This window comes from Camelus bactrianus, chromosome 3 (genome assembly GCF_048773025.1).
Source record: "Camelus bactrianus isolate YW-2024 breed Bactrian camel chromosome 3, ASM4877302v1, whole genome shotgun sequence".
In the NCBI taxonomy this organism is placed as follows: Eukaryota; Metazoa; Chordata; class Mammalia; order Artiodactyla; family Camelidae; genus Camelus; species Camelus bactrianus.
In genome coordinates, this window is record NC_133541.1 from 112,139,126 (window position 1) to 113,261,554 (window position 1,122,429).

The window sequence follows — 1,122,429 nt, forward strand, 5'->3', positions numbered from 1 at the left end:
ACAAGTCCTTGGCCTGTATTTTCACACAAAGTATCATGACTCATTAACAGCAGGAGTTCAATTGTTGTGTGTGGAGGATTAGTTATAGTGATGCAAGACATCTTGGGGAGAACCTAAAAATAGTTCCTCAAAACTTTCAGTGAAGAGGCAGTTGGGGGCAGAATTTAGAGGAAACAAAGTTGACCTTCAGTTCTTACTTTCGTTTTTTTGGTTGCATACCATTTGGTTTGGCAGCTGATGGAAAGTTAAAACTGTAATCAGATTGCACACTTTTCATTAGGAAGGGGTACCTTCTAATGGGCATTGTGAAATACGAGTCTACCACAGTTGAAAATGAGATAGGGAACTTTTTTATTCAGAACACTTTTTGAGGATCTAACTGAAAACAGAGTGTGGAGGTTAGTAAGATTACAGAAAGGGATCACTGACAGTCACTGCCTTCAAGAAGTTTGAAGTCTTACGGGACAGACTGATGTGTAAGTTGAACATAAGTTACCAGCTGATATTTTTTGAGGGCCCCTGCGTATCAGGCACTGGGTTAAGCAGGGCCAGGACTGGGGTGAGGCATGTTAGGTGCAAAATGTAAAATGATGCCAAGAAACTCAGCATTCAAGATAAGTAATATTTTAGGTAATATTTTAAACATCACAATAAATGCAAGCAAATCCATGATGAAAAAATACCAAACTTTAAATACAGACAGGATCAATATTACTGCTTTTTCTTTTGCCTCAGTGGCAGCTCCAGTGCCACTGGAGCTAAGCACTTGGCATATATATCAAACACATGTAATTTGTAGAGGCTGACAAGTACATATAGAATAGATAAACAAGTTTATACTGTACAGCACAGGGAAATATATACAAGATCCTATGGTAGCTCACGGTGAAAAAGAATATAACAATGAATATACGTATGTCCATGTATGACTGAAAAATTGTGCTCTACGCTGGAAATTAACACAGCATTGTAAACTGACTATAACAATAAAATAAAAGTAAAAAAAAAAAATGCACACGTTTCTGCCATCCATACCATTTGCCACCAGTCAATTTCCCAGGCAGGCAACTGAAAATTTAGAGAGCATTTTTGAAATGTAACAGTTAAGCGCACAGGGACACCTGAATTCAAAGCTCATCTCTGATGCTCAAACGTTTTACTCCTGGCTGAGGAATTTTACCTTCCTGGGCTTCTGGTTCCTTTTTTCTTAAATGGTGGTAATAGTTCTCAGCTCCTAGCATTGTTATTTTAAATGAGCTAATACATGGAACATGCCTAACCAATATTTTTGATAAATGTTATCTACTATTATCATGTTATAAAAACCAGAATGCAGTAAGCTATAGCCATACAAAGATTTTGCGTCAGGATCACAGCATCTTGAGTCATTTAAAACCAGGATGTGCAATATAATTAAAGATGTAACAGGAGCAGTACTCTTGAGTCTTGAGGAGGGAGACAGGATTTGGTAAGTGAGGCAAGGCATTGGAAACCAAGCTTCTATTACAAGCAAGGCATGAAATCATGAATGTTATGAATGTGGATGGCAAATTGTGAGTAGAGCATATGGTCTAAGGAGGATCGTAGGAGGGAATAGAGACGAAGACCTGGAGTTCTGACTCTGAATGCGACAGGAAGTGCTGGAGGGTTTTTGAGGAGAGAAGTGTCATATACTGACCTGGCTTTTAAAAAGATAAGTGGTCCTGGGATGAAAGACTGATGGTGGAGTTGACGTTTTCAGGAGTAATAAAACTTAATATACATGGAGACAGAGAATATCTCATAGATTATGTGAAAGGAGAGACTGATTTGAATTACATTTACAGTAAGTGATATTTTTGAATGTTCCACTGAGGAGAATAGTGGATCATATTTTCAAATTTTTAATCTTAACTAGAGAATCGGGAAGACTCAAAATTCCTGTTTCACAGAGCTTTGCCATATCTTTAGGAAAATATGGTACCCAAGATGTCATATAATTATCTTGAATCTTCAACCCACGGCTCAGAAGCAATGATTCTGCCTAAAATCAGTTTCTGTGCATAGAATAATTTGTTTTATTACACTTGCATTTATCTTCAAATCTCATTTATTCTTAAAATAACAACATAGCAAAATTAAGCAAAATGTTAAAAAATTACCCATAGTCTCACCATCCTTATACAACTGTTTTATCTTCTAGGCTTCCTGCTGTTTCCTTTGTATGCTGTGAATTTTTGCATGGTTGTAATCAAAGCACGTGCATAATTTTGCATTCTGTTTTTTTTTAAAGCTGACATTACATTATAATTTTCATTTTCCCTTTTCAAAATGTGCATAATCACTAATCCCTCCTCACTAAAAAGGATGGATTCTTTATTATAGAAAATAGAAGAGGTTAAAGGCACCTGGGATTTGGAGTCATATGATTAGGGTTTGAAACCTAGCTTACATTTTAGTACATGTTTGAATTTGGGAAAGTTATTTGAGCTTCAGTTTCTTTGTCTGTAACAGGGGGTAATTATCCTTACTTCATTTGCTGGGAGGAGGAAATGAGATATAAGCTATATAAAGTGCACATGTCTAAGCATAAGTAAAATGCTCAATAAACAGTAGCAACTATTATAACGCTCATCAGTCATGATAGCAAAAGTACAGTTTTATTTTATCAAAGAATATTTATTAAAGGCTTACTGGATGCCAGACACTGTACTAAGCACCAGGGTGAAAAAGTCAGGATTCCTGCCTGCTAGAGGCTTTCAGTGTAGTGGAGGGTGACAGTTGTGCAAATAGATGCACAGTAAAGCGTGTTAAGTCTGTTTTTTGGTATCTCTTTCTTTCCTACTTCATACTTACTAACATCCTGGTCTTCACGCTGTCTTCATGGGTTTGCTGCTGGACCTTTCGAAATCCCTTTGCATGTTTCTTCAGAGTCAGATTACTGTAGGTCAAGGGCTCACTAGATTTTCCCTGAAAACCTTCTGCAAGTATAGCTGTTACTGACAGTGTCTCTGTGATTATGAGAGCCGGCGCTGCTGTCGGACTCCTGACTTTCAAACACCAGTTTGGCCACTAGATGGGAGACCTCGAGAAAGTTCTTTCTCCCCTCCAAGCCTCACTTTCCTCAGGTCCTCATTGAACGGGATAATGCCTGCCCGAGGGTGTTGTGAGTGTTACAGGAGGACCCTTGTGATCTCCTTGTTAGCTCAGGCCTGGCTCATCGTCAGCACTGAGCAAACGACGACGGCTTTTACAGTCAGCGTAATCAGTGTTGATGCTGCAGCCCTGAACTATCCATGGCTCTACCTCGTCTGCACGTTGCTGTGACTCAGGCAATGAGTTGAGAGGTAATAAGAGGGGTCCTACCACACTCCCCCCAAAAAGGGAAACTGAGACCAAACGTGTTTCACAAGTGCTGCTTTATCTTGACTTCCCTCGTGATTTCCCATTGGTACCCTGCCTCCTTTCTCCCACGTATGGTTCTTCACTGGTCAGCTCCCTGCCCACCGCCCTGCCCGTCGCAGTCTCACATCTGTGGGTGAGCTAGGCAACCCTGCCAACAGTCTGGCCAGAGCTGCTTCAGCTCGGTGGACCCCGCTGGAAACTCTGCATGTACCTCTCAGATGCCACGCTGGCTCATGGCTAGTGTCGTCCCCACGACAGCCTCTTCCTAGCCTGACAGGCCGTCTCCATTCCATCTGCTCCACTGCCTGATGGGAGGTGGTTTCTTTCATGTCTCCTCTTGATGTTTTAAGTAGTAAAGGACAGCAGAGTGGCAGAGTGTTAATAGGGAGCTGATTCTCCTCGAAAAAAGCAGCTCCTTTCTGCCATGTGCTTTTGCCTCTGCAGTGTCTACACTTCCTGTCTTCGAATTCCCCTGTATCCGCCATGAACACAGTACGTAGTGACAGTCCTACACGGCTCGAGGTTCTGTGTACAGGTGCTTCCCAACACATCCTCATGATATTCACACACTGTGAATCTTTACTGATATGACATTCACATAATATAGGACTCACCATTTTAACCATTTTAAAATACACAGTTTGATAGCTTTTAGTTCATTCACCATGTTGTGCAAGCATCATCGCTATCTAGTTTCATAACACTTTCATCACTCCACAGAAGCCACTCCCCCTTCCTCACCTTCTCCATTCCCTCAAAACCACTTACCTGCTTTTCATCTCTATGAATTTAACTGTTCTGAATATTTCCTGTATATGGGCTCATACAGTATGTGACCTTGTTTCTGACTTCTGTCACTTGGCATTATGTTTTCAAGGTTCATGCATGCTGTGACAGGTACCCATTCCTTTTATGGCTGGATAATATTCCATTGTATAAATAGACTGCACTTTGTTAATCTGTTTGCCAGCTGATGAACATTTCAGTTGTCTTCACCTTTTGGCTATTGTGAATGGTGTTGCTGCGAACACATGAGTACAGATTTTTGTTTGAACACCAGTTTGGGGTATATACCTAGGAATGGAATTGCAAGGTCCTTCCTGGTATCTTGTGTTAGTATTTTCTAATGATAAATTAGTTTTGCTAAATTCACAGAATTTAAGTCTTACATATGTAATTTAAGCTTATGAGTTTCCAGAATGCTAAAAAATATCAGTTCCGTTGGTGTCCTGTATTTCGAATTTTTATTCTGGAAACATTTTCTGGGGGAACGAAGATCTTGCATTGAAGTAGTAATATTTGTGTTAGTCAGAGCTACCACCACAACAGAAAGAACTCACATAAAATATGCTTTCCAAAGAAAATACTGTTCTGAGGAAGCTTTGGTGGAAAAATTATACAGCTTTTGAAGACTAAAAGAATAGTTCAATTCTGCCTTGTTTGCTGTAGCATGTGTGAGTAAGAGAATGTAGAAGCCTTTCCTTTAGTCATTCTGAACTGGCTTGACAATATTCATTTTGCTGTTCTCTCTTCCAACAAACTGATGAATAGATGAGCAAAATAGATGGAAATTAGGATTTGAATCACCTCCTAATTGTTTTCCTCAGTTCAAATGGCTGCAGTTAGCATACACACATTTTTCTCTACTAAGTAACCTCCAGATGATAGAAAACATCTTTTTAAAGGATTCCCTCTATTTTTCCTCCCTGAAACAAATTGGCACGTGGTCTTCTATATCCACACTTAACATTTTGTTATTGGTTTCCTTACCTACATCAAAGTCTGTTCATGAAGTTTGACTTTATCTGCTTTGGTGAGATTGAATCTATTAGCCACGGAGTACATGCTGTTGACAAAAGAGCGTTAACGTGCACTGAGGCAAATACCTGTGCAATGAAGGGACGTTTTAATAGTGGCATGCTGAATAATCAATTCCACTTTAAGACACAGATCAATATTATCTTTGGGATGCCTAAATAGCCATTAAATATGAACAGAACAGGTCCAGCAAGCAGAAAAATGAGGAAGAATATTGTTTTTGACCATAACATGAGGCTTCTAATGATTTCAAATGGGAACACTGAGCTCATTGATGAATCTTAATTAGTTAAGTTTTGTTTTCTTTTTGGTTTTGTTTTGGACTATTTTGGTTTAAGTATGTTATTATTTGAGGAAAGAATATGAAATACTTCCTGTAGCATATCTCTTGGGGTTTTATAATTCATTGTTTTTAATTTTTTTTTTACATTTTTAAAAATAAACTTTGAACTTCTGAATGGCTCTAGATTTACAGAAAAATTAGCAAGCTAGTGTAGAGAGTTTCATATACTCATATACCTCATATCCACTTTCTCCTATCATTAACATCTTAAATTAGTATGGTAGGTTTGTCAGAATCAATGATTCAATAACATGTTGTTAACTAAAGTCCATTTTATTCAGATATCTTAGTTTTTAATCAGATGTCCTTTCTTCTGTTTCAAGATCCCATTAGGATACCACATTACATCTAGTCACGTCTCCTTAGATGTGCCTTGGCTATGATAGCTTCTCAAAGTTTAAGTTTTCCTTGCTTTTTGACAGTTTTAGGTGCACTATATTATTGTACTGTAAATATTATATGAATATACTACAGTTTGTTTATCCATTTGCCTATTGAAGGACACCTTGGTTACTTTTAGATTTTGGTGATGAATTAATCTGTGACAAACATTTGCCTGCAGGTTTTTGTGTGGAGATGTGTTCAAGTCAGTTGGGTAAATACTAAGGGTGCAATTTTTCAACTGTGTAATAGGATTATGCTTCGCTTTAAAAACAACTACCAAACTATCTTCCAAGTGGCTGCACCACTTTGCATTTCCACTAGCACTGAGACTTCTTGTTACTCAGCATTTTCACCAATAATTGGTATTGTCATTTTTAAAGTAATTTTATGTAGGTGTGTACTGAGTAAATTAGCTAAGTTTTGTTTAGTGATCATCCATATTCAATGGAAAAATATCATGCATCAAACATACGTGGACTTTGTTAGATGCTCTCCTTTATATAATACTTTCGTCACCACCAAAACTTGGCATTCATCACATTTACTTCTAAAGGTATGAAATACAGAACAGTATCTTGGTTATTCGCTTTAACTTTGGATTGAAAAGTAAACTGGGTTTTCGTCTGAACTCTCCCACTTACCATCTTGGAGACTGTGGGTAAACTATTAAGTTGCCCTGCTTCAGTTTCCTCATCTTTAAAACAGAGAACATAACAGATCCTAGCCGAGAAGGTTATATGACTTTAATGAGCAACTTCATGGAAAGCACTTAGCACTTTGCCTGGAACACGGCAACAAGATGGTTATGACTGTTATTACCGTACTGCTGCTATTACAGTTACTACTGCTATGACTGCTACTACTGGTAAAGGCTCTGGTTAATTCTTGAAAACAATACCCTTTCAGCCCTTCCCTTTTGAGCTGCACGGATCTTTTCCACCCAACCATGCCTCGGAAGAAAGAATAGAATAAACACACTTCACATTCATTACATTTCTTGCAGTACGATTTTTTTCCCCTACTCCAAAGAGCATGGTGGAATAGATATTTGCAAAGGTAACCTACGTGTTACAACTCATTGGCTTCCTGTTATTTCTTGTATTACTAATAATCTCTTACATTTGCTCAGTGCTTTAGATTTTACAGAGTGCTAGCTGCACTGACGTTGTCTTATTTGCTCCTTGAAAGAGCTTTCTGGAGGAGGCAAGACATGCATGTTAACCTTGATTTTGGTGAGGTGAGGTAACTTTCCCCAAATTGCATAACAGGGAAAGGCGGAGCCAGGCTTTGAATCCAGGTTTTCTGAATCCCGATTCAGTGTTCTTTCCAGGAAACCGGGCACAGAATGAATCTTCAGATAAATATGCCTGGGGTATTCATTAGTTCCAGTTAGTTCTGGTCCATCTGCACAGGTTCATGGGTGGTGGGGGTCTTCAAAAGGGGCTCCATTGCACTTCAGGGCTTTAAACCAGCTGTCACATCACCAATCCTTGTGTCCCCCTGGCATTTGCCTACGTATCATCTATTGTGTGTGTACTGAGATCCCCAACACCACTTCCAAAACATTAGATTGTTCATTGTAAGAAGTGTAGTAGCCCCATTTCTGTACTTTCTCTGGAACTTACCCCAACCCACCTTGCCCACTTTATATCTAATTCACAGGGCTAAGCTCCTAGGAGGTTTGTTGCTACTGTGACTGCAGACTCCTGGTTCTGTCTGATGGTCCAGAGTGGACATTTGACTAATGAGATACCCTCTCCTGATAAAAAGACAGGAGGCCCAGAGACAGTGAATTGTGAAATGCATGGAATCTGTATTATCTGTCACAGGAGCAGAGAGGCACAGAGGTCTTTTGCAGCAAGAGAGGCAAGAAATAGCAGCATAGCAACAATGAGATGAAAAAGAGATATAGAGAGGGAGAGAGAGAGAATATTATGAGATCTAGCAGGATTCCATCCCCAACTTCCAGTCCCTTCCAGAGACCTTGCTTCATTACCTGTGTTTCTTGAGTCTCTTGATTTTTTAAAATCAGTTTCCTGCCCCAGCCCTCAAACTAGCTTAGATTGATGTCTGTAACTCTGACATACAAAGAACTTACAGGGAGAGTGAAATTCTCCTGCTGCAAAATTTCCTTTTGAGCAACAGCCAAGGTAGCTTTCAACAGCAGCATTAACTTTCAAGTGTAATGGGCCACCACTGAGTCAGTTTGTAGATTCTGCACAGGAGGGGGTACTCAAAGTACTTAATAGTATTTTCACCTTGATGTGAACAACCCTTCATAGCATCCCAGGATCTCAGCACAAGGGTGTACTTATTAAGTCAGCTATTTCAATCGTCTGCCCCAATCAGAATTCTGTCCTTCTATCTTCCAGCCAGTTTCTGCTTGAAATTTTCCATGACTTAGAAGCAAAGCATAAGAAGAGAGAGTATGGACTTAGGTGTAATACAGGCCTTTGTTCAAACTTGCTCTGGAACATTCTAGCCTGAAAATTTGGGGCAAATTATTTACCCTTCTGAGATTTTCTTCCCTCATTCTCAATGCCTAGATTAAAAACTCTTACTTCAGCTACACGGATGGACCTAGAGATGATCATACTAAGTGAAGTCAGTCAGACAGAGAAAAGATAAGTATCATATGATGCCACGTGTATGTAGAGTCTTAAAAAATGATGCATATAAACTTATTTACAAACCAGAAACAGACTCACAGGCATAGAAAACAAACTTGTGGTTATCAAAAGGGAAAAGGGGGGAGGAATAAATTAGGAGTCCGGGATTAGCAGATACAAACTACTGTATAAAGAATAGATAAACAGGGCCCTACTGTATAGTACAGGGAACTATATTCGGTATCTTATAATAACCTATAATTGAAAAGAATCTGAAAAAGAATATATATTATATATAAGAATAGATATCATATATGCAATGCATATATAATTCAGTCACTTTATTGTACCCTTGAAACTAACACAACATTGTGAATCAACTATGTTGCAATAAAAACACATACAAGTTAAAAAATTTTTTTTATTTCTCGTTTTCTTAACAATGGAAAAGGTAATATATACCACTGACTAACTTACTCCATTCATATTGCTATTAATGATTTCTAAACTTGTAGGTTTACAGTATTACAATAAAAATATTTGTAGACCAAAAACCACCCAATCCTACTTTTTTTTTTAAATGGGGATTTTATGAAATTTAAAGTGTGCAAAACTCCTGCTACAGTACCTACTCCATAGTAAATAATTAATAGGTCATGATCAGCATTTAAAAAAAATAAAATAGATTGAATAGGGAATATTGAAGTGAATCACACATTAAGGATATGTGTTGTTTCATGAAATTTTTATTTAGATTATAAATGAGTGTGTATAGCCATGGTGTAATGTATAAGTCGTTTTTATGGTTTGTTTTGTTTTAACTATGTGCTACTCTCAAAACTGAAGAACAGTAGTTTAGAACATGACCAGATAGAGAAATAATTCTCAAATTTACTGCTGCAGATGAATTACCTATGAACCTTGTTAAGATGAAGATTCTGATTCAATCGGTGTACAATGGGACTTGACTCTGTCTTTCTGGCAAGCTCCCTGGTGATGCCCTTGCTGCTGGTCCAAATAAGGAGATAGTGTGTTAGACAGAAACACTGTTTCCAGTGGAAGAACCCGAGGAAGCCCCTGAAGCATTCATTTGTGACTTCAAGAGCCTCCAAGGAATAGAAGAATACAAGATTTTCCCTTCCTTTTCTGGTTTTTGCCTTTGGTAGATGGATAGAAATCCTAACTTAAGCCCATTCTTCACTAAAGTCTGTTGCTGTCCAGCTCCCAGGTGTTGGGTGTTGAAACCAAGGGGCCAAATAAGCTTCAGATTTGTTATTGTGAAAAGCTCCACTGTTGTCTGAGTGTTAGCCCCCAGTTTCCCATTATGTCTCAAGCACATGTGCCTTTCCATATAGTGTCCCCTGCAATTTACAGCAGAGTACTTCCTGTAAAACAGGCTTTTAAGAGCAAGGTCAGGAAGAGTTTCCTTTATTTCACCTTTACCTGCCACCGCATTTCATCAGGCTTCCATCACCTGCACCTGGATAGCTGCCTTGCCCTCCTACTGGTTTTCTCTGCCTGCAAGTGCTTTTCTTTCTTCCTTTCCCCTCCCTCATCTCTTCCCCTGCTAATCCATCCTGTACAGGGACATATTGATCATCCTAAAATGAAGCTTTCATTATTTTCTTTCACTGTTTAAAACCCTTCGGTGGCTCCCCATCACCTAGGCAAGCTCTTTGCTCCTGCTATAACATGTCCTTCTTCATCTTTTATTGACCTCCTCCCTCCCCTTGAATGATCTCATTTTTCCAGATACCTGAATCTTGCCTACTCTGTAGGATTTAGCTTAAATTCCTCTTCTTTCATGAAGCTTTTATTTGGGGGGGAGGGGGGAACCTCAGAAAGAATGACTCTTCATTTTTGCTGTGTCTCAGCACACCACCACCGAGAGCATAATTTGTGTGCTGACTGGTGTGTGGCAGAAAAAGCACAGGTTTGGCAGTAGGAGACCAGACTAACCAAAACCCGATGTGTCGAACCAAATCAGATGTGTGTGACCTTGGACAGGCCAATTTGTCTTCTCTGAGCCTCTATTTCCCCATTAAGATAATGAGAAGATTGGAGACTCAGAATTCTAAGTGACTGCACCTGTGCCCAGTCACGTGCATATACTGCTAGTTTCTAAGTTTCCTTAGAGATCTCATTTTCAATTTTCCTGTGATAATTTTACTTACTTGAATCATGCTTCTCAGCACTGAACTCTTACCCATGTTTTGAAGTTTTTCTAATTTTAAAATTCTCGCTTATGTTTGTTTTGTCTTTCTTACTCCTATCAGGAAGGAACCTCATTTTATCGTTGGAGCGATGGGGCCCAGGGAGGACCTGCCTAAGGGTACGCAGAGCAGAGAACCGAACCCAACTTCCAACCGGGGCGGGGCTATGAACCAGGACCTTGCCAGGCATCGCACAAAGTGAGTGCTCACTAATTATGTATCAGTTGCTTGGAGGTTGTCAGGCCCCTCTTGCAAGACAATTCCTTTCTCCCAGTAAGGAGAAGCCCTTTGGAGGCTGTCGGTTAACGGGAAAAGTGCTTACTCTGGGAAGAAGGCGGGGCAAGCCGAAACAGGCATACTCCCTCACCCCGGGTATCTGAACCCCGTTCTTCGCGGGGGAGACGTGACGGGGTTCAAGGATACTTGGAACCTGTCCCTTCAGCTGAGACACGTAGCCGCCTCCAGCCGCTGCTCCCGGCTGATTCTGTGGAGTGGAGCGCCCCGCCACCCCCCACCCAGCCCCGGGTTTCGCTCAGACTCCCTCCGCTCTGCAAAGGGAGGGGGGAGCTGGGGGAGCCTTGCACACCAGTCTTCCCGGAGCTGCAGGAGAGGAGCCCCGTGCCCTCGGGAGCCTGTCGGCGGCTTCCCCTCGGCTGCGCGGGCGCGCAGGCTCTCCTCGCCACCCCCACCCACGGCTCGCCCTTGCTCCCTCCCTCCAGCCCCGTGGCCAGAGCGCGCACACCGGGGCTCCGGCACGTGGGCGCGCGGGAGGCGGCGGCCGCTGCTGCCGCTGCCGGAGCCCAAGCCCGAGCCCGAGCCGGCGAGATCGCCCTCCATGCTGCGGGCTCTGCAGCCGCCTTCTGCTCAGCCTCTGGCCCGAGCCCAGCCGCGGGAGCCCCGAGAGCCAGTGAAGCAGCCGAGGGGAGACAGACACGGACAGGAGGAGAGGCGCGGCGGGCTGGGGCGAGCCGGGTTCTGAGCAAGGGGCGCCGGCACCCGAGAAGAGGCAGCCCGCCGCTCTCGCTCGCTTTTTGCTCCAGCCGCTGCTGGGGGTTCCAGGCAGCGCGATGCCGCTGCCCTCTTACTAGGTGGCGGCCAACGGAGGCTACCCGCAGCCGGACCCCGTTCGCTGGCGAGCCCCTGGTCTCTCCCGGAGGACGCGCCCGGCCACTCCAGCCAAAGGTAGCGCGAAGTCCGAAGTCAGCCCCCAGCGCCGCCAACTTCCCCGGGAGCCCCTCTCCCCGCCGCAGCCTGCGCCAGCCCTGGGAGCGATGCGCCCCCAGCCGGGCGGCGTGCCCTCTGCCAACTCGCCACCCATGGGATCCACTGCCCTCGGCTGCCCCGCTTGGAGCGCGTAGCCTTCGTCGCGTGGCCCGGGAGAGGAGCGAGACTCCACGGCGTTTCGCGGATTCCACGCGCGCCCGTCTGCTGAGGTCTCCTGAGGGGGCGGCGTCCGTACCCAGAGGTGAGTAGCCCGGTCGTGATGGCGCCCTTTACCCCCAGTTAGTTGTTTGTAGGGATGGCAGGGAGAAAAGAAAGTTGAGACTCCTTGCACCTGTACTGGGATTTGGCAGCGAAACGCAACATTGGTTCTCCCAATCCGATTGCCTTCGGGGCATCCCCACACGCCTTCATTTCTAAACCAAGGAGAGGGACCTCTTCCGTTTACCAAGGAGAAAGGGAGCTCCCTAGAGCAAACCACTGACTGCTCCCCCACCAGCCTGCCATTTGGGGTTTTTCTGTTGCCCGCACATTAAGCGGGCACCCGGAGTAAGCGCTTGGAGATCCGCAGCCTCCTGGGCGCTCTGGGAGATCGTGAGCAGCCCGGGCCCTAGGGGAGGCTAAGCGCGCTTCATTAAAGAGAGGCAGCTGCTCGAATATTAGGGAAGTGTGTATGTGTGTGATTGGGAACAGGAAAGGTAACCACAGGAGAAGGCGCGAGTGAAATTTTTCTGTCGCTGACGCGTAGGGTACCCGGGGTGCCCCGCTCCGCGGTGCAGGTTTGGGGGAGCAAGATCTGGGGCAGCCGGACAGAGTCCAACAGGTGGCCTGCGCGGGCTTCCTGTGGCCGGGCGCGGAGGAAGGGAGCCGCTCCCTCCCCCCCGGGCCCAGGCTGCTGCTTCTAGGGGCGCTTCTGAACATGGGTAAGGAAATGCGCTCTCTGCTTTCAGGCCCGATTCGGGGTGAGTGTGTGAGGCATCCAAATGCCTCCTGTCGGAAAACAGCGGCTTCATTGTGTGCCTGACTGAGGTTTCAACTTGCAGGCAACTGAGGGACCATTCAGCTGGGGCGACGCGGACTTGGCTGGTCCCCGGCCTTCTTCGTGGTCCCTGGCCGCGGTTATTCCAGCTCCCTGGGATGGGCAGCTATCCAAACCTCAGCATTTTGCTCCTCTGTACTCTCCCAAGCGGAGGGGGAGTTGCAGGAGCATCTGGGGAGTGCAATGCACAAGTTTATTCTTCTTTACCTTTGTCCTGCACTTTTATCCTAAGACTCAGATGGAAGAGTAGAGGTAGGGGTAGGGGTGGGTGGGGTGAGTGTGGGGTCAGGTCGAGTTTGAGAGCTGGAGGAAAGCGACTAGAGAGAGACCAAGTTCCCCACGCACCCACAGAGACTCGAATTGCGAGCTGGGAGAGGGCGTGGCAGTGCTTTGAAAAAGTTTCCTTTGAATGCACCATCCTTTGGTGAGGTGATTTTGGTCCTTGAAAGTGGTGGCACTCCAAAGTAGTATCTTCCAGAGTCGGCCGAGTAACTTCTCCATCCCTCTAGAGAGTTAGCCCATCTCTAGATTAGGTACAGTCCCCCACCCCATGGCAGAAACCTTGTCTGTAAAGGAGATGCTTAAAGATGGATGTCAGGTTGGAAGATGGTGGAGCAGCTGAAGGGAGGTATGTGGGGAGGGGAGGTGTCTGGAGGCAGCACACAGAGTAAACACTCAGATTTTGTATCTTGAGATGGTTGATTGGCTTTGAGAAGATTGGATATTTTGAGATACTAAAGCTTTCCCAATATGCCCTTGGTGCTGCCACTCCACTGCATGCCGGTGAGCTGTTTGTACTGTGGAAATGAAGTGATGGACACTCACAATGCAAAAGCACCCTCCACTGCTAGCGCTTGGACCAGCAGCTTCTCCTTCAGGGGAGACTCTGGGTACTAGAGCTGTTTAGCCTTGCTGTTTCTACACCATGAATTGCTGCTGCATCTTTCCAGCCCCCATTTAGTCTTTCTTCCCAAAATTATCCTTCTTACTTGGGCCCACGGGTAGCTGATGGCCAAGAACTTGTAAATAGAGTGAGCCTCTTGACTTGAGGGAGCTGGCTGACAGAGAGACACAGAGGCAGAAGGAGGGAAGAATCAGAGAGACATGTACACAGAGGTGAAAGGAAAGAGGGAAAGAGAGAAGGAAAGATGCAAGGTAGATGGGGCAAAACATAAGAGGAGTGGGGGGTGGGAGGGAGAAGTGGAAGGAAGGGAAGGGAGGGGAAAGAAATCCAAAGATGAGTGTGAACAAAGAAAGGGAAAGGAATGGGAGCAGGGCAGGGAAGTCAGGTGGGGAGGAGAGGAAGGCTGGAGAACAGAGGAGGCAGATGAAGTGAGAGGTACTCGCTTTTTGTATTTAATTTTTATAAGCCACACTGGCATTCCAAGGAAGTGGGCATAATCCACATCCTTAAGTAGCCAGCCCTTGGTTTGTGTTCATTTCTCTGCGGAGTTGTGAATTATGCAGAAATTGGACACCCTCTTGGAGCCCAGCTGCAGTGGAGATGACAAGGATGTAAGAAGTTTAGATTCTTAGTAAATGCACAAATGCATAAGTTCATTTGCCTTTGCTGTTTTTTTTTTTTTTTCCCCTGGGTAAAAGGGGCTGGAGAATGAGAGGGAAGAGTCGTTCCATTAGCAGTATTTGCCAGTGATTCTCTAACCCCTGTTTGTGGAAGAATCTCCTGGATAGCTTCTGAGCAAAGCACATTACTGGACCCGCTCCCCTGGGAGTTTGATTCATTAGGGATGGGATTGTGCTACTGGAATGAATGCCCGTTAATTCTAAAGCAGGGCATCCCTGAGCCACCCTTTGATAAACATGGTATAGATGGTATAACACATTTCTCTAATTTGTTCCCATATTTCCTCCTAAGAGACATAGTTAAATGCCTCCCCCTGGTATTCTGTCCTCCCCAGAAAAGCTCATTTCTTGTGAATTTCTCTGGATAAAAGGACAAGTCCAAGGATTGCTCAGCCAGGGTTACCTTTCCCCAAACCTCATTAATCACAGTAGCTTCAGGGGACAGTGGACAGCTCTTCTGGTTGACCTTGTCAGGGGTGTTCCAAATAACCAACAGGTATTTGGTGCTCGGCAGGGCACAGTCCTGGTCATTCTTTATACACTGACTAGTTAACACTCAAAAAATCTATGCCTTAGGCGTTGATACTATCATCAGCATTTTCTAGTTGAGGAAACTGAGACTTAGAGAAATTATATTACTTGTCCCAGGGAAATGATATTAGTTGTCTACGGTCCAGCAACCGGAAAGCAGCAGTGCTGAAATTTGAACCCAGGCGTGCTCATCCTAACTCTGCATTCTAGATGAGTGGAGTTAAAGATGCTTGGAGAGCTCTCCCAAGCACTCTCTCTCTCTCCACTTTATCAACTGAGGAAAATGCAAAGCCGCTAAAGAAACTGACAAGTGACTTACCAGAGATCTTACAACCAGCAGGTGTCAGAACTGGGACCAGCGCCCTGCTATCTTGAGTCTCAGTCCAGCCTTCTCCCCCACGACATCAGTGGTTGTCACATTTGGCTCATCCTCAAGGTCACATGAGCATCTAAATCAAAATCCAAGTTCCTGGACCCTACTAGAGGCTTCCTGATTCCAAACCTTGGGGCAGAGAGCCCAGAAGTCTGTATTTTTAGTTCCTGCCTTGAGTCTGTGTCTGCATATTACCATTTGCCCCAGTTATTCTTTAGCTCTTGGCATCTGACGCTGTGGATCCCTTTCAAATGGCTTCAAGAGGAGAACTCCATGCCCCTCCCGCTTCAAGCACACACACACACACACACACACACACACACACACAACACACAAGTAGTATACTCTGTGTCTGCCGCAGCCCATGCTGAGGCACCACGGGTAAGGAAACAAGCTGATCAACCTGGACGCAACTTTGAAAGCTCTTTGAGAGGCGTAGCTGTCACAGTGATGTTTGTTACACTCGTTTTTTTTCCTGTGCCAGGTTGGAAGGCCTGTAAGGAAGCATCAAAGGGTCCTTTAATGCATCACTGTTGGTGTTTGTACTCATACTTGACACAAAACGACACCGTGAGCCAGGCCACCGTACTGCTGTGACAAAGTGTCACGCTCCCAATTTAGTGGTTCTAGCCATCAGGTAGGAAGGACCCCTCTCCTCCCTTCATTATTATGCTTTTGACTCCCTCAGAATATGTCCGTGCCTCCTCCTGCAGGTAACAAGTTGCCATCACGCCCACGCTCCTTCTGGCCCACTTAAACTGTTTTCTCGGTGACCTGGACATCTTTCCCCTTCTATTTCATTGAAAAGTGGCCAAAGGTGCCAGACATCTTGTCCAGCAAACTGTTTTGTCATCTTTCTCTTTTCAGGTCCAAGTTTATGTTCTGAATCTGTCGCTTTTAACCCTGACCTCTTATTCAAGGATGCTAATTGAGCTGAGGTAGCGCTGATAGGCAACTGTGTGTTACATGTGCTTTAAATAACCACAGCCATTGGTGAATAGAATGTAAACCAAAGAGTAACTTACATTGACAATGACCACATCTTTAACATGCTGGGAATTTTTCTCCCACTTCAGTGGGGGAAACCCACTTTTCTGGCATGGCTGGCGATAGAGAAGTAGACTGTGGGAGGAAACACTGAGTGGTTAGGGCTTGGGCTCTGAGGTCAAGGCCTGCTTCCACCTTGCTTGCTGTTATAACCTTGGCCTGGTTATTGAACGTCCCCAAGCCTCCATTTCTTCACCTGGACATAGAAGCCAATGACAAGATGGCCCTTCTGTGTTTGCTGCTGGGACTTACCTCGGTCAGGGACCAGAGTGCTGAGCCTGGCGTGTGGTAAGGACTCACCCGTTACCTAGTATTTGCTAAACATACGACATGTACTAGGCTCCATTTAACTGAGGATGAAACTGACATCGCAGGGGTTAAGCAACTTGCCCAGGTCACCCAGATCCTAAATAACAGACCCAGGCTTATGATCCAGATCTGTCCTTTTCAATTCTCCCAACTCTTACCGTTACATTAACGTGACTCACTGTTCCTTCTTTATACATTAAGACAGAGTGTTGCATATGAAACGTATTCTGGTTTGTATTTTAATTAAACCCATTGCTAGATTGTCAAGTAGAACACTTCTGGGTGGGAATCTTTTGAATTTGGGGGGATGATTTTTAAGTGGTTACATCACCTCTAAGTACTGGTTTTTGCCTTTTCTGGCAGTTGGGATAGAGTTTTCACAGATCCATCTCCAGTTACTTTTGCTTGGTTAAATTCTCCCTGTTTCTAAAGTCTTGGCATAGATGCTGCTTCTTTAGGAAAATCACCCTTGACTCTTTAAGGGCTAAGTTAGATGCCTTTCTAGTGTGTTTCTTCACTTCAACTGTAGTGTGTGTCCATTTACTTCTTTTTATATGTGTTCCTCAGTCTGTTTGTAAGCTTTTTGAGATTACGGACCTGGTCTTAATTGAAGTTGTACCCACAGTGCCCAGGACAGTGCGTGGCATATGGAAAACGTACGGAATACTTTTGAATGACCAACTGAAACTTTGAGCTATTTCTTGGTAGCAGAGAAAAAACTGGTCATTGTCTTTGAACTCTGAAAGGGAAACATGCAAGCATTGGAACTGGAAACCTTCTGTATTATGTGCCCCCAGAGGCATCAGTTCATCAGACGGAGGAGGAATGTAACGGTATCAGTGGTTGTCGATTAACTGTGTTGGTAGCTTTGGGCAAGTTCCATCATGATGTTGCTTCAGATGTAATTAGAAGGGACATTCTGATTTATAAGTTAATATGATTTTATCTGTACATTTAATTAGTTGCTCAGAAAGGCACTTTTGTTCCTCAGCCCCAAAATTTTAAAAATTAATAGGCTCCTGGAGTTAGAACCAAAGTTAGAGATAATCTCATTCTACCAGCTTGTACAGGAGGTGAGAAAACTCAGGCTCAGAGAAGGCAAGGGACTTGCCTGAGATCACCCAGCAAGTTAGTGCCATAGCCAGTGTGAGAGCCAGAGGTTTTTGGCTGCTCGCCCAGGACTCTTAATGCACAGCCGAGAGTGATGAACACATTAGTGGTGAGATGCTTATTTGCTTTGAAGGGATACTTGCAAGCCTTCTCCATGCTTATAGCCTGGACTCTGCAAAATTCCAAGATAAAGCTGATGCTGAGAAGGAGGGATGCAGGACCAAAATGATCCAGGCAAACGCAGAGTGTCAAGAGACATTTGTGGGAGAGCATCTTGGTAGGTCCTATGTTGGCAAGGTCTTGTAGGTTTCTGGGATTCCTGGTCTGCTTTTCAAACAAGGAAATGTGACTTGACAGGGCTTCTCCTTTGATGTTCTTGAGTGTGGTATGTCAAGAGGTAGAGATGTATAGAAGTTCTTTGCCAAGCCCCTGGCATGTTGGCAGCGCAGTGGTTCAGATCACGCTCTCCTTTCTTCTTCGTGCTTTTTCTAGATGAGAAGCAGTTACCTTGAGACCCTTCTCTCTACCTCTGGGGTGCCTTGGAGTCTGACTAAAATAGACCAGCCTAAATCCATTCTCAGACACACAAACCTGTGCAGTGGTCTCTGACGTGGCTAACACACAGATCTTTATCATATGGTGTCAGTATTATGGAGGCAGTTAAGACACAGATCGTCGGTGCGAAATATTGTGGATGATCCTTTGGAAACATTATAATCAGTGCTGACAAGGCAGTAGAAATATTTCAACACAGCACCTTCCCTGCCTCCCAAAAGATTTGCCACATCAACCCAAAGTAACAAGACTGGGATCATTCAAGAAGGTGGCACAGTTAAGAATTCTCTTTACCTCTCAGCCATAATCAGTCTGAGATATTGGTGCTATTTTTGATTTGGTGTTCATAGATTGAGTGCAAGGGGGAGGCACCTGTCTTTGTACCCCTCCCACCAGAACGAATTGCTCCCTTCTCGAGCTTGTGTGGGTGCCAGATAAATCCCTCTATTAAAAGGCAATTCCTTTGGACTTCAAATAACTGGGGATTTTCTATGGTCCTCTTAAAATGCCAGACTTCCTGGGTGCGATCTCATTGAGCTACTGGAACTGCCTGGACCTAACATCTGGCCCTATACTTCTTTAAAGAGGCATTTTGACAGGCATTAAGGGTGAACACTGCCAGAACTACCGCCACCAGCCCACCACCTACTGCTATTTCTCCTGCTAACGCTCATGTTTGCATTTACTGAGGACCTACTATGTGCCCACATGGTTCTAAGTTCTCACACAATTTTCCTTCCCTCTGATGCCTGCTAACCCAACATCGAAGTTATGATTAGGGGAATGATGATATTATCATAGAGATGACAAATAATGCTGAAAAGTATAAATAAATAAAGAAGTGATATTGTGAACAGGACAATATTGAGAAGCAGTGCAAAATGGCGGGAGGGAAGGGGACACCTCCTTCCTTCACCCGGTACCAGTCATCCAGGTCTCCAAGTAGGGTCTTTGGAGAAAGGCAAGGAAAGGGCGTCTTGGAAAGTTAACTTGTATCAAATCCCAGAATAGGGCTTTAAATCCAGAATTTTCTTACTTTTAAACTTCACTAACTAATACAGTCTCCAGTTGACTTAGAAAACTCTGAGCTTGAAAGAAGCTTAGGGAATATCTTGTACTGTGACTTTCAAATGACTATAATGTACATTACAAAACACATTTTACATCCTTGCCTAATATATAGGCACACACACAACTGACACAAAGGTTTAAAAAAAAATACTACATAGTCTTCCTGTGGGATATTTACTGACATTTCCTATGCCACTGTATTGTTACCCACTGTATACACGTCCACATGCAGACGCAGCATAGTCACGCATGTAACTGAAACAAACATTTCAAAAAATAATATTTACCCTTTTTCACTTTGGGTGATACCCCTTGATATTTTCTGTTCTGTCCTAGTTCATTAAAAAGATTATGCTATGACCCACAACATTTATTTTGTGACTCAAATGGGGTGAAACACACAACCTGGAAAATGCTGACCTAATCAGTTCCTGTAGACTCTGAGAGATGCAGAAAGTGAGGCTTGGGGAGATGACGCCGTTTTCCCTCGTCTGAGATCCCATGTCAGCCTAGTAGGTAGCAGAGCTGGCGTTAGACCTGGCTTCGGGTGTTCGTCCTCCCCAGGAGTAAAAGCATCTTTTACTGTGGACTCTGGGCCATTACTTAGCTTCAGTCTGACAGCAGGTTGTTGTCACCGATTGCTCATATCTTCTGCTTTTTACCTGGACTTGACTTCCACTCCCTTCGTGTAGAATTTTTTTTTTTTTTTTTTTTTTGGTGGGGGTGAGATTTGAGTGACAGAATTGATTGGAGGTGTATGGGTTTGGCAGAAGGTGCTCATGGTTGGAAGGGTCCGTGGAGGGGCAGGAATGGTGGTGACCCTGTGACTCCTCTGTGGGCCTCTGCAGACTTTTTGATCCAATGGTTGGGGTTGAAATCCTGGAGGATGGAAGAAGCATTGATGCCAGTTTGGCTGTCCTTTATTCCCGTACCTCTCTCTGTCTCTGGACCCTTTCACAACCCAGAGAGCTTTATTCTTAGGTTTCAAGGCATGAACACAGCACCACATGAGAGCCTGGTTTTGCCATTCCTGGTGTGCAGAGAACACTTGCTGGAAACTGAAGACTGTTGCGACTGGGGGGAGCGGAATTTTTATTTTTAATGGTAAATTTCAATTTGTTTTGCACTGCATAGGAATAGTAAAAATCGAAATAGTACAATATTGGTAAAAAATATATATATGTATTCTTCCATCCCTGATCCCAGGTCACCGTTTCTCTCTTTTCCAGTACAACTATGTTGCGTGAGTCTTCTGCTTTTTCCCTGCCAGGTATGGGACAGAAAGCACCTGTTTTTCCCTCTTTCACACAGATGACAGATGGGCTGTACCTTGTTTTTTATTTATTTTTTTTATTTAAATGGTGCATCTTAAGGTTAGTTATCAAAACTTTATTTTGAGCTGCCTCTTTATTTTTCTGAGCTGCATAATATTTCATCACATGGATGTGCTGGGATTTATTTAAAATGTAATGATTAAGAATCTAAACCCTGGAGCTAACCTGCCGTGTGTGTGTGTGTGTGTGTGTGTGTGTGTGTGTGTGTGTGTGTGTGGGTGTGTGTGTGGATGTGGGCAGGGAGGTGGGGGAGGAGACGGAAGGGGAAAGAAGATATGGGGCAAGTGAAGACATTGCCTCTTGCTCTTGAAGAATCTGGAGACAGCGTTTACTTACCCCAAACAGGTTGAGAATGATAAGCAATTGTGTGTTATTGAGACCTAAGCTGGATGCTGTCTAGGAGGTACCTGCTACAAGATCATTCTATGCAGAAGGGAGAGCAAGTGCAAAGGCCCTGAGATAGGACAATGGGCTTCACACTTGAGGACCAGCAAGGAAGCTAGCGCTCCTTGATGGAGAGGAGTACAGTAGCGCACGTCGACTCCTAGGAAAAAGCTGTTTTAAGGCCAGTCTATAGACTGTAATAAAAATAAAAAAACTCTATTTAAGCCACCTCAGCTAGGTTTCTGTAGAAGGTTTAAAGAAGGGTGTATGACTGTTTCTAAAGTACAAGAAAATAGATTTTTTCCTTTACAGAGCCCAGGATTTTCCAAAGTCTCTTGCCTGTCATCCTAGTGAGTTTGAAGGAAGCAGAGAAATGTACCCAGGAAATAAGTGTTCAATGAAGGAACAGACACTTGAATAAGGGAACTAATTAGAAAGTGAACGCACCAGGTTCGGCTCCTGAAAACAGCGGAAGAGACGGAGGCAGCTCCATCCGGATCTGTAGGCAGGGAAGTCAGGGGAAATTTCTGAAACAAGCAAGTTGTAAGTTATCAGCTGGGAAATTCCTTTACCAGCCAAAGTAGGGAGGGAGTTTTACTTTGCACTCAAAGTTACAGGTTTTTCATTTTGAAAATCAGTTGTTTGGATGGAAATAAAATGAAATAAACAGCATGGAGAATTACTAAGAGCCAATTCTGCCCTACCCAGTGTACCTTAAGGAAGCTTCTGGAGTGACTGTCCCAGCGTTAGCCCCACGAGGTCAAAGACAAAAATACAGGGAGAAATGCTTGAAATGTGTGAATACATTGTTTTGAGTGACACATATTTTTAACAACAAAAGCAACTCTTAACTCCTAGCTTTTTATTTTTATACATCATAGTGGAGAACATTATACAGGACCACTTAGTTTGGGGAAAACACTTACATTGGATGTTTTCTATGCACTTATTTCTTTAAAAAAAAAAAAGTAGCAATGAAAAACATCAGTCTGGGTGGTCCTTTTTCTGATGCAGATCATTCAAACTGAAATCCTTTTTGTACTCAAATTGGGCCTGCCAGCTTCAAAAGAGGGCAGTCAGGATAATATGATAAACTGGCCCGGGTGTTCAATCTTAGCTCATCAAGGCTGCGCCAGAATTGACATTTCCGTACCCAATGGCTTGATGCTCTGATTACAAATTGGACCTGAGTAGCTAGGCTCTTTGTAACTTTATTCACTAAGGAATTGTGCTTGTATCATTAGGTCTGTTTTGGTTTTGAAACCTGGAGCAGGCAATATGCTTCTGGTTGAAGAATGCAATAGAGAGAGATTCATACAGGAACAAATGCAATTTTTTCCATGCAAAATTAAGAATTTCATCTTCCTTTTAGAGAGTGATGATAGCATTTCTCTTCCCACTTCCTCCTGGAAGTTTTACAAAGGTAGCTTAAATTGTAGTTTTAGGAAGGGTATTGAGTATTTATATTTCCCATCATTGATTTTACTTGTGATAAAGGGATGAATTATTTCCAAAATAAGTAGATCTCTAATTGTATATCTTTTGGGCTTAACAAGAATTCTATTCTTTATTCCACTGTATGAACTTTTTTACGTAATGAAATTACCAGCCATTGTTTTTCGCTCATGGACTTTTTTTTGTACTTGGGGTCTTGAGAGAATAAAAGACAAGGACAATGCTTTCTGTCCTTGGAAAACCTACAGATGGCATGTATTTACCCAGAGCAGATTGAGTGGTGAACTATTGCACATAATTGAGAGTTAAACTGGATGTTATAGACAGTGAATCCACTAGGATTTGGAGAAGGAGGTGGTCAGCCAAGAGCAACATAATTGGGTGACATTTCCAACACATCATCAAAAAAATCACCATATGATAGGAAAGTAGACAGTTTTTATATGACCACGAGTACATACACTGAACTCTTACAACAGTAAGTTAAAAATTATTATTTTACACTTTCACTTGGCCCAGAGTACCCCAAAGAGCGCAAAGCACCTAGATCATGGATAAACCTAGGTTTCAGTGTATTGCTAGGCTTGGAGCAAGTAAAGGAACTCTCCAGCCCTCTATATGCTCAACCACTGCCCCCAAAGGAAACCACAAACCTGGAACCGAAACCCAAATGAGAGGTATTGAGCAAGGAGCAAGTGAGAAAGACCAGAACTGTTTTGAGTGCAATACCCATAGAGCGTATCTGAGGATCAACCTTGAGTGAGCCAGCTCTCAACCAGAAGCTGAGGAAGCTGGACCCGACTCCTGCATGGTATCAGGACCTGGAAGGGGGACCAAGTAATCTTAGGTTGGGAGCCTCTCCTGGCTTCCAGCGAAAGCAACCACCATTCCTCTTTAGAGGAAAGCACACCTGTTTGGAACTACAGGAAACCCACAAGTGAAGATACGAACAGTGGTCCCACAATCAAAGATGATAAAAAATATACCAGGAAACCAACCAACATCAGTCAGAGATGTAGGAAGGAAAACAAAACAGAAAACAGACTCAAACCCCTGAGCTTTTCAAGTACTGGAATGATTACATATTACATATCACAATATAAAGTACATTGATATGACTCTTTAAAGGAAGAAAAGGAAATTATTTAAAATATGAGCATGCAACAAAAGACTGTAAGAAGTGACTGGGAAGATTTTACAAAGAACTTTTCAAAAGGGAAAAAGGAGTTAATAGAATAAACCTAATGGGTTGATAAACAGCATAACAGTCCCAGCTGAAGTTAGAGGAAGGCAGATTGGAAGATATTACCCCAGAATTCAGCACAGAAGAGACAGGGAGATGGAAAATCTGAGAGAGAAGTTAAGAGAGAGAAAGGCTAAGCTGAAAAGTTTGTTTTATGTTTAACCAGAGTCTTAGAAAGGGAGAAAATGGAAGAGACATCACGTTTGAAGAGATCGTGTCTGAGAAATTTGGGAGTTTGAGATTTGCAAGTGTAAGCCACTATTTATAAAAATAGATAAACCCTGAATTTCTTCTGTATAGCACAGGGAATTATATTCAATATCTTATAATAACCTTTAATGAAAAAGAATATGAAAATGAATATGTGTATGTAGATGCATGACTGGGACATTGTGCTGTACACCAGAAATTGACACATTGTAACTGACTGTACTTCAATAAAAAGTAAATAAAACTAATGGTATAAATCTTCAGACGTAAAAAGTACAAACAAGATAAATAAAAAGTGAATGTGTATCTAGACATGTTGTAATGAAGTTGCAAATACAGAAAAAAAAGAGGTCTTAGAAGCACGTAGGGACTAGAGTCATATCACCTACAAAGGAACCGCGGTTAATATTGACAGGAGGCTGTTCAGTGACAATATTAGAGGACAGAAGACCTGAAAGAGTATCTTCATAGTTCTCAGAGAAAGTAGCTGTCAAATTAGACTTGTCTCCCTTTTAATAATAAGGAGAAATGAACACGTTTATAGATAAATAGAGCTTTACCCAGGAAACTGCTAAAGAATGTACTTTGAAAGAAAAGTAATCCTGGAAGGGAGGTCTGATATAGAGGAAGGGATGGTGGGTAAAATAAACTGGTAAAAAGTAAAGATCTTGAACGTTGTCTGTATAATATGACATAATGATCATGTTCTAATTTGTGTATTTTTTTTTAAGAAAAGAAACAAAATACCAGATGATTAGAGCATGTATCTCATCAGTCACTGAATCCTATACTGCTCACCTACTTTGGACCATGTCTTCCAACTTCCTCTCTTGCCTTCTCTGTTTCTCTCTTTTTCTTGTCAATCTCATCATAAGTTTGTCAATTTTACTAGGCATTTCAAAGGAAATCAGTAACTTTACAGATCCTTTCTTTATATTTTGTTCTTGGAAAAACAATTAAAGGAAAGAGATCAGCCATACACCAAAAATATTTTTTAAAAAAGCAAACTTGTAAATGATGAAATTGTGACTAGAACATATTAAAAAACTACTACAAAAGAATAAGAAAAAGATAAACAACCTAATGGAAAAGTGGGCAGAGGGCTTCAACAGGAGTTACCCTGAAAAGAAAGAACATATAACCAGTACGCATATGAAAAGGTGCATTAGGAACTCAGTTGTAATTGGGGAAGTCATTCCTCATTAGTAATTGGGGAGATGCAAAGTGAGACATCACCAAGCTCTCATATATGCCAGATTAGAATAGATGAAGAAGTCTGAAAACATGAATCGTTGCAGAGAACTCTAATACATTGCTTGGGGACTGCAATCCTTTAGGAATATACTTGGGCATTTTCTTGTGACACTAAGCATTGGCTTACTTTATGAACCAGCGGTTGCACTGCTGTGTATTTATCCTCCAGAAATTCTGCACATGTGTCTCAGCTGACACATACCAGAATGCTCATAAAAGCATTGTTAATAATAGCATGAAAATGCAAATAACGAAAATGTCTGTCAATAGGAGAGTGATTAATTAAGTTGTAGAATATTTATGCACTGAATTTTATGGCAAAGAAAATGAGTGAGTTATGACTTCATACACGCACCTAGAGGTGAATAGCAAAACATTGAATAAAGTTAGATTATTTATGGCATATTATTTATAGCAACATTTTTGCATTTTGCTTCAAAACAAGCAACACTGAACTTATTTTTATATTTTTAAAGGAAAGAAATGTAAACAATGTGCAAGGTGTGATGGTAGTGGTTTCTTCCTGGTGGGGGGGCAGCAGGGTGAGATAGGGAAGGGCCTGGTAAGTGGAGTTCTGGGACTGCCTGCCTTTCAGAAGCAGAGGGTTTAGGGATTTAGCTGCCCTTTACCTGTGGAAGTGTGGTTACTGGAATTGACTGGCTGACTTTCAGAAAGAGGGACTCTCACTGATGAGCTGGCTGTTAGAAGCTTGGAAGAGGATAGCTCAGTGGTAGAGTGCATGCTTAGCAAGCATGACATCCTGGGTTTAATCCCCAGGATCTCCATTAAAAAGTTAAATAAGTAAACTTAATTACCTCCTCCTACTAAAAAAAGAAAAAAATTAAAAAATGTGAATAGGCCATATATTTGAAAAAAAAACCTGCCTTCGATCTTTTTGTTTGGGTTTTAATCCAATTCTCAAATTTTGGTATGCATCAGAATCACCTCGAGGACTTTGTAAAATATGGAGTCCTAGGTTTCCACGTGCCCCCAGAGTTGTGACTCAGGATATCTGGGGTGGAGACTGGTGAATTTGCATTTCGAACAAGTTCGGAGTGATGCTCATGCTGCTGATCTGAGGACCACACTTTGAGAACCACATGTTGTCCTCTGCAGCAGCTGCATCACATCCTTAATCTGAATTTCAAGCATCCCGCACTGTAACTACCATGTTCTAACTCTTTAGCCCAGCCCTTTACTTCTTCTAGTACCCTCGCTCCGACGACACTTTGACAACCCCAATCTCTAATCAGGTATAAGATAATGGAGAATTTTGTTATTATCCAATTCATGGATGTATGCAGCAATTAGGATGAGTCACTCAGAGGTGGTGTCATTTTCTCTGTGTCTTTAAACTTGAAATTTCTGGAAATTGCCATAAGGTCCTACCTTCCTTTTCCCATATATACGAGAAGTGGAGTTGTTAACTCTTGTAGGTGAAGTGTTATAAAGTACATATAAAATATATTAAATTGATAAACTTGATTTATCTCAGGGGTAAAGGTTTTAAGCACACACACAGTTCACTGCAAGATTTTTACTATTTTCATCAGACCTTATATAATTTCATCTATGTTCTTTCAAAACACAGGTATTTCAAATATGCATCAAATCTGTTTTTATTTTAAGAAAGGATTTGAAGCCATATCATTCTTTCCTTGAAATGAATATGCAAACCATCCCGTGTGTTTGGTGATAATATTTTCCACATTGCTTGTGGAAATGATTTCACATCATCCTTTACTGCCATCCTATGAGATGATTCCCTGATTAGAAAAAGGATCAGAGAATTCAAGCAGCTTGTCCAAGGACACAGATTCAGTCAAGTTGCACTCATACCTGGACCTTCTGCCTCAGCACCCAGTGTTCTTTCCGTTTGCGTTAGACTCCCTGATGGTTGCAGAAACTCCAGAGATTGTTTAATTCAGGAATGCCAAGGAGCTATGAACACAAGTGGCATCAGCCATAGAGTATTGTGGAGACTGTCTCAGTCAGACTCCAGCCGATTGTCATTGTATGGGTGTTAGGATTCCCATGTCTTCTGATTTTCTAGCAAAGCTAAAAATACGGAGTTTTAATGATATCTTTCAAGTTTGACAATACACATAACTCATATTAGAAGGAAGATACTAAGGAGGGCCAGCTTCAACACGTCTGGTTTGGCTGTGTGCTGTTGGTTTGAGACCTGTGATCTAACATAATTTGCAGGTGGGAGGCATTTCCTCTGTAACAGTCCTAAACTCGAGCATTTCCAGTGATATAGAGCTTTCTGTAACTTAATGTGGTTGGTTCTGTTGTTGGTCTCTCTCTGCTCTTAGGTCACTGCTTCTGAGCACCTTCATCCTATATCTGTTCATGATTCCATGGGAATCCTTTCACCTGTTTGAAGAGAGGGTCCTTTTTCTCTCAAGCCTCCCATACCCTAATCTTCTTTGCAGGCTGAACATAGTCTTTCAGCTATTCATCCTAAGTCATGGTTTTAGAGCTTCTATATTCCTAGTTACCTTTTTCCAGATGTCTGTAAATCTGTTTAATTTCTCCTAATTAGAGTAGCCCATTGTGTTCCATGGTAGCATCTCATCCACAAATAAAGCTAAATTTTGATGTGCTGTTACAACATCACTCAAATTTCAACCCATTTTTGAGGCTCTGTTTGGAACACTGTGACACAATATCGTCTGTGTCACACTGTCACACATGTTAAATTCATTCTTCAAAGTGGCTCAAGCTGGTGAAGGTCCAAAGGCACGAGCGACCATCCGTCGAAAGGACTCGCAGTGCTTCTTGAGACCTCACAAACCGAGAAAATAAATAGCAGTTCTGAAGAACAGCTCTACTTTAAAAAGTTTGTGAGTTATACACCTGACTTGTGATGGAACACAGCCTCACAAGCGCAGAAGTCTATGTGGCAGCTGTCAATTCCAGTGTCTGGAGTAAGGAACGGTGGGGATGTTCTAATTCAGTGTTTGTGACTGGTCCTCCTAGCTAATGGTGGGAGGCCAGCTAGTTCATAGTGAGAGCTCTGGTTTATTAGAAACTGACTGTGTGCCAAACACTATATGGTAGGACACAGATGAATGTGATCGTGCGTGTAGATTACTTAGCGCACTGTCTAGCAGGTAGTGATTCAAATAAGTGATGGGTGTTTTTGATACTAATATGATACATTCAATTGTCATTTAGTCTTTGTTACTCCTTCACAGGTGATTATTATTGCCATTTGATAAAGGGTAAAGGAGAAGCTTCTCCTTTGATAAAGGAGAAAGACTTAGATTATGTTCTAGGATCACACAGCTCGCAAGCATCAGAGCCTGGGGACGTGCCACACACTGAAGCACATGCTCCCCCTTCTCTCTGTGCAGTCTAAGATGAACTTGGAATCAAGCTGTAATTCTTTGTTTCTTCTGAAGAATTGCCACATTCTTTCTCTGTCCTATGATGAGGTGATGGATTTTAGTATGAACTCGGATGCAGAAATACTTGTTTATCCTTGTCAAGCATTTATTTGTGGTATTGGCCCTAGTCTGTTTAGATCACTTTGAAACTCAGAATTTTCATTCAGTGCATCAAACATGTGACATTCACGTATTTGAGAAGCATACCTGCCTTCTAGGACTTTTCCCCTACTTTTTGACGAAAAGATATTGGAAGTGGGCACAAAAGAGGAGAGGCAACAAAATAGAGCGTTGGACACACTCTGAGAGATGCCGTCCATCCTTTAACCTTCCCAGTTTTATGTCAATCATGAACTGAAGTTCTTTGTATGCAGGGGGTAGACCTCGTATGCACTTACTACCCTAATCTTCTGGTAATCTAGCCTACATTTTTTCCATCTTGTTCATAAGTTTATCAGGAAATACTTTAGAGTCTTTACCCAGACCTATATATTCCACAATTAAGAAAGTCTGTCACTTTGCAAGGTTAGTAAGCTTATTTCAATTCAAAGTATTTGGCATGAATTGTTTTTGCTGAATCCACCGTGATTTTCATTATCACTGCTTTCTGAGACTGATTCATTCTTGTTGGTTTGAGAGAAATAACATATATTTTTACTTAAAGGTTCTAGAATGATTTTGACTTTTAAGCAAACTTTGGGAAGGAGAGGAGTCCTAGAACCTAAAAAAGCAAGTAATAAAGCAAATCATAATTGTTTTAATTAGAATCTGGGCACTAGTAACGATTTTATGTAATCAAATCTGTTCAAAATGGATGTACGGAGGTACTGCAAGTGGAAAAGATTTTTACCCGATTTGGATAAATAATAGTTTTGGTGTGGGAGGCCTGTTCGCAGAATGTACAGGAAGTTAATACATTACTCATTCTTCTGCATCTTGTCCTCCCAAAGGGCAGAAACTTTATTTAAAGAAAGATAGATCTGGCATGTTCCACACATAGTTTTCCTGTATCTGCTTGGTGGTAAAAGGAAACCACCCTGGAGAAATGCATGAAAGACTGCATTTAATTTGGGAGGGAAAAAATGACTGGTGTTAGTCCCTTTTAATTGGTGTGTGAAGAACCATCTCTCTCTAAAGATTCTCTTTCTAGTCTGAATTTATAGAACAGCATCTTAAAATGGCAGTTTTCTTGAAGAATAAGAACTTTAAAAACCCTTCCTGCTTTACATTATAAAATAGATTTTAAAAAAGGTACTGCACTCAGTAGTCTTTGAGTAGTTAGAGATCCTTCTCCACGTAATACTGAGCACTGGGGTGGGGGTGTGGTTGGTGGGTTAATTTTGGCCCTTGGCCAAAGTTGCATGTAAGTCAGAGCTTCTGTGTGAGAGTCTGTGTTACAAAAAAGACTTGACTGCCCTTTAGGTAGGGTATGTGCTCATGAATTCATAGCAGCCCTTACTCCTCCAGGCTGCTGTGTGTATTTGTGGTCCCTGATTGGCTTCTGCAGGCATTTGGATTTGTAACCCCTGGGGTAAAAGGAGGAAGGGTGTTCTTGTGAACAGTGTAAAAAATTGGGGCGAGATGATTACACCTCCACGAAATACTTACAAAACCTTTTAGGTTCTATATTTAGGATTTGCTCTTTTTCTTCCTTTTTTAACCAAACGTGACTGATTATTTTAGATTTGCTTAGCACCTGTGTAAATGGAAATAGAAAGTGTTTTGATTAAATATACACAGAAGTAAATAATAGATACACTTACTTATTTGTAATGATGATATGGTAAGAGACTGGGGGCATAGTTTTAGGGGAGCAGACAGTAAAAATATTTGCCAACAGGAGTTCTACAGTTTTGAGCTTGACTTATTATCAATGGCTGTGAATGCATGTGTTATTTATAGTCTTTGATGGACATGCTTGAACACCCTGACAGCCTCTCTCTCTAGTTACCATGGAACTTTGAAATCTCCGTATTTGTTTGTGGTCCAGATTTTATATCAAAGCTCCACAATTTTTTAAAAAGGAAAACATTCTTTTGATTAAACAAGAGCCACAGTTCCGCCCTTTTTCATGTTACCTTTTTAACTCAGTTGGTGCCACCTTTTAAGGCATGACTAACTTCATTTCTTTATTCTGTAGCCCGACTGTCCCAAGACTGTGTGTGATGATGCAGAGAACTCAGAAGTCAGGTCTACGGCCAGCCCTTTGACCCTGGGCAAATCACGATGTCTCTAAGACTTTGTTTTCTAACTACTTCATGAAACTAGTGGCCTTCTCCACTGAGATTTTATGAGAATTAAATGAGATAATGCATGTAATATCTGCAATACTACTACTAATAACAAAAGGTTATTTAAATAGCATTTACTAAGCACTGTTCTCCCACTTTTCTCCATCTCTTTGCCAGAACCGTGGTGTAAATGACCATTTGGGTCTTACTTCATGGAGGATAATACCCATTTGTTCTGCCCCTCTTCGCTAACCCCCTGCATTACGTATTCTCACATGGCATGCAGCAGCTGGAGTGATATCTTTATTATCCTGTGCATTTATTTATTTATTACTGTGTGCGTGTGTCTGTGTGTGGACATGTGCTTTTATGTTTCCGGGATAAAAGCCTAGAATTTGAATGGCTAGATCATACAGTAGATACTGGTTTACCTGTTTAAGAAAATGCCAAGCTGCTTTCCCACGTGCTAGTTCCAGTTTATGTCCCCACCAGCAGTGGGTGAGAGCTCTAATGTCTCTGTGTCCTTGCAACATTCAATGTGTCTTTTAAATTGTACTCATTCTAGCAGGTGTTCAGTGGAATCTCACTCTGGTTTTGGCTTGCATTTCCCTAAAGATGCATGATGTTGAGCATCTTTTCATGGGCTTATTTGCTACCTGTAGGTCTTCTTGATGAAATGACTGTTAAAATCTTTGCACAGGTAGTAGTATTTTTTGTTTTTTTAATATTTCATATATTCTTTTTTTAAATTGAAGTATAGTCAGTTTACAATGTGTGAATTTCTGGTGTACAGCATAATATTTCAGTCATACATATACATACAACTATTTCTTTTCATATTCTTTTTCATTATAGGTTACTACAAGATATTGGATATAGTTCACTATGCTATACAGTATAAGTTTGTTTATTTTACATATAATAGTTAATACCTGCAAACTTCAAACTCCCAATTTACCTCTTCACATCCGCTGTCCCCACTGGTAACCATAAGTTTGTTCTCTATGTTTGTGAGTCTGTTTCTGTTTTGTAAATCAGTTCCTTTGTGTCTGTTTTCTTCTTTTAGATTCCACATATAAGTGATATCATATAGTATTTCTCTTTCTCTTTCTGGCTTACTTCACATAGAATGATGATCTCTAGATCCATCCATGTTGCTACAAATGGCATTATTTTATTTTTTTTTATGGCTGAGTAGTATTCTATTGTATAAATATATCACAACTTCTTTATCCAGTCATCTGATGATGGGCATTTAGATTGTTCCTATGTCTTGGCTGTTGTAAATAGTGCAGCTATGAACATTTGGGTGCATATGTCTTTTTGAATTAGTGTTCGCTCTAGATACATGCCCAGGAATGGGATTGCTGGATCAGAAGGTAAGTCTATTTTTAGTTTTTTGGGGAATCTCCATACTGTTTTCCATAATGACTGCACCAAACTGCATTCTCACCAACAGTATAGGAGGGTTCCCTTTTTGGAGTGATGTCTTTGAAAAGCAAACAGGATCTTATGAATCTATGCTGAAGCCCGTCATAGGCTCTCTATTACTCCTAGAACATGGTCTGCGGGTTTCTTCATGGTGTGGCCCCTGCTGCCACTTTGGCTTCATTGCAGTCATGCTCCCCGTAGCTCTTATCAGTCAAGGCATCCTGACCTGCCTTATCATTTCTTGCATGTGCCCTGCTCTGCGTCACTGTCTGCCTCCCTGTGGACCCCTTACACAAACACATGTTTCTACTCAGAGGTTTTTCTCCTGTTCCTAGCTGGTTGATACTTATTCCTGTTTCAGACTTATATTCCACTACAGCTATTTCCCCTTCTTCATTATGCACCACTTCCCCAGCTAGCTCTTATTTTCCAAACCCCCCAGTCTCATAGTACCGTAGTACCATACATGTCTTCTTCAGAATACTTAATGCAGTTACGATTTTATTTGTGAGATTATTTAACCAGTATTATCTATCTTATCTGCTGGAGTAAATCCTCCAAGGGGTCAAGGACGATGTCTGTATCCCCAGAACCTACCTGATGCCCTGTGACACCAGACCTGCCATCAATATCTGTTGAGTGGATTAATTTGTGAGAACCAAGAAGTGCTTCTGTTCTTTCCATTGAATCCTTACAATGACTCTGTGACATGGATATCACTGTCCATTTCTTACAGAAGAGGAAGACAAGGCTCAGAGTGTTTTTAATGTGTCTTTACTTAAGATGACGCAGAACATGGGTAGTGGTGCTGTAATTTGCACTCAGGTTACTTTACATCTAAACCCTGTGCCCTTAACCTCTAGCCCTTACTGCCTCTTGAAGAACCAAGTGTAAGTATGCAAGGTGTGTTGCTCTCCTTACGGTTGAAAACTGGCTCATCTTAACTAGCTCTATTCCTTTTGTTTGTTTCCGTCAAAGTTCACAAGTTTTATCGGGACCTTTTTTTGTAGCTCATGGTCAAAGATGTATTGGGTGCTAAGAAGGATTAGGCATTATGCTGCTGTAAGAAAGTCAAAGTTGAGGAGTGTAAGAGCTCCCCAAAGAAATAATTTCTCTTATAGTTCACACACAATTCTTTCTCATTGCAGTGCATGTAAAGCTATGGGAACCTACTAGAAGGCCTGCCATATTCTGATTGGGAGTGGGAGCTGATGAGACGCTTCGCTGAGGAGATCATTTTCCAGTAGACTATGAGGCCCTCAAGACCAAGGACCTCATTTCCTTTTGCAAACCTCTTTCTCTGTCATGGAGCAATCTGGTTCCCAGGTGTGCATCTGTGTGTAGGGGCTCTCTTACTCCTTAGCTATACACTGACAAATACATATAATGCAGGAATCACCATCACTAGTCCAACATCCAGATTTACTACCTCCCTTCCCGTCCCCAAGTGTGAACTTTTTGCCCATGTCTCATTGAAAATTGTTTTGAATTGATGCGCTTTTGGGCAGAGGTCCCCCAGTGTGACCACCGTGTTGCCATTGTTTTCATCACTCCCTGTTACTTCTTGCCCTGACTTGACTCACTCACTCATCTTACTTACTTGACCCCTTTGGAATTTGCAGACCATGTATGGATGGCCAGAGAAACATACTTCTTGAATTGGGAAGCCAGCAGCATGATTCTGGAAGGAGAACTGAACTAGTCTTTGGAGTCCTGAGTCTGCTGTTGACCTGAGTCTGCTGTTGACCTGAGTTTGTTATTGACCTGTGATTTTGAGTACTTCTCTGGTCCTCTCTTTCCTCATCTATTAACTGAGGATAGTAATCCCTGCTGTGTCTCCTCACAGAGATGTTGTGAAAGTCCAATGAGATACTGCACATGAGAATAGTTAGTAAATGGAGAGGTGCTGTTCAAGGATAAGAGACTATAATTAAGAGCGAGTGTGGCTTCAGACAGAGCAAACTGGTCAGGAGCAGCGTGCCCTGTAATTTCTGACACCCGCCGCAGAAGGAGAGGATTAATTAAAAGGGCAAGAGCATTAGAGTCACAACACACAGGCACAAGGGGAGAAGCTCCCTGCTTCCAATGACCAGCACAGGGGAGTAAGATAATTAAGAGAACATTAGCTTGAATGGAGTCCTGGAGAACTATGCAAGAATTATGCAGATAATTACATTACAGCATATGGCGTTGGTCTACAGATGTATATTATGGCATCAGTTTTAACGTGGAACCTTAAGCAGCCTATTTTTAAACCACTTCATAGTGTTAAAAGACTTTGTTCTGTAGTGAGCTCTATTTTTTCAACAGGCAGGAGGGAGGAAATGTAGTTTCTCTAGCCTTAATTTATAACTACGTGTTTATTGATAATGCATTTCATTTCATACGGCTTAATTTCATGCTCAGTAGTAGTTGCAGAGTTGTCTGGTGACGATTTATGCATTTGTAATTATTTCTAACCTCTGTGTATAATTCTCCCTCAACTTTCGGTGTTTCATGGTTTTCTAGATGCAATTTCTGGCTTAAAGTCTGCCCAGCATTACAGCCGTGAAAGCTGGAGAGAAGCCAGAGGAGTTGGCCGTGTGCAGCTGCCTAGCTCTGAGCTGTGCTTGACAGCACACGTGAACCTTTGTGTCCACAAGTGGGGAGGATGCCAGGGTGCAAGAGGCCCCGGCGGCTACATGTCCGCACACCTTGGTGCCTTTTCTTTGTGATTCACCACGAGATGTTATCATAGCTCACAGAGAAATAGTAACTTTCATTTACCAAAATGGAGTGCTCTACGAGACATTGAATCAAGCTGCTTTCTCCTAGCTGGTAAACATGTTTATTAAAACAACAAGATTAGGAACTTACTGTGCCCTACCTGGGTTGATTCACATAAACCATGAAAATAACATTCTCATAACCTAGAACGCAACGTTTTGTTTCATTTCTGTTTGTTTGTACTGTTCTGAGACCGATGCTATGAGACTAATGGCACTATCAGACCTCTCAAATCTAACATTGTAAAACAGTTCATCATGGAGTCATTTACTTTGTGGGGAAAACATACGCTTGGCCCTTCACTGCAAATCAGGAGACCATCCAGCATGTTGTCTTAGCTGAGGATTTTCCATCTGAAGCATGGTGTTGGGTAAATTAAAAAGGGTGGTTTCTAGGATTTTATGGTAAGGATTGGGCCATACTTTTCTTATTCTCATGGGTTCTTGGGTGTGCCCATGGGGTGAAGCTGGGTCCTTCTGTGTTCTTAGAACCCTGGCCGTATTTCTGAGAACATACTTGTTCCATTTTATGAAACTCCTCTTTTACAGAGATTTCTCCTCCTCTGTGAATTACTCAGGAGCTGACCCTCAACTTATTCACATTGATGGTCCCAGTGTGAGCAGAGTGCTGACTGTGTGGTGGGTGTGCCATTGACGGTGGTTAAATACGTGAATGGTTTTTATCTTTCCCCACCTCAAAGTCATGGGGGAAAAAAACACAGTAAAACTACAATTTGATGATTTAAAGTTAATAATAAATTTCATTACCTGGCTGGTATTGGTATCTTGTCATTTGTTAAATTACAAAATGTGTATGTAATGGTTAAGAGCTTGGGCTCTAGAGTCAACCACACCCAGGTTCAAATGCTCCCTGTGGCATCTACCAGCTGTATGACCTTCAAAATGTAACAGCCTCAGTTTTCTCATCTGTAAAATGGGGGAAGCAAAAATATAGTAAGCAGATCTCACTTATGTAAAACAACCCTGGTCAATCTTAGATCGGCAGGCAAAAGTATGAGCAAATCAAAGGACTTCCCTGAGAAATGTAGGGGCTTACCGCCAGGATGGTGTTTGAGACACATGACACAGTTCCTTGCAGATCCAGAAGGGAGGAGAAAGTTTAGGCTCTATTTGTAATGAGACTTATTTTCATTATAAAAAGCTCTCTGTCTTGTTGCTAGATGACAGTTTTGAAAGATTCTTTCTCTTCCCATGTCCCTCACTCTTCTCTCACAAACAAAAATTGTTCGTTGGCCAATAAAAGAGAGATGCTCTGACTGTCACACGCAACCTGGTTACCTTCACCCAGTGCCCCTGGAGTTGCTGTAGGGATTGAGTGTGATGATTATGTTCCCAAAGTGCTTAGCATGGTCCCTGGCACATAGTTAACCATTGATAAGCATTAGCTCTTGTTTTTATCACTGTTGCCCAGCCACAGTTGTAACTGTGTGTGACTTCAAATTGGTATAAACACATTAGGAGTTTATGAGAAAGGCAGAACATTTTTAAGCAATGGCTCATTAATATTAACCACTACCTTGAGCTGCTGTCTAAGGAATGGCCTTCACCTTCACCTCAGATGGGAACTTTGAAAGCTTGGACTGAGATTGGCATGAGTTGTTTACACTGGTGTGGGGGCGACGTCAACCATAGAGATGACACAGTTGGCATCCAACTGACCTCCTCAAAGCATCCTCAGAGCATCTCAGACCTCGATTATGGTTTTGGGCTAAATGCCAAAGTTGGATATGTGACTGTCAGTCATTCTCCAGAGTAAGTGGTGCTTGGCACCGGGGCTGGCTGTGGACCACAGCCTGGGATGGAAGGCTGTCTGCGGGGATGGGCAAGAAGCTCGTGTTGGGCTCGTTGCTGAGGCTTCTGCCTTGGGGTTGTATGTTCTGACTCAGTTTCTGAGTAGGGTGGTGGCAGACACTGGTCTGGGAGATAAGAAACCTAGGTTGAAGGGGGAGGGTACAGCTCAAGTGGTAGAGTGCATGCTTAGCGTGCACAGCGTCCTGGGTTCAATCCCCAGTACTTCCTCTAATTAACACCCCCCCCAAAAGAAAACAACTAAATAAAGTCATCTAGAAAACATAAAGAAAAAGAATTATTGACACAACATTGTAAAATGATTATAAATCAATAAAAAATGTTAAAAAAAAAAAAAAAGAAACCTAGGTTGAAGTTTAAGTTACAGGAGACAGGTTTTAGAATCATGTGAGGCTTAGAGCTGGAAGGGGCCTCAGGACTGACTGTCTGTAGTAACAATGAGCTAGTATTTATTGAGTTTGTACTATATGGCAGGCACTGTACTAAGTGATTTTCATACATTTTAACTTATTTAATTCTTGTAGTAGCCCTGCAAATTAAGCAATATTTTATCCATTTTCATATGCACCAGATACATGCTGAAGGTTTTGCATATATCACCTCATTTAATTTTTATAATTTTAAGTTGAGACTGGTGATATTATACTTGGAAATGATAAGGCTGAACCTTAAAGAGCGTAAGGGATTTGTTCAGCCACAAATCGTTCCTAAGTGGCAGAGCCTCAGGGTGAATCCAAATGTCTCTAAGAGCAAAATACAAACACCCAACTACTGTTCTCTCCTCACTCAGCTCTCACTGAGTGTGGTTGAGACTAGCAGCTCTAAGGAGTGTGCCCCGGGATGCTGGGTGGGTCTTCTTCATGTCCTCAGACTCACTGTGTGGGCTTGCACAGCCTCCAGAGTCCATCTGGCACTGGCCCCCATGCGTGTCTGCTCCTAATCCAGCCCGTCCACTCTCCTTAGTGAACACCCTGAATTGAAGTTCCCTGTAATGTTTAGTTTTGTTCCGAGTTTTATAAGCAGACCTAGGATATAACAACCATGAGAGGATGACTTCCCTAGTTATTAATCACCTGTACAGATGTGTGCTCCTTCCTGTTTTTACTCTTTCCTCAAACTACGGGGAGGAGAAGGCCCAGTTTCTGTGTGTGAGTTGTTGACGACTGAAGTCACCAATAATTTGATCATGTTGCCTGAGTGAAATCTGCAAAAAAAGAGAGTTTGCAGGTGTGGTTTCTCATTTCACATGGCCTAGGCTGATTGTGACTGCCCCCTTCCTTTCTTTATGGATGTGATCAATTCTGAAAGGCTAATCGCCTTCTATTTTATTCCTTCATTGTCTTCAGGGAAGTTGAGGGTAAGTTGGGTGTGGTGTTTGGCCACAGGGCTGATGTATTATCCTGTGGTTGAAAAACTTAAGAGATCTGATGAAGCCTCCAATTTGTATAAAACTTTCTGGTACTAAATTTTCATTGTACTATTTAGACATTAACCTTTGTTTAGCAAGTGTTTTCAGTACTGTGGCCAAGGGTCTGAAATGAATATTTTTGTTATGTGTAATATAGAACATTACTGTGTGACAAGTGAATTACATCACCTCTGTCTCTCTCTTCTGTCTACTGCCCCTTCGCTTTCTCCTGCTTATTTATGACACTTAATTTTATCTTCTTCCTTCCAGATTGTAACACACTCTACACAGGTTACAGTGATGCAGAATAGCCATTTATATTTATTAATTATTTATGACTTTCTGGAAATCCATAGTGTAAGTGTTTAGGACTTGTGTACAGAGGGCGTGTAGACAAGGCTGCCATCTTCTTTGAATCCGTAAGTCAGCAGGGTGTATATTTCACTGACAAGGGTAATTATGGTGAGACGTTTACCATCAGGAAGTAAACGACCAAATATATTATTGATTAGTGAATTGCTGTATTTTAAAACACATCCTTTCCTTTCTTATCCTCTTATGAACCCAATGGAGAGGCCATCCAGTTTTATCTCCTCACTCTATTTGACCCCCAAACCTTAGTTACCATCAATTACTCCTCAGCTTTTAACGTATTCATTGGGTCCTGTGGCTTCTAAGCCATTGGCTTTGCTGCCAGGGTCCAGGGAAACTTTTCCATGAGGAAACTCCTTTCATGTCTGTGGACGTAAAGTTCATCAGTCTACCTTCTGGGCACCTTCTGGGAACTGACCCACATGCAGTTTCCATCATCCTCCTCATCATCTTCACTATCGTCACCATCATCATCCTCACCATCATCAATATTATCATCACCATCATCACCATCACCCTCACCAACATCATCATCATCATTATCATCACCATCATCCTCACCATCATCACCATCACCCTCACCAACATAATCATCATCATCATCATCACCATCATCATTATTATCATCACCATCATTATTATCATCATCACCATCATCCTCACCATCATCATTATTATCACCATCATCATCATTATTATCATTATCACCATCATCATCACCATCATCATCATCATCTTCACCATCATCACCATCATCAATCACCATCATCACCATCATCATTATTATTATCATGATCACCCTCACCATTATCAGCATCACCATCATTATCACCATCATCATGTCTAGCAGTTACTGAGCCTTCACTATGTGCCACACATGATGCTCAGTACCTTTCCTAAATATTTGTGTCATTCTGCCAGGCAAGTGTTATTATCATTGCTTTACAAAAATGAGACACATTTGAGTCTCAGGAAAGTGAAATTATTTGAACAAGTGCAGACAGTCACTAACTGGCTGAGCTGGAATGAGATGCCTCTTGTGTTTGGTTCTGAAGCCTATGCCAGGCATTGCTGTACAGTTTTACTGTTTATAATCTTCCAGACTCCCATACCCCAGCTCACCCAGGGTCGTTGAGGGGGACAGACCAAATACAAGACCTGACAATTGTGAAATAATGCTATCCAGTTGAAGCACTAACCAGCTGGTCATGTTGGCCAAGTCACATATAGATGATTTTAGGTTGCTCATCTGAAAAAAAAAAAAAAATTTTGAGTGAAATGCTGCATGGTGTTCCTTCCATTCAAAATTTATGTGATTCTTCTGCTTTCTCTATTGATCACTGTGGAAAACAACAAAAACATCTTTGATTTTCATAAAATTGCTCTCTGCTAATAGTAACAATATGATCTGTGGTGCTTTGCAGTTGCATGTACCTTTGCATGTAATGATAATAATAATAATAGCAGCAACTGTCACCTAGTTAGCCCTTTCCCTGTGCCAGGCACTCATGTAATCTTTACGGCAGCACTAAAGGTTTGTCTTCACCTGTATCACTTACCAGAACATACCTGTGTATCATAATACAATTCCTTGTATTATAGCATTTCTCCCAGTACTTAGTTTTTTTTAAATTTTTTGTATTTATGACTTTGCAGCGACAATGTGTGTTTGCTTAAGAGTAAGGAGTACCCTGAGTCGGTGAATTAGATCCCTGTCATCAGGAGCACAACAAAAGTGAAAAGACACTGTTGAATTGTGCTTTACCCTTTCCGCAACCTCCTGCAGACACTGTTGGTGGAGGAGCCGAATTGGCTCCCTGGGCTTGGGCAACTGCTGCTGAAGGACAGTGTGCTGTGCTGAGAGCACGTATCTCCTGTAACTGAGTGATGCCTGATGTTTGTTTCAAAACAGTATACTTGGTTTCTGTCCTTGTTCTTTTGTTTTGTCGTCATTTAATTCTTTAATTAAACTCTCTTGTTACTGGGATTGAAATCATTGTCCCTTGCCCCAATTTTTGATCATCTTGCTCTTTGAAGACATGCTAGTACTGACCTTTCTAATCTCAGGGCTGAAGGAGTTACAGTGAAACCTGGTGTGTTAGGGCAGCGATGCTCAACCAGGGAGGCTGACTTCTCAGGCGGTGTGTTACCAGAATCTTGAGGTAGAACATGAGAGGGAAGAGGGGCTGTCGGCTAATGAAAAGCATTTTCAGTGTTCTAAAATAACAAAGCAATGAAAACAATGTTGTTTTGTTAACCAAGCTATAAAGCTTTATAAAATCTCCTTGACTGGTGGGGCATAAAATTTAGGATCTCCCAACAAGATGAGGATTCCTGTCTTCAGGCCAGAGTTTCAAAATGTCTGTAATGTGATGGGCTATGTTCAAGTAATCTACAAGGTTGTTCTCAAAAGCATCATTTGGAAAAGCAAAACTGAACAGAATTGTGAAAAAAATATATAGACCCATTGAAGGGAGAGTGACTGAATAAAGTAATGTCATAGAGTGGGGTATTACTGAGCCTTGATGTGGATGAACTGGTGGCTGATCCTGGAAGCTCTCCAACACACATTCCAAGCTAAAGCAACAAAAACAGCCGGGGCGGAAGGGGGGGAGGGCTCAAGGAATAGTATGATTCCTTTAGTATAAAAGCAACCCCAAACCCTATAAAAGCTATAAACATCTCTCTCTCAATTATAGACCTCTGTCTCACTCTCTTTCTCTTCCCTGTATGATACATGTACATACTTTTTCCTTCTTCTTTTCTTTCTTTTCAAGATACTTAAGAATTATGCTAGAAGTGTTACCTTTGGAAGAGAGACTATAGGGAGGGAAAGTTAAAATTTTCACTTTTTAATTTTTTTTTTCTTTTAAAATCGTCTAACCCATCATCTAATCATTTATTTTACAAATCCTTGTTGAATGGCTACTATGTGTCAGGGAGTGTAAGATTCTTAATAATAATGGCAAGATCCCAACTTTCATTAAGCTAAGTCTAGTGAGGAAATAGACAGTAGTAAGAAAAGATAGAAAAGATAATTCCAGAAAGTTTGAAGAACTAAGAATAATAAAAAGGTTGTTAGTTAGAGACTAACCACCACATAAGCAGCTCTTGATCTTTAAAAGCTCCATAAAGCAAACAAAATGAAACAAACAAAATACTTCCAGATGCAGTGCCTCACAGTAAGCTCAATTTTGCAAGTCACCTGTGACTCAGCTGATGTAGGTTGGGATTGGCTGGGATGCTGTGGGTTTACAGGTTGCAGACTGAGCTCAAGAAACAATGAAAAGATGGTTTTGTAAGAATTTCCTTGCAAATGTGGTGCTGAGATTCCCAGCTCCTCCCCACTACCAAGTAGGGGCCATAAAGAACACCTGCCCTCCTCACCTTAAGTCTTGTGGGAAGGTCATCTGCAGGGCGACCTGGGGGAGAAGCTGAGGGAGGTGGTTGTCTGAAGCCAGACTCACACCTGAGAGAACTCAAGCGGGCTGTGGGGGGAGAGTGCCACTCCTGAGGATGGCACTCCTGTGCAAGTCTGGGGGCCAGATACAGAACTTGGGGTATGCCTGTTGGCCAGGGGTCATTGGAGAAGAATCCTGCCCAAGAGGACAGCATGCAGGGGAGAAGGGACCCCAACCTGAAGAGGCTGGGATGTTCCCTTAGGGACAGAAGCTGAAGAGGAATACTCAACTAGCCAGAGGAAGTTACAGTGGAGGCGCCTAGCAGGGAGAACCCATAACTGTGCCCGTGAAGGGTAGAGTCTGCTTAAGGAACCTGCCGGTTGCCGGGAACAGGAAGCGATCACAGGGTGGTGCAGCCCATGTGAGAGTTCACATCCCTGTCACCTCTCCATGCTCTCCTGCATGGACTTAACCAGATCACATGCAGCTGCTTCCTGGAAGGGAAGGAGGTAAGCAGGAGAGGAAAAGCCATTCCTTTTTCGTAGCAGATGGCCCTCCGACAGCAAGTCTATGGCTGGTGGCAGGAGGTAAGGAGACCCTCCCTTTGAGAAAAGAATGCAGTGTGTGTTTGCCTGCCAGGCTGGGCTTTCTAATTCTCAGTCAAGACTGATAATGAGTCGGATGAGGAAGCTCTCTAAGAGTGATCAGAAATGTCATTGGACTGCTTACCTTTTTATCCAGGTAGCACTGCAGCTAACCCACAGAGCAGATTTTAGGGGCCATGGTAAATCAAAAATAGATTCGCTTTTATGATTATACCCTTTGAATTTTGTCCAGATGCCCAGTTACATTAACACTTATTGAATTAATAGATAGCAATCAAAACATTGCGTTAAGGGTTTTATAGACATTATCTCATTCCCAAGAACTCTGTAGGGTAATTACTATTATCCCCATTTTATAGTTGAGCACATTGAAGCCAGGGGAGGTTCAGTGATGGCCCAAGGTCATAGAAGAATCAGTGTCAAAGCTGGGATTCGAGTTTAATCCAGTCCATCTGACTCCAGAGTCTGTGCTCTTAGTGGATCTGAGTTCTTCCCCTTGGAGGAGCCCCTGCAGTGTGCGTGGGGAGTGACCACCCCTCCGCAGCTCCCTCTCCATCCTCCAGGACAAGCAGGCCCAGCACCTTTAGCCACCTCTTGCCTGGCATGGTTTCAGTCTTTCTCCATCCTAGTCACTCTCCTGACCTTGTTGCCGTTAGTCACGTGTGGCCCCCGTGTGGGTATGAGTCCTGTGAGTTTTGCTTGATCATGTGTGTGTGCGCCTTAGCAGACTCTTCAGCCCCTCACCGTAAGCAGTGCCGTGGAAGGAGGGCGGGCCTCCTGGATGTACGTCCCACAGGATCTCACCTCCCGGTGATTTTCACCCCCCTGGCTCAGGAGGACCCTCCCTGTGGGAGCCCATGGAAGGTGTGTCAATTGTTTCTTTATGTAGAGCTCCAGTTCCTTGAATTTTATGAGATTTAGTGAGAGCTGGAAGTGGCAGAACATTAAAGAAACAACAGCAGCTCTCCTTCCCAAGAAACTTTCTAGTAATACTGGAAATAGTTGTGTCGTATGGCCTTGCAAGCATGCACTCATTTATTCACTTGTCTGTGCATCCATTCATTCATACAGCCAGTGCTTCCTGAGCGTCTACTGTGCATTAGATACCGGAATACAATAATGAATAAGTGGAGTTCCCTGTCCCTGGGGAGCTCAGAATCTAGACCAGGAAGTGGGTAAGTAAATCAGTTGGCACGGTGGAAAAAGTACTAAATCAAGGTGTGAACTAATGCTGTGAGAGCTCCCTGGCATAGAGGGCTGAGAGTGTTCAGGAATGTCAGACTGTGTTAGGCATGGCATTGGGGCTAAATTAGAAAAACCACAAAAATAAAAACAAACAACTCCAAAATGGTGAGAACCCCTTCTTCTGAGTTTTGCCTTTGTTTGACAGTACATTGTTTATCTCCTGAAGGACTGTGTCTTTGGTGCAGAAAGACCTATTTGACCTTGGAGCGAATCACCCCAGATATCCCTCTTGATTTGCATGTTGTCCTTCTACAAAGCGAGGTTTGAGGCGCTGAGCCAGAGGGTACAACCCTGGTGCCCCTCTCAGCCCTGCTGATCGTCCTGTAGTGCCTCTGGAGAGGTTGACCCATGTAATACTTCGGCCATGTGCTTGCAGAAATAACCAGATAGCTGCACCCAGAGACATATTCAAGGGTATTCACTGAGGTGTTGCTTAAAATGACAGCAATTGAAAATATCCTAAATGTCCATCAATATGGGGTTGATTAAATTCATTATAGAACACGTTACAATGTCTTACCAAACTGTCCTTTAAAAAGATGAATAGGATTTATATGTATTAGTCAGGAAGAGTGTTAATGATACATAAAGTAATAAATAAAAGGAAGCTTATAGAACTGCATATATAATATGATGTTATTTATTTTTTTTAATGTGAGTTAATATATGCATAAAAATTCTGCTGGGATGTGTTCCAAACTGAGCAGAGGTTCTTGTGGGAGGAGGGAGTATGTGAAGTGCCTGGAAGGAGATTTCACTTTCTCTTTTAAGCAAATCTGTATTTCATGCATTTTTAATTATTCTTATAAACAGCCAAAAAATGACAGGCATTTTCAATTATAGAAAGAAAAAGGGAAAGTTTGGAGGGGAGACTTGCATAGCAGGAGGAGAACATGGCTGCAGGTAACAAATTCTTGGAGTGTGGTTCTTTTATTTTGTCTTAAAGGGTAAAGGTTGCCAGAGTGGAACCCATCCTCCTCCTCCTCTAATGCAGCACCTTCGCTCTTCCCACGCTCTCCAGCTGTCAACCTTGGTGTAAGCCTGAAAGAATCTTCCTTACTCTTTCACCTTCCACATCCAACCAATGGCAAACTGTCTTGCATTTATTCTCATTCTTTCCGTAGATTCTTTTACTCTTTGGTCATATGTCAGTCTGGCCTGTTGGCATGGCCCCTTCCAGGTCTGCATCCATTACACATCAGTACTGGCAGCAGAGTAATCCTTCTAAAACCCTCTTGATTAGAAAGTTTACATGAGTCCCCAGGGCTCATGAGGTAAATACAGACTCCCTCGTTTAGCCATCAGGACCTTTCATTGCTGTGGTCTCACCAGTTGTGTCCTTTGATACCTGACGGGAGATTTCTTTCACTCCTCAGACCATGCTTTGCACTTTTTCTCTTTGACGTTTTTGTTTGTAACACTTGTTTCTCTTTTTTTCTACTATGTAAACATTCATGTATACTACCTTATGTTACAGCTATTATTATATGTATCTCCTCTTTCCATTCATTCATTCAGGGAATCTTCATAGCGTGTACTCAGTATTGTGCGACGTACTGAAGACACAGCAGTAAACAAAACAGTCCACCATGTCTCTACCCTCTCCCCAGACCCAGGCAAAGCCCAAGGAGGCAAGCAAATAAATAATCACAACTTGAAGAGAACTAATGTGGGACTAAGAAAGAAAATAATGGTGACGACATTGGGGTGGAAGGGAGAAGGAGGGTGAGATTAGGAAAAGTCTGGCTGAGAAGGTTGCACATATTTTAAGACTGGCCTGAGGGACAGGAAGGACCCAGCCAGCCATGGACTGAATGGGGGTATAACATAAGAGGCAGAAGGAATATCCAGTAGGAGTATATTCAGGGACAATGAAGCAAGAAAATGCATGGATGTAGAAGGCTCTGAAAGAGAACTTTGGCTGGAGGAAGGAGATTGAGGGAGAAAGTGGCAGAAGATGATGCTGGGAAAGTAAGTGTCTTCAAAATCAGGCCTTAAAAGTCAGGTAATGAATTTGGATTTTAGTCCAAGTGCAGTGACGTGCAAGCAGGGAGGTGAGATTACAAATCCAGTTTATCCCTTCCTGCATTCCGCTCAGCACCGGTCATATAATTGTTGCTCACTCAGTACTTGTTGCAGCATTGAGTGCTGTGGCTGTGACTGATTATAGAATTAGCCACTTTTTAGTAGGGGATGAATTTAGTCCTCTTTACCGGTTCTTTTCCAGCAAGCTATATCAGTTCATAAAAAGGTAACTTTCCTGGGAATCTCCTGTTTTCAGTTCATTAATCACATGCTGAATAATGGCTCTGCTTTTGCTTTAAAAAACTCGAGAAATGACCTCTTAAGTATTCTGAATATTTGAACTTTTATTTAAATCCCAGTGAGGAGTTCTTTATTTCTTTCTTTACCCACAGAAGTTTGAATTTTTGGCATCAAAACTCAATGGAAGTGCTGCTGCATTCTGAACCACAAAATAGATGTTTTTAGTGGCTTTGAGTGCAGATGAACCCTGGTAATTTGTAGATGAGAAAAGTGATGCGCAGAGACGGAAAGTCCCTTGTGCAGAGGCATCCGACCAGTTAGCACTCACGCTTCCTGGCCCCCTGCCGTACTTTGACGTGTGCTGCTCTTACATCATGGAGGCTTTTCTCTTTCTCTGGATTCTCCTCTAATGCACTGCAATGTTGGTGAGCAAAATGCCTAATAAACATTCGCATTATGCTCCTCAAAAAGAAAAAACTCAGAAAAGTTACTCATTTGACTTTTTTGAAGAAATAATTGAGAATATTGCTCTTGTTTACTCTTTAGTTAGCAACATTCATTAATCTGGAATCTTTTTGTTACAAGTAACAAACCAAATCCAAAATGGAGACGGTATTGGGGTACGTAGGTAAGCCATGGGAGATAGACCTGGTCTCAGGTCCTGTTCATTGGGACCAATGGATAGGAGGTGGGGAGCAGTTCCCCCCTCACGGGAGAGAAGAGTGTTGCTTCTGGGAGAACAAAAGGAACCTGCCAGGTGGAACAGTACGTCTTCGCCACTCCATACTGTCAAGACTAGCTATTTAGACTAGCAATGATAATAGCAAATATCTGTGTAAGACTGATATTTTCAAAATGCTTTCATGTATATTTGCTCTTTTTCTCTTCACAAAAATCCACTGGGTTTTCCAGGAGAGACGAGAGGGACGGTAATTTGGCTGGAGACACGTGAATAAGGGAAAAACTAGTAGGAGACAAAGTCAAAAGGGGGTAGGGAGAATCAGGTTATGTAGGTGGTAGCCCAGATGGATTGGAGGATAGGTCTGTCCAAGTCCAGAATCCATGCTTTATTTACTTACTGTTTTCTAGGTCCTCGTTTGTAGCAACTCTCCTTTTCACGTGTATATTTGATTTTTAGAAACAGTTTTTTTGTGGAGCTAAGCCTTCAAGATCTCCAAGATAGGTGGCAAGTTATTGACACTGGTTTTCCGAAGTGGCTCCATTAATGCATTGGTTTCTTTAGCAAACGTTTTTAATGTCTTTTATGTTCCAGACATGGTGCTGAGCATTCAGGATTCAAAGATGAATAGGGCATTATCACTGTCCAAAAGAGACCTTGAGGAGGTTGGGGAGACAGATGTGTAAACAAATAATTTTAACAGTGGAGTAACTGCTAATGAAACTCTGCTCTAAGATGGCATGGGTTGCAAAACACAGGGAGCTTGCTGGGGGGTAGTCAAAGGAAACTTACCTAAAGATACAATTTTTGGGTTGTCTTGAAGAATATTTAAGATTGAATACCTTTTCCCAGGTCCTTGGGTTGGTAGATGGGAGAAGGATGCTGCAAGCAAGGGAATAGCATGTGCAAAGGCAGGCAGCAGGGAAGGCAGTCATGTGGCCAGAGCACGGGGTGTGGGTGTGGAGGTGATGGTGGTACAGAAGCGTTGTTAGGATGAGTATATACTGGCTCCCTCGCCCCAGAGTTGTCTTTCAAAATTACAGCATGCATTTGGATGTTTTGAGTTGTAGAATGCTTGATAAAAATTGGACTCACTCCTTTGTAACTATGCCTCACCTCTCAAGTTCCCAATATAGATTTGGAATGAATTTTTTTTTTCATAAAATTAACATGCAAGAATGGTGACAATAAGGAACTTTTTCCCCCCAGACTGCAAGATTTTAACTTTGAGTTGGGTCTTACCTTTGCTTGAAATCCTCAGTCATTTCAAGATATTTTTGAGCTTTTGGAAGGTTAGCCTTTTAGCTTGATTTCAGGATTGTTGTAGTAGAAAGCTTTTTCACAATTTTAAAGCAGTTTCTACCCATCAGTCAGTGAACTCTCGATTGGGGGTCATATCTGGGGTGCTTTGTAACATTCTTTGCCATTAAAAAATCAGAGCAGAAATGGAAGAACAGGGGCCATTTTTCTTCTGTCTCTGTTTTAGTTTCTTTTGGTTGTTTTAAAAAATCACTCCAAACTTAGTGGGTTAAACAACACACATTTACTCTCTTACAGTTCTGGAAGTCAGAAATCCAGATTCAGATACCTAAAGCCAGGGTATCAGCAGGGCTGGATCCTTCTGGATACTTAGAGGGGAGAATTTATTTACTTGCCTTTTTCAGCTGCTAGTGGCCACCTGTATTTCACTTGTGGCCCCTTCCTCCACGTTAAGACCCATCAATCTAATCCCTGCTTCCATTTACCCGAGGGCCTTCTCTTCTGTCTCCTTCTGTGTGCTTTTTATGACGGTCCCTGTGATTATATATCAGGCCCACCCAGATAATCCAGGATAATCACCCCATCTCAAGATCCTTAACCTGATTGAATCTGCAAAATCCCTTAGCCATATAAGTCGTATATAACATCTACAAGTTCCATAGATTAGACCAAGGACATTTTTGGAGGCCACCGTAGCCTCCCAGTCCCCTGCCTGCTAGGCATCCTTTGATGGTAGCAGTTTTTCTGGTAGCTTCCTGACCACATTGATGCCATGGGCATTTCTGTGGTTGAAGGTTGGTACGCTTTTTTTTTTTTTCCTGATTTGAATCTAAATGGTTTTGAATTTACCGTATAGAACTATGCAAACAAGAAACTGAGTGATCGTAATTTAGTATCACTGTTTGTAAGCGTTTCTTAAGCCTCGCTTGGCAATGACAGTAATACTTAGCATGAAGATACCTTAGTACCTTTAGGGGAACAAAGTATGTATTTTGAAAGAGCTAATGTGATGGATCTCTCGCGATCTCCTGTGATGTCTTGTATCACTTTACAGCTCCTTTTGGGTACCAAGTCTGTCTGTGTTCAAGCCACTTATGTGTATGTGTGTGTGTGCTTTACCTTCTTATTGGCCTGTGAGCTTCTCGGGGACGGAGCCCTTTTCTGTACATCAGTGTGTGTCAGATAGAGTACGTAACATACCTAAGACATATTTAGGTATTTGTATTAACTTGTTGAGTCCTCACATATCCTGAGACAGAGGCTCAGAGAAGATGTGTGAAAGGTCTGTAACGTGTCCCAAATCAGACAGCTAGTAAGTAAGATACAGTGCTGATTTTCAAACCCACTCTGATGTCCTGCACCCATGCTTTTACCAACTCCATTATGTTCCTCTTTACTACTGCAGTAAAATATGTGCTGAATGAATAATAATTACTGCTTTATAGCTAGCACAGCACTTTCACAAACATTATCTCATTAGATCCCCATAAAAAAGGCAGGCAGCGATCACCTGCATCTCTGTTTGAGAGAGGAGCAAACAGGCTCAGCGTGGCCAAGCATGAGCCTCTCTTCCCTCATTCACTGTTCACGCATTGTCCTCAGTCACTGCACCTCCTTGAGGTGCCAAGCCTGGGCTAATCCTTGAGAAAAAGCGGTAAACAGAAGCATCTCTTCCCTCATGGAGCTGATGGTACTGCAGGGAACAAAGCATTACCTGTGTCCTGGCTTCTCCAAAGGACAAGTAGAGTGTTTTGTAGGAACAGACAACAGGGCGCCATGAAACCTGGGACATCATAAGAAACTTCTCTGACTAGGGTATGTTACTCAATAGACTTTTGGTTTCTAGTCATAGAAACTCTATTCAAAATAGCTAAAATGTTTGGATATGTCTTGGCCCACATTCCTGAGGAAAATCTGCACAAGTAAACTAGCTTCTAGGCTAGACTCGGAAGTTTATAGGATGTTGTTAGAATTCTGTGTTGGATTTATTCATTGTAGGCTGCCCTTCCTGGTTATAAAGACGACTGCTAGGCAGCGAGATGTTTTTGTTTTTCCTACTTCTTAGAGACCCAGGAGAAAAGAGGACAATTCTTTCCTGACATCTACAGGAAGCAGTTTCTTAGGAGGACTCAGTTTGGCCCTATGTGGACCACATGTCCAAATATCAGCATGGCCAGGGGTTCAGGGTGCTCTGATGGGCTACATGGGGTCACGTGGCTCCTGTCCACTCTGTGGCGGAAGCAGGCTTTTATGTTTGACGTGGAGTGGGAGAGAATTTTCCAAGGCAGATTTGCTGAGTAGATCAAATTAACAGGTATTCTCTTCAGGCTCACATAATTAGTGCAGTAAGTTATGATTTAAGATGACCCATGTATTTCTAAAAATCACTCTGAATTCACACAGTAAAAACCACACAGCTTATGGGAAAAATTGAGTTAGGGGCATCACAATCAAACTTCGTCAGTGACACATAAAACAGACGCTAGGAATCTAACAAAAATGGTAACACGACTTTGCCCATAAATACTGCAATACATGTGGCACATTACCTTGAAAAAAAAAATCTTAAGTTTGCTTTTGGAGCTGGGAAAGCGAAGGATTTCTACCTGTGAGTTATTATGAAATTGTAGAAGATAGTTTATAAAATTTGCTATATTTTGCAACCTTGAATTCTGGAGTTTTTGTCGGGTTTTTTTTGTTTTTTTGGTTTTTGCATTTGAAAATATATCCTTTGAAGCTTGCGTTTATAGTTGATACTTACTTCATCAAAGTTGAAAATGTGGTCCATGCATTGCCTTCTTCTTCAGTTACTTTTGGTAGCACTGCTAGAAATTCTTTTATAGCTTTTTTGTTTGTATTGGTGGCTTCCCCAATAGTTGAAGGCTTTGGAAATTTATTGCAAAGTTTGAAACCACCAAACCTACCACAGCTAGGATGAACTGGAGCCTCTCATGAGGGTTTTGGCAATTTCTGCTTAAGCTCTTCGTATGTAGATGGTGACTTCTCTTTGAGCATGAGAAATATTTCTGATTTTTCTTTCTTTGCTGTTTGGTATTCAATCCATATGCACAATAATCTTTTTTTCCCCTCTATTTCTTTACTGTGGCTTTTTTTTTTTTTAAATTCACAGTACTTGAAATTGTTCCAGAGGTAGACATTTAAAATTTTTCTTATATTGTCTCTGATGGTCTGAAATATTGACTTCTTTATGCCTGTTGCTCAGGAGAACAACATGTCCTATCATTTTAAAATTACTGAGTTATAATTAACATATAGTATTACATTAGTTTCAGGTGTACAACATAGTGATTTGATATTATTATACATTGTGAAATGATCATCTCAGTAAGTCTAATTACCATCTGTCAGCATACGAAGTTGTCAGAATATTACTGACTACCTTCCTTATATCCCTCATGACTTACTTATTTTGTAGTTCTAAGTTTGTATCTCTTAACCCCCTTCACCTGTTTCATCCGTCTCCCTACTCCCCTCCCCTCTCAGCTTGTCCTTTGTGTCTGAGTCTGTTTCTGTTTTATTTTGCTATATTTGTTTTGTGTTTTAGATTCCACATGTAAGTGAAATCATACAGTATTTGTTTTCTCTGACTTATTTCACTTAGCATAACACACTTCAGGTCCATCCATGTTATCACAAATGACAAGGTTTCATTCTTTTCTATGACAGAGTCATATTCCCTTGTATGTGAACACCCAACATCTTCTTTATCCATTCATCTATTAGTGGACATTTAACTGGCTTCCATACCTTGGCTATTGTGAGTAGTGCTGCAAACATAGGGGTGCATATATCTTTTCAATTTACTGTTTTCATTTGCTTCTAATAAGTACCCATAAGTGGAACTGCTGGATCATATGGTAGTTCTATTTTTTGTTTTAGTTTTTCAAGGAACCTCCATTCTGTTTTCCATAGTGGCTACATTAATTTACATTCTCACCAGCAGTGCACAAGTGTTCCCTTTTCTCCACATCCTTGCCAACACTTGCTGTATATTGTCTTTTTGATAATGTCCATCCTTACAGGTGTGCAGTGATACCTCATTGTGATTTTATTTTTTAATTTCCCTAATCATTAGTGATACTGAACATCTTTTATGTGCCTCTTGGCCATCTGTGTGTCTCCTTTGAAAAGTCTTTTCAGATCCTCTGCCCTTTTTTTTAACAGCGTTGGTTGTTTTTCTGATATTGGGTTGTATGAAATTTTTGACACATTTTGGATAATAATTCCTTAGTGGATATAACATTTACAGATACCTTCTCCTATTCAGTAGGTTATCTTTTTGTTTTGTTAGTGGTTTCCTTCACTGTGCAAATCTTTTTAGCTTGATGTAGCCCCATTTGTTTATTTTTACTTTTGTTTCCCTTTCCTGAGAAGACAAATCCAAAAAAAAAAAAAAAAATACAGCTAAGACCACTGTCAGAGATTACTGCCTTTCAGCTCTATGCTGTTAGTCTTACATTTAAGTTTTTAATTCATTTTGAGTTTATTTTTGTATACAGTGTAAGAAAGTGGTCTAATTGTATTCTTTTGCACATAGCTCTCCAGTTTTCCCAGCACCATTTGTTGAAGAGACTGTCTTTTCCTCACTGCACATTCTTGCTTCCTTTGTAATAGATTATTTGACCATATGAACATGGGTTTGTTTCTGGGCTCTCTGTTCTGATCCATTGATCTATGTGTCTGTTTTGTGCCAGTACCATACTGTTTTGATTAGTATTGCTTTGTAGTATAGTGTCATGTCTGGGAGCGTGATACCTCCAGCTTTGTGTTTCTTCCTCAAGATTGTTTTGGCTTTCAGAGTCTTTTGTGGTTTCATAGAAATTTTAGGATTATTTGTTCTAGTCTGTGAAAAATGCCATTAGTATTTTGGTAAGAATTACATTCAATCTGTAGATTGCTTTGGGTATGGACATTTTAGCAATAGTAATTTTTCCAGCCCATGAGCATGGTGTATCTTTCCACTTATTTGTGTTACCTTCAATTTATTTTCACAGTGTCTTATAATTTTCAGAGTTCAGATCTTTCACTTCCCTGATTAAATTTGTTCCTAGGTATTTTATTCTTTATAATACAGTTTAACTGGTGTTTTTCTTCCTTTCCTTTTCTGTTAGTTTGTTCTCAGGGTCTAGAAATACAACATATTTCTGTATGTTAATTTTGTATCCTGCAACTTCACTGAATTCATGTATTAGTTCTAATGGTTTTTTGGTGGAGTCTTTAGGGTTTTCTCTATACAGTGTGATGTCATCTACAAATAGTAACACTTTTGCTTCTTTCATCCTGATGGGATACCTTTTGTTTCTTTTTCTGTCCTGATTTCTGTGGCTAGGACTTCCAATCCTATGTTGAATAAAAGAGGCAAGGGTGGGCATCCTTGTGTTGTTTCCAATCTTAGAAAAAAGCTGAAAGTTAAGTATGATGTTAGCGGTGGGTTTGTCATATAGGACCTTTATTATGTTGGGTTATGTTCCTTCTATAACTGCCTTGTTGAAAGTTTTAAATTTATAAATGGATATTGAATTTTGTCAGATGCTTTTTCTGCATCTTTTGAGATGATTATATATTTTGTATCCTTCATTTTGTTACTGTGGAAGATTGTTAATATGCTGTTTCATTTGTGGATATTATACCATCCATGCATTCCTGGAATGAATCCCACTTGATTATGGTGTATGATCCTTTTAATGTATTATTGAACTCAATTTGCTAAAGTTTTATTGAAAAATTTTGAATCTTACGTTCATCAGGGATATTGGCCTGAAATTTTCTTTGTTGTGATATCTCTGGTTTTGGTATCAGGTTGATGTTGGCCTAGTAAAATGAAAGTGTTCCTTCCTCTTTAATTTTTTGGAGGAATCTGAGAAGCATAGGTGTTAACTCTTTAAATATTTCATAGAAATCACATTCTGAAGCACTGCATTTTTGCTGGTGTCTCTGACCCCAGAGAGACTTACAGTAGTTCTTGCCTGTTTGACAGATGCTTTAAGGTTGGTATATAGTTTCCTTCCTATACAGACTGTGTGTCCTTTTAACTGCCATGTTTTCACTGTCTCAAGGCCAAGGAGTTTGTATTCCATCCCATTAGTGATACCCCTCCCTGCTGCAGGTCACCTCATAGTGGGTGGGGTTCCTGTAGACACTGTGCCTTTTGTCTTTCCTATCTGTTTCCATGTGGTCCTTCTCTGTGCAGAACTTGTTCAGTCAGGCATCAGGTCTTCAGGAGGAATTGCTGTACGTGTAGGTATGGATGTGATGTGTCCATGGAAGGACGTGAGTTCAGAGTTTTCCTGTGCCACCATCTTGGATCCCTATTCACAACAGGTTCTCTTGTTTCTTTCAAAATGCTTATTTCAGGTTTTTCCTCAAGAGTTAAAGTTTTCCTTTGCAAGCACTTCTTGGATAGTTCAACACAAGTAGGATGTTTCAAGAGTGTTCTTTCATACAACCAAGCTCATATGTATAAGAATAGCAGGACACAACATTGCAGGATAATGCACACAGTGAACTGGTTGCTGGTGGATGTTTGAGGTATGTCTGTTTCCTGTCTGTCTGCATGGCTAGGCTCTGGATGTAGGTTCTTTGTTCAACTAGTGTAGTGTTTTTGGTGGATAAAATTGTGCACATGCAAATGCTAAATTTGTGCTATGGTCAAATTGTTTCCTAATATATCCATGCATTGCAACACATCTGCCTTTTCAAAGCAAGTATTATAGAAGAAATGACTGTAATTGGAAGAAAAGAGAATAAAACCCAGGCCTTCTGATGTTCTGTTTTTGCTCTACATAGTGATGCTATTAGGGCTAGTAGTTGTGTGAACACTCATAGTGTTTAAAATATAATGAAATGTATTTTTAAGACAAAAATGCTAGAGCCTAAGTGTCTAAACTTGTCACCTTAGAAGGTTATAAGGCTACATATTTATTTTTAGGTTATTGCAACCATTGTTTAAAATGCATTTGGACTAGTTTTAGTTTTGCCAATAGATCCATTTCATGGCATATTAATAAAATCTCTTTCTTTGTTTTATAGCAAAGTTTCTAATAGGTGTCTCTACCTGATCAATATTTTTATTCACTTGATTCTGAAACACTTTGCCAAAAGAGCTGGACTTTGTGAACATACTCTAAACTCTGTAATTCTTTGGAATTATACTAATAGAAGTTGATTTATGACTTCAGCAATAATCATTCAAAAAATGAACCACATCTTTCAAATGTAAGTTTTACTACCATTGAGAATTTTAAAATTAAAGTGCCAGAGAATTTGAAGGCAGTTACAAAAGAAGAGCTCGTAAAATGAATTGAACTTTGTTGGGAAAAGTTGTGTTGCAAGCTTTACTGAAATAGGTTTCTGTGATCTCCACAGACGTGTGTGTATGCTCTTATCATTTTATAATCTGTATGTAAGTTTCTAAGGCTTTATTCTGCCTGATAAAAATCAAAGTAGCAAAACTTGAATAGTGGTTCCATATTTTAATCTTTTTTACATTTAGCAATGTCCTGCCTGGGGTTTGGTTTACATTGAGTACCTGACAGAGTTAGCTGGATGTCTGTTTTTTGTTTGTTGTTTGTTTGTTTGTTTGTTTTTTGTGCCATCCTAGTGGTGTCTTATGCTTAGAAGTTACAGAATACAGATTTGATCTTTTGCTTAATATTTACTCTTATTGTTGAATATGCTATTTTGTAAGTAAGTAGTGTTATATTTTAAGTGAAGCAGTTCTTAGTGGGATAAGATGAATTCTGTATTTTGCTTTTTGTTTCCTTTTTTTGAATCTTGGTTGTAGAAATGTGAGCTTATCACACACTTCAGCACATTGCAGATTTCCATGATTTGTTCCAGAAATTCCTGCCTCTTGTTTTAGTTCATCATTTCCTTTTTACCTCCAAACCCCAGGTTCATTCTACTTCTCCCGAAGACACTCTCTCTAAAATGCATGCTATAATGTCCTTACATCTACATGTATTTTGTTTTGTTTTGTTTTTTGGGGAGAGGTAATTAGATCAATCGGTTGGTTGATCGATCTGTCTGTCTGTCTGTCTATCTATCTATTAGGTACTGGGAATTCAACCCTGGACCTTATGAATGCTAAGCATGTGGTCTACCACTTGAGCTATGCCCTCCTCCCCATATGTATCCTTATAAACTATAAATTGCTAGCTTGCAGGGTATGGGGTTCTAATTTACATAAAACAATGTGCTATCATACGTTTTATTTTTTTCTTTTGTTCAACACTGTTCTTGAAATTGGTCCACGTTATTGTTGTAAACCTAGTGTGTTGTTTCTGAATTGTACTCTGTAATACATACTCCACATTTTACTTATTTTATTTTATTATTTTACTGAAGTATAGTCAGTTTACAGTGCATCAGTTATTTCTGGTGTATAGCATAGTGTTTCAGTAATACATATATTTTTATATTCTTTTTCATTATAGGTTACTACATGATACTAAATATTGTTCCATGTGCTATACAGAAGAAACTTGTTGTTTATTTTATATATACTAGTTAATATTTGCAAATCTCAAACTCACAATTTATCCCTTTCCACCCCACATCCCCCCGGTAACCATAAGATTGTTTATTATATCTGTGAGTCTGCTTCTGTTTTGTAGGTAAGTTCATTAGTGTCTTTTCTTTTTTTTTAGATTCCACATATAAGTGATCTCATATGGTATTTTTCTTTCTCTTTCTGGCTTACTTCATTTAGAATGACATTCTCCAGGGATGTCCTTGTTACTGCAAATGGCATTATTTTATTATTTTTTATGGCTGACTAGTATTCCATTGTATACATATACCACAGCTTCTTTATCCAGTCATCTGTCGATGGACATTTAGGTTGTTTCCATGTCTTGGCTATCGTATATAGTACTGCTATGAACATTGGGGTGCATGTACCTTTTTGAATTAGAGTTCCTTCTGGATATATGCCCAGGAGTGGAATTGCTAGATCATGTGGTAAGTCTGTTTCTGTTTTTTCAAGAAATCTCCATGCTGTTTTCCATAATGGCTGAAGCAAACTGCATTCCCATCAGAAGTGTAGGAGAGTTCCCTTTTCTCCACACCCTCTCCAGCAATTATTGTTTGTGGACTTTTGAATGATGGTCATTCTGACTGGTGTGAAGTGATACCTCACTGTAGTTCTGATTTGTATTTCACTGATAATTAGTGATACTGAGCATTTTTTTCATGTGCCTATTAGCCATTTGTATGTCTTCATTGGAGAATTTCTTGCTTAGGTCTTTTGCCCATTTTTTCTTATTAAGTCATATGATCTGTTTATATATTCTGAAAATTATGCCCTTGTCAGTTGCATCATTTGCAAATATTTTCTCCCATTCTGTAGGTTGCTTTGTTCTGCTTATGGTTTCCTTTACTGTGCAAAAGCTTGTAAGTTTAATTAGGTCCCATTTGTTTATTGTTGTTTTTATTTCTCTTTCATGGACAGACTGCCCTAGGAGAACATTGCTAAGATTTATATCAGAAAATGTTTTGCTTATATTTTCTTCTGGGAGGTGTATAGTGTCTTCTCTTATATTTAAATCTTTAAGCCATTTTGAGTTTATTTTGAGTTTATATGGTGTAGAGAGTGTTCTAACTTCATTAATTTACATGCAGCTGTCCAGTTTTCCCAACACTGCTTGCTGAAGAGACTGTCTTTTCTTCATTGTATATTCTTGCCTCCTTTGTCAAAGATTAATTGACTGTAAGTCTATGGGCTTATTTCTGGGCTCTCTATTCTGTTCCATTGATCTATATGTCTGTTTTGGTGCCAATACCATGCTGTTCTGATGACTGTAGCTCTGTAGTATTGTCTAAAGTCTGGAAGTTTATTCCTCCAGCTTCATTCTTTTTCTTAAGTAATGCTTTGGCAATTCTGGGGTTTTTTTGTGTGTGTGATTCCATATAAATTTTAGAATTATTCTAGTTCTGTGAAAAATGTCATGGGAAATTTGCATATCCCACATTTTAAAGTATCCGATTTCTTACTGATAGACATCTAACTTGTCTCCAAATCACCATTGTCACAAAAATGCTGTCTTTGTTGAATATCTCTGTACATATCCCCTTATAAACCTATTAGGAACCAATGTGAGAGATTCTATGGACCAGAATATCAAATATGAGACTTCTAGGCATATTTATAACCTAATTTATCCAAAAACAACCAGATTTTTTGGAATAGCTGTTTCATTTTATATTCCCCTCATCAATGCTTGTCCTCTCACATCCTTGCCAACGCTTGGTATGATGTGATTTTTTTATACTTGCCTTTATGGTAGATAAAAAGAGGTATCATGTTTTTATTTCCATTTGGATTTATCTAAGTACTTTCTCATATTTAGTGGACATTCATGTTTTTCCTTTGGTGACTTGGTTATTCATATACTTTTGGACAATTTTTAAGGATTCTTAAAGGACACGTTAATTTACTGGAAAAAAATTCTTGTGTCAGACTTGTGGAAATTAAGACACAAAAATAAACATAAAAAAATCTCTTAGTAGATTTGGGTCCTTACATCCCATTTTTTAACCTGTACAGCAATGATGTAGACAAATTCTGGATTCCCTCTTTCTCCATCTGATTACAGCATGGAACATTAGCTCATTGCATGACACTCAGTTCTTTCCCTTGAACAACGTGACACTGTCACTGTTTGAAAAGATGCTCAGGAAGCTCTGTGGCATTCAGAGTCATATTTTGTTGTCTACATATCTGAGTAAATTTTGTGCATTCTGGCAAGATTTGATTTCATATGGTTAGAAAATGCTCTCTTTGTGGAGCCAATTAAAATAGTGACATGGATAGTGCATTATTTTTCTTCCTCTCTATCTTAATTGGCTCTGTTTGAAAGGAAATTTTGAAATCCCCCACTGCAGAGTAAATGTACTTATTTATCCTTTGAAATTCCATCTGGTGCCTTTGCAACAACTGTTGATAATTACTTGTCTTGCGGCTCTTTGGGAAAGGAGGTGCAGTGGCATTTGAATTGATGAGAGCAGTACCACCTCAGATGAGGTGGCATTCCATAATGATGGGATGTGGAATGTAGTTTCACTAGGTGCAAAGGTGAAAACACAATTTCTAGAAATGCACAGTTCAGTATGAATGGTTTACTCGTTAACAATGATATATAGCAGTGACTTTCAAACTTTTTGTGTTTGCTAGACACTTTGGAATATAGAGATTTATTTTTTAGCTCTAATTTGAAGAGAATAAAAGACATGAAATGACTTTGAACAGAATAACTCTATATGCTATAATCATTTTGACTTATCAGAATGTCTCACAGACTTTGGAAAAGTACCTGTGGTTATCACACTTCTGACTTGGTCATTCTTCAACTCAGAGCAATAGTTTGAGTATTAAGATTCACCATGCTGGCTTATCTTCTGTCTGTATATTCAGAATAAAATTATGGAATGAGTTTAGCTTTTATTATATATTCAGTTCCTTGAGAGGTAAAGTAAAACTTTCAATTCAGTTAAATGGTGAACTGTTAGGCTTGGAAATGGTCCCAGACACCATCTAGGTTAACTTTGATAGAAATGAGAAAACTGAGACTCAGAGAAACCAGATTTCCTAAAAGTGAAGAATCATTTTTTGATCATAATTTTTAGGAAACTCAAAAGATAAACATCTTTTTGCTCCAGTTTTGTGGTGACCTTCCTGAAAAATAGGCCATGGAATCCTATGAGTGTTCTCACCTTGGGTTCTTTGGTAATTTCCATCTGTCACACAGCCCAGCAAACCCTCAGATGAAAGGACACGAAAGGAAGTGGCTCTTTGGTGTGATTCTTAGTCTGTCTATGCCCATATTTTTATAAGCCAAATTATAAACTAACAGATATTTTCAATTAATTATCATAAATCTTTGTATTCCTCAGACTACTTGATCATTAAGGTCAGTCCAGCACATGATCCTAGGTTAAGAATGAGTAAGAGAATATAGTTAGTGGTGTGTACCTGCATACCGTGAAACCCAGGAATTCTCCATGGATCATTTGAAATTCTCCATGGGTCAGTGAGACATTCTGATAAGTCAGATGGGTCAGTTGAAATATGGCCTCCATGGAGAGGAAGGGCTGAGCAGATGGAGAGGTAGGGGTCTAGGAGAATAACTCCAGGTTCCTTCCATTCATTTCAATTAATATGTATTTGAATTTCATAAAAGCTTTTATTTTACAAAGTTTGGCTGCTACAGAAAGTTTGAAAAAACACTTGTAAAGCTCATTTAGGGAGAAAGTAAGTTGAGCAAGCAGAGACTACTTCATTATCAGTAGTGATTTTAGCAGCTGTCCCAGAGTACCGAATATGGGCCTCTTACATGGCAAGAGCTCTGAGACAAAGAGGATCTTGCCTCTAAATGTTTTCAGGGATAGAATAAGTCCGTGAGTCTCACTTTTTAGAAAAACGATGCACATAAAAATAGATTCCAGCTCCATGAAGGTAAGAATTGTCTAAAATTAGAAGATTCATCCCAGAGATAGAATGAGTAGAGGGAAAGAGGGAGAGGGAGAGGGACCTCGTTTTTTCTCTGAGCTTCAGTTCTGTCATCTGAAAAATTGGGATATGTGTATCTATTTGTCCAAGATATTTTAAAGATTAAATGATGAAGTATGTGTAAATCATTTATGGAAGTGCCTGTATCTGTAGAAAGAAACCCCATAATTGTGAATGCCTTTGGTGGGAAATTAAGGTACTACTCCTCATCCTATTAATGCTTGAAGAGGCAAAGAAGTATAAATGCAAGAAATTTTGTCAGAATTTAAAGGATTTTTTAAAGTTTGTGATATAGACTTAGAATATAAGTAAGTTGAAGGAGAGTTTACATGAATTCATAGATGACTCTCATATTGAGCTCTTAAGCAGAACTAGAGTTATACTCCTAATTCTGGTGACCTTTGGGACAGAAAATCTAGCTTCTTGGTGACTGATATGGCCTAGTACAGAATTTCTATATTCTTAAAACTTAGAATCTACAATTTTTTTTGTCATAGACTCTTAAAGCATAGTCACTCGAAGTATTCTGTATGTTACAGAGGAAATCAATACAAGATGATGAAATTAAGCAACCCAGAATAAGACAGATTCTTTGTCCCAGATTAATAAGAATAACAAATAATAGCACTGGTTCATTCTACAATTAATTCATGTTGAAAATAACATTGCAGCAATGTCAAACATCTCTCAGACCTCAGACTCCAGGAGAGCTAGGGTAAAGCATTTTGTCCTCTGTGCGGAAATGAAGGCTATGAATTGTTTTGAGTATAATGTGTGGTAGTAAAAAAGCTGCAGAAGTAATCTACCATTATATATATGATAAACAGAAGAAACAAGAAAAGTTTGTGTAGAACACAAAATAGGAAGAATTGATCTAGCCTTATATTTTGGTCTTGCCTCCTCATGAAGTCCTATTTGTGGCTCCAGGCTTATGCTGTTACACACTTTAGATCACTGTGATATTTGCTGATCATAAGGATGAGCCACTATAGTAGGTAAACCAGCCATGGTCCTTGCTGTGGAAATGGAATATTACTTGGCCATAAAAAAGAGTGAGTTTCTGTCATTTGCAGCAACGTTGGTGGATCTGGAGAATATTATGCTTAGTGAAATAAGTCAGACAGAGAAAAACCAATATCACATGGTATCACTGATACGTGGAATCTAAAAAATAATACAAATGAACGCATATAGCAAAACGGAAACAGACTCACAGATATAGAAAACATACTGATGGTTACCGGTGGGAAGAGGGAAGGGGTGGGGGATGCGTTAGGGATATGGGTTAAGAAATATGAACTGCTATGTATAAAACAGATAAGCAACAAGCATGGATTGTGTAACACAGGGGACTTTAGCCATTATCTTGCAATACATTTTAATGGAGTATAAATTGTAATTATAATACTGAATCACTGTGCTGTACACTGGAAACTAATATAATAATAGAAACTAATATAATATCAATCAACTGTACGTCAGTGAAAAACAAGAATAGGAGTTAGGCCAGAGAAAGTGGGAGAGTGGCGGCTTTGAAGTGAATGGGGGTGATTTCTGGGCATCCCTGAAGACTTGGGCAGAAAAAGAGAAGGCAGAACTAAAAGCTGTTGAACCACGTGGAGCATAAGTGGGTCTCAGGATCAGCGGTGAGAGGTGACACTGGAAAGGTAAGCACGGTGGGATGGCTGAAGTGATGCTGTGGAAATCTTTTGGATTTGAGTGGGTAGTTGCTGCATTGTTTGAAGCAGGGGAGAGTCATGATCCAACTGGATTTTAGAAGGACTACTTGGGCTTCAGCTAGAAGAGACCAGTTAGAATCTGGGCAAATGCTTTTGTGGGGCAGTATTGGTCCTGGCTATACAATTAGATGTAAGAACATATTTTTTTGAATTCATGTTTCTCATCCTTTTCCCTGACCCCTTGTCTTCAGTACATACAAAAGAGTTGAGTGCTTTGAAAATTATAAAATATATATATATCAGCTATTAAGAGAGCAGGATGAAATGGGTCAGATTAAATGTATTACTTTTAATGTCAGGTTCTTTCCTAGTTCTTTTGCCATTGTGAGATTTCTCACATCGATTTATTTTTCGTTTATTAACGTAGGATTCTATTTTTCTCAGTAATGTTCAAGATATGCAAATTGCAGATGGGAATATACATGGGTCAGCGCACTTTGGAGAACAATTTATTTTGACATAGTAAACTTGAAGTTGTAAATATTCCTTGACCCCCTATACCTGCTTTTGGCTATATGTCTCGGGAATTCTCACACAGTTTATGGAAGACATATGTATAATACTGGCTTATCCATAGTAATACTGTGTGTGGTAATGAATGATTGACAAATTGGAGTCACCTAACAGGACATCATAGAGAAACTGATATACTGAAAAAGAAGGTTCTTTTTCAGTATAAATAAACTGTGTGTTCCAGGTATTACTGTGACTGCTACTAGTTTCCATTTATTTAGTGCTTACCATATTCTTCCCTATTTTATGTGCTGGGACTGGCCCTTAGGGAGCTAGCTAATATTACTTTGGGGTATGTGAAAGCCATATGTATCATTGATGACAGTGTCTGTCTGGATTGTGTGATCATACTTTCTCTCTTTTTCCTAGAACTATGCTACTTAGGAAATGTTCAGTAAAGAAAAAGGAGTGCAGAGTGTTCCTTTTCTGAACAAAGTGCATTGTTCCATTTACAATAATGTCCCTTTTTAGTCTGAACTCATTCTGTTGCAAATGACAGAAACTGAAGTCCACACTAAAGACAAAATGAGGAGACATTAGCTCAGCTCACGTAACATGGATGGTGCTGTATTAGGTAGGCATGGCTAGACCCAGATGCTTATACTTTTGGTAAGATCTGTCTCCCTGTTTGGCGTCGCTCCCAGGCAGAAACAGCCCTGGACCTGCCTTGCTCCCAGCTTAGACACCCAAGCAGCCAGGAGCCATCCTTTCTGCAGGAAAATTGCAGAGGTTTTTGGATTAGTTTGTCTTGGGTCATAAAGCCCATTCCTGAAATAATCATCGTGGTTCAGAGGTTAATTGGGGTATTTGATCAGGCAAAGGAGGTTAGGGTAACAATGAGGGAGGAATATTTCTTTAAAGGAAAAGTAAAGTGGGGTCCTCTTTTCAGGGGCCAGGTCAAGGGGCAGGCAGAAATTGTAGCTTCATCATCTGAAGCATCATCAGAGAACACCATCACTTCTCTTCTGTTTTTCGTTCTCCTTCATACGTCTAAGGAAAGAGTGTAATGAATAGACTATGCACGGTTTAAGGATTCCTGAATTTTGCTGAAGCACAGTTGACCCCCAGAAATGAATGGCCTTACCGGTTGAGAGTCTCCTTTCCCCCCCTCACTGGTACTCATCATTGGCAACATTTGGCCGAATGAGAATCAGGGAAGCTTCTCTAAGAGATGTATCAGAAATTGCCTTGTTCAGTGATGGGCTTACAGACGAGACCTGTGCTTTGCCACTTTGGGAACGTCAGCCACTGGAGCTAGTTCATTAGCTACCTTAATTTGCTCAGATACTGATGGAAGCTCAGATGACCACCTTCATCAGAGTGCCGCCAGAATGCCATCCGAGTGCAGGGGGGTTTTGCTCTTCAAATGCCAGTAATGACTTGTGTCGGCTTATGCAGATTTGCACTGCTGGGATACTCTGTGCCCAGCACTTGGCGATGCCCAGATAACATTTAAATCAGGCACTAAGTGTAATTAAGTACTTCCCTCAACCTAGCTCTCCTTTTAGGACATTTTTATTCACTGTGATTTAGGACGTGACAATTGGGTGAGATTAAAGCAGCAAATTGTGCCCATAAAACAAACCCCTGAAAATAGCAAGGGACTATAAAATTTTATAAAGGGAATACTGCACATGCCTCCAATCCGATAAAACTTTTGTGAGCTGGGAGATTAACTGTGAAATAAAAGTAAGCCAATACAGTATGGGCCACATCCAGACTATAAATCGCATATTATTGTTTAGTAGAACTTTTATGTTCCCTCCCCAAATGACTCCTTAGCATCTTGAGAATACCCCCCGTGTAGCATACCATTAATTAGCCTTCAAAGGAATGGGCTCAGGAGACCCAGGGCCACTGTGTGAGTGTAAGGAATTTGGGTTGCAGTATGATAATATGGGAGTATTTGGTCTTTGGGGGAGTTCTCTGGTTCCTGGACTTGCTACCTTGGTTTCCTTATTTACTTGGTTCCTGTTTATGTCCTGTCTGTTGTAAAGAATGGAACCGATTTCCAAGGCTCTTGAAAGCTATTTGCTTTTTGCTTAGAGTTCCAGGGTTTTATGGCTACATGACATTTTAACACTCATCTACTCCAGCACCTCCTTTTAACAATAAAGAAGCTGAGGTTGTAAGCATTAAGTGACCTACCTAGGTTCACATAGTACGTTAGGGACACACTGGATTCTCCTTCAGGGATAATCAGGCCCTAGTTTGTCCTTGTGCCTAAAACTTGTAACGTTTCTTTCCTGTTAAAATGGAAATAATGTATAAGTTACATTATATATAACCTGATTATAATAACAAAATATTCTCTCTCAGAACACTTAGAGAACTCAAAGAATATTTTGAAGTAGGTTTAAAAAAATTCACCTATATTCCCACCAACCAAAGATAACTACTTTTAACATTGTATTGTATATCATTCCAGCCTTTTATCTACATATGTGAAGAAAGAAAAATGGGTACAACTATTTTCTCTGAAAAATAAAGAATAAAGGTATCCCCTGCTTTTTGAAAGTTCACTTTACCCCACTTCACGTTTATGCAAGACTTGCATTAGTACCTGTTTTCTCCATTGAAACCAAGAGGATTTTCGCTTTTATAAAAAAGGCGAAAGGCGGAAATAGCGTTCAGTGGTTATTTTCTTGAGCCATTAGAAACGCAGTGCTCACCTTGATTCGTGAGCTCCTTCCCCAGAAACCACACTCCGCATCTCAGCGTCAAGCCACCATAGCTTTGAACGGTGCCTGTGAGCATCTGTGATTTATCTTAATTTCTTCTGTGCGTCCGTAAGCACGATGTGTCCGAAGGCAATTTCTTATTCGCTTTACGCCATTTCCGCTTATGAAAGGTTTCATAGGAAAGGTCTACTTTCAGAGCAAGCAAACCTGTATGCTGTTTTATTCGCTTAGAACATTTACTGGGAAGATTTTTTTATGTGATGAAATGCTTTCTCAAAAGCACAATTTTTAATAATTCTGTGTTACTTCAAAATAATATGGCTCTTAAATGGTTTATTTTATTCCACTGTTTTTTTTTTTTTTAAACTGCTCCATTTTTTCCCCTGGTTCTGACTATTAAAAACTTTAAAAAGTAAAAAAACAAAACAAAACAAAACAAAAAACGAAACTTGGAGAGGTTTGAAAAATGACAGAAAATTGATGAAACATAAATCTTTTTAATGTTTCATATCCAGGGTAGTTTTATGTGATCACTTGAATCAAGTTTTATATGACAATACCTAAGTTTTTCCTACTGGGTAAGGTTGGATAATATTATTTCTAGGTCAGTATAGATTTATAAATTAGGCAGATTTCTCATCATTTAAATTTGCTCTCCTGCCATGTGCATGCTAGCTTATAGATACTAGGCTGCATAACTTTAAAATACATATGTCAGTCACTAGGTTTCCTGTAGCATCCATTCGTTCATTTATTCATCTGTTCTTTCATTCACCTTCTTGCCTTCTAAATATATATGCCAAGCACCACGGTGCTGTAGGCAATAAAAAGATGAATATGGCCTTGTCTTTGCCTTCATGGGGTTTATACTTTAGTTGAAGCAGCAGGTCGGTGAACACTTCACACATTACAAGGCAGGACATCTTGTGGAATAATGGGAAGGCATGGATTCACAGCCTGAGGATGAAGGGGGATTTTAATGCACAGAAGACTGTCCAGGCAAAGAGAACAGCAAAGACACAGAAAAGTAAAAATACCCAGAGTGCTCAAGGAGTGCTAGTGTGGTTGGCGTAGAAGGAAAGAAATAAACGAGAGGTGTCAGACTGTAAAGGAAGATGTGCTGCTTTTATTTGCTGTATTTAAATATAAGAAGATAAACATCTTTTTTTTTTTTTTTTTTTTTTTTTTTTTTTTACCTAATTCTGCTGGTGTTGATAATTCAGGTGGGCAACTATGGATTATCAAGAGGTAAAATGAGCTGGAGAGGGAGTTTTAAGTTGTGATCTCTTCATGTTACTTAGTGTTCTAATGTCTCTTGATCTTTGTTTTTTGAATATGGGCTCTGTTTCTCAAGGGTAGAATGGAAATAAGCAGAATAAAACATGAATTGTACCCGCAATATTTAAGTATTGTCACTGAAGAGAGTATAAGTAACTATTTGCTGGAGTTTGCATTGAACTCAGTTTTAGGCTTTCCTCCCTCACATTCAGACAGCATAAAATTTAGACTCATACTTCAGTTAGTTGGATTAATGGAGACTTTCTGAAATTATTCTTGAAAGAGAAATGCAGCTTTATTACTTTCATATACATAATTTGAATTAAACTAATAAAGAATTGCCTAATAGATGCCCTGATGAACCTGCTTTGATGAATACATGAAAATAATTTGTAATTAGAATAATAATTTTATGCAAATGAAAGCTGACGAGTTTTTCAAGTGCCTGAAGATAGTTTGTTTTCTGAAATGGGAAAAATGCCTCTTAGAATTATACAAATACTGATTTTTGCATTTGCATAGAGCTTTCTCATTTTTCAAAGTATAGTGCTTTAAAACACACCTTCTCATTTGGTCCTTACGACAACCTCAGAAGTTAAATGATTTGCCGTAGGTCACGAAATCAGTAATTGGCAGAAGCAGGCATAGAATGTAGGGACCATGCTTCTTAGTCCTTTGTTTTATATTCCAGTTTATACTACAGATTTTCTTGGTATTTTCTCTTTCCTACTAGTTATGGTGTAGATGACCATGTGTTTTGGACTTTGCATAAATTTAGGGACATTAAGGATCGAGGTACCCTTATTATATTTCTGAAAACAACATGTATAATACAACCTTACCATATGATTGACTCAGTAAATTGAAACACACCCATAAAATACAAATGCTGAAAACAAACCTTAAATCTTACTGTCTTAGGATTAAGGTAAAATTTTTCCAGTTTTAGAAGGTATCACTTCAGGTTTTCAGTTATTAGCAAGATGAGAATTCTTTAATTGCATAAAGAAGACCATAGCTCTTGAAAAGTTGGAAAGTCACCCAAAATGTCATCTGTCAAGAATATACTCCAGAAAGAAATATATAACTTTATATTGTTTCCCTTTATTGGCTACTTTAATGAGTAAGTCTGTAAAATTTAAATTTTCAGAGGTTTGCAGTAATTTTTGGCTTTTCATTTAGGTAACAGCAGGGAGACTATGACCAAATCCATTATTGCAAGGTTAAATAATAAGATGTATGAGCAGGCACTTAAAATCAAAATGTTTTTGAAGAATTTTATTAATGTAATTGCACATCTATATCACAGTGATTTTATATGTTTTACTAAAAATGTTGCTGTTTCTTCTAAATGTATGTATCTGAAAAAAAAAAGAAAGAAAAAAGGCAACTCCATACCCTAAAAACATGAGCAATATGGAACATCCCTGTGTCATTTCCTCATTATATTATAGAATTGGTGGGAAAAAACTCTTCCTTCAGGTCCATGCACTAAGATTTGTTGCTGGAAATAACAGGTCTAGTTTCTTGTTCCTCTATCACTTTTGTATAAAAGCATGTTGACAAGCTTGCTCAGTGCAGCATTATACGTCAGCTGCAGTCTAACAATCTTACAGTATTAGAAGTAACATTGTAAATTTCTTTGCACCGCACAAAGCTTGTTTCAGCTACTTAATATAAGGCTTTCCCATCTGTGTGTCTTCCATGACAACTTTTGAAGGAACTGATGGGATTTATTACACTTTACAGTGAACAAAAATATAATGGGAGTTCTGAATAGGGTGGAGTGACTTGTGGTAGAATAATGTTCCTGTTGAGAACAACTAGAAAATATGGATAACCATTTAAATAGTTCTGCTTGAATGCATCAGAGAGTTTTTGAAGTAATGAGAACTAGAATGACTAAAACCTCAGAGATGGGAAAACCATGGAAACCTGAGCTCATGATTGATCTCTACATTTCCTCTGGGGAAATTTGCTACTTCTGGACATCGGAAGGAAGCAGACAATATGGGCCCTGCCCAGGCAGAGGGCTGCTATTAAGGGAAAGAGAAACATACAGAACTTTTGGTGAACTCATGGAATGAAGTGCAAGAAAATGGTGACTTCACCCGAGGAATCTCAGTACAGAGCCTGTTTTCCCCTCACCATATTTGCTGAATTCTGAAAGGGAATGAAGAGGGTGACCAAAAAAAGAAAAAGAGATAAAGCGAAGTTAAAAACTTCTGGGAAGTAGAATTGAAGAGACAAAGATTCGTGTTGAAGAACTGCTGAGACAGTGAACCTGGTGATCATACTGGAAGTCCAGCTGAAAGCTGTACAAGACGACACCCCAGGGGGAGTAGATGTGTAGACGCTGATGGAGCCTTACAAAACTACAGCTTAGTCTCAAAGCAGGTTAGTCCTAGGTTGGGTAAAGGTGATCAACTCTGACTCTTCCTGCACAGCAAAATAGGAGGAAAAGAGGTAAGTATTTTCTGGAGGAAGATAACATAATATGAAACCTCTAGAGTTTTTAACACACTGACACTCAATTAAATATTACTAATAAACAAGAGAAAAAACTCAATAGATTATATTCACAGGTGATCTGGAAATTGGCATGGAAAGACAGATTTTTTAAATGGATTTTATTGATGTGTTTAAGAAAATAAAGGAACTGAGTGACAAGGGATAAAAACATGGATATTTCTCACCAGAGAAGTAAAATCTGTAAAAAAGAATCAAACAGGAATTGTAGAATCAAACAAGACAATACGTAAGTTAGTTAGTCAGTAAATGTGTTTGACAGCAGAGGACAAGAACAGGTAACCTGGTAGACAGCGCAATAGAACCTGTCCAGCTGAAGCACAAATAGGAAATGAAAGAAGATAAAATAAATAAAGGAAGGATAGAGTTATGAAATATAATTTAAATGCTGAACATCCATGTAATTGGATTAGAAGAAGAGTTTGTGGCAGAATCAATATTCAAAGAAATATTGGCTATGATTGTTCCAAATGAAAAGGGATATCAGCCCACCCATTCCCGAAGCTCTGTGACTCACAAGTAGAATAATTAGAAAGAAAGTAAAATGTAGGCATATCATACATATCATAGTAAAACTGATGAGAAACAAAAACAAGAAAATCCTAAAAGGAACCAGCAGCAGGGTGAAAACCAGACAGAGAAAAATGCAACTTATTATTTTCAAAGTAGAAACAATAATAACTAACAGCTGACTTCCTAAGAAGGACAATAGAAACGAAAGGATAATAGAATTATCACTTAAGAGTGATGAAGGAAAATAACTTCCCATCTGGAATTTTTTACCAAATGAAAAAGAAAGTAAAATAAAGATTGATTGATTGATTGATTGATTGATTCGAAGAGGAAGTAAACCTATCTTTATTTACGAGTGATGCAATGACCTATGTAAAAGTAAAGACATTTTAGACAAAAAGTGAACAGTGTATCACTGGCATACTTGCCTTAAAATATAAAGTAAAAGGTGTTCCTCAGGAAGGAAGCAGACATGCAGGAAGATATGAAGGAAAATGGAGTGAGAAATATATGGCTAAATATAAATATTGATAGTATGAAACAATGATAATAACATCTTGAGTTAAAAGTGTATATAGATTTGAAGAGGGAGGGTATAGCTCCATGGTAGAGTGGATGCCTAGCATGTATGAGGTCCTGAGTCCAATCCCCAGTACCTCCATTAAATAAATAAATAAAATTAATTACCCCCTACAAAAAACAAAGTGTGTGTAGATTTGAAATCAATAATGCAATAATGTGTTCACATTATTGGTGGATTATAAATTAAAGTAGTCTATGTTCTAGCATTATCAGAAAGTGGTAAAAGTAACGTTTTTGACTGTCATTAGTTAAGGATGCATATTTTGTAATTATCACTAGTAAATAATTTGTTCCTAAGAACTTACTGGAGGAAAAATAAAATAATATAAAATATTTTGTTAATCTAAAAGAAAGAAGAAAAACTGGTATAGGTGAGTCCAATAGAACATGAATGATAAAATGATAAAAAAATAAATAGATCAATAATCATAAATAAATTGTATCATTTCTTCCAATTAAAAGATATTAAAAACTAAAATTGTCAGACTATATTAAAAGTAATCCCATGTGTGTTCTGTATGAGAGACCCACTTTTAATATTTGGACACAGAAATATTAAAAGTAAAATATGAAAAAGCAAGACACAAACAGTAAGCAAAAGAAATCTTCTAGTTTCTTTTTTTAATATCCAGGAAAGTAGATTCTAAAGCAAGAAGTATACTCATATAAAAAGGAAGAATAAATAATATTGAAGAAGATTTTACACTCCTAAGTTTGAATAAGCGACAAAGCCAAAAACATAAAGTCAAAACCAAAATCATAGCAAGCAACTTCAACATACCTTCTTCATAGCTGATAGAACATCCCTAAATCAATAAGGATATTGAAAATCCGAACAACGTATTTAACGAATACCACCAAAATAATAGATACAGGGTACTGCGTCCAAATGTGGCTGAACTCATAATTTTCCAAGTGCATAAGAATCATTACCAAACAGACCATATTCTGGTTTATAGAGCAAGTCTCATCAAATATCAGAGGACTTAAATTACTCAGATTATGGTATCTGATTATGAAGAACTAAGGTAGAAATGAAAACCCCAAAGATAACTGGAAAAACATGAATTACTTGAAAATTAAACAGTACACTCTAAATAATGACCTGTGTGTCAAAGAAGACATCTCACTCGTAATTAAAAATATTTTGATATGAATTTTAATGAAGGTATGAGTTATCAAAACTTGTGGGATATGGCTAAAGCAGTACGTACCAGGTCACTGATAGCCTTAGATTAATTTATAAGAAAGGAATCACAGCCTAAAATAAGTTATCCAAGCTTTCATCTCAAAAAACTAGAAAAAGAATAATAAAGTAAACCCCAAAATGTAGACAGGAGGAAATAATGAAGGTAAGATCTAGACTTATTTAAAGAGAGAATAAATGCATGATTGAAAATAATTAACAAAGCCAAAAGTTGGCTCTTTACAAAGATTAATAAAAGTGATAGCAAGACTGATCAAGGAAAAAAGTTACCAATATCAAGAATGAAAAAGACAATACTACGTCGTAAACACATTAAAAAAGATAATAAAAGCAAAGTACATCAATCAATTGAAATTCAAAATGAAATATAGAAATTCTTTGAAAAACAGAACTTAAAAAAAATAATAGAAGATGAAACAGAAAATTGGAATCTGTTATTAAAAATCTTCCCACAAAGAAAATGCCAGATTTATATGGCTTCACTAATGATTTTTATTAAATGTTTAAAATAAAAATAATGAATATTCAGAATCTTTTCTAGATGAAAGGGAAGAAGTCACAATACTCTCCTCCTTATGTGATGATTCCTTAACACAAGGATTATAAGAACTTTAATAACATGAGGGACCTAGACGTTATGCTGTGTTATAAAATAATTCTAAAGGAGTTTAACCCTTACAACAATCTTGATCAGAATAATGAAAACTATTTCATTATATATATATATTAAGCACTTGACTATACTATTCAAAATTGATTTGTAATTGTCTATCATCTTAACAAAAGGGTTCATAGAGTTGTTACTGAATTTCTGTGAATTTTTACGTAAGTGGACAGAAGTACAGAGAGTGGTACTTCAATTGAGTTCTACTGCTTAAAGATCCTTTGATGATAAACTTATAACAGTGGAAATTTGTGCTAATGTGAGATTCAGAAGACCCCAGAAGGTTTAGAAGGTTTTAATTTTGGTGCAAACTACCCGTGACCTTAGGCAAATAATATAATACCTCAGAGCCTTTGCTTCCCTATCTGTCCATTGAGGGGTATGGGCTCGAAAATCTTTAGGACCTTTGATAAATTTGATGAAATTTGAGTTGTATTTCTCTTCCACCTTTAAGAGAAGCAAATGGCAAGATGTGGAGAGATTATTCAGGCATAGAATTGCCACAATTATTAGCAACCCAAGAGAAATCATAAAAGCTACCCTGCAAGTGAGTTTACTGATTTCCTTCATGCAGTGATGCTGACAGGTAGGATTAGATAAACGGGATGAGTTCACAAGCTTGTTTATTTACCGAGTTGTTCCTAAGCCTGTGGGGGAACATAGGCAGGCACCCAAGGCAACGCATTTGTGTGTCACAATCTCAACGCAGCTTCTTTTACTTAAACCCTTCTCTATGTGTTCTAAGTAATTTTTCTCTGCCCATACACCTCTGAAACTCCACTCAGTTCTTCCTTTTCTCTTGTTTTCCTAAGAAGGTCAACATTATTAAGTCTTTTCATTTTTATTATGCAAGTGTCTCTGAGTAACTCACTGATAGACACCTGTTATAACTGATTAATGTTCACCCAGTTCTACTGATTTAAGATACCTTATTTCAAACAAAATGACACAACGTATATCCACACGTGTCATAACCATGTGGTTATATATTTTCCTTTATAAAATCTCTAACCAAAAAATTTGATAGGCTGCTTCACTAATGCTTTCTTCATGTTCAGTACAATAGACTTAACCTTCTAATCAGTATCACTCATTGTACTATCTATGAGAAATAATTTGCATGAATTTTAATATTAATCCTTTTAAACAGTAGAAATTGTATGGTGTGAATTGTAACTGTTTTTACCAGGTTACACTAGGGCCTCATCCGTAATCAGAATACGTATTACTTAATTTCCCTCCTTAGACAAATTTTCTTTTCTCATGACACATGTCCTGTTGGTGTTGTTTAAATCAGTGATCTTAGCCTCTGTCTGTGGGAAGTGACAGACATGGGGATGCCAAAAACAGCTGTGTTTTTGAAACAGATACTTTCATAGCAAAGCTTTTAAAGTAAAGCGAGTGAGATTATTTTGACTGTTCTGTATCTTTGCTCTGTGATCCTTGCTTTGAGATTTCTGGGGGAAAACAGACTGTTTCACCATGGTTTATAAAACCATCATTGTGGCTTATCTGTGATAAATATGTTCATTCCAGATGCAAATGAGTTGGTTTTAAAAGAAAATCTAGGGAAGACAATCATGCAAGTATTAAAACATTAGTTTGTCTTTTCCTTTGTTTTCCAGGCAATTTCCATGTGAATTTTAGATGTTGTTGCTTTACCTGCTAAAATTCTTACCTTCTTTTGCTGGACAAGCCATCATTGCAGTTTATGCCTCATCATTGTCAAGAGACAAATGTCCTCTCTCTCTCTGTCCAAGGATCTGTTATTTACCCTTTTTTGTACATCAAGTAAGCAGCATATAATTCATATATCTATTTGATAAGCATCTTTCTACTAAAAGGGTTAACATTGAGATCTTATTAATACAGAGGTTCTACTTTATTTATTTTATCCCAGTAATAACTGCCAATCCCTTTTCTGCTATTTTAATCAAATATAGGTGACTGCTGTTATATGGCAGCAAAGCATAATCCCGACCAAAGTGCATTTTTTTCTTCATCACAATCATAGAATTTCTACTTCCCTCTTACTTCTCAGAAAGGACCATAACTTTAGGCTACTTAATTTCCTCATCTCCCTCTGCCTTTCATACCCAGAACATAGCACTTTCCAAATACTTTAATCTTCTCCTTTTTTGTTTCTGTTGTTGTTGTTGTTGGAGGTGAGCACATTTAAGAAAATGGATCTGCTTTGTAGGTTACTGTGTGTTTTGTAAGTCCTTGATTAGCATTCTTATCACACGTTCCCTTAGACTGTTTGTGTTAAGTTTTGTTATTCAATGCTGTATCCTCTCTAGTTCATCTTTTCTTATTTAAAAAAAAAAGAGAGAGAGACTTAATTTGGGCTCATTTGTTGTTTGCTTGGAGTATTTTTTGATGACGCATGTGTATGATATACTTTCTCAGTTAGGACAAGCCCTAGATTCTCTTTCTTTCAACCTGATTGGTTACCTTGGCTGGTAGAAGGTTCTTGAGTTGCAGACTTTGCAAGAATGTACTCTGTGGATGCTTTGGCTCCAGTACTGCAGATGAGAAGTCTGATGCCTGTCTGATTTTGGTTTTCTTTGTAGGTAAAAGAATTCAACAACTCTTTCAGTTTTCAGGTTTAGATCTTTGTTCAATTCAGGGAAGTTTGTTTTTTCCCCTAGTATTGGTTTCTAAGCCGTAATTTCTGTTATTGCCTTCATCTGCTCCTTTTTCTTTTTGTATTTTGCTGTGTGTATCATCTTAGCCTCTTAGTGTTTTCCTTTTCCTTTTGTGTGTGTGTGTGTGTGTGTGTGTGTGTGTGTGACTTGAAATACTTCCTGTGCTTGATCTGCCAGGCCACTAACTGTATTTATGTAATCAATTCATTCTCATTTTTAATTCTTTTACTGAATTTTATAGATCAATAATCATGTTTAAGTTGAAGAAGCCTTTTGAGAATTGCACTTAAATCACTACAAGTGCCTTTTATTTAACATTTTTTATTGAGTTACAGTCATTTTACAATGTTGCGTCAAATTCCAGTGTAGAGCACAATTTTTCAGTTATACATGAACATACACATATTCATTGTCACATTTTTTTTCACTGTGAGCTACCATAAGATCTTGTATATATTTCCATGTGCTATACAGTATAATCTTGTTTATTCTACATTTTGAAATCCCGATCTGTCCCTTCCCACCCCCTGCCCCCTTGGCAACCACTAGTTTGTATTCTGTCTATGAGTCTGTTTCTGTTTTGTATTTATGTTCTTCTTCTTTTTTTTTTTTTTTTTTTTTTTTAGATTCCACGTATGAGTGATCTCATATGATATTTTTCTTTTTCTGGCTTACATCACTTAGAATGACATTCTCCAGGAGCATCCATGTTGCTGCAAATGGCGTTATGTTGTTGGTTTTTATGGCTGAGTAGTATTCCATTGTATAAATATACCACATCTTCTTTATCCAGTCAGCTGTCGATGGACATTTAGGCTGTTTCCATATCTTGGCTATTGTAAATAGTGCTGCTGTGAACATTGGGGTGCAGGTGTCTTTTTGAAGTAGGGTTCCTTCTGGATATATGCCCAGGAGCAGGATTACTGGGTCATATGGTAAGTCTATTCCTAGTCTTTTGAAGAATCTCCATTCTGTTTTCCACAGTGGCTGCACCAAACTGCATTCCCACCAGCAGTGTAGGAGGGTCCCCTTTTCTCCACAGCCTCTCCAGCATGTGTCATTTGTGGACTTTTGAATGACGGCCATTCTGACTGGTGTGAGGTGACACCTCATTGTAGTTTTGATTTGCATTTCTCTGATAATTAGTGATATTGAGCATTTTTTCTTATGCCTATTGATCATTTGTATTTCTGCCTTTTTAATTTTACCTTCCAGGCACACTTGTCTCTCTTCCAAGAGGGAAAGTTTGCCGGGCTCACTTCTCTGCCTACTTGGCCTCCCAGGAGGAAAGGTGCTTTTCTTTCTTGACTCGCTGGGACTCAAGTTTCCTTGTTGGAATGTTCTTAGTTGTTGAAATCATGTATGTGATCGAAGGAGATCTCTCACCTTGAGCATATAGGACTTAGGGGCAGGCTGTTTCTCTTATCCAATGATAGGGAGCCGTTTTACAGTCTGCTCTCCTTCCATGCTCCAAGTCATGGGAGTAGAGAAGACATACCACCTTCATTTAGCTCCACCCTGGACATTTAGAGCTCAGGGGGACTCAGCATTCTCAAAAAGGATGAAGTTGAACTCCCCTTACCCCACTCTTCTGGGCTCTATAGATCTGGAATCACCATACTTTATGTAGGGTTCTGAAGCTCTCTGGCCTTTGCACAGAATTTGTTTGAAATACTCTCCAAGGGGATTTCAGTAGATTCTGCTTCTTATGGGACATCTGATGGCATCTTCTGGCTTAAGAAAGGCAGATGGCTGAGCAGATGTGGGAGGACAAATAATATAGGTTGTGTTTTTAGAACACTTTCTCAGTTCCTTTATAATAATAATAATAATTGTATTTAATAGGCTATAATTTACCATATTATACCTGCCACAGATTCCATTATATAGATGCTAAGTTAGGATTGAGAAGAAGTAATTCTGGGGACTTGGATTCAAGTAGTGGCTCAGACATTAATCAGTTATGAGATATAGGACAGGCTCTTTAACCCTCTATGCCTACTTCTCGTCTGGAAGATTGGAATAATTGTAATACTGCCTCTTTGGAGTTGTTACTCTTCAGGGGCTTCTGCCGAACTCATTACTTGCTTCTCTTTCCCTAACCTATTTTCCTAGGACTGTTTTGCCATTAGGGCTGTCCAGGCAGCCCTGCTTATACTGTCTCCTCTTGTTTCCCCAGGTGCAGCTGATGGGGTTAGGAGTAGGCAGTTGTGCTTTGCCCAGAGCTGGGGATTTAGAGACTCTTGAGTCCCAGCTGCCCTCCTGGACCAAGGACAAGCTAACATAGATTCTAGGTACTACTGTGGGTGGCCAGCCATCTCAGCCGTATGTGAAGAGAAGCCAGAGAACCCACTGGCACAGAGGTGAAAGCACATACATCCCAGAGAGAGAGAGAGAGTGACATCGGGAGAGAATTTCCTTGGTTCCTGATGGTTTTCTAGTTCCTAGATTGTCTGCCTCCATCGGTTTGACTGCATTTTCTCTCCTTGGGATTCATGAGTTTGCTTCCAGATTAGTAACAAATTCCACCTGTTTCCTGTGTACTTAAGTTAGTTTGAGTGAGTGTCTATGGTTAACACCCAGAGGATTCCTAAGACCTTATCATTATAACTGGTCAAGTGAGTATATACAGAGAAAATAAGAATGTAAAAATGTCTTAAAAAAATAAAGATTCGTACTGCCACACCACAGACGCTTATGTATCTGTAATCTAGGTGTATTGTTTGTTGTGTGTGTTTCTTTCTTCCTCTCTTCTGTCCGTGTGTGTATTTTAGTAGCTTCTAAATTCTAATCCAAGGCTATTAGTCCTGTATCTAAGTCATTCTAATCAGAAGTTAGAGTACTTTTTTTTAAACAACTAGTTGAGATGGACTTCAGCCATATTTTGGAGTCGATATCCTTTTCTTTCCTAGTGTTTCTAGACTTACAGCAAAGATGGGGAAAAGAAGCCAACATGCTGGCCCTTTGAAGTCCAGCCTCCATCTGCCGTTTCTCATATTTATTTTCTGTCTAGGGAATCAGTCTTCTTTGGGGGAATGGTGTATTTTCCCATAAAGGAAAGCATGTCCATGGGGGGAAAAATGTAGTTTCAGCTTTGGTAGTTTTTTCTCAACTTATATCCCTAGGAAAGGAAACATGACACAATGCATGTTTCCTCAGAAAGTCACTACAATAGGTGATCTGTCACTCCCAGCAATGAAAAAAGAGAGAAACAATCCCTGTATCGAGCTATTCTTTTTAATCATTCATCCAACATGGAGATAGGAAAGAACTTCATCTCCCAGGTTGTGTTCGTCAGTGTCCAATCAGGAAAACAGATTGTTCAGTGTATTTCAACAGAAGGGATATAATGATAGAGAATATTCATTATATACATGAGGGGAAAGCTGACAGAGCCATCAGGGGCATGGGACAGCCCAGGGATTAATAGGAAGCTTGGAGAGGCAGTGAGAGGAGGGGGTATCACCAAAGCCCAGAGGCCAGAATCATCAGACAGCTGTGAGACCAGAGGCAGGGTGGCCCAGGCAGGAGTTGGGACTATGGAGAAGTGGGCTCTTGGATCCCTGAGGGACATGTTCCTCTGCCCGAGAGGGGACGTTACACAAGGCAGAGTAAGAGAGAAATGAATACTGACTTCTCCCCTTCTGCAACATTCTTGTGCCTCTCATTGGATGAATCCACCTAGCAGACAGTTGGAGAAGGAGCCTGGGGGATGTGATTCCATGAGATGCAGAGCAGAACAGGGAAAGAGTGGGAGATGGTTATAAGAGCTAGCAGGCAAAATCTACCGTATGCCCCTTGGAACTCTTGAAATCTCCCTCATCTCTGAATGTCCCTATTTACTTTTTCTCAAGCTCCAATCCAGGAGGAAGATTTTAGTTTGGGCAATGGCTTTTAGAAGTTGATAGTCCTACCCTTATAAGGAACACGGAAAATACCTGAGGGCATTTGTTTGTTTGCATGGTGACTGAGGGTTATATGTGCTACCGGTATCTATGGGGCTGGAGACAGATACTCCATGCCCTATAGTGCTTGGGGTAACCCAGTGCAATAAAGAACTGCCCCATCCAAATGCCAGTAGTGCCCCTTGGAGAAACATGGTGGTTTTACGTTACAGAGTTACCTGAACTGGGGAGAGCTGCCACAAGAAGCTGTAAGTTCGCGGTCAGTAAAGGATGCTAAGTTGAAGCTGGACAACCTTGGCAGGGATGTTGTAGGGAGGATAAAGAACTCGGTGTGAGAACAGAAGATAGGATTGGAGCTAGACTTAACCTTTTGGTCTCTTCCATCCCTAAGATTTTTATAATATTTTTGATAATTATGTAAATAGCAATATTTTTTCAGTGCTTATTATGTATCAGTCTATGTGTTGCATGTGTACACACGGTATCTCATTTATTTTCCCACAATAAAATAGTGAGCAAGATAATACTATCATTTATATTTTGTAGCTAAGGAGAGTGAAGCTCAAAGGGGTCAACTAACTTGCCCAAATTACTCTATTAGAAAGTGACAGAGGAACAGAAACCCAAATCCGTCTGACTCTCAAATCTGTGTCCCTAGCCAGTACGTACTGAGGCCTCCCTGTTACACTTCCTATGTCCACCTTGTCTCTCTGGGTTTTAAGCATTCCCCTTGGGATCTGTGTTACGAATTATTTTTGTATCATCTGTGTGTTTTTCTTGCTATGGTTGCGGGTGCTCAGGGCTCAGCTGTTCCAGCAAACCATTCAGGACGGACTCAGGCTGTGCAGTTCTCACTCGGTCTCCAAGATGTTAATTCCTGGCGTGTGACCCTGCTCTTTCTCCTGACACCCTGGGGTTTATTCATTACTCACTCGCACATACTTTGCCAGTCATGACTGAGAGCCCTCTGTGTGGACCGGTAGCAAAGCAGGAATTTTCTGAAAGTCCCTGCCTTAGCTGAGCTTTTCTCTCTCGTACAGATCGACTCAATGGAAATGAGCACAACCAGGATCCATGTGCCTTCATTCACACAGACGTTTATAGAGTACCTACTGTGTAGCAGGCATGTGTTTGAACACGGATACGACCCTTAAGTCTCATGGTGCTGACAGTCTAGATGCTGTGCTGCCCAGGAGAACTTTGCACTGTTCAGTGGAGCAGCCTCTAGCCACGCGTGTCTGTTGCGCTCTTGCAATGTGGTAGTGCAACTAGAGAAATGAGTTTTCAATTTTATGTGATAGTAGTTAATTACAAATTTTAATTTAAATACCATCCATGATCACCTGTATTGAACAGTGCAGGTCTAGAGAGAAAGCTATAAAATAAAGAAATGGCGTACAGTCATTTAACATTGATGGAGTATTTGCAGGGGGCACGTCAAGGGACAGAAAGAAGAAGACGACTTGGCATATTGGAGTTCACAGTCTAGGGAGGATGCAGACACTAAGATAGATATTTGTTGTTTGTGTAGGTTGAAATACAGTCTGAAGAGAATGTGGAAGGGGAAAAGTGAGGGAGTGACTGGCAGCCTGAAAAATCAGGGACTGTTTTAAGGAAGAGGAAACTTCAGAGCTGGACCTTGAAGGGTAGGGGAGTGAGTTAGGTGGAGAGGTGGCATTCGTAGTAGAGCAAGGTTTCTCAAGCTGGCCACTATTTTGGGCTTAGATAATATTTTAATAATAGATAGACATTTTGGCTGGGTAATTCTTTGCTGTGGGGGGCTGTCCTATGTATTATAGAATGTTTAACAGCATCCTTGCCCTCTGCTGACTACATGCCATAGCATCGCAGCCCTCATTTGTAACAAACAAAAATGTCTCCGGTCCTTGTGAAATAGTCTCTGGAGAACAAAAGAGCCTCTGGTTGAGAACCTCTGGTGTAGAGGGAATTCTCTGGAAGCCACAGGTGTTATACATAGGGGAGTGAGGGACTAGGGGCAGGAGCATGAGCAGGGAGGCTGGTGCCCACGAGCATGAACAGGTGAGTGTGCGGCCGGGTATCAAAGGTCTTCAGGTACCATCTGTGGAGTCCAGACTCTCCCTGTAAGCAGCAGAAAGCTGGGAGGGATTTTTATGTTGGAGAGTGGCAGGGTTGATTTTATTATTTTGGAAGGCAAACCTCAACCTGAGTGTTCTCCAGCACTTTGTGCCAGGTGGGAAATAAAGGAGGTTGGAGAGCAACTGGAAGCAGACTGTATGGGGGCCAGTGTCATGGCTAAACCAGGTGGATGGTGAGGCTTGATCAGAGGCTGTGACAGCGCAGATGGGGATCAGCATAGCTATTCAGCAACACCTCTGTGAATCAGGTCTCCCCACTGGTGTCTTGACTGTATGAACTGACAAGCACATCTTTGGAATGAAAGGCTTTTTTTTTTTGCCAACAGCATTTTTCTTTCTTTTCTTTCTTTTTTCTTTTTTCTTTTTCTTTTTCTTTTTTTTTCTTTTTGTTTTTCTTTTTTTCTTTCCTTTTTCTTTTTCTTTCTCCTTTCTTCCTTCCTTCCTTCCATCCTTTCTTTTCCTCCTTCCCTCCTTCCTTCCTTCCTCTCTCTCTCTTTCTCTTTCTCTCTCTTTCTTTCTCTCTGTCTTTCCTTTCCTTTTCTTTTTTTCTTTTCTTTTCTTTTCTTTCCTTCCTTCCTTCCTTCCTTGTCTTTCCTTTCCTCCTTCCCTCCTTCCTTCCTTCCTTCCTTCCCCCCTCTCTCTCTCTTTCTCTCTCTGTCTCTCTTTCCCTCTCTGTCTCTCTTTCCTTTCCTTTCTTGTATAGTCAGTTTACAATGTTTTAATTTCTGGTGTCCTGCATAGTGATTCATTTATACATGTATATTCCTTTACATATTCTTTTTCACTGTAAGCTTTTAAGACATTTCTGTGGGTTTTTTTTTTTTTTAACTTCACAGTCTACACAAACTTTACTGTTTTCATTTGAAGTGGAACTCTTTTCTAGAGTTTAGATTTCATACATAGATTTGTGGAATCGAAAGTTACGGAAAATATTGTCTTCCAAACTTTCCGTCTATTGTGATATTGAGACAGAAGGTTAAGAATAGGATTTTCATCTTCATTTATTATAGATCTGTCAATTTGTGATAGAAATTATTCTATCACAATTTGAATATATGTAGGGGTGATAGACATGTATTTGTCTGTTACGGTACCTGGGTATAGTAAGCAAAATGTTAGCCCTTTTCATGAACAACTTGAGGACTGGGGAGTAATGATTATAATTGCTTGGTATGAACATCTCGAAGCAGAAAAGACAGCAATGAAGGAATAGAAACCCTGGGATTTTTAGGTCAGTATCTCTTTTAGAAAATATTTTACTGTTATATGACTTATTAGTCATGTGACTTACACAAGCTCCTGTAACTCAGGACGTGGGATAATTAGCACAGAAGAGTCTGTAAGTTGAGGTTCTGAATATTCAGGGCTAGACCGAGCTCTAGGGCACAGACTGTGTCAGCACTGGCATTGCAGCCGTGACCAAACGAGTAGATGGATAAATAATAACCCATGTGTCGTATACAGATACATTCTACATACGAACAAAAATGTCTGGTTGGTTTTCTTAGGTTATTTTAAGTGTGGGAAAGAAATGTCCCTGGAGATGTATCTTTTTTTTTTCTGAGACTTAAAGGTTTATTGGAATAAAGAGCAATCTTCCCCAACTGAATTCCTCTCACTAGCCCACAGGTCCTGGTGGTTTAGCTCTTTTAATTTTATTCTAGCTTGTCCATTTCAGTCCTTGTAGAAGTAGAACATGTACTGTATGTATCAACACACCAAAACTTGTGTTTGGGATCAGTCTTTCCTTTAGTTGGTTTTTACTTCTACAACAGGAGGGTAAGCTCCTTGAAGTCAGGGGTCATCTCCAGTATGTTATTCTGTGAGCTTTTAGAAAAAATAATTGAGAGTCACTTGTGTTTGAATGCTCAAGTTTGTGGTTAATATGCTTGGATGCTGGGCCAACCAGTAGGTTATGTGTATGAAAACTAAAACAAATCCCAGATGTCAAACTGGCTGGGAATTGTGTTTCTTATGATAAAACTGTGATCCACTGCTTGAGATAAGTCCATAAATCTCATAAAACACTCTCTGTAGCCTTCTTAGATTATTTCTCCTGGGGCAGTCTATAAAATATGTCCTGGTCATTTCAAATATTGTTGAAAAGAAAGTTTCCATCGTTTTATGATATAAACCATTTGCTTTATTCTTGGGGGAACAGGTTCTTATCTACTTATTTGTTTGTTTTTGTTTGTAATGGAGGATTTCTGAACATATAGAATACCACATATCACTCCAAAGGACTCTTTTTGTGGAAAAAGAATAGTTTTCTTTTTTTTCCTGTTGGGCTTATCTTGGGGGTGGAGTGGGGAGGGTATTGTGCCAAAGACATAATTAGGAATGGAAGCTGCATTTATTACTGGAGACAAAAATAACACCTTATAATAGCGGCAATATGTTGTCTCTTCGGATGTCTATTAATTGAAATTGTTAGGTCAGCAACCAGCTAACAAATCAGCTTTGAATGAAATGAACCCCTCTTTGGCACATGAGACCTCTTTAGGAGTTCTAAAGGCTCTGTCCTGCCTTTTTAATTTCATCTCCCTGACTTGTTTACAATCAGGCCACATACCCCGTGGGCTTCCGATTTGCTTTTTTTTTCTTTCCTACTCAGAGCAAGAACTAACAGTTGGCGTCTTGATTCTTTGATTTATCCTTTTTCGTGTGCCTTGTTTTTGTCATTTTAAAAATTTTCATTTATTTCCAAATCCTGTTATTTCTGACCATTGAAAAGCAACACCCACCAGAATGCTATTTTAAAAGGTGCTTGTGTAGCACAAGCAGGTGCTGGACAGTAAATCAATCTGGTTGCATTTTGCTCTCATTAAAACTTTGCACCCCACCCCTGTTGGTAAAGGGGAGAGGAAGACTAATGTGGAGAGGCAGACAGAGGCACCCTCTCTGCTGTTGAGAAGAGTCTGCAGTCTTCATATGGGAGCTTCCAACTAAGTCCTCTCTCCTGACTCTTCTTCCTGTTTAAGAAAATCCAGTGGAGATTGGATGATGCCAGGCAATCTGTCCTATCTGTGAGAAACAGATAAAAAAAACAGTCATCTACTTGAAAAACAAAAGAAACATTAGAGATTATCTAGCCAATGGGTTATCATTTTGATTTTATTAGAACTCTTGAGCCAGTAAAATCTTTCATAAAATAGTAATGTTTAAAACAGTAATTATGATGATGGAAAATTTTACTGAGTGCTTTCCAAGGCTATTATTATTCATGAAAGAAACTGGAGGGTAGGAGAAGTAATGTGTTTGCTAAAGTCACACAGTTATTAGGTGACCAGATCAGGGGCCTTGATACCATCATAGAGCCAGCTTCACCAATCCTGAAACCTTCTGCTTCTCGACGTCTTTATGTACTAGGTCATTATGTGTTTTTGTTTTTGTTTTTTAAATTACATTAGCTACTGACTATCAAATGTCTTATGCGAGCTGAACACCATTCTGAGTACATTGTCAGAGAGCTCAGCTATTTGGTATAGCTGATAATTGACCAATTACCTTTAAGTCTCTGAACTGTTTCTGAGAGCCAGCCAGGCACAAGCCTAGGAGCTAAGGTGTATGGTCTCTGTCATTCTCAATAAATGCATAGACTGGTGCCAGAAATGATGGGATACATTTTGGGATTAGAATGGCTACACTAGGAAATCAGAGAGAAAAAAACATGGTGAAACACTTTTCTACATGTCGTGTTTGTTTTTAATGGGGGCAGTGGGGATTGAACCCAGGGCCTTGTGCATGCTAAGTATGTGCTCTAACCACTGAGCTATTTCCCTCCCCCTTACATGTCATTGTATATTAGGCTCTTCAGGTTACTATAACAAAGTACTATAGAGTGAGTGACTTAAAATAACAAAAGTTAATTTCTTATTGTCCTGAGGGCCGGGAACTTAAAGATCAAGGTACTGGCAGAGTTGGTGTCTGTAAGGGCCTGCTCCTGGTTCATAGATAGGTGTCTTCTCGCTGAGCTGCATGTGGCAGAAGGGACGAGGGAGCTCTCTGAGGTCTCTTTTATAAGGGCACTAATCCAGTTCATGAGGGCTCCACCCCCATCACCTACCTAATCTCCTCCAAAAGGTCCCACCTCCTAATACCGTTGCAATGAGAATTAAATTCAACACAGTGGATTTCGGGGGAATGTAATCATCTTGTTTCCAGCACATTGTTAACTCTAACAGGGAAAGGACAGAGCCTGCCTTGGTTGTGTGCTTAAAATTATTAAGATGAACCAAGAGATTGTCAATATAATCATGGGTCAGTAAGGAAACCATTCTGTTTGGAGACATCCCTGGCTGAACGTTGAGTTTAGATCATCAGCCTTTTCCAGCAAGTCTTAATGTCACTGATTCTTGAAGTGAAGGAACAAGCTTGCTGATTTTCTCAGCTTTCTAATGCCTGGATTCATACCCATGAGCTCTAGACTCCCAGATAAGGATTAGAAAGCAAGAATGAAAAGTGAGAAGGAACAGAGCAGGAGAGGCAAAGAGGGAAAAAAAAATGAGGAGAAGAGAGGAAGGAGGAGAAAAGGGCCCAACATTTCTAGGAGGGACACGCATCTTGTGGAGAGTAAACAAGACGTTAAGGAAATAAATGAAAATCTTAGGTCCTGAGTGAACATCAGGTATCCATAAACATGGCAACAGATACTGAGGATTACTTCATGAAAGCTTTATCTTTAATTCCTGAAGACTTGATACATGAAAATGTCACAGAGTAATATCATCTGAGGTGAGACTTTCTGGAATGTGTGATCTTAGCAAGTCAGTGGGGCTCTGTGAGCCTTGGTTGGTTCTTGTATAAAGTGAAAGGTCATAGTGAAATGAACCTGCTTTTACAGTGCTAAAATTCTCTTTTTCTCTTTTCCTTTCAAATTGGCTTAAATGTTGGTCGTTTATTGCTGTAACAATTATTTATCCACGGTTATTATTTTCACTGGATGTAATTAACAAAGAATGTATATGCTTTGATGTTTCCATTTTCACTAAAGATAATGAGGATATTAATTTAAGATTGCACAGTCGCCAGTGAAATAGCCATTATAAATCTGATTGTTGCTGCCTTAAACCAAGTAAACCATGTATTTCTTTCTTTTTTTCATTTTTTCTTCTTAACAAGTAGTCTTTCTTCATGTTCCTTTATTTCTATGCAGAAGCCAATACACGGCTTTTAATAATTTGGGTTTAGTCTTGCTCTTTAAAGCAGAAGCTTTCCCAGATGTTCTGCTGTTCGATGGTTGTATGTTACTTCAGTGTTGTTTTTCCCCTTCTTCCAAATGTTAAGTCTATTTTTTAGGACAGCCTATAGAGTTATAAATGCCATTTTGTTTTATTTATTTCATAATAGTATAGGTATCTTTCTTTGACTGTTGTATCAGTGATGTTAGTTGCCTTTAGTTAGTACAGTTATAATTAACCTTTCTAAGTTAAATAAAGGTAAGACGAAGAACTGAATATTGACAAAATCCATCAAAAATGTTGATAAACATTAACTCCATGAAAAATTGCTACCTGAAAATGTTGGCAGTAAAGGGTAGATAAAAAGATTTGGCTGAAAAATATCAATCATGTGATTTTATGGGGCAGAGAGGTTTTCTCTGAGTAATTTTCCTTTAATGTGTGCTTTGTGAGGAATAAACTTCATTCAGTTCTGGATTACAGGTGCCAGGGAACTACCAATAAATCACCAGGTTTTCCAAAAATGCCCTTTCCTCTTTGTCATTTATCTGATGCTGGATGTAATCACTGTATGCAGAAGTGTGGCACAGAATGTCTGTTTCACAGAACCAAACCAATGTTGGGGTTTTCAAACTGGCACCCAGTTCCATGCCTGGGTATTGGCAGACACGTCAAAGATATTTGTGGAATAAACCTGGATCCTTAAGAAGAGACATGTTCCTTAGAGAATAAATTGGGCCAAGGAAGAAGTACTAATCTATGGTCTATTGTTCAGAACGCTGCTCCAATGTCAGTGTGACCTTCCCACGGTAATTCCTTATTGAAGGCTGGGGATGAGCATCCTCAGACCATCTAAAACCAAATAAACTACCATAGAGCTATTCTCTAAAGTTATTGTCACTGCTTAATTTCCTCCAAAAATTTCCGGTCACCAAAAAAACCAGTATGCAGCTGAATTCTGCCTTTAGCATGTCCATAGAGAAATATAGTTAGTTAGAAGAGCAGTCCATTTGAAGCATCAGAAGTGCATCTCAACACTGTAGACCAGGGTTTCTTAAAGTATCATCTTTGGACCATTTAAATCAGAACCAGGTAGGATGCTAATAATGCATCTAGTTCCCCAGACTTTGCTGGACTGGTTCATCACAATTTTGGGAAGCAAGCTGAGAAATCTATGTTTTTAACTGGTTTTTCCAGGGTATCTTTAATCGCATGGAGTTAAATCATTATCTTCTTTTGAGTACTGTTACTGCGGTTTTAGTGGTGCAGCCATTCTGGGAACAAGTCAGGCATCATCATGGTTGTGCTTTGTGCAAGAAAGGAATGCTTTCAATGAGAGACTTGGAAGGTTTGCTTTAGACTCCGATGACTCCTCTGTCTTCAGGCACTTTGATTTCAGTTGTGGAGGTAATTGATGGTAAGATTGAAAAGAAAAGGAAAGGAAGGAAGAAGGGAGTACCTGAAGCTGGTTATGTTGGTCATTGCATCGAATAAGCAAAACAGTGCCTTGATGACAGTGAGTACGTGGAGGGGAAGTGAGAAAAGAGGTTAGACAGGCATGTTGGGCAGGTGGGAGGTTCGGCATGTTATGTGATAAGCTTAGAAGGTTTTATTTTATTTTTCTGGCAACGGTGAGCCACTGAAGGTGGGGCAGGGGAGTGAGATGATCAAAGCTCATATTCAACAGTACAGAAAGAAAGACAGACTATCAAGTGGACTGCAAAGGAGCGGGCACTACATTTGAAGCTGCAAGAGGTTTCTGTCTGCACTCTTGAAAAGAAAAGGCCTGTGCACGCCTGAATTCAACTGAGAGCAAAGGGCCAGCTAGAGACTAAAAACACAACACCTCCTGATCAGAACACCCTGTGAACAGGTCCTAATCAAAGCTCTGAGTCTCATCACATCTCAGCCATACTCCCAGGGCACTGCTGGGGGGCAGCACTTTTCTTCTGGGTACTTTTGGTGGTGTGAAGCTGGCACCCTGTTTGGTATTCTTCTGAAGGCTTGTTGGTTGACACTGTCAGGTCAGAACATTGGCTTGTGATTTGGTAGATTTCCAGGGAGATTTCACTGGGATCCTGTCCTGGCCAGACTTTTCTTTTGATTATGGAGCAGTTCAGTTGCCTGGGAGCCTCTCGATGTGCTCCTTTGGACACCAGTGGCAATGTACATACATTTAAAAGCCACCATAAAAGAACACGTGGTAAACAGTAGTGACATCGTGGAATCGTCCCTCACCTCTCCCCACTAAATCAAAGTCCTCGGTCATTCACCATCTATTTATTTTTTGCATGGAGAGATGAGGGGTGACTCATTCATTCTTTGTCAGTTAGTCATCCAACAAGGGCTGAGCACCCACTATGTGCCAGGTGCTCCCCCAGATGCTGGGACTGTGGGATTTCGAAACAAGAACATGCACTAATATTTAGAGACAAGCATCTACATCGCTAATTAATGGTCACCATTGTTCTTGGATAAAAGCACAAATTCTTCATCTGGCCTCTTGGGCCCAGTGCTTTCTTCCCCTCCGTAGTTTCCAGCCACATCTTGTTCCCTTCTCTTTATGTGCGACATGTCAGCCACGTTGCTCTTGGGTCTAACAGCACCTTACATATGCCAAGATCCTCTCCATCTCAGAGTTTTCCTGTTTGCTCGTTCTGTTTCCAAGAATGTCCTTCTATCTCCCGTTTGTCTGGCTAGCCCTTCACTCAGTGTTAACCATTTACCTGAAATTCTCACTTTTCCGATGCCTTCTTTGTCCTCTGAGATAAGATTTCTGCCTCTTGCTGTGTATTCTCATCACTCCCTGTGTTTTCCCTTCCTGTCTTGTATCAGCAGTATAATTGGTTATTTTTCAATTGTTGCTTAATTTCTGCTTCCTGTCCTAGACTCTTAGCTTCATGGGCGTAGGGATAGAGGCGGAGTCATTCATTGTGGTAACCTCCACATGCTGCCCAGCGCATTGATTGAGTAATTGAATGAATGAATGTAAAGTCGTAAGTATAATAATTAAGTATATGTGGAAACATAAGAAGGGATACCATATTCATTTTGGAAGGACCAGTCAAGGCCTTGATACCAATACTTTAAAACTAGTATCTGTTTACTATACAAAATAATGTCCTGTGTATCTTCAAGATCTTAAATCGTCAATCGCAAATTAAACCTCATTGACTGTGTTTACTAAGGTGGTAAACATTACTAGTATTTTAGAAAGTGTTTCAACAAAAGTCAAAACGGTTTTGTATATAAGTCTTAATTGTAAGAAAATAGAATAACCAAAAGGTTTTGAATCAACGGGACATTTTCCTAGAAAGCAGATAAAATAATCAATGATTATTTCTTACGGTTCATCAGTTTCCATATAATCCTTTATGGTTTTGACTAAACCTTCTACTTGATTTAAGAACTTTAACACATGTCTTTGATTCTAGCGTTATTATTTGTTTCAGTTAGTGTTAATTTTGTATTAGTACACATGCTGTAAATTACTTACCTCACTTATTTTAATTTTTTTTCAGACATACCTGTGTTATTTCCACCAGCTCAAATCATATTCAGACCAGACTACATATCTTAGATTTCCATGTTTTCTTGCTCTTTAAATTGCTGATGATCTTTGTCATTTTTGTTATTTACCAATTTTTGCCTGTTTGTTATGTATCCTTTAAGGTAGTTCTTAGAGAAAATTAGAATCCACATTTGTGAAGTTGAGACACACTTGCTATTCTTAACATAAAGTTAAAATCCAGAAGGTCTTTCTAGAATAGTAGTTGGACACTGTGTGAAACCATATACATGATGCATAGTAAAAACAAGTTCATTTGAACCGTTATTGCTGGTTATCCGAAATATGTCAGTAATTAATAAAAATTGGCAGCAAATAAAAATTGAAAAGCAAAAACAGAAGCCAAATGTAGACAGATTCAGCGTGTTGGAAAACACTGATTGGTGCTTGCATTTACAGGCAAACTGGCTAGAAATTTTGAAGTTAGAAAATTTAGGGTTCAGTCCATTGAGCAAATTTCCTGAGTATTCCCTATGTGAAAATCTTTGTACTTGGCTTAATTAGAAAGGATGAAAGAAAAAAAAAGATGACTGGTCTTTTCTTTGGAAAATTTGAAATGTGTTTAGAAAGATAAAAACACACATTATCTAACAATTGAAGAGCACTTAGAACATGGCGCGTTAAGTAATAGAAATAATTAGTTATTGAGATGATAGTGAATAAAAAGTCTGAGAATTACTGAAGGAGAGCTTCTTAGAGGAGATGAGTTTTGAGCAAAATGTTGAAGATACAAGAGCTTAGGAATTTGTAGGGACAAAGCAAGGCTGTGATTTACATAAACTTACTTTGAATAGAGTGAATAAGCCATATGCAGGTCTCAGTAAGCATATTAGCTTAGCTAATAAGGTTAAGGATGGAAAATCACTGAGCAGTCATGTGGGCTTGTGAGCATATGGCTGGTGTGAAAGTAGCTTGGGTAATAAAAAAAATACAAAATTTTAAGAAGTTTTGAGGATTTATACCTTTAAAAAATAAGTTCCTTGTTAGCTCGTTGCTGGAACACAGCTACTGCACAACTGTCTTTATTTTTATATATTGCTCTCCAAATCTTCAGTACGTATGTAGATTTTACACTGATGCAATCATAGTGTGTAGCATTTTGTATTTTGCATTTCTCATTTAACTGTACACCATAAACATTTTCTCCATTTCTGTATAGTTACAGTAATTTAACAGCATAAAACTCCATCATGATGATCTGTTGCAATTGACTAAATCATTGCCTTATTGTTACATTTCTAGATTGCTTCCTGGTTTTATTTTATTCCTACTAATGCTGCGATAAATACTGCTATACATATACTATTTTTTTCCTTCAATTCAATTATTTTAAGAGTACATTTTCCCAAAAACAGATTTATTGGGAGGGTTAAAACATTTTTATAGTTCCTGCAGTTTGTCGTTTTAATTTTAGAATTCTACCAGTTTTGCTCTGCCTCTAGCAATGTATATGGGAGCTGCTTTTCTTTTATCCGTGCCAACAATATATTTAATCATCAGAAATGTTTTTGCTAATTTTATAAGCTTAAAATGACACTTTCATATTAATTTAATTAGAGTTTCTTCCTTGTGAAGATGATAATTTTCTTAATTTGTTTGCTTATTATTTTTATTCTCATGCATGTAAATTATCTATTCAAATCATTTGGCTTTTTGGCTAATGAACTCTTCTTTCCCTAATATCAGAATTATTTAAAGAGCGTGAGATTTTTTATGAAGGGCCAAGGGAAATTATTAGCTCAAGAGCAAAACAGGAGAACTCTTTTGTTCTTCCCATATGAAGTCTGAGCATATCTTAATACACAAAAAATAGCTACATACACTAATGCCATGTCCAGTTGAAACAGAGGTAGTGGGTCCACTTTTTCGGGCTTCTCACTCTCCTGGCTGCTGAAGCACCCCAGAAGAACGGGCACTGACATTATTTTACAGTAGGAGATGTATGTACTTGAAAAAAATAGCCTATGACAAAAATTCACATCATAAATTAGAGCAAAGCAAAGATGTTTTAGAATAGAGACACAATGAAAGACATTTTCACTGTAGATTTTCTAAAGAACCAGGTACATAGAATGTATTTTCCCTTATTCAGTTCAGTAAACACTTTATAAAGACATATTGATTACTACAAGGGGAGCAGAAATGAATCAGGTTATGATGTAGCCCTGAACAAGCTTTCAGTATAGCAGGGGAGATAAGAGATGTGTACAAATAGCGTCAAGATGTGGGAGTATGAGAAAATTCTCCACTGGAAAGCAAGCGCATTTTACTTACAGATAGGAGAGCAGGAGAATTACTTTATTGGGATGGCAGGCAGAGATGATCTCAAAATAGTAGTAAGATTCCAATGGGCAGAACTCAGAGTTGGGAGGAGTGGGTATTTCAAGAAGAGAGGAGGAGGAAGAGGCAGGTAATGGCAACGGGTGTGAGGAGGGGCGATGGAATGTGGACCAAGTTCGGATTAGGCTGGACACCCCTCAAGTGAGAGGGACAAGGCTGAGACCATGCTAGGAGGGCAGAGCGAGAGTTGTGGCTTAGAAATTGTGTATATCCACCTTGCTTTGGGAATGGAGCTATTCAAGGCAGGGAGTGCCAGGATCTCAGCTATCTTTCTGCCTCTTCCAGCATGTTTTTTAAAGAGGTAGTACATTTTTATTTTGCAGCTTCCATCTCTACACATTTTTTTTCAAGAATATTCTATGGATTGTCTGTGGACAGGAGAAAGAACAACATGACCTAGTGGAAAGAGAACTAGACTGGGCGTCATGAAACTGGATTATAGTCACAGCACATGTGGTTATTTGGGAGTAAGTAACTCTGTCTCTCTGGGGTTCAGCTTTTCCATGTGTACAATGAGAAGAGACTGTATATTTTTAAAGTTCCTTCTAACTTGAATATTTTTCAAATCTGAAATCTGCTTCAAGAAACCTTGGAGACCTGTTTATCTTTCTATCTGATCTCTCTCTCTCTGTATATATATATTTCTCTCTCTATATCTATTTATATTTATATATATATAAATTACATATCTACCTATCTATCTAATCTCCTGAAATTTTATCTTGAGAATTTAATTTCTTTGTTTTCCAGCTTTTCAGTATTCAGTAGTTCTCTGCCCCAATGGAAATGACCCGGGGGAGTATGCCAAAACAATTAGCTCTTGTAAATTCAGCAGGATTTAAGTGTATTAACCATTCTCTCACTTGGCAGCTGGAGGAGTAGGAGTGTGTCATGTGATAAGTGACAACTGACAGGAGGGGATGATGATGATGATGATGATGATGATGATAATAATAATAATAATAATAATAATAATAATAATAATAATACCAACAACAACAACATAACAATAGCACTTACCGTGTGCTTTCCCATATACGAAGTCCCTTATTCCTCACCACAACTCTACACAACCTGTGCCCACTCCACAGATGAGAATGCTGAGGCAGAGAGACCTCATTACTGTCTTAAAGGTGCATAGCTCATTAGTGGCAGAGGCAGGATTCGAGCCCAGGAATCCTGACTGAGAGTCCATGCTTTTATCCACCACACAAACGTCTGTGGGACTGGGTTCCATCCGGGGAAAGCACAATGATCTCAGTCTCCATGGGGTACGGGCAGAAGACCTGTGAAAGGAAAGATACCAATGTGCCAGTGGGACTCTTACGACTTCATGTCTTGCTCAGAATGTCGCTGTTGGGATTATAATTAGAACTGATGAAGACAACGTAAGCCTTTCCCTTACCTGAACTGTATTTTAAAGTGTAGAATTGCAGGCATACAACAGTAGCCTGTATTGATCTCGCTGAAAGGGATTTGCGAGTGGTGGATTAGGTGGTTGTTTTGACTAAGACCAGAAGGTGCAGCCACCGAAGCTGGGAGAGTGAACACCATCCGCTGGTTTTCCAGCCCCTGCGTCACATGCTCAGGGACCAGCGCTCCTTCATACAGTTCCCAGCACTGCTGTTTGAAAGGTCCAACTGTAATCAGAGTCCTCATCTTTTGCCGGTTGCCTCTGAGTAACAGTTTTTCTATAAATCCCTTAGAAAACTACTTTGTTTTTGTTTTCTCTGAGTTTAGCTCATTGACTTATTGCAAACAGGCATTGATGGAAGGAAGGATATAGCCGATGATGGACAGAGGTGATTTGGTGACCAATTAAAGTAGTGCATGTGGATATGTTGTGTGACCTGGAAACTGCCATCCAGGGAAATGGTTTTAGTTATAGAAGTTTTGTAATTTTTTTCCTTCAGGTGACTATTACCTGAAAGTTTCCTCTGCTAAAAGGTGGCTGGTTGAGTGGTCAAGATCACATCTTTTGATAACAGACAGCCAGGGCTTCAATTAGCAGCTTTATTCTTTTTTTTTTTTTAACATTCATTTTTTTTATTGAGTTACAGTCAGTGTACAATGTTGTGTCAAATTCCAGTGTACAGTACAATTTTTCAGTTATACATGAACATACATATATTCATTGTCACATTCTTTTTCACCATGAGCCACCACAAGATCTTGTATATATTTCCCTGTGCTATACAGTATGATCTTGTTCATCTGTTCTACATATGCCTGTCAGTATCTACAAATTTTGAAATCCCAGTCTGTCCCTCCCCCTCCCCCTTGGCAACCACAAGTTTGTATTCTGTCAGTGAGTCTGTTTCTGTTTTGTATTTATGTTCTTCTTTTTTTTTTTTTTTTTTTTTTTTTAAATTCCACATATAAGCGATCTCATATGGTGTTTTTCTTTCTCTTTCTGGCTTACTTCACTTAGAATGACATTCTCCAGGAGCATCCATGTTGCTGCAAATGGCATTAATGTTGGTTTTTATGGCTGAATAGTATTCCATTGTATAAATGTACCACAACTTATTTATCCAGTCATCTGTTGATGGACATTTAGGCTGTTTCCATGTCTTGGCTATTGTAAATAGTGCTGCTGTGAACATTGGGGTGCAGGTGTCATCCTGAAGTAGGGTTCCTTCTGGATATGTGCCCAGGAGTGGGATTCCTGGGTCCTATGGTAAGTCTATTCCTAGTCTTTTGAGGAATCTCCATACTGTTTTCCACAGTGGCTGCACCAAGTAGCTTTGTTCTTAAAGCATGTTTGTACGTTGTGGACCAAATGGGATCACCTTCCACACTGGCCCGGAGCTTGTCATAGAGCTTAAATGGGATAGTGTGTGCACACTGATGAGCCCGGCCCCACAGGGAACATTCGATAACTCTTAGCTTTTAATGGTAGTGGTAGTGACAGTAATAGAAATGTCATCCTAAAGCAAAAGCCATGCAAAGCGATAAAGCAGCTCTGAGTAAATTATCCAACACCTACTTGAAACCTAAACTTACCACTTTTAAGCAGGAAAAAAAAATTCAAGGTCAATTTTAAGAAAACATGTATATCCTGAGTTTTAAAAAGCTTACTCTCTTCTATCTTTTCTTTTTTTTTAATGATTAGGAATTAAGGCAAAGGCTTGTATGTAAGACTAGTCATTGAAAGTTATTTTTAACCATGACAATTACAGAGAGTCTAAATATCCAGCTATAGGAGAATGCTTTAATAAATTAGAACACAACTTTAATATGATAGGATATTTATTTTGCAAAATATAAAAATATGCTTCAAAATAATATGTAATGATAAGGAACAATATTGCTTAATATTTCAGAGAAAAGGTGAAATCATACTATGATTTTAATACTGTTAAATAGATTAATATTAAATATGTAAAATAAATACATGTTTCCCCAGATAAAAATGGGCAAAAAATAATAATAATGCCCATTCATAGAGATTTTGTGAGGTTTATTTGATGATTACTACACGCCTGAAGTACCACACATATTAACTCTGTTACTTGGACGTAGGCTAAGATTTTATAAAACTTACATGAAGTAAGTTAGTGTGCCATGGCACACTAACCATCCCTTAGTGAGAATCTGCTATCTTCCAGGCACTGAACAAGATGCTGAGAATACAGAAATGATTAACTAGGGCCCCTGAGCATACATTCCAAGAAGGAGAGGTATAAACATGAACAATTGACTTAGATCTAAATAGTTAAATTCTAAAGTCAGTTCCTAAGAGCCCCTCTCTGGACAAACGAATTTTAAGTTCCTCCCAGGTGAATCCGCTAAACAGTAGGGCACAGGCTGGGTTTCAGCCCCCGTTGCCCTCTGAGCCAGGCATGTCCATGCTGGGTTCAACTTACCAAGTTTATGCAGAAGCCCTGAAAATACCCTTGAAATGTCCTGAAATTGACCATGAAGCACAGCAAATAAAATTTGGTGCCTGTAACCCTGGACAGTGATTATTTTGCGCACTGAGGTTTGAGAAATAGTGAACTAGATTCAGTGATGGAACAAAAGAAAAAAGTCTATAGGCAGTTGTCTGGATAATCCCCGGCACTGAGTGAGAGAGAAAGGGAGAATTCCTAAAGTGTTTCAGTTCACCTGCAGGGTTTTCTCCATTCTTCTTGAATATTAAGTCTCTGTAACATGGGTGCGTATGGATATTTTTACTTGTTCTTTTGGGCATGATGTAAGATAACATGTAGGAAGGCATGTAGCCCAGGAACTGATATATGGTAGATGTTTACTGTTAATTGATCTAAATCTCAACCTTGCTTGATCATGTCCACAGACGTATTTTGCTTTGAAAAGTTAGTGTAGAGAGGGGATTGCTTCCTGTGTTTTGTCTTTCCTTGTGGTGGTCCTGCTAAATAACTGAGTAGCTGTCACTCCCAAGCCCTTGACCGTCTTTATCTCTTTTTCCAAAGTTAGGGAATCGGCCAATGAACTAAATGGTATGTGATGTAGCACCTTTGGGATACGATGCATGTTAGCACAGGGTTCTGGACAAAACTCTGAGGTGCCCAGAGGAGAGGCAGAATCATTTCTGGTAACTAGCTCACGTTCAGTCTTTCGCTATAAATTCAAACTAAGTAAGCAATGGTGGTAAACACTGGCTTCAGTATGTGGGGAAAAGCGTCGCCTGGCTCTTTGTTCCCGGTGGTGTCATTATTACTAGTTCGTGTGCATCTCACCCTCCCCTCCTGGGAGTCAGAACTCTTCAGCTGCAAATTCGTATTTGATGTTCCTGTTCTAACCCCAGATTACTACACCAGGACAGCTGGAACAGATTGAAAGAGAGAAACTCTTAGGGGAAAGAAAATCATTAGCCTGTCATGAGTCACCAGGACCTGATGAAAAATCAGATTAGAAAGGGGTTAAGCTGCTATGGAAAGCCAGTAATATGCCACTGGAGTGTTAATCTTGAATATTTCCACTCTGCTAAACTCGCCTGGAAGTACTTTAACATTCACCAGAGGTAGGCGTCCCCTCTTCCAGAAATGATACCTTTCTGTAAAAAGCATAATGAATTATCTGAGAACTGATTTTCAGTACGCATTGTAGTCCTGCCGTCCTTACACATGTGGAGTGGTGAGCAGGGCTGTCTGGACTCACATCCTAACACTTCCCTTGACACGTGACTTCACCTCTCTGTGCCCGTTTCCTCATCTGTAAAATGGGGACTATAGTAACACCTACCTCCTTGCGGTTTTCTGACAATGAGTTAATACTTGAAAGCAAATCTGGCAAAGGCTAAGCACTCAATAAATGGAGAGAGACTTTTATTACTGTCATTATTATGAGGATGGACACAAGTTGGCAGGTATTGGTGGGTGTAATCATTATCAAATCTCCCATGATGAAAGTCTTTATATTATTAAATACTTGAGAAAATACTTACTCTTAGGAGGCAAGTTGCTTTTATAGGAAGGATAAACGCAGTTTCTTTTTTATGCTCCATAATTGACTTGTTCCAATTCTATTTTCTACAGCTTACGATGATTTGTCCTAAGTTGGCAGTTTATAGAAACCTTCACATGCATTTTCCTCTCCAAACCCTGTGAGGATGGTGAAAATGAGGCCTTAGAAAATTAGCAATTAGGCCAGCATCTCTGAACTAGTGAGTGGTTAAGATTAGAACCCATGTCCAGAAATCCCATTCCTGGGCAGACACCTGGAGATACATTTTGAAAAGATACCTGCACCCCAGTGTTCATAGCAGCACTATTTACAGTAGCCAAGACATGGAAGCAACCTAAATGTCCATTGACAGATGACTGGATAAAGAAGCTGTGGTATATGTATACAGTGGAATGTTACTCAGCCATAAAAAAGAATAAAATAATGCCATTTACAGCAACATGGATGGACCTGGAGATCATCATTCTAAGTGAAGTAAGCCAGAAAGAGAAATAAAAATACCATATGATATACCATTAATATGTGGAATCTAACAAAAGAAAAAAGGACACTATGAACTCATCTACAGGACAGAAGTAGACTCACAGACATAGTAAACAACAAACAATGGTTACCAGTGGGAAGAGGGGAGAGAGATAAATTGGGAGTTTGAGATTTGCAAATATTAACTACTATATATAAGATAGATAAACAACGTTTCTTCTGTATAACACAGGGAACTATATTCAATATCTTCTAGTAACCTATAATGAAGAATATGAAAAGGAATATATGGATGGATGGATGTATGACTGAAATATTATGCTGTACACCAGAAATTCACACATTGTAATCTGGCTATGCTTCAATTAAAAAAAAAAAAAAAGACTGGAACCCATGTCTTCAACCCCACTTTGATCACTCTCATTGTTATCCCGTGTGGAGGGGAGCCAATGTAGTAAAAGTGTCCAGGCTTTGGAGTTGGTTGAATTTCAGTTTGAATCATAATGCTGACCCATACTATGGTTAACAAATTGTGTGGATTCATGGAGCCTCAGCTTCCTTATGTGTAAAAGTGAGAGGACAGTGCCTTGTCTAGACTTGCTGTGCATATGAAACACCAACCAGCTCATATTAGGATAGGCGCTAGCCCAGCTTCAAGTCCACGACCATGACAGTGTCTTCGTTTCTTCAGCATTGATGATGTGCCAGGCACAGTGCCAGACTCATTTTTTTTAACCTAACAAGTATTTCATCCAGGAAAACCTGTGTCAGCATTTGATTCCTGTTGCACCAAGACCTCTTGCAGTCCATACGATTCCATTCCCAGCCATTCGTGATGATTCTTCCATTTCTGTGAAAAAGGAGAAGAGACAAATTGGGGAATGAACTGATAAAGGGTAGAAAAGAAAAGCCAGCCTCCTCTGGTCTTAGAGAATTTGTAGAATTCATTAGCACCTAAGCAGCAAGGGGAAAAGTTCCCGCACAATGACTTCATCTGTTCGCTCCTGTGAACTAGGTGTTCTAGATAAGAACATGAGCTCAGTGGGTAGGTGAATGGTGCCCCATGTTGTACCATCCAGGTGATGTTCTCTAATTTATCCAGAATTAACATTTTGATTGTGAAACAACTGCTTGGTCTAGAGGGGGGTCTCTGGATTTGACTGTGAGCTCCTGGTGCTTTGTTAACATAGGGTGCTAGGATTTTAAGGTGAAATGATAGAAAAGGCAGGAGAATGTTAAAGTTGCTAGAAACATGTCAGGGAGGTGCAAGAATTTGCCTGTTTACCCATTGCGGATCACTGTGTACATTGATTTATTTGTTTATTTGTTTGTTTGTTTGGCCTGTCCAGGATAAAGGAATACAAGTCGGGTATTTCTCAGCCACTTGACTTTTTAAATTACATGGTGAGCTTTAAAGGAAGTGCTGCTGAAAAAGCTAAATCCTACTGCTGATATAAGATGAAACCCCTTAGCCATTCAAGCGACTTGAGCTGTAAAATAGATCCCAAATCTGCCCATTGCTCTCCACCCAGTGCTGCCAACCCAGCCACCTTCGTTTCTCATCTGGGTTTCAGCTTTGGGCTCCCACCTGGGCTTCTGTAGCCATTTATTCAGCCTCGTAATCCTTTTTTTTTTTTTCAACACAGAAATTAGAGGGATTTTTTTTTTTAAAGACACAGATCACCGGAGAAATGTTTGTTTAGGTCTCCTGGCCATTTTTGGTATATTTTTAAAAACATGTTATTGAGTTATAGTCGTTTTACAATGTTATGTCAAATTCCAGCGTAGAGCACAATTTTTCAGTTATACATGAACATACATATATTCATTGTCACATTTTTTTTCACTGTGAGCTACCACAAGACCTTGTATATATTTCCCTATGCTATACAGTATAATCTTGTGTATCTATTCTGCATATGCCTGTCAGTATCTACAAATTTTGAAATCCCAGTCTGTCGCTTCCCACCCCTCTCCCCCTTGGCAACTACAAGTTTGTATTCTATGTCTATGAATCTGTTTCTGTTTTGTATTTATGTTCTCCTCCTCCTTCTTCTTTCCACATACAGGTGATCTCATACGGTATTTTTCTTTCTCTTTCTGGCTTTCTTCACTTAGAATGACATTCTCCAGGGACATCCATGTTGCCGCAAATGGCATTATGTTGTCAGTTTTTATGGCTGAATAGTACTCCATTGTATAAATATACCACATCTTCTTTATCCAGTCATCTGTCAATGGACATTTAGGCTGTTTCCATATCTTGGCTATTGTAAATAGTGCTGCTGTGAACATTGGGGTGCAGGTGTCTTTTTGAAGTAGGGTTCCTTCTGGATATATGCCCAGGAGCGGGATTCCTGGGTCATTTGGTAAGTCTATTCCTAGTCTTTTGAGGAATCTCCATAGTGTTTTGCACAGTGGCTGCACCAAATTGCATTCCCACCAGCAGTGTAGGAGGGTTCCCTTTTCTCCACACCCTCTCCAGCATTTGTCATTTGTGGGCTTTTGAATGATGGCCATTCTGACTGGTGTGAGGTGATACCTCATTGTAGTTTTGATTTGCATTTCTCTGATAATTAGTGATATTGAGTATTTTTTCATGTGCCTATTGATCATTTGTATTTCTTCCTTGGAGAATTGCTTGTTTAGGTCTTCTGCCCATTTTTGGATTGGGTTGTTTGTTTGCTTTTTATTATGTCATATGAGCTGCTAATATATTCTGGAGATGAAGCCTTTGTTGGTTTCATCATTTGCAAAAATTTTCTCCCATTCCGTAGGTTGTTGTTTTGTTTTGCTTATGGTTTCCTTTGCTGTGCAGAAGCTTGTAAGTTTAATTAGGTCCCATTTGTTTATTCTTGCTTTTATTTCTATTACTTGGGTAGACTGCCCTAGGAGAACATTTTTGAGATGTATGTCAGAGAATGTTTTGCCTATATTTTCTTCTAGGAGGTTTATTGTATCTTGTCTTATGTTTAAGTCTTTTATCCATTTTGAGTTTATTTTTGTGTATGGTGTAAGGGGGCGTTCTAACTTCACTGATTTACACGCTGCTGTCCAGTTTTCCCAACACCATTTGCTGAAGAGACTGTCTTTTCCATTGTATATTCTTGCCTCCTTTTCTCTTGCCCCTTTTTGGATTGTGGTGTTTGTTTTTTTGTTATTGAATTGTATGAGCTGTTTGTATATTCTGGAAATTAAGCCCTTGTCAGTTGCATCATTTGCAACCATATTCAATACCTTGTAATAGCCTATAATGGAAAAGAATATGGAAAGGAATATATATATACATATATATGTAAAAATAAATCAGTATGCTATACACCAGAAATGAATACAACACTGTAAATTGACCATGCTTCAGTTAAAAAAAAAAAAAAAGAGGGAAAAATTCAGGTTAAAAAAAAAAAAGAAAAGACATAGATCAGATCTTCTTACCTCTCTGCTTTAGGATCTTCTGATGGCTTCCCATTTCACTTCCTGCACTTTTAAATAAAATCTAGATTTACCATCATGGTCTGCAAGACCTGACAGACTCTGACTCTCCAGTCTCTCTGACCTCTCCCTTATGTAACATCCCCACCCTGGCTCCATACAATCCATGCTTCTTGAGTTTTTCTCTCTCCTCCTAGAATCAGCCAGACTTCGTTCTGGTTTGTGTCTTTGCATGCATCGTTCTCGCTGTTTAAGTGACTCAGGCCTTCTCAGTGTCCATCTCTTGGTCCACATCATCTCTTCAGGTAGCTCTTACCCTTGGTGCAGTGTAAGGAGCTGTATCTGCATGACCCTAAGGGATGTTGGGTTGTTCATTTTTTCTCTTGTTTATTGTCTCTCTCTCCCTCAACTACAGTCCAAGTTTTACTGGCGTGAGAATGATGTTTATTCTTCTTCTTATAAGAACACCAGTCCTGTTAGATTATGGCCCTGTTGTTGTGATGTGTATAATGTTAATTACCTCCTTAAAGGCCCGGTCTCCAAATGAGAGTCACACTGGGAGTTAGAGCTTCAACACACAAATTTGGGGGGAAGGCACATTTCAGTCCATCCTAGAGCCAGTGAACTTAACCAAAGCACTCAACTCTTGCTCTGATAACTGGAGTTTGATCAAAATCATTATAACTTCTCTGTCCTTCAGTCTCTTATGGATTTAAAACAGAGTTTTGATTTTTTAAATTTTTAGAATAGCTTTATTAATGTATTTTTGTTATTCAGTCATTCATTGATATGGTTATTTAGTTTTTAAAGAGTTCTCACTCTAAAAATAAGTATCATTATGAAATAAAAACTGCATAGTTCATCAACAGATTCAGTCATTATTGATATAAAATCGAAACAGGGTCATTCCAATACTGCCTTCAGGAAAGTGGGGACAGTACAGTGACTTCCTCTGGGGCCTGGTCGGTACTTCACTCTGTAATGATTTTCCCATGGTTTTATCGCCCCTCTTTTTTTCAAACACAGAAGAATGCAGTTTTTCTTCTTGCTCCTTTAGGACTTCACCCATCAAACAGTTATTGCTTATTTGACATATGCCAGGCATTCTATTTTCAAGTTCAAATTCACCGAATGCTTGTTATGTGTCAGACGCTCCCTGAAATCCATTCATTCGCTGTAACTGACTCTGTCTTTCCATAAGCCTGGGTGGTTATGCAGAGTGGGGAACTGAAGTTTTCTGTGGATAAGCAGTTTGCTTGAGGTCCCTCAGTTGGAAAGGATGGAGTAGGTATTTGACTCCCAGTCTGCTGATTTTCAAGCTGGGATGCTTAGTTCTTAAGTCCCTGAGATGAGCTGTTCCTTGTGCTCTTGCGAAGACTCTCTTATGCCTTCATCTGCTCTTGTGGTTTTGATTTTTTTTCCCCCATTGACTTCTCTCCTTGGTGTCTGGGCCTCTCCTGTGCCAGCTCATTTCATCTTGTATGATGTACACAGTATGCAAGAGGGGGCTCTGCCTGTGGTTTTACTCTCAAGCTTAATTGCACTGGCTCCTCTTGCCTCTTGCCGATTGCATGGTGGCAAATGTAGAAATCATCATGAGACTTACAGAAGAAAACAGGTTGCGAAGTGCACCTGCTTGTTGAAGGATGCTTTCCTGTTCCACTGACATTACCTGGACTTTCGTATGCAGTTGCTTTGTGCCTTCCATTATTTTTAATTCCGGCTTAACAATTAGAGCTTGCAAATTGAATTGCTTTCTCTGAGGAGCTACAATTTCTCTATTTGGCAAGTACCCCTGGCCCCCTCCGCCTTGTGCAGCTGAAATTAACATGGTTGATTTTGCTCCCTTGGACTGCAAGCTGGCCTAATCAGTGGGATCAGGATCACACTTAGTAATTGCTTCCACAGAGTCTGCAGGGAGAGAGGATGTGAGTGGTGCTCGGACTGATGAGCACGAGAACGGAGGTTCTCCAGGGAAGTACATGGGAGCTTTAGGCCACAGTCTTGGGGATTAGAGAGCTGTCCCTCTTCACTTGCACTCAGAAGTCTTATGGTGTTTACAGAAACCCATGAAGGGCCCTGCTGCTGGAAGTGCCCAGATGAGTTCAGAGACCTGGTTATTTGTTATGGCTCACAGATGCTACAAAGGGAAAACCAGATTAACCCTGGATCTTCTAACTCAATGCCAGCTCGGTTCTGATTATCATTTATTAGTGAAAAACTTATGATCTAGTTAGTTCTTTGGTAGTCCCATGTTTCATCTCAGAAAAGCTGAATTGATTTTAGTTCCACAAATGAAAGAGGGATTAATGTCATATTTAGAGACCCCAGGGTGCAACATGAAAGGCAGTGTAGCAGCATGGGTGGTGTCAGGTCACTGAAAGTGTTTGGGAATCCAGACCTCTGACGTCCTTTGGAATCCTGAGATGCACGGTCCACCCTGACTCCCAGCCTCACCGCTCAGTGGTCCCCACATGGTAGCATCCCGTACCTATACGAACGAACCTGATGGTGTCTTTTATGTCTGTGTGCCTTTGTACCTCCTCCTTGCTGTTTCCAGGAAGCTGTTTTCTGTGGTCTTCTGTGTTGTTGACTCCCACCTAGGCTTCAGGATACGAGGCAAGCGTTACTGCTTTTCTATACCAACCCCTAGATTGAGGATTGAATTAGAGACTGTTCTGCTCCCAGTGCTTATCTCTACTGTAATCCCTATTGCTCGGTATGAAAATTGTTGGCTGCCTTGTCCTTTACCCCTTATGTGAGCTCCATGACAGTGCCATCTTTATTTTTAAAATCATGTGTTGAGGACATAATAGGCATACAAAAATGCTGTTAAATAGGTCAGTGAAAAGAAAATAGCAATTGATTATTTTTTTGCATATAAAACTGTTGAATTTTAAATATATTATTTTGATTAGTACTCAAGGTTTCAATAATACTATTTTTTAAGCCTTATAGTATCTAATTTTCTCTTTTATGTACCTTCTCAGGTATGTTCTTTCTGGGAATCATGCATGCTTTTCATAGACTATTGTCAGTGAACATGTGGATCCGTTTTTAAGAAAGTCAGAAGGTATTGAACTAAAGTTTAATAGTGAATATAAAAAAGTAATGCAGTGTAGAGAAAACAAATTTTGTTTATGTTATATCAAATACATTGTATTGAAAAGTCTCTTCACTGTTTGGTGAATAGTTTGCTGAATCATATAGAGCCCTTACCCTTTTTTTTAGACATTGTAAAGTTTTTTTTTGTTTGTTTTGTTTTGTTTTTCTGGCAGTAGTAGGCATTCGAGAGACCTCTTTTCCAATAGAAAATGCTTCTGTTGCGTAAGGTATGATAGACTGCAGCAGATGAAGACATGAAAAGAATTGTTCTAAGTGCATCCCAGTACTTGAGATTATGATTTATGTTAACCTAGAGCCCAATTTGAAGCCCAAGTTGAAGACTCTGAGAGCAAAAGTCTATCTGCTCATTTTGCAAGCCCCAGTCTTGTTACACACTGTATTTCAGCACTTTCCAGGTTAAGCAGGGAAACCGCAGTAGCACAGAGACATGTTTAGAGAGGCTTCCAAGTTGCCCCTTTATGATCTATGAGTATCTTTGCCTTTCATGGAACCTACCTCTGCCGAGTGCATTTCTGTTTCACTTTCTCTTTCTAGTAATTGTAGACGAGGTCTACCTCCTTGGCCTCTGGCTACTTGAGAAAGCGAATATGGAATGGGAGGTGATTAATGGTTCCAGTGACTGGTCTGGAGAACGCGTTTTCTTAGAGACTTGATGCTGAGGTGTGGAGGGACCTCAGCCTTCTTTTCACGCCTCTCTGATTTTGCTCTCGGTGTTCTCTTAGCAGTGACTGCCCTTGGCTTCTCTGCTGAATAAATCGTCATCATTCTCCAAAAGCCAACCCAAACACCCACGTAGAATTAAAGACTCCTTTCCTTTTACTCCACCAGCTCCATTTTTTGTAATTATTACTAGCGCTTACTTTATTTTGTCTTGTGTAATTATTAACTGTTTATATATTTGTCTCCTCGGAGGCAGTAAATACCCCACGACAGGGTCCTTTCCATCTTTGTGCTCCTCTGGTGCTGATTGGCTGCACATAAAAGGTGCCCAGTAAACATTTATTGATTTGAAATGAGTGTTTCTTAGAGCCGTACTACATGTCAATATTGAACTTAGGGTAATGAACCAGTCACAGCTCCACGGGCTTTTTAGAAATGCAGTTGTCTGTATGTATTGATCAGAATACAGAGACTGAAAACGTGGATGATGGGTGAAACATGAGTAATTGTGTGGTGAGGATAGAGGTGGTGCTCCAGTTTAGGCGTCTTTGTAGACTCACCATGCAGTGGTCCTAGGGTTTTAGTTGTTGTTTCTTCTGTCTTTGTGAAAAATTAGTGTTTAGATGATTGCACAAGGGGCAGTTCTGTGACATGTATCATGCCCTGTAGCTCATGTCAGGTACCTCTGACAATTCTGTACTGTTTTTTCACAGTTCTGTCTTTTCTTCCTGTGACAGGAAACATCGCCAGGGCTCCCCTATTACTCTTTGACACCATGTTTACGATGAAGAAGTAGTGTCACATGGTAAACACCCTGGGACAGATGCCCCACCAGTGGTCCATGGAAACATTGCTGAGAAACTTCTACTTTCATCATGTTTCTTTAAATTTTTTTTAATTTCAATTTAATTTTTTTATTTTTATTTTTTGTTGAAGTACAGTTGGTTTACAATGTGTTAGTTTCTGGTGTATAGGAAAGTGATTCATATATACACACAGGTATCTATGCATTCTTTTTCATGTTCTTTTCCATTATCGTTTATTACAGGGTGTTGAATATAGCACAGGGAACTATAGTCATCATTGTTTCTTAAACAGTCAGGAAACCTTTATCACTAAAATAATATGTGCTCAATGTGAAAAATGGAAACAATTTACAGAAGTATAAATGGTGTGACAAGTAAAAGTCTTCCTTCACACGTTCTCCAAATCCTACTCTACCACCACCCCCTCAGAGAACCACTGTTTCTATTCATTTAACAGTGTTTACACACACCCCTGTGCGTGCACACACACACATCATTTTTCTTTACAATTACCATTTTGAGCGCACATTTCTCTAATGACAGAAAACACAATTATAGTCAATCCTAGCAAAAGTCTTCTAAGTTAAAATCCTGACAGTTAAGTTCCCCTTACCTGTCCTGCTTCTCTGTGGCTTATCTAAATGCTGGGACTTTAAGGAGGGTCATCGCTTCTGGAGTGAGGAGACAGCTGGACCCCAGGGGTCTGTTCACCCCAGAATTTTCTAGAGTGTGCATCATCCTGCCCGGTTCACGTGTGCCCCCCGTCTCTGGGCATCCAGGTAGGTACTGGTACTAGCACTCCCATTGGGTCCATGGCACCATCTGCTGGTCCATACAGGACCCCTCCAGGTGTGTAGGCTTTCTTCCTTCTATGCTAATGAGGAACAATTCTTCAAGAACTTGGGAAATTGTGTGCAGCTACCTTGGAACTTCTGTACCTCTCACCTGCACCCTCCTCTGACATCCAGCTATCTCTGTTCTTGAAAGAGTGAAACCCTCCTTTGAAAATGCTCATTGCCATGTTCAGAGGGAGAGTGAGCACCACGCATCTCTGCTCTCAAACCTTGTGCCTGTTGGAGGATTCTAGTTCTCCCATCCCCTTAAAGTGAGCCTCATGGGAGAGGGCAGAGTAGAGGGCCCTCAGAGATTACGACAGTCTGTCAGCCTCTTTTTCCTGTTCTCCTACCCAGGGAGTGGTATTCCACCACCTCCTCTTCTAGGGCAGAAGACAACAAACAAAAAGTGGTTTGCAAGTAATTTACAGGTGGATCTCAGGTTCTAAAAACAAAAATGTCCAGAATGGGATGTCTTTTTCTATCCCCAGTTCTGCTGTGACATCTTTACCTTAAGGGGAATGGTGTACCTGAGGTGGGGTTACAGCGTATAAAAGAGTTTGGATGAAAGCATACTCATTTACTACTCACAGAATCATCCAGAACTGTGTAGTGCACAAATGCACACATCTGTCTTGTTCTTATTGCTTTCTTTCTGTTTGCTGTTTGCATAAATGGGATCATACTTAGCATATTCTTTGTGACATGCTAGTTTTCCCTTAGTAATATGTGACAAGCATATTTTAATTGCCACGTAGTGTTCCTTAGCGTATTAGTTTGCTTTGGCTGCCGTAACAAAACACGATAGATCAGGTAGTTTAAACCACGGAAGTTTCTCTGTCATATTCCTGAGGCTGGAATTCTGAGATCTAGGTCTAGCAGGGTGATTTCTGGTGGGAGTCCACTTCCTGGCTTGCAGACCCCTGCCTTCCAGCTATACCCTGGCATGACTTTTCCTCTGCGTGTACATGGAGAGGGAGCTCTCTCCAGTGTCTTTTCTTACAAGTTCACTAATCCTATCTGATGAGGACCCTACCCCTTATGACCTCATTTAACTTTAATTAAGTCCATAGGTCTTATCTCCAAATGCAGTCATCTTCTGGGTTTGGCTTTCAACATATGAATTCAGGGGGGACATATTTTAGCCCACAGTATGTAATATGGAATATGATAAATGCTATTTATGTTATGAATATCAATCCTTTATTCTAGATGTTATAAATTCTTTCCTGCAATCTATTACTTGATTTTAAAATATTTGATATTTTTCATCATATTAGATTTTGCATAGATAATTTCTCATTTGGCATGGTCACATTAAAATATGTTTATAATCCAGTGCCTCACAAAATATACCCAAAGCAGAATAGGAGTCATGGCATCCAGTGGCCCTGCTTCTTTCCAAGCATCTCTCTTACCCAAAGCTCCTTTCAGGTCCCAATTTCTGGACTGCAGCACAGAGCAGAAATACTTAGAAGGCCTACTGTTGTAAAAACAATCCAAATAAAAGACCAGTTAACATAACTCAGCCTGCTTTCCTTGTGCAGAAAAAAGCAGAAACCCTTCTGTGTCTCCTTGCATAGTCAATTCCGAGTCAGGGCTGTCCTGTGGCGCGTGGAGACTGCCTCAGCTCTCCTGCAGAATGCAAGTGGGAGGCTCAGGAAGGCCTTTGGCCTGTGGAGCACTGCGTTCCAGTGGGCTTAACTGGAGGCTTCGTCTTTTTTTTCTTTTCCTTTTTTGTTATGAAAAAAATGAAACATATAAAATTGCAGGAAATAGTGCAGTGAAGAATGTGAACTCATCACCCAGCCTCATCTCCCATCCACATTCTCTCTCTCCTTTCTAGTGGATTATTTTGAAGCACGACTTAAATATTGTATCATTTTATCTGTAACTGTCTCAGCAAACTCCGCTTATGTTCTAAAATAAAAGCATTTTGGGTAAATGTACACAGAATGTCGATATCCCACTTTAAAAGGTTTTTAACAGTTCTTAAATATTAGAAAATATCTAATCAGTGTTTAAGTTTCACCAATTGTCTCCTGAATCCTTTTAAAATAATTGTTCAAATCAGGACTCAGATAAGATCTTCACATTGCATTTGATTGATAAGTCTCTTAAGGGTCTCCCTCTTCTGTTTTCTCATAATTTATTTGTTGAAGAAACTAGGTCATTATCCTGTAGTTTCCCGTATTCTGTGTTTGGCTGATAGTCCCCTTGGGGTGTCATTTGATACGTTCCTCTGTGTATCTTGTAAATTGGTGTTTAGTTCTGGAGTTGCAGTTCTCAAAGTGTGGTCTGGGGATGCATGGAAGGGGGTCTCTGAGAAACTTTCAAGGGATTCATGAGATCAAGACTATTTTTATAATAATACTAAGATGTAAGTTGCCTTTTTCATCCTCATTCTCTTACAAGTATATGGTGGAGTTTCCCAGAATCTGTTCGACATGTGGTTATCACCACAGGTTGGAGGCAGAAGCATATAAGAGAATCAAGTTCTCTATTGAGCCAGGTACTAAAAAGATTTACAGAAGTATAAAACAATCCAGTGTTTTCTTTGATTTTTTTTTTCCATTTTGGAAAAATGCTATTTTTCATAAAAAAAAGATACTATTTATGTTAACACATAATGGATTCATCATTATTTTTAATTAATTACTAAATAAATATTTAACATTTGTCACTTTGAGTGCTATTTATTAATTTATTCATTTCTTTCTTATATAAGTATGGACTCATGAATATTTATTTTATACTTAGGATTATAATCCAATACTATTTTATATTTTTTTTGGTTCAAATTTTTCCAGCTTTGGTTTTTGGGATTTGTTTCCCCAAAGACTCCTGTGTCCCCTTGGCACATCCCCATCACATTTTAATTTTTTAAGCTCATTGTTACTACATGATTGTTTAGTCTCATGTATTTCCTGTATTTCTAGAATGAGCCATTTCTCTAAAGAGTTCCAGTTCCTTTGATTGGAGATTGGTTTTACAAACCAACATCTGGGCACTAGGTGTGCTCATTGCCATGTGGGTGTTGTTTCTTTCAGGCCTTCTCAGCTAACAGAGCAAAGAGATACATGTGCATACAGTAACCTGTGTATACACACTTAACTATAAATACTTGTACATGTGAACATCTTTATCTATATTAAGCTAAACACAAATTTATGCTGATATCTCCGTCTCTAGTCAGGTTCCCCGTGGATCATTCTAACTTTTTCCCCTGGCTTATCTGTCAGTTTCTACTCCAACAGTTAGAAACATGGCTGCTAACATCCAGCATCCGTTTAGTTAATTGTTGTATTCTAGTAAATGTGTCACAGTATCAGAGTTGTTAGCTCATATCCTCTTGGGAAACAACTTTATCAACTAGAGTACAGTGTTTTATATGCAGTTCCTTTTGCCTTAGTCTTACAGACTCCATTCGTTTCCACAGTTATTTAAATCATCGCCCTTTCCTCCAGCTCCCTTCAGTGACATTGTTTCATGTATTTGTAATATGGTTAGAGTTTTTTGTCATAGAATGCATTGTTTCCTGGAATCCCCCAACTTCCTTGGTGACTTTTGAAAATTTATATACATTAAGGTTCACTCTTTGTGCTGTGTGTTTTGATAAATGGATGGCATGTGTCCATCATCACAGCATCTCACAGAATAGTTTCACTACTCTAAAAATCTCCTATGCTATAATTATGTTATCAATTTATTCTTTCATAAATGATAGTTTGTGCTGTTTCTTAAAACTCATTGCCAAACCTGAGATCATCTAGACTTTCTCATATGTTTTCTTCTTGAAGTTTTATATTATTTTATTTTACATTTAGTCTATTATCCATGTTAAGTTATCTTTTTATCTCTTTGTGAAAGGTTTAAGTTCTGAGTGTAGATTCTAATTTTGGAATATACATATCCAGTGGTTCCAGCATCATTTGTTGAAAAGATTATTCTTTCTCCAGTCTGTTGCCTTTGCTCCTTTGTCAAAGATCAGTTGACTATATTTGGAGTGTCTATTCCTTGGCTTTTTTACTGTCCCATTGATCTGTGTGTCTTTTCTTTGGCCAATACCCTGCTGTCTGGAATATTGTAGCTTTATAGTAAGTCTTGAGGTTGAATAGTGTCAGGCTTCCAACTTTTTTCTTATTATTGTGTTTCCATGTGAACTTTAGAGTCAATTTGGTTGATATCCACAAAATAACTTGCTATTTCAAGATGATGCTTTTATAATAAAAAAAAATTTATGAAACATTCACATGATTCAAAAGTCAAATCTACAAAACATCTATTTTGTCCATTCCAATCTTTTTTCTTTCTGCCCTAAATAGATAAATATAAATATATGCACACACATGTGTGTGTGTTTGTATGTGTGTGTGTGTGTGTGTGTGTGTGTGTGTGTGTGTGTGTAAATGTCAGTGGCTGTTTCCCTACACTTTGCTAATAGCCTTTTGAAACTTTTGGATTTTTTCCAATTTGATAGGTGAGAAAGAGCATCTTAGTGCAGTGTTAACCCACATCTCTTTCATGAGCAACATTGAACATAATTTCAAATGTTTAAATGCCATTTGCATTTTATTTCTTGTGAATTTTCTGTTCATATCTGTACCCAGTTTCTGATGTTAATGTCCTTTTTCATTTCTCTTTCATAAACTCCTTATATATATTAGGGATGTTAACTTGTCAGTCAGGTAAATTGCAAATATTTTTTCCTATTGTGACGTTTCAGAAAGTTTATGTTTTAAGCTTATAGCAAATGCAAATTGTTTTCATTTTCTAAGTCCTGTGGGAGAACTATCCCTTTATCATTTTAGCATAATCATGTTCAGTCCATATGGTTTTGGGGGTATGTGGCTAACCTTTCTTCCCTAAAGGGTAGGGGTGAGGAGAAGAAAGAAACCCCAGAGGTTTTCATGATTCCTGTGTGCCTCCTTCACCCAGGCCCGCCTAGTCAGATAGCATGTCCTTCTAGACACAGTGATTCTCCTGGCAGGGGAGTAGGGCACGGGCCACTGACACCAACAGGAATCCCTTGGGTGTGAGTGAAACAGATGCCGAGAGGAAGGCCTCCATGAGACTGAGTTGCTGGGAGAAATGTCATTGTCCCTTTGAAAAAGTCTGCTTGAAAATGAAGTCACAGTATAGGAAAGAAGGAAAAAAAGGAGAAGAAAGAGAGAAAGATGCATGAAGACAGTATTTGAGCTTCTGGGTCTAATGATATCTCCCATTTGGACAACTTTATCAGACAGACCAGAAAATTCCTTAATTTTGCTTAAAGTATTTCAGATTTTTTTTGATAACCAAAAGATAACTGACTAAAGCAAAGCTACCTGTTTTCAAGGATGCTCGTTATGTCTGCTGGTGGTGGGTGGTATCAATTCAGATGAGCAATTATATAATCATGAAAACTGACACATCGAATGTTAATAAAATTAGAGCAGCATCACAAAGACTCTTCCAATTAATTAATGGATAAAAGTATCCAATTGTATTTGTCATTAGTTCAGTTTTTTGGTAACTATGAAAGTGAAACAAAACAAAACAGAAATCTCTAAAATATTTGCTTGTACTTCTGTAAAAATAATTAATTATGAATACCAGGGAATAATTTATCTCTTCCTCCACTAACACATGATTGTAATGATGTCTGATCAGCTGTTGTACGTATCTTTCCCCTAAACTGACTCCAAGTTTATAAACTCCATTGAAGAGGTTCCAATTTCCCTGGGTTCATGTATTCTTTGTAGTCACCTTGAAAGCTGTGTCTCTCAAGCCTTGTTCTAATTCTCAAATGACCAGTTTCCATCCTCAAAAATGGGTCTGGTTGAAGAGAGAAGTTTGTACAAAGAAATGGTATATTACGTGAGGATCACGTTAGGAAGTCTAGGCATAAGGTAAAAATGCATATACTCAAAACCAACCTTGAACAGCACACAGGAAATTTCCATTTGAAAAATAATGAATTGCCTCTCCAGGAGTTGAATATAGCCAACGTTTCCTTCAGTTTTGAACCAGGTGGCTATTTCTTTGATTGAGCATCAGATAAAATACTTTGCTTTGTTCTAAGCAGCGTGCTTTAGGAAGAATTCCTATCGTTGCATACTAGAATAATGCTCACACAGCAAGAAGCTCATATTGAGGTAACAACAGATTCATGTCTTCCAAATGGTGTAGACTCTGGGGATATGTTCACTGAATCCATCAGGGAGAACTGCCCTCATTGTAAAAATTATTTCTCTTTCTCTCTCTCTGTCTTAAGTGTGTATAGTTGAAGTCTCAGTGTGTACATGTGTCAGTGTTACGAATTGGGTGTTCCCATCTCCCCCGAGTTGTATGTTGACGCCCTGACCCCCAGTGTCGTGGTATTTGGAGATGGATCTTTTGGAGGTAATTAGGGTTAGATTGAATCATGAGAGTGAGGCTCTCACAACGGGATTAGTGGCTTTCTAAGAAGAGGAAGAGAGATCTCTGTCTCCCCTCATGCTGCTCTGAGGAGAGGCCCTGTGAGCACACAGTGGGAGGCTGATGGCCCACAAGTCAGGGAGAAAGTTCCCCCCAGAACGGGACCGTGCTGACCCTGGCCTCAGACTTCCAGTCTCCAGAACTGAGAGAAATCAGTGTCTGTGGTTTTAAGCCACCCGGGCTATCATATTCTGCTCTGGCAGCCCAGGCTGACTAAGAGAAGTTATACGAGTTAGTTACTATCGGATGCTCTCCTTCTGTCAACAGTGAGAGCAAAATGGCATAGGAGTGGTGACTTCTGACTCAAAACAAGACAGCCTGGTTTTCTTTTCTGTAAATGCAGCCCCGGGAGTTAACAGGGTGGACACTGAGTTGAGGTGCCGCAGCTAGGACCTGATGTAGCCCCAGATCTGGGCCTGCACACTTCAGTCTGGGCGGCTTCCTCGTTTTTGGTCCCAGCATCTCACAAAGCGCCCGAGACACTTCTTCCCTTGACTTAGTTCCACCGGACACTCCATGGCCTTCTGTTAAATGTTGTGCCCTTATCCCCCTCCCATACACATAGGTTGGCTCAGGCTAACTTGAAATGAGTTTCTGTTACACCCAAAAGATGTTGATTAACATACTACTATACCTTGAACAAACACAACCAATTATTCTTTGAGTGGTATGAGTATCTTCTAGTAGAACTGAAGTTTTGAAACTTAATAATTAATTTCCTCTCCTCTGCAATTTAGAGTAAATGACAACGCTGCAAGGAAAAAAAGGAAAAATACCCGCCCCGCCCCCCCCCCCCAGCTCATGAAGACCTTGCCTTTTCTTTGAGTTTGTGTTGTTCTTTTGGACTTTGCATTCCTTCTTTGCATGTAGCCCTGCCCCTTCCACTGGCTTCCCACTCTTCTGTCTTTCTATAATCTTGTATTTTTTTTAAGCTTATGTTGTGCTTTATTTCCCCTCTTCATTGTAAATTCTCCATTTTCCTTAATTTAAGTTCTTTCTACACGTAGTGATTAAAAACTAATCTTAAGCAAGTTTGTTAATTGCCAGAGGGTCTTGCTAGGGCTTAGTGTGTGTGTGTGTGTGTGTGTGTGTGTGTGTGTGTGTGTTTTAAACAAGCCTTTTTATAACATATCAGAAGAAAGTTGTGACTCAGAGATACTGGAAAGAGGTGTCATTCATTAATAAAAACCTTTTCACAATGATGGAAGGAAAGCAAATTCCATAGTAAAAGGATGAGGGAGAAGGAAATGACCTCAGAGCAGTGTCATCCAGTCACTCCTTAATTGCTTTCTACCAAAACTTAATTGAGGAACCTTGATGCCTCCATCCTTTCCATTGCAAGTGCTGGCAACAGAACAGACTGTAAGGAGATGATGGGCAGTGACTAACCTATGTCCACGTACTCAGTTAAAGAGAATCCTAAGGAACATTTCTATATATTATAGGAATGGTTAATTCTGGGTTATCCCATCCATGGCACTGGATGGCTCGGCGGCATTAGTTATTTCACCTTTCGGTACGTCCATTATCTTATCTTTAAACTTGGGCTCACTTGCCTTGACTTCAGTGAGATGATGACATAGGAAACACTTGGCGAAGTCATTTTTCTACTTATAATAACTATTACCAAATTTTTATCCACAAATTCCACATACCGGCTGCCTTTTATATCATCATTGTGACTTAGTAATTTGATTTCTATAGTGGAAAAGTATGAGATATGTGCCTTCTTCTCAGTGGATTTTGAAGAAAAATTAAAGAGTCAAGTTAAAAGGCCCATGACTGGTTTTACAAATTACCTTCCCTTTCATTTTGCCCAGATGAAGTTATAACAATGAACAATTTTATTACCACCCCTTTTCTCCATAAATATGTAGCCTTTCACCCCACTTAACCTTCAGCTAGAAAATGTTGCTTAGAGAAATTTCACAGTTGTAACCATCATGGTGATACGATGGGAGACTTCTAGGAAGATGCCAAATGGCTTTTTGTATTTCACACAACCTCCTGGGAGAAAGAGGCTAAGAGTCCCTCAGCAAAGGTAGTTCACTGTCTGCAAACCCATTTTTCACACCAAGCCAAGGGTTCACGGAGGACCAGGAAAGACTCCTCTCTGAGTGATGCTGACTCCTCAGGTCATTGCAGTTTCTCTCTTCTCTTTGACGCTCTTCTGTCCTGAGGGCTCACTTTTCTTGGCCTGTTGACCATGTGCTCTCGTCTGAATAGATTCACTTTTTTTTTTTTTCCACACATAAACCTGAGAAGAATGGAACTTGGAGTTTTCTTGGTTGGTAAAGTAACTAGCTCTGTAACCACTCAGGAAAGACAATGCCTGATGGTGAACCAGCATCCTGGGGATGCAGATTCTTTGACACTCTTTCCGTTGAGAGGTGGGGTCTGTTTCCCCCTTCCTCCAACCTGGACTTGCCTGTGACGACTCTGACAAATAGAGTGTGATGGAAATGATGCTAGGGCAGTTCTGAGCCTCACCTTTAAAAGGATTGGCAGCTCCCACTTTGCTCTCTAGGAGCTCAGAGCTGGTTTGTAGAGGTCCAAGTACCCTGAGGCATCCTTGCTGTGAGGAGATTTAAACCAGCCTCATGGAAGGGCCATGTGGACAGGGAGAAAGCTGCCCATTTAGTCCTCAGTTGTTTCGGACCCCAGACTTCATGGAGCAAAAATGAGCTTGTTTTGCTGTGGTTTGTCCTAATTCTTGACCAGTAAAATTGCAAGGTATATTAATAATAACTTGTGTCAAGCCGCTAAGTTGGGGAGTAGATTATTACAGAGGAATAGATAACCAAAACATCCACCTCTGTGAATGATACACCCTTTAAAAATAGTGATACTGTATCATTATTTTGTATATTCTAGCTCCTAGGGTAGTAGCATTCATGAAGTTGCAGCTTGATTAATTTTAGTTGATCAGATGAATAAATGAATGAATGGAGGGAAGCCCTTGAGAAGGCAAGTACATTTGTTTCATGGAGCTCTGTTCTAGATGGAGTGGGGGAGACAGATTTCTGTTTTTAAACAAAGAAATACTCTCAGGTGGTAGTGAGTGCAATGAAGGAAAAGAAGGTAGGATAAGAGGACAGTTGGGCGGTGACTGAGTAAGTTGTGCTGTACCTGTAAGCCACATGGACTGTGGTGTTGATGCTTTAAAAACCAAGAATTTGGCATCTTTGTTCTCTATTTCCATACACCCCTGGATGGCAGTATCCCATCTCCAGGCTTGGAAAGGGATGGTGCCAGAGTAAAAAAGGAAGTCTGGGTGGAAAAGGCATCGGTCCTCACCACTCAGAAATCACTCGCTGGACACAGGCATCCTCGCACTTCCCAGCGCTTACAAGAGTCCCCCCCTGCATGGAGTGTTCTTTGCTGCTGAAAGCTGTCTCATCTTTTTTCTTGTCAAGTTAAATATTCCATTTCCCGACGCGTAAATCTCTTCCTCCACTGTGTTACCGATCTTTGCTTTAACAGCACCTCTCTCTAATGCTTGCTTATCTTCTCTAATACGAAAGCTGTTTATATGGCTGTCCCCCAGCTATTTGAGAAATCAGTGGAAGTAAGGGATGTATGTCTTATCATCATATCCAATAGAACACTTACTGTAGTGTTTTGTGGTAGAATATGCTTAGTGTAGGCTTGTTCAAAGCAAGAAGCAGAGGAAAGAAATAAGGAAGAAGGCCATACCTCTTTATTTATGTAGGTCTGGCACATAGAACGTATCCGATAAATAACTGATCAATTGGTGAATCAGTGTGTGGATGAATTAATAAATGCATGGCTGACATAGCACCATTTTTAGTATTTTTGATCATGAGCCAGTTCATTTTTCAGTTCAGGTCATCAAATCTCCCCTGTTAAATTCCTAAAGGCAAATGTATTTCTGCAAGTAGTGAGTAGTCCCCATTAAAAATCTGAGTATCACATTTTTCATAAAGTGTGAAAAAGACCTGATTTACCAGTGTTTTAAAAATGGTCACCAGATCATGTCCTCAAGTTTTGTGCACTTAATTCAGTTGATGTTTTAATAGAAACCAGATTCTCCCACGGTGATAGCTGCTCCTGGGGAGTAACTTAGGGATTTTTAGAAGTTAATGTTTTTCCTTCCTTCCTTCCTTCCTTCCTTCCTTCCTTCCTTCCTTCCTCCCTCCCTTCCTCCCGTCCTCCCTTCCTCCCTTCCTCTCCCCTCCCCTACATCCACCATCAGGACATAACCTATAACCATTTAAGTCCATTGACTAAGATAGTACTGACCTGAAAATGCTAATTTTTACCACTGAAAGTGCTCAATTTATATCTAGGAAACATTTTATGCAGTGAGATGCTTTAATGTAAGATTCTCTCTCTGTGTCTGTCTCTCTCATATCTGTCTACTGACATGTCTTTCCATCTATCTATCTGTCATTTGTCTGTCTATCTGTCCATCTGTCTTTCTGTCTGTCTGCCTGTCACTTAACCTATTTAGGTACAGCCCAGATAGAGAATTGCAAAAACATGTTTTCTTGATACACACCGGTGGTCTCTTTGCAGCTAACAGCTTACTTAAAACTTTGCTTTCTCATATGAGTTTCCAGAATTAATTAGGAGAATGTAATGGCATTAACTGTGCAATTCATACTTGAATAGCAACTTAGATTACATAGTATGAGTTGTAGAGTATGTTATGTCAAAAAGACATCAGGTATATTGTCTTCGTGTTACAATGGAACTGGGTTCCGTTTATATCATTTTGTTATGTCAGACAGCACTGACTAGTGCAGATATATTAATAGATGCCCCAACTGTCACCTTCCTCTTCTGAATATCATCATTGGTAGAAGTACAAATGTTAGTAAAGGCACAAAGCAAATTTCTGATTGAAGGGGAGAAAATGACCTTGAATGAGTTGACACAGTTAAAAAAAAATGAATGATTCTGATTCAGTACATTTGAAGAATTAAGCCCTAGACTTTAAGCTGGGACATTAGAATGAAGGACCATATCATTTGTTATATAAATATCAGGAACTGAATGCTTGTTTGTTGTTTGCTGTTTGTTTGCTTGGTTTTCTGGCTGTAAAGAGAACATTGTGCTCATCCTAATTGATTAAATACCTTGTTTCCCCATATTCTTTAATTTTGGATTCAAGGCTTGTATGTAATCCATTTGATGGTTTTATTTGCTTTTTTCTGTAATGCAGCTTTGCTGACTAGGAATTAGTTTACTCTTTCATGTCTGAGGCTCTGATAAATGGAGGAGCTTAGGCAGACAGCTCTTTTATCCAAGAGCCCTTACCAGGCTGGTGATATTGCTGAAACCTGCCTAGACTCAAAAAAAGGCTCAGGGACGGATAAGAGTCTTGCAGGGAAGTAGAAACAAGGGAACACTTTTTTGCAATGACCTCAAGGAAAAAAAAAAAAGAAGAATTTACTCATATAGAAGTCTGTGCCAAAATAAGAGGATGAGAGTAGGCTGGTTCTGCTTTGGCTGATGAAAGGATGGTGAATTGAAAAAATCATCAAAAGTGACATTGTGGGCCAACTAAGAAATATTACAGGAGACTGTACGGCCGATCAGTTACAGAGTTCACTGTCCACTGGGGAGCGGCTCCACTAATGTTTGGGGAGTGATTTTATGTAAACTGTAGTAGGTGGCGTGGCGATGCAGCCGTGCACTCGCTGGGTGCATCTCGCCCTTGCTGTTCTCCTTGACTTTGCCCTTGACATTGGTCTCCTCCTTTTTTCATGGATGGACCCATGTCAAGCACATTCTGGGGGATACAAAGATGCAGGAGACACAACTTCTGCCTTCAAGGGAGTCTCAGCCTGATGGAAGACACAAAAGTAAAACTGGAAATGTTCTTCTGTATTTTTCATTGTGCTTGGAAGCAGATTCTGAGAAAATCACAGGACATCGGTGGGGAAGGGAGGCCTTGTTATTATGTTAATAAATGCGCTGTGACTTTTATTATTGTCCAAAGATATCTGTTCTATCTGATTTCTTCTATTTTTAGAGTACCAATTAATTCAGAGCTTTAGAAATACAATTCCAAATGGCTGGTATCTTTCCCTTTCTGAGAAATTCATTTTGCACCCTGTCTTTTACCTGTCTTAGTCACACATATCAACTTAAGGCTTTGACTTAAAAATCTGACATGAATATGGCAACACACACAGTCTGTTCTTTGGGATGGATCTGTAATATTTTTAAGATGCGCATCAGTTGAATGATCTGAGCTTGTGAAAAGACTGTATCGTCAGCTTTCTGGATGAACACAAGAGTACCTGGGGAGTTCATTGTGTTCTTGGATGAAAGAGAAGGGGCTTGTTGAGGGGTGAAAGCAAAGGAAGTCTCCATTGTGAGCTGACGTCTTGGTGGGTTTCTCTCCTGACTGCTTTGAGCAGTGTATCATTGGAGGGTTCTGCCAGTGCTCTTGGCCTTTCATGTGTCATGACACATCACCCAGTGGAGGAATACAATGTTAATGACCAGTGCTAATGTTGATGTTGACTTCTGATAGTTTTGGGGTTCTGGTGCTGGCAGCCTGCCTGCACATTGATGAATAGTGGCCCCAGTGCCCTGTCCCTTTGCTTGGAAAGCTCTTCCCAACATTTTCCACATGAATAAATCATTCTGGCCTCACGGACATCTGCTGATTTTGCCTGCCTGGAATCCATTCCCCATTCTTTCTGTACCATCTTCATTTTGCTTAGGAGAGTCACTTTTCCCTCTGTGTGTATCTGGGAGTGGGAAACAGTGTCATATAGCGTTGAGCTGGGATGATGTCTAGAGGCAGACTTCTAGGGTTTGAATTCTAGTTCTGTCAGCTCTGCTCCCGTAGCATCCTGTACATGTGCCCATCATGTGTAGTGACCACACTCATTTGTTCTCATTGATCTTCCAGTGTCTGCTTCCAATTTACTGAGCCCCTTGGGAACTCCAGATGAGTTACCATTTTTCATGTGGGTGACCTCAGCTGCTAGTCCAGAGCCTGGAGCCTGGAGCCTGGAACAGGATGGAAGCTGGCAGGATGAAACAAAAGGCTCCCTGTCCCATAGCATCACACAGATTGCTGCAGAATAGGTGTTGGTCATGCTCCATCTGTACTCTTCAAATTTGAATCAAAAAATATTTTGATAGTTTGATGTTTGGAGAACTATGTCTTCTTCCACCTAAAAAAAAAAAAAATTCCTATCATTTCTCTAGCTGCTTTTTCCTTGTAATTTTCCCCCCAGATGTGCTGTAACTTGGCATTCAGATCATTGAATGAATGGTGAAGGTTTAAGTCCTTTGGGAATTGTTCACAGATTTGAAGCTGTGGTGATATTACCTTATTAGTCGTAATTTAATGTTTTTGTTCAGCATAGATAAGGTCTTTTCGACAAGTTGAAAACTCGTGAACTCACACTCTTCATGTTTTTGGCACAGACATTTGTGATGGGGGCTTCTTGAAGGTATTAGTGGAACGTGTATCATGACTTCTCTATTGTAAGTAAGAATATCTTAAAGAAGAATTTTTCCCTCCCCAATTAAGTACTAATGTCACAGAGGAAGGAGGATGGAACAATTGGTATATGAATTTTTCCAGTAGCAGAAAAGTTAAAATATAGTTCATCGAAAGCTCTCCTGGTCAAATGAATGAAGATTGACTTTAGGGAAAAAGAAAAGTGAAGGTGAAAGGAATTTAGAAAAATTACAGTCCATCCCTTTACTGTGATGGGTGCATAAACTTGCCACACACTTCTTTTTGGCCTTGGTCTGCTGGTGTCTTACATCACAGACATTAGATCACACCACTGCGTTTTTAAGTGCTTGCGTGCAGAGTTGTCCAGGTAGCAGAGGGAAGGTGCCACCTCGTACGGTCTGAACCTTGATTTCAGGATGACAGTTTTCTTCTCACTGTTACTTACGTTTTGCATGAATTGACAGATGCTCCTAATAATTCTTCTCTGACTTGAGTCCGTTAATTTTTTTCCTGGATCTGGTTCTGCTAAATGTCCAAGTGTTAAGACTGGAAGGATTCCAGTTGAAAACAATACTAGTCCTGTTATTTCAGAGTTTATTAGCAGCATGCGTTAATAAGTAGTTAAAAAATCGACAACTCAGTGGTTCGATGCTTGGGTCTCATCTTAGTTTGTTTAGAGAAGAAAATGTGTTTTGAGCCCTTTCATCTTGTGTCTTGCTACAACTGTGCTGGAACAAAGCAATTTTAGTAGCAAAAATGGATTTGGAGCACAGTTTCTTGTTGAGTATTGTAGAATTTGTTCGAGAAAAAAAAAAATTGCCTGGCTGGAAATATCTTTGCTTCTCTGCTTACATGTTCTCATCTCAGTTCTGATGTTATTTGAGCTATGGTCGACATGCCTCTTTACTTTCCAGTAGTTAGGAGTAAAAATGTTCATTCTCGATTTTCGTTTTGTTCTTGTGCCTTTAAAGCTTGATTAAAAGTCGGCAGGTTGCTCAGAGTTCTCAGTGAATAGACAGTGTCGTTAGCTCTTTGATAATGTTCTCTGTGTTCTGTAAACCAAGTAATCAGGTTTAACGTGTACTTGTTGTGTCAAAGTTCCCAGAGGGTTTACTAATGAAAAACAAAAAGGCAATATATGTTGTTGTAATGAATATGCATTTCGCTTAAAATAATTTGAAAATGAACATTTTAGCCCCATGTGCCTCTGACCTTAGAATCCCTGGGTTTCCTCTCTGTCATCATTTCAGCCGTGACATGTCAGGGCGAATTAACCAAGGCCATGTCTCTGTCAACATTTTAATTACCTGGCTTTGTTGATGACTTGCTGAAATTGCTTTCATCTGGCAGGTTGAAACACAGCGAATTTATAGTAGCACTCAAAGACTTCTTGATGTCTGTTCCTTGTCATAGGAAGATTTTTTTTTCAACATTTAGAAAAATACATTATATTTTATGATTAAAAAAACACTGTGCTGTACACCAGAATCAGACACACTGTAACTGACTATCTGACTATACTTCGATTGAAACAAAACAAAACAAAATAACACACTGGCCCAGGAGAAGGAGTTTTTATTGTTTGGAAGCTCCAGTGGTTTCAGGCATCATAACGTATTCACTAAATCAGGGTCCCTCAATTTAGGCACAGCCTCAGTTGTGGGAGGCTGTTCTGTGCATTGCAGGGTTTTTAGCAGCATCTCTGGTCTTTAATTACTAGATGCCAGTAGCATGCGCTTTCCCTACCCCACCCCAGTCATGACAATCGAAATGTCTCCGAATATTGCCAGATGTGCCCTGGGGAGGTAGGGGAGAATCACCCTGGGTTGAGAACCACAGCTCGAATTCATAATCTTATCTAGATTTTATTTTATGATTTCATTTCATTTTTGTTACCCTTTGGTGTGTTGCTGTGACATAGATTGTCATGTTTCATACAGTTTTCCCCTAAGAAGTTTCTTTCTCTTGGGTGTAAAAATAAGTTTTCATCTCTACTGATAGTTTGCCTAATAGCTTAGCTTCCCGCCTTTATTTAAGCCGGTTTGATGACGAGTTGAATATGCTGATTCAACTTTTAGGTCAGAATGAGCTATTAAGAGCGAAACAAGGCATTGTTTTGGGAAGGATTCCTGGTGTTCCCCTTATTTGCTGCAAGTAAGAATAAATCCTTCCTTCTGCTCTAAGGAAGAAAGAACGAAACAGTAAGTTCTTTCTATATGAATGCTGAAAATGTTTTTGTAGCACATTTAGTAATATTTGAGCTGGGACCCAGAATGAAGGTGCTCTGGTGAAGATCTTCCCATATTGACATCCCCTAATTACTTCCTAATATGAATATCATGTGTCTCAAAATGTCATGATTTTCAATATAGCAGTAAGATTAATTATTATAATGATGGCTGATATTCACCACGCACTGATCATGCCAGGCAATGCAGCAAAGCTTCACTTGTCTTCAGTCACTTAATACTTGTAAGTACCCTGAGGCAGGTATTATCATTGTCACTCTTCTATTTAGAGAGAATAAAGAGGCTTCAGAAAAGTTGAGTCACTTACCCAGAGTCGACTGTTGTTCACAGAAGATGCTAGGAGTTGCACCAAGGGCTTCTAACTCTGAAAGATTCTGCTGTCAATTTCTGTTCTGTTCCGCCTGTCACTTGTTCTTCCCCTCATTCTTGTACATTCTAGACCACCTTTAACTGACAGCATGCACAACTCTGCCAGAGGGTTTCCCCCACCTCTTCTGAGACAGCCCTACTGTGCACGTTCAAGGCAAGCAAGTTTCAGAGAATTCACACCCACTGCTCCTTCAGCAACTCTAAACTAATGACTGAAGGGAGTGGTTGTATGCATACCCTCGGTCCCTCAATTGTAAGGCAAGAGAGCTCTGAGGCTGCTACACTGAATCCCAGAGTTTCCCGGGATCCTTAAACCCGTGATGGTAGTGTGTTTGCTTAATAAAGTGTCCTTTATTAGGCGCCTTCCCTTTCCTCTTTCACCGCCCTTCTCCCACCAGCATTTCACTTCCCAAGTAAACTACTTGCACTGGAAACTTTATCACAGGGTCACCTTCTGGGAGAATCCAACTCTGCTGGTTATCTTGCCCAAAATTTACTTTGATGGAGAAGATGACATATGGTTGATTTTGAACCTATGAGAGTTCTACATTAATGGAATAAAAATTTTAACTTTTACATTTCTATGGAGTGGTAAACACGAGTTGAGATATTTTCAGCAAATGTATCACAATGTGTTTCTTATGTCGTGTGTATTTATCTATTACACTAACATATAATCTACCAAAGTGTAGAGTCACAGGACTAACCTAAATAAAGTGCCATGCGGCAACTCAGTCCTGTTAACAGTCAGCTTGTCGATTTCCAGAAGGTCTTTGGTGACTTTGACATTTTTTAATGGAGCTTTATTTGTATACAATTTCAGTCTAAAGAACCTGGGTGGATGCTGTATTTTCTACTTCATTAAAGGGTTATGTTGAATGTTGTGGGCTCCTTATTCTTAAGAAGCTTGAAACCAATTACAGGAAACAAAATTTGTACTCTTTAAGCGAACTGAACAACACTATAAATAATAGTAGCATAATTTTTCAAAATTTTACAAATTACACAGCACGTTCACGTGGAGCATTAGAGAAGCTGGCTTTATAATGGAAAGATTCTTAGGCAGGAAGCCTGGTCTGTTGGTTTCCGAAGGCTGTCATCACAAAATATCACAAATTGGGTGGTTGAAGACAATGGAAGTTTATTGTCTCACAGTTCTGGAGGCTACAAGTCCAAAATCAAGGTGTCGGCAGAGCTGTGTTCCCTCTGAAGGCTCTAGGGGAGGAGCCTTACCTGGCTCTTTCTCCCACTGGTGGTTTGCCACTGATCTCTGGTGTTCCTTGGCTTGTAAATGCACCACTCCAATCTTCTGTCTTCACGTGGCATTCTCTTTGTGTCCCTGTCTTCACATGGCCCTCTTTTTTTTTTTTTTATTTAAAAATAAATTAATTTAAATTCTTAGTTGTGTCCACTAAGAGTAAACTTTTGACCCTTTTCCAAATCCCCCCACATAACAACAACAACAAAAACAGTCAAGGAAGGTTCTATGTTGGCACTGTTTGGTCTGGTCCCATTAGTACCCCCAAACCAGTAGAGTACTAAAACCACTTCCCTTTGTTATGCTTTCTTAATGCTGTTCCTTTTGTAGGTTGAGCTTATATCTAGCCATCTTGATGAGCTCATACTGATTCTGTATTTATCATTGATTTTTTTTTTTTGGAGTCCCTTTGTAGCAGTATCTGTCCAAAATAATTTTTCATTTTCCTTTCCAATCATTAAACTTTTATTTCTCTTATTCTTTCTTGGTTTCACTGGCTAGGATCTCCAGTAAAATGATAAATAATAGGAAGGATTCATACTGTACTTATCTTTAATATAGGTGTTTCTCAATTTGGGCCATTAAGGACACTGATACCCGCTGATATTTACTAAATAAATTTTATTCAGATTTTGAAAGTTTCCTCTCTGTATCACTTTTTTGGGAGGATATTTGTATGAATAGGTGTTGCATTTTATGCGTTTTATGCATTTTCTCCACCTATTGCAGCTTTTGCTGTGGGCCTCTGCTTATGTGGGTACTAGTCATGTTGATTAGGGACTCGTCCTACTCCTTAGACATGATCTTGACTACATCGGCAGCACTTTCCCCAAATAAGGTCACATGTTGAAGTACTGGGGTAGAGGACTTCAACCCCCTGTCTCTTCTTTTGGGGGGGACCCAATTCAACCCAGGTTGTAGCTCTTTGTCTGTTTTTAAGTGGGCACAGATTATGTTGGGCAGATGCATCAGCCTTTCTGGGCCTCAGTTTCCTCATCTATAAAAGACAAGGCATGATTAGACGTCCTATAGCTCTGAGATTTTTTTCTTACTTTACTTAATCCATCTTGAACTATAAGCAGAAGAAATTATTATTGTTGTTTTGCTGTCTTATACATTCAGATCCAATAAAGTCAAGGCCACACTATTTCTTGATAGCAAATAATAGATTAAAGCCCACCAGTACTCTTTCCCTATATAAGTAATTTCTCTACATGACAATCTCTTTTTAAGTGTAAATGATCCAAAAGGAACACCTCTCATTCCTTGAGCACCTAGTAGATCTAGGTCTATGAATCTCAGTTCTCAAGGTGTGTCTAAACCACCTGAGGACCTTAAAAAAATATAAACACCAGGCCCAGCCATTGGAGATTATGATTCATGTGGTTTGAGTTAGGGTTCATACATTGAAATGTTTGTTTTCTTTTTTTTAAGTTCTCCTGGAGACGCTCATGTGCAACCATGGGTGAGAACCACGAATCTGATAGTCATATTAAATGTAAGTTGTCTAAAAACTTCAAAGACAGAGACTAGTTTGGATTAAAACAATCCAAGAAAAGCACTTTAAACATAAAGACACGTAAGGACAATCCAAAAAAGAAAGGAAAAGATAAATTAGACTTTATCAGAGTTAGGAACTCTGCTCTTTGAAAGACACAGTTAAGAGAGTATAAAAATAAGCTGAGAGGGAGAAAATATTTGTAGATGATGTGTTGATAAAGGTCTTGTATCCAGAATACATAAAATTTTTTTAAATCTTAATAATATGAAAACAAAATTCTCATTTAAAAATGGGCAAAGAGATTTGAACAGACATTTCACCAAAAAACAGAGAAGGCAAATAAGGACTTAACAAGATTTTAATTTATTCATTAGAGAAACACAAATGAAGAGACAGTACTACACACCTGTCAGAGTGATTAAACTTTTAAAAAAGAATGACCATACCAGTCATTGACAAGGACATATGGGAACAGAACTCACAACAGAACTCTCAAACATTGTCTGTGAAAATGTAAAATGGTACAAACCTTGGAACACAGTTTGGCAGTTTTGAAAGAAGTTAAACATATATCTATTATATGACTCAGTCATTCAACGTTTCAAGTATTTACTCAAAGGGAATCAAAATACATGTTAATACAAAGAGTTGTATGCAAAGGTTTATGGCATCTTTATTTGTTATAGACAGAAGATTGAAAACAACCTAGATGCCCACCAGCAGGGGAATAGATAAAGTGTGGTATATCCATGCAATGGAATACTAATCAGCAATAAAGAGGATGAATTATTACATGGAAAAACATAGATGAATCTCAGGATAATTTTGCTGAGTGAAAGAGCCAGACCAAAAAATTGTATATTTTATGATTCCATTTATTTAAAAAAATCCAGAAAATGCAATCTATAGTGAATGAAGGCAACCTATTTGATTGCTAGGAAACAGAAGAGATGGTGGAGGCAGGAGAAGAAGCTTACAAAGGGACGTGGGATGACGGAGTGTGATGGATAGGCTCATAACGTTCATTGTGGTGACGGTCATGCATGTATGCCTGTGTCAAATGTGTCAAATTGCACTGTTTACATAGCTCTAGTTTGTCTTCTGTCAATTATACCTCAGTAAACCTGTTTTTAAAAGCACAATTTTGAAGCAATCTGTGTGCAGAAGCCTTCTAAATTTATGCAATCTTTTATCGTTGTCTTGTCTACATCTAATTCAAGAGTGCTGTTTTATAAACTCACCTTGATTGAGTCTTTATGAAATATTCAACACAGTTTTGGGGAAATCAACTCTTTTCACGCTCAAAATACATTGTTTCATGTCATGTTTAATTAAATTATCTAATTAAGACAGAAAGCAAAATTTGATATGCTAGCAAAATTGGTGTAATTTGTGTTGGAAACAAACACAATCCATGTCTGGGAAGCAGTCAAATTTTCTGATAGCAGAAGAAGCTATGGGTCAGTTAGAGCTATGTTCAGAGTGTCTGTGGACCAGCAACATTAGCATCCCTGGGAGCTTTTCAGAAGTGCAGCATCTCAGGCCCCACCCCAGACTGAATCAGATTCCTTGGGTGATTCCAATGCACATGAAAGTTTGGGACGTGTTGCATTTGAGAGTAACCTATTAACTTTGAGAATTCAACGTATTATGTCCATCTGGCAATACATTTTTTTTTTCTTATGGAAGTGGAGAGCTTTAATTCTAAGTATCAGTTAAACAGAAAGGGAGTCACTCATTTTTCTACTGGTAAAATTTTTATTTTTTTCAGATCAGGCTTTATTGAGGTATAATTTACATTGATTAATAGTCACCAATTTTATGTGAACAAGCTAATGAGTTTTGAAATACATCTATAGTCCTGTAACGCCATTCCAAGATCAGGATATAGAATATTTCCATCACCTCATAATGTCCCCTCATGCCTCTTTGAAATCAGTCCTTTCCCTGTATTCTTTAGCCTTTGATCTGCTTCCTACCACTACAATTTTGCTTTTTCTAGAATTTTCTATAAATGGAATTACCTCATATAGTGTTTCAAAGTTTTTCACTTAGCATGTGCTTTTGAGATTCATTCATGGATAAGTAATTTGTGCCTTTTAGTGTCGAGTGGTATTCCATTGAATGGATGCACCTTAGAATTGGTGGTGGGAGGCAGGCCTGAGCCTAGTGTCCAGGGAACCCTGCTATAACCATGTAGCTAAAGAGGCTGCCATGATTGTGACCTTAAAAATGGGGCTCAAAATTAGAAACGTGGACTCTATTGGTGGGTATACATATAAGCCCCCACTCCCAAAATCCAGATGCTAGTCACACCTTACAGCAGGGAGCTGACCAGCTCATCTTTTCATCCTAGGGCTAAGAATCCAGAAGGTTCCCTGAAACTTTCACAATCCCCATGGCCCTGGCCACTGTGAGATCACTAGGGGTGCAGCCCCTCCCGCCATACCTGTAGTGCCCTTTGGAGAGGACTGAGGCTGGGCAAACGGAGCAATTTAGCTGTTATGCTGAATATTTACTTAAAGGTCTTTACATATTACTGTGTAGGGCAAGGCTAGCGGCTTTCCTTCTCCCCAGCATCCTATGTGAGGAAGATCACGCCAGTCAGTAGGAAAACCAAGATGTGACATTTTCTAAGGGACCCTGTCACACAATGTCAATTTTGGACCAATTTGCTTCTAGTAGGATTGATTTTGGAAGGTTATCCGAAAAATCCAAATGGTTATTTCCTGCTTTTAACCGACAATCCTGACATTTAAACTTTTTTAACCTGCTAATACCTTTCATCCTTTTAGAAAGGTTACATCTTGGTTTCATCAAGATTTTTAGTTGAGACACTGAGTCATACCTCAGTTGAAGCTCAACTACAGTCTTAATTATAGTTACATTCCCTAAACCCTCTCTTGTAGTGATTATAATTGGCCCCTGGACAACCATATCAGAACTAGGAGCTCAGGACCAAAATGAGAAAGATGCAAGTAATCGGAGGATTTGCAAACATTAATTAAGATACTGAATTTCAGGTGTGTCTTTGAAAGAATTCATTCCCTTTTTGCAAGCCATTGAAATCTCACTTCGCTGGATGCCTTGCAAAGTATTCTTGATGAAATGCATGCTTTATGGGAACCATTCTTCTCCCTGTGTTTGGGTGTACTTACGCAGAGGCTCTCAAGAGATTCACTTAAGATTTTCAAGTTTTCTGCATTAGGTATTTCTAAAGAGTAAAATCAAATCCAGGGAATATATCTTTTTTGAAGTAGAAAGTCTGAAACAAAAACAACTTGATGACTGTCACAGACAAAGCAACTAGAGCCCTGAAGTATAATTCAAGGTTTTTATGAACTCCAAGTTGGAGCTTACTCTTTGGCAAAGAAAAAAAAATGAGTCCTGAGTCTAGAAGTGGTTTCATGCGAAAACTTAAGGAAAAGAGCAGAGAACCTGAAGGTGGACAATGACTAATATATGTATACATTTTTCAGTTCTATACATTTTTCAGTATGCACATGCAAATACGAATAGATAGATGATAGACAAGACAGACAGACAGACAGTTCATCATTATCTAACAAATATTTATCAATTGCCTGGTCCTTGCCCTTATTCAACTTACAGTGTAGCAGGAAAGACTTAAAATAAACAAGTAATTAAAACAGCTTTGATAAGTCTTATGATGGGGTTGGTGCCTGCAGGTACAGGAATATATATTAGGAGGAAATAGTTTAGTTTATGGGAAGGCCTTGCTAAATAAATGATGTTTAAATATATTATTTCTGCATAATATCTTCATCTTATTTAACTTCCAGCCTTTTGGGAGGCAACAGAGAAGGTGTTCGGGGCACCATTTCCTGTTCCTATGGGGTCTGCAGGTCATGTGGAAGTCACAAGCCCCCTCTCTTTGTCAGGGTCTTTCTGCCTTACTTTAAATTCCATGGGAAAGAGATCTGAGAACCAAAAGATTTTACCTGCAGATGGGGGGGGTCTCTTAAGTTCCCTGATGGAATCCATCATTTCCTCTTCTCTCCTGAATGTCTCCACTTTATTGTTTTTCCACTAACATGAGAGTCACTTCCAGGCTCCCACAGATTCCACGAGTCCTTCTGTGGCACCCCCTCATCCCCACCCCAGCTTTATGTTAAATAGTCAGGTAACCAGAAACAATAATTAATAACAATGGCTCACATATGGAGCATCTGCTTCATACTGGCCACCATGCTGTGTGCTTTACAGAAGAGCACCACACTATTCCCGTTTAACTGTATGTACTTGCTGCTCTCTGCCACCCCCTCTCAAGGTAAGGAGACAGAAATAAAAATGTGAGCCACGTGGGTGATGCTGCTAGTAATTCCGCTCAGAGAGCTGGAGCCTCAGACAGGTCTTAGGAGACCTGACACATTTCCCACGGCACTTGGATAGTTTGAGCATCTTGCTGAGAAGAACCATGTGTGGTTTCTAGGGTGCAGATGGTATTCTGAGCCTATGCAATTGCCACTTTATTAGCTAACTTTTGAACGCAGCCTTGGATATTCACACCCCACATACTTGCCTTATTTCAGTCAATTGTTGACACAAATAATCAATAAACAATCAATAATAAGAATAAGAATGAATTTTATTTGAGTCAAACTGAGGACTGGTCTGGAAGCCCACTTCCCAGATTACTCTGAGGCCCTGCTCCAGAGAAGCATGGCTTCCAGCAGTTTTATTTTATTTACTTAATTTATATATATATATATATATATATATACACACACATACATATATAATTGAAATATAGTCAGTTTACAATGTGTCAATTTCTGGTGCACAGCACAATGCTTCAGTCATACATGAATATACATATATTCATTTTCATATTCTTTTTTTACCATAAGTTACTTCTAGATACTGAATATAGTTCCCTGTGCCATACAGTATGAATTTCATATATAGTAGTTAGTATCTGCAAATCTCGAACTCCCAATTTATCCGTTCTCACCTCCTTCTCCCCCTGGTAACCGTAAGTTTGTTTTCTGTGTCTGTGAGTCTGTTTCTGTTTTGTAAATAAGTTTGTCCTTTTTCCAGCACAGTTTTATAACTTGCCAGAACAAAGAAACATTAACAAGTCAGGGATACATTGCTTCAAGGTCTCAAAAATAAATAAGTAAAAGAGCAGACCAGCACGTAAACAGAGAGTCAACGTGGCCTCAACATCTGGGAAGGGAGTCTTACCATCAAGGGAGTACTGGCATTGGCATCCCAGGAAGAGAGACGTTTAATCTTTGTTTTTAACATGCACATTCTTTACTTCTGGTCAGTATGCCATTTTCCTGAATAATTAAAGCAGATTTACAATGTAAGTTTGATAGGCCACAAACAGGCTATTTTAGTTAGCATTAAATTCCAGTTAATTCATGTATGAGCCAGAATGACTTCCCTATATCTCAGTATGTGAACATTTCTTTTATCACAATCCTTTCAGAATTTCCCTAAGATGGAGACATGTATCTGTCTTTTAAGGGGCACTGGAAATATGGCAGAGAGGCCAAGGAACCTGTCCACATGTATAGTAAGTGGCAGAGAGAAGCTGTATGCCCCACTGATGCCCGGGGTGTGCTCCACGTGTTACTACCTTCTTGCTGTCAGCACTTTGTTAAGAAGCCTGCAGATTTTTGGTTGGATCCCTAGCAAATACTGCTTTTCAGTTAGTGGAAACAGAGTCCAGAGGGGATGTGCCCTTTGGTACCATTTTAGGAAATGTTCTCAGGGAAGCAGTGAGCTCCATCTTTGTTGTAGAGAAGCTTTGAAAGAACCTTGCAGAGACCTGGATGTATCTTGGAGCTGACTCTTGGGATTCTCTGGCTTGACTGAAGGCAGGCCTTGCCAGCTGAAGCCAGAAGCCAGGTAAAATGTAACCATAGTGAGCCAGTGTCATTCCCCCAGGACCTGGAGGCTCCATCCGGATGCAGAGCTGTTGACATGGCCGCTCTGTGCCGCCTGGCTTCCCACCTGGCTGCAGTTTGAGACAGCGGGTTCTCATTATGCTTTACTGTCTCTCTCTCTTTTTTAACGTCTTCTTGAAATTGAATTAAATTTGCTTCCTTTGTGGTGTGTGTTGATTTTTAAATGACTTCCTGGTGGGTTTTCTCCAAGTTCTTCAGCCTCAATGCAGAGGTTCTCAGGGTAAAATGAGGGATCCAGCCTGATGAGAAAACAATGTATTATTTTCTTACCTTCAAGTTTAACTCAAAGATGCTGCGCTTTGACCGATCATGGTCTTTATTTCCCCAAGTGATTTTGCTTTTCCCACTGGGATGGCTTAAGTTGATTACCCTCCTCTAGCTCAGGCATTGGTAGTCTTCATTCTCGGGACAAAAAAAAATGTGTACTCTCCTCCAACAAAATTGCCAGTTTATTGAATCATTTGTGTTTTCCATGGATACTGAGATACCCTCTCAATGGGAGAGTTGGAGATGAGGGTCAAGCTCTCCTGTAAGTGTATCACAGGGATCAGCTCAGAATAATACCTTCTTCCCTGAAGTTCTTGAGAAGGGATCAGAATCAGTAAGGTCTTAATAGCTGTTTATTTGTTTATTCCTTCATTTATCCATTCAACAAAGGTCAGGCACATAGGAAAGATAGATAAAAATCCTGTTCTCATTGAAATTGCATGTCAGTGGGGGAGACAGACAACAAACAAGCAATGAAACAGTAAGTCTGTCAGTGGTCACTGCTAAAGAGAATACGCCCAGTGGGGATAGGGCGTGGGGGGTACTCAGGTGGCATCTGGGTGTGCGGAAGTGTGGACGGCTGGCTACTAGAAATTTTAAATTGGTCACCAGGGAAAGTTGCCCTCTTAATATCCAGAGCAACATTTTCCAGAGATGAAAATAATAAGTGCAAAAAGTCTAGTGTGTCAGAGAAAAGCACAGAGACCAGGATGACTGGAGCAGAGTGGCCTGATTGGAAGGGAGAGCAGTGGGAGCAGAGTCCAGGGGGTGATGGGAGCAGGATGTGGTGGTCACAGCATGGACACCGGCTCTGCTCGGAGCTAGGGACAAAGCCATGGGAAAGTTCTGAGCAGGTACAGACATGATCGCCATTATGTTTTAACCCAGTGGCTCTGGCTGCTGTGTTGAGAATGCTGAAGGCTGACAAGAATGGTGTCAGGGGGTTTGTTTAGGAGATGGTTGAAATAATCCAGGCAAAAGATGGTGTTGGTTTGGGTTAATAAAATGAAAAAGTAGCTTCCTGAGCTGGATTGTTGGTGTGATTTAAGTATTATCTTTTTTTAATTGAAGTATAGTCAGTTACAATGTGTCAGTCTCTGGTGTGCAGCACAGTGTCCCAGTCATACATATACATACATATATTTGTTTTCATATTCTTTTTCATTAAAGGTTATTATAAGATATTGAATATAATTCCCTGTGCTATATAGAAGAAATTTGTTTTTTATCTATTTTCAAATATAGTAGTTAACCTTTGCAAATTTCAGACTCCCAAATTTTCCCTTCCCACCCCCTTGCCCCCTGTAACCATAAGATTATTTACTATGTATTGCAGGTCTATTTCTATTTTGTAGATAAGTTCATTAATGTCTTCTTTTTTCTTTTTTTAGATGCCACATACGAGTGGTATCATATGGTATTTTTCTTTCTCTTCCTGGCTTACTTCACTTAAAATGATGATCTCTAGGTCCATCCGTGTTGTGGCAAATAGCATTATTTTATTCTTTTTTATGGCTGAGTAGTATTCCATTGTATAAATATACCACAACTTCTTTATCCAGTCATCTGTTGATGGACATTTATATTGTTTCTGTGTCTTGGTTGTTGTAAATAGTGCTGCTGTGAACATTGAGGTGCATGTATATTTTTTAATTGATTTAAGTATTATCTTTAAGGTTAAATGAAAACATCTCTGTATTTGAAATTAACTGTTGCATCTTGACAACTGGAGCTTTTGAAAATGGAATCTGTATATAGATTTAACTGTATAAATCATTGATTAAGCACTTATTAAATACCCAGCGAAATGATAAGATGCTAGAAAATCTTCTCATGAACAAATTATCTTAATCTCACTAGACAAGCTACAAAAACACGTGAACATAACATTCTGGAGAATATGCTGATGGTTATGGTGAACCAGTGGTGATGTCATTGTAGCCCACTGAAATGTTCTGAAACAGTTCACGTGTGGCATTGGGTTAAGGTTGTAGCAGATGTGAAGATCAACTCCCTGGGAGTGAGTGGCTGAGGGCTTATCATGGAGGATGCTTACTACTAGGACAGAATGAAGAAGGAGATCCAGTTTTGGAGGAAGAGAGTGACTTAGGAGGTCAGTGCGTGTTGGTAGAGGGTCAGCAGCAGTAGCTGTAACTGTAGTCATCACGATAGCAGCAGTAATAGTAACAGTGATAATGGCTGACATTTACTGAGGTCTTATTATGTGCCAGGCTTGACATGCAGTGGTCATGGAATTCTCAGTTTGATGGATGACAACAGATTTTAGTTCCATTTTTTTGAGATGAAGAAAACATGGTTTAGAAACACACATTAACTCATCCAGGGCCGTACAGCTAGCAGGTTGGCTGAGCCAGTCCTACATCCCCAGTCTCTGTGACTCCAACCCCACTCCTCCATCTTAATGATGACACATCAAAAAGTGGAATGTGTTCAAAACGGGCTTTGTAAAATTCCTAAGTGAAGTTGAGGACTGTGAGAACTGAGGAAGACCCTCTTAACAGGGCATCATGTGAAGTGTCAGCAGCAAGACAATGTTGAGGCAGGAGCGCAAAAAGCGGTGCCTTGTGTCTAGGGAAATAAAGGAACTTAGCAAAACGGACTGCTTATGGGAGAGATTTGTGAATAAAAAGGCAAAAATCTAAAATAGCTTTAACATGGATTATTAACTGAAGTGGTTTAAAGTCTAGGTGAGAATAGGCTCAAGTTAGTTGGAAATAGATAGTAATTATGTGTCAGGTGACAGAAAGGACAGTGTTTACGTGTGGGTGTGATGGGTGATGGATATGTTGAAGGAGGTTAAGTGGAAATAGGAGTCAGAGTCTGGGTGGAGAAGCACCTTTGGCATAAAAGAGTTGCCTTTCTGAAATAGCAAGGAAAGTGAAGACTAATTATTATAGAGACTAGAATTTACTCTAGTGCTTGGAAAAGTGTCTGGTAATCCTGGGCTGGTGGTCTCAGGGAATGAATGAAAAATAGAGGCTGCCTCTTGTTATGAGGCTAAAAGCTATGTTGTCAGATCTCATGGTTGAAGGGGAGTTTGAATGTAAGCACTTAGATTATACCACTGTATTGTAATTAATTATTTCATCATACACTTTTAAATGATCTACTAGTTAATGAGCATGACCTCATGTCCCTTTCTTGTCTTTTCTTTGCTTCTTTGTCAGAAGGAGCCCTGCTTGAAGACAGGGACATTTCTAATTGTTTCTGAGCAATATTGGGTACCCAGTGTGTAGGCTGTTGTCTGGTATAAAACCAGGGCTCAAAAATAGTTGTTGCCTGAATGAACGGATTTAGTCATTAGCATCTATCTTAGTCCTTGGATGCTGACTTTCCCTTGGTTACTCCACTCTCTCCCTACATTTGTGTAAAGCTTTGCAATTTGTAAAGTAATTGAAAATTTTTTCAGCCATTATAATGATACTGTGATTTGGGAACTCTGTCATTAGACCCATTTATTAGATGTGGACACTGAGTCTCTTACCTAAGGTTCTAGCGCAGTGCAGTTGCTTAGAGCCTGAGCTTTGGAGTCAGAATCAATCTAAGCAGTAGCTCTGCCGTTTATAAACTTTGTCCCCTTGGCAAGTTTCTTTATGTCTGCTGGCCTTAATGTTCTCATCCATAACAAGGAGACATAAAACTACCTTTCACAGTGATTGAAAGGATTAAATATCATAATGGCTATAAACCGTGTAACACAAAACGGCACAACATAGGAACTTGGGGAGAGAGCATTTCAGGAGGACGTTTGCACATGTTAGCGCACATACTCTGCAACCAGACAGCCTGGGTTTGAACCTCAGCCCTTCTGCGTGCTGCTGTGAGGCCGTGGGCCACTACCTAACCTTTCTGTGCCTCCGTTTCCTCATCTGTAAAATGTGGGTAGTGATAACACCACCTAACTCACATGGTTGTTACGAAGATTAAATGACTTAATGTCTGCAAGTTACTTAGAGCAGTGCCTGGCATATGTAAGTGCTGTAAGTGTTAGTTAATAACGTGATATCTGTTACAGTTATGATGGTCACAGTATCAGTGAATGGTCCTCTGATTTCAACTGATGTATCACCAGTTAACTTCCAAATCTTATTTACATTATTAGCTTCTGCCTCATCTCTCACCAGATACTTTAAAGAGGTCTGTCAGTTAACAAACGTGACTTCCATGTCTTGTTCTTTCTTTGGTTTCCAGAAGAAGCCCCAGTGTCTAGTGATGGGCAGAAAAGGAGAAGCAGCAAGGGTGTTAGTAGTCTGAGGATTGTATCATCTTCCCCATCCTTGTAAAGGACACCTTAAAATGAAGATTTCCCCTAAACAGCACCTGCTCCAAATTCTTAACACCAAGAAATCTACTATAGAGGCATAGTGCTCCCACGTCAAAAACAAAAAACAAAAGTGGTTTCAGAGTAGACGTGTGAAAAATGCCCTCTTGAAATGCTCTCAGGATGATGTCTTTTTGCAGGTGACCCTTATTATACACCTGCTGGCTCGGCTCCAAGGTCACTGCCCTTGATGATTATTTCAGCTGATCACTATCAGCAGAATGAGTGGAGTCCATTTTCACAATTGTTGCTTTCAAAGCAAATTACTCGGGATGAAAAGCTTTGCCGGGTCAGAAAACAGATAAATATTCTCAGCAGGGATAAAGGTGGGGATGGAGCCTGTCGCATGGTTGGTTTAGCCCTGTAACTTCTGCGGAGAGACTTGGAAGGAAATGGTTTGGAGGCAGAGAGAGGACTCAGCAGAGGTGTTTGCTGTAAACTCCCACTCAGTGATGTGAGGGGCAGTTCGTGCTAATCAGGCTGACATCAGGACATCCCCCTTGATATTTAAAGGCCCTAGTTTACAGAATTATAACATTTTGGAGCAAAATTTTAAAATTTTTAATGTAATGGTCCCGCTCTGTATTGATGAGATGTCCATTGTTAAAGACCATGGTGGAAATTGCAGGGTTCTGCACGTACGTCTAGAATGTGGTCCAAGAAATCCTGTGATATGCTAGACCTTATGCCAGGCACTGAGATGATGAGAAATGCCTGGGTGGGGATCCCTGTCTGCCTGGAGAGCTGGATAAGTGTGAACAACCATGGTTAAAAGGAATGTAGGTGCCATAAAGAAAATCCTGTGGGACCACAAGCAAGGAAGGTAAAAAGAATTGTGATTTTTTTTGAGTATCTACTGTGGGCCAGGCCCTGTGCTGTGGAGTGAGGGACTGAGAGGAAAACAGGAGAGAGTTGAGACTCTGGTAGATGATGGGTTATGATGGAAATAATCACACCTGGAAGTGAACGTGTTTAAAGAATGGCTGATCAGGGCATGGATTGCCGAGGGAGGGACGGTAGCATAGGGTTAGAAAGGAAGCTGAAAAGAGTTCGGTCATGGGGGTGTCCATAAGTGGGAACCACCCAAGTCTCAGCCACAGAAGAGGTATATTATTAGATTTGCCATACTGAAACTCTGAGGGTAGCGAGGAGAAGTTGGAGAGGGAAAGCAGGAGGGTCAGAAAGTCTGGTTAGGAGAAAACAATAGTTGCCAAAGCAAGTGATAGTAAGAGCTGGGCAGTTATGTTAGAGGAGAGAGGAGATAAGTGGACACTTGATGGAAGCAGTGGAATGACAGCCCCTGAGGAAGGAGGAGGGCAGCGTGCCTTCTCTGGTACCTATAATTTTGTGCATTTGATGCTGCAGCTACTTAAGAAAGATGAGGCTGGGGAAGAAGGAGGGAAGTTAATGAGTTACTATTTCCTGAGGGAGGAGGTACCTGCAGCCTTAGTTTCCATCTGTCTAAGAAAAACGAGAACATCCACAGTCAGGGTGATTGTGAGGATTAAATGAGATCATTTATATGAAATCTCTAGCACGACGCCCAGGACATCACACACACACACACACACACACACACACACACACACACACCCCACAGAAAACTCCCTAGCCCTGCTGACATCTTTAAAACCCTGCCGACATCTTTAAAACCCTGCCCCACATTTAACCATATTTTTCATGCTAGGAACATAATTTTAGAAGTCCAATAATACTGCTGTTAAAATAGAGAGGCAGCCAACAGACAAATGACTTTGAATAGAATTCTTCCCAGAATTGTAGATGAAAGTTAAAAGATGTTATGCATTTGAAAGGAAATGATAATGTGCATCATGTACTTATCTTTTGCCAGCTACTGAGTAGTTTGGCCATCCTTCTGTTTGTCCTAAATTTTTTATTAAGTACTTCTCTGAGGAGCGTGTAATGCCAGATGCTATACTGAGAGAATTAACTGCCATAACTGTGAAATACTTTCCCTGGTGTGTTAGTGGACTGCCATCGATGTTGAAAACATGGCTGGCTTGGAAGGGGTAAGGTTTAGGTTTATAATATAGTCCAAGAAAATGTTGAGATCTTTGGTTTCAGCCATCCAAGGCTGAGTTCTCCCTCTCTAGGAGAATTCTAAGCCTCACTTGGTAGATGTCCAAGTCAGTTACTACCATCCCAGCATGTCTCAGTTAGCCAAAATTTCCATTAGCAACCTTGCTTCTGCACTCAGGAATGTTAATGCCAGCCTACCCACCCCCTCTTCCCTTGGGACTTCTCTCTCAGCACCCCATAGTGCCTGGGTATTCAGGATTTCATCAAAATGAAAATTAGAATGGGATAATGGTAAAAAATTCTTTAAGAGTCATAAAACCTGAATTTTAATGAGACTTCTTAGCTGTGTGACCTTGGCAAGGCAAACCCCTTTGAGTCTCAGTTTTATTGCCTCTACAATATGATTACTGATGCTACGTGCTCAAGGTTGTTGGGAAATTTAAATGAGATGACTGTATATAGGATCTCCTGAGACAAATCCTGAAACAGGTAGCTGGTCAACAAATGTTGATCCACAAAGAGTTTTTTTTAAAAAAAAAAAAACTATTTTCAAAGGATTTACATGTTAGAGAATCAAGGTGAAAATCCTTTCTGAGTCTTCTATGTTATGAATGTCAGATTTCTTTGGAAAGAAGCCTGAATTTAGAGTTAACAGATCATTTGAATTGGAGACCTCGCAGTGTTCATTCAGTTATCCTTTGGGCCTCAGGAAGTTTAGTTTTGCAAAATGCCAGGCTTAGGGAGGCAAAATGCCTTATTATGGCAGCAGATTCACTCGTGGAAATATCTTGCTTATTTCTGGCAGTTTATCCATCAGATGTTCTCTAAAATGACACACGCAAGAGTTATAGCAACTGCCATTTTTGAGAGCCTTTCCTGCTCCAGGCACCATGCAAAACTCTCTACATATGACTTGTCCCTTGTCCTCTCTGCAGCACTGTAAGATGGCTTTTCCTCTCCCAGCTTTGCAGATAAGGAAGCTGAGGCTTGGAGAGACTGAGTAAATTACTCAAAGTGATACAGGTAACAAAGAGTCAGACTTGAACATCAGCGTGTCTGATGCCTTTCTACCTGTTGAACCTCGGCCTTGTATCCAGAGCTGTAGAGAGAGGTATCCATAGGGTAGGGGTACTCAGCATGGGAGGTCAGCCTGTTAGGCTGGAGATGCTGCTGGATCTGGGTAGCAGCTGAGTGGAGCCAGATGCTTATAAAGGGGTTGTGAAGGATGGCTGAATGGATGGTTGAATGGGTACTTATCACTCCCAAGACCTCCAGGGAGGGTGTGCCTGTAGTCTGCCCAGGGGCACCTGGTGGAGGGGATGAGAGGTCATGAGTCCTGCTCTCACCCTGCTTGCTAGGCTGAGCACCTGCAGGGCCACATCTGCTGTCGCGGAAAGTGCTGTTTCTAATTTGCACAAAGGCACTTTATGGGCTGCCAGCAGCCCAGCCTTTCCTCATTGCGCAGCCACGCCCGCCAACACTCCATCAGCACAAGGAATCACTAGAGGTGGGAGGGAAGAATGTTAGAGAGGAAACCCAGACCCATTCCTTAGCAAGTGGCGTTCAAAGGCAGGTCACAACGAAACAAAATATTTAGGAAAGAAGAATCAAAGGCAATGAGGTGTCTTCAAGGGCTAAAAATCCACCAAGTGAATACTGATCCACTATTTGAAAGGCCCATGACAAAGCTAGGGAAAAACTGCCCCTTACAGTAGAAACATGCTTAGATACCCAGTAAGCAGCCACCAGTAGAAGAGAAACTGTAAATATTAATGATGTGACCGGGCTCGGCACTTTAAAAGGAGCTTTTATTTTTCTCTGAGTATCATTTGTAAAGAGGGAAAAAAAATCTTTAAACTTTAAAGGGATGTATTTTTTCTACAGGATAATGGAGTTTAATAAACCATTGCCTCTTGTCAGACTCTCTGCAATGGACTTTATATGCTTTTGGAGAGAAGCATTTGAGAATTTACAAAGGCAGGTCAGACCTAAGGTGTTAGAAATTTATAATAACAAAGGAAGGACAGAATGTAAGAGGCAAACTGAGACAATAGAAGATGAGTTAAGACTGCTTTATTTTGTGACATGATGAAATTATCAAGGAAGAAACGGAAGAGTAGGGAGCCAATGGAGCTGTGGTTTCGGGACTCTCTGATTGTAAAGTGTAGGCTTATAAATGAAGAGATGCTTAAAGGAAAATGTGGATTCATGTTTTGACTTCTAATGCTTGTTAAAAATAATATGCACACGAATGACTGTCAACTTTAAAATCAGTTCTTTGGAAAACATTCTAGATAGTCAGCTAAGTAAATCTTTATGTCTATTTATTTCTCTATATCTTTGAAAAATATTTATATATCTTGACCTTTGTTTTGGCTGCCACATGACATATTTTTAACCATAGGAGTGTCCAGAAGTCAGCTTGCCATATAAAAGCATGATTTCCTTGTGTTTATTGACTAAATATAACATCCAAGTTTTTGAGCTTCAGAAAAACCTTGTTCAAACAACCATGTTAAATGACAACAATTGTGTAATAATATAAGCCTGATTTCTCCTTGGAGTTGTTGTGAGATCAAATGGCATTATAAACTCATAATATTTTTAGAGGTGGAAGAGACCTTTTGGTTCTATCCTGTAAGTGTGATAGGAATGTGAGATACTCCTAATTCGTCACTACGTATGGCCATATTATTACATATCTGCAAATCAAAATAGTGAGTTGTGCATGGTTTTTAGCCAGGGCTCACTGAGCCATGCAGAAATCTACACTTGCTTCTGAGCTCTGTTCTTTGGGCATTTCCTGGTAGTGGTTCTTTTGCAGAACTTGTCACTGGGAGATGGTTGAAAACAGGCAAACCTAGCTAATAATGCAAGTTCCCTATGAGGGGAGTGAAAACCAAATATTTCCCGTTAAGAATGTTTAATTTTTTTTTTAAAGTGTAACAGATTAAGATATAATTTACTTATCTAATACAGTTCCCTTGTTTAAAATGCATACACTTCAGTGGTTTTTGTATATTCACTGTTGTGCAACCATTGCCACAATCAGTTTTAGAACATTTTCATGATCCCAAAAAAGAAACCCCAAATCCATTAGTAGTCACTCCCCATTACCCTCCTCCTCCCAGCCCCTGGCAATGACTGATCTACTTTATGTCTCTGTAGATTCGCCTGTTCTAGACATTTTGTATAAATGGAATCATACAACATGAGGTCTTTTGCAACTAGCTTCCTCCACTTAGCATGATTTTTCAAGGCTTATATATGTTTTAACAGATATCAGTACTTCATTCATTTTCATGGCTGAATAATATTCCATTATATGGATATACTGCTTTTTATTTATTCATGAGTTGATTGACATTGAGCTGTTTCTCTTTCTGTCTACAATGAATGATACTGTCATGAACGTTTGTATACAAGGTTTTCTGTGGACATATGTTCTCATTTCCTAGGAGATCAATTGCAGAGTCCTATGATAACCCTGTGTTCAGCTTTTAGAGGAACTGCCACACTTCCCCAAAGTGGCTGCACCTTTTATATTCTCACCTGCAGTATAGGGTCCTGTTCTCCATATCCTTGCCAACACTTTTTGACTGTCTTTTTGACTCTAGCTGAGGAGTGGGTGTGACATGGTGTCTCATCTTGGTTTTGTTTGCATTTGCCTTGTGGCTAATGTTGTTCAGCGTATTGTCTTGAGTGGATTGGCCATTGACAATTGTAAACCTTCAGAGCTTGATGAGGGACTACCAGAGGTTCTTGGGCATGCCTCAGTAGTTTGTTAAGACCTGCAGGAAAAAAAATGACAAGAAAGATTCAGGAAGAGAATCAGGGGAGTGAATTTCTGGTAGAGATGTAGAAGAGGGTTATTAATGCACTAATAAGTCAAGAAGGATGGGAAAAAGCTATCTTCTTCTCTATGAGAATATGGGAAGTGTACCTATAAGTACTTAACTGCATATAAAACCTGACACACAGTGAAATAAACATATGAGCTTTAGTTTTCTCATATTAGAGACATCATGTAGAAAGGTAGGTGGTGGCTGGCGTTGGTTTAGCTGCTTGTCAGAGTCACAAGGTGTCTGCTCCATGCCCAGACACCATGTGTAGTTTCAAAGTAAGTGAAGGGCTGTCCTTTTTGGATATAGTTCATCTAGGAAGGTAAATGCTTTTCCTGGAACCCTAGGTACTTCATTCATTAGTAGGACAATACTTCATTCATTTTTAAAACTTTATTGAGGCATATTTGATACAGCAAAATGCACGTATTTAAAGTGCATAACTTGATAAGTTCTGATATATATATCTAGACACACTCATGAAACCACCACAATCAAGATAATAAACATATCATCTCCCCAGATTTCCTCTCTCTGTGATTCTTTTTTGACTCTTCTTGCATGATCTCCAGACAAAAACTTTTCAATTCAATTTCTTGGTGCAGATTCTATGCGATTTTCTGTATAGGTGATTATGTCATCTGCACATAAAAATGGCATTATTTTTATTTCTTTCTAATGTACATGCTTTTAATTTATTTCTCATGCATTATTGGACTTGCTGGCATCTCTATAACACAAAGCTGATTAGAAGTGATAAGAGTGGACATGTTTGCCTTTTGTTCTTGATCTTGGAGAATGTTTTTCATCAAGAGGTACGATATTATCTGCTTTTTTTTTTTTTTTTTTTTTTGATAGATGCCCTTTATCATGTTGTATAAGTTCCCTTCTGTTTACAGTTTGTTGAGCATACTTCTAGGAATGAGTGCTGGAAATGTCAAATGCTTTCTCTGCGTCTGTGAACATAATCATACTGTTTGAAACATATCTCTTTATATGGTAAATTATGTTGATTGATTCTTAAATGTTAAACCAACCCTGTGTTTCCGGGATAAATCTCATTTGACATTGATATATTATCGTTTTTATATATAAAAAGGATTTTTTAGTTAGTTAGGAAGGTCTGTAGTTTTATTTTCATGTAGTATCTTTACCAGGTTCTGATAATAGAATACTTTTGGCTTCATATACAGATTTGGAAAATATTTCCTCTCTTTCAATCTTCTGGAAGCATTTATTAGAATTGCACTGTTTGTTCCTTACATGTTTGGTTAAGAATTCACCAGGGAAAACATCTGGGCCTGGAGTTTTCTTTGTAGGAAGATTTTTAACTACAAACTTAATTTATTTAATATTCAATTGGCCGTTTAGGTTATCTGTTTTTTCTTTAATGAACTTAAGCAATTTGCATCTTTTACAGAACTTTTCCATTTCTTCTGTGTTGTCAAATTTGTTGACATAAAATTGTTCATAATTTTACCTTGCTGTCATTTTAGCATTTGTAGAATCTGTTGTGATGTCACTTTTCTTATTCGTGGTATTGGCAGTCTTTGTCTTGATCAACCCAGCTAGGGATTTTTCAATTTTACTCATCTTCTTCACAACCCAGGTTTTGTTTTACTCTTTTTCTCTATGTTTTCTTTTTTCTGCTTTATTAATTTCTGCTCTTTTAAATTTTATTCTCTTACTGTTTCCTTTCCTCTGCTTACTTGTGATATTATTTGCTTTTATTTTTTCCAGCTTATTATGATGGAATCTGAGGTCATTGATTTAAGACCTTTCTTGTTTTTTAGTATCGGTGTTTAGTGTTACAGATTTTTCTCTCAGTATTACTTCAGATGCAGTCCACAAATTCTGACTAGTTAAAACTACTTTTTAAATTTCTTTTTAGATTGCTTTTTTAAACCAAAAGTTATTTGGAAATATACTATTTAGTTTCCAAATATTTGGGGGAATTTTCAGTTTTCTTTCTGTTATTGATTTATAATCAAATTCCATATTGGTCAGAAAATATACCTTGATTTGAATCCCTTTAAATCCATTCAAACTTTTTATGGCCCATATATAGTCTATCTTGGTACATATTTTGGATACAGTTGAGAAGACTGTTATTCTGATGATGTTGTGGGGAGCATCTATAAATTATCAGTTGGCTCAGGTTTGTTGGTAGTGATATTCATGTCTTCTGTATCATTACCAGTCTTTTGTCTGCCTGTTCTCCCAATTAATAAGAGGGGAGTGTTGACCTCTATGGCTACAATTGTGGATCAAGAACAGTAGTGATCTTAAGGTACAGATAATATTCATTTATTCATTACTTACAGTGCTAACTTCTGGGAATGTAAAGATGATAAGGAAAACATGGGTCCTGTAATCATGAAACATACAGTGAAGCAGAGAGGGCATCATTTTTTAAAATAGCTCTGATTCACCTTTTCATTTTCTTTTTAATTTCCACTGGCCCTTCCTCCCTGGTCACCTTCCATTTTCTTCCCAAGTCTCTGCAGTTGTATTTTTGCTTTATTCTTTCCTCTCTCTGAGCCGTTCTTCCTACTACTGTTATGCCAGTCTTCTAAGGACAATTTTTAATTGCATTCCTCCATCCTTGCTGATCCAGGCTGTGACACAGTGACTCATGGAGTTGCCATGTTTATTTGTCATTGACATTTTGCATCTGATAACAGAGCTCTTTCTTTTATCCCCTTGTCTCCTTATAGTGCTTCATGCTCAAGCTTTTCTTGGTTTCTTTTGAGATAATCCCTAAACTACTCATCCTCTATTTATCCTTATTGTCTACCACTTCTTGATGTAAATGATTTTTTCTGTTCCCTCTGTGTGCATCATCTCTCCGTTTCCTGACCTCTTCATCAGATGTGGGTTACATGAGGTTACACAGCTTTTCAACTAACAGGACACCTTTAAGGAGTTAATATTTTAAATAGCAGATTTTATTTATCATTCCACTTTGTGTCTCTTCATGGCCAGCGTCGGTGCCTTGCACTTCATTTGGTTATGCATATAGTAGAAAACCAACAGCATTTATGTTGAATTTCATTGAGATACTATTCTTTCCTGTTTTTAAAACATCTGCCACTATTTCACTTTGAAAAGTCATTACCAAAAAGAATAACCACGTAATATTTATATTTCAGTAAGATTATACCTCTTAAAAAGTTTAAAAAGCACATCACTTTGCAGTTATAATTTCATGACTCACCGGGGGAAAATACTTCTAAAAGGAAGGCAAGAAGCAACTTATCCAAAGTTTTAAATTATTTAGTCTTCAGTTTTAAATACCATCTCAGAAGATTTAACATGGTGTCTATTTTTAATCTTTAGGACCTTCCTTCTTTTCAGCCAAGATCAAGTTTTATATAGTCCCAACACTCTACAGGGAAACAGTTCACCATGCCCTAGACTTCTTTGAACGCTTACACCATTGCTCATATCAACAGGAGGCTTCTTGGAATTCTGCAGCAATTTTTATGACCATATATGTTTTATACAATGTTGCACTTTTTTTTTTTGTCTTATTCTGAATTAGTTTTTCGGAAGGAGATAAGCACACTCCTCATCTTATAAAAAATGAACACCTTCTGGTCTTACTTGTTGTAGGGAAAGAATTTTCATGAGGATATGGAAGAACAGAAAGGGCACTTTTTACAATTTACCGCAGTGTGAGTACAGATATATATTAAATATAACAGCAGCAGCAACAAAAGCTATTGGATTTCTAGAAACGTCTTGAAGAATAGGAGAAAAAGCTTAGTGACTTCAGATTTGTAAAAGATTTTTCACATGACACAAGAAGCAAAAAACTATAAAAGAGAGAAATTGTTTTTGCTCTCCTACAAGCACAGTTTAAAAAAAAAAGATGAAAAGGCAGAGTGCAGTCTAGGATAAAATACTTGCAAAACAGTTACCAAACAAAGCACTTGTATCTAGACTATATAAAGAACTTACGTAACTCATTAATAAGAAAAGCAACCCATTGAAAATGGGGCAAAGATTTAAACAGATGTTCTGCCAAAGAACAGACACAAATGGAAAGTGAGCACATGAAAAAAATGCTCAGCATCATTAGTCATTGGGGAAATGCACAGTTAAACCACAAGGAGATACCACAGTGCACCGCTAGGACATCTAAGTTAAACTGAAAAATCCTGAAAGTACCAAATTTTTTTGAGTTTGTGGGACAACTGAAAGTCTCATGGATAATTGTGGGAATGCAAAATGGTACTGTTGCTTTGGACAGTTTGTTTCCTAAGAAGTTTAAATATACATTTCTTAACTTACAACCTAGCCATTGTATTCCTAGGTATTTACTCAAGAATAAAGAAAGCAGACATCAACACAAATGGGTGTTCACTGGGGCTTTGTTTGTAGTAAGTAGCCCCAAACTGGAAACAACAAAAACGTCTAGTAACAGATGAATGGATAAACAAATTGTGATGTATCCATACAATGGGAGACTGCTTGATAATAAAATAGTTGATGCATGCAACGCTGTGGATGAGCCTAAAAATGATCATACTGCGCAGAGGAAGCCAGACAGAAAAATGAGTATGGTGCAGTATGATTTCATTTATATAAAATCCCAGAAAATACAAGGTAACTTATAACAGCATATAATTCATGTCAGTGGTTGCATGGGTTGGAAGATGGTGATTGGAGAGGCATAGGAGAAACAGATTACAGAGTGATACAAGGAAACTGTTGGGTCTCTGGGAGATGTTTTTCATTCTCATTGTGAAAATAGTTCCATAGGTGTGAACATATGTCAGAAATTATCAGACCCCATACCCTTGAACTCTATGTAGTTTAATATATGTCAGTGGTAACTCAACAGATCTTTAAAAAAACTAAGTAATATAACTAAAGATAATAGAAATGAGCACTTTGCAGGGCATTCTACTTGGGAAACTTATCTCAGACTTAAGCTGGTACAATTACACTTAAGGAGTCTTGGAAAACTTGTTACATTTCTCTAGGTCTCCATCTGCCTTCCACCAAGCTGCAGCCATTTAAAGGTATTTCTATATTCTCAGAAACCAATGTTTTATTTTTAACCAGAAATTAGATTTTCAAGATGGCTCAACTTTTTTTATTTTTAACTTGCCCTTCAGAGATATCATAGGTGCCTGGTGGTCCTGTGACAGTCCTATCATAGCCTTCTGAGGAGTGTGCAAGGTCTCCTAACACCCGCTTCTGTGGGCAACACTTCTGTTAACAAATCGATGATATTTCACAGGACCTGCTAGGATTGTAGAGATGCAGCTATGCATCTCTATGTGCAGGAATGCACACCGTTTTAATGTTTGGAGGACTGACAAGCAAATAAAAATTGAAGACATATCAAACATTATCTGCAAATTGGGTCTAGTAATCTCTACTCCTTCCCCAGCCTCCAGCTTAATTTTCAAAGATGTTTTGAGGCTTTCCAAACATCTCCCTCTATATTTAGAATGACATCAGTACAAGAACATCTGTATATTGTCCCATTTTAGGAACAGCATCACACATTTTAAAAAAAAAGTTGCAAAACACAGTGAAAAGGAAAAGACATAAATGAAGGTAATTCTGTTATATTTACACACAAGTTACCTTCCTTCTAAAGTACCTTAATACAATACTTTGTGTGAAGGAGAACCTTGGAATTTAATTTGACACGTAATACACTTTTTAAGTCAAACCTTTTGACCTTAGAAGCAAATTTATGTATTTGTTTTTAAGAGTTGCAATGATAGTTTCTTCATCTAAAACTTAGCTGTGTTTCTTCCTTATCATCCTCTGTTGGTGTTAATATAAGTACACAGGCAAATGTACTTTTACCTCCATCACACTTCATCATGGTGCTTGGAGGTGTAGGTTTACTTAGGATATTAAAAACATTTCATCCTTTGATTGGCAGCCAAATGACAAGAAGCTGTTAGAATATTTCCAGGCATTACATGGACATAGATATTCTACCTTTATTTGATGATCTTCACTGTACTTAACTAAGATGAATTCCTTAGGTAAAGAATACACCGGTTAGAAAGGCTAATGAAAAACATGGAGCAGTTGGAATGAACTGACAGATGTATTTTTATGCCCACTGTATACTCAGCACTGTGGATTGCTTTCCCAATCTTCAAGGAACTTAGTGTGCTGAGATGCTCGGAAACCTTTTAAACTCAACTGTCTTTTCTTTTTATTTATGAAAGATGTGCCAAGGTCTTATGGGCTTTAAAAAAAAATTAAAGCCTGAACAATTTCAAAGGATTTCTACAAATGCAAATGCTGTTAAGAGGAAGGCTGTAGCTGTTTGTGTCAAGATTAAATTAAATCCAACTGTGTCTTTAATTAGAAGTGTCTTCAGATCATATCAACACTGCCATATCCAGAAGCCATCAGCGCGGGTTTTCAGATGCTAGGTGACACTGAATTCCCACATAGCGTCCTAGAGGGTTTGGCAAGTTACTCATAGCCAGTTTCAGTCAGTGCAAGAACACCTTTCTAGCAGTAGGATTTTGCTGTTAGTTTTCAGTGTAAGATAAAGTTCTTCCTTTTCAGGAACTGTGAAGAGTGTGAGTGATGTAAATCAGAGCATAATAAGATCTGTTGTCTTTCTGTGCCTCTTTTTCCTCATTGGTTAATGAGATTCTGCAAATGAGTATCTGCAATTCATGAGTTAGAGTGGCTCTGACGGTGCCCAGTCCAGAATAAGCATTCAATAATTATTACTTATTCTCATTTAAAACCAGTTTACTACAACTAGAGAAGCTTAAATGGTGAAGTTTTTCAATATATTTTGTTCCATTGTATTTAAGTAAAAATTCTTAGTGTAAATTAATGCGTCTCAGGTTGTTCTGTGGATCATTCATTCTGCTGCATCAATTAATATGTTTAATGTGAAGAGAAAAGGATTCTGTGATTAAATAAGGTTGGGAAACAAACCTCTGATTAAGTACAATAAAGTTAATCAGGTTTTATTGCTGCAAGCCTTCTCAGAGCCTTGAATATAACATGCATTATGACTGTCCAAAAGGGTTATTATGTAGAACTTATGTGTTAGATCGCACTCCTTCTGATACCATTTGTCTTCCCTGGTATCTCAAAGTAAACATCACCTTCTGTTTAGCAGAGAAGGTAAAATTGCAAAAACACTGTTATCTCTTACGATACAGTACCCTCTCCAACCATGTAACATAGAGGAAGCCATTAATGTGGGTGACTGCATTATTTTAAGACAGTATATGTTCATCAGTGAGTTTATGTCAGAACTGAAATTTTTAGCGTAGGGGTTGGAAGTTTGTAGTAGTTATGGTACTTTGGGTTGCAAGTAACAGAAAAAACTAAAAAACAAAAAAAGTCCAACTACAAGAATATTTATTATTTCATCCTATAAGAAGTCTAGAGATAGATTCCACGGTTGGTTGTTTCAACAGTTAAGTGACTTGTCATGGACCTGGTTTCTTTCTGTTTTCCTGTCTACCATCCTTAGCATGCTGGCTTGTCTTGTATGGGCTGCCAAGTTCAAAGCAATTAAAAGCATCACAACCAGAAAACAGTGACCAGTTAGAAAATTGGAGCATCCAACATTTTCCTTTATTCAGAATGGGAAGATATTTCTAGAAGTCCCCAAATAGATGTTGCATTATATTTTACCGGTCAAAATTGGATCACAAGTCCATGCCTAAAGCAATTACTCTGCAAGGAAAAGGAAACCACCCTGACTGGCTTAGGATAATCAAGATTTCCCCCTGCAGTGAGGACTAATTCAGCATCCGTGAAGGGTGTCTCCATCTAAAGGAGGGTGAACAAATTGGGATTCTCTTAGCAAGAAAGAAAGGGAGAAATGACTGAAATTTGCCAGCCAGTGGTGTCTGTCAGTGTTACATGGGGCTCAGATTCTTGTTAACCTATGTAAATTGTGGGTGCTATTTTCAGGTCAGAAAGATTTAAAATAGTCACATGAATACGTATATAAAACTGGACTCTTGTTACTTTTGAGGACGCAAGAGGCAGGTTCAAAACTGAGTCTTGTTTTATGTTTTAAGCTGAAGAACATGTTACTTTTTGTTTCTTCTAGCAAGTTTGACTTGGTTTTGGTTTATTTGTGCCCACTAACAAATAAAATGAGGTTGCAGTTTTATAATCAAGTTTAAGATTGATAAATTTTGTATGTCACACAGCAGAGTGAAAATACTGTCAGTACTCAAAAGGAAATAGCTATTTTCAGGTACCACAGATGCAAAACTTAGTATTTGGGACTGGAGACTAAACAGACTGAATTGACCAGTATTTCTGATACAGGAAAAAAAATGGAGGGGGCATGCTGTGAGAGGATGGCCGTGTCCCAAGTCTTGGTTGAGTCCCTGGGGACCCCCCACCCCAAGTAAGTGTTCCTGGCTTCGCACAGGAAAGAATTCAGGAGTGAGCCATAGTTAAGCAAAGGTAGGTTTATTTAGAGTAGTCTCAGAAGGCAAAAGAAAGGCCAAGAGATGCGGGGTTGGGTGCTTAGTATAAAGTGAAATTAGTTACACACTCCATAGACAGAGTGTGGGCTATCTCCAAAGGTGAGGCAGCGAGAGGCCTCAAGGCATGAGGTGCAGTGTTGCTAGTTTTTATACGTTAACAGGTGGGAGGGTTATTCCAACTGCTTTGGGGAAGGGGCGGGGATTCCTAGTAATAGGGCCACAGTCCTCTCTTTGACCTTTCATGGTTAGCCTAGAAACTGTCATGGCGCCTGTGGGTGTGTCATTCGCCATGCTAATATATTACAGCGTATATAGTGAAGCTCAAGGGCCATTGTAAGTCAAATCTGCCATCTTCGGCCTCCACGTCTGTTGGCAGTTGACTTTTCGCTATCTTGGTGCTAACTGCTGTGTCATTCCTTTAATGGCTGTGCCCTGCCCCCTTCCTTGCTGTCTCATTTTTTCCCTCGCTGCTGTAGAAATTACCTGGTTTTTAGACAAAAATCTATACTTTTTTTTTTTTCATTCTAAAGACCAACTGTCTTATTATGTATAAACTTCAAAGTTAAAAGCATGGCCAAGGCATGTCTTTAATTAATGATATCAGACAGCAAACTGTGTTTCTAGACTGTCAGCTGCTCATTTTGTGTGATTCTTCATGCCTCCCTTCTGGGAGGCAGGTGCTAATGGGTGCTCATGCTTACTGCTTTGTGAACTAGGCATTGCTGGTTGTACCACTGGCAGGGTCAAAACGATGCTGATTGAGAACATTCTTGTGACAGCCTTTGCTGATGTTCTTGTCTTCTCCAGATTTACCCCACAAAGATGGGTGATTGGAACAACTGAGTAATCATAGAATTTCCTTTGGATACAAATGTTTATCCCTGCAACATAATCTTTCAGGCTTCTAACGTCTCTTATCATATGAGTTACAGTTTTAAAGGAAGATATTGATAAAATAAAATACAGGGAATAAGGGAAGTTTTATTTTTCTTTTCCAACCAGTACATTTTACCTTATTATGTTCAAATGATGATGAAAATAGTGAAAACAAATTGCATATAGCTTTTAAATTTTCCAGAGAATTTTTGCATTAAAAAAAATGTCATCCTCACCACAATTCTGTAAAATAAGGCAGTTGTTTTAACAAATTGATGGATTGGAAGAGTCAGGTATGAACATGGAAACTAGCTTCCCTCTACTCTCATAGGCATTCCATTGTTTGGTTTCATTTAAATTTTTGTATTTTATGTTGTCCGTTATAGTAGGAAACACAGAGAGGTTTTATTGTTGTATTTGTTGCCATTTTCTAGCTGGAAAAGCTGAATTGGGGAGTTTTGCATAAGACATCCATGTTTGTCTAGAAAGTAAACAGCAGAACTATAGGCATTCCAGAAGAACAGCAGCTATGCAGGGTTTAAGAGCTCTGAAGTTAACCGCACCTCAGTTCAGGTGCCAGCCCTGCTGCTGAATGTATGTGTGACCTGGGGCAAAGAACTTAACCTTTGGGTTTCCATTTTCTTACCTTTAGAATGGGAATAAGTTCATATCTACCCTGTAGATGGTTGTGAGGATGTAATGTGAACATGCCTAGAAAGTGCTTAGCGCCCTGCATGGCCCAGAGAAATCTCCATAAATGCTATGCCTCTAAAGTTTCTGTTCCTAGGGAACAGGTTCTTGTCTCATGCAGGAACAATTCAAGCGTGAGGTATAGTAAAGTGAAGTCAAGTTTATTTAGAGAGGTACACACTCCATGGACAGAGTGCGGTCCATCTCACTCAGAAGGCAGAGCAGCATAGGAGACACACATTCCATGGGCAGAATGTGGGCCATCTCGAAAGGCAGGAGAGAGAGTGACCACGAGGTGTGGGGGTTGTTCATTTCTATGGGCTAGTTAATGTATATGCTGATGAGTAGGAGGATTACTCTAACTATTTTGGGAAAGGGGCTGGCATTTCCAGGAATTGGGCCCCTCACCCTTTTGACCTTCTGTGATCAGCCTAGGAACTGTCATGGCGTCTGTGGATGTGCCATGAGGATCAAGGTCTACTGCAAGTTGAATCTTCTGCCATCTTGGTTCTAACCAATTTGTCCTGTCCTCAACTGCTGCATCATTCTTTCAGTGGTTCTGCCCTTCCCCCTTCCTCCTCTCTCATTTCCAGTGATACCATGCTTTAAAAATGCTTAGAAAGGTTATTTTTGAAATTAAAACTGTCTTAGTAGCTGTTGCTCTGACTTAACTATCAGGTGGTTGGAGTTTCCCACAGGCATGGAGATGGTGGTATGTGCAGAAGTCTTGAATTTTGCTACCTAATAGGCTGTTTGAAAATTCGCTTTGATACTTTAACACATATCTCCCTTGGTGTGTGTCACAGAGCACTGCCAAAACCTGTCAGTCAGAGATATCACACACACACAATTTCAAGGCACCATGTTATGGGAGAGGAGGTGGTGGGATAAAGAAGTGTTATGATTTACATTGTCCTTATGCCTGAGTTTGCCCCTACACAGTTTTACCAGCAGTTCTGACCTTGTGACTCGATGTAGCTGAACTCCAGACAGCAAATCTGCATTTGCATTTGTATTCTCACCAGGGAAGTTTTGGAAATGTTCTCTCTGTTTCTGCCTGTATGAATCTGGCCCATACATTTCCCCTGCGGATAAGGACATGATCTGTTAGTATTATCGGAACCAGATCTATCCTTCTACTGTTCTTATTTCAGAATTTTCGTTGTATTTGACTCCTGGGTGAACAGACGTGATTCCTGGCAAAGATCACCTTTGTTACTGCCCTAAGTTAGTCATGTGGGATTAAGAAAATACGGATTCAAAGACCTCTGAACCTGAAGGAGGTTTTGGAGACCATTTAATCAAATGTCTTTATTTTAGCGATGCGGAAACTGAGGCTCAGATTGGGGAAGGGACTTTCTCAACTGGACAGTCAGACTAAAATCCAAGTGTCTTGACTTCCAATCTAAAGAATTTCCATAAATGTTTCCACCTGTAATCAATACCCATTAAAAAAATTGAGAACTAAAGGATTCATCACCCCCCCACACACACACACACAGACTTATTTGATAAATGGGGAAATTCAGCAAACTCCTACAGGATAATTAATGGCAGAACTGGGACTGGAATTAGGATTTCTTGACTCTCAGTTCAGTGCTCTCCCCAATTACATCGTGTACATAAATGTGCCCGTAAAGGGAATTCACTCTCACTAATCGTGTTTGGATGTTGTGCTTGCCCTATTCTTCTTGGCTTCTTCCTTTTGTATCTCTGATATAAGGTATCTTGCACACAACTTAACACCTCTGTTATGACCCAGGTGACAAATAAGATGATGAATCCTCTCCTGAGGTGAGTCATAGCTCTCCCGTGTGAGATGAGGAAGCTTGAGAGACACTGCTTTCATTTACTTTCAGGCCACTTGTTTGTCTTTCTGTGTGTCTAAAAGAGTCAACAGTAATCACTCTGCTGATGTATGATCTGATTAGTGGTGCCGGGGCTGCTGCTGTCCTCAGGAACCATAAATCCCGCACAAGGCCTGCCCCGTTCTCTGCCACGATGCCTGGGAGCCTTCCAATTTAACCTTCGGCCGTAAATTTGGCTCACCGTCAAGTTTTAACTTCTATAAAAACTGTTCTGTACTGTTACTTAAGGGCTTTTCTTAAGAAAGATTTCTTAGAAGTTCTGCAGTTTTACAGCATACGCCTGTGTGCAAGTAAGGATGCTCAGGTTGGAATATTCTGAGATTTATCAAAAGTTTTTTATTTTTATTTATTTATTTTTTAATCCTGCCTCATCCCTGTCTCCCTTCCCTGTAGTCTGTACCCTTACAGTTGGTAGAGTTCTTTCTGGCATCTAGTTAGGTATTAACTCTAGAGATAGGCTGACTTGAGTTCAGAATTCTGTTCTGCCACTTCTTAGCTGTGATCTTGAGCCAGTGAGCCTCTCTTTCTTAATCTGTAAAATGGGACTAGGAATAGCCCTTCCCTCCAAAGGGCTTGTGATTATTAAATGAAATAATGTGTATAAAGAACATAACAGAAGGCCAGATGTATAATAAATGATCTGTAAATAGGTTAGTGATGATGATGGTGACAGTAGTCATGACCTGTGTCGAAGGGTCCAGGCTTCCAGTTATAAGCTGAGTAAGTTCTGAAGGTGTAATGTGCAGCCTGGTGACTGTTGTGAATGATAATGGTCGTTTGAAATTTGCTGAGATACTGTATCCCATACACCCACACAAAAGGGGTATTGTGTGAAGTGATGCACACGTTGATTAGCTTGATTGTGGTGATCATTGCTCAGTATATGTATTTATCAAAACATCATGGTGTACACCTTAAATATGTACGATTTTTATTTGTCAAGCATAGCTCAGTAAAGCTGGAAAAGTAGTCCTGATGTGTTTTGTATAAGGACTTTCAGTGTAACTTTCGTCAGAGTAATAATGATGTCTTATGCTTTTTGCCAACTTTCTCCTCCCCGTAGCTTTGAGCATAAATGCATGTCATGGGTGGAAGGGCAAGTAATTAGTTAATAAACACAAATCAACACCCACAAAGTCTAAAGTGACATGCTCTTTATACCTGAGATACATGCTCACTTTTCCCCATCCAGCAAATAGTTAATAATTGCTTATGTGCTAGACATTGTACTCAGTGCTGAGAATGTAAAGACAAAGGATAAATTTCCTGCCCTCAGCAACCTAAGTATTATTATAGCCTAGTATAGCCAATTAGATGTTAAGATAATATGATGTTTGTTGAGATATGAGGAAGCATAAAAAAATCAGGTGTCACGAAAGCCCAGAGAAGTGGGTGGGCTGGAGTGGAGAAGGGCAATGAGTGAGTGGAGAGAACCTACTTGAAAACATAACGAATTACTGAGTTCAGAGGTACGGCACTGTGTCTAGAGGTGAAAAGTACTAGGGATCGTAGGTGCATACATTCCTGTGCTCTTGCAGGTATGTTATGAACAGAATGCTTATTTTCCATACTTTGAACTCTGTACAGCCAGTAATCTTGCATATTAAATGCCAGCTCTGGTGTTTGACAATATGAACAAGCACTCTCCAAAAGGAAGAGTTGAATATGTTATTTTCATTGTAAGCAGGTTCAGAGGAGTTTAGCTGTGTGACTTAAAAAAAAAAATCAAGTGATGATTAGCCTTTCATAATCAATGATCCATCCATCTCAGATAACACTATAAAATTTCACACCAATTATCCGAAACATGACTCTGTGGAAGATCCAGGAAAGCAGAAGAAATAGGATGAATGAGGGTATTTTTCTGTGCTTCAATTTTACCATCTATGAGAAGGGTCTGAAATGCTGTAACAATATTCCTGATTAAAAAACAGAAACTAGTATGCACACTTGGAAAAGTTAAAAGTATAAGCAACTCTGTTTATCATCGTCATTGTTATTTTTGCCAGAAAATTTATTACAGAGAGAAAGGGCTCACTTCTGCCTTATCTTGGGCTTCTGGAGAGTGAAATTTCCAGCAGTATTTGCATTTATATAAATTCATTTATTGCATGTTTTTGTGGAGACTGTTTAGGTTACACGTAACAGATACTGATTCTGACTAGTTTAATCCAAAAACAGGTAATTTATTGGAAAAAAATACAGAATTAGTTCATAGAATTTTGAAGCTGGAAGTCCAGCTAGGTCTTAGAAGGGGCGAGAAGGAGGATCTGGAGTTCCCTATGGCTGCTTTCTGTATCACTCTTTCTACAGCAAAGAGATTCCCCAAAATGTGTTTTAGCTCCCAGATGATATCAGCTGAGACCATCCAGAAATTCTAAATTCCCCGATGAGAGAATGTGATTGGTGGAATTTGGGTCACATGTCTAGCCCTTGTCCAATGATTATGAGAATTGGGTTCATTTGGCACAAACTTGACTACAGAGGAAGGAGTGTGTGTGTGTGTGTTGGTGGGCAGTGGGGGGTGTTGTGTGTGCATATGTGCAGCCTTAGAAAGGGTCAGACAGGTTACCCCAATGTTCTCTGCTCTGTACCCAGATACCCAGGGTAGTTACAAAAGGATGCTCTTACGCTGAAGATGGGTAGAAAATGCTTCGGCATTAAAGAATAGTAACAAGTTGAATATGGGGAGGGCTTCATCAGACAAGCTTTCTAGACCAGCCGCTGAGACTCCACCTTCCCTGCCGGCTTCTGTGAATGCGCTGTCAGGGAGCACTCAATAGGAGGGCTCATTGATTCGAGATGTTCCCCTTAGAAGTGGCTGCCAAGTGAGCTCTGTCATTTAGAACTAGACAGAGCATGCTGGCTGCAGGTTTCCCAGAAGGCCTGGTGAAGCCCTTGGCAAGGAAGCCACATTCCTCCTTTCTCTGCCATCTGAAATCTCCTGATGGGAAGTCCCAACAGGAAATGTCCTGGTTTCCTTTTTGTTTCATTGAGACAGTGCTGCTCAAGGAACTACACTACAGCTTCAACTGTGAATCTCATGGGGACACAGGGGATGTGAGTGTTGGGAGAATGGAGGTTACAGGTGCCTCTCTCCTTCACACGTGGATCGCTTCCTGCTTCCTGAGAAGTTTGCAGGGAAATAAAACTTGTATTATTCCAGTCGTATTTTCTCTCTGCCTTGCAAAGTAATTTCCAAAACACTCTGCCTTTCTGATTAATCTTCTGCTACCAATAGCTCTTCATGCTTTGCTGTCCCAGGTTCCCTGTTCCTTGGTCTTTCTTTTGAGTAGAAAAATGACTTATGAACATAGCTGCATTTCCAACTTTACTACCACATTACTCCATTTCAGGTTCTCTGAGCATGTTAAACTCCGACTGGCGAATGATGCCTGTCTCCCCACACCAAGGTCCCTTCACCCCATCCCAGAACTTCCCTTGCCTTCTCTGTGCAGATGCAGGCTCTTGAATCAAAATGTCTGTGTTCCTTTACTTACTAGCTTTGTGATTCAAGCTATTCACCTTCACTGTGCTTCAGTTTTTGCCTCTGTAAATGGTGGAAAATAATACCTGGAATTCTTCTAAGGATGAAAGGAGACTGCATATGTGAAACTCTTAGAAGACTGCCTGGCATGTGTTAAACTCTGAGTAAATGCTAGATGTTACCGTTACTGCCCATCTGCATTAATGGTGTTATGATTTATTAGACTTCCAGGTTAGCTAGTTATTTCTGGTGCCCTTCTCTGCCATCTCTCTCCATCCATTATTCATTATAATATTTGTAATAATAATGATAGTAAAAATGCCTGCATTTGTTGAATGCTAAGCATTTATTGTATGTTAGGCATTAATTTATACTAAGTGCTTTCCTCCATTAGCTTATTTAATCCTTTCAATAACACGATTTTCATTTCAAAGATGAAAGTGAAGCTCAGAGTGATGAGATAACTTGTGTAACATCATACAGTTGGTGGCAGGGCCGCAGTTTATGTTCAGGGGCATCTGACCCCAAAGCTCATGTTATTAACAACTATGAGACTCAGTAGGAAAATTCAGTCCATTTTGTCTCTGGAATAGTTCCTGCCTCTCTGTCTCAATTTCTGCAGATCTCTCTTGTGATCCTAAGGCACATCCTATCTGGTCTCCCTGTCCCCAGCTTCTCCTACTCAACGCATCCTCTAGCCTCCTCTTGACGTTGTTGTTCTAAAATGCTCCAAAGATCACAAGCTTTGAATGGTTCCCCATCTGTGAAACAGATGGGTCCTTCACAACAATCTTCCCAACTCCACCCTTATTATCCAGTCTTACCATTGATTCTCCCCTTCATTTCTACACCTTCGCAGACTGTGGAGTCTGTCTTCATAGACCTTCACCCTCCTCATCTGGTTACCTTGCTGGTCCTCTCAGACCCCGTTCAGACTCCTATCTTTTCTCTTTCCCAACTCCTCTAATCGCAGAATGACTGGCTTCTTTAGTCTTGTAACACTGCATTCATGCATTTGTACATTAATTCCCATTGTGTATATTTACCCTTTTTTCATATCTGTCTCCAGCACTAAGCTGTGAGTTCTTAGAAGGCAAAGAACTTCTCTTAGGCATCTTGTGTTCCTAGCTGAGTACCTGGCCCATATTAGACCACCATAAACACTGAATGCAGAAAGAAACTAGTAAATGAAGTCACCTACAGAGAGACTATTAAACTCTTAAGGTAGATCTTTTGAGTCTTAATTTTTAAAAGTAAGAATGATTCCCTTCTCGTTTGTAAATTTTGGAAGTTTGGGCTTTTTTGGTTCTTCCCTAAAAATGAGACCTACTCTAGTACATTAAGACTCAATGTTTCTATAAAGAAGTTCGGGGCCCCACATACAATTGTTACTATCCTCTGGAGAGGTCGAATCCTTTGAGTTTTTGCTGCATAGAAAATTCAGAAGGTGGTAATTGAAGTGATTAACAAGAGAATATGGGTATTTAAGTAATCAGCCTTCCAATTACTCATTAGATGTCTGTATCTCCTAGATAGGAGAACTGTTAATTTAAACACATTCATTAAATCTTGGATCTTATTTTCACAAGATGAATCAAGTCAGAAAGACCTTCTGAATGGTGGGTGGTTAGAGGAAGGAATACTGGAAGGGTAGCCAGGAACCTGCTTTCTTACTCGGGGATCTTGCAGCATCAAATACATTGCCTGTCACTCATAGCCTGTTGTGAGTAAAACCATACCACTGACCCTACTTCAGGGACATCTCAGTGTGGACTGAGAGACTCTGTTCCTCACTTTGCCCAAACATCTCAGGGCCGGTGCACAGAGAGTCGTCACCTGAACCATTCTACAGACTGGATGGACCTGGCTTGCGAAGCAGACTGGGGCCAAACAGACTTTCTCTCTCAGAAACATGAGCTAAGAAATATTGATAGAAGAAGGTAATCAGCCAAGTGGGACCAAATGTTGAGAGTTCTTGATACAGAGCAGCATATTTTAGGGACAGTCTGTAGCAGGATCAACTGGAATTTCTATTACAATGCAGATTCTCAGTCCACACCTCCTGATTTTAGAGTCAAGGGTGACACAGATGGAAAGGCATGTTTAGGAAACTCTCCCTCTTATTTGCATTACAGTTTCCTAATCGTGGTTATATGGCAGGCTAGGAAAACCATGATGGGCCATGGGCAAGCTAAAGCTACTGGCGAGCAAGCACAGTTTAGAAGTAGAAGCTCTGTGGAGACAGACAAATAGCCAACGTGATTTACTGGTGCAGGTTCTTTGGATCCAGGAAACCTGGCATGTCCAAGCTTAAAGAGACAAGTGATTTATTGGAAGGATGTGAAAGTTCACAAAATAGAAGGATGGAGAACCAGGCTCAGAAGAGGAAGGGACACGGGGAAGCTGTGGAGTAGCTGTGGGATGGGAGGAGCTAGTGGTCTTACCAGGGCTGTCCTCCGTGTTCATAGGGATGAGCCCCAACCCGTGCTTTCCCATCTTTGCATCACTCAGCTCGGTTGCCTTGTCAACAGGGGTGGTGCTGAAGTAGAGAAAGAGTCCAGTTGGCCTAGCTTAGGTCATACACCCATCCCACTAGCTGAACAACCTGCTTGCCAGCCTCACTATGTCTGCGCACCATGCAGGAGGGGAATTCCCGAAAGAAGATTGGGGTGTTCCAAAAGTGTGAGGAAAAAAGTTGCTAGATATCCCCCTCATACAGCAAATATCCTGCAGAGGATTAAGACTCATGTTGGAAGAGAAAAGAGAAATGTCAGTACGTGGAGAATAGTGTTAATAAGCAAAGTTCTTTAAACCCTTACTGCTCATGTCCCAAGATAGACTTTAGACATAGAACCAGGTCCTGGAGCCCTTGGATCTGGAAGCCTAGTTGCTGAGTTTTTCTTTATTTCTCGTATGTGCATCTCATTCAGGTCACCACTCACTCAGCCCAAATCTGTCCTTTCTGTTCCCTGCGGCTAAAAGTGAAATAGAACTTTTGAGCTCTCTCTTAGGAGCTGAGTGATCTTGGGCAGTAAGTGTCTGTCTTCTTGGTTCCTTTTGTTTGTAAAATGAGGAGGTGGGCTTATTCAACTCCCTATTTCCAATTTCTGCAAAAATGGTACTCATGTCCCCCTTTTTTTTATCTTGCTATTGATGATGACTATAAATGCAGTAAACAGGTAGCCAAATTCCAGAGGAAAATAATTTTAAGAGTATTTTTTTCCAATATGTGTTTCTAAAGCTATTACCTGGTGACTCTCTCAATTCATCCTACAAAATAGAAGTGAAAACATTATGACAGTGCTCCCAGCTAACCTTGGGTTCTTTAGTCTCCATGCTTCATGTCTGGCAGATAAATGGCATGCAGGTTGGATGCAGATGCCCACAGGATTCCAGTATTGGAGAAATGCTGGGACCTGTAATCCCTGTTAGTTCACCCGCGGTGGTAAGGCACGATCCACTTTAGGCACGGTCTCCCTGTATTTTTCTAGTTAACAAGAGAGAAATCCTTCAGCATGTTTTCCCCTGCTGTTAGTAACTGTGAAAATGTGGAAACAGAATTGGAACCTAAGTCGTCTTCTTGCATTTCTCTTGGGAATTACAGAAATAGTCTACAAAAAGAGATAATACTCTCGTGTGTAATTCCCCAGCAGAAGATACATTTACTTAAGGGACTCTAAGATTAGTCAGCTCACTTATGTGTTTCGCCATGGGTCATTGCTTATTTTGAATTGTATTTTGAGTTCTTTGGAAGAATGAGGTAGACATGGAATCTGTCTCATATCTAGGCAGGAATTGTAAACTTGGATGCTTAGAGGGGCCAGGCAGGACATGGAAGAGTGAAGTAGTTGGTGTTACAGGGAGAACACATGCCCCACACATGTGAAGGCTAGATCATCCCAAGGCAATTGTTTGCCCTTTGAAAATACAGGTTTTTGTACTGTCCCACCTTTTCATTTTTCAAGATGACCTAGAATTTGGGATCTTTGTGTAAGTTCTTTTAATTCTTAGCAGCTAGTTTATTTAAAAAAGGAAAATATTTAAGTCAAGTAATACACATCTCTAGTCTGGATGTCACCAACTGTAAACTCTATTCTAAAAGATCCCTAACCCATGGAATAAAAGAATGAAAAGGAATTTAGTCTTTCAGGTGTTGAGATACATGATGCTAAAACCTGAACTCTTTATGATTATCTGGCTACTCAACATGATGCGGTTGAATTATAAGAATAGTTGACTAAATTTTTTTCGCATTTGATTACTGAGATCATTTATCAGAGAGAGAGAAACAGTAAAAGAGACATAAATTGGCCTTTATGGTCCTGAAGGCCTGGATTTGAGTCCTAGCCGACCGTAAATTCACCTGATGAACAGGGTAACTTATGTGACTTCGTTCATTTTTTTCTTTGTCTGTAAAATGGGCCAGGAGTACAAACATCATAGACATAGGTGAGTATTAAATGAGATACTCTCTGTGGAACTTGTGTACCACGTGAGCCTCCTGGCCCTTAGCCTGACTCCATTTCCAAAGACTGGGTCAGCTCAAAGCCTACTGTCCGCTCAAGTCCACCGAGGATTCTTTTAGTCCAATTGACCTGCGTCCCCATGGCCCTCTCCCTCTTAGACTTACGTTATGCACAGACACAGACTCTGATACTTGTACACTTTCCATTATGTAATGGAAACATTCTGTGGACTGGTAAGCCTGATACAGATTCCTAGGGGTTCCAGCCCAGGGATCACAAATATTTCCCTATTCCTCTGCCTCTCTCTTACTCTCCATCTCATCCACCTCCCTCAGTCCTTTCTCCTGACGCTTGACTCACACCACCGTGGGCAGATCCTGGGTAGTATAATCCCCTCTTCCCTTCTGTTTCTTTCACAGGTGGGGCCTCACTTGGCTTGTCTGCCTTACCCAGCCCCTGTGGGTCTCTGGTGATTAATATGTTCCTCCACCTGACCCTTGATTGTCTTCCCAAAACTCTCACTATTCATACAAGGCTCTGCGTGGCTCTTTCCCCGTTATCTCCACATGTCTTTGAGCTGCCGACTATGGGACTGTCTGACTAGTCCCTTTTTTCCTGAGCCATGCTTGGATTTTTGCTCACTACCTTGGTGAGCTCATCAGTTTCATGGCTTTTATCATAGGTCTCCATGCTGATGACACCCTTGTTTTGATCTCCGGCCTGACCCATCTGCTGAACTCCAGACTGCTTACCTAACACCTCCCCTTAGATATCTAACAATACACATCTGAAATGTTAACCTGTCCAAAACTGAACTAAACTTCTGATCTTTCACACAAAACCCTTCCAGTAAGATAGGATGTCAGTTAGTGTCAGATGTCGCTAAGAGGTCAGGTTTTATGATGACTGAGAATTGACTTTTGGACTTACTAATGTGGGAGGCAGTAACCAACAGAGAAAGATTGAAAGCTTGATGGGATTTAAGAGAAAATGGGAGGGGAAGAATTGGAGACAACAGTAGAGGTAACTTTTAAGTTTTGTAGTAAAGGGAAATAATAGCTGGACAGGGAAGTGGGCTCAGGCAATTAAGAAAAAATGATGACTAATATACAGCATATTTATATGCTAATGGAATTGATCCAGTAGAGAGGAGGAAACTGGAGTGAAAAGGAAGAATTGCTGGAGTTATATCCTTGAGTAGGTGGGAGGAGATTGGATCTAGTACACAAGAGGGATGCATGAGCTTAGAAATACAAGCAATTTTCTGTTGCAGCAGGAGAGGTGGTAAAGGATATGATTAGGTCCTTGTGGTGTGAGGGGAAGGTGAGGTGGCCCTTCCCTCATGGAAGAAAGGGAAATTCTCTTCCAATTGTTTCAGGTTTTTTGGTGTTTTTTTTTTTACTTTTCAGAGAAATAGGAGGCAAAATCTATCAGCTAAGAGTGAGAATGGAAGACTTGCTGAAGGTTTGAAGAGAGAGAAATTTGGGGAAATAATTAAATAGTTGTCTAGGAGGATTAGAGGGTGATCATGTAGGGAATTACAGAATGTTTGCTCTGCTGGGTTCAGGGCCGTTGAGATTTCTATGCAAGAACTTAGTGAGACCACGGTTGTGTGCTTTTTTCCACCCATGACAACCTGGGACATTGGCCACCTACCTTTGAGGATTACAATGCAGGGGGTGATGAAGGACCTGAGAATATGGGGCTACTTTTGATGACAGGTGTAAACAGGGGTAAGACATCATGATATTCCTGCTGCTGGACTTGGGTCAGATGGAGATAGGTGAAACTGGGTAGTAGGAATTCGAGGATCAGGTTTCCCTTTCGAGCCCTAAAGATGGAGGCATGGAAGCTTGGGGCAGGGCCCTTTGAGAATAAGGGGTTGGTGTCATGGAACTGATGAGGTAAGGTCTCAGGGGCTGAGGTCACCAGGTGGAGACAAGAGTCAGAGAAAGTTGAGCTTTATCCAAGCTGATGGATTCCCTCCTGCCCATCGCAGGTATTTAATGCTTTACAGAAAATTAGTCTTCCTAGAACCCCTACAAAATAAGGTGCAAGAGCGATGTCCACATGAGTGGCCACTCTTCACATCTGGGATTGACACTTTGTGTTCAGTTCTCAGGTAGCAATGCTCTGAGGGAAGTTTTCAGATCTGATTAATTAAGCGCTTCCTGGTTGGGTCTTTTGTCTTCAAATACATTTCAAAACCCATTCTTAGCAAAAGTTTCTCTTTCATTCTGAAATGTGATTGCTAAGTGAATTAAATGGAGTTCTTTGAATAACTGGAGGGAGAGATAGTAGTTGAAAGTTCTCTTTAACGGGGCTTATTGTTTGAATTTAAAATATTTGAGCTTGGCAATCCCCAGTTGGGGGTTCATGAAATAACAGTAGTGCAGACATCACAGTCTGCTGTCATCTTTCAGTCTTCACAAATGTCCTGGTGGTAAGTGAAACCTTGCATTTAAATAAATACATTTGGACCTAATTTCTGCCTTTCATGCTGTGAAAGAACTGTCAAATTTGAAGTGTAATGACTGTATGATTTCTTGTAATGGCACCAAAAAACCCTGAAAAACAGATTTGAATGTCATCTAAGTGAATGCTCTGTGGGATGCAGACCCATTAGAGAGTACTTTCCCTTTTGGCTTTTATACAGCAAAGCAGGAGCACATTGCAAGGAAGCAAGTGTAAAGTGGTGTCTCCGGAAATAATAGGCAGAGTGAAGCCTCACAGAGCCCAGAAAGGGAAAAAACATGGGCATTGTTTTAACCTTCTCCATTTCCAGGAGAGAACTGACCACATCTGTCTGACCTTTGACCTAAAACCATTCTGCCTCTTACGCTTTGACTTGTCTGGTAAGACGATCAGAAATCCTCGATTTTCCCAAGCTGGTTGGTTTTCCTCTTTCCCACTCCATTTTCCCCCGTGATGTATTAATATGTTCCAGAAATTCTGACGTTCTGTTACCTATACCAGATCCTCAGTCCTTTACCAGATCTCTCTAGGCTTTCATTTGGGGTGGGTCACGTGATCCTGGATTAGAAGAGAACGTGCTGGAGTGGAGAGGCATCTGGGTTCTGTTCCGGCTCTGTCGCCAGTTGTGGGTGTTAAGCTGAACACCCTAGGTTTTGGGACTCTACTGTCCTCCCTTTTAAAATGAAGGAACTGGTATAAATTTGTCATTTTCAGCCTATGTTTCCTTGAGTCCCAGGATTTTTCAGAGATGTCTCAAGGGTCACTGTGGGGTTTGCCAACCAAGAAGGTGGGGTCTTTCCCCTCACCCATCATGTAAATTTGTGTTTGAGAAAAGAATAACCCCCAAGCCTGAGGTTTGAAAATCGGTATCTTTGATAATCTAGGATTTCTTCTGGGTTCCATATCAAATTATATGTGTGACTCTTTGTTTCTTCTTAGAAGCAGTTTTCAGCAAAACCACACACTGTTATTCAAGTATGTATTTGAGCAAAATGCTGATAATGATGTATGTGCATTTCCTGATTGTGTGAGGGCAAGGATCATGTCTGTCTGAATAATGCTGAGTCACTAGCATCCAGTCTGTAATATAATACATAGCAGATGCTCATTAAATCTGGATGGACGATTGGGTAGGCAGATACAAGAACACAAATCTCATCCCGATACTTTTGGTTTGGATTCTTTTTTTTTTTTTTTAAGTGAAGTGTAGTTACTTAACAATGTTGTGTCAATTTCTGGTGTACAGCATAATAGTTCAGTCATACATGTACATACTTATATTTGTTTTCATATTCTTTTTCATTATAGGTTACTATAAGTTCCCTGTGCTGTACAGTATAAACTTGTTGTTTATCTATTTTATATATAGTAGTTAGTATCTGCAAATCTTGAACTTCCAATTTATCCCATCCCACCCCTTTCCCCTGCTGATAACCATGTTTGTTTTCTATGTTTGTGAGTCAGTTTCTGTTTTGTAAATATGTTCATTTGTGACTTTTTTTTTTTTTTTAGATTCCACATGTAAATGATATGGTATTTTTCTCTCTCTGTCTGGCTTACTTCACTTAAATTCAACTCCAAAGCCTCTTCCATTGACCCTTTATATCAGCCCCTTTTCCTTCTGTTCTCCTCTTAGTTGGTAACTTCTAAGCAATTTGTGCCAGGGTTACTTTTGAGCAATTACTTTGTGGGTGAATTGTCCCTGATGCCCCGGGTGAATATTAGAAGACACTGTAGGATATAACTTGGAGAACATTTTTCTTTAATAGCAAATGTGAAAAAAATGAATGGAGTAGTAAAAGTGATATGAACAACACCCGGTACTTTTCTTACACATCTGTATTTGCTTATTGATTCATCTATTTGTTTATTGATTCAGCAGACTTTTATTTTTTACTCTGTGCTTAATCCCACGTTAGGGGATGGGGAGTTTACAGTCTTTATTTTTTAATTTATTTTTACTGAGATGTAATTGGCATATAACATTGTTTAAGTTTAAGGTGTAGAGCGTGTTGATTCGATCCATATATTGCAATATGATTATCCCTGTAGTGTAGCTAACACCTCTATCACATCACATAATTGTCATTTCTTGTTCGTGGTGTGAACAATTAAGATCTAGTCTCCTAGCAACTTTGAAATTTATAATACAAATATAATACAGTATTGTCTGTAATCACTGTGCTGTACGTTATATTTCCAGAACTTATTTATCTATTAGTTGCAAGTTTGTACCCTTGAACCTGACTCCCCAGTTCCCCTAACACCATCCCCATGCCCCTAGTCTCTGGCAAACATCATTCTAGCCTCTGTTTTTATGAGCTCAGCTTTTTAAGATTCCATGTGTAAGTGATATTGTACAATATTTGTCTTTCTCTCTCTGACTTAGTTTGCTTAGCATAATGCCCTCAGAGTCCATTCATGTTGTCACAAATGGCAGGATTTCCTTCCTTCTTGTGGCTGAATAATATGCCATTGTGCACATATATATATACGCACACACACACACACTACAGTGTCTTTGTCCATTTATCCATTGATGGACACTAGGTCGTTTCCATTCGTTGGCTATTGTGAATAATGTTACAGTGAACACAGGAGTGCAGATATCTCGTCAATATTCTGTTTCCATTTTCTTTGCATATATATCCAACAGGGAAATTGCTGAATCATATGGTAGTCCTATTTTTAACTTTTTGAGCACTCTTCATACTGCTTTCCAGAGTGAATGAGCCAACTTACATTCCCAAAAACAGTGCACAGTTTCCCTTATCTCCACATCCTCACCAAGTGCTTACCATCTCTTCATGGTCTTTTAGACGAGGCACACGTTTGAAAAGATATTATTACAACACAATATGAATAGATGCCATGAGCAAGAGATCATAACAGTGCTTTGTGAGCTACATCAGTGAGTATTTCCCCCAGCTAGGAATATCCATTAGAGTCTCTCCAGAGCTATTAACCAATAACACTTAAACAATTCAGAGCTTTTTGGTAGATGCTCCCAGGGTTGGTACTGCATTCAGTGCGTTGTCCTTTCTGCCACCCTTACCATTTCAGCACTCCCTTCTCAGAGTTGCAGAGTCTCTCCTGGGGCTCAGGAATCACAAGCTCATAAGGCTGCTTTCAAAGGAGACAAGCCGCCAGGGTGGTGAGAGAAGGAAGTTCTCTTAACACACTTCTTAGGATGGAAAATCACTCCTAGATGCCTCTAAGCAGATACCGCTCATGTCTCATTGGCTAGAACTGGGTCACATGACTACCTCAGAGCTGCAGAGGGAACTGGGAAAATCAGCATCTAATTTTTAGCTTCTTAAATGGGAGGCTGGCAGGGAAGAGAGAGATTGGAAATGGCTATTGAGGAGACAACTGCTAGGATCCAACAAATTAGGAGAGTCAGGAAAGATATTACCAGAAAAGGTGATATTGCATCTATGTTTTGAAGGAGTTGCTGGAGCTCGCCTGGAGGAGAATAGGGGGATATTCTAGGTAGAGAAACACGGATAGACATGCAAGGGCATGGGGTTATGGAAAAGCTCCATGTGTTGGAGGACCAGAAGAAAGCTTAGTGTGCTTGTGAGACACGTTGTCATGGGAACATGGCATTAAACAACACTGGAAAAAATGACATAGGTAGATTTGCATGCTATGCTAATGATTCTATAGGCCATTTTGATTATAACTTCAGAGTGAAATCTGTTCCTGTTGATAACCCTAGAAAAACATTGGGGGAAATTATGCAAAGGAGAAAACCTGTCACAGCTTGCTTACTAAGCAGTCAATTTTGATGTAAAATAAATGATTGAACTTGTTGTTACGAAAATACATGTAAGTAATATCTGTGTAACAGGTGATTTTGTTTTAACCAATCGATGTGTCTTGGCACTAATCCTATGGCTTTAAGAAAGTTAACTAACATGAAAGAGCATTGTTTCAAAATCCTCTATTTTTAGAAACGCTATTAGCGGAAGCATCAGTTCTAACCTTTTTCTTGTTCTCTCTCTCTGTCATGCACATTAATTAACACTTCCACCCGAAAAGAATGTGTTTCTTCCCATGCCCTGGGAATGATATTTTAGAAGCATGCTTTAGATTAGACTCCTTGAGAAAAATAAATAGGGGAGATTTAAAACTCCTCTTTGCTGCATGTAATTTCCTGTTTAGATTTTCTTCTTCAGAACACAATTAGCTAGAATTTATGATATGCTTGATGAAGGGCGATGAGGTTGAAACTTACCTTTGCAGGGTCTTTGAAAAATAATTTGATGACCAGTTAAATGGCACATGAAGATTGTGGGAGAACTATGATAAATACTAAGGACAATAATGTTTAAACACTTTGGAAATTCCCTTTTGCAGGCAGTTTACGTGGAACTTAGAAAGAATTCTTAACTATTCATTAAATCAGGATTATCCCCCCCGCCCAAAAAAAATACCCAACAAGAGAAAACATAGCATGGTAAAACTGCTACTCATACTTGAATTGATGAAATTATGCCTCTTTATAAACTTGATGATTTAGCTTTTACTAATTTAGATTGGTTTACCCTAACTCATCAGAAACTATATTTCTTTGGTTACTCACACATAATCTACTAAAATTGAATTTGCATTGTTCATTTGGGTCTTCCATGATATTAGAGATTTTCATTTGATATTCATATTCCAAAATAATCTAACTTCCCCAGTTTTTGAAAGCTAGTAATTAAATTTTTCTACAAGATTCTTGCAGTTGGGTCCTCTTTTCATATCAATTTATGAAAGCATCATATAATAGAGCACAGAGAATACTGATTAAAAACAACAGCAGCAAGGAAATAACCATTTCTTCCCAACCGTATAATGCAGTTGTTATCTTTTTGCAAGTTGTCTTTTAATAAGTGTTAGAACCTATCCTAGTAAGAATATCAGTTCAAAATGTAGAAATAAGATTTCTGATAGAATATTTTACCAAGAGTATGTGAAACCCTTTGAAAATACGAATAGTAAGTAAACTATGTTTTCACTCTTCAATAAAGCAGCTAAGAAAGTATTTAAAACTGTACTTTATCACCAAATGCTGGAGTTTGGGGATATAGCCCTTGTCCCAAAAGTTGGTATAAAAAACGAAGGAAACACACATATTGAGTTAGTTTTATATGGCTGGCTGGACGTGCCTGTCAGAACGTGGCAATGTGAATTAAAACACTGGGCTTTCTGTGGTCCCTGAAATTGAGATTGAGAAGTTGAATCAGAAACCGCATGACCTGGGAGAGCTCAGCTCCGACCTGGGAAAGTGGTGCCTGGAGAGGCTCAGTGATTTGCCGGAGTTCCTCGAATAGTCACTGCTGCCCTGGATCAAGGACCAGGCGCATCTGAACTTCTTGAGAACGTTAACTAAGTCCTCTGCTCATTTTATGAAACCACTTGGTAAGGAAATACATTCCCATTTTCTTTTGAAACACACCTGACCTCACAAGTCTGGAAGCTTCAGGAGTCTCTTGTTTGGCATCTGTCCAGGAAGAGGAACCTCTTAAGCTCTTCAAAAGGAAACCTTTGCATCTGCATTGCACTGTGGCTCTCGGAGAGCTTCCATCTCTGCTTTAACATTTAACCTTCCTCCTTAGGAACGTTTTTACCTCCCTGCACACTGAGAATCTGCCCCCACTTTATGGGATCAGAAACGAGACAGTAAAGACTTAATGGAATTTTACCTGGAATAACAGATTTCTTATTCATAGCTGTTTGTAGATTTCCCAAAATTTATGCTGCCTCTCTGTTTGTTCATGGGTTGCTATTAAAAAAAAAAAAATTAAACAGTCCTATGCTAAAGATTTGACCAACTTGAAACTATAGACTTCTGCAATTTTTTATCTCTCTTAGTCAAGTTCCAGCGTTTTGATTTGAGATTTCTAGTGTTGAAGTATTTCCATCACTGACTGTGTGCCTTCTATGGCACTTTTTCCTCTCTAAGGCTCAATTCCTGCTTTTGTAAAAAGGGATTAGTAGTGATAACTCAGCCTTAGAGATGTGAGGATTAACTAACGTGTTTAATAAGGCTAGTACATTTTTTTATCCCTTCAACTAATCTTTATTTAGGCACCTACTGTGTGACAGACTTCACTCATATTGAGGCCTCATATAAATGTTAGTTGGTGTTGGTAATAATGTTTCCTCTTTAAAATCAAAAGTTATTTATCCATACTTTGAACAGCATTATTTTCAAGCCAAAAGTAATTATGATCATTATCTATGCCAGTATTCTTATTTTACAGTTGGGGAAGCACAGGGTAGTTAATTGGTTTCTCAGGGTCATGCATAAATTATTGGCAGATGAATGTAACCATTAAAGTACAGTTCTTACAGACATATAAGCCAAGTCAAGAGCCCCACCTTGGCTCCTTAGTTTTTCTGTGATCTGGGCTGCTGACTTCACGTTTTGACCCTCAGTACCCTCATCTGCAATTTAGCGATGATAATGGTACCCAGCGGGATTATTTTCAAGGTTAAATTTGGTAATTTAGCATAGTTCTTGGTATATAGTAAGTGCTCAGTAAGCATTAACAGTTATTCTGCTATACCTTGTTTTCTCAGAATTAAGCATATTACAGTTGTTCATCATAAGCAGTCGCAGCAGTAGCACTTTCCAGGTAGGTGCCCAGGGTTGTTTTGTCCTCTACAGCTAATACAGAAGAAAGCTCCGCTTAAATGTTGGGCTGTTTGGTAGCATTTTGTAGAAAGGTGTTACGTACAAGTAATCTCACCAGCCCTGTGAGATTTCACAATTTCACCCCAGCCCTGTGTCTGCACTTCAGATATTTTCAACCAAGTCTTTGGACTATGATTATGTTTGCAGTAGAACTAGCTAAGCATTACTGGAACCTGAGAAATGAGGATTGGAAATTTTTTTTTTTTGTATCTGATTTTGTTTATTGTGTGATTTCATGTGTTCTGTGTTGCAAGAAACAGAAAAAAAGGTTTCTAAGAGGATGTCATGCTTACTCTTCCAAAGCAAGCTGCAGGCTTTTCCTAAACATTGCTGGGTTCTCAGCCTACCTCTGTCTCTCTTTCTCCTTTAATTTCTTCAGTTTCTCCTTTCTTCTTTTATTGACCACTGGCTAGTTCCTTCCATATATTTTTTATGTAAACTCCAAAGGAGAAAATCTTTTTGGACTAGCCAATTACCACTGTTTTCATGGGATGGAATTTTTGTTGTTGCCTGTTTTGTTTTATTTTGTTTTCAACAAGTTTTCCTCATAGGTTTCTAAACTACCTATTTGCTGATTGACCTTGTGTGGGTGAGTTAAACTGCACTGGTTCGACCACAGTCCACCCATTGTTCAAGAAGACACTTGAGCGCTTCATTATTTAGGCAGGAGCCTCTGGCAGCATCCCACCCCAGGGATGGTGAGTGATGAAGGGCCTCTGGTGGGCATGGATTACATACTCACAAGTTAAAAACAAAACTCTTTTGGACTAGCCAGTGGATTCAAACTCGCTTCTAATGATTGATAACAGTAGAATAAAATTAAATGTAATGAGTAGTTTGTAAAACATCTACTAGGTATGAGATTCAGGGCTACAGAGAAGTTGCAGAGAAATATGATTTCTGGGAACAATGTGTTTGTCTTTGTCACTTCATTCAGTTTTGGTTAAATACGCGTTTCTCCCTGGCTTGAATAGAAAACAACTTTCAACTCACTGTGGATGTTCTCTTAGAATCAAGGGTGTTTGGGAGCACAAAGACCTCAGCAGAGCTTTGGAGCTACAGCTTTGTGTCCACAGGTCTTTTTCAGTTGACTTCATGCCAGCCTTGACTCATGAGCTGTCAGATAGGAGATGCATTGAGTTTTCTCAGGGACTTCTCGCTCTGCTGCGTGGGCGGGCTAAGTGCGTGAACGGTGCACATGGGTGAGGAAGTGTGAAGATGTGTTTATGTGTGTGCCTTTGGAAAGAATGTCTTTCTTCATCTCCCATGACTTGGCTTAAATCAGAAGAAGAAAGGATTTGGGGGAAACATGCATGGAGTATTTCTATGGCTGTTGGGTGCCTTCTTCAAGTAGGAGTCTGTCTCTCTGGCAGCCATGCTGTAAGTCACTTCCTCACGGCCTTGTCCACTCTTGATACAGTAGAACTCACCACTAAGATGTGTAATCGGCTTCTTTGTAGAATTTCAACCTCCTTTTACTGTGGTAAGATTCATATAACATAAAAATAGCCATTTTAAACATTTAAAAGTGGACAGTTTGGTAACATGGAGTACATCCATGATGTTGTGCAACCATCAGTGGTTAAAGTAACCATACTTTATTATCCTATCATATTTTATTTGTTTATTCATATGTTGTCTTATATGTTTAATAGAATTTTTGAAAATAGAGTATTACCTCTTAAATGCTTATCTAGAATACAGATGAAGGAATTTTCTAGACAGTGTTTTAATGTAAAAGGTTGTACTATGGTCATCTAAGCCAAGAGAGCATAGAGGGGAGAGAGAGAAAGCTATTGATTACAGCGTCACTTTTTGATTTGTGATTATTTTGTATAGTTTTTAAATAAAGCTATACGCTCAAAGAAATAGTGTAAATTAGCATGTTATCTTTCAATCTAATGTGCACCACTTATGTGTTGAACATCATTCTTCATTCTAATTAGTTGTTATGTTTAATCTTGTGCAAAGATCACAGACTCACAAGTTAGGAGACTGTCACTTACTAGTTGGCCAGTCTTGAACATAACAATTTCCTTGTCTGAGCCTCAGTTTCCTCATCTATAATGTGAGTGGGATTTAGCTGGTCAACAGGAATCCTACTGTGTTTATGTGCCTGGCGTTGTCAGATACTGGAGACACTGTGAAAAATAACAGCATCTTTGCTGTCTTTCTTGAAGGATCGTGGAGAGAATTGTGTATTATCATGAAAGAATTTCTTCATAATATAGCATCATGCCAGAACAAAGTATACAGATCATCATTGTTACGTTGTAAGTAAGTTTCAAGGTCAAACAAACAAACAAAAAACAACAAACTTTGCCCTAAGACAATAGGGATGGCACTCTTTATTCTGGCCACCTAGAATCATCTTTAAAGAGAGGCTAGACATAATCACATGACTGTCACACCCAGTTGGGTGACTATAATCAAAAAAGACAGATAATTGCAAGTGTTGACGAAGGTGTGGGGACACTGGAACTCAGAGGCACTGCTGGTGAGAATGTAAAATGGCACAGCCACTTTGTAAAGCATTTTGGTAACTCCTCAACGTGTTGAGCATTACCATAAAACCCAGCAGTTCCACCCCTGAGTAGCTGTACTCGAGAGAACTGAAAACATACGTTCACACAAAAACTTGTATATGAATGTTCACAGCAGCATTATTCATAATAGCCACAAATTAGAAATGGTCCAGATGTCCTGTCTGTTGCTGAATGGTTAAATAAAATGTAGTCTATCTATACAATGGGATGTATGTACTGATGTATGCTACAACATGGGAGAACTTCGAAAACATTTTGCTGAATGAAAGAAGCCAGACACACACAAAAAAACCGTATACTATATTATTTCATGCACATAAAATACCCAGAATAGGCAAATGTATAGAGCCAGAAAGCAGATTGGTGGTAGCCATAGGCTGAGGGGAGTGAGAAATGGTGGTGCTGCTAATGCGTATGGGGCTTCTCGAGGGTGATGAAAATATTCCAGAGTTAGGTAGTAGTGATCATTGTATAACTTTGTGAATATGCTAAATACCACCAAGTTAGTTGTATCCTTTAAAGGAAATTGTAAGGTGTGTGATTTATATCTCAATAAAATATTTTTTCAAAAAATTAAAGGCTAGCCATGCACCACAGTGGCTCTATCCTTCCGCCATCTCTCCAGGAACATTGAAAGGAGGGCAGCTGCCCTTAGACAAATAAGGCTTGAAATGAACACTGTATCAATCAGAGAAGCAGAAGCCCTAGATGACATGTGTAGGATTTACACAAAGATTCAACTTTCACAGTTGCCAGGGCTGGTTACATAGATGGAAGCCTGTTGCTCTGGTGCCTTGTGCTGGAGTCTGGAGTCAACCAAGCAGGCAGTAGGGGAAGAAAAATGTATGTGAGGTAGAGGAAGCAAGGACAAACTGGAACTGCAAGAGGACAGGTCTCTCACTGCTTTCACACTTCCAACGTCAGTGTTAGCGGTAACCTGCAGGAGAAGCTGGTGACCTTCATCCGGCAGCTAAACACACAAGAGCTGCAACTCTGCCTTGTGTCCTGCACCTACCTTCCATGCTTAAAAAGGTGGCAACTGTTTCACTTTAGGCTTCCAGCTCTCAGACTAGGTGTCTCCTGTAGCCAGTGCTGCAGGGATGGGAATTCTGGGAAGCAGAGCTCCCGTTTAGCTAACTTGGCCCATTGACAAATATATACAAATACTAACTGGATTAAAACAAAGCAGATAAAATAAAATCATTTTAGGGAGAGGACCAGATTCTAGCTGGAGCAAACATTTATTTTTCAAGCACATGGTTAATGCTCAGTTATTATTAGTTACTATTAGCTTTCCGGAGATGTATGTTGAGTGCAGCTGTCAATCATAAGGGACTTTGGACAACTAAGGAAGCCTAGGAGAAGAATCATAGAGGGAACCTTGGCAGGACCCAGCCTGCTCACCTGACAGGTAATGCCCGCTCTGACTGGTAGTAAAGCATGTGGCTAACTCTCCCTGTACCAGTGGGCTTCAACCCTCTCTTTGTTTCATTCCTTTTGCCTCCATAAAGCCCATGGAGCCATTGTTTGATTCATTCAGTGCTATGTCCCCAGTGTTCACTATGATGTCTGGTACAGAGTGGGTGCTCAGAAAATATTTTTTTGAATTCAGGTGTGATAAGTACTATATAAAGGTTATTCACTTAGTAGCAAGAATTTTGTGGAGTATGGTTTGATTGCTAGTTCATAGATGGGGATATTGAGGGTCTAAAGAGTTTGCTAGACTTGCACAAAGTCAGAGAGCAAGTAACAGATTTTGAACCTGTTTCTCCATAATTCTAAAGAATGCATTGGTTGGGATACACTTTGCAGATCCCTGGTCCGCACTGCAGCTCTTTTCTTCTCCCTGGCTTATACATCAGTCTCTTGTGAGCTTTGTTTTTGTGACTCAACTTGGACAAGTGCAGATAAGCCTAGGAATTAGGCAACAACATTTCTGAACTCCTTTGGGCTTTGAGAGCCACAAATCCTATACGATGACAAATTCACCAAATTGATCATCTTGTGGGTGTCCACCTACACTGTCGGATTTCAGCTCTCTGTCTACAAACTTCAGAAGATGCAATCTGTCTTACACTCTAGTAAGTGCTCAGTAAATACTTGTGAAATGAAGGAAGGAAAGGCTAGTTAACTGACTTTCCACATGTATTAGAACACATGCCATACTGGTAATAAATCATTAGTAGCTTCTTCATTCATGAAGGACACACACAGGAAGCATGATTTCATTTTTAAATCATTGATTAGCTTTAGGCTAATCATCTGGTGACTGTTAGGTTCTGAGAAGGTGGAAGATAATCTGTCTGCAATTGTCTGCAATTCTCCTCCAGATGCTTCAGACAGGTCCTCTGCTGAACTCTGTAAAGGAAAAAAGTGTATTTTCCACTCTTCTTTGTAGAAGGTAGTCTCGTTTCAACCTGTGAATCAAGTGCCTGTAATACCCATAGCTACTTTATTCCATTAAACCTTAAAAAATAGTTGGTTTGCTAGGCAAACATTCAGAAGATAGAAAGTATGCATTTTCCAAAGGGATCTTCTTTAATACTTGGTGGTAAGTGGGGTCCTGATGGAACAGTGCTGTAAATATCTCTATAAATAACCATCATTTTCTCCTTTATTCACCCTCTCTTCCGCAGTGAGAGCATTCTCATGCAGTTGTGGGGGAGAGCTTTATCTGGTGGTTAAAAATCTGTCTGCATATCACCAGAATGCCACTTTGAGGATGGCATACATTTGAAAAATAAGATTATAAGAGCCAAAGTGGAGACTAGAGAGTCTTCTAGGCTGGGATGAAAAAATAATAGCAGTTGCTTCCAAGGGCACAAAAAGAGTGTCTCTTTTTAGAGAGATCACCTATGCTTCAGCTTCTGAGAATCGCTGCGCAGTTCTTCCAGGTTTCTTCAGGTCCTCAACAAAGTGAGTGGCACTTGAACTTTGCCTTGAATCTTTCCTGGTAGACATTAGGGGAAAATATTAACATTCTTACCAGTATTAGGCACAAAAAAATCCCTAAACAGCTTAATAAATGAAGGCAAAAATTTTTTCCCAATGTTTTGGATTCTTTTTCAGGGAAATCAAGATGAAGTCTTACAATTTACAAATTATTACTAGAGGATGAATGTGTTGGGGTTAAATCACAGTATAATGTGTTAATAGTCTGGGGGCCAGTGGCAAGTGATGGCCATTTTTGGAGTAGGTTGATGGTGTCATGTATGCTCATTTTTGTTTTCAGATGGAAATTATTTAACCACTCTTTAAAACAAAATGTTGCATAACATTATTAATTAGTGGTTTCCAAATTTTGTTCTCTAGAAAATGCAGAGGGAATACCTGTGGATGGTGGTCTAGATTCATCGTCTTTACCTGCCCAGCCCTGCCCTCCAGTATCCTCAGCTAACATAATGTCCCTTTTTAGTATTTTATAGGTTGCGGTTCTGCCTAATGTGTCATTTTCTAAAAAGGCTCCTCTCCTCAATAAGAAACTTTAAGAATCAGTGATTGAGAGAAAAATGCAAAAACCTTAAGTCTTCTTTCTTTTTTCTCTTTTAAATAATAGGATTGCCGAGTTCTGGTGACAGATGGTAGTAAAAGAGGCAGTGTTAGAAATCCAGCAGAGACAAGTTAGATGACAGATAAGTGGAATTAGAGAAGAAAGCCAGCCTTGGGCTGTGGTCCCAAGATGGTCATTAGACCCCCCAGCTCAGGGACTTTTAGCCAAGACAGTAGCTTTGTGGTTGCATATCATGTCAAGTCTGATAGTAAAAAATGTCCACAAAGGGCCATGAAGAAGCCCAACACCAGATGACAAATTTGAATGAGTCAGTGCAAAAGAGCTGACTAAAAGATGGACTATACTTTTGCCTACTGATAAAATAATTTTTCCTCCTAGAGGAAGAAAGGAATAAGTGGTAACTAATTCATCACTTTGTAGGAAAAGAGAAAATGAGCCATGTGCACAAAAAAATCCCCAATTTTAGGGGAGTGTGCTCTCAGAATGGAAGATAACCCCTCAATCCAGTGATTCATTTCCATTCTGTTTCTTCAATTGCTTTATAACCTGCTGTATAAATATTTGGTCTTTGTTACTTGGAAAGGGGCGCTGTACATCTTTTGCATGAAAATTGTGAGAGGATGATTTCAGTGTTTAGCTGTTTGTTCCATCACTGAGCTGACTTCAGTGGCTCTCATTTCAAAGATGAGCAGGATGAAGGTCAGCTGAATAGTGATGAATTATATGTAATTACCTGTATGATCACAAACGTGATGTTGTGGTGTTTAGAAGGGCCATGGTCCACATCAGTCTATAAAATCTGGGATTCCTAGGGTCTCTGAATGTCCAGATTCTTGAATTTTGACCACTGTTTTCAAATATTTCTTATTGCGTTTTAAATTTAAAAATCTTTTCCACCAACTTTATTTCTGTATTTTCTTTTTTAAATTTATAGAAGGTAATCTTTCAGGAGGAAACCAAATATATACCTCCAGAAGAATCCTTTACCAGGGCCTGCCTAAGATTACCAAATCGTAAACAAAGATAAATGGAATGAAATCTAAACATTCTCTTGACGACAGTAACCTCTAGGTACGAATAAGGTCACTGTGCTATTTCTGTTTCATATGCTCTGATTCTTGCTCATACCTGCTAGTGTCCAGCATCCCACCCACTGGAAAGTCTTCCGGAGAAGACAGAAAGCATTTAAGTGGTTTATCTGTCAGCCACATTCATGATGTAGTAACCAGCATGTCTTTCTTCTCTTGCTCCTGCTCCAGGGTTGACGTCCTCTGCTTATGAATTCATTTGTTAGTGCCTCCGTCCTCCACCATGCCAGCACCACCATGAGAACACTAAATGTTCAAAAGCAGTGTGTCCCGAAACTCTGAAAGTTTTCTTGTCCAGGGATTAGACCAGAGCTGTGTGGCATGTAAAAATAGAAAGGGTAGCCCTGTCCTCCAGTCGGTGTCACTTTTGTCACCTGGGCTACACCTGCTCTGTTAGGCTCTGCATCTCATAGGGTCTCACATGAGAGCACCCTCTTCTGCTACTGCCTGTAGCCTTCTCTCGAAAGCAGTGGCCTCAGTCTGGGGAGCTGGATAGTCTTCAGCACACTGCACACTCGATCTCTGGCCCAAGGATTTTGTGCATAAACTTTTCTCTTTCCAATTGCCTATCCTCTTCATAATTAGACTAATCATGGTCAGTGACTTCACTCATTCTCATCTTTGATGGAGCTGAAAGCTCCCTTGTTTCCAGAATTTCACAGTTCATATGTGATTTGAGATTTTTTTTTTGATATTGTCATTGATAATTTTTATTCTTCAATACATCTTTTTACTTAGACTGAAATAAAAAGAATTTGGATCTCTGCAGTTTCACAGGAAAAAGTTCACAAGATAGAAAAGAAACATAAATTCAGGTAAGAATAATTACAAAATAATCACACCTATTTTAGTCACATAATAAAGACAGCCAAGAACATTTTCTATATGATAAACATGTATTTTTTCTTAAATCTCACAATGTGCTGTGCCATGAATGAAAGAATATCAAGATGAAAATAAACTTTGATAATTCATATTCCATTGTTTGAAGGAAGATCATGCTTAAATCAGACTGGTAATATGATACCTGATGTTTTAAATATAATACTAATTATGTGTAGTTTATTATCTCTTTTTTTGAACATTTTTTATTGATTTATAATCATTTTACAATGTTGTGTCAAATTCCAGTGTTCAGCACAATTTTTCAGTCATTCATGGACATATACACACTCATTGTCACATTTTTTTCTCTGTGAGTTATCATAACATTTTGTGATTTGAGATATTTTTGAGCTCACCACGTTAGAGAGATGAAAAGACACCAGATCTGCATGAAACCTCCCAGGTGTGTTCAAGCATGTCATCTCTACAGAGGGAGTTGTAGAGGAATTAGTAGAGACTTGGGAAACTTAAGGAAGGGTGGATGCAGTTATGAGTACCACTAGTGTTTATTGCAGTGCTTCTGTTAGCTTTTGTTCACCTTCAAAGCATTTCTCCATGCTGGCAATAACATTGAGAAATTACACCCCAATGTGGAAACTGTTTTCCACATTTTTCTTTTAACGGTTTGTGCTTCTCATTGGGGCATGAACACCTTGGGTTCTGTCCAAATGGTGTTCAGGACAAGTTTCTTCCAACGGTGCCAGGATGAAGCGGTACAGCCTGCTCTGTGCACAGTAACCACACAGTAAGTCATTTTGTTCCAACTCACATGGTGTTTGTGGCTGTATTTTAAGCACAACTTGGAGGCCAGATTGTTGTGTTGAATATATTTCCCCCTCATTACATGGTCATTTGTTCATGCTTAATTTCCTTTGGAAGGGAGCATGATAGCCAGTTCATCTGAGTCTTGACTGGCCTGCTTGGAACAGGAACACAGGTGGTGAGGAGAGACGGGATGGGTGCAAACCAGACCAATTCGTGAAAGAGAATGGTAGGAGGAACTGGGAATGGTCACCTAGGTGAAGGGACAAGTTGGACGTGAGTCTGGTAAATAGCCGGAGGGATTTCACTTGGAAGAGGGATTCCACGTGATCTGTGGGACTCCAGAGAGCAGAATGTGGCACAGGAGATCAGAAGAAAATGTGGAAAAGTCAACTTGAGGTCAACATAAGGGAAACTTTGTATATTAATTGTTGATTGAAAAATAAACGGACTGTTTAATGAAGGGTTGGCTGCTCTGTCAGTTGGAGCATCTGTCTAGCAGCTGGATGGTGAAGGGAGATGACTTACTCTAGGGAGAATGGTTGAAGTTACCTCCAAGGCCCCCTCTACTCCAGGATGCTGTCATCCCAAACTTCCTTCAGTGAATCTCTCAGGTATTCTGTTAACATTGACCTCTTCCCAGCCTGACTATTCTTAGAACTTATCATCTGTGTCTTCTACCTCTTGTCACTGAGCACATTCAATTCAAAATTTTAATACGTATTATACCTTCTTGTTATTTAATTGTTTTACATGCCTGTTTTTTTTTTTTTCCTTCAACAATTATAAGCACCTTGAAAGTCAGGAAATTGTCAATCATTTTTTTTAGACAGGACTTGTACTTGTTACACTGAATTACCTTTGAAGTAGGATTCTTTTTTTTTTTTTTTTTTTTTAATATCTGAGGCCATAGTATTGTAGAAATGTGGTTGAATTAGCAGACATGCCATGAGTGGACGATTCCTGCATAGTCTGTGCTCACCATGCAATATTCATGAGCAGAGATACAAAGACCATTAAAACTGCTTTCTTGGTGCTGCAGGTCATTACTGGGCTCAGGAATATAGGCTGGAAATGCAAACCCCAGGACAGACCGTGAGAAATCACTACTGAGCTTTTATGGACCATAAAACTCATAAAATCTCACCATTAAAACATTGGTCCTTTGGGATCACTTATCCAATGTCATCATGTTATTAGTGAGGAAATCAAAGTCCAGAGACATAAACAACTTGCCCCAAATCTCAGTGATAGACTGGCCAGAAACCCTGAACTTGGGTCTTCTCATTCCTTTCCCAGTGTTGTGCCTTGTATTACCTGTGTTACCCTTGTGGTTCTCACGGTGTGCTGGGAACCCTTTCACAGGTTTGCCATCGTGTTTTAAATCTATGTCTGTAATAAATGGGGATATATTACTGTCACTACAATGGGTATTCAGTTGCCTTTCAGCATCCAGGATAACGGTACTGGTCTGACCAAGATCTTACATCCGTGTAACAAGTAATCCATTTTCTCCTAGGCCAGATGCTGAGAGCCCAGTGTTGCAGATGACATTAAGCTGTTCTTCTTGGCTCTTCTGCCTCCTGTTCCCAGTGCTAGATGTATCATAAAGTCTAGTCAGATTGGTATTCCACATGAGAGCCCTGCCCCAGTGAGTGCTGGATCCTTGATCACAGGCAGTAAAGAAAAATGAATGATATTTTAATGACCAAACATTCTCTGCTCTATAACTTTATATATAATAGTTAAGCAGATTTTTTCTCAAACATCTCCAAACTTAGTTTTTAGAGATTATATGTATAACTTTATACTTATATATTATATTTCATTATATATACATATATAATTACAATCACTATATATTAAGTTCCTGCAAATATTCTTCACCAGACTCTGATATGACAATTCACTTTTTAGGAGAGAAGCATTCCTCTCCTTCAGGTAATTTGATCCCTACAAGAGATGGAAGGAATTTCAATGCCTACAATGCTACCACCTGGCAGTAAACTTGATTAACAATTCACTTGGCTTACCAGCTTTGAAACCAGGCAAGTCTTGGCAAGGTTTTAGTTTGAAGGAATCTGCATTATTTCACATTTTGAACCCAGGGTATTTATTATGACATTCTTTCAAGTTTGCATAATTCAAAGTTGCATAAAATTAGACTACAGTGTTTTCTCAGGAGGGTGGGAAATTAAAAAAAAAAGTTGGCACCTTTGAGCAGGTGGTATAAATATGCAGGAAAAGTGGAAGATTTAATCCTTGTTCTTAAATGGCTTCAATTCTATTAGGAAAATGAAACAGGTGCATATAAAACATATGAATACAGTCCAAAGCAGTGTTTCTCATCCTTTTTGCCATTATCACTTCCCCAAAGAACCTTTTCAGACATTTTTTTGCTAATTAACCCCCCACCCCACTCCAGAGACATTTTATACCACAGATCTGCTGTAGGTCTGTTTATGTACTCTGTATGTGTCTGTGCTTCACGCACAACTACAGTAAGATTTTTCATTCCTCAAGAACCAGTTTTCATCCCCTTAGGGGCATGATTTCCCCCATTAAGAATGTATGATTTAATATAATACATGCCTAAATATATGATAATAAAATAAAACGCAGATTAACTACATTTAAGACCCTGAAAGATCAGAGTAGTACATGGGGCCTGGAAGAAAATACATAAATCAGTGGCTACAGAATGTAAGATCAAATCAGCAAAACCACAATTAATCTGTATTTAATTAAATGTCTATAAAATATATTATTGTACAAATTCCAGGTGCTGTTCCATGTTCAGCTCTTAAAAATTGGATTACATTTGAAAACCATTTGTAAGTAAGATTTTCTCACTCACCTCTTAATAATCCCAGAGCCTGAATCAGATTCTTAAGCAATCGTAGTCAATCGTATAGCAAATGAGTTACTCCTAACCAAGGAAGTTCAAAAGCTGAATAATTTAAGGCATTTCAAAAACTTTATAGCAAAAATACATGTATTTAAAGTGGGGCATGGGTACATCTAATACGTGTGACGTAATGTCAGGTGGCACTTCCAAAAATAGGCTTGGGAAGGCTTCCTGATGGGAGTGAAAGCTGAGTCACATCTTGACGATGCTGTGGGTACCACATGCCAGAACTGATACATGGAAGAGAGAGAAAGGCAGGAGAAAAAGCAGAAAGGAGGCAGCTCCCCTTTGGGCTTAAGTGGTTGGTATCTTTATACAAATGTAAAAGAAAAACACTTGACAGAATTAATTATCTTGAGTTAAGCAGCCCTTTTTACAAGCCCCCCAAAAGCCATATGTTTGTTGTACAAACTGAGTTCTTAGCAAATGTGAAACATACAAAGATGCACACACAGACCCACCCTGGAAGCAAAGAAAATAAGTACCATCTTTTGCTGTTTCCCAACAGAATCCTGTTAACTTCCCATGAGCTCTGTTTAAGGATGTTTTTAGTTAGGGGTGTTTTGGGGAGAAGTGAAAAACCTTATGAGCTACAACAAAAGATGCAGCAGAAGTTGGATGTAATATAATTGCTTCCAGAAATAAGTCTTGGATTTATTCTGCTTTTATTTTAGTAGATCAGTTTAGTGTTTGTTTTAAAGTTCCTAACAATCTCAAGTTACGATTTTTAGTACAGTTTGACATGATATCTCTGATCTTGAGTTTTCACAATAGGTTGCCCCAGTTCCCTGGTCATCATGGCAAGTGATAATCTTTTTCACAGACAGAGGGATGGGAGGTAACCCAAACTGAACTTGATTTTATTTTGATCTTCAAACTCAAAGAACTGTATTGATCTTCACTTTCCCAATCTCATTTCTTGTTTCTTTCAACATGCTTCTGGGAAGTCTGTAATATTAGGGCTAAGGGACAAAGGATGCATTGTTTTTGAGGAAGGTCTGTAAAGTTTGCTGTGGTTACTTTCAAGTTTACATTCACAGAATTTCAGGGAAATGAAATTGAACTGAATTAGGATGTTGGTAACCATAACAGCTTGCAGTTATGGGACATTAGACTGTTTTAAATTTCAGAGTTGTCACCTTATATAGTCTTACAAATGCACACAGAGTGGGAAGGGTCAGGAGTCACATGTGCATTCTAGACCCAGAGAAAGGCAAGCACGAAGTGAAATGACTTGCCCAACATTACATGGCTGGCCTTTCTCTTGACTGCCTTCCTTCTGTTTGCTTTTGCTTAACCTGCGACCTTCTTGCTCTTCTATAATTTCTCCTTGTCCTGCTAAAAATTACACACGTATTGAGCAGTTCCAAGTCTGATATAGTGAAAGTAAAATCAGTCATTGTACATAAAAGGCTGCTGGCATTTGAATGTGACATTTTGTCAGTAACTTTCTTGTCTACCCCCTAGACATGCACCACTCTTGTCTGCAGTGATCTTTGATTGCACATCTCACCTCTAACTCCATTTGATCATGGCCCAATGGAGAGCTTGTTACCCACTACTGCTTGAGAGGGATTAGCTTGACTCCCTCTGGGTGAATAGTGTAACGTATATGAAAGGCTACCTCGGTTGCTCCCTGGTGTTAAATGGGGTTAATGTGGTACAGACCTACCTCGCAGGACCATTGTGTGGAGTGAATGAAAGTTGGTTGCATGTGAGACATCTAACATGGGGTCTTGCCCACCGTAAGTAACAACTGAATACTAGATAGTCTCATTGTTATGATTAGTACTTAGAATAATGTTATTGAGCAAAGTTGAGAATTCAGAATTGAGAATCCCAGAATACATTTTCAGTGGAAACATCACCTGAAGCCTAGCCAACTGGAAAGTAAACTTTTCTAGATAGCAAACAAAATGTCCCTGAGAACTTTGCTCGTAGAAATACTGAGATACCAGGCCAGAGACAGCTCACTAGCAGAGGACTCAGCCTTCTCTCACAGCAGAGAGCCTACTTGTGGAAAGATGGCCAAGAATGTGCACCTCTACGAAGGTCGGCTGTGAGATGCATCTGTCTATTCCCAGAGGAGGCTTTATCTTTTTGTAGAGGGTCAGAGCTGTTCTAACATGACCAGTGGTAAGACTTTGTCAAAGAGCTGTTGGGCTTCTTTCAGTGTATCTGGTTACAGAGGAGAATTCCCTTAAAGTAAGAATTGACGTGGATAAAGTTATATGATATAACTTACCTTGGAAATCATGGGTCCACATACTTCTTGAAAACCAAAGTTTCCTTTTCTACCTCATCCCTACCTGATTGGAGCAAGGTGGTAGAAGACAGAGACTAATGAATCCTCAGATAGATCCAGTTGGTGCCAGCCAAGGGCTATTAGATTCCTATTTCTGGCCCAGTTTCTCTCTCAGGCTTCCCTTCTGTGCCATCCCTAGCAGTCAACAGTGGTCTGAATGTCCATGCTTTGTTTTGTCCCTCCTCTTCCATAGATCAGCTTGGTAAATAAGTCTGTACGTTCTCTCCTTATCCTGTTTGAAGCACATGCTTTAGGAGACGAAGGAGAATAAGGCTGAAATCGGTTCCTGTAAAAAACTTGCTGACATGCATTGTTTTCACAGTTTCCTGGTCCCTGTTTAGAAGTTTATTTTTAGATAACACTAATAAAACCCTCGCCAGTTTGAATTCATGTTCCAGTTCATAAAAAACACTGGATTGACAGACACTGAGAGAGCTGAAAATAACATAGGAGAGATCAGAATAGAATTTTGGAGCTAGAAGTAGACATGAACATCATTTAACTCCATCCTTTCTTACTACAGGCAAAGACATGCAAGTTCAGAGAAGTTAAGTGCCCCCCCTAAGGTCACATCACTAGTACGTGGTTGAGCTGGGACGTGAACACCTAGTTTTCCTCTTGCTGACCAGTGTTTTTCCACCATCGAAAAGAATTCTAATACAACAAGCAGGACCAGTGGTATAAAACTTCTAGAGAGGGATTTACCTCAGATGAAGTTTACTTAGCCATTCTGGTTCCGTCCTCCACTTACTTATTCCTTCTTAATTATTATCATTAATTTGTATTTATGGATTGCTCTCTGTTGGGTCACTACTTCACTAAACAAGACAGTATTATAAGCCCTCTTGGAGATTATACACTAAAAGCTCTGAAATGACAAAATGTGGCTGTAATTTAAAACCTGGTTCTCCAGAACTTTACCAACAGTCCTCTTCTAAACTAGATCGTTAATTGTGACAATCAGTTCAACACCAGGCACAAGGCCCTTGGAAGGATGAGAAACTGGTGTCTTTTCCTTTTTCTTTCTTTTTTGCATTATTGCCTCCTTTGCTTTATTACTTCTTTTGAAGGCTGGGCTGAGTCGTTTATTGATTTCTTCCACAAATATTTGGTGAATGATGACTATATGCCAGTATTAGGCTGAACTCTGGGAAACAGAAAGAGGAAATACTGACTCCCTGTCTTTAAGGGGCTTACCATCTAGCATAGGGGAGGGGAGACCCCTGGTAGGCAGAGTGCCAGTCGTGGCAATAGCAGTTTCCTGGCTTTCTCATGGCATGACATAGACAGAAAATGATATTATAATGGCAAAGGCAAAGGGCAGGACCCTGGTGGTAATGTGGAAGCCTGGAGGAGGTTATGCTTGGAGCGATGCAAATGACTGTTACGTCCTGGGTACCTCAGGCCCATGCAGCCAGCCTGGGGATGAGATGATCAGCTTCCAGGCTCTGACGTGCTGGTTCGGATGCACTGCAGTCATCTGGGGACAGGAGGTGTTTTCCTGAACTGAGGAAGGTATAGCAAAAATGGAGGAGAGAAGATTAACCTGAAAGACATTTGGGAAGTAGAACTGGCATGACTCGGGGAAGAAGTCAGGGATGAGTCCTGAGTATCTGACCTGGCCAGCTGGTTGTACGATGGTGCCCTTATACTGAGATGGTGCAAATTCAGGAGTGGAAAAGGAGGAGGAGGAAGCCATAAATACCCTTGAATTAGGCTCTTGGATGAAGTGCAGCCAGTTTCCAACCAACATGACTGGGACCAGAATGCAGAATGGGAGGCTGTAGCCAGAGCTGGGATGGGTCTGGCCTGCTTTCAAGTCTGCTCAAGTTTGACAAGTTAAGGGAAAAACAGCTATTTTGGGGTCTCTGCCTTTGCCTCTGATTCCTGATATGACTATTACTTATATGGTTCCTAATTAAAGAGTAAAGTTTTAAATAAGAAAAAAAGTAGTTTTTATAAGTTTATAGGTGAGCATGATGAGTTTTCATTGGATGTTTTGTTGACTTGATTGCTTGTAGCCATGTATTGTCTCCAATTCTCATTACACAAGTTGATGCTATTAGGTGAGGTCAAGTGACCTGCCAAAGTCCACCAGTGGACCTTGAGCAACGTGGTGGGAGCTTGGCTGAATCCCCATCTCCCATTTGAGTCTTCATCCCTTACTTCTCAAGTCTCTATACCTGGGTGAGCAAAATCCTGGGTGTAATGAGGATACCGGCAGCAACAGGGCAACGTGGACTCTCTCCTGAAAGGCATTCATTTATGTGGTGTTTGTGATTTTAAAACATTATTTTTGTGTTAATATTTAACATGGCTTAATAAAGAACAGAATATAAAATTCAAGTGAAAATGAAATTTCAAAGGAGTTGTGCAGTTTGCAAAATTATGTTTGGCAAGTATTTTCTGATGTTTACATGCATGTGGGTATTTTTCAGCCCTGCCTCTCAGGTTATGATCCCAGACTCTGGGGGTTCTTATTTCCTCTCCCTGGCTAGTGAAAATATTTTGCTGCAAAAGCTTGCAAACCCTTTCAACCAAACTGCAGCATTTTCAGCCCCCAAAGAAAAGTAAGTTGTAGAGAAAGAGGGCATGTGAGGTTGACTGTGTCATCTGGAAAGACTGATACTTCACCGGAGGATCCAGCCCAGTCAATGCCCACTGAGAAATTTGGACATCAAACAACACCCCGGTGTTCAGTGGGTAATGAACAAATGCGTATAGTGGTGAAGAGATCGATTTCTTGATGGGTCCTATTAGCATAATCATACAGCATGAAGCATAGTTATTGTTTGGGTCAGGACAGGGCACAAGCAGGTGATTCTCACCGCTATTAACAGTGTATCTCCTCAATATGTTAGAAGATGGTCTATAATGTGGAATTCTCACACTGGAGAATTCAGGTCCTGGAGGAAAACAATCAAGATCTTTGTATTTATATATTTTTATTTAATCCTTTCAACTTCGTGTATGTTTTCTAAAGCACATAATATACAAATGTAATTGTACATGTGTAATTTATCACAAAGTACATATTTTAGGGGTATATACTCAGTTTTATTAATGGGGTGCATTATCTGAAAGGTTTAGAGACAGATCTCTGGAATAATTTTCTGTGCTTTGACAGTAAATCAGTGGTGTTCAATCTTTGGTCCATCACTTATTGTTAAGATTGAAAGTTGTTTGTCTTTGAACCACAAAAGCTGATTTCTTGCTTCAGCTAAGAGAGCTGAAAAATGGCAAAGATGGACATTCGTAATTATTTATTACACGTGCTTTACATAATAGGCTCCTTGTGAATGGACACTTCCACACAAGGCCCTTGGAAAAACCATCACCCGATCGATATATTAATGTGACAGGCCTTGCAAACGGAGGAATGTCATTGCTTTTTTTAATTAGAGTTCCAGAGAAGCAAAGATAAGGAATCAAGGAAATTGGACAAGCGGATTTGGCTAATACGAGCAGTATTTCTTTACTGGGAGCACTTAGTATTTGTTTAGTGCCTTTTATTTTAGCAGTGTGCTTCCCTCCACCCCCAGTCAGGAGTCATTTACCTGTTTTAACTAGTAACCGGATTATTATTTTCTTTATATAACACCTTATAGCTTATAGAACACTTTTATGATGTTTGATACTTGCAATCACCCTTTTAAGTAAATAGAATCAATTTAGAATCTGCACACTGTGGGCGTAGAAAGTGGGTCTTAGAGAAATTGAGGGTCTCATTTCAATTTGAGCTTAAGTCCTTAGAGCCCTCAACTGGGGTGTTTTCCAACCTATCACCCTATGGGGAAAGAGCAGTCCAGGTTAGATAATTAAGAAAGTGTTCTCTGGTGAGACAACAAAACAGTCCCTCAACTTTAATCCCATAGTCCATCCCATCTCTCTCCCCTGCTCTTCTTCTATATTGTCTTCCTTTGCGTATAGAAAGAACACATAGTTTAAAGAGACCCAGAACCACTTTACAGGTTTTATCCAACCCAAACAGATCGAGCCGAGCCACAGCAAACCCGGGAGGAAATACGAATCACTAATGCACAAAGGAAGATTTAAAAAAAAAAAAAAAAAAAAAAAGAAGGAGGCTACTGACAGAGGAGAGGAGCCTGGGGTGGGATGTAGCCCAAGAGTTTTGGGAAGATGAAGGATAGGACTTACTGCTTGTGGCAGGAGGACTTTGATCACAGCTGTTAAGCAGCCTCGTCATGCCTGTTTCTCCTCTTCTACGTCTTTTAAACAGATACGGAGTGCTCAGCCAGAAGGAAGTCCGTGGAAGGATACCCAGGAAGCGGTCTTGCGTGTTTGAGAGCTTAGCCTTGATCTGGGGAGATTGAACCTGAAAACGGGAAGCAGGCAGAAAACCAGCAAATGCAGAGCAGAGTAGCAGGGGAAAGAAGAGCAAGTATGGAGTTAAAATACATGGTTTCCAGCCATACTAGCTATGCTGTACCCTAGTTGAGCGGCTGGGCGTTAAGTCCTTCTGCGTATCTGAGTATCTCTTTAGGTTAAAGGAGCGAGTTGAATTGGGGTCTCTAGAATCTGTTTTAGTTCCAAATTTTCATGATTTATTCTTTAACCCGAAATCAATTATACATGCAAAAGATACTGAGAAAATGCAATTGACTTCTAGAAGGCTTGTAAAATGCTGGTGTGTTTCCTGGGTCCCTTCCTACGTACCTGGCAATGACTCTCTGTAAGGAAGGCTTTGAAGAGGATTAAACTTGTGAATAGGCCAGAAGGAGCAAGGACTTAATGAACCAGGAGTGGAATTGTGCTGATCCCTGACTAAAGTTTTGCCAGTTCTTAGCAAAATGAAGAAATGATAAAAGTTATACTATAATTTTGATCATAGTCTAAGTTTATTTCCAACCTACACTAGAGCTAGAATGTTCTTTCCTTTATAAAACAATGGTGACAATAATAAACACATACACATGTATTATTATTCTTTCCAAGAAAATACAAAAGAAACATCTCCCCCCCTCCCCCACCTTTCAGGTCATTGAGCTCCCTTTGTTCAGGCCACTGACAACTCCCTACTGAACTAGCTTCAGTGGATTTTAATTGACAGAGGAAAGGCCAAACCCTCATCCTGTGTATTAGCCTCCTCAGGCTGCTGTAACCAAGTACCACCAAGTAAAGTGGTAAAGTAACAGAAATGCATTACCTCCCCCTTCTGGAGGCTCACAGTCCGGAATCAAGGTGTCAGCAGGGCCAGGCTTTCTCCAAAGGCTCCTGGGGAGGCTCCTTCCTTCCGTCTTCCTACCCTTGGATGGATGCTGACAATCCCTGGTATGCTTTGGCTTGTGGAAGCATCACTCCGCTCTCTGCCTCCGTCTTCCCATGGCCCTCCCTGTGTGTGTCAGTGTCTTCTAGAGCATTTTCTCTTTGTGTCCACATTTCCCTCTTCTGAAAAGAACACCCATCATTGGAGTATACCCCCGACCCATCCAGTATGACCTTATCTGAACTAATGACATCTGCAGAGATCCTATTTCCAAATAATGTCTTCACATTCTGAAGTCCTGGGTAGATACGAATTTTGAGGGACTCTGTTCAACCCAGTGCATCTGCCATGAAAGGTTTTTCACAAGTGTGTTCTCACTCTCTTAGACCTCATCTTCCAGCCACTTCATCCTGTTCACCCTGCATTTGGCCACCCTACGTGGTTGCTTAAATATGGATGCTGGATTTCTGGTTGCAAATAATTTGCCCTCTGAATATAGCTAACACATATATTTCAGCAAAAGAACAGTAATGAAACAGGTTGTTCAGGGAGTTGGAAGGGAGACATATATCTTGTTTAATTATTTTAGAAGAACAAATTGGTGAATATTTTAGTATATTTAGTATATGCTGAAGTGAACACTAAATCAGTGAATAAAATGAAAGTAAAGGATATACCTATTTTTCCTGAAAAAAAAAAAAAAAAGAAAATAAAGATACCCTGAGGTCCAATAATTCCTTTTCCTAATAAATGAGTCTAAGGAGAAGAGTCAGAGAAATAGAAAAATCATTTGTGTGCAGAGTTGTTCTGTAGGGAATAATTTTCAATAACAAAAAATTGAAAACAAAGGAAATAGTCCATGGAAGGGAATGTTTAAATAGATGGGAATGTATACATTTCTGTTCCCATTAAAATTTATGCTTTCAATATTTTGTTTTTAAAAAATAAGTTAACTGTGGGAAATGCTTACTATAAAATTTCAAACAAAAAACCCTGGAAATGAAATTATATACGGTATGATCCTAATCATTTAAAACAAGGGTTTTCAACCAGGTGTGATATTTGTCTCCAGGGCACACCTGTGATTTCCGAAGACACTATTGGTTATAACAGCTGAGGGAGAGGAGGACCTGCTTCTGGCATCTTAGTGGACAGAGGTCAGGGATGCTGCTTAATACTCCGTGGTGCACACGACCACTCCCTACAACCAGAAATTATCCAGCCCCAAATGTCAGTATTGCCGTGATTGAAAAATCCTCAACTTAAAACACATTGCTTTGTCTTTGCATTTTTGTCTCTTATCTGTAAAACAGAAATAACAATATCTACTTCATAAGGTTATGATGAGAGGTAGGTTAGGTAAGTGAAGCACTTGGGACAGTGAGTGGAGCATGGTTCATCATTCAGGATTAGTTATTGTTAGCTATAATCCGCCACAGTGCAAAGAAGGAGAGGAAATACACCAGAATATTACGGTGATAACATGATAGGAACTGTCCATCAAAGGCCATTGGGAACATGTCTGTAGTTGAAGAAGTCACAGCTGGGGGTGGTAGCGGCAGACACCATGGAGCATCATGGGGTGTCTTAGCAAGAGAGTGTTAGAAAGGACTATTCTAAGGTTTGGACTGTGGTTGGGTGACTTGTGGGAGATTCTAAGGAAGCACCACTCTAAATTGGGTGCTGCCAGAAAGTGGGGGCAGCTCTGTAACTGGGCATCTTAGTAAATCTTATCTGTAGGGAGGGCAGATGAGAGTGAGGATAGAGATGTCGTTGGTAAAGGAGTATCAGGCATACATATTGGCTGAGAGAGGGAGGGTTTGGTATTTTATAGGAGGCACTGTTACCTTGTCGTCATCATCTAGGCTGAGACAGAACTGTGGAGTGGCCTTGCTTTGTCTCATGTCATCGTGGTCTCAGAGTGATCTTGTCTGAGGCTGGTGTTTTGTAAGATGGTTGACATCCAACAGGAGAGTAACACAGCCAGCTGTGAGTGGCAGGTCAGCCTCCAAGTGTCAGAGGGGCTGCCCTTCCTTCCTTCCTTCTTTTCCTTCCTTTCCTTCCTTCCTTCCTTTTTTTCTCTCTCTCGCTCCCCCTCCCTTCCCCACTTTAAAAATATTTTCTAACTTTTCTGCTTTGAACTTGCATTGCTTTTGTAATTAGAACAAATATATGTTAATTAAAAATAATAAAAAGCATGCTCATGGAAAAAAGGAGTCAGACCTGCAATATTCTAGAATAAAACTCATGTCTATAAAATAGGCATAAGGAGATAATTGTGAATAATTTGCACTCTCCCCAATAATATTTCATGACCCTTCCTTTCGAGGAGTTTGAGGGAAAAAAAGGAGGAATGTAGCCATTTTTTGATGCCCCAACTCCCCAGTGGCTCTCTTTAATATAGCAGTTGTAGGGAAAGGTCCTTTGTGGTAATGGCTTTTTAAGTGAATTACACATACAGAAATTGAGTTGCTTCTTCAAAGGAGGATATGAAGTTTAGACGGCATTACGTATCAATCAACTGGATCTTGATTTATAGAAAACAGAATGTAGTTTGTCTGTATTCTTTTAAAGGAAAGAAAAACAACATAACAGCACATGTGAAAGAAAATGTGAATGTCTTCAGGGTCTCATGTTCAATAACAAGCAAAAAAGAAAACAAAAAACTTGGAATTTTTCTCTTTTAAATCTACTAATGTTCAGGACAAATAAATGTATCTTACGCAACAACTGAAAGCAAGAATCTTCAAGGGCATCTTGAAAATATACATGAGTTCTCTTTATATTCTGAATCCTTTGGAGATTGAATTTGGGGGGATCTATTGAACTGTGAACAGATTTTTAGTTGTTTTTTAATCTTTATTCAATTTTTAAGTGTTAAAAATATCCCTTCATTATATTTTCAAACAATACAAAAGGGTATAGAATGAACCATAAAATCTTTTTTTCTTTTCTGATTCTATTTTTCTAAGAGCCTTCCAATTCTAATTTAATTCCACATTTGTTACAGATTTTACTGTCCCCCCCCCCCCCACCTTTTTTAATCGGTATGAATCCATTTACTTTCAATCTTGAAGTACTGATGCTCTGCTTGGCGTGATAAGACAGTGTGTGCCGTGAGGCTGGGACCACGCCTGGCTTTTCTCCCCGCTGCATCTTCTCCGGTGCCCAGTGCTGTGTGCACTTGCTTCAGTGGTCTGAATGGGAGGACACCTCCCACAGAGCTGCAGAAATCCCTTATCTCGGTGAACACTTTTGTAGAAGGCCCCATGACTCAGAAGAGAGAAATTTTGTTATTTTCCCTTTCTACATCTCTCATAGCCTTTCACAGAGTCTTTGCAATTTAAACTCATCATTCCCTGCCAAATTCCCCCGTCCTCATTTTTGCTACTGCCTTGACTCTATTTCATTTATTTATCCCATTTAGTCTTAACTCTTAAGGTAGCTGAGTTCTTGAAATCATCTCCCTTATTAATCTTTTCTCCCCCATCCATTTCCACATTTCCTCCCCCTAAGGTATCTTTCTAAAATATAGTCCTGGATCCTTTCCCTCTGCAAAACTTCTGATGACTCTTACTGCTTCCAAGATGTAGTTGTCACTTTGTAGCATAGACTTCAAGCTTTTCTCCATGTTCTCAGTCTCTTTTCAGATTTTAGTTACCCTCACTCACTGCTCCACAGCCTTTCCCCTAAGCATCATTCATTCATCCAGTCGTTTCTGTGTGCCTGCTATGCAGCCTGGTGATGTACCACTTCTCCTCCATTGCCCACTTTCACTGTGTGCTTTTATTCACTTATTTTATTCCCTCTTCAGAATATCCTTCTCTTCGTTTTCCATCAGGAAGAATTGTGTCCTTTAATACCCAAGGTCCCCGCTATGCAGAACTTCCAGGGTCCTCCAGATTGACCTCCTTGCTCTCTTCTGTGTGTGTTGATAGTGTTTTGCTCGCACCCCACAGCATGCAGGCTCCCTTTTTTTGATGACATGTGTCTTCCCTCTGCCCTTTTCATCAGCCACCCTCTCTTACTAAAGGAAACTCAAATGTTGGAGATTCTTCCATTCCTCCATTTTCCTTTGTTTTCCTCATGCCATGGAGCAAGTGCCTGCTACCCGGAAAGCCCTCTGGACGACTCGAGGCGTCTTGGGCACAAGACGTTGATGATGAGTGGCTCTTAGTCAGTGGGGTGTACTTAGAGAATGTGCAGGAGACCAGGAAGGTCTGTGATAAACGACTTGAACAACGTCAACAACGGAGGTGAAAGCAGTCTGCCTGGACTCTTAAGAATGCTGTTGAGCAAAGTTGATTTTCTGTGGCTGGAGGACAGAGAGAGAAGAAAACACATTAGGTAGCAAAGCACACGATAGCTCCTGCGATAACGCTGGGGTGTTTTGGTCAGTGTGAACGGTCTTTTGAATACTCCCTTCAATAGGCCGGTGAGTGTCATCCTTGAAGAGTGGGGTCGACCAGATGTTGAGGCATCTGTGGCGGCCAGGCTAGTGTGGTCTCACTTTACCTCACAGATTCTTTATAATGAAAAAGTTCTGTTGTACACTTATTATGATGGCCTGACACTAACATTCCTCCTCAATATCATTATCTAAGAAGCTGAAACAGAGCATCTGAAAAGTCCCTTCCAATTCACACATTTTGCAATTTGAGACCATTCACACATACAACTACTGAAAATTATTGAGAACTTTAGGGTTAAGATACTCTTGCCCTCATTCCTTGGAATGATTTTGAGGTAAAAGTTCACATTTAAATGAGAACCATTACAGTGATCATGACCCCTGACGTCTGTATCAGATTTCTTGGTAAGCCTTATATAATCTTGTTTTGCAGCTGTGAGTCTAAAGTTACTCGTTTTTACTTTTCTCCTTTCTTCTCATTTATTGTTGCCAAGGTATTCTCATTTTCCATGATGGTTAGAATAGCTTAACATTTGCAAATGGCTGCACGTGGGGTTTCTTTGTACATTGATGGAGTATGTTTCTAAACTGAATAATCATACGGTATTTGAAACAAGTCACATGAAAGGTGAAATTACTAGCCACCAAAGAAAAGCTCTTCTGATTCTTTTTAGCTTTCTTAAAGCTTTTTGAAAACCAAAGGCTTTTTTTTTTTTTTTTTGGTTATTTGCAGTGGTTAAAATTTATTCTGTGTCTCCATAGTCTTGAGTTCCTTGGGAAGCTATAAGAAAATAGAAAGAAGTAGAAAACATTCAAATAACTATTTTGTTCAAAATTGCTTCAACTCCTTAATGGATTTTTTTTCTACTTTTATTGAAACATCATAAACATTTGTCTACGAATATATTTCAATCTAAACAGACTCAGTTACACATGCACCAGAAATATTCCATATCCTTTGTCATTATCTTCACTTCGTGTCATTTATACATGTTTCTATGTGAGATGTAAACATTGTAGGGTTTTTGTTTTTTAACTGCTTAGGAGCTCTTGAAGAATTGAAGCAAGATGAGCCAGTCTTGTTGGATAGGTGTTTCTGGTATCCTGCTAAATAGTACATTCTCTTAATTAAACATCAGGAAGTATTGCTAGCTTTTCGGCACTGAATAAATTCCAGGTTCATATTAAGTCTGGAAATAGGTTCACTATTCTTAGCATTTCATTTGGCAAGGTGATGTCTAGCTTCAAAATCAGGAAACCGGGGTTCAGGTTTGCTTTCCACCACTTACTGTCTGTCTTTCTGCCATTCACTTCCTCTCCAGCTTGACAGCAGGGCAAGTTTTCTCAGCCTATGGTTCCATGACACTGGACTATTTTATTTTAGCACTTTTCACACTTTTGATTCATATACTTAATTATTTCCTGACTGTAGGTTTTCTCTAGAATGTAAGTGTCTTGAGAGAATGAACAGATTTTCACCAACTCGGACACCTTATGTCATGAGCCTGACTCTGGGCATTATCTGCCTCTACTGTCAGGTAGGCATCATCTGAAGTATTTCCCTAGGCAAATTTTATACCACTAGGCATAACCAGAAGCAGTATATTTAGGTTAGCTTTATATGCTGCAAGGGACAACATTACATGTATTATTTTGACTCATTTTAGTTCAAAGATGATTTGACTTACCCCCAAAATAGCCAATCCTAGGAGCCATGTTTCTGGGGAAATTCAGTTAAATAGAGGTCTCCAATAACTATCATACCTTGGACCATCCTGAGATCAAACTATTTCACCCGAGTGGCGAGGCATTTCACTGATTTTCAAACTGTTTTTAATTTCCTTCATTTAAATGTCAGGGGCATTTGGCTTATCTCCTTGTATTTAATGAATCATGAAACAAACATGGTTATCAGATGAACCTCCAATATTTGGAAAGAGTAGTTTTATTTATAAACCTTCGCATTGACTCATAGGCAGAAAGATGGAGGCGTTCAAGGTGACCACCCTGAGAGAATGGATTCATTATTCAGTTTCTACCTTTTCCCTGTCATCCATCATATTCTCTGTCTCACCACTGAATGTCAAGGATAAGAAGGGACCTTTCAGGTCCCCTGCGTCTACCTCTCCTGCATTCTCATTTTACCAATAAGGAAACAGCCCGGAGAGGGTTAGTGAGCTTCCTAAGGAGAGACCACTGACAGAGACAGGGATCCACCAGGAAGCCAGACTCCAGAATTCCTGTATCATCTGGCCTCTGCCCATCAGCCCGACTTCCCTTTCTCCTCCTTGTATCCTCTCTCACTTTCTTCCGGCCACACAGGTCTTGGTGTGGCCCCAAATCATCAGGCTCACCCCAGCCCCAGGGATGATGACATTTGACATTTATGTCTGTCTCAAAGTCTCTGTCCCACATGCTTACATGGCTTCTGACTGTTTTACCAAACGTTAGGGTCCCCCCTCTCCCTCTCTTACTTCCTCAGCCTTTTTCAGTTTGCTGCTTTGTACTTACTATCAGAAAGTGTAACGCTCCTTTATTTGTTGTCTACTTATTGCTGTTTATCTCTGCCCTTGGAATACAACTTCACAAGCCCAGAGCATCTTATCTTTCACCATCATTTCCAGAACAGAACCTAGTCAAATGGAAATGTCCAGTAAGTAATTACTAACTGAACGAGTAAGTTAATGAATGAATCCCATTCTGACAGTCTGGTGCTGCTCAGTGGTCAGGCGTATGGGCTTTGGCTTTAGGTGGGACTGACAGCTTTGCCACTTCTGTGAGTACACCCTCGGGTAGGCAGTTTACTGTTCTAAGCTGCAACTTTCTCAGCTGCAGAGTGGATTAAAAATGACAGAGAACTGTATTCAGTATCTTGTAGTAACTTATGGTGAAAAAGAACATGAAAATGAATATATGTATGTTCCTATATGACAAGCATTGTGCTGTACACCAGAAACTGACACAACATTGTAAACTGACTATGTACTTCAATTAAAAAATATATTAAAAATGAATACATATCTTGAAGGTTTGGGGAAGGTTAAAATGATATGAGGCCTATAAAGGATTTGCCCCAAAGCCTGTGTTTTGTATGTTTAATTAAAACTTCAGTCATTCATATTATTCTGTCAGTCGTCCCCAGATTAGTTCCAGGGTAGACTGTACCAGGTCATTTGGGGAGACACATTGGCAAAATGGTGGCGTTTTCTACCATTCTCTATCCCCCCCCCCAAAAAAAACCCCACCAATTTTGACAGTCACTCATGGGTGAGAATGACTTTGAGGAAGTCTGGGAGTCCAGTGGAGAAGTTCGAGCACAGTACTGGAGCTTAAAAAAAAAAATTCAAGATTGAACATATTGAAGAGGTCAGAAGAACAGTTTTACTTTACGGGTGTCACCCCCCTGTCAAGGAGGCAGAGCTCAGTGCCAAGAGAGACCTTCTTGGCCAGTGATTACTTTCGTGGGTTAAACTGAGAGCTTGTGAATGAGCTCCTGGCTTCCTAGCTGTGGGAGCTGCTGTCCGCGCTGCGCACTTTGTTCTTGCCCCATTCAGGATGCTGGGATGCGCCGCATGGCTGGGGCGGTGAGGGGCTCTCAGAGGGCATCAGAGGGGCGGGGATCCTACCAAGCATTTCACACATTCCATCAGGATGCCCACCCAGGAGCTGCTGGGGACACCTGGCCTGTGGATTCTCCCACCTGGCACATGATCACCCACTATGCTCCACATGCCTCCCCCACACAACACCCCACCCTGTGGCCAGCTTCCTGTGTGTGCCTCAGAGGCGGGCAAATGCACACTTTTGCACACAGCTAGCCAGCACTGGCAGAAAGCTGACCAGACTCTGTGGGACGAGGAGAAAGCATACCAGCCTGAACATTCAGCACCATCCTGGGGAAAGCAAACAGGAGGGAGATTGTCAGCACCCAGCCTGGCTTCGTAGGGTAGAGAGAAGGCAACTGATTTTAAGAATTCCCACCTATTGTATTTCATTAAAGGTTATCACACAATTTTGAATTTAGTTCCCTGTGCTATATAGAAGTAATTTTTAAATCTATTTTTGTATATGGTGGTTATCAGTTGCAAATCTCAAACTCCCAAACGAATGTATGTATGTCTGTATGCATGACTGGGACATCATGCTGTATGCCAGAAATTGACACATTATAACTGACTATACTTCAGTTAAAAAAAAAAAAAGAATTCCCACCTAAGCCCTCTTAGGGAACAGGAACTATGGAATAAGTGTATCCATAGAAGAGGTCTGAGAAATCTTCAGAATCCCTCGCAGGGCTGACAGAGATATCTCTATACTGAAGCCTGCATTATGAGAAGAAAGCTCTCAAATAAACTTAATTTTATATCTAAAGGAACTAGAAAAAGAACAAACTTGGCCCAAAGTTAGCAGAAGGAAGGAGATAACAATGATCAAAGCAGAAATAAATGAAATAGAGAATAGGAAAACGATAGAAAAGCTCAGTGAAACTGAGAATTGGTTCTTTGAAAAGATAAACAAAATTGACAAGCCTTTAGCTAGTCTTACCAGGAGGGGAAGAGCGAGGACTCAAATAAAATTGTAAATGAAAGAGTAGACATTATTACTGACACTACAGATATACAGAGGATCATAGGAGACCACTGTGAACAATTACGTGCCAACAAGTCGGCTAATGGAATGGGTAAATTTCTAGATTCATATAATCTACGAAGACTGAATCGTGAAGGAATAGAAAATATGAACAAACCAATAATGTATAAGGAGATTGAATCAGTAATAAAAAACCTCCCCCTCAAAAGCCCAGGACCAGATGTAAATTTCACTTTTTAAATTTAAATGGGGAGTATTTAAAGAATTAATGACACTCCGTGTCAAACTCTTCCAAAAATTGAAGTAGAGGCAACACTCCCTCACATTCATTTTATGAGGCTAGCATTACCTTAATACCAGATAAGGACACAAGAAAAAAAAAAATACAGGCTAATATCCCTGATGAATATAGATAAAACAATTCCCAACAAAATACTAGCAAACTGAATTCAACAGCACATTAAAAGGATCATACACCATGATCAAATGAAATTTATCACCAAGGATGGTAAGGATAGTCCACCATACACAACTCAGTAAATGTGACCTACGACATTAATAGAATAAAAGAAATATCATGTCATCACAGAGTAAGTATTTTTACAAAATCTACATTCCTTCATGATAAAAATACAACAGATTTTTAAAAAATATTTTTATTGAAGTATAGTCAGTTTACAGTGTTGTGTCAATTTCTGGTGTACAACACAATACATCAGTCATATAAGAACATACATATATTTGTGGTTTTTTAAATTTTTTATTGGTTTATAATCATTTTACAATGTTGTGTCAAATTCCAGTGTAGAGCACAATTTTTCAGTTATACATGAACATATATATATTCATTGTCACATTTTTTTCTCTGTGAGCTACCATAAGATCTTGTATATATTTGTATATATTTCCCTGTGCTATACAGTATAATCTTGTTTATCTATTCTACAATTTTGAAATCCCAGTCTACCTCTTCCCACCCCCCACCCCCTTGGCAACCACAAGTTTGTATTCTATGTCTATGAGTCTGTTTCTGTTTTGTATTTCTGTTTTGTTTGTTTTGTTTTTGTTTGTTTGTTTTTTAGATTCCACATATGAGCGATCTCATATGGTATTTTTCTTTCTCTTTCTGGCTTACTTCACTTAGAATGACATTCTCCAGGTCCATCCATGTTGCTGCAATTATTTTATTCTTTTTTATGGCTGAGTAGTATCCCGTTGTATAAATACATCACAACTACTTATTCCAGCCATTTGTCAGTGGAAATTTAGGTTGTTTCCATGTCTTGGCTATTGTAGATAGTGCTTCTATGAACATTGGGGTGCATGTATCTTTTTGAATTAAGGTTCCCTCTGGATATATGCCCAGGAGTGGGATTGCTGGATCATATGGTAAGTCTATTTTTGGTTTTTTGAGGAATCGCCATACTGTTTTCCATAGTGGCTCACAGATTGAATATAGAAGGAGCATACTTCCGTATAATAAAGGTCATATATGACAAGCCCAGAGCTAATATCATACTCAAATGTGAAAGGCTGAAAGGTTTTCCTCTGAAATCGGTAATGAGATGCCCATCCTTATTAGACATACTGCAAATCCTAGCCAGAGCAAGTAGGAAAGGAAAAGAAATAAAAGCCACCCAAATCAGTGGGGAAGAAGAAAAATTTTCTGTTTGTGGATGACATGATCTTATATATAGAAAACCCTAAAGACTCTACCAAAAAAACTGTTGTAACAAATAAAGGATTCAGTGAAGGTGCAGGATACAAGAACAACATAGAAAAATCAGCTGATTCTATACAGTAATAGTGAATTATTTGAAGAAGAAATAAAACAATTTTGTTTACAAAAGCATTAAAACAATAAAATACTTAGGGATATATTTAGCCAAAGAAGTGCATGATTTATACACTGAAAACTATAAGACATTATGAAAGAAATTGAAGAAGACAGAAATAAATGGAAAGATATCCTCTGTCAGGTATTGGGAGAATTAATATTGTTAAAACTTCCCAAAGCCATCTCTAGATTCAGTGCAATCCCTATCAAAATTCCAGTGGCATTTTTTCACAGAAAAAGAATAGTCCTAAAATTTATATGAAATTGCAAAATTGCCCCATTAGCTAAAGCAACCCTGAGACAGAATAATAGAGCTGGAGGTATCTCCTTTCCAATTTCAACCTATATTACAAGGCTGTAATAATCAAAACAGTATGGTACTGGTATAAAAACATATAGACGAGTGGAACAGAATTGAGAATCAGAAATACACTCATGCTTATATGATCAACTAATTTTGACAAGGGAGCCAAGGATACTCGAATAGAGAAAAGGCATTTTCTTTAATAAATGGTGTTGGGAATAATGGATAGTCTCATGCAGAAGAACAAAATTGGACCCCTCTCTTATACCACTCACAAAAGTTAACTAGAAATGTATTTAAAACTTGAAGATAAGACTTGGAACCATAAAATTCTTAGAAGAAACAGAAGGAAAAAGGTCCTCGACATTGGTATTGACAATGATAAATGATATCTTAGATATGATAGCAAAAGTACAAGCACAAAATGCAAAAATAAACAAATCGGACTACATCAAACTAGAACGCTTTTGCACAGCAGGAAAAAAAAAGATTAACAAAATGAAAAGACAGCCTACAGAACAGGAGAAAATATTTGCAAATCACAAAACTGATAAGGGGCTAATATCCAAAATATATAAAGGAAGTATATAACTCAATAGCAAAAATGCAAATAATCTGATTTAAAAATGAGCAAAGGACCTGGATAGACTTTTTTCCAAAGACATAGAAATGGTCAACAGGTACATGATATGGTACTCAACATCACTAATCATCAGGGAAATGTACATCAAAACCAAAATGATCCCTTAAAACACTGCAAGCAAAATACTACGAGTGCACCATTTTAATCTTTACTAGTTATTGTGAGATTGCTGTGTAAGTTAATCAGCACATTTGTAAATATTTTGTTTGCAGGAAGAAAGTTTCTGAGTTACAACTCAGGAAAAGCCTGCTGAATTTATGTTGTAAGCATTACTTTCCACAGTATAAAGATGAAAAGACAACAGAAATATCTTCATACTTCCTCATCCCCTCATTGCAACAAAACCCTTAACTGGGAGAATCTTACTCCCCTCTCTTTCCTCTTCCTCCTCCACTTCCCACTTATTGTCGCCTTGTATTATTCAGAGAGCATTTGGAGTATGGGTCTGAGTAGGGAAATGCTTTCAGATAATCATTAGCCCACATACCCCAGCAACATACTCAAAAGATGGAATGGAGTGTAAAGTGCTTTTATAATACAATGTTGTTTAAGGCAAGGGTTGACTCTTCTGTTCTGTTTTGACATGGCATGTCCTGAAATAAATATCAATTCAATATGAGGGAAAAAAACCAAAATGAGATCCTACATCACATCCATCAGAATGGGTATCTTCAAGAAGACAGGAGATAACAAGCACTGGTGAGGATGTAGAGAAAAATGAACCCTGGTGCACTGTTAGCGGGGATGTGAATTGGTACAGCCAACGTGGGAAACAGTATGGAGGATCCTCAAAAAATTAAAAATAGATAACACCAGATGGTTCACCAGTCCCACTTTGGGGTATACATTGCAAAATAAGTGAAATCACTCTATCAAAGAGATATCTGCACCCCCATGTTCATTTTAGCATTATTCACAATAGTCAAGACATGGCAATAACCTTGTGTCCATCAGAGATGCAAGGATAAAAATATAGCATACGTATGTAACGAAATATTTATCCATAAAAATAGTGTTGCATGGATGAAGCTTGAGGGCATTATGCTAAGTGAAATAAGTCAGACAGAGAAACAAATACTGTATGATCTCACTTACATGTGGAATGTAAGAAAGCCGAATTCATAGATGCAGAGAACAGATTGGTGGTTGCCTGGGACTTGGGGATGGGTGGGAGAGATGGGGAGATGTTGCCCAACGAGTACAAAGTTCCACTTACAAGAGGTATTGGGGTCCAATGTTCAGTGTGGTGACTGTCATGAAGTATGCTGTACTGTATACTTGAAAGTTGCTGAGAGAGTAGATCTTAAATGTGCTCACTGAATACACACAGACACACACACACACAAAAGATAAACTCATTGTTTGAAAGTAAAATAATGTGGTACTATCTATTTATTATTTCTTTATTTATTTTCTATTTGAAAAAGCTCACAAAATTAAGGAGATGCTAAGAACAAAGCTCAAAAAGGCTCAGAATTTAAATGAAACCATGATCGAGGCACCAGGAACTTTAGGATACTCTCCTTAGGATATCATCTTTCTTTCTCTCTCTTTTTTTTCTGTCCTCTCTGATACCTGTCAGGATTCAAATTTCACTGCATGTGTCTCTGATCAGTCAACTTTTGGTAGGAGTGGATGGCCATCTTGATTCTTAAGTCCTACCCCGTCTTCCTTCCTTGGGTGGGTCCAAACCAAATCACCAGCTCGTGTCAGACAGTGTTGCAGAGTGCAGGGACACATTAAGTCAGCAGCTGCCTTGGTAGAAAGTATCTGACAGTTGCAATTTTGGAAGGCAGTTTGAGGGTTTCTTTTCCTTGGTGAGCAGCAAGCCATGAAAATGGCCTGGATTATTTGGCAGCAAACCCACATCCCCAGAGCTGTATTGGTGAGAAACCTCTTTAATAATCCTTTCCTTTCCTGTCTTTTTTTTTTTTTTTCATAACACTGAACAATGCAGGACAAGAGTTCCCTCAAGTCAGCACTCCAGCACATTTAGTATCCAGCAAGTTGACAAACTGAATAACTCATGAAAGAGTTGTAAAATGTGGTACAGCTTTAAAGAAATAAGTAGTTATTTTTGTATGTGTCTTCCCTTTTCAAAAAATTGACTGTCAGTTGTTTTGTAAAAAAGAAGCTCTTGGTAATTGGATTGTTTTGTGGTTAAAATTTATTGAGCACTGCAATGGAAATTTCTCATTTTTTTTAACTGTTTAGCATCTGAACCTTATTCCCATGTTTGGAAAATTCCTTACTGTGTGATTCAAGGCAGGTGTCACATCCTTTCTCCCATTTATACAAGCTGGAAATGTTGGCTTCTTGCTTTCCCCACACTCTTACAATAAGGTGGGCATCTGGCTTACAGTCTGCCAGTTGATAGTTGCTTGTGTCTACCCTAGACTTGGACTTGGACTAATTACTCAGTGAAGCTGGGTGCCCAGAGAGATGTTGGACTGACAGGGTTTCTGTTGTATTGATAGGGGAGTTCCTGGGGCAGCACTGTCAGCACCCAGTGTTCACTGTTTCTGCTGTCCCTAAGCATTAGAAACATCCCCAGGTGCCATGTCTAATGCTCGGGAGCAGTAGTAGCAATGGTGCCCTCACATCATTCTGTGACTTGATTTGGGTAATATACTTGGTCCTAAGGCCCCTCGTAGGTTTTGAATTTTTCCAGTAATTCTTTGAGTTAACTAAAACCCTTTGGTCAAATTCTTTTTGCGCTCAAGTCAGCCAGAATTGGTTTCTGTTGCTTGCAACTAAGCTTTTTGGCTGACACAAGGCATTTTGTACATGTCCTTTGATACTTTGTCTTTTCCATACTCTAGTGACTTTTGTTTATTCATCCATTTACTCATGAATCAGTTGATTATTTAATGTATGTGTTCAAAATATATTTGTTGCCAGGCATAGTCCTCAGGACTGGGCTACTGTGTTTAACCAGATGGGCGAGGTTACTGTCCGCGGGGGACCTCACTGTTGTAGAAGACTGATGATAAACAAGTACACAAACTAGTTGACACCCGCTAGGGATGAGTGCTGTGGAAGAAACTTCAGAAAATGATGAGTTAGAGAGTGATGGGTGTGGGCTCAGGGAAAGCTGTCTTGAGAAGTTGTATTTGATTTGAGCCCTCAAAAGAAGGCAGCCAGAAAAGGAGCAGGTGAAGACCGTCCCAGCCAGGGAACTACAAGTACACACTAGCTTTGTACAAGGATGGAGAGAGGATCAGTAAGTCCAACACCTTGCCCGAAGCCAGCAAGTGCATAGCTCTCGCAAGTGCTGGAGCCAAGGTTTGCATCCAGATAATGTCTTACCAAGTCTGTTTTCTCAAGAGCTCTCAGGCATATCTTGTTTTAGTGTGCTGTGCTTTTTGCACTTTGCAGGCACTACATTTTTTACAAATGGAAAGTTTGTGGCAACACTGCGCCTAGCAAGTCTGTCAACACCATTTTTCCAACAGCATTTTCTCACTTAGTGTCTCTGTGTCATTACATTTTGGCAATTATCACAATATTTCAAGCTTTTTCATTATTATTATTACGTTTGTTACGGTGATCTGTGATTAGGGATCTTTGATGTCACTACTGTGCCTTGCTTAAGGCTCAGGTGATGGTTAGAATTTTTCAGCAATAAAGTATTTTTTTAATTATGGCAAGTACATTGCTTCTTTTAGACATAATTGCACCCTTAATAGACTACTGTATAGTATAAACATAATTTTTATTTGCACCAGGAAACCAAAAATATTGTGTGACTTTCTTTATTGCAGTGGTCTCTAACTGAACCCACAATATCTCTGGGGTATGGCTGTAATTTGGAAAACAAAGAAGCAGAACCAGGGAAGCCAAAAAGTTAAACTGATTTACACTAAAAGAGGCAGATGGATACTTGAAGGAGAGAAGCTTGGATCTCTAAAAGAAGAGGAGAAAAAAAGGAAAAGACCAGAAAGGGATGAGTTTGAGAGGAAGGACTCTGGGGAGTCTGGAGTGCTCGGAATGAGGTAACTGTTGTGGCTGCTGTGCTGGCGTGAGCAGACCTGGGGAAGATGGATGTGCAGGGCACTAGGGATCAGCTTTGATGACAGAGATGCAGTCTCTCCCTTCATGGAGCTTACAGTTTAGCGTTGATGATGGACATTAAGTCGATAAGCAATCAACACGTATCTAATTACAAATGTGATAGGAACACTGTGCAAGGTGGTGTTTGACTTGATTATAAGGGGAGTGAAATTTTTCTGGGAGTGGGGATGATCCAGGAAGGATTCCCTGAGGAAGTGGCTTTTAATTGCTGGGGATATAGTGAGGAGATGAGAAGGATGCTAGCTGAGATTCATAAGTTTATAACTCATCCTTGGTCCAGTACCATATTAGTAGCCAAGTCAGGATTTGAACCCAGCTTTCCTGTACTCAGGTCGTGTGCTCTTTCTTTGGACCACAGTGATAGGAACTGGCTTCTCTCATGCACAGATGCACACATCTCCATCTACAGACACTCAAGGGCTACGTTCTCGGTTGCCTTCTTGGCCTGTACGATGCTTTCTGCAGGGGAAGTGGTGATTGCTAATGACATTCTGGGTGCCTGCGATACTTAGATCACTTTATCAATCAAATGTGGCAGTTGGTGGCAGTCGCCACCACCTGTCTCTTTCTATCAGTGTCACAGAGGAGTTCACTGTGGGCCACAGGTGCCAGCTGTCAGCCTGAAATAAACTGGGATCTGCCCCAGGATAAGTGTGTTTAGGGAGTTGCGTCAGATGGAATTTCTCATCTGACAGCCCCTTCTGAGTTTGGGACTCAAAAAAGGGAAAATAAACAAATTACAGATGAGTAAACAAATGTGTGTCTGTTAAGAAGGCGTCAGGCTGGCTGTTCCTGCAGTTTCATTAATCATTTTGCCTTTTTCTTCTCCTCTTGGCCCTGGGTATCATGTATGGTCTGTTGAAATATACATGAACTGAATAGGCATCTACTTAATTGGGCCACTAAACAATGTGCTGAGACTGTGGCAGTTTTTCTCATAAGCCAGTAGCTGTTCCCCGCAGGGAAATGTTTTGACTGGAGCGTTTGAGAAAGAAGGGAATGGGAAAAGAAACTGAACTAACAGTTTTTGACACCCCCCACCCTGCTGCCCCACAGCGCCAGGCACTATGCCTGTCACTTTACACGTTCATGTACGATTTCATTTAGTGTTACTGATATGTGTATACATACGAAGCAAACATTATTATTCCCATTTCACAGATGAAGCAGTTGTCACACTGAGCGTTTAAATAGTTTTTCTAAGGACCCAGCTAGTAAGAGTCAAAGTTGGGATTTAAACATCAAATCCGATTGTTTTCTCCTCTTCATCACTAGACTTCATGACCCCCGTCATCCGTCTTACAGCCAGCATCACCGTTATCACTCAGCTGAAGCTGCACTGTTTGAGAACAAAATAATGTCAGTATGGTGTCACACTTAGCCAAGACAAAAATAATTCGTGTCCCCAAACCACAAAGAGTTTAAATGCAATTTACATCTTGATCTCAGGTCTTGAAAGTTGCCTGATGCCTCCTTAACAGACACATGTTTGTTTGCTCACCTGTAATTTATTTATTTTCCCTTTTTTGAGTCCCAAATATGAAGCATGCTGAGTAACAATTTCTCTATAAAGAGATACGTGTTTCTGTCCATCTTCCCCAAGTTTACTCATCCCCAAATGTTTCATCTGAAGTGCTCCATAGTCCCCCAAGGTCTTTCTCCAAAATTCATCCCTTTCTGGACCAGACTTTACATTCTCTCTCCTCTTCTTTCACAGATCCGTTTTTCTGTCCAAGTAGCCCCTGCCTTTTTTTGCTGTAAATCCATTTAACCTTTTTACTTCCCCAGTTCCAATTCTTTTTTTTAAAATATATTTTTATTGAAGTATAGTCCATTTACAACGTTGTGTCAATTTCTGGTGTACAGCACAATACTTCCCCTACCTAGTTCTGTTTCTTGACCTTACGAATTATAGTCATTGAGAAATCAGGCCTTGGTAACAGATTACCTGGACTCAGACCTTGGCTCCAGCCCTTCTTAGGTGTCTCATCTTGGGTAGGTGATTTTCCCAAGCTGAGTCTCAGTTGCTTTCTGATAAAGATACTAATATCTGCATTCTTGGATTGATGTGAAGATTAAATAAATTTATATGCACAAACTGCTTAGAACAGCACCTGATACAGCAAGCACTAAAAAATTAACTAGTATTACTTGAATTCTTATTGCTGCTGTCTTGATATGTTCATGAGGAGCCAAGTACAGGAACCCAGCATGCAAGCACATTTTCCTTACAAGGTAGAGGGAGGGAAAACTATGAATATGCCCATTTCGTTTGTTGGGGGGATATGTCTCACAGTTATATTACCATTAATAATCATTGATATTATTTAAGTCAGTAAAAATTATGGTTCTATTGGCCTTAATCATTGTTAATAATTTTTAGGTCAACAGTATTGGTATAATATTAAGGTTTTCCTGAACGCTTGTATGTTCAGTGTCTCACATATTACTTACCGTTAGCTATATTACCTTATTAATCCTTGCCGTAACTCTGAGACAGACATCATCATTAGCCCTTTTGACTGGTGGAAAAAGTCAGGCTCTAAGAGGTGAAGTAGCTTTGTTTAAGACAGTGCTTATCAATCTTTTTTGTGTTCCAGCACACTTAGAAAATAAAAATATTGTACACTGGAGTAAACTGTGGTGGAGGTAAAAGACCTAAGGGCTGAGACCTCACTTGTAACCCATTATTAGCACAATGGCTAGAATGGTGTGGTCTAAGGGAGAGTTGGGGCAGGGATTTAAGTCTGCCTGAATTCAAAGTTCATGCTGTTGGTGGAATAGCTCCCATTGGACCATTCTCCCACAGATCCTTATAAATTATGGATTTGTGTGTGTATATCTATATAGGTATAGATAGAGATATATAGTGAAAATAATGGAGGCTGACCTAAAGCAGACAGAAATTGGAGGGAAATTGATACCTGAAAGGAGAATGGCACTGGGTGAGTTTTCTGTTTACTTACGGCTTTTTCACTTCTGCATGAGCTAAAACCTGCCATCAAGCTGGCATGTAGAATTGAAAGAAAGAATTTGGGGCTACTCGAGAAGCCGAAAAGTGAAGGAGAACATTTTAGAAAGGAGAGCAGCAAAAAGCGGAGCCCCTAATTTTTCATATAAACTCTGCGTGAATCTCTAAATGACCTCTGAAGCTCTACACGTGTGAAAGCTCAAAGAATTAACTGAGATTTCAGCTGATGCCCACTGCAGTGGAGGCAGAATTTGGACTTTGAGTTAAGTCAGATTAAACGTCTGCTAAAATAAGCAAATGACAACAACAGTAAACACACCTATTCAGAGGAACATTACAGAACCCAGATGCAATCAATCATATAAAATATCCAGGATACTATCCAAAATTACTATTAGGTATAGACATATAAATAAATAAGAAAATGTGAGCATACTCAATGCAATAAATGGAGAGAACCCCAAGATGACTCAGATGTTAGAATTAGCAGACAGGGATTTTATTTTTTAATTTTTTTAATTTATTTTTTTCATTTTTTTTAAATTGAAGTCTAGTCAGTTTACAATGTTGTGTCAATTTCTGGGGTACAGCATAATGGTTCGTATATATATATATATACATACATACATACATATATCCCTTTTCATATTCTTTTTCATTAGAGGTACTATGAGATATTGAATTTAGTTCCCTGTGCCATACAGTAGAAACTTCTTGTTTACAGACAAGGATTTTAAACCAAGTATTATGATTATGTTCAAGAGTGTAGAGTAAAATTTGCTCACAATGCATAAGCAAATTCATTATGCTTATATTATCATGCTCTTTATCATCATGCTTTGTTTGGTACCTTCCAGATTTTTCTTAGTATACTGTTTCCCAAATAACAGATTTGAAAAATAAAGGACAGAGAAGCACCTTGCCTAAATTCTTCACACAGCTGTGACAGAGTTAAGATCACTCAGTAGAATTTTCTATAGAAGTTAAGAGCTCCCATGCTGTGGTTGACCTACCTTGATTTGAATCACTTATTAGCTAAGTTATTTAATTCATGTAAGCCTCATTTTCTTTAAATAGTTGCTGTAATACTGACTCATGCTATTACAAGTAAAATGCTTAACAAAGTGCTTGACACTCAGTAAGTGCTTAATAACATTTTAATTATCATCATCATCATTATTATTGTGCCACCACCAGTTCCTACACAGAACTCAGCTTAACTGATGTGATTACTGTATCAAGTGGTAAAAAGGGGAAAAAATCTACCATAGGAGAGTGCTCATATTTTGCTCCATATACATAGTGAACATTTTTTAAGCACCTACTTTGTATGAGAAGCTGTGCTTGGTAGAGAAGAAACATAGCTGTGTAAGACATAGTCTTTGCCCTCTATAAACTGTAATACCTACTTTTAAAAAGTAAGTAATTTGCATAGAGGGAAAACTGAAACCTCCAGGACTGCATTTTTTTTCCTAATTTTTTGGTATAAATGAGATTATTAAAATTTCAAGAGTGTATGAATCCCCTTGAAGTCAGTAATGAAAAGTAGTTATTCAGCCCCTACGGGTCCTCCCTTATTTGGGGGTCACTGAATCCTACAGGAAGTTGAAGCAAGTTTACCAACCACTTCTCTGAGAAATGTTCAAAGCATAATTTTGACCCTAATCTTAGGGAGCTGCCGACCTCTGAGATCTACTCACAGACTCTTTGTTGGCAGAAATCGCTTCCTCTAGGGGTGTAACACTAGCTACTTCAAAGCAGTGCGTTTTCCTGTTGAATAGGTCAGAGGGAAAGAACTTTTCCTCCCTTCACGCTGAAATTTACATCCTTGAGATTTCCACCCAAGCACTGGTCCTCATTCTGCACTGCAGGGGGCAACCTGCTCCCTTCCGTGTGACAACCGCCCTGTACTTGAAGATGGTTATTGTGTTCTGCCTTGGCATTCTGTCAGCTGAATGTCTCCATTTCTTTTGGTGGTTATTCTTTTCTCATGGAATCCAGACCCTTGATCAGCCTGTTCCTTTCCCCTAACTGTGTAATGGCTCTGTCAGTTGTATCCTTTAATCACAAAAGTAACATATACTTACTGTAAATTAAGGTAAAACCAAGTCAAAAGTTAGAGAAACCAAAAACTATACAATTCTGTGTGAAATAAAAAGTAAATGTGTCTATGTGCCCCACTTAGGCAAATTACATTCCTACAAACAACTGTTAAGAGTTTGTGGATGCCTTCAAATGTATCTAGGCATATGCATTGTGTTTATCTGTATACACATACGTGGTTTTTTTCTTACTCAGATAGAATCACACTATGTGTACTGTCTTACAACCATAAAAAACTTAATCTGTTAGAGACATTGTTCTATCTCAAGTTATCTCATCCTACCACATGGCATCAAAAGTTAGAGTCCAGAACAGAACGTGAAGTCTTTATTATTTAACTTAGAGTCAGGACTATTGTGGTGGTCATCATTGTTTTATTTGTTCAACCAATGTGTATTGAAGGTCTGCTGTGCTAAGTTCTGGGATAAAGACTGCTCTAGGAAGAAGTGAACTTACCCTCAAGAAACTTGTGATCTAATGGCAAATACAGATAATCTGACAAAAAATTACAAGGGAGTGTGGCGAATCTGTGATTGCACTAAATTTGTCCCTAAATTTCAGTTATGTTTGCCTCTCCTTTTCTTCTGTCTTTGTAAACTGATGTATAACATATATTTTTGAAGTCAGACAGATTTTGGGGTAGATTTCATTTTACCTGCTCTTAAACATGCTATTGAAGATGTAGGAACATGCAAGCTGAGTACAGATCTCACCATATAGATGGTAGTTGAGTTAACAAAGACCTATCAGGAGTTTTTGTGAGTATCGTTGGCTTTATTCTCTATGATTTTGAGAGCAAAATAAATGTCACATATACTAATGGATAGAAGTTACAGAGAGAGAAGTTTCATAAAGTTCTTGTTTTGAAAATGAAATCAGAACTGTCTAAAAATGAATATTTGTGGGAGTAATGAGAGATTTAAGAGATACAAAGGGCAGGGCATCAAGACAAAGTGATGAGAAGGGGAGGTTACGAACAGTAGGAGGGTGACAGGGACAACGCTTAGATTTCTGGCAAGTGCAGGTGGGTGACTGATGGTGTCCACTGAGGCAGGAAACACTGGATTGTAAGCAGCAGGTTTTTAGAAGAAAAATCCCAATTCCTCTTTGAGGTGTGTTCATTTTCAGGTGCTTTTGAGTCATAAGGCATTGCTAGATGATTTACATATTTTATTTCATTAATTCTCTTAATCATCTGGCAAGTTAGATATTATTTTTACTCATGTTCTATTTGAGGAGTTAAAGGCAGTACAGTGAGATTAATGGCCTGAAGTCATGTGGCTCATTAGGATTTGAAACCAGATCTAGACAACTTCCAAGTCTCTGCTATTTCTACTCTATTTTTCTAGCTGAGAGTTTAATCAAATATTTGCCAAATGGTTATGTTGTTGGTAAATATGAAGGCTCTTTTTAATGGTATCTTGAAACCTTAAAAAATATTTTAATGCACATCTAGATATGCCCTCCCTGATTTCTTATTTCTCAGTCTTTCTAGAGGTTTAAATACTCAGAGATTGATACTCCTAGCTTAATCAAAGCAGGTCTTTATGCCAGAAAGACATAGAGTCCTAGTAGTTTGAGAGTTACTATTTAAATAACCACAATAAAGTTATCTTGTGACATTCATCAGCCACTCCCCAGACTAGTTAGAGCTTTCTCCAGAATGTGTGGCCAGCCAAACCAGCTGGATCATTAAGACAGAACTACATATAAATTCATCCTCTGGCCTCTTGCTGCGGGAAACTGAGCGCAGTTGCCACGTGGGGTAGTGGCGCACGCTAGTGGTGATGCTCGTGTATGGATTATGAGAATATTGGGCCTTTTGCGGGTGAGCCTATAAAGCCCCTCATTTTACAGATGGGGGATGGGGTCACAAGACCTGGCAGAGAAAATAGCTAGAGCAGCAGAGCTGGTAATAGATTTGAGCCAGGAGCCCAGCTTTCCAGCCCATCACTCTTATTCCATCAGCAAACATACATGATGGACAGAGAGATGGGCAGGTAGACATGTAGAAGGACAGATGGACAGATATGGAAAGAAAGGCAGGTGGGTAAATGTCTTCCCTTTAATAGCTACTAGAATGCTGATGCTTTACTTGTCGTCTTTTAAGTTTAATTCTTGTAACAACCTAGTGATATTGGTATTCTTAGCCCCATTTAGCAGATGAAGAAACTGAGGCTGAAATTATTAGCTAAATATTAGCATCAATGCCTAAGTTATATATCTCAATGATATATGTGTACGTTTTTTAAGGATCTTGGAAATTCCTGATAATTTGTGTCTATTTTTATAGAGTTGTCTCAAGAGAAGATGGAGCTTTCTATATAAGAATCAGGCTACAGGGGGAAACTTAATGACTTTCCTCAAATTCTTAGAGTCTTAGAAACACTGTGATCTTTGGACCCAGATCTGGATAGGACTCATTTATCTACTAGTTTTGGGCCTCGAACAAGTTACTTTACTTCTTCGAGGCTCAGTTTCTTCACCTGTGAATTGGATGTAAAGTTATTAATCTTCCAGAGGGAGAGGAATATCCTAAAGATGTAGTTTGGAAAATTAATGCAATAACAGTTAAGTTCAAGAACCAGCACAGTAGAGATGGAGATGGGAAAAAGCAGGAAGGACCCTATTCAGATCTTCGCGCACTGCCTGCTGCAGGTGCATGCATGTTGGTGCTGAGCAAAGGGCGGTCCTTTGTTTACTGTGACTCAGTGAGGGGCGAAGAGGAGGGACTAGAGAGGGCTGAGAGCACAGGCTTTCAAGCTCCGGTGAACTTGGGTGAGAGCGTGACTTCTCTAAGCCTCACTTTTCTCATCTGTAAAACTGCAAAAATGGATAATTGTTATGATTTCATAAGATAATACATGCAAAGTTCTGAATGCAGTGCCTAACATACAATAAATACTCAACAAATACACGTTTCTAATTAAGTGACAGCCTAAGTCAGAGGCAGGAGGCAAGAAAAATACACACTTCCTATTGCTCATGTTTATTGCTATTAATATGGACCCCAGTCTCTTGCCTTAACAGATTTATTTTCAGCCAAATTATAATGTTTTTTGTTTGCATCATTCAAGCAAGAGCAAACTCTTAATTGGTTTCCCTGTGGCATGGACCAGAGAAATCAAACTGGCTTGGTGCCCTCTTATACAATCAGCTGCAAACCTTCTGTAAGACATCTCATTAGCTCCCCTGTGATATTTATGAAACCTGGGATTTGCTAATGATTTTAAATGGGGTTAGACTCTTTAGTGGGTGTTGGAGAGGGGAGTGGCGGAGAGATCAGAGGACCTTGAGAGACTTTAAATGCAAATCTTTACTGAACCATTTTTTGGTTATCAGTTACCCAGTGGGGTGTCTGACAAATACAGTATGAGGTCTTATTCCCCATCATCTGTGTGATGGGGTACCATCTGGGCTGGTAGAAAGAGACGTTAAGCTATATGATTTGGCTGAACTAATTAGTCAATGAATAAATTATCAAAACTGACAATTGCAGTTCAAACCAGAAGTGACCATGGGTTTTAAAATTTTTATTAGCTAAGCTGAGTCTCTGAAAGAGTTTGTTTCTAAAGAAATGCGTTACATGGGACCGGGAGCATGATTTCCCAAAACCAACAACAAAAATCCTGATTACTCTTCTTTGTCTTTTAAACCACTGAATGCTGCACTGAAATGAAAAGCAAGATGCTAATAAACATCTGAGTTTCTTAAGCCAGATTGATGACACACATTAGGTCAATTTAAAAAAGGTACTCCTTTGTCTAATCTATCCTTGAGACGGATGCCTTTGTAAAGTCCCAAAGGCACAGCTCTATAAATTTTCTGCTCAGGAAACATTGATGGCTTTCTATTATTAAGATATGTAGCCTAGGATCCAAGGACCTTTCTAATCAATCATAAGAAAGATGACTAGTCTTTATTGGCTGCTGTGTATCAGACACTTTGCTAAACATTTCTGTGTGAATTAGATTATTTAATCCTTGGAACACAGTTGTGAGTTGAGCATTATAATGATCCCTATTCTATCAAAGGAGTAACTGAGGTTTTAAGAGAGTAAGTAGTAATTTGTCCAATGTCACGTAGCTAGCACCTGGTGGAGGAACATAGGTGTGAATGTCTGTGTTGGCTCTGCCCCAGGGGTTCACCAGTTATGGCCTGTGAGCTAAGAATGCTTTTTCCACTTTTAAATTATTGAAGAAATCAAAACAAGAGCAGTATTTTGTGGTACGTGGCAGTTATATGAAACTCAGATATCTGTGTCCATAAACGAAGCTTTGTTGGAACACAGCCATGCTCATTTGTCTCTGTGTTGTCTGTGGCTGATTTCATGTTACAACAGCAGAGCTGAGTAGCTGTGTGACAGAAATCATCTGGCTTGAAAATATTTATTATCTGGTTCTTTACAGAAGAAGTTTGCTGATCCCTGATCTGTGTAAATGCTGATCCCTGGTCTGTCTTAAGCTGTGCGTAATACTGCCTCCCACTGTGCTGCGAGGCCCTTTCTAGTCTAGGTGCTTGTGTGCAGATGCTCCTTGACATCTTTCATTCTCACCATGCCTGCTCCAGGAGCAGAATTTAATGTCAGCTCTACCCTCTGAGTGCCTCATGTATTTTCAAGTCCAGATCAGACATCACTTACTTCATTTTGGAAAGTTTTGGTTGTGAAAACAAATATATGTATATGTGTATGTATGTATGTATATATGTGTGTGTGTGTGTGTGTATATGCATGACTGAGACATTATGCTGTACACCAGAAGTTGGCACATTGTAACTGACTACTTCTATAAAATTAAAAAAAAAAAAAAAGTTTTGGTTGCAAAAACAGGAAACCCTATTCAAATTGGATATTTTAAAAAGAGAATCCATTAGCTCTTGTAAGAAACATCCAGAAATGTGTCTCATTGAAGTTACAGTTTCATCTGGGACAAAAATGATATTATCTGAACCTCTCTCTCTACTCTGTGCCTATAAATTAACCCAGTTCTTGAGGTCTACGTAATTCATGCCCCTCCTGCCATACCCAGCTTTTTTCTCCAGACCTCTTGTTTCCCATCACCTAGTCCAGAATGGACAAGTAAACAGAGTCTGTGTTCCAGCCTTCTCAAAAAAAAAACTGATTCTCACAATGATTTAACTGTCTTAGGTCATGTGTCCTACTGTCCTCAACCTAAGGTCTGAGGCCAAAAGAAGGAATTATACTGATTGGTTCAGAAGCGGATTAAACACATTCCTGAACTGATCACTGATGGCTGAAAAGATGGAATGCCCTGGTTGGATTAAGTCAATTTGTGCTTATCTCTAAAGCAAGGTGTTAGGTCAGCACCACTGCAATGACATAGATGAGAAATTTGGGGTGTAACTGATTAAGAAGAAGCAATGGAAAAATCATTGCTAGGAAGGCTCTCCCAAATTTTCTCCATCTCCATGTCCCAAAGCCTCGAAGACTTCCATCTACCTGCACCTGCTCCTGGCAGGAGGAATTTTTCTTTCCTTTTTACTCTCATAGCCTTTCCCACCTGAAGCTTGAATGATAGTGAGTTGTATATATCCTCTCTCTCTCAGTAACTGTTGCTATTTGATATTCTTCAAATAGAGTCTGTTATAATTATTGATTCCTATGCTGGAAATAGGAAACCTTCTCACCTAAACATTTTTTCCTTTGAGGAATCCTTATTTGGTTTTAAAAGCATATTTTGTTGTCCCTGTTAGGAGAGTGATGAATACTGCATATGAACTCGCCAGGCTCTTAGAATGTTCATTTCTGTTCCTATCCCCACAATCTCAGCCTCTGGAGTTCCATGGGATGGCGAAGACCCAGGGGCAGAGCTGAAGATGCTGGGAGGGTCAAAGACAGAATGTGAATCAGGAATGTCTCCTTCATCCATCTCTCCAAAGATACGGATTTCACATTTTAGCCTGACAAATGTGACCCATGTCATTTGGCCATATCAAAAGGCCACACCACCATTTTTTTTTCCCCACATCAAAGTGGTGAGATCAAAATCGCCCATACTTGCCAAGACAAATGTACAGGATCTTTACAGAGGAACTATTCTTGATAACCCAAAGCAGGAAATAATGCAAGCAACCATCGATAGTGGAATAGATAAATAAAACGTGGTGTATGCATGTGATGGAAATCTCTCCAGCAATGAGACAGATGTTTAGGTCTACAGTCTACAACCAGACCTAATGATATGAATGAATGTCACCTATTTAATATGGGCCCAAATAATCCAGACCCCATAGAATCTACTATGTGATTCCATTTATACAAAACACAAACATTGCAAAACTACCTTCTGTTGTTACAAGTTGCGATGGTAATTATCCTAAAAGAAGGTAGGAGGGTAATTTCTGGGTGCTGGTAATGTTATGTTTTTTGCCTCATTATTGGCTACACAGATGTGTTCATGTGATGTTTCATCAAGGTACACATTTATGATGTGTATACTTTTCCGTAAATTTTTTGTTTCAATGTAATTGAAATTAAAATGAAAAAAAAAAAAAATGCCAGGCAGGCTATTTAAGTCCTACTATACTTTGGTGTTTCCCCATGTCTCTAAGGTGGGGCAGTGCTTTGAACTGCATCCCTGGATCTCCAGGTGGCCCGGGCAGTGATGGGCATCCTTCCTGTTCAAGGAATAAAAGGAGGTCTTTAGGTTACTGTAGACCCAGGCCTTGGCTGAGCTAACTAGCCAGGGTTCAAGTACTAGTGAACTTCCCTGGTCCGAAGCTCTTGTTTAAAATACCCACATGTCCTACTGTCGTGAAGCAGAAGAGTCTGTGACCTTGAACTTTGTCCAGACTCTGAACTTCACAGTGGATGCTGCCGCTCCAGCTGCTGGTGGCTCTTTCATGGGATGAAAGGGTTTATCTGGCAGCCTGCAGTTAAACTTTCCTTCTCTCCCTGAAGGGAAAGAATGAATTAACAGGTGTTTATTTTTTCTCTCTCTCTCTCTCTCTCCTTTGGACTAATCGCTTCTCACTTTGCAGTCTGCGGACTCATACAATTTGTGCTGCAGCTACATCTTTCCAGGTAAAAAACAGTAATCTGGGAGCAGTGCCCCTGAGAGTTTCCATGAACTGAGGAGGAAGGTGCAGATTTGTATTGTTAAGGTCACTTTCATTCCCTTACTGTGAATACCACCAACATGCCTTATACCACCTCAAAGTGGATATTTTCTTACTCCTGGGAATTTTTTTGAATGTACTTGAATTTGCCCATTAATGCTTTATGTTAATTGGCCTTCAGGTGTTCCTATTTCTGTCTTTGAACAGGTCAGTTCCTCCTAGCTTTTCATCATTTTCTTGGCCACACAGTAAATGTCCTCCATTTATCAATGCCTGCCTTGGTCTTGCCGGTCCAAAGGATGCATCCTGTTTCAAAATGTGGTTTCAGTGATGCTGAAAAAGGAGACGGGGGTGGCTGTTTGCTCTGTTGGTATTTGGTGTTCCACTTCCGTTTGCATCCTGGTGCTGTAATGAAATATCATGTGGAGTTCCTATAGGGCTGATAAGCCATCCTCTGCCCCTAAAGATAGCTCTGTCTGTGCATTACTGCTTTCCAAGAAAATCTCTGTCATTATGCAGAGTGTTATGCATTTCCTTTCAAACCTAGTCATTTGCATTTTTTGCCTTTGAAAAGGCAAATTTGCTTTGAAAAGTGTAATGAAATGTGCCCAAATGAAAAATGGGCCCTGAGGATGGCTGGTGCCAGCATGGGGCTTTAATTAAATGATTAGATGGCAATTTGATATGACCAGCTTTTGAACTGCATCATGTTATCATTTGGCTTTGGGAGGGGAGAACGCAGCTCGACCTTTCAAAACACTGAAAGATAATATGAACTTTGCTTCCAGCCCCCATAGAGCTGTGTGCAAAAAGGCGTTTTCTAATTCTCTGTTCCTTTTTCTCTGACCCCAGTCTCCCAGTTCTCAAGGTTTCTCATTTTTCCTGAACAAGCTGTGTCCTTGAATGCTCCCGTGACTTCGCATAGTCTGTTCCTGCTGCTTGGAGTTCCCTTTACATTTCTTGCTTTTCTAGGGAAACTAGTGTTTCCTCAAAGCACAGCTCACTTAGCACCCCCTCCCTTTATCGAAGCCCTCATTCATGCCCGTAGACTGGGACTTCATACTGCATCACAGACAGTGGCTCATCACCAGCTGATTAGTGACTACAAACTCAGTGAGACCAGCAGCTCCTAATCTTGCCCACCAGTCTCCCCAGCACCCACCGCAGATCCGACACACAGAAACCACTCAGAAAAATGTCAGCTGCATGTCGTAGCTGTGAGAGTTCAGTGAGCTGATGGAGCTGTGTTGTCTGTTAGGTGCCTGGTATGAACGAGGCACTTAGTAAATAAATGCTAATTTCCTGGACTCCTGTGGTCCTCGTCTTACACCTGGCCGCCAGGTCATCTTGTATTTTCCCAAACACATTCAGGTTTTTCTTGCCAGACTTAATGTGAACTTTGCACATATGCATTAAAATACTAAATTGATGCTGAAGTTTAACCTAAATATCTCTGTTAATTATTTTTTACCTAATACCTAGTGAGCATTTAATCTATTCGAGGAACTGTGCTCCAAACTTCTTGTCCATTGCCTCATCCAGTAGCGAGAGCTGCCCTTTGGAGGTGGACATTCTTACCATCCTTATTTTATAGGTCAGACATGCAGGTGAGGTTAAGCTAACAGGCTAAAAAATCTGGTCAATGGAAGACCTAAAACTATGTTAGCTGACTCCTAAATTTTGATACTTCTCCACCATACGGATAAAAGATCTCCCGTACCATTTTTCTACTTGTGAAAGAAAACAGGGAGTTATTTCAGAGAGTTTTTTTTTTAAAGTATGTCTCCTCAGCAATTATAGACAGGTTTTTGCAGAAGTTTACTATTTCTTAAACTTCGACTCCTGAAGGCAAAGCGCACTTTTGCTTCCCACCTCATAAATCAGCTTTCAGCTGAACTAATTGCAGAAGTGCACGCACCTCACACAACACAACGTAGAACAACACCCACACACATATCCACAGGCAAGGAGCATGCAGGAGCTAAGCTGATGAGACATGAACCATACAAAACAAAGATAAAATTAACCCTGCTAAGATGTGCTAGATCTGTGGAGCAGCGCCTGGGGTCCACTTGGTGACCCAAGTCTAGAATTAAAGCAATTCTTAAAGACCTGTTAGTAAAATAGGGAGACAAAGCTACTGGTAGAGGTACCTTATGGTTTTCTCTTCAAATTAAATGACTGAATGTAAAACTTCCAAAACATGGATTCTCGGTCTATTCTGTTGACAGTGGTAGTCCCAGGGTGCATGGTGTATTAGTTAGGGCCCTCCAGAGAAAGAGAACAATGGGAGGGGTGTGTGTATACACATACACACATATATACATGTACATGTAACCCCTATGTGATAATCCCTATAGAAATGTACAGAAAGAGATTTATTATAAGGAATTGGCTTCATGATTATCAAAGCTGAGAGGTACCACGATCTGTAGCTGACTAGCTGGAGACGTGGAAGAGTCTGTGGGGAGTTCATTCTGAGTCTGAAGTCCTGAGAACCAGGAAAGGCAATGGTGTATTTTGTAGTCCAAGAGCTAACAGGCTTAAGACCGAAGAAGAGCGATGTTTTAATCTGAGTCCAGAGATTGGAAAAGACCAATGTCCCAGCTCCATCAGGCAGGCAGGAGGAGTTTCCGTTCACTCTGCCTTTTTTGTTCTGTTCACGTCTTCACGTGATAGGATGACCCACCCACATTAGGGAGGGCAGTCTGCTTTACTCAGGCCACTGATTTAAATGTTACTCTCACCCAGAAGCCCTCTCACACAACACCCAGAGTAAAGTTTGACCAAATGTCTAGACACTCCTGGGCCCACTCAAGTTGACACAAAATGATGCACTTCATAAGTATATGATGATTTAATAAATACACAAATTCAGTGAATGCAAAGTTTTTAGAATAGAGGCTGGACCAGAATAAATGCCAAATTAATATTGTTATTATGAATTTTCCCCAAAGTATTTGAAGTATTCTTGAACCAGGGTGGACTTACAGCACATTATATACAACACAACATGCAATATTTCACATTTGGACATTTGACTTTCAGTTCTAATATTATTTGTGCAAACACTCCATTGTAGGCTGTATTGGACACACTGTCATATTTCTGGTTCTCCTTTGTGAGAAATAGTTACGTAACTTATTGTTAGCACACTTATATGTGATGATAGTTCTTTCCAGAATTGATCTAAGGTCAAATATTTCTGCTGTGTGTTAGCGTGTGTGTGTGTGCGCGCGCGTGCATGTGGTGGAGGAGAGGAGTTGTGTAGACACATTATAGGAGTGTGCTGCCTATTTGTAGATGTGTTCATACACCGACATACCATTGCTTTGATGTTCACTAGTCAAAATAGGTACAGTATTAGAGCAGAAGCTTATGAACAGGAATATATATATATATATATATATATATATATATATATATATATATATATATAAATCTATTAGTAGTTATCTCTTAATGATCTCCTCTTTATTGGCTCTGAAAGGAAACTGGAGATAGAAGTAAATATAGGATCATCTCTATCCTCAAACAGCTTACTGGATTAGCTATAAAGACAGTTGTGTAACAATTAACTGGCAATGCAGATCTATAGGGAATCAAGTGTACTATACAGAGTATTGGCGGTGAGCACCTTTGTAATTCAAAGGAAAAGGAATAAGTATTACTGGTAATAGTTGGAGGAGGCAGACATGGAAAAAAATTGCATTTCCACTTTTAAAATTTAGAATGCTCTTTTCAGTATCCCGTTGAAATTGCATCCTTGCTCTGCTTGGGTTGGCTCTCCTCCCACAGCTTCAGTGCTCCGTTCCCTCTGGTTCATCTGGGGGGGAGGGGGTGTGCCATGGGCTGAAGTATTCATGTCATGATTTAGTTCCCTCTTGCTGTTTCTTGCGACTCTATCACAGATATTACTTGCTTGCAGGAGGCGATTTTATTGACTTGGCAGCCGGCTTGTTTGAAACAAGATTATTTTTGAAGTTAGGAACATCTATGACCAATGGAACGCTGACTTAAAAAAAAAATCAGGCTAGATATAATCAGCTCTGAGGAGAAGGAATCAAAACTGCAGATGCATAGAGATTCTTCTCTGACAGATGACGAGTGCTCAGACTTTGAGCTTGTGTGGAAGATAATGAAGGCACTGGGGTTTACTTTCATCATTTTGGGAATACTGACTGTATGAGTTCCCCAGGGCTGCCATAACAAATTACTTCAAACTTGCTGGTTTCAAACCACCAAGAAATGTATTCTTCCATGGTTCTGGAGGCCAGAAGTCCAAAATCAAGGTGTTCGCAAGGCCATGCTCCCTCCAAAGGCTCTAGAGGAGAATCATTCCTCGTCTCTTTCAGCTTCCGGTAGCCCCAGGTGTTCCTTGGCTTGTGATAGCGTAACTGCAGTCTCTGTCTCTGTCTTCACGTGGCCGTCTCTTTGTGTCACTGTTTCTCCTTCTCTGTCTTCTCTTCTTGTTATAAGGACCTTTGTCATTGAATTTAGGGTCCAACTTTTTAATCTCCGATGAACTCATCTCAAGATTCTTTATTATATCTTGCAAAGACCCTTTTCCCAAATAAGTTTATATTCACAGGATAGAACTTAGATATATCTCTTGGGGAAGGGGCTGCAGTTCAACGCAGTTGACTTACCTTCCCTGCTTCTTGGGCCATTTGGATGTAGAGAGGAGCTACAGTGTTAATAACATGGCATTGCTAAGAGCCAAAGGTTAAAGGACATTTTGGGATAAAATGTGAGTGACTTGACAGGGTAATTTTCAAAGTGTGTTTGAAAATGTGTATGTTAGTTGCTTCTCTATTACTGGGGAAGCCTCCATGCATGAATAACACTAAACTTGAGTAGCAAAAGCACTTTCCAGTCTTTATAATTCAAATCACTTCTGTTCAATTAACCTTTTCTCAGGATATTCAGTGACTTTTTTCTTCCTTTTAACTAATATTTTGTTCAAATACTAGCTCTCTTCATTACTTCAGATACAGTCCAGAACATGAGTTAGGAAATCTGTGCTTTTTAAATTAGATATCAGTCTTAGGGGGAAGTTTGATTTCAGATGAGTAGCATTTTTCCATTTTGATACACATATATCTTATTGCCTAAGTCTATGTTACAGAATAAAGCCAGCAGAAGCCCAGAAAGTAACAGACAAGAACCTGTTGTTTCAACAGCTTTATCCCCAGAGCCCAGTACAGTGCTTGTCATGTAATAGGTGCCACATGCTCTTGTTGAATGAAAAATGTTCTATGACAATATTTTCAAATGGATTAAGTGATGTATTTTGAGTCAAAATATGACCCACTCATTACTGACTATATTCTAATATTGTCTCTCCCTTCCTACCTAATTTATTCTTCAACTGGGGATCAACAGTGCCATTTTGATCATTTCTTCATGCTTAGTTACAACATATGAAGACAGGTCAGGGAGGATACCTTGATTGTTCAAGGAAATTTTGGAGCACTAGGCTTTGAATCCAAAAACTTGGATTTATATCCAGAATCTCGCTAGTTTTTCACACTTGTTGTATGACCTTGGGTACATATGCAGCTTCTCTAATCCTCTGCTTTCTCATCTGTTCAGTCATTCAGCAAATATTTATTGACTCTCTTTAGAGATCTGGTGCTGTTCTGAGTGTTGGATGTAAAGCAGTGAACAGTAAAGACCAGCGTCCTCACCCTCAGGGATTTCAACCTAGTGTAGGGAGACAGATTATAATACAAAATAATGAAATAGTAAAGTGTATTGGGTAAGTGCCATGGGGGAAAGTAAATCAGGAAAAGGACAGAGAATGCCGGGGGCAGAAAACTCATGCAGTTTTGACTAGTTTGGTCAAGGAAGGTGTCACTGAGAAGTGACATTTGATAAAGGTCTGAAGGAGTTGAAAAAGAGAGGCTTGCATGTATCTGGCGGGAAAGCATTTCAGGTGGAGGAAGGAGAAAATAAAAGTCCCTGTAGTGGATGCTGTGGTGTGCTGCTCAGATTCCCGCACCGGTCCTGATGCATTCGTTCCCTACTGGGAACTCAGCTGATTCCCTCTTTGGTAACTGCCTCCTCCAAGGTCACACTCTCTCCCAGAGCAGCCTGCATGGAACTGTTATCAGTGGAGCCTGGCTCCCTGCCTGAAGGCAAGATTACAGTTCCGGAGGTCAGATGTCTGAAATGTGATTCACTGGGCCAAAATCAAGGTGTCAGCAGGGCTGCGTTCCTTTCTGGAGGCTCTAAGGGAGAATCCATGTCCTTGCCTTTTCCAGCTGTAATGGCTACCCTCATTCCTTCGCTTATGGCTATCTTCTTTCATCTTCACAGGCAGCCACAGTGGGTCAGGTCCTCCTCCCATCGAATCACTCTGACCTGGCTCTTCTCCGACTCTCTTTCCCACTTTTAGGTTCCATGTGATTACATTGGATCCACCCAAATACTCCAGAATCATCTCCCTATTCAGCTGAATAACAGCCTTAACTCCATCTGCTACCTTTGTTTCCCTTCATTGTATAATATAACATATTCATAGGTTCTGAGGGTCAGGATGTGGATGTCTTTAGTTGGCCAATATTCTGCCAGCCACAGGTGGGAGCATGAACACAGCATCCATCACAGCACAGAAAGCAAGAGCTGGCACAGGTTCAGAGGGGTAGGGACATGTGATGCTGGGAACTCGTGGAAGTTTTTTCTTTTTTTATTTTCTCATTATTTCATTTTTCTCAATAAAGTCAGGAGGGAGGTCAACAGCTTAAGAAGAGAGAAAAAGCTTTGGAAGTCCTCTAGGACAATGGGGGATGAGTTTACTGGGATAATGGAATAGTATTATTAGGCAGATGCTGAAGGCTCTGATCTCTCCTACCTGCCTCCGAGAATTGTGTGGGTTGCAATGAATAATATATATAAAAGCATTTTTTAAACTCTGAAGCACTATATTAATGAAAGTTAACTTCTATCGGTTGCCTGTCCTGCGCTGGTTCCTGTTCTGTGTATTTGACATGCATGGACTAAATGATTCCTTGCAACACGACAAGGAGATAGACAGGTATTAACATTACTGTCACTTCCATGTTATGGATGAAGGAAGTGAGGCTTTAAAGGGGTGAAATATCCAAGGCCCCACGGCTGGAGAAAGGCAGAGATGGGGAAGAAACCAGACAGATGCTCAGAGTCCACCCTTCACCGCTCCTCTCTTCTGCCTTCGACCTCATGCATCAAATTCCCATCCAGAATTTGTGTTCCTTGAGGAGCAAGACCAGTGCCTTCTCCTTATCAGGAGGTAATGTTACTTACTGCATCTAATAGAGGCAGACAGTGAATATCCCTGAATGAATATAAGCATGGTGACAATAAAGAAAAAGTCAAAAGCATAAATCTTGACTCAGAGCACCATTTGAATCCTGGTTTAATCATTTACTAGAAATATTGTGCGGTCAGCAAGTCCAAGCCTTGGCTTCTTCACTTGTGAGATGAAATAATAATGCGTGCCTGCAAGTTTTGCTGTGAGGAGCTGAAGTCCTGTAGGCAGGAGTCCCTGTGCCTGTCACAAGAATACCCATAGTGGGCCTGGGTGGCTATTCTGATAGACGCTGTGTTGAGAAGGAGGAGGAATTTCTCCTCTTAACCCCAAGCGAAACTCTTCACATATTCCACTCCAGGACCATGCCGTCCCCAAGACCCCCCAAATTTGGGAGTCTCTTCTCCAAAGACCACATCCCTCACTCTTTTCTTCTGTCTCTGCCTCCTTTTCCATAACAGAACTTCAGTGTGTACAATTCAAGGTCTGCCCAAATGCAAGTTTACCACCAACTGTGGAGAAACCTTACTGTACCACTTGGCTACAGTGAGGTCATTTATGGGTCCCTGGCCTGATTTCTCAGTTTAATTGACAAAGCTGAATATGTTAAGCAGCCTTTCACAGTCATCTGTGCTTTTCTCCCTGTTTCTTCATCCATGCGTTTATTTCACTCATAGTTATGAGCCAGGCCCTTTGCCAGGTGCCCGGGGCCAGCGCTGAACCGTCTCTTTCATCCTCTCTTCGGTTCCTTTCCCTATGGTTTCTCCAGGTCTTAATCCTGAGTCTGGGCTGGAGACATTGCTTAATATGTCCCCCCATTTCATACAGCTTACAACAGAGGGGGTCTGGGCACTTAGTTCTCTTGATGGAATCTTTCTCTTTGAATAGTGTCTTATTGTCCTAAGACCCTCCAACTTCACAGGTTTGAAATCTTTCTATTTTGTTTTCTTGTCTTTGATATGTGAGCCTCCTTTGTGGAGCTGCTTTTAGAGTAACTTTGGGTGGCTCAGATTTAAGTAAGTGCTGAATAACATTTTATACCTACAATCAATGTTTTAGGAGGTTTTTTTTTTTTAAATATGACTTGAAAGTGTTAGTAGTGCCGTTGTAATAGAGAGATTTTCTGTTTCACACTACATAGCAGGCAGTACACTAAGCAGCCTACATATTTACTTAGTCAGCTCTCATAGCAGCTCCAAGAAAGGGGGATGTATTCTGCCATTTGGTTTCCATTTGCAGAAACTGAGACACTGAGGGATTAACTGATCTTCGCAAGGTCACAGACTACTGGATTGCAGAAGGTTCTTGTTTAGGCTTTTTTTTTTAATTGAAGTACAGTCAGTTACGATGCGTGAATTTCTGGTGTACAGCATGATGTTTCAGTCATACGTACACAAACATAGATTAGTTTTTACATCCTTTTTCGTTGTAGTTATTACAAGATCCTGAATACAGCTCCCTGTGCTATATGGTTGAGCTTTCAAACTGTGACGTTTGACTCCAAAGCCCTTGTCCTAGGGCTAGAGAGGAAAAAAAACATATTTTAGTCAAAAACAAACAAAAATCACTGATTATGGATCAAAACCAGAGATTTTGTGGTTCTGTAGAGTTTCCCGGGGCCTAATCCCAAAGACTTGACTTGGTCTTCCTCTCCCGTGGTCCCCGCCCCTCTCCTCCCCTCCTCGGTGCTTTCCTTCCCTTCCCTTCCCTTCTTTCCCTGCTCTCTCCTCCTCCTCTTCTTCTTCCCTCCTCCTCCTGCTCTCCCTCCTTTGTCTCCGCCTCCCTCTCTCATGTTTTCTCTCCACCTCTCCTTTGATGCTCAAGATAACATCCATCTCCTTTTCTAGAAGCCCGGCCCTGCCAGGGCCCAGGGGTGGCCCTCAGAGGGGCTGACAGAGCCTTTCCTGACCTCTGAGGGGCTGGCTCACATCGGGGGTGGGGCACCAGTGTTCTGGCCCCAGGCCAGGTGGGCTGGATGGCTTTTACCCAGCATGAGGTGCAGAGTTCAGGCCAGCATCTCTCTCCCTTTGATCAGGCTCCAACTCCACGGTCTCTGAGCAGATCCTTTGACAGAAACAGTAAAAACCTATCATCCCCCCAGCTCACCCTAGACAGTCATTTTTAAGATGGTTTAGTTAAAATTCATATTCAGAAAAAAATTAAATGCACCTGAAAGGGGAGCGGTGAACCTGTTTTGCCTCACCAAGCCTAAAGCCTAACGTCTCTAGAAGCACCGGCATTTGGGGTGTTGCGCAGATTTAAGACTTCCACAAAGATAATCACTAGGCCCTGGTTTTCCGTCTGCGTATCTACAGGGTCCTCATGCAAGAGGCTCTCTCCAGGACCAGGTTATACCCTCCCCAGGGCTCCAGCTTCTGTCCCAGAATGCTGAAACAGACACATACACAACAACCAGAGGTTTCCAGCTTCAGCTCTGTGTCCTGCGTCCCTGTGATTCCATGACTGTAACTGGAAATTCCACGTCTCACTCAGGCATTCTGATGATATGATGATGGGGCTAAGAATGATTTGGGAGGAAAGCTGTGAATCCAGTAATTAGAACTTTCAGGGACACAATGGTTAGTTATAACCTTTTTCCTGTCAGTTTCACTAACGGAAGTTTTTGAGGTTCTGGCAACGTATCAGCAGTAACGCAGCTTACCTTTCACTTGCCTCAGATTCCTGCCTAGCTGCTTCTGTAATTCAGTAGCTAATATTTGGAGAGGTATGCCTTGCTTAAAGACAGACAAATATGCTCCACTTAATTCACTTTAAAATTTATCTTTGCTTTAGGCATTATTCTGTATATTTTGTTTTAATTTTTGAGCAATTAGATCTCAATTGAGTCTTTAAAAATAATTTTCCTTGCCTGATGAGTATTTACATTTTTCATTTTAATTCAGCTGCAGCTTTAATCTATATACTTTAGATGGGAAATGATTAAAAATGTTTCCCTGAAAACAAAGTATGAATCGCTGTAGCTATCCAGGTAACCAGTTACTCCTTTGGCGTTTAACTGGCCAGCTATTGAACACTGCAGCTAACAAACCCTGCGGGTACTTTTTGCTGAGGACTAGTGGAGATTAAAAATCCAACTAGCCATGCTATATGTTGCTCACCTCCTATCACCTGGCAAGGTTTAATCTTTACTGGACAGAAATAAAGAACAAGAGTTATCAGTTACTTCAGAAAGTAGAAAAGTCAGGCATTTATTAAACCCAAGGTAGGATTTTTTTTTTTGGTTTTGGTTTTGGTCTGTTGTAGAACCATTTTTTAAAAAAGTCTGCACTTAATACAAGCTTTTACAAAAGATACAGGTTCTCAATGAAAAGAGCTATTTAAAAAAAATTTAAACACGTGAAAACAGAATGGTATTTGATATGGTAGAGACTGCTCAGTTATCTGCTCAGTAAGTGGAGAACATGGAAAAAAACTCATGCAAGTTACTTAACAGGTTTCTAGAAGGAGTTAAGCAAGTGGTTGTGGTCTGAAGGCTTTCTAATAATAATCATAAGTACAAATAATTGTTCAGCACTTACTGTGCGTCAGATGCTTTATTGCATTTAATCACAGCACCACCACGTGAGTCAGGGATCATTAGAATGCCTATGTTACAGATGAGAAAAATGAGGCTTTGATAGGTGATAAGACGTGTGCCTGGTCACCGAGCAATCCAGGGTAGAGTCAGAATTTCAACTCGTCTGTCTAAGAGCTAATTTTCTTGATCGCTCTATTTTACTGACTGTAAACCCCATGATGCCTTACTGAACTTAAGAACACCATTCTTTAACGTGTCTATGGTGTGTATGTCATTCCCTGCAGAGCCCACACCTTAATTACCAGTCTAGTGTATATTTGGGCTTTGGCCTGCAAAGGGCACTGACAAGACTCTTCCTGTCCTTCTGCTCAACTGAATCGTGGTAAGGACTCCTGGTACCCTCCGCTAGACACTGTTCCAGTGGTTTCTCTGCAGCTACTGTGCCTCTGATGAGCCCCGCAAGCCTGTGTGCTGGAAGGGCAGTAGCAGGAGCAACAGGAAATACAGCAGCAGTAGAAAGCAGCAGGCTATGCACGCTTCACCCGAGTGTGGCAAGACTGAAATAAAAAAGTGCCCCTGAGCCATTCAGGGAGATGAGCGGGGCCAAGGCATAGGTCACCCCGTGTGGGCATCCTTCACCGTGGGTGGGGTGGTAGAGTAGGTGCTTGATTGGGCCTGCACTGTGCATGCAAGACAGGGCTAAGTGGCATGGGAAGACCTAAAGGAAGCAGAAAATCTGGGCTCTGATGCAGGAGGGTGTTTTTAAGAGACTGGTTCCTGATGAAACCACCAGCTCTTAAATATCGAAATCTTAACGCTATCTTTTTAAAGTTTTCACCTTAGTGATCCATGCACTCACTTCAGCGGTGCTGCCAATGCTCATTTGCAAAAGCCCTTTGAAAAATTACTTTCAGAATTATTTTGAGGCACACAGGAAAATCTGACTCAAGAGCAGGCCTCAGTTCTATTACCCAGTTTAGTCACCTGCCTGCTCCTGGCCCTGCGCTAATTTGAACTGTTTCCAATAATCAGTGCGAACATTCAAGGACAGAGGTTTTCTGTCGATGTGTTGATGAAAGTACCTTATACACCATTAAGGCAATTCCTAAGCTTGTCTTTGGATCCTCCGTAGCGACCAGTTTATCAGCCAACACATCACACACGTTCAACAGAAGTGTATTGACTTTAATTGAAAAGGAAAACAAACAAAAGTTCCAAACGCTGGCAGTATTTCTGGAATAATGTAGCATCTTAAGACAAACACTTTTCATCAGCAAGCTTTGGGATTTATATTCATAATTTTATTAAATCAATTACTTGGTTTCTCCCTGAAGCATTTGTCTGGTTATAACTGTGTCTGATTAAAATGAGTCAAAAAGTCGTTAAATCCCCCATCCATGGATCAGTGTATCTGAGCCTCCCTGTTTTGCTTGAGAGTTGCCCTCACTGGCTCCCAGAATGATTTAGGACAATAACAGTGGTGATGATGATGACATTTCTTGAGCCCTAACTTCATTTTAGGTGTTGTTCTAGTCATATTTCTTGTATTGTCTCATTTAATCCTCACGACCTCCATAGGAAAAGATGACTATTCTTAAGCTTCCCATTCTGCAGATAAGAAAACTGACTCAAGGAGTGGTTTGTACAAAATTCCGTATCTAATAAAGGTGATCTGTTACTGAGGACGAAACCCAGCCTTCTTCATTCTCTTTTCTGCTCTTGTGCTGATGTACTCAGAAGGTGCTCTGTTAAAAAATCAAAGTTGACTGTTTCATTGTATTTTTCACAACTCTTTCATCTTTTTTCACATTAAATAAAAATGAGCCCAAATAGTCAGAAAAATAAAAAGCCCCTGAAATTGCAGCACCAAAAAGTTGATGCTTTGGTGCGTGTCATTGCAAATATCCAGATTTTGTTCATATTCCATAGCCCTACAGCCCTCATTGTGCCTGACTTGATTTCTTTGGAAGATTTTGGTGAAGATGCCTGCAAACATGCTTGGCTAGTTTCTTTTACAGTCACTTAATGCTCTAGGCAGAGGAGAACCATCTGTATGTATTTGAGATCTGTTTTGCTTTTCTATGATTTTATGACCAGAGTGGTGTTTTTCCTTAAGATAGTTGGATATTTCCTTTTGGCCAAGACATACTTCATTGTCTTCCTTTCTGCCATGAAGGTGGGAAGGGAAGGAGGCACTTTTTATGGGTTTATCTGACGTGCTGGCTTTGTGTTCTGCAATAAATATCCATTTGCTAATTTAATCTAAAAACACTTATTAAGGTTTCTCGGTACAAAGATAAGGGTGCTGGGCCTCTAAGAATGGACTAAGAATGCACAGTCTGTGACAGAGCTAGGATTGGATGGAAAATTGTGACTGGGAAGGCCATGAAATTTCATTGCATCGCGTGGCCAGAACTCCTGCATCCCTGCTGATGGGTCAGCACCTGGGATAGCTGCCCAGCTCTACTAAGGAAAGGCCGTTCAGCTCCCGTCTGTATGTGTAACTTCCCCCCATGACTCATGCAGGTGCATGTCAGGGTAGATTTCACATTCCTTTTGGGTCTTGGGACATCCAACCCTGGAGCATAGTAGCAACCCTGTCTGGCGAAACAGGGAGGTTCTGGAATTGTTCATGACTGACTGATTGCAAGGGGGTGAGGACTGTTGAAGCAACTTTCAGAGAATGGGGCCAGAGTGCCCATTGCCTACTCTCAGAATGCTCAGACAGACTCTGCAGTTCTTGTCCTGTACAACAGAAGATGCATGTGTTGACCCTAAACATTCTCTCTAATTTCTGCAACGCTGGGCCTAGATCTTGCTTTGCAATCCCTCCCTTTGTCTTAAGTAGATTTCCATGGTATATGGTCCTGTACCAACATCTCTCTCCCCGATGCATCCTAGCCTTTAGCCTACTTCTCACTATCAGAGGCACTTGCTTCGTGACCCTGGTCCCCTCCCAGCAGATGAAGGATCTTCCCTGGTAGGGACTGTTTTCGCCTCTATGTCTATCGTAGTTCAGATCCTGCCTGCAGCTAATGATGCACAGTGGATAAATCTCTAGCCATTGCAATTGGGACATTCTTCCTTGTTTCCCACTACACTTCTCTCTATTGCCGTATTGCTTAGCTAATGTTAATAAATATGGGTAGGAGGCCTCAAAGGAAAGAGACTTTCCTTGCCTGTATTCTCTTCCTAAAGTGATAGTTTTGCTTCTTTGAGTTAAAGCTATTTTTTTTAATTGTCGGTAAATGTTTGCAAATCTGTTAAATGTCTTAAAACAGCATCCATTCACTTAAAACACAAACCTGGAGAAATTTCTTGATGTCAGGAGAAGTATCTTGGAGTCTTATGTTATATGTATTCTTGTCAAATCCCAATTGAACCACCACCCTTTTAAATAAATGCCCACCTAGCCAGTGTGAGTCCACACTGACTTGACTTCAACATCCTAAATGTTGACATGTATTCCAGTCTCAGAGCCACAGAGAAAGCAAAGTTTGGTTTCACACTCTGGGATCAAGTTCTGTATCTTCCCCTGCCAGACGTGAAAACCGGGGCAAGTTCTCTGGCTTATCTGAGTCTCCACTGAGACTAGATGAGTCCTCATCTAAAATGAGGGTAATAATACCCTTTCTTACTACTAGAGGGGATACAGGAAATTGATAAGGCAATGTGAGGGATGGCACTTATAAACGCTAGCCAGAAGTCAGAATTCTGTTTTCATGACAGCATTTTGAAGACATTCCCTTGAGCCATATTGGGATTCGGGAGATTGTGGGATGCGACATGGCGTGTATCACTCTGCCAGGGTTTGAATCACCTGCTGTGTGCCTTTGAGTGAATATGAAACCTCTGTGAGCCTCACTTCTCTCATTTTTAAAACGAGAGTGACAGTAGCAGTCCTAAGGGTAAGTGCTTGCTCAGAGTTGCCCAGTATTACTACTAATTTGTTTTGTTTTGTTTGTATTACTACTAATTTTGATATTAATATCAATAGTAATACTGGTTTGCATCAGACAGCAGACAGTCACCTAATGTCGACTGACTTCTTGAGGTTCCATTCCACCAATCAAGATTTCACCAGCTGTTGCTATTACCAGTCTTGCGTTTTATTTTCAGTTCTCTTACAAAGGACAGTTCAGGTTTTCTAAATAAATACATCTGTAGAAACCCACACATATTTTGGTTGCTCCTTCTTTATTGTCTCACACATTGGAGATTTGCTGTGATCATTGGTGGGTAGTTTTTCTCCGGATCACTTCTTTCCTCTAGCATCTTCCCTCGTTTCACGCTCCAAGTTGAGAGAGTTTAATGATTTGCTGGTAGCCTCAACGCCTAGTGGCTGTCAAGCTGCCTGGGGAACCGAAGCTGAGTTACGCCTCCCCTGTGATGAGTGTCTCTGTCCATTTAAGGTCCACTTATCATCTTGAGCCCTGGGCTTAGTGAGAGAAGACTTGTTACACTTGGAGGGAAGTTTCCTGTGTCATAAGCAGACGTAGAGGAGCATGTTGTGAAACCAGCTGCCATGAAATTGAATTACAGGTGTTGTATTCTTCCAGCATCAAATTGCTCCATTTTACCATGGCCCTTTTCTGTTTGTTTGGAACAAATAACTGCAATTTACTAGGATGCCAGGAGATGACAGTCTAAGCAGTCAGAGGTCGTTTAAGGTTTCCATAATGATGGAAAATTACTCCTATCCATTTCAAGTGTGGTTTCTCTCCCAAGCCACCGCATTTAAATGTGAAGAGAGGAAATCCCTCACTTTTTAATACTGTTCTCTCAGCACAATGCTCTTTAAAGGCACTCCAGGTTCCTTCACTGCTCTTAGCCACACACCCAATCAGTTTTATTTATTATCCTCTGGAATATGCTCAGTAATGACTTCTGAGGCAGCCAGGAGGGAATGGACAATTTGCTTTCGCTGCTTTGATCTCCTCAACCCATTTCCTCTTAATTTGGTGGCGATGGTGTGGAGCTTCTGGAAACAGGAGTCCCAGAGACACTTACGGAGGAGATCTGCAAGACACCTTTCTTCTTCCTTATAACTGAACATTGTTGGAAGTGATCTCTATCCTCACCTTCTTCTTTCAATGTGTTTTAGCTTTCCAAGGAGCATTCTTGTTTTCTTTTCAAGAAGAAATGTGAACCATTGTAAAGTTTTTTTCCCCCTTTCTCCAGGACTGTTCACAGACAAACTGCTTCAAGATTGTAGGGTGGTTGGGATGTGCTGGTGGTGGTGATCATTTTTATTTAAAACAGGCACTAAAGTGGTCATCACTTTCTCAGAGCCCAGCAAAGGCAGAATGGGATAAAAATGTGTATTTTTGGTGGGTGTTCTAAAGTTAAAAATAAATGGCTGAGTTTCCTAAAAGGGTAACTGCCTAGTGTTTGAGAGATTGCTCATGAACGGAAACTTGGAACTAGGTGGAGGATTTGCTTATTTGTTACGTGTAGCACATCAGTGGTTTCAGACTCCGTTCCTAAGACACTGATGGTCTTAGTCATTTTTTTTTTACTATATAAATAGATATTACAACATTCTTTTTGTAAAATTCCTGTAATGAAGAAGAGAGGAATTTTACACTTGCATCCCCACCCTCTGGCCTATTCCTTGGCCCATTAGTACTTGTTGAGTGTGTGTATCTTCCAGATACTTTGACATGATGCACATTTATTGCTGCAGAAAGCCATATATATATGTGTGTGTGTGTGTGTGTGTATGTATGTGTATATATATACACACATATATACTCACACATATAAATATATATTTCTTTGTGATGGTTTTAACTCAATGGGATCATATTTTATTATTATTTCTGTGTTTTTTCTCTTAACACTATATTTTGTAGATTGTCCACATCAGTGCATATAGATCTAGGACTTTTTTTTTAAACACCTTTATTGTGGTATGATTCCTGTATAGCAAACTACACACATTTCAGATGTGCAATTTGATGAACTTTGACAGATGTATACACCCATAAAACCACGGCCACAATCAAGATAGCTAACATTTCCATCAGTCACCAAGAGTTGCAATTTTCGAATTCCCAATTTATCCCTTCCCACCTCCTTTACCCTCTGGTAACCATAAGTTTGTTCTCTATGTCTGTGAGTCTGTTCCTGTTTTGTTGATAAGTTCATTTGTGTCCTTTTTTTCAGATTCCACATATAAGCAGTATCATATGGCATTTTTCTTTATCTCTTCTTTTTAAGTGATTATTATTCCATGATATGGATGTACCTATTTAACATATTGATGGACAGTTCAACTGCATTATTTTACTTTTATGAAAATGGTGTAGCTGCGAACATCTGTGTGTATGTCTTTTTATGCATGTGCGTGCTAGACCCCTAGGATAGACATCTAGTTTTTATTGCAACAGTACATTATTGGAACCTGGATTAAAGATGGTTTATGGAGACAGTGCTAACTGATACCAATTTGCAAGAGCATGTGAATTTTGGCCCATAGAGTTACACTGGGCAAAGGTATTAAGTTAAATTAAAATATAATGGTGATTTGTGTTTATTTGCCTGTAAGAAACTCTGTCAGTCTGAACATGCGTACTTCATGATGGAGAGAACTGGGAAATTTTTTTTTAAAGTAAATAGAAGAATTCATGGTAATCAACTTTTGGATCATTTCCCATAAAGTTGAAAATGAATGTGTGCAGGGATGGCTGAGGGACATTGAGTCAGGATGGTTGTACCATACTAGGCAGAAGACATGTGGTATGAGGACAGTATGAATGATGTCTGGGATGATATTTGAAGCTGGATCAGCCTGGGTTTGAACGCTGAGCCTCTAACACAGGAGGCTTGGGGATCCCTGGTAGCTCACTGTTTCTAAGCTTCCTTACAACAGGGTTGGCCATAACCTGCCTCTTGGAGGTAGTCATGAGGAGGAAAGGAAGGAGCTAGTATGTGTAAAATGTCTAGCACAGTACCTGCCACCCAGTGGGTCATCTACAGTATATCATTTAGAAAGTATTGTTATGCTAAACAGTCAGTCAATATCCTTATATATTGGCCAAGTTTACTTATAATCTCGCTGTCTGCTATTTGCTCCATAAAAGAGACAGCCAGATTGGATAATCTTAAAGATCCTTTGCAGTTTTTTCATTTTGACAAGTGGTTCTTCCTTTTGAACAATGAAAGCTTTGTCCATTGTCTTTGTAAGCCTTTTAGTTAACAGGACACACACACACACAATATAGATTTGGTTGACAACACCATAGGATTCAGACCCTTCCAAGGGAGAGCCTCAAAACAGTCAAGGAGTCCGTCCCAATCTGGAGCAATCCAGGTGTGAGCGATCCCCTTTACCTAAGACAATAGTTGATCTAAGAAAAGAGCCTTCCCGTTCACTCTCCTAGCCCTCAACCCCTCCCATCCATCCACTCACTCATCCTCCATCAGGACGACCACACTATTCCATGACATGGATGTAACACAACTTATTTAACATATTGATGGACATTCAAATTGAATTATTTTGCTTTTACAAAAACTGTGTTGCTGTGAACATCTGTGTGCATGTCTTTATATGCACGTGTGTGCTAGACCCCTAGGGTAAACGTGATGACCACTTGCCCTCAGGCTCTGTCTCTCTCTCCCAGTGGGTACTTGTGCGATAACCATTACACTCTATTTAACTGTTATAACAACAGCTAATCCACTATCATTTATTAGGGCATTTATATGCTAAACATTTTACATACACTAATTTGTTCATTCATTAGCTGATAAATATTTATTGAATGTGGTTTATGTGCTAAACATTAATCTAAGTGCTGGAGGTACAGCAGGAAACTCAATAAACTTTCTGCCTTCATGGAGAATTTATTTATAGAGTTCCGGATAGACAACAAATAGATAAACAAACAACTGATATCATTTCTTCTAACTACAAATCAGTATGAAGAAAAATAAAGCAGATAATGATGAGAGAGGCTAATTACATAGAGTTGTCAGGTGCCCTTTCTGAGGTCCACTCAAGCCATGATTTGAATGATGTGATTATAGCACAGATTTTGCCATATATGTATGCACAGATGTTATGTATGTGTGTGTATATCACTGCAAGGCAATCATTACCCTCCCCAGTTTACAGATTAGTAAACTGACTTAGGTTAAGTATGCATTAGATCTGTTTTTCAGTAGCATGTAACAGAACACCCATCAAACAATGACCTAAGCCAACAGAAATTTATTTTTCTAAATGAAAGGAACTCTGGGGAAGGAGGCAGCTCTTGACTTTGATTAAGCAGCTCTGTGACAGTGAGGTTCTCATCTCTGTGATACTCTCAACCTCCTCCTCTTAGACTTAGCATGGCTTCCACAGGCGACGTGTCTGCATTTCAGGCAGGAGCAAGGAAGGAGGAGAGGCACATGTTCCCTCCCATCTCTCTCTTTTATCAGTAAAGAAAGTAAACTCGCCAGATGGCCTCTGTAGTCTTGTTGGGAAGATCCTGTCTCCTGGCTATCCCTTTCTGCAAGGAAGACTGAGGAAATGGTTATTTTAGATTTGTCTTTTCTGTACAGGAAGAAAGTCAGGAAGAAAAGGGACGTGAGTGTTGGGTTGCTGTTTGCTTTGCCATGAGTTACCTGCCCAACAGCACATGTGGTAAGCCGGGTCCATCTGGAAGCAAAGTTCCTTTCTTCTAATTTGTCATTATTGGGTTCATTTGGGATAGCCAAACTCTCTTACAGGATCTGAAGAAGGTGACTCATGTCAGGGGCAGCTCCTACTAAAATAAAAGCAGCACCGCCTGCTTTTACAGGAGGTTACAACAAAGATTTGATTTCTGTATGACTATTATTGATAATATCACTCTCTTCTAAGTGTAATTCCCAGTCGTGGGAATTTTTCTCGCCCTTCATCTCCTCTGATCAACCTGTTCTTTCATAAGTGTTTGCCTACGACTGATGCATGAGGGTGCAAATCCAGAAATCACAAACATCCTTGCAGATGCAATTTAGATACTGGTGACAGGGAAAATACTGGAGTGACTAATGTGTCTTTTGAAGAAGTACTGATAGAGTATTGCCTAGGAGATGTCCAAAGTTACAGAATTCTTCATACATATGGAGTGTCCTTTGGTTTATAATTATTTTTACCTGTATCGACTCATTGGCTTTGCTCAGCTAGCCTGGGAAGTGATGCAGAAATCCTTATTGCCATTTTACATGGCTAAACTGATACGTAGAAGAAACGACATCACTTAAAACACTAAAATAAACAATATTTCCTCATGTATTTACACACACACACACACACACACACACACACACAACTGCTCTGTTAAAGCAGATTCACTTACTCCCCTTCAAAGAGAAGACTACCCTGAATCCTCTCCTATCTAGAAATTCTCAGCTGTCGTTGGTGAGACACAGAATAATCATTCCTAGACTCTACATCTATTCACTTGCTCTAATATATTCTTCTTTAAATTTTTATTTTATTGAGTTATAGTCGGTTAACAATGTTGCATCAATTTACAGTGTAGAACACAACTTTTCAGTTATACATGAACATACATATATTCATTGTCACATTCTTTTTCGCTGTGAGCTAACACAAGATCTTGTACAGATTTCCCTGTGCTACGCAATATAATCTTGTCTATCTATTCTGCATATGCCTGTCAGTATCTACAAGTTTTGAACTCCTAGTCTTTCCCTTCCCACTCCCCTCTCCCCTGGCAACCACAAGTTTGTATTCTATGTCTATGAGTCTGTTTCTGTTTTGTATTTATGTTCATTTGTCTTTTTCTTTTTCTTTTTTTTTGTTTTTTTTTTTGATTCTGCTATATGAGCGATCTCACATAGTGTTTTTCTTTCTCTTTCTGGCTTACTTCACTTAGGATGACATTCTCCAGGGACATCCATGTTGCTGCAAATGGTGTTATGTTGTCATTTTTATGGCTGAATAGTATTCCATTGTATAAATAGACCACATCTTCTTTATCCAGTCATCTGTCGATGGACATTTAGGCTATTTCCATGTCTTGGCTATTGTAAATAGCGCTGCTATGAACATTGGGGTGCAGGTGTCATCCTGAAGTAGGGTTCCTTCTGGATATATGCCCAGGAGCAGGATTCCTGGGTCCTATGGTAAGTCTATTCCTAGTCTTTTGAGGAATCTCCATACTGTTTTCCACAGTGGCTGCACCAAACTGCATTCCCACCAGCAGTGTAGGAGGGTTCCCTTTTCTCCGCTTGCTATAATATATTCTAAAAGCCTTTCCAAGTGAAATGGTCAAATCACCAAGCCTTTGCAAATATTTTCTGTCCATTTTCTAATTGAAGGCAAGAATCATATGTGCTCATTGTCAAAGGGAGAAACAATTCAAAACGTTTACCCTACACAGTGAAATGCTTACTAGCAAGGGAAGATAAACACTATTAGTAGATCCTTTCAGACATTTTTTGATAACCATTTATAGTAGTTCTTGTTTTGTAATAAGAATTATTACTGATATCATTACTAATGGAACATGGCAATGATTCATGACTTTTGTTACCTAAGACTGTGTTATGAACAATGTATCACGATCTTTCCATAGCAGTGTACCTACATCTACCGCATTATTTGTAATGGCTACACAGTAGATTATTTAAGGATGAATTACAGTTCTTGCAGCCAATCCCCTAGTAATGGCCATTAATTTTTCCCCCAACTGTTTAATATTAGATTAAGCATTATTAAACATATATATGTGCCTTTAAGCAGATGTTAATATTTCCACAAGAAAACTACCCAGAAGAAGTGTTGCTTTGTTAGAAGGTAGGTGTGTTTAAGATTTTACAGTTATCATAGAATGACCCTCTGTCGGTAGCATGAAAGTGCCTGTTACTTTGCATTCTTACCAGCACTAGGTGAAATGCATTTTCAGTCATTGTTAATCTGAAAGACAGAACAATTACATGCCCATTTTAATTTGCATTTCTTAGATCAACATCCATTTCCGTTACCTTTTCATGTGATTGCTGGTGACCATTTTTTTTTGTCAATATCTTTGTATGCCATTTACCCATTTTTTGATTAGAGTGTTTGGGTTTTTTGATGAAATTCTTTAGATATTATAAACATAAACCCTAGGTTTATCATCTGCATGGTCAATCTTTTTTCCCTCACTTTGTCTTCTGTGTTTATGGTATTTTTTGCCATACCAGTGTAAACTTTTTAATATATTTTAATGTGTTGATCTTTTTCTTTCTTTGTCTCTGGCCTTATGGCAATGAAAAGAAAAGTCAGAAGCAGTCTGTTGATACAGTAGTGTGAGTTGGAAACCCACTTGGCGTGGAGCTTTGAGTATATGGGCCTTGTCAGACTTGCGTAGTTATCATTCTGTAGTTGGTTCTTACCCATGCCCATGTGCAGTGTAGTCCAAACCAGAATTTAATAACCCATAGTATGTTTGTACCGATTTTCTGATTTTCTAACCATTTTAAAATCAGTCCTGAAAGATGAATGACTGATTTTTTAATATAGTCCCCTTTGAATTTAGCTTGACTCTGAGAAGGTTTTTTAAGGGTGAGTCAGTGGCTCAGTTACAGAAGCACAGGAATAACTTCAGTTCTCACAAAGTTTCATGCTTTTGTTCTGCCCGAATGTCCTCCCTAATGAATGGAATTGTAGACTGAACCCAAACTTGTCAATGGCGATGGGTTTTCCAAAGGAAGGGGACCTGAATAAAAATGATCTGGTAAGAGAGAAAAGAAACACTGTGGTATTTGGCCATTCAGCTAAATCTGCAAGTTACTGAGGAAATATGAGTGTAAATGACACTTGGAATAAAATATGTAGCATCTGTACCTGGGTATTCTCTGATTATAAGTGTGGAGTTTGAAATCTTGCAGATCTGGCCTAGAATTCTGGCTTCTCCACTTACTAGTTACGTGAGACAAATTGTTGAACTTGTCAAAGCCTTGGTTCCCTTATCTGTAAAATAGGGATAATGCCTGAAACTGCCATTACCTAAAGGTCACTTACTTTTTATCATTTCTAATGTCCGTTTCTCTGTTGTTTCCAAAAGTCTGGGTGATCTGTTTTAATGTCAGTCCACTCTGGCTCCGGGGGCCGACACTATTTAAAAATCATCGCAGATGAAAGTGAGGGAGGTGAATAAAAACGGAGTAAAACTGCCATTAATTTGGCATTTTATAAGCAAGTTCTCTCTGGCAGTCAATTCATGCTGTCTGTTAAAGTAGCCCAACTTTTCATTTTTATTTTATTTCTTACATCTCAATCTTTCGTGACTTAAAACTGATGACATCCGAATATTTCTCAAGCAGTTACTACATATTTATGAAGAACAGTTAATCTGCGGAAAAGTCGAGAGAGAGAGAGAAATCATAACATTTTAGGGCTGAGTGATTTGGGGCTCACATATAGTAAAGGAAATTGAGACTCAGGCAAGTTATGGGTACTGGCCCAGCATCAAATATTAGTCATCAGGGTAAAAAGCAACCACGACAGAATTGTAATGCAGCTCGGAGGTCTGGGGCTGGTTTTGTTGTATCCTGTATCCCATGTAAGGATGAGGGATGAATACAAGGTGACTTTCTCATCCACACATCCTCTTCCTCCACAGTGTCAGGGGCTGCCTGGATGTCCAGGAAGGGTGTTCCCACAGATTATAATTCGTGGGGTGTCCAACAATGTCCAGGGCACAGACAGGTGCTGCTCCCCCTGGGCAGCTGGCATCAGTGAGTGCACAGTGTGCTAAAAGTAGGTTTGCAGTGCCCTGCTGGACACAGCCTGCAAGGTCAGCTACTGGAAGCCTCAGCGGGATGATGCCCTGTTCATGTAGATGGAGTAGATGGGATGTCGGAACTTGCCTGGTTCCCAGGGGTGTGGAAGATGGACAGGGGTCCCTGATGCCGCACAAGGGATGGGAGGTCTCTCAAGGGGCTTTGTCTGCCTTTGGCATGGCCTTCCAAATCTGGTCCTCTTGTCAGCTGAACCACTGGATTCCCTTTAAGCAAGAAGGATGATGCTGAGTTAGTATATCAATGAAATGTGCTAAATAATCTGAAGTCCACAGTGGCTCCTGTTTTTAATCCATATATGACAAAAATTCATGCTGATTTTGCTTCCCTTGTGTAGACTCAGCCCTCACCAGGAATAAATATCAACCCAGACTGTTTATGCTGTTGCCTTCCTAAGGAAGCTCCAAAACAATATGCACTGTTAGTCTTCAACCCTAAAAATATAAGTGTTGTTACCCAAGAAGAGGTTCTTACCTCATGCAGGAAAGAATTCAAGAGCGAGCCATAGTAAAGCGAAAGTAGATTTATTCAGGGAGATACACACCCCGCAGACAGAGTGCGGGCCACCTCAAAGGGCGAGAGGCAGCCGCAGAGCACAGGGTCATCTAGGAAAGTGACGTGTGGGGGTGGTTAGTTTTTATGGCCGGGTAGTTTCATGTGCTGACAAGTAGGAAGGTTATTCCAGCCACTTTGGAGAACGGGCAGGGATTTCTAGGAATTGGGCCACCGCCCATTTTTGGCTTTCCATGGTCAGCCTGGGAACTGTCATGGTGCCCGTGGCTGTGTCATTTAGCACGCTAAGGTGGTACATGAGGCTCAAAGTCTACTGGGAGCCGAATCTTCCACCATCTTGGTTCTAACCAGTTTACGTCCTGTCCTCAATGGCTGTGTCATTCTTTGAATGGTTGTGCCCTGCCCCCTTTCCTCCTGTCTCAGCATTTTATGTTATTTTTACAAAATTAATCTTCAGGAGCAGACCTATTTCTCTGGAGAGAATGTGGGGCAGGGGGAAGGTTGGAGTTAACATAAAAAAGAGTTAAGGTGGGAAGCGATGGAGCTACAAAGCTGCCCTTAAAAGAATGTTTACTGCAGGGAAATCTCTATTTAAAGACCCAGTTAAAAAACTGGCCTCTCAGGTGACCAATTAGATCATAAGGCTGGCCTCGTCCTGATTTCATTATCACGCAGCACAGTGTGTTTCCGAGGGGACTTGTATTTCCTTAGTCATGCAGCGCTTCACAGCTGGGCTGAAAATACTGCCACATTATTTTTGAATGCAAGGAACTTGTGATTCCAGACTCTCCTAGGATTTTTCAACTCTCTTGGCTGAACAGATTGACACAATAACAGATGGTCCACATTGGATCATTGCAGCTACCTTGGATATTAAGGATCAAACTCTTTGGAATAACAACTAATGCATTAGGCTTTGTAGACAAGTGGCTAACGGGCATACACCTGTGCAGAAAGGCTCTGCGTTCTGTAACAGAGCTGTAAGCTCCTTAAGGGAACACAGTACCTGGCACACAGCAGTGCTCCGTCAATGCCTCACATATAAGAATGAATTGACTGGGGGGAACTGGCATGACTGTTCCTCCCGTCTCTGGTTAGGGTAGATTAGGTCCCCAGGAAGTGGACCCTGGACAGAGATTAAAATATATTACTTTTATTAAGGAGGGGATCAATACTTGTGAAAGGGGAAGGAGAGAAAGATTGAGCGGATGGAGAAGTCAGGCTACGATGCAGTTTTAGAGAAGCCTCTACCAGCCTCCTGGGGAGTTCTGAAGCTGGGATGTTTCTCTGCAGTTGCCTGTACCTGAGGTGAGGAAGCTGGGCTCTGATGCCCCTCCCTGGACCAGTCATTGGATGTAGCCAAGCTCACAAGGGCAGTTCTCAGAGAGGGTTTACAGCCGAGGGCTGTATGGGGCTCTGGGGAGTGCCCATCCTGATATGCTCTGAGCTTGTGTTTGGGGCACCTCGTGGGGCTGGCTCAGATGAGAGTTACCTGACCATGATGTGGACTTCTGGTGATTCTGGCTGATACGAACTACTGAAGATCTCATATCAGCTGCAGAGACATTTCTGGAAGACCACTTAGTGCATGGACTGCAAATATGATTACTCTTTTCGTAATTCCTTTTTTTATATTAAAAAATACCGAACTTACATTTGAAATGAAAGTCTCTGTATTTGGTGAGAGGATACAAAAATAATTTGCCCCCAAACACACAAACAAAATCATTGCCTCAGAAGGTATCAGGAGCACGTGCTGGGCATCCTGGGATACAGATGGCTTCTCAGTTGAGGAAGAATAGTCAGTGGCAGGGACCCAGTGGTTAAGGATGGCACCATATGGGAATCCAGCTCACAAAACCCAAAGGGACACAGCAAATTCAGGCTCAGCCTGGATCCTCGTCTACCTCTGGAGGAGTCCCGTCTGGCTCATAGGAGAGGTGTGACAGCAGGCGCAGGTGTTCTCCATGGTCCAGAGGATGGAGGAGGGGAATCCAGCCGGGAGAAGCCCGAGCCCAGTGGGGAGAGGGCTGAGTGTGAGTTAGACGGTTGGCAAGAGCCAGGGAGGGGCCGCATGGCCTGAGACAGACTGGCTGCTTGGTTTGGCTCTCTCTCATGCACTCTTCGGCAGTGTTTACCATTTGTTCCACATACACATACACTTTGATGCCCTAAAACAGATTAAAAAAAATTTCAAAGGCAAGGAAAAGGTTTCACTGCTTTTACAACCTCCCTGTGTTTAAAACAGTACATGGGCTATTCTAAACCCACACTTTGGGGTCCAGCTAGATGGATGGAAGGGAAGGAAGGACAGAAAGGAGAGACCTAGAGGAAACAGAGGACCCTGAAATCTTCAGCTCTCCTGGAATGCTTCTCCACTCCTTAATCCACTGAATGTTTATTTTGCTGTTAGTCTGAAATGTGCATTTCACCCGCTTCCACTTTCTTTCCCACTTCAAATTCTGTACTCGCCCCTAACCACTCACAGCACCCTGTCCTTTTCCTCTGAGGCACCCGTCACAGTGTATAAACATCCACTTGTTTTGTGTGTTTTGCTGTTTGATTTGTTTCCCTTCTGACATTCAATTGCTTGGGGTGGGGGGAATCTGTCCTTCCACGTCAAGCTTTGTGTCTGTTGCGTGCCCATTCTCAGGACGTATTGTGTGAACAAATGAATGAAATGAAAGAAGGATACAGAGAACTTCTTGCATTGGTGAGGAAGTAAATCAAACCCTAGAAAGTTCTCAGTGACCGGTTTTGTAGTATATTTCAGCTTTCTGTGAATGAAACTGACATAAATCTATTTGGACACCAAAAACACTCTTTTCCAATCCCAGTAGACTCATTTGAACTTGTGGGGCGAGTAGGGTTTAGTATTCACAGGGACCAGATCTGAACACGGTCTCTCACTGCCCTTCCTCTGACCATCTCTCTCTCCAGGTTACCGTTTGTCTCTCAGCGTGTCTGCTCTGTCATTTTACGTGTAATTAACTCTGCCCGTGATAAGAATTTCTTTGACAGGTTCCCCAGCCAGCAGAGTAAATTTAGAGACCTAATTACCACATGCCTGAACTCTGGGCTTGCTTTGAGCCCTCAGCTATGATACTGCAGATGAATGACTTGGCCCGGCTGCTTTCTGGGGGTAAGGCTTTTTTGAAATTATGATGACTCCTATCTCCAAAGTATTGCAAATGCCAGCAGTTGAAATTGGGCTCTGAAATAAGGATGTGCTGGTTTTCGACTTGACATGACTCTGAATTTTTGCGGTTTGCATTTCTGCCTCAGACAGACAGCCAACAGTGAAGAAAAATAGCTCAGCCAGGAAATCTTTTGTAGTCAGGTTTCCGTTTGTTTGTTTGTTTGTTTTTTCTTTTTTAGTAGAGGGGAGAAAAGAAACAGGCTGCTCAACAGTTAGTGAGATTCAGCTTGTGTTTTTCCAGCATTCACACTTTCAAGTTCATTAATAGCAATGATGGTAACCGTATTTGGCAAGTATTTTTCTGTGCTAGCCGCTGCACAGCACCGCCATGCACGTTAGGTCCTCTTACTGCTCCCGTTTTACTGATGAGAAAACTGAGTCTTGGCAGTTGGGTAACTTTCCTACGAGCTGGCAGAGCTGTGACTCCAACAAGGCTCTCTTGGACTCCACAGCTTGTGCGTTTAACACTACTATATTCTGTGATGAGAAACTATCTAGGCTGAAATTCTTGGCCAGGATGAAGGTCTCAAAGAGAGAGAGAGCCCCATAGAAATTTTCTTGGGTTTCCAAGGACAGGTTCGGGCAAACACACAAAGAGTATTTTTAAAAGGATGTCAAATTTGTGCTCTTTGCATTTTTTGGCAAATTTCAACTCTAGTGATAACCATGTGTTGCATTAATAACCCCCAGGGTTCATGGGGCTCTTCTGTTGTTCTACTTAGAACAAGTTTACATAGAAACCTAGGGCTTAAGAGGCTTTATCTAGAATCTAGAATGACTTCTTGTCCCTCCCCTGGTACCCCCAAGTCTGTCCATGGCAAGTGATTGCTGTTCCAGGCATAAGTGGGTGAAAATTCCCTGACCTTCTTCACTGACCCATTCCAGTCTGTCAGTATCATTAGTGTGACTCTTACTTCTGTCTTTACAAACATTAAGCCATCTCTTTCTTGTATGAAGGCATTGTTGCTTCATAATAATTATTACTGTATTTGTAAAATATATTCCCCTTTCCAAAGCACATTCTTGGTTCTCTTCATGCACATTCACTTGGTTTTCATTTGATCCTGTGTCAAGCAGGGCAGGAATCCTTTCACTTCTTTACTCAGTAGGTTTTGCTGTGTCTCCAATTTCCGTGAAAACATCATGTCCATTTTGCAGACAAGTAAACTGAGTCTCAGAGAGAACTAATCACTTTCCATGCATCGCTCAGTCTTACAATGCCCCATTTAGGGCTTTCTCTAAACCTGTGGGTGATCTGATGTTTGAAGAGCAGGCTCTGTACTTCATTTCCTAAGCCATGGATTAAATTTTAAAGGGCTACAGCTCACAGGGACAGCCTGAGTATCATTTCATGTATGTAATAGTTTCTATAATCATTATTCAACAAAGAATCCCTTTGCATTAATCCGTAAACAATCCTTTTCCTTTGGAAGCATGGTGCATGTTTGTATTTTCTTTATGGGAAATCCTTGGAATGGCTCACCACACCTCCCTGATCTCGCCGTTGCATAACCCTGCTTGCTATCCCAGCATTTTCTCTTCCTCACACTCCTTCTGTTCCCTCTTGCTTCAGAGTCTTCATTTACCCCCCCAAACCTCCGCACCTTCATATCCTTCCTACAAACGCTTCTGATCTCAGCTTAATTATCAACAGGGACGTCTTCACCATACTCGGACGTGGAATCTTAGCACCAAGCACCTCCCCTCCGTGTAACCGGTCCCAGTCTACTGTTGCATATGTATTTATGGAAATGTCATTTGTTTAATATTTCTGTCCCCACCTGGACTGAAAGCAGTGGAGGAGATGCCTGTTATTGTTCATCCCTGTGAGCTGCTTTCATGTAAAGGTTACCACCATGTGCCTGACCCGCAGTAGGTGAGGTGCTCCAAAAACAGATGTTTGGATGAATGAATCAAAGTAAAACTTAAACTAGTGTTGGAGCTTCAGTGCTCCTGGGTTACTCAGATAACTCCTGTGTTAGTTTCCTATTGCTGCAGTAACGAATTACCAACAATGTGATGATTTAAAATAGCATCTACTTATTATCTTGCCATTTCCATGGGTCAGAAGTCTAGGCTCGGAGTGACTCAGTGAGATCCTCTGCTTAGGGTCTCACAAGGTCAAAGTGAAGGCACCGCTAGGCTTGGGCTGTCATCTGGGGGACAGTCTGCTTTGAGGCTTACTCAGGTTATTGGTAGACTTCTGCCTGGTTCCTGGCTGTTGGCATTCCTCACTCTTGGTCACAGATTCCCTTTGTGCTGGTAATCTTTTGCCTTCTCCTTCTGCCTCATCTCTCTGACTTCCTATTCTTCCCATTCTTCTGCTTTTCAGAATCTTCAGTAGCTTACGAGGATAATCTCATCCTATTGACATATGCTAGGGATCAGGACAGGGCACATTTGGAGAACCATTTCCCTGCCTACCATCAGCCGAGTGCCTGTAAATTTGTATCTGACGTGTCTTAATGAGGACAATGGCATTTGTGATAGAATGACATTTGTGGAGGGGTTCTTCCACATCTGCAGATGCCATCGGATTTGGTGGATAGCTTTCCTAGAAATGGAGCTAATGAAGTTGGGGACTTCACGGCCTCAAACAATTGAAAATAATGGCATTCTCACTCCATTACTTTTGAATGGTAGCAGTTCACATTAACATGCTGGTTCCTTGCCGAGCAGGAGTGCTGATTGAATCAGGTTCACAAAATGGACAGAGAACAGAAATGTGTTTCGTGGCCGACAGCTGCCGGCTTCTATAGATGGCTGTCCCTTTGGAGTTACCCCTCACTTACTTGTGAATGCTTTCCCTTTTTCACAGGAATGCCTTCTCCTGGGTGTTTGCCCAAGGTAATGGTCTTTCTCTAAAAGGGAGTTTCCTAAATTTGGATGCTTCACAATTTTTTCCTTGTGTTTTCAAACTTCTGATGCTCTTCTTTTCCTCTTGATGCAGTCAAGAGTAGAGTGAGATCGCACCTCAGGGAAGATAATTATTTCAGAGAAAAAAGTATAGGTAATTTTTTCCAATCATTCCATTGATCTACCTTCCTTAACTTTCCTTCCTTCCTTCCTTCCACCCATCTAGCCTTTCTTTCCTTCTCTCTTTTTCATCCATCCATCCATCCATCCATCCTTTCATTCATTCCCTATGTTTTATGACCAAAGATTTGAACTCATTTACCTTTTCATTTATCCATCCTGGAGATGGTACACTCACTTAAAACACCCATTATCAGGTCAGTGTTGGAAATATTATGAAAGGTCTTCTGTTCCTGAACATTTTCAGTGGATGTTAGCATCTTGAATGGATTTATTATTTACCAAACTTGTTTCACTATGCCCACACTCCCCCAGCCTATGTAATTAACATGCATGGAACCAGGGGTCTCGGGAGCACATGGAAAATGGTGAGTGAGAACAAACAAGAGCTCTAAAGTACAAGAGGATTCCTGGTGGCCTGTGATGCACACAGCATCAAGCTTGCCAGGATTGATGCATGGAGCACGTGCCCTGGCACAACTTGTGACACCAGTGCACCATTCTGAGGAGCGGGAGGGATGCAAACTGAGAAGAGCATGCAAAGCTGGGTCAAAGGTTGAAAACTGATCATAGGTAGAAGCGCAAAGAAGAGTCTGGGGCTCAAGGCCCTGATTGTTTCTCTCTGAAGAAGCAGACCTATCCCGGAGAGCCTAGATTCATGCAAATAGCTTCATGCTCTTTCCTGCTGAGACTTCCTTCGATAGTTGTCTCATCAGATGCTTCAATGTCTGAAGAGACACACAATGATTATTGTGCAACGATTTGCACAGCGATCATTGAAGACATTGAAGTTGACCCTTAAGGAGTGTGATTTGACGTCAAATCAAAGTAACAACCCCTTTTTTGAGCACTTACCACTTGCAAGGCCCTACACTAGCCAGGACAGCAGCGGTGGGGTAGATCTTAGGATGTATGAACCGTGTTTCCCGAATGCAAAACCCTTACAGAATTGTCAATAGAGGGACTGGAAATCAGCTTTCTCATTAAGGTGCCTTCACAAGTGCTCATAAGGGCCTGTTAAGAACAGAGTGTGGCCAATCTAAGGGCACTGATTCTACAAGAGAAAGGAGGCTTGAGTGGCATTCACGGAGAGTTAGGTGACTCTTGGGTAAGGACTTGACAGAAATAGCTAACTTCCAAAAAAGACCATGTTCTTAGAATTTGAACCTTCATTTATTAATATACTTCCTGAGTGTTCCTGTCTCAGGTAATAGCACTTAATAGCCCCTCAACTCTGCAATCAAGACAACGCCAAGTCAATTGTGAGTCTTCAACTTTCTTAATTTCCCAAAACTCACTAGTCTCTAAATTTTATCTTTCTACCTTCAGAGTAACTCTAAAACCTACCGCCCTCCTTGTGCTCCAATGTCGGTGTTCTGGTTTGGTTCCCTGTTATCCTTTGGCTCGTTTATGGAAATAACCTCCTAATGGTTCCTGTTGCTCAACTCCAGCCCATCTCCAATTCTGCTGCCAGTTATCCATCCAGAACAGAGTCCTGATTATGTCGCTTCCCTGATTATAATCCTTCAGAGGTTTCTCTCTGCTTACGGTATAAAGCTCCAGACTCAGCCTGGTGTTTATCAGACCCTTCACAATCTGGCTGCTGCCTGGCCTTTCAGTTTCATTCCTTGCCTGTCTCAGGGCTCACGCTAGTCTTGGCTCCATCTGCCAGTTCTGCCAAATACTTCCCCCACAAGGCGGTTATCCATGCTCAGAATATCTTGCTCTCCCTCTTACTTCTCTCCAGCAAATTCCTATTCATCTTTCCATTTGTAGCTGACATGTCCCTCTCTCCAGACAGCCTCCTGTGGTTCGCATCTACTTTCTTCCACCCCACCCACCTTTCCTCATCAGCACTTACATGTATGTTGTTCATATCCTGGTATGCTGATAACAACAGTAATGATGGCAGCTTCCATTAATTTACTGTGTGTGCCTGGCTGTTCTGGGCACCACAAGTGTATTCTCACTTAATCACCCAGCAACCTTATGAGTAGATATTGTTATTCACCCATTATAGATGAAGAGACAGGCTCAGGAGGAAGTTAAGTGACTCTCCTAAGTTCCTCAGCTGTTAAGTGGCAGAATATGAGTTCAGACCCGGGTCTTTTTGACTCAAAAGACTGGATTGTTAACAGTTGCATCCCATGGCCATCCAGAGTATGGTCACAGAAATGATCCCTGGCAATTAGACTTTCTGATGCAAATGCCTCTCTCCTTTTCTATGAGTTCTGAGGCCTTCTTTTCAAGTATCTGTAACCATGCCTGATCTGTAGCAATAGATTCTTAGAGGGTATCTTTTCTTTGAGTGAGAGAATGAAAGAACAAATGAATAACTGTTAGATTTTAGTAAAGGCTTAGTGTAAGTTTAGAGTGTTTATTTGTCTAGAAATGTCATAAGAGCTTGAAATATTTTCTTAGGTACAGTTCATCCAGAAAACAGGAAGGACCCAAAGAGGAGATGAGTTAGATTTTTACTGCTTTCTTGTGTAGCTCTATCAGTTAAGAATGACAACAGGTAATGACCTAATTAAGAAAACTGGAGATAGCAATTGCTGTCCTTGGTTCAGGAGCAGCATCTCTGCAATTCTTTGTTTTATCTCTGTGCAAGTTGCCTCATGATCACAAGATGACTGCTGTAACTCCGGACATCACATCTACTTTTCAAGCATAGAGAAGGAGAAAACAGGAGTGATTCCAATCATACATTTTTTTAATTAGAAAAAAATATTTTCCAAGAGCCCCCAACAGGTCTTTCCCTGCATCTCCTTGACCCAAATCATGTTCTAGAGTCACTCCGGCTGTCAGGGAGATTTGGGAAGTATATCTCACTTAGGAATAGGTACAGGTCAACCTTGAATGAGGTCAGGGTCTTTTAACAAAGAAAGAGGAGAGCTAGATAATAGCTAGACAACTAGTAGTCCAACCAAAGCATGTATGCTATTCTTCTTAATCATTCCAACTGACTTTATGTTTCAGTCACCATCATGTTGTACTTCCCAGTTTTTACTGCCCAACAAGAAAGGTAGATAATTCAAATTATAAGAAATGGAGTAAGTGATATTTTAAAGTTTAAATGATGTTTGCAGGGGTTAACAGCATGCCTTAATCACTGACCAGGCAAGGTTAAGCTTTTTAAGCTCCATTTTCCTCCTCTGTAAAATGGGAATGATAAAAATGACATCACAAGGTTACCATGAGGATTCAATCAAGTAACACTTTTCCCCCCTAGAATACTAAAAGCATTCAGTCCATGTTGCTGTTATTGTTATTGTAATTATTCCAGTTTTTGAAGCACACATGTTCCTTTTCAGTTGGCAGAAAGGTCTAACAGTGAAAGATGGAACCAGTAGACCCATCTCCTCCCTCCCATTATTAAAGATACAAGAATGTGGAGTGTTGACCTACTGACTGTGTGCCAAGGTGCTCCTTTCCTTTCTCCAGTGGAATCTTGAACTTTTCAATGTTGTTGTTTCACTAATCCTAAGTGAAAAATCCACCTGGGGACTTGCAGTGTGGGAAAAGCCCAATCAAGTCAGTTATTCTTCGTTTAACTCAAGGGTGGGCAATTTTTTTTCTATAAAGAGCCAGATGGTAAGCACTTTAATCTTCGTAGGCTCTACTGTCTCTGTCAATGTCACACCAAAATAGCCATAGACAATATGCATATGTTGCAATAAAACTTTACATAGGGACACTGAAATTTGAATTTCACGTAATTTTCATGAGTCACGAAATGTTATTCTTGAGTGTTTTTCAACCATCTAAAAGTGTGGCTAACTTGATCCGGCCTCTGGGTCCTTGTTTGCCTGCCCTGGTTCCACTGCATGCCCTTGTGATCTTTTCTGTCATACTAGGTTAAAGTGTCATTCACTCCCTCACCCCTGGCATCTACTTCCTAATTGAATATGGTGAATTTTAGTATTGGCAGGAGGAATTTTAATGTGCAAATTACTGATTCCTTTTGTGGGAATGACAGCACAAAATTCAAAAGCAATGAAGTTCATTTTGCATTCTGTAAGAAGATAATGTATAAATTAATATAATTCAATATAATTAGAATATTCTTAGTTTATGAGGAAACAGGAAATAATATCACACCCTCAGCAGGTGGTAAGCAAGATTCTTCTGATCAGTCACCCTTGTGTGTCCACCCCCATCTCTTTGTGTCACTAGGCTGGGCCTTTAAAATGTGAGACTGAAATACCCTTGCATATTTTGCACCAGGAAGAATCATAATTTGAGTTGTAGGATTCCACCAGGAATAAACAAATGCTAGACTGATAGCTCAAGAGAAAAAAAATTTGAGATCATGATTTGTTCCTTTTGTTCAGTTTCTTCACTCTTCCAAACCAATTCCTCAAGCCTCACCACCACTTCTGGGCAGCAGCCTTGAAGTCTTGAAACTCATTATGTCAGGTTGAAAATGAGAGACAACAGCTGTCAGAGCCAGCATTTCATGCCTTCGACTTGTTTCCATGTAGTGAAAAAAGCACGCTTGCAAATTGTACAGTTGGGAGGATTCACCATTGCTTAAACTCACCGTTCTGTGCAGTTCTGAGTTAGCATTGCATTCCCCCTAAGCTGTTTTGCACAAAAAAAAATTCCTGTTTTATTTTTCCTGCAGCCCCAGCAGCATTTTTAATATCAATAATGGTACAGAAGCAAGGCAGCCGTAGAATTTCTGGGTATAACATATAAAGGCTTGAAAAAAGGCAGTGCTTTTATAAAGATGTAAAGAAATACCGCTCCTTGCTTAGTCTTCCTCCATCTGTGTTAGGTAAGGAAAGCACACGGGGGATTGCGTGTGATGTTATTACAGATGGTTGTGACGCTTGTGGGGTAAGCGGGGTTTCCACACAACTCAAGTATGAAAATAAGACTTAACCTTGCAATAAATGCATGCCTTGTCATTTTACTTATGTATTTCATTTTATTTTTTATTGAAGTATAGTTGATGTATAATATATAAATTACAGGTGTACAGTATAGTGAGTCACAATTTTTTTGCATTTTTTTGAAGTATAGTCAGTTTACAATGTTTCAGTTTCTAGTGAGTGAATTTTTAAAGGTTATATACTATAGTTATAAAACCCCTTGTACAATATATCCTTGTAGCTTGTTTTATACATAATAGTTTGTACTTCTTAATCCCCTACCCCTGTGTTTCCCCCTCTTCCTTTCCCCACTGGTAACCACTAGCTTGTTCTCTATGTTTGTGAATCTGCTTCTTTTTTGTTATATCCACTAGTTTTGTTGGATTTTTTTAGATCCCCCATATAAGTGCTATCATACAATATTTATCTTTCTCTGTCTGATTTATTTCACTTAGCCTAATACTCTTCAAGTCCATCCATGTTGCTGCAAATGGCAAAATCTCATTCTTTTTATGGCTGAGTAGTATTCCATCATGTGTGTCTTCTTTATCCTTTCATCTGTTGATGGACACTTAGGTTGCTTCCATATCTTGGCAATTGTAAATAATGTCGCTATGAACATTGAGGTGCATTGTCATTTTATTTCTTTGGTGGCTTCTACTCTTTTTCAGTCATATATAATTTAAAAATTTTCCTATTCTCCTGCCTTTAGGCCTTTCCCAACTTCCAGCCTCTGTATTTCAGAGACCTGACCCATTTGATAATTACTAACATTTATTTGATGCTATGCCAAGCACTCCATGCATCTCACCGTTTAATTTTTGTAGCAACTCCTTGTGATAAGTATTGTTACTACTCCCATTTTTGAGATGGGGGAAATGAGACCATGTCCGTGAACAATTTGCTGCCATACATGGAGGAGCCAGGTTTCAACCCTAACACTTGGTGAGTCTTCTTCATGCCCTTCGCCAACCCCATACTAAATCTGCTGTGTGTCTTTCTTGAAGCCGGCAGTTCTCAAACTCGATCGTGTCTCAGAATCACTTGGATTCTGGAGTTCTGGAATCGGGCCCAGGAATCTGCCTTTCTGACAAGTTCCCAGGTGACGCTGATGCTTCTGCTTCCAGACCTGGAAGCACTTTGAGAACCTCAGGGGCAGTCACCTCCCAAGTCAGGAGTATTATCCTCTTTGTCTAGTTGTTTACTATTTGTGCAAAGGCTTCGAAGGTGTAAAATGCTACCTGAATGCAAAGCACTATGTTTTAGAGCATGATCTGAGCCAAACAAGTTTCATTTCATGAGTGAACAGAACAGGTACACAATTATAACACACACACATGAATAAATGGTTTGATACTTCAGAGTTTCATTTAAAGCTTTCACTGCTTTGTATAGCTTGCCTGTGCCCAAGCGGTATGAGGCATCTTCCTGTGATAGGCAGGTTAATCTCTTTTAAGGACTAAGCTGTTCTCCTTAAACAGCATAGCAAGGTACATGACACTGAATGTGAATTCAGACTCCAGGAGATTCACACTGAATGAAGTTCCTAGCCAACAGCAGGGAGCTGCCCAGGGAGATGGCTGTTTTACAGGTGTAACCCCGAGCTCAGGAGGGAGCCGGTGGTGTGATCAAGAGATTTTACAAAGATTCCGTGATATGCTAAAAGGGAAAGGAAGCAATGCCTAGGAAAAGATTCTTTTGAATAAGGATTATTTTTCACAGGTGACACTCAGTGTGTGATGACAAGCATTCTTTTGAACTCTCTGTTCATTTATAACTATCATCTCCCTTCCTTCAGAAACTTTCTTTTTTATATCCGGTTATAGAATGTTGGTGATACCTTTGAGATGGTTAAAAAAAAAAAAAACAAGATAATATGCTTCATTGCTATTCCTTGTCTTTGTTCTTGCTGCATACGTTAAAACTGTTGTGTCAGCCAAGACAACTCTTTTGACTTTTTGATACTTTATGTATTTATGTTAAAACACAAAATAAGGTTCCTCATGTTTTAAAATTTTCTGTAGACAAACTACTGAGTTTGGTGTATGAAACATTTATCAAAGAGCTCTTACCAAAGTGTTCGGAATCATGGCAGGCACCAACCACCCTTAGATAGACAGGTCTACCTGGTTATATCTTGCCTTGCTTTACTGCATTTTGCAGAATTGTGGGGGGGAGGGGGTTGGGTTTTTTGTTTTGTTTTTTTTAATTGAAGGTTTGTGGCAACTCTCGAACAAGCAAGTCTATCACAGGCACAATTTCCCCAGCAGCATTTGTTCAGTTTCTCTCTCTCAGTCATACTTTTTAATTCTCACAATGTTTCAAACCTTTTCTTTTTGTGCCTGTGATAGACTTGCTTGTTCGAGAGTTGCCACAAACCTTCAATTAAAAAAAACAAAACAAAAAACCCAACCCCCTCCCCCCCACAATTCTGCAAAATGCAGTAAAGCAAGGCAAGATATAACCAGGTAGACCTGTCTATCTAAGGGTGGTTGGTGCCTGCCATGATTCCGAACACTTTGGTAAGAGCTCTTTGATAAATGTTTCATACACCAAACTCAGTAGTTTGTCTACAGAAAATTTTAAAACATGAGGAACCTTATTTTGTGTTTTAACATAAATACATAAAGTATCAAAAAGTCAAAAGAGTGACTTGTGATCAGCGATCTTTGATATTACCATTGCCTCAAGATTACAATTCGCTGAAGGCTCAGGTTAGCTTTTTTAACATTTTTTAACCATAGATATTTTTTCATGAAAGTATGTGTACTTTTTATACATAATACTATTGCATGCTTACTAAAGTCCAGTGTAAATACCACTTTTATTTGCACTGGGAAACCAGAAAATTCATGTAACTCTCTTTACTGTGGTGGTCTAGAACTGAACCCACAATGTCTCTGAGATCTGCCTCTGTTAGAGTCTTTCCCTGCACTCAAAGGTCTCAACCCAGAGGATTTGTTCTCACAGAGAGGATTGTTAAGAAAAGCTTTCTCAAGAAGACAGAATTTGAAATGAGTCTGGGAAATAAGTGAAAGTTGATCTGGCACCAGAGGAAAGATTTTGGGTGTTTGTTATCCATCCGTTCAGCATATTCTTTGAGCATTCACTAGGTGGCTAGGTGCTGTTTAAGGTTCTGGGATACGTAGGTTGTAAGCTGTGGTGTCTGCCGGTTTGGAGTTCAGGTTTTGTTGGAGGAGACACACATCAAACAAAGAACCCCATGAATGATCCTCTGTTCTAATCTCATCATAATAGGAGGTGGATGAAAAGGAAATAACAGGGTCCTGTGAGAACAGAGCATAGTGAGAGAAGGACCTAATCTTTGGGGTCAGAGAGGCTCTGGCTCAAGCTGAGCCTACAGGAAAAGGAGTCAGTTGACTGAATCCTGGGTGAGGGAGGAGGTTCCAGAATGAGCAGAGCCTCAAGACAAAACAGAAACAGACTCAGAGATATCGAAAACAAACTTCTGGTTACCAAAGGGGGAAGGGGGGAGGGAGAAAAGAGGAGTTTGCAATTAGCGGATACAAACTACTATATATAAGAGAGATAAACAACAAGGAGCTCCTGTCTAGTGCAGGGAACTATATTCAATGTCACATAATAACCTACAGTGAAAAAAAAAATGTATGTATAACTGAATCACTACACTGTACACCAGAAACTCACACAACATTGTAAATCAACTATAATTCAATTGAAAAAAAAAAGACTTGGAAGAGCTTAGTGCTTCAGAGGAAGTCAAAGTCCACCCATCCTGGGAGAGGAGGAGTGGGATGAGGCTGGAAGGCAAGCAGGGACAAACTGGGCATGGGGCCAAATAAAGCCAGATCAGGATGGTAGGGAGGATGAAGGATAAACGTGGGTCTGCCATCCTCAAGGACCTTTTAGGTCTGTGATAATCTGAAAGTTCTGTCTTTATGGTTTAATCTTGATTTTTCCAGCTTTATTGAGATGTAATTGACATATAACGTTATGTAAGTTTAAGGTGTACAGCCTGTTGATTTGGTACATTTCTCTATTGCAAAATGGTCACCACTATGGCATTAGCTCACACCTCCATCCTGCCACATAATTACCTTTTTCTTTTCTTGCGATGAGAACATGTAGGATCTATTCTCTTAGCAACATTGAAGTGTATAATACAGGATCATTAGCTACAATCACCATCACTCTTTTTCCTTCCTAAAGCTTTAATGAAGTAATCCTTCTTTGCTTTTATAGGACTAAGATTATTGTTGGGAATAAAAATCTTGTAGTTGAAACTGATAACTGACCACAGGCATTCTGTCTTCTGAAGGATCAGTATGAAGCTTTAACAATAAAATAGGTATCAGAGGTGTTGAAATTCATGTTTGTGCCTTTAAAACTAAACTTGAAGATTTTTAAGAACTTAAGTCTTTTATAAATGATCAAATGTAGTCCTTGATTCCTAAAAGTGCCTCTTAAAGAATGACTCTTCTTACTGTGAGAGTGCGACCCAGACACCTTTGCCCCTCAGCCGTGAACTCCACCACAGGTGCAGTGCCTTGTGATTTAAAGATGTGCTGACAGTGAGGTATCACGTCACACTTATTACAATAGCTATTATCAAAAAGACAAAAAATGACAAGTGTTAGCAAGGATATGGAGAAAAAGGAGCCCTTGTACACTGTTGGTGAGAATATCGACTGGTGCAGCCATTATGGAAAACAGTACGCAGTTTCCTCAAAAAATTAAAAATAGAACTACCATCTGATCCAGCGTCTCCTTCTGGATATTAATTTGAAGGAAATGAAATCATTATCTTGAAAAGATATCTGCAGCCCCACGTTCATTGCAGTATTATATACAATAGTGCTGTCGCTTGCATGTGCATGTGCTCTCTCTCTCTCTCTATGTATATATGTACACGTATGCATACATGCAATGGAATATAATTCAGCCATAAAAAAGAAAGAAATCCTGCCATTTCTTGGAGACAACTTGGCTGGACCTTGAGGCTATTATGTTAAGTGAAATAAGTCAGACCAGACACAGAAAGTACAAATAGTGTATGATCTCACATGAGGAACCTTAAAACACACACACACACACACACACACACACACACACACACACACATACACACATACACACATACATACACACACATACACCCCTACCTCATACATACACAAAACAGATGGGTGGTTCCCAGTGGCAGATGATGGAGGGGAGGGCTGGACGAAATGGGTGAAGTTGGTCAAAAGGTACAAACTTCCAATTATAAGATAAATAATTTCGGGGGATGTAATGTACAGCATGGTGACTACAGTTAACAATAATGAGTTGTATATTTGAAAGTTGCTAAGAGAGTCCATCTTAAAAGTTCTTAACACAAGGGAAAAAAATTGTAACTGTGTGTGGTGATGCATAACTAAACTTACTGTGGTAATCATTTCACAGTGTGTACATATATCAAATCATTATATTGTACACCTGAAACAAATACAATACTACATGTGGATTAAATCTCAGTTTTAAAAAATGCATTGAGTGATACCTCCCTGCGGGAAGTAGTCTTCACCTTAAAGAGGGCAGTGTTTTCATGATGGGCGTTCGCATTTCTCCTTCACATTCCACTCTGTGTCCCCAAAACACTGAACAGTTCTACTCAACACAGCAAGTTTTAAATACATATCTTCTTAAAAATCTGATTAACTCATGAGGTAATGGACTACAGAGTCTCACCTCCTGGTTAGCGGCATAGTCCAAAACACCTAGGTTTTAAAAGGCCACATAGCCCATATGGCTGTTCATTTCCTGTCAGCAGCAGAAACCAACAAATCTAGGTCAAAAGGCCCTAGAAGTGATGTGTGAAGTATCCACATGTGCACAGAGGCTCACGGAGAGCATACCAAGCTGGTTTGAGAGCCCAAACAGAAGCACAGTGACCTGACCCCATCCTATCCAGTTGTGTGAACAGCTTCTCTACCAGTCACCCTATGAAAACAGGCTTAATTTTCCAAAGAACTTTTGCCTTTCAGTGTGTGGCTCATGGAGAGTATGTGGCAAACAGCAAACTATACACTCAAAATGTCTTCAGTCAAGATGGTGGCATTTAGTAGCTGGAGTGGCTTGAAATCTGGAGGAAAGGCACATCAGTAATGCAAAGCACTTGCACAAGCAGATTTTCGCAACAAATTGCAACAATGTTCATTGATTTAAAAAAAATCTACTGTTTTAGCAATATCCGGATGTATATTACAGTAGTATTAGCTGCAATCATCATACTAGAAATTTCTGTTTTTTAATCTAGGCTTTTGAAGGCTACTGTTTTCACTATTGCTGCTATTATTAATTATTTTTATTATTTATTATTATTATTATTTTGGTTTCCTCTTGGTCTTGAGGAAAGTATTTTTTGAAAATTATAGATTGTCTCCTGTGTACTGAGGGGAACGAGCATCTTTGCTTAGATTTCAGTAAGATCTGATGGATCCACATAATCGACCAAATTTTGAGAAGATCTGGACCTAGGTAGTTTGGTCACACAGGAGAGTCTTCATTCAAGTTTGTGACGAAACAAATCGATAGACAATTTTTGGATGGATCAGTTACCACCTTGGTTCAAGGGACTAGCATATACTCTGGGAAGTGTGCCTGTGTTGACTGAAATGAACATCAGACCACAGGGCTGTGTGCATAGTAGATGCTCAGTTAAAGTTTGTTGACTGACTATTGTAAGTATGAATAGAATCACAAACACTTTGCAGTCATCTTTGTCTTATCCTTTTTTGTTCTGAGCCCAAAACAGATCCTAGACTTTATGACCAATAATGTTATTAAGGATCAACTAACATATTGGGATAAAATAGAAATTGCACATTATCATACACTCGTCATTACTCTCATGGGAGCCTTTAGAACCTGTGACTATTTTTAAAGTCTTTAAGGAGGTTTTTTTCTTTTTCCTATCATGTAAAATTACCCTCTCAAAAGGGGATTGTATTCTGAACTCTCCAGAGGCATGCTTTTTGATAAGATTGGAAGTTAAGAGTTAAACTTTCTCCCTAACTTACTTTTCTTTCTTCATTCCTCTCTCTCTAACCGCACGGAGATTGTCATGTTGCTTTTCCACCTCTCTTGTGGTTGAATCTTCAAAGCTCTCAGATTCTTTTTTTTTCAAATTGGTAGTATGTCTCTGAATTTTAATTTTCTTCATCTTCTCACAAAACACATAATTTTTTTTTCCCTCTTCTGGGTTAGATGCTACTTTCAGTTTAAGACCAGAGTTCTTTCACCATGAAAAGCGAACTGAATCAGATAGAAGTAGACCCCTAGAAACCCGGCTTACTCCTTTCTTCCCCTTTCTGTGCCCACTCGGGAGAACTTATCCTTCTGGTTTGGTACAGATTACGCAAAAGCCTGCCGCTGTTCTTTTTGCTGAGGAAGGTCAGGTTACATATTTTTCACCAGGGCTGCCTCAGGTGGTACAGATTTAGAAACTGCAGCTTGTCTCTTCTCTTTTTAATAAGGGAAATTTCATGAGAATGTTGAAAAATTAACACCACTAATCCAGGAGAACTCTTCCCACAGGCAGGGGAAAAATAAGCTAAACATATTTTCATATCATTCATGAACACTAATTGGTGAAAATATAATGCTGAGAGAAACAGCCTACTCAGGAACTCCCCCTTCCACAAGGCAAAATGAACTAGAGCTGATCAAAATCACCATCGCTCCAGCCAGGGCTTTGTGTTGGTTATCTACTGCTGTGTAACAAACTGCCCTCCAGTGAGGTGGCATCAAACAGCCGGCTCACTATGCCTGTGGCTCTCTTGGTCAGGTAATCAGGGCACAGCAAGGATAGATTTTCTCAGCTGTAAAATGCCCAGATCCTCAAAGCCCTTAGATGTGGGATTGCATGATGACTGGGGCTGGAATCGTCTTTGGAAGCATGCCTTTTTCTTTTCTGAATTTCTGATGATTTGACATCTGGGGCCTTCCTGATGCTGGAGTGACTGCCCTCCAAGGGTCAGCTAATTCTTAGAGATACTAGACACTTGCTCTGCTCAAGAGCAACTCTTCCGATGCAAGCTGACCCCTCCACAGTATATACCCCACCCACATCCTTTACCAACCTTACACTCAAAAAAGAAGCATGCAGAATGATAGATACTATAGTGATCTTCTTTGGAAAATAGTCTGCCCCTTTAAGTTGCACAGCAGTCCTATGTTCAATCTGAAATTTCCCGTCGTCCATGCACGGTATAGATTATTTTAAAATGCATAAGCCTTAGCTTATGAGGTTGGGAAGGAAACTTCTAAGCATTGCGTGTGCACGTGTCAGAGGCTGCCTCTGGGTAGGACTTGATTGTCTTGTGTGTTAGGATGACAAGCGTTGGTTGCCTCGGGCATTGGAGATGCTGATGCTTTTCATAAATATGAAGATCTCTGTAGCATAATAATTTTACAGAGTGATGGAGTTATTGCAGTTTAATGTAATAATCAAACTTCATGAAAATAATTCCTGCTATCTTAAAAAAAAAATAACAGGAAGCCAAATGTAGAATTCTAGTCAGTTAATTAGCTAAATGAACTGCAGTGATAAATCTGGGCATGTTACACATAGTTTGACTTTTAAAATAATCTGTTAAATATTTTTTTTTATTGTCAGGCAAGAACATAACTTAGGAAAAGGTGCTTTTTAGTTCAATTCAAAGCTTATTTAAAATTCCACGTGGGTGTTTTCTGAAAAAAATGCTGACTAGTGCCATTTCTCTGCTCCCTGGGTTCTTCTTTTGGCTTATATTGTAATTAGAAAAATGAATAGTTTTCATTTGATGGCATCACCACAAAACATGCTCCACGTATTTCATCATCCATTGGGGGCACGTTTTCCTCTGTGGTGTAGATCTGTCTTGTCAGCCTTAAATGGTAGGTCTGGCCATGTGCATTACAGGGTGCTGTGCAGGAAAATACCCGTAATGTACAAAGCAGCATACATAAAATGTCTTTCTACCCTAAAAAGCTTGTTAAGTCCCGGGATTTTGCAGGAAGCTTAGTAACAGCACTAACTTACACTGTTTACGACTTACCTGCTGGGATCCCCTAATGACAAGGTGCACAGTGGAAGGTGGCTGTAAAATGAGCCAAGTGCAGACATTCTTTGTTTTCTTTGATGATCTCATTAGAAGTGAGTGTTCGAGCAGCTCTGTCTTACTTGCAGCTCTCAAATGTTCTTAAAGAACCAAAGAAAGTACTTAAAGAACCAAAGAAATTACTTAAAGAACCAAAGAACTTGTGTTTGTAGAAAGATGGTGTCTCTGAGTTTACAGTACCTTCACCTGCAACTAACACCCTCCTCCAGCTCGCATACTCAGAATGAGCACTGAGCCCAGACATCTGCTGGATAATGAGAAACCTTAGTGTCTATGACTAGTTTGCCCACATTTAGGACCCTACCCATTTAATCCCCTTGGGAGTGTTATTCCAGGGTTTTCGGTAAATTTTGAAGACAAAGACTGATAAACCGTTGGACAAGTAGGATTAACAGCTGCGCCTTCAGCAGCTCCTGTGGAAATCATTGGTTCTTGTGTTTGTCTCCTCTGCTAACCAGTAAATGCCTCAGGAATAGATTTGGTGTTCCCTCCATCCTAGGATGCCCTGCCCAACTCACTTAATGATGTGGGCTTCATGTGTGGACTTAATGTTATTTGGGAAATTTGATCCTTTTAAACTGGCTTCTTCAGTGATTTGTTTTTCTTTCATTTATTTAGCAAATATTTATCAAGAACCTCACTAATCATCAGGGAAATGCAAATCAAAACCACAATAAGCTATCACTTCACGCTTGTTAGGGTAACTGTTATTAAAAAATAAAATGATTTAACAAGTGTTGCTGAGGACATAGAGAAGAGGGGAACCCTGTGCACTGTTGGTGGGAATGTAAATGGGTGCAGCCACTATGGATAACAGTGTGCAGGCTCCTCGGGAAATTGAACTAACGTGCATACTATTTATTGCATGACCTCTTGGGTTTACATTCGAGATGGCCCTGGGCAAGAGGCCAGCAGCACAGGCCCGGGAGGCAGACTTGGGCATGTGTGGGCTGGCAGATCTGGGACCCCAGATGCGGAACAGAGTCCTGAAGTTCCTGGACCCTTGTGTGCCTTGTGTCTGTGGGGAGGGGTGTGGCCAGAGGAGAGCTCAACAGAGGTTTTTTAAGCATGAAGCACCTCTTTCCCTATTCTAAGGGAAATACTGCCTGTAGATGTGGTTTTTAAAATTGTTTTAAAAAGCAGAAAAATAATTTTTTCTATGAAGCCCTAATTTATGAAACAAATAAAAGAAAGGTATTCATATTGATGTCAGTGGCAGAGACTAAAATGTGCCCAGATTGGTTTTGCTCCCTGGGTCTACATTCCGCCTTCCCTCTTCCCTGTCTTCATGGTCTCCCGCTCTTCTCGTCTCCACCCCATCCCCGAACTCGGTGATGCATCGAGAGGGAGCTTAGGGCTCTGACTTCGGACTTGACCAGTGGCTCTGAAATGGGAGTGGGGATCAAAATCCACTGGAGGGCTTATTAAAACACAGGTGGCTGCCCTCCCCACCCCACTAGGGTATCCATTTCAGAAGGTCTGGGATGGAGCCTGAGAATTGTGTTTCTAGTAAGTTCCCAGTAAGTGATGCTGGTCCAGAGACCGCATGCGGCGGACACTGGATCAGAGGATGATGCCTCCGCCTCCAACCAGTGCTAATTCCCCTGCAAGATTTTGGAGCTTCTGTCTTTCACTGGAACCATCCAGGGGATGCCTAGCATTTAGATTCCATGGAGAAATAAGAAAATAAGATAGGGCTTTATTGAGAAAACTGCAGGGTCTCTCACTTGCTTGGTGTTTGACATAACTTCCTTCTCATCTGCTCGATTTTGGACACCAGTGACGTGTGTGCTCTGGGAGGTGATGATTAAACGGTCACCTGCGGCAGTTAGGGAAGGTGCATTATCCCACATTCTCCATTTAGAACCGAAGCAGCTGTTTAAACAAACTATCTTCAGATTAGAAAAAAGTCTTCAAAACCATATGCACTTGAAATGGGTGGAGAGGTTTTTGTCACTGCTTTTTGAGTCAAAAAACAGAGACTGATTTGTTTTATCTGTAACTGGCTAAACTTCAGAATCTTGTCAGTGATTCATTAAATTTTGTTTTTCTTGTGTGTGTGTTACAAAAAAACTGTTTTATATTCCATTGATTCATTGAAAAATGATAGATTGCTGTTGTACTCTCGTATTGAGAATAATTTTGAGTCTGAATAGTTTCTTTCTACCTGATGTTCTCAATTTCGAACTGTTCATCTTTTCCATTGAAACAATATTCTTGTTAATTAATAATTCCGTTTCCAAATACTTATGTTCTGTATGAGGTATTACTGAACATCTAATTTGCTTGAGCTGAGTATTATTTTTTCCATTAGATACGTGTATTATCTTGGCCAGCAATTACACTTTTAAGTGAAATATATTGAGGACTAGATGATTATGAGTTAAAAAAATAATCATAGGAGTGACTGATTTATTTGAATTAAAACTTAAAAATAAATACAGCATGCCAAGACTCAGGCAGAGCCCCAACTTCAATGACTGACCCAGAAGGACCAGTGAGGATGAAGGCAGTATCAAAAAAACACCCCTAGAGTTCTAACATATATTGTTAAGTATGAAAAGCAAGGATCAGGAGTTTTGTTTGGTGCTTAGAAAGTTTTAAACTTTATTGTTCTGAAAGGATGTCACTGGTTATCGTATTCCTTATTATCATGGCAAAATACTATTTTTTTGGTTGTTCTTCTCTGAACTCTAGTATTGTTATTATGTGTGTTCTTATTACAAGCAATGGTTGGCATAATCAAATATTTGAGTTATTAAATCTGCTCCATTTTGGGGAAAAAAAAAAGTACCCCTGGTAGTACAAAAATAGGTAACCTCTGAGAAGCTTAAGTTCGGTCAGAAGATACGATCGGTTTAACTGACAGTGAGACCCAGAATCAAAAAGAGGAGGGAAAGAGTCTCCTGATGTGTGGAGTCTCAACTTGAAACGAAGCGAAAGGGGAGTCAGATGGTGTTAATGGGCCGTTTCGTGGCCTCCCTAACACGTATGTTGCTGTCCTAACTCAGTACATGGCTGCCTTTGGAAACAGTCTTAAAAGAAGTAATTTAGTTAAAATGAGGTGATTAGGGTGACTCCTGATCCAATATGAGTGGTGCTCTGATAAGACATCGGGACACAGACACACGGAGGAGAGATGACAGGAAGATAAAGGGAGGAGACGGTCATCTATCAACCAAGGAAAGAGGCCGCAGAAGAAACCAACTCTGCTGACACCTTGATCTTGGACTTCTAGCCTGCAGAACTGTAGGAAGATAAATTTCTACTGTTTTAGCCACCCAGTCTGGTGGTCCTCTGCTAGGGCAGCCCTGGCAAACCGATGTGGGTGGGTCTCCCAGGTGCTGCGCTATGAGGATGGCGTGCCCTGTGGGCGGGCTGCTTGCATGCTCCCCAAGGAGAGACGCACTGTCACTCAGGCCCCGCTGCGAGCCTCTGTCTGCTTGTGCCCCCCTGGCCCCTATTACTTCACCCTTGGGACACCAGCCTGCCCTGAATACACTCTGCTCCACAGAGACTCTTCTGTTCGACTCCTAGAGTAACTGCTGGGCCCAGGCCAATTTTGAGCATGCTGAAATTACTCAGAGGGGCCCTTCAGAAAGCAGATTTTTAGACTCCACACCTAAACGATTCTGATTCAGTAGGTCTGCTGAGGACTTCAGCTTTTTTAACAACTACCTTGGCTGATTCTGCTGCAGGAGATCTAAAGGAAGGAAACACTGTTGATTAAAAACTGTCTTAAACCCATCCAACATTATAGAAATTTTCCATGGGGGTCGGGGGGAATCAAATAGAACATTCTAGTATATCTAGTAGTCTAGAAAACTCTAGTAGATTTTTATTGCCTGTTTATTTTATTCATGTCACCTCCCTGCTTAAAATCATTTCCATTTTACTTAGAACCAACTCCACAATCCTTGCTATGATCAAGGAAGACCCGCGGAAGAGTCTGTACCAAAACGCCCTTATCATGGGGTAGTGTCATCCCATCTCAGAAATCCCTCATGCTACCCGCTCCTGACTTCCAGTTTCTTACTGTTCAGCTCCTTGTGCCTTGAATGCTTTTTCTTTCTGGCTAAATCCCACTTACCCCATAACCGAGCCTAAATGTCATGTCCTCTGTAGTCCCACCCTGTCTAATCAGTTTCCCCATTAGTCCTCATAACATGCCATTAGTACTTTCCTCCAAGTAGGTGTCATAACTTGAAGTGACGTATTTATCTGTATAGTCAGTTGCTTGCTTTCTGCCTTTCCCAATAGCCTCTAAGCTCTGTAAGGGCTTTCTTTTGTATTGGTTTGTCACTTTAATCCCAGCACCTAACAGCTTGCTGGCACAAGATAAAAGTTAGATAAGTATTTGTTGAATAAAGAAAGGAAGAGGGTTGTGTTGATAAACCCTGGGAGTGTGAACAGGGGTTTTAGAGGTCATTACATCACTTGGAAGGAAATTTAATTCACACTCCCTTACTCCTACCCTTATCTTGAAAGGTCCTTCTCATCAGTTCTAATGATGTGTGTTTTCAAAGTCCTTTCCCTCCTCCTCAGAGCTGTCTGACCTGGGCTGAGGCTGACTGCAGGGTTGATGGAAAGTCAGTTACCCAGTGGAAATGGGAACTTAAAGTAGCCTCACCCAGTGTTTGATGCATCTGGGCACATTGCCGAGATTTCTGACAAGATAAATGACCTACTGGTTTCCACCCATCCTCCTTCCAAGTCAGGAGGATTGATATAGAGGTGGTCAAAGCAGCTTTTGAATGGAAATCAATACTGTTTAATATCTAAATTTCATTTCCAAATGTGACTAAGGATAAGCTACTGGATTTTTGTTGGCGGTAGAATTATTTTTAAAGTAATGATCCTCAGGGCCCCCATAGATTTTCCAATTACTGTTATAAGGGGGGAAAACCTGCTGCAGATGACCCCACAAGCCCTTGCCTTTATTTGCATATTAAAGATGTTTTGATATTTTTCAAGTGGAAGATCAAAGCGTTAGGGCTCCATTAGTCACTATATTCAGGACAAAGATAGAAACATAGGTTTTGTTTTAATTTGAAAGCAAGTGGCCTTATCTTGTATTTCATATTATTAGGGTCTCAGGGAAGTCCATTTATATTTTGCATGCTAAATAGACTAAGAAAGAAGAAGATTAAGCAATTCTCTTGAATTAGTATCTTCAAAGAGTACATAAATGGAAAGTGTCTTAATTAGTTATGCTAGTCCTTATTTCAGGGTAGGATGCTGTTTGATATTCATAGCTAGAGGCAAAGCATATTTAAAAATCTACAAATATGTATAGTTCTTAAATACAATATTTGTGTTTTGAGGGTAGCGATTATTCATAATATATCCAGCACTTGGACGTTGCTCTTTCCAGTAGCAGGACACTGCTGCTACTCCTACTGTTAATGACAGCGATCGTGAAAATTGGTGATCCCTCCGATTTACTGAACAATCACAGTGTTCCCCATATTAAATGAGGGGCTTTTCACCTATTATCTCACTGTATAATCACAACCACCGGGAAGATATAAGTGCTAGTTTTGTCCCCGTCACAGACCAGAAGAGTGGCAGAAAGCAGCAGGGATTTGCGCAAGGTCACCCAGCCAGTCAGTGGTGGAGCCCGAACTCAAACCCAGATCAGCTTCCCGAGAAAGCTTGAGCCCTTTCAACCCTTCCAAGTTCTGTCTTGATTAGGAAAGAAAAAAGGAAAGCTTGCTGCTTGGCCTTCTTTCATACGTTTCTGTCATGTGACCTTGTCAAAGAATTTCAATGGAGTACAAATGCTCTGTAAGCTACGTGGGTGAGCCCACCTCCTTTATTATTTATTCATTTACTTATTTATTTTCTTAAATTGCAGGATAGTTGTTGTATACTAGTGTGTTAGTTTCAGGTATAGAACAGAGTGATTCAGGTTTTTTGCAGATTATATTCCATGATAGATTATTACAAGATACTGGGCATTAATTCCCTATGCTGTACAGTAAATCCTTTTCGGAGCCCACCTCTTAAAAGAAATACATACAGAATTCTTGGCTCCAGTCAGATTGAATTAATCCCCGTTTTCCCAGATCATTGTCCATCCCTGCCTCGGGTTCTGTGAACACACAGGGTGGGGAGTGCAGTCATGACACAGACCTAAATGTAGACAGAAGAAAAGTCATGGCTTCTCAATAGGGGAGTGACTGGGGAGTTCGGGGAACCACAGCCCGGTCAGCTGGTCTTCCATTGCACGGTCAGTTCTAGCGAGCAGGAGGGAGTGGGGCCTGGAGTAAGCTCCATGAGGGCTGCAGCCCCTTTGAGCATAAAGCTTCAAAGGCTTCAAGATCAGTCTGCAGAGTGGGGAAGTCACAGGTGGATAATGGGAAACTGACTCTAGAGTTCCAGCATTTCAGGAAGCACCTGACACCAAAGACAGCGGAAACATTTGAGAGGGTCCCGATCCTCTCTTGGTGTTGGCTGCATTCAGCCACTTCCCCTTCATGCCTCTCCTAATGGACTTCTGATTGATCTTGCTCTCCAGCTTGCATTAGGATACTTTGGGCCAAGCCTGCAGTTCACCGAGGGTATTCTAACAGAATTAAAAAAGATCTCAAGGAAGGAAATCAAATCACACTAAGATGAGAATTAGGTAGCTTTCAAGAGTCATCTTCATTTTTGTTTGTTTTATTTGTTTTTTTTTTTTAATGCCAGGAGCCGCTTCTCGGGCTCCCTCCGTCTCTTGGACTCACATTCCAGGATCCATGATTAGGTGCCCCCCCCCCCCCGCCAGATTTTTTCTGAGCTGTTCCGTGATATGATGGTACAATCAGTGTTTCAGATCCTGGGCTCTAGTATCAGGTGAGCCTGAGTTTGGACTCCAGCTTCTCCATTTACTGACAGCAAGTTGCATAACCTCTTGTATCTGCACTTTCCTCATCTGTGAAGCCGGGGTAAGAATAAGTCCTTCAGAGGGGCTGTTGTGAAGCCCAGTTGAGAGAATGAACATTTAGCCCTTTGCACCATCTCTAGCAGAGTTAACAGTCAGTCAGTGTGAGCTGCTATTATTATTATCATTATGTTGTTGTTGGAATGTTGTTGGAGTCTCTATTGATCATGTGTAGGACCCGAATTCCTCCAGTGACTACTGATATTTCACCCTATTTTCTAAAGGAGGTCACTGACAGCATTTATATGCATTATGGCATTTTCTGTCTTGGCATTGATTTTGAATTCAGAACCAAAGTCAAAATGACAAATCCCTTTAATTTTTTTTATTTGAGGTCAAAAGTCTTTCTTTCATTCACTGACTCGTTCAAGCTGGGTAGATAGTTATTGCATGCTTGCAAGCACTTGTAAGCTTGTTACAAATGAATTGTCTGGTGGATTTAAACCTCTCTTCCTCCCAGGAAATGAAACTGCACCACTTTACTGAGCCTGGCGATATATCTAATCATTTACCATAGCGGGGAGCCAGAGAAAGTTGGTTCTGTTCACTTGACACTAGAAAGGAGGAATCATTTTTCCTAACGTCCACCACTCCAAGATAAAATATAAAAATGCATTCCTAGATTTTCATCCTTCAATTCGGGCTGCCTTGCCTGGTGGGGAAAAATCAAAGATGAATATCAAAGATAAATGAATGGATTCTACTTTGTTTTAAGCTTTAAAATGGAATTCTGCTGTTCTAGGGTGGCATTGAACATTCTGCCAGCTGAGGGGTTCTCAAACCCATGCTGTCCAACCACCAGAAATACCTGCTAGGGGGGGAAAGTTCTAACACCCACCCCACCAAAGCCAAGGGCACCAGTACCCTCCTGTTGGATTCTTGGTTGTCTTGGGGCACCTGGGAAGTCTATCCTTTTCCTTTCATAGTGTGACCAAGCAGGACCCCGTGGGGCCTTCCCGGGACAGACCCCTCCCCCATATCCTCTGGGTAGCTCCTCTCTGAAATACCCAGATAATAGTATCTCATCCATATTTCCTGAGTTTTTCAGAGGCTAAAAACCACCACCAAAGGGAAGAAATTAACTACTTGATGATCGTGAGCACGTGGCCCCAAGACATTCTGGCGCCTAGGGGTTGATAGTGTTGACCGCCCTGTTCCCTCAACGTCAACCAATCAGAGAATTGTGCACAAGCTGCTGATGTACCCTGTGACCCCGCTCCTTTGCCTGACCTTTAAATATGCTTTGCTGAAACCCTCAGGGGAGTTCGGGGTTTTCTTGGGCATGAGCCACCCTGTCCTCCTTGCTCGGCCCTGCAATAAACCTTCCTCTGCTCCAAACTTCAGTTTGGCCTCATGGTGTGTCAGGCACACAGACTTGCCTTCGGTATCAGTAACTTTGCCAAGTGATTTCCTATTCTGTTTCTGCTCAGCCTTTATGATTTTTCGGGGCTGATACTTAGCAGGTGTGTGCTGAGACGACTGTACATTTTTAGAGTCTACTGAAATAGCTCGTAGTGGTTAACCAGTGGCCTCTGTTCTAAGAATCCCTCTTCCGAATGCTCCTTCTCCTGTCTGCCCTGATTTGTTTCCCAGAATCCCTCAGTACCACCCTTAGCTGCAGTCCTTTAACTAAAGTGTTGGCCCCTGGCAGGACGGGAGGCCCCCGGACGGCCACTTCTGTTCTGCAGCACCAGCTCCCGTCCTGCTTGGTAAGTTCTCTTGCCACACTGGGTGGTAAATATGTTGAAGAGATTCCCGCACACAGGCTCCTTTCTCTTACACAACAGACCTTGCTGGCCCTTTAAACCTTGAACCCAAATCCTTAGCAAGGTAGGACCTCTGTCTCCTTTCTTGGAAGGGAGGGTGGCCTTAATCTTCAAGCCCTCCTGATTTTGGAGGGAGAATATTTCATGGCCCTCTCCCTGGTGCATTTAAGGAAAAGAAAGCAGTTACGTTTCCCCATCAGAATGGGCCGAACTTCCTTCCAGATTTTGTCACAGGGTCTTGTTTGTTTTCTACTGAAATAATCCGCATCTCACTCAGCCACCTGTTCCCCTGAGAAGATCACTAGAATTGTCCACTCAAGAGCTAATTCTCCTCAAAGGGGAGGAGCTTGATGGTTTTCAGACTGGGACAAGAATAGAGTTTGGGAATGGTGGGCAAGGTGACAGATTTCATCTGCAAACAGTCAGCACGCAGGTGAGAAGCAGCCAGGGTAGCATGCTAGTAAAACCCCATATTCAGGGAAGGCAGCATGTGAATAAGGGACTGGTCAAGAAAAGTGGTACCAATCTTGGGAATGAGGTGAAAAGGCTGGGAGGGGAAGTAAGTCCCTTGGATGTCTTATTGGAGCATTTCTGAATGGGCCCACTTGTGAGTTTTTGAATTGTCTGCAGGAGTGTGACTATGACACACATCCATGTGAGTTTGACTCACCACACAGCATTGATTAAAGGCTTAGACTTGGTGATGTTACATGTTAACCTGGAGATGTTTGTCCAGGAGAGAAAGTTTCTCTCCAGCAAGGTAGTGACTTCACTGTCCTCTAGGACATAAACCAGTTTTGTTTCTCTAGTAATGTTATTACAGGATTCTTTTTTATCCCCCCCAAAATGGTGATAAATGCCCAGTTTCTCAAATGCCCTTTAAGCCAGCTTTACCCAGGATATCAGTTTCCAAGAGCTGCCCTAGCCAATTGCCACAGTCTGAGGACCTTCACGCAGCAGAACCTTATTGTCTTATGGTTTTGGAGTCCAAACTGACATGCTCTCAGTCCAAAATAAAGGTGTAGGAAGGCCATGCTCCCTTTGAAACCTGTAGGAGAATCCTGCTTCACCTCTTGCTAGCTTCTGGTGGTTGCCTGGCAACCTTTGGTGTTTTTTGGCTTTCAGCTACATCCCTCCCATCTTTGCTTCTGTTGTCACCCAGCATTCTCTCTGGGCCATCAGATTGTTTTCTTACAAGAATACCAGTCATAGTGGGTTTCGAGCCCATCTTGCTCCAGTATGACCTCACTTTAACTAATTATAAATGCGAAGACCCTATTTCCAAGTAACATTACATTGGAGGTGTGGGGGTTGGAGCTTGGATTTCAACATTTCATTTGGGGGTGGGGGGCACAATTCAACCCATAACAGCCATCTTGCTTGTTCTCTCATGAATGAGCTAAATCAAAACTCCAATATATGTTCCCTGGATATTTATATGAGAATCCTGTGTTTAACACTTTGGAAATTATACCTTGACCATCTTTGGAGGTATCTGAGGGTACTAAGAAAGTTGGAATGCAGGGCAGATATGAGATCAGCCTGAAACTTTTCATGGACACTGACTGGAAAGAAGGAAGACGTGTCTCTAATTCTGCCACGAGGTCAGCAGCGGGTGGAGGATGTGTCCCCTGATAGCACATACACCTTCCTCCTATGAAACACTTGTGAAGGCAGGGAAGGTTCTCTAACGCCCTCACTAGATTATTAGATGAGACTCATCCTGGAATATGTGTTGGTGGACTCTTTCAGGGGGAAAATGACCCTGTAGGTTCCAAGCAACCAAGTTCACCGATTGTAATGCCTCGCACAGCTGCCCTGCCTTTCAGCTTTCCCATCCCCACCACTGCAGTTGCTAATTTCACGGGATCCCTGCCATTATCCACTCCTACACCTGTGCAGGACCTCTGCCCTGTGGCTTAGATTATCTCCCTGCTCCTGGATCGCCCTTCTCATGGCTGTGAGTTTCATCCTTGGCTTCCTAGCTCAGGTCTTGGGGATGTTAGTCCTTGTGCCTTTGGCTTCTGTGCTTGGTACCCATATTCCCTGCCCCCAGACCTCCTGGATATTCATTGCTAGGAAAGTGTTCAGCCCATATTAGGTATACAATAACTTTGATTAAACAGATAAGCAAACAAGTAGGTCATGGCTGGCCCAAACGCTGCCAACAAATCTACTTGCTTCTTCAGACTCTTGTCTTTGTCATAGATCTTTAAGAATTGCCACCTTCTCCTTGGCAGGCTTTTATGGCCCTCTTGCATTGTCTGTTTCTGTCCTCTGAGTTATGGCTCTGACACCTTTTTGAACCTTTGAATCTCACTCTATTCATAGGCTAACAACTGTCTATACTGTTAATCTCCTACCTGTGAAATGAACATCCTTTGGCTTCTCTCAGTGGGAATGTGTATTTTCAGAAGGCCAAGAACCAGCATGGCCAAGAAGACCAGTTTTCCTTAGAGACTCAAACAAGTTTTGGCAAAATTTTCTTCTTCAGTGATCTTGCTTTGCTTAAGTTTAGATATTTTACTCTTTGGTCCACTTAGAAGCTTGATGAGTTGGTTAATTAGAGCCACATATATTATTATAGACTCTGAGAGATTTAATTAAAATGTGCTAATGTGTAAAATCAAATGTGCATCATTGGTTTCTTAATTTTACCCATAGAGGGAGTAAATGGTACTTACCATAACTTTGGGTTTGTTGTGGAAAATCTACACAAAGTAGCAATTAGATTCTCTGTTTATTACACAATATCTTTATCTTCGGTTAAGATTTAACAGTTGGAAGTCTAATACAGTAATTATCTTGTGGCTTTTGGCAGGCAAAATATTTACAATATTATAATTTAGTGTGAGAATATGCCTGATGGCTGTTAGGATGTCAAAACATGCTAGGCAGCTCTACAACCTGTTTGTTAATGTTAAAACCCAATTAATGTATAAATTAAATTTATAAATATATTTTTACCAAAAGCACAATCAAATGTGGAACTGAAATAATTTTTCAGACAGTTGATGTCTAATGAATTTAGGTGATTATAGTATCTACTCAGCTGTAACTTTAATCTGTAAGAACAACAACTTCAATTATTAAATTGTTAACTGTTATCACATAGTAATTTGACAAGCATTGTGCTAAGTGCTCTACATATGTCATCTCATTTAATCTTTGGCACACATTTGGATGGAGGGACACTTTTAACACCTATTTTATAGTTTAGAAAACTGAGGCTCAGTGAAATTAACTTGCTTTTATCTAAGTAATTTACTAGCTGTCGGGCAGATGGTCAGAAACAAAGCCTGGACTTGAACCCACAGCTGCCAGATTCCAAACCTCATGTTCTTAACTACATACCACTCATGACTGCCTTTTCCAGAAAATGCTTTTAGTGATGTATATTATTATGGCTTGTTTTATGTCTATAGCTCACTCACATAGTTTCATTATGCTCTGTTTCATTTCTTTACCAAACAGAATCATGATTAGCCTGCATATCTTAGAGAATGCTATTAAAAGTTTAATGATTAAAAATATGCATTTTTTATGCATCTTTGCCATTGTGCCTTTCTTGTTAAGAGAGATTTAGGGATGAAGAAAGGGAGAGGAGGAATTAATCTAGGCATCCACTCTATTCTAGACATTGAACTGGACACTCCATGTAGTAAGCCTTATAATGGTTTGCAGTCTTCTGTCCTTTATCCAAACCCTACAAGCCAGATGTGTTTCAGAATTCAGAATTTTTATTTTTAATTTTAGAAAAGCAGTACAGTGTGCTTCTCCTGCTGGGATCTTGGGCAGCGCTCTGTCATCAAAATATGTTGATTTTTTAATATCAAAACAACATGTGGAACATATACACATCATCCAACGTGGAATAAATACATAATCTTCCTAAATGGAATAAATAAAGATCATCCCTGGTCCCATGTTGGTTCAGGTCACCTTATACTACCAGATGGGTTCATGCCAGGTCAGGTTTGCGACCAAACAAGTTCTGAAGACCTCTTATTTTTCAGGTCTTTTGATTTCAGAATTGTGGATTACGGATTGTATTATCCGTACACCATAGTTCAGGAAACTGTGACTTAGAGAGTTTATGACTTGTGTTTCGGTCACAAAGCTTACAGATAGCAGAGCAACACTCACTAGTTTGTTTTATTCTTTATATTTCACATATAAGTGAAGTGTGTATCTTCCTCTGTCTGACTTAACTTCACTCAGCCTAATGCCCTCCAGGAATGCATTCATATTGATTTCTCTTATTTCTCTCTCTTCTATATCTTTTCTTGATTTATTGCATTAGCCATAATGTAATTATATAACAGATTGTATTGAAGAAAACAGAACAAAAAAGAATCGTAATTACCTGTCTTAAGATTTCTGTTGAATTTTAAATTCACAGTAAGATCATCATTGTGACAGTGGGAATTGTCATCCTACTCCAGACTTTAATGGGAATGCCTATATTATTCCATCCTTAAAATGAAAAATAAATTTATACCTGTACTACCTACATTATACCTCATAATTAGCATTCATATATTGTTAAAAGATGATCTGTAACTCGATACTTTAAAAACAAATGTAGAAATAACTATATATGAGATATGTTAGTATGTATGTTTAAAGACAGATGGATAGACAGATATTAGATACAAACACATGGGTTTCACAGATACTGTTAATTTTTCTAAACATATCATATTTCTGTATGGTATGATTACACACATATTGGTGAATTATTTTTAATGGGATGAAGGCCATAGAGAGGAAGGGTATTCATTCCTCAATCCGTTAGCCATCTCTACATCATCCATCTGTCCATCCATCCAATAAATATCTCCCATTCACCTAGAGAGTGTTGAGCACAAAGCTGAGATCTTGGAAACAGATTTTAAAACTCTTTAACCCCCACAAGAGTGGAGTACAGGCCATTTTGACTCTCATAGCCAGTTCCCTTCTTCTAAACCTAGTTCAGCATCACACACAAACATTTACTTTTTTTCTCACCAAACCACTGATGGCAATTTCTCAAGTGGGAACAGAGAAATAGGAAACTGAAATCTCAGCGGTTGGTGCTGTATAATTTTTCTAAGAGTTTCATCGAGTTTTAACCATGTAATTTCATTTATCTATAATTCGAAAGGTTCATTATCTTTTTCATGGAGAAAAATCTGTCAGACAGGGAGATACATAATGTCCACAGAAAGACATTACATTTGTCACCGTAAGGACAAAACTGCTACATATTAATCCATCACCTATTTCCCAGCTCAGCCTCGTTTGACACATTTAATGAAAATCACTGATGGCTCCTGGTGTGATAAGCCCACCTCCAAAACAAAACAGAGAAATTCGAACACTTGCATATTTCACATTGAAAGAGTAATGGAAACTTCACTGGCGATGCTTCTTTTGTGATTTCAACAAATATAGTTAAAACTACGGCTAAGGAGCTCTAAAATCACCATACGCTCTGTTACTTCTAGGTTTGGACTCAGAACCTTGAATGTTGACAAAATTAACATGTTAATTTGAGTTTTCCCTGGATGTTTCAGTTTAACTTTTGATTTTTCTTCCCTCAAAGACTCAAAAGAGTCTTTCATTTAAAATGTATTACTTAGGGAACTGTTTTAATGATCTCACTTCCTTTCATTTAACAGGCAAAATCACATTTCTTTGAAAAATGATATCTGCCGAGAATTTGATTATTGAATGGAGATAGGTAATTTCAGGATGTGTGGAGTGTCTATGAGGAATTTTGGAAAGGAATCACTGACTCCATTCATGTGGCTTATTTCGTATGAAAGCAGCAAACACACTATATTAGGAAGTAAAACTGAAGCTTTATTGACATGGCAGATGTAAAATGCAGAGGGAGAATCTGGGCAACTTGTAGTAGCAGCCTACCTGCCCCTCTTCATTCCTTTCTCCCTCCACTCCTCCCTGCGTATCCCTCCACACGGCCATCGCTGATGTGCAGCTTGGACTGTTTTAGCCCTTCTTTACAAATCTTCCGTACCTCCCCATTGCCTGCTAGGCCAAGTCCAGGTGCCTAGACCTGCCATTGAAAGTCCAGCATGATCAGCCCGACTCCTGTCTCGACTCTCAGCTCCTGCTCCCTGTGTACTTCCTTGACCCTCTGCCTCTGGAAGTGACAGACTCTCACCTGTCTCCCTGTGCATGTCTACCTCCAAGCCTGTGGGCCCGCTCTGCCCTCGGCTTGCAATTCCCTTCTCAGGTTTTGCGTCTCCTGTTGCTCAGATCGACTGTGAAACAGTCTCTGATTCTTCCAACTAGATATGACCTATCTGTGCCATTTTTTTAATGTATTCTTATATACACAAGAGGGTTTATATTGTACATATTATTTTATTCTTTACTCATTTCACTCAGTGATGCATCTGAAATATCTTTAAATGCTAACTGAACATATATACCTCCTCTTCATTTTTTAATGTAAATATCTTTGTTGAACAATTTTGAAGAATACACGAGAAATGCCATTGCTTCTTTGTTCTTAATTAAAGATGAAACTGCAAACCTTAGGAAAAGACCGAGGGAGCTAAGAACTTCACTGTTCCTACGTTTTTATACAGCTTGTTTCATGTTTTTAACCACACCCTCTCAGATCATATGGGCACACCATAATTTAACTAACAGATCCTGTCTTAATGGATATTTTAGTTGTTTTCTGTTGCTGTAAAAAAAAAAAAACCTGTTACAATCAATGCTGCTTATTATAGAAAACACTCTTAAATGATTATAATGGAGAACTTTGGAGAACTTTTGCAAAGATACTAGTAGAACCAATCCCTAGCAATGAGATTGTTTTCTGTCTTAAATTATAATTATGTTTATTGGTGTCTGTTCATTACCACCCCTTCCCTCAAAGGCCTGCAGGCTTCGTGATGGGAGAATGAGTCACTGTCCTTATCAATTCTAGATTAATTGCTTTGTAGATGTATCTCATTTAGTCCTCAGAACAACCTCGTGGGGTTGGGTACTCTTATTTTCATCTTATACTCTAGGAAACTGAAGCTTAAAGAGGTCAAGTAACTTGCAAAAGAAGGAGGCTGTATTTGAACTCTGTTTCTGAGGCTGAGTCTGAACTTACCCCTAACTGCTGTGTTCTGCTTCTAAACACAGCTGGCCCTCTGGAGATACGTGCTGTGCGATTATGCCCAGAACAAAGCACGGGCCAGAGTTTCCCAGGAAATCAAACAGGCGTTGGTCATGTAAAGAAAAGTTGTTTCTTCCTTCAGCCACAACTTATCTTAGCAATTCTGTCGGTTATTTTCCTGGAGGATATCTGTCTTCTGGAAGAAATCACCAGGGGGGAAAAAAAAAGATCTGTTTGATGTTGTGCTAATAACCAAAGATCCATTAGCACGTCCCTGAATAACAGTTTACTTGCAAGTTTTTAACAGAAATTCTAAGTACCTTTCTTTGATAGAAAAACAAAGAGGGAGAGAAAAGCCTTTTATGATGAAAAAAAGAGTTTGACTAAAAATGTCACTCGTTTCTGAAATGTTTACTGAGCATGTACTGTCTGCCAGGTGTCGTGCTACTGTCTGGAGGAACAAGCAAGAGTGGAGACACCTTGAACAATAATAAAAGCCTGAATACACGTGTGGGAGCACAAGGCGGTCATGAGTGCTCTGCGGGGATAATTCTGAGTCAGGGATGGCTTCCTGTGGTCACGTGAGAGCGGCACTCTGCTGTTCAGGATGAGAGTTAACCCCGGCGTGAGCCCGGGGTGGTGAGTGAGAGGGAGCAGTGGAGACAGAAGGCAGGAGGCTGAGCGGCGGGAAGAGCAGGAGTGGCCGGGTGTGGGTGAGACACTCAGGGGCCTCAGAAAGTTGTGTGGTCTCAGCACCAGAGATGAGAAGAGTAGTTCACGGAGAGGTTGCCACTGGGCGCTGTTGGTAATGATGTTTAATACAATAGCTTTACTGACGCGTAGTTCACGGACCATACAGTTCCCTCATTTAAGTGTACAATTCTGTGATTCTTTAGTATATTTAGTTGTGAAACTGTCATCTCAGTCAATTGCAGAACATTTACATCGCCCCAGAAGGAAACCGAGTACCCATGAGCTGTCATCCCCCACTTCCACCTGCTCACTGCCCATCCCCTCAAAGCCACCAATATACTTCCTACCTCTAGGGCTTTGCCTCTTTTGGACATTTTATATAAGCGGAATCATACAATATATGATTATTGTGTCTGAGTTCCTTCGTGAACATAAGGTTTTCAGGGTCCATCCATGTTGTAACGTATCGGTACTTTCCTTTTTTATTGCCAAATAATTGCTGAATTTTATTGCCGCATAAATGATGATGATGTTTTACCTTTATTGCTGTGTAGTGATTTCAGCAGCTTCTAAAGATACCTTAGAGACTTAAGTCCTAAAATAAGCTTACCTTTAGGACAAGAGAAATGTGAAATTATATCCTGTTTATTAATTGCTATTCTTCAGACATTTAAGTATCATGTAACAGAATTATTGTAAAGGGCCAACTGTGACCTCTAAAATGAGATCATAAATAGTTTCTCCTCTGAAGGAATAATAACTTCAGCATTTCTCAATGTTTAATTTTTTAGAATATTATCAGAGTATGTAAACATGCCGTCTAACCTCAATTATAGAAAAAAAGTGGGTTAACATAGATTTGTTATGATTTCCTAGTAATGGATAGAAATTTACTTTCAGGGCAGTAGGTAAGGATTTTTTTGGCAGACAGTTCGACCTATTTCTTTTGGAAGAAATAAGTGGAACAAAGTTACCTTCCAGTGAATGTTTCTAAATTGTTTCAAAACATAATACTCAGTGTGATCTTGCCTTTAATTTTCTTCTTCTTCTTCATTTTTTGTCATACCAAAATAAAAAGATAGAGGTAGAATCAGATAGTAATTACTTTTTCCCTACTCTGTGAGAAACTCACTCTGGAAAGTAATCTGCTGTCAGATTACTATGAATTGCATAGTGAAAATATGGTACAACTGTGGGCTTTTCCACCCCAGCTGTCACTTCTTTGTTTCCTGGCTAAAAGCTCATCTTTTTTCCCTAAGTGTAGCACAGTGGAAAGAGCACAAAATTAGAATGAGAAACAGCTACACAAAAACAACTTGAATTATGACTCTGTGACTCACATATTTTGGGCAGATTATCTAAACTCCCTGAGCCTCCATTTCCTCACCTGTGAATTAGGAATGATGGCATGTCTGACTTGGGATTCTTGGAAGGATTGAATTAGAAAGCATATGTAAGCATCCACAAATGTGTGTGCCTGGCGTACAGTAGGAGCCCACTAAATGGTAGTTATTAAAGAAGGGTTTGACTCCACGTGCCACACGTGGTTCTTTAGTTGTTTTATGCCCGCTTTGCACATTAAAACAGTGTCTCCATGTTGCCAAGGACTGTGCACAATATTCCTGTCACCCAACCAATCAAATATTAGAGTTAAAATTAAAATCAGAATAGGAGCTCTCAAAGACAGGGATATCTCTAGCTCATTAAAAGCTGTCTGCAGCTGACATTGAGTAGGTATCTCAATAAGTATTTCTAAAATTAATGAGTCATGCATCTACTATGTGGTTAGCACTATGGAGGACATAGTAAAATGGCCAGCATCTGGTCACCTTCTCAAGCAACTTGGAATATGAGTTCAATAAGTACTGGTGGCTTCTTTAGTTGCCAATGGATTGAGACGGGCTCAGGTTACCTAGAGGAAGTGTGAGAACATTCAGGCAGCTGTCTTAGGAATGCCACAGTAGGAAGCCGTGGAGACCTGGACCATCATTCAGGATGGCCAGTCGTGTTATTGACTCAGTACATCTTCAGGTATCTAGCAGGCTTGACTTTTCAAGAGGCTTTGTCACATGCACGTCTCCTGTGTCTATCTCAGCTTCGCTCAGATTGCAGTTGCTTCTTCTGATGCTACTACTCACCTGGCTCGCTTTCTGGCGTTCAAGCTTCACAAGAAGAAAGGTCTGGCTGGGTCTCTGGTTGCAGTACAGGGTTGAACATCCCCATAGCAAAGGCTCTTAGGACAGGTCATCCCATGGTTCTCGTTGCCCTGTGGTTGGCTCCTGCTCCCATTGCCTCCCACAGTGATGGTGATTACATCAGCCATGGCCACTGGCCAGGCTTTCTGGGGTTTCAGACGTGCTGATCTCAGTATCAGGAGGTGCAGGAAGCTGTGACACTTCCAGCTTCTCCTCTGTAGAAGTGAATGGATGGCTATCAAGACGGGGCAGTTTGAGGTAAAAGCCAAGAGACAGACAGGCAGTGCATCTTTGGTGGAGAAGATAGCCCACCGGAGTGCATGATTGAGGAAGACAGAGGTAAAATGTCAATCACAAGTTGTGTGTCATACCATGTGGTGCCCTCAGGGTGTGTACAATGCTTGCTAAATGGATCATTGAAGGAAGAAACAGCGGGTCTACAACACTGAGAAAGTTTGTAGGGGAGATAGAAGCAGAGAGAACTCTGTTTTGGGATTTCCAGCCCACTTGTCTGGTCTCTAGTCCCTCTCTTCCAATTTTGAGTTGCCTGACTGGATTCTCCAGCTCTCTTGCAGGTGGGACTATGTTTGTTCAAAACGCTATAGCCATGGCTCCTGAAAAAACTCTATTTTAAATATCAGAGAGATTTCCAAAGTATTTCCCTGTAATGATTTTTCCCTTTGATACGATTTCCTTTTATGGGAATAAAGAATTCTGGGGTTAAATCAATTGAAGAAACACATGGTGAGTTAGGATAGGCTATGCTGTGGTAGTGAATTAACTCCCAAATATCAGCGGCACAATTCAGAAAAGGGTTTTTTTTTTTTTAATCCTTGCTTCTGCGAAGTCCTAGTCCTAGGGCACCTGGAGGATTTTCCAGCGCAGCAGGATTCCATATGGTGACTTAGTGATGGGACTTCCATCACATGGCTCTGTCACTCTAATACCATAGTGTTCGTGATGTCCCTGCAGGAAATAAGAGAGCTGGGAGTTCACACAGAAGCCTTTCTTTGCTGCAACCTGAAAGTGACACTCATCAGACACACATGTTTCATTGGCTGGAACCAGTCATAGGTACCGCCTAAGGGCGGAGAATCTTCCTCTGCATAGAAGAGGTGGAAAAACCAGATGTGAATGAGCACCAGCAATCTCTACTACTCAAGTCCAACTGTATCACATTTTTCAAACTGGAGGAAATTTTTTGGTGCTTTGAATGTGGCAGCATACTTTGCCCATCTTCACAGTGGGCCCATTCTTTGGAGTTTTTCCCAAATTCATTTGCTCATAGAACTCTCCCTTCATGAAGCAACTTTCAGTACTCCTGTTTCACGGAACGTATTTTGATCAACACTGAGATAATTTCTACATTTCCTTTCTCACCGCTAGGATTAGCATCATTTTTTTTCTCATCTCCCTTGTGGTGGTCTTATGGGTAAACCTTTATTATCATAGAAATTGCTGAAAAGTGTGCTGCTTGCCACTACCCTCCCTGCCTTGCCTAATTTCAGTGTCTGCAAAGAGCACATTCAGAAAGGCAGGCTGTTGGAATATAGCAGAAGTGATTGCTGGGTGACAAGGAGAGAATTGCCGTCTGGTGGTAGTTTGGTTCATGCTGTTTTAACAGTCTATTGGCCCTTGATTTTAGAAGGCTAGGGGATGAAAATATTATCACTCATGTGAAGTAACAGCTGTCACCAAGTTTTTTTTAGCTACTGGGTGACATCATTGTCTGTAAAATGAGGAGCAGAGATGGTGGCTCTAGTCGGCTGTTGTTAGATCAAACTGGGTTGGGTTTTCAATTTATCAAAGAGCAGTCACTGAATTTCTGATAAATGCAAGCCCCATTGCCGGGCTCTGAGGCAGGTGAAAAGAGATACACAACCTAGTACTGTGCGTGGGAAGCAGCAGTAAGTGCTCATTGCTAGATAGACAGTAAATATCAGTCAAAAGCTGTTTGTTGAGGGCATACTCTGTGTCCCACACTGTAGTAAGCTCTAGGAATATGTTAAGGAACAAGAAATTGACATGGTGATCATTCTCATAAAGGCAACAGTTTATTCGGAACAAATATTAGTCAAATAATCAGTTACAAGTGTATGAAAACAACTTGAGATACATGTTCTGGGTGAAAGGGATGTATGAAATCCTAGAACAAGGAGCGTGTTAGAGTCAAGGGGGGCAATATTTAGTCTGAGCTCCCAGGATAAGGAGGAGTTAGCAAACTGAGATGCAGCCAGGGGTCAGATCCAGAGTGTAAACATATCACCGTGTGAATCTGTACACTTTCAGTTATACAGACTATCTTTTGTATATGAATGAATTCTTTGAACCTAAGCTTTTCAAGGACTTAGTCCTTAAAAAGACCTAAATGAGATTATTTGGGGCAGAGGGTTGTATAGCATAGTGGTAGAGTACATGCTTAGTTCAAGTCCTTGGTTCAATCCCTACTACCTCTATTTAAAAAAATAAACAAAACTAATTACCTCCTCCCCAAACAAAAACAACAACAAAAAAGAAATTAGTTGAGTTCAGTCATCAGCCCCCTGGTGGTATCAAGCCCAAATCACAACTGATTCCAAGGATAATGTTACCTTGTATTCCTTAGTACCTGGGTTCTATTAGATAGAGTTCCCAAGGTAACCTCTTCTGAATAGGCAGCTGCAAAAGAGTCCAGGCATAGTGCAGTATGGCTCTTCAGGAAGAATTTGACTGATGGTTTAGGGAAAGACTTGGCAAACTGTAGTTTTAAGGACCAGATAGTAAACATTTTAGACTTTGCCTGCCATATGGTGTCTGCCATGACTCAGCTCTGCCATTGTCATGCAAACATTGTTGTACTGCTGACTAACATTAAAATACATATAAGTAAATATTTATTTGATAGTAGATAAACTCTTAAAATTATTTATTTATTTGTGGCTGGCCAGAAAGACAAGTATTTTCACTTCATTTTTTCCCCCGAATCTTATATAATTTCTGGGTTACATGACTGTTGATGGCCACAATCGGAGTATTAAAATTGGGGTTAGAGGGGAGGGTATAGGTCAGTGGTGGAGTGTGTGCCTAGCATGCACGAGGTCCTGGGTTCAATCCCCAGCACCTCCATTAATAAACAAACAAACAAACCTAATTACCTCCCCCACTAAAAAAAAAAAAAAAAGTTGGGATTAAATCTGCACTCAGCCCAGAAATAGCCCTTGAACATAGACAATATGTAAATGAATGATTGTGCCTGTGTTCCAACAAAACTTTATTTATAAAAGCAAGTGGCAGGCTGGGTTCAGCCCACAGGTCATAATTTGCAGACCCTAAGCTTAATCCACAATTCCTGTGTACCTGATTTTATCTGCTACCAACCAGCCAGATTTTTTTCTCAAATGAAGAAAGGCATTTTGGTGACATCTCTTTGGTATTTCAAACAGGGTCAGCAAATGCGATGCAGTTTTAGAAATAGAAAAGCGTTCTGGCCCCTTCCTTCAAAAGCAATCCTTAAGAATGAATTTTGAATGAATAGAAAGGTTCTTTGAGGACCTGTCCACTTGGCGGGGGGTGAGTGACATAGAATGGTGCCAGTAGGAGTATGGCTCCTGCCCCACAACTTTAATGGGTCCAAAACTGATTCTCATTTTACTAGGATATGATGGCAGTTGAATAGCAAATATCATGATGATATCAGTCCGTCCCTTAGATGAAAGCGATCACATTTTAATATGCAACGTGCTCTCCATCAAACCTCATACCTGGTAGGTACTTAATATGCTGAATACATATTTTTTTAATGAATAAATGAATGAATGAACAAATAAGGGCTAAGACCGTGCTACTATTTTTTGTATAATGTATCAGTCAAGATTCAAGATTTAGGTAAAAAGAAATAGTTGTACTGCTGACTAATATTAATATAAATATGTACATATATATTTAAATGTTTAAGTAAACTTGTTTAGCCACAAAGACAAGTATTTTTATGTCAGCGTTGATGGCCATAATGGGAGTATTGAAGATGAGGTAGAATGTGCACTCAGCCCAGAAATAGCCCTTGAACATTGGTTTATGATTATTTTTTTCTAAAGTCAGACAATTTTCTTATGGTTTTACCTTTTTCTGTTAAAAAAAAAAGTACAAAATGATTTAGCAAATAGCGCATACGTTCTTGAGTCAGCCAGAACTGAATTAAAATCTGACTTCTTGAATTAGTAGCTATGTGACCTTGGGCGAGTTATTTATCGTTTCATATCTCAGTTTCTCCCCATGCAAAATGATAGTGATTGTAATTTTCAGCTCATAGCATTATTACAGTGATTAAATTAAAGAACTTAACACTCTGCCTTAATTAGTGCTGAAAACTGCCTAGTGTGTGTAGGAATCATTCAACAAATGCTTGCTGTGATGATAATAGTGGTGGATTCTATCAGTCAGAATATTATTTTTGATTTTCTTAAGCTTCTATGTATAATGAAGGCAGTGATCCAATTGAGTCATAGAAATGTACATATCCCATATTATGAGATCTAAGAAAGTTGGGGAGAATTTTTTTTCTTGAAAGAGATTTAATATTTCACCTGAATCATAAGGTGAAAAATTTAATAATCCTCCTTCACGAGGAAGAGAATAAAGCATGATGCAGTCCCAAACCTACTGCTGCTTGTCAGAGAAGGATTGTCAGTGTTAATACTCACCATTAGGAGGACATAGGACTCAGCACAAAGTCACAAACTGAATGTGCTGCTTGTTTAATACACTTTAAATGTGTATGCTGGAGGAGGTTTTGCGGGGGTGGGAGGATATGAAAAAAAATCATACAATTTTCATTTAGCTTTTGGGCTTCTCTGATCTTTTTATACTGCAATTTAAGAATTAATTTATTAAGGTGACCATTTTCAACCTCCTCGTCTGCTTTGAATTTGAATACAAGCAGACTCTGCATTTGTATTATCTGGTATATTTAATGTTGATCAAACAAATTCTGTGTTCAGCTGAATATAAAACAGGAGTAAATATGGGTCCTGTCTAATGGACTAATAATATAAGCAAGTTTGGAGACTAAGCGACACAAAACAGAGTCAGATAAGCAATTAACACCGCTTAGGAACCCAAGGCACAATTAAATGATTATTTTCCAGTGATCCAGAAGCAACAGTTAATAGAACAGAGTAACCACTGATAAATACAGATACACACACACACACACATGCATATGTACACACATGCAAACGTTCTTATAGTTATCTTGTCATTCATTCCAGGTCAATTTATTGAGCCTATTTATATGGCCAGCATTAGAGATACTACAGTAGCGGAACCAGACTTGGTCCTTATCCTCACACTCTAGCTTGCCCTCCGGCAAAGGAAGATGATTAGTGTCAGGAGAAAGAAGTCCAGGGTTCCACGGGCATGTATGGCTGCCAACTCAATTATCTTCTCTCAGAAATGGAATTTAGAAGCCAGCTAGGGAATCATAAACAAGCAGGAGGAACAGAGGAGAAATCAAACAATGATCACTGAACTAACAAGAAGAACAAGCAATGGATTGTTTCCCGTTTCTGTTCGGTTGTCCACCTTTCATTCCAAATCTGCTGGCTAGCGCTCTGGTTCTCCTGACACAGAATTTTTTTTTTTAATTTAATTTTCTACAATCTTTTGATCCTACCATTTCCCTACTTGGAAAGTTATACTGTCTTTTCTCTCTGTCTCAAATCCTGTCCATTCGTTAAGAAGCCCGTCTACCTTGGTGAAGCCTTTCTTAAGCTCCTCATCCTTCATAGACCCACGTCCCTGACTTCCCAATACCTGGCAACTCAGTAGAGCACCTCACACCATGTAGTGTTTCGTTACTAGTTAATGTAACTGGCGCTTGGTACCTTCTGCCTTTAGTTTTCCATTCACTTAACTAGAATATGTGAAAGGAGTTCTTTTTCAGAACTAGGTCCTGTGGGAAGATTGGGTAGAAAGGGTGAGTGGGATTTGCACAGGGAAAGGAAAATAGGAATGACTAGAGTGCCTGCCTTCCAGGAGCCTTCTGTGGATGAAGGATGCTCTGTTGTATGTGCAGGTGACGGTGGGTTGAGTGGTGTTCCCTGACAAGATCTGTTGAAGTTCCATCTCTCAGTATCAAGGAGTGTGACCTTATTTAGAAATAGGGTCTCTGCAGATATAATGAGGTTTAGATGAGGTCAGTCCTAATGCACCATGACTGGTGTCCTCATAGGAAGAGGAGAATGGATGAAGATGCCCGGGGGAAATGCCCTGTGACTGTCGAGGCAGAGATGGGAGTGGTGCGTCTGGGAGACAAGGACCTCTGACCCTTGGCTACACCAGACACCGAGAAGACAGGCATGGCCCTGACAACACCTTAATCTCAGACTTCAAGTCTCCAGAACTGCGAGAGAATACAGTTCTGTTGTTTTCAGTCACCCAGTTCGTGGCAGTTTGTAATGGAAACTAATTCCTCTTGATGGTTCCCAGGCAGGAAATGAGGCGAGACTGGGCCAGTTCAATGCTTTGGATGTTCTGAGGAGAAAGCAGTCCTCTTTAGAGGGAGTTGGTTGTCTACTAAGGGAAATTTCATAGATGGGCAGTGGGTCTGGAGGTTCAGCAGGGTTTGACCATGGAAGATGGGAAGGAAGAGAAAATTATGTTGCACTTTTAGGAATTAGTATGAGTGATGGCAGAGACACATATGAATAGAATCATAACATGGATTGTGTCTGGGGAGAATTAAGTACTTTAATTTTCTGGAGCATTTTGTGAATGCAAAACGTAGTTGAAGATGCACCTAGAAGAATAGACTAGGATGAGACTGTAGAGGGAAAACCTTCAGTAGCAGGATACGAAGCTCTATCACCATTTACTCGATAGTCAGAGAGAATTGGCAAGTAGAGTGACAGAAGTCTGTGTGCTTGGGAAGACTGATCTGACACTGCCATATCCAGCAAGGTGCTCCAGCTGGAGTGTGCACCAGCATCTCGTGGGAAACTTGTTAGGACACAGATTACTGGGCTCCATCCTTACAGTTTCTGATTCAGTAGCTCTTTGGTGAAGCCCAAGAATTTGCATTTCTAACAAGTTCTCAGGCGATACTGATGCAGCTAATCTAGGAACCCCCTTTGTAGACCCCTGGTATTGAGAGATGGGGACTTGAAGAGACGTGAAGCCAAGAAACCCTTTGGAGGTTAATGCATGAACAGACAAAAGGTAAACAACAGCTGGAGGAGTGGGAGTGGGCATGAAGTCGGGGCAAGAGGTTTCCACCAGGTTGGTCTTGGCATCTCATAAGTGTAAAGGTTTGGGGAGAGAGAAGGCAATAGTTATTCCAAATCCTTGGCTCTAGGAAGTTATTGTAATGCTTTCTTTTTGTTTCTTGTGTGTTAGTCTTGTTATTCTCATCAAACTGAAAACTCCCTTGAGGACAATGACTGTGCCATTTGGCAGGTTTATAAAAAAGACTCTCTTTGTCTTTGGTAGAATGGTAACTAACATTTATCGAAAGTATAATGTGTGCCAGGCACTTTGCAAAGATGACCTGTTTTACACACAGTGCCACTTTATGACTTGGGTATTACTGTTTGTTTTATAGAAGAGGAAACTGAAGCTGAGAGAGATTGAGTAACTTACTTGAGGTCACACAGTAACTCAGGGGCTTAACCAGGATTTGAACCAGGTTTTCTGATTCCAGAGCCCATCCCCTAACTCCTACATTATAGCGCCTCACTAGCGAAGGTTTAGGGGCTTAATAGATGCTATGTCATTATACCTATTTATACTATATGAAAACACAGAGTCAAGGGGGAAAATTAGGTGATACAAATAATTATAAAAAAAATAAACTCACCCATAAGTCCACTAACCAGTGATAGGCACTGCTAACATGTTAGTCTATATCTTTTCAGATTTCTCTCTAAGCCTGCACATTTATACATACCTGGATTATACTATACTGTTTATGCTGTTTTATAATTCTTTAAAAAATTAGCAGTACCATGATCAATTTCCTTGTCGGTAAATAAACTCCTATAACATCAATGTCAATGGCAATTTATTTTTATGTTTCATGACTATGCCGTAAGTGAACCGTTATGCTCTAGTTGGGCACACAGAAATACGCCTTGATACTCAGACCTATGGATGGATCCTTAACCTGAAGTATACACCTTGGAGCATACAATTCCGAAATTTGTTGGAACGGATAAAAGTCATGTAGCTAAATGCTCCCATTTAATAGATGAGAAAGCCAAGGCCCAGCGAGGCAAAGTAGCCGTCCTACATTCACAGATTAGAAACTAGGACTCATCCACCCATCCATCCATCCAATAGTAGTGAGCACCTACTACGTGCAAGACACTATTCTGTGTACAGAGAGTACAGCAGTGAACAAAAACAGACCGAAGACCCTGGCATCTTTGGAACTAACATTAAGATGAGGAGTTCAAAGCACAGACTCTCCTTTTTTTAAATGAAGTGCAGTTGATTTACAAATGTTAGTTTCAGGTGTACAGCACAGCAGTTCAGGTATACAAACACACGCATATGTATTTTTTTGCATTTTTTTTGCATTCTTTTTGCATTCTTTTCCGTTACTGTTATTCCAAGATTTCCCTGTGCTCTACAACAGGTCCTTGTTGTTATCTATTTTATGCATATTAGCATATCTGCTAATCCCGAACTCCTGATTTATCCCTCCCCTGCCCTTTCCCATTTGGTAACCATAGTTGGTTTTCTGTGTCTGTGAGTCAACACAGTCTCTTTTTATAGCCCCACATGGCCAATCTTCTAGACCGCTTGGTTTGGTGTCTCCGATCAGGGATGCCAGCCAGATAGAACTGCTCAGTGCAAGACAGGATCCTTCCCTCACCGCGTGTCTACCCAGGGAAAACTGCATCTTTCTAATCAAAAGGAGCTGGTGGAGTCTGCTGAAACCCCCTGCAGGGGCGTGTTCCTCCTCCACCGCTCGGAGGTATTTAGGTATGCCCTGCCAGTTTTGAGCAGCTCCCGTCTCCTGCCGGACTCCTCACACTTGAAGAAACACAGTTTGTTTCCCACAAAAGACTGCAGTTGAGCTGAAAAATGCTTCCCTTTGTTTGTCTGGGAGCCACCCTCCGCTGAAGGATGAGGGTGGTAGAGGGTGTGCAGCTGTTTCTTTTTCATGCATTTCCAGTAGGGATGGCATTGCATTCAGAATCCAGACCCAAGAGATTTGCTCTGAAATCTTTCTTTCCTTGTTCTGATGGGTATTCCTCCCCCACATCTTTTGAAAGCATTCCCTCAAGCAGTGCATGTCTAGATTTGCCCTCTTAAGTATAAAATATCAGAAGATGTCATATTGACTCAGACATGGGATCAGGCCATGTAACTGGGAGTCAGAACAGCTGGGCTTCAGATCCTACTTTGACTACATACGAACATGGGCATATTAAGCTTTGTAAAACTCAGTTGCTTCATCTGTCAAAGAGGGCTAACCTTACGTAGTTCATAGGGCCCTGTACTTCTCTGTCATAGTGCTTACTATATTTAGTAATGTCTTTTATCATTTTCTTAGGTGACCAACTGTCCCCTTATGCCCAGAACTGAAAGGGTGTTTCGGGGATGCAAATCTATCAGTCCTGAAACCAGGGAAGTCCCAGGCAAACAGGGATGAGTTGGTCACCCGAAGTTATGCAGTAAACATTTAAGAAACTGCTTAATATATATCTCCCCTACCAGACTGTGGGCCTCCTGCAGGCAGGGATCATGTCTGTCTTGCTCTAAGCATAGTGGCTGATACATTGTAAGCACTTGGTAAATATTTGTTGAATAAATGTGTCACAGGGTGCAATGAAAATTAGATTAGTTAAAATGTCTGGTTTAGCCCACAGCGAATCATCAACGCGTAACAAACATACGTAAGTTTTGTTATTTTCTTGTTGTGATCACTCTTTCGTCTCACGTATCTTACTGGCAGTTTCTACTTTTCATGACTGTTTTCTACATGTTTCCAGAGTAAATTGCATAAAGTAATTAGTAGAACATAACGGATACCATTAGTACCCATTCTGTTATTTTGGGAATTGAAGTCCTTCAAAGGAATGTCATCTAAGGTGTTTCTTACACTTTTTTTCTTTGTGAGTCGTTCTTTGCTTCCCTACTTTGAAATGCTAATATTACGAGTCTCTTTTCTCTTGTGCATCTTTTAATTTGGAATTCATTTCTGCCATCTATCAGTACAACTTCAAACTCCTGCCAAAACTTTATAAAGTGGTTAAAGCAAGGAAGTTTATAAACCAGAAGGGTAGAACGGCATGACTATTCGGGTGGTTCTGCAAGAGAGGAACAGTAATGCAGTTTGCCTCTCTGGAATCCAATAAAATGGATTGTAAAGTGATTATTTGCTGTCGATTTCTGATGGACATGTGTTTCCCCTGAACGTTCATAAACCTATCCTCATTCTTGAGATAACATCATAGAAGGAACCTAAAGTGATTATCTTGAAATAGAATTTGGACAGTGAAGTGTCCAAATGGTGTCTAAGATACTGACAAGACGGCGTAGGAAATTGTCTGAAGAACTGTTAGAATGCTAAGACTTTTTTTTAAAAGAATAAGGATGCTACTGTTTATGCAGCATATTATTCAAGGAGAGCCTGGATATGTGTTTTTAACTATGTTATCTCATTCAGTTCCCTGAAAGCCTTTCTCAGTGAGGCTGCATCACCTCGGATGGACGAGGGCGCCAAGACTTAGAGGAGCTAAGTACTGCTAAGTACGCGGCCCATGCTGACAGAGCTGGCCAATCACGGGATTCGGATTTGAATCCAGATGTGTTTGACTCTGAAGCACGTTGTTTTTCCTGCTATATCATGCTGCTGCTGTTTGTTGAGTAAATATGTACCAAGCGTCTCTCTCCTGCTAGGCTCTTTGCCAGGCACCAGTGATTCAGGGTAGAGCAAAGCAAACACTGCACCTGCCCTCCTGACCCTTCCAGCTTACTGGAGTTCCAGACATTGATCTAGTTGTAGCTCAGGCTCCTCAGAGTTTTATTTTGGAGACTGAGTGAGAGGTGCAGTGCTTGGCATGTGGAGAGAGTGCCCAATATTTGTTAGCTGACATGGTGTTTATTAAATTACAACACAGATGTGTGATTATAAATTGTGTTCAAGTGCTCTGAAGGAAGACCACATGGAATTGCAGAAGTATACAAAAGAAGACCTGATCTAGTCTAGAAGGTGGATGAAGTCTTTCCTGAGGAAGGCAAAAAAGAATATAGGGAGGAGAGTTAGCTAGGCAGAAGAAGCAGCATGTGCAAAGGCCCTGAGGCAGGAGAGAGCACCATGTGTTCAGGAAAGTGAAAGCAAGTGTGATGGAGATTGTCAAGCAGTGTGACTGCAGTCATTTTCTCTGCAATGTTTCCCTCCTGAAACCTGGCATTTCTCCAAGTCTTTGAGTTCACTTGATGGTATCTTCACAGTTCTTGGATTCTAATTTCCTAACTCTGTAAACAGGCAATTCTGCCCATCAAATTTATCTAAAATGAAACTTACCTATACATACTGACTTAGAGACTTATCTTAGGGCACAGAGAAATCTTGCTTCTATTGTGTTCCATCTTTATCTGAAGATTAGGTAGTATGTTGATGGGTGCAATTTAAATCCAGGGAGACAGTTCTGTATTTAAAAGAAAAGATAATTGGGAATGAGTCATTGTCAGTTGTCTTTTTAGAGAGCAAACAGTGAGGTGGAGAAAATTTGCAGACATAGGTCTCGCACATACTAATTCCTTGACAATGTAGCTAGACGAGGCTACCTAGAAAGGGATTTCCTGGGGGTAGTAGAGACCCAAAGTAATCATGTTAAAAAGAAAACTCTTCTAGCGAACATAATACTTATCTTGTCATTGTAGACATATTGCATCTGTAGTGGCTTCATGGTACAGAGAGAAGGGGGAAAAATCAAGACATGAATAGAATAAATAATGTTTAAGGAGGGTTAAAGATTAATGAGACTCCTAAAAAGAAAACTAAATAGGACACAGGACTTCTTGTTACTATTCTATCTTAAGCTTCTTTCAGGTCTGATGTGCAGATTATACTGGACCTGGTAGAATGAAGAATTGGGTAGAAACTAGGGAAAATGACTTTCTTATAAAGCTAGTACAGAGATCAAAGTCCAACAGCCAATGAGAGGAGTCTTCCGCCCCCAAGTCCATATCCTCAGTTTAATCGTGAGAGAACATTAGATAATCCCCAGGGGAGAGACACTCTGCAAAATACCCGACCACTGCTTTTCAAAAGTGTCAAGGTCATGAAAGACAAGGGAAGATGAAGAAACTGTCCTAGATTAGGGAAGACCGAGGAGATAGGACAACTAAAAGCAGTGAGGTGTCCTGAATGGAGTCCTGATACAGAAAAGAGGTGTTAGTGGAAAAAACAGTGACATCTGAAGTCTGCAGTGTCGTGAAGGGTTGCATACCCATGTTGGTTTCTCAGTTTGTATAAATACACCATCATTCTTTAAGATGTTGATATTAGGGGAAGCAGAGTGAGATATATACAAGAATTATGTGCTGTATTTGCAACTTTTCTGCAAATCTAAAATTATTTCGAAGTGAAAAAGTTTTAAAAATGTGCTCCCCCAACACAAGAACCGCATGGCCGAAGCTTTCACTTTACAGATGAGGAAACTGAAATTTACAAAGACAACATGCCCACTTAGACTCTTACTTCATTACTGACTTTGCTAAGATTGGAGAATATGGAGGTAAGAAATATTTCCCACCCTGGGGGATCTTTTCTCTGGGTTTTGTCAAAAGGCTTGGAAGATCTTAAGAAGAGATCTTTCCACCATGTTATATATCTAAGCTGATTTAGTTTCTTTTCTATTTTCTCACATGTGCAAAATGGCATATATTCGGTCAAAGGCTAAATCTATAAATCTTAAAGATCTAAATCTATACAATTCTGCAAGAGTTGGCATCTGACCACCTCCCCAGCGTCATCCTCTCTACAATTCAGCCATTCTCTCCTTCCCCCAAATGCATCATACACTTTCCTGCCACAGGAACATTTTATCTGCCTAGAGAGTGGCAAATCTGTCCCCGTACACACGCAGTACAGAGATTTCATCTTTAGCATATACATTCCTCCAGGAAGCCTTCCATAATGGTTTATCCCACCACCTACCCCTAAGAACCAATTAGTCCACTTAATTTTTTTTTTTGTACTTGTAGTAGCCTGTTCCTCTCTAGTGAAACAGCCAGCACATTTAGCCCTGCATGTTCATTTTCTTTCCCCTCTACAACACACTATGAATATATACATTTGTAACTGACTGTCTGTATCCCCCATTTTAAAAGAGCAACTCAAACACTGTTTGTTATTTTTAATCTTTGTATGCCGCAATTCCTACTCCTCAGCATCCTAGTGCCAAAAATAGATGCAGGATTCCCACATAGATACAATGAGTGGTATGTATCTTGGGGGAGGTTTTCTTTTTGCATGACGGTCCTGAGGCATGTTTCTTTCAAATTCACTGCTAGATTCCCAGGGTCTAGCAGAGTACAGGCACATGGTAGACATTTCGGCTACCAACTGAATTAATAAATCCTGTGTTGAGAACTAGGCAGTGGAAACATTCCTTTGAAAACCAACTGAGCAATTAAGGGAAAGCAACATTTGGAAATCTAACGTAACTAGATTGAAATAATCGTGTGTTTTCTCCTTTCAACCTTTACGCCTTGTAGGGTACCCACGGAAACTTGTTTTACTACAGAGAAAGTTGTTTTCCTTTTCTGCTTCACAATCATGAAAGAGAAAGAAAAGTAACATATCGCAGGAGATACGTTTGCAGAAATGCTTCCGTTGGCTCTTGTCATGACTCCTGTGCAAAAGAAGAAAGAAATCTCTAAAGTACTCTAGGAATGAGAGAGTTTGATGTCAGTCCCTTCAGAGTCTTCTGAATGGCACGTTGTGAAGATAAGTTACAGTGAATGTCAGGTCATTTGTGGGAGCAGCAGGCTCCAGAGAAGGGGTTATATGTGGGAGAGAATGGAGCTGCAAGGCAATCAAATTAGGAGAGGGGAGTCATCCAGGCTTTTGAAATGGGTTTCTGCTGGCCAGTGGCAAGAGCGTGAAGTGATATAGACGTAGGCTCCCTATAAATCTTCTCTTCCTTCTTCTTAATCATCTTCATCTTCATCATCATAATTATCGTCGTCTTCCTCATCTTCATCCTCATTTGTGTTTCATCACTTGCAGAGTCTTCTTGGCAAATACTGACCAGACCATTAGCTAGAAAATTTTACTGGGACAAAGACTTCTGCTGTAACCAGAGGAGGATTTACTGAAAAGCTAACGCCTCTTAAGCCTCCGTGCCTCTGGCTTGGAAGAACCCCTTCCAAGAATGTCCACTTGACTTTGTGTGTGTAATTTTGTATTCCCTTTCTTCAAGAGCATACTCTCAAATTGTATAAGCTTCAGGCCCCATAAAATCTGGATCTGCCCCTGTTGATAATTATCCAGGAAGAGGAATTCCAGCAGAAATACCAGTGCTGAGTACACGACAGCCTAGATGTGTGTTTTTATGCCGCGGGGGATCCTGCTCTAAACTAGCTGACTGCATACCAAGTGGAAACATTAGATACTCGTTGAATTAAAATTGGTGACTGTGAAAAGCCACCGCTTTACACTCTGCTGTGTTTGCTGTTGCAGGAAATGAATTCAAAGACCTAAACCACGTGGTGTTGAGGTCAGGATCTCTCATCCAGCTGTTTGTGGACTTCCCATGCGTGCGGGCGGAGGCATGCCTTTATTTCCATTTAGATGACATTTTTTTAATCTTTTACGGTGGGGCATCTACTATTAAATCTTACATCAAATTATTTCAGGGCTTTTAACATCTGCTGAATCTTGTGCCATCCTGATGGAGCTCGTTCCACTGATGTGTGAGCCTCTAATTTAGGAATGCACTGGCTGCAGGCCCATTTTGATTTTATAGTAGCCTATTAATAAAACATCATCATATTTAGAATCTCAGTTCAGAGAAGCATTACAGCTTCTTGGGAATTCTGTCATCCCTCTGATGTATACACTACAGAATGTTCTGTTTTTCCTTTAGAAATACCATGTTTTGAAATATTGTTTCTTCCAGTATACTTCCCAGCATCTGCTCAATGTTAGGATGTATAAAGTATTATCAGATGTGTATGTAGGGGCAGGTCACACCCATTATCCCTCTGTAAGTTACGAACCTGGTGAAAAATCCACACAGGACTCATGGGCAAGCTAGCCTAGCAGTGATGGCCTTGACCAACAGTGCCTCTGATTCCAGCTGACTTACCCACGTGGTGACACACTGAGCCTCTGCAAGGGGTTGACTGCCTGATACTTGGGTCCCTTTCTTAACTTATTGGTGAGATTTTTTTCTGTCATCCTCATTTTGGCATGAATGAGTGAGTCGAGGTGGGAAGACAGGCAGAGTGTGCTTGCCAGCGCTTCCAAAAGAGCAGGTATTGCTGTTTCACGGGGAAGGGGAGAAATACCAGAAGAGGGATGGTAGGAATTAGCAGTAGGGGGGGCATGCTCCTCCTACGGTATAGATCCATCTCTTTAATTAATTTAAGAATAGGCTTGAAGCCATTCATCCATTTATTTATCCATCAACCATTTATTGGGCACTTATTATGTAAAAAGTTCTAGACCCAAATATCTTTTCACACTTTCTAGGTATGAAAGATACATGCTGGCAGAGGGCATTCTCTCTGTAAAAAGATCTATCCTTGAGATATGAGGCATTTGCTGCTGGGGGTGCAAAAAGTTTGCCTGTGAAATAGATAATCAGATACAAAATAGAATGAAATAAACATGAAAATGACGTAATATCTGAGCACTGTGTGGGGAGGTTCCAGGAAAAAATGGTATCTTCTGACTGTGGATTACAGTTTCACACAGGCAGGGACTTGGACTCAGCCTTGAAGAGTGATGGAACTTGACTATATTGAGAATGGCAGCCAAGGACATGCTAGGAACAGGGAATGAATAAATAGGTGGCAAGGGAAAGGTATAAAGCACTTGATCAAAATGAGGAATAGCATAGTGACCAGTCTAGAAACGTGGAAAGTTGAAGTGAGGTAGCACTGAGAGCCTCGGATGTAATCATTGCAGTGGTTCTAACGTGCCCTGGTCTTTCTGTAGTTGCCCCAAGTAGACCATTTCCTCCTCCAATGCTGAAAGTTTGGTAGACTCAGAATTTTGAATTTAGAAGGAATTGAAAGAGTTTCCTTGGTGATGGTAGAGAATCACAATAGAAATTTAATTTTTTTAAAGAAGTAGGTGTCAGATGCCCTAACATTACTTGCTTTTGCCAATCATTGTGGGGGGTGTGTGTGTATGTGTAGGTATTAGGGTAGCCCCTGGGGTAGTGTCTATTTCACAGATGACACAATTAAGAAACAGAAGTACTTGTCCAAGGCCATGCAGCTAGTAAGTGGCAGAACGGGGAATTTAACACAAATCGGTGTGACTCCACAGACCATGTCTTAACTGTGACCAGTTTTTGCTGCCTAGTAGAGTGGGTCAAAAGTCAACATACTCTAAGTGTCTTTCTGGAAGAACTAGAGTCAAGACACAGCTTCCGGTGTTACAAATTGCGTTCTCAGACCGTGGAACAGACATCTCGTTGCTAAGATCCGTTGCTCTCAGAAAATGAAATTGGATGGCACCTGCTTCTAGCTCAGTCACACAAGTCAGGGCCCAACTGTTTCACCTTGATTTTTTTTTTTCCCTCAACCGGATGGAAAATCCGGCAATTCCTCATTTAATTGTCACCAACTCTCTTGCCTCCCCAGCGGCAGATGCCTCATTTCTCAGCGGTTTGGCAAAACTTCACCTCTTCTGTATCCCATTTTCCTAGCTCAGCACTGGAAACATGGGGGCAAAGGCACAACTTTCAGCCAGGCTGGTTCTTGCTTCTTAAGATGCTCTCTTAGCAGAGAAAGAGCACTTTCACCACTTTGAAAAAGCTGCTTTCTTGTCACCTGGTGCATGACCGTGGAGACCTCTATTTCTCGTTCAGTATCTCAACCCATCTGGCACCAACTGGAAGGAAGGGAAATTTCTTCTTTGGATTGTAAATCAACACACCAGCCTACCCTTTTTAGAGCCAGTTAGAAAACAGGGTCAAATCCAAGACTCTTTAGAAAGGGATCATTACCATGTTTAGGGACCAATATTGGCCTCCATTTCAGTAAATATTAACTGTACTTTAGCAGTTTTGTACCATAGTTTTGGGCCGAGAGAAAGGCAAATCCCAGATTTGTCAGTTAATCAACAAACATTTATTCAGTGTCTATCAAGTAGAAACACTGTGGAAAATATTGACGGGTTTTAAAACGGACTCTTCCCTACAGGGCCCTACAATCTATCTAGGGAGAGAAGTTAAAAATACATTTAAGTAGCCGAGGACTGAAGTTTTCTATATGCTCAAAGAGACATTAAACACCCTGTCTTTTCAGTGAAGGAGGATATTTGCTGTGGCTTGGAGAAATCAGATTAAGACTTCTTGGAGAAATCGGAATTAGGTCTTTCAGAAGAGGTAACATTCAGATAATTGGTGAGGAAGAAAGAATAAAACAGTTCAGGTAAGAGGGAGTGGAATGTTTCAGCCTAGAGCTTTGAGCACATTAGATACTCAATAAAGGCTGTTAATAAAATAAAATTAAAACTTCATATTTCAGTCATGTCCCTCTACTGCCATGTCTGATGCTTTCCTAAATACTTCCATGTCAGAATAGATGGTACTTCTGCGGAAAAATGTGTTACAGCTCGGTGTTACACCTCAGTTGTGACAGCAACCTGGATCCAGGCGAGAGACCAAGCAGCACTCGGAGAGTTGAAGAACTCAGGTTTATGACGCCAGCTGGCCCAGAGGAGTTAACACCCCAAGCTTTGGACCCTGTCTGGAGGTTTACACAGGCCTTTATAGGCTGACAGTTTTACACTTTGCAACATCATATGCAAATAAAGTATAACAGAAGTTGACCAACCAGGAACAAGCTTTGTAGAAATAGACCAATCAGAAGTGAGGGGAATGGACCAATCAGGAGTGAGCTCCCTGCAAATGAAGTACTACAAATGGACCAATCAGAAGTCAGGGAAGTGGACCAATCAGAAGTGAGAGTAATAACCAATCAGGAGTGAAGGAAATAACCAATCAGAAGTGAGCTCAGGGAACCAATAGAATTTTAGGGGTAAGTAAGCCATTTCAGAAGCAAAAACTGTGATAGAGCCTCTGGGCCAGGCAACTGGATGGTGCCCGCATGAGAGTAATGGCCCTGCTTGAGGGTCCTGCCGGTCTTTTTATGGGGCTTCCCGCCTCAGTATCACATGCCTTTTTAATGTTTAGAGGGGTACTCTCTTAGGGAGGATGGATTCATTCACCCAGCAAGTCTTGTTTAAATCAGATTGAATCATGAGTTGCCTCAACTCGAAATGAATGGAAGCTCGGACCCAGGAGACAGATGATGCTTCTTGCTTTTCCTTTTTTATGAAGCAGGGTATCTATTAGTAAGTCTCCTTACTGACAGCTGTTTGATCATAATTGTGGCTGATTCCCTGGGAGAAAGATGGGACAGTGGAAATGGTTCAGTGTAAAGTATGAAGAAGATCAGAAGCGTTCCATAGATTTACAGGATTTCTTTTCCCAAAGAAGGATTTGGCATCAATTTTTTAAAATAATACTTCGTTTTTATGGAAGTAGTACATGTATATTGTAGAAAATTTGTGAATACAGACAAGCAAAATTAAGAATTAATCACATTCCTACCACTGAGAGCTCTAAATAAAACTTTAATGCGTATCTTTCCAGATATATATTATACATACACACACATTTTGGCATTTTTCACAACCTGAAATAATATTATACATATTATTTTGTGATCTGTGTATATTCAGTTCATGAACTTCACTTTTCCATTTCAGTTTTCATCTGATCTGATACCCAGACCTCATTCAGATTTCCCCAACTGAGTCAAATACATCCTTCAAGGCTGGTTTGCCTAAATCAGTATTTAATCCAGGACCACACGTGCATCTGACTGTTGCAGTCCTGTTTTATTCAGCTGGGGCTGGCATAACAAAATGCCAGAAACTGGGTGGCTTAAACAATAAGAATTAATTTTCTCGCAGTCCTGGAAGCTGGAAGCTGCAGATCAGGGTTTGGGAGGCTCTGTTTCTGGTGAGAGTTGTCTTCCTGCCTTATAGATGGCCACTTTCTCAGTGGGTGCTCACATGGCCCCTCCATGTGCACATGTGCAGAGAGCGAGCCCAGGCACAAGCTGACGCTAACCCCACCCTTATGACACCATTTAAACTCGTTTACTTCCTGAGAGGTCCCATCTCCAAACACAGGGGTTAGGGCTTCAATATACGAATTTTGGAGGGGCACAAACACTGAGTCCATAATAGGTCCTTAATTTACAATATGTTAATTTCTGGTGTACAGCGTCATGATTCATTTATACACACACACACACACACACACACATATATATTCCTTTTCATATTCTTTTTCATTATAGGCCATGACAAAGTATTGAATACAGTTCCCTGTGCTATAAGTAGAACCTAGTTGTTTGTCTATTTTATATATAGTGGTATTGTAGTTAGTATCTACAAATCCCAAACTTCAATTTACCCCTCCCTGCCTCCTTTCCCCTCTGGTAACCATAAGTTTGTTTTCTATGTCTGTGAGTCTGTCTCTGTTTAGTAAATAAGTTCATTTTTAAATAAGTTGATTTGGTCCTTTTTTTTTTTTTTTTCAGAGTCTTCATGTAATTGATACCACATGGTATTTTTCTTTTTCTTTCTGACTTACTTCACTTAGTATGATGATCTCCAGGTCTATCCATGTTGCTGCAAATGACATTATTTTATTCTTTTTATGGCTGAGTAGTATTCCATTGTGTAAATATACCACAGCTTCTTTATCCAGTCATCTGTCAGTGGACACTTAGGTTGCTCCCATGTCTTGGCTATTGTAAATAGTGCTGCTATGTCCTTATGACTCTTTAATCCAGCATAGTTCCTCTCCCAATTTTATTTATGACTTGATTTGTTGAAATATGTTAATCTTTCAAAAACACAAAATTATGCTCTTATCCCTATAAATTGTTTAAAAGGCGGCCCTTTCATGATCAGTACAAAGGCTTAGTGTGGAACTGTGTGGGTTGAGGGTCAGAGTGTTTTTCTTGGCCAACTGCTAACTATTTGGGGTCTTAGGAACATCATCTTACTTTCTTGGGCTTCCCTTACTGAATTGGACCAGAATTCTTAAAATCAGAATTTACAAGGAAGAAGTATGGGATATCGTGTTTACAACAAATTCCCCATAAGACTCTGATCCCTAGGCAAGTTTAGAAAGTAACAGGGTAGATCATATTTGATGCTTTTTTTCACCTATGCTTCTGCTGGACACTGTCTATAAAAGTATAAACTATGTAACTCTCCTTAATTATAAGCCACATTAGATTCCTATGTCTGCTGCAACAAAGTGCCACAAATTTGGTGGCTTAAAACAATACATACTCTCTATCCTACAGTTCTGGAGGGCAGAAGTTGTAAAATCAGCTATCAGTGGGCTGCTGTCGTCTGGATGTTTGAATGCTAGATAAACAAGGATTTTCTGTAGTTGAGTATCTCACACATCTTTCGGGAAACCTTTGTATTTATTTGACCACAACATTCAGGCATTTCCAAAGGCCTTTCTTCTTCATATACTTGCCTATATTCATGATTCTATTTCTTCTCACTTTCCTGACCTCCAAGCAGTGTTTTTGTTTCTTAAGCAAAAATTAACTCTTGAATTATTTTGATTTATGTAATTCTATATTATGTTAGACATACACAAAGAGGGGTAGTAGTGGGTTGTTCTTTTTCTTAAAATAGAATCAAAATATGCAGCCGGGCCAGACCCTCTGCCTCAAATATAGTTTAAACTGGAAAATTCTGGGCAGCATGGTTGGGTTTTTTTTGTTTGTTTATTTTTGTTTTCTGGGGGTTTTTTTTGTTTTCTTTTTTTCACACACTCAGTTCATAATTATGGTTCAAAATGAAGCTCTTTTGACCCCTCTCCCCTTTGCCCTGTTGTCTGTAAGAAGGAGTCAAGACTAACTTAAAACAAGAATTTCTAGGCTCAAAGGAGTTACAAGATGTTTGCCTTCTGGTGATTTGGGAGTAAAACCTTTCTCCAGTGCTTTGCCTCTAGCAGTGCTGGCCTCTGTTGTTCTGAGTCCCCCGCAGATGGATTCAGCCCCTAGGCTGTTTCTTTCCTTTCTTTTAAAGGACAAAGTAAGGGAGTGTCTGATAGACCATGCAGAAATGAGATGCCTTATAACAATGGCTCTTCCTTAAGGTGTGACTTGTATCTTTGACATCTACTCAGGACACTGCTAAATTGGGTCTCTTCCAAATGACACTGGAGAAAACTGGAAAAGTGTTCATCCAAGACTCTGGCTTCTGTTCTGTCTCCCCTTCCAGTTAATGCCAAAAGCAGCCCATTGCGAACAGGGATGAATTAGAATTTAAAGTAAAGAAAAAAGTCTCTTCTTGTAAGTGAATATGGATCTGAAGATTATCTGTGTTCAACCAGTCACAGTGGCCCAATTTTAAAGGAATGCATCTCTCTTGTACCTTTACTATTGTTAGACAGTGAAGAAAGGAGGTTTCAGGGGACAATGTTCAGATTATATATTTTATAGGGAACTTACTCTAACAAACCGAATTTCTCTAAAAATTAGATTTGAACAGGCACGATTGCTTTGTAAATAAGCAGCAATCAGTAAATGTTTGCAGGACTTCAGTTGGGTATGATTCTTCTCTAGAGTCTGAGCCTTACACGCCAGTTCAGCAGTCAGAAGGGAGCCTGAAAAGTTAATTCAGCATGCAGGTAATAAACCTCACTATAAGTAAAGCATGATATTAGATGCTTAGTGGAATAAAAAAAGAATAAATAGTTAGAATAACTGCTCTGACTTCTAAGAACCTAGAGAACACTGAAGTATATAAAAATCCATTTGAGTTATATTCTTTTTTAAGGCTGGAAGAGAATTTGTAAATCACTTCATCTAATACGTTACTTCTATAAATGCAAATATAGACGAGACTCAGAATGTGTGGCAAAGCTGGGGTCAGATGCTGTTCTTGGTATTCATTTTAACTGTATCACTTGGGCTTTCTTTGCAAGTGGCTTTGAAAATCTCCTTGTTGCAGTATCCATGGAGTGTGATGACTTGATACCTACTTAGTGTAAGGGTGGTCAAAGGAGTTTTATCAAGGGAGGGAGGAAATTAGCCTATAACTGAGTAGATTTGAAACAGTCTACATGGATTGTCATTAGAGTGATGGAAACTGTTATCCACAGAAAACAGTTTGGACACTCAGTAATAAGGGAATGATTAAATGGATTATCTCATAACCATCAAAATGAAAATGTAGTAAAATAGTTAATAGTATAGAAAAAACATTCACGATGCACTTTAATAAAATTTTTTTTAAATTCACGATGTAGTATTATGTAAAAATATACACTGCATTATAATAACATCCCATTAGTATATGTATTGCCTGTCATTTGATGCAACAACCACTTCTTCAAACCTGTCCTAAAGATGAATTTGCAAAACAATGAAAAGATGCAAACAAAAGACAGTTTTTTGCAACAGTGTTTATAATAGCAAAAGACTGGAAACAACCTCCAAGTCCATCATTAGGAACACATGGGGAATTACGTTGGTGTCATTGAGATCCAGGGTATTTTGTATATGAGAAATGCAAAATGATTGTGAGACAGATGGGTTTAAATAAAATCACTATCGTTCTGAATTTGATTTGTAAATATCAGTTTGAACTTATGGTGACTTTCTCTGGAAACAAAACAAATTTAGTGGGCCTGTCCTCTGAGAGGGGTTAGAAGAAAACGAGCACCAGTAAGTAAGCTGGGCTTTTTGGAGATATGACTGATTCAGGTCTGAGTTAGAAAATGTATGAACGGAATATGTACCATCTTGTCATACAGGGAAGCAGGCTGACCAGCAAAGGCTATTGAGGATATGTTAGAAAGGGCCAGGGAGGCAGCTTCAGTACGTTCCTGCAGCCAAAGATGGGAGGGTTTAAGCTTCAATAAGGGTAATAGCTGGAATGATTGGAAAATGGCAAATATATTTAAATCCCTGCCTCCATAACAGTGCTTAAAAAAAACAACAAAAACAAAACAAAACAAAACAAACTATTGGTCACCTTTGGATTATGATTGGGAACCAACACATTATTCTGAAAACTAATAAAGGGAAAAATTAAGCAGTTATCCTGTCTTTCTTAAACAGATGATATGTCGGAGGAATCAAATAATTGATAAGGAAGAGATGCTCTTTTTTAAAACTGCTAAGTCTGTATATAAGGAAGGAGATAGAATTAGACTGTCACCATTCTGTAATGCTTAATGCAATAACAGATCTACAGAAGCTGATAACATCACACAAAGGGGCAACCAGATTCTATGTGCCTCTTAATAGAAGACTCCTCTACCTATGATGTCATCCCTGCCCCCAAAATGAACCTGATTCTGATCAAGCCTTTAGATATAATTCCCCACTTATATTAAATACAGGATACGTTGGGGCATGTTAAACTTTACCATGAGGGTAGAGTATTAGCTCCCCTGGGCAAAACTTGAGGAGACAAGCAAGTTTCTCCTAGTTTCTTCTAAAAAGGTTTGGAAGAAGAAAGCTGAAGCAAGAGAGAGAGGGAAACTCGTTTAAAGAGTTTGAAACCCAGTGAACCTCAGACTTTAATTAGTGTTTATGTGCATCACCTGGGTTCTTGTTAAAATGCAAATTCTGCCTCAGTTGGTCTCAGGGAGGCAGAGGGTCTGCATTTCTAACAAGGTCCCAGGTGATGCCTGTTGCTGCACACTTTGAGGAGGTAAGATTTAAGAGACCCACCAACCCATAGCCGTGTGTACATCTCAGTTTTATCCTGAGTTAAACAGTTCACCTAGAAAATTCATGAGACAGTGGAAAGATGAATTTTAATTATGGATGTTTAATGATATGAACAAACTATTGTTAAATGTGTAAGTGAAATAATGGTATTAGATTGTGATTAATGAAAAGCACATTTATTTTATAAAAATACATGATGGAATGTTTCCGGTTGAAATGATATGATGTCTAGGATGGCTTCAAAATAACCTGGAGAAGAGGGAAACTGGATAGGAGTACAGAAGAAATAAGTTTAGCCAAGAATTATTAATTATGTGGAGTGATGGGTGCATTGGATTTTTTTTTTTTACACAAGTCTGCCTGCTTTTGTATATTTTTGAAAATTTCCATGACAGGTTATTTTATAAATATCTATTGCCTGTGCAGAGGGAAAAAAAAGATTAGAAATATACTCTTCAAAATATAATAGTGGATGTAGGTGATTTATATTTTCTTTGTGCTGCTCCGTAGTGTCCAAATTTCTACAAGTGTCTTACTTTTAAAATCAATAAAGTTGCTGTTGTTTAGAGGGAGAGGCCACTGGTAATTGGCTCAGCTGAAACTGGCTAGTTTTAATCAAGCAAAACCCAGCCCTGGCTAGAGGAACACAGGTTAATTTAATTAAGGTAGTCTCCCAGCGTGCACCGCGTCGGGAGAGAGCGGGAGAGAGCAGAGAGAGCGCGCGCGGGAGAGAGAGAGGAAGCGAGCAGGAGGGTGAGAGAGCTGGAGAGAGGGCGAGAGAGAAAGCTAGCAGGGGAGAGAGGGAGAGAAAAAGAGAGGCCGAGAGGGAGAGAAACCAGGAAAAGGAAGGCAAATTTATTTAGCTGCTTCCTCTGCTAAGGAAACTTACACTGTGAGAAGAGGCTTGGTTTACGGCAAGGATGTAGCCTCAGAACTAAGGACTTGAGAGCTGAGGGAGAAAAGTTTGAGAACTCTTGAGCCAAGTTATTTTAAACCTTTGCCAGAAAAGCTGCCTTAGAAATCCAAGCGCGCAGCAGACATCAGACTCTGCTAGCCGGGAGTGCCACCTGAACTGCGCTGTCTTCACACGTGTTTGTTACCCGTGGCTCTGTGACATGTGTAAGGTAAGAGAATGCAGTGACTTTAAGCCCCACAGGCTTTTTGTTTGTTTGTTTGAGGGAGGTAATTAGGTTTATTTATTTATTCTTAGAGGACTTGCTGGGGATTGAACCCAGGCCGCATGCGTGCTACTTGGGCATGCGCGCTACACCTTAAGTTGTACTCTGTCCCCCAACCCAGCCCCCCCCCCCCCCGGCTTTAGAGGCAACAGGATTTGGGTTCAAATCCCGGCTCTGCCACTGAGGTGCTAAGCAGTAATGAAAAGGGGATTTGTCTTATTAAGTTTGAATTTGTCTGTTGGTAAAACAGAAATAGCAGTGCTTTTGTACAGGCTAAGAAATACAGTGCCTAGAAATGGTACCTATGCGATAAACAGAGATTGTTCTTATGGTTATTGTTAGTATAAAATATCTACACTTGACATCTAAACCAATCTTGAATCATTTCCCACTTTGCGGACTTTATCTTTTCTCTTCCTTTCTCTTTTTTAGCTGTTAATGGACCTCAGATTTGACTCTTTTCACCAAAAGAGTGCTGAAATGTTCTCAAATCATAAGTTATCTTTATGCATATGGTTGTCACAGAACTGTTAAGGTCATGTATTTTCCCAAGAGGCTCCTGATAAAATCCTATATAAAATAGAAATAAAGAAAAAAAAAGAACTCTTGTTTCAGAATAATTGTCCTTAGATATTAACCTGGGCTTTTTGTTTAAATGATTTTTAAAAGTTAGATTGCCAGAGCACCAAGCAGTCCAACTGCTTACTTAAGTAACTTCCTGGAATAAGTAACTCCTGGGGGGCAGGAGTAGAAGCAGTAGAAAGTGAGGATAAATGGGAAATCTAGAGTTGGATCCCAGAGAGCCTTGAATGCCATCCTGAGTTGTGTAACTTCAAATCGATATGCATTGAGGCACCTGCTGAAAATTTTTGAGTAGGAGTGTAATTGATAAAGATTGAAATCCAGTCAGATTTCTTTGGAATTGTTTTCTAATCTGTATAATCTGTATGTTGTAAGTGTAGAGACTGGGAAGGAAAAGATAGAAAAAGTTTGGAACAGCTCAGAGGCTGTTGCTGTCGTCGAAGCCAGAGGACTGTAGACTAAAAGTAAGATGGTAGAAGAGAGGATTATTTGGTTGGTGTCTAAGGCTCTTCACATATTGTTTGTTTGTTTTTGATGAAGTTTTATCTGAGACTTCTTGGAAGCTGAATTAATGAGACTAGATGTATAGAAAATGGGTGCTCGCAAGGAAAATTGCGTAACTTCATTAATGCTGGAATCTATTGGTTTAATAATGGAAAAAGGGAATAAGATCAAAAAATTTGGTGATGATGAATTCAGGATGGATCCAGTGTGGTCTGAATACTACTGTTTTATTCTATATGTTATAAATATAAAGACGGGGGAATAAAAGATTTTTTTTACTAAAAAAATTAAAATATGACTTAAGAATTTTGATGATTAAATGCATTTAACTGAGGTAGCAGAAAATTGATGTCACAGTTCTTCTGGAAGCAAAACAAAGCCGTAAGAAAGGGTCACCAAGATGTGTGTTTCCTCTATAGGCAACCTCGGTCTGACACGACCAGTTCCTACTACTGGACTAGCAGGTTCTCTTTGTCTTTGCTCCATGCCTGGACTCCCAGGAAAACTGATTTAAAATATTTTCATTTCAAGACTTCATCCTCATCTAAACCAAAGCACTAGTCTTAAAAACACGTTTTTAATTGGGATGGTTATTGTCAGTAGAAAATAAAATATCCTATAAAAGTGTGTCTGTAAGAAATATAACTTCTGCCCAAAAAGCACCTTTTCTCGCTAAAATTTTCTAGGAGTTCATCCAATATGATTACAGGCTCTCCAGGCTGTGCCCAATCTCTATGATTCTTCAAGGCTAGGAGACCATATGCCTTGCCTTTTAGCTGATGACCCTGGAGTAGAAACAAACAAAAACCTTAAAATCCAAAATCAAACAAACAAACAAAACATAATTGGAAAAAAGAGACAGAAACGGGAGTTCATGAAATCTGTTAGGTCCTGTGCCTGTTTCCTGTGGGCTGGCTTGCTAATTTCTTTTAGGATTTACTTGTTCTCAGGCCTGACCCTAGAAGGTAAAACTCAGTCTTCCCTCAGAATAGCAAAGCTGCAGAGATGATTTTCTCACATCTGAACTCAACTGCTAGTGTGTGAGCTTGTTATTTTCAGTATATACAAGTGAACAAAGTAAAAGAGAAAAGGGCTTTATTTGCCAGGAAAGTTCTCTTACCTATTAACTGAGGCTGGAGGAAGCCCTACCAGGTATGTTACATTTAGTAGATTAGTAGGTGTTTTACAGCTGTATCTTATTCTACCCCTGTGCAGCCTGACCGCTCTTCTGGATCGGAGAAACCCAATATTGCTGGCTAAAGGCTGCATTGAAATTCATAGAACAGAGTTCTTATCCCGAGTTCTATTCAGGAATAAGGATCCAAATAGCTTCAGTGTCTGCCTTAAAGGACTGAAGGAAAAGATCTAAAAATAAACCCATTGCATGAATGTTAATGAATTGGACCCCTGAGTAGAAATAAAGCTATTTTCAGAGGGAAGTGTTAAAATGTAGGAATCGGAGCATGAATTCGTGCTATGCCAGGTGGTAGGTAGTAAGGAACAATGCATAATTGCTGTTAAATAATTGGGAAGAAATAGGAAACTAGGAGCAGGAGAAATTTAATGTAAAGGGAAAGTAAGAAGCAAAGGCAAGAAACATCTGATGGGTTATCTGGATCTTTCCGTAGGTGATCTGACCGATTTGGGGACGTGTGTCGGGGGTGCTCTTACAGGCGACATTGCATTGTGTTATAGAATAATGCCGTCCTAGAAAATTGCAGCTGAAAGATACTTGGTAATGATCTATTCCAGGGGTTTTCAACTTTTTTAACTGGTAGAATTCTTTCCTTAGAAATTTCATTCATAGATGTATTCATGATAGATTCATTCAAATCATTTTATTATACACTTGAAACATTACATGTCAATTACACCTCAATTAAAATAAATCTCACTGAAACCATTGTCTAACCCACAGCCTTCCTTTCTCAACCTTCTCCACCTGCAATGGTCTGAAATGCCTTTGTGAACTGTAAAATTCCATAGGATATGGCCATAATGCCCCCACCTTCCCTTTTTTTTCTAATTTTATAAGTGAAATTCAAGAGCCTAGCTTATGGAAAATTTCAGGAGGCTATAGATGGCAAAGTTAGGATGAGATGTTCTGTCTCCTGTATCTTGTCTAATCTCACCTCTATTACATCACACTGTCCCTCAAACTTTCTGTTCTACTGAAATCTACAATGATAATATGACGGTGGAATTTCTGATGGATTTTGGTGAGTAGAAAGCAAAATGGTAGGCAAGGAAGCCGTATTAAGAGCCGTCTGTAACATTCCAAATATGAGGTAAGATGGATATTAGAGTAATAGTGGTAGGGACAGTACAGAATATTTGTTACAGAAAATCTCACAGAGGCAGAGTTGATGAGATCTTGTGGTTGGCCAGAAAAATGTGAAGAGTCCATTGCATGATACTCATTTTTGTCATTTTCCGCATGCAGTTTATCTCCAGATTTAAACTGTTGACCATGATGATAATCTGAATAGCAGTTCAAAAGCTGTTGTCGGCTTTGCGGCTTCTACACAGACAGAATCCCATACTGGTCTGTTTGACTATTTCAAATCTGAAATCTTTTCCAGATTTGTCCTTTTGATGTGAAAATATCACAGATCAGTAGAACTTATTTTGGCTTTGGGTGCTTGTTTTAAAATGAAACAAGCTTGTTTAGAAACTCCAAGAATGGTCATAACTCTTTTTTTGTGGTTGGTATGCTGAAACAGGCAGAGATTTCAATCCCTTGGAAAATTGTTGAGGTGGTTCTCTGCCATTTCTGATATGGTTGCTTCAAAACTAACAGGTTTCTTCTTGTATGCTCTCTTCCTCCATGTGTCTTTGCTTTGATACAGCAGGAAGTTTTTTTTCCTCCCCTTTCACTGCTATTTTTGTTCTTGTTTTTTGTTTTCTGGGAATAATCTTAACTTATGCTCTTTCAAATGGGTGTTTCATTTACCATAGTTTTATGTGGTCTATAGTATAAAATTTCACTACCTTTCTCAGTTCAGAATAAACCTCTCAATACAAAAGAAGTATTTAGAAGAATTTCTAAGAAGTCTGGGGAGGATGGAAGTGAGAAAAATAGAATTCTACTGAAGCAGTATCAAAGACCGAAATTAGTCCCCAGGTTTGCTTAAAGTTGCTAGCTATAATGTGATAAATTTTGGTTTATTTGGCATCTCTTGATGTAGGCATTACATCAGCAGTAGATAATCGTACTCTTCCCCAATTCCTTCCCACCTTTTAAGCATTTTAATTTTTATTCAAACTTTTGTAGGTTTTACAATAATGGATTGCTCTAAACTTGGGCAGTATGTATCCAGGTAATAACTTGCAAAAAGAGTTAGAAAAATGAGGTATGTCATAGCTCCCCTGTGGGCATTTGCTGGAGACACTCTGATTATGTCTGGGCTTGCAGTGACTTTACAGGGGAATAAAATAACTGCAGTTTTTTTCAGCATTTACCATGGGCTCAACACTGGGCCAAGTGCTTTACATGTAATACCTCTTTTAATACTGCTAAAACCGTCAGGAAAATATAATTATCAATCCCATTATATGTTTGGGGAAAATATATTTCAGATAGGTCAAGTAAGCTGCTCAAGTCACAGAAATGATTTCTTGGACTGGGTTCTCCTGAAAGCAGCACTGAGACAAAGGTAGTTTTCTGGGAAATTACTCCTAGAGTGTGAGTGGAATTACAAGGAGTGAAGGAGAAAACCAACATGTGGCTGTTACTGGGCTGGCCACCATGAGGAAGTCTTTAGTTAGAACTTGCTGAAAGCATAGTCTGGGGAACTTTAGGAAATGCATCTTGAAACCATCCACTTCCGGGATGAAAGGGAAACATTTATTCATTGGCTGGTGTCCTTCCCTGAGTTCTGGATTGTACATTTCTGGGTGCCACGCAGGTTCCCAGTAGGGTTTCCCACCATGGTGTCAGAGAAGTCCTTGCAACAGGTACATATCAAGGGCCCAAGGTGAGATGTTACAAGTTTGCATGGCTATGAAGCTGGATAAAGCCTGCTTGAAACTGATTGTTCCAGCAGTGGCTGGAATAAGGGGTGGGTTGAACTGTGGTTCATGGGAGGAACCAGGTGTAGCTGGTTCCCAAAGGAACCAAGTTTTAAACATGAGCCAGTCTGATTCCAAAACCTGTTCACTTCACCCCCATATGTTGCAATCTTCAAGAGCAATATTGGACTCTTTAGATTTGTTCTTCTGGGATCTGTTTTAAGCATATGATCGTCTTTCTTGACGGAAAAGAATGCCTTGACTGGGATGGAATGTAGGTGCAGGTGGTCTCCAGCACTTCTCAGCGTCTTTGCCTCCTTTTCCTTTCTTGCTGCTCTTGGGGCCCTGGTCATGCACTGCCATTCCAGTCCCCACGTGGCCCACTCTTGTTGTGTAACATGCATCACGCTTGTGACCTGTCCCTTCCTGTAAGAACATCCCTGTTGCAGTCATAGTATGATGGTAATGGAAAAAGCCTGGAGTTTGGAGTCCAACCCGCATTTTAAATATTCTTCTACCTCGGAGAATGGGGCCTCGACCAAGTCATTTTCCCTCCTCTGGGACTGAGTTTGTTATTTGCCAAAGGGGAGGTAGACTTCCTACATGACATGATTATATATAAAAGAAGTAAGGATGAAGGGGGGGAAATGTCTCTGAAAAGACATGGCTAACTGCCTTTTCTTATCCCCTCCCTCACTCCTCCCCTCCCTCAATCCTTTCGTCCTGTTCTGGATACTCTGGGGACTGATGCCCTTAAACAGATTTTAGGTAAGACTTGTGGCTCAGTATGAGCTTTCTCTGACAATCTTTGGCTTCAACTTGCTGAACTGAAAAGATGTGGTAAGAATAAGTCACCACTTGGCAAACTCCTTTCTGTTCTGTAAGACCTGTGTCAGATGTCAGGGCTCTGTGAAGCCCCACCCCACCACAGCCCCCGATGGACACCTCGGAGCACGATCAGTTGCCCACCTCTTCCTTTTTTCAGTAACTTCCCTTTCTAACCCCAGCCCTCTTGTGTTTTTATGGAGATGAAAGAGGACAGTTGAGCAGCAAAATGTTCCTGCAGTTAGCAGTAAGGCCCAGATCAACCCTCGGTCATGTTCAATTTATTCTTCAGGATCAACATTTCTGTTTATTTTTTTTTAATTTTAAAATGTTATTTTAATTTTTTTAATTGAAATATAGTCAGTGACAATGTGTCAATTTCTGGTATTCAGCATAATGTTTCAATCATATACATATATATTCTTTTTCATATTCTTTTTCATTACAGGTTATTAGAAGGTATTGAATATAGTTCCCTGTGCTATACAGAAGAAACTTGTCTTTCTAATCTATTATATATATAGTAGTTAATATTTGTGAATCTTGAACTGCCAGTTTATCCCTTCCCACCCCCTTCCCCCTGTAACCATAAGATTGTTTGCTATGTCTGTGAGTCTGTTTCTGTTTTGTAGATAAGTTCATTCGTGTCTTTTTCTTTTTTCTTTTTTTTTTTTTAAGATTCCACATGTAAGTGAAGTAATCCAGAAAGAGAAAGAAAAACACCATATGGTATCACTCGAGTGGGATCTGGGGCCAGCATTTCTATTAAAACCTCAGAGTCCAGAGCAGTAGGAATATGGGAGTGACTTCGCGGGTCTAGTCAGCTTGTCCTCAAGTTCCTTTCACTGTTGGGGAGCCTTGTCTTCCACTCTTGGGGTTGATCCTCTAGGACTTGCTGCCCTTACACACACGCTGTACTAGGTTGGCAAAGAGTCCTTCTCTTGACCTCCGGGAATCCATTCTTTAAATCTGCATTTGCTTTCCTGACTCCTCGTCCCCACCCTCCTGCCACTTCTGCTGTGTAGGAAGTGGCCTCCCTGGCGGTCCCCTCCCCTTTTGTGTCCTGGCACCCCTGTGTGTGTGCAGTCATTCCCAGCCAGGTCACTTTCTGCTCCCGGTCAGAGCACTGGCTGTGGGTGTGGGCAGAAAGGGGGATGCTTTGCATTCTGACATGATTCCTAAGAATTCTAGGGTTTGGCCTTAGATGTTAGACAGTCTCCAGTCTCTAGGGCTAGAGATGAAAAGCCAAGGTAAAATGACGACTTTTGCAAAGATAGCATAGAAAACTAATAAAATATGAAATGTAAACACTATGTGACTACTTAAAAGAATAAAGTAGATCTATCTGTACTGTAATGGGAGTGTCAAAACATTAATCGTTACCAAGGAGATGAGAAACATGTCCAGCTTATCAGCAGATGTCTCTAATACCTGTGTATGTGAGTATATGTCTTTTTAAAATTCATTTCTTTACTGTAAAATGGGTAGCATTCGGCATCTTTATTTCTTATAGAAGCTCTTCCTTCTGACATTTGAAATCCAAGAATGATGATCATTCTGGTACCTAATTATCTGAGGTCTTCATTTTCCCCTGTTGCAATAGTGCTTTTCTTTAGCTGTGCCAATTAGATCAAAATCCCAGCTTAGAACTAGGGATTGGTAAATTACTGTAAGAAATAATTCAACAAATATTAATTGAGCAACCTACAAGGGAGAGGGTGATATAAGATGGACTCTGCTGGGGATTAAGATATTTTTTAAGAAATTCTTTAAATACTTCGGGGTTTTATTTTTTAAGTGGCGTGTGCACTAATAGTGCAAAGACTGCCACAGTCTACCTTGATTTTAGAGGCAAAGCACTGAAAATCTAATTGCATTCAAGAAAAATGATGTTCAGATGATAGATCGGCCTGTTGTGGCTTCAGCAGGACACTTGGCTGTGATGCAGCAGGTGTCATTTCCTGCTGATCAATATGGGGCACACAGGATGAATCTATGCATGTCCATGCAGTGAAACCTCCAATTTCGTGTGGGCACTTTCCTCACGGGCGTGCCAGGAGTGGAATAAAGGAAGACGTGAGAAGCCAGGGGAAGCTGCAGGGCTGATGGAGAGAATCTCGTTTTAACCCAGAAGTGATGCTCACAGTATAGGAATGTACCTTTGCCTGCACTGGAGAAGTTCTCCTCTGATGATTCCTTATTTCTCCTTTGAGTTACTTCTAATGTCTGTATCTTTTATATTGGAAAATGAAAGTAAGTCTACCGTTGGGCCATTTCAGTAAATCTACTTTAAATACTTAAATTACACAGTAGTATTTTTCACCAATTTCTGTGTCGTCTTCTTTGGCACATTTAGCAAAAGAGATTGTAGCTTCTAGCTGAAATTCAAATTGTAAAGTCTCCTATTTTAGAGACGTTTTGAAAATCAGATACAAAATATAATAGATATAAAAGATCCAAAGATAATATAGTAGAGCCACACATTGATTAAACTATAATTTATATAAATGTGTAGGATGATCTATCAGATGTAGATGTCTCCAACTTTTTGTCTCTTTTCCTCTCTCTCTGCCTCTCTTTATCTCTCTATAAGAAACTGTGTGTATGAGTTTGCATTACCTGTAGTATAAATAATGAGGGCTTACAACCTCACAGCATTTTTATTTCTCTTTATTATATTCATAGATCTATTATTATTAGGGTTTTGGATAGTCTAGCCCATGTTCAATAAATATTTGTGGAATAATTGTTACAGAAATAATTAAGTTTCTTTTTGTGAATGTCTGTGGCCAGAATTTTTTTTTAAAAGTTGAGTGTCTTTCCTCGGTAGCCAAAGGTAGAAGAGAATTAGAACATCGTTACTATATCAAAATGTTTACCCCACCTTCCATTTCACCCCAGCTTCCATTGACCAGACTCTGATAACTCCGTCCAGTGATGCATTTGTTCTCCAGCTGCAAAGAAAGATGTCTTGTTGCTCTTTCATATGAGAAAATGTGTAATATGCTGGAAAGGACATGGTTGAGTTGATTGCCTGGAATTTGTCAGTATTTGAGAAGAATTCACTCATGGATTTTGATTTTTCTTTATTTCAGGAAGCTATGGTCCAAATGTCTGTCTTCAGGGAACTGGTTCCATATACTGTGAGATGTTTAGCTAGCTTTTGTATCCATCTAGATTCTAGCAGTTGCTGGGAAGATTTTCAGAAGTCACACGTGTGAAATACTATGGATGCTTGTTTGCTCAGCAGTGTTACCCTCAGTTCCTGATCCTCTGCAGTGCTGGTGCTTTGTGTAGTAAAACACCATTTGTTTTATTTCTTTTTCATAAAGCAGTTATAGTTTATACAGAGTAATACATAAGGTTTTAAACAACATTTCCATCAGGAACTCAGTGACGGCTCACTGTTGTAGATGTTTAATCTTTTTTCCCCATCTATCACAGCCTTCTCTCACCAACATTTATAGTTCAAAAAAGGCAAAACCATGTTGGATTAAATGGTATTTTTCCAGCAATGTTCAACCTGTTTTAACAAGCAAAGTGTGCTTTATTAGTTCACCCAAAGCCCCAACCTATTGCTTTAATTTGCTTTAAGGTTTGTGTGCAATTCCTAACAGTAATCAGGAGAAAAGATTAATTCATTGGCTTGGATTTTCTAGATTTGGTAAATTTTAGCTACTTCTCCATCTATCTCAAGGTCTTAGTGCTGTTGCAAACCCAGTTCCCCAAGATGTCAGAATAATTAGCAGAGTTGGCTAAAAAGTGGTGTGTAAGCCTCTCCTTCCACCCCAGACTTCATAAATGAAAATGAAAGATTGGCCTATAGGAGGTCATGACCAGTTCTGATGCTGAAATAGTATTATTCTGCTGTCGGTGGTGGTAAGTTACTTTGACATTACAAAGAACTGTTTCCTCCAGTCTCATAATTTGAATATACTCTAAATTTTTTTTATTGTAGTATAGTCAGTTTACAATGTTGTGTCAGTTTCTGGTGTATAGCATAATGTTTCCATCATATATATACATATATTCATTTTGTATTCTTTTTCTTTGTATGTTTCTACAAGATACTGAATACAGTATAGTGCAGGGAACTACATTCAGTATCTTGACTATCTTTTTAATACTTAGCAGGCCCTAAGTAAATACTGCATGCATTGATTTGTGCCTTTATGTCTTAGTTTTAACACAGTAAAAAAAAAAAAATTAAATGTTTCCCTTTTAATGATGGAAGAGGTATAAAAATACACATGGTCTCTTCCCTCTATTTAGAATTAGCCTCTATCTTTTCACAAATAACGTGATTTGCTTAAGTGTTGAATAAAAAAGAACCAAAGTGTAATTTAAACCTAGTGTAATGTGTTTCGACCCCAGCCCTCAGCAAAACTACATCGTAATGAATGATACATGAAGTATTCCACAGCAATCTTAGAAGGTAATTTATGATGAAATATTAGGTTTGAAACTACTATAGAAAATCTTGAGAATCATCAGGCCACATCTGGAGATGTTTCAGGGAGTCAGCTAGGTGGAATATTGTTTTACCTCCCAGTAGGCTCAGAGAAATTCAAAGTATAATTGAAATCTCTCTTAGGAAATGCACAGATTTGCCTTTCATTACATATTAATATGGCTCTAATTGCTCTATAACCATCAGCGATTTAGTTGTATTATTTAAAATGTGCATGCATAAATACATGCTTAATATTTTGATTTTTTGTGTGTGTATAAAAAGCTTGCTTAAAATATTAAATGAATACAGTGACCTAAGCCCTTCTGAAGGCATTTTTCTTTCATAATATTTTATGGAGTATTAATTAAAAACTGTTTGCTAATTGTCCCTCGTTAGGTCACATATCAATGGAGTTTTTCTCTGGACAAGATACTAGTTAAAATTTCTCAAATACAGAGTAAGTTTATAAGCCTTTATGTTACATGAGAATACAGCTCAATTGTAGTCTACATAAACTCAGAGTAAATTCCATGGGAATTTTTAGGTGCAAAACAGTCTTAGATTAATTGTACTAGCTTGGATTTGCATAAGGCTTGATAATTTCCATAGCTTTTTTTATCCCAATTTCCATCTGATCTTCGCAATAATGCCCAATAGGGTAGTAATAGGGATATTGTAAGCTTTAATTTGTAAGCCCCTTTGTTCAGTCTAAGAGGAACCTGCCTAATATTGAATCCCACTTCAGAGATAAGGCTCAAGTGTATTTTCTAGACTTTCTCCTTATTCTGATTCTAGGTCACTGGGCTACACACTCATCTGTGACTTCTGTGCCTTTGATTGTGTTCTGTGGTTATTTTTTTATGTGAATATCCAAATGGAGTTACGAGTAAATTTTTCATTCAATAATTTGATTTTAATACTGACGCAAGTATTCTCCTTAGGGAATCACATTGAGTCATCAAGTGTCCAGTCTGCTGTGAACAACAGGTATTTAGTAAGACATAAATGGTAAGATCTTTTTAAAAAATTTGTATTGAAATATAGTCAGTTACAGTGTGTCAATTTCTGGTGTATGGCATAATGTTTCAGTTACACATGTATTTGTTTTCATAGTCTTTTTGATTATAGGTTACTACAAGATACTGAATATATTTCCCTGTGCTACACCGTATGAACTTGTTGTTTTATCTCTTTTATATACAGTAGTTAGTATGTGCAAATCTCAAACTCCCGATTTATCCCTTCCCACCCCTTTTACCCTTTGGTAACCAAAAGTTTATTTTCTATGTCTGTGAGTCTGTTCCTGTTTTATAAATATTCTCAATTGTGTCTTTTTTTTTTTTTTTTTTTTAAGATTGAAAGTATGAGGGATATGTGGTATTTTTCTTTCTCTCTCTGGCTTACTTCACTTAGAATGACGATCTCCAGGTCCATCCATGATGATGTAAATGGCATTATTTCATTCTTTTTTGTGGCTGGTAGTATTCCATTGTATAAATATACCTCATCTTCTTTATCCAGTCATCTATGGACATTTAGGTTGTTTCTGTGTCTTGACTATTGTAAGTAGTGCTGCTGTGAACATTGGGGTGCATGTATCTTTTCGAGTTCCCTCTGGATATATGCCCAGGAGTGGGATTGCTGGATCATATTGTAAGTCTATTTTTAGTTTTTGAGGAATCTCCATTCTGTTTTCCACAATGACTGCACCAAACTACATTCCCACCAGCAGTGTAGGAGGGTTTCCTTTTCTCCACACCCTCTCCAGCGGTATCATTTGTGGACTTTAGAATGATGGCCATTCTGACTGATGTGAGGTGACACCTCATTGTAGTTTTGATTTGTGTTTCTCTGACAATTAGTGACAGTGAACATTTTTTTTAAGTGCCTGTTGGCCTAAATGGTAAGTTCTTGGATCTTTCCAGAGCAAGTCCTGAATTTGATTGTTTAGCTCCATGCCTTGGCAGTTTTTAAATCTTTCTAAACACTGGTTTCCTGATTTTTAAAAAGGAGATAATGCTGGTTCGTGTTTTATTCAGTTCTAAGATTAAATAAGATAATGTGTGTACAGTATTATACAGAATAAGCATTGAGTAAATGTTAGCTGACTGTTTTTTCCTTCCTCCTTTCAAATGCTTTTTAACCCAGAAGAAAGAAGCTATGTGGAGTATTGCATAGAAGAAGAAAGTTTTACACATATTTTCATGTAATCCAATAAAAAGCAAGGATCCTGCTGAGAATATATGTACCTTTCTCATATAAATCAGTGAACAAACTTGTTTTTAATTTTTTTGGCAGACTTATGAAACCAATTAGCTTTGTAATATATATTCAACTTTAATGGGCAAGTAAATAATTAATGTTATTGCCTTTGTAAATTTAGCTTTGCAGTTATAAATTAACGTAATTAAAAGAGTAATGTTTCAGTATGTATTCTACTAGCCAAATTTAAATCAAGCAGTTAAACTGTAGGTTTTCTGCACCAGATGAGCTCAGCTCATAATGATACAGACGACAGACGTAAATTTGTTTTTCATGGTCAGGTTCATTGCAAAAACATGAAGGAAAATACTTGCAGTATGTGTAATCAACTAAATTATTCCGAGCTCCACGTATATATTTTAAATTGTTTTTCTGGGTCTTCTACCTTAAAATCAGAACTTAAACACTGTCACGTTTCCTTCTCTTCTTGAGGAATGATCTCTCCTTGCAAAAGATGATACAGGATTTCGTCAGAATGTTGTTGTGCTGGTAATTACCTACATTGACCCAAATATCTGAAGATGTTCTGCTTATGTGTAGGGATGGGACCTCAAAAGCGGAGTTGAGATCATTTAAATGAAAGGTTAGCCATTTTTTCGTGGCTTGGATTCGGAAGGCTAGCTGTGTGAAGTTGAGATTGTATAAAAGTAGTGATGGAGAGAAAGGCTGACCGGGTCATGCTGTATAGAATCCGCATGAATGTAGAAGGGTAAAAAGCTGTAGCCTGTATCTTCCCTGAGGTGGGAGACAGGTGGATTTTTCCCCTCTTTGAATTTAGCTCCCTGCAGTACTATCAAACAGATTTTAATCTAAAACGGTATATTTTGTGACTCTTGTTCCCAACTGAAAGAGTAGAAAATGGAACCTGCTTTGTGGAGATAATTGAACTGCAGACATTTTTAATCTTTGAGAAATACTGGCATGTAATTAAACATGCGCTGCCTAATGATCTGTATTTAACTGTCCACCGCACCGAAGCCGACTACTAGAAGAACAATTCTGGAGCGTATTAGAAGGGGCACATGTATCACATAGATCTCTTCTCAGAGACAGATACAACTGCTGCTCTTTCTTACCCCCTGATGTGTCTGTAAAGTTAATCCTCCCTTTAGTGACGCTCAGTGTATGAAAACACAATATTTTGACATTTTTCTTTAAATGGTCACTCTTTGGTGATGTGTATTTTAGTGTATCCAATATATTAAAGGTGAAAGATTTAAATTAGTAGTAATTTTTGGAAAATACATATCCTCTTGCTTATGCTTTTTTCTTTTTTCTTTTTGCTTACAGAATGTATTTCTTTCCCTTGATGTTAAATCTTCGTATAAAGAGATCTTGGTTCTTGTTGGCCTATGTACAATTAAAAGATTTTCAAAAAGAGATATATCTTGACTCTACTTCATTTTTCTGCCCAGAATTGTTTTTCTTCTTTCCCAAGTCACCGCTCATTACTTCTGATGTCTGTTATGAATACTTAAAAGCAAATAAAATTGGCATTTGCAACTAACATAATACGTATCATTCTAGGAAACAGGCAGTAGCTACCTCATTAGCCCATCAGTTTACCTTGGAATTAGACTTATGGCCTCTGCTTCTAAATCTCATTTCGGATCAGAAGCTGTAGGCCCTTCTCCTTAAGGGAAAAATGCAAATCACAACACGTTTTTTCATAAATTGAAATGGGCTCATGGAACCTCAAGCAGCCCATTCAGGTTTCAGGTTGAAACTTCTGTATAATTAGCAGCCAAGACTGTCAGTTCTCCCTTTATTATTCTGTTCCAATTCAACAGTTCTCTGTAAAAAATACTTCTAAATGAGACTCTGCCATTGGTCCCTATTTGTTCATATTAACTTAAATTTGTGTAATTTCCACTTTGTAAAATGCTAGTCATTCTTCAAAGCAAGCCAATTACCTCCTTTTCCATGAAGCTCTCTGTCTTCCACGTACCCTCAAGTCAACCACAGGTAGTTAACCTTTGTCTCTGTCATCCCCGTTCTCAACCCCTGTCTCACTTAATGGATGTGTCTTTTGTGCAAGTTAATATTTTCTGCCATTTTATTGTTGAATTTGCACCATTGTTTTTCAGCTGACTCTCTATGGAAACAGCAATTCAAGGTTTTTTCCCATACACATTTTATTGATTGACATAGTGTTTATAATATTTTGGAAGCAAGAGTAACTGAGACAAATAGGTTTGGGAACAAACCTAATTGCCTCTTGGTATGTGTACTAGTGAACTGAGTGGGCTAGAAATGAGTGAGATGTCAGAAAGCAGGCCAGTAGCTTCATGGGACGTGGGAACAAGTCATGTATCTTACACAAAGTATGAAGAGCGTTGTCTAATTGGTAAGTTGGTGTATTGTAGGCCACTTAAGAGAGTTTCTGTTGCAATAAGAAAACTAATCCATTCTGATCCTGGGCACTGCTTGTTATTGACAAGTAATATACCAAGATGCATGCCTTCTAGAAGCAGTACTGATGTTTGATTTTAATAAAGTGAATTTTCAAAAGTGTGCCATAACTCCTTTTGGCTCTTTGCATTCCACAGCGTTATGTAATGACATTAAAATGTCTGTCAGGCACTTATAAATAGGTTTTAACAGCTTTTGCTATGGAGCCAGTGGCTGGGGACTCTTGTCTCTTAATAATTATACAATTTTCTCAACTGTAACATGGAGATAATATTGCCACCAGGTTGAGTTTTTTTTATGAGATTGGATGTCTTATACATGTAGCAAGCATTAATAGTGAAAATTACTGGGTGTTTGTTTTTCATATTCTGTATGGAATTACCTTTATAATACATTCTCTTATTTATTTGGAGGATCCTTATAAGACTCCTAATTTTCTTTACTTTAAGAATATTGAGGTCCTGGCTATGATCTTTGGCAGTTTTAAGATCTATAGATGAAGTTTCTACTAAGTATTATTGCCTTTTCTAAGCAAATGTATTGCTTTTATTCAGTAGAGCTTTGTATCTGCAAACAGGAATAGGAACTCATGGATGTGAGAGGTTAAGCATGCTCAGTATTTAGCCACACTGTGAGTGAGACAAACCAACACAGAGCCATTAAAAGGCACCACAACTTATTATGTAGGTTTTGTGTTACCCTTCCCAATGCTTAAAGAGGACATAGAGAAATGGAAAGTTTCAAAAACGGCTCCTCTGTATTATTCTACTAGTTTCCCTCCAACAGCAGCAGTAGCACCACCAGATCCTCGGTGAGTGTAAGCAGCAGTGTTCTGGTCAACCAGCTCTCCAAAAAGAAGAGCCTTGTTCCATGGCATTTACTGATGTTCAGAGAGCAAGTATTCCCAACATGTCTGATTTCACAGTCCTAGTGATGTAACAAGCAGCTCCCAAAGCTCCTGAGAATTTAACACGTGGCTCTTGCTAGCTGGCTTCAGCATGCCACTGCGTGGTCTCATCGCCCAGAGTCACCCTTTAGCTGCTTGCCTGTTACGAAGTGAAACTCTTTCTTTTGGACACATGCTTCCCTCTTCTCCCTTCACATCTTATCTTGTTGGTTTCATCTTCTTTCTTTCAGCCCCAGTGCAGACGTCAGTCATTCAGTTTTGTTAGGTTCTTCTCTGGTTTCTCTGTGGGAGGGTTGGGACAGCAAGGAAGTGGAGTGGCAGAGGGGAGGCGGGGGGAGCCAAGCCGGCCAGAGGTCTCGCTCTCCTCTTAATTCTAAAAATAGGTTTATCTGTTTAACTCTTTCATGTAGCTTACACAGCTCTGTGTGGTCTCATCCCCAATTAATTTTTTTCATTGTGCAAAATAAATTATAACATTCCATCCTAAAAATGTATAACTCATCTATCCATAAGGGACTTCGTTTTAATTTTATTTTTTATTGAAGTATAGTGGGTTTACAGTGCTGTTTTAATTTCTGGTGCACAGCATAGTGTTTCAGTTATACATATATATATATATTCCTTTTCATATTTTTTATTATAGGATATTACAATCCATTGATTATATAGTTCCCTATACTATGCTGTAGAACCTTGTTTATCTATTTTATATACAGTAGTTAGTATCTGCAAATCCCGAGCTCCCAATTTATCCCTCCATCTTCTCTTCCCCCTGCTAACCTGTAGATTGTTTTCTGTGTCTGTGAGAGTGTTTTGCAAATAAGTTTATTTGTGTCATCTACATATAAGTGATATTGTATGGTGTTTTTTTGTCTAACTTACTTCACTTCATATGACAATCTCCATGTCCATCCATGTTGTTGCAAATGGCATTATTTTGGCTGAGTAGTATTCCATTGTAAGTTTCTTGAAAACATAGCAGTCTCTCTTGTAGGCTCTCCTACGTGCAGTTTTTTTTTTCTTTCTGCCTAGAAAGATGTTGAATCTCTTCCTCTCTTGTGCTTTCATTTAGCTGTATATTCTTCAGCCTCAGATCTCTTGGAAGCCCTTCCCTCTCTGATAACAAAGGGGGAGGTTATCCCTCTCTGATCCCAAAGGGCCCATAGTTACTCTGCTAAATCATTTATCACCCTCTGTCTGACTCACAGTCAACATGGTGACATGTGTTTCAAAAGCCCTCCAAATGAGGAGCCAGGGCTTGTGAGGACACCTGTGGATTAGAAACACAGATCCTGCGTCATCTGATGCAGTTCAGAAGTTCTCTAAGACTGAGTTTTCCTCGTTCGTGCAGCATTGTGGGTGTCGGTTCCTGCACTACCTGGTGCTGCTAACTCACCTGTGCTTTGGGGAATCAGGGGCAAAGTGTAATATTTAACATATTCCTGTGTGTCTGACTTTAAAATGTGAGAAGCAGTTCCTTGACATGATTATGAGTTTGGACTCTGAAGCCAAACCACTGTGATTCAAATCCCAGAGTTGCTGCTTTGGGGCACGCTGCTTGCTTTCCCGACCTGCAAAGTGGAGATTACAATAGAACCTTCCTGATACGCTAGTTAAGAACAAAAAAGTGAGTCAATACGTATGAATGGGACTTCAATTTTATTATTACTGTTCCTGAACATTTTTTTTCTCTTCACTGACTTCTATAAGGCTTTATTTTATTTCTTCCCTTGCAATTATAATGGCCGCATTTCTACTTCACTTACTTGTACTGAGTTCCTATCCAAAAAAATCCCAACTATCATTTCCAACAAAAATTTAAATAAATACTTTTCACTCACCTATAATGTTCTTTCCTTCCTCTGCTTACATCACTCTTTGGGTAACTCTTCCCAGGCTCTGGGAGACCGTAAACCCTGGAGTTGGTTATTGGCATCAGCATAATGAATTTCAGAAGGCATGAAGCAGTTTCCTGTTCTCCGGTTTCCTCTCAGAAATGAGCTTTTTCATGTACTTTGGCAATTTTTTTTTTTTTTCGAAGAAGTACTTTCCTTCATAGCCAAGATAACTTTTCAAATTAATACCATGATCTGTTCCATTCTGAGGAGTAATTATCTGTAATGTTTTATTTTTAGAGTAATATCCAGTCATTTTCAGAAGCTGGAGCTTGTCATAAAATCACTGAAAGATTAGTGTGCTTCTGAACCACTTGAGGAGAGGGGCTCAGTTGGTTCCAACTCTGCTTGGGAAGTGAGTTTAGCATCCAGGTTGCCAGCTTGTCTCCATGGTGAGGGTAAATATGTTGTGAAGAGGCTGAGATTTGGGGTGGATGGGGGCAGGGCAGTGAGAGAGAGAACGTTTAAATAAGAAAACCTTAACTCAAAAATACAATTCCAGCAAAGAGAATAGATTTCCACTATTAAAGGAAGGAAAGAAATTATTACCCCTGGAACATTCCTGGATCAATGGACCCAACCTCCTCATGAACGAGAAAAGACAGAAGACTCTAAGTCATCCACAAATCATTGCCAGATCCATTTTCATACGTCTTTTTGAGGGCTTGTGAGGTAAAGGCTGTACTTTGTGTTTCCAATATGCCTAAGACCCTGAGGCCTGAAGGAACGTGGCACTTCACAATAATAGAAGGGTGGCCAGTGGATGATGCAAGGTGAGACTGGTGAAACTGGTGTCAGATCTCAGATTGTCTAAACCATGGTAAGGATTTGGGACTTTCTCCCAAGAGCTGTGGGGAGTCTTAGCGGAGTTTAGGCCGAGGAGTGGCCATGGTTTATATTTAGAAGCTCATGCATGCTGTAAGGTAGGGAACCGATTGGGGTCAGCCAGAGATGAATCGTTTGAAGACTAGTTGGAAGTCTGTTACAATCAGGCAAGTGGAGAACTGGTTTTAATGGTCTGGCCTGGGAGGGGTCAGTGGCTGGTAGTAGATGGTGAGCTCTCCTTCATGTGAGAGGCATTGTCGGTACGCCTTCTGGTGGCAATTTTGCTAGTTTCTTAGCAAGATGGTGTGTTGCTATTCATGTGAAAGGACTTAGAAAAGAAGCAGTTTATCCTTTACAGTGTGTGTGTGTGCGCGCGCGCGCGTGCATGGACAGGTGTATGTAATTTTACCTTCAGTTGATTGATTTGAACTAGATGTTAGAGGTGGGAATTCCTTTATGCCTTCCTGCGGGACTATGAACAAGTTCAAGGGTGGACTCATTTGTTTTCCTTTTTAATAAAACATTTTCTTCCCTTAGAAATTTCTCAGCTTAGAACTTCCAGCCTGTGAGAGGTAAAATGAAAACAGACATTTTTGGATTTTTACCAAAGAGTTTGTGTCGGTTTGTGAGCATCACTTGGCGCCAGATGGCTGAGAAAAATCATCGGGCATTTCTTTAGACTTCAGTGTTTTCAGAGAGCTTTATGAGAAGTGGCTAATTTAGGTTCACATTTGCTTGGGAGGAAGGGGGAGGGACAAATAAAAGCCAGCCATGTAAGGCACATTTATGTAATTCATAGGGCTCTGTGGAATCTTAATAAATATTAAATAGTAGCTTAGCTCGTGCTGTGGTGGGAAGGATGTGGTTTTGGAATTAGAGTCTGCACATCTGTCTTTCCCTGAGCTTCACTCTTAGACTTCAGGAATTCTTATTACGGGCTTTTCTGCGTGTTTGTTTAGAAAATTGAATACCAAGGTGGTAGACCTGTCATAGCCTTCCTCCTCTCAACAGCCATAAGTACTATTTTACTTACTTTATTTTATTTTAATTGAAGTACAGTCAGTTTACAGTGTGTCAGTTTCTGGCGTACAGCATAATGTTTTAGTCATACATATGTATATTTGTTTTCATATTTTTCATTACAGGTTACTACACGATATTGAATATAGTTCCCTGTGCTCTACAGAAGAAACTTGTTTATTTTATATTTTATTCAGTATCTCCAAATCCCAAACTCCCAGTTTATCCCTCCCCACTCTCCCCCTGGTAACAATAAGTTTGTTTACTATGGCTGTGAGTCACTGTCTGTTTTGTAGATAAGTTCATTTGTGTCCTTTTTTTAAATTTTTTTTTTTTTTTTTTACATTCCCCGTATGAGTGATACCATATGGTATTTTTTTTTCTCTGTCTGACTTACTTCACTTAGAATGAGGATCTCCAGGTCCATCCATGGTGCTGCAAATGGCATTATTTTTTTCTTTTTTTATGGCTGGGTAGTATAGCGTGGGAAGCTGAGGCCAAATGAGTATGTGACTTGCTTAATTTGAAGAGCAGGAATTTGTTGTAAAGGACTCCATAGTCACTTTTTTGAAGTTAGAGGACAGCTTTCCTCTCCTGTCTAGTTAGGAGGCTGTTGCTTTTCCTAGCCAGGTACTTTGCGGGCCTGTGATGTGTGTCGGTGTTGTTTTATAAACTTTCTGTAATCTGTCTCCTGATGGGCTAAATATGTTTCTAAATCTAATTTAATCATTCTGGTTTCTAACGTGATTTCAATGACAGTTTATTTCCAGTGCAGTGGTTTTGCAATTATATTGGAACCTCAGCTTATGTGCACTTAATTTACGTGAATTCAACTGCACATACATGGCAGATGAAGGGAGGACTAGTTAAATAGCGTGGAGGATTCTGTCCCCCGTTCCATGCAATGAGCGCATGCCCCACAGTATGAGGAAAGGCTGGAGGCTTCTTCTTTCTCTGTCTGTCCCAGCTTTTCACACCTCTTATAGGGTGAAGGCTTGGGTCTAACTGTGTGATAATCTGCTGTTTAAAATTACTTATTTTTCACACTACAAGGCCATTAACATGAATCTTTACTTGTTCAACCAAACAAACTGTCTGTTACAAAACTGAAGGAAATGTAACCAAAGGCAAACTCTTGTTCCTGCTGCACCATGAGGCCAAACAAACTGAAATATCAGAGTTTGGAGCAGAGAAAGGTTTACTGCAGGGCGGAGTGAGGAGGATGGGGTGGCTCATGCCCAAGAAAACCCTGAACTCCCTGAGGGGCTTCAGCAAAGCATATTTAATGACTAGGTGAGGGGTGGGGGGCACAGCTCGTGCACAATTCTCTGATGGGTTGATGTTGAGGGAACAGGGTGGTCAGTGCTTTGAACCCCCAGGCACCATATGGTCTGAGGCCATGTGCTCACGATCATCAAGTAGTTAATTTCTTCCCTCTGGTGGTGGTTTTTAGCATCTGAAAAACTCAGGAAATATGCATGAGATACTATTATCTGGGTGCTTCAGGGAGGAGCTACTCAGAGGATATGAGGGAGGAGTCTGACCCTGGAAGGCCCCACAGGGTCCTGCTCTGTTACAGAAAGAGTTTTTTCTTTGGATTTATCTCTTCGTTTAACAAACAAGTAATGAAAACCTACTGTGTACCATCACCGTTGTAGGTACTGGGAACACTACTGGGAAGAGAGTAAACCTACTAAAATACTCCTGCCCTCACAGAACTGAGAGCTTAGTGGTTTTTGAAAATCTCTAATGTCAACCTCAAGGTGCTGCCTAAGAGATTTTTAGGATAACATTGGTTCTGTATGATTTTCACTCTAGGTGCTGACGTTTTAAATTAAACCCACTTGAAGACAGCTTGGCAGTTTCTCAGTAAACACACACTTTTTACCTCACGTTTCCACAGTCATGCTCCTCAGTGGTATCTACTCAAAGGAGCTGAATACTGAAGTTGGCACAAACACTTGCACATGGGTGTTTAGAGCAGATTTATTCATAACTGCCATAACTTGGAAGCAGCCAAGATATACCCTTCAGTAGATGACTGGATGAATAAAATAAGGTACATCTAGACAATGTAGTCTTAGCACTGAAAAGAAACATGCTATCAAGCCATAAGAAGACATGAAAGAAACTTAAATGCATATTACTAAGTGAAAGAAGCCAATTGTAAAAGGCTACATACTGTAGGATTCCAACCATATGACTGACATTCTGGGAAAAAAGTTATGGAAAAAGTAAAAAGATGAGTGGCTGCCAGGGGTTGTGGGGAGGGAAGGATGACTAGATGGAGCACAGAAGAGTTTTAGGGCAAGAAGCCATTCTGTATGATACTATTATAGTGGGTACATTTGTCAAAACCCGTAAAATGTACAACAGCAAGAGGGAGCCCTTGGGGAAACTGTGGACTTGGGGTGATTCTGATGTGTCAGGATAGAGCCATCACTTGTGACAAGTGGACCACTCTGGTGCAGGATGGTGATGGCGGGCGGTGGCTGTCCCTGTGTAGGGGCAGGACATACATGGGAACGGCCTGTGCCTTTTGCTCATTTTGCTGTCAGTGTAAAACTGCTGCAATAAAGTCTATATAAAAATAAACTCCTTCCCACCTGAGCTTCTGTCAAGCGACAACTCCTGTGTCCCACGTATTCTTACCAGTTTTGTGATAATAGTTATAATGCAAGTTGGTAGTTTTACCAGGATCATGAAAGTCATTGTTAAGATGCCACATGGTGTGGCTTGGTCACGAAAGATAGAAACTGGGCGTCAGAGACCTGGGTTCTTGACATCCACCTGGCCCTGACCGCTTCTGTGCCACAAGCCTCTCTCCTCTCATCTGCAAAATAATGCAGTTTAATTAGCCGATCCCTATGGCCCCGTCCAGTTCTTTCCTTTGTGTTCATCTGTATATATTTCAGTGTTCACTTCTAGAAGGTGACATCTTTTTTATAAATATAACAGTGCCATTATTACCCTAAAAATACTAATAATTATTTTCTTACCTATTAAGCGGGCAGACTAACACCTTGACTATGATCTCTTACAAGAACTCTGTCAAATATCTAGTCACTTTAAATTGCTGATTCCATTTTTCTTTCATCTTGTTTGTGAATCAGGATACAAATAAGTTCCATCCTTTAGATTGGCTTTTATGTCTCATAAATCTCTCTTAATCCATAGTTTCCCCATCAGTCCCCCCCCCCCTTTTTTTCCTCCCTTGCACTCACCTTGTTGAATACAGTAGGGTTGTTTGTGCTGCAGACAGTCCCACAGTCGGGGTGTTATTGATTGCATCCGTGTGATGTATGTAGCAGATTTCTCCGTCTCTCACATTTCCTCTAAGCTAGCAGATTGAATTCAGGCTGTGTGGCTTTGGCTAGATGACTTCCTGAGTGAGGCTGTGTGCTTCCATCAGGAGGTCTGTGAAACCCCGTTCCTTGGTGATAGCAGCAGCCATTGATGATTATTACTGATAGCTCATTTTTCATTGGGGATTACAAAATGTCCGTATTCAAATTTTATTTTTTTTGTTCTTATTTTTGGTGAAAAATTTCTACAAATGGAAACTTTTCTCATCAGTATTTGGTTATAGGTCAGTAGGTCACAAGGAAAGCAGGACAAAAGCTCGATTTTCTCTCCTGACCATTTTAAAAATACTGATTTGGTTCTCTGTTATCTTCCAAAGGTGGCCAGTAGGGTTCTTTTTCTTCTTCTGTAGTATCACTGTAAATGCATAGACTTAACTGTATCTGCGGTGTTTTATTCTTTGTAGCCATTGCCCTCATTGATGTTCTGGTTTTCCCATCCATAATTTGCATTTTTATGAGTGTTGATGAATTCATAGGCTATTTGCATTTTTTATAAATTTCGTATTGCTGCCCCCTGCCTATTTTTCTAGACAATTATTGATGTTTTCCCTTCCTATCTTTAGATGATCTTTATATATTAGGAATATGAACTCTTTGCTCTTACAAAATGAAAAGATTACCCCTGTGAAATTATGTAAGCAGTGCAAGAATATGAATAACAAACTAGGGAACCAGATTTACAGTTTTTATCACAAAGATGAGCTCACAGCTCAGCAGGGGAGAGCAGAACAGTAGTTGAGGGCTGAGACCCCAGACTCAGACTCTCATAGGTTCCGGTCAACACTCTGTGATGTTGTGTAAGTTATTTTAATACTCTGAGCCATTACCTTTTCCATATCTAATACGGGATTCCTGATAACATCACCTCATTAGTTTGCTGGGAGCATTTCATGAGCAAATACAAGCTTAGCACAGTGCTGGTGCATAGAAGCTTATAAATGGTAGCTCTGAGATGCTTCTGTTGGTCACCAGTAATGATGGAAATCAACTGAACTTTAATTAATAGCTTGCATGTTGGGCCATAATTCCACCCCTCTTACCCTCAGATTATTTGGGTTTACTCAACACATCAGCATAGTGGGAGACTCAGTCATTCTTTAGACCATAACCTTTGCTTTTGGCCATCACAGAGGTAGCAAGGAAATGGTGTAGCTTTGTTTGGAAATCCATCAGCAAAGAGTGTCATAAATGATTAATTTATGTCCAGGTACAGATGCATCTATGCTGGCTCTGTGTTGCCTTCTTACTCTGTACCTCAGAGAAATCAACAACACACACACGGAGTTCACGCTCTGAACGACTTGATCTGGTGGGCAAGACATAAATGTACTGTCACACATATTACTAGTTTTTACTCTCCTAGAGTTCTTGTAAGAGATCATAGTCAAGGTGTTAGTCTGCCAGCTTAATAGGTAAGAAAATCCATAATCCCGTGAATTAATTACATACTTTGTGTTAATTCAGACATAGCATTATTGTGTTAAAATTGCTCCTCACAAAGAACCCTTTGAGGCGGGTATTATGATTTCTGTCTTGCAGATGAAGCACTGAGAGGTTGAATAACATGTCCAAAGATACAGATAGTGGGTGGCTGAGCCAAGAAGCAAGCTTCTAACCAGTGTATTGCCTTTTAACTTGATGGTATCAAGGCAAAACTATGTCCTTGTTTCTGGCTTCCTATTACAGGGTTACTGAACATCCATCCTTTGTGTTCACAGTGGATTAATACAGTAAATCTAACTCATGTGTGTGACCAAGAGTCAGAGGCTGGTGTTCTGGGGTTGAGGTGATGCTTTCTAATGATTTCTTTACTGGGTTAGTATCTAGAGAAATACGGAAAGTTGCCACTTAAAATAGCCTCTGGTCATTTAATCTCTCGTCCATCTAGGCCTGTGGTCCAGTTGTATCTCCAGGCTAACAGATAAGGAGCGTGTGGTGAACTCAGCGATTGTCTGGGATGAAGGCAGCACAGAACACCCACTGTCTGGATTTGAGGCCAGGCTGGGTAGCCGGCTGCTGCTGGGAATTTTGTTAGTATTTATGTAGGATGTTGGTCCACAGGCATTTGTGGAAGCTAGTGGGTAGCTGTGAATCAACACATGAGTCATGCAAAGAGCAGATGTATTTAGAAAACTTCTATGTATGCTTGCTTTTAGGCTGGGAACAAAGACAGCTTCTTTGGCAACGAAGGCCAATTTCCTGAAGCAAAGGGTGGACCTGTATTTCTAGATACCTGAAGTAGCAGACATCAGACTTGGAGGGCTAGCGGGCATGTGCCTCTGGAGAGGGGCGAGGGCGGGCATCATTTGTTCTTGAACACTTAACTATTAAAAGCACATCTTGTGAGCCACTGCTTTTATTACCTACAAATTGTCGGTGTCTAACCCACTTTACAAAGTTTGAGATAAATATTTCATTAACCAGCAAAGAAGAATACAGATCAGCGGTTACTCCTGGTGCTAAGAAATTCCCTAAAATTCCACTATAATGTTTAGTGACTTTTCTTCTAGGTGCCTTTTGATTTCATTGTTCAAATTAAAAGGCTGACCAGGTAAGGAAATAAGATGCTAATGTACTGGCAGGAGATGAGGTAAATAAAAGTCACCTTATATACGCCTTAAAAATCCAGTGGCATGGATTTTCTTTCGCCACACCCCAGCAGCTTTATTGTTGGGTATCCAGACTACGGGTGGATAGCAGGCAAGGTCTTTAATACGTAGACAGAGGCAGGGTGACGGGAGTTACAGGGAAGCACCTAGACCTCCTAGGTATATTACACTGTGTATGCATGGCATTGCTGCAGCAAATGCCAACTCGTAGAAAACGTAGTTCATATTTCACAAATCGATTTGGTCCCCTATCCCTGCTGTTGAGGGAGCAAGTGTCCCAACGTGTGGTGTGACCTCTGGTATGACTTTGGAAGAAGCGTGCCCTCTCCCATCTGTGGGCTTGCACTGTCCTCAGTAGAGACGGGGCTGGGCAGTTACATTCTTTAGGAGACTGGACTCTTCCTTTGGGGTTCAAAATGTGGCATTTCCAAGTGTCTGAACTAGGTTTCACCAGACACAGAATCTAGGAAAGAATCGGTGGTGATTGTCTGCCTGCTGGGGGAACACCCCCAAGTGCCAGGTTTGAATCCTATCAACTTCAAGTTGCGTGATTTCAGGCAAATCACTTGATATCTCCACACCTCAACTTCCTCACACAGCAATGGAAGTCACAGACGTTTGGCGGCGCACGGCTGGCAGCACGAATGCCGTGTGTAGGTGTGTGAGGTGCAGGCTTGGGTACCTTCGTGGTGTTTGTATTATCACAGTTCTCTTTGAAAGATTTAAGTCCTTACAGCGTTGGCTTTCCTAGACTGAACCCTGCTGGTGCAGTGAGATAGATAGTTCATCCCTTCCCCTGGTACCCTTCTGCTCTGGAATTTTAATCGAGATTCACTTTAAAGATTTAAGTCTCCTGTCGCCCTCCTACTGTCCCTGGCCCTGCCCTCTCTGGTCACCTGCCTTTCTCGGGACCACATCTGGGTACATGTGTGGATCGATGCCTACATGTGCTCTATGCTTACAGGAATCATTTTTAACACAAGCCAAACCATTAGGCGTGTTTCACACTCTGCCACTGGTACAGCCACTAATTGATACCTTTTGAAAAATGACATGTTCCCTGAAGCGTTCAAGGCTGCCCGATGGGCAGAAATGCTGCCCGCCTCTGTGATTAGCGCCCTAACCATGCAGACACTGGTGATTTAAGATGCATGTTGTTCTATTTTGACATTATTCCCTTTGACAATATGCCTGATATATATGCTTTCTGTTTAGTTTGCCATATAGCAGCATTCATTCCATCACAGTTTCCAAAGATTTCAAAAACAAAAAAGCAAATTTCTGAAGCTGTGTTGCCTGAGTGCAGTGCTCTCTGTACAGTACCATCCACGTAGCATCTTGTTAACGAATTGTGGATTTGTGTATTTGGTGAATACTTCCTGTTTCTTTGCTGAAGGAGGTAATTTTACCAGGATCAACTCAGAGGAGGTGTGTATTGGGTGAGCTGTGGGGAACAAGCTGAAGAAGGGAGCTTCTCTCCCAAGAAAACCAAGAATTATCGGATTCGCTCTATGAAGCAGAAATTAGGCTCCTTCTATCAGCACACCTATATCAGCATATGGGAGAATCAACAACTTTGTAGGTGTTTTCTGTGTATCCCAGTATCTGGACAGATGTTAGGCAATTGCAAAAGACGAAAGTGCTGGAATGAAAACTCCATGAGGGTAGGAATAAAGTCTTATATCCCCTATCTTATGTCTAGTCTTTGACAAAAACAATGGTACATGTTACGTCCTCAATAAACGTTTGTTAGTAATGCGCTTCCAGGCAAGTCCTTCAGTGACTTAGAATGGAGTGTAAGTAACTTTTCCCTGAAGCACCATAACTTTTTATGAGGTTGTGGTATAATGAAACCTGAAAGGTAGATGACATATTTTTATGTTGTTACTACCTGAGCATAGTTTAATATCAGGAAGAAAGAAAGATGCATTTGAATAGACTGGAGACTTGAATTCTCAAAGCAGTCAGCACAATTTCTTTAATAACGCCATATATCATTGTGCTGAATTATAGCATTGTTTGCTTTCAAAGTTGGGTTTCTTGGCTTTGGAATGCAGGAATAATTGTAGACTGTGGCTTGACGATTATCAGCTTGCTATAATACTAGGGCCACAATCATCTTCAAATTGCCAGGCATCAGCAAGAGGACAAGAAGTGAACCAGAAAACTTGGGTTTCTCATATTACGAAGTTCTGCCGTCTGCCCTGGGGTGTGGGGGCAGTTGGGGTAATGCTATTCATCTGAGCCTGGAGATGGTCCAGAGAAAGTTGCCCAAAGTCACATCAAGGGCCACAAAAGTAATTTCATGTGATGAAAGATGGGAAAGACTCAGATTCTGGTGGATGTGAGATGCAAGTAGATAAAATCATGAAATGTTGTACACAATGTAAGTCTGCAACCATATAGATAAAATACTAAGAGTAGCAGACCTTTACTGAGTACTTATGTCATGACATAATGAATGATTTATCTCTGTTACCTCCTTTCATTTTCATAACATTCTAAAGGAATAAGGAATTCCTGTCGTCTCACTTGTATGTAAAAATTTGATCCTTCAAGAGGCTAAGTTTCTGAGCCAGGATTTCATTCTGATGGAACCAGGATGTGAGTTCTCTGAGAACCCCAAAGCCTTCTTCTTAAACATTGCACCCTGTTTCTTAACCAATTTTAAACTTCTCAGAATAGGGGAGCCTTTTTATTAATTAAAAAGGAAAGTGAGCATTTTTTAGAGCTGGAAAATCTTTGGAGGGCATGTAGTTTTGCCCAGGGAGCAACAGATTCCCAGGGAGGTGGCGGGATCACCTTAAAGGCATGAGGTGATGAGAAATTAGACCCAAAATCCTTTGATTCCTGCCCCATGCCTTTTCCCTGAACACATGTCTTCCCTTTTCTTTGTCTAATCTTGGGTCCCTGGTTCTCATGTTCCCTCAAGTAAGGCAGAGACTTAGATTTGAGGGAAGGACAAGAAATAAAGGCAGGGAGGAATAGGCAAGGAAGGCTGAGAAGGACACAGAGAAAGGGGCAGTGGAGCTGCTGGATGAGGAGGTGAGCAGCACCGTCCCAGTCTACGCAGCATCCTCTCTTCAGGTGTTTCATTTTGGAAATCATTTTGGATATTTCACTTGTTTAATCCACAAATATCCATAATATGCATGTTTTGTGTCACATGCCAGCCTATCCCAAAACCATGTCTAACACGAGCCCTGGAAGGCACTCACGTAGTTATAGGATGTCAGGATCACTGGGGACAGAATGCTTTTGGTTCACATCTGGTTCAGCCACTTGCCATCTAAGTGGCCTTGAGAAGGTTTACTTGACCTTCCTCCTTCATTCGTTTGCTCAAAATTGGATACTGAGCCGCATCTTTGTGCTGGGCTGTGCGGGGAGGAGTGCTGGGCATGGGGTAGGATTCTAGAGATGGCATTCCTTGCCTGTAGGGAACTTACGTCTTATGGGAGAAGGTGGGTAACAGTAGAGCGTGTAGGATATCAAAAGTCTTCAGTGAATTTTAAACAGTGAAGGGGGAATGAGGAGATGTGGTTAGTGTTTATACTTTTAAATAGGGTGATTGCAAAGGGCCTCACTGAAAAGGTAACATTGAAACAAAGGTAGGAAATAGAGGAAAGAAGAGCATTCTGGGGAAAGGGAATGGTGAGGACCAAGTCAGGTTGGAGGCGTGTCAGAGGAACAGCCCTGAGGCCAGCCTGGCTGGAGAGGAGTAAGTGACACAAGAGGAGCGGTAACAGTGACGACTTCGTGGTGACTTTGGCTCTGAGTGGGGTGGAAGGTTTTGAGCAGGGGACTGTCACTGTGTTTCTCAACGGTCCATTTGAGAGTGACAGCCATGGCTTGAGCACACCTACTGTGCAGCTGTGTCGACCCATAATGATGCCCTGGACCAGGGTGGCCATACAAAGCAGGTGGCAAGAGCAGTTAGCTGCTGCATTTATTCTGAAGATAGAGCCGCTGAAATTGGCCTATGTTCTGGAAGACCTGGGGTGTGTATGAGAGAAAGGGGTCAAGGTTGACTGGGAGAGTTTGGGGCTGATCAGCAGGGTGAGTGATGTTGCCATTGACTGAGAACTCATAAACCAGGAGGGGTGCGGGTCTTCCTTGTCTTCAGAAGCGTGTTGGTGGTGATAGAATTGTGACTTCAGTTTGCGCAGATGATGTCTGGTATATCTGTTAGAATTCCAAGTAGAGTTTCTGAATAGTCAGTTGGTAGGGGAGTCTGGAGCTCAGAGCAGTATCTGGGCCTGAAGACACATCCTCAGAGTTGTCAGTGATATAATAGGTCTTAAGCCACGGAGCTGGTGAACAAGTGTACATAGAAAGGAGGCTCAGGGCTGAGTCCCAGGATGCTCTCGTGTTGGAAGTTGGGAGCTTGAGTGGATCTAGCAGATCTAGCCACGAGGGACAGCAGGCAAGTTTGGCATCTTAGAAGCCAACTATTTCAAGATGAAGAAGTGATGTACTGGCCCCTTATCTCATCTTAGCATCAGCCACAGGGTTAAGACCTTACTTGTGTTTACTAAGATTTTCTTGCTTCACTGGTTGACATATGGCACAGGTAATGAATCACCCTCTGACCTTTACCTTCCTTATATGTTAAATGGGCATATTTGGCTAGTCATGGCTTAATAAAACATCCAGCCTTGATATACTATGACCTTTTCTGATTCTGTGTGATTTTGTAGGATCAAGACTGAATCTATTCCGGTACTATGCCTTTTTATGCCAGTCAGAATATAATGTATCTTTTGTCTAATTTCTTCAAATCAAATTATCTTGAAATTAATATCACTGTTCTGTTGTTGTTGTTGTTTTGAATATCTTCTTTTACATGTGATTTTTTTGTAGACCTGGAAGAAACCTCCATCCTCCGGGGCTTGAAGAAGGCTGTACAGGAACCTGTGTGGAGGTTAAGAAAACCATCCCTTTGGTGGTGGCCTGAGTGGATTATCTCAACCCCAATGTTGCCCTGAAATTTGTGTTCAAGATTCAAGAAGAGTTGGACTGCTAAGGTACGGACTTGTGGCTTTGATATCTCTTTTAAGACAAATAAATGTAACGTTATGTAGTCATTTTCACAGCCTTTTCTGGTCTTCATCCCCCCTTTTCTTTTTCTCTTTCCTTCCTCCCTTCCTCCTTTTAAGCAATGATCTGATCTTCTGTTACCAGCTTGTGGGATGTGGTGGGATGGGTAAAAACACAACAGGGGAAGCTGAGGGCTGCACTGTCTCAATAATAGAGCTGATCAGAGGGCAGTAAGTCAAAGCATGAGGAGAAATTTATGCAGGTGTCTCTGAGAGAAAGAAAAAAGAAATCGGGTTAGTGCCTATGTGATAAAATTTCAGGTCTACAGGTAAATAAAGAAGTGGTGCATGTAATACACTGTTGATTCCCACTCTGTGTGTCCACGGGGAGCTTTCAGCAAAACGTATTGTATCTTATGGTTTTGGAGGGAGTTGTCTTTTTATTTCTTTTGGATACGTACCTATGCTGGGGCAGATTCTAAGTTGGATAAAGAGCTTCCTTTTTTTTTTCTGGTTACAAGGATAATCATTGTGTGTGTGCATGTGTGTGTATGTATACACACGTGTAATACAGGCATACAATTTGTTGAGTGGCACCTGATTGTTCTCTATATATACATGTGTGTGTATAAAATCTTTATATATGAAGGGTGGTGGGGAAAGAGGGACAGGACAGATGGAGGGAGGAGGGAGCGAATCCTACAGAAACTACTGCTAATCGTGTGCTTATTGTCAGTCAGGCATTGTGCTGTAGGGTTTGGGGGAAACAAAGTCACAAGCACAACTGGTAACAACCATCCAGAATGGGGATTTGTGTTGTGGGAAACCAGAGGAGAGACAGGTAAAAAGGTTTTCTAATGATGATGTAGCAAGGAAGGGTCAGGGGCCAGACTCTTTAACAGACGTATTCGAATTTAAGTGTGTGCTCACCTGTCATGTGGAATAGTGAGACTGTGTATGGTGCTGGTCAAAAGCACTGGGGAAACAGGGTTTAACAGCCTAGGACCACATGGCATATCCAGGAGAAATTGGAGAATGTCTCTGACATTCTCTTGACTGTCACTTTCATTTCCTTCAAAGAAAAAAAATAAAGCTCTCATTCACCCAAAGAAAACTAAGATGTTGAGTTGGCTCCCTTTTCAGGGCTTCATAGACCTCCTAGCTTGTCATCGTTTGTGCAATGTGGAGGTCCAGAGCTGATGAAAGTCACATTAGTTACAGCCACAGACCTGCTTTGATTTGCTCTCATTGTATCTCTGAATTGCTCACTGCTGGAGTAGGTGCGGTGCATACTTTCAGCCGATCATGAATAGACCTTCCTTTGAGGATGAGGCATATATACTTTCTGGTTTTTGTAAAATCCTCTAATGCCCGTATACTGAGGTCTGATTTTAACTTCGCTCATGGTTTCTCTGAAAGAGTGCTAAGCAACTGTTAAAAATGTGAGGGTGGTATTTCAAACTCTCCTCTTCCCCTTTATTCATAGTTTTTTAAAAAGGATTTTTGCAAAGGAGATAAATTATTTTTCCCTTTTTGAATCAAGGAGTATCTTTAAAGCAGTTTGAATGTAAATACTATTTGTGAATTCTTTTTCCATTAACATGGTTTCAAAGGCCAAAAAGGTAATTTGACAATCAGAAAGGAAAAACCTACAGTGCATATTTTTGAGCCCTTGCACCATGTAAACATTCTACATAATAGATGTACAGTTGTGGTGCCTTTCTCTGCCCACACGTCCTTGATCTGTTGGAAAGGAAAGCTACAAAAGCTCTTCTCTGCTGTCCTAAAAACCTACAGAAGCTTAGGGGTTTGCGTTGGGACTTTGATGACTGAGTTTTTGGCTTTGAGAGTGTTGATCTTTAATTCAGAATGCCTGTGTACTGTCAGGAATATTCGCTGAGATGCCAACTGTTTAAAACATAAATTCAGCAGAGAAACTTTTGAAGGATTTGAAGGACTTGGTCATAAAAATGTTCCTGGTTTAGAGACCAGTCAACCCTTCAGGAGAAAATAAAGCTCTGATTGTTGACGAAGGATGCAGGGGAAAGAAACGCTACTTTGCAGGACATGTTCATCACAGGGCTAGATTTGGCTGTCAGGTGTACAGGGATATTCCTGCCCCTGCTCACAGACCAACACTCAGTTTCCAGGAAGGAAGGAAGAGAGGCAATGTTGGTCCATCAATCTACCATAATGTTTCCTGGCTCTCATGCTCCAGCGCATGGAGCGGATTTCTCAGATGTTTTTTCAAGTGAAGACGGTATAGAGACAATGGGCTCAGACTTTAGAAAAGACAAATCGCACTCCTGCCTGAGTATTAGAAAAGCCGTTGAGTTTTTCTAAGCCATTACTGTTCAAAGTGTGGTCCATCAGCCAGCAGCCTCAGCATCACCTACACTTGTCAGGTATGCAGACTCTCGGGCTCTTTACCCTGCTCATTAAACAGAGGCTCTTGGAGTGTGAGGTCCAAGAATCTGTTTTTAACATGCTCTTCATGTAATTCAGATATTTTGCTAAAATTTGAAAAGCACAGCTAAATCTGTTCCCTGGTCTCTGAAAAAGGGCATTTTTAAAAACATCTCATGTCTAAAAACTAGGATGCTCTAAGAGTATTAATGATTAATATACCTAAGTGTGTGTGTGTCTATAAACACATACACCTGTATTTATGAATATATATGGTATTTAAGGGGGAAAAAACTTTTTCAAATACCTAAAGCAAAGTTACTTAGGTTTTAATTACTGCATTTGAAATTTAGAAAGTGGAAAAACAGATATAAAAATAATAAAACTTAATGCTAGTATAACTGTTGTTACACATAAATGGGTCAATGGGACAGAATGGGGTTCTGAAATAGATACACATTTGTATAGTCAACTAGATTTTGGCAAGGGCACCAAAACAATTCCTTGGGATAGGAAAACTTCTTCAACAAATAGTGCTGGAACAACTGGATGTTTGTATGAAAAGTAAAGAATCTAAACCCCTACCTCACTCCATACCAGAAATCAGTTTGGGTCAGATCACAGGCTGAAACACAGAAGGTCCAACAACACAGTAGAAAAGTTAGAATATCTTTGCAGCTTCGGGCGGCAGAGATTTCTCATAAAGGACACCAGAAGCACCAACTGTAAGAAGAAGAACACATTAAAAACATCTACTCGATAGAAAGCATCACTAAGAAAATAAACCCCATGACCCACAGACAGTATTTACAACATATACATCTAATATATACATGAAGAACGCTTCATAAAGCACCATGAAGAATGGCCAGTAAACACAAGCAGTGAGCTCTGATAAATTCCTAAAATAGAATGCCCATCAGCAAAGTTCTGTCGATAGACGTTCCAACACGGATGAATCTCAAAGTCAGTATGAGTGAAAGAAGCTAAATACCCAGAAATACTTACTTCATGATTTATAATTGTGAAATTATGGAATAGTCAGAACTGTATGATGACAGGAATCAGATCAGTGCCTGGCTCTGGTGGGGGATGACCTGGGAAAGGCACCGAGGGAGATTTCTGGGGTCATGAAAACGTTGTGTGTCTTGATAGTCATTTTTAAAAACTGCTTAGATGGCAAATTCACTAAACCCTTCACTGTGTGAATTACATATGTTAAAATGTGTAAAACAATTTTTTGAACTTCCACTTTTTTGAGTACTTTGTCGAAAGGACTGTTCTTAATATGTAAATACTCATTTAATCATAGGAACGACTCTGGGGTTGGTATTATAATACCACTTGACCGATGTGGAAACTGAGAGTGAGGAAAGTAAGGTAATGGGCTTCAAATCATACTGCTTGGTCACAGAAACTGAATTCAAGAGCCCCAGACATGCATACCTCCAAAACATACCTTAACCCCCAAGTTACACTTTTGTCATAAATTCCCTGGCTCTATTTTAATTCTTGATCAACTGTGAGGCAGAAGTCCCCTGCAAGATGCTACCAGGATGGCCAGTGAGGGACAGAGGTTATTAAATAGACAGGTTAGGTATTTTCTGGGTAACTGGGGTTGTAGGGGTTGGCGATAAAAAGCGAGCAGCAAATGTTACTACTGCCTTCAGGGATCGTTGCTTTAAGGCACTCACACAGGTCTGTGTTCTCAGGGTGATCCTTCTAGATTACAGAATATAATATAAATAGTAGTATCAGAAACCTTAAAACACGCAGTTACGAGAACATGGTATGACTATCTGATGACTGCCAGAGGCAGAATCATTTTATAAAAAGCACTAGAGTGAGGCTGCCTGGGTTTAAGTGCAGGCTCGTCCGCTTTCTGGATGGGTAACCCGTGGCAAGTCGCTGAACTGCTCCCAGCCTCAGTTTCTTCATTGGTGGGCTGAGGGTGATTCTCATGCCTGCCTACGTGATAGAGTCAAAGTGACACTTAAGTGAAATTATGTTTGCAAAGTGTTGGCGTATGCAGGTTCCTTACAATCCCTGTGTAAATGTTAAGCTGCTGGTTTGGTTCTGAGACATCATATGACATTCCTAAGCAAGAGAAAAACATTTTATTCCTTTTACATGGCCTCTGAGTCACTGTGTATATCTCTGCATTCATTTAATTTTAGCTGAAAGCAACATGCTTTGATTTTCTAAAAACCGTATCAGTTTCACTATAAGAATTTGGACACTCAGAAAGAACTTGACCTTGTTGCCAAAAAAAAAAAAATCATTTAATTAATATACAGGAAATTGTATTGTGGAAAAAACTGTCATTCAATGTAGATGTTACATTTTACCTGTCCAGAGGGACTGAATAGGATTTGAAACTATTTAGCATGTTTAATGGATATCAGCAAGGTTAATTGTCTGGGGAATGGTTAGGAGCTGAATTCCTTTACGTGCCTCCCCAATTTGTGATACTGTCATAATCGTTTTCATGAGACTTGGACATAAGTCTTTATTTTAGCTGTGCTTTTTAGAGTCTCAATTTCCAGGGTAAAAATGTTATAATCAGAGGTGTTACAAATACATGCACGCTAGCAGTGCTTTCCTTATAAATTACAAATTAGTCTGTTACCAACTTGCTCTATAAGGTAGAAAAATCTCCAGACACCTCCAAAAATGTTATCAAAGGGAAATTAAAAGGTGCTTTTAAGAATATTTTTTGTCACTGTTTGGATCGTTACCCCTAAGCGTGGTGAGGTGAGGGATAAGGGTAAGAAAGAACCCTGCTGATACTGTCAGGGGGCTGTGTGAGTGTGAGGTGTGTTTCTTCCTTTGGAACCATTCTTATCAGTAAATTCTTTCTTATGCTGGTTTTATGCAAGTGTTGGTATTTTTGTGGATCATTTTTACCCTGGCCTGTTTCCTTGGATGTGGAAATGGTTTTTTGTACTTTCTCTGTGCCTCCCTGCATATCAGCAGAATAGTGCCTGACGTATCACATCCCCTGACGGCTCTTCCCTTATGGTTTTCCTCGGCCCTCACTGAATTTACCCTGAAATTCATCATGCTTTGAAATTTCATCTCAGATAATGAATATCTTAGTGTCAAACACAAAAGCATCAGCAGAACAGCTTTCTGAAAAGAGAAGACTCTTGCTGGGGGATCCAGGGTGTAACTTCCTACAGCTGGCATTATTTGTTTCTTTTATTCACCCAATATATGGTGAGCACCTATCATGAGCCACAGATGGTGCCAAGTTTGCTACTTATGATTTACATAACACCTGTCCACTCCTGGTTTTCAGTTTCCTCATATGAAAAATGGGAGTTTGGGTCAACTACGCGTGAGGATATCCTAGATTTCAGCAAATCATGTTGCATTTAATTTCATATAATCTGGCGCAGCAACATTGTCTGGACATGTCTGACAGTTGCCTGCGAAGATGATTCAAACATGGACTACTGAAGTCCAAACAGATTTGAGCTGAAGAGATTATAAAAATTCTATACAAGACTTGTTTTTAGCACTTACTCTATGCCATGAGATTTCAGAGTCCCATTTAGAACACCTTTCTGTGGTGTTATCTAGTTGTTCCGTCTGTAGTTTCTAGAGGGCTTTATTTTTTCCTTTCTGCCTCCAATAAAGCTCTTAAGAGATTATTTCACTTTACAGATGGGGAAACTGAGGAACAGAAAGGTTAACTAAGTTTCTTAAAATCACCCTGGTAGAGTAAGAAAATCTCTTTGGGTTGAGCCCTTAAAAATGCCTATGAATAAGCCTGGCTGTACTCACAGAACTTTTTACCTTGCCCTAAAGCAAACCTACTAAAAGAAACCTGCTTTAATGTTCTTTGATGCTTTTAATACATCTGAACGTGGCAGCACCGTTTTTGCCCTTCTTTTTCTAATTCAAACAGCTACCATTTTAGGAATGGTCTCCTTTTGACAGTTACTAAAGAAGAGATATGTGTTTCTCCCCTGGAGTATTTTGTTTTGCAGTCTCTTTGTTTACTTCAGCAGAATTTTACCCAAGGCCTTTGAAACTAACAAAATTGGATTGGTTGCTGTGTTCCAAACCTGTCCAGATTTAGGTCTTATTTGCCAGGTTAAAACACCCTCCCTCCACCATTACCACCACCACCAATGATGGCAAATATGGGGGTTTGAATTTTCCCTGCAATTTCTCATGGGTTGTTCTCATAACTAGGCAAATCTAATGTAAGCTAAAAGTCTATACCCTGCAGCTTCATGTCTCCAAGTGATCCCCTCAGAAAGACTTTCTTTTTAGCTTGCATATCGCTTCCCCTTTGCTTTGCTGCTAAACCCACCCCCATGTTGGCATTACTTATTCATGACACCTTTTTGGGTGTTCACCGCAGCATTTTCCTCAGCTTTAGCCTGGATTGCAGAGTTGATCTATGCCCATCCCATAGATCTGTTGTGAAGTTCAAATAGAAATAAAGTGTTTTCGAAAACATCTGGAAAACTCTACCACCCCATTGCCTAAAGAGCTATCCAGACCTTTGAGTACAACACACAATCTTCCCATTTCATTCTGCCCTTTTGCATCATCTCTTTCTGCTGTTTCCCTACCTCTCCCCAACCCCAGGCTTTCTATGAGCTTCAGTGACCCTCTCCATTTTTCTAAAAACATGCCATGTTCTTTTATATCACCACTACTTTGCAGCTGCTGGTCCTTTTGTCATCCCTACCCACCCCACCCCCCCAAGATCCAGTTGACTGCAAGTCTTCTGGGACTTCCTTGAGCCATATGTCACTTCTTCACTTTTCATTTTATTGCACTTTCTTCAAATCTGCCCTATACCTTACTATGAAGAGAAGTTATTATAATTGTGTGTATAAGTCACTCTTCCTCAATGGAAAGCAAGATCTTCAAGACAGACCTTTTTTAATGAATGTATCTTCTATTTCTCAGCTCTGCCTGGAACATAGTAGGTCCTCAACAGGCATTGGAATGGGGAAAGTGTGTGTCAATATATTGCAAAATGGATTTAATTTAGAAATAGGTAATTTTCTCCTGGTTCTTTTAGGATTTTTAAGTTCTTTTATTTGTGGTGGTTTTTAATTGTAGTTGTGATTTCCACTTGCTTGACCTGATATTTCCATGTACATAGTATATCTTAGGGATCTTCTATCCTTAATTTCTTCCTGGCAAACATAGCTATTCTTATTATCTTTCTTTCTTATGCAGGACTGTGCTTTGCAGCCTTTATTAAGTCTTCATCATTCTGACTGGGCCAGGGCTCACACACACCTAGCACATGTACTACCTCCCACCTTTCCTGCACTCTTGACAGACATCACTAGTCAATCCCAGCTCAGGAGTCCTAGAATACTCCCTGCATGTCACTCCAGAAATGTAATGTGATTGAAGAAGAATGTCATAAAATTAGTGACCACAATGAATGGTTATATTTCTGTTTCTGGGGAAGGGAGCTTTTACCTGTATTATTATTATATATCAATTTTCCATCAGACTTTACTGTGTTATTTGAAAGTAATTGAATATTGATATTAATTTATATTAGCATGGAAGCTAAAACCCATTTGCCATTTCTGGACTGGAAGATTTTTTTTTCCAGAGCTTCCAGTTACTCTTTTCAAGGTCACGACCTGATTGCTTTCAGAGAAAATACATTTAAGGACTCTCTACCTTCCTTATTTCTGAAGTATAACTTATTTGAGAGATTATGGATCTTTTATTAGAATTCTGGGAAAGTTTAACAAGCTACCAGTCTTGATCCATTAAGACTTCAGAAGTCAAGAAGCACTTCTGCAACATTTTACCACATATGGAATGTTTGGAAAGCCATTTCTATAGTTTGAATTTTGTATAAATCAATGTTAATATCCCTTGAAATTTTTAGGTTTTAAAACATTTTTGTAACAGACCACTTTTGTACCATTTTAGACTCCTAAAGGCTAGGTTTAGTGGCAAAGACCTCTTAATTGTATCTCTGACAGGTGGTGTCTTCCTACAGACAACATTTTGACGTCATTATTGTTGGTCTAACAAACAACGTATAAAAGTCTGATGGAAAATTGATTTATAACCATAATAGAGCTGGTAAAAGCTCCCTTGCCCAGAAACAAATATAATCCATTTGTTGTGGTCACTAATTTTCTAACATCTTTTTTAAATTATATTACATTGTACCAGTTTCTATAATGTAACTGCAGAATTTCTTCCCAGAAAGGGATGACCACATGTACATATACATGGTCTGTATACAATTTCAGGTTGTGTTTAGATCCACTTAACTTCGTCCATGGATTAAAAGTTTAGAACCCTTCCAGAAGTGATGTAGAAGGCATTGTGACCCTAATTTTAAGTAGTGATCAGCCTCTTTTAATGACTTATAAATGGTCTTACAGGATATATTCTTCTGTCTCTGACTTCATGCAGCATGATGGTTTTGAGATATATTCTTGCTCTTGTATTAGTATGTTCATTATTATTTCTGACAAGTGTCATTGTGTGAATATGTCATAATTTTTCTTCATTCTCCTTTTGGTGGATATCTGGGCTGTTTCCAGTTGGAAAATAATAAAAAATCATGCTAATGTAAACATCTGTGAATAAATCATTGTGCAGACATTAATTTTAATTTCTTTGAGGTCAATATCAAAGAGTAGAATTGTTGAGTCATGGGGTAGGTATTTATTTACTTTCATAAGGAACCACCATATTGTTCCTTTTTTGCAATTCAGTATCTTTATTAGTAATTATATATATATTTACTGAAATATAATCAGCTTACAATGTTGTGTCAATTTCTGGTGTACAGCGTAATGCTTCAGTCATACATGAACATACATATATTTGTTTTCATATTATTCTTTATCACCCTAAGTTACTACACGATATTGAATATAGTTCCCTGTGCTATACAGTATGAACTTGTTGTTTATCTGTTTTATATGTAGTAGGTAGTATCTGAAAATCTCAAACTCCCAATTTATCTCTCCTCCCGCCCCCATAACCATAAGTTTGTTTTCTATGTCAGTGAGTCTGTTTCTGTTTTATAAGTAAGTTCATTTGTCTTTTATTTTTTAGATTCCACATGTAAGTTATAGCTATAACAGAGAGCCCAGAAATAAACCCACAAATTTGGTCAGTTAACCTTTGACAAAGGAGGCAAGAACATACAGTGGAGTAAAGACAGTCTCTTCAGCAGATGATACTGGGAAAACTGGACAGCCACATGTAAATGAAGTTAGAACACTCCCTCACACTATACACAAAAATAAACTCAAAATGGCTTAAAGACTTAAACATAAGCCAAATGGTTCTTCAATGTAGTTCACTCCCACCCTGTATCCTCCCAAGAAATGTGTGAGAGATCCAGCTGTTCTGTCTGCCTGCTATCAACCATACTGTTAGCCTTGTTGATTTTACCCATTCTAGTTATGTGAAATTGTATCTCTTGTTTTAATTTGCATTTCCCTCTTGGCTAATGTTAAACCTTTTAACTTGTGCTTGTTGGTCATTCATGTATCTTTTGTCGAGAATCTGTTCAAGTTTTTGACCTAATACTTCTTGTGTTTTGAGTTGTAGGAGCTCTTTAAATATTCTGGATATAAGTTCTGTGTCTTTTTCATATTGCAGATAGGTTCTTCCAGTCTGTTACTTGATTTTTCATTGTCTTAATGGTGTCTTCTTAATGGCAAGAGTTTTTAATTTTGGTGAAGTCCAGTGTATTCATATTTTCAGTTTATGATCTGTGGTTTTTGTATTTACCAAAAAAGCTTGGACTGACTGACTCAAAATCACAAGGATAGTCTCCTAGGTTTTCTTCTAGAAGCTTTATGGCTCTTGGTTTTTCACTTAGGACTGTGGAATTAATTTTTCATTTTGGGCTGTTTTAGTGTCAAGTTGAACACAGTGGCTTATAGGTTCATCAGAAGTTTGACTAGTTTCCCCGACTCAAAGCAAAGGCCCTCCTTGCTCTGCCCACCCTACTAGCCTCAGCAGTTGCTCTCAAGTATGAAATCATCCTGTGGAGTGTGATTCTTTTGGATTCCTTTGAGTCTGTGGCTCTTCAATGTCTTTTTTTTTTTTAATTGAAGTATAGTCAGTTTCAATGTGTCAATTTCTAGTGTACAGCACAATGTCCCAGTCATGCATATATATAAATATACATATATACACATACTCGTTTTTTTCATATTCTTTTTCATTAAAAGTTATTATAGGATATTGAATTATTGAATATAGTTCCTTGTGCTATACAGAAGAAATTTTTAAAATCTATTTTCAGATACAGTGGTTAACATTTGCAAATCTCAGACTCCTAAATTTATCCCTTCCCACTCCCTTCCCCCTGTCTGTGAGTCTGTTTCTGTTCTGTAGATGAGTTCATTAGTGACCTTTTTTTTTTTTTTAAGATTCCACATATAAGTGATAGCATATGGTATTTCTCTTTGTCTTTCTGGCTTACTACACTTAGAGTCAATGTCTTCAAAGAAAGGTGTATGCTAGTTTTAACTGACTAGTTGTTATAGTTGTAGCAAGAGTGACATTTGTTCGTGTACTTCACATCCTAACCATAAGTGAAACTTTTACTCCCCATTCTTAAATAAAAAATGACCATCTGACTTTCAGAAAATCAGTTGCAGAGGAGAGAAAAACATAATCATGATAAAAGGACAAATATTACTAATAAATGATGTGCGATCATCACAAAAAAACTAATATGAGGGCAGAAGACTATATTTAAAATGGACTTATCAGTATCCTTGATAATAGTAAGAAAGATAATGCATCTGTAAGATAAGCACAGAACAGTATAAAAAAGGAAAAATTAGTAAGAAGTATCTCTTGTAAATTAGGTAATTTTTAATCAATGAAAGGGTTGAAAAATAAAGTATAAATCTCTTAGGACATAGAAAAGACAAAATTTGGTAGAAATAAAGAGTCAACTATAGTAGATCAATGCAGAGATCCCATTAAAAGGACCTCCAGAGAAGACAGATAAATTTGGGGAGTTGGGGATATTTGACTATCAAATTTTAAAACATTGTTCTAGGGAGACAGTGAGTTAAATTTACACATTGTTCTAGGGAGACAGTGGGTTAAATTTACACATCACAAGCCAAGTGACATAAATGGAAAGTAAACAAATGTTCCTGGTGTATCAACTTCAGTTTTCAAAATTCTAAGAATAAAAGGATCTTAAAAGCTTCTGGAAGAGGGAGAAAAAAAAAACCTCCTAGAAAAAGAAATTATTTGTAAACTAGTATCAAACTTTTCATGAGCAACACTAGAGACAAGAAGAAAAACATGGAGCAGTTTCTTGTATTTTCTCAGGAAAAAACTATATTGAGCCTAGAATTCAGCTCTAAGCCAAACTGTAAATGAGAACAAGATAAAGGCATTTTTAAAGCATCAAGAACTCTGGTCGTCTTCATGCACCCTTTCTGGCTAGATTCCTGGCAATTAAGAATGAAATTTGGGAAAGAATTCTTAAAGGTATCAAGAAATGGTGACGCTAATGAAGAGCCTCTCCAGAAAGTCAAACATGATGGTTGTGCGAGTCTAAAAAGTTTTTGGTCAAAACTGAAGAAGTCCCAGAACTCTTAAGAGGCCTTCAAGCAGAAAACTGAAGCAGATTCCTACCGAGAGAGAGTTTAGCCAGCGAGTCAAATTGTTGGGATGTGAAGAAAGCTTGTGTGTTGTCTTTAAAGAAGAGAAAAGACTAACAATTTCAAACCACAGACTCAATAACAAATACCAACTCAAGAACAATAACAAAAATTGTACAAGGAAACCATGGTCCAAATCAGAAGCATAACAATAATAGCATTTAAGCTTTGTGGTCTAGGGGTTATGACATCAAATCCAAAGATAAATAAATTGCATCTTGGTGTACGATCTGCCTATCCAGTCAACAATTTACATAAGTCATCATAAACTCTCTTTTCCAGTTTTAGAATCAGCTCATAAAGCAAACACACAAGCAAGTTAACCAAATGTTATAAAACCTTGACGATGAAAGTAAGGGCAAGACTGACAGATACTTAAAGGTCACGAGCTGAAGGAAAGGTACTTGCACGAATATCTTTAATGAAATGGGAAGATGAGATATTTTTCCCCCTGGGGTTAGTGAAACAAGACAGAGTTTTAGATATGTTACTTAAAGGAACAAATACAGCTACAGAAGAATAAAATAGAGGAGTAAGTGAAATCCTTATATTTCATAGAGTTAACAGACAATATACTAAAAAGGTAGATTATGAGAAAGTATTACAAGTCTTCAGAAGTAGAGTTAGTGAGACCACCACCAGAGAATTAAGCACAAGGGCTGTTAAAGATGGCTCATGGTTTCTGGAAGCCCAGATGGGGAGAGTGAGGAAGTGAACTCTTGTATTTCAGCATATTTTCTTTTTTTGCCCAGTACGTATGTTCTTTTTGGGGAAAATATTTAAAAGAAGGAATCTACTCTGGCTTCCAGGGAGATGCCTCCTGACCCTCAAATACTCATTTTGTCAGAGTATACGATTCAAAAATGATGACCATGACTCATCCAAACATGTAATGAGTCTATGTCAGAGGTTTTATTCAACTCACTAATGAATGAGAATAATAGGAAAAGAGAAAACCCAGATCAAAGAGCATTTTAAAGGAACAGAGTATCTGTGTAGTCCATCGCAAAACGTGTTTGGAAATGAACTTGAATGAGAGGCAAAACGGATTCATCCTATAGAGAAATTAAGCTGTCACCTTTAGAGGGTCTTTTCCACAGGTCATAACTCTGCATGTTAACAAGTAGCTTCTCAGAGTCTGAGCTCTCCTGAACTAGTTGAAATTGCAAAGTTGAACACTGATAAATTGTTTTAGCGTGTTACTAATCCTTAGGTGAGTTTGTTAACCCATGTCCAAGTCTAACTTTGAAAGGGCACATTTTACTCTCGATTGCCCAGTTTTAGGTAACGTTTCTTTCTAAAAAAAAAAATCTCAAGTAGTATCCCAAGAAAGTTCTCCTGATCCTCTCACCATCTGATTTTTCCTTCGCCCTCTGTGTGCGTCTGCAAAGCCAACCTCTGTTCCGGCAACAACATTATGACAGTGGTTCATTTTTCCTTGCTTGCTTCCTCCCTACTGAAAAGCAAGCTTGCTGGGCACAGGCCTTCTACATGGTAAATTCTCAAGATATTTGTTGAAATAGTGATTTAACTTTAAAAAGTTATTGGCTGTCTTTATAATGCAAAGACAGGGAATTAGAGATGAGAACACAGGAGAGGAAAGATCAGCAAATGAGCAGCTAGAAGGAGAAAGCTGAACTCGCCTACACAGTCTGTTGACAGGGCAGTTTGCAAGTTGTCCCGTAAATAGCTGGGGGGAATTCTGCTGCCTTTGAATGCAGTTGCATTCAGACGTTAAAGGAAATAAAATTCACACAGGAGGACTGCCAGGTTAAATGACTTGCTGAAGCCCCATCTCTTTCTTAGATCTTTTGTAAACCTTTCATCTTAATGCCAAACATACTCTTGAATGAGACAAACGGGAAGGTTTCAGGGAGGAACTGTCTTCCTGTTTATTTCACACTTGGGGCTAGAAAATGGGATCACTTGTACTTTCTTAAAACCCATAGTCATAACTTTTTTTTCCCTGCTGGTAGAACGGCCCCTCTCCCACATGTACCAAATGCAGACATAGCACCTGGAAACTGGAATGCCTTTTGGCTTGTCCTGTTTTACTGAATACATAGAATTTCTGGTCAGCTTCAAGAGTCTAAAAAGTTATGTCTAATCAGGAGAAGATGTTGAAAAGTCCTAGCAGCTGTTTGACATCTACACTATTTTCTGTTGTATATGTCTTCCCCTGCCAGCCCCCAATTAAAGGTCTTATTTGAAGCAGCTTAGATGGACTCCTGTTGACGTAACTGAACCGTGGTCTTTCAAGTTAAACTTACTGTATACTGTGATAAACACACTGAATTCTGTCTTGGATGCTACTGTCCAGATGCTTTTGTGCATCATTCTAGCATCAAGACTGACAGCTTATCTCAGGGTGCCAGAGGCTGTGCTCCCCCCTTGGCACCCCTTTGCCAGTCTCGGACAGCCCTGGTGATGGGCTGTGCACCAGTTTAGTCCTTAAAGCTCTCCATCTTGAGTTTGATGACTAGATGGCTGTCCAGTGAAGGTCAAGTTCTAGTTTGTAAAGAGGCTGGAGAAGGGGCCAGAAATAAGGTGACATGGCAAGGTAGGGCCCATGAGGTGCTGGAGGGCTGGGCTCTGCCTGCAAGAGGCCAGCACTGCTCTGCTTCAGCCAGTGGCTTTTGGGTACGTCACTGAGCCTGCGGTGTCCGGGGCCCTCTTTCATCAGATGCCGGAAATGCAGATTTGTATATGCACTTGCCTCATTCTCAGCCTGGTCTGTGGACTAAATGAGTTGTACTGACAGACTCCATTCTCTGGGGAGCCAGTTTACTACCCAGGCCTAAGTCTTGAAAACAAAGACCTTTTTAGCTTCCTAGGTGATCTCCCTGCAATCATCCTGTTCTCTCATTCGTCTACCACACTGCAGCTGGACTGATCTTTTTAAAATGCAGGCCCAGTCACATCTTTTCTTTGTTTGAAACCCTTCAGTGGCTTCCTGTTAGAGTTAGGGTAAAGGGCAAAGGCTTTATCACAGTTTACGAGGCTCTTCCTTGTCTTCAGGGTTCCACCCCGTCACCATCCTTAATTTCATTCTTTCTCTCCCCTCTTTCTGTGACTCCTCTTGGTTTCTGTAAACTAGCACACTGGCAGCTCCAGCCTTTCACCTGTGCTCGCCTAGCACTTGGGCTGCTTCTCCACCCTGCCAGCCATATGCCTGCCCTTCATTTAGGGAACTTTTGTACACCTCTCAATGCTCAGCTTATTCTGTAAGAGGCCTTCATTAAGCCCCTCTACCGGGCTCTTCCATGACCTTTATATGCAGGCAACGTGTCCTGATCCTCTGATGTCATCAGGTACATGAAACCCTAAATGATGGTCATAATTGCCGACCGGACTGTTGTTTTCCTTAGTGGACAGGATGATGTTTGTCTTGTTTGACGGTTTATCTTCAGCAACTGGTACAATGTCACATACGTAGTACAGGCCTTTATAAAAAGGCATTAATTTGGCATCGGATTAACAATGCCTATAGCAAGTGGGGAATAATATGAGGATGTTGGATTTCATTAGGGGAGAAACTGTGGCTTCACCACACTGATCTCTGGACTGGTGGATTCTCTTTATTATGAATCTGTTAAAAACCCGTTGATTTTGAGAGAGGAGGCAGTGCCAGGCAGCAATCTTGCTTTCTCTAATAACAATCTTGTTTTACTTTCTGAAAGATAGGTCTGTAATTGTTCTGGTTTTCCCGAAAGGCTCTCACTGATCTTTAAACTTCCTCTGTGATGTGATGAACTGGAAGGACTCTCAGAAACTCTAAGGTATAGGCTAATTTCATGTAGCCTCATGGTTGCAAACTTTAGCACCTCAAAGGCTCTTAATGTTAACTGGAATAGAAAAATACAGTGCCTTCAGAAGGTAAACATTTTGGGGAAAGAAAAATATAAAACATTTTATTACTCTGCATTTAAGCTGAGAACAGGGGACATAAACCGTTAAGGAATGCAATAATATAAATCTCAGTCCATCAAGGGCAGCCAATGGGGACAGAAGCCAGAAGGAGCCAGAGAGAGAGAGGCTGAGAGAGGAACACAAGCAATTCCTGCTACTTCCCCTTTTCTCCTCCCTCCCTGGATTGACACAAGGATGAAGGTCTAAGTAAGCCACAGTTTCAGGTGTTGTTTACTGAGAATTTGGGATAGACACGTGAGCTAAGGCGGGGGTAGTAGCCTCAGTGTGCATGATAGTTCCTCCGAGGAAGCCATTGTACATGTGGATCATTTAAATCAAGTATCGGGAGCCGCTGGCCAGGGATGATTATCCATCACTTGAAACGCACACGACAAGTCCAAACTGAGATGTGCTGGGAGTATGAAATACACATTAGATTTTCAAGACTTAGTTGAAAAAAAAAAAAAAAGAAATGTGAAATATCTCTAACAATTTTAACAACTTTATTGAGATATAAATTCACATACCTGTGCACTACACCTATTTTTCATATATTAAATATTGATCACCTGTTGAAAAATGGTAATATTTTGGATATATCAGGTTAAAAGATATTATTAAAAGTAGTTTCACATTTTCTTTACATTTTAATGTGACTGCTTGAAAATTAAAAATAAAATGTCTTACATTCTAGTTCTGTTGCATGGCACTGACTGAGATCATAGCTTGTTGAAGAAAATGCAACCAAAATACCTTTTGCCCAGTTAATACATATCCTTTTATTTTTGAAAATATTTTTATCGAGGTATAGCTGATGTGCAATATTATATAAGTTTCAGCTGTTCACAATTTTAAAGGTCATATTCCATTTCAAGTTATTATAAAATATTGGCTATATTCACTGTGTTGTGCAGTATATATGTGTTGCCTATCTATTGTGTACATAGTTTGTACCTCTTAATCCCCTCCCCCTTCCCTTGCCTCTCTGGTAACCACTAGTTGGTTCTCTGTATCTGTGAGTCTGTTTCTTTTTTGTTATATTCACATGTTGTCTTTTTTAGATTCTGGCAGACAAGTGGTAACATGTAGTATCTATCTTCCTCTGTCTGACGTCTTTCACTTAGCCTAATACCCTCCAAATGCAATGCGTCTTCTATTGACCAAAAATACGTTAGGAGCTCTCTTTCTCTCTGAGATAGTTAGAAAATGATCCTGCTGGGTGTTTACTAACAAAAGTATGAGAAGGAAAATGGTATAATCTCCATTTTCCAAACATGTTAAACCTCTCTGGGTATAAACACAAATCAGCGTGTTTTCATGGCACTTGCTTTTTCTAGGCGATCATGCTTAAGTTGCAAGATTGTCCTGTTCAAATGTTTCAAACCTTGTTCTGGAAGCCCTGCTGGTGTACAACTTTCTCTCTGCTCTGTGAACTGAAATGTTTCACACTTGCCAGAAAGTCTTATATCAATGACCTTGGAAAGAAACTGTCATAGTGAAGTGAATCAAAAAAAATTTTTTTTCTTTCTGCCAAAAGCAGGACTTTAGTTTCCTTACTGACAGTATTTGGGAATCCAGGACCTTACGGCGTTTTTATTATATGGACCTTGGTTTTATATAACTCTTATAAAACTGCATTTACATTTTCTTTTACTATCTTCATGAAGGAAAGTAATTAGAAATCAAGTCTTCAAGAAAATAGGCAAATATCACTGGCATTCTTTAACAATCTAAACTCTCCTGCAGTTCTGCTCCTTATGGGATTGAAATTTTTTATTCCCTTATGCTTCATGGGATCTTTGTGTTGAGTAGCCTGGCGGCAGACTGGTAGGTGACCTTGGCCTTGTCTTGGATATATTCAAGGCCAAATGAAAGGAGAGGTATGTGTATATCCAGGGGATGTCTAGGCCACACCCAAGACCATTTAAATCTGGACTAAATCCCATCATGCATTAGTATTTTCATAGCTCCTTGGGGTGCTTCCAGTGTAGCCAAGTTTGAGAACCACTGCTTCAAAGATTATCTAGCCCATATGTTTCTTGGAAAGCACTTGGAAAGCAGCAAAACACTTTTTTTAAAATTTTATTTATTTATTTATTTTTAATTGAAGTACAGTCAATTTACAATGTTGTGTTAATTTCTGGGGTATAGCATCATAATTCATGTGTCTGTGTGTGTGTGTGTATACCACTTCATATTCTTTTTTATTATAAGCCATTACAAGATATTGAATATAGTTCTCTGTGCTATACAGTAAGACCTTGTTGTTCATCTGTTTTATATATAGTAGTTAGTATCTGCACCTCACCTCTTTTTATACATGAAATACTATGAGAAAATTCCATAAAAGCTGTGCTGTTCTCTACAACAAGGCTGGCTCTGAAGCCCACCTACTTGGTCTGCCCCTTGGTCTGTACTTGAGTAGTCCCTGCAGGGCTTCTCTGAAACCACAGGGCTCCTTGAATAGCTGACTGGAAACCACTGATCTTATCTGAGATCCTCACTTGACACTCAAACCACAGTCCCATGACTTGCCCAAGAACACTTCTGTTTTCTTCTTCCTTCACCGTCGCTTTCTCGCCTCCACCCCGACTTTCTTTCCTCCCAGGGAGGACTACAGCTTCTGGGATGTGAATCAAAATTCAAGGCTGTCTTGGATTACAGTGACCTTGCCTCTCACATCCCACCCTGTTCACCTTAGCCCTCCAAGCTCTTGGAGGCAGTGAGGAAGACAGCTGAGAACTCCCTAAGCACCGGGTATTGTTGGTGGACTAAATAAATAATGTCTGACAAATATATATGTGGCCATTTTTCATATGCATGCGGATGCCACTGTGATTAATGGAAAATAAATTCATTTCAAAATGATATTTGCATACCAGCTTTTTGTCATCACACATTTTATCAATCAATAATGGCAATATTAATAACCCTTACTGAGCATTTACTGTGTGCCAGATGTAGCACTTAGTGCTTTATCTGAGTTCTTACTTTATTCAAGTACCATAAGGACCCTGAGAGGTAAGGATTATTAATTATCTCCATTAAGAATCAGAGAGGGATAAATTGGGAGTTCGGGATTTATAGGTAGTAACTACCATACATAAAATAGATAAACAACAAGGGCCTACTGTATAGCACAGGGAACTGTATTCAGTATCTTGTAATAGCGTATAATGAAAAAGAATATGAAAAGGAAGATATATATATATATATATATATATACACACACACACACATACATACGTACATATATATATAACTGAAGCATTATGCTATGTACCAGAAATTAACACATTGTAAACTGACTATACTTCAATTTAAAATTTTTTAAATAGAGAAAGACTTTAAAGAAAAATTAAAAAAAAAAAAAAAGGAAACAGGCAAAGAGGTCAAGTGACCATATCATTTTTCTATAACTAACACCATCTGACTCAAAAACTTTGCCCTTAACCACTCAGCAGGGCTGCATCTCAGTAGATAATTAATAATAGAATTAATTTTTTTCAACAGTCACTTTTTCTTTTTAAAGGGATCTTCATTTCAAGAGGGCTGAACATCACTCCACTGCAACATGCTGTTCCTCACACTGTTCCTGGTTTCTCTCAGTGAGCTCTGGACGTAGCTCAACCCTCTTAGGAAAGAAGGGTCAGTGGAGGGAATGTGATTAAGTGAACCAGGTCAGGTTTGCAATTTAAGTAGGTGGGAAAGCCTGTATCATCATCCTAGTTTTCTGAAACATGCTGCTCTCTGAGGCCAGCCTCTCCTAACTCCACCCCACTGCTTTTGCTAGAAATGTAACTACCAAAGTGTTTCTTTACTATTTGAGAACACAAAAATCTATCAGGAGCAAAGTGGTGAATGACTATTGGCGTTAAACTTTAGGGTCCACTTAGGGAGGGAGGGAGTCTGCAGTAGCCTGGAGTATGCATGCTCCCTCTAAACGGGGCAGCTGATAATTCAGCTCTTAAGAGAGCGTGAGCTGTCCCATGTTGCTAGGCCTTCAGTATTTTTCCGGAAAATCTGGAAAATTGGATTTTGATGTCAAATAATCAATTTTCTAATGTTGACTTGCATGATACAAAAACCACAGAGGCCAAACAAATGATGTTTTTAATCTAGTTCTGGCTTTGGGCCTCCAGGTCACAACTTTTATTTTTAATGGGGAAGAAACAAACAAAAAAGCAAATAGGGGAAAGCAGCCCAAACCTGGTCATGTTGTGAGCCAGGCCTAGAGCCCAAAGCACAGGTGCCCAACTCCTGCAGAATTTCTGCGACTTCTGGTTCATCAGCTTCCTGGCTGCTCAGAGGCTCCTCTCGTGCTGTGCAGACTGACTTGAGCCCTCTTGGCAGTGACCAGGAGAGTTGAGATGGCACTGGGCTTCCTGCCAAGGCTCAGTTTCTCATTAACTTTAGCTTGATGAACACGTCAGTATGCAGGAAGCTGGCAGCTTTGCTGCAGAGGTAGCAGGCCTCTGAGGTAAGAGGAAACAGAAGGTAGAAGATAATGTTTTTCTGCTTCATGTGGCGGGAAAGCCTTCCGAGGAGCTATCAAAAAATCAATTGACCTGCCAAAATTCTACCAAACGGGCGTTGACCTTTTCCATATTCACCGGGGTATTCCCTCTTGATTGCTCTTTCCACCTACTTTTACCATCCCCAGCAAACTGGCAGAATCCAGAAGAGATCTTAAAGATACTTGAAATGCAACCCCTTTGTGCTGAAAATATGTGAACTGGGGCTGGGAGAGGAGAGAGAAGTTGCAAAGAGCACTCTGTCAAGTTATCCAGAGTAGTGCTAAATCTTCCTGACTGACAGTTTTTTTTGCAGGGGTTCCCAAATCTGGTTGTGTGGGAGAATACCACTGAGAGCATTAAAACCCAGCGGTGCAGCTCAGCCCCAGGCCTGCTGAATTAGAATTCCAGGGGTGAGGACCAGGAATGTGCTTTTTTATTTTTTCAGGGCCCTGGATTCCACTAAGGCAGGTCTTCCATGGACAGGTAGTTGGGAATCACTAACTTCTACCTGTGACTTGAAACCCAGGTGGGCCCCCACTGAGTTTTAGTGTAGACGTTCTTAGTGGAATTCTTGCTATTCACGGTTCTCAGTAATATGTGATTGTAAGGCAGAGTGGTTTCCTTTGGCCTTCGAAGACAAATTCAAGAAAGTAGAAATTGTTATACATTCTATAGAAATTGGTTTATTGTCTTGGAGCCCTGATACTTGCCAAGTTTTAGTTACAGTGTGCTCCAAGATTTATTGTGCTTGAGATGCTCAACCATCTTGTAAGCAACATTCCTAAGATCTCTCTCTAAGGCAAGAATCATGAAATGGACCAAACTTACTGAAAAGCAGGTTTTTGATAAGATGTTTGAGTTGAGCCCTTGAGGTCTTTAGTGTCTTTTCTGGCCATGAATGAATAGTCATCAGTGTAGCAATAGTACGTAAACAGTAAATATGATTGCATCCCAGCTGTGTTGCTAGAACCGTGCTAAATGCTCTTACACAGATTATCTCACTTAGTGCTCATACGTGCTATGAGGTATGAGTGTACTTTTCAGCATTTTACTAAGGAGAAAACAAAGACTCAGATTATAAAATTTGCCCTGAGAAAGGCAGTTAAGAATAAGCAAAGCCAGGCACTGAACTCCAAATCTGGCCCCCTCTGCTTCTGACATCGGTCTAATGGGTGACTGTCCACTTAACATCCTTTAAGAAGACTTTCAGTCTCACCTGTTCAGAACCTCCATCCATCAGTATTCCCCCACCTCCACTTGGCCAGGGACTTTACAAAAACTGAAAGGTAGTGTTTAGTCAGAGGGAGAGACATTGTTCCGCCAATCAGGAACACCAAATGTACTCTGCATCACAAAAAACAAGAGACTTTCTTCATTCTGGGTGATTTCCCTTCATTGTGTGAGCAAAGCATTGTTCTAGCTTTGTTTCACCAACAGATTCATAACTTTGATAATTTGTGCTGCAACACAATGGATTTTGAAAGTGGAACTTTTTCTTAATGATAAGTTAAAAGTAACTATAATTAGTATAATAGTTCAGTGTTTTGACTGGGTCCTTTGCTTATATAACTTCCTGTTTGATAGGAAATATGGTGCAAACAGTTTTTTGAGCATTTGAATTTGGGAATTTTGAAATAATGTGTTACTAACATATTAACATCTGGCTTTCTATTCAAATTTTGAAATAATGTGAATTACCCAAAATAGTCATCAAGAAGTGCATAATATCAAAATTGGTGATCCAGAGGAACAGGAACCTGTATGTTTGTTATTTCTGCATCAGGATACCAGTTTAACCAGTAGCCACAGCCCTGCCCCCCCCCAAGTCTTGCCATTATTGTGAAGGTGAATGTTCAGAAGTTGAACTTGAATTTCATAAATGCTGCAGGTAGATATTTCTCTTTGGGCTCTTCATTGTTTCTAGAACTTTTGAGGTTCCTCTAGATTTAACCTGAGGTTCCTGTTGATGGAAAGGACTGTGTGTTGGGCGCTAGTGGTTCAGATACTGAAGCTAGTGTGTTCTTTACTGAGTCACACTCTGGTCCACCATTTTTCCTCAGTAGAACAAGGGTGTTGAATTTCATCGGATTTTCTCTGAGACGCTTCCCTTCTCTAACCTATGTGTCCCCACCACTCTTAGGCAGTGTTTGGCATCTACCATTTGGGAAAGTGACTTTTTTCTGTGGAGTTAAATTGGCCAAAGAAAGGAGTTTCCCTTATTCTTCCATATTCTGAATTGGGACGCAGATGGCATACTTAAACTGAGAATGTAGGAGAGTTTAGAGTAGCCCTGAATAGTGCTGGTCTCTGGGGGAGCTACAGCCACTTCCAGTCTTGAAGGAGGAAGGGGAGGGAGTGTCAGGAAGGAAGAAATTTTCCTCTTTCCTTCTAGGTTCTTCTGGCTCTTCTAAGAATTAAATTGACATGAGACATATTAACACAATAAAATCAAACAAATTTTCATAACATGTGTACATGATAGAGACCCAGAAAAACTGAGTAACTCGCCAACATGGCCAAAGCCCTCACCTTAAATACCATCTTAGGGTAAAGATGAAAGAGGATGTTCGGGGGCAGTGGTTTGGGGTTTCAAAGAGGGAGGAAGGCATTTCACATGGAGATGGAAAGCAGATGTTTGCTGGGCCATGCAGAGGCAACAGGACACAGAGTGTACTCTGATCTCTAGGTCCTGTAGAGTTTCTCCCAGCACACACAGCTAGCCCATATTCTTTGCAGATAGCTCTATTCTGGGAAGAGACCCTCTGTCTAAATTCTTTTAGGCAGTTAGGGGGAAAGTTAAAGTTTCTTCCTTGTCTTTTTGTTCTTGATTGTGTTCAGCTTGAAATAATCGACTTGCTAAAGAGACAGTTGGGAGTGGCTGGAGTCAGAGGTATAGGTAACCTAACCCTACTCTCCTTCTGCTCCATGATCCCCTGCTAATGGCCCTTATTGACCAAACCCAGCCAGAAGTATTGAAGACCAAGGAGTCCACTGATGAAGGCCATTCAGATCAGCTCTCAGGGCACTGGGTGTAATAGAGAAGGCAAGAGTCATTCTTCAATGGCAAATGGAAGAAATTCATCACCCTATTTGCTCTTATTAACCTACTTAGCAGACAGAATCAAGAATATGGAAGGGATTTCACAAACTTAGATTTGAGACTTTCTACAAATCACAAAGCATATTAGAGTGATGGAAAGAACTAGATTTGAGATCTCCTAATTCTGACTACAAGTCTTAATCTCTGCCACTACAGCTGTCATTGAACTTCACATCATCTTTATTAAATACATGGATGTGAACAATGTGATTTTTCCTTTAGCCATTCTTCAAGGTGGTACACTTTCCTATCATGGTTTCAAGAAGCAGCATGCTATCTTTGAAAAAGAATGGAATTTGGGGTTTCTATCCCAGTTCAACAACTTTTATTCGCTTATGTGACCAGCCTCGTTTCTGTTATTACAGGAATGGTAATATCTGTCCTGCCTATTTCACAAGATTATTTGAAACATCAAAGAAAGTAATCAGCTCTGTAAAATGGCATGTGCTATCTATACAAAAATCTGTGGTTGTTAATTATAAGAGTACATTCATAAATAAAAGCTGTGAATCCTTGTTAAAGAATAAAAATGTGAATTTTACTTATTTTTTGATGCTTGGAATATCTGTTGAATAGTTAATTAATTTAAACTTTAAGTTTTAAAAAGATGATCAATTTCTAATTATCAGCTCTTTGAGATTAGGTTTCAGGCAAACGAAAAACTTCTAGCCACAAAAAATGTCACTTGCATCATTTGCAAATATTTTCTCCTTTTCTATAGGTCATTCTTTTATTTTGCTTATGGTTTCCTTTGCTGAGCAAAAGCTTATAAGTTTCATTAGGTTCCATTTGTCTATTTTTTCTTCTATTTCTATTGGCTGGGTAGACTGCCCTAGAAGAACATTGCTGAGATGTTAGAAAATGTTTTGCCTGTGTTTTTCTGTATTTATAATGTCTTGCCTTATGTTTAAGTCTTTAAGCCATTTTGAGTTTATTTTTGTGTTTGGAATGTTCTAACCTCATTGGCTTACATGTGGCTTAATTCCAGAATACATAAACAGCTCATACAGCTTAATAAGAAAAAAACAAACAACCCAATCCAAAAATGGGCAGAAGACCTAAACAAACAATTCTCCAATGAAGAGATACAAATGGCACATGAAAAAATGCTCAGTATCACTAATTATCAGTGAAATACAAATCAAAACTACAATGAGGTATCACCTTACCTCAGTCAGAATGGCCATCATTCAAAGGTCCACAAAGAACAAATGCTGGAGAGGGTGTAGAGAGAAGGGAACCCTCCTACACTGCTGGTGGGAATGTAGTTTGGTGAAGCTGTTATGGAAAACAGTATGGAGAGTCCTTAAAAACTTAAAAATAGACTTACTATATGATCCAGCAATCTCACTCCTGGGCGTATAAATAGAGGGAACTCTTAATTTGAAAAGATACACGCACCTCAGTGTTCATAGCAGCACTATTTACAAGGCCAAGACATGGAAACAACCTGAATGTCCATGGACAGATGACTGGATAAAGAAGTTGTGGTATATATACAATGGAATACTACTCTGTCATAAAAAAAAGAATAAAATAAAACCAGTTGCATCAACATGGGACCTGGACATTATCTTTCTAAGTGAAGCAAACTAGAAACAGAAAGAAAAATACCATATGATATCACTCGTATGTGGAATCTAAAAAAGAAAAAAAAGACAAATGAACTTATTTATAAAACAGAAACAGACTTATAGACATAGAAAACAAAATTATGGTCCCAGTGGGGAAAGTGGATGGGAAGGGATAAATTGGGACTTGGAGATTGGCATGTACTAACTACTATATATAGAATAGATAAACAAGAAGTTTCTTCTGTATAACACAGGGAACTATATTCGATATCTTTATTGACCTAAAGTAAAAAAAAATGAAAACAAATATATGTATGACTGAAACATTATGCTGTACACCAGAAATTGACACTTCAATTTAAAAAAGACAGAATCCCAACCACTATATATATCATATGCCTTCTCTCTGAACAACCCATTAAAAATACAACATATCATACCTTTTGCTTCAAGAAGGATTACATTTTTTCAAGTTGTGATAACCACTTTTTTCTGGGATATTAACAGTGTTTATGAAATATTTAGTTGAATTTATTACTTCTGTTACCCATAGATGTAATAAATATTGAATAAATAAAATTCATAAATTAATGCAGAAAAGTATCTAAGGGAAAGTAAAAGTCACTAAGAATCTCCCAACTGTAGAAAGCAGCACTGTGTGTTTTTAAATACACACAGATGTTTTTCTTCGAAATGGGAATCCACCGTTGTAACATTTTCATTTAATATATTGTTAACATATGTTCAGTGTCATTCAGTATTTTATGATGATTTTAATGGCTCCATAAGAATACCTTAATTTCTTTTTTTTAATTGAAGTATAGTCAGTTTACAGCATTGTGTCAATTTCTGGTGTACAGCACAATGCTTCAGTTGTACATGAATATACATACATTCGTTTTCACATACTTTTTCACCATAAGCTACTACAAGATATTGAATATAGTTCCCTGTGCTATACAATATAAACTTGTTTATCTATTTTATATATACCAGTAAGTATCTGCAAGTCTCGAACTCCCAATTTATCCCTTCCCTTAACTTCTTTAACCAATCTTAGATTGCTAAATATGTAGAGTCTAGAAAGTGTTTTTGTTTATACAGAAAAGGTGACATTTTTCATTAAGTACTTATGGAAGACTGAAGTTAGACATTAGGAAATTGTAGTTTTTTGTTTTTTGGGTTTTTTTTACCAAGGAAATGAGTTCTTCAGCAAATTATTTTTCAGTAAATATTTGAATCAGTATGATTCACTGTATTATATCAGCTGAGATATTTTTACATCTTTAAGTCAAATTTTTCACAAGAGATTCACCATGATACAATAATTACATAATGAATAAAACTATCTCAGAAAGGGAAATATATCATCATCTTAAATAAGCTAAATTTTTTAAAGATTAAATGAAACTAAAAGGCAATCTGTTTTCTAAACAGGAATGTATCATTGTACAGGTGAAGATCTAGCCCAGCATCCATCTTACATATACTAATTTCAGATTCTTAAATAATTGATTTCTCTAGTTTTTCTGTTAAAAAAAAAAAAAGCTCCACTTCCTATATTTTATTCCTTCAATTCATTTATTGAAGTAATAAAGTAAAAATGTCACATAATTACATTTATTTGAAAATATTCTTTATAGTCTCAAAGATGTTTCAGTATTAATCATATAAATCAACAACCATAACATTAAATGCAATTATTGTTTCATTCGCTTCATACAAGGGGCTGTTTCGTAACTCTATGTGCTTTTCTTTAACTATATTTTCTAAGAAGAAGCACCTTAAGACCTTAGGGGAGAAATACAGAAACATTCTTGGTTTTAATTTTCAGCCTTAAGTGCCATTAATGCTCTTAGACTTTTGCTAACATTGAACTTGATTGGTTTATTATTTCTGTGCCTCTTCTCCAGTTGTACCCATCCTCACCTAGTAAATATTTTCTTATCATTTCAAGTCACCTCATTTAATATTTTCTAAATCTTACCTTCCAGAGCATGTCTCCTGTTCTTGCCTCTTCCCTCAGTTTCTTCTCTGAGGTCAGAAGTCAGCAAACCTTTTTCTCTGAAGAGCCAGATAGGAAATAAGTTAGTCTTTGTGGACCAGAAGGCTTCTCTTCTTGTCAGAGGACAGCTATAGATGCTATGTGAATGAATGCACATGGCTGCGTTCCAGTAAAACTTTATTTGCAAAGACAGCATGCTGGATTTACTTTTGGGCCTTAGATGTTGGCATCAAACGTTACTTTGTGTATTTTTATTTACAAATATTTGTATCTTTCTTTATAGATGTGTACTATGAATTTTTTTTTAAATTGAAAATTTAAAAAAAATTTTTGAGGGAATCAGTGCCCAAACATATCAAATATTGGAGCTTCTGTTTCATCGTGAAGATACTCAGTTGTCTATTATGCCACAGGGAAGAGAGAAAAAGCTCTTAAGAATGACAGAGAACAGGAAATACTTTATTTCTGTGAATATCCACCTTTGTATCACTGAGGCACATTCTCTTTGCTAGTTGAAGAATTTTTCCATTTGCACTCGAACAACATAATAATAATCATAGCGCACATTTATTAAGAGCTTTCTCTTTTCTAGGCAACTTACTAGGAACTTTATGTTTGTCTCACAGCAGATCCCAGAGGTATGTGCTCTTGAGTCTGTTTTATGGATGGGGAGACTGAGAGCTTCAGTCAGTTACCCAAAGCTGGGGAACTGCAGGAGTAACACTCAGCCTGGCTCTCTTCAACACCAGAACACAGCCCTTTCTATATTAAGTTTTTAGCCACTCTGCTTGTACTTACCCTTTTTACTGTAAAACCAAGAGTGAGTGATACAGAAAAGGGGGGATGTACTATATGTTTGTGGTATAGACATGAACATTTCCCTCTTTCCCTTTTCTCTTTCCTGGATGGCCCTTAATTTCAGATCACAACTGTGTTTCAAGCCTTTAGGCAAATGATTTTCATAAAGTTTGAATTTTTTTTCATGTTTCTGAACAGAGCAAATATTTAATTTATAAGCTATAGTGTCAGATGTATAAAGATGTACCTGTATCAGCCTCCCATCCCAGTCCTATCTGCTGAATTCAGTCAAAATTAGCCATTTGTTAAGTTCAGATCAAATTAAGGTCCCCCCTGCCCTCTTCTGTTCTGTCCTGGAGTTAATTTTAAGTGTCAGGGTGCCTTAGCCCAGATTCTCTAGGAAACGGAGTGTGTGACAGAACACACAGGTTCATGATTAGTGTAGTGTGCAGTCCCAGGGTGGTGTGAATGAAGGAGAAAAAAGTGAGACGTGCAAGGAAATAAGCAAATAAAGTTGGCAGATTACAGAACTGGCTGCAGTTTGACAGACACGGATGGCTCGTTCCCATGGGTCAGAGCTCTGTCTGCCCTCCTGGGTTTTATCAAAGAGCATCTCTGGGCTACATCCCATGTGGAGGCAGAGATGCTGGAGCCCCCTTCGATGTGGATGGAGGCTTTGCTGCAGCCCCGCCCTCCTGTGGGGTGACGTGAGGGCAGGTGTTAACAAACAAGGCCACAAGGGTGGTGCACACAGCTCTCCACTGACCAGACAGCCAAAGGCCAGGGAGGCAGGTCGGGCTGAGTAAATTTCATGACGAGCATAAACCAAATCCAAAAAGCAGGGTTTTCCATAGACCTTTGCATTTGCAGGGAAGTGGCCAAGCTCCTTTTTAGACTTGACTTCTTGTTGTTCTGGTTTATTCTCCTAAGAGTACAGTCATCTTCTCAGGTCCTACCATGGTCTCTGAAGAAATGGTGCACGTGACCCATGGCCACTCCCTCTTCACTTTGACCTTGAGGACTATTCGGCCCTCCAGCTTACTGTCTCAGCTGATGCCTCCTACCTGCTCAGAGGATAGAAAGGCTTGATTGTTTCCCCCACATTGCTCTGGGTCTCTGCGAGGTGATTCATATGTACATCGAGACACTGACTTAGGGCAGACCTAACACCCTCAGCCTCCCTAATTCTGAGAGGAAATGGAGCACAGCTGTCCTCTAAAATCCTTAAAACTGAGTTGGATTCTATAATCTCCACACACTAGGGACCTGGGGGAGGAGGCGAGGTAGGAGTTTATCATATCAACATCTGATTATCTTAGTTTTGTTTTGTTTTGTTTATCATACTTCCCTTCTTCTCAGCTAAGAGATCCACTTTACTAGGTCTGTCTGGTGGGAATGTTGTCATATTTCTGTCTGAATTTTTCCTATCAGAGGTGGATTGCTTAATAGCCAAATAGTTTTATGTGCCTTATTTTTTTTTTTCCTGTTAATGATCATGATACTCTTTATCCCACTTGGAGAATGCTGGATTCCACTTTCCTGAATGAGGGATCATGAGAAAACACTAAGGAAATGGAAGTTTAGGGAGGTAATAAATAGTTAAGACACGAATGTCATCTCACCACTTGTGAATGCAAATTGAGGAGTGAGACACCAGGGAGTGAAGTCTGCTTCTCTTTTAAGTCTTGAGGAACCAGACCAGGGCTGGTGCCTTTATAAGAACACATCAGGCTTCCTGGAGGAATCTACCAGCTTGGCAGTGACCTTGGTTTCCTCTGTCTCAGAGTCCGTAACAGACGCTGTCATTAACTGCACACAGTTTGCTCTGTAGGGAGATGTGTTCAGTCCTGATCCTTGCCTAGAATGTCTTTTCCATCCAGCATGGAAGGCCTGCTGGGTCTCAGGCACTCTGTGGTACTAGCGTCATGACTTTTTTTTTTCATTTCTGACTTGAGGTACTACACTCCTTGGGCTCCTTATGCTGAAATTTATTCCCTTAGCACAAAGCCATGACCAGGCATCACTCAACAAGCTGTCAGAAATAAGCATGAGCTGATTTCTGGGTTTGGAACCTACCAGTGCTGTTATCAAAAAAAAAAAAAAAAAAAAAAATCATTTACATTTTCTGCACTTCTGAACTTTGCCTGCCTTGGAGAATGGCAGGGAAGGAAAGCTAATACAATTTGATAAAAATGGCTAAATTGAGTCTATTTACAGTCTCTTGCAGCTTTTAGAGCTGAGAATTTAAATAGAGCCACCGAGTCACCCATAAATGTAAATGTATGTGTATTTGGACAGAGAATGGGAGCTGAGAGTCATTTTTGGACTTGAGGTTCAATTTTCCTGTTGGAATAAATATTGAAGCTTAGGTTGACTGCATTGAAAATTCTATCAATTGTTGAACTGGCTTCTTATTCTCCTTTCACTGGATTTTTAATCCACAGGATGTGAATGTCCGGGTTTTGGTTTTTTTTTTTTTTTTCTCCTCTTTCTTTTCTCTCAGCCTTTTCAACGTTGTTCCCCATCCTGTCTCTGCAGCTCCCTTCATGAAATGGCTCTGAACCCGGTGTCAGCATCATTGTTTTACAACGAGGGAGACCCCATTGCTGACTATTTCTATCCTGCTCCTGCCCATGCTAGAAATACCAAAAGAGGGGCAGACATGGAAATGCCTCCCATTTATATTAATTTGGTATTTGGTTCTAGTACTGAATGGGGATGGGTCTTGAGTTGTATTTCCAAGTCAATACTGAACTCAAACGTCAGTCATTTTAGAGGATACATTTTCCTTAAGCATTACCTTTCTGGTCTTTTCAATATCAAATCAAAACTCCTTGGCATGTGCACGTACATGTGCACAAAACAGTGTGCTGGGCTTTCCAAGGGACGTGGAATAGACAGCACTGTCTCCAAGATCTCATAAGCTTATTTGAAGAGGCAAGACAACTGTCTTTATAAACTCATGGATAACTCAAAGATTACAGTAACTGAAGAAGAAATTACTTTCCTCGGTCTCCTCGCCTGGAAAACTAACATGATAATGATGTTTTCTATTTTTCAGAGTTACTGTGCCAATGAAATGAAATAAACTATTTGATCAGAGCCGAAAATAAAATAATTGCTCAATACATTTTCTATTTGTGTATGTATGTGCGTGCATGCATGTGTGTACATATATACACATGTGTATGAATATAATGTATTTGCAAAGTTATGAAGTGTAATTTTTATAATTGTATAATTGTATGTCTACACACATATTTTTAGGAAATTTTTTATTGAAATATAGTTGGTTTACAATGTTGTTAGTCTCTGGTGTACAGCAAAGTGATTCAGTTATACGTACGTGTGTGTGTGTGTGTGTGTGTGTGTGTATATACTTTTTTAGATTGTTTTCCTTTGTAGTGTACTACAAGATACTGAATATAGTTCCCTATGCTATACAGTAGGACCTTGTTGCTTATTTTATATGTAGTACTTTGTATATGTTAATCCCAAACTCCTAATTTATCCCTCACCACCATGCCTTGGCCCTTTAGTAACAGTAAATTTGTTTTCTATGTTTTATACACGTGTATTTTTAATTCAAGAAATCTCACCAGACTGTATATACTTAAGAGTCAAATTGTAATGGTAGCCAGGACTTCGGAGGGAAGGAGTCTTTGAAGCTACAGTTTTGCGTGTTTCATGGAGGTAATAGGAATTTATTTGGGCCATTAAAGATGGTTTCCAATAAGGAGGGAAAAGACTTGCCAACAGCCATCCTAAGTGCCAACACCATCCCTTTATGTTCCATCTGCTCTTTAATCTTGGTACTCAACATTGTGTGAAATAAACTCTTAAAAAAAAAAAAAAGAGAGAAAGATCAATCTCTTTCAGAGATACCCAGCTTAGCAAAGAAATTGTTCAGCCTCTGTCCTCTAAGAAAGGTAGCGTAACCCAGCGTAACCCTTTTTTACATGACTTTAGGATGTTATTTTTGTGTTGCCAAAAACGCAGGGTGATGGAGCCCAGATGCTCCAATCTATACAACACACTGGCTGGAAATCTGTTAATTTTTCCTGGTTGAATAGCCAAGCCTACAGGTGGATGAGCTTGTGAGAGTGCCCTGGACTTGGCAGGTATTGACAGTGGCCTTCTGTTTCTGTATACAGGATTTAGATATTTTTCAAGTATTGGTCTCTAAGGATACATGCATCAACCTCTTTGAAAGTTGTCGATAGGCTATTTTAGGATGAAATGCCATTATCTTTTCTGGTCTGCTTACTATTTTTTGTCTCGAGTATCCCCTGATTGTGAAAATTTAGTAATATATATTTTTCAAAAGGAGAAACATCTTAGTTGTCTGAAGAAGTTTAGACCAGTGCATCTTGCGAAGATTGTCATGGAGACTTTAGGAAATAATGAAAACATTTTTGAGAGAGATGCTGAAAGTATGACAAGGCAATATTTTTGTTCCTCCTTGATGGAGCTTGGTGCAAAAATATTCCTCTCATAATCTGCCCTTGGCTGTTTTCTTAATTTCTGAGATCCTAGTCTCTCTTTGTCTTCCTGGGTCTATTATTTGTTTTGCCTTTTTGGGGTTCTCAGAGCGCTCTGGGATTTAATGGGTGTTTTCTTATTATATGCACTTCATTTCCATTACTGTGTCAGCAAAGTACATCACTTACATGTCTCTTTTTAAATATAATAGTACTTGTTGCTTCATAGGGACATAACCCACTTAGGAGAGACTACAGTGCCTGCAGCTTGCTGGGTGTGTTGATGAAGCCAAGTTTATCCACAGCCGTTGTGGAGCCACGCTCTGTCCTCCTGTCTTTCAGAATGAACAAAGACTTATGCCCAAAATTCAACTAATTTAATGTGAAGTTTTGGGGGAGAATTTTTAGACAACTGTGGGCTTTCTCTGCACTGAATGCTTTCCCTACATCACTGAAATCCTTCACACTGAAAAATGAACTGAGTCACACCCACAAAGTCGTGTTCTTCATAACCATTGCACCCACCTCCCAAACTTGCCCACCACTCTCAAGCCTGCCTGGTGGAGACATTTGTACCCCACAGTGATGTAGCGATTTTAAAGTTTTCCTCTAGTAGCTTCTCCCTTTCTCTGCGATCCTCCCTTCTGACTACCCCCCCCCCCCAACTCTTCCCCATTCTCCTCTGATGTCTGATTTTTGCTTCCCTTATTCTCTGGCCCTGCTTTTTCCCCAGCTCAATGTCTCCATAGTCATATGGCCCCAACGGAACACGCGCTCCTCACCTCAGCCCTCCCAGGGCCCTTGCTGCCTTGTTTCCTCTCAGCTGTGCTGCCAGATTCACTTCCCAGGATCCTCCCCTGGCTGCTCGTCTGCAGCTGACCGTCCACTTTTGTTCCCCAGTTACCCTCTCCCATGGTGTTCTTTAATTTTCTTTCCTGACACTGATTGGAATTGGTCATTATGTGTCTATGTATTTGATGACTTGTTTCATGTTATGATCCTGTGCTAGATTTAAAGCTCTGGGAGGGCAGAACCCTGTCTGTTTTCTCCTTGTTACTTTCCCCATCAGCTACTACAGGACTTAACGCGTGGTTGGTGCTGGTTGATTTTTGCCGGATGTTTGCACACATGGATGGCTCATGTTGGTTGATTTCAGGGGGGAAGCACACAATCACGTGTAGGTCTCAAGTGCATGGACTCGATTAGCCGCTTCATCTCTTAGCTGCATGTTCTTGGGCAAGTCAGTTAAGCTCTCTGTGTCGTAGGAAATGGGGGGAAAATACATAATAGAATGATTTTTGAGGAACAAACGAGATCATGCGTAGAAAGCATTTAACAAAGTGCCTAGCACGCACACAGTTATCTAATGATAACAAGGATAAAATGAAACCATTTTTTCAGGACTGTCTGGTTAGAATAAGTAAATACTCTTAAGTATTAGACTCATGTAGGGCAATATTATTAATTCAATTTGCAATATGGCTTTTTTGTGATCAGATGGAGAATATTAGAATACTTATTAACTCCTTGGGTGGATGTAGAATTTAATTTTCTTCCTCTGTTGAGTGTCATCTCTCTGAATGAGTAAGTAGCCCCAGAAAAAAACCTCAACTTTTCCCTCTCTAAAATTGTGTTCCATGGCAAGTGGAGTCAGGCCATGCCCCCAAAAGGCTTGCAACACATTTGTTTTACCTTTTGAAGCTAAAGAAAGCCAGCACATCTTGTGTGTGCTTAATAAAGAAAAATTCACAGATTTCATTTGTGGATTCTAATAATCCTTATGGAGAGATTCACTGTCCCCATTTGACAGATTAGAAAACCAGGACTGCCCTGATTAAGGGAACTGCCAGTTCAATAGAAGAGAGATTTATTAGACACCTGTTCTCTGCCAGGTACTCTGGGAGACAGAGGAGTCAGCCTGGGGCTCTCAGGGGGCAGAGGTTCAGCAGAAAGAAACAGACGAAACAGACACGTGTAATCAGCAGTCACTGGGCTGCGGACCAGGAGCCCTTCCTGCGCACCCTCTGCCTGTCCTGGAGGCTGAGTGTGTTTACGGGGGGGGGGGGGGGGAGCGGTGACACTGAGGGCATCAACCCTTGTAAGTAGGAATCAAAACAGCTAACTTGAGAAACATCTGATCTCAAGGCCTAATGAAGAACTTCCCGAGCATCACAACAGTTCGTACAATGCTGAGGCTTTCCTGCTTTCTCAGTGTCAACACCGTAAAACTAATTGCCCCCAGGCTCCTTGATTATCTGCAACCCAGCTGCTCCCTTGACCACTTGAAAAATGAACAGGCCTCCTGAAGGAGGTTTGTTTATGGAAAACGGTGGAATTATAGCTGAGTGGTCACTGGCCTACTTAACAACACCCGGTCAGGCCTCTTCTTGGACGCCTGGTGCTGTGGGGTCCTTGGTAAATTGCTAGCAGTCTTCTCTTCCCATTTGCTCCTCTACATAACTGCACATTTTGTGTACTTTTGTTCTTCCTTGGAGTGGAAATGGTTCATTTGCATTATTTGCTTCTGCAAATCACTTAAACCTACTGAACTTCATTTCCTCATCTGTACAATGGAAATAATAGCCATCTGAAAACCTCCCTCAAAGGGCTTTGGAGAATTAGTCCAGAATAGGGTATGTGCTTTGTTTTCCTTTTGATTTATATTCTGATTGGAGGGGGACAAACTATAAACAAGCAAATTACTGCAGATGTCAGGGGGTGAGAAGTGCTGTGAAGAAAAACGAAGCAGGAATTTGCAGACACTTGCTACTGTGTATAAAATAGATGAACAACAAAATCCTACTGTACAGCACAGGGAACTGGATTCAGTAGCTTATAATGGCCTATAATGGAAAAGAATATGAAAAGGAATATATATATACATACATATGTGTGTGTGTGTATATATAAAAAACTGAATCACTATGCTCTACACCAGAAACTAACACAACATTATAAATCAACTATACTTCGGGGGGGAAAAATAAGAAGCAGGGGCTGGAAAGAATAGGAGTGAGGTGCTATTTCAGATAGGGTGAACAGAGACTCACCCTGAGACATCAGGGTATTAGCATGTGAGTTCTGGAGGGTAATGTTCCAAGTGGACTGAATTGCTAAGAGCATGTGCAAAGGCCCTGAGGTGGGAATGTGTTTGGTTTGTTGGAAGAATAAGAAGGAAGCCAGTGTGGCTGGAGCTGAGTGAGCAAAGGGGAGTTGGTAGGTTAGTCATCAAGGGAGGTGATGGAAGGGTGTTTCAGACCACACAGACCCTTACAGACCTTGGCAAGAACTGTGGGTTTTATTCTAAGTTCAGTGGAGAGCCAGGAAGGGCTTGGGGAAGTGGTATGACAAGGTCTGATTGACACTTGAAAAAATTTGCTCTACCTGCTGTATGGGGAGTGGACTGTGAGGGGGCCAAATGGAATCTGGGAAGACAGTTTAACGTGTGTGTGATGGCTTTGCTGTTTCTGAGATAGGAAACTGTCGTCTGATGGGAATGTAGTTTCCAAGGGTGTCAGCTGAAGATGGATACAAGTATTAGCTGGTAAGCTCCACACAGGTGGATGACCAGGGGCTTTGCAGGCAGGCCCTCGAGAATCAGCACAAGCAAGGTCTGAAGGGAGATGGAGTCACGGAGGAGCCATTAGCCGTGTTCCACTCCTTGTGCCTGTTAGCGAAAAGTTCCATACATGACATCATTGCAGACACTGAGGGTCCTGCAAGACCCTGAGAGGCAACACCGTCTCTGCCATGATGTCAAACAAGGGCTTCTTTTGGAGCCAATCCACAAGTATGGTGGAGTTTTTTTTTTCCTGTTCATAAAACGTTACGAATTTATAACCTGGCTAGGTACAAAAAGGCTGTCCAGTGATACATACAGTTAAAAATGCGGGCGTTTAGAAGATGAGACAACATCAGTACACAAAAAGCCTGATGACCCTGATGTGTAAAAATATGCAGCCTGCACTGAAAGCAAAGCTAAAATCATTAAAATTGCTGTTCTGAGTGTGGATATCAAACCTTCAGTCTACCTTTTAGATTTTCACAGCAGTTTATAAATTCATGTGAAAACGTTGATGATAGTACTGCTAGATAAATGTCTAATGGCAATTATTTTAGGCATGTAGTAAATATAGTTAACTCTACTTGTTTTAGAAACCTAATCTTGTTTTAAAAGCTGGTCAGTATTTGTGGAAACTGTTCAGAAAACATGCAACTCTTACACAGCCACCAGTTGGCTACCTCGTGGCACGTGATCAGAACAGAAACATATGTCACCGTCCTGTACCAACTCAGAATTAAAATGCAATCTTTTCTACTCATCTTCTTTAAGAAAACTGCATGAAGGATGCAGACAGGACAGTGACTCAAAGCACTGTTTCAAAAACATGCACTTTCATGGGGCACAATACAGAAATCTCAGCAAAAGTTTCAAGTCAAAAGAAAGATGCGTTTCTGTCAACAACAACACGGTTGTGTACCGTCCTCAGGGAGGGAGACTGGAAACATGATGCGATCAGGTGTGGAAAATGCAGAGTTGGAGTTTATTTTACCCACTTGAGTGTTCAGGGGAAAATTTTGACCCTGATACGTATCCAGAGCCTTTGGCAGAGTGTCTGGGCATGAGAAGGTCTCCATCAGTGTTCTTACTTTGGTTCCTGCAGCAGGTGTGAGAGAACGGAATGGCAGGGAGAACTTCTGAGGGCGCCAGTGTGAATTAGGTCTTCCCAGTGTCTTCTCCCTTTGCTTTGTGCCAATCAAGCAGTACCAGAAAGCCTATTTATAGTCCTTCGTGCTTCTCTGGAGCGACCATGCAGTGCCAGGTAAGACAAATCAGGAGGAGGAGCAGAAGAGTGTCGGTCACATCAGGAAAGTCATTTGTTAACATGGGCAGAGACCGTCACCCTGTTGTCCTCCCGCCCTGGCTCCGCTCCAGGCTGTAATCATGTTCGATCTACCCGTAAATTCCCCACGTGGCTTTTGCAGGGAAAGAAATCGCTGCTTTTCCCTCGTTCTCCATGAGTGCTTTCTCTTTGCAGTGCTTGGAATTCGTACTTGGAAGAATCTGGGCATTTATAAAATGCTGCCAGACGCCTTCCATTAGGTACCCTCTTAGTTCATTTCCAAGCTGGGGAATAACCTTCTGCTTCCTTGGTGAATGAGTGGCCTGTCTTAGGGGCTGTCTGATTTCTGTGGGCAAGATTTTTTTTTCCCCAGAATTTAAAGGTTATGTCTCATAGCTTGGACTTGAGGAACAGAAGTGTGTAATTCCTCAAGGAGGAAAATAGGATACCAAAGGTTGTTAATCAAAGATGCTCATGTCTGCTGCTTTTCACTTGGTATTTCAAGAACTTACAAACAAAAGACAGAGCATCTCACAGGGCAGTGTGCCGAGTGGGTCTTCAGAGATCTAATGCATTTCAGTTTCAGTCATTGGTGGGTTGGTTAATGCAAGTGTGTGGCACTTACTGTAATGGATGAAGTGAATCCACCCGCAGTGTTCCCCACTTACCTGTAAGTCCCTTGATTTTGATCAATGGATCTAAACAGCTACTTTCCTAGTGAAATTAAAAGATAAAGTCTAATTTAAGACCTAGGTTGCTAAATGCAGTATGGTATCCTGGAATGAATCCTGGAACAGAAGGAGGACAGTAATAGGCAAATTGGGGAAATCCAAATAAATTCTGTGGTTAATGATAACATTTCAATTCTCAAGTATTGCACCAGTGTTAATTTCTTAGTTTTGCTGAGCATAACGTGGTTATATGAGAACTTGAGGACAGACTGGGTAACAGATACACAGTAGCACACTGTATTATCTCTGGCACTCTATTGTAAATCTAAATTATTTTAAAATTAAAATTAAATAGATAATGAATATGATATAGTGGGAGATGGTTTGGGGATCTTGTGCCTTTCAAATCCTGTCCTAGAGTCAGTGTGCCCTGTGTACGTACGATTCCTTGAGAAGCAACTGTGGGAGAGTAGTGATGAGGATCAAGTTATTAAACGCAGGCTATAAGCAGTCAGTAGTGCTAAGTGGTGGGTACAGTTTGGTCAGCACTGTATGGGTGAAGAAATTAAGGCTTAAAATGGGAAAATAAGTCCTCCAGAATCAGCAGTTGTTGATAGTGGACTCAGAATGGTAGCCCTGCTCCTTTATACATACACACCTGCTCTCAACAAGGAGTGGAATGCATTGCTTTCAGTTATGGTCTTAGCTTTTATTAATTGTGATCCTGGCAAATCGCTAGCATCCTCTGGCTCTCTGCTTCCTCATTTATAAAACAAGGGGATTGGGTTTGATGACCTGTAAGGCTTCCTTCAACCCCAAGATCCTCTGACTTGGTGACTTACCTGTAAAGTACATTTTAATTGAAATGTTCCTTTTCAGCTCTTCTATCCGGTGGAATCCTTTCAGACCTGTAGAAAATAATATTTTGATCTGAAGGGGGCTTATGTGACATTTGAGTTTTCATCCACATTCATTATTTTCTCGGAATAATCCTGCCATCTCCTGATTTCTGGCTAAACATTTTCTAATCCCAGAAAGTGTGAACCCTGGTAAGAGAAATTTTATCAAGGTTATAGAACTCAATTTTAAAAGCATGTAAGCACCTTTTCTGTGCATTGCTCTCATAAATTTATGATATCATAAATTGCTTATAAAATTTTCACTAGTGTTTTTTGGCGTAGATTTATATATAGTTTTATCCTAATACATAATATTATCGGTACAGGAATGAGGAGAGATTGACAGTGATAAGCTGTTCGGAAAGTTGTTTCATATCATAGGTTTGTTTGTCAGAGTAAAATCACTATTACCAAATTTTATATGAATTACTCAGAAAAGACTTTCTGGATTAATATGAATTTCATAGATTAATATGAATTTGATACTGTTTATTGTATTTCAAATATCACGTTAGTAACCAACAAGCTGTTTATTAAATCTCTGACTTAGGCAAATCAATATTAAGCAAAATGGAATAAACTGGTAATGAAAAATTGGAATTTCTGAATCTTGGAAGAAATTTAGCCCAGGTGAATAGATTTTTAAAATTTCAGTACTGCTTGATTATAACCCACGTTATTATGTAAAAAAAATAAAAGGACCAAAAAAGAGTCATGAGCACTCACTAAAAGATCATGTCCTGGTATGCAGTGTGAAAGCATTTTTAAATGGTTTTTAAACTAACGTTCTTTGCAAGATCTTGATGATAGCTAGAGTGCTTCATTGCACTGGTGCATGCACAAATACACAAATGCCCAAATTAATGTCATGTCTGTTCTTGACAGAAATAAATGAAAGAAGCAAATAAGCAGTTATTCAATGGAAAGGAATGAAATTGAAAGAGAAAATAATTGTCATTTTGCTAAATGCTGTTATATCCAGGAAAAAAGAGGATGGAAAAACTCAGTAAGTACATAAGCATTTGCATTTGTTTCAACACACAAGATTAAACTGCTATCTTTATACATTACTGCTTTCATACATAGAATCATTTTGATCCCTTCATTCCCATGACCCTTTAACTAATACTGAGGTAGAAAAATCTTAGTGACATCCTAAAATTCCCCAGACTATGTTAAATATCTAAATTTATTTCCTTTACTTGAGAATAATGAAGTAATAACTTCTTTTTTTGTTAACTTGACCTTTAATCGTTATCCCTTGGATAGTAAATTTTATGAACACACTGTGTATATACTTTTTTAATGATGATCAATCATATGGAAAATTAAGTTTCTTTGTATTGCACCTGCAGTTATTAATTTTGTGACTTTACAAAGTCAAGAATCCTTAATGAGTCCCAGTTTTTTTGTGATACAAGGAGCCTAATTTTTCTTGCTGGATTTACATCAAGGGCTTAAGGCATTTGAAAGCCTTTTGTCAAGTATACAGACCTATATTCTGGGCGGTTAAAATAGTTCACTGCGTCATTCAGTATTGGGTCCTTACTGTGTGCTGGTCACTGAATTCATGGCGCCTCAGTGAGCAAAGTGAAAAAAAGAATCTGTATTCAAGGGGTTGAAATTTTAATTAGAAAAGACAACTAATAAGAAATCAAGTAAGATACTTTCAGGTAGAGATAGGAACTAAGAAATCAATTGAAGAGGATTGTGGGTTGGCAGAAGGGAGACGTGTACTTTAGATAAATGGTTGCAGATACACAGTACTGTATATAAAGTAGGTAAACAACAAGGACCTACTATACAGCATAGGGAACTATATTCAATATCTTGTAATAACCTATAATGGAAAAGAATCTGAAAAGTAAACTGAATGACTATTCTATACACCTGAAACTAACACAGCATTGTAAATTAGCTATACTTGAATGAAAAAAAGAAAATGGTTGCAGAAAGATTCTTTGAGAAGGTGACCTTTGAGTGAAGAGCCAGCAGTGAAGGAATCGAAGGAAAGGACACCCAGGGGAGGAGCAAGCTCAATTTAAGGAGCAACTGGTAGGTCATGCAGTTGGAGCTTGGTGAACTTCGGGGAAGAGTGACAGAAGATGGGGCAAGAGAGCAAGGGCCAGATCATACAGGGCCACCTACACCATACTGTTCTGTAGTTTTGGATAAGATTCATGATCGTTTTAAGATTTGAAGTTACTTCATGAAAGTTCCTAAGAGCAAAGTACAGATACTCATATAAAGCAACTGGCTCTCTCGGTTTGTTGAAAAATAATTTTTTGTTCGCACTTTCTTTCAGGTAGCCACGAAGTTAGTCACAGGTAGAATCTGTAGATGAAAGCAGAGTATTCAAAGACCAACATTTGGCCTCTTCCTCGAGTCTTCCCTCAACTCATTGCTAATTGGAAATCTCAGTTGTTATTTCTACCTCACAAGTACCTCTTCTCTCTATCCCATCGTCTTTCTTCCCATTGCCAGTGTTTTGATGCAAACCATCGTCGTTCCTCTCCTGGACTAATGAAACAAATTCCAGAGTTGTCCCCTTGCCATCTGTCTTCCAAATGGCTTCCAAAGTGCTTGGTTCTAGAGTCAGATTTTATCATGCCATTGCCTTCTCCTTTTTCCCATGCCCACCCCATCCCCAGCTGCTTAAAACTCTTCCATGTTTTCCCATTCCTTATGAAAGTCCAAAAGTCTTTGCATGGTACTCAGGGGGATTTGTCTTTCCTTCTTTCACCTTCAGACTCACGGCCACAGATCCCTAGACGCGTCATGTGGGACCTTCATGCACTTCCCAAAGTTGCATACTCTGCCCTTCCCACCCTCTCCCACACTTCTGCATATGTTCTTTCTTTTACCTAGAATGTCCATTCACCTCTCAAAACTCTTTCTCTGTTTTTTTTTTTTAACTTTAGCATCCAGGATCCAGTGTGATAACAATCAAAATATTCTTGTTACTTGGTTGACTTTATATTTTGCCATAAGCCTCTCAAGGTCAGGGACCATGTTCTACTTACTTGATAGCTATCGTACCTGGCAAAATGCTATCACAGAACAGGCTATTAATAAATGCTTGCTGATGGGATGCATTTTAGACCATGCTATTTGGCTCTGCCAAGGTTACAGAACTCAATTTTCAAAGCATGTAAGCCCCTTTTCTGTGCCTTGCTCTCTGTTTTCTAACCCACTCTGCTTCTGTCTCCTAACCTCTCAGAGGGAGATGATGATGCCCCCCGAGTGGTGGTACAATGATTGCCTGCATGAAATGCATTAAAAATGATAAACACAATTCCTGATGTAAATAAACTAGTCACTAAATAAATGGGGGGGGGGGTGACTTGTTACTAAGAATACTGATACAATTATTAGAAAGTGGAACAAAGAATTGAGGACATGGTTTCTGCCCTTCAGACTTTGAGTCGCTAGTAAAGCAGGATCTGTGTATAAAAGTTAACTGGCAGCCTGCCTGATTTTGGATTAACAAGTACTAGAATATGTTTAATTTGGGGTATATTACAACATTCCATATAAGGGGAAAACAAAACACTCAGGGACATGGAGGAAAGCATCAATGCTGATGAGACTGTGTGACAGGTATTGAGCTCATATTCTGGGCCAGCCTTAGGGCTCAGCTTTTCACATGTGTTAATCTCATTGAATACTTGGAGAAACCCCTTGGGTTGGGTACTTCGCATATCTCTCTATCACAGATGAAGGCTCAAAGCTCAGAAGTCCAGTAGTTTGCCCAACACCACACCAACAGGGCATGAGGGAAGCCAACCTCCAAATGCAGGTATTCTGGCTACAGAACTCCAGCATGTAGCCTTTTTGTTGCGTTGCTTCTGTAGAAGCATCCTGGATGAGGTTAAGATTTGACCCAGGCCGTGGGACGATACAGGGGTTGAGCTTGTAATTAAAAACAAATGGGTGGCCAGGAAAGGCATTCCATGTGAATGGAGGGATGGATAAAGCTAGGCGACTGGGGTGGGTGTAGCAGAGGAATTAGAATGATTCTGGGGTGGCAGCATTACAGATCAGTCTGAGCAGAGCAAAGAAATAATATGAAGCAGTAATGAACACAGGATGATCAAACATTATCACTCAGGCCGTCATCAGATTCTGCCTAGATTCCTCTAGTAGTGTGGCTTCTACATTTGTCACTAAGTATTCAGTCCCTTCTGTAATCCTGGAGAAATGGACCTTCCAATGATACTATTCTCAAAATACTAATGTCTTACCAAGAAAATACTGCTACAATGGCTTTCTGTTACCAACCTCATCAAATTTATAGGCTTTGCTCCTGTGATGGGACATGCCTTTTTGACACCCGTATTTTTCACTATTGGTTTTGTCAGACCAGAAGCTTCGTATAGTTCAGGCATGAGACAAATTGAGAGATGTAATTGTGACTCTGAAATTTTGGAATGTGTAGACTAGTTTTAGTCTTAGAGGGCAGCACAGTACAGGATTTGGGGATGTAAGGTGGGGGGAATGGGAAAAGCAAATCCCAACAGTGTTTTAAATGACTCACCAAGGGAACTTAATAAAAGCATATGCCAGTGGTAGAAAAAAGATGTCACAAACGTCATGGCTTCTTCTCTGAAATTCCAGAAGGACATTGATAATGGTTGAGGTTGTAAGAACAGAATGGCTTTCTTGGAGAAGAAATGGAGACAGAGAATGAATTACGGCTGATAATTGACTTTTAGGAAATGCCTATTGTCAGAGGGTTGAGAGTAAGGGTGGAAAAGATCAAAAGTGATTTGGTGAGCAAGAACAGTAAATGTACTGGGAGAGAGAAGTGAGTCCAGGGATAGAGTGAGTTTTAATAAGGAGATGTATGAAATGAAGCAACATTATAAAAGCAATTGAAGAGAGACTAATACATTTCAATGACACCAGCCTAATTGGTGGTTTAAAGTAGACTTGATGGGTGAGTAGGGGAAAGACACTATAAAGGAACCAGGAATATTTAAGGTGAATTTTATTTAGATTTAACTACTAACTATTTATCAAGCGTGTAATCCTGAATTTTCCGAATACATGTAGCACTTTTTTAAAGAATTGACTATGCACGTCAGTTCTGAATGTACAGAAAAACAGTAGTAAAGTAAGTAGTAAAACATCAATGGAATAAATAGAATTTTTACAAATGTATCTGGCTCTTTTTGAGGGCATTCTATTCATAAAAAGTATTTTGTGTGTCTTAATGTCACCAACCACACTAGTTTTTTTTTTTTTTTTTACCACCAATATAGTCTCATTTCTGTTCTTCACACAAAGCCAGTTTCCATCACTCATGTCCTTATCCTCTTGCAAAGAATATTATCCAAAGATACAATAATTAACCAAGAAAAATGTATTATTCTCAGAGACTGTGACTTAGTGGAAAATAAAATGCAACAGAGAGTTTCTGGTTTTAATTCATCTTTTGAACAAATAAGTAGGGAATCAGTAACCACTTGTGCAGGAAAGAAAAATGGAAATATACTCCAAATAAATTCAGTTGGAAATCATGGGCTCAGAAAGATACCCTGTTACTTAGACTTCCTTTGAGAGTCAATTAATATAACTTTGATGCTACTGACCAATAATGAGGGAAGGAAATTAGATTGTATGTTAAGGGTGCACAATGACTGTGCTCTCACGAAGAGTCAAGATTTGTGCTCGTTTCTGATGGGCACATCCTTATCTAAACCAGCACGCATGTGGCTGTTGTTCAGTGGATCATTTGTTTTATACATATATATATATATATTTTTTTTTTTAATAAGGAAAAGACATTACTCACGGGCATAGTACAAGTAGAATTACTGTCGTGTGCCAAGTGAACCACTTTCAGAAAGCTGGTCGCAGTCTTCTTGATTTCTCTTGTTTTAACTTAGCGTGGTGGAGTATCGAGTTCAGTTAATAACCTTTCATTTGGTGGTGACGGTGAGCTCGGCGCTTGGTGGTGGCATGGCTGAATCTCCTGAATTCAGAGACTTGAATGTCATTGTGCAGAAATTCTCCTATTTTATTAACTCCCACCAGCCAAAATTGTCTTGTTTTTATATTTTAATGTGCTGGAGTCTATTCTCAGGACAAAGTACGTAGAGTTATTTACTTAGAGGCTTTGTTCAAATAGCAATATACTTACAGGTATGAAGAATGGGAAGAGAAATAGTTTAGGAGCATCTCCAAGACAAATCTTAGGCCATTTTTTTTATATGCCAAGAGAGAGAAATTGCTTTTTTTCCCCCCAAAGATTCTATCCCATAGCAAGCTGTCTTCCATTTTTGAAATCCTATTTTCAGTCTAGTTCTAGTATTTATTTGTGATTTTTTAAAAAAGAAATAACATTTAGTATTTTGCTTACTTTGGCCAGGGGAAGTGGGAGGGGTTGGATATCTCCATGCATTTATCCTTCAAGACTCAGAAATATCTTACCTGCAATAAAAGTAATGATTATTATGACTGAATTTATAAATCTGTAGAAATCTGAGGGCTTTCTTTATCCTGTAGTGTAGGCTGCAAAATATTCTAGCAACATGTTTTGTAATTATATGCGGAAAAATGTTGATTGTGGGGTTTTTTTCAGGCTAAATGTGTCTGTCTTCAAAAAATATTATTTCTCCTTCAATTCCCTTTTTTCTCTATTTGCCTTCAGCTTGGGATAATTATAAGGTGACACATTGTCAAGGATGAAGCTTTTGCTTTTTTTCCCCTCTAAACGACAGTGTATACTACAAACAGCTGTTTGAATGCCAGCTCTAAAACAAACAAAAATGAGTGAATTTTAGAAATTCTTTTTTAAATTGTGAAAATATTTTTAATGAAATATATCTTGATTGTCTGGAAAATGGCTTTTGGATCTCTCTTATATTTGCAATTTCTCTAGCTTAATAAGCTTCAGAAAACACAAGAGTTGCCAGCTGATCATTAGGTTCTCCTGCAGGTGTTTGTACACCAGTCATCTAGGGAGTTTGTGGAATCCACTTTATTAAGCTGATGTACAATGCACTGCTTCTGTTTCAAGTGTACAGTTCAGTTTTGACAGGTGTATACGTGTATGAAATTACCACTGCCACCATCAAGATAGAGAGCATTTCCGTCACCCTGCCCAAGAATCCTCAAGCCCTTTTGCAGTCCACTCCCCTCCTTAACTCTCTCCCAGTCGCAGGCAGCCAGTGATCTGTTTTTGGCCCTTGTAGATAAGTTTGGCGGGGTAGTCTTTTAAGTATGCCATATTAGTTCAATGCAGGATTTGACTGATTTGACAAGACAGAAAAGCAGTGGGGAGGGCTTAGTGTGAATTATATTCCCGTTGTCTAAATACTGACTATACAGAATGCTGTTTTGATAATGCTTCAAGGGCATCAGATCAGATAGAGAAGACTGATAAGGAGATAGCTTAACCTGTTCTAGTATAATGCCGGTTAATCACTGGCATGTCCAGAGCTGAGTTCTTTGAGTGCACTTTCAAAATAGGAATAGGTGCATATGAAAGTGGTCACAGCTCACCCCCTTTATAAATTAGTTGCATCTCTGTACATACATCTCAGGTTAATTTTCTTTGACTTGCTATGTACACACTACAAATGCTGTAAGTGGATTTCTTAATGCAATTTTATTTATGTAGGTAAAGGATAAATGTTACCCATCAGAGCCTTAGTTTTCCTCTTCTACAGAATATAGGGACAGCTAATATGTGCAGAATACTTAGCAAATGGGAAGCTAACAAGTGTTTAACAAATAGTAATCATTATTATGCCAATTTGGTGGTATTAGCAGAGATCACAGCACACACTGAATTGAACTTACTAGCGATTGTCAATACACATATGCTGTTTGAGTTTCTGGCAGTGTCTAAAATTTCACACTACTAATACTTTCCCAAAGAGTCCAATGCTCAGTCACTGTTTTCAGAAATGAGTACTTTAATCAAAGCCAAAGCTCGGTCTTAGGCTAATAAATAAGAAATACTTTGGAATCAAAATAGAAAAAATGTCTGTGGACGTGTGAATGACAGTACTGTTTCCTGCTGTCATCATCACTTCCTTTGGTGCTATTTTTAACACAAAAATAAGCATATGTGTGATAGACATTCTGTATGGTTTATTAAATGGTAACTACTAACGTTTTTAGATGCGCTTTTACACTTTAGATATGCACGTATGTACATGTAGATTATTAACAAAAAGGACCTTACACCATTTGTGCAGTCTTTGATTTTTTTTAGCCTAGTGTACTGATACATATTTGGCAATTAAAGTATTTGTATTTACTCATTCCTCTATTGCTAGGTATTTGGGTTACTTCCTTTTTTGTTTGTTTTCTGCTGTTAAAAATAATGCTTCACAATGCTTCAGAACTTCTTGATGATAAGTTCATTTTTTATTAGTTTTATGTATGAATTTGTTCATTTTTTAATAGCAAATCTCTATAAGCAAAGAAAAATTAAACAGTGAATTTCAAGGTGAAAAAAACAATGGTTCAATAAATCTTAGGGTACATAGTGCTTCTAAAAGTATCACTTCTAAGAAAGTATTTTAGTGTCAAATGATGTGCATATGATAAATCTTTTAATGAATATTCATGAATTGCTGTGCATAAGATTGGGCAGTTTATTCTCTCCCCTCCACCGCAGTGGATGTGTATTAGTGAGTTACTGATTTTCCAGCTTTTTTCATATGATGTTATAGTTGCCATATGCAAACATTTAAAAAACAAGAGAGTATATTCTTTTTGAGAGAGGTAGTAAAGGGGAGATATCCAGAATATTTGGGTTGAAGTGCAGCAGCTTCCTTGCCACTTGATCTTTAAAGAGTCAATTAAATGTGATGTTCCTCAGTTTTCATCTCTCTGAATGTATTCTAGCTCTTTCCCCAAAAAGCATTTGATGATGATGAATAAAAACTCTTAAACTATAAAGATAATCGTCTTAATCGTATTAAAAATATATACAGAAGCTACAAACAAACTACAGTAAATATAATATTTAATGTTGAACTATTGAAAGCTTTCATCCTAAGATAGGGAATGAGATAAGCATGCTGGCTATCACTGTTGCATTTAAATATTGTACTGTTGCTCTTAGACAGAGCAATAAAACAATAGTATAGAGTAGAAAATGTACGGACTAGAAAGAAAGAAAAAAATGAACTTATCACTATTTACAGCATGATTGTGGATATGAAAAATCAAAAAGGAATCCATAGGCAAACTCTTATAATTAATGTGATTTAATAAGTTTACTAAATGCATAATTAATATATAGTTCAGCAACAAACATTTAAAAAATTAATTTAAAAGTACCACTTATGATAGTATCAGAAAAATCTATTAGTTAGGAATAAAACTCAGGAAAGAGATACATAATCTTACTGCTAAAAAGTACAAAATATCATTCGGAAATATTAAGGAAGATCTAAATAATTTGAAGTCTATACCATGTTCGCGGACTGGAAAACTTGATGTTGTAAAGATATTAATTCTCATTGATTTGACCCTTAGTTTTGTCAAATAAAAACAGATCCCAGTTTGGGTAAGGAGAGACTTTATTCAAAGGGAGTATTAAAATAAGGAGAAGAAAGTGATTGCAGTAGGGAAAGGGGTACTGTTGCAATAGAGGCAGGCATTACCTTGACCATAATATCTGCATGCATCTCAAAGGTCAGGCAGAAAAAAAAAAAGCTTTTCTTGTGTAGTTAGGAGTAAACATGACTAGAAAGAACCAGGTGTGGAGGAGTGGGACAGGCAGGTAAAGTGAGCGAAGTAACCTGGTCTCACAATTGTTCAGGGAATGTTCTTCTTTGTAATCAGTTGATTCTTGGGGGAGGGGCCCTTTGTTATGCTTTGAAATGCTTGCTTAACCTAGAGGCAAGTCAGAGTTCAGGGGTCTGGGAGGAGGAGAGAAGCCTGACTAAAGCTTAGTTCAGTCAAGTTAGCAGACAGGCATTTTGCCTAGATCAGTCAGTGTGCACAAAGAGATCAGCTGATCACATCTGAGGCAAAGAATGAGAATTTGGAGGATCTGTGTCTGGGTTTATTATAGATAAACAAGGTGGGCACCTGTGAATCTTCTCTAAGTCATGTAAGGGATGGTAGTTCTTTGCAGAAAGCTCTTTCCTGGAACGCAAAAGTATTGGGGAGAGTTCTTGACCTTTACTATTTTCCAGCAGTCCAGAACTCAGGTAAAGTTCAATTCCGTCAGTTCAGTGCAATCCCAATCAAAATCTCAGCAGTTTTTTTTTTTTTTGTAGAAACTGACAAACTGATTCTAAAATTTACATGAAAATGCAAAGAACCAAAAATAGACAAGGCAGTCATGAGCAACAACAAATCTGGAAGACTTAACATTATAAGATAATAAGGCCTATTATAAAGCCAGAGTAATTAAGACAGTAGTCTGTTGGCACAAGAGTAGAACAAATAGATAAAGACAACAGCTAGAGAGTCTAGAAACAGAACCACTCCTATATGGTCACTTGATTAATGAGTGGGATAGACGGATTAAATGACTGGTCCCAATTCTTCATCCCGCCCTGTATCTGTGCTTAATTGAGATGTGACCTTGCAGTTTCTTCCACTAAAAAATCAGAGTGTTTTCTTGCCTCTTGATTTTGAGTTTGGCCGCTTGACTTTTTCTTGGCCAGTGAGATGTTACCAAATGTAACATACAAAGAAGGTAGAAGAAAAAAAAAAGCTTGCACATTCTGCTTCTGTTCTTTTCCTCTTGGCCATCCTGATGAGGACTCAGCCAGGCTGGCCTGGCAGGAGCTGTGTGCAGCAGAGCTGTGTTCCTACTGTGGTCCAAGCTAAGGCCATCATCCTCGAGGTGGAACACTGGAGTGTCCAGGAAGGGGCAGATTTCAAAGAAGGACGGCTATTTAGAGAATAAAAGAGGCAATTAAGTCCAGGAAAAATGAAAAGTTGAAACGGAATGAAATTGAAATAGTACTTGACTTAGCTTAGTGTAATGAGCAATGTTTGTATAGTCACAATAATGATTTTTAAAACCCCATATAGATTTAATTAAAATGGTAATGAATCTAATATCAAGTGAAGAAATAGGAGAAGTGGGGTACAGGGTGACTGTTGCTTATAGAAGTTAAATCTTCATCTTTCACAGTAGCTGATCAGTGGTAATAGCTAAATATGGACGATCAATAGCTGCAGTGTGATTACATTAACTGGAAATATGAAAGCAAATACCAGAAGGAATAGCGACAAGGGTTGAAAATGTTTCTGGAATGTGGGAGGCTGGGAAAGGAAGCTGACCGGACAGATATTTTTCATTTTATTAGTTGATTTTTAAATTATGTACTAATAGTACTTTAATTAGATATTTTAAAGTATTTTAAAAAATAGTTTGAAACAGAGGCTATCCCAGTCTTCCCTCCTTTTAGTCCCTATTGTTGCGATGTGCCATCATGTTTTTATTGATTTCCCTTTTCGCCCCCTGTCTAAAATTCATGATTTTCCCTAAAATATCTAGAATGTGGAAAGTCTTCCTATTGAGCTTTTATTTAATTCAGTGCAAGTAAAAAACATACAGCTGGTTCTGAAGACCACAGTGTCCCCACCCCTTGAGTTCCTCTGCCCCTGCTAGTTGGCTGCAGCCAAGAATTCATGTACTGTGTCTGTAAGCAGAAGACAAAACCACCAGGATAAGGACACGGGTGACAACGTGAGGACCGCCAGCCCATGGTGAAGCCTTATCTCCGAAGCACCTAAGTGACCCAGCGCTGCCCGCTGTTTCCCCAGGGCTGAGAGTGGGTCCTGCATCTTATTCACAAAGTTGACTGGAATTGAGATGAATACTCTAATAGTCAGTATCCTTCTGTTTTTTTTTTTTTTTAATAAGCCTTCAAACACCCATTCAAAGAATGATTATTCCTCAGGGACACTTACTTTTTGCATATCTTTCCTTTTAAATCAGTCTCTCTGAATTTTCTTATCTGTAAAATAATTGAAACCTAAATTTTTTGTTTCCAAACGCTCCCATAGTGGTGGTGGTCAGACAGTAAAATGACTTGCTTTATTATACTGTATCTATTTCCTTTTTTCTTTTTTTCTTCTATCCTCACTCATTAATTCTTATTTTAAAAAATGTATGCATCGCTATCCTTTTTTTGCCCTTGATTGAAATGAAGGCCTGTAGTTGTCTGATATGTACGAATTAACTTGAAGTTAAGGATAATCCAGCATCTAACTTCCCCCCAAGGAAAACTTGCTGGAAACAGCATGATTCATTTTTAACAAATGTCACAAAGGCCCTCTCTGGCCGGTCCTCAACAAATGTCACCGCTTTTGTGAGTCTTTTAAGAATTCAGTGGACTGTGATTTTACAAATCAAAATAAAATAGCCATATCTCCCAAGTGCTTTCTTTCCTGTGTTCGTGCCTGCTGTGTTCAGAACTCGCTCAGGACTTGAGGGTGTTTTTGACCTGTGGTAAACATCCGTGATTAGACAGGGAAAAACGAGCCTATGACAGAGGTATTCACTTCTAAATTCTTCTAATTGGCCACTCTGATGACTCCTAGTGCCACTGGAGGGTTTCCCTGGCAGAAATACCCGTTTCTGAATTTGTGAGATTTAGTCGACTCATTCGTTCACTTGTAAATATGAATTTAGCACCTCCCATGGCAGGGCATGGACTAAGGAGCCGATCATAATGAAGAGAAACATTCTGTGCAAAGTGAAGGTAAGATAGAAATACGGAGTTACAGTCAGAATGCTGCGGTGTTTGGATCATGATTGATGGAGGGTGGGTGGAGAAAGCAGACTGAATGCTACCTGTATGTGACAGTGTATGTGTGGTACTCTTGGCGCCATGTGGTCTGTTGTCCATTCAGGACCTTGTTGAATCACCCTTCCCCCCACAATTCAAATACAGCTTCCTCTCAGATCTTGCCAAGCTGCTTTGGGGCATGTGAGAGCACCCTGCTGCTCAAATGCCACCTGAGGCTAAGAAAACATCCGTGGTGCTAGGACTCTGGAAGGTTTTATGCCTCTTGAGGCAAATCCATCCTTCTGTTTTCCTGAGGCGTGCTCTGACCGGCGGCATCCTGCCCTCCCTGCCTACGTACACAGCAACCAGTTTTTCTCGAGAGTTCTGCTGCTTCCTTGGGCTCCAGCCTGCAGTTCATTCACGGATGCTCTCTGCTCTCTTGTCTCCTTAAACTGATAGAAATTTGTCACATGTGCACTGGTAGAGCTCCCCTTTTTCATGAACCTAAAATCTGTGTTCACACCTTGCCTCCCATCTCCTCCACACCCCCGTTGGGAATGTTCATCTGAATTGGTGTGGTGTGGAATGGAGAGTCAAGCAGGTAAGTCTGGCCTTCCCCTGTCAGAAGTTTTCCCACACTGATGGCCTTTGTGCCTGAGTAGTTTCTCTTCTCTCCTCAGAGAATGTCCTAGTCTGTTGAAACTCAAAAGGCAGGAATTTACTTCTGTTTTGTCTTCATGATAGTATTTTTCATCTGCAGAAGCCGTGAGAAGAGAATGGCATGGCCTGTGCTTTCATGAGGGAAAGGGACAGTGGGTAGAAGGAGGTATGGCTTAGCTCCTCATACCTGGTTAGTTTTGCACCAAAACCTGATGTAGACAGAAGAGTAGAGAACCCAAGATAAATGACCACAGTGGACAGAGGATGCCTCACACATGGGTGTTTGAAGATGGCTTCATGGAGGAAATGGAATTTTACTTGGATAATGGAGAACAGGTGTGATTTCAGTAGGAAGGATTTTGGTAGAAGAGTGACTGGAAAGGCTTTTGTAGTAAAGAGAATGGCCAAATAAAGAGAAGAAACCTGAGAGGATCTAGGACCTGCATGACAGCAGTTTCCTTCGAGGTAGAAGGTTGAAAGCATTCCGTCTAGAACGTAGTCTCTGAAGCAAGGTGTGTGGGTTTGAATCTTGAATCTGCCCTTATAGCTGTGTGACCTCAGGTGAATTAGCTTTTCTGTGCCAGAGATGCCTCATATGTAAATGAAAATAATGCTAATGCCTATCATGTGACGTTGTATGACGATTAGGTGCATCATAAAAGAGTAAAGTTCTTAGACCTGTGCTTGGGGTTAGGAAAACACTGTGTATTAGCTACTATGAGAATTTTGTCAGGGAAAAGAGGGGAAAGCTAAGCTGTAGGAAGATCGTGAAGGGCCTTGGATGAGATGAAGAAGGAGCTGGCCAGAGATGGTTTACTGAAAGAACTGTCATGGCAACGCTGCTTAATTGAAAGTGATGATTCTCAAGTAAAATTGCTTGTAAGACTGATTAAGTAGCTTATTAGAAAAGAAATTCCCAGGCCACCATCTCCCTCCAGTGATTGTGATTTGGTAGGGACAGGGTGCAGGGAGAAATCTGTTTTGAGCAATGAGAATTCTCAGAGCTGGGTTTGAGGGGACACAGGTAAGATACCTCGGGTGCCATAGTTAAGGGGTCCTCTTGCCTCCTTATGGGTGAGCTGGTGCAGTGTGACCCTCAGAGTGAGTGCCTCCTTAAATGTTACCCTTGGTGGCCTCATTGAGTTCACTTTGCCCAGGGGCTCTCAGATTCTGATGCTGGTGGAGGGAAAAATCATTCATTCCTTCATTAGATGTATTTCCCCAGTATCTGCCGTGTACTTCGCATTATTCCAAATGCTTGACTAACATGAGTGAACACAGCAGACATCCCTGCTCTTGTGAAGCTTACATTTTAGCAGGAGAGACAAAAAAAATAACAAACACAGTGAATAAGTAAATTGTATATTATGTTAGAATAGGATTTGTTCTGCAGAAAAAAAATTAAAGTAGAGCAGGATAAACTTGGTAACTCATACTCATACCTGGAGATGCTGTGTTGTAAAGGAAGACTCGGGCTAGTTCTGAGCTTCAGTTCCAGGAACCTACTCAGATCCATCAGGAGTGGTTTTCTGTAGCCTCCTGGATTGTAACCGTATTCTGAAACTACTTTCTCCCTCAGCAAGAGTGTGTTCTAGGAGCCCCTGGCACTGTCTGTGGTGGGTTCACCCAGGAAGAAAGGGGCTAATTTCCATCCACTTGCCTCCAGTAACATGCGATGCACCGAAAGTTTTTAGTTCTTTCAACAACTCCTGTTAAGGAATTGTTGTGGAGTGTATTTGCCAGTGACACAGAAGTTCTGGGTTTTTTTTTTTTTTTTTTGGAACTAAAAACCACCCAGTCACTGGAAATGATTCTGTGAGGAAAATCTAAAGGGAAATTGACTGTAAAATATCACCAACATGAAAAGGCAGGCTGTAATGCTAAAAAATTTAAGGAAGGGTGATAAATTCTATCATCTCCTTAGTATTTGTCACTCACAGATGTCATAGAATTTTCGAACCGGAAGGGGACCTTGCTGATCATCTAGCAAAGCGGATTTGAAATGAGAGTTAGAAATGAGGAGTGCAAAGATCATTTAATTAAGAAAATCCCCTTTGTAAAAGGAGTGATAAAGGGAGAGAGCCTCCATTACTAAAAACAGGGAAGCAGTGCCGAGGGCTTATCCATCAGAACACGTGGCAATTAGAAGTTTGAAGATAGAAAAGTGGAGGAGACTAAGGGCAGGAAAGGACAAGAATAAATCAGGAAAATGAATGAGGCCAAAAATAAATAAAAAGGAGACAACATGCACTGGAGTTTTGAAGTTGGTTAGATTCTGTGCTGTGCCATTGCTGATGTACAAACAGGAGAGCGTGTTATTTTCTGCAGGGTATCTTAAGGCTTCTTATGAAAGCAATTTCTTTGAATACTACATTAAGTAAACGAGCCACAGTGAAAGGCCACAGAGTCTGTTGGCCGGGAGCACTGGGGACAAGCGTTAGAGGATGGACTTTTCTCATGCAGCGGTTATGCATTAAGCAGCAACCAGGTTTCTTTTGAAAGATACTGACACTGAGTACGCCTACGTGTTTCCCTCTCTGGTGTTTATCAGAGACCTGCATTCGGACTTGCTGATGTGGTCTGTTACCTGGTGTGGAGTTGGGCTTGGGCAGTGCCGCGAGGTCTGACTAATTCAGTTGTCTTATCCAAATGGTCACAGGGTCCTGGAGATAGAAATCTGCCCCATTGGTTATAGTGAGCTAGGGGTGCATACTCAGGCTAGCCAGAGAAAATGCTGTCAAGGAAATCATTGAGAGAAAGTTTAGCACACAGTAGGTGCTCAATAAATATTCATTAAATAATCAAGAACTGGTGAGCCATCCACCATGTGTTTCAGGCAGATCTCCCCCAAAAAGCATCTGCCTGGAAATAGCACTTTGGAAGGAAATAGGATTATGGGGGCTTGAGTGAAGGGAAACGTGTATGTTTTACCATCTGTATTTATTGCTGTCTACTTAGGGTAGGTAAGAATCTTCCAAGGCAATAATATCTTCGGTTAAACTTACAATATGCCTACGTTATTCCAGGTGCTTGGCAAGTATATGTGAACACAATAGACAAAGATAATTACTCTTGTGGTGCTTCACAGAAGAGACAAAAAATAAACATAGTTACTAAGAAAATCGTATGTTATGTTATGTTAGAAGGTAATACGTCCTATGGAAAAAAAAAAAGGGAAAGTGGGATAAAGGTCATAGTTCCCACTTTAAGCTGCTCTGTTTTAAAAGAGGACTCAGACCAGCTCTTAACAATTTGTCAGTTGTACCAGCTCAAATCCATCAGGAGTGGTTACCTGCTATCACTGTCTTTATAATTTAAAACTTGATAGAGTTAGCTTCTGAAAAATGTTTCTTTAAATACAGGATACCACTTTGAATATATATGATTTTTATACTTTTCATATACAAAGAATAAAGGATCACTGATTTTTGCAATATTCTTGTGAATTACATGGGCATGTCAAAAGGTGAATGCATTTTTTTCTGACTTTTTTTAATCATGGTAAAATATACATAACATAAATGTGCCATCTTAATTATTTCTAAGTGTGCGGTTCAGTGGTATTAAATGCATCCACAGTGGTGTGTATCCATCAGCGTAATCCATCAGCAGAACTGTTTTAACCTTGTAAAACTGAAACTCTATACTCCTGAAATAATAACTCCCCATTCTCCCCTCTCCCCAGTCCCTGGTAACCACCAAGCTGCTTTCTAGCTCCCTCCTTTGGACTGTTCTAACTACCTCAGATAAGTGGAATCGTGCAATATTCGGTCTGTCGTTACTGGCTTATTTCATAATGTCCTCAAGCTCACCTAGACTGCAATGTAATTTCTCTATTTTTTCTTTTCTTGCATATGCCCTTGATACTATATTTAAGAAATCGTTGCTGAATCTAATGTTATGAATCCTTTTGCCGTATGTTTTTTCCTAAGAGTTTTACAATCTTTGGTCTTACATTTAGGTCTTTGATCCATTTTGAGTTAATTATTGCACATAGTGTCAATTAAGGATCCAAGTTTGTTCTTTTGTGTGTGAATATCTGGTATTTCCAGCACCATGTGTTAAAAGGACTATCATTTCTCCAGGGAATGATCATGGCACCCTTGTTAAAAATCATTTGACTATATGTGAGAGTTTATTTCTGGACTCTCTATTACATTCCATTGGTCTGAATGCTAGTACCACTTTATTTTAATTACTGTAGCTTTATAGTAAGTTTTGAAATCACGAAGCATGAGTTTTCTGCTTTGATCTTCTTATTCAATGTTGTTTTGGCTATTTGGGGTCCTTTGAGATTACATATGAATTTTGTGATGGGTTTTTCTATTTTTGCAAAACTGGTCAATGAGATTTTGATGTGAATTACATTAGATCTGTAGATTGCCTTAGGTAGTATTGGTATCTTTGTATTATTAAGTCATCAAATCCATGAACATGAGTTTGTTTCCATTTATTTAAGTTTCTTTAATTTATTTCAACAATGTTTTGTAGTTTTCTTCATTCAAGTCTTTTATCTCTTTGGTTAACGAAGGTGAATTAATTTTATTTAATAGTTGGGAGCTAAGTGATAGGATCTTAGTTTTGTAGAGTTGATGATGTTCAGGACAGTAACTTAGCACCAACTGATTCGTAGGGCAGTAACTCAAATTACACCTTAATAGAGATGACAGAAGGGAAGATAATCAGGGTACTGAAATGAAGATCCCAAAGCTGGGCTCTTGAAGACAGCCAGGTATAATACCAGTTTCCTGAGAACAGTTTCTAGATTTTTATGACTCAATGTACTAATGATTAACTGAGCACTGATACATGGATTTATCTGTATCAAAGTCACAGAAGGTGAATGAATAGTAGTGACATTTATGTTCATCATATAAATACATGTTTGTATCTAGAGTCTAGGACATCCTCTTCCTGAGGCTCTAAGTTATGGTTTAAAATATGTTAGGTATGTTATTGGGTTGGGTGTAAAACCTACAGTTTATAGGACGTTAATTTTACGTGCCCAATCATTTGTTTTACATGTCTGGTTCTCTCCTTTCCTTATTGCTAGGATTCCCTCCCTTCCACTTATTTTGTTGAGAGAACCCAAAGGAAACAAAACTGAGTTACGGCTCATGGCTCTTTCATTTCCACTCTTAGTGACTCTACTGGTACACTGCTAAAGGCCAGAAACCACAGGCGGAGCTCAAGGAGAGAGACAGTGAAGCTGTCAATCAGGATCACAGCTCAGTGGGAAGCAACCAGTGGGCCTTGGGGCTCACTGGGAACCAGCCAGTCACTTTCACAGCTTAGCTGCAGGAGAGCCTGACTGGCAATCAGCCCCCAACAGAGGGGTTTGGTGTTCCCTGGTTAAGTTGCATCTGTCTCTCCTTCAGGAAACTGTAAAAATAAAATTATGTGCTTTAATATAATTCAGAGGTGAATTATAATGACTGAGGAAGTTGTCAGAGTATATAAATTGTAGAAAGTGACTTAATGATCCAAGGAAGAAAAAACAATAACCAGCTCCACTTTTCCTCCTTTTTTCAGTGGGTTCCTATTCTGCAAGAAAAGGGGAACTTAAGAGAGATAGTGAGGGTCCTTATTTAATCACTCTGGGGCAGTTTCTTCAAAAAGGAATGATGTTATAATCTGACGGTCATGCACTTGAATACTTAACAGATACCCTAGAGACGATTTGTGAAATTTTATTTATTTATTTGTGAAATTTTAGCACAGTCAATCAGAAAATCCTAATAATGGGCACATACCTTTAAGGAGCTCTATTGGTCATCTGTGCTGACAGTGGTTGACAAACTTCTTCTGTAATGGGTCCAGTAGTACATGTTTTAGACTTTGTGGCCATGTCGGCTCCATCACTGCTGCACTGTCATTATAGAAATGACTGTGCAATACACGTAAACTAATGACAATAGATGTATTCCAGTAAATGTGATTTATGGACACTGAAACTTTATTTTTCATGTATTTTCCATGTCACAAAATACTCTTCATCACTTGAATGTTTTAACCAGTTAGAAATGTAAGAGCTGCTCTTAGCTCTTGGGCAGTACTTTGTTGATCCGTGTCTCACACAATTTAATCAACAGAATGAACTTGTTTTCTAAATATAGTCAAAGCCTGATTCTTTAAGCAGGTTCATGGAGAAGGGCAAGTGCTTAAAGAATCTTTTTCTAAGGACCTTTCCAAGTCACCATTGTCATCACCGTCTCATTACTCTAGCCATTCAGGAACATGTCACTTCTCCATGCTTTCCCTGTGGCACAGCTCAGTGCACAGTTGATCAATTAAGCTAGATGTTACTCTCTTCTCCAGTTTTCTGTGGTATTTTGTAAAAATGGATCCTCTGGCTCACAAGCTAGTATATGTGTCTTCAGTCTAGTGACCTCCGTGGGATGCATAGCTCCCTTCTTGCTTCTTTGCGGCCAAAAAAACACACTCTTGCTGCCCACCCAGTATGTCTGTCCCCCTTACAGGCCAGACATAATAGAGGACAGCTCAGAGAGAGAGACAATGATGGCTCCCCTTGACCACTAGTATAAGGCTGGATTTCCAAGCCTCAGCACAGGGTACTCTGTTTACCAAAGACATACCAAAATGTTCACTCCCTTTTGAGGAGACCCAATCCTTTGCCCACAAAGAAGGGACCTCATTCTTCGGTCTGAACAACTAAGAAGCTTCATCTTTTATACTTACTCAGATTAATCCAGAGTGCTTTTCTGGAGCAGTGTGTTTTGCACATTGATTTTCTTTCTTTTCAGCTTTATTGAGTTATAATTGACAAATGAAACTGTAATATATTTAGAGTACATGGGATGATGTGATACATGTATACATGGTGAAAGGATTCCCAACATTGAAATAATTAACGTCTGTCTCTCTCTCTCTATACTTATATATATACACTTACATATATGTATATATAAATAAACATGTATATACATGTACACAAATCTTTCCCTTTTTTGGTGAGAACATTTAAGTTCTACACTTTTAGAAAATTTCACTTATATATTATAGTGTTATCAACTTTAATTACATATTTTACATTAGATGCTCAGAACTTACTTACTTATAGAAAGCTTGTACCCCATACTAGCCTCTCCCTATTTCCTTCACCCCCCTACCCTGGGCAACCATCATTCTACTCTGTTTCTATGGTTCGATTTTTATTTTAAATTTCTTTAGATTCCACATATCAGTGATACCATGCTATGTTTATCCTTCTCTGGCTTATTTCACTTCACATAATGCCTACCAGTTTCATCCATGTTGTTGTAAATATCAAATGGCAAAGTTTTCTTCTTTTTAAAGATTAAATAATACTCCATTGGGTGGGATACATATGATACACACATATATTATATGTGTGTATATTTGTCAGTTTTCTTTCCATTCATCTGTTAACAGACACTAAGTTTATTTCCATAATTGAACTATTGTGAATAATACTGAAATGCATGTGGGAGAGCAGATAGCCCTTTGAGATAGTGATTTTGTTCCCTTGGAATATATATCCAGAAGTGGGACTGCTGGATAATATGGTCGTTCTGGTTTTAATTTATTGAGGAACCTCCAGTGCTGCACCAATTTACATTCCCACCAGAGTGTACAAGTGCTCACTTTTTTCCACATCCTAACAAGCATTTTTAATCTCTTGTCTTTTTGTTACAAGATATCTGAACAAATGTCATAACTCAGTTTGGTTTTGATTTACATTTTCTTCATGATTAGTGATGTTGAACAATTTTTCATGTTGGTCATTTCTATATCATCTTTTCAAAAATGTCTATTCGGGTCTTTTGCCTGTTTTTCAACTGGGTTATTTGGTTTTGTGATGTTGAGTTGTATGGGTTCCTTGTATATTTTGGATGTTAACCCCTTATGAAATACGTGGTTTGCAAATATTTTCTCCCATTCCATAAGCTGGCCTTTTATTCTGTTGGTGGTTTCCTTTACTGTGGAGGTGCTTCTTTGCTTGATACAGTCCCACTTGCTTATTTTTGCTTTTGGTATCAGATCAAAAAATCACCGCCAAGACTAATGTCAAGTAACTGACCTGCTGTGTTTTCACTCAGAGTTTTATGGTTTCATGTCTTAGATTCAAATCTCTACTGCACGTTGAGTTGATTTCTGTAGATGGTGTATGATAGTGGTCAAGTTTCATTCTTTCGCTGGTGGCTGCCCAGTTTTCTCAGCACCATTTATTGAGGAGACTATCCTTACCTATTGCATATACTTGGCTTCTTTATATTAAATCATTGACCACGTATGCATTGGTTTATTTGGGGGTTCTCTATTTTGTTCCATTGATGTATGTGTCTGTTTTTATGCCAATATAACAGTGTTTTGATTACTAGAGCTTCGTAACATAGTTTGAAACCAGGAAGTATGATGCCTCTAGCTTTGTTGTTCTTTGCCAATATTACTTTGGCTATCTGGGGTCTTTTGTGTTTCCATAGGAATTTTAAGATTGTTCTTTTTCTGTGATAAATGTCATTGGATTTGCATTAGGGATTGCATTGAATCTGTGGTTGTTGGTAGTATGTACATTTTGACAATATTAGTTCTTTCGATCCATGAGAACAAAGTATCTTCCCATTTATATGTATCTTCCTTGATTTTTAAAAAATTAATCCCTTACAGTTTTTAATGTGTAAGTTGTTCACCTCCTTAATTTTAAATTTACATCTAGATATTTTATTATTTTTATGCAATTATAAATGGGATCGTTTTCTTGATTTCTCTTTCTGATCATTATTAAAGTATAAAAATGCAGTTGGCTTTTGTATATTGATTTTTGTATCCTGCAACTTTACTGAAATCATTTATTGGTTCTTAAAGTGTTTTGGTGGAGTTGTTAGGGTTTTCTATGTGTCATATCGTGTCATCTGCAAATAGTGATAGTTTTACTTCTTCCATTCTAATCTGAATGCCTTTTATTTCTTTTTTTTGGCTAATTTCTCTGGTTGGGACTTACAGTACACTATTGAATAAAAGTGACAAGAGTAGACATCCTTATACTGTTCCTGATGGTAGAGGTAAAGCAGTTAGCTTTTCACTATTAAGTGTGATATTTACTGTGGGCTGGTCATACATGGCCTTTATTATGTTGAAGTACATTTCCTTTATACCCACTTTGTTGTGTGTTTTTATCATAAATGCATGTTGAATTTTGTCAAATGTTTTTTCTGCATCTATTGAGATGATCATATGGTTTTACCCTTCATTTTGTTAATGTGTTGCATTATATTGATTTATTTGCAAATGTTGAAACATCCTTGCATCCCCAGAATAAATCCCACTTGATCACGCTGTAAGATTTTTTTAATGTTTTGTTGAAGTCAGTTTGCTTATAAGGACAGAAATTTCCCTGAACATGCGAAGATTTAAAATTTTAAGTACACAGTCATTTGAAGTAAATTATTTGGGCATTTAATACTCTCTGTAGAAGGATAGATTTAATACATGAAACTCCCCTATTTTTATTATTGTTGGGAAATTACTAACCATACTGTAATTTAAATAAAATACATGGAGGTTGGGAACAGTGAAAGATAATACATTCTATTTTAGGAATTTAAACTATTTTACATATATAAACTACCAGTGAAGTAACATAATGGCAAAATAAATAATTAGAATTTGAATTGATTAATACAATGCCTTAATGTGATGCATATTATAATATGATTTAAATTTATTAGGAATATAATACTTAAATTGATTGATAATATTATAATATTATATTAATATAATACCCTGAAGAAATTAAGCCCCTTTGAAGTCCTGGTCCTGCCTTTCCTGTTTGTGTACACTTGGGCCAGGTAGTTAAATCATTTGTGGCTCAATTTCCTAAACCTAAAAGTGGAAATGACAGCACAAATCCCATAGGCTTGTTGTGAGGAGTAAAATCAGATAATTGTATAACACATATTGATTACATAGCATGTGCTCAATGAATAATAACTGTGCTGGTGGTGGAAGTGGTATTGGTAATGGTGATGATTGCTGTCATCAAGTTATAGAGAAAACTGAACCAAGCTGCAGAAACAGATTAAGACACTGTCCATTACTGCTAAATTTTAATGTTCTTTAGGGAATGTTTATTTCTCTAATAACTATTTACCCTATTCTCATTGTAAATGATGTTTCCAAAATTATTAACCAGATGATTAATATCTGGTTTTGATCTAGTAACTTCATTTAAACCCTGTGCTAGCAATTTCACAAAGCCATTACCACGTTCAAACAGAGAAAACTATTCATTAGTCTTGCCGCATGCTTCCATATGCTGAGCATTAATCATTGTTTAGCTGGGTAAATAGAGGTTTGCATTTTATTCTTGATGTCATTAGGGAAATTAGTGCAAATGAGAAATTTTATTCTAAAAAAATCCCTGAAATATACCAGAGCCTTTTACATCCAAATGTTATATGATATCGTTCAACATTCTTTTAATCAGAAGTGGCTTTTTTGTATATTGTTAGAAAACTTTTATGACATTCTTTTTATAGAATTGGAAAGTGAAGGAAAGTGCCAAGAGAATTAAATCATTCATAATCTTCCCTCACCATCCAGTAGTAACCACTGTTAATGTGTTGATGTGTATGCTGTTTTTTCCCCTGTGAATATATATACATATGCTTTGTATTCAGGTCTTGTCACTCACCTCCAAACCTACTCTTCTGTACCTTGCTTTGTGGTGCTGTGGCTGGAACTGGGCAAACCATAATCCTCCCTTGCTATTGGTTACCTGGTAGGTCCTGCCAACTAGAATAAGAGGAAAATTGGAACATGATGAACTGATAAAGGGAATTGTTTTCTCTTTCCTCGTTATTCCATCAACTGCATTTTACCAAGGGCTCTACTAATAGGGCAGCAGTTGATTTCTCTGTTGGTTGGTATTAGATTCCATATTATTCCCACGCTCTCAGAATGACACTTATGCACTCTTTCCTGAAGGCTGTGGGTTTCAGCTTTCTGGAGCCCCCCTCTGACCTCTGAAGGCGCCAGCACCAAATCAGGAGGGCCCTCCCTCAGAATTCTAGGTCCTAGATCCTGAGTTTCCTTGAAGCGTCTCAATTCTGATCATTGCGCTTTCATTCCTTTGTTACCCCAGACCTGGGGCGGTAGTTGATTAGTACAGTTACTGCCATTGTGAGACGTTTCCCTTTGCCTTTCCAGTGCTTCTGCATCTCGTGAACCATTTCCATGGAATAAATTCTGTTCGTTAAAAAGAACTGACAGACCCTGACGGGTTTGCTCAGTGTAAAGTTAATTCTCAGCTTTTTCATCCAGTTTTCATCCTCTGCTTGAAGATTACATAGAAGACTCCAATCTACCTTTCACAAACCAAATGTAGACCCTATGCATCTGCAGGTACAGACATTTCAGACTATAGTTCATGATGCTGCCTACTAGCTAACTGGTCAGTCTTTTCAGTACCACAGTCTTTGCTCATCATGATTTGTACAGCTGTTTTAATATTACAGGCATTTAGTCTTCATTTTATAAAAATGAAGGAAAAGAAAAGTAAGAGTTGATACTGAAGATAAAACTCATTTCTCATGAATTTAATATAATTTGTGGAAAACTTGGAGCTCATAAAAATGGAAGGAGATGTATTGTTCACCTCTAGTGGATACTTGGCCTTAAGCCAGTCAATACTCATGTTATATTATGTGGGAAAGGAACAAAAGTTAGTAATTATCTCAAATGCTAGAAATACAAAGATTATGTCTGCAACACTAGATATAATTAGGAATCCAATACATATCTTATTTCTGTGGGACTAAACCTGACCATAGAATACCGAAATGGCTGAAGAATTTCACATATTTAAGTCTCACATGCATTTTGCATTTATCAAAGATGGAATTTTCCACTAATATATTTCTGTTAAACTGACGTATGGACTAGGCAATGCTTTATAATCTGCCTTTTCACTTAATCTGTTATGAACATCTTCACATGTCATTAATCACTTTCCCAGTAAATGATTCTTAATAACCATTTATTTAAATAATCCTTCATTGTCAGATATTTGTTGTTTCTGATTTTCCAATATAAAAATAAAGCCATTAAACTTTCCTGTAGATAAATATATGCATAAATTCTTAATGATATCCTTAGAAAATTTATCCTGAAACTGCAACTGAGAAGTTAACATTTATAGGCCTTTTAGTAGTTTTTTGATGTACACTGCCAAGTTGCCCTCCAGAAATGGTGTCTCCATGACATTTCTACCAACAATGAATGAGGATGTGCATTTCCCAACCCTCACTAATTAATTTGAAACAACAAGCACAAAGAGTTTTAAAATATTTTTTCTCATCTAATGTAGAGCACTCTCTTGGTTGATATTTTTAAAAATCATCTGTTGAGTTACTATTTGTTTGTACTTACTAAAATCTTCTTTAATATTTTGGAATTGAATCAACTTCTTCCTTCCTCCCTTCCTTCTTTCCCTCCCTCCTTCTTTTCTTTCTTTTTGTGCGTTGCTTGGCTTTTATAGCTGTACTAGTGTTAAAAGAGAGCCAAAGGAGTGAAAGTGATTAATAAGAAAGAGACGGTATAAAATAAAGGCCAAGTAAAAGGAAGAAGCACCATATTGTACAATGAATTTTAAGCCAAAGCCTGTGAGAAATTATGGTTTATGTTCTTCTCTTGCTTACAAATCTTAATTATGTATGATTTTTTGCCTATTTATTTGGGCATGTTAGTTCTTACCTCTCCCAGGTTCTCTTTCTCTTTGGTTTATTTTTAAATAATTAGCCACAGCCAAAAAGGGAGGAAGGAGAGGGAGGGTCATAGTCCTTTTGGGTAGGCTGCACTAGCAAAATATCATAGACTGGGTAGCTTATAGGCAATATCAATTTTTAAGTTGTCCAGTTCTGGAGGCACCAGCATGATTGTGTTCTCTGGCGAGAGCACAGATTTACAGCTCTTCCAGGTTCATAGTTCTCCTTGCTGTGTTCTTCGATGGTGGATGAGGCTAGGGAGCTCTGTGGAGTATCTTTTATAGGAGCATTAATCCCATTCATTAGGACTCCACCCTCATGAATTAAGCATCTCTGAAAAGCTCTACCTCCTAATACCATCATCCTTGGGGGTTAGGATTTCAACATCTGAATTTTGAGGAGTCAGACCATAGCAGGGAGGGAGGGAGAGATCGGAGCAAGAAAGGAAGGCAGGAAGGGAAGGAAGAAAGGAAAAGCCTACCCTCTTTTTTGGCTTCAAACATGTTGGCTCTCACTTCTTTCCGCCTCATCTCTTTATCCAGCCCCCAGCTCCACTCCCTCGTACATCCTCTTTGTAAATATACAGACATATTAAAATTCAGGTAGTTATTTCCTATGTTGAAAACACCAACATCTGTTCTTTTCTGCTTCAGAACTGTGTTTATCCTTTTGTTCATTTTTAAGACACCGTGTTTGCATGAAAGAAACAAAGGCATTTTGAAAGATGATCTTGACTGATAAGGACAGGTACAGACGGTGGATAAGTAGTTGAGGAGTTCTTGGAGCAGGTCCAAGCAGAAATTTGGCCTTGTAATAATTGTGTATAGATGATTATTTTTTGTATTTCCATTAGAAGTAAATTTTGTATCTTCTTCTTTATTCAGTAGAAATAATTTATGAAGTCCTTGGATTGTGAGACACTACATTAGGCACTTTGCATTTATTAACTTATTTATTTTCCCCAACAGTCTTATGGAGTAGGTACTGTTACTACTGTGTTGATAAGGAATCTGAGGCTTGGGTCAGTAATTTAGTGAGTGGACTGTTGGGCTGGGATTCTGGGTCTAGTATCCCTACCCTTGCCCTTTATTGCCTTTCAGAAAGGGGTGTCCATGGACCGTGGGCCTCCCAATGTGACAGAACTAATGATTTCCCCTTGGTGGTTTATTGAGGACTCAAATGGTACAAAAAATTCTTACTGGGATTTTAATGGGCATCAGTAGGAAATCTCTCTCAATATCCTTTTTTTATTTGCAGTATGACAAAGTTGTCTTTTGTGCTTCAACTTTTATAAGGTTATGGACCTGACATACATTGAAAATGGCAAGTGCATTTAGAATCAGGACTTTTTAGTGAATAGGAGTTGTAATGTTTATCTACTTGGCTTAAAAAAAAGCTGGCACTTATGTGTTAACCTCACTACCTCAGCACAGGCATATATATCACACACACTCATATACCTTCTGGCCTTAGTGAAAAAACCCTGAACCTTCTGCTTGTGAGACTAGACATGACCTCTGAAGGCTCTTCAGTATGTAGCTTTAGAATCCCTAGCTATTTGAATGGATCACGAGCTTGAGATAATGCTGACTTGCTTTCCCTTATCTAGTCTCATCCCTTCCATAGAAGAAGAGCAAGTTGAGGCTCACTGAGATTTTTGACTTGGTTACTTTGGCTATCATCTCACAACCAGCCTTCTGTCGATTTTTGAGTCAATGACAGAAACAGTGTTTGCCTCACAGATTTTAGAAGGAATAAATTAAATGCACTAAGCCAAGTCCTTTGCTTAGTACCCTGCATTTACTTGGCTTTTAGGAAATGGCAACTATAAGTCAGGTTGTGGCCTCACCACCTCCATGCTGTCTTCAGTCCTGATGTTAGTAGAGGTGCAGTAGAAGAAAGAACAAACGCTGACCTAGGACCCTGGGAAGTCTGCTGTCTCAAGTCTGACAGCCATCTTTGGCAAATTCCTTTACCTCTCCATGCCTTGATTCCTTCCTTTTCAAAATAATGACATTGGATTAGCAGTAATTTTGAGTTTTTGTAGATCCTTCACCCACCAGAAGTCTATAAACTTGATGAACACAGGGCTGTCTCTCAATTTAGCTACAATATTCCCAGTAGTAGTAGTCATACATAGTAGGCACTTTAGTGCTGAGTGGATAAAGGATTCATCAATTAATGACTGTCATTTTATCTATCCATCGCACTCCACAGAAGTCATAAACTCAAAAAGTTCTGTCCATATTCAAAGCTTCATGGACTTTAGGTAATTGGGTCTTGGGTTAAAAAACATATTGTTTACAAGTTTTCATTTAATGTTCTAAGAATCTAATAAAGACCCTATTAGAATGACATGATATAAAAGAAATCAAAGAAAATACAGATAAATGGAGAGGCAACCTGTGCTCATGGATTGGAAGACATAACATTATTAAAATATTTATACTATCCAAAGTGATCTACAGATTAATAAAATATCTATGAAAAATCTCAATAATGATCTTCGCAGAAATAGAAAAAAATCCTAACTTTCATATGTGCTCTCAAGAGACATCAAATATTCAAAAGTCTTGAAAGATAAGAATGAAGTTGAAGGCTTCCTGGTTTCAAAGCATATGACAACAATAATCAAGATTGTGTGATACTGGCATAAAGACAGATATATAGTCCAGTAGAAAAGAATAGAGCCCAGGAATAAACCTTCACATATGTGACCAAATGATTTTTAACAAAGATACCAAGAGTACACAGTGGGGAAGGATAATCTCTTCAACAAATGGTGTTGGGAAAGTTGGCTATCTGTATGCAGAAAAATGAAATTAGATCCTTACCTTATACCATATACAAATATTATCTCAAAATGTATAAAAACCTAAACATAAGACCTACAACTATAAAAATCCTAGAAGAAAACGTAGGGGAAATTTTCTACTTGTTAGATTAGGCAATGATTTCTTGGATATAGTGCCAAAAGCACAGGGAACAAAAGTGAAAATAGACAAATGGGGCTGCACAAAACTTAACATTTCTGTGCATCAAAGGCAATATCAAAAGAGTGAAAAGGCAACCTGTTGAGTGGGAAAAATATTTGCAATCATATATATCATAGACGTTAATACAGAGAATGTATATAAGGAGCTTCTATAACTCAACAACAGCAAAAGTCCTAATTAAAAAAATGGGCAAAGGACTTGAATGGACATTTTTCCAAATACGATATATAAATGGCTCAAAAGCATGTGAAAAAATTGCTCAACATGACTAATCATAAGAAAAATGAAAATCAACACCACAATGAGATACGATCTCACACCCATTAGGATGGCCACTATCCAAAGAATAGAAGATCGCAAGTGTTGGTGAAGACAAATGGATACTAGTAATATTTTGCACTATTGGTGGGACTGTAAATGGTGCAGCCATTATGGAAAACAATATGAATATAGACTTACCATTTGATCTAGCAGCCTCAACTTCTGAGTATAGAGCCATAAGAATTCAAAGCAGAATCTCGAAGAGATATCTGCACACATGTGTTCATTGATGTGTTGTTCACAATAGCCTAAAGGTGGAAGTTACCCAGATGTCCACTGGTAGAAGAATGGATAAAGACAACATGATATGTACATAGAAAGGAATATTATGCCATCTTTAAATAGAAGAATATCTTGTCCCATGTTACAACATAGATGAACCTTAAGGACAGTATGCTCAGTGAAATGAGGTAGTCATAGAAGGCCAAATACTGTATTATTCATTCATATGACATATCTAAAATTGTGAAAAATCATTAAAAAAAAGGTAGAAAGGTTGCCAAGAACTTGGGGAAGGCAGAGGAGGGAATTAGTGATTAATAGATACAGAGTTAGAGTTTTGCAAGATGGGAAAGTTCTGGAGGTCTCATGCTCAACAATGTGAATATATGACAACTGTATTTTTAAGTGAAATATGTACTTAAAAATTCTTAGAATGGTAAGTATAAAGTTGTGTTTTTTACTCCAATGAAAAAAGATATGACAGAGCATGACATGTAAGTATGCTATAAATTGCAAATACCACGGTTATTTTTTAAATGGCATGTTTTATATTTTGAAAAACTGAGGAATACCAGAGTACCATCTTTGTGCAAGCAATAGCCCAGGACATAGATTCAGTAAACATGTTGACATGCCTTTTCAAGCGCACTGTAGCAACGAGCAAGGCTGGAATCAGTGCTTAGCGCCAAGATGTCTCAGTATGATTTTGAAGTATCACCATAGGAGGTTTCGGTTGGAAGCCCACAGTTTTAACAGGGAAACCACAGTCTGTTGGTAAATTTGCCAGCGTCCTAGAATCATGGCAATTGCAAATGAGTCCAGTTTGGGAGCTAATGTGAGTGAGTGTTTTCTAAGGGGAAAATGTGTTATTAAAATCAAATAAGTGCTTTCGTGCTGCAGGAGGGAAGAGGATGAGCCCATAGTTCCCAAGTTTTGTTTTTTTTTTGTTTTTAATCCAATAAGTGCTTTATCACTTTCAGTTTTCTCAGACTGAGCCAGGGATGTTTGGGAGTTATTAAGAGATTTGAAAGAATGCTGAGTTTTTGATCTTGTCAGGACTGAAAGTGCTTTATAAATGTCAGAGTTGGTGTGTGGGGATCTAGGACACTTGTAGTGTGTACCTTGTGAGAGTCAGCTAATGAGGCCACAGGAGAGCAGCCATTGGAGCGGCTCCTGGAGTGGCCCTGGTTTGGAAAACAGCTCTCTGGGGCTACTCAGTGAGAGAAGTTCACCTTGTTATTGTTGTTATTGTTGTCGATGGTGATGATGATGACTGCAAACAAGGATCCAGGTTTAAATTAGCCCATTCTAAGCACTATTCATTTGCAACCTTAAAACTTAACACTGCTTCTACTCTGGCTGCCTTCTTGTTTAAGGGAAGACATCACAGAGGGGTTTCTTTCTGGACCCTTACTGTCAAAATGATCTCTGGATTGGGTGTGACCCCACTCAAAGTTGAATTCCTCTTGGATGAGTTTCCTTATACTGGCTTAATGTTCCTTGACTCTCCAGAACTTAGTACTCATCTCAGTATAATTCCTAGCACATAGTAGGCTTAAAATAAATACTTGCTCAGTGAGTGAATGGAAACCAAACTGGCTTACAGTTGTGAGTTTACAGTGTGACTCCGTTGCTGCTTTATATGGTCTTTGATTTTTAAATGAGTCTGAGATATATTATGGCCTTTGAGTGAACTGAAAGAGGTAGAAGGCTAATGATGAACTGTTGTAGTTGTAGTTTGTTTTTAGCACTGAAATTCCTTGACCATCACTGATCAAGCTAAGGCCATAGGGGAACATTCATACTGGAAGAGCCCTTTAAAGCCTCTCCTAAAGTATTCCACTGAGAGAAGACGCTTGCTTGTGGTTCCACATAATAAGGTTATAGCTCCCAGGTTTTGAAGACTCAGCTCAACCCTCCGCTTTATGTAGGGTCTCCCAGGAGTACAAGGATCAGGATACAATGGGGAGTACTAAACGTGTTCACGGACAGTACAGTGGACTAGCAGAGGTCCTTTTTGTTACTTTGTTTATAAAGTAAAAAGACTGTCGTTTGAAAGTGATTGACTTTATTGCAGCTGGGTATGGACAAGGATCTACTCTGCTAGCTTTTTCTACGCCCCATGCTCAGTAACAGTGTTTCCACAGTATGTTTTATTAAACACCAGTGATAAGTGTCTTAATTGATGTCTTCTATGAAAAGTAGATTCTATCGTCAAGCAAGTTGGAGAAATGATAGATTTAACAAATGAAGATTTCTCAAAGCTTTGATACTTACCTGCTTTGGAACCTCTAGGAGGTTATCAATGAATACATCAAATCACAAAGAATTTGACCATAAAACCCTTTTTTTTTGTAAGAGTTTTCCAGGATTAGTGTTTTATAGAAGTCACTGGGGTAAACCATACTCTAATTCTGAATGTAAATTCACATGTACTTTTTATTAGTTACTATATTTTCTGTGTCATTCTCTGTAGCATTTTGTTCAATTACATTATGTCCATCTCCTCTTTTTTTTAAAAATTTCTGTTTGGAGACCAAGCCTAGATTGTCAATATTTAGAATTTAAAGTTTCTTCATCCCTAAGATAATTAGAACCTCAAAATAACCATCTTCTTCTATGGACCATACAAATAAAGAAGTACAAATGAGTAGTTCATGTGTAGTTGGATATTTAACATTGAAAAAGGGTGGCATCAGAAGGGCAACTTCTTGAGACATTTACTTGATTGTGAGACAGTACAGCTATAAATTCTTGAAATTGGAAAGGTATTTATGGTTTTATATCCCAACCATTCTTCACCTGTTTGGTCATCCTACATTTCTTGAACATATTCTATGTCCCAGACATTATGCTTTATACTAGGGAAACGAAGATGAATAAAACATAATCTCTGATCCCATCTGATTCTTGACCTCTTCTAAAAATAATACGTAGAGAGTTCAGAAAGATTTCCAGCTGGAAGTGAACTTTCCAGTTTTTTTGTGTGTGCAAATGTCTGTTTTTTTCCACTAGAATAACAAAAGGCCAAGTAATGAAATAACTTGCCTTTGATATCACAGTTAACTGGTAGCAGTATAGAAAATAGGACACAAATATTTGGATGGAGCTCAACGCTCCATCTAGTGTTCTAATATTATAATACAAACATGAGGGAATTTTTTTTTAAATTGATGATTAAATTTACCGCATGCCTATCATGTGGTAAATACTGGTTGGCATTTTGAAGATTAAGACCCATTGAACTTACATTCTAGAGGCTTCCATATTGCTTAAAACTATAAACTTACTCTCGTGACTACATTGATGGCTAATTGGAGATGCCTGTAAAAGCAAAAAGTGTGGTTTGTGGAAGTTGTCACCCCATTGTGACTTTTGGTTCTGATCCTCATTTACTAGGTCATGGGCAATGAGGTGGATTACCACTCCCAAACAACTATGTTTGGACCTATATCTGCAAGAGATAAACCCACCAAAGTGTGAGGGGTTTAACCTGTCGCTAACCGGGGATGACCAGTAGAGAACTTTCTGTTGTGTAGTCACAGTAAAAATACCATCCCCAAAACAGGATTATGATAATGACTTGACAGCTCATGTCACTCATGTACTGTAGTTAGAGTCACTTCTTAAGGGCTTGTGGTATGTATAACAATGTGCTTATCATGGCGGGTGATGTAAGTATGTATGTAATATAAGGTATTATGTATTTAATATAAAGTTGCAATTTAACCAAGGAGGTAACACACACTCACAGTACCACATGAACTAGACTATTTCCTGGATTGATAAACCATGATTATTTGCCAAATGGATGGTGTAGACAGTGAATTGAATTTAGTTTCTTGTATTATTAAACCTCCTATATGTCTGTCAGCATATGTGATCTTAGCAAGTTATATCACTTCCTTAAGCCTCAATTTCTCCATCTGAGAAAGGGGAATGATAACAGTAACTGCTCTCATGGAATTGCTGTGAGTAGTAAATGCAGTTATGTGGATGCTCATACATGACAAGTTAGGTGATTGGTGTTAAACTTTAGTTTGTCTTTTCCTTTAACTCCAAAGGAACTTAGAGAGCCAAGATCTCAATGAGGTTGCAAGATACGGTTTAAGTAACCACTTAAAAATCAGTGGAGGAGATTTGTAGCTAGATTGCAAACTTGTGTCAGATATGTTGTCTGGCAATAAATGATGTAGAAATAGAAATAAGTATTTCTAGCACTATGTTTTCAAAAGACCAGAGAAAAAGTCCCAGAAGCTGTCATCCTATTGCATCTTTTAGTTCTGATCCTAATTTACAGAATGCATGGGAACGCTGTATCTTAGGATGTTGGCTACACACATGTTATTTTCACCTAAGTAATATCTATTTCTTCTCTTCCAGTAATTGGTCCACTGCCCTTTCCACATCATAGCAGGAGGAGGTAAAGCAAAAGCTAATAGTGCATACCCAGAATAGACTGTTCAGAACTTCCGGACACACAGACTTCCCCAAACAACCTGGTTACTTTCTTGTGAAAGCTCTGGATTCTGAGGGCTACTCCATGACTTTTTATTATATTCCTTTTGTCAATAGGCTAGTGAGAGTTAAGGTTCTTTGGTTGGAAGCAACAGAAACTAACTAATAGAGGCTACATTTGAAGTAAAGAGGGAATAGTCGAAAGGCAAATAAATGAAAAGTTACCATGAGTAGATAAGGCTGATAAAAGGACGGAGTTTATGCTGAAGAACAGTAGAAGACAATGTTTAAAAGGTTGGATGGAGCTAGATTGCTTAGGTTGTTAGAAGATAACCATACATGCTCCACTGTATAAAACAAGACTGTACTATAATGTCAGAAATCTATTGAGAGAGTAAATGTCTATAAATTTTACTTTTTTTCCCCTAGTGTTTATGAGTTCCCTAACCAATGAGCGGGTTGTCCTAGATTCCGTAGAATGAATTATATCTTCTGAGACTCTAACTTGAATATACTTTTCTATAAAAGGACAGGATAATCACCTCTACCCTATATGCAATACAACAAATTCTTAGCATTTTTGTAATACCAATGCCTTGTTAACTTCAATAGATCCTAATACCCATATGTGTGATGAGGATGTGTCATGTGTGAGGGGAAACAATGGACTAGGAATCAATGGGATTCTAGACCTAGCAACATTACAGATGAGCTGTGTGAACAAGGACAAGTGTTTAAACATCTCTGGGCCTCTCTCTTGTTTGTCCTGCCCTATTTTGCTAGTCATTGTGAGGCTTATGTAAGATAACGTTTGAAAATCCCATATAGGCCATAAAGAGCTACTTTTCTCTATATAGATGTGTGTATGCATGTTTATAAATAAAATACCATATAGAAAGTATAATTTTAAGGTCATTTTGATTTCTCAGTATGGTTGAGTTACCTTAGGATGCCTGATCTTGTGGCTCAGAAACTGCTGAATGGGCTGTGTTACTCAAATTTTAGTTTCCATAAAAATTTCTACCAGAAGAGAAAAACAAGACCATAAAAATGCCATCATCAGTGAGTAATCACTGTCTTTGAGGTATTTGTCAATTTTTTTTAAATCAATTTTGTCTTCTATGTCAGGCATTATGCTTAAGTGTTGTTCATGCACTTCTTTCCCTAAATAAACTTACTAATTTAGAATAATTTTAGATTTATAGAAAAATTGTGAAGGTAGTATGGAGGATTACCATATACTCCACATCCAGTTTCCCTTATTTTGTATATATGGTTTTTCATGTAATTTTAAGATGGGGATTATGATCTTGTTGTTAATGACATATATTAAGTGAAGTTTTATATTTGTTCATAAAGATTGTCTTTTTTAATTTGTATGGTTCTATAATACTCTACAGTGTGGTATTATAGTATATTCAGTCTTTCATTTTCATTTCTAGGCATTTCAGTTTTTCTTAATACTTTGCTCTCTAATGCCACCATGAATATGCCACAAGATTTTATGCATATGTTGTTTAATTCTTATAGAAATACATTTTTGGGTAAACTCCTAGTTTTCTTGGGTAGAAAGTGAATGCATATAGAGTTTTGTCGGTAATTGCAAAATTCTTCTCTTTAGGAGTTGAATAGTTATGCAACTCCACCTAAAAATATATTAAATTATTGGTTTTGCTATAGCCTCAGCAACATAATTATTGGTTAGGATCTTAAATGTGTCTAATATGATAGGTAAAAATAAAATAAAATACATTTTTAGTTAGTATATGATGAGCATGGTTAAATGGTGTTAAGCAGCACTTTAGAATTTAAATTTTTGCTAAATCAAGTAGAGGATACTTTTACACTTAGCCAGAAGAGTGTAAGAGTTAGATATTGTGTATGAAAGCTTTAAAAATGGATAATTTTGTTCATTTGAAAAAAGATTTGTTGTTGTTCTTAGATTATTTGTGTAGCATATAGTGAATAGCTATATGTCCAAAAGGATCGAGTCTATTTTTTAAACATGAAACTGCATCATATTATTCAAAGGTGACTCCCTAGGATCATGAAAAGATTCATAGTTTTTCCTACTCAGTCAGCCACACGGTTACATGCTCCATTATCAGTATTATTGAAGATAAGACCTAAAATTTTTTAAAAAGCAACAAATTAGTGGGTAACCACAAGTCAAAGCATACAATAAAGTCACAAAAACATAAAGAAACCAAGCTGATACAAAAAAAAATTATCAAACCACAAAAGGAAAAAGAAAGGAACAAATACAAAATCACCTGGAAAACAAAATTTAAAATGGCAATGAACACACATCTATCAATAATTACCATAAATGTCAATGGACTAAAGGCTCCAATCAAAAGACATAGAGTGGTGAATTGGATAATTTTATAAGAGCCTGCAATATGCTGCCTGCAAGACACCCATGTTAGCATGAAGGACAAACAGATTGAAAGTGAAAGAATGGGAAAAGATATTTCATGCAAATGGAAATGTAAAGAAAGTGTGGATAGCAATGTTCATATCAGACAAAATAGACTTTAAAATAAAGACCATAAAGACAAAGAAGGACACTATGTAATGATAAAAGGATCAATAGAAGATCTGTATTTGTTGTTGTGCTTACCACAGTAGCAACTGGTCACCTTGATAGGCTTCTTTTTTGTTCAGAAAAATCAGAAAGTGAGGTGAGAGGCAGAATTGGTCTGTATGTATACTTACATTCTTGTATTCATTAAAGAGTAATTTTTGAGAATCCTCTATATAAAACCGTGTTTTTAGATATTAAAACATTAGACATAGAATTCAGCATTATCGATAAACATGCAATTTAACTTGAGAGAGATAAAAGATAAATACGTGAGGAGAATGGCAAGCATAAACCCTAAAAATACAAATTATGCTTACTGTATAAGGGAAAATTGAGAATAGGTGGAATTAATGCAAGAAGACTTCTTCCATGAGAACAACTTCAATGCAAGATTTGAAGTGAATCATTTTGCTTCTCACTACAAACTGAAGATCCATTTTTCTTTCCTCAAGAGCTTGGCTGTAAAGGGACCCAGTAGAAAGCAAATGCAATAAACTTCAACCCTGTTCTAGATTCTAGTTATTATAGATTGATAAAATACTCAAAAATTAGATTATTTGTGCTAGATGACTCTGAAGCTTCTTTGCGTTCCTCTGTTTTCAGCCTTTGGAGTCCGCTGACATAGCCGTTTTTCTGACTGGTTTCTAGGAATTAGAGACGCTTATATTTCAGGACCTTGGAGAGCTACCATTGGCTACGGGTTATGTAGATTTACCTAAGGGTCACTGAAAGGATTTGGGGTTCCCTGGTTCCATTGAAAATGTTTACTGTACTGCCTGAAGGATAATCTCTTCTGATTTTCTACATCCAACAACCATAGATGCGCCTTAAAATATGTAGCAATTTCTCTATTGATACATAGCATATTGCTTGTTGCTGCTCTTACAGTGACTTCTATGCGAGTCCTCTTTGTACATATATCCTTCTATACTGGAACTTTCAACTTCTGTAAAGATGAATTCCTAAACTTGAGATGCTAGATTGGTTTGTTTATTTTTAAGCATCTTTATAATGCAGGGCAATCCTTATTATAGTCTGAGCTCTCTCTTAGGCCACCACCTATGAGTCTCCTGCATCATACCTAGCACTTCCAAAATGAAATATGAACTTTTTCAAAAGAGAGTGGACACATGCATTTGATACAGTTTTGGTATTTGTATTCCGTAATACTAATCTTCAGGCCTTTAAGAGCATATTATTGTGGGAATGAGATGAAAGTATTTTGAGGAATTCAGGAAAATAATACCTTAATGATATGTGTTCTGAAAAAATTAAGTAAATGAATGTAATATGTTAATATTAAGGAATTTAAGGCAAAAAAATAGGTAAGCATGATTGAAAACAGAATGCATGGCGCTTTAAAAATGGCATCTCTGAAAGTGGCATGCTATTATAAATATTTTTTTAAGTGTCTTGGTATTAGGCATTATTTATTCAATCACTGAAAAGATAAATTCACTGTTTAATACTGTAGTGAAACATAGTATAGTTTTAAGGATTACCTAAAAATAACATCCTAATTGTTCTGAAAAGTATAATCATACCTTCACAGATCAGCAAAGAGCAATATTAGCCATTGGTTTTCTACGCTAACCATAAAAATTATTTAATTTTTTTTCTTTTGGCTTCTCTTCTATTGAATTTCTGGTACAAGGAATTGATGTGGGTAACCTCACAACAGATTTTAAATCCTTTTAATTTTTAATATAATTTGCATTATTTTTACACAAAAATCAGTAGTTCTTCATTTCTTTTTCTTAGGTAAGAGCTAACCTAGAGCTTCTTGACCCTTTGAACTCTGCCGAACTTTTAACTGCCCTAATTCTTTTTAATGAGGCAAAATTATAGACAAATTTAAAATTATAGACAAATGTAAAAGATGTTAGTCTTTTGACCCATTCATACTGAACTACAGAAAGAAGAACAGAGTAATAGCTACCCTGAGAATGTAGGAATAAGTGAATCTGGGTATGTATATGTGTGAGAGATTTTTAAAATTTCTTTATCTTTTAAAATTTATTTTGTCTTTTCATCATAAACTAATGGCTAACATCTTGTCATGATTAGCCTAATAAAGAAAATTACCTGTTTTTAGAATTTTAACATTAGTAACAGTGTTATAGTTATTAAAACGATGTTTTGATACTGTCATTTAAACAGTATGAAAGACATTACATCAATCACTCCATGTAAATAAAAAAGAGACAGAATGATTCACATTTACTTTAACGCTGGCCAGAAGAAAAAAATGCTATAGATTTGCTAGCATCTGTTCTATAGGACGGCGACAGTTTAATAGAACTTAACCTCATTAGATTTTGAGTCTGAGATAGAACAGTGTTAGAGCCAACAGTTTATATTTGGCTAAACTTAATTTGGCCAACTTCAGTTTCCTAAAGTGGGATTTTGCTGAGGTGACAATTGTATCCTAAACCCTGTCTGAGGTCTTGGTGAGGCTGACCTGAGTCTTGGGTGAGAAAGACCAGACTCATGAGTTGAATTCAATTCTTACCCTGTTTCTTGGTCACTTAGTTTACAACTCCCCACAACTATTTCTTTGCTGTCTTCAAAACTCTATCTACCAGTAGGTGAAAGAATGCTTAGTCCCTAATCTCTGTGTGTAAATTGTGTGTGCATTCTTCCTGCCAATATAAAGAGTAAGTATACTAGCGTATTTTAGAGTTTGCATACTTGTCCCTGTTAGTAAATTTCCTGGAAAAAAATGTCCTATTATTTTCCAGCTAATATTATTAACATGTGATTGACACATAACTTTATGGAAGATGAAGGAGGACATACAACATGTTGATTTTGTGCACATACATTGTGAAAAGATTATTACCGCCATAGCATTAGCTAACCCATCAGTCCCATCACCTATTTACTATTTCTTATTTATGGTAAGAAAATTTAAGATCTGTTCTCTTAGCAACTTTTACATATATAATGCTGTATGGTTAACTGTAATCACCACACTGTATATTAGATCTCCAGATTTTATTCATCTTATAACTAGAAGTTTGTATTCTTTGACCAACCTCTCCCCATCTCCCCTGTCCCTGGCCCCTGGCAACCACCATTCTGTTCTCTGCTTCTATGAGTTCATCCTTTTTAGATTCTATAGTGTAGGTGTTATGATATAGTATTTATTTTTCTCTGACTTATTTCACTTAGTATAGTGCTCTCAAGGTCCATCCGTGGTGTTACAAAGGCTATGCTCTCCTTATAGTCAGCTGTCTCTCACTTCCATCCCCATTCTACAGGACCTGGCATAGTGTTTCCATGTAGCAAACTCACCCATCCACTCACTCATTAATTTACTCACTGTCCTGTCCTATAATTAGCCTAAAAATAGGTGCTTTGTCAAAAGAGATGAAATATTCATAAGGAATGACTATGCTTTATGCATCAGCGTTTCTACGGAGTTTCTTACTCTATTTTCGTAACATTATTTAGTTGAGATTTCCAAAGCTATAGGTCAAGAGACCTCGATTCTCCCTTTGTGACCTTGTAAAATTCACTAGATCCTTATCTACTTCAGTTTCTTCATCTTTAAAGAACACATCTGTTCAACTTTCCCTATAAGAAGAAAAGTGTGAGGATAAAGTTAGAAATGAGTTGTGAAAATACTGTGGGAAAATAGATTTTTTTAGAAATGTTTGTTTAATTAGGTAAAATTAGAAAAATAAACATATTGATAGTATACTTATATACACAAAAAACACATATATATACTCATACATGTGCATGTGTGTATGTGTGTGTATGCATATATGCAGTGCTTCTTTAATTGAGACAGATTTCCCATTCTGGTAGTCAGACCATAAGTTATACTGACTTACTGTGTCATGAAAGCATTCTGAATCTGATTTTTTTAAATACAGTGCCTGCATTGATAAAGAATATTTTCACATGCTTCAGGATCACCAAGTCTGCTGAAATGAGACCTTGTGATTTGAATAGCTCAAGCTTCATTCAGAAGTGTCCGCAATTCTGTAATACTTTATTGAGATCAGACTAAAAATAGAAGTCGAAACCTTATGTATATTGCTCTCTCTTAGGTGATATAGCTCCACATACCTTTTCTGCCATCTAGACCTTAGTTGATTCAGTGACAGTTGAGGCCATCTGTGTAAGATTCAGTAATGGTGGAAACAGTTGGTAATCTTTGTCTGTTTCTGTAGCTTTCAAAGGTTTTAGCCCTGTATAAGGGAATTATTTCAGATCAATTCATACAGAGGTGCAATTCCCAAAAATACCAAGGCAACTAAGGAGCACTTTGCAATGGTAGAAACAGTGCCAATTTAGCATGCAATCTTTGCATTGAAATTTCCCAGGAATAGGGTTACCATGGCTGAGGTCTTAGGTTCAATCCCTCTATAGATTTTGATGAATGCTGTAGGCAGAATACAGGACAAAATAAATATCCACACATTGCTGCTTTCAGTTAAAAACCTGGTTATCATTTTTGTAACTATTTGTGAATTCACACATACTGGAGCTGTCATAGTGATTTCAAGGTTTAGAGAAGGAATGTTTCCAGTTTTATTTGTTATTTGCTTTGCAAAGTTCAGCTTTTATGAATACATATGTCTGGAGCTTTATCTCTGTGGAACTGCTGCTCCTAGGGTTTTTGATTCGCACTTCAGAGTGCTAGCAAGATACTGGAGTTTGTTACATTTTGATATTGTATGTGTGTGCACCCACTTAAATCTTAACATGTCCTGATGCTATGAAGAATTCACTCAGATATCCAATGGTCTATTAGGTAGGCTAGCTTTTTCTGACTTTATCACTGTCAATCAAAAACTTCATATACAAGCATGAAGTATCCATTGCAAATAATCAGAAAACAAAATTGTGCCTTACAAGAAAGCATTAGTAAGCAATGATGTGATGGTGGACTGGATATGCCAGTTATATACATGTATTGACATAGTAACTGTAATCATCACATTAATAATAGTCATTTCCTTATGTTTATTATCCTCACTCTTATTTTTGGAGATCTGGCAGACTGTTGGGAATGGCATCCCTAAAGATAAAGGTAAGACAAAACCATATGATGATAATAGCTAAGCTTTTTTGGAAGTTCGTATGTGTATTTTGAGGAACTTAAGTACATATCTACCGATTATGATAACAAAATGGTGACTTAAATGGTATTATTCACAAATGAAAAGCTAAGTCTCATAGAGGGGAAATCACTTGCCCAAGGACTTGCAATTAATGCAGGACAAAACTAATGCTGAGGGCTAGATCAGTCTGTCTCTCAAGCTCATGGTCTGAACTCCTCTCCATTGTCTAAAAAGAGTGGTTGGAGCAACTGGTGGTCTAGAGAATGGGAGATTTTGAATTTTGTGTGAAATGGGAGTGTGAGGATCCATCTTGCTGCAATGGTTAAGGTTATTTTGTATGGCTCTGTAACTGGGACCAATGAGTAGATGTTGCAAGCACGGAAATGTCAAATCTGCTCTTTTTATTTATTTTTTTTAAAGAGTCTTCTGGAAGAAATGAGCTCCCTATCACTGGAAATGATTGATCTCAGACTTCAGGCAGTAGTCAAGCAGCAGAGATTCTCATGGGGGACAGAATGATGATTTTAACATTCTGTCTACTAAGATTTCACACTTTAGGCTTTAACTGTTGGCAAGTGTTATTGGTGGAGGCAAAGCAGAAAATGTCAAGAATTCCTACCTTCCAGGATTCCTATATAGAGAGATTTCACTTTATGCTCGTTATTCTATTGAATTTGTTAATATTTTCTTTTGGAGGCAGAGAAAGGGGCAAGTTTGGACAAATTCTTACACTCAACAGTCTCCATTAGTTCTTATTGGAGATAATGTGGCTAGGGAGGTAAATTTGCCATTTTTGGCAAAAAATTTTCAGGTAGAATTGGTGCTTTAAAGAGCCATGAGTGGAGTCAAGTGGTTAGCTTTTGAGATGAGATTCACTCTGGACTTGTGTTTCTGAAATTTTCACAAATTCCATGTCTTCCCGGGGTGGGGCATAAAATGGAATAGTCTCCTTTAATGTTACTTGGAATTTCAGAGTAAATAATACATTTTAAAATACATACTAGCGCCAGAAATTGTAATTGACTATGTTTCAATTAAAAAAAAAAACAGTAGTGTATACACATAAAAAATACGTATTGAAAGCAGGATAGAGATATAGTTGTTTGACATTTAAAGATGCATAATTTAAAATAATTTTATTTCGTTGGAAATTGTTGGGCCCATCTGCTTGCTGGAAATATTTTTTCCTACATAATGTGAAAGATAAAGCACCATGCAGGTTACCTTTCTTGTTGATCGTGTTTTATTTATTTATTTTTAAATGGATTTCCTCCACCTGGACAATTCTAGTAAACCTCCCTGGTCACCTCCTGCATTTCCCCACCACCCCCATCTACTACTTTTGAGATCCACTGCTTTTGATATAAATAACACAATAATTATGATAAATATGAAAGTAGGCTTCATACTTAGACTAATGTAAGTAATTGGTTGGCAATGGGCGGTATCTTCCTAGCTTGAGTGTATTAGTTCATCAGATAAGGAAGAAAGAGTTGATAAAGTTAATGAGAATTAAGGAATTTTGACTCTTTGAATGAATTGAAAGTAATAGCATTCATGATACAGGATTATGAAAACTCAGGGCCTGTTGGATAGATTGATGATAGATAGATAGATAGATAGATAGATAGATTGATTGATTGATTATGTGGTTAGTGGAAACAGCTGGATGGGTGGTCAGCATGAGAGAAATGTCTAGAAATTAGATGCTACGAGAAATTGGTCATATAGTGTGGAAAGTCCCCTCTTCAAATAAAGAAGCCTGCTGTGATGAAAGCAAACTGAGTTACATTGGCATGGTCTAACAAGGGAGAGGGACACACAGTCCCAAAATGAGACTGTCAGGGGAAGTGAGCACATGTTTTCTATCGCTCGTGGTTTCGGCTGGAAGTTCTTAGGGCAGGATTTCAAAAATTGGGCAAGATTTTTGTCATGTTGATTTCTTGAGGAAATGGTACAAATTTCATGGGAAATAGGTTGGGCTTAGCTTGAATTTGTGACAACAGGGGCTGGAATGCTGTGTTTACAAGAATGGAGAGCATAGGGCTGGCATTAATGATGCCATGGAAGAGTGAACAGCAGGATATGGTGACAGATTGAATGCAGAGGGGGGACCTAAATGACATCACTGGCTTGTGGCTAATGTAAACAAAATAGCAAGATCTAGATTGTGTGACACTTGCTTTTTGTCCAAGGACAACCACAAATGGAACAGTAATCACAACATGGTATGTCTTTCCAAATAAATCAACATATGGGACAAGGTATGCATCCAGTGAAGGTAAAATTTAAAATGACCCATAAGTTAATGAATCCAATTATGATCTATATCTTCTTCAACTTCTGCTTAGCTTTTTATAACAAATGACACCACAGAGAAGTTATGGATTTATGTTAACAGTTCTCATTTATCCACTGCCCTCTTACTGTGTAACATGCATTGTGCTAAGTGTTTTATATGCATCATTTTATTTAGTCCATGTATGTACAATTTCCCCCCCAGGTTTACAGATGGCAGCATTGAGGTTTAGGAAGGTAGAGATGTTTGCCCATGGTTATATAGCCAGTAAATGGTAGAGCCAAGATTCAGTCTTCATCTCTCAGACCCAGACCTCTTAAGAATTTGGCAGCCTACCTCAGAATTAACTTTCAGATCATGCCCTACCCTGGGGGCAAAACCATCATTCCTCAGTTAGCCTTTACAGTGGACAGGGCATCAAGGGGTGTGGTCAAGACAAAAGGGGAAGATATTTGAGCCAAAAAAGAAGCATACAAACAAGCAAAAACACAGATACGTTTTTAGTGATCCAACAGATTATTGATCATTATCATTAACAACCACACTGCAGTGAGACTGATTTCCAGATTGTGTTTTAGCCCCAAATGGCCACATTTTCATCTTGTAAACTGACCATTTTATAAGAACTAGTAAGTAGTCCATCTCAAATGAACTAAAGGAAAGAGCTATTGTAGAAAGTCTGTTATAAGATAAAACAAAACAAGCCCCACCCTCCCTCCCTGACTTCAGCTCTTTGTAGAAATTAAGTGTGGCTTTGATATCTCTTACTGAGTTATAATTCAAACCAGATAATAAGGATAAAGGCATGTTTTATGTTAATTTTACTGTGGGCATGTCCTTTAACTTCTTTGTACCCATGTATCATCTCTGAAATAGGAAGGAAAATAACGTCCCTGACAGCCTGCCTTGTTGTGAACCGCTGATGCAAGTCTCTGAAAGCCACTGGAAACCAACACAGCACACTCCAGGTGTCAAAGGGGTCTTCAGTTTGAAGTTTTCCCTTTTTCCCTTGGTGTTTCAAAGTTCAGTGTTAGTTAAACCTTAGTATCCAATACAAGACCTGCTGCTTGACTCAAAATTTCCTTTCGTGATAAGAAATGAAGCTCTAAGGCTACCTTGAAATATTAATTTCTTAATACACATGAAAATAATTGGCACACTGTGATGAATAGGGTGTTTGCCAAGCACATGAAGATTTACAGAAAAATCTCTTTATCAGCCCCATCTGTTTAAAAGACTGATCATTATTTTTATTATTACTAGAGTTACAATCACTTACCCCAATAAAATATTAACAAATGCATACTGCCATTTGAGAAACTGAAGTGGAAGAATATACATTACCAGAAGTCATGCCATTTTCTGCCAAACTCAGTTTTGTCTTCAGGACCAGTTACTCAGCGTCCTAAGTGCTTGCTGCTGTTGCGAGCTCAGAAGTAAACAATTGGTTAAGAGAATGAATGCTAGGTTTGCCTGTAGTTGCGAACCCCCAGTTTGATTGTTTACTCTCTCAACAGTATCTTTAAAATCTCTGTTAAATAAAGGGATTGAGAATCAGTATTTACTGAGATAGCTATTGGAACTGACAGAAGAGATTAAGATTCAAAAATAGGGAGAAAAGCACAGGTGATAAATGAAAACTGGAAATCAGGGAGAGACTCCCTTATCTTTCGACTCAAGAGTTTACATCAGTTTTGCAAAAGAACAGCAATATTTATAGCACATGATGACTTGCACAGAGGCATGATTTCTACTTTTATAAGTGAAAGAAATGAAAAGATGTCAGACATATCGGGCATTTGTCTGAAACCATTTTGTATGCAAGTGTTGAATCAGGATATAGGGAGCAACCATCCCTTGTTGTATCCCCAGTGCCTTGCCCAGTGTTGAGCATGTAGTATGCACCGAGTCAATGTTTAGTGATTAAATAAATGAGTTCGGTAAGCCCAACACAGTTCCTTACCATCACCTGTATCATCAGGATCCCTAATGATCCTACAGGATATTTGGATATGCAAACATTCCCTGAAGAGTAAGTATCCGCTCCTCAGCATCCATCACGTAAAAATAGTCAGCTCTGTCCCATTTTGCCCACTGAAACAGGGGTTGAAAAAAGCCAAGAGAGCTGAATTTGAGCTATTGAGTGTAAATGATTGAGGCTAGACAAGGAAACAGATTAGAAGAAGGGTTGTTTTAAAAGGGAAAGCATAGGGAAAATTAAGGAGAGGAAGGATGATGAGCTTTGGAGTGGGGCGTGATGAGTGTAAGGTGTTCCCATGATACACAAGGAGAAAATTTAGTAGGTGATCGGCAATGGTTAGAATTAGCAGTAATTGATGGAGCTTGGGTCCTTTAATGGAAATGCCCTTACATACCTTTTTGAAAGGTGGGTCCAGGGAACTTGTTAATAAAGTTGAACATAAGGTAATCCTGGAAGAGTTTACTAAGCCAGAGGATTTACTGACTCAAGATAAACTTCTCACATTGTCTTGATAATGTGGACTAAGAAATGGAAACTGGAGCCATCGTACAGGGTACTAGGGCTGTCGACTTATATGGAGTTGGGTAGAAGGTAGGCACCACAGTAACCTAAACTATAGGATTAATTCTGTTTGGTGGGAGCAGGACTCGTGTTCTGTATAGACCTGCCACTCAGGAGGATGGGAAGATTGTTTTCGATCTTGGTGCTTTTCCTCTTCCCAGTTCTCACAGATCTCACATGCCTGGGACTTCCTGCCCACAAGTCTCTGAGGTATCCCTATCTTTCCTTGGTGTAGATTGATTAAGTAAGACAGCTTGAGGTATAGGTTTGGTAATAATCCTCAGAGGCACTGTCAGTAGGCATTAGAGCATCCGATTGGGTGACAGAAAATATAAGTTCCCTAATCTTGGCTAATAAGAGCAGGCTGAGAAAAAGCAAGAGATTCTGTCAAGGAAAATGAAAATCGAAAGTAGACTCAACACTGTCTACATCTAAAATAGTTGAATGTACCCAGAAATTTCCTTTAAAACTTTCATAAGCCTCTGTTTAACACCCTCCTGCTTTGCTACAATTAGGTTAAGCATTCATGCTGTTTTTTTTTTTTTTAAATTAATAATGAATGGGTTAGAACTCTTACATGAAACTTTCTATCCAGTGAATAAAACCCTTTAGCATCCCTTCTTAAATATTTCTGCCTGGACATTTCCAGTATGTGCTTCTAAGAACTGTTTAACCCTTAGCTCCAACTATTGGGCAGCTAGCTGCCTAATACTGAGGCAAAACTCCATCTCTTTATGTCCTTATCCGTGGATTCCTGTTCCGTCTCTCTTGGGGTCACAGTCTAATGACCCATCTTACGTTGGTAATCCTTTCATTTTCCATCTGATGATTTTATGTTATTAATTCTGCCTTCCTGAGAAACTAATGGCAACAGTGTTTAACTTACATAAACTGTGTTATGACTGACATAACGATATCATTAGCACTCCGTTTATTCCAAACTTGGAATGATTTGGCAGACTGTGAAATCTTAGTGGAGTTGCAGCCCCTTCTGATCATATTAGCATGCCTATTAGTATCTCCTGTAATGAACAGATCACATTTTACTTTAGGCAGCTCTGGGACTTTGCATTGCCCTCATTCACAATTCACTCCATGTGTATTTATTGACTAGTATTGTCTGGAGTTCTTCCTGTGTTTTCCCCTAGCTCCCCTGTGTTTTCCCTTCCATTAAAAGGACCATTTATCCCATCAGAAAAGCATGGAGACAAAGATAGAGGATTCTCATTTTATATACACAAAACAAATGCCTTTTAACTCATCTCTGATGTATAGTGGCTGGAAACCGAGAGCTGGTGTGGCATTGGCTGAAAGGATTTTTTTGATGCATAGTTTTCCCTCATTGGAGGATAATGTGTATATTTTCTTGACAACAGGAGACCAGAGAAAGCTTGCTACGTTACATTTTATTTTGCCTATCTTAATAGAACCATGATAAAACGTGTATCCAAATAGGAAAAGACTACATGAGAAAAATGGATACAGGCTATATCCATTGCCTATGTAAAATGCCCAGGTTTGCTTCAGATTTTACCCAGAGAAAGACAATTATTTGTACTTTGTGTTTGCAATAAAGTATAATAAAAAGGGGTAATAAATGTTACGTCTGAAAGCTCCTATAACTTCAAGTAATTAAACATCATAATAGGAATGTTTTAACCGCAGCTTGCCTGTCAGTTATTTGGCATATGGATTTCCGCTTACTTCGGCTGAATCTGCTGTGAACAAGATTGTGTTTAAGAGGCAAGCACTGAAAAGCTGGGGATCCTTTTAGTACTGGTGAAGGGAAATAAAAGGCTGAGAGGGTGTTTAAGGGTACCTTTGGGCATTCATTTAACTTAAAGCTAGTTAGTGCATTAACAGAGGCAAGAAATTGAGGGGCATAGGTGTCAGAATCTTAGAATGTCAACATTTATATATGCAGATAAAAGGAGACACGTGGTTATGATTTGATCCAGTCCAATGAGAACACAGTTGCCCTGTTTCAAAGGAGTTGAGAAGTAAATTCTCAAGTTTTCAAAAGACAAGTTCTTTTTGTTCCCTCCAAAAATGTAAGAAATTGTGAGACTGTCTTCCAAAGTGACTGACATTTTGTACCCCGCCTCAGCAATGAATGAGAGTTCCTGTTGTTCCACATCCTTGCTGGCATGTGGTGGTGTCAGTATTTTGGATTTTCGCCTTTCTGATAGATGTGCAGTGATGTCTCATTGCTGTTTCAGTCTGCTGTTCCTTAATGACGTATGATGTTGCGCATCTTTTCATATGATTATTTGCTATCTGCATGTCTTTGTTGAGATGTCTATTCACATCCTTTGCTCAGTTTTTAATTGGCTTGTCTGTTTTCTTTTCTTTCACAGTTGACCTATACTACTGTATTAGTTTCAGGTCTACAATGCAATGATTTGATATTTGTATATATTGCAAAATGATCACCACAGTAAATCTAGTTAACATCTGACATCATATATAGTTACAATTTTTTTCTTGTGATGAGGTCTCTAAAGATGTACTTTCTTAGCCGCTTTTGAATATGCCATACAGTATTATAATAATAATTGGTTTGTCTATTTTCCCATTGTTGAGTTTTAAGAGTTCTTTGTTTATGTTGGATTCCAGTCTTTTTTAATACAGGGGTTTTGCAAATAATTTCTCCTAGACTGTGGCTTGTCTTTTCATTCTCTTAACCCAGTATTTTTGTAATTATTTGAAAATGTAGATTCTAACTCTGAAGCTTAGATTAATATCCCAGAGCAGAGCAGAAACAGGGATGGGAGGCAGGAGCCCAATCCATTAGTGCCCCTCCCTGACTTCTCCATAGGGAGGTCATTAGGACACTGGACAGCACGACACCATTTGAAAAAAAAAAAAAAAAACAAAACCAATCCTGCTGTAAGCACTTGATCAGGTGATATTTGAAAGGGACTCAGTTTGGTAGCCATATGTGCCCACTGGAAGTGTAAGGCTTGGGTACAGAAGAAATTTTCAGTTGTCAGAATAGTTTGAAGAGAGAATGGTGCTCATGCGTAGTAGATAGGGTTGCTGTATTTAACAGATAAAATTTAACAGGCCACCATACATTGGAATTTCAAATACACAACAAATAATATTTGGATAAGTATGTCCCATGCCATATTTGGAATATACGTACATGAAAACATTTTTAATCATTTTAAATTCTAGTTTAACTAGTCAGCCTGTTTTGTCTGGCAGTCATAGTACTAGACAATTCTTTGTCCTAGGAGTGTCCAAAGTTGGGTGTCCATTTGGTAGAAATCTTGTTGAGGAGTTCCAAGGTAAAAAGAGTGCTTTCAAGTGTCTTCCAAATGAGAGATTCTATAATTCTGGGTTGCTATGTGAATGAGAAGGCAAGACTTTGTGGTGTAGAGAAAGCTAAGACTGTTCTAGCTCTTTTCTCACATCCTCAACCTCTCTTGAAGGGTCTCTGTGACCTAATAAATGGATTTAAGAAAACAGTAATAGTTAACATGTCCCTACTTAATAAACACCTTCATTTAATCTAGAAGATAGCAGTGTCTCAATTAACAGGGGCTTTTTCAAGGAATAATTCCTGATACTTGGCATTATCAAGGAAGGTGAGTCTGCAGTAGGTGTGGTGATTTAGAGACGAGAAAACCGTTCTCAGATTTGAAGAGTGGTCATTCTCAGTCTTTGCACCAATGCCTGATTTTGCTAGGCAAGAACCTCCTGTCTCTGCTCTTGGTCCCTGAGCTTGGCGCTCATGTCTGTCAGTCACAATCACAGGATTTAGTTCCATTTGCTTCAGTGATTGGCTCACAGATCTAGAATCAGTAGTAAAAGTCTAGACAACTTGTAAGAACTGATAGATATTTATTGGATTTAGACCTGGGCAAATGTTATTATGGTGCTTCTGGAAGCCAAATGCTCTCACATAGAAACTGAGCATAATGACACTTGGAGAGGAACACATCCAAGAGATGGAGGAACCACATAGGGTTATCATCATATGATCTCTTGGGTCAACACCTGTACCTGAGGTTTATGTCGCTTGCAACCAGAATAGTCCTGATGGAAGAGTAAATGCACATATTCTACTAGGGTATAATTCATCTCACATGGAGGATTTTTACAGAGCTGAAGAGTATTTCCTGTAATATCAGTGAGACTTGATTGTAAATCAAAGTCTGTAACCTGATAATGTATGGTCTTTGCCCTTCCTGAGTCTCTCTGGTAGGATTTACATAGAGAAGAGAAAACTATTTCAAAGAGGAGGAACTCTCAACAGCAGTGACTGAGGCTCGCAGTTTGGATAAGTAACGGAAGCCCATTTTTGCAAACGAAATTTGAATAATTGTGCGTGTGGCATGGTTGACCTGGGCTTTATAATTCCATTTGGTGCACAACTTTGTTCTGAGGCAGAAGATCAATAACATTGCAGCATGTGACTCTTGGATAATTTCTATCAGTGTTTAAAAAAAAAAAAGAGGAAATGAGTAAGCAAGGGAACATAGTCATATCTTAAAAATATATCTCATCCCTTTGGTTTGACTTTTCACCTCTACAAGCTACCTGCCTATAGGGCAGGAAGGAAATGGGACTAGAGAAATAGGCAGAACTGGGTAGGTTTCCGACAGCCAATGGTAAACGTGTTTGCTGAGCACAGTGTCGCTCAGAGCTTTGTCAGAGATAAATAGAGTTGTTCTTCAATTGATTAGGAATTAACTTCATTTCTTAATGAAAGAGGCAGCTCTTTTCTTCTTCTCCCCATTAAGGATAATTTTGGGTAAAATACAACATGGTGTGTCCTCCAAGTGAAATCATTGTAATTGAATTATTCAGAACCTTAAGGATTTTGATGAACATGAATCCATTACATAAAAGTTCATTACAAAGCTGGATGTACTTCAAATAACAAGGTTATAATTGGGTATCGTTTTCTTTTGTTTCAAGTATTTTATTCTCTGAAATTCTTTATAAATCCGAGAATTCAGAGGCCTATACTCTCTCTCTTATTATGGGAATTGGGAAATCTAGAGAGGAGTGAGGTTTCCATGAAATCAGTGCATTCTCCCTCACCTTCTCATCAACTGTTCTTGAACTAAACAAACATAGTTTAGTGCATATGAATGGGATATATTGTGAGCTGTTTCTTCTTATGAAAAAAAAAACTTACATACTTGTTGGTAATGTAATATACCCAACTACCTTTTTAGAAAAATTATTTTAGAAAAATGGTTGAAGGAGAAAAGTCTGAGTGATAGAATTTTTTAATTTATAAATAAATCCTTCCCCTCACACAAAGATTAGCAGATCATGAATTGGTCAAAAGATAGATTTTTTTTTCCCTTAAAATGCTCTGTACTTGGGAATGAGACAAGATCACAGCGTGTGCCTTATTACACACTCAAGATGAACCTCATTTACTTTGTCCTATTATCCCTTTGGGTTTAGCGAAAGGACATTAATTACAGCTCTAGTGAGTTCTCAGTCTGCAAGAGTTAACTTTGCTACCATCTGTAGTTAAGAATATCAGCTGATCATTTTACACATACAACTTAGTTACCAGCACATGTTGCTAATTTTATATGCATTTATTTTTAATGCCCCCTCCCCTCCTGAAAAACCAGGTTATAACCAGTAGGGTAATGCACATCTGAGTCAGAATTCTGAGCCAAAAAAAAATAATAATTTTTAATTAAATTTGAATGTTTTGTCTCTAGAGGGATCACCTGTACTGTTAGATCAAATACCAGCATACAGTTGCCCTGGAAGAAGTAACTGAAGTAGCTGCTGAAGTCACTCCTGTTCTCATGGTTCTCCTGGTACCTTGACTCTGTGTCCTTTAAGCTAGACTGACCATATAATTTATCAAACAGATTGGGGCACTTTTGAGAGAAAGGAGGATTCTATTAATAAATACATACATTAGAGCAACTGGCATCGACTGGAATACACGTGGCAAAACAGGATCTGTGTTCACCATAATTACAATGCTTTTAAAGACAATTGTTGAAGTCAATAATTATTCAATAAATACACACACCTAATATGTGCCAGATAGTAGAGATACAATGTAGAAAAAGAGTCATAGATCCTGTCCCCAAGGAGATTATAGTCAGGTGGGGAAGTTAAGAACCAATAAAACTCCAAAGGGGAGAAGGAAAGGCTAACAAAGAGTCGAATAAAAGGTTTTACCCATTCAACTTTGTATTTGTGATTTTACTTTTTTGTTGGGCTTTATTCAGTGAAGTAAGACAGCCCGCTGTCTCCTGCAGTAGATGGCATTCGAGCCCAGGTCCTCATCACTGGGTGGCCATGCATCTTCCAGCCGTGTCACTAGCTCATGGCTCAGAGTGGCCCCAGTCTCTGGACACCTGCCTTAGTCTCTTGGAATTGGCCCTCTCCACCTCTAGGGCTGCAGAAAGCTGGTTCCTGTGGCTCCAGCCCAGTCACTGTGGCTCCAGCCCTCTCCCTGTGGGTCAGGCACAGGTTAGATTTTATATTCTCTTGGCCCTTATGGCTATTGAGTGCTTGCCATGTATCTAGGAGCTGAATTTTTAATTTATCAAACTTTAATCACTTTAAATGTAGTGAGTCATATGTGGCTCTACTGAACAGCTCACTTTGATGTTAAAATGTGTCAAGCCTGGCTTCACTACTGGCTAAAACAGCCCCCAGGACCACAGAAAGCCAAGAGCCCTTATTTAAGCTGGTACCCAAGTGTGGGCTGATTGCTTTGACCCCAAACATTCGTGCCCTACAGTCTATTACAGAGGGTTATTAATAAGCGTGTGGCACTGCTTCTGCCCTGACATGAGACTTCTGGAAGAATTCCTGATCAGTGTTCTCCAGGAACTTCTCAGTGAGATCCTGGGGTTTGGCCTGTAAGGAAGCTACCATTTTTGTCATCAGACCAAAGGCATTCCCAGTGGTGGCCTGAACACTTTCCAACAAAGAAAGAAAATGTGAGGACTCCTTTGATGACTTGCTCCATTCCTGGAATCATTCCAATTTGGTCTGGGGCCCGGTAGCACATCTTTGACTTGAAAATAAAGGATCAGGTTTGGTTGGTCCGATGAGGAAGAGTACAGTTCAAAATAAGAGATAAGAAAAACTTTAAAAAAAAAGAATCTGTTAGTTAGAAGCTAAAAAAATATTGCTCCTATCACAGATCCACTATGAAATTTGAGCTGATGAATGTGAAAATAGATTTTGTACATTAGAGAGGGGAGAAAGCTTGTTTTTCATCGTAGTATGTATAAAAAACGCTTAGGAAATGAAACCACGGAGTCTAGTTTGTGCGTGAGTGGTGCATGGCTGTGTGGCACATACCCTATCCTGCTTCACGGGGAAACTAGCTCTGGGTCCAGGTATTTTCATCTACTCACTCTGGAGTCTGGATAAGTCACTTACCCTGTGAACTTCAGTCTTCCTGCTTGTAAATGAGAACCATTCTATCCAGCCCTTCACATGTGGTTTTGTGAGATTTTGGTGGGGGTAATTAAATGCTTTAGACCTATAAGCGGAATGGAAGCATAAGCTCCTGTAATGGTTTGTTGGGGCTCTTTCTGTGCTTTATTTTTGTTTGTGGGGTCCATTGACTTTGATTTTATTCCCCATGATTAGTGGTTGCAATTTCAAAAGGCTAAAGTTTCCAAGCAGGCAGCTTAAATAAGGACTGTGGAGAATGGAGAGGGTCTTCCACATCCAGAAGGGGCAGCCCTACCCAGGGCCAGGCTTTTGCCAAACGTGAATGTGGGCCTCGGGTTGCCAATGTTTTTAAAATAACTTGAAGGCTAACTTTTAATAAATTCTGTTGGACAAAGCTTATTTATTGTCCATATCTAGCCTGTAGGCCACCAACTTGCAACTTGTGCCCCCATTCCAAAAAGGATTTAAAATGTGTTATATTCAAACATAGAATGCAACAGGGGAAGAAAAAAAACAGAAGAGGGAAGCAAAAGAATAGATAAGCTGTCTTCTTTTGATCAATAAGAATTTCTTAAGCTCTCTTAGGCTGAATGCTTTGGGGGATGCTAACAAAATAGAAAACATTGTCTTTGACCTCAAAGAGCATGTAAGGTGCCTGGAGAGAGATGCAAATGAGGGAAGTCTTCGAGAATAAGAAGAAGCCAAGATACAATTAGGTGTGAGAAGGGTCGGTACAGCCAGCGCCACTCAAAGTGGGGGCTGCAGGCCGGTGCCGCATTGCACTGGCGTTCGTCTGTTACGGGAGGACTGGAATTGAGAGTAAGTGCTTAGAAACTGCCAGACCAGTTTCACAGAGTGCTTTTTGTTTGTTTAATTTCATTTTTTTTTAAATTAAAGCTTATATTTTGTGGGTTTTTGTCTTGTGTTTTAATTTTACATTCTCATTTCCTCATAATTCATATGTATTGTGTATCACAGCAGCATTTATCAGCGGCAGGTTGACTGAAAAAAACAAAGAGCAAACAATGACAACAAGTTGCTGATTCTTCACACCAGTATGCTGAGAAGCACTGGGACATAGCAGCTTGAGAAAGTCGGAGAACAAATAATTTGCTATTAGATGACAGTTGTTGGCTCTAGATCAGTTTATTAAATGATTCCTAAAAGGCTGTCAGGAAAATCACCTTAAAATGGGTTTATGACAGTTCACCAGAGCTGTTTCACTGGGAGAGACAGGGCATAAGCTGGCAAATAGGGAAGACAGTTCACTGCCCTTAAAGGAAAACTTAAGCAATTGCTTGTAAACCATTGAGAAATTGAGATCAGCGGAAACTCAGAAATTTGAAACATGAGAAATGGATTTTGGCCCAGTGACCCTGTAAGTCCACAGCTAACTGGCCGTTGGGAATTCATAATAAAATCAAAACTATTGGGGTGGAGGAGGGGGTCCTTAATAATTTAGCTAATAGGATACATTGGAAAAATTAATCATTCAGCAAGTCGATTTTCAGCGATTCCACTTAAATCCAGAATTAGAGAAAGTATTGTTGAGAAGGTAAGGTAGATCACAAGTTTATCTCCTTACCATGTTGACATGGAGGGAGAGTAGCTCGTTGTGGGTTGACAGGGAAAGTCCATGCGTGGAGTGTGAGATGCAGACAGTGGGGGGATTTAGCCAGGATGGAACCATTGGTTAGTGCCCATTTCAACTCCTTCTTCTTTAGGAACTTTCTTAATACTTTCTTCCATTCCTCTCTCTTTTATGACATCATTTGTTCTTACTCCTGATCTAAGGACTTAAGATTCACCATTTACTAAATTAAGAAACTGAGTTTGCTTTGTCTGTTGGAGACACAAATTCTCAAATGGGTCTTCCCCCGTTCACAGACATTCATTGAATGCCTACCCGGTACAGTCACTACAGTATTGTGTGCTGAAAATGTGTTCTCTGAACTAGTCTTTGCACAATGTTTATTGTCAGTTACACCACTTCATAGTCCCCTTTCATACCATTTCATCCTAAAATCTAGTAAGCAGGGTACAGGTTGGAAGAAATAGGTTATGGAGAGCATGGCGGCTCTCTTTAGTGGCACTAAAACCCACTCTGTGGGGTTCTGTGTAGGGGTGCAGTCCACTGCAGGGTGTTAGAAGCCATGTGGAGTGTTCACACAACAAGCCTATTTGCACACGTTCATAGACACTTTATTCATCATAGCCCTAAACTAAAACAGACCCAGACATTCTACAGCCCGTGAATATGGTTAAAGAAACCGTGCGGCATCTGTACGTGGGAGTACCACTGAGCAGTAAATGGGGGAGCTGCTGATAAATGCGCCAACTTGGATGCATCTCTCAGAAACTAGGCTGAGTAAAAAAAGGCAATCCCACATGGCCACACACTGTTTGAAACTTTTTATATCACGTACTTCACATAACAAAATAACAGAAGTGGAGGTCTGATTGGTGGTTGCCGAGGATTAGGGGTGATGGTGCCTGGTAGAGGGGGTGCAGGTGGTTATAAAAGGACAACACGAGAGATTTCTTCCAGTGCGACAACTGTTCTTTGTATTGACTGGCTGTGCTGACCTAAATCTCTCCACGTGATCAAGTTGCATGTAGCTAAATACATACACGTAACATATGCATGTAAAATCTGGGAAATCTGAATAACACTGGTGGTTATATTAACATCAATCTCCTGTTTTGTGATATTATAGTTCCATGAGATATTACTTTGAGGGCAAAAAGGGTAAATGGCATCTCTGTATGACTTCTTCAACCTGCGTGTGTGAATCTGCAACTATCTTAAAATATGTTCCCAGCATTATTGAGATGTTACTGACATGGAACATATGTAATTTTAAGGTGTACAGTGTAATTATTTGATACATGTACAGAGTGAAAAGATTACCACAGTAAGACTAGTTGGCACCTCTGTCCACTCATGTAGTTATCATTTTTGTGTGTGATGAAATGGGTTTCTGTGTGTGTATTATTTTAGGTCTTACTCTCTTGACAACTTGCAAGTGTATCATACAGTGTTGTTAATTAGAGGTTCCGTGTTGTACATTAGATCTCCAGAACTTACTCATCTTACAGGTGGATGTGTGTATCTTTGGACCCACATCTCTGTGTTTTCCTCTGTTTCCCAGCCCTGGGAAATCACCATTGTACTCTCTATTTCTGTGAGTTCAGCTTTTTTTAGATGCCATATTTAAGTGAGAATGAACAGTATGTGTCTTTCTCTGTCTGACTTACTTCACTTGGCATAATGTCCTTGAGGTCCATCCACGTTGTTGCAAATGGCAGGATTTCCTTCTTTTCATGTGGCTGAATCATATTCCATTTTATCTGTGTATCTACCGCATTTTCCTTATCCATGTGTCCGTTAATGGGCACTTAGGTTGTTTCTGTGTCTTAGCTATTGTGAATAATGCTGCATTGACCGTGGGGTGCAGATATCTCTTTGAGATAGTTATTTCATTTTCTTTGGATATATGCTCATAATAAGAATTGCTGGGTCATATGATAGTTCTATTTTTAATTTTTTGAGGAATCTCCGTACTGTTTTCCATAGTGACTACACCCTTCTACACTCCCACTAATGGTGCACCAAGATACCCTTTTCTCTACATTCTTGCCAACATTTGTTGTCTCTTGTCTTCTTGATAAGAGCCATAAAATAAAACATTTAATTAGAAGATAAGCCAAGCAAGAAGGCATTAATGAGGGAAGGCTGCTCAGTGCATGATCGATCATGAGATGTCAGAACATAAGCAGGGTGTGAGGACTGAGTGCACATGAAAGGGCAGCCTGGCATGGGGGTAGGAGCCCAAGCAAGATGAGGAGTGTGTGTGTGGGAAGGTGGCTTGGAGTGGGGAGTCAGGGCTTAAGAAGGCAGAGAAGGGTTTTCATGCACAGGGCGTCAGGGCTCATGTGAGGGAAGCAGGGCCTCCATTTACAGTGGCACATGTGTGGTGAGGCAGGCTACCAGGAAAGCAGTAGCCAGGTCTCGTGTGAAGAGGTAATCCACGTGAGGGAAAGCACGTGGAGGTGATGGGAGCCTGGTTACATTCAGGGAAATTGTCGAAGAAATGAGTATACGTTAAGAATAATAAAAGCTAGATTTTTTACTGTTAAAGATATGAGTCAAGCATAAAATAAAATGAATGCATTGTTGTGCAGTTAGAATTAGAAGTAATGTTATAATTATGCTATGTTTGTGTGTGTGTGTGTGTGTGTGTATATATATATATATATATATATATATATAAACACATAAATACTTATAAATTTCTAATGTCTTTCTACTGAGATGACCCGGAAGCAGTGACATCCCAATGGCACTAGACACACGTATCACCCAGTTCTTGACTTCTGCATACCATTCTTTGCTAAAAGAACTAAGACTGTGAAGAAATGGCTGATTCTAAGGTTATACCACAGAAAGTATAAGATAAGCCTAAAGCATCTTACTTTGCAATAAAGCAAGCAAATTCTCAAATAATGATTTAAAAAAATGTCAGAAAGACACAGAGGCCAACTCAGAGGAGCTTGCATTGACTAAAACTGAGACAATAATAACAACAAAATAAAGGACAATAAGTGGGTTATAGCTCATTGAATTAAAAACTCACACACGAGCCCATACTAATACAGATGAGTAAGTTACCAGATTTGAAGATTAATGAGGATTAGAATATTTACATTATTCACAGTATCTCCCTCTAAACTACTTATTGATTTTTAAAGAGTTACTTTACAGTGGGGAAGCCTGGCAGAAATCACCGTAATTAAGTCAGCCAAGTGACCAAACATTAGTAATGGGACAGATGAGGATTGTGGGTCCCCTGGTGGGATGCAGTAATAAGAACAGAGCATCACTTCTGTGATATTATTGCTAGAGATGCAGACCTAAATCTAATCAAGAGAAAACATCACACAAACTCAAATTGAGGAATATAGTCTTCAGACAATCCTGAAATTCAAGGAAAAAAATTGAGGAACTATTTCAGATTGAAGGATAGATACTAAAGACACATGATAACAGGGTTCTTTCTGCTATTAAAAAAAACATTTTGGAACAGTTGGAGAAACTAGAATGGAGTCTGAGGGTTAAATGGTAGTAATGGAACAGTGTTCACTTCCTGCCTTTGATGGATCTGTGCTATGTTAGAGACTATCCTTGGGTAATACACACCAACATACTCCATCGTAATGCAAGATTAGGTTGGCAACTTTACTTTCAAATGGTTTAGTGTGTTTTCTTTAAGTTATTTCTTCTGCATTGGCAGTATTTGTGTACGTTTGGGGTTGTTCCAATTTTAAATAATAATAAATAAAAATAAACCAAAATTCAAAAAAAATTACCAGAATCACTTAGGAAGATTTTAACAGCTCAATTGCAAATTTTAGCATGAAACAAATTATTTGTGCTTTGTAATTGTGAACCTGAGGCGTCATTTCTCACTTTAAACCATTATGGAGAATTTAAATGGTAAGTACAGGGAAGCAGTAGAATGAACCTCCCTGCACCCATCATTCAGCTTCAACAGTTCTAACATACACCTGATCTCATTTCATCTAAACCTCTTCTCTTCCCCTAAAAGTATTACTTAAAAGCAAATTCAGGCATCATAACATTAATAAATACCCTGCTGCATGCCTCTATATGATAATATCTCATGTATTTTTCATATATAACCACAGTACCTCTGTTTCACCTTAAATGCAAGGGAGATTTCTCAGCCTCTTCAAATAAACAGTGTCAAAATTTCTTCATTTATCTCAAATGATTTTTGCAGTTGCCTTGTTCAAAATAAACAAGGTCCACATGTTGCGTTCGATTCATATATTACTTAGATCTCATTTAATCTGTAATAGTTTCCTCTTTATTTTTTTTTTTTAATTATTTGTTGTGTTCTTAAATTTCTCACCTTCTGGATTTTTGTGGGTTACATCCCCATGGAGTTATTTAATGTGTACATCTTTCCCCCGGTACTTTCCGGTCAAGTACCCTTTAGGTTAGAGCCTTTATCAGATTCAGGTTCAAATTTGGAGTTATTTTGAAGGTGGTTCATGTATTTCTTACTGCTCTATTTTAGAGGGTACATAACATCACATTGCCTGTCTTTTTCTTATGATTAATCACCAGGTTTTTATGTTACCGGTTTGGTCCATCTGTTACAAAACTAACCCTGAGGTTTTCACCTTTTGGGTTTATAAGCCCTTGAGTCAATTCCCTGGCTCCATTATTTCAATAAGCAATGCAAAGTGATGCTATATCATTTCTCACACATTTATTAGTTGGGATTTCTCTGTAAAGAATAACTTCCCTGAACAACTAATTACTTGATTACCCTGTGGTGCCATTCAAACAAGGAGAAGTAAGTGTTTGACTTCTCCTTTATCTATCATCTCAAACATTTTAAAGATGATGTGATGACAGGAAAATTGTTTAAACTGATGAAAATATACCCAAGGAAGCAATGGGAAGTAAATACAAGAGAGAAGACTGTGAAAGGAGGGAGGCTTCATGTCTTTGTTTTTTAATGTACTTAACTGAGTACCTTCCTTTTTAAAATTGTTATTACTATTTTTTTTTTTTTTAGTGGAGGTACTGGGATTGAACCCAGGACTTTGCACATGCTAAGAATGTGCTCTACCACTGAGCTACACCCTCCCCGTTATGTATTTAACATCTCACTAGCTCGCCTCCCAGGGTGGTCATACCCCTCACCCCTTCCACCCACAATGCTAGCGACTGGCTGTCACCTTCATCAGGGGATACACTGATGAACCAAATATGTGTCTTCCTCCGGCTTTCAAGAAAATAATTGCTACACATGTTCACTAAGTTAAATATTTAGAGGCTTTGTTAATGTGAGACAAAATGGATATTGATTCAGCTTGGGGGATAAGTGCAAACCACATTTGTAACCACAGTGACAGGATGCAGATTATAGTATGTTTGCATCTGATACATTCAAATGGTGGCTGCCTTTGCAACATGCCAGATTTCTAGCTTTTTATTCTTAACTGTAGTTCATCTTTATTGTCTATAATAACATTGGAGGATTATCAGCTCCTTGCTGTTACACAGATGATCCGTCCACTAAACATAATTCATGCCCATCACCAAACTCACTCGTAATGTTTCTGTGATCTAAATATTTTATGTTGTTTACCTTTGTTTGCGCCGCTTCCACGGAGTGGTCTCTAGTCAGCTGTACTTGCATAAAATCAGCACATTTTCATCTCTGCTGCACAGATAGTGGCAGGAGACTGATGTTTGAGAGGGAAAGGAACCCTTGAAAGAGTAAAATTCTGTTGAAAAAGAATCAATAGTTTGTTTTCTGTTTGGAAAAAATAGAGTTATAGATTTTCCCCCCAACACACAATATTGATGGGTTCCATTAAAGCCCATGAGAAATTTGATTTTCAGTGGAGTTGTTCTTTCACATATGCTGAGCAGATTGATTTAGGAAGTTGTTGTTCACACCAGTTGAAGGCAAGTGTAGAAACTGCTTCACATGAACAAGGGATATGTGAAAACTAAGAGAAGTTTTTCAAACCCGCTAACAAAGGACATCGTACCACTGTATTCTAAACCATTTGAGTATATGCAAGTATATTTAAATAGTTTTTTTTAAATGTCTGTTTCTTTTGGGCGCAATATGACCCCACTCAGAAGTGAAATACCAACAACGTAATTCAGCACATCTTTCCGTAAATGGCTTTGCACATTCCATGAGTTTTTATCATGCCAGACCCCGGAAACAACAAGAATAGCATCCAGTCATCCAGTCCATGGGTAGTGCCGGCTCACATCTTAATAATGACCACTTGAGGCCTGAAACATATAATTAGGCTCTCAGCACTGAGCATCGCAGTGAAGGATATCGCTAAGTAACCAGTCTGCCGACTGCTTAATTAGCATAAACAAACAAAAAAAAGCACCGCAGACTGCCCATCCTGGGGCACCAGTGGGCCCCTTTTCATTCAAAGCACTTTGTGAGCAATTCTGAAAAGAGGAAGAGATAATGAAGATTATTACCCTATTGCCCTGCTAGCCACGCTTAGCATTAGGACTGGAAAGAATAAGAAATTAGAGGACCATGTTAACCCTCTTTCATATGAATTCTGAAAGTCATGAATTGTTAAGCACTTTTTTCTTTTCAAAATATGATAAGCATTCTGTGAGGACCTAGTCATTAGAAGTCATTTCTTGGCCCCTTCTTGAGTTTCCTCTGGTTTTTCAAGCTCATGGTGAGATTCAGTGTTAAAGGAGCCTCTGACTTGATCCAGTAAGCAATCTTTTCAGAAATTTCCTGAAAAAGAATTTTGGCAAAATAGATTACAGTCACCATGTGTTCAGTAATCGAATTACAGTTTTTGGCACCTGCTCTGTGTTTAGCATCAGAGGTACAGACAGCAGTTGCTTCCCTCATGGAGTTTACATTCTCATCACACCTGGACAGAAAATAAGCAAACAATTTAATGTGATGATCAGAGGAAGAAAATGGTGACATGACAGAGAATAATGGTGTTGGAAGAGATTTTTTTTTTAACATTAAAGATTTTTAAACATGGGATTGAAGTGATCTCATTTACTTACTTTCAAAAATCATTTTAGCTCTTGAGTAAAGAAATAATTTTAGGAGAACAGGGGAGGAAAGTAGGGAGACTAGTTAAGAGGTTATTACAGCCATTCCACCAAGAGATGTAGTGCCTCAGACCAGGGGATTTCATGATGATGGAGAGTAGAGTACTGAAGGAGTCCTGGATGCATGTTGGAGATAAATGCAGCAGAATCAGCTGATACAAAGAAAGGAAGGAATCAATATGACATTTAGCCTTCTAACACAGGCACGTTGATAGATTATGGTAAAATTAGTGCAATCAAAATTCCCAAAGGGAGGTTAGTCATTTCAAAGAATAGTTTTGGAAACAATCAACCATTACATTTTTAGTCTTGTATATTATCCCTGGTTCTCACATTGGATCCTTCTTTAAAGCAGAAATTGATTCATTCCATTCATATTTATTGAGAACCTACAATGCCTTGTGCTCCAGTAGGCCCTGGGGATCCAGTCCCTGCTTCACGGAGGAAACCGATGTTAAACAAATAGCAATACTGATGAAACTGTAATTTGTAAACTGAAATAAATGTCCAAAGGAATAGAACATGGTTCTCTGGGACTACACACACTCACACACACGCAAATACACCCCTTGATCTTTAGAGAGGCAGGAACAGGGTGGGGACATTGGGAAAGGCTTTCCTGAAAAAGATGTCTTAAGCTCACTTCTAGAGGGTAAGAGATAAATAGAATAAAAAGTGTGCCTGTGTGTCAGATGCACAGGAAAGAGAGAATGTGTGTGTGGTGGGGAGGAATGGGATTCCCCAGGTAGAGGAAACAGAATCTCCCAAGGCCAAAAGGGAAGACTGTCTGGCTTCTAGAAGTTAAAAGGAAGTTCAATGAAGTCCTGAGAGCAAGAGGAGAGAAGTGGAAGAGGAAGCTTGAAATGCAAGTAGCTGCTAGCTCGTGCTGGGCTTTGTAGGATGATAATCAGGATTTAGGACTTTACCCTAAAATAAAGCCACTGAAGTATAAAAGCACAACTCTGGCCACATTTAGGCAGGTACAAACACCATTACAGATACCAGACGGGCACTGGTGATGACAGTAGGGTCCTGCTCAGTTACAGGAGCTCCTGGGGGCGCCTCTGTGGACACGTAGCAATTGAAGCTTTGGGTGTGGATGGCAATGTGTGGGGTGACAGGAGAGAGGTGCTGGGGCTCGGTCCCGAGGAGCTTTTCCGTTGGTGGCCAGATGGAGGAAAGGAGACTTATAACAGCAAGACAAAAGGATGGGCAGCGGAGTAGGAAGCAAACAGCAGAGTGAGACGTCATGGAAGCAGGCAGATGAGAATGTTTCAATTAGGAGACAAGGGTACCAGCATCCGATGCAACTGAGTGGAGGTCACGTAAGATGATGACTGAAAAATAGATTAGGTTAGCAACAAGTAAGTCACAGTTTTGATGAGAATGGATGCCAGACTGGAGTGTAGTAATAATCCTGTTTCTGTAGTTGGTATTGAGCAAATGTCTACAACCGTTGTTGTTGTTGTTGTTGTTGTTGTTTCTATGTTCTGAGACAAGTTCCAAGACAAGCAGATGGTCTAAGGCGAAAAGCTTAGGACCTGATTTTAGAAGACTTTAATTCAAGTTTTGGTGTCTCTGCTTATCAGTTGTGTGAACTTATGCAAGCAGACTCTCTCAGATTCTCTCTCACTCTCTCCAGCTCACTTATGTAATTCTGTATGAATTGTTGAAATAGAAATTACTTAATAAGTTTACTGTAAAGAACAAAATAGATACAATATATATGCATTGTCTCACTGGTGACTGGTACACAGGGAACACAGTCAAATGAAAATACATGTATATTTTCTCCATTTTTCCAAACTCTCAATAATGCATATTATTACTCTTTTAATCAGAGAAAGCCAGAATCATCAACTTTATTTTTACGAAGGAAATGTATCATTAAATACATCTTTGAAAAATTCTGGCTGTCTAACTGGTGAGAAAAATTCCCTGGCCAAGTACTTGTATAGGTTTTAAGTTATGTGCCTGTAGATTTTACACATTAAAAAATGATAAGATAAAGAATTTTTGTGTGTGACGTGACTGTCTCTGGGCTCGCACAGAATTTTTTTTAACTATGATGAATGTTGAGACTTTGATTCATTCTCCTGCTTGGATATACTTCTATGCCCATGAAACCCGGCATTGTCAATTTTGATTTCCTCTTTTTTGGCATTTACTATGAAGTCAGATATAATTTATAAAGAAACACTGAAGACTACCTTTGTCACTACTGATATTTCCCAAAGATAGTGAGGCACCTTTATAAATTGGAATCTGATGTTTACACAATGGAGAAATTGATAGTTACTCTTCCTATGGTCTATATGGAAAAGGTGTGAAACCCACAAGGACCACTGAGAAAGTTAATGAGGCTTCAGTTGAAAGATGTCGAAATCCAACATATAAAACTCCAAATAATTTGCTTTATCCAGAGGCAGGGGAGCATAGAAAGAATATTCTGGATTGGGAATTAGTGTCCAGATCCTGCCCTACCTCTAATGAGCTGTGAGTCCCTCACCAAGCCTTTCCCTGCTCCAGGTCTGTTTGCTCTGGGAATAATAAGATAAATAAAAAAGGAAAAGACAAGAGGATGAACCAGTATTCACTTTGTCTATAAGACAGACCAATTCTAGGATTCTGTGACAAAACCCAGAAATCCCTTTAAAAAAGACTCACTGCGTTTTCATGTTTGTTTACACAGTATTAACTGTTTGACATAGAAGTGGAAGTTGGGAGTTAGCGATCAGGGAAAATTAAAACTCTTTTGTTTGGAGTCAGTGCCAATAGAAAATGACTCCAGACAGAAAATAAAGCATATCTGAAATTACTAAGTAAGTCAATGGGGGAAGTAATGGTAATAAAGAGACGACTAAGTATCTTGTTGCTGTTTTTATAGACACTTAACTAAGAGTTTGAAAACAGGCATTGCTCTGGAGAGAGTTTAATGATTTCTTTTGCTTTAGTTTATTGAATTTAGCTCAATTTTATGGTTTACCAAATTACGCTTGTCTTAGGAAACTTAGGTTAAGACATTATTTTTTAAAATAACACATTTTACATTAATAAATGTAGAAATGTGGAAATCTTTTAGCAGAAATTAGAAAAGCAAATCATGAAAGGATCTTTTCATGTTTTAAAAAAGCAACTAAATATCACATTTCTTTTGTGTGTGTATAGTTCTCACTGGTGCATTATAGGCAGTGATGTCACAGATTTTTTTTTCTGTATCTCTTTGTGCCCAAAGCAGATCTGGAAACATTCTGGTTGCACAGTAATTGCTTTTAGAAGGGAAGACCATGTTTGCATGCAGAGGAATATGAGGGAGATGTTATTGGACACTCTGATCTTTCCGCTAGACCTAGTGTCTCAAAGATAACTACGGTTAGCAGTTTGGAGTGGATCTTTCCAGGCCTTTTGCTATAGATTTTGCATTCACAAATGAATACTCATGAAAAATACATAGAATCATATAGTGTTTTACATTTTTGTTTGAAATTGATTTTACATGACTTATACTGTAACTTTTTTTTCATTTTTTAAACTCAATACTATATATTGGACATACACCATTAATATTCACTTTATTCTATTTAGTCTGTAGTTACTCCCAAATACCCATAAACCATAGGGTATCTAACTTCTCTAAGTAAAATATTCACTTGAAAATGCCCTTAAGTTTAGATGTAAAGTTAATGACCTTGCTTTACTTCATAACTGTAGTTTGAATATGTTTACATCCACTAATGTTAATTCATTTTTATATTAGTATTTTGGATCCAGTAATGTGAATATGTGGAATAAGAGTGACTAAATACTGCAGAACATTGCAGAAGCTGTTGTGGACCTCCAGATTATTTGTCCTTTTCAAACAACAATAATCATAAAATGAGATGGTTAATTGTGACAAGGAGATGGTTAATTGTGAAAAGGATCTGAGACTAAATTGTGATGCTGGCAAACGGAATTACTTTTTGGACTGTTCTGCTTATTGGTATTATGATGGATGAGTCTTCAAACTTTTCTTCTGAAGAACCCCTAATGGCAGCAGAAAGCAGTGGGAACCCCATGAGGCTCAAACTTTGCCTCCAGCAGTTTGCTGACAAGTAGAAAATGTCTTTGAAGTCTGGCATTTTATCTTATGTATTCATAGCAAAGTCTTAGTGTCATAAAAGAAAAAGATATTTTAAATTACTTATTATCTAGTAAATTTGACACTGCAGGAAGATGCAGCGTGTTTATCCTGTGGCTTTGAATGCTGGCTAGTCTACTGATGGATGCCCTTGGAGTCCACGAGCCCTGGTTAGAAACAGACACAAAATGCTGTTTTATAAGATGCTACTATCTAGAAATATCTGGCAAAATTACTCACATCTACTCTTTTAAAAGAGAATATCCTTGTAATGCACTAAGAACTTATTTTTCCACAGATATCTTTGTCAAGGCTCTGTGCTTAAAGGTAGCAGAAACCCACAGGACCAACATCAGCTGTTTAATGATGCATGTGCCGGAGTAGGAGTGTGGATGAAACGGAGACCAGGGTATCTCCCAGAGCTGAAAGCAGAGTTGGGCTGGAGCTGGGGCCAGGAAAGGGGACAGAGTTCTGCGGGTGACTCGTGTTCTCTGGCTCTCTGGGCCGACTCCTGTCTTCTCTCCACTTTTCTCTGAGTGTAAGATCCAGTCTCTTTGTAGACCCAGGCCCAGTATGTGGGGCCTTCCCACCGCTCCTGCAGGAATGGGTTGTCTATTCAAATGACAGGGGAACTGAACTAGTATTTCTGAGTTCTAATTTTATATTCTCAAGAAAGAGCATGTGTGCCAAAATCAGCCCCTAACACAGGTATCCTTAATTTGGGATGGGAATTCAAGACTAAGAAAAAAACTCAAAGATGAGAGATGTATCATGAATAAATTTCCACTCTCTTAAAATTGGCCCCACTGCCTTGTAGTTGTCCATTCCCATTGCTGTATAATTTTTCATCATCCAAATTTTTTATCTTGAGCACCTGTAATATATAACAGCTAGAAAATTAATTCATCAAAAAACATACCGGGCCTGTGTTCGGGTCCCTCAGGTAACAGAAACTAAAGTTAGAGTCCTCTGTTAACCTCAGTTAAACAAGAGCAAATGACAGAGTTCAACTGCCCTCCTGTTGAAAGTCAGGTTCAGTATGGTGTTCTGAAGATGATCCTGCAAATAATTATCACTTAGATTTAGACAGCTTATTCAAGAGAATAAAAAACAAACAAAACAGTGTTTTCCCCAATTCCAAAAGATTCTAAACTTTCTTTAAATGGTTATATAGCAAATATAGCAAAATCAGTGAAGTCACCGTCATTGAGTAAAATAAAGTCTCCTTATTAGACTCTTCTTTCATTTTTAATCAATTGTCTTATGTATTTGAGGAAAAGAGTTCTAGGTAAACTATCACATCATCTGCAAATAATGTCAGTTTTATTTCCTTCTTTTCATGCCTTTCATCTCTAGTTCCACTGTAATGGCTAGAAGTGACAGTGGTAGGTGGCCTGTGTGTCTCATTCCTGATTTTAAAGAGAATGCGTCAGAGATGGAACCATTTACAACTGTTTGCTCTGGTTATTGTTTTTATTAGGTGCACTTTATCAGGGTAAGCAACTTCTTGTCTCTAATGAAATAAGAAATTGTGTGGGTTTTTCCTAAATAGATGCTAAGTTCTATAATTTTTTGGTATCATCTGAGATAATCGTATTAATATTTTTTTCTCTTTAAATCTGGTATTCTGAAAAGCTGTTATGAATTTTCTGTTAATTAGTCATTCTCACATAACTGAGTTTAACCCAGTTTTATCATGGTTATTATAATATATTACACTGTTGGCTTCACTTTGGTAAGTTTATTAAAGCATTTTAAAAATTTACGTTAATTAGTGTTTACAGACCCCTAATTTTTCTTTCACATGATGTTTTTCTGGATTTGGCTTCGGGCTAAAGCTGACCTGTGTATCCTTTTCTGTTAAGTGGAAAAAAGTATGTGAACTTTGGATCTGTTTCTTTTCTTTCTTTCTTTTTTTTTTTTTTTTTTTTTTTAATGTAATGGGTTTGCTGGGGATTGAACTCAGGACCTTGTGCATGCTAAGCTTGCTCTCTCTACCAGTTAGCTACACCTACCCACCTAGATCTGTGTCTTAAAACTTTCTTAGCACTCATCTGTGACATCACTATCTGGTTTCCACTGGAGGGGTGGATTCTTGAGTCAAATTTCTTAAGTTATTTTTCTAGGTATTTCATTTAGGTCTTCAAAACTGTCAGCATAAACTTATTGGTAGTTTCCTTGTTGCTGCTTTCACAGTTCTGCTTTTTCTGTCCCATGTCCTGTTTTCATTCATAATATTTTTTATTTATATTTTCTTTCTCTCCTTGATGAACGTCACCAGAGATTTGTTCATTTTTTCAGGGTCACCTTTTGGCTTTATTGATCTATACTGTATTCTGTTTTATTAACATCTAGTGCTGACTGCCTCTTTCTCCTTTCCTTGTTTTATACTGTTATTTTCTGAAAAAGTGTAAGTTGAACAGTTAGTTCAGTAATTGAGATTTATTTTCTAATAGGTATTTTTGTTTTGCAGAAGCATAAATTTATGAGGTAATGAAAACACCTCCAATATAAAGGAAATGCTGATTTTTATCATCTGCATGATATCTAAATATGCTTTTAGTTTTTGTATGCATATATTCATTCATGAAGCATTTATTGAGTGCCCATGCTTTCTCCCGTTCTGTGTTTTGCAGGTGAAGAAGGCATAACCTAAAAAACTCAAGAACTTAAAGCCTTTTTCATTTAATGATAAAAACTGTTACTTTATTTTTGTTTCATTGAGATATAACCATCACCCACTAAAGTGTGCAAATATTAAGTGTTTAATTCATTAAGTTTTAAAATTGTGCATACTCCAAACAACATGCAGAACGTTCCTTTCCCCCAACCCCCAAATTTCCCTTCAGCCCCCTTCCAGTCCCACCTCCCTGAGAACTATGGTTTCTATCATCATAGATCAATTTTGCCTGTATTTGAACTTTATATATTTGGACCACACAGTATACACTCAGTGTACACTGTATGTACTGCTTCTCTCACTTAACATCATGTTTTGGACAGAAATATCCAGCTGTTGGATCTGTCTTGGTTTTTTTTTTAAATCTTCTAGTATCATTTCATTCTGTAGATAGATGATGGTTTGTTTATCTTCTCTTCTGCTGATGGGTATTTGTTTCCCCCGCCCCCAGTTATAAGCGGTTTTGAATGAGGTTGCTCTAAACTCCCTTTACAGTTTTTTGGTCAACACACATTTTCATTTCTATTGTATAAATACCCAGGAATCTAATTGCTGGGTCATAGGGTAGATACATGCTTACATTTTAAACCACAGTTCTCAGAATATGGTCCACGGACCCCTGGGAACCTTAAGACCATTGCAAGGGATTCGAAAGGTCAAAACCATTTTTGTGATGATACTTACAAGGAATTTGCCTTTTTCACTGAGTTGACATTTACAGTAATGGTGCAAAAGCAATGTTGGATATAAACGAATGAAGCCTTGCAAGTAGTAGTGGTATGGCTGTGTTATTCTCCACCACACACCTTTAGAGCCCCGGTTTCAGTTAAGAATGTCCTTGATGAATCAGTAAAAAGTACTAATTTTATTACAACTGACTCTTGAGCGTTCATCTTCTCAATAGCCTGCAAGAAGAAATGAGCAGTACACAAAAAGCACGTCTGCTGTGTACAGAAGCATGATAGTTACCTCAAGGACAAGCAGTTGTGCAGGTGTTTTGAGTTGCAGGCTGAACTAGCTGCCTTTTTTCATGGAGTGCTATTTTTTTAATTGACAAACTGATTATGCAGACTTGTATATTTGGCAGATACTGTCTTGTAAATGAACAAAGTAAACGTGTCACCTCAAGGACAATAACTGACCGTGTTTGTGATCAATGATGAAATTTGAACTTTTTGAAGTAAAAATTAGAATTTCAGAAAACATGTATTAGCTACCATGAGCTTTTTAAGTATTGTTCTTTTCCTATGAGTTTGGTGGTGCTGTTACCAAATATGTTATGAAAAGATTATATAATGAAATGAGTCAACATTGGGAAGATCCACATAACTCAGAGAACCAATGTCTTCCAAATGGTCAGTGTACTTGGTGTTAAAAATCATGCATGGGATAAAGCTTAATTGATAGGACAAGATAGACTAATAGATTTTAATGTAGTTGAGTATAAAGTATTTTATTGATATGGTTTGATTCCATAGTGCAACTGACTTTCACGAATCTACCACTAAGTGTTTAGCATCAACAAACATATCCATAATTATCTGAAAATAGTACTTTCTTTTCCAATGCCTTTCTCCGAAAGCCAAGATTTTCTTCATATACTTCAACTTAAACAGTATCAAGAGAGTCAATGCAGAGAAGGATATACAAATCTGACAAAACTTCTATTAAGCCAGATTTTGAAGAGATTTACAATAATGTAAAACAATGCCACTCTTATTAACATTTTTGTTTTGACAAATATTATTTCTCATTAAAATATTATATTGTTAAGTGAATTAATAAGGAAATATTTTAAAATTTTCTCAGTTTTAATTTCTAATATGGTAAATACTGATAGATAATTACCATGTAAACAAAATCTCCTTGGTCTTCTTAATAACTAAGACAGTAGTAGAATCCTGACTTAAAAGTTTGGGAACAACTGTTTTATAAGAAACTAGCAAGTGAGTGATTGCGATTACATCATTTTACATTCTTACCGGCATTGTATAATCATTTCAGTTTCTCTACGTCTTCTCCAATATTTGCTACTTTTAATTTAAAAATAACCGTTCTATTGGTATGAAGTTATACCTCATTGTAGTTTGTTTGCTTTTCTCTGATAGCTAGTGATGTAGGGCCTCTTTTCATGCCTAATGGCCATTCCTGTATCTTGTGATTTGTGTGTTTGCATTTTGGCCTATTATTTTGTTGGATTATTCATCATTTTATTGTTTTGGAGAGTTCTTTGTCTGTTTTGGATATAAATTTTCCATTAGGTATATCCTACAAATGCCTTTTTCCTACTCTATAACTTGTTTACTCATTTTCTTAATGGTATCTTTTGATGAGCAAAAATTTTAAATTTGATTAAGTCTAATTTATCATTTTTTCTTTATAGTTTTTGTCTGCCTACCTAGACATTACAAATGTATTCTTTTTTTTTTCTAAAAGCTTTATTGTTCTGGATTTTATCTTTAGATTTGTGATCCATATAAAATTAATTTTGGTGTATAGAGTAAATGGATCAAGGTTTTTTGTTTTTCTTATAGCTATCCAATTGTTCTAACAATAGATTTAATTCATAAAAACCCTTTCTTGCTGAATTGAGGGCAATTTCTGTTGATTACTCCTTTACTTTTGTATGTATCTATTTTATATCAATGACACAGGGTCTTGATTATTGTAGCAAGTCTTGAAATCAGATAGCTTAAGTCCTCTAAATGTGTTCCTTTTTTAAACGACTGGTTATTCAATATTCTTTGCATTTCAAAATTAATTTTCAAATAGTCTTGTTTAGTTCATCAAGTAGCTAACAGGATTTTGATAAGAATTGCGCTGAATCGCTATGTCAATTTAAAGAGAATGACATCCTAAAACTACTGAGTCTTTCAAACTATGAACACGACTTAGATATCTAATATTCATTTTTAGGTCTTCTTTAAATTCAGTCAGCATTATTTTATAATTTTCAGAATATACTTTTTGTACATATTTATTCCAAGATAATTGGTTATGTTGATGCTATTATAAATATTTTAACTTGATTTTCTAGATGCCCGTAGTTAGTAAATATTGATCTTGTAACCTGTGGCATTGCTAAATTGGCTTATTAATTCAAGTCAATTGTAGATACTTTTGGATAATCATGCTGTTGATAAATAACCAAAATTTTTACTATTTTTCTAAATTTTATCTTATTTCTTTTTCTTGCTTTATTGCATTATCTAGGAATTCCAGTAAATTTTTGAGTAGGAATATTGAGAATAAGCATCCTTGCTTTTTCCCCCTGATCTTAGGAAGTTAGTTAAGTCTTTCATCATTAAATATGATTTTAACTATGTATTTATCATAAATATTTTTTATAAAGAGGAAATCTCTACTTTTAGTTTGCTGAGTTTTTAATCATAAAGGGTGTTAAATGTTATCAAATGCTTTTTTCTGCATCTCTTGGAGTGGTTATGTTCTTTCTCTACTGAAGTATATTGTGATGTATTTTGTTGAGTTTCTAATGTCATATCCACCTTGCAATTTGGTCGTGATATATTACCTAATTTACATGTTGCTAGATTATATGTGCAAATATTTTGAGAAGGAATTGTGCCTGTTCAAAAGGGATGTTTTCTTATATTTTTAGTTCTTTGTTTTATTAACAAGGTTATATTGGCCTCATAAAATGAATAGGAATTTATCTCATTTTCTGAGGTTCTATAGTATTAGGGTTATGGATTTGACTTTCTAAAAAATTCTGACAATGTTTTTCTTTATGAGTTTGGGGCCTCTGTTTTTAGATACATACATATTTATTATATTTCCTTGGTTAATTGACCTTTTATCATTATTTCTATCAAGTACACTTGATAGAAATACCTGAGTCAAAGGAAAACTCAAAGTTAATGCTTGCTCTGGTCAAAATATTTGATAAAACCTTCCAAGAAGTTTACTTAGAAAAGGCTTGGTCCTGGTGAAATAATTTTAACAAAACAAAAAGAGAATCAGAAAAAAATACTTTATAACATTAGAGATATAGATGTATTGGTCAACAAATTAAATCAGCTTGATGTAGTTCACTCCACAAGTTTTTTCTCAATTAAAAAATTCATCTATGTTGATATCACGCTAATAGTCTGGTCCCAAACATGGAGTCAAAACATCCTCAGGATGAAATGGCAGAGTCCAGAGTAGGGTCAGAAGTGTCCTGATGGTGCAGGACATTCAAATAGGAAACATAAGTTACAAAATACTACACACCGTGTCTCTTTGCTATTTTATTGCAAATATTAATCCTGTTCTATGCCCAGCTCTGTTACTCTCTGTGCAAGCTTCAACCAGTCATGAACTCTCTCGAGCTCAATTTCCTATAAATAGGGAGGGAAGATCACATTTTCCTGGTTCATTGCGTAGAGCTAATCTAGTAACGGGTAATTTGGCACTTGACTAATCACCTAATAAATGATAGCTTCCTTAGTAAAGGTAACTCCCATTCCATCATAAGTCTCCATATTAGTAGTAGAATTCTCACTGTTCTTCCCAAATTCTAAGGCTTCGCTTAAAATTCCACCATCTCTTTATCTTCTTCCTGGACATGTCATGTTTTAAAATGGATACTCTGCTCTGAAGCCTTCATCCCTATTCTAACTGTTTGAAGAAAAGCATAAAGTTCGTGCCAGTTAAATGAAAACCAAAACAAAATTCACCGGCAAGTGGATTGGTCTCTGTCCCCAGTACTTCTGGACCCCACCCTTTTTTTCCCCATGTTTTATAGCAGGTGGTCAGAGGCCAGTCTGAGACAAAGCTCTGGTTCCCCTCCCTGGGAACCAGGAGGGGCATCCTATACAGTGATGCTGTGTACTCAGGTGCCTCTTTCAATCCACCCTCTCTCACCCCAGTGAAGTCAGTTCCAGAGACAGTACCTGATAGAAACCTCGGCAAGGATATAACTGCTGTTGATAATGGTCTACGTCTACTGATACATACAGTCCCGGTCAAGTAAATTGGCAGAACCTAATGACGTACGATAAAATTTAGATCTGCAAAATTTGACCAAGCCAAATTTAAAAGTTCAAGTTAGAGTTTGATCTTTGAAGCTGTCTTTCCTTTTTTGTTTTTACTTATAAATTATGGAAATTCACAACAATATATGAAGTAAGCCAAGGCCATAGTACTACTAAAGGTAATTTGAAAGATCATACTTTATAAAATAAGTTAGCTGATAGGGATCTTGGAGGTTGTGTCTAGTTTCAACTTTAAACTTTAGAGCTGAGGCCCCCAAATTGAGTCACCTCTCCATGGTCCCCCAGTTGTTTGCGGAGGCAGGGTTAAGGCTTGTGCGGCACGCAGCGTGCTTGGTATAGATAAGACTTCAGATCCTGATGTCTGAGGACCTGGGCTTGAACGTCCAGTGGTCTTCTTCCTAGTTATACAAAGGAAGTCCCTTCCTGTCCCTAAGTCCCAGTCTCTTTGTCTGCAGTAAGGACGCTGAAGCACCTACTGGATAGGACTCTGAGAAGGACTGAGTCACTTCAGGCAGTAAGAACACTTTATAAAGTGCCTGACACTCAAGAAATGTTAGATATTGTTAGCGTTGGCCCATGGTTGCATAGCTGGTGGGAGAGACCCTACCCTTTCTATAAGTCCTTTATCTAAAACGTAAACACCAATCTCTCTCTCCTTAGCATCAACCAAAGTCAATCAACATTCAAGTAATAAGGCTACACATGTTGCCTGTGCCACTGGCATTGATAAAATAGGTTAAGCTAAAATAAGGAGTTTCTAATGGAGGTAGCTTTTTAGAAAGAAGGAGGACCATCTGAACTCGCCTCAAGTTACTCCACAAAAAATCAACAACTACCCTTGTCATCCCCGGGAAGAGGCAATGGATCATTGCTTTGGGGAAAGATATTTCTGGTTTCAGGGTGTTACTGGAGAACATCACGAGCAGGGAGTTTAAATCAGACTATGACCTGCCCAAGAAAGCTCTAGCGCTTGGGGCTGAACTTCCATGGCCTTTCCAGATGGGAAAGGGTTGTCTTGCTGCCGTCCTGTCTGGTGGGGGATCTTGGAGCTTGTGGGGGAAAGTAGATTGGCCTAGACCTTTGCTCTGGTCTGACTTGATGCAAAGAAATAGCATAGTCTCTCTGAGACAGGAGTTTCTAATGCTGGGATCTTTGGACAGGCCTTGGAAGACAGTTGTTTGAACCCTTTGAAAATTATATGTAAACGTGTGTATTTGTTTTTCCCTGGCATGTATATAGCTTTTATTAAGTACTTGATGTCACCCCTGATTTGAAAATATTAAAAACGACTACTTCGGAGTATCTTTGAGCTTAACAATAAGAGAGATGTATATGTGTGTGACTTTTCACTCGCCAAGGAGAGCAGTCCTTGGGAGCTATTTCTGTTAAGAGACCATGATCCAAGGGCATGTCCCAGAGAACATGATGGATTCCTGCTGTCCCCTTGCTCACAGTCTAAAGTTAGCTTGCTAAATGCAGCAGCGGCTCAGGCAGATTTTGCAACAGGTGCAGTGGGTTAGCCCTTGAGTTGCCATATCTTCCCGAGAGCTCACGACCAGGCAGCAGACCATCACTCTGGTAACTGAACATGACTTCTGGGAACTTTTAACTTGAAGCTTATGTCTAAGAGAGAAAGGATGAAATCCAGCATGAAACTTTTGCTTTCCTTTCTTAGCAGAAGCAAAATTTCACTTGTCTTGGAATTTTCTTTTTTTTTTTTTTTATTGAAGTATAGTCAATTTACAATGTTGTGTTAATTTCTGGTGTGCAGCATAGTGATTCATTTGTATAGATATACATATATATATCTTTTCATATTCTTTTTTCAAAGTGTTGAATATAGTTCCCTGTGCTATACAGTACGACCTTGTTGCTTATCTATTTTATATGTAATAGTTGATATCCACGAATCCCAAACTCCCAGTTTATCCCTGCCCCCCACCTTCCCCACTGGTAACGATAAGTTTGTTTTCTATGTCTGCGAGTCTGTCCCTGTTTTGGTAAATAAGTTCATTTGTGTCTTTTGTTTTTTTAAGATTCTACATATAAGTGATATCATATGATATTTTTCTTTCTCTTTCTGGCTCACTTCATTTAGAATGACAATCTCCAGGTCCATACATGTTGCTGTAAATGGCATTCTTCTTTTTTATGGCTGAGTAGTATTCCATAAAGAAGTATTCCACATCTTCTTTATCCAGTCATCTGTCAATGGACACTTTAGATTGCTTCCATGTCTTGGCTATCGTAAATAGTGCTTCCGTGAACACTGGGGTACATGTGTCTTTTCAAATTATAGTTTTCTCCAGATATATGCTGACAGGCCTGTGGAAATCCATAGATAAGGCCCCCATTATAACAACATCCATGAGAAAAGCACAGGCAGGCAGTTCCAAAGCTGAGGAATGCCTTTTGTTCTTACAGAGACTCAGTCTTACTTTCTGCTCAAGACTGTTTCTGTTTCTTGGCAGTAGAGTTCTTGCTTGCTGGCTTGCTTGTTTGTTTTTAACATTCAAGAGTCAAGGGGGATTTAATACCAGTTGCCTTTTAAAGCGGGGGCAGGCAAACTGCGGCCCATTAGCCTATTTTTATAAATGAAGTCTTATTTGTGTTATGAACACAGACACGCTTACTTGTTTATGTATATTATCTCTAGCTGTGCATTTTGAGGGCGAAAGTGGCAAACTGTAGTAGTTGCAAAGAGATGATATGACCTGCAAAGCCCAAAATATTTAATATTTATGGAAAGAAGTTTGTGGCCCTTTGCTTTAGAGGGTGAAAAGTTGCTCTAGAGAGATTGGACTTTTTCTTCCCTTCTGCCTTCTCAAGGATGAGTTTCTCTGTAGTGAAGAGAACAGTAGAAGTGGGGTCAGTGAGGGGGAAGTCGGGGAGGCTGGGGAACACACGGGGGATAACTTCCTTCTTTTTGCCCACAGGCCATCACCCAGGGTGACACGTCCCCTAACCCCTTCTTTCCTCAGCCTTCCCTTAACTTGAAAGTGCAAATGCAGAGTAATTTCTAGGCTTGTTGTGTTTGTTTATAGTGTCTCTCTCCTCATTTACAGGACAGAGAACAAAACCACCAGCAGGCTGACTTGAACTCGTTTTTCTCGCACAGCAATAAGAAGCAATGCCAAGATCAGCGAGGGGGGTATCAGACGTCACAACAGGGGAATGTGGCTCCCGGCAGCCTGTCAGCTCTCTGCCGACTGTGACTGCACTCACTTTGGGTCAATAGAGGGGTCTTAGCACCAGCATAACTTTTTAATCGGGCTCCGGTGTAATTCAGTGATGGGCTCTTTCCGTTTTACTGCCTGCGCTAAATTGGTTTCTCCACTGCACCTTTCAAAGGGTCTAATCATCTAGAAGAACAGAGTGTTTAGCCCCACTTCTGCCGTGGGAGAAGCGGAGGCTGGGACATTTGCCATGCAGGACACTTTGACAACTTGGCTTTGGGATTTTTAAAAGTGGGAAAGAATTCACTGCTGGCAAATGGAGATGAGGCACTTGCGGGTTATCATGGGATTCCAAGAGAGTGAGAAAAATTGATAAAAAACCTAAAATAAGTCCCTAGAGCTAAAATTAGCAGCGTGAGAACTGCTGCTACCTATGTAAGGTTGTCGGATGTCTTGTTTGGTACATAGGTGAATGAGAACTCCCAATTCTGTCCTCCCTGGAGTGTGAACATAATTCCCAGGCCACGGACCACGTGGGCCAAGCTTGTCATGTGGGAGCGCCCTCGGCATCCCTGGGGCCTGCTGTGGCCTCAGTGTGGGGGCGATGCCAGGGCCCTCCCGTGAATAAGATGTAAAACCCAACCTCAGCACTGGGCCCCAGAGCTTAAGAGGGAGGCCTGGTACCTGGGTGAGGCTAGAGCCACAGGGACGGGAGGAGGCACCCCCTTCAGGCACAAACCTTGAGGGGGTGCCAACAACCTTCAGGGGATGCAATTCAGATAAATCCTGTTTTAGTGCCAGATTTTTTGGAAAAGATCAAAATTGATGTAAAAATCCACGATTAACAAAAGATTAAAAGTATTAAATAACAAGTTGTTTGCCGTGTGACCCTGTGTTACAGTGCAGTGGGAACAGTTTATCAGTGGTCCTCAGCCAGAGTGGCTGTCCTCCTCCCTCCTCAGCCCCCCCCCCCAAATACTTATGAACACATTAGGCCACGTGGGACTTAACATACAGTCATTTCGTGTGTGTGAGTGTAGAGCTTTTATTACGTTTTTGTACTTGATTCAGAATATGAGAAGTTATGACTCGTGCTTCCAGGAGTGCATGGTTTTCCTTAGTCTCAGATCCTAGTGTGACTCCAGTGCACTGTGCGAGGCTGTTGTAACACACTGGCCCTGCTCTCAGCTGAACAGGCACAGACACTAGATCAAGAGGAATGTTCACCGAGCCCTTTAATCTGATCCCAGGGGCAGAGTACAGTGAACGCAGGTCCCCGTGGCTGAAAACCCAGGATGGCTTTCTCTCCTATATTGTTGCTTCTCCGAGAGACGTGGAGTGAAGAAATTTACCTCTTTTTAGACATCTTCCTCCTCTTTCCTTGTGGCTCGGAGCTCCCAGAATCTGTACGGTGTTACAGACTCAAATGCCTTTAGAGTTAGAGCAGGTTTAGCAATTGAGGGAAACAGATTTGGTAAAGACTGCAGTAAAGGGCAGTGTGTGACTGTGGCTCAGGTCCAGCCAAATACCAGCAGACACGGAGACCCAGGGTTCTGGACTTGCTCATTTTTTTAGGTCAAAAAAAAAAAAAAGTTCTGATTGTAAAATGTGGACAACTAAAACCAGAAATAACTTGAGCCAAATAGAACAGGTCTGAGGGCAGATTTGACATCATGGCTTGGCCTTTTGCTCCCCCATCTCAGCCTCCCCTGCTTCGGCAAGGACGGGGGCGGGGGAGCTTCACATCCTGAGGGTGCAGAGGTCTTCAGAGAGAGGATTTTCTAAAACAGTGTTCGTCACTGGGGGACCCTCCTGTTCCAGGATTTTCACAGGCCACGCATCAGCACAGAACAAAGTGCCAGGATTTCTTTTGGATTCTTTTTCTCATCCCTTTAAAATGTCTCTTTTAAAAGTTTGGAGTGTATATTCTATGTTAGTACAAGTGCGTGCGTATAATTGATAAATGTTCATAGAGATGCGTGGTGAAAACGTTTTTATTAGTGTGGTGCACATAAAACAAGGGCAGAGACTGCTAAAGTCAAGGGAGCCAGACCTTCACAGTGCCTAGGTCGGCTCCTGCTCCATGATTCCTGCACAGTGTGATGCTTGCAATAGTGAATGTCTCCTTTTCTTCATTGGGTAGCGTTACCAAAGGCTCCATTTGCGGTTCTAGCTTCGGTACGTGCCAGGTTCCAGGATGGAAAGGACATGACGATTGGGAGGGACAAGACATTCTATTCTAGCTGGCATGCTTTTAATTATTTTTCACACATGAAAATAGGTTTGAAAGGAGCCGTTCCCACACCCCTCCCATGTCGGCCCCTTCTTTGTGAAATAGGTGTCATCATTGAGGTGCCATATTGGTTTAGTGGATGACTTGAAAATGGAGCAATGCTAAATGTGCCCTCAGAACATGAAACTCTTTGTCAGAACCTCACATAAAACCGTGTAACTCATTTTTTCAACACTTGCCCTGTGCCAGGTGCTGTCCTCAGTTCCTTACGTACACAGTCGGTTCTTAAAATGGCACTGTGTTGGTTTGAGTTATTACGCCCATTCCTTAAGAGGGTGATGCTGACCTCAGAGGGAATAAATGACTTGCCCAAAGTCCTGTAACTATATCAGGTGGTTTCAGTCCAGTGTGACCTTGTTCTCAAAACCATTTTACTCTGTAGTCTTCTATGTCCCAACCAGCTCAGAGTGAGTGCCAGGCTTGCTGGTACATGCACTCCATCTCTCTCCCTCCCTCTCTCCCCCCCACCTCCTTCTCTCTCCCTCTCTCTTCCTCTCTCACTCCTTTTCTCTCCCTCTCTCTCTCTCCCCTTCTCTCTCTCTCTATGTCTGTGTGTGTGTGTGTGTGTGTGTGTGTGTTACTACAGAGACTCTCTGTTTATACGGCAGCTCCACATCTTCTGGGTTAGTCCGTTTTCTTCTAAAGAGACACCTTGGCATGTCATGACGTAGCAAACAGCTCCTTCAAAGGCACCTCCAAATGGTGAAAGAGGACTGTGACGGTATTTATTTCATTGTATACAAGGCTTTGAATTTCAAAACCTTAGCCACGGCTTAGAACTTTTTTCAGGGAAAGTCAGTCGGTCCTTGCAGAGGATGTGGTCACTGGGCACTCACTGTCACCTCCCCCCCTTTCTGGTGTGTCCTTCCGTGCCGCAGAGATGGTGTGTACCTCATACCTTTGTAGTTTTTTTAAACAAAAAAGAGCAGTTGTAAAATCCTGTGTCAGTCTGTGTGGATTCACTGCACTCTTTCCATGGTGACATAGCGTTGACTTACCCTTCATGCATTTAAAAAACACTCATTGTGTGTGTGGTATGTGCCCTGAACTGTGTGGGGCATAGGCTTGCATTTTGTTAATGAAAGTGGACAGTAAATCCACTTAGAATATATAATGGATACGTGTCAGTAGTAAAATATATGTCATGTCAGCTAGCAGTGACGTGTGCGGGTTTTTTTCACTTTAGATGATCAGCATGCATTTGTACTGCTGCGCTGCTTAGCATTTCAGGAAACGTACATCGTTTGGGTCACAGGTACTCATCCTGCGTATCCCACTCTGATACAGTGATATCAAGCAACTTGAATAGGTGATAAGATGGTGAAAATGTGTTCAGAGAACCTGGATACATTGACCTGGTCTCAGGGTTCAGATTCACACTCCTGACAGCTCCCCGTGCTGCTTCCGCCAGATGATGTGCAGAATTAATGACAGTCGTGCAGTCACATTCCAAGGCATGAATGTGCCAAACTTTACATGCCATTCCTCTATGATAAGCATTTAGATTGTTTTCATATTTCTGTTATTAATCCACAAAGCCACAAACATCCTTGCGGCTGCTTCTCTTCCCTCCTGTGCAAATACATTGTAGCGAAAGAGCTCTGTGGGTTTGTTTGTTTGTTTGTTTGTTTTTGGTAGGTTGTATTGTTTGTGAGAAATAAACACCTTACGGCTGTTTGGCCTTAAGAAGTGGGAGGCCCTGCCAGGCTGTGAGGCTTTTCCAAGATTTGGTATCTTGAGGGATTTCAGGCCAGGGGGTTAGCGGATGGAGAGTGAGGTGGGTCGCAGGGGGATGGGCAGGCCAGGTAAGCTACCTGCCCGTCTACCCCGGCACAGTGTCTTTGCTGGGTTCCCAAGAGCCTCCTTTCCTTCTTCATCCCCCTCCCTGCCTCTTCCTCACCCCCTCTCCCTCTTATTATTAATGGCAAGCTGGCGGCAGCGCAAGCAATGTTATTGTTACCTCTCTTGGCCCTTGTCATATTTTATTCCGAGCCTGAGGTTTTGCCAGTTGTTAGCAGCTAACGGGTATAAAAATAGCCCACTTGTTGTAATGAAGGGCATAAAAATGCAGAGAGGGCTGTAGGCTCCCTGCGCTGGCCTGTTACCCTCTGCAGCACTGGCTGGCGAGTATTGACCACAGCATAACAAAACTTCAGGGAGTAAAGGAAGGACGGGAGAGAGCACTTGGGTGACAGATGACGGATCAGCTTTGCCCTTTGAAGAGGTGGGGAAGACCCTGAGTGGTTTTACAATCGAGCTCTCATTTACCCACTCTGTGCCTACCTTAAGAAATAGCAGGCTGGATCTTTTCTTTCCTCTGGGATAATTAGGTGCTTTGCATCCTCAGTGAAGGATGTTTAGCTTTATAGGGAGCTGGCTTTTTCTGCTGTGCTTATGAGATGTGAGGGTAATTGAGGGGCAGTTGATCATTCGCGTCTTCAATGATCTGTATCTCACTTGTGCTGTGGGTGAGGTGCTGTGTTGTCACCAGGCACAAACAAGACACATGTGATCCCTGAGTTCATAGAGTTTTAGTCTGATCTGTCAGATGGATGTTAAGCATACAGTTGTATACATAGTAAATGAAGCATTGAACTGGGATGCGTGTTGTGAAGGCAAAAATCATGGGTATAAAAGAAAGGGGAAAAGAGGGGAAAAGATCAGATTAGAATATCAAGGAAGGTGATGCTGGAGCTAGAACTTAAAGATGAGAAGGAGCCGGTCATGAGAATAGAAGTTAGAACATTCTGGCAGAGGGAAGGCATGTATAAAGAGACTAAGGTGGGACAGGACGTGGAGGAACTCATCAGTGTTCATCACACATCAGTGTGACTGATGCGTAGTAAGTGAAAGAAAAATGGCCAAAAAACTGCATGGTTGGGTGTAGGCTGATCCCTTGTTCTAGAGGGTCTCTGAACTCTGGTATGAACATTGGGCTTATTCTAAAGCAATGGGAAACCATTGAAGAGTTTAAGACACAAGGCTGGTGGAAGTGGCGTGGCATGTTTTTTAAGGTTCCTCCGCCTGTCCTTGCTTGTATAGACTGGAGGAGAACATGCCTGGACACTAAGGACTACTTAGGAAGTTCTGACCACATAAGAGATGGTGGGGACTCCATCTGGTAGGATGGTGAAGGACATGGAAACAAAGAGGATCAACTCAAAGTATTTTTTTCAGGCAAAAACCAAGATGACAGGGTGACGGATTACAAGTCAGGAGTGAGTAAGAGAGAGGCCTTGTGGGACAGGGAACTCAAATCACTGTTATTGGTGCAGTCATTTTGTGGCGATTTCACAAGTACCTTTCAAATCGATCTTCTTGGAAATTGTAGGTTGCTTTATTTACTTCCTTTTTTCTTGGAAGTATAACCACAGGACACACTGTGTAATATAGTTAACTTTCCCAAAGTTATCAGCCATATAAACTCAACATTCTCCTCCAGTGTTTCTTTCCATGGTCAAGTTGCTTGCTTTGGGGTTTTTTTGTTTTTATTGTTGGTTTTGTTGCATTTAGGAAAATGGCTTGCCATAGTTGAGACTGAGTTTCCATCTTGAAGACTATCAAAAATTTCTGTGTATAAACTAGATTAGTCATTTTCAACTGGAGGCATTTTTGTTTGGAGACAATTAAAGAGTTCTCTGCATAAGTTGGGCTAGTGGCTTTCTGATGGAGGCAGTTTTGTCCTTGGGGGGAACATGTTGAGGGAGGTGCTAAGGCATTTAGTGGGAAGAGGCCAGGGGTGCTGCTTAACATCCTTCAACACACAGGATGCCCCTCACAGCAAAGAATTATCCAGCCCAAAATGTCCATAATGCCAAGGCTGAGAAAACCTGGACCAGAAGGATGTTTACTGGCTTGGGGTCCGGGTGTAACCAGAGGGGGCTTAGCCCTCATGGGTGATCACAGTCCATTATGGGCAGGGCAGGAAACACAAAGGATCCTAAGTTCTTTTAAATATCCAGAAGCCTGCAACATTGTCCAGGTTGTTCAGTTCTATAGCTTTTATTGTATAAATAAAAATTCCATGTGGGAAATCAGATGTAGAGCTGTAGACCCTGTTAATAAAAATTGAAATGTTCAGCTAATAGCTTCAGTTCACATTTAGATTGTCCTATTAGCAAATCTAACACTGAGAGCGTATACCCAGTAGATCCTTCTTCAGATTTCTCCCAAATTAGATCTGTACTCTTTTCCCTGCTTGTTAACTTGACATAAGAAATACTTCCCCCAAATAATCCGATGATGAAATGGGCAAGGCATATGAATGAACAGCTCACAAATGAAGAGATGTAGGAAACCAACAAATAAGAACAGAGCTTCAAGAGCTTCAATCATGAAAGAGATGCAAAATCGAACAGTCAGGTGTATCAAATTCATCTGTGCTTTTTCTAAAAAAAAAAAAATCTAGGAAGTAAGAAAGGATGCTGAGGTTGGTGTTTGCGTCTTCTGTCTACCAGAATTCATTCCTCTTTGTTTTGGGAAAGTGTCCATGAGAAGTGTTGGGAAAGTACAAGCATCCTCAAGTATTTCTCAGGAGGAAGGACTATTTGATGCTCTCGACCAAGTCATCTTATTGGGGAATATGGAGACGGAAAGTGATGAGAGTACCAAGTGCATCTCCTATGTTACTTCTCCTGGATGGGAATCTCCAAAAAGCTACAAAAACTATAGCTACCTAGTCAGGCAAAAATTGATGGCTCCAGGTAGCACCATGTCATGATGGCCAGCCCCAAAATAATCCACACAGGAATCTACTACTGTGTGAAATTTTTGGAGCCTAAGTTATATACTAATGAGTACTCCTGAATATATACTTAATAAGGATTTTTCTTCCTTGTTTTAAAAAATATATATTTTATTGCTGGAATATTCTCTAATGCATTGTCTAGTCTTTCCTTCCTCCCGGATAAGATGAGATACCACATTGACCAGTATGTACCAACTTCAGCAGGGTGCATTTTTGTTCATGTTTTAATGAGAATGAAGAAAAATAAAACACATCGGCCAACAACTGGCAACAACGTTGTGCCCCAAGTTTGCCTCTTGTGATGCTGAGAACTGCTCATCCAACAGATTGGTTTCTCCACAGCACTGTAGTAATAGGCATCCAATGCCATTATCATGGGAAACCCATAGAGCGTGTGGTTTGGGAATAAGCGCATGCACAGAACAGTGTGCAATTAGAATGGAAACTTTTAAAAACATTCACCTGCAGGTTGAAGCTGGAAGGTGCCAGCAGTTTCAGGATTTCTTTGTGAGTCACAAAGCCTTTTGAATATTTTATATTTCAGAAGACCTCATAATGGCATTTTTGTTTCCTGGTTTTCAAGTTGACATTTATTCAGTCTAATGGGAAGCCAGATTTGGGAAACATCCCTTCTCTCTCTGGGTTCTGCAGTTATGCAGGGCAGAGAAGAAACAGTTTTACTGTTCCACTGGATATTTACAGTGGGATGATATTTTTCTTGTTCGGGGGCTGAACATACCCTGGTGTGCTGTTTTAAAAATCAATCATAGATACATTTACATAGTTAGTACAAGCACAGGCAGTCCACAGAGGGGGCGCATTTCAGTGCTAGAGAAAAAAGAATTAAGAATACCTTTCCTGCCAGTAGCATTTTGGACCCAATCTGCTCCACCCTTTTCTCCTTTAATACAGAGGAATTTTTTTTTTTTTACAGTGAATTAGTAATTAGTTCCACACTGCATTGTATTAATTGGAATCAAAAGTCATTATTAGGGCAAACCCATAGACCGAAGCGGTTTAATTAGGAGGCAGTTCCCAGAATTACAGACATAGGCGTTAGTGAAAACTCAATATAGTGTTACAAAGTGGAATTTTCACCAGTTAACTTCCATCTACTCAACATTCAGCATTCAGCAGACATTTCCTGAGTACGTACAGAACTCTAGAGACTACTAAGTGATGTTGATAGAAAAATAGATGTGGGGGAGAGAGAGAGAGGCATTTTGCATGTTGGTATTTTGGAAAGTGTTATATTTAGAAATATAAATGGTGACCTCTAATTCATGTAGGGAGTGGGTTATTAATTGAACTATGGCAAGGCTGGTTTCAGGATTTATGCACCATAAATATCTTGCTACTTATTTCTAACATCTCTTTGTGATAATTAAGATCAAGAAAAAAGTGTGAAAAATGTATAAATTGAATGCAAGGAATGATAATCCTAAGAGGATTTGGGGTCATTGAGTAGCATGGTCAGTGAGTGGATACCCAGTGTACGTGTTGGGTGGGGGTGGGGGGGACGAAGGTAATGGTAATAGTAGGAAGGAAGATTTGGGAAGGAAATGGTTCCTGTTTATTTTGGAAAAAAAATTATTGAGTGACTGCCATGTGTTAGGTCCTGTTCTAGATGCAGAGATGCAGTAGTGAACAAAATAGACCTCCCCCTAGGGAAAAAAAGATCTTTGTGAACCTTATATTCTATAGTGGGGGGGAGAGAAGGGGAAGAATCCAAGCAGGAAATAAACATGTGCAATATATAGAATGTCAGATTAACAAAATAATAAGTCAGGAGGAATGATACGGAGTTGTGTATGTGTGCCTTCTGATTTAAATCTAGAGATTAGGGCCGGCTTCAGGCATGGCTAGATCCAGGAAATGGATCAAATGATGTCATCCACACTTTTATTTTTCTCATGCTTGATTTCCTTATTCTACCAACGGCTCTATTACTACAGTATCTCTGTGAGTTCCAGCCTTATATCATCCAAAGTCTAGCAATTTTAGCAGGTAAAGTTTCTGTTTCCCAGTACTGCTAACATAAATCCCACAGGTGAGTGTCATTTGCATGGTTCAGGTCCTATCCCAGATATGAACCAGTCATTAGTGAGAATAATATGCTGCTAGACTAGACCTGAGTCTTGTGACCATTTCTGGCACCCAGGGGTGCAGTCAGGCCCAGCCAAAGCAAGTAAACTGGAAACAGGGATGAGGTGGCTTTCTAAGCAAAGTAAGGATGATTCTCTTGTAAAAGGAAGGCAGAATGAGCATCTGAAAGGCAAAATCTGATAGCTTTGACTTGCTCATCCTAAAGCAACACATCATCCTTTCCGAAGCAACACAAAATAGAGCTACAGTGTTGGTAGTATCTGTGTAGGGAGAAGAGTTTTTTATTTTATGGGACAGCGTAGTTCCCATAGTGGGCATGTTCCCTGGGCTGTGGTAGACACTCATACTTGTACTAAATGAGCAAATGAATAAATGAATGGCTTAGACACATGATCGTGGCTGCCTCCGTTAAATATTATTTGCTACCATTGGTAGCAGGGAAAACTGCAAAGCAGCTGTGTGTATTTAACTGCCTCATAGAATGAACAAAGAGAAGGGACTCAGTTAGCTTTAATATGGTCGGGGACTATTAGATACTTAAGTGAATAATTACTGGTTTGGGCCAAGAGGTGTTTTTATCCTTTACTCTGATTCTCTAAGTCTGGTTTATATTCCTAAAATTACTTTCTTTAGAAAGGAAAAGGAAATTTCCTTCTTTTGAAGAGGGAAATTGGTATGCTTTGTATGTATCCACACTGAGACATTCCATTGGATACTTAAAATTTAAAAACACTTATTTAATTTTAATTAAAATAGATTATCCAACTGGTAAATCTCTAAAGTAAAGAAAACATATTCTTTTTGAAGATGACTGTACATGGGATCATCTGAAATTCTTAGCCCATTTGCTGTACTTCAAAAACTACTCTGGGTGATTAAATTACGATTGCTGGAAAGATGAAATGGAACACTTTCTGTTATGCCCAATAACAAACTCTGCAGACCTATATTCCTTAAATTACTCCCCAGAAAACTTTGTATATGACACGGACATGTAACTAACTAGAAGCAAATCCTCACAAGGTGGTCATAGGGGAGGATGGTTAGTGTTTCTCCATGACTTTGCAGTCCATTAAAGGGAAGATGATCAGTATTGGTCCTGGTGAAAAAACCAGATAAGCATTTTATTTATAAATGGTATATGAAAACTGAAAAACTAAGTTGCATTTCTTGGCCCCCAGTTGAGTTCTACTCTGATTCCACATTAATGAACAGATCAGTCTCCTGCCTCCTCCTTTAGTATTTATGACACTTACTTGTTCAGGCATCCACTCTTGCTAGCATTTTTTTTCCCCTAGTATTCACAATGGGATAGAGATTGTGCTGAGCATGTTGCTCCATTGTCTCCAACCGATATGACACCTGCTGATCTCATGAAGTTCTTTCCCTCTGTTGATTATTGGTGACAGTTGGACAGTGCACTTTCCTTGGAAATAACTTTTCCATTTTAACAGCAGTTAATTGTCCCAACTCAGTGTTTCTCAAACTGGAGCCTGCACCAGAATCACCTGGGGGCATGTTAAAACAAATTGTTGGATTCCTCCCCAGAGTTTCTGACCCACTAGGACTCGGGTCCTGTCTAAGTTTTTGACTTTCTAAGATTCTGAAGTGATGCTGATGGCGAGGGACTCCCCTGAAGAACCACAGCTCCACCTCAAAGAAGTAGTTGGTTATGATGAAAATATGTCTGGTATCGTGAGGGAAGAGTTACGTGTGGAATGAAAAGTGTTGAGCTCCACCCCAGTTCTTTCATTTAGGGAATAGAATGCTAATTTAGCTACTAACAGCTTTGATTTCCTAAATTGTTAACTCGTAGGTATGCATGTGACTTCGTAGGGATGAAAGTCAAGAGAGGATATGAAATGCTTTTGTGCTGATGATACGTTGTATAGAAGGATGATGAACATGGAGTATTTGGAGAGCTCACAGGACCTGTCAGTGGGTATCTGTTGAGGGGAAAGGTTGGACATAAAATGGTCCCTTTCCTTCATTTATTTATTCAACAGACATTGATTGATCATTTTAGTTACTAGGAGAGAGAGAGAGTGCACAATGAAGAAAAGCAGAGGGAAGCTATGCTTCATGGAGTTTGCATTCTAGAAGGAAAATAAAACAAGGTAAACACACAGCACATTCTGAGGTAAAAAGGGAAATAAAGAAACATAAAGTGGAGGGGGTTGGCCATGGGTGTATGAAGAGAAGCAGTTTTAATTTACACAGAGTACTTAGACTTTTATATTAAATATAATAGAGGTTTTCGGTCTTTGCTGTGCAAAATCATCTCTTTGGGAGCCTGATCAAAATTTAAGTTCCTTTTCTCCACCTCAGATAATTCTATTCAGCAGGCCTGGGCTAGAGCCTGGGAATTTGACCAAAAGGTGGTTCTAATGCAAAGAGACTTTTAAAAAATGTTTAATCTGTTCAAAGAATTTACAGTGTTAACTTATTTAATCAGTAACCTAGAAAGTGGAGGTCCTTCATACTACTGTTTCTCAGAGATGATCGTGTTTAATGATTTGAGATATTTTTCTGCAGGTTTTTTTTTGTTTGTTTCTTTTCCTTGAACATATATTTAATGTTTTAAGTTAGAATCTCACTAAGACCCTGTGAACTAGAGAGTGATAGGAAGGTTTAGAAATGTAGCTAGAGAGAGTTAGAAAGGAGTGGGGAAAAGGTTTGAAAGGTTAGAAATAAAGGGAAAAAAAGTGAGGACTAAAATCCAAACGGAAAAATACTATGCTACATCACTTGTATGTGGAATCGAAAAAAATGACACAAATGAACTTACTTACAGCACAAAAAGAGACTCACAGATAGAATAAATTTATGGTTACCAGTGGGGAACAGAGGAGAGTAGAAGGATAAATTAGGAGTTCGGGGTTTGCAGATACTAATTACTGTAGATAAAATAAACAACAAAGTCTTACTGTATAGCATTGTAAACCAACTGTACCTCAGTAAAAAAAATTAAAATAAAATAAAAATCTATATGGGAGAGAGGTAGTGAAAAACAGAAGCGTTGTAGGTGGTGGGGTCTCAGGGACCCAGGTGTGATTTGGGATTCTGGCTCTTTCTTACCAGCCAGGTGGTCTTGGACATGTTACTTACCTTTCTGAAACCTTAGTTTTATACACAAACATGCACACATATCCCAACAAAGGAGATGTGTGTGTGCATCTGTGTGCACCTGTGTGCAGGCACACACATCCTCTCTGTTGGTATTGTTCTCAGGGTTAGAGATGATACATGCCTAACTCCGAACTGCGTTTGCATCATCTATGATGGCGGTGGTGATGGCAATTTGCAGCATATGAGGTTGAGTTAGAATAAATTATTGAAACATTACATGAAGACTAAGAGACACTGAAAGTGTAAAAGTTATACAAGGTAGATCTTGACACTCAGTCGTGTGCCTCAGAACATCTTTTAAATACAGACATATGCCAAGGAAAGTTATTGGGACAGAAAACAGTTTGGAAGCAGTTACTTGGGTAGAAAAACTCCTGGGAGCTTTTCTGCCACTGAATTCTCTTTCCCTTTGTGTTTTGTGAGTAGTTGTCAAAGACCTAAGGCAACCAAGAGTCCCAAGGCCATCGCTTAGCACATAAAGCATCTAACATAGTGGAACTAAGAGTTTTTACATGATTCCATTTGTACTGTTAGGGATGCTTTCTCCTCCCTCCTGGATCCTGGAATGAAAGAAACAGTTTTTTGCCTGCCTGAAATGTACTTTATTTGGCAAACTCTCTGGTTTTTGTTGCCTGTTCTGAGTGTTTATTTTTTACACTGTGCATTATGTGATACACCCCGAAGAGGAGTGTTACGTTCAGTGTTTGTCCAAGGAGAGCAAGGGAGGCTTTTTAGTCCTGAGACTCTCTGTATCTCCAAAATGGTAGAAAACCTGGACTGGCCATCTCAGTCTTTGTGATTTCATGGCGCTGAAGATCAAAAGAGGCGCCCGTAGTTCTTTCCCACAGATGAGTGAAAGATACATCTGGGTCCTGAAATAAACATGTCTTTAGCCCACTTTTTTCCCCCAACATTTTTCAGATTTCCAGCATTTTTGTTCCAGGAAATGTGTTTCATGCTTCACTTCTGATTTTGTCACTCCTTAATTAACTTGGTTGGATCTGGAAACTGGCCCCTTGGATGTTACATGATTGTTCCTTTATATGTGTCTATTTTTCTGTCCTGTAGAAAAAGCCCTGCAGACAATTCTTTTTTTTTTTTTTTCTGTCTCCACGGATTTCTAGTACAGGATTGGGCACATTATTGGTGTTAGGAAATGGCTTGATTAGATTACACTGATTAAAACAAGGAGTTAGAGTTCTTGTTAGCACTCTGCATTTCTTCTGCCGTGAAATTTTCCAAAATGTGACCTGTAGAACATTAGTCCTATAAAATGCTCCATTAAAAAAGAATCAGTGGTCTCCTGAGCATTTCTCCAGAGAAAACTGTAATTTGAAAAGACACATGCACCCCAATGTTCACAGCAGCACTATTTACAATAGCCAAGACATGGAAACAACCCAAATGTCCATCAACAGATAACTGGGTAAAGATGTGGGGGGTATGTGTGTGTATATATATATGTATGTATATACAATGGAATACTACTCAGCCATAAAAAGAATGAAATAATACCATTTGCAGCAACATGGATGGACCTAGAGATTATCATATTAAGAGAAGTAAGTCAGATAGAGACAGACAAATATATGATACCGCTTGAATGTGGAATCTAAAAAAAAAATACAAATTTTGTTTGCAAACCAGAAATAGACTCACAGACATAGAAAATAAACTGGTTACCCGAGGGGAAAGTGAGGGGAGGGACAGATTAGGAGTTTGAGATTAACAGGTACACACTACTATATATAAAACAGACAAACAACAGGAGCCTATTGTATAGCACAGGGAACTATATTCAATTTCTTGTAATGAGCCTTAAGGGGAAAGAAACCGAAAAATATATATATGTATGTATATATATGTATAACTGAATCGCTTTGCTGTACATCTGAAACTAACATTATAAATCGACTACACTTCAATTAAAAAACAAAGACTCGGTGGTCATATAGGCTTAGGAAATGCTGTATGTGTTAGACCCCTCTTGGAGGTTTATCTCAGTTGCATGCTGAGAAAGACTCTGAAAAGCTAAAAATCCTATCCCCATTTTTCACTTGTGGATACTGGAGTTGAAGAGGGTTTGTTTGTCCAAAAACATTCCTTGAGTAAGCGGTGGGGCCAGAGTTCCCAGAGAAAGAGCTAGAGGCAGCTGTGTCCCTCCCGCCACGCTGACATTTCCAGCCCTGTGACCTTGAACAGGTCACTTCTTTGAACATAAATTTCCTCCGTGATACGTACTTTGAGGAAGATAATCCTAAGCTACCACATCGGGATATTGTGAAAGTGGAGTGAAATGTTGTATGCGCGAATGCATTTTATAAATTACAAAGTGCTATGAAAATTACATTAGTCCGCTACTCGTATAAAATATTAAACCATGGCACCACTCTACTTCAATTTCATATTCATTAATAGGAATGAGAAGTGGTTTAGCATAGCAATTAAGGACACAGACCTCATCATCCGGCAGGCCTGAGTTCATCTCATCCTTAATTGCTTATCCACAATGTGATTTGGAGCAGTCACTTACCTTCTCTGAAGCTCAGTTTTCTCCTTTATAAAATGGACAATTCCAGCTCCTAAATTATAGGGGTGTCCTAAGGATTAAATTATATTTGGAAAACACTTAATACAGTGTTTTCTAACTGGTGAAGAGTTAGCTCTTAAAAAATTAATTGGAATTATTACCATTTCCTTATTTCTCTATATTGACCTAAGTAGCCCCATAAGAGGGTTTTGTAAGCTTCTTTTCCCCATAGACACTGGCTGGGGGACTCCTCTTTTATTGTTTCACTTGTTTCAAGCTGCTTTTATTTACAAAGCTCTTGATGTCTCCTCTGTGCCTAGCAGATTTGTTTTCATTTTCTGACATTCTCTCCCCTCTTGTCTTTTCTAAGCAGTGTGTCCCATGTCCACGTGGATCTACGGTTGCCCCTCGTGGCTGAGGCAGCCTTTCCCTCCCCTCCTTTCCCTCCTCTGTCTTCCCTCCACTTCTCCTCCTTGAAAATGTGTTGACTGATCTCACACCAATTTTACACATAATGGTTAGTTTTTGATTCATGGTGCTTGAAGTTTCTGATTGTAAAAAGCCAGAGCTTTTATCTGGGAAGCGACAAAGACTTTTCAGTTTTAAAACACTCATTTCTAAAAGAGAATGTTAACATGAAACTTAATTTATACTTGATTTCCCACACTTTTCTTGCTGAGTTTATTTTTCACCTTTTCTTCAGAAGTTGGTTGCAACAGTCTTCAGAGTTTTTAACCATGAAAAAAAAGTGTTTACCAATTCTAGAATATATAAATAAAATATGTAATATAAATAAAATAAGGACCAGTGAGTAATTATAAGCATAATGTATTAGTTTTGATTTGCCAGAACCACGTCCCTTCCAAATGAGATTTAAAAAACTCCACAGAAGGTGATAGTGTGTGGCTGAATTTAGTATTCCTTGAAGAAGAAACCTATCAGCTCAGGCATAATCCACTTATTTGTCAGTCATTTTAAGATCTTGGCTACAGGAAGATTTTAGCCTTTGTGTTGAATATAAACCATGACACAGAAACACAGGAAACCAAAAGAGAAAGTGCTTTAGATTCAGAATTGGATTTGTACTTACTAGGCACTATGTCTCTCTGAGCTTCAGTTCCCTGCCTGGAAATAGTTATTGCAGAGATTGGCAAAGTATGGCCCCTGGGCCAAATCTGGTCTGCCATCTATTTTTATAAGTTTTATGAGCTAAGAATTTTTTAATGTTTTTAAATAATTGAAAGCAAACAAACCAACAAAAAGGAAAAATAGTATTTTTTGACATACAAAAAATATAAAATTCAAATCTCAGTGTTCATGAAAAGTTTTGTTGGAAGGAGGCACACCCATTCGTTTATCCATTGTCTACAACTGCTCTCATGCCATCACTGCAGAGCTGAGAAATTGCAACAGACTGCAGCATACAAAGCCTAACATCTTCACTATCTGGCCCTTTACAGGGGGGAAAAAAGTGTTCCAATCCCTGAGATTACACTAACCACACAGAGTTTTTATGAGATGAAGAAAGATACTGTAATGAAAGCACCGGGCACACAGTGGACTCAATAAATGTTGGCTGCTAGGCTTATATGTAAATATTATTTTAATAAAAAGAGCCTCTGCATCTCCTCCAGTTCCAGTTACAAAACATAATAACCTATAAGGTCAAGTTTCCCAAAGTAAATCAGAGTCCCTCAGAAAGGCTATGAGCAATCAGATTGGAAGTAGCGAAACTACCTGAATCTTACGGGCTGAGCAATGTTGTTATTTAAGTGGCTTGTAGAGTTGGTTAATAACATTTTGGGGTTCTGGGGACATAGGCTGTTAAAGTAGTCACTATCTCCATTTAATAAATCCTGAAAACAGGTTTTCCATTCCTAAATGTCGACTCCAACTTCAAATGTATCCTTTCTCTGCTGGTGCAACTCATTCTTGAATCTGTAAGTGCTGTTCAGTTTGGCTTCTGTGCAAATGTGTGTAAGAAATCCAACACAGGCCATGGCATCCTGATTTCTTTCTTTTAAATATTTGCACATCTCTTTTAACGTTGTCTTTTTGTACATCCTGGAAATCTTGGTTAACATTTTGTGAAACTCTCCAGAAAGTGCAGCTTTATAATCATTGAATTAGTGATGAGATGTCTTAAGTTTCCCATAATTAGGTACAACAAAGAGTTTTTGGGGGAAGAGCCAGTTTAGTCAAAAATATAAATTAAATGCAAACACAACGCTAAATCTAGAGGAAGCTTGCTTATTGGTGAGGAGTTTATTTTGCTTGAATTTGGAGGATGTAGAATTCAGCGTACTAATTATTGTAGCAGCTTGCTTCTGTCTTCTGAAATAGTCTATAAAGATTCAGCCAGAGAATAAAGTTTGGGTGGACTTTTCATTGGTCAGTAAGCACTTGAGATATTTATGAGCACAGAGTAACATTTGAAGATTAAACTTTATGAATCAAACTTGTTGACTGCCTTATAAATATTGCTTTGTACTAAGCTCTCCAATTCACCAGCACTGTCTCTACCACTGCTGCCTTTCTGGGCACGGTTTTCGGCACTGCCTTTCTTACCTCCCGTCATCCAGCGATTACTGTAGTGTCTGCTCTGCCCCAGGTGGTGTGTGGCTCTCCTAATAACTGACGAATGGACAGACCCATGTCCTCAAGGGCTGACATGATGACTAAACAGTCACGGTAGAGAAGAGCAATGGGACAGGAGCAATTCAAAGAACTTTGTGGAGCACACAACAGAGGACTTAAGATAGAGCTAGGTACAGAGGGAGGAGAAGAAAGAGAAGGCTTCCTGCAAGGAGGCACCTGCAGACTGTTTCCTGGATGTCATGCAATACGTACAAGGTTGAGGTCATCCAGTGCCTTGTGACCCACGTTAGGAAGTTCACACGGCATCCTAAGAGAAACGGAAGCTTTAAATGGTTTATCTGAACACTGAGGGCCGATACTGTTCAAGAATTAAAGAATGCATTGTTGGAGGGCTAAGTGGAGGCAGAGAGACAGAGAGGGATGAGTGATATGGGAGTCCTGCATCCAACTGGTATTAAGGGAGGATAGATTGAAGAACTAGTATTAAATATTAACTTCTTATGTAATGTAAACTGGAATAGCATAGTTCTGCTATAGAGAGCTATAAAAATGAGCTGAGGCCTATAAATGTATCCACTAAATCATGATGAAATGAAGTTGTAGTAATTAAGTCACTGGGAAATTAGCAAAAATAACAGTAGACTGGTTCACTTTGAAAGTCGACTCTTGCTACCACAGCATACCTCTGTTCTGAATGTATTTAAATACAAACTAATGGGGCGACTCAAAAAAATAATAATCCTAGTGCAGAATTTAGCAGTATCTCCTAATAGTTGAGCACGTATTATATGAGAGCTCAGTAAGCACTCAAGGAATGTTAGCTATCGCTATGTATGTTAAAACTACTTTTATTGAGATTATTTTGTTAAACCCTTCTATAGTCTCGTGATGTGGCTTCTGTAATTCCCACTTTACATAGAGGAATTCAGGATAAGAGGGTTTAAGTATTTTACTATTTTCCTGGCTAAGAGGTGACAGCACCAGGATAATAATCCAGGTCTGTCAAGTTCCATCTCAGAGCAAAGAAATTTGAACCCCTGTGAATCTCAAACAAGGTGGCAAGTACAAAATTTTCCCCTCATTCAATTTTCCATATTTGGATATAAAGAACACTTTCAAGTTTGTGCATTAAAACTAAAAGGCTACAGTTTCAAAATCAAGTAAATTATTCACACAAAGTCTTGAAATGCAGTGATTTCCCAAAACGTCTCCAGAACCCCCAATACATTTATTCAATGTGGAAATGTTTTATATTTTGACTTAGGTTCCCCCCAAAGTGGAGAATATTTCATCGATGCTAATCATGTTACTAGAGACTCCAGTTTGACTTTCACCTTTTACGCTGAGCTTCAGTGCTGCTGCAGCTCATCTAATAATAGAATCTTTAAGAGTTTCTTTAAAATAAAATATTGATGTGTGATAATATCTTAGTGAGAGAGGATTAGATGAAGTGGCTTAGCTCACATGATCTCTTATAAATGTGTTAAATGGAGTGGTTAAAGGATTGACCCATTCCTTTAGCTATAAACCCATGCCGATTTATTATTCTACACCCTGGGACTGGAAATGTATAGAAGTTGTAGTGTTTATTCATTCATGGGCAGGTCTCTTTCCCGTAGAGTCCTCGCAGAATGCCATTCATGACGTCCGTCCAAGAAAGTGATCCTACTGGCTAAGCAAGAGAGTGTTTTTTTTTCTCTCTCAGGGGCCAACACACTAACTAACCTCATGAGATTGATGTCTAAGGTAGAAATAGCAGTTTTTAAATTTACAGTGTCAGATAAGTGTTGCATGGATGGAGGGGACATCTACTCTTCCCTCTAGGGAGGTAAGAGGGAACTTAATGAGAAAGATAATTAACGTACTCGAAATCAAAACGAAGAGTTTGATGAAACAAATTTCTCGGTGGCATCAAGCAAAGTCAGCCCAGCAGAGACAGTCTTGTCAGTGGTACCAAGATACTCAAAGTCTTCCCAACAAAGACCGTAAATGCCTGGAGAGTAGAGAACCTCGTCTGTTATATCTGCTGTATCTCTAATGCCTGGCATAGAACGGCCACTCATTAAACAAGCGGGGAGTCCAAGGCTGAGACTCCTTTCCGTGCTTGAGTGAACTCTGCCTGCTTTTTCCCTTTCGTGGCTCCCCTTCTTTGCATCCGTAGATGACCCTGTGGATGCTTCACTCTTTCCGTTAGATGTGCCAACATAGCATAGTTTGTGTTGAATATTCTGGTCAGGTAACCAGTCTTTCCTTTTATGCTTTTTTGCATTTCTGTTCTCATCCATTTAGTGTTTATGCTTCTTCCTGCTTCTTGATTTTGGGAGTGAGCAGCAAAGCATGTCACTGCAGCCACTAGGTACATTGTACATAAAGTCTATTTCTATACATCTAGTACATCAGCACTCTGTGCTGTGCCCTAAGATAGGATAATAATGCAGTCCAGCCGGATTGGGCTCAGCCTGTTACTTCTAACAGTTTCTGCTAATTACAAGAGATGGGCTCAGGATATGACAAGAATGTTGAAGTTGATCAAGATGGAAGCATGAGGGAAAATCGCCTTGCTGTTGAACCCTGCGATCCTCTGAAATTAGAGAAGTGTTTTACTTCCACCCATTCCAGCAGCTCTTGAATGAGTACTTGCTCTGTTAAGGGCAGGGTAAAGGGTTTATAAGACAATTTTTGCCTGCATTTAACTTAGAATGGTCACATTTTATCTTCGGACCTATGCTTTAATTTTTTAAATAGCCATATCTATTTCTATTTAGCTTTTATTAACATAGTTTATAGAAATACTTAAAAAACAAAAGGACTTCCTGACTGCTTAAGAGGAGGTAAGGAGAGTAGTAGATAACTAGACAGTGCATCTTGGAACAATAATTGTATTTCGGGAAGTGATTCCCAGCAGAAAGCACCCAAGTGATTGAAGAGGTGACAAGAGTGCAATCACAGTCACTGGCCCCAGGAGGCAACAAGATACCAGAAAATGAGAACCTTTTGCCCAACTCCTACACTACGTCTCTGTGGCGCTCTGGCCATGTCACTGCAGGTCTCACTTTTCATGTAAGTCATGAAAAGTTTACCTTGATGGACTACTGTTTCATTCTAGATCAGAATATGCTGTAGCTCACCATGTGTGTGCTTTAAGAATTATGTGAAATTCTCTTGTCTGCAATCTATGAAAACGATACTAGAATTTTTTTTATCCTTTTGATGTGGATTGTGCTTTATTTTTTCCAGATTTATTGAAGTACAGTAGACAATTAAAAATGATATATATTTAAGGTATGCAACATGATTTTGTTTATATATATAGTGAGATGATTACTATAATCAGGCTAATTAACACATCCGTCACCTCACATAGTTCCCTTTTGTGTGTATGTGTAGTGAGAACACTTAAGATCTCTTTTCTTAGCAAATTTCAAGTGTACAGTACAATATTAACTATAGACACTGTGCTGTCTGTTAGATCCTGAGAACTTACTCATCTTATAACTGAAAGTTTGTACTCTCTGGCCAATATCTCCCCATTTTTCCCAGTCCACAAGTCACGGTAGCCACCTTCTGCTCTGTGTTTCTGAGGGTTTGACTTTGGTAGATTCCACATATAAGAGAGATAATAGAGTATTTGTCTTTCTGTGTCTGGCTTATTTCTCTTAGCATACTCCAGGTTCATCCATATTGTCACAAATGGCAGAATGTTCTTCTTTGTATGGCTGAATAATATTTCATGTGTATGTATATACTTACACACATATCACATTTCCTTTATCCACTTACCTGTCTGCGGACACTTAGGTAATTTCCATATCTGGGCTATTGTGAATAATGCTGCGGTGAACGTGGGAGTGCAGATATCTCTTTGAGATCCTGATTTGATTTCCTTTTGCTATATATACCCAGAAATGGGAGAGCTGGATCGTGTGCTAATTCTATTTCTAAACTTTTAAAGAATCTCCATACTGATTTCCTAGATAGCTGTACCATTTTATGTTCCCACTAACAGTGTAAAAGGGCACCCTTTTCTCCATACCTTTTTTTTGCCATCCTGATGGGTGTGAAGTGATAACTCATTGTGGTTTTGATTTTCATTTCCTTGGTGGTTAGTGATGTTGAACATCTTTTCAAGTACCTGTTGACCATTTGTATATATTCTTCTATTCTTTAGAAAAATATCTGTTCAGGTTCTATACCCATTTTTATAGTGTAACTTGGGTTGTTTTGGTTTTGGTTGGTTGGTTGTTTTTTGCTAAGTCATAAGAGTTCCTTATGTTTTCTGGTAGTAACTTTGTATTAGATGTATGGCTTGCAGACATTTCCCCCCATTCCTTAGCTTTGCTCTTCATTTTGTCGATGGTTTCTTTTCTTGTGCAGAAGCTTTTTAGTTTGATGTAGTCCCACTTGTTTGTTTTTGCTTTTGTTACCTGTGCTTTTGATGTCAGATCTGTGAAATCAAAGACTAATGTCAAGGAGGAGTTTTTCCTATATTTTCTTCTGGAAGTTTTATAGTTTCAGGTCTTAAATTTAAGTCTTTTAATCCATTCTGAATTAATTTTTTTGTGTATAGTTAATTAGAAGGCTCTAGCGTTACTTTTGTGCATGTGGATATCCAATTTTCCCAGCACCATTTATTAAGAGACTGTCCTTTGCTCATCGTATATTCTTGGCACCTTTGTCAAAGATTAATTGACTGCATCTGTGTGGGCTTATTTCTGGACTTTCTATTCTGTTCTGTTGGTCTGTGCATCTGTTTTTAATCCCAGCACCACACTGTTTTGATTACTATAGCTCTGCAATATAACTGAAATCTGGATGTGTAGTGCCTCCAGCTTTTCTCTTCTTGCTCAAGATCCCTCTGGTTATTTGGGGCCTTTTGTGGTTCTCCATGAATTTTAGGATTATTTTTTTTCAATTTCTGTGAAAATGGCTTTGGAATTCTGATAGGGACTGCATTGAATCTGTTGATTGCTTTGGTTAGAATGGACATTTTAACAATATTCTTCATATCCATGAACATGGGATTTTTCCATTTATTTGTGTCTTCAGTTTCTTTTATCACTGTTTTATAGTTTTCAGAGTACAGATCTTTTACACCTTAGTTAAATTTATTTTGAAGTATTTTAAAAAATCCTTTTCTGATAGTTTGTTAGTGTATATAAATGCAATTGATGTTTGTGTATTGATTTTGTATACTGTAACTTAACAGAATTTATTAGTCCTAATATTTTTTTGATGAAATCTTTAGGGTTTTCTCTATATAAAATCAAATTGTCTGCATACAGAGACTGTTTTTAACTTCTTCCTTTCCAATTTGGATGCCTTTTACTTATTTTTCTTGCCTGACTGGTCTGGCTAGGACTTTCAGTGATACATTGAATTGAAGTGGGCATCCTTGGCTTGTTCCTGATCGTTCAGCTTTTCACTATTGAGTGTGATGTTAGCTGTGGACTTGTCATGTATGGTATTTATTATATGGAGGTACAGTCCTTACATTCCTGGAGAGTTTTGATCATGAATGCGTGTTGAATTTTCATCAAATGCTTTTCCTGTATCTATTGAGATGATTGTATGATTTTTACCCTTCTTTCTGTTAATGTGATGCATAACTTTCATTGATTTGTATATGTCAAACCATTCTTGCATCCCAGGGATGAATCCTACTTGATCTTTTTGTATCATCCTTTTAATGTGCTCTTTTTTTTTTTTCGAATTCTAATTTTTTTAAGCTTTAATTTCTTTCTTTTCTTTTTTTAATTGAAATATAGCCCATTTACAATGTTGTATCAATTTCTGGTGTACAGCACAATGTTTCATATACATACATATGACTGAAGCATTATGCTCTATAGGTGTGTATATTAAGGTGCTCTTAAGTTCAGTTTGCTGGTATTTTGTTGAGGATTTTTGCATCTGTGTTTACCAAGGATAGTGGGCCTGTAATGTTCTTTTCTTTTAGTGTCCTTACTTGCCTTTGCTATGAGGGTAGTGCTAGCCTTGTAAAATGAGTTTGGAATTGTTTCCTCCTCTTCAATTGTTTGGAAGAGTTTGGAAGGACTGGCATCAATCAATTCTTCTCTGATTGTTTGGTAGAATTCACTCGTGAAGGACCATCTGGTCCTGGGCTTTTCTTTTTCGGAAGTTTTTGATTACTGCTTCAATGTCCTTACTAGTAATTACTTTGTTCAGATTTTCTCTGTCTTCATAATTCAGTCTTGGTAGATTGTATGTTTCTAGGAATTATTTATCTCTTCCAGGTTGTCCAATTTGTTGGTGCATAATTGTTCATAGTAGTCTTTTCTGATCCTTTTTATTTCTGTGGCATCAATTGTAATGTCTCCTCTTAGCTTTATGATTTTATTTATTTGTGTCCTCCTTGCTTTTTTTCTTTGTTAGTCTAGCTAAAGGTTTGCCAGTTTTGTTTATCTTTTCAGAAAAACAACCCTTAGGTTTTTTTTTGTTCTTTTCGATTGATTTTCTGTCTCTTTTTATTTCTCTTCTAATCTTTATTATTTCCTTTCTTCTGCTAACTTTGTCCTTTTTCTAGTAACTTAAGTATAAAATTCGGTTGTTTACTTGGTTTTTTTCCCTAATGTTGACATTCATCACTATAAACTGCCCTCTTAGAACTGCTTTGCTGCATTCCATGAGTTTTAGTGTGTTGTGTTTCATCGTTGTTTGTCTCAAGATGCTTTTTGGCTCGCCTTTTGTTTTCTTCTTTGACCTGTTGGTTGTTCAAGAGTGTGTTGCTTAATTTCCACATATTTGTGGATCTTTCAGGTTTTCTCCTATTACTGATTTTTAGTTTCATACCATTGTGGTCAGGAAGAAATACTTGATATTATTTCAGTCTTAAATTTGTTGAGACTTATTTTGTGGCCTAGCATATGACCTATCCTGGGGATTGTTTTGTGTACGTATGAAAAGAATGTGTATCCTGCTGCTGTTATATGGAATGTTCTGTATATGTCTGTTAGGGCCATTTGGTCTGTACTGTTATTTCAAACTGCCATTCCCTTACTGATTTTTTTTTTTTTTTTTTTTTTTTTTGGTCTGGATGATTTATCCATTGGTGAAAGTGGGGTATTGAAGTCCCCTACTACTGTTGTATTGCTGTATATTTCTCCCTTCCATTCTGTTAATACTAGCTTTATGTATTTAGATACTCCAATGTTGAATGCATATATATTTGCAATTGTTATATCCTGTTGACGAATAGACCCTTTTATCATTATACAGTGACCTTTTATTTTCTCCTGTGATAGATTTTGAGTGAAAGTCTATTTGTCTGCTACGACTAAAGCTGTTTCAGCTGTCTTTGTTTACCATTTGCATGGAATATCTTTTACCATCCCTTCACTTTCAGCTATTTGTGTCCTTAAGGTTCTTCATCTTATGGTTACCATGAAGTTTATCTAAAACATCTTAGAGTTATAACAGTCTATTTTAAACTAGTAACTACTTAACTTTATACTTGCATACAGAATCACTCTACACTTTTACTTTTCCCTTCTGCATTTTATGTTTTCGCTATCACACTTAACATTTTAAAACATTGTTTATCCATTAACTAATTATTGTAGTTACAGTTATTTTTAAAACTTTTGTCTTTTAACTTTGAAACTAGAGTTAAAAGGGATTTATGTACCATCATTACAGTATTAGGATATATATACATTTATTTTTACCAGTGATTTTTATACTTTTATTTCACATGTTGTTTCTTAGCATTCTTTCATTTCAACTTGAAGAATTCCATTTATTATTTCTTATAAGGCAGGTCTAGTGGAGATAAACTTCCTCAGCTTCTCTTTGTCTGACAATAATGGAATATTTTTTAAAAAATTTTAAAGAGTATATTGGTTTTTTATTAAAGCATAGTTGATTTACATTGTGGTATTAGTTTCAGGTGTACAGCAAAGTGATTCAGTTATACATATACATATATATATTCTTTCCATTATAGGTTATTACAGGATATTGAATATAGTTCCCTATGCTATACAGTAGATCCTTTTGTTTACTTATTTTATATATAGTAATGGGTGTATTTAAAAACATTTTTTTAATTGAAGTCAGTTTAAAATGTTTTTTATAGTCAGTTTACAATGTTTTTTATAGTCAGTTTTCAATGTTGCATCAATTTCTGGTTTGCATAATGAAGTATAATTTCTGAAGCATAATGTTTCAGTCATCTATATATGCTTTTCCATATTATTTTTCATTATAGGTTACTACAAGATATTGATAGCACTACACAATAGAAACTTGTTGTTTATTTTATATATAGTAGTTAATACTACTTATTACTAGTAATGTTCATTATTAGTAAACTTCTAAACATTCATTAAGCACATATTATATGCCAAACATCATGGTAGTTGTGGATTTGCCCAATGATGTCTTCTCCATCACATATACAAATAAACTCCTAAGGAGTAAATGATTTGAAATGTATAATATGTATTTTCCTCTCCTTGGCAGCTTTTGATTTCTTTCATATATATTTGCTGGGTTGTGATGTTGAATTTTGAGGCTTGGCCTTTTGTTTGGGGCAGCACTCCTCATTCAGAGGGCTTACATTTAGCTAGGAATTCCTGAATCCAGCTGTAATATTTGGTGTCACTGAGCACTGATATTATTATAAAAATAAAGATGAGTGATGGTATCATTTTTTTCAAAGTACAGGATTTATTTCTGCCTAGCATGGAGTGCCTATCATGAAATCTGGCCCATTTTTATTGATCAGTAAATTTTATTTCCAAATAAAAATGTGTATTTCAAGAGTTTTACTTCCAGCAAGCTGTAAGACAATGAGAAATTATGGACCAGAATGAAATTTTAGAGGAATGGATCATTGTTTTGTGTTGAATAGGAAAGAATGCATGGAACCATCTATACAACTATGCCAGTATTTGCTTTACACTGTTTAATTTATTTTAAAAATGATACATTTGCAGTGTGTTTCATTACTAGTCACATTAAATTATCAAATATGTCAATTCCTCTTCAAAGTAATGATTTAGCTTGAGAATCCCTCATTGTGCACTATGCATATATTTGAATTTCCAAAACAGAAAATGACTTCACCTTAGACGTTGTGTCTGGCCAATGGAGATATTCTGAAAACTGTGGGTCATTGATTTGTCACTGAGCCAAACTTCCTGGTCAAGATTGCCTCCACACACACACACAAAGTGTCTTTAAAGTCCACTAGATAATTTTTCCTTTGGCCATTGAAAAGTAGGATTGGACTTGCTCTGTCTGTTTCAAAAAGCCAAAGCACAGTAAGTTTCATTTCCCATCAAGTATTATTTGGGAAATGAACCCTTAAATGAAAGGCTGGCATAAAGTTACTGTTCTAATTATCTGCCATCAGTTTAACTCTAATTCATCTGGTTTTGGCTTGTATATAGCAAGTATTTTTTCTATCCTTTGATTAAATATTGCCTTTCAATATTTCTTAAAGAACCTTCCCTTGGCAAGATGATGAATATGTCTTGAGTGCCCTGTCATCCATAGTTTACGTGGGACTTCACCTACTGCTTTTTCTCAATTCCTTAATTAACCTACTCTGTTCCTGTGATGGAGATGGAGCTGATTCCTTCCCTTTAGTTGCTAGGGTTGTCGTATGAGCCAAATATGGCCCCCACTAGAGCTTCATACCCCTGGTTGTAGAGATTTGTCCAGGGCTACGTAGCATCCTTTCTGGAAAAGATCTTTTATTTTCCCTATTAAAGTGAGCTTGGGACCACCTGTGGACATCTTACTACTCAATGGAGAGAGCAAAAGAGAATGAAGCCTAGAGAAGGAGAGAGCTTTGATTATTTTTTACCTGCTACACTCCATCCCACCTTAAGATCCACTTGGGGTTAAAGTAATATTTAGGAACTCCCATTTCTTTTTTTCATTAGGTTAATTTCAGTAGGTTCTGGCTGCCATAACCAAAAGGGTCCTGACGAGTGCCTCTTTGCAGGCTTGTGCCATGACAGCTTTGTACCTCTGTATGACTCCATCTCAGCTTAGCCTGCCCTCTCAAGTGACTGGCCCAGCAAATCCTCTGCCCAGTAATCATAAACACCCTACTGTACAAGAGAAGAACACCCCTGACTCTACACTGGATCTGTTACTCTAGCACTAACCCCTGTGCTGTGTCACCTGTGCTGAGTCATGCTGATTCTGCACTTTTGTAAAAAGAATGTTGCCTGTAGCCTGAAATATACAAGATAGCCTGTTTCCAAGGCTCTGACCTTTAAGGGTCTAACATTTTTCTATTAACATAGAGATAAAAAGTTGCAGATTAAATGAAGTCTGAAAACCCAAGATTTAAAAAAATGGAGTTGTATACATGCTCTTTTGCTTGGATTAAAAAAAAAAAACAACTGCCTTCACTTAACAATATCTGTTGTGCACGTTCTGTGCGCTAGGCATGGTAGAACTAGGAAACAGTAGTGAGCAAGGAAGCCTAGTTTTGATCCTTATGGAGAATATTGTCTATCAGGAAAGACTGACATGAGTCAAGTAAGGACACAGGTAAATATATAATCATATGTCTGGTAAGTGCTAGTTTGGAGGTATATATAATAGGAGAGAGTTGGTTCTGGGGTTCAGGTAACCAAATCCTAGAGACAGTGATAAAAGTATAAATTTGAAGATTGAATAGGAGTTAAATAGAAGAAAACAGGGGAGTGAAGGTAACATTCAGGAAAAAGAAATACTTTCCAGAAAGAAAGAGAACAGCTGTTTTGAATCTCAAGTGTAAAGATACATGATGTCTTTGAAGCACTGGAAGAAGAGGGATTGGCAGCAGGTAAGACTGAAGAGGGAGACCAGGGACCTGATCAAGCCAGGCCTTTTAATCATAGTGATGGTGGCTGTCTTCCCCTTTCAAGCAATGATAAGGATTTTAGTGCACAGAATGACACAATTATGTTTATACTTAAAGTGAAGCTATCACTATAACAGTGATTCTTGAGTCTGGCTTAGAGTCATTTTCATTTTGGTGGGGGAGGGCTCAACACAAAATACTGTCACCTGGTTCCTGTCCCATTTCAATAGAATCAAAGTCTCTGGGACAGGCCTCTATCTCTGGTTATTTTGAAAGCCCCCTTCAGATGACTCTCACATAGAGCTAGGCTTGAGAATCACAGATGTAAATAAACTACGTAGGAGATGTAGTTTAATAAACACACCTATGATAGAGAGGCATTAGGAGCTGGCTTCTCTGGTGCCTGAAGATTACTGCCCCCAAACCTAGTATTATCAGGAACTGCATTCATGGAAGTGTTCATCCTAAATGAGACAGGGAGTTGTTCCTCTGCCCCTGCATTAGACCGCACATCTACAAAGCATGCTCACCTCTCAGCACCAAATTTTAAGAAGAAAGTAGCCAAACTGAACCATTCCTGGAAGAAAGCAAACCAGAGTTAAAAGGAATCCAAACCATAATGAGGAGAAATGATGATCCAGTGGTACCAGATGAGTTTAAACTGTAGTCAAAATACCTCCTAAATAAGGATGATTTAGGGTCCCTGCTTTCAAGTAAGTCAAAAGTTGTTATTTGTTCAAAGGTTAAATATGAGAACCAGGTACTTACCCATCTGAGACTTTGGGGAAATGGCAGGAGACGAAGCAGACAAAAACCCATGTCCTCATGGACCTTATGTTCTAGCTTAGAATGGGGTTTTCTCATTCATGGGATCCTTGTGATCAGAATTTCGGACTGACCTTCATGATGAGCAGCTGTAGAATCTGAATGTGCGATAGGGACATATATTTTAGTTGTTAGTTTTAGAACTTTAAAAGTAGACCTTTCTGAAAAGTGAAGAGATTGATGTGTAAAAGAACTCCAGCCAGAGTGGCCATCCTAGAGGGGATTTAGAATCTAGTGGCAAGTACTGAAAGGTGTAGGAGGGAGGAGGCTAGTCCAGTGATCTAGTCTAGCGATCTCTAGGGTCCTTTACAAAACTGAAAACCAAATAGTATAGCATTAAATAATAGCAGTCCTTCCATAGCTTGAGCACTTACTGTGTGCCGAACACTTTGCTAAGTGCTTTATTATGTGTTATCTCACGGAAACTTACAACACTCATGCAGATGAAGAAAACGGAAGTGTCAAGTTATCATCTTTAAATGCACGACTCTTACAAATATAAAATGAAAATATGTCAAAGATTTTATTTGACTCGTTAATAATGAAGGAATCAGTATGATGGTAAGACTGATTCCAAGACCGCTTGAAGACCTCTTTCTTTGCAGGTGCATTCATAAAGGAATGTTAGCTCTACTAGATACAAAACCGGTTAACATCCTACAGGGCGATAAACCATCACATCTGTGGTTATATTTTCTATGGAAGAGAAACAACTTGTATCGTTAACAGACAAAAGTCTCCCAAGTTAACATGCAACTTTAGTAAATTTGGGATCTTTATTCAGTAGTAAACAGTGAACAAAACAAAGCACATTCCCCCTTAAATAATTCTTGAGAGGGCATATTAAACAATTAGCCCTTTGTTTGACTTTGAAAGAAAGTGACTACCTTTTGGCCTTATTTTCAAGTTTTTGGTTATTTTTCTTAACATTAAGAGTAAGTAACTTTTCAGGATTTTCCAGCTGGTGGTAATGAAGCTGAGTCTCAAACTAAGGTATCCCACCCCAAATAGCCACGCTGAGATGAGCCATGCAGCAAGTCTTTAGAGAAACGTCAGAGCAGTGTCCTCTGGATCACATCACCGTTGTTCTGCCTTTGTATAAAATCAGACCTTGGTTTTTCCAGTTGTTTTATGTAGCTTTTTTATTTTCACTGTTATTTTCATTGATTACCAGAACATTTGTAAGTTACTTGAAATTAAGAACTTCCCCTCCTTTTTTGTTTTTCTAAAAGAAGTCTGCCATCCCGACATGGTTAGTAAGTAGTGAGTGGTGCATTAACCACTTGCTTTGATTGCTTCTGAAACAAAGACTCTGGGACCTCAGCTAGAAATCGGATTCTTGAGAATTTGTAGCAGCTGTTTCCTCGGTAAAGTTTCTTCCTCAATTTACAGGATTTTATTTTGTCGTCTTTGTCGTTAATTTGGGACACTGCAGTTGCCAAACGTGGAATGGCAATTGTTAATGGTCTTCTATTTTTAGAATGGTAGTCTTGAGCTCTTAAGGTTTGGAGAGAAGGTCCAGTTCTCTGCAAATGGCACTTTGTTCAGCCTCATGAAACTGACTGCAGATTTGGTCTCAGTGTTTACCTTTAATTTAATCTTGAAGAAAGACTTCAGTGCTATGTGTAGAGAATAAGTGAAAAGTAGCTATGTGATTGGTTCAGTGTTCCAATAAGGCATTAGACACTTTCCTATGTTTAAGGTGGTAGGTCCCTGTTATGTAAAAGTTAGTTGGCAGAAAACTTCACTAGCTAATCAGATAGTTCAGGAACTCTCAGACTAGATGTGAAAGTACAATTTTGCTTTTTGGTAAGAGAAAGGGTCTGATTTTTGCTTGATTAAAAAAAGTGAAATTTATTTACAGACAGTGTAACAAACATTTTGTATGGATTATCTCACCAAATCCTAACAATTCTGTGAGTTACAGTCTGTTATTATCCCCATTTTACAGATGAGGAAACTGAGGTCCAGAGACGTTAAGCAAACTAACCAGGATCCAGAGCCAAGAAGAAACAGCTAGAATTAGACCCAGGCCCTCTGATAGCAAGCCTACTCGTGTGACAGATGATACTGCCTTTCCCAGTTGATGCTGGGCTAGAGAAAGCACACTGAAAATTAGCCCAAATCCTACTTTCTAGCATCAGCTCTAACATTATGAGTCTTTGCACTCTGGACAAGTCATCTTATCTATGTGGACCTCCATTTCCCTGTGTAAAACGAAGGATTGAAACCATTTGGATTGGATGGTCTCTGGGGTTCCCTCCTACTGTGGAGTTCTTTGTTTCTGTAATTACATCCTGACCTTAGAGGCGCACATGCCCCCTTCCCCCCACACAGATACACACACTGCTTCCCAAGGCAAAATTGAATCTTTCTGAAAGTACCCACTGCAGTTTGATGCAAAACTCCAGATCCCACCAAATCTATTATTTACAGCAGCCCCTCAGGAATACACAGCACTTTTAAAATAGGGCAAGCCAGTTCTTTAAAATAAGTTGCTAGTGGGATAGGAGTTTTGGAATATCAAAAAAAAAAAAAAAGACAAGAAAACACTGGAAACAAATGAGGCTCTCTCAAAATCATCTTTTTTTTTTTTTTCTATCCTGTTACCATGACAATTTATCTTTAACTCTTCAGATATGGGATTTTCAGTGTGGGAGAAGAGGGGCATCTTCTTCGTATCTTTAGAAATGTCTTCTGTGTTATATGGAAAGAAGAAATCCCCATAGTAGACCACAAAATCCAGCAGAATGTACATGGGATATCTTGGTGAAGCGGCAGCCAGAAGAAAATCACAGGTACATACAATTAGGACCCATTTTGATTAAAGGTGCAGTCTTTTCTCGCTGCTTCCTGTAACCACACATTGCAACAGCCTGCAAAACATTACTTTTTTTTTTTTGCACTAGCACAGTTATAAAGCAAAGAGCCACAAAAGTGCCTGTGAAATAACTGCATTATTTTTAGGTGCAGCAGCAAGAGATGCACACATCAGGATGGGGGGACAACTCTGAAGTCCTGAACCAGTCTGGAAATGCTAAAAATATGGTTTCCCCTCCAGCAATTGAAATTTTGAGCAAAGACAGAGGTATCAGGCAGGTAGGGGAGATCCAATTAGAATGCCCATCTCTCAGCTGTAATAGGCTCCTTATCAGGGTGAGAGCTCCAGGGGAGTTACAGGGGTCAGCTGGGGACTGTGAGCAGACGGAGCCAGTTAAATGGGGGCAGGGATGAGCTTAAGGAAGAGAAGACTGAGCTCCAGGATCTAGCACCACAGAGCAGGGGCAGGCTGGGTGGAGAAGGGCCGAGAAAGCAGAACTGGTTCTAGAAGCTGTTCGCTTTGTGGTCGTGAGCGTGAGCCCAGTAGACGCCACGGGCATGGATGCAGGGTAGTGAGTCTGTGCTTGACACATGTGTTTCCCATTGAGAGCTGGAGGCAGCCCAGTAGCTGAGAGTTGGCCTGACAAAGCCGTATTGAAGCACAGAGTACGGTTTCAAAGCAGTCAGAAAAAGAACGGGAATGCTGTTCAGGAAATTCTTCAGGCATGGGCAGGGACTTGGCTGCAAGTCTCCAGCTGGAAAATCTGACTGGGGCAGCTTCTGAGCACGGGCTGGGCCTGCTCACCCCCCGGCCGGCCGAGGGCCGCCCCCTTCCAGCCTCTCCGCGCTCGCCCGGACCGTGGGTGATTTTCACCAGCCAGCCGCTTTGTGCAGCAGACCAGAGAGGTAGGGGACTGCTCATTCTTGCATGTCCACGCTTTCCCTTCACTTTCTAAGCCTGCTGTTTGTTGGTAAGTACTCTGCATTTCGGGGGTACGGTTGGGGGGGGGTGTGCGAACAAGTTAGAACTCCATCACTTAAACATTTGGTGTGGGCTTGTGAGCTTTCTGTCCCCAGCCCCCTCCCAGATCTGATTTTCAGCTGGGCAGAGTCACTTTGGAAAGTTAGGATTTGGCTGGCAATACGCTTGTGAAAGAGAAAAGTACGTGAACTCTTGTGCTCTGACCCTGCTCCAACTTTCTGTGACTTTTCTACATGAAAGGACAGTCCGTGGGCAGGGAAGATCATTTTAGATGAAACTGTGTTCTTTGCTTCCTGAGAGTTTGGAGACGGGCATTTTTAGCTGAAGTTGGCTCTTGTTTTAGGAGGGAATCGGAGTTTGAAGTTTCTATTTTGGATTACACTTTCAGAATGTCGAAACAGATAAATGCGTACAAGTTCCTGGCACCTTTTATTATTATGTGGGATTTTGACTGTCATTAAGGAGCCCAGTGATATATTTGCCTAGAAATATGCTGGATCTACATTTGTAATTCTGTTTCTATCATCATTTTCAACTTTTCTGAGTTGAACAAGTAACCGGCAGTCCATCTGTCAAAAAATACTCTTATATTGTATGAAATATAGACAACTTAGGAGTAACACAAAACAGTAATTTACTTAAAATCACTGTTAAAAGATAGAGACCTAATAGTGGGAATTTTATTTCATTGATTTATTGCATTTTACCCCTTCCTGAAAAGAGTGCTTTTGTAAAAAAATAAAATTTTAAACAATATCTATCAGCTATAATCATATTTTCATATCTATCAGCTATAATGCAGTGTAGGTTTTTACCCACCCCCGCCATGAAAGCTTCCCCTTATTCAAAGCTTAGCATTTGGAAAATGCACAATGTAATATAATTGCGTTTAAGAAACTGGTTCAGCTCAGAAACAGCTGGGCTAAATCTCACGACAGCTTTGTGACTGCTGGAGGAGCAATCAGTGACAGCAGTGGTGTTTTCCAGAGGGGGCTTGGCCAAGAGTCTGGCTGGGGAAACAGATGGATGAATGGACTCTTGGCTACTTCTTGAAGAGCAAAAGAGTGGTCCATCTATAGGGTGGACCTCTGTAAAAACAGGTGTGTGTTTACTTCAGTTTTAAGATCTCTCAACAAGTAGCTGATTAATGGGTGAATAAAGGGTCAAGGGGCTGGACTTTGTCTTATTTTGTTGGTGTAAGACCCAGGATAACTGGGCAGGCATTGTGTTTTGTTGGTAGGAGGTCAGCCCTCTCGGCCAGCAATTTCACTTTCTCCATAGTTTTGCACTTAAAGGAAGGAGTTGGGGAATGACTGGCGGCTGGGATTCGTCTCCTAAGACATCCACACAAATATCCTCGTCATGAACCTCCTCTTTGGGTTGGTTTGGAATGGGGAGAGTTTGGGAACTGCTGGACGTGGGACAAGAAAGGAGGCACTTTGACAGCACTCGTATTGCCTACTGAGTGAGCAAGATGCCAAGACAGATTAGGAGCCAACGTGAACCGCAGCCCAGCGCACCAACAGTGAAAAAGGAGACTCTGTGAGCGCTAATGTCACACTCCTCTAAATTTAGCGCTCGCCAGACTTTGAGCAGAGCAGCCGTGAAACAGCAGCTTCAGGTGGCAGGGGTACGAACAGCATTGCCTGAACTTGGAAGGAGCTCTACAGCTTGCCTCTTTTAGACGCGTAAGAGGAGAAAATCAAGCTCCCTTGACATTTGCAAAGAAAAAAAAAAAAAAAAAGGAGGTGGGAAGGTGGAGGAGAAGAAATCCAGGGCGGAGGTACAAGCTACAAGGAGGGAGGGATGGCCACACCACACACGAGGCAGCGGGGGGGGAGACCTGTGCACAGGAGTGAAACACACATACTAGAACAGCGAAGCCCTCAGGCACTGATTTGTTCCAGTTGGAGGCAAAACCAAGGCCTCAGTGGAGAGAACTGTTTTACTCTCTTCCTAATAGAAGAGCCCATGGTCAGACTGCCCTGCTGTGCCTTCTGGAAGTAATCAGAAAACACATTTTGTAAGAAGGGCATTGCCCACGGGTTCAGATTTCCTAAGCCAGGAGGGAGCAGGCTCTTAAGGCCTTATTTTTAACCCATAGTTGTTCCGTCCAGAGATATTCCTGCTGGGAGTGTTGAGTGAAGGGACCAGGTGGAGATGGGTGAGGGCTAGAAGTCCGCACAGTTTGGGCCCTGCCCGTGGACACCTCATTATTAAGACACTTTTGAGAAGGATATGAAATGATACATATGCTTTATTTTAATGAATGAATTTATTTACTTTATTATTATTATTTTTTAATTTTAAAAACATCTCCAAGGGCATGTACCACATTGTTGGTGAAAGTGTTTAGTATTAGTTTCATAAGGTAAGGAGGTTCATGGAATCCTGCATTTGACCATCTGGAAGGGATTAGGGCCATCCAGTAATACAGAATTTCTTGAGTTTGAGTAACATAAAGACCCCTTAGACCCCTTTTAACAAGGTTGGGGGAAGAGATCCATCTCCATGTTGTTGATTTAACAATTTTTATTATACTGCCATTCACATATGTACAAACCAAAAACACCCACTTAGCTATTACCTCTCAATTTTAATCATTCTTAAACAGCTGTCACACTAAAGCAAATTTATGAATTAAACACAGAGAAAAGTATTTAATTTTTGATATATTTTTATTGACGTATAGTCAGTTTACAGTGTGTCAGTTTCTGGTGTACAGCACAGTGCTTCAGTCATATAGAAACATACATATATTCATTTCATATTCTTTTTCACTGTAAGTTACTACAAGGTATTGAATATAGTTCCCTGTGCTATACAGTATAAACTTGTTGTTTATCTATTTCATATATATTAGTTACTATATGCAAATCTCAAACTCCCAGTTTATCCCTTCCCACACTCTTCCCCCCACCTCCGTAACTGTAAGTTTGTTTTCTGTCTGTGAGTCTGTTTCTGTTTTGTAAATAAGTTTGTTTGACCTTTTTTTTTTTTTTATTCCACACATGAGTGATACAATATGGTATTTTTCTTTCTCTTTCTGGCTTACTTCACTTAGAATGACATTCTCCAAGTCCATTCATGTTGCTGCGAATGGCACTAATAATATTTAGATTTCCAACACTGGTTTCTTATGTAGAGGATGCTTCCTGGAATTTAATACGGCTTATACCATGAACGTGGGGCTACAGTTATCTGGAGATTATTTTGATCTTAGACACTCATACTCTGATATCCTGAACACACACTGATTATTCCGTGACTTTTTTTCTCTCCTAATCTCCCTTAATTTGCATGCCATGATGTCTTTTGATCTGCTCCTTGAAGGAAGGTGCCGTTTTATGTTATATCACACTCTGCTCCTTCCTCTGTTCTTAACGATTTGAATCAAATCAATTGTTGCCAATGTGATTGGACGCTGAAGACAAATGCAGACCCCAGCACTGTGTAGTGGTAGCCATTGGTCATGAGTTGGATATATGAATCCTAGGACAAAATTTGTGTAAATAAAATAAGGACTTCAGAAGGGAAAAAAGGAGAAATATAAGAAAAAACTTGGCAGAGAACGCTGAGAGGCCCTGAGAAGATCTGAGGGTCCCTGGTGTCTTGGAGACTCTCCCTTAAGACATACTGATTTTGGCCAGTTCTGGTTCCATGGAAGAACCCCTGCAGGGATCTAGGGAGGAATGGCCCTGGAAACACTTTGTACACTTTTCTAAATCGCCAGCCACTTTTATCTGTTTCATATATTGGGATTTTTTCAGGATATTTCATTTGAAAAGAGAGTTCCAATGCTGCATCAGTGAAGATTGCATTTGGCTGCAAGTAACAGAAACTCTGCTCATAAAATTCTGACTGTGTAAGGCCTTACTTTTGTGCACACACATGTGGACCACACCTGGACAGTCCAGGACTGATGTAGCAGCTGAGCAATGTCCTCAGACACCAAAGATCCCTTTCTGCTCCACCGTCCTTAGCTCTTGAGCTCAACTTTCCACGCTTATCTCCATGTATCGTGTTCAAGCGAGGACAGAGTTGGGTGGACATGAAGGAGGAGAATACTCCTCCTCATGAGCCTTTGCCCCTTTTATCAGGAAGGGATCCCCTCCCACACAGACTTCCCCTCATGTTTACACACCCAGCACTGGGTCGTATGCCTACTGGCCCCGTGCAATTACTTTACCACGATGGGTGGAGACCAGTCACATGTCACCCTCTGTATGTGGAATAAGTTCTAACAGTCCATTTCTTCTGTTTTTAAGGAGTGAACACTGAGACCAGAAAAGACACATTACCCACCTGAAGAATGCAGGCATTTGGAGACAATGGCAGTGTTTCTTACTCCTTGACTCTGAGTCTGGTGTGGACTACGTGTGACCTGTGTTGGCTTAGTAATGACCGCTGAGTGATACTTCAGAAGCCATGCTAGAGAAAGGGACAAAATAGAGTCTTATAGTTAGAAGGGCCCTCAGAAATCGCCTGGTTCCATGGTTTCTCAAAACATTCTGAATCAGAATTTCTGAGATTAGAGTTGGGGAATCCCTCTCCTTTTAAAAACTCCCCAAGTGCTTCTCTGGAAGCCAGCTAGATGCTGATCCAGAGAACTGAGTTTAACACTTGTGGCTAAATTAGCATCCACCATAAGAATGCCATTTATAGCATCGCTGACAGATGTCAGCAGATGTGACGGCAGTGGAGAACCTCACTGCAATGTGAGGCAGCTTGGGGTGTTGTTTTTATCTCAAGCCTCCTTAGCCTGGGCCAGATTTGCATCTCTGTAACCCTTGGCCATTGTCACACTCTCTTTAGTCACATATGAAAGTGGTAGGGGTACTTGGTGCAGAAGTGAGGTGAAGAGAAGGGGTAAAGGTAGAGGTGGTCAGAAATCATGGGATAGGACCTGAGTCCACTAAGAGCTGAATGCCAGTCTTCCCATCTGTGAAATGGGATCAGATGGCTATAAGCTGTTGCCTCTTTCTCCCTTTCTATGGTTTTTGTCATTCTAAAGCTCTCCCATTTCTTTATGAATGTCTTGAATTATTTCATCTATCCCTCATCTTTTCCTACACTCTTTTCTTTACCCTGCTCTGAAAACATCCCAGGTCACCTCCTCCTGATGAAAATATTGGTCCCTGAACTCAGTTCTGTCATCTGACAAGTGGATGTTCCATGCACAGGACACCATGTGTCTGTTACCTGAAGGGGAGGAGGGTGTTGTCAGGGCGGAGCAGCACAAGAAGAAACCAGAGTGGAAGGTGGAAGAGACTTGGAGCAGAAGGAAAATGATTATATAGTGAAGTGAGCCCAGGCTCCAAGGCACACAGACCTGGACCATGACCCTGGCTGTGTGACCTTGGACAAGTTACATCCTCTGCATCAGCCACAGTTTTATCATCTTTGAATTGGATGTGAGGGCATCTGCCTCGTAGTGTGCTGTGAGACTGTGCTAGGAGACACTCAGCGTGGAGCCTTGCATACCGTAAGGACTGAAGTATCTTGCTGTATATACTTAATATGAACTCAGACAGCGTGAGGCAAACTGACAAAGAATGAACTAGGCGGATCAAAAGGAAAAAAATGAAGCATCGAGACAGGTGTGGAGGAGAGAATGTTTCACGCTGAGTGATCCAGGTTCCTTTTTCTATGTTGCCTTAATTTCTCTGCAGATTCCATGATCCTTTTTCTTTCATCTTTGCTGCCACACAGAAAGGCAGTTGTCTTTCTTATTGTTTCAAATTCCTTTTGCCAAATGGGAGTCACCTTTATTTATCTAAAGGAAACTGTGGCCTGATGTGCATGCTAGATAGGTCTACAGCGGGGGAGGACCGTGTCACCGCAGTTCACTGAGTGTGTGCATCCCATAAGGTGAGTTTGCTCAAAATCTTTGCTGATGGTTGTCCTAATGGAGCCCCGGATGTGTAGGTGGACATGGAAGCCGTGGCTTTATTCTTCTTTTTAATCGATAACGCCGTGGTCCCTAGTAAAGGAGCACAGTTTTCTGATAGAACCTCTGTTGCCGGGGATTGGAAACTCCCTCCGTGTTGGGACCACGTTTCCTCGCCGGGGTGCTGGGACCGGACTCCCTTGTGAGCTCCCTGACTTCCAGATAATACATTTCGGAATTCCCGGAAACCCTGCAGCTATTTCCCAGAATCAAAATATTTAAGCACTGAAACTGTTCATGGAATTCAAAGGTATGTAAACATCCGGGGAGCTCCCTTCTCCAGGCCAATCATTCACTGTTGTCCCAACTCTGAACAGTGTGTGGTCCTGCGCCAGCATCGTCAGCAAAAGAAGATGCTTAAAGTCGAGAAGTGGTGAGCAGCAGGGCCGCACTGCCCTTTCCTTCCTGCTCTCACCTGTCATCGTCCTCTCTCCTCTCTCATGCTCTGTCCTCTTCCTGGCTCTTTCCCTCTAGGTTTTTACTCTGTTGCCAGTTTCTCTCTTCTCTCCTGTTTGATCGGGATGTTTACCAAAGTCATCTGCTTCCCTCAGTGGGCAGGAGTGTCAGAGACAGACCAGAGTCTTGACAGCAGAACTGTTACTGTGTAATGACAAACATCACCTCCTAGGCTGGCTGTGACCTTCAGAGCTTCTCGGCCTCCCTTCTGTTGCTGACAAAGGTGTTTCCCAGGCCAAGGAAGCAAACAGCAGGTCACAAACTGGCAACCCCGAGGGCTGACCTGTGGACACATTTTGACTTGTGAAGTGTTTTTTAAAAAATTGAGTTACTTACAAAGCACTTACGTATAGTGAGATGATAGGTACAAATTCGGATTATCTAGGTTATCTAGAAAAGCTGAAGGGCATCCCTGGCCTGATTTCTCACCATGTAGCTGTTCGCCAGGGTCAAGGTGGGGGTTCTGGCCAGTGCCTGGTCCTCAGAAAGGGCACGTGTCCACTTCATTTACTGACCTCACCTACCTGATCTGACATCAGTAAGTTCTCAGTAGGGTTTCTCATCTGAACCGCAGACTATAGAAAGTGACTGACTTAAGTGACTGTGTTTTCAATTCTTTCCAGTGTGGTCCATATATACCATTAAGAGAGACGTTAGGACATTGTAACTTAGTTCCCTTGCAGGGCACTGTTGCGACAGGCGAAGTAAGTATCTTCTATGAAGAAATGCAGTGCAGCAGTGTGGTGACCAAGAGCACAGGTCTCAGAGTTACACGTTCCTTGGAATCACCACCTCATAGAATTGAACATGGGATTAAAAGTTTTAAATGTGATAGAAATCAGAACAGTCACTGCCCTGGGGCTGGGAATTGAGTAGGAAGGGGCATGAGGAAACTTTCTAGGGTGATGGAAACATTCCCTTTTTTTTTTTCATATTTTTTTTATTTTAGTGTCATGGATTTACACTGTTGTGTTAATTTCTGGTGTACCGTGTTCCCTATCTTGATTGAATATGCTTTATACAGATGTACAGCTTTGTGTAACTTGAGCTACACAGTTAATATCAGCGTATTTCACTGGGAGTAAGTTACACCTCAGAACGCATATATACATGGGTGCATGTGCACATACAGACATATGTGAAGGTGTGCCAGGTGCTTAGCAGAGTGCATGATAACTTGTAGCTATTTTTATCCTGCTTGTTTCTGGACACTTTGATTTAAAAAAAAAAAAAAGGAAATGACATGACTAAAAATGAGATGAAGAGTTTGTCCTTTCAGACCACAGATTTCACGGCAGGCATTTGAGAACACAGGTAATAGCTAAAGCTCTTTGCCAAAGCCAGTTGTCAAGGGAGAATCTACTGGATCAATGCTAATTTTATGGAACTATTGAATCACTACAGAAAGATGTGCCTAATTTGTTGTAGCTGTTTTTCATGATGCTATAAAAATTTATGGGCTTCAGAGACATGTCCAGGATGGCTTATTGCCTGGGGGAAAAAATGCCTGCACTTAGAGTAACATGCACCACCATGGCTGAAATACAGTAGTTGCTCAAAATTATATGAAGAATTTCCTTAAAGTAATATCCATGTTGAGAAATTCGAGCTAAAACAGCTACCAAAACGTTTTTAATTAGTCATCACACTGTTCTGAGTAAGTATGCACACACATCTGGAAGCATTTAACACAAGAATTAGAATATATTTTTCAGCCAGGCACTCTCGGTTCAAATTCTTGCTGTGTCTTTAACAAGCTGAGTGACCTTGGCTAGGTTACTTAACCTCTCTGTTTCTCAATTGCCTCAACTGTAAAATTGGGATAGTTACAGCACTGCTTCATAATTATGTCTGTGAGGATTCAGTAAGTTCAGTATAGCGTTTAGAACAGTGTCTGGCACATGGTAACCCTTATGCAAATATTTCTCATGAGTTTTACATTCTTTGTGTTAGGAAACGTGGCTTTGTTGTGATTTGCCTTTGGGTATTGTTCAAAAGGCGTATGTATGGTGGTTGATGAAAGTCATGTCAAACAGGAGTTTAAGTTGAGAAGACAGAGTCTGGAATTTGTGGGAAACATACTGGTTTCCAGGTTAGCGGACTTTGGTCTTAAGACTAAGTCACTCTCTGACCTTAATGAAGTCACTTCACCTCCATGAACCTGGTTTTCACATCTGTTAAATAATGACTTGAGTTGTGTATTGTCCACGTTCCCTTCAAGCTTTGGGTCACATTCTCTGATCTTAAGTGTTTGAGTCATGTTCATTATTATGTTACTGCACAGCTTGGTCCCCAAGTCACAGAAGAGCTGTGGTGGCTCGACTACAATTGTCACCATCTGATTCTGGTCAGAATTATTTGTGGAGATTTAAGAAGCACTGGATTTCTACAACACAGGGTAGCTGGTTTGCTGAAAAGGATCTGTCGTTTCTATTTAGCAAGCTGGTCACAGACGAGGCCACGATGGCTACACATGGTGTCCTTTGCATGTGAAAGTGACACTATTAAATTTGCTGTCCGTGTTTGAAATTATTTTTCCCGTTCAAGATGTTCAGTTTATATTCTTTCCTGGTTCCCAACTTGCGACATCAAGACCACATTTAGAATGATGTCTGAGTTTTCTGAGATCCAAGTCTTCTGTGACTCTCAAGGTTCCTTCAAGTCTGCTCAGATGTTACTTTCTCCATGAAGTCAGCCTTTCTCATGCTTTTAAAATGTGAACCCGCTGTGCTCTCCACCCCTTAGCACTGCTGCTGCCCCTTTTCCTGTCTTTGTTTGTTTGTTTTTTACCAATAGCACCCATTCTCTTGTAATGTAAGCTTCAAAGATAGTTTTCATGTGTGTTGTCTGTCTCTCCCATCAGTGCCTCCCGCCACTGCCATGGAATCAGGGATCTGTGGTTTCACCTAAATGGTCATTTGGGATACCTTGCGTCTTATTTGGGGAAAGCTAACTCTTTGCCCCTTTCTGTGTGTAATGGAAAGAAAATTGGGCCTGAGTCTGAGCCCAGACCCTAAACAACTTACTAGTTAGGATCCCTTCATTCCTTAGGACCTCAGTATCTTAATCTATGAAACAGGTTTAATAATATTGATCTCCCAGAGTGTTGTCAGGAACATATGAGCTAATGTAGCTGATGATGCCTCGTAGCAGCATGTCTGTGTGTCTCACAAATATGTTTGTCTGAAACGACCTCAGCTGACACCTCACACATCTAAATCTCTAGCACAGTGGGAATGAATGTTCATAATTATGAAATATCTTCTAATTCATCAGAGATAAGTATTTTGAATTTAAAGATAAGGCACATTGCACTTTGGAGGAGAACGTTAGTTAACAGTATCTATAATCACACACACACACACCCTTGACCAAGGAATCCAGTTTCTCAGGGCTTCTCTAACAGGAATATTTGGATGTGCTTCATTCCTGGGGCTTTAAATAACACTCAGATGCAGAAGACTTAAACATTTCATTTCTAAGCCCAGTCTTCCCCCTGAATTACAGATTCATTTCTAAGTGCCTTTGTGACACCACCCCCGTGGATTCTTCTCTGCATTTCAACGTCAGCGTGGCTGAACAGAGCCCTCTCTCACCCCTCTGCACGTGGATCCATTTGCCCCCTGCCCCGCGCGCCTACTGTTCTCCCCACACTCCCCATCCTGATAAGTGGTCCCACCGTTCACCCAGCTGCTCCTGCCAGAACCTTGGCATTCTCCTTGAGTCCTGCCCTTGACTCGCACACACCCTGTGTCTCGGGAAGCATCCGATCCTTTTAGCTCTCCTTTCCAGATAGATTCCAAGTACAGCAACTGGCCACCTTCTCACTCAGCCTCTACCCTAATCTGGGCTACCGTCACCTCTCTCTGGGCGACTGCAGGAGTCACAGACCCCTGGTTTCTCTACTAGCATTCTCTTTTTTTAAATTGAATTTAAAATTTAAGTTGGTGTACAGCATAGTGATTCAGTTACATACACACACAAACACACATATAATCCTTTTCTTATTCTTTTCCATTATAGGCTATTACAAGATACTGAAAATAGTTTTCTGTGCTACACAGAAGGATCTTGCTATTTATCTATTTTATATACAGTAGTTAGTGTCTGAAAATCCTGCACTCCTAATTTATCCCTCCACCATACCCACTTTTCCACCTGTGGCAAATATAAGTTTGTTCTCTACATCTGTGAGTCTGTTTATGTTTTGTAAATAAGTTAATTTGTGTCCTTTTTTTTACATGCCACATATAGGTAATACCATACTGTATTTTTCTTTCTCTTTCTGGCTTACTTCACTTAGAATGACAATCTCCAGGTCCATCCATGTTGCTGCAAATAGCATTATTTTATCATTTTTTATGGCTGAGTGGTATTCCATTGTATAAATGTACCACATCTTCTTTATCCACTCATCTGTCAATGGACATTTAGGTTGTTTCCATGTCTTGGCTATTGTATATAGTGCTGCTGTGAACATTGGGGTGCATGTATCTTTTTGAATTAGAGTTCCCTCTGGATATATGCCCAGGAGCAGGATTCCTGGGTCATATGGTAAGTCTGTTCCTAGTCTTTTGAGGAATCTCCATCCTGTTTTCCACAGTGGCTGCACCAAACTGCATTCCCACCAGCAGTGTAGGAGGGTTCCCTTTTCTCCACAGCCTCTCCAGCATTTACTGTTTGAGGACTTTTGAATGACGAACATTCTGACTGGTGTGAGGTGACACCTCACTGTATCTACTGGCATTCTCAGCCCCTGCAGCTGTTCGATCCCTGAGAACAGTGAGAGTGATTCCACAGTGGAAATCTGATCACTCCTGTGCCTCAGTTCTCTGAGATTCTGAGAGTTACTGCCACAGTCAGTGTCATACCTATGGTTTCACTGTGGCTTGTCAGACCCCATGTGCACCCCTTCTGCCTGCACTTCAGGGCTTATTTCCAAACACTCTCCCCCTTGTTTGCTCTGATCTACTCCACTGTCCCTCAAACATGCGAGGGGAGCCCCACCTCAGGGCCTTTGCATCTGCGGGTACTGGTTCCTCTCACTGGAATGCTCCCCGAGATGTCCTCTTGCTTTACTTCCCTTGACTGTCTTACAGACAGGAGCCTCCCCAGTCACTGCCTGTCCCCTTCTGCCACTTTTCTTTTATCATCATAAGACTTCTCCCAATAATATGTATGACAAGTTAGATGTTTGTTTATCTGCTTTATCATTTCCTCCACTGAAATGGAAGGTCCAAGAGGTGGGAACTCTTGTCTCGTATGGCTGAATGTCTAGTGCCAGCACATTGTAATACCCAATAAATGTTTATTGTTTAAATAAGCATTGGTATCAGAAGATTACCAGAAACAGCCTCAATGTTCACTATGAAGGAGTTGGTTAAGTTAAATGTCATGTATGCATATAATTTAAGACTAGCTTAGAAAGACAGAATTCTATATGTTTTCCTGGGACTGTCACTAAGCTATACTAAGTCGACCAACTTAGATTGGGAACAGTTAAGAGTGGAAAATAGGCCCTTCTTTGTGTAAGAAAGAAAAACTTAAATATGCGTGTATGTATGACTTGAATGTATGTATCCAGTTAAGCCTGTAAATATATTGACTATTTCTATAAGGATAAGAAAAAAGCTGGAATAATTGCCTCTATGGAAAGGGTGGGCTTGTGAATGAAAAAGAGACTTCCTTAACTGTATGTTCTATGGCTCTTTTAAAAACACGCAGTTGTCTAATTTTTTCAGTAAGGATTGTTCAGAACTTATGTATTCCAATTCTTAGAAGACTAAAAGATGTAATACCTAATTTTAAATTTATCCAAATATTTGTTTAAGTAGAACATGGCATTCCTGGCCCATTTCACATACATCAGCATTTACTTCCCCGGATGAATTTTACAAGGGAAAATAACTGTTGATCATGATGTCAAAGCTAAAAGTGAGGAGTCTGTTATGATTGTCAAAATTGTGCCAAACATTAGCGGTCCAAGACTAATGCCTTGTACGGGTGGCTGAATGAAAACAATCCTGGAAAGCAGATGGTTTTAAATCTGAGACCTCACAATTAACATGGCTAATGGAAAACCATTTACATGCCAAGAGAGTCCAAAATGACTCCGATTCACAACAAACTCTAGAAACTGTAATGAACCTGTGTAAGAACGTTTTCCCTGTTATTTATATAAACTGGTCACAGTTGTAAACAGTGATGTAGTTCATGTTGACTTTTAAATGTTCTGGAAATTGTCACATGCAGCTGTGGCATCGTCAACAAACACCAGCTCATTTGATGTGTATCACTTGTCTTATCTCTGAATAAGTTAATTTCATTATTAATCTAGCCATATTGATCCTTTACTCTTGCTGTCACTTGTAAGGCGGAGTATAGTTAGTCCACAGCCTCTCTCTCCAGACCCTTCACTTCCCCCTTTCCTCTGAGCTCCTTCAGTGCTCACTCTGCTGGCCCATCCTGCTTAACTGGAGCATGCTTTTAAGGCCCACATGCTTGCTATGTCTCCGATGGGAAATTTGTTCCACCTCAAGGTCTCACCTTAGTTGTCACTTGTTCAGAATGGTCTTCCATGACCTGTGTGCGTCACCCTCTGCTGTCTATTGTGGAACCCTCATTGTTTTCTTCCTCCCACCTAAATTTAGTTCTCGTGATTTCGTCCATTTACTTGTTTATTGTCCATCTCTTCCATTAAAATATCAGCTTGATGAAATCCCCTACTCGTGCTTTTAAAGACCTGTGTATCTCTAGGACCTGCTGTGGTACCTGGCACATAGTAGATGGTCAAAAGTTGCTTTTTTGTTTTTGCTTTTTTTCTGTTGAAAAAATAGTTTGGGATGGAGATTTTCTTCTTCGCCAGGTCTGTACTTGTCCATGTTTCTTTCCCCAACGGTATTTAACTCTGTAGATGATTGCACGCATTAGCACTCCCATAAATCCCCCCATGGAACATGTGATGCCTGATGGTTGGAAAGAGTCTAGCAAACACTGACAGAATGCCTGCCAGTGCCTCCTTGTCCTCAGCTCTACCCTCCTAGTAAAGTGGATCACAGCTCATAAAATTTTATAGGCCCCAAAGAAAAATCATCAGGAGACTAGATAGCATCGATGTGTCTTGAGAAAGTTGACTGATTTGTGTTTTAATCATCCCTCAAAACATTATGCATTCTTGCGCCGCAGACTGATAATGAAAATAGTATAACTGTTGTCTCAATAACTCTTTTATTTTGGGAGTAGAAATGAAACATGTGTTCTTCTCCTGGAGGAGAACCCAGCCGAAACAAAAACAGTGACTGCAGACAGAAAGTGATGGCTTTGGACAGTGCTGTTCTAGAATATGTGTTCAGCCTTGGGATGCAGGCCAGCTGTGTGTGTTTCTGCCCCAAGACCTTCCATCATCCTGTGTCAACTGGTAAAATGTAGGAAGGAGGGAAACACAAGATTTTCTAGTAACTCTTTGGTACCTAACAGATTGAGGAAAGGGAATGAACGTGAGTGTGACCCCTTGAGTATGATGGCCAGTTTCTGTGGAAAAATGTCCAAGGCTTGTCAAGTAATGAGATTCAACACTTTGAAGCTCAGTGTAGTTGAGCCTTAGGCTGGACGTATACTGTGACTTCCCTAATTAGAGGAGCCACAGCTACAGGGCCCAGGTACCACTTTTTGCTGGGCTTGGCTCAAGGATCTTTGTGAAGACTTTACAGCGGGCATAGGATTTGTGCAAATCTGACAGCTCCCATGACTGATGTTGGGCACTTGTGAGGCCATTGGTAAAACTTTCATGGGGAGTGGACTCTGAGGTCTTGGTGGTGTGTGCACTGGAGAAAGTGACTCAGGGCCACACAGCCTAAGAGGAAGTTCTTGACAAGTGCAAGTCATAAAGATGGACCTTGTCCTCGAGATTGCCACATTAAACTAGTGTCAAGGCCTTGATTCTGTAATGCTACTGTTACAGCAACCTGAATCCCATTGAGAGACCAAGAGACACTCGGAGGGTTGGAGAACTCAGGTTTATCACGCCAGCAGGCCCAGAGGAGTTAACACTCCAAGCTCTGGACTCCGTCTGTAGGTTTACACAGGCTTTTATAGGGTTTTAGTTTTCGATTAATTTCGTGCCATATGCAAATGAGGTGTTAGAAATTGACCAATCATGAGTGAGCTTTTGGGAACCAATGGTAAGTTTCATTTTCTTAGAAGCAAGCCGTTTTACAGAAGTGCAAAAGCGGGAAGGCAGTGGCCCTGCCTGGGAGGTCTTTCTGGTCCCTTTGTGGGTTTGGCTCTTCACTACGTGATCTCAGGTGTGAACATCTGAATGAGTGAGACCATGAGGTTACAGCCAAAACCATGCTTCCAAAAGGCCTATCCAGAATGTCCTTCTTTGTAAACTCCAGATCTATTATATTTGGCAACTACTGAATTAGCCATGATTATGGGTGATTTTTACATTATGGCATTGCCTTGACCATCGGTTTTTCCTCCCTATCTAATGACAAAGCAGCAGAAAGTTTCACTACATTTGTTCCCTGGGAAATATAATCCTATTGTGTTTTGTGTGAAAAAACAGATCATCTTTAAGTCACTTGGGTTTGTCTGTAACTAGGTGAACACTGAAAATTGCTTCAGAAAGGAGCAGAGAAATGCTTTGGAGTCAAGCCTACTTAACATCAGTATAGTTGTGTGTGCCTTTGGACAGGCAGGCAGCTTCTGTACGCTTCCACGCCTTTGCTTCTGAGTTTACAGCTCTTTACTTATTACCGGAGGATATGCTTTGTTATTTAGCATTGGTTTGATTTTTATTCATTTATTGAACCAATGATGTATCCTATCGTATATATATAATTATACATACAGATGTATAATTACATGTAATTACATAGATGCATGCACATGCCCTCATTGTTTAGGTGATACTAGAATTCAAAGACGTTTCAAATACTTAGAAGACTTCGGCATCTGTTCAGAGAGATGACATATATCACTAAAATATGTTGTATGACAATGTAAAGAAGTCCCCAAAGACTGATGGAAGATACTACTGTCTTGTGATTCTCAAGGAAAAGGTGTATTTGGATAGAAAGATATTTTTTTCAAATTCGGCTGCCTGGTACACCCTTACAGACACAAGGCTGCCTCTTAGGGATATAGTATGCTGGTTGAGGTTCATTTTTGCTAAATTATTCCATTTTGGGGAGTATTTTTATGCATAATTGGTAGAGGGAAGGGAAAATAAGATTGTTAATCACATCCAACACCAAATATTTATTCTGCACCTATTGTGGTCAAGGCACTGCTATAGTATTATAAATCACATTATGACTCCCTTGTTTCAAATTCTGCCATGGGTTTTCACTGACTTTTAAGTACCATGAACTTTTTATGATCTCCAAGGCCCAGCACCATCCGACTCCAGGCAACTTCTCAGCCCCACCTCATGCCCATCTCTGCTTCCCTCATCTCAACCAGTCACACAGACCTTATCTGTGTTGAGGACCTTCCCTTTGCTGTCCTTCCTCTGCCTGAGACACAGGTTTGCCCCAGCCCTCAACTTCGCTGTCTTTTTCTTGTCCTTCAAGTCTCAGTGTAAATGTTGCGTTGTCAGAGACTTGTCTCTTGAGGAGTCCACATAAAATCTGTTCCGCCTGGCGATACTTCCTTTAACATCACCATGTCTGTTTCAGTGTGGGGATCTCACATAGTCCATTTTGTCACGTTCCACGTTTACTCTCCATCGTCCCCCACCACCCAGGCTGTGAGCTTCATAAAGGCAAGGGGTAATTCTCCTTGCTTGTGGTATCTTGAGACCCTTCACGCCATGTATGGAATTTGACTGAAGATCAGTGATTATTTGATCAGGGAGTAGGTGCATGAAAGACATTTAGATAGATCCCTTTTGAGATGGAAACTGGAGTGAAAGTGGTAAGTTGAGTTTAATTCTCGTCAAAGTACAAAATGAAAGTGTGACACTAGATATTGTCTCTGTGATGGAAGAGAGGGAACACTAACTCATAACGTGAACTTGGAAGACACCGAGAGGAGAGTTTGGAAAGACAAGACAGTGATCAAACGCATAGGAAAGAAGCCCTGAGCCTGAGCACGAAGGCCAAAGGGGGACAAACTGTCCAGGGGATGGGGAGAAATTGGCAACACCCAAAGCTTCAGAAGATCCAAGGAAAATGGGCCTTCAGAGGAGTGCATTGAAGTTTGATCAGGGACATCGCTAGTGATTTTTGAATGGGCCATTTCAGCAGGCAGATGAGAATATGCGATTGCTAACATTTGCCAAGGACCTTGGACATTGACGACCGGGAACCTTGATCATCAATGAGAGTAAAATAAGGCAACATGTAGAGGGGATTATAAATGTTAAGCGAAGATTTTGTTTAATGCCGAAAAGATTTGAGCACATTTAAAAACCAAGACACCAAAGGCTGCAAAGAGCATAGTAGTCAGGATATTGCTGGAAGAGGATGATGGAAACAAAAGGTCCAGGGTAGGGATGCAGTGAACTGTGAGAGATGATCATGTTTATATTTAGAATATGGGGGAAATGAGTAATCTGGGGAGAAGTAACAGACGTGGAGGCACATGGTGGGCCGAGGATGCTTTTCTGTGTTGGACGTAAATTCGTGTTCCTGAAACATGGTCTGAAGCCCTCTTATGTTCAGAATCGATTTGGGGGCTTGTCAAAAATGCAGATTTCTGGGATGTACCCACAGACTTACAGAATTATTCCTTGGTGTGAAGACTCGGAATGTGTATCTGTTATTTCCCAGGATGGTTCTTGTACCTTCAAAAGTCTGAAAGTCACTCCCAGTGCAGCGTAACTGATTGGACCTTGCATTGAGCTCAGCTAAGCAGTGATGTCTTGGGGTGATGTTCCGCTGAGGTTTGGGTGTACACGTGGTGCCTTTAGGGGAGGGACCAGAGGAATATCTAGGTTTTGTGAGGTCTAAAGCTTAAATAATTTGTGGGGCTGTTTTAAGGGGAAAAAAAACTAAAAAATAAGAAACATATACTCAAATTAAAGACACAACTATGTATTAAGAATGAGAAAGTTTTAAAAGCTGACATACCATAAAATCCAGAAATATAATGTTAATCATTTCATTAACTGACATATTTTTCCTACAGTTTTGTTTGCATATCCTTTGATGGCCTCTTCATATGACAGCTACTTGACACTGTCATTTTCTGTATAGACAATAGAAGGATAATTGTCTCCTATGACAATTTCAATAATACTTAGTTTTTTAAAAATTACTGATGGTCGTGAAGCAAAAAAAAGCATGCAACTTTACGTGCAGATTGCAGACACACGGTGCACATGACCTGAGAACACAAGAATTCTGATTAATCCTATTTTCCATGATTCCCCCAGTAAAAGAAAAACTGTGGAACATTTATTTTATATGCTGCATTGAGTGTATTCTTGACTGGAGAGAATCTCTGTTTTGACTCAGTATCAGTGAGAATTGAATTCTACACTTGGAATCTTATGTAACTGGTAACTTAAAAAAATTTCAAACAGCCCCAGTAATCACGTATTTCTGGTGCTGGCCATCATAGGACATGTAAACACTGTGTTGTGTCCTTGGGTCCTGTACGTTCATGACATCATGCTTGGTGAGTTGGTGCCAAGGGTGAAAGATTTCCTGGAAGACAGCCCTGCGCCAGGAGAGCTGGTGATAATGTAACTCTACAGGGAAGTGTCTGCAAACCGTATAAATATGTATCGTTGTACCCAAACTATGTGAACCCCAATTCAGCTTCCTCTTGGTTGGACCTCCAAAATGTTTGTAAATCCTCCAGAGCTACCCAGCCTAAAGGGAGGTTGGAAAACACAGGGTCTTAGCTAATTGCAATTAAAACATCTTACTTGAGTTGATTTTACAAAAATGTATGACGCTGTTAACATACTACCAGGGCCACGTCCAGGACCAGGAAAGTTCAGTTTCACCCTGCACAGCAAACTTCACCTGGGAAGGGCCAAAAAGAAACACAGGTTGCAGATTGTCTTTCCTCTTATTGTTGTTATTATTTCAGCATGTTTCAGTTTTTGGTTAGAATAATGCATGTATCTAGCATATCTACATTTTCTTTTTCCAAGCAGAATTATTGATAACAGATGTCCCCATTGCGTTATTGTTGATCTGGCAACACTTTCTAGTATAATCATTTCTATAAAATAGCTCACTCCTTTCCCCCTTCCTTCCCTCCTTCCTTGAATTGCAGACTGGAATGTTTTGTTTTATGTGACTTCTAAAGTAGGCAGGGGGCACAGGGGGATACAAGAGCCTTCACGACGTACAGAATAGGCCACGACACCGTATATCAGAGGACCCGCATTCTGATCCCTGCTCAGGTTCCGATTCCCTATGTGACTTGGAAGGTCCCTACTTCCCCTTCCTGGCTTTCGGCTCCTTGGCTGATCAGTAAACGTGGGCTGGGGGAGGCAAAGTCAGTGGTTTCCAGGAGTCCAGAGGTTCTGCAGAGGTGCCTCAAGGGTGGCCAAACCCTCTTTAAGCAGAGGAGCTCTGCTGTTTTGCTGTTTTATATGTGCTAGAATTCATTTCAAGATTTTTATCTCGAAACGATTGTATTATGGGGTAGAAACATGAAGGCCATTCTTTTTTGGTAAGTTGTCCCAAATGCTTGGAATGACTGGGGAGCTTTGTGATGATTCCAGTTCCATTGGAGAGCTCAGAATTTTATTTTATATATGTTAAGAGTTCTTTTTGGGTGGGGAGAGGGTATAGCTCAGTGGTAGAGTGCATGCCTAACATGTGTGAGATCCTGGGTTCAATCCCCAGTACCTCCATTAAAATAAACAAACAAACCTAATTACCCACCCCCCAAAAAATGTAAGGAAAATAATTTTTCTTTTGTGTTTTTTTTTGGGGGGGGTGGTAATTAGGCTTATTTATTTTTAGAGGAGGTACTGGGGATTGAACCCAGGACCTCCTGCATGCTGTGCATGCTAAGCACGCACTCTATCACTGAGCTACATGCTGCCCCAAAGAATTTTTCTTTTGGATTCTGCTGCATAGTCATTGTTGAGAGACATTGTTCTAGATCAGTGGTTTGCAACAGCTTAGGATTTAGATCTATGCTTTAGGATTACCTGGGGGAGCTTTTAAAAATTCTGATGCCTGGGTCCTACCTTGAGATGATTATTTAGTTGCCCTGAGTGTAGATGCTTTTAAAAGCTCTCCAGGTAGCTCTGTTGTGCATCAGAATGGCGAACCCCTTGTGGAGATAATCACTGTGTTTGGTCAAGTTCTAACAATCTGTGGGGAAAAAAAATCATGTGTGATATTCATATCCACAGCTTCATAAATATTTATTGAACATGTCATTTCCGTTTTATAGCTGAGTTATGTCAGGCTCCCCCCCCCCCCTTGGTTGGGGCAGATGTCAGAGAAAAGGCACCTGGGGTGGTGGCAGCAACTCTAGCTTCTGAACACTTGTGTGTCAAGAATTTCTCGCTGTTCCTCACACCACAGGGGTCAGAGACCACTAGTCTTGCCCTTGCTCTGCCACAAGCCCCGCTGTCATCCCCAAGTAGGTCACCTTCTCTGGTCTTAATGTTACTGAGTCCAAACTCCTGCTCACCACACAACAGGCCAGTAAATCAGGAGATGAGGTGTTGGGGCAAAGAATAATGACTTTATTCAGAAAACCGGCAGACCAAGAAGGTGGCCGACTAACGTCCTGGAGAACCATCTCCCCCAAGTCAGAATTCAGGCTCCTTTTGTACTAATAAGGGGATGGGGTGTGGTTGCTTGTTGCAAACTTCTTGGTGTCAGAAGCCTTTGTCTTGCAGCTGTCCACGTGGGTCAGGTCATGGTGTCCCTGCAAACCTCCAACAAGACAAATGTTATTTTCTCTTCTGCAACTTTTTTTTATCTTTATATCAACAGGCAAGTGTTATATACTCTTAAAGGTCAGAGCCTTGAGAACGGGCTGTCCTGTATAGTTCAGATTATAAGCAACATTCTTTTACAAAAGGTGCAGAACTAGCACGACTAAGCCCAGGAAACAGAGCACAGGCTTAGAGACAAAGGAACAAGATCCAGTATGGACTCAGATTATGTTAAATCAGCAGACTCATAAAGTTAGTTGATTAGAATCAAAGGACCATGCAAATAGGATTCTAAGATTTTGTAATGGTTTCTTTGATTTACAGAATATGATTTCATGGAAAATAAAGGCCTACTCTCCTTCAGACTTGTAAGACCTTTTTTTGCCCTCTTGTCATTGATCTTGCTGTGTGAGAAGCCAGCGAGAGATGACATTGTTGTGTTCCCGTGTTGTAACAACACAGCCCTGATCCACGGAGTTGGAAGGAGCTGCATCAGACGACTGAGACCCTTTCATCGTGTGGAGTGCACTGCTTGGTTGGGAACCTGGTGCTCTGAGCCTGCAGTGGAAATTTGCAAGGATACAAACAAGAACTTCCCCCTGGGGTTTGTCTTGGATTTTTCTAAACCCCCAGATGGCAGTACATTTCATCGTAGATGGGAAATCATTCATTTGCTCATCATTCACGCAGTCACTTTTTCGCTTAGTCATTCCACACACACATATTTAAACCCATACTCGTCGTAAGGCCTGATTTTGGCGCTAAGATAGTGTTGAGAATAAGGTAGCTTTTAGATAGGTTTTAACTGAGCATTTCAGTTGGCCTTAAGTAAGAACTCACATGGTTTTTCAAAAGGAATTCCACTGATGCCTAAAGGCCATGAATTCTCTGGAGAATGCTTAGATCTTACGTGTATATTTTAATGATTATATAAAAACCATGAGATAATTATATTCTGAACCATCTGGAAGATGACCTAATAACCACGGGTATGATTTTAGGACCTACATTTTTGTCTGTCACTGTGGTCCCTTTGGCGCAGCATTATCACTGATGTAATTGCTGTTGACTGAAAGATGAAAATAAACAGAGACAGGCCTTATTCCTAAAGAATGCAGTACGCCTACATGAGGGCCAACTGAAGTAAAAGTCCCAAAATAAAGGCTGGGCAGTAACTCGAGTGGAGAAAAGCAGTCGGGGCCATGTTGTCACATGGTTCACAGCAGAGTTAGGGATGCTGTGCAAAAGCCCTCGGTATCACTGTATCCTGTTAAGTTTTGCAAAGCATCATTCTTTCCAGTAGTCATTTGTTTCCCATTTTGATTGATATGCATTGGTGGCTTTGTTTGTATTTAATTGCAAAATTTGTTTTGGTTGGAGAATTTCATGGAAGTGACACATTTATTTAGATCTGTGTCGGCACCTCATTAGCAGTGCTAGTATAAAGATAATTCCTGTCAACAGCAGGGGTTGGGGAAAGCTTCCTTACTTTAAAGGGGACTGGCATATCACTTAATATTGGCAAATATTTTTTTCTAATTTATCTTACTCTGCTGTAATCGCTGTTTAACTAGTTCATCCCTCCCATTAGCCTGCAAGCTCTTGGCAGGCATGTTCACACCTTACTTCCCTTTGAGGCTCTTTTATGTTTATTAAACGAGTAGAGTTGGTAACAATTAGAATTGTCGAACTTACAAGGGCTACTTGAAAGGATAGTGAGATCTCTGTCAAGGGAGGCATTTAAGCACAGGCTGTCACTTTATGAAGATCCCTGCATCCAGTGAGGCTTAGTCTTTGTGACCATCAGTACCACTTTGAACTCTGGAATGGATGGAAGAGCAAAAATTGCCCTGATTTTTGCTCACAGAATGATTGTATTTGAGATCATTTTACCCCCTACCTCAGTTGCCTAAATAGTGTTAGTACAATACCATGATGAACTGCTGAGGTTAATTTATTTTCTCAGGTGAATTCTAAATGTGACCCTCAGGACTTTGAGTGCCTTCCTCAGAGAAATGTTGGAATTCTAAGAATCACTTGGGCAATGATCCCCTAAGGGCCCCTCTCCTCCCATGGGATGTATGTTGCTGTCTCAGTGCGTCATGAGGGATGTCTGCATAGAACGAGAGAGCAAATCAAGCATCCAAGGGGCCACTTTTGTCCAGAGGAAATAGATTTTCAGAATTGTCAGGAGGATGGAAACATACTGACAGCAGTCGGCTGTATCTCTTCATCAGTTGATTTTTCCCCCCATTCTTCCTTTCTCTCTCTCTCTCTCTCAGCAGTTTAACGTGCTCCTCTCTCGCCCCATCTATTTCAGATGCCTCAGGAACAGTACACACACCACCGCAGCGCCATGCCCAGCTCTGAGGGGCCACAGGTTTACAAAGTGGGGATTTACGGCTGGCGGAAAAGATGCCTCTACTTCTTTGTCCTTCTCCTGATGATTTTAATCCTGGTGAACCTGGCCATGACCATCTGGATTCTCAAAGTCATGAACTTCACAATTGTAAGTCAAACCACACGGCTTGCTTTCACTCTCCTTGGGGGAAGGGAAAGCAGGGGGCAAGAAGAGGGAGTGTGGAAAATGAGGGTAGCAAGAGCCCAAATAACCTGCAATTTGGTGTTTTGTTGAAAAAAACATTGCTGTTCAGGTCACTTGAGGGGATTGACTTCTTTCAGATCTCAGTTCTTCTGAGGCTGCTAATCCGACTCTGAGACATTTACCTCCTGTACGACCCGTCGCATATGGTTTCCCTCCATTTTGATAACCGTGTTTCTGTATCCTGCAGTTTAAGCACTTTGAGTAAATAAATGCAGAGAGAGACGTGGGATAAATTCAAAGCAGTACGTTTTTCCCAAATTTTAGTTGTGATGAAGAAAGGTTTGTGAGGAAGAGGGTTGATACCATTGGAGCAAAATTCATCCTTGGAGCTTATCTAAGACTTTGCATGGTTAGTTGAGAGTCTCCTTGACTTTCAGGAGGGTATTTCTCTGTGCCACTGCCTGTGTAGGATGGAAATGAGAGGAGCGTCGCCGTGTATCATTGTTTCGGGATTTGGGTTGATGCTTCTTTGAGGAAGGTCTCGCTGTTGGTATCTTGGGCCACTACACAGATTGAACATTTGCTTGTTGAAGTTCATATGAAAAGAGCATCCTGGCAAAGTGATTTCCGGAGTTATTCTGAGGTTTTTCCCTAGAGCTTTTCAAGAGATCATAGCCATGTAAATAATGGCACTTATTAGTGAAGGCATAGCGGTCAGTGATCTGCTGCCCTGAAAATACTTTCTTCTTGTGACGTCAGAGGTAAGTAACTAGACTGGTAACAAAAACAACTGTCATTTATAAGGAAATTTGACCATAATACCATTAGCAGTCAGATGTGAAAATCCAAAATAAGATAGTGGGAATTTGCTGCTTCTGACACCCTGTGTGTAGACGTATCCTCTTGCCTTTTCTCAGGCCGCTTCTTCTGCTTGGGCTGCTTGGCTCCATCTTCCCTGCCCAGTAAAACCCCTCCTCTATGCTCCTGGAACTCCATTTCTGTATTTATTATTGTACTTGTCATGCCAGACAGTTTCTACGTGTGCTTCCCAGGCAGAGGGAACTTTGAGAATAGCAAGGGCATCTCTTCTCTGTGGGCCTTCATCCATCACTCATGGGAGGAGCTATTGGTCCTTGACTTGGGAGGACTCTGTAAACCAAGGTGAGAAACAGTGCATCAGAATGGCTCACTTTTTAACATTTGCAGCTAACACTAGGAAACTGAGCTTCTGTTTGTGGTGATAAGCCTAAAAGATGATACAGGTCCATTTCCATGAGATTGTAGGGGTCCCAGATAATATGTTCTCGAATGTTGGAGCACATTAGCTTCTACCTCTGAATCCGAATCAGTAAACACTTTTTGAACTTGGACCTCCTTTCTTTATAGACAAGCAAAATTCAGGGGAGAGCTAAGCAGGAGAGAGAATGATGTGATCAGATTTGGAGTCTAGATACCCGATCAGGCGAGGATGCACTAAGATGGAGAGTTTCTCAGAGCCGAAGGCTCAAAAAGGTGTCCTGAATTTTGATCTTAAGTCCAAGGGACCATCGTTGTCATGGGTTGATATACATGTTCTGTTGTGTTTTTTTTTTTTGTATTTCAAAAACTTTAAAGTAGAAAAACTCCTGTATTGTGATGTAAAACAGGAGAAGACCAAAGCTAGGGCAGTAGAATGGAGACTAAAGATTCAAAAGACATTTGAAAGATGGAATTGACACAGCTCAAGTACCGCATGGATAGCAGAGCTGAGGGATTGAAAGACAGTCTGGAACACTCCCAGTTTCTGGCTGCTGAGATGGTTCAATGGTGGGGCCAAAGGGAAAAAAAAAAAAAGATAGAATTTGTTACCTTCCTACTGGGACTTAGCTGGGACTCATGTATCCCCCCTAATACCCTGTATGGGGTTAATTTTTTTTTTTTTTTTACCTAGTTGGGCATGAAATTAATTTCTAGAACCTGAAAGATTTGAGGGTGAGTGTGGAGCAGAATATGACCTCAAACCTTGATAAGTCTGATATTACTCACATATGGCTTCCAGTGTGTGCTTTATCTGGCAGGCTTAATAAAGAGAGGTCTGCTGCACAAATGTCTGCTGAGTGGCAATTGACTCTGAGTGTACACGAGCTTGGGGAGCAATATGACATTAAGGTAATAATCTATACAAAATAGGCCATTTCCTGTAGTTAACTAAATTGATTGCCAAAGTTGAGAGTTCTTAAAGCTTTACCAAACCAAGTACTTACTGAGGTAAGAAGAATACCATTATTAGCCGTAATTGGTGCTTTATAATAGTAACGCATTTGAGCAAATAGAGCTGAAGTGCCAGAAAATTGGTCTTTCCCTGGGTGTTAAAAGCATATTCTCCATCAATCATAGTACAATACATATCCTTTTAGAATTATAATTCTATTCCACAAATAATAATTTACCAACATTGGAGATTTTGGAAAAGAGTGAGGTATGAACCAATGTTACATTGGAGAGTGTGGAGTCAAAGAGGAAAGAGAGCAAGAAATCAGTGAGATGACAGTGAAGCCCTTTATGCGAGGATTTAAAACTGTTGTCAATAGGAAAGAGTGATTATTTTTGCAAACCTGGAATGTTGAATAATTTGGAACCTGGAAAAGCTCACACTATAATCAAGCCCTCTGAGTCATAACAAACCAGGAGAATGATGTCATCTGAAGGCATTCCTGAGGACTTGGCAATTTATCCAAGATGGGATATCCAGAATTTTGCTTTGTTGTCAGATTTGTATTCAGTGCCGTCCCCAAGGGTGTATGCTGAAAGAGCCCTTCCATTATAACAGTCTGGACAAACATCCAACCAAGTTGTCTTTGTCCCGGCTATAAATCAGAAGAAAAATTATTTTTCTCTTCTCTGCTTTTAGCAGAATATTCTGGCACTCATTAGTAGGCAGGACAGCAAGCTTACACTTCTCTCCATTATTTTCCCCTACATGGAGGAGTGTTTACCTATGCTGTCAAAAGCTGTAGGTTAAGCCGTCTTAGTTTATCACATACTGTGCAGGGCCAGGGAACTAGTATTGTCTGTTCTGCACTAGTCACTGAGCTTGGCAGTTTAAAAAAAGAAAAACAAACTCCCATTTAATTTGCCAAACAACCCTACAAATTAAGTATTATTTTTTTTTCCACTTTGGTAAAATAAAACCCAAGGCCCAGAGAAGTTGAGTGACTTGTTAAAAGACACACAGCTAGTAAATAAAGGGTCAGATGCTTGACTTCAAAGTCCACCCATTTCCACCACACCATACTTCTTCCCACTAACAGCTATGATGATCTGGCTTTTCAACAAAACTCTGAAGCTGCCAAAATGGTTGATCATCTTTGTTACCCACTCTGTCATCCAATCACAAATTTCCCTCCCATCCAAGATGCCTACTGACCTTTTCTGCCTAGGGTAGTTCCTTGTAGTTCTGAATGTTCATTCTTTAACCCAGGGGTCTCTGCACTACAGCTGGTGAACCTCTCCCTTTACTGCCTCCACCTTTTGTTCTAGCCCCTTGTTATGTTTATGTCAACATTTCATTTAAACTTAATGATGCTCTCTCTGTCAGACGCTGGTGTGAAGACTCAGTGAGCTAATGCATGTCGGCAACAGAAAGCCATGGGGGGCTCCGCACCACAGTGCAGTGGTTGAAGGCCCAGAGTCTGGACACAGATACTCATCTGAGTTCTGCTACTTACTTGGCAAATTCCTCAACCTTTTTGCACTGCAATATCCTGGAGTAATAGTAGCTACCTATTTATAGGACTGTTGTGCAGAGTGAATGAAGTGATTTGATGCATGGAAAGTGCTTACAACAGAGCCTAGCACGTTGTAGTTGCTTTACGTTAATGTTTGCCGTCATCACATCATTGTCATCATCGTCATTTATTGAAATCTCATCTTGTACCCTTGCAATTTATAAGTACTATCTGACTTAATCCTTATGCAGATGGGTATTATTATGATACGAGTTTCACAGGGGTGGAAGGAAACTCAATAACTTGATTTGGGATCAAACAGCTAAAAAGTGGCATGAGCAGAGATTAAAATCCAAGCAGGCTGACTCAGGCGCTTCGTGTATTAACCAGTGTGACACATGGTGGGGCAGTGCGGAAAGCCCTAGCGTGAGTGTCGGGGAACTCATGAACTCCATGAACTCCATCACCTTTTCCTTCTGGGGCTCAGTGTAGAAATTAATGCACCGAAGCAGGTATTCTTTAGGACTGAAAGGCATCTTCCTGTTTGAACTCTACCATTTTGTCTTTCGAGCCTTGCCTTGACCATGTGAGATCTCACTCTGTAGAGGGCTGCCACTCCTGCCAGTGCATTCCAGCAGCCCAGTCCAAGTAACTTGGCCTCAAAGACCTCCCACAGTACTGCAGTATTGATCATCTACACTGTCATTGACAAGTGGTTATTAAGTGGCAAAACTTAAAAGGATTGGAAGTTATCAATAGGTGGCATGATCTTACTTAGTCCAGTGAGTGTGAAATCCCTCGCTGCTAGACGAGAGGAATCTTAGGAGTCCCCTGTGCAGAGATCCTCATTTTGCAGATGCCTGAACCAAAGTAGACGGCGAGGTTGCCTGACCCAGCTTCAGCATCCCAGCATGCTGGGAACCTCTCTGGAGCAGGGATGACTTTCTATTCATCTTTGTAGCCATGGCCCATTGTCTGGTGTGCAGCCAGCTTTCAATATGTATTTGGTAATTGTCAAATGCTTTTGACAGTTTTGTGCAGACCACGTACATGAGACAATGGATATCAAGTACCTGATCAGTACTGGGCCCATGATAGGTCCTTGATAAAGTACAGCTCTCTCTACCTGTGTTTAATAGATCCCCTAACTTCTATTTCTCTTTCCATTCATTAAAATGACAAAATCCAAACCACTGTTTCTTATGATGATCTAATAAATGAATGTCCAATTGTTTAATAAAAACCTAGACAGAACTGACTGGATAGTTTTCCTATATAACCCTCATAAAGACCCTATGAGGTAGGCACCACTATTACCCTTATTTTACAAATGAGGACAAGGAGGCTCCAAGAAGTGCAGTAACTTGCCCAAGGTGGTGCCGTCAGTGAGCGATGGAGCCGGGATTGGGTCGCAGGGAGCCTGGCACCAGAGCCCATGCTCTTAATCAGTACACTATCCTGCCCATTTTCCAAGGGCTATTTTTCATGAAGACAAATTGCATTTGTTCAGTGCAATGTCTAAAACATGATTTATTTACCCTAAAGTAAGATAAAGATCCACAGAGGGTCAGAGGAAGGCATTCTAATACTTGTAAATTGGACACCTTGTAAAACAGTAAAAGCCAGAGAGAACGGCTGGCGTGTTCCATAACTCAGAGCACTGACACATCATCCGTTCGGAGAAGGCTCAAGGACTGTGACCCGGTCAAACTCGCTCAAGTGGAGGGGAGTGAGGAGACATGTGCCGAGGGTTGGGAGGGGGGTCTCCTGGGTGCACGGATGGGCCTCAGAGTCATGGGACCCAGAGCACTGTCAGGACCCTGGGCCACTCTGGGGAGCCTCACCCTCTGGCTTTCCTGGACCCCTTGGCCCCGGTCTCGCCCTGGAGCCTCGGCTTCTGTTTGCCTTCCAAGGTCCCCCTCCCTGTGTTGTGCTACCAGGTATCTCCCCGCCTTGATCCAGGTCTCCTGCATCCTGGGAACTTCAACATGTGTGTGCCTTTTTCTTTTTCTTTCTTTCTTTTTTTTTCTTTGCAGCTATGAACTGCATTATTCTTTTTTTCTTAACTGAAGTATAGTCAGTTTACATTGGTGTATCAATTTCTGGTGTACAGCATAATAGTTCATTCATACATATACATATAAAGGTTTATTTTCATACTCTTTTTCATTATAGGTTACTACGAGAAATTGCATGTAGTTCCCTGTGCTGTACAGTATAAACTTGTTGTTTATCTATTTTGTATGTACTAGTTAGTATCTGCAAACCTCAAGCTCTCAATTTATCCCTTCCCACCTCCTTTCCCCTCTGGTAACCATAAATTTGTTTTCTATATCTGGGAGTCTGTCTTTGTTTTGTAAATAAATTCATTTGTCTTTTTTTTTTTCTATTTAAATTCCACATATAAGTGATATCATAGGTATTTTTCTTTCTCTTTCTGGCTTACTTCACCTGGAACGACAGTCTCCAGGTCCATCCATGTTGCTGCAAATGGCATTACAGCAGTCGCACACCCGGGCATATATCCAGAGGGAACTTTAGTTCAAAAAGACACATGCACCCCAGTGTTCATAGCGTCACTGTTTACAATAGCCAAAACATGGAAGCAATCCAAATGTCCTTCAAAAGATGACTGGATAAAGAAGTTGTGTATTTATGCAGTGGAAAACTGCTCAGTATGCACGTGCCGTTGACCTTTTCTCAGTAATGACCTTTCCCTTTCCCACCTCTCCCAGCTGGAGTCTCTTGTTGATACCCAGGGGAAATCCCAGAGAGAGAACTGCACTGGCTCAGCAGAGTTTACACATCATGTCGTACTTGCTTGGGTGCCCGTCAACCATGTGTGATGCCTGATCAGTAGTGGCCAGAGAGGGGGAGGTCATGTAGTCAGAGTCCTGGCCCCTGAGCATCCAGGCCGGGACTTCCTTCCCATGAGGTCAGAAATTCACTTGCAACTCGTCTCTACATTTGATCTTCCATAAACATTACCCTTCTGAAGCTTTTCTCTAATTTCTCTCTCTCTCTTTTTTTCATGGAAGTCCACCCAGATTAAGCTCATAACTCCCTTTTGTGTTTGCTGTACCTGGTGTCATGCAGTGAGGGGACAGGTAGTACTGGGTTTTTTAAAATACTTTCCTGGTTCCCCTATGGAGACAGTAACCCTCAACTGTCCATCTTCATATGCACAGCTTTAAATAGCTCGCTTAGCATATAGTAGGTACTTAAAATGTTTATTGAATAAATGACTGGGAAAAATTATGAATAGCCCGTCACTTTAAATTAAAATGTGTAAAGATGGGTTAATAGGGCTTTATATGGCTTTTAAATTGAAGTATTAGTTGATTTATTAAGGTAGACAGATCATAAATGAGATGAGTGCTTGAATTTGATTATGAACAGGTATTTTTAATAGAGACACTCCCTCCTGTGTATCGACTACCGGCTACATTTTAATTACATGAGAAGGAAGTGTGAAATAGAGTAGAAGCAGGCGACGTCATCCTCATTAATACACAGATTTGCTCAGCAAATGAGAGAAAATGATATTATTGGCTTTAGTTACACTTTTCATTTAACACTGTTAATGAATATGGTGTGTGTGTGTGTGTGTTTGTAGCATGTGATTCAGCTTGGAGGCCAGCTTCACTTGGGAACTTGGAAAGCCTTTTTCTGTTGAGAACACTGTGCCTCCAGCTCTCAGTGCTCTGTCTCTTGTGGTCCCTTTTTCATCCATTAGCGCAAATTCATCAAGCTGAAAAATTGCCAACGTGCTACTTTTAAGGCGGCATGAAAATTGTAATGCAGAAAAACAAAGGACAAAAACAGTCCTGGGATATGTGTCTGTAATGTCCTCTTTGGTCTGAAGCTCACTGCATTTTATACCTCTCCAAAAATGCAAATCATCAAGGATGATCTTGGTCACTGTAATCGTTGCAGAATAAACCATGCCTGGTACAAATTTGTACAATTTATTGGGCACATTTGCTTCAATTCAGTTCGTATTTCTTAAGCACACTGTTTGTGCAGTACATTGCGGTTTGTCTGGTCATTTAAGATTATAGTCAAGGAAGTCCTGTACTTTAATAGATCATAATTTACTAGGCAGAAAGAAACATGAGTCATTTTAATATGTTCTGCAAATGACAAATCTTTTAAGAGAGTATAAAAGAAGAAATTAGTTGGTGGTGAGGGTATAGCTCAGTGGTAAAGCGCGTGCTTAGCATGCATGAGGTCCTGGGTTCCATCCCCAGCACCTCCATTAAAAATAAATAAATACATAAACATAATTACCTCTTGCTCCCACCCCGCCCCCCAAAAGAAGAAATTAGCTAGAGCTGGAAGGCACTGGAAGACTTCTTGAGTTGAGTCTCAGAGGATGGATATGGCCTTTGAATGGTGTTTAAAGCTGAGAAATTAGCCTGATGGTAAAGCCTGAGGTTTTAAACTCGGTTGGGACATCCCAGACACTCTGGTTCCAGTGTTGAGAGCCCAGGCCTCTGGAGACAAAGGGTGGGGAGGAGAAAGAGAAAAGTTGGAGCTGATGCTAGTAAAATTCAACAGAATGCAAATTTTAGATGCTCTTGAGAGGTCGAACTGAGAAACTTGAGTTCCAGTTATAAACATGACTGGGCAACATTAGACTATTATTAATCATGACCTTTCCCACTTACTATCATTTTCATATACTCAAAATTCACTTTTTTATGATTCTAGAGTTGAGAAAAATAAAGAATGCCAGAAAATCTCCCTGGAAGTATTTCTGTCTTCTTAAATCACACATAGCCACTCACTCATAGGATTTTTAGATTTTTTCGGTCACGCAGCTGTGAACTCTGAAGGACTCTGAGAAATCGGAAGTTGTCTTCACAGCTTGGCCATCTCCCCACTCTTACTGAGGCATTATGCAATCGTAAGAGTGAAGTTCCACATCCCAAGGGGCGTATTACCACCAGAAGCTGGAGGAGCAGTCCTTCCAGGGCAGACAGGAGTTTATTCAGACTGTAAAAGAGATGCAGTAGTAAATATGAGCTTTTGCAGGTCACTTGGATTGCCTGGGTCACCAGGTAGGAGTTCTAAGTTCAGAGAGGCTTTGTAAGTATTTGGTCTAGAATGGCATTGTCCAATATGGTATTAAAATTAAGTAACATTAACAATTCAGTTCCTCGGTCACACTAGCCATATCACAGTCAATAGCTATGTGGGGTTACTAGCTGCCTTCATGAACAGAGCAGACAGAAAACACTGCCGTCATAGCAGAAAGCAGGTCTGTAATCTGCTAGCTGACCTCTTAGCTTGGTCTTGGAGAGCATGCGGAGTGAACATGGGCGAGGCAGTTTTTCATTTCCCTCCACAGAACAATTTTTGCCTTTCCTTTCTGTGCCCTGGGCAGTTTTTAAGACCTGGAACCAATGGATTAAGGTAGGAAAGCAAACAAAACAACTCAGTGTAACGGATGATAGAGAAGAAAGGTTCTTATAATCCGATGAACAGATGGCCCAGCAGAACTACATTTATAGCAGCTTTGTTCCTTTTCCTCACGCCCTCCTCCGTCTCCTCTCCTCTCAGTATTCCCACTCGGGTAGGTAGTCAGACTGTGATAGATCTTTCTTCTTGCCCGTGAGGGACAAGGTGGACCTTTGATTGGTGAAGAGCTGTATTGAGCGGGGCAGGTCAGGGACCACTTCTGAGCCTCAGTCTCTGAACCTGTAAAAGATGCAGTTTGACCAAATGATCTGTAAGGTCCTTGACAGCTCGTCTAGTTTCTGTGTCTAATTAAAGGATCCTCCCATACTCTTTGACTCAGAATGAGAGAGACTGAATCTTTTTTTTTTCCCTCTAACAGTGTATGTGTGTGTACATGTGTTTGCTCACACTCTTTATTTAGTCAAAAATCCAGGATGCTAAAAGCTAGGAAATAGAGCTCATTTGCTGTATTTTTTTATGTTTGATCTTAACCCATTCAGTTATTTAATGAGTAATGAGCCTTCCTATCCATTGCTATACAACCCCCCCCCCCCAGAACTTAGTGGCTTAATATAACAGGAGTCTCCATTTAGAGTGGAGCTCAGTGGGAATAGCTTCCCTCTGCCCCCTGATGTCATCACCTGAGCTGGAGAGACTACAAGGCTGGGGTTGGCTCAACACTTGGGGCTACAATCATTTAGAGGCACGCTTACTTACATGTGTGAGCAGTTGATGCTGGGATCTCTGCAGCCTCCACATGGCCCTTCCATGCAGGCTAATTTGGGCAACCTGTCCGCGTAGTGTCTGAATTTCAGAATGCGTGTTCCACTTAAATGAGGTAGAGGTGCCTAATGCCGTCATGACCTAGACTCAGAAGGCAGGTTGCATTACTCCTGCGCTCAGTTGATGAAGACAGACACAAAATCTGTCTAGATTCAGGGGAAAGGCACACAGACCCCCTCTACCTGGGGGAGTTACACAGTTCTGGAGGAGCTTGTAGGACGGGAGGTTTTTGTGGGTTGAATGGCAGCCCCCAAAAGATACATCCTTGGCTTAATCCCTGGAACCTGTAAATGGTACGTTATTTGGCCTTATGTAGGTTAAGGATCTTGAGGTGAGGATATCATCTTGGATTATCTAGTTGGGCCCTAAATGCAAAGACAGTTGTCTCTATAAGCATCAGGTAGAGACAGATTTGATAAAGAGGAGGAGCAGGCGGTATGGCCATAGAGGCGGAGGCTGAAGTGACTTGGACACAAAGAATGCCCACAGCCTCTGGAAGATGGAAAAGGCAAAGAAGGGATGCCCCCCCAGGCCCCCCTGGGGGAGTGGAGCCCTGCAGCCTCCTTGATTTCAGACTTCAGGCTTCCAGAAATGGGAGAGGATGAATTTCTGTTGTTTTAAGCCATCATTCTGTGGTCATTTGTATGGCCGCTACAGGAACTAATACACAGATAGGGTTCTGGTCATCTTTGGAAAGGACGGATTCATCCCCGTTTAGGATGGTTCAAATTTTGGGGTTTTTTCTGGCGGTTTATTTGTTTGAATCAAGATTGAAATAAGACCCACGCAGTGTAATTGGCTGACATATCTCTTAAATATCTTTTAGTCTTAAAATGTATCCTCTTTTCTTTTTTTTTTTTTTTTAGTAAACTTTATTCTTTCAGAGCAGTTTCAGGTTCATAGCAGGATTGAGCAGAAAATACAGAGTTGGCACATAGCCGTCCCCACCCACATATATATACTCCCCTACCCTCAGCATCCCTCATCAGTGTGGCACATTTGGTACAGTCAGTGAACCAACATGGATATATTATTATCATCCAAAGCCCATAGTTTACATTAGGGTTCACTCTTGATGTTGTACATTCTATGGGTTTTGATAAATGCATAATGACATGTAGCCACCACTATAGTAGCATACAGAATAATTTCATTGCTCTAAAAATCCCTTGTACTCCATCTATTCATCCCTCCCTCCCTCTCTCTCCCCAGACCTTTGGAAACCACAATCTTTCTATTGTTTCTGTATCTGTGCCTTTTCCTGAACGTGATTTGGTTGGAATCGTATAGTTTGTAGCCTTTTCAGACTGGCTTCTTTCATCTAGTAATATGTCTTTTAAATTTCTTCCATGTCTTTCATGGCTTGATAGTTTTTTTTTTTTTTTTTTACTGCACATATATTTTTTAATTTACATATATGTGCTATTCATTGTTTCTAAGAACGTTTAGAGCTTTAGCTTTTTAAACTTACATAGTTATCAAAGGAATAAAGCCAATGTTGCAAGAGTGACATGCGTTCAGTAGCTCGAATTTCAAATTCAGCTCTTTTCCACAGGCTAGAGATACTGGGTCTGATCCTGTCTCATGGTGCTGGGCTGTAGCTCCCAGCTGGTGTGGGTAACCACCAGGGTGAACATCCAGTTCACTTACAACCATCCTGTACCTATACAGCCGTTCTGGTTTTCACTTTCAGTACAGTATCCAATGCATTACATGAGATAATTCCATACTTTATTATAAAATAGGTTTTGTGTTAGATGATTCTGCCCAACTGTAGGCTAGTGTAAGTGTCTTGAGCACGTTTAAGATTGGCTGGGCTAAGTCGTGATGTTCAGCAGCTTAGATAAGTTAAATGCATTTTCAGTTTAAGGTATTTTCAAGAGATGGTGGGTTTTCAGATTATAACCCCATTGTGAGTCGAGAAAGATCTATACAGTCTGCGCAGCAACAGCACCACCCACTGCCGCTGGCCGTACAGGTACCGCACGTTGTACCGAGCCCGGTGCCGAGTGCCCACCTGTGTTCTCGCATACTGCGTGCGGCGACCCTGCGAGGGGGTCCTGTTACCTCCCCTTTATCTGCAAGGAGGCTGAACCACAGAGAGCTTGCTCAAGCTGCCCAGCTTCTTCAGCTAGTAAGTGATGGCGTCAGTCTATATCGTGGATGTCTGTACACGTATATGTGCAGGTACACAAGTATGTCTAACTTGAACGTTTATGCTGTTGACTTTCTTCAGATACGGTGACTGCCCCAAAAATAAATGTGTCGTAACCAGTAATGTATTTACTTGCAGAATTTCCAGTGGCTCTGAGGGTCATTGTGTAGCCAGGAGTAATGAGGACTGGGCATTTTAAAACTACTTGAGTGCTGGTTCAGTCCTTGACGACTTAAGCAGTTTTAGCTGCATGAATATTTTAAGGAGTTACACTAACTACAGAATTGGCGCCTGTGTTATAAGAATCATAGTTTGGTTGCCTTTTGAATTATTTTTCTGCCTTCACTAAGCCACATGTGAATAATCTAGCTAAAAAACAAATTTTTTTGATACATAAAAAGTGAAATAATAGGAAAAAAAAAAGTTCTCACTAGGAACATAGCTTTTCTTTTTAATGGGGGAAACCTAACCAGAATGCTTGTACAGATAAAATTATGTGCTTTAGCCAGCTTTATTAGTGGAAAACTTCTTAGTGTCTTTTAACATTTGATTCGCTGATGGTGGGTGCTCTGTGTTTACTGTTATAGGGTGAATGGTAAGTGGAACTTGGGGTCAGTTTAAGCCTTTTCCAGGGGAAAGCAGTACAGTAGAGCACTGAGTCATTTAATAGCCATTTACTAAGTATCCAGTGTGAACAGACAGCGTGATAAGAGCCCTGATGTGTGGTTCCCTCCACAAAAAACTAACAGTTCAAAAAAAAAAAAACCAATATCATTATCATCACCATGTCAGCAAAGTCATCACCTTATTTCAACGAGCATTTTTAGGTGCTCCGACATACCAAGAGACACAATTAAAGAGCACAGAATTCCACTCCATCCTCATACCAGCCTTCAGGTTTGTAAAAGTTCTTGGCACCTTCGAAAGTTGGTTCATGTCTGTTGCATTATGTGATTCTCTACAAACACACCCATGGTGAGACATGGCAGGGATAATTTGATTTTACCCTTTTGATTGAAGGGGCAGCAGTGGATGAGTGATCTGCTTAAGGTCTCATGCCTAATAAGTAGAGCAGTCAACCTCCCAACTTTAGAATAAGTAAGAAAGAACAATGAGCAATTGAGCTCCGCAGCAAATGCCTTTTGCAGATTCAAGCCAATCACTGAGCCAACGTCTGTGGGATATGTGGTAAAAGACTGGGCACATTCTTGTCCCTTAGCTGGCCATCATATTCTGGTTGGCCAGTCGAAGAGGGTTTTGACCTTTAGTACACCCACTTAATTGGCCACTATAGGTAGCATGTTTTCTCTCTCTGACAGATCTCTTAACTCCAAGATTAAAAAAAGGAAGCACTCTTCCTAAGATCCACAGAGAGAGGGGAATAATCATTTGGGCCGTTCACTTGTTCACTCACTGGGTTAAACCCACTTTGTGCGACACATAGTTGTTTGCTGTTTTGGAAATTCGCATAAGCAATTTCAGACATTCACAACTGAAACCTGTGTTGCAGTTCTTGGCTTGGAGGGTTTCCTGAGAGCAGGGATAATTTGTCTTGTTCATTTACTGGTGGAGAGCCTTGGCCTTCTGATTTTTGTGGTTTTCTTAGAAAAATAATTTCCTGGCACCAATTAAGTGAATGAATGGTTTCTATTTGAAACCTTCAACTCTTCAAGTCCCATGCTACTCTGGTTAGTATCCAGGACAGCTAATGAATGAGTAACGGGCATTCACTCAACAGGTATTTGCTGAGTTCTTCCTGTGGGCCAAGCACTGGACGAGGTGCTGGAGGTACAACAGGGAACAGAAGTAACCGCAGCCCCTCCTCTGAGAGCTTACTGTCTAGTGAGGGGACGTAGTCATGTGATCAAACAAGTACATGGGAAAACGCTGCCATGATAAGGCGATGCTGCAAGAACTTGTGAAGGGTGATTTGGTACAAAGGGGGGGCTTCCAAGACATGGTGATGGTACAAATACTAAAAGTGAAATGGAACAAAGGAAAAAGAGATGACGGCAATCTAGTAATGTATGTGGATCTTTAGAAAATCTGATAACAGTAGTTTCCTCTGTGAAGGGAGTTGGGCAGTGGTGGGAGGTGGGATGGTAAGGCAGGCGGGAGCCAGTGGAAGTCAACTTTTCCTTGTTTGACCATCTTCTATTGCCTTTTCGCTTGAAGAATGTACTTATGTAATACTTGTGAGATTCAGAAAAGTAATAATGAGCTAAAAGGAGAAAAAAAGAAGAAAAATCATAAATAGAAAAGAAATAAGGATGTCTCAGGACAGCTGCTTTCTTTGAGGACCATTTGGCTACATCATGGTTGAATTAGGGACCTCATCTGTAAGGATGAATACGGACTGTAATTCCCACGTGTAATACAAATACTTCCTGCATTAGAAAAGGGAGGTTGTTTACAGTAAGTCTTTTGCTTTTTCCATTGGCACCTACTGAATTTGGCTACTCACAGGTCCCCTAAAGGCAGCATTTGCATGTATTATTGTCGTTGGTAGAATGACTTGTACTGAGAGCTTATTCTATGCCAGACATGGTACTGAGCCCCTAACATGGAGTTTATTATTTAATCACTATAACAAACCTAAAAGACGGATCCTATAATTATCCCCCTTTCCCAGATGAGTAAACTGAGGCTTAGAAGAACGATCCAGTCCCTCCTCCCATAGTTGCAGTAAATGGCAGAGCTGGGATATGGAGGGAAACTGAACCCTGAGCTTCTAACAGCTCTGCCATACACCCTCTCACAATACTCTGCAGGCTGAGAGGTCAAGGTCTTCATTCCTCAGAGCCTCAGTCCCCATGCTGGGGCATTACTGGGATGGTTCAAAGAGTCAGCAGCAGGGCACGTGGAGAACACTGATAGTCTGCAGTCTCCCTATGATGATTTCTAGACCTTCTAAGTGCACGCACATTAGGATGAATACTTCTTACTCCCAGCTGGTAGTGTACCTCCTACAGAATATACCGAGAAATTGTTTTCTCTTTGTGTTTTCTAATGGGACTTATTGATTCTCTTCTCTCATGTTGGACAAATCACTTACTGAATTTAAAGAGGTTCGGAGACCTCACTGCCGGCAGACTTAATTACGCCGGAGCACATCCTCTCAGTCTAGACTGCCCAGCTTCTTGGCTCATTTTCTGCCATGCTCTCATTGTCCAGAGTTCTGAAGCCGTGGTGCCAACTGATGCTTTGGAAGGATCCTGATGTATGAAAAAATGTGATGTCAGAGAAGGAGGAGGTATGATTAACAGGCTTTAGAGAAGACAGACCTGGGTTCCAACCTCAACTCTGCTACTGTTGAGCCAGGTGTTATTGGAAAAGTAGCTTAACTTCTTTGAGCTTTGGTTTACTCATTTCTAGTAATGGGATTCATAATATGTGCTGTGCAGAGTTGTGTTCAAGATTGGAGCCAACCAGAAAGTAGAGCGTGGTGGACACCCAGTGAATGCTTATTACTATTATTGTTGTCAACTTGAATGCTTGGAGAGTTGCCCTTCAAAGAAGAGAAAAGGATTCAATTGCTAAAATTCAGCACAGGGTCACAAGCTCACTTTTAAATGAATGACTAATGCAATCTTGAAAGCATATTTCATTTGGGTGTGGCTGAAAAATCACCCCAGCTACAAGAACTGTATCACTCCATTATTTTTTTCCAATACATTATTGCTGATTCAACTTGAAACAGAACTGTGTGAAACACAGGAAACAATAAAGCCTATAAAGAAGCCAATACTAAATAAACGAAATAATTGTGTATTGTGGTATGTCCTCCGATGGAAGTAAAGAGAGAGATGTGACAGCGTATAACAGGGCATGGCTCGCTTCAGACCCAGATCAGCATACACGTCTCTGGAGAGGTGAAGTTTAGCAGGAGCCTGAAGAATGGATTGAGGCAGCCAAAGATTGCAGACTTAGAGAAGAGCAAGTTCAAAGGCCCCAGTGGGGAGAAGGCAGGGTGTAGGCAGTCTCCTGTGGTGGTGAGAAGAGGGAGTTGCTCTTTGGTACTCATGGGAGGAAGAAACGCTCCTAAGAGGCAGTGAGGGAACAACACACTTGCACTTGGCACCCAGCTCTGTCCTCTGTCATTTACGAGAAGCCATTTGACCTTTAATGGTTTGTTCCTGATGTGTGTGATTTGATGCTCACGTAAGTTAGTTCAAAAGCCTTGCCCTTTTGGAAGCCCCATGCCTATAGCTGGTTCATTCAAAGCCAGTATCCCTATCTGTCAGGCAGACTGATTGTCCAAATGCCCTGGAAATATTGGAGATGGTGTGATGGCTGTTAACCTTATTGGCTGGCCTCTGAGATGGCAACATTGTAGAAAATTTTTCAGTAAAGGATGCATTGGAGAGCAATGTATGAATATACATTCCATTTGGGTTTTTTGCAGAGTCCATAGCAATCTTAAAGTATCATAAATGGGCTCCATTACCTAATCAGGGAATTCAAGCAATCTATTAATTGCCATTTCTGATTATTTGCATTTAATTAAGGGGTACTCTTGAGAAAACGAAGGACAGCATAACCTCAAACTATCGCTTTACATCTTGGATAATTGACTATAATTTCTGTCTTTGCTGCTCTCCAAAACTGTTTATTTCTCCAGATGGTTCCTAAAAACTATGATTTTTACCTCTTTCCTTTCAATGGATAGCCAGGGGTTTCTCATAAAAGCTTACACGGTGTAGTTTTCTCGACTAAATTAAAGCTTAATTAGCCAAAATCCAGATCTGTAAAGTGTATACAAGCATAATTAATTTCAGTTAATTGCATAAATAGCTTTCCCATGCAAACAGTAATCTTTTCTCTACTGACCTCTAAACATCAGATTTCAGGTTATCTCTGTTTCTAGCCTTCCCTGGTAATGCTAAATCAACTTGCATAATTCTAAAAGTATTACTCTTTGCTTTGATTTATGACTTTTATCATGGAAGTCAGTGATTACCTTGGCAACCTTTGTTTCACATTTTGAAAATGCAATGAAAAAAAGTGTCCTGGAAGAGCATTGCCTTTGTGTCGATGGAAGCCCAAAAGAAAAAATCAGAAAAATAATTTCGATCTGTTCTCCTAAGCCCACTACTTCTCATAAAGTTACCTAGGCTTTTTTAGTCTATTTGAATGACAGTTCAAATTACATTGATCAGCTAAATGTCAAAAAGAATAGCTGTTATTTTCAAATCTCCCAATATTTCCAGGACCTCTCTTCCTGAGAAGAATGATAACTTTACCGAACACTGAGGATGAGTCTCTTGCTGTGGACGCTATTCCCTTTGCAGATGTCTGGAGAAAGTCATATTTAATCCTAAGGAATTATTCTCTAAAAACATGCCTTCTCACTTGATTGGCAATTAAACTTTCTTGGGAGTCCCTCATCATTTCCCTGACAAGTCTTGCATATGCACTGAGGATGGTGCAACTCTCCCTTCTCTCTTCCTTGTTCATCTTCTGTAAGGAAGTGGTTGTTGCTTGTGGTGATCTTTCAGAAGACCTGGGAGCTTTTCTCAGGAGCACCCAGCCAAAGTCACCATCTGTCTCGCTGGCCTGAATGCCATCACATGCCCATCTCTGGACCAGTAACTGGCGAAGGGAGCATGATTGCAGTCATTGGTTTCGGCATGAGTCTGGAGTCCCATGCCTGGTACCCAAGGCCTGGGCAGGGAGGTATGAGAGCAAAATGAAAATGAGGTTCATCCCAAGGGAATTGATGGAGATGTTGGGAAAGCAATCACAGGTGCATCTCACGGAGCTGAATTTACTGCATTTTCCTGGGATTATAACAGCAGAAGTCTGGGGAACCTCTTGACTTTAGAGTGACTTTTGCTTCAGGATGGTCAGTGTATGAAAATTTGGAATCTGAAAAGTGCTCTTTCTTGCTACATTTCTCCAAGGCTCATTAACAACCAGAAGCAATTCAAAAGGAACATGTTTTCAGTGACTATCTTATTATTAGCTTCAGGGCTACATTTTTTTTTTGATGCAATCCACGGAATATTTAGAAAGAACGTGGCACTTCGCAAAATTGGCTTTGGGGCCGTGCCTGGGTTATAGTTGGATGGAAAAGTGTCTGGCGGTTGCATGAATTGAAAAACCTTTGTTCCATCTCTAGGCTGCTGTTAGCCATGAGCATTTGGGGGAAAAAAGAGAGAAATCCAGTGTGTGTGTGACTTTCAAAGGCTCTGTAGAGGTTCACTATATCTTTTTAGTCTTGTATGCAGAACGCTAGGAAGGTCGTCTTCCCCTCTGTGTATGAGGACAGCCTTCCTACCTTTGTGGGGTTTCCTCTCATTTCAGAGGATAAGAAATGGGAACTGGCCATTGTTAGTAACAGGAGAGTGCTTCAGGAATAATGAGAACCACAATTCCTTTTCCATGAGGATCGGTAAGGCAAAGGTACACACATACTTGGTAGCTTTTCCTAAATAGCTATCATTACCGTTTTCTTTCCACAACCATGTGGAGTCTCATCCTTATTAAAGTCAGGACACTTGAGTTATGGTCTGGGCTTTGTTACAAGCTCTGGGGCCTCGAGTACACTACTTGTACCCTGTGGGCATCCTGGTACCTGCTGATAAAATGGACAGTTTCAAAGGCACCCAGAACCAGGTTATATCTCAGATAGCTTTAATCTTTAGAGTTGTAAACATCTGGAAGAAGGAAATGTAAAAACACAGACTTGTGGTTTAAAAATGGCATCTTACTTAGCCTTTCTTAACTCTCTCCTAAAATGTCTAAGATATGGCCGAGGATGAGGAATTATCCCATCATCGAACTAGGAATGGCAATCAGTCTCTCATCAGACTCCTGGAGGAATTTTCACGAACCTTTAAAGTTTATGAAACCGTGTTAAAGGACCCAGTTAAAGATACTGTATGTTAAGCCATAGGGAATAGAGAACCCCTCCCTCTCCTTTGGAAGTTCCTTAGGTGATGCTTTAACTTTGGACCCATATTTGTGCCCTGGATATAAAATCCAGTATCAGTAGCATCTGGGAAGATGAACATTTCCTCTTCTGCATGGGTGCTGTTTTTGAGTCAGTCTGCTCTTCAATTCTCTTCCCCTGCAGGGAACACACACATGCATATGTACACGAGACATATATGCACACATACACATAGATATACATATACACATATTTATACATGGCCATACACATACACCTGTACACACACACACATATATGCATACAAATATATACACACACGTGTGTATATATATACATAGACACACATATAAACTAGTAAGAGGCTATAATCTCAAAAAAAAAAAAGAAAAACACCTGCCAGAAATAGGGAAAGAGCCAAGGCATGCTGTGTTTTGGGAGATGCAGTTCCCATATATAAAGCTCTTTAAGCAAGAAAAGGCACAAGGATTCATGTATAGTCAAGCAAACTGCAAAAAAGTTGTCCTTCATGAATTTCACATGTTCACAGTGTGAAACATGAGCGTCTTCCCAACATCTGCAGGAAACTTTAAGCTGCAGTTGTGAGCAAGGCAGTCAGTCAGTGTCCGTGGGGGGCAGAGGACGCACCTGAGGGCAGCATCACATCTAGGTAGGTCTTTTCTTTTTGTGTGAACAGAGGCAATACAGAGCCTATAGAAAGGCGGGGGGAAAGAAAAAACAACCCTACAAGATAAGGAACAGAAATATCACCCATCACCGTGAAGACGTGAGAAAAAGCACTACAGGAAGTGATGTACTTTACAAATCAGAAGAAAGATTTAGAAGACTGAGGGGTAGGTGGCGGTGAAATGGGGAAAGGTTACTGTGATTTCTGTGTGACAAAAGCATGGAAGTGCACAAGGACAGGTCAGGTCAGAAAAAAGGTCTTAGAACCAAGGGAAATGACATAGGAACCATTGTAAGGGAACTAAAAGGGCAATGATGGAAGTAAAACCCGCTAGGGAATCAGCAAAGATTCATATCGAGAAACAGTAAATCAGCTGAAGTGAAGAGTAAAAACGAAATGCTTTCCCAGGATGAATAAGAAAGAAAAAGTGACAAAGCAGAAGAAAATAAAGATAATTACACAGAGGATAGAGAATGGGTTATAGAACTTGTTTCCAAGAACTGTAGAAATTCCTGAGGAACAGACTAAAGCCAAGACTAACACATCAAAGACATAATCGAGGAAGATTTTTCGGAGTTAGATGTATTTAAAGGTTTCACTGAGAGCCGGATAAAATAAATGAAAAGACAACCACACGCAGATACATCCCAGGCAAAATACATGTTTGCAGTGTGGAAACACAAAAATCTTACAAAAGAACAAAAGTCATGCTGCTCAAAGGATTCTTCTTTAGAGTAAAGCAGAAAACAGTGGACTAGCTAGACACTTCTGAAGGGAACAGTGAACCCCAAGAATGTTATAGTCAGTGAAATTGTTTACCTTATAAGAGAAAAACTAATATGCTTTATTACTATTCTAAGCCTCACAAAATATCTCTTCTGCCTTCCCTGTTTGATCCAGACACCTGAAAACTAAGGACAAATAAAGAACCCTCAGATGAGAGGGATGTGATATAAAATGACTCATAGGTAAGCTTTAAAACCATTTACAGGGGAAATATTTCTGAAAGATTCCTGAAAATTATAAAATAGAATTGTAAACAGGTAAAAAATGTGTGTAGTATGTTAAAATGATATCCAAAATGCCGGACTGCATCACAAAGGCCCCAAAAGGGTAGACAGGGGATGCAGAAAGGGGAGATGTAAATGTGGACAAAGTTCTGTGTATTACATAAGCACAGTGAAAAAAATACCATTTCTCTCTTCACTTTCACAGTAAGTAAAGTGTGACATTAAGAATATTTTTAAAATAAGCAAATAAAACAAAAAGCTTAAGAGTATATTTCTTCTAAACCTGGGGCCAGAGGAGGAAGAAATTTTGATGCAGAAGCCAAGACAGATAGCACTCAACAGACAAACGAGCATGAAGGGTATCAGATTAATTCAAAAGACTCAGTCCAATTAAATTGCTAATTCTAACACAGAAACAGTCATGTAGCTTCATGGCATATCTGACTCTGCAGAACATCATTCAATCATGGATCTTGGATGAGGGAGGTTCATTTAGACACTCTCTCCCGCTGCCTCATACAGTGTGGACGGTCCCCCCTGGATCTGCTCCACAGCAGCCATAGGCCATAGTGACTGGTCCTAACCACAGCCAGGCAGGAAGTCAGGGGCAGGCTTGGCCACGGTAGAGCGCGTGCCCCCCCCCCCCCCCAAATGGTGTCCGGTGTGTTCCACCCTGCTGTGCTTGCTATTGTAAACCAGATAGTTACTGGTGGTGCCTTTCAGGTTTGTTAATGCAGCGTAAGCATTGTGCCAGGGATAAACAGCGTGCCTTATCTATGTTTGACTTTCAGAAATGCTATGGAATCTTATGTGGAAACCATTGTTCTTAGTTCTCTGGCACTTTAAATACTTTTTTTTTTTCCCTTTAGATGAGAAACTTCTTGGGAAGCACTAAGACTCGCTCTAGCTTTTACTGACAAAAAACTGGGATTTCTCTTCAGTGTCTTCCTCAGGAATAGTCTGTCTTGTATGCAATAGTGCGTAACTATATTTATTATTTTTTATCTTCCAGTATGCAGTGTCTCTTCCAGAGAAAACCCTGTCCTAAAAAGCAGGAGGAAAGGCTTCTTTGTTACTCAAAGTAATTTTCTCATTCTTTGGGGGCCTCTGGAGCATCGTTTCTTAAATAGCAGTAACACTTCATCTCCCTCCAGCGGTGGGGTAGACCAGATGATCCCCTGGGACCCCGTCTAGCTTTCAGCTGTATGGGTGTTTGTGGGTAGCTATGTGTATGAGAGAGGGCTTGGTTTAACAAAAGAGATAACAGATTATTACCCACTTCGTAACAAGGGGTATAAACTGATGATTTCTTTGCCTACCCCAGGCCTTAGAACTGAGTTGAGAACATAGTTGATATTATACCACAGAGACTTGGGTTTATGACATTGTGCTTTCTCATGTCTCCTAAGGTTACAGGAGGAAACTGAAGAGGAAATTGCGGGCTTTGGATTAGGAGTCAGGAGGTCCTAGTAGCAGATCTGTATCTAATGTGGCCTAAGGCAGTTCACTTAGATTTCTCTGTGTTAAATTTCCATTTGTGAAATGAAAGCTTTGGGTTAGATTAGGAATCACGGACTGTTAATTGACCAAACTGGCTATCGGATTGTGTTACTGGGCTTTCAGGGCATTGAGATTTTTTTGTCGTCGTTAATACGGAAAGCCTTTAGAGGAAGTGCCTGTGCCCTGTGTTTCCCCGCAGTCCTCACCACTCCCTGTCGCATGACCCCCATCCATGCCACTCATTTATGTTTGCCATGTTAGCCTTTATAGATATTTGATAGTGATGTCAAAAAAAAAATTTTATGTTTCTATCATTAGCTTTTCTGCTCTGCGAACTCTGGACAGTCAGTGTGCAAAGGTATTTTTAATAGACTTTGGGGGTTAAAAACTATTTGACTAATTAGAATGGATTGATGTGGAAAAAAATGTCAATCTAGGAAGACACACCAGAGAAATTCCAAATGGGTTTTAAAATGGAAATAGAAAAGCTGAATCAGGCTCCTTGTTTTCAGGTGCCTTCTCTTTACAGTCATTAGTTTGGCCTGAACTACACCAAAATGGTCCTAATGGCCCCAGTCACAAGAGCTATTACAGGTTGTCTAACTTGGTTAAATTCTTTTCTGCTTTAAATTGTTAATGATTCGGCATTTCACGGTTTGAATCAGGTGCTCTCCGAGGGCACCTTCCTTAAAGGTCAGTCACTCTCCAGAAACCTGCGTCCAAGATTAGGATTGCAGATTCTGCTCAGTGACCTTGGGAGAATAATTATGTATTAGACACAGGACTCACAAGGCACTGCTCTATGGCAGGGGACTCCTGGTTGGCAACGCCAGGAAGAAAAGCAGAAAGGCTGGTGCAAAACAGGATTGCTGGGAAGGGTAGGGACTATGGGATTGAGAACAGCTCTCTAACAGAGGGATGCGAGTTGCTGACGAAGAAGGTGGAACATTCCTTGTGTGCCAGACAGAGTTAAGAGTTTCACGTCCCTTACCTCCTTTCAACCTCGCTGGAAGCCTAAGAAGTAAACCTGTTATCCCAAGGTAACAGATGAGGAAACTGAGGCTTGGAGAGGTGAGGTAACCTGCCTGTGTAAGAGTGCTTTCGGAGTTTGCATAATATTTCATGAAGAGCATATAACTATTCTCTGCACGCCAGTGCCTGATGCATGATTTATGCTTTTTGTTCATTTATTATGATCTGGTGTCTGCAAATAAGTTTCCAGTAAATGCTGACATGAGAACCCTTTTGTCACCTGCATGGGATTGTCAGTATGAAACATACAAGGCTGGAACATACTCCAAGAGGGAGAGCAAGTGGATGCAAGGTGTTTTTTTTTTTTTTTTCTCTTGGACTTTTTAAGGAGAGATCATTTTATGACATCAATAGGAACCAAGAGCGGGGATGGGGTTTTTGTGAACCATCCTAACAAGCGATGAGAAAGTAGAATATTAATGGAGTCAGCAAACCAGTGTGCATTTAAAAATAATTGGACTCTATATTTCCTAAGATTCAGTGGGAGGCCAATAGAGGATTTATTCTATTTTTTTTTTCCTACTTGCAAGCAGCAAGTGGATGATTCATGTACTGGGGGAAAAAAAAACAATGATTTTTTTTTTTTAATGACATGCAGTTACCAGCTGAAGTTTCTATTTTTACACAACCCTAGTCCCTGGGCATGCTTTTCCCTTGTTTAGGAAACTTACAACTACAAGTATGTTCAATTCGTTTTCTTACATTTCTACTAAATATGGAGAACATGCCTATATTGCCACGCCTCGAGATTATTTTAAGCAGGATTGAGAACAATTCAAGCAGACGGTGCTTTGGTGTTGCCAACATGTACAACCAGATTTTTAAAAATTCATTCTGGGAGATATTTATTTTGGGAATTGTTTATTACAATATAAGTTGTTTATAGAATACTAAGGCAAATCGTTTTAGGATTGATGTAGGGAAGCACTGAATTCCTTTCATGTTGCTTAGTAAGGAGTGAAAAACAAGGAAGGAGGGCTGTAAGTCTAGGACATGTTTCACATGAGTGATGGTTTCCTCTTGGAAGCAGTGTACATCCAGGATGAGAGCCACAGGCAGGAGAGAAGAGAGAGATGTAAGCGGCAGGTGTGTGATGTCCCTGCTGTTGAAATTGTTCCTTTGGGGAAGCGGGGGGTGGTGAATCTGGATTCAGAAAGCAAGCCTCCTCCTTGGTCTCTAACAGAGTGCCTCTGGGAACCCAGGGTTTGCAGTGTTAACTCTGAGTCAGCGTTTTGTCTCTCACTGCATTGGGGAAATGTATCTCCTTTTAAATGTTTCTCCTGCCACTCTTGCCTTCCTCTTTACTTCAACCCCTGTCATTCAGGCCGTCTTTAATCTCCTCTAATTCCCATTGGCCTCTGCAGGCTTGGCCTTGCCCACCTAATCCTTCTTAAATGCTACTTTAATGTGTCACTCCCCTCCTCAAAATGGTCTTTTTTTTTTTTAATTTTAATTTTTTAAAGCTGATTTCTGGTTAGGTCTGTCTGGCCCTTTCTTTTTTTAATTGAAGTACAGTCAGTTACATTGTGTCAGTTTCTGGTGTACAGCACAATGTCCTGGTCATGCATATACATACATATATTTGTTTTCATATTCTTTTTCATTAAAGGTTATTGTAAGATATTGAATATAGTTCCTTGTGCTATACAGAATAGATTTTTTTAAATCTATTTTTATGTACAGTGGTTAACCTTTGCAAATCCCCAATTTATCCCTTCCCACGTATAGGTTTTTCATATATTTTTTGAAGTATAGCCAGTTTACAACGCTGTGTCATTTTCTGGTGTACAGCACATTACTTCCATCATATAGAAACATACATATATTTGCTTTCATATCCTTTTTCACCATAGGTTACTGCAAGATAATAGGTTCTTGATTCAACTCTGTGAAGATGAAATTACCCTGTGCAACTTGGAAGGCTCCCTGAGCAAGCTGCCCCTCCCATTGTCCACTGCACTTTTCACATTCTCGGAGGAATGTTCCCCCATCCCCTTAGGGTGATGTATCATGCTCCTCCCATCTCCATGCCTTTAGGTCTGATGCTGACAGTATTATCTTTGAATTTTACAGAACAAAAGATGGAGGACATGTTGACTACACTAATCTCTTTTTCCTATGTTGACTTTTGACTTCATGTCCCCATCAGTTTTGTGCCATTATTGCAAGAATACACTCTCTTCCTTAATTATCTTAATAACTAGAAAATATGGGGGCAGGGTATAGCTCACGTGGTAGAACACATGCTTAGCATGCATGAGGTCCTGGGTTCAATCCCCAGTACCTCCTCCAAAAAAATAAGTAGATAAATAAGTAAACCTAACTACTTCCCCCAAATAAACAAAAAGAATAAATAAAATTAAAAAAATAATAATTAGAAAATGAAACAGTGTTAATGACTAATTGCCAAGGTCTCAAGACCACTGAGGCAGAGTTGGGCATGTGTAGGTGTGTTGACAGTGAACTTGTATTCTCAACCGGGCCCTCTTTGAACTTCAGCTAGCTGATTGTGTGACATTATAATGGTACATAGCAAAGTTACAGAACATGGTGAAATCTAAGAAATGTATTGCCAAAGACTGTCCACAAGATCAACATAGTAGTGTTTTTGTTTTGTAGTACTTTTATGGGGGGGGTTACCCATTATTTGAATTGCCTAACTTAACTTTGACACAATTTTAACAGATAAATGATGCAGTGAGGAGAGATGGTCTACAGTCACCCAGCATGGGTAGCTTTTTCTATCGTTCTTAGCTGTCATCTCACCACCTCAGTCCATCAGGAAGCTATTGGTCAGGGCTCAACTGATTGACTTTCTCCAGGAAGTTGTCTTCACCTGCTTTTAGGTTTTGCCACCTCCCCAATTCAGTCTCCTCAGAAATGAGAGTAGTCTAGATCACCACAGGTAATGTTTCCATGTAGGCTATTTTTTATATATTTCTTGCCAATGATGTATATACATCAACCAATAATTTAAACCCTTGAACATGGGAATCACAATTTAACAGGAAACATACATGCTTTGGGGGAACATAGGGCTGTTTTAGCTAGTTCCTTCAGAACTGTGGGGCTTAACTTTGTCTCCTGTGAATTAAATATGTTGAAGCTTTTGAAACAGCATTCAGCATTTTGTCAGGGTAGTGAATGCCTTCAGTTTACTACTCGTTGGGTATTAGAGTTTATCTTGTTCACTCTTGACGCATCTCTTTCAAGCTTAAAGAGCTCTGAATGGCGGGGTTGCATGTTCCTCTTCTATTCCCTTCAGGTCTTTCTAGATTTCAATCATGTATACTACTTTGCCCATGTTTTCATCCTGAGACACTCTAATGAAGATGACATTTCATAAAATGTAGAGAAATGTAGTGATTTGCATCTTTTGTGCCATCCCGGAGGGATGGAATGGCGATTCTTAATCATTAGTGATATCTGCTGTTTAAATGCACAGTTAACAGTCGATCATAATTTAGTTGTCCAGACATTAGAGCAGGTTTCATTTATGTTGGTGTTAGCATTCATGTCTTTTAGATAATTTGTGGAAGAGTATAATTTCCTCTCAAAGATATCTGTACTTGCCAATCCAATTACATTTCCAATTTCCCATTTCTTCTTCTTTAACCTCCAATAATTCTGCTGGACTTCTATAGGAAAAAAAACATGATCTCCTATTATTTTTATATGTATCCTTAGCAATGCTAATTTTAGTTTTAATGTTTCCCCTTTAGTATCTCTTCTTGTATTGATTTGGTAGGAGTTACATTTAATCACTTAAAAGTAAGTAATGCATTAAGACTGCCCAAGGCTAGCCTATATTTAGAAAAATCACTCCATTTAAGAATTAATTTAACAAGAGCCTGTTACACTTTTTACTCTGGAAATTCACCAGGAATTTTTTTCCATCTCTGTGAAAGCATTTATTATCCAGAAGAAATTAGGCCTAATTTTAGAGAATGCCACATTGAGCAAAACTCCTTTAAATTTCCAGAAATCGCCATGACTATAACTATAATAATAATGTTTAAGATTCACAAAATTTCAGCACTGAAAGAAAATGAATGGACAGCAGTTATAATTAACAGACTAAATCTTTGCTTCAGATATCTTAGCCATTTTAAACAGTAAAATGAGGCGCAGAAAGGGAGTGCTATTGTTAAGCAGGGGTGCCCTCCTTTCATGAATATTTTTGTTTGGGTTCGGGTTATGTTCATGGCTGTCGGGAAGAGCACGCTCTGCAGTGGTCAACATGGAGAGGTGAGCATGGAAAGACCAGACGGTGTTGTACTGGTGAGAAAGTAGAAACCAAGACCCTGGATACATCATTGAAGATACTTTGCTGAGAAGGGGACTAGAGAAATTGAAGCGAAGCTAGAGGGGGAGGTGTGGTACCAACAGACACTTTATTTTTATTTGAGACTGGCCATAACTGTGATGCACATCGTACCCTATGGAGAGTAATGATGCGGGAGGAAGAGGGAACAAAGATCTGACGAGGGAACAAAGTGTTCAGAAGGCAAAAGTGCGCATCAGGGACCTCAGCGCTGAGATTATTCATTTCACCCCCTGGCCCACAATCTGTTTTTGCCTTTGGGGTGCTGTCTTACCCAGAAACTGCATCACAGAAGATACCTGTGGAACAAGCCCACCCATGCCTGGCTTGGTAACAATAACTGGCATTTGGGGATCTTCAGAGCTGTGGAGAAAGTGACAAAGACCAACTGCAGCACAAAGCAGAAGTCATCTGTCACCTTGACTTGGCGGCAAAATATGAATGTTTTTCCTGATCAGCAGTTTTTGAGATTTCACTCCTAGAGCATCAGAAACCTATCAGATTGTTGGCGACCTTTATTTTTCAGTGCTTGGCCCATTCATTCATGGATAGAAAAAAAAAAAACTGTTTCTGATTTTTGCTAAAAACAAAGTAAATAATATTTTTTAAAAAGTCTCAGTTGTTTCTTAAAGCAGGAGCCCCCTGTATGAATAAATAACACCCACCAGTGACAGCATAGCACTGCTACAGCCAGTGTAAGAGACTTTTTAAGTCAAAACTTGCAGATTCTCTTGCTGGTGTCATTCAGGTCTGAGAAGGGCAATTTTAAATAAATACGTGTGTTATGTTGGAAATGAAACACAGCCAAAGTGAATATTGAACCCACTTACTATGAGACAGCACTTTTCACACTTCACACTCTTTTGGGGAGACCTGTGTGTGTGTGTGTGTGTGTGTGTGTGTGTGTGTGTGTGTGTGTGTGTGTGTGTAAAATACCAAATTTATAGCTAAATTGCAGGTAAAGTTTCTTCTCACTCTCCCGTCCCTTCCCTCCCTTTTTTCCCTCTCTCTCTCTTCCTTTCCCTCTCCCTCTGTTTCTCTCTACTCACATACCTGCTTTAAAAAAAAGAAATTGAGAATCATGTCCCTTTGCTTTTAAATATTTCTGTGTGTATTTCTTAAGACAAAAGATACTCTCTTACATAAGCAGAGCAAAACAACCAAACTTCAGGCCACTTTAAATTGCTACAATTCTATTATCTAATCCACAGTCCATATTAAAACTTTATCCGTTGTCCTGATAATACCCTTTCCGTATTTTATGCAGTTTTAAAAGTATTAATAATGTTATCAGTGGCCCCCTAGTCCCCCCTTACAGTCATTCAGAAACTTTGAGAGCAAGATGGTCACTCCCCTGTAAATATCCGAGACTAAAGGCATGCTGTGTTGGCATTCTCCCAAGTGTGCTTCATAAAGTGTTCCAGAAAATGCTATGGAAAATAAGGATTTTGAATTCAGAGTTGGGGAAGAGCTTATACAATACTCACCCTGCCCTCATTCCTTCTGTTCCTTGGAGGTTTACAGAGTACAACATAAATGTAACAAGAGTCCAAGCTCCTACTGCTCACCTCATGGACAAGCAAATAAATTGAGGAATGAGTTGTTGGGGTGAAGAATAACAACTTTATTTAGAAACCCAGCAGACTGAGAAGATGGTGGACTCTTGTCCCAAAGAATCATCTTACCCAAGTTAGAATTCAGGCTACTTTTATAATAAAAGCGGAGGAAGTGTGGCTGGTTTTTGCAGACTTCTTGGTGCTGGAATTCTTTGCCCTTTGTTCTTGCAGCTGTCCACTTAGGTCTGGTCCCAATGTTCCTATAAACTTGCAATGAGACAAATGTTATTCTCTGTTCTACAACTTTTTATCTTTATGTGAATGGAAAACTGTTATACCTTTAAAGGTCAGAGCCTTAAGAATGAGTTGTCTGTCTATTTCAGGCTATGGGCAACATTCTTTTACAAAAGGTGCAGAGTCAGCACAGGTAAGCACAGACAACAGAGCATAAAGGTTAGCACTAAAGGAATAGATCCAATATGGAGTCAGGTTTGTTGTTCTCTGTTACAGGAACTGTGTGGCCTTTGAATCTCCAGGTTTTACTTTGGTCACATAATTGGCCAGGTGATAGATGAGAACCACAACTGATCATCATTGAAAAATAATGACCAAAAGGAAAAAGATAAAGCTTACTTTCCTAACAGTTTCCCCTAAGGTACACACATCTTTAAACCACTGAAATAAAAGATAAAACATTATGGAGGAGAATAATTATATGTAAAATCCCAAACCACCACCTTAAAAAGTAAGTCAGTGTTACAGCTATAATGAAGTTAATAGCTACTATTTAATTAAACTTTAAGCTAATTAGTTTAATTAATTCATCTGATGAGCATATGAATATTGTCAACATTATTGTGAATCTTTGGAGTATGGTTTTAAAATTTGAAGGGAGTAATCTAATGATGCTCAACATTGCTTGTTGACACTGCAAATAAATTTGATATTTATTGGGTGCCGAACTCCCATTCACATTGTAAAACTTACCCTGATTCTTGCAGAAGGCTCTTCTGCACACACCACCCCCCTCACCACACACACCAGAGGCTCGCCTGTTCAGTATTCTCATGACACACGGTGTTTTCTCATTAGAGCACATATCCCAGTCATAACGTAGTGATTTGCTGTGATTTATGTAATAATATCTGCCTCTCTTTAAATGGTTGTAAGCTCCATGAAATCAAGGACTATTTCTGTCTTGATCACTACTGAATGCCCATAGCCTAGTGCATGGCAGACATTCAGGAGATGATGGAAAACATGAATGTCTGTTCTCCCTGAAAATAAAGCCAGCAACGCACTTTGGGATGGAAATGGTGTGTCCTAGTGTGTTCTTGTCTTCAAGCCCAATGAAGTGTAGGTTTAGGCACCTGCTCTCTAGCAATAATATCTTACTAGGTACTCTCATGCTCTGTTATAAAAATTTTTAATTACTATATAAGCCTGCATTTTCACTTCTAGGCATAGACCCCAAAAGAGTGAAGCAGGGATACAGACAGATAATTGTACACCAGTGTTCATAGTAGCACTATTTACAAAAGCCACGAGGTAGTATCAACCCAAGTGCCCACTGACAGATAAATGGATAAACAGAATGTTCTATATTCATACAGTAGAACATTATTCAGCCTTTAGAAAGAGGGGCATTCTGACACACTGCAACAGAGGTGAACCTTGACAGTATTATGCTATATGAAATAAGCCAGTCACAAAAGGGCACGTCTATCTGTTTGCCCTGATATGAGGCAGCTAGCACAGTCAGATTCATAACCGAAGGAAAGTAGAATAGTGGTTGCTAGCAGTTAGGGGGAAGAGAAAAATACAGTTACTGTTTAATGGGTACAGAGTTTAAGTTTTACAAGATGAAAAGATCTCTGGAGGTGTGGATGGTGGTGATGGTTGCACAACAGTGTGAATGTACTTAATACTGCTGAACTATACACTTACAAAGATTAAGATGGGAAATTTTATGTTATATGTATTTTGCTGCAATCTAAAATAGTAAATATGTATTTTTTAAATTTATGCCCAGCATTATATAGAGCCAGCCTCAAGTCAAGACCTCCCTAACCTCATTGCCATCAGCAAGCGCCTAGTGTGTAGAAATTCTGATATAAGCCTACTTTTTTTCTAGAAAAAGACAGCCTGTCATTTTCCCATCACTTTACATAAACAGAAGAATCAGTCCCTTCTTACTTTTCAGTCTTTGTCACTTGCTAGCTGTGAGCTCTTTGATAATCAGTTTATTTCCTCTTGGACTCAGTTCTTCACATGTAAAAAGGGAATATAATCTATTTAGTGTATTACCCAGTGGGTAGAACAAGATTTGATATATAGAAAAATTTCATAAACTGAAGTTCTATACAAGTGAAAAATAATGTGTACTTTATCATATATAAATAGGATAAAATATAGATAACCCTAAAGAATAAAATAAAATCACCCGCAATACCACCCTCCCACACACTACCATTTTATCATTCATCCATTTTTCATCCATGAAGTCACTGAGTGTCTACTATGTCCCAGGTATTTGCATCTACTTCCATTCTATCTACTTACTTATCTTCCCATAAGTCTATACATTGATTATTTTATTCAGTTATTCTTTTAACATTTAATTATTAAGAGTAACTATCATTTGCCAGGCACTATTGTGGGTTCTGATGATGGAAAAGAAACAAAAGACAAAAAACAAAAATCTGCCCTAAGTAAAGCTTGCATTCTAACGTGGTATCTGACATTAAGCAAGATAAAAAGAAATGCATAGTATTTTAGATATTGATAATTTCTAAAGAGGAAAAATAGATGGAGATTAGAAAATGTCACTGGAGTAATAGAGTTAGAAGTTTAGATAGTCCAGGAGAAGCCTCATTTAGGTGACTTTGAGTAAAGACCCGCAAGAAGATGGGTAGCTGTGTAAGCACATGTCTGGGCAAAGATCATTGTGTCAGTGGGACTGGCATGTGCAAAGGCCCTGAGGTGGAATGAATAGCATGTTGAAGAAATAAAGGAGTGTCCTGTTTGGCTAAGGCAGTGTGATGACAGATAAAAATATTAGGGACAAGATCAGAGAGTTAGCAGGGGCCACATCATGGAGTGTCTGTAAATCAGAACAAAGTCTGAGCTTTTCATCCTGAGTGACAAAGAAGCCACTCTTCAGAAGAAGAGGAACGACCGGGTTTTTTGTTTATCAGCATGTCTGTGGCTGCTGAGATGAGAAGGCACTGCAGAACGACAGGGGAGAAACAGGGATGAGGTAGGAGGCTATTACAATAATCCAGGTGTGAGATGATAATGGTGTGGACCAGAGCGATGGCAAAGTAGTGAGGAATTATTTTGTAGAGTTGGCAGGATTTGCTGCTGGACAGATGCTGGTTTTGAGGGGGAAGAAACAAAAAAGAGCAATCCAAGATGACACAAGTCTCTGTACTTGGAAGGTTCTTTCAGAATCATTGAGACCATGATTTTCGATACAAAGAAAAAACAAAACGTGGGTTGCAAATAACAAACGGTCCATGGTAAGAGCTTATTTTAGGCTTACTGCATCTATTGCTTGACATTATCTTCCTGTGTCTGAACAAAAGCAAAGAGTTCCAAAGTTTGGGCTCAGCCAGATCTAGGGCCCATGCCAGGCACCACATTTGTGGGCTTTTGTGTCTCCTGCAGCTATTGGTGGTGGGAGCTTGAACCCAGCCCTTCAATTTTATGTTCTCTGTGGAAATCATGATGGCACGTATCTGCTTTGGACTCTTTCCAGGATCCTGTGGGCTCATCTGGGTTCCCTCTGGGTCTCAAAAGAATTCCTGCAATAATAGTGTTACTGCAGAGCATTGAGTTTATGTGAGTTAAATCCAGACAAAAAGTGCTGTTCTGCTTAACCAAGTTTACCAAGTTTTAGAGACTGGTAACTTGATCAGAACACAGTTTATATTTTGTATTCATTTTTCATATTAAAAAAAATGTAGGCACAGCCTTCTTTTTTCAGCTTAAAACAGAAGGGGTCGAGCAGGCTGAGTGTACACAAGCTGGAGGAGTACACTCTTTACACACTCATTCATTCGTTCAAAGAAAATCTTACCAAATAACGTCTAGGAAGCATTGTGAGGTGAGAAGCTTTTGTTTGTTTGTGTGTTTTTAGTAGCACTAACACCTGAGGAGCAGATACTTAAGACTGTGTGGCGTAGAAGTTAGCATTGATGTGAGTTAAATACCATTGCAGTGACGTCCTAGCCATGTGGTGTGAAATATATCTCTAAACATTTCAACTTCAGTTTCCTCGTCTGTAAAATAGCAGTGGTAGTACTAAGCTCACAAGACGTGTGTGAAAGCAAAGGAGTGAGTGTAAAGCCTGTCTGCAGTACAGAGCCTGGAATTGGCTATAGACAGATTGCGGGTTTTGTCCCAATCTGAAATTCTGAGGAAGTACACGAGGGCAAAGCAAAGACAAGGGCTGTGCGGGAGTGTCTTTTGCCTCCCGTAAGTAGAAGCAGAATGCTTTTCCAGTCTTGCCTGAGCTGTGTGACTGGAGTTTGTGATACTGTTTCAGTAACGTAGGTAACAGAATAAATTGAGAGTAAATAATATAATTCTCCAAATAGCCTCTTGCCTTTCTCTCCCATGACATCAGCTGAAAATAATGGTAATTGAGAAATCACAGACATAAAAATCTCAGGAAGAACTGAGCTGGAAACATCCACAGAAGCCGAGCGGAGACCAAGGTAATCAGGCTTGTGAATTGCCTGCAACTTGGAAGTGGTTCTGAGGGTCTCTAAATAAAAATAATGAGGCTGTGAAGTGAGAAAATGGTGTGGCTGCAAAACCAAGTGAGTTTAGACACTCCTCCCATCATCATGTAGGTGGCTCTGGGAAACACACACACACACACACATACACGCCACACACGCACACACCACAGATAAAAGGAAACTTAATCTTCCTAGTGCAGAGAATAGGTGTTCTCTGAGAATCCTAATCAGCTTGGAGTATCATTTTTCACCCTTTGGGCAAAGAAAATCAAATGAGTCTGCACCTTTCACACAGAATGCAAATATGTGTTTTTACCCTGAGGTGGTAGTTTTGGAGGGCTGAGCACAGGGCGTGGCAGCAAAGTTTCATTACAATTCACCCCTAAGCATTAGGTTCCAGTGTGAGAGCAGTGCTTCGCTCAGATAAATGCTCTCGTGTAAGCATGCATTTATCCAGTCGTCATCACAAAATACTTAACACTTTGTACCCCTATATGTGCCGCAGCTAGTTAGGTTGTCAGTGTCTTTGTTAAAAAGCACACTTTGTTAGAGAAGTTGTGGAATCAGAGCATCTCGGAGCTGAGAGGGATTGGTGAGGAGTTTGGTACTTAACAGTTAAGGAAGTGCTGTTTTTGGTTATGATTGTGGTTCTGGAGGCAGTCTGCCCGGGCGTGGATCCCATCTGCAGCACATAAGCCTCTTTGACTTTGGCTAAGTTACTTAAACCTTCTGAGACTCAGTTTTCTCATCCATAAAGTAGAATAATAGTAGTGTAATCCTCCTAGAGTCGTTAGAAGAACTTGTTAGTCCAAACCAGTCCAAACTCGTACTGCTCACTACATGACAGGCCAGTAAATTGAGAGGCCAGTTGTTGGGACAAGGAAAAGTGACTTCATTTGGAAAGCCAGCAGACCAAGAAGATGATGGATCAGTGTTCCAGATAACCATCTTATCCAAGTTAGAATTCAGGCCTCTTTTATACTAAAAGGGAAGGGGTTATGGCTGGTTGTTGCAAATGTTTTGGTGCTGAAATCCTTTGTTCTTGCAGCTGTCCATGTTGGTTAGGTCATGATGTTCCTGTAAACCAACAAGCCAACTGTTTCCTGTTTTGCCACTTCCTATCCCTACATGAATGGAAAAGTGTATACCTTTAAAGGTCAAGCTTGGGAGGCAGAGCCTTGAGAATGGACCGTCCTGTATATTTCAGGCTACAGGCAACATTCTTTTCCAAAAGTGCAGAGCCAGCATGACTAAGCCCGGGCAACAGCATAAAGGTTAGAAATAAAGGAATAGATCCAATGTGGAGTCAGGTTTGTTCTTCTTTGTTACAGACTGAACGACCTAATCTGTGTTAGCACATAGTAAGTGCTCAGTGTACGTTTTTTATTATCATAAACATTATGTTTATATTATCTCTTTCAGCTTTCATAGCTTGATAAAGTATGCATGGTTTTTATTCTTATTTTTCAGCTATTAAACCAAAGGGTCGGGAATGTTATGTTACATAAGTAATCATAGTGAGACAGGAGTCAAACCCTGGTATGTCCCATTACAAACCCCTTGCGACCAGGCAACATTGTGCTGGCATTTGGTCACTCTCCAGGTGTTTATGCAATGTTTCTGAGGTGTTCGTCTCCCACATTTCCATGCCATTCTCTGGCCTCAACTTTCCTCTGCCAAAAGAAGCTGACAAAAAGATGGCAGAATTACTTTGTAGGCTTCAAAGACTTGAATGAGCTCCTTTGTGTTCTTTTTTTGTCAGAAACAAAATTAAAAGTCTATCAAGTTATATACAGACATAAGAAGCAAGACAAAGCTGAAGACCAGCTTTAATAGATTGATGGGAAGGTAACTTTTGTGCCTTGAGATTCATTTATAAATCAGGCAGGGCTAAATGTTACTAAATGTTTCTATCTCATTCTCATTCACTTACTAGTAGGTTGTTCCTCAAAACCTAGACCAAAAAATGGTAGTTTTCAAGAGCTTTGATGGGATGTTTACAACAAAAGGTAATAAACATTAGGAACACTCAATTTGACTTGTAATAATTGGAGCAAAACATTTCCTAAAGCCAGTTGAGGATACATTGACACTCGTGTTTAGTCGGTCACCTTTCCAAATTCTGCTCACTAAAACATGTAAACAAAAGCAGATTTCTCGCGTCTAATTTAAGGTTGCTAGAACTGATGATTTACATAAGATGTTTTATAGACTTTCAAAGGTTATAGTACAATTTTAGGAGGAAAACCAACTATTAGATTTTTATTTCGTTAATAAGGGCCGTTCAGTAACTAAAAGTAGAATACTCTGTGGTCATGGTGACTAGCTACATTTAATGTAATTGACTGCATTCTTAGCAAGCCCAGCAGCCATTTTTATAACAAATTACTATAGAGTTGATAAACATTCATGAATGCTGCATAGTTCAAAAGACTGATACTATGGTAAAAAAAAAATGACTTGGAATCTGAAAGGTTAACTACGATTCCATCATGCAACTTAGAGCCAAGAAATTCTGTGTTTGGCACTGGAAATCATCATAAAGAAAAGTAAGACTCTTAGAGAGAGGAATGTTTACTGGAAAAACAGGATTCCTGGAGCTATTCTGCTTCTGGTCTTATGTGGGGCTTGGACAAGTCACTGTTCCTCTTAGCAATCTTGATTCTCTTGTCTTTAAAGGGGCATCTTTCCTTGGAGTCTAAAGTGAAATTGATCCAGAGCCCATAATGCAAAACACAAATGTGCCCAAAATGGCTCTTTGAAAATTCCTTCATGTTAGAAACGTACGTGTCACTTCAGGAGTCTGACACAACCAGTGTTCCTCCAGTATTAGAACAGACCATGGTTCCCTAGATTAAGCACCACATGCCAGGTATAGCAATTGCCTTATGTTTGGGGATAATTACATGGAAAAAAAATATATATATATATTTATATATATAAAATGTAATGCCAGAATAGTGTAAATCTGGCAGACACACTCGGTATGTGAGAAAGCTGTAGGAATGAGATCGCTTGAGTATCAAATCTCTCTCTTGTGCTCTCTGTAGAGTGTGTGCTGGTGTGTGTGTGTCTGTGTGTGTACATTCGTATGCCTGTCGATATGTATGTATTTAGTGGCTGAAGTTGGGTTGTTTGGGTCAGGTAAATGCTGTTGAATCTATATGTGCACCCACAGTAAAACTCAGAACAAGGAAGAGGACCAGAGGGAGTGGATACTTCTGGTACCCAAGTGGACCATACTCTTCCTTAACTCCAAGCCTTTGAGTATATGGTCTCTCTTCTGGGAACACTGGTCCGCTTGACATTTTTCTTTACTTCCTAGCTCCTATCCTTCCACTAGCTCTTAGCATAGGAGTCCCTTCTTCCAGGAAGCCTTCCTTGACCCCTTGAATCCAAATTGGATGCCTGCCCCCCGATGCTTCTATGTCATCATAGATGTTTACTATCAAAGCCTTTCTCACACTGAGTGGGGTTACTTGGTGACTTTTCCCCTTGCTACTGGGATAGAAATCCCACGAGAAGGATCTTTTTATCTATCTTGTTTTTGGGGTTCTATTGTTTTCTGGACACTATTCAAAGTAGTGGAGATAGAACAGTAAACATGTGTTTAGTAATTGGATAAATGTACAAATAGGTTTTTAAAACTTAAGTTCCCAGAGACAATAAAACCTTTAAGGTCTTATCTATACAGAACAACAGTAAAAAGTATCCCTTAATAAATAGTGTTTTTCAAAAGTCACATCCTAACAAAATGTCCCCGTTTCTTTCTTCCACTATTATAGTCAGGTGTCATCAGATGTGCTTTAAGGTAGATTCTAAGAGAGTCTGAGGAGAATGCCGGATTCTAGGGTAATGTATCTAATATAAGACTATAATGACAACCTGAGCCACGTTTATGTACAAACTTTGTGATTCCAGGCCTTGGGTGATTAGAGAAGGGACCTGGCCTGGACAGTGAGTCAGGCTGGAGTAGGCACCGTAGGTATTGAAAACCAGGGACCCCAAGGCGAAGCTGGAGTTGTCAGGTGGGGTGGGAAGAGGAGTCAGGGTATGGATCCAGGCCGGGGACATGGCAGGTAAGGCAAGTTCACGGGACGGGGAGAGAAGGCACATCGTACGTCTGGGTGGGCAGAATGCCTTCTGGTGCATGGTGAGAGGGCTCAGGAATCCAGCCAGAAATGCAGGCTTTTAAAAGTACCAGAAGCTCACTCAGAAGTCTGGGTGATCAGAGATCTGCACTCAGATAGTGACCTGCCATGGAAAGGACAAAAGACCCAGGAATTTGAGGACCTGACTTCTGACTCCATCTTGGCTAGCTACCAGTTCTTGGCAAGTCCCCTCTCCTTTCTAGCTCTGCTCTTTCTACCTATAAAATGAGGGAATTTGGGGCCACCCCCTAAAAGTCTTGACTTCTCTGAAGACAGCAGGCAGTGGGACTCGGTGGTAACTTGCTGGTCCATGGAAGGCTGTGAAGCATCCCTTTTCTGCTTACGACCCAAGTCATTCTCAAGAGGGAGTGGCCTAGAGCCTGGGAGCCAGGGGAAGTAAATAGAAGGATGAAGAGGGCTAGGGGTAGGGAGACTATAAGGTAGCAGTTCCTCACAAGGATGCTGTGTTTGAAGTCAAAATTAAAACCAACAGGAGGAAAGTCACTTTAAATTGAACAATTATTACTGACATTTCCTTTTCACGATGTATTTGGACCCAGGTTTGGAACAGTGGTTGAAAGAAATGTGTGAGGATATCAGAAAAGGGGTTCGACTTGGGCCATCGGGAAACTGTTTCTGGAGGGGGCAAGACCACATCAGGGTCTGCAGACAGCAAAGGACTTTGACCAATGCTTACAAGGTGGTGATAGAGGTGGACTGAGTCTTCCAGGTTGAGGGAGCAAATACCTTGAGCAAAGAACCAGAGCTCCATATTCTCAGAGTGATAGATTTAGATGCACTGTTACACTTTTAAAAATTATAGACATTCCCATTTGTTGAGCACTTGACCGTTGCCAGGCACACGTGTATCATCTCCTTCTCCTGCCCAAATGACCCTACAGGTCTTTTCCATTAGTACCTCCATTGTATGAAGGAGGAAATGGAGAGATTTAAGGAGACAAGAGATACGCCCATCACAAGCACACAGCTAGTTGGAGTCAAAGTGTGAACTCCAAATCCTTAAAGCTTTTTAGCAGATAGTGATGCCTGAAATGTTTCTTATTCTGTTAGGTATAAAATTGGTCACAAATTCTTTCAACCTGTATTAATGATACATAGTTATTTGGCTTTCTTTAGTTGATACATTCATGAGTGTTCTTGAAGCATTGAAGGCCCCAGCCGCCACCTGATGGTCAGGGCAGCAGTCTGACCTAGGGGACCATGTGGTGGCCGTGCTCAGCACCGTGGGCTCTGCGGCCAGACTGGTGGGGGTTACCCGCTGGCTTCTGACTGTGTGACTCAGGGCAAGCCCCCTGGCCTCTTGAGTCTAGACTTTTCCATCCATACAACAGAGTGGTGAGGATGGATAAGTTAATTTAAAAGGCTCGTACAGATGTTACATGGCACACGGTGAAAACACAACGCACACAGCCAACCCTTAGAATCATCATCCGTGTTGTCACATTTGATAGACTTGCGTGTAAGTTTGACTGCAACTTTTAAAATGTGCATGATTTTTAAAGTCAGGTAAAATTCAGGGAATTAAGTGTCTCATCTATAAAGAGGGGGGTCATGATTGCCCCTGATAATGTTACATGCGTAAAGGAAGTGAAGGATGTGGAAATGTTTTCTGTAACACAAAGCCCCATGCACACGTGGGGGTATTTTTTCTGCTGCTCAGCTGCCCAGGACTCCTTTGCCATCTCTGACTTGAGAGAGCTCTAGATACGGAGGTATGGGGTGCTCCCGTCATGGAGCATCGATTGTCCCAAGTTTGAGTGTCTTTGCCTTGGGATCAGCCAAGACACATTGTAGTCTCATCCTTGTGTTTCAGAAATCATTAGCGCTCCCAACAAAGTATTTCAGAACCCAGTTAAGGTATGTTTATCCATTCCTGTTTCTTGGTTTTTTGGTTATGTTTGGGGAAGTAAACAGCAGTTAAAAGGATATTTTTAAAATAATGCCACTTATGAGCTGTCAGAATGAACATTCCAGAATATCTAACGGATTCTGGGATCTTGCAGCATTGGAGATGCATCTAGTGTAGACTTTCAAATCAAGAAGACCTTTGGTTCTCTTCTAAGCATTAGTACAAATAAATGTTTTTTAAATTTTTATTTTATTAATTTTTAAAAATATTTTTAATGAAGTACAGTCAGTTTACAATGTGTCCATTTCTGGTGTACAGCACAATTCTTCAGTCATATAGGAACATACATATATTCATTTCATATTCTTTTTCACCATAAGTTACTACAAGATACTGAATATAGTTCTCTGTGCTATACAGTATAAACTTGTTTATCTATTTTATGTATATTAGTTGGTATCTGCAAATCTCAAACTCTCAGTTTATCTCTTCCCACCCCCTTCCCCGCCGGTAACCGTAAGTTTGTTTTCTGTGTCTGTGAGCAAATAAACATTTTTACACAGGGAAAAAAAAAAGACCTTTGGGAACAAGCTTGCCTTCCCTTTCCTTCTTGTTCCTGCTCCATAATAAATGATCTTATTGTGAAGTAGGGAACACGAAAGCCCATGAGCTGCATGCATTTGGATGCGTGACAGCTCCAAATGATGTCGTTTAAAAAAAGAGTGTTCTTTGTTTAAGTGTAAGTGTAATCAGTGTGTGGAGACAGGTCAAGGTCGTGGAAACTCAGATTCCGTTCCCCTGTGCGGTGTTAAGCATTGGACTCAGAAACAACCGCTGTGTCTGTTGCACTGCACCCTGCCGATGATGAATGTGCTTTTAGCTTAAATAATTGGGAGGGGTGGCACCTCAGGGAATGCTAAACATATTTTTAATTGCTATATAAATATGTCATTTCCTTGCAAATTCAGGTTATGCACAGGAGATTATACAATACCAGAAGGCCTCCAGGCATGATGTATTGCACCTATAAAATGAGTTGAAGGACTAACAGGGCCCAGCTGAAGATGAAATGTTCTTTGCTACCTCTGTCTTAGCAGATGAAGAATAGATGTTGAAGCATGACATTGCTTTATAAAAGCAGAATTATTGTTTGGCATAGAGTACCGTCGCTAAATAATTTTCCGAGATGTTGGAAAGCAAATACATGTTCCATAACCAAAAAAGGGGGCCCAGAACAATCCCAAGAAAAATATCCTTACTTGGGAGAATGCACATGATGAGGGAGAAATAAGCACTGACTTTGGCACGAAGCAAATATAATGGCGCAGGACGCTAGTTTCCCGTTGCCGGTCTTCATATTAAGTCTAAAATGGACCTCATCAATTTTGATGTCTCTGAGAGCAAAGATTCCTTTAACTCCAGCTCTTGTGCTCTGCCCTTTTCATTCTAACTCTTCTTCTTACAAAAGAAGGAGAAAAGGGAGAGAAATTCTAAGTAAGACTCAAAGGTACCAAGTTGTGCCAAGTCATCTTTTCACAGTCAGTGGAAATCGATGGATTATCTAGCTAGGTAAGAGCTATGTAAGTTGGATTTCACATTCTGAGTCTACAAAGAAGTCATATTTAAATTTTGGAGTGAATGCACTTTTTGTTGACAGCACCACCCACCTGCGATGCTGAATTACCATCAGAAGCAATTGTGTGACAGAAAGGCGAGGTGGCTGTTGAGATACTGTAAGCACAAGAGCTGTTTGCTCTTTTAAAAAGCCTCCTGGTGATAGTATCCTTGAACATCTCTGTTTGTGCCACGGACACTGGTTCATTAACAGAAAGACAATCAATGGATTAAATACGGAAGGCAGACTGATTCCATGACTAGGTGCCAAGCAAATGGCAGTCTCTGGCAAACCTAGTAGACTGATATGGACCACAATCAAATCGCTATCAGATACACCCAATCACTGATCATTATTTTATTTGCTGGGGCCTGGAGGTGTCCTTTAATTTAAAGCTGAAAAGAATCAGAAATCAATTAATGACTGATTGCTGTTTCTCCTACAAATTGATCTTAAATTTGGCAACTTGAAGACCTTATGGTGCCAGAATCTATGCATGGGCTACATTAAAATATAGCTAGGAGTTGAGATCAGTTAATTAGGCCAGTTCCTCCAGTTTCTTCAGTTGCTTTAACTTTTAGCAACTGTAAAGGAATGATGGAGCTCTCTTTGTGTTTTAAGTATCTCCCCAAGTATTTCTGAAAATGAAAACCTAGTATAGATATTATTTTATTGAAACCAGAAATCCCAGTGCTAGCTTTGTAAAAATCCATGTTATCTGTGCATTTACTAAAATTGCATCACATGTACATACCTGAAATGTTGACTTGATTTTGTTGTGGGCACAGGAGAGGGAGGAAGGAAGTTAAGATGCCTGTCCAGAGTGAGCCTGTCACAATGCTTATACGTTCCCACCACCCTCGGCCCCAAATGCATGCACACGAACACTCAAATAAATATTTGAAGAGGCACAAATTTCTGAAACTTTCTCTTCCGAAGCCCCTCCAAAGATAACCTTCCCTTTTGTCTTATTCCCATGGTCCTCTGTTGGCTACCTAATCTGGGAGGCTCAACAAACTCTTTCTCCTGCGAAACATATCTCCATTTGAAATGATGTCCCAAAGGGTCTGCCTGAAGGTAGGCAGCTGGCAGGAATTCCTGAACTTCCACTGATGAGAGGAGACATTCCTTATGTCCCCAAACTAGGATTGTCCCTCATCTCATCCAGAGCCCGAATGCCTACCCCAGACATCATCTAAAAAGATTAAAACTCTTGCTTATGGCAACTGGAACCAATTCCAGAAGGATAAAGCTCCAAGGACATTTCTCGACGTTCTGGACATTGTTTGTTTTGTCAGTTGTACTACAGCGTGATGATTAAGAGCAGATCCTCTGGAGCCAGACTGCCATTACGTTCGAACTATGTGAACTTGGGCAAGTTATTTAAATTCCTTGTGCCTCAGTTTCCTTCTGATAACAACAACCCATACGTCAGAGGGTTGTCGTGTGACTGAATGAGTTAACAGTGCCTGGCATGTAGTGTTCTATCTATGCCTGTGACTGTTACTTATTTACACAAGGGGAAAAAAAAAGAAATTCAAGTTTAATATGTTCTTTGAGGAGCCTTTTTTCTTAAACTGTAGATGAGAATAATGTTTTGTGCAGTACCGCTGTAGTTTACTTATTAAGTGATTATTTGCTGTACTTCTTTTTAGTTCATAGTTAACATCTAGGGCTTTATATAAACTGTTCGAAAAAGCACGGTAATGGGTCCCTACTTGCAACCTTGGTCCTTTGAGAGCACAAATACTGTGTGGACTCTCAAGGATTTCTCAAATGCAAGCAACATTAGGTCACCCTGAGTGAAGATGTACCCTTTTATGGTTCCTGTTTCACTTGACACCTGTCTTGCAACATTACCACCATCATTTCCACATGAAAGTGATTCATGTCAACACGATATTCACAGATTTACTCCATCCACACGTTCAGCAAACATTTATTGAGTCCCTGACACCAGAAATACAGCAGTGAGGAATAAACAAGGTCTTCTACCTCGTAGAGCCTACAGTCTGGTGGGACAGGGATGCCCTGGACACATATGGCAGAAGGGACATGTCACAAAGAAGCACAGGACAGGGACAGGGAAGACCTGCCTGAATCATGAAATATCATCTGAGCAGTGCCTTTACTCTGTTGTTGATCTAAACTCTCAAGTGTCAGGGGTGCATGTTTTCACAAAATCCCTAGGCTACATGCTCTCTGTGGGGGAACCAGAGACAGCTTGTACTGGTTCATGAGAGCCTATCTTTAAATTTTCAGGAATTTTTCCAATTGAATCAGTTACTAAATGCATTATTAAAATGAAATTATTTATAAATGTGCAGTTAAACAAATTTATTAAAATAAAGGTAATAAGTACTTAAAAATCATCACTTCTTAATCATGTTCACTACATTGTGTGGCTATTTATGTTCTTGAGGATATTTAGACTATGGCATCTGTAGAGTGGAAATACTACATAGCATAACGGCATACCCCATGCATGTCTTCCCAGCTCTGAGTTCAGTGAAGTCAGGTTGATAGTTGATAGCTGTAGTCAGGCTGGAATCAAGGATGGGGAACTTCTAGGCGTGGCAGTAGTGGGTGAAACCAAATTATAAATTCAGACCAGACTGTGATCCTAATAGTAGTATTAGGCCAACAAACTTTTTAAACAATTTTACAAGTTGGGTAATGATCTCTTCTGTACGTTGAGTATATTAGCTTTGATAGCTACAGAAAGAATGAATTCAAAGGGTCAGAGCATCAGACAATAGTTGCAAGACCAATGTGCAAATCACCAGAGCATAGAAGAGAGATTATGAGTGGGCAGAGGGCCTGAAATTGATAAGTGAGAGTGACCCTTGCTTTACTCATCCACAAAAAGGACACATATTGCCTCTGACCAGGGCCATGCCATGACTTTTGAGGACTCCAGTCACTAGTGCTTTTGTGGGTTCCTTCATCCACAAAAATGCATTAAAATTACATTTGGCAACAGTGTTGGTATATAAACCAATATGCTAATAATATATATAAATTATTTTCTTCCACCTAAAAGCTCATCTTTTTCCTTCTGATTTTAAAAGAAAGGAAACCATTTTTGCAGACCTTTACAAGTACTGTGGGCCCTTGGCTTTGTGCCTGCCGTACTTAATGGCGCAGTCATCCGGGCTTCTGCTCCATACATAAAGTTGGTGAGCAGGGGAAAGGATATAGCTCAGTGGTAGAGTGCCTGCTTAGCATGCCCAAGGTCCTGGGTTCAGTCCCCAGTACCTCCATTAAAAAGTAATAAGAATAAGTAATAAACCTAATTACCTTCCCCCCAAACAGACAAAAACCGATAAAAAACAAAACAAAACAAAAAAGCCAAAAAACAAAGTTGGCGAGCAAATGAGGGAACAGCTGGGCAAGCTCTTGGAAGTTCAATGCTCTACAAAGGTAGTCCTTTTTAGAATTCCTGTTGGATAGGACAAGCTTGAGTGATCACACCATGGTAATTACTTCTTTATTAACTGGCTTTATCCGTGGATTGAAAATCACAGCACTGTCTTTCCAGAGGATTGTCTTCTCTTTTTTCACTGTAAAACAGCATGCGTGTGATTGCACGGGGTAGGTGCGTGTGCATTGCGAACGTAAAGGAAGATCTACCAAATGAGTGCTTGCGAAGGATAGTTATTCAGGGCGTGCTGCGGCAAGGGGGTTGGCCCTCATCACCCGTGCTTAGGCAGGGACTCAAAGGCAGGTAGAGGAGTAGAAAGGCATCAGGCACCCCTGCTTTGGAGGCTGTTGGCCTGGGGGAAGTTGCAGGCAGACTAACTAGAAGTGGGGCATCTGTGCAGTTGGTTAGGGAAGCTTATTTGGCTTTCTTTGATTTGTTCTAAGCTGGAAATGGGGACAAAATGAGGGAAGCTGTCAACTATAAAGTCCTGGCCATTTAGAGCTGGTTGTTAAGGAAACTATTGTTCAGCCTCTCGCATTATCACTAGACATAGCAATCTGACTTCCTAGAAATCTGACTTTAAGCACGGCTGACTTCCTGGGTGGTTGATTGTGAAGCCTTGGGCAGGTCACTGTGATGGCAGGTCAGAGTTCTCTTGGTGTATATGATCTGGCCATTTGTATATTCAGTCTTTCATCACGTACTAAGCCCTGGGCTAAATTGTACCTCTAATTCTCTTAACATCCCTGTGAAGAAGGCACGCTAACATTTGCAGAAATGAACTAAGGTTAGGTGATTTGGGAGCAAGAGGCAGAGTCTTAAGTCCATGTGTGTCTGTCTCCAAAGCCGGTGGGATTACAGCTTCTGCACTTGCAAAGGGAGGAGATAGACTGGGTGATCTCTAGAGCCTCTTCTCCATCAAATTATCAAATTGGCTGACTCCAAACGGGGTCTTCTCAGTTATAACCTTAGTTGGTCTGCCAGAGCAACTCCTTCCTGCCAACCCAATGATGACGTGACTTTAACTTGGACATATCCTCAGGACCTAGAGGATGCTCCTATTTCTTCACCTAGGATTTGTGAAACTCAAAAGAACTGAAGTCATCCTACCTAGCCAACTGAACACTTCCCAGGAAGCGAGAGCCTTGGAGGAGTTACGCTTGCCTACTTTCCCAACCACAGCAAGACATTTTCCCCGGAATGATTTAATTTCATGCACAGAGAGTGCTTTGGCGTGGGCGAAGAGAACGCACACTATCGTGTCATTCAGTCTTGCCTGCGATTTCTCAGCTTCTTCCCAGTGCTGTAAAAATGATTAATTCCTCAGGACGGAAGCCAAGGAAATCAGGAAAATAGCAAAAATATTTCGACTGCAATTGTAGAGCGCATACACTTGTCACTGGAGTGATGAGAAAACTACTGGGTTGCCTCTCATTAGCAGCAAAATATTTTATTTAGATACATGGTTTTGTGTATGTTTTTATTACTGCAGTGCAGAGGAGGGTACCAGGAGGGTTTGGGGCTTAGGTAAGCAGGGCGATGGAGGGAGATTCAGGGGAAATATTTCATGCCCTTGTTGGGCTTCTCAACTGTGGGATGCTGAGGCCTTTGCCAAGAGTACTGATTGGTTAATATGTATTGAGTGTTCCCAGTGTGGAGCACAGTAGGGTGCTTTACGGTATGGGACTTGTTGATCTCTGGGCAGTATGGCTGAAGCTGTTCCAGAGGCAGGCATATGTGAGAGACAGAAAAAGGAAGAGTGTGTTCTCCCAGCAGCAATGGTAACTTCCATTGACTGATGTCTTAGTGTTGCCAGACCTGCTAAATGCTGTCCATACGTTATATTCCCTTTGACGTTCACTGCAACCCTAGACATAGGTCATGCTTATGATTCCTCTTTTGAGGTAACTGAGGTATAGAGAGGTTAAGTAACTTACCATTGTCTGTAGGTTAAAAGAGAAATACTCTGACTCTTAAGCTTAACAACTAACCACCAAGCTCTACTGAGTCTCCAGAACAAAGAATTTCTGGGCCAGAAAAAAAAAGGATTTACTGATCACTTTTATCTGAGGCTTTCAAACTGTCCTACAGGAGCCTGAGGGGTTTGCCAAGGAGGCCAGAGGGAAGGCTGTTGACCAAGTTCCCACCCCTGTATCAGCCCGAGTGGCTTGGCACCTGGGTTATATGTTCACTATCTGGACTTCCTGTAAATTCTTTAGAGAGATGGTTCCTTTAGAGGAAGAGGAGTGAACACTGTTTAAAAGAACAAAAACATGTGTTCTATTTATTGTCTTCTTTTGAGAGCAGGGGACTGGCAAACATTTTCTGTAAAGGGCCAGATAGTAAAAATTTTAAGCTTACGAGGCCCGTATATGGTTTCAGGTGCGTATTCTTCTTTGTTTTGTTTTTTGTAAACCCTTAAAAATAGGGAAAACAGTTGTTAGCCCACAAGTTGTACAAAAACAGGCCACAACCCTGAACTGACCCACAGGCTGTAGTTGGCTAACCTCTATTTTAGAAGTTAAATCCTAAGTTCAGAGAGCAAAAGAGATTTGCAGAAGAGAGGCCATGCAGCCAGGAGCTCAGATTGTCCAGAGTAGCTGTGTGGTCCCTGCTGGCCAAACTGGGCAGGTATATCTCCACTGTGTGTCGTAGCCCCCCAGACACAGTGCTTAGTGCTTCAGAGTTTGAACTGACATACTTGAATGGGGTCCCTGCCTCTCCTGACGGTTGAGAGTCTATGGAGAGGCAAGACTCAAACACAAGATAAGTTAACCAGCAAAATGGAACCCTCCCCAAAATAGTATGCAAGCCATTGCCAGGAAAGTGACTGACGTTTCACATGCAGAGTTCCCATGAAGCAGGGCCAAGTGATTTCTGACAACTCCTAACCCAGGGCAGGAGCCCCTCCCTGAGTTTCTGGGCAACTGTCCTCTCCTGCCTGTGGAGAACTGGTTTGGAATCTGCCCTGAGGCCTGCAGAGGAAGGATTATTAACACAGTGCCCTTACGCTTTTCAGCCAACAACCAAACCTTTTTAACCCCTTTTTACGAGTGTTCCAGGACTTCTGAGAGCTGGCTCTCCTGGATAGATTAATATCTCCCCCAGGGCCCTGCGTGAGCTTTCCTTATCAGCCGTTCCTTTTGCTCTGTCATGCGTGTCCTTAGTTTAGCATGCAGCCGTGTCATCGGGGAGACGTGACAGTGTCAAGTGAGAGGACTGGGGGTGTTCTTACTCACATGCAAGTATTAATCAGATTAATACCATCATCCAGCCAGGCTCTCAGAGAGAATGCAGTTCAGTTTGATTTGAAGGGAAAAGGAAACAGAAAAACCACAGTGAAGGGTGAGGTGAGACAGAGCAGGCCTCCCCGGAGGTTTCTTGGGGAGCCTGTTTGGAATAGCAGGGCCTGTCACAAGGGGTCTTGTAGCATGAACAGCCTGAACGTCTGATGATTGACAGCGGACTGAAATGATCTATCAGTTTGTATCTAACTCTGATGCTCAATGGCTAGGGTTGATGGGAGAGGAGGAGGTAATAGAGGATCCTAGAAAATCATCTTTCTTCGTAGCTCTGTGAGAAAGAGATTTCTGGCTGTTGACTAGAACACTCCGAACCTCCCCTTCCGTGACGTGGAGCTGTTGACGGTGGGTGGCTGCACACCCAGGACTAAACTCCCCAGACGCTCTTGCATCTGGCTGTGACCACGTGACCAGTTCTTACTCACGGGTTATAAATACCAGTACTGTCTACCACGTACATATCTGGCCCTACCCACACTTTTCCAAGTTCTTTTTCTCTTCCAGCTGGCTGGATAGAGGATGTCCAGGGTGACCTTGAACGCCATCTATTGAGGGTGGTCAAGCACCCGTGAGTCTGGGTCTCTTGGTGAACTATCTGATATGGTAGACACAGATGGCTATTTTAATTAATTAAAATGAAAACTCCAGTTCGCCAGTCACAATAGTCACATTTCAAGTATTTGGTAGCTGTGGGTGGCTAGTTAGTGGCTGTCATACCGGACCACACACATAAAGAACATTTCCAGTACTGCAGAGAGTTCTATGGGATAGCTCTCCTCTGTGTATTTGAGCTTTTCCATATTTTAACACTGTTTTAAACATTAGCCTCCTCTGATTAACACATCGGTCAGAATAAGAATGACACAGAGGGTTTGCTGAGCCCCAAAAGACAGATACTTGGTTGGCACCTACCATGCGTCAGGCACTGATCTGTAGTCTGGGACTAAGTCACTGAACACAGCCGACGAAGTGCCCTGCTGTGAAGCTCACTGAACTTGGTCATATGACTTGGCTGTAGATTTCTTAAGGCGCAGGTCAGGGCTGTTGTCTTCGTAGCAGCAGTTTGTCTTTCTCTTTTGTCAGTTCCCCAAACCTCGTCTGCATTACATGGAGCAGGCTCACGGCACCCGAGGCCTGGCTTTGGAGGCTTGGAAGCCCCAGTGAGTGGCAAGGACCTAAGAGGGAACAAGGCTCTGTGAGCGTGTGCGCGGCGGCTCTCTGGCCGCTGTAACAGTGTCACAGCGTGGGCGGCTTAGAAACAGCAGGGATTTATTCCTCCCAGGTCTGGAGGCTTGGAAGTCCAGGGTCCTGGTGCCGGCAGATTCAGTATCTGGTGACAGCGCTCTCCCAGGGCACATCCGGCCGGCTTCCCACTGCGTCCTCTCGTGGTGGAAGGGGCAAGAGCTCTCTGTGGAGTCTCTTTTAAAAGAGCCTAGTCCCATTCAAGCACCTCTCAAAGGCCCTAGCTACTGATATCATCTTTGGGGGTAGGGCTTTCAACATACGAATTTTGGGGACACAAACATTGACTGGAGCGCCATCCTCAATGATGACCATGGCCTTTCTGAAGCCCTCGTGTCTGGGGACTCCCTAAAAGCAGGTCTGAGTAAAGCAGTCTGATTGTATCTGCTAGAGGCAGGCGCTTTGGCCCCCTTGGCCAAGGCAGTGAAGGCAGGACAGGGAGGAGAGGAGCTTGCAAAAAGCAAGTTGATGACCCCAGTCATGTTGAATCGCCCGTTGGCCCTCTTCCTTTGCGCTCACAGTGTGGGGCAAAGTTCTGACACAGTGTGTGGACTTCATACCTAACTTTCTCCACACGTTCATTGTTTACCTGTCTTCCACACTAGACAGTACCTCCTGAGGAGGAAGGGATCGTGTCATATATTTTTTGATTTTTCACAATCTGGTATAGCAATTTCTAACGTGTATCTTATCCACTGTAGGCTTCGTGGAGGTTGATAGATGTTACGTGAAAAGGGGGCATGGGGGCCAGTGTGTTTGGCTAATACTGCTTTCAGTAAGCAGCTCTCATTTCTGCAGGGCTTCTCACACCATTAGTTTGGTAGTACAGTGGTTCTCAGAGTCGGGCGTGCATCCATCTACCTGGAGGACTGTTAGAACACAGGTCACTGGACGCCACGCCCTGAGCTCCTGGTTAGTGGGCTTGGGGTGGGCCTGAGCTTTCGCATTTTTAGCAAGTTCCCAAGTGATGCCAATGTGACCATCCAGTGACTGTACTTTGAGAACCACTGTGGCGGGGTGGGAGGGGGCAGTGTTTTTGACCCTCAGAGAAAAGATAGCTGTTTTCACCATTTCCTGAAAATGTTTAACTAAAGGTCATCTTAAACCTAGAGTTCTGTCTGACTTTGGATTATGCTGACCAAGTTCAGACTCAACTGTCCGTGGATTATAAGTTAATGCCCCCACATTATGGAAGGGATATCTGGGCAAAGAATTACTCGAAGCACAAAAAATGTGTTGCTAGTAGTAAGATACAGGCCTCATTCCAAAATAATAAGGATGGAGTAAATCAAAATTTGGAGGTAGACTATTACAAAATAGCACAGTGGTCTCCTGGTTATAAAATGGGCTTGAGCACAACCTGCGTTGCCTGGAAAAGTTCTGGTTTAGAACTCAAATCATTGACATTATTATTGTGTAAAGCCGCTCGGACACTTGGCCTGCAGATGTTCTAGTTCAAACACACATGGCTTGGCCCTGACAGCATGCAGCTTTTTGCCTCTTGGACTCTCTTCTGTGATTTGAAATGTGTTCTTCATAAGTCTGCTGAGTTCCAAGTACTGGAAAGAACAGATGTGGGCCTAAAGGAAAAATCAGCTCTTGCTAATGTTGCTCTGAAAGGCAATGCGTGTGTGTATGTGTGTATATATATATATATATATATATATATATATACACACATACGTACATATACTTTTATTTTTATATCTTGCTGCATTAGAATGAAGAGCTGCATTGGGGTCTTTAGGTTTGCGACGGTGGGATGGCTGGAGCAGCTGGCGGACGACCCAGCGCCATGGGCTGTTGTACACTCACGGTGATATTAATCACTCAACTCAGTGCTTCCTAATCTCTGAGATGCTACAGGTGACATAGAAAATATATCAAGCACATTTCTTACCCTCATAGAACTTATCATCTGGGAAGCAAGACATACTCATCGAGTCATTAAAGCAGAGGTTTTTCAACTTACTTGCATAGCAGCTAAGCAAGCCAGTAAACCAAGATCCAGATTCCCAGCGCCCATCCTAGACCTACGAAATCAGGTATCAAGAGGATGATACCAGAGAGTGTGCACTTTTTACAAGCCCTCTAGGTGATGGTCCTGACCAGGCAGGACTGGAGTCCACTGGCTATCTTGAAAAGTGCTGAATAACTAAAGATGCTTTATTATCTACTAGGGTGATAAGTGGTTCTCAGTACGGATGACCTGTTCTGTATCCATTCAATAAGGTAGAGTCTGCATATCCCATCTCATTCTTTTACTGGATGATAGGACTGAAAGGTGGGGAAGCTGGGCAGGGCTCTTCTTAGCAGAGCTGCAGAGAGGGCATCTCTAAAGAAAGCTGAGAGACAAGGAGTCAGTTGTCTGACAGCACAGCTGTGTGACAGAAGCAGCCACGGGTGGGATCACCCCACAGGAGTGGGTCAGGGTTGGTAGCTCTGTTTATTTATCTAGAACCTACTAGGTGTGACGCTGTTCAGGGCCCTGGCAATATGATCGCAAGCGAAACATGCGGTCTCTGCCTCCCTGGGGCCCTGCAGTCTAGTGGAGATGTACAAAGAAATTAAGTGCTCATGGTTTTCTTTTCCCCCTTTTAAAACATTGTGATACACTACATATAACACAAAATTTACCTTTTTAACCATTTCTCAGTGTACAATTTAGTGGCATTAAGTAGATTCACGCTGCCGTGCGACCGTCACCACCATCTATCTCCAGACCTTTTTCATCATCTCAAGCTGAAATTCTGTGCCCATTAAACAGTAACTCCCTATCTCCCTCTCCCCTCAGTTCCTGGCAACGACCATTCTACTTTCTGTTGCTATAAATTTGACTGCTCGAGGTGTGATAATACAGTATTTTCCCTTTTGTGCCTGGCTTATTTTACTTAATGTAATGTCTTCAAGGTTCATCGATGTTGGAGCATCTGTCAGAATGTCATTACTTTTTAAGGCTGAATAAGGTCCCATCACGTGCAAAGACCACATTGGTTTATCCATTCATCCATCAGTGGACACTTGAGTCATCTCCACCTTTTGACTCTTGCACATAATTTGCTCTGAATATTTGTGTACAGATATCTGTTTGAGTTTCTGCTTTCCATCCTAGTTGTGGAATTGCTGGATCATATGTTACTTCTGTATTTAATTGTTGGAAGAAATATGCCCTCACTCTGCACTTTCCCCATTCATCCTTCCCTCCATTGTCCCCAGGGAAGTGAAGCCAGTGCACTGCATTTCAGCTATCAGATTAAGAAACTAAGACAAGAGATTTCAAGCCCAGGGTCAGGTAGCCACTCATGCATCCCTCTGAATCACAGTTCCTCCATCCCTGGTACAATTTTCCATAATCCTGTTGCCATGCCCCAGAGAAAGAACTGCTGGTTTTTAAGAACTTGAACTCTTAATGTTCTGCAAAGGCCTGGGGCAGAGGCACTGGGGAGTTCTAATCTCAGCTTGACTCCGTATTGTACGGCAGCCCCAGGCAGGTCATTTAACCTCCACAATTCCCCGTGTTTTCTGACTCACTGGGGTGGTTGTAATGACCTCCCTTGGGATCTAGTGGTAAGGAATACATAATGATGGACTAAAGGATGTTTGCAAAGCCTTTTGTCAGTTGCAAAAGACTTGGACTTTCTTGTTCCCCTGCCTTTGTGCCTGCATCTAGAACTGTGGTCCCCAAGTGTGTTGCTGTCGGATGAAAACCTTGCTGCTCCATAGGAGTTCAGCTAGTGTTTCATGTTTGTCTGTAGTCCTTGCACTTAATCTTCTGCTTGGCGGAGGGTTTGTTCTTCCAGCTCCTTGGGGGCGAAGATGGAAGAGCACTTGGAGAAGGGCTTAAGATTTCCTGCCATCTCTCACTTTGCCTGGATATTCAAAATTGAGCAAAAACAGTATGAAGAATGTTGTTTCCATTCCCTTCAGCCTTCCCCGTGTGTCAGTGTGTGTAGTGCTGCTGTCTTCACACACATCTCGCTGTGTTTGACCTACACTGTCCTCGATGGGGAATTTAGCACTTCTTTGCATTTGTCAGGGAAATTCCAGCCACACAGAGAGCCTTAGAGAGGAGTATCGATTGTACAAAAGGTTTCATAGGGGAGCCAGAGCGAGAAGGGTCTCCTGTGGCAAAGACCTTGACATTATCCTTAGGTGTGTCTTCCTTCCTTCCTAAGTCACATCACACTGGGGACTGCTCCCCTCCCCACCCCGCCGCTGCCTTTCTCCTCTGGTGCATCCAGGATCTCTTCTCATTTTCTCCCTCCTGCATTTCACCTCTTTCGTCTCAGATCCCCCTCCTTCCCTCTCCCCAAATCATACAGAAGAGCATGATCATCCCAGCGTTCATCTCAAAGGGCTTTTCCATTTTCCATCTGCACCCCGCTTAGGCAATGGTAGATTGTACTTTTTTTCTTTTACTTATGCAAAAATAGGTTTGTACAACAATATAAAACCTTTCTCTGTTGAGGAATTTTAAAAGCTATCCTTTAGAATATCTTGGAAAATTGTCACTTCCTTTCTTGGGAGGAAAGACACAGAGGTAGACAGAAATCTAAGATTTCCCCCAAGATCTTCACCCTCTGATACACATGTCTTATATAATTTCCTCCATTTCAGTGAGGTATGAACCTGTAAATATAATGAGAGATCACCCCTGTGAGTGTGTTACAGGACACGACCTCGGGGACTTGGCAGATGTAATTGAGGTTGCCAATCAGTTGACTCTGAGTTAATCAAAAGGGAGACTGGATGGGCCTGACCTCATCACATGAGCCCTTGACATTCAAGTATAGAGGTCAAAGACTAGGGAGCTCAGAGGTTGGAAGTGCAGAAGGGGCTGTAGAGGGGACCACATAGCAAAGAACTGAATAACCTCTGGGACCTGAGAGTGGCCCCCTCGCAGTCAGCCAGCAAGAGAAGGGGAGCCTCAGTCCTGCAGCTGCAAAATGCTGAATTCTCCCCACAACTCCCTGAGCTTGAAAGTGATCCAAGTTCCAGAAGGGGACACAGCCCAGTTAAAACTTGGACATAAGCCCTGTCAGATCCTGCAAAGCAGATCCAATTCTGTGCCTGGACGTCTCATCTCCAGAAACCATGAGTTAATAAATGAGTGTCGATTTAAGCCACAAACTCTAGGTAATAATCCATTACACAGCGTAGAAAATTACTACGTGACCTTTATTCTGGCCTCATTTTCCTCTCATTGTGTATATCAGAATGTTCTTGGGTTTTTGAAACAGAAGTGCTGGTAAGGAACAGGTTTTTCTATATTTAATGAAATAGTCTTACTTTGGGGAAATACAAAGTTTACAGATCTGTGTCAGCTCTCACCTGCCTGATATCATTTCTTTGGCAACTTTAGTAAACAGTGAAATAGCCAGGTCTAGAAATGACAGACTGAAAATGTCCTTCCTCCCTTTGTCATTTAATTTTTCCCTTCTCCAAAGCTCACTTAAAATCAACTTCTTCTCAAGGGTTTCTAGGTATTTCCTTCCCCTGGGAAATCTCCTTCCTCTTAACAGTGAGTTCTTCAAATCTGTGCCTGAGTAACAATTTCCATTTTCTCGTCCAGCTAGTTTAGAATCCTGTGTATTTAATGTTCCCCCCTTTTTGTGTTGCTTCCCCATCTAGAAGCCTGGATACCCCAGACCATGATTTCTGGCTCCTTTGTCCCCCATTGAGTCTTGCCATGTGTCTGATGCCCAGTGGGTGATCCCATATACATTTGGATTGATTAATTTTACAAACCAAGGACCAAAACTTATTACTAAATAAAGTCTGTCAACTCCCGTTTGATTCTTTATCCACTCCTGTGTTTAGATATCACCTGCTGTATTCAGCCCCATTTTTCCTAAAGAAAAAAAAAAAAGAAGAAGAACCTCTGGGCATAAATCCCTCTTTGAGAGAGAGAAATAATTTGAACAGCATCTGGTCCGTGGCATTAAAGATTGAATGACTGTAATGTGTTCAGTCCATGGTCGGCTTGTTAGGAATTCTGTGTAAGGCGAGAAATAACCTGAGAGCCAGGGACCTTGGAGACAGCAGGGAAGAGGGCTGTCGGTGGCGGCGTCCTTCCTTGAGGCGTCCTGTTACAATTCCTGGGCCGTGAGCATGGACACCCTCAATGGCTTCTCATTAACCGCAGGGAAACATCCAGCATCGGGGGCACGCGGCTCTCCGCCCCTCCCAGCCTCATCCCTGTGCTCCTTCCGACCCACTTTGGCTCACCTCCTGGCAGGTCCTCTGTGCCCCACGGTTGCCTGTTCTGGAGTGAACTTGTCTGCTGCCTCTTCCCCAGTCCCGTTCATCAAGTGATTTCTGCGTTTATCCTTCAAGACTCCAGTCCAGTGTCACCTTCACACAGATTCCCCTGACCTCCCCAGGCAGGGACCTTTTTCACAAACGTTGATGGAATGCTTTCCCTGTGCTGGGCACTTCATATCAGCTATGTCGCTTGATGCTGTCAGCAACTCAATGGGGTGGACGTTATCCCTTTTTTAACAAAGGATGAAGGCAGGGCTTTAGGAAGTTAAGTTACCTGCCCGGGTTTTTAAAGCTCCTAAGCCAGGGCTTAAGCCTGGGACTGTTTTGATTCAAGGTCCTTCTCCTGACCCCCGTGCTAGGCTGCTGCCTGGGCGCCCATAGCTCCGTATCCGCTGGCTCCAGGAAAGCTCTCCTTCCTGTCACTGTTGGTTCAAAGCCGTCTCTGTTGTTGGTCTGTGAACCTCACTGAGGTCAGGATGGTGTTCTCTTCAGCTTGATGCATATCCTCAGCACCTCATCAAATGTTGGACACCCCTGAGCTTAACAAATGAGGAATCAATATAATAGCAAAAGGAAGGAAGTACCTAAGAGGAACTCTAATCTCCTCTGAATTGAATTTTCTCTGTTAAGGCCAGTGATGGCCTCATTCCAGGAGCCTTGAATGCAGCTTGTTTCATTGAAGGGAAAAGGAGACTTTCCAGGGAAACCCCAACAGCGTTCCCACAGGGTGGGGGATGAAGGGGGGGAGGGGAAGCCCGTTTCTTTCTAAGTCATAAGGGTTTTGTTGTGTCACTGATGTTTCATTCCGCTTATTTAATCAATACTGGATGAAGTTCGTTGTATGCCCTTGTGGAGAGTTTAGGGGGATGGTTTTAAGACATGTTCCTCCCAAAGCTCATTTTCACAAACTTACCGCCTTATGGCATCATATATGATACACATGGAGAAGAAAGATCTTTCCCCTGAAGCAGAGGGCGATGGTGTTTAATACTTGGTCTGGGGGGTGTTAAGTGTCCACCTCGGGGATGGTGACGTAGGGAAAGAGGAGCCATGTGAGGTGATACGTGCTTTATATCACCACGGGATATGTAATTTGAGATAATAAAATCACACCACGGCCTAATAAAAAGTTCATCACTGTCCCCTTAACCGTTTTATCCTTTCATCTTTAAGGATGAAGGTTTCTCGGTGATTTAAGCGTTGTACAAAGGGTTGGAGGCAGCCAGTAAAAACACAGTGGTGCCGCCACCCCTGTGCTCTCTGGACCTGTACGGACAGGGCTTACAATCACAGCAGCCCTGGAAGCTTGGTTTTACTTCGTCAGTTTTCTGAACAGGAATCCACGCTGATTTTCATTTGCCCGGCACCCCTAGTCCTGTGCCAGCTTCCTCTTGTCCCCCTTCCTCCTGTCACCACCTTCCCCTTGCATCCTCAAAGAATCTCTCTCTCATTAGTCATCCTCTTCTCTTCCATTGCCAAGGATGCAGCATCCTTCGTTTCCAAGGCTAAGACCCCTCAGTCTAGAGAAGCACGGTGAACCCTGAGAGCAAGGGTCAGGTCCACCACTCGTGGAAGGTGGCTTTAGCGAGTTTCTGTGCTCCTCTGTCTCAGTGTCCACACCCACAGACAACGGCCTCTCTGTTGCTCACATCTCTAGTCTCTGCCGTCACGTGGTTTCTCCCCCATGAAGAGTTTGTGTTCTCTTGGCTGTAGGAAGACAAACTTTCAACAGTGCCATAATAAAAATACCTAAAAATATACTTAATATTCCTTTGTCCTTTGAAAATAAATGAACTTTCTTTGACTCTGACTCTGAGTCCTAAAAAGTCATGCTTACTTTCTCCCTTTACTCTGGCGATATTGCAAAGAGAAAACCCACTTCCTGTCTCCACTTTGTCGTCCCCTAGTCATCCACTCCCTAACCCTTTACAAGCCCCATTCTTCCCTCCTCTGTCTTTGGAAATTAGCCTCTAGAGAATAACCAGTGACCTGACACCCAAATCCAGTGACTCCTGTTCATTTTTCCTTCTCCTTGATGTTGCTGTCGTGTTACACCCTCCGGCGGTCAAATTCTTCTCTTTTGAAGCCACTCTGAGTATTTGTCTGTTTTGTCCAATTGAGTGCGTCCTCCTCATGTTTATTAAAGATGATGCACTTCTTCTGGTCTCCCAGGCTTCGGACCATAACATAAAGTGTGAGTCACCCATTGCTTTTATTTGTTCACTCCCAACGATCACCACGCCCTGCCGAGTCCTCGTATGCAGTGTTCTCCTTGCCTTACCCCCCACCCCCCGATTCTGGAGACAGATGAGTTGTGTTGACTTTATGTCCAGCCTCTTAATAGTTTTGTGGCCTTTGACAAACTACTTAACTTGTCTAAGCTTTAGTTTCCTCATCTGTAATAGAATAATAATATTATTATTACAGTTTCAATATTATATAATATAATATTATATTACAATATTATTATTGTAATAATATTACAATAATATTATTATTACAGTAATAGAATAATAATATTATTATAATATTCCTCATCTGTAATAGAATAATAATATTATTATTACAGGAGTTCTTGTGAAGATTAAACAAAACAATAGTTCTATTTATTCACGTACTAAGTAGTCAATACGTGTTACCTATTATCTGCTCCAGGCCAGTCCAGACCCCAAGTAGCTTCTTTTGTTTTTGTTTGACTGTTTTTTTCCCCTTAACTGGAACAAGAGGCAGTCATCCCATTTTAAATTCTGTTATTATCCCTTCCTCCAGCTTCCTTTCATCCGTACTAGACTCCACACACAAATAGCGGATCAGTTTCAATACTGTGCAGTTGTGAAGGTTTAGGAAGAATACAGGCTTTGGCATTGGCGGACCTTAGCTTGAATCCTTACTCTGCTTCTTATTAGTGGGATACCTTTGGTCTGGCTTCCAAACCTCTCTGAGTTTCAGTCGCTTGCACTTAAAGATCACAAGAGTCGGGGGTACCATGCAGGGCTGGTGCAGGGAGTAAAACCATCAAGCCCGCAGCATGGTACCCAGCGCAGACTTTGTGCTCAGTAAGCGATGACAGTTGGTCTTATATCATCCCTTACCCTGGCTCTTGAGCACAAAGAGAGAAATCCTGAATGTACTGACGGACAGGCAAGCTCACGCATGGGTCAGCCTCACCTGTCCCTCTGTCTGCCCCTGCCATCTTGCTTCTTAGTGTCTCCTTCTGTGAACTGCTGACCCCTTTCCCAGTCTCTGTCCTCCTGTTTTTCCACCTCCTCCTTTCTGGAATCCCAGTACCCTCTTCCTCTCTCTTTACCCAAACCTCCTGTTCTCCCAGGGCAAGATCCAGTGTAACGTCCTGAAATGAAAACCTGCGAGGGATTTTAAGATCATTAATAATCTGGACTTTGCTCTGCCAGTTTACTATTGGACCTCTGTCACAATTAGAGTTTAAATACATCGTATCAATGTATAAAAACTGTAAAAATGATTTTACAGTTTTTGAATTATTTTAAAATGGTATTTTATATTTGTTTATTTATTTATGTATTTATTTTCCTAATGGCTTTTTCTTGCTTGCCTGTGTTTCTTTTATAACACCGAGAGGGATGTCAAGCAGCTATACACTAAAGGCTCAATAAACTCCTGTCGGTCATCTTCTAGATGGATTATTTTCCATGGAATTTGCTGCTTATGCACCATCTGATCCTTAGGTCACACCATTTATTTCTTGGCCCTTGCACAGAACCTTTTTATCCAAGAGGTCCCATCTGCTCTGCAGAAATTAGCTCATGAGTCACATCCTTCCTCCGCCGCCTTGTAATCTGCGAAAGCAGGCGGGCAGCCTCTCTAGGATGAGGGGAAGTCGGGGTTGGAATGGAGCACCAGGCAGAAGTTTGTCAAATCCTGGTTCAAGTTACTGTCCCCAGAGTGTGCAGAAAGACTGAGCAGGGGCAGTTGTGTTCGTTGGAAGGACCAAGGTGCTTGGGAGCCAGACATGACCGGGCTCAGATCCCAGTGCAACCTGTTGTGTGCATGGAGACCTGTGGTGAGTCAGTCAACCTCTCTGAATCTTTGTTTCTCAATCCATAAAGCAGGGGTAACAGTATGTGCCACCAGGACTCTGGCAAGATGAGAGAGATTGCCCAGAAATCCCTAGCAGGGTTCCTGGTACAGAGCAGGCGTGTAGCACTATTTTTCTTCAGTCTCAGAGCAGTTTGGATGCCTCCCAAAGAGAACACTGAAGAAATTATTGATGCATGTGCCAGAAACTTTGCAAACAACTTCTTATCCACACTCAGACCTGCTGTAAAGTCTTTTTTTTTTTTTTTAAGTTTATTCTTTTGCTCTTCTTACTTAACTGGAGGAAAACTTGATAAAATACACCTGTGAGTTAGGGCTGGTTTTGTCATTTGCACCCTGAGAGCCAGAAAGAATACCTTGTTTCCCTTTATTTTGAATTTTCAAGAACTGATCAATTTTTACGTTTCCTTAAAGAAGAGAATTCAATCAGGCAGTCTGGAATTGGGCTCATATTTTGTTTAGTCGTGCATTCAAGGGTGGATCTTGAGAGAATGTTTTGTGTTTTAGGTTCACCCTTTTAAAGTGACTTAGGGCAGTGGCACGTTGACATGTTGGACTGGATGGAGGTCAAGGTAGCACCCAATCTGGCCACATCCCACCTGGGTGAGACACAGCGTGGAGGTCTTCAGCTTCCTCATTATTTTCTCTGGAAATGATTAGGGGTTCCTCTGTTGACCGCATTTACAAGAATTTCTTAAGGATAAAATTAGTCTTCATATATAAAAGAACTTCTAAAAACTGTAGTTCTACATGAATATGAATAATATAATAGTTTTTTTCTACCCATGTTTATAAATTAGGAAATAACATGGTAATAGAAACAGCAACCAAGATAGATATTTTTGAGGCTATTCTTTGTGCCTCATGACTTAACTAATTCAAACCTCAAAGAATCCCATGGATTAAGTTCCGTTATTATTTCCCTTTTACTAATGAGGAAAAGGAGGCACAGGGATAGCAAGTTACTTTGACCAAAGTCTCGTGTGATAAACAGGGGTGCGAGTATTCACACGTGGGCAGAGGGTCTCCGGGGCTGATAAGCTTAGTGGCCATGCAGAGAAATTCCACATTCTAGTATTTCTTACTGTAGCATGTTTAGTAATCACCTGTTGTGTGTCAGGTGGTGCAAATCATGGAGAATGCTAGAACGAACCAGACAGGCCTGGTTCTTGCCTTCATGGAGTTCCTAGCCTAATGGCCTAGATTAAAAAAAAAAAATAGTGAATGAGGAAATAAATAATTGCACATTGTGATAAATGCTAAAATCAGCAGGTGCTGAGGTAGGGAATAAAGGGTCAGGGGAGGCGTCTGAATTGGACAATCAAGGAAGGCTTCTTGGAAGGGGTGATATTTAAGCTAAGACTTAAGAGATGAGAAGGAGGTAGGCTGACACATCTGGGACACCTTGACTTAGCTGTTAAATAGATAAACACAGCACAAAGAAGACCTAATATAACATGTTTTAGACTAAGAGGACATTTCAGCCTTTAAACCCAGGGAGGTGGATGTAGCATCTCACAGCACTTGAAGGGTCCTTTTCCACAGTTGAAACCTTGACTTTCTTAGAGCAGCTGCTCAGTTACATAACTAGCATTTACCTGCTTCTAAGCCTTCTCAGGATGTAAAGCAGACGTTGTCTTTGCTGGCCAGGACATTCAAAATGGATTTCTTACAGGTTAGCCTAGGAAATGGGGGAAAGGAAGTCTTTGGAATAGAAGCCAGTACCTTAGCAAAAAACTTGGGACTTAGAAACAGAGATGAGGGTCACGTGGGCTGCTTTCCTTAAAATGGTGCTGCAGGAGAGAGAGAACCAATTCCTCTGAATTTAGCTAATGCACAATTTCTGGGCTTTCAAAAAGCTGAATTTCAAACTTTGCATCGCAACCCATTTCCTCTGTAAGAGTATAGTGTGGTGTGGCGCCCTGCCAATCCCTTCCCTATTGCTAGGATTGCCCAGAGAATATTTCACATACTTAAAGTGATACTCTGTATTAAACTACCCCGAGCACTCAAGGGAAAACCCGTTATCAAATGGTTCCACAAACATTTTATTACAGTCTTTTTTTTTATTAAGGCAAGTTTCTTGCAGATTTCTACTACGCACCACAGTGAGATGTTTCATTGATTCCCTGTTTCTTGAAATTTATGAACCCAACCTAGAAAAATAATGTCCATCAATAGGGTATCAGTTAAATTATAAAAACTCTATACAGTTCAATAATGTGTATCATTTAAAAAGAATGAGGTTAATAAGACAAAATTATCAAAACAGGGTATTCTTCATAGAGCATTGGCAGGAAGTAAAGGTTATACGGGAGGGGCTGGCATACTTTTTCTGTAAAAAAAAAAAAAAAAAAAAAAAAGCAGATAGGAAATATTTTAGGCTTTGCAAACCATATGGTTTCTGTCACAGCTCCAGGTCTCTGCTGTGTTTGTATGGAAGCAGCCATAGACGGTACGCCAACAAATGAGCATGGCGATGTTCCAACAACACAACTCTTGTTTACAAAGTCAGGCAGTGGGCCTGCAAGCTGTGGTTTGTAGACCCTTGTTGTAAGCTATGTAGCGTGTGAAATAAATAATTTGTTACTAAACAACAATTAAATATTTGGATGCATGAATACCAGATTGTTTAACGTTGATTATATTTTAGGAGTGGAATAATGGAGTGGTTTTCCCAGCACTTGCAAATAAGCAAAAATTGCTTTATAATCAGGAAAACAATGAAGATACTTCCATATTTTAGGAGAAAAAAATACCAAGCTTTGCACTAATTCTCGGTGGTTCATTCCAAATAAGTCATGTTTAATGTGATTTTACTATGCCTTTAGAGCATTTCCTGGTACTTAATTTTATTCTTTGAAGGCGGCACTGAGAAGCATAGAATTAAACTAATTAAATGTATACAAGAGCAGAGTGTAATTACCCTCCATCATGAGCACATTTTCAGTACTGAAGGTATCTAGGTATAAAGTGAAGGTCTAACCTTCGTTATACTCTGGTCTCATATTCTAGAAGATAAGCCTTGATGCAAACCCTTAGGGAATGCAAATTTTCAAGTAAAATAAAACCTCAGGGCTATAACTGGTCTGGTATTTCTCTGCCACTCAAATTTTGCTTTATCAGGGTATTGGCCTTCTTTTGCATGATACTGTGCTAGATTAGAAGGTGCCCTTGCTTTTCTCCTAACCTGTAAATAAACACAACTGGAAGGAGAAAGCAGATTATCTAGAAGTTAGTTCTGTGTGGTTATTTCTTTTGCCTGATGACAAGCGGTGCAATGAGATTGGAGCCCTGGATCAGTGGCTGAAAGTGACTAACTCGGTAGATCTCATGTGATCCTGAGGTTCTCAGCTGTTGATTAGACTGAGTGCTTTGTAAAGTTAGAGACTCACAGACATAGAAAACAAACTTACTGTTACCAGAGGGGAAAGGGGTGGAGGGGTAAATTGGAAGTCTGAGATTAGCAGATACACACCACTATATACTGAAGAGATAAACAACAAGGTCTTAACTGTACAGCACAGGGAACTATCTTCAGTAACTTGTAATAACCTATAATGAAAGAGAATATGTATGTATAGCCAAATCACTGCGCTGTACACTGGAAACTAACACAATGTTGTAAATCAACTCTACTTCAGTGAAAAAAAAAAAAAAGAATCCTTGATTGGTCTTGAGATGAAATGAATGGACATGATTTGCATTTGAGATGCATTGTCCAGGTCCAGTCATGGAAGAAGAAAAGTAACATGTAGCCCAGGTTAGATCTTATTTTAATTAAAATGGAAGCAGAAACTCAGCTCTTAGGTATTGAATGGCCTGCCCGGTGCTTGACTCCAGAATACCCAGCCAAACATTTCCCCTGTCTTGTAACGTTCCTGTAGCAGTGAAATCTGTGGATTTCCAAAAGCAATTCAGTGAAGCAAAGCTACGGTTTTAATTTACTCCTAATTAGAGAAGTCTCCTGAAAACTTTCAACTAAAATAGGCTTTCTGTTTTCAAATACAGAATCACAGATTGGCAAATACGTATTTAGTGAATGTATGTCTGGTGGTTCATCAAGTTGGTAGAAAAAATTAATCAAACGATTTTCCTATTTTAGAGAAAGTATAATTATTCCATTGTCTCTCCACAGCTATAGTGAACTTTCCAATAAATACCACTGGGCATGTAAGCTTTTCCTCCCTTTAACTACCCTGGAGAAATGTCTAGGAGGGGGATAAAGTGCTTTAACACCTAAGCCTGTTTGTTTGTTCATTAACAAATATCTAATAAGGGTGCCCCAGTATGATAGGTCCTGTGCTGTGTGCTGGGAATATAGGAGTCGTTTAACTTGCTGTGTGATTTGGGGCAAACTTTTCATGTCTCTGTCCTCCTTTGTCCTGTGACTCATAAGACAGTCATTTACATGAACTTCTCAGCCTTAGACGGATCCAAAATGTTTGGCAAATTTTTAGTGCTGTCTTCAGTCTTAGAGCCCACTCATGACCCCGCAACCTTCCAGCAAGGGCTCTGTGTCCTTTTAAATACTTAGTCATTTAAGTGAGTGAAAAATGGCACCTGGGGGTTTTCTTCTTCTATTATTAGCCAATTTGAAGAATGCACAATTTTGGCTGTAAGCCAAAGGTAGTTTCAATTTCACATCATGGTCTTTGATGTTGTTTGCTCAGGAAATTATTTTGTAGTGTCAGAAAGTAAAAGAAAAGGGCAGGAGGGAACAATCTTTTTTTTTTTTTTTTAAACTCATTTTAGGGAAGAAAACCATTTGAGGAAACTGTTTCCACAACACACGGCACATGGATAACGCAGCGCTGCTGCAAATGTTCTTGTTGAATTCCTTCATCTTATTTCCCAAGGAAGATCCTCAATTTCTGTTTTTACCCTTGGTCCAAATGCCACAAGTTTATTTCCATCCCCATTTCACTTTTGGAGATAATATCCCAAGCAGCAAGGCAGTAACATACCTCTCGAGTCATTAATAAATGATTGTGGCCACTTCAGAATGCAAAACACTATATAAACACTTGGAGATAATGACGACAGGAGTACCTCCCAGGGAAACGGGGAAAGCAAATGAATTATTAGAAGTGTGTTTAGGATCTGAAAGCAATTTTCACAGAATGTCTTGGGTGTTGTCTTAGTCTGTTCAGGCTGCCATAACAAAATACCACTGACTGGGTGAGTTAAACATCAGAAATTTATTTGCTCATGGTTCTGGAGTCTGGAAGTCCAAGATCAAGGTTTTGCATTGTTCAGTTTCTCGTGAAGACTCTCCGGATGGAAATGGCAGTCTTCTCTCTGTGTCCCTATGTGATGGGGTAAGGGTAGAGAGATCTGATATTTCTTCTTTGTCTTTTTTTCTGTTTCTTTTTTTAAATAGGGGCACTGGTTCTATGTGGTGAGGGCTCCACGCTTGACCTCATTTAACCTTAGTCATCTCCTTAAGTGCCCTGTCTCCAACACAATCAGAAGGGGTACGGGGTGGTGTTGGGGCTTCAGCATATGAATTTGGGAGGGGCACCACTCAGTCCTAGCAACATATACTAAGAAATTGAACTGCTGTTGCTCCAGAGCTCAGTTATCAATTTCACACTATGCCTTCTTCCCCTCACCTTTTGTCTCAGTTGGTCCAGGATAATCAGAAGTGCTTCTAATCTTCTTCCCTCTGAGAAGTGTGGAATGGATGGAAAGATTCAAGACAGAGGTTGGGTGACTTCTGCCTGTTGACTTGTCAACATAAAAGGCAGAGACTCAGGGATCTCAAAAATCATGCATGCTCAACCTTACATCCAGGTTTTCAGATGGAGAAACTAACGTTCAAAAAGATGAAAAGGCTTGCATTGCATTGTGATAATTAGTTATAGATATGACCCTGGAGGTCTTCTGACACCTGTCCCAGTGCTCAGCGAGGTGATGGATGTGGTTGTGCTCTCAAATGAAAGGTCCTGTGTAAATGAGTTCCCACTTCATGGGATAAGTCAACATCAGTTAGGATATTGTGGCCACAAAAACCAGAAATCGACTTTGATCATAATCAAAAGACTATTCTAGCTCACAGAATCGAGGGGCAGGGCTTGGTTTGGCCACTGGACGGAGTCCTGTTGGCAACTCCACCGTCGATAGGGTGGGAACCCCTGTCTCAGTTACAGGATGGCATCCCTGCTGCTGGCGGACTGGCCCTCTCACCATCACCTAGAGTGAATTCAAACCAGTCCCTTGTCTTTGAGGGACCTTCGAGGAGGGAAGAGTGCGGGAAGGAGGTTTTCAATCACCGTTTTCTAGTTCATGCATGTGTGCCTTTCCTACCTGGGGGTGATAAAGGACGTTATTACCCCCCCAACTTCCATAAAGGAACATAGGCCTTGTCTCTACCTGTAAATGAGGGATACTCCAAAATAGAAAGTGGTTAGGCACAGAATATTAAAAAAATGAAAGCAAAAAGTAATACCTGGTACCATCTCCATCCAAAGAGCTTCAACTGTTGAAAATGATTTGTGCCAGTATAGGTTCATTTCAAGTGAAAGTTTCACATTTCAGTTTTCCCTTGAGTCCTGTTGTCTACTGTTAGACTCATGTACATTTGGCATTGTCATTTATCTTCCCATTCTGTTCCCATTCAGAATGAAAGCGAGTGTGAACTCTCCTTCTATATATGTTGATTTCAGCATTCTCTTTCCATCGTGGTTCTAGAGCTGCATTGCCACTTGGGTGCTTCAGAATGGAAGTAAACTTTATTGAGCCACTCTGTTAGCTTGCTACAGTGAAGAGGCACATCTCTGTGCACACTTGGGGGTACTTTCCAACCACCTACGGAATTTAGACATACGTGTCATTCACGAGCTGGGGACTGAGAAATTATATATGCATCTGAGTATTTGATCACGAGGGTTCACTCTTTGACTTGTGGATTCGACTAAATTAGAAGTAACCATCTCAGTTACTTTCCCTTTAAACAGCAGGAGCTGTATGTATCTGAACTAAAAGAATGAGAGTTTGCTACCAGCAGTTTTATGGTCCCAGATTACATATCCACAGAGAATTTTCAGTGTCCTACCTTCTGTTCCCTGGGGCACAGCCACGAAGAGAAATCCGGGAACTGAGATTCTGTTGGTGAGAAAACATCTGGATCTTTCTTTAGTCCCTGACACCAGCACCTCCATCACTTTCTTTTTTGGAATCAGAATCGTAGTTTCTGTGAAAAAAGAACACTGCCACTCAGCATGGCATCTGGATGTGACTCATGGACCATTAGAAGAATGTGATAAAATTGTCCTTCTCATTGCTGGCAAGTGCTAAGGGTGAGGTGGCGTTGGGTCAGCAACTGGCTGGTCCTTGAGAAGCAAGGAAGTGTAGGGATGAGTGGGTGTCATTTGCAACATTTATTGGTTTGTGTTGTGGGACTAGGCAAGCTGGTACTGCGGATGGTTAAAGAAGTTTCCAGAAGCAAAGGAAAGTGAAAGAAAAGTTTATTAGATACGCTGAGGCAACGGCAGGCAGACAGACGAGAGGTGTCTGTGTGCCCCGAGGGTTGGTTGCTGAGGTCTTTTATAAGGGAAGGTAACCTTTAATTCTTTGTGCTTATGTGACATCAGGCACCAAGGGGATCACAGGGTGTGTGGTCAGTGTGCACAATTCTCTGGTTGGTTGATGTTGAGGTAACAGGGAAGAGGGGAGTCATGAAAAGGTAGGGCTAGGGATTTTGCTAGAGGATTGTGACTGTCCTGGTGGCTAGACTTCAGGTCATTGTATAGGTGATCATTATCTCAGCTAAGGCTTTGTTATCTTTAAAGGGCAGCAGCCTGAGGGGCCTTGGGGCAGGAATCTGCCAGATGTCCATGGACCCCACAGAAGCTAGGGCCCAAGCTTTTACTCTACATGTTGGGAGAGGAGTGTTCTTTGTGTTTTCTGGTTTGTGTCTTCATGACGTTGATTAGGGCGCAGGCAGACATCCTATGACTGAAGCCCCCTTTGGCTCTCTGTGGGGTCTCTTACTTGTTCTTGAACCCCACCGTTTCCCAATTGGACAAGAGGAAACAGAGCACTGTCTTGATCCGTATTCTTGTGTTTTCCTGAAACAACTTTCTGGACTAAGACCTGGCCCCTTTCCATAGTTACAGAGCAGAATGGCTTTTCCATTTCCGTAAGTGATCTGTGCCTAGGTAGGTGTATGTTATGTGACTGTGCCCTGAGCATTGAGAACACATTTGTGTACTGATACAGTTATCCTCGCCCAAGGAAAAGTCATACCAGGAGACAGCAGCAGTCTTAGTTCTGTTAGATAGTAGCTCTCTTGTGACCTGGCTCTACCCCCATCCTCCACCTCCATCTCCCTCCACCCCAAACACCTGAATCCAGTCCATTGGCCCTGGTATATCTGACTTTAGCTGTCTCAACCTGTTCCTATGGTAACATTGCAAAAATATTTTCTTTGAACTTGCCTACAACTTTACCATCTTTTTTTCTTCTTGACACCCAAGTCTTTTTTCTCTAGATATTACTTACATCCTACTTCATTTTGAGTGCAGAGCAATGATGGACCCACTGTTAGGGTTTGAATGGAGTCAGATTAAAACTGTCTAATTCCTACCATGTCAGTTTACATAGGAAAATGTGTAGTATATCATAAATGTGGAGGAAGCTATTTTGAATGTGAAGCAGATAATACATATGTGAACCACAAGGGAAGTACCAAATGAAATTTGTTCTTGGGGCATTTTCACTAAACTGGACCACTAGAAGCTCAGAGATGATTGGAAGAATGCTTCATAATGTCCCAAAGGACTCAAGGTACTAATTTTGTGTGAATTTCACAGGGCTGTGAATTTCTTTGCCTGATATTTCTATACACTTGCCATAAAAGTCCATCTCAACTGAAGCCAGTTTCTAATTTCAGCTTCTCCTTTACGAAGAAACTTACTCTGCCTCTTCTCAACATGCCGGGGCAACCATGTTCAGGTTTTTGCCCAGATAGGAGATCAGCGTGGTATTTCCCTGGTGCCTTTGTAAAGAGATCCTTTGCTGAGTAATTCCCAAGACAATTAGCCACAAGCCCCAGGTAGTATCTCTTAGAAATGAAAGCTGCTTCACACTGTAAGAAGGATGCTACTCTTTGGTGGTGTTGACAAGGCGAAGAATCATGTTGGATGTTATGAGTCTGCAAGGGCTATCTCTTGGTGATCCGTGCTTCAAAGTGGTTATGATTCAGTTCTAGTCAACTGACATTTATGGCTTTTAGGATCTAGGCTGGGGCTTTCGATTCAGCTCAATCAGATGTCTGCACACGTGCACCTGTTATGTTTAAGCTTCTGGATATCTTTCTTTCAAACCTGTTATTTCCCCTAAATCAAACGCTTAGTTCAGCAGAGCCTGAAAATTAAAAAAAAAACCCACAAAACTTCAAATGGTCCCAATGGGACACTTCATAGAAAACTGTTATAAAAAGGCACAAAGAACGTGCACAGGAGGATTTCGAATCGAAATAGCCTAATTTCTCTCAAGCCCTCTAAGCTGTTATTAATAAAGAGGGTAATCGTGCAGCCTGGATTACACAGTGTATTCAAGGGTTCTCCAAGAGTCAGCTCAGATAAAGCATAGTAATAACCAAGTTGCAGAAGTGTTGCTGGGAGAGCAGAAAGACTAGCACTTTGATAGCATGGATTTGCTTCCTGTCTCTGCATCTACAAACTCTGTGACCTTGGAAAAGTTGCCCGTCTCAGAGTAGCATTGATTTCTACATCCGTAAATTGGGAATTTTTTTTAATCAATACACAAATATTTATTGAGCCTCTGCTGTGTGCCTACTACTGCATAAATCTTTGGGGTTTCAGGTGAAAAAACAAAACAAAAATCAGACCATACCCTGGCCTTGATAAAGCTTATATTCTAACAAGGCTTAATTGCAGTTAATATTATTTCATTCCAGATGTCTGCTGAGGCAAACTGCCTTTTGTGATTTAAAAGAAAGAGCAACCACCTTTTATGTGCCCACTGAGTATGTCAGCAGCCCTCTTGGTATCTTCAGGAATTCATGGAAGAAAGATATATACCTTTATTCATTCTATTCTGGTTCTGAATTCTTGCCTTTGCTGTATTAGTGCAGTTTTTGGGTTTCCCCGCTGATAAACCATCCCTGTCCGTAGACTGGTCACTTTCCAAACCGTCTATTCTGAGAGTTTTACCAAGACAAGGGATGGGTCCAGCAAACTGTTATGTATGATTTGGGATTACAGAAGTAGTTTCTATCACAAATTCCTTAAAATTTAGGGGGGAGGGTGTAGCTCAGTGGTAGAGCACATGCTTCACATGTACAAGGTCCTAGGTTCAATCCCCAGTACCTCCATTAAAAAAATAAAATAATAAATATATAAATCTAATTGCCTCCCCACCACTCCCCCTGGAAAAAATCTTTGTATAAAAATTTAGATACTCTTCTTGTGATAAGGCCTTTGGCTGTGCCCTCATCCCCCAGAAAGTTCTGACTGGCTCCGTTTCTCTGAAGGTCTGATCTCCCCCAGTTGCTAAGCCCTTCTCTCCTTGAGTTCAAGTGCCTGAGATCTTGCCTGGTGACCCACGGCGGTGTCCAGAGCCTGGTATCACATACAGGTATCCAGCTTGTTTGGAGGGATTCTGGCACTTGTTAAAGGTATATTTTCCCTTCCCCATTATGTGGCCCTTGGTGCTTGCCAGGCCAAGTGATGGATTTGTCTTTGTTTTATTTCACAACCGTTGACAGCTTTCTTCACAACAGTCAATGAATTTCACAGACACAGGTCATCAGGACTTTTTCTGTGATGAAAGAAGCTCAGCCACGTGTGTGACTTTATGGTCCCTTGGCGTCATCTTCATGCTTAGACAACAGCCTCCCAAGCAGAGATGCAGTATGAAGGGCAGAACTCGAGAGGAGAGGGTGGGTGACCACGTGAGCACACGGGTCACATCTCAATAGCCAGAGTCTGAATTGCTTACATGGTCCTTTAGCCAACGAGAGCCTGCAATAATATGCACTTGAGGTTCTCAGTTGGGGCCAGAAAAGACTCGTTATGAAATGACAGGTGCTACTTAAAAAACCTGGGGAATTCCTTCACTTGGTACGTCTTGCCTTAGGAGAGTTTTCTGATTTAGGCTGTGGTTTAAGGCTAAATCCTAATACCCAGTGAGCAAGCTTTTACCAGGTCCAGCCCTGGGGATAAATGTGAGACGACAGTGAGTGCCCTCCGGAATTACAGAGATAAGGACAGCCTCATATTATGCGAGGCCAGTGAATCCATGAAGCGCTTTTGGAAACTGACACCTTCCCCCCACCCGCTCAAAGTGTTTTATCAGCACTTTGCTCACCCGGTTTCCCATGAAGGTCAGAAAGTTAACTGTATCGCCCAGCTGCCGGGCCGGATGGTTCATGTCTCGGTCTTACCTCCGGGCCTCTTTATTCCAGTCCAATTGCTTTTTGAGGACTTAGCACTGCTCACGGGGGTCGGGGGAACTGTTTGCAGGGAGCAGGAGCCCAAGTGAAAATAAAAATCAAGCTGTGTGAGGCAGAACTGCCACGTCTGAAACACAGTATCGTGCTTCGCTCCCCGAGCGTGGAATCTAACCCATCCGTTCCTTTCAGAATGAGGTGACCCAGTAACACTGTCATTGTTTCTTCTTCTGTCTCTGGTTCCTCTTTCTCAGTCATCCACATAAAGTCTGCTTTCAAATAAGCGTCTGTCAAAGGGACCTACTTCTGCTTTCCCACCTTCCATTCAAATGTGACTGATGGCAGCAGTATCACAGCGGCCATTGAAAGGAATCCACACGTGAAATAGAAAAGGGTTCACTGAAAATGAGGATGCACATGGATCCTTGATAGCCGTAAACAAGCTCAGCCTGTACCTCCTCAAATCTCCACATTCACGAATGCCATGCTGTGTAATTTCTTTGATTTCCTTATGTTTAAAGCAGAGTATCTCAACAATGGTATTTCTGATATTTGGGGCCACGTTAATCATTATTACAAGGGTTGTCCTGTGCATCATAGGGCATCAGACAGCATATCCAACCCCTGCCCGCTAGATCCTGTAGCACACACCCCCCACACACACACACAAATGTGATAACCAAAACTATCTTCAGACATTGCCACCTGTCGCCTGTCAGGCAAATTCCTCCCTTGTTCTGATTGAGAACCATTGCTGTGAAGGGAGGCTAACACGTCTTTCTGTAGATTTCTAGGAGGATTAAAGGAAATCGTATGTCAGCTGAGACCAAGAAATCTGCAAGTTGTATAAAACTGGGAGGCTAGCAGTATTTACCCACAAACTGATTGATGAACACCAAACTCCTAATGCGGGATTCGTCTTAGTGAGGGTACTTAAGTCCATTTCACAAGGGTGCTTGGAGACAGTTACAGCCTGCAGCTGTCACACAGGCCCAGAGTGCAGGTCTCCTGCTGTCCCAGGCACCTTACGGGTGTGGGTGTGCCTGGCACCTTACATCACTTCTTTTACGAAAGTCACAATTTGGATTGTGAGGATTTTGTCTCTCTCTCTCTGGAGTAGTGCCTGGCTTTTAGCTTATGTACGCTGAAAAATAATGGTAAGGGCCGGGGAAAAGAGAAGGGGGATGTCCTCTCAAGAGTAGCCTCAAGCCCTGGTGGTCACATAGGCACGGGCTGAACCTCACCGTCCTTGTATTCACTCTTCAGTTCTGCTTCAAGCTGGGTGCACATCTTGACTCTAAAAGCCTGCTAGCTGTGTGACCTTGGCAGGTGGCTTTGCTGTTCTGTGCCTTGGCTTCCTCGTCTGTAAAGTGGGGATATCAACAGAACATGCATCATAGAATCATGCTGAGGATTAAATCCAGTAACATACGAAAAGTGTGTACCGGGTACATGATGCTCAGTGAACTTCAGCTCGTACGATTGTTGTTGTTGTCATCATCATCTCTGTCATCATAGTGAGAGTGTGAAATCAGCTTCTTTTGGAGCCCACATGCAGAAAGCTGAGTTTGTCGCACTGGTCTGGTCAGTGGCCCGTTTTGATTACGGATTTGCACAAGCTGCTAGTCTTCTGTGTGTAGGTGTTTACCCCCTTCACCCTCATGCCCTACTTCCACCGCCCTTCCCCACCGTCATACAAAAGCATTCTCAGGTAGTTACTGAGTCTCTTTTTTTTTTGCACGTGTTCTTACAAAATGCTTATCATTTTGTACACACTGACCTTTCATTTACAGAAGCAGTATTGTGCTAGATCTGATTTGTTCATTCTCTCCTCACTCAGCCGGTTAGTTACATGGTGGCCGATGAGGCACACCAGTGCGTTTTGCTCCCATGTCCTCCCAAAGATAAGGACACAGATGACCTCTGACTCTCCACGAGTAACACAATGATGAATATCCTCGTACAGAAACCCTTAAGACCTGCAAGAGGCTCTATTTGGAATATGTAGTGTCCACCCATTCCTGTCCAGCAGGAGCTGAAATAGGAAAGTATCTGCCTTTTCAGTCTTGCCGCACTGTTTTCGCCCTCGCCCTTGCCTTCAGTTTCATTCAGAGCCATCACATCAATATGTCAAGAAGATGACAGTGATAAATTCATCTCTTTATTGCATGTTTTTATGTGATGGATATTTTATGTGTCGGGGGTCCCCCAAACCACCCTTAGGTTCGGTAATCTCTAGGAGAACTCCCAGGACTCATCGCACAGTCACACTGATGGCTGTGTGTTATTTCAGAAAATGCTACGAGGCGTGATTGACAGAGAAGGAGTGTGCAGAGGGCCGAGTCCAGGGGAAAGCGGCTGCAGACATCCGGTGCCCTCTCCCAGCGGAGTCACACCAAACGCACTTCATTCTCCCAGCAACGAGCTGTGACCACACTGGTGACGTGTTGCCAGACGAGGAAGCTCATGAGAGACTCAGTGTCCAGGGCTTTGACTCGGGCTGGTCACGTGGGCAGCCTGAGCCTGGGATGCACCAGGATTCCAGAAGGAAAGCAGATGTACCGCGTAAACTCTGCCGTTTGTACAAACAGTTTAGGAACAGCGAGCCATTCTTATCAGTCCGGGAACGGTGGGAAGCCCCTCAGATCCACGTTCCCAGACACCAGCCGAGGGCCAGTCTTAGCAGCAGGCCTTTTTGAGGAAAGCAGTCAGGCCCTGCTATCTTAACTCTTCTCTGCACGCTGGTTTTCAGTATCCCTCAGTGCACACAATGGCAGGGGAGCAGAGGACAGTACTCTCTTTTTAAAACGCAGAAACTGAGGCTAAAAGAAGTGAAGTAACCTGCTCCAGGTCACAGAAGAAAAAGAGCCAAGATGTACCGCAGTCTTCCTAGAAAGCTGTCTCTTTTTTCAACTGCTCACAAAAATTGACCATGTCTCTGCCATTAATATAAGCTTGTCCCTGGTAATTAGACACGAGATTTGACAATCTCTTTCTTTGCTGAGAATAGCTTGACTTGTTATTTTTTTACTTTAGAAGCAGTTTCTGAGAAAAACGTTAATTAAATTGACATAAATACAGTGGATAGGCATTGTCACCGTCCTGAGCAAGGGACATGATTCTGAGATGATGTAGATGATGGGTATTTCGAACCACAGAGAGCAAAAGCTAAAATGTTGATGACAACAGATATAAAGGTGGTTTAATTTCTGTGTTGCAATCCATTGAGGAAATCAGTGGGGTCTCTTTTCTGAAGGTTTTCTGGTTGGGAAAGAGCTCCTGGCAGTGAGCTAAGCACGCTACATGCATCATTCCCCTTGTAGGTGCGGATGCCAACGCTTGTAGACGTTAGACTCCCCAGATGCCACCTGACGGGTAAATGAGCAGGGATTTGAACCAAGCAGATACCAAAGCCATGGCTTGTCCACATGCTCTCCCGCCATCCCCAAACTATTCTAATGGTGATCTGGGCATATGACGATGGGGAACAAGTGACCCTGAACTAAGCAGGAGAACAGAGGACCGAGTTGGCTTGGCGACTGACCCGTCTTGAAACCCCAGCTTGGCATGGGCTTGGCAAGCATATTTTTATGCATCAGTCCTGTTATCTCTGAAATGAGGCGAACCATCTCTGCCCTACCAACTGTACAGTATTATTGTGGAGTTCACATAGGACAGTCTAAGTGATCTGAATATTTAAAAGGGGCTTATATCAGATACGACTCCTTGAGTCACATGTGTCTTTTGTCACACAGGTCTTTTATCAGGGCATGAAACTGAAAATTCCAGGAGTAGGTTTCCCAGGTGGGCAGCTGGATGAAAGGGCTGAAAGGATGCTGACACGAGTTAGCCTCCCCCCTGGCCAGCTTTCAGGCTCCATTTTCCTTCATGGAAACCCCTTTCTCAAAGCGTCTCCCCTTATGGTTACAAAGTGGGTGGAACAGTCACTGACCTGGCTGTCCTTGAGTGTCAAATGCCTCAGGAAAAGACAAGGGCAGCTTCCGACATCACTCAAACTGGGATTCCAGAGTTGAGTCTTATTGCTGGTGATTGGCCTCAGTTGGGTAACACACTGGGCCATAAGCCATCCCTGTCACCAGGAGATGCCCGATGCTCATTGGCTACTCTGGGGCCACAGTTCCACCCTTGAAACTGAGGAGGGAACCAACACCATCAGAAGCGCTTGGAAAGGCAGTATAGAAGGTGTGGGTCTCCAAGTGGTGCTTACATTGGTGATAGAGATTCAGTGGCATCCTTGAAATACTATACGTACCTAATCTTATTAAAACACTGTAGATCTAAGAAAGCAAGGGGTCCCACAACCTGGCTGGTGTGTAACTGGGCAAAACTGAGATGCTTACTTCTGAACATGGCATTTAGGGCGGAGGGATGGCTCTGCACAGACTCACCATTTCTAAAACATGCAGATGGAAATGCAATTTAACAATGCAGGGACTCCCTCCCTCTGCAACCTCATTTAAGGCTTTATTTTTCAGCTCTTGTCATATTGGCCCACTTACGGAAAGGTAACTATATAAGGTAATTATGAAGATAGTCTTTAATTAGTTTTGGTTTCAAATCAAGGTGTTTGCTGCAGACCCGGCCAGCAGTGCTGATGGACAGTAATGAATGAAACCCTGTGATTAAAACATCTGTCACTGTCAAGCAGGGTCGATTCAGGATGGGGATTGGCTCCACGTTGGGAACATGATGATGGCCACAGAAAGCCAAATTAGCCAAACTTAATGTCCCTCTAATCATTAGGCGATGGGGCTGACAGTGATCAGTCACAAACATGCACCGATGAGCAGTAATGAAGTTGCTACCAGATCAGTTCAGCACAGGTTTTTCAGGCTAATTAGCTAGAAAATGTTAATTTAATCAAAGAAACATGTATTCATTAAAGGTGTGTAAGAGAGCTGGAGGGGAAAATTGGCTCAGTCATTGAGGAGGTAAAATTATAGCTGCCAAGGAAGTCATCTCAGCTTCGAAAAAGCGTTCCCCAATTTACTGTATCTCTTTAGAAAATAGCCTAGTTACGCTGAAGCCTGTCACGTGGTCTTTTTTCCTTCAGATCTGATTATTGTGAAGGAGAGAGCCTCTGCAGAGCCATGTAGAATTAAACCAAATGCAGATCTCGTTTTAGCCCCTGAGGATTAATTAATTCCTCTAGAAATGTTCTTTTCCTTTGATTCATGAACTGTCAGACCAGAAACAGTTCTTGGGGATTGTCTAATTCACACCATTCTCTTTCAAAGAAGAAAAATGAGCCTCAGAGAGACTCTGTCACTTGCTGAGAGCCACACAGCATCTTTAAACTTGTGCCTTGGACACACTGCTCCTTGTGTAGTCGACGGAGTGGAACTTGTGAATTAAGTATTGCCAGAGGTATTTCCCCTTTTCCTCACTAGTCTAAGGACATCCCCAGGCTTTTTTTTTTTACAGAGAGACATTTATCTCACAAGGTTGTGATCCAGCTGTACTTGTAATTGTGAGGAAAATGAAAAAAACTGTATGATGGGCAGATGTCATTTGACATTATTTCTTGGCATAGGATGATACACGTGAATGTGCTAGAAGTGATGAGTGCTACTTAGATATCAGCTCTTGCCGCATCAGGTGGTAGAATTATTTTCTGTGTACAATCTTGATATGTCTTTGGCTGGTGATGTGGTGACATAGACATTCCTTTGCAAGTTCTATGTCCTGTTACCAGCACATGTAACCAGAGTCCAGTATGCTCACATCCCTGGATTAGTAGCCACTTGATAAGTTAATTTATCCATTCCTCCACCCATTTATTCTCCAGATACTTCTGTAGATGTTTAAGGTGGGAAACGGTATTCAGTTTCAGCCTTCGGAGAATTCTCTGTGGGTTGAGAGAGAGACTCTTGGCTCCTAGTAGTTATCTAAGGTGTTTTCTGTCCAAAAGTCTTTGGTCCTCATCTGGAGGTGAAATTCTTTCTATCCATCGTTCAGTGCTTGTTTGAATATTCTTTCCTCTAAGGTGCCATCCCTGGCTCCCACCCCAAGTACCCCATCCATGTGCCTGCCCAGCACTGTCAGCCTGTATTTGCTGTGGCAGCTGTCACTCAGATTTAAAGCAGTCTGCTCAGTTTCCTGCCTCTCTCATTAGAACACAGTTGCTGAAAATGTGGTCCCAGCACCACTCATACCAAAATCACTGGGGCTGTTTGTTAAAAATTCAAATTTGTTGGCTGTTTCCCAGACTTAATCAGAGGGGAATAGGTGTTAAGCGGGTTTTAGTAAGTTTCTTAGGTGATTCCTATACACTCTACGGTCTCAAAATGTTACCAAACAAAAGTTCATTGGCCCAACACACCATGAGGTCGAACAAACCAAAACGTTGGGGTTTAGGGCAAAGAAAGGTTCATTGTAAGGCCAAGCAAGGTTGGGGTGGTTCATGCCCAAGGGAATCTCGAACTCCCCGAAAAGTTTCAGCAAAGCGCATTCAAAGTCCAGGTAAGGGAGGCGGGCCGCAGGGTACCTGATCAGCTTGTGCACAACTCTCTGGTTGATGCTGAGGGAACAGGGTGGTCAACACTGCCAACCCCTATGCACCAGAAGGTCTGGGGGCTACATGTTCTTGATCATCAAGGAATTCATTTCTTCCCTCTGGTGGTGGTTTTAAGCATCTGAAAAACTCAGGAAACATACATGAGATACTGTTATCTGGGTGCTTCAGAGAGTTGCTGCAGCAGAGGATATGGGGGAAGGGGTCTGTCCCGGGAAGGCCACACGGGGTCCTGCTCAGTTATAGAAACACGTCTTAGCCTCTCCTAGCTCCTTTAAGAATGGACAGGCACATGAAGTACTCACTGTGCATTTGTGGAATGAATGAATGAATACATGAATTTTCATCATAAGAAATAAGTAGTGAGATTAAGTAGCAAGAACATTCCTACAGACTTTGACTTTGAGCTTTGCTAGTGTAGGATCCCATGTCTTGTCTCCTGAGGCTGCAGAAGCTTAGATGGAAGCAATAGCATTTCGGAACTTGAAAGGTTCTTCAGAAATCCTCCAGTCCACCACTGTGGCTCAGATGACCACACAGAAAGAGACTCGCCTAAGGTCACAGAGCACAGTAGTCTGGCAGAGACTCCCTCGGAATCCATGCTCTCATTCAAGTCCTTCACCTTTCCTATCCCACATGCTCCCTCTGCCGTGGTTTACCCAGTGAAGGGGCAGAGACATTCTTGCTGCCATACCTGTCAAAGAGAGATCCAAACTGTCTCTCACTTTGTAAAGAAATAGAAGCACATGTAATTTTTGATAGTTCCCAGACACCTAACATCCACCCCTCCTAGAGGCTCCCCATTTATAGCTAAGCAAGTCATCCAAGTCAACTTCATGGGCAGGTTCTTACCAAAATGTCAGGGTACTGATGCTTTCAAGCTGTGACAAACAATTAGGAACTCCAGTCTCATGGAATCAGAGCACATTGTGGTTGGAACAATCATCACTATCGTTTAGTCCGCTTTATTCATCCCCATTCAGTTGCCACAATTTTTGCTGCATTCAGATACCAAATATTTTCCTTTGAGTGAACTTAAAAAAACTTTGGATTCATCCCGAATAGTAATATTCCTGGAACCTCAAGTTTGATGTCCTAGTTGTCCTAGTTTTTTTTTTTTTCCTTATATTTATGTTAAAATAGTATTTTAAATGCCATCCTTGTATGTCATCTTATATACCGTCAGTCACACATGCATCACACTTTGGGATTCAGCATCCTCATTATTTTAGTTGTGTTCTGTGATCTTCCCATTATACCCTAAAGGGGAGTATTCTTAAATTTTTGGAAGAAAGATTTTATGGTCAAATTTAAATGAAAAGAAATGAAAGAGTCATCTTAACTCCTTTGCAATATTGTGTCTGGCAAAACACATTTGACAGTTTTCGATGTTAACATCATGCCCAGAGCTATTTGGTTATTTTTAAGAAATGACAGATGGCACGAAGGTTGCTAAGGTAGAAATGAAAGTTTCTGTTTATGTCTGGCAAATTTTATAGCATATAAGGGCTGTTTCGTTGCTGTGATTAAACAATGCAAACAGTGTTGCATTAGCATCTAAATTTGACATCATTTTCAGGAACATAGAGTCTTAGTAACAGATGGAAATGATTGATATTTATCTAGCAACAAAGGGAAGTCCCAGTTTTACTGCTAGATGTTTAAATATGGACTAGAGAGGGAGGTTGTAATTCAGGGGAAATGAAGGAGGCATGTATATTTCCCTTCCAAGAAAGTGACATTGGTTATCCTCTCTTCCTATAGATACATGAGTATAAGTAAGCATATATTTATATATGTGTGTATGTGCACAACGTTATTTTTTTAAACTTTTGGGACTGATAAATTAAAGTTTTGAAATCATCTCTTTGGACCCGTTACAAGAAGATGTTTGAATAAGCACTCCAAATTGTTTCTAGCTGCACATTTGCTAGGTTTGAAGCAGAGAAGCTATGAGAATCCTGGCAGCCTATAGAGAATTATGTTTAGAGGGAGGGAAGCCTTATGCCTCAGTGTGCGACCTAGAGGAGGCATCGCACCGGGAAGGCTGGCTTTGCAACCTGGAAATGACAGTACACTCGGCTGGGAGCTGAGGGATCTCCGTGAGGGTTTTGAATTAGGAGAGCATATTCGTCAGATTTAGGGACAGTAGGAAATCGAGCATTTTTGGAAAACCATAAATGAGTTAATGTAGTGTTCAGGACAAGCTGTGAATTGGCCTCTCAAAGGAGGTTTGTAGTAACAACCTGCCGTAAAAATTACCACTGCCTCTCCGGCGGTTTCCACCATATGGTCCTGCTCCAAGAACTGGCATTTTCTGGCCGTCCGTGTAGCTTTAGGACCTCGTATTCTGCAAGGTGGACTTTGGCTCCATTTCGATGTGCTTTCAGGTGGGCAGTGTGCAGCGAGGGAGGGAAGCCTGTGGGAAGTTAAGTAAAGATGGAAAGATCCCTTTCAAAAGATTGTTTTCCTGTGTAGCAGCGAGGAGAACGTAGCTAGAGAGGTGTTGGTATTTCTCAGTGATGGAAAGGAAATTTCACCTCGATGCCTGCCTCTCCCAGGAAGCTTGCTTTAGCTCCTCCAGCCTGTTTTGTGCTCTCTTCTCTATATAATATCAGAGTCCCTGCAACCTCCACCGTGAGATTTAGCAGTGAGCCCTTTTCTGCCGTCTCATCTGTCCTCTCCACCCCTCACAGGGAGCCCGCATCCAAGGGTGTCCTGTTTTCTCTGTTTTTAAAAGTCTTTTGTACCTTTTACAGCCCTCGTTTAATTATGACAGCTGGATAGGCTATGAATAATAAGAGGTGCTGTGGTAATTATGGTAATAACAACAGTCATTACAGCAGACATTCGCTGAATACCTTTTAGGTGGCAGACTCTGTTTGAGCTTTCCAGGAATTGGCTCCTGATTTAATTAATCTTTCAACAACCCTAAGGGGGTTAGTTTTATTTTCTTCACTGAAGTCATGGAGTGTTGAGTTACCCAAAGTCAGAGCGAGTCCTCAAGCCCAGGCAGTCTGTCTCCACAGCTCCCACTGCCCCCTTTCCTCGGGTCCTGGAAAATGAGGAGCAGCAGCGAACTTAGTTTTCTAGAGATGCTAGACCACTCCAGGCACTGTTCCCAGTGCCCTCGAGGTAGAATCCCCCTTGACACAGTCACCCGGTGAGGCAGGCGCCCGTCCCCATCCCCTTCTCCATCTTAGGGAACCTGTATGGGCTCAGGGGGGTTGTTAGTTACTCATTGTCACGCAGCTGGTACGTGGAACAGCTGGGGAACCTGTTCTGTCAAGGCACTGTCTTCAGGACATACTTTGATATGCACCAGGGCAGGAAACATATTATTTACTTGAAGGCTCCCCCTTGGGGAGGCTTACCCATCTCGCAAGAAAAATGGATTCTTCCTGGTTTTCTTTCTTGATCTAGGGTAGTGCTTCTCAATCCTTTTTTTCATTACGGTCCCCTCATAAGCAGATCATACTTGTGTCTTTTTTCATAACATGCCTCCGTACTCCAACCAAGGAAGGGTTAACACTGCAGATATGCTGCCTGCCTGTTTACATATTTTATGTATATCTTTGCCTTCTGCTTGCAGAGAAGACATTTTAGCTACCAAGAGCTTATTGGCATCCTCCTGGGGATGATACACGTGTAGCCCCAGTGATCACCCATGTGTGAGTCTTTCTAGCCCCATATGAAGCTGGTTGGCATGAGCTTTTGGACAGCAACGCACAGGAAAACTTTGATTAAACTGAGAGCTCAGTGTGCAGGGTGCTACACTTAGTTGACCAGGAATCGTCTGTGTTTGTACCCTTGTTGACTGTCATGCCTGATTGTATCAGGTTGCTCGGAGAAAGATAGAAATGAACAGGATTTGCCTTCTGTCTCCAGCTCGATCATTTGAAGCCCAGGACTCAAGGAGACTCATCTTATAGAATGTCAGTTGCTTTTTTTTTTTTTTTCAATTGACATCAAGTTCACATAACCTAAAATTAACCATTTTAAAGTAAGCAATTCTGTGGTATTTAGTATATTCAAAACTTTGTCCAAATGCCACCCCACCCCCCACCCCAATCTGGTTCTAAAATATCATCATTCCAAAAGGAGACCCTGTACCCATTAAGCAGTCACTCTCCGTTCCCTCGGTCCCTGGCAACCACCAGTCTGTATCTGTCTCTATTCATTTACCCCTTTGAAACACTTAATAGAAATGTAATCATATAATATATCTCTCATTACCTTAACCTAGCATAATGTTGCATTCATGTTACAGCCAGATCAGTCCTTCATTCCTTTTTATGGCTGGATAATATTCCTTCTTATGGCTAATGCCACATTTTTTAAATCTATTTATCAGTTGATGGATATATAGGCTGTTTCTATCTTATGGCTATTAGGCATAATTCTGCTATGAATAATTTCTTTGCGAATTTTTGTGTAGGCATATGTTTTCAATTTTCTTGTATATTGAGTGTAATGGATGGATCATATGGTAACTGACATTTTGAGAAACTGCCAAACTCTGGTTTTCATTCCCATGAGCAACATAAAAGGATTCTCAGTTTTCCCACATCCTTACCAACATTAATAGTTCATCTTTTTTTTAATACTACCGTCTCACTGGGTGTGAAGTGATATCTCATTGTAATTTTCGTCTACATTTCCCTAGCATCTAATGATGTTGAACAGGAGTTCACGTGTTTATTGGCCATTTGATACATTTTCTTTGAAGAAATGTCTTTTCAAATCCTTCCCCCACCATCTACTCAGTTTAAAAACCAGGTTGCATCACACACCAGTTAGAATGGCCATCACTGAAAACTGTAAATGATAAATGCTGGAGAGGGTGTGGAGAAAGGGAACCCTCCTACACTGTTGGTGGGAATGTAGTTTGGTGCAGCCATTATGGAAGACAGTATGGAGATCCCTTAAAAAACTAAAATAGACTTACTGTATCATCCAGCAATCCCACTCCTGGGCATAAATCTGGAGGAAACTCTTAAGTTGACAAGACACATACACATCAGTGTTCATAGCAGCACTATATACAGCACCCAAGACGTGGAAGCAACCTAAATATCTGTCAATAGATGATTGGATAAAGAAGTTGTGGTATATTTATACAATGGAATACTACTCAGCCATTAAAAAGAATAAAATAATGGCATTTGCAGCAACATGGATGGACCTGACCTGGAGATGATCATACTAAGTGATGTAAGCCAGAAAGAGAAAGAAAAATTCAATATGGTATCACTTATATGTGGAATCAAAAAAATGACACAAATGAACGAACTTACAGAACAGAAACAGACTCAAAGACATAGAAAACAAATGTAGGGTTACGAGGTGGGGAAGGAGGGTAGAGGGATAAATTGGGAGTTTTAGATTTGCAAATACTAACTACTGTATATAAAATAGGTAAACAGCAAAGTTCTGTGTAGCACAGGGAACTATATTCAATAATTTGTAATAACCTATAATGAAAATGAATACGAATATACGTTGAAGAACTGTTTTTTCAAATACATATATATATTTAGAGAGAGAGAAAGAGAACTGAATCACTATGTTCTGTACCAGAAACTCACACAATATTGTAAATCAACTTTACTTCAAAAATAAATAAATAAATAAAACCAGGTCATCTTTTTATTGTTGTAAGAAGTCTTTATGTATTCTAGACCTTAGACTTTAATCAGATACATAATTTGCAAATATTTCCTCCCATTTTATGAAATGTCTTTTTGCTTTCTTGATGATGTCTTTTGAAGCACAGTAACTTTTAATTTTGGCAAAGTACAATTTGTTGACGTTTTCCTTTTCTTGCTTATGCTTTTGATATGTTTAAGGTACACTGGCATCCTAATGTCTTCTTGCAGCTATTAAACCCTTCACCAAAAGGACTGAAACTTTAATCCTAGGATTTCAGGCCTTCTAGTAGGAGGTGTCAAGACTAGTTTTGGTGGGAGTGGCCTTGCAAAGCTTCTCAAGCCAACACATCATCAGCCACCTACTCTGAACCTAGGAAAGCCACACTAAGTGCATAGGAGATGAACCTCTAACAAGTGTAGTGTTCTGGTCATAGGTACAGCTTTGGAGGCAAACAGATTTGGATTTGAATCCATCACTGACTTGCCAGCTGTGTGTCCTTGAGCAAGTTCATGGACCTCTCTTCGTCTTCTTCTTCTGTAAAGGGAAGATGGTAATACTCTTCTTCACAAGGACATTTTGTAACTAGCTCAATACAATGTGGAGTACCTAGTGCATTTTTGATAAATGTTATTGCTAGGTATATTATTAATACTTGTTATTTTGTCTTCATGAATCAATACATAGATACAAAACCGAAATGAATGATCATTCCCACGTTCTGTGGTTCTGCATTATCTGTGCAGTGGTTCTTCTTTTAATGTGAATAATTGAAAGATGATTGCACAGATAAACCTCCTTTTGCAAGCAAACTTGGCCATGGCCATGTAGCTCCATCTCCCCACTGGGTTATATAATGACAGACCTATTGTTCACCTGTATGAGTGCAGTGCAGGTTCTCCTAGAAACATGTGTGGAATCCAGCCAAGGCGGTTCCCCTGCCTCAGCTCCCTGAAGTTGATTAGTAGGATGTCATCAGGTCTTGGGGTTAATTTCATGCGCCCCTTGAGTGCTGCAAACGGGTAAATTGCCCACAGCCACTCAAGTTAGAAATGGCTGATTTGGATGGAAGGAGTGACTTTTGTGACTCTCTGCACTGGCATCAGAGCCCTTCCTAACTGTGAAATTAACTCCTTATCCAAGAAGGGAGCTTGCAGGGCTGTGTATGAGAGCTGGAAGCTTCTAAATCTGGCAGTCCACTTGGCCTCAAATAATGGTGCGCTTTCTTGGGTGGCAGGAGCAATTAAACAGGGTTCAAGAGGACAGAACGCCGGATTTAGCTCAAAATGTGGCAGCAGGATGGTTTCTAGGGGTGACTGAGTGAAATTCTTCTAAGAAATTGTGTAATGTTTTTCTTTATTCTCGGAGCTAATAAAATTTATTCAGATCAGTTAAGTATGTTCTGCAGGTGTGACCGCCTTAAAAAGTAAGGATTCTGCAGATACTCCTAGCCCTGTAACGAATTGAATTGGAACTGAGATAACCTTGTTTTACACCTCAGCTCTACTGTTCCCCACCTCCAGACCTTTCAGATATCTGCACATCTCTGGAAGTCTGTTTTCTTAACTGTGCAATGGGAAGACTGGCGTTAAAAAAAAATTCTTTTAGTGGTTGTTAAATTATTTCATTTTTCAACATTAGTGCATATGTACCACAGGGTAAAATTCAAAGATACAGTTCGAGAATATATTTCAGCCCACAGTACCCATGCAGTTTTGCAGCTTTCTCCTCTCTCTTTCCAGGATATATTATGAGAAATTCCCTAAGTGTTCAAGGCATCTTTGAAACTGTCATTTATAATCGTGCCTAATAAGCCCTTATTCACTAGTTATTCATCTGGGCAAAAGCCCTTTGCCTGCTATTATAAATGCTCTGAATTTCATTCATTATTTAAGTTAATAAACAGAGTTCAAGTACTTACCTTAAATCTAGTGCCGTGCCAGGTGTTTGAGATATGATAGAGAATAAGACAGAAAATGCTCATGCCCTTTTGGAGTTTATATTCCTAGTGGAGGAGACAGGTAATAAACAACAATAACCAAGAAAAAAAAAAAAAGCAATTTCATCAGGTAGTTTTGTTTTGTTTTTTTTTTTAAAGAAATAGTTTGTGTTGGAGCAAAAGAGGAAGTTACCAGAGGGGAAAGGGCAAGGGGAGGGATAAACTGGGAGTCTGGATTAGCAAATACAGGCTACTGTATACAGAATGGGTGAACAGCCAGGTCCTACTGTACAGCACAGGGAACTATATTCAGTACCTTGTAGTAGCCTATAATGAAAAGGAAAATGAAAAAGAATTTATTTATGTATAGCTGACTCACCATGCTGTACACCAGAAATAAGACAACTTTGTAAATCAACTGTACGTCAATAAAAAAATTAATAAAAAGGAGGGAGTGAACCTACTTTAAAGGGGGCATATATTTTCATGTGGGTAGCCTTCTTTCCCTCTTCTTGTGCACTGTTTGCTTTTAATATATGTTCATATTTGAGACCAATACTGTAAAGAGTAACAACAGTTTCACAGACCCTTGGTAGAATGCATGGCTGAATTCTTGTGGGAAACAGTTCTGCCAGCGTGAGTGAGTCAGCCACAGCCACGCGCAGCCCTGCAGTGGTCCCACCCCAGGAGTTACTAGATTGAGTCTCTCTTGCCACTGTCGGGAAGTGTGAGTGTTAGAGGCTGGGTTGGGCTGATTCAAGGCTGAACTTTTGGTCGTCTCTTGCAGTTTTATTTGCAGGTCTGTGTTTTCCTACACTCAAGGTCACAGCTGATCGGGTTTAAATAACACTGTGTAACATGTAAAGACCCCAGGACCAGGAAGGGGGTACACAGGGATCCATTCCCATCTCTGGTGCTAACTTGCTGTATGTCATTGAGAGAGTCACAAAACTCTTCGGGGATTCCATTCCTCAAGATGTAAAAATGAGAGGGTGACTTGGCATGTCGGGGCATCAAGACTTAAACCCATGTACCATGTGCAGTATGGAACACTGAGTCAGGGCCCCATGAGGGAGCCACCTCTGATTATGTCTGCCATGGGCAAGGGAGAGGGGAAGTCATGTTCCCTGGACTTGCATTTGCCAACCCAGAAATGGGTTCCTCATCCAGTTCCTCATCCAGCTGCAGAAATCTTCTACCTTCCTCAATAAGAATCTCAGTCAGTTGAGAATTTCTGCCTTCTGAAGCTTAGCTTTAAAAAAAAAAAACAAAACAGATTCTTGGGGTGGGGTGGGGGTGCAGGTATAGCTCAAGTGGTAGAGTTCAGTCCCCAGTGCCTCCTCTAAAAATAAATAAACAAATCCAGTTACCTCCTGCTAACTTGTGACACTCCCCAGATTTTCAAAACTTTTTCTTTGTGTGTGTGCGTGTGTGTGTGTTTGCTTTTCCTCCCAGCTGTCAACTAATCATCATTGAAGCAATGACGGTAGCCGTCAGGCTTTGCGTATCCCCTCAAGAGCCCGGGAGCCCTGCTTGGAAAATAACATCTCTATCTTTTGGGACAGACGGGCTGCCTCTGCTGAAATGCTTAGCTTAGAAGCTGGCTAAGCTTCCAGATGGGTTCTGACACAGGAGACCATCTGCTCTTTCGGAATGGGGCCTCCAGCAATGCTCGTGGAAGGAGCACAGCTGGCTCCCTGCACTCGGAGGCTTACTTCCCTCTGAGAGGTGATGTAGTTGGAAAGGCTGACTGTCCTGAGATGTCATGGGGATCCTTCTGTGCCTCCCCCACCTCCATCCCCTCCTCCAGACGTCCCTGCCACCCAGACACATGCTTCTAGTAGCAGAGCAATGTCCTCCTCTTCAGCCATCATGAACCATATTTCCTTTCTGGAGAGATTGTGGTTAATTTCATTACAGTCTATAATGGATGAAGAACATTCTGCACGAAAATGTATCTATCCACTGTAATTACATCAACATTTTTAAGCATAAAAAAGTGTTACAGAAAGAACTCATTTCGCATCTATAACCAAGAATGCTCCATGTGTTTTTTACAAGAGGATAATAAAGACATAAATGGGATAGATGGGGCTAAGTAGTTTTACAGATGGTGGTTGCATATTAAAGATTAAATTGCTGTCTATAAATAAAACCGCTTTTACAGTAGCTAGGTTACTGCTTTATCTTAATTTAGGTATAATTGCGAGCATTAGCGTTCTTCATAATAGCCCCATGAATGCTCCTGCAGACTGTAAACAGGACTCCATGGATTGCTAACTGATGAATTCCCTTTGCCACCCAGAGGCCCTAACTTAAAAGGTTACCCTGGAAAGTCTGCTTAACTTTGAGTTCTCTGATCCAGGGGATTTTAGAAAGATCTTGTGGGGCTCCATAGGAGGTGTGAGACATCTCAGTTTTCACTGTGTTGTGTGTATGGGTGTGTTTGTACAGTGCACCAATGTGTTTCGATCTCCAGTGTTGTTGGGTTTTTTTTTTCCTTTCATATCTTAATCACAGTGACTATATTTGGCCCCAAGATCTCTAGATCTTAGCCTCCCATCCTTCTGGTGAAATGAGAACCATAAAGTCAAAACAGTTACAAAATTGAATTTATTTTGAAGTGGATTCATTTGATTTGGGGGTGAGAATGTAAAATTTAAAACAATCTCACCTTTCAGATGGGAAGGGAGAAGTAAACATGTAATTTGCCACCTTTACTGTATTGTCACTTTGCTTGGCCTGGCGTCCATCACTGAGACTGGGACAGCACAGTGGCATGACCGTAAGAGTAGTCTCAGGGGCTCGACTGCAGGGTTTACCTCCTCCCTTTGCTGTCTGCTGCCTCTGTGACCTTGCACCAGGCCTTTCATCTCTTTGTGCTTTGCTTTCCTTCTCTGCAGACTGGCAGCATCATGGGATCAATCACATGGGATCACTGTAAGGATTAAATGGACTTATTCGTGCAAAACCGTGGCAGCAGTCCTAACACAGTGATAATTCGAAAATGCCACATGTGCACACACACGTTTTTACCATCACATGCTCTTGAGATCCTTTTATTTATTAATTCCTTAACCAAATTAGGGGAGCATGTACTGTGTACTATGTGGTATGCTAGTTGTTAGGGATAGAAAAATATAAAAATGCCATTTCCAATTCTAGGAGCTTTGTTTTGTTTCGTTGAGTGAAGGTAGATTTATTCAGAGAGATACACTGAAAGGCAAGAGAAAGGCCATGAGGTGTGGGGGTTGGGTGCTCAGATTAAAAGTAGGTACACACTCCATAGACAGAATGTGGGCCGTCTCCGAAGAGGGAGAGAGGGGGGCCAGCCCCAATTCTAGGAGTTCGAAAGCAAATAAGTTCCAAAAAAAGCAGGAGCCTTGTCATTCTAGTCCAACATGCTTGGTGCCTGGCACGCTGCTGAGACTGAAAAGGAGACTTGCCGAATGGACAGACTGGGTCAGCCAAGGTCCTGAGCCCCACCCCCAGAGACCTCAGGAAACACAGGCACAGAAGATGTTGCCCCCAAAGTAAAATGGTCTTACTTTTGTCCAAAGAAGGCCAGAGAGGTGCTGGGCAGCGAAAATGAGTGTCCTCTGCAGACCCAGGAAACATGAGGGATGTTTGGGAAGAGCTGCTTTAAGAATACGTCACAAAGGCAGCTGTCGTAGGGTAGGAGGGTTAGAGAAAAATCACAGTAGGAGTGAGAATTCTAATGGACCTTAAGGAGTGGGGGAGGGACCTGATGGCTGAAGACAGCTGGGACAGCACTGTTACTACAAGGCGAAAAAGAAGGACAAGCCCAGACGCTGGCCGGCTTCAGGACTGTGGAGGAGAACAAATCGCCTTCAGGAGTCGCTTTCACTTTCTGGTTTTGTGGTGTATTTCGTCACTTCCCCCAGTAGGTTTACTGTCGTAATTAAATTTATCCCAGGCAACGATTCAGAAACACAGTATGTAGTGGAAGGGGACAGATGGCTGGAGTTCTGCCTCCCTTCACTGGCCGAAAAGAGCTGGGTTCAGGAAAAGGCTGGCTGGCTAGGAATAACTGTTGTGCACATTGGCCCTTGGTAAAATTCCTGGAGTGGAATGACTTTCTGAGGATGAGGTAATGTAGGAAAGACTGTGACTCCCAGGCCCCTCCCACTGGAGCCCAACTACAGAATCATAGAATTTTAAAGTTGGAAGAGGTTTCAAAGCCCTTGACTCCAACACCTGTATTTTATGGATGGGGAAACTGAGACCTGAGCACATTAAGCAAATATCTTAAGGTTATGGATGGGGAAACTGAGACCTGAGCACATTAAGCAAATATCTTAAGGTCACGCATCAAATAGTGGGAGATCTAGAACTTTAACCCTGACCCCCACAAGAGATGGTAGAGACCATAGTTACTGTGCCCAGGGTGCTCAGAACACAGGAGGGTACTGAACAAACAGAGACAGAACTGTAGCGGTGGAATAAAGTAACTTTTCAGAAGTCCACAGAGAATTGAATAGTGTTTTATTGGGAGTTCTGTAGAATTACAGAGATAAATATTTTAGTGATGTTAATTTACACCACTCCTACCCACCATCAAATCTTTCCCTAAAATATAGATGGGGAGCTATGATTTGGGTCATATTGTCCCCATATAAATTGAATCATATAAAATTGCCGGTACCTGACCATTTTGAACACACTGAAATGGAAATGTCTGTAATACTCACTCTAATGTGCTGTAACACACGAATAAGTGCTTATTTGATATTCTAAGAACACAGCAGTGTGACCAGAAATAATTTATACTTCCTGAATCCCCTAGCCAAATTTTCTAGTCTTGCTATGGTCATGTTGCCTTAATCGAAATTCACTTTTCTATTGGACTCTCGGCATGCCTCATACAATATAAATACCTTAATGAGCAATCTGGATGTTATAAAAAAAAAGGTAATAATATTAAAAGAAATTTAAGTAGTATTAATCACTACTTGTTACTGAGTACTCACCATATGTCAGGCACCATGCTAAATGCTTTATCTACATTATTGTATTTAATTTGTATTATTGCCCTATGAGGTGTAGCTATTGCTTTTTTAAATATTTTATTTTTTAAAGCTGTTTCAAGTTCACAGCAAATTTGAGGGGCTGGTGCAGAGATTTCCCTTCTGTTCCCTGCCCCACTCATGCATAGCCTCACCCATCATCAGCATCCCCCCACCAGAGTGGTACATTTGTTACATTGGATGAATCTATACTGAGACATTATAATCATCTGATCACCTGAGGTCCATAGTTAGCATTACGATTCATTCCTGCTGTTGTACCTTCTCTGGGTTCAGATAACATGTATCCATCATTTATGGTATCTGGGTTCAGATAACATGTATCCATCATTTATGGTATCATACAAAGTATTTTCACTGCCCTAAAAAAGTCCCCTGTTCTCCTCATATTCATCCCTCCCCTTTCCCCAACCCCAAACCCTGGCAACCACTGATCTTTTTACTGTCTCCTTAGTTTGCCCTTTCCAAAGTGTCGTATAGTTGGAATCATATAGTATGTAGCCTTTTCAGACTGGCTTCTTTCACTTAGTAATAAGTATATCAGGTTTCTCCACAGCCTTTCATGGTTTGATGGCTCATTTCTTTTTAGCACTGAATAATATTCCATTGTCTGTACCATAGTTTATTTATCCATTCATCTCCTGAAGGGCATCATGACTGCGTCCAAGTTTAGGCAGATATGGACAAAGCTTCTATAAAAATTCATGTGAAGGTGTTTTTGTGTGTATGGACATAACGTTGCAATTCCTTTGGGTAAACACCATGAAGCAACCTTGCTGGATCCTGTGGTAATAGATTGTTTATTTTTGTAAGAAAGTACCACACACTATCTTACTAAGTGGCTGTACCATTTTGCATTCCCACCAGTAGTGAATGAGAATTCCTGTTGCTCCACATCCTTACCAGCATCTGGAGCTGTCAGTGTTCCAGACTTTGGTGTGTAGTGGTATCTGTGTTGTTTTAAGTGGCATTTTCCTGATGACATATGATGTGGACCATCTTTTCATGTGCTTGTTTTTACCATATCTGTATCTATATCTATCTATCTATCTATCTGTCTGTCTGTCTTCTTTGGTGAGGTGTCTGTTAAGGTCTTTGGCTCACTTTTTAATCAGATTGTTTGTTTTCTTAAACATTATTTTTAATATGTGTTTTATAGGAGAAGAATATGAGGGTCAGTGATATGAAGCAGTTTCTCTCAAGGTCAAACCAGTTTCCAGACTCAGAATTCAAACCCAGGTCTGTCTGAATCGAAGTCTGTACCTTGATGCCTGCTCTGTTTTACTTTTGTAAAATTCCATCCTACAGCCTCATCAAGATTAGTCATCCTTTCTCTGTGTGAAGCCCCCCAGTGACTGGAATTCAGAACTTCAGATACCTTTGAAAGGTTGTAACTGTTCAAACGTTTCTTCTAATTTGTCACACCCCCAGATGCCTCCCATTCACTGTCCCGCCCGAGGCAGTGGCTAAGCCCCACGCTGTCCTTACTGCGTAAGACATCAGTTTCAGTTTGACCACCTGCCTGAGTTTCCACAAAGTAAAACGAGATGGCGTTAATTGGAATACTCTATTGGGGATGAATTATATCAATTTCTTAGTCAGAGAATGATGGTGGAAAGCAGCTATTTAATTTCTTTACGAGTATGCTCTACGGTATGGCACCGAACAGCACAAGCTCACCATGGGACACCTTTGGCAATTCTGTCGTGGCACGCAGTATGGCAGGGTGAGCTGGAAAGACATGCTTAAAATATCTCACATTGCCTGGAGATTAGTATTCAGGACATTTCTGCATATACACAAGCTTACAGTCTCGGCAGTTGTCGCCTATTCTAGACAGGCAACCACCCATGGGTATGTACGTGGGCCAGAACCACCTTATTCTCAGGAATGCTTAAAGTCGGCAAGAAGATGCCCAGCCCTTGCTATGTTTTTCTGTAAGGACCTCATCACAGCACTCAAAACTTCTGTCCCTTTTTTCTGATGGAGTCCACACTTCCTAGGAGTGTGTCCTTCAAAAGATCAGTTCAGTAGGATTGAACAAATTTTACTCGTGAAAGAGTTCTGGGATCAGGTTAAGTTTCTTAAACACATTGCCGCAGATTTTGTTACTTCTTCTCAATGTTTAATTTCTCTTCATTGATCAAGTCATTAGAAACATGTTTGTTTCACATTAGACCTTAAGCTTTGTAAGGGGAAAATTTGTTCTGTGTTTCCTCACGACTCACTCTCCAGTAACACCAGGCATCTTCAACATATGTTGATAAACTGAATGAATGAATGAATGAATGCGTGAAGTGTGTGAGTAAAGGAATGCAGTGAAGGGAGTTTGACAAATAACGTTAAGGAAGAGACCTGGGAGATCTCCAGAGGAAGGCAAATAGGAAGACCAAGAGGAGAAAAAAGAAACTTTACTAACTTGAGAATTTCTCCAAAGCTGAGCTTGCTGTAAACTCTGGGATTGCTGCGATTCCTTAAGATGGATGGTTATATTTATTTTTAGCTATTTTAGCTCTCAAGCCTGAAACTGTTTGTTCTCCAGATGGGAAGGAGCGTGAGAGCATCTGGGAGTAACCTTACTGTGAGCACCCTCTTCACACTCCCCCTCACACCTTGGCAGCTGGTCAGAGGAGCCCGGGAAACAGTTGCTACTCTATTTCAATATTGTTCTGTCTTACGCCTCTCGGAAAACTTCCACGGGCTGCGATTTGGTTGCCCATTTTTTCCTGAGGATTAGATTTGCCACCTTTGCTGGCAGCTTGGCTGCTGCAGTTGTCCAGAGCAGTCCATTTTTCATGTCCACACCGTCAATGGGAACCCAGGTGGCAGCACAAGGAAATGTGGACAGGTGTTCAAACCCCGCCTGGGCTCTCACGCAAGTAGAGCTTTGCGCACTGGATGGGAGAGGCTTGATGGAAATAAGGCAGCAGAAGGCAGGGCATCTGATTCAGAGAGAGAATTCTTAAACTTGTATTAGAAAGTCAGCCACAACTCACTCCTCATGCTCCTGCACATGTAAATAAGTCTTATACAAAGGGAGGACACAGCACGCTGAGACAGTCATGGGAAGATCGCCTGGATTAACTGTGAATCCTCTTTGGAAGGAATTTTTGTGTTCCAGATTAAGAGATTAGGAACAAACAGGATTCTGAGTGTTTTCTATTCTTACTTGAGGGGATAGTGGGAATCTCATTGCTCACAAAGCATTAGCATTCGTTTTCAAATCACATAATTTAAATATCGTGTAGAATTTCAATTACTTTTAAAATGAAAACTAATTAAGAAGAGTGTAACTGGAACTTAAGTCAATGGTAGAAACAAATTAATGTGATATATATATATATATGATTTGAATAAAAATTTACGCAGAATCCCATCATTCTTGAAATTAGCACTTTATTTTCTATCTTTCTAGAGATAGGCAGACAGACTGGTGTAATCTTTCTCCTTTCCTTTTTGCCTCCCTTCCTTTCCTCCCCTTCTTTTTATGTGTGTACATACCTATGTATGTGACCATACTGTTTTCCAATTACCTTTTTCAGCTAAAAATTGATAGGTTTGATGAGTTGATCAGTTTAACGCCATTGATGTTTTGGGTCTAGGCTCAGTGAGGCATGTGACGAAACCTCTTATAGTTACCAAGTCCAAACTCGTTCTGCTTGCTGCACAACAGGCCAGTAAATCAGGAGACCAGGTGTTGGGGCAAGGAATAGCCACTTTATTTGGAAAGCCAGCAGATTGAGAAGATGGCAGACTAATGTCCCAGAGAACCATCTTCACCAAGTCAGAATTCAGGCTCTTTTTATATTAAAAAGGGGGAAGGGGTATGCTTGGTTGTTGCAAACTTCTTGGTGTAGGAGTTCTGAATCCTTTGTTCTTGCAGCTGTCCAGGTGGGTCAGGTCATGGTGCCCCTGTAAAACCTCCAACAAAACAAATGTTACTTTCTATTCTGCAACTTGGTATCTTTATATAGTGCAAAAGTGTTAATATCCTTAAGGGTCAGAGCCTTGGGAATAGGCCTCCTGTGTATTTCAGGCTACAGGCCATGCTCTTTCACAAAAGGTGCAGAGCCAGCCAGACTAAGCCTAGGAAACGGGGCACAGGGTTAAAGCCAAAGGAGCAGATCTAATGTGGAGTCAGATTTGTCTTTTTTCTATTACATTGTTACATACTTGTGGACAAGATGGAGAAATATGATGTGGATGGCAGGACAATTAGTGGAGTTCACCACTGACTGAGTAGTTGCACCTGAAGGGCCTTGATTAATATATGGATATCAACCAAAAGGGAGGTCCCGGTAGTGTTTGTACAAGTATGTTTAGCGGATACTGTGTTCAGATGCTACCTGGGAATGTGCCTTGTTAAGGAATTTCTCCCTCTGCCCACATTCTCTGCCTGCCTTCTACCAATCAGATTGCGCTACCACAGTGAACAGGCTTTTTAGGTCACTAGCTTTTTGGCAAGAAAAAACAAAGTTCCCTCTTGGGTTATACATGGAAAGAAATCTCCCTAATTCTTCAGAAGCCAAATATTTTATGATACTTCCTAGATGATCCTGTTAACAGCTTCTCCTTTCTATGGCCCAGGGGTTTTAGAAGACATTTAATGAATGTGGGCCAAATCAATGAAAGCCAATAGGACCCTTGGCTCTTCATCTTCCACATTTGTTATAAAGTTTAGAAGAAGAGTTAGAAGTTCTTCTAAATAGATTTCTAGATGCCACAAAGCTAAGATACTGCACTGAATGACACAAGATTCAAATGAACTCTACAGTGGTTTCATGAAATGACATTGAAATGATGGTTCACATCAACAAGGTAAAAGACAACACAGCAATATTAGATATTTTATCTGTGCCATCTCTGAAAAGCTGGACAAGAAAGGTATAAAAGAGATGAATTAGTAGTAATGTACGTGAATGAGTTTGGAGACAGAATGACAACCACAAGTCACTATGTGCCCACTAAATCCTAAGCTACATTTTGTGTTATAGTTTTACTTAATGACTACGAATGCTCAAGTTTTATTTATACTATCAGATAGCATTTGGAGCTTTTGAACTTTTTTATTGAAGTATAGTCAATTTACACGGTGTCAGTTTCTGGTGTGCAGCGTAATAGTTCAGGGAGCTTTTGAATATTTTTAAATACTGCATTCTAAAACTATCATTGCCAAATTGATGTGTGTCCTGGAGAAGGCAAACAGAATAACATCCTTTTAGAAACTGTGGTATACGAAGGAAAGCTGAAGAAACTGAATCTTTTTACCCGGATGTAAAAATAAAAAACAACAGTAACAAAAACCAGAGGAGAAGTAAGATAGCATAACATTTGAAGGACCTTCACAAAGGAAAGGACACAAGATCATCCATGGATTCCTCTAGTACAGAATGGGATAGATGGATTCCCCCTTTATGTGGAGAACATGATGGGAACAAGTTATAGCATCTAGTTATGGAACCAGTTAATTTATATAGAAGCGAGCACTCTACCATCAGTGTTCCATTAGAGAATGGAAAGTTGTATATCACGGATGCTATAAAAGGAAGTGTTACACTTGTCCATGAACGTTCACAGTGGCTTTCTTCACGGTCAGTGAAAACTGGAAAGAACCTAAATGTCTCTCAGTAGGTTGGTGGATAAAACAGTGGTTCTCAGCTGAGGGTGGTTTTGCTCTCAAGGGGAATATTCAGCAATGTCTGGAGACACTTTTTTTGTCATAATGGGAAAAGGGATTGCTGTTGGCATCCATTGGTTTGAGGCTGAGGCTACTGCTAAACTCCCTATGATACAAAGTATAACAATAATTATCTGTCCCAAATGGCTGTAGTGCCAAGGGTGAGAAACCCAGGGATAAACAAACTGTGGTACGTCCATACAATGGCACTGCTGAGCAATAAAAAGGAATGCACTGCTGATACACATCCAGCAACATAGATGAATGTCTCATTTGTTATACTTGTGTGAAAGAAGCCAGACACGAGAGGATACATGATGCAAGATTTCATTTGCACAAAATTCCAGAAAATAAAAACTAATTTACAGTTACAGAAAGCTGGTCAGTGGCTGCCTGGGGCTGAGGGTGGTGGCAGGGGATGGATTGTAAAGGGTTATGAAGAGGCTGTTAGGGATGGAAATGTTCTGTAATTTGTGGTGATATTTTTCACTGGTGTAGATAGCTGTCAGAGCTCATTGCATTGCATGCTTTTAAAAAGATGCAGTTGATGGTATATGAATCATACCTCAATAGCATGGTGAAAAAAGAAAAAGGATGTGTTACATTGAGATGGACTGCACTCAGGATCTTCTACTTTGCTTCCCAACTCTAAGACACTGCTATTCTATCCTTTAGGCCCATTGTGTTGCCAGTCTAGTAGACATAGAAAAAGTTTGTGTAAATGCTTTTTGCATCAGTGTATATCCAGTAGTGAGACAGAGGCCACACAGGAAGTTAAAGAGGGGAAGTTTAATGTGAAGAGTTATTAAAATCTGATGAAAGAATAACTGTAAGACATAGGGAAATTCTGTATGCTGCTCTTGGGCTGAGGGAGTTCACCCAAAGAAGGCCAAACTTGGAAGGTGTTACCAAGTCCAAACTCGTTCTGCTCGCCGCATGGCAGGCCAATTAATTGAGAGATGAGGTGTTGGGGCATCAAATAGTGACTTATTCGGAAAGCCAGCCAACTGAGAAGATGCCAGACTAATGTCCTGGAGAACCATCTTCCCCAAGTCAAAATCAAGCTTCTTTTATACTGAGAAAGGGAAGGGGTGTGGTTGGTTGTTGCAAACTTCTTGGTGTTGGAATCCTTTGTTCCTGCAGCTGTCCCTGTAGGTCAGGTCATGATGTTCCTGTAAACCTCCAACAGGACAAATGTTATTCTCTGTTCTGCAGCATTTTCTCTCTATATGAATATGAGAAAGTGTTATACCCTCAAAATCAGAGCTTTGGGAATGGGCTACCCTGTATATTTCGGGCTCTAGACAACATTCTTTTACAAAAGGTGAAGAACCAGCATGACCAAGCACAGAAAACAAAGCACAAAGTTAGAGCTAAAGAAAGAGCTCTAATATGGAGTTGGATTTGTTCTTCCCTATTAGAAAGGGACCCTCTCCCCAGGGTTCGGGTTCAGACTTTATTGGAGAAGATATAGTTCAGCCCACTGGATAGTATCGAGGTTTGCTTGTTGATTTGAATCAGAGCTCGTCTGCAGTCACTGGTCAGGTGGCACAGAGCCTTCTGAAGTGCAGAGGAGAGTACAGCTGATCAACAGCTGGTGGTGTGAGCGTGCAGGTGGAGGAGGTCCTAGGGTCCAGGTAAGCCATGCGTGGACCTGCAGAGGGAGTGATGGCCCATTGGTACCAGTGGCGACCCTCCTGACTCCAGGAAAGCTGAGTGGGGGCCTGTAGCGATAATCAGGGCTCTGGGAGGGCAGGGTCCTGGAACATATGGCATCCTTGTCAAGAAAGCTGCGAATAGGTTATTGTTGTCAAGCCAGGTGGAGGCTGCCCTGTGGCCAGGAGACAAGGTACTCTGGGCATGTGGCTGGCTCAGAGCTTCACGGGAAATCCGCACACCCACAGTGCCAATCCACCAAGCAGCTGGCAGAAAGAACAAATGGCCTTCCTCCTGCAGTGTTCCTGCAAGGGAGACTCAACATTACCTTTTCTGTAAAGGAGGCCTGCTTACAGAAAGCCTGGCCAATATTAAAAAGCACATATTAAAGGGTGAATTTGGAGTTGAGAGACAGCTAATTGATACTTGGCACACTTACAGTTATGAGTTGAATTGTGCCCCCCAAAGGGATATGCTGAAGTCCTAACCCCTGGTGCCTGTGAATGTGACCTGATATGAAATAGGGTCTTTGCAAATGTAATAGAGTTCAGATGATGTCATCAGGGCAGGCCCTGATCCAATATGACTGGTGTCCTTATGAGAAGAGAAAATCTCTGAGTGAAGACAGAGGAGAACGCCATGTGACTGCTGGAGTAGAGATCATTATTGCATCTTCAGGCCCAGGAGCATGCAGGATGGAGGCCCGTTACCAGAAATGTGGAAGACATCTGCTGAGAATTTCAAAGGGAGCACGGTTCAGATGACACTTTGATTTTGGACTTCTAGACTCCCAACCCATGCAAATAAATCTCTGTCATTTTAGCCACCCACTTCTTATGACTTTGCTATGGCAGGCCTTTGAAACTCATGCAGCTTTGGTCCCAGGAAGTGGAGAAACAGATACCTAAAACTGCAAAAGTGGCTTTGAAATTAGGTCACAAGCGGAGGCTGGAAGAGCTTTGAGACACTTGGTGGAAGAAGCCTAGACTGACTTGAAGAATTTATTCATAGAAATATAGATGTTAAAGGCGATACTGGTGAGGGCTCAGAAAGGAGAGGGAGGGCTGCAGAGAAAGCCCCTCTTCTCTAGGGGATGCCCAAGACAGCGATAGTCAATAGCAGAGCATCGCTGGGAATGTGAACATCGAAGGTGCTTCCGGTGAGGTCTCAGAAGTGAGACACCAGTTACTGAGCCCTGGAGGAAAGACGATCCTTATTATAAAGTAGCAGAAAACTTCTGGGAGTAGAATGTACAGGCGATGAACTTGGATACTTAGGTGATGAGATTTCCATGCAAAGTTGAAAGGCGCAGCATGGTCCCACTTTGCTGCACATAGTGAAATGCAAAAGGGAATAAACTGAGGAATGAACTGTTAAGCAGAAGAGAACTCCGGGGGACCCAGGAAGCTCAGAGTCAAGGAAAAGCCCCCACCCCCTCACGGAGGTTTCACAGGGAGCATGGTCCTGCTGACCCCTTGACCTTGGACTTCTAGACCCCTCACGATGCGGAGATGATACATTTCTGCTGTTTTTAGGCGCCCAGTTTGCCTTCCTTTGTTAAGACAGCCCTGAGAAATGAATACATGTGGCTAGTTTCATTCATTCATTCAAATTTTGATTTAGAACACATTTAGTAATTATGTTTGCTTTGTTGGTTAGAATATAGACAAAATTGTATTTTATATATTATAATAAAAAACTACATTAATCCAAAAGAAATTTGGTCTCAGCGAACGTGTCTTGATTGAAGCCCCTGCCGGAGGAAGCATTTTCAGTTTCTGGGTTTTGGCGTTGCTCAGTGGTCTGCATTTTTACTGGAACGCAGACCGAGAGCACATTTGTTCTGCTAACTTTCTTGTTTGCTTTCCCACATGTGACAAGTCTGTGTTTAACTATTTTATTCTCTTCAGAAGCAGTATTTATTCTAAATAGTCAAGATATCAGTGTGCACACCTTATTTTCCTTTATTTGTACAAGTAGTTCTGAAAATAGCCACCTTTTTTGACCTGCTTTGTTTCTTCAAGTCAGTCACTATTGCTGTACTGTTGGTCCCTAAAATCATTTCTGGCATGTATGAAAGGATGACTTGACATTTAATGATTAAACATGCAGCAGTTATTTCACAGGAATTTTAATTTCTTTTACTATTTTATTTTATTTCATTTGGGGGGGGTAATTAGATTTACTTATTTATTTATTTTTAGAGGAGGTACTGCGGATTGAACCCAGGACTTCATGCAGGCTAAGCAAGCGCTCTACCATTTGAGCTATACCCTCCCCACCTTTTACAACTTTAAAAAGCTAAATAAGAAACCATTTCAATGAAAAGAACAAAACAGTAAATATTTGACACATTTATTTAAAAATGGGTCATATGGTAAGTCTATTCCTAGTCTTTTGAGGAATCTCCATACCGTTTTCCACAGTGGCTGCACCAAACTGCATTCCCACTAGCAGTGTAGGAGGGTTCCCCTTTCTCCACAGCCTCTCCAGCATTTGTCATTTGTGGATTTTTGAATGATGGCCATTCTGACTGGTGTGAGGTGATACTTCATTGTAGTTTTGATTTGCATTTCTCTGATAGTTAGCGATATTGAGCATTTTTTCATGTCCCTTTTGATCATTTGTATGTCTTCCTTAGAGAATTGCTTGTTTAGGTCTTCTGCCCATTTTTGGATTGAGTTGTTTGTTTGTTTTTTTTTTTTCTTACTAAGTCATATGAGCTGCTTATATATTCTGGAGATCAAGCCTTTGTCAGTTTCATCTTTGGCAAAAATTTTCTCCCATTCCGTAGGTTGTCGTTTTGTTTTGCTTGTGGTTTCCTTTGCTGTGCAGAAGCTTGTAAGTTTAATTAGGTCCCATTTGTTTATTCTTGCTTTTATTTCTATTGCTTGGGTAGACTGCCCTAGGAGAACATTTTTGAGATGTCTGTCAGATAATGTTTTGCTTATGTTTTCTTCTAGGAGGTTTATTGTATCTTGTCTTATGTTTAAGTCTTTGATCCATTTTGACTTTATTTTTGTGTATAGTGTAAGGGAGTGTTCTAACTTCACTGATTTACATGTAGCTGTCCAGTTTTCCCAACACCATTTGCTGAAGAGACTGTCTTTATTCCATTGTATATTCTTGCCTCCTTTGTCAAAGATTAGTTGACCAAAAGTTTGTGGGTTCATTTCTGGGCTCTCTATTCTGTTCCATCGGTCCATATGTCTGTTTTTGTACCAATATCATGCTGTTTTGATGACTGTAGCTCTCTAGTATTGACTGAAGTCTGGGAGAGTTATTTCTCCAGCCTCTTTCTTTTTCTTCAGTAATGCTTTGGCAATGCTAGGTCTTTTGAGATTCCATGTAAATTTTACGATGATTTATTCTAGTTCTGTGAAATATGTCCTGGGTAATTTGATAGGGATTGCATTAAATCTGTAGATTGCCTTGGGCAGTGTGACCATTTTAACAATATTGATTCTTCCAATCCAGGAGCACGGGATATCTTTCCATTTTTTAAAGTCTTCTTTAATTTCCTTAATCAATGTTTTATAGTTCCATGTATAAGTCTTTCACCTCCTTGGTTAGATTTATTCCTAGGTGTTTATTACTTTGGGTGCTGTTTTAAAGGGGATTGTTTCTTTACTCTCTTTTCCTGTTGATTCATCATTGGTGTAAAGAAATGCAACTGATTTTTGAACATTAATCTTGTAACTTGCTGCCTTGCTGAATTCTTTGATTAGTTCTAGCAGTTTCTGTGTGGACCTTTTAGGGGTTTCTTTGTATAGTAGCATGTCATCTGCATATAGTGACAATTTTACCTCTTATTTTCCAATTTGGATCCCTTTTATTTCACTCTCTTGCCTGATTGCTGTGGCTAGGATTTCCAAGACTGTTGAATAGGAGTGGTGATAGTGGGCAGACTTGTCTTGTCCCAGATTTTAGTGGGAAGCTTTTGAGCTTTTCACCGTTGAGTACTATGCTGGCTGTAGGTTTGTCATATATAGCTTTTATTATGTTGAGATGTGTTCCCTCCATACCCACTTTGGTGAGAGTTTTTATCATTAATGGGTGTTGAATTTTATCAAATGCTTTTTCTGCATGTATTGAGATGATCATGTGGTTTTTGTCCTTTCTCTTGTTGATGTGATGTATTACATTGATTGATTTGCGTATGTTGAACCACCCTTGTGTCCCTGGGATGAACCACACTTGATTGTGGTGTATAATCTTTCTTATGTGCTGTTGGATTATATTTGTTAGTATTTTGGTAAGGATTTTTGCATCTGTGTTCATCAGTGATATTGGTCGTAGTTCTCTTTTTTGGTAGTGTCTTTGCCTGGTTTTGTATCATATATTCACATCTCTGAATGGGGACTTTGGGTCTGTTGAGATATTCACTAAGGGCACCAAATTTATACCAGTGTTTTGGCTCACAATACGGAAAGTACAGAAGCAGAATAAAATTCTATTTTGACCCCACTGTCATGTCTGCCTTTGCCTTAAAGCCCCCTGAAGGTGGTATCTGAGCCTGGGGCACATAGTAACCTCGAGATTGGAAAGCAGAATCTTTCCCCCATTAATGTCTTAGGCAAGGTAGGAAAAGGTAAATGTCACCCATGCCCCAGTCATGGTTGGTTGGGAGACTTGCCTTCCCCATGGGAAGCTTGGGAGATGGGAGGCCACTGAAGCCCTCTTACCTTATTTTCTCATTTGGAGTACATGTGGACAAGTGACGGATTTCTTTCCAGGCCCTTCACCCTAGCTGGGTGATCTTTGGCACTTTGATTAACATCTCTAATCGTCAGATTTTTATTTATAAAGTATAAGTAAACATTATCTTCATGTAGATGTTGTATGAATTAAAAGAGTGACTTATATAAAGGATAAACCCCGTTACGTTTCAAGAGCTCAGTTATCACCATCATGATCATCATTACCGTCACTTGTAAAATAGAGACAATGGTGGTTTCTGCTCAAGGGTATTTTGAGTATAACATGGGAGAGCCTTTGTCAGGCGTTTAACCCTCTGATGGGCGCATAGTAGGTTTTCAGTAAATTTTAGTTTCATCCTTTCCCTCAAAACTTGAAACCACTTAGGAAGATACCCATTTTAGCAGAAGATTATTAGAGGCTGAAGACAGTGGCCTTTTTTTTTTCTTTTAAGGCATTCAACCTGAATAACGAAGAATAACATAAAGCTCTTTGGAAAAAAAGATAATTGATATTATCTTATTTTCATTCAAAAGATAGCAGATAAGAGTGGAGGGAACCCTTGATCAAATGCCAAACTTAAGAAAAAAAAAAATCTGCAGGTCCAGGCACCTGATGGAATACTCATTTTTGCCTCTTCTATCTCCCCCGTCTTCCTGATCTCCCTTTCTCCCATGTGCCATTTTATGTGTATGTAATTGCGTACACATTATATGGCTCACACTGTTCTGAATGCTTGAATATGTATACATGAGAAAATTTTCCTTCACTCAAGTGTTCTGTTTTCTAGAAGAAAGCTTACCACCTAAGTGGAGAGTTCATAGTATGTTTTACTATTCCAGTCATTCTAATTCCTTAGAATCGTGTTTTTCAGACTTTGTGTATGTATGATAATCACTTATAGGACTTGTTGAAAGAGAGAGCCTCCTAATTTCAGTGACACTGAACTAGGTGAGAGTCGAGATGTGGCAGCTTTTTCCCATTTTGCCCATCTGTCCTTGGAAGAATGGTTTCATTTCCCTGGGGCTCAGAAACCCTCTAGCTCAGTGGGCACATTTTGCACATAAAGAAACTAAGAGCCCTGTGAGTTTCTATAAGATTTCCTGTTTTCCATGTCTCCTCGCAGCAGTGTCTATTGTAAAGAACCACAGGTTAATATGAATTAGCAAGGCGATAAGTATTTGATGATTTAAAGAAGCAGATATAATGCATTTAATATTCTCTCGCTGCATTGAGAATTAGAAAAGGCTGGTAAATATCTTGGCAATTTTTTTAAGCAAGGCCATTTTCAAGGATTAACTCAACTGATCTGGAAAGGCCTAGATCCAATTGGACAAAAGACGTTTAGCTATTTCTGTTTCCCTCTGCAAGTTACCTAGGATTTCCTTTCTGTGTTTCCTGGAGATTTGAACTCAAGCAAGAAATACATATTGGCCTCAAAGTTGCCCTGCTCATTTACAGGGAAAGCTTTTTCAGAGACGCTGAACCTTCCCCCGCCAATGCAGACGACTGAAATGTCTCTCTTTATTGCATATGTCACCACTATAATGAAACCAAAGGCACCACTAACGGATTGATACCATCAATAAAGCCTCTTGTTTGATTGGGGTCTTTCCTTTCAAACCTAAGCTGAAGGTCAATTGGAACAATGATCGAAGGCAGTTAATTCCCTGTTTATAAATATAGACTGGGAAATGTGGTATCGATTGTTGCATTTCAAGGAGGGGACAACTGCTCTCAAAGGCAGGCAGTCCAGGGTGATGTAATTTATAAGGCCAGAGACTACAGCGTTGCTGCATATGTCAAGTGAACAGTGATTTATTGGACGAAGACCACATTATGGGAAATGAGTCTGAAATATATGAGATATAGTTCTTGCCTTTTAAGAGCTTAAAAAATTTAGGCATCAAATCAAGACCTAGACATATTAAAAGATTCTGACATAATTATCATAACTGTGGATGTGCGAACTGCTTTGGGAGTTCAAAGAAGGGAGAGATCCACTTGATCATGGGCATTGCAATAGAATTCACAGAAGAAATGGGATTTGACCAGGACCCTGAAGAGTGGGGAAATTTAAGGGGTACAGTCTCAATTACACATTTCACAGACAGATCAGAAAGAAATGGTGCAGATGGTCTCATCAGGGTGTGTGGTGACGATGTTGAAGGAGTGAATGAGTGAATAAATGAATGAATGAATGGCTATTCTGGGGCTTATTATATATGAGCCTGTTCATTCCATAGCTTGAAATGATTGAGCTAAGGGATTGCCCAGTTGAGGACACCACAACCCCAGATTTCCAAAGTAAGAGAAAGGTCACGATAGCATTTCCTGCAGTGTGTTCCATAGGATGTTAAAAGATGTCTCATGAAAAGGAGTTCCCTTGCCAAATAGAAACGTTTTCCAAGACGCTGGGATAAATAAAATTAAACAGATTACATTTTGACTACAGCCTTCTCAGAACCTTGAACTATAGCCTTGTTATTCTCTAGGAGTTTAATAGACTATATGGCATTTCCCAAGATTTGGCCACAGATAGAAAAAAAATTAATTAAATGTGCTTGGATATCTACACGCATACACAGAGAGATAGGTAGGAGAGTAAATGGTAGGTTGGTAGGTAGGTAGATAGAGATACAGATTTTATTTTTCCAGGGCATCTATCTCATAGAGAAGGTGTTTCCAAAGCATACTTTGGGAAGGACTCACCAAAACAGGGGCTTTTCTTGCTAGATTGTTACTAAATCTCCAAATACCTTTCAATGTGAAGTTTTGCCAGTGTCCAGATTGTACATTCCTTATGACAACTCTTCCCCTTCATAATGTCAGTTCTAAGAAGCCTATGAAAATGTCATACGTGGCATAAGATGTGCATTGTGTTCTCAAAAACGTACTGTATTTTTAATAGTAAAAGTTACATATAGTTTGACAATTTGATGGATCTGTCTTTCTGTCCTATAAACGCAACAAATGCCAAAATGAACATCGTGTCCTCATAGGAGTCTGTGTAAGGAATAGCATTACCAGAAGTTCTGGAAGAACGAAAATAAAAAGAGCTTTCTATTACTGTTAAATGAGAGTAAACTTTAATATGACAAACAACTGGCTAAAACAGAAGTTTTCACTTTTGACTAAAGCCAGCCATTATGAAATCCAATTTTCTCAGGAAAGCCTCCATCCTACAAATTACTTTTCATATATAATATGACGTTAGGAAATTCACTTTTGCCATGGGACTCGACTCGGAAGCTGATTTTCACAGTCTCATTTCAAATAATTAAATCTCAGGACATTTATGGTAATATACTCAAGGGACAGTATACCTTTGGGAGGGAGTCTTGGAGCGGGAAGTGTACACTTGCTCCTTTGACTTTTTTCTCCTGAAAAGATCCTTTGTGATTGACCAAGTGCACTTTTTATCTTCTTCATTCCTGGGATGAATCAATTTTGCATTGTCCTTAGAGATCTGTATTAAATCAAGAAAGTTAAGACCCTAATTGTACCCTGAGACCTTGAGCTTCCCACCTATATAGTTCTTACAGGTACAGGCCATGGGCAGACTATGGGTGAAGAGCGGTATATAATAGAATAACATATGTGAATTTATTATAGCCATTTTCAACTATATGACACAGAAGAAGAGAGATAGGGTGGGGGCAGGGGTTGAGAAATGGCAAACAGATTCTTCCCCCTGTTCAAATGAGACCTTGGCGTGTTTAGTCCCGTGGGCACAGCCAGAATGCAAAGAGAAGCAAAAGAAGCCAATTATGAACTTTAATGTTTCTGAGAGTCCCACCCCTAACTTTAAGGGGTGATTAAAACAAAAGTATTTCAGCATTAACTTAGACCGTGTATGTGTGTTTTATTTTCACCTTATCTGCTCACTTCCCTACTGACCCCTACTTGAGATGCTGCTCTACTGAAATACACAGAATTACATAGCTTTAGACCTGAAAGAAACCAAAGAGATGATTAAGCTTAACCATCTGTATTTACTGTTAGGAAAACCAAGAACCAAAGAGAGGAAATAAATTAAGTTTACTGAATTAATTTGAGGAGGGTAGATAAAATTTTCGTCTCTTTAATTCTAATGTAGTATCTTTTCCACTGTGTTTAGAAATCAGATAACTGTGCTCGTTAGAATTTTGCATGGAAGGAGGCTAAGTGGACTTTGAGTGGCTGGGAGGAGAGGTGGCAGCAGAGACAGTACTGAGGAATGTTTAATCTTATGAATAAAACACAATTGTTCAGAATATAGACTTTGTCTATATTTTCATAGTGATATCCCCAAAGGAAAGAAGGCTATAATGTAATTTTTGGGCTATGAGCTCATGCAGAATTGTGAATAATAGACAATTATGATTAATATGAATTCTAATTATATTCTGATTCATCAAGAGTTTGTTACTTTTGAGGAAATTTAGCCCTGGAGTAGGCTCATTCTCTCTTCTTTCAAATGCCTCTGTATACTTGGACTTGGAAAGGTTATAATGGCACTTTGGAAGAGAGTGACCAGCCCTGGGAAACATCAGCGTAAAGCATGTATTGACAGCAGCAAAGAAAAAGTGTTAACTTTTCCCAAAGAAGTCCTGTTGAGGGAGCAGCTATACAATTCTTGATTCTCGAGCAAATGACAAATTTGTAATCAGGGTCTATAACCGTTAGGCTTTGAGGCACCATTTTTCACCTGAACTGTATAGTTCTTGGGATGCCTCTACATGGAGATGGTGTGGTTTGTGTTGAGGTCAGTGCAGTGTTTATTGGAGGGAACAACACAGAAGGAATGAGAAGATCTTTGTCCTCCTCATCCCCAAAGCACATGATCTTACATGAGTCACTGAACTTCTGTTTGATTTCCTCCACCCAAAATGAGGGTAATAAAACCTGCTTACCTCATGATGATTTTAGCTACACTTGCTATGTGCCAGGTACTGTGCTAAAGACTTCATATGCACGATCTTACTTAAAACTCAAAACAGATCTGCAAGATAGCTACTACTGTGGTTTTCATTTTACAGATGAGGAACCAGAGACTAAGAAAAATTGTATACTTTGCCTCTAAATTACTCCTATTTGTAAGTGAAAGAACCAGATTTGAATCTATGCTGCCCACCACCATTTTACAAATGAAAGTACTTTGAGAATAGGTGTATACAGAAATACAGGGAATTTTTTCTTTGTTGCTCTCTTGAATACTCTCGTAGATATCAAAGCAGTGTCCAGAAAGAGTATTTAATTTACCATATCCCTTTTTCAGAAGTAAACTTGGACTAATGCTTTACTTTCCTCCTCCAGCTATCCTTCCCCTGAGCAAATATGGCTTGTAACAACACATCACAGTTCATGAATGTTCCATGTTATGTTTGTCAAATAATGTAATGACATTTAGGAGTAGGCAGAGTGTAATGGAGGTGTTTAGGCCCCCAAATAATTGAAAAGCTTTTGTATTGCTATTGAGTTTTTTTAAGTCAAAACTCCAGCAATTCCCTGGGTCTAACATGAATTACAGCATTTTTCTTCAGCTGAGCTGAAATGCTACATGGGGTAAGGTCATCCTGCACATTTTAGATTTGTTGAGCTCTGTCTGAAGCAGAGAACCCAGTGTCTTAGCTTCAGCTTGAGAACAAGTTGGCTGTTACTGGGTGCTCACCCACAGTGCTAAGACCACAGAACCACATGTTTACTAGAGGGGGTCAGGGTTACTCTCGCCAGGAGATCACCCACTTACCTTTTAGTAGGTTGGTGCTTCAAGTGTCCTTAGGGCTTTCCAAACTGTAATGTGCATATCAGTCACTGGAGAGCCAGTGAAAATGCAGATTCTAATTCAGTAGGTCTGGAGTGGAGCCAGGGGATGCTGGTACGGCTGGTCTACCCACTGTTTTTTGAGACTCAAGATAGTAAAGGATACTTCTATATCCTAGTGGAAGGAATTAATGTCAACTTAGGAGAAAACTGGGGTGGGGGAGGGGGACTTGCTACAATTAGTTGTTGTAAGTTTTGTAGGAACATTGGAAAATTAGCAAAATTTGTGTTTAGACATCTCCTTAAATATGAACATATGCTACATCGTGTTGCCATCTTTCCTTTTGTTCACTCTTATTCCTTGAGTCATTAAGTGTTCAAGCTCTTCTTCCCCAGAGGCCTCCACGAGCATCTCTTTGCCTTTCCCATGTGGCCCAGATGTCTAGGCCTTCTCCCTCTTATCTCTCTCTCTAACCCACATCAAAAATTAACTGTGACCTGCCCCATACTCTTACAACCTTACCATCAAGCTGGTACCAATAAAATCAATTCAAAGCCTTGATCCAAAATGAATAGTTGAGAGAAGTCGGATGGAGGGAGATGGTGAAGCAGAGGAAATTCCATGCTGCCCTTGAGATGATGGCAGGCAACGCTGGTTACTACCTGCAGTGATGAGACTCGCCGAGCACCTGCTCTTTCTACTCAGCAGACAGTCCCTTGTACTGACTCCTCTAGACTCTCTGGCTTCCATACTGACATTTTCTTTTTGTTTCAGAAGTTCTTGGTTGTTCTGTGTTTGTAAAGAAAAAGAAAGTAATACACTTATTCCTTCTCCTTTGGGACAATATCTTTCCAGTCTCTCATTTCTTTGCAGCCTCCCGAGTTTTCTTTGCAGCCAACAATGTCCTATACACATTGTAGATAACACCAGAAGGCAGCTTAAATTATTTTTCAGTATTTTCTGAGAGTGAAAACGCCAAGTCATATATTTTGGTGAAGTGATGCAACCAAAAAAGTTCAGTGTTTTCTTACCTGGGTAGCTGTAGGGGAGGACTATTGACAAGGGAAGTCATTTCATCTCTCCTATTGGTAAAGACTCTCCAGAGAGAAAACATTCCGAGAAATAAATGTATTTTATACCCTTGTCCACAACTATTTATTTTCAAAACACTTTACAAACACTAATTAAAGTGCCTACTAGCTTTAAGAATAATGAGGACCAAAAAGGCATTCAATTGCCCTTTGGGCTTTAATGGAAAAGCTTTTCTTGTTTCTGGTGGTTCTTAAGTCATTTACCTAACTCTTCCCACTGACACTTTAAGGCAAGGCAAGGCAGAGAAAATGTACAGCAAAGTGATTAAGAGTTCACCTTCCAGGGCCAGGCAGGACCTGGGTCTGATTCTCACCAGGTATGTGAGAGGACTTCAGATGCCCTAAGCTTTGGTTCCCTCATCTCTGTAGGGGGGCTGCTGAGAAGTATAAATCTTTTGATGCAGGCTGTGCTGTCTTCCTTAGGCACAGTGGGTGAAGTGCCCATGACACTTCTTGAGTACCACAAGAATATTTTAATTTCTTTTAAAATCGAAAAGAAATGCACTCAAAAGTCAATGTCTGACTTTATGAGTGAAATGCTTATGTAATGAAAAGCATAAGTAATCTGCTTAATGTTCATAACAATGCAGTCATCGAATATAATTTTGAATACTTTTTATGAAAAAAGAGGCCCTAAAGGCAAAAGTGCCTAGGACCCCACAGAGTCACAATGGGCCTTACTGTATGTAAATCACTTAGCACAGTGACTGGTGCTGGGAAGCACACTGGGGTTGGCAGACGTTCTCCGCGTAAGGCCAGATAGTAAACATTTTAAGCTTTGCAAACCAAGGTGGTCTCTGTTGTGTTGTAACTACTTAACTCTGCTGTTGTGTCACAGAGGCACCCATAGGTATCTTATAAACCAATGGGCGTGGCTGTATTCCATGGCTTTATTTATTAATAACAGGCAGCAGGCTGGATTTGGTTCCAGCACCTCACTTTGCTAATTCCTGACTTAAACTAATAATTATTGATATTATAGAAGTGGATTTTAATTGTATCCATTCAGTTTTCTGTGAACCATCCCCTAGAGAATGAGAGCAAAAGCAGGAGAAGATAAGTGCTAGGTACATCGGGGGGCATTCCAGATAGCCACAAAGAAGCACCCCTTCAAACCTCAGTTATTCAGGATTCATCTAACTGGAAGAAGCCATCACAGCTTTCTGCGCTGTCCTAAGGAAAGAAGTCAAGCATAAGATAACAAAATGCTGTGATCACACCTCAGTGTTCCCATAGACCACCTTGTATGGAAAAATAAACACTCCTAAAGCAGTCTCTCCTTAGGACAAACGTGTATTTCTACAAATCCATAAACAGGAATTGTACACAGCAATGTGCCTAGTAATGCCCTGCAACACTCCGCTGTAATTTGAAGCCGAAGAAGCTCTCTCCTTGTGATTCCTGGGACTCATCAGGCAATTGTGAAGACAGAGGCTAGTTAATAATTATGTAGGAGGAGCAAAAAGATCTTCCCAAAGACTGAGCCTCAGCTCAGTGCAAAGAACTATGAGCCCCTGAAGAGGTGGGCATGACCCCATGCATTAAAGGTCTGTACAGGACTGGAGAGGAGAGCCCTAACTCACAGTCTCTTTTTTTAAGTATTTAAGAGATTATTAATTCATATCATTTTCTTTCCATTTTCTTTTCTTTTTTCTCTCCCTTCTCTTTTTTTTTTTCTTGAAGTATAGTGATTTAAAATGTTGTGTTGATTTCTGGTACACAGCATAGTGATTCAGTTTTATATATATATATATATATATATATATATATATATATATATATATATATATATATTCCTTTTCATGTTCTTTTTCATTATAGGCTATTACAAGATACTACATATAGCTCCCTATGCTATACAGTAGGACCTTGTTTTTTATCTGTTTTATATATAGTAGTTAATATCTGCAAATCCTGAACTCCCAGTTTATCCCTCCTTGCCCCCCATACCCCCCAGGTAACTATAAGTTTATCTTCTATGTCTGTGAGTCTGTTCTTGTTTTATAAATGAGTTCGTTTGTGTCCCTTTTTTAGATTACACATGTGAGTGACATCATATGGTATTTTTCTCTTTCTGGCTTACTTGACTTATTATGACAATCTCCAAGTCCATCCATGTTGCTTTTATGACATTATTTTATTCTTTTTATGGCTGAGTAGTAGTCCATTGTATAAATATTATACAAATACCACAACTTATTTACCCAGTCATCTGTTGATGGACATTTAGGTTGCTTCCATGTCTTGGCTATTGTAAATAGTGCTGCTATGAACACTGGGGTGCAGGTATCTTTTCGAATTAGAGGTTTCTCTAGATATATTCCCAGGAGTGGGATTGCTGGATCATACAGTAGCTCTGTTTTTAGTTTTTTAAGGTGTCTCTGTACTGTCTTCCATAATGGCTGCACCAAACTACATTCCCACCAACAGTGCTGGAGAGGGTGTGGAGAAGAGGGAGCCTTGTTATTCGCAGTCTCCTGAAGTCAGGACTTTAGTTCTCATTGACTTTGGCCTAGGAAGCACATGGCTAAGTTTCTTGGCTGTGTATGTGCAGTGGTGGTGGCGACTAGAAGTAGGAGGAAAGGGAAAGACCATAGCCTGTAGGGGTAAATTTGGACTCAGATCCACAGCCTGCTGCTTACTTTGTGGTGTTTGGAAGGTTGTTTTAATTGAAATCTCAGTTTTTGTGATGATCAAAGTGGAGTGAAAAATATTTATTTATCCACCATGCATGGTAACTGAGAGGATTACCTGAGATTTTTACATGTAAGGACCCTGTGCCAGTGATTGACATGAAATAGGTGCTCAATGAATGGCTACATTTTAATTTCTATTAGAATAATCGCTCCAGGGAAAAATGACAGCAGAGAAGGGAGGGTCTAGAAAGTATAGGTGCTAAAACTTTGGGCTCCAGAATTTGAAACTTCTCTCTGTTCTGTTGGTAGCTGTGTTATATTGCACATTTTTCTGATTTTGAGTTTCCTTATCTGAAAAATGGGTGTAAGTAGAATATACCTCATGAAGCTGTTGGGAATATTAAATATGAAAATGCATATAAGGCCTGGCATAGGGCAAAATGCTGGCATATTATAAAGGTTTATCCCCTTCCTCCTCATCATCATGACTGCTTCACAAGCCATGTTGTTAGACAGATACCCCACAGGGTTTGAGGACATCTTATGTTGCCTGTATTATAATTGCTTATGGTGATAATCAAACTTATCAAGAACTTGCCTCCTTAAATTAGCATACCATATTTAAGGAGTTACCCAGAAATGTATAGTAATATATTTCAGTGAGATTTCCAGACACTAAGTTATTGATTTTCATGTGAAAGGATGAAATTAATCTAAAGATGTGAGTTTCAGTACTTTGGAAAATCAATATATGTGAAATAACTTATTCCTTAATAATTCTGGGTACTGATCACCATGGCAAAAAATAAAGTGCAATAGCTAATATGTATTTACTACTTTGCAGCTAATTTTCTTAAGAGTCACTTAAATGCATTATGCCATCTAGTTCTCTCCACAACCCTAGGATTCACAATTATGCCTGGTTTTTTAAATTGAGATCAGTCCTTTCATGGGTTGGTATCAAGTGACTCCTAAACATCCATTTGATGGAGACTGAAAGCAGCTGCAAAAACAGAAGTGATTCCATTAGCTATTGCTAATAATAATTGCTTGACTCACTTGCTGTAAGGAGAGACGCTGTGAGGGCCAGTGCTGTAGAAAAACACATTCAGGGAAGTACAGACGTGGCAGATCAAGTGGAGGTCTCTAATGCTGCTAGTTCTGGAGTCTCCCAAGCTCATATTGGTTTAATAAATTCAGAAAGTATGCTGGTCATAAACAGAGGCACATTTTCTCAGGTAATCCGCTTCTACCAGGGAGTAACCTATAAATTACATACAAAACTTCCAAGCCAGGCTAGGGAGCTGAGGGCCTAGGAAAAAGAAATTGGCTTATATGGAGAAATAGCCTCTTTCTGAGTATGAACATGCTCTCTCCAATTTAAAATTCATTTATTTCTTGAGCACCCTGGAAGAAAGAGAAAATATGAAAGTACTTCTATATGTTCACCGTTAACTTCTCAGCTCCCTTCTGGGATATTATTTGAGAAGAGTATTAAAATAGAAGAATTTTTTTCATAGGCTATGCTTCTAATTAATTATAAATAAATGCTTACTGTACAATTCATAAAGTAGCTGATGTTTTGAGATTTTTTTATATCATTTATCTTGCTCTGAATTTTCTCAAAAAGACGTTTTTGCCAAGTTACAAATTTGTGTCGTATCAAAATATTTGAACATAAACCAACATGTAATACCTCAAAGAAATCAAAATAAGGATTAATTTGATTCAAATTGTGTTCGTCTGTAATAATGTTAAATGTTGCATTTCTTACTCTAATGTAAGAAGCAGTAGTTTACCTTACTTGAGGAAATGTTTGGAAGGATATTGGGTGACTTGATAAAATAAAGGAAAAGCTTAACAACTTAAGTTTACAGAAATGTAGAAGCTAGATTATCTTTGGGGAGCTCAGTCAAAAACTCTAAATCATATATTTTGGATACTGAACCTGGAGAATTCAGGTCTTCAAATTTAAATTCCTAGAAGAGGAATTTAATTGGGCCATAGTAGCTGTATGGCTTCTTGCCCATTGCTGAGGTATGAGTGTCAATATGGTAGATAAACAGTGAGACCTTCATGGGATGGGAGAGAGACTAATCTTCAGAAGAGAAATTTTAAAAGACATAATTAAATGCAGAGATATATCATATTCATGGACTGTAAAACTCAATATTATTACAGTGCCATTTCTCCATTTCTCCTTCGGTTGATCTATGGTTTTAACACAATCACAACCAAAATAACAGAAGCTATTTTTGTGTATGTGTTTGTAGACTGACACATTTCTGAAATATATATGGAAACGCAAAGGAGTAGAAATAGGCAAAATTATCTTGAAAAAGAAAAAAGTTGAAAAGCTCACAGTGCCAAATTTGGTATAAAGCTACAGAATCAAGACAGCGTGATATTAGCAAAAGAACTGGCCAATTGAAAGATAGCACAGAATGGAAAATTGAGAAATTGACTCATACATAAATAGCATATATATAGTCACTTGATTTTTGACAAGGGTATCAAGGTAATTTAATTGGGGGGGAAAAAACATGTTTTTTGCAAATGGTATTGGAAAAAAAAAAGTATTTTTTTAAAAGGGGGAACTTCAGCCCCTATCTTGCAATACACACAAAATAAATCTGAAGTGGGCTATAGACCAAAACTTAAATGCTAAAATGGTTAAAATTCTAGAAGAAAACATACATGATTATCTCCATGAGTTCGGGATAGGTAAAGATCTCTTAGGACATAAAAAGCACTAAATGTAAAAGAATAAATGATTAATTGGACTTCATCAAAATAAAACCTTCTGCTTATCAAAAGACACCATTAAGGAAATGAAAAAGCAAGCATGAGGCTTAGATTTTAAAAATTGCAATACCTATATTTGATAAAGGGCCTATATCAATAATATATAAATAATTGCTACAATCAACAATAAAAGACAACTCAAGAAAAATGGGCAACAGACCTAAATAAACACTGGACAAAAGAAAGTTTATGAATGGCGAATAGACACCTGGAAAGGTCCTCACCATCATTAATCACTAGGGATATCCAAGTTAAAAGAACAATGAAATAGTATTCCACACATGCTAGATGGTTAAAATTAAAAGACTGACTACACCATATGTTAAGGATATGGAGTAACTGGAACTCTCATATGGTGCTGAGAGTGTAAACATTACAAACACATAGCAGAATTGTTTTGTACTTTCTTACAAAGTTAAACATACACTTACTCTATAACCCAGCAGTTCTGCTTCTGAGTAGCTAAGAGAAATGAAAATGTATATCCACGGGGGCTTTTAAAACAATATTTAGAGTAGCTTTTTCATAATTGTGGAAAAGTGGAAATAATCAAATATTCATCAATGAGAATAGATAAATTGTGGTATATCTGTACTCAGAAATAAAAAAAATTCAGAACTACTGATACAGCATTCCAGATGAATTTAAAAATACACGTTTAGTGAATGAAACCAGACACAAGACAGTACATACTGTATGATTCCATTTATATGAATTTCAAAAACAAGTAAAAGTAATCTCTGTGATGGAAATTGGAACAGTGTTTGTCTGTAGGATGTAAGAATTGACTGAAAGGAAAACTAGCGGAGTTTGGGAGTGAGAGTATTCGTGGAGATGGTGGCTTCATGAGTGCGTACGTTTGTCGAAATGTATTAAGAGACAAACTTAAAATCTGTGCATGTCACTGTACATAAATGTTCTTGTGATTAAAAAGGAAGAATAAAATGGTTGATAGGATTCCAATAAAGCCATCTACTATCATGTACTCCATTTACCTAGTGCCTAAACTGGATAATTCCACCTAGTAAATCCCAGCCAAGATCTCATTGAAGATTTGAGTGACTGTTTCAGCCTTTTCCTCCCTTTTAGCAACTTTCCAGCACTTAGCACTTTTACTTAAAGATGTATTTTTTTTAGTTTTTTTTCAAATTATTTTCTTTCCAAACAGATGATAAATCCCTTCAGAGTATCATCTGTATTGGTGGTTCTCAAACTGCAGTATGTACGAGAATTACTCAGGGAATTTATTAAAATACTGATTCTCAGGCCTCATCTTGCAGATATAATGATTCATTAGATTTGGCTTTGAGCCAAGGAATCTGTTTTTAAGTAGCATTCCAGATGATTGTCCTGGGGGAGGGTATAGCTCAGTGGTAGAGCACATGCATAGTATGCACGCGGTCCTGGGTTCAATACCCAGTACCTCTGGTTAAAAAAAATTAAATAAAAAACTTAATGGCCCCCCCACACACAAAATAAAAAGCTTAAAAAATTAAGTGGAAATTTTTTTTATGTAAATGTTAACAACAACAAAAAAATTTACCCAGATGATTGTCCACTGGACTACCTTTTAAGAAATAGTGGTCTATATCATATTTGACTCATTTTGTCATATCACAAGGCTTTGAGTGCAATGTGCCAAGAAATAAGCTGCTTAATTAATAAACTAGATGAGTTTGAATCCCTCTGACACCAGTTTTCAACTGTGTATAGATTTTTTTTTCCCCTGAAACTTCAGACACAGTCTAGGACTGGACTTTGAATTGCAAGATTATATTTCCCAACTCCTTCATTTTTTCTAGATATGGAAACAGGCCCAGAGAGCAACAGGGACGTTCCCAAAGTGAGCGAGATCTGCATGGAGTCGGAAACTCACATGCCCTGACTCCTGACCCGACTGACTCAGTTATCCCTGTTACACCACAGCTTTGTCAAGGTCGGAAAATGCAGTGGTTCTCAAACGGGGGGTGATTTTGTCCCCCAAAGGACATATGGCAGTGTCGGAAGATTATTTTTGATCATCACAAGTAGGAGGAGGATGGGGGAGTGGGGTGTGCCTGCTGTTTACTGGATCGAGGCCAGGGATGCTGGATGCCTTCCAGCGCACAGGACCCAGCATGGTCCCTGCCACAAAGAACTGTCACCCCAAAATGTCCGTCGTGCAAAGTGGAGACACTGTGGGATGGCCACTGTGGAATTCAGTGGTCCCAAATAATGCTGCTTCGAAATGATTCCGCCTCATGTAAGCACGGTGCATCAAGATCTCTGTCAAACACGCCAGAAGCCGCACCGTGCGCTTTTGTGCTCATCCTGGCTCTAAACCCGAGCAAATCCTGGCTGCAGCCACTCCTCGCCTGTAGGCAGCTTGGACGGACTCCTTAGCGCTGCCGTGGCGGCCCGGGTCAGTTCTTTGATGCAGCAGCTGCCAGGGAACCGGGGCCACCGCAGCCCTGCCGACAGCGCTCTGGTGAGGTGGGAGCCGCTCCAGCTGGTCACAGAAAGAGCAGCCAGCTGGGTTGGAAAGGAAACAGATTTAATTTGGGTCCTGATTGAAGCAGAAACCAGTGTAGAGATGTGCCCTCTCTAATTTGGGATTTTTAAAAGGCTAATTGGGGGAGCAGGTAGACGGGGAACCTCAGAGCTCAGGCTGTGAGGAAGGAGGGATGCTCAGTGTGCGCCCAGGGTCTATTTGACCTAGTTCGGCTGTGCTTTTGGGGTAGTAGTAACTTGGTAGACACGCCCTGGGTCTCAGGGTTTCAGCCATTTGACCTTGGGAATTTCCTAAACTGCTCCAAGCCTTAGTTTCCCTGACTACAAAATAATGATCATAATAGTGCCAATACTACCAAGTTGTTATAAAGACTAAAGGAGCTAATGCATGGAGAGAAAGAGTGTGGTGTAGTGACTGATATGCAGTAAGTGCTAAATAAATGACAGCTATTTGCTAATATTTTCTCACACTATTAACTGGCAAAATATGCCTGGCTCCACCCACCTCCGATGATACAGGAAGCCCCCCTTTTCCTTTTTACACCCAAGGATATGTTGGCACAGGTTTTCCCTGCCTTAAGTACTACAAGTTAGCCTGTCTTCCAAGTATCCCCATCTGTTATTTTAACCGTCCTCAAAGGTTGTCAACTGACCTTGACACCCCTGCCTTTTCCCCACAAATCAGTCTTTCAGCTGCAGCCACCATTCCCCCAACTCTGCTCTTCTTGCCTGAGCTGACTTCCCTGCCCACAGCTTCCTCTGGAGGCATCCCTTCTGTGTCAGGACATGTCTTCAGGATGCCAAAGCTCCTGATGGTGGTTGAGGACATGGGTTCTCCCAAGACTGGTGGTTTTGGAAGAGGTCAGACCATATCTGGGATCCAAGCAGAAGAGGAAGAAAAATCTCTTTGCCACCCCATGCCTTTTTTTTTTTTACCCCCCCCCCCCATTGGCCACAAAGCAGCCTATGTCTTATTTGGAAATCTGTGCAGACTAGTTCTAGCAGCTTATTCCTCTAGCCTGTGTCTCCAAAAGACGTCATTCCATCCAAAAGATAGGAGGAGACAAGATTCTCTACGATTCTCCAATTCTCCGTTTACTTCCAGCCCCTCCCTCAAGCCAGCATGTTCAGCAAGTCCCACAAGTCCCGCGGTAGCAAGCAAACACTCCCCCAGATACCTGAGCTGCGATGCCTCCTGGAGGGCTCTGCAGACGTGTCTGTTTCTTTGGCAGCTTCACGCACCCAACTCAGGATGTTACAGTTTTGAGGAGACCTGTTAGAATCCTAGAGGTTTGGGGTGGGGACACAGAATGAGGAGCAGTGAAGCACTTGGTAGAGGCAGTGGCCAGACGTGAGAAAGGCAGAAAGAGGGAGAAAAGAAAGATGTGCAGAAGGGGCAGCATGTTTCTTGGAATAGGATGCCCTGGGGCTTGCAGGTGAAGATCCCTCAGGCTGTAGGGTGAGAAATCCGAGAAAGGCCATCTAGCTGCTTTGTGGTGGTTTGCCCAGCCTGCAGGCAGCAGTCAGCTCTTCCTCACCACTGATGCCAGAGCGGGCTTGGCGAGCCCAGGTCTCCAGGTGATTTATCAGCAAATCAAGCCAAGAACTGGATCACTTCCAAGTAGCCCTCTGCGTGGTTGGTTCTTGAACTTGGGGTCTAGGAGGACAGCGTAGGATGTGCAGAGACCTGCAGGTCTGTCTTGTCTGTCTGTTGGCACCTGCCAGTTACACTTCTGGGGTTTGCATTTGGACCCAGGGAAAATCATTTTGAGTTAATCTTTGAAAAATTCATATAGTAGTGAAAAATAATGCATTCCAGATACGAATTGGGTGTGCACAGGTGGGAGACACCAGGGTGGAAGCAGAACGCCGGTGAGAGAGAAGCTGAGAAAGGGAGGGGATTAGAAGAGAGAAAAAAAATTCAGTAATCATCATTGCTCACCACTTACATCCAGAAAAACTGAATTCTGGTATAACCATTATACTCAAACATGGCCGTAAGGAGACTTTAAGTTCCAAACTTTGAAAGAGAGGCCGTTGGAGTTAATTTGGGGATCGGGGCATAAAAGAACTGTATCTGAAGTTGGAGAAAAGAAAAATGCCTTCAAGAAAACAGGGCCTCGTGCAATGCTTCTTTGGCTAAATGTTGCACACGGGGGAATTGAAAGGCAGTGAATAGTAAATCCCCAACTTCTTCAGCAGGATTGTTGCAGAGGAAAATTGTCACCCGAGGGAGGAAGCCATCCTGGCAGCTTCCTGTAACAATGACTCTGGGAATCCTAGTCAAGTACGGGCTGATAGGTAAACTGAATCCTTTTGTTTTAAAAGTATGCATCCAGTCCAGCTGGTATGCTGATCTGAGTAACAGGTTTGTCCCAAAATAGATCTTAGCACTGTGATCTCAGCAGGGATTTCTTTTTTTGGAGAAAGGTGTTTTATGGGCCTACGAGAAGATTTGTGGGATCATCCAATATCCTTGAACTGCAGGCAATAGCGATTTTAGACATTGAGTGTTAATTCAGTGAACTTAAGGAGGGGGAAAAAAAAAAGGAAACCCATACAATTGTCAGTGCTAAATGAGCTGAGAAGTAGTTTGAAAGAGTATATCAGACTCAATTCTTTCTGTATTCTGTTTTTACTTGTAAGGAATCAGTATTGTTGAGCCCCACTGAGTGGAATGGAACCAGCAAAACATGGTATTTGTTTAGACACGTGTATGTTTTTATATTAGACTATGGTGGGACCAGTACATTGAGCAAATCAAGCGAGACTCATAAGATGCTATCAAACAGCCAGGTTATTCTCCCAAACGCAGTGTAACCCATCAGAACCCACTCAGTACACCCAGCGCTTCCCCTGACCTTGGGTGAATGAAGGACACCCCCCATGGCTTCTCCAGTCACTCTCAGATAACCAGTCATCTGGACAGTTCAAGTGACAAAAACAACCTCATTTCAGTCATTCCAGGAGAGGAGGGAAGAGGGCAGAAAAGTCGTCCCTGACTGGTTCTGTTGTAGTTGGTGCCAGTATTCTCCTCGCTTGGCCTCTGCTACGGGGACTGTATCTCAGAAGGACTTTGAAGGGACCTCTCCCTGCCTGTTGCCTTGATACCAACAACTGCATCTTCCTGGCTGATTGCCATGATTTTCTCACTGTGTGTTTTTAGATTTTTTTTTGTATTTGTTTCGTGTCCATTTATCACAGAAGCGGTTCTATTAACTGTGTTTTCTTATTTTCTCTGTTTTGGATGCTCTGTCATTTGGGGGCCTTACAGACCCAGAAAGAGACCATCCCTGCCAGGGCTATTGGTGGACCCTTGAACAACACAGAGATTAAGAGCACCAACCCCTGCACAGTTGAAAACCTGTATATGATTTTAGACGGCTACCCTGCCGGCAGTCATCCATCTGCAGATTTAACAGTGGTGAATCATGTCGGACTGTAGTATGTTCACTGAAAGTAAACCCATGTGTTTAAGTGGACCCATGCAGTTCAGCCCGTGTTGTTCAAGGGTCGACTGTAATTCACGAAGATAATCACGTGCCTGAGGGCACACCTTTCACGTGCAATCCCAAGTCTATAGTCCCAGCCACCTCCTTATCTAACCCCCACACACGAGTTCAATATTTCCCCTGCCTGCAATCATCCCAGGGTCAGGTAGCAGACAAACAGAGACCACCTCGATAGCCAGAGCCCACTGGGATTATTCAACGTAGCCAATCCAAAGCTTTACTCTGCCTTGCCTGGCCTTTCCTGGGGAAAACCCAGTAAAGCCTCTGGCCTGGGCTCCCCCAGCATTCCTGCTCCTGCCTGACCAAGCCTGATGCTTCTCCCTGTGGCCCTGGGTGGTGTGGCCGGCCCCGTTCTCTCAGGAAGGGAAAGGAGTAATTGCTTGTTCCAGTGGCACTGGCCTCCTGGTGTCATCAGTCAGTCACCTCCAGAAATGGAGCACCGTGGCAGCAATCTGGGCACACGTCATGGAGCACTTGGTATTGAACAATTTGCAAAAGGTTTTGTTGGAAAGTGGTCCTGATGACCTAGCAACTGGACTTCGAATCCCACCTTGTACAGTTTAAAAATAATCAAGAGCAACCCCACAATGTGGCGATGGGGCCATAGACACTGCATCTAAATTTTGTTGTAATGAACTGAACTAACAGTAATGGAGGTAAAATATACCTTTAAGTCACTTATTTTCTCTGTCATTAGCTGCATGACACAGTATTTCTCAAAGGGTATTCTCTAGAGTATTCATTCCATAGACAGTTAATAGACAGTAGAGAAAAAAATAGTGTCTTCATCAGATACTCTTGGAATCTCTGGACCACACTGCCACTGCCGTCTAGGGAGGGTTCAGAATAATGAGGGATAGACATGCAGGGGGACCCGCAGGGAGAGCACGGGGGAGGCAGCAGCATCAGTGGGCATGGAGTCTGGGGTCTAGACTTTGAGTGTGAATGTTGTCCTTTACCAGCTCTGTGAACCTGGAGTGTTGAACAGCAGTTCTAGTCCTCAGAAATAACTCTTTCTATAGGATCAGCTGTGACTACTCCATGGCCTGTCAGATTTCTTTATTTTTGTTATTTCACGGAGATGGATGAGAAGCGTGTATCGGGAATTTGAGTGGGTCCCTTCCTCAAGCCAGGAGATGGCCTCGGCCACAGACCCTGATGGCAGTCACTCATGAGGTCAGTCCCCTTCCAGCGAGGTCATTACAAGAGCAGGTGGCTGTGCGGGCAGCTCTGCTCTCACTGTGACCCTCACCCACAGACATCTCGTGGAAGCTCCCGAGACTACTGCAGTGAGCTTCTGTCCCGACAGGAGTCCAGGTAGCCACCCCAGTGGGAGCCTGTCCCCTAGGATATCTGTGTTCAGGCCATTCATGGGAGCCACAGTCCTCCCTCCACCTTCCCCATCTCGCTCAGTTGCTGTCCCCTGGAAATCCTTAGAAGTAAAAGGCTGCCACCTATTACTCCTTTCTGGTAATCCAGCCACTTCCTTCAGTTGTCTTTAGCCTGAGAGCCAGATCTACCCACTCAAGTGTTTTATTTGATCTTCTCAGTGTGGAGAGAGAAAAGAAGAAAAAAATTTTTAATTAATAAAATTTTACATTAAAAAATAGATTTTAAGATTTTACATTAAAAATAGATTTTACTTTAAAAAATAGATTTTAATAGATTTTATGTCCCTTTGAGGGTCCACACTCTCTCCAGGCCTCCACCTGGGCATCCATTTCATTCATTCAAGGCACCTGCCCAGCCCCTTTGGGCACTGGATTTGGGGAGCCCTGCCTTCAACTTTAAAGCACTAAGACCTGAGGAGGAGTCACTTCTTTGGCTACTGTCCATCATAGCGTCTTACTTGAGCTCACAACTCCGAGAACCCCTACAGCTCCCTTTTCACTCCAATACAATGACTTACGTATAGAGAAGACAGAAAAGGCAGTCAGGAAACAATCAACCCTGGCTTTTCAGAAAGTCTTGGCATGACTTGACTCTTCCCCTTCCTTTGTATAATTTGGTTCCTCTAGAGAAGCTGGAAGGCACAGTTGACACTAACTACCCACTCACAGGTCGCTGAGTGATATTATAGTAAGTGCCAGAATCTGGTTTCCTGGTTTTCCCAGTGCTTTCCATGAAGTAGTAACCTACCTTGACCCAAATATATGAAGTTGCCGTAACTTTAAACCAAAGCAGACACCACCAGCTGCTGTCTCGATGAGTGTGGTGGCCTAGCAGGAGCCATATGGGTGGAAGGGCCAGCTCTCCAGCAATCTTGCCTCACACTTTTTCTCCACACCTCACTAGGATGGTTGAAGCAGCAGCAAGGCAATTTGCTGACACAAATACTCTTGGCAGTCAGCAGGGAAGCACCATAAGAGTGCTTTCAACTGTACACAACACTTTGCCTAGATTAAAAAGAGTGTACCTGACTGGTAGATCTAAACAGAAAAATCCAGAGAAATCTAAACAGAAAAACCCAGAGAAAGTAAGGCTCTGATTAGAATTTCAGTTCCATTTTTCTGGGATTCCCTCAGTTTTGTGGTTCTCTTTAGTTGGCTTCTCCACAGATGGTTTCACTCTTGGTAGCAAAATGGCAGCAGCTGCTCCAGGCATCACATTTGCATCCCACACGTTTAAAGCATAAAAGAGCTTCTCCCCTCCCCACTACTTTGCATTAAAATACCTGGGATTCACTCTGATTGGACCAATTTAGTTCGCATGCCCAGTTGGAGCCCATCACTGTGCAAAGGGAATCAGATGACCATGATAGGTTTGAGTCAGTCACAGTCTTCCCTTGGAACTGAGAGAGGAGGCACATCTATGCCAACTGCATGGCTTTGACCACATATGGTAGGTGGATGATTATAGTAACTGCTCTACTAGCTTATTGAGTTAAGTAGACTGGAGGCGGGGTGGTGATAAAGTCAACATTTTCTGAAGCTGGACTCTCTCCCAGGAATACTGCTGGGCACTTTACTCTCCTAGCAGTTTGCACTACTGAAAATTTGTTGTGCTTTTTAGAAAACTTTGAAAGCTAAATCTCAGAAGGTTAAGAAACTTGCTCAAGGTTTTAAGAGACCCATTAGGTATTAACACGCAGATTTTATTGCCTTGAAAGGTCATACCTACAGAACACTATGTATGTAAAAGGTCACAATATTCCCTGAGAATTGGGTGACAGCAACACTATCAAGTAATAGATAGATGGCTTGGGGAGCTGATTCTAACCTATTCACTAACAGTGCTGCATGAGATGGTTTTGAACACGTCTCTGAATCTCTCTCAGCATTGGTTTTGTCACCTAACAAATCGAGGACATCATAATAGAATGGGTTCTGTAATGTTGGGGAGAAGATTAGGATAAAGGATGTAGTCTCAAAGCCAAGAGAAGATTCATAACAAAAACAAGTTTTTCTCTCACCTAGAATATTGGTGTTTGGAATTCCACTGTGAGGCCTTTATTCCTATAATTTAAAGTTTCCACTGTTAAAAAAAATGTACACACTTTAAATTCGGATGCATTAAGCTAAGGCCTTCATCTCAGAAATGTATAAGGACTGGCCAGTGATAAATGGATAAAGAAGGACAGGGAAAGGCTGTTAGGGGTCGGGGGACGGGGAGGGTTCTGGACCTGGAGCTGCTGACCAAGTGAAAAGTCTCAGCCAATTGTAATCACTTAGGAATTTGAGCCTTGTTGCTAAATCCTGTGATTTTCTCAAGAGAAACCCACACTCTAAATGGCTTAGTTTTTGTGTTGTTTCATGGTCTATTTAAAACACTGGCCAGATCCAAAAAACTGCGTCTGCTGGCCCAAAATAGCCCACAGGTGCCTAGCTGGAAACTTCTGTTGTTATTATGTGTCTTGATCTGTGTGAGCCTGAGGTTTTCTTATCTACATCTGTCAGAAGAGGGAGATGATCTTAATACTTACCCTCCCGGGAAGTTAGCAAACAGGGAGAATGTAAATATTCCTACAGTGAATTTCAGATCCCTTCCAAAGGCAAGTTATGTAAAAAAAAGACTTGCTAAAGAGGTGTCTTTCACAGGAGCACCTGAGGGAAGAGGCACACCTGGGCACGGAACCCAGGGTGGGGATTCAAAATCGGCTTACTCTCTTCCCCTTGGCTTCCACCAGCAAGCCTGTGAAGAGGCCCTATGCTTCCTTTTGCCTCTTGATCCTGACTCATCACACATATCACCTGTTTGGGTCCGCTGTTGGGATCGGGTCCGCTGTTGGGATCACGACCGCTAGTGACTCAGGAATCAGCATAACCCACAGAGCCCCTGGAAGGAGTAACTTCCTCCTTCCCCACTGTTGTGTCTGGCCATCTGACTATTGAGTTCTCTTTCTTTTTTTTTTTTTATGATTTTTATTCCACTAGTGGTTAGTTACTTTTTGAGAACACACACTAAGCTGTTATTTCTCGGTCAACATCCTGTCTAGTGAGCCTTTTTCTTAGTCAGGTCTCACCAGCACTTTATCTTGCAGAAATTCCTTAGTGTTTGTGGCATGTCAGTGTCTGTCTCTTTTTCCTCCTTTCCCACATGGACATACATAGTCTCTCTTTTTATGTACACCCAGGATTATTTCCATGAGAACTTCGGAGGTAAGGATGAAGGAGAGTTCTGTGTGGTGTCTTGGCTCTCCATCTTGAACTAGACATTTCTCTTAAGGTTTTTATTCTTTTTGATGCTATGGTGGAGAGAATTATTTTATTTTTGGATTTTTCATTGCTAATATATAGAAATACAATAGATTTTTGCATATAGATCTTGTATCCTGTGACCTTGCTAAACTTGTTACTAATAGTTCTGATAGTTTTTTTTTTTAATATTTGTGAATAAGGACAGTTTTAGTTCTTCCTTTCCAATATGAATGCTATTTATTTATGCTTAACTTCACTGGATAGAACTTTTCAGTACCGTATTTTTTTTTTTTATTGAAGTATAGTTGATTTACAATGTTGTGTAAGTTTCTGGTTACAGCATGATTCAGTTATACATATATATACATTTTTTTTCCTTTTCATATTCCTTTTTATTACAGGCTATTTGCAAGGTATTGAATACAGTTCCCTGTGCTGTATAGTAAGGCCTTGTTGTTCATCTATTTTATGTATAGTAGTTAGTATCGGCAAATCCTGAGATGCTGAATTGGGGAAATCAGGGGATCAAGTATCAGAGTCCAGGGCTGTGGAGTGGAAGAGATCACTCAGGGCACTGCAGCCTGAATGGTCACAGCAATATGGGTTCTTGCTGGAATTTTTCAGAAATTAAAGTCCTGAAAAAAAAATGTCAAAGAGTAGGAAAGCCTTAAATCTGCACTGCCTGATATGGTAAATATATTAACCATGGGCCACACATAAAGCTATGGAGGGTTTGAAATGTAGCTTATCTACATCAAGATGTCCTATAAATGTAAAATATACACCAGATTTTGAAGTCTGGGCACTAAAAAAGAAAAAAAAAAGTTGGTTACATGATGAAGTGACAGTATTTCAGATATATTGGATTAAATAAAATATTATTAAATTTAATACCACCTTTTAAAACATTTTTTAATGTGGCTATTCAGAAATTGCCTTTGTGGCTTGTATTCCTATTTTTATGGGACATCATTGGCATAGACCTGTCTATGCAGAGCGGTGCTTTTTCTCACCCTGCTTCCACTCTGCAGACTCTCTTGTAATGAAGAATAATGGGTTCAATGATACCTAAATAAGTAGATAAAAAGAAGGTTCTAAAATATCATGTACTCAATGTTTTCGTTATATAATCTTTATTTCATGCTATACATTGCTGTAAGCATCATAAAGTAATAAGCAGATATTTACAGGGTCCTAGATAGATGCTGTGTATTCCATATTTTATGGAAAACGTAAGAGACTTTTCAAGGGTAATTTTTACTTTTTGAACTTAATTCCACTTCATGCATTGGCTTTAGAACTTCACTTCTCTATTGTCCATTCGAAGGAGCGCTGTGCTAGGTATCGAGAGTCTGCTAGAAAGTCTCTAAATACTTGTTTCAAAGACTGCTTCCTGACCCTTCAGCCTGACCTTGGTTCCAAAAGCACGCTCTTGAGGTGTTGTATCCAGTATTAGAGATTGAAGTGAGCAATATGCACACTCTCACAGATGGCCTTATGGCCAAAAGCACAGGTCACCATGCAGCCACCCTGACTTCATTGCTGTTAGTCATCATCAACACAGATCATTTTTTCTAAAGCACATGACCTGTATTACATGTTATTTGATTATCCTTACATGAAGAACCATGCAGCAACATTCTTGTGCAATTCAGTGCCCCGCAAAATGAAACAAAAGATACCTCACAACTAATTCTAGCCTTCCCCTTTCTCAGAAAATGGCAATGATAGTCCCTAACAGTATTTCCCTTTTTGCTGTGGCTGCCAGGAAACTTGGAGGTAAATCCAGTCATCAGTTACAGTAAACTCTCTTGTTAAATTTAACAGAAAATCACTCTCTGCCAAAAGGACTTGGATCTTTCTTTTGACCTTGATTTTAACTGTCATTCTCAGGGCCTCTGTGATGCTCAAACTCCCTGTTTTGCCTAATGCTGTTGATACCGCACTTAGACAAATGTTTTTTTGCAGGTGAGGTGTAACCTACAGATAGAAGAAAACTAGAAAAGTGAGATAATTTTCACTCCGTATGCCATCAGCTCCATTAATGCCTGGAGCAGAGGGCCGAGAAGGACACTGAGGCTTTCCCTAACAACATGGGTTGGGTGCTATGGCCTGTCTATCCCATCTGCTCTGCATTTCAGAGCGGGGGTGGCATCACATATAACCACACTTGCCATCCTTGGTCGAATCTACAGCTGTGGACTGTGGCAAAAGAAACTTACCCACAGATGAGGTGACCCTGAGACTCTGGTCTTACAACAGCACTGTGATCAGTATAGGCTGACCTGTCAGAGTTGAGAGCTGTTCTCTAAGTACTGAAAGGAATGAAGCGCTGTTCTCCACTTGAGGATCCCACTTTGCCTGGGCACCTCCTTTCCATTGCTTTATTTTCTCCCTAATTCTGATCCCAGTACTTTGAATGCACATGCCGTATGCTCTAAGTTTTAGAATCCCATTCTGGAATGTCATTGGCCGTTCTCCTGTGGTGCTTGGATCTCATCCCCTCTAGGAGACTGATAACTAATGAGGGCAGCGACATGTCTGACTTGCCTTTTTGTTCTTCTGCCCCCACCCCCTGGAACATACTGTCCACACCAGGCATGATACAGCACAGTGTTTAAGAATCTAACCATTAGACTTAGGCTTGATTTCAAGTCCCAGCCTCAGTGCTTTCTAGTTATTTGTCCTTGGGCAAATAATTTGCTTTGTAGGCTTAAGTATATCTTCTACATATGTGGTTAATAATGGAACTACCTCAGGGGTTGTTACAAGCAGTCAGTGTATATTGAATGCTTAGCATATTGCCTGGAGTATTGTAAGGGGTAGGTGATATTTTTCATTGTGTTACTCTGACTGTTTTACACATACTGACATCAAATAATGATTACAGGATCTGTGGACAAAGTAACTATAATGTTCATTTTTTTTTCCCTTGAGGAAAGTGTCAGATGTTCCTTCTGCCAGTTACTTTTTTTTTTTTTAATTGAAGTACAGTCAATGTTAGTGTCAGCCATGTGTCAGTTTCTGGTGTACAGCAAGTGTCCCAGTCATGCATATACATACATTTATTAATTTTTATATTCTTTTTCATTAAAGGTTATTACAAGATATTGAATATAGTTCCCTGTGCTATATGGAAGAAATTTGCTTTTTATCTATTTTTATATATATAGTGATTAACCTTTGCAAATCTCAAACTCCCAAATTTATCCCTTCCCACCTCCTTTTCCCCCGGTAACCATAAAATTGTTTACTGTAAAAACAGACAGTGATGATCGCTTACTGGGCTTTGGTAAAGAAGAAACTCTGTTCTCTCGACAATAAATATCCTCTCTACAGTCAAAGTATGAAGATTATATTGTAAATGAGAAAGATTACAAGCACCTTTTAATCCTCTTTGTATAATCTGCAGAAGTATCAAGCACTAAAAAGAAGGGTAGCGTTTGTAAAATGCTTTTCAAAGCACTTACGTGCATATTACCAACCTGCCTTCCCAGCAGGATAGTGAGTTAGGCAGAGAAAGGCAGTTATTATCCCTTCATTCAGTTGCAACACTGAGGTCTACAGCGTTTGAATTGTCTAGGACAGAGCTTCTCAACCTCCGCACTTTGGGCCAAATAATTCTTTATTGTGGGAGGCTGTTCTGTGCATCATGGTATGTTTAGCAGCAAATCTGGCCTCTACCCACTAGATCTTGTTAGTTCCCCACATGTGACAGTCAGAAATGTCTCCAGACATGGCCAGATGTTCACCCAGGAGCCAAGTCACCCCTGGTTGAGAACCACTGGTCGAGGGCCATGCAGCAGTGAGAGGGAGAACGCCTGCCTTTGTCCCTCGAGCACTGAGAGGAATGTCAGGGCGTGGGAACAAGGAGGCAGACAGAGTGCTGGCACTGGGGCCTGGCGAGCCGGCAGAAGGGATGTGCAGATGAACAGGAGGAGAAGTTCCCAGGAAAAGAAGACAGGTGGGGAAGAGCTGACCTCGTGCAGATGCCACTGAGCAGAAGGATAAAGGCTTTTCTGTTCACATCGTGGGCTGGAGGTGTTGGTATCTTGGGTAATGTTTTACAGACCGTCATTGGCAGCTAGATGCGTGTAAGAGGCAGGAGTCTTGGCCTGGAGTCTTAGTAACGTTTGCACCCACATTTGGTGTGGGTGGCCTCCACAGTCTGACGGGAACCCACTCCTGTAGGATGGTCTCGGTACAAGTATCCGCTCTTGTCATCTGACCTTCTGGCCTATCCACAGTAGCTTACCCCACTGAATGCTTTTTTGTTCCAATCTTAGTTTGATGATTACCAGGAACAGTTTGTATATTCACATATCACAGTGTTTGGGACAGGACTGCTTTCTTGTCCAAGACACTATAGCCAGAGAGCAGTTAAGGTGACTTCAGAAAATCTGGTCCGAAGTGTGACTTTTGCAGTCTATTCACATACGAAGTGTGAGGGTTGGACTTACCCCAGCAAGCTTCTGGCTTCTTTGTTCCCTCTTCCCCCATCCCTTCACACCCACTGTATCAATTTTTATTAAATTAGAAAACTTAGTTCTTTATCTGAACCAATGGTTCTGTTACCAAAGCAAACTTGGGTCCCCTCACCTGCAGGCAGTAAAGCCAGCCAGCTGACTCTGGGTGGTGGTGAGGGAGAGTGCAGCGTTTATTGCAGGGCACCACGCAAGGAGTCCGGGGCAGCTGGTGCTGAGAACGTCTGAACTCCCTGATGAGTTTCAGGAAAGCATTTTTAAAGGCCAGGTGAGGGAGGGGGAGTCCCAGGGTATGTGATCAGCTTGTGCACAGTTCCCTGGTCGGTTGATGGTGAAGGGGACAGGGCGGTGTGACAGGGGTTAACATCATCAGTCCTTAGGCACCAGGAGGTCTGGAGGCTGCGTGCTCATGGTCACCAGGTACTTAATGTCTTCTTTGTGGTGGTGGTTTTAGAGTCTATAAAATAGCTTGGGAAATGTACATCAGAGACAGTTGTCTCGGTATTTCAGAGAGGAGGAAATGGGGGAGGATTCTGTCTCAAGAAGGCCCTCTAGGGTCCTGCTTGGTTACAGTTCGACTTGAGTCCCTGGTTTGGAGGAACTCTCGGAGGTTTCTGGTTTGGGATCTTCGGGTGTCGGTCTGTCGTCATATCCATTGTCTTATTTTAATTCTCAGCTTCATGAGTCCAAGCTGTATGCTTGACCCCATCTCTTTTCTTTTTACATTTTTACCATAAGCCTTTTATTCACTCTGTTCATTCACTTATCCATCTATCCACCCAACAAGAATTTATTAAGTTGTCTACTGTAGGTCAGTCCATGGGCAAGTCCCCCCAGTGCCTTGAGCCCCGCATTGAACACTGGTGTGGGCAATTGCATTTGACCTAGGTGTATTTCATTTGTCAGATGAAAAATAGAATTGTTTTTCGGTTGTCATAGAGTCAATGACATCACCTCTAGAGTGTTTTTCCTGGATGCTGGGTGCCCTTGGCTGCTTCTGCACCATTTTTTTGCAGCAGTTCCGTTCAGTTTGATTAGAATGAAGAGGTGTTTCTTCAAGGCATTCCCGGGACACATGTTCTCAGACAATTGGGACCACCTGTACAGAATAGTGTAAAAATCATTTTATTAAATCACTGTGTCTTTATTTTGACCAGCTGTATGATACTGGGAAAGTAGCCTCTCTGAAATCCATTTCATCATCGGCAAAATTAGGAAATTGTACTTAATGACTGCCCAGGCCTTCTGGCTCTAAAATAGATTCTAAATAACTGCAGGAATGTTGAAATTTTTATATATCTGAGGCATTCTTCCTGGTGACCTAAATTTTTAGGATTCTGCGAACACACCTCTGGAGTGAGGTAAGGTCCCTGTTTTAATTCGTTGCTTGACATTGTGTATTGTTCTGTTGCGTGCTGACTTTCAAAAGGCCTGACTGATTGGGGCATTGTTCACTACTGACAGAAAGGTAACGTAGAAAGAGCACCAGGTCAGGGGTCAGGAGACGAAATCGTGGCCCTGGTCCTGCCACTCACTACTTGTGTGACTGGGCAAGTCACCCCAGAGCCTTAGCCCTGAGTTCTTTTCCATTAAAAATGGCAAAGTTAGGTTACAAGATATCCAGGGCTTCTTTTTGCTTTAAAATTCTTCATTTTTATAAATACATATTCAGTTCATTTCTGATCTAATCCATCTTCATGAAGTGGAACCACAGACAGTACACAGTTTGCCTCAGTGGATCGCCGGTATTTATGATTTCATGAAATGCGAGAAGTCAGTGTTATCACAGAGACATGCATTTCACTGAATGAGACCCACTCAGGACCAAATCCACTGTCATTTCTGACCACACAGTGGTAAGCCCAGTTACATCAGCTTGTTTCTTTCCGTTCTAACAAAATGCCCCCACCCATGCCTTTAGGCCTTGGGCTGGCCGCATCCTGATTTCTGTCTCTCCCTGGGGCCTTGTGTCTGTTTCCACTTAACAGAGTGGAGTCATGGCTCAGGTCTGACCTCCTATTTATGAGCATTTGATTAATCATGACGGATGTATTGATTTTTGACTGTGATTCAGCTTGGACTTGTGGATTGGGATTCAGTCCAGGCACTCTTCAGGGTGCATGGCTGGGGGTGGGGGGTGTTTTGAGTGCTGGTCTGTTACCTGTCGGTGTTTTGCCTTGATTCCCAGTGTCGTGAGTCAGAACTGTGCACTTGGTCCCGTCTCTTTCCCTTTTACATTTGTACTAAGGCATCTGCTTCATGCCATTTATCCATTTATCCATCTCCCAACCAACAAGAATTTATTGTCTAAGCCAGGCCTAAAGAAAAGCAATGAAATAAGATTGCTCTTTCAAGGAGGTCACCCACTCTTGGGACAAGTTTATGAATCAAAATCCATCACTACCAGGCAATCCGATAGAAGAGCTAGTTAGCTATAAAGAAGATGAGAGCAATGACTAATATTTCAGTGCATTTTATGGTTTAGTAAGTTGTTTTTTCCAAGTATGTTAATTCCAGTGCAAAGCTTTATGATGTTAGATATCACTCTTTGAGTTTATAGATGAGAGAGAATGACTTGGCTTTATTGATTTGTGAAAGATAACACATTTATTTCAAACATTGATTGACCTCCTTCCATATGTCAGGCATTGTTCCAACAATAAACAGAGCAATGTCCCTCTCTCCGGGGAGCTACGATCTAGTCGGGGTACTAATCACAGACAAGTAAATAAAAGTGGTCAGGGAAGGCCTCAAGAAGGAGATCACATTGGAGAAAGACATCAATTAAGTGAAGAAACCAGAAGTGTCCAGAGCTTGGGGGCAAGCATTCCAGGTAGAGGGCACAGCAAGTACAAAGGCCCTGGGGTTGGTCCTATTTAATGTGTTCAAAGGATAAGCCAGAAGGCCAGTGTGGCTGGAGTGCAGTTGTGTCCTTCTGACTTTGCCTCCAAGCCCCCAAGATCATGGACTTGCCTGAGACAGAATTCTTCCTTTTCTTATATTCATGCTTGATGTTGAACAGGAATCCACCCCGTGACATTTTTAGAAGACAGCAAAGCTTAGATGTCTGGCTGTGATTGAAAAGGGGTCACCCTAAGGTTGAAGAGAGAGAATTGATACAAATTACAGGTGACACAGTATGCCCATCTTAAATGCTCACTGACTCTTGGTACTCAAAAGGGTGGTTTATGTTACCAGTCTTTTTTTCTGTGCACTGACAGCGTGAATGGAGTGAGAAGCCTAGGAATCCTGCAGCTTCATTTGTATGTAGAATCAACCCCAGCGGGGGGGTGGGGGTGGGGGGGTGGAATTCAGGCTCCTCCCTGTCTTCTGTATTTCTTACCCTCTCTCCTGAGAGCAGTAGCCTCTGTAACTCACCTGGTACCTTGTACATGCTGTCTGCTGAGTAAAGTATGTTGTCCTGACCCTCAAAATAAGATTCAAACGCTGCTTCATCCATTTCAACTGAGATGCACTCTTCTCTACCTGCCAGCCCAGCCGGTTTGTTTTAAATGTCTGGTTTTGATGTTTCTTTAAAAAAAAAAAAAGATAAATAACTGGTACAGCAAGCACATTTCTAGGTATTGAATTTCTGTAAAACCCTGCTACTCATTATAGTGTTTCTCTGTATCAAGTTTGCAAAGTTGACATCATCCCAGGAGATGAGAATCAGCTTATGGGCATCTCCACTAACATTTTTATCCACTTGGAGATGGAGCTTAGAGCAAGTCTCATCACATGGAAACCCAGAATTTGGAGCTAAATCCAGGTGAGAGAGAAGTAGCCTGATGCCAGCTAGAGTGGCTGTCTCCGCCTGGATGTTACGTGTTGCAGGATTTGAAGCTCATGTCTACACTAACGGAAACTTGGTGAATACTTCCACTAGTCTGAAATGGACATTCCAGAAGCCAGGTTTTTCCAATATACGGAAACTGACTCGGATGAGTCCCACATTTCTGGCCCAGACCTAAGGGAAAGAACTCCACGAACTTTAGTCTGGATCCACTCAAGAACTGATTCTCTAGCACATGATGTGATTATGAAAGAAGGGGAAAATCTGAAATAATCCTAGCCTCAAGAATCTCAACCCATAAAGAAGGATTTTTATTCCTAAAAAGACAGTATATTAAGGCCAAATCTCTTTCTACTTTTAACTGAAAGAGGGGAAGTAACATTTAGAAAGCAGCCCAACTGTGCTGTTTTCTCTGCAGGTTTGTTAAAACAGTCAGACTCAACCACCGTGATTGCTTGTTGATTTCTTGTAGAAGAACAAACCGAGGTGCAAAATACTAAGTGACTTGCCCCGGGTCGCATAGGTGATCAGGAGTAGAATCAGCATATGAGAATGAGTCTTTTTGAAACTAAAGTTGCTACCGCACTGCTCTGTAAAAACAGACATTTTAAAATCTGAAGTTAAGAAAATACTGAGTTATCCCCTAAGCTAACATCTTCATTGTATAATGGCTTGTTAAACTGTACATTTTTGTCAAGCTATTCATACTCCCCTCTTATTCAGCCACTGAGAAATGGCTTTTTTGTGTTTCCCAGACGGGTCTCATTCCCACACGTGTATCAGTGATGGCGGCGGAGTGCACTTTTTTTTTTTAAGGCTTGCCCATTATGAGGCATTGTATGATAAGAAAGGTGGCTTAGATGGTCAAAAATGATTGGAGACTTTTCTGAGCACGCTCTGGATGGAATGAATAACACATGGCAATTTATGTTGAAGGGGTTCTTTTTACCCAAGCTTGGTAATTTCCAGGGGTCATCTTGGTTAAATTAGATTTTAATTCTGAAATACTGTTGCTGGAAATGTTCCCAGTGGCCAAGTCATGTCTCGCGAATAATAGGATTTAAGCCAAAATTGAAAGTGCTGGGAAAGCAGATAAGGCATATCTACCACGTCACGTTTTTTTTTCCCTTAGTACAAAGAGTTTTACAAGTACAAGAATTTGTTCCCATAATGCATGTATCTGTCGTTCCTGAAGAACAGGCCCTCCCCAGATGAACTTTCTCTAGTTAACGTGAAGTCTTCTCCACTGTACCTTTTCAGCATGACCTGAGGGATACTGTATTCTTTGTACTCGTGTTTTATGAATCTTTCTTTCTGCCGTGTTTTGAGTATAAGGTTGGGCGCTCTCTTGCTTGTTAACTTCTCTGGCATACTTGTGCTGTAGAGCACGTAGGAAAAAGTGAGTCTTTCTCACTATGTCTTTCTTAAACTGACAGGGCATAGAAAGAGCCATGAACAAGATAAAAGCAAATCTCTCAAGATCCTTCTGTAAGCTTGTAGAATATAAACATAACACGAAGAAGCATCCGACCTCCAGCTTCTAGTTCACTGCAGTAACTGTAAACTCTTACTGAACCGTGCCCGACGAGTTTACATTGTATTAAGGGGTTGATTTCCCAGTACCTGGGAGAGCCCCCATTCCCATCAAGGTCAAGGTTACCTTAAGCTTTCTGTCATTGTGACATAGCTCATTCAGACATGACCACCTTGTAATCTTAAGCCTGGCATCCTAATCTGGGAGAGATCCAAAAAGAAGTTCTTACCGGGTGCTTGATAGCTCCTAATACTGTCATGTAGTGAAACTTCCCTCTCCTTAGAAGCAGAAGTGACCAACAGGCTATGACAGTGGTGACTGCTGTTCCCATGCAAGGACTCAGAAAGTCTTAACATCTTTCTGAGAGTAAGGGGTGTGTGATGGGGGTGGAGATTATGTAATAAGGGTGAATCCTTTCTGAAAATTCCTTTTAATTCAAAGTCATGCTCACGTGTTTGTTTGATACACTTCTCCTCCTATGAACTTGAGGAGGATAACTTCCTCTTTTACTGTATTACTGAGAATTCTCCAAAGAAACAGAAACAATATGATGTGTGTATGTGTCAATCAAGAGATTTATTATAAGGAATTGGCTCACATGGTGTTGGGGGCTGAACCAGTGCCAGCCAGCTTCTGGCCCAAGAAGAGCCTGGAAAAATTCCCACTTACTAGAGAAATGATTAGCCCTTTTGTTCTATTCATGCCTTCAACTGATTGGATGAGGCCCACCTGTGTTATGGAGGCCAGTCTGCTTTCCTAGGTCTACCCCTTCAAATGTTAATCTCATCCAGAAACACTCTCACAGACACACCCAGAGTGATGTTTGACCAAATATCCAGTCACCTTATGACCCAGTTGAGGTGACACATAAAATTAACCATCACAACTACCATCCCAAATAAGGTTTAAAAAATGGTTATGATTGGGTTCACAATGGGTATTAAGTCTGCTATGCTATCTGCTCTTCCTGCCCAGAGGACTACCCTGATTCTGGGTCTCTGAACCTGTTCATACTATTAGAGATGCCCTTCTTAAGAGATGCATAGGGCATATGAGTGATACCTGACATGGTAATTAAAAGGGAATAAAAAGTAAATGGAATCCTTTCAACCTGCTTCAGGCTCTTTAATATTTGATGATTTAATTCTTTGCTATTGAAATGATTAAAGTACTCTTTTGACCAGACAGGAAGGCAGCCTCTATTTCAGCAAACCCTGAAACATCCTCTCTCCTTTCCTTTCCTCCTGGATTACTAGCTTTCAGATACTGGGTGAGCTCTAATCGCGTCAGTTTCCCTTAGGCACTGAGACAAATTTAGCAGCAAACTCCTTTCGCTTCTTCATAACTCTCCCTTTATCTCCTTCATTCTCCATCCTCTGGACACTGGGAGCTACATTATGGACCGTCTTTCTCCTTCTCTTGCACAAGCCTCTCCGAGCACATCAATTCAAGTAAGTGTGAAATTATGTGTGGCAGAGTGTGGCTGCCATAGGAGATCAGAGAATGTAGTCAGAAAAGGAAGGAAGGAGGAGATTCATGCGAGCCAGGGAATGGGGCAATGGATGGTGTAGTGTAGGGTGTTGTTGAATATTTATAATGTCCCAGGCACTGTGCTAAGCAGATTAGTGCACATGAGCACACGCGCACACACACACATACACACAAAGAGTGCTCAAAGAGGGATAACCTGATCCTTATTAATACAGATATAAAAGGTTCAGGAAAGGTCCAATGACTAGTAAGCGATGGGACCTGAACTCAAAAATGGGTCTTTCTGATTCTAAAACTCATAGTCTTGATCATTGTGATCTCTGAATTTGGTTATGCAAAAGGAGTGGGGAGTGCATTCTAAGAAAAAAAAAAAAGTGATTTAAGTTGACCACAATTACAGACTCTATTATCAGCAGTTCTTTTTCTAGAACATTATTTCTGAAATCAATTTGAGGTAGTGAATTCATCGAAGTTTTGTCTAATCCTTTCATGAAAGTCTTGTTGGAATTTTTCTGAATTAAAATACAAATTGGTTCCCAACGTTTCCTTCCTTAATACATTCCATTGGCACAGATCAGATAAAGAATAAAACCCCAGACTCCTTAGTAGCATCTTCTCTAAGATGCTCTGTTGATCTGGTCCCTTCCAACCTGTCCAGATCAGTCTGCTACTCTCTATCTCATGTAGAAGTAAATACGGTGCCCCTGTAGTCACAGTGGCCTTCTTGGTGTTCCTCAAATGTGCCAGACTCATCCCCTCTGTCCCTGGAGTCTTCCCATGGCTGGCTTCCTCCCTTCATTTGGGTTTCTCGTTTCTTCTCAGAGACAACATCCCGGACTTCCCGTGGAAAACTGACATTTCCCTCCCTCCTCAGCCTCTCCCGTCTTGTGCTGCCTCATTCTTACCTCACAGCCCTTCGTAGCTCTGGCTTGTGCAGTGCTCTGAATATAGGAGGACAAGTGCATGCCTTTGTTCACTGAGCACACAGGATTCTTCAAGGCTTCAGTGATTCCCTGGACTATGTTCAGTCGTTCCAATATTTCGGGAACGTGTGCGTGAAGTGTGGGGAGAATATGAGTCATTAGGGGTGCGCTCAAGGGAAGCAGCCATAGACATCTCCTCGGGGCGACTGCTGCTTCTCATTTTTTAAGGCAAAGGGTGATTGTGGACATTGGCGACCCATCTGAAAGACTGGAGCATGTGTGACACCTCCCTTTGGAAGGCCGATTTGGGCATCAAAACTTGAACAGAAGGGCCAAGTTAATAGGGCAGCTCCCGTGCCGGGAGTACACATACCAGCATTCCTGTTTCTGAACTTACCTCTTGAAACCTTTCTCACAAGTATCACAAAGGCACTGGGCCCTTTGAAGCTGTAACTTGAAGTCTCATAAAAGACACTGTCGTGTACACCTGACAACTTTTCCTAATGAACAGAGGGAAGGCAGGACAGCTTTCCTGTAGCTCCCTCGGGGTGTGTGCCCCGGTGAAAAGATCTATTTTGGAAGGGATTTGCACAGCGTGCCTTTTAAATACCACTCAAGCCCATGTCTTAATTGGGCTTTACTGGTGGGGAGCGCTCACCAAGCAGCAGGGATTGCCACGGCGGGATTTTAATCTGAACACTTGGCGTCTGTCTAATCATACTTCACTTATTTTCTTTTATGTGTCTGCTTAAGATAAATGAGCCGCCTCCTTTCTCAACAGCAGCTCAGGATCCATGAGCTCACATTTTTCACCTGGGACAGGGGATGTAGCGACTTAACACTTTATTATCCATCTCTCATTTTCTTCCCGTCAAACGATCGATAAATTCTCCACCGATGTCTCTTTTTAAAGGTTGCTTAAAAGTTTCTGTTTCAGAACAATGTGTTGGTGTTGGTTTTCATGCCTAAATCCTCCCCAAACCTGGGTGTACATTTTGGAGTGATTTGTAAAGAGTTTTTGCAAGAATGTCTTTGGCAAAACTGCAAGTCACACAAGATGCTCTCACAGCAGCGTCCCTGGGTTGTGGGCACCGGTTCTCAGTGAGGGCTCTGATTTGTTGTTGTCCGAAGAGCATCCCATTCCCGTGCATCATCGAAAAAGACTTCAAAGTGGAAAAGACCTTAAAGGTTCTACTGTCCAGCTCCCTTTCCCAATGTGGGAGGGAACAGAGGCAGAACGGTGAGGCTCGTCCACGTTTCCACTGGGAGAAGGGTTGAGGCTCAGCCTAAGTGATTCCGTGGGACGTGCTTAAGTCTCCTTACAAACGTTCTTTAAGGAAAATCTTTAACCTGTGCCTCCAGGCATGCAGCAATCCCCAGGTTGGTCTCTCTGTGTCCCTGGGTGGCCAGCAAACACAGTCCTGGTCTGGGTGAGTGGTACTTAGGGCTTGATGACTTTTCAGCCAGTCTTCCTCTGGGATGCGCACTTGTGGTTCTCTGCAGCTGACAAGACCGGTCACCCAGGCCCTGTCTCCCTACCCTGCGTCAGGAAGCATGAGAGGTGGGTGGGATAAAAAGGCAGCGAAGGTGCTGTCCCTGCTGCTGGAAGCTTGCGACCTAGAGAGAAAGTAACAGGAGAGCGTGGTCGAGCGCGCCCTGGCTGTTGCAGCATCTGCTCCAGTCTGACTTAAGCTCGCATTTCATAGGCTACAGCACATCTTGTGGCCAAACCCATCACTAGTGGGTAAGGAAGTATGATCGTCCATGTGCCCCAAGACACAGGGAGCAGCGAAGTGTTCCCAGCGGTGGCTGCTCTGTCTTCCTGTATCTCTGGCTGACGTCCCTGTTCAGCTGTCATGGACATGTAGCTTGGGTAAGAAACAAATCTGGATCATTTGAAGCCACTGAGGATTTTGTTGTTACCAAGGTATAGCCTAGCCTCTTTCGACCGAGAGACATGGATTGTGTGAGTTAATGTTCAATTTGAAAGATAAAATTATCTTGATTCCCTTAGTGTTCGTATCGGGAGAGTGAGACTTAGAAAGGATACCAACAAGTGGTCGAGAAAAACATTCTATCCTTGCAATCTGATTTTTGAATTCATATTCTGAGCCAATATACCATAATGCTGTGTGTGTGGGCATGTGTATGTGTGTGTATGTATGTGTGTGTTCCTGAGGAAAGGTGGTTTCTAAAGTATGAAGGAATATCAGGGAAGACTTCTCAGAAAGTGACAAGTATGCCCTAAAGGACAAGTGGGAATGAAGCCATTTAGAAATAAAGAAAATTAGGTGTATTCCCTGTGTGTGTGTGTGTGTGTGTGTGTGTGTGTGTGTGTGTGTAGGAATCCCCCCTCTTTGGGTGACTGACTCATCCCCAGAAGACGTATAGGGCAAGGAATGCCCATCCATATATTACTACTGGCAACCGGGAAATACAGAATGCTTCAAATACCATGGCCACGGATCTATAAATCACTAAAAACTACTTTATGAGATGTTATAAAACATACGTGAGAAATCACAGTTCTGACCCACTGAGGCAGCAAAGCAGTTTGACAGATCTGTGTCTTACATCCCTCCCCTTCACTCACACACTCACACACTCACACACACACACACACACACACACTCTGTCCTAACCAATCTGTGAGCTTTAGCTTTGTGGTAGCTGGGAAATAACAAGGAGAAGAAAGAAAAACAATGTCATTTGACATCAGTGGTAAAAGAATGAACAGGTGAATCAAGTTGAAATGACTTAGCAAGTGATCAGAAGCTGTGACCCAGACACCGAGGGGTCATCTCGTCCCTGCTGTTGTGTTATCATCCAGCACTGCTGATGACCCCGTTTTTAATCCTCCCTAGAAAAGAAGATCAGTAGCTCCCGTGGTCACCTGTCCCACAGTTGAATTGTCTTGATCACGCAACACTTCCTGGGTCTAATGCAGCCCTGTCTTCCTTCACACCACTCCTCCCTCCCCAGGCTCGGTCCTTGATGAGGATAGAACACTTGCCAGCATCTTCCTTTTATCTCCGCACCAGGTATGGACAAATAATAGAGTTGTTTCTTACCAGTTCCCTCTCAAACCTACTGCTTCTTCCCCCAGCACACATATCTGAACACATCTTTTTATTTTTTAATTATTTTTTTTCTTGAAACATAGTTGATTTACAATGTTGTGTTAGTTTCCAGTGTACAGCACAGTGATTCAGTTGTACATTTATATCTCTACAAACATATATATACTTTTTCATCTTTAGGTTATTATGAAATACTGAATATAGTTCCCTGTGCTATACAGTAGGACTTTGTTGTTTATCTACTTTATGTACAGTAGTTTGTATCTGATAACCCCAAACTCCTAATGTATCCCTCCTCCCCACCATGAACACATCTCTTATTCATTTGGGGAATTTCAAAGCACATAATTCCATCTCCTGAACTACATTCCTCTTTTCTGGGAACAGAACTGCATGTCTATTCCTCTTTAAAATAAAACTTATTAAGGTTAAATATACATACCATAATATTCACCCTTTTAATTATACATTTTGATGATTTTTTGGTAAATTGAGTTATGCCAGTATCACCACAATCCAGTTGTAGAGAAGTTCTGTCACCTCTATAAAAATCTTTGAACCTGTTTACAGTCACTCCTCACTCATAATCCAAGACTACCACTAATCTCCTTTCTATCTCTATGAATGTGCCTCTCTGGACATTCTGTATAAACAGAATCATACAATACATGGTCCTTTGTATCTGTCTTTGTTCACCTAGCATAATGTTTTTGGAGTTTGTCTGTGTTGTAGCATGGCTCAGCATATTGTTCCTTTTTATTGATACGTAGTATTCCATTGCACAGATATAGAATATTTTGCATATTTATTCATCAGTTGATGGGCATCTGGGTTATTTCCACTTTTTGGTGATTAAGAATTTTACTGTAATGGACATTTCTGTTCAGGTATTTGTAAGAACATAGATTTTCATTTATTTTGGGCAGGTAGCTGTGAGTGGAATGGCCGGGTCACATAGTAACTCTGACTTTTTAACAGTGAAACCCATTTTCGAAGTGCCCTGCACCATGCTGTGTTCCCACTAGTGGTATATGAGAGTCCCTGCATCTCCACATCCCTGCCATTATGCGTGTTACCCATGTTTCATCCTTAGACTAGAAGCTCCTGGAAGAGAGGGTCTCTACCTTCATTCCTTCTCACTTAGCATTTAACACAGGGCTGGGCACACAGCTGGAGTTTAACTGTGCAGCATGGAGTGTGGTAGTGAAGGACTTTAGTTTTGCAAAGAGACTGTCAGTGTGTCTGAACATTCATTTTCTCAATTGTGGGTTGGGGTTAACTGTGCCTACCCCCTAGAGTTATAATGAGGATTAACAACGATAATGTCAATCAAGGCTTTGTCTAATGCTTATGGAAATGGCAGCTTTCATTGTTTTTAATTTGCTTGGATGTGCACTTTCTGAAGTATCCCTAGTTGAGGTTCTTTCTTTGTTGCTCCTGCAGTCACGTCCTTAGCTATAGACAGTGTACTGGGCCTGAAAGATTGAATAATGAGTGACACACTGTCCATCATCTCAAGGAATTTGAAGTCTGGTGAGGAAGGACATAGGTGTCCATGGATCATTGCACTGCCGTGTGATAAATGCTATGATAGAGGTGTGCCAGGAATATGAGGGCACCTCCAGGAAGGACCCCAGCCCCAGAAAAGACATCTGACCAGAACCAAAGGACTGATGAGAGCAGCATTAGGGGTGGGAAGAAGAGCCTTGCTGGCCAAGGGAAGGACATTTGCAAAGGCTCAAAAAGGGAGAGAATTGGGGGAAATGGCTACCATGCTTTGTGACGGAGTGAAGGGAACCTGACATGAGATGAGGCCGGGGAAGTGGCCGGTGCCAGGTGAAGAAGGGGCTACCTGTCACGTTAAGGAGTCTGCCCTTCACCTGTGCTGGCTTACTTTTTATAGGTTGACAGGCTCCGAAGAAGATGGTTCACATGTGAATGACCATTTCTAGGTTAAAAGGAGGAAAGTTGGAGCAGTCTCAAAATCTATAACACTCGGATGCAATATTTCTCAGCTTTTTTTCATCATTGCCTGTCCCTCCCCCGAGAATATTTTAGACAGTTTTCCCCCAAAATGCACCCCTCCACCATGAAATTTTAATTCTGCAAATACACTGTGCCTGTACTCTATGTATAAGCATATGTGTTCTTTATGCATTAAAAAGAGAACACTTTTTTTCACCTTCCCCCAGTCCCCAGTTTTCACCCACTGGGCACTGTGTCACCCTGGTTGAGAATGCTTGCTCTAATATTTTGGCATCTGCTCGAGGGATAGGCTTAGGTTTTCACATTTTTGTAATTCCCACAGTACCTTTCAAAACGCAGCTTTATTTGGACTGAAGATGCCCTATCACGTCACAGGCATTTGCTGAGCACATGCTATGAGCCTAGCAATGTTTTAGGAGTTGAGACTACAGCCGACTAAAATCCCCCCCCCCTTGGGAAGCTTGCATTCCAAAGCAATCTGTATATGGATACAACTGTTTCACTCTTCAGTCAAAACCAAGTAATGCCTAAGTGAGCCAGAAAGAGAAAGAGAAATACCATATGATATCACTTATATGTGGAATCTAAAAAAAGACAAATGAACTTATTTACAAAACAGAAACAGGCTCACAGACAAAAAAAAAAACAGACTTACGGTTACCAGAGGGGGAAGGGGATGAGAAAGGATAAATTGGGAGTTAAAGATTTGCAAATGCTAATTACTATATATAAAATAGATAAACAACAAGTTTATTCTGTATGGCACAGAGAGCTGTATTCAATACTTTGTAGTAACCTATAATGAAAAAATATGAAAAGGAATATATTTATGTGTATGTATGACTGAAATACTCTACTGTACACCAGAAATTGACACAACACTGTAAACTGACTATACTTAAAAAAAAAAAAAAAAAACTCAAAAAACAAAAAACACCAAGTAATGCCTACCATTAAAACTGCTCCAGCCAGACAGCCCTGACACCTGCTTACTAAAATAGGACTTGGCATTCCTTCAAGCTTGAGAATGTGCTGATGGAATTAAAGACCTGTTTGATGCTGATGCAGCAGGAAAATGAGAGGAGGAAGAAATAACACTGTCTTTAAATGGACATAATACTAATTCTCAGCCCTCATCCCACAAGGGTCAGCAGGGCATCCCACAGCACCGAGGGTTTTTTGGACATCTCAGTGTTTTTGCCCAGCGCTAGTGGGGAGGCCCTTGCGAGCACTAGTCACTGTCTTTCATCAGCAGTGGCTGAGAGCTGTGGTCCCTTTAGGTCTGGAAAAGGAATCTCTCTGCCCTTCCTGGGAAAGGGAAACTTTGGAGAGGCTGGAGCCCTGCAGCCATTTCCTTCTGAGGTCCTAACCTGTCCTGGGGACACTGGCAGGACAGTTGCCTCTGGAACTCATGGGAATTATGAGCTCTTGTCCAGTCCCAGCTGAAATCTATCTCCTCTTCTCTGTCTTGCCCCCTGTGCCCAACACGCCTGGCACAGTCCATTTAATGAGAGTTACCTTTTACAAGAGATAAGAAACCCCACTGCTTGCAGGCTGCCTCTGCTTCTTTGCTCTCAAAATCTCTAAGCCACATAATTACAAAGCCCGAGAAGCTATTTGAAATGGTGATGAAAGGGGCCAGGGGCCGGCATGAGAGATATAAAAAAAGGAAACAAATGGATATTTCAGTCTATTGTCCTGCCACTCTGAAATCTCTTTAATTATTCTAGACTCATTTTGTAGAAAGCTTTCCACTTGAAACAACCAAGCAGACAGTCTGAACCAGATAAAGAATAAAGAGCAGATGCCAACATCCTTGGACTAGCCCAGAGGGAGAGGCTTTGTACATTCCACCCACCTCTGCCCCTGCTCAGGCCGCGTCTCCCCCGGAAGACCTTCCAGGAGGCCACTCCAACTGGCCTGGCGAAATGAGGGGATCTGCTCTTGCGTCTATGGAAATGTCTGTGTGCTGAGCATGGGGGCAGGCACTGGGGATGCAGCACCCCGCAGGGCAGCAGATTTCGCTGGGCTGACGGCGGGCTCCTGGCTTCCCCGTTCTGTCTCAAGTGCACTGGATAGACTTCAGGGCCACTGCTGGCCCAGTCATGCCCAGCTAGCCAGCTGCTAGAATTTTCGTGCTTACCTTTAGGAATAAAGTTTTACCATTTGAAGAGGAAAAAGCAAATGATCTAATTCTTTCTAATTACTTCAGGAATGGCTGTGACTCTTCTAAATGCCTCTTCTGCATCTTCCTGGGAAGAAAGTTTTGCTTCGAAACTGACCTAAAAACTCCTATCTTAATAATATCCATAGTGTCTTAACGCAGTTGAAGGTGGAATGGTTTTAAATAAGGCTGTTCTCAAGCGGTTTTGATGTGAATTCAATCCAGTCTGATTGTTCGAGAGCTATAAAGGAGATTTTAATGTGATAACACATTTAGTTGGCTCCTCTAATCCGCTTTGTATATTATTTTGGAAATAGAGGCTGGTAACAAAGATTCACACTATTTGAAAGACCTCTCCCACCAAATACCTTGGGCAGACCTGGGAACTGGGAAAGAAACTGGAAAAAATGAAGTGATGATACCCAGAAATGGGAAGAAACGTAGACATTAGGCAAGTTGGTTGTAGTTTCTTACCAAAAACAGGTATTGAAGCAAAGGTTAAATTCCAGTCACAGAGGAGTTAATTAACTGTTAGGTTAAGTGAGCATGTCTCGAGCGTTCATCCTTCTGGGATCCCCTTGGCTGTTGTTTGGCTGTGTGCCCCCCTGTATTTGTAAATCTCTCCAAGGACAGAGTTGAGAGGGGACTCCTTTTGTTCTGACTCCCCATGGCTCCCGGCACACAGCTGTGCACACAGTTTGCTTTCTACAAATAGCTGATGATTCATTCTGCTTGTGGCCCTGGCCCTGGGAGACAGTGGGTTGCAATGAAGAGCCTTTGACCCCAGGAACATGGAGTAAAGGTGATTTACCGTAAGAATGGATGGTGTTAGTCTTGGGGTTGGAGATGCCCCTCTGTGCAGCTGCTGAGCGCACTGACCAAATAAGCGAAAATCAAAGTGACATGAAGAAATCCCGCAGATACCGTCAATGTATTACTTTTGTGTGTGTTAGATCAGGGGACAATAGTGAGTACCAGTATATTGTCTGAATTAGAAAGGCTGGGGTTCAGATTCCTGGTTCTGCTATTGACTAGCTGTGTGATTGGGAGCAAGATCCTTACCCATAGTTTTTTCATGTGTAAAATAAGGAAAACAATGACTCTCATAGGCTCATTGAGCAGATGACATGAGCTGATATAACCGTAGCATTTAGTATATGACAGAGTATCGACTTTTGATAAATGATGACTTTAAAAATAAATCCATGAGAACATATTTTTTATAATTTGTGTTTTTATTACAGTTGAGGTATATGTAGAAAATTACAAAGTGCAGGTAAGCAAAAAGAAGAAAACAAAAGAATCCCTCATTTTAGGCAAAAACAGTTAACCTTAACATTTAAGTATATGTCTTTCTAGAATTTTTCCCTTGGGAAGTTTTCTCTAGAGTTTTTCCTGTTATGTGCACATATGATTACATGTATGTATGTGTATGAATATGTATATATGGATACTTAAACAAAATGCATGTATGTGTTTCTTTGTTAATTGATGGTTTCACTTAATAATGGATTATGAATGTTTATCTATATTCTTAAATATTCCTCTATAGGAGCAATGTCGTATTCTATTCCAGTGTATTTACCCTTTTAACATGAAACTTTTAGTTTCTAAGTTTTCATTTTTTTCTTTTATAAAATGACATAGTGATGAACAGCTGTATAGCCAAATACTTGCACATTTACATGATTATTTCCTAATGATCAAATTCAAGAAGTCACATGGTAGTTTCGGTAACAATAAAGAAGTCGAGGTTAAAGCCTGCAGAGTGCAGAGTATAGTAATCAGCACCCAGTAAGTCATCGATAAGTGTTAAGAGTATGTGATTTATGTATGTACTGTAAGAGTGGAGGGAGATTTATTTGAAATGAGCTTGCTAATTACCGCAAATATAATCTTTTATTTGAGAATACTTGGGAGTTCTTGTTTGTTTAATAAACACAAATCACATAAGAATAAATAAATAAGCCAGTTTAGTCTATTTACAGATATCAGGTTTAGTATATGTTCATGTTACGGAGTCCAAGCTTGTGCTGCTCACCACAGGCCAGTAAACTGAGAGAGGAGGTGTTGGGGCAAGGAATAGTGACTTTATTTGGAAAGACAGCAGACTAAGAAAGATGGTAGACTAGTGTCCCAAAGAATCATCTTACCCAAGGATAGATTTCATGTTTCTTTTACACTAAAAGGGGAGGGGATGTATCTGGTCATTACAGACTTCTTGGTGCAGGAATCCTTTGTTCTTGCAGCTGTCCATGTAGGTCTAGTCACAATGTTCCTATAAACTTTCAACAAGACAATTGTTATTTTCTGTTCTGCAACTTTTTATCTATATATGAATGGAAAAGTGTTATATCTTTTAAGGTCAGAGCCTTGAGAATGGGCCCTCTTATATATTTCAGGCTATAAGCAACTGTTCTTACAAAGGTGCAAAGCCAGCACGACTAAGCACAGACAGCAGAGCACGAACTTTAGAGCTAAAGGAATAGATCAAATATGGAGTCAGGTTTGTTCTCTGTTACATTTCTGTGAAAAGGTCTGCTTCTCCAACTAACGGAAATCATCAAGAGTAACCCAAAACAGGAAAACATATCCTTTTGTGGGAGCGGGGTTTGTGTAGATATTTCCTTTTTCTTTTTTTCCTTTGTTGTGAGTTCTGCTTGTTGCTAGTGTGATGTGAACACGCCCTCCAGCCTCCTGCCTCTCACACTGAGTTTAAATGCACAGTCTGGGGCCCCTCTGGCAGAGCTGTCCCCACAATTACCAAAAATAGAAATACACAGATGGCCTGCTATCCCTGAAAAAACAATAGTGACCTGAAAGATCCGTTCTCATCCACAGACTAGTGCTGTTATAAAGGAGGCATGGGGGGAAAATGCCCATTTCCTACTTGGTCATTCAGTGCCCTCCACCCTCCATATGGTGTCTGTACTGAATGTCTGGAGGTGCAGAGTACCTGGCAGTGCTGGAGAGCAGACGTGGTACCCTCAAGTGAGAAACTCCAGGAGTCTGAGAACACCCAGCTTAGTGAAACAGGCTGCGTAGTGAACAGGGGAGCGTGTGGTTCAGGCGGACATTTACCTCCAGCCAGTGGCAGCCGTGTGAGAAGGCAGGCTCAGACTCGCTAGGGCTCCCAGTTTTCAAGAGATGCTGAAAGCCTGGATTTTTCATTCAAATCTTCCAGTTTTCAAGTGTTATTAGAAAAATGTAGGCATAATTTTTTATAAGCATCTACATGTTTGTGTATGATTTGCTTTATGAAAGATGATTCATTTTATTAAACCGAGTCCTCAGCTTGCTGACTGCAGGTCTTGGGATTTGTCAGCCTCCGTAAGTTCTTTTTGCTTTTCTTTCTTTTTTTTTTTTTTTAGTTTTACTTTCTATACAGTTTTTATAAGTTATATTCTATTTACGGTTTTTACACAATACTGGCTATATTCCCCGTGTTGTACAATATATCCTTGTAGTCTGTCTGACACCCAGTATTTTCTACCTCCCAGTCCCCCACTCCTACATTGCACCACCCCGCCAAACTGGTAACCACTAGTTCTCTGTAGCTGTGAGTCTGCTGCTTTTATGTTATATTCACTAGTTTGTTATATTTTTTTAGATTCCACATATAAATGATATCATGTGGTATTTACCTTTCTCTGTCTGACTTATTTGATCAAGCATAACACCCTACAAGTCCATCCATGTTGCTACAAATGGCAAAATTTCATTCTTTTATGGCTGAGTAATATCCCATTGTATATATACACCACACCTTCTTTATCCATTCACCTATTGATGGTCACTTAGGTTGCTTCCATATCTTGGCAATTGAAAATAATGCTGCTATGAACATTAGGGTGCATGTATCTTTTCAAATTAGTGTCTTTATTTTTTTCACAGGTATATAATGAGGAGTGAAATTGCTGGGTCATATAACTAGTTTTATTTTTGTTTTTTTGAGAAACCTCCCTCCTGTTTTCCATAGTGGCTGCACCAATTTACATTCCCACCAACAGTACACAAGAGTTTTTTTTCCTCCACATCCTCGCCAACACTTGTTACTTGTGTTCTTTTTGATGACAGCCATTCTGACAGGTGTGAGGTGATACCTCATTGTGGTTTTAATTTGCATTTCCCTTATGATGTTGCACTGGTTTTCTGAAATTGCTCTTTGTGTGTTGTGGGTTAAATCAAATGAGTAACCATTGCTGGTGTTACTGAGAACACAGATTTTTGGTATGGGAGAAAGGTAATAATGTCATTGGTCATCTCAGGAGGATACTGAATCACCAATTCAGTATTTTGAAGATTAATAAATAAAGGAAGAAAAATCAAGCATCTATCAAGTTCCTATATGAGCTATAACTTAAGGTAAAACATATAGGTGATGGCATGTCATTTCTCTTGATAGAATAGCCCAACTAATAAATTAAGAAGAAATAATTATTTTATCACCAATTTGAAATCTCTAGTGAAATGATGGATCCTCTAGACAAAGATCACCAGTGGCTGATGACATCACAGCAAAAGATGTTACATACCTCCTGATAGAGAGCATGTGAGAGGCAGAAAAATGCTCTCACCTCCAAAAACGTCAGTGTCCTAATCTTAGAACTGATGAGTATGTTACATTAGATGACAGAAGGGAATTAAGGTTATGATAGAATTATGGTTGCTAATCAGATGATCTTAAAATAGATTATTCTGGTCTGCCCAGTGAAATTTAAGGGTCCTTAAAAGTGAAAGAGAGAGGCAGAAGATTCATTGTCAGAGTGACTGGATGTGAGAGAGAGTCAACTGACCGTTGCTGACTTGAAGATGGAAGGGGCCACAAGCCCAGGAATGTGGGCAGCCTTGAGAAGCTAGAAAAAAATCAAGCAATGAGTCCTCCCTTAGAGCCTCCAAAAAGCAGTGCAGCCGCCTTGCTGGCCCCTTGACTTGCCCGCTTTGAGCCCTGGGTCTGAATTCCAGCACACAGCTAATGCTGTCTTAAGCCATTGAGTTTGTGGTTGTTTGTGACGGTAGCAATAGAAAGCCAATATATTCCATTTCCTAGGATATTATTTAGTCTTACTAGAAAATTGAACCTGAACTGATGATGTGTCTTGATCTAACCATCACTTTATAGGAGATACAGGGGACATAGGAACACATGACAGGCAATTATGGGAATGTTCAGCAGAAACCTAAACTCTGGGAAATGCTTTTGACAAATTACATTTTGTTTATCAAATAGAGTATCTTTAATGTGTGCGAATGGAAGAAAGAGAAATTGACTGACAGGAGATTTGGGAGATGACCTGGTGTTTTCTGTGTCAATCAGTTGCAGTAGGGAGCTTGATTCAAATAAGCAAATATAAAGAGAGAAAATATTAATGAGATTCGAACATTGCCACTGGGTTTCTGATGATATTTAGGGGTGATTTATTTCTCTGGTGTGGTGATGGTATCACGTTCTCTTTAAACCAAGGAGGTGGGCATAGTAGCTAATGTACAGACCAGTAGCCATAAACTGATCACTGTGGAAGGTAAATGACAGTCACTTAGGTATTTGCTGTTTATCCTTTCTACTTTTGTATATATTTTAATATTTCCATAATAAAATATTAGTAAAAATGTTAGTAAATAATTCAACTCCTTAAGTGTTTTGTGAGCCAAAGACACGAGGTCCAAAGGCTGGATTCCGCAGACTGACAGTCTGTCATTTCTGCATAGACGGTAAAACCGGATTTCTCACTTTAACGAGGGAAATCATCCTTTTCTCTTTTTCCCACTCCCCTCCTGCCTCCATTCTCTCAGTGCTGCCTAGTAAAAAGGGTCTCCATCTGAACTAGTTGATCTCTTGAGGGCATTTCTTGCATTTTGCTTGTTTGGAAAATTTGCTCAATTTTCCAGGATTGCTTGGAGTAGATTTTCTCAGAATAAGTGAGCAGAGAGGGTAATGTGCATGATCATACTGAACAATGTTGCCTAGTATTTTATGTCTTCATTTGGACCCCTTCTTATCCCACCTCTCAAAAAAAAAAAAAAAAGGCAATAATTTTGTTTCAATTTTTAAAAGACTGAAGTATTTTGAAATTTTGGCTAATCCAATTTCCCATGTTACCTCTTTTTCAGGATGGAATGGGAAACTTGAGAATTACGGAGAAAGGTCTAAAGCTAGAAGGAGACTCAGAATTCTTGCAACCTCTCTACGCCAAAGAAATCCAGTCCCGACCAGTAAGTTTCTGCAGAGAGAAGGAATTGTTCTTTCCCGGGGCTCTAAATCTGGGGAAATTTATCTTGCCATCAGCTGAGTATAGAGGGTTGGGGCAGAGGGCAGCGATGCAGGTAGTGAGATGCGTTCAGTTCTGACGTCTTGAGTGTAATCACTGCTCTCGTACTGTAAGCAAATGAGACGTCCTCTCTGTGCCTCTCTGAGGGTAATAACCTTTATCAATGAAACTTACAGATCATGCTGCAAAGACAGCAAGAAAATCGATGTGGAAATGCCTTAAGCACTACACAAATCCAAGGAAGTCTTGCCGTTGCTTTTATTGGTCAGGTGCTACAAAGCCATCTTTCGAAACTGACCTACAATAGACCTAGAATTTTATTTTTTATGAGAAATTTGGACAGTATAGCCAAGGTTGATTAGAACTGGTTTAATATTTTTAAAACTATGCTCTGAAATGATATTTAAACAATCAGTCTCGAGTGTGTGCCCATGCACTTTGCCTCTTCCAGGCTTCATCTTTATCTAGTGTAATTCACAGATTGGCCCATTGGGGTCGCAATTAGTGCTGCCTCCATCTTGCAGATCAAAGAACTGAGGCTTGGAGAAGGAGTTTGTCCAAAGCCACCTACTTACAAAGCAGTAGAGCAGGGATTTCAACTCAGGAAATCTGGTTGTAAAACTTCTCTGTTAACCAGAGCCTCCTACCAAATCTCACTCTTCCTTTCTTTCTTTCTGTCTTGCTTTCTTCTTTCTTTTCCTGATGAAAGTGATTCCCGGACACCTTGATTTTATTAACCAATATTATGAAAGTTAATTTTCATTCTTGAGTATTTTGGGGGTTGGTTGTTCTTTGGCTTTCATGTTTACTTTTTGGTGAGGTAGTGAAGTGTGCTGGTTGAAAAGGATCATTCATGCGTTCGTTTGCTCTGCCTGGGATTGGTTTGTGTCTACCTGCGAGTAGAAAATAACATGGAAGTTCCCCAAAGCGTCGTTTACATTGTGGGCATCAATTAGCGTAATTAATGAAATTCAGCAGCTTGATGCAGTGGGTAATTTTATCTGAGTGCTATCTAAGCTGTTGATTGTATTAAACTGGAGTGCAACTACTGAATTGCCAGTAAGTTTTACCTCTGTGTGTGCCTGGTAAAAGGGAGGGAACCATGATCTTAATATCAGCAAAAAGAGAAATTAATTCAGCCACCCAGTCAGTGAATATGAAATGTAATGGGGACCCCACCACACACGGCTTAAGCACTTAAAGTACCAAGAATGTTGTAAACATACCCGTGGTTTTTGAGGAAGCTCTACCCTAGAAGGAATAGTGGGATGAAACTCTAACAAGGGGGACTGGGTGGTGATTCTGCGTTGGACTGAACGGGCAGTCGATTTCACGCATTTAAGAAGTAGCTGTTATTGCATTATTCTTGATGTGTATTTGCTTCTCCCAACTTAGCAGGCAGATTAGTGAAATCATCGTCTGAGTTACTGGGTGTGCTGTAGGTCAATAACCTCACCTAGATTAAACTAGTTTATCTCACTAATTTGGACTGGTCATTTCCCTCCTTCTGTAAAGTGCCAGATAGTAAATATTTTAGCCTTTTATTTGTCTTCTTTTTTGCAATGCTTTCAAATATAAAAACCATTCTTATCTCGAGAGTCATCAAAAAATAGGCTGTAGGCTATAGTTTGCCAACCCCTCTAGCCTGTATTAGGGGTATTTCCATAAATGCGTCAGTGGTCTGGCTGGACTGCTTGTGGTGCCGGAGAGCAGATTTTCAGAACATGGGTAGAAGAGCTCATATGTGTTAAGTAAAATATCCTGACAAAAATTTCCTTGGTGGAGAATTAGAAGCACATAAAGGAATTCAGACACTTGTATTACAAGACTTGAAAAGGTTACCTAGTATATCTCTCAGGTCCATAGCCAGGAACTAGACTCTTGGCCAACACATCAGCCAGGGTATCTGAAAATCAACAGTCATCGATCCCAAGTCAAAGATACACTTGATTGGAACCTTAAAAAGTAATGATAATCGTGAAAAACTTGCTCTAATTTTGAAAAAGCAGTGACTTGAATCCAGTGCTTTCAAATTCATGTTTAAAGAAAATTAAAGGACTAGAATTCACTATTTTCCCATTGTTATTAAGAAAGTATTTTTCCTTCCAAAAAATAAATAGTAAGTAAGTACAGCTTTTAGCCTTATGTTTCTGATAACAAAGTCATTGTCTTCTCAGTGAAGACAAGAAGACATACAGATATGCATGTGTAATAAAACGCATCATTAAGTCACGTGGGCTCTACTTGAAGCGTGTGTCCAGATCCATCCACCCTTCTCCATCACATGTCACACCCCCCTCCCCCCGTTAAAGCCACCGACCTCTCTCACCTGCACCGTTGCTATAACCTCCTCTCTCTCTGCTGCCTTTCGCTCTTAGCTTCATAATCCAAATCGTAGCTGAAGTAGTCATTTCATAGATCAAGTCTCTCCACCTCTTTGCAAAGGGTTCTCTGTGGACTTCCCATAGCACCTGGAATAAAATCGGAACTTGTCATTAAGGCCTAGAAAATTTTCTGGCAGATGTTTTCCGTGGAAGGTTCCTTCTTGTCATCCTGGTCTCAGTTCACATGTCACTGTTTAAAAAAAGACCTTCCTCGACCAATCAATCCCTTTAGCACAACAGTCATATATAAAACATCACCCTGTTTTTCTTCTGTCTTGTAACTGCCATCATTTGACATTCACATTTGCTTAAGAACATACATTCAGAAGAGCAGGCGGTTGTCTGGATTTTCCCTCCCATGATCCCCAGCCCTGTTGCTAAATGTCTGGCACGTGGTATGTGCTCAGTAGATATCTGCGCAATTGAATGATGAATCATTAAAAATGAAAGTGTCCCTTAAATCTGTCTCACAGGGGCAAGCACTGTTAACAATTTAGTATATTTTTTCAGACATTTTCCCTGCGTATATATTTTTTATCAGCACCTATACTTCGCATACTGTTCTGTACTTTTCTTCCTCCAAATAATAATAGTAAATTGTTATATGTAAGTAATATTCAAAACTTTAAGAGCTGTTTTGAGGTATAATTGATACAGAATAAGGTACACATATTAAATGTGTGCAAGTTGATAGATTTTCACATCTGTGTGTATGTGTGAAACCATCACCACAACCAAGACAGTGAATATATCCATCACCAAGAGCCTCTCCATGCTTCTTGCTAATTCCTCTGTCATCTTACACCCACCCTCCTTCCCGCAGCCCACCCCTAAGCATCCACTGATCTGCTTTCTTCCCTACAAGTTACTTTGCATTTCTTAGAACTTTACATGAATGTACTTAAGACAATTTGCATATCTTAAAAATGTTCAGACTAAATTGTCATTTTATCAAGATCCATCTTTTTTGTAGCCAGCTATTTACTGCCTAACTGTATCCAACTTAAAGAGGATTTTTTTTTCTTTTTTTGCCTGCGATTGAATGTGTCTAAGTTCGGCTGAGGAGAGACAGGAGAAGTGGCTCAGGGCGTCGGCCTCTACTGCTTCCCTTTGGGATGACGTCAGAGCACCAAGAAGGCATACGAGGCACAGCAGCAAAGAGAGATTCGTCTCTTTTTGAATTGTCTCAAAAAGTGAAAACAGGTTGGATCAGGAAGGCAAAAGAACAAAATGAGAACCTAGAGATTTCATCTCTAGGGCTCTCTGTCCATCAGACACAGGGATAACTGCCGGCTGAACAAAATTGAGGTTCCAGGAGGAAAGAAGGTAGGGGGGTGCCTGGTAAGCAGGCACGCAGTAGAATCTGCCAGACTTCCTGAATCCGAGCCCCACGTGATATTCACAAGAGCCTCACATGGAGTAGCTTCCATTCCCCACTCTGTCACCTTCAGCTTGCTGGTCTTTTTCCTGCGTCACCTGACCACTGCTTCCAGACTCCCTGCAAGCCTCTTCTCTGTAGGCTGATCTACACTCTCCTTCCTCCATAGATCAGAGCTGCTTCGCTTTCATGGGGTGTCTCCTTCTGCTTTTCCCAAAGAAAAGAGACCTGTGTCCAGTTGAACAGGATTAGTCAGCTCTTCTGCGTGAGGATAACTAATGAAGCAGCACTTGACTTCATTTTGGTTTTGTGTTTCATTGATCCGAGACGAGCTGAGATTGGTGAGGCAATCTACGCCATGCTCGATACTCGATCCAATTTCATTACTGAAGGTGGCAACCCTGGTGAAGTCACTAAAAACTGATTAGTGTGATAGCAGTCACTTGGGAAGATAAATTAAAAGAGCACATGTTCATCTGTATGAAAACTTCCATCAGGGAATTGAATGAAAGCCCTGGGATTCTCTAGCTTTAGCTGTGCGGACACATAGCTTCTAAGTGGTCACGTGTCATGCCACTCAGGAAACAGACGGGAAAGGACACACGAATTACTCCACCAACACATCCAGAGACCACTTGTCCCTAGGAATACTTGAATGCATTAGCACGGGAACTTGTGATGGTAAGGGATTTAATGCCGTAAAACTATTTAAATCCCATTTCATTGTGGTAGGCATCTTTATAATTGCAAACTATAGCTACAGATTTTTGGCAGGAGCCACTAGTAGATAGATTGAATGCCTGAGTGCTAAGGAGACCTTTCATCACAGTGTCATTTGGGACAAAAGTGGCAGATCCATGCTTCTTCAGAGAGACATCGCACCTATCATCCCATGATACTGGAACTAGATGGAGTTTTAGCGTAACTTAATGTGTAGTGACATAACTTAACGTGGAAGGAAAACCAGCATTTATTGATCATACTGTATGCCAGGCCTACAGCAGTGGGAAAGTTGTGCAATGAGTTTTATCTCCATACTCCTCTCAAACTATATTTGGAGTGGATATAAGGGTCCTAACCCATTTCAATATTGCATTTAGAAGTTTAGGAGAGGAGAGAGGAGAAAGAGAAGTTGGAGGAGGGGTACAAAAATTAATTTACTTTAGCAGACTAAAGTGGAAAATTATTATATAAAGTTTAATGGGATTTATGTCTTTCAAACGTTCTACTATTTAAAAACTCACATGTTCTACCTACCAAAACCTATTAATAGAATTATGAAATCATACATGGGTGGGGTTCTTAAAAGCTGCCTATACCAAGAGACAGTATAACACCGTGGTCAAGCTCATGTGCTGTATCATTGAACTTGGGTGGCAACCAATGCTACTCTTTGACCAAGGAGTCATCTTTGAGCCATTTCCCTCTCACAAGCAATAACTTACTGCCAAAGACATTAAGTCCCTGACTTAATTCAAAAGTATTAAGAAAATGAAATTGGAAACAGCAGAGGATAATGCAACAGGACCAAGCTTAAATAGGGCTGATCTAACCCTAACTGAATATTCTCTATCAATTGATTGTGAGCGTTCGATGAAGTGATTTAAGTGACCCACTTTATAAACTACTAAGTAAATTTTTTTTTAATTTAACTTTATCATCATTATTATTTAATACTTGTTTTTTAGTGGAGGTACTGGGGATTGAACCCAGGGCCTCATACATGCTAAGCATGTGCTCTACCACTGAGCTACACCCTCCCTCGAAGTGAACTATTGATATGAAGGCTTATGACAGAGGTCACAAACTGAATTCAGCCCATAGATAGAGTATTTAAATGTCTAAAGATTAAACTTTTTAAATAATCTACTTTTTTTTTATTCCTGTTGGGAAAACAAACAAACAAACAAAACAAAAGCAAAGTCTGGCAGAGTGGTCTGATGCTCCTGAGGACTGGAGTTCAGTAGAAGGTGCCTCTTCTCAGGTCGGGGTGTGCTCTCTGTTGTGCCAGAGCCGCCGTCAGTCACTCCTGGCTTACACCCCGCCTGCCTACGTCGTTTCTGTTATGGCCCTTGAAGCCCCTCCAGGGTGCAGCCCCTGGTGTATGGGCGTGAGGCTGTGTCTGTCTCATCATGCAGGAGTCCAGAAACTGGGTTGACTTCTTAGGATTTGTAGTCACTTAAGACTCACTGCTCCTCATTTCTTGTTGCTCTTTTGCCCCAGTTTTCTCCTAGTCATCTGGCTTCTGTGGGTTTTGAAAAACTGTCCAAGTTCAGCAGCAAGGGATAGCAGTCTCAGAGCTTCCAGAGGCTGAGGTTCTGGGCCGCCACAGCCATTCCCTCCCGGAACCTCCTAGAACACGCCTCCTTTTTGTCTTTATTTCGTTAACCGTGCCAGAGAATGCCTGGGAAGAGGCAAACGGAGAGGAAAGCTGATTTGGATTCAGCATGCTCTGCACAAGGCTAAATAAAGTAACGTGGATGGCAGACAAGTACAAGCTTTGTCTGAAGAGGCTCCATTGACAATATCGTTAGAATGGGAAGAGCTGTGTCTCTGCTTAGTTCACACTCCGAATGAAAGCCGTGATGTCTTCTCGTCAGTACGCGAAACAGCTTCAACTCCCAGCTGAACATATTGCACACAAAACAGTCTTTTCCATGCCACTTGCATGGAACACGAGCATCTTGCTGTCTTTAATTAAGAAGTTAACTGGACCATGAAGTATTGCCCAAGTAAATAAAAGTGATTTGTACTCAGTCAGAGGAGCACATTAGGCATCTTTGCATTTCTTAGCTCACACATAAATTACGGAGATCATTAAAAGTTGGAAGGGTCATCTATAAGCCCATCTGTACTGTGAAGCCGACTGCCATTCCCCAACTGTATCTGTCTTTTTACGTGTCGTAATTTATTGTGGACAAAAGGGTGAACCAGCTGCTTGCTTTTTTTTTTTTTTAAAACAGACACACAAACTGAACAGATCAGCACTTAATCCTTTGGTCGGTTTGTTTGTTTATGCTGAGAAGCAGAGTTATTCGGAGGTCTTAGAATTAAAATGGGCTGACGAGGTTTTTGCCCTTCCTTTAACTGGGGAGGCATTGACTGTGCATGCTTTTCTGAAATGAAGTTCCTACTGGACATACAAGAGTTACGGGGGCTTTGATCAAATCTCAGTTGTAACTGTATCAGCTGGAGTTTTTCATAGAAGAGGTCGGTCCAAACTTCACGTAAGGCTGGGAACGTCTAATTATATGATTTGAGGGCCATTGAGCAAGTAGGCTGCCCCACACCCTTTCTTGTTGTCTGCTGTGGTGCCCAGAGGTCCACCACTGGAATCTCATTTACTGGAAGACTCAGAAGTGTGTAGTCATGCCAGACCCCTACTGTAATCACTCCTTCCCCCCATGCACTTACACATTTCCACAAAGGATTTGAAGTAGGTTAGGAGAAATATGGACAGTGACAGAGTAAGAAAAGATATAATGGGTTAAGATCAAGAAAAATATAAATTAGAATAGGAGGCAGGGGGGGACATTTTCATAAATACAGGAGACAGGCAAGAGCACGTGTGCAGTTCCTCTTGCTAAGCCTGGAGTTTGGTTAGGAAGTGTCCAAACAGGGAGACACAGTCACTTGGATAAATTCTTTTGTCTGTACCCTCTAGAGATGACTACAGTGTCCTGGATGGGAGGAAGGTTAAGGCTAGAAGTTCTGTGTTCTAGAAAGCACACTGGATTCGAAGTTGGGGACTCTGGGTGCGCTGCTTGTCTTGCTGGGATTCCCTCCATGCTCTGGAGCATGTCATTCCTCGTCCCTCTCAGTTTCTGTGTCCAGGATCTTAAAGAGGTTGGACGTGATCAGGGGTTTTCTCGAACATTGTTCTTAAAGCCATAGAATCTTTTTGAAGTCAGATGTTCCTTGGAAACCCAAATCCAGACCACATGGAAGCTGAGCTGCTGTGGTTGGGCAAGGGCTGGGGAGCTACAGCCTGTTCCCCTGCCCACCCAGGCTCCCTGTCATCGGCCACAGGTTGCCAGGGCCCTGGGGGGGGGGGGGTCCACGCACCACAGTCTGAGAACACCAGACTGGATGCAAACCTAGCCTCACTCTATCCAGGCTTCTGCTCAAATGGCACCTCCTGATGGACAACTTCCCCTTATCCCTTGGCTTTATTTTCTGTCATTATAGTATATCATGTCATATTGCTTAGGTATATTACTTTCTAGTTATATATTATATGTGTCTATTACACAACTAAATATTTATGTACTTACCTGTTTGCTTCCTCTTATATATTAATATAGAATCTCTTTGATGTCAGGGACCAAGAAATGCAGTTATGAAGTGTTGTTTAAGAGCAGGGTCTGGAACACCAACTTCCTGGATTTAAATCTTGGTGCCACCATTTACTAACTATGTTACCCTGAGCAAAGTATTTGACCTTTTCTGTGCTTCACTTTCCTTATCTGTTAAACGGGCATAATAGCCCTACCTTGTAAGCTTTTCACGGGATTATAAGAGTTCATTTATTTTATGTAATTATGTAAAATCTATTGTGTAAATTTTACTGTTTCTGGAACATAACCTTGAGTATAAAGTACTGTATAAAATTGCAATATGATTTATTGTTATTAACATTTAACATTGTTTGCTTTGGTTACCACTGTGTCCCTGGTTTCTAACTCTTACCTATCACATGGAAGGAAAGCAAATTGTTGTCATTGTTTGTTTGGTTTTTTAAAATAAATAACTCTTAGGATCCTTTTAACTGAAAGATTCTAGAAGAGCCTCTCAGGTAGGGAGGTAAAGACAAATTTGTCTTTTATAGGAGCTTTAGATTGATTAATTGTCTGTCAGCCACATACAAAGTATCTTATTATGGAGAAGATGGTGTGAGCAGGACAGACAAGGTGGAAGAGATAAAGGTGGTACTAAAAGCCCATCTTTCCCCACTGTGCTCTTTTGCCCAGCTGTGAGCCTTCATCCATGCCACCCATAGGCTGATGGAAGCTCCCAAGTATGGAGCTGTGTGTATTACTACTGCTACCAATGTCTGATCTTAATTGACTGAATATTGTGTGTCAGACACTGTTCAGAAGTGCATTACGCAAAGCATGTCCTTTCATCTTCACAGCAACTCTATGAGCAGGAACTGGTATTATTCCCATCTTACAGACGAGGAAACTGAGACACAGCAAAGCTAACTTGCCCACAGGCTCACAGCTAGAAAGAGTTGAGAGTTAAACCCAGCCATGGCTGTCCCCAAAGTCAGGACCAGTCACTAAATATCTGTTGGACAAATGAATGAACCATCATAAATGTTACTGTGTATGGTGGGACTTCGGGACTCAGGACTGGGAGGACATGTATACATCTTTTGGGCTAGCATCCTAGACCCTGCAGAAATGTCTCCTACAGCTACTCTGAGAGCTGGTTCTCCAGCTCCTTCTGAAATGCTTCTGCTACTGGGAACTCACTGACTTTTCTAACTGAGCAACTCTTAGCTGTTGGGGTGCTCCGCCTTACACAAAGCTGAAATTCACTTCCATGGGACCCCTACCTGTGGATACTTGTCCTGTCTTCAGTAGTTTAAAAGAATTTTAGTCTCTCCCAAATGGCTCTAATAAGATTTCCAGACAGGAAAGCTGAAGTTAACAAAATTGACACTTTCCAGCCCTTCACGTCTTTGGGCTTCCCTTCATCATCACTGTGGCGTGTCAGCACCGTCTTACTCTTTTGGTTTCAGGAACATCCCAGCCACGTGTAATGACTACTTGATGTGAGACTTCTTGCTTATTTCATAGATAAAACTGAAGGTGGAAAAGCACACACCAGAGTCTGCTGTGGTTTAGTTTATGTTTCTTTAATGGTAGGAAAAGCCCTACTTTGGTTAGGTGGCATCTCGCAGCCGATAATACCTTTTGAGTATTGGGGGAGAATAATGGGGAGAGAAGCCAGCTTTAAGGAAGAGGGGCATTTTAACACATTCGTGAGCATTTTGTTGTTCTTCACTCTGGAAAGATTGGGCAAAATATGTCACTTAAATTATGTTCTTAATGCTTCCATCGAATTATACTCATCTCCTGGCAACTGGTTCGACCCAGCACTGTATAATTGTTGTGAGCGCATTGCACTGTTAGTCTACATTTTAAGAGAAAGTGTTCATTCTCAAAAAAAAAAAAAAAAAACAACCCACTGATGATTTTTTTCAGGAGATGTAATTTCAGAGGCTGAAAAAACACTTCCTTGCCATGTGAAATTATAACCAAATACTTACTCTTTGATTTTGCGATCTCCATCCGCTGCTGAGCGTAGCCTTTGATGCATCACTCTGAAATGATTACCAGTGATGTTGTAAATGGCAGTCGCCTAAATTATGTGTGGGACTTTCCACTTCCATGAATGATTCTGTTTTTATCAGCAAAGATTATGCCTCGAGGCAAATACCAACTGGTCCACAAAGTAAATGAGGCTTTTAAGACTGATGAATATTTTGCAGATGTGCTTGTTGCCTTTTGGAGGGAGATGAAGGAGAGATAGATGGTGATGAAAGTCGCCATGCTGAAGGAATAAGATACGCAGACTACCATGTTTCTTCCCTTGCTTGATGCAGTACGGTGGCTTTCTCTACCTAGTAAGCTGCAGCTTCCATTTTGTAACATCAGAGTCATGGAAATAAAGTGTTAGCTCTCTACAGTAATAGACAAGTGCAGATGGTATGATAATTACAGTTTTCTACTATCAAGCTGTGTAGATTGGTTAAGGCTCAGGCAGTTATGTTAAAAAAAAATGAGAGCAGTATTATGGAGAGATGAATTATCCTTAGGTAACAGCTCACTGATAGAGGAGAAATGGAGCTGGCTTTATTTTTAAATTGTTTGTGCATGCGTAGTCAGATCCTTGGATGAATATAGAGTTCCCATGTTTGCTTCTGACTTTAGTAGTTAACAAACTAAGGTTTTTCATTTCTTTCATAGCATTGTCGGTTATTTTTTGGCTGGTCTTATGTGAGTTTTCTGAGATGTGGAATTTACCCCCCTCCCCCCAGCCCCTTGCCTTCCGTCACTGCCACAAAGCATTGGCTAAATCATGAAGTGTTTCTTTCACCCTGTCTTAGGAGCACTCTGCTTAGGGAGCCACAGAAAGAAGTTTAATGAAAAGGAAACAGAGTTTGACAACATTGCAACAGAGTTAGTACAAGAAGATGGCTGACGCCAATACAGTCTTGGATTATACGAGACAGCTGTCTGCTCCCAGTGGGTGGAGGAAGGTGGGGACTGTTTCCAGTAGGGCTCCAGCCTCCCGGGCTGATCACAGGGCTCATGACATTGTGGAATCCAGCAGGGTTAACTTATGGTTAAGTTACATGGTTTTGATTTTTTAATTTGGCTCTTATGGACAAAAATGCAACTATTTTTAAAATTACCCTTGAAAAGCCCTTACATGCCCACAAAGTTTAGTATCTGTGGCTGTATGTGCACACCCTTGTGCAGTAAATGTAGTGGTCAGGAGAACCATGGAGGCTAGGCTGAGGAGAGGAATAAAAGACTCTCTGCAGATGCCTGGACCATTCTGTTCTTGCCATAACTAACAAATTGCAACCAGGAAATGGGGAATGGTGAGAAAATGTTAAAGTGTTGCTTAGTACCTGTAGTTTTAATGTTGTATGTCTATAACTTTAAATCATCTTAAAAGATACGTTGTTGTGGAGATTAAGTGAACTAATAGGTTTGAAATTACCTAACAGAAAGCCCCGCCCATAATAATTACTCATAAGTATTTGCTGATTTTGAACCTAAATAATGTGTGATTAGGCCCTTGTGTTGTAATAGCTCAGGGCCACAGTTTTAATGTAAAATTAGCTCATTCATTCCTTAGGGTAAGCCTAGAAAGGACTTATCATTTTGATCTTCTGTTTAGAGATGAGCAGTCAAATAAAGGGTTAAGGAAGAACGTGAACCTAATACTCCAACCCACGTTGACTCTTAACACCCACATTCTTTTTTTAAATTATTTTATTTTTTTAATTGAAGTATACTCAGTTACAATATGTCCATTTCTGGCATACAGCACAGTGTCCCAGTCATGCATATACACACATAGATTTGTTTTCATATTCTTTTTCCTTAAAGGTTATGACAAGACATTGAATATAGTTCCCTGTGCTATACAGAAGAAATTTTGTTTTTTAATCTATTTTTATATTTAGTGGCTAACATTTGCAAATCTCCAACTCCCAAATTTATCCTTCTCACCCCCTTCCCCCAGTAACCATAAGATTGTTTACTATGTCTGCAAGTCTGTTTCTGTTTAGATGAATTCATTAGTGTCCTCTTTTTTTCCTTTTTTTAGATTCCAAATGTGAGCAACATCATAGGATATTTTTCTTTCTTTTTCTGGCTTACTTCACTTAGAATGACTTTCTCCAGGGCCATCCATGTTGCTGCAAATGGCATTATTTTCTTCTTTTTTATCACTAAGTAGTATTCCATTGTATAAATATACCACAGCTTCTTTATCCAGTCATCTGTTGATGGACATTGAGGTTGCTTCCATATCTTAGCTACTGTAAACAGTGCTGCTGTGAACATTGGGGTGCATGTATCTTTTTGAGTTAAGAGTTCCCTCTAGATATATGCCCAGGAGTGGGATTGCTGGATCATATGGTAAATCTATTTTTAGTTTTTTGAGGAATCTCCATACTGTTTTCCATAATGGATGTACCATACTACATTCTCATCAACAGTGTAGGAGGGTTTCCTTTTCTCCACACCCTCTCCAGCATTTATTGTTTGTGGACTTTTGAATGATGGCCATTCTGACTGGTGTGAGGTGATACCTCATTATAGTTTTGATTTTCATTTCTCTAAGAATTAAGGATACTGAGCACTTTTTCATGTGCCTGTTGACCATTTATATGTCTCAATTGGAGAATTGCTTATTTAGGTCTTATGCCCATTTTTGGATTGGATTGTTTATTTTTTTTGTTATTAAGTTGTCTGAGCTGTTTATGTATTTTGGAAATTAATCCTTTGTCAGTTGCATCATTTGCAAATATTTTCTCCCATTCCATAGGTTGTCATTTTGTTTTGCTTATGGTTTCCTGTGGTGTACAAAAGTTTATAAGTTTAATTAGGTCCCATTTGTTAATTTTTGCTTTTATTTCTATTGCTTGAGTAGTCCACCCTAGGAAAACATTGCTAAGATTTATGTCACAGAATGTTTTGCCTGTTTTCTCCTAGGATGTTTACACTGTTTTGTCATATGTTTAAGTCTTTAAGTCATTTTGAGTTCATTTGTGTGTATGGTGTGAGGGAACACCCACATTCTTAACTGGAATGCTGTCTTACCTTGGGATAGTAGACAGTACTTACCTACTGGCCTGTGCTGTTTACCTGGCTTGTTTTCCCTGCAACCCAGAGAAGCACAAAGGACCCTTGCTAGTTTCATGAAGAAGAAAGCATCTTACTTCCTTCTTTAGCCAATTCCTGCTTCTCCGGCCATTCCCCACACCCCTACAGACAGCCTCTGTGCTATAGTTCTGTAGGGCTCTTACAGGCACAACTTCCTATGAAGGCCCTTTTTTCTCCAGTCCAACTACAGACCCCCTAAATTGTGCCATCTCCTACTACGTCATTACTTTTCTCTGGTCATACCTTCTGTTAGATTTATATTATAATACCTATTTGGAAATAATCAGGGATCCAGGTGCTAATTAAGTCTGACTCCAAAAAAAGTCATTATATTCTAGAAACCATAGATTTTATAGATATGATTTTGTTTAGAACCTCAGACTACAAGTTACTAGATTTTCATTCTAAGCCCACCAAAGTAGAGCTAATATGAAATAATTAAAATCATCTTAAAAGATACGTTGTCTTAAATCATCCTGAAAGGTTAAAAACCTGTACAAATTTCCAAATTCCCAAAGTCTTGGCCTTTGTTAACTCTGGTTCCTTGTCTGAAACTACAAACCGCAGAAAATGTGAGTGATGATTTTCTCAGTTCTTCCAGTTCTCCAAATGCCCAGTACCATCCTAGCTTTATAAAAGAGAAGTTAACTCATTATGTGTAAATATGTCTTAGGGCACTAGGGCTTAATTACCTCTGGGAACTACTCTGAAGAAAAGAGTCTGTCTTCTTCATTCTAAATTCAGCTTCTTTTACAAGTTCTTTAAATATTTTATGTACAAGGTCTCACTACATTCTTAATCCTTGAGCTGCTTTTTTCATTTCTTAACAACCCAAACTGACATATTTGCAGTAGAGTTAAAAATACAGTGACGCCCACAATGCAGGACGTGTTCTTGGATAAAATTCTCTTCCTCTTGTAAGTTGAATACTTTTCTTTCACCTCCTTCAGGTTTAATGGTGGCTGTGCATGTCATTCAGTGTAACACTGTTTAATTGTGTAGTTTCTTGGTCCAGTAGTCATTAATGGCAGCTTAGGGAATAGCTCAATGTTTTCCTATTTGTATAATTTGTAATTAAATGCAGACACATATTTGAACATCATCTATATGCCCATCATTCTGGGGAATTTTTTGCAGTAAAGATTTATGTAATGAACTTACCCGTCCCCATTGAGCCATCAAGTGTGCCCCCACCTGCACAGCCAGTGCACACAAGTAGAACCCTAACTTTTCCATATGTTCTCAGTCTTACTTTAACACTGCTTGCCCTCACCCATCCCCTACTCTGTTCCCTCGCCTGTTCTCAGCCTGCCTTCCTTCTAAGTCAGCCTTCTGCTTGTGGCCTCGTCCTGAGCTGGTTTGTTACACTCAGTTCCGCTTCTCCAGTTTTGATGTGTACTTTCTCCCACGACTGTACAGTGAGTTCTCCCTGTTTGACTCGATAGCCTTGAACTTTCCTGGATCATCCCCTTACCTGGCGCCCTCTTGTCCCCAAATGGAAATGCTCTCTCTAGATATCTGCATTATCACAGGAAGACTGGCATCAGGGTGAGTGTGAAGGAAGCACAGCATAGTAAGAAAAAATTACACAGTTTAGAGTCAGACTAAAGCTGGGTTTGAAGCTTGGCTCTGCTACTCACTAGCTTTGTGATTTGAGCCATATTACTTGATGTCTCAAGCTTTAGTTTTGCTGTCCACAGTATGGGGTAACTGATAGCATCATAGAGTTGTTTTGAAAATTAAATGAGAAAACATACATAGGTGCCTAAAACAGTGCCTGGTATTTAGCCCCTATAAATGGCCACTGTTGTAATTAAATGCTTTGTGGTAGAAGAAAACCTGGAGACCTGTCTTAAAGGGTTGGTAGTTTGGGCATTGCTGTGTCTTTGAAAATATAAATAAGATTTCTTATATTCCTCTCCATTTATTAATTCCAGTTACATTGGTCAGATGGCTGATTCTGAATCCTACCAAAATTGTACTTTCTGAGCTGAAGCAAATGGAAAGGGAAATCTCTCTTTCTCAGGAGCCAAAAAAACATTTCCCAAGAGGTGTCTGTTCAACCGATGCATGCAAATGCTGCCTGATGGTTTCATCAGATGTTGTTCAGAACATCACACACCAGCGTTAGCCTTAAAGAATGATACTGGGGCTGTTGCCTCTTGGTTCACAGGGTGTACCCACAAGGAAAACAGAAACAAAAGCAGACGCAGGTAGCCCCACTTGGCATGGTTGATTGACTTTAATAGGTCCTGATTATGCTGCTCATATTCCATGAAATTAAAAAGCTTACAAATGTTATGAGCCATTACCCTTCCATTTAAGGGAGCTTATGACATGTTAGCAACATTTAATGAAATTCTTTTCAAAATGCCATCGGCAGACTCGATGAGATTCCATGTTGAAATTCAACTTGAATTGTTTGAGAAAGTTTGTTCTATACCTGCCTGTCTTTGTCGTAGTGTGTGGAACCCATGTCCAGGCCAAAAGAAATCTTCCATCAGTTAGAGGTGATTTGCAGAGATCAAGAAGGATTTGCTTGAAAACGCCCCTTTCGTGGTTGAGTGGAGGTACTGCCTGTGAGTTTGCTGCGATTTCACTCACTCACCTCTGCTCCCACAGCTCTGTGGTTGCTCTGCTCCCAATTTCTTACACAGGACAGGCGCTGGGTAAGTGAGTGTAGCCTTAATGTGAATTCAGCCACCTCCCTTTCTCCTTGCCCTGTGCTGCCTGTCATGTAACACTTGAAAAAAAAATCTCTGAGCTACTTCTGTTTGCTTAGCCTTGTATTAAACATTTGGACACAATTTATGGCACAGAACAGGTGCTCAATCAATCATTATTGAATTGATGGAAAGAGGTCAAGGGGGAGGGGGAGGGAGGAAGGCGTTTGGGGAGAGAGGCCTGCCATCGCCTGTCATGTCTTGTCTTAGCCCAGTTTTGCAAGGTTTGCACTATCCCTTCATCTTTTCAGATTCCTCTGTTCCATTCTTAAATTTTCTCTAAGTAATTCCTAATTGAAACTTAATTCCAATCAAGCTGTAGATAAGCGCTAACAGTTGCATATATTAAATCCAATGGATGTGTGCATTATGGCAAAGGACCCCAGAGGACTCCGAATTCAAAACAGTACTTTTTGGCCCTTTGTCAGAGCCTTTGGGAAGATCTTCTAAGAGGGTGTCCTGAGGTCCTAAACTCATGGCAGAGAATCCATCACTTACTCTGCACATATCTGTGTCCAGCCTTGGTGTGTGGAGTGGTGCTTCTGAGAGCTGGAGGGAAAGGGGGAACATGGCTGGTGGACTTGGCACTCTTGCTTCTCCCTCTTTCTGTGAGTTTCAGCCCTGATACATTTCCAAAGATGGATTTCACCTGAAGGGCAACAGGTATATTGGGAAAACCAGAGTCTTGGGGACCACATGAGTCTCAGACAAATTGCTGAACCTGTCAAAGCGAGGTTTTCCTCAATTGTAAAATGTAGATGTGAGCTCACGGAGTCAGGAACCTTACAAGCACCATGCAGAACGTTAAATGAATAATTCATTCTCTATTTTGCATATGCAGCATGCCTTCAAAATACGAATGATTGCCAGTTCTGTCTTTAGGGAAGGTTCTGAGAGGTCTCGAATTTGTCCAAAACTGTTCAGGCAGTCAGGACTTTAACTTCAGACTCCCTGACTCCAAAGTGCATATGCTTAACTGTGAGATCACATTGTCAAATTATCCCAAACTTGGTACAGCTAAAGATAAAGCAGAAACAGTGTATGGAAAGCCCTTAGCTCAGTCCCTGGGTCATGCGGCATCCCCAAATGGTAGAAGCTATTATTATTCATTATTTTTTTTAACTTATGAGTTCTCTCTGTTTTTTGAAGGGAGAGTAAGAATTACAACTTTCTCTCTAGGGGAGGTAATCGGTACACCAGATGTTTTTTGTTTCGTTTCTCTTTGTCCATCTTTAGACCTGTGGCAGAGCTTGGCTGTCTTCCAAAGGATGTCTTCCCTTTTTGTGTGTAAGCCATATCATTTAAATAGAAGTTTGACTTCTGTTCCTCCCTGAATACTTATATGAGAATCCTGAGGCGTAAATTCTTCTGTGCCTGGGTGGACCTTAAACTCACGATTCATTTAACAAGTATTCATTGATCCTCACACTGCACCACACTTTGCTGCTTTTTCTCACCACATTCCAAAGTGCAGATCAAATCCCAACAGCCACATTCTCCAGGTGGAACCAGAAATGCAGAAGTGTAGTATTTACCCAGTTGCCTTGCTCTCAGCATGGTGGTCATGCATCATTTTGATGGCAGTCAGCTATTTACTTTCCCCACAGAGATGTATTGAGCATCCCCTGGGTGATAGGCAAGATACTATGAGTTAGGGATAGTTTTTCGAAGGATAAATATTTTCTTGTTCCCACAGAATTAATAATCTAGTTGGGGGCAGGGGTGGTGATGAGGCTAAACAACACAAAAACAAGTAAGTAGCGATTGTTTTAAGGGCTATGGGGAAAGCAAAGCGTGCTGAGATGGTGACCGATCACAGAGGAGAGTCTAACTTCGATATTGGTGTTACAGAAGCCATTTCTGAGACCCAAGGAAGCTAGCCATGGCAAGAGCAGGGAGTAGGAGGTTTCAAACCAAAGGAATGTGAATGCAGAGATTCTAGGGCAGAAAGCTTGATGTGAGCAAGGGGCAGAAAGAAGGCTAACACAGCGAGAGGAGTAAGGAAAGGAGAGAGACAAGCTGAGTGCAGCAACCACAAGCACGTCTGTGTAGGTGATGTTGGGCGTTTATCCTGAAGACGCTTGGGAGTCAGGAAAAATTTTTAAGCTGAGAAAGGATATTTATTGTGTTCATGATGGGTGTGTAAACAAATGGACCATAGGAGGGAACACCAGTGGGAACAGGGAGATCACAGAGGGACTAGCTTAGTGGTTTGGGTAAGAGATGATGGCTCCTCTGAATGGGATGCTGGCAGAGAAGATGGAGAGGTGAGAGATTTGAAACATATTTTGGAGGAGCTTGGCTGGTGCTGCTGAGACAGCCCCTGGGAGTAGAAGAGGGAGAGAAAGAGAGGAAGTGATGATGATTCTTGGATTTCTGTTGGAAGGAGTTTTTTCAAAGATGTGTTAGTCTTGCCGAGATCGTAAATGAAGTCCCTAGCCTGGATGGAGGGCAGTGGAGGAAGGCATTGCAAGGAAAGAAAAACGAGATGTAACATTTATGGAGCCCCTGAAGTATGGCAGGGACTCCACTCCCCTTGCATATACCATTTAATCTACTTTATAGCAATCCTATAAAGTACAAATCACGACATGCACATTTTACATAGAAGGAAATGTAGCCTTAGGGAACTTACATAACCCACCAAAGGTCATAGAGTTGGCTAATGAGGGAACCAGAAATTAAACCAGATCTGTATCTTTCTAAAGTCTCATCTCTTTCCCCAACAGCGTGCTATTATCCGAGGGCTAAGATAATGTCATACAGCTTGATACTGTATTCCTTGAAGTGACTAGCATTATGCTAGGCTTCTGCTGAATTTTCATGATATACTGGTTAAGGAATAGGTTTTAATCATCAGGGCAAACATTTGCCTTTAATGAAATGCCAAAGGTTTCAAAGGCTAGTGAATCTTTAAAAATGTGTATTTCAAGATGGGTTGATCAAAGCAGTAGACAGAATATTAATGGCAAAGTTAGAAAAAAAAATTATTTCCTCCCCTCCCCAGTAAACTTGGTGGTATAAAGCATGCATTCTCCCCATCCCCCCAAATACTTTAAACTTTAAATACAAGCCACACTAAAAAGTGCTCACAGAAGTTCCAAAATGCATTGCCAAATCGTTGGTGTCAGAAGGATTGAGAGGAAGGGAGAGAATTTGCTGTATGGGAAACTGGTCACAGGATCACGTCATGTGTCTGGAAAGGTGACTTCTGTTGTATTTAGCTTTGCAGATTTCTCCGGGTCAAATCCATTTAAATTTTGAACATCTTTTCCTTAGGCAAATGACTGTATGTAGCTTATATATGACAAAGAGGACACTTTTATAACTAAGTTATTGAAACTTTGGGAAGCAGTTCACAAATTGTAAGGCAGCAGGTCCAGTTTGGAGGGTGCGTGTGTGTATGTGTGTGTGTTTGGGGATGGAGCAAAGGATTTCAGAGTTTTTTTTTAATGTTTTCGGCAAAGTATACCATTCCCCAGATTGACACACCCCCTGCCACTCCTTTTTGCCTTAATACAACGGTTTCACCTATATATAATAGCTGGCTTGCCTTTCAAGGTGGTTTCATTTGCACTGGATATATTAAACTCCATCTAAATGCAAGAGTTTATCAGAATGATTAATCTGCATTATATGAGTGTAACTTGACTTTCTGGAACCAGCTTATAGGAGTGCAGTCAGCTTTTCGGAAAAAAAATTAAGTACTTTTTCATATACTGTCAGGTAATATGCATTACACATATTAATTCACATAATGCTCCCAGCAACCCAGTGAAGTGGGTACTACTCCTATATTCCAATAAGAAAAAGAAAAGTGAGCCTCAGATACGGAGTAACTTGTCTTAAAGCTAATAAGGTACCCAACCAGCACGCCTGCTCTGAATTTAGAGCAAGCCTGAGCCTCTTGTCTATGCCGTCTCTTTGTAATAATAACCCACATCGTGACTTCTGCTTGGCAGCCTTGCAGCACACTGACTCAAAGTAAAGATTTGTCCGGATTATCACAGCAAATCAGGGGCAACTGCAGAGCGAGGATTCCAGAACAGGAGAGCTGAGTCAGAGTCCCCCGTCCCCCATCTCTTAAGATTAGAACTTGCAGACCATATCACCTTGGTATGTGAACTCAGGAAGATAGAGGCAAGTATCCAAGGTGGAGACAAAAGACTAAAGTCCGGATGAAGGCAAGACCAGGTCATGGATCTAGAAACCAGAGAAGAATCTGATTGTAAGAAACTTCTCCAGGCAGAAACTGCTTTTATGATACCAGCCGGAACCCTAGCTAACTTCATCAACCAGCTTTCTCAACCTCAGCACTAATTGGCATTTGGGGCTGGAAAATTCTTATTGTCAGAGGCTCTTCTGTGCACTGTAGGATCACTGGCCTTTACCCAGTAGATGTGAATAACAAACCCCCATACACTGGTCATAACACTCGGAGAATGTCGGCCAAGTGCCCCCTTTAACAACCACTGATCTAGACGAAGGAAAAATGCAAGAGAATCCATGCATTCACTCACCAAACCCTTGCTAAGCGCTACGCAGTTTGAAGTATCATGTGACTTCAGGTCTTTTTTGTAAAAAAAAGTTCAGTGAGAAAAGACTCCAGACTTAGAGTGTTAATCTGGAGACTTCAGACAACATGGCACCGTTGTGGAATGCATGTGCTCTGGGTCTAATCCATTTAAAGTTTGGACATCTTTACCTCAGGCAGTTTGCTAACTGTCTTTGAACCAGTGTCCCTCTCTGCAAACTAGAGATAGTAATAATAATACCTAACATATGGGTTTGTTGTGAGGATTAAACGGGATAATAAAAGTAAGAGGCTGGACCAAGGCCCAGACACGTAGTTAAGTACTCAAGTGCTCCTATTGTAGGTGATGTCTGTCATATCCAGCGAGACACAGAGATGTTCTTTGGTGCTCTGAAGCACCAGTTGCTGAACCTACTTCTATGGCTTTGCTTTGAGGACAAGTGGCCAAAAAATGGCCACTGAAATGGTTGTTCTGTGATAGTAGGAAAACTTCCACAAACTCTGGTAGACCCTGTGGAGTCAGTCTGACGGGCGGACTGGCTTCATTTCCACTGCAATTTCGTTGTTAAAGGATTTAAGAGATTATAACAGCATCTCTTCAGGAAGCAGCTTGGAAAGCTCAGCTGGGTGTACCCCAGGGAAGAGGGATTTTTCTGAATTAAATCTCTTCTTTGAGGAGCAAGATGTGTGTGTAAACATGAAGTAAGGAAGCGGCCCTCGATGTCAAGTTAACAAGGAGCTGGTTACTTAGTCTGAGGGACACCCTGAGGAAGTGCTTTGTTCATTCGCTGAAAGTAGAAGCTTCTAAATTGTCACCACCCAGTACAGATTGGGAACAGGACGATCTTGTAGTGACAGTTGTCTTGGGACTGGAAGAAGGATCTCTCAGGGGTTTGGGGAAAAAAGAAAAGGCCGTTTCTCTAGGGTGGAAAGTAAAAATAGCTCGTTCTGCCTTACTGGGCATCTCCGGCTCAGCCTCCGCACGAGGACATCACAGGCAGTGTTTGCCATCCTTTTGTCTTCATTGTGTTGAATTTGAAGGTTTTCAGGTAACTGGGTATAGTCCCATCAGTCCTAGGCGTCACCGCTCACTGTTGTTTGGCCCATCAAGACATTGGAGTTTTGTATCCAGCAAGTTTGAAATAAACTCAGTGCTGGCCTGTTGGCAGCAGCAGATGAACTAGCAAAAGAAAAATAAAGGTCACAGTGGTTTTACTCTTGGCCAGAAAACGTAAAAGGAAGCTTTTTCAAAGGCCAAAGAAAAAGTAACTCCACTAGACAAGGACAACAGTTTCTCCATGAGTACAGACCCTGGGATGTTTTATCAGGAGGTCATGATGATGATGATAATTTTCAGTATTATTCTGAGTTAGGAGTTCCAGCATGTATACACATCGAGGTAATAATAGGGCTCGCTTCGGCAGCACAGGTACTAAAGTTGGAAGGATACAGAGAAGGTTCGCGTGGCCCCTGTGCAAGGATGGCACGCAAATTCACAAAGTGTTTCATATTTTTGGAGATTGTCATACTAAGTGAAATAAACCAGAAAGAGAAAGAAAAAATACTGTATAATATCACTTAAATATGGAATCTTAAAAAAAATGACACAAATGAACTTATTTACAAAATAGGAATAGATCTACTAACATAGAAAACAAACTTATGGCTACCAGGGGGAATAAGGGGTGGGAAGAGATAAATTGGGAGTTGAAGATTTGCAGATACACACCACTATTTATAAAACAGATAAAGAGAAAAGTTCTACTGCATAGCACAGGCAACTATGTGCTATGGCTTATAATGGGCTATAATGAAAAAGAATATGAAAAGACATATATATGTATCTGTATAACAGAATCACTGTACTGTGCACCAGAAACACGTTGTAAATTGACTATACTTCAATTTTAAAAAGACTTGGGGAAAAGCAAAGGTAATAACAGTAGCAGTGACTTTAATAACTACTATTATTGAGCATGTTAACTGGCCTTTTACTTTGTTTCCCTTTATCTTCACACTCAGCGCTAGATAGGACCAGCCTGACTTTTTAGGAAAGGAAACGTGTCAGCAAGGTGAGGCGACTTGCCTGAGGTCACACAGCTGGTACGGGGAGAAAGCTAAGCAGTCTTCTGCCTGGGTGCCCTGTTCAAAAGCTGCCTCTGCCACTTTCTCTGTAAGTTTTGTCTCCTTTTTGCATGTCGGTTTCTTTTACTGAAATGAAGAATTTGGACCAGTGAGTTCTTCAGAAGTCTCCTTGCTTTAATACCCCCTTTAGTCTAGGTAATAAATTTTTGTTTAAATGTGTATCCCAAGAAGTGAAATATTTAATAGTATCCTGAGACTTCTGTGGGTTTTTTTTTTTTTAATTGAAGTATAGTCAGTTTACAATGTTGTGTCAGTTTCTGGTGTACAGCACAATGCTTCAGTCATACGGGAACATACATATATTCCTTTTCATATTCTTTTTCATTCTAGGTTACTACAAGATATTGAATATATAGTTCCCTGTGCTGTACAGTATGAACTTGTTTATCTCTTTTATATTTACTAGTGTGTATCTGCAAATCTCAGGCTCCCAGTTTTAACCTGATGGCAAGGCAGTAGATGATATCTTCCCACACCCAACCTTTATCAACAAGTCCTTTCTACAGTGAGAAGAAAGCGCAACGTGCTGAGAGCGGTAGATTAGAATAGAGTTAATGTGGGTTCATGAGGAACCTCCGGTTTCCAGACCCAGGTTTGCCACTGCAGCCATGGCTCTGACCAAGTCCCTAAGCCTCTCTGAGGCCTCAGTTTTACCACCTAGCAAATGGGAGTCAACATGCTCAGCTGGTCACAGGATTTGAAGGTGGAAGCGTGCCTGTGTGGGTGGCAGAGTCCAACACTGGGAGGTGCTGAAAGAGAGTTGAGGTCACAAATGAAATAAGAACGGAGTTCATGGCAGGAGAACTAGCTTCGGCTCCTGGTTCTCTAATTCATTGGTGAAGGTGGCCTGTGGGTGTCAGTTTCTTCATTTGGAAAATGGAAGCATTCGTCTAGCTCAGCATTTCTAAATCTATCTATCAAGGAGGAATATCCTTCAAAACTGTCTGAGAGATACACGTTTGGAAAGCAAAGCATGCTTTCTCCCCCTGCTTAGATGTTAGCACTGGCATGTTCTGAGATGCTCTGCAGTAAAGAGGTACATTTCATTTTGTTTAACTCATTTTCTGAATTAAGTTGACCGTGGAACTCTTTTCTCTGGAATGCTTGTTAACCTCCCCATGAAACGTAATTGGAAATTCAAGATCAAGTGGCGTGGTTCTCTGAGAATTACAGAGAGAGATTATGATTTATCTGTTATATCTGTGTTACAAGTGTTAGGGATCATTTTTTTTTCCTTCTCTTTTTCACATCTATCTCTCGTCTAAAATTAACTTTGCCTTCTTAGTTGGAGAGCCAACAGGCCTCTGTGTGTGTGTGTGTGTGTGTGTCTGTCTCTGTCCCTTAGCAAGTATTTTGAACACCATTGTGCCTACTACTGTGGTAGATTCTGTGGACAGTGGAAAAACAGAATAAAATAGAGTCCTTTAACATCCATTGTGGACTTTACTATCTATGAAGGAGGTCTTGATGCTGAGTGATTTTCAGATTATTTTATTTCATTGAATCCTCTGGTGCTAAATTTGATAAAAGGAAAAAAATAGAGCTCATGAGCTGAGGTAATTAGAGAAAGGTGATGAAATAAATGAGATTTTGTCTAAAGTTTGAAATTAAATGACATACGACGTTGTCAGGTAGGAATACTGTGGGACAGTCAGGAATGGAGCTAGAATTTGAAGGGCGGGAAAAGTATCTGGATTTATTATGGTGGACCCCCACAGCCATGAAGTTTTTGAGCAAAGAACTAGCATGGGGGAAATGAGTTTAAGGGGGAGACATCTGAGAAGCGAGATTAGTAGGGCATTTGGTGTAATCCTAGGACAGGTGTCTGGATATAGGAAGGTATTGTCATGCAGGAAAAAAAAATACATAGGATTTCAAATAAGAAAAGTGGCACATGTGTCCCAATTTTTTTATCTAAAAAGTCCCCACCTTTATAAATACTTTCTAATTAATTTAACGATTTATTTTAAAGTAAATGTTTTACATCTGATACCCTTCTGTTTCCACTACCCATTCCCCCTCCGCTGAGGCAGCTATAACTACCCATGTGTTGCATATCCTTCCAGAGAAAGTTTCTGACCCTGGGCACTGCTGATGTTCGGGGATGGATAAGCCATTGTTGCGGGGCTGTCCAGTGTACTGTAGGCTGTTTAGCAGGCATCCTTCACCTCTCCCCTCTGGAAGCTAACAGCCCCTCCTCCTCAGCTGTGATAAGCAGAACAACTCTCAACAAGGCCAGATGCCCCCTTGCTGGGGGGGTGGGCAAAATCACGCTGGCTGAGAACCACAGTTCCAGGGGTGTTTAATAAAGAAGAATCGCTGAACTAAAAGGTGCAGGCAATGTTGGTATGATTCTTTACATCAATAGAAGCCTGGGAAGATTAAAAATTGTCTTCAAGGACTCAGGTCTATGTAAATGGAAGAAGACTTAAATCTTTGTTAGTTATGATGCTTTGGGCTGCAAGTATCAAATATGCCCGCTTCAGCTGGCTTGAGCGCAAAGGAAACCTGTTAGCTCACATGACAGGTGGCCTTGAGACAAGTCAGACTAGGTTTGGTTGATTCGGTAACTTCCAGTGTCATCATGGACTCAGTTCCTTCTGGGCTTTGGACGTGTCACCCACGGCGTTAGACTGGTTCCCCAGCAGGTTATAAGATGGCTGTCAACAGAGGCTGTGTCTAACCTCTTCCTTATTTGTGTCCAGTGGTAGACACAGCCACATGCGCTAAAGGTGAACAGTGTTTCTTTCCTAGGAACTGCCAGAAATCCTCTCTTCATGTATTACTGGCCCAGACTGACTTAGCACCCTGCCCTACACTCCATTCCCTGAACCCCTCACTGACAATGTAGATAAGGTCTGTTTGGTAGGGGGGCTGTTGGGTTCTTAGCCACAATATCCCCCATACAATTTTTGAAATAAAAAAAAGATTATCAGACAAGTATGGAATATGATGAGTTCAGGGTAATATCTTGTGCATTTTGAGCCAATGACCATTTAAATCATTGATTTAGGGTTTGGGTGATTGAAGAATACCAAATGGAACATAAGTTGGATTATGAGAACACCCAAAGGAAGAATTTACCAAGTATGTGTGAAGAGGGGAAAGGGACACAGAGGGCCAAAGACCATACTCTCGGGGGAACTTGGATATTAATAATTAAGTCAAAGTTGTGGGTGATTGATTGGATTTGCTTGTGAACAGGGCTGGTTCAGCCACCCACTCGGCATGGGATCTGGGCCAAAGTCACTTTTCCTCTCTGTTTTGTTTTCCTTGTTTGTAAGATGGGGAGAATGAACCCTTCTTATGCTGGTGAGAGGATTAAACGAGGCAATGAGTGCAGAGCACTGAGTCAAGTGATGGTGTCAGGGAGCATTAATGAACCCTCACTGGTGATGTTGTGTGAGGTGACTGTTACTGAGCTGGGAGGAAGAAAAGGGGGAGAAGGGAAGTGAAGAGAGGCCGCTGGGAGAGGACAGCACGTGCCTGAGATCCTACAGGAGGAGATGACTGCTCAAAGCATCCTGGAAGAACTTAAAATAACTCTCTAAAATACCATATATCCAGGTGGCATTACAGAACTTTAAACATTAGTTCATCCCTGAACTATTGACGGTCAGGCCAATTTACAGAAGTTGCCAACTCAGACGGGAAGTTATTTTGATCATCCTTTACTTCCCACTACCTCATTCCCTTCCCTTTGCCAAAAGACAAAGTCCAAACATGTTTTAAGTATCAACTAAAATCTGGGAAATATGTTCAGTGTTTTTAGGAATATTAATATTTCATGAGAATTTAAATATGGTGTTACCCTGCCCAAGGTACAAGATCATCTTTGATCACAGATTGATACTTAAGGAAAACATCTGTTCTATGTTTTTGTTTTTTGTTTGCCCCCCCCCCCCCAGTGAAAACAGTGTAGAGTATGTCCATCATCAAAGCAGGATAAGCTCAGATTGTCCGCCTAGATGCAACAGTGGTGGTTATTTTACAGCCCTGGATTTTATACACCTATTAAACATATGATTATACTGTTTAACATACTTGCCTACAAATGTTCAACCAATCCATTAAACACACTTTTCTCAAGCACCTACTATGTGTGGGCCATGGCTTGTACAGAGATTCCTAGGTGAGGTAGCGGATGGGACCTAGAAGGACCTAGCATTCACAAGGCATGTGTCCTACTCCTGTAAATGAGCTAGAGGCAGGAAATGCTAGATGGAGATATGTGCGTTATTTTGTCCAATCCGCTTAGCCACTTGGTTGCGTTACACCACGTGCACTGTGTCTACTGTTAACGCGGGCATCAACTTTTCTTTGGTTACGTGATCTTTAGGTGCGTTGTTCAAATGTTAGGTGTTCATTAATAACCTCTCAAGCTCTTGGCTTTCTATGCCATTGTCTAAACTCAGAGCTCATAGACGGCTGGACTGAAATTCTTACGTCTAATCTGACGATGGTGCCCACACCCTTTCTGCGAAATAACTCTACTTCAGGGTGGACAAGAAGTAAATCACTGCCACCAGGAGATGTACCGTCTCACAGGCAAGTGAAAACGGAACACAGATAACCATCATCATCATCAAAATAGTAACTAAGAGTATTGAGTTCTTACTTAAAGCCAGGAACCAGTCCAAATATTTTAAGTACGTTAACTCATTCCGTCTTCACAGAAAGCCCAGTGAGATTTCCATCATTATTAGACCCATTCCGTGGATGGGGGAAATTGAGGTACAGAAAAAAGTAAGTAAAGGCTGATGCGCAGAGTTAGAAAGAGGGGAATCCAGGGTTTAAAACTAGCACATTTCTCTCAAAGCTCATAACCACCTGCTACCCTTCATAGCCATACCTCAAGGTTGCAGGTGCGCGAGTCCTAAGAGAAGCCCAAATACATTGTAGTTTTCACCTGTGTAAATGGGAAAGATGTAAGGGGCAGGAGGGGTGGGATTTGGTCCTGTCTTTAAAGAACAGGAGGATTTGGTTGTGTAGAGCTGGGAAATGGGTGTTGCAGGATAAGGGCTTTCTAGCTTTGAGCAAAATGGGAAGAGATGCCGGTGCCTACAGGAGGTCACCGTTTCACGCTCTAGTTGGCTCGCTGATAAGCTATAGGATGGCCTTGCTCCCCTTCCATCCCCAGCCTCACCACAAACATTGACGCCTGAGCAGTGCAAACCTGGGACACACTGGCAGCCGCGGGAGAGATGACTTTATGTCCATTGATTTATCCTCAGATCCCTCTGTCCACAGATACATCACCCAGCACTGCTGCTCCCAGAGTCAGTGAAGGGAGGTTTATGACTCAATTTTATTGGCTCGCTTGTGCAGACAAGTGGCTTCAGATGCGGAGGAGTCATTTGAAATAAAACATCATTATTAGATTCCCTCTCCCTGAGCCTCTTCTCTTGGCTCGTGGTTTCCTCTGAGTTAAGGTTCACACCAGGACTGACTGGAGACCTTTTCCTCTGTGGACTAAAGACGGTCCTTTATTAGCAAATAGAAATTTAAGAACTGGCATGATGCTTTTTTTTTTAAACATAGCATCAAAGGATTTAGGAATTTTCGTGCTGCATGAAGATGGCACTTAACTTTTCATTTGTTTTTTTGCCTTTGTAGGTCATCTCCTTTGCTAAGTAAATAGTTCTGAGATGAAGAGAGGCATCTCACTTAGTATACATGTTCCTTCGTGACATGACTCTCCTCCCCTTCCTGTGTTTCTTCTGTCTTTAGCTCTTATCCTTGTTCCTCATACCTAGACATGATCGTGCCCCCAGACCTTTTCTAACCTTGTCCCCATAGTCACCTAGACCCTTGCCCCTCCAGTAACACAGGCATCCCCTGCCTCAGGGCCTTTGCACTTACTTTTCTTGCCACCTGGGAAGTTTTTAGGTGAGATATCTGTCTCATTTCCTCCCTTCATCCAGATCTCTGCCCAAATTCTCAGTGTCAGTGTCCTTCCAGTAAAAAATTCGCCATTCCCAACACTTAAACCTTGTATTTTTCTTCTTAGCCCTGAGCACTGCTGGACATATTAACTGATTTGCTTTCCTTCTGTCTCACTGCACTCATTTCCCGTAAATACACACTTAGACTCTGACCTTCCAGACTACCGCTCTCACCATGTCACTGTTAAGTCCGTCATTTCTGGCTCCTGCTCGTGAATGAACGTGTCTGTCCATGGGCGGGGGGCAGGGGCTATTCTGCTTTGCATTCTTTATCTTTAATATCTGACCCCCGGTGAAAACTTGACGGTTGTTGAATGAGTGGAAGTGTGAAACAAAAAGAACCGAAGGAAAAAAAGGAAGAGGAGGAGGAAAGAAAGAGGAAGGAAGAGAAAGAAAGAAACCATTCACAGTTCTGCTTTTTTTCTGTTTGTTAGAAGGTTGACCGAGTCGCAGTGACATCCAGTTCTAAGAGGTACCTGTCCTGGTCCAGCACCCTCTCCATCAGTACTTACCGTTACACTCCACGCACCACCCTCCATACGGAAACCACCCTTTCCTCACTTGGCATTCCGTGCTTTGTCACATTTTGCTCTGCTCCATAACTACTATCAATCAATTTTTTCCCCTTCTTCTGAAGCCTGATGCAAGTATTGTCTTGCCCTGAAGCCTTTCCTGACTAACAGGAATGAATGGAGTTCTTTGTTTCCCTCTTCACTTGACCTGACCTGGTACACTGGGGCGTTTGATTTGGCCTGTCTCACTCTGAGGGAGTGGCATCTCTGATGCGCTGCCCAAGCCTTTGTCCATAGCACGGACATCTATAAGCAGACCTTCCCCTCTATGGATTTGCCATTCACATATTGAGAGTCACCTAGAACTCATGCCACAGATGGATAAGCACATGCTTCTCTCCAACCCTCCACTTTCCTCTTCATTTCCCCTGATGACAGCTGGGTGAAAGCCTGTGGGACAAATGTGTAAATAAATTTGCTCTTAGTTTCCAATTCAGAAGGCTTGGTCCTGTCTGCCTGGAGTATTGAGTTAAGAGAAACTGGGAAACTGAATCTGAGCCTAGTAGACAAAATGGATGGTTATCGATTAGCAATGCCTGCCTTGGACACAGGAGTGGAGACATGGTGGTACCACAGTTTCCTATTTGCCATCCCTACCCTAGTAGGAGCTAACATTCTGTATTTTTGCTTCTAGTGAACTGACTCAAAACAAGCATAGTTCTATTACTCATTCATCTTTAATTAGAACCAAGTCCAAAAAGAAGGCTTTTCTACTTTTCTTTACCTGCCATATATTTGGTCCAATTACAAATGGACTTGGAGGTCCTATGACTGGGGAAAACAGCTGACCTACTCAAAATAAGGATCAGCTTCTTAGAAAACAAGAATTTCTTCCTGGAGTCAACACAGAGTATGTCCATCTGTTACTCTCTCTGAGCTAGCAATAATATAATTAATTATAATAATAACACTAATAATAATACGGGTCACTTTACAGTAGAGCACAGCTGTCCTCTGTGTTTGTCACCAACCCAAAATACTTTAAGATTTTTTTTCAGAATCCCCTTTCAGCCACTAATTCATCTAAACCCTTACCAAACTAATTTATTATTTTCATTCTGCCTTAAAAGATACCAAGCTATACAAATCAGTATCTTCTTTCTCGTGCCCTAAAATCACTTGTTAGCACATTTTGGAAAAGGTCACGATCTTATTCATTTGAGGACCAGCCCATGATCATCCCATTCATGCCTCCATAATCCTTTCTATGGAGATGTAATTCCCATAACATAAAATGTTCCTTTTTAAAGCATGCGCTTCCAAGGTTTTTAAATATATTCCCTATATTTTGTGACCAGCTCTGCTGTCTATTTCAGAACATTTCCTTCTCCCCCAAAAGAAACCCCTTACCCATCTAGTTACTCCCCATTCTCTCCTCCCCCCTACTCATCCCGTGACAACCCCTGATCTGCTTTCTCCATCTATAGATGTGCCTATTTGCATCTTACTTAGATGAAATCATACAATATGCAGCTTTTTGTGTCTGGCTTCTTTCACTTAGCATCGTGTTTCCAAGGTTCATCCGTGTTGCAGTGTGTACCAGCGTTTTATTCCTTTTTTTGACTGATTTAAATATTCCGCTGTTTGGATGCACCACGTTTTGTTTATCCATTCATCAGTCCGTAGACATTTGAGTTGTCTCCACTTCTTGGTTATTCTGAATAGTATTGCTATGAATATTCATGTCCAAGTTTTTGCGTGAACATATGTTTTCAGTTTCCTTGGGTGGGTAGCTAGGAGTGGAATTGCTGGGTCCTGTGGTAATTTGATGGTTCACTTACTGAAGAATCATCTGCCAAACTGTTTTCAGCAGTGGCTGTATCTTTTTACATTCCTACCAGCCATCACTGGGTTTCCAGCACTTCATGTGCTCACCATGACTTAATGTTTTCTGGGTTTCGTTTTCATTATAGCCATTCTAATGGGTATGAAGTGCTATCTCACTGCCATTTGTGTGTGCATTTCCCTGGTGACTAATGATGTTTAGCATCTTTTCATGTACTTATTAGCCACTTGCGTATCTTCTTTGGAGAAATGTGCATTCAAACCTGTTGTCCACTTTTTAATTGGATGGTTTGTCATTGTATTCTTTAGTTATAAAAGTGCTGTGTATAGTCTGGATACTAGACCCTTTTAAGATATGTGACTTGCAAATATTTACCCTCATTCTATGAATTGTCTTCACTTTCTTGATAGTGTCCTTTGGCACACAAAAAAAAAGTCTTCGTATTTTGATAAAGTTCAGTGTATCTATTTTTTCTTTGATTGCTTGTGTTTTGGGTATCATACCTAAGAAGCTTAATCCCATGTCATTCATATTTGTATCCAGGTATTCTTGTCGTAGTTTATGGACTTAGATCTTACATTGTGATCTTCAATCCAGTTTTAGTTAATTTTTTAATACGGCATGAGGCAGGGGGACAGATTCATTCTGTTGCATATGGACATCCAATTGTCCTGGCACCATTTGTTCAAAATGGTAGTTTCCCCCCACTGAATGATTTGGGCATCTTTGTTGAAAATCAGCTATAAATCTGTGGGTTTATTTCTGGACTCTTGATTCTTTCCATTGGTCTGTATGTATATTCTTAAACCAACACCACACTTGATTACTGTAGTTTCATGATACGTTTTCAAATGGGCGGATAGGAGGCCTTCAAATTTTGTTGTTCTTTTTCAAGTTTGTTTTGGCTATTTAGAATCCATCACCTCTCCACATGAATTTTAAGATCAGTGTGTCTATATCTTATTTTTAAAAAGGCAGTTGAAATTTCAGGAGGGATTACACTGAATCTCTAGATCAATTCGGTGAATGTTGACTTGTTATCAGTATCAAGCCTTCCAACCCACGAACACAAGATGCTTTTCCATTTATTTAGATCTTTAATTTCTTTCAACAATGTTTGGTAATTTTCAGTGTACATGTCTTACACTTCTTCGGTTAAATTTATTCCTGACGGTTTTAATTCTATTATCAGTGGAGTTGTTTTCCAATATTTCTTAAAGTTTAGGTATTTCTCCTTTTGAAGACTAACCTTTTCGGCTTGTTAATTCCCATTTCTTAAGTCAGTCATCATATCTCATACATCTGTTTAATTGCCCGAACAGTGATTTGAATGCCTGACACCTAAAACACCCCCTAATATGAATGATGGGGAGGGAACGGATACCAGAGATGGGCCCAGAATGAGGTTCCATAAAGTCATTTACCTTCCTCCAAATAAGCTAAGCCCAGTCAGTCTTTCTGTGTTCTCTAGTAGGGCAGAGAACACTTTAACAAGATTAACTTTATTACTCATGGTTATTTGTTATCTAAAAGCTTCCATATCATTTTTTGTCATAGTCTCTCCCTTGAAGGTTCTTTCTTTCTTTTTTTTTTTTTCTAGAACTTATCCTTTCCCATGATTTTCTAGACTCCCACTATCCCAGTGTCCGACTCAGATCTGCACATCCTTGTTACTTTCCTACTGCCATGTTCCAGAGTTTTTCTTCCTTCACCATATCCCTCTGTGTACAGTAGGTGTCTACAAACCAGGGAAAGCATCGTGTTTAGCAATGGCTTAAAACGGCTTCCAACAAATACTGAGATCCTCGTGGGTTGGAACTTTATTTAATGGATTTTTACACACCATTAGCTCCTCTGTCTTGCTGGAGTATGTGCTAGATAAATGTCTGTGAAAGGAACAGGAAAAGGATCTTTAGACCCAAACTTGTTTCAAGTAGGGTCAGAACCAAGGTGGAATCAAATTATATACATTCTACTCTTGGCTTGGTTGAGAAATATATTAGACCTTTCTTAAACATTTTCTTTTTTATAGACAACTATGTAAATGAGGACCTAATGTGAAAATGTTTGAAGACTTAAGAGAAATAGCCACTTTTCTGTAATAGGTGTTACAGGGTATACACTAGAGAGTCAATCTATGATTTACTGCATAATAATTTTTGTTGTCTAGATACATAATGTCAGAGGATCTGGAATTAAGTGGACATTGTGAGTGGTAATGTCTTGGTGTGTCTACTCTTAATTGCTCGTGCCTTCCCCACTTTTAGTGATTTTTCTAGCTGTGGAGGCTAAGTGCCTTTGATTTTTCTTTTTTTTTTTTTTTTCCTAGTGGGTACTCTTTATTTGAGAAAATCAACCGTGGCTCTAAAATTCCCATCTGCAGAGTATTTCTGTCTTCTAAATATTTTCCCAGGAAGCCATCAGTTGGCTGATCATTCTCAGCCTGCAACCACAGTTACATCTGCAGCTGAGAAGGATGTTGGAGACTCCATAGCAACACCATCTGCTGTTCACAGAATGTTTTCTCTCAGATAAAGATGGAAGGTGTTAGTCATAATTAGGCAAGTTGCATGCTGGGATCAGATGCTGATTAGATTTACCAGGATTTCTGCACCAATAAGTACTTCTGGCCCTCTGGGTATTCATAAATTCAGGGGAAGTTAGAATTAACACTGCTATTGCCAGCGATAATTTTGCATATTATAACAGGAGTAAGCAAAGTAAAGACCACAGGCCAAATCCAGCTGGTGGTCTGTTTTTATAAATAAAGTTTTATTGAAACACAGCCACTCCCATTCATTTATGTATTGACTGTGACTGCTTTCATGACATAGCAGAGTTGAATAGTTTCGACAGAGATTATATGGCCTGCAGAGCCTAAAATATTTACCATCTGACCCTTTAGAGACAGTTTTCTTAGCCTTGTACTAGAATATTACTAGAACACCAGAGATTGACACATTGTAATTGACAGTACTTCAATTTTAAAAAGAAGATTTTTTGTTATTACTAGATTTGTATGACTTTGTCCCAAGCACATGACCATTTTAGATTTGAAAATGTTAACTTATAACAGAGTATCACCACCTCCAGGAAGCCTTCCGTGATGCTTCCCCAGCATTCTCTATCAAGCTGGGCATAATGGTCTTTTCCTGGCCTCCTCTAATACTATGGGCAAGTCTCAATTGCTGCATATATGTTACTGTTTTTAATAACTTAATATCTAAAACTAAATAATTTTTGTGTCTGTTCCCTGTAAACTTGTGAAAATTCTCACATTATATCCTGATTTAGATAGATGTTCATCGAATAAAGGAAATACAATCATTCTTGGGGAAGGCGTATGCCTTATTTGTATACCTAGTGCCTAATATCAGTAGCTAGGGCAAAGAATGCACTTGGGAAACTGAATAAAGAGAATGAATGGATTAAATGAGTTCTTAATTTAGAAGGAGATATGATTTAACTTTCTTTTAAAGGCAGTTTGGCATAGTGGTTACGTGTGTGGTCTCTAGACTCAATTTCTTTTCTTTCTTTCTTTTTTTTTTTTTTTTAGTTGAAGTACAGTTGATTTACCATGTTGTGTTAGTTTCTGGTGTACAGCAAAGTGATTCAGTTATACATATGTGTGTATATATTTTTTCATTATATGTTATCACAAGTTAATGAATATAGTTCATCTATTCTGTACATATTAGTTTGTATCTGCTAATCTCAAACTTTCAGTTTATGCCCACCTTCTTCCCCCTCTAGTAACCATGAGTTTGTTTTCTATATTTGTGAGTCTCTTTCTGTTTTATAAGTTCATTTGTGTCATTTTTTAAATATTCCACCTATAAGCAAGATCATATGATATTTGTCTTTCTCATTGGGACTTACTTCACTTAGTATGATTATCTCTGGGTCCATCCATGTTTCTGTAAATAGTATTCATTCTTTTTTATGGCTGGGTAGTGTTCCATTACATATATATACTACATCTTCTTTCCCCAATCATCTGTAGATGGACATATAGGTTGCTTCCATGTCTTGGCTATTGTAAATAGTGCTGCTGTGAACATTGGGGTGCATGTATCTTTTCAAATTAGAGTTCCCTCCAGATATATGCCCAGGAGCAGGATTGCTGGATCATATCGTAAGTCAATTTTTAGTTTTTTAAGGAGCCTTCCTACTGTTTTCCATAGTGGCTGCACCAAATTCCATTCCCACCAACAGTGTACAGGGGATTCCCTTTTCTCCACACCCTCTCCAGCATTTATCATTTGGTGGACTTTTTAATGATGGCCATTCTGAGCTGTGTGAGGTGATACCTCATTGTAGTTTTAGGCTCTAGATTCTTGATGTAAAACTCCATGTCCACCACTTACGACTTCCATGTCTTTGGTCAAGTTATTTACTCTCTCCTGTTTCAGTTTCCTCACCTGTAAGATGGAAATAGTAATATACCCTCCCTCTTAAATTGTTGTGGAGGACGAAATTATATTAATTCATGTAAAGTTGCCGCAGAGCACCTGACACATACTAAATATTCAATAAAAGATGGCATTACTGGTGACTCATTATTTACTTTAATCAGAAGTCAACTCCCTGTCATGTCACCATTAATTCTGTCACACTTCTGAGTTATTACTTGTGAGTACACATGCAGATAGCCTTCAGACAGATAACCAAGAGAGTCCCTTACTCTGTGTCAGACTGACTGCACTAATTAAGCACTGGGGATAGAAAATGGATCGAATGTCTTCATGGTCTTTAAGTGCTTCCTAATCTAGTGCACTGAGCCTAAATCTGCCCCTTGGGATAGGACGTGTCTTGCTCAGTCACAGAGGGGATCAGACATCGATAATCACTGAGGATCATCACCCTTCCTGGTACATGTTTATGATGAGAGAACAAAACCTTAAATGAAAGAAATGATGTTGTATCTAAGGAAGATCAGATACCAGCCCAGAAGTCCAGTTTTGTGGGTGGAGAAACTTCCCGATCCTCAGTGTACCTCCAGACACTATTTCTGTCTGCACTTGCAGATGGCTTTAGTTTAAAAACAAACAAGCAAACAAAAATTCAGATTTTTCAGAAAAACTTCTGTACTCACTCCACTTCATTTGGGTGATATGACTGATAGTACCTGGAAGGCAAAAGAGAGCATTTGGTGGACGGAGTGGCAGGACCATTTGCCATGCGGAGAACGGGCCTGCAGACGTGGGTTGAATCCCAGCTCTGCTATTTACTAGTTAGGTGATCTTGGGCAGGCCCCTTCCCCTGTCTGTTTTAGTTTTGGTAAAATGTGAACGGTCATGGTATTCATCAGATGGCTGTGGGATGCAGTGAGATAATATAGCGTTTAATAGTGCGTGGTGTATAGCAGGAACCCAATAAATATTAGCATTTAAATGACAGTAGAAGTTACATATGCAGGAAAGCCAGGCCTTCTAGAGTGTATTAGTTATCCAGAGGGGGAGTGTGTGAAGGTGGTCCTATTTCTAATGGAAGAAAGATGAGAGTTTTAGCCTCCAGTCTCAGAAACCCTGGTCCATTTTCAGAATCACCCCCTGAATCTCTCAGACCAGGAGGTTTTCCCACCATGAAGCCAGCAAGCTGGGATTCCTCCATCTGCCACCCTCGCCTCCCCTGGGCTCCGTCTCTGCTCCGTGGCTTCTTCAGGCTGTGCACTGTGAGAAGGGTATCGGCGGGCCAGGTGGCGGCGTCTCACTGGTGCTAGTAAGCTTGCAAAGAGGGGCTTGGTTTAGCACAGACTGGAGCATTAAAAATAGAAAGAAAAAAAAGTGCTATCTAGATAAAGATTGAAGCTACTTCTGCATTAAAAAAAAAAAAATCAGTGGTGGCACATTTCCACAAGAAACAGAATAGAAGAATAATCAAAAAGACAGACTCAGAAATAAAAAGTTTCAGATTTGCTGCTTTCTAGCTATGAGACCTGGAGTGAGTTACCTGGCTCTCCTCAGTTTCCCCATCTGTGAAGTGGAAATAGTGATGCCTACCTCTCTGGGGTCCTGGGAGAACTGAAAGGTTGTGCGGAGACCTCAGGAATGGTGCTGGTTAGGCAGGGTGTCCAGTTCCTGCATCTTCATAGGAAACATGTGTCCGCTCTAATCCTGAGTCTATTAGAGACCTAGGAGTTTACCTTCCCAAATGTGTTTCAGGAGGACTTTTAACTCTAGATTCTAAAGGTACTGAGAACACTGCATTATTATAAAACAGTGTCATTTTCTGTCTAATGATATTTATCAGTCCTAAGAGGTGAAAAATTATGGGTATTTTCATATTGTTCCCTCCAACGGAGAGCAGAAAGGTCAATATCAGAAATTTTCATAAAAAGCCTCCAGTGATAATAGAGGTCAGAGTTTAGAAATATAAATATGCATCACCATGGTGATGGAGTTAGGACTCTGTTATGATCTTGTTTCATTTACACTTACTTATTTCTCTCAGTTTTCTTTCATCACCTTTTTTTTTCCCTTCGAATTACAAAACAATTAAAGAATTTGGCAAGGAAACGGAGCCAGATGTAACAGTTTCCTCTTGCATCCCTTAATAGAAGCAAACATGCTGTAATGCCATTTTTCTCTTCTCCGCGAGAACTGCGCCCTCCCCCAAATTCTCGTTGCGGAGCAGTAACCAAACCCCTTGGAAGTGGAAAAGCCCTCGCTCTCCATGGAATGTAATTAAATTTAAATAATGTTGCATCAGCCAGTTGCAGAGGGGAATCTGGAAAGAAATCCTCCCATTTCTCAAAGTTAGTTTTTGGCTGCACCCAGAAATCCTGCTACGTGTTGACACAAGTTTCCATATGGTGGTGGCATTAAGGCAACTGTGGGCTGTGTTTATGCTGTGATGAAGGAGGCTCATGGAATCCATACAACTGAAAGGCTTTATACGGGAAAACAAAGTTGAACTGGATTTTAATAAGAAACAACATAGTGTAGTAAAGTCATTATGGACATCAGCTTCAGAGTAGACAAGTTTCTAACCAGTTTAAATTTGTCTACTGCCTGTGGTTCTCTACATGAACTTAGGTGAGTCAGTTTACACCCTTAATCTTTAGTTTTCTTCTCTGAAAGACAGATAAAGGTTGATCGTGTTTATAATTAACGAGATTGTTACTGGATTGAAATGGTCCAGTGCGTGGAAAGCTCTAACTCCAGCACAAAGTATATACTCAGTAGTAATGGTGCTGGTGTAATGATTTATTAGCCACGAAGTTTCAGTAACAGTCACATACATGGTATCCACTCCACGTGGAGGAGAGAAACGTGGAGGTAAAAATCAGTCCTAGTTTGGGATAAGACTGAATTAAAGAACACGTGGACAGATGTTCCTGTTGTAACTCCTCCCCTGTGTACAGAACACCATGTTCTTCTGTTGGCAGGAGTTGGTTCTTCTACACAGTGGGCCTTTTCAGAGGTCATTTCTCAACCCTGGCCCTGTTTCCCCCTCTGCAAATGAAGAAGTCAGAGTAGGTGATCTTTGAGGACCCTTCTGGGTCTGGCTTTGTGGAGATTCTCCCAGGGTTGGTTCAAGCCATGTTTGAGCTATTGATAGAAATATTCATCCTTGCCTGACTATGGAGAAATAAAAAATGGTTCTTTATCTGAAGGGAATTAACAAGCAGGGCAGTAGCGAGAGACTGGCTGAAATGTATCCATCCTTACGTTAGTCCAAACAGGAAAAGCAGAGAAACTCTTGGGAAGGTTTTGCTGACTACTCAAGCTTGGGTAACTTAGTTTTGATGTGTTGGAACACAGATCAGAACTGCTCCTTTTAGGGTAGGGATCAGTGTCATCTGCTTCTGAAGGCAGAAACAATCAACTTAATGGTATTGAGTAGACTTACGTGGTTTTCCAGTGTCTAAGCAGGTTCCCCAGGTCAGCCCTTCCAGTAGGGGTGCTATCTGCAAATGGACCAGTTTTTGTTACACATCACATTCTTTTTTTTTTTTTTTTTTCATTGACATTCTAAAATGCAGTCCTACAGAAAGAACACTAAATTTAGAGTCTAAGACTTGGGTCTCAATCCCAGCCCTCATGTCCGTGATCTTGGATATGTTACTTGACTTTTTTCTTTGAATTTCAGCTACCTTCTCTTTAAAAACAGGGGTAGTATCCATCATATTAAAGGATCATCATGAAGATTAAATAAGACAACCCATGCTGAGCCCTGAGCACATAGGGTATACATGCCTGGCACTTGATAAATAAATAAATGAATTTTATTCTCTTATTGAAGGAGTATCTACTGAGCACTTTCTATGTGCCAAGCACTGTTGGAGCTTCTTGAGATGCATTAGAGACCAAAACAGACCAAGATCCTGTACTTTGGGAGCTTAATTTCTTGTTGGGAGAAACAAACAGTGACCAATATGCAAAAGATCTTGTACAACACAGGAAATATAACCAGTATTTCATAGTAACTATAAATGGAGTTTAGCTTTTAACAATGATGAGTCACTGCTGTAATCTGAAACTTACATCTATAATATTGTAAGTCAAATACACATCGATTTAAAAAAGAAAAAAACGTTTAAAATAGTGAACATAATAAAGTAAGTCAATTATGTATATGAGAAGGCAACAATATTGTGGGGAAAAGAGAAAAATGCAGCCTGGTGTACAGGATATGAAAGGCCAGAGGGAGTGAGAGAGGTTGTAGGAATAAGTTGGGGGGATCAGGGTTGCCTCCTGGGAAGTTGCCGTTTGAGCAAAGGCACGGAGTTGGCGAGGGAATTAGCTACGAGGATGTTTGTTGGGGGAAGTACAGAAGTACCAGGCTGAGGCACAAAAGCCCTGAGGCAGGATCAGCCTTTCTCGTTGAGGAACACGGAGGAAGCCAGTGTGACTAAGGCAGTGACGAAGGGGACAGCACAAGGAGATGAGGTCGGACATGTCACGGGGACAAGACTCACGCAGGACCTTGCAGGCCGTTGTGAAGGCTTTAGCTTTTACTCTGAGGGCAGGGAGGAGACATTGAAATATTTTGCAGAAAAAACCCACAGTATCTGATTTAGATTTTCCGAAGGACTACCTAGGTTGCTGTTTTAGGACAACAGTAGTGCAGAGAGTGTGGAGAGGGAGGCATGGATAAAAGCAGGGAGACCAGTGGGAGGCTGTTCAGAATTCTGGGGAGCAGGTGATGGGGGCCTGAACTGTGGGTGGTAAGAAGGGGTCAGATTCTGAAGATAGTGCAAAGAGCCTTCTTTCACCTACCTTTAATTTCTTGGATGATAATAACAATATTTACCTAATTAATTCAAAGAGCTATTAACAGGAGGAAGATGGTGATGACAGACAATTATTAACACTTACTCTGAAACAGGCACTGTGAAAATTACCCATCACAACTCCGAGAGAGGTGTAATTCTTAACTCTGCTTGACAGAATCTGAGGCATGGAGAAACCAAGTGATGCTCCCGAGCTTGCATATTCCCTCAGTGTTAATCCGGGAGTCAAACCCCCTCGGTCTGACTCTGAGCTGTGCTGTGAGGATGTGGTCTGTGCAGTGAGGAAAGCTTCCTTAAGCCTGTTCTCTCCTCACTCCCGCACATTTTTCAGGCTAAGTGAAAAAGAGCTTTGCCACACTCTCTGTCCTGTCTGGAATCTTCATCAAAGAATGAGGAAGAGAAATAGGATGCTTAGCGGGAGATGAACGTTGTCCTTTGAGATGCTGGTTTGTTGGTTGGTTGGTGAATTGATTTATTGGAAAATAAGAAAAAAAATAGAGAAGAATCAGTTATATCCAAATACTTTTTTTTAAACTCTCCCAAGGTCACAGTGCATTTTTGAAAAAAATGTTAATTGTGGTAAAACACACTTAAACCGTTTTTATATGTACAGATCAAATTAAGTGCACTCACATTTTTGTGCAACCGTTTCCACCATCCATCTCCAGAACTCTCTTCATCTTGCAAAACTGAAACTCTGTCCCCACTAAACACTAAATCCCCACTCCCCTCTCCCGCTAGGCCCTGAAACCCACCATTCTCTTTTCTGTCTCTATGAATTTGACTTCTCTGGGTACCTTATGTAAGTGGAGTCATACAGCATGTGCCCTTTTGTGACTGCCTTATTTCATTTATGATGTCCTGAAGGTTTATCCACATTGTAACATGTGTCAGAATTTACTCCCTTTTTATGGCTGAGTAATACTCCATTGTGTGCATATATCACTTTTTTTTAACCCATCCATATGGTGATTGAATCAAAACACATTTTAAGGATCTTACAGCACATTGACTGCTTGAATTTAGAAATCTCATTGTTTTATAATCAAGGAGAGACTCAAGGGTAGAAAGTCTCTTCTGTGCTCCTAGACTGTACAGAAGAGAGATCTGAAGGTTCAGAGTCTCGGGACTGGATTTGCCTAAATTAACAGGACAGCCTCAGAGCTCACAGAACAGAAATTGCTGTTGACTTTTCTCCCCTAGAATCATAAAGGTGGAGTGTTTTCTGCTGTACATTTTCATCTCATTCTGTTTCATTTGTCCTAAATTAAGCTAATCATTTTGTTTGCCCAACAGTTTGCTTTTTGGGTTGTATTTAGGTTTTGTGAACATTTTACTTTCCACAGTAAGTAATAGATTTGTTCAAATATTAACCTTGAGGAAATGTGGTTTGACAGTTCTTCAGAGAACCTATAAAACTAATTATAAGGGAAAGTCATTTCAATTTCAGTAATTAAAGAAAAAAACCTGCCAGCACTGGATTATTCTCTTTCAACTCGTGTCATAGATCCGTCCATCATTACAGTCCTACACGTGCTTGTTGACCAAATTACATGAATCAAAGAGGTGAAAACCTAATTTTTTGGTATTTTATTCAGACTTTATTCTTAAATAAAATATGCATAAACATAGCTTTAAAAAAAGTAATAGTTACCTACCAAAATGAAGATATTTCTGGCGTTGGCTTCTGAAAGTTGCTTACATGGTTTATTTTAGCTGTCTTAGATGGCATATTATTTTATTATTGGGGTCAGAGCACACCAGCTTTAAAGGGCCCAGCATGTTGTAGAATCATCAAATCTGAGGATTGAAGAAACAGCCTAAAACTAACCCAGTCCTCACACTCACCCTGGGCTGAATCCACTCCGTGGTCTGCGGTCCCCTAGCCTTTGCTTGAACGCCCCCATCATGTGTTACCCACACTTGAGTCATCTGGGTACCCCGGCATGATTTGAGGCCTAACAATGTGTCCTCCTTATTAGCTTTATTTAATATTTTCTTTTTACAGGACTCCTGTGTTCCTTTGATACTTTAAAAGAGAAATATAATACTACTCTAAGTGAAAAACCAGCATGATTTCCCCTGGATCAGAAGGCAGATGTGAAAAATAACTAAAAATAACTAAATAGCCAGATAGGAAGTTTGAGGCCAACTCTATCTTTGGTAAAAATGAAAATGTGGAAGTGTTGTGGAGACATTGGTATCATTGTAGGCCTCAAATGAAATACTATCTTTAACATTATGAAGGGTAGAAGTGAGATGAAAGGCCATAAATCTTTTGTTTTTACATTTTTTAAATTGAAGTATAGTTAGTTAACTCTGTTACACGTATTAATGCCCTGCTCTGGGACACCTAAAATCGTCTAAAACACTACTGAGTCGCAGAGCTTGGGAACCAGGCCTCTTCCTCTTGTTCCAACCTTGGGAACCACTTGGCTATTAGAAGTTTCTCCTCTCATCAGGTTGACATCTGTCTGTATCCACGGTTCACCCAGAAATTAACACACTCCTCAGAGACATCCAGAATAAGTTCCGTTTCTCTTCCCATGACAGCCCTTTGATTACTTGTAAATAGTTCTTACATCTTCGCTAGGCTTCCCTCGGCTGGATGCTCCCATTTCTTCCCATCTTTTCTCATGTGAAATGAGTCTGTGGCAGTGCTTGCCCACTTGTGTTCTTTCACTATCTCTACTGTGTGTATCAAGATTCTCCAGAGAAGCAGAACCGGGTGTGTGTGTGTGTGTGGACGGATGGATGGTTGAATGGATATGGGTGGGTCAGTCGGTCGATCGATAGATAGATAGATAGATAGATAGATAGATAGATAGATAGATAGATACTTTTAAGGAATTGGCTCAGGAGATTATGGAGGCTGGCAAGTCCAAGATCTGCAAAGTGGGCTGGCCAGCTGGAAGCCAATGTGCAGCTGAAGTCCAAAGGTCATCTGCTATAGAATTCCCTCTTGCTGAGGGAGGTCAGCCTTTTGTTCTATTCAGGACTTCAATTAATTGGGTGTGGCCCACCCATGTTATACATGGCAGTATGCTTTACTCAAAGTTCACTGATTTAAATATACATCTCATCCAAAAACACTCTCCAGGGTGACACAAAACTATTAACAAAATTAACTCAGTATTGGTAATTTGTCCAAAGTATGATACAAAGCTAACTGGAATGTGTAAACCCTTGCACATGATAGATTCAACTTTTTCCTGAAACCTTGAGCTAAGCAGCCCAGAGATTGGGGTCAGTAAGTGATAGGTGATACGTGATGATAATGTGATTATGATGATCAGTCCCGTCGCCACCAGTGGCTAAGGTGGATTTGCAGTGTGCTATCTGCTAGGCACAGTTCCCATTGCTTTTCTGACATTATCTCATCCTCATAAGAACCTACAGAATAGTATCACTTTTATTTCTATTATATGGATACAGAACCTGAGCCACAAAGGAACTGAGTAATGGTTTACATGGAGCTTCCACAAGGTAGGGACAGAACTCAGGCTCAGGTAGCCTAATTCCAGAGTCCTTATCATTGCCCTTAAGTGGCCCCAGTCTCCGTTCTTCCCCCACTGAGCCACTGACAAGCATTGTAGGATATACAGGGTGACCATAAAGTCTGGAAACATAAGTGACTAACACACACACTTGAACACGTATGTGACAAGTTAGTACCCATACTTGACTGCCTTGACTCAGAGTGGTTCCATCATTCCACACCAGAGTGGTGAGAGTCTGCTTGGCTGCTCATCTCGGAACCTGGATTGGCTGTATGAACGTGGGTCGTGGGTTCCCTGTGTGCCACATTTAAACCCTTCTGACTTGCTAAATGTGCAGGCTTATTCTGTAATAAAGAGACATGAATCGTCCGAGACAATGCATCACAGATGTTCGTGCAGGGTTAAGGGAAGTTTGTTAACACACCACATTTATTGCAATTTCTAAGTTCATTGAGCTATGCATTGATACTGAAAAACAGCACAGTGACCATACATATAACACAGCATACATTGTGACATAGTACCATAAAGTCGTTTTTTATGTATATACACCAGTGGCGACAGACTTTATGGCCATCCTGTATTTACTGTCTTGGTTGCTCCCCTTTTTCTGCCTCCCGTGATGTGTAGGGTCCAGATCTGCACACAGTATTCCCGACGTGCCCTGACCATACCTGGTAAAGCAGCGCCATCTCCCTGTTCTTCACTGGTTTAGGTTCTAGAGTCTGAAAGCGTATGGACTCCTCTGGCAATCAGTTAAGTCAACAAACTCATGTTGACGTTGGTATTCATTCATCTGACAAGCATTTTTCATATCTACCTTGTACGCGACGCTGTTTTAGACACTGGAGACACAGTGAGGAATAAAACAAAGCCCCTGCCCTCAGTGATCTTTTGTTGCTCTACAGGAGAGACAGATTTTTAAAACACAAGCAAATAGATACATAAGACATGTTATGTTGTAATGAGGTAAATGGAGAAAAAGAAAGCTTCCCTGCTCTTTCTCCAAAAGCTATTAAAAAAAAAAAAAAATGAAGAGGTTACTGCATTAGCCAGGTGGACATCTGGGGAAAGTCATTCCAAGCACAAGGAATAGGAAATGCAAATACCCCAGGAGGCGGGTTGTTTGAAGAAAAGAAGGCCAGCCTCCCTGGAGTAGCAATAACAGTGGAGTGAGGGGCCTGGTAGGGAATAAAGATTGGAGAGATGGGAAGAGACCGCATCGTATGGAATCTCGCAGTCTGGGGTTTGAATTTAAGCCTAGTTGTGATAGAGAGCTACTGGGGGATTTTTTTTTTTCTCCTCCTCCGTGGCAAGTGACATAATCTGTGTTGAATTTGAAAAGAATTACTCTGACTGCTTTGGGGATAATAGACTTGAGGAGGGCAGCAGCAGAAGCAGGGGAATCAATACAGACTACAACAGCTATTTTTATATGTCCGGGATAGGCAGGTTTTTAATTATCTGTCTTATTTGATTTATAATTTAATTGCACTGCAGTCAGAAAATGTGTTCTGTATGAGCACCGCTTGTTTGCAATTCCTCTGTGAACTAGCACAGTGTCAATTTTTGTGAACACTTTAGTGTATCTGGGAATCATGTGGGCCCTTCAAGCTAGTTCAGTATTATTATTCAGACCATTCACATCCTTGATGTTACTTGGTTGGCAGGTTCTATCATTTTCTAATAGACTTTTGTTAAAATCTCACACTAGGGTTTGCCAAATTCGCCTCCTGCTGCTGACAACTTTTAATGACAGTTTTTAAGCTGCGTTGATAGTTAAGTGTCTAGTCATGATTTGTATAACTTCTTGTTAGAGGTTTTGTTTTATATGTAGTTTCTACTTATGCATTAATACCTTTTGCCTTAAATACTAGTATTTGTCTTATATTAACATTGCTAACACCAGCCTTCCCTTAGTAAGTATTTGGAACATCTTTTTGCCATAATCTTTATTTTCAACCTTTATGTGTGGTTTTGCCTTACATGTTTCTTTTATAAATAGCATAGCCTTGACTTTGATTTTTTTAATATATATATTGATGGTGGTAATATATATATTTTTTACTGCCACCATCTTGGTTTGTGTTTATTCTCTAGTATTGTTTTTCTTTGCTTCTTTTAAATTTATTTTTTAAAAACTTTGTCTCTCCTTCTGGTGGATGAATTTTTTTCTATTCCTTCTCTTTCTCCTCCACTGATTTCAGGACCATAGATTGTATTTCATTTGTTTAATGACCACTTTAATTCATAACGTGCATACTTAGTAAGTAATCATATCTTCCCTCTTACATATGATATAGACAGTGGTCCCCTTTAACTGTCCAATAACCTCCCTAGCACGTACTCCTCTTCTTCCCCAAGCCCAACACACAAACTGTTACCAAACTCAGGTTTGGCTGCTTGCCACTCAAAAGCCAATACTCAAGAGATAAGTGCTGGTAGGAAAGGAAAGCTCACTTTATTCAGGAAGTTGGCACCTGAGGAGATGGCAGACTCATGTCCAAAAGCCAACTCTGAAGATTCTGCTCAATCATGAAAATTTGTTAAGGGAGAATCATTTGGGGAGGGGTCAGAGTCTTCATTATCTTCCATTGTGTGTAGACTTTCTTCTGATTGGTTGGTGGTGAGGTAACAGGGCACTGCTCCAGGAATCTTGTGCTCAGCCTGAAGTTACCATCCTCTGTCTGGGAGGGCCTTAGTTCTTACGGAAGAACTCAAAGGTATTTTTACATGTATTCCTTGAGGAGGAACCAGGACCCTGCCCCAAGGCTGCACTAGTGTTTCTTGACTGTTCTTCCCAAGTCTCTGTACTCCCTCCCTTCCCTGATGAGCAACTGTTTGGTTTGCCCCTTGGAACTCAGGGACAGTCAAGGAGGCAGCAATAAGCTTATTTACTACAAACAAGAAACAGGGACACAGAAAGGATTTGTACCTGGGAGGGCCCGACAGGGTCCTGCTCTGTTTCAAAACCTCCCAATAAGAGATGCTCTTTCTTACAGAGGACTCTTGACGCTCCCTCTACTTTGCCTGAGCCTAGTACAAAATCACCATAGCCTGCTCGTTGACCTTCCTGTCAGCAGGCCTATATCTGTAGTCCACCGTCCAGTTAGCAGTTCTGTTTCTGGCACATGCAGAGGGTTGCCCAGTTTCTTTTTTAATTGTGGGAAAATACACATAACATGAGAGTTGCCCAATTTCTTTTTTAATTGTGGGAAAATACAGATAACATAAAATAAAATGTACTTTTGGCATCAATTTCAAGTGTACAATTCGGTGGCATTAAGTACCTTCACAGTGTTGTGCAACCACCAGCACCGTTTAGTTCACTACATTTTATCACCCCAAACAAAAAAAACTTGGATCTATTCAGTAGCCACTCCAGAGTAGCCTCTCCCCCCAGCTCCTGGCAAGCACTCATCTGCTCTCTGTCCCTATGCTGTGATGTGCCTATTCTGGATATTTCATATAAATGGAATCATACAGTATGTGGCCCTTTACATCTTACTTCTTTTACCTAGCACAGTGTTTTCAAGGTTCATTCATGTTGTGGGCTATATGAGCACTCCATTGCTCTTCCTGGCTGAAAAATACTTCCTTATGTGAGTATACCACATTTGCTTTACCCATTCTACTGCTGCTGGGCATTTGGGTTGTTTCCACCCTTTGGATATTGTCAGTAGCGCTGCTGTGAACATTTGTGTGAAGGCTTTTTTAAACACCTGTTTTCAGTTCTTCGGGGTTTACACCAAAGAGCAGAACTGCTGAGCGATGTGGTAATTCTATGTTTAACTTACCGAGGAACTGCCCAACTGTTTTCCATAGTGGCCGCCCCAGTTTTCTTTCCCACCAGCAGTGGTTGAGGGTTCCAGCTCTCCACGTCCTTGCCAACATTCATTATTTTCTGATAATGGTGGTGGTGATGACAGTTGCCATCTCAGTGGATGTGAAGAGTTGTCTGATTTTTGAGTCCAGCTACGACTTACTGGTTTCCATGTGTTGTTGCTCTTGGTGTCGATGTTACCATAGCACTGCTGTAGGCTTGGAGCCCAGGGACACATCAAAGCCTGAACTGATCTCTCCATTTCGATTGGAACCTCTTATCAGTTCTGGCCGTGTTTTTCAACAACTGAGTTAAGCACTCATAAGCCAAAGTGCTTGGCCACATGATACTTTTCTGTAGAATGAGGGAGGAGATATCTTTGTGGGCTATTATAGACTGCCGCCAACTTAACCAAAGTTTAACTGATTTCCTCATTAGACCTCTCCCCTTTTCAATCACGCTAATACAATGTAGCAATACTTAGTTAAGTAAGGAGAGCTGAGAACACATGTGCTTTTCCGCCAAGAACTGAGCTTTGTTTTCAAAGGATTAATGACAACTACAAAATCGCTCCTCTTCTCTGCCATTTGACCTGCCCAAGAAGTTAGACATTTTTGACCTGCCAAGAAGGAAATTAAGAGCACACAAAAATAATTAAGAAACTTACACATTGCCTGTATTTTTCCATACTTTTTTATTTCATGATATGTCATGTTCTTTTATGAATATATTTTTGTATTTTATATTTATGATATTCCTGATTATGAACATATTGTATATTCATGATTTTTTTATGGTTGTGAAAATAATGCATGCTCATTTCCTTTTTTTTTTTTTTTTTTGAGCAAGAAAATTAAAATCACATATTATCCACCATTTCTTAAGAGCTGTGAAGACTCAGGAGGCATGACATGAAGGTCTCGGTGCTGTATTAAGTCTATAAGCCTGGGTTCTCAGTCAGGTTCTGTATGACCTGGGGATTATTAATGCTTAATCTTTCTGTACATCGGATAATTACATGGATACAAAGTGTAGACAGTGCCTCAAGTATGAAATACTTTGTTTGAATACCCCCTTTCCTTGTCTGCTTACCCTTCGTGAATTCCTCATCCAGGTGGACCTGGTGTAGGACCCCATATGGAATTAGTGTTCATGTCCTCACTTTGAGTCAACACTTACCTCCCCTGTCTCCATCCTCCACAAGCCTGGTTCTCCAGGGCAGCTGGAGAGAAAGGCTTACCTGTAAGGAGCACTTTTGTGGTCAAGGTGCCACCCATGCCTCCTTAATCACTCCAGAGAGTCAGCTACCCTGCCTGGACGTAGATGCTGTGCAGGACCCTTGCCTTAGGCACTGTGCTGTGTGCCTTGTGTGTGTATTATCTTACTGGTCATGGCAACCTGTGAGGTGGGTACTACCCTCCCTCCACTTGATAGGTGAGGCGACTCAGACACGGAGAGGCTAAGTCACCTCTGTTGGTTCACACCACTAGCCCATAGAGGAGCCACGTTCTGTACCCGCTCGTCTGCCTAACATTGGGTTCTTAACCACCAGGGACAAGCAGAAATGTTTCATGTCCTCATAGCTCTTCCGGTGTGTTGGGGTGGGCAGAAATTAGCAGCCATCAGCATCAGGGGCGGATGCGCTTTTACGTATATACATGTATGTGGTTAAAGGTACAAGCGTGATGCTACGTTTCTTACCTGTGCTGTCTCAGTTAATCCTTCCAGCTCTGTAGGGGAGCTACTCTTACTGCCCCGTTTTCCACATGATTGTCCCCATTTTCCAGTTGAGGAAACTCCAGGCTGTGTGGCCTAGGGCTCTGAACTCAGAAACATCAAAGCTGGGTCTCAGCTGAGGTCTCTGTGTTACTGAGTCCAAACTCATTCTGCTCGTCGCACGACAGGCCGATAAACTGGGAGACGAGGTGATGGGGCAAGGAATAGCGACTTTATTCGGAAAGCAGGCAGACCGAGAGGACGGCAGGTTAATGTCTTGGAGCACCATGCTACTCAAGTCAGAATTCAGGCTCATTTTATACTAAAAAGGGGAGGGGGTGTGGTTGTTTGTTGCAAACTTCTTGGTGTAGGAATTCTTTGTTCTTGCAGCTGTCCAAGTGGGTCAGGTCATGGTGTCCCTGTAAACCTGCCACAAAACAAACCGTATTTTCTATTCTGCAACTTGGTATCTTTATATAGTGCAAAAGTGTTAATATCCTTAAGGGTCAGAGCCTTGGGAATAGGCCTCCTGTGTATTTCAGGCTACAGGCCACGCTCTTTCACAAAAGGTGCAGAGCCAGCCAGACTAAGCCTAGGAAACGGGGCACAGGGTTAAAGCCAAAGGAGCAGATCTAATGTGGAGTCAGATTTGTTCTTTTCTGTTACATGTGCGGTTCCAAAGCCCAGCACAACCACAATAGCACAGCCAAAGGAAAGGCTTAAGTGACCCAGGGTTAGGAGTCCAGGTGGGCTGGCTGGTTGTTTGGTTGGTTTCTGTGTCACTGGGATTGATAGGTTAAGAGACACAGCCTCCGTTGAGTCTGTCAGCGTCGGGCTGGGCGTGTGTCTTCCATAACAAATTACACTGCAACTCTCCCAGACGAAAGACTGATGTGAGCGGCAATTGTCTTTCTCTCTGTGTTAGCAGCGCCTACCCCCACTTGTATTTGTTTCTGAAAGGCTCACATCCTCTTTACCCAGACTGCTGCTCAGAGATGCTTTTGCCTCCCCAGCGGGCCACGCACCATTCTGTGAAAGGTCAAATCCAAAGCAAAAGGCCCACTGCTTGAGGGAGGAGGACGTGCAGACACAGCTGAGGAATGTGTGGGGGCCAGCCCCAAAGCCTGCGCTTGTGCTCCCAGGTCTGGGGTGCTCAGGCCACTGCGAGGGCACCACGCGTGGAAGAGCCCTGCTCACAAATACGGCCAAAAGTCAGGCAAGTGTGGCCTCCAGAATTTCTGCAGCAAAGAACAGGAGTAGAACAGTTTTCACGTGTCGCTTTCCAGGTTAGGAAAAACAAACTTCCATGAAAAAAGGATATCTTAATCTTGGAGTCTATTGAGTTTTAATGCTGTAAGATTGGACTCAGCTTGACCTCCTGGGGCAAAGACCAAGCTGCATCCGTGCACTGCAGGCTCCCTGTTGATTGACTTTCTCAGAAATCCTGGTCATGTCTCCCTCCCACTCTGTGAAGGCTTCACTAACCATGCCAGCCCCTACCAAAGTCTCCCCTCCATCACAGCTCTTTCACCTCCAGTGTAGACTTCACATTCCATGGCATTAGAACAGAGAGGAAGTGCTCGAGTCCAGAGGCCTGAGCTCTCTGCAGTTCACCAGCAAGCAAGCCTGGACACGTCATGCCCCACACCTACCCTCAGTCTTCTCATCTATAAAATGGCAGTGACATTACTCACTAGGATTGACATTAACCCATCCAACAGGTGTTATTGAGAGCCTGTCGTGCATCAGGTTCTCCACTAAGCCTGCTCGTGGCTTTTAAAGAGATAAATCCAGAGATGTTTAACAGATGTATTAACAGATGTATTCAAAGTGACTTGTGAAGTAACACTTCTCCAAATGTGTCCTGCCATGTTTTCTACTAATATGTAGTTTAAGAAAAATAAAATTCTATAATTAAGTAGATTTTCAAACTCGTGGGTACACAAAGCTAAAAAAAATATGTTGATGTGGGAATTCAGGAGCTAATAATCTCCTAACAAGCATGGTGGAGCTAAAAGGTAGAAAAAAATATGTTGAATTTCCTAAACTCCCTGTCCCCACCCCTGGCCACAACAAAACCTTTTTTGTCAGATTTTTATTTTATTTTTAAGAATGGCTACAAACTGTTCCTACAACTCAATATCAAACAAACAAACAACCCAATCAAAAAATGAGTAGAAAACCTAAATAAACATTTCTCCAAAGAAGACATACAGATGGCCAACAAGCGCATGAAAAGATGTTCCATGTCTCTAATTAATAGAGAAATGCACATCAAAACTACAGTGAGGTATCACCTCACACCAATCAGAATGGTCATCACCAAAAAGTCTACAAATAATGAGTGCTGGAGGGGGTATGGAGAAAAGGGAGCCCTCCTACACTGTTGGTGGGAATGTAAATTGGTGCAGCCAGTATGGAGAACAGTATGGAAGTGCCTTAAGAAATTAAAAACAGACTTACCATATGATCCGGCAGTCCCGCTCCTGGGCATATATCTGGAAAAAATGAAAACTAATTTGAAAAGATACATGCACCCCAGTGTTTATAACAGCAGTATTTATAATAGCCAAGACATGGAAACAACCCAAGTTCCCAATAGACGTTTGGCGTAAGATCACACACACACACACATACACACACACACACACACACACACACACACACACACACACACACACACACAGGAATATTACTCGGCCATAAAAAAGAATGGAAGAATGTCATTTGCAGCAACATGAAGTGAAATAAGTCAGACAGAGAAAGACAAATATCATATGATGCCATTTATTTGTGGAATCCAAAAAATAAAACAAATGAAACTATATACAAAATAAAGAAACCTACAGACATAGAAAACAAACTTATGATTAGCAAAGAGAAGAGGGAGGGAGGGACAAATTGGGACTATGGGCTTAACAGATACAAAGTACTGTATATAAAATAGGTAAGCAACAAGGATTTACTGTACAGCACGGAATTATATTCAACATCTTGTAATAGCCTACAATGGAATATAATCTGAAAAAAATATAAAACTGAACCACTTTGCTGAACTAACACAATGTTGCAAATCAACTTTACTTCAATTTAAAAAAAGAATGGCTACTCACATATTAAGAAAAAGCTTTCTGCAGAACACTAGGAAATACCAGAAAGAAGGTTCAAGCAGTCGCTGAAGCTGGCATCATGTTACATGCTGGGAGGGTGAAATTGCCACCTGAGATAAAGTATAGGAAAGTGCGTTGGATGTTGACGGGCGCCCCTTCACAGTCTGTCTCTGATGCCACGTTGGTTTTGGATTGTTATTTGAATCTTAATGCTATCTTTCCAAAGACAGCAAAGGCTCAAGGTGACTTTTTACACCGCTGTTACAATTCCTAGCACCGTGTTGGGCGCATAAAAACGGAACCAGTTGAGCTCTGACTTTGACTTCCCCAGCCAAGCAAGGATAAAACATCTGCCTCTTTACACATCTCCAAAGCCACCTCTGCACCAGCTGCCCTCCCTCAGAGCTTAGTCCAGGCTGCAGCCTGGCCCGTGGGCTCTTGGGTTGGACTGTGGAAGAAGTCATTCTTAGCCGAGGTGTCCCATGTAACCCACAGATCTGACCTTACCCCCAAAGAGGAGAATATCGCATTTTCTCTTCTCCTTTGGGGTTCACTACATTTCAGGAACCTTGACTAGCAAATGTAAATTAACTGAGAATGTTGTCTCCCACTGACTTGTTTACTGTATATGTAATGAGAACCCCTCCCTTCCCCTCGCCTCAGCACCCACCCACACACATACCCACACACGCATGCCAGAAGAATCACTGACTTTTCTCTCCCTGAGAAATTTTGTTCAATTCTTTGTAACCTTCAAACTATGAGAAATTTAACTGGAGATGTTACCTTTAAGTTAACGATTGCATGAGTGTATGTCTGCCCTCTTACAGGAGCCCCAGTAATGCTTTCTAGAGAAAGTAGAAAGTGAATTTTAAGCTGCCAGAAAAAAAATCAACATGAAAATGCACAGATTCTTCTGTGAGTTTTGTCAGCTGAGATAGTTTAATTGTGAACATTTTGCTAAAGGAGCTTTTAGTGTTCACTGTGGATGTACAGTGGAACTTAAAAGCTGTGATGTAGAGTGAAAAGAAATGCCAATTCCACACCTCAATTTATCAGACTCAAAAGTAATTCCTACTTAATGTGTCCCAGGTTGAATTCTTAAGTCCCCAACCTCCCACATAACGAACACTCCCCTCAAATACTCTTTCTCCCACTGTTCTTTGTCTGAGTAAGGAGCCTACTGCTTCTCCAGTTGCCAGGAAATGGAAGAGCCATTCTTGACTCTACCCCTTCCTCATTCCCAAACCTAGTCACTTACCAGTTTTAAAATATATATATTTAACTTCTCTCCTTGTCTTCCCTTCCCCCACTCCAGTTCTGGCTGTCATCATTTCTCACCCGGATGAGTGCAGTAATCTCCTACCTAGTTTCCCACATCAAGTGTTGCCTCTTTCTTGTCAGTCCTCACAACTTAGCCAGAGTGACCATGTTTAGATGAAAATCAGCTCAGATCCCTCTGCTGCTTAAAACCCTTCAGTGACTTCCCACTTCTGAAGAAAGCTTAATATCATTTAACTGGCTTATAAGAGCAAAGTGGGCAGATGGATCTATCAGCTACTTAGACGTACCACAAACCATAGAAATAGCAAAGTACAGCATTGATGCAGAAACAGACGATGGAACAGGCTCTGAGACAGACTCATGTTTATTTGGGAATGAATATATGGTAAAGGGAGCACCACCTACTGGCAGGGAAAGGAATAGTCTCTTGGTAGGTAGTGTCGAGGACAGTGGCTTGTCGGAATTCCCACCTAAGCTATATACAAAAGTGAATTATACGGGCAATAAAGACTTTGTATGAGAAGTGAAACTCAAATGTGATAGAAGAGAACGTAACAAATGAACTCAGCCAGGAAAGGATTTCTTTGTGAAACCCCAAGGAACCATCTTTAAGGAGAAATAAATGCATTTTCTTACATCAAGATCACAAATTTCCTTTCATCAGAGGACAGTGTGGGCAGAGTTAGCCAAGCTGATGGCAGACTTGGGGAATCTGTTCCCCTCCCTCCTTTGATCTGTAAACCACAACCACATTGTCCTTTCTCTCCGTCCCTTAAATATACCAGCCCCTGCCCACCCCGAGCCGGTACACATGTTTATCCCTGTCTGAAAAGTTCTTTCTCCTTCAGTTCAGCTAACTCATTCCCATTGACCTCTATGATCTCAGCCAAAACGCCTCTCTCTTAAGAAGACCTTCGCTGACTTCCCAGCTTCGGGTAGGTTTCCCCGGCATGTGTGCTCATTTCAGCTTGCACTTCCTGTTCGTTGTACTCATTGCAATTGCAATTATGTAATCGTCTAAGGAACTCTTAATTTCGTGCCGGTCCTCCCCACCAGGGCTTGTCAGCTCCAGAAGAGCAGAGGCCACCTGCTCAGTACTTGGAACAGTGCTTTCTGCCTAGAAGATGCCTTTAAAATGTTAATGGAATGAATCAATGCCAGTTGAAAGAGAGCATATTCCATATCATGTGCCAGATGGGTCCTCCAAACCCAGAGAAGATGCCAGGCATCTTTCAGCCTTTATGTCAGCAACAATTGGGGGAAACGATTTGTGCCCCTGCTTCTCCCTGTCATCTCGAGTCTCAGTGTCTCAACTCTCATGTGTTATCGCCTACAGTTCCTTGGACTCCAGTGGGTGGTGAACAAGTCTTTGTTGATTACAGCTCTGTCCTGCCTCCTCCCACCGCTCTCAGTTTCTTGTGCTTAGACCAACACAACAGCCATGCTTCATAGTTTGCCTTTTGAAAACTCTCTTCATTTGTCAACCTTCATTTAATTACTTTTTTTGTTCACAACTCTCACTCTCTTGACTCTTTATTTGATCTGAGCGTTCAGCAGCTGTTTATTGAAAGCTTAGTGGGTGCCAGGAATTTGCCAGGCATTAGAGAAGTTGGCAGTCCCCTTCCAGTGTTGACATGCCAACATAACCCCACAAAAGAATCACTGAACAGAACAGCTCACCTTCGTTAAATATCGAGAGGGACCTGAATGCACCCAAATCCAGGCACAGCATAGAGAGTATCTGTACAGGGATGCTGTGATGGAAAAACTGAACCAGTTCCCAGCTTAGTCTGAGTCAGTGTTTCGCAGTGTAGCTTCCTTATTCATGACAAGAAAACGTTTTCAAAACAGTAGAAATCCACCCATGCCCCCTTATAAAAAGATATTACCAAGTAAAGTGGAAATAACCATCCGAAAGTACTATTTTTTGCTTTTTGGTGTTTTTTTTTTTTTAATTGAAGTATAGTTGGTTACAGTGTGTCAGTTTCTGGTGCACAGCTTAACGTTCCAGTCATGCATATACACACATAGATTCCTTTTCGTATTCTTTTTCATTCAAGGTTATTACAAGATACTGAGTATCGTTCCCTGTGCCGAAGGTATTGTTGTAAAATACTTGTCATGCTTTTACAAGGATCAGTTCAGAAACAACTAAAGCATCCTATTCAAAATAATAATGATGCTAATGAGATATGCAATGGTTGCTGGGGATAAATTCACAAACTACTTTTGGGGATGATGTTAATGACATCTAAATTTGGGTCAGTTTCCTTTTTCTAGTCATATCAAGAGTTAGTATTATTTAGTGAACACTGATCACTGTAAACAGTGTTATGGTTCCTACCACAAGGAAGCTGATGACTTCTGATTACTGTGTTTTCTGGGAGCTGCCCAGGGGAGAATGAGTGAGAGCGCTGGGTAGAGAACTGGCCTTGAGAAGCCCACCCACCATTGTCTAATTTGATATTCCTAAAGTCAAAGTCCCATGGAAATAGATTTGTTTAAAGGAGAATTTGCTAGTAATGTGATCCACTCCAGAGTGAAATCACCTGTCTGTGACATGTTAAGCTTCCTGCCTTCTCAGAGATGAGTGCCATTCTGAGATCCCTTCTGAAGTTGTAGATCTTGGAATTTGGCAGTGTAATATAGCTTTCAAAAAAAAAAAAACCACTTAAAAAATTTTTTGAGTAGTTTTATGTATACAGAAAATTTGTAGAGATAGCACAGAGCGTTCTTATATACCTGGCAGCCCATCTCCCCTATGACTGGCACATGGCATGAGTATGGTACCTTTGTCTCAGTTAATGAACCGATATTGATACATTATTACTAACTGAAGTCCCCCTTTATCCAGATTTTCTCAGTTTTGACCTAATTGTCTTTTAATATCCAAGGATCTCGTCCAGGACCTTTATTGGTCATGTTCCTTTAGGTGCTACTTGGCTGTGACACTTTGTCATACTTTCCTTGGGTTTGATGCCCTTACCAATTTTGAGGAGTATGTTTTGCAAAATGACCCTCCCCTGAGATTTGTCTGACATTTTTCCCATGACGAGATGGGGGTTATGGGTTTTGAAGACGAAGACCCCAAAAGTAAAGGGTCACTCTCTTCACCTGTAACAAGGATGCATACCAGCAACATGACCTCCCACGGTGGACATTGAGCTCGATCGCCTGGCTGAGGTGGTGTTTGTCACATCTCTCCACTGTGAAGTCCGTATCTGCCTTTCCATGCTGTATGCTTCAAAAGGAAGTCACTATGTACAGGTCCTTAAGGAGTTGTAGGTACATCTTTAAGGAGTAGGGCGTCAACTCTGAAAATTGTTTGGAGTTCTGCATGGGAGATTTGTTTATTCCCTCACATTGATCTAGTGAATCATTGATTTATATCGGAATGAACTCATGGGTATTTATTTTATGCCTTGGGTTGTAATTCAATGCTATCATACTTGTTTTGTTGTTCATATTGTACCAGTTTTGGCCATCCAGAGCTCTTTTACTTGTCCCTGTGTCCCTTTGACATGCTCCTGCAATGCTTTTCTCTTTGTTTGTTTGTTTTGCTTTTGAGCATTTCCTTCCGTTCTGGCACTGCAGAATGTTCCAGGCTCATCTCTTATATTTCTTGCCCCCTGTCCTTGAATCGACAATTTCCCAAGGAACCTTCCTACTGTAGGTTTTGTCTGTTTCTTTGTTACTACAGTTGATGGAAGTATTTTGGTAGCTACTGTGCTGGGCCCTTGACATATACTGTCTTTGTTAATCATCGTATCTTCACCATTAGGTAGCCTTTAACTTCCTCTCATAAATATAGAAACTAAGGCTTAAAGAATAGAAATGGTTTACCCAATGCCACACAGCTAATCAGAAGTAGAGTTGTGATTCAAACCTAAATCTGACTCCGGAGCTCCCACTCTGCACCATTACGTCTCAGGCCAGCCTCCCCTGTTTTCTCCGTCAGCATTAGGTGGAAACCATGCTATTGTGAACTGCCCTGCCTTTTTGTTGGGAGGATAAGAGAAGCCAGCCGCCTGCTCCTCTGGGGAGACGCCTCAGGCTTCCAGCCGGGGTCATCCCTTCCTTCTCTGAACTTCGTTCCCGCTGAGAGTGGAAAGCCTTCCCTGAACTTGGAAGTTGTAGATGTGCTGTCTTCAGGTTTTCTCTGCTTATCTGCACTCCCAGATCAGATCGCTAGCTCCTCCGTGGGCAAGGAAAGTATACAACCGAGCAGGATTATCAAGCGAAGTAACTTGAGAACACACTGTGTTGATCTGGCCGCCATGAAAAGCAAGTATTAAAATCTGTGCCTTTCCTACCAGGAGAGCATAGATCCCACTGGAAGTGATATCACATTATGACCATGGTTATTTCCCATTGGCTTAGTCTCCCGCTGGGCAGGGAGCTTCTCCAAGATCAAGGTCATATGTTTCCCGCTCTCCAGGGCCGAGGGCAATATATAGCGTGTTCTAGACAGTCGGTATATATACAATGCTGAAGAGAAGCTCTTGGGTCCTGGACATACACTACCTGCTCTTGATTTATAGGTTTAACCTGCTTTCCTCTTAAGAAGGCAGAGGCATGACATGGCTCTAGAGCTGGACAGACTGACAGCAGTGAGAGATGAGACCCCAAGACAGCACGTGGAGGACAAAACTGAAGGAGGGGTAAACTTACAGGGTCACAGAGAAAGGAAGAAAAACTCATGGAAAGAACTGATGAAAAGTGGGTCGATGAGAGGGGGCAGGCCCAGCAGAGCTGGATCTGCAAACCTGCAGTGGAGGAAGCAAAATAAGGAAAGAAAGTGGGAGGATCCATGGGACAGAGCCCTGGAAAGGCTCGGGAACTAGGAGCCCCTGTAGGACTGAGAGCCATTGTGTGGCATAGTGGAGCAGGGTCACTTACCCACGAGGCATGTTGGGCTCAGTGCCCAGGGCCCACAGGAGTCATAGTGCACCCTGGAGTGGGGCTGACAGAAAGAACTGGTTGGAAAATCTGCATAAAAACCAGTTAAACTCAGCATCTATCCCGAGATGGCATCCCCAGTTGACCCACAACTAGGGAAGTACCTCTTTTCATCCTAGCAGAACATAGGAGGCTGGTTTTCTGGAGAGTTTAATTAGAACAACTCGGCTCTGGATGTTAGACACCGAGGAAGTCTGGAGTGAGGCACTGAGAACAGGTTTAATTGAAAGTCTGTCGACTGAACAGCAAAATGCCCAGTCCTCTCCTCCTCCAACATGCAGGACTGATTTCTATATACCTGGCAGCCCACCACCCTCCTGGCAGGAGTTTAGAGAATTCATCTTCGATGAAACCAGCCCACAGGTACTGACTGCCCACAGACAATGACATTGGAGCTTCTCCATTGCATTAGCCAAATCCCCACTACTGTACCCTATGGCAAGGTTTATGCTTCCAGAAACACAGACCTTCCAGGCAGTATTTTTATTCCCATCTAAGAGAGGATAGTGTGCCAATCAAACAAGGAAGGGATGATATTAAAATGAAAGTTCAAAGAATAAGAAAAAGCTCATGAAAATTAAAAGTGTGATAGTAGAATAAAAAAAAATCAACAGGAAGATTGGAACTTAACGCTGAGGCTGTTTCCCAGAAAATGGAACCTAGAGAAAAAGGACTCAACATTAGGAGGGGGAAATAACCCCAAACTAGAAAATAAAGCATTTTTTTACCAGGTATATGAGAGGATTACAGCCAGGTGTCCCAGGATAGAATGAGGCTCTTTGTTTGAACCCTGATGTAGCAAAGACTCTGTTTCCCAGCGTGTTAACATAATAGATCAATTGATGCTAAATTGTAATATTTCGATGTGGCAATAAAATGGAATGACTGGTTTTATTTTATCTCTTGCTATAAACCTTGATCAAAGCTGTTGGGAGTTTTTTTTTTCTCAATAGAATTATTTGAATAGTATTCAGGGCAGACAGATAGTATTTAAAGGTATGGGGATTTGAACGGTAATGGTGAACTGGCCACATGGAGGGAGATCCTTTGAAATCAGGAAACAGAATATTGGAGATAGAAGATACGCCTGACTTAGTCCGCAGATGGGTTGTGAGGATTAGGCAATGCAGAGAGGTCTTTATCTTTTTCCGCCTTCTTCCCTTCCTCCTCCCTGCTTCCCCCCCCCACCCCTTCTCCACCTCTCCTTCCCCCTCTGCCTCCTGCCTCCATCACTAACCTGCCCTGTCCTCACCCTCCCCTCACCCTCATCCTCCCAACTACAGAGGACCTGCTGTGTGCCTGGCGCTGGACCAATGAGTTCATTACATAGAGAATTTAAAATTTAAAAATTTTAATAAGATGCGTATTTTAATAATTTAATAACAATATGTGCACCATCGCACCTATCAAGAAAGTGAGGCTTCGAACCCTTTAAGTAACTTGCCCAAAGTCACCCAGCTAGAAGGGGGGAGAGGAAGGAGTGGAAACTGGTGAGTTTACTTCAGGGCTTCTACTGCGCGTGTGGCCTGGAGACAGGACTCAGTGATGCTATTAGCCCTGAGCCGCTGGCGATACGGACGTTGCAGAGAACCAACGGCGGAAGAGTTGAGTGATGTGCTCCAGGTGACACACGGGTCAGCGGCAGTGGACTTGATCCAGTTCTCCCGTTCCAGGTTGCTCCTCTCTCCGCTCCGCAGTGCCAGGTTGCTGAGCGTGGGGAGAGTTAGCACGTTAACTCCTGGAAACACAGGGCCTCCCGTGCAGGTTCCAGGTTCTGATTTCTCCTATTACTTGTATAGGTCCGGCAAGCCCTGCCAGAGGCAATGCCAAAGAAAGTATTTTAGGCTAATATTTGTTTCCTGATGGACAGGGAAAAAAACAAAAAACAACCTTATGTCAAGATTAGATTCAACGTATTTCTTCCTCCCTGAACCAATTAGAAAACAAACAAACACTTCAGAAACCTGCTTTCATCAGGCACAGTTTTAATCTCAAGCTATTGTAGGGAGATCACCGTGAAGCAGCGGTGGCCCTGGTGTGGCAGAAGTCCTCCCTCCTCAGCACTGGGACAAGAGTTCTTCCCCACGGTTGACTGGTTCTCATGGCTTGAGTGGGTCCTGGGTACTGGCTGTCCGTTTCAGCAGTGAACCCTGGGTGAGGGAGACCCCGGCTCTGGACCATTAGTCCGTGGAAAACGCCTTTGGGACACCGCCCCATCCCCCCCCCAACTTGTGAAGTCACCTCAGGCCATGGTGGGGGCTGCCCATCAGCACAGCCCCTGCCACTCTGCCACCTGCAGGCTCGGCTGGGGCCCCCAGTCGCCAGCTTTAGAAGGAAGAAAACATTAGCCCATCATTCCACGGCCTTCCTACCTCCAAGGCTCCATCTTTCCATTCCAACTTGGGAAAATCATTTCCACCTTCTTTTCAGGCTTAGCTCAAGCAAGAAAGCCACCTCCTTTGCTTCTCAGTCCACAGCCTTAAGCCTCGAGCAGTCTCACCCTTACGGAAAGTTTCCATACACGCTGTCGGCAGCTCCCTGATCACCCTTGCTGTCCTCGGCTGGGTATGGGAGGTGTTGGCACCCATGTCATTGTCCCCATTGGAATATAAGACTTTGAAGGTGAAGAGGGAGCCTTATGTATCCTCCTTTCCCTCACAAATCATGGGATGGTAGTTTTTCTGTATTTGAGATTCAGTCCATAGTGGTTTTACTGAATTTTCAGGCAGATTTATGCCATGTGGTAAGAAGGGTTTAGAAAGACGAGGATGGTCACCCACGTTCTTTGTTCTAGAAACAACTGTCTGGTTACTGACACGTTCTTTCTGAGTTCCATCCTTTAGTTTCTGGCTTTAGTTTACTCCTAGAAAGGAGGAATGTCTGAGCCAGGGACTGGCAACCTGTGGCCCAAGGGTTACATCCAGCCCTCTGCCTGTTTCCTTATAGCCAGTGAACTAAGAATAATTGTTGGATTTTTAAATTATTGTGGGGGTGGGGGAAAAAGGAAGAAGAATATTTTATGACAAAGTAAGATTATATTAAATTTAAAATTATATTATTTGGAATCCGAATGTCACTGTCAGTGAAGAAATTTATATTGGAATTCAGGCATACCCGTTTGTCGACTAGTGTCAATGGCTGGTTTGCGCGAAAACGGTGGATTTGAATAGTTAACACAGAGACAACGTGTCCCATGAAACCTAAAGTATTTATTATCAGGCCCTTGATGGAACACCATGCCAGCCTCTGTTCTGAGTCATTCTCAAATGCGTGGCACAGTGTGAAAGAGGAATCAGGTGCCCTTTGTGACAAAAGACAGATTGGTTGGAGGCACAGGGTGCATGGAGGACAAGAAATCTGGAGAAAGAAAAGAAAGAATTTGTAAATGATAACCATTATATTAAAAAAAATTTAAAAATAGATAAGCTTTTTTCTGTATTGGGCAGGAAACTATATTCAATATCTTATAATATAACCTTTAATGAAAAATATGAAAATGAATAGAATATATGTATGTATATGCGTGACTGGGACATTGTGCTGTACACCAGAAACTGGCACATTGTAACTGACTATACTTCAATAAAAACAAAAAAGAAAAAAGAAAGAAAAGGAAGAAAGGGGAGGCAGAGGCGTCCTCTGAGATGCCACATCTCCTGGGCTTTGTATGCACATGTGACAAACATCTCCACGAAAATGTCTCCATCTTCCTAAGGAGCAGCAGGGTGCTCACAGCCCATGGATGTGCCAGAGGGGTAGACTTGGGCTGTGCCACACAGCATCTTGCTCTCCACTAAGGGCTCTCCTTGGTTCCTTTGGAGAAACTGTGAACCAGAAAGGATGAGATTAGGAGAGTGTCAGTGACACCCAGTCCTTCCGTGGACCAAAGCTAACTACATCTGCAGTAAGATGGAAAGGGCTCTGTGTCCCTTTTGTCTCTTGATTCAACAAATGTGTGTGTGTGTGTGTGTGCGCGCGCGCGCGTGTGTGCATGAAATCTATTTTGGGCATGTTTGTCCATCTGTGTGTCTCTTTGGAGAACATCCATTTTGGCTAAGTGCCAAGTAATGATCGTGTATATGGGGATTATTAAACATTGAGAATTTTCAAATAAATACACATCGTTTAGAACTTGGCTGAGATCAGTTCAGCCCCTTGGAAAGCTGGGAGTACAGTTTTTTTTGTTTAGAAATCTGCCAGTTTCATGTGTTTCTCCTATTTTCTTATTATAGGGTAATGCTCTGTACTTCAAATCTGCCAGAAATGTTACGGTGAACGTTCTCAACGACCAGACTAAAGTGCTAACTCAGCTGATAACAGGTGAGAACAGAGAGAACTTAGTGCCTGGTCCACGCCTAGCGCTCAGGAAACAGAAGGGAAGGTTGAACGAAACACCATGGGATCTAAAGAAAGGAGTGTCTGCTAACACATTTCAGAGTGTGGGAAAGCAGAATGGTGTGTGTGTCCCATGATTCTACTCAAGGATAGTGTCTCATCACATATACACATTGAACTTATGCAAATCTGATGATGATTGTTTGCGGGGTGGAGAGGAGAAATAAACTATTTTTCATGCAGCATGGCCCCTAAACACAAGCCAGCTGCTTCAGCTGGTGCTCAACCATGGAAAAGCTCTCTGCTCCAGAGCTGGAGAAGCTGGCAGTGTTGGATTAATTGGAAGAGAGCACAGTATTCGAAAACCATGCACATCATACTTCATGGGTTGTAAAAGGGATTTTTAATGGGAGCTTGAATCCAGGCCATATTTGCGGTGCATGCTGACTTTGAACCTAGTTTAATTGCAAGATGCAGATGTACCCCCACCAAACAGGGCCGTGTGGTTCCTTTTAACAGAGCAGATCTGCTCTGAACAGCTGCAGAAAGCACCCACTGGGCTTTAAGCTGCAGAGTCCTGAAGTTTAAACAAGGATGGGTTATTCACAATCATGATTATAAAGATGAACACGGACCTCATGGTCGTGGTCACGTGTTGGGCAGTGTGACCAGTGCCCCCTCTGCCTCTGTAGGTTATGAGCAGCAGTAAACCAGAGCCATTATGCACCCCAACACTGGAAGGAATAAGGGAGGTGATGTCTGAATGGCATGGTTCTACTTCCAGACAGAAGATGCCATTTGTTTGGCTTCAGGGCTGAGAGAGAAGTGTACAGATGGACGTTTTGAGAAGCCAGGGGCCCAAATGTCCTGAAACATTAATGTGCCAAAAACATCTGGAGCCCTGCTAATAAACCTGCCACAGCGAAGCAGGTGCCTTTGTGGCCAGAGTCTTGCTGGGGAAAGAGCCTCGCTCTGCCAGTGCACGCGGGGCAGTCTGCAGAGTCACGGCCAGTGGGTGACGCGGACCATCTACCACCGAAGGATCTGCCGCGCCGCCAGGCAGAGCCCAGAATCTATGCACGCAGCTGGATCCACTGCCTCGCTTCTGCAACATCTGGCCAGCAGTCACAATGCTAAATAATTAAATAAACAGCTTCAGTAAGCAGTGATGGAAGCGGCGTGTGTGCATATTGCCTCCAGGAGGGAAGTAAATCCGACCTCCAGCTCCCAGCTCCCCGCGTTCCAAAGGAACTTACTTAGCCCGTTGATCACTTGCCATTTTTGTGTAGTGGGAGATTTCGTTTACAGAGGAGATTTTGTTTTTATAAAGCTGGAACTGCCCAAATGACTTGTTCAGCAAGAGTCGGTCTCTCTCTCCCCCTCCTTCCTCCTCCTCCCCTCTCCCCTCCATCCTTGCCTCCTTCTTGCCTCTCTCTTCCAACTCCCTTCTTTTCTCCCCTTCATCCCTCTCGCCATCTCCCTTTGTCCACCTCTGCCTCCCCCACTCCCTTGCTGTCTCTCTCCTCTTCCCTCTCTTTTTCTATGCCCCCTCTTTCTTTCTCCTCCTCACCCTCCCCTCCCTTCTCTCTCCCTCTCTCTCTCCTTCTCCCTCCCTCCTTTTCCTCTTCCGTTGCTTTCTCCTCTCTCTTGCCTCGCTCCTCCCTGTCTTCTTTCTGTCTCCCCTGCCCAGAGCAGGCCCCTGGAGCTGAGACCCCTATCTCTCCCTCTTAAGGTAAGGCTCAAGGTAGCTAATATTAAATGAGATGGGAAAAAAACCCATCCCAGCCCCAGCCAGCACATCCTTTCAAGGTGACTTCTAGAGAGGTTAGTAGCTGTGTTCAAATGGAAATCCCAGCATATACACCCACGCACAACCACACTGAAGTTTTCCTTCGGGATTCTCCTTTGCCGTTTGTGCGCATGGTGGAAAGCACAGAGAAGTGCCAGGAGAAGACAGCTCCCAGGGCCTCTTGCACTTGGTGGAGTACTTACCCGACAGCGAATGGCTCCTGCGGTCCACGCGGCCAGGTTTACTAAGGCAGTCCTGAGGATTCAAGAATTCTCCTGCTTATTACCTAAAGAATGTCTCAAGAGCCCAGAAGGAATCCCAATGTGAGCAGTTCAAGTCATCTTTTCTCATGAAACAGTGCTCTAAATGACAGTTCCCAGGCGAGACCACCACCGTGTATCTGACCCTTACTGCCACTGATAAAGTGTCATCTCTGTCGTGGGTCCAAACAGGGAACCCTCTGACCTGCAGGGAGGAAAGGTGTAAAAAAGTCTTACGCAACATTTTGCCAGAGCAGGGACAGGCCCAGGGATCAATGGAGCTGGGGCAAGTAGGCTGTGTGGCCCCAGGTCTGTCCAGCTCGCAGGTTGACCGGGAGATGCTCGTGCGTCCTGACGGATTCCAGTTCTCACTGCTGAGAGTAACTGAGGAGGCGCTTCACACGTGGACCGCCACACAGATAAGGGCTGGCCTGAAGGTTAGTTTCAGGCTACAGATAATGATCTTTTCCTTGCCAGAGAAGAATGATCTTTGAGCAGTCTCCAGCTCCATTTGCTTTTCTCTCTAGAATCTTTTTTTTTTTTTTTTTTCAAGATTTTACCTTGTCCTAGGAGGTTTGGCAGCCCAGGGGTAAAATCAACAAAAGGATAAGCCATCTGCACCCTGGAGCCAGTGGTCGCTGTTTGGGGTTTTAGCTAAAACTACCAATTACTGGGTTTCATATCCCCAAATGGTTCTGGCCCCTGGTAAATTCCATTCTGTGTTCTGAGAAGCCCTGAAAAGCAAGATAGCTCGCTTGTGTCTTGTGTTCTCTGATGGCTGCAGTCCCTTTAAGACATTCTCCGGTGTGTCTCTCACCTCGTTCGTCAGTTCAGAGTCAGTCAGTTTACACACAGCCCTGCACTCTTGACTCCTCAGGGGCCGTGTCTTGTTATTGTCCAAGTCCCTGGAAGCCAAGTCCCAGTACCTGCGTCCCCCAGTCACACTGCTGCTTTGCTGTCTGACTGGATCCGGAGTGGGCAAACTCTGCTCACCCTGTGCCCACGCTCAGGTCACTCATTCATTCATTTATGAGCGCTCTACCTCCTGATCTCCAGTCTCCCCCTAAAAAAAAAAAAAAGGGTAACAACTCCAAAGCATTACCAAGTAATACAGATTTCACTGAAGGTTTTGTCCTGACCAAGAAGGGAATCACATCTGAACCCTCCCTGAACAAGCTAACGGTTGCTAACAAAGCCCAAACTGCATCTCTGTTCCCTCAGGATCTCTCTCGTCCTCATCTCCAGCTTCCTACCCCTATCGCCCTCCAAAAGCTCCGGCCTCCTTTTCCTTTACAGGCAAATAAGCATCCCTTTTCTGCTGGGGAACAGTTCCAAGAGCGCAGTTCCACACCCAGGTCTGCCCTCAGCTCGCTCGGTGACCTCGGGAGAGCCCTGAGCCTCTGTGCGCCTTGGTGGTCTGACTTACGGCGGGAAGGCAGTCACAGAAGACAGGGTGCAGGTCCCGTCCCCTTTGGAAGTGTTGCCATGTCTGCTGTTTCCATCGCCCGCTCATTCAGGAGCCTTTCCAGGGTCCTCCTTTTGGCCGGAAGGCCAGTGTGGATGTGCTGGCAAGAGAGCAGGTCTGCTGATTAACACGATGATGCAGATCAGGCAAGTGCACTAGGAGATGGTGCCCATTAATTTTTTCCACTGTGTTGTGACCACTGCGTTAGAAAAATAGTGATGGTCACTGTCACAAGAGCAGTCCCTTATATTACACTGCCCTTTTCCGCCTACAAAGCTCTTTTTCATAAAACACAGTATAATTCAATCCTTTTATTAACCTTTCTGTGAGGTAAAGGGAATCGATGGTGGTAGTATAATTTTACAGATGCAGGAAATGAGGTCCAGAAAGATCAAATGATTTGCCCAAAGTCACACTAGCAGAAAATGAGAGAGTTGGGACATAATGTCTACCTTCTGATTCTTAGGCTGATAGTCTTGCCAAAGGGGAAAGCGGCCCCAGGCATCCAGGGGCTGGCCTGGCTCTGTCAGCCAAGCCTCGGTGTTCTGTGTGAGCACAGGTAATTTCACAGAACATCAACACCGGACGAGGCCACTTGGTGGCCGTGAAGGATCAAGACAAAACAGAAAAAGAGGCAGCTCTGATCATGTCTGAATGTAGATTAAAAATAGAAACCTGTACCCAAACCACAGGAGTGACCAAACCTTCCTCTATCCTAGCTAGTATGAGTCTGTTCTTTGTCCATTACAATTTTAGCATTGCTTTGGTTGTCTCCACTCTAGATAAGATTTACCAAGAAACCAGTTGTAAAATTACTCCGTTTCTGACAGCATCTAATCCACAAAACCTTGCTTCCTTAAGCCCTGCCAAAAATAACCTATCATAATGCCAGATCCTATAATAAATTCTTTCTTCTTACTGAGAAGCCCCATGGCTCCCCATGCTGTGTGTTCTTTTATGGTACCCCAACTTGTTCAACCACAAGTGCGTTCCTAGTGATCCTTGCCTGGATGGCATTGAGGGCCCGTTCACTACTGCTTTTTTACAAATGAGTGACACCGTCTTGAAGAATAACCATAAGGAAACAAACATGCTGTGTGGCCAGCCCTCCATAGCCGCAAGTTCTACATCCCTGTATTGATCGAAATATTTAAGGGGAGAAAATCCAGAAAGATCCAGAAGCAGAACTTGAATTTGCTCCATGCTGACAACTGTTTTACATAGCATTTGCATTGTATTTGTGACTATTTATACAGCACTTACATTGTATTAGGTATCCTAAATAATTTAGTGATGATATAAAGTGTAGGGGCGGATGTGTGTAGGTTACATGTAAATGTTACATCATTTTATATAAGGGACTTGAGCATCCATGGATTTTGATATCTAAGGGGTGTCCTGGACCTAATCCCCCACACATACTGAGGGACAACTGTATCAGAATCACCTGGGCAGTTTTGGAAAAATACAGGCTTTCTGAACTCTACCCTCAAGTTTTTCTATATAAAAATAGTACAAACAACTTATGCGGCTCAATTTAAAAACAAAACAAAACAAACAAACAAAAGACCCAGTCAGAAAATGGGTGTAAGACCTAAATAGACATTTCTCCAAAGAAGACATACAGATGTCCAAAAGGCATGAAAACATGCTCAACATTGCTAATTACTAGAGAAATGGAAATCAAAACTACAATGAGGTATCACCTCACACCAGTCAGAATGGCCATCATTAAAATGTCCACAGGTGATAAATGCTGGAGAGGGTGTGGAGAAAAGGGAAGCCTCCTGCACTGCTGGTGGGAATGTAAATTGGTGCAGCCACTGTGGAGAATAGTATGGAGATTCGTTTAAAAACTGAACGTAAGAGTTACCATATGATCCAGTAATCCTACTCCTGGGCATATATCCAGAGAAAACTCTAATTTGAAAAGATACATGCTCCCCAACGTTCAGAGCAGGTCTGCTTATAATAGCTAAGACACGGAAGCATCCTAACTGTCTATCAACACATGAACAGATCAAGAAAATGTGAGATATATAGATACAGATACAGATATATATGCATGCACACATGATGGAATATTATTTAGCCACAAACAATGAAATATTGCCATTTGCAGCAACATGGATGGACCTAGAGGTTATCATACGAAGTGAAGTAAGTCAGACAAAGACAAATATCATATGTTATCACTTATTTGTGGAATCTAAAAGAATGCTACTAATGAACTTATTTACAAAGCAGAAATAGATTCACAGGCACAGAAAACAAACTGTTGGTTACCAAAGGGGAAGAGGGGAGCAATAAACTAGGAGTTTGGGATTAATAGATACACAGTACTGTGTATAAAATAGATAAACAAGGACCTACTGTATAGCACAGAGAACTATGTTCAGTATCCTGTAATAACCTATAATGGAAAAGAATCTGAAAAAATATATATATATACATATATCTATCTGAATCAGTTTGCAGTACACCTGAAAGTAACACAACATTGTGAATCAACTGTGCTTGAATTGAAAAAAAGAAGAGCTATTTTTGCCATATAATCAACCTTCTAAAATTTTTTTATTGAATGAAATTCTAGCATGAAAGATTAAACAAGTTTCAAGGCAACTGATTGCCACATACTGTGGCCTTTTCTGCCAGGAAGTGACTTATATACCAAGGAAATAGACTTGAGTGGTGTCAAATGCAGCCAGTGGGTCAAGGGTAAGGAGCCAGACTGATTTCAGCTGAATTTAACGGTGCCCTTTCCAGTAGTTGAGGTTAGCCAGAGATCTGCTGGTCCTTCAAGAGATGGTGAGGTTTCCGTGCTTTGATACATGTAAACCAGAATCTACAAGTATTTGACCGTAATTCGGTGGTTAGCTGAGGGAAATCTCATTCAAGCATTAGTTTGGAAGAAGGACATGATCATTTTTAAAATCATAGGCGGAGAGCATATGATGAAAAGTAATTGACGAGACATGGCTAAAGTCATGAGACTAATTGTCACAGTTGGCATCTGAGAACCAATCCACTTACATTAAAGTCCAGTGCAATCTTGTCAAATGTATGTGTTCTGCAAATAGCTCTTTGTAATTGAATGCAGCAGGACTGATGTGTTCTCTTTCTCCCCCTTCTAGGTCCAAAAGCCGTAGAAGCTTATGGCAAAAAGTTTGAGGTAAAGACGGTTTCTGGAAAATTGCTCTTCTCTGCAGATAACAATGAAGTGGTCGTAGGAGCTGAGAGATTAAGAGTTTTAGGTAAGGAAACTTTTAATTATTTAACTGGTTTGATGCTACTGGGTATGTTTGAGAGAAAAAGTGACATGGTGTCCAGAAGAGTGATTTAGGCCAATTACCTCCATTCTCTTGAAGCAAGACAGATGACACTCCCAGCCCCCACCTTGAAAATGTCTCAGATCATGGGTCTTGGTGGCACACTGGCCACACCAATCTTCGGGTGGGGATGTGTGCTCGTACCAAGAAGTTATAATAGTCCTCACAGATTGGCAGTTTTGCGGGAAGCAGTTGAGACCTGTATACATTGTTACAGTGATCACTAAACCTGGTTGTGAATTAAGAATCACCTAGGGAACTTCTGAAAAGTTGAGGTTCGTAGATCCAAGCATGACTTACTGAATTAGAAGTTCTGGTGGAATGGCCCAAGAATTTATTTGTGCAAACATTTGCAGGAATTTCTGTGGTCCCACTGTTAGAATCATTGAATTTGACTGTGCACTGGAACAGTCGGTCTAGCATGGTGGTTTAAGAGTACTGGTCTTAGAGCTAACCTGGCTCTTAATCCCTGATCTGTATCAACTGTGTGACTTTAGACAGGTTACTGACATCAGTGAGTCAGTTTCCTTTTCCGCCCAATAGGGCTAAGAACATCTATCTTCTCAGGTTCTCCCTAGGGTTCAATCGTATCATCTTCGATCGTGTTACATGCACCTAACACATTGCTGAGCACAAGATAGTCCTCGGCCAGTGGTAGCTGCTGGTACTGCTATGAATACTCATGCTACTGTTAATATTAATCCTGCTTTCCTTCCTCTTGCTCCCTAAGAGTTACTGAAGTGTAGCAATTAAAAGCTCAGACTCTGGAATATTAACACTATCTCTGTCCTTTACTAGCTGTGTGACTTTAAGCAAGTTATCTAACCTCTCTGTGCCTATGTTTTACTTATCTATAAAGTGAGGGCAATAGAAGTATCTACCTTCTCAGACTATTGGAAAGACTGAGTGAAATAATCTATGTAAAGTAGTTAGTAAGTTGGCTAAAAGATAGGAAGTATTCACTAAGTGCTCACTGTTATTGTCTTTAATTATTGTGCTATTTTTACTTGAAATTGTTATTTTTGTCCACATTATTAGTTGCACTCTGTATCTTCTTTCTTCTCCATTATGACTGTCCTCTTCTGGTCGTCACCTCTAGCCTCAGTCAGTCAGCTTTCCTGGTCTGCCTGTCTGTCTCTCCATCACTGTTATAACATGCTTGCATATCTAACTTCCTCGCTGGATGACTCCTCAGTTTCTGTCCCCAGGCCTGGCATCTTCCCTGAGTTCTAGGTCTCCCGCTTCATCTAGATGTTCCACCATCCTCTCAAACTTTGTGGATCTTGAGTGGCTAACATGATAGAACACACACATACACACACACACGCACACCCCCTCACACCCTCACACCCTCTCACCCTCACACCCTCACACCCTCTCACCCTCTAGTCTCCCACCCTCCTGTGTTTGCCCTCTACACCCCTCCCACTCTAACACGTCTCATTAGGCTCCCCTGTATCGGTCTATAAACTTCAGCATCGTCCTGACCAGCATCAGGCTCAGCAGAGTCAGGAAACGGAAGTGACCATCCTCGGGGAGCTCAGTGGTGTGGGAGGGGTGCTGGGGGCCGAGGCCACCAGCCAGGGGCAGGCCAGTCGCTGGCCAGGTGCTCACTGGGGTGTGATCTGGAACAATTCCCTTTGTCTCTTAGGCCTTTGTTTTTTCCTGTCTGTAAAATGAGAGTTTTCAAACAGTTTAAAAAAAAATTAGCAATAGAAACTTTTAAAATTTCATACCAAACCCCCCCCAATAAATAAAATATATAGAAGACCGAGACTGCTCTGGATTGTGGATGGGGATTTTTGAGGCACAGAGGTCAGAGACTGGAGTCTTAGCTGAACAGCTGAGTAGATTCCTTCTTTCCCTCTCTCTGTCACTGGGAGGCTTCTTAGAATTTATGCTTTTTTAGTTGAAGTCTAGTCAGTTTACAATGTTGTGTCAATTTCTGGTGTACAACATAATGTTTTCAGTCATACATATATATACATATTAGAATTTATTTTTAATTTTTAAAATATTTTTATTGAAGTATAGTCAGTTCACAGTCTTGCACCAATTTAAGCTCTTCAGTGAATAGTCTTTTAAAAAGTTACTCCAGTGACCACTTGCCATGGCTCCAGTGCCGTGCTCTATGTGCATTATTACAGCTATGTCTCGCCAACACCTGTGACACAGGCACCATTTTTACCCCCATTTTGCAGACAACAGAACTGAGCTATAGGGAGGGGTGAGCCGCGCTAAGTGGTGAGAGCCAGGATTCCCAGCCAGGTATCTGAATGCAGACTGCTTTGCGTTAAAGCGTTGCACGTTGCTTCCTCCTCAAAATTGTCCCCGTTTTAGACAAGTAAACTAAGGCTTGAAAAGGTGGAGAAACTTGCCAAGACCAGGCACCAGTACGTGGGAGGACTGAAACCCAAATCCTCGTCTCCGGACTCCGCCGTCAGCACACCTGGCTGCATGCGAACGTAGCGCTCAGACCCTTGCCAACTCTTAACAATGAATGTTTTTCTCTGTTATTTGTAGAATTGGCCCTTTCCATGTTAGTTCAAAGTTTTTTGGGGAAAAAAAGCCACAGCAACTTGAGGTTTTCCCTTTGTTCGACAGTATTTTGCTACACCAGCTCTAAAATAATTGCCCAGGGGAGAAGGTGACGGTATCTCATGCCAAGATCATTTTGTACAAATGGTGTTTGGCATTTCCCATTAGACTCTGGTGTTTTCATGAGTCACCTCACTGCTTTAACATCTGACTTTGCAGAGATACAAGTACTTGAGATGTCCAAAACGCTGTGATTTAATCTCAATGGACAAAACCCTATGATGGTCTCATTTAAGAACTTTCCCCACCTCCATCCCTCTGTGATGTGGACTGAGGGTTGGAAGAGTATCGTAGTTTCGTCACTTGGAAGCAGGTGGCTATTTTTGCTTGTGTTGTTTCCCTTGCAGAATGATTTAGGGTAACATCTGTCTCTCTCCATCATCAGAAGCATTTGCTTTTTGTGTGTAAAAATGTAGAAGTGAGGCATCATAATAAGCACCACGGCTGTGACCAGTGCTGAAAAGATTAGGAAATGACCACCCTGCATGTCTCATAGCAACCTACTCAGTGAAATGAGCCTCGTGTGCTGTAGAAATGAGCTTCCTGTCATCTGGGATCCAGCCAGATGGTGTGGAGCGAGAAGTTCAGGCAATTTCATTTTCAGCCTAATGAGAAGTTTGTCTTTTTGAATTGTCAGACTGTGCAAGTTGTTGGGAGGAGTGAATGTGGATGTGTGTTGTGTGGTGGAATCTAACGTACCTGGGTTTGAATCTTTGCTCAGACATTTAGGACCTGAGTGACCCTATCCATGTCTGTTTTTCTCTTTAAGCTTTAGTTTCCGCCTGGGGACAGAATAAAGGAGGGGAGTAAGAATGAACGAATGTAATAAGAACTTATGTAAATAAATCAGTTATTTGAGTTGATCATTGAGTAAGAATAAGCAGTAGGAGATAAAAATAACCCTAAGAACATAATGCCTCTTGGATATAGTAGATCAGCCCATGGGCTCAGGACAGTTGTTTACATTCTTCTCTGGATGGCCACACCCCCCTGCTCAGTTTTCAGGACAGTGACTACCTTGGATACACTCCAAGGACCTTAAATAGTCTGGCAAAAGGACTCATAGTCATGCACCATGAAGAATGGTCCAACTATCTGGAAGCGTTTATCCTGGAAGAGATATGGAGTAATCATGTCAGCAGATGATAGTTGCTGCCCTTTCATGAGGGTTAAAGAGAGCACATCCTTCCTAGGGTAAAGAGAACAGGAAAGAGCTGTGTGGTTGGGTGGCCAGCAGAACGGGTTTAATCCTGATGCCTGTCATTTGTCAGCCAGTGCCTTGGGATATGCCGCTTTACCTGTCTAGGCTTCCTTCTACTCTGTGACATGGTGTTAAGAGTGCCCGACCCTCCCCCGATGCTGGGAGAACTAGGTGGTACAATTATGTGCAGACTGACAGCAGCATGGTGCGTGGCACCAGGTCAGCACTCAGTACGTGCTATTGTTGTGCTGGCGGTGGGTTTTGTTGGCCCACTCAGGCTTTGGGGAACCCATCAAGTCCTAACATTTTACACAGCCCTCGTGTGTTCCCAGAAGAAGGTACCCAGAGAGAAATTGGCTTCAAACTTGTAGGAGTGTTCAAATCTCGTTTAAGTTTGGACTGGTGGGTTTCCTGGACACAGCTACGGTCAGAAGAGGAAACCCCTTTACAAGACGGGAACCACTACACAGCCCATTTCACCCAGGCGCATGTCACGGGCTGGTCTTACTAACGTGTATGTTCTCAAGGTGCCTTTGGATGAGGAAGGGATTGAAAGCCTGAGTTTATTTCCCAAAATAGTAGGGTATCTCCTTCTACTCAAAGACAGCGCTTCTCAAAGTAACTTCAATGTGGAGCATCAGCTAAGGTCTACTTGTTCGACATGTGCGTTGTCACGCCCTACCGCAGACCTGCTGAATCAGAAACTCAGGGTCAGGGCCCAGCAAGTTACAGTTAAACAAGTCCTCCAGGTGATTCTGACGCATGCTAAAATTGGTGAGATACCAACCTAAGACGATCACAGCTAAATCATTTCGCCACAACTTTGCTGGTAGCTCTCAGTTGAGTTCAGGCTCAGCTTTTACCACTTTGCTCCAGAACAGCTACAACATAAATATAGCCAACATACATTGAGTGGGGCTTACTCTGTGCAAGACGCCAAACTCTTCCCTTGCCAGGAGTAAATGCATTTGAGCCACACAACAACCACACAAAGAGAGAAGTGGCTCATTGCCTTGACTTACAGAAGGGCAGACGGGGGAACAGGGTGATGTGAAGTTGCCCTAAGTTCCACAGAGAGGAACTGGCAGCGTCAGGATCTGAATGCAGGCAGTGTCACCCACGGTGCACGATGACTTCTGTCACAGAAATTTTCAACTTCCCCGACCCCCACAGCCCATTGGGTTGCATCATGCCAAGAGGGAATGAGAACTGGGCAACCGTTCTCCAGCTGCTCCTTCCCTTCCTGGCTTCTAGAGACACTGCCCTTCCCACCACTGCCCCACACGTGTGCCTGTTCCTCCGCTTCCTTCACTCCCTCTTCTTTCTCCTGCTAAATGATGCCAATTCACACTTGCCGTCACATGTGGACTTCTGTGCAGTTCAGTCCTTATTTTTCTCTTTTCCTGTTTCTATGGAAAATCCCGCAGTTGCATCCAATTTCAGCAGTTGCCCTTTTCAGGGGACCCCCACATCTCTATTTGCCTTAAACTGTCTTCTCACTTCTAGTTGCAAATTTCCAAGAGCCTGGTCTTGTCTGCATGGATGTTCCCCATCACTTTGACTTCATCACCTACAGATGAACTTACATCTCCCTATCAAACTCCCCGCCTCTCCAGCACCCACTTCCTTAAATCTCCACATGGGGCCACCATCCCCCAGTCTTCCAGGTCTTGCTTTCATTCAGGTACCACACCCTGTCTTTCTTCATATGGGCCTCAATGTCTTTGTCAGCCTTGGCTTTTCCATATTACAAAGGTACCTATTTAGGTCTTACACAAGAGAATTTGAGTTTATAGCTGGGCCTGTTCATTCAATTACCAAAAAGTTATAAAATTAGCATGCAAGATGAGGCATGATACAGTTTAGCTTTAATTACAGAACAAAGGTATGAAATACCAGACAGGAATGGTCTTTAAAATGCAGCAAAAAAAACAGGCCGTGTGAAAGCTAGCGCATCTAAGAGGCATCTTTGTGGAGACACCAGGGAAAACATGATTTTGATCTTCATTAATGACCAGTTTCACTGAACAATGGGACATTATAGCACTTATAAACGAAGCATAATTATAAAGTGTTATTCTAATTGTTAATTAGGCCTGTTTATACTCTAGATTAGTTTTTTAAATACGTCCTCTAGATGCCACTTGATGCTAATTATCTGAGTTACATTATTATCAATTGAAAAACATTTTTAATTAAATCTAAAGTCATTTAAATTAGTGTAAGATTTATAGAAATTTGAATGTGGTCTGATGCCTTTTTTTTTTTAAGACCACATCAGATGATACGTTTAGCATCTGGAATTAGTTTTTGATGAAACTCTGGGCTGCAACGTGGCAATTGATAATTATAATGAAAAAAGTACGGTGTTCTCAGTTGTATTATTCACTAAGGGCATGTGTGTATTATATATATATACATACATACACATAGACCTTTATATGTAAGATGTCTCCAAATCACTGTTAACTGGAGTCTCGGAGACACTGAGAAGAGTGTTACCGTGCCTTCTCTTTCAGGGAGCCGCAATGCACACGTAAGTATCTGAGAGCCAACGTGGAAGATAAGCTTCTTAGAAGGATAGAAACAGAGTGACTGTGGAAACTATACATGGTGGGATGCTATTCCAGAGAGAATTTGGGAAACTTCCTAAATGAAGAGAGTATTCGTACTAGGTCTTGAGTATGGATTGAAGGGGAAGAAAAAAACACATAGGGAACGGGCTTTCTTGGCAAATGGAATCAGCCGTGTTTATCAGTCAGGACTGATTTGGTTGTAAATGCCCTAAATCCAACTCAGAGCCAGCGGTGGGGAGAGTTTATTCCCTTCTGTGAAAGAAAAGTTCATTGGTAGCAGGCTTGAGGCTAGATTCAGTGACTCAAATAATGTGACCAAATTTCAGTCTCTCTCTTGCTCTTACCATCTCTTAGCTCTGTTTTTCAATCTTGTATTTTGTCTTCAGCTCTGCTGGTAAGCTGGAGGAGTACTTACCTTGCTAATATAAATCCAACAATGTCCTTATTTTCACTCTAACTGGACTGACTTGGGCCATATGCCCATCCTTGAATAAGACCGTGGTACCAGAATGATGGAATATGCTGATTCATAGTGGCTCATATCCCCACTGCTGGAGCTGTAGTTGGAAATCCTGAGAGTTAGATAGAGAGGGGTCATTTCTCAGAAGGAAAATTGAGATGGTGTTACCAGGAGAGGGACTGGGTTCTCGGTAAAGAAAAAATAGCAAATATTCAGTGTATTTTTATTACAATAATCAAAGGTCTGCTCATGGAACATCATGAGTGCTGTACACACGACAGAGGAACCTGGATATTCTGGAGGATGTTAGTGGAAGATACTCTAGGAGTTTTCGCCCCCTTGCTTGCTCAGCCTCAGATACCCCAGCTTCTTTGCTTCATCACCAAGCATGTTTTCACCCCCCAGCGTGTACTGACTCTTCCCTCTGCCTGGAATCCTCTCTAGTCTATGCATAAAAGATCTCTTCCTTTATGGCTTAAATGTCAACTTCATCAGAGAGGTCTTCTTTGACCACCTTATAAGAACAGCATGCTCCAGCTGTCAGTGTCTATACCAGCAGCTGGCGAAGTGTGTCCTGTGGCTCAAATCAGGCCACAACCACTGCTTGGTTTGGTAAATACTGTTGTACTGGAACACAGGCAAGTTCATTTGTCTTGTCTGTGGTTGCTTTCGCACTACAAAAGCTGAATTGCATAGTTGAGACAGATCGTGTGGCCCATGAAGCCTAAAATACTCATTATTTGGCATTTTACAGGGAAAGTTTGTTGCTTCCTAGTCTGTACCTTCACTCTGCTTTATTCTCCTGCAGAGCAATTATCATAACATGACATAGTATGTGTGTATATATGTGTTTCATTTCATCCTGTCCTCTTCATTAGAATGTAAACTTTATGACAACGGGAAGTTTAATTTTTCAGAGTCTAGAATAGTGCCTGGCACATAGTAGGTGCTCAGTAATATTTGTTGCATGAAAGGAGTGAAATTTTTGAACACTGGAATGTTGAATAACTGATCTGGATGGTACAGAGAAATGAGGAGAGTGAGAATTGGCACCTAAGTTGAGATGATCGTAATACTTTTGTTGAGGATTCATAAAGGCTTAAACTAGGATAAAGAGAGAGAACAGTGTGGAGGGTATATAGCTCAAGTAGTAGAGTGCATGCTTAGCATGCACAAGGTCCTGGTTTCAATCCCCAGTACCTCCATTAAAATAAACAAATAAATAAAACTTAATTACCTCCCCCCAAAATAGAAATAAGAAAGCCTTTCAAAGAAAAAAAAGAGAGAGAGAACAAATGGGAAAGATATCCTGCAGGAGAGCTAATGAAACCAGATGAGGAGGGTCAAGAGGAAAGGAAGTTGGGATGTTTCTGGTGCTGTGTGCCTTGTCAGACAGACATCGGTGGTGTCGTGAACAGAAATGTATGGGAGCAACAGCAGGTTTAGGATCAGAGATGAATTGTTGAGCTTTGGGTGCACTGGATCTTGCTGCTTGGCCCCTTCTCTAAGGGAGAGGCCGCAGGGGAAATGCCAGCCTGAAAAGCCCACAGTAGATGCCCTGTTGAGCAGAAGGATCAGAGAACCAGTCAACAGACTGAATAGATGGAGTCCAGAGAGGAGGTGGCCTCAGAGGGCAACCCGGAGCAAGGACGTAGAGAAGCTCATGAAATAGAGCATCGCTGACAAGCCCCCAGGCCCCCGGGTCGTTTGTTTCTCTGATGGAGGCTCGGGGCTGGTTTACTGAGGCCCTGAGTGCCTTCCTGGACACGTGCTCAGATTTTGAGGGCTCCACCCCATGTTGTTATGCTTTTCCTAATCCACTCTGCCTTTCTGCATGAGAAGGAACTCAGAGGCTTTAGAATGTGGCATGACTGGGTTCTGCCATACTTAACAGCCACGTGATGTTGGCCTTGTTGCTTGGATCACTTAGGCCATGTGTGTAATAAACAACCTCTCCCCTTTCCTTTTTCTTTGCCTCCAACTTTTTCTCTTCTCTCTCTTCCTTTCTGAAGTGTCTCACCAGTGAGTGGAAGGAAGCATGAGAGAGCCTACAGGTTTCTAGTAAAAAGTGGAATATACCTCCTCTTATGCAGTGGTGACAATGGAATAATTCAGATGTTGATCCTTGGGAGAGGAGAGCCTACCTACCTAATGGTAGCATTTGGGTTACAAATTGGAGGAACCTGCAACTTGCCAGGGCCCTCCTGCCCTGCATGATCCTTTGCAGTGATCTGCTGGGGACTCCACTATTTAAAAAGAACTACCGGTGATAGAGTTCTTCTGGTACCTCATTCCAAAGTCGGTGTATTATTTACAGGGATATGGGAATAATGTATTAGATCACAAAGATCCATATCCCATAAATAATGTAGCGAGAAAGCCAAATACAAAAGAGTCTCAGATGAACAGCCCCAGCCTTCATAAACCAGAGCTACCTAATGAGAAAAAAGCACATCTGAACAGCAGAAGCATCATAATGGGGTTTCATCCAACATGCTCCTGGGAGCCTAACTCTCATCGTTCTCCAAAACAGAAAAAAGAGCCAGTCCCAAAGCCTTGGTGATTCCAGCGCCTCGCTTCACACGCGTCCACGCCTGTGCACGGGCATCGTGAGCTGCTGTGGCTCAGCTTTTCCCCCAAGCATAGGGTTGGTTCCTGATGCAAGAGGAACACGCATTTGCCGGGCCCCACATACCTTCCCCTTGGGCAGGAGGGAGCTGTGATTTAGTGTCAGCCTGATGGATTAATCGTTCTGTGCAGACGTCCCCAGCTGTCCCAGCAGCGCTGCCTTAGCAGCCCTCCCCAGTTGCTGAGCCATTGTCTCCCTCCTGGGCAGGGCTGGGGGGAGGAGGAGAAAAGGCAGTTGGGGACATTTGTCAGCTTTCTCGTTTGATTAAAGAGTTGATGAGCTTCACTATTTGGCTGCTTTCAAGAGAACCAATTCCAGCACTGGCTGAGGGAGGGCTGTGTTTGTTGTCTTTGTTTGTGGAACCGACGCAACTTTAATTTCTCTATCAAGCGACAGCTAATGTGCTTTCAGGCATCTGTTGGCTAGTTTTACCCTCAAAGTTTCTTTTTCTTGCCAGTTAATGCCAGAAACAGAGCATTTTCGAACGAGGAGATAAACTTCTCCCGAGCCATCTTCACTGGCTTTCCATAGAGTCCCGCGGTACTGTCTCCTTTCCCATTAATTATAGTCATTGTTGGGACATTCTTACGTAACCCACAGTCACTTGAGTTGGATTTTTTCCTCCTTTCTTCCCAGCAGAGGCCAAGGGGAATGTGGGTATTCCATGGTGACACTAGGAATTTAATGAGATGACAGCGTGAATAAGAAACTCTCGGTGTGCAGAATAAGGAAGGAAACTAACTCGATTCTCCTTTATTGGAGGGACTTGAGTTTAATTCTGCTTACTTAAGTGGGAGAAAAGAGGGCTAAAAATACTTCCTTTGGCTCCGTAGGCTCCCTGTCCCCTGTTTCTGTAGGTTTTTGTCTTGTACCGTTGTTAACTCCTTCTGCACCCTGTCTTGCCGAGGAATAGTGGGTAAGGTGGTGAGGGTGAATCCACACAAAAGAAACAAGGGGAGAGAGAGGAGAGAAAATCCAGACCCCTTCAGGACACAGGAGAGAAGCAAATGCCTGAGTATCTTCTTTCAAGGACAGGAGTGTTGGGCAGCAGGGTGGTTAAATGGGTATGGGGTCTGCAGACAGACCACCTGGCTTCCACTCCCAGCTCTCATAGGACAACCTTGGGCAAGATCCTAAATCTCTGAAAACCTCAAGCTACTCATCTATATGATGAAGGTGACAAGAGGACCCCACGTAATATAGGTAAAGTCTTTGGCACGGTGCTAAGCACGGAATAAGTACCCAGTCTACTGATGCCTGTTACTCCTACAAATGCCTGTTGAGCAGCATTTGTGCAGCCATCCCCAGTCGAAGTTCAGGGCAGGGATGTGAGGACGCAGCATAAAAGTTCCTTGATCGCAAGTAGGTTGTAGTCTAGGAGGGAGGTTGAAGCACATGCCCAGTGAAAATATTAAGTAGCTGCAAAGCGTTTTTTTAGAGAGTTAAGCAAAAGTGTGTAAGATAGCATTTGGCTGCAGTTTGCGCTGAGAAGACTAGCTGGTGAGTGCTGGAGACAGCAGGGTAGAAGACCTGGACATTGGAGGTGGCCCAGAGAATCTTCGAGAGGAGAAATGGAGGGGAAGTGTGATGGATGGGGGCAGAGGCAGACCTAGCAGATGCAGGGGGAGTGAGCCACAGCCTCCCAGACAGCGGGAGCTGCAGAAGCACGTGCGCGGCCCTGAGTGACAAAGGAAGTGCAATGAGCTGCTGCTGTTGGTTTTTTCCCCAGCACATAAGCACATTTGGATTTATCTTTTGGGAAGAGATGGTCATTAGAGTAAACAGGAATTGCTTACTTCTCCAAAAGCCTGAGTTAAGACAGCGTCTCAGTGTTCTGCTAGAGAGCCTTCCAGGGCTGTTCTCCTTCTGGCAGTGTACCGTGCAGGACGTGGGTGAGATATTAATGGAAATGCTCGATCTGATTTTCATTCTGTAAGCCAAAGAGGAAAGTCAAGTGGAGTTGGACACCGAGAAGTGATTTATGATGCGGGAGCTTTCCTAGGTCAAAAAAGAAAGGAGGTGACATCAATGGGAAGGTTCTTGGCAGGAGCTGAGCCAGAGGGCAGGCAGTTCTCACTGCAGAAATTACAGAAGTACAGAAAGAAATTCACTCACGTTCAGCAAGTATTAATTAAGTGCTTACTCTGGCCAAGTGCTGCAGTGACCAGAGGAACAACCAGGGCTGTTGCCTTTCTGGAATCCAGAGCCAAGCAAGAAAGAAAGATGTGTTAGATGTTTACAGTAGAAGGATGTGTCTTATCACGGGAGAAGTACCAGATTATAGAAACCTAACTCTAGAAGATTTTAACCTAATTCTGCAAGTAAGGGAAGTCTTCCTGGAGGAAGTGGTGATTAAGCTGAGACCAGAAGGGTAAATAAGGATTAGTCAAGGAAGAGGGAGTCAGAGGGGCCGAGGGTTGGAGCGGCAGCTGTGATATCTTGGGGAAGCATGACCTTTCGGGAAAAGCTGTAAAGTCCATCACAGCCGGAGGGCAGAGGTCAAGGTCAAGGAGCAGAGTGCCCAGATGTAAAAAGAAAACAGACTAAAACTGTAATGGCTAACGTGTATTAGAGTGACTGCTTACTCTGTGCCAAGTACTGTTCAAATCTCAGTCTGTTTACTCGATTCTCACAACAGCCACCTGCGATAGGTTATATTATTCTCATCTTACATATGAGCAAACTGACAAATAGAGAGGTGAGTTCCCCGAGGCTGTGTAGCAAGTTAAATGGCAGGAGGAAGCTGCAAATCCAGATAATCAGACTCGAGAGCATGTATTCTGTTTATTTTTTCTAACACCTTTGTTGAGATGTAATTCACATTACCATACAGTTCACCCATTTAATTGTGCAATGCAGTATTTTAGTATAAATAGCCTATGCTTTTAGTGTATATCACATACACGTGGCTACAGATAACATGTGTACCTTCCTAATTATCATGTTTCATATGTTTATATGGTATGTGTATTTGGTATGTCTGTCATATATATGTATGTATATGTTATGGGTATACACATTAAATGTTATACAAATTATAAATACTACAAATACCCAGATCATTATGGAGATGTGCATGTGTCTGCGTCTATTATAAAACCATGCTATTCTAGTGAGCACTGTGTATCATATTAAGGGATAGACTTCAGAGTAGTGAGGAGACGCTGAAGGGCTTCAGACTGGGAAGTTACAAGACCTGATTTGTGATTTACAGGGTGCGTTGAGGAAGATCAGCCTGCGGGGCTGGGGGCGGGGGATAAGCTGGACAAATCAGCTAATCATGGGACCAAATGCATCCATGGGGTCTGTGCTTGGTGGTTTAATTCAAGAAGACAGTCCGAAAAGAAAGTCCTGCAGCCTGCTGAACAAGACTTGCAGTGCATGGGCGAGGAGCTCTGAACACAGTGCAGTTCTTCCCACTGAGTTGCTTGATGGGAGCTGATCAGAGGTCAAAGCACATTTCAAGTACTTGCCTTGTATCACAGGCTTGTGGAAGTGCTTGCATTTAACCAAACAAAGGAGAGAACTGATACGAAATCAATATGCAGGGTGCTTAGGAGCTCTGGAGGAAGGCAATGTGCTTTTCTCCTCTGGCTGCTAAATGGATCGCAGCTGCCAAGGAAAATGACTTTCCCTCTTGACTTCCTATCTGTCTAGCTGCCTGGTTATTGGGGAGCGTTCAGACTTGAGTGCTTCAGTGTATGTTTAATGAGGGCATCCTTGCATGGACAAGTTCCCCAGGCCTAATTCTTCCTCCCAGGACTCTGAAAATTTGTCTCTCCGTAGCAAATCCTAATCAAAGATTTCTAGTGGAGCAAGGGAAGGTGCCAGGGCCTTGCATTTATAAGCACAGTCTGCCTTTCTTTGGGAGCTTAAGATGTGAGAAATGTGCCAGAGAAACTCAAGTGCAGGGCTGGGCACCTTCAAAGTGCCCAGGGCACCGGGGCCCCAGGAATTCCATGGAGAGGACTTTGTTGAGAAGTGGAGATTTGAGTTAGCCCTTGAAGGATGTCATTGGATGAAGTTAAGAAAAGCAGGAGAAGCTGTTGGAGGGAGATAAAGAGAAGATGACTCTGACTCTGGTGGTCCAGCCTGGTAACTGATCTTGAGTTCAAAACCTCAGTCCAGTCACCTGGACAACTGAGGGAGTAAAAAAATGAACTATGGATAAACAATAAGGATGAACTGTGGATAACAACGCTGTAGAGCATAGGGAACTATATTCAGTATCTTATAATAACCAATAATGAAAAAGAATATGAAGAATATATATGTGTGTGTATGTGTGTAACCGAATCACTATGCTGTGCACCAGAAACTAACACAACATTGTAAATCAAATATACTTCAATTGAAAACAATGAACTATGGGATAGCAATTAAGCTGCCTGATGTTGAAGATGAATCTTTTTCTCCTTTTCTCTCTCCGTCTTTGTCCTGTCCTCATTTCCTACTTTCCTTCCATGATGCTCAGATGGAGCAATTAAACAAGTGTGAGAAGCCAGTTTGGGGGAATGTCTGTGCTGCCCCGGGACATGGGTGGGCTAATGCAAACGGGCTCAGGAGATCCTAGAGAACTGAATGCATCATCACCCTCTGTGTAGTAGCATGGAGTGAGATTGGAATACTTGCACGTTTTTGGCTGTCACCTTATTTGGGTCTCAGAACCATCCTTAAAGGTACTCAGGATGGGGAGATACAAAAAAAAAGAAAAAGAAAAGAGAGAGAGAGAGAGAAAAGAAATCCCCAAATCTCCATCTTAGAGATTAAGAGATGAAGCCTGTGGAGTAAAACCACTTCCCTGAGGCCACTCAGCTAGTGTGTGTTTCTGCCCTGACGTCACTCCGTGACTCAGACGAGACAAGTCACCCATACCCACAGTAACAGCGGTTAGACCCTGCTCTGAGTACCACTGCGGATGATGCAGGAAGTTCGGAGAGATTTGACTATGACCTCTGAACACCTGCCTGATATTTATGTTAGCTGGTCACCCAAAAGCAAGTGTTCTTCTCCCTTTTTCTGCCATGGACCCTTTTGTCAAGCTGCTGAACATCTCTTCTCAGAATTATATTTTTAACCCATTATACAAAAAGCCTCAGTTTACCAAACAAAATCATGATAAAGTCATAAACATAAAAAAAATTTTGTGATGTAATAATATATGTCTGTCTTTGTTAAAAACATCTTAAAAGATGTAGTTATATCCCTAATAATTGCCATCATTTCAAAGTAGTGATAAGCATAAACGATATGTTGAGATGTGCACTACACTTTTACTCTGATAAGAAACCATCTGTAATTTCTCCGGGTGACAGAGTCACAGAGTGATAATTATTGAAGTTCATTTTCTACATTGTAATCAAAGGACGTCCTAGATTTCAGTTAAAGATGAGGGAAAATAATGATGTAAAATCCTGCCCCTTCAAAGTTCACATGCCTAGTGAACTCTATCCATGAATCCCTGGTGTCTGTCCCCAGGCGAGGTCCCCTGTTTGAATGTAAGTGCTTAGTGAGCACTTACTATGTGCAATCTCTGTGTTAAGCTGGGGATTCAGCTGCAATATAGCAAGAAGAAGACAGAATGCCACACTCAGAGGTACGTCTGTATCATCTCATGTTTAATATCACAGAGCAGATGAAGGCGCTTACTGTTCCGCATGGAGCTAGCTCTGTCGTTAGATTCTGAAGATGGGGTTAGCTCGGAGCTGTTGGGGGGGAGTTTCAACACACTAGTCCTAAACAATGATTCTCACAGGGACAGGTTTGCCTCCCAGGGAAATGTGTACAAATGTCTACAGGTATCTTTGGTTATCACAACTTGCAATAAAGCGGGAAGGAAGGGTGCGTTGCTACCAGTATATAATGGGTAGAGGACGAGGATGCTGCTTAACATTCTACAATTCACAGGACAGCCCCAAATAGTAGTAATACCAAGTGTGAGAAGCCACGGACCGGAGGGAAGGTGTATAGAACACTGAGTGAACACCTACTGTAAATAAACCTGAGTGCTGCTGGCTCCGTGTCCTTCGTCCCCTTGACAGGTCATGTGTGCTTAGTGATTTCTCAAGATTGTGGATTACATTCTTTCCCCCTCCATGGTGCCTGATGTCAGGACATACACACACAGCAGGTACGCAGTGAGTCTCAGTCACTGGGGAGGGTGACCTTTCTCTCTCGTGCGCGCCCGGGCCGCGGCCCTTGTTTTTGCCTTCTTCCTTGGCAGAAGCAAGGAGCTCAAGATGGAGCTGTGCAGGAGACGGCTCTTTGGAGTGGAGGGAACAGAAGTGACAGGGTCGAGGTTGGAGTCTCTGCCTCCCATCCGGAGGAGTGTGATGGCCTCCTTTCATCCGTCAAGTAAGGATTGTAGCAGCCTGGACAAGACATTCCTAACAGGAAGTTCCATTACTTCCTCATGCCGCGTATATTAAGCCTTTCGTGTAGATGAATATCCTTTCCCTCACTTCTATAATCTTGCAGGCATAATCGCCCCAAAAAGGCGTTATGACTTCACTGACATTGGTCAAATGCCCCACATGCATTTAGCTCTGTGTGAAACCATTATGACATCCCTTGTTTTTGATGCTTCTCCCGCATCCCTGCCCATTGAGAACAGATGTTGTTTCCTCAGTACAAAAACCAGCTCTTATAGGGGCCGAGGAGAGCCTGCACCTGTCATCCCAGGCATTTAAAATGGCAAATGCCAAGTCATGTGCTAAGTCTTAGCTGCGTGGCGTGTAGACCGTTACAGTGACGCTCATCACAGAGCTCATCGTTGGGTCAACAGTGTAAAATTCTGAGATGTGCTGAAATTGGTAGTATTTCCTTTTCTTCCTTTAAGGCTGATTTGGCCCAATCTTGAAATAATTCCTCAAGTTAGAATCACTCGCCTGTTAGGAGGATGATGTCTGAGGGGTCCCTGGGTCTCTGAGTATCCTTTGCGCCGGTGGACTGGGGTGGGGATGTCAGTATCGTCCATTCAGCAGGCCTTTTCCTTGAGCTGCTTGCATTTGTCACGAGCATCTGGAAGGAGTTTTGCGTTGCCTGAGTAAGAAGATTCAGAAAAATGAGACTGGGCGTATTGATTGGACAATGTCCGGTGTCCCTAACATTGGACCTTGGGGTGGGACTTTTTGAGAGTGTTACAGACAGAGAGTTTAGCAGATACAGATGGAAGTCTTTCTTGCCTTTAGTTTTAAATACTTAGCTTGCTAATCTGACTCTAATAGAGCCTACTTATGCAAGGGGTCGTTTTTAAACACTGAGAGGGAGTCTTTATTTGATCCAGGTAGATTCCCCAAGCAGCACTGTTTGTTACTTGCATTTGTATTTTGCTGTGCAGGTTGAAAAGCTCATTCACTTCTCATTTGGTCTCTGTGATAACGTCAGCCATAGACTGGGCAGTGGATTATGTTCACTTTGTAGATGTAGAAACGAAGCCCAGAACAGTTGAAAGGCTTAGACTCACACAGCAAGTTTGGTGGGAAATTCAAGGTGAGAGACCCAATATTCAAACATATCAACCAGAATCATGCTGTAACATGAAATAGGAAAAAACACCTAAACAATGAATTAAAAGACCCAGGTTTTAGTACCCGCATCACCATAAATTAAAGCTGTATCTCTGCCTTAGTAAAGTATAGAAGCAATATCTGCAGTTTGTTGGGAAAGACTGTACCCCATCACCTACAGAGATGAAGTGGCAAGGGCCAAGAGTGGCTCAGTTCAGTTATCAAAATGTAGCTATGAGATTGCTTAGAAGTTCAGGATATAAAAGTGTAGCTCTTGAGAGTGTCTTTAGTCAACTTCCGTAGCTCACTGGTAACTTCTCATTTACAGTATGTATTTCTTAATATACAGGACTTCCAATATTTACCTTCCATTACTGATCGGAACTTGGATTAGGGTTCATTTTAAAAATAAGAGGTAGCAAATAAATAAACGGAACGGGCATCCTTGAGAGGTGAAAGCTGATTCACATTTAGTGGAAGACGTCACCGTAACAGCTTTTGTCTTATCCTTCCAACATCCTGATCACCAAACCACAGAAAGGAAGTACCCAGAATATTCTAAAGTCATTTCTCAGTGAGGGAGCTGCACACAGCCACCACATTTGCTCCACTGGGGACGTAGAGGAAGGAGGTGGATGTCCTTGTGAGTCAACCATAGGGTAGGTTTTAAGTAGGAGTCCCCAGAACACACCTTCTGACCCCAGTCATATTTCAGCATCAGGTCCTGGTGCCCCACTTATTGCAGTGGGATCGCAAGCAAGTCAGCAACCTCACCGGGCCTTCCGTGCCCAGTGGAGTGGTCAGTCCTGCTCTCCGAGTCATGCTGGCAACTAGGTGAGACAGCCGTGCCGCACTTAACGCAGGTCCTCAGGCACACTGAGCTCTCAGCAAGTTATTTTTTTATCATTCACAAATTAATCTCTTCTCTCAAAACCTGTTTCCTCATCTGCAAATGGAGACGATAACAGTCCCTGACTTGTTAGATGTTAAGATAATTGAATAACTTAATACAGATAAAGTGCCGGATTCAGGTTAGAGTCAATTACTGTTCTTGTGAGAACCGTGAATACTTCCTATAATTCAACAGTTAACATGAATATTTAAAACACTCATGCAAAATAATATTTTCGAAAGAAAAACTCTGACTTTCAACAGTTAACATGAATATTTAAAACACTCATGCAAAATAATATTTTCGAAAGAAAAACTCTGACTGCCCCACAACATAACCAGCACAGACTTCAGCAATAAAAGCCAAAGTAAAGCTGATAAAAAAGAATTCTAGCAAAGAAGCCCAAGAATGGTATTCTTTTCCCAGTGAGTCACATAATGGGGAAAATTGGGCCAAGCATGAGATCATAAGGGGTCCAAGGATTGCTGAAAATATTTTAGGCATAATAAAGAGACAGTATTTTGGAAGAAAGCAGTAGGACCACAGAAGAGTGAGTTCATGGTTCGAAAGAATATATTCACAAGGTTATCCAGCCACCCATAGAGGGCAAGTCACAGAATTCCCCTGGGAAAATCATTAAGACCAGAACCTTGAAGTACATTTCTGCATTTAGGGCTAAGTTTCAAATATAGACAAGCTGATTGGCCCGTATAAACAAATCATCACCTTTAGTTTCTTAGATTCCAAGGGATGATCAAGTAGAACAGCTAAGAGGATGAAAAGATAGAATAATCCAGGCAGGACCCTTTTTTTTTTTTTTTTTTTTAATCTGTGAAGAGCCTGACAGTAAATACTTTTCATTTGTTGACCACTGGGTCTTTGTCACAACTACTCAACTCTGCCATTGTCATGGGTGAAATCTGATTCCAAAGACTGAAAAATCGGTCTGTAGACCATTAGAGGTATGAAAGGATCGACTTGTTCAGCACTGAATCTCAGCATTTTCATCGTGCCTGATACACAGTAAATGATGGATGGATGGACCGGTGGATGGACCAACCCAGAGATGGACAGGCAGATTGACAGTGGCCGTGGCTTATGTCTTGTTTCTAAACAGGAACATCAGCATCACAGTTAACATTTATTGTACTTTTACTGCATTGCAGGCACTGTTCTGAGTTAACCTGCGTTAACTCGCTGAAGATTTACAACAACCTGGGAGGTAGATTTTATCATAGCTCATCAGGTATTTGTCATATATTAGATGCTTGACCTTAAAGGAGCCACTTAAGTTCATCTCCCCTGATCCTTTCATATGGGTGTTTATAAGAATTTACAAGTATGTGAAAATCCCCATGAAATGATATCCAGGGATTAAGTCATTGTTGTTTCAGACCAGCTCTTGTGCATGTGAACAGGCTGAGATGGTGCAGGATAAGAAAGCTTGATGTTTGGTGTGAACTAGCCCAACTGGCTGTGGGCATATTGGAAAATACCAGGGCACATTGTGGGACCGGTAGACATTGCTACGGCTCCTCATTCCAATCTCTGGGACCTGTGACATTGCCTAACCCATCGGAGGCACTAAGTAAATACTGGCTAAAGGAAGAAATGAAGGTATAAACAAGCAAACAGGGAAAAAGAAAAGAAAAATCCACCTGCACCAGCCCAGAAAGAGCACTTTGTCCATAAGACACTCTAAGCCAAGACATGGAAACAACCTAAATGTCCACCAAAAGATGACTGGATAAAGAAGTTGTGGTACATTCATACAATGGAATACTACTCAGCCATAAAAAAGAATAAAACAATGCCATTTGCAGCAACATGGATGGAACTGGAGATTATCATAGTAAATGAAGTAAGCCAAAAGGAGAAAGAAAAATGCCATATTATATCAATTATGTGGAATCTAAAAGAAAAGGACAAATGAACTTGTTTACAAAATGGAAACAGACTCACAGACATGGAATACAGACTTACGGTTACCAGGTGGGGAAGTGGGTGGGAAGGGATAAAATGGGAGACTGAGATTTATAGATACCAACTACTAAATAGATAAACAACAAGTTCATACTGTATAGCCCAGGGAACTATATTCAATATCTTGTAGTAACCTATAATGGAAAAGAATATGAAAACAAATATATGTATGACTGAACTATTGTGCTGTACACCAGAAACTGACACAACAGTGTAAACTGACTATACTTCACTTAAAAAAAAAAAAAAAGACACTCTGGGTGTTAATAGGTTCTCCCAGAGACTGAGATATAGATCACAATATAAAAAGATGGGAAATGCCTGATCTGTTTATTATTGCTTCGAAAGCAAAAACATTTTCATAGTGCATCAGAAAGGCATTTTTCAGGACAACTTGGTAATTCATCTCTATTTCCTTGTTTACACCATGCATTCCGTTGAAAGAGAGATACTAATGTACTTATGTTAAAGCATGTGGATTTACAGCCTGGGATAAAATATGTTCATAGATAGTATACCTTAATCCTGTTTAAGGAAAAGGAAGAATCAACTGGCATCAGATTAGTATTGATTACCTGTCACTTGGATTGACAGAGCAGCCCACAGTACTCTTAGCAAATACCCTAATCGAGCTATACAGCTCTGCAGACGTGGGCATGGACACGTGCTTTTTTCCCCTTCCTTCTTGAAAAGAAAAGCAATTCAACATCCAAGAACATACTCTTTGGTGCTGACTAACTCAGACCTCACAGACAGGGTTTTTTTCTTATTATGTTACGTTGGCACTGTTTATAGGAGTAGAGGAAAAAGCAAAAAAAAAAACCAAAAAGTGTTTGCCCCTGGCTTGTCAAACAGACAGAGATGCTCAGTGGCCTCAAAGCTGGCTTACACCAAGTCACACCAAAAGGACACTTCCCAGCCTGCTCACTTTCACAGCTCTCGTCTGGTAGTGAGAATTGGCTGGCTTTGTTGCCCTGTGGATTTCCGTGTCATATTGAGCAGGCATTGGGGGTGGAGTGGTAGAGGAATAACCGTCTCTCTCCAAAGACAGCCTTGTTTGTGGGCTCCAGAGAACAGTCTCCCTTCTTTAGTGATGTGGTGTGTGAGGGACAGATAGTCATGACATAGACTCCTCTGCCCCACGAGGAAAATAATGCATTATTTAGGGTAAGTGACAGAAGACAAAATCAATCAGGCTTAAAATAAACATTAAAAAAGAAAAGAAAAGAAAAGAAAAACGGGAATGTGCTCACTCAGTAAATACTTGACATTTTCAGGTAAGACATATTTCGGTGTTTTTAATATGTTCCCCCCACCCCTCCACATTGGTTTCCTTTAGGTAGCTTCTTAGCCGACATCATCTCAGAAAAAAGGAGGAACTCTGTTGTCCAGGCAGCCATAGCAACCCTTGCAAAGAGCTGATTGGCCCTGCTTGGGTCACATGCTCTTGGATGGCGCACTCTTTTTGGGGAATCAGATAACCTGATTGGCCAGCCTGGATCATGTTCCCTTCTGTGTATTTGTGGGTGGTGGGCAGGGACATGTGATTTTTCAGCCCTAGTTAGTTTCCTCAAAGCAAATGATTGTTCTAATATCAAAAGTAGAGTGAAGGAATGTTCAACAGAGACATGGTCACTCTTCCACTGGTCCCTTGCCTTATAGGCAGATGTGACATCTTCTTTTGAAGTTCTTTCTTCAGACTTTGTTTCTTGCAAAAATCTCAAAGATTTGCAATGATGGACACAGCTGAAAATTAAACTTTAATTTTTTTTTTACTGCCTTTTTTTCCCATAGCTATATCCTCTAATTCAAGTTCCAAGGTAATTCAGTACCAAGTCAGGGTTTGTGAGCTGGGGAACTAGTTTATCTGAGTTCTTATCCCAGCTCGACTACTAACAAGCTTTATAATAGTGGGTGAGTTATTACTTAACCAATCTAAGTCTGTATTTCTCAATTCATAAGGTTGCCATGAAGATGAAAGGAAATACAGCTGTAAAGGCACTTAGCATGATTCTTGGTTCTCAGTGTTAGTTGTCCTGGTCTTGTATCTGTCATTTACCGACGCTGTCCTCTGTGTTGCTTAGTTTCAGTTTTCAAGCTAGAGTCTGACTGGCCAGGTGTGGACAGGTAGCATTTCCAACAGGACCATCTAGATGACCCTTCAGCAGAGAAGTGGCTGTGAGTAGGACGTGCCCAACCAAACATGACTACTCTGTGCTCTGTTCCTGGAGGAGGAGATTTTTGGAGTCTGACTCTTAATTCCCAAACTCATGATGGAAGGAATAACAGGTCCAGCCCTGAGTTTAGAACATGGGCTTTGCAGCTAGATTTGTCTGAGTTCATTTTCTGGTTCCCACACGCACCTCAGTGAACTTGTTACCGAGTTCAGACTCATTCTGCTCACTGCACAGCAGGCCAGTAAATCTGCAGATGAGGTGTTCGGACAAGGAATAACGACTTTATTCGGAAAGCCAACAGACCAAAAAGATGGGCGACTAACATCCTGGAGAACCATCTTCCCCAAGTCAGAATTCAGGCTCCTTTTATGCTAAAAAAAAAAGGGGGGGGGGAGGTGCTGGTTGTTACAAACTTCTTGGTTTTGATACGTTTAGTTAGGTCAGGTCATGATGGTCCTGTAAACCTCCTCCTTATTCTTTGTCCTGCAACATTTGATCTCTATATGAATGGAAAAGTGGTATATTCTCAAAGATGAGAGCCTTGAGAATGGGCTCTCCTGTCTATTTCAGGCTCTAGGCAACATTCTTTTACAAAAGTTGCAGAACCAGCATGACTAAGCACAGGAGACAGAGCGCAGGGTTAGAGCTAAAGAAATAGATCTAGTATGGAGTCAGATTTGTTCTTCCCCATTACAAACCCTTCTGAGTTCCTGTTTTCTCATCTAAAAATAGGGAGATAACAGCATGTACCTCATAGGAGTGCAGTGAGAATTAAATGTGTTAAAGGGAAGTGCTTGGGAAGATGCCTGTCAAATAGTAAGCACTTAAAAGCTGTCAGATCTTGATATGACTTTTATTCTCTAAATAGGACTCTGAACTCCCACTGTAATCTGATAGGAAATTCCATCTCCATCATTACTGGGTTGCTCGGAAATTGAGGAAGCATATATGGTGTCAAGAAAACATAGGCAAGCCTACTAATCCTTGATCGTTTAAGATCACCTCTCATATTTTCATTTTCTTGGCCTGCGTGGTCTTTGAAACAGCATCGACTCAAATTTCATGCCATAGAGAAAGTCCAGGAATCTTTGCTAAAGCTCTGGGCCCCTGTGCCAGGGGTCCTGCCTTCCAGGGGCATGACACAGCTGTCCCTTCTGAGAGTTTGTCACCTCTGTAGGGTGGTCTTCAAAGGACCTTAGATCTCTCAATTCTTCTAAGTCAGGGGCAAAATCTGCCTCCCCACTTGGCTTCCTTCCAAGGCACTCCTCTCTTTCCCCGTCACCTGGAGGACAGCCACTCTTCACTAAGTTTAGGTCTTTACAAAGCTCAGGAATAGCTGCTGGTTTAAGGGAGCTCTGCTTCTGATCCACTGGACACCTTCCATCGTGAAACTCAAATGTGTTTCGCTAAGTTAAAGCCAATCCCAAAACTCTCTACTGAATGATTCCACTTAGAAGACTGTCTAGAAAAGGTAACACTGTAGGACCCAAGAACAGTGGGAGCCAGGAGTTAGGGCTTGAGACAGAGAGACTGACTGCCCAAGGGGAGCCCCAGGGGATTTTCAGAGTGAGGAGATTGTGCTGTGTTTGCTTAAAGTGGTCGATACAGGACTCTTTGTCAAAACTCATACAACTGTATACCACAAGGAGTACATTTTACTTTGTGGAAACAGACAAACATCAAACAATGCAGAGGCCCTGGCTATCTGCTTGAAATGGAAGGGAAACAGAAGTATAGGGGTAGCAAACATAGATCAATATTTAAAACAATGGCCAAGCCACAGACAGAGCCAAAGAGGTGGGCTCCTCCTCATTACACTGTGTTAAAAAGTTGGGCTTCCTGTTGTAGGGAGCTCAGTAAAGGTCGTAAACCAGACAAGAAACCTGCCACAGCAGGGCTCTTGGAAGGTGCACTGAATGCAGTCAATTAGAGAGGTTATGAGAGAGCTGTTAGAAAGAAAAGCTGATCGGAGGCTGTCCCGCTGAGACCACGTAACCATTTCCTCTCCTGGACAAAAGTAAGTAAGGCGTAGCTGATGCTGGCCAGTCATACCTCTTCCCTCCAGAAGCTTCTTTCTTATTCTGCAACTTTTCCTGCTTAAGTGAAACTAAATTCAGAACATGTAGGTTTGTTTGTAGCTACTTGTGTAGGAAAGCTCAAACACTCCCATGGCATGGTTCTTGACTTGCAGTAGCTTATGTGATAATGAAGGCAAAACACACTCAGTGAACCATCTCACAAGATAGACTGAGATGAGCGCTCATCCCCGTTACCAGTTGTGTGTTACACACACACAAAAGAAGGAGCAGTTAGTGACAACTGAGAGCAGACCCGGGAAGGCTTCATTATGGAGATGGTGTTGGAGCTGGGCCTTCAAGGATTAGATGCACTGAAAAGGAAAGAAAGGTACTTTCTGGCTGAGAACCTCATGATAAAAGGCCCGGGAGTAGGGAAACACAACCCCGCTCCCCATTCAATGAAAAGCTACTTCAGTCTAGTAAGAAGGCACAGTAAGTGTGGTTTTCAACTTTTGGTCCTTTGGTTGAGAGCAAAAACGTTCTAGGTGAAGAATCTGAGCCCCTTAAAGGGTCAGTTTGCTTTTCTCTCCTTCGTCTTGGGTGGAACGGTATTGCACCTTAGGCAGGGAGTCATACCTCTTCCCAGGGCAGGGAGGAGTAACAGAATTCTCATAAGGTGGTTCAGACACATAACAGGAAGGGACTTGTCCCGTAAGAAGGAGTCCAGTGAACAGCTGCTGGTGGCTTAGCGCCCTGGGGCAACGTACCTGAAATCCTCTTGGTCTTCATCTCATGCTGGGAAGCTGGCTCTTACAGCTCCAGATACTATGTTGATATTCAGGTAGAAAGAAGGGAACCTTCCACATCTGTACCTTCCTATTAGGAGGGTAGAAGCTTCCCTAATGCCACCCCATTTAGATTTCGACCTATATTTCATTAGACGGAATCATGTCATATGGTCACCACTAGCTTCAAGGGAGTCTGGGAAACTGATGATTTAGCTGGGCATTTGGCTTCCAAGAAGAATACTGGTTATTTTGTTGGCAGGGGAGAAATGCGAGCTGATAAAATAACATGCTGGCCATACTAGGGATAAAGTCAGCGGATAAGGTAAAAGTCACTTCATCCGAAGTACTGTTTAAGTCACCTGTGAAGTGTGTCCATACAGAGGCTTGCTTTCATGATAATTCTGAAATTTAATCATTCAGGTGTGTTAATGCTTTGAGACGGTCAGCGCTTTAATTACGATTTCAGCTTGCTGGTTTTGCTTTTCAAGTCCTCATCCTCCTCATCTTCCGAACATGACTTTATAAGTTTCTCCAATTATTTTTTTAGGCAGTGTTTCTTCACGGTCCTCAATTAGTGTTTCAATTTCCTTCTCCATAGGACAGCATCACCCTCAACCCACCTGACCACAGGAACAAAATGTTCTCCTTCTTTTTCAATGACCGGGAAACCCTTAAAATCCTATTCGTGTTGTTTTCTTAGGTCTCACCTGCATCTGGTGACACTCTGAGTCTTGATTGCTCTCACGCTGTGAGAGGCACTTGAGAGCTGAGATCTGGACGGAGGAGGAGGCTGTGTATTCGGGGCCCCCACCTTACCCTTCCTCTCACGTAGAAGAGCAGGCTTTCCCTGACCTGGTCGCACAGTTGCATAAGCATGCCCTCCCTTTCTCCCCGCACTCTTGGTCTGATTCTGGCCACCGGTCCCAGGACTAAGAGTGCAGTGCCACAGTCATCCCATTCATGGGACACACAGTGCATCATTTTTTGAGAGCCAAGGAGTCTCTCTAATGCCCAGCTCTGCTTTTCATGTCAGGAAGGCTTCTCAGCTTGCTGCTGCAGGTGCTCTCTTGTTCATAAACTGTCCTAATTTAAGAGATTGCCGTATTCTGATGTTCCACCATTGTTATCCAGCACCGGTGAGTTGGAATTATTTGTTTTAGTGTGTGGTTTTATTTACTGTCAAAAATAATGTAGTCATAAGAAACTGAAATGAGGTTGCTTGCTGCTTGGATGGTTCCTTTTATTTTTTCCAATTTTGGCTTAATGATACACCAAGCATGAGTTCTGGTCTGTTGGTTTCTAGAGTAGAGTTTGTTTAATTAAACTGCTTGTCTCTTCATATCTTGCCAGAATATTTTTATACATGAATCTGAAATTACTCTGTGGTTGCACATTCCACACAGTTATTTAAAATGTGCACCTTGGTGGTATGGCTGGTTCAGTTAAATTGTTAGAACATTTAAAAGGAAATGCATCTTATTTTTCTCTGTCGTTAACATTCACATTATTTAATGGTATTTTTGGTTATTCCAGCCTTCTGTTGTTGTCATCAACATCATTAGTAAATGATAATGTCATTTATTGAGCACTTTGATGAACGAGGCACACATAGCACTACATGTATATAATGTGTGTGTGTGTGTGTGTGTGTGTGTGTGTGTGTGTGTGTATAAATTCTCTAATCCTCACAACAGCTTGATGAGAGAAGCACTATTATCATCCTTGTTCCACAAAGCTGGAAACTGAGTCTAGAAGAAGCTAAATAACTTGCCCAGTGGCGTATTCCTCTTCATAGTCTTCCTGTGCAACCCTGAACTTGTTACAGTCTACTTTCACCGTGTGTGTCGGTTAAAATCCCCAACCTAGATGAACCCGCATACCCCCCTGCTGCGTGCCGGCATCGAGGCAGCGGAGCACGTGCTTCTCGACCCAGCCTGGGTCACAGAGCAGTCTGCTGCCCCTGTGAAAGTTTGGTTACTAACCATTACTGGGTCTTCAGTCTAGTCTAATATTCACCATCCAGTACTCAGCTGTCTCGCTATACTTCTCTTGTCAAAAGGTGGTAGCTCTTGGTATCACCATGTCTTCACTTCCCACTTTCTCCTCTGCCCGCAGGAGTCCACCTCCAGCTCTTCATAGAATGGCTCCTATGATGTAAATGACCTCCATGTTGCTAAGTTCCATGGACATTTTAATTCCTCTTCTTACCTCTGAGTACCAATTAAGCACATAGGTAACTCTTCCCACTTTCTTGAAATGCTTTTTATTCTTGACTATGTTACCCCATTCCTGGTCTCTTTCTGCCTCTCTAGGCATTTCATTTCAGCTTCCTTTTGATGGCTTATTGTCCCATACCCAAACTTTCAGGGTCAGAATCCCTTAAAAGTCTGACCTTGGTTGTCTTTTTTACATCACTGTGGCCATTTATTGGATAATTTCACCTATTCTCTTGGTTTCCGTGATCATTTGCATCCAGTGGGTCTAAGTTTATATACCAGTGGTTAAGAACTCTACCCTGAGCTGTATACCTGTATATCCAGTCCCCTACATAATACATCTTAATCTGGAAACTCCACAGGTACCTGAAATTCAACAGAGCTGAAATTGAACTTGTGGTCCCCTACCAATACCTGGACATGTCTTACTCCCTCACCCCTCCTATCACTAAATTCTTTCAATTCTGCCTCATCAATAGCTCTCACATTCACCCTCCCCGACCCTTTTTTTTTTTTTTTTTTTTTTTTTTTTCTCTAAGGTCTTTAGGCCATCATCATTTCTCACCTGGCCTATGAAAATAGTCATCTGATTTCCATGCATTTGCTCTTGACCGCCTATAATGCATTCTCTACAGTATACAGTCATACCTTGGAGATACTATGGGTTCAGTTCCAGACCATCACAATAAAGTGAATCTCCCAATGAAGCAAGTCACATGAATTTTTTTGTTTCCCATTGCATATAAAAATTATGTTTACACTGTACTAAAGTCTATTAAATAGGCAAGAGCATTATGTTTTAAAAACAATGTACATACCTTAATTAAAAAATACTCAGTTGCTAAAAAAAGCTAGCCGTTATCTGAGCCTTCAGTGAGTTGTAATCTTTTTGCTGGTTAAGAGTCTTGCCTCGATGTCAGTGGTGACTGCTGAAGGTTGGGGTGGCTATGGCAATTTCTTAAAATAAGACAACAATGAAGTTTGCCACATGGATGGGCTTTTCCTTTCATGAACGGTTTCTCTGTAGCATGCAGTGCTGTTTGATAGTTCCTTACCCACAGCAGACCTTTTTCAGAAATGGAGTCTGTCCTCTCATACCCTCCTGCTGCTTTGTCAACTAAGTTGGTGTAGTAGACTAAATCCTATGATGTCATTTCAACGATCTTAACAGCCTCTTCACCAGGAGAAGTTCCCATCTCAAGAAACCCCTTTCTTGGCTCATCCATAGGAAGCAACTCCTCGTCCATTAACATTGCGTCATGAGATGGGAGCCATTCAGTCACGTCTTCCAGCTCCACTTCTCATTCTAGTTCTCTTGCTGTTTCCACCACATCTGCAGCGACTTCCTCCACTGAAGTCTTGGACCCCCGACAATCATCCATGAGAGTTAGAATCAACCTCCACCAAATTCCTGTTAATACAGATAATTTGATCTCTTCCCATGAATCATGAATGTTCTCAATGAAGTCTAGAATAGTGAACTTTTTCCAGAGGTTTTCGGTTTACTTTGCCCAGATCCATCAGGGTAATCACTATCTGTGGCAGCTATTGCCTTGTGAGATGTATTTCTTAAGTGATAAGACTTGAAAGTTGAAATTCCTCCCTGTTCCATCGGGGCAAAGAATGGACTTTGTATGAGCGGATATGAAAACAACATAAATCTCACTGTACATCTCTGTCTGAGCTCTTGGGTGACCAGGTGCATTGTCAATGAGCAGGAATACTTTGAAAGGAATCTTTTTCTCTGAGCAGTAGGTCTTAACAGGGGACTTAAAATAATCAGTAAACCATGTTGTAGACAGATACACTGTCATCCGGCTTTGTTGTTCCATTTATAGAGCATAGGGAGAAAAGATTGAGCATAATTCTTAAGGACTCTGAAGTTTTCAGACTGAGAAATGATCACTGGCCTCAACTCCAGGTCACCAGCTGCATTAGCCCCTAAGAGAGTCAGCCTGTCCTTTAAGCTTTGAAGTCAGGCACTGACTTCTCCTCTCTAGCTGTGAAAGTCCTAGATGGCATCTTCCAATATAAGGCTGTTTCATCTGCACTGAAAATCTGTTGTGTGCTGTAGCCACCTTCATTAATGATCTCAGCTAGATCTTCTGGGTAACTTGCCACAGCTCTGACATCATCACCTGCTGCCTCACCTCATACTCTTTTGTTACAGAGACAGCTTCTTTTCTTAAACCTCATGAACCAGTCTGCTAGCTTCAAACTTTTCTTCTGCAGCTTCCTCACCTCTTTCAGTCTTCATAGACATGAAGGGCATTAGGGCCGTGCTCTGAATGAGGCTTTGGTTTAAGGGAACATGGTGGCTGGTTTGATCTTCCCTCTGGACCACTACAACTTTCTCAGTAAGGCTGTTTAGCTTCCTTATCATTCGTGTGTGCACTAGAGGAACAGTTTTAATTTCCTTCAGGAAGTCTTCTTCTGCTTGCACAACCTGCCTATTCAGCACAAGAGGCCCAGCTTTCAGCCTGTCTCGGCTTTTGATGTGCCTTCCTTACTAAACTTAATCCTTTCTAGCTTTTGATTTAAAATGAGAGGTGTGCTGCTCTCCCTTTCCCTTGAAGACTTCGAGATTGTCGTAGGGTTATTAACTGACCTAATTTCAGTATTGCTGTGTCTCAGGAAATAGGGATGTCCAAGGAGAGAGAGAAAGACAGGGGAACGGCCGGTTGGTGGAGCAGTCAGAACTCACACAACATGTATTGATTACGTCTGCCATTTTATATCTGCATGGTTCATGGAGCCCCTAAACAATTATAATAGTGATATCAAAGATTGCTGAACACAGATCACCATAACAGATATAATAATAATGAAAAAGTTTGAAATATTGTGAGAAAGACCAAAGTGTGACACAGAGACACAAAGTGAGCATATGCTGTTGGACAGATGGCATCCGTAGACTTGCTTGACACAGGGTTGCACCAAACCTTCAATTTATAAAAAATATATATAGTATCTATGAAGCTCAATAAAACAAAACCCAGTAAAACGAGGTTTGCCTGGAGTCAGGTCCTGTAACTACTAGAATTATATTTGGTTGGAAATAACAGACACCCAACAAACATGGGCTCAAACAAATCAGGGAGTTATTTTTATTATGTAATAATAAATAATTCTGGATGTAGGTCATCCAGAGCCGACAGATCAACAGTATTACAAAGGGTCCAGATTCCTTCCATCTCACAGTATCTTAGATAGAATAGCAAATACCAAACTTAAAAAAGTTCTTTTTGTGTATAGCACAGGGAACTATATTCAATATCTTTAATAACCTTTAATGAGAAAGAATACGGAAATGAATATATGTATATATATGAATGACTGGGACATTGTGCTGTACACCGGAAATTGACACGTTGTAACTGACTGTACTTCAATTAAAAAAAAAAAAAGTTCTCTTAAATTTTAACATGGCCCCCCTATTCCAGCATGAACTTGTCACTCACGACCTCACCAGTCTCATCTTACAACGGCCTTGCTCTTCCTGCTCCAGCTCCATGGATCTCCTTACTATTCCTTAAAAGCAGCATGCCACCTGTTGTCTCGGGGCCTTCACACATGTCCTCCTTCCTGATGTGCTCTGTCCACACCCCTCCATCTAGAATGTCTCTTTGCCTAATTCCTCTCCCTTCTTCATTTACCCAGGAAGCCTTTGAAGATCCTCCCATGACATGGCAGGCCCCCTACTCGGTGCTCCATCAGCTCCCTGTCCTGCCTCATAGCATTTATAACAATGTTCCTCCGTCTTTTTTCCAGCATCACCCTTCTCAGGAATCATTTCAGTCTTTTTTTTTTTTTTTTTCCTGATTACTCCCCTCCAATGAAATTGTAATATCACAGATACTGTACATCTATTTATGTTCTGTATGCATTTCTGTGCTTTATACATGAGTGGATTAGGATTCATTTTGTCCTCCGAGACCAGTTTTTGTACCTTTGGGGGGTACATTACCCTCATTGAGAACGCATGCTTTATAATAATATTTATTTAAAAAATCAGTTTAAATTTGTTCCCTAAGATCTTTCTGTCTGGCTATAGTAAAACTCCACAAGGGCAGAGAGCAGAGCTTTACCCTAAATACTGCCTGAGCACTATGCCATGCACCTAGTAGGTAATTGTTAAATGTTTATTGACAACAAATACTACAGCACTGGAATGCTATAGATTTTACATATTTTGATCCCATAAAGAGGAAGTCTGAATCTGTTTTCCCCACCACTCGTTTATGGAGTAGGCCCTCCATAAATATTTGTTGAATGAACTAGTTGTCTGCAATTTTAGGTTAGGAGAATCTGTCCTAATTCCTAAATATATATATTTCACACAAATCCTAGAAAGGACTTGTAATGACTGCATATATTTTGTGTTAAAAGTTTATTAAATGTCACCAGCAATCAGGGAGACACAGTGGGATTAAGTTACTTCAAGTGACATTTCCCACCCAAAGATTCTGTCTCACATCTGTTTGTTGCTCATGTCTGGGATGGCTTTCAGAAATTAACAGCCCCCTTCAAAGTGCTTCATCCTGAAATTTTTCAAACTCTGCAAGCTCACTGATGACTCAGTTCCTTTTAAATGGTGGATTAAACATAATCCAACCCATTCCTTGAAAAGAATTCCTTCCTGCATAATGCTGTGAAGAGAAAGCCAGAAGTTCATGTTTGGAACAAAACACAAAAGCACTGTTTCTGTGGAAAGTTCTGAGGAATTTCCTGTGATCAGTTCTCCCATAAATCAGTCTCTTATTCCTACCATGGATAATGTGCTGTAGAGGAGATAGGTTTTCAAGAAAATGGGTCTCAGACATGAAAGAATGTTTAAATATTAAAGTGTAACCGTGTTCACTAGCCTGGACTTACAGAGGCAAAAACCATTATCTCATGTATTTTAGAAGATTTTAAACAATAGGAGACATATGAGCGAGTATTTAGCTAAAACTTTGGAGTAACCAGAAAATTATCTTTCACAGAAGACAGTGTTCATTATTCAAGGAATTATGACATTATGCATAGTTTTTTTGTTTTTTAATGCTGGTAAGCAGTACGAGAGACTTAAATTTTCTTTGTTATGTTGTCTGTACCGTCCTAGGAAACATAGTTGGACTCAGAGCCGCTTCTTTTATTAAGCAAAGGCAATTTCAATTGCAATTAAAATATCAAATACCAAATAAGCTAGATTTTATTGGAATCCCTACCCCTACTTTGTATAACAAATGGGGAAATAAGACCCACAGGCAAAGTGCCGAAGGTCACCTATGAGCTAATACAAAATCAGCACTGAAAAATCAGGTCTTTGGTTTCCCAGTTCTCTGGTATTTCAGGAAATCAAATCATTCCTTCTCTCATTTTCTTATCACCATTTTAAAATGAGATTGACATCATTTCTCTATTTTATAATCTAATATTGGAGTGAAAATATATCCTTATCTTATCAAGTAAAATATGGCTGTTGTTAAGGACTGTCATTCAGGATAGGTCTACCCAAGCCACAGGAACTGGAAAACTTCGAAGGCTTTGACTTCAAACAGTGGTCATCACGTATTTTAACTCTGCACGTGGAAGCTGGTTGAACGTTTTAGTTCCGCGGTTTAAACCCAAAGATGATTTTTAGTCTGTGTTCGTTCCTACAAAAGCATTCATCACAATTATGCCAATATCAGTATTTTTTTTTTCCTGGCTCACGGTGGGTTTATCAGGTGGGTCCTGATTTTGGCATAATTATATATCAAGAGAGACTTTACCAGGCAAACTCCATTATGTTAGGTTAATTCCTTCATCAGTTTTCTAAACAGTACACTGAAACCATTTCTGTCTTTTTAAGAAGCTTTTCTTGAAATTTTCTGTAAGATCAGTTCTTTTCCATGTGCAATAAAGATTTCATTCATCATAAATTTTTTGATCTCCAATTTTACTGATTATAACTTCTATCATAGTAGTTTTTTTCTTTTGTGGCTAATATTTCTCTCTAGTCCAATTTTCCTGTATCAGAATTTGCAGATCTAAATTTTTCTTCCAGTATTTAGTTCATGGCTGTTTTTAACAGGTTTTTAGACCCTTTAATGTTTATTTTTGTTTAAAATTTAATTTCCCATTGACTGTACTTCAATTAAAAAAAAATTGAATTTCCCCAAATCAAGGTTTTTGGGTTTTCTTAATTAGCCTCGTCTACAATAAATTTTACTCCCTACCACTTTCTCTCTTATGAGGTTTATTTTCTGAAGATTATTTCCACCAATTAATTGCAGTTTGAATTGGACAAATGCCTGTTTGCTTAAATTTGCTTCTTCCTGAAACACTAAGAACATCTTTAGCATTTTCCTTTGATATTCCAGGCTTGCTACATTTTCCTGGTAGGGAACAGAGGGGGCTATAGACAGTCTTCTGTTTAGATTTTTGCCTTTTGAAATTTTAAATTTGGGGAGAAAACAGTTTAGCTTTGATATCGCTCATCCCATCCCTCATTTTACAGTGAAGGAGAGGGTTATCTGACTTGGCCAACATCACAGAGATGGATTTCAGGTCTCTTGACATCCAGGAGATTCTATGGGAAAAGCTTGGATAAAATGAGTTTTGAACTTGAGTGTAGTTTCCAGAGAGGAGAAGCTAGCTTTTTTGATACTATGGCAACAAACTGCATTTGCAGTTTTTGGTTTGGTTTTGTTTTGTTTTGTTTTTGGAGGAATTTACCCCCTATCTGAACAAGTGGGGAAAATAGAGCCAGGGAGCTGATTTTTGTGATGATTCAAAACACTTTAGAAAGATCCTGTCACATGCTTTATAAGTTCCTGATTGATTGTTTGGAATTAAGTTATTGGGCAGAGAACCAGCTAATGGAAACACATTGATGAAACCATTTTTGAGGGACATTAAATGGAACTTAAAATAAAGCTGAAATGGCTTTATGGATTTTTCACTCAAACTGTTTGTGAACATTTATTGCCACTAAATTATATTGTGTGCAAAAGAAGGAATCAGTAGGTATGACTTTAATAGAAACCTTTTAGAAATAATAAAATTGAGAATAATTTATTCTCTAAGAGGATAGAGGAGGGGTTGGGGGAGTTCATCCCGATGGACGAGGGTCCACTCTGCAGCTTTTTAGAAAAGTGAAAAATGGAGTGAAAATCAGTGCTCTGATAGGACTTGGAAAGATATGGTCATTTTGAAATGTGTTAAGGTCCCATTTCATTGTACATGGGAAGTTTTTGTTTTTAGAAGAGGAGTGATCAGGATTTAGCTGGTATTTCTTTAGGGTGTAAACCTGGGTATTTGTTATCTCATAAAAAGATGAGTAAGTAGAGAGTGACTTAATCTGCCAAATTAAGAGTCTAGAGTGGGGCCGAGGGCATCTCCTCCAGAGCTGAAATGCTGGGGTTCAAATCCTGGCGCCCTCTCTTCACTTGTGTCCATAGGTAAATTTCTTGACTTCTCTGAATCTTACATTCCACATCCATAATAACATATATTAATAGTCCCTGCCTGGCAGGGTTTTTCTGATGATCAAATGAAGACAGTTTTCAATAGTTCCTACTTCATAGCAAGTGTTTTAAAATTGTTATTTTTTTTTTAAGAGTCGCAGAGGACCCTGATAAAAGGAGGAAAGAAGAGGGTTCACGAACATGTTAGTACTAGTGGTATGACTTTATTAACTGTAGCTGAGAAGTCCCACAATCTGCTATCAGTAAAATGGAGACCTAGGAAGGACAATGGAGTAATTCAGTCTGAGTCCACATGCCTGCAAATCAGGGGAGTCAATGGTGTCGATTGCAGGCCAGGTCTGAAGGCCTAAGAACCAGGACCACTGACAGCAGAAGATCACTGTCCCAGCACATAGGGTCAGGCAGGAAGGGCTGGATACATAGGTCCTCCGTCCTCCACTTTGCTGACCTATTCAGGCCCTTAAGGGATAGGATGATGTCCACCTACATTGGGGAAGGCAAACCAGTTCGCTCATCTGGAAACACGCTCACAGACACACCCAGAAATCATGTTTAGCCAAATACCTGGGCATCCTTTGATCTAGTCAAGCTGACCCCTAAAATTAACCATCACAGTTAGAAAGAATCAGGTGACAATCACAAGAGCAAAACAAATAATATATACATAATGAAACAGTGAATTTTCTTGTGAAATTTACAGCAAAACTTTGTATTTAATGGGGCCATGAGTACATTTTGATATTTGAAATGATGTGCTTTAGGGTCTTGGAAAGTAAAAGTGTCTATGGTCAGAGAAAGATCTTAAATGTCCCCGCACGAAATGTCTCTATGACAACTGCAACTGTCAATTTTATGGGGCTGTTGCAGGGAATAAATGAAATAAATATATATGATGGTATCTAGCAATGTGGTAGTCGCCCAAAAATGTTAGCTGAGAATAAAAAATAATATATTAACCACCAGGGTATTTTTTTAATGACCATATATAATGTTCAACCAAAGCAGCATTTTCTGATTTTACTTGCAATAGTCTCTCATTCATATCAAAAGGATTAAGTATTTCTATAGTTGCTACAAAAGCTAAGAAACCAGTTAATTTTCCCAGACTCCTCAGTAAACCAGGATAAATCTGCACTTGGAATAACAGTGCTTAATGGAGGATTTCTAGACTTTATAACAATGCAAGAGGATTCTAGAAATTCATACATGAATGCAAGATGTTATTCCACCCTTAGAGCATCAAGGAACCACACATATTAAAGAAAAATTAATAAATAAAACCTTTACTTCAAAGTATAGGATGCTGCCTAGCTAAGTTTAATTGAAAAACAAATCCAGTGCAATTGTCTGTGATAAACTGAGGCTTAAATGATTTGAAGACATTTGGGGAGCAGACAAATCAGATAATCAGCCTTTATGGCTGGAAAGGTTAAGCTGGTACTGATAAGTTGTAGAGATAAATGCTTATAGCCAGGTCAGGAGCTAAATGTCAAGATTGGATTGGGGATCAATGTTAATACTCAAATGGTAAAATCGCTGGGCTTCAGATGATCTCTCGGAGCGTTCTGTTTTGTCTAACTTTTCAGGATAATAGTGTGGCACGTGATTGACTGGAAAACCTTTGCTTAATTGTCATTAAGCAAATACCTGGCATTCTCACAGTAGTCTCCACCATCTAGCACGCCGCTTAGATGTTGTGTGTGTGGCATGATTTGTGCCCTGCATTGTAATAACGGAGCATCAGCTGCTGGTTTTGAAAATATTTCCGGTTGGATGACGATTAACAGTGTATGAGAGACAAGAGTCAGACCAGGCCATTTCTAGGCATTTTTTTGTTTGTTTTTTGAAGCCAACACGCAGCTTGCCTCATGACCTCACTCTGATCTCAGCAAGAACGCTTTCAAAAGAAGTTCCTTGTTCTTTTGAAGGCTGTTTGCATGGGTTGATTGAGTGCTCCCCTTTCACGGAGCCCTGCCCTCGAGCCAGTGGCAGAATGTGTGTGGTTTGGGTTGTGTGCAGGATTCACTGCATTTAGTGCCATTCAATGTGCTGACTGTGCCCCGAGGTGACACGGCCAACTCTCCAACCTGTGTTTGCTTTTTCTTTTGTTTACAGGAGCAGAGGGCACAGTGTTCCCTAAATCCATAGAGACACCTAATGTCAGGGCAGACCCCTTCAAGGAACTAAGGTAAATTTCTGACTATGGTTTGCATTGTTGAAGTGGCTGTTTCCTTTCTCTGTGCTGCTGGTTGATGATCTGTTTTGAATATCTATAATGTAACAGCATCATGAATATGTAAATTGAGAGAGGTTAGAAGGGTGTGAAGATAACTTGCAACCAAGAGAAAACTTTCTTAAGGACTTTAAGGTCTTAAAATGGAGTTTGAAGGAGGAGGTCGCCAGCCTTGTAATTGTGAGATTTAGGATTCATTCATTTGCAGTGTTTACTTCCCGTTGTATTTTGTGGCACCCAAGAACCTGTCCAGTTGAGAGAACTAGTCAGTGATTGGTGCTGATGAGCCCAAAGAAAAGTGGTGTTTAAAAGAAGTCGAACTTCTGTGAAAAGCTCTCCGTTGTCTGGAATGATATGGTACTAAAACAACCTTCTGTGATTATTCCACGTGCTGGTGTTAGTCAGTTACCCATAAGTGTGCTGCTTTTAGCGGAAAAGGACTCTGCGATGCTGTGTACTTACCACCAGCAAATGCGGAAAACAAAAAGGAACAGTAGGCGTGCAGACAGACATAGCCTAAAAAGCATTCCTGTCACCAAAGAACCACCTGTGGCCCCCTAGAATGGTATGATACAAATATAACTTCATTTTTTTAATAGCTTCATTTACTGTGTACGTATAGCTGGGAAGAATTCAGTGAATATTGGCTTTCTTTATTTCTCGCAGTTCTTTTAATTCAAACCAATCATAAACCATCATAAATAGTCCCAAATAACTCTTTCATTAAGACACCAACTGTAAGCAAATGCATCTGTATTCCACTCGTCATCTATTCTCTTTCACAGCGCAGTCCCAAGAACTCTGTTTTACTAAAACAGCAGCCTACATGTTGGAGCTTGTGTTTTCCCTAAGCAGAAACACGCCCTCAGTAAGTGGAGAATCTCTCACCTCATTACAAAGTCATAGCATTCTTGCAAAGCCTCTAAGCCTTTATGAATGTAGGGAAATAGATCGGGCCAAAAGCAGTGGGTAATTGGCAGGGAGTGAGAACCTTCTCTTAGCAAAATCCCATATACAGTGGGCTGTATTTTTTAGATGACACACCACACTGCTACATTTTACATTTTACTAGAATAACGGTTTTCACCACGGCTTCCAGATGCCAGAAGTTACCTCGCTCTCAGAAACCTAGATCCTCTGTTTCATATTACGTGTCAAAGCTGAAATCTTTTAAGCGCATCCTCCCAGGAAAAGCTGAGGGGGCTGATTCCCTGAGAAGACGCTGAATCCTTGTGCCTGGGGTGTCAGAGCTCTCCCACCAAGATAACGGGCCCTCTAAGTTCCCTTTCTTTTGTCAGTCCTTCTTAGGAGCAGATTGTTTTTTGTTTTTTTTTTTTTAACAGAACTAGTCAAAAATTTGTGGTGATCAGCTCAAAGATAAGTGCTGTCTAAAAGAAGCTGAACTCTAAATATAGTCCAGAATTTTTTCCTATGAAACAAGTTCTCTGTTACCTGGAGGACTTGGGAAATAGAAGAGTAAAGGATTTAGGCTAAATCTGCTTTAAGCAGAAAAATAAACCTTCTGTAGGTAAAAAACAAACACAGCTCGTAACGGACTCTCCAAGCATCAGCCCACTGTAGGGACCCGTGTCCTGAAGAACATAGGACAGAGTCCTTGCTCATAGAATGCTCTAGATGCACTTAAACTGTCCTCTGTACGCAGCCTATGGAAACAGGGAAACTTTCTCCAGGAAATTAAACCTCCGGAATTTACAAGTAAGTCTTCTAAGTCTAGTGCCGTGAAATAAAGACTTGAGGAAGTTGTCCCATTTCCATCACTTATCCTAAAATGACAGGCATATTCCAAGGAGGCTAGAAATAAAATGTTCTTAGAGGAAGCGTATGAAGATTTTTAGTGTGTCATTCTAAAACTGGTCTTTTGTTTGCTCCGGTTCAAGTTGTGTTGATGCTTCATAGCCTGAATTGAGTCAGGAGCCTTTTAGAAGGTAATCGTTTAATCCCTTCACCCTTCTGCAATTTTTTTTTCTTAAAATTACACTTTGTGGCAGAATTTCTGACCAATCAAAAGGATCATCAAATTTGGCTGATAGGTTAGCCCAGACCAGCATGTCTGTGGATGTTTCACATTTGTCATTTAGTGGGTGCCGCATTTTACCCTGGGCTGTTGCTTGGTGTTGAGTAAATAGGTAATGAACTTGGTGACTAAGTCTTGTGGCCTCTGGCTTTATGGTTGGATCCGTTTTACGGATCGAGCACGTTCATGCTGGTGTGTCTTCCGAGCTTAGGAAAGTAGAGAAATCTGAGGGAGCTCCATGGACTTGTACTGAGGGCTGAGTGAACTGTTCAGGTGAAGCACAAACAGGGCACCCTTTGGTGGCAGTGCCATCGTGGGAAAGGGCGCTGAGCGGGGACTCAGGCACCTGCTGTGTGGCCTTGAGCTCATCCTTGCACTCTGCTGTCTGTAAGAAGTCAGGTCACTTGAGGTTCTGAGCTGTGAATCCCTGTATATTATTTTTATTTTTTTTAATTTTTAAATAATTTTAAAGGAAGAGTTGCAAAATTCATGCGAAGTATTCCCATGGACCCTTCACCTCGTGTCCTCTAGTGTTAACATCTTACATAACTGTGACAAATTTATCACAACTGCGAAATTAGCATCATAGTCCTATAATTTCTTATTTTACGCAAGATTTGTTTAAAAGGGTGCCGCCACCTGAATGTCTTCTAGGTTAAAAAGTATATAAAATGGAGTTTAACAGAAAAGGTATTTGTTGAGAGATGAATTCCTGGATCTTTAAAACTCCCACTGCAATTCAGCTGGAATGTTTTTGACGAGAGTTTTTTGGTTTTTTTAAATAACATTGTGTACCCAGACTTTCTTGGTCTTACTTGTTAACGGGAAACAAATGGAGTTAAAGACCACAGCTTATTTATATTTAGACTGACTTCTAAAATAAACAGGCAAAACTTAAATATCCATCCCTGTCCTGCACTGACCCAGGTAAGCAAACTTGAGAAAAACAGCACGTATTTTAGAGACCTACTCTGTTGGGATCTTTGGTTTCCTTAAACCCCTGTCTTGACTTGGCTGCTGGAGGTTTTGTTTGTTCTCTTCTTGTTTTTTATTTCCTTGTTTGTTAAGGTCAAGCCGATTTTAGGCCTCTGACATTTCTTCCTGGAAGACCTCAACTCTCAGCTAAGGAACGGTAGCTTCCCCTCTGCTCGAGTTTTGGCTCACTGATTTTCTTTTCAGAGTTACTATAGTTACTTTATTTGCAGTGTTTGCTTAAGAGGCTTGTAAATAATCCAGAGTTGAGCTGAAAATCACAAAAGAGGGTTGTTTCTCTGCAGACAAATACGGAGTGTTAGCAAGGTCTGCGCACAACACTCTCAACTCAGGCATGTTTGTAGACTCTGCCCCTGCAGGGCAGTTCTGAAATAATGATGTGACTCTAGACTCAAGACTGTACTTGAAAACATACTGGATATTACAGCTATCCCTTGAAATAAGAAAAGCTAACTTTGAATGGAAACTGGGTTTGAATAAATTCATGACCTTAAGATGTGAATATTTTAAATGTTCACTTGTTCACTAGTTTTTTGTTTTGATTTGTTTTTTTCCTGGAGTCTATATAAAGACAAATGGAAAAATCCCTGATCTCAGGCTGTGCATTATCTGAGACTGGAAATAGGTCATTCAGTATTACATATGTATTTTCTATAAGAACAGAGGCTACCTTTGAATGTCTACCTTGCTCTAAGGATTCTTTTCAACTGTGGAGTCTCCTTGTAGGATTCTGATCTTACCAGAATAGGAAATGTTAAACTATTAAATCTTATTTCCCAGACATAAGCCATGACAAATGTGGAAAAAAAAAATAAAAAGGAAGGGGAGAATGTTTTATAGACCAATGTCCACAGAGAGCCAACTCTGTTCCCCTAAATATCACCAAAAGCTTGGAAGGAGCCACGGAAGAGCAAGGACCCAAAAGGTCTACATGAAAGAACTCTTCATCAGTTGATGCACGCGTGTGCTTCTTCCATACGTACAATGTTAACAAGAATGGTGACCTGATTTTCCATTTCATTACATATCAGGAACTGTTTGCCAAGTATTGTCTGACACTTGTGAAGAGTCCAAGCATGTGCTAAATACTTGCAATGTGGAGATACATGAGTGCTCAACTGATTTATAGTTAAGGAGCATGAGACAGAAAGGAACCCCAAAATAGAAGGTCATGAGATAGAATAGACGTAGGAACCAAGTCAGAGGAAACAGAGGATGACAGAATCTACCTAAGAGAGTTAAAGAAGGCTGCCCAAAGGAAGTGGCATTTTAGTGGCAAGAAGGAAAAAGATAAAATTCAAAGTAGGCCTTGAAATTTAAAAATGCATGTTCACTATGGCCTTTTAATGCAGAGGCAAATAGCCCACCATATTTCTGTAGCTCCCAAGAATGTTACCATGTTATTTATTAATATGAGAGTTTGTGATTTCCTTATGACAACTGGGTTCTTTAATAAATTGCGTTGAAGGCAGTTTCAAATATGGTCCCAAAAGATTAAAGATGGTTACGAGTTTCAAAAAGTGATACATAACATAATTCAGAACTGAAAGATTCACTGATACCAAAACCATTCTGTAGCCACAAATAAATAAGGCATTTCTTTGTTACTGTTTATTTTTCCCCATAACACTACCAGAGTTTTAATGATAGCTGAAACATTCTAAGATGGATCTATTACTCTTAATAATGCACCCGGACACTTGGAAGATTTTTTTTTTTTTAAGAGGTGGGTGGTTACTAGATCTGACTCCTTAGGAAATGTGTGAATTCAAAGTTCGTGTTTATCATAGGGAAGCAAGGATTACACAAGGCTCCTACAAGTTGCCAAAAACAAATTTTTCTTTAAGTTTATTTTAGTGTCTAGAGCCAACTCAATATTTATTGATTCTCAGCGGTTTATAAATTCATGGGATCAGAACAGTCTGTCAGAGTTTCAGGGTTCAGTTAATTAGAGGCTTGGTAATCTTCCTCCCTTTTGACCTCTTCAAACTTCACAATACCGAAAGCAGTGAATCGACAGTCCGATTTAAAAAAAAAAAATTTACACACACACAGATGTAACGAGAGAGAAAGGTAGACAGAGAGACCCAGAGGAAGAGCAGGTGGGAGTGGGAGAGGGAGGGAGCCAAGAGAAGCTGTATGTTGAGCTCTGCAGCTGTGGGTACCTGGTAGGTGTGGCCATTGCATTGTGGGAGAAATGTGTAAATCCTCTCCCTTTTGAACATTTTGCAGACATGTTCTGTAATTTTCTTGATTTCCTTTTCCCTCCCTTCCACCCCCCAACTCCATATACTTAGACTCACTTTTTTTTTTTTTCAGTTTTGTTTTGCATGTATGAGATGTAGGATGATTGGATGATATAGCATGAATAGTGATGCGGTTCAAAGAAGAACTGAAAAAAAAATAAGAGTGGGCCAAATAATAGCGCAGTTACTCACTCAAGGGCCTTACACAGTAGCATAGTGGGGAAGCAGTGTCCATGCTGGTCACAAGGGGCTCTGAAGGTGTCCTGTGTTGGATTTGACCTTGGACTCGGCACCTGTCTGCTCTGTGACCTTGGGCAAGTCTCTTAAGCTCTCCCAGCCCAGGGCCTGGAACAGAGGAGCAGCTCAGTGAAGGTGAATTCAGCACATGTTCGTTCTTGGGAGGAGGGGCACGCAGCTCTCTTTCCTGGGGCTCAAGAACTCCGACAGGAGTTCCCAGGGTTTTGTATTTCTTCAACCCCGAAAAAGTTTCCGCCAAATCATGGTGACCAGCAGTTGTTTCTCATTTAAGGACAAAAACAAAAGACAAATGGGTAACTCCATCTACTATTAACTGCATTTCTGTAGAAGAAAGGATGTAAGGACACGTAGTCACAGAGTAGAAGGCAGCCTCGTGTAACTACATAACTTGTCATTGTTTTGCTTCCATTTTCTAATTTGCCAAAAATGCTAGTGGACACATCACAACTCTTGTCTTCCCGCATCCCACAGTGCCTGCCGAGAAAAAAATGAAGATCTGAAAGCCACAGGCTAGGGCTTCATAAGGTCCACTTGACTTTAAGATTGTCCTCTTTGAAATCCCAAAACAAATACACACTGCTCATCTCCCAAGCCCACTCAGTACTGTGTATGCCCCTCTTCTCTCTCTCCCTTCTATATTCCAACGTGCTGTCATTCTTCCTTTTTCTCTATTAATATCAGTACAATAGTTTGAATTAATCTGCATATTTCCTTTTTCTCCCTTACCCCCAGCCTTTCTCCAAGTGTCCTTGTCACCATGGTTTTCTTACTGTATAAAAGGAGAACCAAAAGGGGTAAAGGAAGAGTGACACTTCATATTTGAGGCATTTCCATCTTTCCCTTTGCCTGTTTATCAAAAGCTCTTACATTACACGTGTGACAGAGGTTGTATCTTAAAGGTATTAAATCTGTGTGTCTGCATTCCTTTCCTCTGTATATTCTTTTATATATATGTATATATTTTTTAATTGAAATATAGTCAGTTTACAATGTTGTGACAGTATCTGGTGTACAGCATGACACTTCAGTCATATAGGACCATACATGTGTTCATTTTCATATTCTCTTTCACCATAAGTTACTAAAAGATATTGAATATAGTTCCCTGTGCTATACAGTACAAACTTGTTGTTTATCTGTTTTTTATGTATTAGTTAGTGTCTGCAAATCTCGAACTCCCAACTGACCCCTTATTCTGATTCTGACATTAGAGGCCAGGGAAGCTTAGAGGGCAGAGAACATCAGAGGGGAAGCTGAGGCTGGCACACAGGGGAAGTCCCATTCAGACGGGAAGAGAAAGTGGAAGGCTTGTCTCTTCCGGTCTCTGGTGTGTGGTGGGAAGACGAGGACAGGATGTAGGGCGAGCCGCTGGTGAAATATGTGTCCTGATGACCTTTCATCTTTGACTCATGGGGAGAAGAAAACCATTACATAGGTTGTACATAGGAAAGTCTAAAGCAAAAAGGCCATTGTGCATTTTCATTTGGGATTCTAGGAGGAAGCCAGCTTTAAGGGCGGTCTCACAACCCCCTGGATAGAGGGGAAAAGAGGACCTGATTCAGTACTCTTGAATGTCCTTCAATTCCTGGGAGGAGGATAGTGGGGGAAGGGCAGGTTGGTGAAAGTGTCCGTGTGCTGTTGTGTTAAGGAGTGCAGACGGATAACTGATGGCGAAGGCTGGCCAGTCCTGGGGAGCTTCTCTGCAGTAGGGCTGAGGGCTACCAAGGAGGCATTCCAGTTTGGGGGTGCAGTGGGAGACATGCCCAGACCTCAGGATCTGCCAACACCATTCAGGCCTGACTCAGTGGGTACCGGGGAAGCACAGAGAGCATTCACCCTTGAGGACTTGGGCGTGGGCTGCTAGCCTGATGCAGATCAGAACGACATCTCTGGGAATCAGAACTTCGTCTGTTCCTGTCACCACAAGGTCACAAAAGTCCTCTTCCCTCACAGCCATAATGACATCCTGAAGACAGAGAGGAAAAGTGAGACTAGTTATTTATCCTCATGAGAAAGCTGAAACTTTTCAATTACAGAGAGGATGCCAGAATAGATTAATGTCCTCCTTCCCCAATAATCCATAAGGATAAGTTTGAGCAAAAAATTAAGTCAGGTAAGAGCAATGAAGAAATACCATTTGCTTTCCTGGATGAATATGGTTTGTACACTGGCCAGCCTGCAATACTGGGTATCATGCTAGTCACAAAGTATCTTCCATGACTTTGCCAAGCTTCAAAGGCCGTGAGTCTTCCCTGCTGTCTTGTAGTGACTGCTGGGTGTGATGTGAGCAAAAGGACAGAACGCTTTCAGGATCCATCATCAGGTACCTGTGATTAGTGACGCTGATTCCTCTGCAAGTCTTGAGCGAGCACCGACTGGAATTGTGGTCCAGATCGGATGTTCTCAACCTACTCCCCCAGAGCAGTCTCGGAGTTTTACTTTTTTAAACCAATAAGATACTGGGGGAAATGCCTTAATAACCAGAACGTTTCACTCTCAAAATCATTTCTCAACTATCTACTAAAGCTAGAACCATCAGCCATGTGCAGTGACCGGATGTATGTCCCTTAAGGGCCAGCCCGTTTTTGTCTGTATTTGACAGAGGCAGCATGACATACTGTTATTATTGTCTAAGACAAGTGGCTTTTATTTTAAAATGAAAATCGCATCCTTTAATTTTTAAACGTTGCAGTTTAAAATGTGAAAAAAAAATTCAAAAAATAAAACCATAACTGGGAAGGATATATAAAATTTCGCTTTTATCCATGTTGTCAGGGCAGTCATGACATCATATGCTAACCTCTCAGCCTTTGAGCGGAGTGGGCATGTGTATGTATCTGTCCAGATTCCTGCGTGGGGCTACCTTCTGCCTCAAAATAGAGCTTCGTGACTTTATTACAGTTTTTATTTTGATTAAAATGTCAGCAGCTGCCACATATTATGGAAAGAGTGTGGCGTAGATTGTTCCATTATTCTTGAAAAACACACAATTGCTTTTGATCTCTCCTTTTTCCCCCCAGTAGGATTGCCCTGCTGCTTGGATAGACAGAAAATCTTGTTTAATTACACCCTTCATGATCCTGGCTTGAAGCCAGCCTTGTTTTATTCCAATTATAACCTTTTCAAAACAAAGAGTAATGGGAGTTTAGAGAAACAAGCTGACAACAATTTTTACCTGAAGTTGAGAACTAGAGGTAATTTTTTTAAAAAAGGAACAGCCAGTGGATGTCATGTGTTTTCTTAATCCAGAACGTGGGGATTAATCTGTATAATTTATAGTCGGTCCTCCAGAACTGTGGGTTCAACTAACCACAGAGGAGGTAGTACTATAGTGTTTACTACTGAAAAATATCCATTTGGAAGTGGACTCGTACACATAAAACTCATATTGTTCAAGGACCGACTGTAATATAAGTGGAAGTAAGACCATTGGGGCTTAGAAAGAACTAGATAAATTTGCCTTACTTCCTGGCCATGGATTATATGCCATGTTGTGCTAACCAGCACGCCTTTGTTTTCTGTCCTTCAGTGGCTCCCACTGATTTGAAGATGAACAAAAACATTTACACACAACCTTAAAGGGGCTGATCTGGCCCTGTGTGATGCCCTGGACCTCTCATCTCCCATTACCCTTCTGCCTCCTTCCAGCCTTTTCTTAGTTTTGTTTCTCCCTCTGCAAAGACTTCATTGCCACAGGCAATAAGAACAGGGTAGTGAAAAACAGTGTGTCTGGCTTCCCATGAGGACATGAAAAGCCTCCAACCACAGAGCCACTAATCTTAGACACCAGGCAGACGCCACTGGGATGGGACTTGTCTGTACCAACAAGGCAACAAAAGTTAAGACAGTAAAGGCCCTTTATTGTTACTGAACTTGGCTTCAGATTCTTACCACACAAAAGCCAATAATTTGAGGGGCACGTGTCAGTAGAAAGGAAAGTGCTTTAATCAGAAAAACCAGCAATCTGGGGAAATGGTGGACTCATGTCTAGAGACTACCTCCAAAGATTCTGCTCAGCTATGACAGATTTCAGAGGGTAAAAATGTGGGCAAGAATGTGAGTGAATCATTGAGGCTGGAGGTTGGGTTCTGCATCCTTCTCCATTGCGTTAGGCTGGCTGACTCTCTCTTCAGATGTTGTCTTGCCCCATGATCTGCCTGCAGGATTGCTAAGGGTGCTGTTGAGGGGTGAGAGCTAATCATTCCTTAACGATTTAATTCTCCATCCTTCTTTTTATCTAGGAAAAGAATCAATGGGTTAGACAAGGCATGATATACATTCAGGAGAGCATAAGTCAGGAGTTAGTTTCAATTGGTTAGTGATCACATTCCTATGCTTAGGTACATTCGGGTTACAGGGGGGCAGAAGTGGGCGGACATGAAAGGAGCCAAAGAGCTGCTTTCGTTACGGACTGAGACCCCTTATGACAAACTTCCTGAGAGCTGGCACAGTCGGACCAAGAGGCTGCCGCTTCTTGGAGCCACAGACCTGCTTCCCAGAACGTGCATCCTCTGGCTGGCGGAGACCAGAGAGAATATTCTCACTGGTGACAAAGCCAGGCTCTTAGACAGTGAACAAGACGCATACCTGTGGTTCTCCTCCTTGTGATGAATGACACAAAAGACAGGGAAAAGAGAAAAAAAATGACTGCCGCTGGGAGGAAGAGGACCGTTAGAAAATAAAAGTTCTCCTAACAAATCTTGACCAAAGTTGCTAGACCTGAGGAACTTACTCACGCGAATATTTTCTCCTGCTGATCTAAACGTGAAAAGGAGGGGACAAAAAATGTTTACCTTCCTCTCTGGACCTCAGAGTATTACAGAGAGAAACCCGGGAGAGCTGATCTTGGTAAAAATCCTTAGGCTTCTCCCATTTATCCCAGTTTCCCGGGATCTCATCCACCAGCTCCAGAGCAAGTACGGTATCTCAGATCTAGGTCGCCAAAACCGTCTGGGAGCAAAAGTAACTTTCCCCCTCCCTTTCTAGGTTCTTGGCTGAGACACCTTTCTAATAAAAGATGGATTAATAGTGGAGAAAAAGTTTAATGACATGTATATGTCCTGTATACTTGGGAGATACCGAGGAAAACTGAGTAACTCCCCCAAAATAGCCCAAGCCAACACCATAAATATTATCTCTCGCTAAAAACAAAAGATTTGGGAGAGAGGGTTCAGGGGAGGAGGCCAGTTTGGGGAGGTTACCAAGAAAAGCACAGGAAAGTAGGGTAAAGTTATTAGGCAGATTTAAATCATTGCCTCCTACATTGATAAGAGTTTCTAGAAGTTCAGTTGTCTTTTTCTTCCTGATGCAGAGAGGGAGACCCCTTGCAAATGGAGATTTCCATTAAAAATGTAAATATCTCTTACGAAAGAGTAACATCTGCTTGGTTTCAGAGCTTCTCCCTTGTCTGCTCTTTCTTAAAAATAATCAGCCTAAAATAATCCTTATGCCAAAGAGGTATATTTTGGGGTGATTTCTTCCGCTCCTATGCCCTGCTTCTCTTTTTCTTTATCCTTGTGGATTTGTGCCTTTTTGGGGCCCATTTATTGTCATTGCATTAGCATTTCGGGAAGAAGCAGAGGTAGACTTGGGTTGAGTTCACTGTTTAACCAGAAGCCTCCTCAATTTGCAGGCTACAACCATTCTCCCCCTTCTTTGCTCCCTCTACAGTGCCTTAGAGGCATCACTTAGAGCCTTGCTGTTCTCTTTTCTTGAAACAGTCTTCTCTCTTCTTTCTGAATCACCCTGTTCATCCTTTAACACGTTGTTCCGCCATGTCACCCAAATCTGAGTGACAGTTGTGTTTCCTCAGGGGCACCCGATTCACAGCGAGCGATCAATGTGTTAACTCTCACTTTAAACTTCACTTCCTAAGGAAATCCTTTTTGGCACACCCCAGGCTCATACTGGTCTGCCTGTCACAAACACGCATGCCCACTACACGTCTTCATTTTTGGATGCACTGGCCCAGGTGCCTTCCACGTTTGTCATTGCCCACGAAGTAACTGCCTCTTTTACATTTGTTTGTAAAGGAGAGCCATCACAGTCTCCTGGAGTCTCTCATATTGGCCACTTGCTTATTTAGCCCACGCCAGTCTGTCTTCCAGCCATACTAAGTCATTTCCAAAGAGAATAATCTATTCTTTCTTTTACAAGCTACTTTAAAACTTTAGATATCTTTTTTGCCCATAGCTTCTGCAGTAGACACACTCCAGTAGAACTTTGCTTAATGAGAAGCCTCTAGTCCCTATTTATTTTCCCAACCCCAGTTATCCTAATTCATAGAAGGATCAAGTCCCCTTTCACCCAGTTCTGCATTTCATCATCGCCTCCTATTCCCAAAGGAAGATGAGTTTCCAGGTCTTTGGATTTTTTTCAAAAATACAACCTGACTCATTCAAGATAATTTTCCTTGCCTGGTATCTGAGCTTAGGCACTCTCACTCTGGATAACAAAGCACAGAGGAATTTGAATCCTTTGATAAGCCAAGCACCATACCCCTAACCTTGAATGGGAAATAGATGCTAATAAATGCAGGGTCTTAAAAGTGTGAATTACAGTCATTTCGCACTCCGTGGCAGCTTCATGCTGAAGAAATAGCTTAAAACTTCATTACGATGCTTGTCCCTTCATTAAGTGCAGATGACATTGCTCAGATAGATTTTTGCAATGACATCTGAGGGGAGACGTTGAGGAGCTCATTAGTTATTCATGGTGGAGAATATTGACTGTGTACTGATTCAGGGGAAGTGTTGACACCCTTCTTAACATTATGCATCTGTCTATCCATTTGTGGTTCTCCCTCCGGTCCTCATGGAAGGCTCTTTGCGAGATGAAGAAAATGCCCTTCAGCATTTGAATGCAGATGTCTGTAAAGTGTGCAGGATGAGCAGGATCAACATGGAGAGCAGGAGGCACTGGGCTTCTGATTACCCAGCCCTGCTCATGCCTGGGCTGCTCCGTGAGCACCATTTGTGAGACGCAACCACGATGGACCGAACACATCCTCCTCTTGGCGCTTGAGGAGCTATTACAATACACTGAGGATTTCAGGGGCTCGTTCTAAAGCTAGAAGTCAGTTCTTAGCGAAAGATGTACGGAAGTTTTTTGCCTTCTGTCACATAACAGTCTCATAGCTTGAGCCAGGCAGTGACTAAGTGAACTGGCAAAGGCACACTTCCCCTTCTTTGTGTGAGGTATGATATTCTTTCAAAAAGAGAATTTTGTTCTTTATTCTGATGACCCCAAATGGCTAAGGAGTGAGGGCGATGGAACCAAAAATAAGATAGAGCAGTATGAGAAAATGGTTTTGAATTGTCTGTGAAGTGGTCAGTTACCTCCTTTGATAGTCATGAGCTTCCCACGACTGAGAGACTGAAGATAAGGGAGACGTCACGTCAGGACTGTTGCAGAGGTGTGTCAGGCAGCAGAAGGAGGGGAGATTTTCACTAAATGACCTTTCAGATCTGCTCTAATAGGAAGATTCTAAGATTCGGGCTTCAAAGTGCTGCTCACAGATAGGTTTTTACCAGAAACCTCTCATTAAGTTTAAATTCCTTGAAAAGTCCTTGTATTCATTGGGGAGTTGCAGGACAGAATCTATGACTGGCATCGATTAATCCCTTGTCCTTGTACTATGGGTGTTGGAAGAACAATTCACATTTTTCAAGTGCTCTGTAAATTCCAAAGCATTTTCACAAACCCCCTCTTAAAAGCTCCTTGAAGTGGGATGAAGGGGGTGGACTTCATCCCCATTGTACAAATGGGGAGACTGGGGGCTTAATACGTGACAGCTGTCTGTTTGGCATAACGAGAAGATCCTGTCCTTTCTCAGGGCTCAGTCAGATTTTGAGGTCTCGCGGAATCTCTGACACTGGCGGCAGCGTGGAGTAAAAGTTAGGGACAGAGCTCTCAAGTCAGACCGCCAGACTCTGGAGCCTGGTTTCACCACCCACCGGGGGTGCCTTTGGGCAAGGTTTTAAACCGTCTTTCTGTCGCAGTTTCTTCAGGAGATGAGAACAGCAGCAACTCAGAGGGACTTGTGAACGCTCGATGGCACGACGTATGTGAATTACTTCGCGCATCGCCTACAACCTAGGACTTAAATGTTAGTCCTGGGGCCTTTGCTGTTGGAGCGACAGATTATTACTCCTCCTTGGTTATGGTCCAGGAATGTCCCAGTGATGGGGCAGTTTTGCTACAACCTGTGCCTCAGAGAGTGTGGTCAGCAGGTCTTTCATTTACAAATCAGTGCAGTCAGGACAACAATAAAACAAACATGAACCGATGAATTTGCCCCAAATTAAAAGTGAACTTTAACCCTGTTTTTGAAATTGTCTCATAGCAAAGGCTTGTGCAGTTTCTATTAAGCCGTGAGAGAGGCAACCCTTGTCCTAAGGAAGAGTTACACAGACAAGATGACGGAAGTGGTCAGCATTGTGGCTGTGGATGAAGAGATTAGTGTATTGAGAACTCACACAAAGAGCTTTGGATCTTTTTCTGACTTTAATTCAGCGAGTGACAGTGATAAGAAATGCTGTTTAAAAAGGGGGAAAGAATACCATTTAAGTACCTAAACAGTTTAACATCAATTAACTCCAACACCATAGTGACCAAATACTCCCTCCCTCTTGGCTCCTTCAGCCATTTACGGGAGCGACACAGGCTTAGACTAGCTTCCCTCAAGGACCTGACTGAGCAGAAAATCCCAGATACCAGAAGCCTGGTTTGGGTACCTTTTAACCCCTTTGCCAGCCGCTACCAGGAATCAATGGCTCTCTCATAATTCTAGCAAGAAAGTGAGATCATAAACCTAATGAGGTTTTCGTTTTTGAAAATTTTTCACACTGACTCTTTTGTATCATTCTAGAGCTTGCCCACTTCTTTTGACATCTGTCCATAAAGTTTTAGACCCTCCAGTAAAGTACACTGTTCTGAGTTATGTTGTTTTCTTCCCCCGAAGGCCATGATGAGTGCGTATTTTTCATGTGCGTTGGATGGATTTTTATCTCATAACCATGGGTTGCTGTCATTGAGTGTTTGCTTCCTCCATGCAGCCTGTTGCTGGGCAAGATTAGTCTGTAGGATATAGTGGCTACAGTGATTTTCTAGTAGAATTAATTCTCTTTGGTAATACCAGTTAGGTAGACACCCCCATGGCCATGAAAAGCAAACCCCAGGTGTCACTTGAGCAGAGTCTACTAATGAATCTAGTGGATGAATAACACACAGGTCAGAATGCTGTTTCCCCGGGTCTTCTGGGGCAGCCCTTAAAACAGAGTTGAGGAGTTTCAGCCTGAGACCTCAAGATGAGGTCAGCAGTGCTGGCCCCTTGGTTCACCAATACTCGTGTGATCTAACTGGAAAACTTTTAAGATCCAGAGACACAGTCCATGAGGTAGGACAATGGGAAGCAGCCTTGGGGGGCCACCCACAAGTGGAAGCCATCCAAAAGTCTTTGAGATGAAATTTGCCATGAGAATTTGAACACTTCAGCTGACCAGGGTTCTAGCTGGATCTGCCAGTCTGGGCACATAGCTAGAACCCAAATAAACCCATTCCTTCCACAAAGATTTGAGTGCCTGCTAAACACCTGACATGTCCACTAGGGATACTGTGGTGACCAAGACGGTTGTGCTTCTTGCCCTCTCGGAGTTTATCTTCTAGCAGGGGGGACCTTGATTACCCAAGCAAAGTCATCAGCATTGATGGAGCACATCCCTAGGCCTAGCACCCACCTCTATGCGTCTTATCTCGTAGTCCTCACATCAGAAGAGGCTCCTCAGGGGGAAAGCCTTGTAAACATCATCCCTTTGCAGATGAGGAACTGTTACCTAACCAAACTTGGGTCCTCCCACTCTGTGTACAGTACAGCCAATCTACTGACCCCAGGTTGTGGTGAAGGAAAATACAGCATTTATTGCAGGGCACCAAGCAAGGAGAATGGGCAGCTCATGATCAAAAGACCCAAACTCGCCGATGGCTTTCAGGGAAGGGGGTGTTAAAGGCAGTGTGAGGGAGGGGTTGCAGGGTGCTTGATCAGCTCCTGCACAGTTCTCACATTGGTTGGCATCAAGGCGAAGTTTCAAGCATCATCAACTTTCTGGTTTCAGCCCCTCTCATGTCTACGTGCTTGCAGTCAGCAGTTCTCTGCTGGGGGTCTGCTTCCTGTCAAAACAACTTAGGAATGTGTGTCAGGCCTCCATCTGTATCTTTCAGGGAAATGGGAGTTCGCTGATTCTCCTGGGTAGCTGGTTTATAGTCTAAAATTGTTACCAGTTTCCCAACCCAACAGCTTTTCTTTGTTTCTACATCTTCACATTTTCCTAATTGTTAACTCTTGAGCCAGCCTGTTGAGACTCAAGGGAGGCCTGGGAGACTAAAGCAAAAGCCTTTAACTTCAAAGGACAGGGACACAAGGGGCTTGTATACCGTTTCAATCTCCCCTTTTCTTTGATACTTATCCATCTTGAGGGAACAGGTTCAGGAAAAGAAAGGGAGCAGTTTTGGGTAGAGGGGTTAATCATAATTGGCAGGGGAACTCAGTTTTAGGGTAACCTGGTTTCAGAACCAGAGGCACAGAGGTTCACGGTCTTGTGCAAAGATGTTAGAGGAGGCAGGGGAAAAAAATTTCACGTTGCCTGACTTCAGCCTCTTTTTTTTCCCTGCTAAACCATACCGCCATGCTAAAGGGGTCTGCTTTCAGCTGGAGGACAAAAGGAATTTCATTGTCTTTATTACATTTTCTATGCCTTCTATTGCATTTATTTATAAAGGCTTTTAGACTTTTTGATCTGGGAAAGGAAGTTGAGAACATAGTATAGGGAAGGAAAAATCATTTTCCCTCTTTCCTTCTAGGTTCTTAACTGAGTCCCCCATTAATAAAAGATAAGCAAAGGAAAAACAAGTAGAAATTCAATACCATGTGTGCCTCCTGTGTGCATGGGAGCAGAACAGTAACTTCCCAGAATGGCCCCGGCCACCACCTTGGGTACCATCTCCAGCTAAAGACAAGAGATGTTGTGGGGGTGGGGTTGGGATGGGCAGGGGAGTGTCAGCAGGGAGCCAGTTATGGGCAGTTGTCAGGCAAAGCCCAGTAAATGATGGTATGATTGTTAGACAGACTTAAGTCACTGCTTTCCCCACTGACAAGTTCCTAGAGATTTGGTCCTTCTCCTCTTCCTGGTACAGAGAGGGAGACCCCTTACAAATGGAGATTTCCCTTATAAATGTAAATGGCTCTTACAAAAGGATAACCTCTACTCAGCTTTCAAAGCTTTTCCGATGTCTGCTGTTTCTTAAAAATAACCAGCTGAAAATAATCCTTATGCCAGAGAGGCATATTTTGGGGTGGTATATTCTGTCCCCCTTTAATAGCAAGAAAAGCCCGAAATTGAACGTTCTAGCCGTTGCCTTGCTGAGATCTTGCCACAAGGGAAATGGCTGTTATTACAAACACAATCATATCATGTGAAAATGCACGAAAACAGATCAGCAAAATTTACTTTTCAGTCACAGCCTACTAACCTTTGGGTCTTATCTCTGAATGGAGATTTGTAGGAGCCAACCAGAGAGCATGAAACACTGGTCTTCATGGCCTTTCACACTGTGTAATTATTACTCGTTCACTTGTGTACTGTTTATCTCCCTTACTGGGTTGTAAATGCTAAGCCGGTGATTCTCAACCTTTGCTTTGTGCAAGAATCAGCTGAGTTTAAAAATAATTCTGATTCCTAGTCCCCATTCCAGAACAATTAAATTAGAATCTCTGAAGGTGCAGCCCCGATGGTGGTATCGTTTAGAGCATGCCTGGTGATCCCAGGGTGTCGCCAAGGTTGAAAACTGAGTTCCAAGAGAATGGGTACAGGGTCACATGCCCTAATGACCAGACACACGCTGCGTATTGTAAACTCTGAAACAGCGCCTTGCGCATCAGTGGATACTTAGTACATGTTGAATAAGTGATTGGCTGGAGAGATGGAAGGATGGGTGGGTTGAGTGAGTGAATGAGTGAAAAAAAACCCAGTGATTCTGAGTTACTGGAGTTACGTTCGTAGGATAACTGTTATTAGATGATTGTGTACAGTTGACCTTGTAATAGTTCAGATTCTGCGTAACACTGTGCCAAAAAAACGATCATTAGAGGTTTGAGATAAGTATGTGAAAAAGTAAACAGCAGACTGCTGGGCGCCCTCATCATCTGGAAGTGAAATTTACTCTGCCTTCCTATTATAATCCCGCATTAATCGACAGTCTTGGCACACTCCCATTTCTACTGAGCAGGCAGCCAGTGGTTCATTACTGCTTGTTCAGTGAATCATATTTGTCTGAAGGAAGCAAAGATAACAAAGAGGAAATTATAGTTTGTGTGGAGTGATATGATTGCTTGTAAACCGAACAATAAAAGAGGAGTGTAGGCAAGCAATTGAGAATTCCGTCTCAGTCCTCCGAATGCAGAAGATGCGCGGAGTGAGCAGTTTTTATGCCCTGTTCACATTTTAATTGGGGGTGGGAGAAAGACGCTCAAGTATCTTCCACCCCTGGGCAGCCCACAGTTTCCTTGTTACAGCGTTGATTACATCCCTGGATGATTCTGGGGATGCCAGTGCAACGTTGTACACACTGATTTTATTCTAGCGCTTAACTCACGTAAAAAGTACCAGTGAGTCTGTGTACATGCTAGGGAACCATAGAGAAAGTAGCATTTGTAGAGATTTCTGTCCGTGCACCTAGTACAGCTTTGTCCACATGTTGCCTAGATGGCAGCTGAGGTTATCCTGTCCCTGATATCTACCTAAGAGTGATCGATGCCGAACTCTTTTTGCCAGATTAAGCAAAATGTAATGTGCTTCCTGAGGACCCCCTTGTAGTTTCACAATCCCCTCTGACTTCGGACTTTTATTCTGTGAATGTATTCAGCTTAAGACTGAGAACCACCACTAGACCATATATCCCTTTGTGCAAATTATAAAGAGATACCCCTTTCTTGGATCACTTCCATCTGTCAGAAAACTGTCATAATATAGTGATTTTTTTTTTTAAGAACAAGATACTTACTGCCATGGTGCACTGGAAAATTAGAAGTGCACAAATCTATGATGTCTAGGAGTTGACTGGCCCCGCCACACACACATACGCACGTGCGTGACCTGCATGACTGCGTGTGGAGTCCCGAAAGAGCGTCTCCCCATCCTGCTCAAGTTGTCTAAGTAAAAACACATAACTTGGACTTTGGATCTCAGCATTTTCCATTTAATCTCTACCAAAAAGACGACTCACAAAAGGCTCTGGTATACAGAAGATTTTATTAAAGTTTTGGGAAAGCAGAACAAGCCAAAAATCAATAGTAAATATTCTTGCTTCAGAAAGCCCCTAGGCCTGGTCCTCTATCTTTTCCAGAGCAGTCTTCCTTCCTTCCTCCCTCCCTCTTCCCTCCCCACTTCCCTCCCTCCCTTGCCCCTCAGATATCTGAATTCTTTCTGATGCATACCAGTTTAGTTATCTTTTCAGCAACTCATGTTCCTACAGACCCATGCCCTTAGGGTCTTATCTTTCCCTCAAGCTGCATAGCAAAGTATTTTCCTAAACATAGAGAATCGTTTTCCTAAGCTATATTCTGGGGCAAGCATTAAGAATTTGTCTTTAAATCTTGCTCCAAATATTTACACTGGAACTGGGAGTTGTTCAGTAGAGCAGCTGGTTTCTATCTAGCATTCTGTAGGCTGCAAGTAGGAAGGAACCATGACAGGAGGACAACTCTTAAGAGTTGAAGATGCATATGGCCTGCTCTAATCCTTTCATGCTATGAATGGGGAAATCTAAGCCCAGAAAGAGAGTCACACAGCTCAGTGGGGTGGTTAGCCCTGGAAACAAAGTCTCCCAGTTCCCAGGCCTGGGTACGTTTTAGTGCGACACTGCCTTTTTCACCATGTCATCTGTACTTGCTGTTCTGCTCGTCCGCCAGCCTGCCATCATGACTATCAGAATCTTGACATTAGAGTCAGACAGTCCTAGCTCTGCCGCTCAGAAGTAAGGACTTAACCCCTCTGAGTTTCTGTTCTCTAAATTGCAAAATGGGGATGCTAGTACCAAAAGAAAGAAAATCCAGGTTGAAATGCACTCCTTGGCTTTCAAAAGGCTTTTAGTGTTTTAGAACCCCTTACTTGATCCACTCAACTAGCAAGCCTACCTTAGGAATGCCTGGATATTCGGAATGCAAAGATGGTTAAATCATGGTCCCCACCGCCATGAATAGTAAACATAAACATCAGTTTTATAATAAGCCTAGGTATGAGTTTTATCAAATGCCTATATACTAAGATAGCACAGGTGAAAAGACATGCATACTAGGTCTCAGAGGTGAGTAGGAATTCACTGGAAAGAGGAGAAGGTAGAAGCAATCCTATAGGGAGAGGTGGTGGCACTTGGTACAACATAGAGACGTGAAAGCACCTGCATGAAATGTTGGAAGTGTAATGAAACGTCAGCAGAGTATTTGGGACAGAGGGTGATAGCAGATGATGCTGGAGGAGCACGATGGGAACGGGATGAAGTCTTCAATGTCATGCTAAAATATTTCGATGTTGGATTTTGACCTACAACTGATGGGGAAAGCAAACAATCGCAAAAGAGGAAGTACTATCACATTAATTATTACAGTGCTTTTACCAGTGTCTCACTGTTACCCTGTTCTTGATTAATTCTCAATTTGGGATTCCTGATGAGGAATATTCTGGCTCTGAGCTGTCCACCTGCAAATGAATTGCCTCCAATGAAGTAGCCAAACCGAACGCTGTCATGAAGGTGAAAATATAATCCCAGCAGGCTTTGATTTAATTGAGGGCTTACATAATAAAGGAGTTGATGGTAGCTAAACTAACATGTTCCCTGCCACCGGATTTAATGAAAACCAGCTTAAAGTGCATCTAAGAAGCGCGAAGGGCACGGTGCATTTTCTGTCTGGCACATGTGCTGGGACAGTAGTTGCTGAGAGTCAGTTATGACACATGGTGCTGACTTACTCAAGGACATCTAATTTAAAAAAGGGAAAAGATCATGTAAAATGTCAGTTTAATTTTTTTTTTTTAAAAAGTGGTACCAAGACTATAATGACATAAAAACATAAGTAGCAAGTTCATAGATCTGCTCTGTTTTCTCTTAGCACGTGATAAGCACCTGAAGATTTCTCAAATAAAATTTTAGAAGGCATCCATAGAAACATACATACTGAATAGCTTCTGCTGTGGGCAAGTAGCAAAAAGAGGGATTCTTTAGGGAACGTTCACGCTGGAACGGTAAAAAACGAACAAAAAAGTGTTGACTTTTGCTTTACCCCTGTTCTCCCCCAATCAAACCACGTAAACGCAAAAATCTTTTCAGCTCCTGCCAAAAAGGCAGGATCTTCAGGCTATGCCGTAGCTGAATTCGAGTTTAACACAGCGACCAAGTGCAAGGGAAAGAGTGCAGTGTGGGCCAGGAACGTCAAAGGACTGGGAGGGGAACTAACTGGAAATGTGGGGCGCAACCAGCATGTCCAGCTTGTGAGGAGAGACAGAGGACGTAATTTGGTCAGCAGGGGCGAGGTCCTCTGCGGCTTTTTTAGGGGTCAGGGCCTGGGGGGAGCTTCGTTTTACCCTTGAGAGCACTTCGTAAGGACTGGGTGCGGTCTCAGCACCGAGGGTCTCCAAAGCATCGCCACAGGATGTCTCCACGCTCGTGGTGGGTTGACGGGTGTGCTTCCCTTTCCCGTGTGCATAACTTAGAACCCTCTAGAAGCAATAGTAAACCAAGTGATGCACGTCAGTGCAGGAGGGTAAGTGCCAAAGACTGGGATTAACATACGCACGGGAAAGTCATGTTTCTCGACAGCGGGGTGGGTATCTGAGTGCACGACAGCCAAGCACACGTCTTAAAGGAAACAGTGCCCAATATATCAAGATGTTTGGTTCTTCCAAGGGAACCACGCTGGACTACGGGAAATACCTGAAGGTGAGGGATGTTCGTTCTGTGAGATTGTAATGGGTTGAAAAGGTCTTTGAACTCGTGAAACAGACACAGAGCTTCCCATCCAAGACTTCATGGGTTCCCTCCTTTTTGCCTAACTCATTTCTAGATGGAGCTTAAGCATCACTTCCTCAGGCTCCACCCCACATCCTAATCTGTTACAGCCCCCACCATTCTCCTCCCTAACATTTACATCATTTCCTGTTGCACAGTCATTTTTAGGCGTGTTTCATTCATGTCTGTATTCCTGATTGGCCAAAAGCACAGTAAAGGCAGAACAGTTTTCTTTCCTTTTTATCCCCAGTGTTTAATACGGTGCCTGACACACAGTAGTTATTCAATAAATACTTGTTGAATTGGAGACAAACAAATGAGATTAAATCAGAGCCAGCTAGTCCTGTTAACTCTGAGAGATGGGCTGTCCTACAGACGTAATTATATTTGCTGTATTACAGGACCACTGACATGGGTCTAGATGTCTCTACTCAACCCACAGACCCTACTCCCTGGGAACATAACTAACAGGAACCACAAAGTCAGCCCTCGCTAAGCACCCAAGCACCTACACAGTACCGTGAGCTTTGGACTCACGCAGACCTGAGTTGAGACTCTGGCTCTGCCCTTACTCGTCATGTGACCTTCAGCAAATCGCCTGACCTCATTTGCCTTATCTGTAAAAGAAAAACCATTAACAGATTCATCTCATAAGGCCTCTCTGAGGTTTGGTAAGCAAACCTAAGTGCCGGCACAGAGAGGCACTTAATTATTCCGAGTCAAGGCAAACGTTGGAGAGCTTAAGATTGAGTCCACCCAGAGAGGAGACCAAACTGTAAAAATGACAGTGCAATGAACTGTAACTCATGTTTTTAGTAGTTGATTGTCTCCTGCACAAACTTGTAGGATTCATAACCCAGGGACAAGGTTTGTTTTGTTTGTTCGCACGTGCACAGGGCTTGGCACACAGTAGGTCATTAATAAACATTAGATGGATGGATGGATGGACGGATGAATAAATTCCCAGATAGGAACTGCCAAACGATGTACTAGTCAGAGAACTTTATGGTCTATACTAGAATACGAGTTAAAATACTAATTAGAGCACTTCACAGCTTACCCTAGAGTTCAAACTATCAAGGGTTAGCATAAGGAAGGGTGATGGCATTCTAGGTAAAAAGGGTGGGGTGAGGTGATGAAGTAAGAACACTGCGGCAAGAAAGAAAGCCTAACCCTGTGAGCTTCCAAGCAGTCATAGAGAATTTTGATGGGGACTAAATAGTCTTTCATGCCCCGACCTCTGTTTCACTTCCCTGGGCTATGGACTCCAGCTAAGGTGAATTATTTCCAGATTCTCAAATTCTTTCTCTTCCCACTTGATCTTTGAATAGTCCTCTGCCTGGAACACTTCCGTATCCTCGTTTTGCCTAACTGCTCCTTACTCTTCGGGTCTGTGTTTAGACATCCTCTCCTCCTGTAAGACTTCTCTGAACCCTCCAACTAGTTTCTGTCTTTAATGCAATCATAGTAATTATTCCTCTGTATTGTGTTTCCATGCTGAGACGTTCCTTTCTCCCCAGGAGGCTGCGGAAAGGCAGGGATATTCACACTAGCCAGCCCCTGGCACGTGTTAGTATTTGCTGAATGAATAACATGATTCTGAGATGTAACGCCTAGAAGAATCATAGGAATATTGCTGGAGAAATAGGAACATTGTAGGGGATGGTAGGGGTTTGAGGCTGAATAATGAGGGGTTTTTGTTTTCTTTAAAGTATCTGTGAGCCCAATGAATAAAAATATCTAGTAAGTAATAGAACAGGGTGCAGAAGAGAGGGGGCAGGGCTGCATGGATGGCATCTGGAGAGAACAAAGAGTGAAAAGACAGACACGTTCAGGGACGAGAAGGAAGAAAAGGAGCTGACAAAGGAGTTACGTTGCAGTAGCCAAGAAGGGAAAAACATGTCTCTCAGAGGAGGAGATGTGATCAAAACCTGCAGGTGGAATTTTGAAAAGCCATCAAAGCAGAGGGCAGATGCTGAAAGGAAACAGGTGGGGTCCCCTGTGCAGGCATTCCAGCGGAGAGGAGGGTGGCCAGGTAAGAACTCACCTGGGCTACTTGGCCAAGGGCAGCTCTCAGCACAAGTTGACCTGTGCCTGTGAAAGGCAATGAAAATAGAGACATAGCAGAGGAAAAACTAAGGGAAGTGGGTCCGAGCTGTAAAGTCATGGGCCGCCTTTTCTTCTGTCTCTGAACCTTCTTTCTTCCTTACGCTCCTCTGGTCCAGGGAAATAGGCTGGAGCATCAGGCGGTGTAGAATGCTTCAGCGGCTTCCCAAACATTTGGTGAAGCATCATGCCGCGGAGAGGTTGCAGAGGAGTGAGAAGGGCCACCGATACTGTTGCTTGGCTTCGTAGCTGCTAGGAATTTTGGTATCTCAATCTCTAGAGCACCTTCAGCTTATCTCTGTGCTGCCTTGGATCCCTTCCTAAGCTGCCTTCATGTGTGCCCGCTTCGTCGAGAAGTTAATAGTGCGGTTGGGAAGACGACAGGGATGCTGCCATTTCCTTTAGCGTCTCGGCAGAAACCAGTACCCACAGCAGCTACTTAACAGATGTTTACTGCAGTGAGATCGAGCTGGGCTGATGTTCACTTATGCCATGAGGCTTGACTTTCATGCTCTTTCTTTAGAACCACTTCAGAAAGAATATTACTCTTCCATGAATTACTAAGAATAGTGACGACCATATGTTGGACGCTGGGCAAAAAACTACATGTGTTTTATGTTCAGAATCATGCTATGCGGTAGGTACTGCTTCTCTCCCCATTTCATTGCTAAGAAAACTGAGGTCTGAAGAGATTAAGGAATTTATTAATCCAAGATCTTGCTGCAAGTACTTGGCTCAGCTGCCATTTGAACTTAGGTTTGGATAAATCCAATGACCATTAGGCTGAAGACCACTGTTCCTCACATGGTCCATTTTTCTCTCATCATCTCCATGAGGCATGTCACTGGAGAACATGAGGACCGTAATCACCTGCAAGACACTGCTTTCTCACCTTTTTCCTCATTTGCCCTCCAGTCCTGATAGAAACAGCGTTGCTGGCATAAAGAGCACAGACGCTACCTCATTTGGCAGTAGAACCTTGGCGGAAGGTCCCTCTAGGCAGGCTGGCGTCTGATACACGGTGGGGGGTTCCAGCCTGCTTCATCCTTGACCATGATCCTCGCTGAACACAGAACAGCCACAGTCCTTGGTACAAAGGTTACCCAGCTGCTAACAAGTTTGTGAGTGTCTAGGGGACACGGTTGTGACTACTTATGAAATCTGCTTTAGACTCATCGAATGGTTTGCACTCAGGGCTTCAAGGTCGCCGTGGGAGTCACTCCTTTGAGTAACTGGGGACGGCGCCGCTCGACTCTCTGATCAGCTGTGCTATAGAGAATTCTACAGGCAAAGCCCAAGCAGTGGGGAATGTGATCTTGAGGACTTCCCAGGGCCAGTCCTTAAAACTGACGGTTTCTCCTCCTCGCTGTGAGCCTCTGTCAGGATTTAACAACCGTGGCAATGATTTATGAACCTGTCTGATTCCCTCCGGGGGCAGTCCCATTTTTCAAAGCTCTTCCAGGCTCCAAGCAGCTCTCTGCGCAGTGGCCTTCCATCAGGCGCACCGGCTCCAGCAATCGGGAGCTCTGGATAGGCTCATCCCTCACCAGACAGTGCAGCCATCTCCTGGGACCTGGCGCACAGATGAGTAATGGATTTAGAGAAATACACTCCTGTGACAAAGGGAGAAGATAAATTAATAGAAGAGGCCAGGCAGGCCAGAGGCTGAGGAACATGGAGACAAAATTCCAAGAGACTAAGCCACACGGTGGGAGCACTTTCTGTGCCTGGAGCACCTCAACTCATCCCTCCCTCTCAGCCAAGGGAGTTGGCATTTGAGCCAATGGAGGCGCCTCCAGGACTGAGAAATGGTCTCAGACCCGGGTCGAGGAGATCTGGAAATCAGAATTAAAAACACACACATTGAAGTGAAACAGATTTTCCTCACTTCACATCTCTTCATTCCCTGTTCCTTTCTTTTCCTCTTTAAAACCCATGTTGCAAGGGTCATGAAACAACTCAGAGAAAGAGGACAGGGAGCGGTTGATTGGAGGGAGAAAATTCAACTTATGCTGGTATTTTGTCCCTGAACTGAAGTGCCGTCGGGGACTCTTTTTCCTCAACTTTGAATGGACCCAAGATGTCACTGTTATCAGAGCTGCACATTGAAGAAGACAGCGGATAATGTGCTGGCAAAGCAGGCGGCCTCAGCCGGGAAAATAAATGCCACTTCCCTTCCCTGGCCCTCCTGTCCCTCTGCGTCAACTCGTGTCACAAATCGCTATTCACTGACAAGTTGCACTGATACGAAGTCAAGCCTGGTTCCGGCACAGGGGAGGCATGCCATTCATGTAGGGCCAGTGTCTGTCCCATTGCTTAGCCCAGGCACAGACACACACACACAGACACACACACAGACACAGACACACACACACACACACACACACACACACACACACACACACACACACACACACACACACACAGACGAACCCCCAGCACAAGCACAAGCACCACCTCCCTGCAGAACAGGAAGAATTGCAGAACACTTCCGCATTGAATCGCCTTGATAATTACGTTTAGATACTTGCCATTTTTAGCTTAATAGCTGGGACAGGTAAAGACTTGGTATTTAAATCTTCATTGAATGAAAAGGTGACCTACTGGATTTCATCTACCTGGATTTATTAACTAACATATTCAGAGTAGTCCCTGCGTCTAATGGATTTTCATAGATGTTGGCTTGTTTGATCTTTACAACCAAAGCAGCAGCTCGTGGACCTGTCCTCTTACTTAGTGTTCTTCAGGAGTAAACAAGAGAAGCACATTCTGGCCTGATTACCTAAAAGAGGACCTTTTGGAAAGGATTTCAAGAAGCCTCCAAAATCAACAGGAGACTAGAAAATGAAGCCCAGAAGCAAGAAGTAACTGTGGTGGCTTTAGAAGGCCGGGAAGTAGGAAAGCAGAAATCTTGGAACCGGAAGAGTAGGATCAGGAAGCTTGGATGCACAAACCCCACCTGGTTTCCATCTCTTTGTCCTTCTGCTTAAGAGTCATATTCCAGGGGTGAGGGATGGTGCAAGGAGGGTACAGCTCAGTGATAGGGGTGTGGGTTTAGCATGCACGAGGTCCTGGGTTCAATCCTCAGTAGCTCCATTTTGGTGAAGGACCATTTTCCAGTAATGAGCCCCTATGTACCTGTCACCTGTCTTCAACAATTATCAACTCATAAACAGCCTTTACATCTCTTTCTCTTCCTCGCGTTATTAAGAAGGAAATCCCAGACATCACAGCATTCACAAGCCATTTTTTGACCAGTTTATGACCTTGTCTAGGATGCCTCTGTTTTTATATAATAAATACTTTTAAATTGTTCAGTATTTTTTGGTGTGCAATATAAAGGCACAGATTGAGCTATTTTTGAAAAAGGGTCTACAAATGTTTGAGTAAAACAAAACCTTCACTTAACTGCACTGTAACCTAATAAGCCTCGGGCATTGTCATGCATGAGTTTGGAGACGTGATTTATGATGAATGCACTTCTAAGTATGCAGTGTCCCCAGGCTCAGCCAACAATTGCCATGTGCCAACCATGTGTCCAACAATCTACTCAGCACAGTCACCTCCCTTTGTCCAGAGCCCTGTAGGACATTAGCACCAGGCAAGCTGAGGCACAAGTGTGCTGAGTGATGGATCTGAGGCCAGTCAGACAAGAGTAGGGGCAACTGAGGAAATACTTTGCTGTTTTAATGAAACATGGCTTTCAATACCACCTAAGCTTCCTCTGCCTTATGCAACATAATGCTCACATTCTCTTTGGTAGATTTCACTTTTTCTACTCAAGTTGTCAGTGAAACCCAAGTTCAGTAGCTGCATGAAGTTTGGATAGCCTGACAGAAACCACGAAGAGAGACCTGGAGGGGAACGAGTGAGTTTAGAGCTAAGATTTATGACCACGGAAATAAGGAAGGCAAGAAATCTTATTACATGCTCTGACTGCCTGGAGAAAAAGAGACCGGTGCATCCTACATCCCCAGGCTTTAGAGAAGAAGTGTGTGATCTGACCTCAAAACCATCATTAGAATTTTTTGCAATAGTTTAACTTCTGCCTTGAGAAATGGGTGGGAAGATGGAAATGAGAATATGAAAACATTTTTAATTTCACGAATGTTAGGAGGCAGTTAGACATTTATTGCAAAATCAGCACACTGGGCACACCAGTACACCTGCCAGCATAGTATAATAATTTAATGGTTAAGAGGCAGGAAGGCTTGACCTCTAACTGGCTGGTTGCTCACCCCTGCCCCCTAGTCAGTTTTTTCTCTTTGTTTCCTTGTTAGTAAAATCAGAAGGGCAGACTACCAGAAATTTCCGTTGACTGCATGTAGGTGTGTCATTCAGCGTATGGATTTTGTGTTGGTGTTGTTTACATTTGAATCAGCTGCCAATATTTACAAATTGCGAGATATCCCATCTTTTCTGGATCCCTAGTCTCACATGTCAGGAACTGGGGGTCTCCAAAAGAGCTGCTGCCTTCGGAAGGATAGATGGTCTCTCATTCTCCCCAGTCCCCACCACTCCTTATTGTCTCCCTGATGGTGAGGCTGAGGGCCAGTTCCCATTTCTCACTGTGCTTGGGGTTGACGTCTGACATATTTTTACTCTTCCATTCCCTTTCTGATCCCTGGAGACTTTTGCACTTATAACCTGGACTTTATGAACTCTCGGGTCTTACAGGTTCCATGGTTGTCTGGCAAAATCCAACATCCCAGATGGCTAAGGTTGCAATATGTTGTCTAATTAAAGTTTTCCAGCGGCGGAGCTTTGGAGTCCAAGCTGTAGGACTCACCTTTTCACCCAGGTGACTGTAACTTTCAGAGGAAATGCTGACTCTGGGATCTGGGAGGTAAGATGAGGGCTTTGGCGTCCTGTATTCTGTTTAATTACGTCTGCCTGCCTTTACTTTGCCTTGGTTTTCAGCATTCACTGAGAATTTTTTTTTTTAACTTCTTGGATATTGATATTCAAAGCTGAGCTACACCCAACTAGAGTGTTCTGGACACTTGCTTTATCATCTTCTATTTGCCTAGTCTTTTACAATTTTTAAAATTCTCTCCTGAAAACCATTTGCTTTTCACAGTAATCCTGTGAGAGACAGAGCATGTATTACTATACCTGTTCTGTGAAAGTGAGGACAAAATAGGATTCTATTAACAGAGGTTTCTATGTTGCATCCTTTTCCTTTAAAATCAGACCTCAAGACTTTGTTTTTAAAGCTATTTCCTAAATATAGAAAGTAAAATGTGTTTATTTAATTAAAACATCATTCTCCAAGGTCTAAAGACATACAGACCACATTATTCTCCCTCCCCACTGAGACATAATTGAAGATTGATATGATGCAGTTTATTAATTAGACCCGTCTGGTTTTCCCACAGAGAAAAAAGGAATGGGTCATCTTTTACACCAGCTGATTTAAATAAAAATCCACTTGGATTTAGCCTCTTCATGCTGGTGCTATACCAAAATGACCAGGTTGTGAAATGTGAAGTATTTCCCTTTAACTTTCTCAGGGACAAAATATGAATTGTCATAGCAAAATATATTCCTTCTCAGAGCACTGAGTAGTATGCAGGATTTGTGTATCCTGATTGACTGACTTAACTGCAAAGTAATCCAGATGAGTTGAGTGAAATCTTTAGAAAAAATACAAAGAGTAGTGTGTCCTCTCCTTGGTTTCAGAGGACACTGCTGGGTGTGTATGTATGTGTGTGCGCTTGTGTGGGTTAATTTTATGTGTCAACTGGACTGTGCCATGGTATCCAGATTTTTGGTTAAATATGATTCTAGATGTTTCCGTGAAGTTGTGTTTTTCAGTTAGGATCGACATTCAGATCATTTGAATTGAGTAAAACAGATTACCCTCCATAAATCGAGTAGACCTCATCCAATCAGTTGAAGGCTTTAATAGAAAAAGACTAACTTCCCCAGAAGAAGAGAAAATTCTGTCAGCAGGCTATTTTTGGACTTGTATGGCAAACCTTATCCAGCCTTCTGGTCTACCCTACAGAGGTGCGACATCATTGTCCATCATCTCATAAGCCAACCCCTTAAAATAAATCTCTCTCTCCCTCTCTCTCTCCCTCTCTCTCTCTCTCTCTCTCTCTCTCTATGTATCTTTCTATCTTTATATACATATACACACGTCCTTTTGGTTCTGTTTCTTTGGAAAAACCTAACTAACACTCTCTCTCTCTCTCTCTCTCTGTGTGTGTATCTTTCTATCTTTATATACATATACACACGTCCTTTTGGTTCTGTTTCTTTGGAAAAACCTAACTAATGCAATGTGTGTGTGCACGCGTACACACATTAGAAAGAGAGGTTGTGTGTGTGAGATTGTATGTGTGTAATAGCCTAAAAGAATTAAGACTCTAAACCAGGAGTTTGAAAATGTTGGCAAATATTTTAGGTTTTGATGGACATATGATCTTTGTGGCAACTACTCAGCTTTGCTATTACAGCTCAAAAGCAGCCATAGACAGTGTCAAAGAACTGGGCATGACTATGTTCCAATAAAGCTTTATTTACGAAAACAGGTGATAAGTCACCTTTGGCCCATGGACTACATAGTCTGTAGATGTCTGCTGTGCTCTCCAAAGGTGTCGTCTAATACTGTCATTGCAACAGTTACTGGTGGATAGATAAAATACTGAGCATTTACCACATATTGAAGCATTTTATGGCATGTAATGTCTACCCATTTCAACTACAACTCAAGTGTACAAGATACAAAATCCTTATTTTTCTGTAGCAACTTAGTATCTAGTTCAGCTCTCATCCCACCAGAGTAACAAAGCTTAAACTACTATTTGGGGTGTTCACAGTCTTTTCCCCGGGCTTATTTTGTGCAAAGGACGCATGCCCGTGTTAACGCTTGCTATCTTCTCTCCCTGCTGACACCCAGTGAGGTGTCCATTGCCTCATCTGGTCCCTGGTCATCACAGGTCACCACTGAGATACCTCTCCTTCTTGTCTGCAAGGCTCCTTTATGTCCAAAGAGTCTTTGTGCTGTCTGCATGCCACTCTTGTTCATTTTTTCTGTTCTTGGATCACACAGGGGCAGAGAAAATTTCTTAAGACAGTTTGTGGCCTTACTGCCTGAAAACACTGGTTATCCAACCTTTCCCAGGGTCTTGCCCCTCATGGGCTCTTTCCAACATTGGGATAAACTAGGTATCATAAGCTTCTCTTTCTCTTCTTCCCCTGACCCTTTTCTTCTCCAGGCTCAGACTATGTTCCAGTGGCCAGTGCCCAAATTGTCACCAGCTACCTCTATCTTTCATTCCTCCCTGAGCACAGTCAACTTGTCTCTGGTCCACTCTCTTACTCATCATGTCTTGAGTTATTTCCAATCCCCTCATCTTCCAAGCTTTTCACATCCAAAAGGCACCTTTCTTTCATGGTATCTCGTCTCTGAGCCAGTGAGCAAAATGTTCCTGGCTCTTGGATGGGAGAAAGGGCCAAAGTGAGAGAGAAAATGCCAAGATAAAACACTGGTAAATATTTGATAAAACTAGCATGTCACATTCAATCCTCACAATACCCAGAGCACAGTGAACCCCTCTACCTGCCTAATAGAACTAGAAAGTAGAGTTTAGAGAAAGTGAACCATTTGTCCACATAGCAGACTCAAGAAGCAAATGAAGATCATTTTGACTCCAAAGCCAGAATTTTGAACACCCAGTGGGTTGTATTAGCCTGGTATTTACACTGGATGCTCTGCTGTTGGAGTAGACTGCAGTCTGTGGAGTCTGGCGTTAATTTTTGAGTCAAGATCAAAGGAAAATGAGCAATGCAAAGCAGTGTCTTGGTGTAAAATAAGGGACGTAGGTGAGGACTGCATGTCTAGAGAAAGCAGAGATTATTATGGGTTAGAGTAAGACTTTCATGAATAGGCGGTAATTGAGTTTCGTATTCGAGGACTAAGATTCAGTTGATGGGGACATGTAAGTTATGGGGAGGAATTCTGTATCTTCCTGTCTTGGAGGAAGATGCCTGGTCCATGGTCATGAGTATATGTCCAGTCACTTGAGAGAAGTCACTAGCTTTAGGCATCAGTACGTATTCCCAGTGACATGAAACACCTATATTTTCTTCACCCCAAGCATGAGGGCTCTCAAGTTATGCCAATGTTTATCCTCTCCTTGGAGCACTTGGGAGATTTTAAGCTGCTCCTCATCTTGAGACTCTATGTAACTGCACAGGTCGGGCCAGGAGAGGAAGAAATAAGTCTGTAGTTGTACCACTCAGATACCAAGAAAGACGTGGAATTTCTCATTGAGACCTTGCATTTCCTCTCATGATGTCTGAGAAGATAAGCGATGGTCCGTTTTGTTCTGGGAATCCTCTGGAGAGCTTATTTGGATTTCTAGCTGGCTGACCCTATACTCCTCGGTACAGTGTCCTGGGCCCACAGGCACAATCTCAGTTTTGAATATGTTGCCCCTCCAGTTCTTGTTTGACGGCCATTTGTTGAAATACTTGGGGGAGGAAAACTGTTCTGAAGCATGCCTGGAGTTTCCAAATTCCAGTCCTCTTACTCTCCTATGTTGTTGGCTTAACAAATAAACTAACACGCAGAAAATGAAATCCTCTCCTCAAAAGAGGAGCTCTTGTAATTAAATACCTCTGGTTTCAAGAGTCTATTTTTGAGCTAAAAGTGAAGTTTCTGACTCATTATTCTAGGGTCTCTTAGAACCCTCTTCTCTCTCCACCCCCCTACCCCCCAACACACACATTTGCGGCAGACGTGGGAAGCCATCTTTGATCCCGTAAGTTGAGGTCTCTGGCTCTTTGCTCTCTGGACCTATTAGATTGCAGTTGCCAGTTATTATTTTTTTACATCTGAAGGTTACTTGTGTGTTTAAAAACCAATTGCCTTATGGGGTGATGGCTAAGGAGCATGGCGCTTCTTCCTGGGGTGACAAAAATATTCTAAAAGTAATTATGGTGATGGTTATACAACTCCATAAATACAATAAAAGCCATTGAATTGTACACTTTAAATCAGTGAATTCTGCAGTATGTGAATTATGTCTCATAAAGCTGTCTAAAATTTTTTAGATTAAAAAAATGCAAGAAGAAATGGCACAGCTGTCCATGACTGTGTGACTGAGGAGGTAGATGGAAACTGCTAGAAGGTGTTCCATTCCCCGAACACTGTACTTTGTTGTCTTCCTCATGTGTCCTATACTATGAAACTCTATGTCACTCTTTGTTCCTTTCCCCCAAATATCATAGGTACCTACTTGACCTAGAGAGTTCCAGCTCATCCTTTGGGAAACAGTTCAGACATTACTGTTTCCATAACCAGCCATATGCTTGTATTACATCATGAAATTTCCTTATCACAGCCTATTTCATACTCTGTCCCAGTTGCGTCCTCACCAAACTGTGAATTTTGTGAAATCAGGAATCACTTTCATCATGTTCTTGATGATATGCCCAGTGCTCAGAACGGTGCCTGGAAAATAGTGCAGAGTGGATGGATGGATGGGTGGATGCATGGGTGGATGCATGGATAGATGGATGCATGCATGGATGGATGGATGGATGGATAGATGGATGGATGCATGCGTGGATGGATGCATGCATGGGTGGATGGGTGGATGCATGGATGGATGGATGCATGGATGGGTGCCCAACATATAGCCCAGTTTAGGATTTTTCTTTCCTAGGATAAAAACTGATGGGAGGTACAAAGAAGGTGTTTTTCAACTCTTAGGTGAGGGGTAATAAGAGAGGTGGGGATGTTACCATTCAGATTGGTCATTTCATCTTCTCAGAGTCTTAATTTTTCTGAGTATTCCTCTGGGGATAGTGGCTCATCCACATTTGCTATTATAATTGACCTAGCTCTGCTATCCTGCTGTTCTCCCTGCTTGTTTATAAATTGGAGAACATCTTTCAACTTGGTGGGGGTGCTGTGTTCTAACACAGGAACAGTTAGATGGCAGTATGTGTAAGAAAATTTAGAGACATCACTGCAGCTCAAATGGGATGCCTCATACTTTCTTTCAGGGCGTGAAATCACTCACCAGGACAAGATCAGATGGAATTAGAGCTTATTTGCCAGACCAACAAAATTTTCATTGAAGTATAGTTGCTGTGAAATACTATATGAGTTACAGGTTTTTAATATAACGAGTCACAAGGACCAATAGTTTTTAAGCAGGCTAGGAACAAGGATTATGTGTTGCAAAAATGAAGAATTCTCTGGGTGACCATTCTTTCCTTTCCATCTGTTTCCTCCGTAATGGTACCCACAGTGGTCTAACATGGCCACCAACTCAGTGTCCCAAGCCCAGCTTTCAAAATATATCAACCTTTCACCAAAATGTAGCAATCAGTTGGAAGGTACGTGAGAGGCCACCTGGTCCAACCTGCTACTTTGTGGAAGGGATTCCTGCACTGTGTTCTGAACAGATGGAGTTCAGCTTGTTCTTTGTGCATCCCTAATGACAATTACTCATTACCGCGAGAGAAAACCAATGTTGGCGTAGGAAGTTTATTTCAGAGGAGCAGAGCCTTAAAGCACACAGTTCTGAAGGCACACCAGCCTTGGATTCATCTCGCTGCTCCTGACCCAGCTGGGTGTCCTTGTGCAGGTTACTTAACCTCTCTAAACCTCATTTCTGTATCTATACAAAAGGGAGGTCAATATTAATCTGATTTATTGTATTATTAGGGTTAAATGAGAAAATGTGTGCAAAGCATTTCACGTATCTCCTAGTACACAGGGACAATCTAATGAGTAGTAGTTTACAAATCAAACCAAAATAGGTTTTTTAAAGGTCCTAAGACTAATGTTTGCATATAAAGGTCAAGAACAACAGAATGAGGTACAGCTACCATGATTGTCAGTCTTGCCAATCTCTTACTCTCACAGCTACAGCATCCTGTGACTCTACTCTGGATTTGAAATGAAGGACTTTGAACTCATTCCCAGTTAAAGAGACTTGGGAGTGAGGTATTGCTAAGCAGAGACAATGATGCTTGGATGGTTTGATAGTTGTCTAGCTATAGAGAATGGGGGTTTTGTGGGAATCATGACATAGACTGGGCCACTCCATTTTCTTAAGAAAGAACAGTGAGATAGTAAAAAGAAGGCAAAAATTCCTCAGGAGTCCCATTGACACCCTTGGGTCATCTTGCTTTGCCAAGCCCTCTGTTTCTACCGCAGTGCCTAGTTTATAGACTGCCACTGAGCACCAAATGACACAGATCAATCAGTTTGGAAGGAAAGGGCATGTCTTCACTATCAGTACCCACTTGCAAAGCTCCATGATTCCAGTTGTGATTTGAGTTCATTTTTTTCTATTTCTAAAGCTTGAAATTACCTAGCTCATCGAGTTGGTAATCGGAATCTCTGCCTGATCTCTAAAAGCAACTGGCTGCTTCATCTCAAACAAAAGAGTGTTGTTCCTGATTTTTCTGAATTACCTTGCATTGTCATCAAGAGATACCCTTACAAGTAAGAGAGTCATGAGTGAGGTCATGATTTTAGCAAACCAAGAAAGGAATAAAATTTGTAATGACTCTTCAAGATCTATTGTCACCTACTTTTACTTCTTAAAAGATGAGTCAGTATTAGAACTTGTTTCTTCAGACTGTCCAAGAGATACAGGGGTCAGAGCTCCTGAGGAGTGTTCAGGAGTACTTCCCAGACGGCCAAGGGCATGTCAGCATTCCCCACAATCTAGATCTCAGTGAGAGTCACCGACCTGATTCATAGCACATCATGTGCATGTGGGCTGAACGTAAGGTTGGTATGAAACGGGCTTCCCAACAACCAAGAATGAGGACCTCAGACTTTCTTTTAGGACCGTAAGTCACGGCTTTTTGGTCGCCAGCTTTTACCTTGTAGCACCCCTGCCTCCAACTGCAGAAAAGCATTTGGGTCTGATTCTTCTGGATGCAGACATCTTGACGCTCAGGAAAAATATAAAGGCTATTTTCTGAATGAAAGGACTTTAGGGAAATCGGGGTTTTTCTTTTTTTTCCCCTTCAATGAATTTAGTCATGACCGATTCTTAGAGCAATCGAAATGACTGATTTTATTTTTTCCTAAACCCTGTGCTTTTGAACCTGTTATTCCTTCACCTGGCAGACCCAATAGGCTCACCCCCAGATTCTCTTGATTGGGTTAACTCCTGCTTCTCTTGAAGTGTCACTCACTCCTGGACCTCCCCCAGCATCTCAGCTTCTGTATCTTCGCATGCAGCCTGCACTGCTGTCTTGTCATTTAGCTGCTTGCCCCCCTGCTCCCAGGAGACTGTGCACTCCAGCTTTGTACCCTCATGGTACCGAATAACTTTCCAATAATGGTTTGTTCAGTAGTTCTGACAGACAGCAAACTACTCTAATTGTTTATTTTTCTCATTCAGGATATATTTATTGAGTTATTATACCCAAGGAATAGCAAATTGTAAGGGAATGAGGTTCTAAAGTCAGCAGAGGAAACAAATTATAGGTTAAAAAATTACCCCTTGGAAATGTCTTAAATTGTGCCTAGAGTACATGGTTTTATATGTTCAACCCTGTATAATAATTCTAATGCACTCTAAGGTATGGTAGCCACTGAGTTAAAAGACAGAGCAAAGGGCTGCCTAAATGCATATATCTGGGCAGCCAAATCAGTCTGCATTTAAGTATCTGAAATTCCTAACCGTGAATCAGAGTGCGTGTCGTGTTCCTTTCCAGCTGAGGATTTCTTCTGATGCTAAGTCCCTATAGTCTGAACACATATACAGATACTTGTTTTAAGAACAAAATGAGATAATAATGATAAAGCCGCATAGAATGGGTCCTGACACCTTGCAAATGCTCCCTAAAGATTTGCTCAGTTGAAATGTACGTTTTACTTGATTAGAGCCATGTACACGTTTGTTTTTGAAAATTATAGAGAAGTTAAGCACCTGTTTTTTGGCTGTTCTTACTCTGGCTTCGTGGACTGGCTGCCTCTTGAGGCCTGGGTCATCCTGGAGCCCGAGAGGCAGAGACTTTGGTTTCAATGACAGTGTTTGCATTGGATGTGTGAACCACGTGACTGCACCATGTGTGGCCATGCCCTGCCAGCTGCCAAGCAAGACAGGCAAACATGTCCCTGGCCTTGGGGACTCCCGGGTCCAGTATGAAAAACATAGATTGAACAGATAATTTCCAAGGGGCGTCTTTTATGAAAGAATGAAGGCAAAGTAGCCAAGAAGCATATTACAGTCTAGTCTGAGGGTCAGTGAAGACTTCTCCAAGGAACTGGTTTTTAAGATAAGTAGTAATTAGCTAAAGGAACAGTAGGGGACAGTGTGTAATAGGGGAACAGAGGATGATCCAGAGGTAAGAGAGCCTAAAGAAAGAAGTCCAGTCTGGTTGGAATGTGGACGGTGGGCTTAACCATTGCCTCCTCCACCCCATGTGTGTGCCATCCTTGGTTAATCTGCCTACCCTCTGTCTTCTCCGAGGCAGCCAACAGTGGACGGAGAAGAATATACACTCATATTAACCAGCCTCTCTCTAAGGTTTAAAAAGCCCTAACCTCAGCTGGGCTGTAAAGACAGTGCAGAAACTCTCCAGCATGTCTCTAGTCCATTCCCCGCCCGAGTCCTAGAGTTTCTTCATACCCCTCCTCTCTCTTGAAAGCATCAATAACCCAGTCACCGTGCCTCCCTCTCTTCTGATGGCTCTGTTTGCTTTTTCATGAAATAAATAAATAAATGCATTCAAAAGGGAATGTCCACACATGTCAATCTGGACATCTACCCGTGTGTTTCCCATCTGCCTTCTTCCAGTTACGGGGATCAGCTGTCCACACTTCTCACTGACGCACCCCCTCCGCTCCTGCAGTGCATCGCAGCCCCCTGCCCTTACTCAGGGATATTAGCTTGACAACTGACCACCATCCCCTCGCCCATATCTTCACCTTCATTCCTGTCGGTGGTCAAATATACTGTCATCTCCTTGGAAAAGTTGTCTCGACTCTGTCTCCATTTCCTTCCTTCCCATTTTGCCTTGACCCACCCCGGGGAGGCTTTCTCCATCACTGCCGAGAACACCTTCCGCAGTCAGCAGGGACCAGCACCGGAGGTGGGTTTTCCTGGAAACTAACAAAGCTGATGCTTCAGAGGCCCTCACTGTCACAGGCCCTTTCAAGACCCTAGACCTCACCTGTGTTCTCTCTCTCTCTCAGAGAGTCCCCAGATTACATCAGCCTTGGACCGCACAAAACCTGGACCTACCCCTCACTTCCACATTGACCTATCCAATGGTCAGTGTTTCTGGTCTTTTTCTTGGGAAATCTTTTCTTACTAAGTTCTTTGCTTCAGATGCCCTTTCTCTAGATTCTACCCTCAGCCCCACCCCGGTCTGGCTGCCTCTCCTTCTCTGTGTCTTTGGCGATTTCTCCTTATCTCCCTGCCCCTCTAATCATTGTGATGCCCCAGGACTCACCCCTGGGACCTTATCTGCAGTCATTCCCTAGAAAATCTCATCCAGTTTCTTGGTTTTAAATACCACCTGTATGCTGATGACTCTTAACTATGCACGTTTAGCCCAGGACTTCTATCCTGACCTCCAGATTTGTATGCCTACACAGTTACTCACTTTCCCTGTTGGAAGTCTAATAGGTGTCTCAGGTACTTACTTAGAATTCCTGATTTTTTCCCCACCAAGCCTGACCTCCCATAGTCTTTCTTGTCTTTTCTTGTCAGTGAGTGATAATTCCATTCTTCCATGTGCTCAGGCAAAACAAAAAACAAACAAACAAAAAACCCTCTTTCTTTCGTGTGTGACTTCCAGTTGGTCAGAAAATCCTGTTGCCTCCATCTTTAAAAACAGTACCCAGCATCTGACCACCCTGCGTCAATGTCAGACACTGCTCTCTTACCCACAGTGACTGGATTATGTCAGTCACCTGCAAGCTCATCTTCCTGCCTCCACAATTGAGTGTTTATGTTTTCTGTATTTTAGTCAAAGTCAGATCATACCACTTCTTTTCTCAAAATCATCTAATTGGGGGCAAGGGCTAAACAGAGCGACAGGAGGTGAGCCAGGGACACCCAGGGAAGACCAGATGGTGAAAGGGATCATGTGTGCTTTTCAGGAGTTAGACCGTCATCGTCCGTGACACGGACAGCCTCTGCAGAGATTTAAAAGGGGACGCGCCCAGATTTTCATTCTGAAGTGATGCTTTGATAATACGTGCAGCCCTGGAAGAACAGAGCAACAGGACTTCTAGTGCCTCTAGAATAGGACAGCATCTCCACGCGTTGCCTGTGCTTGTTTGTTGTTAAGTAAGGAATTAAACAAATCCACTCCCAATTCTTTATACTTCTACAAACAGGTAAAATCCTAAAAAGCAAAAAAATTCAGGTAGGTAGATAGAAAATCTATAGAAACAATTCAAGCCAAAAAAAAATTTTGGGGGGAGCGGGTGGGTATAATATTAGGGTTGCTTCTGTGATTTGATGCTCATGGGCTTCCATCATCTTGCTCCTCTGTTTGCCCCACTTGTGAATGAGGCCAATGCAGATAAATTTCTCATCAGTCAGTGGAAATTGCCTGATCCTTTTCTGAGTCTAGATCTGTTTGCGTTGGGTATTTCAGGATGTTGTTGGTAATAAAACTTTGACTTAGCACTTCAACTGCTGTTTAAAACGGTGTTTAAAGGCCAAGTGGCTGAAACTTGCTTGACTCATCCCAGTGGCCCCTCTGCTTGGGGTTAACTTTCTTCTCCTAAAAGTACAGACCTACATTTCCCATCCTCTTAACAACTCATTTCTCAGCTCAACATCCTTCTCTCCATGAACTCTTTTATCATTAATTCTACCTGGGCATCAAGTCAATGATCCAGCAAAAGTGTGGTTATGTTCCCTTCTCCCTGGGTCGTCCCCAAACAAACTCACGGAGAGATGTATTGGAACTCAACCTAGTGAAACCAAAGTGAAAAGAATATAACATTCTTTGGAAAATAACTCTCAAATTTAAAAAAAAAAAAAAGTGGGTTTTTGTTTGTTTGATTTTTTTTTTTTTTTTTTTTTTTTGCATTTTATTCTTCAGGAAACTCCAGAGTCGCATTGACTTTCTACAGCTTCTTTCTGATATGGTAGGAGTTCTACTGGAGAGGAAATTAAATATCCAAAGTTTACTATGTTAATGTAGGCTTTCTGTTACCATTGGTGGGAGACAGTCCTCTTGGATCTCTTGTGTTTCTGCATGTCTTGTGAGTGAGGCACTAGCTGCCTTTTGTCCCAGTCTCTCTTCTTAAGGATGTTTATAGGGGGCACAGCTTGAGGAAATACAGGGTCTCCTCCAGAACGTAGAGCAGCCATGCTTACTGTCCAGTATAATAACTGTCTCCCTCCAAAGCAAAGGGCAGGCAAGTTGCTGCCCATTAAAGAAGATTTGGGTTCCCTAAGGTCAGGGGTCCTCTCTGCATCTGCAGGCATTCATTTAGACCCACCTGTGTTGCCCCCACCCGTGGGATTTGGGGCAAGGGAAATTGACTGTGGTATGGTGATGTGTATGCTGCTTGCTGCGCCGTGAGAAAAGTCCCTTGTCTGTGACCTAGGAGTGTCATGTGTTCTGCTGGCATCCATGAAACTCGGGCTACCTTGGTGACTTGCGAATAAGGTGAAATGCCAAGACTCTGCAGCTGCTGACAGCTGTGAAAAAGACACTTGCAAATAATATTTTAAACGTGAAAAATACTGCTTTAAAGTCTGTACTGGGTGATTCTGGAACATGAAACATATGCCTCTGTGTTTGTCCATACTTTTCTCTCTCTTTCTCTCTCTCCCTTTTTTTTTTTAAACTTTGCTCAAAGTATTCCATCTGCTTGGAATTTCCTATCCTTCACGTATTTACCTAAGTCACTGAAGAGCTATCATTTGGAAAATTTTCTGAATGGTATCACTTTTTAATACATATGTAAGAAGTCAATAGCTCATGTTGCAAAACCTGATTAAAATAAAAGGATGTGACTTGAATCGTATTTTGCACTATGCTCGGCAACCACTTTAATAAGGAATACTTTTGTTCCACTGTTTATTATGTACCTAGTTGGTGCCAGGTATAGTGTTGGGTCTTGAAGATACAAGAATAGGGAATTCTCAGTATAATGAGTAAAGGAACATAAAATAATGAGATAAAGATGAGACAAAAATCCATGCCAGCATGGATTTTATAATTTTCTCCCACCATTAACACTTCATGGAGAACAAGGTTGCCACAAACCATTTGCAATTTATTTAGAATTGTATGATACCCTGTGCCTCTGACCCACCATTCCTCCTTGCCACAGGGGGAGAAATGAACTGTGTCTACCACAGGGACAAGTGTATCCGTATGAACTTTGGTTGTAAATGAAAGAATGCCTAACTCAAGCAGACTTCAGAGGATGTGGGGGTGGTAATGGCTGGCACACATAACTGAGAAGTCCAGGGGGCGGCATGCTCAGACACTTCCAGATGCAGACACTCGAATGATAGAACCCAGTCTCCATTGACTCTTTCCATTTCTAAGCTCTGATTTCCCTTGTATGGGTTCCATTTCCCCAGAGGCTCTCCTACAGTTCTGTCAGGATGCCTCCCAAACTTTCATACCATCCTTTAATTCACTGAAGGAAAAAAAAAAAAAAAAGAATCTTTTCTCGAAAGTTCCATTAAAAATCCTGGAATGAAACCGCAACAGCCTGACTTAGATCACATGCTTATTCCTGAAGCGGCAACGCCACGGGGAATGCAATGCTCACACTGGCCAGGGCTGGGGCATGTGACTCTTCCCAGAGCTGGAAGTAAATATAAATCTACTTAAACTATATTGCTTGTATATATGGAAGGAGTGGATCCCCAAAGAAATTTCTGGTTACTGTAACTAGACGAATGGAGGGCATACAGGGAGGGGAAAAAAAAATGTCTGTTGTTGACCTAAAGGTCTTTTTTTTAATGCTCAAATAGAGAAACTGTCCAAACATTTCTTGAAATTATCGAATGCATATAGCACAGTGGGAAAGTAGGTTACTCAAATCTGTTAGTAAAGCAGGCCTCACTTAAACAATGATTGCCAAGATATAAAACAATATCTTCATGTTTATATTGCTTTAAATATTGGTCTAAATTGCATAACTCCATTAAAATCTAGTGACAGCTTAGCTGCACATTTTCCCACTTTTTTTTTTTAATGCAGCGAAGAGTTCCGGTAGGAAGCCTGAGTCATCACCTCGAGGTAGCACTGTTCCCCTGGAGGTACCTTTCATAAGTTAAAAAAAAAAAATTCTTAAGTACTAGCCTCAAAAACATAACCTGCTATTTCCTCCCTGTTAACATCAACCCAAGGAAACAAATCGGATGTGAAAGTCTGAGATAGACTGGAAGAGAAATGACATTTTTGCTCTTCCTTGGAGGTCTTGAATTTACAATAACCCATCCATTGTAATAATTCAGAAAACTGTTATTAAAAACTTCTGCATATCAAATTCCATCATAGGCATCCTTAATATGATAGTTAATCAAAGTAGGTACTTTTTATTCTCATAAAGTTGCAATTTCTAAATCGAGCCATCTTCTTCTCACAATAATTTTATAGGTAGGTTGCTAAAGAAACCTACTTGTGATAATAGAAAAAAGAATAGGTATGAAAAATTGTATTGTTTTAAAGAAACCTGCTACCCTTTTCTGAGGGAGATTTTTATGCCCATGTCAGGAATCACATGATTTATGCTGACCAATGAAGTGTGAGTAAAAGTGACAGATGCTGCTCTCAGCAGAATCTTTAGGGGCTTTTGCTTGGTTCTGTCATTTTCTCTCTTCTGCCGTCGTATCAGAAAATTGGTTTTGTTAGCCATTGAAATGCTGGGTGGTTGTTACTGCAGCGTAACTTGGCCTAAACCCACTGATGCAAAGCTGAAGATTTCAGAAGATATTGCATCAAGAAATGTGATTATGCTCTCAGTCTAGAAATAGCCTTGTGAGCCCCTCCCAACTGAAGGTCAGAGACATGTAGCCTGTACCAATTAGGAAAAACTCAATATTCTGAGTGTGGGCACCGAGCTGTGTGTGACTAGCTGGCATCGATTCTGCCTAGACGTCACATACGTCTCAAAGAAGATGAGTTTCTTTGTCATGACTTCGTGATCACAGGTATTGAATAGTCCCTTATCACTTCACTTCTACGATTTGATTTTGTGTCTTGGCCAGTCCTTTAATAGTGATGTGACTTAGATCTTGCCCTTCATCATGATTTTGCAGTACCTTGTTTTTATTCACAGTGAGTTCAAATATGTTTACTAAAATACTCCAATCAACCTGATGCAGTCATGTTCAATTTTAGCCGGTAGTCTAAAGCAAAAGCCACTTGAAGGGTATATTTAAACCCTTACTTTCCCCTATTTCTGTGAAGGATACAGTGGTATAGTGTATTATCTATCTTCTGGGTTTAAAAATCTCAAATTCTATGTTATGTATAGCCAGTACGGTTTCCAACCTGGAATAAAAAGCAAATGGACCTGTTCATTTATTTAGAACATTTATTCATATGGAGAGCATAGATCTGCCCCTTAATGTGAAGTATCACTATCCTCCACCCTTCTCCTTCTGCTGATGTCTCAGTTATGGGAGGAGTGCTAACTGCACGACGAGGCTTCAAGGTAGTGGCAGCTGAGTCCTTGTCGTTCTCCACCTACACTGACATCTGCCAAGATGCCTTCATTCGTCCAGATCCCAGGTCATCGCTGCAGGCAGTGTAGTACTGCGTCCCCTGATCCCGACAGTACGACCTCCACTTTGTCCACTCTCTGTGACCCGGGCCTGCTGCCCTTAGGTGGTGGAACCTTTTGCTCCCTCTGGTGCCACGCTCAGAGGCACACTGAATTGCCCTCGGTCTGTCTGTGGGACCCGCCTGGCAACCACTTCTTCCTGGGCGCTTGACAATTTGCTAGTCTTTCCTGGGGAGGGGGGTGGGAGTACATGTTCCTTCTGCCCTCAAATTCCCCAGACTTACCTGGAGCTTTCAGTGGTCTGCCCGTCCCCGCACTTGGACTTGCCTGGGGCATGAAATAGGGGCGAGGACCCATGCTCAGGAATTCTTCGTTGTCTAACCATCTTCTCCTGTGCTGTACCCCTTTCTTCCTTTATCCAGGAAGTTGTCGATTCAGTCTGGTGATAAGTTGCTTTGACCCTTCAGCTGGTCTTTGAGACCTGCTGTTTATGCTCTGACTAGTCCTCTTGAGATCTGAAAGCCAAGAACGTGACTGTCTTCCTGCCTGCATACTGCTGTGTCATTCCTTGCTTTGAAGTAGTTTGTATAGAATACTGTGCCTGTTACCTAAGGAGGAAAAAGGGTTCTGGGATAAGAGGAAGTAGCATGTGCTCCAAAAAAGCACAGTCATTATTATTATATCAAGATACTGTTCTAACACAGAAATGTAGATGTCAATATATTTGTAGTCATAGATTACACAAAACACAATTTGGGGCTTTTGGTCTATAGCATCTTTTCATCAAAGGCCAGACACTTCTGCATGGAAATTAATACTTGTTTTCATTGTTCTTTCCATCTATTCCTGTCTGCAGACTAGAAGGTGTTTAAAAGAGTATTACAAATCTCTGGCAACCAAAATGCATTGAAACACGTTATCTGGTTTCATGCCTACTCTGTTCCATGAAAGTATTTCTCTAGAGTCACATCCTCTTCTTTTATGTTAATTATTAGTCCCAGTAAAGAGTCCTTGAATGTACTCAAATTGTACATGTTTTAGTACATTACCAGATCTTACAGTCAGGACCGATCTTTAGTCTTTCAACAAGCTAAGTTTCACGGTTATTCTCAGTAATGGGTGTTACAGTTATCCTGGGTAACTTAAAAGAATACAGCCAAAACGAACACAGTCAAATGAAGAATCAAAAAGAACAAAACGAAATGAATGTGAAGCATTTGTTCCTTGCTTATGAAAATTACCTTACATTTATATTTTATGATAAATAATTACTCCTTTCCTTTTAGAGGTGATCTTCACAGGAGAAGAAATCTGAGCTAGATTATTGGACAAGCCATTAATGATGGAGATTGAGTCAGTCATGGTAAATGGTCATGACAGGGAAACTAAAAAATAACCTTTAAATGTCATTTTTTTTTTCAAATGAGAATTGTATACTTGAAAAAACAATTAAGGTTATAAAAAGGGGGTTGAAGTTTGGCTGTATCATGAATAAACAACGCATTTTATTTCTCTGAGCTGTACTTTTGTCAACAGTAGAAGTTTGGACTATGTCAGTGTTTCCCAAAGTGTGGCACGCATACCCCTGTGGGGTGACTGGACGGAATTTTAGGTGATATATTAAATCATAGAGTAACAAAGCCATTCCGTCTCAACTCTGCCATCCTGATCAGGGCAAGGCTAAAGTCTTGTTGGTGCCTGTGGGAGTTACTGGTGTTACCTCAGTGTTACTTCTACCTTTTAAACCAAGAGAACTTGAACTCAGAGCATTTTGGTATGTAACAGTTTTTAGGTAAAACATTGTTGTATTTTTATCGTATTAACTCCTTGCCTGTCTTCTTCGGGACAAGGAATGTTGATTTCCCATTTATGGTGGTAGAACAGAGTTGCCTTTTTAAGAAAGGTGTTCGTATAAAAAGACAATGAGGAAATAGGGTGGACAGAATGTGCATGGCTGTATTTTTAACACCATTAGATAGGTGCTCCAGAAGGACTTTTCTGAGAGTCCAGCTCTGTGTTTTGTTTCGTCCTGGCTTTGGCCAAGGTGAAAGGCAGCACGGTGCAAGCTGGGCTCCCCACCTCCCCTTCCAGGCAGGAAGCAGAGTGCAGAATGGCGAAACACGCTTCAGACTATAAACAGGGCACATCTTTTGAATGACAGCATTACTTCAAGGTTTCAGCAGCTGGATGCACACACACAGCAAACATATAAATGGATGTCTTCAGGAGTAGATGCCAGATTTGCATGAATTTGCAGGATGCAGCATTGGTCTTTAAAGGTGTTTTTTTTTGTTTTGTTTTGTTTTGTTTTTTTGGCTTGTTTTTGAATGGGCAGAAGTGAGCAGATGGGAAAGTTGCCAGACTAGGTATAGACCCTGGGATATCCCTAAATTCAGGACAATTTGCGGAGGTCACAAAGACCACGTGGTGACCAAAACAGTAAGTAAGAGCCTGAATCCGCAGCGTTGTTCCACCATGAGCACAGCAGTGAGCCAGCCACAAACACACTTTGGAGTTTTATTGAAAGGAGCAGAGGGTTTCAGTGAGGACGAGACGGCCCTACCTTCCCCCTCCCTCATTCACCTGGCAGTGAACATCCTCTCTGTGCAAACAACATTGTAGTGAAAGAACCTACGTGAATATAAAGTACACAGCAGTTAGAGTCAGAATAACTGAAAGCATCATCAGCTCCACTTTGGGAGAAAACCCGGCAAGGACCAGGGGAAAGGGGCCTGTGGGGAAGACAAAGATTGAGAAGACTGAGGTCTTGGGGGAAGAATTCAGAGCAACATGGAAAGGATGTAAATGATCGTGTACACTTGAGAGCTTCTGGGGAACTGGTTTTTTTCTTCCTCTGAGTCACAACTGCTATAAACAATGAATTGTGTTCTTTCACATCTATCGTTCCTTCCTTTTTTCACCCATCAGCAACACTGCCAGGCAAGAAATTTGGGTGTGGAAAGAGCAGAACTTCATTCTCTTGGTTATCTGTGCTGTGCGCTTGGGGTGCAACAAGAGGGACTTCCCTGCTGCTTATCTGATTTCCCCTTTATTCTGGTGAGTTGGGAAGAGAACACGGAGAGCAGACTACGTCTCTCAAATCCAACTTCACACCCCCCAGCCATCAGGGACTTTTGAGAGAAGCACTTGAGAAGTACGGAGAAAAAAATCCAGGCTTTGTAGTGTTCAAGCCCTCATGTAATATTGCCGCTGTGGGCCTTGGGGAATGAGTTCTTATTTCTTAAACTCTCCCCTCCTTATCAGCTTTGTCCACGGAGGATTCCAGGAGGTGATTCTAGCCTGATGGTAGGACATGCCTAGAATCTGGATTCTTTTCTCCATGCCTTTCTAAAGTTTGTTTGTTTTTGGAGGGGAGGTAATTAAGTTTACTTAATTATTTAAAAAAAAATTTTTTAGAGGAGGTACTGGGGATTGAACCCAGGACCTCATGCATGCCAAGCATGTGCTCCACCACTGAGCTATACCCTCCCCTCTCCATCCCTTTCTTACTGGTTTCAACAGTAGATGAAGTCAGGAGATTTTTTTTTTTAAGTGTTTTTCAAAATATGCACACATTTCTGTATAGACCAAGGCTTGACAGGAACTTATGCTCAGTAAATACTCAATGAACAATTGTATGCCCTTGCCAGGCCTGACACCCTTAGGAGAGCAAGTTAAATATGCCTCTTGGAGAAAACAAGTATTTTTTGGCCCGGGGTCAGTTATCACTTGGTCACACCAGGTCACACCAGGTCACACCCTTCCAAAACACCTACACTTTCCAAATCCAGAGCAATATCCTAGGATGTTCTACAGTGTTGTTGGCCCTGTAGAGGTGAGGTTCTGCCCTGCTGTAGTCAACTCTGCTAGGGCAGTATGCACGGCTTCCAGCCAACGTAGCATTAAGTTCCTCCAAATGTATCTTTCAATAACTATCTCCCTCACAGAGTGGGCAGAGATAAGAGACATAATGAAGTAGAGAGGGGGGAAAAAAAAAAAGCAGCTGAAGCATGCGTCCCTGGCAGCCGTCGGCGTCAACAGAAGTACGTACTTTTAATCCCTCGTCTTTTGCTGGCGGATGACCCTCTGCGTCAGCAGCGGTGTAATCGCTCCACTTTACCTCTTGCCGAGACTTCCGGGAGATGTCCCCCGCCCTGGCCTTTCTTGGCTTGGTGAGAGAGCCCCTGGAAGCTACTATTTCAGCTGTAATCCAATACATGCATGTTTTAAAAATCAGGCTGTTTGTTTTAATGACTTCCTGAAACTCCCCAAAGGGAAATGCATCATAAATAAGTATCTCTTCAGAGGTGCTTGGAGCCTCCTAGTCTGGCCAGGTGTTGCAGGAAGGGATAACACTGCAGACTCAGCAGATCTTGAAGGAACAGTTCAGATGACCTGTTCGTACTCAAGAGTGTTACAGGAGTCAGATAAGACAGTCATTATTAATCAGCTTATATTAGATAAATTAAAGTTTATTTTATCAGGCAACATTATCTTCCCACTTACCAATTCCACTCAACTTTCCTATTAAGTGGAAAAATGTTGAATGCAAATAGAAGAAACTAGGCAGACTCAGGTTAAGAAAAAATTAAGAGTATTTGTAAAGTTACTGGGTTTCTCCCAGAATCTAAGACCAGCGTTCAATTTCTCAAGAAATTGGTACCAGGATCAGGGCTCTGCTCAGTCTGCTCTCACAGCTCATCAAGCTACGGGGCAGGATGAGCCAGTGTTGCCATGGTCCACACCACGTCCTTGCTTTGGCACGTGCCCGTCCCTTAGGCTGGCAAGGCCCTTCATGCTCCTTCAGGTTGGCGTCCCCATCCCCTTTCCCAGAATAGCCTGGTTCTCCAGCCAGTTGCTCTCTGTCCCCTCGCTACTCCTTTGGAAACTATCTTGTTTATTACCCTAAACTTGAATATAAGTTTCATGAGGAGCTTGCTCACCTCTGTAGTCACATCATCTAGACATTGCCTGCACACAGTAGGTACTCAGTAAATGTTGGCTGAATGAATATAGAAATACAGGCTTGGCTGCTACCATTATGGGTCATCAGGCAGTTGAAAAGGAAAGCTCTGTGAGCTAGCAGAGACTCCCCAGAACGTCCAGAACCACCTGGCTACCTTAACCGACCTCCAGTACTTTCTCAAGTAAGCAAGAGGATGCCCATCACACGCAGGCCCTGCCTTCGTGCTGCTCAGCCCTAAGCCCTTTACCAGTCCAACGCCAACTCACGGAGCCGAGTCACTGTGCTATTCACAGAAGACCAGGGCACGGGTCCTGAATCAGGGCAAATCCGTGCTCCAGGTATCTCTTCACCCCAACACACATGAGAGGAATCACCAAGCTTGGGCTCAATATTTGCAGTCAATCCCCATTATTCTTGGATGCCTTATTTGTGAATTCCTCTACTTTCTGAAACTTTTTACTTGTAATTCAAAAATCAACACTTCCAGTGGACTTCGTGGGCAAGTGCAGAGCAGTGAAAAACGTTAGTCACTCAATGCGTGTGTTTCCAGCTGAGGCTGAACTAGGTGATTTTCTGCCTTACTGTTTTAGCTCTTGTGCTATAAACATGTGTTCTTTTTGGGGTCTATTTGCTGCCCCCCTTTAGTGACTTCAGTGACTGTTCGTGACTTTGCTGTCCACATGGCCCCCAGGCAGAGTGCCGAAGCGCTGCCTAGTGTTCTTAAGCACAGAAGGTTGTGATATGTGCCTTATGGAGTAAATCCGGGTGTTAACCAAGCTTCATCAGGTGTGAGCTGTAGCGCTGTCCATGAGTTCAAAGTTAATGAATCAACAGTATATATTAAATACAGTGTCTTTAAACAGAACACAAGGCAAGGTATTGATCAGGTGACAAAAATGGTATGACCTGAGGCTCACAGGATAGAACCTGTATTTCCTCCTAGGAGCAATGGTTCAGTATGTGTAATTTCATTGTTCGCAGTGACTTTATAGAACATAACTATCAACTATCATGAGTAATGAGAATCAACTGTATGTCTTACTCTAGTGAGACTGACTTCAAGGACTTATCGTACCCATTTTATTGATTATATCAAGCAGGCCTTCCCAATGTTTGCTTGAAACATATCTTTGTTGTTTTCAAAACAAGCCATTCAGAACACACATCTTTGATGAAGAGTGTGCACCCGTTCGATGAATCATTTGTTTTCTTTTGCCACTTGCCTGAGTTCATCGCCGGTCACTGGCGTCAAGCTCGTGAGAACTGTATCTACGTCCATGAATACTTGGGGCTAATAATACTCTGCTTTTCTATTGCCGACTAGAGAAAAAGAGATTGTATTTTTCACAGTTCACTGTTGACAGGCCCGGGAAGGGGCTCACTGAGCTGTGAAAGTTGACATTAGGTACACAGCCACTCAATCCACATGGCAGTGAAGGTCCATGAAACGTGTACGTTCTTTATAATGTGTCTGGTCATTCAGCATATTGCCTGTCGCTTGCCTTGGACCAAAAAATAATTAGGAGGTAATTGTGGGAAGGGCAAGATCGGGGGTAGATCAGATGAATAGTGAACATTAAATTCAGTGGAATCTTCTTACACTGAGTCTGGAAGAAATGGAAAGGACAGGAGATGGTAGCCTTTAAGGCGGGAAGAAGCTCATTGGCAAAGGGCGATTTGGTTGGTGAAGCCAAATTTCAGACTCCGTGAGGATTATGCAGGGACAACTGGAAAGAGAGGTAGACGCGTCACGCTTGCGTGTGTAGGATGTACAAATTGCCTCCTTCGGGGGCCAGGCTTGGCTTGGTCCTCACGCTGGCTTCTCCCCGTCCTGAGTGACTAATTCATGTCGCCACTCCCTCATCAATCTGGCCTCACTCGGCAAACGTCTGCTTGGAGTGGCTGTGGGAGCAGCCGAGGTCCAGGTCTGGGGACGCTGCAGAGGGTGAAGGCCAGGTCTCTGGACTCGGGTATAAGAACGCCCAGGTTCGACTTACAGTCCTGCCGCCTACTGCCCGTGCAGCCTTCGCCCCGTCAGGCCACCTGTCAGGCGTAAAGCACAGATGGCACCAGCGCCCACCTCGTCGGGCTGCCGTGAGGGCTGAAGGCGATAATCTTCCTATCGGTGCTTTGCGCAGTGCCTGGCAGAGAGGGAGTCCTCGTCGGAGAAACAGAAGCGGGGCGGCCGTGCCAATATGTCCTTAGCAAGGAAAGAGTGGTAGACGAGGAGGTGGGCGGGCCAAATCCTGCAGGGCTCAGAGGTGGCCAAAGTAAGGATTTTACAACTAATTCTTAAGTGCATTTAGGAAGCCTCTGCGTGGTTTTAAGAAGGGCACTGACAACACGTTTAGAAGAAAACAGTGTTAGTTCTAATATCATTTTTGCAAGGCACTTGTAACTAGAAACAGTGTAACCTAGCCTGACCCCTTTCATTCCCTTCACTTCTGACCGGCCTCTGAGCCACCGTGCAGTGTCCCTCCATAGTCCGACGTAAGAGGGACCGCCAAGCTGGCCCCCTGCTGATGACAGGTGCTGGGAGAGGAAGTATGTACCGTAACTGACACCTAGGGTGCGCTCGCCTGCATGGGGCTCACAGTGTTCTATTCAAAGGTCACCTTGGAACCGCCTTCTAAAATTTTATTATCCCCCTTTTATGGAGGAGAGACTGAGGCTGGAAGTCTCACAGGTGGGATTCAAATGCGGGTTGTCTGCTGGAGGGTGCCGTGGCCTCTCCCCGTTTCCACAGGGAGCCTGAATGCGATGCAGTGACAGCCCTGAAGTCAGGCAGTGCCGTAGCTCGTACCTCTGTGCCTCAGTGTCCCTATCAGAAAAGTGGGGCCTAACACCACCGATTTCCACTGGTGAGCCATCAGTGATGTATGGATGCAGAGTGGTCCACACGGGGCTGGACACCTAGGAATGGTTCCATCCGTGCTCCACGGTTCTCTTTCGTCCGCTCTGTTGCCCGTCTGCTGGTGTGCTCTTGGCGTCTAGTGCACTGAGGTTGTGGCATGTTTTCATTTGTTTCCTGAAAAGGCAGCTCCTTTCCATTAAGCAGCTGCCTCGTTGTTTCCAAGACAGTGTCTTGCATGCAGAAAACATAGCCCATCCCTCCGCAAAGAGCTGTGTCGTTCCGTGGCTGCTAACCGCCACCCTGGGTGGAGGTGGATGGGGGAGCTGGGCCCCAACTCCTCCTAAACTAGTTCTCACCCAATCATGCTTTTTAATTAAACCTTTCAGGGTTTAATTAGGAAACGACCCGAGTCATCTTTACTTCTGAAAATCTGTTTGTGGTTTGGCTTAATTACGTGGTGAGATGTCATATGATTTCTCCTCGTGTGTGAAATTAATCCACCAAATATTTAAAGAAGGAAAACCTCTAAAGCACTGACCTGGGCATCCGGCTGACAGCCAGTATACAGCTGGAAGGAGTTCCACTTAAAGGAATGCTCGGAAAAGCCGGGCAGGTTTTCAGTGGTCATTTTATACAGGGTACGTCAGAGATAACGGCCTCTTAACCAGTACGTCTAATCATGCAGCCTTTAATGGTGCCTCGTTACAAGGAGAAACAAATGTAGCTTCTCATCAGAGTACTTTACTCCAGTTCCAACTCCCCCCCAAGCTCGTACACGCTGTTCTCCAGCGACATCCTGCTCTGTCCCTCCCCGGAACCACCAGACTCCTTTATGCTTCAGTGGCTTTGTACATGACACAGCCCTCCCTGCAGTGCCTGGTCCTCTGCATCTCTGTATTAACCCTGTCTTTATTTTCTGTATTCCGATGTCTTGACATCACTGAATCTTGCTGGGAGGGACTACTGCCCCCTCCCCCGGCAAGGGTGAACTGATTCCTAGAGATAGCAGGCAGCTCACCAGCCCGCAAGCACATCTTTCCTGTGCAAACCGACCAATCTGGAGTCTATACCATCCCCACGCCTCCTCCTCCCCCTTTATCTTATATTCTGGACCACTCTCTCTCTGCTCACATCACCCCAGGACAACTCAAGACAGCCCCTATTCCCCAGGACCTGCTGAGAAAATTCAGACTAGCTACCTTTCCCCTGTCTTGCCCATTCCTGCTGCCCACGGAAGCCCCAGAAAACGCTCTTGCCCTTGTCTTCCCTCACCCCTCTGCTTCCTGACTCACCCTGACACTCCCCCGAGCGGCCCCCGCAGCGGGGCATGGCATGCCTCGTGTGTCTAGGGACCTGTGACTATAATAAGCATTTTCCTTCATGATAGCCATTTCAGTGTCTGTGAGTCTCAGCGTTCCTGGTTAAAACAAATCTCAGGGACAATTAAAAAAGCATCTTTCTAAAAGGGCAGCTCAGAGGCACTCAAATAGGTACGCCTTCCCCATTCCTCTTGCAAAGGTGGTAATACAGACACACGTGTCTCCCTCCTCATCAGGCTGAGCATTCCCAGATTCCGTGTCATGTTCATCTCTGAACGCCCAGCATTTAGCGCAAGGCCTGGCGTGTTTGTGTACGGAGCAGACACGAGGAATCAGTGGATGAACTGAAACCAACACAGCCTGCCAGGCTGGATCCATTAGTAGAAGAAGCATTGAACAGTGCAGTGTGGGTATTTCCCTAACTCTCCTGAACCCACGTGGGGCAGTGTAGCTTGGTGGTTCAGAGCACAGCTTGGGGTCCAGCGTCAGCGCCCAGTCCCAGCTCTGCCACGTCCTCCCCCCATGGCCTTGGTCCGAGTATTTCACCTCGGTGGGCTTTGCTTTTTTCATCTATAAAATAGACATGCTAGGCGTCTCTATCCCCAAGTGGTAGATTAGAAAAGGCCACAATTCTTTTCACAAACTCTTTCCTCGACTGCTATCTCCTGCCCTTCCTTTACCTCCCGACGCCTCCTTACCCCTGACATCATACAAAGGCCACTCCTTGAGAGAAACCTTCTCTGCCTGCCTTTAATTAGGGCACATCTCCCTCATGCAGAAGTCTTTAACCCTCCACCCTTCTCCTTAGTAATATTTGCTGTTACAATTTTTCTCCAACCGTCATGGCTTGTGAATATGGTGTCTTTCCCATCAGACCGTGTATGAGTCATGTTTCTCCAGAGCAGCATAACCAAGAGGATGTGTGCACAGTATGGAGAGAGGATTATTTTTAGCAATCAGTTCACACAGTACTGGAAGTTCGGCGTATTCAAAATTTGCAGGGTTGGCCGGCAGGCTGGAGACCCAGGGGAGAGATGCAGTCTGAGTCCTAAGGCAGTCTGCTGGCAGGACGTTCTCTTCTTCCAGGGAGCTCTGCCTTTGTCTTGTATTAAGGTCTGTGACTGATTGGGTGAGGCTCACCCACATTATGGCGAGTCACTTGCTTTGCTCACAGTCCACGGATAGGTTAATGTGATCGAAAAAATACCATCTTGACAACATCGAGAAAAATGTCCAACCAAGGCCCTAAGTGCCTTGGCCTAATCAAGTTGATAAAAAGAAATTAACGATCATAGACTAACCTGCAGGAAGGCAGGATTCAGTCTAACGCGGCTACCTGTTAAACCTGGCACGTCATGTGCCCTGAGCAAATCATGAGTGACCACAGAGCACGGCAGGGTGCGGTCCCGAAATGCCCAAGTAGTGGTCCAGGGTGTTATTCTTCACAATCCAAGCTTTCTTTTTAATTGAAGTATTCTTTTTCATACTATTTCATTATAAGTTATTACAAGCTATTGAATATAGTTCCCTGTGCTCTACAGTAGGCCTTGTTTTTTAATCTATTCTGTATATAGTAGTTAGTATCTGCTAATTCCAAACTCCTAATTTATCCCTCCCCATATCCTTTCCCCTTTGGTAAGTGTCAGTTTGTTTTCTATATCTGTGAGTCTGTTTCTGTTCTGTAAATAAGTTTATTTGTGTCATTTTTTTTTTTAGATTTCACATATAAGTGATGTCATACGATATTTGTCATTTTCTATTTGACTTACTTCACTTAGTATGATAATCTCTAGTTCCATCTATGTTGCTGCAAAAGGCATTTTCTTTTTTATGGCTGAGTAGTATTGCACTGTGTGTGTGTGTGTGTGTGTGTGTGTGTGTGTGTGTGTGTGTGTGTACACATATATACATATACACACACCACAGCTACTTTAGCCAGGCACCTGTTGATGGACATTTAGCGTGTTTCCATGTCTTGGCTGTTGTAGATAGTGCTGCAGTGAACATTGGGGTGCGTGTGTCTTTTGGGACTAGTGTTTTCTCCAGACATATGCCCAGGAGTGGGACATAATTGCACCTTTAGTAGTGTCAAGATACAGAGAGGCAAGAGCCAGGACTAGGACCTTAACTGGCTCCCGTGGAGGAAAGCAGGGTTCTCAGAACACGCAGTCATCATGGCTGTCCTTGTAAGGTCTCTGATGGGGAGGGTGGCAGGCAGAGGAGACAACAGGTGGAAGGAAGGGCATAGGACCTAGGCACAAAGGACAAGGGTAGTCGAAGGGACACTGTCTGTTTGAAGTGTTCCTTAGGCACCTCTGTACTGAAAGGCTCCCCTTGGCCCCCTTTTTTCTAGGATCTTACCACAAACACTTCCCAGGAAGGGGGCCCCTCCAGATGTGTTACTGCTCCAGCCACACTGATTCCAAATGCTTTAGGTTCCTAGTAATCCCAGAAGCTCCACCGCTTCCTCTGTCTGCATGAAGGCGATGGGAGAGGCCGAACTTTGAGAGCCCTTGGGGAGCCAACAGAGGCCACATCTGTATCCATTGCTTTTTTCTGGGAGCCTTTCAATAATCAGTCCCCGAGCACTAATTCAACGACCGTGTATTGGCAAGTAGAAGCTACAGACCTTAGAACTAATGAACTAGTGTCAGGCAAATGCCAGGGAGGGGAAAAGTAGGGTAAGTGGGAAAGTGAGCCCCTGGGGAGGACCCTAAGGTGTGACTGGTGGTCAGAGACCCTCTCTCTCTCCCAACCGCTGTTTGGAGCAGGTGTCTGAAGGAAGCAAGGGAACGAGCTGTGTGTAGCTTTGGGGGAGTGTGGTCCGAGCAGGGGCAGCTGTGCATGCGAAGGCCCTGAAGTGGGGCAAGCTCTGCGTGTTCAGCACGGAGCAAGCCCACTGAGGCAGCTCAGAGCGAGCAAAGGGATGGGCATTCAGCAAGGCGTGTGCAGAAGCCGCAGGCGCTGTGAGGCATCGTGTCTGACGGTGAGGGCTGGAGTTCCTGTCCCGGCTCGCTGGCTACCACTTACGGGTTTGGGGCCCAGCAGTGCAGTCAGGGCTTCTCAGAGTCAAGAGGGATCCAGCAGAGGGCGCCCTGCAGCACCCTGCAGCACCCTGATCCCAAAGTACGTTCTTCTAGGGACTTCTTTTCTCATCTACTCAAATGGGTCCTTTGTTCCTAAGGCCCGCGTGCCAAGAACTTTGGCTCACATGTGCCACCGTTGAATAATTTTGTCTTCTGGGAGGAGAAAAGCAGGGAGACCAGTCAAAGAGGTTCTTGCAAAAGCCAGGGAAGATAAGATGTTGGCCTGGCCCAAGGCGGTAGCGCCAGACCTGCTCGCGGCTGTTGAACGGGTTTCTACCTGCCTGTGTTTCTAACCCCCTCTGCCAGCACTGCGGCCACAGGGTGGTCAGTTCTCCTTCCTCACCCGCTCTTTGACTGGATTTTATTAGGGAGCCCAAATTCCTCTCAACTTGTGTCTCCCCGTTCTGAAAATTCTAGGAGGAAAAACAAACAAACAAACAAACATAGCGACAACCAAGTCCCTGGGAAGAGAACAGGGCAGGCAAGGCCAGTGTATCTGGAGGCTGCCCTGGAAAGGAGGGAAAGCTGTGAGCACTCACGCCCAGCAGTTTCTGTCTTGTCACAGCTATCAGCAAAGCCCTGAGGACAGCATTGTCATAAAATCTATACAGCCCCCTACTCTGGGTTTCAAGTGTTGTCAGTTTCCTGGGCTGCAGGCTGAGAATTCATCACGATAAATTATTCTGTTGCTGCTCAGCTCAGGGATCCTGTATTTCCCTACCTGGTCCCTAGCTCCAAAGGCAATGGGCTTTACCCCACTTATAGAACCTCAGAGAAGGAAGCTTGGAGGTCATCTTGCCCAACATTGCATTCCGTTCTGAAATTATTCTTCCAGCCTCCCTGATAAATAGCCATTTGGCCTCACTACATCCTAAGGTAGCCCGTTCCACTAATGGAATGTTTTGCCCTACAACCAACTAAATCTCTTCTCCTAACCCTTGACTCCCTGACCAAGCTCTAGGGCAATATGGGGCCAACACATCTGGTCCACTTTGTGCAGGGAACCAGCCACCTCCTTCCCTCCATCGTGCCTGCTGAATGTTCAGTCAGCCTCTGAGTCACAAACACATCCACCTTCAGAATGAAAGCTTTCTGCAGTGAGTGTCTTGACCTGCTAGTAAATTAAACATTAAAGAAAGTGTACCTACTTGGAGCGGAGTTCTAAATAGCCTTTTGCTTAGGGAGGATTAAAAGCCCCTTTAATGCCAGCACTCTCCAGTCTAATGGAAAGGTTAGAGCTGGATGAAAACCTGTGTTTAAATGATCTGTATCTTGCACGACTACTGCAAGGAGGGAAAGGGAAGGGGCCCCGTGATTATCTGAAGTGGAGAGACAGGAGGAGGGAGGGAGTCATTCACGTTCATCCCTTTGAGCTGGCATCTCAGTCCTGCTTCTCTGCGTTTTTACTCGGCATCTGCTCATTCCAGTCCCTGAGCTAGGGGATCGGGTTTCAACGGTAAACATTCATTCACTCGTTCATCCCACAAATACTTCCTGTGGACCTGCAAGCTGCTGGCACCATCCTACCAATGGGATGGAGCAGTGGACAGAACAATGGGGGAAAAAAATCCCTTATTGCACCTAACGTTCTAGGGAGGGGGAAAATAATTCCATTAGACAGAAAGGTAGCACGGAGGGTTGAGGTCGGAGATGAGAGATGAAGGGTAGGGAGAGTCCAGATAGTGCAGGGATTTGTGAGCCGTGTAGAGTTTCCATCCTTCACCTACAAGCAGTGAGGATCCACTCGAGTGTTTGACGTCTGTGTGTGTGTGTGTGTGTGTGTGTGTAGAGTGTGATCTAGTTTATATTTGGAAGAGAATGGATTCAATGTAGAGAACGGATTGGAGGGAGCCATAGTGAAGACAGAAAACTATTACAGTGGTTCGCAGGAACAGTGTCATTGACTTGGACCAGCATCATAGCAATGGGCGTAGAAACAAGAGACCAGATTTAAGAGATCCAGGAGAGGAAGCCAATGGGTGTGTCATGGTGATTTGAATTTGGGAGGCAAGGGAGAGAGAAAACATGTTGTTTTGAAATATGTAAGTTAATTGTGCTGCCATTTCAGAGTGATATTTTTAGAAGGTATAAATATTTGTTAAGCCCTTATCCGGGGCTTTCTGAAAGCTTGTAGGACCTCACCCTGAACAGGCCGAACTGCATGGTCATCAACCCAAGGCCATCTCCAGGAAGGATCCAGAGAGATGAGTAATTTCTCTCCTTCAATACCATCCAGTTTAAGATCTCCTGGTGAGCTTTGCTGAGAATGTGTCTTGTGCCTATCACAGAAAAATGAAACTGCACTCACATTTTTATCAGCCTTTCACGTGGTGCTCTGCGGGACTTCTGCAGTGTCAGGAATGACCTAGGTGGTGACTAAGAGTGGCAGTGCCACTCCCTGGGAGGGGGAGCCCTGTAAGAGAACCAGACCTTGGGGACATGTTGCATTTGAGGTGAAAGCGTCATGAAAGTGTCAATCATTGTGTAATTTACCCAGGGAAGGCTGGGCTAGAGGTTTCCTGTTCTGAGCGTCTGTGACTCATTACTGGATGGTCTTGGAACTATCTGGGCTTCTGACAAAAGCTGTGTTAGCACAGAATCCATTGGTTATAAAGAAACAGGAGTATCAGAATCCAAAGGCAGGTGATCCTGGTGGGTTCCTTCAGTAGGGATTGGGGCTCCCTCTGGAAGTCAGGCGGTTAGCTCGTTCTCTGTACACGAGTGGTCCCTGCTTCTGCAACTGGGGAAACAAACTGCCCACCCCAGTCTTAGTCAGAGGCTGGCTAGTCCCACAGTCCACTCCAGAGCTCCAGGAAAAAGCCCTAGTGCCACATCCTGGCAACGTGTGCCACCCCTGGCCCTGACATGTCAGCACAGGGCATCTTCACCCAGCCCAGTGCAGAGGTGGTGGGGGCAGAATTTCTGTGTAAGGATGAGGCAGTCCCGACCAATTGACTAAAATGTCTGCAACAGGAAAATTAATGCTCTTCCAATCTTGTAAGAAAAAGAAAAGGCTCTCTGCTTCACAGTCAACTCTTAATTATCTTGATGGCTATTAATTTGTACATCCATATTTCTCCTTGGTTAATTATTAATCTTACACTATTTTCTAACTGTCACTTTCCCTTAGTACTGGATTTCCTTTTCAGATTCGAGGCATTGCCCAAGAATTGTACACCTGTCAATTGTACTTGTGTCACCGTTGGATCTTGTTTCGTGTCTAAGTATTATTTTTATGTAACCCACCTTGAAGGTGGTTATGTTTAAAAATTCTGAAAAATCCCTAAAACATTTCATATATTTGCACCCTTCTTTCTTTTCCCAAGACCAATGAGGGTGGTGAGCCTCTGACCCTAGCACACCTGCCTGCTACAGCCTTCGTCTCTCCTGAGTGCCACCCCTTCCACCTGTGTGGTCCCACCTAACCTGCATTATTTTAAGCCAGACGGTCCCACCAGGTCTTGTCCTGATAAATGCCCTTCAGAGGACAGATTCCACTTTCCTTTCCTGGGTCCTACAACGTCCTCAGGGCCTTTTCCTATCTCCTCTTTTACCCTCCCTTCTTCCCCCCACATACTAGACTCCTGCTGCTTGCTGTGCCTGGAGAAGCCGCCTTCCCCATCCCCGGTTCCTTTCTCCCTGGGAGACTTTCTTAAGCCCCCCCCCCCCCCCCGTCAGTGAGCTAACCCCTCTCCCCCAGGCGCAAGGCCTCTACCTTGTACCACCACTCTGAGCAGCAGTGCTTTCCTGCCGTAGCTTGGTGCTCAGTTTACACTCTTGTCCAGGAGAGGTGGTATAATGACCGCAATGTTGGGATCAGATGCTTGGGTTCCAAATCAAGTTTTGTTCCTACTAGCTGTGTGAACGTGGGCAAGTGACTTAAATGTTCTAAATGTTCTGTGCCTTAGTTTTCTCATATGCGAAACAGGGTGAGTGGCAGAACCTCTTCAGCAATACTCTTATTCTCAGCACTTAGCCAGGCCTCAGTAAGTGTCTATATAAGAGACAGTCAGTGTTCAGTATTTGATTAATAACAAGTAACGGCAGATGTGACCGAATGTAGGTAGACCAGTACTAGCCCCCTGGTCAATTCTTTAAGACATCCGGACCTCAAGAACATTCACGTTCTTACAGTAATTCAAAATGGTGGTTAAAAAATTGGCAAAATGATGTCAGAATATTGTTGTTTCCAGGCATTTATTGGAAAGAATACAAACGTTGATGTTAGATTTGACTTTGGATCCTCTCTCTTTGGAACCCGTACGTTCCAAAAGGTAGATCCCTTTCTTCTCTGTGTCTCAGTTTGTTCGGATATGAGATGGGAATGACAATACTAATATTGTATAAGTCATAGGCTAAATAAGATTAAATTACCTACCACAGCGGCAAACAGAGCAGGCACTCGATGTGTTTCATAGAAGTTTCCTTTCAAAGTAAACATACAAAGAAAATAGTTTGAGGAGGGGGAACAGGTAAAAGTTTTCTCTGTGACTCAGGAACAGGGAATGACTTGACTCCATCAACAATTAAACAGCTAACATCTTTGAACTCAAAACGCTCCGGGCACTGTTTGTTCTAAAACACATTCAGTGTCTCACTTAACTGTCCCCCGAATCCTGCAAGGTCTGTACTAATATTGTCATCCGATAGCAGCGGGTAAACCGAAGCTCGGAGGAGTGTTTAAAGACGCAAAGGTAATCAGTCAGAAGGAAAAATGACCTCGTGGTACATTTCGAAGTCTTCTCTGAAACACGCGGTGACCTGGCATCTTAGAACGGGAAGGGAGCGGCCAGCCGAGGTCGACATATCTTCCTTTGCTCAGAAACGGAGCTTCTCCTAGTAATGGTACTTTCCTCCTGTCTCCCCTCCCAAGTGCTTACAACAATAACAGCTCCGAAGGACAAGGTTATTGTAAGGGGTGGAGCCACCTCTCAAAGGCTTGGCCGCTGCCATGGCTTCATTCATCTTCAACAGCCCCTAGACAAGGTACTTTTAAATAGTGATTGTTACTCACTTCTTAGCCAATAGGTAGCCCACCCGTTGCTTAAGAGCATTATTTCGTCAGCTTCACTGTGCACAACGGCTATGCGCCCTCTTCCCCGATTACCCCGGATCCAACCACAGTAATAGACGTGCTCTAAAAGCAGCTGGGTGGCAGAAACATCTCTTTTATAACAGGTTTGCACCATAACTGTTGGAAATTACCTGATGATTAACGTTGTCTAACCCAGGGAACTCTCTTGCAATGAAGTTCAGGATTTATCGATAACTGTGGGATAATCCTCTGTATTTGTTTACATCAGTAATTAATGTGGTTCAGTAGGGAGCCCTTGAAACCTCGTATAAGGAAGATTCATCCCCAGTGGCATAGACTGCAGCCATATGTCACCATTCAAAAGGTAATTGGTACATTTCATTAGAAAGTAATTGAGAGATTTATTTTAATGCCTCATAATAAATAATCGTGATAAACACGATTGTTAGCAGAGCTGTGGGCACCATGGAAAGAATTTCCTTTACATCAAAATATGGTATACACTGTAAATCAATCTTGGATTTTTTCGGAGATGCTCGTTAGCATACTGTCGCCTTTCCTGTGAAAACGAGAGTTTCTCTGTATGGCCACATGTCTTTCCTGTTCTCACGATTTGCCTTACAACAGGGAAGACCCTGGGTCACTCTACATCCCTCAAATGACAGTCCCCAACATGTCTGACCAGACATGTTTCTAATAGTGGGTTGGAGCAGAGCACTAAGAGGCAGCAAGACTGGGCTGTGAGGTCTGTCACACTGGCTAAACGGACAAGATAATAGACATGTCTTAGGATTGTAGCAGCATTAAATGGTGTAATACACATAAAGGCTTAAAACAGAATCTCGGACTACAAGAAGCACTCAAGGAATAATGAATAATTAGTACCATCATTATGACGATGGCCATCTCTGTCTATGCAGAGTGAAACCATTCCACCCCAGTTGGTGGAAGAGCAAAAAAAAAAATCCCCCAAAGCCATCTGCAGATTGAGATGAAATCATACTTTTAACAGGGAACCAAGTGAAAGAGGAAAAGAATGGTAGAAGAAAAGTGAATGGCACAGTCTTCTTTCCCTGTGTGAGAGCTCTCTCTGCCTCCTGGGTCACCACTGCACAGTGAAAAGGTAGTGCACGCCTGGGGTAAGCACTATTTTAAACATAGCTCTAGGAAGTGACTATAGAATCGTCATTACCTTTATTTTACAGAAGAGTAAGCTGAGCTCAGAGAAGGTAAGCTCTATTCCCAAAGCACACAGCTACCAAGTGGGATGGCAGGCCCTGGGTTCTGTGTTTACTTACTCCGCTTTCTTCCAATGCCAAGCTTCAGGAATGAGGATACAGAAAGCTTCCTGGAGCATGTTTTACCTAAGGGATTTTAAAGTAGAAATCAAGGAATGTAACTAATTATAAAGTAGACCACTGGCTTTCCATTAAATAGGGCTAGTTTATGCTGCAAAGCACACTAAATCATATTACTTTTAAAGATAAATACAGTAGACTTCGAAGAAACGTCAGCCTTTTAGTGGGTTCTGTGCCCCACAGGGGATGCATTAATCCTCTATGATAATTGATAATTCATTGGAAGGTTTTCAGATAGCTACTTTGAAGCCAGATGGTCCTGGTGGCCTGAGTCCCACCTCCACGAGTCAGTGCCTGGGTAGCCTTGGGCAAATCACTCAGTCTTACTGAACCCTCATCTGTTTAATAAGAATTTGACCACATACTGTATAGGGAGTCTTGAGGATTCCCTGGATCACATGAAAATCCAAAAACATCAATATGTAGTGATCGTTCTTATTAAACATCTACAAATCACTGTCTAAACATGCTTTCTGGTTTGTTCAGCCACTGGCTTACAAGTAATCCTCCAGCTAACAGTACTGAGCCTCAGACAGAACCATCAGCCTTTCTCTCTATATTGCTTTCAAACCTATTTCCAATAAACAGCAAGGACCTACTGTATACAGCACAGGGAACTATGTTCAGTCTCTTGTAATAACGAAAGGGGGAGTAATCTAACAAAAATGTATATGTATAACTGAATCACTTTGCTGTACCCGTGAAACTAACATTGTAAATCAACTACACTGCAGTAGAAAACAAAGCTAAGAAAAAAATATTTCCAGCTTTCTATGGTATCATTTTAACTAAGAGGATCTTAAAGCGGGTTGTGAAAAATTGTCAAGTATATAGGAATGGTATCAACTAAATTATTTATAGTATGGTTGGACCAAAACCAGAAATTTTCAGGTATTACCAAGTAGAGAAAAGCATTTACTTTCATTTTGAGTGGATACATTTACATTATCCAAAATGTCTTTTAACAGAAATAAGGTATTCCATAAGTTTTTTTATTGTAGTCAGTTTTCAATGTTGTGTCAATTTCTGGCGTACAGCATCATAGTGTAGACACACATGAACAAACATGTATATCCGTTTTCATATTCTTTTCCGGTATAGGTTACTACAAGATATTTAATGAGTAATTCCCTGTGCTCTACAGTATAAGCTTATTGTTTATCTGTTTTACATATAGTAGTTAGTATCTGCAAATTTCGAACTCTCTATTTAGCCCTTACCCTGCTGGTAACCATAAGTTTGTTTCCTATGTCTGCAAGTCAGCTTTGTAAGTAAGTTCATTTTAGAAAAAGACCATATTGTATCACTTCTCTTTCTAGCTTCCTTCACTAAGAATCTCCAGGTCCATCGATGTTGCTGCAAATGGCACTGTTTTATTGTTTTTATGGCTAAGTAGTATTCCATTGTATAAATATACCACAGTGTCTTTATCCAGTCATGTGTTAATAGATAGACACTTACGTTGCTTCTGCCTTGGCTAGTGTACACAGTGCTGCTGTGAACATTGGGGTGCATGTATGTTTTTGAATTAAGAGTTCCCTCTGGATATATTGCTCAGGAGTGGGATTGTTGGATCATATGGTAAGTCTATTTTTATTTATTTTTTTGAGGACTCTCCATACTGTCCTCCACAGTGGCTGCACCAAACTGCAGTCCCACCAGTAGTGTAGGAGGGTTCCCTTTTCTCCACACTGTCTCCATTACACTGATACCAATTGGGCTTGTCTCAATGGCTGTTGGTTCGTTAGTTTATCAAACAGCCCAGCTGAAGTATGGGAACAGTTATTAAAGTGCTTTTCTCAAAATAAGAATTCAACTTTGAACCCTTGAAGATTCAGTGAGATCAATGAAGAAATAGTTTGATACATATACATGCTCTTTGAGTAAAGAATCCCACTGATTTGGCCAAGTTTTATATATATATAATATCAAGAACATAAAAATGCACATGGCCCAGGGAGTACAGTGGACCCCTGAATTATCAGCCTAGTTGTTCTGGTCACAATTACAGTTACTTTTCCCTCAGAAGCAGCATCATAACCATTCTGTCCCCCTCAGTGGGATGGTAGGTTTCCATATTAAAGGTGGTCCGTCTGCATAAGTCACTGGTTTTCCACCACTGCCACAAATACGCCTCAGCATTCCGATTTAGTTTGGTTGGAAAGTGAGTGAAGCTTTGAAAGCTTCCCATGTGCTTCTGACCAAGGTGAAATTTCCTAGCTCCTGACCCCAGCCAATCCAGGAGCTGCCTAAAAGCAGCTGCTTTAATTGACCAAAGCACCACGAACTTCACAAGCCTTCCCACCGTTTAGAATTTAGATCCTAGATTGTTTTGAATGTCACTCCCCAAAGTAACAAAAGCCATCGTCTGCACTCTCAGAGGGTGGGAGCAAAATATAACCTAAAACCTTGTCTGGGTTTGGAAGTGATTAGTATAGACTCTTACGATGAAGGAAATGAAAATGAGAAACGTGGGTAACTAACCGCTGTTTCCATGAAAAATACAGAAATGGGAGAGAAGTCAGTCGTCATGCAAACAAGAAACAAATTTTTCTGAGGTGCTAAATAATTTCCTGGTAGCAGTTGTTTTAAGACTTTGATCACACATAAGCCACCTTGACTGTACTGGAATATACACCACCTGTGTTCCCTTAGCATTAAATAACTATTACACGAGTAAACAATACCTACAGTAGGAAAGAAAGGTTGATTAAAAGAATGCTTTGTGATGGTCTGCCTTGCATAAAAGCAAACTGGTTTTGCTCAAGACAACAGATTATCACTGCTTTTCACAGAGAAATGGCCTTTAAATAAAAATATACAATCCACTTCTTAAATCTTTACAGCAGAACCCTAGAATATTCTGCTTGGCGTTGGGGGGGGGGGGGGGGTCAACGCAGCTTGCATGTGAAGCATGTGAAGATAGAGCTCTCAGAACCAGCAGGTTCATTCACACAATTTAAAGACCTCATGCAGACATGAGGGTCTTGAATTTCAAAGTAACCCTAGCCTGACTTAAACGTAGATCCTAGAGCACATGCAAAAATGCTCAATATCACTATCAGAGAAATGCAAATCAAAACTACAATGAGGTATCACCTCACACCAGTCAGAATGGCCATGATTCAAAAGTCCACAAATGACAAATGCTGGAGAGGCTGTGGAGAAAAGGGAACCCTCCTACACTGCTGGTGGGAATGCAGTTTGGTGCAGCCACTGTGGAAAACAGGATGGAGATTCCTCAAAAGACTAGGAATAGACTTACCATAGGACCCAGGAATCCTGCTACTGGGCATATATCCAGAAGGAACCCTACTTCAAAATGACACCTGCACCCCAATGTTCATAGCAGCACTATTTACAATAGCCAAGACATGATAAAGAAGAGGTGGTATATTTATACCATGGAATGCTACTCAGCCATAAAAACCGACAACATAATGCCATTTGCAGCAACATGGATGCTCTTGGAGAATGTCATTCTAAGTGAAGTAAGCCAGAGAGAGAAAGAAAAATACCATATGAGATCACTCATATGTGGAATCTAAAAGAAACAAACAAACAAAACATAAATACAAAACGGAAACAGACTCATAGACATAGAATACAAACTTGTGGTTGCCAAGGGGGAGGGGTGGGAAGGGATAGGCTGGGAGTTCGAAATTTGTCGATACTGACAGGCATATGCAGAATAGATAAACAAGATTATACTGTACAGCACAGGGAAATATATACAAGCTCTTGTAGCTCACAGAGAAAAAGAATGACAATGAATATATGTATGTTCAGTATAACTGAAAAATTGTGCTCTACACTGGAATTTGACATAACATTGTAAAATAACTATAACTCAATAAAAAATTGTTTAGAAAAGCCCACATTGCTCCTCCCCTCACTTTTTGCAGGTGCTTGGTTGATTTCAACCAGCCTGTATTGGAAGGTAAAGTTGGTTCCATCAAATACAGTGTATTCATGCCACAGCAGCCATTTAAAATAGGACGCTATGCAGTGGATGTGTTAGGTATTGACTTAGCTAAGCTTAGAAAGAAATGTGTTTCCCGGAAGTGCCCCCACTCCGAGTTACGGCAACACCAGGAGTGATACTCCATTTGCACCGGGAGGTCAGTGCAGAGCCCAGGCTGCTGAAGGTCACCCGGTGGCTCCCCGTGTTCACTTGGGCCAGTCCTTGGGACTTAGAGGTGGTGAGAGATGGTCAGGGGTATCAGTTCATCCTGGTAGGCTGTGGCTCATCCTCCCTCTCCTCCACTCACATCCATCTTCCCTTCAGCCTGTTCTGCTGACTTCAGACTCCAGCATCCAACACAAAGGCAGCAGCCTTACACAGGCCATATGCCCAGTTTCTGCAACTGCATGAGTTTCACTTGCTGTAATGAACCTGTCTGTATCTTACTGATAGAAGCTTTCTCTGACTGAACTCTGATTGAAAACCCTTAGCCCAGATCTGGAAATCAGAAAGTTGGCCTACCTGGAGTTTAAAATAATAATACATAAAGAATAATAAACTGCCAATAAATCTTGCCGCCTTTAAAGATGAGATGATTTCACTATTTAATTTCCAAATCTATCACAATGTCCAACAGTCTTATACCAACCAAGTATAAGTTGTTGCAAACTCTGCTGGTAAAGAATATTTTTTAAATATTTTAAATGCATTGATGAATTGAAAATTAGTTATGATTGGCCAGAGTCTAAAAACAAAAACAGCGTAAGAACCCAGAGACAGGATCTGAGCACTGAAGCCAGCTGTAACTTTACAAATGTGCTAAACTAGAGGAAATCTGGTTTCAGTTTTATGGACTACTGGGTATGGGAAGAAAGCAAATCACAGGGCCCACTCAAAGCAGGTAGTCTCTTGAGAGATCCCCAGGTGTAAGTGGAACCCCAGTGTAAGGATGAGATAGAATTGAGCCTACCTGGTCTTCCCCACCTCTGACCTTTCCACCCAGAGGCTTGCAAGGGAAATAGCCTGTCCTGCAACCTCAGGCAAAGGAGTTCACAGTGGGTCCCAACTGACGGTGGCACCAGTGACTGATGGAAACAGATGCACATCCTCTCAAGAGACAAAAGTAAGTCTCCACTTCAGCAAATAAAGACCCAAGAAATATGAACCCACACATTCAAGTATGAAACATACTCAAACAAGGCGGCCAGTTTACAGGCACAAATACGGGCATCAGCAGAGAAGGAATGTCATGAAACAAAAGGGAATTAAGAGTACAAAGCAAAAGAATGTAAAAGCGGCTCACAAATTAGAAAATACACAAAAAGGAATTTCTAGCAATGAAAATATAATCTCAGTAAGCAAACCTCCAACAGGTGTGATGAGAAATAAGTAAAAAGGAAATTACAGGAACATGAGATCGCATCTAAAGGATCATCCAGGAGGGAGGGAGGCAGAGTAACAGGAAGTCTAGGGTGACAGAGAGAAAAAACTATTTTCAAAGTCCTGTCAGCTGAGTGTTGTCCAGAAGTGATGAAAGACACAAAACTACACATGTAGAGAGTCAAAAATTCAGGCAGAGTCAGTAACATGAAATCCACACCTAGGCGTGTCAGAATGACCCTGCAGAACATCAAGGCTGAGCAGCAGCAGGCGAGACGAGAACCCAACAGAAGGTCTAGAAGTGAAGTTAGGTGGATGGCTGACTTACTTCTTAACATTAGTGAGAAGCAAAATACAAAGGAGTAATACCTTCCACCCCTGAGAGAAAACAACTGTCAGCGTGTGCTGTGTAGCCAGAGAAAACCCCTTTTACAAAAAAAAGAAAGAAAGAAAAAAAGAGTAAATTAACAATTTATTCCAGAAACACTAAACTGAGGATTCAGCCCCAGCAAACCCTCACTAAAAGAACCTATCAACCAAAGATTTTCGGAAAATAGGAAGATTGAAAGTTAGAGAAGGAATAAGTGAGGCAAGTGGAAACTACATAGATCTGTGTAAATAAACAATAAACAGTACTCCTGCTGGATTACGCATCACAGGACCAAAATACCTAACAGTACTCATAAATCAAGAATAGTACACATAGACTGCTGCATTTAAAAAGACAGTCTATTAAAGACACAAGATTGTTAGGAGATTAACTCTCCCCAAAACTGAACTATGGATTCAACACAGTCCCAATCAAATTCTCTACAGGCTTTTAGGACATATATGGAAAAGGAAAGGACCTACAACAGCAAAACCAGTCTATTTTCCTTTTGCAAAAGGCTAGGCGGGTAAATGATTACAGCAAAGCAGAGACTTTAGAAATAGATCTACCCGTATATGGTTAATTGATCTTCAACAAAAACACCAGTGCTATTCAACAGGGAAAGGATTTTTTTTTTTTTTTAAATAAACGCTGCTGGAACAACTAGATACCCCTACTGAGAAAAAAGTGAACCTCAATTCTACTCTTAACAACTAATTCAAGATGGCTCATAAATCTAAATATAAAGCTAAAACAACTTTTAAAAGCTATATAAATATATATAAACTAAATAAGAAATATATACATATTTATTACATAAAGCTAAAACTATAAAATATGTATATAGATGGAAGGCGACAACTGGTTTTAAAAAAAAGCTAGAAAATTACATGGGCGACTACCTTTGTGATCTTGGGGTGGGTGACGGTTTATTAGAGAAGATACAAAAAGTAATGAACAGTAAATATATGATAAACTGATACTGACCAGTAGACATTGTTTAAAAATGATAAAGCCATAGATTGGGAGAAAATACTGTACATATAGATGCACAGCTCTATCTATATATCATCTCAATTTTCTGAAAATTCTGAATATTCAGATATATAACTGCAAAAAATAACTTTTATCCAGAATATATAGCAAATCAGTAACAAAAATGCAAATAACCGAATTGTGAAAAGAACAAAAAGTTGAGCTAAAGATTTACACTGGTCCTTCCCAAAAGAACATCTTTGAATAGCCAGTAAGCATGTAAAAAACTGCTCAACATCATTAGTCATCAGGGAAATAAAATTCATAATGAAGATGCATTTTATAGCCATTGAAATTGCTTTAATTACTTCAATATTGGTGATAGGAATGTAAGATTGCACAACTAACTTCGAAAACAGTTTGGCTTTTTTTTTTTTTTTTTTTTTTTACTGTATTACTCTGCTGTGTAACATATTGCCCTATAAACTTAGCTGCTTAAAACCACTGACATTTACTATCTCACAGTTTCTGAGGGTCAGAAATCGGCTTGTGAATTAATGATGCCTCTGACTTAAGATCACTCAGTGAGGACGTTATCCAGGGCTATGATCTCTTCGAATGCCTACACTGGGGAAGACCCATCTCTACATGTACTCCCGTGCTTACTGGCAGGACTCGGTTCCTGGAGACTACTGGATTTACTGGATCTAGAGGCTTAGTTCCTCAGGGGCTAATGGGCTCCCTCAGTTTCTCAGGTATCTTCACAGGGCAGCTCTCAGCGTGGCAGCTGGCACCCCTTTGAGGGAGGGAATGAGAGAAGGAACCCAAGATGAAAACCATGGTCTTTTTAGAACCTCATCTCCTAAGTGACACTATTACTCTTGAACTTGTGTAGAAAGAAGTCGCTCTGTCCAGCCCACATCGAGGACAGGGAATCAACCAAGGGCATGAATAGCCAAGAGACAAGGATCCCTGGGGACTATTTTACATGCTGCCTTACTACACTCAGTAAAGACACACTTATACTACAACATAGTAATCCTACTCTACCTACTTATTTTTAGAGAGATGAACACTGTATCCTCCAAAAAGACTTGTGAAAAATAAGCCCCCATCTTGCAACAACCAAATAGCTACTAACAGGAGACTGGATAAAGGGTATAGACTTTCAGTTATAAGATGAATGAGTTCTAGCGATCAAATATACAGCGTGGTGACTGCAGTTAATGATCATGTATTATATACTTAAAATTTGCTGAAAGAGTAGACCTTAAATGTTCTTACCACATGGGAGAAAGAGGTCAATCATCTGAGGTGATGGAGAGGTTAATCACCTCAACTGGGGGACCCATTTCTCGATGTAGACATAGATCGCAACATCGTGTTGTTCACCTTACATACATATGATGGGTTTTGTCCATGAAATTAAAAGACCTGTATGTTTCACTGTATGTAAATTTTTCCCCAATAAAAGGTCACCTGAAATCAAAAATGATCCAGTTACATGAGAGATGCATCTGAAACATAACCATACAGAATGGATGACAGGTGTTTAAGGAAAAATATCTTGACTTAATAGACATAATACAGAACATAGCACCAACAACTGCAGCACACACATTCTTCTTAGACAGGCATGAAGATTTATAAAAATTGACACCTATTGGGCCAAAAACTTAGTGTCAATTTTTAAGTAATTCATTTTTAAAGGAAGTATTTTCTGACTATAAGATTATCAGTTCAGAACCAGTACAGAAAATACACACTAGAAATATAACATAGCAACTCTCACCTATTTAGAAATTTAGGACAATCCTTCAAGCCTCACTCACCACAGGAGAAATTATACTAAAATGATAAAATATTTACACCTATATTACGAATACTTCTTTGGGATCCTGCCAGAGAAACATGCACATCCTTAAATAAATACATGAAAAATTAGAAAAGGCAACAAGAAGGCAGAATATTTTGATTAACTAAGATGGCAACACATTTTAGAACTGCAGAACTACAGAATTACCCTAATCCATCTAGAACAAAAAAACAAGGAAGATTCAAGAACAAGAAACATAAAATTGAATTGACAAAATGAGAAGTCAGCTCTTTGAAAAGACCAATAATTGACAGTACTGCTCAAAAGGAAAATAAGACAAGAATAAAAAATATTTAAAACAGCAACAAAACAGACATAATGACAAGTGTTGGGGGCATTTTTTAACTTTGCCAAGAAATTTAAACCTTTGTATGAAATGGAAAAAACACCAAGAAATCAGACAACTTTCTGAAATCGACCCGAGAAGAAACGTAAAACCTGTATAATCCCTACAATCACTTTTTAAAGTGGAAATAAGATGTTTTCCGTGCCCAGGAGGTTTATTAGTAAGTTAAATATGCGAGGGGTAAATAACTCTAATCTTAGAAAATGTCAATATAAAAGTGGTAGAACCTCTCAAAGATATTATAAGAAAGAAAAATTACAAGATAAACTCACTTATGAACACACGTGCAAAATCCTAAACAAAATTAAGACCTACTTTCAAAAACTGATAGAAAAGGTGATACGTAATGACAATATCAGATTAACAACCAAAAACTTAGCAGTGGATTATTATTAGAAAATTGATATAATTCACCACATTACTAGACTAGGGGGAAATGTATTACCTCAATATATGAAGAATTAAGTAGTACTTAATAATATTAATTCCCATGACTGACTGATAGAAACTCATAGCAAAACAGAAATAGGTGGAAACACTCTTATCTTGATAAAAAACTATTTTTAGGATTAAAAAAAAAACCTAGCACAAAAAAAATCTTACTTAATGGTAAGTTTTTGAAAGTTTTCCCTTTAGAGTTGGGAGAAAGATTGCCATTTCCCTACTGTGTTGGACAGTCCTAGACAGTACAGTATTGAAAAGGAAATAACAGATATAAGAAATAAGAAGATACAAAACTATCATAAATTAATTAGTGCCTACAAAAAAACCCCTAAAATAACCAGTGTACAAAGTATGAAAAGTAAGATAATCTACCTAGATGTTAACTGTAAGATCAACTTACCAAAAAGAAAGAAAAAAAAAAACAAAAAAACACCTGGACAGCAATAGGAAAAAGGAGTAAGTGTAAGAGAAATGCTTTTCTTTTTTTTGCTGAAATACCATTTTCCATAGCCACAAGACATTATGCTGAACCCACATAGAGACAGATGCAGTGATCATGGTGTTAACATAAATCCAATCAAAATTCCAAAGGGCTTCCCTCAGTTGAAACTTCAGTCGATGCTGAAATGTACTTGGAAGACCAGGAATGGCTGGGACATTTATAAGAAGGTAAGAGGACTTGCCTTATGAAATGTAGAGAATCTTAAAGTCATAATAAGCTAAATATTTACTTAATTACTGTCAAAGGGATAGATTGAGTAGAGCAACAGAACAGACGGGGGGCCCTGACAGAGATCCAGATGTGTGAGGCAACAGCATTTATAGCAGAGCTATGTAGGGGCTTTTCAGTGTACCAGGCTGACATCCTTGGTCTGCATCTGTTTTGACCCCAGCCTCAGATCATACACAAAAATGAATACCTGATGAATAAGAGACAATGAAAAGGCAAAACCTAAAAGTTTGGGAAAAACTACAGAAGAAATTTAGGACCTCAGTGTAGGGACGGACTGCTCTAATAAGACACAGAATGCACAGACCCCAGAGGGAAAGATAACAAATGTGTTGATTTTAATATGCAAAACTTTGTTCATCCAGAGATGCTAATCAGAGAGGGAAAAGATAAACTACAGCCTCAAAAAAGAAATTTGCAATACACAGACCTGCTAAGCGATTCTTCTTCAGAATATATAAAGCATCACTGCAGCTCAGTCAGACGACATCACAAACACAGAAACAATTAAAAGAGACAACAGACATTTCACTGAAGATGAATCCAAATGGCTTCGAAACAAATGGAAAGATAAGCTTAACTCCATTACTAATCTGGGAAATGCAAATTTAGAAGACAGCAGCATCCCATTTCACAGTCACTTTCTAATAAACACTATCAAATGCTAGCAAGACAGTCGCAGACACAGAACTGGTGGGAAAGTCAGAGCTCTAGCCATGCATACCCTGGGAGCTAGCAACTCCCTCTTCCCGTATTTGTCCTAAAGGAAATTTACACAAGTACACCGGATCCGCACGCAAGCCTGTGCAGAGATGACTGCACAAACAGAAACTTGCAACCAGTCCAGATGTCCCACCAAAGGATGGCCAAATAACTCACCATGTATCATCACACCAGGGAAACAATAAATTACAGCCATGCTACAGCAATGGATACACCTCAGGAACAAAATCTTGAGGCAAAAAAATGAATAAATCACTAAAGAATACATACATAGAATTATTCTGTGCATAAATTTCAAAAACACGTGATAGTAAACAATGTTTGGTTTAAGATGCAAACATGTAATAATATAATAGTAAAGAAACACAAGAAAGCAGTTAACAAAAACCCTATTAGGTCATTACTCTTCAGAGAAGGAAATGGGTAGGATTAAGAAACAGGGCTCAGGAAATTACAAAGCTAAGAATTGTTTTCCTCTTAAAAAGGACAGTGAGTATATGCAATGCAAAGATCCGCTACATGGCTGCTCTTTTTACCATATTTATACTTGGAGAAATCTTTTGCCTCAATTCCAAAACTATCAGCCAGGTGAGAAAAGCAGCTGTCTCCTGTCCAGAGCATCTCCACCACCTGCCGTATATGAATGTGCAGAGACTCATAATTTCCTTATAGTTGTCTTATGGTCACTCACTGACATCACCTAGTTTTTGTGGGCACCTGAGAAGAGGGCGTTTAGAACAATGGTTCTCAAGGTGTGGTCCCCAAACCAGCAGCTTCAGCATCACTTGTAACTTGTCACAAGTGCAGGAGTTCAGGCACCACCCTAAACCCGCTGTATCAGACTCTGGGGGTGGAGCCAGGCAATCTGTTTTAACAAGCCCTCCAGGGGATTCTGACGATCACGTTTGAGAACCATGGTTCTGGAGGGCATGACCCAGGTGGGGACCTCCTGTCCTAGACATTCTTCCACTCCCGGGCTCCTCCGTCCTCCGAGATGGGGGTTACACTTCCTCCTAACGGAAGCCATGTTCATTTCAAAAGCCAAAGGGACCCTCCATGGCCACCCCTCTCCCCCAGTCAGGAGGAAGCCTCCTTCCATCTTCCTTGCACAACACCATCTAAGCAGTGGTGTCGTGGTGCTGCATCTAAGGTCAGAAACTGACTGACGTCACTGCCAGACTGCTTCGTCTGCTCCCTGCAGGCTTCACGGGGCTCTCGTGGGAGCTGTTCTCACAGCGAAAAGATTAGCATGTGAACAAACTTCAATTTGCCTGAACAACAGAGGCCGCTGGGATGGGGTATAAAATACAAAGCCAGTTACCGTTCTGTGTCTGCGGCCAGGGACCCGTCAGAGCCTTCCCCATTAGGAGCCAGTTTCAGAGCAGCCGCCTTTCTTGGCACCCTTCCAAGGTACATCCAAGGCTGTGAGGAGGGAAAAGCAGCGGTCACTCCCGAGTCCACGTCTCTGGCCCTGGCGCCCTCCTGCTGCCCTCAAAGCCCGGTGGCGGCGGCGAGAGTTGCACGGATTCACATGCCTGCCTGACCTGCCCGCGCTCCATCTCACACCATTCTCCAAGCTCTGTATGTTTTTTTCGATTTCAAGTTTTTCCCCCTCAACTATCTTCTCGTATCAGTCATTCACTTTGCATGCTACCCACGGAATAGGAGCACGTTCACTGTCTCCTGGATTCGACGTCTCTGAAGGCGACAGTTGCAGTAAGTTACGAGGGCTGTTACAGAGGGGGGGCTATGTCTCCCTGAGCCCTGTGTGGTGCAGGTTTGGGAGATCCAACTGCAATTCCACGAAGAAAGAGGTGGCATTTCATTACAAAGAGCAGCATGAAGATACGATGGACAGAGAAGTCCAGTTTTCCGGGAAGTGGCGTGGAATACTGGACAGCGAGCTTGGGTCTGACGCTTGGCCCTGCCCTTGCACACGATACACCGCCCGGAGCAAGTCCTTTACCCAAGTCTCCTCACTTGTGTAATCGGGACTAAAAGAGGACCCAAGGCACAGGGTTTGGCTCTGTTCCGTTTTGACTGAGGTACCTGAGTTCACAACGTTGTGTTACTTTCTGGTGTTCAGCATAGTGATTCAGTGTGTGTGTGTGTGTGTGTATAACATATATATATATTCTTTTCCATTATAGGCTATTATGATTATTAAATATAATCCCCTGTGCTATACAGTTGGACCTTGCTGTTTATCTATTTTATATGTAGTAGTTTGTATCTGCACATCTCTAACTCCCAGTTAACCCCTCTCGACCCCGTTCCCCTCTGGTAATCCTGAGTAAAGGCATCGATTTTTTTCTGTCGAGATTGAATGAGATAACACATCTAAAGCACTTCCTGCTGTGCCCACCACCTAGTAAGGATTCAGTAAAGCAGCTGGTGTTTGTGGCAAGGAAAGTAAGACCAACAGAACAGGTCAGAGCAGGTTCTAGATGGGTGAACCCGTTCCAGAGCTCAGCTCTTTCATGAGGAACTTGTGAAGGTTTTGATCACAGAAGGGACATATTCAAACCTGCCTTTGGGAAGATACATTTGTGTGTGAAGTACCCTGGGGAAGAAAGGATGAATTAGAGGCAAGACTTGGGAGGTTACGGCAGTCGAGGTTAGGGATGAACTAGTATACTGAGTAGAGAGAAGCTGTGCCTTAAAAGCTGACTTAACTGATGCAGCGAGGGAGGGAGGGACACGGGAAAGGGGGGAATAGGGAAGGGGGCATGAGGACCCCGCCCCCGGGGAGGGTGGGAGACGCAGGGCCACTGGGAAGAGGATGAAGCACTTTGGAGCCGGGCTGCCAGGACTATCAGAAGGGAAGCTTATGCCCTAAGGGGGAAGGTCTCAATATTAGTGAAGACAGAGGATGTTAACATGTCAGTAGGATAAGGTGTGGGAGTCATTCAGACCTTGAAGGAGAGAAATAAAGAAAATGATAGAAAACCACTTTCCTGTTTCCAAACCTAGCGGGGGGCAGGTGTCAGGTGCAAAAGAAGTGCACAGCTGGGTTGGATTACGGTCCTCCACAGAGCTGTCCTGCAACGTCACTGTTCCCAGCTACCCTAGCACCAAGACCCCCTCCCTTGTCACAGTGAGAAGGACCACGGGCAAAGGAAGTCAGCCGGAATTCGGGGTGGAACCACACCCGGCTCATCACCCCCTTGGCTCAGGCCTCGCGAGGAGGAGAGGGCAGGGGTCGGGGGGTTTCGCCACACACCAAGGCGTGAGCTCGGCCTGGAAGGAATGAGCTAAGGAGGAGCCCCAGCCAGTCCTTTCCTGAGCACTCGGGACCTGCTGTTTCTCTTTCTGACTCTGAATGAGTCACTGGGGGAGAAACACAAAAGTCAGTGGAGAAGGCGCTGCCGGGAGGCAAAGCTCAGGGACCCAGCCCTGGGAAGATCCAAGAGCCCCCATCTTGGCACCAGTGGAACGTGGCTGGGGATGATCGCTCAAGGGTGGCGTCCCACTGGTCCCCATGCCCATCCTGCCACTCACTGATGCCCCCGAGTGGTGGCAGCAGAACAGGGCGTCAGTCATTGGCAGAGAGGGTGATGTTCCTTTATAACTAATGCCTTCCAAGTGTCGGAAAGTTACGAATGTGGAAATAAAATGCAGAAAATTGCTCTGATTCAGAGCGATTTGATGGCCATCATTGAGGTCCGTGCTTCCTAAGTCAGGGTGCTCTCTGTGTAACAGAGAAGAGAATCTTCATTTGGGTCTATTTGGTGATAGTATTAAAATCTGGACTATTTAGAGGACGGTTGAGTTTCAGTTCCTATCTTTCACATTACATGAGGGAGGCAAAAATCTTTCTATGAGGCATTATCCTCTTTTGCCGTAATACTTAGCATCCGGTGTGGCTGATTCGCTTTCTCTCAATTTACTTAATGTACAGACAATAAATTTCATTCTGTTGGGGGGGGTGGTTACAATTATGTGAGTTTTCATCGAGACATGGAGGCACGTCACCACTGTTACAATCAAGAGACACAGTAGTTCAGCACAAAAAGTCAGCTGCTCCTCGCGCAGCCCTTTGTAGCTAAGTCACTTCTCTCCAGCGCCTGGCAATGCCTTGCCTGTTCTGAATCTTCTCTGGACAACTGCATATTTGAGTAAGACCTGAGGTTTCTTTCCAACTTGCTGCCATAAAAACAGCAGTAATAGGCATAATAATGGTTAACACATATTACACGTTTCTGAAGTGTCAGGCACCACATGAAGCTCTTCAGAGATGAGGACACTGAGGCTCTGACACATTTTGGGAAGGAGAGGAGGCAAGGAGGACTTGCCCAAGGTCACTGAGTGGCAACCCCCTGGCTGAGTCAGGCATGTCTAAGTCCTATGTCTGTTTTCTTAACTTCTATCCAGTCCTGCTTCCAGGAAAGAGAGAAAACAGGACAAAGTAGAAGGAGTACCTGCCAGTTTCAGGAAGCTCAGTTTAGCCCTGAGATTGCCTTTCCCTAAAAATAAACAAAACTTATGGAAGAACTTAGTTATTTGTATCAATAAAGCAATACTTGACTGGGGTGTAAGAGAAAGTGAAGCCAGGACCCTAGAACACCGTCCTTATCACTGTTGTGATGAGCACCGAAGATCAAGCCCAGGTATGTGGTCTTCTCCCTCACACACTTGGCCAGGTTTGTAAAGCAAAGCAAGAAAAAGTTCCTGATCAAATACTGAAATATTGGCTCAGTGCTCAGCGCGTCAACTGCCTCTTTAAAAAAAAAAAAGAGACAGAGAGAGAGAGAGATCTTTCATCTTAGTCTTGTGTCTATTCCAGGTTGGAGTCTCCCACCCGGTCTCTGGTGATGGAGGCCCCGAAAGGAGTAGAAATCAATGCAGAAGCCGGCAACATGGAAGCCACCTGCAGAACAGAGCTGAGACTGGAGTCCAAAGATGGAGAGGTAGGAGCGAGAGGAGCCCGCGTCCAGAGAGACGCCGCTCCAGCAAGCCCAGGTTGCCTAAAATGTGTCACTCCCACTGGAACAACAAGAGCCCATCCGAAGGTTTTATTTCTGGGACAGACACGTTGAACGGCACGATTACAGGCCAAACCCACAACATATAAAAGTTACAACTCATTATTTGTAAAGTACAGAGATAATCGCATATATTGCAAGAACAGAATTACAAGGACGGCTGTGCAAGTGGATGCTTTTTCCCACTCCTCTCTCTCTCGTCCCCTTAGAATCAGCTGTACGTGGCTGGTAGGACTACGTGGTATACCTCACACATCTGTTTAAAAGAGGATCTTAATTTACCTCTTGCCTCCCTAAAGTTCACATTGTATGCTTCTGCTTTAATGGAACATGGGAAAGTCAGATCTCACAGCCATCCCAAATCAGAGCAAGCCAACCCTTCGCTAAAGTTCAGGTAGCAAGAGGCTAAGGGACGAAAGACTGTGAATATTCAGTCTCTTACCCCAACACGATCCCACGTTGGTGAAAAGAATCAATGTGTTTTGCAAGCAAAGTAAAACCCCCAAAAGAAAATAGGCCTCAACTGCAAACTTTTAAAAATGCCTTCATTGTGTTCATAAGTGAATTTTTCTATTGAAGAATTTTTTAAAAAGAGGCAAAAGCATTTTGAAAGCCAGTTCCACCTTTCACATCTACTTCGAGGCTGTCCGTCTCCACCCGCTTCAGTACCCCAAGCCCGCCTTTCAACGGGTTTGGCATTTGCTATGTTTGTTTCAAAAGAGCGAGTCATTTGATAGAGCTTTCAGTGATCAGAACTGTCTCTGCACACAGCTGCAAACGCCAAACCAGACACATTTAGAAGGAGTGCCTACACCACAGATGCAGTTTATAATCCGAGTCAGGACTCTGAAGGAACCGGTTATAACCTTAGCAGCCATTTAAGGCTGGAAAGTGCTGCGTATTCTTGAAGCCCCTCCATACACACAGATGTGCTTAGTGTCTGAGACGCCCCCCAATAAAGAAAATTGTTCTGAATCTGATTAAGCCTAGATTCAACTGCCAACCTGCAGGAAACATAGAGAACAGAGGAAAATCCAGAGCAAGGGAAATAATAGAACAATAATCCGGTGTCTTCAACCAATCAATTGCAAAGGAGAAAAAAAAAGTACAGGAAATCCTGTAGATTGAAAGAGACTAGAAAGATACATATGTGGGGAAAAAAAAGGTTCACCTAGCATTTCCAAATTTATTTCACTCTAGGAATCCGTTCACAATCTACATTATCATATACATTTGCAAAATGTTTGCAAAATGCTAATCTATATATGACGTTACCAGGGCAACGTCATCTTGCTACAACGTAAGCTTCCGGGAGGGTAGAGAGACGTTACCTCTCCCGTTCCTCTCCGGACCTCCAGTGCCTGCAATGCTAAACACATAGTAGGTGCTCCCAGTTGATTTCGACTGAACATCCATCCACCGTTTCTGAATGTCTCGAGGATACATGACAGCCTCTAACTCTCCCTTCCTGTTGACTCTTTTTAGATTAAGTTGGATGCTGCGAAAATCAGACTACCTAGACTGCCTCATGGCTCCTACACGCCTGCGGGAACGAGGCAGAAGGTCTTCGAGATCTGTGTCTGCGCCAACGGCAGGCTGTTCCTGTCCCAGGCGGGAACGGGCTCCACCTGTCAGATCAACACAAGCGTCTGCCTTTGAGGGACGGTGCAGAGCGGATGCTGTCGGCAGCATCAGGGCCTTTTTTTGGCTTTACACACTGGCTGCCAGCTCTTTTTACTAGAACACAGAAAGCCTATCAAAGACCTTGTGCGTGTGTGCGTGCGTGTGCGTGTGTGTGTGCGTAGATATAAATATATATAAATATATATATAAATAAATATATATATCCTCTGTATAAAAAAGGTTTCAGTACAAAAGGAACCATGGGTGACCCTGTGATATCCACCATCATTTCCATCCCAGCCCCACCCCCTACATGATAAATCCGACACGAATTCGAGCCCTACTCCCCAGACCCTTCAGAATGTCACAGTGTGTGGACACTTACTGAGTATTTACCTACGTGTTGGAGTAACAGCCTGTCTTGGCCTTCAGTGTCATTACAAGGCAGTGATGGCGGGAATTTGCAGGTCACGCCCGAGGGCTGAGACCCTTGTAGTAAAAGCAGACATTGAGTTTCCATTTTTAGCTTTGATACAGCTGGCCACCTGCTCTCTCTTCAAGATGGGATAGGGGCAGTGCCAGCGAAGGCCACCAGAGGAAGTCGGAATGGCTGTTCTGCTTTTGCAGCCAGATGTATTGGGGCTTCTGTAGTTGGATGATGAGGACGATGGATTTTAGCCAAGTTTGAACTGCTCACCCAATTCCTGCTAGCTTACTTCCTTCAAACTCACATATTATCCCACAGTCAAAATAGGAGCTGTAAATCAGCGCAAAATAGAATTACAGCTGCTCCTCAGCCGGCTGGAAGCTACTCAAAGCCCTGACAAAGAATAAATGGGCGATATGTCTCTGTTTAAAGGAAGAAAAAAAAAAAAAGGCTGTTACATCCTCACTTCTGACTTGATCCGACAGACACCTACCCAAAATGATCTGGTCAATCAAAACCCTTCGGAGTGGAACCTCTGCCCCAAGAGAAGCTATTTGGAGGTGGAACTCCAAGAGTAGCGTCAGGAACCTACTTACTTTGCACAGGTTCCTCTGGATCGGTAGGTCATTCAGAGACATGCCTTTTCTTTTTAAAGGCATGCACAAACTCTCTGCCTTCCATCTTCAAATATATTTTTTCAGGGTCCGGACAGTCATAGTTCTAAATTTACCATTCTATTTTCTGTAAGACTAGTGACCCAGCAGTCACAGATCGAAAGCACCACGTGGCCCCAGAAATGCTCACTGAAAGTGCATACAGACTGAGTCAAGTGTCTCCATGAGAACCACTGTGTCCCTGGGCCCAGCGGCACCCGCTCCCTGTATGTGGAAGCAGCTCCCTAATTCCCGCCATCAGCTACCTCTCATCCGTCCGCGCTCATCCTCACGCTCCAGGGTCACCCTGGCCAGCTCTTGTGCTGGGACAGGGGATTACACCGTCTCTGTTCAAAGAGGGGGAAACTGTGCCTTTGCCTTAAGTCAATGCACTCAGCAAGGAGAAGCACACCCTGTTTATCCTGTCGTTACCTGTAGTTTACTTTGAGTGATTGGAGGGGTTTCAGAATGCCTGGGCATCTCACAGCCGGTAGACCAAGTGGCCGACGGATGTGGACTCCACGGAGCCCGGCATGGAGACGCAACGGGCTTCGACAGTCCCGGATGCCGTGCGGCGAGCAGTGGCCCCACGGTCCTAAGTCTAGTTGTATTTGTAGACCTGAATGGCATTTATTTTTTTTTTCCTCAACAAGGTTCTACTTTGTCTTACTTCACAAGCAGGGGGAGATTCGCCACAGGAAACAAGTAAGGTTTCTTGTATTTGAGACGACACTCAAGCCTCAGGCTGAGGTTTGCACACGTGGGACGTAAAAGCAGGCTGTGCGTGGCTCACTCACTTAGAGGTGGGGGCAGGAGGGATGGGTCTAGCCTGCGCGGCGGCCCTGCTGGCGCCCAGACCCCAGGCTCCCTCCCGTCTCTCTTGCTCAATATCCGTATAGGAGAATTGGGTTGTTCGAGAGTGAGATGATAAGACTGCTTCATTTACCGCACTGCGGTCTGAAAACGAAAACCCCCAAAAGATACCCAATTGCTCTGGGTCAGTATTATATACATCCTGTAGGATCACGCTTCCAGAATCTACACGTATCACACCCAGAGGCTTTTCCAAGCCAGGAAACGCCCTCCACGGCGACTGGAGGCAACAACCGCGTACCATTCAGATCAGCAGTCGCAGGTCTGAGGTCCCTTGTGGCTAAAAACCTGAAGACAGAGGGTTGTTTTTGTTTTGTTTTGTTTTTTAAGCAAACAGACCATCTTTGCATTCGGTCATCTCAAGTACATAATCTATGGATGACAAGGGAATGGAAGGTTCCCTGAACCTCTGCCGTCTACTTTTGTTCTAATCATTACACAAAAGTCTGAGATCAGCATCTGGGGCATTTTATGCCAATAGAAAAGACAGATGTGATCCCACTTGCAAAATTTAATCCTAAAGGTAATCAGATCTCAAATAGAATAAAAAGAGTAACAGCCACCAAGAATAGACATCTAGCGCCGATGAGGACAGACATGATAACACACTCAGATTTGCATTTGTGCTAAGTGTCCACAATACACCAGGTAACAGGCAGGAAGCTTGGAATGCATTGAAGTGTGTATTTCAGTTCAGACTTTACAGTTTGGTAAATGCATCTTGAGTCCTTCAATGTGTATTTTTTTCTCCCAACTTCCACCAACTAGAATATTTGTCTACAGTCATAAGAAAAAGCTTTACCTGAATTCTGGGAATAATAATAAAAAAAATCTCTTTTACATTAAAATCTTATAACCTTTAATTTTAAAAAATGAGATTCTTTCTAATCTCTCTGAACAATATTTTCTAGACAATCACAGCTTTCAGTGTATTCAGCAGTGAGTGGCTGAACCGAGAGTTCAAATGAATTTTCAATATTCTAGACGTTCTGGTGTGTCAACCTTCTTCAAAAAAGATTTATAAATTAGGTTGATCTCCAGTTATGCTTACCACTGAGTTCTATCTGATAGCCGCTCACTTAAGAGTTCATTCTTAGGGAGGTTTTCAAAAACCCTTATGCTGGCATCTGTCTAGGTGGAAACTGGATGGGTTTAAGCTTGTAAACTTGACTCGGTTTTCAACTTCCTTTAGGCCAGTTTTTCCCTTGGATGACTTTCATTGTATATCCAGCATCACAGACCAAAGACTGCTTGGGGCTTGACCCTGGAACATGAGTCAGCACACTCTGGTTCCCTAGACCCACTGGGACTGATCATCCGTCTTTGTAAATAAAACTTGATGGTAACACAGCCACGCTATTCATCCATACTGGACCAAGACGGATGTGTATCTCTGCCAGAGACCTCGGGGTCCCATAAAAGTTACCAGTTGGTCCTTTATGTAAAAAGTGTGCTGACCCCTTGCACTGAGGTCATTTATCGCCTCATTTGGGTTGCAAACAGCAGGAGAGAGAGCAAGTGATATTATGAGTGAGCCGACATTTCCACATGTGCTTGGGGATATAAATACTTGATCAGAGAAAAAATGGGCCACCTTAACACCATGTGTAGAAGAGATCCACTTGTCTGGGAAACAGGCTCCCAGGATTCTTGGGAATGGGGAGGATGCAATTAGGGAAAGGTTTACTGGAAAAGGAAAGCTTTGATCTTCCAAAAGCTTTTCCCTAGGACCCCTAATATATACGTGGTCTCTCTGGTCAGCATCACTGTGTGACAAGAAGTAAAGGAGGGGGTCCTTTGATTTAAATTTAGTATCTCTGTCCTGATGAAATATTTCTGCAGTCTCTGCTCATCTTCCCCTATTCCAGAAAGATGCCCATACCATGGTCTCCCAAAGAATATTTCTGACCTGACACATCTCTTTGGCATCCATCACCTCAGTTATTCATACGTCCCATGGACTTGCTTTCCTATGACCACATCAGGCCTGAAGGGTTGATAGGACCACTAAATAATTAAAATATTCAAAGAAATATCTTAAAATACGTAGGAAGAAAAAATATAGAAGACTTATTTCATGAAGCTATTGCTGGGGGTTGCAGTGGCTGGGGTGGCGGTGCAGACCCACATGAATGCCAGTTTGACATTGTTTCCAAGGATCTGGGTCATTGGTTCTTTGCTGTAATAGGAGTACAAAGAAAGACCTATTTTGAATCCCAGCATCTCTGCCACTGTGTAGCCAGGCAGGTTCCTCCAGAGACTGGTCCCTTCAGCCTGCATCCCTATCGCTAACCTAGGGCTTTCTACTCCTATTCGATGTTGCTAAAATGACATCAGTTATGAATGATTCTTTGTAAGTGTGAGTATTCATGTTGGGGAGCAAAGTTGCTTTTTTTTTTTTTAAGTAAAAATGCCCACCATTGACCAGACCCTAATCAGTGTCACTTAAAGGGGTCCTTCAGCATTTTACCTGGATTCAACTAAAAGAGGATTAAATCAGCCTTCACAGGAGCAGCTACACAAGAGTACCTTGCTTTTGTTTATTTTAGGCAAAAGACAGCCTGATGTTTGGACCAGGGAGGTAAACAGACCCCTTTAAGCACCTGATCCTCATTTTCTAAGGCGCTACGAAAGGTGACAATCTCGTCTCAGTGAATAGTACACAAGACCCCTCTCCTCTCCCCTGCACCAGGAAATCTTAAGCACAAAAAAGATAAGGAGAGCCCTTCCCGGAATGATACATTTGCATGGCGCCCAGTAGCAGGTGGGGAAAAAAGTCGTAATAAAAGGAACAACCTTAGAAAAACGGGCCTTTTATCTCAAAGATAAATGTCTCTCTTCCGCTCTTTCATCACCTGCTCCTCGGTGGCAGGCTCCCCCCGCGCCTACAGATTTCCCTTAAAGTAGTCAAAGCTACCGCATGGGGATGTCAGATGCATCTCTTTCTTGCTGGTAATCGGAATTTAAAATTATACAGTCGCCTCTGAGTTTCTCATTCACAAAGCTAAACCACTGATAAGAGATAAAGCACTCTGAAGCCTGGGCTGCAGCCCCGCAGCCCCTGCCCACCGCGTGCATTAGCCCTTTCAAAAGCAATGTGATTTCTATGCTGCTTTAAAGCGTTCTTCATAATGGAGCCCTTGACATTTCTCAAGGCAGGTCTGAATGGCAAGGGGAAAATAATTATTTGTGGGAGGTCCTTGTTTTGAGTATTGTATAAAGGAAAACATCCCGTTTGGGGTGAGCAACGCTCCTTGGTCTTCTCCCCTCCTTTTACACACACAGACAGAGTGGGAAGTTAGCATCTTCCCTTGAAAAAAAGAAAGCAGAGCAAAGACACGTGAGCCCTTGAGGCCACGGGAAGTGTGATGCCCGAACAGTGTTAGCGACATGATCGACTCCATCAGTAAAAGGTCTCAGACGTACCAGTGCCGACTCTTCACCTTCTGCCCAGCAAGTGGTACTATCAGTTCCACTTGCATGAGGTTTGCGATTCAACAGAGGAAACGCTGCTATAGGCAAGAAGTATTTTTAGAGTCCAAATCCAGCTGTCGCGATGGGAAACCACAGAAGCATTCCAAAATGCCTCCTCAGGCGTGTGGACACCCTCACGGGGCAATGAGGGGGTTTTGCTTCATCGCTAAGGTCAGATAAATAAAACAGACAGGAGGCTGCCCTCTTGGGGGGAAGAGGGAAGGAAACACCTGTCTTACCTAAGATCTACCCTGCACTCCTAGGCTTGTCTCATAGTCCCGCCTCTTCCCATGCCTCTGCTCCCTGCTTCCACATCTGGGTTATTTTACTGCAACAGGCAGCTCAGATTTCATAAATTCTAAGTGGGTCAATTCGGTTACACAGGATCAGTAAAGCGAAGAATTGTCTGAGGGCAGGAAGATGATATTTGTTGACATAGAAGGCATTGGTGCCCCTTTACTCCCTAAATGTGTGAAATTCATGAGGTCCTGACACTGGCGAGGGACGGTGCAGAGGCTCTTTTAAGACATCTGAGCCAAGTTCTGAAACTTCTCTCGAAAAAAAAAAGAATCCTACTCACAGAATTTTGCCTAAAATCACAGAGGTCTCCTTGGACCCGAAGCCTACTCTAAGACAGAGCAGGAGTTGGATTCTATTTTCCGATTATAATCATAATTTTTTATTAACTAATATTCATTGAGCTCTTACTCTGTGCTAGGCTCTGTGCTAAGTGTATTATCTGCATTCACTTATTTCATCCTCGGAGCAATCCTTTGAGTTGGCTTTCATTATAGTCCCAATCTACAGATGTGGCAACTGAGGCTTGGAAAGGAAAGGTTAAGAAAGGTGCTCAAAGTCACTCGCTAGAAAGGGGCAGAGCTGGAATGTGGGTCTAACTCCAGACCACTATGCTTGGAAGTCACCAACATGTTCAACTATTTTTCGAGCTGTTAAGAAGGGTCTCCTACCAGTTTTTAGACTAGTCCTTCTCAGGTGGATGAGCCTATAAAACTTTTCTCTCCCTCCCTCCTCTCATCTGTGACGGCAGCCGGTACTGAAATAGAGATACCAGTGGTGAAATTACAGAAAATATGTCTGAATAATAGAATCTGGAGCCAGGAAAAACTAGTTTGCTCCATTATTCTTGTTAAGTCAGACTCCTTGTCCTCACAAATTCAGAGATGCCTGGGTTGTCAGCTTCCATTTAAAAGAAAAGTATTACTCGATAATCCATAGGTGTGGCTAAACAAATCCGCATTTCCGCTCACATACAGCTCCTGCCTCTGTACCTCACTTCAAAAGACAAAGGTCTTCTTTTAGGTGACGTCTTTGATACCATCTGGTTATCAACCTTCCCTCCCTTTTGGGGCGAGATTCAAGGAAAGATTCATATGGAAGGGAACTCAGTTGCTCTCGTAATCCCTGTTCCCCTACAAGACAGTGTGACTAGCAAGGACTCAGCTGGCACTTGGCAGTCAGCACCCACGGGGGCCATGCTGGCTGGGATAATGGCTGGAGTCCCGCACCCCTATACCTTGTCTGAGTTAGAAAGGGGACCCACTTGTCATTTCTTGTCTCAACAGGGGCCCCTTTAACCTCGGTCCTGTACATTGGACACCGGCGTCCTAGATTCCACAACAAAGCTGGTGGCATTCCCACTACTAAGGGAGAGGATATTTGAGTTCCTTCCAACTTGGTGGCTTAGGGGCCTTTCATCTTCGATGCCAAGGGATCAGGGTTTGAGCTCTAAGAGTTAAGAGACCTGAAATATTGTGAAGAATGAACTCAGCCAGGGACCATGTGAACAGGAGGCCCTGCTGCCAACCTGCCCTCACCCAGAGCCGAGCAACCACCGCAGCAGAGGGCAGGGTCCGTCCTGCTTTCCCGTGCTTTCTCAACAGCCCGTGTCCGAGCCGCTGGAGGGCTGTGGACAGAGCTTCTCCTGCTCCCAACACAGCCAGCCCAGTGCCACCCAGGGTCCCGCGGTGCCCTGTGGTCCAGCACCTCCCCCCGCAGCCGCCAGACCTCAGTAAAGGGACGGGCTAAGCAATGTCAAAGATCCTGCTTTACAGTTACTCATCCTGGGATTTCCTTTTACTGGGGTCTGTGTACAAATGGCAAAGCAGGAGCTGGTACCTTTCATGGGTCTCGTGGAACTAACATCACCAGAGCCAGAAATTAGGTTCCCCGGTAGAGACGGGGAGGTCCTCACAAAGCAGGAGGAGGAGCTGGCGAACCTGAATTCAGGGAGGACACAAAACTAACCTAATTTAGATCCAGTGTTTGGCGAGGGGGGGACAGAGTTTCCCATCTGTTAACTACCTCTCCAGTCAAGTGTCTCCCTTTTCAAGGCCACAAGGAAGCAGAAAAACACTTGTTAAGGAGGTCGTGTTTTAGAAGGGAAAGATGGAGGACTGTCCATCAGTGGGCTGGCTCAGTGTACCCCTGAAGAAGCCAGATTCTGGTGCTTTTCACAGCAAAGATCAGGTCACAGAGGTCCCATTTGCTTGGCAATTTTGAAAAAGGAACCCCATTCCCATACATCAGTTGAGTTCAGCCTTGGGGTTATTTTTTGTTTGGTTTGGTTTGGCTTTTCTCCCGGTTTGGGTGTGATGTAAGAAGAGCTTTTCAGTTTGGTTTTGAGTAACATCAATCCTTGCACACTCTATGCAAAAATTTTGTAAGCATTGCAATAATGCTATGAATTACAAGGAACTATTTTAACTTTATTACACTTTCTGTATAAAGAAATTTGTATTTAATATTATTTCAACTGCAGTCTTGTAAAATATATTAATAAAAATAATGATTGGTAAGAAGGAAAGCACCCTTGTCCACTTCTTTAGGGAATGCCACTGTCACAGTGGCTACATCAGTGACTCCTGCTGACTCGACCTCAGAAATCAATGTTCAGAGTAACTTCTCTTTCCCATCTCTTTGATTAGTGGCCTAACAATTTTGTTTAGCCATTTGCGTTCTTAGGAAGAGATTCACACAGGCTGCTTTATCAATGAGAGCTTAATATAAGGTAATACACAGCCTGGAAATAGGGAGTCCCCAGGAACTGGAGAAGATCGAGGGAACAGCCCTCCTCGACCGCTCTCCCAAAGACCTGCCCAGCCTCCTTTTGCTACAGTTTCCCACTCTCCCCTCTACATCAGTGAAGAAGCCAGTCGGCTTGCTCCGTATTAGGTACAACATTTTTAATCAGGCTACCTTAGCATTCCTGGTCAGCATCTGGATGAGCCAACTTTAAGCCAACTGCCCATCCCTGGTCCACTTTTCATCCTCTTACAAAGAATATCCAAACCCTGCTCCTCCAGTTGGGGACAATTTATGGTAAGAAAGGATATCATGGCAGAACACACCACAGTCAGCCCTCCACTTTGAGTGTCTCCCCTCTCCTGGCCTTCCACGATGCTGACCAAGTTTTTGCACCTACTATTCCACCCACTTAGAATGCTCTTCCATGTAGCATCACCCTGTCACAGGACGTTATCCCTCAGGGTCCCATGCTCATTTCATCTTTTCTCTGCAGTCCTTACCATTCTTTCTTGAATCTCCCATTACTTTGTTCTAATTTCTTTATGTTTCTATATGGCACTATGATTTACCTATTTACCTATCAGCCTGGGACCCTAAGATGCTTGTATTCATTTTTACCTTTTGTGAAGTAGTAATGACATATCTACATCGCCTCTCATAATTACACGGTAAGGTGGAAAGGTCTTTCCTCATCGAGAACATCAAAGACTGAATTTACCGATCCAGTACATGACAGACCCTGGGTGCGTTCCCAACTCCTTTTTCACTGTAGGCTACATCCCATCACGTTTAGCTCCTTGACCACAAATGACACTGAAGCAACATTACAGAATCCTCAAAAGGTAAAAGCCTATAAAAATTTTTTTATTCACAGGCAGAGTGCAGCTTATCTCCAAAGATGCAGTACTTTTATTTTATTGGTTTCCTTTTTGGGGAAAACTTACCCCCCAAAAAATCCATATCAAAGAGAATGAAATCAGAGAAGACACCATTCAAGGGACCTGATGTATTCATGCAAAGCATATGAAGCACAGCTGAAATGATACAGAAACATTAATGAGAAGGAAAGGCTGTTACACGTGAGTCACCCTGATTGACATCATTGTTGGTATAAAATTAGAAAGCAGATCAAATACCAGGTAGCTAAAAAGAGCTCTGTGCATGTTCTTCCATTGAAGGAACCTTTTTTACCTGGCACATAGGTCTACATCAGTAACTTTCACATTTCCTCCTACTTGACACCTTTGAAAAAAGATGTAAAAATTCTGTACTTCAATTAGCAACCAAGCCCTACTTTATCCAAGGAAGAGAGCCCAGGGTACAGAGGCGGGGGGATGGGGATGACAGTGCAGAGACATGAACACATTTCAGAAAAAACCTTGTGTGCAACCATGTATGAATTAGCTTCTCCCATGAAGTCCAACGACAGGTTAATTTTAGTCTGTGAATGCCAAATTTTAATTATCCTCAATGACACCCAGTACTTATGGTTGAGGATCAATTTCCAGCCCCCCGTGAAGACTCTCATGACCATCAATGAGAGACAGCAGATCAGACTTTAAGACTTCCGGGTGCAAGTAATTAAACATAATGATAGAATCCTTGTGAGACAGTTTATAGAAACTCTTATAACAATTTAAAGTGGATATACAAAATGTGAAAATGGAATCTTCTAAATTATGTAGGAAGTAAGCATTCTGAATGACGAAGTTTAGGATAATAGGTATTAAGTCAAGACAGAAACTAACACTAAATCATCCGTTGTCATCTATTAAAACACTAAGTCAAAAGTTGCATTTAAAACCTTGGTGGGCAAAAACTAACCTATAAAACTTGAATAAAAAGAAAATCAGTATTTTAAAGTAGACTTCATGGTAAAAAGTATCAGGAGAGATTAAGATCAACAGTATGTAATGAAGTTCCTCTCTGGTTGATTAGATTTAAACTATTCTTCTGAACAGGTGAGTAGCAAAAACCAAAACTCCAAAACTTCAAAATATAAGAAGAAGAAGAAAATTTGACAAATAAAGTGGGAGATTTCCACCACTCTTTCTAAACTTACAAAGTGGTAATGCAATAACGAAAAAAATCACACACAATGCGCGCACACACACACAACTACACATGGCATCAAAGAGATTGCCCCATGATCGTATAAAAGACATACATATAATCTCAAAATGAGAACGTTCAAAAAACGTTTTCAGACTATATTCTCTGAAAGTAGAAAAGGAGGATATGTTTATATTAATACAAAAATCCCAGAAATTTCAGAAGTGAGAAACACTTCCCTACTTGGTAATATGAGAAAGGAACCCAGCCTATTTAAAGAGCAATAATAAAACTCTACCAGTTAAGCAACTTGGCCAAAGCAGCCTTCAGTCATCAGAAACGCATTTAAACTTATCCTAGAGAAATGAATAAACAAAGCGTTCAACTTAAGACTCCAAAATAATCAGCAGAAGAAAAACCAACAACACATATAAGATGGCATAAACAATTCTAGATTTTACATCTTAAAAGGTTGAAGTCAAAAAGATGATAAAACTCCATATGAGCTCACTCATATGTGGAATCTAACAAAACAAACAAAACAAATACAAAACAGAAACAGACTCACAGACATAGAATACAAGCTTGTGGTTGCCAAGGGGGCGGGGGGCGGGAAGGGATAGACTGGGATTTCAAAATGTAGAATAGATAAACAAGATTATACTGTTTAGCACAGGGAAATATATACAACATCTTGTGGGGGCTCACAGCAAAAAAAAAATGTGACAATGAATATACATATGTTCATGTATAAGTGAAAAATTGTGCTCTGCACTGGAATCTGACACAACATTGTAAAATGATTATAAATCAATAAAAAATGGTAAAAAAAAAAAAGATGATAAAACTGCTGGTAGGTGTTAAAAAAACAAAAACAAATTTGAGACACATATACAATTTATAAAATGTTATAGCAACTTGTTATCTCCTTATACGAAAAACAGAAAGCCTCAATGATGTGCCATTTTAAAAATTAGCCAAAATTAAGAAAGTAAAAGTTAGTACTTGTTTCTTAAGTAAAAGTAAAATAGTTTTACTTAGGATTTCTATCCAAGATACACCTTTCCTATTACTAACTCATCTTTTATATGTACAGCACATGAACACAGACATTCACAAATTTACGCACAAAGGAAACCTACCGTGAGATCTGCTGCAATCCACATGGAAAAATGTAAACATTTGTGAGAGAGATTAATGAACAGACCAAAACTGATAAAGACAGTGTTTTCCTTCGGGTTAGTTTACACATTTAACAAAATTCCAATCAAAATCCCAACAGAAATTTTCTGGGAAGTAAACAGAATAATTCTCAATTTTATCAGTCAAAATAATTTTTTAAAAAAATCCAAGGACTATTTCATACAACAAGCCACTGAAATGACACAAACCAAACAGACTATTTAAAAGCACAAAATAGCAGTAATTAGATGGCAATGTTTCCAAAACAAAGTACAAATCTATTGCATTTGGGGTTATTTCCCCACCAAGAGAACACCCTCTCCTTTCTTTGGCTTAGCCCTGCTCACCCTACGATCTGGCTCAGACATCATCCCTTAAGGCAGGTTTCCCTGGCATGCTTTTCCCGATGGACCGAGCCGCCCTTTGTCTGCACTCCCAGAGAACCCTGGGCACACCTGTCACAGCTTACACTGTACTGAAGCAACCTATTCACTCTGCTGCTCACACCACTAGAACGTGGGCTCAAGAACAAAGGCACAGCTTCCTCATTATTTCATCACCTGAGCTCAGCAGAGCGCCAGGTACCTAAACAGAAATACTTGACCAGATCGGAAGACCCAGAAACGGACTCCAGTGAGTCTAAGACTTTGTCCTCTCACTTCAGTGGACCGTTCACTTTAAGCACCCCAAAGCAGAGAGCCAGAGCAAGAAGGTGATCTCTGTGCCCACTCAGCTCACAGGTGGGCGTCCTTGACAATGAAACAAACAGCTGCAGATATAAGACAATGACAGCGTGTACCTGGTGCCAGGGACGCGGGTGGCTGGAGTGCCCTTATGTGCCCCTAGGAAAGGTGCTTGATTATTTGATCGTTACTGGGGAAACTGAGCGACAATTTTTTTCCCTTTGGTGAAGGGAAAGAGGGGAAGCTTCAGATTCCCACCTTAAAATACCTCCAGTAGATTAAATAGATTTGTTCATCTAGTATCTATTGAATGTTTATTCTCTTCTAAATGAATAACACACACTCCTTGCCCTTGACTATCTCAAGAATCTACTTGGGTGGACAGAAATCCAAAAAGGCCAATTAACGACATAATTTGGAAGAACTGTGGAAGAAATAGGGGGGGGGGGGAAACCACCAAATAGGAAATTGACTAACAACCAACCTGTGATCGGAGCAAGATGGGACACAGGAAAGGGCCGAGAGGAAGGACCGGCACATTTGAGCATGTGCCATTCGGTTAGGTTCTTGCTTCCTTAGAGAAAGCTTTTAAAGAATAAAATAATAGCAGTAAATGGGAGAAATGGTGAAAAATCACGTGCTTTTAGGAGCTCATACGAATTACAAAGAACACCATCAAGATATCACCAAGCAAATGATCCAAGGAGAGAAACACATAATTTACGCCAGCAAAAATAGACAATATTTTTTCCAGTTCTAAGACACTGGAAGATGTAACAGAATAAATAACCACTTTTCAAGATCAACAAAGGATTTGCCTACCTTTTCTACCAAAAAGGAGCGATGAGACAAATGCACGCCTGCACACGGGTGCGACGGACACTGGTGTGCACTTTCAGAAAGTAACAGGTCGGTGTTTATAGAAAGTCGTAAAACTGTTCGTACCCTTTGGCCCAGTAATCCTAGCATCAAAATTAATCAAGCAACAATATTTAAGTAGGGAAAACTTGTTGACAACAGTGATAAACACTGCAGGAGAACTTAAAGATGGGAAAATGAGCGGCACTGCCTGACCGGATGAAGTGGAATGCTTCTTAATTACATCGTGGTTATTTCAACTTGATGGAATATCATGCTAGCTTTAAAAAGGGTTGTGAAAATTTTATTAAACGGAGGCAAAATATAATGTTGAGTGTATAAAATAATGTATACACACGAATCAAGACTTCTAGGGAAAGTGAAAAGGAAGCAAGCCGATTTATTTGCCTGGTGATGCTGCAGGTATATTTTTCTTCATCTCGTCCTTGTATTTACATTTGCTTAATAAACTTTTTCAAAACAGACTAGCATCTGCTCTTTTTCTGTAAAACAGTTATCTACACCTATTTTGACCACACAAATAATCTACAAAAAGGATAATAAACTGTTTAGTAAAGTATCATTTTTTTCAGTGTGGAATTTGCCTTTTCCCAACCATAGGGGCAATAATAGGTAAATAAATCATGGCACCTTCAATCAATGGAATATTGTAAACATTAAAATAATCTTGGAAACCATAGGACAAAACCACATGCTTAAAATAAGTCAAACAGACCTAGAATTACATGAAAGCTAACTGCAGCTATATGAAAATATATTTTATAAATATAAGTATTGTTAACGATGAAAAGGGACCACTGATAATTTTTGTTGTTCGGCATACACACTCATATTGCCTTATTTCTGTTTTCCTAAACTATAGTGACTTTAGAACTGCTAATTTTGTCAAATGGATGATCAGTAACCACTTTTAAGCTTAGCCAAAAAAAAATTTATTACTTTTCCATTTTCAGCCCATTTCAGCCCAGGTCCACCAATGGTCCATTTTGAAAAGACCTCTGAACACAGAGAACGCCTGGGGATTTAAGGTGGGCTCTCCTTCCATCGCACAGAAGATTAAGATCTTTGAAAATGTTCTTCTGGTCCCTGTGAAGGTTACAAAGCTCTACTACATATTTGATATCAAAGAACAGACCACACATCTAAGCTCCATTTGGGCACCAAGGTTGTAGGAACTTGGCTCCCCTACCGGACTTCAAGCAAGAACCGGGTGAGGAAGGGTCCTGAAGGGGGAACCCAAAGTAACTTTTACCATGACTTGAAATGGATAGTCGCCTTACATGGTGACGCCAATAATTGATACGGTCCCATCTCGGAGACTTTTTCTGATCATTAATATCTCCATTTACTCTCTTCTCTCAAACTCTCCCAAATTCCTCCTGCCTCAACATTCTAGGTTTGTTTTGCCAAGTTAGACCTTATAGTCTCTAATTTCAAGTGGTTTCATAGAGACTTAATACATCTTGAATCCACCCCTCCCATGATTTCTAACCTTTATAACCCACCTCCTTTAGCTCCCATGATACTGCACATATGACTCCTCCTTCAACATCTGACTTCTCCTCTCTATGAAAGACTCCATAATAGATAACCCACCAAGGTCCTCAGAATCCAGGAGTTACTCCCTTCTCTAGTACAACAGACAGTCACCATAGGGGTTCTTCTCTACTCTTTAAAAGCTAACTGTCTGTTATATACTATAATCTGACCCAACTAGTTTGCATTCCTTAATCTTTCCCCCTCAAGCCAAATGGGTATTCTCCAAGAAAATTATGTTTCTTAATAAGAAAGGAGCTTAACATAGAGTGATGGGTACAGACACTGAGGAAGGGCACTGATTTTGTTGTCAACAAGACCTGTGTCTAAGCTAGACCAGCATCTAAGACCAGGTTCCTTCATAAAGAATGCCAGGTAATTCTGATCTCAATAATCTGAGTTCGTGAACACTTTATCCACCTCTACTCAGTTCTTTTATTTTTCCTAAACATTGTTTGTACAGTTTACTCTTCTCCGTGAAAAAAGAAACATTCCTTCTCTTGAGCCTCTTCCTTTTTTTCCTGGATCTTGCTATAGTTTGCCCATCAGCATAGTCAGATCTCCCCTGTGACACGTACAAACCCAGACGTGTTCACTCGACCCTGCCCACCTCAAGAAAATTCACCACCCAAATTCTTGAAAAGTCTATACTCACTTCTTCCATTTGCACACCTATATTCTCCAATCTAATTTTTGTCCCTGCATCTAATATGATATTGACCTCTGAGAAGGTCACCACTGACCTCCTAGTGGTCAAATCAGAAGGCTTTCCAGTGGCCACTTCTCCATTTTGACCCCATCCGGTCCCGAGTCCACACCCTAAGACCATGATGGTGGCCACAGAGCGTCCACATACTCATCCTATCTCCTTCCAGAACCCCATGGACATCCAGACTGCCGCCGTGACGTCCACAGGACCCCAGGAAACATGAACTGTCATCAATAAATAATGGATAAATTAAACCACAGCACTCAGACCTCCTTAGCTTTTGTTTTCCATTTTGATGAGTTTGGTGATTTCATGACATTCCAGACAGATCTCTGACGTCTATTACAAAACCTGCATTACTGACTTCATTCCTCTGACAGCTCTATCAAGATTCTGAAAGTTACAGAACCATTTCCACAGAGAAAGAGAAAGGGGCCCAGACCAACTCCTGCCACCGCGGTGGTAAGTCTTTACCACCAGCCTTTCCTCATACTTTCTCCTCGCCTTTCACTGCTTCTTTAGGTCTTAGGTCTTTTTCCCCAGCTTTGGACATCAGTCTTTTTTCGTCTGTACAGTAAGTGCAGTTGGCATAAAGGCAATAACCTTTCTTTAATGCTTCTTTTTTTTTCTGCTGCTGCCAGAGTCTTCACATAAATTGCCAAATGATCCTTTTAAATTACCCCCCTTAATTGTCACAGTAACTTAATAAAATAAGCAGGACACTTACATCATCTTGCAAATGGGGAGACTGAGTCCCAGAAAGAGTCAGTGACTATCCCGGTTTGCATGCCCAGCAGAGGCAGACCTAGACTCTCTTCTGTGCACTTGTATTTACTGAGCACCAACCACATGGAAGGGGCTCCAAGCCCAAGTGCCAAAGACCTCCAAAAGATGTCAAGTCAATCTTGTTTCTTGTCTGGCCATTAGTTAGTTATATGACTGTGAAAAGCCTTGAGCCTCACCTCCTTCTTCTATAAAATGAAGGTGTCCACTGAATGCTTTCCACTAGCCCTCCCATCTGGCGTTTTCACACAGTGCCCTGTAAACTCTTTATCACCAGAGTGACCAATTCTGAACAGGACAGGACTAGCCCATCCATTCACTGGCCGAGTATTTAATGAACACGAGCTAAGTAGTGGCCGTGCTTCAAGGCGTTTGGGGATTGTAATAAACAAGGCAAGCATGGCCTCCACCATCATGGAGTTTATGATCTAGTGGGAAGGGGCAATGTAAAAATATCCAACAAAGAAAATTTCCAGACACTGAAAATAGTAACAGTAATAGTAACAACAGAATTAAACTTCTCCCTGTGGAAGGTGTCGTCTGAGATGAGATTTGACGAGAAGTCAGGCAGACAAAGAACTGGGAGAAGGGCACGCAAGGTGCAGGTTGTTAGTTTCATTACTTAGAAAGGCTGAATATTCAACTGCTCTGCTCTACTCCGTTCTCCTCTGTGAATTAGACATAGGGAATGTAATTACTGTCTTTTACCTGCTGGAAGAATGTGAATATTATCCTACCCTCCAGGGAAAAAATACTCTTTTTTAGGTATGAAGGGTGGCTTCTTTAAGTGACCATCAAGGACTGCGATGAAAAAAGCCAAAGGGCAGAGGGAGTGCCTTTGCAACTAACAAGAAGGGAGGGTGCAGAGATCCTGTGAGGTTAATAAGAAGGGGACAGAAATCAGAGGTCACTAGTAGTGGACATTTCACACTACACCATGCCAGGGAGGGGCCAGATTGTGTCACTGGAGGCTGCACCCTGTGACCAGAATCTCCCACCTCGGCAGACCACTACACTTCAACGTTTAGTCAAGGTGACGTAAAGAGCTGACATTTTAACGCCCACACATTTTAATGCTTTGATCTAAACACACATCGTAATTAAATATTCAGAAAGGAATCATATAAAAAGTAATAAGATGATCTCTAAAACCAGATAAACATAGTGTAGAGCAGAAACTGATGAAAATTCAAAGCATGTTGAGACTAAAGCTTTGGAGTGGCTGATACCCAGGACCAGAAGCAGACAGAGGTTGCCTGAGGGCAATACCCTTACTGCTTAAAACAAAGGAGAGGGAAGATGAAAGAAGACGAGGAAGCTGCCTGCTGCCTGCATAGGTAATGAGGAGCTTCCTTCTCGCAGGATGAAGAGAATTAGACACAGCCTCATTACAAGCACCTGGAAGAATCCAGAATTTCCCCGATGTTACTCTGGGGGGTGACAACTTGGCAAGTAATGTAAAACTCAGTTCTAGACTCAGAACTTTTGGAGGTCCTAGAAAACTCAGATTAAAAAAAAAAAAAATCATTTCAGTCAAAGAAAACCACCAAAACAGAAATGTGAAGCTGAAGGATGAAACTCCAAAACATATGAATGAAGCTAATGCTAAGAAAGGCAAGCAGTAAGTCGACAACTTTAAAAATTCAATCCAGATGGATTAACGTTGCAGGACAGTTTGGAAAAGACTTCAATATAAGTAGTTATTGTCTCAGTTAAAACATTCTTAAAATGGAAAAACATACGAAGCAAAAAAGGGTAAGACTTCTGCAAAAGTATCTGGTAGAACTTCTGGAAATAAAAATTAGTCAATGACTGAACTAAATAGTTAATGGAAAAAAACCTCTGGAATGGCCACAGTCAAAAAGAGAACCAGCAAATTGGACATTAGTGTTGAAGAATTCAGCTAGAGTGCAGCAGGAGAAAGGAGTAATAACTCTTCAAGCCTTCAGAAAGATGAAAATTAGGTGCAGAGGTATCAAAAGGTCTAACTGGAGTGTCAGAAGACTAGAAGATTTGTTGGAGAAGATATTCAAAAAGATGTACGCTAAGAATTTTCTAGAGTAAGAGATAAACAGGAATGATCAATTTAAGATGCACTCAGAGTACAGAGCAAGATAAACAAAAATAAATTTAGAAATAGGCGTAAACAAAACTGCAGAAATTATACATAAAGAGAAAAACTGGGGAAATTATGTATAAAGAGAAACTCTTAAAAGCTGTCTGAGTAGAGAAAAAAGTACAAGGAAGTAAACACCATCGGCTTGTAGCATTTAAAGTGCTGGTGGAAGACAATTATCAAAATAAAATGTTTTACATAGTTTAACTATCATTAGACATACAGTAGGAGAAAATTAATGTACACATACTGTATATATGTGTATGTGTGTATATATGTATGTATACACGCGCGCGCGCGCGTGTGTGTGTGTGTACGTAAAACCAGGATAATGGAAAACCCTCTAGAAGACCTCTCCAGAAAAACTACCAAACAAGGAACTCAGAGAAGAAAAATTATCATTGCAGGAGCAAAAAGACAAGAAAGTTGAAAAAAGGAACAAAGAACAGATGATTCAGTTACAAAATGGCTAAAGCATTCAAATAAACATTTCTCCAAACAAGATGTAACAATGAACAGGAAGCACTTGAAAAGACGTTCGATGCCATCAGATACTGGGGAGGCATAGACTAAGAATCACAAGACAGGCTTCACACCTCACAGAAGGGCTGTCACAGACAGGCAGCAGCGCGTGTCGGCAGGAATGTGGAGAAATGAGAACTCTCCTGCACTGCTGCTGGGGTGGCGCTTTGGAAAGCACTCTGGCAGTTTCTTAAAACAGTCAACATAGAGTTCACTGCATGACCTAGCCATTGGTAGGATCGACTCAAATGTCCGCCAGTTGATCCGTGGAAAACCTACATGTGGTATGTCTTCATACAATGGAATATTATTTGGCAGTAGGACGAAGCGAATTACTGATGCAGGCTACGACATGGGTGGGTGTTGATAACGTTACGCCAAATGAGGAAGCAAGACACAGAAGGCCACACAGCACGTGATTCCATGTACATGAAATGTCCAGAACAGGCAAATCTGTAGACACAGAAGTTAGTCAGTGGTTGAGAGGGGTCTGGAGAAGAGAGGAGAGTGACTAGTAATGTATGTGGAGTTTCTTTTTGAGATCATCAAAATATTCTGGAATTAGATGGTGATGATGGTTGCAAAACTCCGAATGTACTGAAAGCTACTAAACAGTACTCTTCAAAAGTCTGACTTGTGTGCTTTGTCATTTATCTCTCAGTAAAATTGTTATTTAAATGTTTGAGGGTGGCTGGCTATAGGGAAAAGTGTTTCTGTGGAAATGTATCATCTTAACAGCATATGACAGAAAAGACAAATCTGAATATCTAAGCATCTGCCTCAAGAAATTACAGTGAGAATAATAAATCAAACTTAAGATAAAGACAAAAACAGAAATCAATAAAGTACGCTACAAACATATACAGACAAATAAGAAAAATTGTTTCTCTGGAAAGATTAATACATTGATAGTCTCAAATAATTAAGGAAAAAAGAGAAGAAACACAAATTAACAACATTCAAAGAAAAGGAGATTATTACTACAAGTCTTCAGACATGAAAAAGTTCATGAGAGGAAATTATGAATGACTTTACACCAGTAAATTTGATTATCTGGATGAAATGGGAAAATCCTCAAAAATGCAATTTACCAAAGCTGACAAAAAGAAATAGAAATTCTGAATAATTCAGTATCTCCTAAAGAAACTGAATCCATTACTTGAAAACTTCCTACCGAGAACTCTCAAGGCTCAGAAGTTTTCACCAGTGAATTCTTCTAAACATCTAAGAAGAAATAACTCCAATATTTTGCAAAACTTTCTAGAAAATATTAATGGTAGGACGTGTCTTCACTTTTTTTTTTGAGGCCAGAACAACCTACTTCCAAAATATAACAAGGACTTTACAAGAAAAAGAATTACAGACCACTCTCTCTCATGAAGGTAGAATGCAAAAAGTCTTAGCAAACTGTTTAATTCTACGGCACCAAAGGCATAAGCAAAAAAAGAAAAAATAGATAAATCAAATTTCATCAAAATTAAAAACATTTATGCAAAGGACACTATCAAGAAAGTGGTGAGACAATCCAAAGAAGAGGAAAAAATGTTTATAACTCATATACCTGGTAAGGACCCAGTATCCAGAGTATGTAAAGAACACCTACAGCTCAGAACCAACCAACCACCAGCCTTATTTAAAAATGGGTAAATACTTGAATAGACAGTTTGGTTTTTCCTCAATACTTTAAACATATACTTACAATGTGACTATGCAATTCCACTCCTAGGTACGTACCGAAAAGAATTCAAGACAGATGTTCAAATAAAACTTGTATACAAAAAAAATTATAACAGTGTTATTCATCATAGCCAAAAGATGTAAACAGGCTGAACTCCATCAACTGATGAGGAACAAAATGTTGTATATGCATTTAATGGAATATTACACAGCCATAACAAGGATAGGTACATGCTACATGATAAACCTTGAAAATGGTATGCTAAGTGACAGAAGCCAGTCATAAAGAACCATGTATTACATGAATCCAGTCACATGAAATGTCCAAATAGACAAACCCATATAGCCAGAAAGGGGACTACTGTTTCCAGGAGCTACATAGAAGGGCAAATGGGATGTGACTGTTTAATGGGCACAGGGTTTGGTTTTGGGTGATGAAAATGTTCTAGAGCTAGACAGAGCGATGATATTTGCACGAAGTGTGAATATATTAAACACCAATAAATTTTACATTTTAAAGTGTATTAAATGGTGAGTTTTACTTTATATTAAGTGCACCACAATATAAAAATGCAAACTGCTTCTTCTCACACACGAAAAGACAAAAAACAGGATCAGATGCTGGTGATTCCAGGATGCAGAAATGTTTTCACCATCAAAAAGAAATCAGTGTAACTCACCATACTAACTGGGGAAAAAAACAGAGGGAAAACATCTGACTGTCTGATAGGTCCAGAAAGGTAATTTAAAAATAACTTTGTGATAAGGTTAAGAAGAGAGTTCGTCAAGTTAACTGGATACATGATGACAAAATAAAAATGAAGAATGTTCTATACATTAGCAAAAGACAATTAGAAAATATATGTATAGGATGAATTCTCCCATTTAACCTAGTAACAAGATCTGTGGAGCACCTAAATATAAGCCTCCCCAAAATTAATGTAAAAATATATTAATCCTATCTGAAGAAAATGACCACATGTTATTAGAGAACATATGAATTTCCAATAAATGGAGAGATATTCCTTGTTAGTACATGGTGGATTCAATATCATTAAAAAGCCTATTTTTCCCAAAGTCATCTAATGAATTCTCAGTGCAGCTGTGATAAACATCCTAGAGTCTCTCACGGAACATGACAGGGTGATACTTCAATTTATAGAAGAGTATCGGGCCAAGGATGTCTTAAACAATTTTAAAGAATACTAAGTCAGGAGACTTCAACCTAGCATAGAGTTACTATGAGGCTATAATGATTAAAATATTGCTCTACTGAACCACAGATAGGCAAATAGATCAGTGGAACAGAATAGAACGCCCAGAAGCAAATCCAAATGTATATTAAAATACATATATGACAGAAGCGGCATTGAAAACCAGTGGTACTGTTGGTGGGAATGCAGTTTGCTGTAACCGTTATGGAAAACAGTATGGAGATTCCTTAAAAACTAAAAACAGACTTATGCTATGATCCAGCAGTCCCACTCCTGGGCTTATATCCAGAGGGAACTCTAATTCAAAAAGACACATGCACCCTAGTGTTCATAGCAGCACTATTTACAATAGCCAAGACATGGAAACAGCCTAAATGTCCATCAACGGATGACTGGATAAAGAAGAGGTGGTATATTTATAAAATGGAATACTACTCAGCCAAAAAAAAATGTTACTCATTTGCAGCAACATGGATGTAACTGGATATTGTAAACCAGAAAGAGTAAGAAAAATACCATATATAACTTATATATGGAATCTTCAAAAAAAAAAAGGACAAAAATGAACTTATTTATAAAATAGAAACAGACTCACAAACAGAAAATAAACTTATGGTCACCAGTGGGGTAGGGGGTCGAGGGAAGAGATAAATTGGGAGTTTGAGATTTGCAGATACTAACTACTATATATAAAGTAGATGTGCTTAAGTTTATACTGTAGAGCACAGAGAACTACATTCAATGTCTTAGAGTAACTAATGGTGAAAAAGAATATGAAAATGAATATATGTATGTATATGTATGAATGAAGCATTATGCTCCACACCAGAAACTGACACAACATTGTAAACTGACTATACTTCAATAAAAATTGCAAAAAACCAAAAAAATAAAGAAAAAGAAAACTAGTAGTAAAAGATGGTATATTCAATAAATAATGCTGGGGAAATTGTTTTCTGTATGGAAAAATAGAATCAAATTACATTTATACCTCAGCAGAACATTTCCAGAAATACACTTTAAATGGATGAAGGTCTAAATGGGAGCATCAAACCTTAAAACATGTAGCAAAAACTATTGGAATATGATTTTCTTTCAACAGGATCGAAGGGATTTCTTAGAAAATGTTAACAGTAACAGAAAACACATGCAGATTTCATTAGCTTAAAAATAAAACCTTCTATACAACAAATAATTTCATAAAATAAAAAGACAAGCCACAGACTAAAAAAAAGATATTGGAAAGCATTTACTCATCAAAATTTTGGTATCAAGAATGTGCGAACAGAGGGGAGGGCATAGCTCAAGTGGTAGAGTGCATGCTTACCATGCATGAGGTCCTGGGTTCAGCCCCCAGTACCTCCTCTAAATACAAAGAAAGAAATCTAATTACCTCCCCACCTCAAAAAAAAAAAAAAAATGTGAACAACTCAAAAGGTAAAAGACAAAGAAAACAAAATTGGGGGCGAACAAAGGAACTCCATTGCAACAGGAGGAAATTGGAAGGACCAGAAAATACAGGACAAGCTACTCCATCTCACCAGTAACCCCAGTAATATGGGAAGTACAAATTCAACCTATGCATGAATCGTATTGCCTACTCCTCAGATTGGCTGGAAATAGGAAATCTGACAACAGCCAGGGTGAACAAGGGTGAGGAAAAGAGGCAGGTCTACAAAGGCAGTAGGAAATCACATGATACAATCACACTGAGAAGCAAGCTGGCAGGAGACTGCAAGGGCAGTCACTCCACGGCCAGGTATGCACCCAAGAGACAGCCACGCACATCAAGATGAGACACACGAAGGTGGTCCCTAAGCACGGCTCAGTTACAGGAAAACAAAAGAGGAGAAACCCTAACTACCCATCACCAAGACTTCGGGTAAATAAATGGCAGTATTTGTATACAATGAGGGTATTACACAGCAGTTAAAAAGACAGACCCTCAGGTAAACAAACATCTCAAAATTAACCTTGAGTAAAAATTATGGGTGATGTATACAAGATGATAGTAGGGAAATGAAACAATTAAGTAGACAAAGGAGCACTATTTATCATTTTTACTTCCTGGATATGTTTCTTAAAAGCATAAAACACAGAGAACAAGCTTACGACCACCAGGGGTTTAAAAAGGATGGGAAGGGATAAATTGGGAATTCGAACACCTCTCGGGGAATTATGGAGATGTTAGCTATCTTCACTGTGGTGGTGGTGGTTCCATGGGTGTACATCTATGAAAATTCATCAGATTGTACATCTGAAATATGTATAGTTTACTGTACTGTACAGGAACCATATCCCAATAAAGGTGTTAAAATGATAACTAAATTAATAGAAAAATAAAAGCATAAAAAATATGAATAGTTGGCTAGAAAGGACACTCATGACCTTTAGGACCATGCTTACTTCTGGTCAGAGGGTGGGTAAAAATGAGCTCAAACTGTATTTCTATGGTTTGGTTTCTTAAACAAATAAATGAATAAATCAAAGAGCTAAAGCAAATAGAACAAAAAGTTAAGGTTTGGTATATCTGGCTGGGTATTTGTTACACACGCCTCTGACCTTTAGAGAAAAGTTTAAAATCTTTCATTGAAGTTTTCCTTTTTTTTAAACAAAGTTCCTCTGTGTTAGCAATGTCTTGATTTTCAAGTTCCCTGATTTTGTCAGCATCAGAGGAATATGGCCTCAGAGTTGGAAGTGGATTGATGTAAAGAACATCTTTAAGCTATTCCTTATGGAATTGTATCATGGACTCTGTGCCTATCAAAAAAATGGGAAATAAACAGTAACTCAAAGAGAAGAGGCACCAGATTTAGTCCTAAACGTATTCATGGCAGCTCGTCACTGAGAGAAAGCCAGAAACCACATTAAGATCCAGCATCAGGGAAATAATAAATTATCATGGTTCAACCACACTACAATATTCTACATAATAATTAAAAAAAAAAAATTTCTTAAGAATGTGAATGACATGAAACAGTAGCAAATTTTACAATTTTAGACGTAAAATTAACTGAAAAACATACGATGTGAAATTAAAGCCATAGGATATTCTGAACCAAGTAAACACATTAATAGGAAGAAAAGGCTAGAAAGATCCCTCAAGCTCTTAGTGGGTTTTTTTCCTTCTAATTCACTGTTACATACTTTCCCAGACTTTTTCAAATGTGCAGTTACTCTTTTTACATTTAGAAATAAATCCATTAAAGACCCATTAAAATGGAGAAAAGCAATATACCTCTTCTCGAAAGTAAAAAGAAATTACATTTTTACCAAAGGCACTTTTCTCTCTGTCTTGGATGTTAACTGGTATTTTCTTTTCTGTTTTGACACATGCTGTGTCTGCTTAAAGTTTTAATCTTGATTAAAAAAAAATAGGACAGGTTGCGTATTTACCTAGGCATTAGGATGCAGAGCCTGGGGCATCCCTCTCTATTCTGGTAAAGAGAACCTTTCTCTTGTCTGATCGTCATATAAACACTCACTGAGCTTCCCAGCTAGACTTTGGCATCCTGACAGGTGGATATTTTGGTATTAAAAAATTCAGCACTTAGAAATGTTAGCACGTTATTTTCTAGAAGAAGAAAACGAAAACTGCAGGATCTAACTAGGCGAGCATTGGGGTCCCTCTGTGCTGTTCTCTTAGGAACATAACAGGAAGAGAGAAAGGAAGGACGGAAGGAAGCGGAGGGAAGAGGGGCGTGGCAGGGGTGGTGGTGGTGGTTTGCAGCCCAAAGCTGCTACGACAGTTCAAAGGCTTTCCAAACTGACTGGTTCTATTTGCAACAGAGACTGGAGCAAACACTTAATTTAAAATTAGTAAGAGAATGAAGGCATCATACAGAGATTTAGAAATGGGTTTGAAGTCAGTTCAGATTGGGGTGACTGTGACCAGGAGACTCATTTAACACCCTGGGTCTCTGTTTCCCCACACGGAACATGGAACAAATAATCACACACAGTGGACATGCGCTGGTTCTGCGCTGCCCAGCGCCGGCGCCCGCGGCGGGACCCCTCCCCCAGCCTCCGCGCTGCTGCGCGGGAAGGAAGCCTTGCAGCTGTCCGTGCCCGTTCCCCCGGCCGCTGCGATCTGCCCCGGGGTAGCCACGCAACCCAAGGCTGGCCAGCCGGAGCCCTTCTGTGGGACCGTTCAAGTTGGAGTTGAACGGGAAAAAAGAGGTCTTGTCTTTGGGTCATGTGTCTGGAAATGGGGTGCCACCTTCCTAGCCATGCAGAGAAAGACTAGCTGCTGCCAGTAATAATAGTAATAGTAATAATGGTAACACATGCATAGAAGGGGAGAGATGGAGAGAAATCACGAGTGAGGGCAAGAGAGGCAGGATGGAGGGTCTCAAGCAAAAAGCAAGGGCACGGGGTCAGCAGGAGGTAAAACATCCAGTAGCAGTGGGGTGGCCAGAGAGTAAGGGGAAAGGCAGGAACAAGAGCAGCTGCAGATAAGGGAGAGAGAGAGGTGTGCTGGAGAGCACAAAGGGAACACGAGGATGTGAGCCGCAGAGAAGAGAAGACTCCATCAGAGGGAAAGGAAGGGACTGGAAAGGAGAGGTTGTAGGGAGTCGGGAGAAGGGGAGGAAAGGGGCAAGAACAAGGGACAGAGAACCTGAGGGACAGAGATGCAGGGAGAGGTGGGAGAGAGAGAAAGCAGAGTTAGCTCGAACACCTCCTGCGCGCTCCCTGCACACAGCATCACATCTGGAACTCCCGTCTGGCACAGCAAGTCTAGGATGCTTTGATCTGTTTCCAACCTTCTAGCCTCATCTCCCTCGTGTCTCCTTGAGCTCTGGGGACACTCTCTCACCTTTACCACTTCTTTGTCCATGGCTCCTATCGCCTCAGTCTAGAATGCTCGCTCCCCACCTCCCTTCTCATTTTGACCTATTAGCCTCATTTCAGGGTGAAAATGCAAACAGACCATCTCCAAGAAGCCTCCTGAGATATGCCAGTTGGAATTCACTTTTTCTCTCAAAACCACCTGATAACACTACTTTATTATGGTGCTCATATGCCATGTATGCCTCCATTAGTTTGAGAATTTAGAAAATAGGAGATATGCCTTGCTTATCTTTTAAGCTCCTGAAATTCTAAGTGCTTTACACATAGAAGTTGCCCAGTAAGTGTCACCTGCATTCACGTGAACTTACATTTATAGCTGAGGAGCTGTTGACATTGTCATACTAGCTCACCAAAAGGAACACCCAAACAACCTAGGACAAAGCTTAATCTCTTGTTATTGTGGCAAGGGAGACCACGACCTTGAGTCTTCCTACCCTCACCAATGGGGAAGGGCAAACGGGGGGGGGGGGGCGTTTATGGTACTTAAAGTCTACTTAGAAACATGTCTTCAAATGCAGGGAACTTGGTTAGGATTGGGTAAGAATCCTGACATAGTAGTTTGGAATTCGTGGGAACTACTGTGAGAGTTTTGAGGGACGTGTTCAAAAAGTCTTAGGATGAAAACTTGTTTTCTCTTTTTTTTCTATTGGAGACTTGATGACTCTTCAGATTGCACGATGAAGTTGTTTGCAGTATTTATTTTCTTAAGCATGCATTTTCTGAAACAGTAAAGTTATACTGCTGTAGACAGTATACTAGTAGAGTCACGTTACTGTGGACAGTAAGCTGGTTGAGAGGCAGATGGCTTCTTTCTTAACTTCAATTAGAATTTGCCAGGCGCCCAGTAACAGCACTGGAAGGATGGATTTTAGAAGAACACCAAAGGAAGTGAAACATACCTAAGCTTCTTTATTGCCTCGTCATCCTGTCTTTCCCATTAGTCAGTTACCTCATTCTTTTAAATGAGCAGTAAGTATCGTGTGATTTCAACACTCAGACCCTACTAAGAAATTTCAATTCACATAATTTTAGAACTTTCAAGATACCTCTAAGGCTCCGAATGTTGGAGAAGAACAAGAGAATGTGATAAAGATTGGAGAATTTTTGGTTATGCCAAGGATGCTAAACGAGCTTATTTTTTGCATCTAGAGGGCTCCTTTCAAGAGATTCTGAGGCCATGTCTGGGCTTAGCAGACATAGCACGATGATTGATTACTGATGTCTGCCAAGCGCACAGCAAGGGCAGTGGTGGTCTGCATGTTAAGTATCTGCCATTTCTAGGTTCCTCAGGAAAGACTAGCCTTACTGTTTCACCTCACTCAGATTTCTTCTTTGGCTTTGCTTTGATTTCTGCTTCTCATTCTTCCTGATCAAGCCACATCAATGTCTAGTGGCCACTGTGTCTTAACTGCCAAAATCTTTGAGGGAAGGCTCTGGAGGGCTGCATGAAAATACGAGTATTATTTCAAAGGAGTGACATAGTCAAGTGTCACTTTTAGATGACAGCCAGAATAGACTCATCTGACTCAAATCCTGAGGAAACTGAGGGAAATGAGGTAAATCAGAATATTCTGATAGGGATACAAGGCTAAAAATACTATCTTCGTGCTCCCTGGCCACTGATTGGCCCAGAGGTGGGCATGTGACCCAAACTAGCCAAGAGAACCCTTCCCCAGGATTTTGTCATCTGATGCTGGGGAAAGAAACTGTCTTACTTCAGGGGCACAAAATCGGGTTGGTTTAAGCCTGAAACTGTCGCAGCAATGTCGCTTCCCCATACCTTGCCCTACATCTGCTGTCTGGATGAATCCAACCTGCAGAAGGGGAAACTGGGGCTAGCTCAGACAGAGGAGTATCACCCAGAAAGCAAGATGACAGAAACTGGACAGCTCTAGGTGAACCTTGAAGTTGATCCTACTCCCAGTCTTTTCAGCTGTGTGAACCAATAAATTTCTTTTCTTTAAAGTTGTGGTATATTTATACAATGGAATACTACTCAGCGATACAAAAGAATAAAACAATGCCATTTGCAGCAACATGGATGGACCTGGAGATCATCATTCTAAGTGAAGTAAGCCAGAAACAGAAAGAAAAATACCATATGATATTCATATGTGGAATCTAAAAAAAAAGAGAGAGAGAAAGAAAGAAAAAGAAAAAAGAGGACACTAACTCTCTAATGAACTCATCTACAAAAGAAACAGACTCCCAGACATAGTAAACAATCTTATGGTTACCAGGGAAAGGGGGTGGAAAGGGATAAATTTGGGATTTTGAGATTTGCAAAAGTTACTCACTATATACATTACACATAGATAAGAAACAAATTTCTTCTGTGTAGCACAGGGAACTATATTCAATATCTTATATAATAACCTTTCATGAAAAAGGATAGGAAAATGATTATATGTGTATATACGCATGACTGGGACATTATGCTGTACACCAGAAACTCATACACTGTAACTGACTCTACTTGGAATTAAAACACAGACCACCTTAAAAAATTAATATATACATAAATAAATTTCCTTTCTTTAAGCCACTGTCTGAGTCAGTCATTTCATACTTTAAAGATCCTGAGTAGTTTTCATCAGGCCCACATCCGAGGATCAGTCTGAAACTCCACGCACATACGTAATTTTGTGGTCCTTCAGGGAGGGTCCTCGTCGGTCTTACAGTCATCCACTCATACGTCATAGACTCCATAAGCTGGAGACAAAGATTCCCCCTTCCCTTTGTAAACACATCCTTTATACTAGTCCGCTCTCTCTTCTGTGCCACATGAGACCCAGATTAAAATTCGTGGAAATTCCTACGAGGCCAAGTGTGCCCTGTAGTGATGCCTGCACAGGTGGGGGGACGGAAGGGGGGAGCAGTCACACTAAGCCGCCTGGGGAGATGAGAAAGGAGAAAAACATCCACATGACCCCTGGCGACCTCCTTCAGACTCTGAAAGTGCTCCAGGGCTGTATGTTAAATAGAAATAGTAAAAATCAAAACCTGTCAAATGTTTCTGAAAAAAAAAAATTTTTTTTTTTTTGTGAAAAGAATGACAACAGGAAAAGCCTGCTTCCCCCAGTGATGGCAGTACTTACATTGGCCTCTAGAGGTCAGGTCTAGGCAGTGAAATCCTCCTGATAGTGCAAATGGGTCATTGGCTTCCTTAGACTACTGTTTTGGAAACTGTTTCCTGGAGCCAGAGCCCATAGGGTACCAGTGAGATGCATCAGGGACCTCATGAGAGTGAAGGAGAAGGTAAGAAGACAGGATTTTGAACTATCATCTTGCATCAACCAGAATCTCTGAAATATATATATATATATATATATCTTTTATATATTGGGCTCCCAAGGAAAACGTATTTGGAAAAGGTTGTGGCTGCTTAAAAAAATTAAAACCAAACTCCTCTAACAATATAAACAGCATCAATCCAGGTACTGCCTTCTTAGGTGTCTCACGTACTGAGGGTCTTAGATAATGGAAGAACGTATCAATGGTTTCATGCCCAGAGAGACAACTTCTAGTATTGAAAGTTGTGTGCAATGTAGTAACGTAAAAGCATCACCCTCTTCTGCCAATACTTTATTACAGAGTAAGCTTCTGCTCGTCTCACTCCCCAGAGCACGCACCAGTGGACAGGCTCTGTACTTATTATAAAGTGAAAAGAAGGTTGAGGTCAGGGCACCAGTGTTATGACAGGGGTTTAATCACCTGGACTTAGACAGGCTTCATGTGAAATTCCACCATTTGAGACCATGCGCTCAGCATGCAAAGGATCCTCTACTGTTGCAGCACAGAGACCCCCATACACAAGTGACATTTCTCCAAGACATTCCCTTTATATGTGATCAATAATGCAAAACCCCATCTGTGCTGGCACTCCCTGGCGCAAAGGAGAGCTAGCAAGAGGCTATGAGGGAGCACTGGTACACCAAGCCTACAGATGTGCTGTGGTTTTATACAATTATTCCCCAGCACATCAGGAACTAAAGTTATGGTGACCTTGTTAATTTTACAGTTCTGTCCTTTTCCAATAGCCAGCAAGGGCCTTGAAAGAGAGGGAACATCTAAGTCTTTACCCTACTCTCCATCTTCAAAGCAGACTTTCTTCTCTCCCTTGCATTTAGATTCTGTTCTTCTGCCCGAGGAAGTCAGTTCAGGGAATTTTCAGAGACAAAAGCCACTCAAAAGAATATAAATGTCAAACACATGTAAATTTCCCCTGCTCCATTCCCCCACCCCCACCCCAAGTCAGGAATGGTATGTTTCAGCTGGCTGACATCTCTGGTTGAGGACCAATCATGCAGGCAGCATCCTTACCATGTAATGACAATCAGTTACCAAAAATGTGCAGGCACTGATAACAGGATGCAGAAGGGTCAGAGATGAGTGGAAGAAAATGGGCGTTTCAAACAAGTACACAGCAGCTGCTGCTGACCTTGGCTTAAGATTGCATCCAAGACATTTATTAATTTTCTGTCGTAAAATAAAGGAAAGCGAAGTGAAATCATTCTGGACTGGAAAGGGGGAAGAACACGACTGTTTAAACGGCATTCCCGCAGTTACATTAAATTCTTTCAGAAACGTCCTCACTCCCATTTGTGTCGGTTCTGTCAAGATGAAGGAGGCGCTAAGGAGGAGGGAACATATCTTCAGATTTATACCTTATTTGAAGAGGATCCTACAGTTTTTTACGGAACTGGACAACTAAACCAGGTACACATAAAGAACAGATGCACAAAAGCTTTCCGCAAACTTGCAACAACAACACAAAGAGTTAATCCTAAATATATACCCTCCCAAGGAGACAGCAAGGATACAAATACAAAAGCAACTGCAGCAGCTACCTTTCCCTGTGAGCCTCCTATAATCCAGACGCCTAATGCGAAAGGACTCACAGGCTGGGCGATAGCCTCCCCCTTGTAAATGACAGACCAAGGGCTTAAGTCAATGAACTTGTTCATGGTCAGGCAATTAACATGAGACAGATCCAGGATTTAAAAGTAACCTTTCTGACTCTTAATTCAAGAGTCATATTCTGTGCTCTCCATTTAAAAAATAAAAGAAAAGATAACTGGTGAACCAGAACGGTGAGGGGTCAGGAGATTATGTCACATGAGCTGAAGAACTGTAGCCATTTAATCTGGAGAAAAGTGGCTCGGTGGGCCTTAAAGGGGCTGTGGGAAAGTATCTGAGAGGTCAGCTCATGGGTGAAGAGAGATCATTTCTGTATTAGACATGTTTTATTAAAAACTAACAAGAACATATGGGTTCTCCTGCCAGCTGTGATCAGAAACCTGAGTCAGACTAAACTTCCCATTAAGAACAATCGTAAAAGCTAGGTACAGTAAAAGGGGACAGCCCCAACATTTGATCTTCATCAGAGACAGATAAGGCAGCCAGGATTCAATAGATCAAGTTCCTGAAGAGAAAAAAACATACTGAGAATCTCCCTCCTTTACACCATCAAACCTGTCATTTTTTTTTCCCTCTGCAGCATCCCTGCCCATCTTTAGAGAAAAGGATACCAACAAATCAAGAAAGTGGCAAATCAAGAGGTTCTGTGACTCTCACTGGGTTGGAAAGACCAAAGTAAATTACTCAAGGCTACCAACAAAGCCAGGATTTAAGGGGGAAAAATAACTCTCAAAGGCAGATAGCTGTCACTTAGCACAGTCAGTTAGCCCTGTCATTAATGCAGTGACATTGAAGAAATACTAAAAGACCTTTTTAGGCAGAAGGAAGATGATTTCTAGTAGAACACTAATGCAGAAACAGATGAAGAGCACCAGAAAGGATAAATGGCTGGATAAATCAAGATGAATATTGACTGTTTAGCAAGACGCATCTTGCGAGATTAAATTTCATATAAACACATCCACATAGATGACTGAATACATTTTGTATATAATTTTAATACGTGACAATAACACAAAAAGTGGGAGAATGGTAAATGGAGTTAAAGTTTTTATGCTTTAGTTTACTCTAAAAGTGACGACAGTAAAATTTTATTAGAATAAGGCCAAGATTCATTTTGTGATTTAGGGTAAAATCTGAAATGAAATAAAGGAATGCACAGTTAAGATAATCGAGGGAAAAGAGAATTCTATAAAAATATTTTTTTATTAATTCAAAAGAAGGTAAAGATAGCAGGAAAAAAGAGGGGAAAAAAATGGGACACAGTGGGACATAGTAAGGTAACAGACTTAAACCCAAATATATCAGCAATTAATTTAAATACAAATGAACTAAACATCACGATCAAACTGGGCAATAAAGAACAAAACTCTACCATATGTTGCTTCCAGGAGACATCTAAAATATAAGACCCAGATGAGTGAAAGTACGAGGAGATGAATCCTGCAAATACTAATCAAAATAAAGCTGGTAGAGGTACATTAATGTAAGACTAAGAAGATTTCAAGAAAAGAAGAATTATTCATGATAAAGAGACACAACTTGTGATAATAAAAGATAACTTTGACTGGAATATACATGTGTATACATCTAATTACATAGGCTCAAAACATAGAAATCACAAACTAACCAAACTAAAAGGAGAAATAAAAGTACACATTCATACAGCTTTAGAACTCACATCTCTCCATCACTGATAGAACAAACAGAAAAAGAATTAGATATCTTTTTTGAACAACCCAATAAACTACCTTGACCTAATTCATATATATATAATTCATATATATATATAATTTTTATATATAAATACACATATGTAGAACACGCTGAACAACTGCAGAATATAGTCTTTTTAACTGTAGCATCTTTACCAAAATGAGCAATGAAGCAAGAATGTGCCTTCTGAACACAGTGGAATTAAGTTGGAAATCAGTAACCTAGAGAGAACTAGAAAATCTTCAAATGTTTATAAATGAAGCAAGTGTTCAAATAAACCATAAGTCAGAGGATAACAAAGCAAGTAGAAAATATTCTGAACTGATTTTGAAAAGATAAATATGAGAATTTGTAGAATGCAGCTGAAGTAATGCTTACAGAAACATTTATAATGTCAAATGCACATTTTAGGGGAAAAAAACTGAAAAACATACTTAATTATCTAAGAAGCCAGAAAAAGAACAGCAAATTAAATGCAAGCAAGAAGGAAATATTAAGGATAAGAAAAAAAATCAATTAAATAGAAAAAAAGGAAATTCTGCTTTTTGAAGATGATTAAGAAAATTGATAAACAAGACTGATTACAAAGAAAATATTTCAAGATTTAGAAATTGATATCATTAGAGATTTTAGAGAGATTTTTTAAATAATGACCTTTAGCTTTCAGATAGGATGGAGAAGGTCTGAATGGTCCATTGTTCCCATCATATAAACTAGAAAGATAACTGGATCTTCCCCATCCTCATCATTTTTAAGACACAGGAGAGTTGCAGACACAAAGTGATCTAAGAAAATTAAATTACAGAGGAGTCTAAGGTCTTTCTAGGTGAGCAGCTATCAGTTGCCAAATTTTATTCTGCAGGTTCTTCACTGGGGCCAGTGAAAACCTGAACCTGGAAGTCTTCTGGGATACAGAAAAGCCTGGAGAGCTTGTAAGGCTGACATGAATGGACTAAAATCATTAGAAGCTCCCGATGCAGAGAGCTTGCTCTTGCCTGCCAACTTCCCCCATGGAGCTTCTGCTGAGCGTGTGGCAGGGGCACGAAGTTACACTGGAAAGCACAGAGAGCACGCTGCGTCTGAGGGGCTCACATCACAAAGTCCTACCGGAGGGAGTGGCTTGTAGTTACATATGCAGGACAGACGAGTTAGCGCTAAAGACACGTGACAGGTGAAAAGAACATAACTAGAGCTAATCCTGACTGGATTATAAGGACATGCCCTGCCTTGTAGAAGATAATACTTACTCCAGGGCTCCAGTTTTTTCATTATGCAATTTCTAGAACGTGATAAAAAGTTATGAGACAAGTGGGGAAGCAATATGACTCCTAATTAAGAGAGAAAAAAAAACTGTCTATAGAAGCAGATTCCTAAATGGCTCAGATACTGGAATTAGCAAAGACCTTAAAATGACTACTTAAATATATTAAAGAGATCAGAAGAAAATGTAGACAAAATGGATAAAAAGAATGAGAACTCTAAGAGAAAAATCAAATCTCTACAACAGAAGCGAGAGGAAATTCTAAAACTGGAAAAAAAAAAAAACAACTATATATTAAATTAAGAATTTATTTACTGGACCAAAAGCAGAATGGACATAGCAGAGAAAAAAATACCAATTATTTCATCCAGGTCATCACAGTCAAATTGGTATAAACCAAAAATAAAGGGAAAAAATGCAACACGGGTATAAAGTAAATTCTTAAATAAGGAAAGAAAGAAAAAGGAAGGAAGGAAGGAAGGAAGGAAGGAAGGAAGGAAGAAAAAGAAAAGAAAGAAAAGAAAGAAAAGAAGGAAGGAAGGAAGGAAGGAAGAAAAAGAAAAGAAAGAAAAGAAAGAAAAGAAGGAAGGAAGGAAGGAAGGAAGGAAGGAAGGAAGGAAGGAAATAGGTAGACTATATCCAGGAGAACAAGAATAAAAGTGCTAACTAGCTTTTCATCAGAAAACAATGGCAGATAAAAGACAATAGAATTGACTTCTTTAAGTGCCCAAAGGAAAGAAAAATCTAAAATTCAAAAAAGCCTGTGTAATGACAGTTTTAGACAAATGAAACAGTATGTCCCCCGCTTCTCAGGCTGAAATGACACTTGGCGTCAGCACAGATCTGCAGGAAGGCACGAAGAACCCGGAAAAGGTCATATATGTCCGTAAGTGAAAAAGTATTTTTTTAACAGTTAAAATTACTGGCTATTAAAACCCACAGTAAGAACAATACATTGAGAAGTTCATAGTACATGTAGAAATAACACACATGACACCAACAGCATTAACGGGAGAGAAAATAAATGCGATGATAGTCTTACAAAGTGTTTGCTTTGCTCGTGGAGTGGCAAAATACTCAATTACCTTGGTAACGTGGGGTAATAAACTGAAGATGTGTATAGGAATTCCTAGAGCAATGGTTCTCTATCAGTGTTAATTTTTCCTCCAAAGGGACATGAGCCACTTTTGGTTAAGGGACGCAGGGGCATTTCTACTGTCATTTAGCAGGAGGAAGCCAGGGAGGCTGCTAACATCCTACAGTGCCCAGGACAGCTCTCACAACAAGCAAGGATCTGGCCCCAAATGTCAACAGGGCCAAGGTCGAGGAAGCCAAAGTTCAAACTGGTTACTAAAGTAACCTTTGGGGGGGGGGGGCACGGGTAGCTTAATCTGGGATGATTAAAAAAACATAGTATTAATCCAGAAGTCAAGAGAAGAGACAAAGGAAATATGGAACAAATTAAAAAAAGTAACAAGCCACCAGCCATAACAGCAATTATATCAAAGATTACATGTAGTCTTTTAATAGATAGATACTCCATCTATTGGCATAAGGAGGTTCATAATAAGACAGGCTGTCCACCTCACACCAGTCAGAATGGCCATCATTCAAAAATCCACAAATGACAAATGCTGAAGAGGCTGTGGAGAAAAGGGAACCCTCCTACACTGCTGGTGGGAATGCAGTTTGGTGCAGCCACTATGGAAAACAGTGTGGAGATTCCTCAAAAGACTAGGAATAGACTTACCATGTGACCCAGGAATCCCGCTCCTAGGCATATATCCGGAAGGAACCCTACTTCAGGATGACACCTGCACCCCAGTGTTCACAGCAACACTATTTACAATAGCCAAGACATGGAAACAGCCTAAATGTCCATCAACAGCTGACTGGATAAAGAAGAGGTGGTTTATTTCTACAATGGAATACTACTCAGCCATAAAAACCAACAACATAACGTCATTTGCAGCAACATGGATGCTCCTGGAGAATGTCATTCTAAGTGAAGTAAGCCAGAAAGAGAAAGAAAAATACCATATGAGATCGCTCATATGTGGAATCTAAAGTAAAAAACAAACAACCAAACAAACCATAAATACAAAACAGAAACAGACTCATAGACAGATAAAAGACAATAGAATTGACTTCTTTAAGTGCCCAAAGGAAAGAAAAATCTAAAATTCAAAAAAGCCTGTGTAATGACAGTTTTAGACAAATGAAACAGTATGTCCCCCAACTTGTGGTTGCTAAGGGGGCGGGGGGGTGGGAAGGGATAGACTGGGGTTTCAAAATGTAGAATAGATAAACAAGATTATACTGTATAGCACAGGGAGATATGTACAAGATCCTATGGTAGCTCACAGAGAAAAAAATGTGACAATGAATATATGTATGTTCATGTATAACTGAAAAATTGTGCTCTACACCGGAATCTGACACAACATTGTAAAATTATTATAAATCAATAAAAAATGTTTAAAAAAAAAAGACAGACTGTCAGACAATCTGGCAGACAGTTTTTCCAGACAGACTGGAAAAAATAAAATAAAACAACTATATTTTGTTTACAAGACACACTTTAAATATAAATGCAGAGATAGGTTGAAAGCAAAAGGAATGAAAAAAATATGCATTGCACTCTAATTGTTAAAGCTGGTGTGACTACGTAAATATCAGACAAAGCAGACTTCAAAACATGGAGTATTATTAGAGATAAAGGAGAATTTCATAACAACACCACAGTGGGTTAATCAAGAAGGTATCATTCCAAGTACATATGCAAATAACAGCATCACTTCCAAATGCACGGAGCAGAAATCAAAGCTAGACTTGATGGAACTAAGAAGAGACAGATACATTCACAAAGCTGGAGGTATTAACATATCTCTGTGAACTAGCAGTTAATCAGCTTAACAGAAGTATTCAGTAATGTTCACTATCAGGCCAAGAAGATTTTGACCAAAACCACTAACCAATTTTACCGAATAGGTATGTATTAAATATGACAAACAACAACTTCAGAATACACGGTCTTTTCAAGGGCACGTGTAGTATTTTCCAAAGTAGATTATACGTCGCTATGTAGAGCAGGTCTCAAAAGTTTAAAAGCAATGAAAGAAACAAAAAAGTTGCCTGCCCATAATAGAACTGAACCAGGAATCAATATATAAAGGCAACTAGAAAATCTCCAAATGCTTGAAAATTAAATAATATATTTCTAAATAACCTGTGAGTTAAAGAAGAAATAATATTTAAAGTCTGTAAAACTTCGAAGGAAAAACAATGAAAATTCAACACGCAGAGTTTAGAGGAAATCTTATAGCTTTCATTGCGTATATTAAAAACACTTCAAATCAAATCAATTATCAATCTAACAATAAAATCGGGGGGCGGGGGGACGTGGAAATGAAGAGCAGAAATCAATGAAATAGAAAAGAGAAAATCAATAAGGTAAAAAATGAATTATTTGAAAAAATTATTAAAACTGAACTTCCTTGCAAGACTCACCAAGAAAAAAGATAAAATTAAAAATGTGACTATCAGGGGGGAAAAGGAACATCACTACAGACATCAAAAGATAAACAAGAGATTATGAACAATGTTATGCCAATGAATCTGACCAGCTAGATGAAATGAACGAAGTGCTTGAAAACACATCTCACCAGAATGGAAACAAGAAGAAAAACTGAATATTTCTGTATCAGAAAATTTAGAATCTGTAAGTTAAAACCATTCCACAAAGTAAATTCCTGACAAGATAGCTTCAGTGGTAACTCTACCAAACCCTCATGTAGAGGAATAATACCAATCTTACAGTCATCCAGAGACCAGAGAGAAAACAATCCCCCATTCCTGGTGTGAGGCCAGCATTATCCTGATACCAACATCCAACATTTTTTATAGGAAAAGAAATAAATAGAGATATAAAACCCCTAAAACAACATCAGCAAATAGAATAGAGCACTGTATGAAAAAGGATAATATATAATGACCAAGTAAGCTTTATCTCAGCAATGCAAGGTTAATTTAATATTTAAAAATCCATTTAGTAGATATACTCCATATTCATAAATTACAAGACATTATTCTTAAGATATCAATTACCCTCCCTCCCAAAATAAGGTATAAAATCAATGCAATCACTATCAGAATCCTTATAGGTTTCTGTGTGTGTGTGTGTGTGCGCGCGCACGCGCGTGTGCAGAAATTGACAAGAGGGTACTAAATTTCCTTAAAATATAAAAGATCTAGCCTAGCTATGAAAATCTTGAGGAAAGATAAATTTCAACAACTTAAACTACTAAATTTCAGGACATTCTAGAGGGAAAGGGTATAGCTCAGTGCTAGGTACGCACAAAGTCCTGGGTTCAATCCCCAGTACCTCCAATAAATAAAAAAAATTAATCTTCCCCCAACCAAAAAAAAAAAAAAAAAAAAAAAAGACTTTCTATAATGCTACAGCAATGTCTGGTCCTTCAGTGGAAATGCCCAGCACAGCACTGGGCACAGATGGCGCACTCAGTACCACCTCCTTCCCCAACAATTTAGTCCATATTCACAAAGCAGAAAGGGTTAGGATAATCACTAACCCACTTGCTGGCTTTGGCTCCTGGAGTTAGGCTGTGGTCACCCATTTAACAGACGTGCATGAGGTACCATCGGTACCACCTATCGGCAGGCGCGCTGCTGGGCGTTGGGGATTCCGAGATGAGGCTACAGAGGGAAGCAGCCCGGACATTCTCATTGCACGTGATACTGTGACAAGCACACTATGGACAAAGGCTCAGACAGCGAGTGAAAGAAGCATCGAACCCTTTTCGTGGGAGTTTGGAAAAGCTTCAAAGAGGCAAACTAGTACACCCGGCACTTGAATGGGACTTAATGAGAAGAAGTTTATCAGCCAGGGCAACGAAGGACAAGATTAGTGTTTATCTGAGAGAAAGGTCCTGGGGCTCAAGCACAAGCCGATGACGTGATGGGAGGTAAGCAGGCGGCAGTTTCTAAGCGTGTTTTGGCGAGTGGCTGGCACCGCTTTCCTCACTTCAGGATTTTTCAAAGACTTCCATCCCTGCTTTGTGATTCTGCATCAGAAAGGCCTGTTTAACATTTCCTCATCTTATCTGATCACAGATAGCTCTCTTCAATGTTTTCAATCGAAAAAAACTCAATTACTTCCAGATAAGAAAAAACGATCTCAGGTCACATTATGAAGTGAACTTGTGTGCCAAACCCAGGAAGCGATAGTTAAAAAATAATGCAAGTTTTTATGAAAGGACTAGCCGCATGGTCATACTGATGTTTTAGGAAGCTAACTGTGACAATAGAGACAGTTTGTTTGAACTATGATAGCCACAATAATAGGGTTTTAAAAGAACCATAATCTCTGCCAAGAACACATTCTAATCTTAAATCCTTCCTGCCAAGACATTCTTCCAAGTGTCTAACTTAAGTCCTTCTTGCTGCAGATTAAGTCCATGTAGCCCCTCCTATACAATTTAATGTTATTTTCCCAGCAGATTATTATGATAGCAGAGAATTTTCCCCCTTTGCTGACTCCAGTAGGACTCTAAGTAAATACCAATACACCAGAGAAATGCAGGCGGAGAACACGATGAGTCCGTTGATTTCCAAACTCAAATGTTTCCGAAAACAATGAACTATTCAGCTTCCTGGGTACTTGTTCCAGGGGCTGTTCTTTTCTAGATAAAAGTACTATTTCTAAAGCTAAATGGGTTCTTTCTTCCAGAGCCTACTTCTCCTTTTATGTAACTGGTCTCTTTTGCCTCCTGACCATGACTGTTTGCACACACACAGCTGACAGTGCTGTCCAACAGCTGGGGAGCAGGCTCGTCCTCCCCAGCTCCCAGTGGCAATGCCAGACCAGGACGCAGGAGAGCTGGGATCAGGAGTCCTCGGCCACCAGCTGTGTGGCTTTGAGTAGGCACTGCCCCATCCGTGCTTCCTACCGTCTGTGTCTGATGAAGGTGTCTGGAGTACATTCTCTCTAAAGCCTGTACCATCTCTGTGAGCCCGAGAACAGCTCCTTCATCCCTTTAGGATGCCCGTCCTTAAAGGGGCAAATCCTCAGGGTTGGAGAGCCCTGAAGATGCTGTCCCTCCCATGGCTCCTGCCCGAGCACAGTCCCAACAGAAAGTTATGCAGCACTGAGCACGTGGTACTCAACGGACTTCCCCAGCCTCTCCTGGATCAAGTGAGGTCAAGTCTGGATGTTTAACCTTTCTGATCTAAACCATCCCCTCCAACAGCCATACAGAACATTTCTTTTTCCGAAGAAGAAAGGGTTTACGTGTCTTTCGGGACCGTAAACCTAAAGACACGTAAACCCTGTGCATCTCCCAAGAGACCTTCCCTCATCCTGCTGGCGCTGATCAATTAACTGAGACTGGATAATGTAGGCAAAAGAATCCATGTCCGAAGAGAACACTTTCATGTTTTACTTCAGAGACTGTAGCCTGTTATTCTACAAGTTCCATATCTAACCCACAAATGCTTTCTTCTTTAAGTCTGAGTCAAATTATATGAGAAAAATTCACACAACACTCCAGATTGACTATTTCATTCGAAAAATCTGAAGACCCACCTGTGCCAGGACCCCATCACCTTGCTGGCATGTAACACCCTGGCCCTTTACTCTTTCCCCATTGTTTCCCCGACATGTTGCCAAGGGAAAGCATGCTTCATCATGCTTCTGCAGCCTTTTTGTTGCTGTTGTTGAAGGAAGTGGGGAGGGCATAGCACAGCGGTTAGAGTGCAGGCTTAACACGCACAAGGTCCTGGGTTCCATCCCCTGTACCTCCCTTAAAAATAAATAAAAAGTAAATAAATAAATAAATAAATAAATAAACAAACAAACAAACAAACAAACCTAATTACCTCCCCTCCTCCAATGTGATAAATTAAAAAAAAAGGTTTTAAAAACAAAAGACAGAAGAAAATTTGTATCAATACTGGTAAAACCAGAAATATACTAAGTGTATCAAGAAAAATGGAAAACAGTTGATTTCTATGGGGAAGAAGAGAGCATTGCTTCTTGCTTAGGCAGATGTGAACCCATGTGACTCTTATCTACCCAGTCCCATGGACATTTGAGTTTGAGACAGTCTGGGGAGCTCGGGGTAGGGGATTCCAACCTGAATGTGGATCCGCTGTCCCTTTTCCGTGACTCAGTCTCCATCTGTGAAGAAAGCTGGTTGGACTAGATGGTCCTTCCTGGCTTGGACAGAAAATCCAAGATTCTAGATTCCAACAAAGCCAGAGAGCCTCTGACAAGGACAACTCAATCTGGGTCTAGCTAAAGGTATTAACAGACAATACTGACACCCAGTGGTCCATTAACCAGTTCGAATCTGATGCCCTGAAATTCCTGAGCAGGACTGGGTGCTCAGACTCAGAATGAACTTTCTTCATGTCCTAAAGACACCAGAAACAGGAGGCCACCAAAAGCTAGAAGCAATAAAACAAAGAAACAAACAAAACCCCCAGTCTGTGCTGTTTTGTTTTCTAAACGCTTCTGATGGGGATCTGGCTAAATCTTGGTTTGACTTAACTGTATCCATTATACCAAAGCATTTGGATTCAACAATGTATTTCTCCTACATAATGGAAACAAAAATGCTTTTGAAGATGCAAGGCTTATTTCCCAGGAGGTAAAAGCCCAACCACCCTGAACTCATCTATCACGATTTCTTTGATTTATTAATCAGTCTCCTAAGCCCTGAAAAGTAAATGATAAACACCTCCAGTTACAAGGACAGGATTCTGTCTGACTAGTTCTGAACCTCCCAGCACAGCCCCAAACCCTTCACTTCAGAATACTGACCAGGTTACTACAGGTTCTCCTGCAGAACGGGCCCGAGAAACACATTTTGAGCTTCTTTCGTTTCCAACGAGCTAACAGTTCCCAGAGTTTTAAAAATCAGCAAGATCTAAAATATAACCTTTGGTGACTTTAGTCTGACTGCTGAATGAAAGGAGATAAGTGAACAATGAATTTGAATGCTTCTTATTTCACATCTACAGCCTTGATTTTGGGGGCGGTGGGGGAAGACCAGCAACCTGGCCTTTCAATCATAACACAAGTTGACATCTCAATGGAGTTCTCTAAATCAGACTGCAGAATAATAGTGTTGGGGAGAAATGTGCAAAGAGTTAAAGTAAGTTACAAAAATATCTAAGGAGCTTGCCTTTTTATTAGTGGAAAAATCACCAGCTGGCAGCCTGGCATCACTGAAAGGCTCAGGACATAGACTCAGGTAGAGAGAGAGAGAACTGATTCGGAGAGTCTCCCTCCTCTCCTAAACAATAAAAGCAAGAAAAAGAACAGTATCGGGGGAAAAAAAAAACAACAGCCTGAAACAAACAAGGAAATCAAATGCCAAAATCTCCACAAGGTAGAAGGGACATCAGTTCCTATCCAATCCCCAGAGGTTACTACAACTCCCGAGAATGTCCCTCGATACTCCCAAACTGGACAAGAAATGCAAGAATGGTATCCTTTTTGTCTCTTTTGACATCAAGGAAGTGCTTAGAAATGGCCTGGGTGAGGAGAAGTAAAAGGGAAGTGAACAGTCACATGACCTGCTTGTGTAGAAGCATAGGCTCCTGGCCCCCATGCTGCACTGGAGGAACCATCTAGAACATATCACCCTACCTTTCATCAAGTGCAGCAATCCCAGGCACAGGACAGAAAATGAAACTTAAGGAAAAAAACCCAGAAACCAGTTCCTCTAAGGCTGCACGCCAACCCCAGCTGAACTCTCCTCCCCGCCCCCATCCCCACAGAACAGAGCGAGGGGTTGGGACGGGGCACAACCTGTATCTTCCAGCTGCAGCTGGAGGGTAAGTGAAGTCTCAGGTAATAGTGGGAAGAAGGCGGGGAGATTTCTCTCAAGCTGCCCGAGGAGGGAGGGAGTCTACGGAGCAGCTCTCTTAAGCAAGAATAATGCAAAAAGAAGCAAGGTTGTAATGAAAATTCCCAAGAAAAGATGGCGTTCAAAAGATTAATATCTCGGTTTCACCGAAAGCATACCCCGAGGATCACTCCCAAGTGCTCTGTCCAGGAGAACAGATTAATGAGAGGAAGATTATTTGGAAGCGAAAAGCAAAAAAAATTAAACCTCTCCCAGTCTAGCCAATAAAGCTACAGAAGTAAACATAAAGGGATACGGTAAACCTAAGGAAACCAATTAAGAGCCAAACTAGAAGCACACCATTTTAGAACTAATGAATAAATTAGAAGCAGCAAAAGAAGAACGGAAACAATTGAAAATGAAATTCAGGACAGAGAAAGAAGGCTTAAGATAATCATAGTAGATAAGGAGGAGGGAAATCAAAAGAGCAGATAGCAGATACCAAAGCAGCAGCTTTTTAAAGAGAAAATCCCTGAGGTAGTGTTGTGGGTTGAACTGTGTTCCCCAAAAAGAGTTATTGAAATCCTAACCCCTAGTACCTGGGAATGTGAATTCATTTGTAGACAGGGGCCTTGCAGATGCAATCAAGCTAAAAGGAGGTCATGCTCACTAGGTGGAACCTAATCCAACATGACCTGTCCTTGGGAGAAAACAGGGACACCGGGAAGAGAAGGCCGTGTGGAGACATGGGGACACACAAGGAGAGCGCCACGGGAACACAGAAGCAGACCAGCACAGTGCGCCAAACAACACTGCTTACACCTGTCTGCCCCCTTCTCTCTCGTCTCTAATTCACAACCTGATGTTGCCCAGAACCAAACCCTTCATCCCCCTTCAGACCTAACTCCACACTACCCATCAAAATCTCCCTGACTCATGCTGGGATTTATAGTCAGAAATATACATTTGGTCTTCATCCCCATTTCTGGCAATGAACCTTTGGAATTTCCAGAGTGATGAGAAGATAAAAGTGTTTTCTTACGTTAACGAGGGGCTTTTAGACCACACTCAGGGATGGCACCTAAGGATGAGGAGTAGCTGCCAGGAGACGCAACCAAGGGATGAGAGGAAGGAACTTCCAGTTCCACCCTCATCTCTCCCACCCTCTAGGGAGGGAAGAGGAACTAGAGGTTGAATTGAAACCAAGCAGACCTACAAAGAGGCCATCCCGGTGACAAGATTGCCTAGTGTGTCCTCTGCTTACTGGTGATGAGAAAAAACTGCGGAACTATACCAGGGCCACCTAGACCCTTCATGAGGGGGGAGAGAGAGAGAGAAGCAAGCCGCAGCAGTTGATGCAAAAAGCCAACGAACGCAGAAAAAAAAAAGGTAGGACAGTCAGGCAGAGAAAAAAAACACAACTTAAATAAATCAGCCGCAAGGGCTCCCAGTTCTATCTCAAAGGTAAAGATAAATTCTAACACACATTCCTCAGTTGTTGTGCAAAAGCCCTGACCCCAACTGGATGGAGAGGGGTGACCCTGAGCATGTAGCCCTCAGGCTGGCTGGAGTCTGAGGACTGATAATGTTCACCCCTGTGGCCTCACCTGGGTTACCTCACCGCCCATCAAACAGAAGAATGTGCACAAGCTGATCATGTTCCCCATGACCTGGTGCCTCACTTTGCCTTTACAATCCCTTCCCCCAAGCCATCAAGGAATTCAGGTCTTTTGAACATTCGCCATCCATATTCCTTGCTGAGTACCTTGCCATAAATGCTTTACTTTCTCCTTCACTACAACCCAGTGTTAGCAGATTGGCTTTGCTACATGATGTAATGCTAACAGAATCATCACGAGTGACCAATATTTTTATCAATCATGCCTATGTAATGAAGCTTCCATATAGAAAATTTAAAAAAAAAAAGGACAAGGTTTAAAAAGCTTCCAGGTTAGTGACCATGTGGAGGTTTGGGAAGAGTGGCGTGCCCAGAAAGCGTGGAAGCTTGGGGTCCTTTCCCCATGCCTTGCCCTGACGCATCTCTTCCATCTGGCTGTTCCTGAGTTGTATCATTTTATAATGAACAGGTAATCTAGTAGATAAAATGTTTCTCTTGAGTTTTGTGAGCCACTCTAGCAAATAAATGGAGCCTAAGGAGAGGGAACCTCCGTTCTATAGCCAGTTAGTCAGAAGCACAGGTGGCAAAGTGGACTTGCAAATGGCATTCTTACGGGACAGAGCCCTTAACCTGTGGGAATATGAAGGGATCTCCAGGGAGACAGTGTCAGAATTGAGTTAATCCATAGGACACCCAGCTGATATTGGAGCATTGCCCCACCCCACTTCATGAATCAGAATTGGTGGCCAGAATCCTTACACGCTTCCTTTCCTCCACTTCTACTGTTACACACGCTTCCACTATTTTTTCTTTCATTCTCTGCAAGTCGGTCGCATTCCTTTCCGAATCATCTGTCTCCAAAGACCACCCTGGTCTTCAGTGATCCGCTTACTGACCAACAAGGAAGGGAACGAAGAGACATGACAGAAGGGAGCAGGAGGTGTGGAGGAAAAGGAAATTTCACAGAAGGCAATCCCAAAATATTAGCTACAAGGCTCCTGAGCGGAGATTCTTGGAAGTATCTGTTTTCCTGATCAAAAGGGACTGACGAAAAATTCACAGAGACGGAAACTAGATTCAGGATTTCCCAGGGCTGACGGAGGGGGAAGGTATAGCTCAAGTGGTAGGGCACACGCTTAGCATGCACAAGGTCCTGGGTTCAATCCCCAGTGCCTCCTCTAAGACGTAAATAGTTAAGTAGACCCAATTACCTCCCCCACCAAAAAAAGTCAAGGTTTCACAGGACTGGGAAAAGGGGAAGAATGAGAGTTACTGCTTAAAAACTTCTATTTGGGGTGATCAAAACATTTTGGAAGTCATTACTGATGACGGTATACAACTTTGTGTTGTTAATGTCTGTGTAATTGAACTGTACACTTAAAAATGGCTGAAATGGCAGATTTTATGTTATATATATTTTACCACAAGAAAAGAAGGGGAGATTGACACAGCCTTTGCTATTTCATGCCCTCTTGGTCCTTTCTTTCTGTCCAGGGTACAGATAATGCCCACATTCGTACCAGAGCCAACTAGTCACCATGAGGCACCAGGCACACGGATGGAAGCCCACATATTAAAGATGAAAAAAGAGACAGTATCAGGGTCCCCGCTGGCATGAGCAGCCTCACCGTCCCAAACTAACTCCCTCCAGATTTTTTATGATGAAAGAAAATTCAAGTCCTCTTTAAGGTACTTCGAAAGTTTTCAGTTACTTGCCACTAAATGCACTCCTGACAGATACGGCTCCCCACTGCCCACTCTAGGAAATCAGATACCTGAACACGGCATGGAAGGTGCTTCCTGGTCCAGCCCTGAGCTCCCTCTGCAGACTTATCGCACCCTTTTTTTCTCATGGGAACCCCAGACTCCACCTTTGCCTTTCTCTTGATGTCACGTTCATGTCTCTGCTGCCGTGGCTTTGCTCATGGCAGGTCCCGACAAAGACTGCCAGCTCCTACCACCTCCTCTGAGCGCCCCTTCAAACCCAGCTCTCCAGCAAGAAGTGAACACTCTCCTGAAACCCTCACTCCCTTTGTATGCAGCATCTCACCAGTGTCCAGTCCACTGGCAAGACTTTTCAGATCTACTTTCATATACATCCACCAGAAAACCACTTCCAACCATGACCACTGGTGTCCCCAACCCCTGGCTGCAGGCTTCAATTAGTGCTCATCTGGACAATCAAAACAGCCTCCAGCTGGCTTCTTTACTCTATTCTTGCCTCCTTCCCCTTATCAATTTCTAGTACAGATGCCAGAATAGGCTTTTAAAAAATGTAAGGCAGATCATATCATCACACTGCTCCAACTCTCCAGATGGCTTCCTGACACGTTAGAATAAAACCCAGCTTCCTTTCCCTGCTTGGCCTACCAGCCTTTCCATGATCTGGCCCTATCTGCGCCTCCAAACTCAATTTTTAATCCCTTTTCATATGTTTATTCTAACCATGCTGGTTTTCTGTTCCTTGAATCTGCCAGCGTAATTCCATCCTTAAGACATATGCACCTGACATCCCCTCTGCCTGGAATAGTCTCTTGCCAAATCTCCATAGAGCTGGTACCCTAATTACTAAGAACTCTCTACTCAAATGTCATCATCACCCAGAGAGACCAGCCCTGAGCACCTTACCTAACGGAGGTACCCACAATACTACTCTCAAACATTCACTTGGTTTCTCTGCATAACATTTCTCCCCTGCCCCCTCCCCCAAGTTTGCATTTATTTTCATTTTCCTGTTTACTACACAACTCTCCACTGGAACATCAGCTTATTAGGGTCGGGGCTGTGTTCTATTCATCCCTTTATCTCCAACATCCATCACAGCTCTGGACACTCGTAGGCACACCATCTACTTTAACTTGTCCCATCTGTGTCCAACCTGGGTGCCTGCTTCACTGTCACCAAGAGGTGGATACCGGCAAACCCCAGCGTTTTCTCCAGCTCGGCCTCCTCCTCCTTCCATCCTACTCCCTGTACCTGTTCCCAAGTTCAGAACATCCAAACAAAGGTAGGATGAAGGAACATTTCAGTTTCCGGTCTTATGCTGCGTCTATCAGGAGGCTGTAATCTTACTGAAACTAACAAAAATTGTGCCTCACCAAAAAGATTTAACTACTGTGACATGATTTTGATGCTAATGCTTAAATCATTTCCGTTTTTATTCCCCAATTCTTTAGAGGAAACAAAGCCATCTTGAATCCTTCTTGCAAAGGGGTATCCCACACATGTGAAAATACAAAAGATGAAGTTTAAAATCTGAATGAAAAGAAACACTGGTATGCTATTTAAAAGGACAGAATCACTAGTTACCAGGATGCTGTGCATGTAAATAATAGCTACCTATTCTATTTCTTTCTGCTGTAAAGTTTTCAGCACAATGACTGCCACTGAAATCTGTTTCTAAGTTTCTGGATAATGCCTTCCCAATGCCAACCTCATTCCAGACTTCACAGCTCATGGAACTATGTCCATGATTGACGTTCCAATGATTAAAGTTCTCAGCAGCAGTACTGCTCCAGATAAAGTTATTAAAACCATAACCCCTTAAATGCACATTGGTGCAGCCTGAAAAGGCTACGAACTGTAGGAGTCCAACTACAAGACAGTCTATAAAATGCAAAAGTACAGAGACAGTAAAAAGATTACTGGTTGAATGTAATTAATGCAACTAACAGTACACTTAAAAATGATTAAAAAGGAGCGGCCAAGATGGCAGAGTAGAAGGATGATCTTAGCTCACCCTCTCCCCCCTGCACACACCACGAGAGACATTCACGACCCACCATCCACTCAGAACACCTGCTGAACTTTGACAGAACATCACCGTCTTCAAAATACAAAATTCCTCACAAATCTGGTTGGAGACAAAAAAAAAAAAAAAGAAAAAAGAAATGAGTGCAGGACCGGTCCTGCAGGGAGGGCGCAGCAAAGGAGGAATACCACGCTTACTCTGGGAATGCCCTTCTCCAATGGAGAGGTCAGCGGGGATGAAGGGGGAACCTCCAAGGCTCAAAGCAGTGACAGCAGCCCTTGGCTGACAGAACTAAGAGAGACGGCACAAAGGGTCCCTGTGATCCCCAGCCCTAGACTCAAGCCAGCAGGGGTGGGCTGAGACTGGCTGCCGAGCTGGGAGGAAGGCTGGGGCCGACTGCGCAGAGACAGCCTCAGGGGACTGGAGTGTGCTGTTCCCTATGGCTGGGCGTGTATACAGAACAGAATAGCCTGGGTCTCCCATGGGAAGGGGGGGAGAGGAGGGAAGAAGGAAGGAAGGAAGCCACATTGCTGGTGCACAGGAGGAGGAAAGGTGCAACATGGCTGGCTGTAGCCTTTGTCTTGTGTCTTGGACCCACGGAACCCACTGCTGGTGCATTCTCCAGACAAGAGAGGTGGGGCTCGGCCATAGCCACCATATTTGCTGGTATAAGGTTCCCAGGTGGAGGTGGGGTTGAAACCTGAATCTGTATCCAGGGGCTCTGCAACCTCATAGGCGAAGGTGCCTTTGTGGACGTGTGCCTCTAAGACAGATGAGCCAGGAGCAGAGCTCTGGCACACAGCGAGGGCGAGGGCTGGTGCAGCCATTTTCCGCTAGCCTGCCTACCGTACACGGATGCAGCACTGAGGATGGTGCTGCCCTGGCAGCGCAACCGCACAATCACTGCAGGGCTGTGGGCTCCACTGCAAAGGCCTCTAAGATGAACGAGTGGCGTTCGCACAGCAGGGCAAGTGCAGGAGCAGCATTTGGTGCTGGGGACGGCGCTGACCCAATAGTGCGCCACTATCCTGGTATGTCACCCAGAAGTCGGCAGAACTGCACTGGTAGCTCTGAGCGCAGAGAACCTGGGGGCCACCAGAGCAGAGCGCTGACATTCCGGCGGCTAAAGCAGGGACAAGGGCAGAGTCCACAAAAACCAAGAACTAGTTTTTTGAAAGAGTAAACAAAATTGATAAACCTCTGTCCAGACTCACTAAGAAGAAAGGAGAGAGAACACAAATAGACAAAATAAGAAAGGAAAATGGAGAAATTACAACCAATACCATAGAAATACAAAAAAGAAAAAAGAAAAAAAGAGAGAGAGAATACTATGACTAACTATATGGAAACAAACTGGACAACCTAGAAGAAATACACAAGTTTCTGGAAACATACAGTCCTGCAAGACTTAATCAAGAAGAACTAGACCACTTGAACCAATGGATCACTAGAAATGAAACAGAATTAGCAATAAAACAAACAAACAAACAAACAAAAAACCTCCCTACCAACAAAAGTCCAGGACCAGATGGCTTCACTGGGGAATTCTACCAAACATACAAAGAATTTATACCGGTCCTTCTCAAACTCTTCCAAAAGAATGAAAAGGAGGGAGTACTCCCAAACACATTCTATGAAGTCACCATCACCCTGATACCAAAATCAGACTAAGACACCACCAAAAAAAGACAATTATAGGCCAGTATCACTGATGAACATAGATGCAAAACTCCTTAACAAAATATTAGCAAACAGAATCCAACAGCACATAAATAAGATCATACACCATGATCAAGTTGGATTCATCCCAGGAGAACAAGGATGGTTCACACACAAATCAATCACTGTGATACACTACATCAAGAAAAGAAAGGACAAAAATCACATGATTATCTTGATACAGAAAAGTATTTGATAAAATTCAACATCCATTTATGATTTAAAAAACTCTTATTACCAAAGTGGCTATAGAGGGAACATATCTCAACACAATAAAAGCTAATTATGACAAACGCATAGCCAGCATAATATTCAATGGTGAAAAACTGAAATCTTCCCACTAAAATCTAGAACAAGACAAGGATGTCCACCCTCACCACTTCTATTCAGCATAGTCTTGGAATTTCTAACCACAGCAATCAGGCAAGAAAAGGGACAAGAAATAAAAGGGATCCAAATTGGAAGAGAAGAGGTAAAACTGTCACTATATGCAGATGACATGATACTAAATATATTATACACAGAAAACCCTTAAAGAGCCACACAAATACTACTAGAGCTGATAAAAGAATTTGACAAGGTAGCAGGATACAAGATTAACATACAAAAATCAGTTGCATTCCTTTACACTAACAATGAATTAGCAGGAAAAGAAAGTAAAGAAACAATCCCTTTTAAAATTGCATCCAACAAAATAAAATACTTAGGAATAAATCTGACCAAGGCAGTGAAAGACTTATAGATGGAGAACTACAAAACATTGATTAAGGACATTGAAGATGACTTTAAAAAAATGGAAAGGTATCCCATGCTCTTGGACTGGAAGAATCAATATTGTTAAAATGGTCATACTACTCAAGGCAATCAAATTACCCAGGACATTTTTCACAGACCTAGAACAAACAATCCTAAAATTTATATGGAATCACAGAAGACCCAGGATTGCCAAACAATATTGAAGAAAAAGAACAAAGCTGAAGGAATAACCCTCCCAGACTTCAGACAATACTACAGAGCTACAGTAATCAAAACAGCATGGTATTGGCATAAAACCAGACATATGGATCCATGGAACAGAATAGAGAGCCCAGAAATAAACCGACAGGCCTATGGTCAATTAATCTTTGACAAAGGAGGCAGGAATATACAATGGAGAAAAGACAGTCTCTTCAGCAACTGGTGTTGGGAAAACTGGATAGCAGCATATAAATTAATGAACTTAGAACACTCCCTCACTCCACACACAAAAATAAACTCAAATGGCTTATAGACTTAAATATAAGACAAGATACAATAAATCTCCTAGAAGAAAATATAGGCAAAACGTTCTGACATAAATCTTAACTATGTTCTCCTAGAGCAGTCTACCAAGGCAATGGAAACAACAGCAAAAATGGGACCTATTTAAACTTATATGCTTTTGCACAGCAAAGGAAACCATAAGCAAAACAAAACGACAGCCTACGGAATGGGAGAAAATATTTGCAAAAGATGCGACTGACAAAGGCTTAACTTCCAGAATATATAAACAGCTCATACAACTTAGTAAGAAAAAAACAACCCAATCGAAAAGTGGGCAGAAGACATAAATAGACATCTTTCTAAAGAAGACATAAAGATGGCCAACAGGCACATGAAAAAATGCTCAGTATCACTAATTACCATAGAAATGCAAATCAAAACTACAATGAGGTATCACCTCACACCAGTCAGAATGGCCATCACTAAAAGGTCCACGAATGATAAATGCTGGAGACGGTGTGAAGAAAAGGGAACCCTCCTACACTGCTGGTGGGAATGCAGTTTGGTGCAGCCATTGTGGAAAACAGTATGGAGATTCCTCAAAAAACTAAAAACAGACTTACCATATGATCCAGCAATCTCACTTCTGAGCATATATCCAGAGGGAACTCTAATGTGAAAAGATACATACACTGCAGTGTTCATAGCAACACTATATCCAAGACATGGAAACAACCTAAATATCCATTGACAGATGACTGGATAAAGAAGTTGTGGTATAGTTAAATAATGGAATACTATTCGGCCATCAAAAAGAATAGAATAATGCCATTTGCAGCAACATGGATGGACCTAGAGATTGTCATTCTAAGTGAAGCCAGCCAGAAAGAGAAAGAAAAATACCATACAATATCACTCATATATGGAATCTAAAAAAGAAAAAAAAGACACTGTGAACTCATCTACAAAACAGAAACAGACTCTCAGACATAGTACACAATATTATGATTACCAGGGAAGGGGAGTGGGAAGGGATAAATTTGGGAGTTTGAGATTTGCAAACGTTAGCCACTATATATAAAAATAGATTTCTAAAAAATGAATAAAATGCTAATTTGTTATGTATATTTTACTTTAATTTTTATAAAGGTAAAGAAAGTGAGTTATTACCAGAGGTTCAGTAGGAGAAGCAGGGAAGGATGACCAGCTGAACCACAGAAGACTTTCAGGGCGGTGAAACTATTCTGTATCTTGCTTCAATAATGGACACATGTCATTATCTATTTGTCAAAACCCACGCCACCAGGTACGAACCCTCCCAATGTTCATAGCAGCATTATTTACATTGCCAAGATGTGGAAGCAACCTAACTGTCCATCAATAGAAGACTGGATAAAGAAGATGTGGTATATATTATATGCAATGGAATACTACCAGGCCATAAAAAAAGAATGAAATTTTGCCATGTGTAGCAACATGGACGGACTTGGAGGGCACTGTGCTAAAAATAAGAGAGAAAGAAAAATGCTGTATGATATCACTTATATGAGGAATCTAAAAAATACAATGAACTAATGAATATAACAAACAGATACAGAGAACAGACTAGTGGTTACCAGTGGGGAGAGAGAGGAAGGGCAATTTAGGAGTTGTGGAGTGAGAGGTATAAGCTATTGGGTGTCATAGCTATTGGGTGTAATAGACTCAAGGATGTCTAACACGGGAGATGTAGCCAATATTTTGTAACAACAGTAAATAGAGTGTAACCTTTAAAAATTGTATGAAAAATAGGAGGAGGAGCTTGAGGGGGAGGGGTGCAGCCGGCAGAGCCAGCCAGCAGGCAGAGTGAGCTGAACAAAAATTGTACAAAAAAATTAAATAAACAAAGATAACAAAAAAGGAGTGAACTCTAATACAAACCATAGGCTTCAGCTAATAATAATGCATCAAAATTGGTTCATCAATTGTTAAAAAAAAAAAAAGTTCCCCACCAACACAAGATGTTACTAACGGAGGAAACTGAGGGTAGGTGGGGAAAGGGGACATATGGGAACTCTGTACTTTCCACTCAGTTTTCTGTAAACCTAAACCTCCTCTGAAAACTAAATATTAGTTCCTTTTCTGGTCATCGGTGTCTACTCAAATAGAAATTTTTAAAAAGTCCTTAGTGACAAATTACAGATTTAGGTTAACATTACCTTAATTGCGTGTTCAGACTTCTTGTCAATTACTGAATGAGTTTTCTGTTTAATAAGTGTTCTTAAATATCAAGCAGCTGATTTGGGCAGATATTTTAAGTGCCTATTCTTTACAAGGGTCTATGATAGACACTCATATGCTTCTAAATAAATAAATCAAAGTATTTATTCAAAGTCGCCCTGAGGGAGGGAAAAGAAATATTTTGTGGCATTCTTCCTGGGTGCAGAGGTCACCTTGCTTCCGAATCTTTCTCCCTGGCAATCCCAGAGGAAGTAGGGGTGTCTCTCCTACCTTCTGTACATTTTTATGGATTCCTCGGCTCCTCTCAAAAGATAGAAGATCATTTCTCAGAGCAAACAGCCACATTGATATTCATGGGATAAACGGTTTGTAACTGAACAGCAACACCCCGCTAATGTAAATTTCATACACAGCTTCCAAAAGGTTAAACAATGCGGCTGGGCTTGACTGTGCCCAGAAAGCAAATGACAGCGAGGGGCCCAACCGTGGTGCCAGGCCGAGTCCTCCTGCACAAAGTTCTCCCAGCAGCAGGGTCTTGCTGTCTGCTTGGGAGGGGTGCTATTAACACTGAGGCCCCTGGAAATGAATGACTCAGCGCACACACAGCCCCACTCAACTTTCTCAACCATGGGTAAAGGATGAAGGGGGAAAGGGGAGTGCAATTATTCTCAAGTCTGTTTCATGAGTATGTATTTTAAAACAGCCTTCCCAAATGTGCTTGCTGTGTATCAATATCCTCTCTACTGGTCCTTAACTGAGCATTCTGACTCCACCCTCTCTAGCTCCATCAGTATTTATTGGGTGCCTTCTGGGTACCAAGCACCCATTCAGGGACTGAGGGTGTAACAATGAGGAACTCAGACAACATCTTTGCTCCCAAGGAGTTTATACACTGGGAGAAGCAGACAGGAAAGAAGCTAATTTCAGATTGTGTTAAATGCTATGGGGAAAGATAAACTGGATGATGGTGTCTCAAGGAGAGAGAGAGGGTGGCGGGACACTTGTGTGTCAAGTTTACATAACTGGGTCATGAAAGACCTTCAGAAAGAGGTGAGATGTAAACTGAGAATAGGATGCTGAGAAGGCGGCAACCATCTAAAGACGTGTCGAAGGATGCAGCGTGTCCAGAGAGGAGTGAGGGGGGACAGCGTGGGGACCAGGTCGTGGAGGGTTCTGAGTTTTACGCTGCATACAGTAAAGCAGCAAGGAAGCATTTTAGTCAGAAACACAAAGTAACAAGCTACTTCTTTTTAAAAGATCGATTTCACCATGCAGTGTGGAAAGGATGGTGGAAGAACAAGACTGGAGGGGGAGATGCACTGGGAGAGGACGGGAGGAGACTGGGTGAGAGGGCGTGGTGGTGGTGGTCTCCTGCCCAAACTCGACTACAAATATGCCCACCCAGGGGACAACTGGGGGTCCTAACCTAGCTGAGACCCAGCTTGGCAAGGGGCCAATTCTACCTGGGAAGGGGAGCCTTTTGGCCATGTGTTCATGCCAAGAGAACACCTTTTTCATGCATGAAGTTGACCTGTTCCATCTGGGGAGCCCCTTGAACCAGGGTAATGGGGAGAAGAGCCTCAGTGCAGAAAATACCCGAGTACCACTCGCAGGTGGATTCGACCAGATGTGAGTGAAGGACAAATGAAGGCTGACCCTCCAATTTTGGGCTGGAGCATCATGGTGGGTTGTCGTACTTACTGAGATGCAGAAGGTTGGAATAGAAGAACTATGTATCGCTTACAACCAAAAGTCCTGTTTCCAACATGGTAATTCAACTATCCGTTAGACATCAGATGGGCAATGAGGAAGGGGGGCGGTTTAGGGAGAGGAGAGGACGGAACTGAGTTGGAGGGTGGCAACAATCAGAAGTCAGACAGAGGAAAATGAGCCATCAAATCCCAGGCTTGACGCATTCAGCCACCAACATGCCCCAATGCAGTGCAACGGGACCCGAAGACGGTGTGCTGCAGAAACGGCCGCCTGGCAGGTGGAGGGTGGATGGTGCTGGCTCAACGTGTGTTTTATAGCTCATTTTCAATCAAGGGCTCCCATATTAATCCAGACAGTAGATCATCCACAAATTTAATTAACTGTATTTGTGCGGAATCTCAATTTGACCATAAAAATCCAATGCTTAATATAGTTGAAGGTTCAATGGCCTTTCTTTTTAAAAGGAGACACATGAAATGGCCACAGATTAATTTTTCCGGTCATTCCCCATATATCAGAGTTATGAAGACAACAGAGGAGAGTGGATAGTACAAGTCTGAATAATGGATAAAACATGAGATTTAACTACCTTTTACCACACTCTCCCTAAACATTGTTTTCTCTAATTAACTAATTGTTTGCTCATAGTAACATCTAACAAGTGCCCTCTTGAAGCAGCTTTCAGAATCCAAATGTCTCACACCCACATACAATTACCACATCACCTTCTAGCATCCTTCGCCTTTGGGTACAGACAGGTACTACGTGCATATGCTATTAATAATGAAAGCAAAACACTCTGCAACCATTTTGGCCAGATCCATAAATATTTATAGGGCCTCAGGAGAATTCATACACATTTTCAGGTCTGCTAATTTAAGAAGTGTCGTCACAAAGTGCACGGGACCTGGATTTAAGTCTTGGCTCTGTCATTTGCAGTCGTAATTGTGGGCTATCCCATGACCATCGGTTTCTTTAGCTGTAAATAGGAATACCCTGCCTGCTTCACTGCAGAGCTGAGCTGATTAAACGAAACGAGGGTCTGTCAGATCATCTGCCATCTCTACTGCCAGAAAAAGCGAATTCAAGGACATTACAAACTCAGGGTTGTTCTGAAATAACTTACCTGGCAATTGCCGGAATGTCCGAAATTAAATGTGTCCGGCCCACCTGACACAAACACAATGAAAAGTCTTTTTTTTTTCTTTCACACTAGCACATAGCAGGGGATTCACTGATACTACTTTCCTGTGGTCCATGCCGCTTGCACTCCTCACTGCAGGAGACTCCAGAGATTCATTTGTGCAACAAGCTCATTTTAAGTATGAGGAAAGCCAGGCCCAGAGAGGTGACATGACATACTTCTGGTTTCACAGTACCTCTCCCTCAGCCTGAGTTTCCCCATCTGTTAAATAAGGGGCTTAGACCAGGTAAGTCATTTTGAAACTGCTGGAGCCCAACCACGAGGGTCAAGGGGGAGACAGAGAGAACACGGCCTGCATTGACCCAGAGAAGATCCACTTAGCAGGCACTGTGCATTTCAGTGCTGGGAAACATGAATTAGAAAAGAAGGTTTCATACTGCTGACAGCAACCACAAACTATTTTATTTAAGGCGCCTCATGGTTCTTTAGAGTTGACTGAATCATGATGGCAGGCTCTTTGGAACCAGAATAAGGTCTAAACGTTAACACCTTCAGGCAGGTCACAGCTGTACCGTTCACCCGGCCCCCACGCCTTCCCTTCGTCTTATACCAGCCCACTTTGCTCAATCAAGTTACCCGCTTGGCCCAAAGTGCCCCCATGCCCCTGCCATCTCTCGTGCTTGGGGGGAGCCCTGTGGTTCACTGGCTTAAGTTCTTCTTTCCATGCTCAGGATGCCCATGTGGCTCTGAAATGTAACAGCAGCTTAGACAAGACAGTTCCCTTCTCTCCCCCAGAGCAGTGTAAGCAGTCCAGGGCTACGTGGTGCTTCCAAGGCACCGGGCCCAATGTCCCTCTGGTCTTCTTATCCTGACATCCTCAACCCGCCATCAAGCACCTACAAGCCCAGATGAAGCTCAGGATTCCCAAAGAAAGGCAGGAGGGGCCCTGGGAGATGGCTGTTGGTTTATGCCCCATCTTCTCTATTAACTTGTAAACTCAGAGAGCAGAAACCGAGGGGGACGCATCTCCACACCCTACCAGATGCCCTGTTATATGCAAAATCTGTGTTAGTAGCAGCGTTAACACTCATTCACTGTGAGAAGGAAACCAACAGGGAAAGGAAGGATTCTAAGTAAGAAAAGCAGTTTGAGTGCGAGGGAGCAATTCCACGTTGGACGTGTTTAACTTGAACATTTGTTCAGTTAGGTTGACGACTTTATAGACCAGTCCATAGTGCAGGGGCAAAGACTGGGCTGTGAGTATAAATTTTGGGTAATCAACATGTGGGTGGTACCTACAGCTTTGGATGAGATCCTGAGGAAGATGGATGTAGACGGAGAAAAAAGAGGTTAAAGAACTGTGTCTTGGGGGACATTAACTTTTCAAGTTGAGGTAAGGAGAAAGCAGTAAATAAGCCTGAGAAATAGCCCTTAAGGGAGGTGGGGAGAAATGATGATACTTCAGACAGCAAAGGAAGGTTTTGAAGAAAGCAGTGATGATCAATGGTGTCAAATGCTGCTAATTAGCTAGAAAATAAGGAATCAGAAGTGAGCATCAGACTTAGCACGGGGAAGGCATCGGTCATTGACTACTGACTGAGCAGAACGTTAAAAACAAAAGGCTGATTGAAATAGGCTCAAGGAGGAAAGAACCGGAGACAATAAGTATAGATGATCCTTCCAGGGAATTCTGCGGTAAAGAGAGGCAAAAATGTTGTGTAGCCGACAAGGCAATGAGAGGAGGAGGACCAAGAAAGCTTCAAGGTGTGAGAAATGGGAGCCTGTCCCATTGCTAACTGGAATGATCTAATAGAGAGAGAAAACTCAGTGATGGAGTTGAGAGGGAATGACTGTAGCAATGCCCTTGGGCAGGCGAGCGGTGACTGGGTCTCACTGGAGCAGGGGAAGAACTGACATTCAGTGCCAGCACAGTTCATCCTCGGCCACAGCTGGGAAGGCAGAGTGTGTGGCTATATGGATGTCCGTGCTGGCTAACGGGTAGTTGAGATGGAGGAATGAGCGGCGTATCTTTTCAGTGTCTCAGTGGAATAGCAGCAAGACCGTCACTGAGAATGAGGATAAAGGAGGAGGCATTAGTTTTTAAAGAAGAAAATGAGATACCAAAGGGTTATCTAGAAATGAGAGAGTGAATGGACTCAGATGGTAGAGTATGCTTGCCTGACGGCATCAAGAATCCCCTTGAGATTTATGGTTATGGGTTTAAAGTGAGACCAGATCCAGACCTATTATGTTTTATTCCTACCACGTTTAGCTGCATTAAGTTGTTTTGAGAATTAAATGAAAGTATATGCCAGGGGTTGGTAAGTCACAGCTCACAGGCCAAAGGGCCCCACTGCCTGCTTTTGTAAATCAAGTTTTATTGGAACACAGTCACACCCACTTGTTTAAGTACTGAATCTTACTTTTCCATTACAATTACAGGGTTGAGCGGTTGCAACGGAACAACATGGAGTATCAATTCTAAAACACTGGCTATCGGGCCCTTTACGGAAAAAAATGTGCAGAGCCCTGGCACGTGCGATCATTTACAACAGTCTGGTACAGTGTAAGCTCTCAATAAGAGATCGTATTTTTTTTCTTTGTAAAAACCCACTTCAGTTTGTTCAACAAATTGTGAGTCGTTTCAGCAACACGGATGGCCCTAGAGAATATCCTACTAAACAAGTCAGACAGAGAGACAAATGTCATATGATGTCCATTATATGAGGAATCTAAATATATATTTTTTACAAACCAAAAATAGACTCACAGACATAGAAACAAACTATGGTTACCAGCAGGGAAAAGAGGGGAAGGGGGATAGAGAAGGAGTTTGGGATTTACAGACACACACTACTGTATATAAAATAGATAAACAACAAGGACCTACTGCATAGCACTATATTCAATTTCTTATAATGAGCTGTAATGGAAAGGAATCTGAAAATACATACACGTGTACGTATATATATAAGTGAATCGCTTTGCTGTACACACGAAACTAACATTGTAAATGGACTACACTTCAATAAAAAATAAGAATTAAAAAAAATGATGAGAAGTGGAAGTTATGAAGTCCAATAGTAAAAATCTTATAGCACATAGACAGCCCTGCACAGCAGCTCAGATTTCCAAGGGGGCAGGAGCAGGGTTTTGATACAAAGCATGGGGCTAAGCGGACTTTGGATTCCGAAGTCACTGCTGATGCTAAGACCAGTACACGTCATGCCAAGCACAAAACAAGCTTCCAAGGCTCTCACCTACAGAAGATGCCCAACTAAACCCAAGATTCTGACAGCAGGCAGGGAGGACAAGCCTGAAACTAAGAAATCCTCAGAGTACAACATTCAAAACTAGAGTTATTTTTTTATACATCCTTAGTGGCTTTAGAAAACTAAGAGCCATGGATTAGGAAACCGATTAAACATGTCTAAAAGTCACTGGCAACTTTCTGTTTATTGAATGAAATATATAGAAATAGCCGTTTGTCTCAAGTTGAGTTGTACAAAGAAATAAAAGCATTTCATAAAAATGTGCTTGTATACCACACATTCAAACGCTAAACACTCTCTATTTCTCTATACATCTCAAACTCTAATAATATTCCTCTAAATGCTTCAATGCTTCCGCCCCAGCACTGGATGTAACATATGGTAGAAACTAGCACCTTCATGAAATGTACTGCCTTATTCTGTGTATTAGCTCAAGACAGAAGGCCCAAAGGGCTCCTACCTGGCTGAAGTCGGGCAACTGGCAGGCTGTGCCAACTGTGGAGACACGGACTAGAGCAGCTCCCAGCTCGGTTCAGCTGCATCGCTCAGGCTCGATTCCTGGACCTGGCCACCAGCTAGATTAGAAAGGTCACAAGATTGTTTCAGTATCTCGCCTTCCTCTATAGAGTAGCTGTGTGGACTCAATGAGAAGATGTGTTTACAGCACTTAGCACAATGCCTGATACACAGTAAGTTCTCAGACGTTAGTCAAAGGGAGTAGTCATGATTGCCACTGTATCATACAAACTGCAAATACAGAATTACGGACCCTTGGAAACCTGCTTGCAATTGTGGATGACTTCATTTCTACTACAGTGGAGAATTCTAAAATTCATAGTGTTGTTTGATAAACCGGAAAATGTAAAAGTAACATCTAATAGGACTTGGCCTCCCTAAAATGTAGATTTTACATCCATGTTTAGGTGTCTTTATGTTCAAGTTCATTTTATACGAGTTTTACCTACTTATAAAGAAAAATACCACCCTTCTCAAAAAACTACATAAAATTTTTAGTTATGAAGCTGGCTGTGTTAGATACAACCGCCAATGGACCCTAGACATTTCCCAAGCAAACTACGTATAGAATAAAATATTAGGAGTGTAACTTAAAACATAATAACTGAAATACCTAATTTAAAATACTGTATCTGATTATTAATAAATCATTTGAGGGGTTTTCATTAAGATACAGTTCACATATCATAAAATTTACTTTTCTCTTGTGTACAATTCAGTGGGTTTTTTAGTAGATTCACAGAGTTGTGCTACCATGAAAGCACTGTGTAATTCCAGAACATTTTTCTCATTCTTTAAAGAAACTTCATACCCATTAGCAATCATTTCCCATACCCCACCCCTAGCCCCTGGTGTTTTGGGGTTTTTTTAAAGGCATGGTAATAGTATGGTTATTTTTTAAGACTTCTTATATTTTGTGCTACTAAACAACCAATGGATCACTGAAGAAATCAAAGAGGAAATCAAAAAATACTTTGAGGCAAATGAAAATGAAAACACAATGATCCAAAACCTCTGGGACGCAGCAAAAGAAATTCTAAAAGGAAATTCATAGCGATACAAGCCTACCTCAGGAAACAAGAAAAATCTCAAGTACACAACCCAACCTTACATCTAAAGCAGCTGAAGAAGAACAAACAAAATCCAAAGTCAGAAGAAGAAATCATAGATTAGAGCAGAAATAAATGAAATAGACAAAAAAAGAAAAAAAGAGAAGATCAATGAAACTAAAAGCTGATTCTTTGAAAAAATTTTGGAGAAAAAATTTTGAAAAAATTGATAAACTTTTAGTCAGACTCATCAAGAAAAAGAACGGAGAGGGCTCAAATCAATAAAATCAGAAGTGAAAAAGGAGAAGTTAAAACCGATACCACAGAAATACAAAGGATCGTTAAGAGGCTACTATGAACAACTATATGCCAATAAAAGACAATGTAAAAGAAATGGACAGTTTCTTAGAAAGCTACAATTTTGCCAAGACTGGACCAGGAAGAAATGGACAATACAAATAGACCACTTACCAGCACTGAAATTGAATCAGTAATTTAAAACCTCCCAACAAACAAAAGTCCAGGGCCAGATGGCTTCACAGGGGAATTTTAACAAACATTTAGAGAAGAGTTAACACCTACACTTACCAAACTATTCCAAAAAGTTGCAGAGGAAGGAACATTTCCAAACTCATTTTCTGAGGCCATCATCACCCTGATACCAAAACCAGACAGATATCACAAAGAAGAAAATTACAGGCCAACATCACTTACGAATATAGATGCAAAAATCCTCAGCAAAATACTAGCAACTTGACTCCACCATTGCAGTAAGAGGATCATACGCCACGATCAAGTGGGATTTATCCCAGGGATGCAAGGATTTTTCAATATCCGCTAATCAATGAATGTGACATATCACGTTAATACACTGAAGAATAAAAACCACATAATCGTCTCAATAGATGCTTTTGATAAAATCAACATCCATTTATTTACGATGAAAACTCTCCAGAAAGTGGGCACAGATGGAATATACCTCAATATCATAAAGGTCATATATGACAAACCTACAGCTGACCTCATACGTAAGGGGGAAAATCTGAAAGCATTTCCTCTAAAATCAGGACCAAGAGAAGGATGTCCACTCTTGCCACTTTTTATTCAACATTGTTTTGGAAGTCCTAGCTGTTGCAATCAGAGTAGAAAAAGAAATAACAGAAATCCAAACTGGAAATGAAGAAGTAAAACTGTCACTGTTTGCAGATGACATGATACCATACACAGAAAACCCTAACAAAGCAACCAGAAAACTACTAGAATTCATCAGTAAATTTGGTAAAGTTGCAGGATACAAGATTAATATACAGCAATCAGTTGCATTTCTATACACTAACAAAACAGCAGAAAAAGATATTAAAGAAAAAATACCATTCACCATCACACCAAAAAGAATAAAATATCTAGGAATAAACCCACCCAAGGAGGCAAAAGATCTGTGCTCTGAAAACTGAGACACTGATGAAAGAAATTGAAGATGACATAAACAAATGGAAAGGTATACTGTGTTCTTGGATTAGAAGAATCAGTATTGTTAAAAAGGCCATACTACCCAATGCTCTAAACAGATTCAATGCAATCCCTATCAAATTACCAATGACATTTTTCACAGAGCTGGAATAAAAAATGTTAAAATTTGTATGGAAACACAAAAGATCCCAAATAGCCAAAACAATCTTGAAAGAGAAGAATAGAACTGGGGGAATCATGCTCCCTGACTTCAGACTATACTACAAAGCTACAGTCAACAAAACAATGTGTACTGGTACAAAAACAGACACAGAGATCAATGGAACAGGATAGAAATAAACCCACACATGTATGGTTAATTAATTTACAACAAAGGAGGCAAGAATATACAATGGAGAAAAGACAGTCTCTTCAATAAGTGGTGCTGGGAAAACCGGACAGCTACCTCTAAAAGACTGAAACTAGAACATTCTCTAACACCATATACAAAAACTCAAAATGGATTAAAGACTTAAATTTAAGACCAGATACTATAAGACTGCTAGAGGAAAACATTGGCAGAACACTCTTGGACATAAATCACAGCAATATATTTTTTGAACCAGCTCCTAGAGTAATGGAACTAAGAGCAAAAATAAATGAATGGGATCCAATTAAACTTAAAAGCTTTTGCACAGCTAAGAGTATCATCAACAAATTGAAAAGACAAGCTACAGAATGGGAGAAAGTATTCACAAATGATGTGACCAACAAGGAACTAATTTCCAAAATATACAAACAGCTCATACACCTTAATATCAAAGAAATAAACAACCCAATCAAAAAATGGGCAGAAGACCTAAATAGACATCTCTCCAAAGAAGACAAACACATGGCCAACAAACACATGAAAAGATGCTCAACATTACTGATGGTCAGAGCAATGCAGATCAAAACTACGATGAGATACCACCTCACACCAGTCAGAAGGGCCATCATTAAAAAGTCCACAAACAATAAATTCTGGAGAGGGTGCGGAGAAAAGGGAACCCTGTTACACTGTTGGTAGGAATGTAAATTGGTGCAGCCACTATAGAAAACAGTGTGGAGATTCCTTAGAAAAATAAAATTGATTTACCATGTGATCCAGCAATCCCACTCCCGGGCATACACCCAGAGAAAAATATAATTCAAAAAGACATCTGCACCTCAGTGTTCACAGCAGCACTATTTACAATAGCCAAGACATGGAAACAACACAAATGTCCATCAACAGATGACTGGGTAAATAAGATGTGGTGTATACACACACAATGGAATACTACTCAGTCACAAAAAAAGGATGAAATAATGCCACCTGCAGCATCATGGTTGGACCTGGAGATCATCCTTCTAAGTGCAGTAAGCCAGAAAGGGAAAGAAAAGTGTCATATGATATTGCTTACATGTGGAATCTAAAAAACAAAAAGACACAAATGAACATATCTACAAAACAGAAACGGACTCACATAGACAACAAACTTGTGGTTACCAGGGGCTAAAGAGGATGGGAAGGGATAAATAGGGAATTTGAAAATTGCATCTCTTGGGGAGTGATGGAAATGTTAGCTATCTTGATTGTGGTAGTGGCTTCATTGGTGTATACATCTATCAAAAAAATGTATGGATAGATAGAAAACCAAAAACTAAACACAGATATAAATGTGTGTGTATTTAAAAAAACATGTTTACTGAGGCATAATTGATGAGGATTAAACTGTACATATTTAAAGCATACATTGTGATGAGTTTTGTATATTGCATAAATATACATGAGTAAAGCCATGAAGCCATAATCACAATCAAGAAAATAAACATATCCATTCCCTCCAAAAGTTTCCTCATCCCTAGTTACAATCCAACCCGCTCTAACTCCCCCCCAATCCCCTCCCCAGGCAACCACTAATCTTCTTTCTGTCAATGTAGATTAATTTACATTTTGTAGAATTTTCTATAACTGAAATCATACGGTATGTACTGTTTTTGTCTGTCTTCTTTCTCTTAGCATAATTAGTTCATCTATACATGTTGCTTTTTGCATTGATGGTTCATTATTTTTTAGTGCTGAGTAACATTCCTTGGTGTGAATATACTCCAATTTGTTTTTCATTTACCTGCTGATGGGCATTAGTGTTATAAACAGTTTTTGCCTGTGACAAATAAAGCTGCTATAATCACTTGTGTACAAATTTTTTAAGTTTTAAAAACCTTAGAGTCTTTATATTTTGTAATATATAGTAAAATAGTTAAAGATGAAATTACATGGTATCTGGGAATTGTGCAAAATAACCCAGGAATGGGGATATATTTAAAATAAATTCAGCCATGAATCAATAGTTATAAATTAAGGTAGTATTTCTATTTTGTATGTGTTTGAAATTCTCCATATAAAAAAGCTTAACTAAAAAATCTGACAAATGAAATTTCAGAGAAAGCATTTTAATCACATCTACCTAAGATAAACTCGTTAGATATGAGCCCTAAAAATAATTAAAAGCAGACCCTTGATAGCCACAAAAGATGGAATACAAAGTTTATATTCCCAAACATGCAAACATGAAACATTTTCTTTCTGCAACTTTTTGTTCAGTCTTACTACACTGGTATCTAACAGATGTCTTCTCTAAGTAACATATAGTTAGGTTTTGTTTCTTACCCAGTCAGAGAAGCTTTGACTTCTGATTGAAGTATTTAACCTATCAAGATTTAATTACCAATAGTTGGATTTAAATATACACTTTTCCTTTTTTTTATCTCATCTTTTGAGATTTTCATTTTTCATCTTCCATGACTTATTTTGAATAAAATACATTATTCCATTTTTTCTCATCTGTCTGTCAGCCTTCACTGTTCTTTCAGCATTTACCCCTGACATCACAGCATGCATCATTCATGTAGTAAGCCCAACATAAATCTATTTTACTGCTTCCCAGATAATAGAAGAATCTGTGAACACTATCTCCATGGACCTCCCACATTCTGTACTGATATCCACATTTATTTTATTTCACTTATATTTCAACCACCACAAGATACTGTTATTGTTGTTTTATATCTAGTCATTATCCCTTTAGATATACCCATGGATTTACCTTTTTTTTTCTCTCTCAATCATTTCTTGTATTTCTAGGTTTCTGTCTGAGATTACATTCCATCTTTCTGAAGAAGTTTTAATTTCCCTTTCAGTATGATTCTTCTAATAATGAATTCTGTCCTTTTTTGTTTATTTGTGACAGCTTCATGTTTTGACTTCATATTTGAACAATATCTTCAATGACTATAGTTCATTTTTAGCAGTTTAAAAATGTCATTTAATTACCTTTTGCCTTCCATTCCATTTACTTTTATTTTGTTTTATTGCCTCTGGCTGCTTTTATAATATTCTCTGTGTCTTTAGCTTTTAGCAACTTTACTGTGTGTATAAGTATGGTTGTTTTTTTTTTTTTTTTTTTTGGTGTATCCTTATTATTCTTTAATCTGTGGCTTGATATTTTTAATCCGTTTGGGGAAATTCTCAGCCAATATTTCTTCAATATTTCTTCTGTCCCTTTCTTCTCCTCTTATTACAGGACTTCAATCACATGCACAGTCCACCTTTTCACATTATTCTATATGTCTTTCATTTTCTCTATTTTCTATCCTTCTTCTCGCTATATCTGAAATTTGAATTTTTTTTTCCGACCTACCTTCCAGATCAGCTATGTTTAATCAGTTGTTAAAGCCATTAATTGTATTCTTAATTTCCGTTGCTGCAACTTTCAGCTCTAGAATGCGTATGTAATATAAAAATGAGTTCCAGGTCTCTGGTGACCTTTTCCATTATTTTAACATCTGTACTTGCTAACGCCAATATCTGGGCCACCAGTGAGTCTGTTTCTACAGTATTTTCACCTGAAGCTCTGGACAGTGTTGCTTCTCCAGAGGAGATTTTCTTTTAGCTTCTGGCAGGCAATTAAAACTGAAACTGCTCACCTTACCACAATCAAGGACTAAGCAATTCAGGGCTGAATTTCAGTCTTTGAAAACCTGATATATTCCTGATTCACCTTTATTCCTAGGGTATAGTCACCCCTTCAGGGGTCTCAACTGAACTACAATTTTGGGTTTTTTCTCCTGTCTAGAATAATGAAAACAGTTAAGTACCAATAATAAAGCCATTATAGATTAACAAATATTTTTATGAAAAACCCTGTTTCCCATAAAAAAAATTGGTAGAAGAATTATATCATTTTACATTTTTTGCGAATATCTTTAATGTTTAGCTTAATAGAGCTGGGATCTGTTACCTGATTCTGCATTCAATCTGTTGCCATATACTGTTTTTGTTCAAGTATATGAAAAAAAATCCAGCATCACATAGACATGTAAGTGAAAATGGAAGTGTCTTAACAGTCTTTTCAGATAACTATGAATTTTCCTGTTTGATACTACAGCTAAACTAGAGGAGGAGGGGTTTCTTAATGGTTAGTTGCAATGTGAAATCTGAAACTGTATCAATAAATTTTTTTTTTTTACATTTATATCTAGTGGTCTGTCTTGCACTTTAAAAGATACTTTACTCATGAATGATGGGTAACATTATACCTTGGTGATTTGGAAAATATTGGCTAACCAAAATAAACAGATCTTTCCAATGTTGAAACATTGCACCATATGTTAAAAAACACATTTGTTAATATTACCACCATCTCATCCAAGAAGTTTAAGTACTGAAAAGATCTCAGACTCTTGGTGGCAAAAATGTGTGTTTGCCAGAACTTGAATTTTCTTGTTGGCAGCAAATATCAATTTTTTTCTCGAGCTCACTTTTTTCATCTTCAAGACAATGTTTGCCAGGGATAAAGACTGAAAAACAATATATGCAAGGTACTCTTTCAAGTAACAGTGGTGTTGCATGAAATCAGTGGCCACTTCAGCTTGCAACCCAATCACACGTGTGCTCTGGTACCAGTAGAAGCACTTTCTGTGTAGTTCCCATTTTGTCACCCAGAATATTAAAAAGACATGTTCTCAAGGATCAAAATTGAATTACTATGTTTTAGTGATTCAGCAAGAACGTACTTCAGTGAAACTGGCTGGCATACATAAATGCATATATTTAAGTACACACATATACAGTCAATCCTCACTATTCACAGATTCTTATTTGTGATTTTGCCTATCTATTAAATCTTATTTTTAACTCCAAAATCACTACTTGTGGTCCCTTCACGGTCATTCATAGACCCATGCAGTGTGGAGAAAAATTTGAGCTGCTCAAAGCACACAGTCCCAGATGAGACAGAACAAGGCAACACTCTGCCTTCTGGTTCAGCTGTTGTCATGTAAACAAATGTCCTCTACACAGTCTATTCATGGATGCTTTCTTGCATTTTTATGCTTTTTCTTGGAGATTCTGCTGTTTAAAATGGCCCTCAAGCACAGTGCTGAAGTGCTGTCTAGCTTTCCTAAGCACAAAAAGGATGTGACGTGCCTCATGGAGGAAAACATGTGACAGGCAGGCTTCCTTCAGGCACCAGTTATTATGCTGTTATCCAAGAGTTCAATGGTAATGAATCAACAATATATATTAAATAAGGTGTCTTTAAACTGAAACACACATATAATAAGGTTATATGCTGACTGGTCGATGAAAATGTCATGATCAGAGGCTCAGAGGGACGTACTCCTACACTTCGTCTACCAGGAATGGGTCAGTGTTCACTGACTCTGCCTGTACTGATTTACCATGGTGAGTAACGAGCATCCCCCATACACATGTATATACGGAAATGTGTTTATGTGTTAAATATACAAATAGTACGTGTATGGCTGTAAAGAATTCAGTGATTACCAGTAAGATCTGGTGCCACTACTTTGATTTGCTCTAAGGTACAAGCAATTTTATACCATTCCTTTATACCATTAGTACAAATGTCAAACATGGTAGAAAAGAACACCTTATTATTATGATGAAAATACTAAGATGTCCTTCAGAGGTTTTAAAAAAAAAAGGGTTTCATTACCAAGCAGATTAATTTCTGCCTTAAAATATTTCTGCATTTCCCTGGCACCATATATATAAAATTTACTGTTGTTACTTTTTAAACATTCATGGAGGTTGTGTTTCCAAATGTTTTCAAGATTGTAAATTCCTCAGGACTGTAGTAAGTCTTGACAACAAATATTTAAACAGAAAGAAAAGTCATGCCTTGGTTTTGCTTTGTTTCTTCATTTCTTAATGAGTACTTCTTTGTTCATCTCCTTAATATGATTAATTGTTCCTATGGTATCTCCAGATTACATCCATTGAGATATATCTTAGTTTATACATTACCCATTTACACACTTAAGGCAGAAGATGATTATATCCAGAGCATGACTTGAGGGAGCAATAAATGGAAGAGAGAAACTTGGTTTCAGGTGATGGCAAAATAAAATTAAAGGGAAGAGAGACATTTTTTTACTTTAAATTACAGATATTATTGCCCAAAGGGAGAAATAGACAAATAGATCACTTATATTGCCTTCATGTCTAAAATGTACTTTGATATGAAAGGAGAAAGGGTTATACTTAAAAAAAAAAAAAGAGAGAAAAGGGTAGGCAGCGTGAGTGGATAAAAGAGAGAAATTGGAACTAAGGATTAAAAGTGAAGAAATACTGAGAAATTATTAATGGAACATGTTTAGAAGGTGATTTATACAGGAGGTTATCTTTCAACAAAGCCTATCATTCTGACCTCATGAAGCTTCCTCTGTCACCGCTTTCTTCATGTACTAGTCATGCTATTAGGTTAGTAAAGGTGAGGTTTTCATCTTTGATGAGACGAGGCTGTAAATAAACCGAACTGAATTGGAACTGCCCCTCTGGGCTCACAGGTGCTCTGTAAGACCAAGTAACCCGACTGCGGGAAAGGGTACTGACTCTCTCGGAGGGGATGGCTATTCACTCTGGCAATTCTCCTGTAAAATACTAATTATAAGGCAAAGAGTTGGAAATGTTTCCTCTCTTCTCTTCGGGGGATAAGGGGAGAAAGAAGAATGGAACAGCGGGGTATGATTTTTGGCCTTGACTCTGGAGCACAAAGTGTCAGTGGTCTTTAACCATGGGAAGCAAACTGGTTCAGGCCACGTGGACTAGAGCCAGGAAGGGGTCAAGAGGCCATGCTGGCTGATGCCAGGCAGATGTGACTGTTCTTCCCTGAGTATGTTCCAAATCCCTTCAGTTACAGCTCAGCATTGGGCATGACTTGTCTCAGTTGTACTGGGCCGGGGCAGCGGCGGGGGTTGGAGTTAGGAGGGTCTAAGCCAACAGTTAAGCACCTCTGTTGAGCCTGCGCGGGGATGGGACCAAGAGTCACCGGGAAAGGAAAGTAGACCCAGGGCAGTCGTGATGCCTTGAGGGTTACCTGCCGCAGAGCCAGCAGCAGGGCTATTGGGGAAGGAGGCCAGCATGGCAGGAACTGAAGACTTATGCCCCTGAGGAAGTGCAGAGAAGGACAGAGGGCCTTCAAGGGGAAGTCACTTCCAGCAGTGAAGCAACAGGGGATCGTGCCTCAAAAGAGCTCTTAACTTCTTCGGCAGCTCTACGGTCAGCAGGTTAGCAGACGAGCTTGGGCTAAGTTTTAATGTCTGTGTTTCTTACAGATCATCTTTTCATTAGGGTTTTAGAGCCTTTACTTGGGAATGAGAAAATGATGCAAGGAAGCGGAGTCTTCGATTCAGTACAAGAGCATCTCCCTGGCTGCACAGCTGCTGGGGTGCTCCCCCTGCGGGACACTTCCCTTGAAGGCCTTGCCTTTGTCTCTCCTCCACTGGTTTCCCTGAGACAGGATCAGTGCCGCCCTGGATGGCAACGCACAGCCTCGTGTGTAATGCTAACTTTATTTCGCCAACTTTGAAATTGGTTGTAACAGCCTTTCTTGGCAAACAAAAGCCTCCTACAGCAGACAAACACAATGACTGAGAAAGCTATAAAAAGCTCAAGTGAGAAAACTGGATGAAGCTGAAACAGATTTCATCTCTAGGTCTCCGCTGATCTCCACAGTAAATATTAAAGCTAACACGTTTCCTGGCTTTCCTTTGATTATGAGTCACTATTGTTGCTCTGGTTTCCCATCTACTAGTACTTTCTTAGTTGGGACCTTCTAGTAAAACGCTCAAAATGGGCATTTTAGAAGATAAACAGGTCCACCTACTCAGTTTCTAAACTCATAAAGTTGCGGGTCTTCCAGGGCTCACTTGAAATTATACACGTTAAAAATGAGAGTCCTAAAAGCCAGATTTTGGCTTCATAAAACATGTATTTAAATTTTGTTCTATAAAGAAAATAGGCAACTGGAAACTAAGAAAAAAAAATTTACACAGAAGGCTCGTTCAGGAGAAAGCAGTCTGGCTAAAGACAGCTAATGAAATGAACACAAAGGTCCATTCCTATAACCTGATCAAGTATTAAACTTCATTCCTACACTAACAGAAACAAGAAAGTTGAAGTAATTAAAATCACTTATTCTGAAAAAGAGAACACTGTGGTCATGATTTTTAACCATCAAACATTGTAAAATCCATTAGCTGGAAAAAAAGTTTACACTTACTCTATGTAACCCCAAAGGTCTGAATTTAGGTATTATCCAAAAAAGCTATACAGAGAAATAATTTGTCTAAAAACAAGTAAGAACATTATTATCAAAAAAAAAAAATAACCAATTTTTGAATTGATATTCACTGAAGGTATTTCGTCATAAGACACTGATACTTCATTGGCCCCTCAAACATGAGCTATTAAAATAGGTAAGTAATTTCAAGCTTATTTTGTATTTTTAGTTGGAAAAGTCTTTATTGAAAATACAAGTCTTGATTTCTGGATTTCCTAAAGCAATTCTGTCAACTACAGAAATGAAAATCTTTCCACCCATCGTCTGAAAATCCTCTGACAACCATCCCAATAGACAGAACACAAGTAAAAATCCATTTGTTAAAACTAGGAAACAGATCAATGCTTTAAAGTTCAAGTTATGTGTAGGTAGAGAAATAACCATTTTGAAACCAGCAGAGCCAAGCTGGAGCCCATGTCAGAGCACAGTCCCACACAGAGTGTGTGGGAAACAAGAGTACACAATGGGATGCTAACACTGGTGAACACAGACAAAAGTGCCTCTGTACAAAGATGATCCCACCCTGACTGGCAACGTTCTTATAACAGACCAGTGTATCAGAGCACTGGCTACTGGGAAATAGATGGGAAGGGGTCTAAAATAGCTCAGGCCAGTGTGTGTGTGTGTGTGTGTGTGTGTGTGTGTGTGTGTGTGTCTCCACGTATGTACAGAGAGGGGAGGTGGAGGTACTCAGTGGGTAAGGAAAAACCAAAACAATGAAAAATGAACTAGCACAAAATGAATCAGAGAGAAAATGACAGACACAGAAGAGAAGCAAAGACCCCAAAAATATAACTGTAGTCCTTGAAGGTAAAAACAAAACAAAACAAAACAAAAAAACTAACAGTTATGGATTTTAAATGTGAAATAGAACTTGTCACCATCCAAATGGAAAAATGATTGAGGAAACTTTGGCAAAGAACTAGTGGTCTTTTTATTTACAGATGAAAAATATACTTAATTTTAGATCTGAGACTAAAACAAAGTGGCTAAGTGTAGAAGGAAAGTACATAAATGTTAACTGTTCTGTCAAGGTAGAGATATTATAATTTTTAAAAAGAAAAGAATAGAAGAAGAAAAAGTATAATAATCATTACCTCAGAGGAGACAGGTGGGTGATGAAAGGAATTAGTATAAAGATAACCAATAGTACAAAATATATACCTTCCAAAACAAAAACAAGAAATTTGAGAGAAAAGATCACATAGAAAAATAAACACAGTAAATATATCAAAATAATATATTTGATGCCATACTTAAGTCATATCAGTAAATATAAAAAAGACATGATCTACCTATTAGAAGAAAAAGATTTTCATACTGACTCACAAGGAAAAACTTACCAGAATAGAGAGTCCGGAAATAAACCCACACATATATGGTCAAATAATCTACAAGGAGCCAAGAATATACAACAGATACCTCTCTCTAGGTATCTGTTGGGGGTTGGTTCCAGGACCTACCACGGATATCAAAATCTGTGGATGCTCAAGTCCCACAGCCAGCCCTCCACATCCACGGGGTCTGCAACCTCGGATCCAATCAACCACAGGTCATGTGATCAGTTTGCAGGTTGGTTGATTTCACGGCTGCAGAACCTGCAGACACAGAGAGCTGACTGTGTGTTTACTGAAAAAAATTCACATGTAAGTGGACCCATGCAGTCCAAAAACCCCTGTTTTTCAAGGGTCAACTTTACAATGAGAAAAGGACAGTCTCTTCAATAAAACGATGATGGGAAAACTGAACAGCTACACGCAAAAGAATCAAACTGGACCACGACTTTACCCGATACACAAACATGACCTCAAAATGGGTTAAAGACTTGAATTTAAAATCTGAAACCATAAAACTCCTATAACAGCATAGGCTAAGCTCTTTGCCGTTAAGTCCAGGTGAAGACTTTTGGGATCGGACACCAAAAACAAAGGCAACAACAAATAAGCAAGTGGGACTACATCGAACTAAAAAGCTTCTGCACAACAAGGGAAACCTCGACAAAATGAAAAGGTAGCCTGCTGAATTCACCACACAGCTGAATCCTGCCAACGACCACTTGAGTGACACGAGCCTTGAGATGGCCAGAACCTCCCTGGATACCTAGATTGTGGCCTGAAACAGACCCTGAAGCAGAGGATGCAGTTAAGACTTGCCCAGATTTCCTGACCCACAGAAACTGTGAGGTGACAAAATTTCGCCTAAGCCACGAAGTTTTAGGGTAACATGTTAACTGTGATTCTTTTTTGGACCTGTAGGAAACAAACCACAGATACAAAAGGCAGTGCTTGGACAATTAGAGACATTTGATTTTGCATATGTGGTATTGATGTGCAACTTCTTTGATGTAGTAATACAGTCGGGGCTCTGTAAGGAAAAAAAATTCTTAGGCGACGTGTGCTGAAATATTTAGGGGTAAATGCTTTCAAGTAGTTCAACCAACAAAAGCGCAACAAAATGCACCCATAAATAAGTGTGTGGCTGAGTGTGTATATGGAAAGAGAGGGAGCAGAATGCTAATAATTTGTAAAAGTACATAAAAGGCATATGGATGGTCATTGTGTGCATCAATATTAGGTAAATTATTATATAGTTTCAAAATAACACTGTATAAATTAAAATTTAAACTCTTTTAAATTAAATTAAATTAAGACTCTTCCATAGGTTTTTAATTCTTCAAACTAGAAGTTTACGTATTTAGGATGAATATTGCTGGAATTTTCCAGTATCAAAACAGAATTTGTGAAAATGACTCCATGGTGAGGGACTGACTCCAGAGCCCTCCCCAGTCAGCCCTCAGCCCTCAGCGCAGCTGGAAGGCACTGTGGAAATAAAGCCTCACGAAGAACACAGAAAGCCACTAAAATAAATCACCTTGAAGGTCTTATTCCATTCTGAGCATCTACGATCTTATGCTTCTTGACCCACTGTAAAATTTGTTCACGACTCGATGGCTTCGCCTTTATGTAAAAACCACCCTCAAACACTTGAAATCCCACACCTTCTAGGAAAAGCTACTAGAGAGCTAATTAAGTATTTTGAGCAAAAATGAAGCTCTCCTACCTCCAATTTTCTTTCATTTAGGGAGTGCATTAGGACTCCCCTGAGAATCTGGTTCAAATGCAGATTCTGATTCAGTAGGTCTGGAGGGGGGTTTAAAAGCCTACATTTCTAGTAAGTTCCCAGGTGAGGCTGCGACCGCTGCAGCAAGGACCACGTTCCAAGCTGCAGGGCCTCAGTGCAGCTTCTCAGCGGACTGTCATTTAAAGTGAAGTTCAACTCTCAGTCATTCCAGTGCTAGTAATTTACCTGTGGATTCACTTTGTCAAGAAAGGAAAAACAGACACAGAAAGGGGTTTGCTATAACAATCATATAATTGCAAAAGAAAAAAAAATAGAAACACTCAATGTCCATCAACAGGAGAATGACTGAATTATGGTTTATCCATATAAGGCAATGCACGTCACTTTTTAAAAGCTGCCTACCTTGTGATCCAACCATTCTAACTCTAGGTGTTTTCCCAAGAGAAATAAAACACTCCCTCTCAAAACAAAACAAAAAAACCTATGCAAGTATGGTTATAACAGATTCACTCACAATTGCCAAAAATTGTTAAGTCCAAGAGCCTATAAATAGGAAAATGGGTGAGCAAACTGTGGTGTAGTCATACAATGTAATACTACTCAGCAACTGTAAAAACAATAAATAAGTAAAACAAAAAGCAGACTACTGCTACCCTCAACAGCATGGATGAATCTCTAACACATCATACTGAGTTGAAAGAAGACTTACATAACTTCCTATTTCTTGATAGGGATTTGAGTCACAAAGGCGGGTGCATGTATCAAAACTCATCGCATGTTACACTTAAGGTTTGTGAATTTCCTTTTATGTAAAACTTATCTCCCCACAGGAAAAATGGAGGCCAATGTTGAACTCTAGTTAATGATACTCACAGGAAGTATTCAGGGGTAAGTGAATCACTGTCTGCCACTTTAAATGTATCAAAAAATAAAATGGATTGTGAGACAGAGGGATGGATGTGTGATAGTGAAGTAAAATGTTAATGGTGGAACTTACGTAGTGGGTCACATTTCTTTAACCTTCCTGCACGTTTAATTTCTTTTCATACTGAACTGCTGGGAAAAGTGAGAAGGATGCGTGTGGACATGGAAAGATCAGCAGGCAATATAGTCATGCGGAGAAAAATAAGATACAGGTACACCCACAGGGGCGTGTGTGAGATTTCTGGGCAGACAGACAGGAGACTTACTTGCTGTTAAGTCTGAGGAATGGGGAGACTTCCACTTTCTGAAAGGGAGGAAAATGAAAGTTAAGAAATGCAATACCGTCAAAAATAAAATTACACAGGCAGGGGAAGTAATGACCCAAAGCAGCCAAAAGTGAGCTCAGTGTGGTACGTAACGATACGTGTGTTGGAACACAACACAAGCGCGTCCGTCTGCTCTGGCCCTCACCGCTCAGAGACATTCAGCACCTCCCTTGAGCCTGTTGCTCGGTGCTGTCAGCTCTTATGATATTGAGAAGAATCTGCCTAATTTTTTCAGTTAAAATCAATATTCTACTAGTTGCTGGGGGGTAATGATGAAAACAGCTGAGTCCCTTTCCTCAAAATATTCCTGAAAGAGTGAATATTCACATACCTAAATATGTTGGGGAGGAGGGGAGACCTCAGTGACAGACTGAGTGCCTAGAACGCATGAGATCCTGGGTTCAATCCCCAGTACCTCCATTAAAGTAAATAAATAAAACCTAATTGCCTCCCCTCTACTATAAAATAAATAAATAAAAGCAAGCAAGCAAGCAAACATATAGCTGGTTGTAATGCCAGCTTTGGGGTGTCTGCCCAGCCAATGGCTTCCTCCCTGGAGAAGGCTTCTCATAGGGGTGTAAACCCAGGCAAGTTCTTCTTCTACTTGACCTCAAGCCTCCAGGCAAGGCCAACTAGGATGAACCCAAGATGGTCTAATCAGATGTCTCTTTCATAAGTTCAGAATTAAATTACAATCTACCCATTAATTTTTCCTGGTGCTGGACGTATAAGCTCGGGAACTGAGATGCCATTTTGCACCATGTCACCACGTGCAACTGAGAGGCACAGAAAGCTGGCTGGCCAAGAGAGAGTGCATGGGGGCTGTGCAGAGGGAAGATGAGAGTCGGTGAAGCCCCCAGAGACCTACAAAGAACGGCTACCTGATTTCTATTCATGCCCCTGCACTCCTATTCCAGGTGCCTTGTAAAGCACACTTGTGGGTCACTGCCCCTAGGTCCCATGAGGACTTTGAAGCTGTTCATAAAGCTTCCTTTCTTTGCAACAAGAGGAAGAATTTCCCTTGCACCTTGAAACGCTGTAACTAAGGCAATTATTGCAGAAGAATGTGCAAAGTGCACTTCCGGAGGCCAGAGGAGACCCCACCTGAGGCTCTGAGAATTCAGAAAACATCAAACTACATAGGCAGTCACCTGGGAGCACAATGCATGGGCTTGGAGGCTCTGAACTAAGAGACTTCCCGTTCTGTGACTCCCCTCATCCATCTCTCCCAGCCAGGGGTCCAGCGGGACAACGGGGTCTGCAGATGCTGAAGTCTTTCTCAATCATCACTCCGAAATTAACTTTCAATCTTGCTTCACAAACACAGCCTTAAGACAAGCCCCTAACCACTACTTACAAGTAAATTTTCACCCCAGATCCTTTTTTAAAAAAATAATTATGTTTTTATTTATTTATTTTTAACAGAGGTACTAGGGATTGAACCCAGGACTTCGTGCAAGCTACGCACGCACTTTACCACTGAGCTATACCTTCCCTCCCTCCAAATCCTTCTTATTTAGAAGTTTCCAGGAAAGCAGAGATTCTGAATGATTAAAAAGTAATATCCAAGTATGATTCATGAAATGAGCTCTGTATTTCTCATCCTCCTCTGTTGTACCAGTGGACAAATAACAAACTGCTGTAGGTTCGGACAAGTAGAGACTGGGGTTTGCTGATGTGCGGCGCTCATGTACTATGAAAAATGTGCCGGTTTCCATGTGCGTGGCTTTGGACACGTGTGCAGGAAAGCTGAAAGCTGGCTGTCAGGTGCTGGCTTTCCAAGTGGTTGTGGTCATGGCTCTCTGTGCTTCCTAGTCCAGCTCTCCCTCCTCTGGACATAACAACCTCTCTTTAACAGATACAAACACCCAGCAGAGCAGAGTTAACTTTCTCGGGACTCAACGCCTGGGTCACACTTATCTGAGACAGAGGGACTCAGGAAGATGTAATCCAGTATTCTGGTTTAAAATGAAGGAATTTCAATCCCCCTTCCAGTCCAGTAACTTCTCAGTTGCACACTAGCAGTAAGTAGTCAAGATCAGAAGACGACAACGTGTATTTGCTCATTCCCCAAGTATCTCAGTGCGCCTGTGTCAGGCTGTCTATGTGCCACGCTCACGGGGAGGCCAGAGTAAGTATGTCAGGAAGTAATGTGTTCTTTGAACAAAAAGAACACAAGCTAAGAGTACATTTCAGGTAGTCTGGTTGGGAAAGACCTCTGTGATATGATGACATTTGGGCAGAAGCCTGAAGAACAGGAAGGGACAGCTGTCTGGGAAAAGCACATTACAGACAGGGCTCAACAGCACGTGCAAAGGCCCTGAGGAATGACAATGCCAGCAAGGTAGTTTCTAAGAAGTTAATGTCACGGAGTGAAAAACGGGCCTTGATGTGGATTAGCAAAGCACATTGTGAATGACGGACAACTGTCCTGAGTCCATGACACTCACCGATAGTCGTAAATCCCTTTCCTGTCCATGTGCCTGTCATTTTTCAAAGCTCCAGGGTATTTTATTATTAGAAAATAGTGAGCAGTTATTTGGAAGCAAAATGTTCTTTTTCCCTCTGTGTTACCTGACTTACTTCATCTGCCAGGTCAAACACTCAATCTGTCAAACAAGCCCATTGCTTATGGATTTGATACATAATGACCAGAGACTCACAAAAAATAATCAAATAAAGCAGCCTTAATGTCTTTTATTAAACTCAGCGTGTCAACAAAATTTAAAGTGTAAACTTGGGATCAAGACCAGCCAGTACAGGTAACTTTCAAGCTGTCTTTTGCAGGAAAAAACAGATGTAACAATGGAATAGAACTTAAAGTCCAAGGTACCCTACCATCCTACACACAACACACATACACATACACACACACAGAATTCCTTACATGATAAAAAGTCGCATTTAAAAGCAGTAAGAAAATTATGAATTGTTCAATAATGTTGATGGGACAACTGGCAAGACACTGGGGAAAAATATAAATGCATTCTTTTACCAAAATGGATTCTACCAGGGGACGGTGTAGCTCAGTGGTAGAGCACGTGCTTAGCATGCATGAGGTCCTGGGTTCAATCCCCAGGGTTTGTGTTAAAAAAAAAAAGTGAAAAGTAAATTAAAAAAAATTAATAAACCTATTTGTTCCCCCTAAACAGCTCTAAAAAACCCACAAAAAAACAAAAATTAAAAAAAAAAATTCCAGTGGATCAAAAGGTGAAAATAAAATTGTGAAAGTCAAAGAAAACATTGCATTAAAAAAAAATAACAACATCAGAGTGGGCAAAGCTAAAGCAAAATATATAACCCAAAAGCCTCAAAGGAAAAGATGAACAGCTATAAGTACATAAAAATTCCAAAACCATACACAATAAAAAGACAAAGCTGGTAAGGAAGCACAACATGACAGTACAGAGAAACTCCTCCGTGCGCACAAAGTTCCGCAAAACCAATGTCAGAAGAGACACTCCTCCGAAAGTGGAAGTAGCATGGATAGACACTCGGCAGGAAAAAAAAAAATGCAAATGGGCTTTTAAACAAATGCACAAATGCACAGTCAAAACCAAATAAATTTCATTTAAAACTGTGAACTATCATTTTGTCCTATTAACAGATACCAAAAAGTTCTGAAAACAAAGTGTTGGTAAGGGTATAAGAAACAGGCTTTCCTATGTGATTGCTGGTCCAAGTGTCAACTGGGACAGTCTTTTGGGGGGACAGTTTGGCTACATCCCTAACAATCTAACATTCCCAGGCCCTTTGATGTAGCCATTATATAATTTAGGCAATTTACCCCACTACCTATGTCCTCACACGTGTAAAGATGAATAGCTAAGGCTACAGTATGATTTCTAACAGCAAAAAATGGGAAACAACCTAACCATTCACTGATGAGGAAAGAGTTATGTCCAGGACGGCACAATCATGTATTGTAATATCGTGCAGCCATTAAAAAGATTAAGCCAACTTGGGACGGGGAGGGTATAGCCGAGGGGTAGAGTGCGCATGCTTGGTATGCTCGAGGTTCTGGGCTCAATCCCCAGTACTTCCATTAAAATAAATACCAACCTCATTACGTCCCCCTCCAAAAAAAAGGGAGAAAGAAAAAGATTATGGCAACTTACATGGGCAGTAAGACTTCCAAGATATAATGGTAAATAATAAAAGCAAGACAAAGGTATTACAGATACAATATGCACATACCAACACACGCAAGGAAATACACCAGCAAGAATAACCCCGCAAAACATCTGTCACTCCCGATGTGCCCAAAGGTCAGTGGCTTCATTAGCCCATGATCATATTGCCAGTGAGTAGGGAGGCGAGGCCTCAAACCCAGATCTGTCAGACTCCTACTAATCTCATGCTGCTCATCATGACGCTAGATGCCATTTAACAAAAGCTAAAAGGACCCAAGTAGCAAGAAAAAAAATGGCAAGAAGTTTCTTCCTACCATCTACTTCCCAAACAGCAAGGTGTAAAAATGAGCAGAGCGCTAATCAAGAAACGAATAGAATTTTTAACAGAAGGCATTTTCATCTTTAAGTCCTTGAAGGGAAAACGCTGATACAGTAGAAGAATGTTTAGCCCTGTCTCCACCTCCCAGGTATACTCTGAAAAGACAACCAGGATTTGTCAACATAAAAAAGAGTATTTTGTCACTAACATGAGTTTTAGGTACAAAGCCCATCAGGCTGGAATTCTCACCTACTGGCCATCCAAGAGACCTGGTGTTTTCCTTGCTAGCTTCAACTCAGTTCTACCTGGTTTAAAATATAAATAAATCTCCAGCTTGTTTGACAGCTTTATGTGTCAAAAAAAAACCTACTTATCTATCGCCAGATATATAAACATCCTTCCAACACACAGCCAGCTCGTTGGGAAGGACTGAAAATTCCCTTGGATGAGGTCTGAAATTTGCAGCCCTAGGTCCTGGCAAAAATTGCTTTCCAGCTCTTGGGCTAAGGTTTTCTATGCCAAACCAATCATGGTAGCTGCCTAGCCCTCCTGTGAGCCTTCTCTGTGTCGTTTCTCCTCAGACTGTCCACAGTTTGTTATTTTCAGTAACAACAAAACAGGATGAACAATATGCCTCTGCTTGTTGCCTACCCAATACTCATCTCCCTCTTCCCTTGTTAACAGAACCCTGATTTTGTTTCGTCAAAGAAATACCCAGTTAAATACTCAATCTCCCATCCTCCATTGCCGCTAAAGGTAGTCACATGACCCAGTCCCCACCAATGAGACTAACGTAAGTCACTGGTGGCGCTGCCTGAGGACCTCCTTAAAAGTGACTGGACGCTGGGTCCTTTCTTCCTTTGCTCTCACTCTCTCTTGGCTGGGATGCAGATACGACGACCGGAGGTGGCTCTGCCATTTTGTAACCCTGAGGTTGAGAGCCACACACTAAGGATGGTAGAACAGGATCACAGAAGGAGCCTATGTTCTTGAAGACATCCTTGAACAGCAGCACCAGCCCCACCTCATGACTTTCTATGTGGGAAAGATAAACCCTCATTTGGTTAAGCACTTTGGACAGGTTTCTGAAACAAACAGTTGAACGCCATCCCAAGGGCCAACCACCTGTCCTTTTGTGAAGTCTCTTTTGTGAATTTCAAAGCAAGTATTAGGAGAGAATCCGCTTGTTCAAGCTGACGCAGGGAAGGAAATAATGACATAAGGACAGGTCCGCCCTCTTGTGGGTAAAACACGCAGATACATAACCCACCCTAATACAAAGCAGAGTTAAATAAGTGATGAATGGAAGAGCCAACAACTGCTGTGGAAACAGAGGGAAAAATGAAATCTGACTGGCCATGGGGGAAAGTTTAATAGCAGAATCTGTATCTCATCTGAGCCTTGAAAAATAAACAGAATTTTTATAGCCAAAGAGCCTACAGGCTAGAGATACAGCATGAACAGGGGTTTGCAGCTGTGCTGGAGAATGGCAGGTGAAGGGCTCCTTATCTGCTCTGATCACATCAACACTAACAATGACAGCTGTCATTTACTGAGTACTTACCCTGCACAGCTCTTTTACGTGCATTTTCTCACTAAATCCTTATTACAAGCCACAAAGAGGTACTATTATTATGTTATTGTCTCCATCTTACAAAGAAATTGAAGCATCAAGAAGTTAAATCATTTCTCCAGGTCAACAGAGAGAATAAATGGCAGAGACAGGGTCTTGGCAAGAATCATTCTGGTTCCAGAGCCCAGCACTTAAGTCTCTTCATCCAAGTGCTTGATAAAGTCCTTATGAAGGACGTTACTACAAGATGAGGGTGGCTACTGGCACATGGAACAAGGTGGAACCCAAACCCAATGGCTAAGATGACTATGAGTTTTTTAAGAGCGCTGTATTGTCAAGAGCCTGGATTAAAAGTAACTATTTACTATATTACTGTATATATACAGGGAACTATATTCAGTATCTTGTAGTAACTTATGGTGAAAAGGAATGTGAAAACAAATGTATGTATGTTCACGTATGACTGAAGCATTGTGCTGCACACCAGAAATTGACACAACAGTGTAAATTGACCGTACTTCAATAAATAAAAATTTTAAAGCAACTATTTAAGACTTAAAACCATACGTGGACCTCCAAACATCACTTGTCAAGAAAGGAGCTGAGTCAGCTCCCAAGTAAAGTATGTAATCCTTACCCCCACAACACGTAGGACCAAGGAGAACACTGCCAGCAGAAGAATATCCCAAAAGGCAGAGACAGGGTCTGGGAAGAACACTGTACAATGAAAATGGTCCCAGGGAGCAGAATGGAAACCTCTTGAAGGAACGTCCTCCAATCACAACCGAGAAAGCCCCAAACATGTGAGCCTGAGGGCTTTCAAAATTGCCCCACACCAGTGACGACTGTGTATCTCCCATTCTTCCCCCATTCCAAATGGAAATGATCATTAAAATTATCCTGACCCTGCCTCTTTCATCACTGTGTATTGCAGACTTAGGTGAAAAAGAATTTTGTTTTTAAAAAAAAAAAGTCCTGAAAGCATAATCAAGAATTATAAACTTCTGTTTGCAGCAATATTACACATTGATTCTTGAAGGCCCACCACCTCAGAACAACTAGATCCCACATATAGCACACTTTTAATTTCATTGCTGGACCCATAGGAAATGAAAGTCATTCACCAAGAGGAAGTAACTCACATATCTACCCCCACCACCGAACAGAACTTGAATGAAAGCCATGAGCAGTAAGCATATAGGGATGGTTATGGCTACAGTGAGGAGGAAGTGTTTTACAGTCAGTGTTTCCACTGTCAGACTTAAGTCAACAGCAAATTGGATGTGGAGGCTAAATCAGAATTTCACAAAATAAGCCAGTGATTCTGCAATGAACTGAAGTGGCCCCAATAGTGGTACCACGCCTTGTTTCACATATTAAGTAATTGTTATTACACATTCTCTCTGGAAGAAACCATCTTCAATTTAAAAATCAACTTTATATATTCTACAACCACAGATTATAAGACGTGCAAGGAAAGGAACCACCATGAGGGAGAGTCAGCAGAAAAAAGCAGTAACAGATTTGAACTCTTCTTTCCCCAAGGGCTAGATATACTAGAATCAGATCTATAATTTATCATGTTAGTTTATGAAGTGATTTTAAAAATAAGAGAGAATCAGAAGACCAACAAAAATAAACTGGTAGTTTTAAAAAAAATGAACTCTTAGAAATAAAAGTATTTTATTACTTACACACAAAATGTATTATATAAATGATTGTACATATTTACTATACGTTATTTCCCAGGGTAGGACAAATAGAGACTAAATATCCCTAATGAGAAAATTTGTGGGTTGGACGATAGATCTGGAGAAACCACTCAAAATGCAGCATAGAGAGGCAGGAACAAAAATTCCCAAAATGGAGATTAAGGATAAAATGGGGGGGGGGGGGAGAAGAGAGAGATTCAAAAATCCAAAATAAAATATGAGCAAGGTGATTTTAGCAGGTAATTAACCATGATTATGTGAAAGCAAAAACTGTTTAACAGAGAAATAGAGGGGAAAAAGATAATTTTATTATAACATTAAAAATTCAAATAAAAATCAACAATTATGATTAAACCAATCAGCAAAATATGAATAGAAATTCCTTAATCTGATAAAAGAAATATAATAAAACCTTCTGACAGATACTAAACTCAGTACTGAAAGGAGAGAGACACTTGCTTTAAAAGTCAGAGTAAAGTTCATCACTGCTTCTATTTTATATTAAAAGGGAATTCTAGTTAGAAAAGCAAGGCAAAAAACAAGTCCACCAATACCACTGATGAATATAGATGCAAAAATCCTCAATAAAATATTAGCAAAAGAATCCAACAATACATTAAAAAAAAGATTATACATCATGATCAAGTTGGGTTCATCCCAGGGACATAAGGGTGGTTCAACATACGAAAATCAATCACTGTGATACACCACATCCACAAAAGGACAAAAACCACATGATCACCTCAATAGAGAAAGAAAAAGCATTTGATAAAATTCAACATCCATTTATGATAAAAACTCTAAACAAAGCGGGTATAGAAGGAACATATCTCAACATAATAAAAGCTATTTATGACAAATCCACAGCCAGCAAAATACTGAAAAGTTGAAAGCCTTCCCACTAAAATCCAGGACAAGACAAAGAAGCCCACTCTCACCACTTCTATTCAATATAATATTGGAAGTCCTAGCCACAGCAATTACACAATAAAAAAAAAAAAAAAGAGAGACATCCAAATTGGAAGAGAAGAGATAAAACTGTCACTATATGCAGATCACATAATACTATATATAGAAAACCCTAAAATCTCCACACAAAAACTACTAGAGCTGATAAAATAATTCGACAAGGTAGCAGGATACAAGATTAACATACAGAAATCAGTTGTATTGCTTTACATTAACAATGAAATATCAGAAAAGGAAAGTGAAGAAACAATCCCTTTTAAAATCACATCCAAAAAATTAATTACTTAGGAATAAATCTGACCGAGAAGTGAAAGACTTAAACGCGAACTACGAAACACTGACTAAGGAAATTAAGGAAGACTTACAGACGTGGAAAGATTTCCCAAGTTCTTGGACTGGAAAAATTACTATTGTTAAAATGGCCATACTCTCCAAAGCAAACTACAGATTTCATACAATCCCTATAAAATTACCCAGGACATTTTCCACAGAACTATAACAAATAATCCTAAAATTTATATGGAATCACAAAAGACCCAGAATTGCCAAAGCAGTACTGAAGAAAAAGAATGAAGCTGGAGGAATAACCCTCCCAGACTTCAGACAATATTACAGAGCTACAATCAAAACAGCTTAGTTTTGGTACAATAACAGACATATGGATAAATGGAACAGAGAGCCCAGAAATAAACCCACAGACTTCTGGTCAATTAATCTTTGACAAAAGAGGTGAGAATATACAATGGAGTAAAGAGAATCTCTTCAGCAAATGGTGTTGAGATAACTGTAAATCAATGAAGGTAGAATATTCCCTCACACCATACACAAAAATAAATTCAAAATAGCTTAAAGACTTAAACATAGGACAAGACACTATAAACCTCTCAGAAGAAAACATAGGCAAATTATTCTGACATAAAACTCAGCAATGTTCTCCTAGGGCAATCTACCCAGGCAATAGAAATAAAAGCAAAAATTAACAAGTGGGACCTAATTAAACTTATAAACTTGCAGAGAAGGAAACCATAAGCAAAACAAAATGACAACCTACAGAATGAGAGAAAATATTTGTAAATAATGCAACAGACAAAGGTTTAATTTCCAGAATGTATAAACAGCTCATACAACTTAATAAAAAAAAATAAGCAACCCAATCCAAAAATGGACGGAAGCCCCAAACAAGCAATTCTCCAATGAAGATATACAAATGGCCAATAGGCTCATGAAAAACTGCTCAATATCACTAATTAAAAGGGAAATGCAAATCAAAACTACAATGAGGTATCACCTCACACTAGTCAGAATGGCCATCATTAAAAAGTCTACAAAGAATAAATGCTAGAGAGGGTGTGGAGAAAAGGGAACCCTCCTACAATCCTGGTTGGAATGTAGTTTGGTGCAGCCATTATGGAAAACAGTATGGAGAGTTCTCAAAAGACTAAAAATAGAACAATTTGGTATTTACCACTTTGGTAATTACCATATCATACCATTACCATTCACGGTATGATATGGTACCATATTATTACCATATGATCCAGCAATCCCAATCTTGGGAATATATCCAGAGGAAACTTCAATTCAAAAAGATATATGCACTCCTATGTTCATAGCAGAAATATTTACAATAGCCAAGACATGGAAACAACAGAAATGTCCACTGACAGATAACAGAGAAAGAGGTTGTGGTATATTTATACAATGGAATACTACTCAGCCGTTTGCAGCAACATGGATGGACCTGGAGATCATCATTCTAAGTGAAATAAGGCAGAAAGCGGAAGAAAAATATGGTATATCACTTTAATGTGGGATCTAAAAAAAAAAAAAAAAAGACGAACTTATTTACAAAACAGAAACAGACTCACAGACATAGGGAACAAACTTATGGTTCCCACGGGGGTTAGGAGGTGGGAAGGGATAAATTGGGAATTCGAGATTTGCAGATACTAACTACTATATATAAACAATAATAAACAAGTTTATTCTGTATAGCGAAAGGATCTATAGTCAGTATCAGGTAGTAACCTAAAAAGATTATGAAAATGAATCTATGTATATGTATCACTAAACTATTATGCTGCACACCAGAAATTGATACAGCATTGCAAACTAACTCTACTGCAATTAAAAAAAATCAAGTCCTTCGCTTCTCGGCCTTTTGGCTAAGATCAAGTGTAAAAAGACAAGCCCATTCTGCCCACTGAAAGGATCAGGAGGCTGGGATTTCCCACTAGCAATGGGCATACCTGATATTTACATTTTGGTCCCTAATAGCATTCTGCACTGAAGGAAACCAGGGCTGATTCCATGGCTCCAAGATATGGGCCAGTTTGGGACAAGATGAGCCTGTAAAACTCTGGAATATGCCAGAAAGTAAGGAGATATTCAAAAAGTGATGAGAGCACATCACAAGGACACTGGAGCCAGCTTCGGGCACCAAAATAATTAGGGACAGTAATGAATTTATAAACCATTGAGAGAAAATACAGGAATGAGTTAATTCCTATAAAAAAAGCCGATAGGGAAATAGAGCAGAGTCATTATAGTAAAACGGTAAGGTCGGACTGGTGAATATGGAGCGTATGCAGCAGTTAGAAAATTAGCATTTTGCAACCATCCTAATAAAGATTGGATCAGGCAAGAAGTATCAATGTTAATTAAACCCATAGGGAAATTTTTATGACAAGCAGGATATTTGCATAGGCTTTATTATTAGTTATGAGGCAGAAATATATCTAAACTACCAGTACAGTAGAGAAGTCAGATTAACACCTTAACTGAGTGATCAAAATTAACACCACCAAGGAGGCACAGAAGAACATCAAGGTGCCACAAGATGTGATACCCTCAAAAGGATACATCACTCACCCATGGAATGTTCTAACAGTGTGTAATTCAAATGCAATCACAGGAAATCATCCAGAAAATGCAAACTGACATTCTCGTAAAAATGTGTAGAGAGGGGTGGAGTGGGGCATGGAGAAGAGCCTAAATGCAATGTGGTATCCTGGATTGCAAAACTGGTGAATCTGAATAAAGCCTGCAATTTAGGTAATAGTAGTTCAAAAGTAGGATTGTTTCGGGGGTTGATTTTTGTGGTTTGACTTCGAGATCAAGAAACCAGGTTTGTTCTATCCCTCTGTTTTGCCGTCCTCAGTGTGGTGGCTTTTCCCCTCAGGCTGGCAGTCTTCGTAACCACAACATGGCTGCCAGCAGTCCAGGCATCACATCAAGATACAGTAATGACAGAGACAGAAATGGCAAATATCTTATGTTTCTTTCTCATAAGTTATAAACTCTTTCTAAGTCTCCAGACAAGTTTTCCCTCATGTCTTCATGACCGATATTGCATCAATCACTCAGTTCCCAAACCAAATACACACATTCCATGTTAATTTTGATTACTGAGAAGAAAACTTTAGTGTCATTCTTTAAAGATTTTTTCCTTTTTCTCTCAAAATTAAAAAATTAACTCTTCACCCAACGAAACTCAGATGTCCTACTTAAAACTCATCATGTTCAATCCTCTCTTTGAATAGATGCGGGCCCGGCTGACATACTGAGTATTTGCTGAGTTCCTGCTAAATGCCGGACATTGCGGTAAGCACATCGTCACGTTGAGTCCTCACTTAAAGTCTCAGTAATTCTCATTCTATGAATGATAAAAACTAAACGAGAGGAGACAAGCGGTGTGTATAGAGTCAGTCACCTGTTGAGTGAGTGGTAGACTGGAACCATATACTCTGATCATGGAACAAATAACCGACTCTTCAACTCAGACCTGTGTTCTCTCCCTTTACTGTTCAAGGGAGGAGGAGTTATCATTTGAGATACAGATTCACATGCCAAGAAGAGTTGGAAAACATTTCCCTAGAATAAGATGTTTTCTTCTCCATAAACTATGTAAGAAGAAGAGATGGTAAATTTCAGGCTTCTTAGGATCTGCTCTCCGTCCTAAGATGACTCCGTCATCGGACGTGTCAGAGCAGGGCGGTCACCACAGCCCCACAGGCCACATCAATTTCCAGATCCCTAGGCTACCCACAACTTCTATCCAACTTGGCTACAAATCAGAGGTTCCCAGCACCCCCTGCCTTGTTTTCCATTCTTTGGAACAGCTATAGAACTCGGGGAAACAATTTTACCACTTTAATAAAGGATATGATAACAGATACAGATGAAGAGCCAGGAGAAGAGGTGCATTGGGTGTGGTCCAGAAGGGTCCCAGGCACAGGCGCTTCTGTCCCCATGGAGTCGGGGTGCACCGCCACCCTCCAGGCACGAAGATGTGTTCACTACCCCAGAAGCAGCCCCAGATACATATCACTGGGTTTTTGTGGAAGCTTCCTCATGTAGGCGTGATCAGTTAGATTTCTAGCCCGTATTCCCTCTCTGGAGAACGGGGGGACAGGGCTGAAAGGTCCAAGCTTCTAATTATGGGTTTGATCTTTCTAGTGACCATCCCCCATCCAGGAGCCCACCGAGAGTCACCTCATTAAAACAAAAGCCCCACCAACCCACCCAGGAACGCAAAGTCCAAGACCAACGTATATGTTTCTTAGTATTTCAGTCTGACAGCCCCATGGTACTCAACTATGCAAATCAACTTTCATATATACTGGGACACCCTGGCTTCCCTAAATGGTGGATACATCAAGGATGTCAACAACCCAAGGTGACTTAGGGTCAGATGATTAAGGAAAGGGCAGCAGCCTGACAGGGAAAAACTTTAGGAAGAAACAGACGATGAACCTGGCCGGTGCGACAGAATCTGAACAGCCCAGTGCTGGGGAGAATCCTGGGCCGGTGGCGCGGGCGTGATGGATGGACCCCTCCAGGGCCACCTGCGATTGAAGCCAGACTGTCAAAAACACAGTACAGCAGGAGAGAGAAGCAAGAAGTTAGATGGGGCTGTCAACCTGCCAGGGGATATGCAGCAAAGAGTATCGGACTTGCGTGAAGAGGGGAAAAAGAGCGTGAGGTGGTGGATGAGCTTTTTAAACAGCCTCCAAGGACACCTGTGAGAAGATGTGGGGCGTCTGATGTCCTAACAATGATGTGTCATCACCTTCCAGGAAGTGGTGTTCTCTGCTGGTGCCAGGTCTGCAAGCCAGCCGAGGGCAGCCAGCTGAGGGTCCCCACCCAGTCCCCTGTGGAGACCCAAAGGCGGTGTGCTCTGGACAACAGGAGGCTTCTGGAGTTTTCTCTATAGGTGCTCAGCAACAGTGGACAAGCCGGAACTGTCAGCCAGTCCACCCCCATTCCAGCCTAGGAGGAAGGCACGCACTCTGGGCTGTCAGGAGGGCTTGGCTCTGCTCTGGAGTCATGACTGATAACTTCTGAGAACCATAGGGCAGCTGCTTCATTCATTCCAGCTCAAAACTGATCATGGGACAAGCCTGTTCATCCGCAGCAGATCTAGGAATCTGGAAACTCCAGGGAAAACCAGTGAGGTCGCTGTGCTCACACAATGTGCTCTACAAAGTCCTAGGCGTTCTGCGAAAATGTCTCAGGGACACTGCTGGTGGGCAGTGGGGAGAAATAGCAAGCAGGGCCTCGAACAGTGTCTTTACATGGGTGTCTTTACAGCTAACATTCACCAAGATCTTAAAATATGCCAAGCGCTGTGCTGGGCGTTTCACATGTGTTCTCCCTTAGTTCTCCTGGCAACCCAAATGAGGTGACGCTATTGACATTCCTATTATACAGATGAGGAAATTGAAGCACAGAGAGGTTAAGTAACTTGCCCAGGGTCACACAGCAAGTAGTTGGCTGTAGTGAGATTTAAATCCAGGTCTTTGCCACTGAGTTGTGCTGGGATCCTCTGTAAGCTTCCCTGTTTTCTCCCTGCGCACAGGAAAGAGTTTATCTAAGGTGCCTCACAGGCAGGAACCTTAAGACCGACAGGCTGAGACTTATCAAAATCTGATGGCAGCTCCTGAGTCGTGAGAGTCATGGCTGCTCTGCAGTTTGCTCTGCCACCTGTTAAAATGAGGAGAATATTAAATACTGACCTCTCGTGGCTCAGCCAGGATTCGTGAGTCTTGAGGACTTAACGTCTGAAAATCACCTCCTACAGTTACAGGGGAAACTTCACAGTAATCTTCCCGCAGACATCACCCTGTTCTCTGTCTCACACTGTCGCTAATAAAGGAGCAGGGGCCAATCTGAGGGCTTTATCTAGGCCACCACCACGCAGGTCAGCGCCAAAAAAAAAGCAAAAGGGAGAAATAAGGAGAAATGGGGCTGTTGGTGGAGATGATGGTGAAAATGCTGAATAAACGTGGGAGTCAGACCAATGAATGTTGCTTTTCATGCTAAAGAGGGAAACGGTGTGACTTCTGAAGAATTGCTGTGTTTTTATGAGACCATGAATGTCCTGTTTTTCCTACCTTGCCAGCAAGAAGACTCAGTTAAATTTTACGGTCCATTTCAGTCCATTTTCTCACCTTAGGTTTTTGGCAACCAGTTTCTCCATGACAATAAAATTGAAAACTATCTGAAATGAGGTAACTGGGCCTTGTTATGATCAGACTTCATACTCTTATGGAAAAGCAGGTAGAAGATACTTAATAAATTATGTTTAGAATGAAGAGAAGACCCATTGGCCCAAGAAACACGTGCTAATAAAAGACATGGTCCTTTCTTATCCAGGATTTGCTCAGAAATCATTTCCACTCAGGGACACAAGGTCCAAGAAAAAAATTGCTTTTTTATTTTTATATTCGATTTATAAATGTCCAAGTTTTAAAAATTAACTTCATATTTTTATAAGACAGAAAGAATAGGAAACAAACGTGGAAGTATTAGCATCTGGGTGGTAGGCACACAGCTCTTTTTCTGTGCATATCCTAATTTCGAAAATAAACCCAAATTGCTGAGAGAGGAGACCAGCTGGCATGGGAACTAGCAGCCCTGGACAGCCTGACTTTTGTGATAAAAACTGCTCTTATTTTGAATCTGAAGTTGGGTGAGATTAAGATAAGGAGCAAAACTCTTAATCTCCAGTCTTCTGATCATTCAATCATTCAGAGACATTCATAGAACTCCACTGGATACCTAGTACTTTTCCAGGTCTTAAGGACATAACGGTGAACAGAACAGATATGGTCCCTACCTTCCCTGAGCTTCCAATCCAATGGAAGCAATGGACAAGAAATAAACTGAGGAGTGAACAATTACACATGTGATAAGTGCTCTGAAAAAAATAAAAGGGAATAGCACTGAGATAGACCAGGGGCCCTTGCCCAGTTTAGACAGAGTGATCACAGAGGGCTTCTAAAAGGAGGTTCTGTTTAGCTGAACTGAAGCCAAAGGAAGAAGGGAAGAATAATCAATGGTGAGGTCACTGGATACGTACTTGCCCTGAAGCCAGACAGGGCTGTGTGAGTCTGAGGGCAGAGCGTGGCCAGACTGGCTGGTACACATCGCTAAGGAAGGAAAGGACCTGAGATGAGGTTCAAGAAACAGTCAGGGTCCAGACCAGGCATGGCTTTGGACGCATGGGAAGGAGTTGGCCTTTTAGCCAAAACAAATGTGGCAGCCACTACACATCTTAGTTGCAAGGGACTACCATGCTCTCAGTGTTGAAAAAGAGCGCTCTGGCTGCTGCGTGAAGACTTGGCTTCAACGTTGCTAATACTGCAAGCAGAGAGATGAGTAAGAACCAGGATCAGCTAATGGCAAGCCAAACCCACTGCACCACCTGATTGGGTAAATAAAGTTTTATTGCAACACTGCATGAGCGTTGTGTTTACTGTCATCTATGGCTGCTGTCCCACTGTAACAGCAGAGTTCAGTGGTTCAAACAAATACTGGATGGCCCACGAATCCAAAAAATATTCACTATCTGGCCCTTTACAGGAATAACGTACCAGCCCCAGCACTGGAAGCCTGCAGCAGTAGCCACAATACTGAATGGCGGTAGCTAATCAGCATTCAACCAACGAGAATTCCTGAACATCTACTGTGTGCTTAGAAGAAAGACAGGAGCCAGGATATAAATGCCATATAAGGCCAAGTGGTAACTCTCAGTTGCATCAGATCCATCCCCTCACTGACCCTTACAAAAGCTCTTGAAATGCCTCAACCATTCCCTTTTCAACATTCAAGCTTGGTTCAAGTCCTTACCCCCGCCATACTGTTTCCCCTCATTTCCTCACACCGTATGCTGCATTTTTAAACTCCAGCCATGAGTATCCCCTATGTTCAATACTTTGGCTTTGACTTACCTATGAATATCTATGGTTTTGGCTGACCAGTACATTTTTTCCCCATGGTTATGAAAACGCAAAATATCCCCACCTTGTCCCCTACCCTCTGAGGTACCAAGCAAGCCTCTCACCCAATGGGAGAGCCCTAGGTCCAAGGCTACCACAGTTGGTTCAGGGATAGAACGTGGCACTAACAGAACCTTTTCCTCAAGGGCTTCTGCTGAAATGAGTAAGAATTATTGCCTCCAGACTTGGCTGCAATGGTACTAAGAAGGCTCTAAGTCTAGGACAGCCAACCTCCTGACAAATGTGGCTCACGGAGACACACACAGCCCACCTTCAGTGAGGGGAGAGGCCCAGGAGAAAGCAGCACGTGGAGAACTGGGAGTCCTGAAGGTGCCCCCTGAACCCTGCATCTCACAAGGCTTCCCATCCTAATCACACAGCCAATAAATCCTGGCTATTTAAGCTGACTGAGTTTCTGCCATTTACAAGAATTCAGACTAAAGTAATAAGCTTCATCCACTGAGCAATGATCTCCACCAAAAGAGGACCGAGTCAGGGCCATTTGGTGTCTCCACAACCCTCAGCCTGGTCCCAGGGAAATTCAGCTCGCTGGTGCGCGAGGGGCGGGCGGGTTGGTGGGCACCTAGGCCCTTGACGCTCCAATCTTGGCTGTTAGGGCTTCATCTGCAATCAGATCTTGCTAAGAAGGAACCCAGGGAAGGTTAGTCAGCACCTAGATACTCTCCTTCCGCTACCTGTGGGGCCGCCTTGGCGCATTCGCTTGTCGTGTGATTTCAGACAAGTCCTTCATACCCTAACATTCGCCACCTTAACATGAGGACGCTGACCTTTCTGAACAACCTTCCCTGTTCTCTGATTCCTGAACTTAGGTCTGTCCAATTCCTCCAGGAAAAAATGAGCATTTTTATTTAACCCGTTGCTTTGGGACCAAGGTGACTGTTTTCACAGAGCATTATTTGATCTTGTCCTGAAAAATTTAATCTCTGAGCCACATGCAGAGGCAGGAGTGTGCTATTTACAATGGACTCCTCGTTCGCCCCGACGTGGGCAGCCTCCACGCAGCCGGCAGGGGCGGGCTGAGGGGAGTGAGAGTACTTTGCTTTTACCGTGGCTACGTGTGTCTCATGAAATAGCTCAAATGCTTCTTGAAAAACATAACAACAAAGTATGAAAGGGAGATTTACAAATGTCTTAGAGGCCAGCATAACTGATGAGGGATTTTAAAGCTGGCTGGAAAATGTTATTTTCTCATTTCTTATATAATCACCTTATTTTTAAAAAATCAGATCAGATCAAGAAGTTCTCTGACAATGGTTTCTCGTTTCCGACCCTTAGTCCGATTTCTCACGAGCTCTGTTATTCATGGACTATTCCGGCTACGATCCAGGTCAGGATCATCACTGTGTTTCCCAGCTGGGGCACTATTAGCATTCTAAATGAGATTTTTCTTTGTGCATCCACATTCCCTGCATTGCAAGACACTTACCATCCTAACCAAATGCCAGCAGTGCAGTCCCCCATTATCACTGATGGTCAAAAAACAAAACAAACAAACAAATTCTGTGCATTTCTAATAACCAGAGTGGGGCCAGTACTACCTCTCTTAAACTCTCATTTTACAAACAGATTGAGACCCAGGATGTGACATGATTTCCCAAGATCACACAAGCAAGACAGAGCTAAGAAATGGATCCGAAGCCACATATTTTGACCATCCAACCCTAGCCTTCTTCATGCTACCTTAACCCATCTCTGATAGCTGTGGGTTTCAATTCTACAGTGGATGCAGCTATACAACTTAGAACCAAGTTATTAATATTAAAACCAGTACCAACCATTACATCCCAATTATACTTTTGATTGCACTTCTTACAATGTAGTTCAACAAGGTTTTTCGTATTCAGGAAGGTCTTCATTACCATAAGTAGCTCATCATACTTGCATTGGTTAGTGGACAAGGAATAGCCTATCAGAATCCAAAAGCAGCATTCTAATTCTTGCTCATTGGCTCTCAAGGGAGCAGAGGGATGAGCTGGTGGGAGTGTACCCAGAAGGCAGAGATCAAAGATGTTCAGCAACTCCGGAAGCTAGGGTCCGTGGAATCCTAGCATTTCTGACATTGGGAGCAGTATTTGGTCAATGTTCATGTTTTCCCGTGAGTGGCTCCTATTAGGTGACCTACACTACTCAGACAGGGCCAGGTCTAAATATCCAGCAGTAATAATTTACTACGTTGCAATCTGCTCTTCCCTTGCCTCTTACAGCTCCCCAGTCACATCCCGTTACTAGGCTTGACAGGGGCAAATAAACAGAAAGGGAAAGAAATGCACTCCATTAATTAAAGTTAGTAGCATTTGCATTCCGTTGTCCTGCCTAGGGTCCCTGGCAACCAGGATGGAAAACTCTGCCTGCATCTCATGTGTCTCCGACTCCTCCTTACCCTCATGCATACCTGATCCATCAATATTGCATGAAGGTGAGAAAGGACAGAGCCTTCAGGACTCTGTGTTCTGGTATTTTCGGAGCAAGTCATGAGCCTCTTTTAGTGCATCTGCTCTCTTTGAGCCGTGCTTCAGACAAGCACACATGATCAATGATGGAGTGTCGCCCAGTCACTTTCTCAGAGGTTTGGTGGAACAACAGGTCTCCAGTGCATTTTAACAGCAATACTCTCTCTTAATCCAGAGTCTTTTTTTTTTTTCTTGTACAAGAATTTTGAAGACAAAAAAACAGATTTATTCAAAAGTTTACCAAAATGTCAAGAGAACAAAGCTAAGGCCCCAAAGTTCAAATACTTTTTAGCCAAAAGCACTTAGAGCAGTATGTAAAATTGCATGGGGGTGCCAATTTATAGTTAATAACCATCAGGACAAAATGAAAAAAACACATATATGCACACTCTAAAGAAACATGTAATGGCAGGATTTTCTTTTTCATACTTTATAGTGCTATTAGGAACTCATTAGGGGGTCAGTATCATTTAATTTCTCTAAAATATCCCATTGTGGTTTTGCTGCCCAGGGATAAATTTTTTTAATGTTCCTTCATATTACATAGGTCACTTAAAATTCAAATCCCCCCCCACCAAAAGAGGGTCAGTTTTGAGCTATGAAAAGTCCCTGTTCTATTTTTGACAATAATCTTCCTGGGGAACCAGAGAAACTAGCCCGCGTCCTGTAAAAATGCTGGCGACTGAGCGCAAGGATGTCCTCTCAACGTGCCCTCCTTTTGTAAAGCTGAGAGCTACTCAAAGTGTTTATCCAAATCCATTCTTCAACAAATATCTGTCGCAAACAAGGAAGAGGCATACAAAAATTTGCTGTCAGCAAGGAAAGGACAGAAACCACTGTTCATGACAGAGAAAGAGAGAAAAAAAGAGAAACCCTAAAAAAAAAAAAAATGTGATTATCTGGCATGCCTTAAAGCTAGTCATAACTATTTTAAACTACTTTGCATATAAATATCAGTTATCCCCATGAGAAAACGTAAAACCCCAAGAGAAGTGCCTAGAAGTGACTGAGTTATAAATCTGGTGTCACAGTTGGGAACGTTACACAGGAGAGAAACTGTGGGGAAAGGTGACTCCCTTTCCCCACACCCTCTAACTCGCCTCCAGTTCTTTCTCGTGAAGCACACTGGCCAAGTAAAAACTTTCCGGTTGTGGAAAAAACAACTTGGAAAGCAAATCAAAATAACTGCATCAGACAAAAATCAATACGACAGATCTTCAGCTCAATTACTTCCCCTCTGAGGATGGAGAGCCGCGCGTGGCGAGGGATTTGGAAATAAGCTCCTGGTATCTCTTTGGTTTGCTTCAGCACGGGGTCACCGCTCAGTCCACGCCACTGTTTCATTCTCCTCTTCCCAAGGCCCGGCCTCCATCCTCAAGAGGCAAAATGACCGGGGAGAAGGCTGTTGTCTGGCTGCAAACTGCGGATGGTAAAGGAGTGGAAGACCGTATTTTGAAAGGCTTGCCAGAGTGTGCAGAGAAGTGTTTTCAAAGCTTAAGTGAATAAACTTCAATCAGTTCAGCTCCAAAATCCTTTGACTAATAATAAAGATCTCAAGTCCTCCGACCCCAAATAATGAAAATCTCAAGCAAGAGAAAATCCTTTTTGTATTCCCTTTAAGACCCCGGCAAAGCCTTAGGACACCAAGCTTTTCCATATATGTAAATATAAAATATACATACATAAAATATAAATATATGCAAGTAGGTTCACTGTTTAAGGAAAATCAAGGGCAGAGAAGAAGACATTTTGGAAGAACAGTCATCAGAAACATTGTGGGCAAAAAAGGCGAGAAACTGACAAATACTCTCTCCTTAACCAACATTTACTCAAGGTCCTCTAAGACGCTGTCAACTAGGCCTCATCCTTGGACCTTGTTCTAAAGAGCAAGAGCCTAGCTATTTCACTGGGAATCCTCTGTCCTCTGAGGATAACTCAGATCTGATCAAATTGTTCATCCTCTTCCAGCCCCCAGCTGATAACTGATCACTCTGGCCTGCCTTCAGCAAGAAGCCTGTGAAATTGGCTGAGCCAGAGACCTCCCTTCACCCCTGATGTTTCCGATTAGTAATTTCCCATCCACTGGCCCCTACCTGGCCCCTTGACTCTAAATACCAACTTGTCCAGCTCTGGTTTGCTTTGACAAAACTGCAAAAATGCAACAAATATGAAAAAGTGTCCCTGAAAGGGCGTTTCTTGGATGGATGGCATGTATATGAGCACCTGTTTGTTTTTTGTGGGTTTGCTTTTTTTTTTTTTTTTGCATTAATTGACCTTTAAAGTCTGAAAGAGGCATGAATGTAGGCCTGTCTTTTTGTTTTAAAGTGTTAGCTCGACGATTCTCTCTCTCCTTTCTCTCTTCCACACAAGGCTACAGGAATTCAGGATTTCCAAGGCCCCTGTTGACCATGCCTTAAAGGTGGATCTTCTTGGTTCAGAGAGGGAGGTACACTGCAAGAAAATATGACCATCCCACATAACTGATATAAAAAGGAACTTTCAAGGTGGTCAGGCCACTGTTACCCTAATCACTTCAAAGTTTTCTCCACGTAGAGTCTTCTCCGGTGATTAGTGAGGTTTAGAATGTTGTTGTAATAACATTTTCTCTTAGTCATCTTAGCAAATGCTCCGAGAGTAGAAATGAACATTTGGAAAGATCGTTAACCACAAAATCCAGAAGACAGATTTGTGATCTGAGGGTGGGTCAAGGGGAAGAAGAAAATTTTAATGATACAGGAAATGCAATTAACCGAGAAAATGCCCATCCTCCTGCATTCCGATTTATTAAAGATGTGGGGCTTGTTTTGGAAATTATCTATCTCGTAGGATGAAGAGCAGTGAGAGAAACTAGAAAGGCAGTGATGAGGACCTGGATTCTGGCCTCTATCCTGACCATGTGGGTAGAGTAACAGACACTGGTGGGAAATGGTAAAAGGTGCACGGGAAGGGGAGGGTGGGGGAGGGTGGACGTACAGCCCACAGAACCCATGAGATGTCCAGCTAAGACATGGCGATGGTATCCCTGGGCAACGTGAGCCATCGAAGGTTTTGAAGAAAGTGAGGGCCTTCACTGGAGTTGTGGTTTAAACAGTTCCCTGGAAGCACTGGCCTTTGATGAATCAGTTGCGGTGCGGCGGGGAACACCATAGGCAGAGAAACCAGTTAGGAGGCTCAGGTGATACACAGAGGATAAGGAGGGCCTGAAGCGGCCCAGGCAGTAGGGATGGGAGATGATGGATACAGGAAGCCCTGGAAGCAGAAGCAAGAGGAGAAGATGCTGTTTGGAACACGCTGGCTTCCAAGAACGGCATTTGGAACAGAGCTGTTTGCAGCAGCAGGACACGAGGGTGAACTTGTATCAGAAACACAGAACCCGAGAATCAGCTAAAAGTCACTGAATTCCCACTAGGCTCCAGATCCCTTTAACTCTATATGAGGTATAGAAACAGAGCACATTCATCTGCAAAACTAAACATTATGTAACCTCCTGCAAAAAAACAAAACAAACAAACAAACCAAAAAAAAAAAACCCCACACAAAGCACGTAGCACACATGGCGCTTTGGAGCAGCCCTGCTCAGTGGTCCAATCCTGGAAACGGCTTTACGTGTTCCCAGCCTCCCTCCCTCGCCAAACTCTCCCCTCGTACTTGGGTTGCTTGGCTACAGTGCCAGCCAGTTGCTAGGGGAATCCGATGCCCTCCGGCCTCTCCCGAGGAGAAGGCGCTGCCTGCTCACGAATGCTGCCAGCGAAGCAAGGGCGGCGGCCCCCAACCCCACGAGAGCGCTTATTCAGCTGCGCCCCGTCAGCCCATCCCCCAGAACTTCAAAGCTGGTGGTTCATTCCTCTGCCTCCACAAGAGCCTTCTTGGTTCCCCTCTGTCTTCACAGCCCCCAGTTTGGGAGAAACATCTCCTCTCAGTAGAAGGTTCTAGAAGACTCGAGGAGACCCCAAAGTTGGAGCCTGATCAGCTTCCCCCAAGACTCTTCATCTAGCTTCGGGGAACCATGAGCTCCCACTCCGCTTCTTAAAACTGCACGTTAAAGATACTGGGAAACTTCCTAAACGCCTACCAATTTGCGATGCGTTATTAACTTAGGGCTTCTCGGCCTTTCCCGCTCCCTCCTCTCGGGAGACGGCCCGCGCTCAGCCTCTGGAGTGTGTATCTACTATTGCTTCCACCTGTGCGCCCATCCCCCACACCTCGTGCCTTTCTCTCGCCTTCGGAAACGGCCAACACTCCATGCAGTGTATCTCTCTCTCCAGATAAACCCACCATTCCTCAAAATAAATCAATAAAAATGATGGCTTCTCAGCCGAGCACCATTCAACACTGATCTGTGCACGCTGGTATTGGACGCACCACAATCCTCTCAGGTCAGCAAAGAAGAAAAATGCGCAACAGAGTCCACTCTTTCAGCCAGGAGAGGGGCCCCGGACGCTTGGGTGTAGATCAGATAGCTCTGGCTGAACGCTGTTTCTACATCCTATGCGGTCAGTCTCAGCAGTGCCCGCTGGTTTGCCCCAGTTGTGCACAATCAGGGGAAACCAAACTCGCAACGAAATTATTCCAGTCACTACTTGACTTCTCTTCTATGGAAATTGGTAAAAAAAAAACTAGTTTTCTGCTAATGGCTTGTTACCGGGAGACCATTTTTCCAATTACCCACAAAGAGCACATGATTAACCCTGTGATTTTATTCCAGTGAGACCGTTCAAAATCGCACTTCCTGCCATCCACAGAGGTTAAGTGGTGAATTATGAATGGCGGGATGATAATGAAACTCTCAGAACAAATGTCTGTAAGCTTCAACTAGGTTTTCTTGGTAGGGTGGAAGGTGGGCAGAGAGGGGGAAGGGCGGGTATTAATAGTGTGCCGGTCCGACACACTCAACTGGCTTGTACAGAGCAGCGAGGACGCCCCCAAAGCCTCTATCCGAGATTTTGCCCTGATTCCACGCAACCAACATCGCTAAGCCACAGCATCCGAGAGACTGTAGAGTTAAACCGCAGGAGGAGCCAAAAGCAACGGCGCCTTACCTGGAGCTGCTTCAGAACTTGCACCAACATGGCAGCTCCCCGCAGGAAGGGAAGCCAACTGAAAGGAAGGCCCCGCCTCGTTCTCCCGATAACGAGTTCCCGCGGGATCCCCGCCGCCCTGACCCAGGTGGGTCTGCCAGGTACAGGTGAGTCTGCCAGGTACAGGTGATAAAGAGGCAGATGTGGGGCAGCTGGTCCTCGCCGCGACTCAAGGCCGAGCCTGGGCTCTGGTTGCAGCCCCCCCACCCCCAACCCCACACACACACACCCCAGTAAACCACACAGAAGCAGTAGTAGCCCCTGCGGGCCGGTCAGAAATGCAGAACCACCCGGCCCCACCCCAACCCACAGAATCTCCATTTTAACAAGATCCTCAGGCAATTCATATGCACATGCAAATTTAAGGAGCACGAAGTTTGAGTAGCACTAATGAGAAATGCTTGCTGCAGCGAATACAGAGGAGGAGAGTCCCTCCTTTGGCAGCCCAGTCTTACAAAATGTTCGAAACTTAACTTTCTTACATCTTGGCCTGACACTGATGCTTTGGGAAGAAATTCCCGTAGAGAGGCGCAGCGCCCCCAGGTCACCCAGCACCCCCGGGAGGAAGGCTCTGGTCCAGGTGCAGTCACTAGCTTGCTCTTAGGTCTCATCAGGCAGATTCTCTGCCCTTTCCGGATCTCACCCCACGGGTAACATCGAGACTTTAGAAATAGGCCGTCCTCTAAGTGCCCACCTCGGCACTGACAGCCTACAGTTCCATCAGCGAGACGGAGAACGTCCACTAAAAGGTCCCAGATCACAGATAGGAATGCCCGCCCACTTCTCCCCTTCACGGATCCCTGGATTCCACAAGGCCCTCTTGCCAGAGCTTGTTTTGGTCTTTGTGACTTTTGTGCTTTTGCTCAGCAGCCCATCACTCTGCCAGAAGACCCTGAATTTACTGGGGGCCAGCTGGGCTGCGTTCCCTGAACGCTGCTTCAGGGAGTCCACATAGGAAGTCTAAAGACACAGATGTCTGGAAGTCTAAACTTTCCTGCAGATAGCAGCTCTCTCCCAGAAAGAAGGAACACACACGCACCCCCCCACCAAAGAGTCTGCGAAGATGAACATTTAGCTTTTCTGGTATGTCATGTAGTAATAAGCATCTTGGTTTTCCACAAGCCACGGTGACCTTAAGCACAGCTGATTAGTCTTAACACAGAATCCCAGGGTAAAATGTCTCCTTCGATTTGCCTTAAAGTTCAGGGACCCCCCAATTATATTTAACGTATCCCTTTTATAATACCCTGACATATTCTCTTTCAGGCTCTGACTATCACCACTATTAGGAAAACCACTGGCTGTCAGCTCAGTTCGCCTGCTGTCTAAAATGTTCGCTGAAGTTACAGGGCACAGCCCTGCTTTCTGGTCATTTCTAGCTACTGGGACAGGTGCTTCCTCGTCCAGCCCCTCAGCACTCTTCTTCAGGGCAGCCTTCTGGCTTTTGTTCACTAAGTAAGCATCTCCAGTTCCTCCTAAGGCAGTGTTTGCAATCTCTGCAGTAGGTACCCAGCCCTGTTAAAAGAGCAGCATCTGGGCTTGAAACCAGTATTCTGGACACGGGAGAGAAGCACAGGACTCAATCACGGCCCTTTGGCTGGTTCTCTCCTTTGAGAAGGGGGTGAAAGGAGACCATCACATGGCAGGATGTTTACTGGGACGTAGCTGGTGTTTTTTAATTCCTATTTGTCTCACCAGGACACCCAGCCCATATGGTGGGATCTCTGGGCTCCCAGACTTCTGGGGAAAGTTTGCGTTGCCAAGTTAAGAGCAGAAGTTGTACTCAGACCATCCTTCCTGTCTGTCTTTCAGGATCCTGTGCTTGTTGGCAAACTTGGAGGGTGGTAAGAAGAGCAGAGAGAGGGCAGTGCCAATGTAACAGGAAGGTGGAGGCAAGAGGAAAACAGAGGAGCTGCCCTAAGGATGGGCAGGAGATGGAGGTAATCCAAAGAGTAGCGGAGACCTTTAAGAGACGTGGCCTGTTCTTAGAGAGGGGGCAGCTGCCTGGGGGGTGCTTGGGGTGGGGCTGGACCCTAGTCATGGAGATTTCACCTGTATAAACAAATATTCCTGGGAACACGCTTTGCACAAAAGCAACTGAGACGTTTGGTTTGTCTTCAAGAGACCCCACTCCCCCAGCTCGGGCTTGCTAATGGACACTTCAGTGGAGGCTGTGATGGACTGAAAATAAAGGAATCTTACCCCCACTCTCTGGCAACCACTCATGCCTCCAGAACTTGGATGTGACCCCTAGGGAGGGGAGGGGCGCCTCCACGAATGACTGAAATCTACTCTTCCTGCAGCCTCCCAGATTAAAGGTTTAGAGTCTGATTTAGAGAAAATGAAATACTTTGATTTTTTTTTTAATTTGCATATTGTTTAAATTTTATTTCCATTGTTTAAAATTGTAACTGTATCAAGTATTGCAAAGAGACTCAAAAGAACAATTTCTTGCCTCAGCAAAAGTGCTATCTAATCTACAGATAATGCTTTGATTTCTCTTGATAAAAGGAATTAGAACAAATATAAAGCAGTGTGACTACTTCTCATGTCATCTTTATCTGTGTCTTACTTTCTTCCTCCGATAAATGGGGATAATAATGCCATGACTTCAAAAAGATCCCTGGAGAATTCGAGATTCCCGTGCAGATGGCCGTATTACATTTTTAATAACACAGGGTTATACAGAGTCTGCTTAGGATGTGGGTTAAAAGCTTGAGTTCCAGGGTCAGAACACCTGGGTTTACAGCCTGGCTCTGTCTGTGCGTGTGGTTCTGGATAAGCTAGTTACCCTTCCAACGCTTCAGTTTCTTCAACTATAAAATGAAGATAATAATAGTAGCTAGTTTGTTGGGGGTTGTGAGAATTAAATATGACCCATGGAATGTTCCTAGCAAAGTGTTCGGTGCACACTAAGTGTTAATTAACTATTCCACGTGGAGGAAATTGACATGAAAACATTTTACAAAATTAAACACATCATACAAGTGTTAAGTCATCATTATTATGTAATTCATATGTCAGTTGATTTGAAAAGAAAATTTCCCGTTTTTTTAAAAAAAGAAATTAAACATCTGGACCTAAAACGTATATAATTATAACAACAAAAGGAGAGAGAACATTTATATCCACAGATGGGGACTATTACTCATTTGGGCCTAAAAAGGACCCAACACCGTGCTGTAGCTCAGATCCAGTTTCCGTAAATACTCATGGGATGGTCAAACGATGGAGCGTTAAAGTACGGTACTCAAAACTTCTTGTGTGCACATATGTCTGAATACAAACATCTCTAAAATTAAACAGCTTTCCTTCATCTGCCAGGCAGATGATACAAAGGTCTAATCAGTAATTCATCTTGGCTAAGTAATGCATTACTCAGCCAAGGCTATGACGACAATCCTGTCAGGAAGCCTTGTTTGGGCTAAACAAGACAGCTTAATTTAGTGCAAAGTGAATAATCCAACTCTCTATAAATCATTCATTTCAGGATTAAACATTATGGATTTCTCCATTAAATATGCATCCGAGGCCAGGACATGTATTAACTTCTATATTGCTTGGCCCTGAGGGATAGCCAACCCAGTCTTTGAAACTACCAGTCCACGGGGCAGAACAAAAGCAAGGTAAAGGAGAGTTTCGGAGAAGCCAAGAATGTAGAAGCTGGAAGTCCTCCACGCTGACCTTTCACGTAATCGGGCATCCCCTCCGCACCTCCTCTGAAGGCTGGTCACACCCTCCTCCCTGTGAACACTACTGTGAATGGGGAGTTTACCGTCCATTTTAATTAAAGCTCTTCCCATTTCAAATGGCAGGAAACCCAACTCAAACTAGCTCAAGCAAAAAAAATGGGAATTTATTTCTTCATAACGTGGAGCGTGATTAGCCCAAGTTCATACTTTAAGCCTTGATACCATCAAGGCGCAACCAAAGTCACCAGGGTTTGTTTCTTACTGGCTTGTTTATTCTGAGCTCCACTTCCCCTCAGGTAGACTCCTCTTGTGGTGGCAGAATGGCCGCTGCTACCTTGTGCTCTCTCCTTCAGGGCCAGGTAAAGCTCAGCATCCTGGCTGACTCACAGGTAACTCTTAGCACTGTTTCTCTGTCGGCTTGTGCCCGTCCCGGACCCACCCGTTACTGTGAGGGCCGGGGTATGGGAATGCAGTGTTCTGACTGCCCAGGCTCCGTTTCCGTGCCAAGGCTGCATGGGGGATGAGCCAGCTGCAAGAGGACAGCGATGGGAGAACAGAAGAGAGGTGTCAGAGGAATCAGTCCAAACGGAAAAGCAGAACAGATGAATGCCTGGTGTTCAGAATCCGACTCTTCATAATATTCAGCACTGATGATTATTCTGAGTTACCATACTAAAGCATCCCTTTGGTTAGACAAAAATTGATTTCTGGAATTTCCATTCCCAGTCCTAACTTTGCCTTCCAGAATCACATACAAACAGTTTAAGGAAGGCCTTTAACTGTTTATAGACAGACATCATATCCTCCCTGGTCAATTTCTCCCCCAGGTTAAATGTATCAACATACCAGGAAGTATAGACTTTTTGGAATGAAAACAAATCAGTGCATGCTGAGGAGTGGACACTAGACTCTTATTGTGGAACTAAATAGAACCTTTTGTTCTGCTCATCTTTGTTTCAAAGAAAATGGTTGTATTAATAAATTTGATAATGATTAGCATTGGCAAGGCTTTGGGGGAAATAAACATTTTCAAGGATAATCAGTTCTGGTAATGTGGATTTAGGTAATTTAGACCAACCATCCAATTAAAGACACAAAAAAACCTGAACAAAATATTTTAAAATATTCTTTTTAATATAAAAGAGCTCATAAATGTCAAAGAGCTAACAAAATAATGAAAAAAAACCCACTAAGCCTAAAACTAAAACTATGCTAAAGCAAAGAGCTAGGTCAAGAACTCAAAGTTGCTTTTGCTTCGGAAGCATTTTCCAATCGGGGAGGAATACCTGCAAAGCTGGATTGTGGTTTTGGCTGCCTCATGAGGTTAGAGGAAAAGTGTCAAGGTCTAGAACTCACCAAAGTCAGGGACATTTATAGACCACTGTCCAGTTTAAGTTAGGACCAAAAGGGCTATACCCTCAGGATAAGGTGAACCAGGAGTAACCCTGTCATCAAATGGGCTTACAACCTGGCTCCAAGTCATGAAGTCATCCACAAAACTTGAAGCGTTGAACTTGAATTATGATAGTCCTAGACTGGTGACATCTAAAAGTGCCTGGCAGAAGCCAATTCAAAAATTTCATTCTGGAGAAGATCGCATTATGCTGGAACTCAAATTATTCAGACCAATACTGTTCAAATGCAAAACCTCCATATAATCAAGATAGCCAGACATGTAAGAAATAAGACACCATGAGTAGGAACCTACAAAGGACAACAGAAACAGAGCTGAAAAGACCTCAAATAGTGGAGTTATCAGACAAGCATGCTTAATATTTTCAAAGAAATAGAGTTAAGCTTGAGTTTCAAGTCCATTTAATAGGGGAAAGGATAGTTTCTTCAACAGATAGCACTGGGACCACTGGATTTCCATATGAAACACTTAAAATTGGACCCCCTACCTCATACTACATTAAAAAATAAACTTAATATACCTTAATTAAAAAAAAATTAAAAAGAGAGAAAAGCAAGCTCAAAAGGAATCAATGACCACAATATAAGACTAAACCAAAGCACTCAGAAGAAAACATAGGGGTCCATTTTCATGACCTTGGATTTGGAAATGGATTCTTAAATATGACACTAAGGTAACAAACAACAAAAGGAAAAAAGATAAAATGCCCTCCTACACTGCAGGTGGGAATGCAGTTTGGTGCAGCCACTGTGGAAAACAGTATGGAGAGTCCTCAAAAGACTAGGAACAGACTTACCATAGGACCCAGGAATCCCGCTCCTGGGCATATATCCAGAAGGAACCCTACTTGAGGATGACACCTGCACCCCAATGTTCATAGCAGCACTATTTACAATAGCCAAGACCTGGAAACAGCCTAAATGTCCATCAACAGATGACTGGATAAAGAAGAGGTGGTATATTTATACCATGGAATACTACTCAGCCATAAAAACCGACAACATAATGCCATTTGCAGCAACATGGATGTTCCTGGAGAATGTCGTTCTAAGTGAAGTAAGCCAGAGAGAGAAAGAAAAATACCATATGAGATCACTCATATGTGGAATCTTAAAAAAAAAAAATACAAAACAGAAACAGACTCATAGACATAGAATACAAACTTGTGGTTGCCAAGGGGGTGGTGGGTAGGAAGGGACAGACTGGGATTTCAAAATGTAGAACAGATAAACAAGATTATACTGTATAGCACAGGGCAATATACACAAGCTCTTGTGGTAGCTCACAGCAAAAAAAAAAATGACAATGAATATATGTGTGTTCATGTATAACTGAAAAATTGTGCTCTACACTGGAATTTGACACAACATTATAAAATGACTATAACAATAAAAAAAGTTAAAAAAAAAACAACTAAGTAGACACAAAAAAACAGACAAAATGAACTCCACTATAATGAACAACTTTTGTGCAAATATATATCTACAAAAAAAAACTTGTGCAAATGACATCAAAAAAGTGAAAAGATACAACATTGTAAAATGATTATAAATCAATAAAAAAATGTTAAAAAAAAAAGTGAAAAGACAACCTACAGAACAGGAGATGTATTTTTCAATCATATATCTGAAAAGAAATTAACATCCAGAATATATAAAGAATATATATAAAGAATTACAACTCCACAACAAAAAGACAATCTCAATTTTAAAATGGGAAAAGGACTTGAATAGAGAATTCTTCAAAGGAGATAGACAAATGACCAATAAGCATATAAAAACAGGCTCACCAGCATTAGTCATTAATGAAATTCAAATCAAAACCAAGAGATACCACTTCATACCTACCAGAACGACTAAGTTGTCTTTTTAACAAAGGGAAATAACAAGCGTTCGGGAGGCTGCACAACAATTAGAACTCTTGAACATTGGTGGTGGGAACAGAAAATGGTGTAGCCACTGTGGAAGACCACCTAGCAGCTCCTCAAAAAGCAGAACAGAATTACCATATGATCCAGCAACGTCATCTTAGGCATAAACCCCCCAAAATCTTAAGCAACGACTTTAACAGATACTTATACACCAATGTTCATTCCAGCATTGTTCGTAGTAGCCAAAAATGTAGAAACAACCCAACTGTCCATCAACAGATGAATGCATGAACAAAAGGACAAATACCATATGATTCCACTTACATGAAATATCTCGAATAGGCAAATTCATGGACAGAAAGTAGAATGGTGATTGCCAAGGGCTGAGGGACGGCGGGATGGGGAGTTACTGCTTAATGATTAGAGTTTCTGTTTGGGATGATGAAAAGGTTTTGGAAATAGATAATGGTGATGGTTGTACAACATTGTGAATGTAAGGGATATCACTGAACTGTACACATAAAATGGATAAAATGGCAAATTTTGTTACATGTGTATTACCACAATTAAAAAAAAAAAAGCTAGAAACCAGAGCATTTTTCTTATCTTCTTCATCATTTGGTGGGGGTGGAAACCCCCACAATGAGCCAAAATATATAAGATGGGTTTAAAACCCAAATAGAAAGTAACCCAGGATATATCCTAGGGGCAATAAACACTCAATGCATTGTCTGCATTCCACATTCCTGGTATTTTTAAATCAGGATTCAAGTTGAAAATGGTGCCCTTGCCATGCTCCAAGATTCTCCATCATACTGGAAATCCAACGGGGTGGCTGGTACCAAAGACATAAATGAGAGGCAGGAGAGGACAGCAAATGACAACCCTGAACAGGTGTACAGAAGCCACAACAGTGAGCCAGCATCACCTTGGAAGAATTTAGGATGGAAAACAGAATTCAGCCGGAGCCAATCCTCAGGGGTGCTGGACAAAAAGAGCTGTGAACTGGGACCAACAGCTGAGATTAAGAACCACAGACAGAGTGGGCAGTGCCCTGGGGTTGACCGTGATGGACCAAGAGCAAGCAAAATCAGAGCTGAGCACAGGGCTCAAAGACAACGATAAATCAGGGTCAGAGTGTAGAAGAGCGTGGTAAGACAGAGGGGTGAGGAATCGGGATGGCTAATAAGAGCGCTGTTTGAACGTGAGCCTCTGAGCCACCCTCAGAGGGTCTGCTGCCCCTGCTTCACATCTCCACCCACTGAGGCTATAGAGAACCCAAGTAGTAGGACCCTATTCCTGACTCAATGAAGCAGCATCTTTTCAGGGTTGGACCCAGGGATGTGCATTTTGCCACGTTCCCAGATGGCGCTTAGACCCTCTAGAGTATGAGAACTGCAGATCGAGGGATATTCACGTGTATCCTGCGATATATAGGACAGCCCCAGTTTCGGCTTTCCAGTTCTCCCAGCGCACAGGCTCTGACCTCACCGGGGGACCATGCAGGTCCCGCCAGCAAGGTTCAATAAACAGGCTCTGAGTGGGGAGGGTGTAGCTCAGGGGTAGAGCGCATGCATGCACAAGGGCCTGGGTTCCATCCCCAGGACCTCCACTAAAAATAAATTAATTAATTAATTAATTAATTAATTAATTAATTAATTAATTAAACCAACCTAATTACTTCTCTCCCCCAACCAAAAAACTAAATAAATAAAATAAACAGACTCTGAACTGGCTGGGGCTGGGGCTGGAACCCCTCCCCCGTGCCGGTGCGTTCCAGGCACTGCTACACTGAATGCTGACTTGCGAGGAGGGCCCCATTTTTAGTCCCAGTTTACAGATGATGGAGCTGAGACTGAGAGAAGCCAAGTGGCTTGTCCTGGACCACCTGGCCGGGCAACAGCAGCTTCAGGTCCTGGACCAGTTTGACTCCAAGACTTGTGCTCTTTCCATATTGCCAACGTCCTGCCAAGTTTTCCAACAATCGTTTTAAAAAGGTGGTTGGGGGGTGCGGTGGAAGAGGAGATTGTACCACAAGTTGATGGTGAGTCTTTGGATAATTAAAAGCTCTTTTCACCGCAGCACGCTCAGGGCATTATGGGGAAGGCAGCCTCCGTGGTCTTTTCTCGTCATCTTGATGCCCCAGCGGGGAGGTATTGTCAGGAAGTGTAATCTCATTCTGGCCTTTTTTTTTTTTTTTAATTCCATGTCCGTGAAGAAGGGTCTGAGATTAAGTTTGGGAAGAGATTGAAAACCAAAGCTCAGAGGAACAGATTAAATTGAGGCAGAGATATCCTGAATCAGGAGGAAAAAAAAAAAAAGATAGGACTTTTTTGATGGAGCTGCTGAAGGAAGATAAGATGCTGAAGGCATCTCAGAGGGAAGAGGGGGGGAGGGAAAGAGCAGAGTGGAGGGAAGAGAGATAAACGGGTGGAGAGCAGAGATAAGGGCCGGGCCAGGGAGGAGGACGCAGGACTGGGGTTCTCCACGGGAGAGGGGGCCAGGCCACTTCCTTTCTCTTTCTCTTTTATTTAGGTTTCTCAGGGTCCATTTTAAAAGGGAGGGCGAGGCTATATTTATAATATATATTCAATATTTGATCCTGATCCTTCAATCTCTGTGCCTGAATATAGAGCCTCATTTGGTGGTAAATCTAAATTTGAGTCTCTTCAAGAATGTGAGACCCAGGCCCGAAGCCCCGCCTGGCCTCGTGTTCTTTACATGCCCCTCCTCCATCTCCAGGTTGGTCGTTAGCAGACACAGGCAGAGGGAACACCTGATTTTACTATGGTGATTAGGGGGGACCAATAACCCCCAGCTGAGTAGGATAGCATTCAATTAGGATAATCATTGCAAGATCATGAAGGTACTTCATATGCCAGGCGGGGCCAGAGCACAGAGGTGAAGTCCCCGGGCTTTGAAGCTACTCCAGAGTCTGAATCCCAGCTCTCCAGCAGATGAGCTCCTTTGTGTCTGAGCTTCCATTTCCTCATGGATAAAATTGGCAGCTTCCTCATAGAGAGATTGCTACGATTAAATAACATAATGCATTTCAAGTGCTTAGGATAGTGCCTGGCACACAGAAGTGCTCCAATCACGTTAGTGATGACTGCTAGCCTTGTTATTGGGTCCAGGTGCAAAGCTGGGTGCCCATGGTAGGCACCGCATGAAGATGATACTGACTCCATTGGATTGAGGAATCAGGATGTTTGATTCTAGAACTGTCTCGCACACGATGAGGAGAACCAGACTGTCACTTTACCTCTCTGTGCTTCCATTTTCTTCCTTTATAAAATGGAGACATGCCCTTAAATGCTTAGAAAATTCTGAAGCAGCACAGAAATACAGAGGTGATTATTTCCGTTACTCTAACTGAGACAGGAGGGAAGGGGGCAGGCCACAGCCACTCAAGGAATGACAGCAGTTTAACACCAAAATGGTGGAAGGTTCACCTCCTAGTGGGCCTTAAGGATTAAGAAGTTTAACTTCTAGTAGACCCTGAGCTTCATTATATGCTCATTTTAACAGCGTGATCAAATAACATGCCCTCAGGCACCACAACAGCCCCAAGGCTAACAGCAAAAGGCCAAAGAATGGGCAGTGGCCCAATCCCTGGGAATCCCCGCCCCTTCCCCAGGGCAGTTGGATTGATCCCACCCATAGGCCTGTGAAGCTACTGAGACCATAAAAAGTGACAACACCACGCCTAGTGGCCCTCTGCGCTTTTTCTCCCCCTTTGGAGACAGCCCGCAGTCTGTCTCTGGAGTGTTTACCTACTTTTTAATTGAGCACCCAATTCCCACACCTCTTTCCTTGCCTTTCTCTCGCCTTACACTCTATGCAGTGTGCATCTCTCTAAATAAATCTACCTTAACTCAACAGTGGCTCGCACTTGAATTCTTTCCTGCATGAAGCCAAGGACCCACACTCGGCAGGGCACGTCCCAGGGCCTCAACCGAGACCTGGGACTCGGCCCTCCTCACGCCCGACATCCGTTTTTCCTGCATCATAACATTGCACTTTTACCAAGCTGACAACCCTTGCTGAGCTTATAACATTCCACTGCAGCCCATAATTTTTGCTCTAATTTACCTTCGCTTCCTGGGGCTGAATATTTCCACCTCCTTCCTCCGTTGACTCCAGACCCTTGTATCAAAGGCATCATTCCACAGCTTCAAGGAGGTGTGCATGCAGAATTCCAAACTTTCATTCTTTTTTAGCCATTCTTTTTGCCTCTCAGGTACATTAGAAATGATTCAAATTTCTGGATTATGCATTTAGCATCATGAAGATGAAAATGGCTTTGTAGACCGTAAGCTGTCTGGGAACAGGGACCAGGACTGTCTAGGTGCTTTACATCGGCACCCAACAGGGCCCTTTGGCATGTAGGGGACACCCAATAAGCTTTGGTTGCACGAGTGAACATGGTAGAAATTAAGATTGTTCGCCCAACAGCCATTCCCAGTTTCTTCCGTGTTGATTGATCCTAAGTTTTGGCTGAATGGCAAAGTGCACAGCCCAGGCAGGAACTGAGTAACAAATGGTGTAACTTAGTCCCAGATAGCTCATTACCCCCTTACCAAAGGATGGGCCTGTGACCCAGTGAAATACATGGCCAATGAAATACATGGGGAAGTCCTCAGGTAACTACTATGAAATATTTCCCTTCTAGAGAAAAGAGAACAGTCCTATTAGGGAATAAGTCCCATTTGCCATCTACCTTCTTCCATCCTGCTTGGGATGCTTTTGTGTGAGGCACAGCACTGTGGCAGCCATCTTGCAACCATGAGGGAAGAGGTAAGAAAGTCACAGAATCGCTAGTATCTCACTGGCAACTAAAGAACATCACTCCCCATCTGGCTTTACAAGGACTGAGTTGTCAGCCACCACAGCTGCTGACCTTCAACACACCCTGAAAGACGTTCAGGGTGGAGATCAGTAATGAGGTGCTCTGTGCTCTGGGAAAACTGGCAGATCAGGCCTTCAGATAGTTAGCAGGAGAACATTTTTCTGAACCTGGATTCTTGCATCTTCGCATACTTAGAAAAACACTGAAACCATCAACCAAGACTCCTGTTCCTCGTGACTAGCAGTGACCTTCTACAGAGATGTGTGCATGGTGGAACGTACTCCCTGTGCCAAATTCATATAAATACTGGGTCTCCCATTATACGTAGGTACCAGAGGCCAGACAGTTGCCTTTTTACCAAGTTCCTTGCTCTGCAGCAGAGCTTTCCATTTAACCAATCCTTCATGTTTCTCTTAGAATCTTAGTGCCATCTCCTCATTATCCCTCTGAAATCTCTGAACAGATTAATAGCACCACCTTGACACCCCTAGTCGTTCCTTCTCTGTTTATCTTTTCTGTTTTTTCATTATCGCTTGCCACAGACCAAATATTATCTCTTGGTTTTTAATTACTTTAATGGGCCTCGTCCATCGTAATTGGGACATTTAGGTCATTATCTTGTCTCCTCAGATCTTCCTGAGCAATTTTATTGATCGTTTCTCGGAGCAAAATCATGTGGGGGTATTAGACCCACATAAACTTGTAACTTAGGCCAAGAGTTATCCTGATTAATTAGCAACATTACTTTCTGGTGCAAAGCTGCCCTCCCTTTAGAACGTGGGCTTGCAAACAGGGCTGCATATTAGAATTACGTGAGGTGCTTTAAAAACTCCTGAAGCCTAGGTCTTCCCCTGCCAATTAAAGCAGGAGCTCAGAGGGGAGGCCAGTGTCAGGATTTTTTAGGTTCCCCATGTGATTCTCATGTACAGCCAAGTTTAAAAATCAATGCTTTAGGAACTAGGGATGATCATACTAAGCGAAGTCAGACAGAGAAAGACAAATATCATATGATATCAGTTATATATGGAATCTAAAAAAAAAAAAAATGACACAAATGAACTTATTTAAAAAACAGAAACAGACTCACAGACATAGAAAACAAACTTATGGTTGCCAAAGGGGAAGGGGGATGGGGAGGGATAAATTAGGAGTTTGAGGTGAGCAGATCCTAACTACTACGTATAAAACAGATAAACAACACAGTCCTACTGTGAAGCACAGGGAACTATATTCAATAGCTTGTAATAAACTATAATGAAAAAGAATATACATATATATGCACAACTGAATCACTATGTTGTACACCAGAAACTAACAACATTGTAAATCAACTATACTTCAATTAAGAAACAAAAATCAACACTTTAAACCAGCACTTTTCAATCTTTAATGTGCATAGGAATCACACAGAGACCGTGTTTAAATGCAGATTCTGAGGGTCTGGGGTTGGGGACAAAGAGTGCATTTCTAACAAACTCCCGGGTGATGACAATACCGGTCTGAGCCCCACATTTTGCGTAGCAAGGGTGTAGAATCCAGATTTAGAAGTCTGTTCTAATGCTGGAGCTGAAATTAAATTCCCCTTGGGTCCAATTGCAAAGTCACAGAAAAAAATATATATTCCCTGCAAAAAATTCAAGAGCAGGGGCTGGGAATGAAAGGACTCAAGGGTTGTTTGCAATTTCTGATTTAGCTATGGCCTTGGGTCAACAAACCATCCCAGTTTGTCAGGGACTGAGGGGGTTCCCACGTGCAAGGATTTTGAGTTTTATAACTGGGACGAGTTGGTCACCCTAGTTTAGGGTGGCGTTCCTAGAAGAGCAATGGGAAAGTTGTGCACCCCCGCATTCTGGTTCCTCTCTCTGGGAGCAGGAGCCCACCATAGAGTCAAGTGTGCACTGGGAGAAATAACTTAAGGAAAAGAAGTGTTGAGTTGCATGTCCAAAGAGAACTTAAAGAAGGTGACTTCAAAAGAGCAAATAATCAGGTGGACCCAGGTGGAGTTAGAAAATTTCAAGGACAAGGTTATGACACAGCCATAGAGGTGAGTCCCAGGTACACGGTTTAGGTCTCTGCGCGAGCAAGGATTTGCAGCCTGGGCTCTCATTCCCCCTCTCCGGGCCTCAGCTTCATCAGCTAAGAAATTCGGGAGTTGAATTGAAGGATGTGTAGGGTCTTTCCTGCCCCCCTCCCCTTCCCCGTACTCCTTATGCAGCACGGGTAAATCTACAACCACAGAAGAGCAGCTTTCAGTGCAATGAGAAAGTGAACCCACCTTCTGTTTTCCGAGCAGCCATCTCCAGGGCTCCCCAGGCTCCTTCAGGACGGCATTAGCATTCATCTTACTCGGAAACACTTCCCTTTGCTGTTCTTTGATGCTTGGAGAGTTGAGAACTCATGGTGCTTTTCTTTTTTTTTAAAGACTGTAATGTGTTTACAAATCTAAATGAAACTCTATATTTCAGACCCAGCCTTGTGGTTACAAGTGGCTTCCTCCTTTGGCTCTTGCCTTCACCCAGAGAACCCAAGCAAGTCTCAACTTTCTTTGGAGAGACAAAAAGCCTCCCCAGCCACCCACTGCCAGATTCCTGTTAACCTTTCATTAAGCCTGCTGACAGCTGGCTCCAGCTCTTCACGAGTTAGTTCAACACAGGCCCATTTCAATAGGTCCCACCTGGCTTCATTAAGATTCCTGCCAGCTTCTCCACTAGCAGCTTCCTCGGCAAATGCAAATAAGATTCCGAGTAAATAAGCTGGGGACAAGGGAAGATTGAGCTATAAAGGGGTTGGCGTGGGAGAACCAACAAAACGCTCAGGATGCCGTGGATCTGGGCAAACTAAAACCTATTGCAGATCCACGCGGATCAGGGTTTCAGTTCCACGTACACGAAGACTTCAAGGACTGTCCTCACTGTAAAGTCCACGGTCGTGGTTAAGAGCATGGAGTTCTTCAGGCCTGGTTCCAGACCGGGCTCTGTCACCAGGGGGTGAACTACGTGACCGTAAGCAGGTTGTTTCCACTATCTCCATTTCTGTTTTCTAGGGAATAATAGACCTGATTCACCGGGCTGATGGGAGGATTCAATGAGAAATTGCCTTGGACACACTTAGAACACCCAGAAAGCAGCAAATGCTCCTTATAGATTGGATGGTTATCTATTTCATTTGGCCTAGAAAGGCCAAGGTCGAGGGGACAGAATTAGGTTGCTCTAAGTCCTCCAGGTCTGATTGTGGTTCCACCACGTAAGTATCAGCTGTAAGAGCCACGTCTCCATCAAGTCCTTCCTTGTGGAAATGGAAACACAACAACACAACATGGACTCCATGCTATTGCATTTCTCACGTGTGTTTTGTCTCGTTTAGGTTTTTAAGCTCCTTAAGGGAAGTGGTTCTTCTGCCACCCACCCCTGCTGCCCCACAGATACTGGAAGTAGTCTGTCCTCAGCTACCAATTCATCCTGATTGCACAAGGAGGGAAAAAGGACCAACTACCCAACAGCCTCCTGTGATCAAGGAGCCTCAGTACAGGAGCTGTGTGTTTATTAACTCATCGTTTTGTGAATCCCACCCCCCACTGCCTAGATCTTTGAGTCTCAAACTGGCTGCTGTGTTCTGGTCCGGGGCCATGGTTTGCTTGCCTAGGATACCATTTCACTACTGTGAATGTTCGTGCCTGTAAGTGGAAACACACACATTCCAAGGACCACATCCCTCCCCACTGCTTCGCTCCTCTGCATCAGCTGCCTGGCCTCTGAGTTTGCCACCCCAGCCTGAGGCAGAGCCCACCTCCCCCACCCCCCCCCCCCAGCCCACAGGTGGAAATCGGGAGCGGGGAATCTCACACCTGCATTCAGAAGATCCCTCTGCTGCAGCGTGGAGAAGCTATCGTAGAAGTGCAAGCAGAAAGGGATGCCAGCTTAACCTAGGTCTGACAAAGACTTCCACTGGGACCAGGTGCAAACACCCGCCCCTCCACGTGGCCACGCCCACCACCGCAGAGCCTCGCTTCAGGGAGAGTCTTTTCTTAAAATCTCAATCCCCCTGTGAGGCGTTATTATGCTGCAATTGTTCTCAAACTCTAACGTGCACAATCACCTGGAAAGCTCCTTAAAACACAGATTGCTGGGCTGTTTCAGAGCCAGTAGGTGTGGGGCGGGGACGAGAATTTACAGGACTGACAAATTTCAGGTGTTGACCAATCTGCTGCTGCCGGTCTGAAGGGCATCGTTTGAGACCCCCAAAGCTACAGCAGTGGTTCTCAGCCCTGGTTGCACGTTAGAACCACTTGGAGCGTTAAAAAAAAAAAAAAATCAGGTAAATCAGATGTCTAGGCCACACCCCAGATGGATTACAAAAGGATAGGACTCAGAAATTGGTATTTTAAAACACTCTCCAGTTAATTGCAATGTTCAGCTCAGGTTGAGAACTATAGAGGTTTGTAGAGGCCATTGCCGGTTCTAAAATACTGCAACTACTCACTTAAATGTTTCTTAATCTGACCAAGGAGTTGCAATACTATACTTGGGAAAAGATTGAAGATGGGCCGTTTGCAAAAGAGAAGAATACTCACTGAGCAGAAATGCTCTGTTCACGAGGTATTGGCTGTCTTCTTTTTCTAGTCAGACTCAAGTTCGTGGGGACATTGATGGTGGTGGTTGGGAAGACGGGCGGGGAGCATGAGCAAATTTCGGCGTGTCTCACTCACTCACAAAGAGTAGAATCTGACTATCTAGACAAGGGCACCTCGTCCCACTCCATTTTCCAGATGGGGACACTGAGGCCCTGCACCTGGCTCTAGAACCATCCACCACCACTAGCCCCTACCCCCAGTTTCTAAATTTCAACTTTGTATGCTGGTCAAGCCATTTCTGGAATTTAAATTAACATAGAGGAGAAAGCCAAGCCAAGCCAAAAATAAAAAAAAGTGCTGCTAATTGTTTCCTTCATTAGGCCAAACCTGCCACGCCACTCAGCACAGAAAGAGTGAGTGTGAATGAAAAATACTACAAACCATATCAGCAAACATAGAATGCTTAAACCACCAAATCATCAGTGGCTACCACCACACCCCCAGTGAAGACAAGCCTGCAGCCCGGCCTCTGCAGCCACTCACAGTGGTGCACCCTGAGCGGACTCAGAATAAGAAAGGGCAGGACACTGGCCCTAGCTAGCTAGGTGCTTGTCAAAGGAATGAATTCAATGAGCCCAAATGTTTGCTTCCTCCCATACATAGAAAAGCCCTAAATTCTTTAACTTGAGATGCCTGGTTTTCTTTAGATAACAAGTAATCTTTTATTGTTCCAACTACCTGGTCTTTGTTGTAAAACTCCTATATATCCTGGCTCCTCCCCTACCTCTTCAGAGCAGTCCCTCAGAGCCATCTGAGAGGCTGTCATCCCAGCGGGTTGTCCTCCCGCAAATAAAACATAACTCTCAACTTTTAGGCTGTGCATTTATTTCAGTCGACATGAGGCAGAAGGCATGCTGCCCTGGGCAGGTGTTTCCCAAGTGTTCAAGTGACGGGGATTTTTTGGTATTATTATTATTATTATTATTATTATTATTATTATTATTATTATTATTAACTGCTGGATCTGTATGAACTAACAGTTCAAGGAATCTATAGCGGATCCAGTCAAGTCATGAGACTCATCTGGTTTTTTTCCCTCTTCTAAAAGTAATGTCAAAAGAGTAGAAATAAAAAACATGCTCACCTTGAAAGACTGTGGGCAGATTTCCTTAATGCTGCTATTGCCCTGAATGTACCAGAAGTATTTCAGGCAAATTTCTTTCAGATCTGGTTGACACGCCAACCCTTCTGCCCAGCCAGAGGCCTCTCACTCATATGCAAATTCTTTCCACTCATCTATTCTGACAACTGCTGGCTTTAACCTCTCTTCCATGGTTTTACATGCTACTGGCTCTTAATGTGTTTAAATAAACCTGTTCTTTTTGAGGAGCCAATTGCATGAATTGTATTTAGAGAAACTGATGGGTGACTGCCTCACTGTCACATCCACGTGCTGGCCCTGCTTGAATGTCATTCACCACATTTTCCTGTGATGAACTCTTAGCTGTTTCCAAAATTAAATTCCCCAAAGCAAGAATTAAAAGGTAATGCCATGACTATATGACCTCTAAAGATACTCCAAGGTGAACAGAAAACAGATAACCTAGGTGACTTGGAGGTGAGTCAAAATGACAGTGTGAGTCGATGTTGTTGCCTGCATTACTGATGATAATCAATATGTAACACATGATATATCATCAGTATGTCACTGGTGATAATCAATAACCCAGGGATGGATACCACATCCGGAGTGGGGCACTGAATTCTTACATCTGGCCATAAAAGGAGAGATACAAATGCATACAAGGCGAAGACAAGTAGAGGAGAGAAGGGACCAGAAATCGTGTCCCAGAAGCAAGGCAATGTGAAGAAATGTGAGGTTCCCCTTCCAGTGTCTGGAGCATCACTGCCAGGTAGAAGAGAGTGTAGACGTGTTCTATGTGAGCACAAGGGGTCCAACTAGGACCAGGAGGCAGATGCCATCTGAAGACAGACTGTGTTTTAAACATTTCTAAGTCTCAGAAGTGCCCTGGGGTTGAGTGGACTTCCTTGGGTGTGGTAGTGAGTTCACCATCACGGAAGGCATTCAAGCCTAGTGTGGAAGATCACTTAGCAGTGACGTTGCGCAGATTAAAGGATGAGGCAGAGAATGTGGGGTCTCTAAAGAACCTTTCACCTGCCGAACTGAAGCAAGACAGGATCAATGACACCAATAGATGGTTTTAAAAAAAGAAACCTTCAAAGACTTATTTTGACAAATCACATGATATACCCCCATCCTCAATCCTAAGAAAAAGTGGGTACATCAGAGTGTGAAAAGACCATCTTCATCTTCTCTTCCATTGAGGACATTTTTACCTTCTCCAACATTTTCTAGCCTGTAAAGAGAGAAGAGAGGCTGATTAAGAGAGGCTGAAACACCAAAACCAGAAATAAATGGGTGCTGCTCAATTACAAAGCAACTAACCAACTGACCAAAGGCTGTTAGAGTTAAAAGGGCTCAGAGTTCATCCAGTCCAAGCCTCTCATTTCACAGATGGGAAAACTGAGGCCACAGATGTGCCAATCTATTGTAATAAGGGAATGTAAAGTTTCTGTATTGGCAAAACATAAAACCATGATCTAAACGGGTTTATTTACCAAGAGGATCTTCAAGGATGACTTTGAAAAGTTACCTGGCTAACCCTCTTGGGAATATTTATTTGTTAATAGATATTGTGGTACTGATGCAATTATTAAGTGAAAGCAAAGTCATCACAGTTACACCAAATCTTTTCATTTCTTTTGCAAAAAGCTACAGAACAGGACAGGTGTCTGAAATCCCTTTCCAGAGACTCTTCAAATTATTAAACACAACAACAACAACAAAAAACAAAACAAAAAAGAAATATCCAAATGTTACAGTCACAGATTACCCAGACATATAATCAGGAAACATGAAAATGATATGGCTTCTACAATTTATTAGAATTTATTTCTCTTTCAATAAAGCTAAGACAATATTATTAAAAACAAACAAAGAACTGCTCCCATGGTCTAATTTGGCAGAGGGATTAAACCCAGGAATGACATTGTACGTGTTTTTTCATTTTCCACACTGCCAACTCTCCTCTCAATGAACTCCAATTTAACAATGTCCTTTTAAAATGAGTCACCCAGAGTTGAACAAATAATGCGCAGAGTGACATATCACCTTCCTTCGTTTGCATGCCATACTTCTGTTAATGCACCCTGCCTCTGTATTTGCATTTTGGACAAATAACACAAGGTTAGACCAAGACAGAGGTTAATGTGATCTGAAGCCTCACATCTTTTTCACCTCTGATGCCACATCTCTCCAACCCTGTGTTTAATCAGAACACAAGCAAAGTCATTAAACCACTGACTAGTATCTAATCATTTGTAACAGCGTGTATAATCATTACAACAATCAGTCATGCAAGATGAATTACCTTGTGTGTTTCTGGAAACAACTGGCTTCCATGAGTTTCCCTGAAAAGACAAGGCCACGTTAGAAGCAGAGTGGCTGTGCTTATGTGAAACGCTGGGGGAGGCCCAAGGCTACCTTACGACGTGCACAGGTGGTCCAAAGGTGGGAATTTTTAGGACCTGGATTTGGCAGAGAAAGCCATTCCTTCCCCCAGATCAGACTGCTTCTTAGGCTCCAGCTAGTGCCCATTGTTTACAAGGTTGTGCCAACATTGTGGGCAATGGTGTTAAGTTGCTTTATTCTGGAGTCATTTGAATGTCATTTGAATTAAGGCATTCACTTGGCTTTAAAACACCTTCTTAGGAGACTACCCAGAATTTCCAAAACTGTAACATGCCTTTGTGTATGAAGGCTAAGGTCAGGCTTCCACTAACTTCTAAATTTCCTTCTGCAGTGCTCCTTAGGGGCAGATGTGGAGACACACCGGTTCCACTGCTGGTGCTCAAACAGCCTGAGATGGTTACTACTAGTCATGGCTCCTCACTGACTCCCAGTTTCCACTAATGACTACAGAACAATTTTTTTTCCCCTTTTTACAACAGGAGCAGGTGCCACGTGCCTATACGTTGCATGAAAACTACAAACTGCTTTATGACTCCTTCTTGAATGAAACTGTTTTTGAGGGAAGGGCGGAATGCAAGTTCAAGGACCAGATATGAACCTCCATGTAACTTTCTGGAGGGGGATGGGGGTAGTTAGGTTTACTTATTTATTTGTTTTTCAAGGAGGTACTGGGGATTGAACCCAGGACCTTGTGCATGCTAAGCATGCGCTCTACCACTTGAGCTAAACCCTTTCCCTGAAATTCCATGTACTTTTGCACATGATTTCAAGTGATTCAGTTGTCCACTGAGGTCTGTCTGTGGACCCTAGGTTAAGAAAACTTGTTTTGAGGAAATAAGTAAGAAGATTGGGATCATTCATGGCTCTCTTCCTGGGGCAATCCTAGCCAGAGGATGAGGCTGGGCCACCCAGGAGAGTGATAAAAACAGTGCTTTCGACTTAAGGCCATTAGGAAGATGAAATGAGCGAGGCAAATCAAGGGTGAGAACCGGCACAGAGTAAGTGTCCAATAAATAAAGTTGTTCTTATTTTTTAAAATTTTCTTTCCCCAAATCTAAACTCTATCAGGGGAACGAAACGCGAAGCCTTTAGCATCTTAGGCAGAATGAGTTTACCTGTTACCTCCTTGACAGGAGTGATGACAGAAATGGGACTCTAAGGAATGGAGAAAGGGGCAGGAAGCAAAATCAATCCACTCCCAGATCCCACTGGAGCTTCCAAAGCTCTGAAGGTTTCATCCCACCTGGTCCTGCCCTCCTTACCTCGGAGACGAAAGGCCAGAAGCAGTAGCAAGAACACCAGCCCCAGGGAGGGAGCGATGATCATGAGCAGCTCGTAGTTGTTGGCCATACTTATCTGATGAGACACAGGGAAAGCGTGTGGGCCACTCATTTCTGAACAGCCTCCTCATGTGAATTTCCTGTCACTATCACACCTTCCAGGGGCTGGCAGCTTCACTGCATCCCACCACCTTCTGCCCCAAACATCTCAAGATCTAAACAAAGCCAGTCTTACAAATTAGACCTTGTTAAAAAAAAAAAAATCTTGGAAAATCTGAAACAATTTTATCCAGACCCCCGCAAATTTTCCTAAGTCTAAAACATCAGGCAGCTGGGCTGTGGGGTCTGAAGATTTTAAAAAATCACTGGGCTGTGAGCTGTGCTCTCCACTGTCGAATCTCCTTGCTGGCCAGTTCCCAGATCCTCTCGGCTCTGCCTAGCCCTGTGCAGCTCTTCTCCTGGCTGACTCAGACTTCTAGAGGCAATAAGATGAAAGACGAAGTGGAACTCAATTTCAAAACGTCTGCAGCAGTGGTTCTCAAAGTATAGCCAGGGGACCCATGAGATCAAAATGATTTTCCTGACACAGAATTTGCCATTTTTACTGTCATTCTTTTATGAGACGTACAGTGGAGTTTCCCAGAGGTTACAGTTACGTGACGGGTGATGTGAAGATGTCAGTGTTCTGATGATGTAATATGCAAGCCGATACGAGAATCTCTCTCTCCTATTGAGCCAGGCATTAAGGAGACTTGCAAAAAATGTAAAAAGAATCCCACTTTTCTCAGTAATATTTTTTCACTTAGGCAAATGTAGTTATTTTTCATAAAATTTTATTTATGGTAACGTGTCATGGGTTCCTTATATTTGTTTTTAAATGAATGTATATTGTTTTTAATTTCTCAGCTTTTAATTTTTATGAGTGTGAAGGGGCTCTGACAACAAACAGTTTGAGAAGCACTGCTCTGCAGGCAGCATCTAGCTCCCTGGGGGCTACACCAGCTCCCGCTGGCCAGGCTCCATCCCCTCCCTGTCCTTTCTCACACATCAGCAAGGGCAGGAGAACAACCTCTCGTGGAGGAGAGAGAAGAGGGGAGAAGAAAAAAGGAATGGGACCTTCACTTTTCCTTTCTAGGTGTCTGTACCACCTGAAGGTTTTATATAAATCAGTTTGAATCACTTTTGTAATAATAAAAATGAATGACGGGGACACCCAGGAAACAGAGGAACCCTGGTGACAGGTGTTGCTTCTGCAGGATGTCACTAATCTTGGGCCACACAGAGGGGACATATAATGATTTCAATGTCTTTGCGTATTTTTCTCTTTTTGAAGCATCTGTATGTGTAGAAGTAAGGATATCAGCATTATTTCTGCCAAGAGTACAAGTCTATAAGTGCCTTAACTCTTTCCTAACAGTGGCAATGCGTTTGGCCCTTAGATCTATCTGCTCTCCCTAGTTCGTTTCTGCAAACCTCTACTGTGGGTTTTAAAAATCTAAGTCATGTACTTCAACATACTTCACTGAAAATTTTACCTGTTCTGATTCAACTCCATGTTGCACAAAATATATCGTCTCAGATGCTAGGAAGGAGAAAGAGAATAAAGTGTTTATATTTCCTGTGAGAGAACAGAATGCCACATCCTGAAACTGACATTTCAGTGGATGTATTTAATCTTTTAATCCCATCTTTCCTTCTTTACATAATTTAATTATGCACATTTGTTTTGATATGGTTTTATCTAAAGCTCATCTGCTATCTAATACTATCCCATAGAACCATCCCCATTTTATAGATGGGTAGAGTGAGGCATTAGGCAGCAGGCAAATGATCTAAATTTTCTGTAAGCCCCAGCAATGCATTCAGGATGTTTATCCAGCAAGAAAACTTGTCAGTCTACCAGGTAACAAATGTTTATCAAGCATTTATTATAGGCCATGGATACGATACGTTAGCTGTACCACTGACTCTGTCAGTGGAATTTACAACTTAGTACAGAAAACCAAATTGAAACAAATAATGTGAATACTTGAAGAAAACAACTGTGAAAAATTCTGGGAAGAAATGATATCATAGGGGCATGTCATAAGGGTGGCTGACATGTTCCAGAGTGTCAAGGAAAGCATCCTGGAGGACGGGAAATTTAAGCTGAGACACGAAATCTTTATTCATAACTGATAGTTGAGTTCAACGAAGGAAACATCCTGAGACTCCACTGAGTGCTCAGTGCAGTCTAGGCACTAAGAATGCAGAAATGAATTACAGCACGGCTCCACCCTCATGAAATTTACAGCACATTAGAGAAGGGAGACCGGAAAGTTATTTCAGCCTAATAGGCCAACGGTAAGGATGGACAGACTGCTGGGGTGGCTGGGCAGAGGGCGAGGCACTTAGCCCAGTGACAGCTATCAAAATTAAGCTCCGTGAGAACAGCAGTCCTCTCTGCCTGCTCAACAATGGGACTCCAACACTGCCTGGCACATACTTGGTGCTCAGTAAGTGTTTGTTGACCGAGTCGCATCTGAGCTAAGATTGTGTAAGAGTTAATAAAGCAAGATGGGGAAGGCATTTTAGGTAGAAGAGCAACAAAGCTACGGAAACAGGGAAGAGGATGGTTCCCATCCAACTGGCAAGGGTCACTGAGGGTGTAAATGAGAAGTGGGGAGCGGCAGGGTTGGGACCGAGACGGACTCATGGAAGGTCTTCTGTTTCATGCTGGTAAGTCTCCCTTTAATTCCGTAAGCAGTGGGTAACCACAGAGACGTTTTCAACAGGCTACGGTCCAGTTAGAAGGATAAGAGAACAGCCAAGATGCGATTAGCATCTGACTCCAGGTCTGAAGTTCAGAGCTAGAGGAATGAAGGGAAAGAGACGGATTCCAGAAGTGCCTAGGAGAGAGATCAAGAGGGTATGTGGGGCGAGAAAGAGATGGGAGGCTTAGATAACTCAAAATTCCCTTCTTGAGACACCACGCCATTGCCTCAATGGTCCCTGAAGACCGGGAAGAGCAGAAGCAGCGAGGCAGGGGGAGAAAGCACATGAGCTCAAATTCAGAGTCACTGAGCTTAAGGTACCTGAGGGTCAGATGGGCAAACAGTATTTGCATAACAAGCGGCTGATGGATCTGAAACAGAATCAAACTCACCAAAAGGTTGGAGATGGAGATACTGATTGAGGAGACCCAGTATCCAGGGAGCAAACAGCATCCTCAAAATGTGTAAGAAACCCAAGGGCTGCATGTCCAGAGAGAGAGAGAGCAGCAGGAACCCCGAGAAACCCCAGCACGTAACAGGCAGGCAGAGGAGAAGGAGGAAGAAATGGGCAGAGGGCAGAAGGTAAGTGCAGCACCCCGGAGCCAGGCCCGGAGACTGTCCAGGAAGGATGCAAAGTCATGTGTGCAGTGAAACGTCCCATAGAAGCAGAACAGAAAGCCACACATAGACCAGCCAAAGGTAACACCTATCCAGGCTAGAAATAACTGAAACGGGTCACTTTTGCCCCCATGTTTCCTCGCACTCAAGGCAAAAGGAGGAATGTGATAGGTTCCAGGAGGCTCATAATTTGGTACAAGAGAGCTTATTTGTTCGACAGGGGAAGGGATTTGCTGACTGCCCGGGAGCACACACCTCAAAGGGGGAGACTCGGCTTGTGTTCATATCCTACAACACAGTTTCCGATGTTTTCCTCCCTGCCATTATCTCCTGGAGCTGGAAATTTGCAGGCAAGTATTCACAGTTCCAACCCTGTTCTGTCAAAATCCTGTTGTATTACAGTCATTTGTGATGGATAAGCCTGAAATGGAAACCGTCAAAGAGGAAAGCCAGCCTGGGTCAGTTTTGTCGTAGCTAATCTGTATTGGAGATTAGAATCGTCCAAGGGGAGAGACATCTTGTGAACACAAACACTGCTAAGTGATACCAAACAGGACTTTTTCTCCTCCTCCTCAAAATGCCAAAAGCCCAATGGAAGTACTCACAAGGCTGCACTGTTGTACACCAAACAGCAACAAGAAACACACACTGATGGTGATTTTTCTTCCCGGTGAAAAACAGCGATGCTAACGGCTAGAGGGTGGGAGTTAGACAAGTTAGGACTCTTGGTCGTCATGTCGTCTGGGTTCTCCTGGGCCTCACATTTCCAAAGCCCCGAACTCTGCCATGAGCAAGTTCAGGCAAAGGCAAGGGCTGCTGAGAACTTGCACGAAAAGCAATTCTGTGAGAGGCGGAGCATTTGAATAATGATCTCCCCAGCCCCAAATCATGTTCAATCAGAACCTCAGATTGTGACCTTATCTAGAAATAGGGTCTCTGCCAATGTAATTAGTTAAGGATCTTGAGATTAAATCATACAAGATTTTGGAGGGGCCCTAAATCCAATAGCTGGTAACTTCACAGGAAGGGAAGAGGTCACAGAGACACACAGAGAGAAGGTTACAAGAAGACAGAGGCAGAGACTGGAGTGATGCTGCCATAAATTAAGGAATCCCTGCGGCACCAGAAGCTGGAAAAGGCAAGGAAGTGTTTCCCTCTAGAGCCTTCAGAGAGAACATGCCCCTGCCGACACGTGGATCTCAGACTTCCAGCCTGAGAACTGTGAAAGAATAAATTTCCGCCCACTCCCTTTTTTTCTTTTTTAAATTTCTGCCCTTTGAAGCCACCTGGTTTGTGATACTTGTTACCGTGGCCCTGGGCAACCGATACAGGAATGAAAAGAAGTCGACATACGAAGAAAGTGAGTGGTCTTCAATGGGGGTGACCAGCCTAAGAGTCAGGAAATGGGCTCTGAGCTTATGTTTACTCTAAGAACAAACGGAATTAAAAGGCCTGGCGTTAAGCTCAAAAGAGCATCACTCCAGTATCATCTTATTACTAACATCCCATTGAACACTCAGTCCTCAGGAACAACTCCATGGGTCAGATGCTACCCCATCCTGCCAGTGAAAAAACTGAGGAATGACCTAGGGCAGACAGGTCATGGGTGGTGAAGCTGGGATTTGAACCGGTCTGACTGCTGTCAACACCTATGCTCTTAACAACCTTATTATACTCAAGTTCAAGCATAATTGTACCAGGTAAATAGCACGTCCCACTGAGGCAAGAACGAATGTTCACTATAACGATTTGCACTGAATCTAGAAAACAAATAGTCCAGAGCAGAGGGTTCAGTGCTTACGCTGACTGTGCAAGTCAATCCATTAGGGATGGGGAAAATGAGAGCTTCCGTTTACATGTAGTTAAATTGCATCCTTGAAATATTTATTTGGGAAATATAATGGACATACTAATACAGGGGTGTGTTTGAACAAATGATCAAGAAATGTTTTACTACTAATAATACATTACTAATCTGGTCAAGAGAAGAAGAATGAGTCATGCGGAAACCATGGGAGGCAGAATAATGACAGCCAAAAGTGTCCATGTCCCAACCTTCGGAATTTGTGATACGTTACCTTACATGGTGATTTCAAATCGGGAGGATTTCAAATCGGGAGGATTATCCTGGGCTATCCAGAAGGGATCAACGTCAGGATATGTGATGTGGAAGAAGAGGTCAGAGGAAAACGGAGATCTGAGGCTGCTACGTTGCTGGCTGAAAGGTGGAGGAAGGGGCCAAAGGCCAAGGAAAGCAAGTGGTCCGTAGAAGCTGGAAAAGGCAAGGAAATAGACTCTCCCCTAGAGAATTCAGAAGGCACGCAGCCCTGCCAACACCTTGACGTTAGGACTTCGGACCTCCAGAATAAGATCAATCTGTGTTGTTTCAAGCCACTGCCATGCTGCTAAGTTGTCACAGCAGCGACAGAAAACTAACACAGAGACACCGGTCTCTAAGATCTTCCAAGACAATGGCGGCTCTGGGGACGGGCACCAGGGACGAAAGGAAGATTGACTTTTTAGTGAAAAATGTTTTGTACGCTTTGCACTTTTGCCACGTGTGTGTATTATCTATCTTAAAATGAATTAAAGTGTAACAACAACAATAAAAGAATCTTAACCTTAACCATGCTTTTCCCAGGTCCATGTACTGACCAACGCTTCTGATGAATACCAGATTTTTGTTTACATTAAAAAAATACCAAAATGCGGACCCCTTGGCAGCTAGAGTTCTCACTGCAAAGGAGTACATTGGCTTGCTGGTTTAATTTTAGGCTCTTGAGTTCTGGGTATGCATGGGTTCTCTGACAAAAGGGAATTCCTATAAAACTTAACCCCTGACCTCAGAGCACTGTCAGGCTGCCACACGGCCTCCCTCACATTTTACCACCACTAAGTATCTCACCCAGACTTCCTGTGACCTTGCGCAAGATGTTTCCTCTCTCTGAGCCACAGTTTATTCATCTGAAAATGCCAGTACTTCACCAACTGAGCTCCTATGTCCTTTTTGACCTTTCGATCGCTGGATAACTTGTTAGAAAGAATTTGAATCATCTGAGAAAATTATCATTCCATAGTAATTTTTTAAGGTATAAAGCTATCCCCTTAAAAAGGGAAAGAGTCTGTAAATACTTACATATATATATATATACACACACACACACACACACATATTTCTTGTTCCCCAAAGAAAACGAAGAAGAAACACTAAAAGGCTAAATACATCTGACTTTGAGTGGAAATACTGTAGGCAATTAAATTTTATTCTTATTAGTACTTGTCTATAATTTCTAAATTTTCTCAAATATGACAATTTTAACTGTAAAATATTCTGTGTATCATGTGTTAATTACTGGAAACTCTGCAAGATGCCTCAGTCAAGGGCCAGCTGTTAGGGTGTGTGTCATTTCTCTGAAGCCAGGCCACAGCGATGCTCTAAGTGAAACTTTGAAGATAGCTGTCAAAAACTCATTAACCCACAGCCAAAGAAGGGCTTTTGTGGTGCTATGAGAAAAGTCACCTCTTCAGATCGGAGTACTGACATTTAAAGATGTAACAGGATATATAATATTAGTTATCTTAACAGGTCAAAAATGATTTGATTTTTTAAAATAATGAGGACTGGTGAAGTCCAAGTAGAATTTGTAGACTCTTTAATTGTATTGTGTCAATGCAAATATCTTGATTTTGATAATATACTGTAATAATGTAAGATATTACCACTGAGGGAAGCTGGAGGAATGTATAGATGTCTCTCAACTATTTTTGCAAGTTTGTGTGAGACTAAAATTATTTGAAAATAAAAAGGTTTTTTTTTTTTAAAATGGCATCAACATTAGCAGTTTCATACAGTTCAATCTAAACCATGCATGATAGTAACCTTGCAGCAAAGACTTGTTGAACAGAAATGTGGAATGAATTTTAAAGCCAGTTTTAAAAGGAATAGAGAATGATTTTGTAAACAATTTGAAAATTTTTGTAAAAAATAATAAGAGATGTTACTCTGTTTTAAAGGGAAAAAAAACCAGATCTGAGCGGATATAGCCCCAGCTGTTCCCAGTAATTATCTCTTCACCTTGATCATTTGGGGCAAGGGCTGGGGAATGTTTGGAATATAAAGAACTTCGACTTTATAGTGTCTTAACTTTTTATGTCACAAGAGCATGGACTTATTTTGGAACCTGAAAAATCAAGTTAACAAAAGTAAATGTTAACACTAAGGTACAAAAACACCATCTTTACCTTCTAAGGACTTCTCGTCGAGTAAGGTAAGGGCCGATGTTCGGTGCACACTCTGGAAAATAAACCTAGCGAAACATACTCCCATCTGCCCTTTTGAAGGAATGTGTCCTGTTTCTGGACGGTGCAGATCAAGGGCTAACAGATCACAGCCTGAGGGCCAAATACAGCCTGAGGCCTGTTTTTGCACAGCCTGAGAGCCCAGAAGGGTTTTCATATTTTTAAGGTTGGGGGAAAAAAAAATCAAAAGAAGAACAACTCATCACACACGAAAACTGCGGGCGATTCCTATTTCACTGTCCATTGGGACAGTTGCACTGAAGCACGAGGTACCCCTCGTACCTGTGTCCTCTCCAGCTGCTCTTGTACCGTGGGGGCAGTGGGGCCGCTGTGACAGGAACAGCACACCTTGGGAGGCCTGGAAGATGTACTATCGGCCCTTCTCAGAAAGTTTGCTGACGACCAGTAAATCGGTCTCCTGGCGCAGGTACAATGCCCGCCCATGGAGTCAGGGACTTAAATGTGTTATATCTGAGTACAATTTTAACCTTAAACCTTCAGAACGTCCTTCAGACCCTGGGGTGTGGGGAGACATCCTAAGGTGGCCGACTAGACCCCACTCTCTCATTCAGATAAAACCAAATGTGCTGTGTGTAATTCTGGAAGGGCGCTGGATTTTGGGTTAGAAAATCTTTTACAAATCCCTTTCAAATCTCACCCCTGTTTCCATCCCATTAGCAGAAATGTGCTTCAAAATTACTAGGGACTTCCTCTCGGAATCAGTTTATCGCGCACTACTGCAGCTCTGGCATAATGAACACTTCAAGTAAATTATTTCATTTAAGGCTTAGAAACCCCATGTTACCGATGTAAAAACGGAGGCTGGAAAAAATTTCAATTGCTCACCCAAGGTAACACAGACAGCAAAAGGAAATTTGAACCCAACTCTGAATGACTCAAAAGTCCTGATTGTAACCACTCTGAGAGAAAAGAAAAAGAGCATATTCAAATCCTGTCTGAAAACATGAACTCTCTAACCATTGGGCTTCACGCCAGATGCCACCTGGAAATAAAAGCTCGATCTTCTCAGTGGGTACACTTTAAAACTCATATTACGTATGTTGACTCATCTCTGAATCATCATTCAGATGAGTAGAGACTCATCTGTATCTACTTTTAAAACAAATTAAGTTCTGAAATAAGTCAATTCAATGATACAATCTTCACACAATCCTACAATTTTAAAAGTGACAGCTTCAAGGCTTCAGAGAAGTTTCTTTCACTGGGTGCAGTTGGCTAATGCTGCCCCCTTCTGGATCACTTGTGGTATGGTCTTAAAAAAAATCCAAAAGTCAACGAAAGGCACCAACAATCAGTCTGAGTGTTTTGGATTTGAGAGATATTCGAAATTATCCTGACTCCCTTTTTTTTTTTTAATAAAGAGAAAAACTAAAATCTAGATGTCTTCACTCACACAAGGTTTCACAGTAATAAGTAAAAAAGGAAGTGCCTAGAAGACACACTATCCGACCTTACCAGGCAGCACTCAGGCAGATCTGGAATTTCAAAACCCTTTTTGAAAACAGAAACACGCATTTATTGAATGCACATACTTCCTTTAAATTTTGGAGACCTCTGCACGTCTTTTAATATGTGGAATGATCAAAAAGAGAACTATGCACCTGAATAAATCAACCCACAGAGTGTTACATGCGTGAGTCGAGTGAATTAGCTCCAAGGGCAAAATTGAGTCCGTTTTTTTTAATTTTGAAAGGAAACAGACCAAGTTGTGAAGGCACCCAAAGTGGTGCATAAAGAGGAGGCAACGCGGCGATGACTTCACACTTCACGCAGGCGAGGTAACAGAAGAGAATCAGAGATTCTAGAACACCATTATTTCAGAGTCACCCAGTTCCAGACTTGGCCTCAACCTCCCACTGCCTCCAAGGATGCGCCAGCAGCAAAAATCCCCTCATCTTCGTGAGAGCTTGGAGTTCACCCCTCAGGCTACTGCTCTCATGTGCCCATACCTCCGTCTCGGTGGAGCACAGACAAGCCCTCTCTGACTTCCCCACTGGACTCCTCTCTGAAGGGCAGTGCCTAGCACTGCTCTGCCCACACCCGCCGACCAGTAAGTCTCGACTGAGGGAGGTGGCGAGGGGGCACATTCCACTGAGAGCCCTCTGGATTTCTAACAACAGTAGTAATAAATGGATACCGTATAACAAGCACTTGCTATGTGTCAGGCACAGAGTAAGCTCCTTTGCACGTTTGATCGCAGACTGTTCTGCGGTGGGTACCATTACTGTCCTCACCTCACAGGGGGGCTGCTGTGGCGGATGTCAGGAAACTGGCTCACGGGACAGAGCGAGGAAGGGAGAGCGCAAACCCCAGAGCCAGAATTATCCACCCACGGAGCCCAAGCTCTTATCCTCTGCGCTCTGCGGCCTTTGGTCAATGTAGCAAGAGCTCACACACATTTGCTCTGAACAGACCACTGCCGGGAGGGGGAACGACCACGCTATGTCGCGGCACAATGGGAAGCGGTCCGGTCAGACTGCAGCGCTAGCCTCCCTCCACCCGCTGCCTAGGCGGGAGCGGTTTCCGGAAGGAGATCCTGACCTTTGTTATTTCTGTTAATGATGATGAGTGCAGTGGAAGCAGCTGAAAATGCACAAAGCCCTTCCACATTTATTATCACATTCAAAATTTATTAATTATTTTATTTTGGGGGGAGGTAATGGGGTTTTTATTTATTTCCTTATTTTGAAAATTGAAGTATAGTCAGTTACAATGTGTCAATTTCTGGGGTGCAGCAGCATGTCCCAGCCATGCATATGGAGGTCCTGGGGACTAAACCCAGTAGGAGGACCTTGTGCTTGCTAGGCACACGCCCTCCCACTGAGATACACCCTTCTCACTATTACCACATTTGAACTTTGAAATGAATCTATGGGGCAAGCAAACTTGGGCCAAATTATTGGAAGGGGAGTAAATTGAAGCTCAGAGAGGTCCTATATCTTGCCCAAGGCTGCACAGCTAGTGATGGTTGCTAGTAAAACGACTGAACAATGATATCTGATTGCAAATTTCACTTGTGTTCCCTTCTGCGGTACTGCAGGGCACCACAGGGGTCAGCGGTCCACAAGTGCGGGTAGGTTCTTGCCAAAGGGCATCAGTACCTTTATTCATTCGTTCCCAGTGGGGAGAACAGACACTTCACCTCATCACAGAGCTCGCTGAGGTTTATCCACTGATCTGAGCCTCCTGTGAAGCCAGGGGTCTCTCTCCACCACCTGACTTGGTGTCAGAGAGACATTTGGGTCTGCAGGGTGGTGGTCACCCAGCTTACCTGGTTGAACACTCACGAGGACCCGTCTTAGGGCCAGCTCCGTGTTCAGCTTCAGTGGTACCCGACTTTGCTTTCTCTGTTCACCCTGCCACGGCCATGCCTCTCTTAAAGCTTGGCGACTTTCTCTCATCTTATTTGGTTGACCTTTCTGAAGGTGAGCTGCTTGCTAGATGCTAGAATTACATGGATTCAATTCCAACTTTATTAATAAAAAAATTTTTTTTTGGTATGGTTGTTAGAATATAATGCTATTGTGAGAGAAACCATGAGAATCCACTTTTTGTCCTTTTCCTTTATCCCTAGATTGCCGGGCTACCAGCTGATTCCAGCCTGTGAACAGCACTGGGCATGAGAGATAAAATAAATCGGCTAATGCCTCACGAAAGATGTTGACTTTGAAATCAATTGCATCCAATTTCTTTCCTCCTAACAATGGCATTTGAGAGTGAAAATGAGCTTTACTTCATTCCCCTGCCTTCGTCCTGTTCCTTCTGCTGAACTTGTACTGAGAAAGGCAATTCCTCTTCCAAGTTCTTTGTGCCCTTGATCACTTGAGAACCAGAGAGCATCGAGTTCCGATGGGGCTTCACTCCATCTTCAGTTCAATAGTGCGGTGTAGGGGAAAGAGCTCTGATCCGGGAGCCAGAGGAGAGTCCTACCTAGGACCGACTTCCTCTCCTCTTGGAACTTTTTTCATGCCTCTGTGCCTCAGCTTCCATCCATGTAGAATCAGGCGAGTGTACTACACCAGCAATTCCTAAGTGCCCTCTTGGAGCCAGGACTGGGCTGGACTAGCTTCAAAAGAATCTCCTGCGAAAGTGTTAAACACACCATTTCTTGGATCCACCCCCAGAGGTCCTCATTCTGCAAGTCTTGAATGGGGTAGGAAATCTGTGTTCTCACTAAGCTCCCTGTGGTTCCAGCCCACGGCCGGGTCTGGCACAGATAGACTGGCTGATGTCAGAGTTCTTGGTCCCCCAGTCTTCCCCCACATCCCTGGGTGGTCAGCATGAGCTCTGACTGCTCTCTACCTCCATTTATTTCTATCCTCACCCTTTTCTCTTATCTCCATTTCTAGACCAAACCCAAATTGCTCCATTTCTGAGTTTGCCTCCCCTTCGCCTATATCAGGACAAACCTTCTCTCTCTACCCTGACTCCTCTGTAAATATTAACCCTCCAACTCCTGGAAAGAATACCTAACATTTATTCTCTAATAGCTGCCCATCTTTGGACTTCAAGGTGTCCACCACAGAACTAACACTGTTCCTTTAATGGTCCCCCCAGCCATGGTTCACAACCACCTTTCTAAGTGCCTCATCTTATTTGACTGGCCTTTAGAATTTCCTAATATTTAACGACACCCTCCATAACCTTTGCTCCGGGACCCCTTTCTACTTTTGCTGTCTCCCTCTCTGCCTCCTTAGCCAGCTTTTCTGCTTCCACTAGACCCTCTCCCCATGTAGCTGATCCTGTATGGAGGTGGGGGCGTCTGCATTTGCAAGCCTTCATCCCCATGTCATCTCACACAGTATCTTAGGCAATGCCACAGAGCTTCCATTACTCCCTCTGCTACAATAGAATAAAGTGTTTAAGAGCTCAGTTTTAAAAACCAAGAGACTGGAGTTCTCTGGCAAATTTCTTAACCTCTCCAAACCTCAGATTCTTCTCAATTGTAATGAATGGAGTAATAGAATCTTCCTCACAGATCGGGATGATGGCCAACAGTGAGGTGAAGGCCCAGCATTGGCCTATGAAAAGCGCTCAATAACTCATTTATTATCAGAGACTCAACATTAGATGGATACCCCTGAACTCTCCCTTATGAGATAACATGTATAAAAGTGTTGGTATAGTGGCAAGTCCCCATCCAGCACTTACAATGTGAATCGTCATAGTAATTATTGTTTGATCAGAGGGAGGTGCTCACCATCAAAGACACTGAGTCCCTACTGAGGTATTCATAAATCACCCCAGCCCCACATTTCCAACTGCCGCTTAGACGTTTCCCAGGGGCACTCCAAACTCAAGATCTCCCAAATAAATTTCACTCTTCCTCCTGGGGTTCCTGTACCATCAGCGGCCCCATCACATGGATCTCATCTCCCAGGTACAGAGAATCAATCATCCTTCATTCTTACTCCAGTCACCAAGTCCTCTCAGTTCGAACTCCTAAATGGTTTTGAGTCTGCTCCCTCTCTGTTGTTACTGCTGCCATCATTCTAGTCTAGACACTCATCTCCAGCCTGAATTATTGCAGGAGACTCCTGGGGAGCCTCTGTGCCTCCAGGCTTACTTTCCTCTAATACATCTTCCACACTCTCGCCAGAATGATTTTTCCTAAAGCAGAATTGAAAATATCATCCCCTACTCAAAAAGCATGAGTGGTCCTCGTGACCCTGGAATGAAATCTAAATTCTTCAGCCCATCAGTCAAGTCCTTTAAGAACCTCGGCCATTCCTAGCTTCCTGTCTCCTTTAAACTAGACTACTAAACAATCTCCAAAGATTTCAAGCTCTTATAAGAGCAAAGCCCCTAGCTTTGCTCATCTGTTCCCCCTACCTGTTCACCCTCTTCTGCTCAATGAAATGTTCTCATTCTTAAAGAACCAATTCAAAGATCACCGAGTGAAATCATCCCGGCCCTCCTTTCCCAGTTAGAGTTCATCTCTCCCTTCTTTGGGCCCCCCAGGGTAACTTTTGCTTCTATCCCAAAACAAAGCTCACTGGATGATTGTTTGCTGTGCACAAGCCTGTCTATCCCACTGAAATGTGACTCCTTTAAGAACAGAGGTCACAACTGACTCATGTTTATATGTTCTGGGCCATGGTCAGAGAAGCAACGAGATAAGCCACGTTTAATGCATGATAGATTTGAAGGGCCCTTACCAAATACCATGTTGCCTATTTCCATGTATCCAAGCCAAATGCCAATATGAAAATACACAACCCCATCTCCAACCACTTTTCTCCTTGAAAATCTTTGGATTCCATGGAAAGGCTAGCTTGCTCTGGACCTTGAAGCTTCGTAAAACAGAAAGAGACAGTAAGAGAACAAATGCTGCTAAAAGTACCCCGTTCCCACACCCCCCTGCCCCCCCCACCATCCTAACCCTGGGACCAAGGAAAAGCTACTATAAGAATCTCAAGGAAAGGAAAATGTTACTATTACCAGAGCAATGTTCTTTTTTTTTTTTTTTCTTCCAGTTTTACTGGGTGGACAGCCACGTCCTCATGCATGTTTAGATGCATTAAATTTCAAACCGTTCTACAGCTTGGACCTCATGCTTTTTGATGACTGTAATGATCCACCTGGAGGACTGAGAAAAAGTGAACCTGAGGAAATATGAAAATCTGCCCTCAGGACAGTTCTGATGAGAGACAGGGGCTGCAATCCTGGGGCGAAGGTCAAGATTACCTGGGAGCAGAACTGACTGGCCTGGTCTCAGCAGTCTTCCTAACTCACTACACGCCTCTTGCAAACTCGCTGGCCCTTTCTGGACCTCAGTTCCTCAACGTCTTCAGTTTCCCAGTTTTCCACAGAGAACCCCTCCCCAGGAGTTCATGGGCCCAAGTTTAAAACCCCTGAAATCCCGGAGTGAGTCACAGCTTTCCCTCTGCCTCGCTGTGTGATCTTAGGAAAGTCACTCCACATCTCTGAGCTCCATTTCTAGGCAGCCTCAGAGTGGAGGTGAGGATTTGCTGCCCCAGTTTGGGCTTCTTCAGATGATGTCCAAACACTTTAAAAGTGGAAGAGGGCACTGAAGCAGGAAATATACACTTGGAGGTGTCTTATAAAATAAATAATACAAACCAGGAAGCTCTTGCATAGCAAACTCAACCATGGCTCTTTTGCAGGCATAACTTGACTTCCAAGCCTAAATTATAGTGTGGAGCCTCCCGAGATTGAGTGAAATGAGAAGGACAGAACAACTTGGAGGCATCAGAAGATTAAAGATGTCCACTCACAGGAATAAAACCAATAACCCAGAGTTCTGTAGAGTCATGGAAAAAGGAGTCAGTGAAAAGTTTTCAGAATGTCGGATTTTCTCTAATAGTGGATAGAGAATGACTATGGGGAGACATTTTAAAAAGCTTTCGTAACTTCCCCAAGTTTGTAATTTTGTCACTCATTGCCTGTTTCCTGGGTGGGATTTTTTTTAAACTACTAGTTTAACTATTAGTTTAAACTACTAGTAGTTAAAAAAAATCACACACACAGAGAAAAAAATGTGAAAATGAGTGTGTATATGTCCATGAATGACTGAAAAATTGTGCTGAACACTGGAATTTGACACAACATTGTAAAATGATTATAAATCAATAAAAAAAGTTAAAAAAAATAAATAAAATCATTCACCTAACACACACACACAAAAAAATCACACACAAAAAAGAAAAGGTGGTCTATATCACTAAACATCAGGGAAACACAATGACATATCACCTCGCACCTGCTAGAATGGCTACCATGAAAAAGACAAGATACGACAAGTGCTGGTGAGGACGTGGAGAAAAGGGAAGCTTGGGCACTGTTGATGAGACTGTAAATTGGTGCAGCCACTATGGAAAACAGGATGGAAGTTCTTCAAAAACTTAAAAATAGAACTACCATAGGATCCAGCAATTCCACTCCTGGGTATATATGCAAAGAAGATGAAATTATCATTTCAAAAAAATATCTACACCTGCATGTTCACTGCAGTATTATTCACAATAGCCAAGATATGGAAGCAAACTAAACATACGTTGATGGATGAATGGATACAGAAAATGTGGCATATATATATATATAATGGAATATTATTCAATCATAAAAAAGAAATCCTGCCATTTGCAACAACATGTAATAAGTCAGATAGAGAAAAGACAAATACTGCATGGTCTCACTTATATGTGGACATCAAATTCATAGAAACGGGAGAATGGTGGTTGCCAGGGACGGAGGGGTGGAAGAAATGGGGAGATGTTGGTCTGAGGGTACAAACTTCCAGTTGTAAGAATAGGTTCTGGGAAATCTAATGTACAACATGTTGACTGCTTAACAGCAACAAAAAAAAAACCCCATAAAACCAAACAGCAAGTCAGTTGGGAGCTGGCAGGTGTGGCCTCTTGCTCCCCTGCTGACCTGGCCTGAGAGTGAGAGCGAGTAGAAAGGGAGAGACATGCAGAGACACGCAGATGAGAGGGAACTGGAATCCATCATGAGGACTGTCATTTACCAGCCAGTAATCATGCACCAGGCCTTTTATCATGTATTTCCTCACTCAGCAGCCCTAGGAGATATGTACAGCCATTATGGCCACTGTACGTTTGGAGGAAACGGAGATTTAGAAAAGGACAGAACAAGAGCCTGAGATTCTAAAACCAAAGCAAAAGAAAACAAAAACCAAAAAACCAAAAAACAAAAACCCAGCATAAAATGGTGGGGCTGCATCTCTCACTCTCTAATCCACTGCCACCCAGAAGACTGTGAGAAGAAAGGACTGGAAATAAAGGATTTGGGATGTTACTAAGGCAGTAAAACTGAGGCTGAGGCATAATCGGCAGAGGACTTAATCCCAGGCCACCTGATTTTATTTAGGAAATGACGTAGTGACAGGGCTCTCTTCGCCCTGGTTTCAGAGTCCCTGCCCAGGACAGAGAATGTGTCTTTGGGGAGAAATTTGGGGCCATTTCATACATTCCTGCAGCCAAGCAAGAAAAGAAATTAATCTCAGGCTGAATGCAGTGATTTGAGTTCTTAGCTACCTGCAGGGGTAAGAGTTCATATTTCCTGAACAGACTGCCTTTAGCTGAGGGCAGAAACTATGAGAATTTTTATATTTTTATTATTGTTATGGTTGCTTGAACATACGTATACTCATTGTCACATTATTTTTCGCTGTGAGCCACCACAGGATCTTGTATGCATTTCCCCGTGCTTCACAGTATAATCTTGTTTATCTATTCTACTATCCTTCATCACTTTTCTACTTGCTACCTTCTCTTCTGTCAGAAGACAGCCCCCTACCCTCACCCCAACCCATGACAAAGAAGGTTTGGGTCTTTGGCACCTGGTTATCAACCTGTAGTCCAGATTTCCCGTCTTCCCGCTGTAGGAGTTCGGGCATGCCAAAGCTTCTCAAAGTCAGATCACCCTTGCATTTCATCTTGATTTACAGTCTTCATTCAAAACCTACCCCCTTCCACTCACTCTTGTCTGTCCCCTCCAATTCCATCTTCTGAGCCTTCGTCAGTGATGTTACATTGCCTCCTCCTCAGAGGTAAAGGATGGTTGTTTTCTGACTAATAAACAGAAAGACACTCTAACTCTCTGCTAATCAGACCAACAAAAGAACGAGATGACGTTCGCTTCTCAGGAGATTGAAAAAAATTAAACAAATGGTCCTATGGAGTGTAGGGACGATACCGGAAAACAGATATTCGGGGGGTGGGGGGCAGGGAGTGGGGAGTAAATTGGCACGGGGTTTCCGAAGGACAATTTTGTAATAGCTATTAAGTTTAAAAGCCCACATTTCTTTCAGCCTAGCATTTCTCCTTCTTGGTCAGCACCCTAGCTAGAGAAACACTTGCATCAACACTTAATGAGGCCCTTGCCTGCAAGGATGTTCACTGCAGACTGGAACAACCTAAATGCCCCTCAGTGGGCAGTGGACACTCTAAGTACCCAGAGTATAAAACAATGTAACAGCACTTTAACATAGTGATGCAGATCTACATGGACCACAAAACAAAGTGGCCCAATGCATACTGTTAGGCAAGTGAAAATGCAGAAGGCTACACACAGTAAGATAGTATTTCAAAAAAATCCATACACAAAACAAAATTGCATATTTCTGTATCTACACCCACACATAAGGGAATAGGAAAAGTTCTAAAGGATGATCATCTTCAACTAACATCGGTGATTAATTCAGAGGAGGAACTGGGATTAAAGACAGGGAGTCAGAGAGAATGTTATTTCTACTTAAAAAAAAAACGTATCTCTAACAAAAATGCACGAGTGGCATATTGGCGTGATTTAAAATACAGTAGTAATATTTTGGAAAATGAATGGGTGACTTTCCTCCTAGGGTTCCTAGTTTCAGGACGGAAGTGGCTGAGGAAGAAGATGGGGGGAGGGGTCCCAACAGAGGGGTTTCAGAAACGCGGCAGAGGAGGGAGGGAGCCAGCTTTGATGCTTTGATCATGTTTCACTTTCATCTCAGCTTGTGGGAGGCTGCAGGATGTGACCACAGTGGGACCAAAATAGCAGCATCCCAAGACAAGCCTGCGGCGGATGACAGACTGTCCCACTGCCAAAGACAAACCACTCGCAGGCACACAGCCCCCTTACCTCTTGGCTGAGAAGTCACTGACTCACTCACGTCCCACAAAGTTGACTGGACAACCCAACCTTTGGATGTTGGAAAAAACAAAGGAAAGGAAAAAACAAACATAAGTAGGTGCCTGTCTTCCTATTTGGTGGGCCCCATTGTCCCCCTAAACTGACTTCTGTCATAAAAAAAAAAAAAGGAGAGCTAATGTTCACTGAGCATTTAGTACACTCCTGACATTGTTCTAAGTGATCTATGTGCATTCTCTCATTAATCCTGAGAAAGAGACACGGGATAGGTGTTTTATCATTCCCATTTGACCAGTGAGGCAGCGAAGGCACAGAGAGATTAAGTAACTTTCCCAAAGTCACACAGCAGGTAAGAGGCACGGTTTGTACCCAGGCAGTGTGAACCACCCTCCTACCCTGCCTCCCCTTATCTTACTATCACAAGCATTGATTTCTTTACCCCATGGATGTCTTTTTCCCTCTGCTTGATTATAAGCCCCATTAAGGTAACAGCTACCATTTGCCTGCTTAGTAAAGTGCCAGGCATGAATCTAAGTTCCTTATATGCATGAAGTTACACAACCGGGGCCAGAGACCCCCGGGGGAAGTAGCACAACGGGCAGTCAAGCCCAGGCAGTCCCCTATCGCTTCTCCGAGGCTGTGAATCATATCTTATTTTCAGGGAATTCTCTGCCCCCGGGCCCTTGTAAAAATACCTTAAGAAGTCTGGCTGGATGGATGAAAGCACAAGTGAATGAAAGAATTCTCCCTCCCCTACAAACAGCCAGTAAGTCAAGTGAGTACTCCCCTCGGGGCTTTCAACAAAGAAGACTGGTACGCTTGGAACTGGGGTGAGATGGTGGAGCACCGCCAAGCACAGGGTGGGAAGGCAGATATTCTAGAGAATGCGTCAAGGTCGTGGGTCTTCTCTGTCTGTCTGTCTGTCTGTCTGTCTCAAATCTATAGGGACAAATGAGTCATCAGTGAGTTCTTGACACCAGTTTGTCCCAGGCGGGCATCGTGGTGCACAGGATCCAACAGTCATCTCTAGTCATCCGATTCAGTGACGCTCTATTCAGTGTTCCTCCTCAATCTAAGGGGCGAGGAAAGAAAAACAGAGAGCCGGGGCCACATACCTTTGGCTGTGAATAAAGCAGTGTCTCCAGAAGTCTCCTCAGTGCTTCTCTGAGAGGTGCTAGAGGGAATGACAGTTTCAGACTCTGGAAGAGAAAAAAAGTTTGACAAAAAGCAGCAAAAAATAAGTGTGCTAAGTGGTGGGATTCGGGGCTATTTTTATAGTGGTCTGTGCTTTTCTATAACTATTTCAGGTTTTCTTCAAGGATTGCAAGTCATTCTTAGAATCTAGGGAAAAAAAGACAAATGTTTTCTAAGATGATTATTTTAAAGGCCAAAGGAATAAAAGGTACGTATAAAAATAGACTTAGGGTTCACGGACTTCAGGTGACTACTCAGAGTATAAGAGAATTAGCCAACTCAATACTGTAAAGTTTAAATTAGTCCAGACCTTATTAAGGCAGCTGAAATGCCTCAGCTTTCAAGCTATCTCATGACCAGTTTTCTAATATTCTTATCTCAAAATCAGAGGTGGACACATGGTGGGATCTTTGATAAGCCCTTATCTGGAGCTAGTAATTCAGTGAGAAGTCCAAGATGCAGGATCAGGAAGGATTCAGGAGGGAGGGAGGGAGGGAGGGAGGGAGAAGAAGGAAAGAAAGAAACGGAGACCTAATTCATCATCAAGGGGAGTTTTAAGGCATCTGGTGGACTTTCCTCAACCAATTTCTAATGCTCAAGTCAAGACTTAAGCCCTGGTAGGATGGAACTGGAGTCTGACCCAGGGTGACGTTTCCTTGTTCTTCAATAAGCGTCTCCAAGACTCCTGGGAAGTCAACTGGTGAACCCAAAATGCTGACCCTTCAAAAGCAGAAAGGGAAAAAACAGCAACACAAAAGGAAACTGTAAGACAACAAAAAGGAACAATTTAGTGAAACCACACTCACACACACACACACACACAGTTATGGGCTGAATTTTGTCCCCCTGCAGACTTGTATCTTGAAGCCTCAACCCCCAGTAGCTCCGAATGTGACTGTATCTGGCGTAGAGCCTTTAAAGAGGTAATTAAAGTAAAATGACATTATATGGATGGGCCCTAATCCACTCCGACTAGTGTCCTTATAAAAAGCTAGGACACAGACACACACAGAGGGAAGACCATGAGAAGACACAGGGAGAGGACAGCCATCTACAAGCCAAGGGCAAAGGCCTCAGAAGAAACCAACCCTGTTGGTACCTTGATCTCAGACTTCTAGCCTCCAGATTTGGGAGAGAGTAAGCTTCTGTTGTTTAAAGCCACCCCATCTGTGGCATTTATTATGACAGCCCTAGCAAACTAACACACAGACGCAGACACAGACACACACCGACCACAGAGCAAACTGCTGGGCTGCCCCATTCAGTAGGAGAGCCCTCTTCCCAGGGATCTAAGCTACAAGTGACCAGCAGAAGGTACAGAATGGCCAGGTGACCCAGGTACCTGCAGTGAGGATGGGCCCTTCGGTGGGAAGCTCAGGGGTCAGAAGAACCGTGTCTTCCTCAGGAAGGGAGCTCAGTGTTGTTGGAGGGCACGTGGTTGCCACTGCTGTGAGGGCAGTGGTGGTTCCCGTCTGAGGTGGTTCCCTGGCTGTGACCTCAGGTGTAGTCATGACCGTTGTTGGAAGCACAGCTAGGGTTGTCATCACAGGAGTGGTGGCGGCGGTGGTGGTGGTGGTTGGGCGGCGGGTGGTTGTTGCACGCGTGGTGGGGGGAGCTGCAACCAACAGAAGACACATCTGGTACCAAGCGGAGACAGAGGAAGAGGGAAACAATACAAATACAGCTGGCATCCGCCCGTGTCTCTGCGTTTCTGCTGCCTTCACCTGGTCCACGTGCCTGCTCCACTGTCTTGCCTATGAAAACTGAGTTTCCTAGCTCTAGTCTTGGCCTTTTTGATCTGTTCTTTACACTGTGGCTAGAGTAATTATTTTAATGACAAAACTAATTACGTCAGTCCCCTGCTTAAAACTTTATTTTACTGGGTCCTCCTTGCCCTTAAGATAAAGACCCAGCCCCCGACCTCACCCACAAGGCCCCACCTGGTCTAGATCTTTCCTTCCAATCTCAGGTCTTAGTCTACTATTCTCACTGTCCCCCAGCCCACTGGCCTTTCTTCTGTTCCTTGACCCAGTTAGTGACCTTCCAGCTGGAGGAACTCGGTACCTACTGTTCCCTACATCTCTCTCTGCGTTAGACTAACTTCCACTTAACCCTCAAGTCTCAGCTGAAAGGACACTTCTGCAAGGAGGTCATCCATGTTCTAGAATAACAACTTTTTTTTTGCCTTCTCATACTTCACCTTCACAGTATTTGTTGCATTTCCTAACGACACACCTCTTTCTTGATCATTCTTTAATGTCTGCTTCTCCTAGTATGCTGTAAGCTCCATGGGGAGAAAGTTGCTACTCATTTTGTTCTCAGCTACAAATCTAATACCTACCACAGTGTCCGCATGTAGCAGGTGCAGAAACATTGCATGAGTGAGTAAATGGACGATCGCATCAAAAGGGACCCCAAACGTAACATTCCAGTCACGCAAGGTGAGTGAGCGCTAGAGATTGGCTGCACTCATTGTACCCCTAGTTAACAACAGTATATTGCACACTTGAAAATTTGTGATTCAGGCAGAACTCATGCTAGTTAAAATAAATAAAATTATATCTACAATAAAATTAAATTAAAATCTAAAAAAAACACACACAAAAAGCAAGCTCAAAGAAGGCAACATAGGGTGAAAATGTAGTCTCTTTCAGATATTAAAGATTGGTTCATGTCCACCACTCACCCCGTCAACATTTGAATTTGGGTTCATTCGCTATAGTTACTCTACAGATACAACCCTCTCTTAAATTGCTAATTTTCCATTAACTTTAATGGATCAGAAAGGCACCATTAGTTGCCAGTGAACTTAGATGTGACCTCATAGAGTATTGAGGTCAACCAGTATTTTATAAAATAGCTGGTTATATCAGGCTTGAAAAGTGAAGACTTGGATTGGCATCATTTGACTTCAACAAATCCGAATAACACCTTCTGTCTCACAAAGTGGCTCTGAGAGACCCATACACCAATGCTTATGAAAACTCTCTAATGGGAAGCATCCACATCAGTTGTTCTCCAATTTTAGAGAATTAGAGCCACCCAAGATGCTTGTTAAGCGTCTGGATAGCCAGACCCTGCCTTCCAAGATGCCAGTCCCGTTAGGAACAGAGCCCGGGAACCCTCATCCCTGGTGCAGATTAACACGGAGCCGACGTGGAGACGCCTCATCCCAGACAAGCAGGAAACGCGATCGTTGCTAGCGCACCTCAACCACAGGCCGCGCCCAAGCAGCTCCAGTCTGTAGGAGTACCACCATATTTCCAATTTCATCAAAAGCAACCGACAGTCACAGAGAGAACACTTCAAACCTGCTGTAACCATCTCCAAATCCCCCTCACCTGTTCCCTCTGCCAGAAGTTGCAAACTGTTCATTTAATGGGCTGAAGCTGGCCCACGGACACATTTTATTTCGTTCACCCAGTATGTTTGAAAATTTTGAAATCTTTGCCAAGATGCCAAAATCAATATAGTTCACATCAAAATGGGGAGACCAGCAAACCCTGGGCCCAAATTTCTGCGGCCCCCTTGATAAGCAGCAGCTGCTTCAGATGGAACCTGCAATTCACTAGCTCCCTTCCCCCACCGCTCACCCTCTCCTCACTCACTTCTGCGGCCTCCTGGGCTCCCAGGGGAGCTTGCTCCAGACTGTGGCGCCTCTACTGGTAAACACGCCTCCGATTTAATCTGCCCGCTCTTTACTGAAGCAGCTCCAGCCTCTCCAACACCACCCACTGACTCCATCCGTCACCCATCCACCACGGAGCCTCTCCTTCCGCAGACACGCGCCCCTGGTGCTCACCTCTCCGCAGCTGCAGCCGAATGTTCTTCTTTACGTCGTTGAACCAGCCAGGCACCTCTACGCGGCAGCAGTACACACCGCTGTCGCCTTCGTTGGTGTTGAAGATGGTCAAGGAGATGTCCCCTCTCCCGATACTCCCTTGAAGTGCATATTTTGCTGACTTCTTCCAGAGCACACGCGACCCGTCGGTGTAGAGAAACTCCTCGGTGCATCTGGATTTGGGGCACTGGCCTTTGCCCCAGCACATGCTGTTGCTGTGATGAGACCAGGAGGAGTATATGCAGGGCAAAGTCACTGACTGACCCAAAAACGCTGTCACGACAATCTCTGATGCCGCCGGAGCTGTGAGGAAAGATGAGAAAACTAGGTGGTGAGGTGCTCAGACCTCTCAAATATGCTCCACAGGGATTGTGCAGATGGATACTGCCGGGAAGATGAAGAGTCGTGGTGTGCACGTTTCTTTGGCCCAAGTTCTGGCATGCCCTTCGCTGCTGCTAAGCTCCTAACCCCACACCCTTCCATCCTTCAAGTGGAAAGAGTTGACCACCTGAGTTTCTGAACTCATCTCCACAGCAGGACCTTTTTGCCGATTTAAAAACTCTGATCTTGAGTACCATTCAATACACCAGTAAATTCTCCAGTGAAAAACCCTGACTCTTTAACCCAGTTCCACTAACTCATATAACAAGGTCCCCAAACCAGCACTCTACCCAGTGTATCTCAATAGGCAGTGACATGTCCTACGGACTTGGATGCCTCAAATGGGTCTCCTTCCATCTTCCACATGCAGGCCATGGCAGGAAGACAGCCTGTTCAACTCTATTCCGCTGTCCAACTCCCCTTTTACTGCTGGATATAGAAATTAATTGCTCTGGATCATTTGTTGTTAGAGAATATGAACTTAGGCAGAGTTTGTGGATTTTTTTTTTTAATGTTAGAACTGGAGGAGAATCACAGGAGTTATTTAGAATGGCAGCTGTGACTTTAAAATGCTGGAGGATTAGGTTTAACCATGTTAGCTCTGTGAAATAAAACATATCACCATCTCCAGAATGAAGTATCTGTGTTTCCCAACTTCACCTGCTCCTCAGCATGACCTGGGGGAGCTTGCTAAAATTACCTATTTTATTGCCCAACCTTGAGTCAGAATCTCTGAGGTTGAGATCCGTGGAAGTGTACATCACCAAGTTCTCCAGGTCATTCTGATGTCACTGACCACTCAGTGTTTGAGGACCACCGGACAGCCTCTTCTAAGACTATCTCCATCTCTGAGGATCTGTGAAACATTTTCACTGCAGCAAATGTGAAGCCCCTTGGTTTAACTGAGCATCAGTGATTGTTCTAAACCAAATCATACTATTGAAGGGAGAGCCAGGCAAATGTAGCTCCAGATCATAAGGAGGACATCCTGCTCCTTCTTGGGTACCTAGATCTCTGCTCACTGTGATCTTCAAGGTATCCTCCTGTAAGGCTTTCCACCCACTAGCGCTGCGAACCCCGTTGGCTACGTTGTATGAGACATGGCCAGTGGCACCCTGTTTCTCCCTGACCCAGGTGTCACAAATTTCCAGCTATTCCTCTCTGGGAGAAGGTGAGCAGAGCCTTAAGAGTTGCCCAGGGAGGAAGCAAAACGAGATACTTGCTGGGTTTTTCAGAGTGGACTCACATGATCAAAGGTCAGTCCAAATTCAGACCAGCCTGGAGCCTTCCCTGAACTCATCATCTCCTTCCTTTGCCACAGTGGAGATGTTTCACAGACTACAAACGCTGTGGAAGCCCCGCAAGAAGCCAGGAAAAAAATTATCATCACCCTCAACTGTGTTAGCTGTGCAGAACCCGCGCACTTGAAACCAATACCTTCTAAAATATGAGCTTGTTCCTATGAACATTTGGTAAATTAATAAAAAATATGGGACAGAATTATTTCTACTGGAGATTCAACGTCTTATTTTCCCAAGTACCACAATGTAGAAGGGGGCATCAGACTTACTCATAAAGAAAGACTCGATAGAAAAACTGGCAAAGGATAAAACAGGCAATTCAAAGGTAAGGAAATATGAATGGCCAGTAAATTTTACCTATTAGACTGGTAAAAATTTAAAACACTGATAATATCAAGTGTTGGCCAGACAGGGACCTAGGAGATGGCTTAGCCTACCTGGAGTGAAGTGGGGTGTGAATGCAAATAGCCATATTCCGGGGCAACGTGGCAGTTTCTGTCAACACTAAATATGCATGTGACCTAGCTGAGCCTGGGCGATTTCCTATTTTGTTCTCTATTCTAGAAAAGCACACGTGCGCGAGGAGACCCATCTGCCAACGTGACCGTAGCGTCATAGGTACGCCAATGAAATGAACAACGTGTGTGGGGGCGTGGCCAACCTGCGGCACAGTCATTCCATGGAACCACATCTAGAAAATTAATAGAATCAGAGTTGTATCCGTCGGCGTGAAAATGCCAAGCCTTATGAATGCATGAAAAGGGGAAATTTCAAACAGACACATAAAGAACAAACTCTTTTATAAAATAAATAAACCCGTTTGCAGATTTTTGTGGGCACAGATGTGTGCAGGTAAATGTCTAGAAAAGTTTCTGGTGGGACTACACAGCCAACTCTGTCAGTACGTCCGTGATCAGAGGCGAGGGCCTGGGGTTGGGGGTCTCAGTGAGAGGGATTTTAGCTTTACAGCATTTTAATTTTTCCACCGAGGGGGTTTCTGTATTACTCATTAGATTAAAAATAAGTGTTTTTAAAAAAAGGGAAGCAGGTGTGGCAGTAAAACACCCATTAGACTTACAAGGAAAACCTCACTCTGCCAGTTACTGGTTTTGCTTTCTTTGGAAGACAGCCACAACAATCCTAACCTTATTACCACCACAAAACAGCGGGGCCAGATGATCCTCACCTCAGAAATGCTTCTCAAGTTCCGACGAGATGAAGTGTTAGATGCCACATGAAATTACTAAACGATTAGTGCGAGTAACCAAGCACTTCAGAATTTATAATTAGGATAAGAAACTATTCCTTCCAGCTGTAAAAGTATCCTTGGAGCAAAGGATCATTGGTATTAAACCAATTTCCCTCTTTTAGGAATCACCCAGGATAGTAGCAAAAACCCAGATTCCGGTGCCAGCCTGGTTCCTTCTCTAGCTGGTGACCTTAAGCAAGGCACTTCCCCAGTCTGAGTTCTCGGTTTCACCATCTACGGAATGAAGGGTTTGACTTGGCATCTTTTAAGAGCACATCTTGCTCTGATCCTCGGTAGGTGTGAGCAGTCAGTGTCTTCTAAAACGGTTGTTTTTAAAAAGGCACACACACACAAAAAAACCAAACAGAGATCATTCACCAGATGCTGCCTTCTTCAAGTACAGTTGAAGCCCATTCAGTCAGTGTCCAGCTGGCAGCTGGAAATGTGGACATAGCAACTTTCAGCATCACCAAACCCTCCACGCCGACAGCTCCCCGGACAAGATAAAGACCAATCGAAAACAATGATAAAGAAAATGACAGGAAACACTTTCATCCCCTTAACTCCAAAAGAGGGTCTGGGGAGAGAGGAAGCTAAGTGAGCAATTACTGCGGGGTGACAAGTTCCCTAACGGGGGGACTCCAGGGAGGACTGGAACTCGTAGCAGAACCACTTAAACCAGTTAGGAAGCTACGGGTGGTCAGGAAAAGCCTGACTTAGGTGGAGACCTGAGGATGCATGGAGTTACAGAGGAAAGAAAGGCCGAAAGAACACTATGACAGAGGCTTGTTTCTCGTGGAATGTAGGTGTTTACACCTGAAGCACATTTGAAAGATTCATGTGCAGGTAACGATGAACTTTTAAAACTACAAGGGACATTAGACATTGTCTAATCCTAAAATCATGGATAGTTAAACTGGTCTTAACCAGGTCCCTCATTTCATGCACGGAAGGGCCATTGTCCCCAATGTCAGTGGTTAGTGACCGAGACCTGACTCCCGCTCAGCCCAGAGCCTTCTGCCCTACAGCAGCAGGATGTGAAGGTTTACAAGGGTCCATGCCAAGTGGACATTTGCATCATCCCAAACCTGGGAACAACGTGTGGAAAAGGTAAACCTCACCTTGACGCCTGACCCCCAGCAAAATAAAACAAAGCAAGAAGCAAACAAAAACTCCTAAAGACAAAGAGAAAAATAAGAATTATAATAAGGGCTTTTACCAGAACAAATTCCCCTGGCTCTGACTGTGCCAATGATACCTGCAAAGGAAGTTTCCCCATTTTATCTGACCCTTTATTTCTGTGTCTCTATTTAAATTGCCATTTCTGGTATGAACTTAAATACTCCCACCCTAAAATCCCCAAACCGGTCTCAGAATAAACCCTGTATAACAAAGGAAGGGAGAAACTCTCCAAAGAAGAGACCCAAGTGGAGGCAGGCATGAAGTGGGCTCCTGCCTCGCCGAGGCCCAGATCAGCCATGTCAATCCATCCCAGCGACGCCGGCGTGGACGGCCTGCGGACACTTACTCAGATAAAGCCGCCCGAGCTCCATCACCAGCCAGAGAATCAGAGGCCCTTGGGACATTGTGACTGTTGGCAGGCTCCAGAAAGCTGTCGGTCTGTCCCAATTCCATGTCTTATACTCCAGTTAATGCTGACAGGGCGGGACCTTGGGGTTTCATTTCTCTTTTTGCCTCATAATCTTCCCTTTCCCCCTCCTGAAGGGCCTTGCTCATTCTGGGATGTGTGATAAAATGTGCTGTGCTCTCTCTCCTGGCCGTGAGCATGTGTGTGCACACGTGTGGAGCGGCGGCGTGGGCGTACGTGTCCTCCTTGTCGGCTCGGGTGTGTGTGTGGGGTGTGTGTGAGGGGGGTGTGTGGGGGGGTCCTACAGGCACGGTGCGCATCTCTGCGTGTGCATGTGTGTGCACGCGTGTGTCAAAGATGCGTCAGCCACGGGCCTCCTGCCTACTGTGCAGCTGATGATAAAAGGCAATTAACTCTCCCCGCTGGTAGTGGTTCACACCTGGACTCCGTGTCAGAGCCAAAGGAGAGTGAGACAGGAATTTGGCTCTGCTCCCATTCTGGGCTCTCTCTCACCCAGACTCTTGGCCCCCTTGCCCTGATAATGGAGACAGAAAAGCAGGACTGCCATTGGCCATCACATAAGCCAAAACCACGGAGTTTATGGGGTTGGGAAAGAGAAGGTCAACAGAGGCAGCCTATGGTGATAGTTACAAGACAGGCTGAGGTAACAAACAAGCCCAAGGTCTGGGCCCAATTCCGCCACTTGGGAGTGAAGCCACTGGGTGGGGAAAAGCACAAAAGACAATTCATGAACTGGGTTTCAGGCTTGAACCAGATGAGATTTATGACCCTTCTGGACTCAGCCATACATCCAGCACCACAGAACCTGTTAGAGGAGGAATCAAATCAATGCTCACCAACCAGGTGTATTTTCTAAAACAGGTTCATCTCATCCTCGTTAGTTCTTGAATGCTTACTCACATGCCAGGCACTCTGCCACATGATCTAGATGTATGATTTAACGGTCACAACCCCAAGAAAAAGATAGTATTATTTTCCCCATTTAACAGATGAGGAAACTGCGGCTTAAAGGAGTTAAGTCAATGATGTTCACAGCAAAAATGTTGCACAAACAGAGCTCAAACCCAGGACTTTCTGATCCCAAAGTCCCTGCTCTTAATCACTGCACCCTTCTTGGATCTGTGACCCAGAGGGTAATGCACCATGAGACCAAGCATACCAGCAGCCAGCTCCTATCTAGCCCCAGAGAAGGAATTTAAGAATGCATGAATATTCAAGATATTAAAAAAAATTCTTATTTGATTGTAACCAGCCAAACAAGGCTTAAAACTTCAAATTGCTCACCCTGAAGGTATTGGTGAAAATACAAATACTGGGTGAGGCTATGGACTCAGAGAAGCCAGAAAACAAGGAGGAAGGAATGAAAAGAGAGGGACTCAGAGACAGTCTTTCCACTGAATGACCCCAGAACTGTCCTTTTCCCACCCTATTCCCAGGAAACTGGGGGACTTAATCTCTGGATACAGTAAATGCCCCAAATAAAACACTCAAAGGTACTGATATTTGGGTGTCCTCTGACAGTATCACCCAGTCCCTCTTTAATAAAGGCACCCGTGCACGAATCTCAGTCACACGTGCTTGCACTATCAATTAGTTTTTAGGGTGTCACTGTATAATATGAACAGACAACCAAGAACCTTCAGACATTGTAGGCAAGTCTTCAGTCTGAAAAAAAATATAAAAGCAACAGAAAGAGCAGAAGAAAACTGAAACACACACACAAATATCTTTCAAGAAAAAAACAGAAAGAACAGAGAAGCTATAAAAAGGAAAAATCAGAGAAAAAGAGCTCTTAGAAATTAAAAACATTATACTTAACCCAAAATTTTGTGGAAGGTTTGAAAAGTAAATTTAAGGATGTTTTTCTAGAAAATGGAACCCATCTACGAAATCAGACGACTAGAGGTGTTTCAGACTGCTAGGTATTTTGAAAATAGATTTTGTAAATCTTTGACAGATAGAACATTTGAAATGAATTTGGATGGATAATTAGGAAATTAAGAAAACGGCAAAAACGAGGCAATTATGACAACCAGGAACAATAAAATGTTGTAAAAGAAAGAATATGTAATTACAGTACATTTATTCAATGTGAAAGATACTTATAAGGTCAGAATTATAAAAACTCTGGCTACTGGTTTAACATAAAATGGTTATATGACTACATTGGAAAGATAGGCAGAGAGAAAGTCGGGGTGGGTGGGTGCAAGAATGTCAAACTGTTATTTACCCTTACAGGAGGTCAACAGATAATGCCTAGATTGATCAAATACTATCAGCCCAAGCACATTATTAGTAATATGGAGGTAAGAAACAGAAGAAAAAAACTTGAAGAGTTTAAATTTTATCAGAAGGAAGAGGAAAGGAATTTACTATAGTCTAGTAATAAGCCTTTTAAAATAACTAAATTACTCTAAGTAATTTACAGTGTTTTATTTACATGTCATTTAGACTACATGAATTTGTCAAATGTACACACTGAGCACACCTAGCACCCAGATCTTTGTTTCTGATACCACTCTCCAGTAGAAGGAACTAGAGCTCCTTGGAAAAGTGGCCGATTCTAGGACAGAGGCAGGAAATGTTTAAGGTGAGTCTAGCATCTTACAGCACTGGAAAGTATGGAAGTGCTAAACAAATTAAAATAAAAATCTACAGTTTAACAGTAGGATTGTTAAAGGGACAAGGAGAAACTAAAAGAGCTCCCAAGGACCAAAGCTGGAACAAAATTTAAAAAATAGAACTGGATTATAACCCAAAGTATATAATAAATACCAATGAACCCAGATGGATATAAATAAGTGATTGAATCAATAAAGTGGGGGGAAGGGACACATCTCCCTGGAAGAATTGCAAATAACTCATGCAGATACTCCCTCCTCAAGGACGTGAAGCGTAACTCCCACTCCTTAATTGTGACCTGGACACAGTGAACTTTCCCCCAACAAAATACAGTGTGGAGAGGGAGAAAAAAAGACTACCTTCGCAGCGGAGGAACTTGGCAAACCCTGCTGCTGGCAGGAGGTCAACATCAACATCAACATCAGAGATAAGGCATGTTGACAGTATGGCCTTATCTGTACGGCCCTGGATAAGATGTGACGTAAATGGCCCTTGACCTCTGCGGTTTTCCTCCCAAGAACCCACAACCCAGGTCAAGGTATGAAAAAAACATCAGACACAGCCTAGCTGAAGGGCATTCTACAAAATACCTCTGGACATTGGTCAGTGATGGTTGTCAATGTTCATCCACGAATTGTAACAAATATACCAGGCTAACGTAAGATGGTAACAGTAGGGGAAACAAGACGTGGGGTATATGGGAGCTCTCTGTACTATCTTCACAATTTTCTCTGTCAATCCGAAGCTGTTCTAAAAGTTTGTTTTTTAAGAAGTGCATATATTTTTATCTTAGAAATGAAAATGTTAATAGTAATTTGGAATCTGGAAGGAGTCGTGCACTGGAAAATAGAATAAGCTTTGTTTTCTTCTCTTTCCAAGATAGGATAAGTGGACAGGCTTCGGAGAATTCACAAACATACTAATATTGGATGCTTCATTTGTATTACTATATTAAAGCATATTATTTTTGAGAGAGGGTCCATATGAGTCCTAAGTGTTTCATGTCTCTGCCAACTTCTTTTTCTGTGTGTGGAATTTGCCTCTGGAGACCCGGTGCTCCCTCTTTCTCAGTCAACACAGTTCAGTCGGCACTGATTTCATCTGTGGTCAGGGTGATTGGCTCAAGGATGGACAAGTGACCCAAACAAAGCCAAGCATACACAGCCTTATCACATTTACTGGAACTTTTGAGCAACAGGGACCCTTTCTGTCTTCCACTGTTCTTTGGGCCGTGAGGACATGAGCTTGAAGCCACTGTTAGTCATCGTGCCACCAATGGGGGCAGTCTGCTTGGTCAGAGAACCCAGCAGGCAGAAGGCAAGTGGAGAAAGAGACAAAACCTAGACCTCGACAAGGTTTGAGCCTCTGAAATAAGGCACATCAGTGTGCCAATAAATCCCATTGGGGGCTTAAGCCAATTTGTGTTGAGCTTCCTGTCATTTGGGATCAGAAGACCCCCAAGTCTAAACCTAGAAGGACCTCTACAAAGTGGCAAGTTAACAGACAATAAAGCACATTGTGATAAGATGTGACAAGGAAAGGACAGAACACCATGGAATTGTTGGGAAAAGACTCCTAGCCCAGTTTCAAAGATGGAAGGAGAGAGTCAAGGACACTGTTAAAGTCTAGACCTAAAGCACATTGGAGATGACTGGGGTGGGTTAGAAAGAATTTCAGGCAGAGTGAGGAGCATATAAAAGTTCATTGGTGATAACTGCAAGGCACTTGTGACTAACTGAAGAATTTCAGCTCTTCAGGTATGTATTATAGTATTTAGAAGTAACTGTGGAACTTACATGTTCTCAACAACAACAAAAAATTAAGGGAAAAAAATTAGCATAAAATCACATAGGGCTATGTGTAGACCAACAATGAGACCACAGAGTGGCCCAAGGACTACGATTGGCATGTGTATGTGTCCATTTCACTATGGCTGGACCACAAGGAGGAGGGAAGAAGTGGAAGTACCAAGGGAGGAGACTGGACCACAGATGAGGTCAGATCACGAAGGGCCTGAAAAGCCGCATGATGGAGTATGGGCACTGTCCTGATGGCAAAGAGGAATCCTTCTTTGGTAGATGATCATTGAACTTGAGAGCGAAACCTATAAAAAAAAAAGGAATTGCACAATTGGGAGTCTTTTCATTAAAATGGTGTTCAGAATTCACTAGTTGTATGATCTCTTAAGTCTTCTCCTGCTTGTACAGTCGCTGACTGTGTATTCTCTTGAGGTCAGGAAATGACTTTAACCTGAGAAGGGAGCAATTTCATGGATTCTCTTAGAGTATTGCCAACCTTCTTATTGTCAATCAGGGAGGTCTACTCAGCTGGCTTCCTCTCAGTCTGTGACCCTTGCATCAGCTTCCTTATTTTCTGTGATTTCCTGTGGGCTGGGAAATCAGACTGCATGGGTTCCATCTTGACCACATAGTATCTGTGTGGCTCTGAGCAAGTTACCTAATCTCCCTGTGCTCAATTATCCCTCTGTGAAATGGAGATAAGACTTCCTACATCTTGGATTGCTATGAGTAACAAATGAGATGGTCCATGGAAAGAAATCAGCAGAGTACCAGGCAAATAGTAAACACCCAACAAATGTTAGTTATTATTCAAGTAGTTGCTAGTTAGGTGGTGGTAGAGGAGCACAAAAGAAAGAATGACCTGTTGTAGTGGATATCTTGTCATTGCCTCCTCAACATCCCTTCCTTTGTGGATCCAGTCCAGCGTCTGAGCAGATAGGTATAACCCAATCATTCAATCCCTTCGTGAGGATTGGCACAAGGCAAAGAAAATAGGCTGGTTTACTTGGAGAGGCTAGTTCAGAAACATAAAGAATCATGAATCTTGGGGGGGAAAAGGGGCAAGTGAAGGATCCCTAATTTACTCATCCATCCAAAGCCTGATACACGTGGCCAAGCCTCTGCTTGCATGCTTTCTTCCAAGCAGTCCTTTCTGCTTCCACACAGCCTTAGTTATTAGGGAAATGAATATTCACTAAGCTGCAGCTATCTGCCAAGTGCTGTGTTGATCACATATAATCTCAACTATAAACCTGTAAAGGAATTATTACCTTTTACACATATATACAAAGAAAGAGGGATTGCAGAAATGTTAAAAAAAAAAAAACTCACAATATAGCTTTTCTTGTCTAGTATATTAGTTACAGCTTATTTGAGGACAAGGAGAGAGGGTCACTCACAGTGCCCCAGGGAACAGGTGACTCCTGACAAGGGCACTCGTGATCTGGAATCCTTACCCCATCAAGAACCTCCCAAAGCATCACTTGTTCTGCTCCTTTCTCAGGTGTCTCTTTCTGTTTACCTCTGAACAGCTCCCTGGACGAGCTTTCCTCATGATTTCAGCTTGCTCACAGTCCACGACCTACACCACAGCCCCATGTCCTCTCTGTGACCCTCAGCTCAGTTCTCTGAGCTCACTGACTCATGCTCTCAATGATAAATCCTGGATTCCTGAAAGAGAGCTCCAGTCCCTCCAATTCTCATGTTCCTTGGGAGACCTCAGATTGTAGTTCACTGGCAGGCCTGAGGCTGGCTACCCTAGGATCAGCCATGCCCAGGAAAAGAGAGACCTCACGGTGCAGAATACAACCCTTCCATTTGCAGTTTGAGCAGTGAGGGCTGTGGATGGGTTACGCTCCTTCACAAGTGGCTGGGGTGAGCTGGCAAAGACTAAGAACTCCAGTACAATATGAATTTGTTTATGTTTGCTACCAAAGTTGTCAGTTGAATCACTTAGAAATCCATTCAGTTGTGAGTAACAGAGATCCAATTCACCGAAGCCTAAACATACAAAGGGTTTGCTTTTCCACTCATAACAAGGTCTGGATGTAGGCGACCTATGGATTCAAAATGATGAAGGACTAAGGCTCTTTCCTTTCTGTTCCCCCATGTTGATTTGGCACAACATGATCACAGAAGGGCTGATAAACTCCTGGACATCAAGTTCATCTTTGGGAAGGAGAATGAGTCAGAGGGCTTCCACATCGTTATTCCTTGACTTTTACTGAGGAAGGGAAGACCTTCTAAGGAAAGACCATATAACTTATTATCCAGAACAAAGCTACCAGCCAACTCTCAGATCCAACCTATGCGATGTCTATGACTGGCTTAGACCAATCAAGGCCACCCCCTGAGCCTGGGGTAGGGACCCAGGTTCTCTGAGATCAAGGGATGAAATACACTGGTTCCTGAAAAAATATTAGAATTCTGTTAGGAGAAGGATAGGCTGTTGGTTGAGCAATGAACAGCGTCTTCTTTAACAGAGCACTCCTCCAGGACAAGGAACCACACGTAGGCACCCCCTTGCAACTGGCCCAATGCTTCCAATAGATAAGAAGTTCTTTCTGAGTAAATGAATGAATGAACAAATGAATGGATATTTTGACTCATTAAAGAGAAAAATGAATACAAAATAGAAAGAAGACTGGGGTCGCTGTCAGGAGATACAAAGATTTGAGAAATATCTGTGAGATTTCTCACATTTCTGAACCTCAATTTCCTCATCTCTAAAATAAGATTGAAAAATCCCTTCACCATAAAGTTGATTTGGGCGTTAAATGAAATGATTTATGAGTAAATTCTTTGAAGTCATAAGGAATTCAGAAAAACGGTTTCAATTTATAAGCAATGGAAACAAAGATAGGAGGAAACTGGCGTGAGTCAATCGACCTTAGAAATCATTCTTACAAGGGGGGCTCCCGCAAATAGAAAAGGAGAAATGGAGCCTGGGAGGATACAGGTTCTCACTGGTACAAGAAGTCATTGTTATGTTGATTTTACCCTCCGAAGATGGAAGAGAGTTTCCATCTGAATAAGATGGGAAGTGCTGAAATCTTGGAAACCTAACTCGTTCTTCTGGCAAGTCTAGAATTTGGGTTAAGAAACTGAAAGTGGGAGACTTAGATATAAGAAAGAAAAAGGACAGCATTCAGCTCCCCTGGGGATATCCTAGCTGGCCCAACCAAAATGAAACCACGACTTCCAGGTTACATTACTATATTGTGGGACCTCTACGACTATAGCTGGCTGCCTTTGGCAACTGAGTTCAGTTTGATTTCAGAGAGCTTAGGCATAGCTGTTTTTACAAATATTTCAGTTAACTTCAGGTCTGTGGTGAAGCAGCATGCCCCACCCCCACCTCCACGATGTTTGGTAACGGCCATTTGACTTGGCCAGTGCCCGTGGCAGAAGTGTCATGGGTCACTTGTAGGTAGAAGCCTATAAGAATTGGTGTGCAATTCACTATCCCCCACCCCCACCCCCGACAGAGCAACTGGCTCCAAACCATGAGAGCTCCACAAGCCTGGGTCCCTAAGTGAGAGTGACATCAAGCAGGAAGCCCTCCCCTGATGCCCCTCCAGGGACAGAAGCAAAAACAAAAGCAAAATTGTATTGTTCTAAACCACTAAATTGTCTAACTCCAGTGTAATGTCATGGATCCTCATACTGCTGCAGTCTTGTATGGAAACAGCAACAAGAAAGGGTTACAAACATTCTTTGAAGTGAGAAAGCTCAGGACTGGAGGCTCTGACCCTTACTGGCCACCTGGCCAACCATGCTACGCCCCCTTTAGCCTTGCCCTTGTTCCTCTGTCAGCCTAGACCTGTGGTTCTCGAATCCGGCTACCCATTAAAATTACAAGAGGAACTTCAAAAACACGCCCAGGTTCTGCCCCAGCCATTGTGATTTCATTGGTCTTGGGTGGGACCTAGGCATTAATTTTTCTTTAAGCCAAATGTGCAGCTCAGTTTCAGAGCTGCTTGTCTAGAATCCCTTAATGTTATTTAACTGGTTCACCCTTCCAACACTCAGACTGAACCTTCTCCAAAACGTCTTCCCAAATCCAAAGTCCCCACTTGAGCTCCAGGGGCAACGTGGGCACAATTGACCTCTGTAATCAGAACATATGAAGATTATCCATGTCCACATCTACTTTCTAACCAGAGTATCATCTCCTGGAATACATACTAAAATCTTCCTGCAGCCCCAGCACCTGGCAGAGATCCTGGCATCAAGCCATACAACAAGGTATATACCCAATATCTAAACAGAGAAAAGACCACTGGATTAAAATTAAGAAACCGTCAACGGCCTTTGAGAAACAGGTTTAATAGAGGCATGAAAGAAATGACACCATTGTAAACTGAGAAGTGAATGTGAAACTAAGTTAATTATTTGAAGACGTTGTCTTGACAGGAGAAATAGAAAGTCAGGTCATGATGGTCAAGACAACGGGTCATTTTTATAATGGAACAAAGCAAGTTTTGTAGTCCTGGGAAAGATACCATTCAAAAGGAAAAATATGTTTCTGCAGAAAAGTATAATTTTTGTTAGTCAAGGATTCAGAAATAGGAGAAGGAGGTGGAGAAGAGAGCACAGGTATACAAAATGTCAGACATGGTTATTTTTATCTGGGGAGATCTGGGTGGCAGTTTTTTTTCTCCCAGCAAGGTCTCAGTAAGTTTGTGTTGAATGGATAGATTTTCTTTAGATGAGTGAATGTGTGCATTTTCCCCACAAGTGCAGTGTTGAGTTTATAATGCAGGTTAAGGAACAATTACCATCACAGGTCTGCTCTCATATTTTCCCCTGATATCTCCATATCTACTTCAATTTTTATCCAATGTATTAAGTAAATGTCATTGGGTATGTTAAGTATCCTTTAAAAATGCATAGAACTGTTTGTATATTATGTTTTAAACTTACAACATATTTTCCTATATATCTCATTCTGCTTCCTTGTTTACTCAAAACTATGTTCTGGAGATGTAACTGTATTACCATACAGACATTTATCTAACACTTTCTAATTGCTGCATAATATACCATGATAGGCAAAGCCACTGTTATACTCATCCGTTCTCGTACTGATGGACACCTACTTTACCTCCGACTTCCAACTAACACAAAAAAATTTCAATGAACAACCTAATACATGGCCCTACATGGACCTGAGAAAGAGTTTCTTAGGGTTAAGTTTCCAGACAAGGATCTAGATAAATTATAGGCTAGTCACACACTTAATATCAACAAGTACTGACAAATCTCTCTCCGGTACAACTGACTAGTTACACTCTGTGCATGCGATTCTACTTCCCTACATCCGTGCTAGCAATATTACCCATCTGTAATTTTTGCCATGCTGATAGATGTGATGTGCTACTTCATTCTCTTTGGATTTCTTTGATTACTACTGAGTTTAATCATCTTGTCACTTACTGGTTAACGGTTTATGTTTCCCCTTCAGTGAACTGACTTATCTTTGCTCGTTTTTCTGATCGTTTCCTTTCTCTCAATCTCTGTGTGTATGTGTGTTCTCTGAACATTAAAAGTAGTTTCTTCTGCTCCACCATCCCTCTGCCAACTTTGGTCACTGAATACTTCGCTGAACCAAAATCCTTAACAATAACATATTAAAATCCATCGAGTTTTATCCTCATGGTTTCTGCCTTGAAGCTTTTGTCTGAGAGTTCCTTTTCCATTCCAAGATTACTAAAATAGTTGTCTATTTTTTTCCTACTAACTTTATAGTTTTACTTTTGAAATTGATCATCAATCTCTCCAGAGTTCACCATACATATGGTATGAGGTAGGGATCCAACTTTATTTTTTCTCTATAAAAGTTAGTTTTCTCACTATTTTCTGCTAAAAGTCCATTCTCTCTTTAATGACTGGTGATGCCATCTCTTTCATATGCTATGTAGAATATCAAACAGGTAGGAAACCATGTGTGAAAGTGTCTGTTTTCTATGCTGTTTACTCAGATGCACTGGGGTTTCTTCTTGTTGTTGTGATTTAAGTGATTTAAAGTTTTTTTCTTCATAAAGGTTTTGTGCATCCTTAATTAGGTTAATTACTACATATTTTATGCTCTTTATAGATCATGTGAGTCGTACCTTATTTTTACATTTTCAAATAATTATTGCTGAGATAGTAATTGTTGTTGACATCTTAGCTACTTTCTATTTTGTATTCAATTATTAAGGATTACTTTTCAAAAAAAAGTTATGAAACAAAAGAGGAAAAAACACATATGAAAAGTTTGCCTTTGTAGGAACAAGGATATTTCTTCCTCTTAAACAGGAAGAGTGACACAAGAAGGGTCAAGGTCGCAGAAAAAAATGTAGTGGATTAAGTGAGGGAAGTTAAATGGTTTATTCTTCAAATTGAAGTAGTCTTGATGGTTTTGAATCTCATACCTTGAAGCAAGAAAATACTGTTCTGTTTAAAAACAAAACAAAACAAAACCCAGGCCAATCACTGTAATTAAGGAGTTACAAGGAAAACAGCCCTTTCTAAGAAGAGTTATGTAATACAAGAATGGAACAACTAAACCTTTAGAGTAAAAAGGAAACAAAAATCAGAGTGAAATCCAAACAATATATTCTCCATCTACTTCCTCATCTATAAGATGAGGTTGTGCTAAATGATATCTAAATTTCCTTCTGCCTCAAGTCTCTGAAAATATTCCTTTTAGAAGATGAAGAAGCGGGAGTGAAAAAAAGAATTTTAAGTATAAATTAATCTCCTCTATTGACTTGCGTGTTCTATTGTTTTCTCCGGCAGAAAAGTTATTCTTCACGGGAGCTCCAGAGGAGTAAGTTTAGCCCATATAAATGCACAGAAACAATTTGGGAAGGGACACTCTGGGAGAGGAACTGGATTATTTTTGTCACTGTCATTTTTGCTGGTTACTGAACTCCTTCCCTGTCACCAGCTCTACCCCCAATCTAATACTGAAGCTCTTGTCAGTGAGGTCCATGTATTTTAAGAGTTTTCTAGTTTAGGAAGAGAAGAGGAAGAGGGGGAAGTGAAACTTCTGGAGTTGCAGTGCTAAAGAAAGCTTTTTCTTTCAGAGCTTTTGCTGCCAAATTTTTGCTCAAAGTTCCTCTTTGGTGAGGTAAGACTCACCCCCCCCCCCATATTCACATAAAAAATATTTGAGACAAAGTACAAGACTCATCCCTGAAGTGTCTTGAATAACAGATGGTTTTTTTCACTTAGATGAGCTCCATTTCTTTATTCCTCCATCTATGCAGCAGATCCAATCCCCTTCCCAACAGCTCAAGAGTAACTTGGAAAGAAACCAAAGTTACACTTTTGAAGAACAGTAAACCTTATCTCAAATGGCCATCTCAAAACGTAAAAATATGGTTTAGAAATAGGTGGAGACAGAAATAAATTAATAAAAGCAAATACAAGACTACTGTTAATAACAGCACAACATTGGAAATAACCTGAGTGTCACTGGCCACCGGTATGATGAATTATGCTGAGTCATCCATTTAAAGATTCAGCGACCATTAATGAGGAGGTTGTAGGTGTATATTTATTGAGGTTTAAAAAAGATCTCCAGGATAGAAGTGAGGGAAAGGATCTTCATGATAGAGTGTGACAATCAAGACAGAAACGATTATGCACAATCTTAACCCATTTTGTAAGAATACACACATACACAGACACAAGCCTGAAATGATACAAAAGAGATGAACAGTGGTCTCTGAGCAGAGGGAAATGAGATGTTTGGTATCTTTCTCCTTCATCTATCTACATTTTTAAGTTTTGTGTAACAATTAGCTTACATTCTTATACTAAAGCAAAAGATTTGAACAGAAAGAAAACAGAAAAGAAACCAAAGGTGAGTGAGCATTAGAGATATACGTACTAGTCTCAGCATGTGAAAAGTCTGACAGTAGAGTGCGGTGGTGGTGCCGGCAGCCACTGCAGCAAAAGAGTTTGGCGCGATGCATCACACCATCTTGCTGGTACAGCCTACAAAGAGGCCAGAAGGCAGAACTTACGCTGACTATGAATCTACGAATGAATGCATGGAAGGTGTTTGTGAAATGTATGAAGAACATCTGAGAAGAATGAATCCCAACAGCCCCTCTATCACATGTGACATCAGTCAGTTTTTTGATTTTATCAATGATCCGGCTGACCCCAGTTACCTTGTTTACAGAGCTGATACCCGGACATACCAGCCTTGTAACAAAGACTGGATTAAAGAGTAGATCTATGTGCTCCTTCATCGGCAGGCCCGGCAGGCCGGGAAGTAGTTGAGTCTGGAAGCGTTAGGGCGGTGGGAGTGGTCTTGGAACACAGGTGTGGACAGTGTGCTGTAGTGAAAGTTTCATATTACAGTAATCCTGTTTCCATTTTGGTACATTCTGGCCGGGATTGAATGTATTAGATGAAATGTGAGGATCTTGTTCCATCTGAAACGTCCATTGCCCTCCCAGCCTGTTTTTTTTTTTTTTACATAAACATTTTTATGATGATTTAGATGGAAGTTAGTTTTTGTCAGTTAATGTTGGTTCCAATCCTTCAAGCTGTTCATATCTGCTTTATAACATTCACTGTACTAACCCTTTTCAAAATGGGGTGGGGGTGGTGACACAGTTGAGTTATGTCCTCAAGATAAAGTCTTAGTGGAAAACAAACAAATGTTCTTTAGTTTAAGAAAAAAAAAAGTCTGACAGTAGAGAAGTCTGACTTAATCACCAAACTTTCTTCGTGCCTCAGTTTCCTTTCCTGTCAAGTAGGAATAGCTGCCTTCCTCTGGCACTGAGTTTTCGTGATAAGTCAAAACATCCTCCCACAAAGAATTGATAATAAGTTAGACATACGCTTGCCGTGAGGCCCAGCCATTCCATCGGTAGGTATTTACTTAAGAGAAAACATGTCCACACAAAGACTTACACATAAATGCCATAGGGTTATTCTCAGCAGCCAAAAACGGGAATGTTCCTGCAACAAAATGCTATTCAAGTTTAATAAAGAACAAACTACCGATACATGCAACATGAATCTCAAAAACATTATGCCAGGTGAAAAATCTAGACACAAGAGACTGCAAATTGTACTGTTCCATTTATATGAAATTCTTTTAGAAAGAAAGGTGGGGGGCAAAACCATGTGACAGAAAGCAAATCAGTAGACCAGTAGCTGATCAGTTGAGGCTGGAAGTGAGAGGAGGGAGAGGGGCTTTGCCTGCAAAGAGGTCCACTGGAACATGCTGGAGTGATGGAAACATCTGTCTTGAATGTGATGGTGGTTACATAATGGGACACATTTGCCAATATGAGGTAGCTCATATGCTTACTATGGGTGAATACTGGGGAAAGGATATGGCTCAGTGGTAGAGTGCATGCTCAGCATGCACAAGGTGCTGGGTTCAATCCCCAGTACCTCCTCTAAAAATAAATAAATAAATACATACATACATAAGTCGAATTACCTCCCCTCCTCCAAAGAAATAAAATAAAATGAGTAAATCTTTTTTTTTTAACATTTTTTAGTGATTTAGTAAATCTTAATGTATGTAAATTATACCTCAATATAGCTGTTTTTAAAAGCACGCAGCAGAACTTAAAAAAAAAAAAATACCATTCACCCAAGTATGTTGCAAATATATTACAAAATGTAAAGCTCTAAAGAAATGTAAGGAATTTTTAAGTACATTTCTTTTAGAACTAAACAAAGTACAAAGAAGCAACCTTGAAATGCATTCAGCTAGTGACAATGCCCCTTTGAAAAATGGGGGAGTGGGTGTGAGCAAAGATAAAAAAGAATTGCTCTCTGTTCCTTTGATTTCTTTTAGGTGTGTTAAACTTTACATAACAGTTCAAGGGAAAATATATCTCCTCTAAATTATTTTAATCCTATTCTCTGCTCAGTACTTGGTTGGAAAGCAGAGAGGAGAAAGTGGAGAAAAATCTTCCCCAGCGTGAGCCCCAAGTCCTGCCACTGGAAACCTAGCAAAACAGCCATAGTAAAAATTTGAAAAACCTTCAAGTCCATGGTTTGTGTTTCTAATGACACTTTGGGGAAACTGAGTCTGAGACTGTTAATTACTTGCTTGAGGACACAAGCTAACAAGGGATAGAGCCAGACTCATCTGACTGGTTAGAGCCTGGGCACCTGGTCACCACCTGACCCTACCTCAGACAGAAGCTCCCTGTGGACTAAATACACAGTAAGAACCAATGAGGACATGGCAAGGGGTCTGGGAGGAGGAAGTCCTTTGGAAGTAAGAAGTGCAAAAGGTGGGGTGGCCACCCAAGGAGAAGGAGTTCAAAGGGGAAATGGCAAGGTGCAGAAGCCAGGTCCTCCCTTCACAGCTGTGGACTGCTTGGCCTCTGGTGCCCCTTACCAAGGGCATAGGGAAAGGGTGCCCACATGACACAGTCTGGACCGTGCCAAAAGTGACTGCCCAGTGTGTCTCAGTCACGGGATGGGCGTTCATATGCTGAGGGCTCCCTGAATCTCTGGGTTGAAAAGGAGCAGCTAACTACACAGTTTCCGGGGAAAGAGGGTGGGAAGGGAAAAATTTGGGAGTTTGAGATTTACAAATGTTAGCTACTATATAAATAAATAGATTTTTAAAAAAGCTTCTTCTGTATAGCACAGGGAACTATGTTCAATATCTTATAATAACCTTTAATGAAAAAGAATATGAAAATGAATATATGTTATGTATATGCATGATTGGACACCAGAAATTGACATTGTAACTGATTACACCTCAATTAAAAAAAATTAAAAAAAAAAAAAAAAAAGGAGCAGCTAACAACCCTACTTGTTAAACTACGTCTGCATTTTGGTTCTAAGCTGCCTTTTGCCTCCATTACCAGGTTTCCAGGCTCCGAATGTAAGAGAACCATCGAAGCCAGCCATGGGTGGCTTTGCCTCACCAAGTGTTCCCTGTTCAAAGAAGGTGGCCTGGAGCTGTTGAGGAACCTGTAGGAGGCCACAGAGGTTTAAACCCTCATTACACCATTTTATTTCTGGCGATGCTTCTTAAAGATAATATGCATTGGTTTAGTATTACGATTATTACAAAGTGATGCATGATCATTATGTCTCTCTCTTTTCTTTATTTCCTACAATAGGACCAATAGCTTATGATCCCACCACTAACTGACAGTGTTGTGTTGTAGATCCTGCTGGTCATAATCACACAGGGCATGTCTATGCTTTAGTGACCAGCTCTTTTCATTTACTGCACCATGAACATGTTTCCTGGCCTCAAATTTTAACTTAAACCCTCTTTCACTGCATATTTTAATGTCTTAAGGATTGGTTACACACTGTAAGGATATGTCATAATTTATCTAAATAAGTCTCCTTTAATAGATAGTTAGGTACTCCCCAATTTTTTACTATTAGAATTTTAATAACAGCACTTATGAAGTTTTTTTTACAAAAATATTAAATTAGATCTAATCAAGCATTTACCTCTAACTTTCATTTCAATTTCTAGGAAATGGAACAATCCGAAAAGTCCACAATGTGGGACACTTCACAGAACAACTCATCTAGTTTTTCAACAAGTCAGAGGCATTAAAAAAGGGAGAAGTCACTGTTATAGATGACAAGAAACTTAAAAGACGTAACAACAAAAGGCATCCTCTGGGGTCTTATCTGAATACTAATTTGAACAATCAAACAGACACTTGGGAGAAACAAAGAAGTATGGACTGGTATTAAAGAGTCATCGATAATATTTTATTTGCAATAATAGCAATTACGTACGAAGTTTATTTTATGTTTTGGAGATGTATACTGAAATACTTAAACAATAAATGGCTATCACTTTAAGAAGCATCCTTGCCCCTAAAAAATGTCTAGAACTATGAGCAAAGAAGTGGGAATTACAAAAGCAAATGAAATGACAATCATGGCATTGAAAACTATCACAAATGAAATCACTGAAATAAAAACTGGGTGGATGGGCTCAATATGGGAATGGAAATAACAGGGGAAAGCAGCAGAGAACTTCAGGACAGATTTATAGAATTTACCCAATCTCAGTAACAGAGAGAAAACGGACTGAAAAATAATGAACAGAGTCTCAGTAAGCTGATTGATTATAACATTCATATCAGTGGAGTCCCAGAAGGAGAGGACACAAGGAGTGGAACTGAATTAATGAGAAGAAATAATGGCTGGAAACTTCCTATTTGAGCAAAAACATAAACTTATGAATTCAAGAGGCTGAGATAAACCTCCGACAAGGGAAATGAAAAAAATAGTTCCACATCAAGAAAAATCATAGTCAAAGTTCTGAAACTATGGACAAAGAAAAAATCTTGACAGCAACAAGAGAGGTATGATACTTATTGATGGGGAAACACCAATTTTAGTGACAGTGGATTTCTCATCTGACACCATGGGGGCCAAAAAAAGCGGCGCAACATTTGGAAGTGATAAAAGAAAATAACTGTCAAACATGAATTCTGTATCTTTCAGGAACAAAGTGGGAAATAAAAACATTCTCAGATGAAAAAGAATCTGTTGCCAGTAGCTCTAACCTAACAGGATGACTTAGGAAGTTGTCTAAACAAAAAGGAAATAAAAATGAAGAAATCTTAGAATATCAGAGGGAAGAAAGATATGGCAAGCAAAAATATTGGTAAATGTAATCAACTTTCTCTTGAGCTTTAGAAATCATTTTTTAATGGTTGAACCAAATTTATAACATTATCTAATGAGGTTCTTAATTGATACAGAGGAAGTATTACAGACAATTAGAAATAGTAGAAGGTTGAGGAAGGTTTTCTACACTTCACACAAACTGGTAAAATAATGACCCCAGCAGACTGTGGTAAGTTATGCATGCCTCATGCAATCCAGAAAGAAACCGCTAAAAGGCTATACCAAGAGACACACTCAAAAACACTATAGATAAATCAAAACGGAGTGGTAAAAAGTGGTTAAGTAACCCACAAGAAGACAAGAAAGAGAAAATAGAAAGAACACATAAGAAACTGAAAACAAATATGAAATGGGAGACTTAGACATTAATGCATCAATAATTAAGTGAAATGGTCTAAATACATATTTTTAAAAGAAAGATGGGAAGAGTAGATTAAAAAGCATGACCAATTTATATGCTGTCTATGCTTCAGATATACAAATATAAGTAGGTTGAAAATAAAAGTGTAGGAAAATATACTGTTGTGGGCTGAACTGTGCTGCCCACCCCTCCACCAAGTTAATGTTGATGTTGTAATGTCCGGTATCTCAGAATGTAACAGTGTTTGGAGACAGGGCTTTTAAAGAGATAACTAAGTTAATAGGGTCATTAGGATTGGCCCTAATCCAATATGGCTGGTATCCCTAAAAAAAGGGAGTTAGGACACAAAAATGCTCAGAGGGATGACCAAGTGAAGACACAGTGAGACTTGGCAGCCACCTATAAACCAAAGAGAGAGGCCTTAGAAAAAAACAAACCTGCTGATACCTGGTCCCAGACTTCTAGTCTCCAGAACTGTGAAAAAATAAATGTCTATTTGTTTAAGCCACCAATTTTGTTATGTCAGCCCTACGAACCAATAAAGATACCAAGTAAACAGTAATATAAACATTAATCAAAGAAAGCATGAGTGGTTATATTACCGTCATAGAAGTAGACTTCAGACCAAAGAATATTACCAGAGACAGAAAAGGACATTAACAGAATGCTAAAAGGGCCAGTCCAGCAAGACATACCAATCCTAAACGCATATGCATCAAACTACAGAGCTGCAAAATACGTGAAACAAAAACTGACAGAACAAAAAGAAGTAGAAATTTTCACAATTATAGCTGGAGACTTCAACACCTCCTCTCACTAACTGCAAGAATAACTAGACATAAAACCAGCAAGGATGTAGAAGAACTCAACAACGCTCAGCCAGCAAGATCTAATCAACATTTAGAAAACCCATCAGTAGCAGAATACACACTCTCATAAAGTCACCACAAAACACACACCAAGATAGACAATACCCTAAGCCACAAAGCAAACTTCAAGACATTTAAAAGAAATGAAATCAGATAGAGTATGTTCTCTTCCCACAATGGAATCAAACTAGCAATCAATAATAAAAAGGTCACAGGAAAAGCTTCAAAGACTTAGAAACTAAATAACACACTTCTAAATAACCCATAGATCAAAGAATAAGTCTCAAAGAAATATAAAAAAAATACATTGTGCTGAATAAAAATTATGCCAGAACTTGTGGGACCCAGCTAAAGCAATGTGGAAAGGGAAATTTATAGCACTTTTCTGCAGACATTAGAAAAGAGGAAAAGCCCTCAAACTGGTAATCTAAGCTCTTATCTCAAGAACTTAGAAAAAGATGAGGAAAAGAAACCCCAAAGAAGCAAAAGGTACAAACTTCCAGTTATAAAATAATTGTCATGGGGATGTAATGTGCAGCATGGTGACCACAGTTAATGGTGCTGCATGGCATATGTGAAAGCTGCTGAGAGCATAGATCTTAAAAGCTCTTGTTGTGAGAAGAAAAGTTATTTCGTAACTATGTATGCTGACGGATGTTAACTAGACTTATTGTGGCGATCATTTTGCAACATATACAAATATTGAGGAATTATATTATATATCTGAAATTAATATAATGTTATATGCCAACTATACCTCAATTAAAAAAAATAGAGGAGCCAGAAATAGACCCACACAAATATGCCCAACAGAGTTTTTGACAAAGGTGTGAGTGCAATTCAATGGAGGACAGATAGGCTTTTCAACAAATGGTGCTGGAGCAATTGGACATCCATAGGCAAATAAATGTACTTTACCCTAATCTCACAGCTTATACAAACATTAATCCAGGGGACACAGCTATGGGGATGGAGGGGAGGGGATAACGACAATGAGGGGATATAATCAACAGGCTGGACTAATTGTAGGGGATGGATTAAGAGCTCTAGGCAGGAATGAAGCAAGAGGGAAGAATCCAGGATGTATCTGGTTGTTGAACTAGAAGCTGTTCAGGAGAGTGGCACTAAAAGATGCTAAGTTCAGATCCAGACACAGAAATCTCCAGCAGCCTGTGAGATATCCTGGTGGAGAAGCCCAGTTGGCAGTTTGCGACCGGACCTGAAGCTCAGGAGAGAGCTATAACTCTAACAGAGATTTGGTGGTCTTCAGTAAACAGGGAGATGACAAGAAAGAAGCAAGCAGTGGGTTGAGTCCTGAGGGACATTAACACTTAGGGAGACAGGGAAAGAGGATCCAGCTACAGACAGCAAGAACAAACGTAGAAGGATAGAAGAAAATCAGGATAAATGACACTACTTGCTGAGAGCAAAATGGAAGAGAGAGTTGGAAGGAGCATGATTTGGTCAGTGGGGTCAAATACTACAAAGAGGTCAGATAAGATAAGGATTGAGAAACAGCCTTTGCAGTTACACTGAACTTTTGCCTGATGGCTTCATTGGAGGAATAGAGCCAGAAGTCAAATTGCATTAGTTTGAAGAGTAAATGGGAGGCCGGGAAGTGGATATTTGGAACAGAAAAGTTTGGCTCAGATATAAAGCAAAGGGGAAGGGGAGTGGCCAGACGTTGTTAAGGGGTCAGGGGAAAGTTGTTAGGGGCTTTTGTTTGTCATGCTCACAGACAGAGGGGACGGTTCCAGGAGAAAGCAGAAGGCTGGGGATAGAGATGAGAATGGAGTGCATGTATGTCAACATATCTTATAAAGTTCTCATGGTCATGGCTTTTGTTCAAAGCTTGAACGAGGTGCTTTTCCGCTAAGATCAAAAACAAGGCAAGGATATCCCCTCCCCTTTTCAACATACTGGACGTTCTAGCTAATGCAAAAAGACAAGAAAACGCAATAAAATGACACAGATGAGGAAGAAAAACAAATCTCTTTGTTCACATATGACATGATTTCCTATGTATAAAATTCCAAAGAAGTGATCAAAAAAAAAAAAAATCCTGAAACTAATAAGCTGTTAAAGCAATATTGCAGGATATAAGTTTAATGTCCAAAGTCTCTTGTTTTCCTATATAATACCAATGAAAAATTAGGAGTTGAAATTAAAAACATAATACCTTTTACATCAGCACACACACAAAAATACTTAGGCATAAAACTAAAAATATATAGAAGATCAATATTGGGAAAGCTGCAATACTCTGATGAAAAAAATCAAAGATTTAAATAGATATTCCATGTTCATTGATCAGGGAGCTCAGTATTGTTAACACGTCAGTTCCTCCCAACTTGAGCTATGTACTTAGTGCAATTCCAATAAAAGTCCCAGCAAGTTACTTTGTGGATGTAGATAAAATGATCCAGAGTGTATGAGGAAAGGCTGAAGACCCAGAATAGTCAACACAGTATTGAAGAACAAAGTCAGGAGATTGATGCTACCCAACTTCAAGATTTATTATAAAGCTACAGTAATCAAGACAGTATGGTATTGACCGGAGAACAGAAAAATAAATCAGTGGAACACAACAGAGTGCCAGGAAAGAGAACCAAACAAATATAGTCAAATTATCTTTGACAAAGGAGCAAAGGCAATTCAATGGAGAAACGATTTTTTTTTCAGCAAATGGTCCTGAAATAACTGGATAGCCACATCAAAAAAAAAAAAATTTTTTTTTAGATGTAGACCTTAAACTTCACAAAAATTAACTCAAAATGGATCATATTCCCAAATATAAAACGCCAAGTTATAAAACTCCTAGATTATAACATAGAAAGTCTAGGTGATCCTGGGTATGGCAATGGCATTTTAGGTACAACATCAAAGACATGGTCCATTAAAGAAAAAAGTGACAGTTGGACTTCATTAAAATTAAAATCTTCTGCTCTGCAAAAGATACTGTCAAGAGGATGAGAAGACAAGTGACAGCTTGGGAGAAAATATTTGCAAAAACCATATCTGATAAAGGACTGTTATGTAAAATATACAAAGAACTCTTTAAACTCAACAATAAGAAAATGAACAACCTGGCTAAAAAATGGTCAAAAGATCAAAGTAGACACCTTACCAAAGAAGATATGCAGATGGCAAATAAGCACATGAAAACATGTTCAACATCATATATTATTAGGAAATGCTAATTAAACAAGATGACACTACATACCTATTGAAATGGTTATAATCCAACCAAAGGCCAGCAAGAATGTGCAGCAATAGGAGCTGTCATTCATTGCTGTGGGAATACAAGATGGTATAGCCATTTTGGAAGACAGGTTAATAATTTCTTACGAAAACTAAACACACACTCTTACTATATAATCCATCAGTCATGCTCCTTAACCTGCATATAAATGTTTATAGCAGCTTTGTTCATAATGGCCAAAACTTGGAAGCAACCAAGAAGTCCTTCAAAAGGTCAACAAATAAATAAACTGTGTTACATTCAAACTATAAAATATTATTCCACAATAAAAAGAAATGAGCTATGAAGCCACAAAAAGAAACAGTAACTTTAAATGCATATTGTCAAGTGAAAGAAGTCAATCTGAAAAGGCTACCTACTGTACAATTCCAACTGTACGAAATCCTGGAAAAGGTAAAACTTGGAGACACTAGAAAGGTTAGTGGTTGTCAGAGATTTGGGGGAGGAAGGAGTAAGTAAGTAGAGCGTAGAGGATTTTTAGGGCAGTAAAACCATTCTGAATGATACTGTGATGGTGGATACACGTAATTAAACATTTGTCAAAACTTGTGGAATGTACCACACAAAGTGTGAACCGTCACGTAAACGATGGACTTCAGTTGATGATCACTTGTCAGTGTTGGTTCATCAGCTATGCCAAATGTACCACACTTGGGAGAGACGTGGATGGTGGAGGAGGCTGTGTGTCTTGAGGAGAGGAAGATTGTCATATGGGAACTCTCTGTACTTTCCACTCAATTTTGCTGTGATCCGAAAACTGCCCTAAAAAAATCAAGTCGACTGAGACATGTGTGAATCATTCATCACCCAAGTATTTTTTAGGCTCAAGCAGGTGCAGGAAGTGCTGAGACTCCATCTCAGCAGTCGACAGCACAGAACAGAGGTTACTTTCGAGCATTTCCTCAGACGCCCAAGGGACTTTCTTCTTTGCTTGTTTTTACAACTGGTGGAAGACAGCGTTTAGTTCTTAGGAGGCCCAGGGACAGTCAAACTAGACAGCTGTGGGCTGGCTTCCTGAGAGGCTTTCAAAAAGCATGGCAGCCTCCAGACTTCTTGCTCCCAGGGCTGCCACCAACATCATGCTGTTGCCCGGGAAGCCAGACGGAGGACAGATCTGCTGTCCCCCAGCGCCCGGCCCTCTCCTGCCTTGGTGGTTCACCTGCCCTGGCCCGGCCCCATTTCGATATTTTCCTGTTTTAGTTTATAGCTTTTATGCTTCTCCAGAGCGCTTGTCACACCAAACAAGAAAACACGCTGTCATCTTCCCTCTCCAAGTCTCTCTGGGTCAGTGGTTCTCAACCTCAGCTGCAGATTGAAATCATCTGGGGAGACTGAAAAAACTAGCCATACCTGGGTCCCACCTGCCGAGGTCCTAATTCAATTGGTCTGAGTATGGGTAGTTGGCCAAACTTCCTGGGTGATTCTTGTTTTGGGGTGTTTTTCTTGGGCAGGGGTAGTAATCAGGTTTTATTTATTTATTTATCTATTTATTTAATGGAGGTACTGGGGATTGAACCCAGGACCTCGAGCATGCTAAGCACGTGATCTACCACTGAGCTACACCCTCCCCACTGCCCAGGTGACTCTGATGTGCAGCCCAGGGTTCACACAGACTCCTACACTCCAGCCAGACATATGAAGAGGGCTATTTCTAGTTTTAGAGACACTCCTCCCTACCCCACCCCATCCCCAGCACATGCAGGAAGGCCCTAGGAAACAGTCTTGCAGTCAGTTAATTCACTAGTTGCCATGGGTGTATCTACCATGTGTAAGCTAGGTGCTGAGAAACTACATGCTCTTCCCTCAAAGGGCTCAGTATAAAAAGCATGATCAACCTAAACACCTCCAGTACCAAAGACTAAGTTAGAGGGTCATTATTTATGGTTGCAGGTTGTACAGACCATATCTGACAAGTCTCTGCATTGGCTCAGGGCTGTGTCAGCCAGAAGGAGGAGGGGGCCTCTTTGTAATTCATTCAAAGGCGCCACACATCCAAGGTGGGGTGTGCTGGCCTCATCAGAACAACCTGAGCTCGGCACTAGCGCCACGCCTGGCACGTTGGAGGTACTTTGTGATGTTTGTCGAGTGACCACAACGAGCTGCACAGAAGTGTTTGTGAGAGGGGATTAATTCTGTCTAGGGGGTTTAGGTGGAGCAGGTGTGAAGAGGTGACATTTAAGCAGAACCTTGAGGACTGACATGCCCAGTGGAGAGCCAGGAAACGAGCATCCATCTAAGGTGGCTTGACCTACGGAGTGGAGAGTGAGTATCTGAGGCATTTATATCTGCTGGAGCACAGCGGGCAGGGGCTGCAGGAAGCAGACAAGGGAGAAACTGTGAAGCGCTTACGACAGAGTAGGGACTTTTACCCACTGGGGCGCAGTGGGAGGATTTTCAGCTAATGTGTAGCACAAACAGATCTGGGTTTCTTAGGTTACACTCGTGGCTGTGTAGAGGATTCAGGGGACACTGGGGAAAGGCACTAGTGGCCACCAAAGACTCCAGCTCAGAGTTAGAAAGCCCTTAGGGTCCTCAAGAACTCCCAAGGGAACTTGACAGTAGATTCCCCAGGAATTCTAAGTTTTAGACTCTTCCTCCCACAGCCCCACATACACCCTCACATTCTACATCAAGGCTACGAAAGGCACCATCTTGGTTTTCGTAGGCTATAATTACTTTTGCAGTGGGTGAAGCAGTGACTTAGTTTAGACTTCTTTACATAATCTGCTGTGATCAAGAGTCAAATAAAAATTTGGGAGTTTGAGATTTGCGAATGATAACTACCATGTATAAAAATAGATAAAAAATAAATTTCTTCTGTGTAGCACAGGGAACTATATTCAATATTTTGTAATAACCTTTAATCAAAAAGAATATGAAAATGAATATATGTATATATTATGTATGACTGGGACATCGTGCTGTCACCAGAAATTGACACATTGTAACTGACTATACTTCAATTAAAAAAAAAAAAAGAGTCAAAGAAGAAACAAAGTCTTGGAAGGATGTGTATCCTGAGGCCTGTGCCCCACCAAAAGCTTTCCATAACCAACTGACAAAAGGCCTTGATCAGAAGGAGAACAAATGACGAATTTTTATTTTGTGCCTTCCTGAGAACACTGTGAACCTAGAAGAAACATGTCTGCACAAAGGAGGCTATGAAAACCAGAGTATAAATCAGTTTTCCCTACATTTCAGAGGGGAATCCTATATTTTAGGGGCTCAGAATGAGGAATTTCTTTCACCTTTCAAAGTAGAATCACAATACCTACAAAGTCTAAATATAGAGTTTGCATGCTCACTTCCCGAGATTTACTTCTCAAGTAAATAGAAACGAAGGGTTACTGCATGCTCTTATTTCTACATATTCTTTCATGAGGTCTGAATGTTTTTGTTGAAGTGTAAAATAACTTGTAGCAGCTAATCTTCTGCAGTTTAAACAAACACAAAATAATTTCTTAGGTCCCACCTTTCTTATGGAATCAGAACCTCTAGGAGCCCGGCCCAGGAATCTGTATTCTAATGAGCTCCCCCCCAAGCTGATCTAACTCATTGCCTCCCCAGCTTCAGGCATCTACGTAACTTTATTATACTCACACTGCCCTTCTACTATGGTTCACTCAAAATGTTGTAGATTAACTTTAAAATTGTAGTTACCCTAAATAACATCCATTAAAGCATTTATTTATCTCTTATTTATTTATTTATTGAAGTATAGTCAGTTACAATGTGTCAGTTTCTGGTGCACAGCACAAAAAGCACTTGTTTTTTTAATTGAAGTATAGTTGATCTACAATGTCGTGTTAGTTCCTGGTGTGCAGCACAGTGATTGTTCTGCATATATATGTATGTTCCTTTTCATATTCTTATTCATCGTAGGCGATGACCAGGTATTGAGTATAGTTCCCTGTGCTATACATCCTAGGACCGTGTTGTTCATCTGTTTTATAGATAGTAGTTTGTTTCTGCTAATCCCAAACTGCTTGTTATAGCGAAAGTTAAAGAGTGGACTAAATGACCATGAATGGGAGAGTTATCTTTAGCTGTTATGATGAATGAGCTAGAATTGGATGCAACAACATAAATAAGTCTCAAAAAACACACTGAGTAAAGAAATGTAGCAAAGTAAATCATGGTTTTGATGCATTCCAAAAATGCACATTAAAACACGTAACTATTTAAAAAATCCACTGTGGCCTAACTGAAGGCAGCCCCTGGCCCCCTGCACTCGTTCAGAACTGCAGGTTTGGAAAGAGTGGGTTCAGCTGCTTCTGGGCTCCTGTGATTCAAAGTTTGGGGTCAAACTTTGGTACCCTAACCCACTTTCTCCAGGACACCCCCTTCCTAGGCCTGGGTGCCCTCACACACCTTCCCCTAAGTGTCCTCTTCTGTCACCCCAACCAAACTGGCCTTTTACATCTGAACTTAGGGCAGTGTCACTAAGGCATCTTAATAAATGGTAAAATATAATCTACAGGTTTAACTCTCTTTTTCCTTTTCTTTTCTTTTCAAAATAAACTGTTTATTTTGGAATAATTGTTGATTTACAGAAAAGTTGCAAATACAGTACAGAGAGTTCCTGTAAACCCTTCACCCAATTTCCCTTAAGGTTAACATCTTGCATATTGATGGTATATTTGTCAAAACTAAGAGGTTAACACTGGGACACGACTATTAACTAACCTACAGGTTTTCTTCAGATTTCACCAGTTTTTCCCTTAATGTCCCTTTTCTGTTCCAGGATCCAATTCAGGACAACAGGTTTAACTCTTAATAGCAAAAGTGCTTTGTTTTTGAAGAATGTTCTCACAGCTCTTTGCATCAGCACTTTGTGAGATATAACGCCCGTTTCTCCAGCTGCATTTCTTTTCATTCTTCATCACTCACTCTGCCTCAGCCACACTGATATTTTCAGTCCTTGGAACATGCCTGCCTTTCTCCTTCAAGCTTCTTCCTACCTCAGGGCCTTTGCATGTGCTGGATTTCTTTCCTTTAGTTTCAACTCAAATGTCACCTCTTTCCTAGAGGCAGTTCCTGACCAACGTAGCTAAAACTCTGCCACTCCCCACCTCCCCTCACCTTCCAGGCATCCTCTATCAACAGCATTTTCAACCAGAATTGACGGTGTGGGGAGATCTCTCCTACTGATTTGGCGTTCTTCAGGACCTGGAGTTCAGGGTTGTTCTCTGCTCTACCCCCAGCACCTGGAGGAGTGACAGACATGCTTGGTTCTCAAATCTTGCCCTGTTTGCCCCTGTCCTGAGAGTCCACAGCAAGATAAAGATGCCTGGCCTCAACTAAACGATGAGAATAAGGAAACAAGTCAGTTTCTACAATGAAAACAAAAATGCGTTTTTATTAATGAGTGGACAGACAAACAGAACTTATGATGAAGAGTCCCTTACACTTTCATGTACTCCCAAGATTATCTTCCTAGCCATCAGTGACAGATTGGTTCCTCTACTTCTTAACGATGTGCAAAATGTCCTAAATTTAAATGTATGGTTTTAATTACATCAGTGTCCTAATGTCCCAAGACAGATTATAGAAAATGGAATCTCAGTTGTCTCAAAAGATCAAAAACAAAAGGCGATCCATTCTATAAGATTGATACATCTACAGAAAAGACTTTGATATTAACTAAATACCTCCCCTTCCCTCCCTCTAATCCATCCTCCCTTTCAGTTATTGATGAATTTTTCTACAATATAAAATGATAGCCAAATTACCCAATATCAACTTTTCCAGAATAGAAACATTATTCAAAAAACTAATGGGGCACATATGGCAAGAGACTGATGAATGCGACACCACTGAAATTTACTGAGCACTGAAGCTGGATCTCTTATTCCTACAAACTCCTCACAAACACACACACAGACTTTTCATTTGTGTAGTGTTTTTCACTTTTCAAAGACTTCTCACAAGTAACATGTCATTGGAATTACCACTATACACCGAGGTATGTACGGAAATAATTCTAATAGATGTAAAACAAAATTAGGCATAATGATTTGCCCTAATGTCACCCAATGTTACTGGTAAGAGTTAGGATTAGAACTCAGGTCCTATTTCTAGTTCTGTGTTCCACCCGCCACCCCGCAAGCTCCATGTATGGTTGCACAGAATGCTACTGGGTATATCAGTAGTCATTGCACTCGTGGGTTTCAAGCAAATTTTGGAAATGCTGGATTAAACAAAGTTAACCAAGTTCCCAGAACCTTTAATATGCCCTCATCAAATTCCAGGAAGGGTCTGGAGAATAGAACGTGCACCATGCATTTCAAACCCCACAAGTCACAAAGCAGGCAACAAGCATGAACATGCAGGCAAGGGGAGGGCTGGGGGAGGAGGGCTGCGATGCCATCTAACGGGGCCCTGGCTGCACAGGGATGCAGTCCAGTGTTGCTTGGTCTTTCCAGAGAAGCTACCATTCTGGGCTTCAATTTGCAACCTCCATGTTTATGCACCTTGTCTTGAATTTAAAAGAAAATCACTGTAGTTGGAGCATAATTTTTTAACCCAGGTCAGTTTGGTACCACCTGTGAAAATCAGTGTTCAATATTCAGCAATCTCCTTTGCCCATATAACCTTTTTTCAGAAGTCCTGTAAGTTTCCTAGAACTATGCAGAAGTGTCAAACATGTTGCTCAAAACCAAGCATCCAGCCCACTTAGACCACTTTGGTGTGAGTAGCTCTGAACACCAAGCATGAGTTGTTTCAGGGTTTACTCAAACTGAAATTAAAATCCAGGCTTGTTAACTATTCATGTAGAAATGCTTCTGGTGATGAAAAAGATCCTTACCATTAGCCTTTGTCAAACTCTGCTGGCAAAACCAAAACTTTAATTGAATCGTTAAAAAGCAGTAACAAAAAAAAATTAATTCAATATGAAAAAGATCCTTCATCCTCCCAAAACAATTTTAATAATCAAAGTGGTTTGAAGACAATTTAGAATTTCAGTTGAAACTAGGAACACTCTCAAACAACAGGATTGTATTTGCAAACCAACTTTCCTAAGGCAGAAATCTTTGTTCCCTGCTCTGTCCCTCTCTTTTTTTCCATTTATTTATTTCTGCCCTGCTTCATTCTAAAAATTACTCCAGAGAGCCTGCTAGTTGTCTATGGAAGTGCCTAGAACTTCAGCACAGATGGAACAATGTAACAGACACAGCACAAGTCACACGGCCATTGATTTTCTTCCCCTGGTGTCTACATGGTCCACTCACTACCCTAGCTTCTCCGAACTGCTAAAATACCCATCCTGGTCCCAGGGAAAGCACTTAATGCCTTATATTTCCAGAGCCATGAGAAACCAGATCTGCCTCTAACGGTAAAATCACACTCGTTTCTATTTCCCCATTGGGTAAATAAAAACCTATGCAACCCATGATTTGAAACCATTGGGGGCCTTAAGGAATAGAACATTTGGAGTCACTAGATAAAAAATAAAAGAGAACCATAAAATGCTTTCAAGTGAAGCTCTTTAAGTCCCAAATCATATTTACTGATTTCAAGTCACATCCAACTCTTCTTGACAGCTTGGGTGACCAAGGTAGCAATGCTTTTTCTGTCTCCCCAATAAGAATTCTTGATGGATACAGGATTTATAGGTCTAAAAAGGATACACAATTCTAAGGGGTACATTCCATGTTTTGGCAAGGGCTCTGCAAAGACTAGAAAGACTGAGCTAGTTAACAAAACATTAGGACTACAAAGATTGAGCTAGAGACACGCTATGTAATGTTACTGACTTGTTGGAATGCCAGGTGAAACTGACCGAAAAATTGTCCTGCACCAGATATCAATGGGGATGTCTGGTTACTATATTCTGCAGTCAAGGTCATAACGCCTTAGAAGGCCACTGGATCTTAATCCACGACTTACTGACTGTCCTCAATAATGTAGACATTGTCTTCTGCTCGGACATGCTTTACAGCTGCATTTTTCAAAGCTCCAAAGTGACCGTCCTTAAATGATATCATGCTGCAGAAAGAATAACATGAGTAAGAGAAAAGCAGACCACTTCTAAAGTACAAGCAGCACATATGTTTACGTTCAGGTCAGGCAAGTCTGCGTCGTTGCAATTCCCAGAACCCCGTTCACACAGCCTGGGGAATGAACAGAAGCATCCAGGCTTGTGAATATGAAGTTGCAGGAAATTCTGTTTAATAAGCAGGTAGAAAACTTAAGCAATAGTTTCACAAAACTCCGACTGGTCTCCTTCAAGGGCCTCATGTACTAGAATACAAAAATTGAAAATCCAGGAAGGCAGACATCAGATTGAAGTGCTAAATCACGATGCATGTTGTCAAAGACAGCTAAGAAGTGGTTTGGCTGGTGTTTTCCCAGCTGTAGGCTGTAACACTTTAGAGAGGGTTATTCAATCTATTTAGTGGTCTATGTCCTGTGTTTATGATAAACAGACATAAGTATACAAAATATCAGAGCATAATGGATGGAGTAAAATAGCATCGTTTCACCTAAATGTGTACCGGATCATGGAGTCAAAAATCTTACCATGTCTGAATGGTCCACATTAGAAAGCCAGGGGTTAGATGAGTTTTATAACACACGCACTCGCACATCAAGTGTAGGAAAAGGTCATTTGTGCAGTTTTGAGACAGCTGCTATATTTATAATTTGCATTTAATGACTACAGTGACTATTACCTAAGCCTGCCCAGAAATGATAGGAAATGTACTGGATCTTCATTCAGCTCTGATCTTTAAATGGATTAGTCATCCGTGTATGGAAACAGTTCAGGTGTCAATAGTTCAAAATGAGTCAGTGTGGTAGAGCTGCCCAAAAAAATAACGTCATGAGGAAATGCTCGTTTTTGTTTTGTTTTGTTTTGTTTTGCATTTCTATTTTACGCAACATTTGCTACAATGCATATTTTCTTTTATAATTAAGTGATTAAAAGTGGGATTTTTCCCCCATTTCCTGGGGGGATGGAGGTAATTAGGTTTATTTGTTTATTTATTTTTAGAGGACGTACTGTGGATTGAACCCAGGACCTCATGCATGCTAAGCATGCACTCTACTGCTTGAGCTATAACCTCCCCCCTAAAAGTGGACTTTGAAAAAAAGTTAACAGTGAAAGGACAGAAATCGACTAAAAAGATGCTATCTTTCACAATTTTCTGCCTGGAGAGAGTTTGTTTGTTTTTTTCTTCTATTCTTGGAAGCAGATAGTCAAAAACTTCTATAAGTATGGGTTTTGGACTTTAAAAGACCTAAGATTGAGTCTGCTGACCTTGGATGTGGCTTAACATCTCTAAACCTGTTTTCCAATCTGTGAACTGAGAACAATAATAGTGCCTACCTCACAGGTTTGCTGCTGAGAAGGGCATGGCTGCAGTAATAAAAGCCAGCATTCACGGAACACTTGCAACATGTCGGGCGTCGTTCAAGGCCCGTTCTGTGGGCTGGCTCACATGATTAACTCAGACATAGGAAAGATGCTGTGCAAACATCCAACGCAAGAGAACTAGGAATAATGGATGGCAGCTTAAGAAGAATGGATTTTGAATCAAAGAAAGACCTTGCTTAAAGCCCAAGCTGGACCCCATAAAGCAGGCTATTCTGATTTGGAAGTAGTGGTTTCCTAACCATTGCAGGTGTTTGGGCAAATGACTCCAGGGAGACATATACAGAGAATTTACCTTTTAATTGGGCAGTGGGGACAATTTTCAAAAATTGTAAATTCAAGTACCTATGATACAATGGAAAAGAATCTGAAAGTGTGTATATATATATATATAATATTATATATATAATATATATATAATATTATACATATAATATATATATATACATATGTATGTATATAATTGAATTGCTTTGCTGTACACCTGAAACTAATACTGTAAATCAACCACACGTCAGTAAAAAAGTAAAATTTTTTAAAAAGGAAAAAAAAGGGCCAGATAACTAATGCAAATGACCAGAGCAGGCTGGGTGTGGAACACGAGGGGACGATGGGAACTGTGGAGACGTCGAGGTACCTGCCTCACCCCGGGGCCTTTGGGCTTCTTCAGCCTGGAGTTGTCTTCCTCCAGGCCTTCACAGAGCTGCCCTCTACTCCTCTGGGGCTCACTCAGATGGCCTTTTGCCCTGCTCTATGCTCCCCATGGTGTTTCTCTGGATGTACTAAAAGTACGCTGGTTATTTGTGTGTATGTTTTCTCTCTGGTTTGATCATCTCTTTGGAATATAGTAGGCATGTGACCAACATTCAATAAATGAAGCACTGAATGAAGTCAAATAACACACCACACAGCCCATTCAAATGTCCCACAAAGCAGAATCTGCAGTTTAGTTCTCTTGCTCTAGGAGGTTAGGGTTGAGGCGCCCTTTCTGTAGCAGTCCTGGCACAATTCCAGGGAAATGCAGGGACACTGAAAATACCACTGGAAGACTGGACAGCAATGGAGGTGCTTCTGATACTAGATTTTTCAGGATCCGGACTATAAAATGGAAGGTTCAGAAGGAAAAGAGGAGAGGGACAGAAAGAAATTCTTCCGTAGTTTTACTAGAATAAGAACATCAAAGATCATCGACACAAACCATCTTAAACTTACCGTAGAAGCTCCACCTTGCCTCCCAGGCACAAATATTCTGAATTGGGGAAGAACCGAAGAGAAAATTAAACATGTCAGCCAAAGAGTTCATGAGGTTTCTTTTCAAACAAGTGTATTATTTCTGTTATGACTTTAATATGAACAAAATCTGTACAGAACTCAGAGCCTGAAAAAATTAATTTAGAAGAAAGATTAAAAAAAAAAAAGGGGTAAAGAAGCCCAATCTAGTCTCCTCCTTGATAACTTCAGGTAACTTTTTTTTTTTTTTTGAATCTGCAGGATCCAAACAAGCCCCTGAGTGTAAAGTATCTCATGTTTATTAATGGTTTAGTATAATAATAATATTAATAATAATATTAATAATAATAATAATAACCCACATGTCCTGGCTTATTTTAACATAATTACTATATTTCATTGTAAAAGTGGGTGATTGTGTTTCTTTCGTAGGCAAAAGACCACACACACACACACACACACAACTGGTGGAAAGGAGACCAGGACGCTCCGCATGGCTCCCTGGTGAAACTTTGCTCTAGCCCTAGCTCTGAAGTCAGTTATCCCTCCCAGTGCCTCATTTGCTTCTTCTGTTAAATGGGTGTTGTAACACCCTCAACAACTTTGCCCCATAGACGGACAAACATTGGTTCTTGAGGGAGGGGGAGAGGAAGAGTGAACAAAGCTTGCATGTCACAATGGTCTGCTGCCTTCCAAATCCCAGCTCTACCTAACCAACTCTTATTTCTCAGTATTTAATTTCTCCTATGGAGAATTTAAATATTCTATTTCTCTCCACGGGACAACAATTTTAAGACAAATAAAGAAGAGCAAAGTTAAGAACCAAGGAAATTAGGTGAAATTAAAATCACGTGGCACATGGGGGGGCTCCAGGCAGTTTGGCTCAAGAATACTCCCAGAGGCACAATTCTTAAGTGACTTACTTCTGACAAGCAAGACAATCAAAATCGTGACCAATAACACTATGGCGGCAATACAGAGTCCAATGTAGATTCCCTTATTGTTGGTCCTCCATGGACTTTGTACCGTCACTGCAGGCTAAGGAAACATCGGCAGATCAAACAAACAGCTTGTTAGAATTATGGGCAGAAAACATTTCCTAAAATAATGTACCCAGACACATTTACCTTTATTGGCCCTTGGCTACATCTAGATTATGAGGGACAAGACCCAGTGACCTGAGGTTATAACCATGTGGTGAAATTCTAAGACAATTAAAAATTCAAAATGTTTTTGGGGTTGGTGGAAATGTATTATAGCTTGGGGTGGTATTTATCTAAGTATATACCTTTGTCAAAATGCAAACTCTGCGATTCAAACGAGTGTGCTTTATTATATGTAAGTTACACATATGTTTTTAAAATTAATAAGCTATTTCCATAAGTAATCTTCTTATGATATTAAAAAAGAAAACAACAATCTTTATTCACATATAAGTTGATGTGGTGGCGTTATCTGATGTTACTTGAATGTGCTCAATTATGGAATTTAGCCCTTGATTACAAAACTTTTTTTTTTTTTTAGCTAGAATTCGAGAGTTTATGTCTTTATAAATGGACTGGAAAGTAGCTGCTCATAGACATGGCTCTGATTAACAATTAAAATGCTGTGCAATTGGATAGAAGTACAGAATTTTGTTTAAATCTCCTAGTGCAGTTCAAAAGGGATCACCCCCTCCTGGAATAAGCCTGAAATACGCTCGACCCCTCTACATAGTTTACCTCTAATCCTTAAGAGGTCCCACAGGGCAGATATTTTAACAGAAAGAAAGCAGAAGATCAGAGAAAAGGATCGAGTCCCAAGTCTCTTCCTGAATAAGAGTTTAATCTCTGGAGTCAGAATCCTAGCTCTTTTACTTAGTTGCTGTGTGACCCTAGACAAGTTATTTAGCCTCTCTGTTTCTGGCTATCAAATGCAGATTAAATACAATTCTTGGGAAAGGTGCTTTTAGGCACTTCCTGATAAACACTACAAGGATACAGAGGCATTTTAGCATCTGAGGTGTCCTTAAGTAAAGGGGGAACAACCAGTGTCTTAGGAGGGGAAAAGCTGTTTACTATCTTACTTGTGGGGAGTAAAGTAGATGGAACATCGGGTTAAAAAGGGAAGCAGGCTTTGCTTCCTTTTTTAAAATATTATGTTACATAAAAACTGCATGTTCATTTTAGAATGTGCAGCTAAGCATAAAGAAAGGAAAACAAAAATCCACCATAATCCTAACATCCAGAAACAGCCACTATTACCATTTTTCATTACATACTCTTCTAGAATTTTATCCTTCTAGTGTTTTTCTTAACAGAAACAATGACTATATTCAATATATAGACTACAGTATATACACCGTTTGACAAGTTAGTTTATCAGTTGTTGATCAATGCTGACTTAACACTAAATGCGCGGCAGTGATGGCATTCTTCATGGTAGTAAGTGGGCATGCCTTGCTAAGTAATTAATCCCTTATTATTGAACATTTAGGTTGTTCACAACATCTTCATTATTATAAACAGCAGCGATGAACATTTTTTTTTCTCATACTTCTTCACGTATTTGTTCAATTCTCTCCTTAAAACGGAGTTCAGGAAGTTGACCTACTGGGTCAGAATATATGCTGCTTGGTTTCAAGACACCTGGGAGACATCTTGGCATCTTCGGAGTCAAGACACAGAAAGCCCACAATTTTGCTACCGACTGTGGTGAACTTGCTTCTAAATTGCTTCTACTTGTTGCTAAACATAGTTGTCCTACAGGTAACTGAGGTCAAGAACAATCTTACCATTCAGAATGTTTTTTTTTCAATCTAGCATAAATCTGACTGCACAGTAATAGAATAATCATTTGGAATAATAGAATAATCATGGTGGCAGCTCTGCGATTTAACAGGCATATACAAACTCAGCCCGTGTCCATCAGCTCAACCAGTGCCCGTACCAGGAGAGTTGCTAAAATCTTTAACATCATTCCCATGTTGTGGTGTTGCTGTCACTAAGGTATGTGGCCTAAGGCCATTTGGCCTTACTCTAGATAACCCTGCTTTGCCTGAGCTTGAATTTCTCTTACAGTGACCATGCTGTAATTTCTCACCGCTTGCAATCAGGATTACGCTCATACTTAAAATTCTTTTTGTTTGTGGCTTCAAAGAGCGAGTTGCACATAGTAAAAGGAAAGTTCTTCCTCCCAAAGGGAATCAAGAGAAAAGGTTCCACTGATGAATTTTTCTAGCTTATTTCCAAAGATGAGACTTGGATGAACATCATGAGACTGGGGCCCCTTAGATTTTCCTCAAGCAAACCATAGGAAAAGCATGAGAACGTCTTACAGAATCACGAAGTTGTTCAAGACATCAGGATCTTAGTAAGTCTTCAGAGAGGGAGGTTTATGCATATAAAGATAGTGTTGGCCTAAAAATTTTTATGTAGAAAAAAGATGTGAGGGGGCCTATGTCTAAGCAAACACACTTTCATTTATGTAATATTTTTATCTGGGGGGGGGCCTCCACTCCACTCCATCAATTTGCAGCATGTTATTTCCCTAATGATGACTGAAGTCACCGTTGGTATGTAAACTCGTGCTCTTTGAATTAATGCATTCTTTTTTTTCCTAATTTTTGGCCAGGAGAAAGCCTGAAGTGTGTGTGCATGCACATGTGTGCGTGCGTGAGTGTAAAGTACCACTTATTAGGTATTTTTAATAAACTGGTGCATCTATACAGATTTTTTAAATTAACTAAAGCATCCTTATTTAAGAGTCAAATTCTTTTCTCCCCCCCCTTTTTTTTTTAATTAGAAAGAATCTGTCTGTAGATTAGTTTTAACAGTAATAATCTCTAAATGTAACATGCTTCCAGGGAGACATGCAAGGAATATGCTTACACTTTGGTTGTTAGGCTGAAGGGCACCTGAAGACTTGGTCACAGTGTCATTCCCATCTGTAAAACAAGAGGGACAATTAAGCAAAAAATATTGACTTTTCACTGAAAACACTATATAGATTCACATTGCTTTCTGGTAATGAATGAAAAGTTGAATAATACTACAGCCAAATGCTGGAGGCATTGCAAGAGTTACACCAAATTATGAACATTTATTAACTTAACCAGTAAGGCTGTGTTTCTTAACCATTTTGTCAAAGACCTTTTGACAACAAGACCCCTTTTTTCTTCTTTATTGAAAAATACATGTACACACAAAGGTTTACCTACAATTTTAGGAGTGACAGTGGCCCATTCTCAGGACCAGTGTAAAAATTCCCATCTAAAGTTAGGTAATCAACATTTTCACGACAGTTAAAAAACTGCCAATGAGTGCTCAGATGCCAAACGCACATCCAAAGATCGGAACCATCCTATTTGAAATGGACATTACGTTGGTTTTGCATTCCAAATGTGAGTAAAATGTACTAAGGTATCTAAAAATGTGGCCTACAACCCCGACATTATACGCCAGCTGCCTAGACGTTGATCCAGAAGTACTTTGTAAAACAGCTGTTAATCAGCCCCAAGACCAATATATCTTACACTACCTAAAACCCATCTATAAGTGGATATCACGCCTGAAAGTTTTGAATGTCCAAATTTTAATAGGGCTTTTAAATATCTCTTTTGTCACACAGAACATAGACTGTTGGCCCACCTAAGCAACCATAGGTCAAACACGGGATTCTCTTTTTGCTGAGTATCTAGCACACACTAAGCACTCTACATCCTTACAATTTTTTGAATCTATTTTATAGATGAGGAAACAGACCTGAAGTGGTTAAACGAGTTTCCAGCCCCAGTAAAGGACAAGAACCTCAGCTCAGGGCCCCACACGCATTCCACTCCCATCAGGGGAAGATACTACGGGTCTGGGAAACTCCCTGACTACTGACTGTAGAACCTCAGGGGCAATGAAAGTGCACTAACCATACCCCCCAACCTTTACATTACTGCACCTGCATTTTATTCATTCTGACACTACTCCTTAGAGAGCCATGGACAATACCTACAGTAGATCGTCATTCTAAGTGAAGTAAGCCAGAAAGAGAAAGAAAAATACCATATGATAGCACTCATATGTGGAATCTAAAAAAAAAAAAAAAAAATGAAAAAAGGACACTATGAACTCAACTACAAAACAGAAACAGATTCACAGACATAGTAAACAATCGTATGGTTACCAGGGAAAGGGGGTGGGAAGGGATAAATTTGGGAGTTTGAGATTTGCAAATGTTACCCTTTATATATAAATATAGATTTAAAAAACAAATTTATTCTGCAAAGTGCAGGGAACTATATTCAATATCTTGTAATAACCTTTAATGAAAAAATATGAAAATGAATATATGTATGTATATGCATGACTGGGACATTGTGCTGTACACCAGAAATTGACACATTGTAACTGTCAATTAAAAAAAAAAAGACAATATCTACAGTCTAGGCTCTGTTTATGATTTGTGTTATAACCTTAAGTAAGTCCTTCGGGTATTGAATGGGTGACGTAAAACCAGCATGGACTTGAATCACATAAAATTTGAGTTCAGTGCTGATCTTGTCCCTTGGCAATATGACCTTGATCAAGGTCCTTCGCATACACATTTATGTGTGTGTGTGTGTGTATATATTTATAAAAATATATATATATTTATACTTATAGCTGGGGCAACCTTGAACTATAAGATGTTGATAGCACCCGTCTCGTCAAGTTGTCACATTAGATGGTGCAGGTAAAGCACTTAGCACCATATTAGACAAATATCAGAGCTATTACTAATCTTTGAGGGAGCAGTGGGGGAGGGACGCCGTGCAATGCACTTTGCAAACATCATGGCCCTCATCCCTCACAAACATCCTGTAAGGAACACACCACGACTTGCCCACAGGCACGCAGCTAGTAACTGGCAGTTGAACTGGAAGCTGTCTGTCTCCAAAGCTGAACTATAGGGTACCCCCCGCCACAGTCTGGCAATGGCAATAAACAAGGCCTGCCCCAAAAGAATTAAATGAGATAATGTATGAGTTTGCTGCACATCTATCCGTCAAAAGGTGGGTGGCAGGCAAGATGACGACCAAAATTCCTTCCAGAGTAATGTTCTTTGCTTCTGGGAGGCTTTAGCTCACTGAAGTCTGGCTCGGGCACAGTAAGCATTTGGCCGGAGAGCCTCAGAGACCCTGCCAAGACGGCAGAAGTCCCTTAAGTCGTGGGGACGCAGCTGCTCCAACGTCTGTTCCACTCTGGGAAGCTCTACCTTGACTAGGTTTTAGGGACATATTTTAGAGAACGATTGCCCACTCCTCCTGTCTTCCTCCTCACAGCCTCAGAGGGTGGGGTGCAGCTGCTCCTCCTGCTGTTACCTTGTATTTTTATCCACTTTCACTTTGCTTTTGTGCCCGGAAACAGTTCCCACTAAGGATTCCACTTTCAAAACCAAATGTCCCCATTAACTAATCCCAATCGAACTGGCCCCTCTCTGAGTCTCAATGCAGGTCCATTTTACATCAGCCAGCTTCCAGGAATGACTGGCAGAAGGTCCGCCCTACTGGGGGTCCCCTACCAAGTGGCACCTCCTGAGTACAGTGAGTCATACCCACGAGGAGTCTTGCAAAACGTGACTTTGTCTGGATGCAGCACAGACACAAGGACGCAGAAGCCAGCTCAGCACTAAAAAGGGGTTTCGTGTGTGGCGCTCCCCCAGTTTACCGCCACGGGTAATGGAGTTATCTGGGAGAGATGACAGGATTCAGCATCACCTGTCTCCACCACAGGAAAGACAGGCCAATCTTGTATTTCAAAGGAATATGGGACCTGCCCAGACTGAGGAGAGCGGGGAAGACTTTTTGGAGAGGAAAAGCAGAATCTCAGAGGGACATGCCTCTTCGGAGCCTGGGTGGGCATCCTCAACCCAGCTCAAAGTGTCCGTGTGAAATGAAAGCTCAATACGACAGCAAGGGGGCGCCTCCTGGGTGTATTTAGGGTCTGGGGCTTAGAGGAAGCATAAATACAGGTGATCAGTTTGGTCCAGACCAACTTAATTTGGATTTAATTGTTATAAGGTGCTGGCCCAAGGGAGCAAGCCCAGTAATAAGTTTAAAGTCAAGTCTAGTTCATTTAATTGAGAAAAATGTGGATGTGCACATGGACATCCCCAAATCGTACAAGCTACCCGCACCAGCCAGGGGTATGTATCTCTGGACATTCTAAGTAATAGTCCTATTTGCCACTATATCTATCACTTACCCCCTTTTACCTGTGTCCCAAGCTCTTTATCTCATTTAATCCTGGCAAGAATCCTACAAGATCAGCAACATTCCATCCATTTTACAAATGATAAAAAGAGATTCAGAGAGGATAAGACATTTGTTCAAGTCACATAGCTGGTCGGAGTAGTCAGGGTCAGCACTTAAGTCAGATCTATCTTATTCCAGAATGCATGCTCTTAACAGGGTGCCAATGATGATGAGAGTTTTTGTTTGTTTTTGTTTTGTTGAGGTAATTAGCTTTATATATATTTTAATGGAGGTACTGGGGATTGAACCCAGGACCTCGTGCATGCTAAGCATGGCACTCTACCACTAAGCTATCCCCTCCCCTGATGATCCTAGGTGTTCAGGAGAGAAACTAAAGTTACCTGTTGGGCATGAGTTCAGTGCTCCCACAACTTTATATCCAATCCGTCCATGAATATTTTAGGCAACTAGTGTGTACAAGGTGCACAGAGCACAGAGAGGGAGTGGAGGTAAAGGTAAATGTCCCTGCCCTGGATCTGCTCCAGTGTTCACTTCCTTCTTATACTGTAAAGTTCAACTCTAAACACAAACTCTTTCGGAAACTATCAGGGTAAGTACCAGAGTCAATGAATACTATCCCCAAGGAGGCCACACAGACACAGAGACCAGCACTTTCCTTCTGAACCTCTGCTTTAAACAAAGTCAGTAACTTAGACTTGGTCACCAAACCACATGCTTTAATCCACCTTTGCGGGCACAGACTAAATATGAAGAAGCTAAATCAGTAAGAAGAAAGTTAACAGATTCTCTAGAACAAAGCTGTTTCCCTAACAAACTTTTATGGCTCCAAAATTCCACTTTTAACCTTAAAGCCGTCTCTTCCAAACTCGGTTCATAGCCCAGTCCTTCAGATCCCTCCTAGTTAAATATACACATGGTGCAGTGGGAGTCAAGGGAAATCAGTATGTTCCATCAGATATTTTTTAGCTAAGAGGTTGTGACATCTCTGTTACTCCTCAGAATCCAGAGCTACCTCAAAGTTCCAAAGGCATTGGAGTCTTTGAGAATCTTCACTAAAAAGTTTTATTTTCAATCTTAAAAATAGAAAATTTGAACCCAAACTTGTTCTCAGAATGGAAAGTTATTTTCCTATCTGTAAGTCCAATTATTCTCCATTTGCGTTAAACCTAAACTTTCATCTATCGGAAATTTGAAGTATGAACTGAATAGCCTGAACTGAAAAAAACAAACGTGTGTATTTGAAGTCCCATAAGTCCTTAAATTCGATATTTACTTTTTCATTGGTATAAATAACGTTTCTGTGCTATGTTACTAAATTAAAGGATGCTAGAAGCAAAACTGTGTAAGTCACTGACACCCTGAAAAGTCAGGGTAATTGTACAGTGGCCTTTCCAGCGAGGATGTCAGAATAGGACAAATTCATCCAAACATAAACTCTGTGTTCAGTATAGAAGATAGCACAGGTCCAAAATTCAAATTAATGGAGACAATCCAGACTCAACCACTTTCTATTTGTATGACTGTCAACATTGAGCTTAGACTCTGTGCCTCGATCACCATAGGTATAAAGTAGCAATGAATCACACCCCAGTGCATATGGGTGTCCTAAGAATTAAGTGACATAATACTTGTAAAGCACTTAACTTGGTTCCTGACACAGAAAACAGAGTAAACACTAACCTTACTGAAATCTCATCCTCAAGTGTTGGGTTAGACTTGAGAAGGGATTAAATGACTGCTACTCAGAGCTCCTTGTGTGGACAGAATCTCATTCATCTGTCCCTGTATTCTGGCATTCCCTATTTTTTCTTCATAACGCTGTGGGCCAAATCCACACCATTCTCCTTAGATGGCTGAGACCAATGAGCTGGACTTTTTTTTTTTTTTTTTTTTTTTTTGCTACTATTGAATTCCTTTGAGAATCTGACAAAAAGCTATTGTTACCCCCTCACTCTTAAAATGCTTACATGTACAAAAGATGAATATAATATGGGACAGGGCTTCACAGAGATTGGAACCCAGGTAATAACCCTTCCCCTCGATTCTAATTCTGCTTTACACAAGGCCCTGGATGGTCTACACCCTCTCAGTAAAAGCCCCCTGGGCTCAGAAGCACGTCTGTTTACCTGGCTGGGGTTTCTTTGTGGGTCTTGGCTTTGGACGGGCGGTGGTGTTGGCCCAAGTTGTTGTAGCTGTCATTGGAGGCCTGGTAGGTGGACCTAGAAATCAACAGGAAAGCAAGGAGTCAAGCAGCAAGAAACAAGCGCTTGTGCTGGGCTTCGCTCTCAAAATGCTTGTGTGTACAAAAGATGAATACAATGGGGGACAGGGCTTCACAGATTCTATGAAGCCACATTTGGAACCCAGGTAACAACCCTTCCCCTAGATTGTATCTCTGCCTTAACACAAGGCCCTGGATGGTCTACACCCTCTCAGTAAAAGCTCTCTAGACTCAGAAACATAACTGTTTACCTGGCTGGGGTTTCTTTGTGGGTCCTGGCTTTGGATGAGCGGTGGTAGTTGGCCTAGTTCTCTTGGTGGTGACAGTTGGCCTGGTTCTCTTGGTGGTGACAGTTGGCCTGGTTCTCTTGGTGGTGACAGTTGGCCTGGTTCTCTTGGTGGTGACAGTTGGCCAGGTTCTCTTGGTGGTGACAGTTGGCCTGGTTCTCTTGGTGGTGACAGTTGGCCAGGTTCTCTTGGTGGTGACAGTTGGCCAGGTTCTCTTGGTGGTGACAGTTGGCCAAGTTCTCTTGGTGGTGACAGTTGGCCAAGTTCTCTTGGTGGTGACAGTTGGCCTGGTTCTCTTGGTGGTGACAGTTGGCCTGGTTCTCTTGGTGGTGACAGTTGGCCTGGTTCTCTTGGTGGTGACAGTTGGCCTGGTTCTCTTGGTGGTGACAGTTGGCCTGGTTCTCTTGGTTGTGGTAGTTGGCCTAGTTGTCTTGGTGGTGGTGGTTGGCCAGGTTCTCTTGGTGGTGATAGTTGGCCTAGTTGTCTTGGTGGTGGTAGTTGGCCAAGTTGTCATAGTTTTGATAGTTGCCCTTAGAGGAGCTAGAAATCAACATGAAAGCAAGGATTAATCAAGCAGCAGGAAACAAGAGCCTTGAGCTGGGCTTGTACAGCCACACCACCAAGGAGACTGCCCCCAGGCAGAACTGGGCACTTGTCTTCCATGAACTTGAGTTCTTGACATTGGTCAACTAGAATCTGTGACTGAAGAGAGCTTGAAGACGTGTTCAGTACAAAGAAACAGCTGAATCGAAAGGATTATATTTGGGAAGGTTTACAGGTAAAAAATTGTACCTGGGATTTGTAATGAAGTATTTTGAAAAGACTAGGCATGCCTATCAGATTGACATATCTTCATACATATCCGTGAGGTAGAGGAAAATGTCTAGAGTCTGAAGCTGTCCTTGTCCTGTCAGTGGTGTATGACTAAGAGCTAAGTAGTGGTTCCCAAGAGCCAGAGTGTTTACCAAATAAACAGCATTCAGTTCAGTCAGTCTGAAGAGTACCCTCCCAACAGACCTGCACTGTAGATGAGGGCTAACTCACACCATGAGCATATGGTAGATAACACAGATGATTTACACATTTAGTTAGAAGGTGGACTAGACCCTTTAAATTCCCCTCCAAACTAAGGGCTGACAATAACAACAGGCAATGACTTTGACTCTCCAGAGTCAGAGGTGGTGGAGGGTTCCAGACCACTTAACTGAAATCCTCAGAGCCATCCAGAGAAAGAACTGAAATGAGAATGAAGCCTGGCACAAAAGCAGATCATTGAAGGACCAAATTAAGAATGTGTACTTTTCCCTCACCAGGCACCTTTTTATCCCCACAAGAAGTATCCTTAAATTTCAACTCTACTAACTAGAAACTAGAAACTCAAGTCTCTTGGATAGGGGACAACTGGTTTGAAAACTCTCCTGAGGGATTCAAGTGAAGTTAATTTGGGAAACAGCTAATTTTTGCCTTAAAGAAAAGAAATGTTTTTTTCAACAAATATTTGTGGGTGCCAATTATGTATGAGGCATTAGTAAAAGTTTTAGGCTTCACGGTCCTGTGATCTTGGTAGTAATTGCTCAGCTCTGTCACTGTGGAGGAAGAGGAAGCAGCCATGGACAATAGATTAATGAATGGGTGTGGCTGTGTTCCAATAAAACTTTATTTACAGAACTCTTGGTGAGCCTCTTTTAGAATCTTATCTGGCCCTGGGGCTACCGTTTGCTGACCAGTGTAATCAGAGGCTTTTAAGAAGAGTGTAATCCAATCTCCTTCCTTCAGTTTAAAAATCTGAATCTAGAGGTAAAAAGTAAGCAAGCAAGAAATCTGATCAAAGGATGATAGTGGAAACAAAGAAAAGGAAACTTAATTGGCTTGATTTACTAACATGTCTTCCTTACTGGTAAATATATCCTGAGGAAGAAGCTAGGAAACTAAGGGTAGAAGGAGCTGATGAGGAAAAATAGGAGGTTGAAAAGTAAGCTCATTCTGTGAAAAGTGCAAGAAAACTTAAGCAAAGAATTGGCTTGGAGGCCGAGAGTCACCTTGGTTTGGTTATGGGACCATTTCCCACTGGATGGAGCGGTGGCTTTATAAATAGCCACCAATTAAAGAATTTCTAAGCACTATAAAAGTCCCCAACTAATTTCCTTCTATGTCATTTAAAAAAAATATTCAGTCAGACCAATAATATAATTTCACGACTCCAAAAATGTTGTAATTGTAATCTCTTCAGCCCACACTGCCTCCTCACACCTGTCTACAGCACACGATATCGCCAGCCTCTTTCGGCATCCTTAAATTGCCTCCTAGATACAGTTTCCCCAGAGTTAGCCATTCTCTCTGTCAGAATTCACCTTATTGGTTGTGTCTTCATAAAGGACACAAGCCAATTACAAAAGTTGGGAGGTTGCAATATGAGGTTCATTTTAATTAAAAAAGACAGAGCTTATGAAGGCCATAGGTATTGGGTTCTACTGTCAACGTAAGACCTTAGAGAGGGGAGATTCATTAGGAAAGAGCACCAGAAACCAGGAAATCCTGAAGAACCTACTCCTTTCACTAAATGGTAAGAAAAATTAGGATGTCTACCTCAAGACGGAAAAATGTAAACTTCCCAGATTTGGGGGTTTTGTGAAATTCTTAAAAGCAACTGGTGAAATTCTTAAAAGCAATTATTGAGATGCAAATGTTTTCATATTGCAATGAGGTCATTTTCATTTTTAAGCAAGCAACTTGGTGATAGGATGTGAAATATGCTTCAAAAAATCCAAGACAGGGCGGGGCAGTGGGGGGAGATGGTAGAAACAACTACACAGGCTGATACAGTGTGTTTGCAATGAGACTCAGTTGACAATTGTCGAAGCTGAATGACACATCTACTTGACAGTACCTTATATTACCTATTTTATATGTATGGAATTCTCTGTAAGTCTTAAAGTGTTCAGAAAGGACCTTAAAAAATTCTTCTAAGACATCATCTCAAAGTAAAGGGCAGTTCTTCAAGTGGAGGAAACCCAGCTTGATAAAAATCACTGTATTTCACTGTGGGACAGTGAATGCTTTTTCATAAACCAACTAGTGTTTTCAAAGCACTGCTTCAGGAGATCTTTGGCTGACTGGGAAAATCCTCTAGCCTATGGTCTTGAATCAAGGTTGGTCTTAACACTTCATTCTAGAGAAATATAAATTATCCTATCCCAAGAGTTACTGCAAAACAGGATTGTAGGAACCTCCTCTTTCCTTATTAAAGGAAGAAGTTAATACCAAACAGAAAACTCTTATCTCTGTGAACCCACAGGAAGTGATCAAAGGGAGAAGGAAGACAAGCTCACCTGGCTTTATCTCCAAAGATATGGTGAGTTTTCTATCGTTGAACCAGCCCTTCCTTTCAATACGGCAACAATACAGGCCACTGTCCTGCACAGTTGGATTGTCTATGGTCAGAGACACGTTCCCGCTCCGAATATTTCCCTTTAGTGAATAACGCGGACTCTGCTGATAGGTGACACTGTATCCATTAGTCCAGATCATTTCAGCTGTGCAGCGAGACCAAGGACATGGCCCACGGCCCCAGCACATGGTTGCGGCTTTGCCAGTATAGGTGCAGGGCAGTACAACAGGCTGACCCACCATCCCAACCACTTTTACGTAAGACATGACACCATCTGTAAACAAAAAGAAACCGGAGCATGAGGCCTCAATATTTCAATTTTAATTTTATTTTCCTTTTTTTTTCTTTATATAGGTTTTTGTTGTCGTTGTTGTTGTTGTTTGTAATCATCTGACAATATCTTGAGTTTTAAAAATTTAGGAATAGCGTTTTTCTCTGTTACATATTCTTTAGCAGCATTACTATTTATTAGATATATCATAGATGAAATGTAATAGAAACGATTTTCTATATTCAGGATTGTTTCCTAATAGGATAGATTTCTAAGAGAGAAATTACCAGGATATAGGGCCGAAATATTTCCGGTCTCTTGGTGAATATGACCAAATTTCTTTCCGAATGAAACAAATGACATTCCACGAATGCATGAGTGTGTATTCCACCCTGTGTTTGACAGGCACTTGCTTACTGAATAGGTAATCCACACACATGGCTTTTGCCCTTCCCTAGATTGAATCACTCTCAGTTGAAGTCTGTTTTAAAAACTCTATTGCCTTTAAAGTTTGAATTTTCAATTTTTATTGCAATTTTTAAAATGGCTCTTGCAAAGGAAGTCACCTCACAATGCCTCTGTCATTAAAAAAAGCAGAGCTAATGTCTAGCTTAAAGCATCGCTGGCTAGAAGGCCTCGTAAATGCTTTAGAAGTCAGTTTTTAGAAAAATGGGTAAACAATACTTTCAGGAACCGGGACTTATCATGGGTTTTAGGGTCAATTCAAAAATTTTAAGCAGGGATCCCTTCTGGTGAGTTGATGACAGTCCTGCAATGGAGCGAGGTCCACTTACCCAGAGGAAACCAAAGAACCGGAGAATAGTCAGTCAAATGCTAAATTTTGTCACTTAAAAACAAGCAGAGGCAGGAAAACTCTCGCCTGTGGCTGTGGCTTTAAAAACTTGTATTGCCAAATGCAGACCAGGTAGTCCCTAAAAGAAATCTGAGGTACAACAGCTAATCATAGCTGACTGCTGTGAGTTTGGGAAATGCTCTGGGAATAAAATGCTCGCTGTTATGTAAAATAAGAGTCATTTGGAACTCATTGTTATATTTCAACTCATTGCTACAAGCTTATTTGTAATTCATTGTTACATAAAATAGTTTTTTCACTAGAATTCTTATGATATTTAATTTTGCTTAATATCACTTTTGGATTACAAAAATAATACATGCTAATTATAAAAACTTAAGGTATAGGAGCATAATAAAAACCAAACTTTTCCTCATAGTCCCACCTCAAGAGATTGGTGTGTTTTTTTCTTTACAGTCTAGTCTAGTTTCTTTTGATTGATTGATTGATTGATTGATTGATTTAGGAGGTGGGGGAGCAATTCAGTTTCTTTCTTTATTTTTTAATGGAAGCACTGGGAATTGAACCCAGGACTACACCCTCCTCCCCGAGAACGCTTTTAAAATTTAGGATATGTCCATTCCTTAATTATTCCTATCTCACAGAATATTTTGAACAAAAATATTTTGTTTTTAAAAGAAATAGCTGTACATGGTTTAAAAACTCAAAGGGCACACAATAGTACAATACAGGGCTCACCTGCTTCCCACCAGATCCCCATTCCTTGTCCCCGTCCCCTCCCTGCCATGATAACAACCATGACTGATTTCTACATACACTTGAGTAGTTCATGCATGCACAAACATCTATCTATTCCCTTTTGATTTCAACACAAATGGCAGCCTCTGTCGTACATGGTGCCTTGTTCACCTACCCACAGATGTTGTAACTCATAGCATGTAAGCAATTTCTTTGGCTTAAGGTTTCAGCCTGGTTCTTTGCTCACTAGTTAACCCCATTATCTTCCAACAAGGCCCAAGAACATCTGTCTCCTCCACCACACCCACACACCCCCTATGCTCCCCCATCCCCAGGGCTTCCAAACCACAGCCCACCTATTTACTTACTTGTCAGAAGTAGGATGAGGCCTGGAATGGCTACCCAAGGATGCATGATGGTACCAGCCTGAAGGAAAGAGAAAGCAGAGTGAGTGGTTGGTGTGCCGCCCAACCTGATAAGTCAAAACGAGTCTTAATCCTCAGACTGCAACTTCTTTCAACCCCCAAAGAGCAGATCGCGTAACCCCACCCACTGAGAAGGAGACCATGCAAAGGCTTCAGGTCTCTGTTAGCTCCAGGTGACTGGGGGCTCGGCACCTTCCAACGGACAGGCAAAGCTGTCCTCTGGAGCAGTCCCTTCTTTCCCAGCTCCTAGAGGACTCCCGGTGCTGACAGAGGAGATAAGGGAGTAAACAGGAAGGAGACCAGAGGCATGCTCAGCAGGAGACCCCAGAGCGAAGACCAGTCACCCCAAGGCAAGATGCACTTATCATTGGCCTCTAAGATGAGAGCCAGCTGGCCTTCAGGTAAGGGCGGGGTACTAATTCCTGCTCTGTGGACACGATGGCCGGTCCCCAGCCTTAGAACTTGACTATCATCAAGTCCTCCATTAGCAAGTGTTGCCTGAGATTAAAAAATGCACAGCGTGAGAGCTGTGAGTTTCAGTTTATCTGAGGACTTACTGAGGACTATCTATGGCCCAGGAGACTGCCTCTCAGATAGCTCTGAGGAACTGCTCCTAAGAGGCAGGTATGGGAGGTGAGCATATATGTGATTTTGGAGAAGGGCAATCAAGCACACATCTGGGTAGAAGGTTGCAGCTAGTCACAAGGAACAGATATCTCCGTTAATGACTTTAGTGCTTTTCTGAGTACGGGAAGATGAAAGAAATTTGGATAAAATTTTCTCCTAACAACATCTGTCTGAAGGCCTGTTCTACCAGTTTTCCCAGAGCACAGATTGCTTCATGACTGAGCTCTGTCCTGAACTCCCTTCAGGGTGTGTTGAACATCAGCCACTACAGTGGCTGGTGACTTAATCCCTGTAGAACCAGATGGCGAGTGACCCTCTTTATCTGGCAGTGCCCCCTTATGGTTACAAATTCAACGAGTTCTTGACTATTTTATCCCATGTTGCTAAGAATGCTCTTTCCTAGGTCAGGCCAGGATTTTGTCAATAGGCCACTCAGTGTGCTATTACTGGACTGTGCCCTGCAAACAGCAGCCAAACGTCTCTGGACCACCTGTCTTACTAGTCTGTTAAGTTCCAGATAGAGAGTTGCTTCTTGTTGCTTCTTCCCATATCTGGGGTTACACTATTATAATCTTGAGGTCATAAAGAACTATATATTTGGTCAATGATTTCAAGTTGCCTAGCCATCATTTTTATCAGAGGCTCAGCCCCACATCTGGTAATGCAAGAAACAACAATCTTGTAAAGATAGGCAGAATACAAATAATACAGCTAGTAGCATTATTCATAGGGTCATAAGTAAATATTTAAGCCAAGAGCTCCATCGGGGGCAGCCCAGTATATCCGCAGCTCAGCTGACCCAGTCTGTTCTGTACCAACCTCTATCTTAAAAGTAATGATATACTGGTATTATTCATAAGGCACCCAGCCTAATTGTTCCCAATGTAAGCGGGGATTTTAAACTTAAACAACTGCAGTCTGATGTTAGTCATATAACTCCATCCCGTAATTGAAGGAGGGTCCTACTCCTAGTAATCAGGAATCTGTATTATTTGACTGAAATTTAGCTTGTTGCTCTGATGGAGCTCGAGTGACTTTAAAAGAAAATTCTTATTTATAACCATGGTCAGAGGAAGTACCATTGATTGGCCAAGTTGAGTAGTAATATCAAGTGGCCTGAACAGAACGATAACATCTCTCTTCTAGAATAAACTTCCTAAGGCCCATCCAGTTAGAGCCTTGCAGAGGATAAATCCACCAGGGTAACCAGAAGTACTGAATGTAGGTAATTAGTCATAAGCCCAACAACTGGATTAGTTTTTAAACTCTGCATAGGATTTATGCCCATGATAGAAAATTTATGCAAAAGTCTAAGAAATTGTTATAAAGAATTATATTATGTTATAAAGAATCATATTATGCAATTATATATAACATATATTTATTTATATATTAAATATATATTTATATTAAATGTATTATGTATAAATAAATATTTATATAATTATAATTGTAGAATGCATTATTATCTAATATAATTATTATATTAAAAACATTACAAATAATCATATGGGTCAGGTCCAGCATCCTCAGATAGCCATCTACTCCTGATGTCATCTTCTTCTTGTCCTGGTGTGAATGTAGCTTCTCTGTTTTAAGGTGAGTTTGAAGTTAGCAGTTTTCTATATAGACTAGTCCAGTGCAGGGGCCCTTTTGAAGCAGAAAATATGAATCCAAAGGTCAATTTCCTTCAGTTTTTTTTGTGCATGAGCTAGTTAAGAGCACCAGATAAGGACACTTCAATTTAGGTTGGAGATAGTCCTTTAAATGATGGCTTTTCCAATATGTATAATCTCCTGGTTGTAGATCGTGGGGCATCTGACCTGCACCCAAGGATAGATTACTGTGATAAGCTTCAGAAACAAACCTTCGAGTGTCCTTTTAATAATCCAATTAAACTTTACAATAATGTAACATAAAAACAGGGGGCTATCTGGGAAGCGAGTCTTAGGCAGTAAACACAGACCTCAATTAACAACACTAGAATTTAATATCCACTGAAACATAATTTTTCTGTCTGAAATTACCCTGATTCCTATCAAATTAAGACAAATTTCTTTGCAAAAATAAGTCTGGCTTCAATACTTGGCCTGATTATTTATACAAGTGTAATTAATTAATCATATAGGCTTAAAAAAATTGGCTTTGCTAGAACTTTTTATAAGGAATCTCAGATTGAATTTCTAAGATTTCTCAAGGCCAGGAAAGGCAGCCCAAGGGCTTGCCCTCAGATTCCACCAGCAATATCTGTAGATTTGGGTGAGGGTGAATTCCTCTCTTCTCAAGGTCTGAAAAATATCTTGAGATTCCTGCATCTGTCAGGAGGTAGCCTCCATTATTCACCTGATAAGGCTGCTAGTAACCTAAGGGTTTACAATTTCAGAGGGATCAGGTAGAGAGAAAAGATAAATGTTTCAATTCTACTTACAAAGGTATAATTTACCAAATGGCTGTAAGTCATAATTAGCTTAAGGGGAAAGGTTTCCTTATATCTGGAAAACAGATTAAAAGCCAGTAATATTTCAGACAAAAAAATTATAAAATTATAACCATATTCATCAATTCACTCAGTCCTATGTAACTAATTCTTGATCTTTTGTTGACAGTTTTATGAAGCCATCAGGATTTCCACTGGAATTTTTAAATTTCTTACCCAGTTCAGTGTGTGACCTGAATTTTATCAGAAACCTATGCTTGTCCAAAGTCCTTTCTGTTAATCTTCTTGAAGACAAAGCATTTTTGCAAAAGCATCACAGTCAAACAATAACTTTCTATGAACAACAAAGACTTTAAAAAGTCATGGTTAAAGATCTGCTTACAATGCAATTGACAAAGAAACTTGTTTACTGCTGTGACATACAACATTTTAAGATAATAATCAGAGCTACAACTGATAACATTCTACCAAGACAGAGCAGGTTTTTAGGAATTCCAATAGTTCCTAGAATACTTAATAACATTTCTCCCTGCAAAATAACCTAAGAATATTTATCACCACTCATTTGCAATGCTTCCCATGTAATTTAACATACCAAATAAGCCTAATTAGTTTAATATTTCTCTCTTTGATAAGGAGAGAAAACAATTCTCTTGAGGTGCTCTAGGGCCCTTTGGAAAACCTCAAAGTTAGCTGGAGGTCAAATGAACTTCAATTAGAACTTGAGCTTCAGGAAGTTTGTCAAAAATATCAAAAAGATTTAAAACACCAAAAAGATTTAAAACACCTGATCAAATAGCATCATAGGTAATGTGAAGCAATACTTACTACTTAACCGAGTGACAGTAAGAGATTTCAAAGGCAAGTATAGAAAGTTATCACAGATTACTTAGAATGTAAAGAAAATGCACAATCTGCTCTAAAAAACAGATCAATATTCTAAGGAGATTTTGCCCTTTTAACTTCAATTTATTCTAATAGTAGTCAGTCCTGACCACACATAAAATTCCTTTTTAAAGTTTCTTTTTCTTCTCACAAATCTTATACAACTTTCTATATCCATATTAATCTGTCCCTTATTTTCTTTCCCATTTAGAAATAATTAGCTTTAGGACAAAATTCTTTTCTTTTTCCTTAGCAAAATGCACGTGTAATTCTTAAACCTTCTTTTTTCTTGCATATTAACATAGTAGTCTTAATTACATGTATTAATTAGAATTCTCAACTGTTAAAAAAACCCTTAGTTTGCAGTCAAAACTAAGAAGTAAGCACTTACGAATTGTCTTCTACATTAGTGTTATGTAGATTGGCAAACTTTAAATACTATTTATAACTTCTAAAAAAAACACATGCTTTCTTAAAGAAAAAGTCTCAGTGTGGCGTCAAATGTATTTATTAGTAGTCCTAAATATCTGTAATTTCTCTGTAGAGGAAGCCTATGTTCAGTAATTAATATTCCAGTTATCTTATTTCATTTGGGAAAGACCTAGATATTTAATAAACTTCCATCATTTAACTTAATTCAGAAAAATTCTCAAGTTTCAAGTTACCAAATATCTAGAAAGACTATTTTTAAATAGATAGTCCTAAAATACAGTTATTTATAAAGAATTTCCCGAAAAGCTATTTCATTTACATTTAACATAAATATTTCATCATACCAAGTTATTTTTTTTTTTGCTAAGAGATATAAGATCTTATTTGACTTCTAGTAAACTCAGTTACAAGAAAAGGATTATACTTAATGTTGATAGCTCTAAAGACATGTCTGTATTAATTAAAGCAACAAACTCAAACTAACTTTAATACCAAATATTAATTCAATACTGAATATTTTCTAGTTCACGTGAACCTGAAATTCCTTTGGGTTAGTCTCTTACATTTCTAAGAATTTATATAAGCACTTAATTTCCTTTAAGTCAATTAAATAGGGCCCATTTATAAATTAATTTTGGTAATACTCTCCAGAAGTAGAGACATACCATATCTATAAGGTACACAAAGACATATAGACAGATACAACTGGAGATCTTATAGCTTCATTTTTAAAACTTAGTCATGAATTAGGTATTATAATATAAACCTTTATATAAAATATAAAGTTTATAAGTAACAGTTGAAAAAAGTTGTTTACTTGCTTGAGCTTTAAATGACCTCTTTCCCCTCCATGCCCCACCTCCACTTTTTTTTTTCAGCCTCAGGACTTGGACATGCTCTAGATGAGATAACAGTTCCTGAGAGCCCTGGTGGAATATTTACCTCTTGAGCCACAGGGAAAGAAATGCAAGCTTCTCCTAGAAGGACTTGTTCACCTAGGGTTAGAACTCTTCAAAGATGGAGGCTGATGTTCTGAAGCCCCTCATTTAGGAAAGACATTAAGCCAGCCTCCCACCTCACCACCTAGTCCAGACTGCACCAGTACCTTTTAACTGGGGGCAGAGGCAGGGGAGCAGGTATGCATTATACACCTCCAAATAAAACTCAGGATCACCAACCAATAGTCAGGAGACCTGAAAACCAGGAGAGGTCTACCCAAATTCATCTGGACTCACGAGGAGGCAGACAGACACAGGGGCTCCGCTGTTACCAAGGGCTCTGGACCCTCACAGAGTTCAGGCAAAGGAGAGAAGTCTGCCCTGCTACCCTTTGTGGCCCCCAAAACTGTCAGCTGAAATAAAAATGCACAGTGTGAGAGCTGTGAGTTTCAGTTTTATCTGGGGACTTACTGAGGACCAGGAGACGGCCTCTCAGCTCTGAGGAATGGCTCCAGTGAGGTGAGGGACGGGGGACATCAGCATGTTTGTAATTTTGGAGATATACCCTCAGGCACACATCTGGGTAGAAGGATGCTGCTAGTCATGAGGGACAGGTATCTCAGTAAATGATTTTGGTGCTTTTCTGAGTACGGGAAAATGAAAGAAATTTGGATTCATCAAACTTTCTCCTAAAAATGTCTAACTATTTGAAAGTCTGCTTTACCAGTTTTCCCGGAGCACAGAGTGCCTCATTCCTGAGCTCTGCCCTGAGCTCCTTTCAGGGTGTGTTGAAGGTCAGGGACGGCAGTGGCCACTGACCCAATCCTTGTAGAAGGTGGGGAGGGACATTCTATAGATGACACAAGAATTAATCAGAAATGTAAACCATGATGCCTCACCATGCCTGCTGCAGGAAGCGAGGACACAGACCACAGCTCACTGAAGGAGACCAGGACAATGTCAGGAAGCAGAGTCCGGACCAGGCTTGGGTTCAGACCCCAGCTCTGCCACTTGCAAAGCTGAGTATCCCTGCAAGTTACCGAGATCCCCCAGGCCTTGATTTCTTCATTTGTAAAATAGCACCAAAAACACTTGCTCCCTCAGAGGATTGTGATAGTGAGCAGAAGGGCTGTGGAAGAACTTAGAAAACCCAACTTAAATATACATTGATATTAGTCAAGGTTTTTGGAGAGTGAACTGTGTAGCAGGCTCTGTGCCAAGCACCCACATGTATTTAATCGTCACAGAACCCCTCAGGCTGGTGCTGTCACTGACCTGATTTTGGAGGAGGACACTGTGGTTTGGAGAGCTTAAATGGGCCTAGATTCCAGAAGAGGTCATCTCACTTTTGCTCTTCATCATTAAATCATACAAACTGTGTCTGCCTTCCTTGTATTTCATTAACCCCTCTTCTGATCTAAAGACTCAGTAACTTCCTCACAGGGAGGCACTTGAGCTCCATTTCAAGGCTTCTTGCAGCCCATGACAGGTTTCCTGGAGAAGGTGACGGTGGCCTTGGCATCCTGTGATGACGCGTTCTGCACTGTCTGGGAATTAAACCCCTGACTCCAGTGGCCTCTGAACTCAGAAGAGATCTAAAGCTGGATGCTATAAACTGGTGGCCCAAATAGTATATCTGGCTTACAGAAGTGCTTTGTACATATTGTTTAAAATTTTCTCTCTTAATTAATGGCCAAAAGTTAAAAAAAAAAAAAATCCAGAGAGCTCATGTGAGAATTCAGCTTTTCAGTTTTCTGTGACATAAAATGAGATGGCAACACATGGCCTGTACTACCCCTTCCCCTTAGAATGTGCCCTCTCCAGCCCTGCCCACAGGCCTTCAGTCTCTGAAGAAGACCTGGGTGGGAGGAGGCCCCAGCCTGAGACCTCCCTCCACCTACTTGAACACAAGCTCCCTTCTGTCACTGGGCCTTCACACAAGCTGTCCCCTTGAACTGTGTGCTGAAATTCACCTCGTCCATAAAATGAAGAGGTTGGACCATATGTCTTTAATAGCCCTCCCAGCTTTATGATGCTAAGCACTTGAATTCATCCAGGTAGCAACAGGAGTTCTACCGAGAAATAAGCACATTTCTGGGTACCTGCTTTCCTCTTGTTCTCTGCCTTAATACAGGGGACATTACTGACCGTGCTTCAATCACCACTGAAGGTGGGGGGACAAATTCTGAAATGCCTCACACAGAAGCAGGTCATGCCTTATTTATTTGGGATACATTTTATGGCTACTTTTGTTATATTCTGAGACTCAGTCAAAGCCCAGTAGGTCAGTGATAAAAATTTTCTAATTCAGTTCAATTCTACCACACTTATTACTAATACATTGAGGCTAACAAGGTATGATTCAACACACCAAGGATGCAAAAAATCTAGGACTGTGCAATCAGGCCAGCAACTAATAAACTTGGGCAGAATGATGTAAATAGTAAATATATAATCAGACTGTGTCATTACCCCACTTACAACCCTACCATGGTTCTTTCAGGAAAAAAAAAAAGAAAAGAAAAGAAAAGAAAAGAAAAGAAAAATTCTACCCTCTTTCCCAGACTTCCTCAGTGATCTGGCCGCTGCCTACCTTTCAGATTTCTCCTACCACTGTCTCCCTGCTCAGGGCTCTAGCCACCTGGGGTTCCTTCAAATGTACCTCTACTTTAGGACCTTTTCCCCACCATGATCTCTGCCTAGATCCCCATTCCTTCACCCCACCGGTTTCAGATTTCTGGTCCTCATTCAGATCCTTCTTAAACATCACCTTCTGAGAACTTCTCCTGGTCCCTCTCTGTAAAGTAACCAACCAGTCTGTTTCCAATCTCTACATGGCATTTACTACCTTGTTTCCTGTGGTGTGTGTATGTGTGTGTGTGAGAACCATCTCTCTTCCCTCTTATACAGTGATATCCAACAAAACTTTCTGTGATGCTGGAGTTACTCTATATGAATGCTGTGCAAGTACTTAAAATGTGGCCAATATAACTAAGGAATTAATTTTTTCCCTTTAATTTGATTTTAATTTAAATTTATTTTTTTTTAACTTTTTAAAAACATTTTTTATTGAGTTATAGTCCTTTTACAATGTTGTATCAAATTCCAGTGTAGAGCACAATTTTTCAGTTATACATGAACATACATATATTCATTGTCACATTTTTTTTTCCGCTGTGAGCTACCACAAGATCTTGTATATATTTCCCTGTGCTATACAGTATAATCTTGTTTATCTATTCTACATTTTGAAATCCCAGTCTGTCCCTTCCCACCCCCTGCCCCCTTGGCAACCACAAGTTTGTATTCTGTCTATGACTCTGTTTCTGTTTTGTATTTATGTTTTGGTTTTTTTTAGATTCCACATATGAGCGATCTTATGTGGTATTTTTCTTTCTTTTTCTGGCTTACTTCACTTAGAATGACATTCTCCAGGGACATCCATGTTGCTGCAAATGGCGTTATGTTGTTGGTTTTTATGGCTGAATAATATTCTGTTGTATAAATATACCACATCTTCTTTATCCAGTCATCTGTTGATGGACATTTAGGCTGTTTCCATGTCTTGGCTATTGTAAATAGTGCTGCTATGAACATTGGGGTGCAGGTGTCTTTCTGAAGTAGGGTTCCTTCTGGACATATGCCCAGGAGTGGGATTCCTAGGTCATATGGTAAGTCTATTCCTAGTCTTTTGAGGAATCTCCATACTGTTTTTCACAGTGGCTGCACCAAACTGCATTCCCACCAGCAGTGTAGGAGGGTTCCCTTTTCTCCACAGCCTCTCCAGCATTTGTCATTTGTGGGCTTTTCAATGATGGCCATTCTTACTGGTGTCAGGTGATACCTCTTTGAAGATATGATTTGCATTTCTCTGACAATTAGTGATATTGAGCATTTTTCAGTGCTTATTGATCATTTGTATTTCATCTTTGGAGAATTGCTTGTTTAAGTCTTCTGCCCATTTTTGGATTGGGTTGTTTGGTTGTTTCTTAAGTCATGTGAGCTGCTTATATATTCTGGAGATCAAGCCTTTGTTAGTTTCATTTGCAAAAATTTTCTCCCATTCCATAGGTTGTCATTTTGTTTTACTTATGGTTTCCTTTGCTGTGCAGAAGCTTGTAAGTTCAATTAGGTCCTGTTTGCTTATTCTTGCTTTTATTTCTATTGCTTGGGTAGACTGCCCTAGGAGAACATTTTTGAGATGTATGTCAGAGAATGTTTTGCCTATATTTTCTTCTAGGAGGTTTATTGTATCTTGTCTTATGTTTAAGTCTTTGATCCATTTTGAGTTTATTTTTGTGTCTGGTGTAACGGAGTGTTCTAGTTTCATTGCTTTACATGCTGCTGTCCAGTTTTCCCAACACCATTTGCTGAAGAGACTGTCTTTATTCCATTGTATGTTCTTGCCTCCTTTGTCGAAGATTAGTTGACCAAAAGTTCATGGGTTCATTTCTGGGCTCTCTATTCTGTTCCATTGGTCCCTATGTCTGTTTTTGTATAAATACTGTGCTGTTTTGATTACTGTAGGTCTGTAGTATTGTCTGAAGTCTTGGAGAGTTATTCCTCCAGCCTCTTTCTTTTTCTTCAGTAATGCTTTGGCAATTATAGGTCTTTGATAGTTCCATATAAATTTTGTTATAATTTGTTCTAGTTCTGTGAAATATGTCCTGGGTAATTTGATAGGGATTGCATTAAATCTGTAGATTGCCTTGAGCAGTGTGACCATTTTAACAATATTGATTCTTCCAATCCAGGAGCATGGGATATCTTTCCATTTTTTTTGTCTTCTTTAATTTCCTTAATCAGTATTTGATAGTTTTCCATGTATAAGTTTTTTACCTCCTTGGTTAGATTTATTCCTAGGTATTTTATTACTTTGGGTGCTATTTGAAAGGGGATTGTTTCTTTACTTTCTTTTTCTGTTGATTCATTAGTGTAAAGAAATGCAACTGATTTTTGAATGTTAATTTGCTACCTTGCTGAATTCTTTGATTATTTCTAGTAGTTTTTGTGTGGACCTTTTAGGGTTTTCTGTAGATAGTATCATGTCATCTGCATATAGTGACACTTTTACCTCTTCTTTTCCAATTTGGATCCCTTTAATTTCTCTCTCTTGCCTGATTGCTGTGGCTAGGACTTCCAAGACGATGTTGAATAGGAGTGGTGATAGTGGGCATCCTTGTCTTGTCCCAGATTTTAGTGGGAAGATTTTGAGTTTTTCACCGTTGAGTACTATGCTGGCTGTAGGCTTGTCATATATAGCTTTTATGATGTTGAGATATGTTCCCTCTATACCCACTTTGATGAGAGTTTTTATCATAAATGGGTGTTGAATTTTATCAAATGCTTTTTCTGCATCTATTGAGATGATCATGTGGTTTTTGTCCTTTCTCTTGTTGATGTGATGTATTACACTGATTGATCTGCATATGTTGAACCACCCTTGTGTCCCTGGGATGAATCCCACTTGATCATGATGTATAATGTTTTTTATGTGCCGTTGGATTCTATTTACTAATACTTTGGTAAGGAATTTTGCATCTATGTTCATCAGTGATATTGGTCTGTAATTCTTTTTTTTGGTGGTTTCTTTGCCTGTTTTTGGTTTCAGGGTGATGGTGGCTTCAGAGAATGAGTTTGGGAGTGTTCCCCCCTTTTCAATCTTCTGGAAGAGTTTGAGAAGGATTGGTATGAGTTCTTTGTATGCTTGGTAGAATTCCCTGGTGAAGCCGTCTGGTCCTGGACTTTTATTTGTAGGGAGGTTTTTTATTGTTAATTTGACTTCATTTCTAGTGATCGGTTTGTTCAAGTGGTTAGTTTCTTCTTGATTCAGTCTTGGTGGACTGTATGTTTCCAGAAACTTGTCCATCTCCTCTAGGTTATCCATTTTGGTTCCATATAGTTTTTCATAATATTATCGTATGATATTTTGTATTTCTATGTTATTTGTTTTAATTTCTCCATTTTCCTTTCTTATTTTGCTTATTTGTGCTCTCTCTTTTTTCTTCTTTGTGAGTTTGGCCAGAGGTTTGTCAATTTTATTTACTCTTTCAAAAAAACAGATTTTGGTTTGATTGATTTTTTTCTATTTTTTTAAAATCTCTGTTTTATTTATTTCCTCCCTGATATTTATTATTTCCTTCCTTCTGCTGACTTTTGGATTTTTTTGCTCTTCTTTTTCTAATTCTTTTAGCTGGTGGGTTAGATAGTTTATTTGAGATTGTTATTCTTTTTTGAGGAAGGCCTATATCACTATAAACTTCCCTCTTCGCACTGCCTTGCTGCATCCCATAAATTTTGCATGGTTGTGTTTTCATTTTTATTTGTCTCAAGGTATTTTTAATTTCAAGTTTGATTTCATCATTGACCCATTGGTTTTTAATAGCATGTTGTTTAATCTCCATGCTTTCCTTTTTTTCTCCTTTGTTTCTCTGTAGTTGATTTCTAGTTTCATGGCATTGTGGTCAGTAAAGATGCTTGAGATAATTTCTATCTTCTTAAAATTGTTGAGGCTTGATTTAATTTTAAATTTAAATAGCCAAATCTGGCTACTGTGTTGGCCAGCACCCCACACTAGACCATTAACCCTTTTAAGGCAGGCCTGCCCCGTTTCATCCTCTGCTCTATCCCTGAAACATGTAAGGGACCCAATAAGCATCAACTGAATAAACTGTGGAAACACAAAGGCCCAGGGAGAGACGGTTCATTGACTGAGGGAGTGAAGGGGGGAAATGGGAGGAAATCCCTTAAAAAAAGTGATACCTGAGGATCATAGCTGGATAATGGGGGAAGGGGCCGAGGGTGTTTTAAGTGGAGGAAATGACAAGCAAGAACCAAGATAGGAACACAGAATCAAGGTGCTGAGAGGTTAAAAAGCGGTCCAATTCTATAGGACTGAATTTTCTGACAAGCCCATCTCCCGCGAGAGCCTCCACTATGTCCTAAAGGCTCACAAAGAGCACAATGGATTTTTTTCTATTTGAGATAGTCAGCTCCATAAATTGCTACTCTTTAGAGTCAACGTTGTGATTCCTTGAAGGATACACCCCAGCTGAGGGATAAGGCTCAGGCAACCAAACGTGAATTTCCAGCTTTTCACTCCCCAGGAAAAGGAGCACCCTGTAGGCACACAGGGGTGACCAGATGGGGCTGACCTTTGAGAAGGAATGCCGAAGCTGCTAGGTTGAGAAGGACCAGGACCTGTCAGGAGACTACTGCAGTATTTCAGGAGAGAGGACGGGATAGCAGCTCAAACTCTGAGTGTTTCAAAACAGAGCCAGCAGGCTTTCCTTCAGGATGTGGAGTAGGAGCCTCAAGATGACTCCAAGTGACCTGGGCCTGAGCAACTGGAAAGACTAGGGGTGCCACCAACTGGTACAGAAAAAGCTGCATGTAACAGTCTGGGGAGAAATATTGTGGATTTTGGACAGGTGGAGTTTGAGATGTAGTAGACACCAAGTGGAGACAAGAGTTCAGGAGACAGATCTGGGCTAAAGATACATATTTGAGAGTCATAGGCATAGAAATGGGATTTTAAAGCCATGAACCAGAAGAGATGTTCGAGGAATGCTCTTGGCTTAAGGACTATGCCCTGGGGCCTTCTGCAAAAGGTGGAGGTGGAAGAGGCACCAATGCACAAATGGAAGCAAACCAAGGAAGGAATAGAAAAAGCAAAAACTAAATGGGATCCTGGAAGCCAAGAGAAGCAAACACATTAACAGTGAGGCAATAATCATGAATCAAATGTTGTAAAGGCAAGGGGTTATTAATGACCTTGGCAAAAGCAGTTTTGGAGGAGTTGAATGATTCTTCACTTTCCCTATGTATATGACATCTCAGGAAAAAGGTTTACAAAGAAAGCAAAAATCAGAAGAGAAGTGAAATTAGGATTAAAAGAAAATTTTCTTAGGGTGATAAAAAATAACAGCATGTTTGTATGAGCTGGAGATGCTTGAGTGGAAGCAGGAAAGAGATTTGGGGGAGGAAAAATTTGTGGAGCAACAAAGGGAGAGAATCCAGCACCCAATTAGGGGATTCCGCTTAGACATGACCGGGGATGGCACATCGTTGACAGCAAATGGATCGGGGACTAAAGCATGACCATTTGGAAGTACACAGGTGCCACTGGAGGTAGGGGGTCACGAAAGTGAGACGAGCCCAAGGGGCTGATGTTCTCCGGCCACCCAAAGCTGCGGGCTACGGGGGAGAACCCACATCTGAGGATAGCTATTTTTCAGTCTTCTTGGGTATCTATAGTCCAGTCAAATATCTTCCCGACCTTATAAGCATTCAATGGCTTCTCAAGGTCAAAGCCCAAACTCTAAACGCTGCCCATCTTCTCAAGCTGGCCACAGCCTTCCATCCCAAACCTCACAAAACTCCAGCCAAATCAAACCTAGGTACCTGCGAATCTTCACAAGCTCAAGAGTTTCTAACATACGTTGACTACAATCAAACCTGCAGAAGTCAGAAGCCAGTACTGGGCTCCCCCTTCACACTTTGCAAATATGCTTCCTTTATAAACCACAGAAGTCAATGAACACAATCGCTGGCTGATACAGCTATGCTCTTGACACACATATTCCCTTGACCATGAGATTATGTAATGTCCACCCGACAGATGAGGCTCAGCTCAGCTCAGCAAAGGGATGCAGTGACTCTAAAGCCACACAACTTTCAAGGAAGCCTACTCGAGTAAAAGTGTGCCTCCCTCCACAGGTACCAGGTCTGTCTGGTGAGGTTTCTTTTCTCCTTTCTATTCCCCTTACTGATGTTTCCTGTCATCAGTTAAGCTTGAAAAGCTTAAACAACTCCGCTGTGTAAGTCCATGATTCCACTGAAATGAGACTCTTATCTCCCAAGAAATCCAAAGAACTCTTTTGTATGTGAATTTCCCTTAATTTCTATTGGCTCAGTCATCATTGTCCTAATAGCCCATATAAAACTGAGAAATCTCAAGCAGCAAAGTTCTACTTTTCTCTTCAGTGTAAGTTTCCATAGGATTGTACTTACAAGTGAGTTAGGAGGTAGTTTTTCAGCTCTTCTGGTGATCTGTCACTGACTTTTCTCTCTTTTCTCTTTATGGATGCAGACAGAATTCCATTCTTTATCTCTTTGCCACATCTTTACATAAGGATGTTGGGAAGTATCTTTTTTTTGTTTTTGTTTGTTGTGTGTGGTTTTTATTTGTGGGGGTATAATTAGGTTTATTCATTTATCTTAATGTAGTTACTGGGGAATGAACCCGGGACCTCATGCATGCTAAGCAGGCTCTCTACCACTGAGCTATACCCTCCCCTGCAGGAAATATCTTTAAAAGTCAGACTTCTCCAGTTTGCCAGTCTTTTTGCTGGATTTGATCCACTTATTAAATAGGTTACTGGGAGATCTTAATGGGTTGGCATTTGTTCTCTGCTAGGCTGCTTTTATTTTTTAATTTACTTTTATTGAAGTATATTTGATGTACAATGTTATCTAAATTACAGGTGTACAATGTAGTGATTCAATGCACAATTTTAAAGGTTATATTCCATTTATAGTTATTATAAAATATTGGCTATGTTCCCTGCATTGTATAATATATCCTTGTAGTTTATTTTATACATAATTTATACCTTTATATATTTGTACTTTATATAATATTACTCCTCTACCCTTATATTGCCCCTCCCCCTTTCTCTCTACCCACTGGTAACCACTAGTTTGTTCTCTACATATGTGAATCTGCTTCCTTTTTGGTTATATTCACTAGTTTGTTGTGTTTTTTTATATTCCACATATAAGTGATATCATACAGTATTTATTTTTCTCTGGATGACTTATTTCACTTAGCATAATACCCTCCAAGTCCATCCATGTTGCTGCAAATAGCAAAATTTCATTCTTTTTTTATAGCTGAGTAGTATTCCATTGTACATATACACCACATCTTCTTTATCCATTCTTCTGTTGATGGACACTTAAGTTGTTTCCATATCTTGGCAATTGTAAATAATGCTGCTGTGAACATTGAGATTCATGTGCCTTTTTGAATTACTGCTTTTTTGGGGGGGAGGGGTATACCCAGGAGTGGAATTGCTGGGTCATGTGGTAGTTCCATTTTTAGTTTTTTTTAGAAACTTCCTTACTGTTTTCCACAGCGGCTGCACCAACTTACATTCCACCCAACAGTGTACGAGGGTTCCCTTTTCTCCGCATCCTCACCAACATTTGTTATTTATGTTCTTTTTAATGATAGCCATTCTGACAGGTGTGAGGTGATATCTCATTGTGGTTTTGATCTGCATTTCCCGGATGATTAGCGATGTTGAACATCTTTTCATGTGCCTGTTGGCCATCTGCATGTCCTCTTTGGGAAAATGTCTATTCAAGTCTTCTCACCGTTTTTCAATAGGGTTATTTCTTTTTTGATATTGAGTTGTATGAGCTGTTTATATATTTTGGATAGTAACCCCTTATTAGTCACACCATTTGCAAATATTTTCTTGCATTCAGCATGCAGTCTTTCTTTTTTGTTGATGGTTTCCTTTGTTGTGCAAAAACTTTTAAGTTTAATTAGGTCCCTTTTTTTTTTTTTTTTTTGCTTTTATTTCCATTGCTTTAGGATATAGATTTTTAGAAGCTGCTATGATTTATGTCAAAGAGTGTTCTGCCTATGTTTTCCTCTGGGAGTTTTATGGTTTCCAGTCTTACATTTAGGTTTTTAACCCATTTTGAGTTTATTTCTGTATGTGGTGTTAGAGAATGTTCTAATTTCATTCTTTTACATGTAGCTGTCTGGTTTTCCCAGCACTGCTTATTGAAGACTGTCTTTTCTCCATGGTAAATTTTTGCCTCCTTTCTCATAGATTAATTGAGAGTAAGTGTGTGAGTGTATTCCTGGGCTCTCTACCCTGTTCCATTGACCTATGTGTCTGTTTCTGTGCTAGTACCATGCTGTTTTGATTACTGACCTTCATAGTATAGTTTGAAGTCAGGGAGCCTGATTTCTCCACCTCTGTTCCTCTTTCTCAAGATTGTTTTGGCTATTTGGGGTCTTTCATCTTTCTATACAGATTTTAAAATTGTTTCTAGTTCTGTGAAAAATGCCATTGGTATTTTGATAGAGATTGTACTGAATCTGTAGTTTGCCTTGGGGAGCATGGTCATTTTAATACTATTAATTCTTCCAAACCAAAATGTAGTATAACTTTCCATCTCTGTCACCTTCAATTTCTTTCATCAGTGTCTTATAGTTTTCCAAATACAGGCCTTTCACCTCCTTCAGTAGGTTTATTGATAGGTATTTTATTCTTTTTGATGTAGGCTCTTATTAAAAGATTCAGCACAGATGTTGATTTGGGGTCAGACTCTAAGCCTGAAAAGCCATATAGATTTTGAGACTGTTTTTACACGAAGGGACCTTAAACTACTTGAGGCCAAACCCACTGATTTATAGATGAATAATCTGAGGATCAAAGAAGAATAGAGCAGGGGACCCACTCAGCAGGGTACATCACTTGGGGCAAATGCAGAAGTGAAAGCCACATTCACCTACCCATGCTCCACTGTTCTTCTCCCTCAACAAACATTACTTCACCAAACATTTATAAGGCACCCCATACTAAGCAATGGAACATTCTAAGCACACAAAGCAAACCCACAGCCTCTGCCTTTGAAACTTTAGGAAAACAAGCCACTATCTTTAATAAGAATGAAGTTGTCATGGAAAATAAACTTATGGTTACCAAAGCAGGAGGGGAGGGAGGGATAAATTAGGAGTATGGGATTAACAGATACATATCACTTTATATAAAATAGATAAGCAACAAAACAGATATGATAATAAGATAAATAAAATAGATAAACAACAAAGATTTACTGTATAGCACATGGAACTATATTCAATGTCTTGTAATAACCTATAGTGGAAAATAATCTGATACATATACACACATATATATGTAACTGAATCACTTTGCTGTATAACTGAAACTAACACAATACTGCAAATCATCTATATTTCAATTAAAAAGAATGGAATTGAGCTACACTGTGCCCCAGTATAATTTATATTCATTTTTGAGATATTAATATCATGTCCATCGATGCTAAAGTTAAAGTCTGAAAACTGCAGGAGAGCTGAGCTCCTGTGCACACAGCTTGAAGGCACTCCCGTGTGTAAAGCAGAACGTTTCACCAAGAAATTATGAGGTGATGGGTCCTTTTTCTTCCTCCTCAAAACCAAGACACTGTTTTCTACTTAAAAACACTGACAAAATCAGATTTGTTTGGGGATGAAAACTTTCACTTTGAACCAGTGTGCCTTGCTGCACAGCCATGTGATTTTGAGACGGTTCCTCCACATCCACTTTAGGGATGATGGGTGATCAAAAAACGTAATAGCATCGGACTTTTATCAGCTCAGGTTAGGGGAGCTTGCTAAAGAACTCAGTACTCTCCCAAACCAAAACCACTGTAGGACTTGGGCACCAATTGAACTCCTGCGCAAACAACAGTTATGCAAAATGTATGCTGAGCTCTGTTGAAACATTTGTCACGGCACTGTGTGGGTGGCCATCAATGGGACTTTACACAATGTTGACAAAACCCTCTGCATGTTAACTATATTTATGGATAAAGAATGTCGACATTTTATTGGGACACACACGGAACTGTTTCCAAGAAATAGTAAGTGAACAAAACAATTCACACAACAGTATGTTTCACAAGAACCCATTTTTGTAAAACACCGCAACAAAAATGACCACGTACGTATATGCACATATACCTATACAGAAAATCATGGGAAAGACGTACCTGGATCCCTGCAGAACTGTTCCGGGTAGCTCTCTGGTAGGGAAGCAAGCTGACACAAAGGGGAACTTTGAATTGAAGGCTATGTATTTATGTGTCATTTGAGCATTTTACAACAAGAATGTCCCGATGTACTGCTTATATAATATAAATAAAATGTTTTAACTAAAGAAAACAAAACACAAAAAAACAAGTTCCCAAACTGCATGTTCTTACAAAAGTGGAACTTTTATATTCACGTAACATGTTTTTCACAGCCTTATTACAACCATCCTTTTCTTTATCCCAGACAGAAGAGAAAGCAACTTTCGTTGCCTAAAGCAACATTCAGACAACACCAAGCATCTAGAAAGATTATAAAATAATATTTTAGTAAGTATACAAGTGCTTACCCTGCAAAACACATTTTTCTTCAAAGTAGAAAGTACGTCGACTCACTGTGTGTTTTTTTGGAGGGCCTGCTGTTCAAACCCACGTCACCTGTGTCACATTATGTACTCATCCACTTGTCACTTACTGAGCGCCTGCTCTGTGCCAGGCTCTCCTTATTCTATGAGAGTCAGCTGGAATTTCATAGAGGTAAAATAAAGAAATGGTAACAACAAGGATTAATATTTCCAGGAAAAAGAAAGTCATCAAAAATTGCTCTTCTGTATCATTCAGCATGCAGTATGCAGGTCTGCTAACGCTGACTGCCTTTTATTATTGTCATTTGCATGACTAACAGGCTGCCCTGACGACTCTGACTTCCTTGAAGGAAAAACTTGCAAATCTTTGTAGTGTCTGTGGCACCAGTGTTGCAGCTTGAGTTTGCAATAGAGCAGGCATACATGCATTCATTCCATCAGGCTACAAAGGCTGATTTAGCGCCCACTACAAGTCAAGCATTGCATAGGGCCCCTGGGATATGAGATGAATGGCAGTTTACTTTTCGGCTGAGGGTCGGGGAGACAAATCACGAAAATGTAAACGATTAGAACGTCAGATTCAAACACATAATGTAGGAAATAAACTGGAGCAGAGATGAGCAGGTTGGTACTTTTGATAGGGTGTTCAGGGAAAGCTCTTGGGTGACATTTAGGCTGGAAACGCAAGGACGAGAAAGAGGCAGTCCTGCTGACAATCTGAAACACAGGGACACAACTGCATTAAAAAGGCCCTGAAACCAGAAGGAACTTGGTCTGTTCTAGAAGCAGAAAGGAAACTAGTGTGGACGAAACACAAAGAATAAGAGAGGTTGGTGAGGTCAGAAGAAACCCAGTCCCATGGGAAGCTGGTGAAATGTTTTAACAGAGTCATTGAACCTAGCTGATGTTTTTTAGAAAAGAACAAGAGATACTTAGGCTGCTGTGTGAAGAGAACAAACCAATAGAAGAGCAAAAGGGTAATTGGGGGTACAAAGCTACTTCTCGGATGGATGGAAGGAGGGAGGGAGGGAGGGAAGGAGGGAGGGAAGAGATAAATGAATGTATAAATAAACTGTGATTACGAAGGAATGTGGCCTATGAGAATAACTTGGCCTAGGCATTTTAGCTTAAACTGGTTCTTGAGTCAAATTTCAAAAGCCAAAACAAATTATTTTGAATGAAAAGAACATTGCTGGAATAAATTTTTGTCTAAAATGACTGTCTTGAGAAAGATAATGTACATTTATCAATACACTAACATATTTGTTAATAAACATATTATTGTTCTCTAGTCATGATACAAATCAAATACAATCCTATCTTTTGACACAGCAATTCCATGTCTAGGAGTCTACACCTTGGAAGTACACAGATGCACACAGATTTTTGTATAAAGGCTGTTTGTTAAAGCCTTATTTGAAATGGGAAAAAACACATGTGTGGGGAAGTGATTTAATAGACGATGCACACTTGTTCCACTTTACTACATAGCTATCTAAGTAAAGGCTGCTGTTCCATTCTGACAGGGAACGATGGCTTTCCATAACCAGTGAGAAAAAGAGTGTGTGTGTGTGTGTGTGTGTGTGCGTGTGTGTGAGAATGGCCCAGAACTGTACCAGCTCTAGAGCCACAAGCCAGCCACGGGCAGCTACTGAGCACTTACAATGTGACTAGTTAGAATCGAGATGTGCTGTAAATGGAAAATACTTCCTGGATTTTGCAGACTTAAAATCACAAGGAAAAAAGCCATTGTACTTCTCCTGGACCGTGGTGGCCTAGAAGGATTACTCCTGGGGAGTGGGACAGTGGAGAAATTTTGATGGGGTGGACAGGGAATAGAAACTTTCACCTTTAACTCTACTAGATTTTTCAAAAAGCACTTAATTTAAAATTTTAAAAACCAGTAGTAAAAAGGGAGGGTGTAGCTCAGTGACAGAGCTCATGCTAGCATGCACAAGGTCCGGGGTTCAATTCCTAGTACCTCCATTTAAATAAATAAACCTAATTACCTCTCCCCACAAATAAAAACAAGCAAACAAATGAAGCAATAGTAGGAATCCAAGCAAAATTCGTAACTTAGTGAATAGTCTTGTACCAATGTTAATTTCTTAGTTTTGAACCAACCTACTACGGTTATGTAAGCAGTTAAACCAAGAAAACTGGTGTTCACGGGAACACTCTGTACTGTTACTGCAATTTTTCTGCAAATCACAAATTGTTTCAAAACAAAAACTTACATAACAAGAAGGGAAATAAGCACTCTAATTAGATGCGTCTTTGGCTTAGAGTTTCTTACTCAGAGTCTCAACGTACTGTAAAGCAATCGGCTCCAAATTAGCTCACCCTCCCAGAGTCCCTTGTAAACATGTTTGCTTGAAACAAGGCAGCTAGGGTAACTAAATGTTATTTTCCTTAGTTTTCACCAGAAATTCCATCAATTCAGAAAACTCTTTTCTCCCATGGTGATTAGAGGCTGCTGCTTACCTAGCAGGAATTATTATTGGATCAGGAGGGTTGCTCTTAGGACTTCACTGAGGGCTGGGCAGCTGGCAGCTTTTAAAGTCCCCTCACCATCGGATTCTTGCTTCAGTCCTCAGATTTAGCCAACACTAAGGTCAAAAGAGGTTTGCTAAAAACTCGTGGTGAACTTTGGGATAAAGAAATGAATAAAAAACCTATATTATTAATATAACAACGTTCACCTACATTTATACAGTTGTTACTTTTTACCTAAGGGTTTTCAGAACAAGAACTAAATTCAGTGTGTAAGTGAGCAGGAATGGGAACTAAGACTGTGGATAATAAAATTAAAAGCATATTAGATATGGAGATATGGATATATGGGTATTTCAGAGCTGACCAAATGAAGATAAATATTGCAGGGGAATGTAAAATGCTTCTATTTTACATGAACTAGATTTAAAACATATGAAAAATTACAATTACAAGGGGGGAGGGGATAGCTCAGTTGTAGAGTGCATGCTTAGCATGCACAAGGTCCTGGGTTCAATCTCTAGTACCTCCATTAAAAAAAAAAAAACCAAAAAAAAAACCCAAAAACCTAATTACCTCCCCCATGAAAAAATTAAAATTTTTAAGTACAGTTACAAAATGTAGACATTACAAAGGACAACTTACTATGAGCAGGTTGTTGAGTATAGACCATAAAGCTGTAATGTTGTCTGAAGGTGACCAATGAACAAAACCATTATATTAAGATAATACGGATATTTAAACAGATGTCCCACCACCACCACCACACCTGAATAGCTTAAATAACCAATTTTTTTTTTTTAATCTCACTGCTTTCTCTGGAAAAAGGGTCATACCATAAGCACAAGGAATTTGGGCAAGAATTTACAAAAGAAAACCACTACCATGTAAATGAGTGACTTGGAATGACCTTTGTAATTACAGGCAACATGACCGAGAAGATATAGAGGATCTAGTATTCTGAAACTACCATTTCTGACTCATACTGCTCCACGGCACAGGTGTTCCAGTGAAAACAGGTCACAATCCGAGCCCTCCTTAAGCCTGAGAACCTTACAACCAAATGGTCCAGCCCCCACTACGCAACTGCGTCCCGGGAAAGGATGATGGCAAATCTTAAAATTCACAGGTCTTGGGCATCTCTGCTTATCTCTGGAAGAATCTAGACTTTCTCAGTAGAAATCTGGAGACAAAATTAATTTGTGTTCAGTTTTTTAAAATTCAAATTTAAATGAGAATTAAATTTAAATGGGAATAGGCATGGGCGTGTGTTGTGCCCCAAAATAAATTAATGACACGTTGAACCACTTGGAATTTCTGCCTCGGGAATTCTAAAACTAGAAATGATAGGCAGACAAAACCTTAATTTTTCAGAATGAAATGACCAGAGGACCCCAGCTTGTCCTGTGGGTCTCTAGGACAGAGCTCTGGAAAGAAAAACCCTAAGGCACTTCTAAGAGAAAACCACACATTCAATCCTGTTAGACTGGTTTTAATTTTTACCACTTGTCATCTCCTGGACACTTTGGGGTAGCTTTAAAGTTTGTTTCCCTTTCTGCCATCTTCCTCGTTTGAACTAATTGATGAAGAGTAGATCCTATCCTGAAAACCGGGGTCCCAATCCCTGCTGGAACACTCTTGACACATCTAGAAAGCTGCCACACTCTGCTGCCAGCCTTGACCTTGAACTTAACTTGTCCAAGTCTTCATTTCTTCATTCGTGAGGAGGGTGGATAGGAAAACATAGCTATAATACTTAAATTTATTTTTTATTTCAAAAATACGGAGAACATAATTCACAGGATCATAGAAGCACATAAAATAAAAAAGCGCAAGTCCGTCTCTTGACTATTTGCCCCGGTGGAGTAACCATATAAATTTGAGTATATTCTTCTAGCTTATTTAAAGGCAAAAGAAAAAATTAGCATTAAGTCTAGAGAGGGTGTGGAGAAAAAGGAACCCTCCTACATTGTTGGTAGGAATGTAAATTGGTGCAGCTACTATGGAGGACAGTATGGAGGTTCCTTAAAAAAAATAAAAATAAACTTAACATATGATCCAGCATTCCCACTCCTGGGTATATATAATTTAAAAAGACACATGCACCCCAGTGTTTACAGCAGCACTGTTTACAATAGCCAAGACATGGAACAACCCAAACGTCCATTGACAGCTGACTGGATAAAGAAGATGTGCAACACACACACACACACACACACACACACACACACAATGAAATACTACTCAGCCATAAAAAAGAATAAAGTAATGCCATTTGCAGCAACACTGAAGGACCTGGAGATTGTCATTCTAAGTGAAGTAAGCCAGAAAGAGAAAGAAAAATACTATATGAAACTGCTTATGTGTAGAATCTAAAAAAAAAGGACACAAATGAATTTATTTACAAAACAGAAACAGACTCACAGACATAGAGAACAAACTTACGGTTACCAGGGAGTAAAGGGGGTGGGAAGGGATAAATTGGGAATTCGAAATTTGCACCTCCTGGGGAGTGATGGAAATGTTAGCTATCTTGATTGTGGCTGTGGTTTAATTGGTGAGTACATCTATCAAAATTCATGAAATTGTACATCTGAAATATGCATATTTACTATACAGGAACCATACCACAATAAAGGTGTCAAAAATTATTATATGTACATATACTATTCTAGAACTTTTTCTTTTCTTTTGACATAGCAATATAGATTTCTTCTTTGACAAGTAACACAAGCTCTAAGAGTAGGGATTTTGTCTTTTCCCTTCTCTGCTTTATTTCTAGGAACTAAAACAGTATCTGGCAAAAAATAGGTGCCAATAGATGTCCACTGAACAAATGAATGAATGAACGGAATGAATCCTCCTTCTGTCAGATCAACCAGGAAGTCCATGAGGTCAGGGATGTGTCTATTTGGTTTCTCTCTATGATCTCAGCACCAGAGTATCTGGCACATAGTAAGCACTTGTTGAATTCGCAAAACAGCTCAATGATGAAACCACGAAATTCTTTTAACCACACCAGTGTGTTGACATACCACAATAATCAACTATTCCCCTGTTGATGGGAAAAGTCTCTCACGAACACTGTTGCAAGGATCGTCATTGATCTGGTCTAAATGTGTTCTGTATCCTTTCTTCCTTCTAGAATTTCATAGCTTTATAACACTTAAGATTAATTTTTCAGCTTATTTAAGAGTTACTGCCTGGAACTTTGCACAATGATCTCCCTTACATAGCTCCCTGTATAAAGCCAGTGCTTTCCCACACTGTCTAGATGCAGCCCAAACAGGCTGCCAGCATCCTTGGTGACCAGTACCTCCCGTGTGCAGCACAGCAGCAGTTCAGTCCTCGCCTGTGGAAGGCAGTTTTCAGGCAGCAACAGGTCCATACTGTTGATTTGTTCAGTAGAAAAGGAGTAAAAAGCAAGAGAGTAACAGACTTCCAAGGGCCTGAGCAGGGAGATGATGCTGAGAAACAAAGAGCCTGGATTAAGAGAAGAAACAGGAGCTTGGGAGTACTTCTGAGTTTCCTAAGAAATGAAGTTACAGAGCTCTGTCTGAGTTTTCCAATGGAGAGGTCTTTCCAGAAAGCCACCTTCCTGCTTATTTAATTTTTTCACTCCAAAGGTGTTGAGGAAACTTTTATTATGTGTCCGAGTTGTGCCAAGCACCGGGGAGGAAGCAAACAGGCAAGACAAGCCTAACCTCCACCATCTTGGAACAGCAGCTCAAGGACCACTGTCTTTCCATCAAGGAATCTGATGCTGACAAACACAGATGGCTGGAGCCCTTTGCCTTCTTTCCAACAGGACACAGGATTTGTGCCCCAGTCACTGCTTCTTCTTTTGTGAAAAACACAGCTCTGCTTCTCTCCATGAATGGAGAAGTTGGTCGGAGATCTTTCCCTTTGAGTGTACCCCAAGCAAAACTTGTCAACACACACTGAGCATACTTCCTTTTTCTCCGGGAGCTCCTGTCACACCACAGGCCTGGCTGGGCGGTCTTCATCACTGAGGCCAAGGAGGGCTGTGCTGTGGCACTTACTGTTGCCGATCAACACTCAAAGAAGCGTCACCCTTGAGACTCAAGGAGAGCCTTCAAGGCCATCTGGTCCTACTCCCAACCTATCATGGGCCACAGAGCTCTCTGGGAATCAGTGGCCCCTTTAGACTTCCCAAACCAAAAAAGACACACACACATCTCAGCACATAATTTCGCCTGTTTTCAGGAGCTTCGTGGACTCATCATGTAACTGAATTTCCTGGAATTCCAGAGACCCCTAGTAAGAATTCCTATTCTCCATACAAACCCGTTTGAGCTCTAATGCCCCGATTAGCAGTTTCTGAGTTGGGTGGCCGTGTTGGCTGGAACACAGAAGCAATGTCATGTCTGTCTAAGCACAGTGCAGATCCCAGCTCCATCCCTGGGTGAGCTAAGTATCTTTAGAACATGGAAGAATTCTCCTCTGTGGCCAAGGTCAGAACCTCTAAAACCTGTCAGCTGACACATTTCATAGTTTCCAAAGAAGACAACACCAAGTCCCCAGCTGAAGCGGTTGGATCTGGCGGCACTGAAGGGGGACAGCCCAGAGGCTGTCAGGGCTGCTGCCCACTGCTGGCGTCACAGCAGTATTCATATGGGTCCTCCATTTCATACACGTTCTCCTCAATGACATAGATGTTTTCTTCTGAGCGCATCCTCTCTGCGACTGTATTTGTTAACCCTAATGGGGGGCGGTTGGCCAAAGTGATCAGGCTGTGGAAATAAAATATTGCAGTTGAGTTAAACATTTCTTGGGCAACAAAGAATAGTTAAGAGAATGGGCTTTGCTGAAGAAAGAGCAACCAATCCAGTATATGATCCTTGACCAGGTCCTGACTGGGGGAAGAACATAAAATAGCAATGAAATAATCTGAAGAATAATGGAGCAAACTCAAATTAATTTGGATTTTCTTAGGTTTTAAAGTGGCATTGTGCTATCTAAGAGGATATCCTTCTTCTGAGGAAGTGCAGACTGAAGCGTTTAGGTGAAGCATCTCAAGATGTCTGAAACGCCTTTACAAATGGTTTAGGGGGAAAGGTGTACATAAATAGAGGAAACAGATAAAGCACATGTGCCAAAATGTTAAGTGACACATCTAGGTGAAGGGTTCTACTGTTCCTGGTACTGTTATGTCAATTACTCTGTGGGCTCGAACAATTTCAAGAAGAAAAAGAAACGAAAGTGCTAGGGATCCAATGAGACCTAAGTCTGAATCCTGTCTCTGTTGCTTACCACCCATATGACCTTGGGTAAGTTGGGTTTGCTTTTTTCATTTATTCATTAAAGAAATATTTAGTGTGTTACATACTGTTCTATGCACCAAGAGATACAACAGTGAACAAAACACAAAAATCCCACAGAGACTGTATATTAGTAAGCTTTACGCCTTAGGGTCCTCATCTATAAAATGGGAATAAGAAGTACTCTATCTCACGGGGCTGCTGTAAGGAACATTCATTCATTCAGTTATCAAATATTTATTAAGTCCCTACAAGAATCAAGTGTATAACAGGGGACACAGTTGTTAACGTGGCAGACACGTTCCTAATCTTCTGTGGAGTTTACAGTTATAGGTGGAGATGAACATCAACCAGTAATTTCACATAAAAAATGAATTAATGCATGTAAATGTTACCTATGGCTATTACCACGTTTCAAATTTCAGCTCTAATAAAGAATACTGGCACAGATGATATAAAGCCATCGATAATTAAACATTCTATTTGGCCTTATTTGACCTTTTTACTGCAGACTATTTTGTCTTCATAATTCTACTCTCTACTTAATCTAAAATTATTGGTTGTTTTGATAGTACTCAATGGATGGAATCATTTTTTTTTCTTGAAATATATTGCATTCTTCCCATGTACCAAATGTCCCCGAAATCTAGAAAAACTTATGTAAGCTACGTGCATTTGGAATAGGGCAGAGTGTGTGTGTGTGTGTGTGTGTGTGTGTGTGTGTGTGTGTGTGTAGTATAATCAGGAATGGAGACTAAGGCTGTGATATAATAGACCAGTAGTTCTCAAACTTGTTTGCACATTATAATCATGTGGAAAGTTTTAGAAAAATAACTATGCTTAGGCCTCATCCCCAAAGACTCTGGTTTATCTGCTCCGGGGTTGACAATAGTGTGTTTATGTGCCCTAGGTGATTCTAATAGGTAATCAGAGCTCAGCAGAACTGGGCTATAAAACTCCTCAGAGTAGATTCTGGGTTTCTTGTTCACATGTGTAAACCAATGCCCAGCCAGAGCCTGGATGTAGTAGGCCCTCAGTCAGACAAAAGGTCAGTTCATTGACAAAGCCCATTTATATAGAAATAAATAAGCATTTCCTATCAAAGGGGTAAGTTCTATACCTTAAGTTTAGGAATAAAGAAGCTAGAGGAATCAAGAATAAAACTGAGTGACGTGTTAAATTTGCATTTCTGAAATCTAGGCCTAAAGAAAACAGGAAATAGTAAAAATTTAGTTCCCAAAATCTCAGGGCAGCACTTCCAAGAGCAAAGATTAAAGCCCAGATTAGAGTGGGGACTTCCAAGATTCTCAACTTCCCCTAAGCCACCCGTTACTCTTACCTTGAATTTTGTAACTTCTTTTTGCTATCAGAATACCCTAGGTAGAAAGGGAAAGAAAAGTCCATTTTAAATGCTTTCATAAAATAAATGAGATAAGAAAAAAAAATGGGCTAGTTAGAGGCAAGGATTGTTTAGGGAAATCTGGTCTACCTGTCAGATTGAATTAAATCAAACCACTGATGTATGTCTTGGTTTATTGCATAAACTATGCTAGAAAGTAATAAAGATGCGTTTTTCATATTCAGTAAATATAGGGAGCACCTACTATGTGCCTGGTAGTATGCTAAGCATCAGGGACGTAAAAGTGAATTATGAGCCCTGACTTCATAAAGCTTGTGTTCTAGTGAGGAGACATTTAAGGAAAAAAGAAAGAAAGAAAGGTAAATAGAAAAATAAAATAATTTCAAATTGTTACGTGACAGAAAAGCAGAAAGAAAAGCACTATAGCAACATGGCTGGACCTAGAGATTATCATACTGAGTGAAGTACATCAAACAGAGAAAGACAAATATTATATGGTACCATTTTTATGTAAACTCTGAAAAATCATACAAATGAACTTACTTACAAAAAAGAAACAGACTCAGACATAGAAAACAAAATTATGGAAAAAAATTTATGTTTACTGGGGGGAAAGGGGCTGGGGGGATATATTGGGAGTTCAGGATTTATAGGTACTAACTACTAAATATAAGATAGATAAACAACAAGGATTTACTGTGTAGCACAGAGAACTATATTCAATATCTTGTAATAATCTATAATGGAAAAGAATCTGAAAAAATATAATATATATATCACTTTGCTATATACCTGAAAATATCACAATATTGTATGTCAACCATACTTCAATTAAAAAAATAGGAAAATAATGCACTGTTACAGATAATTAAGAAAGTAACCAGGAAAGAACTCTCAGAAGAGATGATCTTTAAGCTCAGTTCTGAAAGAAGAGAATGAGTCACCCAAATGAAGAGCTAGGGTGAACATTCTGGGTAGAGGAAACCCCTGGTAAAGATTGTGGTGAGTGGCTGAACCCGAAAACAAAAGTAAGCTAGAGTAAGAGAAAGGCATAAGACAAGGTCTGAGAGGGCGGCCGCAGCTAGATCCTATAGGGCCTTTTCAGTCACAGTCAAGAGTGTGGATTTCATTCTAATACTTTTAAGAAATAACTGAAGGGCAGAAATATGATCCAATTGGGTTTTAAGAAAATCACTCTGGCTGCTATGTGGAGAATGAATTAAAAGGAGGTACATATATTAAGGGGAAAAAGAGGAGACAGAGCACTGCCTCAGAGTAAGGCAATGATGGAGAGAGATGCAGACTAGCGAATGGATTTTGGATAAATTTTGCAGAAAGACTGCAGGAATTGAAACTGGATTGTGCGTTAGGGGTGACAAAAGAGAGGATTCCAGGATGGCTTCTGGCTCTCTGGCTTCAGAAACCAGGTGGACGACAGTGAAACACTATGACGAGGAAGACCAGGGAGGGGGAGGCTGGGCTCTGGCAAGGTGGGGTGTAGACTCTGGAGCTCCATCTTGGACACGTTAATGTGGGAGACGTCTAAGTGGAGATGACAACTAGACCCTTGGACAATCAGTGCCAACACTCTGTGTGCTGGAGAGAGACATGAAGGATGACCTTTGAGTCTGTGGGAATATGGTCATCCTTACTCACCCAGAGGGTATGGAGAGGAAACGGGCCAGCCCCAGAGAGTCTCAACATCTAAGATCAAGAAGAAGAAAAAATAACAAAAATGACTGAAAAGGAGTGTCCAGGGAAGTGAGAGAGTGGTGTTTTAGAAGCCAAGAGAAGGGAGACTTTTCAGAATGAGTGAGAGTCCACTTAGTTGAATACTGCTGAAAGATGGACTCCAGTGAAGACAGAGGTATCTACCGGATTTAGCAAAATGAAGGTCACTGGTGAGTTTGACTAAAACTATCTCCACGGCACTTCAGGGGTAGAAGCTAGACTGGGGGTGGGGGTGGCTGAAGAGCGCAGGGGGGTAAGATGCAGGAACAACTCATCTGAGAAACAGGGCTATGAAGGGGAGCAGAGACATGGGAGGCGCTGGAGAGAAATGTGTTAACTAGAGCTTATTCTTATGCTAGTAAACATAGCAAAAATCGGAATGGAGAGAGAGCTGATTCTGGAGAAAGTGATCAAGGGAAGAAGGAAGCCTTGGCCTCTAAGACATCATCAGTTCAGTGAGGTGTGTGATGCTCATCTCAGAGAGTGCTCTAGAGAGATGCAGGATTGCTTTGTAGTACTGAGAGCCAAGTTATGGCTTTGCGGTCATGACTTAAAAACCTGTCACCTTGGCTCCAAGATTTTCTCCAGCAACTTCTAGGGAAAAGAGCACAAATCGAACACAACTTTCCCATCTATTCTAAGTAGTCATGTTTCTAGAGTAATCTACATGTGTATACAAAGCATGACTCCTTCCACTCCTCATTCCTTCCTTCCATACCCCTTCACACAAACTAGAATGGTCCCTACCATCCAGGCCTTGGCAGAACTCAAAAAGTGAGCGTTTTCATTGCTCCTTATCCACCTGTAGACTTCATACTCATGCGGTCAATTCACAAAATCCACTGCTACCTCTCCGTAAACCCAGGTAAATGTGGGCAGGTAGCTTCTTCGTCTGAACAACCCCTTTACCATTAATGGCGGAATAAGGTAACAGTGAGCAGGACAGCCTGGTTTCAAATCCTCTACCAATTAACTGTGACTCTGGGCAAGTTAACCTTAACCTTTCCACACACTGGTTCTCCACTTGGTAAATTGGGATAATAATAGTACCTTTCTCAATAGGGCAGTTATGAGGATTTACTGCACGTAAAGCACTTGGCAGCTTCAAGCCACACAGTTAGGGCGACCAATTCCTCCCAGTTTTCCCTGGACCCTCCCAGTGTTAGCATGCATTAGGAACCCCCTTCAGTCCTGGGAAAATCTGGGGTGGTTCATCACCCTACACACAGTGCACATTTATGTATTAGTAAGAAAGGCTACTAGAGTAAAAGGGGTATAAGGCCTTGGCCTCTGCCCCCAAAGAGAAGAGACTAGATCACATTTGTAAAGGCATGTAAGGCTTTCGGGGTGATGGAAGCGTCTGGGTCTTGATTGTGGTGATGATTTCCTGGGTATAGTCATCTATTGAAATTCAAGTTGAACGCTCTTTCAGTATGCGGTTTATTATATAAAAATCATACTTTAATAAAGTTCTTTTAATAAAGATAAGTAACTTAGGAAAAAATGTGTGTGCTGAGTGCCATGGTGGAGGAAATCACAAATGCTGCAATCCTGGCCATGGCCCAGTGTTAAAGGGACTCGCCACCCCTCTCTAAAGAACTATGCCTGAGAAATAAGTGAGAGAGAAAAATGCACAGAAGGAAGTGATTTCTGATTTCTGCTGTTGTCCTTCCTAATAAACCTGGACATAGTCATGAATTTAAAAGGTTTATTTTCTTAACAAAAGGTAAAGGAACAGGGAACAGGTTATCAGCCTGCCTGAATTTGAGTTCCAGCTTTGCCACTTACTGACTCTGAGACCTGGGGAAGGTGGCTGACTCTCAGCTTTACTCTCCTGTGCTGTAAAATGGGGATGATAGTACTATCGACCTTAGAGGATGGTGATGATGCTAAAATGTAAGTAAATGTTTAGCACAATGCCTGCCTGTTACACGGTAAGCACTGAATAAAAAAATGAGCTGTTATTATTGTTATGGTTCGGAAGGACTAAAGTGTATTTATTCTAATCACCTGTAGGTAAAAATATAAACTACTATTTCCATGTAGGTTCATGCTGGTTCCTTTATTAACAGTTCCTGATCAGAGAGAGAGAAGGAACATCAAACGACTTACATTTGAGGATGAAAACACCAGCCACAAGAATGAGAGCCAGGCCAGCAGAGACCCCGGCTCCGATGTAGAGGCTTGTTCTGGTGGTCGCACTCACGTCTTGCAACTCACTAGCCAGTGTGGGTATTTCCTATGGGAACACAGACACCACTGCAGCAAACGGCCAGAAGTCCACCGTCTGCTCAGCCAGTCTCATGACTCGTGCATCAGACCATCTCTTTCACAGTATCATGGGAACGCAGGGACCTGGAAATGACTCCTGATCTGTCTCCTTGTAGATAAGCCTCAAACCACCCAAAGAAAGGGATCAGCTGAATCTCTGAAGTTAGCAAGGGAATGTGGGTGGGGAAGGAGCCTTAGTACATGGACTCCCCTTTCCACAAACAAAAATGGGATTTAAAGTGGAGCTCTGTTCATTCAAGATTCCCTGGTGTTCCCAGGAAGTTTCAGAGTGGTCTAAATTTGGTGTCTTGCCATGAAATCCCAATTTTCACAGAAAGATAGTGATTTAAAAGCTAGGACTTGGCCATCAGAGTGTCTTGGATTCAAATCTCAGTTGGGTCACCAAGAGCTGAGTCATCCTGTAAAGTTATTGGAAGAATTAAGCACAAAAAATAGAAGATGCTTGGCACAGAGGCTGGCACTCGACAGATGCCTGATCAACAGTAACTATTATTGCGATCGCTCTAATTTGATTTTTTTGTTAACTGAAAGTCACATAGACACTCCTGCTTCTAAACTTTCAGTTCACGTCCCTCCTGTGAAAATAACGGTAAACACTTCTAAAACAAAGTCAAGGAATTAACTCATCCACTTATTCAACAGACCTTTAACTGCAGGACTGCCACATGCAAGGTCACACGCATTAAGCACTGTGAAGTACTGAAAGGCAGTCCTTGATCACAAAGAGGCCAGGGACAAGCACAAAATGCTGAGCCTCAGTTGTGAACACACAACAACACAAGTCAGAGACAGAATCAAATGAAGGCAGACCCCTGGACACGTACGTCTTCCGAGAATTTGCAAGTCGCTGCTATCAGCTTGCTTTCTCGTGGTTCTCCCTTGTACCCTGAGAAAGGTGGGAGACACTAAAATTGTGGTTAACTGAAATACTGCTTTATTTTCAGTTATATTTGTAAATTCTTGGCTTGGAATATTCTGGCCTGGGGTCTTGCCACAAACAAACAAACAACTTTTCTCTCATCAGAGTTGCAACGGAAGCAAGAAGAGATATATTCTGGGAAGATGGAGGGTTGTGAAATTTGAGAATCGGGTCAAAAAGCAAATGCTTCTTCCTTTTGGTTTTCCAGCACCTACTATGTGCCAGGGACCTTGCGGGCATCACCTCACTCCATCCTTACAACAGGCCTCTGCAGTCACAAGTGTCATCAGCAACATATTACAGCCAAGGAATCTGAAGCCAAGGGAGGTTAAAGCATTTTTTCCCCCAAGTAAAGAGTAGGCAGGAGGGAAGACAAAAGCCATACTTCTTTTCTCTGAGTTGAGCATGCGATCTGCTCACATATACACGCGAAGTTACTTACTGTTTGATTTTTATCACGGAGGGTCTCCAGTGTCTGTGTCTCTGTCATAAAGAAAAAAAATAGCCAACAAAATGGTTAAGAACGTTTTCTTTTATGAAAGCTTTGTGTGTGTGTGTGTGTGTGTCTAATTCAGTGCTTTTTATTATTTTCACAAAATTGTGCAACCATCTCTATAATCTAATTTTAGAACATTTCAGCTCTTTTATGTAAGCTTTAAAAAAAAATCTTAAAAGATGCCTATAATCCTCTTTGAAATTAATTTTGCTCCGAACTCTTCACAATAATTAACTGGGAGGCTGACAAAACTTACACCTACACATCAACTTTAGGATGACCGCATTTGTTTCATCCAGATAATGAACCCAACTATTAATGTTCTATGAAGTAGAGACTTCTGCCAGGAAGACCTATTCTGAATATGTGGTTTGTTGTGTCCACAGGGCCCTAAAGGAGTCTGCAAAATTCCCACAACATTCATGACTTGGACTGTAATTAGACTTGGAAAGATAATGAAAGTTAATTTTCTTGAAAAAGTTTAACATTCACTCATTAAGGAGGGAGACGGGGTATTTAGTTTCCTAAAAATGAAAATAATAATAAGTAAGTGACCGTGAACAGGCACTGCACTAAACTCTTCAGGTGAAGCATCTCACTGAGCACTCAAAACAACTATGTTCAAGTAGAAACTGTTAGCCCATTACACAGGTGAAGAAGCTGAGAATCAGGAAGTTAAGTGGCTTACACAAGGTCACACAGCTTAGTGAATAACAGAAATGGCCTTCCCATTTAGGTCTGCGTGGCTTTAAGCACACACTCTTAACCATGCTGTCTCCAACAACGCTCACCTCAGCATTGTAGTTGCTAAGAGCATCACGTTGCCCAGCCACCGGCTCACTTTCTTCCTTTTTTAACCATTTATTTATTCATCTGCCTATCTATTAGATGAACAAGTCCTACACCGCCAAGCCAGGCATGGGGGACCAAGCAATGAACAAGATGGGCACAGGCCCTTGACCTCGTAAATCCTGCCTTCTAAAAATCAGTAGATCAGCTTTGGGCAAGTTAAGCAGGCTTACTCATTTTTCTGGCTGAGTCAGAGGCTCTGAAACTTCTTAAATGTCATGGTCGCTTTCTGGAAGCCTAAAAGTCTAAACCTTTTAACGCAGAACTCCTAGTTTAACAGATTCTGATTTTAATATTATAAAAGCATATTCTCAGCCTAAAATTATTTAAAAAAAAAAAAAAGGAAAAGAAAGAGATTATTTCCCATTTACCTCCGCTCCTTTTAAACAAAAGGAATTTAAAAACCATGTTGGTGGAACTACTAAGTAAACATGAATCTCAACCACACACATTTTCTAGTGTAAATTCAGTTTTGGTTCCCCTGTATTTATTTATTTTTCTTGGCTTAAATGGTAAGACTGATTTCTCTTTTTAAAAAACAAAACAAAACAAAACAAAACAAAACTTCATTTTACAATGAAAATGATCTATAAAACAGAGCACTATTGGGTTAATGACAGCTTATTTTCATATAGGTAGCCATCATCTAAGATGGGTGGGACGGGTGGAGGAAGTTACAACATTTTCCCTAGAGGACCCAAGACTTGGCTGGGAGGGCAGGGGTGAAGGCAGCAGTAGGGGTGGAATATGATGCTCTTAAACATATATATATTTTGTGCCAGACACAGTGCTTAGCACTTTACATGCACAATATCTTTTAATCTTCACCACAATAGGTAGGTACTACTATTTTCCCATTTTTCAAATGAAGAAACTGAGTCTCCAAGAGGTACTTTGCCTAAGATCACACAGCTATTAATCAGCAAACCTGAGATTCAAACCAAGTCTATACCTGCAGAGCTAAGGACTCATCTGACTAGTCCTGCCTTCTTCAGGTGGAAAAGAGAAGGCATTTGTTCTGTGCTCAAGATGGGTTTAGGGGCTTCCAAGACTCTTGGAACTCTTACTTATTAAAGCTTCACTCCATTTTTATAGCAAACATATTAAATGTACCCACATTATACGTTAAAGAAAACATATATGAAACTATATACAAGCTGATGTCTAAGTGACATAATGTTACATATTACAGATATGCCCTTAAATCCTCATTAATTTCACTTTTTCATTTTATTTTCGTATTTTGGGGCTTTGTTTGGTTTTTCCTTTTTTGGGAGTTTTGTTTAAATATTCTCTCAAGCCTTTGAAAAGCTCAGAGATTATAGGTACTTGTGCCTACATTCTCAGATGTGAAAGATGGCCCCAACTAAAGGGAAGGACACGTTGGGTTATGGTATAGACACCTCTAAAAGAAGGCACTGCCTCGTAAGGAAGCGACCTCTCCATCCAGGAAGGTGTGTGGGCCTACAGTGAATGCCCACTTGGTAATGATGTTGTAACGAGCATTGAAACCCAGGATGGGAGGGTGGGATCCCTGAAATGCCTTCTAGGTCTACAGTTAAAATATGACAATGGCATACAATAGACACCTAGTAGATTTGATTAGCTCACTATGTGGGTGATCATCTGTTTCCACCATATTTAATTTCCTTGCTAACTGCCCAAGAGCTGTTGGCTACCGATCACTAAAGAACCACCAAAGATTTAACCTTTAGAGAGCTGAGTATCTCTAATAGTAACTAATACTTGAGTGCTGTCTCTGGGCAGATGCTATGCTGAGTGCTTTACATACACGATCACATCAATCTTTACAACAATCTCCTAATGGACGCGCTGGAAATATCCTCATTGTAGAGGTAAGGAAATTGAGCCTTACACGAATTTGAGCACCTTAACTGAGTTCATAAAGCTAATCCCAAACGCTGACATTAGAGTCCATCCTGCCCGTCACTGAAGCACTTCACCACCATCTCATTCTGCCTCTGGAGCGTACTGATAATGACAGTAACTGACATGTACTGGGTCCATACCATGATCAGACACAGGGCTAAGCACTTTAGACACACTTTCTTATTGAAATTTCCTAAGGTGGGACTTAGGAGAGCTATGAGATGAGGGTTTGGAATTTACCTATTATTAAACTCGCTCTGCAGAATAAAAGACTGAGCTCTGGAGAGTTTAGGAGAGACCAGGTCTCTGACAGGGAACCCTGAAGATGAACCTCCCAGATCCTGTGACCTGGGGTCTGCTCTTTCAGCCCTATCCACCTCTTCCAGAGCGGCATGGAGACGTCCCTGCTGAATTACTCCAAGGACTTAGCTGCTCCTTCTGAGGTCAGACTCTGAGGACGATGTGGGACTTGATCCTAGTAAGAAAGGATTCTTGGTATTACCTAATTCAGATTACCCCAAACAAGACCTGGGGCCCATTCGTGACAAAGCATCACCAGTCCAGGAGTAAATCAGAAAACGATAAGGACAATGTAATGAGTTTTCCATTAGATTAAATTTACTTAATTTAAAAGAGTATCCTTTTTTCCAAATGAACTAATTATTATTTTGATTTCTTGAATATGTGTAAGCACATTTGACTGTCCTTTATTATTGGATTACCGCATTCTGTTGATTCTTATTTTGTAGTTTGCGTTATTCCTTTGATAACTATGTAAGTTTAAAAAGCTAAAGATCTAATCTGCTCTTAGAAACAATAATTAGTACACATACGTAAACTAAAAAAAAGTACAGTATATTGTATATATGTATTTACTTGCACTATGGTGTGTGTGTGTGGTCGAACTGCAAAAAAAATTCCTAGCTATACATTCTTAGAAAATTCTCTGAATCTGTTTCTTCTACCGTAAAACAGGCTTATTAGTACCTAATTCATAGGGACTGCTGTGAGAAATAATGTATGTAAATATCCTTAGCACAATGCCTGATGTATAGCAAACATTCAATAATTGGTAACAATGATAATCAAAACGAATGATTGTCAAATTATTTTTTTAATAAATAAATTAAAAAATTTAAATGTGCACATTTACCTGTCATTTATGATTGGATTATCACATTCTGTTGACTCTTATTTTACAGTTGGCTTTATTCCTTTGATAACTATGTAAGTTTAAAAAGCTAAAGCTCTAATCTGTTCTTAGAAACCATGATCAGTACATAAATGTAAACTAAAAAAATGTGCAGTATACTGTATATATGTATTTACATGCAAGATAATGTATATGTGCAAACTGTAATAATTCTACCTAATAAAACTAAAAAAGAAAAAAATAAACTCTATAGGGGAAAAAAAAACAGTGCCCTTTTTCTAAACGCAGAAATTTTTCTTTTCTTATTTGGCAAAATACACCAACTATCAAAATTATTTTTGCAGGGTCGGGGATTATACTGGGTCACAAAATCCCAAAGTCTCTGAACCCATTCCTTGGACAGAAGAGGAAGCTGCTATCCAGAGACGTGAAAGACCTGGCCCAGGTCAGAGGGCTACGCGTGACCAATTCAGAATCCTAGCCCCGGGGCTCTTCTCCCAGCTCGAATTTACCTCCACCACCTCCCTCCCCTCAAACACTGTCTCGGGTGTGCAGAAACATTCGTGCCTCCACTCTTAAACTGTTTTCTCGCTTTTCCAATATTCAAAATTCTCTGAACTCAGACACCAACTAAAGGCTTCCTCCCACACCCCACGTGTTACCTAAGCCGTGTCCCTCGGTGGTGAACATCCTTGGTGAGGCTGTAGTGACGACGTTCCACCGAGGTCGAGCAGCGGTGACCTTGGCTAAAGTCAGAAAACAACCTAAGGACGAGGTTTCTCTGAGAGCACAGAGCTTGTTTCAGGGCATCAAAGGGGCAGCAGACAAAGTATGAAGCACAGCAAATGGAGACAAACACTGGCCCAAATTCCAAACCTACCTGAACACCTTCGTTGAGCACGTATGACTCCAAAAATGTTTGACCACGTGTTTTAGTCATCCTTGTCACAGTCTAGTTGTCCATGATAGAACTTATAGCCACACTAAATGCTTTTCATAAAATATTTCATAAAATCCTTCAAAATGGCCTACAGGGTAGGTACGGCCATATTTTAGAGAGGAGGAGGTCACAGAATTTAAATCACTTGCGCAAGATTACACCAAGCTGGTAAGAAGGGTTTCAGATTCAAACTTAGCTCCATCAGTCACTAAGTACGTGCTCTGTAAATCTTACAACACACAAGCACACGCGCCACCCACTCCCCGCACATTTATGGTCCAGGGCTTCTCCGTCCTGGCTGCACATGGGGAGAATCACTGGGGAGGGACTTTGCACAATTCCAGCGCTCAGGCTCTACCTCCAGAAACGCTGACTTCTCTGGTTTGCGGGTAGAGCCCAAGCAACTGTAGGAGTTAAAAGTTTCCTCAGTGATTCTACCGACCAACCAGGTACTCGAATCACTGATCTAGGCCTTTCTCCATTCTATAGATCCTACCTGTGATTTTCAAAACAGATGGAGGAAATTAGACATGGCTGGGCATTGCTGGTGGGGCCTGTTCAACATTCAGTCTTAGGGGCCGAACCCCAGGGTTGTAACTGGGGAGATAAGAGGTGAAACCAAGTAGTGTAGTTACGATGCTTCACAGGTGCATCTTATTGATAAGGAAGCTATGCAAAGGTCCACATACCTGGTCTGATGACCAACTCCAGGTTTGATTTTTGATCATTCAAGGGGCCTGGGAATTGGATCCGGCAGCAATAGGTCCCATGGTCGGCTAAAGTTACATTTTTTATGGTCAAGGTTACGTCTCCTTTGAGGAAATCTCTGTTTAGCAGGTATCTGCCGGATATCCGATATTTCACGTTCCTTCCATCAGTGTTGAGCACCATATTGTAACATCCAAACACCGGGCAGGGCCCCTTGCCCCAGCACACAGGCACGGAGTTCTCAGGGGTGGCTGGAGAGTAGACGCAGGGCAGATCAGCGTTCTGTCCCACCTCAGCCACATACACCCCTTCCGGAGACCCTGGATAAAGAGGGAAGCAGAGCAAGACGCAGGCACGAGTGAGTTTGGTCCATTTCAGGAAAACTGCAAGTAATGCCTCATACAATAAAGAGGAAACCACTGCTGCTATCCTGTCTGGAGGATGACTCACCCTGGCAAGGATTCTCAGATGGGAGGGGTATCAGAATCAGCAGGAACCCTGGTTAAACCCAGACACTGGGCTCAACGGCTAGGGTTCCTGATTCAAGAGTTCTGGGGTGGGGCCCAAGAATGTGTATTCCTAACAAGCTCCCAGGACGTGCTGCTATGGCTGGTCTCAGAACCGCACTTTGAGAACCAGCACCCCAGGAGAGACTGTGGCCCAGCCCCGTGAACATTGGAGGGCAACGCTGATGGAAATGGACAGTCAGAAAATGGGTCATTGTCAGGCAGGAAAAGAGCTCGCCCTCTCTCTCTCTTTTTCTTTTTTCCAAGCATGAGGCACATAATGAATAAAAACTTTTGGCTGAGTAAGAAGTTAGTGTAGGACTGTTTCGAGGTTTAAAATTAATTACTCTAAATATATACATATATATATATATATAAACATTCAAACAGTATAAAAAGTGTATGAAAACTCTGCTCCTTCTCCCTGCCCTTTCCCGCTTCCCAGCCCCCTTTCCCAGAGTCTATACACTTAGAAGCATTCATGTATTCGCACCGCCCCGCAACACACTCACAGAAATAGAAGTCAAATACGCCCATGATTCTGCATCTTGCTTCCTTCAATTAACATGACTTAGAGACATTTTGTATCCCTATGTTTCACCAGCATTGCTGTTTGTATCATGGACACATCACAATTTATTTACCCACTACCCCGCTGGTGGACGTTTAGGTTGCTTCCAAACTTCTGCTCTTGCACACGTTACCATGACCATCCTGGTATCTTTACCTTGCACTACCCAATCGCAAAAATCCGGACTTACTTGTAAGTTGTAGCAGCAAGAACAGGACACAGTCAAAGGAAAGATGTGAAAGCATGGGTTCTGAAGAAGAAAAGTCAAAGAACGGCTGTGTTCAGGTGCCGTTTTAATTCTCCAGTCGAACTGGGTGCTTCTTGCAACCGTCTCTCCTCCCCAACCACAGAAGCAGCAGCCACTCTCCCGCTCGCAGGCCCAGCACACCAGGTGTTTGACTGCAAACCACTCCCTTATTGACGCTGTCAAGTCTATGATTGCAGCGAAGAAAACCCCAGTCCTCTGTCATGCCATACCACACACATCCTGTGAGGGCTCTGATATTTATTCTGTCAGCATCAACAAAGAGGAAACAATACTCAGAGGAAGAAAAGTGCTAGTCAAGTGTCCCTTGGCAAGTAGAGTGAGCCCTCCCACGTCTCGGGTGAAAGAGAAGTCCTCTGTGTGAAATGGGCAGTGTTCATCGGGAACACAAGGTGGAAACATACCACCTGGGCGTTCATTCAGTCAAGTCAGCCAGTTGGTGAGTCATGTGACCAATGTTCATGAAGCACCTACTATGTGTCAGCCCTGGAGTAGGCACTGGGGAGAGCAGGGAGGCCTGTTCCCCATCCTCACATCTGGGGGCCCTTTCACTCCAATCATGAGCTTAATGGTTAGCCTTGCTCTAACACAAACTGGGCTACGTCATGTAACCTTGTTAGATGTGTTTTCTCATTTATAAAATGAGGAAATTGTGCTCAGGGACGTACACACAGCTCCCTGCTCTAATATTTCTGAATTTGACCTTCCCCTTCAAATTTCAAACTCTTCCACTCCACCTGCCAACTCTTCCACGTAGGCAAAATGCATTCCTTTCTGCAGTGCTGCTTTCCCCTTCTTGTGGGGGGAACGGAGGGGACCTCGCTATTCTCTTTCCTCTCACAGACACACGATGTCCCCTCTCCTCCCATCCAAAGGGCTTCAGGCATTAATCATCAGAAACTGTGGAGTTCCAGCCACACTCTCCATCACCGAGGTAAAATCTCAGACCCAGAGAGTCTCAGCCCGGGGAGAGTGACTTTTCTCTGGAAATCTCAAAAGCCAACGGTTATTTACAAAAGGGAAGTGAGCTCACAGACAGAATCATTTCTGAAAAACCTTAGATCTTCCTCTGTCTTTCCTTCCTGAATTTCCTTGTTACTCACTTTGAGCCAAACTAAATGCATTTAATATAAATATCCAGTTCTTCCAGTGCGTATACTTCCGCAGCGTCACACAGTCACTCAAGAGATCATGCTCAATGTCTTCACTGTATAGATAGGGAAACTGAGATCTGAAAAGATTCATTTGCCCCAAGGTACATGATTAATAATTTCAAATAAGACTGTGAGTCGCCTAAACTCCAGCTTTTTTCCACCATAAACTACGTTTCATGAAGTTCACATTTGCCCATATGTCTGGCCACATAACTAATGACAACCAGCAAATGCCCAAATTCAAGCATAAAGTAACGTGGATTAAACATGGGGTCAGAGGTCAGACTTCCTAACACCATGACCCCAGGCAACACTTTTAAAAGTTTCAGCCCTCAGATTTTGTGTTACAGTTTTTTGGGTTTTTTTTCATTTTCCTGTTTTGTTTTTTATTGCTATCACTCTGTTTTCCATCCATCTCTAGAATTGCTACTGGGACCAGCTTTATAAAACATTAACAACTTATTAATTCACTGAAATCTAGACATGAAGGAGCCTAGAAATCTACTCTAAACCTCTTCTTTTTTCCCGTGTATAGAGGGCCATTTCTGAACATTTGCCTGTTCATTTAACTTTTATTTATTTATTTTCTTTAAAAAAATGTTTAGATAGTACATCCAAATGGCTAAAATTTCAAGCAATATAAAAACTTATGTTAAGAAGCCTCGTTTCCACCCCTCGAAGTCCACCAGTTTCCCCCACCCACCTTATAGGTTCCTATTTTCATAAGTCTTTTGTGCATCCTCCCAATGCAAACACAAGAAAATGAAACACATATTCTTAGTCCCTCCTTTCTTAGACAAAGGAGCACATTATATACGCGTTTTGCACCTTGCATTTTCTATTTATTATTTTATATAAAAATTTTCTGACATATACAAAGGTAGAGAGAAGAGTACACACTCCCGGTACACAGATTCAAAATCATCAAATTTTTATTTTAAAAGAAACCCCCGATGTCATGTTACTTCACCCTTGCACACTTTGGTGTGCACTTCACTTTTAAAAAATGGACACTACTACACAACCACAATACCACTATCACACACGACAAAGTTAACAGTGATGTCTTAGCAGCACCTGATTCTTCAGTCCACAATCACATTCCCCTGATTATCTCAAAACTGTCCTTTGTAAATTGGTTTGTTTAAACCCAGCCTGAAACGAGCTCCCGATGTTGCACTTGGTTGTGATGCCACCGTAAGTCTCGTGTAGTCCAAGACAGTCTGCCCGCCTTTTCCACTGCCACTGACTGGTTGTGCAAGCCAGCTGTCCTGTGCACAGTTCCGCATTCCTTGTGGTGCCATCTACATGACTCCTCTTGTCTCTGTATTTCCTATAAATGAAACTTAGCTCTAGAGGTTTGGCTACATTCAGGTTCCACTTTTTGGCAAGAACACACGGCTGGTGCTATCCCATCAGAAATGTCTGGTTGCTCCACATCTAAAGATGCGTCTAAGACCCATCAGCTTGCACCTTCTTGTTTAACCTAACGTTCTATTCTGAGGATCTCGCCATTTCAGCTCGCACAGAACATCCTTGTTCTTTATGACGGCTACATAGTTCCCACTGGGTGAAAATAACAAAGTTATCGTTCCATTGAAAAGGACACTTCACGTCTCAGTCTATCTGTCAAGATGATTGTAAAAGACCCATCAATCCTGTGATTCTTTAATTATGTGCAATGGAAGTTTGTGCTTTTTTGATTATTTCTATTTTTTATTGAAGTGTAGGTGATTTACAGTGTTAGTTTCAGGTGTACAGAATGATTCAGTTATACATACACATACATACACATATTTTTAGATTCTTTTCCATTTTAACTTGCTATAAGAAATTGAATATAGTTCCCAGTGCTATACAGTAGGTCTTTGTTGTTTATCTGTTTTAATATAGTAGTGTGTATCTGTTAATCCCAAAAGGACCTCTTGAATGTGTTTTTGGTAAAGAAGTCTTTAGTATTATAATATTAATTAGTTTCTAAATTGTGTTTAGAAAGTCATATCATGAATTTTCTTAAGGGGCAGTTTTTGAGTGTTGGCTATAATTATGTGGAGGGATAACTACAAAAAAAACTATTCTGTATGATACTACTGTAGAAAGTGTTTTGTTTTCTCCTTTTTTAGGCAGGAAAAATGGCAGAAAAATCTCAGACTCCTTACAGATAGCCTCCAGGAAGCAAATGGAAACACTGAAATTATGTTCAATAAGAATTACAATGAAAACAAATACATGTATATATATGCATGACTGGGACATTGTGCTGTACACCAGAAATGGACACGTTTTAACTGACTATACTTCAATTAAAAAAAAAAAGAATTACACATTAATAGACACCTAAGGGGCCACATGACAAAATTCATAAAATGGAAATCAGAGAATTTTACCTAGATCAGGAGACAGGAAAACCTGGTGATATAAATGGGATCATGTGGCAAAACTCAGTCCAATTAGAATCTACCCTCCACGATGGGGGAGCCACAGTGGGAGGGATACTGGCGAGATAACCACAATGCCACTAAAGCTGAAATCCTACATGCACTTAATTGGAATCAAAAACCCGCTCTTATTTAAATCACATCTCAGTTAGGTTCCATGTACCAGTAGTCCCCAAATTTTGCAAAGGTAGACACTGAGGTGGGATATGAAGGGTAAGAAGTTAAGCAACTTTGAGCTAGAAATTCTGAGTTCCAGGTGACAATTAGCCAAGTGACTTCCCTTTAAGAGTGCTTATAACTTTGTGTGCCTGTAGGGTACTTGAAAAACACTATTATTATTATTGTTGTTGTTGTTATTATTATTATTATTAAGTCATAGTCACTATAGAAAATTCTGAAAAATAAAACAAGAATAAAAATAAATAAATAAGATAAAGGCCAAATCCCAGTAGCGTGAAATGCCCACTAACACCATAACAGGTCTTCTTTCAGATATTTTTCCGTAAACCTCTTTATATATACAAAGTGTTAATGTCAGTACATCTCGTGGGTACCTCATCACAGCAAGAAAATCTGACTCACAGGCAATTGTGAACAGCACGAACGCGATGGAATCCAGGAGAAGGTACAGAACATTTCCTTACACTCTCCATTAAATTGCCTCAGTTCGTTGACTGAGACAGAAGTCTTTTTATTTTTATTTTACTTTTATTTTTGTGGTCTCAGTGCTCTCATTTGCATCAAGTTGCTTTCAGCATTGCCCTGCGCACCAGGTCCCAGCACTGAGAGAGCTACTTCAGACCACTGAGACCCTGGGCATCCCTGAGGGAAACTCCAGGTGTCTCAGGGTCATTGACAAGACAGATAAACTTCCTCCGTGCTACCTCAACCTCTCTCAGCATGATCTTGTGTGCTCTTACACCAACAAATACTTCTTCTCTCACCAAAGACCCTATACTTTATTTACATTGCAGATGACAGAAAATCCAACTCAAACTAGTTTCAACTATAAAGTAGATTTATTGAACCCAGGCAAGACTGGGTTCAATGGTCCCAGTGAGGACACCAGGGACCTGGTTTCTGGCTGTCCCAGCGTTGGCTCCTTCTGTAGATTCTAGTGTCCCTCTCCTGTCCCTGCAGATCACATATCCACACACCAAGAACATCTCTTGCCTGCACCCACCCACCCACACACACAAATTCACACTCCCTGAAAGGCTCAAACTGAGTCACAGACTCATTCCTGCACCATCTGTGTCCACAGGGTCAAAAAGGACTAACTGGGTTAGACTTATGTCACATCCCCAAACCTCATGTTCTGGAAGTGAGAGAAGGGTGGGTCCCCCAAAAGAAAAAGTGTGGTGCCTTTTAGGAGGAGATACAGGTGCTGGGCAGCAGAAACCAACGTTTGCTACAGACCCCCTCCCAGAAGGGGATGAGGTGGGGGGCGGGGGGAGACGGGAAAAGAAATATTGCATCATCTCTCTAAATATATCTTGTTCTTTTTCTTACCACAAATTGACATTTTACTAATACAGTGATTTTTAACTTATAAGGACACACTCTTTGCAACCCTGGGGAGATGACAAGGAGCTCTCATGCCTCTAGAAAGTTTTTATATTCAGTAACTACAGATGAACACCAGGGAGATTAAGCTTGAGATTACACTCAAACCAGTGCCACAGCCAGCTTAGGGCCTTATCCAGTGCTCTCTGCTCACAGCACAGAAAACAGGGGCCCAGCGAGGACAGGTCAGTGTTCTGAGACATCACAACATTTACGCAACAAGTTTAGTGCTGCTCCTGCCCACGTAATCCAACAGAGTGGAGGAAATGGGAAGGGTGTGATATAATTTACGGTTGATAACTCATCAAGGCTCCCAGTGATGAAACTGAAAAGGGTGAAAACCATCAAGAACATTCTGTGAACTATGTGTGAGTGAGTCATCACGGGAACTCCTATCCGTGGTCTCTTCTTGAAAATGCCAGTCCCCCAGCTCCTCCAGGGTGACGCTGATGGGGTAGCTGTGTGAGCGGTGGGTTTAAGGGACATAATCCTAAGCAATCCTGGTGAGGTTTCTCTCTTATCTTATTTCATTTTACTATCTGCCCCCCCCCACCCCACCATGTCCCTGACCCACATTCTCCTTTCTCTCTCCTCATGGGCATCCACTTTACGCAAGAAGTTTGAGTAGTTTGCCAAAGTGTTTATTCCAGCTTACATTCTCACTGGCACTGAGAAGAACTCTTATGATGCCCCACATCTTTGCCAATATCAGGACTGTCAGATTTTTTATTTTTTCCAATGTGATGAGTGGATGATGATGTCATAATACAGCTTTAAGTTTAAACTACTGCTTAAAAGAAAATGGTACAGATGTGCAGAACACTGCATAAACTGAAATTTATAGTTAAGAATACTTACAAAGCAAACAAACACTCAAGTAACCAGGACCCAAAACAAAAAAGAAAACACGGCCAATCTCCTAAAGCCCCTCTGACCCCCACTCCAAGCCCACGTGTTCCTTCCTGTTCACAAAACCTTCCCCCTCTCCTACAGGCAATCGCTATTCTAAATTTCACAATAATTGCTTCTTAGTTTTTTTTTTCTTTAGTTCTACCATCTATGTAATGCATCCTAAAATTACACGTAAAATTTTGCTTGTTAGTGAACATCATATGAATGAAACCAGATTGTCTGTAGGCTTTTGTGTTTTGTTTCTTTCACTCAGTGTGTTTGTGAGATCCATTCATGCTGTGTGTCCCTGTAGCTTGTTTTTATTATTGAATAGTTTTCCAGGGACTGGATATGTCTCAAGTTTGTTCATTCACAGGTGGACATTTCATCTTCTGCTTCAGTTTTCAAGAGCAATGCCATCATCATATGTGAATCCCGGCAGACACAAACAGGAGCTTCTCTGAAGCATCTCTCTGAGAGAGGAATGACTGAGTCAGAGGGTTTACATATTTTGAGCCTTATTAGATAATGCCTGTTTCCAAGACATCTACCAGAAGTGTGTAAGAGTTTCTCATGTTCCACATTCTCATCAACACTTGGTATTGCTACATTCTTTTTTTCAAATGGTGAAGGACGTGATGGTCTCTCACCACGGCTATACTTTGCATTTCTAATATTACTAACAAGGTTAATTAGCACCTTTTATTTTTTTAAATTATGAACCATTTAGATTTGGGGCAAGGAAGAGGCATAAAGCTTATTTGAGTCTTTGGCTCATTTTTCTGTTGGGCTTCTCAATTTTTCTTATTGATTTATATTAATAATTTACATATTCTGGATATGAGTCCTCTGCTGGTTTAATCTGTTATAAATATTTTCTCCCACTTCATGGCTTTTCACTTATTTTTGTTGTGTTTTCTTGAACATAGTTTCTTAATTCAAGTGAAGTAAAATGTAGTAGCTTTTTCTTTCGTGGGTAGTGCTTTTTGTAATTTATTTAAGAATTCTTCTCTTATCCAGAGATTATAAAAATATTCACCTACATTAGTTTTAAAGCTTTGTAGTTTTTTGTGTTTCACTATTAGGTCTTTCATCTTCCCAGAAGACTTTTTGTATGTTTTGTCCTAGCCCCATTTATTGAGATTCCGGCATTTCCCCGCTACTTTGTGATGCCATCTCTGTCATATTTCAGAAATCATAGAGGCATTGTTCTGTGTTTTTTGGCTTTCTAGCCTGTTCCAGTAGTGTATTTGCCTATCCTTCTGCCAACTGTTTTAATTACTGCAGCTGTAGGTAGATGTTGGTGTCACGCCGGACAAATCCTCCCCTTAGTCATTTTATCAAGGGTATCTTGGTTACCTGAGTCCTTTGTACTTCCTATACATTTTAGAATCTTCTCATCAAATTAAAAAAAAAAAAACTGGTAGAAGTTTCACTGGCTTGCACTGAATCTGCAGATTAATGTGGATGGAGTAAATCTGACCTCTTTATAATATTGAGTGTTCCAATCCATAAATATGTTCTAACTCTGCATGTATTTAGATTTTCTTTAATGCCTCAATAAAAATTTAACACATTCTCCATGGAAGTCTTCAACTTACTCCTTGATCTCTTTTTTCCCCTGGGTACTTCATATCAATAGATGATATTTTATATAATGTCTTATTTCTAATATTTATTTTCTGTTTGTTACTGGTATTCTGAAATACACTTTATTTTTGAATGTTGATTTTTTCCCCCTCCAACCAGTAAACTCTTATTAATAAATTATCTGTAGATTATACTTAATTTTCTATGTAGACTATCATATTTTCTGAAAAAATAGTGACAGTTTAGTTTCTTCTTCAATCCTACATTTTTTTTTCTTACCATGTGGTCAGGCAATCTGTACATATTTAATGGAAGTTTGGACAGCAGACATCCTTGCTTCATTCCAGCTCTTAAAACAAAGGTTTCAGCTTTCCACCTTCGGCATAATACATGCTGTAGGTTTTACAAAGCTACTATTTATCAGATTAAGGAAGTTCTCATCTATTCCTAAATGTTCTAAGTTTTTCTTTTTATTTTTCATGAGTGGATGCTAAATTTTATAAAATGCCTTTTGTGCATCTGTGGAGATCATCAAGTGATTTCTCTCCTTTAATCTATTATTGTGACAGACCACATTAATTTTCTATTCTATATTCCTAAAATAAACAGATTGGCCATAATCTTTTTATTTTTACATATCCTGTTTATTATAGTCTCATTAAAAGAGCTGAGGAATGCTCCTTCGTTTTCTATTCCCTGAGTCTGTATAAGATTTTTTTTTCTAACAATGTTTGGTAGAATTTATCAGCAAAGCTACAGGAACTTGAAGTTTTCTTTGTGAGAAGATATTGTCAACTGTTGTTTTTTTTTAATCATTAAAAAGCTATCAAGTTTCCTATTCTTAAACGAATGGTAGTTTTATAAGAATTAGTCCATTTTTTTACCAAATTTTCAAATTCATTGGTATAAAGTTATCCATAATATTTTTTTATTTCTTACTACCTATAAAATTTATAGTAACGTCCCTTTTTCATTTCTGTTATCGATTATTTGTGCCTTTCTCTCTCTCTCTTTTTTTTTTAAATCACTCTCCTCTGTAAGTAGCAGTGAGTCAGAGCCCCAGGCTCATGTACCACTTAGGCCTTTCAGACACCGCCTCAGCCCTTCCAGATCAGATGCATCTGCACAGATGATTAGCAAGACTGAGACCTGAGTATGCTGCTTGGGGACAAATGAGTTTCAGAAAGAATTAGTGCAGGTCTTCTCTTTCACTCTCAACATTAGGTGGTACGTATGAGATGTACCAATGAGATGGGCCTATAATTACCACAGTTAAGGAAATTGACCATCATGGGGATTAATATGTCAAACCAAGGCGACACAGCTAGTCAGTGGTGGAGCCCAAATTCTACCATGCCTTGCTCTTTTTCTTTCTGTGTCTTTTCTCTTCTCTTCTTTTAAACCTGAATTTTAATTCTGCCATTTACTAGCTGAAGTGTCCTTGGTGTGTGGCAAGTTACATTTTTGATTCTCAGTCTCCTCATCCAAAACTATACTATAGTTTTTAATATATATTTCCAATTTGAGTATGGAGAGAGATAGACAGACACAATATGGAATCAGACTATACCCAGCAACTTGCTCTTATTATACACAGAATATCTTCCCACATCAGTACTCTCGTTTTTAATGGCTCTTAACGATTGCACGGCATTCACAGCAGACCTTCATGTTTGTTGAACAACTGAATGATTGTGAAAATCAGTTAATACCCAAAAGGCATCTCCTTGTAGTTATGATACAGTGCATTCCTAGCCAGCCACACCTCCCCAGCTGACCCCCATCCTTTGACTGTCTTCTCTTACTCCAAATCTAGAGCAGGGGACAGCTTCACAGAACGTGGTCATATGTGTTAAGCAAATGTGAGACACATCTTACTGTCATCATCTACTCAGAATTAACCAACAGTGCCTGAGGTCTTCCCCAGGTCTTGTCCAGGCAGCCCTGGGAGAAAGGCTCTAATCAAAAAACTCATTTGCAACATAATACTGATTATTTTACAAAATTCACACCCCGTTCTCTCCATGAGAAGAAATTTTGTAGGCCACAGTCAGGCACAGGCAAGTTTCACTTGTGGAATAAAAAGCTCGGTATCACAAGCAGCACCTTGGAGTTTCTCCATCCTGGTCCCTCCTCTGCCACCAGACTGCAGCTTCTAAACTTGAGATAAGAATGCCACCTACTGTTAGACTCCTCACATTACAGTCTGAAACCAGACCCTAAATCTTTGATTCTAAATGCCAAAGATTTAGCAGGAAAGGAACTAGCTGATCTTTCAAAGCTTATCAAGTACCAGACATTGTGCTGAGTGCTTTTTAGCCATAATCTCACTTACGCCCTAGAACAATCCTATAACTTTCCTGCTGGCCAAATCCACTCAGCTGCCTGCTTTTGTACAGATCACAAGCTAAGAATTATTTTAACATGTTTAAATGGTCTGGAAAAAAAATCAAAAGAATAGTATTTCATAACACATGAGAAATATTGAAATTCAAGTCTTCAGTGTCTATATCTGAAGTTGGACCGTAGCCATGCTCATCTGTCTACACACTGTCAATGGCTGCTTTTGTACTGGAGCAGACAGGGATTTATGACAGAGACCTTCAATGCCTAAAATATTTATTAACTGACTCTTTACAGGAAAAGTTTGACAACTCCCAACCTAGATTCTAATCTGCACGTACCACCTAAGTGAACCACAAAATAGATCCTCAGTTTCACAAAATGAGGGGTTTTCAGGAAGATCAGTGCTATGAGCACAGTTATCTCCTTAAGATACCAGCAGAAGTCTGACATTAATGCTTTATCATGTTCAAAGGAATCTCATAATTTCCATCTACAAATCTGCTTCTCTCTCAGGTCAGCATCATGTAGTGTGTAAGAGTATGGATTTTAGGGTCAAAATATCAGAGTCCACTCTTGACTCCACAACTTATTATCTATGATCTATTAACTATACGATGCAGTAGAGAGGTGATGAAGTATACAGGCTGAGTGCTTAAAACTGGAAAGTTTCAGTCCTGGCTTTGCCACTCACTAGCTTGGGGCCCTAGGGTAAATGACACCTCTCTGAGCCTCTGTTTCATCTGTAATATAGGTGTAAAAAATCATACTGATTTCTAGAGAACAAACTTACGGTTACCAGGGGGTAAAGGGTGTGGGGAGAGATAAACTGAGAATATGAAAATTGCACCTCTTGGGGAGTGATGGAAATGTAAGCTATCTTGATTGTGGCTGTGGTTTCATTGGTGTATACATCTATCAAAATTCATCAAATTGTACATCTGAAATATGCGTAGTTTACTGTACAGGAACCATCCCACAATAAAGGCGTTTTTAAAAAATTAATGTTCCTCAAAAGGAAAATGATTGAGCAAATTGTAGTAAATCCATAGAATAAAAAAAACCTTATAATTGTAAATTGCATTCATAAAGAAGAGAATTATACTGATTTCATTGGGTTGTTTTGAGGATAAAATGACTTTTTGTATGTGAGGCGATTATAACAGTGCCAGCTCAGTGCTATATGTATGCATGTGTGCTATTCTTCTGTTGTGGCTTAGGGCAGGTTGCCCCAAAATATGTTGCAATGGTGGGACCGAAAAATACAAGCCATATCAGTAAACAAAGAATGCTGAAGCCATCGAGTCATCAGCCGCTGCAGACACCCACAAGGGTCACTCTGAGAAAACTCAGAATGTGAAAGGACAGGACACTGGCCCTAGATAGCCAGGTGCTTGTCAAACGAATGATTTCAATGAGCCCAGACGTTTGCTCTTTCCCATACATAGTAAAGCACTAAATTCTTTAACTTGAGATGTCTGGTTTTCTTTAACAGTAATCTTTTAATGTTCCGACTACCTGGTCTCTGTTGTAAAACTCCTATATATCCTGGCTCCTCCCTTACCTCTTCAGAACAGTCCCTCAGAGTGATCTGAGAGGCTGTCATCCTGGGCTGAGTCCTCAGAAATGTCCATTTGAATAAAACATAACTCTCAGCTTTTAGGTTGTGCATTTTATTTCAGTTGACAGTGACATATTGCTTATTTTGAACTAAGAAATGGCCAATGCAAGAGGGACACTCTGACTTTCCTTTCTGTCTCCTCCAAAGCAGAAAATAAATCTCACCTGAGAAAGGGGCACTCTCTGTTATCTGGAGGTAAGAGCACCCTTATCACTAGAGGTTAAGAATTTGGGCCAAAAAGCCTTATATAAACAAACCTTTTACTTCTTTTATTCATTACCCCAAGCCCAAATTGTTTAGATTCTTCACTGATTGTGAAACAGAGCAGATCCCTGTGGGGCCCTCCCGGGTACAAACCCTTTCAATGTCCCCCATTTCTCATTTAAAGGAAGTAGGCATCATTCAACCTCCTTGACCTTCCCTGTGTTCCAAAGGGCAGACCCAGCAGTTGCTAATCAGGGAAGGAGGGGAGTGCAGAGACAAGGGAGGAAGAGTCAGGAAACAATAGAGCAGCTTTGGGGCAGGGTCCTGGTTCCTTCTCAAGGAATAGACAGAACAATATCTTTGAATTCTGCAGGAACTAAGGCCTCCACCCCAGGGGAGGATGGTAACTTCAGGCTGTTCCTGGAGCATCGCCCTGTTACCTCCCCACCAACAATCAGAAGGAAGTCACATACCCTGCAGCCCTCACCCTAAATTTTGCCTTTAAAAACTTCCCCCCAAAAAACCATCAGGGAGTTCAGGTTTTTCGAGCACGAGCCACCCATTCTCCTTGCTCAGCCCTGCAATGAACCTTTTTCTGCTCCAGCCTCCGACATTTTGATTTGTTTGGCCTCCCTGTACATCAGGCACACGAACTTCTGTTGGGTAACAATCGAGCACCCAAAACCTAAGTTTCTTTGTCCTGTCAATTCCTTACAAATGTATTGTTCATCTAAAGAGTATAAATGCTGTCTGCTTTGACTACTTCTTAGGTCCCATTTCTCCGAGACCTCCTCGTACACGAATTAAAATGTCTTTTCTCCTGTTAATTGTCTTGTGCCAACTTTATTAGTCTGGTCACAAGAACTCAAGGAGTGGAGGGGGAAATGCTCCCCTCCCTGACATTTCTCATTAGATTGAGGATGTAACAAACCCCTGCCTTGGCCTTCTCAGTCCTGTAACCTGCTCTCCACCTGCTTCTCTACCTCCAACCTCCTCCCTCACGGGGCGGCCATAATAGCCTTTTCCCCCCGAATCATGCCAACTTTCAATTTTCTCATGAGACACTTGAACTTGCTGTTTCCCATGATCTAAGGACCCAGCACAGGACTTTTCCTTGAAATACAGCAAAGCACAGTTGAAATGGCCTTCCAAAGCCCTTAACAGGTGTAAACATAGAAACAACTTGAAAAGATAATATGGATGAGGCATTCTGAGCAGGAAACAGTAATATAATTGGAAGCAAGATTCTTCTGAGTGTTACAATGGCTGAATGGTTAAAACAGAAACTTGTATCTTCAAAAAGTAACTCATTTGTTTTCTTGTGTACCTTTCTTCCATTTTCCTCCCCACTCCTCATACCCTCAGCAACTAAGGAATAGAAGGGACAATATTCACAAATGAGTATAATGAATAGATGACTGAATAGACTTAAAAGGAGGGGTGGACAATATCCTCCCATATGTGGACATATTGGGGTCTGTCAGATTCTTACCAGATTCAGGCCCCAGCCGAATGGCCCAGTTGGAATCAGGTATGCCACCCCCAATCCCTTCCTCTGGGCTGGTTAATTAGCCTTCCACTTTTTTTGCCCCCCTTTTCTGAGAGACAACTCCCAGACAGTAAGTACAGAAAGAGTTAACACTTGGGAACTGTCAGCAGCCATGTTCTCCACCCATGAAAAAAACTGGTTTGCAGAGAACAAAGCTAACAGAAAAGCCAGAAAGGAGAGACAGGGAGAGGGTTCTAGATGGAGTTTGAGTCTCAGCTGCCCTGGAGACCCTCCCAGTCCTCTTCATGGTCTGGACTTTCAACTTGTCCTTCAACCATACAACACAGTATCCTTTCAAAGTTTATCTTTTTGCTTAAACTAGTTCAAGTAGAGTGCTGACTAATACAATACTCCTTTAGCCCCCTGCACAGTACTTAAGCCATCCACCAATTTTTGAAAGCCAACCCCAGGTCCCCACTCCAGCACAGTGACACCAGAATCCCTGTGGCCTGGGGCCCAGGCTCTGCAAGAGTTCCCCTGTTACACTTTCAGGTATTGCACTTGGAGGAATCACCGACCAGGAATAGCCACTGTGATCAGGTGTTTGGAGATGTATCTCAATCCCCACAGGCTGTCTTTATATAAACTTTTAAATCTGTCAGCAATAACAATTATCAGATCACCAGTGCTCCTTCCTTCCATTATAGAATTCTCACCAGAAGGCCTTAGGAGTTTATGTCAGGTCTCACCCACAGACCTGTAAGGGCAGACCCTCCCAAGGTCAGAATTTAAATTCCACACGAAATTTTATAGCCCTTAACCCTCCTCTCCAGCAAACATTCACATACAAACGATGCCATGACTCTTTTAACAATGTGATAATGTGATTCAATTAGTTCTTCCCTCTGCAAGGATTCGCAAAGCAGCCCCAAACTGGTTTTGTACCTCTTGGCCCAACACCCTCCTCAAGGCTGTAAAAGGGCTGTGGTGAAAGAACATTCCTTTGGACAGCTGCTCAAGTGTTAAGTGACGTCTTCCTTGCTCTGCCACAGGGAGATGAGGGGGTTCTCCTCCTACTTCACCTTAAGCTTCAGAGCCTGGGCTGTCTCCTGGAATCTCTGGAGCCCAAAGATCTATACCAAACACATAGCAGAAGAAACAATGAGACTTGCCAACTAGCTGCCTAATAGAGAGGTTTTCTACTTGGGAACAGCCCAGACTCCCAACATTTTTAAAGAAAAGGAAGCATGAATATTTCACATATAGAACTGGCCTGTGGCCACTTCAAACTTTGCCAGCTTATCTGGGAAAAGGTTTTACCTTTATCAGTGATTCTTAATCTTCAGCTTGCATGGAAATCACCTAAGGGCTCTTTAAACCACAGCTTGTTGGGCTCCAACCCCAGAGTTTGATTTAGCAGGTCTGGGGTGGGCCTGAGAATCTGAATTTTAATCAAGTCTCCAAGTGAAGCTAGCACTGCTGGTCCAGGATGACACCAAGAACCACTGGTTCTCATTAAAGGAAAGGCCGGCAGACAACCTGATATGAGGCAGACTCCCCATCAAGACTTTGGTGGAGGAGAGGGTGGAGGACAGAAAAGAGGAAAATGCAGAAATGAAACTTCCATGTTGAAAACAAGTTGACTTCTTGCTCATCTGAAGTCAAAAGAGCAGGGTCAGGGGTAAGGGCTGTGGGGGGGGGGGGTAGAGTTAATGAAAGGAGGGCCTAGTCTTCAGTCATTCAAGGACCAGAACTGACTGAACTTTTGCCATCTTCAAGTGGCTTCTGAAGTTTTCCCGGGTGTGACCATCAAATCAGCAGATGAGAAGAGAATGGAGGGCGACATAAGACATTTTTACGGGGCAGACCAGGATTTTTACACCATATTCCACTGCTGAGAACTCAGTCACATGGCCTCACAGAGAGGCAAGGGGGATGGGGAAATGCAGTCCCTGGCAGGGCAGCCGATCTCAGGGGAGCAGGAATCTCCAGCGGACATCCTGCAGTCTGCCACAAAGCCCCTTCCCACCGCAGGCTTCTGGCCTTAAGCAAGTCTGAGTTTAGGAAATGTACAGGTAATTACATAGACCTTTGAGTTAACATCATTGTCTGTAACTAAGAGTGGTCAAAGGACTTCTTAGGAACTGGAAAAAAGTCACAGGACACACCAAGGGACAAGAGGCTGAGACAGAGCGTTAACAGGAACAGTCAACAGGAAAAATAAAATTGCTGTTTTTTAAGTCTATATGGTTTAACATGTTTACTTTTAACACGTTACAGTATTTTTTTCGATTCAGCAGATTTTTAAGTGAAATAAATCTAAAGATCATAATTTCACATGTACACAGTTTGATATCCTTTATTATCTACCATTCTTAAAGCAAACGACAATTCTACTTTTCGAGGATGAAAGCTTGCTGTTACTGAGGATATCTTCAAAGTTTACGGCAACTCCAAACACAGGAATGTTCCACACAAGGGTAGTGAACACTCTTGCTTTTTAGGTGACGACTCTTAATGCTGGCATACTCATTTGCCTAAACCTGCCAAAAGCTGAAATTATTGCCTGTGACGTCTCATAACTGATAATGCTGGAGAGTCAAGCTGTTTGTATGACTTCTAGTTATATTTCTCTTAGGAATCTCTTAAGAGTGAATTAACTAATATATATGCTATTTACTAAAGGAAAAAAAAGCGAGAAGAAAAAGAAACATCCTTCATGGTCTTTCATTCATTTCATCAATTAGGACACACAAGGCAGCATCTTTCTCTATAATCTGGTCTCTCCTAGATCCTGAATTTTCTCTTTGTTGTTCATTCTGTCCAGTACAATTGTTGCTATCATCAGCATCCATTGGTTCAGATTTTACTCTCATCCCTGCTTCCGAATGGGGCAAGTCATCAGGCAAAGAAGCCAAGCAATTCTGAATCATCTCGATGACTCGTTCCAGATGCTTCTGAAACCTTTCGGCTGTTTCAAGGCGTTGACGTTTCTGTACCTCCATCATGACTCTCAAGGTCTCTCTTGCTTGGTGGGGTCGATATTCATTTATGAGATGATGCACGTGTACAAAAAGCAGCTTAAGATCTTCTAGCTTCTCTTCTCGTTTTATACTCCCAGGGCTCCTTATCAAGATATCTAAGAGATCTAAGAAATTAATAAGGATAGACATATTGAGTTTTCTCAGTTCTTTCTTGTGATCAAACTGCATAGGATGAAGTCGTTCGATACCCTGACTTTCTAAAGGACGGATGATAAGATCGTCGCATTGGAACTGGTTGCCAAACATCATGTAACTGTCCTTTATTGGAGGTGGAGGCTTGGGAGCTAGGCCTTCCTGAATATTTTCATCTGTATACTCCTTGATGTACTGCATCGGAGGTGGCGGAAGGGCACTGACTTGCTGTGGCTCACCCATTGTGGAAGATCAAGAATCTAAAGAAATAGACCAAAGATTTAGAGCAGAGCTACAAAACAAACCTGTCGCCTTGGTGACTACGGTTGATTGAATCCTCAGATGCAGAACTGCAAATATGAAGGAACTGCAGGCACGAAGGGCCAATTATAAGTTACACTGAGATTTCCAACTGCACCGAGGGCAGGCGCCCCTCACTTCCCAGCTGTTCAGGGGTCAACTGTATTTTCACCTAGAAAGGAAATCTTCTGGATTCCATACCCCTCACTAATTATGCTCCATTTCTCTACTCCTCTCTGCAGTCAAACTACACATGCTGTCACCCCATCTCATGTTACAATCACTTCTGTTTTATATTATAGATTGATCTCCTTATAACGCTAAGAAACACTTTGACAAAATTAACATTGCTATATTCCAGACACCTCTCACCATTTAAGCTTCTCTGATAAAATGATCCAATTCTATACCCTTTTTTCCTGTAATATATGCTACAATTTTTATAGGCACATTAACTTTTCCACATCTACTACAGAAATTTCAAACCCAAGTGTAATCTTCAACAGCCACAACCACCTCTATTTAATCCATTTTCAACTTAGGTACATCACAAATGAGAAGAATCCAAGTGCTCATTTAGACTGATCTTACTAGACTTTCAAGATATAACACATTGAATCTCAGAGATGACAAGTAACATACTAGAGGCAGTTTTATACTTGCAATTTGTGAGGTACAAAGGACAGCTGTGGGACAGCTCTGAGTTTCCACCAAGCCACAGCAGTGGACCAGGATGCTGCCGTGAGTCACTGAGGTAGTGGCCACGGGCACACCCTGAGTTACTGTAACTGCACCAGCCCACAACACAGTGCTCTACTAGCCTTCTGCATATCCACTTTTGTCACTATCCAGCCTGGCTTCAACCTCCCACCTCCACAAAAACTGCTCATCAAGGTCATCCACAATCACCACAGCACTAAATCCAACCGACATTTTTCTAAGATGATCTTTATCTCTCACCAGCATTTTCTTCCTTTTCAGCACACTCCTACTCCCTCAGCCTCTGTGATCCTACATTTGTTTTCCTCCTACCTCACTGGCCACTCCGTCTCCTTCAGTGCACCCCCTTCTCTACCCAAATTTTAATGGTGGCATCGCTCAGAGGACTGCCCTAATTTAGGGAATCACAAACTCAAATGCCAATGGGAAAATGCAGGCAACACGAAGAGTGACGCACCGTGGGGCAGGGATCAGGGTGAACTGAGCCCACACACGCACGCCAGGTCTCAGCCCACAGCCTCTAGCATTCATGAGGGAATGAAGAGTCACTGTTCCTCAGTTTCCTGATTTTTCAAGATAGGGCAAAAATTTAGATTTTTATGTGAAATCTCTCAATTTTAAAAAATACTGGTAATCAATTCCACTAAATGTCAAGGTCAAAAAGAACTTATCTGCAACAATCTTTGCGGTCTGCTGGCCACTAGTTTTAGACCTCTGTTTTATGTTCTCCCTTGGGTGATCTCAGTCAATTCCATAGCTCTGAATACCATTTCTGTCAGTGGTTCTCAACCAGGGGCAATTCTGCCCACCAGAAGACATATGGCAAGGTCTGGAGATGTTTTTTAGTTGTCACAGTCTGGGAGTGGGTGGCTCTACTGGCTTCTAATGAGTTGAGGCTGGGAATGCTGTAAACATACAAGGCACAGGACTGCTCCTCCACCACAAAAAGTTAACCAGCCTCAAATGTCAATATATTGTGCAAAGTGGAGAAACCTGGTCTATGTTTATGACTCCTGACTTTTTTTTTTAATTGAAGTATAGCTGATTTACAATATTGTGTTAGTTTCCAGTGTATAGCAAAGTGATTCAGTTTTTTTTTCAGACAGTATTCCATTATAGGTTACTACAAGATATTGAATATAATTCCCTGTGCTATACAGTAAATTCTTGTTGCTTATCTATTTTATGTGTAGTAGTTTGTATGTGTTAATCCCATATTCCCATTTTGCCCCTCCCTCCCTCTCCCCTTTGGTAATTGTAAATTTGTTTTCTATGTGCCTGTTTGTTTTTTATATAGATTCAATTGTATTATTCTTGGATCCACATTTAAGTGAGACCGTACAGTATTTGTCCTTCTCTTGACTTGACTTTACATCCCAGGCCAGACTGCTTCTGGGCTCCTTCTGGATGTCTCATAGGGCATTTAAACTTAAAAAAAAAAAAAAAAAGGAGTTCTTTTATTCCATCTACTATATATACACACTCTAAACCAGTTCCTCTCAGTTTGAATCTCCCCTGTCTCAATAAAATGTCCCCATTATCCACCTAGCGTTTCAAGCCAGAAACCTAAAGGTTATCTTAATCCTCCATTTTTATTGACCTCTTCTCCACACTATCACTGCCAAATTTATCAAGTCCTGTTGATTCCAAACCTTTACAATCTCAAATTCACCAGTTCTAACCAAGACACCATTCCCTCTTACCTGGAATACGATGGTCTCCCCAGGGATCTGTTTGTTTTCACTACTTTCTTCTCCCTCATAACCTAGCAATATTGTCTTCTAGTATTCTTACACAATTCTTTACACCAACCTTTCCTGCCTTTGGGTCTTCCCATATGCTTTTCTTCCTGCTTCAAGCACCAGCTTAAAATCTCACCTCTGAAGATACAACTTCTCTGATTATTCATCAAAAGCAGATGCTGCCTCCCCTCCTTTATGCTTTGTACCAGTATCTGATTTGTCCCCTCAACCAGACTGTAAGCTCCAAGAGGGGAAAGACTGTGACTACCATAGTTCTCACCATGTCCACAACTGTCCATGTAAGTTTCAAACATTTGTTGATGGCTCCATTCACTTTAAGAGGGCTCTAAATCAATGGGAATTTGGAAGCAGGTACAAACATCCTTAATGTGTATTCACTCCTTCAAATATTTACCGTTTTTCTAATATGTAACAATGAGTATCCAGGCATGATGACTATGATGATAGATACCATGTGAGTGCATATTACATGACAGACACGGTTCTACTTTTCTCATGGTTGTGAGAAATCTGAGAAAATAAAGGTTCTCTTTCCATTTTAGAGACCACTGTGGCTGAGAAAGCCTGAGCCACTTGCATGAAGTCACAGAGGAAAGAAAGAAGCCAGAGTCTAAAGATCTCAAATACTACACTATCTTTTAAGGATAAACAAGAAATACTGCATCCATCCTCATGTGGCACACAATCAAGGAAAACAGACAAGAAATAACTAACTACACATTTTAAGGGTACTACAAAAGACCAACAGATCTGATTGCCAAAAATAAATCTAGAAATTCCATACAGAAAAATATATCAGAAGCAAAGTTAAAAGACAACTCAATTTTCCTGGAAGAATGTTTGCAAGCTAACAAAGGGCAAATACTAGAAATTTTATTTTGATTTTTAAAAAACATATTTTCTGACTCCATCCCCATTAGAAAAGTACTATGACTTAAGAAATTTCCTGTCTTGTTCACAACTCTACCTCCAGCATTTCAAACAATGTCTAGAAGGTGCCAGAATCTCAATAAAGTTCCATTCAACGAGGATTTTTGTTTGTTTGTTTTTTAATGGTGGTAATGGGGACTGAACCCAGGACCTCATGCAGGCTAAGCATGAGCTCTCCCACTGAGTTATTATTACCCTCCCCCAGAATGAGTTTCTTAAAAAGCCTTGCATTTTAAAAAATTAACAGAAAAATAGGCAAAAGATGACGATGAAAATGCAAATGCTGGATAAAGGCAGGGAAACATTCAAATTATACACTGTTAAAAGTAAATTTTAAAAAGGACTTTTCATCTACCAGACTATCAAGATTTCAAACATTCCATCACTCAACAAATATTAGAAAATCTTCAGTGTGGCAGTCCCTAAATCAGAATGGTCACCCCAATTTTAGAAGCAGGCTCTTAGCTATTCGGACCCTGCAGGAAGCCTTCTAGGGTGGACAGCATCCACTCACCTCGGCTCTCAAAGAAGCCACCATCACAACCACCACATAACACTCTCAGGCGGTAGCCTGGTAACACCAAGACAATACTAGGAATTCTCATACACAACTTTTAGGAAAAGAAATAAATATATTTATTTGGAATTTAATGTGACAGATTCAAAAATTTAAATGCTGATATTCTTTGACCCCAAAATTCTATTTCTAGAAATTTATCCTATAAAAATATTGGTACAAGCACACAACAATGTGTGTAAGGATGTTTAATGCAGCACTGTTTGAAAAGAATAGGAAAAGCTGGAAATAATCCATAACTTCATCAATTCGAGGGCTGGTTAAAATACATCCATATAATACAGCCATTAGGAAAAAAGGTGTTAAAGTGCACAGGATGGAGCGTTATAAACTCTGTGCACCATTTCATTTATTTACAATACATTTACCACAGTTGCAAAGAATTTTAATCAACTTTTTTAAACTTTCAAACATAAATTCAAACTTACAGAAAAGTTGTATGAATGGTACAAAGAATATTCCATGTTCTCTACCCAGATTCTCCAAATGTTAACATTTTCCCTCATTTGCCTTATTGGTCTCTCATCTTTTTATCCCCAAGTGCTTTAATGGGTATCCCTCAAACAAGAACGTTCTCTTATAACCACACAATTACCAAAAATCATAGAATCAGCATGATCTGGTACTTCTAAATAAATTTTAACCCAGGTTTCACCCTACTCAAGCCTTTTAAGATTAAAGTCCTGTTTTGTGTTTCTCAGCACCATGTGTATTCCTCTACTTAAGCTGTCATTTCCCGAAGGCCAACTAAGTGACTGGTACCACTTGTTTATAACCCCTCTTAGTTAATCTTCATAACAATCCTATGAGTTATGCACTATTATCAGTTTCATTTAAGAGTAGAGGATTCCCAAGTCTCACCGGGGGGAAGTGTTTGCAACCAGATCGACAGGGTAGTAAATGGCACAGCAGGAATTCTGACCCTTGGTCCTCGTAACTGCGCAGTACAAGCTTTCCGAAATCAATGAACTATGAAGCGTCTATCAGTACAAAAGGGAAAGGACATATTGCAGAAATCATGTTTATTTCTCTATCACTTCTCTAGACTGAATTTGTCAAAGACGAAGGAGGTTTTCAGTAAAACCAGCGCCAAGCATCTTTGCTGCTTACTAGACTCAAGATCGATCTTCTACTGTTTGTTCCGTTCTGCAGGATTTAATTTAAAAAAGAAAAGAAAAGAAAAAGAAACAAAGAAAGGAATTCCAGAGTCCCATCCCGAGACGTCTGACTCATCTTGTCTACTGTGAATGGGGCGTGGCATCTACCTCCTTCCCCGCCTCCCGTTAATTCACCTGACTTCAGGGCTGCTCCCCGAGGAGAAAGAGCGGGGCTGCACATCCCACATGCCAAAGTCCGGAGAGGCCGAATGACTCGCCGAGGCCACACCGCTTAGCAACCCGACGGCGCGGGGCTGGAACAGAGGTCTCCCGACCTCCTGCGGGGCTCGGCTGCCCCACTCGGAGGAAGCCCCGCGCCGCCGCGCGAAGGGCACCTTCCGCCGGGCGGCCCACCTGGGGGCTCCGCGAGCGGCGAGGAGGCCGCGCTCTCTGAGGGACGCCGGGGAGGAAGGCGGGCGAGAGCACTCGACGCCAGGCCTCCCCTTATTCCCATCCCGCCCCGAGAAAGCCGCGGGGTCCGGAAGGAGAATTGCGAGCGGAACGGAGCCCTAAGCCGTCGCCGCCCACTCACCTCAGCTCAGGGGTTTTACACCGGTAGCCGCCTTCGCTGCCGCAGCCGAAATCTAACTTCCGGCCTCCACCTCCAGGAAGAAACCACTGATACTGTCCCTTGATTGGCTGAAAGAGCTGTCCTTTACCCGAGGCTCAAGTCCCGCCTCAGATTGATGGCTAGGTATTGCGCCTGCGCATATCCGCCTCTTTCTCCCCGCAGTTCGACGGTGGCCGTCGGGTTTGGAGTGGCGGAGGGTCTCTTTGTACTTTCCGTCAATAAAAGTAGCAGCTGGTAGCTGCATTCCTTTTTTTTAAAATTAAAAAAATTTTTTAACGGTTAAAATTAAGGCATCCACATGCCTTACATAAACGTTAGAAAATACAGAGAAGCAGATGTTTAAAAAAAATGATATCAACTGTTAGCCACTGTAAAAATAACATTTAAAAAAATCAGACTGGATTTTATATGCTGGTTATGTATTTTGAAATCTGGAAATATTTATGAACATGATTGGGAATCAATAATATATTATTAGTTTGCATTACTTAGCATCCATTCACTTTTATTTTTATTTAGGAATTCAGATTCTATTCTACTTCCAGGCGAAAAATTAACAAGTTTTTTTTTTTTTCAAATCAAACTTAACGGTTTCTTTTGGAGGTTATTTTTATAAGAAGTATCACACATTTCTAAACTTGTGAGAATCTTACAAGAGCATGTTGCACATAAAAAGATAAGGTTGTTATTCTGATGAAAGCTCTCAACTTTACCTCTTTAAAATAAGATTCTTTGATTTCGTTTTTTGAAACTTACTATTGGAGAGTTCCAAACATATACAAAAGTAGAGAGAACAGTGAATTCATCACCCGACTTTAACAATTATCTACCCATAGACATTGTTTCAGTCCAGCTTGCATTTTTAAAAGATAAGGACTCCTCTTTTTCCCCCCACATAACCACAGAACCATTGTCTCATTTAAAAATCAAATAATAAAATAATCAATTAATAATTATTTAATATCATCAAAATCAAGTCATATTTGGATACCAATTGTCTGAGGATCCAATAAAGTTCACCCCTGTGTGACTGGCTGGTGTATCTTCTAATCACCTTTTAATCTATAGGTTCCTTCCCCCATCTCAATTTCCCCCTGACATCAGTTTATTTCCTGAAGAAACCTCTTCACTTTTGAGCATACCCCAATCAGGCTTTTCTCCCTTCACTGAGACTGGTGTGACCTACGCTTTGACCTCCAATGGGCATGCTTAGTCCTCATTTTACTCTACTCTCAGCAGCATCCAGCCCATTTGATCATTTGAATTGTGCTGGGACTCAGTTCTCAGTTCTTACTAGGATGTCATCCAGGTCATAATATCCAGGTGATACCCAGGATCTGGCAACACTCTCTCCTTTGACTCAGACCTCCTTATCCAACAGAATGGCAGGTAGCTACCTTATAGAAGGTGACCAGGGTAGCCTCTGCTAGGAGATAACTTGGGCGCTAAGACATGAGTGATAAGAAGGCATCAACTGTGCAAATATCTTGGAGACAGCAGATAAAGAGCCAGAGGCTGCCATGATCCTCCTAAGTTAGAGACAGGAAGGGAGACTATGTGCTCCGTGACTAATAAACAAAGGGAGGGTACAAGGAGATAAGGAGGCAGTAACAGGCAGGGTACATGGTAACTAGCATCTTACTGTTTTAAGAGCTTGGAATATGATAAAGAATATAATTTTTATCATTTGATCCTAAGTGGCAGACAGAAATATTCACACTTTTTTTCCATCCTGTTGATTTTTTTAAGGTTAGGTTTATTGAGGTATAATTTACATACAGTAAAATTAACTTCAAGTGAACAGTTCAATTGAGTTTTGCTTAACACATGCTGTCCTATAACCACTACCACCAGAATTAAGACATAGAATGTTTGCATCATCCCCAAGCAATTCCTTTTGTGCCTCCTTAGTATTCAGTCCCCTCCTTCACTCCCAGCCCCTGGTAACCACAGATCTGATTTCTGTTCATATGCTTCTGCCTTTTCCAAAATGTCATGTAAGTGGAATCTTGCAGTATGTAGACTTTTGTGTCTGGCTTCTCTCACTTAGCATAAAACTGTTGAGGTCCATCAGTGTTGCTGCATGTATTAATAATCTGTTCCTTTCCACAGGGAAGTAGTATTGCATTGTGTGGATGTATCATAATTCATTTATTCATTCATCAGTTGATGGACATTTGGGTTATTCTTAATCCTATGAACATTCACATACACATGGACATAGTGTTTTCATGTCTTCTGAGTAACCACACAGGAATGGATGGCAAAGTGTTACAGCAGTTACATGTTTAACTATATAAGAAAGTGTCAGGCAGTTTTCTAAGGAGACTATCACTTTTCATTTCCACCAGCAAACTGGAAGAGTTGCAATTGCTCTCCATCCTCCTCTGCACTTGGTCTTTTCCTTTTTGAGATTCTAGTAGCTATATGGTGGTTTTAATTTGCATTTCCCTAGCATCGAGTATATTTTGTGTACTTATTTGCCATATATATGTTTTCTTTGGTGACCTGTCTGTTCAAATTTTTTGCATATTTTTTAACTGGCTTGTTTTCTTACTATTGAGTTTTAAGAGCACACACCACACACACACACACACAGGATGAAAGTTCCTTGTCAGATATGTGTTTTGTTATTTGTATTTATTTTCTCCCAATCTGTGGCTCATCTTTTCATTTTCTTAACAGTGTCTTTCAAAGAGCAGAAGTTTTTAGTTTCGATGAAGTCCTATTTATCAATTGTTTTATTTTATGGCTCATACTTTTTGTGTCCTATCCAATAAATCTTTGCCTAATGCAAGGTCATAAAGATTTTCTGCCCAGCATGTAGGAGTCCAAATGTTCCAGCACATTTAATCTATTGATTTTGTGGGTCTCACTCCATTTGTCATTGGTAGACAGGTTCATAAATAATAATCTCTGAACTCTTATTAGTCAGTTACACTGTGTCTCTGCTTATTAATAAGCCCAGACAGAAAAAAAAGGAAGCAAATCAGATTGTCCATCTCCAGCTCCTGCTCTCTCCTGTCGTATGATGTTTATGAGCTCATATATATTGTTAAAACAAAGCGCTTTGGGTGAGAGTCATCGCAAATGCGTCATTCTCTGCAGTCTGCTATTTGGTTTCCACTCCCAATCATCACTTTCGCTGATGCTGTTGTTTCATGGTGCTAATGACCTTATCACTAAACAATCTCAACAACCCACTCGTGTGGGCTACAGATTGGTCAGGAGGATGTCCAGTTTGCTTGGCTTGCTACACCGCTCTGTAGCAGCAGGGGGCAGCAGTAACCCTGAGTTTACAGTCGTTTTGTAACAGATTCGTGTCCCACATACGAGGTCCCCGTGAGAAACGATGTCAGTTATCTCCTGCAGGCTGAAGAACTTTAAAAGGATTTAGCATCCTACAGAAAGGCAGGTAAGCCCTTTTAAATTATCTGCTGTACCTGTTACTGTGATTAAAGTCTATATTTACTTTGTTACGTGGAATGTCATCAAAGAAAAGGTAGCTGGGCATTATCGTACTTGTTTTTGAATCATCACAAAATCCATTTTATTGGTTGCTTGATTTATTTTCCACACACTCCCAAAAGGATCTGGGTTGTATCCAACCCTTTTAAAGTCCATCTCCAATGTGACATTCTCCGGAAAGTTTCTTCAAGTTCACCCAAATAAAAATGACCTCTACACCCACTCGTAGCCTCTGCTTTACACTTACAGCACTTCTGTACTTTAAGTTGTCATTATGCACCTGCTTTATTTCTGTGGCTACAGCTAAGTTCCTAACTTATCTGGGCATCAGCTCTGACAGCTCCCAGCACGGCCTCACACACAGCCAGTGCTGAATATATTTTTGTTGAAAGATGAGTATTGAACAAAAGCAAAAGAAAGAAGGAAAACGCCCTTTCCTGCATGGCAAGTGTGCACACATACGCGCTGCCTGCTTTGGGTATCACTTCACATTGGGGCTGGGACCAAGGTAAGGTACGTGAGGCAATTGTCTCACATGCAAAATTAAGGAGGAGGAGGAAGAACTCAGTAATCAAGATAAATAATATTTTTATGCAATAGTTTAAAGGCAACAATTAAGGCAAAAAAAAAATCCATGAGGGACAAAACATTACAATTAGAAATAAAGTTGGGGGAGGGTATAGTTCAAGTGGTAGAGCACACGTTTAGCATGCATGAGGTCCTGGGTTCAATCCCCAGTACTTCCTCTAAACATAAATAAATAAATAAAACTAATTACCACCACCACCACCCCCCCCCCAAAAAAAAGAAAGAAAAAAACACAAATAAAGCCAGGATCTGCAGTTCACGTATGCTATTTAAAGAGAAGAGGCCCTTCCAGGGAGCTTTGTCATTCAAAGACTGAGATTATTTTCCTGAACACATGGAGGGAGGGGCGATATACTCTTAGACAGGTTTTTAAGAGTTTAATGATGCATTCATTTTCTAATGCATTTGTTCATTCATCCATTTTTTATTGCTCATCTGCTAAATGCCAGCTACTGTCCTAAGGGCTGCAGTAACAGTGGTCCAACCCATTGCAAGCCCAGATGCTGCTTCTCTGCGTTTATCTCAGAAAGCCTTGACCCACTTGGTTCCACCTGCTTCACTTCATCCAGAATGAACCTATCTTAGAACCTGGGGCCTCCAGAGGACAAGAGGCAGATCCCATGTGTTCCGATCCCTACGGGCTCACACGCTGCCTGCAGACTCCAGTCTTTGTGACGCGCACAGGATTTGGCTGTCTTCCTTCTGCATCTGCTTTCCCTTGTCTCCTTGTTATCTTCCTCCAGCTCTGACAGTTGAGTCCCAATTTTGTCCTCCAGCATGTGTTAACCTGCGCTGAGGAACCCTTCAATTCAGTCCGAGTGGAGCACAGTGGGGAAAGCTCTGGCCTGAGAGTCAAGAGACCAGAGTTTAGTGTGATGGGTAACCTTGGGCAAGCCGTGTCTTGTCTGAGTGAAACGAGAATCTCAGGCAAAATCAGTAGCCTCTAAGTCACCGAAGCGCTTTCCAGGTGCCCACTGAGGCCAAGGGGAGCCGATCTGATGGGGCTTTAGGCTGCGCAGCCTGTCCCAACTTTCATCCAGATCACTTCCACCTTCATCTCTTTGCTTGTTGGGTTATATTTAAGATTTATTTCATATAGAACATTTTTTAAAGGTCAAACTGTATCAAAAGTTTGGAAGCCACTGAATCATATGGTCTCGTAAGTTTCCTTAAGCTTTGACATTGATCACGGCAATCAATGGGATATTTTCCCTCTTTTTCACACCCACATGTTCTAAAATGTCTAAAATAGACCCAATTTTGCAATAAGGAAATGTACTTCATTTCCAAATATGTTTAAATTCAAAACCATACACAGTACATAATAGCCTTCCTGGCTATCACCAACTCTTTTCACAGGGTTGGTGGAGTCAGGACGGGGAACCACAGGACATGGCACTAACGCAGTATCACAGGCTGTGTTTCCCAATAAGCAGATTTTGAGCTAGAGTTTTGTGACAAGGATGCTCTTAGGACCAGCACCTCTGGAAGGGAAGGGACAGAAGCAGGAGGGCACAGAGGGAGAAGTTGAGCCGCGATGCAGACCCCACAGGGAGCTCTTGAACTACAGTGACCCTTTAGAGTGGGTCTGTGTTGGGCTACAACGTGGTCACACGCCACATCAGTCAGTTCTCCCTGTGCACCCTGGGAGGAGTAATGAAGCGGGTGAGGCGCCGAGGCAATTTCTAAACTCACTGCCAGCTGCAGGCCGTCTGTGGGCATCACTCCCAGCAGCTGAGGCCACAAGTCCCCCATTGAAGGAATGTCCACCCCATATGGATATTTCCAGTAGAAAGGTGTCTTCCAAAACATCCCCTCCAATCTCCTCATTTTATAGATTCTCCGGCGAAAGACAGGAAGTGACATACAGTCACATATTAAGAATGCCTTAGCCAAATACTTATTTTCACAGAAACCACAGTGCCCTCCACAAGGTGCACATTTGGTCAAGCCGTTTCCCCTACTGAAGACATCTTAGTGGCTTTCCATCACTCTGAAGTCAGAAGTCAAAATCCCTCATGTGAACCTCAAAGCCTTTCCCGGCGCAGCCCCGGCTGTGTTCCCCAGCATCGCTCGTGTCAGGCTCACCCTGCCAGGCACGACACTGCCTTCGGTATTTTGAGGCATCTTTCTTTTGTCTGAAAGACTCCACTTGATCGTAACAATTCGGTGAATGACTTTCCTTTGCTATAGGCAAAAAAAAAAAAATCTCTTTCTCATCTTTTGTGTGTACGTGTGAAGTTCGGGGTGCTGGTGAGTTAGTAATCAACCATCCACTGCCTCATTGCACTTGCAGCAGCAGAATTGCTACCATGGTGATGAATACTGTGTCCAAAATATTGGCCTTTATCTGATAAGGGGTATTGACTTGATGCCCTAATTGATATCTCCCTCTGGAGGAAGATGCTGTGGCTCTGAAATACGTAGGTATCTCTGCATGTGTCTCTTGATGAACTGTCAAGATAGAAAAGGAAATGCAGAGAAAGTGCCAGGCGGGGCACGCTGTGGTGGGCAAGTCCCCACCTCCACTTTATTTTGGTGGCATTTGTGTAAATCGTGGGTCTGCTCAGCTAACACCCTGCATAGTGGACAAACTAGGTTTGAGTTAAAGCAGCCCTGTAGGGTGTGGGAGTGGGAAAGTATAAAATAAAACAAGAAGGACAAAGGTAAAGTCAAGGTCTCCAGAATCACGAGATGAAGCCGTTGGTAGCTAAAATGACTCAGCCTCTGGCAAAGTGTAAACGTGGGGCTCTGAGTCAAAGGCATTGGAAAGAGTTTCCCTTCATCTCTCTCCTCTACACCATAATCTCTCACATTTCCAGTAGGCGTCCCCCAAACCGCTCTCAGGTCTTAGAGAACATGCCCCTTGCTCTCCTTCTCCTTGGACCCACTTCTTCAAGAGTCAACTCCAAGGACACGTTGATCCTCAGAATCTATTGGTCTTCGTGTATCGGAAACCCCAAGGGGGAATTTTCCAGCCGCCCACCAGAGCAACTGAGAAGGGCTTCCCCTCATGCTCCCAAGCCACCACTCCTCCCAGAGCACACACCTTGTTTCTCACCTCCTCCACCTCTACCACATACATTTGCTCTGCAAAGAAAGTCCCTAAGTTTTACTGGAAACCCAACTTCCGTCCTGGTAGACACTGTTGTCACAGAGGAGAATGAACAAAGAATTGCAAGACGAGGTGGTCGACTCCCAGACTCATACAAACGCTTCGTTCTCCAAATCATTTTTCTCAAATCCAACTTTGATTATTTGTTCTTAACAATTTAATGGTTTTCATAGACTCGTGAAGTTTATTTACAAATTTCTTTAAATTGGAAAGACAATATTTCTTTTTTTTATAATGCACATTTAAAAATATATCTCGTTTCTAGTGGAGTATGATTTTTATTTTTAGAATCACTTTCCACATGCGTGCATAATGTACATAGTTCATTAGTACACAGCATTTGGGTTTCTTCTGTTATTTCCTAATGATATATCTAAACCTTTTCCATGTTCCTGGATACTGAGTATTTATGTCACTTAGAATTTTTTTTATACTTGTTGAAAGATCTCTTTCAGACTTAGGTATTTTGCCATCTATCTCTTTTGTGCTTATATTAAAAGGAAAGCATAAGTGAAATAAGTTCATTAAGGTATTTCTAAGGCAGTGACTGGCCTGGCTGACAGCAATTTAAAAACCATCCTGATGTTAGAGATGTTAAGAAAAAATACATACCATAACAAATTCCCATGGAATTTGCTTAATAGAACAATCCCCATCCTGTTGAAGCTTTTCATGATGTACCTCCCAGCTCCCATTGCCTCCTCTTCACCCTGCAGATATCCACTACCGTGGATCTTGTGTTTACCGTATCCTTGTTTTTCTCTGCACTTTTGGCAAATGTGTGCCCCCCACACATATCATTTGATCTTGTTTCTGAACCTTTCTACCAGTGAAACTGTAGCATATGTTATTTTTCTGACTTGCTTTTATTATTCAACATGAAGTGAGACACATCCATGCTAACATGGATGTACAGCTGCATCCGTCTTCACTGCTGTCCAACGTGCACCGTAGGTGTAGATTTCTCATTTCTCCTGTTTGATGAACATTTCCAGGGTTTTGCTATTGCAAACTGTTTTACTATAAACCCTCTCTCAGTTGTCTCCCAGTAAGTGCATGTTGAGAGTTTCTCCAGAGTATATACCCAGGAGGAAGGAGAATTGTCAAGATTAGATCTGGGTGGGCAAACCTTTTCTGTAAAGTGCCAGAAAGTAAATGTTGTAGACTTTGCAGGCCATGTGATCTCTGACACAACTATACAAATCTGTCATTTTAACGCGAAAGCAGCCTTAGACAATCTATAAGTGAATGGCTGTAGCTATGCCTCAATAAAACTTTATTTATAAAACCAAGCAGTGGGCAAGATTTGGCCCTCAGGTTGCCAATTCCTGACCTAGATGACAAACGTCGCTATTCTGATGGTTTACAAATGCTGCTCCCCTCACCCCCTCGTTTCCTCCCCTGATTATTCTCAGTGGAAACGTGAGGCCTGTCTTCACTTAGTCTATGGACTGGACTGAATGTCCATGCCCAGGGACCTGCAGGGAGAAGAGGAAGGGCATGGGGACATGGTGGTGGTGATGCTTCCCAGCCTGCAGGCGGTGACTTGGAGCCAAAGTCGTGGGGAAACCAACGGCAGAAAGGGGTTGAGGCAAGGCAGAGGGAACTAATACGGCTCTGCTGGGAATGGGTGGGAGGTGGGGTTCTGCTTGGCTGGAGGCTGGGGTCTCAGGCTGCAGCATAGCTCACATCACAGAAGCCACTGTGACGTCACTACCAGGTGAGGGGACACAGACACTCAAACAAAAGACAGCATTCCTTTTGGTGGTGGACAGTTTCCTTTATTAAAGAATGCTGGAATTGACTCTCGGGGGCCCCTGCCCTGAGGCCAGGTCTCCAGGCGGCTTCCTGCCCTACCTCCTGTTTAAGCAGATTTGGCTTCAATGATGATGGTCTCCGTCGTCTCAGATGTCACGGTGCCCCGGACCCCCAGATCCTGGCCGGTAGGGGCCTTCTCCACCTTGGCCTCTATGTTGCGCTTTTCTACCGTCTTAGCCACGATGTCTACCTCTCTGTCGTGGGCAGCGACCATGGTCTTTGAGCCAGGAATGACCCTGAAGCTCCTGAAGAAACGGCTGATCTTGCTGGATTTCTTGCTCAAAGTGCCTGAGCTGGTGGCGGACCTGCTCTTCCCCAGTTTGGGAGCCGCCCTGCCCTCCCTGGCGGAGGCGCTGTGGCTGCCACTCCCACTCTTGTGAGGGCCGTGTCCTCTGCCCCTGGCGCTGCTGTGCCCTTTTTCTTTCTTGTCGTCTCTCGTGTCTCCACGGCCGGATAAGGACCGGTGGGAGGATGACTTCCGGATCGACTTGTCCCCTCCCTTCCGGTGATGACTTTCCCCTGCCCTGCGGTGATGGGAGCTTCTCCTGGACGAGGACCTGTCCTTCTTTTCCCTCCTTTCCTTTTTTTCCTTCCGGACATCAGCACTGACGTGAGAGACCTTCTGGCTTCCATCCCGTTCACACATGTAGCCTTCGCTCTGCAAGGTGGAGACCAGGGGGGCCGTGACCAGGCCTTCGGCCCTTCGTGCCGCGGGCGTGCCGGTCGTCGCTGTGCCGGCGAACACCACGCTCGTGCTGCTGTCTGGAGTGTCCGGCCCCGTGGAGGATGTGCTGGCAGCTCCCGCCAAGACCACGTTCGTACCCTCCAAGGACAGGCTGGCCGCCCCTGCAATGGCCTTGCCCGATCCGCCTTCCCTTGGACCTTTGGCCATGGCTCCTGCCAGGGCCGCGCTCGCCTGGCCGGTGCCCGCACTCTTGGTTGCTGCCAAGCTCACCGCGCCTCCTGAAGAGCCTGTTCCTACCCCTGCTACTGCCACTCCTCCCCCAGGGCTCGTCACTGTCCCCGCCACAGCCAGGCCTGTCGTTGTCCCTGCTGCTGCAATTCCGGTAGTTTTCGTGGCTGCAGCGGAGCCCTGGGGGGTGTGATGGATTCCCTCTCCCCCGATGTAAGCACAAGAAGTGTCTCCAGAGACATCACTAAGCTTGTGAGGCCCAACCCCATCCTGATCCCTCTGTCCGTGGAGCTCTGTGGTCTGTGCCAAGGGGAGGAGAAACGGGTAAGATAGTGGTGACAAAAAGTGAGATCAGAATGCTCTGCTTCTCTCCCATTCTGGAGCTGAGCAACTCAGGATCTTTTATATACATACATTCACACATATATATTTAATGGAGGAACTGGGGATTGAACCCAGGACCTCATGCATGCTAAGCATGCACTCTACCACTGAGCTACACCCCGTCCCCTGACCAAGGGCTTATAATTAGAATATCCTTCATATCTTAAGCTCCCATTTGATGCAAGATCCCACCTATAGCACCCCTGTCAAAAGGTCACTGTTTTGCTTGGAACAATCAAGGGCCAGGGAAAGCACCAATTCAATTCCTCATCATCATACGCTTTAATTTTACACACTTGTGCTCCTATCTCTGCAGGACAGATGCCTAAAAGCGGGATTGCTGGGTCAAGGGATGCACGTATTCTACATTTTGGTGACTACTGAAACAAGCTGCATGTGCAGGTGTGCATACGGCACGTGGCAGTCCTGGGGAGACCGAATGAAGGACGTTCCACAACCGATGAGACTACCTGGGCTGGGGCATGTGTTCAAGAAGAGACTGGACCATCAGGATGCTGTAGAAGGGATGACAACCCTGGGAATGAGACCAGAGTAGATGATACCTAAGGTCTTTATGAAATTCGGCCTTGGGGGACAATTTGGAGTAGCACTTGGAACGTCTCCAACGTGGTAGGTCCCGTAGTGATGGCTTAGTTGGCCCTGACTCTTTTCAACCATAGAAGGCATTTCCCAGGTGAGCCTCAGGGAGCACCAAAGACTTTGAAGGACCAGCTTTGCGCTGCTCTTCCAAAGCACCCGGCCCCGTTTCCCTGAGTCTCTGTAGGTGCTTACCAGTAGGCTTTTGTCATCCTCTATCATGGTTGCATCTCCAGTTTGGAGAGTCGGGGTGCTGCTGGAACTGTCTGCTGGAGGTCTCAGGAGGTAGACAAGCTTTTCCCAGTAGCAGAAGAGGTCTTCCCGTGCATCTGAAGAGGGGCACAGCTGCAGGTAAAAAGTACGGCCAGTGGCAAGCTTCAGGCGCAGCTGCTGTTTCTCGCGGTCGTGGATAGAGATCTTGACAAACTTCAAGGGAAGCAGCCTGGTGAGCTCTAGGGTCTTTAGGGGCTTGTGACCTCTCCCCTTGATGGGCCGGACAAATCTGATGTGCTCTTCACAGACTTTTGTTGGCCGGGCCAGCAGCATGACGTCAGGGAGTGGGAGGATGGGGCTGGTGGATGCGATGCCCACAGTCACCATTCGGACGCGGTTGTGGACGTCAATCACCTCTCCTTTTTTGCTGATCTGGATGAAGTCGCTCTCAAACATGGGTGCGTACTTGAAAATATCATACTCTCCTCCCCTGTACAGTTGTTGTTGCAGGTCCCCCATGGAGGTGTTGAACACGCCCATTGAACGGTAGCTGTTGGCCGTGTAATAAGGTAACAAACACTCACTGCTCACAGTTCTCTTCATTTCAGATAGCTCCACCAGCCACAAATCAAGTCGCCGAGAGAGAGAGGGAGTGAAGGCAACTGCCCATCTCCCTGCAGGGCTCTGCCTAAGTCACTTGGCACTACCACATTTATCCTCCACTGTCCTTTGTGAGCTGTCACCATCACATATCCCTTTGTCCAGCCCCCAAGCAGTCATCCCTTCGGGGCAGGGTCACCAGCCTCCCCCTCCAAACAAACCACCATTTCTATAAGGCTGACCCTGCCAGGCTGTTGGTGTGGCTAAGCTGGATAGTTGGGACTCACAACTTAGAAAACCATTCTGCCTTTGTAAATATCTGGGTTGTTTCCAGTTTTGCTGTGTTGTTATCAGTCTCTCTGCAGTGATTATCTCCCTGCAAATATACTTTTGCTTCTGCTAAATGACGTCCTGGGGAGAAAATCCTGGAAGTGGACTGAGTGCTTGCTAAGGGCAGGGACCTCGTTCTCTGTGTCCCCAGTGGTGTAGCACAGTGCTGGCTGGAACTTAGAAGAAGTGCCACCTGTCAGAACCAGAGTCCCATTTGTACAGTGGTTTCCAATATATGGAGAGTTTTCTCACCCATTTTTGCATTTCAAGGAGATTATTTTTTAAAACATTTTTTGACTGAGTTATGGTCACTTTAAAATGTTGTGTCAAATTCCAGTGTAGAGCACAACCTTTCAGTTATACATGAACATACATATATTCATTGTCACATTTTTTTTCGCTGTGAGCTACCATAAGATCTTGTTTATATTTCCCTGTGCTATACAGTATAATCTTGTTTATCTGTTCTACATATGCCTGTCAGTACCTACAAATTTTGAACTCCCAGTCTGTCCCTTCCCACCACTCCCCCTTGGCAAACACAAGTTTGTATTCTGTGTCTGTGAGTCTGTTTCTGTTTTGTATTTATTTATTTGTTTTTTTAAGATTCCACATATGAGCGATCTCATACGGTATTTTTCTTTCTCTTTCTGGCTTACTTCACTTAGAATGACATTTCAAGGAGGCTAATTTTTAAAACCACAATTTTATGGTGAGGAACCAAGGCTCAGGATGCAAGGCTGGATTCCGTACTAGGTCTTCGACTCAGAGTCTTGGTCTCTGTCTCAAGCTGGCGGCTCACCATCATACTCTCACTCTGCACCAAATATGGAATTGTTCACGGTTAGCGATGTGCGTGGGGACCCCAGGAATTCGTTGAGGTCTTGAATCACCATAGGATTTCCCGCATTGGTTTTCCTGCTGCTTCACTCTTGATGTCTACCTGATAAACCACTGATGTTTTGTTTCTTTGAAAAGCTCTTCAGAGAAATTATGGCAAAGACGTCTTTCTGGAGTTTTTGTTCTTTGCACAAGGTGATGAATCCAAATTCCCCCTCCCCCAGTTAGAAGACTATTTTTGAAATAAAAATACATTCCTCCAAACTCAGTGATTACTATGTGAAGGTCTTGAAATAAACTTCATCCCCTAAATGGTCTTTTTTATATTCCCCAGTGCCTACTGCAGTACCTGGCACATTACAGCTTTTCAATAAATACAACCTTGCTGATGCTCCCTGAGATTCATTGTTCTATTTGTTTAGTCAACAAAATTTATTGAGCAAACACTATTTTTTAGGAGCAGCTAGAAAATGGAGATGCAAAGATCAAGGTCCCACCTCTGAAGAGCTAATTTTTTTTTCTTTCTGGAGATGTTAAATGACTTCTCCAAAAAAAAGTATGAAGTGGTTTATATTCAATTGTAAGGAGATTATGGCTAAAAGTTAACATGATTAGGTTTTAAAATAAGAGGTTTCTATATTCTCAACCATCTATTCTTCCCATAAGTCCATTTCTGATGAATGATTAATGAGAGAAATCATAATCATATTATTAAGAACTTACTATAAGCCAGGCATTGTGCTAAACACTTAACCTTAAAATGTATACAATATAATCCCAAAACAGCCCTATAAAATGTAGCTACCACTATTATTCCTATTCTTAAGAGGAGGAAATCAAGGCTCAGAGAAGTTAAGCAACTGTATCAAGGTCACACAGCACCAGAAGCATATGGAAGTCCCCAAATAGGGCAATGGTTAAACTACACTACACTGGGACACACAAATAGAACACAAATTACAAGTATTGTTAATTATTGTTGATAATTAATACTATTAGGTGCCTTCTTTGTGCCAGGCTCTGTTCTAGGTGCTAGGAACACAGCAGTGGACAAAACAAATATCCTTACTCTCATGGAGCTGGTATACAGACAGTAAGTGAGTAAAACATATGGTATCTCCAATGCTCGTAAGTGCTATGGAGAAAGATAAAGTAAAAAAGTCAGATGGACGTCTATGCAGGGGAGAGGGAGCTGGAGGTGGTAGTCAAGGAGCTTCAAGGAAAAGTGACCTTTGAGCAAAGACCTTAAGGAGCTCAGGGAGGAAGCCATGCAGACATCTGGGGAGTAGCATCTCGGTCAGAAGGAATAGCAAGGGGCAAGATCCTGAGGTGGGAGTGTGCCTGGTGTGTTAAAGGAACACCAAAGGGGCTACAGTGATGAGAGTGGAGTGAATGAGTGTGGCAGGGGATGAGACCAAGAAGCATCGGTGGTGATGGTAGGGAAACAGATCATGTAGGATGGATCTTGTAGGGCACTGTGTGTCTTTAGCTCTGCTCTAAATGGGAGATGATCTGATCTACATATATGGAGGACCATTCTGGCCACCATGTTGCAAAGAGATGGTCGAGTTGTGATACGCACAGAGGTGGAGACGGGTAGCTCCCACGAGAGATGATGAGGCTAAGATGCCTGTGGTAGTAGTGCAAGTAGTGAGAAGTGATCACCTACTAGACATATTTTGACTGAGGCAACTATTATGTATAGGGATGTTAGACAATTTTCAATAGATATTAGTAAGTGAAAAAAGCAAGTTGCAAAACAGCATATATGGTAAGCCATTTTTTTTTAATAAAAAAATTTTTAACGTGTGCGTGTGTGAAAAGATGTCAGGAAGCTGGTAGTAGGAGCAATCTTGGGCAACTTGTTGGCTGAGGGAAATGGTGGGATGGAGACTTAGCTTTCCAGGGCATTTTCTTTTATACCTTTCAGATTTTATTCTACTACATAAACTTCTTACACAAAAGTAAATAATACTTTAAGTTTATAGAGTTATAAAAATGTTCTGGCAGTAAAATTCTGTTCTTAGAATACTCATTCATTCAAACCTTGATATAGAAAAGAGGTAAATAATTAGCTTCATTCAAATTTAACTCTCCCTGGCACAAAATTTTAGAATTTGAGAACCAAAACACAAAATATCATTCAAAATTCATTTTCTGATTTTTCTTAAAGACCTGAAAATTTATTCCCTCTTCCCAAAGTTGAAAAGTCTGATACATTCCTTATCCAAAAAATGGAGATCAGTAGTAAGTCAGGACACACTTACTGATTGCCCACTACATGTCCACCATTGTGCTAAGAGCGTTCAGGTTGCCAAAATACAAGTTTCAAAACATTTTAAATGTGACTCTCACACAAACATACAATGAAAACATGTTGGAGATTTAATTAACTCATCCGTGAGGGCATCAACGTGATGGCAGAGCTGGTTCAAGGAGAATTAGAGGAACAGGTGTTGGCACTGGAGAAAGGATGTTGGGCGAACATTGCCAGGTTAGATGCAGAACTGGTTAAATGGCTACAGGGCAATGACATTATAACCTTTGGGGTTATTTTTTTACTAAACAGAAGTCATTTGCATCTCTTCTGAATGAAAATCT

At 40.9% G+C, this 1,122,429-nt stretch overlaps 7 protein-coding genes, 2 non-coding genes and 1 pseudogene across 15 annotated transcripts; 3 read left to right on the forward strand and 7 right to left on the reverse strand.

The window, feature by feature from the left end:
- Positions 1 to 306,855: 306,855 nt before the first annotated feature.
- SGCD (sarcoglycan delta) lies at positions 306,856 to 849,974 on the forward strand. Of its 4 annotated transcripts, none has more exons than XM_010970037.3 (9): positions 306,856 to 307,255; positions 337,840 to 338,003; positions 510,009 to 510,197; positions 661,141 to 661,242; positions 724,041 to 724,128; positions 730,792 to 730,911; positions 767,602 to 767,674; positions 845,337 to 845,460; positions 847,021 to 849,974. In XM_010970037.3, the coding sequence occupies exons 3-9, from the start codon at positions 510,009 to 510,011 to the stop codon at positions 847,192 to 847,194; spliced, it is 870 nt and encodes a 289-aa protein (XP_010968339.1). In that variant the 5' UTR covers positions 306,856 to 307,255; positions 337,840 to 338,003; the 3' UTR covers positions 847,195 to 849,974. The 4 variants fall into 4 exon arrangements, with proteins under 4 accessions (XP_010968339.1, XP_045362687.1, XP_010968338.1 ...); XM_045506731.2 differs by lacking the exons at positions 306,856 to 307,255; positions 337,840 to 338,003 and adding exons at positions 486,985 to 487,404; positions 508,013 to 508,292; XM_010970036.3 differs by lacking the exons at positions 306,856 to 307,255; positions 337,840 to 338,003 and adding an exon at positions 486,987 to 487,339.
- LOC123612828 (U6 spliceosomal RNA) lies at positions 683,139 to 683,245 on the forward strand. The gene has a single exon (XR_006720102.1). It is a non-coding gene; the product is annotated as a U6 spliceosomal RNA (small nuclear RNA).
- On the reverse strand, positions 814,542 to 814,614 carry TRNAA-GGC (transfer RNA alanine (anticodon GGC)). The gene has a single exon. It is a non-coding gene; the product is annotated as a tRNA-Ala (tRNA).
- A 116,475-nt stretch (positions 849,975 to 966,449) lies between the features above and the next one.
- Positions 966,450 to 997,023, reverse strand: TIMD4 (T cell immunoglobulin and mucin domain containing 4). The gene is made up of 9 exons (XM_010970039.3): positions 996,868 to 997,023; positions 992,370 to 992,711; positions 989,910 to 990,182; positions 988,489 to 988,572; positions 987,365 to 987,424; positions 970,601 to 970,647; positions 969,048 to 969,141; positions 967,685 to 967,724; positions 966,450 to 966,610 (listed from the first exon to the last, which is right to left on the reverse strand). The coding sequence occupies exons 1-9, from the start codon at positions 996,923 to 996,925 to the stop codon at positions 966,538 to 966,540; spliced, it is 1,071 nt and encodes a 356-aa protein (XP_010968341.1). The 5' UTR covers positions 996,926 to 997,023; the 3' UTR covers positions 966,450 to 966,537.
- A 12,310-nt stretch (positions 997,024 to 1,009,333) lies between these two features.
- On the forward strand, positions 1,009,334 to 1,010,168 carry LOC123612819 (enhancer of rudimentary homolog pseudogene; annotated as a pseudogene).
- A 13,683-nt stretch (positions 1,010,169 to 1,023,851) lies between these two features.
- On the reverse strand, positions 1,023,852 to 1,049,128 carry HAVCR1 (hepatitis A virus cellular receptor 1). Of its 2 annotated transcripts, XM_074360987.1 has the most exons (9): positions 1,046,623 to 1,049,128; positions 1,044,440 to 1,044,497; positions 1,042,190 to 1,042,522; positions 1,038,825 to 1,039,400; positions 1,038,479 to 1,038,571; positions 1,032,997 to 1,033,052; positions 1,030,051 to 1,030,165; positions 1,029,110 to 1,029,146; positions 1,023,852 to 1,026,510 (listed from the first exon to the last, which is right to left on the reverse strand). In XM_074360987.1, the coding sequence occupies exons 2-9, from the start codon at positions 1,044,483 to 1,044,485 to the stop codon at positions 1,026,408 to 1,026,410; spliced, it is 1,359 nt and encodes a 452-aa protein (XP_074217088.1). In that variant the 5' UTR covers positions 1,044,486 to 1,044,497; positions 1,046,623 to 1,049,128; the 3' UTR covers positions 1,023,852 to 1,026,407. The 2 variants fall into 2 exon arrangements, with proteins under 2 accessions (XP_074217088.1, XP_045362684.2); XM_045506728.2 differs by lacking the exon at positions 1,046,623 to 1,049,128 and having other exon boundaries at positions 1,044,440 to 1,044,572.
- Positions 1,049,129 to 1,067,876: 18,748 nt separating this feature from the next.
- HAVCR2 (hepatitis A virus cellular receptor 2) lies at positions 1,067,877 to 1,084,702 on the reverse strand. 2 transcript variants are annotated; one of them, XM_010970043.3, is made up of 7 exons: positions 1,084,398 to 1,084,697; positions 1,083,112 to 1,083,450; positions 1,082,145 to 1,082,228; positions 1,077,537 to 1,077,577; positions 1,075,996 to 1,076,122; positions 1,072,132 to 1,072,168; positions 1,067,877 to 1,070,264 (listed from the first exon to the last, which is right to left on the reverse strand). In XM_010970043.3, the coding sequence occupies exons 1-7, from the start codon at positions 1,084,450 to 1,084,452 to the stop codon at positions 1,070,105 to 1,070,107; spliced, it is 843 nt and encodes a 280-aa protein (XP_010968345.1). In that variant the 5' UTR covers positions 1,084,453 to 1,084,697; the 3' UTR covers positions 1,067,877 to 1,070,104. The 2 variants fall into 2 exon arrangements, with proteins under 2 accessions (XP_010968345.1, XP_010968346.1); XM_010970044.3 differs by lacking the exon at positions 1,082,145 to 1,082,228 and having other exon boundaries at positions 1,084,398 to 1,084,702.
- Positions 1,084,703 to 1,100,111: 15,409 nt separating this feature from the next.
- On the reverse strand, positions 1,100,112 to 1,107,039 carry MED7 (mediator complex subunit 7). Of its 2 annotated transcripts, none has more exons than XM_010970041.3 (2): positions 1,106,924 to 1,107,039; positions 1,100,112 to 1,101,204 (listed from the first exon to the last, which is right to left on the reverse strand). In XM_010970041.3, the coding sequence occupies exon 2, from the start codon at positions 1,101,185 to 1,101,187 to the stop codon at positions 1,100,486 to 1,100,488; it is 702 nt and encodes a 233-aa protein (XP_010968343.1). In that variant the 5' UTR covers positions 1,101,188 to 1,101,204; positions 1,106,924 to 1,107,039; the 3' UTR covers positions 1,100,112 to 1,100,485. The 2 variants fall into 2 exon arrangements, with proteins under 2 accessions (XP_010968343.1, XP_010968344.1); XM_010970042.3 differs by lacking the exon at positions 1,106,924 to 1,107,039 and adding an exon at positions 1,106,527 to 1,106,917.
- An 8,958-nt stretch (positions 1,107,040 to 1,115,997) lies between these two features.
- On the reverse strand, positions 1,115,998 to 1,117,203 carry GARIN3 (golgi associated RAB2 interactor family member 3; the record flags this gene model as incomplete). The annotated part of the gene is made up of 1 exon (XM_010970059.3): positions 1,115,998 to 1,117,203. A coding segment is annotated over one exon (1,206 nt), but the record flags the coding sequence as incomplete, so codon positions are not given.
- A 620-nt stretch (positions 1,117,204 to 1,117,823) lies between these two features.
- Positions 1,117,824 to 1,119,494, reverse strand: LOC141575298 (Golgi-associated RAB2B interactor protein 3-like). The gene is given in 2 exon segments (XM_074354363.1): positions 1,117,824 to 1,118,032; positions 1,118,035 to 1,119,494. Coding segments are annotated over 2 exon segments (741 nt in total). The 5' UTR covers positions 1,118,662 to 1,119,494; the 3' UTR covers positions 1,117,824 to 1,117,918.
- Between the last annotated feature and the right edge of the window lie 2,935 nt (positions 1,119,495 to 1,122,429).

Coding starts and splice junctions, on each gene's coding strand:
- SGCD (XM_010970037.3), top strand. CDS start 510,009: ATGCCTCAGGAACAGTACACACACCACCGCAGCGCCATGCCCAGCTCT. Junction 767,675..845,336: donor GACCCCTTCAAGGAACTAAG/GTAAATTTCTGA, acceptor TGTCTATTCCAG/GTTGGAGTCTCCCACCCGGT. Junction 845,461..847,020: donor TGGAGTCCAAAGATGGAGAG/GTAGGAGCGAGA, acceptor GACTCTTTTTAG/ATTAAGTTGGATGCTGCGAA.
- TIMD4 (XM_010970039.3), bottom strand. CDS start 996,925: ATGTCCCAAGGGCCTCTGATTCTCTGGCTGGTGATGGAGCTCGGGCGG. Junction 970,648..987,364: donor AGTGACTTCTCAGCCAAGAG/GTAAGGGGGCTG, acceptor TCTCCTTCCTAG/CATCTGAGACGATATATTTT. Junction 967,725..969,047: donor TCTGGCCTTTCGTCTCCGAG/GTAAGGAGGGCA, acceptor TTGTCTTTTCAG/GGAAACTCATGGAAGCCAGT.
- HAVCR1 (XM_074360987.1), bottom strand. CDS start 1,044,485: ATGCATCCTTGGGTAGCCATTCCAGGCCTCATCCTACTTCTGACAA. Junction 1,038,572..1,038,824: donor CACAAAGAAACCCCAGCCAG/GTAAACAGTTAT, acceptor GTTGATTTCTAG/GTCCACCTACCAGGCCTCCA. Junction 1,033,053..1,038,478: donor CACAAAGAAACCCCAGCCAG/GTAAACAGACGT, acceptor CTTGTTTTACAG/ATGGGAATGACACTGTGACC.
- HAVCR2 (XM_010970043.3), bottom strand. CDS start 1,084,452: ATGCTTTCACATCTTTCCTTTGACTGTGTCCTGTTCTTGCTGCTACAA. Junction 1,077,578..1,082,144: donor CACCGAGGGACACGGCTTAG/GTAACACGTGGG, acceptor TCTTTATGACAG/AGACACAGACACTGGAGACC. Junction 1,070,265..1,072,131: donor AAGAAGTTACAAAATTCAAG/GTAAGAGTAACG, acceptor TTATTTCCACAG/CCTGATCACTTTGGCCAACC.
- MED7 (XM_010970041.3), bottom strand. CDS start 1,101,187: ATGGGTGAGCCACAGCAAGTCAGTGCCCTTCCGCCACCTCCGATGCAG.